The sequence below is a fragment of the Bos mutus genome, chromosome 11, assembly GCF_027580195.1.
Source record: "Bos mutus isolate GX-2022 chromosome 11, NWIPB_WYAK_1.1, whole genome shotgun sequence".
Lineage (NCBI taxonomy): Eukaryota > Metazoa > Chordata > Mammalia > Artiodactyla > Bovidae > Bos > Bos mutus.
Window position 1 is genome coordinate 34,636,324 of NC_091627.1, and position 1,118,523 is coordinate 35,754,846.

The 1,118,523-nt window shown below is 43.0% G+C and overlaps 11 protein-coding genes, 3 long non-coding RNA genes and 2 pseudogenes across 26 annotated transcripts; 12 read left to right on the forward strand and 4 right to left on the reverse strand.

Annotated features, from left to right (window-relative positions):
- Window positions 1–868: 868 nt before the first annotated feature.
- SPATA31H1 (SPATA31 subfamily H member 1) lies at window positions 869–23,620 on the forward strand. The gene is given in 13 exon segments (XM_005895770.2): window positions 869–897; window positions 4,894–4,989; window positions 5,374–7,199; window positions 8,208–8,946; window positions 9,487–13,547; window positions 13,797–15,206; window positions 15,369–15,547; window positions 15,806–16,145; window positions 16,695–17,012; window positions 17,502–17,576; window positions 17,688–18,527; window positions 18,530–23,025; window positions 23,474–23,620. Coding segments are annotated over 13 exon segments (14,556 nt in total).
- ZNF512 (zinc finger protein 512) lies at window positions 23,489–54,528 on the forward strand. Of its 4 annotated transcripts, none has more exons than XM_070379287.1 (14): window positions 23,489–23,649; window positions 24,164–24,222; window positions 33,017–33,201; window positions 34,133–34,228; window positions 34,520–34,603; window positions 35,257–35,381; window positions 35,888–35,974; window positions 36,381–36,479; window positions 37,067–37,234; window positions 40,037–40,231; window positions 45,327–45,428; window positions 46,297–46,359; window positions 47,840–47,938; window positions 52,569–54,528. In XM_070379287.1, the coding sequence occupies exons 1-14, from the start codon at window positions 23,620–23,622 to the stop codon at window positions 52,875–52,877; spliced, it is 1,701 nt and encodes a 566-aa protein (XP_070235388.1). In that variant the 5' UTR covers window positions 23,489–23,619; the 3' UTR covers window positions 52,878–54,528. The 4 variants fall into 4 exon arrangements, with proteins under 4 accessions (XP_070235388.1, XP_070235389.1, XP_005895808.1 ...); XM_005895746.3 differs by having other exon boundaries at window positions 23,491–23,649; window positions 33,014–33,201; XM_070379289.1 differs by having other exon boundaries at window positions 23,557–23,649; window positions 33,115–33,201.
- Window positions 54,529–58,403: 3,875 nt separating this feature from the next.
- CCDC121 (coiled-coil domain containing 121) lies at window positions 58,404–62,504 on the reverse strand. 3 transcript variants are annotated; one of them, XM_070379295.1, is made up of 2 exons: window positions 61,831–62,504; window positions 58,404–61,036 (listed from the first exon to the last, which is right to left on the reverse strand). In XM_070379295.1, exons 1-2 carry the CDS (start codon window positions 62,367–62,369, stop codon window positions 60,070–60,072), a joined length of 1,506 nt encoding a protein of 501 aa, XP_070235396.1. In that variant the 5' UTR covers window positions 62,370–62,504; the 3' UTR covers window positions 58,404–60,069. The 3 variants fall into 3 exon arrangements, with proteins under 3 accessions (XP_070235396.1, XP_070235397.1, XP_070235398.1); XM_070379296.1 differs by having other exon boundaries at window positions 61,827–61,954; XM_070379297.1 differs by lacking the exon at window positions 61,831–62,504 and adding an exon at window positions 61,245–61,808.
- A 9-nt stretch (window positions 62,505–62,513) lies between these two features.
- GPN1 (GPN-loop GTPase 1) lies at window positions 62,514–85,436 on the forward strand. Its single transcript, XM_005895750.2, has 14 exons — window positions 62,514–62,660; window positions 63,342–63,435; window positions 68,682–68,721; window positions 69,515–69,581; window positions 70,444–70,481; window positions 73,812–73,890; window positions 74,101–74,195; window positions 75,138–75,183; window positions 76,038–76,184; window positions 76,957–77,039; window positions 78,386–78,425; window positions 79,311–79,401; window positions 82,657–82,764; window positions 84,628–85,436. The coding sequence occupies exons 1-14, from the start codon at window positions 62,550–62,552 to the stop codon at window positions 84,708–84,710; spliced, it is 1,122 nt and encodes a 373-aa protein (XP_005895812.1). The 5' UTR covers window positions 62,514–62,549; the 3' UTR covers window positions 84,711–85,436.
- Window positions 85,437–85,590: 154 nt separating this feature from the next.
- On the reverse strand, window positions 85,591–99,480 carry SUPT7L (SPT7 like, STAGA complex subunit gamma). Of its 2 annotated transcripts, XM_005895752.2 has the most exons (6): window positions 99,258–99,480; window positions 98,349–98,449; window positions 96,475–97,093; window positions 92,254–92,578; window positions 91,139–91,376; window positions 85,591–88,393 (listed from the first exon to the last, which is right to left on the reverse strand). In XM_005895752.2, the coding sequence occupies exons 3-6, from the start codon at window positions 96,885–96,887 to the stop codon at window positions 88,131–88,133; spliced, it is 1,239 nt and encodes a 412-aa protein (XP_005895814.1). In that variant the 5' UTR covers window positions 96,888–97,093; window positions 98,349–98,449; window positions 99,258–99,480; the 3' UTR covers window positions 85,591–88,130. The 2 variants fall into 2 exon arrangements, with proteins under 2 accessions (XP_005895814.1, XP_070235399.1); XM_070379298.1 differs by lacking the exon at window positions 98,349–98,449.
- A 162-nt stretch (window positions 99,481–99,642) lies between these two features.
- On the forward strand, window positions 99,643–175,358 carry SLC4A1AP (solute carrier family 4 member 1 adaptor protein). 4 transcript variants are annotated; one of them, XM_070379293.1, is made up of 14 exons: window positions 99,643–100,438; window positions 100,640–100,835; window positions 101,952–102,074; window positions 102,921–102,981; window positions 103,322–103,461; window positions 111,645–111,805; window positions 113,262–113,331; window positions 113,708–113,894; window positions 117,234–117,345; window positions 118,023–118,260; window positions 120,031–120,117; window positions 120,781–120,848; window positions 122,634–122,703; window positions 173,950–175,358. In XM_070379293.1, exons 1-14 carry the CDS (start codon window positions 99,779–99,781, stop codon window positions 173,958–173,960), a joined length of 2,184 nt encoding a protein of 727 aa, XP_070235394.1. In that variant the 5' UTR covers window positions 99,643–99,778; the 3' UTR covers window positions 173,961–175,358. The 4 variants fall into 4 exon arrangements, with proteins under 4 accessions (XP_070235394.1, XP_070235392.1, XP_070235393.1 ...); XM_070379291.1 differs by lacking the exon at window positions 173,950–175,358 and adding an exon at window positions 136,494–136,790; XM_070379292.1 differs by lacking the exon at window positions 173,950–175,358 and adding an exon at window positions 124,275–124,614.
- LOC138989877 (uncharacterized) lies at window positions 149,308–155,954 on the reverse strand. 2 transcript variants are annotated; one of them, XR_011466019.1, is made up of 3 exons: window positions 155,704–155,954; window positions 154,952–155,123; window positions 149,308–152,479 (listed from the first exon to the last, which is right to left on the reverse strand). It is a non-coding gene; the product is annotated as an uncharacterized lncRNA (long non-coding RNA). The 2 variants fall into 2 exon arrangements; XR_011466018.1 differs by having other exon boundaries at window positions 154,952–155,376.
- A 14,074-nt stretch (window positions 175,359–189,432) lies between the features above and the next one.
- MRPL33 (mitochondrial ribosomal protein L33) lies at window positions 189,433–197,921 on the forward strand. The gene is made up of 4 exons (XM_005895754.3): window positions 189,433–189,552; window positions 190,427–190,445; window positions 192,079–192,185; window positions 197,621–197,921. Exons 1-4 carry the CDS (start codon window positions 189,531–189,533, stop codon window positions 197,668–197,670), a joined length of 198 nt encoding a protein of 65 aa, XP_005895816.1. The 5' UTR covers window positions 189,433–189,530; the 3' UTR covers window positions 197,671–197,921.
- A 1,525-nt stretch (window positions 197,922–199,446) lies between these two features.
- RBKS (ribokinase) lies at window positions 199,447–300,507 on the reverse strand. The gene is made up of 8 exons (XM_005903865.2): window positions 300,296–300,507; window positions 270,323–270,455; window positions 257,756–257,819; window positions 256,753–256,815; window positions 253,244–253,408; window positions 245,951–246,042; window positions 240,629–240,817; window positions 199,447–199,748 (listed from the first exon to the last, which is right to left on the reverse strand). Exons 1-8 carry the CDS (start codon window positions 300,391–300,393, stop codon window positions 199,575–199,577), a joined length of 978 nt encoding a protein of 325 aa, XP_005903927.1. The 5' UTR covers window positions 300,394–300,507; the 3' UTR covers window positions 199,447–199,574.
- On the forward strand, window positions 300,508–722,395 carry BABAM2 (BRISC and BRCA1 A complex member 2). Of its 2 annotated transcripts, none has more exons than XM_070379299.1 (12): window positions 300,508–300,647; window positions 304,177–304,328; window positions 347,151–347,227; window positions 386,433–386,527; window positions 421,125–421,319; window positions 439,456–439,530; window positions 518,078–518,187; window positions 623,231–623,330; window positions 628,104–628,174; window positions 631,164–631,246; window positions 682,983–683,136; window positions 721,707–722,395. In XM_070379299.1, exons 2-12 carry the CDS (start codon window positions 304,201–304,203, stop codon window positions 721,768–721,770), a joined length of 1,152 nt encoding a protein of 383 aa, XP_070235400.1. In that variant the 5' UTR covers window positions 300,508–300,647; window positions 304,177–304,200; the 3' UTR covers window positions 721,771–722,395. The 2 variants fall into 2 exon arrangements, with proteins under 2 accessions (XP_070235400.1, XP_005903925.1); XM_005903863.3 differs by lacking the exon at window positions 300,508–300,647 and adding an exon at window positions 300,741–300,895.
- On the forward strand, window positions 314,796–315,244 carry LOC102267624 (mitochondrial import receptor subunit TOM6 homolog pseudogene; annotated as a pseudogene).
- On the forward strand, window positions 496,904–497,587 carry LOC102268836 (BCL2/adenovirus E1B 19 kDa protein-interacting protein 3-like pseudogene; annotated as a pseudogene).
- Window positions 722,396–722,450: 55 nt separating the features above from the next.
- LOC138989878 (uncharacterized) lies at window positions 722,451–727,843 on the forward strand. Its single transcript, XR_011466020.1, has 4 exons — window positions 722,451–722,504; window positions 723,115–723,213; window positions 726,848–726,952; window positions 727,310–727,843. It is a non-coding gene; the product is annotated as an uncharacterized lncRNA (long non-coding RNA).
- Window positions 727,844–758,103: 30,260 nt separating this feature from the next.
- Window positions 758,104–762,410, forward strand: LOC138989972 (uncharacterized). Its single transcript, XR_011466162.1, has 3 exons — window positions 758,104–758,171; window positions 760,585–760,805; window positions 762,062–762,410. It is a non-coding gene; the product is annotated as an uncharacterized lncRNA (long non-coding RNA).
- Window positions 762,411–775,030: 12,620 nt separating this feature from the next.
- Window positions 775,031–798,624, forward strand: FOSL2 (FOS like 2, AP-1 transcription factor subunit). Of its 2 annotated transcripts, none has more exons than XM_070379300.1 (4): window positions 775,031–775,979; window positions 785,728–785,979; window positions 790,839–790,946; window positions 793,303–798,624. In XM_070379300.1, exons 1-4 carry the CDS (start codon window positions 775,878–775,880, stop codon window positions 793,822–793,824), a joined length of 984 nt encoding a protein of 327 aa, XP_070235401.1. In that variant the 5' UTR covers window positions 775,031–775,877; the 3' UTR covers window positions 793,825–798,624. The 2 variants fall into 2 exon arrangements, with proteins under 2 accessions (XP_070235401.1, XP_005903923.1); XM_005903861.3 differs by lacking the exon at window positions 775,031–775,979 and adding an exon at window positions 776,030–777,977.
- Window positions 798,625–833,626: 35,002 nt separating this feature from the next.
- Window positions 833,627–1,006,845, forward strand: PLB1 (phospholipase B1). The gene is made up of 60 exons (XM_070379301.1): window positions 833,627–833,905; window positions 855,945–856,121; window positions 881,460–881,645; window positions 902,378–902,439; window positions 903,694–903,775; window positions 904,947–904,996; window positions 908,767–908,807; window positions 909,392–909,435; window positions 912,778–912,868; window positions 913,230–913,281; window positions 915,153–915,239; window positions 924,028–924,090; window positions 924,833–924,912; window positions 925,832–925,907; window positions 926,852–926,956; window positions 928,018–928,074; window positions 933,356–933,427; window positions 934,221–934,295; window positions 936,513–936,576; window positions 943,056–943,114; window positions 944,893–944,966; window positions 946,602–946,645; window positions 948,693–948,801; window positions 950,098–950,149; window positions 950,474–950,554; window positions 951,713–951,778; window positions 952,107–952,207; window positions 954,224–954,305; window positions 957,195–957,299; window positions 957,413–957,508; window positions 957,737–957,808; window positions 958,875–958,913; window positions 959,487–959,547; window positions 960,369–960,427; window positions 961,366–961,439; window positions 966,578–966,621; window positions 967,078–967,186; window positions 968,713–968,764; window positions 969,149–969,229; window positions 969,787–969,852; window positions 970,801–970,901; window positions 971,817–971,898; window positions 972,562–972,666; window positions 973,683–973,778; window positions 974,330–974,401; window positions 980,550–980,615; window positions 984,210–984,270; window positions 984,821–984,879; window positions 986,473–986,540; window positions 986,784–986,827; window positions 987,044–987,143; window positions 991,265–991,316; window positions 992,464–992,544; window positions 994,038–994,103; window positions 994,631–994,725; window positions 995,914–995,995; window positions 996,856–996,954; window positions 997,643–997,738; window positions 1,004,851–1,004,925; window positions 1,006,461–1,006,845. Exons 3-60 carry the CDS (start codon window positions 881,591–881,593, stop codon window positions 1,006,662–1,006,664), a joined length of 4,386 nt encoding a protein of 1,461 aa, XP_070235402.1. The 5' UTR covers window positions 833,627–833,905; window positions 855,945–856,121; window positions 881,460–881,590; the 3' UTR covers window positions 1,006,665–1,006,845.
- The last annotated feature ends 111,678 nt before the right edge of the window (window positions 1,006,846–1,118,523 follow it).

A 1,118,523-nucleotide genomic window follows, 5' to 3' on the forward strand; every position in this document is an offset into this window, starting at 1 on the left:
AAGGAGGAAGGTTGAAAAGATTGTTATATGAAAGAAATATGCCTACTCTTTCTAGCAACTACACTTCTGAAGAAATGTAAATGGCTTCATAATTCTTTTCATGAATGGAAAGAATCATGAATTCTTTCATTCCTATCCTCGTACTTCCTTTTCTAATCTCCTTTTGTGCAAAGCTTAAAGTATCAGGAAAGAAACTCTGTGAGAGGGGTTAACTATGAAGAGTTTGGTGTAGGAAGTTTTGATATCTTTTTTCTCTACCATGTGCTCAGTCACTTCAGTCGTGTCTGACTCTCTGCGACCCCATGGACCATGGCCCGCCAGGCTCCTCTGTCCATGGGATTCTCCAGGCAAAAGCACTGGAGTGGGTTGCCATTTCCTTCTCCAGCGATAAAGTATGAAGTGAGTGAAGGGAGTAAAGTGAAGTCGTTCAGTCGTGTCCGACTCTTTGTGACCCCATGAACTGTAACCTACCAGGCTCCTCCGTCCATGGGATTTTCCAACCCACTCCAGTACTCTTTTCTCTACCACAGAGACTGAATAATACTTATCTTTTCCTCCAAAGATATGTATTTCTCTGTTTTCCCTACTTCTTCTCCCTACCGTGATTATTCCTGCTGTTTCCAATGGCTTACATTTACTACATGGTGAAGACAGCACACCGTAGCTAAAAAAAAGAGAAACAAACAAAATGAGATGTTGGTTAAATCTAAGCTCTACCACTAATTAGCCTTTTGATTTTAGGCATGATTTTGTCTTTGTTTCCTTATTTGCAAAATGAGGGGATTGAACTAAGGTAAGGTCAAGAGTCATAATTCTAATAGATTCTTCACCTCTACTTCCAGATTCACAGTTGGAAAAAAATCTCAGGATGGGTTGCATTGAAGATAACCTGAAACGGTGAGTAAAATCAATCTTCTCTGTGTATATTTTTTCTCTCTCTACCCTACTGATAAATCCTGTGAAAGTTGGGAGTAATATACCTGGGATTCTGTTTCACTTTCCTCACTATGATAGCTGTCTTCTTTCTAAGTCTCTCTTTTCATTATTCTTATCAGTTCAGTTCAGTTCAGTCACTCAGTCGTGTCCAACTATTTGTGACCCCATGAATTGCAGCACAGCAGGCCTCCCTGTCCATCACCAACTCCCGGAGTTCACCCAAACTCATGTCCATCGAGTAGGTGATGCCATCCAGCCATCTCATCCTCTGTCATCCCCTTCTCCTCCTGCCCCCAATCCCTCCCAGCATCAGGGTCTTTTCCAATGAGTCAACTCTTCGCATGACGTGGTCAAAGTATTAGAGTTTCAGCTTCAGCATCAGTCCTTCCAATAAACACCCAGGACTGATCTCGTTTAGCATCGATTGGTTGGATATCCTTGCAGTCCAAGGGACTCTCAAGAGTCTTCTCCAACACCACAGTTCAAAAGCATCAATTTTTCGGCACTCAGCTCTCTTCACAGTCCAATTCTCACATCCATACATGACCACAGGAAAAACCATAGCCTTGACAAGACGGACCTTTGTTGACAAAGTAATATCTCTGCTTTTTAATATGCTGTCTAGGTTGGTCATAACTTTCCTTCCGAGGAGTAAGTGTCTTTTAATTTCATGGCTGCAATCACCATCTGCGGTGATTCTGGAGCCCCCCAAAATAAAATCAGCCACTGTCTCCACTGTTTCCCCATCTGTTTGCCATGAAGTAATGGGACCAGATGCCATGATCTTAGCTTTCTGAATGCTGAGTTTTAAACCAACTTTTTCACTCTCCTCTTTCACTTTCATCAAGAGGCTTTTTAGTTCCTCTTCACTTTCTGCCATAAGGGTGGTGTCATCTGCACATCTGAGGTTATTGATATTTCTCCCGGCAATCTTGATTCCAGCTTGCGCTTCTTCCAGTCCAGCATTTCTCATGATGTACTCTGCACAGAAGTTAAATAAGCAGGGTGACAATATACAGCCTTGACGTGCTCCTTTTCCTATTTGGAACCAGTCTGTTGTTCCATGTCCAGTTCTAACTGTTGCTTCCTGACCTGCATACAGGTTTCTCAAGAGGCAGGTCAGGTGGTCTGGTATTCCCATCTCTTTCAGAATTTCCCACACTTTATTGTGATCCACACAGTCAAAGGCTTTGGCATAGTCAATAAAGCAGAAGTAGATGTTTTTCTGGAGCTCTCTTGCTTTTTCCATGATCCAGCAGATGTTGGCAATTTGATCTCTGGTTCCTCTGCCTTTTCTAACACAAGCTTGAACATCTGGAAGTTCACGTTTCACGTATTGCTGAAGCCTGGCTTGGAGAATTTTGAGCATTACTCTACTAGCATGTGAGATGAGTGTAATTGTGTGGTAGTTTGAGCATTCTTTGGCATTGCCTTTCTTTGGGATTGGAATGAAAACTGACCTTTTCCAGTCCTGTGGCCACTGCTGAGTTTTCCAAATTTGCTGACATATTGAGTGCAGCACTTTCACAACATCATCTTTCAGGATTTGAAATAGGTCAACTGGAATTCCATCACCTCAAGTAGTTTTGTTCCTATTGATGTTTTGTAAGGCCCACTTGACTTCACATTTCAGGATGTCTGGCTCTAGGTGAGTGATCATACCATCGTGATTATCTGGGTCGTGAAGATCATTTTTGTGCAGTTCTTCTGTGTATTCTTGCCATCTATTCTTAATATCTTCTGCTTCTGTTAGGTCCATATCATTTCTGTCCTTTATTGAGCCCATCTTTGCATGAAATGTTCCCTTGGTATCTCTAATTTTCTTGAAGAGATCTCTGCTGCTGCTGCTGCTAAGTCGCTTCAGTTGTGTCTGACTCTGTGCGACCCCAAAGACGGCAGCCCACCAGGCTCCCCCGTCCCTGGGATTCTCCAGGCAAGAACACTGGAGTGGGTTGCCATTTCCTTCTCCAATGCATGAAAGTGAAAAGTGAAAGTGAAGTCGCTCAGTAGTGTCCAACTCTTCATGACCCCATGGACTGCAGCCTACCAGGCTCCTCCATCCATGGGATTTTCCAGGCAAGAGTACTGGAGTGGGGTGCCATTGCCTTCTCCAGTCTTTCCCATTCTGTTGTTTTCCTTTATTTCTTTGCATTGATTGCTGAGGAAGGCTTTCTTATCTCTCCTTGCTATTCTTTGGAACTCTGCATTCAGATGCTTATATCTTTCCTTTTCTCCTTTGCTTTTTGCTTCTCTTCTTTTCACAGCTATTTGTAAGGCCTCCTCACACAGCCATTTTGCTTTTTTGCATTTCTTTTTCTTGGGGATGCTCTTGATCCCTGTCTCCTGTACAATGTCATGAACCTCCATCCATAGTTCATCAGGCACTCTGTCTATCAGATCTAGGCCCTTAAATCTATTTCTCACTTCCACTGTATAATCATAAGGGATTTGATTTAGGTCGTACCTGAATGGTCTAGTGGTTTTCCCTACTTTCTTCAATTTAAGTCTGAATATGGCAATAAGGAGTTCATGATCTGAGCCACAGTCAGCTTCCGGTCTTGTTTTTGTTGACTGTATAGAGCTTCTCCACCTTTGGCTGCAAAGAATATAATCAATCTGATTTCAGTGTTGACCATCTGGTGATGTCCATGTGTAGAGTCTTCTCTTGTGTTGTTGGAAGAGGGTGTTTGCTATGACCAGCATGTTCTCTTGGCAAAAGAGTGCCAAACAAAGAGAACACAAAATAGTGCATTCTCTATTAGCCTTTGCCCTGCTTCATTCCGTACTCCAAGGCCAAATTTCCCTGTTACTCCAGGTGTTTCTCGACTTCCTACTTTTGCATTCCAGTCCCCTATAATGAAAAGGACATCTTTTTTGGGCGTTAGTTCTAAAAGGTCTTGTAGGTCTTCATAGAACCGTTCAACTTCAGCTTCTTCAGCGTTAGTGGTTGGAGCATATGCTTGGATTAGTGTGATATTGAATGGTTTGCCTTGGAAACGAACAGAGATCATTCTGTCATTTTTGAGACTGCATCCAAGTACTGCATTTCAGACTCTTTTGTTGACCATGATGGCTACTCCATTTCTTCTAAGGGATTCCTGCCCACAGTAGATATAATGGTCATCTGAGTTAAATTCACCCATTCCAGTCTGTTTTAGTTCACTGATTCATAGAATGTTGACGTTCACTCTTGCCATCTCCTGTTTGACCACTTGCAGTTTGCCTTGATTCATGGACCTAATATTCCAGGTTCCTATGCAATATTGCTCTTTACAGCATTGGACCTTGCTTCTATCACCAGTCACATCCACAACTGGGTATTGTTTTTGCTTTGGCTCCATACCTTCATTCTTTCTGGAGTTATTTCTCCACTGATGTCCAGTAGCATACTGGGCACTTAACGACCTGGGCAGTTCCTCTTTCAGTATTCTATCATTTTGCTTTTTCATACTGTTCATGGGGTTCTCAAGGCAAGAATACTGAAGTGGTTTGCCATGCACTTCTCCAGTGGACCACATTCTGTCAGACCTCTCCACCATGACCCGTTCATCTTGGGTGGCCCCACATGGCATGGCTTAGTTTCATTGAGTTAGACAAGGCTGTGGTCTGTATGATCAGATTGGCCAGTTTTCTGTGATTATGGTTTCAGTGTGTCTGCCCTATGATGCCCTCTCGCAACACCTACCATCTTACTTGGGTTTCTCTTACCTTGGACATGGGGTATCTCTTCACGGCTGCTCCAGCAAAGTGCAGCCGCTGCTCCTTACCTTGGACAAGGTCGCCCCTCCTGATCTTGAATGTGGAGTAGCTCCTCTCGGCCCTCCTGTACCCACGCAACCACCACTCCTTGGATGTGGGGTTGCTCCTCTCAGCCGCTGCCCCTGACCTCGGACGTGGGGTAGCTTACCAGTACATTAATATCACTTCAATTACACTAACACACTCTGCTGCATCTAGTTTTTCAGAACTCCCTGTGGGATGGACCCAGGAATATGTACTCTGGTCAATGGACAGGAATCTTCAACAGATCTTCAAACACCTGGAAAGTACAAGGTCAGGTGGTTTCTGAGTGGAGGTTGAAAGTGGTAGAGCTTTTAAGAGGGAGGAAGGGAGGGAGTGAAGGAGGGAGGGAGGGAGAGAGGGAAGGAGGAAGAGAGAGGGGGAGGGAGAAGAAAGATGGTTAGTTAGTTTTTGTAGTGGGGCAAAGTTTAAGAACCACTGGTCTGTGAATCATTTCTGATTAGAATGGGGACAAATGCCTCCCTTTTTCCTGGTGGAGGAATTCTTTCCATAAATAAGCAATTAATGTTGGGGAAAGCAAGCTTTTTTGTTTTCCCTCAGTCCAAAATATTTTGCATTCAAAATGGCCATTGTCTTTCCATTTTCCTACTTTTTCCTGTTTCAAAACAAATGGGAACTTTTCTCTTTATTTCTTAGATCAAGTCTTATGGAATTGGGTTTGCCTGAACCACAGGATATGATTTCTTCTTCCACCTCCTCTGTTTTTGTGGCTCAGGAGCCTGTCCTACCCTGTTGTGACTGTAAGAATGCAGAACATTCTACTGACAGTAGCATCTCCTCTGGATCATCCTACAGCTCGAGCCTGTCTCACCTTCCCGTCTTTTCTGAAGAAACAACTTGGCAATTCCGGAGCCATAGTTTACCTATTTTACCCCAAAATCAACCTCCTGTGTTCAGGAACCAAGGCACATCTCAGCCTTCTTTTATGCTTTCAGAGCTTGGGAAATCAGAACTTTTTCAGAATTTGGAAACTCTTTCATCCTTAAGCCCTCAAAGCACTTTTATCAACTCTCTTTTTGAATCTCCAGATCTCCACAGACAAGAAGAAAAAACAAAGGATAAGAGAAGAATCAAGAGTGATTTGACATCAGATCATAAGCCAAATATTATCTTCAAAGAGAGACCACTATTGTCAGGGTCAGCTCCAATCCAGCTCTCTCCTTTGGCTAGGTGGGAGTTAGAGGGACATATGGCTTGGAAGGTTTGTACTTTGCGGGAACAAACAGTGCCTCTGCCTGTGAGGGAATCATGGGCAATGCTGAATTATTTAATTGAGGTGCAAGGAGGAGTCCCTGAACCAGAGAAACCCCAAATCCAGTTATCTATGCCCATTCATCAAAGCACTGAGCAAAATATCAACAATGAATCCCCAGACCTTCCATCTCTTCAGCTCCAAAGGAACACTGGAGTGGAATCTGGATTAAATAGAACAGAAACAAGAATTTCTCAGACTCTTATCTCAGGTAAGCAGTCACAACCTGGAGATGGCCCCCAAATCCTTGAATCCAGGCCATTAATGACATCAATAGATATTCTACTTCCCAAAAGCTTAGGAGCTGACATCACTCAAGAGGAAATGACTTTACTGAAGAAGGACCCAAAACATGTGCTAGAGCTTAATATAAAGCAGAGGGTCTTAGGTCTTCCAGAAAAAAGGATACAACCGCAACAGACCCAGGTGCCTAATATGGAGCTGACCCCACAGCTACCATACCAAGTCACAGATAGTGTGAAAGTTACTCCACTGGCATTACTTCAAGTCATGGATTCAATGGGGATGATTCCAGATTCACATTCAGAAGTGATAGAATCTGTGGGTTTGTTCCAATGGCCACCAAATGAAGTTGAAAAACCAATGGAAGCCATGGAAACAGTGCATGTAAGCCAAAAACCATCATATCAAGTCATTAAATCAGTGGAGGTAACCCCAAGACCTCAGCAGCAAGTTATGGAATCAAGAAAGATAACTTCAAGACAGTTGAATCAAGTAATAGATAATGTGAAGGTAACTCCAATAGCATTGCTTCAAGTCATGGATTCTATGGGGATGATTAAAAAATCACATCCACCTATCATACAGTCAATGGGAATGACCCCAACAATGCAATATCAAGTTATGGAGTCAGTAAAAAGGAGTACATTGTTGGACCATCGAGTCATACAACCAGGAAAGATGAATCCAAGACTACAACATGCAGTCATAGAAACTGTGGAAATAACCCCAGGGCCACATAAAGTTATGCAATCAGTTCATGTAACATCAAGGCCACAAAGTCAAGTCGCAGAATCACTGAAGATTACTCCAGGGCCAATATGTCAAAATATGAAATCATTTGAAATGATCCCAAGGCCATTGCATCAAGTGATGGATTACATGAAAGTGACTCCAGTAGCACTATTACAAGCTATGGATTTTATGGGGATAATTCCACCAACAAAGTCACATGTTATAGAATCTGGGGGTTTGATCCCAGATACACAGTCTCAGATTGCAAATTTAACCCCAAGGGCAATTCAATCAGATTGTTTGACTTCAAGCTCTTTTACTACTATTGGTACATTTGGAGTGGTAGAATCTGTGGGCTTACCTCCAAAGCCACCACATAAAGTCATGGAATCAGGAGGAGTGATTCCAATATCTCAAGCCAACTCCAGGAGTCTGGAGTTGACTCCTGGGTCATGTATTCAAGTGCCAGACTTTGAGGGGATGACTCCACAACCATATAATCAAGGCACAGAATCTATGGCATTAACACCAGGGCCATCTCATCAAGTCACAGAGTCTTCGAGGTTGACCCCAGGGCATCAAATTCTGGAGTATTCAGAGATGAGTCCAAGGCAAAGTCATCATGTAATAGAAACTATGGAGTTGACCTCTGACCCCTGGATAAAAATGGAGAAATCTGCAGAGGTGACACATTCACATCATCAAATGATGGAATCTTTAGGGACAATCCCAAGGTCACTGGGTACAGGTACAAAATCTATGGGAATGAGCCAAAAGGCACTGCCTCAAGTCACAGAATCTGCAGAAATGTCCACTACATCAGTTCCAGATGTGAACTATAGAGAGATGAAATCAATTCCACAACTTAAGGTTATGGGTTCTATGACGTTATCCCCAAGACTGCAAAATTTGAAGTCTGGGAAACTGGTTTTGGCACCAGAGTCACAAAATATAAAATCTGTAGACATAACCACAGGTTCAGTCCCAGAACTGGGAAATTACACACAGCCAGTCTCAACTGTGAACTCTATAGAACTGGCCACAGAACCAGAATGGCAGAGTGTAAAACCTGAGGAGTTGGCCACCACACCACAGGGGCAAAATGAGAAATCTGTGCAGTCAGCCCCAGGGGCTCAGCTTCATGGTGTGAAATCTATCCAACTGATGCTGGGACCCCAACAACAAAGTAAAAAATCTACTGGGTTAGTCCCAGTACCACAGTTGCAAAGTAAGAAATCTATAGATCTGGTCCCCAGTTCACAGTTGCAAGGTATGGAATATGTTCATTTGGCTCTACCATCAGAGTTTCCAGGTATAAAAACTGTGGAATTGTCTCCAAGAATAGTACAAAAAGATATGAAACCTATGGAGTTGGCCCCAAAGCCATGGTCACAGGATATAAGATCTGAGGAGACAGCCCCAATACCATTGCGTGAAGATGTAAAAACTCCTCAAATGGTAGAAAGTACAAGACTGACTCCTGAGACAAAGGTAGAAGGTATGAAATATGAAGAACTGATCCCAGGAGCACACATTCAAGCAGTAAAATCTGTAGAGGTAGACTCCAGACCAAATCATCAAGTCACAGAACCTGAAGGGATGATCTCACGGTATCAAGCTTCAGAATCTTTAGGGATGATCTCAGAACCAGGATATGCAGAAACAGAAGCAAAGCTAACCCCTGACACTGGTCACCATGGGAAAGAGTCTATGGGGTTGATACAATCATTTTTAGGAAGTACCCCCAGGTCACTGAGCCAAGCATCTATGCAGATGAACTCAATGTCATTCAGGAGCACTCTTGAGCCAATGTTCCAAAGTGTGAGAGCCATGGACGAAACTCCAATGTCACAGCACATGACACAAGAATCTCTGGAGTTGGTACTAGGATCAGAGATGCAAGGTATGAAATCAAACATGTTGACCCCAGAATCTCAAGATATGAAGTTTGTTCATCCAAATCTAGGACCATATTCAGAAGTTATGAATTATGAGAAGCTGATCTCAGAACCACAATTTCAAAATGTGAAATCTGTGTCATTGACCTCAGAACCACAGTCCACAAGTATAAAACCTGAGGAGTTGACTCTAGGGCCATTAAGGCATGATGATTTTGTGGATTTACACGTACCACTGGAAGAATCTAGTAGGTTAATTCCTGAGTCACAGTTACAACATGTTGAATCAAGGAAAGTGACCATGGAATTACATTTACAAGGATTAAAATCTGTGGGTCTAACTTCCAAACCAAGGCATCAAGACATACCATCTACAGAGTTAGCTGCTGAGATCTGGCCACAAGAGAAGGAATCTGTAGTCTTGAAACCTGGTGGTGTGATGCTCAGGCCGTATTTTCAAAAATTTTCAGAGTTGACTCCAGGTCAAGACCATCAAGACACAGAAACTGTAAGACTGATTTCTGAGGCTTTGCCCCAAGTTAATTTGCCCCAATTAATGCAAAAACCAACAGATCAAGTTATAGAATCTGCAAGAATGACTCCTCTAAGGCCACATCTTCAAGATACAGAATCATCAGAGATACCCTTAAGGTCAGAATATGCAAACACAGAAACTGTGGGGTTAGCAACATTTCCAGTTGAAAACATCCAGGAGGTAATACCAGTACAACCATATTCAGAAAAAGGATCTCTGGAGTTGACTTTAGAACCAAGGATGCAATATGAGATATCAGAGCCACTACTACAAAATTTGAAACATGTGAAGTTAACCTCTGAGTCATCCCCATTAGTGGTGGAATCTAAACAGTTTATTACAGGACCAAAACCACAAGTTACAGAGTTGACTCCAGAGCCACAGCTCCAGGAAGTAACATTCAGGCAGTTGGAGTCAGAGCCAAAACTACAAGACGTGAAATATGTTAATTTAATTCAACAGCCAACTACTACCAAAATGGTAGAATCAGAGAAGCCAATACAAGAGCCAGTCCTACAAAGTATGATACCAGAGGAACTGACTGAGGAGGTACAGCTCCAAGGTGAGTCCCTGGGACCACAGTTGCATAGCGTAAGATTTTCAGAGTTACGTCCTAAACCACCACTTCAAGGAGAAAGACTTTTAGATTTAATCTCAGGGTCTCCACATCACAGTGTGACATCTGATGAATTGACCCCAGGTTCCCCAATGCAAGAAATAAAATTGTCAGATTGTACCCCAGGACCAAAGCATCAAAGTGTTGTATCTATACAGTTGATGGCAAAACCACAAACTCAAAGTACAAAATTCATGGAACTAAGCTCAGGACCGTGCTTACAAGGTGTTAGATTTTCTGATCTGACTCCAGACCCAAAGCATCAAGGTTTTGAACATGTGCAGTTAATGCCAGGAACACAGCTTCAAGATACAAAGGCTGTAGGATTTGTAGCAGAGTCATCTTTGCAGTTAAGTCAAGGGCTCCTGGTTGAAAATATGAAACCTATTCTGTCTGTTGAAGGGTCACAGTTTAACAGCATGAAATCAGTGAAATTGACCTCAGAACTTCAAGATATGAAATCTGAGGAACTGAACCTAGGGTCAAGGCAGCATGATGTCAAATTTTCTGAATTGACCTCAGGGCCAAAGCTTCAAGGTGTCAAATTTGGGAAGCAAATCCCAGAATCACCATTTCATAGTGTGACTTCCATGGAGACAGCTCTAGAGTTAGGGCTTCAGGATTCTAAATCAGCAAAGATGTCTCCAGGGCTTCAAGGTGTGAAACAGGTGGGGCCATGGCTACAAGATGTCAAATTTTGTGATCTAACATCAGGAGTTCAGTCTCAAGGTGTGAAATCCTCTGAGTTAAATTCAGGGCCACAACTACAATATGTGAAGATTTTTGAGTTAACTCCAGAACCAATGATGCAAGGAGAAAGATCTATGAAGTTGGCCTCAGGACCTGAGCAGCAAGGGGTTAAGCCTGAGATGTTAGGGCCAAAGCCACTGTTTCAAGGCATAAAATGTGAAGCATCAGACCAAATGTCAAGCTTTGAAGGTGACATTTCTTATAAATTAGTTTCAGAGCCACAGAGACCAGATGTAAAATCTATGGAGGTGTCTCCTGGACTCCAGTTGCCAAGTGTAAACTTTTCTGAGTTGACCAGAAGACCACTGTTACAAGTTATGAAATCTTCTGGATTGACCCAAAGACCACAGATGCAAGATGTAAAACCTGCAGCAAGGACCCCAATCTCAGAGGTTGAAGGTTTACAATCTGAGGCACTAATGCCAGAACCACAGCTGGAAGATACAAAATCTGTGAAGTTAACCCCAGGACCACATTTAGGAAGTATGAAATCTATTCAGTTAATATCAAAGCCACAATTGGGAAATGTTAAATCTATGGTGTTAACCCCTGGGTCACAGGGGGAAGATGTGAAACCGGTAGAGGTGACCCCAGGCTCAAAACTTCATGGTTTAATATCTGAGTTGCTGTCCTCCAAGTCAGAGTTTAAAGATGTAAACTCTGCAGTCTTAACTCCAGGACAACATCCAAGAGGTATGAAATCTACATTGCTAACCCCAAGTCCACAGCCGGAAGGTAAAAAATCTGTGGAGATAACCTCAGGACCACCGAGAGAAGATGTCAAATCTGTGAAACTCACCTCAGACTCCAAGCTTCAAGGTGTGAAATCTGATGTGTTGGCACTGTCCTTAAGAAATCAAGGATTAAAAACTGTGACGTTCATCCCAAGAACGCAACTGCAAGATGTGAAAGCTGTGGAATTGAAACTTGGGCCAAGGATGCAAGATGAGAATTCTGTGTTTTTGGCACCATGGTCATTGCTGCAAGGGCCTAAACTGCAAGGTATGAAACCTCAGGAACTGACAAATTTGACAAAGCCCCAAATGCAAGATATGAAAATTCTGCAGCTAACCCCATGTCCAAAGCTTCAAAGTTTAAAACCTGTAGAGGAGACTCCAGATCAAGAGCTGCAATTTGCAAAACCTATGAAGTTGACCTCAAGGCCAAAGAAGCAGGTAGTAAAATCTGTGAATGCAAGCAGAAGACAAAAGTTTCAAGGAGTAAAATCTGTGGATTTAGCCCCAAAGCAACAGTTTCAAGAGACGGCAATTGTGAACTTAACTCCTGGGCCAAAACAGGTTGGTGAGATATCTGTAATCTCACCAGAGCAGCAATGTGTGAATTCAGAGTCACTGAAGAGAGGGTCTAAGTCAGAAGATGGGATGTCTTTGGAGTTAATTCCAGAGCTAAAATTTAAAGATGGAAAATTAGTAGATCTCAACTTTGAATTACAGTTGAAAGGTAGGGAATCATCTGAATTGACTCCAGAATCAAATATTCAAGGTATAAAATCTAAAAAGTTAAAACTTGAACCACAGTTGCAAAGTATGAAGTCTCCCAAGTTGACCCCAGGACCACAGTTACACCAAGTAAAATCCTCAAAGTCAACTTCAGAGCCACAGCTTCAAGGTGTGAAAACCACTGAGTTTAAACAAGAGCCACAGCCTGAGACTATGAAACATATTCAGTGGATACCAGGATATGAGTTCCAAGACGTGAAATCTGCAGGGTTAAATCTTAACCCACAACCTCAAGGTGGCAAATTTGTAGAGTTGAAATATTCAACACAGTTAAGAGATGTGAAGTCATCTGCATTGCATCTGGGGCCAAAAATTCAAGGTACAGCATATATGAAGTTTAACCTCGGGCCACAGTTGAAGAGGGTGAAAACTCCTGAGTTGTCTCCAGGACCACAGATGCAAGAAGGAAAAGTTTTGGCATCAACTTCAGAGCCACAGTTTCAAGGTATGAAAATTGTGGAGCTAAACCAAAAGCCAGAGTTTGGAAGTATGAAAACTGTTCAGTGGATGCCTGCACCAATGTTTCAAAGTGTGAAATCTCCGCTAAATCTTGAGTTGCAACCTCAGTGTGTCAAACCAACAGAGTTGATACAGTTGAGAGATACGAAGTCATCTGTATTGACCCCAGGGCCAAAGCTTCAGGATGTACAATCTTTGACATCACTCCAAGAGTCTCAGGCTCAAGGTCTCAATGTGAAACCCTGTCTACAGTTTAGCAGAATGAAATCATGTGACTTGACTTCCAAGTCAAAGCTCTGTGATATAAAATCTATGATGTTCAAATCTAGGCTTCACTTGCAAGATGGCGAATCTCCTTCATTGACCCCAGGACCATGGCATCAAGAAGTGAAACCATTACAGTCAGCCCCAGGAACACAGCTTCAAGGTGTGAAGTCTCCACTGCTTACACAAGAGCGACAGTTTCCTGAGGTGAAATCTGAGGTATTAAGCCAAGGGTCACAATTACAAAGTGATAAAACTATAGAGTTGAACTCCCCACTACACTTGAAAAGTATGAAGTCATCTGAGTTGACTCTTCAGCCAAAGCTTCAGGGCATGAAATCTGAGGATTTCAACACTGGGCCACAGTGGCAAGGTCTAAAATCTTCTGAGGTACCGTTTGAGACAAAGTCCCAAGACAAGAAAGTTACTGAGCTAATCCCTGGCTCACAGTTGCAAGGTACAATGTTTTCTAAATTGACTGTGGGGACAAAGACTCAAGGTATCAAATATACAGATTTTGACCCTGGGTCACTGTTACAAGGTGTAAACTCTTCTGGGTGGACCTCAAAGGCCAAGCTTCAAGATGTAAAACATAAAGAATTTAGCCCCTGTCCCCAGCTGCAAGTTCTAAAATCTTCTGAGCTGATCCCGGCATCAAAACTTCAAAATGTGAAATTGGCATTCAACTCTGAGTCACAATTTCAAGGAGAGAAATCTTCTCAATTAATCTCAGACTCAAATTTACAAGATGTGGAATCTGCAAAGTCCAAATCTGGGCCACCATCGCAAGGTGTGAAATCTGAGTTGACACTGGGGACAAAGCTTCAAAAAGTGAAATCAGTGGAATTCAAGTCAGGTCCACAGTGGCAAGATATAAAATCTTCCAAGTGGATCACGGGTATAAAGCTTCAAGGTGTAAAATCTATGAATTTCAGGTCTGGATCAAACTTGCAGGGTGTGAAATTGTCTGAAGTTATCCCAAGGGAGAAGCTTCAAGGTGTGAAGTCTCTAGACCTGAAACCTAGTCCAAAGTTACAAGGTGCAAAATCTGATTTGACTCTGAGGAGAAAGATTCCAGTTGTGAGATCAGTAGAGTCAGACTCCAGCCAACACTTAAAAGATATGAAATGTTCTGAACTGATTATGGGTCTAAAGCTTCAAGATGTAAAATCTAAAGGGTTAAATTCTAGACCACACTTTCAAAGTATGAAATCTTCTGAAGCGGTCTTAGGGACAATGCTTCAGGAAGCACAATCAATGTTCAACTCTGAACCACAGATACAAAGTAAAAAATGTTCTGAATTGATTCAAGGGACAAAGCTTCAAGATGAAAAATCCTTAGAGTTCAATCATGGACTGAAGTTACAATGTGGGAAATCTGATTTAACCCAGAAGAGGGAACTTCAAGGTGTGAAATCACTGGAGTTCAACCCTCAACCACAGAGACAGGGTGAGAAATCTGATTTGGGGCTAGGGTGGAGGCTTCAAGATTTGAAATCTGTTGTTCCATGTCTGCAAGGTGTGACATCCTCAGAGTTAACACCAAAGACAAAGCTTCAAAGTGGAGAATCTATAGAATTCATCACCAGGCCAATGTGGCAAGATATGAAACCTTTTGAATTGACTCTTGGTACAAAGGTACAAGATGTGAAATCTTTGGGGTTCAACTCAGCTCCACAGTTACAAGATAGAAAATTATCTATGTTGACATCAAAGGCACACCTTCAAGGTGTGAAATCTATGGAATTCAACCCTGTGGCAGAGTTGCAAGGTGCAAAATCTTCTGGGCCTATAAAGCTTCAATTGATGAACTCTATAGAAGTCAGTCCTAGCCTAGAATTTCAGGTTGCAAAATTCTGTAAGTTGGCCTTGGAATCAAAGATTCACAGTGGGATATCGTCTAAGAGCAATGCTAGAAAGCAAAAGCAAGATGAGAAATCGTGTAAGTTGAATCCATGGGAAGAGCTTCAAAATGTAAAAGTCATGGTGTTCAGTCCTAGGACACATTCACAACATATAAAATCTTCAGAATCATGCAAAAGGACAAAGCTTAAAAACGTGAAATCTTTGGAATTCAATCCTGACCAACAGCTACAAGATATGAAATCTTCTGATTTGAGTCTGGGAACAAGTCACCAAGGTATTCAATCTTTAGAGTTCAATCCTGGACCACAGTTGCAAGAGGTAAAATCTGAGTTGAGCACAGAAACTAAGCTTTCAGATGAGAAATTGCTGGAATTCAACCATGAGCCTAAATTACAAGGTGGGAGATGCTCTAAACTGAAGCCAGGGCCACAACTTCAATGTGTGAATTATATACCATTCAACACTGGGTCACAAGTGCAAGATAAAAAATCTTCAGAGTTGAATCCCAGTACGGAGCTTCAAGGTAGAAAATCTAAGGTGCTCTGCGTTGGGCCAGATTTGCAAGGTGTGAATTCTTCTGCATTCATTTCAGAACCAAAACTTCAGTGTGTAAATCCAACTGGATGCAAGCCTGGGTCACATTTGCAAGGTACAAGCTCTTCTGAATTAACTTCAGTTTCAAAATTTCAAGGTATGGAGTCTTCTAAGTTAAATTCAGGGACAGAGCTTCAAAGTGAGACATCTATGGTGTTCAACCCTGGACCACATTGCCAAGGTCTGAAAGGAGCAAAATCATCGGAGCTGACTTCAGGGAAAAAATGTCAACATATGGGATCTGAGGAGAGACTAAGCACAAAGAATCAGTGTGAGACATCTGTGGTGTTCAACCCTGGACCACACTGCCAAGGTTTGAAACCTGAATTGAGTCCAGAGTCAAAGTTTCTAAGTGTAACACCCAAAGAATGCAACCCTGGGCCACAGATGCAGTGTGCAAATTCTGAGTTGAATCCAGAGCCAAAATCACAATGTTTAAATTCTATGGGTTGCAAATGTGGGCCACCCTTGCAAGGTATAAAATCCCTTGAGTTGACTTCAGGGGAAAAATGTCAATGTATGGGAACTGAAATGAATCCAGGCACAGAGAATCAATGTGAGACATCTATGGTGTTCAATCCTGGACCACACTGTCAAGGTCTGAAATCTGAATTGAGTCCAGAGTCAAAGTTTCTAAGTGTAGCACCCATAGAATGCAACCCTGGGCCATGGATGCAGTGTGCAAAGTCTTTTAAATTGAATTCAGAACCAAAATTACAATGTTTAAATTCTATGGGTTGCAAATGTGCGCCACCCTTGCAAGGTATAAAATCCCTTGAGTTGACTTCAGGGGAAAAATGTCAAAATATGGGGTCTGAAGTGAAACCATGTACAGGGAATCAATGTGAGACATCTATGGTGTTCAATCCTGGACCACACTGCCAAGGTCGGAAATCTGAATTGAGTCCACAGTCAAAGTTTCTAGGTGTAACACCCACAGAATGCAACCCTGGGCCACAGATGCGGTATGCAAAGTCTTCTAAGTTGAATCCAGAGCCAAAATCACAATGTTTAAATTCTATGGGTTGCAAACGTGGGGCATCTTTGCAAGGTATAGAATCCCTTGAGTCAACTTCAGGGAAAAAATGTCAAAATATGGGATTTGAAGTGAAACCATGTACAGGGAATCAATGTGAGACATCTATGGTGTTCAACCCTGGGCCACATTGCCAAGGTCTGAAATCTAAATCGATTTCAGGGTCAAAGTTTCTAAGTGTAACACCCACAGGATGCAACTGTGACCCACAGATACAGTGTGAAAATTCTTCTGAGCTGAATCCAGAGCCAAAATTACAATGTGTAGATTCTATGAAGTGCAAATGTCGGCCACCCTTGCAAGGTATAAAATCTCCTGAGTTAACTTCAGGGACAAAATGTAAAGGTAAGAAATCTTCTGATTTTAATCCAGGGCCAGAACTTCAAGGTATAAAATCTATTATGTTCAATCCTGTGCAGGATTTACAAGACATAAAATGTGAATTGACTCCAGGGACAAAGTCTCAAGGTAGAACCTCAACAAAGTTCAACTCTGGCCCACAGCAGCAAGGTGTAAATTCTACTGGGTTGAATTCAGGGATAGAACTTCAATACTTAAGTTCTGTAAAGTCTAATCCAGGGCCACAGATGCATGGTATGAAACCCTCTGGGCCAGAATCTCATGGTACAAAATCTATGTTGTTCAACCTGGAATCACACTTGCAAGAAGCAAAATCTCCTGAGTTAACTTCAGGGACAAAGTTTCCAGAAGTCCAATTTTTGGTCAATCATGCTGGGTCAGAGCAACAAGTTGTGCAGTCTGTGTTCACTTTGGGCCCTCAGTTAAATGTTATGAAACCTATGTTATTTTTACCAGAGCAACTGTTTGAAGATATAAAATCTATGAAGATGAATAAAGAGCCACTGCTTTGTGGTACCAATTCTACAAAACTGATTTCAGACTCTGAGCTTCAGAATTTGAAATGGAATGTGTTTGCTCTAGAGCCATGTTTTCAAAAAGTGAAATCTATGGAATTAAATTCAGGGCCACATCCTCAAGGTATGAATTGTGAGGAGTTGCCCTCACACCTCAGGCAGCACAGTATAAGATCTGTGGTCTTTGCACCAGAGCCATGTTTTCAAGATGGGAAACCTCTGGAGTTGAAACCAGAGACACAACCTCAAGATGTGAATTCTAATAAACTGATTTCTTGCTTCAGGCAGAAATCTGTAGTGTCTGTATCAGTGCCATGTTCTCAGGATGTGAAATCTATGAAGTCAAACCTACTGCCCCAATCTCAAAGTGTGAATTTTTTAGGATCATCATCATGTCTCAGGTCACAATGTGTTAAATCTGAGATCTCTGCACCAGAGCCATGTCTTCAAAATATGAAATCTGTAGAGTTGACACCAGGGTCTCAAGAACAAGGCATGAATTGCCAGGAGCTGACTTCAGGATTGCAAGGTGTCAAATCAGGAATCTTGGCACCAGAGTCAACTAAGAACTTCATACCAGGACCAATGTTGACTAGTGTCAAATTTTCAAATTTGTCTCCAGAATCACAGCAACAAGGTGTGAAACATTTGGAGTTTACTCCAGAACCAAAGTTGCAAAGCACAAGGCATGCAAAATCATCTTCAGTGTCTCTGCAACAAGCTATAAAACCTGTGGAGTTAGCATCAGAGTCACTGTTTCAAAGACCAAAATCTGAGGATCTAACTCCAAGAACAAGCTCTCAAATGATGGGCTCCACTGAAATCATCCCTAGGCCAGGGCATCACTTTATAGAACATGAAGAGATGATTCCAAAGCCAATGCATCGAGTCCCTAAATCTGTTAGTTTGACTTCAATACCAATTTATCAAGTTACAGATTCTTCAAAAATGGCAAAAAGTTTGGCACATCAAGACACAGAAACTATAGAGAAATCTGTGAAGTTGACCCAAAAGCCAAAAGGAAAAGCCATGAAAGCTTCAGGAATGCCTCTGAAACTAGATCTTCAAGTACCAGAATTTGTTGATCTGACTCCAGTGCTAAGGAATCAAGATTCAAAATCCTTAAAATTAACACCAAAGAAAAGCCACCAAACCTGGAAACTCTGGAGTTGCTCTCTCAGTCAGGGTCCCAAGTTAAGGAGTTACATACAGGGCAGCTGCAGCAAGTTGTGGAATCTGAAGGGATGACTTCAGGACCCAAGGATCACACTACAGAAACTATGGGGTTGACCTTCAAGACAAAGCTGAAAGGGGAGGAATTTCTTAGAAGGAGTCCAAAACCAATAAATAAAACCACTGATGCAGAGAGATATTCAAGGCCCTACCCTCAAGCCCAGGAATCTGTGGAGGTGATCTCCGGGCAAAAACTGCCAAGGGGAGAGTCTATAGCATTGATTACAAAGGCATTTCAAGATGTCCCAGAATCTTCAGAGATGACAGAAGGGATACGATATCAAGTTCCTGGGTCTATAGGTTTGACCTCTAAGCGATTCCTAAAGGCAAAGCCAACAGGTCAAGTTGCAGGATACGCAGAATCTGCAGAGGTCACCACTGAGACATGGCAACAAGGGGAGGGAAAAATGAAGCTTACACAGTCACAGAATCAAAGTATGAAATATTCAGAAACAGCCCCAGGACTACTGGGTCAAATTACAGAATTCATGAGGATTAGTCCAAAGCCACTAGAACAAGTCACAAACTCTACAAAGACACAGCTTCAAGTTGCTCAAGCAATAGGGGTAAAGCCAGTAGCTCCCATCAGAGTTGCTACACCTGTGAAAGTGACTCCTGGGCCACCATATCAAGTTGTGAAGTCTGTAACATTAACATCATGGCCAAACTCTCAAATGGTAGACTGTGCTGAGTTGACTTCAAAACCACAAGATGTGAGACCTTCAGAGTTTACCTCAGGCTTAAGGTTGCAAAATGCAAAATTTAAGAAATTAAGCACAGAACCAAAGTACCAAACTTTGAAAAGAATGGATTTGACAGGGTTTCAAATTGTAAAGACTATGGGGCCACCACTGCAAATTGTAAAATCTGAGGAATTAGCACCAGGGCCAATTCCCCAGATTGCAGAACCAATAGGAGTGGGGCTTAAGGCAACAAATTACTTGGATTTATTCCCAAGGCTACATCTTCAAGAACCAGTAGAATCTATAGAATTAACTCCAAGGCCAAATACTGAAGTGAAATCTGCAGAATTAACCACACAGCCAACATCTACACTTGAGGCACCTACAGTGTTAAATCATAAACAAGGGCTTCAGGCTGTGAAATCTACAGGGATAAAAACAGGGCCTCCTCAAGTCATGGAATCTGAGGATTTGAATTTAAGTGAGGTGTGTCAGAATAAGGACTCTGAGGAGGGATCATCAGAAGAAGAGTTACAAATAGGGAATTATTTCTCTAGGTTTCTAAACAACTCTTCAGACTCACTTAGCTCAAGTTCTGTCAGAACATCTGAATTAGATCTTTGGGATTCTGAGATGCCACAAGTATCAAATGTGTTGGATATAAAAAACCTTGTGACAGATATTTTGCAACCTGAGGAGTCTTTTATAGACCTTGATACGATACAATCTTCAACTTTTTCCTTATCCCTTCATAACCAACCCCTTGCCGAGACAGCTATTACTGTAAAAAACTCAAATTCTGAGATCCCAGGAGTGGATGTCATACCTAATGAAAGGACTAAGAGGAAACATGTGGAGGAGTCAGAGAGCTCACTCCAGAGACTCTCACAACATTCACCACAAGACTGGAGATCACCACCTAAGTTTTTCCAGGCAGAGTCAGGGGCTCAAAGAGCCCGTTCCTGGCCTGTCCTGGGCAGGCAACGGAATGTCTGGGAGAGTCGCTCCTCGAGGCCACGACTACCTAGAAAATACCTCTCCAATATGCTAATGATGGGGAATGTCTTGGGGACCACTATGGAAAGGAAGCTTTCTTCTCAAACATCTTTAACAGAAAGAGCCACTGAAGATACCTGTCAATCTATTCAGAATTTATTTGGGGTTCCAGCTGAATTGATGACATGTTCTGAGAGACTGCTTGAGAAGGGTCAAGGTACTATCTCTCAGCCTTCAGTGGTCAAAAACTACATTCAGAGACATACTTCATGCCATGGTTATGAGAAAAAAACACCTTTAAGGATATGGACACGTAGTTCCATGCCCTCCATAATACAGCACTACTCTGGGAGTAGAAAGAGAATAAAGAAAAAGTCAAAACCCTGCGATATATCTCAGGAAGTCATTCAGTACATGCCTGTTTCATGCACAGGGAGTCAGCCTCCTGCCCCAGCAAAGTCAGAGTCTTCCCTCAACATATTTTTTGCCAGGAGAGATTCTGTTCCAATGGAAGAGACTGAGAACTCACACAGTGATTCACAGACAAGGATTTTTGAGTCCCAACACTCCCTCAAGCCAAGTTATCTTCCCCAGGCCAAGCCTGACTTCTCAGAACAGTTCCAGCTGCTACAAGATTTGCAACTAAAAATAGCAGCAAAACTGTTGAGGAGTCAAATACCCCCCAATGTACCTCCACCTTTAGCTTCAGGTCTGGTCCTAAAATATCCTATCTGCCTACAGTGTGGCCGATGTTCAGGATTTAATTGCTGTCATAAATTACAGGCTGCTTTTGGGCCTCACCTTCTTATTTATCCACAGCTTCAACTTGTAAGCACTCCTGAAGGCCATGGAGAGATTAGGTTACATCTTGGCTTTAGGTTGCGAACTGGTAAAAGACCCCAGCTCCCAAAGTATCACAGAAGAGACAGACCAGTCACACCAAGGAGCCTTAGATCAACATCATTAAGGAAAGCCAAAGGTTATACACGAGCTTCCAAGAGTCCTACTTCTACAATAAATTTCCAGTCTGGGTCGTCCCAGGCTCCTGCTCCTATAGAAGTCCGTATCAGGCAAAGGCAATATGACAGCTCTAGCCTAATAGAAAAGACAGAAATTAGAGAGCCTGGACACTATGAGTTCACTCAAGTTCACTCTCTATCAGAGAGTGACTCTGAAAGCAATCAGGATGAAAAATGGGCTAAAGTGAGAACCAAAAAGACCTATGATTCAAAATATCCAATGAAAAGAATCCCTAAGGAAGTTAGATCACAAAATACAAAGTTCTACACAAATGGTAGAGCTATAATACAGAGTTCCTCTAGGGAATTACCAAACCAGTTAAGAAGGAAGAGGACTGGAGCATCTCAGACAACGGCCGCCTCTTTAAAAAGACAACCTAAGAAATCCTCCCAACCAAAATTTATTCAACTACTTTTTCAGGGCCTAAAGCAGGCAATTCAAGCAGCACACAGAATTATGGCTTTGGCTGGGCAGAAGCCTGAGGACACAACAAGGTCAGACTACTTCTGGTCAAGCAAAACCTACCTTCCAAAACAAAAAGCCAGAGACTACTGCTCAACAAAAGACAGCAAAAGACACAGGATGCCAACTCTCAAGCTAAGGCATTCAAACTCAGTCACCAAGCAGGAAAGCACGCGGTGGGAAGAAACAGACCAATTCAGACCAGCTCAACAACCAAAAAGGGATAGCTCTTTCCAACTCAGACCTAAGCAATTACCCAAGCCCACAGTTTCCCAAAGAAGTACCACTCTCAAAAACATCTCAACCAGCCAGTGTTTGGGTCCTGTTCAAAATGAGAGTAGTAGCAGAGCTAAGAAAAACTTTAACAGAAATGAAATCTCTAACCAGGAGTCCAAGAACTTCAAACCAGGAATCAGAGTTCATGCTGCAGGGAGACTCTTACAACCTGGTTCTCTTATGAAGAGGACTTCACATAGTCACCTTAAAGGGAAACCCACACACAAGGAACGAAACCACCAGAGCTTCGGCTTCAGTAGGGAAAGAACCCCATGTTACTCTTCTGGAAGAAGCCAATACAGTCCCTCTGAGAGGGACCAGCACAGTACCTCTGAGAGGAGCCATAGAAGTACCTCTGAGAGGAGCCATAGAAGTACCTCTGAGAGGAGCCATAGAAGTACCTCTGAGAGGAGCCATAGAAGTGCCTCTGAGAGAAGCCACCGCAGCGCCTCTGAAAGGAGCCACCGCAGTGCCTCTGGGAGAAGCCATCGAAGCGCCTCTGAGAGAAGCCATCACAGCGCCTCTGAGAGGAGCCATCGCAGCGCCTCAGAGAGGAGCCATCGCAGCGCCTCTGAGAGGAGCCATCGCAGCGCCTCTGAGAGGAGTCATCCAAGCCCTTCTCAGAGGAGCCATCACAGTCTCTCTGAGAGGAGCTATCGAGCTCCCTCTGAGAGGAGATGTCGCAGTCCCTCTGAGAGAAGGTGTCGCAGTCCCTCTGAAAGAAGGTGTCGCAGTCCCTCTGAGAGGAGCAATCGCAGTCTCTTTGAGAAACTTCGTCGCAGTTCCTCTGAGAGGAGAGGGCACAAGCCCTCTGAGGGGAGCAGACAAAGTCCCTCTGAGAGGAGCCACACCAATCCCCTCAAGGAGAGACTCAAACACAGCTCCCCTAGGGAGAGGCCCAGGCATGGTTTGAGTAAAGATTTCAATAGTAACTCGAACACGTCTCCTAGAGACCACACCAAAAATCCCCAAAGGAGGGCAAGTTTGGAGGCCTGACACTAGTAGATGGAAGAGACCCGCCCCCGTTATTCATTGCCTAGCTCAAGTCTCCCCTGAGCGGCTCTGGCTTCTTTCCTACTCGGCCAAGGCCTCTACTTCCTAAGCCCTCAGCAATGAAAGAGTTTCTTCGTCTCTCTACCTGGGGGGAGGGAGAGCGGGAATGGGTCTGTCATTTCCCTAAGATAAATAAAGGGGCAATAATTGACCTTCCTGTGCATCAAGAAAGACCACTCTTCTCGCGGGGTGGAGCCTGGGGGCGCCGGAAGGGCAGGAGAGGTTGTGCAAACCGAGGGAACGAAAGGGAGGGGCTCTCAGGCCAAAGTTGACGCTCCAAACCCCACCCCCAGTTTCCCGGGTCCCACCGCGCACTGCCGGGGCGGGGTCTCAGAGGAAAGGGGGCTAGTCACGTGACTCGCCCCTGCCGCAGCCCCCTCGGAAGCTGCTAGGCGGAAGTAGACGTTCGCCACCGGGCTCGCGGACCCGACTCCACATCCGGGAGCGGAGAGGAGAGCGGAAGTGGCGTTGGTCTGGCCGGAGCCCTTGGGTGAATTTGTTAGGCGTGGAGAGGGAGTGATGTCTTCCAGACTCGGTGCAGTGCCCGCTGTGAGTTTCTCGGTTTGACCGTTACGCTTTAGGGGTAGCGCTGTCGAGCGCGCCACACGCGGTGCCTCGCTTTTGTCCCCTGCTCAGAGTCGGTTTTCTCAGAGCTCAGCGTAGGCCCCACCCTTCTAGGTCAGATCTATGAGCCCCCGTATTTCCCCCCCACTTCTGCTGCCCGTTCCCTACCCCCCTTGGACTAAGTTCCTCGTCAGATTACCGTTAGTCTCTATTCCTTTTACATCCTCAATGTCTCCCATATCCTTTGTCCTGTCTTTCCGCCTCCCGCGTATTCTTGGACCGGGGCTTTGAGAATGGAAGAGATGAAGGCTCTGGTGTTGTCACCTGCCTTGACCCCGTAGGTAGGGCGGCGCACTTTTCCTAAAAAGTCTTGCCTTGTTCGTTTTGCAGTAGTAGCCCCAGGAGAGCTTCAGTTCTTGGCGAAGGGGGATTCATCTTTTTGTGGTCAAGTTTCAGAGGTCCCTAGCATACACTCACTTATGTGCTTACCATTTGCTAGACCCCGGGACCCACACCCTTTAAGCAGCAGAGGAGCACGAGGATCGTGGGAGCTAAGAAGTAAGTGAGGTTTTCTGCAGTCCATTTATAATTGTATCACCAGCGTTGTCCAATAGAACTTCCTGTGATGATAAAAATATTCTGTATTTACACTGTCAAGTATGATAGCACTGGAAATGTGGCTAGTAGCAGTGAGGAACTGAATTTTAAATTGTATGTTGATTAACTTAAATTTAAATAGCCACCTGTGGCTAGTGGCCATCTGATAAGACAGTGCAGGTCTAATCTTGGTGTGGGGGAGGAAAAGGTCCCTTGCAAAAAAAAAAGTACGGATTATAATAAAAATGGAATGTGACTCTGTAGCCCTGCATTTCTTTAGACGTCATATATGTACTCATGAATACATTGATGAACTTGGGAAGGACTGATGAAAATGAATAAGTACTTATATTTTCAAACTACTTGGCTTCAAGACTAGTTTATTATATTGTATACTGACTGCACTAAGCTTTTCCATATTTGTTAATACAAAAAAAAATCTTGTTCAGGAGATACTCAGAAAGGATTAGTTCCTTCATGTAACGTTTACTAAATATCTGCTTTGTGCCAGTTGTGTGATAGGTTAGATACACAGACATGAAAAACACAAGGAGATCAACACAATAATGTGTAATGAAATATTTTTATTGCAAGAATTGTATATAGCCTTTTGGGAAGGGGAGTGATGTTTGGAAGGGAAGGGTTACCGGAGCAAATCACTCCTAAACAGACTTTCAAGTCAAGGAATAATGGATTTAACCATAAGGAAAAGGATTTTTTTGTTGGCTTTTCAGAAGAAATAACAATGTGAATTTGTAAAAGGTTTTAATGGAATAGCAAATGGGTAATTGTTAGGAAATGTAAAGGTTAATAATGGCCTCTCATCCATTGATAATCAGAATCATCCGGCATCAGAATCCCTATTTTTAACTGGTCTAGGATATTGTGAAGTTTGAGAATCACTGGTGAGAATTGAGATTAGAAAAGTAAAGGATGAAAACGTGGAAAAAATCAGTGTTTAAGGCTTGGGTAGAATAAAAAAAGGCTGTAGATGATACTGAGATGAACTTACAATATTTTTCTAATAAAATATAACTTTTCACCTAGAGAATGAACTAGGGGCTCTTAAAAATTCTTGGTAGATCAGAAAGGAGTTGGAAATAGGTTAAACTTTTCATCTTCGTGATAAGAAGCCAAGACTAAACAACAAATTATTTTAAAGTCACTACCATTATGATAGCCATTGTTGGAGCCAAAAGCTTTTTCTTGTCATATTTATGGAAAGTGAGTGAGTGAGTGAAAGTCACTCAGTTATGTTCGACTCTTTGAGACCCCACGGACAGTAGCCCACCAGACTCTTCTGTCCATGGAATTCTTCATGCAAGAACACTGGACTGGGCTGGGTTGCCATTTCCTTCTCCAGGGGATCTTTCCGACCCAGGGATCAAACCCGGGTCTCCTGCATTGTAGACAGATTGTTTACTGACTGAGCCACCACAGAAGCCCCAGGAAAAAGAAGTTTGATATTAATCTGGTTTTTAATAAATAATAAAAAATAAATAAACCCTGAGTTGATGAGTACTGTAAAATACTTGAGAATTGTTTTTATTGAGTGCTTTAAAAATAAGAGACCTGGAGAGAGAATTCCCTATCCACATTGACTTAATCCTCAAGGTGTTAATCACACTGACATATAAACTATTGATATTTCACTATACTCATGCTTATTCATGAGCAGGGAGCTGGGTATGTCTGAGTCCAACCTTGATAGTATAGAAATTCCTATGAGGATGTTTCTAAGAGGAGTCATATGGGACTTGACTATAGCCTGTTGATACTATCAAGTCTTTCTGGTAGAGATTATTCCCGTTGTTTGGTATGGTGGGTTTTGGCCCTAGAGGACTGGCTATTCCCATTAAATTTTTTTTTATACCTTCACTGAGGTATAATTGAAGTGCAGTGGCTGCATATATTGAAAGTATACGGTACCTTCAGCTTTGACATAATGTAAGTACCCACGAAACTGTCACCACAATCAAGATAAGTTTCCCTGTCTCCCATAAGTTTTCTCATGTCTCTTTGCAATTCATTCCTCCCTCTACTCGGGTTGCCAGACACCCACTGACCTGTTTGCTGTCACTGTACAGTGGTTTGCATGTTCTAGGATTTTACATAAATGAAATCAGACACTATGTCCTCTTTTTGCATGATTTTTTTCACTCAGAATAATGATTTTAAGTGAAAAATAGTTTCTGTTGCTAAAAAGAATTCCATTATGGATATACCATAATTTGTTTAGCCATCTACCTGAGAGATGTTTGCATTATTTTCAATGTGGGGGTGTTAGAATAAGACTGCCATGAACATTATGTGCAAGTCTCTGTGTGGAAAAATATTTTTGTTTTCTTGAGAAATAGTTAATATATATTTATTAAGATGGTATTTACCATCTTAGGTTGATTAGCTCATATGTCAGGAGTATGTTTAACTTTTTAAGAAGTTATTTTGCAAGTTGGTGGTAGATTTTACATTCCTACCAGCAGTGTATGAAAGTAAGTCTCTAATTTTAGCAACTTTAATGGTGTATAGTGGTGTTTCATTTTGGTTTTAATTAGCATTTTCCTGATGAATAATGATGTAAAACATCTGTTTATGTATTTTATTGGTCATTCATATATCTTCTTTTGTCAGATGTGTGTTCATGTCTTTTGCCACCAAAAAAAAAAAGTTCCATCTCGCTATTAAATTGTACTATTTACTTAAAAAAAATTTTTTTTTAATACAGTTCATTTGTTACATATATCTTGACTATTTCTTCAAGTCAGTGGTTTGCATTTCATTTTCCTAATGATATCTTTTGAAGAGCAAAAGTTTTAAATTTATCATTAAAAATAAAAAGAATTTTATCATTCTTTCCTTTGATGTTTTGTGCTTTTTGTGTTTTATTTAAGGAAACTTTGCCATCTCTAATTGCAAAGATTTTTTTCCTGTGTTTTCTTCCAGGTGTTTTATAGGTTTTGCATTCAGATCTATGGCTCATTTACAGTTAATTTTTATGCATGGTGTGCTATAAAGATCAGTATTAATTTCTTATATATCTAGTTGTTGAAAAGATTTTCCTTTCCCTATTCAATTGCCTTTGCACCTTTGTCCAAAATCAGTTAAATGTACATAGGTGTGGGTTTCCTTGGTGGCTCACTGGTAAAGAATCCACCTGCCAATGCAGGAGACATGAATTCGATCCCTAAGTCAGGAAGATCCCCCTGGAGAAGGACATGGCAACCCATTACAGTATTCTTGCCTGTAAAACACCATGGACAGAGAAGCCTCGTGGGCTACAGTCCATGGGGTCACAAAAAGAGCCAGACACAACTTAGTGACTAAACAACAACATATATAGGTGTGGGTCTGTTTCTGAACTCCTGTTATCCTATTCCACTGATGTATATATATGTTTGTCTTTTTGCTAATGCTGAACTGTCTTGATACTGTAGCATTAGAGTAAATCTTGAAATCAGTTGTCATGTACTTTCTTGTTTTTTCAAGATTGTTTCAGCTGTTATATTTTCTTTGCTTTTTAATATAAATTCTACAGTTTGTCATATCTATAAAAAGAAGCTAAAATAAAAATAAAAAAGGAAGCATGCTGGAGTATTGATTGGTATATATATTGAATCTGTAGGTAGATTTAGGGAGAATTGCCATTTTTAACAATGTATTTTCTGATTTATGAGCATATTTTCCATTTGTTTCGGTCTTCATTTTTTCTTACCATTGTGTTGTAGTGTTCATTGTAAAAGTCTTGGATAGCTTTTTTAAAAATTTTAATTGGAGGCTAATTACTTTACAATATTCTGGTGGTCTTGGATGGCTTTTGTTAGATTTGTTTTTAGGTTCCTAGATTTGTTCCTAGATGCCTGTGTTTTTTGTTATTGTCTATGCTATTATTTTTATAAGTCTATTTTCTAGTTGCTTGTTGCTAGCAGCTACGAATACAGTTGAACTTTTGTACTTTAACCTTGTATCCTGCCACTTGCTAAATTCGTTTTTAATTCTAGTAATTGTTTCATATATTTCCTTAGATCGTCTTTGTAAACAAACTGTGAAAAATCTGTTAAAAAAATCTGCAAATCAGTTCAGTTGCTCAGTCGTGTCAGACTCTTTGTGACCCCATGGAATGCAGCACACCAGGCCTCCCTTTCCATCACCAACTCCTGGAGTTTACTCAAACTCATGTCCATTGAGTCGGTGATGCCATCCAATCATCTCATCCTCTGTGTCCCCTTCTCCTCCTGCCTTCAATCTTTCCCAGCATCAGGGTCTTTTCAGATGAGTCATTTCTTCTCATCAGGTGACTAAGATTTGTAGAATTCTCTGCTTTTCTTTTTCTGTCAGTTTGATTGTGTATACTTTGAGCCTCTGTTGTTAGACATGTACAATGAGTAATTATGTCTTCCTGATGTTATTTTTATTATGAAGTGTTTCTTTTTATCTCTGGTAATACTGTTTGTCTTGAGTCTATTTTATCTGATAGTAAAATAGCTACTCCAGCCTTAATATGTTTGCTGATGGCATAGTATAATTGTTTTATACCTTTACTTCCAATCCACATATGTCGTTTATATTTAAAGTGTGCCTCTTGTGGATAGCCTATATTAAAATACTTTTTTATTTACTCTCTCAATGTCTGACTTTCACCTGGAGAAATTAGGCCGTAAACATTTAAATTAATTATTGACATGATTGGATTTAAGTTTGCCATTTAATTATTCTCTCTACCTTGTTTTTTTATTCCTGTATACCTTCTTTTGGACTATTTAAATGTTTAGTCTTCCATTTTATTTTATTTAATTTTTACTCCCCCCCCCCTTATTTTTGGTGGGGGAGAGATTTGGTAATGGTTGCTTTCAGAATTACAATATACATACCTGTCATTTCATCATCTACTTAAAGTTAATATCCAACCATTTTGCTTAAATGTAGAAGCCTTAACAACTATATAGATTGCTTTAACTGCCTATTGCTGACTATTAAATTATAGCTGTTGTATATGTTACATCTACATTTACCTTACTAGATAATGTTAAAATTTTGCTTTAAACAGTTTTTAATATCTATCCACCTATTTACCATTTCTCTTACTCTTTCTTCAGTATTAAAAATCCAAATTTCCCTCTAGTGTCATTTTTTCCTTCAGTTGAAATTATTTCCCTTTGCATTTTTCGCAGAGCAGGTCTGCTGGTGACAAATTTTCTTGGTTTTTCTTCATCTTAAGGGTATTTTTCACTGAATATGGAATTTCAGGTTGATGAATCTTTTCTCTCAGGATCTTAAAGATGATGTTGTGCTGTCTTCTGTCCTTGGTTTCTGTTGAGAAAATCATCATTTGAATCATTGTTCTCTGTAATATGTCATTTTTTTCCTAGCTGCTTTCTGGATTATTTTAATCTTCAGTTTTAAACAGTTTCATTAAGATACATCTAGGTGTGTTTTTCTTTGAATTTATCCTATTAAGTGTTTGATTTACAGCTCCTTGAATCTGTAAATTTTAAGTCTTTCATTAAACTTGGGGAATTTTTCCACCATAACCTTTTAAAAAATATTTTTTCTTAGTCTCTCTCTTTCTTCTTCTGTGATTCCAACTATGTCTAGGTTAGATCTTTTGATATTGATCCACAGGCTGTTGAGGCTCTGTGGACTGTTCTTCAGTCTTTTTCCCTCTTTGTTCTTCAGATTGGATAATTTCTCCTGATCTGTCTTAAGTTCATAGATTCTTTCCACTGTCATCTCCCTTTTGTTACTAGTCCATCCAGTGAGTTTTTAATTTTTTTTTTTTGTTATTTTTCAGTTCTTAAATTTCATTTGGTTCTTTTTTATGATTTTTATTTTTCTGCTGATAATTCCTGCATTTTCCTTTATTTCAAGTGTGTTTTCCTTTCATGAAGTGTAGTTGTAATAGCTGCTTTAAAGACTTGGATAGTTCCATCATCTGCATCACTAACATCTGTTTATCATCTGTCCTTTAAGAATTGCTTGCATTTTACGGGTTCTTTGTATGCTGCATAATTTTGGATTTTTATTCTCAAGATTGTGAATGTTATTTGTATAGACTGTGGGTCTTTTTAGAATCCTCTGGGGATTGTTGCTGTTTTTATTTCTGTTTAGGTTTAGACCATAAATTCTGTCTTGCTTCCGAAGGCATTGGTTCAATCTTAGTTCCTTTGAGTCTTTTTTATGATGGTTTAGAGCTAAGGGGTTAGTTTTAGACTTTTTCAGGTTTTTCAAATCCTGTTTTCAGTTTTCCAATCTTTTAATACATTGGTTTGGATCTGTTTCACACTGATAACACAGGGGTTAGTCTGAGACTTGTGTGCTTTGTTCAAATCTTATTACACTTTTCAAACCCTTTGCTAAGCTGGTTTGACTATGTTCCATACATACATAGCTCAGGTTAAGCAGTGATTTGTGTGGATTTGTACACAGAATTATGAGATTACCTTCTTTGCCTGCCTTTACTCGTGATTCACTCACATTCTCTGGTATGTAGAGACCCCTTTTCATGGATTCTAAGGCCAAAAAGTTTCTACTGGAATTTAAGCTGTCCATGCCAGTCTGCAGGTGGAGCCCATCATATTGCAAAGCCACTTATGAGAGGGAAAAAACTAGAAAGCATACCTGTGTAACTCACTTCTACCAGTTTTAACTCTTCTGCACAATCCACCTGCTTTTGTTTACTTTTTGAGGTCCAGAGTTTTTAGTTGTAATCAGCAGGAGGAATGGGCTATAGTGGGCGTATGCCACCATGCAAAAGCGGGACATTTCTATATTAAAGCTGTAATATTGGACCTCATGTACAGAGAGCTGAGAATCATTTTTCCCTTTTTGTGGCATACTGACATTGTAAGTCCCTGTTATTTTTCTGTTTTTCCAATCCCCACGTCAGTCCCCATCCTCCCAGAGACAGCCGTACTAACAAGTTTGATATTTGTCCTTAAATAGTTGAGTCCTTGTAAAATAGCTAGTGCTGTTTGTGTATTTGATAATTTACTGAATTGACATTGTACTATAGATCTTGTTCTGTTTCTTTTTTTAAATTTTATTTTATTTTTAAACTTTACAATATTGTATTAGTTTTGCCAAATATCGAAATGAATCTGCCACAGGTATACCTGTGTTCCCCATCCTGAACTCTCCTCCCTCCTCCCTCCCCATACCTTCCCTCTGGGTTGTCCCAGTGCACCAGCCCCAAGCATCCAGTATCGTGCATCGAACCTGGACTGGCGGCTCGTTTCATACACGATATTATACATGTTTCAATGCCATTCTCCCAAATCTCCCCACCCTCTCCCTCTCCCACAGAGTCCATAAGACTGATCTATACATCAGTGTCTCTTTTGCTGTCTCGTACACAGGGTTATTGTTACCATCTTTCTAAATTCCATACATATGCGTTAGTATACTGTACTGGTGTTTTTCTTTCTGGCTTACTTCACTCTGTGTAATAGGTTCCAGGTTCATCCATCTCATTAGAACTGATTCAAATGTATTCTTTTTAATGGCTGAGTAATACTCCATTGTGTATATGTACCACAGCTTTCTTATCCATTCATCTGCTGATGGGCATCTAGGTTGCTTCCATGTCCTGGCTATTATTCCACAATATGCTTTTTAGTTATGTTTGTAGATGTGTAGAGATGGTTTCTTGCTTCTAACAACTACATAGTATTCTGTAGTAAGCATGTATCACATTTTACTTTTTTTCCCCCTAAGAATGGTCACCGGTGTTACTTCTAACTCCCTGCTACCACAGACCTCTGTGTGTAATTCTTACCAACTCTACCTCTAAAGTATTGTCTTGAGTTTGTTGGTTTGCCATCTCTACTGCAAAACTTTAGTTCAAGTTCAAGCTTAAGCTTTCGTCATCTCTTACCCATACTGTTGCAACAAACTGCCAACTCTTCTCTTTTCATTCACTCATCCTCTGTGGGTCAATTTTTTCATACAGCATCCAGTGTGGCCTTTCTAAATCTATCTGCCATAAATCTAAGGCAGGTCTCACACAGTTGGTTGGAAAAGGGGTGTCTCAGAGATCCTGGACGACAGCTTGAGAACTGCTACTCTACCACACTTTGAGCCACCTAGAAGATACTGTGTTGCTACTAAGTAAAGTTTGTTAACTATATAAGTGACTGGTCTTAGATTTGGAAATTTGGATCTAGCTGTATACCAGATTTCTGGCCGGTGTAACTCAGATAAGATAGTTCCCTTCCTTTAGCTATGAAATCTAAGTATCATGTTGCTTAAGTAAGACAGGGTGCTCTGACATCAAGGTTTAGGGCTGAGGCTAAGGGAAAAGGAAGATGGATCAGACTAGAGCCTACAAACTGTTCTTTTCCTTCTTTATTCTCAGGGGTACTATTTGGTTACTGTCCCTCTGCCAGAGAAATAGAGAAGCCTGGATATACCTTCCAATAGACCAGGGGATCTTCTGAAGGGTCATCAAACACCCTGTTACTTTTACTACTTTCTTTTATTTGATGAATTTAGGAAAGAATACCTATTTTGGCTATAAAGTGATCATTATGGAGAGTGTTTATTCTTTCTGATTACAGTAAAGTATAATAACAATTTTATGTATTGTATCAGGCCAGCTGTTTTGTTAAAAAATTACAATCTAAATTGTTTTTGTTATCAGGCTTCTTAGTTTTTTTGCACAGGTAACCAACTTGATTATCTTCTTAGGATATAATACAATTAATAGGAACTTTATCCCAGACCACCCTTTGTGGTATTTCTCTTTGTGTCATGTTAGTAGCAGGACCCAATGCTCCATAAAGGATAATAGTTTCCAGTACACTATCCCTCACGATGACTCCTTAAGCGGTTCATCATCTGCTTCTTCATGTGAACCAGTGAGTGATTTTCCAGCATCTTTCCGAAAATCTACCTACTGGATGAAGATGAGAAGGATCAAGTCAGCTGCTGCTTCCCATGTAGAAGGTATCAGTATTGTTATCTTATTCTATCTTATTCCAAAGACAGAGAACTCTCTACTTACATTTTGAGGTCGTGGTTTAGTCGCTAAATTGTATCTGACTCTTTGTGACCCTATGGATTGTAGACCAGGCTCCTCTGTCCATGGGATTTCCCAGGCAAGAATACTGGAGTGGGTTGCCGTTTCTTTCTCCAGTATTTTGAGGTAGCTATTGTAAATGACTTTTAAAGTATTAAGTACCACATATGTGTTTCTTATTAGTGATTGAATTTTCTTTTGGCTGTGCTATGCAGCTTGTGGGATCTTAGTTCCCCAACACAGGATTAAACCCGGGACCCAGCAGTGAAAGCACTGAGTCCTAACCACTGGACAGCCAGGGAACTCCCTTGAAATTTTTTAAGGTGTCAGGCTGTCACATATTATTAGTTTCATGAACTGTTCCTCTATTTTACTGAGTGAAAGTCTGCAGATCTTATTTCTCTAGGCTATACTGGTATCACCTTTCCTTTTCATATGAATTGAACTTTTTTTTCCATTGTTCTAGAGTGATCCTCTGTTGAAGGTTTAGGGGCAGGTGGTAAAAGGGCTATTCTAAGTAGAATTTTCTTAGTGGTTATAGTCTGAAGGGTTCTTAGGAGCCCTTTATCTTGGACAGTTAGCCTCAAATCAGGATCAAACAAATCACACTGCCTAAAGGACCTTATTATTCACAGGGAACAATGAATTACTTGAAATGGAGAACAGTACAGAAGGAAAAGGGGAGGTTGAGTCAATTAATGGAAAGTTATATCAACTTCCCTAAAAAACTTCTTGAGGCCTCGCTCGCTGATGATCTTTTTCCTTTCATGATCTTGTGATAGATGATTTAGCGGCAGGCCCAGATGTTCACATATAAACCATACTAAGATTTTGTTTTGTTTTCTTGTGTTATTTCAGGGCCAGGTGGAGTGTCAACCAAAGGGAAAAGGAAACCCAGGCAGGAAGAAGATGAAGACTATCGAGAATTTCCTCAGAAGAAGCATAAGCTTTATGGTAAGGGAGTAACTTTGCTAATTCTTTTTCCCTGGGTGCCTAGGTTTTGTTCTTTGAAGGTGAAAGGAACCTTAGGTTTTGGCCCTTAAGCACTTCTGAGCCCTTTGAATTTTTTGGCAAGGAATGGCCTCCAACTTGCCTTATTTTTTACCCTTTTCTTCTCTCTTGACTTAAGGGAGTCAGTTGGTTGAGGGAGTGGGGCAGAGCATGTTGAGGAGGGAAGAGATTTTGGTGGTAGCGCAGGATCAGCAGAGGTGATGTGTCAGGCTTCAAGTTTCTGTTTTGCGTCAGGGAGGAAGCAGCGGCCTAAAGCTCAGCCTAATCCCAAAGCCCAGACTCGCCGTATTCGGAAGGAACCACCAGCTTATGCAGCAGGTATGCTTTCGGAAGCTTTGTGAGATCCAGTTCTCTCATTCTGTCTTTTTTGTTGTTGCTGTTGGTAAAGGAATGATGTACCAAAGCATTTCTTTAGGAGGCACTTACTAAGGACATAGATTTGAAGATAAGTCATGTTCGTTCAAATTTTGGCTCTTTGTTAATTCTTTGACCTGTGTCTTAATTTCTGCAAACTTCAGTTTCCTTGTCTCTAAATAGGAATAATAAAGCAGTCAGAATTGTGAAAATTAAATGGGATAAAAACATTCACCAATCTCTGGCACATACAAACACTTAGCACACTGATTGTTACATATCTCAGTTACATATCGCACTTTTACATGCTGCTATGAAAAATGTTACTCATTGTCACTTATAGGTCAGTAAAACTGGGGAAAAAATTATTGTCCATTTCTATAAGCCACTGGGCTTGGGAGTGCTTCTTGGATGGTTTTTGTCATGGGAATTGAGTAGGAGTTTCGGAAACTCTTCACTGTCTGAAAAAAATTATTTCTAGAAGTTATATACAGCAAGAGTCTTTCCCCCAAGAAGAGAAAAAGCCACTTTATGATACTTTTCCTCGAGTCTGAGATTGTGCTTTTTGTTTCTGGAGAATACTGCAAATTTTAAGTGTTCCTTTCTCTCCTTTGTAGGCAGCTTAGAGGAGCAGTGGTACTTAGAAATTGTGGATAAAGGCAGTGTCTCCTGTCCTACCTGCCAGGCAGTGGGGAGAAAGACCATAGAGGGCTTAAAGAAACACATGGAAAACTGCAAACAGGTTAGATAATTTGTGGCATTTCATAACTCTTAGGAATTTTTACCCAAACTGAAACCTCCGACACTGTGTTGGATATGCTGATTATTGTGGAGAAGAGGCAGCATTGTGTCATAAAGAGTCTGACAGACTTTGGTTTGAATCGTCATTCAGCCACTTACTTGTTGGGTCATTTAGCTTTTCATTTGTGGACCTCAATTTTCACATTTATGAAGTAGCTACCTGTGTAAGTCGTGAGGATAAAAAAGAAGTACTTGATGCTAAGTGCCTGTCCCATTTCTGGACAAATACTGGCATTCAGTAAATGGTAGTTCTTATTATTTTAAAAATGCATAGCTGTTACCTTTTTGCCCTTGAGGACATGACAGTGAATTTGGGGCATTTTGAGATTCATTATTATTATATAATTTGGGAAATGAAGATACAGATGAGACCATTTGCATAAGACTTTGTGACATTCTGTTTCTTTGTTGAACAGTTTGGCACTGAGCAGCATTTTTCCCTTGTAGGAAATGTTTACTTGTCATCATTGTGGGAAACAGCTTCGTTCACTAGCAGGGATGAAGTATCACGTCATGGCAAATCATAATAGCTTGGTAAGAGTGTCTTCTGTCCTTCATGAACATGTGATATTTGGATGTCTTTACTTGGATGAGTGTAGATACCTCAGTGGAGATGGCTGAAGCTCTGGGACTTTATAGGGTTGTAAGGAAGAAGAGATCCTTTTGATAGAAGAGTTACACACAATGAAATGTGGATATGGAAGTATTTGAGGTATTTGTGTGTTTAGGGTAGCCCAAAGGTTCATATCCTGGGAGATAGAGGCTTTTAACTCTTAGTTCCTTTACATTCACTTTACTGTTAAGGAGAAGATGAAGAAAGCCAGGAGTCAGATAACTTAGATTTCGTGATCATCAGCTTAGGTTCTAGTCCAGTCCTTGATTCTCCTCATGGAATTTTTTTCTGTGAAACATCTGCCTGTTTGTTTCTCTGGTTTTCTAGCCCATTTTAAAGGCTGGAGATGAAATAGATGAGCCAAGTGAGAGGGAACGTCTCCGAACAGTTCTCAAGAGACTGGGAAAGCTGAGATGCATGCGTGAGGTAAGAGCCCAAAGACAGCAACTCCTTCTGCCTGGAGCCTCAGGTCAGTGTCTTTCTGTTACTTGCTCCCATGTCTCCTCCTCCCTTACAGACCTAGTTTTGTGTCATCTTCCAGCATCAGACTGACTTCTGATTTTCAAGGTCTCCTGAACTCATTAACAGTTCTTTATTTTCTTTCTCATCTCCAGAAATGTGTGTGTCTCCCTTTTCCTTTTGTTTGAAGGAGTTTCTTTGTCATCCTTTCTTTTGTGTGATAAAGAGGATCGTAGTAACTTCATGTGAGAAACTTTGATATTGCTGGGTATTTGGTATTGGGATGGAGTTCGATAATAGATCAAGGAGGAAGCTCTGACACAGAGGAGGTATACAGTTCTAGTTTGTTGAATGCTTACTAAATTGGTTGAACTTCATGCTTGGTGGTAGAAAGGATTGCAGTCGGGCCAGGGAAAAGGAAGGGTTGTGCCAGTGGGGAATGTTGGAGAGGGTCTAGTAATATCAGGGTCTAGTTGTGTGATATGGCTCTTTAGAAATTAGAGGTCATATCAAAATATATAAGATTAAAATACAGGCCTTTCTCCTGTGTTCAGAGTTGCTCTAGTAGCTTCACCAGCATCATGGGATATCTGTACCATGTGAGAAAATGTGGCAAAGGGGCTGCTGAGCTGGAGAAAATGACCCTGAAATGTCACCACTGTGGAAAACCGTATAGATCGAAGGCTGGACTTGCGTATCACCTGAGGTCAGAGCATGGTCCTGTGAGTACTGATTACTTTCCAGACCCTGTTTAGGGGTTTATTCTGTGGTGACTGCTTTGCTGCTACATCTTTGTATATCCTTGGTTCCTCATTTGTAGTTCCTTTTATTCTGAATGTTTTTGTTCTCTTTTTCCTTGTTTCTTGTGCTCTTCTTTCTGCTGTTTGATCACTATTAGATTAGAGAAATCAAAGTTTATTGTATAGTCTGGGTTGAAGTAAATTCAATACTATATTTTTAAGGCATAAGGCATTCTCCCTTAGCTAGAAATTTTATGGGACTCTATCCAGCTGGTTCGGTCCCTCTATTCCAGTTTTCTCATCCTGACTTTTTCTTTTCCTCATTACATTTCTAGGCTCCCCCACCTCTTGTTCCTTTTTAGCACTAAGTTTCAAGGTATAGTTTAGATATGGTAATTAATATTCACCCTTTTTAGTGTACAAGAGTTCTGAGAAAAACGATATATAACTACTACCACAATCAAGATATAGAACAGTTTAATCATTCCCCCCAAATTCTTTTGTGTCCCTTTGTAGTCAGTTGTTCTTCCCACTCCCAGCTGGCTGACCACTGATATATTTCATGTCCTTATAGTTTTGCCTTTTTGGGAATGTTATATAGATGAAGTTGTACAGTATATACCTTTTTGAGTCTGACTTCTTCCTCTAAGCATAATACATTTGAAACTTGTCCATGTCTTACATGTATCATTAGTTTTTTCTTTTTTGTTTCTGTCTAGGATTCCATTCTGTCTAGGATGTTTCACAAGTTGCTTATCCATTCACCAGTTGAAGAGCATTTTAGTTGTTTTTAGTTTTTGGCAATTAGGAATAAGCTGCTGTAAATATTTACATAAAGGTTTTTGTATGAAAATAAGTTTTAATTTCTCTTGGGTAAATAAAACCTTAGGAATGGGATTGCTAGGTCATATGATAAATGTATGTTTACCTTTATAAGAAACGGCCAAACTTTTCCAAAGCAGCTGAGCCATTTTCTCACCAGCAGCATATGAGAATTTTAGTTGCTTTACATGTTTATCAACTCTTGGCTATTGTCAGGTTCATTTTTGAAATCCATTCTAGTAGAATATAGTGGTATTTTACTGCTGTTTTAAATTTGCACTTCCCTAATGACTAGTGATGTTGACTGTCTTTTCATGTGCTTATTGGCAATGTCAGTCTTTAGTGAAATTTCTTCTTTAGTGAAGAGTCTATTGAAATCCTTTGTTCATTTTATTTTTGGAGTATTTGTTGTTTTACTAATAAGTTTTAGGGCTTCCCTGGTGGCTCAGAAGGTAAAGAATCCACCTGCAATATGGGAGTTCTGGGTTTGATCCCTGCGTCGGGAAGATCCCCTAGAGGAGGGCATGGCAACCCACTCCAGTATTCTTGCCTGGCTTCCCTGATAGCTCAGTTGGTAAAGAATCCACCTGCAATGCAGGTGACCCCAGTTTGATTCCTGGGTCAGGAAGATCTGTTGGAGAAGGGATAGGCTACCCACTCCAGTATTCTTGGGCTTCCCTTGTGGCTCAGCTGGTAAAGCATCTGCCTGCAGTGTGTGAGACCTGGGTTCAATCCCTGGGTTGGGAAGATCCCTTGGAGAAGGGAACGGCTACCCACTCCAGTATTCTGGCCTGGAGAATTCCATGGACTGTATAGTCCATGGGGTCGCAAAGAGTCGGACACAGTTAAGCAACTTTCACTTTCATTAAGTTTTAAATATATTTTGAATTAAAAAAAATAGATTCTGGACACAAGTCTTTAAGCAGATACATGTTTTACAAATATTTTCTTCTGGGCTTAGTTTGTCTTTGCATTTTTTATAGTGTTTTTCAAAGGGCAGAATTCTTAATTTTCATAAAGTTCAGTTTGTCTTTTTTCTCCCTTCATGGATAATGCTTTTGTTGTTATAGCTAAGATATCTTTGCTCAGTAGGATGTATAATTTTCTTTTGCTGCAGTAAAACAGTCATCATAAAATTAATGGCTTAAACAATTTAAGTGTATTATCTCACAGTTTATTAGGCCAGAAGTCCAGGCTCAGCTGGTTCCCCTGCGTAAAACCTCATCAGACTGGACTCAAAGTGTTAGTAGGACTGTTCCTTTATGGAGGCTTGAGGGGTGGATCTGTTTGCAGGCTCATTAAGCATTAAGCTTAATCAAGAATTCAGTTCCATGCAGGTATAGGACCTTATTTCTTTGCTTGCTGGGAGATGTGCTCAGCTTCTGAAGGCCACCTGCAACCTTTGGCTCATGGGCCCATTCATGTTTGAGTCAGCAACAGTATTGAGTCTCTCTCACCTTGGGAATCTTTCTTGTCTCTTTTTTTCTGTCACACCTGTCTTACTTAAAGTCAGCTGACTATGGAGATGAATTAGATTTACCTTAAAATTAAAACTAGATTAATGTTTGATTGATTAACTGATGACAATAGCCTAACCAAGTGGACGCATAGAACCCTTCATGCCCAGGATCATAAGAATGTTCTCCCTAGGTTTCTCCTAGAATTTTATACTTTTTATGGTTTATATCTAGGGCTATGATGCATGTTTATTTCTTTTTATATGGGTATGTGGGTATGTCTTGATTTTTAACCACTTGGCACAACACAAGAGATTTTATCCTGCTAAGAAGCTTTTTTTACCAGTAAAATATGCAGTAAGATGATGGAGCTTGATACTCCATGTGGTTAGCAAGCTAGTAAAGAATTATTTTGATTTTTAGGGCAGGAAGGACAGCCTTTAATCACTGGCTCTAATGGAAACCATTTCTCAGGCCTGTGTTTTACCATGTCTTATTCTTGCAGATATCCTTCTTTCCAGAGTCAGGACAGCCAGAGTGCTTGAAAGACATGAGCTTGGAGTCAAAGAGTGGAGGCCGAGTTCAAAGGCGTTCTGCCAAGATAGCTGTATACCACCTGCAGGAACTGGCCTCTGCTGAACTGGCCAAGGAATGGCCTAAGAGAAAGGTGCTTCAGGATCTGGTACCTGATGATCGGAAGGTGAGGCAGAAACTTGTATTAATTTTGAACCGTTATGTCTGATATTGTGCTTACTACGTGCAGAAAGGTAAACACATTTGAATTACATGACAAATAGTATTTTGCTCCTTTATCCACGGAGATGGAGTACATATGATCCGGCTTCAGTGTTTGAATTCATGTAGGTCCTAGAGTGACAGTCTTTTTCAGAAGTTCTTTAAGGAGCTCTTTTAATTTTAGACTACTTCCAGGGGAACTTGAATTCCCAGATTTTTGTTTGGTCTTTGCCCAGTGTGTTTTTACTTTGTTAGTTCATATGTAGTAGTTTAATATTTAGTTTAGGTAAGAAGTCCTCTTATTTGTTTCAGTTTGTTTTTATAGCAGTAGACCTCCTCTTCCCACCTACTTTCTTTTCCCAAATAAAAGCTTATGCAAAACACCATTTTATATGCTAAAAATAGAGTTGCACTGACTGGGGGTAGTGAGCCCAAAAATGAAAGAAAAAAAATCTTAAAAGCAGCAAAGCAACAGAATATGTACAAGAGAACTCCCATAGGACTATCAGTTGACTTTTCAGCAGAAACTTTACAGGCCAGAAGTGGGTAACATAATGTATTTAAAACCATGAAAAAACCTACAACCAAGTACCCTACCCAGCAAGGCTGTCATTCAGATTTGAAGGAGAGAGAAAAGATTTTACAAGACAAGTAAAAGCTACAGGAGTTCAGCACCACTAAATCAGTTTTGTAAAAAATGTTAAAGGGACTTAAGGATATATAAAATAAAAAGATGTAGAATATGTCTAAAACATTTGATGGGGATAGAATAAAAATGCAGGGTTGTTAGAATGCCTTCAAACTCAAGGGAACAGCAAGTACGTATTTATATGTGGCTTGCTATTGGGTTTCCTCTGGTGGCTCAGATGGTAAAGAATCTGCCTGAAGTGCAGGAGACCTGGGCTTGATCCCTGGGTTGGGAATAGCCCCTGGAGAACAGAATGGCTACACACTCCAGTATTCTTTCCTAGAGAATTCCATGAACAGAGTATCCTGGCTTGCTATAGTCCATGGGGTCCCAAGAGTCAGACACGACTGAGCAACTGACACTTTCACTTTCAAGGTTGCTATATGTAAACCTCTTGATAACCACAAACCAAAAATCTGTAATAGATAAACATGAAAAAGAGAAAGGAATCCAAAACTGTCACTAAAGATAGTCATCAAATCACAAGGGAAGAGACCAAAAGAAGAAAAAGGAACAAAGAAGAATAGATAACCTGAGAACAGTTAACTAAACACAGTAAGTACATATCTGTCAATAATTACTTTAGATGTAAATGGACTAAATATTCCAATCAGAAGGCAAAGTGACTGAATGGATATGAAAATAAGATCTGTATATATGGTGTCTAAGAGAGACTCATTTCAGATCTGACTGACTGAAAGTGAGGTGATGAAAAAAGGTATTCCATGCAAATGGAAACAGAAAGTTGTTCAATACTTACATCAGACAAAATAGAACTTAAAGAGTATAGCAAGAAACAAAGTACATGACATAATGATAAAGGAATCAATCCAACAAGAAGACATAACAATTAAAAATATGTATTCGCTCAGGGTGCTCATGCTCAGTTGTGTCCGACTCTTTGCAACCCTTGGACTGTAGCCCACCATGCTCCTCTGTCCATGGGGTTTTTCAGGCAGGAATTCTAGAGTGGATTGCCATTTCCTCCTCCAGGGGATCTTCCTGACCCAGGGATTGAACCTGCGTCACCTGCATTGCAGGCAGATTCTTTATCTGCTGAGCCATTGGGGAAACCTGTTAAATACATGAAACATACAAATACTGTGAATTCTGTTGATTTTGGATGGAATATATATATTTAGTATATTAAGTCCATGTGGTATAATGTGTCATTTAAGGTGAATTTTCCTGGTTGATTTTCAGTCTGGATGATCTGTCTGTTGATGTAAATGGGGTGTTAAAATCCCATGCTGATACTGTGTTATGGTCAGTTTCTCCATTTTTGTTGTTAAATACATAAAGCAAATATTAACAACCAGTTCTGTACTCTGATTTATCAAAGGTTCTTTAGTTTACTTTCCTTACTTCACCTATTACCTCTACAGACTTGGTTCTGTCTATCTCAGAGAATCAGCTTCCTTTCAGATACTTTTGATTTTTCAAGTAGGAGGATTCTTTACTCACCAGAAATGCAACTATCTGTTACCAATGGTGAACTTTGTAAGAACTATCTCTGCAGATGTTAAAACTTTTTTCTGTAAACTAGTTAACAGGACTTCTCTAATGGTCCAGTGGTTAAAACTCTGTGCTTCCAATACAGGGGGTTTGAGTTTGATCCCTAGTTGGGAAAGTAAGATCCTGCATGACTCAAAGCATGGTCAAAAAAAAAAGTCACTGGAAACTAGTTCCAGTTGTAAGAAGAGACCAACTGGTGTCAAAACATGTGAAAGAAAGTGCTGGGAATAATTCTAATTTTGTAGTATAAGGATATACTAGGTGTTCTGTTCTCTGAGTCTTCTCACATTCTTTCAGGTTGAACCTTAAGTTTTTGGTGTTAGAATTTTTTGAATATCAAAAATTAACATGATTTCAGTGAAGAAAAATGATAAATGCAGATAAGCAAAATAAAAATCACTCAAAATTCTAGCACCCAGAGAATACTGCGGTTAACATTTTGATTTCTATCTTTTGACCTATATACATATATTTCTATTCAGTTCAGTTCAGTTGCTCAGTCATGTCCGACTCTGCAACCACATGAATCACAGCACGCCAGGCCTCCCTGTCCATCACCAACTCCCGGAGTTCACCCAGACCCACGTCCATCGAGTCAGTGATGCCATCCAGCCATCTCATCCTCTGTCTCCCCTTCTCCTCCTGCCCCCAATCCCTCCCAGCATCAGAGTCTTTTCCAATGAGTCAACTCTTCGCATGAGGTGGCCAAAATACTGGAGTTTCAGCTTCAGCATCATTCCTTCCAAAGAAATCCCAGGGCTGATCTCCTTCAGAATGGACTGGTTGGATCTCCTTGCAGTCCAAGGGACTCTCAAGAGTCTTCTCCAACACCACAGTTCAAAAGCATCAATTCTTCGGTGCTCAGCTTTCTTCACAGTCCAACTCTCACATCCATACATGACCACAGGAAAAACCATAGCCTTGACTCGATGGACCTTTGTTGGCAAAGTCACGTCTGTGCTTTTGAATATGCTATCTAGGTTGGTCATAACTTTCCTTCCAAGGAGTAAGCGTCTTTTAATTTCATGGCTGCAATCACCACCTGCAGTGATTTTGGAGCCAAAAAAAATAAAGTCTGATACGGTTTCCACTGTTTCCCCATCTATTTCCCATGAAGTGATGGGACGGGACGCCATGATCTTCGTTTTCTGAATGTGGAGCTTTCAGCCAACTTTTTCACTCTCCACTTTCACGTTCATCAAGAGGGTTTTTAGTTCCTCTTCACTTTCTTTCATAAGGGTGGTGTCATCTGCATATCTGAGGTTGTTGATATTTCTCCCGGCAATCTTGATTCCAGCTTGTGTTTCTTCCAGTCCAGCGTTTCTCATGATGCACTCTGCATATAAGTTAAATAAGCAGGGTGACAATATACAGCCTTGACGTACTCCTTTTCCTATTTGGAACCAGTCTGTTGTTCCATGTCCAGTTCTAACTGTTGCTTCCTGACCTGCATACAGGTTTCTCAAGAGGCAGGTCAGGTGGTCTGGTATTCCCATCTCTTTCAGAATTTTCCACAGTTTATTGTGAGCCACACAGTCAAAGGCTTTGGCATAGTCAATAAAGCAGAAATAGATGTTTTTCTGGAACTCTCTTGCTTTTTCCATGATCCAGCGGATGTTGGCAATTTGATCTCTGGTTCCTCTGCCTTTTCTAAAACCAGCTTGAACATCTGGAAGTTCACGGTTCATGTATTGCTGAAGCCTGGCCTGAAGAATTTTGAGCATTACTTTACTAGCATGTGAGATGAGTGCAGTTGTGCAGTAGTTTGAGCATTCTTTGGCATTGCCTTTCTTTGGGATTGGAATGAAAACTGACTTTTTCCAGTCCTGTGGCCACTGCTGAGTTTTCCAAATTTGCTGGCATATTGAGTGCAACACTTTCACAGCATCATCTTTCAGGATTTGAAATAGGTCAACTGGAATTCCATCACCTCCACTAGCTTTGTTCCTAGTGATGCTTTCTAAGGCCCACTTGACTTCACATTCCAGGATGTCTGGCTCTAGGTCAGTGATCACATCATTGTGATTATCTGGGTCATGAAGATCTTTTTTGTATAGTTCTTCTGTGTATTCTTGCCATCTCTTCTTAATATCTTCTACTTCTGTTAGGTCCATACCATTTCTGTCCTTTATGGAGCCCATCTTTGCATGAAATGTCCCCTTGGTGTCTCTAATTTTCTTGAAGAGATCTCTAGTCTTTCCCATTCTGTTGTTTTCCTCTATTTCTTTGCATTGATCACTGAGGAAGGCTTTCTTATCTCTCCTTGCTATTCCTTGGAACTCTGCATTCAGATGCTTATATCTTTCCTTTTCTCCTTTGCTTTTTGCTTCTCTTCTTTTCTATTAAGTATATATATATTTCTTGAGTGTAATGTATACATATATAGAGAGAGGACATATCTGTATTGCTTTCTCTCTCTCTTGTAACAAATATTTTTACTGTGTAATGCTCTGTCACTAGCTTTTTTATTTTCAACTTTAGATGAAATGTTATATCTGAAAGTCTCCTGTCTTCTGTTAAAAGTCAAACTGTTTTAAGACAAAACAGTAGGCGATGTTTTGAAACATACATAATATGTTTCAGGAACTTAAAAGGATCTTAAGATCCTTAAGATCTTAAGTTGGATCTTAAGATCCTTCTTGATGAGCATGAGTTTGAGCAATCTCTGGGAGTTGGTGATGGACAGGGAAGCCTGGTGTGCCATGTTTTTTGTGTATGAAAATATACTTCTGAAAAAAAAAATATATACTTCCGTAACTCCAGAATTACATGACCTGAAGAGCTCACATAATTCTCTTACTCACGGGATATTTTGGTTGAAAGTTGTTCCTCCAATAAAATGTTTCCTGTCTTATAGTTAAAATATACTCGTCCTGGGCTACCGACCTTCAGCCAAGAAGTGCTACACAAATGGAAGTCAGATATCAAGAAGTACCATCGCATTCAGTGTCCTAACCAGGTGGTTCTTTCTCTTTCATCTAGTCATTAAATGTTGATCAAATATCTGCTGTTGTTTCAGTTTATTCCTTTGTGACAAAGCACGTGAAAGAGTTAAAACATTGATTACTTTATTAACAGTTCTGTAAATCACCAGTTCTATCCACACTCAGAGGGCAGTTGTAGTAATACATGACATCAGCTGGAATCATTTATGGGTTGCTTTTAGCTGGAAGGTCTGAGTTGAATGGCTTCTAAGCAGCCACTTCAACTGGGATATTGGCTGCCCATATGGCCTCTCTATCTTGCATTGTAGTTGGGTTACCACCAGGATACATGGTGACTGAATTCTCAAGAAGAATATTCCAAGAACATAAAGGAAAAGCTCAGATGTCTTAGGCCTAGCTTCAGAATTTGTTCAGTATCATTTTCATAGCATGCTGTTTGTCAAAAGAATCACAGGACTTAACGCAGTTTCAAAGGGAGGGTTTATGACTCGTTTCCTGATTGGAAAAGTGGCATAGAATTTCCCGCCATCGTTAATCAACTGCAATTGTATATGCAGTGCTTTGGGGAGGAGTAGATATACGAAAGACATTTATACTAGAGAAAGTTAATTTTTGTAAAACCTGAGCATACGTTTTTTTGTGTTTCTAAGTATTGGAAAGGCACCAGAGAAGAGAATGTTTTAAGTTTTATTAAGCAGCTTGCTTATCTCTTTTTCTTTTACCTCTTGTTCTCTGGCTTGCATATGTTTCTGTGTGGTTGTGGTACAGTTTATTTGACCTCTTCCTCCCGAGGGTAGAGTGGGTTAATGTGAATGGCCAGATTGCTAAGAAAATGATGCTATTTGGTGTCATCTTCACATGCTTTCTTCTTCTCTTTTACAGGGTTGTGAGGCTGTCTACAGTAGTGTATCTGGTCTTAAAGCTCACCTGGGCTCTTGTACATTGGTTTGTAACATTCTGAACTATTTATCTGAACATGACCTCTAAAATAGTCTGACATGGAAGAGAATTCAGATTCGGTGAACAGCTAGTTATCCTATTGTCTGTTACTTCAAAGACTGGTTTACTTTTTTTGTGTGTGTCCCAAAAATTCTTGGTCTGTTACTAGGTGGGATACCAGGGCATGCCAAAGATGCAGAATACCCCAAAATAGCCATAGGTCATATCAATGAAAAAATTTGGAGAAAAATACATAGTTCTCAGTGCCTATCAGGGATTTAACTTTTTCCACCTGAGCCTGTGCTACACTGGGCCTGTCCTGCTTTGCTGGGCCTTCAGCTTCCTAGAATCAACTTAACATGTGTTTATCTAGATTGGTGAAGATCTCCAGAGCCATCTGAACTATACTGTCTTTCGGGGATGGGAGATGGGATCCCTGGATGTCAGGTTTACAGCCATTCACCTCACTGAATCTTTTCCATGTTGACCCAGGGGTCCTATAGCCCACCAGCCCTGGGATTGTTGCCACTTTCCGTTCCTGATCAGCAGTATCTGCTCACACAAAATGAGCACCATGGAAACCTGAAACTTCAGGAGGGGAGAGAAGTCTTAATTCAAGGCAACAAGGGAGTGATAGGCTCCCAAACCAGACCTGTGCAGGAATGCTTAGGGATTTGTCACCTTGATCCTAGTTTGAGTCATTCAGCTAGGTCTTATGGAGGGTGCTCTTCTGATTCTGGATTCCCAAGGCATTCTGTACAGCAGTGGATTGATTCTAGTGGGAAGAATTACATGTTGGTCCCTCATTGAACTTAAGGCGTTTGATCATTTAGGGGGAGAAACCTGGAAGGAAGTGGAAGACATAGGGAAAATAGAAGAATGTGACATCTTACATAATAAAATCGGGAAACTTTAGATTGTGTTGGGGGCTTAGTGGGGCCAGTGTTTGGTATAGAATTGCATTAGAATAGATGTATTATGGCGATAATATACCCAAACAAGTTTTCCTAAATATATTGCTGTTCCTCACTTTGCTGAAGTCATATTTCCTCTTTTCATCTCTAATAGTCCCTACCCATTGCCCAGGTAGCACATGTGGCTTGTTGGAAGGGTAGTGTGAACTATCTAACGTGTAATGGTGTACTTTAACTTTTACCTAGCATGCTGTCTTCTCCGTACTTTGAGGAAGGGAGGGTCTCTGCTGGCACTAACTTGCTTATCTCCTGAATTAGCAGTTTACTTGTGCTGTAACCATTATTTGTAGGTGTGACTTAGGTTAGGCTTAAAGTGCTCGGTGGTGATTTGAGTTCAAACAATAAATCGTATTTTTTCAATATTGTAAATATATGTATGTGTATATATATGTATGTGTATACACACACACACACACACACACACACACATAGATACATACATTACTGTTTGGGATTTTCGTAAATTTGTTCCTAAATTGACCAGTCATGCTTTTTTTCTTTCTTAAAAATAGGGAACGTTTGTGGCTGGAAAATACAAGTGTCTTCTCTGTCAGAAAGAATTTGTGTCAGAGAGTGGTGTCAAGTATCACATCAACTCTGTCCACGCTGAGGTGAGGGTCCTTTTTTCCCATAACTTCATAATCTTGTGGACCCCATGACTGTGCCACAGGGCACGTGGATTTTGTGACTCTTACTATGGGCTGGGACTGTCAGGAAAAACTAAAGGGTCCACTGGACTCATTAGAATTAAAAGACGTCCTTAAATCAGATGTAGACTAGTATTTTTCTATGAAAGCATTTGGGCTTCCTTGGTATCTCAGCTGGTAAAGAATCTGCCTGCAATGCAGGAGACCCTGGTTCGATTCATGGGTCAGGAAGATCTCCTGAATAAGGGAATGGCAACCCACTCCAGTATTTTGGGGCTTCCTGGTGGCTCAGATAGTAAAGTATCTGCCCGCAATGTGGGAGACCTGGGTTTGATCTCTGGATTGCAAAGATCCCTTGGAGAAGGGAATGCCTACTGACTCTAGTATTCTGGAGAATTTCATGGACAGAAATTGTCCATGGCATGCTACAGTCCATGGGGTCACAAAGAGTCGGACATGACTGAGTGACTTTCACTCACTCACTCATGAAAGCATTTGAAATAACTGTGGCTATGAGCAGCCCTGATTCTTCTAATTAACTTGTGTGCACGGGCTCAGTCGTGTCTGACTCTGTTGTGAGCTCATGGAGTGAGGCCCACCAGGCTCCTCTGTCCATGGGATTTCCCAGGCAAGAATACTGGAGTGGGTTGCCATTTCCTTCTCCAGGGGATCTACCCGACACAGGGATTGAACCATGTCTCCTGTCTCCTGCTTTACCACTGAGCCACCTGAGAAGCCCTCTGATTACCTGAAGTCTAGTTAAACTAGGCATTTGACAACCAGGCTGCATTTACACCTTTGGAATTCTTGTTTCACAGCAATGTCTATACTCCTGTTTTCTGGTATTCCAACATCTTTGAGCAACCTGTTTTGAATATTGTTGAAATACCGCATAGAAACAATGTAAAAGATGTTATTGAGAGAACTGAGGTAATTTGAATACCAACTATACTACAAAGTGATAGTAATGAGTCATTGTTAATATTCCAGAATGTGATAACTGTATTGTAGTTATGCAGGAATGCCCTTGTTCTTAGGCAGATACATGATGTTTTTAGGAATAAAGTATCATGTCGGTAACTAAACTGAAGATGGTTCAAAGGAAGGAAGAGAGAGTTGGAGGGAGGGAAGGAAGGGAAGAGAGATTAACATTGGTCAGTCTAGGTATTCATTGAACTATTGTAACTTTTGTGGAAAGTCTGTAAATTTTCAAAATTAAAATGTTAAAAGTTGAAAATGCTTTAAGTTCAGAATGTCAAGAGTTTTCTCTTGGGGAAAGTCTTTAGGAGTTCAGATGAACAGAGAATTTGTTTACTATAGAATAAACCCCTTATTGCAAAAGCTCAAGGAGTAGAGTGTGCATTCTCTTGGCATATTTTACTGAAGAAACTATTGTTGCTTGCTGGGGAAAAATAGCAAGCCCCTGCAGCAGTTCTCTGCCCTCAGATGTAATAGTTCTTAGCCATGTGGGCTTCAGTTCAGTTCAGTTGCTCAGTCGTGTCTGACTCTTTGCGACCCGATGGACCGCAGCACTCGAGGCCTCCCTGTCCATCACCAACTCCCAGAGTTTACCAAACCCATGTCCATTGAGTCGGTGATGCCATCCAAGCATCTCATCCTCTTGTCGTTCCCTTCTCCTCCTGCCCTCAATCTTTCCCAGCATCAGGGTCTTTTCCAGTGAGTCAGCTCTTCGCATCAGGTGGCCAAAGTATTGGAGTTTCAGCTTCAACATCAGTCCTTCCAATGAACACTCAGGATTGGTATCCATTAGGATGGACTGGTTGGATCTCCTCACAGTCCAAGGGACTCTCAAGAGTCTTCTCCAACACCACAGTTCAAAAGCATCAATTCTTCTGCCCTCAGCTTTCTTTATAGTCCAACTCTCACATCCATATATGACCACTGGAAAAACCATAGCCTTGACTAGACGGACATTTGTTGGCAAAGTAATGTCTCTGCTTTTCAATATGCTGTCTAGGTTGGTCATAACTTTCCTTCCAAGGAGTAAGCGTCTTTTAATTTCATGGCTGCAATCACGATCTGCGGTGATTTTGGAGCCCCAAAAAATAAAGTCTGACACTGTTTCCCCATCTATTTCCCATGAACTGATGGGACCGGATGACATGATCTTAGTTTTCTGAATATTGGAAGCCAACTTTTTCACTCTCTTCTTTCACTTTCATCAAGAGGCTCTTGAGTTGTTCTTCCCTTTCTGCCATAAGAGTATTGTCATCTGCATATCTGAGGTTATTGATATTTCTCCCAGCAATCTTGATTCCAGCTTGTGCTTCCTCCAGCCCCGCATTTCTCATGATGTGCTCTGCATATAAGTTAAATAAGCAGGGTGACAATATACAGCCTTGATGTACTCCTTTTCCTATTTGGAACCAGTCTATTATTCCATGTCCAGTTCTAACTGTTGCTTCCTGACCTGCATACAGGTTTCTCAAGAGGCAGGTCATGTGGTCTGGTATTCCCTCCCATCTCTTTCAGAATTTTCCACAGTTAGTTGTGATCCACACAGTCAAAGGCTTTGGCATAGTCAGTAAAGCAGAAATAGATGTTTTTCTGGACTTTCAGTTAGTTTTTCTGGGCTTCAGGTAGTGTCATCTATTGTGGTTCCTGTTGCTTTACCAGTTGAAGCTTTGGGAATCCCTTTCCACATCTGAGATTTCTTCAAGAAGGCCAGTCCTTATTTTCTTTTTTAATAATACTATAACTTTTTATGCTGCAGAAAGTGTTTGAGAGATAATTATCTCCTAACAAAATATGGTTTTGTGTAGTTCACTTGTTTCTCCAGTTTCTTCCTCAAAAGTTGGAACCAGCAAATTTCACTTAGTCTGGGACTTGCTCCCAAGCATTTGTTCAATGATTTATGATGGTATTTATGAACTCTGTACTGTGGTAAACATGTTCACCTTGTTCATACCGTTTTGCCTCACTTTCTTAGGCTACATTTTTTTAAACAGACATTCAGAAACATGTAAGTGCACAGAGTAGTGTAATGAACAGCTTTTACAGTCCTCTGTGTGGCCCATCTTGTGTCATTGGTAATTGCATCCACTTTTCTTGTCCTTTTATGCTTATTTTAAAGCAAATTCCACATCACATGTTAGCTGTCAATACTTTTTTCAACCTGTGTCTAGAAATATGAGGACTTTTAAAAATACATAACTGCAACCATCATCACACGTTAAAACTTAACAAAATTTCCTTATATCATCATATATGTACTCATTATTTATACTTCCCTAACTGTCTCATCATTTTATTTCAGATTTGATTTATTCCAATCAAGATCTAAAACTGGACTTCCCTGGTGGTCCAGTGGTTAAGACTCTGTGCTTCCACTGCAGGAGGAAAAAAAAGGAAGTAAATGAATGAATGAATTAAAATAAAATAGACAAATGCAGTATATGGACCTTTGTTTTAGATTTTTTTTTTTTTTGGCCTCATCACATGGCATGGGGAATCTTAGTTCTCCGAACAGGGAACCAGTGCCCCTTGCATTGTGAGTGCCGAGTCTTAACCACTGTACTGCTAGGGAAGTCCTTGTGTTTGTCTGTCTTAATCTAGAGTAGTGCTATCTAATAGAAATATAATGTGAGCCACATGTGTAATCCAGATTTTTCTACTAATTGCATTTTTAAAAAGTATAAAGATAACTGGTGAAATTGACTTTAATACTGTATTTTATTTAAACACAATATATCTAAAATACTATCTTTTTAACATGGTAGTCAATACAGAATTATTAATGAGCTACTTTACATTTTTTTTCACAGAAAGTCTTTGAAATTTACTGTGTGTTTTACATAGCATATCTTGATTTGGATTCAGCATATTTCAAGAGCTTACTAATGACACATGGCTAGTGACAATCTCATCAGGCAACGTAGGTGTTTCTTTTCCCCTATTATTGAAGAAACCAGGCCCTTGGTCACCTATGTTTACTCACCTTCTGGACTTGGCTGTTTGCATTCCTATAGCAGTGATTCTCTATTCTGTTATTTCCTATGAATTGGTAGTTAGAGCTAGAAGACTAAGCAGATTTCTTGATTTACGTTGACATTTTGTTGATTTTATTTCTGTGTTTTGTTTTGGATTTTTTCTTTCGCAGGAATACTTCTTCATTGGGTTCCAGTTCTCCAGCCCTTAATTTTTTAAACTGAGACTCAGAGAGGTTAAGTAGTTTTCTGATGGTCACATGGTTAGAAACAGAGCTGAGATTTATACTTAGGTGGTCTGGCTGCAAAATTAAAAATTGAAATAAAGATCTCCTATGGCCAAATGTTTTATGTTTCATGAGGAGATCTTCAAAAGGAGAGGAATGGGTGGGATGATGCTAAGTAATCAGGCTTTGTAGATCCCTTACAGTAGTACCTGAAGTCATGTCTTAAACAAGAAATGCTTGTAATGACTGCTTTGTACTGAATTTCTCCAGTTTATAAGACACAGTTCTAAGCTCTAGTTTCATATCTGTTTCCTCCTTATTGTGTTCTTCCCTAATCCTACCTTAAAAAAAAAAGTCTTCCATACCGCTTCCTCAGGCACTGTATTTTGACTGGATGGTGTTTCTGTTTTGCCTCTGTAGGATTGGTTTGTTGTCAATCCGACAACAACCAAGAGTTTTGAGAAGCTGATGAAGATAAAACAGCGACAGCAAGAAGAAGAGAAGCGGAGGCAGCAGCACAGGAGCCGACGGTCTCTAAGGCGGCGGCAGCAGCCTGGCATTGAGCTTCCTGAGACAGAGCCAAGTCTTAGAGTAGGGAAGGATCAGAGGAGGAATCATGAGGAACTGCTAGTGGCGACATCCCGTAAAGAACCAGAGCAGGAGCCAGTGCCAACACAGTTTCAGAAAGTCAGGTCCCCAAAGACGAATCATAAACGAGGAAAGAAATAGGCAGTCAGTGTGAAAGCACTCCTGGGAGAGTGGATGGGAGGCTGTGGTTACAGGGACCTGTGTGGAGAGGACTGAGTCACGGGGGCTGAGTGAAGAGAAATTTACTCTTTCAGCTGTTTGTGTAACGCTGTGACACACTCAGCTCCTTCCTCCTGTGTAAATTTCACTGTTTTCCCTACTGATTCTTGTGAACCCTCCACCACCCCCACCCCCATCCCCTTTTTGGTAGATTTTCCTGCTATTCTCATTGGAGTCCCCCTGTTTTTCTCTCATCTTGCCCAAAGAGCTCCCCCTTAAGGTCCACTGTAGGCCCTTTTGCCCTGTACAAGACTAAGAAACCTGTTTGATTATCCTTCCCATACTGGGGTATAGAATGTTCTTGGAAACGCCATTGATTTCGTAGTTACTCCATCATCTATCTTATAAAATGATTCCAAACTAACTTTTTAAAACCATATGATTGATGATTTTGTATTTGTGATATAACAAGCCTAGAACCTAGAACTGTTGTCACTCCTTTAATAAGGGTCCCCTGTCTGCTTGGGTGACAGAATTTCTGGAGGCTGTTTGTTGTCTCATTATGGTTTTAGGATTGAAAGTGAGAAGATACTTAGAATAATAAAGCTAGACCCTCTGGACGCAGGTTTTCCTGGGAAATACTTCGTCCCAGGTGGCAGTAAGTAACTAGATGCACAGGTATGATACGCAGCCTTAGGAGGAATATGTCTCACATAAAATGACTGGAAAGAAGAAGGCAGCAGAAATAAATACCACCTCAAATGAACTTTCCTGCAGTTTATTTTGTTCCTGCAGTTTTGAGGATTGAGAAGTAATACCCTTTTACCTCTGATATTTGACACAGAACCCTAATATTGCTGGTACTGCCATGAAGATTGGTAGCCAGGGTGCACATTCCTTCTTCCCTGGACTTGACCTGATGGTTAGTCTGCACTCTGTTAAGTCCTTGTATCTCCCATTTAGCCAAAGTCTGTCTCTGAATTTTCTGAGAATGTTGTTCTCTACCCTTTTTTAGATCTTGTGTTCTGCCCTCTTTAAAACCTGAGACTTTGACACCAGGTGTAGATACTTATCTGGAGTTGGAAAGAAAAGTTCTTTTTCTGATACTCATGCCTAGCTGATAGTATCTGTTAGGCTGTTCTCCTTGAGGCTGGCTTTCCCTGGAGCATTAATTAGAGCAGCTCTGTTATTGTATTTCTGAATTCTCTTCCCCCTTTCCATAAATATTGGTCTTCTGTATTCTTGCCAGTTTTTGTGGCTTATGCCGCATAAAAAGCCAGAGACCCTTAACCCTGATGTGGACCAGTACTGCCTTTTCAAAATCTAAAAGGCTGTTACCACTATTAACTGTTCTCTGTGCTCCTCCGTATAGCCTTAAAATGTGGGCTTTTGTGAAGACCACTTTGAAACATAGGAGCATTGAAACTTGGTTGGGATACTACCAGAACAGGTAGTTTTGAAACGAAGGACATGGTCTGTCCACTCGACATTGTCATTGGCAGTTGCTCTCTTAAAGCCCTTTCCGTTCATGAGGATTGTCAGGGAGGAAAATGGAGAAGCTCTGTTAATTTCTGGTGAGTAAGATTTGGGGAATGTTTGGCAATGGCAAGAAAAATAAATGACTGTGTTAGAATGATGTTTTCCATTGTTCATTGACTCCAGTGTGCTACCTGTCTCCTTGCTGACACTGTGTGTGAAGGGAGGGAAAGGATGACTAGAGATGGGAATGAGTTTTGAAGAAGTAACATACAGTTTCTCAGTAGTTGCTTAGGTCCAAAATTATGCTGGTTCAAATGAATCTACTCATACCTTGCTTTATTGCTCTTCCCTTTACAGATACTGATTTTGATTGAAGTATGTACAGTTGTTGCTTTAGACATAATGGCATTGCACACTATAAAGCAACTACAATGTAGTGTAGTCTACATTGCATACCTTTTATATGCACTGTTCAGTTCAGTTCAGTTGCTCAGTTGTCTCCGACTCTTTGTGACCCTATGAACCACAACATGGCAGGCCTCCCTGTCCATCACCAACTGCTGGAGTCCATCTAAACCCATGTCCGTTGAGTTGGTGATGCCATCCAACCATCTCATCCTCTGTCGTCCCCTTCTCCTGCCCTCAATCTTTTCCAGCATCAGGGTCTTTTCCAGTGAGTCAGCTCTTCGCATCAGGTGGCCAAAGTATTGGAATTTCAGCTTCAACATCAATGAACCAGTCCTTCAATGAACACCCAGGACTGGTCTCCTTTAGAATGGACTGGTTGGATCTCCTCACAGTCCAAGGAACTCTCAAGAGTCTTCTCCAACACCACAGTTCAAAAGCATCAATTCCTCTGTGCTCAGGTTTCTTTATAGTCCAACTCTCACATCCATATATGACTACTGGAAAAACCATAGCCTTGACTAGACAGCCCTTTGTTGGCAAAGTAATGTCTCTGCTTTTTAATATGCTGTCTAGGTTGGTCATAACTTTCCTTCCAAGGAATAAGTGTCTTTTAATTTCATGGCTGCAATCACCATCTGCAGTGATTTTGGAGCCCAGAAAAATAAACTCAGCCACTGTTTTCCCATCTATTTGCCATGAAGTGATGGGACCAGATGACATGATCTTCGTTTTCTGAATGTTGAGCTTTAGGCCAACTTTTTCATTCTCCCCTTTCACTTTCATCAAGAAGCTCTTTAGTTCTTCACTTTCTGCCATAAGGGTGGTGTCATCTGCATATCTGAGGTTATTGATATTTCTCCCGGCAATCTTGATTGCAGCTTGTGCTTCCTCCAGCCCAGCGTTTCTCATGATGTGCTCTGCATATAAGTTAAATAAGCAGGGTGAAAATATACAGCCTTGACGTACTCCTTTTCCTATTTGGAACCAGTCTGTTCCATGTCCAGTTCTAACTGTTGCTTCCTGACCTGCATACAGATTTCTCAGGAGGCAGGTCAGGGGGTCTGGTATTCCCATCTCTTTCAGAATTTTCCACAGTTAATTGTGATCCACACAGTCAAAGGCTTTGGCATAGTCAATAAAGCAGAAACAGATGTTTTTCTGGAACTCTCTTACTTTTTCGATATGCACTGGGAAACTGGAAAATTCATATGACTCATTTGTTGTGAATTTCACCATATTGCAGTAGTGTGCACCCAAGCCCCCCAAAATAGATGTGTGCCTGTAATTGGTTTGAGATTAAACTTGTCCAGTCTCATCTAGGGCCCTCACAGGGGATCCTTTTATTTTTGCTGTCTGAGCCAGGGATCAGCAGGACACACTAGAGAGTGTTCTAATCATATTACTGAGTGTTTTAAGTTTTTAAACCAAATTCATCAGAATAATATGTCCTAAAGTTGGGCTGTATCAAGTCCAGCTAGATTTTGGAGCAGTGTGAACTCCCTGGACTTGGGAACGGACATTGGTACAATCAATTTATAAACAAATTGGCAAGATCTCTTAAAATTGAAGATCTGCCCTGGGACTCAGCACACCCTAGGGCTATATAGATTCCTCCTGCTCAGGGGTTCCAGTAGACATCTACAAGAATGATATTCCAGTCTAAAATAATGATACTACAATCTTATTCCCAATTCATATTGGAAGCATCCTTGTACCAGACTACTGGCTGTCCAGCAAAATTGGACAGGGTTGCACAGTTACAGGGTTACAGGACAAATGACTACACTTCCCAGGGCTCCACCCAATCCCCCTATAGTGATAGGCTGACTAGCTAACTTCTCTAGTGGAGTGTGAGTAGAAATGTATCAATTCTGTGCCAGAACTTTTAAGAGGGTGAGTGTACCTCCATGCTCACTTTCCCCTTCTGGTAGATGCATATGATAAGGCATCTCTAGGGCGTGGTAGAGCACAACATGGAAATATTTGATTCTCTGAATCACCTCAAGAAAGACTATTTGCCCTTCAGGATGACCTCAGACTATTATATGGGGGAAAAATAAATGTTCTTTGAGACATGATACAGTCTTTGTTTTTTTTTTTTTTTCATGATACAGTCTTGGGTCTGTTCGTGAGCCTAGTCTCCTGTATAACCTATTTGTCCCCTCCCACTAAGAGTCAGCTCTCCCCTATGTCTAATGTTCACTCCCATATTTGCCTTTCCATTCAGAACAGTCATCACCTCTTGCCTTTTCAAGAGCTTCCTAACTGGATTCCTTTTCACTGGCTTGGTATACTCCACATACAACTGTGCTGAGTTTTTTATACTATAAATCAGACTTCATTCACTTGCTCAAAGCCTAATGATTTCCCAGTGCACTTAGAATAAAATTCATCCCACTTTGTCCTACAAGGCCTCCTTGCTGTCACCATTAACCTTTTTAACCTCCTTGGTCTCTGCTCCACCCTTTTTCTGTCCAGTCCCCAACTATACTTGGCCACATTGACTTGTTCCTTAATCCTCCCAAACTCCTTCCCATCTTGGAGCCTTTGCGTTCCCTGTTCCCACTGTCTGCTACTGCTGCGGCTAAGTCGCTTCAGTCATGTCTGACTCTGTGCGACCCCGTAGACGGCAGCCTAGAATGTCTTTTCCCCCAATTGTACTGCAGGCTTCATTTTATCATTTAAGTCTTAACCTAAATTTTACCTCTGAGGTCTGTTCTAACACACTTTCTGTAACATCACCCTCTTTCCTTTCCAGCATAGGAAAGCAGACAAAAACTAGACTGAAATCTTAGTTGGCCAACCTACTGCTGCTGCTAAGTGCTTCAGTCGTGTCTGATTCTGTGTGACCCCATAGACGGCAGCCCACCAGGCTCCCCCATCCCTGGGATTCTCCAGGCAAGAACACTGGAGTGGGTTGCCATTTCCTTCTCCAATGCATGAAAGTGAAAGTCGCTCAGTTGTGTCCGACTCTTTGCGACCCCATGGACGGCAGCCTACCAGGCTCCTCCGCCCATGGGCTTTTCCAGGCAAGAGTACTGGAGTGGGTTGCTGTTGCCTTCTCTGAACCTACTGCTGGCTTGCTGTTAAGAATTTCCAAGGGCCTTTATCAGATGACCCACCCCTTAAAGTCTTCAAGTCTTCAGAAGCCTCACTCCCAACAGAGAAGGCCAGAAGTACTATATGAAATCACATCCGTTATCTGGGATGAGAGGAATTCAAAATAGACAGGATGGAAATTATTCAGTCCTGAATTAGATCATCAGGGTAGCACTGGCAGGAGGGGGAATTAACAGAATAATAAGATTCTCCATCCATCATCCATTCCAACTCATTATCCTTAGTTACATGTTTTCCTGTGGTTTTTGCATCCATAGAGAATAAAAGTTTCAAGTGTGTTTTGGATACCACATTTTAAGAAACAAGCTCTATTTTCAGCTCCATTGACAAACTCTTTTAGGTTAAGGTTTTTGTGTGCTACCTAACATTTGACTTTGTACACTAAAACTGCATTTTTATTTTATGCACACCAGTATGAGGAAGACATTCAGAGTTGGTAAGAAGTGAGGAAAGATATGAGTAGAAGGTATATTACATTGGAACAATAATGAAATCACTGGGTAATCTTTAATTTTTTATTTTCAATAAAAAATTAGGAACCAAGACATTACACATTTAACAGCAAAGTTGTTAAAGCTAGAAGTAAAGGCACATGGAGGCAGAATCCTTTTCTGAATCTAAGTACAAGAATTCATTTTACATATGAATGAAACTGAAAACTGGGAAAATCATTCTGAAGGTTTTCATCACTGACAGTTTCTTAAAAACATAAAGTTGATTCTATTTTTTCATAAGGGAGTAATGTTAAAATATGAAGCTATATTTCTACCAGGATTCAGCATTCAAAGAAATCCCTGATCTGATCATTAGTATGTCCTAAGTGCCAAAAATGTAACTATCCTAAAAGTCTAAACTAATTTAAAATACTATTCCTAGTTCAATTGAAGGGGCATAGATGTAGGATACACATGACCTAAAGCTAAAGTGCTCTTTCTATTAAAACCAGTCATCTTTGTAATCTTAGAATTTGAGGATATTGCTAGGGAACAAGATGGCAAAAGAATCTTCAAAAAGTTCTCCAAATATATGATCACTTTCTTTTGATACATTTTTCTAAAACAGGCAGAAGCAGTCAGTCATCTCACAGGTTAATGGTATTTCTCCACAGAAAACGGACTATACTGTGCCCTCTACCCTTCCTTCACAGAGTTTGATGGTATAAGTGAAAGTGTTAGTCGCTTAGTCATGTCTGACTCTTTGTGACTCCATGGATTAGAGCCTGCCAGGCTCCTCTGTTCATGGAATTCTCCACGCAAGAATACTGGAGTGGGTTGCCATGCCCTTCTCCAGGGGATCTTCTCAACCCAGGAATTGAACCCGGGTCTCCTGCATTACAGGCAGATTCTTTACCATCTGAGCCACCTTCGTAAAGAATCTGCTTGCAAGCAGGAGACCAGGTTCGATCCCTGGTCAAGAAGATCCCCTAGAGAAGGGAATGGCTACCCAATCCTTGCCTGGAGAATTTCACGGACAGAGGAGCCTGGTGGGCTACAGTCCATGGGGTCACAAAGTGTCAGATACCACTGAGAAACTAACATCCCACAGTTTACTCAAAGTTAAAATTGTACGGGCTGAGCATCAGACAGCAGGTCATCCTGTTTACACTTGCTGTTATTAATCTTTCAATCATGAGAAAACTACAGAAGCAGCTACTTGATCACTAGCACAGACTTTATAAAGAAGCTTGAAAACATCGCACATGTGTGCTAAGGTGGCCAAAGAAGGGAGGATACATGGACATTGATTGTTTACAGAGCACAAAGCAGAATCTAACAATCTGAAATGCTATTCCTCAGGGGTTTCTTTTTCTGTAAAGAAACCTAACTTAGCTAGGTGGAACACACCGCACAACTGTTCCTCTGTCACTTTCTCAAGGTGTTTTCCTGAGGTGTTTTCACAGGTGGAATTTTGGCAAATGTTACTGGGTTATCTGGAGGTATAAGGAACAGCCCAGTTATTACCAGGAGGTAATTAAAGAAAAACCTAACTTAACGGGAAGCCAGTGCTACCAATAATCTAGCAGTACTGGTAGAGAAAAACACCTAATCCTTCACATTAACACATTATAATGGGTATTTTACTATAGCAACCTGAGATCTCAAAGCCTTCCTAACCAGGGTTATGTTATATAGCACCTAAGAACCCTTGCTTCAGTCTTGACTTAGTGTTATTTTAGAAATTTCTTTGGATGCACCTTTGATTTGGTGCCTAGGGCAGGGTTCCTTGTGGTCTTTGGAGAACCCTGTCCATTTGGGCACCGATTACGCCTTTCTTGCAGCTGGTGCCTCCCTCGCCTTAAGCACTCCACGTACCACTGCTCCTGCTGCAGCAGCTGCTGCTTCTTTTTTAATTGGCTGTGAGTATCCTCCAACTGATGGCATTTCTGAACTAGCTCTGGAAGTTCCTTCTGTAACTGTTGGTGCTGTCTGTTGATGTTACTGTGGAGCTCAGAAACGTGCTGCTTTGCTGCCTTCTCCAAGGCCTGGTTCTTGCTTTTCAGCTCCTTTGTTAGCTTCTTTCCCGACTGCCTTGCCTCTAGCTCACTCAGCTGTGCCTCCAGTAATGCTTTGTCCTGGACGAACTGGACGAGCATCGCCTGTTTCTTTGCAGCTGTCTCATCGTGGGTCTTCTTTATCTCCTGCTGAAGTTTCTCAATTTCTCTGTCCTGTTTTTCCTTTATCACTGAAATGTCCCTCATTGCCTCCAACTGCTTATTCAAATTGGATAGAGTGTTTTCCTTCTCCAAGAGCTCTCTTTTAAGCGCTGAATTTTTGTTAGCATATTTGGAGGTTAATTCTTGTTTTCTTTGTTCAATCTTCATGCTTTGTTGTAGATAGTAGTTCCACAGCTTCTCGGTTCTCTGTCTAGACTCCTCTGTTTGCTTGGTCAGGTATTCCTGAAAGAACTGGTTTTCCTTCTGTACGTGATCTTTTTCCTCCAGTAGCTGCCGGGTTTCCACCACTAAGGGCTCTAGCCGAGTTCGAGTTTCTTTGATTGCTTTGTCCAGCTTCATCATTTCCATTACTGCTCTTCCCTTAAACCTCTTCTCAACCCTTGTTAGCTTCTCTGGCTTGAGAAAAGTATTTATGAAATTAACATCTGGTTGAAGGGAATTACTGGTGTCCTCAGCCAATCTGAAAGAAGAACAAAGGAGACATTTGCTCATGTTTTTCATGAGAAATTAGAAAATAATTTTTAAAATGCACACTTGTACTGTAAATCATATCTCAAGTATTTGGGAGGACAAATTGATGTCCCTCACACAAGGTAAGTGGGTAGGAGTGGTGGGGGAAGAGTGGTAGAACTAGGGGTGAAAACAAGGGAGTGTAATTTACAACTGACATGTCTTCGCTGCAACCCTGAGAGGTAGTATCTCCAGCTTAAAGAGGAGATAACAGGTTCAGAGAACTGAAGTGACTTCACCACAATGTACACCCCCAGAAATTCCTAGTTTCTCTGAACTAGTCTCTGCGGATCTCGGTGTGGCCCAGCAACTCTGGGGCAAGGATCCTGCCAGGGTCCGGAGTCCTGCAGTCCTAAGCCGTATAACGTCCTCAGCTGATGGCCAGCCCTCAGTTCAGTTCAGTTCAGTCGCTCAGTCTTGTGGGACTCTCTGCGACCCCATGGACTGCAGCACGCCAGGCCTCCCTGTCCATCATCAGCTCCCGGAGTTTACTGAAACTCATGTCCATTGAGTCGGTGTCCAACCTCTGTCGTCCCCTTCTGCCTTCACAAGTTAACTCCGCGAGTGTACAATGTACAACAGAGGCTGGGTGTAAAACCCACATCTCACAGCTTATTGAACACTACAGCCACTCCAAAGGGCCATTGGAGCCAACTGGGTGACGGAGGAAATCACGCCTCAGCTCTTCAGCTTTCCGGGTGCCAAGGGAGCTAGGGTGGAGGGAGGTGCCCCTTCAGTACCTACTTGACAAACTTGTCAGCCGACTGTTTTCCCCCGGTGTCACGGTTCTGTCCCTTTCGGGAGACCATCAGCGAGCGAGAGCTATTTTGGGGGGCCGGCAACACGCGGAAATAGCGTGTCATTACGGGGGTTGTCCCCAGTTTCTCCGAACTAGGCTCTGCGGATCTCGGCGTGGCCCAGCAACGCTGGGGCTCGCATCCTCTCAGGGTTCCCTGTCGTGCAGTCCTAAGCCGCCTAACCTCCTCGACTGACGGAAGAGCTCTGACGGCCGCTTCTCCAGAGGCTCGGTTCCCAGCTCCCCGGGGGCTGACAGGAAAACGCACTCTCTTCACTAACGTAGCGCGGGAATCCTTGGTCGTCCCTGGGGTCCTCGGGGTCCCTGGTGGACCCTGGGGTCCCTGATTGTCCTGCCCGCCCGGGGTCCAGAGCTTTGACCTTCCCAGGCCCTGCCCGACGACCGTGAGCAGCTCTTTGGTTGGCCTTTTCCAGCCGTCCTCCCAGTGCCTCCACTTCCCCGACGGGGTCCCTAGTTGGGCCCCCATCCGGGTCGCGACGGACAGAAAAAGGTGCACGCCTCGCCCCTTGGCCCTGCCCTTTCTGGCCGGTTGGGTTGGATTCGATTGGTTTTGTTGGGTTCTAGTCTCATTCAGAATCCGGAAAGTCGCGGGTGTCTCTCTAGCAAGTAGCGTCTCTATTGTCTAGTGGGCGGAGCCAGGAACAAGATGGCCGCGCCCGCATCTGCCACGGAATCTCAAGCATCAGGGGGTCCTCGGCCCCCCGCGTGTCTGTTGGTGTTGGGAATGGCGGGGTCTGGGAAAACCACCTTTGTACAGGTGACCTACATGGCGCGGGCGTAGTCGGGGCGCGCGAGAAGTTGTCTGTGGTGGGAGTAAGGCCAGGGGAAAAAGGGAGGGAGGTCTCTCTGGGGAGTTGGAAGGAACCGATGCCTGCTTTCAGGGACATACCGGCAACTCCGGTTTCTTTCTCCTTCGGGAAGCCTTCTCAGATCCTAACCTGGGTTCATTTAGACTCTTCTACGCACCCTCAGTGCCGATTTGGTACGACTGTAGTTGGTTTAGGAATTGTCATGTTATTGCCAACTCCACAAGGCAGAGGCTTAAAGGAATTCTGGCGGTTAATAGAGAGCTGCGTTTCTAAAGTGTAGATTTCTAAAGAATTCTTTCTGGGATGCCTGCAATGTTTCAGGCACTGGGGATACAGCAGAAATGACAAAGTTCCCGCTTAGGTGGAGCTACTATTTTGGCGGGGAGATAGAAACCCCGCCCCCGCTCCAAGTTAAGTGATGGAGTGTAGAGGAGACTCTTGGATGTGTGACGAAGAAAGGTAGCATTTCAACTGAGAGTGAATGTTGTAGGTGGAGATCAGAGACGAATAAGGTAGAGGGAAATGGAAGTACAATTCTTCTGGTAAGTTGGATAAAGGAGAGGAAGTTCACTCTTGTCCCTTTGTCCTGCTCTTGGTCTCAGTCTATCCCTCTCTCCATGTCACTGCAGAGGCTCACAGGATATCTGCATAGTCAAGGGTGTCCACCTTATGTGATCAACCTGGACCCAGCTGTGCATGAAGTTCCCTTTCCTGCCAATATTGGTGAGTAAACTCTGCCAGAACTTGTGTAAAATTTCTTAGAGAATGGGAAGCTGTCAACCTATCCTACCCATCTTCAATACTTTCATTTTTAATGTTTTCTAAACTGCCTGATTTCATTTCCCTTAGATTTGCTAGTATCCTGAAACAGCCTTCTTCCTAGTTACCATTTTTTCCTTTGTTTACTCCCTCCCCTTCCTTGTTATTGTTGTTCAGTCCTTCAGTTGCTCAGTCGTGTCCAACTCTTTTAGACCCTATAGACTGCAGCACGCCAGGCTTTCCTATCCTTCACCATCTACTGGAATTTGCTCAAATTCATGTCCATTGAGTCAGTGATACCATCCAACCATCTCACCCTCTGTTGTCCCCTTTTCCTCCTGCCTTCGATCTTTCCCAGCATCAGGATCTTCTCAAATGAGTTGGCTTTTCCCATCAGGTGGCTAAAGTATTGAAGTTTCAGCTTCAGCATCAGTCCTTCCAGTGAATATTCAGGGTTGATTTCCTCTAGGGTTGACTGCTTTGATCTCCTTTCTGTCCAAGGGACTCTCAAGAGTCTTCTCCAGCACCAGGTTTGAAAGCATCAATTCTTTGGTGCTTAGCCTTCTCTGTGGTCCAACTCTCACATCCGTACATGACTACTGGAAAAATCATAGCTTTATATGGACCTTTGTCTGCAAAGCAATGCCTCAGCTTTTTAATATGTTGTCTAGGTTTATCATAGCTTTTCTTCCAGGGAGCAAGTGTCTTTTAATTTCATGGCTGCAGTCATCATCTGCAGTGATTTTGGAGCCCAAGAAAATAAAGTTTGTCACTGTTTCCATTGTTTCCCCATCTATTTGCTGTGAAGTGATGGGACCAGATGCCATTAGTTTCTGAATGTTGAGTTTTAAGCCAGCCTTTTCACTGTCCTCTTTCACCTTCATCAAGAGACTCTTTAGTTCCTCTTTGCTTTCTGCCATTAGAGTGGTGTTATCTGCATATCTGAGGTTATTGATATTTTTCCTAGCAATCTTGATTCCAGCTTGAGCTTCATCCAGCCCAGTATTTCTCATGATGTACTCTGCATCTAAGTTAAATAAGCAGGGTGACAATATACAGCCTTGATGTACTTTTTTCCCAATTTGGAACCAGTCTGTTGTCCCATGTTCAGTTCTAAATGTTGCTTCTTGACTTGCATACAGGTTTCTCAGGAGGCAGGTAAAGTGGTCTGGTATTCCCATCTCTTTAAGAATTTTCCAGTTTGTTGTGATCCACACAATCAAAGGTTTTAGCATAGTCAATGAAGCAGAAGTAAGTGTTTTTCTGGAGTTCCCTTACTTTTTCTATGATCCAATGGATGTTGGCAATTTGATTCTGGTTCCTCTGCCTTTTCTAAATCTAGCTTGTACATCTTGAAGTTCTGGTTCCATACTGTTAAAGCCTAGCTTGAAGCCTTGCTAGCATGTGAAATCAGTGCAATTGTGTGGTAGTTTGAACATTCTTTGGCATTACCCTTCTCTTTGGGATTGGAATGAAAACTGACCTTTTCCAGTCCTGTGTGCTGAATTTTCTAAATTTGCTGGCATATTGAGTGCAGCACTTTAACAGCAACATCTTTTAGGATTTTCAGTAGCTCAGCTGGAATTCCATCACCTCCACTAGCTTTGTTTGTAGTAATACTTCCTAAGGCCCACTTGACTTCACACTCCAGGATGTCTGGCTCTAGGTGAGTGATCACACCATCATGGTTATCCAGGTCAAGACTCTTTTGTACAGTTCTTCTGTGTATTCTTGCCACCTCTTCTTAATATCTTCTGCTTCTGTTAGGTCCATGCCCTTTCTGTTCTTTATTGTGCCCATCTTTGCATGAAATGTTCCTTTGTTATCTCTGATTTTCTTGAAGAGCTCTCTGGTCTTTCCCATTCTATTGTTTTCTTCTATTTCTTTGCATTGTTCACTTAAGAAGGCTTTCTTATCTGTCCTTGTTATTATTTGGAACTTGAGCATTCAGATGGGCATATCTTTCCTTTTCTCCTTTGCCTTTAGCTTCTCTTCTTCTCTCAGCTAGTTGTAAGGCCTCCTCAGACAACCATTTTGCCTTTTTGCATTTCTTGGGGATAGTTTTGATCACCGCCTCCTGTACAGTGTTAGAAACCTCCGTCCATAGTTCTTCTGGCACTCTATCAGATCTAATCCCTTGAATCTATTTGTCACTTCCACTGTATAAGTATAAGGGATTTGATTTAGGTCATACCTGAATGGCCTAGTGCTTTTCCCTACTTTCTTTAAGTCTGAATTTCACAATAAGGAGTTCATGATCTGAGCCACAGTTGGCTCCCCATCTTGTTTTTATTGACTGTATAGAACTTCTCCATCTTTGCCTGCAAAGAACATAATCAATCTGATTTTGGTATTGACCATCTGGTGATGTCCATGTTTAGAGTTATCGCTTGTGTTTTTGGAAGAGTGTGTTTGCTATGACCAGTGCGTTCTCTTGGCAAAACTCTATTAGCGTTTGCCCTGCTTCATTTTGTACTCCAAGGTCAAACTTGCCTGATACTCTAGGTATCTCTTGACTTCCTACTTTTGCATTCCAGTCCCCTATAATGAAAAGGACATTTGTGTGTGTGTGTGTATGTGTGTGTGTGTGTGTGTGTGTGTTCTGGAAGGTCCTGTGGGTCTTCATAGAACCATTCAACTTCGGCTTCTTTGACTTTAGTGGTTGGGGCATAGACTTGGATTACTGTGATATTGAATGGTTTGCCTTGGAAATGAACAGAGATCATTTTTTCATTTTTGAGAATATATCCAAGTACTGCATTTTGTACTCTTTTGTTGACTATGAGGGCTACTCCACTTCTTTAAGGGATTCTTGCCCACAGTAGTAGATATAATGGTCATCTGAATTAAATTTGCCCATTCCGGTCCATTTTAGTTCACTGATTCCTAAAATGTTGATGTTCACTCTTGCCATATCATGTTTGACCACTTACTATTTACCTTGATTCATGGATCTAATATTCCAGGTTCCTGTGCAATATTGTTCTTCACAGCATTGGACTTTACTTTCACCACCAGACATATCCATATGCTGAGAAAGATTAAAAGCAGGAGGAGAAGGGGACAACAGAGGATTAAGGAAGACCTGGTATTAAGAACCAGAAATCATTATGAGAACAATTTTGGAGAAAAAATGTTTCCATCTTTTCACTTAAAGGCTCAGTTCAGTTCAGTCGCTCAGTCGTGTCCAACTCTTTGTGACCCCATGGACTACAGCTTGCCAGGCTTCCCTGTCCGTCACCAACTCCCCGAGCTTGCTCAAACTCATGTCCATTGAGTCAGTGATGCCATCCAACCATCTCATCCTCTGTCATCCCCTTCTCCTGCCTTCAGTCTTTCCCAGCATCAGGGTCTTTTCCGGTGAGTTGGCTCTTCCCATCAGGTGGCCAAAGTATTGGAGTTTCAGCTTCAGCATCAGTCCTTCCAGTGAATAATCAGGACTGATTTCCTTTAGGATGGACTGGTTGGATTTCCTTGCAGTCCAAAGGATTCTCAAGAATCTTCTCCAACACCATAGTTCAAAAGCATCAATTCTTCGGTGCTCAGCTTTCTTTATAGTCCAACTCTCACATCCATACATGACTACTGGGAAAACCATAACTTTGACTAGAGGGACCTTTGTTGGCAAAGTAATGTCTCTGCTTTTTAATATGCTGTCTAGGTTGGTCATAGCTTTTCTTCCAAGGAGCAGTATTTGATGGTGTAGGTCTACCAACTGCTGCATAGGTCTAGTTAGATATTACTGAATAAATCAATTTCCTTTTTATTTTGAATTCCATCCAAATAAATTTTTTTCTAGTTCTATTGAGATATAATTGACATACAGCATTGTATATGATTAAGTTGTATAACATAATGGTTTGATTTACAAACTCAGGAAGTGATTATCATAGTAAGTTTCAGTTCAGTTCAGTTGCTCAGTTGTGTCCTACTCTTTGCGACCACATGAACTGCAGCACGCCAGGCCTCCCTGTCCATCGTCAATTCCCAGAGCTTACCCAAACTCATGTCCATTGAGTCGGTGATGCCATCTAACCATTTCATCCTCTGTCATCCCCTTCTCCTCCTGTCGTCAATCTTTCCCAGCACCAGGGTAGTGAACATCTATCGTCTCATATAGATATAAAATTAAAGGAATGCAAAATCTTTTTTCCCTTGTTATGAGAACTCTTAATAGCTTTCACATGTAACATATAGCAGTGCTTGTTACATTTATAATATTGTATATTACATCTCTAGTGTTTATTGGTGTTAGCATTGGAAGTTAATACCTTTTGCCTACCTTCATCCAATTGTTCCCTCCCTCCGCACCCACTTCTGATAACTACAAATCCAGTCTACTTTTTCTGTGTGTTTGTTTGTCTTTCAGTGTAAGTGACCTGCCAAAGTATTATCATTAGTTCCTGGTACACAACATACTAATTTGAAATATCTGTAAACATTTCAGAATGATTGCTATGACAAATCTAGTTAATATCTGTCACCATACAACAGTACTATATTATTATTGACTATATTCCCCACACTGTACATTTCACTCCCATGACTCATTTGTTTTGTAACTGAAAGTTTGTACCTCTTAATCTCCATCACTTATTTCTCTCCCTGACATCCACTCCCCAAGTTAATGCCTTTATAAAAATGTTATCTGCTTTAACTTAGTTACCAGTAAGTGAGGAGTAAAAAATAAGCCTTTTTTCTTGATTTAACTCCCTTTTTCTATATATATGGTCACTGAGAAAGTATTTAAGTTGTATAGAACTTTTCTTTTCATCTCAGACCATCCCTACTGTAACCGGAGAGCTCCTAGCCTAGCCTTCTTCTTGGGTTACTTGGCAGTTATCCTTGGCCATAAGGAAGTAAACCAGTGTGAAGCTGGAGAGGTTACTAATAGACAGTGCTGAGCATAGAAGCTTCAAAAGCTGGTTTCAGTTTCTTGTTGGGAGGGAAGATACTTCCAGGGTAACTTTTGTCCTCCTAGTCTGTTCCTGAACTTGCTTCTTTTGCTATCACAATTCAGTGATCTTAGCTTGAAAATTTAGGAAACAGATTTGAAAAGTGACTTGGATGCTAAGAGAGAAACTGATTTATTTCCTCAGAGGAAGCAGAGATGACTTGAGAGGTCAATTGGCTTAGATATTAAGAGAGTCTCAAATTGTATTGTTTCTTATGTGTTAAATTCCATTTCTTTGTTTTTTTTCCCCTCACAGACATTCGTGATACTGTGAAGTATAAAGAAGTCATGAAACAGTATCCTTTTCCACATCTACTTTGATGTTGGCTCATCCCTGGTTAGTTACTGTCTGTGTATTGTGTAGCTTTGAAAAAAAATCTGTGCCTTTCCTTGTGAAGTATACTAGCAAAAGCATTTGATAGCTTTCAAGTAACTTTATAAAGAGGAGGGATGATGAATATGAGGAGAGGCATTGTAGGTGGTTAGACATCCTATTTCAGCTTGTGAGTTCCATTTTATGCCTTTGTCCCAAACTGCAGGATGTTGTGATTAGCACAGAGGATGCACGGCTAGCTGGTGGTGTGCCTGGGTCCACAAGGTAGTATTGCCTTGGATACAGCTGTTGGTCACCATCTCTTTAGACTGGGAAACTCAAAGGTTAGTAAGATCAACTCTAAGTTTTGGGTTGGTCAACTCTTAGTACATTGCCCATAAAATGTGTGCTTTCCCTTTAGGTCCTATTGAGTAGGAAGACTGACTCCAATCCTCAGGTGACTTGAAGAGTGAGAATCAGAGCAAGGAGTGGTACATAGACGGTCTTCATGGCTAATACTCTCAGGCTGTCAATGCCTGAAATATCTGTCCATTCCATTTGGCCCCATTTTACATGGCCATTTTTAAACAATAAATGAATGAGGTAGACATCAATAATGAATGTTTCCCTATGAGGTTAAGATTGTGTGGTTCATTCTAGTCAGTGGAACACTAATGTTATGCTGGGTTTGTGTGTGTGTGTGTGATTGTCAAGATAATAAACTTTATCATCTAAATTGATCTATAAGCAATTTAAATCCTTAACTTAATGTCTAGGTATGGACTTGGACCTAATGGTGGCATAGTGACCTCACTCAATCTCTTTGCTACCAGATTTGATCAGGTATATCTGTCTCTATTTACATAGACATGGCTGTGTTAAAACTTGTGACTGTTAAATGCCTTAGCTTGATCACATCGGGAAAGAAGGGCAATCCATCTGGATGTCCATATAGAACATAAGGAGGCATTTTGGTGGACAGAGAAGTAGGCAATGTGAGGATGATCAACATGGCGAGAGACTTCACACTGAATGTTTGTGGCAGCCAACAAAGCAGACACCTAAGAGGCTTGAGTTCTTTTGCTCTTTCTCTTTTTTTTTTTTGGCCATGTGGCTTGCAGGATCTTAGTTCCCCAACCAGGGATTGAATCCTGGGTCTTTGGCATTGAAAACACAGAGTCCTAACCACTGGACCTCCATGGAATCCCCCTGGGTTCTATTCTTCATCTGTGCAGTTTTGCCCCAAGGATGGTTGGAGGGATGGGGAGTGGGAAGGTCTGCCAGGCAGAGAATGGAATGATTATGGGGCTTTTCACTTGCAGCAGATAGTTGTCATCTATTAGCTTTTCTCTGTCACATTCCACTTCCTTAAGAGAGTTTTGCATCACTATTTTTTTTTTAACCTCGGTTTCACTCAGTGAGACAAGCTGTTAACACTTTACCAAAGCACCAGGAAAGAGACTTGGTACTGACAGATCAAGTCTTCAGCTCCTCAGGCCCTTGCCCGGTGCTCCAGGGTGTTGTGGTGCTGCAGGTGTGGCTTTGTTTTTTTAGTTCCATGAGCATGTTAGTTGGTGTCCTCAGATGCAGAACATAGAGATTCAGTTGTTAATGGTGCCTGTGAGGTGGGCCACTCTGGACAGGGCCCTGTAATTTTTTTTTGTTGAACTTGGATCTTGTTGTAATTGATATCTTTCTCCTTTAGGTGATGAAATTTATTGAGAAGGCCCAGAACATGTCTAAGTAAGTGATTTCAGTCTAATGCCTATTTATTACTCTGTAGTAGATGTGTTTCTAGGTTTTTTTGAAAGATTTTGGGATACTATCAAGTTTTGAAAGAGTGAAGTTTGAGATGAAACCATGACAAGTGAAAAAACTGTGGGCAAGAAGACCAGTCATTGAGATGCTCTACAGTGTGGAGCTCAGTTTAATAGAATCCCACCCCCAATCACTTTGGAATATGGTTCTGGCTTCTTAGGAGGTATCTTTAGAATTTGAGTCAACTTACTTGTTCAGTTGCCTTCTCTTGCTTGTTGGCATTAAAGTGTCTGAAATACCGTTCTAATCCTTGATTAAAGTAATATAATTCACATGATTCAGAGAGACTATTTTTTAACTAAAAAGTATTTAAAAATAAAATAGAGTAGTATTCTTATTATCATTGTCTGTGATTAACTGTTGTTAAATTTTTAATAGGTTTGCTTTTTTAAAAGAAAGGAAGATAATTTGTTTTTGTAAAGAGTATAGATATTACTGTGACTATTTCATACCATGCATAGATTTAAAATAGGAAGCTATCACCCTTCTTATCATTAGAAATAACAATCATTTTTATCATTATTGCTACTATGAGGATATAGTAGCAGTGATTTATCATCCCAGGTGTTTCTGTTTATATGTACATAGATAGAAGGATGGCTGGATAAGGTGTTTTTACAAAAAAAGGATCATATAGGAGTAGGTTTTTTTTTAAAGTAATAGCTTTATTACAGTATGAATTCACAGACCATGAAGTACACTCTTTAAAAGTATACAGTTTAGTGGTTTTTGGTATATTCACAAAGTTGTGCATTGATCATAATCACCTGATTTCAAAACATTTTCATCTCCAAAAGAACCCCATTCTCATTAGCATTCATTCTATTCCCTGTTCCTCCAAGCTCCTGGTGGCTGCAGGCACCATTTTACAACATACATGCATTGAGGGTTCCATTTTCTATACATACTTATCAGTACTTATTACTGTTTTTGATTAGAGCCATCTTAGTGGGTATGAAGTGGTGTCAGATTGTGTTTATGGTATGTATTTCCTAAATGATTAATGATGTTGAGCATCTTTTAATGTACTTCTTAGCCATTGGTATATATTTGGAGAAATGGCTATTCGAATTTTTTGCCTTTTTTTTTTTTTAATAAATTTCCAGTACACATTATAATTTAATGTCTGTGTACACTGCAGAGTGATCACCCCCAAAGGCCAGCTATCATCTGTCACCATAGTTGATCCCTTTCACCGCTTTGATCCACCCACAACCCCTTTTCCCTCTGGTAACCACTGATTTGTTCTCTATCTGTGAACTTGCTTTTGGTTGGTTTTCTTTTCTCTTTGTTTCATTCTTTCTCTCCTTTTCCCAGATTATTCCACTTACGAGTGAAATTGTACAGTAGTTGTCTTTTTGCTTCTGATTTGTTTTACTTAGCATCATCCATGTTGTCACAAATGGCAAGGTTTCATTCTTTTTGTATGGCTAAATAGTTTTCTACTATGTGTATACCACGTCTTCTTTATCCATTCATCCATCGGTGAACACTTAAGTTGCTTCTGGGTCTTGGGTGTTGTACATAGTGCTGCAATGAACATACGGGTGTGTATATTTTTTCTAATTAGTGTTTTTATATTCTTTGGATAAATACCCAGAAGTGGAATTCCTGAATCATATATGGTAGCTCTACCCTTCAGTTTTTGAGGAATCTTCCTACTGTTTTTCATAGTGGCTGTACCAGTTTATACTCCCACTAACACTGTACAAGTGTTTCTTTTTTTATACATTTGCTTCAACACTTGTTATTTGTTATGTATTCGATAAGTAAGAGCTGTTCTAACAAATGTAAGGTGACATTTCACTGTGGTTTTGATTTGCATTTCCTTAGTAATTAGTGATGTTGAACATCTTTTTCATGTGCCGATTGACTATCTGTGTATCTTCTTTGGAGAAATGTCTACATATTAGATCCTCTCTCATTTATGAATCATGTTGTTTTGTGAATTGTATGTGTTCTTTATGTATTTTGGATACCAATCCCTAATCAGATGTGATTTGCAAATATTTTCTGCTGTTCAGTAGGTTGCCTTTGGGTTTTTTTTTTTAGCCATGTCCAGTGACTTGTGGGATCTTAGTTCCCCAGCCAGGTATTGAACCCTGGGCCACCACAGTGAAAGTGCCAAGTCCTAATCACAGGACCACCAGAGAATTCCCACCTTTTAGTTTTGATGATGTTTTCCTTTGCTGTGCAGAAGCTTTTTCATTTGTAGTCTCATCTTTTATTTTTGCTTTTGATTTCCTTGCCTTTGGTGTCCAATCCCCAAAAACTTCACTAAGACAGATGGCAGTGAGGCTACTGCCTCTGTTTTCTTTCAGGTGTTACATTCTAGTTTTTCATATATTTTGAGTTAATTTTTGTATGTGGAGTGGTCTGGTTTCATTCTCTTGCATATGACTGATTTTCCCAACACCATTTCTTGAAGAGACTTCCCTTTCTCCATTGTATATTCTTGGCTCCTTTGTTGTCAGTTAATTGTCCGTGTATGAGTGAATCTTTGTTCTTTTTTACAAACAGCTTTATTGAGATATAGTTCATGTGCCATACAGTTTACCCATTTTAATTGTGCAATTCTGTGGCTTTTATGGTAGTTATAGAATTGTACAGCCATCACCACAAGTTTAGAACACTGCATCCCCTCAAGAAGAGACCCTCTTCTTTAGTTACCACCTTCTTTTTCTCTTCTTCCCTTTCCTCCATTTTCCTCCAAACCCACCGCTAAGTAAACAGGTTTCCCAAGAGATTTACATACTGGTTTTGCTTCCTGGTGGCACAGAGGTTAAAGCGTCTGCCTGCAATGTGGGAGACCTGGGTTTGATCCCTGGGTTGGGAAGATCCCCTGGAGAAGGAAATGGCAACCCATTCCAGTATTCTTGCTTGGAGAATCCCATGGATGGAGGAGCTTGGTGGGCTACAGTCCACGGGTCGCAAAGAGTCAGACACGACTGAACGACTTCACTTTTACTTTGCTTATCTCTCATTTTTAATGCAGTGTGTTTCTAAAACTGTCAGTTTCCTCTATGACTGTTTGCAGCACTGATATATTGCTGCTCTTGCCAATGAACCTGAACACTGGACACTGACCAAAGCCTGGGGGAATGTGGTCTTCACTTTAATGGCAATGGGAAGATGTGAGACTTGGCATGGGAGGTTATTTCTTGTCTTAAATGCCCAGATGTTACTGTTTTGTGGTCTGGAATATCTTTCAGAATGCACAAGTAAAAACTTCTTTTATGACCTTTTTTGACACAGGTATGTCTTGATTGACACACCTGGACAGATTGAGGTATTCACATGGTCAGCTTCTGGGACAATTATCACTGAGGCCCTGGTGAGTATTCTAGGACTTGTTACTGAGGGTTAAGTAGAGAGCCAGACAAGAAAAACTTCATCTTTCTGCCTGGGAACTTACGTGGGATAGAGTCATAGAGCTCTGCACACCCTCCTAGAGTGGTTCTTCCTCTCCACAGAGGGTAGGAGAAGAGTTTGGGGACAGGTCAAGGACCTTTTGACTAAAGCTGTGATTATTCTGTGGCTTTAGGCATCCTCGTTTCCAACGATTGTCATTTATGTAATGGACACATCTCGAAGTACCAACCCAGTGACCTTCATGTCCAATATGCTCTATGCCTGCAGGTAATACATTATTGTTGGGCATAGTGTTGTGTCAAGAAGTGAAGTCTCCATTACTTCTTTTCCTTCATTTTTGAGTCCTGAGTGCTTCCCTCTCGGTTTGTGCTGCCCACACCCTTTAGTGTTTCTGGGTTGGTGAGGGAAGAGAAGCACATATGCCTTGGCATCAGCCCCTGGTCGTCTTTCTCCTTTGCTTATTACAGAACAGGTGATGAATGAAAATGCACCTTCTGGTAGATGCATTGCCCCCAGTTGAATGAAATCCAGTTCTGAATAGAATAGAGGCTCTGGTCTAAATGCCTTTTTTTTTTTTTTTTTTTTTTGTGCTAGGAAAAATGAGATTATAACATGAGGAGAGACTGAATTAAAAGATTCATCCGTGATTCTGCATGCACATATTTTCTCAAGCATGGGGCTATTAGGAGAGGAAGGGCATCCCTACTAGGCTATGTTAGTGCATTAGACCTAGGAGCAAGGTGGGCAATTATTAACACTGAGTTTAATTTTAGGCATTTGCAAAAAGCAAGCACTCCACTTTGTCTCTTCTAATGTAACCAGGGATATTCCTTCCTGTTAAACACAAGAAATCCTGGTCCAAATAGAAATCTGATATTTGACAGCATGATTTTATCTTCATAGTAACTGTTTAATAGACAGTTAATTTGGTGAAAAACAACACACATACATACACACATAAACATACCCAGGATCAGTACCAAAGCATTATTACTCCAAGAATAGGAGAGAGTGTGTATGTGTGTCAGTTGCTTAGTGGTGGTGGTTTCCTGCTTGGGATGAGAGCACACGTGAGTGCCGTGTGAGAATGGATACCTGTGTTTAGAGTCTGAACCCCTCTCCCTTTTAATTACTCAGCTTCATTGGATTAATAACACAAGCAGGAGCTTAAGTGCTTTTACTAATAATGCCTTCATATTTGATTTTCAGCATCTTATACAAAACCAAGCTGCCTTTTATTGTGGTCATGAATAAAGTAAGTGGAGTCTTCTTCCAGTCTTGCCTGAATATTTCATCAGAACCTTGTGTTAGAAATTTGGTTAGGTGAGAAGGATGATTTCAGATGCTGCAGAGCAGATTGAAGCTAACTGAAAGCAAAGTTGTGAGCACTTCTCAGAAATGGACTCAATTAAATTGAATGAATACACTATATGTCACTGATTCTTCTCCAAAGTTATTTTAGGCTAAATAGAGTAACTCCTGGTCCACAGCATATGGGTTATCCCTCAAGATCAGGACTCTGTAAGTGGGGGAGGGACTGCCAGCCTGTGGGGAGTGGCAATTAAAACAAAACCAAAACTTCTCTGTGGTTGGTTGTTGGCCAGAATGCAAGAGACTGTGTACTTGACTTTGGAGCCTGGAAAATGCTGGCCTCCACTGTGGCCATGGTCACTTGGCAGTGGATAGTAAAGGGTCTGTTTTAACCTGGAATATACAGATCTTCATTTAATTATTTATACTGCACAGCATTCTTGGCTCTTTGTGGCTTGTTTCAGTGGAGGAGGAAATGGGGGAAGCAGAGAAGGAAAATCTATGAATGATTGCTCTTTGTTGTCACCACTTAATTAAAAGAAATTGGGAGAAGGAACTTCCCTGATGGTCCAGTGGTTAAGACTCCATACTTCCACTGCAGGGGATAGGTTCAATCCCTGGTCAGGGAACTAAGATCCACATGCTGTGAGATGTGGCCAAAAGTTTAAAAATTTTTTTTAATTAAAAATAAAATTTTTAATTAAAAATTAGTTAAAAAAATTTTTTTAATAAAATTTCCCATTGTTTGGGATCTGACCTCATCTCTGGTTGCTGTTAATTGTCTTCTCTCTGGTACAGACTGACATCATTGACCACAGCTTTGCAGTGGAATGGATGCAGGATTTTGAGGCTTTCCAAGATGCTTTGAATCAAGAGACTACATACGTCAGTAACCTGACTCGTTCAATGAGCCTGGTGTTAGATGAGTTTTACAGCTCACTCAGGGTAAACTTTCTCTCTTGCTTATGCTGTCCATCTCTCCAGTTAACCTGTTAATCCAAAGGACTGGCTTTGAACATATCTTTGGAGAGGAAATTCATTACCTTCCGAAAAGTAATTTATAAGGCATTGCTTATTAAAAACTGGAGATTTAATAGATAAATATGATAGAGACCCTACCTTCAGAGATTTTATGGTCTAGTTAGGAGAGAAGACTAAACACAGAGTTGAAATATAATGTATTGTAACTCATATTGTGATATCTTAAGAAAGATATAAAGTTGGCCTGATAGTGGTTAGGTGGTAGATCACTTTTGAAATGAGGGATTTTGGAGGATATAGCACATATAGGTGTGCTTTGAAGGAAGGGTAAGATTTGTGTAAGCAAAAGAGGGTATGGGTAGCAAGGAGTATGTTCACTGCCTAAGCAAAAACATTGAGATACTAATTTTTATAGAGAACAGACTGTCGTTTGATGTGATAGGGAACAGATGAAAAGAACTGCTGCTTGTTTGGTCCTCATTTTCTTTTTCAGTTCTCTACTTTCCATGGACTTATTACCATGACTTTTAAACTTAAAAAATTAAAAAATTTTTTATTTCCATGACTTTTGAGTAAGCATGCTGTTCTGTATTCTTTTAGCGTCATTCTTTGCCAGGGACTTCTTAACATATCCAAACTTCTTCTATGAAGATTTTATGACATTTGAACCAAATAATGTACACTGTTTAAAAATATGCTGTTGTTTCCTCAGTGGCATTAATGATGCTTTTGGCAGGTGGTGGGTGTGTCTGCTGTCCTGGGTACAGGTTTAGATGAACTCTTCGTGCAAGTTGCCAGTGCCACAGAAGAATATGAAAGGTGAGGACAAAAGAACATTTAATTGATGGCATTCTTAGTTACTCACAATTCTGATAGGACAGCAGTTTTGTCAGGCAAAATGTTTTGGTTTTCATAATGTTTGTATTATATTTGCCATGCAGATGTGTACTGGGTCTCATCACATTTAGGGTTAACAAGTACCCATTAGATTAAAAAAAAAACAAACAATAATATAAAAAGACCCCACAATAATATAAAATCTTCACTTTATTGAATGATGAAGAGCAGGAGTCATCAGACATTGTAAAAGTCAGATATTAAAATTTTTGGCTTTGTGGACCGTAATAACTCTGTCATTGTGATGTAAAAGCACCTATAGACAATTCCTAAACAATTGGGTGGGGCTGTGTTCCAATAAAACTTTATTTATAAAAATAGACAGTGGGCTGGATTTGGCCTGTTTGCCACATTTGTTGACCCCTGATTAAGAACATAGACTTTGGAGTCAGATAGACATGAGTTAGATTTTTCCTTCATTTAATAAATGAGTAACTGTAGCATTTATTGTTAAGATTGGTCATTGTGAGGATTATTTGAGATTATTTGAGATGATATACCTAAAGCACCTAGCATAATTGCCAACAAATGGAAAACATATTTCTTTATAAATGATTGTTATAACTGTTGTCATGGTTAATATTCGAGTTCTAATTTATCTAAAGGAAAGTGGAGTCAGAGCACCTATACACTTTCTTAGGCCTGATAACTGGCTGCTTTCTAGCAAGCTTCATACTTAGTAAGATCCTAATAGCCACATTATTATTTTCAGACACATTATTTTTTGTTCATCAGACAAGTGTTGTGGGTTGTTGTTTTTTTGTGTGTGAGTGTTATCAAAGCCTCAGGATAGGCTCTTTTCTGTATCCTTTCATTGTTGCCCAGATGAACGACATAATTTATATACTGCTTCCTGAGTAGGCCTACCTTCTTTTACTCATCATTTAAACATCTTTTATTCATGTTCATCCAAGTGTATGATGAACTCATCAGTCATGGTCTCTCCAGAGTTGATCTTCCCAGCTCAGCAGTCAGTCTTTTGTCTCTTTGCTGGTTTCAGGGTGGGGGTCAGGCACCTTGCTTTTAATTCCTTAGGGATAGAGTTTTAGTGACTAAGAGTTGTTACATCTGATGTTTGGTAGCATAAGATCTTTTGTTATCGTCAAAGTACTAGGAAAATAGAAGTGACATGGGAGCAGGCAGGGCCCACACTGCTTAGTGTTTCTGTCATCATTCATCTTTTATCTCCTTCATTGTTTAAGTAGCCTCTAGTATTTGTATAATTTGTCAGTATTAATCAAAGGGATTTAGAGTGTTTCTCTTTCCAGAGAGTATCGTCCTGAATATGAACGTCTGAAGAAATCACTGGTAAGATAAGAAGCTGTTTGTGTTTTAGGGCTACTAAAAAACAGTCGCAACCCATCTATCATAAGTGATTTTGTTTTGGTATATCCTTTAGATACTTGTAAGGTCTTCCCTTGTAGCTCAGCTGGTAAGGAATCCACCTGCAATGCAGGAGACCTGGGTTTGATATCTGGGTTGGGAAGATCCCCTGGAGAAGGGAAAGGCTACCCATTCCAGTGTTGTGGCCTGGAGAATTCCATGGACTGTATAGTCCATGGGGTTGCAAAGAATCAGACACAACTGAGCGACTTTCACTTTCACTTAGATACTTGTGAAGATACTTGTATCTTTTAGATACAGTGTATCCTTTAGATACTTGTTAATTTGACCTGTAAATTTGTATGTATGCTGTCTGGATGCAGAAAGGTCTCTTTTTCCCTTCTCTAAATTTGAAGTAATAAAAATCAGGTTTTTCCTGTTATGTGTGCTGAGCCCTTCTAGTGCTACACCTCTACCCTGACTCCAAGGTCCATTTAAAGGCTGTTGTAGAATTTTGTTTAACAGAGAGGCAGTTCATAACTCTTACCCCAAATGATCAGGTGTCCTGTCCCCATTGGCTCCATTGAACATCTTATCATTTAGCCTTCCTGCTGTGTCTGCTTGAGGGTTCTTTTGAAGATTTTGTGTTGAATTTCTGAAACCTCTAATACAGTCTGCAGAGCCCTCTGGAATGAATTTATGCTAATATGGGCCCACACTGCTTAGTGTTTCTGTCATCATTCATCTCTTACCTCCCTCATTGTTTAAGTAGCCTCTCGTGTTTGTATAATTTGTCATTTCCATTAGAAGTCTGGCATCTAACTTGGGCCTTCTTTTTTAATATAATGACATATTTTTCTATGTATATAGGCCAGTGCACAGAGCCAGCAGCAGAAAGAACAACTGGAACGCCTCCAGAAAGATATGGGCTCTGTAGCCTTGGACACAGGAACTGCCACAGGTACTGGAGGGTCTTCTGGTGTTAGGAACTAAAAGAAGGGTACAGTTGTCTCCACTTAGTAGTTAGGTTCTTGGATTTAAGGGAGAGAAAGAGAAAAGGATAAAGTAAATGTGGTATTTTATGTCGGTCAATCAATTTAGATAAATCCTAGATCCAACAAGTAATTGGCTACCCTGTTTCCCAACTGAGCTTTTTTAACCCTTTTAGGCTCCTGAAGAGGGAGTGGTCATGACATCCCATGGCCTTAGGGTACATGGCTTGATGTTAGGCTCTCCTAGAGACCATTCCCTAACAAGCTGAATCCTCTGCTCAGGACTCAAACCCACTTGATTAGACTTTCTCCTGACTATTGGAGCTCAGCCCTTATTTAGTTTCCCTGTGTAGGGAGCTTACTTCTATTAGTATATTCAATTTTCCATTTTTTCTCCTCTTTTTCTTTTTTTTAAATTAATTTATTTTAATTGGAGGCTAATTACTTTACAATATTTTAGTGGTTTTTGCCATACATCAACATGAATCAGCCATGGGTGCACATGTGTTCCCCATCTAGAATACCCCTCTCAACTCCCTCCCCATCCCATCCCCCAGGGTCATCCCTGTGCACCAGCCCTGAGCACCCTGTCTCATGCATTGAACCTGGTCCAGTGATCCGCTTCACATATGATAATATACACGTTTCAACCCTACTCTCTCAAATCATCCCACCCTCGCCTTCTCCCAGAATGCGAAAGACTGTTCTTTACTTCTGTGTCTCTTTTGCTTTCTCGCATATAGGGTCATCATTACCATCTTTCTAAATTCCATATATATGCATTAGTATACTGTATTCATGTTTTTCTTTCTGACTTACTTCACTCTGTATAATAGGCTGCAGTTTCATCCACCTCATTAGAACTGATTCAAATGCATTCTTTTTAATGGCTGAGTAATATTCCATTGTGTGTATGTACCACAGCTTCCTCATCCATTCATCTGCTGCTGGACATCTAGGTTGCTTCCATGTCCTGGCTATTGTAAACAGTGCTGTGATGAACATTGGGGTACACATGTCTCTTTCAATTCTGGTTTCCTTGGTGCGTGTGCCCAGCAGTGGGATTGCTGGGTCATATGGCAGTTCTAGTGCCAATTTTTTAAGGAATCTCCACACTGTTCTCCATAGTGGCTGTACTAGTTTGCTTTCCCACCAACAGTGTAAGAGGGTTCCTTTTTCTCCTCACCCTCTCCAGCATTTATTGTTTGTAGACTTTTTGATAGCAGCCATTCTGACTGGCGTGAGATGGTACTTCATTGTGGTTTTGATTTGCATTTCTCTGATAATGAGTGATGTTGAGCATCTTTTCATGTGTTTGTTAGCCATTTGTATGTCTTCTTTGGAGACATGTCTGTTTAGTTCTTTGGCCTATTTTTTGATTGGGTCATTTATTTTTCTGGAATTGAGCTGCAGGAGCTGCTTGTATATTTTTGAGATTAATTCTTTGTCAGTTGCTTCATTTGCTATTATTTTCTCCCATTCTGAAGGCTGTCTTTTCACCTTGCTTATAGTTTCCTTCATTGTGCAAAAGCTTTTATGTTTAATTAGGTCCCATTTATTTATTTTTGCTTTTATTTCCATTACTCTGGGAGGTGGGTCATAGAGGATCCTGCTGTGATTTATGTCAGATAGTGTTTTGCCTATGTTTTCCTCTAGAAGTTTTATAGTTTCTGGTCTTACGTTTAGATCTTTAATCCATTTTGAGTTTATTTTTGTGTATGGTGTGAGAAAGTGTTCTATTTTCATTCTTTTACAAGTGGTTGACCAGTTTTCCCAGCACTTGTTAAAGAGATTGTCTTTTCTCCATTGTATATTCTTGCCTCCTTTGTCAAAGAAAATGTATCCATAGGTGTGAGGATTTATCTCTGGGCTTTCCATTTTGTTCCATTGATCTATATTTCTGTCTTTGTGCCAGTACCATACTGTCTTGATGACTGTAGCTTTTTAGTATAGTCTGAAGTCGGGCAGGATGATTCCTCCAGTTCCATTCTTCTTTCTCAAGATTGCTTTGGCTATTCGAAGCTTTTTGTATTTCCGATACAAATTGTGAAATTATTTGGTCTAGTTCTCTGAAAAATACCGTTGGTAGCTTGATAGGGATTGCATTGAATCTATAGATTGCTTTGTGTAGTATACTTATTTTCACTATATTGATTCTTCCAATCTGTGAACATGGTATATTTCTCCGTCTATTTGTGTCATCTTTGATTTCTTTCATCAGTGTTTTATAGTTTTCTATATATAGGTCTTTTGTTTCTTTAGGTAGATTTATTCCTAAGTATTTTATTCTTTTCATTGCAATGGTGAATGGAATTGTTTCCTTAATTTCTCTTTCTGTTTTCTCAGTGTATAGGAATGCAAGGGATTTCTGTGTGTTAATTTAATATCCTGCAATTTTACTATATTCATTGATTAGCTCTAGTAATTTTCTGGTGGAGTGTTTAGGATTTTCTATGTAGAGGATCATGTCATCTGCAAACAGTAAGAGTTTTACTTCTTCTTTTCCAATCTGGATTCCTTTTATTTCTTTTTCTTCTCTGATTGCTGTGGCTAAAACTTCCAAAACTATCTTAAATAGTAGTGGTGAGAGTGGGCACCCTTCTCTTGTTCCTGACTTTAGGGGAAATGCTTTCAATTTTTCACCATTGAGGATAATAATCGCTGTGGGTTTATCATTCATGTATGGCTTTTATTATGTTGAGGTATTCTTTCTCTGCCTGTCTTCTGGAGGGTTTTTATCATAAATTCTCCTTTTCTTGAAAAATACTCAGCTCCTCTGTCATTTCACCCTCTGTTCTCTTCAGACCCTCTCTGAACTTAAATTTCCATCAGGAAGTTTCCTGAACACTCCACACTTTTACTTTGGACTTACCAGCACACTGGGTCTGCTCACATGTCTTTAGCCTTCATAGGAAAAACCATAGCTGCTTTCAAGCTGAGAGCTAGTAAAAACAAATGACATTACTACTAAGACAAGCTTCTTGAGAGTTGAGTTTTTCCTCAACTTAAAAATGAGACTTCTTGGGTTACTGGCACTTTGTGAAATAAACTAGTGTAGAAATGTTTAATGGTATGAACAGTACATTTAGAAGAGAGAAGATACTGCATTTTATCATGATCACTTTCATCCTGCCAATTTTTAATCATAGTTACTTACTGATTCAAAATTACCCTTTTGAGGAGGCCTGTGTTCTGATATGCTGCTGATAGTATTTTACATGCAGGCAGCTCATCTCCTGTGCTGGACCCTTCTGATTTGATCCTGACTCGGGGAACCTTGGATGAAGAGGATGAGGAAGCAGACAGTGATACTGATGATATTGACCACAGAGGTGAGAGGTGGCTGAGGTGACTCATGAAAACAGAACAACTGCTTATCCTCTCATTGTTTGCCTGGAGCTTTCTGTTATTGAGAGACTTTAACCATGCAGCCAGTAATAGGGGAGAGAGGAAATGGTAAAGGATATAGCACCAGAAAGGAGTTCCATACACTGAGAGTTCCTGGCCTTCCACAAGAATGGTTAGTACTGAGCTTGATTATGGCCTTTTCTTAGTCTTGTGTCTTCTCATCTTTAGGTCCTAACTCAATTTTGAGGAACCCAGGATTGTTTATTATAATTGTTTTAAGAATACAGGAGGCCTTAGTGAACCTAAATTAGTCAGAAGGGACTGTAACATTGAGGAGAGAATGGCTTTGGAAACCCTAAAGGGTTTTATGTGGCATAGTTTTATAGACTGTGGACAGAGTCTATTTCTTGAAACAACCCTTGTAGGTCCTTGCTGTGCTCAAGGGTAAACCTCTCTTTATTTCAGTGTGCTGGATGCTAACATGTAAATTGCCTCATTTAATACTATTTATTGAGGTATAATTTACAAATAATAAATCCCACTCCTTTAAAGTGTATAGTTCAGTTCAGTCACTCAGTTGTGTCTGACTCTTTGCAACCCCATGGACTGCAGCATGCCAGGCTTCCCTGTTCATCACCAACTGCCAGAACTTGCTCAAACTCATGTCCCTTGAGTCAGTGATGCCATCCAACCACCTCATCCTCTGTCATCCCCTTCTCCTCCTGCCTTCACTCTTTCGCAGCATCAGGGTCTTTTCCAGTGAGTCCATTCTTTGCATCAGGTGGCCGAAGTATTGGAGCTTCAGCTTCAGCATCTATCCTTCCAGTGAATATTCAGGGTTGATTTCTTTTAGGATTGACTGGTTTGATCTCCTTGCACTCCAAGGGACTCTCAAGAGTCTTCTCTAACACCACAAGTATATAGTTAGATGAATTTTAATACATATAGTCTTACAGTAATTACCATCATAAGCAAGAAACACAACACTTCCATCACCCTAAAAGTTCGCTCATGCCCATTTTTATTTAGTCCCTTCCCCTACACCAGTTTCTGGCAACCACTTATATGATTTTTGTGCCTATAATTTTGCCTTTTCCAGAATGTAATGTAAGTGGAATCACAGTATTTAACTTGGCTTTTTTCACTTAGTATAATGCTTTTTGTGATCCTTCCATGTTATTGCATGTATGAGTAATATGTTTTTTTAAATTGCTTAGTAATATTCCATTATGTGGATGTGCCTTTGTTTATCCATTCACAAGCCAATTGACATTTGGGTTGTTGCCAGGTTTAAGCTGTGGTAAATAAACTCCTATAAAGATTGGTTAATAGGTTTTTGTGTGGACACAGGTTTTCATTACTCTCAGTTAAAAATATGTAGGAGTGGGATCTCATTTTAGTTACTTTACGAGGGAAGCATCTCCCCACCTATTGGTCAAAGAAATTGTACATTTTGGGCAACATGATAAATAGAACCTGCTTCTAGGAAATACTTCCTTATTGGGAGAATTGAACATGGAGTGTCTTAGCAAGAGTACAGTTGACTCTTGACCAACTCAGGGGCTGGGGTACCTATTATCCTTGGTACAGTTTTAACAGTCCTCATATAACTAACTTATAGTTGGCCCTCCGACTCTGGTTCTGCATTTGTGGATTTCATCAACCGTGGATTATGTAATACTGTATGTACTACTGAAAAAAGTTTGTGTGTAAGGGGACTCACGCAGTTCAAGCCCATGTTGTTCAAGGTTACATGTACTATTTCTGATAGATGGGAGACAGTGGCTCTAATCCACTGGTCTAATGGGGAGAGTCTGAAAATAACTCACCTTCTTTTTTCCTTATAGTTACAGAGGAAAGCCGCGAAGAGCCAGCATTCCAGAATTTTATGCAAGAATCAATGGCACAGTACTGGAAGAAAAACAAATAGTTTCTAAATTTCAAAATTTTGGAACTCTGTGTGAAGGACTATCTTTAGCTCTGACTGGGGGCTACAATCTATAAAGGACGGTTTTGTTCAGAATAGCAGTTTGTCTTACTAGTGAAACTTCCTGACTCCGATGAAGCCAGAATAGATTATTTGGACCTGCTAATAATTCCCATTGGCCTTCCCCTCGGATTTATGCAAGGAAGCATATTCTGTTTTTGGACACTGATATCCCTTTGAGCCTAAAACTGCAAGTTGTATCATTTGAACTCACATACTTTGCTACTGATGGATGAAACAGAGAACTTAGTAGGCTGGATCTCTAGCCTCTACTTCCTGAGCATTTGCCTTTGAACTTGTACCATGAGTTCCCTTCCTTTTTATCAGAAAGGGTGAGAGGAAACAGGAGCTTGTCCAGAATGACAGTGCAGTCTCCTTGGCAACCAGTCAATGTTAGTATGAAACCTGCCTCCCACTGGGGAGCTCATTATAGAATATCAGGTTCACTGAAGAAAGTGGGCAACACATAGTTAGTAAGAATTCTACTTTAGATGGTGGCTTAGATAAAGAGTTTTTAATTTTCACTCTGTTGTAAGCCTGCTTGTCATCATTTCAAGTAAGAAAATCATCACAAATAGTCACTTCAGTTCAGAAGAGAGATTTAAAGCCACATGATGTTTACTGAAGTTCTGTGTACACACCACACCTAATAATGAGCAATGAAGCCAGGCCCTGTTTGTATTGTACTTTAATGCAGTGTGTCCTTCCTTAGTGATTTACTCAAAGGGCATGGGTTTGGGTCAGGTGCACATTCCATGCATAATAGCCCTGGTAAGGGTTTGCTTCGCCTCCACATTCTTCACAGTATCTTAAAACATAGTAATATTTCTCTTAAGACATTTTATTCCTGCCTAACCTGTATTTCAGTTCAGTGGCTCTCAAAGTATGGTCTCTGGAACAGAAGCATCAGCATCATCTGGCAAGTTACCAGAAATGGGACATTCAAGACCAAAATCAGAAACTGGGGGTGGGGCGTGGGGCCTAGCAGTCTATTTTAAAAAGGCCTCCAGGGGATTCTGATGCATGCTAAGTTCAGAACAGTGCTCTAACTCAAACAGCCTATGGCATAATTCCAGATGAATTCCAGGTGAATCTCAGGTATCAATGCTCTTATGACCTTCTTTATCAGAGTACCTGAACCTTGGCCATCTAGTGCCTATTCTTCAATTTAAATCTTCTAAAAATAAAAATATTTTGTTTTACATAAAGTATTAATTTCAATACTATATAACTAATGGGAACCACTGGTCTAAGAACTTGAATTTGTTCTTTAAGAGGGAACCACTTGGACAGCAAACTTGTACATACCTGTTTTTTTCCCTAGTGCCTTTGAATACTTTTTCATTAAAGAGGAAATCATCTGGCCTAAGCTCCATAACAGCAGAGACAGTCTTACTCATCTGTATATCCCTTGCAAAGGACCCAGTACATAATGGGTACTCAATAAATGTTTGCTAAGTGAACTAATTAAATACTAAGTGGCTACTTTCTGGAAACCAACCACCAGATGTGTACTTTCATCAGTAAATAAGGGGAAGTGAAGTGAAGTGAAAGTTGCTCGGTTGTGTCCAACTCTTTGTGACCCCATGGACTACAGTCCATGGAATTCTCCAGGCCAGAATACTGGAGTGGGTAGCCTTTCCCTTCTCCAGGGGATCCTCCCAACCCAGGGATCGAACCCAGGTCTCCCGCATTGCACGCGGATTCTTTACCAGCTGAGCCACAAAGGAAGCAAATAAGGGGAAATGAAACTAAACCTGGAACAGGAAAGGTTTAAACATGCCAAGGATGTCCAATTAGCAAACTTATAAATGCTTTGGCAACAGTTTAAATCATAACCTTATTTTGTTGCTGTTGTATTCGTATTTATTCCCAATACCTGAGACATTTAAGGCACTCAGTGATATGGGCCTTGATTTCTAGTCTACTAAAAGAGTGCTCTAAATTTCACAAGACTTGTATTCTGCACCCCCAAACCAAACTTCAGCAGTACTTAACTTGCACACATTTGCTAATTACTCCTGATTATTCCAGTGCTACATCAAGTATTTAATAAATAATGATTGACACTATCAGATGCCAAGTAGGGCAGATACTGCGATGGATGAGTAACAGCAGTCAATCTGTTCAGGACATGATGTAAAGCAGAATGGTGCATATTGTTAGCCTTTTAGAGGCTGCCCATCCAGTAGAAGTACAATGTGCAGATGTAGAATTCTGGTAAAGGAATGGACCACTGTCCTCTGATGGCCAAGCAGATGCAACAAATGAAACAGGCACAAGTCTGTCTACGGACAGGTCCTGTTTGCTTCATTCACAAAGTGGAAGTGTTAGTCGCTCAGTCGTGTCCCAGCTTTTTGCAACCCCATGGACTGTAGCCCGCCAGTCTCCTCTGTCCATGGGATTTTCCAGGCAAGAATATTGGTGCAGGTTGCCCTTCCCTTCTCCAGGGGATCTTCCTGACCCAGGGATCGAACCGGGTCTCCTGCATTGCGGGCAGACTCTGATGAGCCATCAGTTAGTTTCATCATTCAAAAAGGAGAAAATGAAAAGAGCTACTGAAAAATGTACATGCTGAAAATACTGGGTTGCCCAAAAAGTTCGTTTGGGTTTTTCTATAGCATATGGAAAAGCCTGAATGAACTTTTTTGGCCAACCCAATGTTAAAAAAAAAAATCTGACTGGAAATAAAGAGGATTGGAATACATGGACTAAGTCTAGAGAAGGAAGAAGAAAAATATATGGTTGAGATGGGAGAGGGCTATTTGGATAAGCAAAAAGGCTGTTCACAGACTGCTGTGATTTCACAGGAGATTCTGTGGGCAGCAGAAACAGAAAAAAAAGACTACTGATAGATAAGCTGTGCAATGTTTAGCTATTTCCATTGGATTCCCAATGACTTGAACCAAAAATGAAGCAAGTTAAAAGAAAAAAATTGACATCTGATATCAGCATATATGTGAGTCTGTTCAAGCACAGCTGTGAAGCTTAATAACATCTTCATCTTCATAATATCCCTGCAGTGTAGGCCAGACCCAGTGTGATTCTTCTTGGTTGTGCAAGAGAAACAGCTTGAGAGAAGCTAAGTCACTTGTCACATGGTAAAGACAAGTCAGGGACACTGTTTTGGTCTCTGGATCACCATCCCGGTGTGATATCTGTGAAAGGTGGCTTGGTTGTGGAAAACAACAAAAACTAGATGCAAAAGGTAAAAGTAGACTTATTTGGTTAAATCCAGCTCCACTGATACCAGGAAAACCCATTGTGTTTTAAGAGTTCAATCATTATTTGTGGAAACAAATTAGAATCCATCAGAGTTTCTGTTGGGTCTTCTAAGTCTGAAGAGGTCTCCCTCTTTGCCTTTTATATTTTCCTCATCCTCTTTTTGCAGCGCTGGTTGAAAACAGGGGAGGAGCCCATGAGGCTGTCAGTGGAGTGGGAGCCGTAGCTGCTGTCTGAGTCATCAGGGCTTTGGGGGATTCCAGCTTCACTCATGCCTGACATTGGCTCCTCGAACACATCGCTGCCCAGCACGCCGTGCCCAGAAACGTTGCCTTCTTCACTCTCTTGAGGCTCCATTTTCACGTGGGCCAAGTTCCAAAGAGGGGAAGCATTTACCTCTGTACCTGGGAATGGAAAAGAACACAGAACTAACTAGCAGCAAGAAAGGCTGGAACAAAGCAGGTGGCATACACCACCCAGGGCTGGCTGATGGCCTTTGAGCTCAGTTTTCATTCTGATTCTCTACTTGCCTAGAGAATATATTGTTATTCTCTGCTTAAAAAGTTACCAACTCAAAATATCTTCTTTTCCACTACCTCCCCTTCCTTTACCTCACCTCATCCATCTCCATTTCCCCTAAACCAGGGAAAGTAAAGCTACGCAGGTGGAAATATTCATGGTTCAAAGGCAGGCACAACCATGGGTTCTTGGGCAAGTGTTACATTTGCCTGTCCTTTTACGCGGCTGTCTTGTTTTTCTGCCCTGTGTTTGGGTCCCTGGTTCTCTCTCACATTATGAAAAGTTAGTGATCACTACAAAATGGTGGCAGCAGTTCCCAGACTGCTGAAAAGAGACATGACCCCTATGTCTGCAAGAATTTCTTTCTGGTTCTCCTGCCTCTGTGTCTTCTAGCAATGCTGTTCTGTGGTTATTACATCTCCCATAGTGAAAGGCTCTCTGCCCAGTACTTTGAAAATGTGGCCTAATTCTGTTTAGGCCACACTGAAGGACTGGCTGTTTGCATCATTACTTCACTGATGACATAATTTATATTTCTAAAGAACTGGGACTTCCCTAGAAGTCCAGTGGTTAAGACTTCCACTGCAGGGGGCTCAGGTTTGGTCCCTGATCGGGGAACTAAAATCCCACATGCTGCATGGCACAGCCAATAAATAAATAAATAAACTGTAAAGAACTGAGCGTCTAGCATTATTTGCAGTCCTTCTGACTTAGGGATCATTGAGCCATCGGGTTCTGAAGGGAATCACAGAGTCTATCTGGAAGAAGCAGCCAGCTGCCTATAATTGAGTTGCCCTATTTTAATCCTTTTCAGGTTCAACTTGTTGGTACTACTCCGACCAAGGAACCCCAACTATTCAAACATCCTTGAGCAATTAACATTACTCCACCTGTCTGGAAGTTGCTTTAATTAACTCAGCACAAGCATCAAGAAAGACCAGAATACAGAGAACAGGAGGCCATCTGTCCACCTAGCTGGGTCGGCTGAATTAACTGTCATCAAGAGAGTAACAGCAAATTTGGAAAACTCAGCAGTAGCCACAAGACTGGAAAAGGTCAGTTTTCATTCCAATCCCAAAGAAAGGCAATGCCAAAGAATGCTCAAACTGCTGTACAATTGCAGTCATCTTACACGCTAGCAAAGTAATGCTAAAAAATCTCCAAGCCAGGCTTCAACAGTACGTGAACCATGAACTTCCAGTTGTTCAAGCTAGATTTAGAAAAGGAAGAGGAACCAGAGTTCACATTGCCAACATCTGTTGGATCACTGAAAAAACAAGAGAGTTCCAGAAAAACATCAATTTCTGCTTTATTGACTACACCAAAGCCTTTGACTGTGTGGATCACACAAACTGTGGAAAATTCTTAGAGATGGGAATACCAGACTACCTGACCTGCCTCCTGAGAAATCTGTATGCAGGTCAGGAAGCAATAGTTAGAACTGGACATGGAACAACAGACTGGTTCCAAATTGGGAAAGGAGTATGTCAGGGTTGTATATTGTCACCCTGCTTATTTAACTTACATGCAGAGTATATGAGAAATGTCTGACTGTATGAAGCACAAGCTGGAATCAGGATGGCTTGGAGAAATATCAATTACCTCACAGATGACACCACCCTTATGGCAGAAAGGGAAGAAGAACAGCCTCTTGATGAAAGTGAAACAGAGTGAAAAAGTTGGCTTAAAACTCAACATTCAGAAAACTAAGATCATGGTATCTGGTCCCATCACTTTATGGCAAATAGATGGGGAAATAGGGGAAATAGTGTCAGACTTTATTTTTTGGGGCTCCAAAATCACTGCAGATGGTGATTGCAGCCATGAAATTAAAAGACATTTACTCCTTGAAAGGAAAGTTATGACCAACCTAGATGGCATATTAAGAAGCAAAGACATTACTTTGCCAACAAAGGTCCGTCTAGTCAAAGCTATGGTTTTTCCAGTAGTCATGCAGAGATGTGAGAGTTGGACTGTGAAGAAAGCTGAGTGCCAAAGAATTGATGCTTTTGAACTGTGGTACTGGAGAAGGCTCTTGAGATTCCCTTGGACTTCAAGGAGATCCAACCAGTCCATCCTAAAAGAAATCAGTCCTGAATATTCATTGGAAGGACTGATGCTGAAACTCCAATACTTTGGCCACCTGATGTGAAGAATGGACTCACTGGAAAAGACCCTGATGCTGGGAAAGATTGAGGGCAGCAGGAAAAGGGGATGACAGAGGATGAGATGGTTGGATGGCATCACTGACTCAATGGACATGAGTCTGAGCAAGCTCTGGGAGTTGGTGACAGACAGGGAAGCCTGTTGTGCTGCAGTCCATGAGGTTGCAAAGAGGAGGACACAACTCAGCGACTGAACTGAACTGAAGAGAGTAACATTGCATGTACATCCTAACTAGGAATAATTTCAAAGAATGTCTGTAAAGCTGTGCTAGTTCCCTCTTTACTAATTAGGACGAGAATGTTTCTATCTCTAGATCAGTGACACTATGCTTCTTTTTAGACTTTCCATTCCCCTGCCCATCCCTACTTTTGCTCTTTCATCTCCAGCCTTTGAGTCTAAAATGCAAGAAGTACTGAGGCTGGCACATCTCTCAGAATCAAGATGGGTAGGTTGTTCTCTCTTACTTGAAGCCTGTGGTGAAGCCTCGACCTCCAGGTTAGATGGGAAGCGCTCGGTCTGAGTGCCGAGGACTCCCATGGGCAGCGACTGGTCTCCAGAAGCAAGGTCGGCCTCCAGTTCTTCACTGACAGGGAAGGTGATGTCGCTCACAGGTTCCTCCTTGATCTTGACAGGCTTCGTGTCCTCTGTGGCCTTCTCAGGATTGACGATCCTCTCATACTCTTCAGAGAGCTGCTTACTAATCTGTTGGCAAGCAAGAGTCAATTTTCCAAAGGAATGTTAAAAGCAAGTTGGATAGTCAGCTTGTGGCATCTGGTGGAAACAGAATATGAATATGAATAAAGCATCACTGCTAATGGGAAGAATTTGAGTTTGAAATTCATAGATGACAGGGACATGTAAAGAAAACTTGTTTGGCAGAGAACATGTATGTGATTAATTAAAAGGTACATAAAGGTAAAATATTTAAATGTATTATATCAGAACTGGGACAAAAGGTGACATTTTTGGCTATAAAAACTAACATTTGACATAAATACAACAGGTGGCTAATGAACACTGTAGGACATCTGGATCACTTAGCAAAGCCGACTGGGTGTTATGAATTTCTTATATTTCAGATTTGGGGAAACCAGAACAGTGAACAAAATGCCTAAGGCCACAAGGGTGGAAGAGATTAGATAGTTCTGGTTTTAACCAAAAACGCTGTCTCCCCCATCCCACACTACCTTTGAGGGCAGTGTCATCTCACTGTTTTGCTCCTGGTTCATAGCACTTAACGCCATCTGAAATGATTTTGATTACCTGTTTTTGTCTCTCTCTCAACAAGAATGCAAGCTCAAGGAACTTGTCCTATTAAACTGCTGAATTCCACAATAGGCACTCCACAAATATGTGTTGAATAAAAGCAGGCTAGCCACATGCTATAATTTCACTGACTGAAGAAGAACCCTGGGTCTGGCCAGGTCAGTGTGGGTCACAGCCGGGGCCAAGAGGCAAGTCAAGTTAAGTTCACTCTATTCCAGGCCCTGTGCTCTGCACCCTAGGCCAAGTGTTAGGGATCCTGCTGAACACCCCTAGATCACATATCCTTGTGCACCCCTCCTTGGGATCCTCTCACCTGCAGCATGTAACTGTGATAGTCCTTGATGCGGTGCTGCCAGAATTTCTGGAGGGAGAGCACGCTGCCGATGCCCACTTCATGGAACACCTGCTCCATCACATCGGGGAAAGGAGTCTGCCCCAGCCGGGATTCTCGATCCACAGCAAAGCGCAGCAGCTTGGTGAACTTGAGGCAGTACTCGTGGGCCACATCAGTCAGGGTCTCCAGGACGCTCTCGTTAGCACACTCAAAGCCAGCGTGGGCCAGGATTGTGGCCACTGCCTGGTAGAGGAGCTGTCGGCAGGAGTGCCAGCTGAGTTCAGTCACAGGCTCCCCTTTCCCCCTGAAAGTGGAGACACGATGAGTGTCATTGGTTCTCTTGCAAAGGGGTGACCTGTCGTGTCTTCCTAGGCGGTTTACAATCCTAATCAAATGTCTGGCTCAGTTTTCCAGGAGAATTTCAGGCAGGTTATATAGTCCAGTTTTACCTTGCTGCCATTTCAGGGCATGTCTCAAGGACCCACAGTCATATCCCTGAGCAATTCCAATTACATAAAGCTTGCATAGGTGATATGTGTTTATAGTAAACAGTATAAAAGGGTATCTACTGAAAAGTAAGTTCCCATCTTCTGGTATCAATTGTGTGATTTTGATCACTTTTATGGAGAAGGAAATGGCAACCCACTCCAGTACTCTTGCCTGGAAAATCCCATGGATGGAGGAGCTTGACGCAGGCTACTCTCCATGGGGTCACAAAGAGTCAGGCACGACTGAGCGACTTCACTTTTAGGATCTGATTAATTTTAAGAGCACAGTGGTGCACATTTTCAGCATAGCATAGGTTCCTCACATGCTGGGCAATATATGGACCTCTAGAATTTAACTGCAACAAACCGTTTGTAATATAGGAAAGCAATTCAATTTTATAAAAGCAGTTTAAAACATATATTGCTTACAAGCGACAGAGGATGAGATGTTGGATGGCATTACCAACTCAATGGACATAAGTTTGAGCAAACTCCGGGAGATAGTGAAGGACAGGGAAGCATGGCTTGCTGCAGGGTGGGTCGCAAAGAGTCAGACAGGACTGAGAGACTGAACAACAATTGCTTACAAAGCATTTTTATCCTACTTTATGCTGTGAAATTGGTAGGGGTCCATATTATTATTCCTATCTGGCAGGTGAAGAAACTGAAGTTCAGAGGGGGTGATTTGCCAAATGTTTTTGTAATATAGAGCTTCTGACTCTAGATCCTGTGTTCTTCATGATACTCATTTTTACACCTAATCATTGTGGCAAAAATCCTATCTTTCTAAAACAAAACAAAAACTTCAAAAGTTGTCTGATTTCCTAAAAGTAACTTTTAATGAGCTCCTAATAATTTACCTGTTCTCCTGAAATTTCCTATCTTCTGCCTTCCCCTGACAAAGGAAGTAAATAGATAAAAATAAAAGAGGGTACAGAAAATGACTCTTCCCTGCACACACTTTGCATTTGTCACCCTGTGATTGCTGAACAGAGTTCCTGAGGAGCTATTCACCCACGCTGCTATTATCTGCTCAGCAGCAACTACTGCAATTCACCTAATAATTGGAAAATAAGAAAACCAACTGTCAAGTAATTTTTCATTTACTGTTTATATCATCATTTCCCATGACCAGTTTCTCTGGACCAAAAGCTAAAGACTTCAGAAGTGCCTAATAAACAGAGCTAAATCAGTACTGTTTTACTTAATATGTGGACCCATTTTAAAGGAAAATAATTCTTCCTGCAGCCCCATACCTGATGCAAAATATTTTTGTAACAGTCTCTTAAATATATATAAAATAAACTATGTGTAAACTTCTGATGTTCACAGAATCTTCCTAATAATTAAAATTAGAAAACTGACACAAAACTACAAATTCTAAATAATAGCATCAATTTAATATGAGGGACAGTATTATTTTGTAAAAGCTAAATTGCTCTCAAAATGTAAAGCTGGTACTGAGTGTTACAGAGTAAGTATTCTTAAGTTGGGCACATCTATACCAATATGTGCCAAGAACGTGATGACACATTTCTCATTCCCTTTTTCACTATTCCAGTGTCTTCGAAACTTAGACAACGCACCATGACATCATCTTGCCTTAATCTGGGCCAACTGCAAACCTTACATAAGTCTATTTCTCTTCTTTTTTCATTAGTTTGGGACAATTAAAATAGTAGCAACTATCATCATCAACAGGCAGATGCAGTAAGTGACGTACAACACAATTAGTTATGAAGCATTTTTACCAAACATTTAATCTGAATCTTATCTTAAGAAAATAATCAGCAAATCCAGTCTGATTTGGAACAAATGACCTGAACTCTTAAAAAAGATTAATATCATGTATTATAAAAGGGGAAAGCTATTCTAGCTTAAAAGACACTAAAGCAGAGAAAGACAAATACTGTATATCATTTATACATAGAATCTAAAACAAACTAGTGAATACAACAAAAGAAGTAGACTCATAGATATTGGGAACACACTAGTGGTTAACAGTGAGGAGAGGGAAGGATGGGGCAAGATGGGGTAGATTAAGAGGTACAAGCTACTATGTATAAAATAAATAAGCTACAGGAATATATTGTACAGCACAGGAAATACAGCCAATATTTTATAATAACTTTAAAAGGAGTATAATCTACAAAATATTGAATTACAGTGTTGTACACCTGAAACTAATATTGTAAATCAACTATACCTCAAAAAAAAAAAAAAAAAGACACTAAAGAGGTATAACAATGAAAAGAAATACATGGTCTTTATTAGGTCCAAGACTGGGGAAAAATATACCTAATAAAGGATATTTTGGGGACAACTGGAAAAATCTGAATACAGATGTATTAAATGATAGTACTTAATTTGTGTTCACTTACTTTGATGTAATACTGGTTATTGGGATTATGTAGGAAATTTCCTTATTTTTAGGCTAAGGTGAATAATTTAGGGGTGAAATACTGTGATATCTACAACTCTAAAAGATTTGGCAAAAAAACCGTGTGTGTATGTATATATGTATACATAAATGTTTGTATATTTGTGAGTAAATGTGTGTATGCACACTTATACATATGTGAGAGAAAGTAAATGTACTAAAATATTAACAATTGTTGAATCCAGGTGAAGGGTATTTGGGTTTTTGTCATCCTATTATTTAAACTTTTCTGTAGGTCTGACAAATTTCAAAATGAAAAGACAAAAGTACTTATTTGGCATCAAATGCAAACTTTCATACTGAAATCCAGTAGTAGCACTAGCTTTTAAGGCAATCAGAGGATATGCAGCAAGGCTTCTCAAATTGAAATTTACGTATGAATCTCTGGCTGCTGCTGCTGCTAAGTCGCTTCAGTCATGTCCGACTCTGTGCGACCCCATAGACGGCAGCCTACCAGGCTCCCCTGTCCCTGGGATTCTCCAGGCAAGAACACTGGAGTGGGTTGCCATTTCCTTCTCCAATGCATGAAAGTGAAAAAATAAAGTGAAGTCGTTCAGTCGTGTCCGACTCCTAGCGACCCCATGGACTGCAGCCCACTAGGCCCCTCCATCCATGGGATTTTCCAGGCAAGAGTACTGGAGTGGGTTGCCATTGCCTTCTCCAATGAATCTCTGGAGATCTTGTTAAAATGAAAATTCTGACTCCGGAGGTCTGGGTGAGTCTGACACTCTGCATTTCTAACAACCTCCCAAGTGATGTTGATGTTGCTGATCTCAGATCAGATTTTGGGCAGCGAGGATCAGGAACATTGTTATACTATTATTTCTTGAACTGTGTTATCAAAATGAAAATACACCGTTAAAAAATTCTTGTATAGAACTCGTGGATTCCTAATAGTAAGAGAATAAGTCCATAAATCTCATCTTGAGGACAATGAGCTAAACCCACAGTATATCTTTTAATTAACAAGAAAAACTAGATTTGGAGGACTATAAGACCATGGCCTCTTTTACAAACCAGTGTAGTACTTTGCTCCTAGTAAAGTGCTTGGCATATATTAGGTACTCAAGAAATATTTGTTGCACCAGAAAATAAAAAAATACAGACTCTGGATTTGGAAGAACATGGTTCAACTCTTAAACTTTCCACTAATTACCTGAGCAACTTTGGCCCAGTCATTTACTCTCATCTTAAGTTTCCTCCTGGAAATGTGGTGACGTGCTTAACAGGGTGTTGGGAAGAAAAGTAACATATAGCAAAGCCTTGTCTTACCGATAAAAGTCACTCTCTGGGTCACTGTGCCAGACCTGGAATGGTGCACTTGGATTCTTACAATCTAAAGGAAGGAGATCATCAGGAAGAGGAGGTGACCCAGGGCAGGACGGAAGAGGTTCAGTCTCTTCAGTCTTTACACCTTCTGTCTGTTGCTGATTCTGGGCCTGTGCCGTGGCGATGAGGTTACGCAGACGTCGGTTGTGCTGGATCAGCTGAATGGTGTGGATGGTGAGGCTGCAGGGCTCTGAGGGGATGTCCAGCATAGTGGGAGGCTTGGGCTTGTTGGCTGAGGGTTGGTGCAGAGGCGGGTCATGGACTTCTACCAGTCGGAACTCCCGAGGGAGCAAGTCAAAAGAACTTCTGTTGGTCTGGCTTGACGAGATTGGTATCTCTCCCCAGTATCTCAACATTTTGGAATTACAAAGGAAGAGCTCCCAAGTTAAATGTGGATGGTTATCCTAAAGGCAGTGTTTTAAAATCTCTAGCAACTGCAGGTTAAGGGCTTCCGTAGTGAAGAATACGAGGTCTAGCCAGGTATTGACATAAAAACTAGGCAGTTCAAGACCACTTAGAAAAAGTCAGTGTCAGCAACACTGCTGGACCAAGGACGTTCTTCCTGAAGAAATTAAGAGAAATATAACTGTTAATATCACACTCATACACTGTGACAATTCCTACCAGACTGAACCACAAGGTAGAGTTTGGGTCTTTAGTAGACTAATAGCTGCAAGAGTATGTTAGGCTCTATAGTGTCCATATTTTCCAACTCACCCCACTAACTTATTACCAATCCTGAATGATTTGCAAGGCAAGACACTTAAATGAGACATGGAATATTTCTCAGAGTATCTTGACACATCTCCCCTGGATCCGCAGGAGAAAAAGGAGTAGAGTTAAAGATAGGAAAAGGTTCTTCTTCTTTTCTTTTTTTTGCTGTGCCATGCAGCCTGTGGGATCTCAGTGCCAAGTCCTAACCACTGGACTGCCAGGGAATTCCTGAGGTGGTTATTAGTCTGTGAATGCTTCCCAGGTGCACTAGGGGTAAAGAACCTGCCTGCCAATGCAGGAGTAAGAGACATGGGCTCAATTCCTGGGTCAGGAAGATCCCCTGGAGAAGGAAATGGCAACCCACTCCAGTATTCTTGCCTGAAGAATCCCATGGACAGAAGAGCCTGAGGGGCTACAGTCCAAAGGGTCGCAAAGAGTCAGACACTACTGAAGCAACATAGCATGCATGCATACATGCCAAACATGGGAACCTTTAACTAATCCTGGTGGAAAAATTTATGAACCACTATCCTAAACAGTCTTATGCATTCAACTTCTGACATTCATAGGGAAGAATCTCAGATATCTGCTATCTCTTAAATAATATCCCTTCCTTTAGTCTCTCCTTGTATCAAATCTACTCTCTACAGTGATGCTGTGCTTAATTGCTCAGTTGTGTCCAATTATTTGTGACCCCATGCACTGCAGCCTGCCAGGCTCCTCTGTCCTTGGGATTCTCCAGGCAAGAATACCAGAGTGGGTTGCCATGCCCTCCTCCACAGGATCTTCCCAACCCAGGGATCGAACACAGGTCTCCCACACGGCAGGCAAATTCTTTACCAACTGAACCACCAGGGAAGCCCAAGAATACTGGAGTACCCTATCCCTTGGCCAGGGGATCTTCCCAACCCAGGAATTGAACCCTTGTCTCCTGCACTGCAGGCTGATTCTTTACCACAGCTGAGCTACCAAGTAAGCCTCTGTAGTGAGGCTAGACTTAATATTTTAAACTTAAACCTAATGACTTCCCACTGACTATTGGAAAAACGTCAAATTTTTTTGATTTACCATTCAACACCAATTACAATCCAGCTTCAACTCACCTTTCCAGATTCATTTCCCATATGTCTCTTCAAATTCAATGAATTTTTATCAAATGCCAAGTGTCATGTGAGGATATAAAGACTAATTCAAGGTCCTTACCCTGAGGTGAGGGAGAAAAACATGAATGTTTCAACATTAAAGTGTGTGGTCAGTGCTGTTCTACTAGAGACACAGACCAAGTTCAGTGAGAAAACACAAAGGAGGAACTTCCTGAAGAAAGTGACCATCTTAGTTCCAACAGTACCAGACTTCTCTGGTTGCAAATGCCATGCATTTCCACAGCTTAATGACATGATCTCTGCAGGCAATGCCTTGCTACCTGCCACATCCCTGGAAGACTTGTATTCATCCTTAAGTATGATTTAAGTCACCACCCTATCACCTCCCCAACACATCTCCCCTTGTTAAGTCTCACATCACTTTCTATGTTTCCATCACAGCATTTATACCTGTATTTAAACTAGTACTTGTTTCAATTTTATTCTTCCATCTGTCTCTCACAGCTGTGATCTTGGTGTCTAAGATTTGAGTGCCTACTACATGCCAGGCTTTGCCTCTACTGTCAATTCAATTTTCCCAACCTTTCTATAAGTAGATATCTTTTTTTTTTTAAGTAGATACTATTATTACCCCACTTTTCAGACGTGGAAGCTGAGGCCTTCTGTCTTGCCTAATGTCGGAAACAGCTGAGAGGGAAGATCGAGATGGTCAGGATCCAGGGTGTGCACTCTTAACAACTACACTATGCTGCCTCAATTGGTTTCAGAAAGAATAAAAGAAGGAACGAATACATGAATGAACCAAGTGACAACAAAAATCGCCCTCTCCCCTAACTTGACCCAAAGGAGCAGGAAGGACAGGCATCAAGCAGAGCAATGCCAACATCGCTACCAGGGCTCCTCCCTCACCATCAGCGGACTCGGGCGCCAATCACAGTGTCCTGGGGTCGTCTAATGCTGGGGCAGCCCAGACACAGGGAAATGTGGACCTGGACCGAGGCAAGGAGGCTCCACTATGGACTGCCACTTCGCAGGTACTGAACTGGGCGGCTGATGGGCTCCGAGAGGCCTGAGATATCAGGTCGTATCAGGTCCGGAAGGCTGGTGTGTTGACCAGCGGTTCAAGGCTGCCGGAAGCGCGTCTTCTCAATCAGGCTCCGCTGCAGGAAGTCATTACGACTCGGTTGCAACCTCTAAAGATGTCCCCATTCTGACAGCACCCCGACCGCCTTTTTCTTGTTTTCCTCTTACTACAACTTCCAGGGATAACTCTCGTCTTCACAAAGCTCTGGGTCGTAAAGGATCAACTCCACTGTCGCTGCTAGAGAAGCGTCTGGAGGCTGGAGAGAGGGAGACGTGGAGAGGAATGTAGCGACCCGAAGAGGGTGAGGTTTCCCAGGGACAGATTTTGAGGCTGCTCCTAATTGAGAATGGCTGATAGTCCCTCTCAGTCCGAGCCGCTGGCTTCGCCGGAACTCGATGACGACTTCAAGAAGCCATCCCTGCCGATGCCCTCGGCGGCGCGGAGTAAGGCTCCGGCCAACAATCCTCCAAACCCGGAGGAGGTGAAGGAAAGGTCCACGGCGCTGCCGGACTCTGATTCCGGGGAGCCGGATGTCCCGCCGGCCCTGCCGGACAGCGGGAAGAATAGGGGTCCAGCGGAGGAGCAGCCGCGACCCCACACGGCGACTCCTTCCCCTGGCTGCCCGGCCCGGGCTCCCCCATACCGAGAGCCGCCGTGGGGCGGCCCCACCACGGCCCCCTACAGCCTCGAGACACTAAAAGGCGGCACCATCCTGGGCACCCGGGACTTGAAAGGACTGAGTTGCTGCCTTTTCGGGAGGCTCCCTAGCTGCGACGTGTGCCTGGAGCATCCTTCGGTGTCTCGCTACCACGCCGTACTGCAGCACAGGGTGTCCGGCCTCGATGCAGAAGGCGACGGCCACGGGCCTGGCTTCTATCTCTACGATTTGGGAAGCACCCACGGCACTTTTCTTAACAAAACCCGCATCCCACCCCGCACCTATTGTCGGGTCCACGTCGGACATGTTCTTCGCTTTGGAGGCAGCACCCGGCTCTTTCTTCTTCAGGTAAGTAGAAAACCCTAGAATTGAAATCTCTGGAGCCCACCTGGGTGCGTTCCTGAGCTCCTTAAGTTTTCCCTGAGAAAGGAGATTGTCCTTTATGAAAGTGCGTTCCTCATCACCAGACGTCTGTACGCATTGCCTTGTTTCTGAAAGTGACTTCAGCTCTCCTAAACTCTAAAAGAATTCTTTCGCTTGATTCATCAGGGACCAGAGGAGGATCGAGAGGCAGAATCCGAGTTGACAATAACGCAACTGAAGGAACTGCGCAAGCAGCAACAAATGATGTTGGAAAAGAAGATGCTGGGAGAAGACTCAGATGAAGAAGAGGAAATGGATACCGCTGAAAGAAAGACAAGTACTAGTAGTCAGGACGATGAAATGGGCTGCACCTGGGGAATGGGTAAGGCTTAAAACTGCTGCCAGAGGTTAATAAATCCGTTTCTATTCGTACAGTTACTTTTTAAAAATCATGCAGCTTTCATGACTCTTTGAGAAAGATAGGGCAAATACAGTTTGCACATAGGTTACCAAAACTTAGATTTATTAAATTTTATGATGCCAAAAAACTGAATTATGGGCCTAATTGATTTGTCTTCATGTGTTTTACAGTGCACTCCCTTGTTCAAAACTTTTAGTGTATAGTTTAACAATTAAAATTTATTTCATTAAGTACTGATTATTGCTAGAGGGAGTGAAACTACATTCAATCAAATAAAACGGGATATTATCTAATATAGGAGTTCTGTCAAATTTTTTGTACTTTGTGTAAACACCCTGAAATGTGAAATACCTAATCAGAGGGATAAATTGAATTTTCTGTAATACCAGACATTTTGGCAGATAGGTATTCAGGAGTGGAGTCTGAAAAGCTGGATGACCTTAACTGTGTTGTGGGGAAGACAGATAAATCTTACGAAATTACTTGTGGTAAATGCCAAACAAAAGCTGGAAACCACTAGTATGCTGGAGTAAGGGTTCAGAGAAGGGAGCAGCCCCTGAGTACCTAGACCTGCACTATCCAGTGTGGTCATCATCAGTCACACTGGGCACTTATGGGGTGGCCAGTCCAAACTCACAAGTGCCGTAAAGGTAAAACACACACTGGGTTTCAAAGACTTAGTGTGAAAAGAAATCAGTCTGTTGGTGGACATGATAAGTAATGGAAAATTATATTGAAGACAAAGTATAAGTCCTGGCTGTGAGAGAATGAGAATGCAGGACTGAAGAGTTTAGATTTTTCTTTTTTTTACATAGAGAATGTGGTAGGCAGTCTTGCTTTTAAAATACATATAGTGATGGAGAACAAAAGTAAGGTGCCATGAAAACAAGTTTTAACTTGTCACACAATGTAGAAAACCAAAGATGTTCAGACGGATGGTTTTGTGCTTGTTCTTCCCCACCCCCACCTTTCTTTTCATCATTGGTAACGTATCTTTGTGCAGCCTAAAAGGATAGTGAGTGCCAGTCAGATAGTCTCATGTCTGATTGTCTTTGCTTTCTTTCCTGTATCCTATAGGAGAAGATGCTGTAGAGGATGAGGCTGAAGAGAACCCCATTGTCTTAGAGTTTCAACAAGAAAGGGAGGCTTTTTATATAAAGGATCCAAAAAAGGCTCTCCAAGGTTTTTTTGACCGAGAAGGTATGTACATAGATTTTGACCCTGTTGGTAAAAATGTATCCACAAGAGGGTGCTTTTCTAGATCTTCAAGTACTTAGAAATGCTGTATTTTATCTATTGTCCTCCTTGTTCAGTTCTTGGCTGTGTGGTCAGTTGCTTCAGGTTTGTTTTGGAAATTGTAAAATTTCTGTTGGTCTTTTTTCACATCTTGGAAAAAGGAAGTACTTTTTTCCAACTCATCTCATCCTTCTCAGAAGATACAGGACAGGAGTGGTTGGGAGACGCACCCAATTTGTTACAATTTCTTTGTTTCTAATTCCCCTGATCTTTTGTCATTCTTAACATGGATTTCCACTTTATGTGATTTAAAGATTGTTTCCATTAAAAAAATAATTAAAACTGGAATAAAGCCTTTGAGATAATAATTAAAAAAATTTTTCTGCAGAGAATTGTTTCAGTAGATAAGCTTTTAGAGAACACTTATATGTATGTGTGTGTATGAGTGTAAATATATACATATGAACTGTTTGCATTTTTCACTTAATAGTTACACTTCTAAAAACTAAGCAACTGTGACAAGTTAACAGTAAGTCTACAACTTACAAGTGTGAAAGCTTCTATTTAGTGGACAAACCTGTGTGTGGAGACACGATTGTTTTGAGTTTGCAGTTCTCTGTCTCAAGCTCATCCTAATTTTATTATCAGATAATAATACCTAGGAATAGGAAGTGAAATGCTTTGAAATTTAGTGTTCGATGTGGTTTGAGACATTTGTATTATTATTCAACCTTTGCTCTCTTTTCCCTTTGTATCAACTGGTAATTTTCAGATGCTATTAAAATTGTTTTGTCTTTCCTCCTCCCACAGGAGAAGAATTAGAATATGAATTTGATGAACAGGGTCATAGCACTTGGCTCTGCAGGGTGAGGTATGTTCTTTTGTCATAGCATCCATTTCTGGAAAGTGGCTAATATCAAGTTTAATTCATGGTTACAGACAACAACCCAAAGGGCAATTTTAGTCTTTTTGAGACTATTCATGAATTTGGGGATTGATAGTTATTAACACATTGGGGTTATAGAGGGATGGGTAAGGAAAGGTGTAAGGTGTAAGGAAAAGAATTGAAATTCAGCTTTGGCAAGATAGAACAAATTGAACTGAGAGATTAAAAAGCTATCTCAAAAATATGACTGTTATCATAAAATATTAATGTTTTTCATGAGATTGGAGCTTAGTTCTGTGCTTAAATCCCTCCCATACCAATGCAGATTACCTGTGGATGATTCAACTGGAAAACAGCTAGTGGCAGAGGCCATTCACTCAGGAAAGAAAAAAGAAGCAATGATTCAGTGTTCACTGGAAGCTTGTCGAATCCTCGATACTTTGGGATTGCTGCGGCAGGAGGCGGGTGAGTATGTGGGGACTCTTTTTCCCTTTTTAAAAAAAAAGATGGATAGAAGGAAGAAAGATTGAACACATAAAGTAATAAAACCTTTTTTTAGGGGAAAAATGTAAATTGTACAGAATTCTATGAAATGAGAAGAAAAACATTCTCTATGTCTTTAACCAAAGGTAACCTTTGTTTATTTATATTCTCCCAGACATTATCTGCAGACATGTGTTCAGAACTAGAACCTTTAACAAAATACAAACACTCATAGCAAATGCATTTATAGTTATATTCTTTTGTGACTTTAAAAAAGTTTTATTTATTTTTGCCTGCAGTGGGCCTTTGTTGCTCTTCGCGGGCTTTCTCTAGTTGCAGAGAGTAGGGGCTACTCTCTGGTTACAGTGTGCGGGCGTCTCATCACAGTGGCTCCCTTTTTTTGCGGAGCACTGGCTGTAGACTGCTGTCTCGGTAGCTGTGGCACACGGGCTTAGTTGCTCCATGGCATGCGGGATCTTACAGGACCAGGGATCAAACCAGTGTGCCCTGCATTACAAGGTGGATTCTTAACCACTGGACCACCAGGGAAGCCCCTTTTGTGACTTTTTAACACAAGAATGTATCATGGATAGTTTTTATATTGTTGCGTTATTTACCTTATTTTGGTAATTTTTATATCATTGCATTAAATTTGCCTTATTTTTTAAAAAATTGGGTGTGTAATTATTTTTTTTATTCCAAAGTTACTTTTTATTATTGCGAAGTAAATTACATATACTTTAAAACTACCAAAGTCTTAGAATATACCTGTTCTTGTCTTGCCCCTCTACCGTCTTCGACTGTAGAAGGCCTTTACCTTTTTCAGTTATTTCTTCTGGCATTTAAATATATCCATATGTCTAATGCGATATCTTGTAATAACCTGTAAGGGACTATAACCTGCAAAACAAAAATTAATTACTATGCTGTATACCTAAAACTAATGCAGTGTTATAAATCAGCTATACTTCAATAAAAAAAAGTTTAAAAATTTTCATATTTATAAAAAGCATGAGCATGCTATTATATTTTTAGTCATGTAAACATGACTATTTTTAGTCATGTAAACATTAACAAGTATTTAATGTTTATAAGGTTATGTTTATGCAAATATTAATTACAGCTGAGCAGTTTTGAGTTAATAATTGTGTTGTGTGTTTGATTTTTTTGGTACCTCTTTCTCATTCTTCCCGCACATATCAATAACCTTCTAGTGTGTTTTTCCATATGGTCAATTAGGTTAAGTAATTTATCAGTAATTTATCTGATTTTTTGGGAGACATTTCTCCTGAAGAACACTCTTCTTTTAAGGATGCCTGCTGCAGAACAGTAATCTAGGGCTTCATTTGCTATCTTCCTTGAGATTTCCTTTCTTTTTCTCTAGGGTTGGATTTTCTGTTTCATGATACTCATATTTCTTGGTTTAGTGGAACACATCTTTCTGTAGTTTTGGCAGGTTAGGAAGCTGGTACCAACAATAAGGGCATGGATGGTAATAATCTTCAGTGGAGTTCACGTCTTTCATTTTTCTTGCTCTACTGTTGTTTTGGTGGACATCCTCTGGTAGATTCCTAAGAAAGGATAGATAGCAAGTCAGCTTTATTAAACTCTCCACTCTGAACGTAAAATTATTCTGGCTTTACTTTTGGTTAATAGTTTAGGAATAGAACTCTCATTTGGAAGTAATTTTCCTTCACAACTTTGAGGGCATTGCTCTTATATGACATCCAGCACTGCTATTGAAGTCCTAAACTATTCAGGTTACTGATCTATCATATGTTATCTTTTTTCCCCTCCTCTCACTAGAAGTTTGTAAGAGTTTCCCTTTGTTCTTAAAGTTCTGAAACTTAACTATGATGTACCTTTCTGTGGGTTTATTTTTATCCATTTCCCTGGGTACTTGTTGGCTCTGTTTGATCTGGAAATCTGGACAGTTCAGGAACATTTTGGGAATTGTGCCATTCCCTCATTTTATCTTTCTGTTCTCTGGAAGTTTGTTTGTAAGATATTGAACCTCTTGGGCTGGTTGTCTGTGTTTCTTTTTTCCCTTCTCTGTCCTGTTTCTGTGTCTCTTTTGTTCTTTCTGGGATATTTCTACAACTTTATTTCTGTATTTTGCTATCAAGATTTCAATTTCCACAGCTCATTTTGTTCTTTGGATATTCATTTTTAAAACGTAATATGCCATTGTTGCTCATGGATTATTAATGTCTCATTGGTCTGCTGATCTTTTTTCTCCAGGTTGTTTTTTCTGTTTATTTGATGTCTATCCTGCATGGTAGAGGTTTTTCTCAGGTGTCATGTAGTTCTTAGTTGTAAAAACTACTTAGGGACAAAAAGGTGATGAGCAGCTTGGAATATATAGGTGGGGCTATTTAAATTTGAGCAACACTATAGTACATATACACAATGGAGTATTACTCAGCCATTAAAAAGAATACATTTGAATCAGTTCTAATGAGGTGGATGAAACTGGAGCATATTATACAGAGTGAAGTAAGCCAGAAGGAAAAACATAAATATAGTATACTAACGCATATATATGGAATTTAGAAAGATGGTAACAATAACCCGGTGTACGAGACAGCAAAAGAGACACTGATGTATAGAACAGTCTTATGGACTCTGTGGGAGAGGGAGAGGGTGGGAAGATTTGGGAGAATGGCATTGAAACATGTAAAATATCATGTAAGAAACGAGTTGCCAGTCCAGGTTCGATGCACGATACTGGATGCTTGGGGCTAGTGCACTGGGACCACCCAGAGGGATGGTATGGGGAGGGAGGAGGGAGGAGGGTTCAGGATGGGGAACACATGTATACCTGTGGCGAATTCATTTTGATATTTGGCAAAACTAATACAATTATGTAAAGTTTAAAAATAAAATTAGGAAAAAAAAAAAAGTTTGAGCAACACTACAGAAGGATGTGGGTGGGCATTTTGCAGGGGAACTCCTGATGTAAGTATCTGTAGATTTTCATTTTTCTGCGGGCAAGATTCTCCAAAGAGTACTCCTCGGTCTCCTGCCTGAAGAGAGAGGACTGGCTGCCAGCATTCCTGGACCTATGTGGTAGAGATAGCTGAGCATGTTCTCAACATTTAGCCATTTTCAGGACAATGCTAGTTTTTGAACATAGTACCCATGCCCTCAATTGTACTAGTCAATCCATAGTTCAAAGACTTTCTATCTTAAACTCGGGGTTTTTCCTGGGGGTGGGAAGGATGTGAGTAGGTGGGATAGATGATCTGTTTCTCCATCAGCTTTTACTCAGGCCTCTTTATTTTGTCACTGCTATCTAGCCCCAGTTCTAGACCTTTTGAGGATTCTGTAGTATGATCAGATTGGTTCTGTTTTTTCCCCCCTGTTGGGTTAGGATTCTTTTTTTTTTTTTTAGTTTTGCTAAGTTAGTTTCCACTCGTCTGTCTGCTTTCTAATTTCCAAAAATGTGGTGGTGCTGTCCCCATTCCTATTCTTCCTGTCTTTGTAGATTCAGTTCAGTTCAGTTCAGTTGCTCAGTCATGTCCGACTCCTTGCGACCCCATGAATCGAAGCACGCCAGGCCTCCCTGTCCATCACCAACTCCCGGAGTTCGCCCAGACTCACGTCCATTGAGTCAGTGATGCCATCCAGCCATCTCATCCTCTGTCGTCCCCTTCTCCTCCTGCCCCCAATCCCTCCCAGCATCAAAGTCCTTTCCAATGAGTCAGCTCTCCGCATGAGGTGGCCAAAGTACTGGAGTTTCAGCTTTAGTATCATTCCTTCCAAAGAAATCCCAGGGCTGATCTCCTTTAGAATGGACTGGTTGGATCTCCTTGCAGTCCAAGGGACTCTCAAGAGTCTTCTCCAACACCACAGTTAAAAGGCATCAATTCTTCGGCGCTCAGCCTTCTTCACAGTCCAACTCTCACATCCATACATGACCACAGGAGATTTGGAAAACTCAGCAGTGGCCACAGGACTGGAAAAGGTCAGTTTTCATTCCAATCCCAAAGAAAGGCAATGCCAAAGAATGCTCAAGCTACCGCACGGTTGCACTCATCTCACACGCTAGTAAAGTAATGCTCAATATTCTCCAAGCCAGGCTTCAGCAATATGTGAACTGTGAACTTCCAGATGTTCAAGCTGGTTTTAGAAAAGGCAGAGGAACCAGAGATCAAATTGCCAACATCCACTGGATCATGGAAAAAGCAAGAGAGTTCCAGTATTTCTGCTTTATTGACTATGCCAAAGCCTTTGACTGTGTGGATCACAATAAACTGTGGAAAATTCTGAAAGAGATGGGACTACCAGACCACCTGATCTGCCTCTTGAGAAATCTGTATGCAGGTCAGGAAGCAACAGTTAGAACTGGACATGGAACAACAGACTGGTTCCAAATAGGAAAAGGAGTACGTCAAGGCTGTATATTGTCACCCTGCTTATTTAACTTCTATGCAGAGTACATCATGAGAAACGCTGGACTGGAAGAAGCACAAGCTGGAATCAAGATTGCCGGGAGAAATATCAATAACCTCAGATATGAAGATGACGCCACCCTTATGGCAGAAAGTGAAGAGGAACTAAAAAGCCTCTTGATGAAAGTGAAAGTGGAGAGTGAAAAAGTTGGCTTAAAGCTCAACATTCAGAAAACGAAGATCATGGCATCCGGTCTCATCACATCATGGGAAATAGATGGGGAAACAGTGGAAGCAGTGTCAGACTTTATTTTTTGGGCTCCAAAGTCACAGCAGATGGTGACTGCAGCCATGAAATTAAAAAACGCTTATTCCTTGGAAGGAAAGTTATGACCAACCTAGATAGCATATTCAAAAGCAGAGATACTACTTTGCCAACAAAGGTTCCTCTAGTCAAGGCTATGGTTTTTCCTGTGGTCATGTATGGATGTGAGAGTTGGACTGTGAAGAAAGCTGAGCGCCGAAGAATTGATGCTTTTGAACTGTGGTGTTGGAGAAGACTCTTGAGAGTCCCTTGGACTGCAAGGAGATCCAACCAGTCCATTCTGGTTGGATCAGAACCAATCAGATCTGGTTGGATCTGGTTGAAGGAGATCAGCCCTGGGATTTCTTTGGAAGGAATGATGCTAAAGCTGAAACTCCAGTATTTTGGCTACCTCATGTGAAGAGTTGACTCATTGGAAAAGACTCTGATGCTGGGAGGGATTGGGGGCAGGAGGAGAAGGGGACGACAGAGGATGACATGGCTGGATGGCATCACTGACTTGATGGACGTGAGTCTGGGTGAACTCTGGGAGTTGGTGATGGACAGGGAGGCCTGGCGTGCTGCGATTCATGGGGTCGCAAAGAGTCGGACACAACTGAGCGACTGAACTGACTAGACGGACCTTTGTTGGCAAAGTAATGTCTCTGCTTTTGAATATGCTATCTAGGTTGGTCATAACTTTCCTTCCAAGGAGTAAGCGTCTTTTAATTTCATGGCTGCAGTCACCATCTGCAGTGATTTTGGAGCCCAAGAAAATAAAATCTGACACTGTTCCCACTGTTTCCCCATCTATTTGCCATGAAGTGATGGGACCGGATGCCATGATCTTCATTTTCTGAATTTTGAGTTTTAAGCCAACTTTTTCACTCTTCACTTTCACTTTCGTCAAGAGGCTTTTTAGTTCCTCTTCACTTTCTGCCATAGGGGTGGCATCATCTTCATATCTGAGGTTATTGATATTTCTCCCGGCAATCTTGATTCCAGCTTGTGCTTCTTCCAGTCCAGCGTTTCTCATGATGTACTCTGCATAGAAGTTAAATAAGCAGGGTGACAATATACAGCCTTGACGTACTCCTTTTCCTATTTGGAACCAGTCTGTTGTTCTGTGTCCAGTTCTAACTGTTGCTTCCTGACCTGCATACAGATTTCTCAAGAGGCGGGTCAGGTGGTAGATTAGTGTCTTTAAAAAAAAGATCTCTTTGCTGCAGTCTTAGTGGAGTGTGGGGAGAGAATGAAATTAGATATGTGTGTTCAGTATACCATCTCAACTTGGAAATGACCAGGTTTATAATTAATAAGGACTGTTTTGTTTGCAAATAATAGAAACCTAATGAAAACTCATATGGGGAAAAGGTTATTGGCTGCAGAAGCTAGAAAGAGTAACTCACAGGATTGAAGAAAGAACTGCATGAACCAGGACTGCAAGTTCTGGAAGCAAAACTTAGTGCTGTGAAACCAGAACTCGGTATTCTGAGGACACATGCAACCTGTATATGTGTATATGTATGTCTGTCTCATGAGTGCATGGCTTTATTTTGCAGAGAGATTCTAACCCCATATGGAAAAGCTGGATGCTTACAGCCCTGGATTTGTGTCTTCTGTCTGTAATAACCTTATTGGAAAGAGAGCCTCTTTTTCTCCTATATCTAAATATAACTCTGGGGGAAAGATTCTCATGAATCTGGCTGTGGTCACATGACTATACCTAATCTAGGTGGAATGGGAGAAAAATTTTCTAAAGAAAGAGGGTACTTTTACCACACCCAGGGGAGTTAAATGATATAGGATAGATAGAAACATAATGGCTACCATAGTCCCCTGCTGATGGACTTTCTAGATTTTCATTGTTACAGTGTTGCATTGGTAAATATGGTATGCTGCTGCTAAGTCACTTCATTCGGGTTGGATTCTGTGTGACCCCATAGACGGCAGCCCACCAGGCTCCTCTGTCCCTGGGATTCTCCAGGCAAGAATACTGGAGTGGGTTGCCATTTCCTGCTCCAATTCATGAAAGTGAAAAGTGAAAGCGAAAAATGAAAGTGAAGTCGCTCAGTCGTGTCCGACTCTTCGTGACCCCATGGACTGTAGCCTACTGGGCCCCTCCGTCCATGGGATTTTCCAGGCAAGAGTACTGGAGTGGGTTGCCATGTCCTTCTCCTTACAAATAGAATTGCTGAATTAATTGCATCTTTGATGTTGATGGATGTTGTAAGATTGACCATCAAAAACATTGTGTCAGTGTGCTTTCCCACCAACTGTTTGAGAGTGTGTTTCTCCATATCCTTACCAAGTGAAAGTGAAAGTGTTAGTTGCTCAGTTGTGTTTGACTATTTGCGACCCCATGGACTGTAGCCCACCAGGCTCCTCTGTCCATGGTATTCTCCAGGCAGGAATACTGGAGCGGGTTGCCATTTCCTTAGACATTATTAATCTTTTTATGTTCTTTCCAGTCTAATATATGCTTCCCTTGTGGCTCAGCTGGTAAAGAATCTGCCTGCAATGCGGGAGATCTGGGTTCAGTCCCTGGATTGGGAAGATCCCCTGGAGAAGGGAAAGGCTACCCACTCCAGTGTTGTGGCCTGCAGAATTCCATGGGGTCGTGAAGAGTTGGACAGGACTGAGTGACTTTCACTTTGAGTCTAATATATATGAAATGGTATCTCATTATTTTAGTTGGTGTTTTTAATTGTTAAAAAAAAGTTTGACATCTTTTTAAATGTTTGTTGGCCATTTGTATTTCTTTTCTGTGAACTACTTTGATTATCTTTAAGATTTTCTTTTGGATTATTGGCCCTTTCCTCATTTATTTTTTTCCTTTTTCACTAATTGATTTTTGAGAGCTTTTGCTCATTAAATAAATTAGCTCTTCCTTTGTTTAACTTTTTTATTGTGGTAAAACATACATATCATAAAATTTACCTTTGTAGGCATTTTTATGTATACAGTTCAGTGGCATTAAATGCATTCATGTTGTATAACCATCACTACTATCCATCGCAGAACTTTTTCTTCATCTCATACTGAAACCTTGTACCCATTAAATAGTAACTTCCTATTCTTCCTCCCTCCAGCACCTAGTAACCAGTGTTGCTCTTTGCCTTTATGAATTTGACTAGTTTAGGTACCTCGTGTAAGTGGAATCATGCAATATGTGCCCTTTTGTGTCTGGTTCATCTCATCTTTGATAATGTCTCCAAGGTTTTCTCATTTAGTCGCTAAGTCTTGTTGGATTTTTTGAGACCCCCATGGACTGTAGCCCTCTAGGCTTCTCTGTCCATGGGATTTTCTGAGCATGAATACTGCCCTTTGTTTTTATATGTATTTTGGCAGCTTGTTGAGTCCTCTCTTTTAATAATTGGTGGTGGCATTTTAAGCTGCTTGCCTACTTGCCTTCTTTCTTTTTATTTTATTTTTAAAATTTTATTGTTTATTTTATCTACCTCTAGTATCTCGGAAAAGGAAAGCCAAGAACTGGGAAGATGAAGACTTTTATGACAGTGATGATGACACATTTCTTGATCGGACTGGCCTGGTTGAAAAGAAGCGTCTGAATCGAATGAAGAAGGCTGGGAAGGTTGATGAGAAGCCAGAGACCTTCGAATCACTGGCAAGTTTTAGTTATAGAAGTAGCTGTGGTAGTATTATAAATAGTGTATTATTTATGTTTGTTTTTTAATTTTTAAAGCACTAGCATTGAAATCTGGTAGTGAAGTATTATTTTTGTGATCTGTAAGTTTGATGGTAATAAACAACCATTTAGTCTTATCCAAGTTGGAGAAAAGTTTGGCTTGTTGCTAGAAACTGTATCTACCTCTAGGTGGGTTCAGTTAAGTTCAGTTCAGTCGCTCAGTCGTGTCCAACTCTTTGAAACCCCATGAATCGCAGCACGCCAGGCCTCCCTGTCCATCACCAACTCCCGGAGTTTGCTCAGACTCACGTCCATCGAGTCAGTGATGCCATCCAGCCATCTCATCCTCTGTCGTCCCCTTCTCCTCCTGCCCCCAATCCCTCGCAGTATCAGAGTCTTTTCCAATGAGTCAAGTCTTCGCGTGAGGTGGCCAAAGTACTGGAGTTTCAGCTTTAGCATCATTCCTTCCAGAGAACACCCAGGACTGATCTCCTTCAGAATGGACTGGTTGGATCTCCTTGCAGTCCAAGGGACTCTCAAGAGTCTTCTCCAACACCACAGTTCAATGATCCATTAATGAGCATTCTTTGGATATTATCTTACCATATCTTTGGATATGATCTTTGGAAAAAGAAAAGGAAAAAGTTCCAAATTGTGACATTCTGAGGTGCAATTGACCTTGGCTTTTGGTAGTCAAGAATTGTGAAAGGAATTTCTGAGGAGTATAGTTCTGGTAATACAGGCATACCTCAAAGACATTGTGGGTTCAATTCCAGACCACTGCAATAAAATGAATATTGTAATAATATGAGTCACATGAATTTTTTGGTTTCCTGGTGCATATAAAAGGTATATTCACACTGTACCGTAGTCTCTTAAGTGTATAGTAGTAGTATCTCTAAAAAAAATAGTATATATTTTAAAAATACTTTATTGCTAAAAAATGCTAACCATTGTTCTATCAATGCAGAGTTGTGACAAATCTCTAATTTACAATATCTGCAAGTTGCAAGTAAAGTGAAGCTTCATAAAATGAGGTGTGTGTATAGTTTTAAACAATGTGTCCTTCATGAAATTATCATAAGATGGCCTGCATTTTCACCATATTAATTAGTATTCAGAGTTTAAAACATTACTCAATGTCTAGCTTTTTGATTCATCAGTGAAAACATGCTTTGGGTTCTTTTGAATAAAATAAAGTCTGTGTTTTGTATATTGCTTCTATTTAATTCTTGGTTCTTTAATTCAGAAATCACTTCAATTAGAATTAAATAAATGAAAAATGTTAACTCCATGAGGAGCAGATTTAAATGCACTTCTGAATTAATCCTCTTAAAACTTGTCACAATAATGAAAATAAGAGGAAGAAGAAAAGGAAAGCTACCATATTTTGAAAGATACAAAACATGCTAACCCTGTTAATTTGGTGTTATAGGTTGCGAAGTTAAATGATGCTGAAAAGGAACTCTCTGAAATTTCTGAGAGACTGAAAGCCTCCAGCAAAGGTAAGGGAGTGACTCGTTAAACAAATATTTATTGAGTGTCTACTGTGTGTAGTGCACTTTGCTAGGTACTAAAGCTGTATTGGTTAGTAAGATATAATAGATATGGAGCCTTTCTAAGGAGCAACATAGAATTTTAGAACTACAAAGAATATTATAAAGTATTTGTTTCAGCCTTTTTATTTAATAGATGAGGAGAATGAAGCCCATTGAGGCAAAGTGACATTCTAAGATCTGGTACAACCAGTTTCCTTATTCCTAATATCAGTATCATCTTCTGTCCAGCTTCAAGTTAGTGACTTTTCTATGGAAACTTGGGCCAAATTTTAAAATATTTTCAGCCGTCTTTCTGAACACGTATTATCCCTTTCTTGGACAGCTCTGTCAGAGTCTCCGTGTCAGGACTCTTTAGATGCGTTCATGTCAGAAATGAAGTCAGGGAGTGCATTAGATGGTGTGTCCCGGAAGAAACTTCACTTGAGAACTTTTGAACTGAGAAAAGAACAGCAGAGACTTAAAGGGTTGATAAAGATTGTAAAGCCAGCAGAGATTCCAGAACTAAAAAAGTAAGTCTTGGTTATACTTGAAATTTTAAATAAGCATGTGTTACATAGATACCATTCTGAATTATATCTTTGTTTCATAGCTAATTACTTTGGACTAGAAATAGATTATAAGAAACTCTTTAAAGCACAAAAGGCAGTGGTTTTGAAATGGGTAAAAAAACATTTTATTTGTGAAATATAAACTGCTACAAGATTTTTAAAGAAAACTATATTGATTCCAGTTTCATTGGAGGGCTCTAAATTTTTACTTAATCTTTTAGTGCAGAGTAAACTTCTTTAAAAAGCAGAGATGTTACTTTGCCAACAAAGGTCCGTCTAGTCAAGGCTATGGTTTTTCCAGTGGTCATGTATGGATGTGAGAGTTGGACTATAAAGAAAGCTGAGCACCGAATAATTGATGCTTTTGAACTGTGGTGTTGGCGAAGACTCTTGAGAGTCCCTTGGACTGCAAGGAGATCCAACCAGTCCATCCTAAAGGAGATCAGTCCTGGGTGTTCATTGGAAGGACTGATGTTGAAGCTGAAACTCCAATACTTTGGCCACCTGATGCGAAGAGCTGACTCATTTGAAAAGACCCTGATGCTGGGAAAGATTGAGGGCAGGAGGAGAAGGGGACGACAGAGGATGAGATGGTTGGATGGCATCACCGACTCAATGGACATGGGTTTGGGTAGACTCCAGCAGTTGGTGATGGACAGGGAGGTCTGGCGTGCTTCAGTTCATGGGGTCGCAAAGAGATGGACACGACTGAGTGACTGAACTGAACTGAAACTTCTTTAAAAAACAACATGCACAAAAGGCTAATTTCCCTAATATATAAGGACCTATCCACCAAAGAGACAAATGGGCAAAGGGTATCAACTGAAAGTCCACTGAAAAAGAAATACAAATAACTCTTAACTATATAAAAAGAGAAATACAATTACTATACTTATAATAAGAGAAATACAAACACTACAATGTATTACCATTCTTATCTATGATTTTAAAACCACAGATGAAAAGATATGAGTACAGATTGTCATTTTAATGCCTGTATCTGTCATTCTCAAGAACAAATTGATAACTCTTTAGTATATTTAAATACTTTTTAAAAGTGGAATCTGTTCCTTTAAAGGTGGGGAAAAAGCACAGTCTCCTGAAGTTGATTTTATTGTTAACTTTGGTTTCAGGGGAATTATTGGACACAAATGATATTTGAATTATGTTATTGATAGATGGTAGATTAGCACTAGAGTTAGACTTCCTAGGTTTCATTCTCAACTCTGTCAATTACTTTTTGGGAATTTTTTTTTAATATGTATAAAGTATCATTTTGTTTATAAAGTAGATTTGGAGTCTGTCAGTAGTTTAGCTTGACAGTCGGTCATAAATTGTACATAAATGTTCTTTTTTTTAAATTCATTTTTATTTGGAGGATAATTGCTTTACAATATACTTTTTGGGAATTTTAAAGCAAGTTGTATAACTTCTTTGATCTTTACTTTCCTCTTCTGTAAATTAGAAGAAATGATGTTACAAAGATTAACTGAAAAGCACTTAACAATGTGCTGGCATATATGTATTGTCATCTTGTCATAATTTTTACTGTCACTGATATACTTAGCAGCTATTTGTGGAATTGTTTTTGTGGAGCAAAGGTAAAAACTCAGGAACCATAGTCCAGAGCAAACAAATTAACAGTGAGTTTCAATTCCAATTCTGTAATCCTTTAATCTGCGAAGTAGTCCAAGCTAGAAGACAAACATCAGCTTCCTCCAGAACCTCCCCTCCTGCTGTCTATGTGTCTTCAGTTTCTCCTCCCTTTCTTACTTCAGAAAGTAAAGTAAGAAAAAACTGCTTTAGAAAGCATCCGGCCTTCAGATGCTGTGTATCTTCTCCTTCCTCTTCTCACTTGAGGGTTGAACTTCTAAACTTCCTACCTAATTCCATTCCTCCTCCACCCACAGCAACTCTTGATTGTGATCCCATCTTCTACTTTTCATCTCCTTTGGGAGTCTTTGCGTGTCCTCCAGGCCAGCCAGGCTATTTAATGGAGCTGAGAAATATCTGTGTTGCTCTTGCCTTTGCTTTCCTGTGCTTCCTGACGCTTGTGGGGAGGGGATATGAGGGATGTTTGACAAAGCATCTTTAAGGGCAGGCAGGCAGGATTTCCTCCGGTGGCCTTATCAATGCAGTGGGTCTGTCGCAGTAGAGAAAGGGGGAGAGCACCTCTGAGCGGGGAAGACTAGGTAAAAGAAGGCAGGATTGGAACTGGGGCTTCAGTCGAGCAGAGTAATCAGTTTCTTGTATGGGTCCCTGTGAATCAAGAGTGCCAGTGCTGTCCTTATGTTCCAGAATGCAGGGTTGTCCTCTCATCATGCAGAGAAAGCATAGGGCTTTCTTCCTTCTGTCTCCTCGTGCTATCTTGTCCCTGTCACTTATGCCTACTCTCTGAGTGTCTTGTCAGCTCAACTGCTGTCCTTTTTGTTTTGCTTTGTTCTTTTTTTCCTTGCATCTTTTCTAATTTTTACAATCTCTTCTTTTTGCTCTTCCTTAGCTTTACCCTCAGGTGCTTAGCTTTTAAAACTATATTCAGCCAGTGAGAACATTGACAGCTCACCAGCTGTGGGGTCTATCATTAATTCTTTGTCAGGATATCCTGCCTCCCACCCCCTATACACATACTTTTTTTTTTTTTTTAACTTCTGTGCTCAGAGCTGTTGTGTGTGGTTATGATAAGTGTGGCCTCCAGGTAAGTAAGGTATTGAGTCCTTTTCAGAGGTTGGTAGAAAATAGGGCTTTACACCATGGATCCATCTCCTGCTACTTAGTTGGAATGGATCATGTCTATGTGTACTGGCATGTTATGAATAAGTAATATACAGGCAGTACCCAGGTCAGTGTCCTTTGCCACTGACCTGTGTACTGTATGTATCATTTTATGAATGTGAAGTCAGATAGCATGTTGTAAATTAAGCACCTTGTAAATTACTAGACTGTGGTAGCAGCTTCATCTGACCCTTAATAGCTCTGTGTCAGTGTTGTCCATTCAAAGTCTGTTGGCCTGAATCCCTCTTCATTGGTGTATGCGTAAGTGTTTACTTTATGGAAAGTTTTGTTTTGCCAAAAGTTTCTTTCTCATGGTATTTTTAGATAAAACCTTAGCCTCACAGAGGATGAGATGGCTGGATGGCATCACTGACTCGATGGACGTGAATCTGAGTGAACTCCGGGAGTTGGTGATGGACAGGGAGGCCTGGCGTGCTGCGATTCATGGGGTTGCAAAGAGTCGGACATGACTGAGCGACTGATCTGATCTGATATACATATATATATAAAATTATTTTTTCTTCCTAGAATTGAAAGTCAGGCTACAGATGGAGAAAACAAAGCTAAAAAGCTCACGTTGCCTCTCTTTGGTGCCATGAAAGGAGGAAGCAAATTCAAATTAAAAACGGGAACAGTAGGGGTAAGTTGTAGGTCAAGGTCTTAAACTTTTAGCTCTTGAGTTATCCTGAGTGAATTTTTCTCTTTTCTTTTCAAAACTCAATGACTCATTGCACAGTAATGTGAAAAGAGGCTGTGGACTTGGTACGATCACATCTTTTCCAGGATGTGGTTCTTGGATTTTTCTCTTCAGCCCAGGGTTATCAAGAATTGATGAATCGGGACTTCCCTGGTGGTCCAGTGGTTAAGACTCTGTGCTTCCAATGCAGGGGGTGTGGGTTCAATCCCTGGTTGGGATCTAATATCCTACATGCTGCCCAGCTGAAAAGAAAAAAGAATTGATGAATTGATTCATGCCAATTTGCATGTAACCGATTTGTGAATTAGAATACCAGTTTATTAATTTGTGATCAATGTTGCATTTAAGAAAGAGTCTCCTGTGGTTTTTTTTTTTTTTTTTTTCCCCTGGTGGATAGATGTTATAATATTCAGACTCAGCTAGCACTTGTTAGTAACATAATCTATACACCTGGTTCTGCCATATGGTTTTTCTTCCTTCATTTAATCCTTCCATCACTTTATGAGACCTTCCCTGGTGGCTCAGATGGTAGAGGATCCCCTGCTAATGCGGGAGACCTGAGTTCCATCCTGGTCATACTGTAAAGGTACTTGTTCATGGATTTTTTTTTCCCCTCATAGAAGTTACCCCCCAAGCGTCCAGAACTCCCTCCAACTCTAATGAGAATGAAGGATGAGCCTGAAGTAGAAGAGGAGGAAGAGGAGGAGGAAGAGGAAGAGGAGAAAGAAAAGGAGGAGCATGAAAAGAAGAAAACGGAGGCTGGAAGCAGTAGGCTGCAGCAGGAGACAGAACCTGAAGAAGCAGCGCAGGAGACGAGTCCTCCCACAGACTTCACATGTTCTAAAGAAACAAACCATGGTAGTGTCTTCTCTCTCCTTCCTATGCTGTGCAGTGGGCATTTACATTCATCATGCATAGGTTTGAAAAAGCGAAGCCAGTCCTTGCTTATGCATTTTGACTTTGTGACACTTTGTGATAATGTGATACAGCTGACTGTAACCTACCTTCCTGGTCTTTCTTTGATTGCCAGTTATTATTTATTCTCACTGCAAAATATGGGCGAGTATTTCCAGTGTGTTCGAGTTACTGAAAGTTGAAAGCTGTGGAATCTGAAACCTCAACGGCTGTGGAGCAGTCCTGAACTGCTGCCACTCTGTGACTAGAGGCTGGTGGAACAGGGTGGATGATGGGGCCTGACCAGGTGGTCTCAGAGAAAGCCTTCCCTTAGTCATTTTTCCCCCACAGAGGCTAAATATAATTGTATCTGCAGCTTGTACTTCTCAGGAAACATCATACCTCATTCATCTTTTTGCCACAGTACCTGGCCGAGAACCTGATATGTAGTTTTCACCTACCTCAGCAAAGGGCTAATGAAAAATGTAAAAGAGGAAATTGATTGGTTTTTAAATATTAAGTATAATTTCTTCTGCTTATAAAAGGCATATATGTTCATTTTAGAAACTTTGGATCATACATAAAAGTCCAAAGAAGAAAAGAGGAATCTGCCACCCCTAGATATTATTATCTTTTTAGTAGCCCCTTAACCCTTGTCAACTGCGGGGGTTATTTTCCTGCAGGTTTGTTGAACTGCTTTGCAAGATTAAGACTGCAGAGAAAAAAGGGAACATTAGGGAAAACAAAAAACATTGGCAGTAAGCTATGTGTGGAAATGTGTGCGTATGGACTTCCAAAACCAGGCATGTCCATGTGAAAACACCAGGCCTGCCTGGTATTTTTAGGTTACTTTCAGCTGTTTTAGGCACAGAAAAGTGACTGTTTCCTCATCTTTGAGAAGTAAATCTTTTGTTTTTGCATTTTCCTTTGTTACTGGCACCATGCTTGGCCTTTTCAAAAAAGGCAGTTATACATACTTTTTTTAGCATCTAGTCTTTGATTCATTCATTATAAGGATGATACATAAGCAGCATTATAGGGGAGCAGTAAGTATTGTATTTTTTTGTTTGGTTTAGGTCCCGAAAGCAAATGTGTGTGTCTAAAAATAGCCGATTAAAAATTTTGGTTTATAAGATGCATTAATTAGTAAATGCACCTGATTAGGGGTTACTCCAGGCATTCATTTATTAATTTACTTACTTATAAAACAACATTGGGATCATATTGTACATGCTATTTTATAATCTATTTTTTTCTATGTCTTAAAAAAATACTCTTTTAAGTGTGGTTTTAATAAGGGGCAAAGTGGCCCATCACGTGAATGTGCCATAATTCATTTAATTAACTATTATTATGCATGTATGTTTTTATTAATTTTTGCTATTATAAACATGCTTGTATGTAATAAATCTTGGTGCTCATCTTTGATTATTTTCTTTGAATATATTCCTTGAAGTAGAATTTTTGGTTAAGGAATATGTTCTTTTTTCAGGCTTTCAGTAAGTATTGCTAAAAAGTTTTGCTTCAGAGGTGGCCAGTTTTTGAAGTAGAAAATTGGTGGTTCTCTGTTAGACATCTGGAGGCATGTTTATTGAAAACCTAATTAAGCTTATTGAAGCTAATGATAGGAAAACTGGATGATTATGTATGTACTTAGCTTTTCTTGCTTTTGTTTTCTTGGGTCCCCACCGCAAATTAAGTTAATACAGTATGCTTTGGTTCTGCATTTTATAGAAAACATGTCTCAACTCAGCCAAGTGGAACAGAATAAAGATTGCCAAGAGATTAGTGAAGCAGCTGCATCGTGTGAGGAGCCCTCAGGCAAGTGGAACAGTGACTCCTCCGCTGCTCCTCACACTGGCAGCCAACTGGTGTCAGAGATAGGGTGGAAGCTGAGCTGCGGGGTGCAGACCTGGGGTCGATGCTGCTGCCAGGGCCATGGACAGAGTTGGAATATATGAGAGATGTCTATTTGGTGCCATCTCACTTGTCCTTGTTTCCTCCTCTGCCTCCTGGGGTTCCCCCCAACCTACAAAGCACCCTAATACCTTCGTTTTCCTCTGGTTCTGCAAAACCCTCTACAAATTTACCTCTCCCAGAGTTGAGTATGTGCCTATCATGAGGGTAATTCCAACATTCTTAAATTGGTTGAAAGATTGGCCTATTAAAAGGACTGTTTTTATTTTTTTTTCTTTCTGCTTTTAACTATAATGATTAAATTGTAAAATAGTAAAGTCACTCCATTTTCCTTTACCTTTTCAAAAGGTGTGATTAAATTCAAGCTTAGGATTTGAAAACTAAGGTTATTAATGAAGGGACAGTTCTCTCTTTATATAGTCTTTACGGTAGTCAGAGTTTTTGAGAATTAGATTGTGGTGTTTTCTTCAATAATTATAATACTGTTTAAGGAGGAATTTTTCTTTTCTATTTTATTTTTCTGAAATAGCCATAGCCTCTTTTTTTTTTTTCTTTTTCATAAATTAGCATCAAAGAATGAGAATGAGAAAAGCAGAGATGAATTCAAGAAAAAGAAACCTCCTGGTCCAGGCAAAGTAAGTATTTTAGTCATAATCTTCACTTCTGAAAGTAAAAATGAATCCCTTTGTCATGAACCATATCCAGAAGAGTGAATCCAGGGGCTGTCTTAGCAGAATTCCCAGATGTCTACTACTCTTTCTTCTAGAAATCTGGGCTCTTTTATTTTTGAATTTTTATTTTTTTAACCTGTGGTGGAAATCTTTGTATTAATATATCAGTGCAGTGAGAGCTTCCTACCATGTGAAGTGAAGTGAAATAAAAGTTGCTCAGTCATGTCCAACTCTTTGCAACCCCATGGACTGTCCATGGAATTCTGCAGGCCAGAATACTGGAGTGGAAAGCATTTTCCTTCTCCAAGGGATCTTCCCAACCCAGGGATCAAACCCAGATCTCCCGCGTTGCAGGTGGATTCTTTACCAGCTGAGCCACAGGGTTAACCCGAGGACACTGGAGTGGGTAGCCTTTCCCTTCTCCAGGGGATCTTCCCGACCCAGGAATTGAACCAGGGTCTCCCGCACTGGGGATGGATTCTTTACCAACTGAGCTATCAGGGAAGCCCTCCTACTGTGTGGGTGTACTCTGTTGAACCAGTTTCCTACCGATGGACACTTGGGTTCTTTCTAGTCTTTTATTATAACAGTGCTATAGTGAATAACCTTAGTGTATATATAATTGTGTTGCTGCTGCTAAGTCACTTCAGTCATGTTCGACTCTGTGCGACCCCATAGACGGCAGCCCACTAGGCTCCCCTGTCCCTGGGATTCTCCAGGCAAGAATACAGGAGTGGGTTGCCATTTCCTTCTCCAGTGCATGAAAGTGAAAAGTGAAAGTGAAGTCGCTCAGTCATGCCCGACTCTTAGTGACACCATGGACTGGAGCCTACCAGGCTCCTCTGTCCATGGGATTTCCAGGCAAGAGTACTGGAGTGGGGTGCCATTGCCTTCTCCGTATAATTGTGTTAGGATAATGTAAGTTCCCAGAAGTGGAATTGCTAGGTTGTGTCAGGAGGTCCACCCTCAGGCTGGGTAGTTTCACAAGAGGCCCAGCATGTGATGGAATTTACAACTGTGGTGTCATCATTCACATGAATACTGAGCACAGCCAGCAAAGGGAAAAGGCACGTGGAGTGAAGTCTGGGAACCAGGTACAAACTTCTAAGGGTCCTTTTCCAGCAGCCACATAGGCTGTGCTTAGTTCCCTTCACAACAGGTGACAACTTGTGAAACCGGAGAAGCTCATTAGAGACTCAGTCCCCAGGACTGGTACTGGGGACTGATCACATAGTAATCCTGCCTGGCATCTACCCAAATTCCATTGTCCTAGAAGGAAGGCAGGTGTTTGGCATAAACCACATTGTTTTTATAGTTTTGGCTCAGTGGGCCACTCTTGTCAGGTAGGGTAGTGGGAACTCTCCTGAAATCAAAGTTCCCAGATGCCAGCTAACAAGTCTTTCACACAGGCCCTTCAAAGGGTAACAGTTAGGCTGCTTTGTTAACTTTTTTGCACCTGTATCAAAAGGCAGATGTCAGATTTTCCTCTCTGGGGTTAGAACTCTGACCTGCATTGACTGCCTCTTTTAGAAAAAAGTGCCACTCTCAGTGGCTGACAATAAGCTTGTTGAAGCTTTATGGGAAAAAAAAAAATCAAGATTCAGAGAGAGAGTGATCCCCCATTTTTGGTTACTTATGTCAAGATCATTAGTGGAAACTGTTCTCTCAATTTTTGTTTGCTAACAAAGATAGGGACAATAGTTCTTAGACTTAAATTCTTTTGAATAAAATAACATCTTTTCTTTGCAGGTTCCACTGATACTTTCCTCCAAATATCCAGAAGATGACCCAGATTACTGTGTGTGGGTCCCACCTGAAGGTAGATGGGTTTTACTTTTCTTTAAGATTTATTTATTTAGGTTTCAGAATAGGTAATATGTACATAAGTATAAGAACTTTACAAGATTATATAGTAGAAAAGTCTCCCTTCTGGAGGAATAGGTAGATATTTGATGATACTAGGAAATTATTGTTAATTTTTTTTAAAGTATGAGTGATATTGAGTTATCTTTTTTAGAGAAAGTCCTTATCTTCCAGGAATATTGTACTGTATAGAAGTGTTTGCAGATGAAATGATAGCTGGGACTTGCTTAAAATAATCCCGTGGTGGAGGATGAGGGAAGATAGAGGAGGGGCAATAGATAAAGCAGGATTTGCCACATACTGATAATTGTTGAAGCTGAGTTCTGGGTACATGGAAATTCATTATATTTTTCTCTTTACTTTTATGTATGTTTTAAATTTTCTGTAAAGTGGCAAAAAAAAAAAGTCTTCTAGCTGTGCTTTAGCTACTCAGTTTTTTTCCTTTAAAGACAACCAAATATCAGTTTCTTATCACTTCTTATATACATTATATAAAATGATTTTGAAAGCAATAAAATTTCATCACTTTTTTTTTTAATGTAAATGGAAGTATATCCTATACCTTACTGTTTTGCACTTAATAGTATATGGAAATCCTTCCATAGCTGCTTACAGATTTCTTTTCTTTTTTTTTTATGGTAACATAGTTCTTTTTTTATGGTATGGATATATCGTTACGTATTTAATCAGTTCTCTCAATGTATATTTGCTGTCTTTCCAGTCTTGTGCCATTACAAATAAGTCTACAATAAGTAACTTCTAATAAGTATAATTTTGCAAGTGTAGACATGCACTTGTAGAAAACAAACTCATAAAAGTCAACATATTGGAACAGAGGCTATGAACATTTTTAAGATAGTATAAATTGCGTTCTATAGGGATTATACTAGTTTATGTTCATACATACACCCTTAAGGCAATATAGGGCTTCCCTGATAGCTCAGTTGGTAAAGAATCCAGCAATAAAGGAGACCACGGTTCGATTCCTGGGTTGGGAAGATCTTCTGGAGAAGGGATAGGCTACCCACTCCAGTATTCTTGGGCTTCCCTTGTGGCTCAGCTGGTAAAGAATCCGCCTGCAATGTGGGAGACCTGGATTCAATCCCTGGGTTGGAAAGATCCCTTGGAGAAGGGAAAGGCTACCCATTCCAGTATTCTGGCCTGGAGAATTCCATGGACTGTATAGTCCATGGGGTCCCAAAGAGTTGGACACGACTCAGTGACTTTCACTTAAGGCAGTATATGAGATAATTGTTTCCCCATGTACTTACCACAAGTTGCTTTTTCTGTGGGTTGGATTTCTAATATGCTAGCAATTAATAGAAATGTAGGTACTAAAATGCTTGCTTTTTATTTGCTAGTAAATGTTAGAGTAGTGGTGAAAACACTGTAGTTTGAAATTATATACAAAAGGTCATATTTCTATTTGTTTTACTTTTTGGCCCACTGATGACTGGATATCTTTTCCCTCCTGACTTGGAAATGTGAATTATCTATTTTTCTTTGTTTCTTTTTATGCTGATATAGGCCAAAGTGGAGATGGCAGGACCCATCTTAATGACAAGTATGGGTATTGATTGCTTCTGAATCTTAAAGGAAGACCTTGTGGACCATGTGACATGGGATATTTAGGATAATATATCAAGTTGAATGTCCGGAGAAGGAATTCAGATGCTCATTTGTAAAATCTGGTGACTGGCATTTTCTTCTGTACTCCTAGCTTCCTAAATTTACCTACCTATCTGATTCTCTTGAATTTGATATTTATGTTTAAAAGTGTTTGTGTATGTATGTAAAAAGGAACCATATATTTTGAGAATTAGTAAAGTGAGAGACATGAGTCTATTAAAGTAAGAAGCTGAAAATGTCTCATGTTTATTTAAGGCCACAATGTCTTTCTTAAGCTTTAGGGACTATGCTTTTACTGAGCAATAGGGTGTTTTTGTCAGATGGGCTCTAGGATTCACTGATAATTGCCTTCTCAAGTAAGTGCTGAAATAGGAGGTCATGCCAGGGCATAACCCTGGGTTCTCTGTCATTCTTGGGACTAAGAATAGATACACAGTGGGGGTTTCCTACTCCCTCCCACTGTAGGCCTCCTGCCAAGTTTGAGGACAAACCCTGGCTTACCAGGACACAGTTCAGGAACACATAGCACACCTCATGCACTCAGGCACCAATGCTGATAGAAACTCAGCCCTTTGAATATCCTGGATTCTGACCAATCGGGTTAGTCACTCCTCCTGTGGAAAGGTGCAAATAAGGTCACAGAATGAAAAGCTGGATGTCTTCTGCCCCCTGTGGGGCTTCTCACCTCTGTAACGAGGGGAATAAAAGTCCCTTCCTCTCTGGAAACATGAAGAAATGCAGAACTATGTCTATTTCCACTCCCGCTTCCCATCATTAGTGCCTCTTTTCCACAGGAAAGGAAAGCCTAAGAGTGGAAGCAAGGTGGAAAACCTGTGGATTTGGCTGGAGGCAGACATAGTAAGCAGGCAGGAGAAAGGCTGTGGCCCAGCGAGAGGGAGTGGATGAGGTGTGGATTCTACGGGATGATGAGGTGGGCAGGAAGCAGTAACGAGAAACTTCAGTTACCCTGACAGATGTCTGGCCTGCTAAAAATAAGTCTGACTTCTCAGAAAACAATACCAATATTGGCATTAAGAGAAACTACTATTTTGGACTTCACTTAGACCAACAGACAAGAACTTGATGTAAGGAGTGACTGGAATTTGGGGGCAGAGTGGCCATGCCACTGTAGATCTAAATAGTGGACTAATCCGGATCACTGATCTTCAAAGGTAAAACTCTTTATTTACACAAAATTGCATGTGCAATCCTAATACTTGAACAGTTAAAAATATACCTAACTCTGGTTGAGTTGAAGGCATCAGGATTGGATGTACACACATACATACACCTGCATGCATATCTTCCTCTCCTCACTCTACTCTCACAGTGACCTTGAGGAATCCTAGGTGCTTCACAGAGCACAGTCTGCTTTAGGAAGGCAGATTTCTAAATGTTCTGGGAATAGTATGTACAATCCTATGTCTGGAGAGCATGAGAGCAAGTAGGATTCCATTGGCCAAAATAAAATATAAACATGTAACTTGTACAGTTAACATCAGTGTTTAAAAGACCAGCACGTGGATCTTAGCTTCTTTTTATCAAATAGGAGGCTTTGGGGACATGACTTATATTCCTTGAGCCTCAGTTCTGTCCTGTTTGAAGCCAGGACAGTAATGCTTTTAGCTCTTTGGATATCGGGTTTATTCTAGGATCACATGAGACCATGTAGACAGATGTGCTTTACACAGTTTTGAAGATACTAGTAGCTGTTATTCACCACAAAAAAGATCATAACATCTGGGCTGACTTACCTGTGAGAGACTGGATTGTATCAGTGATTCACCACTGTAGCTGCTTATTAGAATTACCTAGGGAAATTTTAAAAGTTTTTGATTCTAATACTTGGATCCCATGTCAGATCAATCTAATGAGAATCTTTGGCTTCCCAGGTGGTCCAGTGGTTAGGCCGCTGCACTTCTGCAGGGGACACGAGTTCAGTCAGGAACTGAGATCCCATATGCTGCGTAGTGTGGCCAAAAATAAATAAATCAGAATCTCTGGGTCAATCCCTTTTAAAGGCAGTCCAGGTAATTTTAATGTACAACCATAGTGGAGAACCTCTGAAGCGGAGTTGGCAGACCATTTTTTTTTTTTTTAATTAATGGCCAGGTATTTTAGACTGGCACGCCATACAATCTGTTGTGTCTACTCAGCTCTGCTGTTGGAGTGCAAATGGCATAGACAGTATACAATGAATGAGTGTGACTGTTCCAATAAATATTTACTCATAAAAACAGGTGGTAGGCCAGGCTTGGCCCAACCTCAGCTCTAGGCTAATTCACTTTTCAGGGTCTCATTAGATTCGAGATGTTCCTTAAACTTCTTCAGGATATTTGAAAAGTTTCTAATCAAAAGGCTAATTACCTGCTCCTGTACTATATGGTTGTAGTTTTTTGGTTATCCAAAATCTAAGTGATCCAGTGTCCTTTTCACAGAAACGGAGGCAAGGTTATTAGACATTACAAAAAATATTGTTAACACCAAGAATTCAACAGGTTATCTGTGAGCAGGGTGTCCCTGGTCTACTCTCGTGGCCTCCTTAGGAATTCTGCATCATATCTGCCTCTGTATTTAAAGAGCAATGGGAAGCCACTGGGATGTCAGTGATAGTGAAATGGTCAGATTTGGGTCTTTTAAAGAACACTCAAGCTACCGGTGGGAGGAAGGATGGAAGAGGAAAGAGGATGCAGGAAGACCAGTCAGGAATTTGCTGCAGATATCCAGCTGAAAGACGATGGCAGCTTGAATTAAGTGGAGATCAAGATGCAGAGACAGAAAGGGTCCTTGCAACAATTTAACGAGTAAGATGGCGGAGACTGAGTGATGGATTGTCTGGGAGTAAAGGGGGAGGAGGCTGGAGGGTAATTCCTCAGTCACTGGGTTGTACATCTGAATGGCTGATGCTGTTTGCTGAGATGAGGGGATACTGGAGGAGGACCTGCTGGAGGTGGAGGATATCATAGATGTCATCTGGACAAGTTGAACTTGATGTCCCTTTAAGACATCTAAGTAAAGATGTCTAGAAAACAGTTGGATAAAGAGGTCTGGATCTCAGAAGAGGGCTTGAGAACAATTTCAGTCTTCACCAGCTGAGCCTAAGATTCAGACCAGGTGGCAGGCAGAAATTTTGCAGGCAGCCTCCAGTCTTGGACAACTGGTCTCCAAATCTTTGGTACTGGGAACAGTGTTTTTGGCTACAGGTACTCATTTATTTGGGGAAAAAGTAAGTGCTACAGTGAGCAGCATTCTGGAAAGAAAAGGTCAGTGGCATGAATTTAAACAGAATCTCTGTCTGCTTTTGGACATTTCTAATGATTTTGCACAGTACCTGGTATATGCAATAAATGTTTGTTGAGTGCCTGCTTTAAAAATTTCCCCTGGAATTGTCCCAATCTAGGATAGAAAGTATGAAGTCCCATTATTTACCTGTAGCCCATTATGAGCCTTTACCCGTTACTACTTCACTGGAACTGGAAGGAGTTAACTATGTGGGAAATAATGACACAGTTCCTATCTATTGAACTTTGAAATCATCCACAGCCTGGGGGATCTGTTGCTTTACCATTGAAATGCTGCCACCTCCCGGATAGGGTGTGACAAGTGACCAGCAGCTGTGGACGGCTTCCTGAGAATGGGAGCCAGGGGGAAGCCTGCCAGCCCTGTGGCAATCAAAAGCAGGAATCCAAACCCCTGTTGAGGCTGAGTTCTCATGCAAGGTTTGGTCCACCCCTGTTTGGACCCAGCAGGTTTGATGAACTGTTGGGAAATGACGTAAAACTCTCCTTGACCTTTCTGGAGGGTGGGTCACAGCATCAAGCCAGTATGGCGTGTTCTCGTGACAGGTTGCTCTTTGATCCTGAGATTCCTCACTTGATGTGGGCATTGAGAACCATTTTTCAAGATTTCTTCTCAGCAATCTGAGAGGACTTTGCCCTGCTTTGTTTTAGAGATTTGGTGCAAGCACAGTCGAGGGTGGGACTGAGAGAGACTTCTATTATAGGGTCATATAATATTATATGGGTCCCCCAAAATTATATATTATATATTATAGGGTCCCCCAAAGAGGACCCAGCATGGATGACAGGTTTGAGGGCTCAGCATATGATGGGAACAGTGGTTCCCACTGAGTGTAACTCCACCTTCTTCATTCCCCAAATCAATCTTTATTTCGAGTCTTCATAGAATTTGTTATTCATTTTAATGAGATATCAATAGAACTGATGGTATGACTTTGAATAGATTTCTATTTGGAAAATGGGAAAAGATTTAAGAATAACTCTCCTTTTAAACTTAGTCCACATCCTTGGTTCTGACTGTGCTAATTGCCAATTTGATATGGAATTTTAAGTGTAGCATTTAGAGTCCTCATTTATCCTTAAAAGTAAAAGTCTGTTTACTTCCTGCAGAGGACAATTTTTCTTGCCATCTAACCCGTGAAAGAGCATCTTATAAATCAAGTGTATATCTTATATCTCTTGAGGAAGCATTTCTGCAGGCTTCATAAGCCTTTAGTGGAAAAGGATTCTATAACCATCGTGTCTAAATGTTTGTAGTAGAGGGTAGTATATAACATGAAACATATATCTCTTGAGGTCTTTGTCTGAAACCAAACACTGTGATTTTGTTTTGCTCAGCCATTTAAAGTACCTTCTTTTTTTTTCTTTTAGCATTAAAAAAAGACTGACCCCAAGTCAATCTTAAAAATTTCTCCATGTAGAGGTTTTAGATTCATTCCTCTGTATCACCCCCTGCCCTGACCCAAGCTCCACTCCCCTCATGATTCCTCCCAGATTTCCCTTCCTTTAGTCTGTGCCTCATCCAGCTCTTGTCCACACCTCTGAGCTCTCGTAAAGAGAGAAAAACCCAAAAGAACTTCTTGGCCAGTACATCACTGAGCAGAATCCTCGTCTCTGAAACCTCAAAAGCCTCTCCATTATCCAAATTCATTTGAGGCTTTAGAATCTGTATCATAGGGTTCCTGTAATTTTTGATCATAACTGATTCCCATATGCTCTTATCGCTTCCCTTTCTGCCACCCAACCACCTGTACCCTATAGTAACAATAGATTTGCCCTGAACAGAACTTTTACTTCTTCCCATATTGTCCATCAAGCCTTGCTGTACATGGCCTTGAGCCTCCGTTTCCTTGTTTATTAAATAGAGAAAATATGAGCTACCTCAGAGTATTGTTGTGGAGATTAAATAACTGAGCTGTCTATAAAAACTTTAGCCATTCTTGATACATAATCAGCTCCCCAGAATGTGGTCCTCTTGGGCTTCCCAGGTGGCGCCAGTGGTAAAGAACCCGGTAAAGAATGCAGGGGACGCTAGGGACTGGGGTTTTATCCCTGGGTGGGAAAGATCCCCTGGAGGACGGCATGGCAACCCACTCCAGGATTCTTGCCTGGTGAATCCCATGGACAGAGGAGCCTGGTGGGCTACAGTCCATGGGGTCACAAAGAATTGGACATGACTGAAGCACCTGGGCATGCAGCATGCAGTGTCCTGGCTTGTGTTTACTGGGTAGAGTCCTACCCATTTTTCAAAAGTTCAGCCTGAGTCTCACTATCTTCAGGAAACCTTGATCATCCTGATTGTCACTAAACCCCCCTCTCCCCAGCAGCCCTACAGACTGTAGTTCTGCTTCTGTGATGGCTCTTGCTTGGATGGCCTGACAGCTGTTAATTATGTGTGTGCTTGGGCCATTTACGTTTGTAAGCGTTATGAGTTGAGGACAGGAACTATCTTATTTTGTACCCCACCTGCACCTCATGGAACTTACCAGTTCACAAAATAGGTGCTCAGCTAACTTGCTTTACATGACTGAGGGTTGGAGGGCAAGTTCAAGTCCTGGCCCTTCTTACCATTGGGTTTTCCAGGCAGAGAAGGGGCCTTAGAGCTCTTTGTTTCCAGAACTTTTGCAGACAACCTGGATAATCTCAGCACCTACCATTTTAGCAGTCTTAATGCAGGCAGAGGCCTGGATTCCTGTCCTACTTGGGGAAAAATCGGGCAGAACTACCCCTTCCCATCAAGGAGTTCTGGGTTACAGCAGCTGGCTTCAATTTGGGCTTTAAGTCCTCTGCTGGCCCTGGAAAATCTTGATCTGGATGGTTGGCTCTGGTTTCTTCAGGCTGTCACGCACAGCCCTTCAAAAGTCAATGCAACTATGTCAGGGAGTAACCACAAGAGGGCAGTAAAGCTCCATCGTTATACAGGAGTTGAATGCCAGAAGACAAACGTTTCAAAGCAGAAGAAAGAATAAGAATATCCTGAACTCTTTCACAATCAGGATTCTGAAAGACTTCAGGGCAGCAAGCTGGTTCAGGTCACCAGAGTCTTCCCAGGCCTAAGACCCGGAAGCAGCAAATTAGGGACTCTGACAAGCTCCCCAAATCTCTTCCCAGCCTGTTATTTTTGGTGCTTCGTTTCACCTGGAGAAAGTCATCCTCCAGTCTTCATGCAAATATTCTATGGAGGAGTTTGCTGCTGCTGCTATCTGTCTTAAAAGTAAAAAGAGGAGCTATTATCACCTTTTGTCTAAGGAAACTGAGGCTCAGAAAATGAAGCAACTTGCTCAAAGGCATGCCAAGTTCATGGTGGAACCGTAGTTCCAGATTCTTTGCTCATTCCTTCTAGTTTTCAGTTGTTTATATTTGTAAGGTTTGTGAGTTTCTTGAGCAAAGACTACAGCTCATTTGTCTTTTTGCCTCTGCATGCTGCTCCCTTAACCTTTAGGACTGTGAATGGGTGTGCTGTATATGACTCTGTCCCTTAGGAGTTGGATTCTATGACCTGTCTTATCCCCTCTGTCTTAGTAGTTCTGTGATTTGGAGGCACAGCCCTAACAACGACAGTGGTGGCCCTGAGTGATCCTACTGGCTGAACATTTCAACAAGGGCAGCCACTTGGCTGCCAGCCTGTGACAATCCATCATTAGTAATGCAGGGAGGGCGGAGGACAGTTGGACAGTTTCTCAAAGTGTGCACCAGCATCGCTGGCATTATGAAAGTTGACTTTGGGGGAGGAGAACGAACATGTTTAATTTTAGTAGTTGTGAATATAAACACATGCATTATTATTTATACACACATACACGTATGTAATGTTGCATAGAATGAGGTCAGCTTTTAAGGTAGTTTATTTAAAGAAGAACATTAAGTAACAATATGGTGTAATGAAACAGGTATACCATTGAGTGAAGTTCAAGGAACTGTGGTGGGACTTTCCTGGTGGTTCAGTAGCTAAGACTGCGCTCCCAGGGCAGGGGGTCCAGGTTTGATCCCCGGTCAGGGAACTAGATCCCAGACTACAACTAAGATCCCACATTCCGCAGCTAAAAGATTCTGCCTGCTGCAGTGAAGACTGAAGATCCCACATGCTGCAACTAAGACCTGGCGCAGCCAAATAAATAAATACATTTTTTAAAAAGGGACTGTGATGAGGTGGGAAGATGCTGAAGTCACAAAACTATTTCATATTTGGCTCTGTGACCCTTAAGCCATGAAGCCCTAAGTTGCCGACCTTAAACAAGTCTTGGTTTTCTCATCTGTAAAGTCAGAGAAGAATTCTTGCCCTCCTTAACTCAAATGAGAACAAATGAAAGCACAGTGAAGTCTGGAAAAGTGTCCAGTGGTGCTGTATCACGATTCCCACTTGCACCCAGCTCTCCCTGGGATCTCCTCTTTACCACCACAGAGGGGGCCCCTCAACTAGCATCCGGTTCCCAGATCCCAAGGACCGAGTCCAGTCCTGCTTGTTGTCCACATCTGGGCCTGCCATTCTGAGGAGGAGGAGGAAGGAGGGGCTGGAGAAACCCTGGAATCAATCCAGGAACAAGTTCCAACACGTCACTGTTTGCTTTGTCATCCTGATTCAATGACCTCATACAAGGAAGGGAGGGAGCAGAAGGAGCTGTTCTCTCCCAGATACCTAAGGAGGCTTCTGACATCTCCTGTTTTCCTTGTCATGAGAAGAGCAGGCGCCAGGCTGCGATTTTTAAGGTCTGAGCTAATGCTGGAAGCGAAGGAGAACAGCACCTCCCATAACTGGCCAGACTCTGCTTCTTGGGGAGCTGCTTGGAGCAGAGGGGCAGAGGTGGCTGCGATGGGCATCGGAATCCAGGCTGTTGCCCCTACTCCCCGGAGGGCTCGAGAATACACAGCCTTGTCCCCGGGTTCTGAGCAATCTCAGCGCTACTTGGGTGAACCCTAAGGATTGGCAGTTAGCTGTCCCTGAGGCTAGGACAGCTCCTGGACTGGTTTTTCATCTGGTCCCCAAGGGACAGCCACTAGAGTTGACAGAGGCTTCAGTGACCCTAGTGTTGTCATCCTCATATACGCTGCACCTTCACGTACAGTATCCAGTGAATACTTTCTGAGCATCTACTGTGTACCAGGCCTTTTGGGGAAATGAGACAGCTGTGTGTATAAAAAGGCTGCATGGGACCTTAGACTCACCTTACCATGGAGCTTGCTGTTGTCCTTACCATCTTCTCTGGTGGCTCAGACAGTAGACAATCTGCCTGCAATATAGGAGACGGGGTTCCGATCCCTGCATCGGGAAGACCTCCTGGAGAAGGGAAACGCAACCCATTCCAGTATTTTCGCCTGGAGAATTCCACGATGGAGGAGCCTGGTGGGCTATAGTGCTTGGGGTTGAAAAGAGTCAGACACGACTGAGTGACTAACACACGCACACACACACACACCAATCTCTTCTGCTACCCTGAACTTAATATTTAAATGAATTATCTTGTCAGCCAAACAAACTGCATTTGTAAGGTGTTCATTTCCAAGTTTTTTGTAATCAGACATTTATGTAACTGCAAATAAGTGCTTCTGATCAACACAAGATAACATTATGATACTGAATATCTAGTCACACAAAAGCAAAGAGATTCAGCATTTTTGCTATCCTATTTATCCTGGTTGGGCTTTTTAAAACTTGAAAAGTAGCTGGCAGTCCACCTGGGGAATCAGTTCAAGGTTTTTGAGGCAGTGACATCTCAGTTTGGTTTAGAAAGATAAGCAAGCTGTCACAGGCAGGAAGAAAGAGATCCCTGCAGGCAGAGGGCGCAGAGCGATCCAGGTGCTGGGCCCAGCAGCTCCATCCCTGGGCTGGTCAAGGGCATCAAGCTGTGGCTTGAACTCAGTGGGGTGGAAGCTGCGGTTTGGGATGGAGCTGATGAGGGTGGAGATGGGAACCAGGAATCTTATAGTTGAGTCTAGTCATGTGATGGTCCTGGAGAAACCGAGGCAGGAAATACCACTGGAGTCCCTTTGGTTCCCAACGGCAGGAAGGAAAAAGATAGCAGAGGTCAAGCCAAAACTCTGCCCCAGAGCTGGCTGGAACCCCGTCTCCCACCCTGGCTGCCCCGCCCCTTAACTCCCAGAGCAAACCATTTTTCTCTGATTTTTTGGCTCATCTCTTAAATGTTCCAGAGTCAGAACAGGCTGTGCCATGGTTGAACAAACCTGTTGAACAAATAAACAAGGCAGGCCGTGGGGCTGGGAAAGCACCAGACGTGGGCCCCCAACCAGACCCATGACTTCGGTAAGTCTGTCCCAAGCCTGGGCCTCGGCTTCTTCCTTCAGCCATGAGAGGTGGGAGCCTGGCAGTTTGAGGGGTCCCTCCTAGCTCTGTGATATAAGCAAGTTGCCCACAGAGAGGAAAACTCCAGAGCTGCGAGTTCAAAAGAAGCCTCCTTTCTTCTCACTACCCAATGCAGCTGAGGGCAGAGAGAGGGGAGATCTGCTGCTGCTGCTGTTAAGTCGCTTCAGTCATGTCCAACTCTGTGCAACCCCATAGACGGCAGCCCACCAAGCTCCCCCGTCCCTGGGATTCTCCAGGCAAGAACACTGGGGTGGGTTGCCATTTCCTTCTCCAATGCATGAAAGTGAAAAGTGAAAGTGAAGTCGCTCAGTCGTGTCCGACTCTGAGTGACTCCATAGACTGCAGCCTACCAGGCTCTTCCGTCCATGGGATTTTCCAGGCAAGAGTACTGGAGTGGGGTGCCATTGCCTTCTCCGAGGGGAGATCACCTCGTGGCAAATATTGAAACCAAAGGACATCCGTTTACTCGTTCACTCATCAAACACTAACCGAGTGTCCAGTCTGCTGGGTGCTGTGCTGCCTGCCCCTTCCCTCCAGGAACATACTAGGGCTTATAAATGCTCCGGCTGAGGAGACAGGGTCACAGTTCTTGTGTGTAACTAGTTCTCACCACCTCAGGGCCTTTGCTCCTGCTGTCCCCATCCCCTAGACCACCAACCCCTCCTTCCTCCTCCTCCAGGCTCAACTTCAGCTGCATTTCCACTGCCTACCCTCTAAGTGATAGGCTTCCCCATTTCTCCGTGTCTCTCTGGCCACACTGCATCACCCTCATAGAATTTATGGCAGTTTGTATGCATGTCTGTCCTTCATTTAGTCATTGATTTTTTTCACCTTTTTGACTTGAGTATCAGCTACCTGAGGGCAAGAATTCTGTGTGCATTTTTCTTTTTCATTTCTCATTTGCATTTCTGTTTGCATTTAGCAGCATATACTTATGGAATTTGGCATGTGCTGGATTTTTTTACATGGACTACCTTATTTAGTCCTCTTGATAGCCCTAGGGGAGAGGCATTGCTGTTCTCTACATTTTGGAGTGAAGAGACAGATATCCAGAGGATGTTAAGTATCTTGCGGTTGGCAGGGCCGAGTTTGGACCTCATCTTTTAATTTTAATTCTATTTAATTGTTATATGTCTTTAGTTTTTTTATGGTATACATTTTAAGACTTTTTTTGATGTGGACCATTTTTAAACTCTTTCTTGAATTTGTCACAACATTGCTTCTTTTTTATGTTTTGTTTTTTGGCCTTGAGGCACATGGGATCTTAGCTCCCTGAGCAGGGATTGAACTCACACCCTAAGAAGGCAAAGTCTTAACCACTGGACCCTCAGGGAAATCCCTCAGTCATTTTGTAGAATGTCCTTTTGCTTGGGTTAGTCTGATGTTTGTTAGTGATTGGATTAACGAGTCTCAGTTGGCAGGAGTCTCACAGAAGTGCTACTGTGCATCTCAGTGCATTGTATCAGGAGCCACCGTGATCTCTGTGTGTCCCGGAACTGGTGACGTTAACTTCCATCATTTGGGTAGGGAGGTGTCGGCCAGGTTTCTCTGTGGTAAAGTTACTGTTTTTCGCTTTGTAATTAGTAATTTAAGAAGAGATACTTTAAGCCTGCCCTCAATAAAATTTTCCATCTATTTTTTATTTATTTGATTAGTTATTTGATTTCGGCTGTGCTGGGTCTTCTTTGCTACTCGGCCTTTTCTCTAGATGCGGCGAGAGGTGGCTACTCTCTAGTTCTGTGTGAGGGCTTCTCATTGCTGTGGCTTTTCATGTTGCAGAGCACAGACTTTAGGGAGCTCGGGCTGCAGTATTATGGCATGTGGGCTCAGTAACTCCAGCTCCCGGACTCTAAAGCACAAACAGAGTTGTGGCACAGTGGCTTAGTTGCTCCACGGCATGTGGGATCTTCCCGGACCAAGGATCACACCCATGTCTCCTGTATGGGCAGATGGATTTCTTACCACTGAGCCACCAAGGAAGCCCCGAACTTTTCCACCTGTTGATGATTGTTGACTGAATCAAGAATTAGTTGTAAAATCAAGATCCTGGCTCTGATTTTAAGGCTGGTGTCTGTATTTCAGAATGATAGCATAGGATGGAAGGGAGGAGGAAGCAAGAGACAACATCTGACTCTATAAACTGTTTCTCAGATGTCTATCATGGAAAATGGAAGGTGACTGATACTGACTTTCTAACCCTATTAAGAAAAAAACTGAGGGGGTGGAGGATTGGGAGCTTAGGACCAGTACATAACCACTATTAATACTATGTATAAAATGGGTACTAATGAGAACCTACTGTATACTGCAGGGAACTCTACTTAATGATCTGTGGTGACCTGAATGGGAAGGAAGTCCAAAAGTGAGGGGATATATGTAGACGTATGGTTGATTCACTTTGCTGTACAGTAGAAAGTAACACAACATTATAACGCAACTGTGTTCTTATAAAAATTAATTCTTTTCTTTTTTTTTTAATAAAAATTAATTTTAAAAAAGGAAAAAAACGACCTGGGAAATCAGACTGGATTTTAAGCAATAAAAGCTTTTAATTCCTAATGGAATGGCTGTGATCCAAAAGTCTACAAATAATAAATGCTGGAGAGGGTGTGGAGAAAAGGGAACCCTCTTACACTGTTGGTGGGAATGCAAACTAGTACAGCCACTATGGAGAACAGTGTGGAGATTCCTTAAAAAACTGGAAATAGAACTGCCTTATGATCCAGCAATCCCACTGCTGGGCATACACACTGAGGAAACCAGAAGGGAAAGAGACACGTGTACCCCAATGTTCATTGCAGCACTGTTTATAATAGCCAGGACACGGAAGCAACCTAGATGTCCATCAGCAGATGAATGGATAAGAAAGCAGTGGTACATATACACAATGGAGTATTACTCAGCCATTAAAAAGAATATATTTGAATCAGTTCTAATGAGGTGGATGAAACTGGAGCCTATTATACAGAGTGAAGTAAGCCAGAAGGAAAAACATAAATACAGTATACTAACGCATATATATGGAATTTAGAAAGATGGTAACAATAACCCTGTGTACGAGACAGCAAAAGAGACACTGATGTATAGAACAGTCTTTTGGACTCTGTGGGAGAGGGAGAGGGTGGGAAGATTTGGGAGAATGGCATTGAAACATGTAAAATATCATGTAAGAAACGAGTTGCCAGTCCAGGTTCGATGCATGATACTGGATGCTTGGGGCTAGTGCACTGGGACGACCCAGAGGGATGGTATGGGGAGGGAGGAGGGAGGAGGGTTCAGGATGGGGAACACATGTATACCTGTGGCGGATTCATTTTGATATTTGGCAAAACTAATACAATTATGTAAAGTTTAAAAATAAAATTAGAAAAAAAAAAATTCCTAATGGAATAAGAATTTCTCCTTATCTAGCACTAAGTCCCAAACACCATACCAGCCGTTAAGCAGACACAATGTTTTTAGCCCTCGTAACCACTCTTTGAAAGAGTACTGTAATCTCCAATTTATAGTTGAAGAAACTGAGATCAGAAGAGTGGAGGTGTGTGCCTAAAGTTATACATCTGGGAGTGGAAGAGTGTGGATTCTGACTAAGATCCGTTGGGCTCCACACTCTTACTCTTTTTAGAGGGAAGGAGCTTGGGGTCATGTCATGGCTTGCAGCCTCAACACACATCCCGCCAGTGCCAGTTTTCAATGAATTCCCAGCTTAAGAGTGAGGTAATTCCCACTCCCCACGTGGATGTTAAGCCCTGGAGTCCTGCAAAGAGGCTGATGAGGTCCCATTGCGGTGATCTTCTGGCCCCAGCCAGCTAGTCCTTGAACCCTAGCAGCCCCCTGGCTGGAGTGTCCTGAGAGGACCTCCCTCAGCTCTGCTACTGCCCCTGCGGCCCAGGTGGCAGGGCCATCCAGACATTGACTCAACAGTTCGCCTTGCCTGCCCAGCACGGCTGCATGTCCCGTGCTTAGAAAGGCAGGAAACTGAACTCCGGTATTTTAGAAAGTCTTTTAACAATAAGCTTGATTAAAAGGGGGTTTTCCAGTTAACCCTGGAGAATTTCAGTTAACCAACGACTTATTGTGTTCTAGTTCTTTGAAATGTGGTTATCTATGTTCATTGTGTATTTAGGGTAAATCTCATTTGCCAGACGATTCAATTAAACAGGATTTCCCTAAAGAGGGAAATCCTAAAATTACCGTTTGGTATAAGCCACAGAACCAGAGAATAACTATGTTGAAAAGGTTTTAGGGATCATTTAATAGGATTTTTTTATTGTTCAGATGAGGAAACTGAGGCCCAGAGAGGACTATAACTTACCCAAGGTCACATGGCTTATTATTGACATAACTATTAACTAGGAACCTCACATCCAAAGTGCTTTCTGCCACATCAAGAATAATTACAAGGCAGGAAACCTTTATGTCTAGGGTTACCTGCAGGCTGAATTTATCTTGAGGTTGTGTCTTTTGTTTGTCCTGTACAGTGTTCTAAAAGTTGGGATGTTTCCTGTAAGAATCCACATTTGGTGTTTCTTTGGGAAAGCTGCACAATCCGGCCACACTGAGCCCAGTGGCAATGAAGTGGGGGCTGGGCTGCAGCAAGCCTTCTGGAGTGGGGTCATGGGATCTACATTCCTCCATACCCTGTCAGCTCACACCTGGGTAAGCTGACATTTCATGCCCTGCTGGTAGCTCCAGGCATTGGGATTTGGGTTCTCTGCTTTCTGGTGGAAGGCACTCCTTAGTTAATTAAAATAAATAAATAAATAAAAGAGGGCTGGAGTGGCCAGACTGAAAAATAGGGGAGACAATGAGGGATCAGAAACACTCGTGTTACATGCCAGGGTGCAGTGCCGGGCATGCAGCTGGTCCCAGGCAAGCTCAGATCAGGAGCTAGAAAGAGCTCCAAGAGCTTCTCATTACGGTGAAAAAGGTCAAAAGTTCAACAGCAATAGGAGGGACTTCCTTCAGGGTCCAGTGGCTAAGACTTTGTGCCTCCCAATACAGGGTGCCTAGGTTCGATCTCTGGTTGGGGAACTAGATCCCATATGTCTCAAAGGAGTTTGCATGCTGTAACTAAAGGTTTTGCACGCTACAATGAAGATCGAAGATCTTGTGTGCCACAACTGAGACTTGGCACACCAAATAAATAAATATATATAAAGAAAGAAACAGCAAAAGGAGATATAGCACCTGGCAAGATAATATGTACTGATAAAGTGAGTGGAACAGGAAAGATGTGCTCGAGTAGTTCAGATGGTCAAGGAAGTGCTAGTAGAGGTGGAACCTGACTCAGAAGTTGACTTATTTTAAAGAATGGAGACACTGTGGGCAGAACAACTAGCCAGGGAGCTATTTCAGCCAGCAGAGCCAAGAGCCACGGTTAGGTGAGTGGAGACAGAGAGGGAGGGAAGAGGTGGAGGCCAGAGAGACATCCCCCAGTGGGGATGGACAGGGTCGGATGCCTGCACGGAGGAGAGAGAAAGAGAACAGTCAAAGCTGGTGGATCCTTTGTGCCTGGGTGACCAGGAGGAGGTCATGCCCCAAACAGAGAAGGGGAGCTGGAAGGAAAAGCTGGATGGGAAATGATGAAGAATTTATTTCTAGACATGTTGAGTTTGAGGTGATAACAGGGTCAGGCAGGTCCAGGTGAGGAATCAGAATGCAGACCCAGAGCATGCCCCCAACCCCCAGTAAGCACTTTACAATCTGGCCTCCGTTTGCCCATTTGGGAGTGAAATCCTTAAACATATAGACACGCTGATTAAAAAAAGGAGGCCTACGTAGGGGAGGGGAACAGCAGAAGGGAGTGGTGAGCATGGTTGGGAGGAAACTGGTGAGAAGAGATACATCTATGAGTACTCAGTTCTTTTGTGCTGGAGCTTTTAATCTGGGGTCTTGGGACACCTAGGGTCTCATGCACAGCCCTGTCCTTAGAGGCAGAACTGAAGTGTGTGTGTGTGTGTGTGTGTGTGTGTGTGTGTGTGTAGTGGAGGGATGGGAGTTGCCTAAGGACATTTTTTGGAAAGAGGGTGCATAACTTTCATTAGATTCTCAAAGGGGACTTGTCTCCCTGGCAAAGTTGAAAACCACTGAAATGGAAGCCCCTGCAGTCCCCCTGGTGGATCTGGAACACAGTGGTACCATTTATCCTGGTTCCCTGTCATTTTTTTTTTTTTCCAGATCCTTGCCTAGAAGTGTATTCTAGCCGGCCTCTCTCACCCGGAACAGGGGAAATGTCCCTCCTCCTTAAAGGCCTCTTTTTTGGGGTGGGCGTGGCTGAGTGAGTCCCCGAAGTCCCTGGGGTGCAGCGGAGAGGGGTCGAGGAGGCACAGCTTCCAGGGGACGGGAGGGGGAGGCTGCGGGGAGCCGGAGCGGATGTCACGGCTTACCTCAGAGCCTGAATTAGAAGGCTGAAAAAATCACAGCAGGAAATAACGTGGTGCCTAAAATAGAAGCATCAACTGGGAGAGAGGCCGGGAGTAGGTGGCATTTGAGGCTCCCGCCGCGTCCTCCCCAGCGGCTGCCTGACAAGCGCGTCGGAGGAGGAGGCGTGCGGATGAGCAATGGGGCCAGAAAAGGCCAGAAAGGCCGAGGCCGCGTTTCTGCTGGGGAGGAGGGAAGGAGCCTCGGAAAACAGCCACAGTCTGAGGAGCAGAAGGGACCCTGCTGTCCTGGTCGTCTTCCCGACCCCCGCCCACACACCTCCACCGTCCCCCTAACCTCCCCCATCCCCCTAACCTCCCCCTTCCTTCTCACCACCCCCTAACACACACACACAAAGCCCCCTCTCCCCTTCCTCTTCCTTCCAGCACCTTCGGTCTCTCACCTTGCCCACTGCCTCAGCCTGGCCACCCCCTACCTTTTCAGCACCCCTCCCTCCTCTGTCCTTCCCCCAAAGTCCCCTCCAGGCTTGTCACCTACAGCAGCGCCTCCACTTCCACCCCCTCCCACTGGCCCTGCCCCTCTTCTCCAAGCCCCTGGACTGCAAGGCCTTGGTCTCCAGACAGGAAGCTGCCCGCAGGTCCTCGCTGCCTTCCTGGGCCACGTAATCAGAGGTCATTCTAGGAGCAGCAGTGCTCAAGGTCAGCCTCCCTCTGCCTGACTGTAGTAACCCCTCTACCACCCCAAGCCCAGCCCCTTTCCCTCCTCTATGAGACTGCCAGGGCCTGGTGCCTTGGGAAAGGCCCCAGGCAAGGGTTGGGGGTCCTTCACCTAGACTCTGGCCTCAGGAAGGTTTGAGACCACACAAAACCTTTGCCTGCAGACCTGGGCTGGCCCTCCTTCCATGGCCACGTCTATAGAGAGGACTCTCAGAACTGTTCCCTGACTGTTGGTTCTCCCGTGCATACATACTCAGAGCAAACAGCCAGGCACAAAAACAGTAATGGCCACACTACTTATAGAGCGTTTATGTGTACATATTAACTCACTAATCCTCACAACCCCCCGAAGTAGGTATCTTTATCATTCCCATTTTATGGATGATGAAACTGAGGTTAAGACTCTTTCCTTCCACTGCAGGGGGCTTGGGTTTGATCCCTGGTTGGAGAAGTTCTACATGCCTTGAGGAACAGACAAAGAAAAACAAAATTTTTTTAATTATGTAAAAAAAGAAAATGATGAATTAACTTGGCCATATTCACGGAGCTAGTCAGGGGAAGGGCCAGGCTTTGGGCCCAGGGGGTCTAACTGCAGGTCCTAACTGAATTTCACACACCATTGCCTCTCAGCTTAGTGCTGTTCTACGCAGCTCTTTTTTTCTAAAAAAGTGGATTTTTTTTTTTTTTTCTGAAAATAAGCATAAGGTATTTGAGATTCTAAGCATGATGAGTGCTTGGAAATTTCAATTTTTTAAAAAATCAGATAGTTTTATTTTTACTTCTCTGGGTTGTTTTTCCCCCCAGCTGTTGCTCTTCTGAAAACAAGTGTTCTCATTTTTGCCAGTCTGAAGTGCTGAGCGTCCTCATCACCATCTGGAATGAAGGGGCATTCATTCGCGCTCAAGTGCACTGCCCACACACATACGTGGACCACTCGCTCCCTCCCGAATCACGCCTTTGTGTTGTTCTGGGGTTAATGGCTGATGATTTGCCAAACAGAATTCTCAGGGAAGGTATGTGGCTAACGTGGCTTCACGCAGGCTTTGTTCCCTGGAGGCTGGGAGTTATTGGAATCTTGGTAAGAAACAGTGGCTAAGGTTGTGGGTAGGGGACTCAAAAAAATGTCAGAAGGAAATAATAATGTAGTTAACATTTATTCATACTTACTAAATGCAAGGCTTTGTGCTAAACATTTTACAGGAATGATCTCATTTAAGTGACACAATAACCCTATGACATTAGTAGTATCATTACCATTTGACAGAAAATTTGAGGTCATGTAAGGCTTAAGGGCAGAGGTTCTGATATACTGAACCAGCACTTACTGCAATGAAAACTTGGTGGTTTCTGCAAGGTTTTTTTTTTCTTTCCGATATGGAAATATCTTTGTCATTGCTAATTATAAAAGTAATACGTGCTCAGGACTTCCCTGGCAGTCCAGTGGTTAAGACTCTGTGCTTCCAATGCAAGGGGCAGGGATGTAATTCCTGTTGGGAAACTAACATCCCACATGCCATGTGGCTTAGCCAAGAAAATAGAAAAAAAAAAAAAGTAATACATGCTCATGGAAGAATTAAAACAACATAGAAGTGTTTAAAGTAAAACATTGAAGTCTTCCCCAATAATGCCCCTCTGCATAGACTTTTAATGCACTTCTCCATTTTAAGATACCTGGTATCTCACCATTATACTCCACAGTGGACAACTTTGCACATGTCAGTACACACTAGATGATTTCCTTAATTCTAGCAGGGGAATTGGTGAGTCAGAAGGTAGAAACATTTACATTTTGGTAACTTGTTGAAATGGATGAAGTAATTTATTTTAAGCCATGGTATTAAATGGAGGGTAAAGAGGCAGGGAAAATAGGCCTTTGTTCTGCTGGCAATAGTTTAACTAGTGCAATCTTTCTTTTTAAAGAAATTTTGTTTATTTATTTATTTGATTGTGCCAGGTCTTGGCCGCACGTGGGATCTTTGATCTTTGTTGTGGCATGCAGACTCTTAGTTGTAGCATGTGGGGTCTAGTTCCCTGACCAGGGATTGAGCCAAGGCCCCCTTGTTGGGAGCATGGAGTCTTAGCCACTAGACCACCAGGGAAATCCCTAAGTAGTACAATCTTAAAGAAATATGTTAACATATATTTAGAGACTTAAAAATGTTCATACTTTTTACTTTAGAGCAACTTATGGAAGTCTATTGAAATCAAGGAAATAAGTGGAAAAGTAATATTTAGCATGATGATAGGCAAAATTTGGGTATGACTTAAATGTCCTTCAATAAAAGAATGGTTAAACAAGTCTTGAAAAAAATTATGATCATCTTCATGCTGGAATACTATATAGTCATTAAAAATGATGGTTTTGAAGACTCTCATAACATGGTGGAAATGCTGAGAAAGTAAAGTCAAGTGAAAAAGTAATATACAAAATTATATGCATGTATGGTTATAGTTGGAAACCCTCTGTAGCTCAGTTGGTAAAGAATCTGCCTGCAATACAGGAGACCTGGGTTTTATCCCTGGGTCAGGAAGATCCCCTGGAAAAGGGAATGGCAACCCACTCCAGTATTCTTGCCTGGAGAATTCCATGGACAGACCATGGGGTTGAAAAGAGTTGGATGTGACTGAGCAACTTTCATTCATTCCATGGTTACAGTTGTACAAAAAGAAACAGTAAAGAAATAGTAGCAAAATGATAGCATTGATATGTTAAGAGTGTTGGGATTAATGCAGTTTTTCTTTTTCATTTTTTTTGGTAATATGGTTTATTTTTGTAGTAAATGTTATATTCGTTAAGAACTGTGGAATCGTTGGAAATTATCAAAAGACTTTGCTTCCTTTTTCCTCTCTGGATTTGAGTTCTTACCTCTATAAATGAAGCAGTTAGATTGAAGTTGAAGACTTCTAAGTCATCCCAGTCCTGTTATTGTATATTCTCTGATACAGGCAAGCTGTTCTTTCTGTTACAGATTCAAAGCCCAAAGTCAATCTTCATACTGAAAATGGACAGATCAGACTGGAACCTATTTTGTGACCATGAGCTCAGGTTATGCTTACATGTGTCAAAGCTTCCATATGAATTTGAAGAAGAAAACAGAATGTTGGTAGAATCTTCATAGATACATCTTTAGGCTCAGTGTTTCCCCCTAGGACATGGGGTATTCGAGCAGTGACTGCCCAGCTTGTCCCAGTGTTGAGGGGCTGTGTCTTAGACCAGCTCCCTCCCTCATTCCCCCTGCTGTGAATCTGTTACATTGGAGACCAGTAGGATTTCACTGACCCTGGGAAACAATGGGAAATAAGTGAGGCTAGCAGTCAGGGGAGGCATGTTGAGTTGATCTGGAGAAATCCAGTTGATCTGGAGAAATGTGTGTGTGTGTGTGTGTATGAAGGGACAAGGCTGGAAGAATGCCACTGTGCTGGCACAGCCTTCGTCAGAGCCCTGAAAAGGGCTGAGTGGGCTCTGACTCAGCTCTGTGACTCACCCTCTGTACTGCCGTCTCCATGCTCTGGGCACATCCTCTGGACCATTTCAGCCCAGCCTCCAGTGGAGGAAGGTGAGATCTGGGCCGGCAGCTCCGGATGACTCATCCTGCTGAGCTGGAAGGAAGGGGCCACAGCCCCCTCTCCTACACCCCTCATCACCACCCTGCCTCCCCAGGAGTCCCCATGCAGGTCCAGACCCCATGTGGACGTTATGGCTGCTCTACTAGCAGCCCCCATCGAGGCTCAACCCACCCACCCATTCAAATACCTGCTCCATACCATCACTTCCTTGGTCCCTTTCCCTCGTTGTCCCCTGTCCTTCCTGTGGGCATCTGAGGTCAGCTTATAGGGAGGCTTGTAAGCCTCTCTGGATTACCCGTCATTCTGTTCTTTGCATCTCACAACTTCCCAGTTTACAAAATAGTTTTACATCCCTTTTCTCATTGGATTCTCTGGGACTCTAAGAAGCCTGGCAGGGTAGTAAACATCACCATTCTACAGGGAAGGACATGGAAGGTCACAGAAATGAAGGAAATTTTTAAAGGAATTCATGAAGAGCATTGAGGGCTGTGATGCAAGAGGCTTGCTGGGGAAGGGCAGAGCTGTTAGGGCAACTGCAAGGCTTTTGACTGGACAGTGGGCTGGGGAAGAGGGACAGTGCTGGCCACTTTGTGACATGACAAGAAATGTGCCTGCCTTAGAGCAGAAGATGGGTGAGGTGTTTTGACTTTGTCCCAAGACCAATGAGAGGTTCCAATGAGAGGTTTTAAGTGGGGGACCTGAGGGTGGCATGCCAAGGAGCCAGGAGGCTATTTCCATGGTTCAGTTGAGAGTGGATGATCTACCTGTGAGCAGTGGCTCCTGGGATGATGTCAACCCTGAGAAAATTGTAATTTATTCCTGTAAAGAGGCCTGGAGCTCTCTGTAGATGGTGACTGGAGCCAAGCAGAGGGTGAGATGGCTTTTGGGGAAGAGGAAGGGACACAGGGGACACCACACTTAAGAGCTGAGCCAGGGAAGGAGTGCTTTCCCTGTTTTCCCTGAACAAAGGCATGTGTGGCCCCTGCAACAACAGCCTCTCAGGAAGAGGGCTTGTAGTAAGTGAAAGCACTGCCCACCTTGACCTCCATCCATGTGGACAAGACCCTGTGAAGGAGACGTGCTACTGTCACCTCACAGAGGCAAGCATGAACACCCGAGGGAACCCCTTGCTCCCCCTTCTGTCGTGGTCCTTCTCCTCTTCTACCCAGTGCTGGGCTATGCGGGTCACCAACTGAGGACACAGTCTTGGCAGGCAGCCAGTGAGTGGCCTCTTGGGAGAGTTCCCGGAACCTCCAGTGAGCTGTGGCTCCAGGCTCTGGGAAGGGGCCGGGCTTCCTGAGCCGTTTTACCCTCGGGCATTGGTGGAGGTGACAGGACTTCCAGATAAAATAGGGAATGTCCAGTTAAATTTGCATTTCAGATTGAAAGTAAAAGTATATCCCAAACATGAGATATACTTATATTTTTAAAGTATTTGATGTGTATCTGAAATTCAGGTCTGACTGGGTATCTGTCCTGTATTTTTATTTGCTAAACACAGGACAGACATCCATGGAGGTGCCTCACTACCCCCTGCCTACTAAGGCCTCAGGGATTTTCCTTTGTCTGAGGTCACGATAAGACCCAGCCTCTGCATCCCTCAGCCTCCCCTGGGACTTCATGTGGGGCTCAGGGTTGCATGGGGAGACATGCCTGCCCTGATGGCCTCCCACCTTCTGGTTAACTAGCATCGAACCCAAGCTACTGTGACCTTCCACATATCTGTGGCTCCCCACCTGGATGGACAGCTTGCTGCCTCTGCTTGTGAGGCCTAACTAGTGAGGGGACTGGGGCTCTCCTGCTCCGGCCATCAGCATCCCCCAAGGTGTCAGTTGCATCCAGGCCCAGTTGGTGGCCCCAGGAGCCTACCGCTCCCAGCCACCAGCAGCTTGCACAGTGGGGCCCAGGCTGAGGACTGGAGGAAAATGAAGGTATAAGCTCTGCACTTGGGGTAGTGTAGGTGTGTGTTTGTTCAGAGGCCTATGTTAGAAAACAGCAGCACCACATCTGGCCTGGGCTTTAGAGTTCAAGGTGCTTTCCCATGTCTGAGCTCATTTGACCCTCACCAAGTCACGGTCAGGGGTGCAGAAAGGGAGCTGCCTCCTCCTTTATGGATGAGCGACCTGGGGCTGAGAGAGGTTAGGTCTTTGCCCAGAGTCACCTATCCTAACACACGTGAGAGTGGCTGCTTCACCCTGGCACAGAGCAAAGTGCTACAGCTCGGAGTTGGTGCTCTGGGCGAAGTTCCTTCGTTCCCACAGTAGGGGGCAGACCTGAGGCCTTGCATTGAGAACCAGGCGGACCAGGTGGACAAGTCCTCTGTCCTGCCCTGGCTGTAAGCAAAAAAGGTGGGCCTCCCCACCCCACCCCCTGCCCCGCTCTCACTGGCAGAGCTTAGAGAGCTTTCTCGGGATACATCTTATCTCCCAGCCTGTCCAACAGGAGAGGGGAGCAGAAATCTTGGTGAGGACCTCCCTGGGGCAGCAGGGCTGGGCACTGAGTGCTCTGAGTGAGGATCTGGCTCAGTCACAGCAGAGTCTTGGTGAATGCTGAGCAGACTTCGAAGGAGGAGGTCACAGTGAAGAGTGCGTACATGAGGAATGGTATATATCTACTCCACAAATATTTTCTGAGTATCTGCTGTGTGCCAATCACCATTCTAGATATTGGAGATACTTAGTGAAAGTCACTCAGTTGGGTCTAACTCTTTGCAACCCCGTGGACTGTAGCCTGCTAGGCTCCTCTGTCCATGGGATTTCCTAGGCAAGAATACTGAAGTGGGTTGCCCCTGGAGAAGGATCTCCAGGGGATCTTCCCAACCCAGGGATTGAGCCCAGGTCTCTTGCATTGCAGGCAGATTCTTTAGTGTTTCTTTACCAAGGAAGCCCTGGGGATGCTTAAGGATAGAACAAATATGCATACACTGACACCTCACAGATTGCCTTCTCTTGCTTGTGAGCTATCTTGACCCCAGCAAATAGAATGTAAAATTCAGCCCCTTTACCAGTTTCTAGAAAAAAACTTTTTCCTCCAGACATGGGGGTGGGGTAGGGCATGTGTGTATAGGGTAGTGGTATTGAACTAAAGATTTATGGGGCCATGATGAGAGGCTGTCAACCCCCTCACAGGCTCTTACTCTGAATCAGTCCTCAGTGTAGGACACCCTTCTCCCAAGTCCCCGTTTTGGCCCTGCAGCCATCCTGGGGGTGCACCTGCCTCCCACTGCTCTGCCTCCCACCTCAAGCTCCCAGCCTAGCCAGGCTTTCTCCGGCAGTTTTCTCTCAGATGTCCACTCTTGGGAGGGAGGGCTTTTGAGTCATTCTGCTGTCACTGTTTGGTCTCAAAGGACACAGTCTCTTTCTGCAAGGTCCCTACTTTCTGACATGGGGATGCTGTCCCTATTCCATTTCTGCTTCTCAGAATTATTCCAGGGTGAAATGACCTTGTATCTGAAAAGAATTGTTCTCAGAACCCTCCGGCACCGTAGGTCATGTCAACGAGAAACACACTTGACAGCGGCTTGCTCTCAGTGGTTGGGTCAGCCAGCAGAAGAGCAAGCCCAGCGTGTTTACAGGAGGAAGGCTTGAGCTGTGCCCCTCTAGTCCGAATCAGATGTGATTTAGCATCTTATTCTCACACTTTTGTTAATAAAACAAAACAATAAACACATACTACCATCAAAAGAACATTGACAGCCTGTGTTTATGTGTTTATGCTGTATCTGTCTCTAATGCAACCACTATGTAGATTTTTTAACAAAATGAGTTTTCACTCACTGTTGGGGGGTATGTTAATTAAACCAAAGAGGGAGAGCTGATCCTTTTACTGTGTCTTTCTTTCTTGCTCTTTCTCTTCCTTTCTTATTTTTTTACTTTCTCCCTTAAAACAGAGATGTAGGCCCTTCCATTAACGTTGATTTTGGCCATCTCTGACAAGGCTAAAGCAGAGAAACTGGGTTCTGAGTATGTTGGTTTTCACTCTGCAAAGACTCCAACCAGTCAGGCAAATACTCTACATCTGCTGTTCCCAGATAGGGTAGCTGCTCTACCCTACCCTTCCTGGAAAGGACCTTCCTGTGAGATCTGGATACCTGAATATGGTGCCTAGGGCAAGAGATGTGTGAATGAGGAGAGCAAGGAGAGACGAAAGGAATGGAAAAGAAGAGAAAAGAAAAAAGGAACATTGAGAGAGACAAGAGAATTAGTGTAAGCTTTGTGAACTCAGTGACAAAAATAACAGACACGATGGCCATCTATACTTTTTAATGAGGAGTTTGATCTTTTGGCTGAAAGTAATAGAAACACAGCTGTAATTAGCTTGGGCCCCAAAGGAGGAGGCATTAGTTCACTTAAGCTGACTGTGGAGACAGCAGAGGGAACAATTGGGTTCATGGACGCCCTCAGGACTCACCCTCCTCTTTTGGGTGTTGGTTCCCTGAAGCTCTCAGGGCTGTGCCAGAGTAGAGAGAACTCCTCCCACCAGTGCCAGCACTGACACAGACCCCTGAGACATCTTGGCAAACAGCAACATACCATTTTTCAGTCGTCAGATTTCAAAAATGTTCAACTCTGATACTCTCAACTATTGGTGAAGAACGGGGAAAATAGAGATACTAATGCTCTGATATACTGCTGGAGGGGGTGTAACTTGTCCCAGCCACTTTAGAGGGACAGTTGACTCTATTTATTCTCTCTCTTTTTTTTTTTTTTGGCCTTGCTGTGTGACTTGCGGAATATTAGTTCCCTGCTGCTGCTGCTGCTGCTGCTAAGTTGCATCAGTCGTGTCCAACTCTGTGCGACCCCATAGACGGCAGCCCACCAGGCTCCCCTGTCCCTGGGATTCTTCAGGCAAGAACACTGGAGTGGGTTGCCATTTCCTTACAGGGATCAAACCCATACGCTGGGTTGTGGGGTGGGGGGCAGTGAAAGTGCAGAGTCTGAACCACTGAAACACCAAGGAATTCCCTCTATTGTGATTTTAAAGGGCTTCCCTGGTGGTCCACTGGTTAAGACTCTGCTTCCACTGCAGGGGGCGTGGGTTCAGTTCCTGGTTGGGGAAGTTCGCATGCCTTGAAAGTGAAAGTTCCTCAGTCGAGTCCAAGTCCGACTCTTTGTGACCCTATGGACGGGGGCCTGCCAGGCTTCTCTATCCATGGAATTTTTCAGGCAAGAATACTGGAGTGGGTAGCCCTTCCCTTCTCCAGGGGATCTTCCTGACCCAGGAATCAAACCAGGGTCTCCTGCATTACAGGCAGATTCTTTACCAGCAGAGCTACCATGCAGCCAAAGGGAAAAAAAAGAAAAACAATTTGCAAACTATAAAAACAAACGTGAATATTATTACTCTGATGATGCCACTTCTCAAAATCCTGACCAGTAACTCTCACACGTGTACGTAAGGAAATATAGGCAAGGGTGTTATTTGAAGTGTTGTTTGTAGCACAAAATTAGGAATAACTTAAAGGTCCATCTTTATAGTATCTTTTATACTCTGAAAACATGGAAACTTAAAAAGAATGAAATATACACTGACATAAACCCCTAAGATATCTTGGTAAATGAAGAAAGTAATTTGCAGAATGATACATACAATATGGTGTCACTTAAGTATAAACAAAAACAAAAGTTTGAAGGTATGTCTGTGTGTATGTTTATAACATATTTCTAAATGTGCCCAAATGCATAGAGAAAGTTCTGGTGAGGGACTAAGATTAGGGGTTGGGGGGGCGGTCACAGGAGACTAGCAGGCTTGAATTTTTTCAATGATAACAAATTATGTATTTAGACTTAATTTTTAAAACTTAAAATGAAAAAGCTACGGAAGCATTCTGATTGGTTTAACTTTGGTCATGTGACTATTTCTAGACCAAGCTCTGTAGCCAAGGAGCCCCTAGGGTTCTATGACTGGCCCCAACTGGGTTACACACTCACCTCTGTGAACCTGGGCAATACATTTGATTGGCAGCTCTTTCCATAATTACATGTTGGAAAGGTGAAAGAGGAGTTCCCCTAAAGGAGGGAGGTGTTGTTCTAGACAGGCAACATGATAAGTCCCTATAGTGAAAGCTTTTGAGCCAGCATTGTTGTGGATTTATGTAGGTGTCATCCAAGGCTGAAATGCTTCATCCGGTATATTTCTATGACAATATAGGATAAGGATTTGTTCTGCTCACTGGAAGTTCACCCATGGAAGTTCTGGGAATACAGTTGTTGTTCAGTTGCTTAGTTGTGTCTGACTGTTTGCGACCCTATGAACTGCAGTACGCCAGGCTTCCTTGTCCTTCATTAGCTCCTGGAGTTTGTTCAAACTCATGTCCATTGAGTCAATGGTGCCATCCAGCCATCTCATCCTCTGTTGCTCCCTTCTCCTTCTGCCTTCAATCTTTCCCAGCATCAGGGTCTTTTCCAATGAGTTGGCTCTTTGCATCAGGTGGCCAAAGCATTGCTTGGTATAATAGATATTTGTAGAATGGAGACAACACTACCATAGTCTATGGTTATTTTCATAGTAATCTACAAATGGACAGCTGCAAAGGCAGCTCCTCCCAATGCTCTCAGCAAGGGCAGAAGAACAAAGGAAAGGGAAGACAAACCACCAGCTCGGGACTTCTCCCAAGGCCAGGGAGTGGTCGTGACACAGGCTGGGACAGTTTGACGATGATGTGGACTAGGTGTGGGGTTGGGCAGGGGGAATGTCTTCAACCCAGTTGCTCACACCCACTCATGACTAAGTGGTGATTTCTTTCCAGGCTACTGAGAGTTTGTAAATGCTCCTTTAGCTGGTGTAATACCTCACAGTTCAGCTATGGGAGATGGAGACACAGTAGAAGAGAAGGTGGCAAAAAGGCCCAGGTCACCCAGGATGGGAGACCCTTGGGGGGGAGTCATCTAACTCATCTAGATCCTTTCCTCCTCTGCAAAGTGACGAGGATCTCCTAAACAGTCTCTCCATGACGCCGTGACCATGTTCCTTCACTATCCATTGTAAACATGGAGGCATCAGCCACAACCATAATGAGGGTGTGGTTTTCGAAGAGAGGCCCCTGAAGAAAGAAGAGCAGAGTCCCAAGGATTGAATCTTGGGGGGTAACCCCAGCAGGGAGGGAAGGGTTTGTAAAGGGTACCAAGGAAAAGAAGGAGTGGTCTCAAAGGAACAATGACAGACAGCTAGAGGTCGAGAAAACCAAGGGTACAAAAGCTTCTAGGAAGGCCTTCCCCTACCCCTGCAATGTTAACACTGGTGCTGCTGGAAGGATGCCTATGGGGCTTTGGAAAGAGAATGGTCCCAGAAAACAGGTGAGGCTAGAAGTCAGCCTGCAGAGGAGAAAGAGGGATATGACGTCCAGTTCTTCCTCAAAAACTTTCCCAGCTGTATCTAGCCTACGAGGTGAGCCCCAGGACAACTGGAGACCCCTTCCTCCTTCCTATCTTGCTGCTGGATGCTCGCCTCTGCCCCAGAGAACAACCGTTCTGCCCCTGGTCTACAGGCATGGAAGCCTCAATCCTGAGCCCCAGACCTGACTCTAGCCATTGTCACCCCCTCTGCAAGATAACTGGATCCTGCTGGGTCCTGCGCCCACCCCACCTCTCTACTCCCTGTGGGCTGAGGTCCTCCCTGGAAGGGCGCAACCAGCTGGAACCTTTCTTCCCAGGACTGGCCTCCCAAGAGCACGATGGCAGAATGAGCTTCCTTTAGCCAGCTCCAGAGCATGCCTGCCCAGAACCTCGGTGTTCCAGGCCATGTGGTTTTCCTGTTTATAGTCTTCCCTGCCAGGCACGCTGTTGAGTTCCCAGCATGCCTCTCACTTAAGCGCACTTCCTGAATGGAGAAATAGGGGAGAAATAATATGGTCTTAAGACACAGCACTGAAGTATTATAATATTAGACATATACATAAATATATAATATATAAATCATATAACATTGTAATGTATACAGCATCCATATTCCTATTAATATTAGTTTATTTTAGGGGGGTGAGGCTTTACTGTAGATACACAATTTGTATCTCTCTTTTTTTCCTCACATAACACCAAATCACAAGCATTTTACCAGGCCATAAAAAAACTTGTGAAGGCATTTTAATTAAGGCCAGGAGAGGCCAACGTAGAAACCAGTGTATAGTTGTAGGCAAAGGAGAAGGTGTGAGTGGAGAAAGAAAGCATAAAGATGCTACAAGGTGAAGGAGTTCAGCCAGGGGTCCCAGTGGGGCCACGAGGGTGGAGGCTGAAATGGCAAAGCTGGTGGTGTCCCAGATGAGGAGTTGGCTTGCCCCTGTTTGCTGACCCGAATTTGATCCCTGGGTTGGGAAGACCCTCTGGAGAAGGGAATGATGGCAACCCCCTCCAGTATTCTTGCCTGGAGAATGCCATGGACCGAGAAGCCTGGTGGGCTATAGTCCACAGGGTCACAAAGAATTGGACCCAACTGAAGTGACTTAGCACTCACTCACTGCCTTACTCTCACTCCTGCAGGTGCTCTAGTGACCCTCAGAGATCAGGCAGGGAGTCTACACTCTTTAGGTTCTATGGATTCTTCTGGTTGGAGAAACTTGAGAATTTTAATTGTGGCAACCAAACCGATTTAGTTGCTGTACGTTGGGTTGAGTCTAGCTTGGCTCAGTTTTCCCTAAGGAACCAACAGGAGCTAGAGATGTGTATGTCTGGTAGAGATGAGAAACCCAAGCCAGATAGCCCACGGACTGTGCACATTCTAGGGTGGGTTTTCAGATACATTTCTTTCGTTTCCCACCACCTTGTCCCCTCCCCAGCCTCGTCATCGCTGGCCACCTCAACTCACACAGCTGGGATTACACCCTGGTGAACACCTCCCTCCTTTGCTGTCATCTTTACCCAGCATTTCATTCATTCATTGGAAATATTTAATGAGCATCTCCTGGGTGTCAGATGCCATGTTATGCTGTTGTTATAAGTCACATCCTTGTCCTCAAGAAGCTTCCATTTACCTAGCAGTCAGCTCAGGGGACCACAGAGATCACCAAACCCTTTGTCTGATTATCAGACTTCTCCCCTCACCATTAACCGATGACAGCTTTGCACACTTCCCCAGAAAAATATGCACATGCATAGACATGTGCATGCAACTGTGGGCAGCACCAACCTCCTGAGGCCCATTTATCATTTAAGGATCTATGTTCCCCAAGTTGCAAACAACTGATCTAACTGTCTCATTTTATAGATCAGGAAACTAAGACCTAGAGACAGAAATGACTTGTCCATAGTGGATTATGGGCTGAGTCAGCCCTGGAAGCCAGGTGACTGGCTCCGCAGACACTGCTCCACTGGGCTCCTCTCTCTTCCCTGTTGGCTGGAGGAACCAGGCTAGAGAGGGGATGTAGGCCAGTTCCCTTTTCAGCTGCCAAGACCAGGGTGTCCAGCCTACAGGCTCTGGCTTTCACCAGCCCTCTGGCTCCTGGGGTATACGGGCTGGTGATCAGGAGCTCCCAGAACAGTCTCTCTGACCCTGACCACCCCAACAGGTTCCCCCAGACGTCAAAGGAAATGTGATAGAGGGAACAGGATGTGTTTTCCTGCAAAATCACTTGTCTCACAAGATGATTTGCATACTGGTGGGACACAAATGTCAGTCCCTGCCCATTTCCTCCCTAGAGAAAAGTGTTCCCATCACAGCTTTCCCTGCAAAGGAGGAGACAGCTGTGTGGGCACAGCCCCAGGCCCCCGGGGGATGACTTCCTGATAGAAGGGAATCAGACATGAGTGAGGACTCCTGGAAGTAAGGAGGCGCCTTTATTTGACTTCTTCCCACTCCCAGGGCTTGGCTGGAAGGGGCTCATGGCTCCAACTCTGGCAGTCAGCCTGCTTCTGTGATCCCTAGAGCCCTGGGCATCCCACCTTGCTCTATATTTGTTGTTGTTTAGTCTGTAAATCATGCCCAACTCTTTGTGACCCCATGGACTGTAACCCACCAGACTCTTCTGTCCATGAGATTTCACAGGCAAGAATACGGATCTTTCCTCCTCCAGGGGATCTTCCCAGCCCAGGGATAGAACCCACGTCTCGAGTCTCCTGCATTGGCAGGCGGCCTCTTTACTACTGTACCACCTGGGAAGCCCTATATTATTATTGGAGTTAAATAACTGGAGGTTCACTTGCTAAAAGAGAGGGTTGACGTGATGATAGGTAAAAAATAATAATACTTAGTGTTTACTCTGTGTCAGACATTGCTCTAAGCATGTTACATGGATTGTAAATTCATTTAATCCTCACAAGGATCCATTGTGAGAAATCAGAGTTCAGAGAGGTTAAGTACCTTGCACGCATTGCATTTAGTTGTCATATTCTCTTCCAGTTTGGAATAGTTTCTCAGCCTTTGTTTATCCTTTAGTGGCTTTGTGAAATGCTCCTCAGTTCAGATTTATCTGCTGTCTGGCTGGCTGAGCTTGTATGGTCCGTTTGGTGGGCACCGAGGTCAGGTCCCGCAGCTGCAGAGGGGAGGAGCCCGGGCCAGGCACAACCTCCGGTGAGGGGCTCAGGGGAAGCCAGAGGAGGAACCTGGGCTGCCAGCTTCCCCACTTGGCGGATTTACTGGGAAGTGCCCCGAGAACGACAGAGGCTCTGTGGGGGCTTGTCCGTCACCCTTTCCCAGGAACAGCCAAGAGAGAACACGAGGGTGTGTCTCGAGGCCAAGTGCTTCCCGTTGTGGCTTCACTGAGGGCTCCACCAGCCCGGCCCCGCCTGGGAAAGGCAGCAGAGAGAGACGTCGGGATGTCCGGGAAAGGGCGGGTGGGGGAGACCAGCAGGCCCAGTGCTAGGAAGGAGCTGCCCCTTTCTGGGAAGGACTTTGATGCAAGAACCCACCCCTTCACCCCTCCCTCCCCCACACCCTGCACTCCAGCTTCCGGAGGTCCCAGCCCGGTTCTCTGGAAGGCTCTCGGGGAGGAGGCTGCAGCCTGATTCTAATCAGAGGCTGAAAGTGGAGAAGGGGGGCTGGAAGGCGGCTGGCTTCACTTGGCCCTGAGCCTGTGTGTTCCTCAAGGGCTCCCAGCGCAAGGCCCCGCCTACCTTTGCAGGAGCTCCATCAACAGGACTGAGGGCTGCAGAGTCTTTGATCCTGCCCCTCAGCTGCCCAGAAAAGTTCTGCCTTAGGCAGTAGTGGCTTGTTTGTTCGTTCATTCCTTCCTTCATTTTGTGGCTGAAGATCCATGTTCCTCACCCTGACCTCACCCTCCTGGGGAAGAAGCTTGGTGGGCCCTCCAGGTGGCTGTCTGGGACTGGGCCTGCTTCTGTTGAGAACACGGGTCCGCTCAGCTCCAGGGCCTTGGGTTCAGGCCACAGCCAGGGCTGAGCCAACCCCAGCTCAGTTTACAGTGTGGTAACTGTAACCACCTGGGGAGGGCGGTGCCTTAGGGAGCCAACCAGAAGCGGAGCAGGGAGAGGAGGAAGGAAATACAGAGTGAGCCCAGAGGCCAGCAGGCAAGTGGACATCACCTGAGTTCATGCACTGATCACCAGCAGGTATGCTGTGTTCTACCCTCACTAGCTGTTGACAATTGAACAAGTTCACATAAAAATCCAGACTTCTGATTTTTCTTGACAATTAGAAAGATTTGGCAACCCTGAGCCTGCCTTTCACGTTGGCAGCCATTGTAAATCAGAAAACTTTATTGCGGAAACTCTCTTCACTAGTTCCATTACCTGCCTGTTCCCCAAGGGCACCTGTGATCTCATTCAGGCCTCACCACCATCCTGCTGAGGCCAGAAGCATTAACCCCATTTTAAACGTGAAGAAAGCGAGGGGAGAGGTCGGTAGCCTCGCCCAAGGTCCTGGCCAGGGAAAGGCAGAACTGGGCTTCTCATCCAGGTAATCTCCTCCAGATCTGGGCTCTCTGCATGCCCCTCAACTTTTCCCTGGTCAGAAGGCTGGTACTCCCAGCAGCAGCTGGGAGGACTGCAGATGCAAACAGAAAATGAAAACCCTCTGACTGTCCAGGTCTGGGGCCTCCGAGGCCTCAGCAGAGTCCTGAGCTGGGTGAAGTAGCGCTTAGCTGAGGCACTGGAGAGGCGACTCTTTACCCACACATGGAGCAGGAAGTGGCTGGTCATTGGTCCCACCTCCTCTCAGACAGGCAAGAGGACCCGGGCACCTCTGGTCAGTCTGGGTGGTGTCTCCCTTCCTGGCTTCTCTCCCTTTGCTGGAAGCTGTCTCCTATGGCAGGATCTTGCTCCATTGGCCTTTTTACCACACATGGTGCAGGCCAGAACCATTGCTGGTTGCGAATCACGGCACAGTTCAGACCAGTCAAGCTTCCCTGAGCAGAAGCCGTCTTCCTGGTCGGTTGTACGTGTTCCTTCCTTCTGGAGAGGCTTGCTGACCCTTTTCCTGGAAGGGTTTGTCCAGTGTTCCTGGCAGTTTTTGGGAATAAATGGAGGAGCAGTGCCTGAGGATGGCAGGGCGTCAGAGGAGGAAGGGTAACTGCCTTATAAAAATAGCTCCACTGTGTATGGCACTCTATAAATCCATTCACATCCACGTATAGTATTTGGTTCTCACAACTTGATGAGTCAGATAGAGTAGCAATTGGCAAATAAGGCTCATCTAGGAACAGGCACGGGATTCTGAGTTCCATTCTTAATCATGCAACTTACCTTGAGCAAGTTTATGCCTTCTCTTTCAGCTTTTATTTCCTCATTGACTAAAAAAGATAACAGTTTCTTTATAATGGGTGGTTTTTTGTTTTGTTTAATTAAAAAAAGATGCTACTGTCTCCTCTGCTCTATAACTTCCGGGAGTATTGTTCACATGGACTACCATGGATCCCCTTGAAACTGTGCCACCCATGGAACTCATGTGTATGTCTTGATGTAATCTATGTGCTAACACAAAGCCTGGGAGATAGTAGGTGACTAACAAATGCGTATTGAGTGGATGAACTAACTCACTCTGTCAGGATGGATTTTGAGGGGAGCTCACAGGAAGAAGGAAGTAGTGCTGGCTCCCTGTGGCTGGTATTGCATTTCCTGCCCATTTTTTTCTGTGACTTTTGCCAAGTTGCCCTTTGTCCTAGGCCTCTGGGCTCCGAGCTGGCTGGAGGCACAGACTTATCTGTGGGGACTGGAGAGCTGGGTCTGGACTGGGTAATGACCAGCCTTCCGCTCACTTGAAGTTTCCGCTGGGGGGACTGGAAGCCACAGCATCCAGATGGCTAATTGCTTTGTGCCTGTTTCTGCAAATCACAGTGATTCACTGTCCCTGCTGAAAACACGCTCTCGTTTCAAAGATTTAATGGTTTCCAAAATTAATTTAGCCTCATCTGTTATCCCCCTGCCCTTCTGCATTGTCCCCTCCCCCCAGTATCCTCCCCCATCCCAGGATGGAGTTTTCCGATCCAGAAAACCCGCTTTCACCCTGCAGGGCATAGTGGAGAGGGGTGGGGAAGGCAGGCTCCTTTCCAGGGTCACCTGAGCACATACTGAGCGTGGATTTTGGGGGGAAGAAACCTGGGAGGACAGGGCTAATGTTAGGAACACACTTACCTCCCACCATCCTACATGCTTTTGACCACCCAGCACACTGACTCTCCTAGATGAAGAACTCCAAGAAGCTCCCATTTGCACTGCTTTGCTTATAAGACTTCCAAAAATCATCTTTTTTTTTTTTTCCTTCGCATGTGAGAGACATGGGCAGCTCTGTTTTAGGCAACTCTTTATGGTTCCCTGAGACCTTAGGGCCAGAGCTCTGGTTAAGAGGCCAGACTTTAAGAAGTTTTCCTCCATCTGATTCTGAATTGTTTCTTGACCATCTTAAGACTTCTGTTCTTCCCCGGTATATAATCCCTCCCTCTGCCCACTATTCATTTATTTAATAAACAGTTATTGAGCTTCTTTGTGTATCAGGCATGTGCTAAGGATTGAGAACACAGTAACCAAAAACCTCCACAATCCTGGCCTTTCAGGATTAACTTCCAGTCTAGAGTAGAGAAAGAAAAGGCCTGAGGCTAGCAGGCTGATACATTCTGTGTTAGGGAACAGTGGGGGTAAGGGAACACCCCATCTGGAGGAGCCAAGAAAGACCACTGGACAAGGTCATGCCTGAGCTGAGCCCAAAGTGATTAGAAGGAGTTATCCTGAAGAAGAAGAAAAAAGAGCGGGGAGAAGAAGAAGAGGACAGATGAGCAGTGTCCAGGTAGAGGAAATAGCATAAAGTCCAAGGCGGGAGAAACCGTGGTTCATGCTGAGGAGCTGCACACCTGTGCAGCATGACTGGTGGGAAGACAGGGAAAGCAGGAGTGGTGCGAAAGGTGGCTGAGGACACACGTGGAGCCAGAGCAGCAAAGTCCTGTTAGCACCTGTGGAGTCACTGCGGGATTCTAAGCATGGTCCAGTGTGTGCTCTGGAGAAAGCAGTCTGGCTGCAGTGTGGAGAATGGATTGGATGGATAAGACTAGAAGTAGGAAGTCAGTCTGCAACGGCTGCATCTTAAAAGCATTCTGAGACCCTGGGTGAGATATTGCTAACCATATTTTATGATACAAATCGAGAAAATATCTTTATGGACTTGTAAAATTCTCTCTGTGACTCTTTTGGATTTTGCTTTATATATTTTAAGACTGTGATGTTGAAAACATTCAGATTCCCAGTTATCACATCTTCTTGGTAAATTGTTCCTTTTATCAGTATGAAATGTCCCACTTTTATCCTTATAATGCTTTTTACCTTGAATTCTATTCTGTTTTGTCTGTCAGTAAGAGAGTCATTGAATCAATCATGGTATATCTATGGCCAATAAAGTCACAGAGAGAGGCATTCAGATATAATATGCCTCCTGATGAAAGTCTACAACACTGTCTATTAAGTATTCTGGTCAAAAGCTGAACCTGAATCAGATAAAAATTCTATATCTTGTTACCGATTCACAGGAAATACAGGGTCCAGAAAAAGATGTAAAGAATACACAAAGAGGCAATCATAAAAATCCAGACCAAAATCCAGAAATTCTCAAAAAAAGATACAATTCAATAGATATAATAGAGAAATAGAATTTTAAATATATTTAACATATACTAAATATAATATTTAATATACATAATGTAAGTATATGTGAGGAATAAAAAAGGAAGAACCTTACAAATTAAAAGAGACTTAAAAGATATATAGAACAAATACAATTTGATAAAAACAAACTTGATAAAAACATTTTCAGTGTGATACAATAGCCAAGAAGTGGAAGCAACCCTAATATCCACTGACGGATGAATGAATAAACAAAAGGCGGTATATACACAGGTGGAATATACAGTGCCACAGCATGGATAAACCTTGACAACATTAAGCTAAGTGAAGTAAGCCAGTCACAAATGGACATATACTGTATGATTCCACTTATATGAAGTAATTAAAATAGTCAAATTCAAAGAGACAGTAAGTAGACTGGTGGTTACCAGGGATTAGCTGTTGTTTCATGGGTATAGAATTTCAGTTTTGTGAGATGAAAAAGTTCTGGAAATCTGTTTATAATAAGGTGAAAATACTTGACGCTACTGAAATGTATGCTTAAGAATGACTCAGATAGTAAATTTTATGTTATATATTTTTTTAACCACTATTTTTAAAAAGAATAGGTTCAAGGCAAAAAAAAAAATGTGTGATAACGACACTGTGGTTATTTTTAAAGAGAGTCCTTAGCTGTTCTGGACGTGTACTGAAATATTCACAGCGTAAATAATAAGGAATCTTGGACTTGCTTCAAAATAATCTAAGACAAAGACGGAGGAGTGAGTGGGGATAGAGCTGAAATAACGTTCCTTACATGCTGCTGCTTATTGAAGCTTCTATAATGGGTATAGGGAGCATCATTATATTATTTTCTTTATTTTGCTTACGTTAGAACATTTCCATAAAGTATTAGTCAGCTTTTCTGTGCTAACAATTCTTTAAATCTCATTAACAAAATTTAGAGAGGCACTCACTCTCTGATGTGGACTCAAAGGACATTTTATATCCTAAACTGTCACAGTTTCTTTTTGTACAGGTTGGTAGTTCTTTTGGTGATGCAATTTTCTCAAAAACTTTGCCTTTTTTTTTTTTTTTAAAGAACTGTTTGATTTCAGTCAACTCTGTGTGTCCAGTGTTGTACCCATAATTCTTTTGGAGACTTGCCTCTCTTTTGTGACTTTGTTACAGATCTGCTCCTGTGGAAGGCTGTGCATACTCCCTTTTTAATCCAACTGAAAGTATTTACTAGGGGCCATCTCATAATAAGCTTCCCTCGTTGCTCAGATGGTAAAGAATCTGTCTGCAAGTTTGATCCCTGGATTGATCCCTGGGTTGGGAAGATCCCCTGGAAAAGGGAATGGCTACGCACTCCAGTATTCTTGCCTCCACACCCCCAGGCTTTAGGTAATCAGTTCTTTTTCTGTCTTGACTTCAAAACTTTAAAATTTATTCTTGATATTCTCTTGATAATGTTTTTGATATCTCATTTGTTATCTCATTTCTGGAAAATTCTCACATATTCTTTGAAAAAAATTACTTTTTGTCACCCTTTTCACTTTCTTCCAAATTCTTACTATCAGATTCTTGCCACTTCTTTCTTATCCCATCTTTTTATCTCTTTGATGTTTCTGGTTATGATCTAGAAAACAGTCCTTACTTCTGTTTTCTAAATCACTCAAGTGTCACACCTCAGAATAGAGCTACAGATGGTGTAAAACTGCTTAGCCACAGTCTAGAATTGGCCCCACAGTTAATGCACACCCCACAATTCATGTTTCAGTCATCCAACCCCCTCTGTTTCAGTTTGTTTGACTGGTGTATGGGACCAGGAGCACAGGGAACTGGCACCTTTGGCTTCTTCCTTTGCTGTCTATGTGAGTAAAACATTGTCTAAGTCTCAAGGTGGCTAATTACATCTTTACTGGTTAAATCAGTTAGGTCTTGACTTTGCTTTGCCTTATATGCATGGACTTGACAGATACTATCTGTTGATTTTCTCCATGGTAATTGAGGCGTTAGTTCTCTTATATTTCCCCTTTCTCATGTTCCCATATAGGTGTAGACGTGATTTTAAAAATTAGTAGTCAAATGTGAAACTGTACAACCATACAACACTGGGACTTGACTCACATCCTGGGACGCAGCAGAGCCTCCTTTCCCCCTGTTGCAAATGCTTATCTTATGATTTTGTAAATATAATTTACTGCTGAAAAATAGTATTATATAATTATATTCCCTCTGACTTTGTGATTTTCTTGCAGTTAACACTTGTCACAGTTTTTATTTTGCTTAGTTTCTTTATAATAGCTATTGCTTATGTTCAAAATGTTCTTTCATTTCAGTTCAGTTCAGTCACTCAGTCATGTCCAACTATTTGTGACCCCAAACATTGCAGCACGCCAGGCCTCCCTGTCCATCACCAACTCCTGGAGCTTGCTCAAACTCATGTCCATTGAGTCGGTGAGGCCATCCAACCATCTCATCCTCTGTCATCCCCTTCTCCTCCTGCCTTCAATCTTTTCCAGCATCAGGGTCTTTTCAAATGAGTCAATTCTTCACATTAGGTGGCCAAAGTATTAGAGTTTCAGCTTCAGCATCAGTCCTTCCAATGAATATTCAGGACTGATTTCCTTTAGGATGGACTGGTTGGATCCCCTTGCAGTCCAAGGAACTCTCAAGAGTCTTCTCCAACACCACAGTTCAAAAGCATCAATTCCTCTGCGCTCAGCTTTCTTTATAGTCCAACTCTCACATCCATACATGACTACTGGAAAAACCATAGCTTTGACTAGATGGACCTTTGGTGGCAAAATAATGTCTCTGCTTTTTAATATGCTATCTAGGTTGGTCATAACTTTTCTTCCAAGGAGCAAGTGTCTTTTAATTTCATGGCTGCAGTCACCATCTGTAGTGATTTTGGAGCCGAAGAAAATAAAGTCTGTCATTGTTTCCATTGTTTCCCCATCTATTTGCCATGAAGTGATGGGACCAGATGCCATGATCTCAGTTTTCTGAAGTTTTTAAGCCAACTTTTTCACTCTCCTCTTTCACTTTCATCAAGAAGTTCTTTAATTCTTCCCTTTCTGCCATAAAGGTGGTGTCATCTGCATATCTGAGGTTATTGATATTTCTCCCAGCAGTCTTGATTCCAGCTTGTGCTTCATCCAGCCCAGCATTTCTCATAATGTGCTCTGCATGTAAGTTAAATAAGCAGGGTGACAATATACAGCCTTGATGTACTCCTTTCCCAATTTGGAACCAGTCTTTTCCATGTCCAGTTCTAACTGTTGCTTCCTGACCTGCATACAGATTTCTCAGGAGGCAGGTCAGGTGGTCTGGTATTCCCATCTCTTGAAGAATTTTCCACAGTTAGTTGTGATCCACACAGTCAAAGGCTTTGGCATAGTCAATAAAGCAGAAGTAGATGTTTTTCTGGAACTCTCTTGCTTTTTCTATGATCCAACAGATGTTGGCAATTTGATCTCTGGTTCCTCTGCCTTTACTAAATCCGGCTTGAACATGTGGAAGTTTACAGTTCACATACTGTTGAAGGCTGGCTTGGAGAATTTTGAGCATTACTTTGCTAGCATGTGAGATGAGTGCAATTGTGTGGTAGTTTGAGCATTCTTTGGCATTGCCTTTCTTTGGGATTGGAATGAAAACTGACCTTTTCCAGTCCTGTGGCCACTGCTGAGTTTTCCAAATTTTCTGGCATATTGAGTGCAGTACTTTCACAGCATCATCTTTTAGGATTTGAAATAGCTCAACTGAAATTTCATCACCTCCACTAAGTTTGTTTGTAGTGATGCTTCCTAAGCCCCACTTGACTTCTCATTCCAGGATGTCTGGCTCTAGGTAAGTGATCACACCATTGTGATTATCTGGGTCATGAAGATCTTTTTTTGTGTAGTTCTTCTGTGTATTCTTGCCACCTCTTCTTAATATCTTCTGCTTCTGTTAGGTCCATACCATTTCTGTCCTTTATTGTGCTCATCTTTGCATGAAATGTTCCCTTGGTGTTTCTAATTTTCTTGAAGGGATCTCTAGTCTTTCCTATTCTATTGTTTTTCTCTATATCTTTGCATTGACTGCTAAGGAAGGCTTTCTTATCTCTCCTTGCTATTCTTTGGAACTCTGCATTCAAATGGGTATATCTTTCCTTTTCTTCTTTGCCTTTCGCTTCTCTTCTTTTCACAGCTGTTTGTAAGACCTCCTCAGACAACCATTTTGCATTTCTTTTTCTTGGGATGGTCTTGATCCCTGCCTCCTGTACAATGTTACAAACCTCAATCCGTAGTTCTTCAGGCACTCTGTCTATCAGATCTAATCCCTTGAATCTGTTTGTCACTTCCACTGTATAATCATAAGGGATTTGATTTAGGTCATACTTGAATGGTCTAGTGGTTATCCCTACTTTCTTCAGTTCTTCCCTACTTTCTTCTTCTTTCTTCAAGTCTGAATTTGGCAATAAGGAGTTCATGATCTGAGCCACAGTCAGCTCCCTGTCTTGTTTTTGCTGACTGTATAGGGGTTCTCCATCTTTGGCTGGAAAGAATATAATCAATCTGATTCAGTATTGAGGTGATGTCCATGTGTGGAGTCTTCTCTTGTGTTGTTGGAAGAGGGTGTTTGCTATGACCAATGTGTTCTCTTGACAAAACTCTATTAGCCTTTGCCCTGCTTCATTCTGTACTCCAAGGCCAAATGTGCCTGTTACTCCAAGTATTTCTTGACTTCCTACTTTTGCATTCCAGTCCCCTATAATGAAAAGGACATCTTTTTTGGGTGTTAAGTTCTATAAGGTCTTGTAGGTCTTCATAGAACCATTCAACTTCAGCTTCTTCAGCATTCCTGGTCAGGGCATAGACTTGGATTACTGTGATATTGAATGGTTTGCCTAGGAAACGAACTGAGATCATTCTGTCATTTTTGAGATTGCATCCAAGTACTGCATTTCAGACTCTTTTGTTGACCATGATGACTACTCCATTTCTTCTAAGGGAGTCTTGCCCACAGTAGTAGATATAATGGTCATCTGAGTTAAATTCACCCATTCCAGTCCATTTTAATTCACTGATTCCTAAAATGTCGATGTTCACTCTTACCATCTCCTGTTTGACCACTTCAAATTTGCCTTGATTCATGTACCTAACATTCCAGGTTCCTATGTAATATTGCTCTTTGCAGCATCGGACTTCCATCACCCATCACACCCACAACTGGGTGTTGTTTTTGCTTTGGCTCCATCTCTTCATTCTTTCTGGAGTTATTTCTCCACTGATCTCCAGTAGCATATTGGGCACCTACCGACCTGGGGAGTTCATCTTTCAGTGTCCTATCTTTTTGCCTTTTCAAACTGTCCACTGGAGAAGGGAATGGCAAACCACTTCAGTATTCTTGCCTTGAGAACCCCATGAACAGTATGAAAAAATGTTCTTTATGTATCTGTTAAATATCTAACAATGTTTTTCCCCCCAAATAAATAAATATATGAAGTAATCTATCACTATTCTCTCTCCACTGCCCCACCCCTCAAATTCTCTGTTTTCCTGCTTCAGTTTGAATGGGTTTTTCTCTATACCTGGGCCTCAGATGTCATCTTAGGACTTCCTTTTATCAGTCTTCTCCTTTGAATTGTTCTTCTGTTTTCTGGTATTTCTTTGTTCCTCCTTCTTGGCTTAATCTTGCATTTCACTAAATCACACCCTTCACTATCTTCCTAAGAAAAGGTATGTGGGAGGTAAAATTTTTTAGTTCTTACATATCTGAAAATATCCTTATTCCACACTTAACACATAGCCTTTATTTGGGTAAGTATAGAACTCTAAGATTAAAATAGTTTTCTCTCAGAACTTTGGGTTCCCAACACTACTATCCTCTAGTATCTTGTACCACTGTTGAGATGTCTGATGCCCCAGCTTTTTACTCCTTCACATACGATGTGATTTTTCTCTCTAGATGCTATGATGTTATTTCTTTTATCTGGGCATTCTGAAATTCAAGTTATTCCTTGGTATTTTCCCTCCATTCTACTGGACATGCAGTGGGTATTTTCAGTTTGGATATTTCTCTCTTTCACTAACGGGAAATTTTCTTACATTGTTATTATTTTTAAAATAATTTACTATCCTTTGCTTTCCTTTTCCTGAAACTGCATACAGATGTCAGAACTTGAATAATCCTCTAATATTCTTTCTCTCCTAATTTTCATCTGTCTTTCTCTTCTACTTTCTAGGAGATATCTTCAAGTTTATTTTCCTACTCTTTTGTTTAATTTTTAATTTTAGCTATCTATTTAAAATTCCTAATTGCTCTTGCTCATTCTCTGATTATTCCTTTTTTTACAACATGGCTTCCCCAGTGGCTCAGTGGTAAAGGATCTGTCTGCAGTGCAGGAGACCTGGAGACTTGGGTTCGATCCCTTGGTGGGGAAGATCCCCTGGAGGAGGAAATGGCAACTGATTCCAATATTTTTGCCAGGAAAATCCCATGGACAGAGGAGCCTGGCAGGCTACAGTTCATGGGGTCGCAAAAGAGTCGGCCACAGCTGAACAAGTCAACCATTCTTTTTCATGGATGTGCATCTTCTTTTAGCTCTCTGAGGCTATTAAATATATACATAAAATTTTAAAATTCAAAAAATCATTTTCTTAAATTATCTCTATTTCTTCTGAGTTCCTTTTTTATTTTAATGTTTGTTTGCTTTAGTCTCTCTCTTTCATGGGGGATACTTTCTGTAGATTTCGGGTGATTTCAGGCTGTCTAGTCCTGTGTAACAGTGAGGATCAGTGTGATTGACAGCTGTGTGTGTGGGCAAGGATTTGACTGGTGGGCTTCATCCTCAGGCCATTTCATTGGGGAACCATGAAAAGCCAATACTTGGAGGATTTCTCTCGGAGGCAGGTAAATTTTTTTCCAGTGAATCTTCTATCCAGGGGACATATGCCTGAAAGTTCCTTTCTGGGAAGGAGTCTGGTGGAGGGCCCTACTATTATCATATGAACTGACACTTAATCAGACATCTGCCCTTTTTTCTTGCTGGAATCCTGGAATTTGGGGATGCTCTGATTCAATTTCTCTAGAGAAACCTCCACTCTCTGGTAGGAGCATGGTTCCTGACCATGTGATGGAAGGGTATCTAGAGTTGTAATTTCATCATATATCTCTTCCAGCCAGTTCCCTAGAGTCTAATCCCATGCTTCAAACTCGCTTCTTGCAGAACCTGGTGCCTCTAAGTCTCCTGCCTCTCTGGGCTCTGTGGGGAGAGTCTGCTCACTAATGACTATCAGTTCCTCTCCAGGTCCTTCAAGTCTTAGTTTTCTCTATTCTGGCGGCTCTGTTACCATTCTCCAAGCCACTTTCTTTCTTTTAAAAAACATTTATTTATTTGGCTGTGTCATGTGGCACACAAGATATTCTGTCTTCATTGCAGCTGCAAGATCTTTAGTTAGGGCATATGGGATCTAATTCCCTGACCAGGGATCAAACCTGGGCCCCCTTGCATTGGAAGAGCAGAGTTCTAGCCACTGGGCCAGCAGGGAAGTCCTTTCCAGCCCCAAATTACTGAACTCACTCTTGTCCACTGATGTCCTCATTTCCACCCTCTGTATTCTCATGAGTCTATACTTTAAAAAGAATTTTGTGGAGTCTGTGGAGGAAGAGGAGATAAAGATACATGATCAGTTTGTTATCTCTAACTGGAAGTTCATACCTACTTTAAAAAATGGTTTCAGATTATATAAATAGTACATACTTTGTAGAAAATTTGAAGCAAACTTGTATGATCCTACCATCCAGAAATAATCAATATTAACATTTTGGTGTATGGTACCTTTTTTTTTTTAAATAAACTTTTTGTTTTAGAATAGTTTTAGATTTACAGAAAAATTACAGTGATGGTACAGAGTTCTCATCTACTCCTCACCCAGTTCCCTCTATTACTAACGTCTTACGTTAGTGTGGCACATTTGTCACGATTCGTGAGCCAGTGCGGGTGCACCGTTATTGTTGTTCAGTCTCTCAGCCACGTCCGACTCTTTGTGACTCCATGAATGCCAGAGTCCAGTCTTTATTCAGTTTTCTGTAGTTTTTCTCCAATTTCCCTTTTCTGTTGTAGGATTCACATCCAGGATACTATGTTATCTAGTTGTCATGTCTCCTTAGGCTCCTCTTGATGGTGACAGTTTCTTGGAATTTTCTTGTTTTTGATGACTTTAACAGATTGACAGTTAGGTATTTTATAGAATGTCATTCAGTTGGGATTTGTCTAATGTTTTTCTTATGATCTGACTGGGGTGTGGATTCTGGGGAGAGGAAGACCACTGTTATCATATCAAGAACACATATATCAGCATGACTTCTCCATCTCCTTGAAGGCAGAGTATCTATAATACACGAGTTATTTGGAATTCTTCTATATGGAGGTTCGTCTTTTCTCCCTCATTTATCTAATTATTCAATTTTTTATTTCTATTAGTATGCACTCATGAATATTCATTTCATACTTTGGGTTATAATACAATAATACTTAATTTTCTTGTTCAAATTGTTACAGCTTTAGCCCTTAGGAGTTGTTTCAATTGGCTTCTGTATTCCTTTGTGTTATGTACCCACTCCAAACCCCATCATTGTGGAGTTTTGAGCTTTGTAAGATGCTCCTGGATCATTCTGTATATTTCCTGCCTCAGTTCTAGATCAACCATTTCTCCAAGATGACCTAGTCCTTTTTTTGAAAAATGGTATTAGAAACCAAGTTCTGGGCAGTAGGTGTGCTTGTTGCTACTGGGATTTCATTGCTTCTCGATCCTGTAGGCTGACATAGCAAGGAAATAGATGTGTGTATACTAACCTATGTATGTGTACATATATCTATAAACATTTCCATATGTAACCATCTGTATTATATCAAGTTATACATGATTTCCCACTTATGTCTCTAAGTCATTACCACATGGATCATTCTACCCTGCTCCTGTTTGTCTGTAAACACCTACTCCAACAATAAGAAACCTGGCTCTTACCATCTGCCATTCATTTACTTAATTATTCAATTCCAGTGTACATGTGTTGTCAACCACCTGCTTTTTAAGGTAGGAATTTAATTATTCCCAAACTACTTATTTAACATGTCAAGATTCCATAAAGGACTTTATGCACTCAGTCCTTATCGTCCCTGATCTGCTGCCAGTCTTCAGTTCGCCAGTCCAGGTCCTATGCAGGATACAGGAAGCTTGGGGCTGGTGCACTGGGATGACCCAGAGGGATGGTATGGGGAGGGAGGTGGGAGGGGGGTTCAAGATTGGGAACAAGTGTACACCCATGGCGGATTCATGATGATGTATGGCAAAACCAATACAATATTGTAAAGTAAAAAAAAAAAAAAAAAACTTTATGAAAAAAAAATAATAATAAAAAAATAAAATAAAATGCTGATTCTTACACCGATGTCCTCTCCAGGCTTGGGTTGACTGAGTTTTTCCTAGTCTCTCTCCAGCTAAATGTCCTTCTGTAGGTCTGCTGACAGGAATGCATCATTTCAGACAATCCCCGAGTAACAAACTCTTATTCTACCAAATCTATGCCTAAATGGTTGACCAGGTGGTATAAAAGGCAGAGCTTGCCTTTGCTGCGAGGAGAGGAGTACGTTCTCTACATTCTTCCTCACTGTAGACAAAGTTCTCAGAAGCCACTTGGGCTGCAATGAGAGAGACAAGTATCCCTTAAATGGTGTGTTCCCACATCACCACACACCACACTGCCTGAGGAAACACTGCTATAAATAGCACGTGGTCTCCTTACCGGTCGGCCACAGCCGGGTTAACCCAGACATGATGGAGACTTGGTAGGAAGAGGAAAAAGCAGAAAACTAGATAAAGCAAGAAGTGGGGAGGAAGAAGGATGATGTGGAAAGGGTGGTGATGATATTAATAATACATATAATTAATGATTTTAGTAATCACTGATATTTGCAGAAATCTTCCACATGCACGGTCTCATTTATTTCATAAAGTATAACAACTTGAGAAAGTAAATATTTAGTTCATTGTAAGGTATCTTATAGGTTAAATTGACTTTTGTGGGTTCTAAATTCAGGGTTCCTTGAGTCTAGAATCCAAGCTGGGCCAATGAGAGTTGGTCCTGGGACCATTGCTATTAATAGAACTATTGGAAAATAACATGTTCTCTTTTCATTGGAATTATAAAATAAGCATGGCTGGGTGTTCAATATATCTAGTTATCTGTTTGTTTGTTTATATGCATAGAGGAAGATCTGAAGATAGTATCCCAGGTGTTGACATCGATTCATTTTGGGGGGGTTAGGTAATTGGTAATATTTATGGTTTTTACATGTTACGTATTATTTATATTTTCTATAAAGTAGCATATTACTGTATATTATCATAGATTTTTCTGTTGTAAATTATTGTTTTAAATTTTATACTATATGTATGTTAAAATATAAATATATTTATAATGTTTTCTTATTAATAGAGGAGTATAATTTTTATACTAATATAAGACAGAAGTCCTTTACCCCCCATTTTTTAAGAATCATTTTGCACCTTCATAGGTGTTATTTTTTAAAAAATGTTTATTTATTTGGCTGCATCCAGTCTTATAGTTGTAGCACGTGGGATCTTCGTTGTGGCACATGGGCTCTACAGTTGTGGTGCATAGACAGGCTTAATTGCTCTGCTGCATGTGAATGTAGGATGTTAGTTCCCAGACCAGGGATTGAAGCTGTGTCCTCTGCATTGCAAGGCAAATTCTTAACCACTGGACCACTAGCGAAGTCCCCATGTAACCTCTTAATGCCCACTGATTCCTTCCCTTGGTTACTGACTCAAGCCCAGTTCCATATCCCTGGTAGGACACGCACTCTTAATCCCAGGATGATCCAGTTCCCTAGAATAACTTTTTCAAAATAAAGTTTTTTTACCTTTTCAAAGTAAAGTATTTGTAAAAAAGAGATTTTTCAAAATAAGAATATTTAGGGACTGAGAGGTTCTGTTGGTTTTGGCCGCATTCCATCAGACACTGCTGTTGCTGCTGCTAAGTCACTTCAGTTGTGTCCGACTCTGTGCAACCCCATAGATGGCAGCCCACCAGGCTTCCCGTCTCTGGGATTCTCCAGGCAAGAACACTGGAGTGGGTTGCCATTTCCTTCTCCAATGCATGAAAGTGAAAAGTGAAAGTGAAGTCTCTCAGTCTTGTCCAACTCTTAGTGACCCCATGGACTGCAGCCCACTAGGCTCCTCCATCCATGGATTTTCCCGGCAAGCCATTGCCTTCTCCGCCATCAGACACTAGGCCTCATCAAAGAGCAGAGTGGAAAAGTGGGTGAGGTTCTGGTGTCATGGAGGTGCTCCTGCTTGAGGCTGACAGTGGCAGGGGTTTCAGGGGTGGATGGGTCAGTTTCACTTGGATTTGTAGTCATTTTAGAAGAAGCTTGGTTATTTTTCTGTAGCCCTGCCAGAGGGAGGAACAAATCACAACCCCCAAACAAAAGAGAAGCAGCGCCAGTGGCCACGATCTTGCTGGGGTTCCCTCCTCCAAGTTTGTGAGAAATCTGGGAATTGTACACAGACCTGCCGTCCCTGCCCAACACCCACTCAATCCAGCTCTCTCCCACTGTAGACACAGGCCCCACTCTCAAGTCCCCAAAGCACAGCTAAGGCCAGGCTGCAGCATTCAGAAAACTCCCCATAAACCCTGACGAGATGCCAATCATTCCATAAGAAAACCACCTTTTACAATTACGATGCAGAGCCTGTAGTTTCATGTTGTTCTGAATTGCATTGTCTCTTTTCCAGAATAGGTTTACATTTTATCCCTGCATAACCCCAAATCCTATTAAAATATTTGCCTAAAAACAAAAAGGATTATTCCCACAAGAGCAATTTGCTTCCCCCTCCACAGGAGATAGAGGAACTGGGATGAAAACCCAAACCCACACAGTTTAGACTAGCGCTTTGTTCCCTTTTTCACCATTGCAGTTTTCAAAAATAGTAGAGACCACTTTCTTCTACACATTTCAGTATCTACCCATTTGGAAGCAAAAGCCTGGGTCTAACAAGGGTCAGGGGCTTGGCTGGGGGACGGGGTGGGTGTGGGTGGGGAGTGTGGATAAATCCCAGGGGTGGGTGCCCTGGGATTGACTTTAGGAGGAGGGAGGGAGGTCAGGACACAGAAAGTACCAGATTCCCTTTGGCTCAGATTTTACATCTTGGAGTCAGAAGTAGGGACAGAGGGATAGACAGCCATCACGGGCAGTTGACCTGACCACTGAGTGTTTATTTCATCTTTAAAGGAGGCACCTGGGATACAGGACCTCTCAGCCTCCTTTCAGCTCCCGAGCTCTCTGGACCTCAGCCAGGTCAGTGAGGCAAGGGGCTTGCTACCCACAGTCCTTTTCCTGGATGGCAATCAGCGGCTGCCTGCCCACCTGCCCGGGAGCACTCATTCTCCTGATTCCAAGGCACCTACACTTCCCAGACTTCTTAGCTTGAGATAACAGCCTGTTGTCCTCTCAATGACTCCACACCCAAGGGGAGAGGGAATGAGGAAACCTTTGGGACAGTGGGGCCTATCTGATGAACGTAAGAGGTGGGAGGCTGCCCCATTGCTCCTCGTGCCTTCCAGGTTCCCAAGGGCCCCCACCCAGCTCAGGAGGCATTTCTGGGCTTGGCTTCCTGGCAGAGGAGGTTTGCAGGCACTGGGGGAGCTGAGGAGGGTGGTGAAGGCCCTTGGCTCATAAATCTTCATTTTGGGGATTCATTAGGGATTTTTTCCAAGGACTCTTCCAGGGTGGAGGTGGGCGTCTTCTTATAGGTTCCCATCAGACTCAGGATCAGGTCCCAACTCCTCAGCCTGGCATCAGGATTCTGCAAAATCTTGCCTCAGCCTTCCTGGCCAAACCTCTCTTCTGTTATTTTTCCCAGACCCACTGAGGTCTAGCGACATAGAACTACACTATTTCCCTGGACACACTATGCATGCTCACATCTCTGTGGCTACTTTGCATATTGTTTCCTCTGTCTGAAGTGCCCACTGACACTTCTCAAAGAACTCCTATTCATTCTTCAAGACTCTACTCACTGCCTCTTCAAAGCCTTACTTGACTCCTTACACAGGGTTGATTGTTCTGTGCTCCAAGGGATAGGGTTCCTTCCCTGGCTCATCACCCAGTACGGTAATTATTGGGATTTGCATGTTTATCTTCCTCCTAGTGGCTCCTCTAGGGCAGGGAGCGTGTCATTTACTTTGGTAAAGCAGTGCCAGGCTAATAATTCTTCAGGCAACATTTGTGTTAGAATGAACACCATTTCTTCTAGATTCATGGTATTTTGAGTAGCATTAAGAGAATGCTTCTGGGGACTTCCCTGGTTGTCCAGTGGTTGGGACTCTGTCCTCCCAATGCAGGGGGCATAGGTTCAATCCCTGGTCAGGGAACCAGATCCTACATGCCAAACTAAGATCTGGTGCAGCCAAATTAAATAAACATTAAAAAAAGAGAGAGCAAGAGAACACTTCTGTTACCATGGCCATTTCTTGGCCCACAATGCTATTTCTCCAGACAGAGGTCATATATCTCTTAGTCTATGTATTCACACAGCATCAGTACAGCACTCCTCAGGTAACTTTATATCTGATTTATTTTATGCATTTACCTGATGGGTGGTTATTATAGTTGCCATCATAAGATGAAGAGACTGAGATGCCAAGAGATTAAGCAACGTCATGTTCAATGTTACAGTCTGTGTATGGCAAAGCTGAAACTTGAACCCCGGTATTCTTACTGCAAGATCTCTGCCTACACCAGAGATTCTCAATAATCTTTGGATCAGCATCACCTGGGAACTGGTTAGACACGCCCATCATTGGGCCCCACCCCAGACCTACAGAATCAGAAACTTCTAGGGTGGGCCCAGCAATGCTTTAACCACCTGCAGGTGATTCTGTTCCACACTCAACTCCAAGCACCCAGGCCTGCATCCTCAGAGCTACTCCAGTGGCTGCCCAGAGCCAGAGGAGGGCGCTCCAAGGCAAACTTTTACCCCTGAATAGTCATGGCTTCTGTGATAGAAACCTAGCCCCTGGGTAAAGGGGAAGGAAACAGGTTGACTGGGAGTTAGGAGCCAGAGTTCTAGTCCCACGGGTTCTGCAATTACTGACCTTACTGACCGTGATTTTGAGCACCTCCCTGGGTCTCAGTTTTCACATCTGTAAAGTGAGGACGTTGACTAAATGCTCTCGTCTCTGATTTCCCTTTGCGCTGTTATTTAGCTCTCCTTTGCACTGTGTTGTCCATGGCAGGACTGCGATGAAGATGGAGTATGTGTGCTCATGTTTCAAGACTTTTCCCCGTCCTTGGAAATTGATCATTCCCAAATTCCAGATCCTTGGGCCAGCTATCCTCCTGTCATCTTCTTCTTTGGCGGCAGAAAATGGGAGCAAACATTTGAGTTGACTCATGAAACTTAATTAGGCAAAAGGTAGGAAACTGTTTAATGATGTTGGATTGGACCCCCTCCGGTTGCCCGAGGCTCCTCATCTGAGCCTCTCCCCTGATTCCTCTCCTGTCGCCTGCTTCCTCACTGTGACTGTGCCAGACGCTCTTGCTCACAGGACCATCTCCTGTCCCTGTCCCCGCTGTGAGCTCCTATGTGTCTCCTGTCCCTCTCTGTGGGGTTGCCTGGTTCACAGGCTCTTGGTAACTCCCCATCCTTCTGAGGAGGGGTTAAGGGTGATGTGTCAGGGTAACTTCCTAGGTGCACCAGCGAGGGGCTTGGTGACCAAATGGGGGAGCCCCATGAACGCAGTGAAGCCCTGTCCTACTGTTTCACGTGGACCTCATGGCTCTCCCAGGAGCACACCTGATTGTGGATGTGTTGTGCTCATTGGTACCTGCGGGGGCCCAGCATTTAACCGGCAGCTGGCAAATCTCCTGTGTGCAGAAGGCTGAAAAGAAGGAAAAGTGCCTCTTGCCCCTTTGAGATAATGATAAGAAACTCAAGGTGAGTAATTGCACTGTAAGAGTAGAGCCCTAAGGGATGTCCCTAGTGGTCCAGTGGTTAAGAATCTGCCGTCCAGTGCAAGGGACATGGCTTCGATCAAGGATGCCCCGGTCCCACCGCAGGGCAACTAAGCCCACACACTGCAACTAAGACTCAGTGCAACTAAAAAAAAGGAGAGCCCCCCTGAATCAGAAAGGTGGATTGAAGAATTTTAATCTCTCAGGACCTGGGTGTCAGCAGGAGAACATGGCTGAGCTCTCAAATCCTGAAGGGCCCTGAGAATGTGGGCAGTTCTAGAAGTCAGTTAAAGAAGATATTGCCTTCAGCAGAGTCACAGGTGCCAGATAAATAGCACAGGTGTCTGTTAAATTAGTGTCAGGCTCAGAGAGAGACTCATCATGAGGTTTCCAGAGTCCAGGAAAAGCCTAAAAACTGCAGGACATCACGTGTTGCTGGCAGCCTTTGGGTTAAAAACCAAAAAAGGTGGTTCTTAAACGAGGTCCCAGAGAGAGCAGGAGCCGATGATGATCCTTCATCAGCTAAAGCTCAGTGAGGCTGCACTTCTCAGCTGCAAGTAACCCAGGAAGCTGGGCTTCTCTTGGACTGAGCATTGGTGGAACTACACGTAGATAAAGAACATGTGTGTATTCCAAACTCATCAAATTGTGTACATGAAGTATCTTCAGCTTTTTGTGTGTCAGTCATACCTCAATAAAGTGATTTTTTAAAAAGAATGTATATGTGGATTTGTGTGTAGCTCTAGCTTCTGTTGTTGTTGTTCAGTCACTCAGCCTTGTCTGACTCTGCCACCCCATGGACTGCAGCACTCCAGGCTTCCCTATCCTTCACTGTCTCCCAGAGTTTGCTCAAACTTGCGTCCATTGAGTCAATGATGCCATCCAACCATCTCATCTGTCACCCCCTTCTCCTGCCTTCAATCTTTCCCAACATTAGGGTTTTTTCAAATGAGTAGACTCTTCACATCAGATGGCCAAAGTATTGGAGCTTCAGCTTCAGCGTCAGTCCTTCCAATGAATATTCAGGGTTGATTTCCTTTAGGATTGACTGGTTTGATCACCTTGCTGTCCAAGGGACTCTCAAGAGTCTTCTCTAGCACCACAGTTCAAAAGCATCAGTTTTTCAGTGCTCAGTTTTATGGTCCAAATCTCAATATACCTTTTAAATCAGGATACATTGTCAGTAGTTATTGATCTCCACCCAGTGCCCTGGAGTCCCATGCTCATACCTTCAGCTGATGGATGCTTTCTTTGTGCATCCTGGGCCCCCACAGTGGGCCTGGTAGTTGAGTTCAACCTGGAAGCTAAAGACCTGCCTTAGTGGACCTGAGACTTGCCAGTATTCCAGGGACTTGAAGGCTGGGGGAAGAGCCAGGCATTGGTTAGGCTTTCTGGGACTGCTCCAGAATGGGTCCCTCCCTTCCCCAGTCTGCTCCTGTCCAGCTCAGTCTAAAATTGGCCTGCTTTCCTGCAAGACTTGGATTAAGGGATTCTTCTGCACAGGTTCAGAATGGATTTCAACCTCACTCATTAGAATCTCCTAAGCATCCTGCTCTCCATTTTAAATGACTTTACAGGTCTCAGAGCACTCATTTCTGGTGGTGTCTTCCATTCAAAGATTTCTCAAGTCCAAATACTTTGGTCCTTTGTTTCTGAGGTTGTGCAAGGAGAGAGAGGAGATGTAAGCTTTAGACTCACAAGCTGATGCAATCTAGCTGTGGGCTCTTTGGCGAGTCATTTTGCTTCTCTGGGCCTCAATTTTATCATCTGTAAAATGGGAATGTTGGTTCAGGTGCCCTCTGAGGTGTTCCAGCCCTAACATTCTGAGATTCTAGACCCCACTTTGACCAAAAGAGAAGGCTCAGAAGTCCTGTCCATCACTGCATGATGTCCAGGTGGAGGTAGAAAGGGCTAAGTGTAGTGTTAGGACAGCTGGGAGGACTCCGGGCCCGAAATGTGCTTTCCCTTCATGGACTTGGATTGGGAGTGCCTGTTGGGTGGCGCCTGGCTGGAAGGAGTGAGACAGTCTCTTCCAGACGTCCCCCTGCCTGAGTGGTTGCCTCACAGGCTCTCCCTACCACTTTCCAGGGTGGGGCGGGGAAGGGCAGCTGGGGAGCAACTGATGCAATAGGCAGGCTCAAGCCTGTGTTCTTCGAAGACTAAGCAAAAGTCGGCTGGCTGGGCTGGGCCGACCTAGGCAACAGCTTCAGGGCCCTACTCTTTGCAGGGTTTCAGCTTCCTCTTCTCTGCCTGTAATTGAAATGGGGTTCATTCTCTGGTCACCAGAGCCAGTAATTGACACTTTGTATTATACGTTTACTCCTGGAGCTCTTTAATCTTATAGCTTAAGAGAATATCCTTCCTTGCTAGGAATGGGGACATGCACGAGTACACATACACAGTGTGAGGACACACACACACATACAACGCAGGGACATTCATGGATGTGCGCGCGCACACACACACAGTGGGGGCCTCCAGAAGTAGGATCATTGTTTTGAGAATCTGCTCCCACCAGACCATGCTTCCCACCAGCTCTTCCAGGAGGAAGTGGATCCAGTCAAAAGGATCAGAGAGCATCAGAAGATGGGGAAATTGCCTTTGTATAGCCAAAGCCTCCAAATATGCCCCAAGGGATGCCATTTCTATTCAAGGCCCATCTATCAAATATAAATGAGTCTCTGGGCTACTTTCCATCTCCCAGGGATCTGGATGCCCAGAACACAATAACTAGTCTTTTAAGTTAGTGAAAAGGAAAAAAAAGGAAGTGCATCAAGTTCTCAACAAAAGGAAAATGGCTAAATATTGCACTCAAACTATGCCTCCATCATAAATTCCAAGGAACTTTGTCTTACTAAACCCATGCTTCAAGGCTCTGTATTCCCTGCAAAAGGCTCAAGAAGGAAAGTTGAAGTCCATTTGGGTTCTATGTCCCTTGTAATTATCATAATTTACTTTGTACTTACTATGTTTCAGGTCCTATGCTAAATGATTTATGTGATTTATCACATTTCATTCTCACAAAAACCTTATGAGATAGGCTACTATAATCTCCATTTTACAGATGCAGAAACTGAGGCACAGAAATTTATGTAACTTGCCCAAGGACACAGGGTTAGTAAGTGGTAGAGTCAAGGTGTTAACCTGATTCTCCTGACTCCAGGACCTAGGCTCATAACAATCTGAAAAACCCACATGTACAAATAGAGTTTAAGTGGCATAGACTCCTTCACATTACAAAAGGATTCGTCAGAATGTTCTCTAAATCCCAAATTCCTCTATAGCTTTAGTCGATAAAATCCATAATTTTATTTTCCAGGGTTTGTTTTATGTCCAAATTTTTAGGAATGTGTTGTTTTTCTTTTTTAAAGAGTGATTTTTGTTTATGCTGGATCTTTGTTGCTGCGTAGGCTTTCTCTAGCTGTGGCACGTGGGGGCCACTCTCCAGTTGTGCTGTGCAGGCTTCTCATTGCAGTGGCTTCTCTAGTTGTGGCTCCCAGGCCCAGAGTGCAGGCTCAGGAGTTGTGGTACTTAGGTTTAGCTGGTCTGCTGCATGTGGAATCTTCCCAGACTGGGGATCGAGTCCATGTTCCCTGCATTAGCAGGCAGATTCTTATCTACTGTACCACCAGGGGAGTCTAGGAACATATTTTTTAACCTAACACACAGACTTCTGCTCTTTGGGAAGTGTCACTCCTAGACTTTCATCAAATCAGTTCATTCTGTTAATAGTTAACAACTGACTTTCTGTCTTATTGGCACTGAATACATTTAGAAAGGAGCTTTGGACAAGGTAGTTCTAATTTAAGTATGAATTGTATAATTATACATTTGAATATATTCACACATAATCAAATTTAATCAAATGGACAGCTCGAAAGAGTGAAATTGGAGTGTTTTCATGGTGGAGCAGGAGTTGGGGGCTTTCTTCTTGATTTGGCCGTCATCTTGATTTATAGATGTTTTATCTCATTAACCTTAATGTCACGGAGCTAATTAGTAACTCTGAAAACTGCAAAACACACTTGAAGCAGTCCTGTAGCTCTTTAACTTCCCCATGCACCAGATTAAACTGGACTCAGTTATTCTGAATCACAGAAGACATCTTTCAAAAGGTTTTGCCTCCTTCATTTGGAATGGCTTACTGCCATGAAGATCAAGCTGGATGTGGATCCCAGTTTTCCCTTTTGGCTGCACATCACATTACATCAAAACCGTCTGAATCCTTCAAATCCCTTGCTTCACAGAGAGACACACATATGCAGATTGCTGTGATTACCTCTGTTTGGGTTAAGTACTCCCAGGACCCTGCGGAGGGGCCCAAGGATCTCACTGCCTGCGTTCTGCCTGCTGGTGAGCATCAGGGCAGCTGTGTGGGGACCCAGCCCTGTTCAGGAGGCTGCCATCTTCAGGATGCAGAAGGTCCCTTGGGTCCTAAGAGCACTATGGGCATCCTTTTCCTTCTTTCCCTCTTTTCACCTCCGGACCAACACCCTGAGGCACAGGTAGTTACAGTCTTTCTTCCCTTATGACTTTCTATGGGAGGACTCTGGGCTGCTTGGCAAGTCCTCCCCACCCCCTCCCTCCCTTTTCTTATGGCTGAATTAGATGGTTGCTAGGATAAAGGATGGTAGACATCAAAGAGGCTAAATTAATCTATAAGATAAAGGGGAAAGCCATTCTCTGGAGAGTGAATGGGCTAGAAATGGCTGTCGAATGGGACTTTGGGTGAGAAAAATGGCTACATCTCAGGAAACTTCTCAAAGGTTTCCATGATTTTTAAGGCATTTGGAGTTCAATTTATGTTTCTTTGAATAGGATACCATGTGAAGATGGAACTACATAAGGGAGGAAGGGGGCTCAGGTTTATTCAAGTTACATTTCAAATAATTTTTTTGAGAAAGGAAAGTGATTCAGGTAGCAAAATCTAAGATGATGACTTGCAGTGGGGTTTTCTGAATTTGCCTAGTCCTGGAACAGGACTGTGAATTGTAGGAGTAATAGAGAGCGGCCTGTGATGACATATTATCAGGTGGGGAGCCTTGGATCTGTGGGTGAAGCTGAGGTTTCTCCTAGGAGGATTTCACACGAAGGACAAACTCCAGTGCTGAAATAGGTGATAACAAGTGAATCTCTATTCTTGATTTAGTTTGAAAATGGACTAGATTGTTAACATACAGACGAATATTTGTGTGGGCCCTTGTTCCTTAAGTGCCAAACTAATGTTCTAACGCCGTTTGACATGTCTCCCTGCTGAGTGACTCAGCGCTGGCCTCATGGACCCTCCACAGGCTCTCCCTCCCTCAGGGGCGCAGGTGTGTCCCCACCTAGGTCAGAGGCCAGGAAACTAACCACAATCTCCTGGCTAGAGACTCAGGCTTCTGCCTTGGAGGCAAAACAGGGTGAAACACAGGCAGGCAGGATCCCAAACCACAGAAGCTCAAGTTAGGTCATCCTTGTGAACATGACAACTCGCTGTCGTTCTCGATCAACAAAGAAGAAACACAGACCCATTCAAAATGGCCCTAAAAGACAGAATTTGCATGACTATGGCAACTTGCCATTGAATGCTGTTCCTAAACAACTGAAAAGTTAATCAGCCATTCTTTTCACAAGGCAAGAAAGGTGCAATGATACATTCACACCAGGACAGGGGAGTACGGGAGTTTAAATCACTTTTCTGGCAGCCAATGAGTCCAGTGTCGGAGTTCACGATCCCTCCTTATATGCACCTGGCAACTTGGGGGACTGGGTGCTGGGCAGGGACCATCCTCCCAGGAGATGCTGCCGAGACATTCAGAGGATTGTCCCTCTGTGGGACCCACCTCTCTGGAACAGTTAGAAATTAGGTTGAGGATTGGGTTGAAGGGGAGGAAGTCATAATGGAAAATTATTATTCTTTTGAAAACAGTTATTCATGGGGACTTCCCTGGTGGTCCAATGGCTAAGACTCCATGCTCCCAATGCAGGGGGGCCTGGGCTCGATCCCTGGTCAGGGAACTAGATCCCACATGCTGCAACTAAGACCCAGGGAAGCCAAATAAATAAATAAACGTTTTTTTTAAAGGAAGGAAAATAGTTATTCATGGAAACTTTGCCATGACTGGTATGGCCATTACCGTGGTCATTTTACTTTACCTTAAACATGGACCCCAGTTCAAGACAGAGGTAGACGAGCCCTAGGGAATGCACAGTTACTATTTATTCAATTCATTTGCAGGAATCAAGCAAATGAAGTTGATGATAAAAATGACATTGCTTTAGAAGGCATTCTCTCATGTTCACGGTATATTTAAAATAATCATTAGGAAAAAGGTTACGGTGTTTTGAAGAATCTGTCAGAAATCTTCAGCCCAATTTGTTCCTAGGGCAGGATGAGAATGGATTTCCTTTGGCTGAAATCCTAGCTTCTATTGTTAGGATGATGCAGAAATTTTGGATAATAGTACACATAGGAAAAACAAAGAGAAATATTTTCTCTTCTAGACTGACACCCTTGAAGACTACTTCAAATATGAATTATTGCGCTGTTCCTTTAAGGCTAGTTAAGAACAAACACGTTTGTCTTTTGCAGGATCTACTATTTCCCCAACTCACAAAAGCCATACTGGTTGCCTTTGACTCTGGGGTAGATCTTACTGACATCCATTTTAAACAGAGGAAAGAGGAGGTATATTAGAATTGTTGCTGAGTGTAATTAAATTCTACCCACTATAAACATGTTGGAGGCAGCTTCATGGATTCCCTCCTCCAGACCAGAAGAGTTATTTCTGGAGCTGGGGCTCCTTTGGCCACCCATACCCCACTGGTTGGCTCAGCCCCTGGTTCTTGTAGCTAGGTCCTCCTTGAGAAGACCAGTGTATTTTTTGGCTGCAATTTCATATAGCCTTTTGGTCTTCACAGATGAGACAACTAAATACATTCCTGCCTCACATGGCCATGAGTTCTTCTCTGTACCAGCATTAGACCAATCTTGTCTTGGACAGAGGGCTGGAAAGACTTAGACCCTAGAAGTTGGCATCTAGTCATGGTGATTACTGGCCCCACTCTAGCCTCATACCTGGCCCCAGAAACTGGACTCTTAGCTCATCCACTCACTTTACAAATATTTATTGAGCTCCTATCATGTGCCAGGCCCACAAATATGGCAGTAACTAAAAGAGGTGAAAATCTGTGCCCTTCTCTAACTTAGACTCTGTTTTAAAGAACCGAGCCTTGTCTTCCCATTCCTCTTCCAACCTTGGTTCCCTGATCAGTTAGTCACTTCTTCTAGAACAATCTTCCTCAAACTTCAAGGTGCTTATGAATCACTTTGAGTTGCAGATTCTGATTCAGTGGGTCTAGGGTGGGGACTGAGATTCTGAATTCCTCACAAGCTCCCAAACGATACTGCTGCAGCTGCTGGGGGTGTTGCCTGGATTACGCTATGAGTGGCATTGATGCACAGCCAGTAGCACCATCGGTGAGTCTTTCAGAAACACAGAATATTAAAAGAAAAAAAAAATATCAAGCCTTACTTTGGCCTCATGGCTGAGATCCCCTTTTGACAAGATCCCCAGGCGTTTCTCCCCATGGTCTAGAACAGTGATTCCCAAAGCACATGAAACAGCAGAAGCACCAGGTGAAAGTTACAAACCGCCTGCGGGCCCTCATCCCCCACTGAGTTGTATTATTTGGTGTTGAACACCCCACGTGATTCTGATGGATAGTAGGTTTGAAAACCTCAAAGAGCATTTTCGGAGGGCACTTTCCTAGGCTCATGGGACCTCACAGCGAAAAAAGCCTTTGAGATGACCTGAGGATAATCGTCTGAGATTGTGGTCTTCTCTGAAGTTACTGTCACACAAGTTCCAGGTAAGGAACTGAGGCCAAGTCCTCGAGCAGGGCCCCTGGCTGGCACACGGTGGGGTCAGGCCTTACACCAAGTTCTCCTTCCACCACAGCTGCCTCTCCTGCTGCTGTGATGCAGAACAGCTCCCACCCACCAGCATCCCCAGATTGCTTCTCCTTGACCACACCCCAAATCTTCCTTTCCTCCTGCCAAGAGTTTCAGCCCATTACCTCCACACCCTCACGCCCGCTTTATTTCAGCACCCACAGTTGCCCCCCTCTCCCGACCTGTGTCACCAACCACGTATTTAACTGGTTGACTTTCCCCAAAGGCCGATTCTGCCCACCCTTTGATAATGTTTGGAGCTCTTCTTGGGGAGGTGCAGTGTGTGGGTGGGAAGGGTGTTGTCTGCTGGCCTTCCATCCATCTCTCAGGAAGGCAATTAAGCTTCCTTCTCTTTGTCTTCAGTTCCAGCGCCTTTTTTGCTAAGTATTCTGCAACCTTCTGGAATGCAGGTGAGCACCTCTTCTCTTTACTGACAGCCCCAAGACTTCCTCATTCTTTCAACCTGGCTACATTCTCCCCTCCCCTGCCTGCACAGGTAGGTGCTGCTCACCGTCAAAGTTAAATGGACACACATGGAATTTATGGTCTACGCTAGGGGCCTTCACTTGGAGTCCACAAATCCCTAGCCCAGTACTTTAAAAATTTGAGTGTACACTAAAATCTCCTAGGGAGTTTAAAAACCCAGACTGCACTGAAGTCAATTAAATTAAAAACTCTGGGGGTGGGAGGCAAGCATCAGTTGCTGATAAATCTCCCCAGGCATTTCTACTGTGCAGCCAAGGTTGAGAACTACTGGAAAGTCCAGGTAAAATTGGACAAGTATATGTCCTTTTGGTGGAAAAACTAAGCCACAGCTTTTAGCAGATTCTTAAAGGCTCCAATGACACTCTTCTACTTCCCTTTTTCCCCTTTCAAAAACGGTGAGCTGACTGGTCTAAGATAACAAGCAGGAAGAGCTTACCAGTTATTAGAGAAACACCAAATATATGTGTTAACTAAATAAGCAGGTATTAACATGTAGGGCAGAGAAAGAGCCTACTGTTGCTTCACGAGGTGAAGGGGGCTTGGGAATATTGTGTTTGGTGAGATGGGTTGATCTCTGCCTCTCTCCCAGTTAACAGGAAAAAGGTGTGATTTCAGATGCTACCACTACAGAGATCTGATCACATCACTTAACTCCCCTGCTGCCCACAGAACCAAGGCCGCGCCCCCACTACATCATCTTGGCTCCTTCCTTTCTGGTTACCTAGCCCCAGGGATCCTTTCTAGTCACCATGCTCATTTTTTCACACACTCTAGCCCCAGAAGGATGTGCACTGCTCATTATTTTTTTTTTTTGGACAAGTCTGTGCCCTTGCTTCTATTCTTCTCTTGGTTCCTCCCAATCTCCCTGTCTCAAGTGGACCTGGGAGGGGAGGTAGGATTGAAGAGACGGAGAATGGCTCAAGGCAAGGTAACCTAGTACAGAAGGTGCTCAGTTCATACTTGTCAAAGTTAGTGGGGCACCGCTTTGTGTTAAGAGCTCCTGCTGGCGGGGAGTGGAGGGTGACACAAGTGTGGGATTGGGAAGATATACAGAGACTCGGAAGCTCTGGCTCTCAAGGGACATAGATGCCAGTAGGGAGGCAGACCAGTGATCCAAGGAGGGAAGGAAACATAGCAAGTGCTCTTAGGGGAACCTGTGGAAGGTAGGATGGGAAGTGGAGGGTAAGGAGAGACTTCCTCCAAAGAGTGACTGTTATTCTTCCAGAAAGGTCAGGCTCCATGGAAGAGAGATGGGGCTGAATTAGGAGAGTGAGGCCAGACTACAGAAGGCACTTAATGCCAACTTTAGGATACTCTGCACACAGATTAAACCTGGTTGGTGCCCCTAGGTCTTGCCAGCCTTTAGTCTTGCTCCCTCAGGAAGTTTTTGCTGTAATACTAAGCTGTTGAGGTGGAGGACCCGATTTTGAAACTGTCCAATCTGCCAGGAGGTGCCTGAGCTGGTGAAGTGAAGTGAAAGTCACTCACTCTCTGCTACCCCAGGGACTGTAGCCTGCCAGGCTCCTCTGTCCTTGGCATTTTCCAGGCAAGAATACTGGAGTGGGTTGCCATTCCCTTCTCCAGGGGATCTTCCCATCCTAGGGATCAAACCCAGGTCTCCTGCATTGCAGATGGATTCTTTACCATCTGAGTCACTAGGGGAGTCCCTACAGATGCGAGAGCTGGACCATAAAGAAGGCTGAGTGCAGAAGAATTGATGCTTTAAAACTGTGGTGTTGAATAAGCCTCTTGAGAGCCCCTTGGACTGAAAGGAGATCAAACCAGTCAATCCTAAAGGAAATCAACCCAGAATATTCATTGAAAGGACTGATGCTGAAGCTGAAGCTCCAATACTTTGGCCACCTGATTCAAAGAGCTGACTCACTGGAAAAGACCCTAATGCTGGGAAGGATTGAGTTGGTGAAGGTAGAAGCTATTCTCATCTTGTCCTGTAGTCTCCCTCCCTCAAATGCCCATGTGCCCAGGCCCCTGGGATAGCCAGGCAGCCGAGATCACTGACCCTGTAGACAAGAACAGTGGCTGTACTTCCAAACTGTGGTCAGGCAGGATGTAGGTAGGACAGTGGGCTGAACAAATAGGCAGTTAGGGGCCTCTCAGCACAGCAGAGAGGGGAACAGCTGTGATCCTAGATCCTCACGGTCGAATCCCAGTGCTAAGCAATGTGGGGCCGACCAGCACAATGCAGACACTGGCTAAGGCCCTGCGAGAGCAGATATTCAATAGATGTTGTTTCCCTCCATCTATTTTTCTGGGCTGAGAATCTAAGTTAAATAGCTCTACCTTCTCCCAGGTGCCAAAAAAGGATGAGTGCCCCTCCCCTAAGGACTATACCCTTTCTATTTGGGCTGCCAGGATGCTCTAATTGTTCTGCACTTTAATAAGACACAGAGGGCTCATTATGTAAATTCAGACAAATATACACAATTACCCCAGATCATAAATTACATCTATATTAATAAACATTTTAATTAACACTTACCAACTGCCAACAAAGTGTTAGGTGTAAATAACAGGTGGATGTAGAGTGAAGTAATAAGACTAGAAAGCCACTGCTTCTCTCTACTCCATACAAGAATATCAACAAACAGTGTACATGCTCTTTTTATAAGTAAGCTTATAAGTTTGCCTGAAGCCTGAAACAATCAACAGTATACAAATTCTTATCACTGTTTGCCATTTAAATGTAAGTATTTATTAATAATTTAACATTTGTATGGTGTATCTCATTCCAGAGTCATTCATTCATTCATTGAACAGATATTTAATAGAGGCAGCAAGCATTGTTCCAGGCACCAGGATACAGGAGTAAAGAAGACAAAATTCCTGATCTTAAGATGTTTACATTCTGGTGAACAAAGATAGACAATAAGGAAATTAACCAGTACACAAGTAATATTAAATGATAATAAGAACTGTCAGAAAATATAGTGGGGTAGAGTGAATAGGGAGTGTGTGCCTGTGCATGCATGTGCTTGCCCGCTGCTTTTTTACATAGAGTGGGCACAGAGGCCTCACAGATTAAGTGAAATTTGAGTGACAGGACTTGTTGATGGGTTAGATATAGGGTGTAATAAAAAGAGGTATCAAGTTGGCCGCCAGGGTTTTCATATTAGCAACTGGAAAAGTTAAATTGCCACATACCGTCACAGAGGAAGCCTGTGGGGTACAGTGCAATTCTGGGAATTTGATTTTGGATGTGTGATGCCAAGGAGGCAATTAAATGCACAAGTCTGAAATTTGGAGAAAAGATTGGGACAGGAGACATAAATCTGAAAGTGTTCAGCGTGTAGATTAAAAAATATATATTTATTTATTTGACTGACAAAGGCAGGATCTTTGTTGAATCATGTGGCGTCTTTCTTTACGGCCCACCGACTCTCTAGCTGTGGTGTGTAGGCTCAGTAGTTGCAGTACACAGGCTTAGTTACTCCACAGCATGTGGGATCTTAGTTCCCTGACCAAGGGTCAAACCCATGTCCCCTGAATGGCAAGGTGGATTCTTAACCACTGGATTGCCAGGTCCCAGCTTGTAGATTTTTAAAAACATAAGCCAGATGTGACCATCAAGGGAATGAGTGTGGACAGAGAAGAGATCCAAGAACTGGATCTGCCCTCATAACCTCATCACCTCCCAAAAGCCCCACTTGCAAGCACCATGATGTTGGGGATTAGGTTTCAACATATGAATTTGGTGCAGGTGAGGGGATACACAAACATTCGGTCTTTAGCAGATACTCTATAACTGTGGTCCTGAATTGATTCTGAAGTGCTGTTTCCTATCTCTGAGGAGGTGTAGGTTTTGAGTGGTCTTCTGCTCCAGGCTGTTCCTGCTGCTGCCAATGCGCCCATAAAGCTCTCTCCTCCCTGGACAAGGCCTCTGCATGGTCAGACAGTTTGGGAAGGAAGACAATGGAAGTATGACAAAAGGCTGCCGGGCCTGTGGGTGGGATTTGAAACCTCAAACTGGAATCCAGAGCAATTGGGACTGGAAGAGAATGTGGCCATTTCCATAATCCAGAGTTTCCTTGACTTGTGGAGTCCAAGATTCTGAAGTCATCCCTCAAGAGATGATGCTTCATTTTACACTGTGAGCTCTGAGACAGATTTCATCTAAATGAAAATTCTATGGCTTAAAATAAAACTTGAAACCCCCTAAAATCTAGTCAAGTGCTGTGCATCAGATGGTGGCTTCTATATATCACTTCCTTCCAAAAGAACCAGAGTACCTTGAAGACATGGCTGATTCCATGTTTGGGCCAGGGAAAGTACAAGGTTAACCTGAGATAGCTGGTGACAGAAAGCAAGGAAGGAAATGCATTGAAAAAACACTGGACCAGCTTGAAGGGACTCCTAATGACCTCCTTTGGGAAACTTTGAACATCAAAAATAATGATGACCATGTTTGATTATAAAACAAGGGAAAAAATCCATTATAGTGATACTAAAAATTTAAAGAAAATTACACAAAGGGGAAAATGTCTTTGTCACCATTGGAAGTGACTCTTATGTTAATGTCTTACTTGAATATTAGTAATTAAAGAGAACAATTAGCATTTATCTTGCCTTTTTAGGAAGAATTATAATTCTGCCTCAATTGATTATAGAAAGCTTTTCTTTACAGAAGAAAACTAACAAATGAATAAGGAATGTAATGTTAGAAAAATTACCACTGTGTACCCCAAAACATAATTCCTGAGTAAAAACAAAGATCAACAATGAATGTTAAAACCATTGAGGAAAGGTTGATGGGGAGCAAGATATTTTCATATGCTGAAGTATCACCATACAGAAAACTTCAAAGAGTAAATCTACTTTTACACTGAAAAGGAGGGAAAGGTTGTGATGTCTCCAATTTGCTTTTACACAGCTAGCCAAAAACCCTAATCAAATAATATATATATATATAACATATATGTTATATATGCATATTAAAAATTCAATATACATAGCAGAATCTTAACATTTACTGGATTGCATATACAGCTTGTTCATTATAATATCTTTTCTACTTTTTGATATATTCAAAATGCTTCTTCATAGAAAATTAGGGAAGGGGAAGAAATACTGTATAGACTCTGGGCCTCATCTCTGCTTTTAAAAGACCCCAGATGACTGATACACTCTCAGGAATGAGAATCACTGATTCAGTGCCCACATTCAGCCTGAAACTGAGGTCTGGAGAATTGAAATGACTTTCCAAGGGACAGAATAAATACTAGAATTCATGTTCCTTGGCTTCCAATCTTGTGTTTTTTTCTTATAAATCTTCAAAAGGAATTTCTTAAATAAGAAACCTTATCCTCTTGAACACCTGAAGCTCTTGTTTGTCAGCAGCTGAACCACACATAGTAAGGAAGGATTTGGCCACCTAGAGCGGGCTCATTTGTTGGAATCTAGGTATGGGAAAAAAACCATTGGAGGTACCCAGGGCAAGGACAGTCCTAATTTTAAAAATTGAGTTGTATTGTATAACATTTTCTCTTTTTAATAATTTTATTACCTTCAGTGAGGATAATCTATGAGAATAAGTCTTTCACTTGTTTGTAATATTTAATATGTAGATAAAACCACAGATTAGAAAAAAAAAATCCTAAAATCCTGATTATTAGCTGGGAAATGAGGTTTTGGCTGAAGTACCTGGTGTTGCAGGACTTGCAGGTTTCTTGCAGAGAGATGAAGATTGGAAGATGGCAAAGTGGTTAGGTCCCAATGCTAGTGGGAAAGGCATGAGTCTTTGCAGTCAGACAAACTCTGGGTTCAAATTCTGACTTTGCCATTCACTAGTTTTGTGACATTAAGCAAATTATGTGACTGCTCTCAATCTCAGTTATTTGCCCCCTATTGCCAGGTAGGTGCTTAGATACAGCAGTTAAGATTCCCAGGGCCCAGCCCTCCTAGAAATCCAACACATAATCAAGGAATAGGGATATTCAGGTGGAGTTCTTAATTCTGGAGAGACTGAGAGTAGATCTTAACCAGATGGAAATGGAGTTGGGCCGGAGGAAGAAAACGAAGGCAACAATTTAAGGAAATAGTGCAGAAGCCTGATAGTCTGGAATGGGTGAGGAACATGGAGTTCCTGTGGCTTTAATGTAGTCGACTGACGATTATTTAGTGAAATATGTATGGAAAACATCTAACTTTGACCCAGAAGTAGGAGTTAGGGTCTGGGGCACGAACCCCTAGCGATAACAAAGATCCTCTCCAAAAATAAAAAGGACTCCACACTCCAGCACCACATAAGAGACATCTGGACTGTAGAGGCCACAGAAAAGAGGCGGTCTCACCTGAGGTTTACGTAGGGGGCGTGGCTGTGGAGAACTTCCGGACTCCTTTTCCGGAACAGGCCTGTGCCCCGGAAGCAGTTGTTTGTTGCTGGACCTTTGGGCCCGTTACCGAGTCTTCAGGGGTACTGTCGCCATGTTCCTGTCGGCGGTTACGTGTAAGTGGGGCTGGAGGCGGCGGCAGGGCTTGCAGCGCGGGCGGGAGGTGGTGACAGGTGGGCCTTGGGACATTGCAGGGTGGAGTGCGCACGCCGGTGGGGAAGCTGCCGCTGCGACGTCCCAGGCCTTCAGGACTACAGCACCCGGCATGCCCCGCGGCATGCTCCCTGTGGGGCGAGTGGGTTTTGGGGGTCTTCGGCGCAGATTTTGGGTCCGTTGCGGCTCATTCGGACGGTAGAGTCTGGCCGGCAGAAGTGGGGCTCTCCCTCGCCCTCTGTAGCGGTGTGTCAGCAGAATCGCTGGACGTTCTAACTGAGAAAACTTCAGAATATTTAGTTCACTCATTTCGAGTTCGCAAGGTGAGAAACAGTAATTGATCCTAGGTGGTACAGCGGGCTGGGAGAGAAGCCCACTGGCTCCCAAGACAGTGTTCTTTGGTGCACCAGGCTGACTTCCCGGATGGATTTAATTTCCTTTCTCCACCTGATGTGATGGTTGTTGAATTTGCATAGATTAATTTACCAGACAAGAGGCTTGTTCTAGTGCAAATATTTGCACCTTAGAAGAGGAGCAAATGGAGCAGATCTTTGGGAAGATTTAAAAGGTAGTCAGTTCAGCTGAAAAGAGATTGTGTAGAGCATTCCATCCAGAGTTGTGGTGGTCCGATTGGATTTTTAAAAAGCATCTATAAAATCCTAACGGGAACCCCCAAAGCTCGGGAGTAGTTACTTGAGTGACAATTTATGACATATTTCATGACTTAAATATTTTTATTATAATCTTAAAATTTGAGCTTTATTTGAATTTTGCATAAGCAAGATAATAAATTGTTTTTTTTCCTTTTCTATCCGACTTTCCCTGCCTATGAAAAAGTTGCCAAGAGCAAGTCAAAGTAAGTAGAAGTTTTTCTTTTTTTTTTTTTTAAAGCTTGTTTATGTGAGATTCATTATTTCAGCTACTCTCAATGAATCCTTACGTTAAATTAAGCATTTGGCTTCAATTTTCTAAAGTCTGATTTGAGAATTACACTCGATGAATTGTTTTGGCCCTATGAACTGTTTACTAAAATGTTTTCCCTCCCTCCCAACTGATCTAAGTGAGCTTTCAGTTAATTTACTTAAAAGTTGCTTTTGCTGTCTTGTTCCTAAAGAAATCATCAGGGTCCCCATGTTCTTTGGACTACTACTGCAGTTCTGTTTCCTCAAATTGAGGACCAGGGGCCATTTGTCTGGAGCTCACTACAGGAATATAACAAAAAAAGCTGTGACTTGACTATCCACAGAGCCAGTGTTGAGTTTTGTAATCTTTTGCATTCATGGTACAAGCATTTCAAAAATAGCAAAGGCTAAAGATTCCATGCTGTACCAGGGAGACTATTAATACCAAACTGGTATTTCAAAAATAAAATTTGTAGACAATAACTGAAGTAAGATGTTCTGTGTTAAAAATAGAAAAATTCTAAAGCAGGCAGCATTTGTTTATAACCCAAGACATATAATAAATCCTTAAAGCTAGATTAAAGTTAATGGAAAACATGTATGCTTATATTCTTCCCTCAATATCTTTTATTGCTTTATATAGCTTTTCACACAATCCAGTTAGCTTGCTTTCCTTCTTCACATTCTGTGGGAATCTCCTGTGTCTTCAGTTTCTTTAGAGGTGTGCCCTGCGTCTCATGTTCTTTGTGTCCTTCTGGTGCCATGTGTCATATGTCTTGCCTTACAGACCTTGTGTACACAACGGACCTTCCATACTGTTGGTGTTACGTCTCCTGGGTGCAGATCTAGACTTAGAGGGCCTTGCGTATTGTGCTTGCCATAGCGCAAGTACTTAATATTGTATCACTCTAATGCATGAAGCACTATGCTGAACATTCAAAGGGATGTAAAGGTGTATAATATATTTTAGGTGCTTCAAATTCTTTTTGGAATTAGATGAGAAATCAAATAGCATGATCTACACAGGAAGATAAGACACCTGAAAAAGTAACAAACAGTATGAGGTATTAAAAGGTCCAGTGGGACAAAACATGAACTTTCTGCTTTGGATGATTGTAACTTAAACTATGAAAGGGAGCAACAAGGTTTTACACATTGTCAGTGTGAAAATTCCAGTCCCTTTATTCTGTAACTTCCTGATTTCACTCTCACTGCTCATACGTGAAAGATAAAGCTCTTCCGAGACAATTTTCTTCCTGACTGGCCTGCTAGGGTCACCAGTACTTGTGTATTTTCCTTGTCCTGATTTCTCCTCCTGAAATGTGGGGGTCTGAGTCTATTCCCACAATGCAGTTTGATTAGTCTTCTTGCTTTGGTTAGGTCATTTCCAAGTCACTCTGTGTAATGGAACAAATATTGGGAATCAGAACCATTCTAAGATATAGACTGTCTTAAAACTGAACTTAAGGTTTAATTGATGTCCCCACAAGTAATACTACTTGTATAGTGTTCTTAGAATGTGGCATCCCCCTACGACTGATTTTAGTCTATTTCCTTAGCTTGTAACAGCTTGCTTTTAAATCTTAGAACAATTCTGGTGAAAATGGTGAGCCAAGCTGGAACAGGTTTTTCCTTCAACACTAAGAGAAGCCGACTATGGGAGAAACTGACTCTACTGCATTACGATCCAGTAGGTAAGATTCCAGAAAAGTTGCTCCATAATAAATTCAAATGCTTTCAAGGCCTGTTGCCCTTTTCAGATGATGATAAACAAAGGCAGTTTTGTGACCCCTTTGTCACTAGAGCATTCATTCCTAGTGTATATTGAAAGTTACTTTGGTGCTAGTTACTGTCCAAGGTGCTGGGATATTCATGGACATAAGATAGACTCACTGCCTTCAGTCTTGATGATCAAAGCCTGGTTTTGGAAGGGAGAGGAAGGAAGACGACAAATGCTCAGTGCTATGCGAGAAAAAAGCAGGATGCTGAGATACAGGATAGAGTTGCAAGGAGGTAGATCCCATCTTCATTCTTTAGGTAGGATAGTTCAGGGAATGTCTCTCTGGTAAGAGATAGTTAACTGAAGATTTGAAGGGGAAAAACCAGATATGTAAATAGAATAGGCGATACTGTTCGGTAAACAGAAAGAGAAGTATGTCAAGGTTGAGTTGAATTCTAAGACACTTGGTTGGTGTTTAGAGTTGGAATTGGTGCTAGAATCTTATTTCTTCAAATTAATCCATTACATAATGAAATATAGGCAGTTAACGTCATAATCCCTGAGGGAGTAAATGGCAATCCACTCCAGTATTGTTGCCTGGAGAATCCCATGGACAGAGGAGCTTGGCAGGCTTCATCCATGGTGTCGCAGAGTCGGACATGACTGAAGTGTCTTATCATGCATGCAGCATCATAATCAGTTATTTCGTTAACTAAGAACAAGGCCTGATAGACTCACTTCTGGCCAAGATGGAGCAATGGGACTGAATTTACCTTCCCTCCTGAAACAACAACCACAGAAGGACAATATAGGCAACAGAAGGCAGTGACCCTTGAGAGAAAGGAAACAAGTGCTTGTGAATAACCAGACAAAACGGAAGATTCTGTCTTCTTTGTTTACCTGCCTTCAGTCTTCAGATACATGAATGCGTCACGACACAAGCACCCGTACTCTCCAGGCAATCTGAACCCCATTTTACAGATGATGAGCTTGATGCCAAGGATTTTAGTTAAGGACACATAACTAAAATATGTGACAGAATAAAGGTTTGAATTTAGGACTGTCTGACTCCAAAACCTAGGCCCTGAGTCACTTTACATATGAACCTCTTATTGAGAGAGGAGGCTAAAACTTGCTCACTAGTGTGTGACCTCTGGTTGGGCACCAGTACGAATCTGCCTGACAGCCATCTTAATAGCTGCTTTCAGAGTTTGTAAAGAAGATCTTACAAACTGTTCATTATGCTGAATTCATCAAAACAAAAAATATCACCTTCAAAAAAATCGGGGCTGTACCAGTGTAAGGAGGCATTCAAAAAGGGCTCTGAGAGGGATTTCCCTGGTGGTCCAGAGGTTAAGACTGTGCTTCCACTGCAGGAGTGAAAGTGAAAGTGAGAGTTGCTAAGTCCTGTCCGACTCTGCAACCCCATGGACTGTACAGTCCATGGAATTAGCCTTTCCCTTCTTCAGGGGATCTTCTCAACCAGGGATCGAACACAGGTCTCCCGCATTGCAGGCGGATTCTTCACCAGCTGAGCCACAAGGGAAACCCAAGAGTACTGGAGTGGGTAGCATGGGTTTAATTCCTAGTTGGGGAACTAAGATCCTGCATGCCATGTGGCCAAAAAAAAATTGTTATGAATTCCATTCTTTAACAGAAATAAAATTTCCTGCTGTTTTTATGATGTGAAACTTTCTGGGCATTCTTTAATAAAATGGGAATTCTAGGTTTATCCCTGATGATTAGCAGTCTGAATTTCAGGATATATATCTCAAATGATGGAAAATTATTAGAATGATAAGGTATAGGTCTTAGTCTGGGTTGATATAACGAAATACCACAAACTAAATGACTTATAAACAGCACAGTTTTATTTCTCACAGTTCTGGGACCTGGAAAGCCCAATATCAAGGTGCCAGCATGGTGACTTTCTGGTGAGGGCCCTCGTCCTGGTTTATAGGAGGGGGTTCTTGCTGTGTTCTCACATGGTGGAAGGGGCAGGCAACTTCTGTGGGGTATCTTTTATGAGGATTCATCCCATTCACGAAGGCACCACCCTTGTGACCAAGGCACCTCCTCAAGGCCCCACCTCCTAATGCCATCATCTTTGTGGGTTAGGATTTCAACATAAATTTGGGGGAACACAAACTTTCAGACCATAGCAATATGATATTAGATTGATGTGGTGGTTTTCTCTCTCTGATTTCTTTGTATCAGCTGGTGAAAACCTAAAGTGACGAACTTTACAATAGAGTGGTTTTCTACCATTTTAGCTCCTTTAGAGCTTTTTTAGGAACTTGTACAATGTTAATAAATGTTGATTGAATAACCTTCTCTGAGATTTTAAGCGTGAAAATGTACTGGAATTTTCAGTCATAGTATGGAGATATTAGGAACTTTCTGTCAGATTGATTTTACATTTTGAGGTCAGGAAAGGATACAACCATAAACAGTTCCAACCATGAGCTGAAAGTGGAAGAAAATATTCATATCTATATTTCAGACAGACGATTAGAGCTTTTCTGAGAAGGGATCATTGGAACCTTGACAACACAACTTTGTCTCTTCTGAAGAAAATGTTCTGGGATAGCTGACTGCTTGGCATTCTGCCCACCTACCGAATGCCCTGTGGGCTTGCATGATGTTTGCCTTGCGGCCTGCCCCATTGCCCAGGGTACCAAATAGCTTGGCAGTTGTCCTAGCATGTTTTACTGCAGTGAGAAAATGGTTTAAGGGTTTAGTTTAAGGGTAATGTTTTGCTTGTCTGCTTTACAAAGAAAATCAGGCAAGGAAACATAGAAAAATTCCCAATTATTTGAGGACTTCATGGTATATACTCTATGGCTGAACCAGCCTATGTCTTTTCAAACTCCTTTCCTCATATGAATCTATATGCAAATTTCCCAGGAGGAAGGATTAAAGGCTGAGGCATAAGTGCATTAAACTCTGTTAAATATATGAAGGTTTATTATAAAGAAAATGAAAACTTGTCAGTTTTAATTCCTTGGATGACTAAACAAGACAATATTGACTTTAATTGAAGCAGAATAGATTTAGGTTAGATGTAGGGCAAGAACTTGACAGATTCATTCTTCTATGAATTAAGCAGCGAATATTTTGACAGAAAATTAATTTATTGTTTATGACTGAGGATAGCAGCGTGTCATCTGGACTCAGCTAACACATAGTGAGTGAGTGCTCTTTGGCAGCCCTGTGAGGGAGATGGAGTTAGCCCTCTCATGGGGAATAAAACTGAAGGAAGAGTATTTTGAGAAATTTGCCCAAGAACTTACAGTAGATAAATGGTGGCGGCAAGGCTTGAACCCGGTCTTTCTGATTCCAGGCCCCCTATTTTTTCTATTACATGGAGCCAGTCTAGTTTATTTTTTTCCTTTTTTAATCAGGACCTTCCCCTGCGATCAGCACTGTTGTTCTTATCTCCTGCCACCATTTATCTAAACTAGATGCTCTTCCCTGTTAGTTCATCCAAATGCTGCTGCTGCTTGAGAGCCTAAACTTGACCCTCCTTGTGAGATGTTTGCCTCACCATTCCAGTCCCTTTTAGTCTTTAGGTTTCTGTGGGGCTTACTGGATGTTCATACAGGTACCTCATGGTATATTGGTACTAAATCAGGGACTCTTCTTACACTTTCATAAATCCCACATTGCCTAGCACAGTTCTGTGGACTTAAATATTTATTCTTTGAATTAAGGGAATGAACGCAGCAAGTATATCAAATTTTCATGAATAGTCTTCATCAGTTCTTCCTATCCAGGGTCACTTAAATAATCTCCTGACCAGTTATCCATGAGACAAGTTCTTTTTTTAATCCATTTTTTAGTTTCATGTAGAAAAACATGGCGAAGAAGGTAATGGCACCCCACTCCAGTACTCTTGCCTGGAAAATCCCATGGACGGAGGAGCCTGTTAGGCTGCAATCCATGGGGTCGTGAAGAGTCGGATACGACTGCACGACTTCCCTTTCACTTTTCACTTTTCATGCATTGGAGAAGGAAATGGCAACCCACTCCAGTGTTCTTGCCTGGAGAATCCCAGGGATGGGGGAGCCTGGTGGGCTGCTGTCTGTGGGGTCGCACAAAGTCTAACACGACTGAAGCGACTTAGCAGCAGCAGCAGAAAAACATGGAAATATTTTTTGCAGTGAATAACAATGGGAAATTGTTTGGGTTCTTTACTACTGTCTTACAATGCTTTGTAGTCTTCCTTGGAATTTGAAGGAGCACTGGTCCTACTTATGTTTAATACTAGATCTTTTGAAATATATTTAAAATATTCCTATGTACAAAGTAATAAAATATATTATTAATTTTGTAGATAAGTTTCTGTTGACTGGTTAATGGTTATTAATTTTAGCTGCCATCAGAATCATCCTAAGAGTTTAAAAAAATACAGACTTCCAGTCCCACTCTAGTTCTACAGAAATAGAATTAGGGTAGAGATGGAGGTAAAAGTAGGAATGTATTTAAATAAGCTCCCTAGCTAACTGTTGATAATAGTTTGGGGATCTCACATGCAGGGTATCCATATTAATTATAGAAGAATAACAAAAAACAAAGCTAAAATTTCTTTGTGTGGTAGGGACAAGTGAGTTGCTGTCATGTCATACATAGTCTTTGGAGTTCCTGGCTCTTCTTTGGTGCACTGTTCTTGTTTTTTTGCAAAGAAAAATTTAGGTAGGGTGGTTTTGTGTGTGTGTGTGTGAGAAAGAGAGAGAGATGTGTGATGTTAGTGGAATGCTATATAGGGCATTACAGGAACTATCAAAACCTTATTGCCTAGTATCTGGTCTCTAATCTTTCATCCCGGCAGTGAGCGCTTTTGTTTGGTGTGTTTCAGAGAACTATACTCTGTTACGATATTCATAATAATAAGATTTGGGTTATAATAGTAAATCTGTACTTGGATATATGAAACCATTTCTGGAAAGTACAAGGTTTAATGTATATTTACTCTTCAGCCAGACTTCCTTTTCTTCTGTGGTCTGCTCAGTTTTTACCACTCTTTTTCTGGAGTCCAGCTTTTTCCTACAATCTCTCCTTGCTTTACCTCATACAAGAGTGGGCATTAGCTGAGTGAAAAAATTTTTTTGCCTGTAATTTTCTTTTTTTAATTTGAATGTTTCACATTGGTTATATGTGACTTTGTGGGGTATCAGGGTTGCCACTGGTTGGCTGTTGGGCCTTCCCTGTTTTCCTTACCATTTTCTGCAGTCCTCTCTGGTCTCTGGGATCAGTGAACTGAGTTTGCAAGTCAGCTCCATCCACATGACAAAGGAAAGTAAAAGAAGAGAAAGGAGAGGGCTCATGGTCTGATGTGTATTTTTATTAAAAAATGCTGATGATAAACTTTTTAGTTTTCTGCTACAATCCTTTTTTCTCCTCCTACAGTGAAAAAAAAAGTCCTCTTTGTGGAACAGAAAAAAATACGCTCCCTCTAAACAATGGATTGAAAATGAATTTGATTTATAAATGAGAAGATCGAGGGTGGGATACTGATTCAGAAATCTGCAGCGTGTAATAAAAGAAGAGGAAATGGCATGGAATCACTGCCTCCTGTGATTTGAAGGCCATTGTGAAGGAAAACAATGCAGTGAAAACAAGTTCTTCATATTAGGACATATACCATTGCATCACATTTATTTATCTTTCTGGATATTTTTATAGCCCTTAATAAAATATATTAAAATAGCCTGTGCTATTGTCTTTTAGTGATGTTTTCCCCCACTATTTGAAATTTAAAAACTACAGTACTAAAAAATAACCATTGTTTCATATAAGAAAAGAAAATTTTCCATAGTGAGATTTGTGCAAGAGTTTCCAGTCTGCCCTCACTTGTACTTCATAGAAAAGGCAGGGTCGTGGTCCAGAGAGATCTTGAAAGAACTGTGCGATAACACAGATGGCAGAGGTGAGCAGGAGTGAAAGGAGGAAGCCAGCCTGTTAACACAGAAGAAACCAAGAGAACTTCTGTTTTTGATCTGTGCTTATATAATTAGAAAAATGCCATTGGTCCACACTCTCAAACTCAGGTCACCAAAGCAGTATCTAGGATTTTCTAGGAACGGTTTGGACTACTAGAATTTTTTTTTTTTTAATAAGAGGTGCTATAGTGTATTTCCATAAAGCTAATGGCTCAGCTCTTGGGGCAGTGGTACTACACAGCCAACCAGCTTGGAAATTCCACTGATTATCCCTAATGTACAGGTAAGAAATCCTGCCCTCCCTAGATCTGTTACGCTTTCCCACCCAAGCTGTTGTTTACCACAAGTTTTCAAAATTGCCCATTTCTCTCCCTGTCAAATTTCTCATTGAAGATAAGGATCAGCTCATATTTTGAGCTCTGCTGGTATGTATCCTAAAGCATTTAAAGCATTTATAGGGGAGAAGGATGGAGTGTCCACCATGACCACAAGCATTAAGAAACCAGTGCTGTTCCTGAGTAACAGGTGTTCCCTCCCTGTGGCCCAGTCTTGTCTCCTGAGGAAATGTGAGAGCGCCTCTCTGGAAATGGAATTAGACAGTTGTTGAGTCTTAGAGGCTTGTGGCATTACAGTCAGCTCTTTTTCTGGCATCTTTTGTTAAAGCTCTAATTGAAAGCAATAATAGGTGAGATCTTGGCTATTTTTAGATTGAAACTCTACATTGTGGTATTGGGTTACAAGAAAAATACTTCACTTGATTCTACCTAAACCCAGTGTAAAGGGTCTGTGACATGCATGAATCACTAAAAAAAAAAAAAAAAAATACAACTTAAAATCTGGCTTAGCAAATGACTTGTCTATTTAGAACATAGGCTAAAAGTGGCCCACAGGTGGTGTTTACAATTTTAAAAAACTCAGTTGCTGATACTTAAATGTTGAAAGATTTCAATAAACATCTAAACTTCTGGCTTCTCTTGCAGAACCAGAAGCTCTGACAACACTCAAGGCAAAGCTGAACATCAGCTGCCTTTCTTAGGAACTACTTGTGTGACCCAAGTCATACCCCTCTTTCCCTTATTTAACATTCTCTGCTCTGATTCTAGACACTGTTGCTTGCAAATTCTGCTCTTTGGTGTACATAACGGTATTCATGATGTGTTGGCAGTAGAGTTTGCTGGTTCCTGAATGGCGGGGTTGTTTGTACGGGTCTTTGTTGTAGTATCCTTAATTCTGTCTAGTTGACTTTTGCATGAAAAGCAAATCATTATAAAGAAATAATTGAAGGCTTGAGGATGACTTGGTAAATGAACATAATATTTGCAAAGAAAGGAGGTGACATTTTATAGTAAGCTGCTAATTAACAGTGCTCATCCTTAAGTACATTTTATTTCCAGGTATATTTGCTTTGGAGTTAATAGCAATCAAAACAGATCAAGGGGCAGGTCTTTTTTGTATGGATAAGATGACTGTGTTCCTGTGACCTGGACACTGACCGCTGCGATGAAATTAGATCTCTTGAGCATTTCTTCCAAGGATAGATGTGAGTAGTAAGCCAGGTAGAAGGCCAAAGCTCCCACAAAACTGTCACCAGCACCCTGTAATTCAAAGCACATTTGTAGAGATAAGCATATAGTCATTTGTTGCCCAATCTGTGTTTTCAAAATATTTAAGTATACTTTTAACTTTAGTTTTAGGTTTACAGAAGGGTACAAGGATAGTAGAGATTTCACATAGCACACATCCAATTCTGTAAACATCTAACTTCACTAGGGTACGTTTGCCACCACTAATGAAATAACAGTGTTATAGTATTAACTAAACTCCGTTCTTCATTCTGGTTCCCCAATGGCTCAGTGGGTAAAGAACTGCCTGAAATGCAGGCAATAGAAGAGATGTGGGTTTGATCCTTGGATGGGGAAGATCCCCTGGAGGAGGAAATGTTCATCTTCTCCAATCCTTGCCTGAAAAAATCCCACAGACGGAGGAGCCTGGTGGGCTACAGCCCAAAGGGTCGTAAAGAGTCAGACACGACTGAGTGAATACACACACACACCCATACTTCATTTGGATTTCATTAATTTTGCTTAGTGTCTTTTTTCTGTTCCAAGATCTCATCCAGGATACCTAAATTACATTTCATTGTCATATTTCCTGAAAGTCCTATAGCTTGTGAGAGTTTCTTAGACATTCTTTGTTTTTGATGACCTTGATAGTTTTGAGGACAGGTTGAGTATTTTGTAGAAAGTACCTCCATTGGGATTTGTGTCTGTTTTTCTCAAGATTAGACTGTGTTTATGGTTGTAGGGAGGAAGACCACAGAGGTGAAGTGTCATTCTCATCAGAGCATAACGAGGGTACATACTGTCAACATGACTTACCACTGATGTTGATCATGATCGCTTGGCTAAGGTAGTCTTTGTCAGCTGTCTCCACTCTAAAGTTACTCTGGTCCCTCTTATCACACTGTGTTCTTTGGAAGCACATCACTAAGTGTAATCCACACTTAAGGGGTGGGGAGCTATGCTCTACCTTCTTGGGGGTTGAGTATCTCCATAAATTATTTGGAATTCTTCTCTATGGAAGATATGTTTCTTTTCCCTCATCTATTTATTTAACTCTTTATTTATATGAGTATGAACTCAGGGATATTTATTTCATTCCTTGGGCTATAATCCAACACTACACTATTTTGTTGCTCAAGTTGTTCCAGCTTTGACCATTGGGAGTTCTTTCATCTGGCACTTGTGTCCTTCTGATAAACTCTCATCATTTTGTTTTTTGAGTGCTTTCCTTATTTTCTGACATTATAAGATGCTCCAAGCTCATTTTGTATATTCTCTGCTCTAGAGCTCAAATTAGCTGTTTCTCCATTAAAAATTCATCAAGGAAGTGGTGAGAGGCATTCAGATGTTATTTTCAAACTAAATGTAGGGACATATAAGGCTTATTCCATTTTTCCTGAATTTCCAAAGGCCTGCATTGGTGAAGGCCTTTGGAAACAAAAACCACCAAAGAAAGTCTGTTGACCTCGCCTTCAGATTGGGCAATACTTAGTCATGTGTTCATCCAACAAATGTGTTTAAAATAAATCTGATGACACAATTTCACTTGAAAAATCACTCTGGTATTTAACGGCTTTCAGGGTCATTGTCCAGTTTTCCCCAGTTTGTTGCTTCCTTAGTCCCAAGGGCTTTCATAACAAATCTTGAGGCTCTACTCGAGCCTTTACAAAGAGCCTTGGTATGCAGTACTGTTTCAGTTGCAGTTTAAGTATTTAATGAGCTATGTGCCTAGCACAGTGATGGGTATTTGAAAAACAGTAAAATCCATTGTGGATTAAAGGCTAATGTGGCAGTACTTTACACATACTGTTGAACTACAAGGAAGGGTTTGAGGAAAGCCTGCTTAAGGGGAGTCCTTATGAAATGGGACAGATTTATAGGGAGAAGGAAGGCCTTAGAACAAAGATATAGTAGGCGGAAGGAACTGGGTGAGCTCATGAGACAGCGAATGGCTTTAAGGAGAATGACATTTCCCCTTGTTTATACAGATAAGCCGTCAATATTAAACTTGCCAAGGAGTCATAGTAACACAGGTGTGAATTCAACACTTTCCTTCCTCCCATAATGTTTTCTGAGTACCGAAAATATGTCAAGCACTATGCTAGGTGCCTTAAAATTGTTTATTAGTGTTTCCTGATGGAAACAATGGAAAAAGAGACAGACATGCCCTCCCTTAGTTTGGAGCACAGCAGTGCGACAATAGACAGGTCTGAAAGCAGAGAAATCATGAGCTAGGTCGAGGGTGTATTATGAAAACATGGGAAATACTACAATATATGAAGAGTTACGGCAAACCCCCCCCCTTTTTTTTTGGCAAACTTAAGATTTCACGTCCTCATTCCTCCTTATATTGTACACAAAGTTAAACTCCTGGTAGGTTAAAGGCTTGAATGTAAAAAAATAAAACTAACATAATATGAAAATTTAAATGAATATTTGAATAATTCCAAGTAAGGAAACCATAAGCAAGTCACTAAACCCCAAAACCATAATGAAAAAAAGAACAGATTTAATTTATAAAAATTAAAAAAAATATATGTCCAAAGACACTGTAAATAAAGTTAAATGAGGGACTTCCCTGGTTGTTCAGTGGTTAAGACTCTGCTTCCTCTGCAGAGGGCCCAGGTTCAAGCCCTGGTAGGGGAACCAAGAACCCACATGCTGTGTTGCTCAGGCAAAAAAAAAAAAAGCCAAACGAAAAAGTACAAATTTGGTGAAAATTCTTTTAGTATATATGACATATTCCTAATATTCAAAGAACACCTTCAAATTGCTGGGAAAAAGACAAATCCCAGATAAAAATGGACAAAAGATATAGGTTTGAAACTTCAGAAAAGGAAAAGTAAATTGCCAATAAGCAAACAAGAAAAGTTGCCACATTATCAGCTATTAAAGAAATTCAAATCAATATTTTTTACCCATCAGACTGATAAAAGAATAAGATTGATAGCAAAAGCAGCAAGATGAAGATAGAGAGGACAATGATATTCTCATATAATACATTTGTTGGTAGGAATGGAAAAGAGCAATACAGTATTTGTTAAAAAATGTGTATGTCTTTTGACTCGGTGGTCTTGCTTCTGGAAATCTACAGAACTGAAAGCTCTTACATATTGGGATATATGCTCAAAGATGTTGACTGCAGCATTGTTTCTAAAGACAAAATACTAGAAATAATGTGATTTTCTATCAAATAGGAGAATGGATGAATAAACTTTTACTTTTGTATTATGGAAAAAATATGCAGCTGTTAATAAGGAAAGGTTAGCAGTATATGTACCTACCTGGAGGAATGTCCATTACTTGAGGCAAAAAAGATTTCAATATCATGATTCCATAGAGGGTTAGTGGGAGAAAAAAGAAAAACAGCTGTGCCTAGAGTATGTGTGTATTTAAAACACAGAAAAAATGAAGGATATGTATCAAATTATTAAAATTTATTTTTCTTATCTGCAAAGAATGGCAAATTCTTTTTTTCCTACCTACTTTTATATTATTGTTTAACCTTGTTATTTAAGCTTACTGTTTTAAACTTATAATACTTTTCCAAAAAAATTTAAGGCAATAAGCATATTTAATGAGAAGTTAAGTCATGCCTGTATGCCTTGCTCATTTTTAACTTGCAGCCTAACCAGAGCAGAGGCACAGGGCTGACGGGAAACATTCTGGCACCAGTGAAGACATTAGGCTTACATACTCCAGTCAGCTAATAGGCCATTTGACTGCAAAGGGGATTTTTAAGGAAGTTTAAAAAATACTATACCTATATCTGAAAAGACTCTCCTAGATCACTTAAATTTTTCCCCACTATAGCCAAAGTCATGGAAACACAGTGCTTGGTAGAACTGTGTGTGCCAGAAGCATTATTTTGGCACCAACAATTTTTACAGCTTGATTTCCATTTATTCTCAGTGCTATACAGTTTGTTGGTAGATAGCAAAGGCAAATCCTTTCTGTATTAAAAAAAGGGATTTTTTTTTTTTTCCCCTGCAAAGAAAACTCTAGGCTAGATGAAAGAAAACTGAAGTCTTGATGACTTCACTGGAGAATTCTAGCAAGTGTTTAAGGAAGAAACAATACTAATTCTATATAAATTCTTTCAGAAAATAGAAGAGACAAGGGAACACTTCCCAAGTCATTTTATAAGGCCAGCATTACTGTGGTGCCAAATTCAGACAATGACATTACAAGGAAAAGCAAAACAAAACAACAGATCAGTATCTCTCATGAATACAGGTGTATAAACCTTAAAATTTTTAGCAAATTGAATATATATCATGACCAAGTAGGGTTTATCCAAGGAATGCAAGACTGGTTTAACATTTTAAAAAAAGGAATTCACTATATTAAAAACCTCAAAACACTGTATATTACTTATACTCCAAAAAAAAAAAAAATAGAAGCAGAAAAAGCATTTGATAAAATTCTACATTCATTCATGATAAAAATTCAGTTTGGAATAAAAGTATAACTTAATCTTCTTCATAAAGAACCTTTATGAAAAATCTATAGTTAACATCATTCTTAATGAGAAAGACTGAAAGCTTCCCCCTCTAATACTGAAAACAATTCAAAGATTTGTTCTCACTGTTTCTGTTCAGCATCATACTGGATTTCCTTGCCAGTGCAATCAAAAAGGAAAAGCAGGAAAATGTATACAGATTTGAAAGGAAGAAGTAAAACTCTTACTATGCAGATGGCATAATCACCCATGTAGAAAATCCTGCTACTGCTGCTGCTAAGTCGCTTCAGTCGTGTCCGACTCTGTGCGACCTCATAGAAGGCAGCCCACCAGGCTCCGCCGTCCCTGAGATTCTCCAGGCAAGAACACTGGAGTGGGGTGCCGTTTCCTTCTCCAATGCATGCAAGTGAAAAGTGAAAGTGAAGTCGCTCAGTCACGACCCCATGGACTGCAGCCTACCAGGCTTCTCCGTCCATGGGATTTTCCAGGCAAGAGTACTGGATGGGGTGCCATTGCCTTCTCCGATGTAGAAAATCCTAAGAAATCTAAAAAAGTTACTAGAAATAGTGGTAACCAATAACTAGTAACCAATATTTTAAAAAATCAATTTTATTTCTATGTACCAGCAATTATTAATAATAAGAAATTAAAATTATCAGAGCAATACCATTTGCAGTAGCATAAAAAATATGTTGTCAGTTCTCCCTAAACTGATCTACAGATTCAATGCAATTTCAATAAAAACCCTAGCTTGCAATTTTTAGAAACTGGCAAACTGAGTCTAAAACTAATATGGAAAAAAAAAATAAATAAAATTAATATGGAAGTGCAAAGGACCTGAATAGACAAAACAATTTTGAAAAAAGTAGAACGAAGTTGGAGGATATCAACTATCTGATTTCAAGAGTTACCATAAGTTATAATAATCGCAGATGTTGATGTAAGGATAGACATGAGATCACTGGAACAGAAAAGAGAATATAGAAATAGACCCACAGATATATATGGTCAACCTGTTTTTGACAAGGCAGTTCAATGGATGAAAGGACAGTCATTTCAACAAATGGTGCTGGAACAAATGGGAATCTACATGCAAAACATGAAACTTTACCTCACACCGTACACAAAAACCAACTTCAAATGAGTCAGAGACCTAAATGTGAGCGTTAAAATGACACAATATCCAGAAGAAGAAGATACAGGAGAAAATCTTTGTAACCTTGTGTTAGGCAGATTTCGTAGGACACCAAAAGCATGAAATATTAAAAAAAAACTGATAAACTGGACTTTGTCAAAGTTAAAAGTTTTTGCCCTTCAAAAGAATATCAAAAGGCAAGCCACAGACTGGGAGAAAATATTTGCAAAACATATGTGATAAAGAACTCATAACTTGATACTAAAACTCAATATGACAAGCCAATAAAAATGAGCAAAAGATTTGAACAGAGGTGTCTTCAAAGAAGACATAGATGGCAAAAACAGTATATATAAAGATTCTAGACATTATTAGACACTAAGGAAATCCAAATTAAAAACAATGAGATAATACTACATACTCATTAGAAAGGATAAGTTTAAAAAGACTAAAATACTGACTTTTGGTGTAGATGTGGAATAATCTCATTCATCGTTTGTGGGAATGCAAAATGACATAGACACTTTGGAAAAGAGTTTGGCATTTTCTTATAACATGTAACATACACTTAACGTATAACCCAGCAGTTCTCCTCTTAGGTATTTACCCAAGAGAAGTGAAAACATATATCTACATAGAGACCTATATGTGCATGTTTATAGCAGCATTATTTATAATTGCACCAAGCTGGAAACAATACAAATGTCCTTGAACTGATGAATGGGTAAACAAACTGTAGTATATCCATATAATAAAATACTATACTTAGCAACGAAAGGAAATGAACTGCTAATACAACAGCATGAATGAATCTCAAATATTATGCTTAGTGAAAGAAGCCCGTCAAAAGACTACATAGCATATTGTATGATTTCATTGATATGAAATTCTAGAAAAGGCCGAAGTATTGAGATAGAAAGCAGGCCAGGGGCTGGAGAATATCAACTGCAAAGGGACTGCATAGAGAGCTTCCTAGAGTGATAAAGTTCTATATTATGATCATGTTGGTAAATGATTTTTAGCAAATTGAATATATATCATGACCAAGTAGGGTTTATCCCAGGAATGCAAGACTGGTTTAACATTTTAAAAAAAAGTTTGACATTTGTCAAAACTCATTAAATCATAAACTTAAAATGGGTGAAATCTTATTGCATACTAAAATGATATCTCCATAAAGCTGATATTTTAAAAATAAAGACTGGGATAGGGTGGGGGATTCAGACGTGCAGGGTCATAAATTGTGAAAACCTTAACTTTCTTAAGCACACTGGGCTTACTACAGATCTTCTCTAAAGTGCATGGTTGGGATAATTACTGAGATGTTATGACTGTCACATAGGAACCTGTCTTTTTATATTGAGAGCCCTAATTCTATCACTGCTCTTCCACTACAGATGTGTCTCTTTCTTTTGACAGCGTGGGCTTTAAAGTTAGATAGATTTGTGTTTAAATCTTGGCTTTAAACTTAGTATTTTGGGGACATTGGGAAAATTAAATTCTCTGCGACTTAGTTTTCTTATAAATAAAATGCAACTATTAACATCTTCCTCATGGGGATTTTAGGAATCTGTCATTCCCTGCTGCTCAGTATTCTTACCCAAAGTCATCAAATAGAACTCTTAAGTACTTCGCATACCTTTCCACCTTACTCCTTTGACCTCCGTTGCTCTTCTGCACACTCTACCCTCAGACTGGGCATATTAATTCCACCTTTGGTTCTTTCCCTGCACTTTCCCATCCTCAACATTTCTGCTGAGTCCCCCTTTCTCTGTGTCTAGTCTGAAAGACATTGATTGTACCTTCTCTCACCTGTCTGTGGAACCCCTTTCCTTCCATTTTCAAAAAGGCCTTCCAGATTACCCCATTTTGCCACAGCTGTTCAAAACACTTCAGTCACCTATGTGTTTAAGCTTAAAAGTGCCATAAACGTTTTCTACTTCCTGTTCACCTTTGCACATACTGGGGTGTAGATTAAATGTTCAAGTTCACATAAAAAAGAGATCCACTTGCAATTAGGTTGACCTAAAAAATGGAGAATAATTTATCTAAGGAACAGATCCCAAATATAGATAAGTTGTTAACAATTCCATTAAAATTTATTAAGGGAAGACTTCTCTGGTGGTCCAGTGGTTAAGAATCCATCTGCCAATACAGGGGACGTGGGCTTGACTTGTGGTCCAGGAAGATCCCACATGTCGCTATGGAACCACTAAATCTGTGCTGCAACTGCTGAGCCCACGTGCTGCAACTGCTGAAGCCTGTGCACCCTCGAGCCCGTGCTCCACAAGGAAGCGTAGCCCCTGCTCGCTTCAGCCAGAGAAAGCCTGAGTGCAGTGAAGGCCAGCACAGCCAAAAATAAATAAATAAAAAATTTACTAGTAATCCATAAATCTATACTGATATTAAATAAAGGGAAAAAAAACGCCAGCTAGTAAATACAGAAATCTGAAAAATCACCATTTTGAACCCAGAGTAATAATAACTAATTCAGGGAAGAATCATCAATGGATACATTAAAACTGCTGAATAAAGGTCTGATGAAGGCAGAATATTTATAAGTTTCAAAGTCTCTCCCCACAGATTACCTATTAATTACAAAAGGGAAAAAGAGTAACTCTACATGGAGAAATCTGGTGGACAGCACCTTGACCAAGGGATCAACATATCAGTAAAGAGAGAAACGGACATCACATGCTCCATGATGCGGGGCCTCGGAAAGGAAATATGGCCACCTGTGTCATATTCCTGCCCCAAATGCATAACCTAACGTGGATTATGGGGAAGCATCAGACAAACCTAAACTGAGAAAAACTCTATAAACAATGAGGTTGTGCTTTTCAAAAAAAAGATCAATATCAAGAAAGGCAAAGGTTAAGGACCTGTTTCATAGTAAAGGAGACTAAAGCAACATGACAATTCAGTGAGATACATAATCTTGGACTGGCTCCTGCACAAAAAATTTATAAAGAACATTATTGCGCTGTGCATGGAAGATAAGATTATCTCAGTGTTAAGTTTCCTGAATTCAGTAATTACATTGTAGTTTTTTTTTTTATGTCCTTGTTCTCAGGAGATATATCCTGAAGTATTAATAGGTAAAGAGTCACCGTGTCTGCAACTTACTCTCAAACTGTTCATCAAAGGAAAAAGTATCTTTATGTATTTTGAGAGACAGCAATAAAACAAATTGGCAAATTTGTTATCATTGTAAAAATGTTAATAATTGTAAAACCGTGAAGAGTATATGGGAGTATTGCAACTTTTCTGTTCTTTTAAAAATTAAAATTTTTGTTAAGAGAAGTTTTTAATAAAAGAAATTTTACTGAAGAAGTTTAAAAAAATCAATGTTGGTCACTCTTGAATTTTTAAATGGTCCAATTTCAGCCTCTGAATGATTTCCCTCTTTTTCTAAATTCAATTGAGTGGACATCTGAGACAAGCTGGAGCGAACTGAACTGAGCAAACCTCTTTCCTGCAATTGGGAATACCCCATCTCATTGAGGCAATTTCCTTTGCAACTGAGGACTAGGCAGTGACACCCAGCTGCAAGTCCAGGGGACTGGAAGGAACATTTTCTGGCTGTGACGCTGACTGCAGAGAAACTGAATTCTGCGATGTCAGTGGTAGCACTGTAATGGTGTCCAGTGCTGCATGCCAGTAACACAGCTGGTTTTCAACCAGGAGCTTTGACTGAGGCAATTCCATGTGTCAAAACTCCTCTGAGAGGCCAGAAATCTTATCTGGTTCTTCCCGATCTGCTGACTCCCCAGAGTTACACAATCCTTAAAAGTAGAATGTGCTCAATTAATGACTGCTGATGGGCCAACTCTCAGCTGCCTGGGTCTCCACCTTCTCACCAGAAAAGAGATGATGGGAGTCCGGGGTGGTGGTGGACTACATTCTTCTTCACAAAGAAGGCAGCTGTCTAGCCTCATTCCAAAAACAGTACAAGAAAGCAGGGAGGCTCCTGGCTGACAGGGGGCCGTCAGCTCAAAGACGTGAAGGCCAGTAAATATTATCTTAAAAGTCACATTGCATCAAACAGTGAAAAAACTCTGAAATTTAAGCATGGAGGGGTGGGACAGTACTACTTACGTAGAAGAGTGTTAGGGAAAGGAAGGGAGTGAACTTCTATTGTCTGCTCTGCATCCATCAGGAGGCCGCAAATCTGGGTACTTTGATATACCCGAGACTGACCTCATTTCATTTTACAATGACGTCCCCTGCCCCCAACCCCCCCACACACACCCCAAACCAAGCTGAAAAGAGTCTCCCTCCCTTTCGAATATTTATTTGGCCGCACAGGTCTTAGTGTGGCACTCAGGATCTTTAGTTGTGACATGTCAGCTCTAGTTCCCCAACCAGGGATTGAACCCGGACCCTCTGCCTCTGCACTGGGAGTGTGGAGTCTTGGCCACTGGACCACCAGAGAAGTTCCTCCTCCCTTCTGATGTATTTGTTTGTACTTCTTTAGGACACTTAAAACACTGTAGTGACTATTGGGTGTACAGGCCTAGAGTCTGGGACAACTTGAAAACTCCTTGAGGGCAGAGACCATATCTCTGTCCCTTCTGTCTCTGACTGCCTCACTCAGCGCTGACTGGATGAGCTGACCTGAGTCTCGATCCTAGCTTCACTGTGTTTTTCTCTCCTGGTGCTCTCTTCCAAGGGGGCCAGATGTCCCTCACTGAACTATGTGTGACTTTGTTTTGTATCAGTGAAAATGGAGGTTAGGTTGCCACAGCCCAGCTACTTGATAGTCTCATTGTTGAATCTATTTATACCACAAGGCTTTCAAGTGCCAATAAATTACTCGGCTGTTGATTCACATCTTCAGTATAACTATTTTTATACATTGGTATAATTTTTTTTTTAATGGAAAGTGCTTTAAAAGTAGAAGCTGTATTGTATCACTGTGATTTTCCTGTAAGTAACGTTCTTTCCAATCAATCATTCTTGGAATAATGGAATAGTTCTCATTGATACAACATGATGGTTTTAACCTTTTACTGAAAATTATTTTTGTGCCAAAAGGGGTGATGGCATAATTCATCTATCTTCAATAAAAATACCCAGGTGGCTACTATTCATTGCCTTCTCAACAATAACTTCCTCTTAAGGAAGAGCTGCCCTTAGAGAATGGACGTGCCATTCTGAAAGTCCTGCTCTCCTGAGGGCCTGCCACTCCCGGATATCCTGCCACAGCTGGAGTATCCATGAAGTGGAAGGAGCAAGACACGCCTGTGGAGAACCTGAGGCCTCCAGTGGGGTGGAGGGTGGGAGGGCAAGGCACTCTGCAGGGCTGGTGGGGTAGAGATAACACTCATGAGCAGCTGATGAGAGGAACCCCAAGAGGAGAATCTGAGAGGTGGGTACTCCTAAGGACAGCACCCAGAGGTGGCTTGGGGAGGGGACAGCCTCTGGCACCAGGACTCGATGCGATGTGGCCCTGGGGAGGCTGGTGGCTCTTTTCCCTTCTCCTCCCTTTCAGACCATCCTCTCTGTCCACCTGCCCCCACTCCCCATTCCCTCCCACTGCCCCTTGCCTGCCTGAGTCCTTGACTGTGACCCTGGTCTGCTCCTGCACTGAGCTCACCGGCTCAGTCTCTCAGGGCTCTGCTGTCTGACAAGAGACACAGTGATAAACCTCATAGGTATTGATGGGGCTGTAGAGTCTGGTTATACAAGGTGGTTCTGCATGAGGGTGCCCAGGTGACAGGGTGACCCTGGGTCTGCAGGCCAGGCTCAGCACTCTGAGCTGCGTGCCTATTCAGAGGCACCTTCTGATTTGCACAAAGTGCCTCAGGGGTTGGCAGCAAGCCTGGGGGATCCTTATTTTAAAACAGAGGAAACTAGGTTTTAAGGAGGTTAAGTAACTTGCCCACGGTAGGAATAAAGGAGGTAGATGGCAGTAAAGACTGTACCAAGGACATCTGGGTGGAAATCTAGCGGCAGAGCAGGTGGATAAGCTATTTTGGGACTGAGATTGGGCTTCTGGCTACTGCTCAATTTTTCCTGTTTCCCCAGGGAAGGACTTATGTTTTCTGTAGTGATGAAGAATGCCAGGAGTGAAGACCATGAATGTCTTCTGGAGACATTCCAGAAGACCAGAAAGACCATGATGTCCCTCTGGAGGGGGTCCCGTTTCTGCATGTTTGGAGCAGGAGCAGAGAAGAGAATGGGAATCAGAGTTACCCTGAGCAGGTGTGGTGGAAGACTGAGCAGGTGTGGTGGAAGAGGGCGGGTCTAAAGGGAGCAGAGATTTCAGGAAAGAATAACCAGATAAATAATCAGTCTAGCCTGGGTAAGGAAGGAAGAGGTCAGGAGGGGTCAACAGGTCAGAAGAAAACAGGTAACTAAGGAATATGAGAACTAGTGTAGGAGAAGAAGGGTGAGAGCTGGTTGTGGGATGTGAGTTTATTCCCACAGAACAGAAGCGGTGCCAGGTATTAACCATTTCCTGGGAGTCGTCATGGGAGTGGGAGGCTGGAGTGGAGGTGAAGAGTCCCTGGAGGTGAGGGCATGTAGGAACTATGGGACTTGGTGATGGTTCATCCTCGTGATACTGGAGTCATCTTATGTTGGTAGCATTGCAGGGGTGGGAGGGGGATGGAGAGAGAAATGGTGATGTGGATGCCAGCGTCTTAGATAAACAGAGAATGACCAGGAAAAGAGGTCCAGGCTTTGTAATTGAATTGCATGAGCCTCGAAGATGCAGGAATCTACAGGAGGGGAGAGAAGGGGCGGCTGGAAGCCACAAGAATGTGCCTTAGGACCAGGAGCAGCTTTCACCTACAGGGGCTGTGTGGGGAGTTAAGGATGTGAAAGAGTTTACTTATGAAGAACAGGACAGCCAGAGGTTTAGCGGGCAGAGACGTGCAGAGCAGTAAGGCACCCTTTTGGGGCCCTGTGGCTCTGTGACCCTCCTTGGTCTCTGCTCTGGGTCTGTCTCCCCCTCCGGCACCATGGCTGTTGGTATTCTCCCAGGTTCTGTCCTTCACCCGCTGCCTTTCTCGTCCTCCTAGTATCCTGGGTGTGTCAAATACTGTGCTGTTACGGTCTCGACTGCTATGAACCTGAGGAGTCCTCAGTCATTACGTTTAGCCCAGATTCTCCTCTGTCTTCAGGCTTGTGTATCTTACCTACCTGTGAGTCAGCTCAACCAGCCTCATGTCTCTGGCAGGCGACTCTAACTCCACATGCCCGAATCAAACTCCTAATCTTGACCAAACATGAGCCTTTTCTTGTCTTTTCAGTTTGTGGCACTTCCACCCTGTAAATCTTGGGGGTCTTCTAGATAGCCACCAGCTGCCAAGTTTAAATTCTAAATATTTCTTTAATCTGTCCCCTCATCTCATCCCTACTCCATCCCTACCACATGCTCACATAACCACTGGAGGACCACGTTCACTTCCTTCGCTATTCGCCCTGTCTCTGATCTGGCCCCTTCTATTCCATCCTCCATACTGCTGTACATCGGGCCACCTCACTTCCAGCTTAAATCCCTTTGAACATTTCTCATCTTTCTTGGGATAATGTTTTAGCTCCTTAGCATGGCACACGAGGCTCCCCCTGCCCACCTCCCCAGTTTCATCTCTTACTTTTTCCTACTCACACATGTAACCTTGGGTCTTCATTCATGGAGATGTCTGTGCTTGACCTCATTCCTACATTAACTCCTAGACTCAACTCAGCTATGAACTTAGTCATCACATATTTATTGACTGGTACCATATTCAGAGCGCTATATTTTCCCGGATCCCACAAGTCTGGGTTACATACCCTCCTACACACCCCCGCCCTCCTCTGTGGTCTTCATCACTTCCATACCCTCGCACTAGTGCAAGGCCAGGCTCACTGCTGAAATATGTGCTGACTGAATCAAGGACTGTCAGGAGGCTGGGTGCTGAGTGATTAGGTGAGGAGCACACGCTGTCTCAAGACTGCCCTGTAGGAGGGATGACAGTGAGACAGACTTGTGAAGGTCCTAGTTTGCCAACTTCCAGTTGATAGAAAAATGGAACAGTTGTAAGGCGTGATGGGTATTAAGTGTGGCTAGAAAAAAAAAAACACCATGTGGTGAAAATCCCCAAGGTAAGAACTGTCAGGCGCCTACAGCAGAACCTCGATGATCTTGCAAGAATGATGTCATCACGAGGGTTCATTTGTTAGGAATCTGTACCCACACGGGATGATTCATCACCCAAACTGCAGAGGGACCCTAACAGTTAAAGTCCTTGCATTCCTGCCCAATGTGTTAACACATTCCATCTGACAAGCAGATACCACTTTCCTTTCTTCTCAGAACCTCTCCCTACACAAAGCTATTCAAAGCCTACACTGTGGACCTGAATTCCTCAGCCACGCTTGTGGTTCTTGAGGCCAGGGAAAAGGCAAATGGGATGAAACATGACTAAATCCCAAATCAAGGCGCTACTTCTCCTTCATAAAAAAGAATATTGCAAAGGGCTCAGGAAAGGGACAGAGAACAATGGAAATGCACCAGGCTCGCTGCTCCATCCCATCCCTGTGCAGGTAGGGCTGCTGAGGCAGCACTGAGCTGGCTCACCCTCAGGCTAGCTTGGTGGCAAGTCCTGCTTTGCTCTTGCTCCCAGGTTCCAAGAATGGGGCTTCTGCCTCATTCATGTGTGCTGGAGGTTTAGGCATGAGCATCTGGTTAGACCTGGGAGAAGAAACGTCATCCTTTGTCCTTAAAGGGCTAGTCATGGATGGACAGGAGACCTGGTGTCATGAACTTTGGTCTTGGCTTTGAAGGAGCACAGAGGGAACACACACATGGAATTAAATCCCACCTTCTTCCCTCTATGTTTCCTTTGTCATCATTTGGGAATGGTAAACCTACAGTGAAGTCCCTCTGTACACAGCTGGGAAAAATGTGTTTCTCAAGTGGAAACATGTTTTCTCAAGTGGGACAATGTGGTAAACGGTGTGGAGTCACACAGACCTGACCTGAAGCCCTGATTTCACCACTTTGGCGAGTGGACTCAACCTCTCTGGTAAACACTGAACTGGATAACGTATGTGAAAAGGTCTAGCACGGTGCCTGGAGCACAGACAGTGCTCACCAAGGTGGGGGGTACTGGGTGGTACCATCTCAGAGGCTCTTTAACTTGCTAGCGTTTCGGGAAATGGAAGCCTGTGATCTAAGTAGGAGGGTTCTAAGGGACAAAGAAGGTCATGTTCCTGTGGATCCTGTGGCTGGGGGTTTCTGCTGTGCCTGGCGTTATGTCCCCAGCTCCAAGCAGAAGAGGGCCTCCAGAAATGCTCTAAGAGTCAGGGAAGGCAGAGGAGGCAGAAGCATGTCCTGCAGCTTTTAATTACAAGGAGGCTAGGCTCCAGAGAGTTCTAGCAGTGACTATCCATGTGTGCTGGGGTCTCTGAAATCCATTTCTCTGTGGGGGCAAGGGAGATCTTTATGAGGCCTTTAAAGAGTTTGTGAGCAGAGACTAAAGAGTGTAAAACGAGAAGCAGAGAGGTCAGCGCAAGACTGGGGAACCTGGTAAATCTCCTGCTTTTATTTGGATGAAGGAACAGAGGGAGAACAGTGAGCAAGGGTTCCAGGAGAGGCTAGAGCTGGGAGGCGCTGGAGGACTGCCCAGGAGGGAGGGGCCCTGCTGCACAGAAAGCTGTGCATCTCCACCTGTGCTGCTGCTTTGATGGAGGAACTGCCTGCGTCCCCACCAGCCGGTCACTGGGCAGAGGGCTCCTGCCAGTGAGAGGAGGTGGTGGCAGAGCCCCGAGGGTGGCAGGCAGGCTGCATGGATAGTTGCGGGGACAGTGTGACTCAAGAGGACAGTCCTCAAGCTGTGCTGGAACCTGATGTCAGGGCCTCTCCTGGTTAGTGATGGACACTGGGTCACCTGGTCCACCTTCTCTGTGTCACTGACCTTACCACTCCAAATGTGAGCAGAAAGAGAAAGGCCCTGTTAGACTTCATTCCCTCCAGGGCATGCATTCTTAATGGAGGGTGAAAATTCATTCTTGTGTGCATGGGAGAACCACAGTATGTAAACAGACACACACATATATACACACATGTGTATATATAATATATACATATGTATATATTATATATACACACACTTATTTATATATATATACATACACGCATACACAGAGAAAAAATATGAATGAGTATCTGTGGTGTTAAAATTTCATGGGAGAAGATGACAATTAGGAAAAAAAAATCTCTTAAGAGGCTCCTTGGGGTGGTGGGTGGTGATTAATGATAAAAAAAAAAAAAAATGTTTGAGATACTCCAAAGTAGGGCCTCTCACCACAGAGAATTGCCAGTGGCCAGTCATACGCTTCCGGTGCGATAAGGAGCCCTAACCAACAGCCTCCAAACTGCAAGGCTAGGCAGGTGTTGGTAACTCCCTGGTTTCTTTCCACTGAGCTAGAAATTCCTCCATCTCCCAGCCAGTTCCCTTCCTGTTTACCTCATTCGACAGTCTCCATGGACACCAGTGAGCTGAGGGCAAGCCTCAAACCCTGGAGCGAGGACTTACACGAGGAGATTAGAACTAGTGTAGCCTGGCCTATCTTGCCAAGGCAGGAAAAGGGCAAATGTTCTCCTGGGCAGACAAAACTGAAGCTTAGACGATAAACATACCACAAGATATGATGCTGCTTATACAAGAGCCCCATTTCATAGCTTGAATCTGAGTATTTCTAATTTCTCTTATCAACACATATTCCCATCATAAGGATGAGATCACATCCTCTCCAACTTCAACCTTCCAGCCTTCCCTAACCAGATTAGCTTAGGGATTCATGATGGATAGTGAGAATCCAGTCTTCTTATCATTATTGTGTAAATGCTGCTGATTTTTATTCTAAATAAATCTTAGGGAATATGGACTAATTATTCTGTCATAAATGATTTTGGTTTCAACTACTGGTCACCTTAATTTATTACATTTAAATTTCAGTTAGTTGGCTGAGATAGTCTGCTTTTAAAATAGTGTGATTGAAAGAAAGCAAATATTTTCTGCCTTAATGTATTTCAAATGATCACTATTTCATATTTATCAAGTAGGAAGCCACATGCAGCAAAGTTTTGATGTGATTTTTATTTCTGTCTTAAATAGACACAGCATTTTCCTTGGCTCCACAATTTATTAGCAATTTGACTTAAAAAAAAAGCTTGGTTGCGATATAATTCATATTCCAAATAATCTGTCCATTTAAAGTATACATTTCAATGTTCTGAATATTCAGTTCAGTGTTCAGTATATTCACAGGGTTGAGCAACCATTAGCACAGTCTAATTTTAGGAACTTTCATCTCCCCTAAAAGAAACTTTGGACCCATTAACAGTTACTCCTCACTCCTCCCTACTCCCCCCAGACCTAGGAACCACTAATATACTTTCTGTCTCCACAGATTTATTAAATAGGCACACATTTGGAGCAAAATCATTTCCTTTTCTAATTTCATAATTAACCAACAGCTTATTTTCCCATAATTAACCAATAATTTAATCCTAATTAACCAGTTAGATTCCTATAGAATCTCTTGACTTTAGCTGCCACTGTGTGTGAAAAGTAAAGCTGATGTTGGCCTAGTGGGAACTGTTCTGTGTCACTAAAACTGAATTCTCAGTAAGCACTAAGGCCACAGATTTAGCTTTCTTCCTGCCCAGATATGGTCTCTTAGGAGTCTGTAAAGTTTTCAAGTTAAGTAATAAACGCACCAGGAGCTTGGTGTTTATGAATTCCTATGGTGAAGCTGTTTGTAAGTGCTAACCTCTGAGGGAAAAATCCACCCACACTCTCTTCAAGCACAGACACATTAACGGGTCTGTTTTACAATCTTGGTTGCTCTAGATTTGGTTTGCTGGAGGGAGCTTCTCTTTGGTCCTCTTGGCAGTGACTAGGATGTAGCAGTGGACACTTAGCTTTCTTTTTGAAGGTCATGATTCCCTTGCACAGGGCTGATGTGGGTGGTTTCAGCGTAGACCCTTTCACTGCTAGTGTGTGACATGTTCTGGCATGAGCATGCAGTGCCCACATACATCATCCATCCATTCGCACCATCACTCATCACAGAGCTTTCCACAGAAAGTAGCATGTCTGAAAATGAATGTATTTTCCTTGCCCCTTGTGGCCACTAGTCAGGCAGTAGTTTCCCTCTCTTAACACCAAATAAATCGGTGGGTTGCAATGGCAGAATCTTAGACATATCTACCAAGGTGATGAATCGGTCATAAAATGAACAAAAAGGTGGATCTGGCCAAGCGAATGATAACTACAGGCCTTTCCCCAACTCTTTGCCCTGACATAACGCCAGGATTACCAGATGCATTTCCATAGTACTTTCTGGTTTCCAGCGCATATTTGTAGTTGTGACTCACTTTGAATCTCATTACAATCCTGTGAAGTAGGTAGGGTGGGCCTTTCATTTTCCAGATGAGAAACCAAGTGTTAAGAACTTGCTCAAGGTCAAATGGCTAGGTGGCAGACCTGGAACGTTTCAGTGGAAGACCAGTCTCTATTAAAGCAGTCCCCTGGAGAGGCATACATGTATTCCGGCTATGCTCAGAAAGGTTTTGAAACCCATTCTTTGGAATGTTTAAAAAAGCAGTAGCACATCTTTAAATATCCTCAATAAAGGCAAGAGTTCATCTTGTAAGCCAGTGGTTCTCAAACTAGGATTGCCTTGCTAAATGCAGATCGTTGAGCTCCACCACCACCGTTTCTGATCCATTAAATGCCCAGAGAATCCCATGGACAGAGGAGCCTGGTGGGCTACAGTCTATAGGGTCACCAAGAGTCAGACATGACTGAATCGCATGCATGCGTGTGTTTCTTATGAGTTCCCAGGTGATGCTAATGTTACTGGTCCAGGGCCACACTTTGCGAATCACTATCCTCAGGAATTTCTTTCTGGAAAGAGTAAATCATTTAGAATCAAGTCTAGCAATTAAGGTGGGGGATCCAGCTAGGAAGTTCCACCAATGGCCAGAAACAATGGCAACTGTAAAGAACAACACTGGCTATAAGGGAGATCTGAATGAGAGCTCCAAAAGGTGCTGAGTAACGGCCGCACACTGGACTGACCCTTCTGGATATATGCTAAAGAACAGTTCTCCTAAGTGTTAGGAACACCTCGTGCAGTCGTACATGTCTGAAATGTTCATTATCAACCTTTTATTTTCCAGCTTTAGGAAAACAAGAGAAACCACGGACGAAACACCCACATTAGAAAGAATCCATATTAAGGAAGAATTAATAGCTATTTACAGCAGCTGAACTAGTCAGACTGGTAGAGTGGGGTCCTTTCTGTGCTGCAAACGTGATGGGTGTGGACGATGAGGGGAAAACTTTGAGTATTCCTACTCTGACTTTCTGTTGAGATCAGGATGGAAAAAGTGAAAAGATCTAATTCTGGATGCCAAAGATAAACAAGCAACATGTTATGGGAAAAAAAATGCCAGCAGAAAAGAAAAATGAACTGCATTAGGTACTTAAGCTGGGAGTCAATCCTTCATGTCACAGTAGGGAAGAAAGAGGTAGAGAACTGCCTAAATATTGCTTCTAATTTTATTTTCAATTCTACATTACATTAAACTCTCCGTGTACTCGTCTTTAATTTACAGCAACTGCTGACACAAATTGGTGTGCCTTCTCTTCTTTGACATCAGTATTTCTCGTGAATTATGCATTTCCATCTGGAATGAGGTTTATGGGGCTGAAGGCTTCTTTCATTTAGATGGATGAAAAAAGAGAGGGATCAATGGGGGGTCGAGTGCAAAATCTAAGTAAGGTGGGGCCAGATATGTTCACGGCAGCATTTCATTCTCCCCAAAGGTTGTAAGTGGTGTTAAAAAATGACTCTGGTCTTTCAACCTTCAACATATTGATTAAAATTCAACTACTAGAGAACAAGAAAAACTCTACCAACCTTCATCCCAGAACTGCCAGATTCTTTATTTATTGGTACCCTACTAATATTTAATAATAATTTGTAAGAGTAGGGTGATCATAATAACTGCATCACTTTGATCTGATCTAAAATTGAGTCAGGGACTTCTGCTCCCAATGCATGGGGCCCGGGTTCAATCCCTGGTCAGGGAACTAGATCCCACATGCTGCAACTAAGAGTCTTAGCCTATTCCAGGGCAGGGGCAGGGGCATGGCCGGCACGTGCCCAGCATGCTAAGCTGCACAGAATGGCCTGTGGAGACTGAAATTGATTAAAAACTCCATTCTGCCCCAAATGACTGTGGTGTATTAATTTATGCTATAATTTAAAGAATTCCACTATTAACGAGAGAGAAGTAAAATCCTGAATATAAGCTAAAACTGGAATAAAAAAGGCCCATTCTTCAGGCACTATTAATGGAAGCTTTGTATATAAATAACTTTATATATTGATGAATAAATGGCACTGACAACTAAAATGTCTGTTCATCATTCACTGGGTTCTAAGACTGCCCTGGCCTTCTGTGGTCAGTGATCTTTCTCCTTTGTGACTCCACCATTCGAGACAGAACACAGTTAATCCAATATGATTTAGTATCTCAGAGAAGATTCTTCTACAACATTTTCTGCCAAATGTTCCTCTTCTAACAGCTGCTTTTTTATTTCAGTGAAAGCTACTTGAAATAAAATCATTGTTCTCTGTGAAAACTGCATGCTAAATAATATAGAGCTACCAGATTATTAAACAGCAAAGGCATCTGATAATATTAGCACCAACCACAGGTTCCACTTCTGCTGATGCACAACATTTTGAGTAATTAGTCATTGCACAATATTGTATTTATATCCTTTTTTTTTTTTTTTTTTGCTTGAGCTGTTAGGCCACAAAATCAGCAGGCAGTTGCTGTTATAAAAGGGTTCTCTGGGTTATTTATAATGTTTCTGCTTCCTTACAGTTACTGCTTCACTCTTGGGTCTTGGGCCAGGTCTACACCGTGAAGGACCTGAGCAATTGTTCTGTGAATCTAACTGCTGAAGCTGGTGTAGGTGATTCACAGTGGGCTGTGTGGGCCTTGGCTGGAATACCTGGTATTCTTGTCTGCCTAACCCAGATTCATCACATACTGGCTGTTGTGTCACTTCATCAGTGGGGAGACTGTGTAGTTTCATGAAGGCTGTGTCTTTATCAGGAGTCAGCTATTGTCTAGGGCACCGGTGGTAGGGCGAGATAGGTGAACTAGCATCCTGTTGCAAAAGAGTTTCCTTCAAATGTTATTTACTTTAAATGAAGGATAAGTTTTTCTTCCAAATGTTTCTCTGTTGCATAGACCAGTGATTCCCCCAAATGGTGGCAGGCAGCCAGGCCTGCCCAATAGAAGGGCACAGAGGAATCAACAGAACATTTCATTGTCTTTTTTTGTAAATGACAGAGGCGTCTTCAGTGCCCTATGCAGAGAATCACTGATGATATGAACTGTATCTAATGGGAGGAGGTCTGAGCCTTAGGTGAGTCTGGGCTCAAAAAGAGCTGAGAACCAGAGACCAGTAGAATGATCTATTTGTTCTGACAACGAAACAGGCATCTTACGTAGCCCCCACCCTGCCACCCCCATTTGTAAAAAAAAGGAAATGAACTACCATTATGTCCTCTGAATTCTTAAGAGCTCTCAAACCCACGTCTCCACATCCCTCGTTGCCTTGTTTCCAGTCTAGGCTGCCATAATCTCTCAGATCAATGCAACACTCTTTGGATGGTTCTCTCTGCCTCCACTCTTGTAATCTCCAATTTATTCTTCACTCAACAGCCACGTTAATCTTTTTATAAAGTACAAATCTGATAAAATCTATCCTTGGCTTAACCTCTTTTCAATGACTCTCACTGCCGGCCAGAGAAAGTGCAAATTCCCAGGAGTGGCAAATCAAGGCCTTCACAACCCATCCCCATTCCAGATGTGTGTGCGTACATGTGTGCTCAGTCATGCCCAGCTCTCTGTGACCCCATGGACTGTAACCTGCCAGACTCCTCCGTCCATGGGATTCTCCAGGCAAGAACACTGGAGCAAGTTGCCATCTCCTCCTCCAGAGGATCTTTCCAACCCAGGGATCGAACCCGTGTCTCTTGTGTCTCCTGCACTCGCAGGCAGATTCTTTACCCCTGCACCATCTAGGAAGCCCTGTATTCCAGCTGTATCTCATCCTTTCCCACTCTTCTTGTACTTTGACCTCTTTACAATCAGAACTACTTAAAAAAGCACAAGCACGACCTGTTCTCTTGCTTCTGGGCCTTTTCATGAGCTGTTGCTATAGATCTTAAAGGAAAGAAAGTAGGAGGTGGGAAGCAAGAGCGACTAGTTATCCCTTTAACCTCTGTCCCACGGTAGTACATTTCTCACCCCCCTGCCACACACACACACACACACACACAAACACATGGCATTCATGCAACTCATCACTCACATGGAGCACATGTCATCAACACTGAAAATACACAAAGCAGACATACCACTAACCTAACACACACACTTTATAACACACTTACACACAAAGGGCAGACAGATGGTCAGCAATCTGTACCCCACACAGCTGTTTTCTCACGTCTGTGTCCCCCTGTCAGCCGCCATGGGCACCAAGGGCAGTGGGTTCCAACTCACTGGGCTCTACAGTTTGGCTCCAAATGGATTTTTCAGCTCCTTATTCCAAGCCTACCCAAGAAGTGTCCTCACACGATAGAAACCTTTTAGGAGACCTACAGTACAGTCCTGGGAGCTCTGCTCTTGGGGATACAACCGCAGCATCCTAGAAAGATGAGCAAACAGCAGACTGCCAGTTCACTGCTGTGCCCTCACACTGATGTCCAGGACACTGAAGGAGCAGGGAGAAGGGGAGCTTAGGCATAGGAAGCTAAGAAGACTTAATCATGGATGGGTAAGCAAGCTCCCACAACCTCATCCTATCCTTTCTTACAGGGAGAGGGACTGTTTCCTGTCCCTTCTGTTAGGGGCCTAATGGATTTAGATTTTGCTCTCCTGACTTTTGCTAAGGCTATAACAGTTTTTTTTCCCCACTACATCCTACTCCCACACCCTTGCCCCTAGTATTCCCACCACTGCTCTTCTTTAGTCTCTGGCCATTATGGCTTCTGAAGCAGGGCCAGGGGAGACACTTGGGAGTGCCTAAGATGTCCAGCTCTAGGCACATGTACCAATACATGCAAGTCCAGTTCTGGCCATGGGATGGTACTTTAGAAAAATGGGAAAAAAACCTCACAAAAAACAGTCTTGTATCTGGCCCTGGTTCAATTCTTCAAAGTGAAGATGACATTTCTGGTAAGCAGTTACAATTAGATTTTTAGAGCCCTGGGTTTTCAAATGTTCACATGCAGGATTAAGGAAGATAATTTAAAATGTTTAATTCTGCCTGATTAGCTAGTAAATGAGGTGATCTGCTGATGTGGAAATAATGTAATAGAGTTAATAAGGCCCCCCGGCATGACAGATGTCTTGTGCCTTGTCGATCAGTCTCCTCAGCAATTACCTTGTCCTCTGTCCTTTTTTACTTTTTTTTTTTATAGTCAATGAACTTTGTTTTGTCATCTTCATCTTTTATGGCAGCCAGAGTCTGCAGAGTTTGCACAGACATCATGCCCATTTATTAGTATCATTCCTAAGGTGAAGATGACTATCTCAGAGCTCATTTGGATGTAGGTTTTCTTTCTTCTATGATGCTGATTTCATTTAGCCTCTGTAACTTTTTTTGGGGGGGACCTGGCCTTTCTATGACTGGAGGTAAAACAATCAAAGGGTATGTTTTAAAATGGGAAACTGGGTAATTATTTTGTTTGCAAATCATTAAAAAAGAGCATTTGTACCTGAGATTGAGTCTCTCCGTTGGCATACTCAATGTGGCACTGAAGTACTGAAAGGCATCCTGTAGCTTCTAGTACCCCGAGAACACGGGGGGTCAGCAAGGCTGCATGTGTGCATGCTAAGTCACTTCAGTCGTGTCCGACCCTTTGCGACACTATGGACTATATAGCCCACCAGGGTCCTCTGTCTATGGGATTCTCAGGCAAGAATACTGGAATGGGTTGCCATGCCCTCCTCCAGGGGATCTTCTTGACCCAGGGATCAAACTCACATCTCTTATGTCTCCTGCCTTGGTAGACAAGTTCTTTATTCCGAGTGCCACTGGGGAAGCCACTCAGTGAGGCTAAGTGACTTACTACTTTCCCAGTAGGAGCTGGAACTCTTTCCTTATTTCAGGAGGACCAAGCATTGTACTGAGCACTGGGATGTTAAGAGTCAGACACATGGGCAGGCAGACCTAGAACCAGTTCCTGACTCTTCCGACTAACGAGCTGGATGACTCTGGGCAAGTTGTTTACCTTCGGGAGTATAACTTTCTTCTCTCTAAAGTGGCATCAGCCCATCTTGCAGGGTTGTTCTCAACATGTGAGAAAATGCACAAGGAGTGCAGCACAATGCCTGGCCTAAAGTAGCACTCCGCTTTTCATTATTAGTCAAAGGGTCCTCATGTTCCCAAGAATCTGCAAGAACCAAGGGACTTCAGAGGCTGAAGACACCTCCGAGATTGCCCACTCCAAACACACCATGTTTGGATGCACCACCTGGACCCCAAGCATAGTGAGTCATTCCCCCAAACTGTCTGCTAGTCACTGGGTAAATGAGGATGAGAACCCAGGACTTCACCTGCCCCTAGCTACTGGGACCAGTGATTCCAGTTAACCCATAGGTAATCCTCTTGAGATATTTCATTAAAAAGGTGTTTTACACTGACCCTAAATTTAGGGTTAGTTAGTTTGCTTCAGCTTATTTTTTCCTCACAGAACAGCTGACCTTTTGAGATTCAATCTCGGTCACATCTGAAGCATGCTCATTTGCTTTCTTGTGCCAGTTGACTTGGGTCAGTTCGGTTTAGTTCAGTTGCTCAGTCGTGTCTGACTCTTTGCGACCCCATGAACTGCAGCACGTCAGGCCTCCCTGTCCATCACCAACTTCCGGAGTTCACCCAAACTCATGTCCATTGAGTCGGCGATGCCATCTAACTATCTCATCCTCTGTCGTCCCCTTCTCCTGCCTTCAATCTTTCCCAGCATCAGGGTCTTTTCAAATGAGTCAGCTCTTTGCATCAGGTGGCCAAAATATTGGAGTTTCAGCTTCAACATCAGTCCTTCCAATGAACACCCAGGACTGATTTCCTTTAGGATGGACTGGTTGGATCTCCCTGCAGTCTAAGGGACTCTCAAGAGTCTTCTCCAGCACCACAGTTCAAAAGCATCAATTCTTCTGCGCTCAGCTTTCTTTATAGTCCAACTCTCACATCCATACATGACTATTGGAAAAACCATAGTCTTGACTAGACAGACCTTTGTTGACAAAGTAATGTTTCTGCTTTTCAATATGCTGTCTAGGTTGGTCATAACTTTCCTTCCAAGGATAAGTGTCTTTTAATTTCATGGCCGCAATCACCATCTGCAGTGATTTTGGAGCCCCCAAAAATAAAGTCAGCCACTGTTTCCCCATGTATTTGCTATGAAGTGATGGGACTGGATGCCATGATCTTTGTTTTCTGAATGTTGAGCTTTAAGCCAACTTTTTCACTCTCTTCTTTCACCTTCATCAAGAGGCTCTTTAGCTCTTCTTCACTTTCTGCCATAAGGGTGGTGTCATCTGCATATCCGAGGTTATTGATATTTCTCCCAGCAATCTTGATTTCCAGCTTGTGCTTCATCCAGCCCAGCGTTTCTCATGATGTACTCTACATAGAAGTTAAATAAGCAGGGTGACAATATACAGCCTTGACGTACTCCTTTTCCTATTTGGAACCTGTCTGTTGTTCCATGTCCAGTTCTAACTGTTGCTTCCTGACCTGCATACAGGTTTCTCAAGAGGCAGGTCAGGTGGTCTGGTATTCCCATCTCTTTCAGAATTTTCCACAGTTTATTGTGATCCACATAGTCAATGGGTCACCATAACATAAAACCACAGTCCAGGTGGCTTAAACAACAGAAGTGTATTCCCCACAGTTCTGGAGGCTACAAGTCCAAGGTCAAGGTGCCAGGAGATAAGTTTCATTCTGAGGCCTCTTTTCCTGGCAGGCAGGAGGCTGCCACCTTGCTATGTGCTCACATGACCACTGTGAATGCACACACAGGAGAGTGAGCTCTCTGGTGTCTCTTCTTATAAGGGCAGTAATCCTACTAGGATCAGGGTTCCACCCTTATAATCTCATTTAATCTTAACTGCCTCCTTATAGGCTCTATCTCTAAATATAGTCACTTTGGGGGCAAGGGCTTCAACATATAAATTTTGGAGGAAGCACAATTCAGTCCAAAGGCTTGTATTACATATGCTCCTCCATCTCTCATGAACCCTTCCATTTAGGTTGGTTTCTTTTTTTCTTTCTTTTTTTGCCATACCATGGTGGCATGTGGGATCTTAGTTCCCCACTGAGGGGTTTGAACCTGTGCCCCTTGCACTGGAAGCGTGGAGTCTTAACCACTGGACCACCAGGGAAGTCCCTCAGGTCCGTTTCAAATAGAAGGTGCACGAACAGTGAAGTCCATGAACTAGTTAGTACCTCAACTGAGGCATCTCTTATGGCCTGGCCCCTTTTACAGCTCCTCCAGGTCATCCATTAGCCAAAGACCAAGAGATGTGGTAAAGCCAAAGTCTGGATCATTCATTCTGATATCAGTTGTGAGAATGAGGGTTAAAGAGTTAAGCTGAGATATATAAGCAGACTCATTCAGAAAGAAAACCTGAACATGAGTGAAGTTTCTCTGAAGATCTGCTGTGCATTTGAGTGACAAACAGGCACAGTGCAGCTCTGACATTTATTCTGATATTTCCAAAGGAAACTGTATAAAATAACATGTTTTTGACGGAAATTGTTTCTTTAGAAAGATTAAGGAAAAAACTGTCAAAAGTGTGTAGTGAAATATCCAGATTTATGGAGGCTCAAGTACAATGGATCTGAAGGACATGCAAATCTACATGTCCATATATAATCAGGACTATCCATTCAGAGGTCATCCTAAATCAAGGGCTACTCAACCTACACATAGAGACTTGGGAATGCATGAGAGGTTCCTTATGAGACTGGGAGTGAACTGTGGTCCCTTTGTGAGAACAATGCCCAGTTTGCCTCTTGAGAAATATTACCTATCTTACTTGCTAGATGTGGCTCCAAATAGGTTTTTTGCTATGTCTGAAAGTCATATTTATTCCAAATTTCAAAGTAATACATTAAAAATACAGGTTTATGGAAAAATTGCAAACAAGTAAGAATGTGGAGTAGAACATAGAAGTCCTCCTTTATAACACTTTCCTATCCTTCAGTTTATTCCCTTTCCCATGAGTAATGGAAAACAGTTTGGTGTTTTATCTTTTTCATTTTTATATTTCTTTTAAATTATACTTATGGATAGCTAGAGTTATTTTTAAATCAACGGCACCATACTATATCATTTGACCTTCTTCTTCTGATGATTATGTAAACCTGTCTAGTCAATTTTTTGGTTATAGCAAACAAAGCTAAAATAAACATTCTAGGACAAATATTTATATATGTGATCAATCCTGTAGGACAGATTCTTAGAAGGAAATATACTGGTTTAAAGGCAAAACATGTTTTAAAAATTGCTATTGTCAAATTGCCTTCCAAAAACATTCTGTGAATTTATACTCCCACCAGAATTACATGAGAGCATGTGCTTTCCAATTTATTTGGATGTTGACATTATTTTTTGTGACCTAATGGGCAGTGAAGGGAATCTCACTGTTATTTTGATTTGCATATTCCTGATTTCTTGTGGGGTTGAACAGTGTCTAATTTCTTTTTCTTTTGTATTTCTTCTTCAGTGAATTGTCTATTTACATTATTCTAAAGAAATGTTTGATTTTTTTGAGTTGTAGAGCCTTTGCATAATAACACATTCACATTTGCTGTTAACAGATATTCAAAATTATGCATAGAAAAATCTGGATGGATTTATACTAAAATGTTACAGTGGTTACATCTAAGTGGTAGGATCATGAATATCAGACTTTCTTTTTTATACCTCTCTATGTTGTTTGTTCTTTTCTCCTCTTGAACACTAAGCATGTATTAATTTCAGAAAGTGGAAAAAAGTGTGATTGGGGGGTAAAGGTGATGAAGGCTCTCAAGGCAATTCTAAAAGAGCATTTCCCAAGGTACTCTGAGTATTGGCAGTATCAATATAGATGTAATTCACCTAAGGTCAAAATTTGAAAGAAATAACAGTCATTTCTTAAATAATAAATTGATAGTTAAAGTTAGCCTTATTATTTTATAGTAACCTCTTTAGCACCCAAGATCCTGTCATTCAGGATGTCATTCATTCATTACCTACTGTATTTTATGGCCCAACCCTTTCCAAAGTATTGGCAATCAACAGTGAGGGGCACGCAAACATTTTGGCTCTAACAGAAGTTTCTGGACAGAAATGTGCAAAGTCTCTATTGAAGGTCAAAATGGCTACTAAGCTTCAAAGACCCCTTAGAAACTCTACCAATTATTAACAAGTGCAAAGAATGTACATGTTGATCAGAAAGAAGGAGGTGGGAGAACGAAAGGGTTGCTAGCGAAACACAGTTCAAGGAGCATCACAAAAACTGCCACTGGCGGGGCCACATGAGACTGGTGAGTCCCCAGTCCTCTCAGCAAGACTGTGGCTCAGGAGGAAACAGAACCTAAATCTGCTGGAGTTGAGAAACACCTCCTGAGAGCACCTAAATTCAGTGGTCCTAATTATATCTGACAAATGGCCGGGTGGCTGGGGATGGGAAGCAGATGGAAACTGGGGGCAAGGTCACACCAAGATGGAAATAATGATCTTTCCGTTGTTGGATTTTCAAAGACTGAACTACCATTCTGGATGACATCTCAGAAGTGGGTCAATGGGAACCTATGCTTGAGAGCTGAATAAGCCTGTGCTTGGATGGCTGAAGGCCAGACCCCAGGATGAGGGCAATATACCAAGGAGGTTACCTTAGAAAGCTGTGGGTAGCCCACCGGCCCCAGCAATCTCCCCACCCTCATGAACTGGCTTCCAGATCAATTTTAACAGAAACAATTCCACTTCCTACTGGTACAGTCTCCAGTTTGGAGCTGATTCTCCAGCCCTGTATTGTCCCTTGGGGATATCCTAGCTGGGCTGATGCTGTCTAATGCCTCATCAACAACTGTGAATACCACAGGACTCAAATGGATAGAAAGAAAGAGGAATAAAAAATAGGGAAGATGAATCCCTCATCTCACTGGCTTCTGATTTTTCTCAGCTTACTTATATACCCTGAATTATGATGATTTATTATAAAGCGAGTGATTATTGAAAAGACAGATTTAGCCTATGGGCTGAATTCTTAAAATTAAGAGTGTCAATGTAGCTTCTAGGACTCAACCATTTACACATGGCAACTTGTAAATCAGGAATTTTACAGAGTCGACAGAACAAGGATAATTAATGTTACAGTATGTTATTTCACACGGTCACAATAATCCTACAGTATCACCATGCTTATATGTGTGTAACTCTGACAGTGGAGTGAGTGTTCAGTGCAGTCATGAACACAAGAAATCAAGCTCCTGACCTTCAGGTTGGAAGGACCTGAGCGAGGACATGAGTGCCAGAGATGGGAAAAGAGACACATCTGTCACGTCTTCCAAACTGAGCTGAGGACATCTGCAGCTATTGCCACCCTCTCACTCTAGTACAACGGGAAAAACGGATTAAAAATAGAAGCGATACATCCAACTATTAACATTGAGGCAAAACCGAACATAGCCTGCAGAGGCCTGGTGTAGAGGGGGCGATGGCTCCTTCTAGGGCTGGCTGGCTCCAGTGGACAACGTGCCTACTAACTAAAGAGGTTTCCACCATCCATGCCATTCCTGATGTACTGAGTTCCCCCCAAGATTTCCTGAGATATGACTGGAAAATAAAAAAGTTGGCTATATTTAGGTTGCACAGCAGGAGTTTTTGCTAAGGTGTAATGGATGAGGAGGAGGAGAAAAGGGAGGAGGTTACAAACTGCCTGAGAGCCAGTAATACCCTCCTGACATGAAAGTGAAGGAGCCCATTTGTTCAGAAGAAAATGCCTCCCTGGGAGTTCCTCACCTCACCAGGTGAATTAGCTCATCTTTACCAGGCTTATGAAGAAGCTGAACAGTTGTGTGCAGAACAAGCAAGAGGTTTAATAATGAAAGTGCTGGATGAGAGGAGAAAGACAGCATACAAAAGCCTGAGGGAGATTCTACGCCCAGAAAATAACTACCCTTGTTTCCTGTGGCACCTCCGTTGCTCGGGGTTGAGGAGGGGGATGTTGAGTGCCCATTCAGTAGATTTAGTAGAGCAATTAAGTGAAAAATTCTTTATCACAAGAGTATCCATTAGTGAAGTAGCTTTTTGTTATTTTTGTCTGTTCTTTGTTTTCTCAATTGAGAGATAAATACACACACCATAAAATTCACCCTTAAAAAGTGCACAATTCAGTGATTTTGAGTATATCCGCAGGGTTGTGCAACCATCAGCACTATCTAATTCTAGGACATTTTTTATCACCCCCAAGAGGAACCCCTATGCCCATTAGCAGTCACTCCCCTTTCTCCCCCATCTAGTAACTGTCAATTCACTTTCTGTTTCAACAGATTTACCTACTCTGGATATCTCATATAAATTGAAGTGAATTTATATGAAGGCTACAATATGTAGCCTTTTATGCCTACCTTCTTTCACTTAGTATAATGTTTCAGATGTTTATCCATGCCATAGCATGTATCAGGATTCCTTTCTTTGGCTGAATAATATTCTGTCATATATGTCCACCACAATTTGTTTATCCATTTATATCAGTTGATGAAATTTGGTTTGTTTCCAATTTTGGTCTTTTATGAATAATGCTGTGTGAACACTTGTAGATAAGGTTCTGTGTAATATAAATTTTTATCTCTTTTGGCTATATACCTGGAAGGAGAATTGCTGAGTCTGTTGTAATTCTAAATTTAACTTTTTGAAGCACTTCCATAGCGTTTTCCAAAGTGGCTACATCATCTTGCATTCCTGCAGGCAATGTTTGAGGCTTCTGATTTCTCACATCTTAGTCCAGAGTTGCTATTATCTGTTTTTGATTATGGCCATCCTAGTGAGTGTGAAATGGTACCTCATTGTGTTTTGCCATTAAAAAAAAAAATCCAAGCCATCCATATACATAGTGGATGTACGGTAAAAGACAAAGCTTAAAGTGTAAATGCCCCATTCCTCTCCACTCTCATGTCTATGAAGGAAATACTTTAAATTCTTTTATTGCTTTCCTCTGTTTTTATCTTCTATTTCTTGGAGTGTTTATACTGTGTGGTTTTTTTTAAAAAAATCTGTTTTAGATATTATCTGTTGAATTCTAGCTAAGGAAGATAAGCATTTAGTTCTCTTATCTTCCCTGATATGCACGCAAATACACACTCACTTTATCTTTCCATTTTCACGATATGATCATAATCTCCATGTTTGGTTAATTAATTATTGTTTCATCCTCAAATTCTGCAAGAGAGCTAAAAATCTCTGGGCATATTCAAACACACTGGATAGTTCGATATTCCACTATTTCTTTCTTTTTCCTTGTTTCTTTTTTGTTTCTGGAAGACATTCCTTCCAGAATGGAAGAGCCCTCCAAGCTCCTGCTCTAATCTGGACTGACTGAGGATGGGGTTTCTGCATAGCTACTGTCCTGGAACATTTCTTCATTGTCACTGACTTCTCTCTCTCTCTCTTTTTAATTAGTTTATTTTTTAATTGAAGGATAATTGCTTTACAGAATTTTGTTGTTTTCTGTCAAACCTCAACATGAATCAGCCATAGGTATATCCTCTCCCTTTTGAACCTCCTTCCACCTCCCTCACCAAACCCACTCCTCTAGATTGATACAGAGCCTCTGTTTGAGTTTTCTGAGGCATACAGCAAATTCCTGTTGGCTCTCTATTTTACATATGGTAATGTAAGTTTCCATGTTACTCTCTCCATACATCTCACCCTCTCCTCCCCTCTCCTCATGTCCATAAGTCTGTTCTCTATGTCTGTTTCTCTATTGCTGCCCTGCAAATAAATTCTTCAGTACCAAGTTGCATCACCTGTTTCCTGGACCCTATATCTTCCTCGGTCTTAGTTTTATCCCAGTTTACACCAGCATATCTTTCAGTATCTTTATTCCTCTGTCCCTCCATTACTATCTTCCTTTGTGCTTAATAGATATTTTCTAGTGTACCATTTAACTATCTTGATTTTTTCTTTTTTTTGTTCTTAGTAATTGTAGTTAGTTGGTGATTCCAATTAACAACTTAACCTAGTTTAGATTAATATTAACTTAATTTCAGGAGCATACAAAGCTATTTATGGATGCTTTCATGTTACCACGATAGTGCTGAGTGGTTGTAACAAAGCATGTATGCATATGGCATATAAAGCCTAAAACTCTACCATCTGGCCCTTCACAGAAAAAACTTGTCAATCCTGATCCAGCACCCTGATCTTCCTGATCCCATCTTCTCTCTCTTGCCTCCAAGTATTAAGTAATCTGTTCTCTCTAAACTGTCATTGCCTCTCACCTTTCCTGAACCTTAAGAATTAACTGCAGGAGCTCAGAAACCAAACGAAAGGGCACAAGACGATATCAGTCAAGTGTGAAAGCCTCCTTGGTGCACACGGCTGCACGTAAGATGCTCAAAGTTATTATCCACCCTGATCCGTGAAAGCCAATCCTTCAACGTGAAATTACTGAGCATTATTACTATTGATTCCAATTTGAACATTTCCAAGGCTAGTTTCTCCAATCAGTCCTATACCCAAGCAGTGCATTTCCACATGAATGTTCTGTGGTGGGCGCAGGTGGCTTTCCCTGATCAGTATCCACTTCCCATCCTCTGAAAAGAGCTCTTTGATTTTTATTTGACATCGGGGATGGGATCATGATGTGAGACAGTGCGGGAAGGGGGCTGCCAGGGGCTACCACCCAGAGGGTGCCGGTCTGAGCTCAAAGCCCACCACAAGGCAAGCAGAGCTGACAGGGGAAGGGTGAACAAGTGAGTCCTGAGGACACGGTTTAGTCTCTGCGTTCTGCCGTACCTTTGAATGTTCTACTTATGTGCACCAGATACAACCCTTGTTTGGAATTAAGTCATTTAGGTTGTATTTCTGGTTGGTAACTATGAGCAAAAGGAGTTGTGACTGACACAGATGCTGAAAGCAGAGGCTGAGCCACTTCTCGGCAGCCACAGAGGTTCGACAGCTTCACAAGGACCCTTCATTTTATTTTCAGCAAAAGAGAACAAACTCTTCTGCTCTAGTTCAGGACCTAGAATCAGTTCAGTTCAGTCGCTCAGTCGTGTCCGACTCTTTGCGACCCCATGAATCGCAGCACGCCAGGCCTTCCTGTCCATCACCAACTCCCGGAGTTCACCCAGACTCACGTCCATCAAGTCAGTGATGCCATCCAGCCATCTCATCCTCTGTTGTCCCCTTCTCCTCCTGCCCCCAATTCCTCCCAGCATCAGAGTCTTTTCCAATGAGTCAACTCTTGGCATGAGGTGGCCAAAGTACTGGAGTTTCAGCTTTAGCATCATTTCTTCCAAAGAAATCCCAGGGCTGACCTCCTTCAGAATGGACTGGTTGGATCTCCTCGCAGTCCAAGGGACTCTCAAGAGTCTTTTCCAACACCACACTTCAAAAGCATCAATTCTTCGGCCCTCAGCCTTCTTCACAGTCCAACTCTCACATCCATACATGACCACAGGAAAAACCATAGCCTTGAATAGTTTTAGTCTAATGGAGGACTTCCCTGTTGGCTCAGATGGTAAAGTGTCTGTCTATAACGAAATTCGATCCTGGGAAAATCCCTGGAAAAATGGCAACCCACTCCAGTATTCTGGAGAAGGAGGAATGGCAGTCCATGGGATCCCTACTCCAGTATTCTTGCCTGGAAAATTCCATAGAAGGAGGAGCCTGATAGGCTACAGTCCATGGGATCTCTAAGAGTCAGACACGACTGAGCAACTTCATTTACTCAATGGAGGACTGAGTTCAGAACTAATAAGGAGTCTCAAAATGCAGCATACTGAATGCCGCAGAGGACATCAGGCACCCAGAAAAGCAATCCAACTCTTCAAAGGAGGTAGGAAAAAATATAAAAGACAAAAAAAAAGAGACAAAGAGGGAGGGACGGAGCTCCGTCCCGAAGGGAGTCTTAAAAAGAGAGAAGTTTCAAACACCAGGAAACCTTCTCACTGCCGAATCTGTGCCGAGCTTTGGAAGCACAGAGGGCAACGAACAGGAAGAAAAAAATAAATAAACAATTAAAACTCAAGATTGCGAGTCCTACGGTAACTCCCCAGTGGAGAAGAAGCGCAGACGCCTGCAGGCGCCATTAACAAGCGGGGCTGGGCAGGGAGGCGCAGCGCCGGCTGCATCGCTTAGAGTAAGAATCTGGCCTGAATACCCTGAGCACTATCTGAGCGAAATAATTTGGGCTAACAAACCAGACTGTGGGATATCTACTACGCCGAAAAGCCAGCCCCAACCTAAGACCGCCACAGGCCCGCACGGAACAAAGAATTGAACAGAGATAGCCGGGCTGCAGACCTTCCTCCGGTGATAGGCAGCCAGAGCCGAAGGGGGCAATCGCAGCCCCAGAGAGACATTATCTATAAAACTGTAAGCAGGCTTTTTGCTAACTAAAACTTTTGGGGTCTGGACGGTTAACATCTGCCTAAGAAGGTGCGCCGTTTTGCGCCCAGATAACCGAAAGTGGCGGGAGGCGATAAGTCGCAGCATTGGCGCCGCCAAACACCTCATCACTTGAGCTGCTCGACCTGGGAAGAGCACAATACTCAGGCCCAACTGAGTCTGCGCCTGAGGACTATCCGAGTGCCTGAACCTGAGCGGCTTGGACCTGGGAGGTACATGCAACCCAGGGCCAGCCTTGGATTGTTCCCGGTGGAACAACCTAGAGCCCGAGCAGTGTGGGCAGGGAGGCTACACGCCGCAGTGAGCGGGGCAGACCCAGTGTGGCTGAGGCACTGCGAGCGCACACGCCAGTGTTATTTGCTTGCAGCATCCCTCCCTCCCTCCCCACAGCAGCGACTGAACAAAGAGAAGAAATACAGTTCCACCCATCAGAACACTGACACAAGCTTCCCTAACCAGGAAACCTTGACAAGCCACCTGTACAAACCCACACACAGTGAGGAATAGCCACAATAAAGAGAACTCCACAAACTGCCAGAATACAGAAAGGACACCCCATACTCAGCAATTTAAACAAGATGAAGAGACAGAGGAATAGCCAGCAGATAAAGGAACAGGATAAATGCCCACCAAACCAAACAAAAGAGGAAGAGATAGGGAATCTACCTGATAAAGAATTCAATAATGATAGTGAAATTGATCCAAAATCTAGAAATTAAAATGGAATCACAGATAAATAGCTTGAGACAAGGATTGAGAAGATGCAAGAAAGGTTTAACAAGGACCTAGAAGAAATAAAAAGAGTCAATATACAATGAATAATGCAATAAATGAAATTAAAAACACTCTGGAGGCAAATAAATAGTAGAATAACAGAGGCAGAAGATAGGATTAGTGAATTAGAAGATAGAATGGTAGAAATAAATGAATCAGAGAGAATAAAAGAAAAACGAATTAAAAGAAATGAGGACAATCTCAGAGACCTCCAGGACAATATTAAACGCTACAACATTCAATCATAGGGTTCCAGAAGAAGAAGACAAAAAGAAAGACCATGAGAAAATACTTGAGGAGATAATAGTTGAAAACTTCCCAAACTGGGGAAGGAAATAATCACCCAAGTCCAAGAAACCCAGAGAATCCCAAACAGGATAAACCCAAGGCGAAACACCCCAAGACACATATTACTCAAATTAACAAAGATCAAACACAAAGAACAAATATTAAAAGCAGCAAGGGAAAAACAACAAATAACACACAAGGAATTCCCATAAGGATAACAGCTGATCTTTCAATAGAAACTCTTCAAGCCAGGAGGGAATGGCAAGACATACTTAAAATGATGAAAGAAATAACCTACAGCCCAGATTATTGTACCCAGCAAGGATTTCATTCAAGTATGAAGGAGAAATCAAAAGCTTCTCAGATAAGCAAAAGCTGAGAGAATTCTGCACCACCAAACCAGCTCTACAACAAATACTAAAGGATATTCTCTAGACAGGAAACACAAAAATGGTGTATAAATTCAACCCCAAACAATAAAGTAAATGGCAACGGATCATACTTATCAGTAATTACCTTAAACGTAAATGGGTTGAATGCCCCAACCAAAAGACAAAGACTGGCTGAATGGATACAAAAACAAGACCCTACATATGTTGTCTACAGGAGACCCACCTCAAAACAGGGGACACATACAGACTGAAAGTGAAGGGCTGGAAAAAGATTTTCCATGCAAATAGGGACCAAAAGAAAGCAGGAGTAGCAATACTCATATCAGATAAAATAGACTTTAAAACAAAGGCTGTGAAAAGAGACAAAGAAGGTCACTACATAATGATCAAAGGATCAATCCAAGAAGAAGATATAACAATTATAAATATATATGCACCCAACACGGAGCACCGCAGTATGTAAGACAAATGCTAACAAGTATGAAAGGAGAAATTAACAATAACACAATAATAGTGGGAGACTTTAATACCCCACTCACACCTATGGATAGATCAACTAAACAGAAAATTAATAAGGAAACACAAACTTTAAAACGATACAATAGACCAGTTAGACCTAATTGATATCTATAGGACATTTCATCCCAAAACAATGAATTTCACCTTTTCTCAAGCTTATGGGAACCTTCTCCAGGATAGATCACATCCTGGGCCATAAAGCTAGCCTTGGTAAATTCAAAAAATAGAAATCATTCCAAGCATCTTTTCTGACCACAATGCAGTAAGATTAGATCTCAATTACAGGAGAAAAACTATTAAAAATTCCAACATATGGAGGCTGAACAACACGCTGCTGAATAACAAACAAATCACAGAAGAAATCAAAAAGAAATCAAAATTTGCATAGAAACGAATGAAAATGAAAACACAACAACCCAAAACCTGTGGGACACAGTAAAAGCAGTCCTAAGGGGAAAGTTCATAGCAATACAGGCACACCTCAAGAAACAAGAAAAAGTCAAATAAATAACCTAACTCTACACCTCAAACAACTAGAAAAGGAAGAAATGAAGAACCCCAGGGTTAGTAGAAGGAAAGAAATCTTAAAAATTAGAGCAGAAATAAATGCAAAAGAAACAAAAGAGACCATAGCAAAATCAACAAAGCCAAAAGCTGGTTCTTTGAAAGGATAAATAAAATTGACAAACCATTAGCCAGACTCATCAAGAAACAAAGGAGAAAAATCAAATCAATAAAATTAGAAATGACAGTGGAGAGATCACAACAGACAACATAGAAATACAAAGGATCATAAGAGACTATTATCAACAATTATATGCCAATAAAATGGACAACGAGGAAGAAATGGACAAATTCTTAGAAAAGTACAACTTTCCAAAACTCGACCAGGAAGAAATAGAAAACCTTAACAGACCCATCACAAGCATGGAAATTGAAACTGTAATCAAAAATCTTCCAGCAAACAAAAGCCCAGGTCCAGACGGCTTCACAGCTGAATTCTACTAAAAATTTAGAGAAGAGCTAACACCTATCCTGCTTAAACTCTTCCAGAAAATTGCAGAGGAAGGTAAACTTCCAAACTCATTCTATGAGGCCACCATCACCCTAATACCAAAACCTGACAAAGATGCCACAAAAAAAGAAAACTATAGGCCAATATCACTGATGAACATAGATGCAAAAATCCTAAACAAAATTCTAGCAATCAGAATCCAACAACACATTAAAAAGATCATACACCATGACCAAGTGGGCTTTATCCCAGGGATGCAAGGATTCTTCAATATCCGCAAATCAATCAATGTAATACACCACATTAACAAATTGAAAAACAAAAACCATATGATTATCTCAATAGATGCAGAGAAAGCCTTTGACAAAATTCAACACCCATTTATGATAAAAACTCTCCAGAAAGCAGGAATAGAAGGAACATACCTCAACATAATAAAAGCTATATATGACAAACCCACAGCAAACATTATCCTCAATGGTGAAAATTGAAAGCATTTCTCTAAAGTCAGGAACAAGACAAGGGTGCCCACTTTCACCATTACTATTCAACATAGTTTTGGAAGTTTTGGCTACAGCAATCAGAGCAGAAAAAGAAATAAAAGGAATCCAAATTGGAAAAGAAGAAGTAAAACTCTCACTATTTGCAGATGACATGATCCTCTACATAGAAAACCCTAAAGACTCCACCAGAAAATTACTAGAACTAATCAATGATTATAGTAAAGTTGCAGGATATAAAATCAACACACAGAAATCCCTTGCATTCCTATACACTAATAATGAGAAAACAGAAAGAGAAATTAAGGAAACAATTCCATTCACCATTGCAACGAAGAGAATAAAATACTTAGGAATATATCTACCTAAAGAAACTAAAGACCTATATATAGAAAACTATAAAACACTGGTGAAAGAAATCAAAGAGGACACTAATAGATGGAGAAATATACCATGTTCATGGATTGGAAGAATCAATATAGTGAAAATGAGTATACTACCCAAAGCAATTTATAGATTCAATGCAATCCCTATCAAGCTACCAACAGAATTCTTCACAGAGCTAGAACAAATAATTTCACAATTTGTATGGAAATACAAAAACCCTCGAATAGCCAAAGCGATCTTGAGAAAGAAAAATGGAACTGGAGGAATCAACCTACCTGACTTCAGGCTCTACTACAAAGCCACAGTTATCAAGACAGTATGGTACTGGCACAAAGACAGAAATATAGATCAATGGAACAAAATAGAAAGCCCAGAGATAAATCCACGCACATATGGACACCTTATCTTTGACAAAGGAGGCAAGAATATACAGTGGATTAAAGACAATCTTTTAACAAGTGGTGCTGGGAAATCTGGTCAACCACTTGTAAAAGAATGAAACTAGAACACTTTCTAACACCATATACAAAAATAAACTCAAAATGGATTAAAGATCTCAACATAAGACCAGAAACTATAAAACTCCTAGAGGAGAACATAGGCAAAACACTCTCTGACATACATCACAGCAGGATCCTCTATGACCCACCTCCCAGAATATTGGAAATAAAAGCAAAAATAAACAAATGGGACCTAATTAAACTTAAAAGCTTCTGCACATCAAAGGAAACTATTAGCAAGGTGAAAAGACAGCCTTCAGAATGGGAGAAAATAATAGCAAATGAAGCAACCGACAAACAACTAATCTCAAAAAATATACAAGCAACTCCTACAGCTCAACTCCAGAAAAATAAATGACCCAATCAAAAAATGGGCCAAAGATCTAAATAGACATTTCTCCAAAGAAGACATACAGATGGCTAACAAACACTTGAAAAGATGTTCAACATCACTCTTTATCAGAGAAACAAATCAAAACCACTATGAGGTACCATTTCACACCAGTCAGAATGGCTGCGATCCAAAAGTCTACAAATAATAAATGCTGGAGAGGGTGTGGAGAAAAGGGAACCCTCTTACACTGTTGGTGGAATGCAAATTAGTACAGCCACTATGGAGAACAGTGTGAGATTCCTTAAAAACTGGAAATAGAACTGCCTTATGATCCAGCAATCCCACTGCTGGGCATACACACTGAGGAAACCAGAAGGGAAAGAGACACGTGTACCCCAAATGTTCATCGCAGCACTGTTTATAATAGCCAGGACATGGAAGCAACCTAGATGTCCATCAGCAGATGAATGGATAAGAAAGCTGTGGTACATATACACAATGGAGTATTACTCAGCCATTAAAAAGAATACATTTGAATCAGTTCTAATGAGGTGGATGAAACTGGAGACTATTATACAGAGTGAAGTAAGCCAGAAGGAAAAACATAAATACAGTATACTAACGATGTATATGGAATTTAGAAAGATGGTAACGATAACCCTGTGTACGAGACAGCAAAAGAGACACTGATGTATAGAACAGTCTTATGGACTCTGTGGGAGAGGGTGGGAAGATTTGGGAGAATGTCATTGAAACATGTGAAATGTCATGTATGAAACGAGATGCCAGTCCAGGTTCAGTGCACGATGCTGGATGCTTGGGGCTGGTGCGCTGGGAAGGCCCAGGGGATGGTATGGGGAGGTTGGGAGGAGGAGGGTTCAGGATGGGGAGCATGTGATTTTTTTTAAAAATAAAAAAAAAAAAAAAAAAAAAGCATTCAGGATGTAATTTTATGTAATAGAAGTACTCCTTGCACTTATGTATTTCAATGCATATTTGTATCTAAAACTTTATCAAATGCCCATAAGCTTCTTTTTGATAAATGACCCACATTTTAAAGTCTTTCCTAAGCAACGAAATAAACAAACATACTGTATAAATATAATAAAACATACAATATATAATATAATCTAGTGTATATATATATAATACAATAGTAACTAGTGCTCCTTGCTATTTCATTCTAGGGAAGAGGCTTGTAAGATCCGGCAGTGTGCTTATTGTTTAAAAATCTGGCCCCATGAGGGCAGAGACTCTGTCTTGTACATCACTATATGCTGCTAAGTCACTTTAGTCGTGTCCAACTCTGTGCGATCCCATAGACAGCAGCCCACCAGGCTCCCCCATCCCTGGGATTCTCCAGGCAAGAACACTGGAGTGGGTTGCCATTTCCTTCTCCAATGATGAAAGTGAAAAGTGAAAGCAAAGCCGCTCAGTCGTGTCCAACTCGCAGTGACCCCAGGGACTGCAGCACCAGGCTCCTCCGTCCATGGGATTTTCCAGGCAAGAGTACTGGAGTGGGGTGCCATTGCCTTCTCCACATCACTATATATATGCATGTAATACATGACTGGCATATAGCAGGTATTCAATCAAGGCTTATTCAATGAATGAATGAATAAAGGTAATATGGGTATAATTCTACTGATATTCCAGTTTTATGGAGGAAACTGATTCAGAGAGGCTAAGGGACTTGTATAAAGTCCCACAGTGGGCTAGAGAGGGTTAAGATACAGTTCTCCAACCTGATTGATTGTTCTTCTCTTCCAACATATTACCTCTTAGGGCCTGTACCGCATGATCCAAAAATTCAGGTGCAGTATCTTAGTTACTAAATGATGATTTTCAAAGGCCAAAAGGATTCTGAAATTGAAAAACCTACCGTAGTATCCACAGCCTTGACCTTCTCTGTGGGAATGTGCTTTGGGACAGGTTCTGTCTGTGACAGCATCACACATCCTTCAGCACCTAAGGTGATGATTACGACCTGACAGCCCCTTTCCAGGAGCACCAACGCAGCCCTCCCAGCATCTGTGGGGCTGCAGACCTCAAGGCCGGTCAGAATCTCAGCCTGAAATACACAAAAGAGAAATGAAACAGTGTTGAGAATAAGTGACTGGGTCCACTTCTAGATTAGATCTGTTTTTCTAGGAGATATCTCCCTTCTTTTTCATAACAACCAAGGTCATGGCAAACACTGGTGGATACTGGCTCAGGAAATAAATAATAACAGTGACAACAAAAAAACTATGAAAGATGTTCCTGGAACAACTGGGAAAATTTAAATGTGGCTTGAATATTAGATGATAGTATAGAATTACTGATAATTTTCCTAGGTGTGATAATAGTATTGTGGTTCCTCTTAGGAGATGCAAGCTGAAGTGTTCAGGGTTGAGGGATCATGTCTGCAGCTTACTCTCAAATAATTCAACCAAAACAAAAATAAATACACACAGGGGAGAGGGGAAGCCAATGGAGCAAAATGGTAACAACTGATTAGGTGGAGAGGATATGAGTATTCATTGCCCATTTAGCTTTTCCTTATTTATGATGATTTTCATAATAAAGAGTTAGAAAGAAGGGAAGGGGGGAGGGAGGAAAAGAAGGAAGCAAGGGGCCACTGCCAATTATTTTCGATGTAAATCATATCCATAACTTTCACACCTAAATCCTTTTAGTCCTCTCTTGGGCCATAATGCCTTTTTCATATTACTAGTTTGCAAACCATTCATTTCTTCTGTTTGTTTTGCTTGAGAAGATGGAAGCAGAGTAGGAGAGGCTCTGATATATAGCAGAAAAAGTAATGCACTGACATTCAGAGACCTCCACTGCTCACTCACTCTGGAAACTTCTCCAAGTCACATAAAATCTGTAAAATGTGGGGCTTGGACAGAATCAGTAGTTTCTCCCAGAATATAAACAAGTCTCTAGCTGAAGTAGGGGTGAAGGGCTGCAGTCCTGCTTCCTTGCCCGGCCAGCATCTCCAAGGAACCTTTATGGTTTTGAGATAAGCAGCTGAAAGTACACTGGACTAGATGAATCATGTGATGCTTTTTGACTTAAAAAGTTTATAGCCAGATTCTGTCTTTTCTGTGTTACAGTTTAATCATATGCCATATTTACTTAAGAGTGGGTCTGTCCCTTCCTGTGCTTACTCCAAATGTGCCCAGATTAACCCTTCTTGCTGCCTATAAATCATCTCAGTGTCTGCTCATTCTTGGTGTCAGTTTTCCCAAGAGCACGGGTTTTACTAACCTCACCATGTACCCCCCAGCTTGATCTTTTCCATAGACCCTTTTAGTCTGAGTGGTTATACTATGAGGCCACTTTCCTTTTTCTTTTTATAAAAAAGAAGGTTTGCATTATTCTTCATTACTGGGATCACTTATGTACATTGAGCTGGATGGTTCACTTTCAGAAACACTGATTTCTTGTGGTTTTTAAAAAACCTTTTAAACAGCTATTCTTTAATGAAAAAATCTTGAACATGAAAAATAATGCATAAACACTCATGTACATACCACCCACCTTTAATAAATTTTACTTAATTTTATTAAATTGTACTTAATTTGCTTCTAATATTTTTCTTTAAAAAAGTTAAATGATATCTTCCACATATATTATTTAGCAATGTAGGTTTCCTCTTAACATTTAAAAATTTGTGTTGATATATATAGCTTAAAAAAAAAAACTGCTCTGTATTCCATACTGCAAATATGCTACAGTTTAAACAAAATCTGTTCTCTTTTTCATGGACACTTTCATTTTTTTCCATTTTCCCCCTTTATAAGCAATGACGTATCGGATATTCTTGATATTTATGTGTAATCTTTTTTCCTCTAGCTGTTTAAAAATATTTTTATCTTTATTAAACCCCTTGATTTTATACAGTTCCAGTAAAATGTACATTAGTAGAAAGTTATATTTATTTACTTTATATGGTGCTTTTAATACACTTTTGATGTTTTGAGGGCTCATATCTTTTCTCAATTCTACAAAACACCCTGCAGTTTTTCCTCTAACAGAGTTTCTCTTCAGTTCCATTTTCGTCTTCCTTCAGTGCAGTTTGACACATGTTGAAGCCTCTCAATCTGTCCTTCATTTCTCTAATTTCCTCTTTAATAGTTAACTATTTTTCTTTCTGTACTATTTTCCAGGAGAATTGAGTTTTCTTCCTCCAGGTGAACTGATCAAGATTCTCTTTCAGTTTGCAAATTCTTCATCCCACTTTAATGTTTATCTTTCTATGAGTGCTTTAACATTTTTTTCAATGACTATTTTTTCATTTTCAAGACTTCTGATTGGTTGGTTTTCATATTCACATACCATCACTTCAATTCTGTTTTTCTTTCACAATTTCTTCTTTTTAAAAAAATTTTATTTTACATGTTTCAATGCCATTCAAAAAAACAAGAGAAAAAAAAAAAAGAAAAAAAAATTTAATTGGAGGATAATTGCTTTACAGTGTTGTGCTGGTTTCTGCCAACAACAGTGTGAATCAGCCGCAAGTATACATTATGTTCCCTCCCTCTTGAACCGGCCTTCCATCCCACCCCATCTCACCTTTCTAGGCTGTCATACAGCGCCAGGTTGAGCTCCCTGTGTTCTCCTTTTTTAATGAATGAGAATCTTGATCATACTTAAAGTCTTTTTTGCACTGTTTTATTATTTGGATTTCATCTGGGGCAAATTCCTCTTCAGATTGTTGATTCTGCTGGATCTGTCGCAGCAGTACCTTTCTCCGTCTGTAGGCTCACTGCTCGCTGTGAGGTGGAGAGTCTGCAGATTTCACTCCCACTGGGTTTATCCCTGCCTTTCTAGTGGTTTAATGGCTACATCCACTAGGTCCCAGAGTGAGACGTTACATCGACAACAGGGAGTTCTTCTTCTGGGATTCTTGGTGATACTGTACTGCCTGTCCAATCTCTACATCATCAGTTGGCTTGGTTTTCTTTCTGATCTGAGGCAGTCTCTCTGTTCTCCTATCTCCACATGTTGGGAGCCTTCTACGTGTTCTTGGCATAGCAGCTTCCACCACTCTTTTTCCTTAGCAGGGAAGCCTTAGCCCAGCACTTCTGGTTTCCAGCCATGGGCACTGCTCCATGCTCCCATGAGTGGCACCCTTTCAGTGCCCATTACCCATCCAGCCACCAATGCCAGCTTCTGGGGCTGGAGTACAGCATACCCAGGGCTAAATGCTCTGTGATTCTGTTCCATTTCTGATTTGTAGAATTATTTATCTTGTTTTTGAGCTTGTAAGTATGTTTTCGTTGTCTCTTTTTATATTTATGAATCAGTGGTTTGTGTGTGGTGCACAAGGCGTATCTTAGGGCATGAATTTACATTGTTATCATGATTAGAAGTCATCCATGATAATGTTAAGTTAAAAAATTTTTTTTATTCCATTAAGTTTTTGAGGTCAATTTCCTTAAAGACCAGAGTTCAATTCATTTGTTCATTCATTCCATAAAGATTTACTAGGTACCAACTATGTTCCAAATATAATATAAAAGGTGAAAATTTCCAAAGATAACTATCAATATATTATCACATTGTATATGCTCTTTTCACACTGTGACAATGAAAATCTTCTGTTGAGAGGGTACCAGGGTGTACTTTCCTATGTCAATCATTAGAATGGGCTAGAAGAGACACTGTGTGACTTACAAAAGTCACATAAAAGCTACCATGTCTTCTGCTGGGCTCTTCCGCTCTCTCCTTCACCCTTCCTTAGGAGACTGGATCTAGTGGGAACCTAACTTCCATATTGTGAGGAAGCCCAGGCCACAAGGAGAAGCCATGTGTAAATGTTCTGGCCAACAGCCAGCATGTGAGTGAAAGAAGCTTTAGATGATTCCAGCCCTCAGTCTTTGAGTCTTCTAGCTGAGACCCCCAGATATTGCAGAGGAGAAACGAACCATGCTGTAACCTGTCTTATTTCCTGATGCACAGAAACCATGATGGACATAAATAGTTACTGTTGTTGTAAGTCACTGGATTTGGGGGTAATTGATTATGCAGCAATGATAGCCATTGGGATACAACAGTGAATAAGAGATGTCCATGCCCTTCCAGGAGAAGACGGAGGTATTGAATAAGGAATCTGAGCTGTGATGAGTGTTTGAAGAATAAACAGTGATGCTCTGTAAGTGTCTAACAGGGAAATCTCAACCAGTTTGGCAGTTGAGGTTAGTCTAACATCTTATTGTGAAATGGCCACTATCTCCCACAGTTTCTTTTTCCCAGCACAATGCTTGGCTGTGATGGTTGCTCAAAAATATTGCATAACCTACTGCGGCTTCTTGAAATTATTCTCCTTGTGGCAGTCTTCTTTCTTGTTTCCTTTATGTTCTTGAGAGATGAACTTAACCAAAAGGCAGATCAGGAAATCCTAAAAACCTTCATTCGGCCTTTGTACCAAGCGGAAAACTACTATTACAGTTTATTAATTATAAACTGTCTTTCTCTGTATGTTGCATTGTATAATACGTCTTGCCTCGCAATGGTGGGGGTGAGTGCTGGTCTAAAACTGTCTGGTCGATAAAAGGGAAAACATGGAAATTTTTTCCCTAAAATACTTCAGTGGCATGATATGAATCTATATAGACATTTTATGCAGATATATACATTATGACCCTGAGATGGACTGAGAGGGTGGTTCCCCAATGGAGTGGCCACCAAGGGCTTCCCATGGCATCAATGGAGAACCTGTGTCTGTCTACCAGTGCAGTCACAGGGTCTTCACAACAGAATGTAGCAGATGCTCCAGGGTTATATGTTAATTATTAAGAGCACTGCTTGATAAAATATAGGACTTTCAGTTAAACTTGAATTTCAGATAAACAACAAGTAATTTTATAGTATGTTTAGTATATTATTTCTTGTTTGTCTGAAATTCAAGTTTAACTGGGTGTCATATTTTTGTTTGCTCTCTCTGGCAGTTCTAATGGTAATTAGTCCATAGACTATGGAATGATTAAATAAGAAAATAGAACATGGGTATGACTCAGGGAATCCTTTTTCTTCTAGGACTGACTACTTTCCTTTTTTCTACATCCCAGTCAACCAAAAAAATCTGTTTTCATTATGCCCAAGAATTCACATGCATTAAAGTTCATGTGGTTAGTCCTGGATTCTTTGCTTTATCCACATACATGAAAGTCTTTTGGTCTCTCAAGGAATGAGCACAACCTTCCATCCTTACCTCACTTTCATTGCAGCAGAACACATCCGAGAGGGTGTAGAACTCGGGGTCCAGGTCAGCAATGGCAGGCGCCGGATTGAACAATGTTTTCACTACAAAGGAGTGAAAAGGGAGTTCCGTGGTTATCATTTTTAACATGGTGCATTTGTGAACATTCAGTAAGGGAACCCCCCGAGTACAACCATTTTCCCCAGCAGATTAAAAACATCAACTTAGTTATAGATGTAGAAAAGTTTGGATTGTCAATCTCTGTGATAGCCTAGTATCAATTCCTTCTTATGTCCATTTGGTCTGCTTTTTACTTTACAACATTTCAGCCCCAAGGGCAAGCATCAGTATTTACAACTAAGGTGGTAACAAAGTTCTGGCAAAGAGCAAGAAGAACATTAAAGAAGAATTTGAATGATGTGGCATGAAAGGACATGTGCAAATGTGAACATCCAGGCTGGTGAACATTTTTGCAGATTACTTTAAGCACTCAAGTCGCATGGCTAGTTCGTAAATGCATTTTCCAGGAAAAAAATAAAGACATGATAGAAAGGAAACAATGAACAGCTCAAAAATTTCCTGGTAAGGATAGTAAGTAGGAGGATCATGTACATATGCATGTTTTGAGCACCTATTTTTTTAATATCTTACAAATATATTCCATGTACTCACGCAACCATGCACATTCACACAAAAGCTTACAATCTTGGCTTCTATGGACAATCTGGGAACATAAAGTAAAGATTGATAAAGGAGGAGAAATTCAATCAGAGGCTGAGAGCTAGCTCAGAATAGGAGACTCCAAGAGGAGAATGGATGGGGACAGCAGAAAGAGGAAAAATGAGAATGTCACAGCCATCACAGTGTCAGAAATACATTTTTCAGAGGAGGAAAGTGAGCCTCAGAGATGAGGTCAGCCTGAGGACACACACTGGGAGATGGTTAAGCAGGGTCCCTACCCAGGGTCCTCTAGCTTGAAGTCTAGGGTTTAGTCATTTCTCAAGTGGTTGCCTCTCTAAGAGGACAGGACTCTGTCCATAGCAACACAAGCCCCCCATGCCAATGCACAGTATTTAACAATAGTCTTTGTTGTGGAACTTTGTAAACATTTTTAAAAAGTATTTAAAAATTATATTCACAGGAAGTTCTCCTGTCAAAACACTTATGTATCCACCAGAATACCTGACTAGATTGGTTGGTTTGTTTTTTAAACTTGTTTTTAATTGGAGGATAGTTGCTTTACAGTGTTGTGTTGGTTTCTTGGTTGGTCGTCTTTTCCTTACCCAGGTCCACTGACTTATGTGTTTAGTAACTCTAATTTACTATAAACCTGCAGAGTAAAATACTCTAGCTGCAGTCCTCAGAGACTCTTCTAGAACAGTGGTTCACAAACTTGGCTGCATATCAGCCTCGCTGGGAGAGCTTATTAAAATGCCCGATTTCTGGGCTCCACCTTCACTGAATCAGAATCTCCGGGGCTAAGGTCAGTGAGTGTGCATAGTAACAAGTTCTGCAAGTGGCTCTCCTGTGGTTAATTTGGTGCAGATCCATCCACGTTCCTGGGGAAGATGTGTATCTGCATGTAGCTAGTGAAAGCTGTCCACTCCTTCTGCCTGGGGAAGTGAGCTGGTGTATGGCTGCACCTTCTTTGGTCTTACTCAACATTTTGGTTTGGTCGGTGGATGTTGACCAGAGGTTTGTAGGCCAACGCTATTCCCACATTTTCATTATTTTAGAATCTAGAATGTCCACCCAGAGAAATTCTATGGTATATTTTTGGCTGCTCATATTTTTGCACAGGGCTATTGTGAAGCTTAAATTAGAAAATGGATGTAAAAGCCCTGTGTAAACTGTAAAGTGTTGTACAAAAGTAAAGGATTATTACTATTATTGTATTGTCCTTTAGCCATAGCCCCATACTCCCGCCTGTCCACCCATCTTGTCTGCCTTCTGTTGAAGTTTGGATCCTGGCAAAAATCTCTCTCATTGGTTTTCCTGCTTCAGCAAGGTCTCAGAGATGTCAATTATGCATAAAGGCTGTAATTGCCCAGCATTCTAAAACACCCATTTAGTTTTTAGGTTTTCAAAACAAATATGTTGTTCCCTATTTTCCACAGGCATAGAGTTGAAACACCATTGCTCACCCTATCTGATCCTCAGTTCTGCACCCAGCAGCTCTGAGCACAGGTTAGAACAAGCTGTCAGGATGGAACAATGGGACAGAGTCATTTTTCTTATAAAAGTTCCATTTTATTGCAAAAGAGCCTTGATCTAGCAATTCCTTTTCTAAACCCGTCCTACACACACATACCCAGGCCTGCAAAGATGAGGCACAGTAGTGTTCATTCAGCTCTGCTGATAACAGAAAAAAACAAAAGAAACTAAGTATCTATCAGAGTAGATAAAAAATTATGACAAATACTCCCGGCTGCTACTCAAAAAAATGAAGCAGATCTCTGTTTTGTCATAGAAAGACTTCTATAATTTATTTATAAGTAAAAAAGTATTATAGTAAAGTCTGTGCTAAGATTCCCCTCTTTTTTTAAACAAAAGAAATAAAATATAACTATATGTGTATTTATATTTATACACCTACACAGAAGAGAAAAAAGTCTGAGAGATTACTCACTAAATTAATAAGTGATTAGTTACAAAAGGCTGAGAATAAATCTGACCACAGATTAGCTGCTATATACCATGCAAAGACAAAATTCTTAAAATATATATACTATCTCACATCAAAAAACAAGTACACTCTGAGCGAAATGATATAATGTCTTGGTTTCATTTCAAAATAATCCAAGGGTATAAGTGAAACAAGACTGGCCAAGTGTTGATAACTGTTGAAGCTAAATGACAGTGTATATGGGTTTACCATACTATGCTCTATATGTTCACATATATTTGAACTTTTTCACAATAAAAAAACAAATTTTAAAGAAACTGTGGTGGATTCATTTTGATACTTGGCAAAACTAATACAATTATGTAAAGTTTAAAAATTAAATAAAATTTAAAAAAAAAAAAAAAAAAAAGAAAGTTACATTGAATTTTCAGCAATAATTGCTGGATTGAGAAATTCTGCAATTTAATTTGACTGTAAATACTGTATAAAAACCAGTCAAATCTTATTTGCCTATATCTTACTAAGGGGAAGCATTCTTACCAAAAGAAATTGAATACATGGGATTAGAGTCCAACTAATAACTAAATTTAGGAGAAAAGTGAAACTACCATAAAGAAAGGATCCTCTTTGGCTCATGCTACCATAAATAAGCATGGATATTTTACCGTGATGACAAAATGAAGAATCAGTAGATGGAGCTCATCAAAGAAGAATGCAAATTTGTAATAGTCAAGATGGAAAAAAAAATGATGTCATCCTGGAACCATGCGAAACTAGAGAACACAGGATGTGCAATGCCTTGGAGTAACTTGGAGCTTCAGAGGTGACAGACGGTACCCGACAGTAATTATTATTCATTACCATGTACAATGGACTGAACTCCCGATTGTCTTAGCCTGTCGATGGCTGGCACAATAATATCAGTGAGGAACTGGTGAGGCCCAGGAAGGCAAATGTACAGGCAAAGACAGGAAAATGAAGCTGACTCTTAATGATGTCAGCATGAAAGGCAGAGGCTGGATAGTTAGAAGGCCCTACGAGCGAGCTCAGAGAAACAGAAGACATCACCCTAAGTAAAGAAACCATGGGAGAGTTGGGCTACCCAAAACACCGGCTAGCCAGTCTCTCACTCTAGAGCTTCCTCTCTGTGACTTGAGCAGCAAAAACACCCAAAGCTTGGGTGATGTGCTGAACTATGTCATCAAAGTCAAGGTGGCCAGCCAAGAAGCCTGGTTTGCTAAATGGAAAAGGACTAAAGTGGCATTAAAAGATATTTTGTATCCTACCTAGAATTTAATTTCTTGGCGATCTTACAATTTCAATTATTTATAATTGTTCCTGTAATGTTCCATTTGCTTTAAAATGGATATAAAGACCAGAACCAACATGCATAATTTCATCACAAGCAGCTGCAGCACCAGCTCGGCTGTGGGCCTCTCTTACAACACTGTGACCTAGACAGGAGAGGGCTGCGGAGGGATCTCACGTCATTTTTGACATTGCAGGTGTTGCGTAAAACCAATGCTTTCATTTTGGTAAATTCTGAGACAGTATATACAAAGATGTAGCGGGGACTTTCTTCTCTGTATTTTAACACCTGATATATAATCCAGTTGTACAATGTGTTTAATTCAAACCTCACTGCTTATAAATATAGAGATAAGGGAGTCGTGAAATAAACCCATGGCAATGGGTTTATTGTCGTCAATGGATGACGACAATGATTTTACCATCTTTGTTGTAGATGGAATAATGCTGATCAGCACCTATGCCAGCCCTGGGCAATGGACAGGACACTCAGTGCTCAACAGATCTTCATGCTCTGCCTGTTCTACTCTGTGATCAGCCCACTCTCACATTACAACATTAAAGGAATGTGAGGGCTCTCAGTCCGACTCCCATCTTTCACGGAAGAAACTGAGGCCCAGTGCGAGGAACTGACATACTTGCACGAAGTCCTCCATTTGGTAAGTGATTTGACTCTGAATTCAAAGCCATACGTCATGACTCCCAAACCAGTGCTACTTCTATTGTACTATACACTTCTCTCAGGTGAGAACGAAGACACGTTAAATTCAAACACACACACACACACACACACACACCACTCATAGTATAGAATCTAAGCTATGTCTGACTGATAAGTACCAATTGGAGACCAGCTGGATACTAGACAAAGGCACACGTGTGCACGGTTGCTTGTGTATGTGTTTTATGTGGGCAGGTAGGGGACACACTGCCGAAAACACTGTAGGGTCTTGTCTCTGTGACTTAAGCAGTAATAACACTGAAAGCTTAGGCTACATGTTGGACAGTATTACAATTCATTGGTTTCACTTTTCTACAGATACTCTTCATAAAGGCTCAGTTCCTTGAAATCAATGGGGCACGGCAGTTTCTTTATTTAAAGTTTGCCCTAGGACACAGAACTTGGGTCTTGGAGTCTGGAATTGTGGTTTCTACAGTGACCTTGGTTGAGCCAATTACTTAACCTCTCCGAGTCTATCTTCTCCTCTTTAATCTGGGAGAATAATGTGTGCCTTACTTTGTCATAAGGCTTTTCTGAGAATCAAATATGTATGAAAGTGCTTTCTAAACTGTAAAGTACATACAGGTGCAGGTATTACTAGTCCCAATATTACAATTTAAGAAAGATCATGCAGAATTTCCTGAGGCATGCTGGCTCTCAGGGAAAATGTGAAGTAGACTAGGTGGACTGTGGCCCTGCATCACCTACTCCTGCCCATTCCTGATGCCCCAGGTCCTCCAGCTCCTCAACAGAAAACTGCCTGGCAGATAACAGAGGAAACACTGCTGGACCCCAACCAAATGACCACCCGGGTCAGGCTGCCTGCCCATCCAGATAACTCTAGCCTCACCTGTGAAAGGTTAGCTCTTCCACTGTGGTTGCTGTACCTTTCTCTCCTCCACAAGCTGGGTAGGTAACAGGCTATTAGACTAGGACAGAAGAAGAGTCATCTCTGAGAAGCAAGGGATAGCAGGAAAAAAAGAGAAGTTACATGAGAACATGCTTTGACCTATACAAGGAAAGATAAGAGCTTGAATGAAGAGGCTCATTGTACTCACATCACCTGATTACGATGTGCAGTGTGGAGAATGTTTACCATAAGCCTTAGACTTTATCTGTGACACCCTAAGAAAACGTAACCAAATGAGTTTTGGCTTAAAATTCTTTCTGACGGCTTCATGTCCATTAGAAATACATTAAATGTCAGTGAGAATTCGCCACAGCATATTGTTTTGCCAAGAGGAAATTTGTTAAATCAGGACATACGTTTTAAAATTCTCCACAAAATTATTTCGATAACTTATTTTCCATTTATTGCTATGTAGAACACTTATACTTTGAGAGAAAGCACTTATAAACATACACACATACACACACACACACTTTTCCTTTTCTTTTTTTCCTTTTTGTCTTGATGAGAAAGTTTGATCTGGAAAAGTCAGTGTGGTTCTCTCCCTATTTTCTTCTTAGTATAAGTCACGAAACTATGGCCACAATATCAAGAAGCCACTGTCTCAGATAAGTGGCTACTTTTTATTTTTATTTTTTTCACCAAAGGGTGCTGAGATCAGGATATTATCCTAATTTTAATTTAAAAAAAGAGGTGAAAGAGGGAAGAAAATTGGTGTCTACTGAGAAGTACTACACCAAACTTGGCATCCTATTTTATTTCATTCTTAGAACAATTCTCCAGTGTTCTTGCCTGGAGAATCCCAGGGACGGGGGAGCCTGGTGGGCTGCCGTCTATGGGGTTGCAGAGAGTTGGACATGACTGAAGCGACTTAGCAGCAGCAGCAGAACAATTCTGTAGGGGAGTATGTCTATATGCGTTTGACAGATATGGCTCAAAAATATCAGATAATTCTGCTAAGACTATAAAGCTAACAAGGAACAGAAATGGGATTCTAACTCAGATGATTTCCTATTAGTCAGTGGTTAAAAAAAAAGAAGCAAACAGAAAGAAACTACTTAGATTTTTTTCAAGTTTGTTATATGTTGGGGCGAGAGAAGGGGAGTGGGCGAGAGAACAGATGAACCAAGATTAACCATGAGCTGACAACTGTTGAAGCTGGGTCATGGGTTTCCTTATAGAATTCTGCCTGCTTTTATGTGTTTGAAAACTTCCAAAGCCTAAGATAAAACAAAAAGAGCTACTTAAAGGACATTGAAACATAGAAAATATTACATATAAATAATCTTTTGTTGTTTTTAGAAAAGATGATAAAGTTTTACAAAAAGGAGGAAGATTTAATCTTCAGTACTTGAGATGTTTATCCAAGTGTACCTGGGCAGTGATTATCCATGACCTGAAGCTTAAACTCTGCTTCTCAGAATGGAACTTATTCTACTACTTAAGAGTATATCTTGGACAAGCAGCTCTTTCAAAGATTCCAGTTACTACATGAGTTATTTCTGCTACTAGACTCGAGATTTATATTTCAGAATATCAGAAATGCTACTAATGTTATTTCTCCCCTCCCCATTTGTAAGGTTTTCTAACATTATTGAGAACTACAGGAAGACAGTGAATCTCAGATGGGAGAAAATATTTTACTGCAGAAAAATATGGCATTGCTTAACTTGAAAGGTTAACTTTCACTGAGACAGTGATAAAAGCTTTATAGAAAGAAGGACAAATGTGTAAAATTACCTCCATTGCTGTGGGCTATTCTCAGGGCTTCCAAAGAAGTTGCAGGAGTTACTTCTAGCTGGCAGATCATCACTTTGGCTCTGCTGATGGCACTGGCTGCTTCCCTCAGGTCTTCTGTATTCAAAAGTAAATTTGCTCCAGCTACTATAACGATGATATTCTGGCCTATAAAGAATTTCTAGATGTTTATATTAAAAATCAAGCAAAATCAAGCAACAACATCCTGCAGTGTTACATTCACCCTCAGAAAACCATTATATAAAAATGTGTTATAAGTATCAATTTTAATATTTCTAAGCCATTCAGGTTAAATTTTGTATTCCCCATGGATCTTCTTTTATATCTCTGTAGGAATCATATTATTCTTATCATCTTGAGCAAAATCTAAAAAAAAAAAACAGATTTCCCTTTCAATATTCTTATGTACACAGAATATTAGCTGATAAATTATACATAACATTTTGTTTCTCTTATGGGAAATGGCTGATACAATGTATATGGTAAAGATTCTGAATCCTAAATGACAGATGTCATAATGATGAGTATAAGCAGGAAGAAGCTTGCTTAATGCTAAAAACTAATGCTCTGTAGTATGCAGTCAGTTCACATGTATGTCCCAGGGTATTCTTAAAAGTGATTTTGTAAATCAAAATGCATTTTATAATATTAAACAGATAAAAGCTGTACTAGGTAAGTAGGGAGACAGTGGTATCTGGCCTGTACTGTACTAGATCAAACAGAAGCAGGACTGAGGAATCTTGTATGCACATCACTTGGAGCCACTCTCTACAGTCCAACCCAAGCTGGGGAGGGGTGGTGGTGCGTTTTCTCTGTCAGGTGAAGTCTCCGGAGCTGTGCCGTCCCCTAGGGTAGTCATGAGTACAAGCCATGTGTGGTGACTGAGCCCTTGAAATGTGGCTCGTCCCAACTGAGATGAGCTTCAATTGCACAATACATAGCAGATTTCAGAGACTGAGTAGTAAGAAAAGAAGGTAACATCTCATTATTTTTAAAGAACATTTTGATTACATGTTGAAAGGATAATATTTTGGATTAAGTCAATATATTAAGATTAATTTTACCTGGTCCTTTTTACTTTTTAAAATGTGACTAAAAAGGTGGCTTAGTGGTAAAAAATCTGCCTGCCAATGTAGAAGATGTAGCTTCAATCCCTGGGTCAGGAAGATCCCTGGGAGGAGGAAATGTCAACCAACTCCCGTATTCTTGCCTGGGAAATCCCATGGACAGAGGAGCCTGGTGGGCTATAGTCCATGGGGTCACAAAGAGTCAGACATGACTTAGCGACTAAACAACAACAGGGGAAAGTGTAAATTTATGGATATAATTTGCATTATAGTCTATAGGACAGCCTGACTCAGAGGGATGGGCTGCAGCAGTCTTCTGTGCTCTAGGCTGCTTGTGCTGATCGTGTATAGACATGACCTAAAACCTCTTCCGACTACAGAACACGTGCCGGCCTGTCATCTTACCACAGGTATGTGTGTTGACCAAGGAGGACCTGATAACATGGGGGTGGTTCAGGGTAAACCCAATCTCAGTACTGGAAAAATTCAAAGTACCTGCATCCTGGAAGACAGCATACCTCCTCCTCTCTCTCCTCCAGTGACTTCATTCTCTCGGCCACAGTCCACTGCTGCTCTGTGTTGCTGACGGGTTTGGCCTGGCTTTGGCTGATGTCCAACAAAGCCCAAGACTACAGCTGTCTGGTGGACACTGTCATATGGCTAGCTCATTCATACCTTAAATTTAACTTGTCAGAACCACTATTCATCCCTCCACTTAAAGATGCTGCTTGTTGCCTCTCTGGGTGTCTGTGTTAGCTCTTATCTCATATGCTGTACTGGAGAAGGAAATGGCAACCCACTCCAGTGTTCTTGCCTGGAGAATCCCAGGGACCGGGGAGCCTGGTGGGCTGCCATCTATGGGGTCACACAGAGTCTGACACGACTGAAGTGACTTAGCAGCAGCAACAGCAGCATATGCTGTAAACCAGACAAAGTTTACTGTAATAGGCAGCCCATACACAATATTAAATTGTATTTTTGCATGGAAAACGTGGTATTGTGTCACCCAGATAAGGAAGAAATAGAACTTGACGATATCCCTAGAAACCCCCCCACCACCGAAAAAGAGGATTCAGACAGGGAATGAGCTGTTGTTGGAAGTGATAATTACATAAGATATGGCTTAAAGTAATGGACACAGACTGCTGTTAGAATGAAAACTTTCGTCTACTGTTTTTAATTGGAATATATTTTTTGGGGTTGTTATTGCAACTTTGAGATCACTAAAGTAGACTAAAAATACCATAATTTCTGTGATAAATGATTTTGTGAAACTGCATTATAAATAAAAGACATATTGGGACAGTTCAGTTCAGTCAAATCCTAATTTAATACAGTGTACTCTGACTCCTGACGTACAGTAGGTTCTTCTGTCCTAGGAGCTCCATGAAATGCTTGGTCCTTCTGAATATTGTGTGTGTGTGTGTGTGTGTCTGTGTGCCCAGTCATGTCTGACTCTTTGTGACCCCATGGACTGTAGCCTGCCAGGCTCCTCTGTCCATGGAATTTTCCAGGCAAGAATACTGGAGTAGGTTGCCATTTCCTACTCTGGGAGATCTCCCCGACCCAGGGATCGAACCCTTGTCTCCTGCATTGGCAGGTGGATTCTTTACCACTAGCACCATTCAGAGGGTGGTGGGAAGCTCTCTGAATATTAACTCTGATTAAAAAAAATCTTATTTAGGAGTTTTTACACTTAAAATAGTTGGCAGAAATTCTAAAAACCTTCCTTGAGGGTAAAGAGAAGTTACTGTGTTTTTTTGACTGCACCTTGTGGCATGTGGGATCTTTGTTCCCCAACCAGGGATCGAACCTGCACCCTCTGCAGTGTAAGCATGGATTCTTAACCACTGGAACATGAGGGAAGTCCTGGAAGGTTACTGTTTTTAAAAGACACATTTCAACTATTGCAAGGTCCTGTGACAGACATGGTTGTATATATATACTTTTGAGATTTGATTGCTGTTTAAAGAGCAGACAAAATTGAACACTAACGACAAGTTATAGGCAATTGGTTGCTGCCATTTGCTCAGTAAATATTCTATAAATATGATTCATCAACTTTCCTTTGCACCTATCTATTTACATGTATTTACTTAGTAACTGAAGTGACAGATGAATACTTAACTACTTTTAGAGATAAATATCAATTCTGGGTTCACATGAAGGGTAATGGGATGCTACAGAATATAAGTATAATTTTGAGGCAACTATATCACCTCATTTGTATTGGACGGACAATTTTGTATTTGAGCAATCAACTTGGGAAGTATAAATAAAGGGAAACATATATATTTAGATTGGAAAGACCATACATTAGGCCTTGGAGTGGTGGGTACGGTAAGAGATCCACAGGAATAGGGTAAAAAATGGATGTTTCTGCTCTAGTTCTGGAAACGATATTCCAACGTGCAAAACATATACCTTCATTATCGACAATGATAGAAGCAGCTCCGGTCGCAGCATCTTTAGTCTGATATGTAAATTCTAAAAGAAAAAAGAAATCATCACGTATGTACAGCCTGGCAGGGATAATCTATTTTTTAACAATTTCAATGCAACACTAATCCTTGGAAAACTTTTTAACCTTTAACCATCTGGAATGATAAAAAAGAAATAAGTAATTAGTGCTAATTTATACCCATCACCTACACAGTGAGGAACATACAGGTCTTCACACTTAGTTGTGCCTTTTTTCTACATTAGTGGCAGCCCAGTAAACCACCCCCGCTTCCAGTTCCTTCAGATTATTCACAGTGGTACATGTGCATTTTCCTAGACCACCATATTTCTTTTCTTTAGTGAAAGAAATGACAGACTTGAGATGAAAGACTAAAGGTCAGACTCATAAAATGAACTTGTTTGATTCTCTTCATTTTCATAAGCTTTGCATCTCATCAAGGATTATGGTCTGGCGCGTAAATGGAAATGTTGATCAGGCAGCCTTTGGCAGCAGCAAAAAGCCCTGAACTGGAGCCAAAGACCTGCATTCTAGTCCTAGCTCTGGCTCCAGCTTAGCTGTGTGCTCTTGGACACATTCAGAACCAATCTGGCCTTCAGTTTTCTCTCTTGTGAAATGATGGTATCAGCATCAGTGGTTTCTCAGATCATTTCCAGCTATGACATTCAATGACTTTTCTTAAAATATCTTCTGTGAATGCAGCACCTGTTTTCTCTTGTCACCTACTTTTGAAACATTTCTACGAGATGAAGGTTTGTAACCTCCTACCATTTTATTCCCATCTGGAGAAATGTATATGAAAGAAGTAACCAAAGGGTAATCAGGCGAGACTAGACAAAGCTGAGCATAAAAATTCTCTGGCCACCAGGGGAGGATCTAATAACTCTATTCTATATTTGACTTTTCTTATAACCAGATTCCAGAAGAAAGTTATAAAAACTAACTTTAAGAAAGATGAAATTTTACCTGTAGAAATATCATTCTGTTTTAAGTTTTCTATATAATCATTGCCAAAGGAATCTTTGCCAACCTGTACCAAAGAAATGATGAACATTAGATGTTTTACACTTAGTAAAATGCTACAATGTAGTTTTTAGAATACTTAGCATTTTAAAAGGGCATATCTGCACGGTACTTTATAAACATTAACTAATTAATCTTCTTAATGTAAGATGCTAGACTTGATTTCAACCCAAAGAATTGTTATATATTAATGTTCCATTTATATCCTGCCTAAAATGTGAAGCATTTAATGACTGTCACAAGTTCCATAGCTTCATTCTCATTTTGATCTGTTCATACGAAAATTCCCATTGAGACAGAGCTGTCCACCATCAACAATCCTCAATATTAATGAAGAATCTGTTATTCATACTATCTGTACTATCTATAGATAGTATATATCTATATATACTATAGAGATACTATATACTATCTATACATAGTATATATCTATATATCTACACTATCTATAGTATATACTGATATACTATAAGTCACTCTACATGAAGACAACTTTGGAATGACCTGCCTGCTGTTTGAGAATCTTCTTTATCTTCTCCTCTGAGCCTGACATAGGGAGCAAAGAAGAGAGAATTTAAAAAGCCCTAGCTAATTTGGGTAAGTTGGTACAGTTGAATTCTGTTGTTTAGCATCCTAGCATGCATTCTGGTAATGATACTTCAGTTTTTCCTTTGGATTCTTCCAGTCATAGACAACATGAGTAGGGTGGCCTATTTGTGAATCTGTATTGACACATCATTATCACTTAAACCCCACAGCTTACATTTGGGTCCACTTGGGTATTGTACAACCTTTGGGTTTTGACAAGTGTATAGACATGTATCCACCATTATAGTCTCATACAGAATTTGTTGTTGTTCAGTCACTAAATTGTGCAGCCCCATGGACTGTATCACACCAGGCTCTTCCGTCCTCCACTATTTCCCGGAATTTGTTCAAATTTATGTCCACTGAGTCAGTGATGCTATCTAACCATCTCATCTTCTACCACCCTCTTCTCTTGCCTTTAGTCTTTCCCAGCATCAGGGTCTTTTCCAATGAGTACACTCTTGTACTCAGAATACACACACACACACACACACACACACATAAAGCTATGTATCTTATTCCTTTCATAAGAACAATATAGTCAACTGGGAGCATATCTATGCCTAGGTTCCAATGTTCATTGTATTGAAATGTGGACAAAAAGCAATGGAGATCTGAGTTCTTTTTAAAGGGACTTTAAAAAGTCTTTTATTTGTACATTACAGAGTTGCACAGATGACTTGTGCAATGTTTTGTTATTGTTGTTCAGTTGCTAAGTCATGTCTGACTCTTTGTGACCCCATGGACGGCAGATGCCAAGCGCCTTTGGCCTCCACCATCTCCCAGAGTTTGCCCAAATTCATGTCTGTTGAGTTGGTGATGCTATCTAACCATCTTATCCTCTGCTGCCCCCTTCTCTTTTTGCCTTCAGTCTTTCCCAGCATGAAGGTTTTTTCCAAAGAGTCAGCTCTTTGCATCAGGTGGCCATAAAAGCATGCCATCTTCCCTATTTCCTCTCCCACAAAATCTCTTACACATTCATTCTTCTGGATTTACTTTAAAAAAGGATGAGAGAAGTGAACATCTTCCAATCTCCTTTGTTTACTTCTGACTCAAATATAAGCCTCCTCCCCAGCAACTGGAAGTTGATAACCAGAAGACCACTGACAAAATGTGGTCCAATGGAGAAGGGAATGGCAAACCACTTCAGTATTCTTGCCTTGAGAACTCCATGAACAGGCAAAAAGATATGACACTGAAAGACGAACTCCCCAGGTCGGTAGGTGCCCAATATACTACTGGAGAAGAGTGAAGAAATGACTCCAGAAAGAATGAAGAGATGGAGCCAAAGCAAAAACAACACCCAGATGTGGATGTGACTGGTGATGGAAGTAAAGTCATTGCATAGGAACCTGAAATGTTAGGTCCATGAATCAAGGTAAATTGGAAGTGGTCAAACAGGAGATGGTAAGAGTGAACATTGACATTTTAGGAATCAGTGAACTAAAATGGACTGGAATGGGTGAATTTAACTTAGATGACCATTATATCTACTACTGTGGGCAAGAATCCCTTAGAAGAAATGGAGTAGCCATCATAGTCAACAAGAGTGTCTGAAATGCAGTACTTGCATGCAATCTCAAAAACGACAGAATGATCTCAGTTCATTTCCAAGGCAAACCATTCAATATCACAGTAATCCAAGTCTATGCCCTGACCAGGAATGCTGAAGAAGCTGAAGTTGAATGGTTCTATGAAGACCTACAAGATCTTCTAGAACTAACACCCAAAAAAGATGTCCTTTTCATTATAGGGGACTGGAATGGAAAAGTAGGAAGTCAAGAAATACTTGGAGTAACAGGAAAATTTGGCCTTGGAGTACAGAATGAAGCAGGGCAAAGGCTAATAGAGTTTTGTCAAGAGAACACATTGGTCATAGCAAACACCCTTTTCCAACAACACAAGAGAAGACTCCACACATGCACATCACCAGATGGTCAATACTGAATCAGATTGATTATATTATTTGCAGCCAAAGATGGAGAAGCTCTATACAGTCAGGAGAAACAAGAGCAGGAGCTGTCTGTGGCTCACATCGTGAACTCCTTATTGCCAAATTCAGACTTAAATTGAAGAAAGTGGGGAAAACCACTAGACCATTCAGGTATGACCTTAATCAAATCCCTTACGATTATACAGTGGAAGTGACAAATAGATTCAAGGGATTAGATCTGATATAGTGCCTGAAGAACTATGGATGGAGGTTCATGATATTGTACAGGAGACAGTGATCAAGACCATCCCTAAGGAAAAGAAATGCAAAAAGGCAAAATGGTTATCTGAGGAGGTCTTATAAATAGCTGAGAAAAGAAGAGAAGCTAAAGGCAAAGGAGAAAAGGAAAGATATACCCATTTGAATGCAGAGTTCCAAAGAACAGCATGGAGATATAAGAAAGCCTTCCTCAGTGATCAATGCAAATAAATAGAGGAAAACAATAGAATGGGAAAGACTAGAGATCTCTTCAAGAAAATTATAGAGATACCAAGGGAACATTTCATGCAAAGATGAGCACAATAAAGGACAGAAATGGTATGGACCTAACAGAAGCAGAAGATATTAAGAAGAGATGGCAAGAATACACAGAAGAACTATACAAAAAAGATCTTCATGACCCAGATAACCATGATGGTGTGATCACTCACCTAGAGCCAGACATCCTGGAATGAGAAGTCAAGTGGGGCTTAGGAAGCATCACTACAAACAAAGCTAGTGGAGGTGATGGAATTCCAGTTGAGCTATTTCAAATCCTAAAAGGTGATGGTGTTAAAGTGCTGCACTCAATATGCCAGTAAATTTGGAAAACTCAGCAGTGGCCACAAGACTGGAAAAGGTCAGTTTTCATTCCAATCCCAAAGAAAGGCAATGCCAAAGAATGTTCAAACTACTGCACAATTGCACTCATCTCACACGCTAGCAAAGTAATGCTCAAAATTCTCCAAGCCAGGCTTCAGCCATATGTGAACCGTGAACTTCCTGATGTTCAAGCTGGTTTTAGAAAAGGCAGAGGAACCAGAGATTAAATTGCCAACATCTGTTGGATCATTGAAAAAGCAAGAGAGTTCCAGAAGAACATCTATTTCTGCTGTACTAACTATGCCAAAGCCTTTGATTGTGTGGATTGCAACAAACTGAAAATTCTTCAGACCACCTTACCTGCCTCCTGATAAATCTGTATGTAGGTCAAGAAGCAACAGTTAGAACCAGATATGGATCAACAGACTGGTTCCAAATTGGGAAAAGAATGCATCAAGGCTGTATATTGTCACCCTGCTTATTTAACTTATATGCACAGTACATCATGCGAAATGTTGGGCTAGATGAAGTACAAGCTGGAATCAAGATTGCTGGGAGAAATATGAATAACCTCATATATACAGATGACACCACCTTCATGGCAGAAAGTGAAGAACTGAAGAACCTCTTGATGAAAGTGAAAGAGGAGAGTGAAAGAGTTGGCTTGAAACTCAACATTCAGAAAACTAAGATCATGGCATCCAGTCCCATCATTTCATGGCAAATAGATGAGGAAACAATGGAAACAATGACAGACTTTATTTTTTGGGGCTCCAAAATCACTGCAGATGATGACTGCAGCCATGAAGTTAAAAGACTCTTGCTACTTGGGAAAAAAGCTATGACCAACCTAGACAGCATATTAAAAAGCATAGATATTACTTTGCCAACAAAGGTCTGTCTAGTCAAAGCTATGGTTTTTCCAGTAGTCATGTATGGATGTGACAGTTGGGACTATAAAGGCTGAGTGCTGAAAACTGATGCTTTTGAACTGTGGTGTTGGAGAAGACTCTTGAGAGTCCCTTTGACTGCAAGGAGATCCAACCAGTTAATCCTAAAGGAAATGAACCCTGAATATTCATTGGAAGGACTGATGCTGAAGCTGAAACTCCAATACTTCGGCCACCTGATGTGAAGAACTGACTCGTTGGAAGAGACCCTGATGCTGGGAAAGATTAAAGGCAGGAGGAGAAGGGGACGACAGAGGATGAGGTGGTTGGATGGCATCACCGACTGGATGGACATGAGTTTGAGTAAAGTCTGGGAATTGGTGATGAACAGGGCAGCCTGGTGTGCTGCAGTCCACGGGGTCACAAAGAGTCAGACATGACTGAGTGACTGAACTGAACCAGAAGTCACAGGAATAGAAGCCAAGTAAAGGAGTCATTCATTGCCCACCACTGAGAGCTAAGTGAAAGTACCTTGAAAACCACAGTGAATGCTACAAGGGCAAGGCCCCTGGAATAACGACAGTTACAAAGGAATCCTCACGGGTATTGTTGGAGGCTTTCCCATTTTCCCTTCACACTTTGGCTGTCAAATGTGTGAAAACTTTAAATGTTCCATGAGGCAAAATGGCGCTTGTGTGAATCAGGGCATATGGAACTGAATTTCAGTTCTGCTATTATCCTAATTCAAAGGCTTTGCAGTTTGCTGTAAACTGTTCCACCTGAGCCAGGCTATAGGGTGGGACTTGTATGAGTTATCTCAGGCAGGTAGGAAACCAAGATTTCTCAGCCTGAGGATGCCCAGGTTACACCCCAGACCAATTAAATCAGCCCCCGTGGCAGGCGGGACAGTGGCAAGGTCCCCAGGTGATTACAATGTGTGTAATCACTGAGAGCTAACCTCCAGTCAAGGCTGCTGATTGCATGGTTAGAGCTGGGAGAGTGTCCGGAAAGCTGTGTCTGAGTGGAAATGAAGAGGGGGAGCATGGTCTTGCTTGGTTTCTATTGGGAAGTCAGCTCAGTGGGAGCCTGGTGGGACCTGCAGAATCTGCTGGGGGCAAGGGGCCCATCAGGATCCAACACTGCATCAAGGTACTGTAGAATCTGAAAGCTTTCTTTGGCTTGTGTTTGCTGACTCCAGATTGATTTTGACATGGCCCAGGCTTGCTTCCCCTGGCTTCTATTTCTCCAAAACTCATAATTGGCAAAGTAGTAGGATTTCTGTTTTTCAGAGTGGTCAGTAGAGGCACTCCTAACTTGAATGGTCAGTGTTTATATTAAAAACATGCTGTGAGTACAATATATTTATGCCTATTTCCTTGCCTTCTACTTACAAGAACTAAGAAGTCCTTTCGTCTCTCCTCTACCTAATCAAACCTCACCTGTTTCTCAAGCATCAACTTAAGGCTTACCTTCTCGATTCTAGCCCTTGATATTCTTTTTATTTCCAGAACTCCTACAGCATTCCTCATGGATACCATATAATTAAACACTTAATTGAATACCATCTTATCATGTTTGCCCAGTCTTAAAGTCTAGTCTTCCTAAAGGCTTACTGGAGACTCTAGCTTAGCATATATTTATCCCTCCCCCAGTCCTGTGCACTAAAGGTGTTCTGTAAATATTTGATCATCTTAATTGCTTGTCAGCTCATTTTCCTTGAATCTAGCTTATCATTCTTAAAGGGACATAATTTACAGGCATCCAGACTATGCTGGTTATGGCTACAGAAAGCTTCTAGCCAAGGTTTTGCTTAGAACAGCCTTCTTGAAGGCCCCCTCATATTCTTTTGATTGCAGCACTGAAATACTTTTGGGAAGAAAGACTCTGGGAAAACCACATAGTCTGAGGCAGCCTGTGTCAGGCTGTTGCAGGTGAGAGAAGCCAAGTCAGCAGCAACCAGGGACAACCACTCACACGTAAGCCAAGGCAACTTATGGAACGCCAGGTGCCCTTCAGGAAATCCCAGGTTTCAGCCCTACCTGAACACTGTAGAGTGGAACTTTCTGCAATCATGAAATGTTCTATATCTGTGCTGCCCAATACAGACACTTGAAAATGTAGCCAGCATGACTGAGGAACTCAATTTTTTTTCTTTATTTTTAATTGAAGGATAATTACAATATTGTGTTGGTTTCTGCCATACATCAAAATGGATCAGCTATAGGTATACACACGTCCAATCCCTCTGGAGCCTCCCTCCCACCTCCCTCCCCATCCCACCCCACTAGGTTGTCACAGGGCCCTGGTTTGAGTTCCCTGAGTCATACAGCAAATTCCCACTGGCTATCTACTTTACAGATGTTCGTGGTTATGTTTCCGTGCTACGCTCTCCTTTTGTCCCAGCCCCTCCTTCCTGCCCTCTGTCCCCATGTCCAGAAGTCTGTTCTCTTACGTTTGCGTCTCCACTGCTGCCCTGCGAACAGGTTCCTCAGTGCCATCTTTCTAGACTCCACATATAAGTGTTAATATACAATACTTGTTTTTCTCTTTCTGATGAAGAACTCCGTTTTTAATTTCACTTGAATTACATTGAAATATAAATAGCCACATGTGGCCAGTGGCTAGTGTAATGGACAGTGTGGCCGTGGAGAGATGTGAATTAGGATCATGGAAAAGTAAAGGGCCGGATTGTGTTGGGAACAAGAGCAGTTCCTCATGCTGAGGGCACCGAGGTGCTTCCTTCACTCCGAGGACTGGAAAGATCTCTCTGCATCGAGGGAGAGCCACTCAGTGGCTTCCACCGTCCAGAACTATGACCAGTGTTGAGGAGAGTAACTGCAGTTAGTACGGTCATGATAACCAACACTGTCAAATGGGTGAGGAATGATGGGCTGCTTGGCATCCTTGAATGGCAGAAAATATCTAGGAATTCCACCCATCAACATATACTTGAGGTAAATGAAACAGGGGACCAAGATAGCATACCCAGGGACACATGAAATGATCTATACTGCTAAAAAAATGATCACATGTATTAAAACAGGTTCCTGAGTTTCAAAGTTAGAATACATGAAGATACAATTAACAGTAAATCTAAGTTGAACATAATTTAATCTTTATGATTCAAGAGATTTTGTGGCTTTTCAGTGCCTGAGGGTCACAATGAGCAGCACGTTGAAGAGGCTATAAGCTGCATTTGTTGTCACATAACAAAACTCAGCAGTTGCTTTTTTTGGAGGAAAACCCTCATGGTAATTTTATAACTTGTCATTTGTGGCTTTATCATAAAAGATGAAAGAAGAAAACATAAAATTCCAGTTCATGCTGTCTGGTTGTTTAAATCCTAGATAAATGGGTGTTTACCTTACTGAATGATGGCTTTTAACATGCAAAGTTAATGTTTCAGTCTCCATTATCAGGCCTGCTTATCTGAGAGTGGTGGTGGGTTTGTGGTAATCCAACTGTTTCTTCCATTCTTCCTGTATGAGGCATATTGGTTAGGGTCATAGGATCCTAGTGTTTGAACATGCATTTCTATCAATACAGCCAACTAGTTTTAGCTAGTCATCTTTCAACAGAGTTCAGAAAAGAGATTTCACTTCATTATGTATATTATCTATAAAGGCCTGGTGACTAGTTTTTGATCTTTGAAGATTAAAATCTCAGTGCACAATCAGTGGATTGTCCCACAGTAATCTAACATAGAGGGCTTTCCAGGTGGCACTAGTGGTAAAGAACCCGCCTCCCAATCCAGAAGACTTATATAAGAGACTCAGGTTTGATCCCTGGGTCAGAAGATCCCTGGAGGAGGGCATGGCTACCCACTCCAGTATTCTTGCCTGGAGAATCCCATGGACAGAGGAGCCTGGTGGGCTACAGTCCATAGGGTTGCAAAGAGTTGGACATGACTGAAGCAACTTAGCACACGATCTAACATTTAGAAGGGTACTTTTATGGCTAACGTGATGGATACATTGCTTTTCAAGTTTTTTGTGGTGAAGGATCAGGTTTCTGTTTTATTTTTTTCCCTTTTTTTCATTTTCTATACATTATAGACTAATAATTTTTAAAATACAACAGTAAAATAAAAATACAAGTCATATAAAATACAAGGCCTAATTTATTATTGTTATATTCAGCAGCTATAAAGGTACCTTCAGATTGCTGAAAATGCTAACTGCTTACTCTCAAGTTTCTGTACTGTCCTGATCAGTGACAGTTTGCCCTGAGGACCAGATTTTGAGTGGAACTGCTCTAACATACTGCCTCTGTCACAGACCTTTATGCCTTTAAAAAATTTAAAAAAAATTTTATATTGGAGCACAGTTGATGTTCTGTGGAAGAGGGCAAGGGCGGGATGATTTGGGAGAATGGCATTGAAACATGTATAATATCATATGTGAAACAAATCACCAGACCAGGCTCGATGCATGATACAGGATGCTCGGGGCTGGTGCACTGGGATGACCCAGAGGGATGCTACAGGGAGGGAGGTGGGAGGGGGGTTCAGGATGGGGAACACGTGTACACCTGTGGCGGATTCATGTTGATGTATGGCAAAACCAATACAATATTGTATCTAGCCTCCAATTAAAATAAATAAATTTATATTAAAAAATGTTGTGTTAGTTTTAGGTGTACAGCAAAGTGGTTCATTGTATACACATACATGTGTCTATTCTTCAAATTCTTTTCCCATTTAGGTTATTATAGAGTATTAAGCAGAGTTCCCTGTGCTGCACAGTACGTCCTTGTTGGTTATCCATTTTAAATATAGTAGTGTGCATATGAATCTGACCATTCTTAAGAGAAAATAGATGACTGCTTATATGACAGTTTAGACTATCCCATTGTGTGAAGGAGGCGAGACCAGGTAATTTTGTGACGGTCCTCCCAGTTTGCTGATTTGCTGTGTGGGCTGTCAGGGTCCACACCTGCTCATGGCTTCTTTCTGCCCTCATGGGAAACAAGGACCCTGGGCTTATGCTGGGTCACTGAACCTTGAGCTGTTTATGCTATCATTCTCCTTCTAAGCTGCTGGTTTTTGATATTTAGAAATAACTTCCTTCTAACGTTTGGCTTCAGTGAAATGGAGGAGGAGGAAATACTTAATTCGGGTGAGGTCCGATGCAATGTGTCCTAACAGGCTCTTTGCCCTGCCAAGTAGACCTTCATTTTCTATATCTGCCTGAATTTTTAATGTTAAAACATCACCTCCAATTATGCGTGGACCATGACTTTGGCTCATGACTCAGTTGAGTACTGCCTGCACAGCTCTTAACTTCTGGAAGTGTCTCATTACGCATGTATCACTGTACACATGTTGATGGACTCTTGTTTAGCAGCCCTCATCACAGCTGACAGACATTTCTCCTGAGTTCAGTGCAAGATGTTGTACCTGTATCATCAAACAGTGTTCCTTCATCAGAGCTCGAATCTGAGCTTGTTGCAAGGCAGTAGTAGATAGGTTAATGTTGCTAAGAAAGCCATAGAACATTTTCTACCTGTTTTTCTTTTGCTTCATCTGTTCATTTTTATCTTGAGTAATTTAATGATTTTGGTTTTCTACTTGGAATTTGTTATCTTTAAGAAACGGAGAAGGCAATGGCAACCCACTCCAGTACTCTTGCCTGGAAAATCCCATGGATGGAGGAGCCTGGTAGGCTGCAGTCCATGGGGTCACGAAGAGTTGGACACGACTGAGCGACTTCACTTTCACTTTTCACTTTCATCATTGGAGAAGGAAATGGCAACCCACTCCAGTGTTCTTGCCTGGAGAATCCCAGGGACGGGGGAGCCTGGTGGGCTGCCGTCTATGGGGTCGCACAGAGTCGGACACGACTGAAGCGACTTAGCAGCAGCAGCAGCATAAGGCAGTTAGGTTAATTTGCTCAATAAAAATATACCTCACAATTGAATGAAATATTATGATTAATGGTTAACAATAACTCTTATTAAAAGATATTTTATTTTTAAGAAGCCTAAGAATATGATGCACTTTGTTTAAGCTTAAATAAATCTATATCTAAAGGTGCCTCAGGGTATCTAAGCAAAGTAAACTTGTACAGGTTTTAGATGAGGCCATGTTTCCATGTCCTTTCAGTACAGATAATCAGGGTAAATTTCACTGTGGGGCTAAACCACAGATGACTAGATCAGGCACTGTAGACATAAAGAACTTTCAGAATTGTACAGGTGCTCACATAGCCATCACACACAGACCAGAATAAAACAAACAGCACAGCTGTTTAATCAACCTCCTTACTGGAGCATTTCCCAAAATACAGTCCTCTGTCTTCTATTCTGCTCACCTCCACTCCTATGGTTTCATGATTCATTTCCCAAGTTCAATTCCACAATTCAAATATTAATATTTTGCATTTCTCTTTGCCTCATGTTCAACAGACCTAAAAGAAAACCAACCTCAAAATCGTTGAGTTGGATGACATTGCAGGGGACATCCATTTTTGACTTTAATGGGCTACAGGAATGGCTTTTATAAAGCTTCCAACAGGGGGTTCTCTAACTCTCCTTTCACATCTCCAACTCTAGGGGACTCCCCTCTGCCCAGGGCACCCATTTTTGGTACCTTGCTTCCAATACCAGTACTAATTCTCTGTCCAGGTTTCCCAGCCAGGAAATGATAACATCTTCTTTTCACTTCCCAAGCCCCGCTTAAAGCCTGCACCATCTGATTGTTCCCCAAACCCCCATTTATAATCAGGTATAGGATGGGTCAGGCCTAATACTTTTAATCAGCTCCTTCTCCCAGTCCCATAATTCTTAGCACATAATAGGTCATCAATAATTAATTGCTAATTGATATTTTAAAAATATTAAGAGCTCAACCTTAGCAAGTGAAGGTTTCTTAATTTGAATTTTGTGCTTCATGTGATGTTTTTAACCAAATAGCCAGGTGAGAATTATATCATCAATTAGAATAAAGATACAGTTCCTTAGCAGATGAAGTGATAATTGTATAGTTTATACATCATTTAAAGACTCCTGTGGAGAGAAAAGTGCTGTATATAATGGGAAATGACATTTCAGAGAAGTTTTGGTAAAATCTACCCAGCTCACAGGAGAGAGATTATTCTTTTAAATTTCTCATGTTTTTCTTATCCTCTACTGTGCAGACCCTAGCTAGCTTTCCTAAAGCAAATAAATGATTTTCCCCGTTATACCAATAAAATTTCATTAAAGATGCAAAAATTGAAACTTTGGCAGCCAATTTTGTTTTATTTTCAAATAATTTCAGTAGAATGGATAGAAACAAGATTTCCATATTTTACATGTCTTTTCTTAACATACCTGAAAACAGAACTAAAGATCAGTTATGTGCAGTTCATTAAGGCCCAGATTCCTTTCTGATCTGAGATACAGCATTAGAAGGAAACAGCTTAGAGGTGAGGCAACCACCAGTTATTAGATCAAATTTCCAAAAGCCACGCTGCTGGAGTGAAACTTGCTAAAAACAAGATGATTCATGCTGTTGTTTAGAAGCTGGACCACAGGAACCCATCAGAGTAGACTAATTCCCCTCACTTCTCACACTCCAGTTATAAACCTGTTAAATTCAGGGAATGCAGCATTAAGTTATTTGAGGACTGCTACTTCCCAGAGGATTCAGTGAGGTAGAAATTAATACAAAGGACAAGGAAGATTACTCTCTCCTATTTAAATCTTTAAAAACAATGAGCCTCTCAAAGGCTCACACAGATACTTAAACAGGCATGTACATGTACTTGTTTATAGCGGCACTGTTCACAATAGCCAAAAGGTGGGAACAGCCCATCAACAGATACATGGATAACTGGTATATACAATGGAATATTATTCAACCACAAAAGGAATAAAAGTACTGATACATGCTATAAGGTAGATGAACCTTGAAAACATTATGCTCAGTAAAAGAAGCCAGACACAAAATGTCACATATCATATGATTCCATTTATAGGAAATATCCAGAATAGATAAATCCATAGAGACAGAAGGCAGATTGGTGGTTGCCAGGGGCTGAGAGGAGGGGGAATGGGGAGAAACTGCTTAATGGGTAAGGAGTTTTACTTTGAAATGATGGAAATGTTCTGGAACTAGATAGATATGGTGGTTGTATAACACTGTGAATATACTAAATGCCACTGAATTGCTCATTTTAAATAGTTTATAAAAAAACGAGCTCATGTCTTAACCAGGTTCTTGCCTCTAGAACCCTCTTCACTGTACTTTGTGCTTACCTTGCACACCATGGATGTCTTTGCTCCAAGCCTAGCAGCTTGGACACACTGGTTGGCACCTTTCCCTCCAAAGCCAATAAAAAACTTATGTCCATGGATGGTTTCTCCAGTTTTTGGCAGACGAGAAGTAAGGCTATAATTTAAAAGAAAAAGAGGGGGGAAAAGCACATTGGAAACTGCAGTCAATTTGAGTTTTTCAGAAGACAGAGGGAAGTTTATCTGATGGAGCCCTGGTCTTAGCAGCCAGAACTGCAAGCAGGAGCAAGAAGGATTCTCTTTTCCTTGAAGATAATATTCAGTAGTTTGTATCACTATCAAGAAGTCATCTGTTTGACAAAATTCCTCACTCTCATACCACTGTAGCTGTACTTCAGAGCACAACTCTTAGCGTCTGTACTGCATCAGGGTTGTTCATGGGTGCCTCTGTTTTCCTTCTCGTGGAACTCCAAGAGGGAAGTAACTTCATATTCTCGCTTCCCAATGCCCAGCACAGAACTTTATTCACAGTGGGACTTAAAAAATGGGACCAAGTTAATGTGTTCTGTACAGGTTTATCTAGTCACTTACAAGAAGGAGGAAGTGTGCTATAATTCTGGTAACCATGTGTAAGACCTAAGGAGAAGAGGGAAGTTGCAAATCCAGGCATGAAACAATCTTATTTGTTTCCTTGGGGGTGGGGTGGAAGTAGGGTATTTAGATGGCAGGATTAGGTTTTAGTCCTAGTCCACCTGTATACCATCCATTTCATGCACTGACTCAAAAAGAGCATTAATCAAAAAAAAAAAAAAAAAGGATTCTAAAGATCTTAGTTTACAATTTTTACTATAGAAAATTCCAAGCATAAAACTATAGAAACTGTTATAGTGACTTCCCCTAGCCCCATGTACCTATCACCCAGATTTGATTATTGTCAACTCAAAGCCAATCTTTTTTCAGTTTGTACCTTCACTGACATCTCCAAGTGCTAAGGATTTTTACTGACATGTTACTGCCTAGTGAGGATAGTATTAAGTGAGGCAGAAAGAGTAAAAGACTTTCTCTAGGATAACATTAAAGATATAAGATGTGAGGAAACAGTACCTTTGAAGAATAGACAACTTTAAAAGGAGAAAGAGTTCTGGGTATAGGGACAAGTGGAGAAGATGGACTCCAGCAGCATGAGGACTGCTCAGCTGGCCACAAAGAAGTGGGCCAAGGGCTGTGCATGTGTGTGTGCTAGGTCGCTTTAGTCATGTCCAACTCTTTGTGACCCTATGGACCGTAGCCCAACAGGCTCCTTTGTCCGTGGGGTTCTCCAGGCAAGAATATTGGAGTGGGTTGCCATGCTCTCTTCCAGGGGATCTTTACACCCCAGGGATTGAACCTGGGTCTCCTATATTAGCAGGTGGATCCTTTACCACCAGGGCCTGGAGCCAGTGGAGAGATAGCAGGCATTAACTAGCTTTAGACAAGAAGGAAAGGCCAAGAGATAAGTCCACAATGAGTCAACTGAGAACCTACTCTGCTTTAGCAGGTTAGAAATTTATATTCATTTCCCACATAGGCTGCAATCTAACAGAAGACAGTATCTTACTGTATTAGAGTAACAGAACAGTGCCAGTTCCTACAGGTCCCTAACAGCCTATTTGCAATGACTGATGCCAGGAACACATGATCATGTCAATAAAAACCAAGTTTGACCTGTGAACCTCCCTTATGAAGTTATAAAAGTCTCAATAAATTGGGCTAAAACATTGCTCGGTTCCCTAGCAATGCCCTGTCAAATATGGTTATTTGAGATTCAAAAGAGATTCATCAATAATTTGAAAACATCCCACTCTACTCCTCCCCTTTTCAATTCTATTTTTATCTTGGATTCTAAATGCATTTATAGTACCGATGGAAAAAATATACATCTACAAGGTTCACTTCTGAAAAAGGTACTCAATCAAGAGAAAAATGCTCTTAATGTAATGTTATTATCCTGTCATTTAATTTAGCAATGACAAGTGATGATGAGAGTTTGATTTGCATCAGAAATCTTAAGCACTTTAGGATTCTGTTATGAACAGGCAATGATGAGTAATCTGTGTGATTGAGTAACTGTGTGAATTCTTGGCTTATTGATGCTGCTACAAACAACATTCATAACAACCTTAAGAAGAAAAAAGTATCCAATGTGGCTAAAAACAGGCCGAAATAACTTAATTAGTAAGACTGTCACTAAATAAACTTATGACTTCCACTATATTTATACTTAGATCTGGGTCACAAATCACTGGTTTGAATTAAGTGTATTTTTTATTATCAACTGTGGGAAATCATGAAAAACATATCACCAGATTATTATTGGGATGTACGTGTTTGTGGGGGAGGAGTGAAGTCAAGGGTACAGCGTGTATGTGTTTGACGTGGGAGCAGATGGCTGAGATTTAAACTCATTTCTAAACAACTTATATTAACACAAGCACTGTACTGATTTAGCCATCACTTAAATTTCTCACTCCTTTGGAATGCTACTATTTTCTTTCCTGTCTGCATCTCTGTTCTACTCTTATCTCTTCCTCCCCTCAGTTGTCGCCTTTTCCAGTACGAGGACAGGGACCAATGTCTGTACCATCTTATCCCCATTTGCTAACTGGATGAACCTTTGTAAGAGTCTCTTCTTGTCTCTGAAGAGCAGCAGAACATGCCACCCCAAAATATGACTGTAGGAGTTGAGGACATGCCACTGCAAAATGTGCTGCTTTGGCATATTATCTGGAGTTGTGGGCACTTGAAAACCAGCAGATGCAGGGAGAGGTTTGCTCTGAACGCCCTTATAGGAACTCAGCTGTCATCAATCTCCTTCCTGGAATTTGATCAACCAGACGGGATGACTCTTGTCACAGGAAAGGAGAAGAGAAGTCAATACCACGCCTAGACAGCCTTTCTTGCAGACTATCACACCTCTCATCTATTTTTCTAAGGGCCATCAGTTCAGTTCAGTTCAGTCGTTCAGTCATGTCCGACTCTGCAACCCCATGAACCGCAGCACGCCAGGCCTCCCTGTCCATCACCAACTCCAGGAGTCCACCCAAACCCATGTCTATTGAGCTGGTGATGCCATCCAACCATCTCATCCTCTATCGTCTCCTTCTCCTCCTGCCCTCAATCTTTACCAGCATCAGGGTCTTTTCAAATGAGTCAGCTCTTTGCATCAGGTGGCCAAAGTACTGGAGTTTCAGCTTCAACATCAGTCCTTCCAATGAACACCCAGGACTGCCATCAGTCTGTCCTAAAAATCATTTACTGTCCCCTAAGGGTTCTACCAGGCTTCCCAGGTGGCTCAGTGGTAAAGAATACACCTGTCAATGCAGGAGACATGGGTCTGATCCCTGGTCCATGAAGATCCCCTGGAGGAGGAAATGGCAACCCACTCCAGTATTCTTGCCTGGAAAATTCCATGGACAGAGGAGCCTGGTGTCCTACAGTCCGTGGGGTTGCAAAAGAGTCAGACATGACGTAGACTAAAAACAATGAAGAGACCTACCACTCCCCTCTCCCTTCCCCATTAAGATGTTATTTAATCCCAAATTCTAAGTCACCTTGTGGATTCATTTCTTCCCCTGGATATCTCCCATGTATATCTGAGGGATACATGTTACTGAATTTCTGTTTTCCTCTTGCTAATCTGTCTTTCATTACAGGGGTCTCAGTCAAGAACTGAGAAAGGTAGAGGGAAGGTGGTTATTTCCTCCCCTACATCTCTTTTCCATGTCTCCCTTGTATGGCATCCTTTGTTTCTTCTTATTTGAAGATGTGGAGGTGTTGACAAATGGGGAAGAGGAGGCTGGGATGACTGTTCAATTGTCTGGCAATTACAATTCCATGTTTTCAAGACCTTGTCCACTGCATTCCCAATATCAGCAGCATTCCTTTTCTATTAATATAAGCAAGAACTGTAACTATCGTTCTTACATTCAGACATTAATTCAACAATTGTTAAATCAGTGTTTTCCAATGAACTTCTTACAGGGCAAAATCAGCTTGCTGACAATAAGATAAAATCTAACCATGATGCAAATAACAGAGGAGTGAAAAAACATGTTACAGAATAAGATTAGTATAACCTGATTCATGTTTCTTAAAAGGAAAAAGATACTATGTATATATCCTCTTATGATATGCAAGTGTATAGAAAATGAAATGTTAATGACAGATATCCATGAGAAAGATGGGAGTGGGGAAAGTACAGGGAAATGTATGTACCAAGAATATCTTTGTGTTTTATGGGAAGCCACTTGTAACTATTTCAGATTTATCTGGCCTCCCTGCATCCCAGCACCAGTTGGCTTCTTGCAGGTGCAACCTAACAGAGCCTTGCCTTGGGCGACCCTCTCACCATTTCAGGGTTTCTGTTTCTGTTCTGGCTGTCCTGCAGGACAGAGAAATCTGTTAAAATACATCAAGTATCTTGGTATAGACGCTTCTGCTTCTTGGCTTCACTTTCTCTGGCTCTTGCTTCCTGGATTATAGTCCAGCATAGAGGACGTGCACTCAAGCCTTTGTCTTATTGATCTGCTTTCTGCTGAACCCAGAGTAAGGCAGTTTATTGCTGATTTATTATTTTTTAAAAGTGAATGAGTTAAAGAGTGGAAAGTGGACTGGAGAGCAACTAAAAAATTAGTTATAAATGGGCAGAAGAATTTCTGAATTAAAGATCCTAATTTACTTTGAATTAGGTTTTTCTATCTTTTCTTTTCTTTATTAAAGCCATGAAGTTAAGGTCAGGTTCATGAAAGAACCTGCACAAAGTACTGTCCTCTGTATGAAAGCATCACCATGATTCTTTCCAATTCAAACATGAGCTCTCAGTAGGGTGTCAAAGACTGTACTCAAATAAGTACTCAAAGGAAAAAAAAAGGAAGTAGGACTGGTAGAAATATGGGCATCCCAGGTTGCTCAGTGGTAAATAATCTGCCTGCCAATGTAGGAGACTGGGGTTCAATTCCTGGATGGAGAATATTCTCTGGAGGAGGAAATGGCAACCCATTCCAGTATTCTTGCCTAGAGAATCCATGGGCAGAGCAGCCTGGCAGGCTACAGTCCGCAGAGTCACAGAGTTGGACACAACTGAGCATACACTGGTAGAAATACACTGTTGCTACCATTTTAATTTTTAAATAGTATAAATTTCTGAATGAAGGAGAAAACCAGTTATAAGAAATATATTTGAATTTAAAACAAATTTGTAGCTTTAAAATGTCATGATATTTCAAATTTGGACAGAAGGAAGAACCAATAAATGTTTAGAGGTGGCCCCCCAGTCTCCTGGGCCGTGAGAGGCCATGCAGTTAGAGCTTAGTTGTACAAGGCAGGAGGGCTGAGCCACTTACAGACTGCGTTACCTTTGACAGCTTTTCCCTCTTTGAACCAGATTCTTCTCTTGCAAAACAGGTTTAATAATACTTGTCAACTCCTTAAATGCCTGGGTTTTGTACTCTGAGTTATTTCACTGACAGGTATTATCAGAACAACTTATCAATTGCTTTTAACTTCTTGACAATGACGTCCCTGTTAAAGATTCTCACAGATGATTCATATTGAAGGAAGGAATGACCTGGTGAAACAGGGATGAGAAGTGTTTTGACCAAAGAGGTCACACTGATACTGACTCCAGCCAAAAGTTAAAGGATGTGCTGCTTTTTGGCTTTTGAATTCCATCCTTTCTTCTTTCAGGCTGCAAGCTTCTGACACATGGTATACCCCTGTAATGGGGGATTGTACCATTCGTTTTTACCCAGTTAACATTCATTATGCTCATTTATTATTCCTACAGCCTGTATTTTTCACCCATATCTATTCTTCTCAGCATTTGTGTATGTCACACTTACAAGCATAAGAGTAATTCCCAAACCAAGCTGGTGACAGCTATTTCTACCTTGTAAAAAGAACTTAGCCTCAAAACTAAAACTTCATTTTGTGGAGCCTAACCCTACATTTTCAGACATACACTTAAGATTTATTTAAGGAAATGAAACATGAATTAGGCTTTAAGTGCGTCTTAACTGATTTCCATTTCTAACTCTTTTCCTGGCTAAACAAGCCTGTGGCTAAAAAGTCATTTTCTCTGAAGATACAGCTACTCTTGAATCAATATAGATAAACAATATTCTAGTCAGAAGTGGCCAGCCTTTCAGCGTGTCATATACTTGACCCTTATTTATTTAAATTTTGCTTATGTGTGAAAAAGCATGCTAGTCATTGGAAGAGCCAGTAAAGCTTTAGCATGTTATGGTCTTCTTCCGTGTTATGGTCTTCCATGGCATTTCATTCACTACTCTGCTCAAATGTTACCTCCTCGGAGGGGCCTTCCCAGACCACCTTACAGGTGAGATACCTGTATCTAACTGAATTTTTGTGAAGTATTCATTCATTCATTTTGACAAGAAGCACTAAGTTTTTGAACCAGATCCAGGCTTTTAATTACTCATAATTGTGTTAGTTCTCTGTGTACCAATCCCCCGTGGGGTGAGGTGATGAGAAAAACCTTTAAATAGTGAGTTTTGGGAGCTGATGCAGGACAACCGCCACAGCTGCTGCTCCTCCTGCCCTCTAGGGTGGGATGGGCAGAGAGCGAGGGTGGGAGGGAGGGATGGGGAAGAACATGACCTACTGACCTTTGCTCTGCATTGTGAACCAATCCTCTTAGGGGAAAGGAGGGGGAGATCTCTAGCTTTATAACCCCAAGAATGTAAATAAATGTATCCAAGGAAAAGTCTAAATCTCTCCAGAGGTCTCTGACTTTTAGGCTTTGTTTGGCATTCAAAAACAGTCTTTAATCCAAGTGCCAACAGACTTTCTCAGAAAGTCCTGATCGCACAGCAACGTGAAAACATTTATGGAGAACTGCTTCCCAACAATTTTCTTCATAGCAACACCACTGCCCAACATTACAGCACTCACTTCTGTCCTCTTGCCGTAGTTTCTTCAGGATTAATTGTACTCTATTTCTTCTTCACTATACTTCCCTGGTGGCTCAGTGGTAAAGAATCCACGTGCCAACGCAGGAGACACAGAAGACCTGAGTTCAGTCCCTGCGCTGGGAAGACTCGCTAGAGAAGGAAATGGCAACCCACTCCAGTATTCTTGCCTGGAGAATTCCATGGACAGAGGAGCATGGTGGGCTACAGTTCATGGAGTCGCAAAGAGTCGGACACGATTGAGGGAGTAACAGTGATGTGTTATTGACTCTCTCTTTCTATTTTTAAAAAAGTGACTGATCTAGGATTTACAATATGCAGTTTAACTTGGTTTATTTCCCAATGTTACTAAACTACTTTACTTATAAATGTAATTTACAGTAGTATTCTTCCATTTCCCCTTCTTAACCTTTGTGCTATTCTTGGCATACATTTTACTTCGACATGATATAAACCTTACAATATTGTGTTATTTTTATTTAAGTTGTCAACTGCCTTTTAAAGAAATTAAGAAATGAAGAAAATAACTCTTTGCATTTACCCAAAGATTTACCACTTTTGGGGCTTTTCATGCCTTTGAGTGCATCTGAATTTCCATTCAGTATTATTTTAGTTTCCCCTGAAGAACTTCCTTCAGTATTTACTGTAGCGCAGGTTTCTAGGAAGAAATTCTCTTGGCTGTTGTTTTTGTCTTTATTTTCCCATCGTATTTGAAGGATATAGATTTTATGTTGACAGTTTATTTTCCCAGTACTTGAAAGATTTCTTTTTTTTCTGGTTTGTATTGTTTCCCACAAGAAGTCTGCAATCAATTTTTGTTCCCCTTATGTAATGTGTATTTTTCCCTCTGGATACTTTTAGGAGTTTCTGTTTATAATTGGTTTGTAGGAATTTGATTACACAGTGTCCTTTGCTATGGTTTATATTGTTTATTCTTCTTGGGGTTCATTGAAATTATTAGATCTGTGTGTTTATAATTTTTATAACATGTGAAAAAAATTCAGTCATTATTTCTTTAAATATTTTTTGTGCCTCTCCCACTATGTTTTTCTTCTTAGATTCCATTTACATACATGATACACTGCTTGTCTCACATCACAGAAGCTTGTGCATTTTGCTCAGTCATTTTTTTCCCTCTATGTTTCAGTTTAGGTAATCTCTATTCTGTCTTCGAGCACAGTGATCCTTTCTTCCGTAATGTCTACTCTGCTGATAAACCCCTCCAGTGAATTTTTCATTTCAGAAATTGCATCTTTCATTTCTTAAACCTCCATTTGCTTCCTTTATACATCTTCCACTTTTCTCCTCACTATATTCATGGTCCTCTTTAAATCACTGAGCATATTTATAAGGGCTCTTTTAAAATCCCTTTCTGCTAATTCCATTATCCTTGTTGTTTCTGTGTTGGTTTTGACTTTTATTTCTTGGTTATGCATAACATTTTCTTGATCCTTTGCATGTCCAGTGACTTTTGCCTGAATGATGAACATTGCAACTATTGTATCAATGAGTATCTTAATTTTGTTGTATTTTTCCAAAGGGTTGAACTTTGTTTTGGCAGGCAGCTAAGTTGTGAGTCTGTTTGTTCCTTTGAGGATTGTTTTTAAGAGTTGTTACACAGAGTATCAGATCAGATCAGATCAGTTGCTCAGTCATGTCCGACTCTTTGCAACCCCATGAATTGAAGCACGCCAGGCCTCCCTGTCCATCACCAACTCCCGGAGTTCACCAAGACTCACGTCCATGGAGTCAGTGATGCCATCCAGCCATCTCATCCTCTGTCGTCCCCTTCTCCTCCTGCCCCCAATCCCTCCCAGCATCAGAGTCTTTTCCAATGAGTCAACTCTTCGCATGAGGTGGCCAAAGTACTGGAGTTTCAGCTTTAGCATCATTCCTTCCAAAGAAATCCCAGGGCTGATCTCCTTCAGAATGGACTGGTTGGACCTCCTTGCAGTCCAAGGGACTCTCAAGAGTCTTCTCCAACACCACAGTTCAGAAGCATCAATTCTTCGGCCCTCAGCCTTCTTCACAGTCCAACTCTCACATCCATACATGACCACAGGAAAAACCATAGCCTTGACTAGACGAACCTTTGTTGGCAAAGTAATGTCTCTGCTTTTGAATATGCTATCTAGGTTGGTCATAACTTTCCTTCCAAGGAGTAAGCGTCTTTTAATTTCATGGCTGCAGTCACCATCTGTAGTGATTTTGGAGCCCAGAAAAATAAAGTCTGACACTGTTTCCCCATCTATTTCTCATGAAGTGATGGGACCAGATGCCATGATCTTCGTTTTCTGAATGTTGAGCTTTAAGCCAACTTTTTCACTTTCCACTTTCACTTTCATCAAGAGGCTTTTTAGTTCCTCTTCACTTTCTGCCATAAGGGTGGCGTCATCTGCATATCTAAGGCTATTGATATTTTTCCCGGCAATCTTGATTCCAGCTTGTGTTTCTTCCAGTCCAGCGTTTCTCATGATGTACTCTGCATATAAGTTAAATAAACAGGGTGACAATATACAGCCTTGACATACTCCTTTTCCTATTTGGAACCAGTCTGTTGTTCCATGTCCAGTTCTAACTGTTGCTTCCTGACCTGCATACAAATTTCTCAAGAGGCAGATCAGGTGGTCTGGTATTCCCATCTCTTTCAGAATTTTCCACAGTTTATTGTGATCCACACAGTCAAAGGCTTTGGCAAGAGTAGCTTTTACTTCAGGACAAATTGATCTCTTTTACTAAATCCAATAAATGGTCCTTATTGGGTCTCTACTGAATGCTCCAGGAGTTCAACAATGTCTCTGGCTGGGCAGAACTCAACACCTCCCATTCCTGTATAATCTCTGGGACATGTTCAGTTTGCAGCTGTCCAGTAGGAGCCCAGTTTTGTGGCATTTCTTTTTTTTAAAACATTTATTTGGCTGTGCCAGGTTTTAGTTGTGGCACACAGCATCCTTAGTTGGGATGTGTGGGATCTAGTTCCCTGATTGGGGATCCAACCTGTGCTCCCTGCATTGGGAGCACAGTGTCTTAGCCATTGGACCACCAAGGAAGTCCCCAGTTTTGTGGAGTTTCTATGTATGTCCATTGAGCATTTAGTAATAAAATCAAAGGGACTCCTATGCAGATTTATGGACCTTTCTCTGGTTAATTTCCTCCTTCCCAGTATGTGTTGCCATAAATTCTAGCCACTGTAGTCTTCCTAAATTATAAACTCAGTTTTCTCAGCTCATGAGAAAATGCCACCATGCTTTCCTTGAACTCCTCCTCTTTGTGCCATGGTTGGTAACGTGCTTCCAGGGCTCACCCTATTTGTTTCCTTAGTCTTCTGGATAATACTCCTGTTTGTCCAGTATCAGAAACAGTTGCTTCATAGGTTCTGTCCCATTTTCTAGTGGTTTATAGTGGTAAGATAAGTCTAGTATTAGTTATTCTAATATGGCCAGAAGTAAATATTTTTGAATGAATGGTCTTTACCTTAAAAGGTGCTTAGATAGTTCTTCCAATGTATACTGAGTCCTCTTCCAATAGAGGACCGAGTACAGAAGGCACCAGGAGAGGCACATAGGTCAAAGTATTAAAAACTTTAAAGTACCAGCTAATGTCAACTATTCCTATTCATATATGTGTGTATATATATATATATGTATATATATACACACAACACATATATATGGCTTGCGCCTGCAAATGCCAGAGACGTAAGAGATGCAGGCTTGATCCCTGGGTCGGGAAGATCCCCTGGAGGAGGGGATGGCAACCCACTCCAGTATTATTGCCTGGAGAATCCCTTGGACAGAGGAGCCTGGTGGGCTACAGTCCAGAGCCGCAAAGAGTTGGACACTACTAATGCAACTGAGCACACATACAAACACACATACATACGTAGCTCCTTACTCCCAGCTGAGAAAGTCCTGGAGAAAGAAGAAAAGCTTGGATAGGTAGGTGCAGAATGAGCTAATTTTGGAACTACAAGGTGCAAGAGGAGAGGGCAGGAGAAGTACATACATGTCTATATGAGAGATCAGTGAGGGGGGACTGGACAAGATAGGATAGCAGAAAGGTATGTAGGATGAGGAAAGAACTATTGAAGCCAAAGCATTTATCAAAGTTCCCAATGAAAATGTTTTAATTCTTTGAAGAAGGCAAGCAAAGTATGATAGTGACAAATAACTATAAAACCAATATTTTACTTTCTATTTTGCCAGTTAATTACAGTACATTTTAAATTTCAAAATGACTTCTGTCACCACCATTGTAATTTCTTGCTGTCTGCTGGTGTGTATGCTAAGTCACTTCATTCGTGTCTGACTCTTTGCAACCCTGTGGACTGTAGCTCTCCAGGCTCCTCTGTCCATGGGATTCTCCGGGCAAGAATACTGGAGGGGGTTGCCATTTCCTTCTCCAGGGCATCTTCCCAACCCAAGGACTGAACCCATGTCTGCTGGGGCTCCTGCATTGAAGGCAGATTCTTTACGGCTAAGCCACCATTGTTTACCGTCTCCTATGAGTCTGCATTGGCAGGTGGGTTCTTTACCACTAGTGCCACCTGGGAAGTCCAGCTGTTAGGGGGATGAGCCTAAATTATAATTCCGGACTTAGAAATCCACTGCTGTGGTCTTTAAACCACTCAATACTACTTTGTTTCACAATCAACTTTCAATTTTTTAAAATGAAAACTTAAAAAAACTACTCTCTTAGCAATATAGTATTATTTCCTATAGTCACCCTGTTACACTACATCCTTACAACTTTTTTATAAGGGGCAGTTTGTTCCTTTTGAGCCCAGACCCATTTTGCCCACCCCTGAACCCCACCTCTGGCAACCAATAGTCAATTCTTTGTATCTATGAGCTTAGTTTTTAAATTAAAAAAAATTTTTTTAAAGATCCCACGTATAAGTGATATCTATTTATATTGTTGCAAATTTTAATTTTTTTCTTATGGCTGAATAATATCCCATTGTATATATGTATAACCACATTTTCTTTAACTGTTCATGCATCAGTGGGCCCTTAGGTTGTTAGTTCTATTTTTCATTTTTTGAGGAACCTCCATTCTGTTTTTCAGAGTGGCTGCACCAATTTACATTCCCACCAACAGTGCACAATGGTTCCCTTTTCTCCAATGCTTATTTCTTGTCTTTTGATAATGGCCACTCTAACAGGTGTGAGATAATACATTGTGCTTTTGATTTGTGCTTTTGATTTTCTTCATGATTAGTGATCATCATTAGTGACTGAGCATCTTTTCATGTACCTGTGGATCATCTACAGGTCTTTGGAAAAATGTCTATTCAGAACTTCTGCCCATTTTTTAGTTGTGTGTTTATATATATATATATGCTATTGAATTGTGTGACTTCTTTATATATTTTAGATATTTTTCCTCAATTTTGACTATAATACTGGACATTCAGTAGCTATAACATATATTTAACATTTTTATGAACATAGAAAACAGCAAGCTCTGTATTCAAAAAGACTTGTAGTTCATTGCATTCCTCTACTCCCTTTGACTGTGGCACCAAGTGATATTACACAGGAGAACAGTGGCCTCCACACAATGTCATAATAGATAATTTTTCATTCGGCTGCAGGATCTTCACTGCGTCATGAGGGATCTTTCCGCTGTGGTGCACACTCTCTAGTTGTGAGACGTGGGCTTAGTAGTTGTGGTGTGCGGGCTTAGTTGCTTCATGGCACGTGGAACCCTAGTTCCCTAACTAACCAGGGATCGAACCTGCATCCCCTGCATTGCAGGGCAGATTCTTAACCACTGGACCAGCAGAGAAGTCCCGATAAATGTTCATGCTTAAAATTTAACTTGTATGTTGAATCTCTTTGCATACGCTATTCCCTATGATTGGAAATTTCTTTCCCCTGCTTCTTTTTGGAGCCAGTCTATACGCGTCCTTTAAAATTCAACTCAGTTATTACTCCCTCTGGAAGTCTGAATGTAACTGTGTGGGTTAGCTGCCCTGCCTCTCCTGTCTAGCAGTCTATGCATGTTATCTCTCATAGACTGTATCCCATCTGCTTCTGCATCACCATGGCCTAAGACTTTGCACATAAACACCAAGTGTCCAATAAACAGCCATTAAAATATACGTACATCGATAGTGCCAGATACCATTTCTTCTTCTTTTAAAAATATATTTATTTATTTGGCTGTGCCAGGTCTTAGTTGTGGCATGCAGGGTCTTTGATCTTAATTGCAGCATGTGGGATCTTTGTTCCCTGACCGGGGATGGAACTGGGCCTCCTGAATTGGCAGCATGGAGTCTTAGCCACTGGACTACCAGGGAAGTCCTCAGACACCATTCTTTGAGTGTTTGTAAGACAAGCAGTGCACTAAGCATCTTAGGACTGCTAAGTCACTTAATCCTAACAATAACCCCAAGACAAGGTTATTATTTTCATTTCCATTTCACAGATAAGAAGAATGAGAATTAGATTAAAAAACATACCCAAGTTCACCCAGTAAAAGACAGAAGAGCTAGAATTCAAACCAAGGTTGGTCTGACTCCAAAACCCATATAAGATATTATGTACAAATGTATTTAATGTCCCTTGGAATTATTTACATTTCGTGTTTTTATAATTTCTCACATAATTTTTGGTAGCTGTACTTTTGAAGAACATTGGAATTTTGCAAGCTGAACCAAGATGGTAAGGTGGGAAAACCAAATAATGGTGTTCTTTTCCTTAGAGTTCAGAAGGAATTAAGTTGATGGATCAAAGAAGAAATCCAATGATATTTAGGAAGTAATAAAAACTAAGTTATAACAACAACAAAAAGTTACAAGCATACCTCAGAGATATTTCTGATTCAGATCCCAACCAGCACAATAAAACAAATATTACAATAAAGTGAGTCAGATGAATTTTTTATTTCCCAGTGCATGTAAGTTACTTTTATATTATACTGTAGTCTATTAACGTGCAATAGCATTACATCTAAAAAAAACAATATACCTACCTTAGTTAAAAATACTTCATTGCTAAAAAATGCTAACTATCATCAGAGCCTTCAGCGAGTCATAATCTTTTAGCTGGTGGACTGTCCTGTCTCGATGTTGATGGCTGCTGACTGATCAGGGTGAGATAGCTGTGGCAATTTCTTAAACTAGGACAACAATAAAGTTTGCCACATCAATTGACTCTTCCTTTCATGAACGGTTTCTCTTTACAGTGTGCAGTGCTGTCTGATAGCATTTTGCCCTCAGCAGAACTTCTTTCAAAATGAGTCAATCCTTTCAAACACTGCTGCTACTTTACCAGCTAAGTTTATGTAATATTCTAACCCCCTTGTTATTGTTTAAACAGTCTTCATAGCATCTTTACCAGGAGTAGATTCCATCTCATGAAACCACTTTCTTTGCTCATCCACAAGCAACAGCTCCTCATCTGTTCAAATTTTGTCATGAGATTGCAGCAATTCAGTCATATTTCAGGCTCCATTTCTAATTCTAGTTCTCTTGCTATTTCTACCACATCTGCAGTTACTTCCTCCATTGAAGTCTTAAACCCTCAAAGTCATTCATTAGGGTTGGAATCAACTTTTTCCAAACTCCTGTTAATGTTAATATTTTGACCTCTTTCTATGAATCACAAATGTTCTTAACAGCATCTAGAATGGTGAATCCTTTCCAGATTTTCTATTAACTTCGCCCAAATTTATCAGAGGAGTCACTCTGGCAGGTTTAGCCTCATGGAATGTATTACTTAAATAATAAGATGTAAAAGTTGAGATTACTCCTTGATTCATGGGCTGCAGAATGGATGCTGTGTTAGAAGGCATCTCGAAACATTAATCTCATTGTAAACAATGGTAATCTCAGTGTATATCTTCATCAGAGCTCTTGGGTGACCAGGTACACTGTCAATGAACACTAATATTTTGAAAGGATTTTTTTTTTCCCCTGAGCAGTAGGTCTCAATAGTGAGCTTAAATAGATGTTGTAAACAGACGTCCTGTCATCCAGGCTTTGTTGTTCCATTTACAGAGCACAGGCAGAGTGGATTTAGCCTAATTCTTAAAAACACCTAGGATTTTCAGAACAGTACATGAGCACTAGCTTCCACTTTGAGTGGCCAGATGCATTAGCCCCTAATAAGAAAGTCAGCCTGTCCTTTGAAGCCAGGCATTGACTTCTCTCTAGCTATGCAAGTGCTAGATGGTATCTTTTAACATGCAGCTCTTTTGTCTGCACTGACAATCTTATGCTTAGTGTAGCCACCTTCTTATGATCTTAGCTAGATCTTCTGGATAACCTGCTGCAGCTTCTAATCAGCACTTGCAGCTTCACCTTGCACTTTGATGTTATGGAGATTGCTTCTTTCTTTAAACATCATGAACCAACCTCTCTGCTGGCTTCAAATGTTCCTTCTGCAGCTTTCTCACTTCTCTGAGCCTTCATAGGATTGAAAAGATTAGGGCCTTGCTCTGGATTAGGCTATGGTGTAAGGGAATATTGTAACTGGTTTGATCTTCCATCCAGACCACTAACATTTTCTCCATATCAGCAATAAAACTGTTTTGCTTTCTTATTATTTTATGTGTTCACAAGAGTGAACTTTTAATTTCCTTCAAGACCTCTTCCTTGGCAGTCAAAACTTGGGTAACTTTTTGACACAAGAGGACCATCTTTCAACCTCTCTCTGCTTTAGACATGCCTTCCTCACTCTGCTTAATCATTTCCAGCTTTTGACTGGAGCCTGAAATATGACAGAGAGATGTGCGACCCTTTCACCTGAACACTTGGGAGGCCACTATAGGGTTATTAATTGGCCTAATTTAAATATTGTTGGTTGTCTCAGGAAACAGGGAGGTGTGAGGAGAGGGAGAGAGACGGGAGAATGGCCGGTCAGTGGAGCAGTCAGAACACACAAAATATTTATCAAGTTTGAAGGCTTATATGGACGTGATTCAGCAGCTCAAAACAATTACAATAGTAACATCAAAGATCCCTGATCACAGATCACAGTAACAAATACAATCATAATGAAAAAGTTTGAAATAGTGCAAGAGTTACGAAAATGTGACACAGAGACATGAAATGTGCAAATGCTGTTGAAAAAATAGCATTGACAGACTTTCTCCACACAAGGTTGATATAAAATTTCTGTTTGTGAAAAACATATCTGTGAAGCACAATAAAATGATGTTATACCTGTACTGAAGAACTGCTTATAATCTTCGGACGCCTGAAGGACTTTAGAGTTGAGTTTAAGAGTTTTGGCAGAGTACAGCTGACCCTCGAACAACTAGCTTGAACTGTGTGGGTCCACTTATAGTCAGATTTTTTTTCACTAAATACACACTGTCGTGCCTCATGACCTGTGGTTGGTTGAGTCCACGGATGTGGAACCATAGATATTGCGGGGGGGCGCTTAACTCCTGCAGTATTCAAGAGGCAAGTGTACTTATTTGCAAACAGGTAACTGACAATTTAGATATGTTATTTCTCACTTGAAAAATGAAGATTTCTAACTTAGAAAAAAATTAATATTATTGCTATCACAGTCTATGGATTATATAGCATTTTAAACTAGTGGTAAAAATCCAGATGTAAAATATAATATGTAAAAGGTTCTTAAAAACTGCTGCACAAGTTACTTTCTGCAACATTACGGAAGAGTTGCATTAGAAAAAAAATTTTGGCCACAGAGGAAAAGCCAGTATCTAAAATGTGATATATTTGGGAAACAAACTAAAAACAAAACAAAACACCTCCAAGCCCCCAAAAATCCAAACCCCAAACAAAACTCCCAAATTTTGTTTAGAAAGCAAATTGACCATATACATACAAAGATCATTTATACCTGCCTGCCTTCTGCAGATATACAAGAAATGCCCCAAGTCAAGCTAGTATTACAAAAATTGTGAAGAAAGTAAAGATAGATGGAGACATTTAAAGTGCTCACATGAAGATTTTAAGAAGATAATCAGTTGTCATAAGAACTTTGCACAATTCAAAGAAATCCTCCCCTGTGACCTTTGTTGTATGACCTTATCCTACAACGAAAAGGGTTAACTCATCACCATGTAGAGAATACTAACATGAGATTAAAATTATATCCAATGAGGCAGACTTTGACTTAGTAGTATTCTTGCCTGGGAAATCTCATGGACTGAGGAGTTGGCGGGCCACAGTCCACGGGGTCACAAAAGAGGTGGACATGACTGAGCAACTGCATGTAACTATGGAAGAAATACATTGGAATCATCTCAGACCTGTTTGGGATACTTAGTTCAACTGTCAGCACACATTAATTATGTTATTATATTCCAGGCTCTGTCTTGAGGTTCTGGGGACATCCACACCCTGTTGTCACCGAGCTTACAGTCAAGTGCTAACACTGTAAGCTTACTCTCAAAATGGAGGAAGATCCAGCCACTTAACTACGAGGTAACTATCCTTAGCAGAACTCATGTAATTCAAGAACTGATATCCATTGTGTCACTGTTCTGTGACACAATGTGTCAGGAGTTAACACTCTGTATTATCACAGCTGAGAGACTGTATAACCAGGTATTTGCTGTTATTTAGTTGTTAAGTCATGTCTGACCCTTTGCGACCCCATGGACTGCAGCACGCCAGGCTCCTCTGTCCATGAGATTTCCCATAACCAGGTATGGTGTCACTTAAAAACTGATGTGCTCATCTGTGCCAAGGATGACTCCCCAGGGTCAGGAATAACCCTACTCCCATTCTCTCAAAGGGTAATTTCTCCAAAGAATTGAGTGTGTTTTTCCACATTCACATGACTTCACAGTTCCTGGTTTTATTGATTAATCACTATTCTCTACCCTGGTGGCATATAAAAATCTATGGTGGTAGGATGGGAGGGAGAAGGGAGGCTCAAGAGGGAGGGGACATATATATAATTATGGCTGATTCACGTTATTGTATAGCAGAAACCAACACAACATTGTAAAGCAATTATCTTCCAATTAAAAAATAAAAACATATTTTTTCTCTCTGCAAAAAAAAAAAAAGAAGTTAAGATAACTGGGCTTCCCTAGTAGCTCAGACAGTAAAGCATCCACCTGCAATGCAGGAGACCTAGGTTCGATCCCTGGGTCAGGAAGATCCCCTGGAGAAGGAAATGGCAACCCACTCAAGTATTCTTCCCTGGAGAATCCCCATGGAAGCTGGTGGGCTACAATCCATGGGGTCACAAAGATAATTGTAAAGGTGATTAGTTATTAAATACTTCTCTATCTTTATTGATCACCTTAAAAAAAAATCTATGGGAGCAATTTATTTAAAAAATTTTTGATAACTGGGCCCTATCCCTGGAAGTCTAGTTTAATTGATTCTAAGGGCAGCCAGTGTTGAGACCTTTTTCTTCTTCATTTCCACAGTGTCTTATGCTAGCTGGAGTCAATTTTCTAGCTCTACTTTCACTTTTACTCTGTTCCTCTGCTAGAGAAAGAACTCTCTTTCATATTAGACTCCTCACAATTTTTTTTTTTCCCCTCTGAACACTCTCATTTAAAATCTCAAAGGGAGGGCAACAGAATAATGGACAAAAGACATATGGACGGCCAATTCTCGAAAGAAGAAGTACAAACCAACAAACATCTGAGAAGAAACTCAATCTCACTAGTAGTAAAACAAGAGAACATTTATCACCTTTCATACCAGCAGTGTGTTGGTTAGTTTTCTAGGAAATAGGTGTTTCTCACATTGCTGGTGGGAGTGTATTTCAGAACACTTTTTATGAAAGCAAATTGGCAATATATTACAAAAATATTATTTCCCTTGATCTAGAGATTCTACATCTAGGAATTTTCCTAAGGGAAAGGAAACAAGTCCAAAAGATAAGAGTTCAAAGAAGTTTATCAAAGCAAATAGATCAACTAACAGATACAAATTTAGGACATTGTATCTTCAAGTAATACAGTGGTGAAACCATGCTGTTGCTGAGTGTGCGGCTAGTGGAGAAGGTGTGAGGTTTACTGAGCTCCTCTTCTGCACAGACATCCCCTCCCCCACCAAGCATAGACTTGTAACATGTATGCATGCACAAGGGAGATACATAATCGCATAAGAGGACACAAAAGAGGGATTACCAGGCAGGACCTGCCTCCTGAGAAACCTGTATGCAGGTCAGGAAGCACCAGTTAGAACTGGACATGGAACAACAGACTGGTTCCAAATAGGAAAAGGAGTACATCGAGGCTGCATATTGTCACCCTACTTATTTAACTTATACGCAGAGTACATCATGAGAAACGCTGGGCTGGATGAAGCACAAGCTGGAATCAAGATTGCTGGGAGAAATATCAATAACCTCAGATATGCAGATGACACCACCCTTATGGCAGAAAGTGAAGAAGAACTAAAGAGCCTCTTGATGAAAGTGAAAGAGGAGAGTGAAAAAGTTGGCTTAAAGCTCAACATTCGGAAAACTAAGATCATAGCATTCAGTCCCATCACTTCATGGCAAATAGATGGGGAAACAGTGGAAACAGTAGCTGACTTTATTTTAGGGGGGCTCCAAAATCACTGCAGATGGTGATTGCAGCCATGAAATTAAAAGACGCTTACTCCTTGGAAGGAAAGTTATGACCAACCTAGACAGCATATTAAAAAGCAGAGACATTACTTTGTCAACAAAGGTCCATCTAGTCAAGGTGATGGTTTTTCCAGTGGTCATGTATGGATGTGAGAGTTGGACTATAAAGAAAGCTTCTGAGTGCCGAAGAATTGATGCTTTTGAACTGTGGTGTCAGGGAAGACTCTTGAGAGTCCCTTGGACTGCAGGAGATCCAGCTAGTCCATCCTAAAGGAGATCAACCCTGGTTGTTCATTGGAAGGACTGACGTTGAAGCTGAAACTCCAATACTTTGGCCGCCTGATGCGAAGAGCTGACTCATTTGAAAAGATCCTGATGCTGGGAAAGATTGAGGGCAGGAGGAGAAGGGGATGACAGAGGATGAGATGGTTGGATGGCATCACCGACTCGATGGACATGAGTTTGGGTAGGTTCCGGGAGTTGGTGATGGACAGAGAGGCCTGGTGTGCTGCAGCTCATGGGGTCACAAAGAGTCAGACATGACTGAATGACTGAACTGAACTGAAATGAATTAGGCAGCAGCTAAAAATAAGAGACAAAAGAAAAAAATCTTACCCAGATTTTATAAACTGGAATAGAAAAAGGAGGCTTAAACAGGTAAGATGAAAAGTGGGCAGTTTAAAAAGAAATGCAAGATAGGAGAGGAAGTGTACAATTGCTATAGAAAATAATATGGTTCCTCAAAAAATTAAACAGAATTACCATGTGATCCAGCACTTCCAGGTACATACCCAAAAGAACTGAAAACAAAGGACTTGGAACAGATATTTGTACAGCCATATTTCATAGTAGTAATATTTACAGTAGCAAAACTGGAAGCAACGCAGTGTCCATCGATGGATGAATGGATAAACAAAACGCGGTGTCTACACACACTGGAATATTATTCAGCCTTACAAAGGAAGGAAATTCTGATACATGCTAAAACACAGATAAACCTTAAAGATGTCATGCTAAGTGAAATAAGTCAGTCACAAAACGACAAATACTGTATGATTCCACTTATTCATGAGGTACATAGAAAAGGTGAATTCATAAAGAAAAGTAGAATGGTGGTTGCCAGGGGCTGGGGGGGGAGGGGCGGTGGAGTTATTATTTAAATGAGTACAAAGTTTAGGTTTGGGAAGATGAACAGTTTTTAATTATGGGCTTTTTGAGTTAGTGGTTCTCAACCCTGATGCATATTAAAATTATCAGAAAGTAATCCAAAAAAACCCAAGGGGGACTCTGTCTAGCTGGAGGAAATCGACCAGGTAGGGTGGGTCTATTTTTAAATTTTCCCTGCTGCAGCTAGGGTGGCAAAAGACTGGTGTAGGCCAGAGGAAATAAAATATTGTGATTTTTCTATAACTTAAGAAAATAAGTTCTGGAGATGGATGGTGATGATGGTTGAATGTACTTGATACCACTGAACTGTGTACTTAAAAGTGGTTAAAATAATTTTATGTCTAGTGTATTTTACCATAATTTAAAAAAATCTGAAGAAAAAAAAACCTCTAAAGGACAATATTAAGCCCTTTGATACAGGTAATTGCATTATTTGCTTTTTCTTCCTTGCAAGGAAACTGTTCCCTAGTAGGATTTTGAATTCCTCCTTATCTCTTGCAAATATATGTCCAACTGCTGAAATGCTACTCTAACCTTCACGATAATGTGTTAGTATCTGAGAGTCATGGAGAAGGCAATGGCAACCCACTCCAGTACTCTTTCCTGGAGAATCTCATGGACGGAGGAGCCTGGTAGGCTGCAGTCCATGGGATCGCAAAGGGTTGGACATGACTGAGCGACTTCACTTTCACTTTTCACTTTCAAATACGTAAATTTTAATCCTGGCTCCAACCTTTATAGGTTGGGGCCAGATCACTTAAGTCTTCCCAAGTCTTGTTTCCAATAATTAAAATGAACAGGGTAGCAGACAAAAAAGAACTGACTCAAAGTCTCTAGTTTCATGGTATTTAAGTTTCCAAACCACACTTTTGCTACATTACAAATATCTCTGTTACATGGGTAGTTGAGTTTGTATAGTTTCTGTGTTTTTAAAAGTATTGGTGTATTTACTATCTTAGTTTCATTATCTCCAATAAGCAGTTGTGAATTTCCTGAGCCAACTTTGTCATTAATTTCTCCATTATAATTATAAAAGCCTATCAGTGTTTTTTCTTAAATCTCAAAGCCAAATTTAGGATTCACTCACTCCCACCCCCTGCCCCCCTACTCCCTGCCAGGAGGGATTTGACTGCCTTATAGTTACTTGATAACACTTACTTTGATTTTTTCAGGAGTAGAATCCTTTTCCCTGCTAAAAAGCATGAAACCTAGAATTCTTTCGTTCCACAAAGTGCGATTCTTTCTAAGAACTCCACTTTCCAGGTCTTGTCAGTGTGGGAAAGCTAACAGGGTTTGCTCATAAAGAAGAAGCTTGACTCATGCCCATTTTACTTAACAGATGTTTTGAAGTCTTTTACTCCCCAAGTATTTAACTTTTTTCCTCTTCTTTACTTCTCACTACTGTCTTAGTTAAGGCCCCTATCAACTCTTGTGAAGACCACTGCTTTCCCTTGGGTGTCTCTTGTCTTCAGGGACAAGATCTTTGATGGCTTCCAAACATTGCCTTTTTTTACATCTGCCTTTGGCACTGAGTAAGCTAAGTGAAATGCAAACCTGACCTTGTCATTTCTATAGTTTGAATCCTTCACTGGCTCTCCGAGCCTACAAAGTAAGACCCAAGCACCTTAGCATGGCTGATGGGGCCTTTAATTGACACCTTTTATCTGATGCTCAGTGTACAGTGAACAGACCCAGTGGTTGCTGTCCCTGGCACACCCATGCATACCCACAGCCATGACTTCATTCCTGTGTGACCATCCCAACTGGCCAGGATGTCCTCCCTTTTCAAGACTTGGGTGGGGAGGCATCTTATCCAGGAACATTCCTCTGTGCTCCCACAGAACCTGCAGGTACTGAGCCCATCATACTACAATGATCTGCCTCTGTGTCTGCCAACTTCTTTGGTCTCTAAGTTCTTCAGGAACCTGTTACACTATGGCCATGTTACACCAATTGCAGTATCCCCAGCACTTAGCAGTCTCAGCATTTCAATATTAAACATAAGTAATCAAAATACTGGAGCACATTCATCACAAAGCCCACCTCACTGTGCTCTCCTCACCATGCAGACACTAGGGCATGAAGAGCTGGCCAAGGAATAGATCGCTAAGTGAAAGTTGCTTAGTTGTGTCCGACTCTTTGCAGCCTCATGGACTATACAGTCCATGGAATTCTCTTGGCCAGAATACTGGAGTGGGTAGCCTTTCCCTTCTCCAGGGGAATCTTCGCAACCCAGGGATCGAATCCAGGTCTCCTGCATTGCAGGTGGATTCTTTACCAGCTGAGCCACAAGGGAAGTCCAAGAATACTGAGGTGGGTAGCTTGTCCCTTCTCCAGGGGATCTTCCTGACCCAGAAATCAAACCAGGGTCTCCTGCATTGCAGGTGGATTCTTTACCAACTGAGCTACCAGGGAAATCCCAAAGTATAATAATACCAAGCAATAGGTGCTCTTTCTTTGTCACATGCAATTTACCTTTTAACATGTATTTTCTTTGAAGGGACCAAAATTTGCAAATTTCCCATGCATGATTGCTTTTGAATTTAGAGAATTCAATTGACAGAAACATGTTCAATGAAATTTTAATTGAAATATTGATTTGTAACTGATAAGCAACTTTCAAGGCCAATTTAAGGAGCAGAAAGAATAATGATGATATGATATTCTTCTTATATTGGGAATGCACGATACTTCTTGGACCAACATTACTTTGGCTTTTACTTTCCTGAAAATGTGACTGCTAGGGAGATCTTTCTGTTCTAAATACAAGAAGGTTTTGTGGAAGGCAGGTTAGAAGGTACTATAATTCGCCAAACACATATAACCTTTCTACGTACAATATAAAATTTTGCCTTTTTTTTTTTTTTTTTTTTTTTTTTTTGGTAATCGAGGTCCAGGATTTCATCCACTTTGGATCTAAAAAGCTTCTAAATTCACTTCTGCCACCATCCAATTAAAATCTTTTGAGAATTAAGCAATCATTTCCTGACTTGCCAAGGATTAAATTTAGATGCTTGGTTGAACATGAGCCTTATCTCTCCAGCCATCACTTTTAATTGGAGCATGTAAAAGGATAACATAGGGTTTTAGTTGACATCATAGTCTATTGCCATGGAAATGTAAACATGGGTTTGTATTAAACTTGTCTCCAAGCAAGTTTTAGGGGTACAGATAGACTGGGAGACAGGAGATAAATTATGTAAAACAGATCCTCTCAATGTTGGAGTGCCCCAGGAGCACAGACCTGGGTGATGTCATCTTGTCTCATGGCTTTAAATACCATCTATACACTGATGACTCTCAAATTTATATCTCCAGCTCAATCTTTCCTCTGAACTCCAAACTCATATATCTGTCTTCTTGACCACTTCAGCTGGATGTCTGACAGGCACCTCAAGTCTCACACATCCAGCCTGAGCTGTTAATACTGCCCTCTCTCTGTGCAATTTGCTCTATCACCATCTCAGCACATGTCAATTTCCCCTTCCACTTGCAGAGGGCATAGAACTGGGGGTAATCCTTGACCTGTCTCGTATTCCTCTGCAAATCCTGTCAGCTCTACCTTTAAAATACAATCAGAAGATGCTCACTTCTCCCCACTTGCACTGTTCAAACTACCATCGTTTCTAGCCTGGACTATTAATTGACTCTTAACTGGTCTCCCTGTTTCTGTTCTTATGGGTCACATCATGTCACTTGCCTGCTCAAACCCTCCAGTGGCTTTTCGTTTCATCCAGGGTAGGACCCACTGGCCTTTAACCATCAATTATCTCCTCCTCTCCCTTGTTTTCTTCTTCACACTGGACTCCTGGTAGTTCACTGATCCTACGAGGTGCACTCCTGCCTCTGGGCCTTTGCCTGTGCTCTTCTTCTGGTGATCTGTATGGCTTGCTTCCTTTCTTTCGGTAGGTCTTTACTCAAATCACTTTCTTGCTGAGGCTTTCTGTGGCTAACGATCTAAAATTACTATTTCCACCCCTGTTTCATGCTTTATTTTCCTCCTTAGCAGTTCTGTAACAGGCTGTGAATTTTACTTATTTCTACTGATATTGTTTGTTTCTGCCACTAGAATGTAAGCTCCAAGTGGCAGGGACCTTTGGCTGTGTTTTTCATTGCTGTATCCTCTGCCTTTAGGGAAGTGCAGAGGCACACGGTATAAAACCAATAAATATTTGCTGAGTGAATAATTTTAAAAAACGGGTGATACATGTCATAAGAAATAAAGACTAGTGAAAGCATGATTAACAAGTGTCTAAAAAAATTCATCCGTTATTGGGTTTTCATGGGAATCTGTCTTTGGTGGAGCTCTAACTTAATTTTCCACAAGAACAGACTTGATTTCTCTTATCTTTGCCATTTGGAACTTCAGAGATGATTGTTCAAGAAGGAAGAGAATAATTAAATAAATACAGGTGGGTAGTAAATAATGTTCATTGTTTGCCATGTTGGACGAGCTAATGATTTTTAAAAATTATTAGCACACAGAGCTTACTATTCATAGTGGACTGAAATTAGAAATGAAAAAAGCTGCTCATTGATTGCATTAGCAGTGTCTGGCACCCAGTAATGTAATATATAAAGTGAGTTAGACTTGGATACTATCCAGGAGGGCTTAGTTACTGAAGTAGTTTCATTTCTAAAGTGATTCTACAGTACAGGCATTGGTGTCCAGGTTGGTTATAGTTAAGCTTAGACAGAAACTAAGAAACAGTAATGGAGATCCTATCTTTAGACCTGAAAATAATAAATCTTTAGTTGCTATTCCTTGCCAACTTATAAAGTAAACACTTAATGAATGCACAGACTATAAGCCCTTAAATGAACTGTAGATGAAAAGGGCAATAAATATGTGCCAGAGCTAGTGGTACAATGATATAATGGAAAGATAAAGGTTGAGAAACCCAGGTTCCCACTGACTGGCTCTATGATTTGGGGTGAGTCATCTAACCTCTCTTAATTACCTCATCTGTAAAATGTGGAGGATGGACTGATAGGCTTCAGTGGTCCTCCAAGCTCTACATATTATAAGATTTTTTGACTTTAATCACTGTGGTAGGCAGAATTATGCCCCACCCCCACCTCAAGAATGTCTACATCCTAATCCCTAGAACCTGTGAATATGTTATATTACATGGCAAGGGGGAATTAAGGCTGCTAATAAGCTACCTTAAAATAAGGAGATTATCCTGAATTATCCATTTGGGCACAATGAAATCACAAGGGTACTTAAAATGTAGAAGAGGGAGGCAGAAGAGTGAGTGTGAGAGTGAAGCTATGTGAGAAGGGCTTCACCGACCATTACTGGATTTGAACATGGATGGGGAAACAATGGAAACAGTGAGAGACTTATTTTGGGGGGCTCCAAAATCACTGCAGATGGTGACTGAAGCCATGAAATTAAAAGACGCTTGCTCCTTGGAAGAAAAACTATGACCAGCCTAGACAGCATATTAAAAAGCAGAGACATTACTTAGCCAACAAAGGTCCATCTAGTCAAAGCTATGGTTTTTCCAGTAGCTATGTATGGATGGGAGAGCTGGACTATAAAGAAAGCTGAGTGCAGAAGAATTGATGCTTTTGAACTGTGGTGCTGGAGAAGACTCTTGAGAGTCTTCAAGGAGATCCAACCAGTCAATCCTAAAGGAAATCAGTCCTGAATATTCACTGGAAGGACTGATGCTAAAGCTGAAACTCCAATACTTTGGCTACCTGATGCAAAGAACTGACTCACTGGAAAAGACCCTGATGCTGGGCAAGATTGAAGGTAGGAGAAGGGGACAACAGAGGATGAGATGGTTGGATGGCATCACCGACTCGATGGACAAGGTTTGGGAGTTGGTGATGGACAAGAAAGCCTGGTGTGCTGCAGTCCATGGGGTCGCAAAGAGTCGGACACGACTGAGTGACTGAGCCAGTTACTGAGCTGAAGAGGCCATAAGCCAGAATGTGAGCAGCCTCTAGAAGCCAGAAAAGGCAAGAAAACAGATTTCCCTTAGAGCTTCCAGAAAGGAATGCAGTTCTATAAAAGACTTGATTTTAGCCCAGTTAGACCGGTATCAGACTTCTGGACTTCCAGAATTATCAGTAGTCAATTTGTATTGTTAAAGCCATTAGGTTTTTGGTAATTTGTTAATGGAAGGGATAGAAAAAAAATACAAGCAAAGTTGGACCCAAGTTTATTACAGATGCAGGCTTTAAGTAAAAATCCTATACTCAGGTATTCTGTAAAGATCTTCAGAAGTAGCAATAATCAGAAACCATGAGAAACCTGTTAGAAAAATTGTGGGAGAGTATATGTGTGTGTGTGTCCATGTGTACACTTGCGCTAAGTCACTTGAGTTGTGTCAGACTTTTTGTGACCCCCATGGACTGTGGCCTGCCAGGCTTCTCTGTCCAGGGGCTTCTCCAGGCAAGAATACTAGAGTGGGTTGCCATGCCCTCCTCCAGAGGATCTTCCTGACCCAGGGACTGAACCCTCATCTCTTACATCTCTTGCATTGGAAGCCGGGTTCTTTACCACCAGCACCACCTGGGAAATTTACCAGCAATTCATGTGAAGAATAGAAATCTGGGTATCTTATAAAGAAAAGAAAATGTCAAGAGAAGAGAGATCAAAGATTATCCACAATGTAAGAGTTTCTTCTCTGGATCTCACTGTACTCACCTATAAGTATAGGGAAGGACTGGGATAAATAATCTCTAAATTTCTCTAGCTCTGAAATAAGCTTTTAAATGCTGATAGATGCTAACATGGGCTTTTGAGACCCTCCCCTCCCCAAAGTTTGAAGAGTATTCATTTTAGAAAGTAACTATAATTGTCTTTAATGTGTAATAGTCAAGCTTCACAGAAAGCTCTACTTAGTTTAACAAGGAGGGGGCTCTGAATTCTAACCCTGACATTCTTATTCAGGTAGATTGCATGGGGAACTTGTTCAGCTTTCCTTCTCTTCTGTTACTTCCCCTATAGAAGTATGGTAAAATTTTAGTTAGATGGATTTTCTAAAGAATGAATTATTTCAGATGTCTCAAGGTTTAGTCCTTTATGTATTGAATAACTAAACTTTAAATATATTTGATGGAACTATATCTAAAGTAAAACTCATGCCCCATTTTTATATACAATTTAATGATTACCATATTCCCTTCTCTTGAAAAGAGTCATGACTAATAACATCAATTACTAGAGTAATGCTCTAGACAGCAGTTGGCAAGCTATGGCCTGCAGGCTGTTTGTAAGGTGTGCTGCTGCTGCTGCTATTGCTGAGTCGCTTCAGTCGTGTCCGACTCTGTGTGACCCCATAGACGGCAGCCCACCAGGCTCCCCCGTCCCTGGGATTCTCCAGTCAAGCACATTGGAGTGGGTTGCCATTTCCTTCTCCAATGTGTGAAAGTGAAAAGTCAAAGTGAAGTCGCTCAGTCGTGTCCGACTCTTAGCGACCCCCATGGACTGCAGCCTACCAGGCTCCTCCATCCATGGGATTTTCCAGGCAAGAGTACTGGAGTGGGGTGCCATTGCCTTCTCCATTGTAAGGTGTAGTTTTTTATATTCTGTACATGTTAAAAAAAAAGGTGTGTGTGGGGGATATATGACCTTAGACCCTATGTGGCTCAAAAAGTCTAAAATAAACATTATCTGGCTCTTTGCAGAAAGGTTTGCTGACTCCAGCTCTAGAGAAAGATGTGTAGGCCTCTTCATCAAATGTCCAAAACTAGACTGAACTTTCTTACGTCACTAAACGAAAAACATTCATCTTGGCACAAGGTAGCTCAAGTATTTGTGGAAAAATAAAGGCTCCAGGCATTTTTTTCTTTTTGGCTGAGCTGCACGACTTGTGGGGTGTTTAGTTCCTGAACCAGGACTCCAACCCCAGGTCCACATCAGTGAAAGTGCAACAGTTCTGTCCACTGGACTGCCAGGCAATTCTCCAGGATCTTGGCATTTAAAATTCTTCTGTTGCTTGTTGATACACTCTCCTCACTTTCAGGGTTTTTTTTGTACTTACTACCTGCCCCTGGCAGTCTCTCCCCCTTTCTAATCTCAGTCTGGAAATTTGATAACCTAGCTTATAAACATTGTAAACGATGTAAGATTTAGTCAGTTATGTGAATACCCTAAAACTAGTTTTTAAGTAAATCACAGGTGGTTTAGTGCAGGGATTTGGTGACTAATTTTGCTGGTCCCAAGACCTTTATACTTATTTCCAGGTTCTCAGCTGTCCTTTGAAAAGGCAAGGTGTCAGGACAGATAAGGTCTTACTGTAGTGTGATCATTTTTTATTTTTATAATATAAAAATAGCAGTATATCTGAAAAGCCACTCACCAAAAAATTAAACTCAAGCAATCTAAATGGTAGGATTTTCTTGGAACATTTTTTTTTTTCTTTAAATAAACATTACTTTTACAATCAAAAAGGCGATTTCATTCAAAAAAAAAAAAAGATATCTTGTAACGATCTCTCCATCCAGTCTCACTGCCCTAACTCAACAATTTTCATCTAGCATATTTTGTTTATTCAATGACTTTAAAATGGTTGCATATACTGGCTTTTTAATTTGACTCACATTTGGTTTGCCATGGGTAACCTATGGTTACTCTTAACACTGAAAAATAAGCGGTAAATATGAAATGCAAGAAAGCTGACAATCAATATGGTGAAAGATGACTGCCTAAAATTTTGGCTTCGGCTCCACCCATTTTTCTACACATTCACACATATAATACCCAACCTGGATAGTGTTACAGCTCAAAACACTTTCCTCCATTTAGTGTGCAAAAAACAACTCTATTAAGTGGGCACATTCTCGGAGATAAAATGACTTGGCCAAAGTCACTCGGCTAGCCAGGGAACAGGTTTAGCAGCGTAGTCAAGAAAATAGGAGCAGGTCTTTGGAGGCGCTCCTAGTTAAACGAGAGCTTTCACTACACGCTGGCCTTTATGTTCCCTCATCTGACAATGACCTTTACAAACTCAAACCTGCCTCTTCTACCCTATCGAGGCACGTGAGGCGGGCTGCGGAAATCTGTGGGCTAGTCGCTCAGTTGTGTCCGAGTCTTTGTGACTCTATAGACTGCAGCTCGCCAGGCTCCTCCGTCCATGGAATTTTCCAGGCAAGAATACTGGAGTGGGTAGCCATTCCCTTCTCCTGGGGATTTTCCCGATCCAGGGATCGAATCCGGGTCTCCCGCACTGCGGGCAGATTCTTTACAGACTGAGTAGCTCACATCCCAAGTCAACACTCCATCCCCAAAGCCCTAGTTCCAAGGCAGAGAGGAGAGAGAGCACAGTTCGCCCCTCGCTGGAGGCGCAGCTTCTGCGCGCTGGTCCCGAACTAACCTGACCAGGTCGGTCATGCAGGAACCCACCACCACCACCGCCGCCGTCTCCGCCTCCTCCTCCTGCCACTGCCTCCCAGGGTCCCCAGACGCGGCCATTGCTCAGAGTCGGCAGTATCCAACCTGGACGCTGCCCTTTAACCTTTGCCCCACCCCGTAACCAGAGACGCCGCTCCCACGTTCCCTAACGACGCGGGCCTTCCGGACGCCCGGGTGGGTCGCCCACCTGGGTGCCCGAAATAACCCCATCCACCAACTGCCCCCAGTTCTTCCAGGAATTATCTTCCTGCACAGCCTCTCGTAGCAGAGCTATCCTACGAGTTCCAGACTCCGCACAGCTCGCCGCGCACGAGGTAGGCGCGGAGGTACGAACTTTCAGGCACTAGGGGGACGCCCTTCCGAGCGCCCGGCCTGGCGCGGCCGGGGACGCGCACGCCGCCCGGCTCCAGGGCCGCCGAGGGGGCGGGGCGGGGCGGGACGTCCGGGGACGCGCACGCATCCGGCCCGCGGTGCGCGCGCAGGTTGGTGCGTCGGTCGGGGGCGCGCTCGGGTAACCTGTACCCCACGTAGTCGCCGGTTACCGATCCGACTTAAGTTCCAGGTACCTGGACTGGGGCTGGTGCGGGGAGGTTGGATCCCGAGTTGCACAGGTGGCGCTGAGGACCGTGGTTTACATATATCCAGGGCTCGCCTTCTCTTCCTATAGAGAAGGCCCCTGTCCCAAAGATGCCCTACTCATTCCCGTCACCCTGGTCCCCTCAAGAACGAGCCCCCAAGGCCAGAGGCTGCTCTCTCTCCACACCTAGCCCGCCCCCTGGTTCCTGATTAAGCTCAAGACTCTTTGGTTTTTCCTGCCTGATTAGGGGATCTTACAATTTGGGAGAAGGTGTCCCCTTTTAGAGCGGGGTGGTCATTCTTTGGGTTCGAGCTGATTGTTTTTCTTGAATGCTGCCCCTTGGAGAAATTACTTCCCCTGTGTACTTCCCTCGTGCGCCGTATGACGTCGACGTGACGCATCAGGACGCCACCCCTTTCCGTTCCATGACGTAAGCTGGGCACGTGTTTCCGTGTTTGTCATCCCATCTTAATTGCGAGAAGGTAGACGATGCTTTAGACGTGTTTGTATTCCCCAGACTGCCCATTAAAGTACCTCATGTGACCCTATCTTGAGGCAGCAAAGCTCTGTAAAAATTGTATTTCTGCATTTCCTTCTGTATATTACACGTCAAAATCAGGAAATAGAAATTTCACAACTAGCTTTCAAGGGAAACGGGCCACAGTAAATTGTTGCCTATCTGGGAACGATTATTGTGCTTTGTTGTGTAAAAAATACTACTGGGAGATCATCCCACATCTGTGTACCCCGCTCAGAAGCCAAAGAACGCTATTCGGTGACCTCTGATTTTGGAGTCAGGTTTCCCCCCCCCCCACTTGTCTAGAGAAGTCACAGCAGCTGTGCTTGTAACATTTTAATGCTGCATAAAATCTTGCACTGTCAAAAGATAGTATTATGGCTGTTCAGGAAACAAAGACAGATTCATTCCTTCAGGTGTCATTCTAAGGTCATGACAGTTGCTGAATTGGATGGGGTGTTGTCACCTTAAGTATAGTTTGGTTTCTGGAGCAGGTTTGTTCCCTGTAGCATTTTACCTAGTGAATCACTTAGGCCAGCTTCAGCAGTAGGCCAACATTAGTCTAATTTGTTTCTATTTGTCAAGCAACCGTTAGTCTAAATTCATGACTTTTTTATTTTACTAGATGTATACTTTTTTAAAAAAACAAATTCACTTTGATGCTTTTCTCTTTGGTATTTATTTGAGAAGAAGTTAGGTATAGTGGACTTTGAGGGAGATCTGGATTTAAATTCCAGTCCTGCTTGGTAGGTTTGTGACTTTGAGTAAGTTTCTTAGTCTTGCTCAACATTAGTTTTATTATCTTTGAAATGGGAACAGTAATATTAAACAGAGGATGTGTTAGTTGTTGGGAAGTAAATGAAATTTCAGCTAGAGATGGGTAGTATAGTGCCTGATATTCAGTAGATTTTGAGAATGTCTTGGTTCTGTTTCCATTTTTCATAGAAATGAGTGATGAAATAATAATAGGTATTATGGGAAAACACATGGAAGAATAATTTTGTAGTGTAAGTAAGGTCCTTTTGCTTTTATCCAAAATGACTATTTCTGTTTTGCATATGATCTAGATAAGCATCCTTTCAAGAACTGTGACATCAATAAGCAGAAATAAAAGTGGAAATGTTGCAGAAATAGGAAAAAAAATAGACTTCAAAGGGATAATAGGTCTAGTATACTATTCAAAGACAAATTGTAAGTTATGTCATCTGTAAAATGGGAATTCTAATATATGCCTTACCATCCAGAATTGTGGAGGTCAAGTGCACTAATGTTTATGGAAGCTGTTTATAAGTGATAAAGTGTTATAAAATGTACTTGATTTTTATGACTGATAATACAGTGCATTAGATGTTTACTCTTATTTTGTGATGACATATTGAAATGGTGCTGGGAGGCCATCTGTTAAGTGGTCAGAGGAGGACCTTGTTTTATATTTGCAGAAAAGATGATTTGAACACTAAAGTATAAAGCTTTTTCTACTTCAGAGATACTTTTGGGTGTCATCAGTATGTAGGGTCACAGTGGGTTTTTTGTTATTTGTTTTTATGATTGTTATTTATTTTTTTGCCCTTTATTGCTCTGAAATGTTTAAAATGGGTACTAGTTTTCAGCATTTATCAGGGAGCTGTAAATCCTCATAGGGCATAGTATATGAAAACTAGAATGAGCACATCATTTACTTGCAATTGTAACTTGCAGGAAATTAATTTGCTTTTGATGTGGGATTATCCTTTCAGATTGAGGAAGAAAATGATCATTTAAATTGACTTATTCACCTCTGAAAGTGGAGGCTTTCATTTAGAAATCTATTAAGAGGAATTCATGTACTCCCTCCACCAGCCCCATGGGTTTCCAAGTAATTTAGAGATGATTTATTGGTTTTACTTTTGTATTTTCAAGTGTAAGAATTTCTTAGTGCCTTAGAGTCAAAAACTTTTAGATCTATGATAGTTTGTGCTGCTTAATATCTGGATAGGTGTGTGTTTTCATGATTTAATGGTTACCTAGATTTTTGCTACATCTCACATATGCTATTTTCTACAAGATTTTTTGAGGGCATAATATCTTTTCTTCATACCTAAATATTTCTGTAGCTCTTGTCTCCTTATTCATCTTTATTAAAAGATGCTTCTTGATGCTTATGGTGTACTAGGTACTTCTGTTAAACACTAGAGAGTCAAGACAGTTCTGCAGGGAATAGATCACTAAGCAGGTAATTATACTGTGGAGGGGAAATAAGAAAGAGGTGTATCAGTAAATACACCTACAAGTAAATACCTTGTAATAATTGCAAGTATATTTGCTTCTTCTGAAATTTTGCAGTTTTATCAATCAAGTTCTTTCTCTTTGTGGGGACACAGAGCAGGGACTCCTAACCTAGCAGCATGTGTGTTTTTTGTGTCAGGGGAGAGGATTGTCAGTAAACCCTTCTTGAGAAGGAAGGACCTGCCAGTTGTAAGACAGAGTAGAGCAGCTTTTAAGTAGAGTGTGGCAGCACAGAAACTGGCTTTGAAAAGGGGGAGGCAGTTAGATTTCAGGGGTTGCTGCTCCTCCTGCAAAGTCTGTGTCTTGAGTAGGCGAGCAATAGTGAGCTAGGCTCTTTTGGAGGGTCAGTGCAAGAGGCTACCATAAGACAGGAGATGAGGTATCAAGCAGGAGACACTTCTGTGTACTGCACCAGTTTCCAGGAAGGTTGTTATGTCTAGTTCCTTTGGATATTCTGATCATCATTCTTTCCTTCTTCTTTCAGTGGTGATTTGCAAGGCAAGTTAAAATGTCTCCAGAAGTGGCCTTGAACCGAATTTCTCCAATGCTCTCCCCGTTCATATCTAGCGTGGTCCGTAATGGGAAAGTAGGACTGGATGCTACAAACTGTTTGAGGATAACTGACTTGAAATCGGGGTATGTACCAGAAGCAATTCATCCATTTCCTCATAACAGACCTTTCTCACCAGGCTTGTAAAAGTTGAACACCACAAAAATTCATCAAGTCATGCCCTTATGTGTTAAGTTGGTTTTGTCCAGTTGTTGACATTTTATGTTTCAGGTTATTTAGTTGTGCTGTGGGCCATTGCCTCATGATCAGAATGGTGTGTGTGTGTGTGTGTGTGATTAAGGCATATCTCTTTGTTAACAGTGTGCCATGTGGTTTTTAGCTAGTGTGTTTTTCATCATTGACTTGTTTTCTTGTTCTCTGTTCTGTGATTCAGTATGCACTGTAAGAGTTGGGATTTGAGATTGTGAATCTGACATTATTTGATAGTCTCTCCTAATAGGAAAATTATAATTGCTAGTCCAAAATGAGTCATTTTTCACAATGGAGTTGAAACAGTAATATCTCATGCCTAGAAATGTTGCATTAAAAAAAACCAACTTTTTATTTTGAAATAGATTTACTTAAAGAATAGTTACAAAAATGCTACAGAAAATTAATGCTGTTACATGCTGATAATTGTTCTATAAGTCTTATTTGAATTTTACCAGTTTTCCTGTTAATGTCCTTTTTCAGTCCAGAATCCAATCCATGATACAGATTGCATTTAGTTGTGATGTGTACCTTATCTTCCAAATCTGTGACAGTTCTTGTCGTTCATTGTCTTCCATGATTTTGAAGCTTTTAAAGATAGCATTGGTTAGTTACTTTGTAAAATATTGCTCAATATGGGTTTGTCTAATGTTTTCCTTTTATCAGAGTGAGAAATACTCACTCTGATACCCGCCCTCAGTATTACAGAAGGGATGTATGATTTTCAGTACATCATTAAGATTGTGTGTACCAGGTTTTGCCACTGTGAAACTGATTTTCCCTTTGTAATTAGTAAGTACATTGTGCAGTGTGTTTGACATTGTGCAGATGTTCTGTTTCTCATCTTACTTTTGTCTGTTAATTTCAACCTCCATTAATGGTTCTTGCCTGCAATAATTGTTACAGTAGTTCTTGGATAAGAGTGATTTTTAATTTCCCTTTTCCTCCTATACTTAGTCATTTAATTCTTCTGTAAAGAAGCATTACCCCTTCCCTGCCAATTATCTGTTTATTTATATCAGTATGAATTTTGAGGCATTTATTTTATTCTTAGAGTCATAATCCTCAATGAACTGTGTTCATTAATTCTTTCGCTCAGTTGTTCTAGCCTTTGTCATTGGGAGCTCTGTCAAGTTGTCTTTGGAGCATATCCCCATCATTTTTTGAACATTTTCTTACTAGAGATACTACATTCTTGATTTAGCTCTTCTTTTAAAAGGTCTTTTATTTTTACTTTCTACAAATCTTGCTATTTTCTGACTAAGCTGAAGACCTGGATATAAGTAAGATAGAGAAGACTAGGTTAGTTGGACATTTCATTGGAATGGTACTATGCTTTTTAAGTAATCAGTGGGTAGGGGTTTCTTTTTGAGGTGATGAAAATGTTCTAAAATTAGTAGTAATGGTACATGACTCTCTATTATTCTAAAAATGACTGATTTATGCACCTATAAGGGTGAATTTTATGGTTTGTGAATTATCTCTCATTAAAGTTGATATTAAAAAGACAAACCTGTGTACCCAGGGTTATTTACTGGCTTGAATGGATAGGACATGGAAAAAGATCTTTCTTCTTTAGTTTGTCACAAATATTCTTTTCAGAGATATTGAAGATGTGACAGGACTGATGGCAGAGGACTGGGAGCTGGTTTATGTCAGATGGTAAAGCACATAAACCTGAACTTCCTACTCTTTTGTTGGTATCCTGAGAGCACAGTTGGATTCACCCAGATAAAGTCACTTTACTTCTTCTTTGTAGACTCCCTCTTTGGTGCTCCCAAATTCCTGAATGTTTAGTTGAGTGTTTAGGTACAAATAGTGGATCTGATGATTAATTTGAAATGAATCAACTAAACCTGGCCCTGTCTGGACTAAGTCTGTAAAAAATACTTGAAAGGGTGTTTAATGACTTGTAGTATTTATGGAGTTTACTTTCTTTAGATTTAGAAAAGGAATAAAATTATCTCTACCTACATTAACAAACCAGCTACAGATAAAATGATGTGAAAAGCCTTATTAATCTAGAGCATTATTGATGCCTTTTATGTAGTACTTAACCGAAAGATTCATGAAAGTTCTTTTGAAGCTCATTAATAATTCTTTCCTCAGTGTTTCAACCAAAGTATGAATTCATGAAGTTTCTATAGCAAAACAATGGCAGAGTTAGAGAAAATAGTTTTTTTTTTTGGTGTGTTGCTTTTGGCATTTCCCTTTCTTTTAGACCAGCAGCCAACTGGTGGCTCAAACTGTAAAGAATCTACCTGCAACGCGGGAGATCTGGATTCAGTCCTTGTGTCTGGAAGATCCCCTGGAGAAGAAAATGGCTACTCACTCCAGTATTCTTGCCTGGAGAATTCCATAGATAGAGGAGCCTGGAGGGCTAGATTCCATGGAGTCACAAAGAGTCGGATATGACTGAGTGACAGACACTTTGATTTTTCAGTCAGTTATCAGAATTGGGATCCATGTTTGGAATTTCTCTTAACTCAAATGTTTAAAATGAGGAGACTAATTTTTATAGATCACAAGAGCCAGTATTGTTACCATAAATAGCTACTTGCTCTTGAAGAGATGAGGTACCAGGGTTTTTGTATTCTAGGTCTGACTCACAAAAGGACGAGTTAGGCAAGAATCTATGCAAAGTAAGTTTTTTTTTTAATTTTAAATAGCAATTCACTTTTCTTTCTCTTATGGTAACTAAATCTCTCTACCTTATGTAAGATTATGTGTGTTTCCAAATTCCATTGCTAGGCTGTCAGTATCAAGGACAGGATTCTTATTTAAAATATTTTTATGCCTCTGTATAAAAACAAAAAATATTTTTATGCCTTGAGAAACCTGTATGCAGGTCAGGAAGCAACAGTTAGAACTGGACATGGAACAACACACTGGTTCCAAATAGGAAAAGGAGTACGTCAAGGCTGTATATTGTCACCCTGCTTGTTTAACTTACATGCAGAGTATATCATGAGAAACGCTGGGCTGGAAGAAGCACAAGCTGGAATCAAGATTGCTGGGAGAAATATCAATAACCTCGGATATGCAGATGACACCACCGTTATGGCAGAAAGTGAAGAGGAACTAAAAAGCCTCTTGATGAAAGTGAAAGTGGAGAGTGAAAAAGTTGGCTTAAAGTTCAACATTCAGAAAACAAAGATCATGGCATCCGGTCCCATCACTTCATGGCAAATAGATGGGGAAACAGTGGAAACAGTGGCTGACTTTATTTTTTTGGGCTCCAAAATCACTGCAGATGGTGATTGCAACCATGAAATTAAAAGACACTTACTCCTTGGAAGGAAAGTTATGACCAACCTAGATAGCATATTCAAAAGCAGAGACATTGCTTTGTCAACAAAGGTCTGTCTAGTCAAGGCTATAGTTTTTCCAGTAGTCATGTATGGATGTGAGAGTTGGACTATAAAGAAAGCTGAGCGCAGAAGAATGGATGTTTTTGAACTATGGTGTTGGAGAAGACTCTTTTTTTTTTTTTTTTTTTTTTTGGAGAAGACTCTTGAGAGTCCCTTGGATTGCAAGGAGATCCAACCAGTCCATCCTAAAGGAGATCAGTCCTGGGTGTTCATTGGAAGGATTGATGTTGAAGCTGGAACTCCAATACTTTGGCCACCTGATGCAAAGAGCTGACTCATTTGAAAAGAGCCTGATGTTGGGAAAGATTGAGGGCAGGAGGAGAGGGGGACGACAGAGGATGAGATGGTTGGATGGCATCACTGACTCAATGGACATGGGTTTGGGTAGACTCAGGGAGTTGGTGATGGACAGGGAGGCCTGGCATGCTATGGTTCATGGGGTCGCAAAGAGTCGGACACGATTGAGCGACTGAACTGAACTGAGCAGAATGCCTCTGTAAGTTCTACCATGGTGTCTTTCTAATGTAGTAAGTAAAGGTTGAATGAATGAATGCATTAACTGTTTTCCCAGAGCAGTTGCTCTGTTTGGGGATCAGAGTAGTTTGGACATGTGGTTCAGAACATGTTTGTTGGTCTGAGAGTTGCTCACTTAAATTCTGTTATGCATAATCCTTTTAAATGACATTCCCTGACAAATGAGTTGGTTTTAGAGATTATGGTCAAGTGTGTTACAGTACTGGGTTTACTTTTCTAGGTGGAATTTATATTGAGACCTGGAGGGGCTGAATTTTTAATGTTAGGGAATTATTCCTTGAGCCTACTGAACGTTTATTAGCTCTCTGCCCTATATTAATTTGATCACAAGCATGTGTTATTTGTAAAACGCTATATTTTGTCTTTTTTTAGTGATTTGCTAATCTCAAAGATGTCTAAGTGTTCCACATTCTGGAATGATGCCTGAGAGGAAAGCAGGGGAGGGCTCACTGCAACCTGTGACAGCTGAGCCTTAATATCTTTTTTCAGCACATCACAGTGACTCAACCTTACTGGCACATGGCTGTGTTTGGGGCATCTGCTATGACATCTCATCCACCCACAATTACCTGTTGCATTTTTTGGGTCCATGTTCTGAATTTCATTACTTAGTTAAAAATAGATACTCAGGGTAGTTGATTACTAAATGGAACAGTTTTGAAAGATGAGTGTTGTCGGCTTTGAAGACTGATCTCAGATTGGCTGCTTTACTCTCTAGCTGGCAGGCTGAGCTTCTTTAGCCTCATGTCTAGAAGGGAGTTGCTGCCCCGAGAAAGTGTTAGTTGCTCTGCTGCTGTTGCTGCTAAGGCGCTTCAGTCGTGTCCGACTCTGTGCGACCCCATAGACGGCAGCCCACCAGGCTCCCCCGTCCCTGGGATTCTCCAGGCAAGGGCACTGGAGTGGGTTGCCATTTCTTTCTCCAGTGCATGAAAGTGAAAAGTGAAAGTGGAGTTGCTCAGTTGTGTCCGACTCTTAGCAACCCTATGGACTGCAGCCTATCAGGCTCTTCCACCCATGGGATTTTCCAGGCAAGAGTACTGGAATGGGTTGCCATTGCCTTCTCCGAGTCGCTCAGTTGTGTCTAACTCTGTGACCTCCAGGTTCCTCTGTCCATGGAGTTCTCCAGGCAAGAATACTGAAGTGGGTAGCCATTCCCTCCTCCAGGGGATCTTGCCAACCCAGGGATCGAACCTAGTTCTCCCACACTGCAGGCAGATTCTTTACCATCTGAGCCACCAGGGAAGCTTCCCTGAGAGTCAGTAGTTTAATTTTGAAGATGAGCAACTTAGTTAACAATTTAACTATCTAGCTGTTCACTTGGTTTTTCCATTTTACTTGCTTTTTCATACTCTTCTGTGATCTTCTTCCTTTTTCCCTGTGCATATTTTTATACTTTATTCATTATGTATAAATGTATCTCTAAATAATATGTAGTATTGTTTTATATGTTTAAAAAGTTTATGCAAAGGATACCATACTGGATGTATTCTTCTGCAACTTGCTTATTTTGCTTAGTGTTAAATTCATCAGATTTATTGATAATTACATTTAACAGTTCTCGTTCTTTCATTGCACTGCTGTATCATATTCCATTGTCTGAATATGTCTCCAATTTTTTAATTCACTCTCGTGCTGACTGACTTGTATATTATTTTGAGTTTCTTTTGACAAAGCAAGCCATGATGAACATTGTCCCACCTTTGCTCAAGAAGATATTTTGAGATTATTTTCTGGGGCAAAGGTTTTTGAATTGGGTATGGTTACCCATTTTTGGTTGTAGAATCAGTGGAATGAGTCACCCCAACATTTAACAACTGAATGAGAAGAGAATGGAACTATCAGAATGTGTCACACTTAATAAGAATAAGCACCATTTTGTGAATTTTCCTTTGAGTTGTATGCTTGAACTGGGTCACAGTATAAAATGTATGTGATGATCAAAAAAGTTTGAAAACTACCCCTTTAGGGTATATTCATAGAAATGGAATTGCCAGCTTTTAGGGTATTTGGTATTTTATTCCATTGGATATTGCTGGATTGTATCAATTTCCTTCTACCAAAAATGAATGAGAGTTCTCATTTTTCTATAGCTTTCACAATACTCTGTGTTGTCAGACTTAATTTTTTGTGAAGCTGATGGATGTGAAGTGGTATCTCATTATGCTTTTAATTTGTGTTTCCCTGATTACTAGTGTAGTGAAGAATCTTTTCATTGATTTCTTCTTTGGGAATACCTTTGCTCATCTTTTGGGCTTCCCTGGTGGCTCACATGATAAAGAATCTGCCTGCAATGTGGGAGATCTGGATTTGATCCCTGGGTTGGGAAGATCCCCTGGAGAAGGGAATGGTTACCCACTCCAGTATTCTGACCTGGAGAATTACATGGACAGAAGAGCCTGACAGGCTGCAGTCCGTGGGGTCACAAAAAGTAAGACACGACTGAGCGACTTTGACTTGCCCATCTTTTAAGTGGATTGTTTATATGTGTGTATGTGTGTATGTGTGTGTATATATATATATATATATATATACACACATATATATACAGAGAGAGAGAGAGAGAGATCTTAAAATGTTGTTTATGTAGTTTGGATACTAATCTTTCAGCAGCTACATATATTACAATCTCCATTTAGTTTGTGGTTTATGTTCTTAATTTGGTACTACTGATATCTAACAGTTTTAATTTAATGAAGTCATTCATCAACATTTTCCTTTTTAGATTTGTTCTCTTGTGTGTGTGTGTGTGTGTGTGTGTGTGTATTTGTAAGAGAGAGAAAAGAACCATTTCAGGAAATTCTGTCCTACTCAAAAGTTACATGTCTTTCTCTCAGAAATTTAAAGTTTTCCTTTTTGGATCTTTAAATAGGAATTTATTTTTCTATAAAATACGTTGTAAGATAGGAGTATAGTTTTTTCCACCAGTGGATAATTGGTTGTCCCAGCATCATTTATTGAAAAGCTCATCCTTTGCTTGTGGCTCTGTAATGCTGTGTCTCTTATTATGTCAAGTTTACATTGCACATGGATCTATTTCCAGGCTTCCTGTCCTGACCAGTCAGCCTCCTTGTCCTTGTGCTAGTTTGTGCTATATTAACCATTACAACTTTATAGTGTATGTTGTGATAGCTGGTAGGAAAATTTCTCCTCATCCATCTTGTTCTAATTCTTAAAACTTGTCTTGCTTAACCATATATCCTAAATACTCTTTTTTATAACCTCATTTATTTTGTTTGTTTGTTTGTTTTTTGGCCACGCCATGCGGTTTGCAGGATCTTAGTATCCCGATCAGTGATTGAACCCAGGCCCATGACCGTGGAAGTACTGAGTCCTAACCTCTGGAACTCCAGGGAAGTCCTTCACTGAAATGGTTGCATATGTAAAGAATCTGCCTGCAGTGTGGAAGACCTGGGTTCAACCCCTGGGTCAGGAAGATCCCCTGGAGAAGAAGACGGCAATCCACTCCAGTATTCTGGTTTGGAGAATTCCATGAACAGAGGAGCCTGACAGGCTCACGGGGTCTCAAAGAGTCAGACATGACTGAGTGACTTGCACTTTCACTTTTCACTTTCACACTGTTCTTTAAGGATATACCGTAATTCACTGAACAAAACTCCTTCTTTTTGACTCACTGAGAAAGGAAATGAAAGGAAACTGACTTGGTGAGGGGCTAATTGAGAATTGACCATCAGGAAAGCTCTCTCTGAGGAAATGACATTTAAGGTGAATCATGAAAGATGAGAATAATTCAATGTGAAGACCTGGGGAAGTTGTTGTAAAAAGGGAATATCATGTTCAAAGACAGGAGAAAGCTTCCATGATCAAGGATCTGCAAGGCCACTGTGGTTGGACTGTAGGGAGGGAGTGGGAGAGGGATATAAGGTGAGATTCTAAAGATAGTCAGGGGCTAGATTATGCAGAGTCTGGTGGGCTAAATTTGGGAACTTGGATTTTATTCTGGGTGGAATGAGAAGCTATTGAATGATTTTAAGCAGAGTGACATGATCTTATTTATATTAAAAATATTACTGGTTGTTACATGGAAAATGGTTTGTGCAGGATAAGGTAGAGTAGTTAGCTGTCCATTACAATAGACCAGGTGAGAGATAATAGAGTCTTGGAATATGGTGGTGCCAGTGGAGATGGAAAGAAGTGAATGTATTTATAAGTTATTTAGAAGGTAAAATCAAGAATATGTTGAATTTGGGTTTTGAGAGGGTCAGGAATGACTTCTTTGTTAGCTTAAGTGGGTAGGGTAGATGGTCATGTCATCTGCTGACATGGGAAGGTGAGAAGATGGATGGAGGAACTGCTTTAATCTGGATTGATTGTGGTCTAGGTCTGCCAGGCAGCTCTCATTGTATCATGCATCATTCCCTTTACCTCTTTCCTGTGTTGAATCTCATATCTTACTTGCTTGTTTTACCTTCTAGCTTTGTTGGAGCAAGTACTCCAGTAGCATCCTAAGAAAGAGAGAAGAGGAGGTTCCTTTTTGAGTTCTTGGAAGTCTAGAAGTGTCTTTATTCTACTTTAAACTTGGTTGATAATTTGGACAAGTACAAAAGTGTAGGTTGCAAGTTATATTCCCTGTGAAATTTGGGAGGCTTGATCGGTAATCTTGGGGACTCCTAACACATATTGTAATTTTATGGATGGAGTATTCGCTTTTCTGCAGGGATAGTAATTGTAGTTTTTTTTTTTTTTTTCAGTTGAGGTATAATTGACTAAATGTTTAAAAAACACTTCTTCTTTACCTTGTAGTATCCCTATTTTCTCTTTCATCTTGGTAGCTTTCCTTAAACTGATGATTCTTGGCTGTCCATGTCTATTAAAGAGTGTGAGGTTCTGAAATGTGAAACTGAAGCTCTTTGAGTGTAGGTGGGCTTGTCAACTACTGAGCCTCACTGCAGTGTTATCAGGAAGTGTGGTATTGTGGTTTATATTTATCTCCTATATATTTGGTCTTCATCCACAGTTTGAGGCTCATAGCTCCCCAATTCCTTGGAATTTCCTGAATGATAAGAGCAATGGGATAACATTTGGTCTCTTGTCCTCAGTTCCTGAACCTGCTTCAGGGAAGGTGACTATTCGTTCCCACCCAAGGTTGGGAGCTGGCCCCTTAGATTGTAGTTTTACAATATTGACTATTCCTGCTACATATTATTGAGTATACCTCTTCAGGAATATGGTCAATTTCTCTTCTTCACATCTGTTTTTGTATCTGTGAATAAAAGTTTGTGTTTTCTTCATTTTGTTCCTGCACATTTACTGTTAACTTATTCCTAGGTTGTTTATTCTTTGTTGTGCTATCAGATAGAAATTCTTAGTGGTTTTTTGGCATATATGAAAGCTAGTACAGAAGTTAAAGTGAAATCAGGAGATGTTTGAAAAATTTAATAATTCAGAAATCTATTATCAGAATACTGAAGAATACTTAGGGAGAATTTGGAGAAAGGAAACATAACCGTGAACAGTCTTTGCAACCTTGTCAATTATCATATATTATGTTTGTGTTTATTTCTGTATGAGTTCTATTTCATTAGTCTTTATATCTGTCTTTATGCCATTACCCACAGTTTTGATTATAGTAGCTTTGTAGTTAATTATGACAGCTCAAATTGTGAGAAACCAAAGTCTGTTCTCTGTTTTTTCTTTACTTTCTATTTTCCAAGATTTATTTCTTCGTTTTCAAATTGTTTTGTCCAGTCAGGGTCCTTTGTAATTCCAGATGCATTTTAGGGTTAGTTTTTCTACTTCCCCTTCCTCCAAATAATGTTGGCATATATAAAGTTCAATTGAAGGTGTAGATCACTTTGATTAGTTTTTTGTTTACGAGGGAAAGTCAGTCTTTTTAACAAACAGTGCTGAATAAACTTCATATCTATATTCAAAATAAAGAAGTTACCCATTAACTTATATCACACACAAAACCACACACACACACACACACACACACACACACACCAAAATGCATCAAAGACCTAAGTATACAAGACACAAATATGAAACTCCTGGGAGAAAAACTAGAGGGAAGGCTTCAGGATATTAGATTTGATATTTCATAACAAGCACAGGCAGAAAAATAGATAAATAAATTTTGTCAAAATTCAGAATGTTTTTGTATCAAAGAAATTATCAAGAGACTGAAAAGACAATCCACAGAAAGGGGAAAAAACCTTTGCAAATTGTATTTCCAATAAAATTGAATAGCATGGAACTTCCTGGAAACACCCTAAAAATCTAATTTTCAAATTGCTTGATTCACCAAGGTCTCTTGGTGATCTTTATTTTTTATTCCTTAATATGTTCATAATTAAACTTTTGATTATCCTTGCCTAGTGAAAAAAAAACAAAAACATAACCGTGACTGGAAGAGCTGAAGCATGGCTGGGGAGTGGGGCTGGGTGGGCACAAGCCAGAAGTCAGGGTGATGGGACTGGAACCCTCTGAGCCATCTTTAGAGGTGTTGGGTAGCAGCATCATATAGTGATGAGTATGCAGGTTTTTCAGCTGGTGAGGTCTGAGTTTGAATCCTGACTTTACCGCTTAGTAGCTTATGACCTTTGGCAACTTACATACCCTTTCCGTGCTTTTTCTTACACAGGGATGATGTTAATAATTATCTTATTAGGTAGTTATGAGAAGGCTTGTGGAGCCCAAGGTGCTGCTATGGCTTCCAGTGGGGCTGATGTGAACATTTTTGGCTGGGCAAATGAAGCTCCTGAAATGCCAGATTACATGGATGATTGGCTTGAGGGCATCTACTGCCTCATCACTGATAGGAATGCTTTTCGAAAGAACTTAGTTTGGGACTTTTTGCTGTGGGAATGTGGCTCTCCAGGAGTTTGAGTGACATTGATCTAATGGTACCTCAGCTTGGGGTGTAGCCAAAAAAGCACATAGAACCTCTGTGCTGTACTCGAACCTTCTAGAAACAGAGCCTCCAGTCTATGAGTGTCACAAGAACTTGCCCAGAGGGGCACCTTTCCTCCTCTGCCTGATTTGCTTTCTCCACAGAGTCTACTCAGAATACCATTCTCTGGTCAGCAGTCAGGTTTCAGCTACAGTGTTGTTTTCTGTAAAGTTCTGTACATGGTTTCTAAGTTTCTGTAGGGAATTATCTTTGCTCCTGTCCTGTGGAATGACCTAATGGTATTTTAACAAATACGTGAAATAAAGACTACTCATAAAGATAAAATAATTATAGAGATGAAATGAGATAACTTATGTAAAGCACTTAGAGTAACTTGGTCATAGTGCTCAGTAAATGGTAGCAACTATTATATTACTATTGTTATGTTACATATAGTATATATATATTTTTCATAGTTTATATATTATACATATTTATTATTTCACTGTATTATTGTTGTTTGGTAGTTGGTAGAGTCACACTGGCATTCCAGAATCAGGGACTCTGTGAAGAGTGAGTGTCCATGTGAGTGGTATAAAGGAGCTGTCTAATAAAACCCAGGTGATTTGAGCAAGCTAAGAACTCACACATGTATAACAGAGATCAGAAATCATAGAGCAGAAAAGCACAGGAAAGCCAGAGACTTTTGTTTCTAGGGTAACTTTCTGTAACTTTCTATCTTGTTCATTGCTTTTTGGAGTTCTATGGAGGGAGGAAAAAGTGTGGCTAACTGAGACCCAGCAGGGGGATATATTCATTTGGAATATTTGATTATGTTGAAGAATGGATGGGTGTGAAGATACAAACTTTTTTTTTTTTTTTTTAAGCAGATGGAGCCTAAGAGTTTTAAACAGCTGTTAGAGACTGAACATTACTTGTCCTGAGCAGAGACAGCAACAGTTTTTAGCAGAGGGTTAATAAGCCTGCCTAGCAAGGCCTGTTAAGATGGTGTGCAGGCTAGATTAGGGAGCTCTGTTGGAGGGTGGAGAGTTAGTGTGGGGAGTGGGTGGATGGTGGTGAGGATATTACAGAGCAGATCTTTGGCCACGGTTCAGGGTGCTTATCGGGAGAGGGCAATGGCAACCCACTCCAGTACTGTTGCCTGGAGAATCCCATGGATGGAGGAGCCTGGTAGGCTGCCATCCATGGGGTCACTAACGGTCGGACACGACTGAGCGACTTCACTTTCACTTTCCACTTTCATGCGTTGGAGAAGGAAATGGCAACCCACTCCAGTGTTCTTGCCTGGAGAATCCCATGGACGGAGAGGCCTAGTGGGCTGAGGTCCATGTGGTCGCACAGAGTCAGACACAACTGAAGTGACTTAGCAGCAGCAGCAGCAGGGTGCTTATCTAGGTACCGAAGCATCTAGAAACCTAGTGAATGGTGAATGGTGTTGATGTTTTGAGTGCTGTCACCATGTTCAGGTCATCCTCTAGGAATTAGTCCTTGAGCTGTTTTAACCATTAGAAGCACATCCTCCTCTGCCCCAGCCCCATACTCTGTACTTGTCTAAGATCTTTGTCCTGAGCAGCCTTCTTCTGATCATAATAGTATACTGCTGCTGCTATTGCTGCTAAGTCACTTCAGTCGTGTCTGACTCTGTGCGACCCCGTAGACAGCAGCCCACCAGGCTCCCCCGTCCCTGGGATTCTCCAGGCAAGAACACTGGAGTGGGTTGCCATTTCCTTCTCCAATGCATGCAAGTGAAAAGTGAAAGTGAAGTCGCTCAGTCGTGTCCGACTCTTAGCGACCCCATGGACTGCAGCCCACCAGGCTCCTCCATCCATGGGATTTTCCAGGCAAGAGTACTGGAGTGGGGTGCTATTGCCTTCTCCGATAATAGTATACTACAGTAATATAAATAATGTCAATGAAACAGTTAATGGGTCTTTTTAATGTTTCAAAGAGCTGTCATTTATTTTATATTTTGTACTTAGGATTTTTGGGGAAAAAGTCAGAGTGGTGATACTGTCTTTGACCCAGTGAACTCTGCCATCACTAGCCTTGGGAACTTTTGCTAGGATTCCACAGTCTTCCCACAGAGTCTGGGGTGGTGAGTGCTAGGATAAATCTGAGTCTGGAGTTTTAGATGATTGTTAGTCTTGGGCTTTTCGTGCGTTATAGTGACTTCATTTCAGGGTGGCTTCTTTTGGGTAAGGGAAATAAGTAGAGGGAAGTAGCCAATTTAATGTGCGAAGGAAAGAACAGAAGATTCATTTAGTCAGTTCCTGGCTCTACTTTGTATTGTTCAAGGGAACAAAAAAGTCACTCCTACCCTTATTTTTGTCCTCTGTGTTATGTGCAATTTTAAGGTAGTATTTTTTGACTAGTTTTTGTTTAATTAAAATGAAAAATTTGTAAATTGCTTGATTAAAGTGAGGCTCTTTCAATACATGCTAATAGGCACATCAGTTTGTTTTAGGGCTCCAATTAAGTGTTCCTGTGCCATCACTTACATGTTAAAGGACCCCTTATGTCCAAGTAACACAGCCCCCTTTTTAAGCTTCCATGTTGTTTGAATTATCTTGCTTTTTGATGCCATGGTCTTGAGAAATAATTTTGTAATTTTCCTTTCCAGGGCCACATTTCCTGAGTCATTTAGTTATCTTTCTAATGGCATGTTATGAAAGTTGTTTTTCCCATTGACCTTGCTTCTCTTGACTTTTTGAAAAACGTATCCCTTTTGTTTTCTGAAAAGGTTTTTTATCTCAAACTTGGCTCTTGCCAACTTATTGATAAGAGATCTTGAATCAAGTAGAAGTTTTGGGAAACATTTTGATGTTCTACCATTAAGTAGATATACTGTCCTCAGAAAAATTGCTTGTTTCATCTGTAGACACATTTGTAGCCTGCTAACACTTCTTCAGTTAAAAAGGATTATTTAAAAATTTTTGTGTTTCAGTAAAGTATGAACATGTAGGTTCAATTTGGGACTTAGCACATACTTTGTTTTTAATGTGGTGAAATATACATAACATACATTTACCATTTTCACCATTTTTAAGTGTACAGTTCAGTGTCATTACATACTTTTACATTAAACAAGAGCTGCCCATTCCGCCCTTCCCTCGGCCTTGGCAGTCACCATTTTATTTTTTGTCTTTGAATCTTACCGCTTGAGGTACCTCATGTAAGTGAACTCAGGAAGAATCTGTCTTTTTGTATCTGGCTTATCTCACTTAGCATAATATCTTCAAGTTTTACCCATAGCATGTGTCAAATTTTTCTTTTTTTTGGCTTCATCTTGAGGATCTTAGTTCTTATAGGATCTTAGTTCTCTGGTTAGGGATAGAACCTGGGCCCTTAGCAGTGAGAGTGTGGAGTTCTTACCAGGGAATTCCCAAGATTTTCTTCATTTTTAAGGCTGAATATATTTCATTGCATGTATATGCCACATTTTGTTTATCCACTCTTTGATAGATGGACATTTAGGTTGCTTCTACCTTTTGGCTATTGTGAGTAATGCTGCTATAAACATGGGAGTACAAACATCTGTTTGAGTCCCTATTTTCAGTTTGGGAATATACCCAGAAGTGGAAGTTCTGGATTATACGATAATTTTATGTTATCACCATACTGGTTTCCATAGTGTGCTTTATGTTCAGTCACTCAGTGGTGTCTGACTCTTTGCGACCCCGTGGAGTGTAACCTTCCAGGCTCCTCTATCCATGGAATTTTCCAGGCAAGAATAGTGGAATGGGACACCATTTCCTCCTCCAGAGGACCTTCTAGCCAAGGGATCACACTGGTGTCTCTTGTGTCTCCTGCTTGGCAGGTGACTCTTTACCACTAGCGCCACCTGACTGTTCCCACAGTGGCTGCTGCCTTCTGCATTGCCCCTAATGCACAGGATTCCAGTTTTTCCACACCCTCACCAACACTTGTTGGTTTTTAGAAAAAAAAAATTTTAAATAATTTCCAAATGTATATGAAGTGGTATCTCATTATGGTTTTGATTTGCATCTCCTCAGTGATGTTGAGTATCTTTTCATATGCTTATTGGCTATTTTATATATCTTCTTTGGAGACATGTCTGTTCAAGTCCTTTGCCTATTTACATTTTTTCATTGATGTTGTCTAGGAGTTTTTTATGTATTCTAGATATCAAATTCCTTATCAGATATTTGATTTGTGAATATCTTCTCCCACTCCAGGGGTTGCCTTTTCACTCAGTTGACAATATCCTTTGATGCATGAAGTTTTTACTTTTGTTGAAGTTGAGCTTATCTGTTTTTTCTTTTGTTGCGTGTTCTTTTGGTGTTGTATCCAAGAATTTTTTTTTCCTCTTTTAAACCAAGAAGTTATTGCAGAATCCAGTGTCATGAAGTGTTACCCCTGTGTTTTCTTCTAAGAGCTTTATCATCTTAGCTCTTGTAATTAGGTCTTTGATCCATTTTGAGTTTTGAATTAAATATTTTAGGGTATGGCGTAAGATTAGGGTTCAACTTATGTTTTTCTTTGCCCATGCATATCCAGTTTTCCCAACACTGTTTGTTGAAAAGACAATCTTTTCCCTATTAAATGCTTTTGGTACTATTGTTGAAAATCATTTGATTATATATTCAAGGGATTATTTCTGGGCTCTCTGTTCTGTTTAGTTGGTCTGTATGTCTGTCTTTATGCCAGTACCACACTCTTGAGTCCTATAGCTTTGTATTAAGGTTTGTTTTTTTTTTTTTTTCTGGCTTAATTCAATCTGTATTAAGTTTTGAAGTTGGAAAGTATGAGACCTTCAACTTTGTTCTCCTTTTTCAGGATTGTGTTGGGTATTTGTGAATCCCTTGAGTTCCCATTTGAGTTTTAGGATAGCATTTTCTGTTTCTGCAAAAAATGTCATTGAGATTTTGATAGAGATTGTGTTGAATGTATAGATTGCTTTGGATAATATCAATATTTTAACAATAGTAAGTCTTCAGTGAACATAGAACGTCTTTTCATTTATCTGTGCCTTTAATCTCTTTCAGAAATGTTTTTTTAGTTTTGAGTATTCAAGTCTTTTGCACCTTGGTTAAGTTTATTCTTAGGTATTTTATTCTTTTGATACTATTATAAATGGGTTTGTTTTTGTAATTTCCTTTCCAGATTATTTATTGTTAATATATGGAGCTGTAACTGAATTTTGTGTGTTACTTATGTATTCTGCAACTTTGATGAATTTATTTATTAGTTCTAACAGCTTTTTTCCTGGTGGAATCTTTAGGGTTTTCTAAATGTATGACCTTGTCATGTGCAAACAGAGGTAGTTTGCTTCTTTTTCAGTATGGATGCCTTTTATTTCTCTTTCTTGCCTAACTTCTCTAGTTAGGACTTTCAGTACTATTTTGAATAGAAGTGGTGAAAGCAGGCATCCTTGTCTTGTTCCTGACCTTAGAGAAAAGGCTATCAGTCTTTCACCATTTTTTTTCCCCTTCAATTTATGCTTTGATTTAAGTCTTTGGCCGAGAAGGCAAACTAAATTAAATACTGTGAGGAAAGCTACAACAGTACTGAAGTTGTGAACTTATTTTTGAACTGTAAATTATTATGAAACTAGCTTCTGTAAAAGAGGCTGCCCTGATTTATTATTAGCCAGAATAATAGCAAGGGGAACACCTTCATAGTTTTACAAACAGTTGAGGTTCTTAAAACTCAAAGAGGCTTTTTTTACCTTTCAGTCTGTGCAAGCACATAGGTTTGTGTCCACACTGTATTTTTAGCTTTATGGTGTAAATGTGGCTTAGAACATACTGTTCTGTGTAGGACTGAGGGATACAGTCAGGAAAAATAGAGGGGATGAATGTGTTGACAATTTGGGCTGCATATGAGTGGCTTTTAGTGGACTTCTGTCTATAAAATAGTCACAACAATAGTAGCAACAATAGTAGCAATAATAGTAACAATAATCTTGGTTAGGCAAGTTAGGTATATAATCTCCTGCACATCACATCACTGCATAAGGTGTAGATATTAGCATCCTCTTGTTACAGGTGAGGAAGCAGTCCTGAGAGGTCAAGGTAAGGGTCTCAAGCTGTTACATGGCAGAACCAGGATTTGACACTAAGTCTCTGATTTTACAGCCCTTTTGCTTTCCCCTGAATTTGTTGTTTTTGTTTGATTTTAGTTATGCCACCATATCTTTAGTATGGACCTTGATTCATTGTGGTACCAAGAACGTACCAGGTGATAAATGAAGGTACTGCATATATTTTCTTTGGTTGGTTAATTTGAACTCTGAGGTGATGTCACTTGTCTCGCCTTCTCCTTTCTTAGCTCTGTCTGTCTGTGCTTGCTTCTCTTTAAAGGCTAGAGAGGGCTGTGCTGAAATTGAGTCAGGCCTTTGTGTCAGCGCTTCTTTAGAGGGAGTGGAGAGCCTGTTATCAATACACTTGCTTCTAGCTAGAATAGAAGCCCTTTAATTGAGAATTAGTGACCTAGAAAATACTGTTCCTTGTTATTATTACTGTATTAGTGTAGACCAGGCTGGGATTGGTTAACTCAAGCAACTTTATATTGAGCATGTACATGCTAAGTCCCTTCAGCTATGTGTCTTACTCTGTGTGACCCTATGCACTATAGCCCACCAGGCTCCTCTGTCCATGGATTTTCTCAGGCAAGAATACTGGAATGGATTGCCGTTTCCTTCTCCAGGGGATCTCTCCCCAACCCAGGAATTGAACCCTTGTCTCTGGTGTCTCCTGACGAGACGAGTCTTTGCCGCTAAGGCGAGTCTTTGCCACTAGCGCCACCTAGGAAGCCCCAAAGTGTTAGTCTCAGTCTGACTCTGCCACCTCATAGACTATAGCCCACTAGGCTCTTCTGTCCATGGGATTCTCCAGGCAAGAATACTAGAGTGGGTAGCCATTCCCTTCTCCAGGGGATCTTCCTCACCCAGGGATCAAACCTAGGGCTCCTGCATTACAGGCAGATTCTTTACCATCTGAGCCACCAGGGAAGCCCTCTTCTATTGAGCAGTAAGGACAGTAATATGATAAGAGCTGTTATCATTAATAATGCTATCATTACAAGTGCTTTGAAAGATATTATCACATTTGATCCTTACAATAATCTCTTAAGGCAAGTGAGGTAATTGAGAGATTCAAGTAAGTTAAGTGACTTGTTCAGGATCATCTAGCTAGATGATACCATCAAAAGCAGGTCTCGCCTCTTTTTCTCCATTACAGGATCTGCCTTTTTGCTAATTTCAAGCATATATATATATACACACACACATACACACACTCACACACACATAAACTTGAAATAAATGTATATACACACATGTATTTGTTGCCTCAGAGAAGGCAGGCTTCTCATCTGGCATCACAGCTGTGTCCTCAGTGCCTAGAATAGGACCCAGCCCAGTAGAGGAGCATTAAGTATAAAGCTGGGAATCTGAGAGTGGATTTCATGGTTCCAGGTTCAGAACCACATCACAGTTGTCTCCTGGGGTAAACAAAGTAAGTCATTAGGATCTTGAGGTTCTAATGATCCATGAGGGCATCATGGGTCAAAAAAGTGACTAGTTGTTGCTACTGCTCACTTCTCCTGGACATTAAAGTTTTAAGCTCATTGATTTAAAAAACTTTTATTGAAGTATAGAATACATTCAGAAGACTACACTGAATCAAATGTGAATATAACTGTGAATTTTCACAAACTGAACACATTTGTGTAATCAGCATCCCCCAAAATGGAACATTACCAGCTCCTTAGACATCCTCCTGGCGCTCTTCCTTCTCCATCACACACAAAACTACTATCCTGCCCTCTAAAAGCATAGATTAGTTTTGCTTTTTTTAAAAAAAAATTTTGGTACAAGTAGGATTTATATTCCACAAGATACCATTTTGTGTCTGGTTTCTTTTGTTCAATGTTACATTTGTAAGATTCTACATTGTGGTGGATATATTGATTCTCCTGGCTGAGCAAAGAGTATTCCATTATTTGAACACATCTGTTTATCTCTTTGGCTGTTGGAGGATATTTGGGTAGCTCCTTGTTTCTGTCTTTTAAAAAGAAAAATTATTTAATTTTTGGCTCTGCTGGGTCTTCCTTGCGACATGGGCTTTTCTCTAGTTACAGTGACCGGGGGTGCTCTCTAGTTGCTGTGTATGGGCTTCTCTTTGCACTGGTCCCTCTTGTTGTGGAGCACAGGCTGTAGCGCTAGTGGGCTTCAGTAGTTGTGGCGCTCAGGCTTAGTTGCTCCGCCACATGTGGGATCTTCCCAAACCAGGAATCGAACCTGTGTCTCCTGCATTGACAGGTGGATTCTTTACCACTGTGCCACCAGGGAAGCTCCTAGTTTTGTCTTTTGTGAATAGTGCTGATGTAGACATTCTGGTACATGTCTTTTGGTGAATGTGTATAAACATGTTTGAATCCTCCAGATTTTAAATTAAGAACTGTTCATTAAGTAGAATAGATATTTAAAAATGATTTCCATTTCATATTGTATCTAAATAAGGGAGGAGGTTATGGAGGGAAAAAAGAAGGGCTGGAAAGGAGGCAGAAGGACAATATGGGGAGATTAAATTGGGAGAGGGAAAGATCAGAGAGAAGAAAGGGTGAAGAAAACCAGAGGCCAGTATCCAGACATTGAGAAGGGTTCCTATGTAAAGGGAGCTACTGAAACAGACCCCTAACCCAACCTTGAGTGTGGACTTCAAGGTTACTTTACTTCTTTTTTATTTTTTTCAAGGAAATTAAAAAAAATTTTTTAATTATTTTTATTTGTAGGATAATTGGTTTATAATATCGTGTTGGTTTGCGATACATCAACATGAATCAGCCATAGGTATACATATGCCCCCTCCCTCTTGAAATTCATCTCTTTTTAGTCTCATCAACTCTTCTCAGAGGCTATTTGATTTCGTCTACCCATTTCCCTCCATCTACGTTGTCAGCATCAACTCTTATCTAACTAGTCTCTTCATAAGTGCTCTAGGTCTTCTCTGTAATTCTAATGAATTTAAGTTAAAAATAAAAAATAGATCCTGTGACTCATTCAGAATTATTGAACAGCTTCCCTTTGCTCTTAGAATAAAATCTCCAAATGCTCATTGATTTGCCATGTGGTTGGGCTCCTCTCCCCTGTTCTGCCTTATCTTGTGTTGCTTTCCTCCTTGTTCCCTTCCCTGAGCTTCACTGACCTCTCTGTTCCCAGCAGGCCCCAGACCCTTTTCCAGGTGGGGCTTTTGCTCACCTTCTTCCTTTTTCTGATTCATTCTTTGCCATTACCGATTATCTGATTTTTGTAATGCTTTAGATTTATCTTGCATGCAGCTTTTTTTAGTTTCAGAGGAGTCCCCCAGCCCCTGTCTGAATTAGATCTCCTGGCTGTGTTCTTCTGTAACGTGTTATTTTAGCACTTACTGCCATTTGAAATTATGTGCACAGCTGATTATTTAATGCTGTGTCTTGCCAGACTTTTAGCTCTATGAGGGCAGGCACCATGCCTGTTTTGTTCAAAACTTAAAACCCTGCAGATGGCACAAAGTAGGCGCTTGGTAAATACTTGTTGAAGCTCTAAGAAACTGTGCTGCGAGTGGAGTAATCTCAGTGGCTCACCTCTGGGAAGTATTGCTTGTACTGTCAAAGTGCCACTAAAGGAATGTTGATCAGGACTGAATGCCAAGTAGGTTAAGTGTCAGTCTACAGCATAACAGGTACTGTATGACTGTGTTATACCTGCATGCATGTGTAAACAGGTACTATATGACTGTGTATACCTGCATGCATGTGTGCGTCCTAAGTTGCTCAGTTGTGTCCGACTCTCTTCGACCCTATGGACTGTAGTTCACCAGGCTCCTCTATCCATGCAATGCTCCAGGCAAGAGTGTACTGGCATGGGTTGCCATGCCCTCTCCAGGGGATCTTCCTGACCCAAGCATTGAACCTGGGTCTCCTGCATTGCAGGCGGATTCTTTAGTGCTGAGCCTTCAGGGAAGCCCTTATGTATACCTGTGAATTTCTAAGTGTACACAGGAAGGTTTGGAAGGATATTAAACAAACTTTTTTCAGTGTTTAACTTAGGAAAGGGAAGGAGTGTGAGCAGTAAAGGGATTCTTGGTACTTTCATTTCCATATTATTGTAGTTTTTTTAATAGTAAAAGATTTTTTTTTTTGCTTGTGTTTATTTTAAAAAAAGGTAGATTTGGCTTAAGAACAGTTTCTGCTGTAGGAGCCCAGTGGGATGAGACAGTAGCAGGAGATACTTGTCTTAGTATTAAGAAATGGAACTTGAGGAAGAATGAAGTTCTCGAAAAAGCATATTTTTCACTTTTTGCTTTTCCTGGTGTAGGTTTATCATCAGGATTATTGTGTGAGTATATATTTTATATTGTAATAATGACAGAACTTTCAGTAGTATTCCTGGAAAGAATATAAAATTTGTTTTATTATGAATTGAACAGTGGATTCAGAGCTCTAAATAGACAATATCTTTTTGTATATCTGCCTGTCTTTTACCATAAAGAAATGGGTGATAAATGTATTTAGCATTTGTGAATAGTATAAAGCTCTCTTTTCATTGGCTTTCTTTGTCTTCAGTAAATCCATGAGGAATGTTTTTATAATCATCCCTTAAAATTTATGTGTATATATTTTAAAAACATGTGAGGACATAAGTCTCAGAGAGGTTAAGCAGCTCATTCAGGGTTACTTAGCTGATAAGTGGTGGAGGATAGGACTGGATCCCAGGTCTTCTTTATCAGATGTTATTTATTTTTCATGAAAGCATTGGCCAGAAAAAGATAAAAATCACTTATTAATACAGTATGCTGGGGAACGGGTGTTTTGACCATCTACATTTGTGAAACATCTTTATATATGACACTAACAAAACCCATTTACTGGATAGATTTTAGAAATTGTTAGACAGTTGGGACTAAAACTTAAACATCAGAAAGAGGTCAGTAGTTGAAGTTATTCAGAAAAAGCTGTCTGAAATAACATTTTCTAGGCAATAAGTTACTACAAATGAGCTAGCTCTCAGCATTTTAGATAATTTGACAAGAGTTTGTAGATGTCTACAAATCAAAAAGACTATGGGGAGAGAATATAATTTTATAGTTGAAACTGGAGCAGAAGTTAAAAACATGTAGTTTTTTTTATTAAGACTGTCACTGATTCTTTGACCTAAATCTCAGGCTCCTTCGTAGTTCCTTTTTTTTTTTTTTTTGCTTTTTTCCATTATTCAGGTTATTGAACAGTTGGAAGCTTAAGTGATATTGCAAATCTTAACTAAAAGTATGTAATTATTGGCATCCTGGAATTTTCTTATAGTACAGCCTTGTATATTTATTCAACTTTTCCTCAGAGTAGTATTGATCATATTTTTGTGTAATAAAAATATCTTCGGGAATTGTTTGTTCTTGGCAGGTTTTTATAACTACAGCAGTTCCCCTCCTCTCCTCACTTTATCCACGAGAGATACGTTCCAGAAACCCCCAGTGATGCCTGAAACTACAGATAGTACTGAACTCTACATATATGGTTTTCTTTCTCTACATACATATTTATGATAAAGTTTAATTTATAAATTAGTCACAATAAGAGGTTAACAACAATAATAACATAGACCAGTTATAACAATGGGGCTTCTTGGGTAGCTGAAACCGTAAAGAATCTGCCTGCAACGCAGGAGACCTGGGTTGAATCCCTGGGTCTGGCATATCCCCTGGAGAAGGGCATGGCAACCTGCTCCAGTATTTTAGCCTGGAGAATTCCATGGACAGAGGAGACTGGTGGGCTATAGTCCATGGACTCGCAAAGAGTAGGACACGATTGAGCAACTAACAAACACACACAGTTATAAAATATACTATAAAAAGTTGATGCTTTTGAACTGTGGTGTTGGAGAAGACTCTTGAGAGTCCCTTGGACTTCAAAGAGATCCAACCTGTCCATCCTAAAGGAAATCATTCCTGAATATTCATTGGAAGGACTGATGCTGAAGCTGAAGATCCCAATACTTTGGCCACCTGATGTGAAGAACTGACTGTTTGGAAAAGACGCTGATACTGGGAAAGATTGAAGGCGGGACGAGAAGGGGACAACAGAGGATGAGATGGTTGAATGGGTATCACTGACTCAGTGGACATGAGTTTGAATAAACTCTGGGAGTTGGTGATGGACAGGGAGGCCTGGCATGCAGTCCATGGGGTCGCAAAGAGTCGGACACGACTGAGCAACTGAACTGAACTGAACTGCAAATTAAGTGCCTGCAGTGTGTCTCTCAGGATATATTGTGAGCACCCTTTTTCATCTTAGGATGATGTGAGACAATAAAATGCCAGCATGATTAGGTGAATTGAGGTGAATGACGTAGGAATTGTGACTTGGTGTTAGCTTCTCACGACCTGACCATTTGTCAGAAGGAGGATCATGTGCTTGGGGTGATCCTGGATCATTGAATCCTGACAATGTCAGTGACTGGATGTCAGGAGCAGACTTCATTGATTGTTGGGAATTTCTTATGGGATGGCCGAAAATTTCATCCTGCTAGTCAGAAAGGACATGCAACTTAAAACTTATGACTTGTATATTTTTGGAATTTCCTGTTAATTCCTTTGGACTTTGACCATTGGTAACTGAAATCTTGGAAAGGGGAACTGCATTTAAGGGGGGACTTGTTGTTATTGTTGTTTAGTCACTAAGTCATGGCTGACTCTTTTGTGACCCCATGGACTGTAGCCCACCAGGCTCCTCTGTCAATGGGATTTCCCAGTCAAGAATACTGGAGTGGGTTGTCATTTCCTTTTCCATTAAGGGAGACTCTATATGTATTATATCCATCTTTGTACTTATTTGTGTAAGAAATGAAAGAACATGTAAGTCAGGAAAGAGAGTTCTGGGGACCAAAATAGTTCAAATGGAGAATTGAGAGTCCAGGTAGATTGGCAGAATTGCAGAGGTATCAGATCTTTAATCATGAGTTCAGGATGCAGCAGGCCACTAGTCAGGAGTGGAGGCCTAGGATTTAGACTTGAGCGATACTTTCTTTAGACTTTCTAAAACATTGTGACTTGCTGCCACAGATTCTGCCAGCAGTCATATTATAAGATTGGGTGATTTCTTTCAAACTGGATCTCAAATTACTTAATATCTTTTTAAAAGGAATGAATCCAAGAACATGTTGGAACTACATCTGGATACAAATGAAGTAGTGTTACAAATTCTGAGCAGTCAGATAATCTGATGATAAATTATAAGCAATGAGCTATATTGATATTACTGTCAGTTTAGCAGAGATATCAAAAGAACACTTGGCAAGGAATAAATTAATAGTGTTTGTTACTATAGTGGGAAAACCAAAGTGAGTGGAGGGACTGGGGGACTTCAAAGTAAAGCAGTTTATCTTTATAATCAAAGACCTTCAGCATTTAATAAAGGATATTTAGCTAAATGTTTCTCAGTTGTCTTTGGTGAAGGACTAGAATTTTAAAAAGCTTCCAGTCTGTCACCAAGTCCTACTTTTATAAAATATAATAAAAAGGAATTAGTAAAAAAATGAAATTAAAAAAGACACATGAAATACAAGGCATGGCTTTTTTTATGTTAAACTCACCAGACTTAAAACTGCACTTGTAAATTGTTATAAAATTTTCCAAATTCTTACCCTCAGTATCTATTCTTGTCTCATCATGGATTAGTAATAGTTTGTAGTCTAGTACTGGTCCATGGGTCTCACTTTGAGTATCACTGTTCAGGGGGTTTCTGCATTCTAACAGTCTAAGAACTGGCCTTTTCAGAATTCTGAGCGGTGAGACGGTGGTACACTAGTGATAAGTAATTGCTAGCTACACATGGGATAATCTGAGATAATTTTTTTCCTTTTTAAACAAATACAATAGAAAAATATGGTAGGAGGTTGTAAGAATGCAGACTTCTCTCAAAATTACTAAAGTTTTCAATTAGTGGGTCAGTGAAAACTGAGAGCATCCTTACTTTATTTATGTTTTCTGCATATAGACCAAAGAAGCATGACTTTTGAGTAAGGAGAGAATGTTTACAATATAGTTCTTTTTTGGGAAACCTTCTTACTTTATTCGTGTACATTTTAAAGACTTTTTTTTTTTCTTTTTGCTTTTTGCCTGTTAAAGCTATGTATAGATTTATATTTTCTAAGTAGGTAAACATCTTAACACTATGCCAGTGACTTGGGTGGTAATTCAGTTTTTCTCTCCTTGTAACTGATGAAGGTTTTTATTGACTGGGCTAGGCACATTTTGGAGAAGGCAATGGCACCCTACTCCAGTACTCTTGCCTGGAAAATCCCATGGGCGGAGGAGCCTGGTAGGCTGCAGTCCGTGGAATTGCGAAGAGTCGGACACAACTGAGTGACTTCACTTTGACTTTTCACTTTCATGCATTGGAGAAGGAAATGGCAACTCACTTCAGTGTTCTTACCTGAAGAGTCCCAGGGACAGGGGAGCCTGGTGGGCTGCCGTCTATGGGGTCGCACAGAGTCGGACACGACTGAAGCGACTTAGCAGCAGCAGCAGCAGGCACATTTAGTCAATTTTTATTACACTATTTTTTGTTAAAATGTTAACATTTGCTATTTCAAGTTCGTTTAATGTAGTTCATGGTAGAATTTGTTTCTTTATAAAAACTTAATATAGTTGTAAAGAGAAAAACAAATATATTAATGCATATATGTGGAATCTAGAAAAATGGTACAGATGAAAGTATTTGCAGGGCAGAATAGAGACGCAGATGTGGAAAACGGTCGGGTGGACATGGAGGGGAGAAGAGGGAAATGAACTGGGAGATTGGGGTTGATGCATGTGCACTGCCGTGTGTAAAACAGGTGGCTGGTGGGATCCTGCTGTATAGCACAGGGAGCTGAGCTATAGCGCAGAGCCATGCTCTGTGATGGCCTTGATGGGTGGTATAGGGGGCAGGGAGGGAGGTCTAATAGGGAGGGGCTGTATGTATACATATAGCCGATACACTTTGTTGTACAGCAGAAACTTACATAACATTGTAAAGCAACTATATCCCCCCCACCCCCCGCCAAAAAAAAAAAAAAAAAATTAAGAACTGGTGTTGGCTTTGAGGTCATATTATAGTTTAACATTACCTTAATCTAGTCTGGAGTTAATAGAATTTAAGGATTGGAGGCATTAAACCCTAACATCCACCATGTGATCTATTAGCCCCTCCTGATGCTTCCTTGCTAAATACCTACTCAGGCTGTTCCTTAGTATCTCCCGTCACAGGAAATCTCGAGTCCCAAGGCTACTCACTGGGCACCTGTGCTGTTAGAAAGTACTTTTGTGTCACTTGTGCTTACTGACACACAGTAAGGAACGAACTTAATCAGTCCTCAACGTGACAGCACTTTGAATAAAGGAAGGTAGCTGTCGTGTATTGTATTCTTCTCTTCTGTAGACTGGCATATAACCTCTGCTTATACCCTATGATTTGTGTCCTTTTACCATTCTTGTTAGCTTTTCTGAAAGTGATCCAGTTAATCTCTCTGCTTCTTAAAGTGTAACACCTAGAACTGAGTGACTTTCGATGTTTAGCTTTGACTGCTGTGTAGTATAGTACTGTTGTCTTCATTTTTCTGGAAGCTACATTCTTGGAGGTTGTTTTGGACAGAGCTTTGGTAGCAAACCATTTGGTAGGTTGTAATCCATTGGTGTGTTATAAAATCATGTTAGTGGGTCTTGATCCATATTTTAAAAAATATCAAATACGATAGAATTGAATAAAAAATTTCAGTGCATTTCATGTAGTATTATAGCAAAAAAATTTTCAATTTATGTAGACACATACACACTCTTGTGTACACTTGTATGTGTACATACTCAGCACATGTGTGTGTATTGGGTGGTGGTATAAAGTGGTGACATGTAAGTTTCTTATTGTGTGTCAGAAACGTGTGTATGTCTCTGGTCTTGACTTGAGGCTTTCTTCCTTGCCTCTCTCTGAGGGCTGCTTCCGGTCTCTTCTGGCTCTGCCACCACTTAGATCTTCCAGCTGATACTCTTTGTTCTGCCATGGGCCCTGCTGTGCAACCTGAGGGGCATCCTGGGCTCCATTTGAATTGGCACCTGGGGAAATCCCAGCTCTGATTCAGTCTCTGCACAGTGGGACTACTTCTGATAACTTTTGTCTGTAGATTAAAGAAGGCGTAGTAATGAGGTGAGGGGGTACACTGAAGGTTTTTTAGGTGGTTGCTTTAAATTCTAAAAATTATTGCCCAAGTGAAATTAAGGCTTTAATGAAAATAATGTTTGAGACAATCTTTCCTTCTCCATATTTTTGATTTTGCAGTTGTGCAAAACTGTTTTGTAGTACTTTTAATGGTGAGTACTTATTCTGTGCCAGAATCTGTTCTAAGTACTTTATCTGTATCATGTCAGTGGATCCTCATAACAACTCCATGAAGTGACTGTCATCCCCCTTTTACAGATGAGGAAATTGAGGAAGAGACAGACTATTTAACTCACACAAGGCTTTACAATTCATGGTGTTTAACTGTTATATCCCTGATGGCAAGCTAAGGAAAAAATCCTCTAAAACAACCTAACAATGTAAAATACATGGATAGTGTGTTTATCCCATTGCCCTGTAGTTCTTGATACATTTATATTAATATTACTAAATCTTCTCATAATCACTTAGAAGAATTTGAGAATTAAAATTTTTTTTTTCATCTTTAGAAAGCACCTCTCATCAACAGTAGTGGGAATCCTTTAATGACACTGCAGTCTGTTAATTCCCCCGCTTCCCTTCTTCTCTGCTCTCCCATTCTATCCTCCATTTTTATCTCTGCCTTGTCTGTCTCCACTGCAGTTCACTCTTCTACTTTTTGCTTGTTGTTTTTTCTTCTCTCTGTCCCCTGCCAGTTTCCCATCTGTTTTTTTTTTGTACCTTCCCTTTGCACTGTTCATGTTCACTCAAATTTATTTATTTTTTATTAGAAAAGCATATATTGAGCAGCTAGTAAGTGTAAGGCACTGTGGAGATACAAACATAAATAAAATGAGCATCATGGAAAATCAGTGAGAGAAAGATCAAGGCTCTGCTGGTTCATTCCCTTGAGAATCTGAACCACTGCAGCCTGCCAAGATAAACACTCTCCAGTCCTTTCTTGTAAGGAGCAGGAATTGAGATTGAGATCTAGATACATAGGATATAAATGATACAGAATATAAAGCCGAGTTCCGAGAATAGGGAATACATCCATTTAGGTCATGTTTGGGGTCAAGGATTGAAAATGGTGGCATAAAACTGTTATAGGAATATTTTTATTGAACAAATTAAAAGTGTTTAGTGTAAAAACTGCTTTTTCTAAATTTATGTTGTATAGTACATTAAATGTAAAGGAGTAGTATGTAAGTTGGCCTTGTCCCTGGGGATTTCTTATTTTTTTTTTTTTTTAGTGTAAGAATTAACGACATTTTCACAATTGGAATAAGAATCTGTCGAGGACATTTATGTAACTTATTTGACTTTGACATGACCTTGAAGTGTGCTTGTCATCTCTGGCTCCACTTGCTCACCTGTACTATATATGCAGTAGTTATCAGGTACCTCCTGTGTGTTGTCGGGTATGCTGCTGAGCACTAAGGGATCAAAGTTTTAATGTACTCTAGTTCATTATAGAGCTTTTATTCTAGCAGACTATTTGTGTCTTTGGTTTTGCCCTGTTAAGGACACTTGCTGGTAGGTATTTTTCCTTCCTCTGTCTTGATCAGACCCAACTTATTCTTTGAGGCCAGTTATATTCCAGTGAACCTTCTTTGATTACTTCTGCTGAAAGTGGTTTCTCTGCTCCCTCAGCTTCTATTGTGTTTATTTTCTTTAGCCACTAATTTGGCAATTAATCATGTTAATTGCTTTGTGACTTGTATCTATTGTTGTCTTGAGTTGTTATTTAAGTTGTGCCTTGTTTGACTTTCACAGATTTGATTTTTGTCTTCTGATTACAGTTCAAGGTTTTTGAGAAGAGAGACTCCTTTCTGTAACTTACAGCAGTGATCTTGTTCAATCATGAACCTCAAATAATTTGATTATGAACCCCTAATACATGCAAGTTTATTTAATTATAAAGCATGCTTGTATATTATAAAGCAAATATAAAAAAGAATGATATATCCACTCTATATATAAAATAGATAATCAACAAGACCTACTATATAGCACAGGGAACTCTACTCTGTATTCTGTTATAACTTTTGTGGGAAAGAATCTAAAAAAGAGTACCTGAAACTAACAATACACTGTAAATCAACTATACTCCAATATAAATTAAAAATTAAAAAATGATATAAAACGGAATAAGCATTACTGTAAATGTAATTTATATAATTGAAAAATTGTTTTTGGCTGTGGTGTGAAAAATGCAGGATCTTAGTTTCCCTCAGTTCAGTTCAGTTCAGTCGCTCAGTTGTGTCCGACTGTTTGAGACCCCATGAATCGCAGCACGCCAGGCCTCCCTGTCCATCACCAACTCCCGGAGTTTACTCAAACTCATGTCATCGAGTCGGTGATGCCATCCAGCCATCTCATCCTCTGTCGTCCCCTTCTCCTCCTGCCCCCAATCCCTCCCAGCATCAGAGTCTTTTTCAATGAGTCCACCCTTCGCATGAGGCGGCCAAAGTATTGGAGTTTCAGCTTTAGCATCAGTCCTTCCAGTGAACACCCAGGACTGATCTCCTTTAGAATGGAATGGTTGGATCTCCTTGCCATCCAAGGGACTCTCAAGAGTCTTCTCCAACACCACAGTTCAAAAGCATCAGTTCTTCAGTGCTCAGCTTTCTTCACAGTCCAACTCTCACACATCCATACATGACCACTGGAAAAACCATAGCCTTGACTAGATGGACCTTTGTTGGCAGAGTAGTGTCTCTGCTTTTAAATATGCTATCTAGGTTGGTCATAACTTTCCTTCCAAGGAGTAAACATCTTTTAATTTCATGGCTGCAGTCACCATCTGCAGTGATTTTGGAGCCCCCCAAAATAGTCTGACACTGTTTCCACTGTTTCCCCATCTATTTCCCATGAAGTGATGGGACCAGATGCCATGATCTTCATTTTCTGAATGTTGAGCTTTAAGCGAACTTTTTCACTCTCCTCTTTCACTTTCATCAAGAGGCTTTTTCATTCCTCTTCATGCTTCCCTGGTGGCTCAGAGGTTAAAGCATCTGCCTGGAATGTGGGAGACCTGGGTTCGATCCCTGGGTCAGGAAGATCCCCTGGAGAAGGAAATGGCAACCCACTCCAGTACTGTTGCCTGGAGAATCCCATGGACGGAGGAGCCTCGTAGGCTACAGTCCATGGGGTCGCAAAGAGTCAGACACGACTGAGCGGCTTCACTCACTCACTCATCTGCATATCTGAGGTTATTGATATTTCTCCTGGCAATCTTGATTCCAGCTTGTGGTTCTTCCAGCCCAGCGTTTTAACCTGCACCCCTTTGCAGTGGAAGCACGGAGTCTTAACCACTGGACCAAGAGGAAAGTCCCAGGTGTAACACTTTATATTCATGTTTAACAAATACTTATAATTTGATTTGGAGTAAAGAAAATGAGTATTCCCAGTTACAAATTTTTAGAAAACTTACTGGCTCCATAAGAGTTAAGAAAAATTCAATTAAAGAGGAGATGAAGATTATGAAAATAAACTATTTCAAAATGATTTGGTATCATGGGAAAGGAAAATGTGAAGTTGCATATGCAGGTGGCTGTGTTGATCCACTGACAATAAAAAATCCAGCTCAGATTACTGTGATCAGTACTAAGCCTAGACATGGTACACATTCATAGCAGTGGTCAAACTGAGTGTGCATTAGAGTCTCCTGGAGGGCTTATTAAACCATAGATAGCTTAAAACATATTCTTACAACTTAATGAATATTAAAACATGAACGTCTGAGTTACCACTACCCCAGTCAAGAAATAAAATGTTTGGCAATGCCCCAGAAACCCCTTATGTGCCTCTTCCCAGTCACCACCCCATTCTTCCCTCATTGGTAGACCACTGTTCTGACTTTTGTAGTCATCACTTTCTGCTTTCTTTGCACTATTTTTATCAGTATATAAACATTATAGTTTTTTTTTTCTAGTTTTGAATTTCAAATAAATGGAAACACACAGTATGTATTCTCTCTTTAAGCAATATGTTTGTGAGATTTATCCACCTTGTTGCCTGTAGATATGGTTTATTTATTTTATTGGTATATAATATTTCTTTTGATGATTACATCCTAATTTGTCTTCCTAGCTTCCTGAGCTTCCCTGGTAGCTCAGCTGGTAAAGAATCTGCTTGCGGTGCAGGAGATCCTGGTTTGATTCCTGGGTTGGGAAGATCCCCTGGAGAAAGGATAGGCTACCCACTCCAGTATTCTTGGACAGTGAAGAATCTGCATGCGGTGTGGGAGACCTGGGTTTGATCCCTGGGTTGGGAAGATCCCCTGGAGGAGGGCATGGCGACCAACTCCAGTATTCTTGCCTGGAGAATCCCATGGACAGAGGAGCCTGGTGAGCTACAGTCCGTGGCGTCACAAAGACTTAGACATAACAGAGCGACTAAGCACATCCTGTAGCTAATAGGCATTTATATGGTTGTTCAGTTTGAAATTCTAGTTTAGTTGTTCAGTTTGGGGCTATTTTCAAAGATTGCTACTGTTATTGACATTTTTGTATTCTTTGGTGAGGGCTTACCTGGTGGCTCAATGGTAAAGAATCTACCTGCCAGTATAGGAGATATAGGTTCAATCCTTGGGTTGGGAAGATCCCCTGGAGAAGGAAATGGCAACCCACTTCAGTATTCTTGCCTGGGAAATCCCACGGACAGAGGCATGGTGTCACAAAAGAGTTGGACACAACTTAGTGACTAAACAACAAATTCTTTGGTGAGGTGTTGTTGGTGGTGGTTGAGTCGCTAAGTGGTGTCTGACTCTTGCGACCCTATGGATTGTAGCCCACCACGCTCCTCTGTCCATGGGATTCTCCAGGCAAGAATCCTGGAGTGGGTTGCCATGCCCTTCTCCAGGGGATCTTCCCGACCCAGGAATCGAACCTAGGTCTCCTGCATTGCAGGCAGTTTCTTAACCGACTGAGCTATGAGGGAAGCCCCATTTTTGGTGAGGTATATGCACACATATCAATTGGGATCATTTTAGGAGTAAAATTGCTAGATCGTAGGGTTGTATATGTATTTAGCTTCAATTACTACTGTCCAGTGGTTTTTCAAAGTGGCTGTACCAATTTATACTTCTGCCAGCAGAGTATAAGAGTTCTCGTTTGTCTTCATCCTTGTCAGTACTTGGTTGAGATTTTAATTTTAACTACCGTGATGGGTGTGTTGTGGTAACTTATTGTGGGTTTAAGTTGTATTTTCCTGGTGACTAATTCAGTTAAGCACATTTTCATGTGTTTATTGACCATTTGGATCCCCTTTTATGAAGTGCCCCTTTGAATCTGCTAACTTAGTTGCCATTTTCTTACTGACTATACAGGAGTTCTTTATATATTCTGAATATGAGCTTTAATCAATTTTGTATGTTGTAGATATCGTTTCCCACTCTGAGGGTTGTCTTTCACTGCCTTATGTGTGTGCTAAGTTGCTTCAGTCATGTCCAACTCTGCGACCTCATGGACTGTAGCCCACCAAACTCCTCTGTCCATGGGATTCTCTAGGCAAGAATACTGGAGTGGGTTGCCATGCCCTCCTCCAGGGGCTCTTCCAGACCCAGGGATTGAACCCACATCTCTTATGTCTCCTGCATTGGCAGGCAGGTTCTTTATCGCTCGCACCACCTTCACTCCCTTAATGGTATTTTTTGATGAACAGATCTGTAATAATATTAATGTGATCCTATTTACCCATCTTTTCCTTTATAGTTAGTGCTTTTGGGGAATTTTTGTTCACCCCAAGTTCTTTTATTAAAGGTTTTAATTTTGTATTGGAATATAGCTGATGTTGTAATAGTTTTGGGTGGACAGCAAAGGAACTCAGCTATGCATATACATGTATCCATTCTCCCCCAAACTCCCCTCCTCTCCAGGCTGCCGCATGACATTGAGCAGAGTTCACTGTGCTTTAGAGTCGGTCCTTGTTTGTTCACCCCAAGTTCCTGAAGATATTCTTCCATTATCTCCCTCCATCCCAGGTTATCTTCTTAAAATATTTTTTTCCTTTTTTTTTTTCCAACTACAATTTTATTTTATTTTTAAACTTTACAAAATTGTATTAGTTTTGCCAAATACCAAAATGAATCCGCCACAGGTATACATGTGTTCCCCATCCTGAACCCTCCTCCCTCCTCCTTCCCCATACCATCCCTCTGGGTCGTCCCAGTGCACTAGCCCCAAGCATCCAGTATCGTGCATTGAACCTGGACTGGCAACTTGTTTCATACATGATATTTTACATGTTTCAATGCCATTCTCCCAAATCTTCCCACCCTCTCCCTCTCCCACAGAGTCCAAAAGACTGTTGGACTTGATTTTTGTGGAGTGTTATGAGGGTAGGCATTGGGTTTTGTATTTTTCACTGTAAGTATCAATATGTCCAGCTGACCCAGCATCATTTATTGAAAACACTTTTCTTTCCTCACTTCTGTGTAGAGCTACCTTTGTTAGAAATCAAGTGTTCAGGTATGTGAGGGTCTTTCTCTGGACTGTCTCTTCTGTTTATTTGTTCTTTTTGTCTATCTTTGTACCAATATCAGTACTTTAATGATTTATAGTAATTTTTGATAGCCAATAGAGCAGGTTCTCCTACTGAGTTTTTTTCTTATTGTGGTAAAATATCATACAAAATTTACCATTTTAATCATTTTAAGTTTATGTTCAGTAGCATTAAGTATATTGATGTTGTTGTGCAGTCATTGTCACCATCCATCTCTATAACTTTTTCATCTAGCAAAACTGCAACTCTGTACCCAGTAAACACTCTTTCCCTTCTTTCCTCAGCCCCTGGCAACCATCATTCTCTTCTCGGTCTCTCTGACTTTGACTACTCTGTATACTGCACATAAGTGGAATCATACAGTATTTGACCTTTTGTGGCTGGCTTGTTTCACTTAGTGTAGCATTTTCAAGGTTAATCCATATTGTAGCATGTGTCAAAATTTCTTTCCTTCCTAAGGCTACTGAATAACATTCCATTATATGTGTAGACTACATTTTGCTTATCCATTCATCAGTTGATGAGCACTTGGATTGTTTCCACCTTATGGCTATTATAAATAACTCAAGTTTTTCTTCGTCAAGAGAATCTAGTCTATTCTTAGTTCTTAATATTCCATTTACATTTTAGATTCTGCCATTCGGTTCCAGATCAACTTAAGAACTGTTGTCTTTTCATTATGTTTCTTTTAATTTGTGCACATGGTATCTATGTTCTTTTTTTTTTTTCTTTATTTTCTTCTTAATAATAGCTTTTCTATATAGTGCTCTTGTGCACCTTTTGTGACATTTATTTCTATATATTGATTGTTTGATGTTATTTTTAATGGCATCTCTCTAAAAGTTTTTATTTTTTAACTGACTATTGATGGTATATCGATATACATATACAGTATACAGTTGATTTTGTGTATGTTCTTTGTCTAGCAGCTTTGCTAAACTTGAATGTCATTTCCAGTGATAGATGTGAAGATTTTAAAATGCTTTCTACATAAGGCCATATTACCTACAAATAAGTATAGTTTTATTTCTTCCTTTCCAATGTTTATACCCTTATTTCCTCATATTGCAAACTTTGTACTAGCCAGGATTTCAATTTCAATGTTAAGTAAAAGTGGTAACAAAGGATATCCTTGTTTCATTCTGTCTCAAAGGTAAAAATTTAACATTTTGTTACTAGTATAATGTTGCTGTAAGTTTTTTATAGATGGCTTTTACCATATTAAGGAAGTTTCTTTTTTATCCTTGTTTTCAAAGAGTCTAAAAAAATATGAATGGATATTTAATTTTATCAAACACTTATCCTGAACTTACTGAGATAATCCTCTTAATTTTCTTTACTGTTCTGTTAACAGAGTGAATTAAATGCATATATTAGAAAAGAAGAAAGGTTGAACAGTAATGAGCTAAGCATCTATCTCTAAAAGTTAAAGGATTTCCCCTTGCCTACTTAACTGTTAAAAATAGTATTTGAGCCCATCATTCCTACTGAAATGATATTATAATGTAAACCACATTTTTGCTATAGAACACCTACTAAGATTTAAAAATACTCCCCACTCTAAAGTCAAGTTGAAACCTCTTATTTGTAAATGGAGATACAGCGGAGAAACTGAGAATAACAGTTGATGCCACATGAACTGGCAAACACATATTTTTGAATATTTTAATTTTATAATTTTTAAAACATTCTGGGCTGAGTCACTTATTTTGGTAATGGCATTTTGGATTCCTATGCTATGAGTTACATCCCTCACTTTCTAGTAGGGTTCAGAAATAGATTTTAGACTTTAGAGATGTAGAGGATGTACTTGGTATATCAGGAACATCATATGTCATCAAGTGGGTAGTTCAGTCTCCTAGATAATCATCTGAAACATCTACCTCAGTGTGATTTTGCTGCTTTCTTTTACCAATTTTAATTCATGAGTCTTCTTGTAGAAAGGCCTAAGACTTGCCCTAGTGGGTTTTGATGTAGTCATCTAGTTGTACCATAATTTCCTTCCAAGACTGAAGGTGAAAGATTCTGTGAATCAGAAGTTCAGATACCGCCACAGATAAAATGCCCATTTTATAGATTATTTAGATGGCTGTTAAGATATCCTACTTCAGGCTTCTAGCTTCTTTATTGCTGAATTTCAGTCTGGAAACCATGATAATTTTGAAAGTGCTTTAGTCTGAGTGGAATTTTTGATGTTAGAGTTAATTCAGAGAAAATTAACTCTGTAAAATGAAAATGTGCTGAATATCAACTCACAGTAATTCACTCTAATTTATGACTTAATAGTTATTTAAAATGCAGTTATTGGTCTTTGAACCTGTTTTTGCTTCATACTCACCTGGTATTTTAGGTTGCCAAAGCTGAAGACTTCCTTCTTAGCTGATGTTAAATATTGTTAGTTAAGCACACACGTCATTATCAAGAAAACAGGAAGCTATGTAGGAGAACATGCCAAATGGTGAATTAATAGTTAGAGTAAAGGAAACTGACGTCTACTCAGGGAAGGAACCCTAGACTCATCTACTTTGTTCTTTTTAGGTGGCTTGAGGAATAGAAATGGTTTGTCATTACTTTTTTCCAGAAAGTATGTCAAATAATAGGTTTAGCTTTAAACTGGAAAGCATATATTTTGCATTGTCTTAAAAATGCTGATGTCTTAAAGGTTGTACAATATCTTCATTTAAATTTGTTAAATCAAGATTAATTCTTGGCTGTTACTCAGATTGTGTGAAGTCTTGTGAAATTGCCTACCTTTTCTTCTTTATAGTGAAACTCTCCTTATTTGAGTACGATCTCAGTAATTAGGAACAAGTAATGATTTAAAAAGGATTCAAATCTAAATTTACATTTCACTATTATTTAAAGACTTTGTTGAATAAATCAAGAGTGTCAACACTGCAGCACAGATTTAATCAAATACATTTGTTGAGAAGAATTATAATTCACATTTTTCATTAATTCTGATGGTTTTCTCTTTAATTATTGAGAGACAATTTAGTTTGGTGGTTAAGAAAACGGGCCTTAAAAATGAAAAGAAAATGGGCCTTGGAGCTAGATATCCTGGGCTTGGATCCCAGGTCCGTCACTTACTAGCAAGTTATATAGCTTTTATTTGCCTCAGTTTCCTCATCTGTAAAATGGAGACAATAATAGCACCTATTGCTGAAGGTTGCTGTGGGCTTAAATAATTTAATTAAAGAACTTAGTGCCCTTTGCACAGTATATGCCCAATAAATGTTAGCTGCTATTGTTATTATTTATTTTGAAAATAGAGTAATTTTTAGGTTATGACTTTAAATTCTGAGTTGCACGGACAGTTCTTCAAAGGGAGGACCTTCCACAAAAAGTCACTTTTAACTTTCTCAGAGGTGCAGATGAGAATGGCTTCCCAATTCCAGTTAAATCATTGGTTCTTGCAGGAAAAGAGCACTAGACTGAGAATCAAATTTTACGCAAACCTTTCATTCAGCAAACCATTACCTCCATGCATAGTTGTTGGACTCTCCATGTCCTCGACATAAGTGCTGCTGGATTCTGAAGATTAGAGATGATTTAAAGATGCTTAGGTCAGGGAGACTAAGATGTGACTAGAGTGCCTTGGAAGTAGTTTCCAATCTGTTGTCTATAAAATGACAATTTTTGAGTTTAGTTGATGATTTCAGTCATCAGTACTGGGTTTGTAGCACTCTGCTGGATTGCTGTACTAAGACATTTTGAAAATGGTAAAGCAGTTCTTGGCACCAAGAATCTTAGAACTGGTAGGAAAAACAAATCAACATTAGAAAATAGATAAAAGATAATATCGAGAGTCATGTGATTAGATGGGAAATAGGAAATTGTAGGGATGATAGTTTGAGAAGATTATTATGCTTAGCATTTTATCATGTCAGTGGTTAGCTCCAATTTCTTAATAAGGTACCAGAGTAAACTGCCTGATTTGATGTTAACTTGAGAGGAACCTTCTTTTTCTCAGAGTACATCATGAGAAATGCTGGGCTGGAAGAAGCACAAGCTGGAATCAAGATTGGCAGGAGAAACATCAATAACCTCAGATATGCAGATGACACCACCCTTATGGCAGAAAGTGAAGAAAAAGAGCCTCTTGATAAAAGTGAAAGAGGAGAGTGAAAAAGTTGGCTTAAAGCCAACATTCAGAAAACTAAGATCATGGCATCCCGTCCCATCACTTCATGGCAGATAGATGGGGAAACAGTAGAAACAGTGGCTGATTTTATTTTTCTGGGCTGCAAAATCACTGCAGATGGTGATTGCAGCCATGAAATTAAAAGACACTTGCTTCTTGGAAGGAAAGTTATGACCAACCTAGACAGCGTATTAAAAAGCAGAGACATTACTTTGTCAACAAAAGTCTGTCTAGTCAAGGCTGTGGTTTTTCCAGTAGTCATGTATGGATGTGAGAGTTGGACTGTAAAGAAAGCTTTCGCCGAAGAATTGATGCTTTTGAACGGTGGTGTTGGAGAAGATTCTTGAGAGTCCCTTGGACTGCAAGGATATCCAACCAGTCCATCCTAAAGGATATCAGTCCTGAATATTCATTGGAAGGACTGATGGTAAAGCTGAAACTCCAATACTTTGGCCTCCTGATGCAAAGAGCTGACTCATTTGAAAAGACCTTGATGCTGGGAAAGATTGAAGGCAGGAGGAGAAGGGGACAACAGAGGGTGAGATGGTTAGATGGAATCACTGACTCATGTCTAATGAGTTTGAGTAAACTCTGGGAGTTGGTGATGGACAGGGAAGCCTGGCGTGCTGTAGTCCATTGGGTCGCAAAGAGTTGGATACGACTGAGTGACCAAACTGAACTGAACTGAAGTGTCACTTGGGAATTCCCACATGCATAATCTTTTTAAAAGGGAGCTCAACACCCTTTGTTTTCTTACCTGTTAAACTTTAAAATAGTGAATCCCCAGTATAATGAGGTAATTAGAATTTAGTGGAAGATACATTTTTAGAGCATGGTTCATCCCCAAACCCTTTTTATGTTATAATGGTAAGATAATGTCTTTTTGTTCTTGTCGTTGCTGTATTCCCAGCTTCTAGCACACTGCTTGATGTGTAGTCAACACTCAAGAAATATATTTGAGAGAGCATCCTGCAGTGATCCAGTTAACGTTAGGCCTCTATACTTTCATTGCTGAGGGCATGGGTTCAGTTCCTAGTCAGAGAACTAAGATCCCACAAGCCTCCACTTGGTGTGGCCAAAAATGAAAAAAAAAGTAAGAAAACAAAAATATCGTTGAAAGGCAAATTTGAAGTTACATTTGAATTATCAGCAATTTCTAAGTCATTAAAATTATTTTATTATTAAAAGATACTGGTCTTTTTAAACCTTAGATCTAACTGTGTTAGGGCAAGTTGCCATTATGCAAATATAATTTTAATGAAGTTAGTAGCTTCTTACTTACTAGCTTTTTCATACTTGGGTAAGGAGATGTCTTTCTAGGAGAAAGAACTTGCGTATTGTATTAGTTCTCTGTTAACTGCATTTGACCGCAACTTCATAGGAGACCTTATGCCAGAGTTGCCCTGCCAAGCCATTCCTAAACCCTGACATGTGAGAAACTGTGAGAGATAATAAATATTAGAAATGTCATGTTTTGTGATATCATAATATAAAGAGTTTCATACATCTCATTTGAAGACTGTTCATCGGTAAATCACCCTGCCTTATTTCCTTTTGAAAAGGAGTGAGGCACTTTAGAAGAAAAAGATAAATCAAGCCATCATAGCCAAGTTTCCTGAGTCAAGATATAAAAGAATATGTTTAGCTTTAAAATATTTAATTGTAGAATAGTTCATGTTCATTATTAATCAAAACAATGCAGAAGGTCATTGAAGAAAGTTCTAAGGATCACCCCAAATCCTACTACATTTGGTGATGCTCTTTTTGAAACCTGTTTTTGTACATGGACATAAGCACACTTAGATCTTTCTTTTCCATATGTGGAACCTTTCTTTTCATCTGTGTTTTTCAGTATTTTTTAACCCAAACGTTTTTTTTTTATTAATTGAAAAACTCTTGGCCTCCTTGAGTATGGTTTGAAATTTCACAGTAAATTAAACATGACCAAAACCAGTTTTAGACGGAGGTAATTTAAAAACAAAACAGTTTAATCTTAAATGAACCATTAGGTAAGATGACATTGGCTTGTTTCCCATCAAGCTGTTTATCCTAAGAAATATGGAAGACAGCATAACAAGATATTTTAAATAATTTGCTCAATGTTTCCTTGGAGGAGAAGCTGAGTGCTGTTTAGGAGAGAGAGACAGCTTAGCCTTTCTTCTCTGCTCCCTTGAACAGTTTGGTTCTTGGCCCCAAATTTGTGTATACCTCTCAGCCAGACAGAAGCCCTGCAGTTAACTGGAGATTAGCTGATGTAACCCATGTATAGTCCTGCTTGAGGACTATTACCCCTGCCACCATCCGCACTAAGTAAGTGATCTTTCCAACAATAGACAGGGCTCTTTTTTGATGAGTTTTTCTTCTATCTTCTTTTGTGTGTGTGTGCTGCTTTAGTGGCTCTTTTAGAATGGCTATCCCTCCCATGGATCTGCCTCTGTTTCCCGGAAGAATTGGCTGTCAGCTGACACTCAGCTCTTGACTTCCCTTCTCCCTCAGCTTGCTTCTCTCCTAGTTGTCCCTGTTGAGTAAATCCTCTCGTCTCCATTGCCCCTAGTCTTTCCCCAGCCCAAGGGCCCAGCATCTTTCTTGCCTGTAGTGGATTTGTCTCTGGTTGCCTGGTTTCTGTTTTACCTTTTCACAGTCCCCTTTTCCATACAGTGTACTGGATAATCTTTTAAAAACATAGACTCAGATAATAATACTCTTCCTAAAACCCTCCTTTGTACTCAGAATAAAACCTGAATTAATCGCCACCGCTTCCGTGGCTCTGCGTGGTCTGTCCCTTGTGTATCTCTTGTCCTGATCTTTTGCTGTTCTGATCTCCTGCCGTCACTCTGCTCTAGCGGCATTGCCCAGACTTAGCAAGATCCCTTCCCCCAGAAATACCCAACTTGTTCCTGCCTTCACGCCTTTGCACCAGCTGTTTTCTCTGCCTGGAATGCTCTTCACCAGAACTGTGCATGGTTGGCCCCTTTGCATTATTCAGGTTTCAGATTTCACCACCTCCAAGGGTCTTTCCCAGTCTTCCAGCATCCTGTGGCTCCTGTTTTATTGCAGCTCCCTGTTTTATTTTCTTCATCACATTTAGCAGTCTTAAACTATCTTTGCACATTTGTCGCTTCTTTTTATTTTTTAAATCATTTCTCCTTCCCTTGCCAGAATTTAAGTATCATGAGACTGTAGCTCTTGTCTATCTTGTCCACCCTCTATTCCTAAGACGTGGAGCAATGTTCAGTCAGTCTTAGCTAAGTGAAAAGAATCAGTGAGTGAATCACTCAGATGGAGAAATGTATTTTTTTCTGCCCTGAGGTGGCTGGGACCAGCCATTCAAGTAGAAAAGGAGGAAGGTGAAAAGGCAGAGCACAAAGACACTTTCCTAGTCCTGGTTTAAGCCTAAAGTGAATAATATAAAGTGTGGCACCACAGTGACTGTAATTATTTCAAAATTTAATTCACATAGTAGAAGGATGAATTTATTCAAATTAGAATCAGATTAATCTTGAGGATTTCCTGTACTACTAATAACTTCAGTCATTAAGTGATGTAGGTGATTTGATCTTCAAGCCTCCAAAGACACTTGATTGTATGGTTATTTGTTAAATTATTTAAAAACATTGTTGAATATAATGTAAGAGAAAAAAATTCTTAGTGTTGCTTGTAGAGTCATTTCTGTCATTAGATTATACTTCATATTTTATAATGTTAGTGTTTAAGTGTTTTCCATAAGTGTTTTCAAAGAACTACTATGTTGTAGGCTAGAAAAGATGTTACTATGAGAGAGAGATTTTAGTACCTTTAATAAAATGTGCCCCAAAGAATTTTTTATATTGAAAGGTAAAGGAGACTGTGATCTTAAAACTTGTAAAAAAAAATTAAAGTAAGTTACTCTGTAATTACTAGTGCAGTTTTGTTGTTTAGTTTATAAACTAATGTTTTTATTGACCCCTAAGGATAAAGAGGAATACTTGACCTGGTGTGCGTGTGCTCAGTCACTCAGTCTGGTTTATGCTAAATATGTTAAAGTTTCTGTCTACTTTTCTCTTTCACATTTATAGGGTTTTGGGAAAAAGTAATAGTAAATCTCATATGAGCTCTGAGTTAGTGTTTTTAGAGTCAGCACTTCTCAAATTTCGTTTCACGTGCCGGTTGCCTTTCACAGTGGCCGTCTAGGGAAGTGGCACATTTGTTCCAACAGTGCTTCCTTTCCTTAAACCACTTAGGTAGGTTCTTTTTCAGAAATGTTTCATAGGCAGTTTTGGAATTCTGAAAAAAATCCTTCTTACTCTACCAATGAAATGCTTTGCTTATTTTTTTGACTAAATGAAGACATACAACTTCCTCAACTGACTTCATATTAATATTTTATTAATTTATGAAGCCAATATTGCTGTTACATAGTTGAAGTTATGACTCAGAAGATCATGAGAGAGAGTTTACAAAGTAAATCTGTGTAAAGAACAAAGAACATTGTATAACCTTGCGAAGTAATAGATTTAAAAATAAAACAACAAGCTGTTGAGACCTGGGTGACTAACTCACCCACCCCCCCTTTTAAATTTGCATTTTATCTGAAACTGAGTGCAGAGCATTGTGCTCTGCTACAGATGTAAGTTATAGGGTGCCAAATCTAGAGGAAGCGCCTTGTTTTCGGGGAAAGAGAGAAAACCATCTGGTACCAGAAAAAGGCCAAAAGTGGGCTCTTTTTAGTACTAACTGAGTGAAAACTAAGAGTCTATATATAAAATATGACCATAAAACTACGCTTCTTTTACAATTCTTGGCATCAAAGACTACAGACCTGTTTTGGATCATGTACCTGTTTTCAAAGTTGAGATACACTTCTTTGAGAGAAGTAGCTGAAGCAGTGTTGGTATTTAATGTTAGAAGGCATATAGGTTTTCTTGTGAGATAAATGAATTATTTCTTTGAACACAGGTCTTATTTTGCCTTAGCCTCCATGACCATTAAGGGCTTTTATTTTGGTCTATAAGTCAGTGTTTTAATCACTGGTCTGTAAGGATTACTTTTAATTAACTTTATTTAATATTATAAATATGTGGGGTTTTGAGAAATGCTTTTCATTTCTTTCTTTTTTAAAAAGCTGCACGTCATTGACTCCTGGACCCAACTGTGACCGATTTAAGTTGCATATACCATATGCCGGAGAGACATTAAAATGTAAGTAAATGATGACTATTTTACTGAAAATGTAGATTACAGTGCTAGCTATTGGACTTTGTGCTTTAGTGTTTTTATTTCTGGCTTTTAAGTGATATCTCGTAAGATATCAATCAGAAGGATTTACCATTTTTTGAAAATTTGTCTTTCAGTCCTAGTTCTAGTCAAAGTAAGACAGTTGGCAGGCAGTAAGTTGTGGTCAAGTGGGCATGCACGTGTTTTTTATAGCAAAGATCAGAAATATAAATGACTATAAGGCCAGACTGGTAACATGAATGAGGGAAGTAGGCTAGGGGTGGCAAGTTGGAGCACTCAACCCAGTTTTGAGGGGTTACCATTACTGATTCATTGAGAAAAGGTGGAAATCTGCATTTTTATTTGAATTCTCTCAGTTTTAGACATTGGCCACTTTTTCAAAATTACAGTGTGGGCCAGCATTATGTAGGCCAAACCAAATGTGTGTGTGGGGGCTGCCTTGAGCTCTTGAAACTCTGGTTTGTGACCTCGATGAATAATATGCAAGACCTCCTGTTGGATTTAGTCCACCATCTGCAGCACTTGCCTGGGTTGCGTCAGCACTTCTCTGCTGTAATCACCAGGACTAAAGCTGTAGCCTGTGATGATGGAGATGATGATCGCTTTGGTTGGGTAGTATCAGTACTCTCATCAGGAATTTTCCCTTGAAACCATTCTACTGAACAGGGTATGAAAGTCTGACTTGTCTTACAAAGAGGAATAAAGAACAAAGATATTGAAGGTGGGACAGATGGGCAAACAGTACCTTTCAGACCATGGACTGTGTGTTTTGCCATTTTAGACCAGGAAAGGCCACATCTTAATATTTGTAGAATCACTCTATATTAATTTACCAATTGAAACATGAACTGAAAAATTTGTGACGTGCTGACCTGTTAACCTTTTATTGTTAGATCATTCTCTGGAAACCATTAAAATAGAAAAGAATTTCACCTGCCTGAGATAGTAGGACAGATCAGATTGCTACTCTTTTGGGGAAAAATATTATTAACTAAATTTGAAAGAAATGATCAAAGTAAATCATTAATGTGGTAAAAAATGTAAGTAGTTCAGAATTTTTTAACATATGAAAGCAGTGGTCCTCTGTCCCATTTCTCTCCAATCCTAGACCTATGTCTCAAAGGAACCACTTAAAACCTTAAAAAAAATTGTTTCAGTGTCTAGTTCTCCTGGGGATGATCTCCATATATCTAAGTAATATGCTTATGCCTCTGTTTCTTGGCTTATCAGTTTTAGATGTTACTATCTTTTGACTTCCTGCACTGATGAATGAGGTATTGGCCTGTTTTCATTGTACCATTTATCTCTCTCTTGTCATCTTCATCTTATAAAGTTACATTATTGTGATTATATCACCACTGTTGGTTCCTATATTGGGAAACAAGGGAACAGTGAGAGACTTTATTTTCTTGGGCTCCAAAATCACTGCAGATGGTGACTGCAGCCATGAAATTAAAAGACGCTTGCTCCTTGGAAGAAAAGCTATGACCAACCTAGACAATGTATTAAAAAGCAGAGACATTACTTTGCAAACGAAGGTCTGTCTAGTCAAAGCTATGGTTTTTCCAGTAGTCATGGATGTGAGAGTTGGACTGTAAAGAAAGCTTTCGCCAAAGAATTGATGCTTTTGAACTGTGGTGTTGGAGAAGACTCTTGAGAGTCCCTTGGACTGTAAGGAGATCCAACCAGTCCATCCTAAAGGAAATCAGTCCTGAATATTCATTAGAAGGACTGATGCTGAAGCTGAAACTCCAATACTTTGGCTACCTGATGCAAAGAACTGACTTATTGGAAATGACCCTGATGCTGGGAAAGATTGAAAGCAGGAGAAAAGGGCAACAGAGGATGAGATGGTTGGATGGCATCACTGACTCAGCGGACATGAGTTTGAGCAAACTCCGGGAATTGGTGATGGACAGGGAAGCCTGGCGTGCTGCAGTCCATGGGGTCTTAAAGAGTCAGACATGACCGAGTGACTGAATTGAACTGATTGGTTACCCTGTAGCTTCAATTTTTTTTTAAAGATTGTTTGATGTGGACCACTTTTAAAGCCTTTATTGAATTTGTTGCAGTTTTGCTTCTCTTTTTTTATGTTTTGCTTTTTTGGTCCCAAGGCATGTGGGATCTTAGTTCCCTGACCATGGCTGGAACCCCCACACCCTGCATTGGAAAGCAAAGTCCTAACCATTGGACTGCCAGGGAAGTTCCTTCTTTTTTTTAAAGACTCATTTAAAGCATTGTATTGTATAGTTAAATGAACAGCTCCTAAAAATTCTTAGTAAATGCCTGGCACACAGTTACCACTGTTGGTTCTTAAGCAAAATCTCTGTGCAATAATGATGCTCACTTAGTGTGCTTTTGTTTAGTTTCCCATTAGCCAGTATTCTTGCCTAGAGAATCCCATGGACAGAGGAGCCTGGTGGGCTGCTGTCCATAGGGTCACACAGAATCGGACACGACTGAAGCGACTTAGCATGCATGCATGCATGCGTTGGAGAAGGAACTGGCAACCCACTCCAGTATTCTTGCCTGGAGAATCCCAGGGACAGAGGAGCCTGGTGGGCTGCTGTCTGTGGGGTCGCACAGAGTCGGATACGACTGAAGTGACTTAGCAGCAGCAGCAGTAGCCATAGACTGTGTCTTTTGGCTCCCCACTGTGTAAGATGATGATATTAACCCCTGTCCTCCTTCACCTTTCAGTTTTTGTCTTCTGTTATTTTCCTTTTGCATTGTCAAAGTTGATAACTTATTGTCTGTTCTAAATCTGTAATTGCCGTATGTGCTTTGTCTATAAATTGCTTGACTGATTACCTTGCAGGCCTGCTCCTGCAGTTATCACTGTAGGATTCACCTTTATTCTCTTGGGTTTGACCTTGCTTTAAAAAATTATCTGAGGAACTCTCAAATCGATACCCTTTGAGGTGCCTCAGCGCTTCAATATGGAGGCCAAACTAAAACCTCTTTAGATTTCCAGATGGAAATTGTTTTTTAATATCTTTTGATGTTAAAATAGGATAGAATCATCAAAATAACTGAAACCAACTGCATAAATTTTGAAACAAGTTATTGCTGTCTGATAGTATAAACTAGAAAAATTTATATACATAAAGTCAAAACAGATGAACAAACCCTTCAAACACCTAGTTAAAATTCAAGTGACGATCCATTGAACTTATTGGACTGGTGTTTTGTGAATCTGCCCACCTAATGTCCGTGATTATATAGCAAGGTTATTTTGCTTTCCTTAATTTGTGTAACTTTTAGGCCATGGCAATTAAAGTTTCTCTCTTTGTAACTGTACTTATTTAAATTATTTCAAAATTAAATCTCTTTACAGTATTTTATACAGTTTATCCCTTGGTATCGATGGGATTGGTTCCAGAAGCCCCTGCAGATACTCAAGTCCCTTAGATAAAATGACATAGAACATTCGGTCCTCCATAGTCATGCGTTTTGCATCCATAAATATGGAGGGCTGACAGTAAACGTTTCTAAGTGGAGTTTGTTGAATTATGATGCATCAATGGTAGTAGTAATGTAAAAAGCTTCTTTATCTAACGGTTCTCATTGAAAACTTGTGGTATGAGATTTAAACTATAATTTTAACCAAGGCTGAATCAAAGTATTTGGAGTTTACTTATTACATAACTTTAAACTCAGAGAAGTTAGAAATGGAGACCTTTTTGTTTATTTTGTTTATCAAATTATATCTTCAGACCCTAGCACTGTAATGATATTCAATTAGATATTTATTGAAGGAATGTGATGAATGCATGCATGAATTTTTGAATCTTAGTGTTCAGATTTTTGTTGGTTGAAGTATAGTGTAGTAAAGAATGTGACATTCTATTACTTGTATCAGCCAACAGAATTCAACAGAAATTCAATCTTTAGAAGTTATTTATTACACAAGGAATTTGTAATTGGAACATTGCTCATAACAATTCAGAAAACGGGAAGGACATACAGTATTTTGCAGATTTGGAGTCTGTTTCCATTTTCTTTATATATTTTACTGTGCCTTCTCAAAGTAGATTAATGAAAATAATGTGTGACTAAATTTTATATTTTGGAATATTTTATGTACTAGGAAATAGTTCTTCTATAAATGTTTCATCTGGAATAAAGGAAGCTGAATAAAGGAAGCTTTGCAGTTAATAATAGTGAAAATGAAAGACAAAGGAGAGGGCATATTTCTACCTGTAAATTTATGAATTGATTCCTAAGAATTACCTGTATGTATAATGAAATAATAGACATTAAAAAAAAAAACCACAGAAGATTATCGTGCATTAAGAATGACGTTTCCTCAGCTCTTTTTAATGTGAAGAGAAAACTGTTGGGTGTTGAAAGAGGTGCCAATTTGTGTTAGATTCTCATGGAAAATATCAAAGGATATCTGAATTGAAGAGAAGTCCTTGAATTGCATGATTGTAGAAGAAATAACTAGTACTTACTTAAAGAGGATTGGAAAAGTGACTCTTCAGTGATCAAATTGATTTAAATAAAACAAATAGTAATGTCTAGGATAGTGCCACTGAAATGACTCAAAATATGCAAGGTACAGCAAAATTCACAGAGGAAGATGAGAGTCATGCATATGTGTATTTGTAATAACTGTCATGCTCTATAGCACTTAACTCTTGAAAAAATTATTGTGTTTGTGCTTTTGTGTATCCTATTTAAATAGGGTGGTAGTGAGGCTGTTTTGATCATTTTATTTCCAGTCTGTATCTCATATTTTATTTCCAGTCTGTACCTGGCATTTAGAGGGACTAAATACATGTTTGTGAAATGAATGAACCATGCTCATTCTTTGGATATAACACTGAGAGGTTTGATGAAGTGGCAGAATCCTGAAATATTCTCAATTTTACAGGTTTTTTGAACAGCACTATTTCATAACTCTAAAGAGAGATAATGGAAATATTTTAAGTTTTATAAAGCAAATCTGTGGCTAGTAAATCAAAAGATTTCCTAACATTGGTTTCAAATATGAAATTATCTTTTGTTTAAAATTGCTGTTTTTAATACTGACAATTTGTTTTAATCAGGGACTGTTTGGTTATAAGAAACCCATTGGAACAAACATAAACTAAGGAGTTTGTTTGTTTGTCTTTATAAGGAATTAAGTGAATTCCATGGTGCCCACGGACAGGAAGTATAACCAGGCCTTGTAGGGACTGGAAGGATGGTGGGCACAATAGTAACCAGGCAGTATCTGTGTTCTTGAGTGTCTTTGTCCTGTAACATATTTTCTTGTCATCATATTCACTTTATTCTTTATAAAAAATTTATTTATTTTTAATTGGAGGATAATTGCTTTATAATGTTGTGTTGGTTTCTGCCATACATCAACATGAATCATCCACAGGTATACATATGTCCCCACTTTACTCTTTTTCCACCAAATTTCTGTTTCTCCTCACAGAGAGTAGAAATGACTTCCTGAGCTCCCCTAGGACATGGTGACTAAGCTCATGGCCAGCAGAGACAGCCTATGGTCTAAATTCCTGGGAGAGAGGGTCTGATTGGCATCTTGGGCTGGGTGTTCACTTGTGATCCAGTCATATGGTCGAGTTTTGGTTAATGGCTTGGGTACTAGAGGCCAGTTTAACACAAAATGAGCATGGGGTGGGCAGGTACCCAGGAACCTATCTATCACACTGTTTCAGGAGTTCTTTCTAAAGAGCTTCCAAGTGAAACTAGAGACATTTTCCCTTTGTCTTTAGCAACAGAAGCAATGCCATTGTTTATCATCTGAGAGGAATGATGAATATTTCAAAGCCATTTGTGACAGAGTCAAGAAGTCATGCCAAAAAAATTATCTCCAAAGGTTTTGAAGTTGAAAGACTTTCCCAGAGGAAAAGCTTTTTTTCCCACAGGAAAAAGTGGAAAAAAAAAAAAAAGATAATGATTTGAATAATATATTATTATCCTCTTCCATGTCTTCAGAGGAACAGTATAAAATTACTGTTCGTTTCCAAAGCTTTGATACTACATCACTAAATTTAAATTTTTTTTGAGAATTATTACAAGAAAAATCAATCTCAGAGCTCCTATTTCAGTAGAATGCACCATTTAATTGAACAATAGTCAGACACATACAAAAATTTTTATAGGCAAATTGCAAATAGTGTTCCCGAATTTCTGCTTTACTGAATCTTGAAATTCAGCTTCATTTTTGATTCTGTCTCAAGTAGTTTGGCTGCTTTATGTGTGTGTGTGTGTGCGTGTGTGTGTGTGCTTCTTTCATCTCAGGTCTATTATATATTACTTTGTCTTAGCCAGTCAGCATAGTAAACTCAGAATACTCTCTTTCCCTCCTCTTTGTCCTCTAAGACTTCACTTATGTAGTACTGTGTAGAAACACTCAAGGTCTTCATACTGATGACTGTCAAACAGAAACTAAACCCCAAACTGGTAACACCAGAAGGTCCCAGTGGTGTTGTGGAGAAGTTTGTTGCCTCAGCTGAAGGAGATACTAGGGTTCTGTTGATATATCTAAAAGAATCTTGCACTTCCCTTAGGTTTGTTCTCATACCTTGTGTTTTGAACTTTGGTACATCCAAAGGCTGGCTGCTGTGGCTGCAGCTGTTGGCAGTTTTGTTGTGATGACAGTGTTATTTTATGAAAAAGTTCTAAATAATCTGCTTGGGAAATGTTAACCACGTAGTCTTTCCCCTCTTCCCTTCAATATTTTAGCAGCCAAATCCCGCAGCCTAGCATTAACACTGTTACAATCTGCCCTTCCAGCCCCTCCATGGGCCCCCTTCATGGACCTCAGCTGATGACAGTCCCAGTCAAAAGCCTGTACAAATGATTTGCTTGTTGTCCTTCTCAGATATCCTGCTTGTCCTCTTTCTGCCTTTGTTCACACTGTTTAGTCTTCAGTGTTTGTGCTTAGTTGCTCAGTTGTGTCTGACTTTGCGGCCCCATGGACTGTAGCTTGCCAAGCTCCTCTGTCCATGGGATTCTCCAGGCAAGAATACTGGAGTGGGTTGCCATGCCCTCCTCTAGGGGATCTTTCCAACTCACGGCTCAAACCCGCATTGCAGGTGGATTCTTTATCCTCTGAGCTGCCAGGGAAGCCCTTTAGTCTTCAGTAGGACTTCCTGATAGCTCAGTTGGTAAAGAATCTGCCTGCAATGCAGGAGACCCTGGTTCCATTCCTGGGTTGGGAAGATGCCCTGGAGAAGGGATAGGCTACCTACTCCAGATAGGCTTCCCTTGTGGTTCAGCTGGTAAAGAATCCGCCTGCAATGTGGGAGACCTGGGTTCGATCTCTGGTTTGGGAAGATCCCCTGGAGAAGGGAGAGGCTACCCACTCCAGTGTTCTGGCCTGGAGAATTCCATGGACTATACGGTCCATGGGGTCCCTACGAGTCGGACATGACTGGGCAACTTTCACTTTCAGGACGGACCAAAGAAATAGTAAAATGACCTGACAGTTCTGTGACATATTTGGTTCTTCACTCGCACTCACCAGCCTGCCTCTCCAGTGGCTGTACTCTCTACAGGGCTCCTTGGCCAGCACTCTTCTTGTCTTTAGGATCACCTGCAAGGAGAGGAGGAGCGAACCAGGACTTTTACTAGGACTTGTAACAGTTGCGCTAAGCAAAAAGTTGGATGTACAGTCCAGGGATTTAGTTTGGCATCATGCTGAGAAGCATTATAATTTTCCTTGGTAGCATAGTTCATTTTACTTTATTTTTATCTTTTTAAAAGATTCATTTACTTAAGGATTATTATTATCTAGCATTCAAGGTATTTTTAGAGGCTAATTAGGGAGGCAGGTCACCTTTGATTTAGTGACTGTTCTAAAAAATGCTCATTGAAAGGCAAGTAAAAAGTGCTAATTTTGTGGATTAGACATTAACTCTCCCTTAAACTTTGAGGATTCCTTTGTCTTGGTATTTCAGAATGTTTTTTCTTGAAATTCATGGAATGTTAGAAGAATTTTTAAGAATAGCAACTAACATTGTTAAAATTTTGTAAAGTGAACTTAGTTATAGCTAACTGTATATGTTTAAATCTGGTTTTGATGCTGATTATTATATATTAAAAATGATATAATTGTTGAAAGTAACTTATTGAACATATATTTTATAGAGTATTAGACTTATTTTTATACATGTTCTCATTCAATCACACAGTAAGTTTGGAATAGAAATTTATATCCCACATTTTTGTATTAACTTTATAGAGGTATAATTTATATAAAACAAAATACCCATTTTAATGTACAGTTCCATACATTTTGGCAGTTAGAAATAGCTATTTAACTACACTACAAAGTGTAGAACATTTTCATCCTCCAAATATAATAGAACATTTTCTTTCCTCCCTGTCATTCCCTTCCACCATCATCCCCCAACCCATGATCTTTATCTTCTCTCTGAAATTGTAAAACAGTCCTTCCTAATTTAGTTAGAATTTCATATAAATGGAAGCATATGCTATGTAGTTTTTGGTGTATGGCTGCTTTTATTTAGCCTGATGTTTTTGAGATTCATCCATATTATTCCTATATGGGTACTTTGTTCCTTGTATTACCAAATGGTAGAACATTGTAATTGTATGGATATACCACAGCTTCTTTTTTTTTTTTTTTAAATCATTCATCAGTTGAAGGTTATTTGAGTTATTTCTAGTTTTTGGCTAATATTCATAACGGTGCTGTTAAATTTTTGTTCACATCTTTTTGTTGAGATACGTTTTTTCATTTTGAGGGGTAAATATCTAGGAGTGGTATTGCTGTATTGTAAACTCTGTTAATGGTTAAACTGTTTTCTAAAGTGATTATACTATTTTGCATTCTAGTTACGAGCAATTTGCAACCATATTTCATAGTCATGCCAATGTTTGGTATTGCTGGTCTTTTAAATCGTATCTGTTCTGGTGGATGTGTGTAGTGTCTCCTTGTGGTTTTGATTTGCATTCTCATGTGCATATTGGCTATTCATATATCTTTTCTTAACTGTTCAGATGTTTTGCTCAATGTTTTGATTGGATTGTTGGTCTTTTTGTTGAGTTATATGTTCTTTATATAGTCTGGAAAGAAGTTGTTTGTCATCTTGTCAATATTTTCTAATAGTATGTGGCTTTTCTTTTCATTTTTTTTATGGTATCTTTTTAAGAGCAAAAGTTTTTAACTTTGATGAAGTCCAATTGAACAGTTTTTTTGTTTTATTGTTTATGCTTTTGACTTCTTGTTTAAGCAGTCTTTGTCTACCTGAAGGTCTTAAAGGTTTTATCCTAGAAGCTTTCCACTTTTATCTTTAACATTTTGATCCATTTTGGGTTAACTCTGACCATATCTGTGTTAATCAAATGTGGGCCCATTTTTGAAGTTTACATTGTATCCCACTTATTATGTCTGTTCTTACGTGAATATAACACTGCCTTGATTGTAATAGCCTTGTAGTAAATCTTTAAATCAGGTACAGGAATCCTACTACTTCTACTATTTCTGTTTCCATAGAAATTTTAGAATCAGTTTGTCAATTGTCTACAGAAATCCTGCTGAGACTTCCTTGAATCTGGAGGTCAATTTGTGGACCTTAATAACATCAAGTCTTCCAATGGATGAAAAATGATAACCTCTTCATTTATTTAGGTCTTCTTTAATTTCTTTAAGTATTTCATAGTTTTTAGTGAACAGGTCTTATACAATTTGTGTTAAATAAATCTCTGAATATTTCATATTTTGATGTTAATTTGTAGTACACATATTTAACTTTCTTTTTCTCTTTATTGCTCATCTATTGAAAATAAAATCCCCCCATGTTTCTTTTTCTTACTTTAGTGCATTGACGAGAATCTTGTTGGATTCAAGTGATGAAAGCATATATTCTTGCCATGTCCAGATTTTAGGGGAAAGTGTAAAGTCTTTCACCCTTAACTATAATGTTGGCTATATATTTTTCACAGATACCCTTTATCAGTTTAAAAAGTTCCTTTCTATTCCTAATTAATTGAGAGGTTTTTGTTTTGTTTTAAAATAAAAAAATGGATGTTGTATTTTGGCAAATACTTTCTTCATCTATTGAGATGATCATGTGATTTTAAAAATATTTTACTAATATGGTGATTAACTTTTGAATATTCAGGTTATCTTGCATCTCTGATATAAACTCCAATTGGTCATGATGTATTAGCTTTTTAATATGTTGATGATTCAACTTGCTAAAACTGTTTAGAATTTTGCATTTATGTTCATGAATGATACTGGTTTGTAGTTTCTCTTATGCTTTTTACTGGTTTTAGCATCATAGCAAAACTGATTTCAGAATAGAATGAGTTGTGAAAGAATAGTGAAGGAAAATTGTGAACCATTTTCCTTAGTATTTGGGAATGGTTTCTGAAGAATTCATATTATATCTTCCTTAAATGTTTGATGGAATTCTCCAATGAAACTACTTTCAAGTACAGATTAAATTTCCTTAATAGACATAGGCTTAGGTCATCTACTTCTCAAGTGTCAGTGGTTTGTATCTTTAAAGAAATTTGTCTGTTTCAAACAAGTTGATGAATTTATTGACATAATTTTTATTTATTTATTTATTTTTCTTATTTGTTTGGTTCTTTTATTTTTTTAAAATATATATATATATATTTTTAAATATGTAAAGTCTGCAGTGATGTCACGTTTGTTTATCCTGATGTTGGTGACTTTTTTCTTCTCTCTCTCTCTTTTTCTTTTTTACCAGTCTGGCTGACTTTTTAATTTTCTCTTTTCAAAGAAACAGCTTTTGACTTCATTCATCTTCTCTGTTGTATTTCTGTTTTCTATTTTATTAATTTCCATTCTGATCTTTAATATTTCATTCTTCTCTTTGATTTTTCTTGCTCTTCTTTTTTTAGTTTGTTAAGTAGAAGCTGAGGTTACTGATTTGAGATCTCTCTTTTTCTACTATCAGTATTTAATGCTATAAATTACTATCTAAGGACTGCTTTAGCCTTGTCTCAGAAATCTGGACATGTTATATTTTCATTTTAGTTCATCATATTTTCTTATTTCCTTTTTGATTTCTTTTTTGACCCATGGGTTATTTAGAAACATATCATTTAGTTTCCAGAATTTTCTTGATTTTCCAGATATCTTTCTTTTAGTGATTTTGAATTTGGTTCCACTATGGTCAGATAACATATTTTGTATGATTTACATCCCTTTAGAATTGTTGTGACTTGTTTTATGGGTTATGATTTGGACTGTCTAAGTAAATGTGTAGTGTCTTGTGAGGTTACAAAGTTGTTGTCAGTTCAGTACATGCTTACCTTAGTTATCTTTGGGCAATTTCCCCCCGCTCTCCTTTTTGGCAAGATTATGGCACTGGCAATAGTGTCTTCATATCAGAAAAGAGAGACTTGAAGTTTTTCAGAGTAGGTAAAGCAGAGACTTTAAAATTCTGGTCTGACCTAAGAATTAAAGGAAGCCAGTTAGAACCTTACATGGAACAACAGTGACAGATTTTATTTTCTTGGGCTCCAAAATCACTGTGGACAGTGACTGCAACCATTAAATTAAAATAGGCTTGCTCCTTGGAAGAAAAGCTATGACAAATCTAGACAGTGTATTAAAAAAGCAGAGGTATCACTTGGCTGACAAAGGTCCGTATAGTCAAAGCTATGATTTTTCCAGTAGTCGTGTATGGATGTGAGAGTTGGACCATGAAAGAAGACTGAGTGCTGAAGAATTAATGATTTCAAATTGTGGTGCTCAAGAAGACTCTTGAAAGTCCCTTGGACAGCACAGAGGTCAAACCAGTCAATCCTAAAGGAAATCAACCCTGACTATTCATTGGAAGGACTGATGCTGACACTGAAGCTCCAGTACTTTGGCCACCTGATGTGAAGAGCCAACTCATTCAAAAAGACCTTGATGCTGGGAGTGATTGAGGACAGAAGGAGAAAGGGGCAACAGAGGATGAGATGGTTGGATGGCATCACCGACTCAGTGGACATGAGTTTGAGCAAAGTCCAGGAGATAGTGAAGGACAGGGAAGCCTGGCATGCTGCAGTCCATGGGGTCACAGAGTCAGACATGACTGAGCAACTGAACAACAAGAAGTCAGATTCTTAATGGAAGTTTATGGAGGGCCTGGGTGTGCTCTGTTTGTTTTGAACTAGTTCTTTTTCTTCATTATTTTGGTCCTTAAGTACATTCAACCTCTCTCACCTCTAGGATATTTCTACAGAAGGTAGTATAAGACCTTTTGGGACATTTCATGGGCATTCCAGATGGCATAGGCACTCCAGATCACTGTAGGTTGGTTGCATGGCGGGATTTGTGTGTTAGTCACTCAGTCATGTCCAACTTTGTGACCCCATGGGACTCTCTTAGGTGGCATTTTCTGATTGCTGATCTCCATTGATTTTCATTGGGTCATTAGTCTATTTTAGAGGAAATAATTGAGATTTCATATTTCTGTTAGGTAGAAAGTTAGGCATGAGCAACAAGGGTTGGCCTAGCTGGAAAGGATGCAAGCTGATCTCTAAACCCCACCCCAGACACACCCAGGAGAGCTGCACAGATATGCTACAAAAATAGCCACAGAGACTTCCAACTCCTACACTTGCTCCCTAGGCATGCAGTGGATACAAACTAACCACAGGGGTTTCTCCAACTTGGTCACATGTGCCCTTGATATACAGCTATATCCTCAAGTAACCTTAGGCAGCCTGGAGCCCATTAAGGGTTCCATGTATGTATAAATACTCTATACATACATACATCTGGTTATAACAGACTGAATTATGGGAAAGGCACGTGCAACAGAGCCTGTTGTTATTAACTTGCAACTGTCAATCAAAACTCTCAGTCCAGGCCCACCTGGATGAATATGTAAAAGACCTAATTTGCATATACCCAGACACACCCCTTCCCTGATTGGCGTTGAGCACACACCTATTTGTATTCCCTTTCCTGATTGGTGGTGGGTACAGGCTGTATTTTGCACAGGGCCAGAACCAAGAGTTGGAAGTATAAAAGGGAAGCCAAGAGGGATCATGGCCTCTGCTTTGGGGTTTGCCTGCTCCCATGTCAGGAGTGTATTATCTGCTGTCAGTTTAATAAAAGTTCTGTCTACTTGAGCTGTAACTGAATTGTAACTAGTCTGTTGTTTCAAATCCTTGCTACCGCTACAAGAGCCTAGAAATCCTGCCTAGTTGAGCTGTAATTAGGCCCTCTTGCCATACTAAATCTTTGTTAGGACAAAACAAGAACCAAGGCAGAGAAATAAACCAACCTGACATTTCCATCCTCCCGAAGGATATACTGCTGCTGCTGCTAAGTCGCTTCAGTTATGTCAGACTCTGTGCGACCCCATGAACCATGTCTAAATTTCCTAGTATGTGATATCATTCATATTAACTTGTATGTGTTGGTTCTTAATGAATCAGTCTCTCTTTATATACTTGTTTGTGTGGTAGATACGACTTTTCTGTTTCTACTGAAATTAAAAAGTGAGACTTCTCTCTGATATAAGAAGCCTAACTCTTCATAGCCTTTTAATACTTTTTCCAGGTGCTGTCAAACTTCCGATTTATTGAAAGCCTTCTTCACATTTCCAGAATCAAGCAAAGTCTTTTGATTCTTCTACAGGTTCTATATCAGTATATAAAAAAGAAAACCAGCAGTGACTTTATCCTTCCCATTTCCCTTTTGATGCCATTCATGTTAATATCATTAGTAACCACCCCACCAGAAACAAATAAATAAAATTCTTGTTTTTCTTCTGCTTTTGGCTACAGGCTAGGTTGTAAAAAGAAGAGAACAAAATGTTTTAGTATGCTCATGTCTTTAGTGATGGGGAATTAGAGCCATTAAAAAAAAATAAACAAGTTAACCAAAAATATGGCAAAATAGGAAGGTAGATGCAAGAGGATTTCAGAAGTCCCAGAGCGAAAAGAGTTACAGATATGGGATTTCAGGTGAAGACCACATACATCCAACTTTTCAGGGAGGTGAAGGGACACAGGAAGAGAGTTAGCTTGAGGAGAAAGAGAAAGGAATTTAAAAAAAGTTTTCATGCGGTCTGAATAAAATTTATAGCTTCTCCCTCCCTGGGCCTTAGAAATTAGACTCTTTTCCTATTATTGTCACTCTGTATGAGAAACTCTGTTTGATAGTGGTACTGTAAAGCTGAATTGATGTGGCTGCAGTCAGTGTATAGAAAAGTTCCAACTCCATCTCTAGTTAGTTCTTCCTTTGTACTTATGCCTAAACCTCTTCATCTGGAGAAGTGCCAATTTACCACTACATTTAAATAAATAAGAACATTTCTCATCAATAGGGGTGGCAAATTTAGCCCCTCTTTAGAGCACTGAGCAATTTATGACCATATGTTAAATACCATAAAACAGCTTTAAAGACTTGGTCCCTGGCCATTGCCAGATTGTACCGTAGGAGTAGGCAGCACTGCGAGGAACTGGGAATGTTTCCTCCGGCCCTTGGAGGCCTCAGTAACTCACTGATGTCACAGCCAGAGAGGCCTGTTTTCAAACATTCCCTTTATAAAGGTGAAATACTAAAAGATTCCATTTTGGCATTTGGGTGCAAAGAAGGCAAGGCTTCTTTTTTAATTTTTAAGGGTCGAAATTAGTATGGAAAGTGTTGTGTGGGAGAATGAGTAACTTGGCAGCAGCGCGTCCAGAAGGCAAGTCTAGGAATAGGTAATAGATATCCTACTCATTCTTTTTCTTGGAGCGTGAACTGGACTTCTTTAAGGCGTAAGCAAACCAAATACCACGTTTCTCAATCGTTTTCTTTTTGCCAACTTTTATGGAATTAATATTAATGTTAAAAACAATTTTGAAAATTTCGTCCTATAGGGCTGCCAGTTCCAAGGATTTCTTTTCTTCCAGGAGTGTGACTCATTATTTGGTGAACTCCAAATATTAGTTTTTATTCTTACCATCATCACAGCCTGTGAATCATTTATGGCATTCTGTGGGCTCATGGCTGAGAAAACGAAGATGTGTGCCAGCAAGCATGTGATTTTTTGGTCAAGTAAGTGCCATAGGATCTTTGATGGACTTCTGACACGTGAGGAAACCACTGGTTCAGGCAGGGGGACTTACTAAATAGGAATGGGCCTCAAGATGCTTTGTCTAAGATCTTTCTGACTGTTCTCTCTGATGGATAACTCTTCCTACAAAGGAAGATGATGAAATTGGGTGTCAAAGGTCTAGGAATCCTAGCCTTCTTAAATGTGTCAGTGCCAGCCCAAGGGCTGACTTCCTGTCAGTTCCTGTGTGGTTTGCACTACATCCTCTTTGCACCAGATTAGTGTTTTAGATCATCTATCATAACTGCTATCCTGTGAATTCTTGGCAATCTGATCTCACTCTGCAGAAGGCAGCTGGCACCCTTGTCTAGGAAGTGCAACTGGAGAGCTCCCGTCTCCCTCTTCCTCAGGCCAGGAAGTACACTATTGTTATCCATCGGTGCTTTCTTCCTTTGAAAGAACAAAAAAATCTTCAAACTTTGGCAACTCCTAAAAGTGCTGGGTAGCAGTTTGAAATGACCCTTTCCATTTTGTTGGTCTAGGGCAAAAACTTGAGTGATCTTTGACATCACTTGTAAATCTTGTCTGTTTGTCCCTGAGGCATGTATATGCATTAGTGGACATTTTCCCCCATTGTGAAGGAAGTCATGCTTAAGTCTTCAGACTCACATCAGAGTGCTTTGTTTTATTTTGGGCTTTGATTTTCAAGGATATTCTTTTGACTTAGGCTATGTTGTTGCCCAGTTATTTCTTCTCTGTGTGTCTTCTTAACAGTGGGAATTTTCAATTCCTGTTACCAGCATTCATTAAAGACTATTCACTTTGGATATGACTTCAGTATTTGCATTGGATTTTCACTCTTTGGAATAAGTGATAATTTAAAGCACATTTCTTCACTATTGAAGGTAAAGACAAATGTCATCTTAGTTGTCCTGATTTGTCATGCCATAGTTTGGCATTTGTCATGCCGAACATGACATGGTTCATGTCATATCATGAGCTATATTGTGGATCTTAAAATAGTTTTTTTCCTTTCTCATGACTCAGAGGTCTCATTTGGGCAACTTGATTTTATTCATATAGAATAGGAGTTACCTTTAGCTCAGGTCATCTAAAGAACTTGTTTATAAGGGAATATAAACCCATGGATGAGTTATTTTAAGTGGCATCCTTCAGTCTCTCTTGGCACACATCATTTTTACTTCTGACTCTTCTTCCTTTCATCTTATGAAAACCCCATCTTCTGTAAGGTTTCAAAATTGATGTAGCTCTTGGTTTCTTTTGTGTTCTGCTTCTTAAGATGGGTGAGGGGAAAGGAAAGATAAATTGTGCTTCTTTACAGAAAAAAGGTGAACTTTCTGAAGGTGGATTTTATATTTATGGACATCAGGCAGTATCATCATATAAAGAGCCTGAATCCTACTAATGCACTAAGAACAGCATGAAGGGAGAAATTTGGATTTCAAGACGTGGGAGAATTTGTTATTCAGATTATTTATATCCAATAAAATCTGTGGTTCCTGAAATAATACACTGTTAAACTCTAGGGGTGGTATCCCTGAGATCTGTAAGGTCTATATACCTCACACAGTAGCTGATAAAGAAATGCTTGTTTATTAAATGAGACCAGAGCACTAAAAGAATTTATGTGGAAAGTCTCAATTGGAAGAATACTAAATTTCAGAGGGACTTTAAGTAGGACGTGGGTTATCTAAAGATATTTGAGAAAGAGCATCATGGTTTCTGCATTGAAGACAGGGAAAGAGAGCTCTGAAAGTTTATATAAATCTACCAGGTTGACATGCATATTTAGAAAGAAACAGGAAAAAGACTCACAAAGGCAGTTTTGCCAACACTTGGCTACAACAGGACTAAATGACTTAACTTTGTAAGAACAACTCTTAATCAATGAATCTCTTATTTTAAAATGATAAGTACAGTATATTGGGAAGGAAAGAATAAATTGACTTTGTCCTGTGGGTAGCAGCGCTTTTGATTCTATCTTCAGAATGGATCGGAGAAGCAGATCATGAAATGATTAGTGAGACATTAAATACATTGCTTGACAGTATGCCTAAAGCCTGTGACGAAGAATGAATGCTCCTTATTGTTGAAATCAGACAATTTGGTCATCCTAATGTAGAGCAAATTGCAAAATGGTTTGTTTTGCAGTTAATTTTTTATTGTTCTTATTTTCCTGTTTCTCCTTTTTCTGAGTATAATTTCACTGCTCTTGGGTACGACAAGTTCCAGGCAGTCGTCCTCAGACATCTGACTGTTTACCAGCTTTCTCAGGGTTGGCCGTCTCCTGTAGAAAGGAGAGGTAAGGATCCACGAATCTCAAAGCACTTTCGTCCATCCACTCATCCAATCCATATTGAGCGCCTCCTCAGTCCAAATTCGGAAGCCCGATACTTGAGGGCCTCCACTGTTTGGCACTATCATAACGTTGTTCATATTCTCTCTTTACCCACTTTTTGACTGTGAACAAGACTGCTTGAACAATCTCTCCCTAACCTTCATTTTCATCTCTTATCTGCCCTCTCCCTTCTGAACATCTCTTTCTTACCAGTGTAATCTACTTGCTATCCCCTGGGCACATAATTTGCTTTCTGCCCCCAAGTTTTGCTCATTCTCTTATCTTTGCCAAATTTCTCTGTTTTTTGAAGCCTACTATGGACAGCCCTCAGCAGTCATTTTAAGAGAGATTTGATTAGACTGAGCATGATTTTAAACTGAAGCAAAGCAGGCAGTGAAGTGGGAGGCTGTGGCAGGTTGTCTGTAGATGGTCATGGCAGTGTCTCCTGCTTTGCATGCTCTTCTGTACTCAGTGAGACCTTGCCACCTCTCCTTCAAGAGTTGGAGTGTAATTTTCCTCCCGTTGAATCTGTGTAGGCTTGTGACTATTTTGATCAGTAGGGTATGATGCAGATAATGGTGTTTGACCTCTGAGGCTGGGTCATCAAAGATAATTGAGTTTTTGTCTTACTAGCAGGGACACTTGTGCTTGGCGCTTTGAGCCACTGCCTGAGAAGTCTGACTGCTTTGAGGTTGCTGTGCTGTCTGGTAGCCAGGCCATCTGGAGACTTCACATATAGGCACTGCAGTTGGCTGTTCTTGCCTTGGGATTATCCCAGCCCAGATATTGGACCCTTCAAATGAATCTGTCCACTAGCTGAGTACCACTTGGCGATATCAGTCAATGCTGTGAAGAGTAAAAGAATCATTCACCTGCATTCTACCCAGGTTTCTTTCTTGGTTTCTCGCTTGCTCTCTTTTTTTTTTTTCATTCTTCTTGTTGCTGTTTTGGCTGTGCTTTGTGGCTTGTGGGATCTTAGTTCCCCAACCAGAGATTGAACCCACACCCTTGGCAGTGAGAATATGGAGTCCTAATCAGTGGAATTTTCTCTACCCAGGTTTTTAACCCACAGAATCTGTGAGCATAATAAAAAAGTTGTTGTTTGAAGCCTTTGAGTTTTGGGGTAGTTTGTTAGGTAGCTTTAGTAATTAGAATACAGACCCTGATGAACAAGAGTGGATTAAGAGCCTGTAGGAGGGCGGCAGAGGTGGGACCCAGGGCAGAGACCAGAGGTGAGGTCTGCAGAGGGAAGAGGAGAAGACAAAACGATTAGGAGAGAAATGGGAAATTACTTTTCATTTTATATTGGAGTATAGTTGATTAACAGTGTTATGATAGTTTCAGGTGGACTGAATCAAAGTGATTCAGTTCTATTCTTTTTTGAATTCTTTTCCCATTTAAATTGTTGCCCAATACTGAGCAGAGTTCCCTGTGCTATACATCGGTCCTTGTTGCCCCTCTGTTTTAAACATATCGGTGTGTACACGTCAATCCCAAACTCCCTAACTCTCTCTCTCTGCTTCCCCCCAACCATAAATTCATTTTCTAAATCTGTGAGTCTGTTTCTGTTTTGTAAATAGGTTCATTTGTATCATTTCTCTTTAGATTGCTTATATAAACAATATCGTGATATTTCTGTGACTTAACTTCAGTCAGTAGGACAGTCTCTAAGTCTACCCATGTTGCTGCAGATGGCATTGTTTCCTTCTTTTTAATGGCTGAATAATATTCCACTGTATATATATGCCGCACCTTCCTTATCCACTCCTCTGTCAGTGGACATTTAGGTTGCTTCCATGTCTTGGCTGTTTTAAACAGTGCTGCCATGAACACTGGGGTGCATGGACCCTTTTGGATGTTTTTCTCCAAATGTGTGCCCAGGAGTGGGATTGCAGGATCATATGGTGCTTCTCTTTTTCATTTCCTGAGGAACCTGTATACTGTTTCCCATAGTGGCTCCACCAGTTTACATTCCCACCTACAGTGCAGGAGGGTCCCCTTCTCTCCACACCCTTTCCAGCCTTTACTGTTTGTGGAGTTTTTGATGATAGCTGTTCTGACTGGTGTGAGGTGATATCTCGTTGTAGTTTTGATTTGAAATTTCTCTGATAATTAGTGATGTTGAACATTTTTTCATGTGCCTCTTGGCTATCTGTACGTCTTCTTTGGAGAAGTGTCTGTTTAGGTCTTCTGCCCATTGTTTGATTGGGTTGTTTGTTTTGATGGTATTAAGCCACATAGCAATGGGTAAATTTTGAGGGAAAAAGGTGGGGGATTCACATCGATGATCTATTATTATTAATTATATATGTATATATATTAAATTTGTCTTTGAATTATGTTAACTTATTTTCATCTCTGGGTGAGGTTGGAGTTGAGGTCATCTTTCAAGAAGCAGAAGCTCTGGAGAGGGCCTGGCTGCCTGATGGAGAGCACTGAAGACAGCTGACCTGCTGTCTGGCCTTTGACAGGTATCTGGTGAGGAAAGACAGAAGCTTGGTGTTTAGTCATTATGGTGTGCTTTCCTCAAGTGCATACTGTCGGTGTGAAGTACTTGGAACCCTCAGAAGTACAGGAGACCCTCCCCAGAGGGGTGCCTCGGACCTCTGTGGCTGTGTGGGAGTTCTGAACCTCAGCATGGCTCTTTGGGATTAACAGTAACACACAGCTGCCTGTGGTTTTGGGGAATGAAAAGGATCCTACCTTTGCCTGGGGACATTGTTTTTAAGTAGCAACTTTCTTGAGAGAAAAGGGGAACACACCTCCAGTTTTAGTTAAGGACCTTCAGAGGGCTTTTGTCCACACTGAAGACTCAGCACGTGTTATGAATTGAGTGTTGGCATTGCTTTCATAAAAGAATTGTTTTCTGTATCCATCCAGCAGTCTGGCCGCCAGCCACATGCAAGTCAGTTTATTTCTGCGAAGAATTACATGCTCCCTGTCTAAGTGGACTCTTAAGAGTCTGGGAATCTGCAAGTTTTAGACAGCTTTCCATTTAGTAAAATATTTAATTCGTAGTTGGAATTTTTTAATTACTGTTGTAAGGAGAAAGATGCTATAGCCTCACTGAAATACTATTACTGGATAAAAGAGTGCTACTTTCGTGACAAAGTAACCATGATGTATCAACCCTTTGCTTCATGTATTATGGTCAGGATAGAATTTGCCCCTGTGCTGTAAAGGATTCTACTGTGTTTCCCTTGGTCTCTGTTAGGTGCTTTTAGATTTCACTCTTTCTTATCCCAGCTCCCCACCTCCCCCCGACTGTGTTGGAGTGACCTTGGCACTTCTGAGATGTGACTTGTTTTTGTGTACCACTCTAACCCTTCCCTGAAAATGGCAGGACATGTAAATAACTTGATCTTACAGATCCTGCTTGATCTGTTTCTTTTTGACTTGTGAAATTTTCCTGTCTGGAGCTTGACTGTCTCTGTCCTTTGTTATTATCAGTTTGAATTTAAATTAAACAGAAAATCTGTCATGATACCATTGCTTAAAACTGTTCATTTTCTGTTGCTTTATTTTTCAGTTTTCTTTTTTTTAGGGGGTATTTTGTTTGAATGTTGGCTAGAGCTTTAACTGTTCTTACTTTGGTAGTGGTTTTATTTTTATGAATTTTATCATTCCTTGCTTTCTGCAAAGCATTTTCTTTATCTACTTTTGAAGAATTTTATTTAATTTGTTCATCTTTATTGTTCAGCATTCTAAATTTTCACTCATTTGGATAGATTTCCCCCCTACTTTAGCTTCCGTGGATTACACGACTTGCTTTTGTTCATTGTTAGACTTGTTTGACTCTTGTCGTGTGTGAACTCAAAGGATCCTTCACTATTTATTTATTTTTTTATTTTTAGCATCTTTTTTGGTCCAGCTGCTGGGCATTTCAGAGTTATTTGACAGTGAGAAGTATTATTCTGTTTTTTTGTTTTCATTAATTCCACAGGCTAGTCCTTGGTTTTCACAGAGTTTCTGAAAGTTTATGAGTGGGCTTTTGCACGATCTTCCAAGCCCTGTTCTGTGGGAGCTGAAGCACAGGGCCCGGACTGAGATTGTTCTTTGTGTGCTTGTTTGATTCTGCCACTGGTGCTCTGGTTTATGCCAGTGGGTGCAGTCAGCAGAAGACACATTGCTAAACAGTGAACTCATAACTGAAAGAAAGATTGGTGTGGTTTTTTCCTCCCCATCTAGCATTCTGTGGTTATTTCTCCTGATTTTTTGGCAAGTGTTATTTGCCTTTGTCAAGCTGTGGCCACATCAGCCTTAAATTTCTGCTTTGTATAATTCAGCTAGGAATTAGAAAGAAGTATTTGCAATTGTATAGCATTCCATATTTTTTGAAGTATTTATACTTAAATGATCTCACTCTAATTGCCCGACAGCTCTCAGAGGGCCAGTGACTTTGCTTCTTCACATACAAGAGCGGACTTACAGAGTCTAAGTGACAAGGTCACATAATTGGGAAGTCAGGACCCAAATCCAAGACTTCTAAGTACAAGCCCGATGCTTTTCCTGCGGTTAACATGCTGGGAAAGAATTACTGTCTTTATTACCATACACTCATAATTGGCTTTTCAAGTAGACTCAGATAAAGGCAAGTCAGCGTGGTGAGAAAGTCATGCAGGAAATAAGGACAAGCAGTGGCATTGGTGAATAGGAAGTAAACACAGCATCGAACACTCATGCCTTCTGTCATACCTCAGCTGGGAAAGGTGTGGTGGTCAGTTTGACTTATACCTGATTGGGAAACTAACTGACATGCTTCCACTTCTGTGTGGATCTCTCTTGGACACTTGAAGAGTAATAGCTCATGGCTGGATATATTTGTTTTGTTTGTTTCTGAAGGCAGAAATCACAAGCAGAAGTTGCTGAAAACAGAATGAGAAGTTAATCAGGTTTGTGAGAGATAAAGGCTAAGTGTCACCCCCGAGATGTAGAGAATAGTCTGAAACGCTGATTTTACTGTGTGTGTGTCTTTAAGCCTGTGATCTTCAGTTATCTTATAGACCTTGACCTGGCAACGTAGCTTTATGATTCAGATCTATTATCTGGCCTAATACATCTTTCATTGTCTTAATTGTATCTTTGTGATATAATAAAATCTGTTGTTTAATTTGCAGTCAGATCATAAATTAAACAACAATTTTAATCAACTTTTCAAAATCACTTGGATGGTTTCTCTTTAATGTGGGAAAGATGAGGGAAGAAAATTTAAAGGTCAAGATAACTTAAAAGTCAAGATAATAAAATGGATCAGTTATGTAGAGCCAAACTCTTTGGGTCTTTTTGAATGAAATAATTGGCTTTTCATTTAAAAATGTACTTAACGTTTATTTAGAAATGAAATTATCAAAAGATTTTGACCTTAGCATAAGCTTTAAATATCAAATACTCAGTTTTATTTTATGAAACAAAAGGAATCTTAAAAGAGTTAGATATGATCAAAAGTAAATTTAATTAAAATGGAATATTCTACCCTCAACCTATTAGTCTTGCTGTAATTCCTCTTATGAGACACATTGTATTGTTAAAACTTATGTCATCCTAATAATTAACTGAAGTAAAAGAATTTTATTTTTAGAGCTGTAGACTCTTTGATGTCGTGTAATCCACTACCAGTTGTAGCAATTTCTTTGGTAAGTGGAGATACAGCTACTGTCATCAATGGGAATCTTATCATTCATAAGACAGCACTGCAGAGTGCTCTTCAAAAAATATTTTTTGTCCCAGAGACAAAACAACTTTATTTCCTCATCTGTATGACAGTTTCCTGGTACTAAAAGGAATGCTTAGTGGAATTCTTGTTTGAATTAATTAGCCAAACCAAGATTCTTTTTATAGTGGTGATCTTTTTTTGAAAATGGAATTGCTGGAATTACTAGAATTACCAAATAATTATTAGGGTTGAGAAATTGTGGGTAATAAGCAGACTACAGATGAGGAAAATCATGGACCCAGTATTTAAAGAAAAAAGAGAGATATATTCTTAAAATGACAGATTAATTTTTATGTTGATGCTGGTTAAGCTTCAATAACTGATTATTTATTTATTTATTTTTGAGCTGATTGTTAAGCAAATGGTTTGAGAGCATTTAAAACATGTTATATTTTTAGTAGCCAGCATAGGTTTACTTAGAAACAAGTTGTGCCAAACTAACTTATTTTTTATTTTTGGTACATCAGCTGACCTAGGAAATAATTTTAGCGAAAGTCTGACCATATCTCTGTGATGTCCTTCTGGATATATATATTAATAAACCAAAAAAATGGTTAAGTAAATTTTCAGTAATATGTACAACCACTGAAAAGTCTCTAAATGAAATACTCTAGGGTTGTATTTTTGACTGTGTTTTAAGATTTTTATGAATGATACGGGCTTACGTGTTCAACTTGTGGGAGAACGCAAGTTTAAAGAGGCTAATACAATCTTTCATTACTAGGCAGTATTCAGATTTCCCTGAGTCGATATATACACACAGACACACACATACATATGTAAACAAAATGTATTTGTGTGTTCACAGTTTGTTTGGATAGTGAGAGTGTATGCATTGCAATGATAGGCTGGTGTGTTATTTACAGTCGTCTCATCTCCCATCCTTCCTTCTTTCTCGTTTTTCCTTTTTCTCTTCATGGTCTTTTATGTCCTGTTCTCTTTCCTCTTCTTCCTCCTTCTTCAGTTTTCTTTCTCTCTTTCTTTTTCAGTCTATTTGTGAAGAAACTGGGGCATTTTGTCCTATAGAGTTTTCCCCCATCTGAATTTTGATGATTTTAGCCATGTGATTTAGCATGTTCCTTCGTTGCTGTGTATCCTGTATGAATTGGTTATCAAAATGAGTAGTTTCCTTTGCATTTTTCAAAGATAACTTGATTGTTTTAGTGTTTCATTGTTAACTCATGGTTAACTGGTTATTGGAGTTTCCCAGATGGCACAGTGGTAATCTGCCTGCCAATACATGAGACACAGGTTTGATCCCTGGGTCGGAAAGATCCCCTGGAGGAGGAAATGGCAAACTATTCCATGTTTCTGCCTGGGAAATCCCATGGACAGAGGAGCCTGGCAGGCTACCATCTGTGGGGTCGCAAAGAGTCGGACACAACTGAGCACACGGGCCTGACTGACTTAACTGGTTATTAATGTGTTTAGCCCATTACATTTATTGTTGTTGATGCTTGAAGCAACCCATCTTTGGCCAGTGAGAGCCTCTCTGTGATGTTCCTGTCTTTTCAGTATGACCCCCAAAGCTTTGATAGCTTTCTTGCTTGCTGGCATGACCAGATGTTCCAGGGTCATCTTGTACTTTTTTTGCCCTGTGCCTCCAGCTAGCCTTTTCACTCTTCCTCTCCTTCCAGAGAACAACTGGGAAAAGTTTTTTTGTAGGAAATTGTTGCACTTTGCAAAGTTGTGGGTCTGTCTCTAGTGAGTTGCTGAGCCAGATTCTCTCAGGTCTCAACCTACACTTTGGTTTGTTAAGTGGGTAGAGGTAGCTTTAATAGTGTGAACCATTCTCCTCTGTTTGAAGTAGCTTGGTTTGATTGTTTAGCCAACTGTTCCATTTTTTTGCCTTTTGGGTACAGGGATTCTACATTCCTTTTCTGGCTGTGGATTAGAAGTGGAAGGACTGAAGCCCAGTCTCATGACACTAAACTGTAGGGGCTCAGACAGAGCTCTGAGCAAAAAACTGTCAGCAATGTGGTAATGGAAACGCCCACCCAGTCATGGTTAAACATTTCATTTTTCCAGGAGGAACGTACCTTTCTTCTCTGAACAGCCACATGTTCTGCCTTAAGTTTGGATACTTAGAACAGCGGAGCCTGAGACAAGGATTTGGGTACAAATAGTTTATTTGGAAGGTGATCCCTGGAAACATAGTGAGGGAGTAGGGAAGAGAGACAAGGGAGGCAGAAAAGCCAGAAAAGGGTGTATAAATGAGTGGGTTATTGCTGTGGGCAAATGGGGTTAAACCGTACTTCCAGTCTTCCAACTGTAGAACTCTTCCATACTGTCCCAAGGAAGGGCAAGGAATGTTTATATATCCATTCTCATCCTTTAGTCTTAGTGTCATTCACTTTCACTTTTTGTAGCCTTTGTTTTTTGTTTTGTTTTTTTGGCCAGGCTCTCTTTTAGGCCAGAGAATGCCCTTAGGGAAATAGGTGAGGTTACTTAAGCTGGGTGGGATTGGGGGCAGGAGGAAAAGGGGACCACAGAGGATGAGATGGCTGGATGCCATCACCAACTCGATGGACGTGAGTTTGAGTGAATTCCGGGAGATGGTGACGGACAGGGAGGCCTGGCGTGCTGCGATTCATGGAGTCACAAAGAGTTGGACACAACTGAGCGACTGAACTGAACTGAACTTAAGCTGGGTGGCTGTTAGTTTATAGTGTGTGTGTTTGTGTGTGTGTGTGTAGGGGGTGTGTAGCAGGATTAAGAGGTGAGGTAGGGGAATGGGAGTGGGGTCTGGGGCGGGGAGGTTGGTTTGCTCCCCAGTGACCATTTGGCAGTATCTGGAGATAATTTTGATGGTCACAGCCAAGGGTAAAGGAGAGTACTACTGGCTGGTATTTAGTGGGTAGAGGCCAGGGATATTGCTAAACATCCCTCTCATAGGGTTGCCCTGTGCAGCAAAGTATGGAGCCCCAGATGTCAATGGGACTGAGGTTAAGAAGCTCAGGTGGAATCCAGAGCTGCAGTGAGTGCTGCAGTGGGGGACCAGGGGGTGTGTTGGAAGCACTGGAGGTGTCTGCTACATTTCTCTACATGTGCTTTGGGTTTCCTGCGACTCTGCTTTTTGCTCATGATGCTCCCTTCATAAATTCATTTTTAAATCTTTTTCACTCTTTGATTTTTTGGTATAAATTCTGTTGTTATTTCACTTTTTATAAGAGAATATATTAATGTATTTTGTAAATTTTTTTTTCTTTTAGAGCCATTTTTGTTATCTAACACACAGCTCAAGTGCCACTTCTTTGATGAAGCCATCTCTTACATTCCTTATTAACTCTTCCATTTTCAGAATTTCCGTGGCATGTTATTTGTCTGTTTACTGTGACACTGATCTGTTTTAACCCTATACCATTTTTTCTGTCAAATTTTTATTTTTAAAAATAACATCTATAAAAATTTGAAAGAACTGTGTGATGAATATCTGTAAACTCTTTAATTTGTCAGTTGTCAACATTTTACCATATTTATTTCTCTCTTTACTCACACACATGTACAAATGTATGAAGTTATAGATTTTATTTATATCTGTATGTCTTCATTTTTTGTAGAATCATATTAAAGTGAGTTGCAGACATTTTGATACTTCACATGTAGTACTTCAGTATCTCTAATGAAAAGGACATTTTTCTTCTACAGAATCTCATGCCATTATCACACTCAAGAAATTTAACGTTGATGCAATGATATTATCTAATATGTGGCTCGTATTTATATTTTCAGTTGTCTGGTGATGTCCTTTTAGCTTTTTTCTGCTGATCTATGGTCCAGGGAAGAATCATCACTGTTCTTACTGCTCATCTCTTTTATTTTCTTTAATCTTGAAGAGTTCTCTAACCTTTTTTTGTTATTGTTGTCATTGTTGTTGTTTTCTTTTTTCATTCATGATATCTATGGTTTTGAAGACTCTAGGCTGGTTGTTTAGTCAACCTGCTTTAGTCAACCTAGTCAGCTGCTGCTGACTATCCCGCAATTTGGTTTGTCTGATTATTTTTCTTCATGATTCCATTTAGCTTAAACACATTTGTCAAACTTTCTAAACCAGTGACGTTATGTCCTCAGTGCGGTCTTCATAAGGTCCATGTTGCCTGTTCCATTGTTGGTGTTGCTGAGCTTGACCACATGGTTAAATTAAGGTAGTATCTGCCAGGTTTCTCTGTTATAAAGATAGCCTTTTTTCTATTGTAGTTTATTAGTAACCTGTGGGGGTAATGTTTGAGACTATCCTGTTCCTCAACAAGATTTTGTAAAATGGTTTTAGTATCTATTGGCTAATCCTATACTGAATCAATAATTTATCAGTGTTTATAGTTTTTCAGAGAAGACAATGGCACCTCACTCCAGTACTCTTGCCTAGAAAATCCCATGGATGGAGGAGCCTGGAAGGCTGCAGTCCATGGGGTCGCTAAGAGTCGGGCATGACAGAGCGACTTCACTTTCACTTTTCACTTTCATGCATTGGAGAAGGAAATGTCAACCCACTCCAGTGTTCTTGCCTGGAGAATCCCAGGGACGGGGGAGCCTGGTGGGCTGCCGTCTATGGGGTCGCACAGAGTCGGACATGACTGAAGCGACTTAGCAGCAGCAGCAGCAGCAGCATAGTTATTTTCTATTTTTGTGGGGGGTGTTAGTTCTAAAAGGTCTTGTAGGTCTTCATAGAACCTTTCAACTTCAGCTTCTTCAGCATTACTGGTTGGGGCATAGACTTGGATCACTGTAATATTGAATGATTTGCCTTGGAAATGAACAGAGATCCTTCTGTCGTTTTTGAGATTGCATCAAAGTACTGCATTTCGGACTCTTTTGTTGACCATGATGGCTACTCCATTGCTTCTAAGGGATTCCTGCTCACAGTAGTAGATATAATGGTCATCTGAGTTAAATTCACCCATTCCAGTCCATTTTAGTTAGCTGATTCCTAGAATTGCCAACATCCGCTGGATCATCGAAAACGCAAGAGAGTTCCAGAAAAACATCTTTTTCTGCTTTATTGACTATGCCGAAGCCTTTGACTGTGTGGATCACAATCAACTGTGGAAAATTCTAAAAGAGATGGGAATACCAGATCACCTGACCTGCCTTTTGAGAAACTTACATGCAGGTCAGGAAGCAACAGTTAGAACTGGACATGGAACAACAGACTGGTTCCAAATAGGAAAAGGAGTATGTCAAGGCTGTATATTGTCACCCTGCTTATTTAACTTCTCTGCAGAGTACATCATGAGAAACGCTGGGCTGGATGAAGCACAAGCTGGAATCAAGATTGCCAGGAGAAATATCAATAACCTCAGATATGCAGATGACACCACCCTTATGGCAGAAAGTAAAGAGGAACTCAAAAGCCTCTTGATGAAAGTGAAAGAGGAGAGTGAAAAAGTTGGCTTAAAGCTCAACATTCAGAAAACGAAGATCATGGCATCTGGTCCCATCACTTCATGGGAAATAGATGGGAAAACAGTGGAAACAGTGGCTGACTTTATTTTTTGGGGCTCCAAAATCACTGCAGATGGTGACTGCAGCCATGAAATTAAAAGATGCTTACTCCTTGGAAGAAAAGTTATGACCAACCTAGATAGCATATTGAAAAGCAGAAACATTACTTTGTCAACAAAGGTCCATCTAGTCAAGGCCATGGTTTTTCCAGTGGTCATGTATGGATGCAAGAGTTGAACTGTGAAGAAAGCTGAGTGCTGAAGAATTGATGCTTTTGAAGTGTGGTGTTGGAGAAGACTCTTGAGAGTCCCTTGGACTGCAAGGAGATCCAACCAGTCCATTCTGAAGGAGATCAGCCCTGGGATTTCTTTGGAAGGAATGATGCTAAAGCTGAAACTCTAGTACTTTGGCCACCTCATGTGAAGAGTTGACTCATTGGAAAAGACTCTGATGCTGGGAGGGACTGGGGGCAGGAGGAGAAGGGGACGACAGAGGATGAGATGGCTGGATGGCATCACTGACTCGATGGACGTGAGTCTCGGTGAACTCTGGGAGTTGGTGATGGACAGGGAGGCCTGGCGTGCTGCGATTCATGGGGTCGCAAAGAGTCGGACATGACTGAGCGACTGAACTGAACTGATAGTTATTTTCGTATCTCCTAGATTGCAAGCTTTATTGAAATAGAATTTCTTGGTTCTTTTTCTGTTACTGACATGACTCAGAGTACTGTATATGGTTAATATTTTTTGAGTATTGAGTGAATTAATAAGTCAAGATTATCTCTCTAGAAAATGAGAAAAAAATCCTTCTTTGATTCTGCCAGTTCAAGCTAAATCTTTACAGTATGTAACTACTTCAGTGGTTACATACTTTTTTTGTTAAGCTTCTTCAAGTATAGAATAATCAGTTACTCTTTTGTTTGGTATTGCTTCACATTTCAAGATTTTTTTCTATAGTGTCCTCCAAATGACAGTGTTTCTTATTCTGTAAGTGCAAAGTTACTTACTCTTTACTTTTAAACTAACCTTTTTATTCACCCAAATGTGATATTTAGTTCACAGAAAGTGAAATGTAAATACATAGCAGTTTAGAGGCTATACTAAATTAATTAACATCAGTGTTTCACTATTTCATGACAGTCATCATGACTGACTGTTTAAAAATTATATTTGATTCCTAACTACTTTTAAAAACTATAAAAGAATCATAGAAAGGTTGAGAAAGCTTACTTTCTTTGTATGGTGTCAGATACATTGTAGTCATTAAAAAAGATTTGGTAATAAATTGTATTAATGAAACATTTTGTGAATATGCATTAGAAAATTATTATGACTAAAATTGTCTGCAGTAGAATATTTATTACTCAATAAGTAATGCTAATTCACAGCGTTTGGCTTAAGATATTATTTTATGTGCTGAAATAAGAACACAGAAATTCAAGGGTAAAGGTTCATTTAAAACATATTATAGCATCTGAAGACGGGACATTATACTACTAATTAGCCTAAGTTTCTAAGAATCAGCAACATAGTAAATTCCCTTTGATAACCTAAGGATTATGTAGCTTAGGCTTAATTTCCTGAGAACTGTCTCTTATTGTACAGCAACCACTGAAACAACTGGCATGTTTTATCTGAAGAAGAGAAAACTAAAAGAAGAGGTCATTTGCAGATAGATGATTTAGGGACCACCATGTAGAATAATGCTTAGGGTAGGATTTCCATGAATAGGTAAAAGTGATATACAGGCATATATATTCTTCCTATATAAGAAGGTACTTTATCCATCAACTAATAACTGTCCAGCAACAGAATATGCTGCTTATGAAGCTGTGAGCACATTTTACCCGGAAGTGGCCATGGAAGGTTAGGTGACCTCTCCTTCTTGCTTTCCTTTCATTTCCTTTGTTCTCTTCTTTCCTTTTATTTGTTCCTCTAGCTCTCTGCTGCTCAATGTGGTCACTGCTAGCCACATATGGCTGTGGAGTACTTGAAATATGAATAATCTGAATTTGAGGTGTGATGTAAATATGACACATCAGATTCTGAAATCTTAATACTAAAAATAATATAAAAATCTCACTAATTACCTTTATATTGATTATGTATTGAAATGATACTATTTTGTATCTGTTGGCTAAATAAATATGTTAAAATTAATTGAGTTTACTTATTTTTTTATGATTATTTATTAAATATTTATTTCTTAAGATTATCAATTACAGATAAGAAGATGTAAATGTATTCCACCCTATCTCTCTCAGTGGTTGCAATTAAAAACCCTAGAATACCTAAAGAATGTAAATAGCAACTACTTGAGGACTCAGAAAAATAAATAATAGATACTAAGAAGAGAGATACGAGCTTGGCCCATATAGAGGTAGATGTTAATTTCCTGCCCCCCTCCCTATCTTTCTTCCTTTCCCTGGATCCTGGAACCATGCAGGGTGTGGACAGAAGAAGCTTCAAGGAAAACCCTTTCTCTTGGGTCAGAAGATCAAAAGGATTGAGTGGGGGTTAGGATGGAGCTGTTTTTAAACTGCTGGCCCTAATCGGGTAATGAAACCGGACTCCTGCAGCAGCCTCCATAACTCTTTTCTTTTGTTCTTTCATCTTTAGGTGGACATAGACATAAGAAGTGCACTTGGGGAGGCTATAATTCCTACTTGCTACCATAACACCAGGCAGATGCACCCCTAGGAGCCAGAGAGTATAGAGAGAAATCGTGAAGTGGAGGGAGCTGGAGAAAAAGCATCCTTTAGTTTGTGTGTGGAATCTCAGACTTATCCTCGGGCTGCCCGTGTGTGGAACTGGACAGAACCAATAGGGCAAAGTCTTTGAGAACTGGACTGTAGTGTAGCCTCTTGCCCAGGTCCTAAACTGATTTCTGGGTAATAAACACTTGGGGAAAACCAGGATAGCATGAAAAGGCTTTGAAAACTATACTGACATTTGAACCAAGCCCACAGAATGTAGTTCTGCACTTTTAGTCTGAACCTAACTTTTTATCAACTCATTTGACAACTTAAATGAACAAATTCCTCAAAAGACTTAAATTATTGAAATTCACTCGGGAAGAAGTAGGTAGTCTGAAAAATCTGATATCTATTAAAACAATTGAATTCATAGTTTATGAAAGAAATATTTCAAAAGTAAAACTCCAGGTCCAGATTGTCTCAGGAGAATTCTACTAAACATTTAAGGAAGAAATAGCACCAGTTCTATACAGTCTCTTTCAGAAATTGAAGTGGACACAGAATTTACCAACTGATTTTATAAGGCCACATTTTCCTGATAGCAAAACCAGTCAGAGAAAGTACAGGAAAAACAAAGCATACTGTAAACCAGTATCCATCATTTAAAGAGAGAAACCACTCTTCAAAAAATTACCAGCACATTGAATCTATTCTGTTTTGTTCAGTCGTCAGTCATGTCTGACTCCATGTTGTGACCCCATGGACTGCAGCACACCAGGCTTCTCTGTTCTTCACCATCTCCCAGAGCTTGCTCAAACTCATGTACATTGAGTCAGTGATCTAGTGGGAAGAAAATGTATCACTACCAGGTGGGTTTTATCCTAGAAATAGATAACAGGTTGAACATTTAAAAATCAATGTTACTTCCGTTGTTTACAGACTAATATAAGCTATATGATCATACTAATAGATGCAGAAAAAACATTGAACAAAATAAAAAATCTCTTAATGATAAACCTAAAAATATTATGATGGACTGTAAACTAGAGAGCTAAATCTGACAAGTTTGAAGTGGAATAGGGGTAAATTTAAAATCCTGAAATGGCTTCTGAAATTCAGGTGTCCAAATTAAGACCAAGTCTTAGCGTTAGTGTATATGTAAAAGTTTGGGGGCTTTTTTAGTTGACAGGAAGTATAACATGAGTTAACATTGATACGGCTACCAAAAAAGCTACTTCAATATGCTATGATATTTGTTGGTACAAGTTTAGTGTCTAAAATGAAGGCATGGATTTTTATTTATTTATTAATTTATTTTACTTGATCTGTGTTCTTTAGAGCATACCTGAAATCTTGTGTTTGTTTCTGGGTATTACCCTCAAAGAGGACTGTAGACAAACTGGTACACATGCAGAGAAGAGAGAGGAAATGGTAATGAAGGAAATGGAGACCAAGTCATAAGAAAAGTAGTGGAAGAAGCTGGGATACTTAGCCTGGTTACTGGATGACTCTTGGTAGGGTTGAAAGAGAGGTCATAAGAACTGCCTGTGAATAACTGAAGGGCTATGATATTAAAGTGAAACTATACTTGTTCCATAAATTTCTAAGAACCAGTGGATGAAGTTTTCAGAGAAAGAGAGATAAAATTTTCAGAGAAAGGTAGGTTAAATTTCAGTGTAAGGAAACATTATATCAGGAGTTAGAACTAACTCTTGGAAAAGTTACCTCTCCAAAATCTTTGGTAAAACTATTGCCTAAACCTACCTTTCCAATGAAAATTTCCTTCAACCTGGCATTTCCACAAGACTCTTGTCTGACCCTTACTTCCTATAGTTGAGAGTTTCAGTAAATAATCATTTTATGTAGCCACTGAAAGAGTATTGCTTCCATCACTAGTGGGCTTCCCTGGACACCAGTCATTTGCCATTTGAATTGTTTCTTTGAAACTGTGTTTTCCTGGCAGTTATTTCAGCTTTAAGGTAGACGAAGTAGCATGATACTATTCATTGATGAAAATAAGGAAGGAGCTTGGGGACAAGCTGCATTCCTTCTATAACGGGAGCAGGACAAGTGACCCACTCTGCAGCTCTGGTGACTGGGCCTTCCTGAGATGGTGCTCATATGTTCCAAAGAGTGTCAGCTACCAAGACACAAGAATGTAGACAAAAACTTTCTTGCTCCTATTGTGCTTTTTATGAAGAATTATAGACATATTTTCAAAGAGAAGAATTTCTGCCCCATTGGTCCTACAGTTGTAGTGCGTGAATTTTTAGGGAATCATGAAAATTAAGACTTACAACAGCTCCATTTTGTTGTTAGGTGTTTGTTATACTTCTAGCCATTCTAGGAGTTTTGTTTCTTTACTTACTTTTTTTTTAAACTTCACCTTATATCGCCTCTGATTCTATTTTTATTTCTTTGTTCTCTTGCCTGCTCTTCCTTTTTATGAAAAGTTGGAGCAAGCAGTATCCAAGGGATCTGTCCTCTGAGTTCCTATCATCTTGTCCAGGGTGAAATAAAGGAAACATGATGTTATTGCTCTTCTCCGTGATTTGTGTTGGTCTTTTCTCCACCATCTCTGCCTTGAGGTCAGGGACTGTGCTTTCTACTTCCTGTATATCTCCCCAGGTGTCCAATATGTGCATCTGTGCATGGTGGGTTTTTAATAAATGTTCTTGACTGATTTACTGACTGTTCTTCCTAGCAAGGAAACAATGCTGCATTTTATTCCAAAGAGGCTATACAATATTAAGGTAAAGTATTTTAGGAGTTCTTTGAGGTTGAAGGTAAAGAGTTTGAGAAATTCTGAAATGTTTAAGAGTGTGAGATTCTGGAAGACATTTAAATTTATTTTTTGTTTTGAAAATTACTTGTATTTTGCTCTGTGTAGTATGGTAATGTCTCTGCCTCTAAAAGGATTGTTACAGTTGAGGATGTAATCATTGGTATACATTGTTTCCTTGAAAAATTTTTTCTGTATATTTAAATAATTTTGGCAGCTTAAAAAATTTTTTTAGATTAAAAAAATTAACATCCCCCAGTACTCTCCTTTAAAAAACCCATTGGGAAACTTCTTGAAAAATAAAGATCTTTGTAAGTATTCATCTTATAAAAAGATTATTTGCTTTTAAAAAGGACTCATTGCAGAGTTTTTTTTTTTTTTTTTAATGGAGAACTCTACAATTGAATTTTCAAGATGATTTTATTTATAAAAAGTAATTTACTCATAACCATTGAGTAAACACCTTCTAATTTATGTGTGTTTAAGTTCAGATTAAAGTGAGGTGAATTTTTGCATCAGAGTAAAAAACAACAATGGCCTTATTGAGATAATTCACATACCATGCAATTCACTCTTCGAAGTGTATAGTTTAGTGGTTTTTAATACATTCATGAAGTTGTGCAATCATCAACACTAGTTCCAGAACATTTTCATCTCTACAGAAAGAAACTTTGAACTCATTACCTGCTGCTGCTGCTAAGTTGCTTCAGTTGTGTCCGACTCTGTGTGACCGCATAGCCAGCAGCCCACCAGGCTCCCCTGTCCCTGGGATTCTCCAGGCAAGAATACTGGAGTGGGTTGCCATTTCCTTCTCCAGTGCATGAAAGTGAAAAGTGAAAGTGAAGTCACTCAGTCGTGTCTGACTCTTAGCGACCCCATGGACTGCAGCCCACCAGGCTTCTCCATCCATGGGTTTTCCAGGCAAGAGTACCAGAGTGGGTTGCCAGTGCCTTCTCCGGAACTCATTAGCAGTAACTCCCTATTCTGTCCTTTTTAGGCCCTTGGCAACCATGGATCTACTTTCTGTCTCTATGGATTTATATATTCTGGACATTTCATAGAAGGGGAATAATACAGTAATCATATAATATATGGTCTTTGGTGTCCGGCTGTTTTCACTTAGCATAAAGTTTTCAGGGTTTAACCATATTGTAGCATGTATCAGTATCTTTTTTTAAACTTGAATAATATTCTGTTATATGTATATACCATATTTTGTTTATCCATTTATCAGATGAACATTGGATTGTTCTGCTTTTTGGCTATTGTGAATGATACTGCTACAAACATTCATGTGCAAGTTTTTGTGTGGACATATATTTTCATTTTTCTTGGGTATATACCCAGGAGGAGTCATGACCTAACTCTAGCATTTTGAGGACTTGCCAAACTATTTTCCAAAGTGATGACACCATTTTATATTCTCACCATCAGCAAATGAAGGTTCTGATTTCTCCACAACCTCACCAACACTTATTATATTCTCTCTCTCATTTTTTTTCTTTAGTCTCATCCTTATGAGTATCAAATTATGAAACTCCTTTTACTCCATTGAGTTGTCCTGGCACACTTGCCAAAAATCAGTTGACTATAAACAGAAGATTTATTTTCAGACTCTGAGTTCTATTCCATTGATCTGTATGTCTGTATTTATGTTGTTGCCACACTGTCTTAATTACTGTGGCTTTGTAATCAGTTTTGAAATTGGGACGTGTGAGTGTTTCAACTTTGCTCTTTTTCAGGATTACTTTCTGTTCATACAGAATCCCTTATATTTCCATATGATTTTTAGGAGTGGTTTTTCAGTTTCTGCCCAAAGAGAAAAAAGCCAGCAGGATTGTTTGAAATCCGTACCTTAATTTAGGTAGTATTGCTATCTCAACAATATTGTCTTCTAATCAGTGTACAAGAGATGTTCATCTCCCTTATATGTAGGCTTTCTTAAAGTCTTTCAACAATGTTTTGTAGTTTTCAGAGTACACATCTTCACACTTCTTTTGTTAAGTTTATTCCTAAGTATTTTATTCTTCTTGATATAGTTGTAAATGGAATTATATTCTTAACTTCATGTTTGGATTGTTTGTTGGTAGTGTATAGAAAAGCAATTGATTTTCTACATCCGTCTTGTATTCTTGGAACCTTGCAAAACTTGTTTATTCTCATTGTGTGTATGCATGTGTGAATTCCTTAGGCTTTTCTCTATGCAAGATTATGTCATCTATGGATAGAGATAAGTTTGCTTTTTCTTTCCAATATAGATGCCACTCATTTCTTTTTCTTGCCTAATTGCCCTGCCTAGAACCTCCAGTACAGTGTTGAATAGAATTGGCAAGAGTAGATATCCTTGGATCAGATTCATAGTATTTAGTGGTTTGGAAATATGTATTACTGACAATGCTCCTTTGAGAATTTGAAAATCCAACTTTGCGTCCTCCTGTAGTAACAAAATTTCTTCTATTGGAGTTTAGCATGCTATTTATTTTTTGAGCATCAATAGATTCTAGCATGGCCTTCCCCAAAACTTCAGTGCCTCTGTTTTATTAACTTGTGAGTATAGTTGAGTAAGAATGAATAATTAGAACGTTCATATTGTCTTTGACTCCTAGTCTTAGCTTGGGCTAATGCTTTATAGTTAGCACATTTGAAAGAGGTTTATAATTTGTAATAGATATAGTTAAAAACCAGAGATGGTGATAGTGGTAGGGTGAAGGAAAGGTAGTGCTTTTATTACTTTTGATAATTTAACTCTACACCCAACTTCTGATGAGTGTATTTCCTTGTTCAGATTTATTCACTACAGAAAGTGGTAGAAGTAACTCTTCTGTACTTTATTCCTTACTGTAGATTTTGTCAGTACTTAGATATCCAATTCAGAGAATAGGATTTCTTTCATATATTGAACATTTCTTGAATATATTCTCTATGTGTTGTATTTTGCCCTGTCAAACACATGAAGTCAGTATAAGAGCATGCTTATTCTGACTGCGTGTGAGACACGTAGGAAGGTCAAGTGTATGTACTCACTTTGTACCACTGTGGATTTGTGCTTCAGTGTATGTGTTCTGTCCCTCTTACTAAATGTGAGCTCCTTGAGGTTAACCATCCTTGTATTGAAAGGCTGTGTATCGTAAAGCCTCACATATACCATGTGTTTATTATGAATTTTTAAAATGAATGGAGCCACTTAAGTATAAGCCTCCAGTTAAGTATTCTCACTCCATGGCATGACCAATCAGTATTGTTGAATGTCACAAATAACAAGGATCAGTGTGTCCTGGATTTATTAGGGAAGGCTTCATACAAGAGAATGTAATTAAAGGGGCTCACACAGGATGAATAAGAACTGAGCAAAAAAAAAGAACTGAGCAAAGAGAAAGAGCATTTCAACTAGGTGCCATAGTTTTTAGTTCAGTGAGTAGATTGTGTTGATTGGAATAGAGAGTTAATATTGGCTTTTAGATATCTAAAGAAAAGGGTAGATAAATAAGGAACATTGTGGTTTGGAGGCCTTAAATTCCAGTTTGAAAAGTTTGCTCTTACTCTGTTAGAGAACCATTTGAAATTTTTGGAGGCACAGCAGTACTTTAAGATTTGCTTTATGATAGTATGTGTTATGGGTTGGAGGTATTGGGACAGCACTTAGGAGGGTATGGTAATAATTCTCCTAGTCTGTTGCTTTTTTAAGAACAGAGTTCTTCATTTGCTTTTTAATGCTCAGCATAGTGCCTAGATGAGAGTTCAAATATTTGTTCTTTGGATGCACACATATATGGACTAAGTCATCTCAGCCTAGGTTGAGCAGTTAGCAGTAGGAAATAGCATATGAGAAATACTTTGGGGGAAGCATTGAGATGATTTGTTTTCTAAGGATGTGGGTCAGGTCAAAGATGACATTGAAGTTTCAGCCTGGGTGATTAAGGAGTACCAGTGCCATCCTTAGAAATAGGGAAGTCAGTTAGGGGAAGAGAGGAGTGAGAAAGTGATAATCACGGGCATGTTTTTAGACTTGGTTGAGTTTGAAGTTGAAATCCATAGTACACAGGGTTAGTTAGGCTCAAACGAAAACTGAAGTCTGAATGTTTAAAATTAGAAGTCACTACGAAGATATTATTGTTTGAGTAGTAAAAATGATTGGACTGATATAATGCTATGTGTGTACAGGGGTGCAGAGGTTGTGTGCATGTATACAAACAGATAGTCTTACACACTAGAACCCAGTATGTGATTTAGAGTGTGGATATGCTAATCTGTTAGTGGAATGATGAGGACTGATTCTTTGTGTGAGCAGAGGGGAAAGAAAAGGAAGTTAAAGGAGGAGAAAGGGGAGGAACAAAGAGGTAGAACTTATAGCACAAATTTGGCAAGGAATTTTTGTCTTATGCTTGAATATAATACTAGTAATAACAGTAGTGGTACTCCTGTATGACTTGTTGAGTGCTTCCAGTATGCCAGACATCTGGCTAGATATCCTGTCTTTTTTACCCTCATAACAAATCTGTGATGTCAGTACTATTATATCTCCTTTTTAACTGATGAGGAATCTGAATACTGAAGAAGTTAAAACTTGCCCAAATGACTTGAACTAATAAATAATTAGGAAATCTTGTGAATATAAATCTGACTTTTTGGATTCTGAGCCAAAGGTTCTTTCCATTATACCAAAGGTTTGTATGTTTAATTTCTTCAAGGCCAGGACTTTCTCTTTAGAAAATCAGTCCTTGATAAAGGCTTATTAATTAGCAGGCAGTGATTGGACAGTCATGTTTGCTATTAACAAAATCTGCATGTACTGTGGATGTAGTTGTTTCTACTTTTCTACCTGGGTATTTATATTTATGTGCTTCCCAGGTGGCACTAGTGATAAAGAGCCTGCCTGGGGTTCAGTGCAGGAGACAGAGGCAGGTTTGATCCCAGGGTTGGGAAGATCCCCCCTGAGGAGGGCATGCCAACCCTCTCCAGTGTAGTGTATTAGGAGGTCGCACTTTTGACTGCTTGTTGTGAATGTTAATTTAAAAGAAGGTATCAATTCTTTTTGTTTCTGAATGAAAGTGCTTTTCAGTATTTTTGTTAAACTACTATAAACTTGTTTTAGAAGTTTTTCTGATGCACTGCTCCGATCATTCATACATTTGCAAGGAGATAAGAACTGACATTTTCTGTATTACAGGGGATATAATTTTCAATGCCCAGTACCCAGAGCTGCCTCCCGATTTTATCTTTGGAGAAGATGCTGAGTTCCTGCCAGACCCCTCGGCTCTGCATGTGAGTACTACAGGCGTGTTCTGTGTTCGGATGATCTTTATTTGTTGAAAGGAAAATAAAGTTGCCTGTTGACAATTCTTTAACAGATACATTTGCTGAACACATAGATTTTTTCCACCCCTTTTTTTCCCTCTGTCCTGTGAAATTAGTACAACTCCTTTTGTGCCAAAATTGTTTAAATAAGAGTTTGTTTTTTTTTTTTCTTCCTTCATTGCAGCTTTACTTGCAGACTATTTTGAATTAAATAAAGTCTCTAGCCTTTTGGTTAAAATATTGTTGCTTCAGCTTAAGGAGACATGTTGAAAACATTTTCTTTGTTTTAACTTAATATTTCATGCCTGCAATCAATTTTCTAATGTTTACTAACACTTCATCACAGGACTTGTTAGGAGAGTGTTTCTTGGCTTTTCAAGAGGCCTTTTTCTGTATAGAAGTGAAAGTGGCAAATTTGGACTTGTATGCGTATTATCTCAGTCTTATTATCAGAAGGGTAAAGACCAGATTAAGTGTTCTTTATAAAGCAAGACCAAAAACTGTGTAATTGAAGTAAACTATTTCTGGATTTAAAGCAGAGAAAGGGGTGGTAGAATTGATAGTTGTCAGAGCACATGCGGTTTGTATAAAAAGTGTGTTTTTCATGGCTGGTGGAGAAAAACATATGCCGTTTTGTTTAAAAGGTCTGACCAGACAAAATGTCTGTTTCTTTCCTTTCCCAAGTTTTGGTTTTGCTATGATGCTTGTACCATAAGAAGTTCTATTGTTGTTGAAAAACTTTGTTCTTAGTTGTGTTTTTTTGAAAATTTTTTGCTGCATTGAAGTTTTGTAATTAAAAGTTTGAGAATTTGCTTTGAAATCTTGCCCTCTGTCCCTTTTTTAAAAAGGGAAGTATTAAACAGGAAGTATTAACCCAAACCTAAAGAATTTTCTTAAATTTTGGAACACAACTGTATAAATACAGTTGACAAGAGTAGAATGGATTTGTTACTAAATTTCTAATATTTACACATAAACTGTTACTTTAGGTGATTTTTTTTTTTAATTGTAGTTTATCTGTTCAATGTTATGTGGCAGCCTGGATGGGAGAGAAGTTTGGGGGAGAATGGATACATGTTATGCATGGCTGAGTCCCTTTGCTGCCCACCCGAAGCAACCATCACATTGTTAATCACCTATACTCCAGTATAAAATAAAAAATTGAAGAAAAAGAGAGAAAAGAAATGCCAAAAAATTTAATTGAAGCTTTGTAAAAAGAATTTCAAGTTGGGACCCTTTAAATGCTTCCCTGATAGCTCAGTTGGTAAAGAATCCGCCTGCAATGCAGCAGACCCTGGTTCAATTCCTGGGTCGGGAAGAGAATCCGCCTGCAATGCAGCAGACCCTGGTTCGATTACTGGGTCAGGAAGATCTATTAGAGGAGGGATAGGCTACCCACTCCAGTATTCTTGGGCTTCCCTTGTAGCTCAGCTGGTAAAGAATCCACTTGCAATGTGGGAGACCTGGGTTTGATCCCTGGGTTGTGAAGATGCCCTGGAGAAGGGAACAGTTACCCATTCCAGTATTCTGGCCTGGAGAAATCCATGGTCTGTATAGTCCATGGGTCACAAAGAGTCAGACAAGATAGCAATTTTCACTTCCCTTTAAATGCTTTGTATTACAAATTCACCCCATGTTGAAGCTGAAGGACTTACCTGAAGAAAATAAGGCAGAAGTACCCCTATAGATGTCTCCTGTATTAAACCTGCCCAGTGGAAGTAGCATATGCTAAATGCCAAAGTTATATAACAGGCTAAGTGCTCCAGAAGTTTAAGGATACTTGTCAGAAAAGGCTTTGTTGTGGAGATGAGATTTGTATCGATATTTGCAGAATGGAGTAAAAGTGTGGGCAGTATAGTGGAAAGTGTTTCAAATGAAGGGAATGACATAAACAAATGATAGGTATAATATATTGTAGAATAAGGTGCTTGACAGGTTTGCTGAAGAGTAAGTTAGTATAAGGAAGGGCTAGAAAAGGTTAAAAAGATAAAGTAGGGTGAGATTGTTGAATGCGTTGAATTCTAGGTTAAGCGTCACTGAAAGAAATGAAACATGGAGAATTGTGTAATAGTAAGTAGTGTGGTTAATATACTAGATTAGAAGAAATTGAGGAAGAGAATTGAGAACTGTTGTATAGATCTAGGTGGAGGTGGGAAAGGGGCTTTAAGCTAAGATGATGCAAGAGGAAACAGATGTAAGCGATAAATACATGTATACAATTTATTTTTTTGGAATTGCCTTTAAAATTTGCAAGGCACATCTTCACTATTGGCAAGGATTGTGAGTGTATTAGACTTTGTCTTTCTATTTATTTATTTATATACTTATTTATTTGTTTTGATTAGAGTGTGGACTTTAAAAGCTGTAAAGGGCTTTAAGTTTTATCTTATTCCACTTTTCGGTTTTAGTATTCAGGAAATTGACCTAGATTTATATTGTTGTGTTGGAGTTTATATTATAACTTCACTTATCTGATGTTTAGTTTTAAGTGGAGTTACCATGAAACATTTTTGGGAAATTAGCTGCAGAAGAACAGCCCAAAAAATCAAAGCACTGTGTCTAAAAGAAAGATCCCAAATCTAGGGGAACACCTGTCTCTAGCTATAGTTAATCTCAGCCCTCAAGCAGTCTACCCAGTGCTTCTTCACAGACTAGTGAGTGAGCTGGGAAAGCCTAGAGAATCAACTGGATACCACCTTCCCTAGTTGGGTGACGTCTACACAGCTCTGGAGGGTACCCTGTATCTTTCCAAACAGTACTTTGAAGTAGCTTATAGGATACACAGAGGGTTAATAAAAATATATGAGGTGGTTATATATATTTAAATATTTTCTTTGGAAAAATGTCTATTCAAATCCTTTGTCCATTTTTAAGTTGGGTTATTTGTCTTTTTATTGCACTTTTTCACCATTTGATAAATTTGGGGCTATGTGAAGTCAAGTGGGCTTTAGGAAGCATCACTATGAACAAAGCTAGTGGAGGTGATGGAATTCCAGTTGAGCTATTTCAAATCCTGAAAGACAACGCTGTGAAGGTGCTACACTCAATATGCCAGCAAATTTGGAAAACTCAGCAGTGGCCACAGGACTGGAAAAGGTCAGTTTTCATTCCAGTCCCAAAGAAAGGCAATGCCAAAGAATGCTCAAACTACCGCACAATTACACTCATCTCACACACTAATAAAGTAATGCTTAAAATTCTCCAAGCCAGGCTTCAGCAATACGTGAACCGTGAATGTCCAGATGTTCAAGCTGGTTTTAGAAAAGGCAGAGGAACCAGAGATCAAATTGCCAACATCCACTGGATCATGGAAAAAGCAAGAGAGTTCCAGAAAAACGTCTATTTCTGCTTTATTGACTATGCCAAAGCCTTTGACTGTGTGGATCACAATCAACTGTGGAAAATTCTGAAAGAGATGGAAATACCAGACAACCTGACCTGCCTCTTGAGAAACCTGTATGCAGGTCAGGAAGCAACAGTTAGAACTGGACATGGAACAACAGACAGGTTCCAAATAGGAAAAGGAGTGCATCAAGGCTGTATATTGTCACCCTGCTTATTTAACTTATATGCAGAGTACATCATGAGAAACGCTGGGCTGGATGAAGCACAAGCTGGAATCAAGATTGCCGGGAGAAATATTAGTAACCTCAGATATGCAGATGACACCACCCTTAGGCAGAAAGTGAAGAAGAACTTAAGAGCCTCTTGATGAAAGTGAAAGAGGAGAGTGAAAAAGTTGGCTTAAAGCTCAAAATTCAGATTACTAAGATCATGGCATCCAGTTCCATCACTTCATGGCAGATAGATGGGGAAACAGTGGCTGACTTTATTTTTCTGGGCTCCAAAATCACTGCAGATGGTGATTGAAGCCATGAAATTAAAAGACGCTTACTCCTTGGAAAGTTATGACTAACCTAGACAGCTATTAAAAAGCAGAGACATTACTTTGCCAGCAAAGGTCTGTCTAGTCAAGGCTATGTTTTTTTCAGTAGTCATGTATGGATGTGAGAGTAGGACTATAAAGAAAACTGAGTGCCAAAGAATTGATGCTTTTGAAGTGTGGTGTTGGAGAAGACTCTTGAGAGTCCCTTGGACTGCAAGGAGATCCAACCAGTCTGTCCTAAAGGAGATCAGTCCTGGGTGTTCATTGAAAGGACTGATGTTGAAGCTGAAACTCCAATACTTTGGCCACCTGATGTGAAGAGGTGACTCATTGGAAAAGACCCTGATGCTGGGAAAGATTGAGGGCAGGAGGAGAAGGGGACAACAGAGGATAAGATGGTTGGATGGCATCACTGACTCAGTGGACATGGGTTTGGGTGGACTCCGGGAGTTGATGATGGGCAGGGAGGCCTGGCGTGCTGCAATTCGTGGGGTCGCAAAGAGTTGGACACGACTGAGTGACTGAACTGATTGAAAGTGAAAGTGAAGTCGCTCAGTTGTGTCCTACTCTTTGCGACCCCATGGACTGTAGCCTACCAGGCTCCTCCCTCCATGGGATTCTCCAGGCAAGAGTACTGGAGTGGGTTGCCATTTCCTTCTCCAGGGGATCTTCCCGACCCAGGGATTGAACCTGGGTGTCCAGCATTCCAGGCAGGCGCTTTAACCTCTGAGCCACCAGGGAAGCCCAAGGACTGAACTGATTAGTTATCTATTTCTGCTCAGGTGACCAAATGCCCATGTTCAGGAGAGAGGGATTTTCTGGGATTTTTATGTTCACTGTTAAGATAGGACAGTCCTGGGGGAACTGGGATACTGAACATCGTTGTTTATTCACTGGACTGGAAGCTTCTTGAGAGTTTGTTTTGTTCCCTGTTGCATCCTATGGTCTACAAGAGTGCCTAGTGCATTGAGATTAGATGAACAGTTTGCCTTCAAGGTTCTGTATTCCTTAAGGGACTTGTTGGTTTCCAAGACTGAAATGCTTTAAATGAAGAATTCAAACTAGAAGAAAGATTCAAGTTTTGATAAATTTGGGGGATAAAAATCAGTTAACAGAAACTCTGAAGCAGTGATTTTTCAGCCTTGCTTTTGCAACACCCTGTGGTGTGTTCAACTGCCTCAGAAGGTATTGTGAAATTCTTTCCCCTCAGAGTAACAGTGATAATTCACTTTAATTAAAATAAAATTGCATAAAGGAGGAAGGGTGGATCATATGTTTAAATGAGAAGAATGTGTTGCAATTATTGTGTGTTAGAAACCACTGATATCTGACTTCCTAATTTAAAGAAGGTGACGATCTTATGTTTGGGACAAGCATTTCAGGGTAGGGAACCTGATGCTACTGCAGGTAGTACCTACTGGTTGTGTAATTCCTTCACTGACTCTGTTCTGCTCGCGTGGAATGTGACTGTATAAAGAGTATTGTACTAACATCTTGTCATGCCTCCTCCCCTGCTCTTCTCTGTGCTGGAAGACATGTTTTGAATGTATCCATGCAAAATAGTTCATATCTGGTGTACATAAAAAGTATTTGAAATACATGTGAAGAAAGCACTAAGCTGAGATGGACTGCATGGCCTATTGAAAAATGCCATCCAGGTGTGTGGTGCTCCCGCTCCTGGACACGTCCATTGCCATGGCCACTAATATATTATAAAATAGGATGCTCTGCAGTTTTTAAATATCTATTTAATGTTTCATTGGAGAGCTATAAAAGAGTCAGCTTTCACCCTGAAGCTGGACATAATCCTCAAGATAAGTAAGTGAACAGAATTGCAGCCTTGGGTGATATGAACAGGAATAGAGGTGTATGCACAGGGTGCTATGGGACATGTAGGGGAGAAGTTTATCAGATCCACGGATAGTTAAGTGTCGGAGACTTAAAAACATATTATTTGGTTGTTTATGCTCTCTTCTTCTAGAAGGTTCATCGTTCCCATCTAGAAGGTTCATCATATCATAGGCAGGTACACATTGATGGATCACCTTAATCTGGATGGGGATTCTGCTGGGTTGAGGCTGATATATGGCTCTCGTCAGGATGTGTCTACCTCTGGTTTGCTGTTGCTCTTGAGGTAGAGCTCTTCAGGATTTTTAACTGAGAATCTGGCATGGTCAACATTCCTAGACCCTTCAAAGTGCTTGGGCCAATAAAATATTTTAAAATATACTGACATGTTATTTGGGCTTCCCTGATAACTTAGTTGTTAAAGAATCCGCCTGCCACGTAGGAGACCCCTGTTTGATTTCTGGATTGGGAAGATCCTCTGGAGAAGGGATAAGCTACCCACTCCAGTATTCTTGGGCTTCCCTTGTGGTTCAGCTGGTAAGAATCTGTCTGCAATGTGGGAGACCTGGGTTTGATACCTGGGTTGGGAAGATCCCTTGGAGAAGGGAAAGGCTACCCATTATCCAATTATTCCAATACCCACATGGCATGGATCTTTTCTTAAATTTATTTAAATTGGAAGATAATTGCTTTAAAATGTTGTGCTGGTTTCTCTGATATATCAACATGTATCAGTCATAAGTATACCTATGTCCCCTCCCTCTTGAACTTGATTCCCACCCCTTGATTCCCTGCTGTGTTGTCACACAGCACCAGGTTCAGCTCCCTGTGTCCTACAGCAAATTCCCACTGGCTATCTATTTTACATATGATAATATATGTTTCAATGCTACTCTCTCAGTTCATCCTTCCCTCTCCTTCCCTCACAGTGTCCACAAGTTTGTTCTCTATGTCTGTGTCTCTGTTGCTGCCCTACAAATAGGTCTATCAGTGCCGTTTTTCTAGATTCCATATATATGTGTTAATATACTATACTTACTTTTCTCTTTATAACTTACTTCACTCTGGAAACAGGCTCTAGGTTCATCCACTTCACTAGAACTGACTCAGATTTGTTCCTTTTTTTGACTAAATAATATTCCATTGTCTATGTATACCACAACTTCTTTATCCATTCATCTATTGATGCACATCTAGGTTGCTTCAACATACTGGCTATTGTAAATGCTCACAGCATGGATCTTTGTCCTGACAGATGTCATATTCTAAATTTTGTTTTGTAAGACTGCTGATAACTCTGCTCTGCTTTTCAGAAGCGGTTGCTTAATATTTAACTTCTTGCCCTGGGCTGTCCAGAACTTATCAGATGTTTTGAGGAGAACTGGCTGCATGTTTGAGGTCTCTCAGGACTCTGTTCTGATGATTTTTTAGAGTCCAGCAGCAGCTTTGTGCTGTGCAAAGCTTGGTTTATCAGTTTGCCTCCTTTGCCCCGAATTTGTAAATGTCCTAGAGATACCTTTCCCTAATGCTTTCTCCTCTGAATTCTCAGCCCCTCCAGTTCTCATTGCTTCAGCAGATGTTGAATACCTTCAGATATCTGGCTTTCTGTTGTTTTGTTGAGAATGTTGGTTTATACAAAGCCATTCCATCCTATCTGGAAGCAAAAGACAGTTGTCCTACATATCATGTTGTCCTTTACTTTAGAAGCAAAACTAAAAATCTTTCAATTTAGTTCAGTTCAGTCGCTCAGTCGTGTCTGACTCTTTGCAACCCCATGAATCGCAGCATGCCAGGCCTCCCTGTTCATCACCAACTCCCGGAGTCTACCCAAACCCATGTTCATCGAGTTGGTGATGCCATCCAGCCATCTCATCCTCTGTCGTCCCCTTCTCCTCCTACCCCCAATCCCTCCCAGCATCAGGGTCTTTTCCAATGAGTCAGCTCTTTGCATCAGGTGGCCAAAGTATTGGAGTTTCAGCTTCAACATCAGTCTTCCAATGAACACCCAGGACTGATCTCCTTTAGGATGGAATGGTTGGATCGTCTTGCAGTCCAAGGGACTCTCAAGAGTCTTCTCCAATACCATGGTTCAAAAGCATCAATTCTTCAGTGCTCAGCTTTCCTCACTGTCCAACTCTCACATCTATACATGACTACTGGAAAAACTGTAAATCTTTAGTGGACTGTAAATACCACTTACTTTCTTGGTAAGAATACAGAATTAAAAAATTATTATTCATAATAAAAATACTTAATAAAAATTTCAGTAACATTAATAAAAATTAATAAAATGTTAAAAACAATGTACTTTTTTGTTTCTTCTAAAAACCTAGATTTTAAGTTCCAATAGATTTTCCTAAGGTGGAAAGAAGGAAGGGTAAACATTAAATAGAAATGGCATCTCTGGTTCTCTTGGGTTGTTCAGCTTGGATTCAAAGGGTACATCAATGTATGGTTTCAAGTGAATATGAGAAAATTACCAGAAATTTCAGTGTGAACTTGGTTTATATGCTGATGAGTTAGAAACTCTATATTTACACCATGATCTATTTTTACTTACCAGCCATGGAAGCATTTTATGAGGTAGGAAGATAATGTTGTTTTTTGTAAAATGTACCTCCTAAGGGGAGAGAGTAGAAAGGTCCCCAGTCTAAAAATGACAGTTTGTATAAGTTCATCTATTTTTTTCAAAGGTGTTGCTACTATAACAATTGTGGATTAAGGAGAGGAGTATTAATATACACACATATGCATACACACACAATTCTGAAGGCATGTGTTATAAACAAGGCTTTAAAAGCACAGTTGTAGAAAAACAGAACGTCTTGAAAGTACAAACAAGGTACATTTAAAATGTTCACTCTCATAAGACAAATGAAAAAAAGGCAAACCAAGTTATTTTTTGAAATCCAATGGCAAATATAACATTTAGCAGATGTTGCCAGTTTTGATTTACTCAATTGAATTTGTAAAAATGCTTTTAGGAAAATGAGGTACTGAATTGAATATGAAGCATTTCCGTTCAAAAATTGCTTACTCAGAGGATTATTTAATGATCGGTTTTGAAGATTATTCATTGTCTTTGGTTGGTCGGTCATCTCTCTTCATCATCCTCTCTTTTTTTAATTCATTCTTTTATATATAATTTTATTTATTATTTTTGGCCTTGCTGGATCTTTGCTGCTGAATGGGCTTTTCTCTAGTTGCCTTGAGCAGGAGCTATTCTCTAGTTGCGGTGCATGGCCTTCTCATTGCAGTGGCTTCTCTTCTTGTGGAGCACAGGCTCCAGGGCACATGAGCTTCAGTAGTTGCGGCACACGGGCTCAGTAATTGTGGTTCCCGGGCTCTAGAGCACAGGTTCAGTAGTTGTGCCACATGGGCTTACTTGCCCCGTGGTATGTGAAGTCTTCCCAGATCAGCGATCAAACCCATGTTTCTTGCATTGGCAAGTGGATCCTTTACCACTGAGCCACCAGGGAAGCTCCATCATCCTCTCCTTATCACTTTTCTTTCTCTCCAGCACTCTCCTCAAAGAGTTGGATTTTTAAATTAAAATAATGTATTTTTTTAATCGTTAATGACAGATTGTATAGAATACAGATAAGTACCAAGAAAAGATACCCTTAGTCACACAGTTAAGAGATGAGTATTAAAATGTTAATTATTTTAGTGTATTTACTCCCAGTATTTTTCTGTGTCTCTGTCACATGCATACATGTCCTTTCCACTTTTCAGCAGTTATTTTTTTACTTTACATATTATTGAAAGCATTTTTCCTTTGATGTTATGAATTCCTCTGAAACATCTTTTAAAATTGACTTCTGTTCTTCTGCCCTGGAGAGGTTAGTGCCTTCCCAGGAAAATAAATATTAAAGTCACTCTCTGAAAAACTAATGTATGCATATTAATTTCTTAACTATTCCCAGAAGTGCACCCCCCACAACAGGTAGCTAAAAAAAAGAAAAGCATCAAAAATCTGTGGAATTCTTAAGACCACAGGGGTATGTTTTCTTGGTACTGACAAGATATTTTATAGCATGTCTCTCAACTGGGATTTGTCTAATATTTTTCTCATGGTTAGACCATAGTTATGGTCTTTTGGTAGGAAGACCTCAGAGCTAAAGTGCTGTTTTCATCACATCATGTTTAGGGTACATGCTATGAATATGACTTATCACTATTGATATTGACCTTGATCACTTGACTTGAGAGAGTGTTTGTCAGGTTGCTTTACTGTAAAGTTACTCTTTTCTCATCCTTTCTGTACCGTCCTTCTTAGAAAAGAGTTACTGTGTGTAAGCCACATTTAAAGATTAAGAGGTATGATCTACCTCTTCAAGGGCAGAATACCTGCGTAAGTTATTTGTAATTCTTCTGCATGGGAGATTTGTGTGTTCTCCCATGTCACTTATTTATATCAGTATGGGCTGATAGGTATTTGTTTTATACTTTGGGTTACAATCCACTGCTGCTGCTGCTGCTAAGTCATTTCAGTCCGACTCTGTGCAACCCCATAGACAGCAGTCCATCAGGCTCCCCTATCCCTGGGATTCTCCAGGCAAGAATACTGGAGTGGGTTGCCATTCCCTTCTCCAATGCATGAAAGTAAAAAGTGAAAGTGAAGTCGCTCAGTCGTGTCCGACTCTTAGTGACCCCATGGACTGCAGCCTACCAGGCTCCTCCAATCCACTACTGTATTATTTATTTTGTTGCTAAAATTGCTCCAGCTTTGGCCATTGGAAGCTATTCAGTTGGCTCCTATCTTCCTTTGACATGCCCCCATTATTATAGATTTGTTTGTTGGAGCACTTTCTTACTTTACAGGACTACAAAATACTCAGTCCCAGCTTATCTAGTTCCTGCTCCAGCCTTAGAATCAACCATTTCCCCAAGAAGCCCTAGTTCTTTTATTTTATTGGAGAAAGGTATTGGAAACCAAGATCTGAATGCTAAGTGTGCTTATTGCTACTGGAGTGTCCCCTTTTGGGTCCTCTCAGCATATAGATCAAGGAAATATGTATATATAGAAATATATGTATATATTAGCCATTTGTATCTATATTAAGTGAAACATGATTATTACTGATGTCTTCAACTCTAATTCACTACCACATGGATCATTCTAGTCTCTGAAAAGTGTTATTTCAAGATACTGTTTGAACATGTCCTGATCTCTGCTTTATTGAAATACTATTTCCAGCTGCTTATTTGTCAGTTAATTCCTTCTACAAGCATGTATTGAGTCTGTAGTATATTTAAGCCTTTGTATTAAGTATTAGGAATGTAAAGATGGATGGTTTAGTCCCAGTTTCTTCAGTATATATTTATCCAGTACCTCTCTTGTCAGCACCTGTGCTCCATGCTCACAGTTCAGTAGCGGAAGAAATCTGGCTGTAGATAATTATGATGTAAGGTAGAAAGATAATAACAAAATTCAGATGAAGAAATGCTTCAAGAAGGGAAATCATATGATGAATTGTATCAATTAGATTCTGGTAGCATTCAAGTGACAGAAAATTTAACCTAACTGGCTTAAGTAAAAAGAGGATTTATTGGCTCAAATAACAGAGAAGACCGGGGTGGAGCTAGCTGGGGGCATGGCTGATTTTAGGGTCCAATACTTAGTAGCATCAGGGCTTTGTTCTCCCTCCCCCTCTTCTGGCATTGCTCTCAGGTTCTTCATAGCATCTCCTAATACCTCTAGGTCAACATCACAGTACCAGAGTAAGAGAAAATCTGACATCATGAACAAAAGTCTTAGAATTGAGACTTGTTAGTCTTGATTAGCCTCACTTGGGTCATCATATCCATGAACATTGTTGCTCTGGGGGCTAGAATGTGCTGGTCAGCTTAGCTTTGTACATGTGCTCCATTCCTTTCACAGATGCTGATTTTATGATTATTAATTGAGCTATATACATTTTTGTTTTGTGACCTTGTCTATGTATGTATTTTACAATAAAATATTAAAAAATTGAATTCATCACTCAAAATTAGCATAATCACTCAGATTCAGAAAATCCAGTTAGAAGAAAAACACTTCTGGATTCATGATGTCAAAATTACAGATAACTAGGCAGTAAAAGAAGTCTAAGAATAGCTAGAGAAAACAAAAGCATGACTTATTAGACTGTTAGCTGACTTCTTATGGCAATATGGATGATAAAAGACAGTTAAACAATATCTTTAATGCAGTTAAACAAAACCACAGTCATTTAAAATTTGTTGCTAGTAAATATATCCTTCAAGAATTTAAGTGAAATAATTACATTTTTAGGTAACAAAAACAGAGTTCATCATCAGCAAATCTTTACTAATTCTTCAGGGAGAAGAAAGGTTTCACTTCGAAGATTAGAGATTTATTAGGAAGATTAGGATATATTCCTTTGGAAAGGAATGAAGAGCAATAAAATATGATGAAGGGAGATAGCAGTAAAGAAAGTATAAAATTACACATCATCCAGAAAGTATTTCATCTGCAGTTGTCTTTTATATTTTGGTGGATGTTAGGATTTATGTTCCCAATAGACTTCATATGTGCATGCTAAGTCACTTCAGTCGTGTCCGACTCTTTGCGACCCTATGGACTGTGGCCCACCAGGCTCCTCTGTCCAAGAAATTCTCCAGGCAAGAATACTGGAGTGGGTTGCCATTTCCTTCTCCACACTTCACGCAGGCAAATATTAAAATTAAATGAGTTTTTCTTGGTATTTACTAATTTGGGAATGAGGACGTGGATGTATGTAGGGTGAGAAAAAAAATGGCATTAAAGCTTGCCTTTACAATTGGTTGGCTCAATATTGCCATCCTTCTTGCTAACTCTTCTGTTCTTATGTTGCTGCTTTGTGTAATACTGTGATTCTTTCATGGGGACACTGGAAATATACCGAACCTCCTATCTCCTGAAGATACTACCTTAGTCTAGGTTAGAGCCGGGGTACCAGTGGTTTTTGAAAGCTCATTCTCGTGTACAACCAGAGCTGAAAACTAAGGTTACTGAAAACGAATATGATTGAAACAGATCTGAATTCTGGTTTCAGCTCTGTTGATTACTGTGTGGACTATGCTGACCAGGGTACTTAACATCTCTGTGTTTATTTATTAATAAAACTACTAATATTAGTACCTATCTCACAAGGCTGTTGTGAAGAATAAAGTAACATTTGAATGGAAAAATGGAAATAAAAATAGAGGTGGAGAAACCAAAATGACCAAGGGCAACGTATAATCTTAACTATAGAAGGTTTAGCAGATGTTTGTATTTTCAGAGAAGCCCTCTGGTTTCCCTTTATAACTCAAAGCAGTTTATTCTGATCTTTGAGTTTGCATTTTAACTCACATCAAAGTGAGGTTTTGTACTTATTGAACGTCATTAGGTTTGGGATTATTTTACTATACTTGGGTTATCTTTGGGGATAAGAACATTAAAAAGGGAAACAGTATTATAAATTTGAAACTAATTCTAATGTATGCTTTCTCCAACGTTTTTAAAAAGAAAGAAAAAAAAAAAAACTTTAGCCATTTAAAAACGTTTTTCGGATAAATTATCTGTATCCGGCTGAGAATTTTATGCCAAACTGCAGCCCCCACATAAGCTTGGAAGAGCCAAGATATTTAAACCTGCAAAGTAAAGTGCCAGCACAACCTTTACACTGGTCTGATGTAATCATTTAACCATAGAATGGTTTGTAGCCTTGAACTGACAGTGACTCAGTAGATCTTGTATACATTTAAAAATGTTTTTAAGTTGTTGGGATTATGAAAATACCATAGAAACACAATATTATCATAAGTAAAACACTTAACATGTTTAATGAAGCTTCTTGAATATGTTTCAAGAACATTTATGAAGAAGCCAGATTGAAAAGTAGAAAGTCTGGATTATAATAGATTTTTAAAAGAAGGTCAGCTCATTACTTATAGTATCTAAAATATAGCATACCAGAAGTGATCAGTCACATTTTTAAATCAAAGGAGTTCTTTAGAAGATTTGAAAAAAATTAATTGGTAAGAATAGTGATTAGTATAACCATTGTATATAATTTATGTGTTTAAAGGTACATTTTAAAAGGATTTATTTATTTTATTACTTTGGAGACGTTTGCAAGGTTAACATGAACTTTTAGCACAGCCAGGTTCTATGAGAATTATTTTAAAAATGTAAAAATTTGTCCCAGTGAAGTTTGATTTAATGTAAAAACTAGTATATTATTTTTGTGTTATTATATGAAAAGTGTATGTTAACCATTTGTTTTACTTTCAACCTTTACCTAGGTAATACTGCTCCTAAAACCAAATTAACTAAATCCACCCATGTTATATTTAAGACATTTTAGGGTCAGAAAAATATGAAAAACTGTTTTGAACGTTTGAGTTTGTATGTTTGTCTTGATATATGAATAAAACTGACTAGAAATAATTTTGGTAATAGGTGTAGATTTATGTTATAAATGTTTCTTTTGAAGTTCATAGTGACTATATCATAGGAACCCTTAATTATATTCTTACTGAATCAGAAAATCTGTAAATAGTAATTTTCAGGCTTTTAGGACTAAAAATAAACAATTGAAATATATCCATTAACCTAATAACTTTAACTTCCTGAAGAGAGCAAAGGATACGTTTCTTAGTTTTTGTTGGTACTTTTTTGTACCTTTGTATTTATGACTATTAAAATTGTGATCTAAAATTTCATGTTGTTTTGCAACATGTCCTGTGAGAATTCATTTCTAAGACAGTAGTGCAGTGTAAAATGTTAATAACATTTAAGGTAAAGGATGAATGAAGATTTTGAAAACTGAGAAACTCTTCTAACTGGATTACAAAATTAAGATTACTGATATAGTTTCTTTAACTTTTAGTATGAATTTTTAACTACCCATTTTTAGAAATCAAAGCAAAACAAAATTCTAACTATAGAGTTGCTTTATTTTAAAAAGTGCTTCATTTAAAAAAAATTATTGTGGAAAATTCCAAGTATATACAAAAGTAGAAAGTATTATATAGTAAATCCTCATGGGTCTGTCACCCAGCCTCAATAATTGTCAGCCCATGATCAGTCTTGTTTTATCTGTACTCTCACCCACTTACTCCCTAGCATATTATATTGAAGCAAATTCTGTACATTTTATCATTTCATCTGTGAATATTTTCGTATGTTACTAAAATGATAAGGAATCTTTTAAAACACATAACGAAAATATAATTTTCTTGTCTAAAAAAAAACAGTAATTCTGTAGCACCATGGAGTAACCAGTGTTCAAAGTTCAAATTGTCTGAATCAAAATCTATGCATTGTAATTGTTACGTCTTTTAAATATCTTCTAACTTGTCAGTTTTCTCCATCTCCCCCCCCGCATTTGCAGTTTATGATGGAAGAAGCAGATCTATTTGTCTTATAAAATTACCACAGACTAGATTCTGTTGATTATATTCCCGTGGCACAGTTTAACATGTTCCTCTGCATTTCCTATGAATTGGTAGGTGGAAGTATGTCCCAGATTTTGTGCACCTTCAACCACCTGGTACATAGTCACAAACCAAAAATAACCCCACCCTCCCAGAGAAAGAGGTTCTGAATTTTATGATAGGGACTACATGCTGTATTTTATATATGAGCTATAGAAGCATCTTTAGTTTTCATTTAGATAATTGTGTATAATGTATGACTGAAGATTAAAATTTACAATGTCACTGGATATAGCAAAATGAGACAAATGTTTGTATAGTAGATAGAAAAGAACTATCAAAAGCAACAGAAGGATTATTAAGGTAAAGTATCCTGGATGAGTTCATTTTAAGGACAGCCTATTCACTTAAAAACCTCTAATGATATCATTGTTTTTTAAAAACATACTGTCAGTATAATACGCTCTCATAAAAATGACCTTGGTTCATCAGGAAAGGTGAATTATATTTAATATGGCTTATTTTAAAGAATAACCACAACTAGAGAGTCAACAGTTTGGCATTTAAAGGACTGAAGAATTACCATGGCTATAAAATATGGTGTTGTGGTTAATCTGCAATTCCTGTTAATAATATATGTAAATATGTACATTTCAAAGATAAGAGTCATATATAAAAATTATAAAAATTCTGCTTTATCAAGAATAACTGGGAAATATGTGTACTGGTTAATCAAATATTCATAATCATAAAAATTTGCTGTGGACGTTATATATAGATCACCAATTCTTTTAAAATAATTGATTTTTGATAAAATTACTCTTTACCCTTAAAGTAAAAGATAATTTGATCTTTTTTTTGATGATTCACAAGCTTTTAAGGGACTGTTTATAGCATCAGAATTATTATTCAGCTTGATTGTCATATTGTAGCTGCATCGTAGAGTTGATTAATGCAGATTTCCAAAGTAATGTTAATTACCAGAGCATTATCACTGGATTCAGAAAGCCCAAATGGGCTTTGCTTCTGTGGTGTTCGCCGAGAGTCACGTAGAGAGACTTACAGGAACCAGTGTGCGTGCGTTTGTGTGTGTGGCTGCGTGTATAGACGTTTACATGTGTGCACGTGTGTACATATTACTGTTAGATTTATAATCTATATTGTTAAACACATAACACATATATACCGACTTGTGACATGTGTAGCCATTACTAGTGCTGAGGAAATTGCAAATTGAAGGAATTTGATCAAAATTTACCAAGAGGAAATTGGCTCCAAGGCATAATGATTTTGGCTGGAGGAGAGAGTGATCCTGGCACAGTATGCTCTCTGTTTCCTTGTGAGGGCTCCAAGATGATAAGAATTAGCTACATAGAGGCAGATGCTTGGTAGTTTTCTGGAAGCACAATTATAAGGTTTATGAAAAACAGGAAGATCAACATCTCATGCAGGTTTTTCTGAACGGAGAACTGATTTAATGTGCTGTTTTGTACCCCTTAGACCTTGACTGTTGAACCATGATAATTTGATTTTTAAAATAATTTTTTTTCTTATTTTAAGTGTGCTAGCTTTTGGAGAAAAATTGTGCCTTAAAAATGCTTTTAAGATAATATTTTTCAGATTGTTCAAACTTTTAATGATTGATGACTGTAATTAGTCATATTGCAATATTGTATTTTCAGAATTGCTGTCCCGTTTCTTTTTGTCTACTTCTTCTCATAACCACAGATTAACTTGGCTCCCAAGAGCCAATATCTCTATTGACACTGGAAAATTTTCAGATCCTTTAACTTGGTTTATAATGAATTGAATAGTAGTGGTCATTTGACAAATAATTTTGAGTGCCCACATTGAGTAGCCCATGATGTCTAGCACTCCTCTTGCACACAGATGAGTAAGATACTGTCCCTGCTCTTGGGTAGTTTATAGTCTTCTAGAAGAAAGGTAATATGAAAGAACTGTAGCACCCATTCTTCATGAACAGTAGTGGGTGCACTGAAAAGGAGAACTTTCTTTTCATCTTCAGTTTTCAGTGTCTGAGAAACTTTAGCCATTTGTTTTGCATTTTGCTTACATGACGCCAGTAAACACCTTATGTATCTACTGTAAGTGAAAGGACCAAGGAAGGAACTAAAAGTTAATCTTAGTAAATTCCCTAAAATCTGAATTTAGGTGTTGCAAACTCAGATACCTAGAGGAGCCAGCTAGGCAATACAAATGAATGAAAAAGGTCAGTATATAGCAGTTGTAATTGGTGGTGGTTGTGTCCTGCTGAAATGTGTATGCTTTGTCTAAAGATTTTCAAATAGAAGTTTTGTGTAGGTCAGAGAAAGTGTGTCTGCAGGCTGAAGCTGCCAATTTGCAATCCCTCTGTAATTCTTTTCCATGAAATGTTCCTTTGGTATCTCTGATTTTCTTGAAGAGATCTCTAGTCTTTCCCATTCTGTTGTTTTCCTCTATTTCTTTGCATTGATCACTGAAGAAGGCTTTCTTATCTCTTCTTGCTATTCTTTGGAACTCTGCATTCAGATGTTTATATCTTTCTTTTTCTCCTTTGCTTTTCGCTTTTCTTCTTTTCACAGCTATTTGTAAGGCCTCCCCAGACAGCCATTTTGCTTTTTTGCATTTCTTTTCCATGGGGATGGTCTTGATCCCTGTCTCCTGTACAACGTCACGAACCTCCGTCCATAGTTCATCAGGCACTCTATCTATCAGATCTAGGCCCTTAAATCTATTTCTCACTTCCACTGTATAATCATAAGGGATTTGATTTAGGTCATACCTGAATGGTCTAGTGGTTTTCCCTACTTTCTTCAATTTAAGTCTGAATTTGGCAATAAGGAGTTCATGGTCTGAGCCACAGTCAGCTCCTGGTCTTGTTTTTGCCGACTGTATAGAGCTTCTCCATCTTTGGCTGCAAAGAAAATAATCAATCTGATTTCAGTGTTGACCATCTGGTGATGTCCATGTATAGAGTCTTTTGTGTTGTTGGAAGAGGGTGTTTGTTATGACCAGTGCATTTTCTTGGCAAAACTCTATTAGTCTTTGCCCTGATTCATTCCGTATTCCAAGGGCAAATTTGCCTGTTACTCCAGGTGTTTCTTGAGTTCCTACTTTTGCATTCCAGTCCCCTATAATGAAAAGATACCAAAGGAACATTTCATGCAAAGATAGGCTCGATAAAGGACAGAAATGGTATGGACCTAACAGAAGCAGAAGATATTAAGAAGCGATGGCAAGAATACACAGAAGAACTGTACAAAAAAGATCTTCACGGCCCAGATAATCACGATGGTGTGAACACTGACCTAGAGCCAGACATCCTGGAATGTGAAGTCAAGTGGGCCTTAAAAAGCATCACTATGAACAAAGCTAGTAGAGGTGATAGAATTCCAGTGGAGCTATTCCAAATCCTGAAAGATGATGCTGTGAAAGTGCTGCACTCAATATGCCAGCAAATTTGGACAACTCAGCAGTAGCCACGGGACTGGAAAAGGTCAGTTTTCATTCCAGTCCCAAAGAAAGGCAATGCCAAAGAATGCTCAAACTACCGCACAGTTGCACTCATCTCACATGCTAGTAAAGTAATGCTCAAAATTCTCCAAGCCAGGCTTCAGCAATATGTGAACCGTGAACTTCCTGATGTTCAAGCTGGTTTTAGAAAAGGCAGAGGAACCACAGATCAAATTGCCAGCATCTGCTGGATCATGGAAAAAGCAAGAGAGTTCCAGAAAAACATCTATTTCTGCTTTATTGACTATGCCAAAGCCTTTGACTGTGTGGATCACAATAAGCTGTCGAAAATTCTGAAAGAGATGGGAATACCAGACCACCTGATCTGCCTCTTGAGAAATCTGTATGCAGGTCAGGAAGCAACAGTTAGAACAGGACATGGAACAACAGACTGGTTCCAAATAGGAAAAGGAGTACATCAAGGCTGTATATTGTCACCCTGTTTATTTAACTTCTATGCAGAGTACATCATGAGAAACACTGAACTGGAAGAAACACAAGCTGGAATCAAGATTGCTGGGAGAAATATCAATAACCTCAGATGTGCAGATGACACCACCCTTGTGGCAGAAAGTGAAGAGGAACTAAAAAGCCTCTTGATGAAGGTGAAAGAGGAGAGTGAAAAAGTTGGCTTAAAGCTCAACATTCAGAAAACAAAGATCATGGCATATGGTCCCATCACTTCATGGGAAATAGATGGGGAAACAGTGGAAACAGTGTCAGACTATTTTGGGGGGCTCCAAAATCACTGCAGATGGTGACTGCAGCCATGAATTTAAAAGACACTTACTCCTTGGAAGGAAAGTTATGACCAACCTAGATAGCATATTCAAAAGCAGAGACATTACTTTGCCAACAAAGGTTCGTCTAGTCAAGGCTATGGTTTTTCCTGTGGTCATGTATGGGTGTGAGAGTTGGACTGTGAAGAAGGCTGAGCGCCGAAGAATTGATGCTTTTGAACTGTGGTGTTGGAGAAGACTCTTGAGAGTCCCTTGGGCTGCAAAGAGATCCACCCAGTCCATTCTGAAGGAGATCAGCCCTGAGATTTCTTTGGAAGGAATGATGCTAAAGCTGAAACTCCAGTACTTTGGCCACCTCATGCCAAGAGTTGACTCATTGGAAAAGACTCTGATGCTGGGAGGGATTGGGGGCAAGAGGAGAAGGGGACGACAGAGGATGAGATGGCTGGATGGCATCACTGACTCGATGGACGTGAGTCTGAGCGAACTCTGGGTGTTGGTGATGGACAGGGAGGCCTGGCGTGCTGCGATGCATGGGGTCGCAAAGAGTCGGACATGACTGAGCGACTGATCTGATCTGATCTCATCTGTAATTCTTTAATATAAATGAAACCATCATAAAAACATTTGAGCGAAAAGAAGTGGTTTAAAATTAAACACAAATAGGGACTTTCTTGGTATTCCAGAGGTCAAGACTCCTCACTTCCTCTACAGGGGATAAGGGTTTGATCCCTAGTCAGGGAAATAAGATCCCACTTGCCACGGTGTAGCCAAAAAAAATAAAAATAAACAAATAAATACTTCCAATTTAAGAATGATTGCACCATTTAGTAAGCTATTTGGTGCTTTTATTCTGGGGCATGCTGCTGCTGCTAAGTCGCTTCAGTTGTGTCCAACTCTGTGCGACCCCAGAGACAGCAGCCCACCAGGCTCCCCCGTCCCTGGGATTCTCCAGGCAAGAACACTGGAGTGGGTTGCCATTTCCTTCTCCAATGCAAGAAAGTGAAAAGTGAAAGTGAAGTTGCTCAGTCATGTCCGACTCTTAGTGACCCCATGGACTGCAGCCCACTAGGCTCCCCATCCATGGGATTTTCCAGGCAAGAATACTGGAGTGGGGTGCCATTGCCTTCTCCGATGATGATGGTAAAGAATGCACCTGCAATGTGGGAGACCTGGGTTTGATCCCTGGATTGGCAAGATCCCCTGAAGGAGGGCATGGCAACACACTCCAGTATTCTTACCTGGAGGATCCCATGGACAGAGGAGTCTGGCGGGCTACAATCCATGGAGTTGCAAAGAGTCAGACACGACTAAGCACAGCACACAGATGGCATTAAATTAGGGATGATGTTTTCTCAGGAGGAGCCTGGAAGATAGAAATCTAGGCAGATGAGGAGGATCGAGTTTGTAGGAATTCACAAGAGTGATGTTGGTTCTCCATCGTTGAAGATTTTCTTTTCTTGATATAGACAGCCCTGGATTTCAAATGTTAGTTATTGTTAAAAATAGGTCACAGGTCTGAAGACACATTCTGTTATTCCTGGGAAATGTTCAGGGCAACTCGAATGGAAAGCTCTAGTGGATGGAGCCTTTAGCCATCATTTAAACAGTGGTTCTTATGTGAAGGATCAATGAGTTTATATGAAATTATTTGGGTCTTTGAGCACAATAAGAAAACTTGTCAGAAAGATGATCTAACTTCCTGGGTTTCTGCCTTGATATCAGGATACCTGAACATGACTCCAAAAATTACAAAACAGATTCTCTAGGGCCACGAAGTGGGTGTCCCTCCAGGCTTACTGAATCAGTGTCTAAGTGTGTTATTGTTGTTCAGTTACTAGGTCATGTCTGACTCCTTGTGACCCCATGGGCTGCAGCATGCCAGGCTCCTCTGTCCTCCACTATTTCCTACAGTTTGCTCAAATTTATGTCTGTTGAGTTGTTGATGTTACTTAACCATCTCCTCCTCTGCTGCCCAGAGTGCAGGATCTGTGAGTCTGTCTTTTTAATAGATACTTTTACAGTTATTCTGGTGATAGACAGGAGGGGAACTAGAGCTGTAGGTAGAAAAGGTTTCATATATTGCTAAGAATACCAGGTTTCTTTGCTCAATGAAGATTGTATACCGACAGACCTTTATTAAAGAATTTTTTTAAAAGTGGTGTTTATTGATAGAAAGAACCCCATTCTGTCTGATAAAGTGTGTTGATGGTAATAGATATTGGTGGCTTAGGTTATAAGGGCATTGTTAAGATTCTTGAGGTACATCGTTAGCAGGGTATGTATTTGTAATTATTTACGCTGAGACCCAGGGAAGATTGTTTGGGTGGTATAATTTGAAATAGATACTTCTCTTTAGTTGACTGTGAGGAGCACCACAGTTTTGAAAGAAGTGGTTAGAAGAATGGCCTTGGGGACTGGAGAGGGATGTTGAGTTTAAGGAACTAAAAATTGATGAAACTGAGTAATAATCAGTGTGCATTGCTGAGTTGACAAATGGCTTGGGGCCATCAATGTGGCTGCTATTGTGGGGACCTATTTTTAATCTCTCTGGAGAGAATCTGTAGAAAAGATGTAAAGGCTTATTAGTCAAAGCTGCACACTTCAGGCTTGGCATGGAACCAGCATTCATAAGACACCTAGTACAGTGCGTCCATGCTGATTGTTTCACTCAAGTGGAGGAAAGGTAAAAATACCTCCTGTTTACAGGACCACGAAGTAAAGGCCTCTCTGAGCTCGTGTTAACGAAGTGCTCCCAAGACACATGTTACTAATCAAAATGTTCTTATCTGGTTTGAAACAGTTGTTCACTTTTCTCCCTTGCAACCTTCAACAGCCTATTGAGTTTTTCAGAAATCTCACTTTATTAGTGAATCAAATACCTTACTGGTATTTGAAAAGCTCTGGGATGGGGAACATCTCCGATACCTATTTCAGATTCATTTTAACTTAACATGTATTGAATGAGCTGTAATATATAGCAGTAGAGTCTTCTATCTTTCCTTCTTTCAATTTACTTTTTCCTTAAGGGAAATTATTTTAATCATTGTTGGGTTTGTGGAAATAGATTAATCCTCTGTGTAGATTTTCCTGCAGTAATGTAAGAAGCTTTCTTTTTCTTCTGGCAGAAAACATAAGGACCCATGTCAAATGTATACTTCAGATTAAAGGGCTGTCAAATAATGATCAGAGTTTATGAATGTTTCCCTCTTTTCTTTGTCTTAGGGAGGTGAAATAGTGACATGGTGTATCAGTACTCTTTTATTTCTTCTCTCCCTCTCCTTTTCCTCCTCCTTCCTCATTTTCTTACAACAGAAAATCTGATTAAAATTAGCTTAAACAATAAAGGGAGAGTTCATTGACTTACAGAACTTAAAAGACCAGAGGTGGGCTTCAGATAAGGCATGGTCCAGTGGCTACAATAATGTCATTTAAGGACCTAGTTTCTATTCCTTTTCTTCTCTGCTCTGCCTTCCACTGTGTTGACTTTATTCTTACTCTTCATATTCACCCAGCAGATCAAGTCTCTTCCTTAGTGAATATAAAATTGTTACTCAAGTTCAGATGGAGCTTGAAGTAGAAGGTCTTACTCAAAACTCATGCCTGAGAGTGGGGAGGGGTGGTTTCCCAAGGAAATTTGGGTTTGTCTTACCAGAAGAAGGGAAATGGATGTTGGAAATCAAACAATAGATGTCTACTAAATATGGGTTTAGGCCAAGGATGTTGTATGGACCTGGGGTGAGGTGGAGTTTTTAGGGGGAAGGATAAAGACATTGAAAGCTTTACTATCTTGTGTGTTACATTTTTTGGGTATCTCTTCCTTTAGTTGATGGTCTACTTTACATTGCTTTTTCTTCCTTTCTCTTTTAGTAGTTGCATGTGGCTGGTGTAACAGGAAGAGCTTGAAGAAGAGCCTTCTTTTCAGTTGGCGTTTCCCTTAATTACTTATATGCACACTGTGTTACTAGGACTTTGGTTGCTTCAAGACCGCTGGCCAGAAAGGCCCAAGACTGGGATTTTGGCTAAGAGGACGAAGGTCTGTCAAATACTGCCAGTCTGGAATTAAGTCCAGGGAGTTCGCTATGGTGAGGAGAAGCAGTGGTGTAGTATAAATCACTGTAGCCCAGGGGCCAAGTCTAGCTAGGGAAATCATTAATAGGGCAGGGGTCAGAAACCAGGCGTCGGAGCTTGCAGGTGTTTGTCTGGTTAACAATAACAACTTGGTTGAAGCTGTTTGTTCTCTTGTTTTGTTCCATATGGCTCATTCCTATATGTCTCTTTGTGATTATCATAGTTGGAAAGAAATGAGAATCTACCCTGAGGTCTGGTCCTGACTTAAGTGGAGAAGAGATTATTGTCTTGACAGGGGAGACTGGGTAGGATTCCTGTGGTGTTGTGACTCACCTATGGCTATAAAACACTCCGTGCCAACAAAGGCTACTAAGCTTGAATCATCTTCTTCCATTATTTAAATAATTTGCTCCAAGTTTAAAATCTCTGTGCAGAAATTGGGGTTCTTCATCTTTTAAGTTTAAAAGACCCCTGAAGACATTTTTCTAATGAAAAGTGAAATCCTAACAAAGTGTTTGCTTTAACTAAATGATTGCAGTTAATTTCTTGTAAAGAAACACAGAAGCACACTTTAACTTAAAATAAGCTCACACTGTTGTTTCTTGTAGTACAGCCAGGAAAACCAGAAACAAGCTGTTTCCTTCAAAATCACATCCCTGGATGATATTCGAGCAACCTGGACAATTTAAATGCATCCCCAGGAAAAACAATTTGAGTCAAGTTGGAAATCATATTTGCTAATTTCCTTTCTGTCATGGCAGTGTTGCCTTTTATTCTCAGAGTCCCAGTAGGCTTGATTGAGAAGGTGCATGGCATCTGCGGCTCAGGTGAATAGCAACAATCACTTCAGAGCCACAGCCAATCTGGGGTCGTGAAAGGTTTTTTTTTTTTTTAAATTGGGGTTTTGGTGAACTGGATACATGTACAGCCTAAAGGAATTTAAATTTCTTTGAAACACTTTGCTGGCCGGACAGAAGGATTTCTAAATGTTTAGGGATCACTAGTCAAATTCACTTTCATGCATTGGAGAAGGAAATGGCAACCCACTCCAGTGTTCTTGCCTGGAGAATCCCAGGGATGGGGGAGCCTGGTGGGCTGCCGTCTATGGGGTCGCACAGAGTCGGACACGACTGAAGCGACTTAGCAGCAGCAGTCAAATTTTAGTCTACACTGACATTTTGTTCAAATATTGAACTTAATAATATTATTTATTTATGCTTTTTAAAATTTATTTGAGAAGCATTTTGGCCCCAATAGATTTGATTTTGTATTTTAAAGCTAGCACCTTAAAGTTGTGTGTGTAGGGACAGTATCTTAGGGAAGAAGTAAGAGTGGATTTGGTCATTATTAAATTCAGCAGTTAGTGATTTTAGTGTTTCCAGTCTTAGTTTATATTCATTTTGGAAAAGTTGCTGGTCCTGTGCTCTAAATGGTTGTACTGTTAAGAGAAGAAAGGCTCATAAAGGCTCTGCGGAGCCTCTTTGTTTTCAACTTTGTTCCACTTGGAGCAGGGTTTCCAAGATAGAAAAGAATCTGCTCTTTACTTTCTTCCTCTTGATAGACAAGAAACGCTGGGTCAACAGATGTGGTTTGAGAGTCCTTTCTTCCCCTGGTCTCTTCCACCCTAGGTTGCTCCCATCTCTTCAATCCAGCTCCAAAGAAACAGAACTTAGAAATGTGCCGGGTGATCCTAGAGACCTATTTGAAGTAGCAGTTTAGCGTGTCCTGGGGTTGCATGCTGGTCACTTTCTTTTTAGAGGGGCTGAAAAGTCATTTGTAAGCAACTTCTCATGGGCAAGAAGCGATATTACAGGGTTTTTTGGGGGTTTTTTTTTTTTTTTTGAGTTTTCTAAATGGAGCTAAAACTCTATTTTTGAGATATATTGTGCTATGCTTAGTCACTCAGTCATGTCCAACTCTGCGACCCCATGAACGATAGCCTGCCAGGCCCCTCTGTCCATGGGGATTCTCCAGGGAAGAATACTGGAGTGGGTTGCCTTGCCCTCCTTCAGGGGATCTTCCCAACCCAGGGATCAAACTCAGGTCTCCCACATTGCACGTGGATTCTTTACCATCTGAGCCACGAGGGAAGCCTGTATTTTTGAGATACTTTTGTATATTTTAGATTAAAAGCATGCTGGCCTGTGGAAGAAAGCAAACATGTATGTCAGTTCCAATGAGTCTGCTGAACATAAAACAGGGATGGTAGAGAAATTCTGGTGTGATGCACCAGTAGGTGGTGGATATTTGAAGATTCCCCAGAACTCCTCTGTTATTTGGAAGTTTTGCTTACCTAGCAGTTGTTGGTGAGGCTGCCCACTGAATGGCATTTAAAAAATTCAGATTTAGGATTTATTTTTCCTTTTCTCATTTGTGAACCTGCAAATGAGTGATCATGCGGAAGAGTGATTTTTTCAGAAACCAAGCTATTTGTATATTTTGCCCAACACATTACCTTTGTCCTTCTCAAAGATGTTTATCTGTCTTGTTCTATATTGACATAGGGTTAGTATCACATTACCATTAGTATCCAGAAGATTTAAGCCAGAAAATGGACTGCTGTCTTTTTTATTTTTTTTCCTGCAAGGCAATAAATCAGACCTTTTAGAAAAGCCTAGGTCACAGAAAATCCAGGCAAGGTAGTTGTTGATTGAGAGGGAGGTCAGAACCTTGGAGAGCTCTAGAGAGAGCAGGGACAGAATGCAGTGGAAGCTGCCATGGCTGGCCCCAAGCAGACTAGGTTTTTTTGAGAAGATTGTGATTCCACTTTGTTTATTGTTAAGATATGTATGATTTAAGGAGATAAACCCCTTTTACTCCCAAGCCATGAGCAAGACGACGCCGCTCTCTCTCTCTATATATATATAGATATATATATAAAATCTATAATTTCATGACTTGGGGCTACAGCCTTATAAACCAGAGAAATGCTTTTCTTCAGCACATCTGGAAGACCCTCCAGGCCATTGTATGATTTCAGATTCCTCCTGGGAGGACCTCTGGTATCATGATGAAGATGATCACAAATAGGAAGGATAAAAGAAGCATAAGATTTCAGTGAAGTGTTTACTACTTACTAGACTAGATCCACTTCCCAAAAAATAAAATTTTTTTCCAAATGACATGTTAGGTAAAACTTCAACACAACCCAAACTCAAACCAAACCAAAACAACCAACCAAACAAAAACCAAAAGCAGAATGACAGAGGTATTCTGGTTAAAGCAGGTTAAGAGGCTGGGATGCCTCTACTAGGATTACTCCTGGCTCCATCAGTAGCCACTGAACACAGGCTGCAAATTGCCACATTTGAGCAGAGTACTTCAGTTTACTTCTCAGACATAGTTCTTAAGCAAGTGTGAGAATTTAACTTAATTGTACTTCTAGGAATATTTTTTACTAGCCCGTATTAATCCCAGAAATGGCCGTATGTTGGTCGTCGTCTTAGCTATTCATTTGGATGTCACAGATTTGCATCTCTTTCTAATTAGCTTCTGTGCTTCCAAGAACCCACTGAGTTTTCAAGACTGTAATTAACAGCAACTTCAAAGAACATGGCAACATTCTCAAATCTCAGATTCAATAGGCTCTGCTTATAAGAACGAAGAGAATTATTAGACTATTTGAAAATAAAGCCATTGAGGATTATAAAACTACCCTAATTAATTTTTTGCCATACCAATATTTATTTCTGTGAGTATTCTTATAAATTATAGAGGTCTCAGTGTGGCTGCATCTGGGGGATAAGAATAGTCTTTCTGGAGAGTAGAGGGATCTGATGACATAGGTTGTGAGGAAGACTTACCTTTGTTCTTTATTCTCTTATGCTATCAGAAAAAAATGCTATTTCTCTTACCATGTGTATATTACTGTTTCAATGAAACATTAGTTTATGAAAAAGAAGAAATCAATAAAATCACATTTATTTGCTTATTAGTAAGGTTATATACTTTTCACACATTGTTTTTTAACTTTTTATCAAGATATAATTGACATACAACATTTAGTTTTAGGTGTACAACATGTTGATTTATGTATATATTACGAAATGAATACCACAATAAATTTAACTTTCATCACCATACAGTTATAGATTTCTTTTTCTTGTGATGAGAACCTTTAATATTTACTCTCTCAGCAGTTTTCAAATATATAGTACAGTATTATATGTTGTGTACAGTACTAGATAGTTGTATGTAATTTTGTAATGTTTCAGATAATTTTAAAGAAGTGTTTCTAATTTATATCTATACTTTATCCTCTTATTAAATAACAGTTTTTGTTATAAGCATTTTTTAAAAGAAATTTTTTCCCCCATATAAGATTTTTTTCCCCCTTCTTTATTAGTCAATGATGGTTCCAGGGCTCAATTACTAATTTGCTTATTTCTCTTCTTCATCTCCCCAGTGCTGTGAATCTAGTACATTGTTTCCCGACTCTTTTCATATATTTGTGTCATTGTGAGTGAATTTGCTTTAGTATGACTGAGAAGCCTTGTTTTGAATAAGTGAGATGTGATTTGGGGGTGAAGTGAGTTAGGCATTTGCAAGAGTTATAATCTGCTGTGTTCTTACGTAAGGAAGCTCACATAAGAAGCTGAGGATTGGTTGTGCTTTTTCAAGTCTGCAGGGCCATCGATTTGGGAGTATAACACGTGTGGTAGAGTGTATTGATGAGAGAGACGTGGGAAGGTTGAGGGTCATACAAACAGGAGCATCCCTCAAATCAAGCAGCCTGTACAGTGAGCCAGAGTGGGGAATCCAGAATTACTGCTAGATGGGAGACAGGTTGTGACTACAAAGAGGCAGATGCCAATTCTTTGGTTAGAAACTGATACTTTAGTGAATATCATGTCACTGAGGGTTGGCAGGTTTACATTCTACACTCTCAGTTGTCTATACTTGAGTATCATCAGAGTTGTTCAACCTCTTTAATTAACCAGCATTTAAAAAGCACTGGCATGATATCTTCCCTGAACTGCTTCATATGTGTTTGGTAAGAATGAATAAAATTTCATGATAGTAGTTCATTTTTTCACTTTTGTCTGTTTTCTCTTATTATACTTTTATCACTTTCTCCTAATGCATTTTTACTCCTTTCTATGTTGATATATTACATGTCTCATGCCTACTCTTCTTGACCATCCTCATTTAAGATTTCCTCTTTCATAAATCACCAATAATAAGTAAAATAAGAACCTTGTGCATAGAGAGAAAAACTTACTTTTCTCTTTTTCATGAAGAGGCTTCTTAACTTATGCTCCCTCACCCTTTCCTTGAAGAAGCTTTATCTCTATCTCCTTCTCAAGAGGGTGGAAAACCCCAACGTCTTGCATTGTTAGACCTGTTTATAAAATATGCTTTCATCTTAGAAAGTGACCAAAATCTTGTGTATCTTCTATGTTCTCCCTTTCTAGGCCAAGTAATTCAAAGCACAAATGACTTCATATGTAAAAGTGGTCATGCAGCAGCAGTAGAGGAATTTTTATCCCAGTGAACATATCTCTGCTTCTCTTGATGGGAATGTTTTTCAACTAAGTTGTTTTCCACTGAAGTGCACTTTGAATGGCCAGAGAGGTCAAATGCATTTCCATGCATTGGGAGATTGTATTTAATGGAAAGGGACTGCTTGGCATGTCGTTACTATGCATTTAATAATTAGATTGAATCACTTGAAATGAATTCAAATTGGTAATAGATGTTTGCCAGCTTATATGCTTTCATAATTTAAAAAAATTTTGTAGATATAGGCTGTAACTTGCCAAATAGCTAAAGAGAAATGATAGAATTAACAATTTAAAATGAGAGACTTTTCTGGTGGTCCAGTGGTTAAGCATTTGCCTTCCAGTATAGGGAACACTGGTTTAATTCCTTCCAGTGCAGGGGACACTGGTTTAATCCCTGAACTAAGATCCCACGTGCCACGGGGCAGCTAAGCCTGTGTGCTTCAACTGCAGGCCCACACGCTGCAGCTACTGAAGCCTGAGTGCCCAGAGCCCGTCCTCTGCCACAGGAGAGGCTACTGCAGCCAGGGCATGTGGCACAACCACCAGAGAGCAGCCCCTGCTCACCACAGCTGGAGAAGGATTGCTCGTGCAGCACAGAAGAGCCAGCGCACCACAACAAAGACCCCGTGCAGCCAAAAACAAGTACATAAATGAGGGGAATAAAGAGTTTAAACTGAGGCAGCTGAAGCTTTTTCTTTTTGTGTTGGAAGAAGGATTTGAATACTTGACCAAGAAAGGAAAGATTGTGTATTTTTTCTATATGTCAGTGTTTAATGATGATTTCTGAAAGAAATGCATAGCCAGCTATATAATGATCATTTTGAGTTTTATACTGTGTTGTTATATCCTGTTGATACTTTAAATGTGGTCTTTAGTACCTCAAAAGGACCTCAGGCTCTTGAGATTCAGAGGTTTGCCAGTGAGGAGTTTATACTCTTTTTGTTCAGTCACTTCATAGCAAAGGGCTCTCTTTGATTCACTGTACAATGCTGAAGCTCCTGCTTTTTCCTCTGTTCATCGAGTCTTTATTGGATATTCCTGAAGAGCTATCTTTCCTATAAGTGAAAGAGCATTTAGTGACTTTTCCATTGTCATTTATTCCCTAAGTCAACCCACTCATTGGGGAAAAATCATTATTATTCTTTTAAAGGATGTATTTCTTTACCTTCTGTTTGTTTTCTTTTGATAGAAGACTTCTCTGGTGAGGTTGGTCATGGCATTAATGAATATGATTTTTTGGTATTATATAAATGAAATGTGTTAACATTTGGAATATCTCCATAACTCAGTGAATCAGTATTTTCTAAATGACCAATGAATGATGGTGCAAAGTCATGCATGAGTAAGTTTCATTTAAAGTACAGGATAGACAAATGGAATTTAGGGTAAGAGTGTGAAATATTTATCAATATAATTTTATCCTACTGATTAACACAGGGAATTGCATTCAGTATCCTGTAATAAACCATAATGGAAGAGAAAAAAAGTAGCTTTAGATTCCACGTTACAACTAACCTTTAAGAAACCACCACTTGTTGAGTTTTGGTGTAGTATCAAAGAAGAACATCCAGAATTATTTGGAAAGGCTGTGGAACTACTCTTCTTTTTTCAAAGTACGTATTTGAATGAGGCTGTATTTTCTTCATATACTTCAGCCAAAACAACATATTGCAACATTGAATGTAAAAGCACATATGAGAATCCAGCTCTTTAATTAAATCAGACATTAAAGAGTTTTGCAAGAATATGAAACAATGCCATGCGTCTCATGATTTTTTGGGAAAATACAGTTTTTTCATTACAAATGTTTTTATGTTAACGTAGTAGGATTGTTATTTTTAAATGAATTAGTATTTGAAACTTTCTGTTTTAACTTTTACTATAGTAAATTTAATCCATATAATTCATATATGTAGAAGCTCCTTGGAGTCCCCGATACATTTAAGAAGGTTCCTGAGACCAGAGTGTATGAGAACCTGTGCTGTAGTGCTTAAGCGGGGACTTGGAGCCAAATTGCTTATGTTCAAAACTCAGCTTTATTATTTAATAGCTCTGTGACCTTGGACAAGATACCAAACTACTTTTGGCCTCAGTTTCTCATCTAAATAAAATGCTATAGTAATGTAACTTGTAGGTTGTCTTAAGGATTAATTTGAATATATGAAAAGTTCTTAGAATTTATATAGTACTCAGCAGGCTATATAATTATCACCTTTTGAGCATTTATAATGTATTGGAGTTTTCCTTTATAGATGCCAGATTTCTAAATTTCTGGAGATTCAGTGTTTTGCGGTATTAACATGGTCTGTCATCAGTAAAGTCCCAGATACCCTTAACTTCTCTACACCATTCCCCCAGCCCCAACCCCGTCAAAGTCAGTTGTTCTCAACCTTTGCTGTATTTTAGAATCACCTGGGGAGCTTAAACAAACAAACCCTCAGTGCCCAAGACACACTTCAGACTGACTCAGTTAAACCAGAATCTGGAGGTGGGAATAGGGACCAAACATAGTATTTCTCACTCCTGAAGCCTGAATATTCAGATCCTCTGCCCTGAGATTCTGTCTTTCCTTCCATGTTCTCAAATAATTTATTTATTACAGCTGATTTCTCTCTCATCTTTTGTATCACTACACTTGGAGGGGCGGTAGGTGTTCTCCCTGCTCAATGCTGCTGCCAAGGAAACCATTGTTCCCTTTTCCCTGACACCCCATCCCCAGCCTTGAAACTCAGCCCATCAGACAGTAGGACACACCCCTCCCTCCTTGTTATCTAGAGACATCCTTTGAAGATTTTGGCGCATGGCTCACAGTTATTTTCTCAGCACTGTTGATTGCTCTTTTTGTGATTGCAGGTGATTTAATATTCACATAAACGCTCCTTCCCACATGTGGGCCTCTCAGTCCCTGACTTCCTTTCCTGCAGGGATCTTGTCCTTCCTCCACCCACCTCAGCCAGACACATGCTCATCCAGTCCTTGTCAGTACCCATTACAGATCAAACATCCCGTTCTCTGACCACACCTCCTGTCTTTTAGAATTCATTTTTTTTAGAATCTCCCAGCTCACCAGGACCATTGTTCCTGTCATTTTCCCGCTAACTCTCACTTCTCTTATGAACTTACTTTGCTTTTTCCTGGCTTAGGGAGTCCATGTCCATAATTACAATCATTCTTCTGCAAGCCCTCAAAGATCTCTTGCCCCTCTTTCTTTCTGTTGTACTTATCTAGCAAAATCCCAACCTTTGTTAAATCTAAATTCCTCCCACTCTACATTGCACCCAGGCGAGGGAATTTATGCTGATTGGTCTCACTTACAAATCATACCTCAAGCTCAATGGGGCTTTTAGTGCTGTCTGGAATTCCTCCTCCATTTCCCCAGTTCATTCATTGTTTATTGTTCTAAATGACTATTGCATACTCTCTTCTCAAACTTCCTGTATCCCCTCCTTCTTCCTCACTCTCAGCTGATGGCCTTGTTTCTAGGAGAAAATGTAAACTCTTAGGAGAGAACCACCACAAGCTTCTATCACCGCATAGAGCAACCTGCCTACATTTGTAATTCTAAGCTGGCCTTTTCTCTTATACCTACAGATGGATTCTCTGTGCTGGTTTCTAAGGCATCCCTCTTGGAGATCCCATTCTGCCTACCTAATTGTTATCTTCTCTGATGGTGTTCTGTGCCCACTTCCCTTTACAGCAGCATGTTCCCCTCTCTCTATGGGGATATTCCCTCAGACTATAAACATCTGAGCAAAACTTTCTCTTCCCCTCTGGTTACCAGTTTTCATTGTCTGTATCACGTTTCTAATTTCTTTATACTCATTCTCTCTTAAAGCCTCTACAGTCAAGCTTCTGCTTCACCAAGATAGCCCTTGTGGAGCACACTGCTGACCTGTGTGTCAACAATACCCAGCCATCAGTTCCTAGGCCTCCTCTTACTCAGCAACGCCATTTGGCACAGCTGATCACTTCTCTCTCTTGAAGCTCTTCCTTCACCAGTGTTCTCAGTAGCATTTATTACCATCTGATTTTGTTGATTATTTATTTTGGCCAGTGAAACTGTAAGCTCCTTTAGCAAGGACTCGGTTTATTCCTGTCACTGCCTGTAACAGTGGCTGATACGGAATAGGCACTTGATACGTATTTGTTGAATACGTATCAACATACGTATACTGTGAGCTTAAAATATGTGACTGTGAGCTTAAAGCAGCTATATACTTGTCAGATCTTTCCCATCTCCTTTCCTGGTCAGGCTATCACAGCCATGTCCTTTCTCTTTTTCTCCGGACCTTGCATTTCCTAACTGTATTTTCTGTCATCTCTACTCCAGTCCTATCTTTTTCAGGCTGAACCACCACCATTGTGCTTACATGTCTGTGGGGCTCTAATGTTTACAGAGCGTTCATTTATATCTGGTATTATAGATGCAGATGGTCTGTGGATCTGAGTTGAATGACATTAGTATTTAATGCTGAATTTAGGTGCAGATGGAAGAAATTAAAATTATGAAAAAATAAGAAACAAGTCTTTAGGGCTAAAATTATGGTCTTCTTAGGATGTTTTGGTTTCTTGTTTTGTTACTACCCTACTTTACACTTTACTATTTCTGCCTGCCCATAGTGGAATTCTCCTTGATTGTCTGCAAGAATTTTTAGAAAGCAGGAGAAATCAACAAGTTCAAGAGGCCCTTTTGACTTCAGCTCTGAGCTTATCATTAATTAAGAGTAGTCTGTTTTTCTCTTAGATTATTTGTGGGAATATAAATTGGTTCAGCTTCTATGGAAAACAGTATGGAGGTTCCTTAAAAAAATAAAAACTATAGAGTTGCCACGTGCCCAGCAATCTCACTCCTGGGCATATATCCAGAAAAACTAATTGGAAAAGATACATGCTCACCAATGTTCATAGTAGCACTGTTTATAATAGCCAAGACATGGAAGCAGCCTAAGTATTGCTTAGGCAGCATTCATTGGCAGATGAATGCTAAAGAAGATGTGGTACATACATACAATGGAATATTACTCAGCCATAGAAAGAAGGAAATAATGCCATTTGCAGCTACTTGGAGGTTAGAGATTATCATACTACGTGAAGTAAATCAGAAAGAGAAAGACAAATACCCTATGATATCACTTCCATGTGAAATCTAAAATATGATAAAAAGGAACTTATTTACAAAATAGAAGCAGACTCACAAACTTAGAAAACAAACATGGTTACTAAAGGGAGAAGGGTGGGGGAGGGATAAATTAGGAGTTTGAGATTGGCAGATACAAACTACTCTATATAAAATAGAGATGCAACCAAGTCCTACTCTATAGCAAGGGAACTGTATTCACTATCCTATAATAAACCATAATATGAAAAAGAATATATATATACACATATATATATCTGTGTGTATAATTGTGTCACTTTGCTATACTCCAGAAACTAACAAAACACTGTAAATCACCTATACTTCAATTAAAAAAAAAAGTAGTCTATTTCTCTTAGATTTTCATCCCTCTTTCCTCTATATTGATGAGCCAGTATGATACTGGATTTGTGTGAAAACTCATTTGTTACTGGGCTTTTCTTTTTGGCTTCTACAGAACCTTGCCTCCTGGAATCCATCAAACCCTGAATGTCTCTTACTGGTGGTGAAGGAACTTGTGCAACAGTATCACCAGTTTCAGTGCAGCCGCCTTCGTGAGAGCTCCCGCCTCATGTTCGAATACCAGACGTTACTGGAAGAGCCACAGTATGGAGAGAACATGGAGATTTATGCCGGGAAAAAAAACAACTGGGTAAGGTTTTTCGAGAAAGGGAGAAAAAGGTCACTTTATCTGTAATAGAATAAAATAATCAATTCCAACATTCATTTATAATAAACCCTGGCCATTTCCTTAGATAAACATGATTGAGGATGCCCGGATACTCTCTCAGTCTCACACCCACAGCCCCTGACTTCTGAGTGTCTGCAGCTGGGAATATGAGTCTCCAAATTTTACAGACTTCCCAGCCGATATCTTTGAGAAACCACATAAATATTAAGGTCTCTTCAAAACTCTGAATTATGAGAAAGTATATTGTATCTCAGCCAGACAAGAGAGGTCAGTAACTCTGGAGCTAACTAGCTTATGTGGAGCCTTTTATAATTTCTTTTACATTGTGTGATCCTTTAAAGACACAAGTCAGAGTGTATCACTTCTCTGCCCAGAACTTTCATATCCCTCTCTTTTTCTCTCACAGTAAAAGCCACCGTCTTTCCAGGGGTGTAAAAGAGCTCAGCGTGATTCCCGTCACCACCATCCTCCATCCATCGTTCCTGCTCTCTCTTCATCTCCTGCTTTCCTGTTCCAAATAATCATCTCAGCCACACTAGCACCTCGCTGTGCTGCAGACACACCAGACATGCCCCTGCCCTTGGGTCTGTGCATAGCTTTCCTGTCATCTGGCTTGTTTCCCCTATATAATCACAAAGCTAATGCCCTTCCTCCTTAAAGATTTTACTCATATGTGACTTTCTTAGAAATGCCTGTATTAAAACCCCCAATTTTTTTAAACAACTTTTTTTGAGGTATTATTTTGATATCATATATCCACCCATTTTAAGTGTAAAGCAAGTTGAACAACCACCATCAATCCAGTTTTTGAATGGTTCCATCATCCCAGTGATATCCCTCAATGCCCATTTATAGTTAATTCTATTCCCACCCCCAGTTTTGGGCAACCACTAATCTAGTTTCTGTCTATATAGGTTTTCTTTTCTGAACATTTCATGTACTTGCATACTTGGGAAATACTGTGGGTTTGGTTTCAGACGACTGCAAATAAGCAAATACCAAAGTGAGTTACTTGAATTTTTTGGTTTCTGAATATACATATGAGTTATATTTACACTACACTGTAGCCTCTTAAATGTGCACTAGCACCATGTCTATAAAAAACTTTTGATATGTTCTGCTTAAGTCCAACGTATACACTGAGGAGGCATTACATAAGAGTGAATACCCCCAGAGATCATCGGGAGCCTACCACACTTCCTTATTATGTTTGTTGTTTGTCTCCTCCCAATGGAACGTAAAATTCCACAAAAGCAGAGATATTTGTTCACTGGAAATATCGTAAATACTTAGAACAGTGCCTGGCATATTGTTTACATTCCATAAACATTTGTTGAGTGAATGAATGAATGAGTAAACTCTAGTTTATCTAAGCACAGAGTAAGTTTAGGGTCCCTTCTCTGTGTTAAGCCTTTCAGATTTCTCTCACTCTTTCTTTTTTAGTTAAACATACCTCTCCCTTTTTGCTCTTCAGCTCTTTCTCAAAGGACATGTTTTCCAAGGTCTTAGATGTGATTAATGCCTTTGAATCAGTAGGACTAAAATTTATCCTTGTTACAAATCATCTTGTTTGTTCAGTTCAAGGTTTTTTGGTTTGTTTGTTATTTTGTAAATTTATTTTGTTTATTTTATTGTGGTAAAAGACACGTGAAATTAAATTTGCCGTCATAAGTGTAAGTGTACAGTGCAGTAGTGTTAAGTTTGTTCACATTGTTGTGCACTCACTCTCGAGAGCTTTTCCATCTTGTAAAACTGAAACTCTGGACCAGTTTAAACACTAACTCCATTTCCCTGCAGCCCTTGGCAGCTACCTTTCTACTTCCTGTCTGTATGATTTTGACTCCTTTAGACACCTCATATAAGTGGAATCGTCTAGCATTTGTCTTTTTGTGATTGGCTTATTTTGCTCAGCATAGTGTCTTTGAGGTTCATCAGTGTTGTAGCCTGTGACAGGATTTCTCTCCTTTTTGAGACTGCTTGGTATTCCAGTGTACACTTATGCCACATTTTGTGTATCCATTCATCCATCAGTCAACATTTGTGTTGCTTTCACCTCCTGGCTATTGTGAATCATGCTGACTACACCTGAGTACGTACAAAGACACTCCTTTGAATTCTTTTGAATACATCCCCCAGAGTAGGATTGCTGGATCATATTGCTAATTCTGTTTTTAATTTTTTTTTTGAGAAATCTCTGTAATGTTTTCCATAGTGGCTGCACCATTTTATATTTCTACAAGTAGTGCAGAGTTCAAGGTTTTTAAACTGTTATTTTGAAACTTTATTCATATGGATAGTAAGGAAAACTTTACTGAACTTAGTTTATCCTCTAATCCAAGCATTTCTCATATTAAACAATCACCTTAGTTGTCCTTTCAAAAGAGTTGTTAGGTTAATTTGGCATGACTTCTTGATGAATCTGTTTGTGTTGTCTTTAGTACTGATAGATTCCTTTAAAGACAGAATCACTGTCAAACTAATTGGTCTTTAGTTTTTAGGATTTTCCTTCCTACCTAATTCCCCCTTTTAATATTTATCCAGTTTTATGGTGCCATTTCTGATCTAAGAATGTTTGAAATTATGTTCATTGGCCCAGCTAATACTTGAATTGTAGTTCTTCTGAATGTCGGAGTATAGTTAGGTAGTTTGAATTTATAGTATATTTAAAACTTTCAATTTAATGTTACTGATTCTCCATTCTTTACTTATAAAATCTACTACTGCTGTGTTACCCCCAGATTATTTTCATATGCTGTTGAGTAGTTTGTAAGCATCAGGGCAACAATGAATGATTAAGGACTGAGGGGAAGTAAAGGAACTGAGAGCCCTGTAACAAGACAGTGTGGACAATTGGAAGCTAAGCTGACAGCAAATCAACCCAAGGAGGAGATCAACAGAAGTAGGAGCTGAGACAGTAGAAGTGAAAATATAGGTACATGAGTTAGTTCCTGGTCCAAAAACAGAACATAAAAGTGAGTCTTGCAGAATGAAACACATTGGAGCTTGATGTGCTGCTTCAGGAACATGGTAAAGGACAACTTGCTACTGGAATTCAAATACACCCCAAGAGTTTGGTTGACAAATGTGGGACCCTAGCAGAAAGAAAGGAGTTTGATTTTGAGGTGAGATCTTTTGAATCAGAGGCTTTATTAGTATCCTACTGCTGCTGTAACAAATTACCACGATCTTGGTAGCTTAAAACAACACAGATATATTACCTTATAGTCCTGGTGGTCAGAAGTCTGAGGTCAGGCTCCCTGGGCTAAAATGAAGTTGTTGGCCAGGCTGTGCTCCTTCTGGGGGTCTGTTTCAGGGCTGAAGAAACCAAAGAAATGGGCAGATGTGCTTCAGAGGAATTTGAGAAATGGAGAAGCAGAAAGATCCTCAGGGCTGTAGAAAGTAAAAACATTCTGGAGATTTTTAAAAGAAATTGCACTCAGGTCTTTAAGTGGATGATTTGCAGGCATTTAAATAAGAATGCAATACTCAGTTGGAAGAATAGTTAGGTAACTAAGAAACAGTTATGGCAAACTTATTTTATCCTTTTAAGGAAGGTTAGATTGTCTCATTTTCAGTAAAGCATTCAGTCATTCTCTCTTAGTATTCTACTGTGTGCTCCTTTCTTAGTTGTCTGAGTCTCTGGAAGAGCTACATCTAAGAGATTGGATGTACGTCTAGTTTGCCATCAGATGTCTTGTGAAATGTCACAGAGATGCTCCTTTGATCCTATTTTGTTCCTTCTTTTATTAGGTAATTGAAAGGCATGCTTTTCAGTTTTTCTGATAATACAGAGCTTGGAAAGATAATTATTTTGAAAGACTACAGAATCAGTATTTTAAATGATATTTATACGCTCTGGAATGCTGCACCATACCTGTAAGATATAATTCAACAGGGCTAAGCCAGTATACAAGTGATAAAGAAAGTCTACTATGCTGCTAATGGTTGGATTAAAAAAAAGCAGTCCTGGCTTTTGCTCTTGAAGGTGTTAAAATCCAGTTAAGAAGACTCAACACGTATTTGTAAAAGATGAAATAGCAACGCTAAATAGATTGCCTCAAATGGGATGGACAGCCTGTGTATGAATTCAGAAGAAGACCCAATCACTGAGAAATGAAGTAACTATGGAACCTTCACTGGTGAACCGGAATTGACCTAGGCCCTAAAGGAAGGTGGAGATAGGTAGCACTATAGGTAGAGGAGGTCAGCGGGTTATGTAGTTGCAGAGAAACTTGAGGGAAATTCCCCAGTGTCCAGTGATTAGGACTTCCACTGCAGGGGGCCCCGGTTCTCTCTCTGGTTGGGGAACTAAGATCCTGCAAGCCATGTGGTGCAGCCCCCAAAAAAGAAAGAAAAACTTACAGGCGTAGCATATGTGGGAGACAAGAATTATAAGTATTCATATGACTGGTTTACGGATCAGTAAATCACATCTCTAATGTCTTACTGTAGCAAGAAAACATTTTAATATGAAATAAATTGATATAGGAAATAAAATATGAAAACTAATATATTCTTTTAATAAAATAGAGCAAGAATCAATATGTTCTTCCTGGGCTAAATGTGAATCCATGTATTGTGGTTCTCCTGATCCTACTAGTCCACCTGATAAATATTTTCTGGAAGGAATCTAAGACTGTGCATAGTGACTGAAGACCTTTGGATTACAACATCCTGTGTTCATTTGAGAGGATGGTGGCTTTCTATTCCCCTTTCTGTTTCCACTTTTGCCATTACTGAAGTTTTCTTTCTAGAACATATGTTTACATTCTTAACCTTCCATTTCTGCTCTAAAAGTACAAGGCTCTAAAAATCCTGAGATGCCTCTTCCGTTTTACCATCAGTTGGCAAAAGGAAAAATTTAAAAACCATGTAGAAGAGAGAGTGAAGGCTCTCGTCTCCTGTTAACCTTCTGACAAGCAAGTTAATTTGAAATACACTGCTTTTCCATGTCACTGCAGACACTCTTCTTTTTTCTCCCCAGTTTCCAGTTAGAGGATTTCACAAAGTGCACATTTGAAAGTAAACACTAAAATTAAAAAAAATATATCAGCACAAACTCTTTATTATTCTTTGCCATGGTCTTTTTATGAAGCCATCTCTCTTATTGCTTTGTCCATCTCCTTTAATGAATAGAGTTTTTAATGAGTAGAGTTTTGAACACTGTTTTCTTAGTTTGTGCTGGTTTTATAATTTTTAATAAATGCCATTTTTTTAAACCAAGAGAAAACAGACGATACTTTGGGATGCAAGGTTACCTGTTCAGAATGAAGAATTCTAATGTTCCTGCATGATCAGAGTAATTTTAAGAAGATATATTAAATAGTTACAGATTCACAAGAAGTTGCAAAATAGTACAGAGAGGTCTTATACCCCTTTCACCTGGTTTCCCCCAGTGGTTATATTTTATAAAACCAAGAAATTGACATTGATACAAAGTATGTGTATGCCATTTTATCACATGAGTAATTTCCTGTAATCACCACTGTAGTCAAGATTCAGATTACCACAAAGACCTCCCTCCTGCTGTTTGAGCAGTTATTTTTAAGGTTAGAATTTTAATTTTGATGAATGTCCCAATGTAAGCTATAGATACTAAAATTATATATACTGTTTTAATACAGTATATCAACATAAAGGTACATTATAAGTTTTCTCAATGGACAAAATTTAAGGTCTCACTTTATACTGTAAATAATCAACTGCTTTCCTGTGTCAGTAGTATCTAAAGAACCAATGTCAGTTAATAGTAACAAAGCACAGTAAGCAAATTTGTGAGTTTTTCTTTGGCTTTTAATTACCAGAGCTCAAAGTTAGTTTATCATCCCTAATATTTTGATCAAAGGCATTTTTCTTTCCTGCTATGAAAAGAATGTTTTGAGATGTTCTAAAACCACATATTTTCACATATTTTACATATTAAAGAGCACCAGTGGGTGATCTGTGAGATAAAACATTTTTTTAGCAACTGATTTTTTCCTTTTGTGGGAATTTTCTTAATAATGACATATGATGGAGACTGAAACAATTACCCCCGCCCCCTTTTTTTTTTTTTTTGCTGTACCTGGCCACAAATCCCAGTAAGATTTTAAGAATGTATGGCTTATCAACTCTGGCGACATTTTAAAATACCGTGCAGAGAAGAAAGGAGCCATTTCATGATAGCTCTTCATCTGAATTAATGACATGATTTTGTCACCCCAGCTTGCTGTGATATTATGTTTGAAGGAAAGTATATGAGCAGTGTTAAAAGATAACCTGAGACATACTAAAATTTTTAAGTTTATTTGAGCAAACGTTGATGCATAGTGGTTAGGAGCATTCTACTGCTAAGAGTTATGGGCAAGGGATTTAGAGAGAGGACTTGGAAGAAAAGCAAGGCAGTTGTTTGGCTAGAGCTTGAAGTGGTTGCGTTATTTGGAAAAGACTAGTTGGCTGTTTGTGACTGGCTATTCTTAATCTTAAGGCATTTACAGAAAGTGATTCTGGCTTAGGTTTCCGTTTGCTTAAGTTGGCTACCAAGGCATTAGAGTCATCTCATCCTTATGGTCTCCTTGTTTGATTAATTTTATAACAAGGTGGTTCGAGTGTAAGCTCCTTTAGGGCAGAGGCTTCAACAATACGTGAACAGTCAGATGTTCAAGCTGGGTTTAGAAAAGGCAGAAGAACAAGAGATCAAATTGCCAACTCCATTGGATTATAGAAAAAGCAAGAGAATTCCAGAAAAACATCTTACTTCTGCTTCCTTGACAATGCTAAAGCCTTTGACTCTGTAGATCACAACAAACTGTGTCATACACTAGTCATATAACACACATGAGGCTACTGAGCACTTGAAATGTGGCTGGTCTGAACTGAGATGTATGCAAATGTGAAATACAGAGTTCAGGAAACTGGCACAGAAAGTGGTCTCATTAATAATTTTTCATGTTGATTATATGCAGAAATGATAGTATTCTAGATATACTGGATATATATTATTGAAATTAATTTCACCTTTTTTTTTTTTTTTTTTTACCTTTTTAAATATGGCTATTCAGTTCAGTTCAGTTGAGGCACTCAGTCATGTCCGACTCTTTGCGACCCCATGAATCGCAGCACGCCAGGCCTCCCGGTCCATCACCAACTCCCGGAGTTCACTGAGACTCACGTCCATTGAGTCAGTGATGCCATCCAGCCATCTCATCCTCTGTCGTCTCCTTCTCCTCCTGCCCCCAATCCCTCCCAGCATCAGAGTCTTTTCCAATGAGTCAACTCTTGGCATGAGGTGGCCAAAGTACTGGAGTTTCAGCTTTAGCATCATTCCTTCCAAAGAACACCCAGGACTGATCTCCTTTAGAATAGACTGGTTGGATCTCTTTGCAGTCCAAGGGACTCTCAAGAGTCTTCTCCAACACCACAGTTCAAAAGCATCAATTCTTCAGTGCTCAGCTTTCTTCACAGTCCAACTCTCACATCCATACATGACCACTGGAAAAACCATAGCCTTGACTAGACAAACCTTTGTTGGCAAAGTAATGTCTCTGCTTTTGAATATGCTATTTAGGTTGGTCATAACTTTCCTTCCCAGGAGTAAGCGTCTTTTAATTTCATGGCTGCAGTCACCACTTCCAGTGATTTTGGAGCCCAGAAAAATAAAGTCTGACACTGTTTCCACCGTTTCCCCATCTATTTCCCATGAAGTGATGGGACCAGATGCCATGATCTTCGTTTCTGAATGTTGAGTTTTAAGCCAACTTTTTCACTCTCCTCTTTCACCTTCATCAAGAGGCTTTTGAGTTCCTCTTCACTTTCTACCATAAGGGTGGTATCATCTACATATCTGAGGTTATTGATATTTCTCCCAGCAATCATGATTCCAGCTTGTGCTTCTTCCAGTCCAGCGTTTCTCATGATGTATTCTGCATAGAAGTTAAATAAGCAGGGTGACAATGTACAGCCTTGACGCACTCCTTTTCCTATTTGGAACCAGTCTGTTGTTCTAGGTCCAGTTCTAACTGTTGCTTCCTGTCCTGCATATAGGTTTCTCAAGAGGCAGGTCAGGTGGTCTGGTAGTCCCATCTCTTGAAGAATTTTCCACAGTTTATTGTGATCCACACAGTCAAAGGCTTTGGCATAGTCAATAAAGCAAAAATAGATGTTTTTCTGGAACTTTCTTGCTTGTTCGATGATCCAGTGGATGTTGGCAGTTTGATCTCTGGTTCCTCTGCCTTTTCTAAAACCAGCTTGAACATCTGGAAGTTCACGGTTCACGTATTGCTGAAGCCTGGCTTGGAGAATTTTGAGCATTACTTTACTAGCGTGTTAAATAATGTCAAATTGCCTAGAAGGATCAGAATAGCTGGAGGGTCTGGAAAAGGGTGACCCTTTCACTGCTGGCCATGATGATGGAGTAGATATTCTGGTGACACCATTCTGCCACATGGAGCAGGGGATACAAGGGGCTTCTCATCATCTCTGTTTAATTTATGCCACTTGGGAGTTAAAGTCTGATGGCATTTCACCTGTGGCAGGGATAAACTTGTGTTTGCGCCTTTGGAAAAATGTGTATCATGGTAGTGAAATCTATTAGAGTCACTTCTTATAACTGTCCAGGTTTGTTTGTTTTGTTTTTAACCGCATGGAACTATTGGGAGTTGAACAGTATTTAAAATAATAGAACCAATGACAGGGGCTCTAAAATTTTTATTGTTTGTGTAATGGAATTTGCTATATTGGATTTTGACCTGTATGTCACTAAGAGTACTTAGGATCTTGTCACAACCGTTTATTTGTCAGGTTTTTACTTTATTTACTAAAAGTGGTTGTGTGCATGTATGGGTGTGTATGTTTGGGCCTAAATTTCTTTATATCTCAAGATGTTTAAATATGGTAGGTTTTTCAATCTTACTAATCTTTAAAAGGACCTTTATTATTATTATTTTTGGAGGCCTGGTGTGCTGCGATTCATGGGGTTGCAAAGAGTCGGACATGACTGAGCAACTGAACTGAACTGACTGATCAGTAGAAAATTCCAATTTTCCTTTAGCAGCAGGGCCCATCAAGTAGAAAAAACCTGGTTTTACAGAAACATATGAAGCACAGAGGAAATCCTTTGCCCGCACCTCGCAGAGCAACGTGTGAGGAAGGACTGGAATTGTGTCACCTCACTTGTATTTGTGATGCCACTTGTTGGTTCTGAAGTCTTGGGTGCCTTGCCACATTCTTGGTAGTACTTAGCTGTTGGGGGCACCCCTTGCACAGTTTCCTCAGCGTGAGGAGAACGTATGAGTATCTTCAAAGAACTGACTGAGTCCAGTTTTAAAAAGCTTCTCTCTACATATAAAAGGAAGAAGATCAAGAATCTCGTATTTGAAGTGTTCTGTAAGACAGGTCCTCAGACTTTTTTTTAGGGCTTTGGGGAAATGTATGTATAACTGTACCCTACCTCTCCCAAAGAGTTGCCTGGTTTTCAATTCTTTTCAATGAATTTGTGGTAACAGTAACTTTTTCATTGTAAAAACTGTGGAAATAGTGTTGATTAGATCAGGAGACACCTGAGCCAAGCAGAGTTCTTGCCTAGGAGTTTGGAGTTAGTTGTGAGAGTAAGATTGGTCTTGTTAGGAGTAGCTGGTCTGTAACATGTATATCTAGGACCTTTTTTCCCCTCAAATTATCTAGTCAAAAGAATCAGAAAGTGGTAAATAGAGAGTAAGATGAAGCACAGAGAGAGCAGAGATAAGGGACAGAAAGTCCTGGGGGCATTAGAGTTCTTTGAACTGAGGTTGGACTGCTTTTAAAATATTAGATTCCCTGAGATACTGCATATCTTTAAAATAAAGTATCTTTTATTTGCTCAGTTTAGTTTGAATTAGAATTCTCTCACCTGAAACTAAGAGTCCTAACTTAGTTACCTCCAATGCATCTTGTAAATATCTCCCTCCAAGCATCCCTTTGTAATATTTTGTCTGTCTGTCAAGATAGACTTTAAGCTCTGTGAATACAGAGACTGTATTTTGTTGATCTTAACATCTCTATTATCCAGCCTGGAACTTGGCATGGTGGGTGCTCAATAAATGCTTGTTGAATACATGAATGAGTATATGATTATAAGCATCTCATTATATATACTTCTAGTTTTATTTTTCAAATCTCTAAAATGTTTTTGAGTGGGTAATATATTCTAGTGTTCAGAAATCAAAATGTATATAGTAAAAGGTCTCCCTCCCATCATTGTCTTGTGTCCACCCAAATCAAACCTCCTTCCTTTCTTTTTCCTACCCCAAAAAGCGCTGGTGTAGCTTTTATCTAGTGTAGTTTTTCAGGGTTTCTTTATGCACATATAAGCAAATACAAATACACACATACACATATATACATACATATATGCATGTGTGCATGCAAAGTTGCTTCAGTCATGTCTGACTTTGTGCGACCCTATGGACTAGCCTGCCAGGCTCCTCTGTCCATGGGGTTCTCCAGGAAGGAATACTGGCATGGGTTTCTTTGCCTTCCTCCTGGGGATCTTCCTGATCCAAGGATCAAACTTGCATCTCTCCTGTCTCCTGCATTGGCAGATGGGCTGTTTACCACTAGTGCCACCTGGGAAGCCCCTATATACATAGATATTCCACCTTTTTATGCAAATAGTAACATATATTACATACCCTGTTTTGCAGCTTACTTCTGACTTTATATAGCTCAGATCTTTTTTCCATATAAGCATTCCTTTAAAAAAATGATTGTATATTACTACACTGAATAATTGAACTGTAATTTATTTAATATGAATTTATTGTTGGGCATTAAAGTTGTTTTAAATCTTTCACTGTTACAAATAACACTGTGGTAAATAATCTTGTACATCTGACTTTGCCTGTGTTCCAGTATGTCTATAAGATAAATAACTAGAAATGGAATTGCTGGATTAAAGATTATATGTGTTTATAATTTTATCACCAGAATGCCCTCAGAATGTTTATACCAATTTATTAACCCAGCAGCAACATATGAGAGTGGTTGTTTCTCCACAGCATTGCCAGTTGTAAATTAAGCATATTTGCAGATTTCTGTCATGTTCCACTTTGCATAATGGTCAGGTAGCTCCTGTTAGACTAACTCATCCACAGATACAAAGCCATGTGCCTTAAGGCACTGGAGAGTGATCAAAAGCAGGCAGATATTAGATGGGAGGTTGATACTTAGAAGGGAAAGCAGAGCTTATGGGATAAAATCTAAACATCTAATATGTGTGAAAGAAAGCAGGCAAATAATTTGATTAAGTAATGCCCAGATATTTTCAAATAGAATGGAAGACATGCATTTACAGATTTAAGAATCTCAGCACACCCCAAACAAGACAAATGCAGGGAAAAAACAAGGCACGTCATAGTCAAAATACTGAAAATCAGACATAAAGAGAAAATCTTAAACCACCACAGAAAAGAACACTTTACATATAGGTGAAAGTTATTTGTGTCACCACTAACTTTTCATCAAAAACAGTGGAGATCAGAAGACAGTGCAGTGCTATCTTTAAAGTGCTGATAGATTTCTCCCAGTCTGTTTGGTGAAAAATGATACTCAATTTAGTTTTAATTTGTATTTCTTTTGATATGAATGAGGTTAAGCATATTTTCATATGCTTAAGAGTCTCTTGTATTTCTTTTCTGTTTATCCTTTCTTTTTGTTCTCTTGGGTTTTTAATCTCTTCATTAAGAGCGTTGTTGTTTGTGATGGAGTTGCAAATATACTTTCCTCAGTTTGCCAGTTGTCTTTTAACTTTGTTGATGGTGGTTTTTATCATCCAAGCAATTTTTATGATCAGGTAGTCCAGTTTGTCTATCTTTTCTTTTGTGGCTTTTGAATTATAAAGTCATTCCCTGCTGCCAGCTTGTATAAAGACAGTTGTCAGTGTTTTCTTCTATATGGTTTCAGTTTTTACACTGAAATCCTTAGTCCACTTGGAGTTTTCCCTTATATATGATGTGAAATATGGGTCTAAGTCTTATTTATTTCTAGATGACTACCCAGTTGTCCCACATTATCAGCTAGGCACTAAATCTTCTGGACTGGTTTCCTGTCCCATTAGTATGTCTGCTGATGTAACAGCAGACTATCCTGCTATAATTACTTTGTTTTTATATGATGCTTTGCTGTTTGGTATAGCTAGCCTCCTTTCATTGCTTTTCCTTTCATTGCTTTTCTTCTTCACAGTTTTCCTGGCTGGTATTTAGTCTTTTATTCAGAATAGAAGACGTTTATCAGTTCCTGGCTGGTATTGATTGTTTATTTTTCCACACGGTCTTTTGACTCAGCTTTTTAAAGTTCCCTCAAGTAATGAGCCCCAAAGCCTGGACAGGGGCTTCAGGCCAGGTCTTCCTGAATATGCTCTCAGAGCTCTCTGCCCTTTTATGGATATTATTTTTTGGGGATTTTAAATTATGGGAGTATTATTTTATTTTGAATTAATGACTGACTCACTCACTAGAATATAAGCTCCAGGAGGGCAGGAATCATGTTTCTTTTACTCACTGTATTTGTAGTGCCTCATATAAGGCCTGGCACATGTGAGGCTCTTAATCTACAGTAATGAATAGGTGAATGACTTTTGAATCTTGAGGTTGAGTTTTGACTCTCTCTTACACTCTCAATGACTTCAGGCAGGTTTCTTGACTGTTCTAAGCCTCAGTTTTCTCATTTCTAAAGTCGATGTAAATGAATTATTCCTACTGAACTGGGCTTTGGGAATAACTAAATGATATATCTTAGAAAACATTTTTGTGAAGTGTGAGATGTTCTAATTAGACTAACTTTGGCTTTCCTTCTCACCTGTGGTAGATAATTATGCATTTAACAAGGAACAGTCTCTAGATTTAGGCTGTTGGTTCTGAGTCCATTTGAAGATTCATCTACCAAGCTGTCACACAGCTGAAGTTAGTCACTCGAGTATTTCTTAGCTTTTAGCCACCTAAGCATTAAGACAGTCAATTTCAGATAACAGCTTGTTTGTTGACAGCAGACTGTCTTTAAGAAAGGAAATACAATTTCACTTTGCAGAGCAACCTTGTTTTGGAATCCATTCTGCACAAGATGTCTACCTGCCACTTCTGAAAGGAAAAGAGAACTATGACGCAGCTGCTGTTACCAGAAGAAAAGCTTAGACCTAATAAACTGCCAAAACTCAGCGTTGTTAGTTTAAGTTACTTGCCAATGTACTATAACTTGAAGGAAAGGGAGGATGTGCATTTTTATTGCTAATGCTGGGGAGATTGCCATAAAGCAGTTGGCAGAACGGCTGACATTTTAACGGTCGTAGGTCAGATCATCTTCTGCGTCTATCGAAGAGAAGATTTGACCAAGGATTGACAAAAAGGAAATCAGATGATTCTGTTGACTTGGCTACATCTAAATGTCTCCTTTTCGGCTTACAGGAAAGATTGCTATGGAAGCAGTCTTTGATGTTGCAACAGAGTGGCTGTAAATTGCTTGAATAACTCTTGGAACTTCAAATATAAAAACACAGGAAGAGTCACTGTCTGAGGTCGAACTTGAGGAGTTTTCACTTGTGTTATGCTCCTCATGTAATGTTTGGGGCTCAAATTTTACATAAGATATGTTTTCAATCACTGTTTACTCAGTTTCCCAAAAAAGGGTTCACTTACAGGTTGCAAGGAAAATCCGTGGCAACTGAAAACTGAATTCTAGAACCTTAGTCTCCAACGTTTCTGACGCTATTAGAAACAAGTGCAAAATTTTCTTTGTTCTCTCAAAGGCAAAATAAAGAATGTATAGTAGGCTTGAAAGTTAGAGATCATAAAGCACTTTTTATGGTTTCCAAAAAGTTCAAATTCTTTACACACTCTTAAGGTTTTTTTTATTATTAATTTAGTTATGTAAATCAGCCCTTTTCTGATAAATAATATTAATCCTGAGATCAACATTTCTTTTATTGTGAATTTAGCTGTATAAATCAGTCTTTTGCCACCAAACATAAATTTATATTAGTTCTAGGATCAACATTTTGAGAAGGGATAAAATAGGGATCGTCTGAGCATTTTAAAAAGAATGTTGGGCAAAAATAGCCAGTAGAATAAAAATACATTGTGCAAGCTAAAATAGGGCAAAAGAGCTAAAATGCAGCCCATGGACTAAAATAACTGGCAGTTCAAATGAGTCCAAGGGCTAAATATGTGAATATCTTCCGATTACCTTATATATAGAAGAGTTTTTAATTTTTTAAATTGCACATTTCACTTCTTTTGTTGTTGTTTTCAAAAATACTGTAAGAGCCATTGAGTTTAATAAACTAAAAGATCGGAGTTTGTTAACATTTTAACCTACAGGTTGACATTTTTAGGCTAGTAGGTAGAAATGGCTATTTATTGATTGGTAGGGAGTTTATCTAGTAGGCATTTAATGTTCACTCTTTTTATGAGTGAGTCTTGCACAGCCTACAGGGGTTTAGCAGTGGTGCACACTGGGAAAGTTTCTAGGAGACCTGAGATCAGTGTTAGTGCTTATTTGTGCCAGAGACACTGACCTTGTTGCTGTTTCTTGAACATCCAGGTGGACTCCTGCATCAAGCCTTTTTACGCTTGTTCTCTTTACCTGAGATATTTCCGCCATGTTTCATATGGTTTACTTCCTCACCTCTTTCACATCTTTGATCAGTTGTTACCTTGTCAGATGCCTCTATGAAGAAGCTAAATCACTAACATCTGAGACTTTTGAGCCAAGGAGAAACGTAATCTGACGAACATTGAACGATCTGTCTTCCTGTGGTGATGGGAATCAGTTGCACGTGAGCGATGGCTGAAGCGTTTAGGTGTGGTTGCAGTCATCTGGGCTGGAGATAACAATGGCTCAGGTCAGATGGCTGTGGAGGTGGTGGAATGTGGCTGGACTGAGGATATAAATTGACAGTAGAGTCAGCAGGATTTGCTGCCACTTGGAATGTGGACGCAAGAGAAACATAAGAGTCAAGAGTGATGCTGAAGTTTTTTGGCTTGATAGAATGAAATCGCCATTCTCTGAAACGAGGAATGAATATCAAAGGGAAAGTACAAAATCAAGATTTGGGTTTTTGTTGTCATAGCTGGATAAATGAAACTTGAAGTAGAAAAATATCTGAGATGGAGATAAAATATTTGAGAGTCATCCCGGCATAACATCAGGAACCTGGATGAAGTAACCTGGTCACCTGGGGAGTGTAAAGAAAAGAGGTCTTGGGAAGAAGTGCTGGTACACAACAGTATTAAGAGGTTAGGGAGACCAGAGCGAGGGCCAGTGAAATAAAAAGCTCAGAGAGACTGGCTCTTGGAAATCAAGTAGAGAAGTTTCCAGGAAAAGAGTGATCAGCTATGCTGGAATGCTGCTGATAGAACAGCAAGAAGATAAAGACTGAGAAAGGACATTAGAGTTGGCAATGGTGTGGTCACTGGTGACCTTCGTGAGCTGTTTTGGGAGAGGGATGTGGTGGCAGGGCTGACTTAAGAGGCTTTTGGAGAGAAAAATAAAAGAGAAAATGTAGACGTCAAATATAGACTAATCTCTAGAGAAGATAATTTTGTATAGTAGAACAGAGAAATGAGATGGGACCTGAAGAGGGTATGAAGTCAAGAAAGACCTTTCAAATGATGTTTGCACGCTGATGGGAGTGAGTGGATAAAGAGGAAAAAATAGAGTTTACAGAAGATGGAAAAGGGGGACATTGCTGGGAACCTGTATTCTTTGATGAGTCTTCCTCCCTCTATAGCCTTGTATGCATCACTCAAGGGAGACTTTTCTGTTCTTTCCAAAATCTCACTGGGCTGGATTACCCTCTTATGTGTTAGTTGCTCCGTCATGTCCAATTCTGCGACCCCATGGACTGTAGCCTGCTAGGCTCCTCCATCCATGGAATTCTACAGGCAAGAATACTGGAATGGGTTGCCATTTCCTTCTCCTGGGGATCTTCCCGACCCAGCAGGGATGGAACCCAGGTCTCCTGCATTGCTGGCAGACTCTTTACCCTCTGAGCCTATAGAAAAGTCCCATATTCCCCTCTTATAAGTTCCTGTATAATTCTGTTTCTCCCATACATACCCCTTTCAAAGTATGACCTCCTGTACTTACAATTCACGGGGTATGTTAGTCCTCTAGCAGCTTCAGTTCAGTTCAGTTCAGTCGCTCAGTCATGTCCGACTCTTTGTGACCCCATGAATCGCAGCACGCCAGGCCTCCCTGTCCATCACCAACTCCCAGAGTTCACTCAGACTCACGACGAAAACCACACTTTCTAATAATCTGGGACTATAACAGAAGATAAGAATTTTATCAGGCTCTTTCACAAACCTTCTCCTCCTGTCCATCATGACGAAGTGTTTATAGATCCTTAAGTGGCTCTCAACTGTTCTCTTAAGTGTTCGGTTGTTAGTAGCCTGTGCGACTGGGGTTCCATACTGTGTCAAAGATGATTCTGAGGTTTCTGGCTTGAGAGACCAGAAGAATCGAATTAGTATTTACTGAAAAGAGGAATAAATATCAAAGGAAGAGCACAGCTGCTGAGCCCTAAGGAGTAGCATCATTTCTCACCATTGGCATTCCTGGTGGCATGATGACTTCTGGGACCTCAGCATTGATTCTGGCCATTTGGTTCTCTGTTTTCTGCCTTTTCTGTCATGGGATTAGGCTTGTGGGGTTGAAGAAGTACTCTGTCCTTAGCCAGAGGTTGATGTTAGTGGAAAAATGTTGCATGCAGTAAAACAAACAACACACAACTATGTGGATGGTAGCTATCATTTTTATCTTTTGAGCTCAAGGTTTATATTTCTGTTTGCATTTTCAAGGTTTTAGGTCACGGTTAGGGCCAGGACCTTGAAGCCAGTCACTTGGGTGTTTGTAGAAAGGAGTGGTGACTCTTGTGAAATCTTATGTAAGAGGTGTGCATACATCCTTAAGTGTGTTCATCCACCCATCCATAAAAAATGTTTATAAATGCTTGCTACATTTAAAGATGTGTTAGGGAGTTTGAAGTGCTTGTTTTGTCAGGAGGGAAGAGGTAGAGATTCAGGGAGCTCTTTAGAGGTCATAATGTGAAAAAGGCAGAGACCACTCTTTAGAGTAGTTCTAGCTCATCCCGAGAGTTCTTTGTTCAAACAGCACATCGTAAGAAAACCCATGGTATCATAAGGAAATCCCAAGCTGCACTGCAGGCTTGCTGTCAGAGAGGCTGAAAGACCTAGACCCTCCTACCTCAGCACCCCTCTTTGTTGCCTTTGCAGAAGTTTCTTTGAACTCTGAGGTGTCTGCATAGCACAGGTGGAAAAACCCCTCCTTCTAGACCATGACAGAGTTGTTTCTCTCTTTTTTTTTTAATGTCATTCCTTAGTCTTTCCCATCATAAAAAATACAATAAATTATGATGATTTCCCATTTTAAATTGAGAGGGAAACTTTTACATGAGTTTTCTGTTTTAGAAAAAAAATAGAAGTTATTATTTAACTTGGTTAAATGTTTTAAATCACAAAACCTCTGTACATCTTTCCTATAGAGACTAGTTCATAGAACTGCTGAAAAATTTTAGTTGATGATGATGGTATTAACAGATCATCAGGAGTTTAAGAGTCTTATTTGGGGTACCTGCTGATATACTCCTTTATATACGTGGATAGAAGTTTGACCTTTGTTCTTACTTCCAGATGTAGTATAAAGGATGGTGATTTATGTCAGTAGCCCATGGGTTATAAGTGAAATGGTGTGAATGCTTTAGTAAAATCAGGTGAATCGAATGGGCAGGTCTGTGCCTATTGTTTGGATTTTAAAAAAATCACACATTCATGTATTCTTTTGATACTGTTAAAAAACAGAAAGGTAGTACTACTGCATTATAATTCTAGTGCACATTTAAAATGCAGATTAAAAATTCTAATTGTATTTTTTAGTAACTAATAATTTAATAATGCTTTTTGATCCTCCCCTGCTTTTCCAACTTTCTTTTCTTGCTTGATGTTAGGAAACCCAAATTGAAGATGCCTACAGTTCAAATAGGTTGAACTTGTGGCCTTGGCTGTAATTGTCACTTCATAATCTATTTTTTATTTTAATCTTATTATTAAACCTTTTTTATTTCTTGCAGACTGGTGAATTTTCAGCTCGTTTCCTTTTGAAGTTGCCAGTGGATTTCAGCAATATTCCCACGTACCTGCTCAAGGTAAAAATGTATGATTATCGCTCTGAGAATGCAGTTGAGCTTTTTAAGTCATTATTTAACTTTGAATATTTGCATAGTTTGCCAACATTTTGTTTAGATGATGAATTCTATTAAAAGTTTTATTGCATGAAGATCCAGTGAGTTAGTTACCTAACAGCTAAAATCGTAGCCCTAAAAAGTAATTTCAAAATGGACTTTCCTTATAAGATAAAATTAGTATAAACAAATTAAGCCTTGGGAAAAAGACTGCCTTTAGTTAATGATCTTTTGGGGATGAAAGACTCTTAAAAATTACCTTAATATTCATTTTGTCTTTAAGTAGGATTGCATATTAACTATTTTGTATTACAGGGCATTTCATTCTCTTTATTTATGTTAACACTTGATCTCAGGCATCTTCAAAGTTGGACTGCCCTAGAGAGATCTATAACTGAATTAGGTCAGTGTATATGGTACTTTAAAATACAGCGAGGGCAGGGGATGGCTTGGGAGCCGCTGCTTTGGGAAGGGGTCTGCAAAATGCTTTGTAGAGGAGAGGTGGAACCCAAATCCACACGAGGCTGTGATTGTTGTTGTTTAGTAGCTCAGTCGTATCTGACTCTCTGTGACCCCATGCACTGTAACCCACCGGAGTACTCTGTCCATGGGATTCTCCAGGCAAGAATACTGGGGTGGGTTGCCATTTCTTTCTCCAGGGGATCTTCCCAACCCACGCATCGAACTTGGGTCTCCTGCATTGGCAGGTGGATTCTTTACCACTGAGCCACCAGGGAAGTCAGGTGAAAGAAACTAAATGGACCAGTGAAATGGCAAGTTCTGAACAGGAACTCTTGAGACAGGGGCCTAAGTTTATCGTGGATGTGGTTTTGGGTATCGCCTCAGCCACGTTTAGCCTGTGGTGATAATAGCTTTGCTGTAATGTAAGAAAAATTTCTGCCTTCCAAATTTGATGTTATTCAGAGAGTTAATCATATTTACAGTCTAGAGAGAAGACAAAATCCTCGTGCAAGTATTCCTGTGTATTATTGTAGTCATAAATAACATGAGATTATTCCTGATAGTGATTGGAATTAAAGTATAGTCTGATAGAATATAAACTGTAGACCATAGGAAAAATTAGGGCTTTTTTTTTTTTTTTTAGCATTCTACCCATGGGATTTATTAGTTTTCCCCCCCCTAAGTAAAACATGGGATTTTTGTGCCTCATTAAATTTTCATTTTTTATTTCTAGTTGACTGTTTTCCCACTCTGTATCCAAGAGTTGTGAAATCCAAGTGAGAATGAAAGTTAGCAATTTATATTAGTTTCTCAATACTTCTGTTGTGGAAAATATACATATTAGACCTGTAATTACCAAGCATAATTAATTTGGTTTCAACAGTTACTGTGCTCTATTAGAATAACAAAGTCTCCTTGGAGACTCTTACGTAACAGACTCACTGACTTCCATATGTCCAGTTAAAACTCTATTTCTGCTCATTTAAAACAAAATTTAATAGTATATGAGAGGATTATTATTCACATAGTCACTTTAATCCTTAGTGTATAGTTACAGTGTCTTTGCTTTGATCTGTTGGGCCTTATCAGTTTGAATGGTTATCCTGTTTATTTGAACTTTGTGTTGCCTCTGCTCATGTTCTTGAAGGTCAAATGAAAAAAAAAAACCCACTTCTTGGATCATAATCTATGTAATTTTTTTCCCTCTTCAAAATCAAATTTCTGTATTTTCTGTTCTAAGAATTCTATCTTCAGATTGTTATGCCCTTACTTTCCTTGCCAGTCAGATAGGAAAAAGGTAGAACCTATTTGGCAAAATTGGAAAGTGGTTTTTTTTTCCTCTCCCAAAGTACAATGAAGTACTTTTTCTACTCTAAGTAAAAGACCTACCTTGCAACACTAATATCTTTCTGGATCTTTTAGTTCCTGCAAAGAGAGTAAAACAACAGGACAAAAAATATCAGTATAGGCAGGTTCATTTTTCGCCATACCCTCTCCAGCATTTATTATTTGTAGACTTTTTGACGATGGCCATTCTGATTGATGTGAGGTTATATATTATTTTAGTTTTGACTTATATTTCTCTAATAGTTAGCAGTGTTGAGCATCTTGTCATGTACCTGTTGGCCATCTGTTTGTGTTCTTTGGAGAAATGTCTATTTAGATCTTCTGCCCCTTCTATTTAGGTCTTTTTTATTTGATTTTTTTATTGAGTTGTATGAGCTATTTATATGGTTTTTTTTTTATATTGGGTTATATGAGCTGTTTGTATATTTTGGATATTAACCCCTTATTGGTTATATCATTTGAAAATATTTTCTCCCGTGTAGTCGATTGCCTTTTCATTTTGTCGATGGTTTCCTTTGCTGTACATAAGCTTTAAGTTGAATTAGGTCCTGTTGATTTATTTTTCCTTTTGTTTTCTTTGCCTTAGGAGACAGATCCAAAAAGTATTGCTGTGATTTATGTCAAAGAGTGTTCTGCTTATGTTTTCTTGTAGGAGTTTCATGATTTCAGAGCTTACATTTAGGTCTTTACTTCATTTTGAGTTTATTTTTGTATATGATGTGAGAAAATGTTCATGTTTCATTCTTTTACAAGTAGCGTCCAATTTTCCGGGAGAAGGCAATGGCACCCCACTCCAGTACTCTTGCCTGGAAAATCCCATGGATGGAGGAGCCTGCTAGGCTGCAGTCCATGGGGTCGCTAAGAGTCAGACATGACTGAGTGACTTCACTTTCACTTTCCACTTTCATGCATTGGAGAAGGAAATGGCAACCCACTCCAGTGTTCCTGCCTGGAGAATCCCATGGACGGAGAAGCCTGGTAGTCTGCAGTCCATGGGGTCTCACAGAGTCAGACACGACTGAAGCGACTTAGCAGCAGCAGTAGGAGTCCAATTTTCCAAGCACAGTTTATTAAAGAGACTGTCTTTTCTTCATTGTATATTCTTGCCTCCTTTGTCATAGATTAATTGACCATAAGTATGTGGGTTTATTTCTGGACTTTGTTCTGTTCCATTGATCTATATGTCTGTTTTTATGTCAGTACCATACTATTTTGATTACTGTAGATTTGTAGTATAGTCTGAAGTCAGGGCATGTGATCCCTCCAGCTTTGTCCCTCTTTCTCAAGATTCTTTTGGCTACTTGGGGTCTTCTGTGTTTTCATACAAATTTTAGAATTCTTTGTTCTAGTTCTGTGGGAAAATGCCATTGATATTTTGATGGGGGTTGTAGTGAATCTGTAGGTTGCCTTGTGTTGTATGATCGAGAATTAATGATATTAATTCTTCCAGTGTATGAACATTTTATATCTTTCCATCTGTTGTGTCGTCTTCAGTGTCTTTCATCAGTGACTTATAGTTTTCTGAATAAAGGTGTTTTACTTCCTTAGGTAAGTTTATACCGAGTTATCTTATTTTTATGGATGTGATTATAAATGCAATTGTTTTCTTGATTTCTTTTTCTGGTAGTTCTTTGTTAGTGTATAGATATGCAATGGATTTCTGTACATGAATTTTGTGTTCTGCATCTTTAGTGAATTCATTGATGAGCTCTAGTAGTCTTTTTCTGGAATCTTTGGGATTTTCTACGTATATTATCATGTCATCTGCAAACAGTGACAATTTTACTTCTTCCCAATTTGGATTCCTTTTATTTCTTTTTCTTAGCTGATTGCTATGACTAGGACTTCCAGTACTGTGTTGAATAAAGGTGGTAAGAGTGGGATGCTATCATTCTTTTATATAGTAGGGGGAAAGAGATAATAGCATGATCATTTAAAAAGTTTGTGTATGATAGTCACATTTTGTGACTTGTCATCGGAAGACTGAATGTTAGTAAATTTGCAGTTTTAAAATTCCTCACTCTTCTTACCTTCCCTTCGGAAGAGGGGAGGGTTTTGCATTCTGTGCAGCCAGAAAAAGGATTAGGCTGATTAATCTCCCTGGATTTTTTTTTCCTTTGGATGAATACTTGCTTTGTCCTTTATTATGCAGAATTTTTTGAAAGTCCATTTAATTTTACATATTTGCTAGGAAGGAAACTGATAACTTCCTCCAAATAGTTTCTTTTTAAAAATATAGCAAGCTTGTTAGGGTGATATGTAATATATTGATTGTAGTTGTTTCTCAGAAAGCATAAGATACCAAAGATTAAAAAACCCACTGACCCTGGTAAATGAATATAAATTCAATGAATTTTTATTTAGTGAAAATAAATTTTATCCTTATAAAATTTTTTTCTCTGAACCATTCATTAGATGATGCTTCAAAGTTTGAAACTTTTTAGTTTATGAAATTTTTTGGATCCAATAAAGTCACACTTAATAAGCAGCTTTTATAAATAGAGACTGCTTTAATTCACTCCTGTGAAATCTGGTCTTAAAACAGTTGTCTGGTGCTTGAAAGACCATAAAAAATTCCCAGGAAACCCTTATCTTATCTGAAAGGAATAGTTTCTGTCTAATCAAATAGGAGTAGGCATACCTTTATAAAAGCAGGAATGTGTACCTGGAAGAAAGTGCCATAAAAGTAGGGTGCTGTTTATTCCAGTAATAATTCTGATTTATCATTGCTAAAATTGAGCCAAATTTGCATTTGAGACTTAATCATGTGGAAAGTAGTGAGATGGTCTAGAAATAGCCTGCAGGATATTTCCCTTTATTCCCTCATTAAGTAGGAGACAAATGACTGCTTTTAGTTCATTGTCCTTGTCCCACCTCCCTTCTGTAGAGAATCCGGGCTTAGAGAAAAGCATACTCTAGATCAGGGGCTCTAGATGTCTGCACTAGAGGGCACGATAGTAAAATTTTAGGCTTGCAGGCCATGTGGTCTCCATCACCACTACTTAACTCTGTTGTCACAGCGTGAAAGCAGCTATGACAGTAGCTAAATGAATGATTATGTCTGGGTCCCAATAAAACTTTATTTACAAGAAACCAGACATTAGATTGGCTTTAGACTGTGGGCAGTTGTTTGCCAGTCCCCTTTCCTAAATTGTAGGATGGAAAGTGGGAGAAATATTGTTTCACAGTATCATCGTAGAAAGATGAGAAAAAAAAGATTTGGTTCACAGAGTTCAAGTTGTTTTTTAATACTGTGGTCTGTTTGTTTTTATTTAACTAGTACCTTGAGCTTGGTTGTAGTCTCCCTCCCTCTTTTCTTCTTCCTCTCTTCCTTTCCTTCCTTATTTTCTTCCTTCCTTTATTGCACCTTCTCTCTTATATTTAAACAGTCTGTTAGCAGCATATAATTTACTAAGTTCTCTTCCAAGTCTTAGTTCCCCTAACTGTTAAAATGTGGTCAGGCTATTGCATACCATATTGGGTTGTTGGGAATATCAGTGAGATGATGAAGATGGTAGTACTTAATACACTTCTGAGCTTGGAGTAAGTGCAGAATAGAAATGGTTTTGATTTTATTTAGTCATTAATTTATATTTCAAAGTATTGAACTTATTGTGTTCTAGGAAGAAAGTAAGCACTTCATTGAAATTAAGATAGAGTTATAGTTACTGCTTCTTTTTTCTTCTGTCCTTATTTTCCCACCATCTAGAATACAAAACCCAAATTTTCACTTGCCAAACCCAAATTTTCACTTGCCCCAAATTTTTGTATATAATTTATGGTAATCTGAACATAGTATTTTTCCCTACAGAAAATGAAGAATAGTCACAGGCAGCTTCTGTGAAATTTCTCCTTTTGGTTTTGTTTTATTTTACTGTTTTCTTTTGCTCTTATTTTTTTATGGTACGCTTTTGTTTTTTCCTCTAAATTATAATTTTATAGTGGAGCTGTGTCTCAGATCACTATTAGTTGACTAGCTTTGTTGCCTTGTCCCCATATATCTTGTTAGTTCTTCAAGTAGAGTGTATTCTATTACATACAATGCTTTAGTATCATGAATTAGTTCATACATGATTGATAAATAGTGGAAGTATATCAGTATAAGGCAAAAGTTGCCATGGTTTATAGTTAATAGGTTGACCACCAAATAACAGCTGAATGAAAGTTCACTAGTGCAGATAAATTTAGCAAGCTGTGAAGGGTTCTTGTGGCACACAATGTCCATTCACTTCATTCCTTCCACTTGGCTCAGTTTTGCTGTACATTCTGTTTTTAAGTATTTACTGCATAGCTTCTTCCCATCTTTGTGGAAAAGAAACAAACATAAGACAATAAGCCAGAGCTCTTTCTCTCTGGCATCATTACATTTTGTCCAAAACCTGCTTCTCCGCTGTAACTTCTAATGATGATGTCCCTCTACGCTTTCCTGTAACTCAGCTGTTTCAGGCTTTCCTTGTCACCCCTTTCATTAAGTTATCTTCAGCTTTTTAAAAGTCCTATACTTAGTATAATAGTTCTTTGTTTATTACAACTATAGCATGTCATTTTAGGTATATTAGTAGTTTCACTGGATATACTTTGGTTTTTGTTAATGCTATAGTTACAGAGTTGTACAGGCAACTGTAAGGTAAAGTCTAGACTTGCCATAGTTTTCTCATAAGCCTCTTATTTTTAATGTGTGATTTATCAGAATGCAGTTTTTTTAAAGGAATGCAGTTTTTCACTTTATAGCAGAAGCAGTTATATTCAAACAGCCAGAGATTCTGTTCTTTTGTAGGCTAGGCATCTTTTGTCCTTTGTGCTTATATGTCATAAGTCTTTAAATCCTTCTCTATCCTTGTACTTGTCTTCAGTAGGTATTCCAGATTGCTGGCATCTCTCTTAAACTGTGGTGCCCGGAAATATGCACAAAGCTTCAGATAGGATTGATCAGGGCAATGTTCATTAGAACTCTGATCATCACCATTAATTAGTATTTATTGAGCTTGTGAAGAAAAATTAAACCTCCTTATTTTACTAATCCTGTTTTATGTAGTTGGTTTTTTAAGGCAGAGTATAGATGAATCCCGTAATATTGATTCCTTTTTTTCCCCCCAGTTCGTTTATGGGGGAAGTATTGCCACCTGTAATTCAGAAAGGAAAGTGTGGATTGAAACCAGATAGTTCAGTGAGGGTAACAAGAATTATAAGATTCGATCATTACAGGTTGACCCTTTGTTTTTTTGGAGCTGCTTTCTCAATGGTGGCATTTCCCCTACTCACATCATAAAGTTACTGCCTGGCACTTGACAGGGGTGGTGTCAGTTTATCACTGTCATCTGTTACTGTTAATGTGTTTTCATCAATCAGCGGACGTGCAATTCAAATAAAAGAAAAATCTAGTTTGGTGTGTAGGATGATTGCATAGACAATAGTAATGCAAGTCATAATAAATTAAGTACCATAAGAGAAGTACAAAGTTCTTTAGTGGATTGGTGAGAGATTACATCTAGGTAGAAAAGACCTTTATAAAGGAGGTGATATTTGAGATGGGCCTAGACGACTTGTTTTGATAAAGTATGAGCATGGTTTTAGGTGGCAAGGAAAGAATATTTGGAGAATAGTGGAACAGTTTAGTTTGCTTAAATGACAGACCATGTGTACAGACTAGTGAGAAATAAGAAAGGAAAGGCATTTTTAAACATGCATAATGATATAGAAAGTGAAAGAAGTGAAAGTGAAGTTGCTCAGTCGTGTCCGACTCTTTGCGACACTGTGGACTGTAGCCCACCAGGCTCCTCCGTCCATGGGCTTCTCCAGGCAAGAATACTGGAGTGGGTTGCCATTTCCTTCTCCAGGGGATCTTCCCGACCCAGGGATCAAACCCAGGTCTCCCACATTGCAGGCAGACGTTTTAACCTCTGAGCCACCAGGGAAGCAAGGGAATGATATAGATAGAGTCTTAAATATTCAACCATGGAGTTTAGTGACTGTTTTAAGTAGTACTATGATTGGGATTGTATTCAGGAAGAGAAATCTGCCAAGAAACAGTATATAAAATGGGGAGAAGGAAGAGGGAAATGAGGCAGGTAGGCAGGGTTCAAGGAATGTAGAACTGAATATTAAGGCTCATGTTTCAGACTCGATGAAGTTTTCATACATGTAGGCGGTGTGCCCACCCACTCCAGTGTTCTTGCCTGGAGAATCCCAGCGACGGGGGAGCCTGGTGGGCTGCCGTCTCTGGGGTCGCACAGAGTCGGACACAACTGAAGTGACTTAGCAGCAGCAGGTGGTGTGCTTACTCACCTAACTCAATGATCAACCTGAGAAAGTGGAGGAGAGGAAACGGTATAGTCAGAACCTTCTAGTCAGTCCTATCCAAAGTGTATGTTTTAACTCATGAAGAAATAAGTACAGAATTGATAGTCTTTAGAAGCATTTAAAGCAATTTGACAGAATAATCATATGTCTGTTGACTGTAATGATAAAAATATTGGGTTTGCGTTTTGATGTTTAAATTTTTTTTCTCTTTATAATAACCCATTTTTAATGTATCTTATGAAGCCATCAATCTGTGAAGGATTAGAAAAAAACAAACAAACAGTAGTGTCTCCTTTATCGTAGATATTTTGAGAAGTACTGTTCTGGCTCATACCTTGTCTTCTAGAACCCTGGCTGCCCTTGCCTCCCTTATCCTGAGACACAGCAATCTCTTAAGTATCCTTGGGGGTTTTCAGTTTTGTTCTTTTTTGCTGAGCTGGGTGTTGTGTTCACTGTTAGACAATGTTCCAGTCTCCTTTTTTTCTTTATAAATGCACCACCAAGACTTGGAGTAGCAAAAGGAAACTTCAGCCCTTGATTAGGATGGCATCTAATACAGAACTGGTGGAGAGGGATTTTGTTTTTTTCTTTTATAAAATATTTTAAAACAAATTTTAACAGCACATTTATATTTTGATCTTAGTTTCATTACAAAATAATGTCACAGTGATATTTGCCCTCTTTCTACTATTTTTCTGAAGATCCCATTCCTTTCTTGAATCTATTTACTACAGCTTTTTTTTTTTTTTACATGATGACCGTATTGTTGAAATGGGTGACCCCCAGAAACAATGTTGGTGTCATTCTTTGTTCCAAGGGTGCTTATAAAAAGCTTTGGCTCCCTTGAAGCAGGATGGACAATAATTTAGGTTTTTCAAACTTTGTGCTAACTCTGGAAAAGTAGTCTATACTGCTTTGAGTATCTGTTCAGTTTGTGGCTACTTCATGAAAATAGTCTTTAACATAAAATCCTGGAATATTGATGGTGATGGTATTCTTAGCCTCTATTGCATAGCCTAGTACTCAGCAAAAGTATGGTCCCCGGACTCCTGGTGTCACCAAGACCATTTTAGAGGGTCCATGAAGTAAAAACTATGTTCAAAATAAAATTAAGAATTTATTTACCTCAAGATTGAGTAGTGAAGTTTTCTAGAGGCTACATGGTGTGGTAACATGTCATCATCACTCTGATGGGCAGTGACGTGTTGGCTTATGTGTTCTTGTATTTTAAAAAATTTTCAGTGTTTACCAAAACACATTCAAGAAGAAATGGCTAACTTGAATAGTCTTATGTCTGTCATAGTTAAATGGTTAAATACCTTCCTGTAAAGGAAACTATAGGCACATGATGCCTTCACTGGTAAGGTTCATCGATTATTTAAGGAAAAATAATACATGAATTCTACACATTATTTTGGAAAATTGGAAAAAAGAGATTTTGTGAGGATATCATTACCTGATCATTATCATTATCAAACAAAGATATTACAAGAAAAGAAAAATACAAATGAATGTCTTTCATGAATATAGATGCAAAATTCAAAATAAAATTTTGTATTGTATTGAAATTCAATACAGTAATATATAAAAAAAGGTAACATATATCATGACCAAGTGGAGTTTATCCCAGGGGTGCAAGATAGGCTGCATGTTTAAAAAACCAACAATATGATTCACCATATTACCAAGAAAAAAAAGAAAGACTGTATGATCATCTTACTAGGCACAGAAAGAACATTTGGCAGAACCAAACATCTGTTCCTGATTAAAAATCTCTAAATAAAAACCCAGGACTAAAAAGGGACTTCCTTACCTGGTAACTTGTATCTCTAAAAAGTCTATAGTTAATGTTATACTTAATGGTGGAAAAGACCACTGTTTTTCCTCTAAGGTTAATAGCAAGGCAAGGATGTTTACTTTCACCAATACTGTTCATTACTGGAGTTTCTAGCCAGTGCAATAAGGCAAGAAAAAGGAATAAAAGGCACACAGAGTAGAAAGGAAGAAGCAACTGTTTTTATGCACAGAGGATATGATTATTATGTAGAAAAACCTAAGGAATCTACAAAAATGTTTCTAGAACTAATACATGAATTTTGTCATTTTGCAAGATACAGGATCAATATATAAAAATCAATTATAGCACTTTGACTTTTTTTCCCCTACCAACAAATAATTTGATATAAAAGCTGAGAGAAGTTAACTGGGTTATGCAGGTTACCTTATCTGTATGTGGCAGAGCACAGGGTTTCCATTCAGGTTTGTCTCACTTGAAAACCCAGGCTCTTTCCACCATGAGAGATTGTCGTGCAAGCTAGTGGTAGAACAGGCCTATTTCTTGGCACAAAGGGGGGAACTTTATTGTTACACGTTTGTAGATCAACATAGGTCTCTCTAGCCTCTGATATAGTAGAATTATGAAAATACTTCTGTTTTTGACAGGAACTTTTTGGGGCGAATACATTCCACCTCTACCCCTCTCTAAAAAGTTACTTCAGCAAATCACTTGGCTGTGAATGGAACCTGCTTCAGTCTTGCGTATCCTGTGGTCACGTGTCCTGCTTTGTAGACTGGTAGAGTCATCTAGCCTTGTTTCATTTGAAATCTATTATAGCCTGTCCAGGAAACTTTATTAGTACCTCTAAACAATTACGTCATTAAAGAGCAAGACTTACGAGCCCTGTTAAGGCTGCGTAACATCTGTTTTCCACCCTGAATATAGTTAAGCAAGTTCCCACAGTAATTTCAGAATGATTCAGTCTTTTCTAGGTTCCATAACTGATGTTGCAAAAAAATTGGAAATCAACATGAGGCTATTCTTTTTCAGTTTTTCAGTCATTTTGAATGATTACAATACTCTACTGTTTAGTTGACAGTTGATCTCTTTTAGGAAATTTGTCATAATCCTATATGCAGAGGATTAACAGGCACAGAGCTGAGATTTTATGCTAGAACATTCAGGCAATCCGTAATCTCAGTAAAAAAAAAAATTTATACCTGAAATTCAACTTATTTACCTTCTTAGCACAGTATCAGCTGTTTCATTATTAGACAATAACACAACAGTTCAAGGCAGTTTAATTTTAGTGAATAATGTGGCATAAAGCTCCCTAAAATTAAAATCTACAAAGCAAGAGTGCTGTCTGATTTACAATGTGAGGTCTGAACCTGCTACCACCATTACATCTCATTCAGGAATTCCATCCATGCCTCTTTTATGCTATGTATTAAAATTTTAAGGAAGAAAAGACAATAGATTGACATTAAGGGGCTTCCCATTCATGATCCTGTCACACAGCTCTTGCTTCTCACCCACAGGTTTTACAGTTGGCAGCCAGGAACTCTGCTCATGAGATTCTGGCTGCTCATGAGATTCTGGCCATGACGAGATCACCCCTTGGATCTGATTCTCTTTTAATCTCCTCTCTCTTTTCTAAGCATAGATAGTCTGGTACTTTCCTTGCTTAGATATGGGATGTAAGGAAACTATGTCTGCACACATGCTCTGTTTGGAGGGGCTCTTGGGATAGCTGACAAAGTTCTATTTTTTGACCTGGGAGGTTCTTTTGAGGGTGTTTGTCTTCTAGTAATTCACTAAGCTATAGACATTTTTGTGTGTCAGTTTCTGTACTTGTAGTTGTTTTTTTAATAAGAAGGGTTAAAAAAAAAAGAAACCCAAAAATATTGAATGTAGAGGGTTTTAAGGAATTGTATTCTAACTCCATTTGTCATGCCTAGTCTTGTCTTTTGCTAAGAAACTCAGGGCTGTAAAATCTATTATACTGTAAGAAAATCTGCTTCAGAGCCATCCTCAGAAAGGGGTCCATCCATTCAACAAATATTATTGAATTGTTACTGTATTAGGCCTCCATACTTAATACTGAGGATGTGTATGGGGGAAACCTTGATAAATATGATCTGTGTCCTCACTGTGCTTTCTAATTGTATCACTGATACCACAGGTTAAAAGGCTATTTATTCTTTGGTATACTGTTTGGGAATATTGTCATAAAGATTTATATTTTTATCTGAAGTCATTATTCCTGGTAGACATTTATCCCATAGGTAGTATAGCAGTTATTTACTATTGCATAATAAATTATTCCAAAACTTAATGCCTCAAAACAGTGAACATTCACTATGTCATAGTTGCCCTGGGTTATGAATTTGGGAGTGACTTAGCTGTGAGTTTCCAGCTCAGAGTCTTTCATATGGTGGCTGTCAGGATGTTGGCAGTGATGTAGTCATTTGAAGGTTTATCTCTACCTGGAGCATCCACTTCCAAGATGGCTCACTCACAGGACTGTTGGCAGGAGAATGTAATTCCTCATTTAGACGGACTTCTCTATAGGCTGCTTGAGTTTTCTCACAATATGGCACAAGACTTCCTCCAGGGCAAGCACTCTGAGAGAGTAAGAAGGAAGCTTCAGACCCAGTGTCTAAAGTCTCACAGTGTCTCCTTCATTCACTTAGATAGAAGTGGCTGAAGTCCAGCCCACAAATAGAGGACTTTTTGGTAGTCCAGTAGCTAAGACTTGGCACCGCTAATGCAGGGGCCCTGAGGTTCAATCCCTGGTCAGGGAACTAGGTCCCACATGCCACTACTAAGAGTTTGCATGCTGCAACTAAAGATCCCCCTTGCCGCAACTTAGACCCGGCACAGCCAAATAAATAAATACATATGTTTTTTAAAAGATTTATTGGAGATGGCACATGGAAGCCAGAAGTGTAGGTTAGAGGAGACAGCAAATGTCTAGACGTGACATGATACAGTAGTAGTGGTACATAGAAAGGAAAGGATCATGTTTGTGAGCTTAAGCTCTTCATGGCAGAATTAGTATTCTCTTTATATTTCCCTGCATTCTAGGGTACTGTCCTGAACACAGTATATACTCAGGAAGAATTTGCTTAAAAAAAAAAATGTGTTTGTGTATATCTCACATGCTAGTAAAGTAATGCTCAAAATTCTCCAAGCCAGGCTTCAGCAATACGTGAACTGTGAACTTCCAGATCTTCAATCTGGTTTTAGAAAAGGCAGAGGAACCACAGATCAAATTGCCAACATCTGCTGGATCATGGAAAAAGCAAGAGGGTTCCAGAAAAACATCTATTTCTGCTTTATTGACTATGCCAAAGCCTTTGACTGTGTGGATCACAATAAGCTGTCGAAAATTCTGAAAGAGATGGGAATACCAGACCACCTGACCTGCCTCTTGAGAAACCTGTATGCAGGTCAGGAAGCAACAGTTAGAACTGGACATGGAACAACAGACTGGTTCCAAATAGGAAAAGGAGTGTGTCAAGGCTGTATATTGTCACCCTCCTTATTTAACTTATATGCAGAGTACATCATGAGAAAAGCTGGGCTGGAGGAAGCACAAGCTGGAATCAAGATTGCTGGGAGAAATATCAATAACCTCAGAGATGCAGATGACACCACCCTTATGGCAGAAAGTGAAGAGGAACTCAAAAAACTCTTGATGAAAGTGAAAGAGGAGAGTGAAAAAGTTGGCTTAAAGCTCAACATTCAGAAAACGAAGATCAAGGCATCTGGTCCCATCACTTCATGGGAAATAGATGGGGAAACAGTGGAAACAGTGGCAGACTTTATTTTTTTGGGCTCCAGAATCACTGGAAGTGGTAATTGCAGCCATGAAATTAAAAGACGCTTACTCCTTGGAAAGAAAGTTATGACCAACCTAGACAGCATATTAAAAAGCAGAGACATTATTTTGTCAACAAAGGTCCATCTAGTCAAGGCTATGGTTTTTCCAGTGGTCATGTATAGATGTGAGCGTTGGACTATAAAGAAAACTGAGTGCTGAAGAATTGATGCTTTTGAACTGTGGTGTTGGAGAAGACTCTTGAGAGTCCCTTGGACTGCAAGGATATCCAACCAGTCCACTCTAAAGGAGATCAGTCCTGGGTTTTCATTGGAAGGACTGATGTTGAAGCTGAAACTCCAATACTTTGGCCACCTCATGTGAAGAGTTGACTTATTTGAAAAGACCCTGATGCTGGGAAAGATTGAAGGCGGGAAGAGAAGGGAACAACAGAGGACGAGATGGTTAGATGGCATCACTGACTCAATGGACATGAGTTTGGGTAAACTTTGGGAGTTGGTGATGGACAGGGAGGCCTGGCATGCTGTCATTCACAGGGTCGCAGAGAGTCAGACACAACTGAGTGACTGAACTGAACCGATATAGTATCTGTAGAATGACAACATGACAGTGTAGATGATTTCTTTTATTATTTTAGCGAACTCTGCTTTTTCTGCTGATTTTTTTAAAAAAACATTATGATCCACATTATAGCAATTAAAATCTTAAATCTGAAGAAAACATGGAAAAGGATATATAATTCTAGAACTCATTCTATTTTTATTTGGTATATATATTTTACTTGGTATGATGAGACTAGTCTAATAAAGGATAGAAACAGACTCCTGATTATGTAATAGCCTACAATTATTTTTATGGCTATTGCATTCCAGTCTTCTTATGCAATATTTACAATGTACATGTGTAACAAGGGCACAATACAAGTTCTAACAATCTTAACCGTAAATCAGGATCAAGTCACGCAATGTAACATCTGTGAACTTGCTTGGCTGATGCAGACAACCTTTGTTAAGAGTACATAAAATTCTAAGTTTACAACTCTGTAGTAGATTTGGGGTTTTAAGCTCTAAAATTTAACTACCCTTCCCACCCTATAATTAATTCTGCCAAGACATTTTGATATTGGTTTAATTGTGAAGATGGGGAAAACTCATATATTACAGTTTGAAAAAAAATGAAATGTTTTAAATATTCTATGAATGTGATGAGAATTTCAGCAGATTATGGCTACAAAAGATTATGATTCAGCCTGAAAACATAACCTATGGAAAATCATCAACTGTGCAGAATGAGCTCTTCCAGATGACAGATCTTACTAGGAAAACCTGCCAATAAAAGAGAGAACGCTAGAAGAAAAAGAATCCTGTTGACTTTCAACATATGGCCTCGACACTGACATTCTTATAGCTTTTAGTGAATAGCAACCCAAAATAACTGGGTTGATAAAAACCAAAAAAAAAAAGAATGCATGAATTAAAAAAAATTCTGCTCTGATTTTTTTCTTTACTTTTAGTTCAGAGGACTTAAAAAAATTTTTTTTAAGTCGAATATTGGAGTATAGTTGATTAACAGTGTTGTGTTAGATGTACAGCAGAGTGATTCATATACATATACATGTATCTGTTCTTTTTCAAATTCTTTTCTTAGGTTATTTGAGAGTATTAAGGAGAGTTTCCTGTACCATACAGTAGGTCCTTGTTGTTTATCTGTTTAAAATATAGCAATGTGTACCTGTCAGTCTCAAACTCCTAATCTATCCCTCCCCCTTCCCCTGGTAAGCAGTGTGTACCTGTCAATCTCAAACTCCGGATCTATCCCTCCCCCTTCCCCTGGTAATATAGGAAGGTGATGAAGTGGTACATCTTCCTTATAGTTTCACCTTTCAGGATAATAGTGACTCCTAGCAAACTGAAAATAAAAGACAAATATCCATATATATTTGGGCATTAGTGAGAAAACCTGAATCATCGCGTATTACCCTCTCTATTGGTTCTCTTGGCTACATACTCCTTGCATTGGTCTTTTTCTTTCCCACTCTTCTTTCCAAGGATCCTGCTTTTTACCCTTTTTTCAGTTCAGCCTTTTGAACTACTTAAAAAGAAGTAGGCCACTAAAGATGATCAGTTTACTTCTTTGGAACTATGAAGATTATACAATGTGTCTCAAAGTTTTGTGATTGTTGACTCATGTATTTGTTTTCACTTTCATTCAATACTGAGTACCTACTGTGTGCCAACAATCACTGTAATAGAGAAATCTATAGTTTATAGGCTAAATCCTGTCTGATAATGAGTCAAAGATTTAGTTACAGCAAGTTAAGCATAGAGATCAAGTGTACCTCTAATATTTCCTTCCCTGAAATAGAATGGACTCAGATTATTTCCTCTAGAGAGCGCTTAGTTTCTTCTGAATTCCATTAAGGTTGTACCACTACCATGGGGATTGTGGTGCTAATTTAGAGCAGTATTGGCCCAACTAGAGGATTAACTGCCAGGTAACTGCAAAGCAGTGCAAAAATCAACACACAAGAGCCATAGAAGTCTCGGTGTTCCAGGTCTGTGGCTTACTAGTTGTGTGCTTTGGTACATACAGAATTGCAGCCTACTTCCAAGAGTGGCTCTGAAGAGTAAATGAGTTGATGTCTGTAACTGGTTAGTTCAGGGACTACCACAGAGCCCTCTAGGAATGTTACTTACTATCATTACTCCTATTGTGATTGGTATAAAAACTAATTCTTAAAATAAAAGGACAAATATTTACTACTATGATTTACAAACAAATCCAAGGCTAGATGTTACACTGAATATATGCAAAAGAGCTAGACCTATTTTAAGGTACAGTTTCAAATAGTTGCATTAAACCTAACTGAAATCAAAGTACTTTTTCATTCTAGTTTTCTTTATAGTTTTAAGAAAATTTTTAATTTGCACAAATCTTTCTGGTGTCTTTTTATGCCTGCTCTGGAGATGCTATGAAAGCTTACCTCTTTATTGCTGCTGCTGCTGCTGCGTCCCTTTAGTCGCGTCCGACTCTGTGTGACCCCATAGACGGCAGCCCACCAGGCTTCCCGTCCCTGAAATTCTCCAGGCAAGAACACTGGAGTGGGTTGCCATTGCCTTCTCCAATGCATGAAAGTGAAAAGTGAAAGTAAAGTTGCTCAGTCGTGTCCAACTCTAGCGACCCCATGGACTGCAGCCTACCAGGCTCCTCCGTCCATGGGATTTTCTAGGCAGAAGTACTGGAGTGGGGTGCCATTGCCTTCTCCGAACCCTTTATTAGCTAACCTAAAAGTTTATGTCCACGGTAGCCCTTATTCTAATACCCCATGCCTGTCTCTTTTTTCTGTGGAGAGAAAATACTTTGTCATCTCTTACTTCCAGTGAAGCCATACCTTGGCTTTCTTCATAAATCCCTGGGAAGTATTAATTGGTCAGTAAAAAAAGAAAACTGAAACACTAGATCACATAGGAAGCATCGTCCTATCTTATCCCCAGTTCCAGGAAAAGCTCACTTATTGCTGTGGTCTCTGAAGTACCTTTCTTGTTAATCTTAAATTGTTAACAACTTGGTTTTGCCCTGGCAAACATATTTTCTTAAAGAGATTATGCATTTCTCTCTTTAAATGGATATTAAAACCATCAGAAGAAAGCAGTGTTTCACATGTAAAGTTCATTGGGCTTTACTCTCAAGTACAAGTTATACTCCAAGTGTATGCACTTTAGTTTTTGTAAGTTAAACTTAAAAAAAAAAGATGCTAAATTACAGATAAACCCTGGGCAGGAGCTCAAGTCTGTGGAGCTCAAGCCTGTAGTCAGATAGTCTGTGTCTGAGCTACAACTACACAGCCACCGCTTACTGTGTTACCTTGGTGAGTTGCTCAAACCCACTAAGCTTCAGTTCCCTTAATTATAAGATAGTAATATCTGTCCCTGCTGCTGCTGCTGCTAAGTCACTTCAGTCGTGTCCGACTCTGTTCTATCCCATAGACGGCAGCCCACCAGGCTCCTCTGTCCATGGGATTCTCCAGGCAAGAACACTACAGTGGGTTGCCATTTCCTCCTCCAGTATCTGTCCCTAACAGGTGACATCTCTCTAATGCCACCTGTTAGCTCTCCGTCGAATTTCTGTGCCCCATCTCAGTCACAGCCTTCTTCCTCACATCAAGGATAAACACTACTCTGAGTTTTAGGAAAAACCATTGAGATTCTTTATGGTTTCATTAACCAAGTGCATAGCCCTCAACTATGTAGTGAAAAGTGAAAGTCCCTAAATGGTATATGACTCTTTGACTCCATGGACTGTAGCCTGCCAGGCTCCTCTGTCCATGGGGATTCTCCAGGCCAGAATACTGGAGTGGGTAGCCGTTCCCTTCTCCAGGGGATCTTCCCTACTCAGGGATCGAACCCAGGTCTCCCTTCTGCATTGCAGGTTGGTTCTTTACTGTCTGAACCACCAGGGAAGCCCAAGAATGCTGGAGTGGGTAGTCCATCCCATCTCCAGGGAATCTTCCTGATCTAGGAATTGAACTGGTGTCTCCTGCATTGCAGGTGGATTCTTTACCTGCTGAGCTACCAAGGAAGCCCCATCCTTCAACTATAGTTGTGTCTTATCTGTTGTTTTAAATTTGATGTGTCTTCATGTACCCCCGGAGAAGGCAATGGCACCCCACTCCAGTACTCTTGCCTGGAAAATCCCATGGGTGGAGGAGCCTGGTGGGCTGCAGCCCATGGGGTCGCTAAGAGTTGGACACGACTGAGCGACTTCACTTTCACTTTTCACTTTCATGCCTTGGAGAAGGAAATGGCAACCCACTCCAGTGTTCTTGCCTGGAGAATCCCAGGGATGGGGGAGCCTGGTGGGCTGCCGTCTATGGGGTCGCACAGAGTCGGATACGACTGAAGTGACTTAGCAGCATGTACCCCAGTGTTCATTGCAGCAACATTTACAATAGCTAGGACATGGAAGCAACCTAGATGTCCATCAACAGACGAATGGATAAAAAAGTTGTGGTACATATACAAAATGGAATATTGCTCAGCTATAAAAAAGAATGCATTTGAGGCAGTTCTAATGAGGTGGACGGAACTGGAGCCTATTATTCAGAATGAAGTCAGTCAGAAAGAGAAACACCAGTACAATATATTAATGCAATTTAGAAAGACGGTAGTGATGACCCTATATTCAAGACAGTGAAAGAGACACGGATGTAAAGAACAGACTTTTGGACCATGTGGGAGAAGGCAAGTTTGTGACGATATGAGAAAATAGCATTGAAACATGTATATTACCATATGTAAAATAGATGACTGGTGCAAGTTTGATGCATGAAGCAGGGCACTCAAAGCTGGTGCTCTTGGACAATCCAGAGGGATGTGGTGGGGAGGGAGGTGGGAGGGGGGTTCAGGATGGGGGGGACACCTGTATTCATGTCAATGTATGGCAAAACCACCACAAAATTATAAAGTAATTAGCCTCCAATGAAAATAATTAATTTAAAAATTTGATGTCTTTTAAGTCTTCTTCCTTTTATTTGGCGGGGGGGGGGCTACAGGTTCCTCCTTTATTCCTTTCCTTTCATCTTTTCCCCCCTGAAGAACACAGGTCACTTACATTTAGAGTTTCCCATAGTCTAGAGTTTGCTGATTGCAGACTCATTGTCTGTGAAGTATGTTCCTATGTGTTTCCCTCAAATTGGCAGGTAAATCAAAAGGCTTAATCAGATCTGGGTTTAATTCCTTTGGCAAAACTATAGGTGGTGGTGTGTTCTTTTCTCAAGAGGCACATAAATATTCTTTTTGTGATGGTAGCAACCATTGGCACTTAATGCTTAGATCCATTAATTCATAGGGAGTTGCAAAATGGTGATGCTTAATTTTATCATTGTCTTTCTGTGGATTAGCTGGAATAATTGAATAAGGAGATACTTTCTCTCATCTGCAATTTGGTTATCCAACGATTGAGTTCATATGGGAAAGGCTGGTCCAAAAGCACTGAATCCTAACCCCTCCCCCCATTTTTGTTTCTACAATGCAAATCTGTTTCTTTGACTTTAATTCTTAGTCTCTTCATATCAATTTACATAATGATTAAATTCCTGAAATGTAGTTAAAATTTTCTCATATATGTTGCAGTAGTTTGAAGGGGAAAACAGCTTGGGTTTAGTTTTTTTGGTAAAACTAGAGGTGTTTCATGCATTGGAGAAGGAAATGGCAACCCACTCCCGTATTCTTGCCTGGAGAATCCCAGGGACAGAGGAGCCTAGTGGGCTGCCGTCTATGGGGTTGCACAGAGTCGGACACGACTGAAGCGACTTAGCAGCAGCAGCAGCAGAGGTGTTTTTGCCTTTTCCTTGAACAGTGAAGACAATCTGTGGGAAATGTACCATGTTGAAAACTTATTTATGCAACACAGTGATTTATAATGTTCAGTTTTGCTCACTCCCAACCCTGACGCCCGTTGTAAACTTGGCGGTGCCGTCCCACTGTGTTGCGTCTGATGTCACTCTCTGTGGAGCCTGTGGCTGTGCCGGTCACCTTCCCTTTATCTTCACTGCATCTGAGGACCACCTGCCCCCCTAGTTTTACTCAGTGGTGATAACCCTTTGCTGCTGCTTATCTGGCCGTGATTTCTCTTAGAAGTGTAGCACTCCCCCACCCACTAAACCACAAATGAATTCAGAGCATAATCTTGGAATTTTCTTTCCAAGCTAGAAAGTTGCGTATGTGGTGTTTCTGTTGGAGCTGAAGCTGGTGGAGCTGATAGAGACCAGATCTTGAATGTTGTAGAGAGCAGACTGCGTTTCGTCAGTTTTACTTTTCAAAATGTTTGAAGTGGTATGTAAAGAAATAAGAATCATTTGTTACCACAGCTTTACTTTTGTGACAGGAGCCATGACAACAGAGTCCTTCTCTGACCCTGAACTCAGTTCCTGCCTAAGATTTAGGATTGCAAAAGTGTGTCCTAATAAAGAGCTAGTTACGGATTTAGGAAGATGCTTGAAGTGGGTGAAATGTCCACTTGACCTTCAGATTCCCCCTTGACTCAGTTAGGAAAAGTTGATGGTGTGCTGTGCTTTGATGTCTCCCCTTGTTACTGTCTATTAATGTGAACCTTAAGTTCAGAACACTTTTTGGTTGTTCAGCTTAGCATCTCTTAGGGCCATAGCAAGTTCTCTCTAATCTCTGGTCGAAAATCAGATGCTACTGGTATCATTTATATTTCTTTATTCAACAGATTCACAGAGTGCCTTATTTCTGAGAAAAGGGGCTAGGACCAATGCTTATGAGGCAGAAGTGAAATTTTGTGCTTTGTAGGTTTGTGTCTGTGTCTATAAATAAAACAGGATGTTGACTTCCTCAACCCTTCCTAAGAGTGTCATACTATTGGCAAATCTTCAGTAGACCCATTTTGCTCTCTCTGGACTTTCACATTTTCTCTTCTTTACTGTTCTCCATGGCTTTAGTACGGGTAGGGGAAGATTGACAGTGTGCAGTATTTATTTGAGGGAATGGTCGTCCAAGCAGATGAGGACCAGTGGATGGCACTTGTTTATCATCCATAGACACCCCATTGATTCAGATAAATTTGGATTTTCAAACTCTTGTTTGAAATGTAGACTTTCCTTGAGAATAGTGAACTTTATACTCTTAGTGTACATTTAACCTAAATAGTTATTTGAGATCATGCTTCTACCAAAAATCTTTGGGAATTGGGGAGATTGCTACAGACCAGGAAAAGGAGGCTTTTTTTTTTTTTTTTTTAAGAAGCTCCCCTAGGGCATGCCTAAGGTGGTCACAGACTTTCCCAGTTCATGGACCATTAGGACCACATCTGTGTTGAACTTTGAAGATTTTCTATACTACTTAGTTAAGAAGTCAGCTGTTGTCTTTGCCTCCTTCCAGTTTTAATACAAAGTACACCCAGTACAGTTAATACAAGTTCTGACAAGCAAGCTTTTTTCTTGATCACAATGGAAACTATTTGAATCTAGCAGAGTATTCTGGGACACACAATTGTCTGGATTGGACCACACCTCTGGTCCAAAAAAGCTGAGAGGGCTGTTTTTTTAATTTCTTCTTTAAAAAAAAACAAAAAAACATGCAGGTTAACTTGGCCTGCAGGCTCCTAACAAGTTAGTGAGGGAGCTGTACAACTGTGGGGCCCCATCTCTTTAGTAAACAGTGGCTCCCTAGTTCATAATGGCATTCCCTTCTAGGCAAGGAAAATTGGTACTTATATAAGAAAGGATGAAAGTACAGTCATCTCTCAGAATCTGTAGGGGATTTGTTTCAGGACCCCGGGAGGTTACCCTAATCCTTGGGTGCTCAAATTCTTTATATTGCTATAAAGTGACACAGTATTTAAATATAACCTGTACACATCTTTTAGTGTACTTTAAGTCATCTGTAGATTACTTATAATACCTAATACAATATAAGTGCTATGCAAATCATTGTAAATAAACACTATGAAATTAGCTTCAGGGCAAATTCAAGTTTTGCATTTTAGAGCTTTCTAGAATTGTTTTCCCCCAAATATTTTTGGTTTGTAGTTGGTTGAATCTGTAGATCTAGAACTCTTGGATACAAGGGCCAACTGTAAGGTTAAGTTTGAAAAGGCATTGCATTTTCTTATTACCATTTCAAATTAGAGCTACCTTAAAAACAAAGTACGTTAGTATGTATGTATGTGTGTGTGTATGCACCGACCAGCCCAGCTTTTTCCTCAGGTCCATCACTTGTATTTGTTTACAAGTCTTTGTGTTCTGCAGTTTTTGATAGATATGGAAAATCACTTTATTTGTTCAAATAAAGCGTTTGTATACAGCGTTTGCTGTTGTAGTTCAGTTACTGCAGTTACTGTAGGCAGCTGATCAAATAGAGTGCTTTTGGCCTGTGATTCCTATAACTCTAATAAAATCTTTATTTTCACTTCATTTGAATAAGACTGTCTACTTCCATATTGTCTCATGGCTTTTTCCTCATTTGCTGTATATATTTTATAAATTACATATTATAGATTATTACTGGAGAAGGCGATGGCACCCCACTCCAGTACTCTTGCCTGGAAAATCCCATGGACAGAGGAGCCTGGTAGGCTGCAGTCCGTGGGGTCACTAAGAGTTGGACACGACTGAGTGTCTTCACTTTCACTTTTCACTTTCATGCATTGGAGAAGAAAATGGCAACCCACTCCAGTGTTCTTGCCTGGAGAATCCCAGGGATGGGGGAGCTTGGTGGGCTGCCGTCTGTGGGGTCTCACAGAGTCAGACACGACTGAAGTGACTTAGCAGCAGCAGCAGCATAGATTATGACATTTAATTAAAATATTAAGGTCAAAAATTTCATCCCTGTTTTTTATAAAATTTTATATTTGAAATGTTTATGGAGATAACTCCTGTTTTAGTAATTTAACATACAGTTTAATTGGAGGTCATTTCAATCCTAGATGCCCACTTAACATTTTTAATAAAATATCTTATCATTTCATTTTTTATGCTATGTATCTGTACCATGAGCTTGCAAAAGATAGATTCAGTACTTTATTTATCTTTGTATCATCAGTACCTAATTTAGATGATCAGCAGTGTTTTTCAGCTCGACATATTCTTTCATTAATTGCAAATTGGTAGTGGGAGTAAATGACTGAGAAAATCTATAAGTATTCTCTCAAATACTATCATCTTTCATTTTCAGAACCTGAGCAAACCTTTCAGCCTTTAGGTTTTGGAGACAAACACTAAAATTGCCCAGAGTTTTGTCTACTTACTGACAATAGAATTAAATATAATTAATGGGAGTGGAGAGACTAGTTAATTATAAAAGTACAAAAATGTTTGTAATACAAAGTTTAACTTTCTGTATTTGAATATCTTCTTACAGCATATGTAAGTAAACTTTTTGCTCTTTAAGGACGAGATCCTTAAGAGAAGACTGCTACTCTTTGTTCCTATGTTTTATGAATTTAAAATACTTTTATAGAGTATATAAAATGCTATTAAAATTGTAGTAACTTTTGGTTTTTATGCTGTGGTATAATTATCCTTGATTACAGACTTCACAAGAGGTAGTGTATGGAAGAGCTGTTTATCTCACAAACATTTTCACATAAGATTCTAGAACTTACATTCTAAGAATAAAGGCTCTTCTTTTTGAGGTAATTTAAACCTAAATGAATATTATTTCAGAGAAAGATGAACTTTATTTTAAAAAAGGACAACTGTCTTTGGTTTTGAAGTACAAATATTTGTTAGCATGGATAGTTCTGAATACCCAGAATGCTCCCAATGTCTAATTTGATCATATCGCTTCAATTCTTTTCCTAACCTCCCTCCCCCTCTTTAATCCCACCCCAAAGAAAATGCTCAGAAAATGCAACAAAGGCACCAGACACTATTATCAGACTTCTTTTCTTTACTTCACTAGAGTTTCAGTATCTTGAGAAGGAAGGACAGTCTTAAGTGCGGTTTTCATCAGATTATTTGTTCAGTTTCTCAGTCGTGTCTGACTCTTTGCACGGACCCCATGGACTGCAGCACGCCAGGCTTCCCTGTCCTTCACCATCTTCTGGAGGTTGCTCAAACTCATGTCCATTGAGTCGGTGATGCCATCCAACCATCTCATCCTCTGTCGTCCCCTTCTCCTCCTGCCTTCAATCTTTCCCAGCATCAGGGTCTTTCTAATGAGTCAGCTCTTTGCATCAAGTGGCCAAAGTGTTAGAGCTTCAGCATCAGTCCTTCCAATGAATATTCAGGATTGATTTCCTTTGGGATTGACTGGTTTAATCTCTTTGCTGTCCAAGGGACTCTCAAGAGTCTTCTCCAACACCACAGTTCAAAAGCATCAATTCTTGGTGCTCAGTTTTCTTTGTAGTCCAACTCTCACATCCACACACGACAACTGGAAAAACCATAGCTTTGACTATACAGACCTTTGTCGGCAAAGTAATGTATCTGCTTTTTAATGTGCTGTCTGAGTTTGTCATAGCTTTTCTTCCAAGGAGCAAGTATCTTTTAATTTCATGGCTGTAGTCACCATCTGCAGTGATTTTGGAGCCAAAAAAATAAAGCCTCTCACTGTTGCCATTATTTACCCATCTATTTGCCATGAAGTGATGGGACTGGATGCGATGATCTTAGTTTTTTAAATGTTGAGTTTTAAGCCAGCTTTTTCACTCTCCTGTTTTACTTCCATAAGAGAGGCTCTTTAATTCCTCTTCACTTTCTGCCATAAAGGTGGTGTCATCTGCACATCTGAGGTTATTGATGTGTCTCCTGGCAGTCTTGATTCCAGCTTGTGCTTTATCCAGCCTGGCATTTCACATAATGTACTCTGCATGTAAGTTGAATAAGCAGGGTGACAGTGTACAACCTTGACATACTCCTTTCCCAATTTGGAGCCAGTCCATTGTTCCATGTCAAGTTCTACTTACTGCTTCTTTCCCTTCCATTGTTAAGTCAAGACAATTCATTACTAATAGAAAGCAAGGACGACTACTAGGTTTCTGGCTTGGGTAACCAGGTAGATAGTGGTGCCTTTTACATAGATGGGGAGGATAGGGAGGGAGAGGGGTACAAGTTTGGGGTGGGATGCAGAGGTGAAGGGTTGACTAAGAATTCCGGTTCTGACACGTTAATTTGGAGCTGCCTAGTAGATGTTTGGGCTTCCCAAGTGGTGCAGTGGTAAAAAATGCACCTACCGATCCTGCCAATGCGGGAGACACAAGAGATGCAGATTCCATCCCTGGGTCAGGAAGATCCCCTGCAGTAGGAAATGGCAACCCACTCCAGTATTCTTGCCTGGAAAATTCCATGGGTAGAAGAGCTTAGTGGCCTACAGTCCAGGGGGTTGCAAAGAGTTGGACATGACTGAATGACCGAGCACACTCACACAATAGATATTTAGGTCAAGATATTCAGTAGACAGGATCTGTAAGTTAAGTCTGGAGTTTGGAACAGAGGTTGAAGTGGAAATGTAAACTTGGAAGTATTGCCCAGATGTATTGGTAATTTGGATTGTTAAAATAAAATCCCTTTCCAAATCTCTTGATACTTGAAAAAATAAAACAACTTGGAAGTTTTTAGCACGGAGACATTGCTTAGACGCATTGGAATGCCTGGGGTCATCTGAAGAGAAAGTACAGAGACTGAGTAGTCCAAGCCCTGAAGATTATTTAGAGGTCTTGCAGAGGAAAAGCAATCAGTAAAGGAGACTGACAAGGGTGGTTAGTAAAATGGTAGAAAACCCAGGAGAGAGTGGCATTGCAGAAGCTGAGAGAGGAGATGGCCCAGAAGAAAGCGCGGTCAACTGTGTCTATTGCTGCTGAGCACTGACTGAGAGGAAGATAGTGTTAAAATATGATGGCTACATTGCTTGTTCTTCATTTATTCATTTGTTCACTTGTTATTCATTAAACAAATGATTTTCAACTCAGATCTTAAAGTTATTAATATTTGCAACTTGAACCAGTTTTTCATCTCTTATTTTTGTGTCAGTTGAACATACAAATTGACATATACTCTCAAATAAATTGGGGAATATTTATCTCAATTTCTCTATCAAATTATCAATATTTTCTAAGCAATAGAAATTTATAGAAGGGAAAAATGACAATAAAAACCATTACTCAAAAAGGCATCAGGCGTGCCAAAGTGGCCTCAAAAAATTTCAGGATGTTGGATAATTGAGAAAGGTGATAGGCGGATGGAGGGTGGAGGATACACAGGCACTTCTTTTGTATTTTATGTGTTTCTTTATATGCATAATTGATAAGTTGGTGTTAATTGTATCTGTCTGAACTATTTCATTAAATGGAAAAAAAAACCTTTTACACGCACGTCTAGAGAAAGTCTTCAGAATTTGATGATGGCTTCAGTGACAGTGTTTCTTCATTTTCTTTTTTGTTGTCATAAAAATAAGGCAGAAATTAGAATAAAAGGTAAATAAAAGCTCTTTGTTTCCTTTATTAGGAAATATAGCTTACTAAAGAAAAGTTTTATGATTACTTATTGAATTGCAGTACAATTTTATTTATGTAAACTTTGTTCTGTATAGTAAGTACATTATTTCACTGTTGATAAGTATGACCAGTGTATTTGTTTTTTTTTTAACAGGATAAAACCACAAAAAAGTTCAGTAATGTGTACATGGGAGAGATCCAGGAAATCTGAGTAACTCCCTTTGTATATATTTCTAAATAAAATTTTGAGCTCTAGATCCTTGGTCAAGTATCTTTCCTTCATAATTCTTTTCATGGGAAATTCAGAGTCTAATTACATTATTTGGATTTACAGTGCTTATTAAGGAATATGATTCTCTGAGAATGTAAGCACCCCCTTTAATTTGCAGTAAAGATGGATGGATTTAATTTTATTGATTGAAACAGTGTCAAAGACATTAGAAGATAAAATGCTCTACTTTTTTATTCTCAGATGGACCCTTTTGAAGAAAGCAGAATTATCCTAATGTTTTGTTCACAACGGCATAAACAGTAAAAGTTATCTTCTACTGTTTTACAAATATGTTACCCAAAGATCAGTCATGAATCTGGGCTGATAGTTAACTATGTACTAGAGGTATATTTCTATGGATTTACTGTACATTTATTTGCATAGTAAATTCTTAAATAGCTCCTAACTACAGGAGCTCATTTTTTAAGGAACCCTTCAGCAGTCCTTTTATAAAATGAGTAACTTTTTATAAGTACCAATTTTTAGGTTGGATTTTTCAAAATAGTTAACACTGAATGCCCTGTATTTTATTTGTCCTTAATTAATCATGTTTTCTGGGAATGTTAAGAAACCTGTCTGAGTTTCAGCCTTCTTATTTTTAATTCCAGAATTTGACTAGATAATCTCTGAGGTTCATCCTTAAAATTCTGTGATGCTCATTTAAAAATAACTGTGTCATACAGCATTTAAAAAATTATTAAGGGCCTGTGAATTATTAAATGAAAACAATATTGGAACATTGCGGGGAAAGTGAGTGTGATCTCAGTTATGTAGATGGACAGTTACATAGTCTGTCTATTGGGCAGACTACTTGGATGAGGCAGAAAAATCCATAAACTCCTTGCCTAAGAGGGAAAAAAATCTCCAGAACTAGTGGAAGAGATGGTACTGTTTATAGATGAGCTATCTATCAGCTGATGGTTTTTTAAACAATTGTGGTAAGATATATATGACAAAATTTTCCATCTTAATCATTTTTAAGTAGTATAGAGTTCAGTGGTTTAAATGCATTCACATGGTTGTGCGGTTATCACTGCTATCCATCTTCATAACTCTTTTCAAGTTGCAAAAATGACACTGTGCTCACTAAACAATAACTTCCCATTCTCCCCTCCCTTCAGCCCCTGGAAATCATGGTCACACTTTCTGTCTCCATGATTTTGACGACTCTAAGTATCTCATATAAATAGAATCATATAGTGTTTGTCTTTTTGTTAACTTGCTGATTTTACTTAGCATAATGTCCTCAGAGTTCATCTGTGTTGTAGCATAATGCAGAATTTCGTTCCTTTTAAAGGCTGAATAATAGTCTAATGTATATATGTGTGTGTTTGTGTGTATACACTATATTTTGCTTATCTGTTCATCTTTCAATGTATACTTTGGTTCTTTCCACATTTTAGCTATTGTGAATAATGCTGCTATGAAAATAAGTGTACAAATATCTCTTCAACACCTTGCTTTCAGTTCTTTTGGGTATATACCAGAAGTAAAATTGCTGGATCATTCAGTAATTCTATGTTTAATTTTTTGAGGAACTGTCATACTGTTTTCCGCAGCAGCTTTACCATGTTACATTCTTACCAACAGTGCACAGAATTTCAGTTTCTCCACATCCTTGCTAATACTTGTTCTCTGTGTTTTAGAGAGAGGCCATCCTAATGTGGGTGAGGTGGTGTCTTATTGTTTTGATTGGCAGTTTCCGTAATGATAAGTGATATTGGACATCTTTTGATGTGCTTATTGGTCTTTCATATATCTTCTTCGAGGAAATGTCTGTGTAAGTCCTTTGTCCATTTTTGAGTCAGGTTATTTTGTTTTTTTGATGTTGAGTTTCAGGCATTCTCTCTATATTCTAGACATTAGTCCCTTATCAAATGTATGCTTTGTGAACATTTCTTCCCTTTCTCTGAGTTGCCTTGTTATTCAGTTGATGCTTTTGATGCAGAAAATTTAAAAAATTCCTTATGGAATCAGATTTGCCTGTTGTTTTTTGTTATCTGTGCTTTTGGTATCATATCCAAGAAATCATTGCCAAAGCTAGTGTGAAGCTTTTGTCCTGTGTTTTCGTCTAAGAATTTTATTGTTTTAGTTCTTACATTTAGGTTAATTTTTTGAGTTAATTTTTGTATATGGTATTAGGTAAGGGTGAAACTTCATTCTTTTTTGTGTGGATATTCCATTTTTCCAGCACTTTCTGTGGTAATGGTTATGAATAACAGTAAACAAAACAAGTGATCCTGTTATGAGAGACCAATCCATGCCCTTGATTTTCAGGGCCCTGTAGACCACATTGTTTAGAGCATGGTTCAAATAAAAGAAAATTGCTTTTAAATCCTTGTAAAATTACCTTGACATTCTCATTTTTAGTAGCCCTCAACAAGCATATCAATTTCATTATTTCAGTGAATTCCCTGGTTGATTAGCTGGTGACTTGATTTAGTAAACATTTGTCAGGATATGTCTTCCCTGGAGATATACTAAGCTCGGAGTATGTAAGGCATCTTTTCCTCATCCAACAGTGTTAAGTTAGGAAAGTGTTGTGGTAATATTATGAGTACAATTGTCTAAGAACATTAAGAACCTTAGTCTGGATCTTTTGTAACCATAAAAGGCAATGTGTCATGCTTTCCTGTTTTGCATGGATGAGAAGGGAGTAAAAAACACCAAAAGAATTTTTATTGCATAGAAATATTTCCTTCCTAGCAAGGAGTGTGTGAAGCAATAATGAGCCTAAAAAACAATCTTATATATTAATAGTAAGGGGAGAGAAAGGCAGGGAAACACAGTACAGCCACACAGACTCGAGGGCTGATCATGAAACTGCTGATTCCAGCCAGGGTCCCTTCTCCCTCCCTGCACAGCACTTTACTTTAACGTGCATCTTCTCACAGCCCTCTTAAGATGGGTTGGATAAGTTGTAGCTTCCTCTGTTTAGAAGAGGAACTTGTCAGAGTCTGTGGTGCAGATAATTGATGAAGACAGGCTAGAACCACACTTCCCTAATTGCCAATCTGTGGCTAAGACCAGAGGAGTGTCCTTTGTGTTGAGAAATTGTTTTCCATGATGCAGATTGCTCAGTACAGAAGATGTCATTTTTAGTGTATTCAGTGGTAACTTGATCATCATAGACTGTCCCCACGGAATACCATCAGTCCACCCGAACTGAGGGTTTGAGCACAGCTTGACGTGGTCATCACACCTCAGCACATCTTAAGAGCACACATTTTCCACCAGACTGATTCACACTGGGCCCTTCTCACATTGTTAATGACATACTGCTCACACTTCTTTTATTACCATTTCCTTCATCTCGTTCCTAGAAGAACTTAGGTTGCTGAATTGAAATGACTGTGAATCTCTGTTTACACCGAATTAGAAGAGGCCAGTGGCTTCCTGAGTTTGTTTCAGACCCATTGCCTTTCGGTAGACAAATCTGCTTCGTTCTCTGGGTTGGAAATGATACAGCTACTGAAAAGGTACAGGAATTCTGTCAGGTACTCTTCTAAAGATGTGTTTATGTGCAGTTTATTTTTTTAAACAATTCTGCACTGTGTATAAGAATTAAGGTAATAATACCTTAATATATGTTCTTACATATTGTTGTTGTTTAGTTGCTAAGTTGTATCCAACTCTTGTGACCCCATGGACTGTAGCCTGCTAGGCTCCTTCTGTCCCTGGGATTTCCCAGGCAAGAATACTGGAGTGGGTTGTCAGTTCCTTCTCCAGGGGATCTTCCTGACCCAGGGGTCGAACCCATGTCTCCTGCATTGGCTGATATCTTTTTAGTAATGTATCTTTTTAGTAATGAGTTATAGTAACAAAGTGAAGATAATCTAAAATTATTTATTTTCTTCTGAGATGAGGAAATAAATCTTGACTAAACAGAGCTGCCTAACATTTTGTTGGTGTGACGGTGATGTGTCCTTGGGACATGATTGTGGAGGAGAAAATAAAAACCAAGCCATTCACTCTGATACCAGTGATTTGAAAGTGGAGAGCAGTTGTTCTTCAGCATAATGCATTTTTCTGTTTTAGGTTAGAAGTGTCGCATTCCCCGGGAAGATACTACAGTGCATTCTCAATGCAGTGCAACTGTGTGGTGTGAATTCTCTGATGTGGTTGAGAATTGGTATTGCATAGCTTTAAAAGACATGTTTTAAAGATAAAAGAATGAGGAACAGAAATGTGGGAAGAGGGAATACTTTATACCATCTTAATTCTGTTAGTGGTTAAGAACAGCAATGGCCCAGTTACCCCTGGGTTCCAGTCCCATCTTTATCACTGACTCTGACCATGGGCAAGTTATTTGACTTATTTATGCATTTGTATCCTCTTCTCTAAAATGAATGTAATATCTCTTTCATAGTCCAGTTGTAAGGATAAAGTTCGATAACTCATGTCCACTTCATTATAGTCTCTTACATGTAAGTCCTCAGAAAATTATTCTTAAGTCATTTCTTCACTCCTTTATGTAGTTTCCCTCCTATTCTTAGCTTCTCTCATAGCTCAGGTGATAAAGAATCTTCCTGCAGTACAGGGGACCCAGGTTCAATCCCCAGGTTGGGAAGATCCCCTGGAGAAGGGAATGGAAACCCCCTCCAGTATCCTTGCCTGGAAAACACCATGGACAGAGGAGCCTGGTGAGCTGCAGTCCATGGGGTTGCAAAGAGTCGGGCACGACTGAGCGAATAACACTCTCCTCCTATTCTAAGTGAAAATTGATTCTTCCCTCTTCTGTGGAGGTCTCATTTCCCCCCTTACCTTGACTTGTTGAAGAAGTATTAAAATGCAATCCTTTGTCAACCTGTACCATTCTCTTCCTCCTTACCAACTTTGGATGTGAGATGGTGATCCACCCATCATTCTTCACCCTGCTATAGTCTTTCCACCTTCATCTCTGCTTCCACTGCCCCTTTTTGCTGTGCCTTATACTCATCATTGCTTCTCTGCTTCTAAGGTTCTCTCCTCTCTTTGCAGAGTCTTGAGCTATTGCCTCTTCCATCCAGGTCTGTGCCTTGAGCCATTCACTCCCTGTTGTTGTTGTTTAGTTGCTAAGTCATGTCCAACTCTTTTTCAACCCAATGGACGGTAGCCCATCAGTCTCCTCTGTCCATGGAATTTCCCAGGCAAGAATAATGGAGTGGGTTGCCATTTCCTTGGGAATCTTCTTGACCCAGAGATCGAACCCACATTTCGTGTTTGGTAGGCAGTTTCTTTACCACTGAGCCACCTGAGAAGCCCACTCACTCCTAGACGCTAATCCCCTCCCCTTCCTGGTCCCCAAAACCTGCTTCACTACCACCTCCTGCTTCACTACCACTTCACTATCACCTAGCCATGCACTTGGTCTGCTGTGTGCTTTCCCCCTTTTTACAATCTGATGGTAGAACAGTATGGGAGAAATTTCCAGAACCATGCTGATTTGGTCCACTACCAATTTGTGATTCTAATTTCACTTTGGGCCCTTTTTGTGGCTCAAAAATTTCTTATCAATTCTTTAGCATATTTTCTGCAATGACTGAAAATATATATTCCATTTTTTCTGTGCTTCCAGTTCTAAGTAGCCATCCTTCCTCTTGGGAAATGATTTTACCTGTTACTTCATGAGATTATTGATGTTTCTTGCTACTGTGTATGTATGGTCATGATCCCTGGAAAACTCATAACAAAATGTTACCTGGCAGCATTGTATCTCTGAGGTCTGATTGAACCTTCAAGTAACCAGGTATCTAACTCTTGCCTTTGTCTTAGCTTTAGAAAGTGGCCATCTTTGACATAGACGATGTTTCCTTCCTTGTATGTGTGTATTCAGTAATTTGATGAACTGTGTTTATTGAGGGCACTGTCCCATGTTCAGTAGTAAGAGATGTTAAAAAGAGAGTAAAACACATGCAGTTTTTACACTTGTGCTAACACTTAGAGAAGGTCTAAAGACAGAAAAGTCACAGAAACTACCAAATTGACTAGAATAAGGGTCTGAAAAGGCCTCTGAAAGGGTGTTAAGAGGGAACTCAGAGCTGGGCTTGGAAAAGAGATGTGTCAACAGCCTGAGAGCAGGCCTTGACTCTGTTGAGAGATGCGTGCAGATAGGCATTTCTCTAGCAGACAACATAAATGTAAACCCTTGTAGAAGCTTGTACATAGAATGTACCCATCATTTTTTTCTGGGTGTGTTGAATTGTATTTGAAAGTAGAACTTGGAAGGGCTCTATAACCTAGGCAGTTCCTTTCCTCCCTTCTAGTTATAGGTCTTGAGGGAGCCAAGGGGTATGTGGAGGGGAGGATGTTTATTTTGGTTGTACACCTTGGGTGTCTCCATTTCAGGTGGTTTCCTGAAGAGAGAGTGTTGATGCCTTTTCATGTGCTGTTGACATTTTAGTCTGTTGCTGAGGAGAATAATCCTAGAGATTTGATCCATTGGAGGAATCCAGGAAGCCTAAGTGGTGGACTCTGACAGCTGGTCTAGACCGGTAGTTTAGGGGCCGTGGTACATGAAAACAAGGCCTAAGAATCCCTTCTTCTCATAGTCTGTTAGGAAACCATGATAAAGAAAGAAACCCGAGGTAAACTTTTAAAGTGTCCCCATTTTTGACACCTTCCCAGTCCTGTGTACTTTATTTTAAAAGATAGACTATGTATTTGGGCTTGCTGGTGTCATTTTACTTAGTGTAGTGTTAGAAGCACACCAGACTAATCTCTTTTTTATTTTTGTTTAAAAAAAGAAAAAGAAGGTTGCTCTTACAGACTGAAGAATAATAAATAGTACTAGGACCAATAAAAGGAAGGCATTTCAGTCCATTTTTACAAGAAATAACACTTTCAACCTTTCCACTTTGTGTATTTCCCAACTTGAATACTGCTCTTAAATGTCATTTATAATCAGCTGTAACATAGGGAATGTTTTAAATACCACATTTCAGTTGGAGATGAATAGAACATAACTTATATTGTGTTAACAAATACATAAATTGCTCTAAGGTGCATATTAAGCTTTAATGGGCAAAGAGATAAGTATTTTGTGTCTGTTAATGTTTAACTCAAGTAACAGTAAATCTCTAAAGTCTACCAAATCATGAAATCATTGCACAATGCATGGTGCATTGTGAATGTATTCTTCAGAAGTGATTTATGCATCTGACTTTTATGGCACTGAATTTCAAAACCTCATAAAGAAGTCTTTTAGAGAAATGTCATGCTGACCTGTGTTGAGGGAGAGGTAAGATTTGCCTGTGTGATCAGCTTCATACCAACTTCACTTTCAGAATTATAGATGTAGTTGAAAAGTTACATATTGCTGATATTCAATAAGTATTTGTTAAATGAATTAATTACTTGAGTCATGTGTTAATGATTTCTCTAAAATTTGAGCTTTTTAGCCCCAATAACTGAAAGTTTATTTCTCGTATATCATATTATCATTCTTTCCTTCCTGTTGGGCAAACCGAAGAGAATCTTAGTGTTTCTGGGACTTTGCCTCAGGATCATCACAAACTACTTGTATGTACTTTAAAAATTCATATCATGGCATCTTTAATATATGGCAGTTTTAATATTTTGGCATCTCCTACACATTGATTTATCAGGGAAAATTATGTCTTTATTTTACTTTAAATGAAGTACTGTTTTCAGAGATGATTTCCTTAAATCCATCTGCACTGAAAAAATGTAATTGATCTGACATTTTGTAAAGGTTTCATTGAATTATATTCTTGTCTTATGCTGTGCAAGGATACATACGTATACATTTTCAGCTAAGATTGGCTTTAGGATGTGTTAAGGAAAAAAGATAACAGTACATATTTTATGATCAATATATTTTAATTAGTCAGTTTTCAAATGAGCTTGTCCATCTGTAAATTGTAGATAGGATATGCCCAACTGCAGGAAAAAATGATTTAGCACTTAGACAAATAGAAGAAAGCATTTTGGATATATCTGTGTGAAGCTCATATCCACATGGATATGGCTGGTTTGTGTATGACCCAGTGTTCTAACACATTGACACAATCCCCAGTACAAGGAAAAACTTGACTTGGGCTTTAAAACACAAATACTCTTTGGGTTCATAAAACAATTTTTTTTTTCCCCATTCCTAACTAAATTAATTTAATTATTTATTAACCACTGTGAGTAAATTTGGACCCTGGAGTAAACATGCCTCCATTTTTGAGGAGCTTACATTTTCACTTTACCAGTGGAAGGGTTTATCAATGAATACTTGTTTAATGCATGTGGACACCTGTTTCAGGGTTAACAGTTGTTTTTAAGTTTAGCATGGCATGGCATGTAAGTTCCTTTTGTGATTGATTGAGGTGTTTTTTTTTTTTTTTTTTTTCTTGCCTGAAGGAAAGCAAATGTTTAAATATGCTTTCAAGGGCCTTATCTATTTTTCTAGTCTTGTGATTTTATAATTTAACTACTGTAAAACTTCTTTGAAATAGTAAAACAAGTACTTTGGTAGAGATGTATTTTTCTCCTCTTCAAATGAATAATTTCAAAAAAGTTCTAAGGACAAGCACAAAAATGTACCTATAAGTCTCAAATAAATTGCATTTTCCTTGATTCCAACATGGTTTCTTGAATTGTTTCTAATGGCTTCATATATCTTAAAAATATCTGTGTAGTCAGCCTACTCTCCAAATTGTTGTTGTTCAGGTGCTCAGTCATGTCCAGCTCCTTGCAGCCCAGTGGACTGCAGCATGTCAGGCTTCCCTGTCCTTCACTATCTCCTGGAGTTTGCTCATACTCATGTCCATTGAGTTGATGATGCCATCCAACTATCTGATCCTCTCTCGCCCCCTTCCCCTCCTCCAAATTAAGAGAAAACAAATGTTGACTTGGTTTTCCTCTGCTCTGCCACTGTACTTTAGCAACTTTTTGATTTATTTTTGTTTCAAGAATGCAAAATTAATTTTAATATCTGTTTAAGCAGATCTTCTCTGCAAATTAGCAGAGAAGCAACCCTGCTGTTCGAACAAAACAAAAAAGTCTACTCATGTAATTCATCATAATATAGTTGCCTGTTCATTTTGTCCTTCTTCAGTGTGGATAAACAGAAGGTGAATGTGTAGGCAGTTGGGACCCTTTTGGCATGGAGACTCTTATCTTTCTAGGAAATTGTCTTATATTTTTTCTTTGAAAATGTACTCCATTTCATTTTCTTTGTTCTCTTTCTCTAGAACTCCAGTTTATTGGAAATTAGACTTCTGGATTATATTTCTTTCCTTTTTTTTGGTTATGCCTCTCCTGATTCTCTTTGCTTTTCTTCATTCTACTTTCTGGGAGGTTTTTTTTTTTTTTTTTTGTCGTTATCTTTTCCATTGATATTTTAAACTTTGCTATCATATCTTTAGGATATTAATTCTGTGTTTTTTTAATTTCAGTTTTTCTCTGAGTTCTTTCTTGTTTATGTTGGAAGCTTTCCTTGAAAACCTGGTAGTTCTTTTATATTTAAGAATGAGATATTAAGAGTCTAAACAGAAGCTGTGTCTTGCAGTGGGTGGTGGTGGGGGAAGAGAGATTGACTTTGTGTTTGTGTGTGTGTAGGGAATGCTTCGGAGAAGGCATTGGCACCCCACTCCAGTACTCTTGCCTGGAAAATCTCATGGGCGGAGGAGCCTGGTAGGCTGCAGTCCATGGGGTCACGAAGAGTCGGACATGACTGAGCGACTTCACTTTCACTTTTCACTTTCATGCCTTGGAGAAGGAAATGGCAACCCACTCCAGTGTTCTTGCCTGGAGAATCCCAGAGACAGAGGAGCCTGGTAGGAGGCCGTCTATGGGGTCGCATGGAGTCGGACATGATTGAAGCGACTTAGCAGCAGCAGCAGTAGCAGGGAATGCTTATTGAGGACTCAGCTGTGGAAAAGATCAGGCAGTGAGCACTCTTTTTCACTTGGAGATACTCAATGGCCAGAATCAGTAGGTGCTTCTGGAGGAATTTTTAACTTCTCTAGAGGGTAATATTTTGTCTCCTGCCTGGAGACAGAGGAGAGGTGTGAGAACATAGAGACCCGACTGCTGACATTCTAGGAGTGAATTTCTGGTTTCAGCTCTGTAATGTGAAGAGTACGAACAGCCTAAGACCCATCCTTACCACAAGAAAAATGCTGGACAGACAGATTTTTGTGAACCTATCAAAGAGCCAAGGTCACAAAACAAATGACCACCCCCAAATCTGGAAAGAGACAGGGGCCTTCAATAGATAAGAACATAAGCATTCTCTTATCTGAAGTAGAAGTCACTGCATGGTGGTAGGACGATGGAACTAGAAATTTTGATGAATTGCTGGAAGCCAAGGCTGTTGAGAACCTGATGTTTCTGGGGCCCACAGCCATAAAAGAACTCTGTTCCTCTTTTGCAATCTTATACTTAGAAGATTCTCTCCTTTTCTTTTGGCTTGTTCTCATCTAGATGTTTAGGATCATAAATGGCTAGTATTCTACTGAAACTTGTCGTTTGGGTGCATAAAGTGGTGACAAGCATAGTTCTTTATAGCTGGACCCCAGTGATGGCCCTAAAGCTCTTTCTTAGGGTCCCCTCCCAAGCAGCAGGGCTTTAAATTGAACTGCTCTGGAGCTGCACATGTGGAAGACGATGGCCCGTGAACTCCTGCAATTATTCTTTCTCCCAGGTGAGGAAACTTCTCAGGGCAGGGTGACTATTGAATTCCCAAGAGATTCTGAGCTCTTTGATGCCAGTGGTGCTCAACCCTGGCTACATTTGAAGAGCTTTCACAACTCCTAATTGCTTAGGTCACACCCAAGACCAGTTAAATCAGAATCTCTGGGGCGGGGTCCCAGACACCTATAGTTTTTTAAACTCTCCAGATGATTTCAAAGTCACTGTTCTGAAGGACAAATTAAATCTTTTCATTTCTGAGTAGCCCTCTGTATCTTCAGAGACAACCTGGAAAAATAATCTCTGACTGACTGTATCTCAGTACACACCTGGTAGGATTCTGTAGCCACTTTATACCCTGTGGCTGATAGGCCACACTCATTGTGTATCTGTGTGTGTATATCTGCCTCGATGTGACAAATCTTCTGTTTTATTATTGTATCCTAAGTATCCAAAATCACTGCAGGTGGTGATTGCAGCCATGAAATTCAAAGATGCTTGCTCCTTGGAAGGAAACTTATGACCAACCTAGACAGCATATTCAGAGAAGGCAATGGCACCCCACTCCAGTACTCTTGCCTGGAAAATCCCATGGACGGAGGAGCCTGGTGGGCTGCAGTCCGTGGGGTTGCTAAGAGTCGGACACGACTGAGCGACTTCACTTTCACTTTTCACTTTCATGCATTGAAGAAGGAAATGGCAACCCACTCCAGTGTTCTTGCTTGGAGAATCCCAGAGACAGAGGAGCCTGGTAGGAGGCCGTCGATGGGGTTGCACAGAGTCGGACACGACTGAAGCGACTTAGCAGCAGCAGACAGCATATTCAAAAGCAGAGACATTACTTTGTCAACAAAGGTCCGTCTAGTCAAGGCTATGGTTTTTCCAGTGGTCATGTATAGATATGAGAGTTGGACTATAAAGAAAGCTGAGCACTGAAGAATTGACGCTTTTGAACTGTGGTGTTGGAGAAGACTCTGGAGAGTCCCTTGGAGTGCAAGGAGATCCAACCAGTCCATCCTAAAGGAGATCAGTCCTGATGTTCATTGGAAGGACAGATGTTGAAGCTGAAACTCCAGTACTTTGGCCACCTGATGGGAAGAGCTGACTCATTTGACAAGACCCTGATGCTGGGAAAGATTGAGGGCAGGAGAAGGGGACAACAGAGGATGAGATGGTTGGATGGCATCACTGACTCAATGGACATGGGTTTGGGTGGACTCCGGGAGTTGGTGATGGACAGGGAGGCCTGGCCTGCTGCAATTCATGGGGTCGCAAAGAGTCGGACACGACTGAGCGACTGAACTGAACTGGAGTGTCTAGAACAGTCCCTGTCCTAAAAGGTTATCAAAGATATTTGTAAAATTAATGAATTCAGCTTTTTTTCTTTAAAAGGGGGCATAGACTGTTAAATGGTCAAAACATCATTCCACAGTCTTGATTGTTAAGGGCTATACCAGCCTGGACTGTGTGGCCTTCAGTGAGGAAAGACCTTTCCTTTTCCCGTAATGTGTGTTTTGAATACCCATGGTTTGCAGAGGGCTATGACGGCTGTGATAAAACACATACCTTTGACACTGTGCCTCGGAAGAACTAAAACTCAGAGAGCCAAACCTTTAGAGAAATAACAAACTTCTCAATACAAAAGTGAAAAATCACTGTGAGCTGGATTCATTTGTCCATTTAACAAGTGGGTTTTGACCATCTCTATCTTGTACTCATTGTTCTAACTATAGGAGGCCCTGAGGTCAGTTCAACAAATTCCCTGATATTGGTCAGTAATTTAAAAATGTAACTTTAGGGCCTGATTTTCATTCTTTTCATAGTCATATTTTGGACCAGAGCCCAAATAATGGATTTCTGGCTCTTATAATAGATGATGAAATCTGTAATTGCACTTGTAGTTTATAGTAAACAATCTGATAAGAAAAAAAAGTGGATATTTTTATTATCCTTATTTTATAGATGAGGAAACACTTTTTAAAAATTATTTATTATTTATTTTTGACTGTGCTGGGTCTTTGTTTCTGTGAGGGCTTTCTTTAGTTCTGTGAGCGGAGGCTACTCTCTCCTTTCTATAAGCAGGCTTCTCACTGTGGTGACTTCTCTTGTTGTGGAGTAGTAGCTCTAGGTGTGTGGGCTTTAGGAATTGAAGTTCCTGTGATCTTGGAACAGAGTCTCAGTAGTTGTAGCGCACAGGTTTAGTTGCTCCAAGGCATAGGCTGCTACTGCTAAGCTGCTTCAGTCGTGTCCGACTCTGTGCGACCCCATAGACGGCAGCCCACCAGGTTCCCCCATCCCTGGGATTCTCCAGGCAAGAACACTGGAGTGGGTTGCCATTTCCTTCTCCAATGCATGAAAATGAAAAGCAGCCCACCAGGCTCCTCCATCTGTGGGATTTTCCAGGCAAGAGTACTGGAGAGGGGTGCCATTGCCTTCATATGGGATCTTCCCGAAATAGGGATCGAACCTGTGTCTCCTGCGTTGGTAGGCAGATTCTTTACCACTGAGCTACCAGGGAAGCCCAAGATGAGGAAACACTTTTAATGTACTTCGAGTAACTTGCCCAGGTTCATAACCAGTAGTAGGACAACGGATTTCAATCTAGGTCCTCCTGTATCTTCAAATATTCAGAGTAAGAAGCTTAGTATTTTGCTTGTTACATTATGGCAGATTGGATTAACTTTGTACTTAGTGCAATGAAGTTACTGTTAAAAATTTAGTTACAATAAATCAGTTTCAATGCCATTAATATTTGTTTTGAAATCACCCAACAGCTATCCCTTTTAAGCTCTGTGGTGTTTTTGTGTGCATGTGTGCGTATGTTTAATGAGTTAGCATAATTTTACAGGAAGATGTGACCTTTTGAAGGTGCCTTCAGATGAGTTGGCAGAGCCACTCATTACACTTAGGAATGGTTTTTCAGTCTCCAGTGTTCAAATAATCTTGGAATAATTTTTACCTGTCTTTGTTAACAGGGATTATACTTACAACTTCTTAACTCCTAATACACGATTAAAAGGTAGTAATCAAGAGATGGCCAAATGACAGAGAACTTGTATCTGGCACAAAGAACTTAGGTCATTGAGAAAAGTAAATTGCCTCTTCCAGTTTCTATTCTAGCTGTTGTTTTCATGTCCTCATTGTCTTTCCTGAAGATTTCACCTATCAGAATATTTAGTTTTAGACTTGAAATAGATAGAAATGGTTCTAGCTCAGGGTGCCTCCAAGGGGGTTGTTTTTCTTTAAGATCTCTATTCTTTAAGACAGATGTATCTTCTGGTTTATCTCTGGAAGATATTCATGTGTAAATTATACATATAGCCAAGCAAAGGACCCACGGCCAAGTAGAGTCATTTTGTTTCTGGAATTGGAGGGCAAGGGTAAAAGCCCAGACTTGACATTTGCTGTGAGCGCAACCTTGAGCAAATTACTTAGCTTTCTGAACCTGTTTTCTTACCATGAAGATTAGGATTGTACAATTTGTGTTTCTGTATTCCTGGGTTTTGGGAGAATCAAGCGAGACATGTGTAAACACACATTCTTAACTACCAAGTGCTGTGTAAATGATGGACTTCATTGTTTAAAATCTACCATGGTGATCATGTTGTTTTCCTCACTCTTTAGCCTTAATAAAATATTTCCCCCCTGATACTACCTTTATATTTTAGTTTTTCAATTTCATGTAAAGATATGAAAGTAGTCAATTTGTTTTCACGTACGTTCTGCTCTCCATCAGTACTTCTTGTTTTCCAGTCCTAAAACAATTAAAATGCAGCCAAATGTCAATTAAAACCTTGCTTTGATTAAAAATGGTGTAAAAAATGCTATTTTCTTTAATTGAGTTTTTTTTTTTTTTTTTTTGTAATCAAATGGATACATGATACTTAGGTGTTACCTGCTCGGAGTTTCAGTGTTTTCTGTTGAACTTGCCTGGGAAAGTAGGGGTGCCCTTCCTGGTAGGGGTGGGGTTGGGGTAGGGCCAGGGAGACTAGAGTGTATCTTGGATGACTGTAGGAATGGGAAGTAGTAGAGTTTCATTGCTGCTTATGGTGTGAATGGAACAGTTTTGTTTCTCAGAGTCAGGGAAGCATGTGTAAAGATACAAGCAGTAAGTAAATACAAATCTCTGATGTTTAACATCATCCTGAATTGCTTCCTTGTCTCTGAAAGATAAATTATTAGGACTAGGGAATATGGAGTTAAAATGAAATATGGCTTAGTTTTCTCCTTATGCTACCCTGGGAAAATAATTTTGTCAATAAAGGTGTGTGTGTGTGTGCTTTAGTCACTCAGTCGTGTCTGACTCTTCGTGAACCCATAGACTGTAGCCCACCAGGTTCCTCTGTCCATGGGGATTCTCCAGGCCAGAGTACTGGAGTGGGTTGCCATGCCCTCCTCCAGGGAATCTTCCCAACCCAGGGATCGAACCTTGGTCTCCTGCATTGCAGGTGGATTCTTTACCATCTGAGCCACCAGGAAAGCCCAAGAGCACTGGAGTGTGTAGCCGATCCCTTCTCCAGGGGGACTTCCTTACCCAGGAATCGAACTGGGGTCTCCTGCATTGCAGGTGGGTCTTTACCAGCTAAGCTACCCTGGAGGCCCCAATAAAGGTGTACAATATGCTTATATAATAATTTCTCTAATTGTCTTACACGTAAAATTTAGCAACCATTCTCTGAATTTGCCATTTTCAATCTATGCGTTGCTAAAATCAGCTGTAAATTTCAGCCCATCAGTGTAGTAGTAGAATTGGTTATTATGAGGCCAGAATAACTCTACCAAAACCTACTAGGATACTGCAAGAATAGAAAATTATAAACTGTTATCCATCATGTGTGAGCACACAGAAAGTTTTAACGAAATATTAGCAAATAGAATTAAATATTATATTTAAAATGATAATAATACATCATGACCAAGTAGAATTTTTCCCTGGAATACAAGGTTGATTTAACTTCCAAAAAGCAATGTAATTAACTGTGTTAACAAAGAATAAAAATATGATCACTTCAGTAGAAACAGGAAACACATTTGACAAAATTCAATACCCATTCATAATGAAAGAAAAGGAAAGCTTAGTGAACTATTAAGTATTAATAGAAGGTAACATCTTCAGTCTGATTCAGGGCATCTGTAGGAAAACCGTAAGTAACATCATACTTATGATGAAATGTTGAACGTACTAAGCATCAGGAAAAACACAAGGATGTCTGCTTTTACTACTTGCATTCAACATTGTATGGGATGTGCTAATCTGTGCAATAAGGCAAGAAAAATAAATAAGAGACACAACGATTGAAAAGGAAGAAGCAAACATGTATTTGCAGACATTACAACTGTGTATGTAGAAAATCCAATAAAATCTACAAAAAGGCAATACCTTTACAAAGGGTGAATTTAGCAAGAGCATAAGATACAAGGTTAATATTAGAAATAATTTATTATGTTTAAATACACTAAGAGAAGAACTAGAAAATGTAATTAACAACAACTTCATTTAAAGCAGCATCAAAAACATAAAATAGTTAGCAATAAAATTAATTAAAAATGTAGAAGATCTCTACACTGACATCTACAGGATATTACTGAGGTAACTTATAGACCTAAAAAAATGGAAAGATAAAACATGAGGTAGACCCTGGGAATCTTGAAAATACCCCACGATGCCTTGAAACAGGGGCCTGGGGGAAAAATAGGTTAGAATGGGTTCCTAAAACTGCCATAGTACTCTGTACCTAAGCAATCAGTCTTAATCATTATATGGAGCCTCCCTCAGCCCCTCCCTCCGTCCCTCCTTCTTTTTTTCCCTTTGTTACACACACGCGCTCACACAGACGCACACTATCATACCTTAATCACTTGTACTTTTATTTCTGCCATCCTCGTGGACTGTGAGCCCTTACAGGTTCAGGATCATAGGATCTTATCTTCTTTGTCTTCGTATTCTCAATATCGGGCTTAGTCTCTCTGGCATGTGTTCCCTGAGTAAGCTGTGCAAAATACGTTTTGCTGGTGTCATCTTCAGGCCATTCTTTTTGGTTTCCATTGAAGTATAAAATGGCAACTTTTGAGGAACTTAGTTTAAGATGTGATTTGTCCCTGTTGTATTTAGTCTCACTGAATTTTAATCATTAACAGATCTTTGGGCTATTTTGATCCAGATTTGAAGAGTAATCTTTCTATCCATTGTCTGCATGTACTTTACCATCATGAAACGCTCATAAAGAGTGTTTTCTGTGTTAATCCCAACAATTTCCATGTGGTAGATAGGACATATACTATATATATATATATATATATATATATATATTTTTTTTTTCCATTCTCAGGAGGAAATTGAGCCAGAAGGTAAACAGCTTGCACTGGGTCTTGTGGCTAGTACCTAGTAATGCTGGGAGGGCTGAACCCATTTCTTTTTTTAAAATAATTTTTGACCACACTGCAGAGGCATGGGAAACCTCCCTGACCAGGGATCAAACCCATGCCCCCTGCAGTGAAAGCGTGGAGTCTTATCATCAGGGAAGTCCCTGAACTCATGTCTTTTTATTTCAAATTCATTTTTCTTTACTCCACCATATCACTCACCACCATCTTAGTTGAGCCATTTGCCCCTCTTTTGGAGAAGACAGCAAGTCAGCAACATGGTGTCAGCACTCTGCTCACTTTATTCTCTGCATAACCACACCTTGCTTTGGGGGCCAAGAGCCAGCTATTGTGTATACTTGTAATGACAGTAAATATAGAACATTAATTTCCTTGTGGTTTCTTTTCAATATTTAACTTCTCCGTAATTTAGTTTTTTTGTAGTGTAACCATTCCTTTGTTTGTTTACTTGTTCATTCTTTTATCCGTCCAGCAAATGTTTATTGACCATCTACTGTGTTTTTCAGGTGTTGAATAAAACTGGGGCTGAGCCCTCAAAATGTTCACAGTTAGTGGGGAAACAGATAAGAAATCAATTACTATAATAATTAAGAGAGAAAAGCAGACTACCTTGTGAAATATTTTAACCAGTCTGAGAATCAAACATTAATACTGCTGTTAGAGATTGACAACATGAATCTATGGCAAACTAGGGGGTGGGAGGGCTAACTTATGAAATGATAACCAAATTCTTATCTGTCCTGAGCCTGGTTGAGGAACACATTGAAATGTCCAGCAGTATTTTCTGGCCTGTTCAGGGCAGGCCCAGGTTAGATCACCAGAACAATGAGCTGTCCCTTCTCAAATTTAATTTAAGTTTTAAATCAGATTTGAGAAAGTTTTCTATAAAAAAATTAAAAGCAACTCAAATATCTATTTTTATGTAGAGAAAGAAATGACAACATTATATTTAAATTCAGTATTAACATCTGTAATGAGGATAATTTAAGGTCTGTACAGTAAATGCTTTGTTAATTCAGAGACCTACTTTTTAGTCTTGGTCATAACTATGCCTGGCCCAGGTAGGTACTCAGTAAATCTTCATTAAATATTTACTTTAATTAAAATTTATTTCATAAAATAAATTGAAATTTCAATTTATTTCAATAAATTTCCATTTATTTTTCAGTAAATTTAGAGGCATTAAAAAAATCTAAATATAAGTAGAAAGAGAAGATTGTGTTAGTCACATAATATAGTGTTTTAAGATACTCCTCTTGGTCTGACGTAAGTATTCAATTTTTAAAAAAATAATAAGCTTTAAGCTTTCTTACAAATGAAGAATCTGATGAATATTTGGTTATAAGTCAAATGTAGGTTAAGTCATATAATTACAGAATGTTAAGAGTAGAAAAGCTTTAGAAATGATCTAGTCCAATTTTAAAGTTAATGTAAATAAATAGATTCTGAGTCATTTACATGACTCAGAAATTGAAATATATAAACAGGTACACGTTGATAAAAAACTCACTGCCATCCCATTTTCCTGAGCCCCATTCACCTTCCAGTTCTCTATAGACAATCACTTTTATTACTTATTCTTATATATCATGGACAAGAGGAACCTCGTGTGCTATGGTCCATAAAGTCACAAAGACTGGTACACAACTGAAGCAACTTAGCACAGCACAGCACACACACGTTTCCTTCCAGGATGTCTTTATACCAGTATGTGCATGTGCATATATGCAGTCTTACCTATCCTTCTCATACAGGTGTCATACCACATACACTACTCTGCATTTCAGAGTTTTTTTCCTTAACAAATGTATTTTGGCAGTCTTTTTATGCTCCCGTATAGCCCCCTGTTTCTATGTTTTTCACACATGCCTAGTAGTTTATCATGTGAATGTATCATGGCTTCTTTAATCATCCGCTGGAGACACCTGATTGTTTCCAAACTTTGGCTATTATAAATAAAGCTGCAGGTGAATAACTTTGTATATGCGTTATTTCCTGTATTTGCTGGTATATTTGTAGGCCAAATTCCCAGAAGTAGGATTTCCAGGTCAAAGGATAAATGCATTTGTTATTTTGGTGGGCAATGGCGAGTTTCCTCCATAGTCATCACTCCATTAGGAGTGACAGAGTGAGGACATTTCTCCAGGAGGTCTTTCTAGACCAAGTTTTGGTCAGGTGCATGTCTTCTGAGCTCCCATAATACCTTTTGCCTCCCGTAGCAAAGCCTTTATCACATGTGCTGTAATTGTTGATTTATTTACCTGTCTTCCTGACTACATGTTCATTACTATAGTTTTGATACTTAACACAGCACAGATCCTGATGCAGAGTTGATACTCAATAAATATTTGTTGAATGGATGAATGGAAACAAGTTCAGTCTTTTGATTTATGGTCCTCCTTCCTTCCTACTTTCATTTTTTCTCCTTCCTCCCTCTTCTTGACCACATGAAATCAGGCAGGACCCATATCATACACCGAAAAATCTGGGACTAGCTGGGGAGATCAGTGGGGAGATGGGAACAGGAGGCAAAGCTTTGTACCCAACCCTGGCCTAATTGGATTTTCATAATTTATTCTACTAAGTAGTTATGGTTGTGATACCTTAAAATGGTCTTTCATTGCCTAATTAAGCTATATATATTTCCAGGGTTCATTTTTCTTGGACCACTTTTTCAATTAAATTCTGTTGATTGACTCTTTTTCTTGATATGCTATGGGTAGTAACCTTACATCACATGCATCACATCTCACCAGTCTACTCTCTCTGTCTTTAGATGTCTAATATCATATTGCATTCTATTGGTATCTTTATATTTGATATATTTAGGGGAATAGATATTTTTATCATGGAAAGTGTCTTGTCTGTGATAATATTTTACTTTTGGGGGAGCAGTTTTAAAGTTCTCTCTCTTCCGTAGTTGGAATAAATATGCTATTCTAGTTTCTTCTACGTGTATTTTCGCTCTTTAGCTTACATGTATGAATGAGCTTAAGGCTCTAAGTTACTTCTTTGCATTTGGGTTCACTTCCCAGTTGCTCAGTAGCACCTTTTCCTCTCATAGGATTGCTTTAGCCTGGTCATTATTTATGAATTCTATTCTGAGTTTTTTCTGCTTCAACTAATACCCTGTCTTTCTTTAAGAAATAATTTTCCTTTTGTAACAATTTAAATAGTTGGAAACCACTATCATAACTTCAGTGTTTTTCTTTTGGTGTTTTTCCAACTTTTCAGACAGATGTGTTTTAGTACCAATATCAAATTCTGTAAAATCAGTATTTTATTTAATCTACATAATAATTTGGGGAATGTTGTCATCTTTACTATATTTAGTTTTCCCAGCATGGAGCAAATTATATTTCTCCATTTATCCATCGTTCTTTAATTCAACTATCAGACCTTATGTCATTTTGAATAAGATGTCTCTAATTTTCTGATTTAAATTAATACCCACTTACTGAAATTTTTGTCATCGTTATGAATGGGGTCTCTTCCACTGCATTTTTTAGCTGTGGCCCTTGTTACTTAGGCCCGTAGTAGTTTCAAATGGCTTTTTATCCTGCAGTTTTGCTGAAGTCGTTACTTTAAATAATGACTTAGTTTTTTTTTTTAATTTTAAATATTTTTGTGGATTTTTTTTTTTGGTTCTGATTTTTGTTTTTTGGCCATGCCACACAGCATGTGGGATCTTAGTTCTCTGACCAGGGATCAAACCTGCACCACTTGCACTGGAAGCATGGAGTCTTAACAACTGGGCTGCCCGGGAAGTCCCAGCTAATTTTAGATTGATCTTAGTAAGTTGTATAACCATGTAATTTCACAACATGATGTTGAACTATGTCATATATAAAACATTTCTTCTTACCTTTCTATGTTTGTACTTTTTAATCCTTTTCCTAATACCTAATGGTTCATTCAGTGAAGTAACTATTAATATCTTCACTTCCCTAAGAACTAGGAAATAGGGGAATCAAATTACCCTGTGAAAGCTGTAGCCAGCACATAAACAGATGAAGATATTAACATGAGATATTCTCTTTGGGAGGTGAAATGGACCCCAGATGAGCGATATTACACCTGTTTGAATGTAATCATGTATCTGGAGAAAGAGTATATCAAATGAAAACTAAGGAAAGAAGAGGGAAAAAAGATTACTATAGAGTCAGTTTGGTAGTAACTGTTCCAGTCTTATCCAAGGTAAAGGAATGGGTGAATTTTGAATAATCTGAATTATTGCAGGATAAAAGGCTATTTGAATCTACTACAGACCTATGTGCCATGGGCCACAGCTAGAAAATGCACTGGAAGAGACCCCATTTAGAGTTGGATGCAGGAGGATGTTGCTCATAGTCTAAGCACTCCTAGTATCCCACTGGCCCCACTGACAGGATTATTCCTACGGTGAGCTTGACGCATCAGGCTTTATTAAAATGCAGTTCCTCTAGCTCACCTGGGTTGCCTGGCAGCCCACATGGGTCTTTCTCATGCAAAGAGCATGCGGTGATAAAGGGGCTTGAAATATTCCATTCCCTGTGACTAATTTATCATTACAAAGCAATGGACTGGTATTATGGGGATAGAACACACTAACCACGTGAAATTGGAATATTTTAGTACCTAATTTCCCATAGTAAACTAACAAGTTAGCATTCTGGATGTATGTCACCTACCCCTGGGCCCTGGCCCTGCAGTTGGTGTGCAAACAAAATTGAGTTTCTGAGCTCAGAAGGCTCAAAAAGAATATAAATGTGCTCCTGAGGTCTCTTGGAGAGAGCCCGACAACCTGGCTGTGGTGTTTGCATTGGCAAAAGGCTGAGAATGAGTATTTTAGTTTTCCAAGAGCACTTACTGCAGTGATGCTGTGATTCTTATCACTTGTCCTTTTCATGTGATGAATTTTAATATTTTCCTTGTGTCCAGTCATGCAAGTGTAAACTTTGCTTGTTCATAGTGGAAAATTATTTTAATGTTGTCTTATATTTTATTTATTAAGATTTTTGTTTAGTTATTAGAGCCATACTCATAAAAAACTATTGTGACTATCTTGTCTGTTTATGGGAAATAAAACCATATTTCCTTTTATTTCATAATGTATATAAATGTTGAATCACTGCATTATGAAACAAATGTAATATATGTTATACATCAAATAAAAAATTATATTTGCTTTGTGAAGTAGATTGAAAAGTATAACATTCTTATTTATTTTTGGAAAATTTAGAAACATTCTGCACCAAACTGATTGGCCAGAAGCATTTTTTAAAACGGTAGTTCCTAATAACATTTCTTTTTTTGTAATTTTTTTTTTCATTTTTCTTTTCCGTTTGCTGTTTCTGGGTACTTCTTTTTGTTCTCCAGTTATTTTGAGTTTTTATCCATTTCTGTTTAACTATTAAATTTATTAGCAGATAACTAAAATTTATATTGCCCCAATTAAAAAAATACTATTTTCTAACGTGTAGTCATGATTTAATAAAATGATTTTTCTCTGGATTAATATTATATTTTGCTTGTTATGTTTTTTCTGCTCTTGGTTTTATTTTTGCCTTTTCTGATTTTAATTTGATATTCTATTTTCTTTTCCTAAATTCTTTTAGACAGATTCTTATTTGTTTTTATTTCTTTCCTTGGTAATCTATACAGTTGACAAGCCTGATTTTCCTTAAGATGGCTACCTGACTTTTGAAAGTCCTATGAATTGAAATGCTCTCTTTATGGATATACATGTAGGGCCATACCTGCAGCCACTAGTAAATCATTTGAGAATTGCTTTCTTAGTCTTCACAGTCAAATGATTTTATTACCTTTCATTTGAATAGAGATAGGAAGCACAAACAAGAAGGCACTGGAAAGGAGACTATAACTAGAAGAGAGAAAATATTATCTGTTGATTTTTTTTTTTTTTTAATGCCACAGAGAGAAAACAGCCAGGAAGTGAGCTGTCAAATGAAAGGGCAGATGAAGGCTGCTGGTCCACGGAGGTGTAACCCTGAATTCAAAGTCAAGGGGCTGGCCCTCTGCCAAGCCAAGCAGGAAGTGGCTTTAACATCATCAGTTGTGGGGCCGTTCGTTTATCATGGTTAGAAGGGACCAAACTAGAAACTGATGCTGCACAGTCAGGCCAGAATTTGCCAACAAAGAGTTTATACACAGAGAAGGCAACTGACAGGTGTCATTTCCAGGTGCACGAGCCAGGATCAGTGTGTGCAGGAAACAGGTGGGCCAGGTGTTCCAAGGTGATCTGGGATAACAGTGACAATGATGGTGGCCACAGTGATGGCCACCCTTTATTCATGGTGTAACTGATACCGTCATTTTGTATAACTACTCCCATTTTACAGTTGAGGAAACAGAGGCTTATCCAGGTGTTAAATAACTTACTCAGCCAACTGGACATAGCAAGCAACCAGGGGGAGAGCCTGATTCTCACTAGCTTGTCTAATCTGGAAGCCTGCACTCTTTCTACCTTTATCACATGGTCAGGAATCTAACATGCACAGACACATTCACACATGATTCAAACGACTGACACAACAGGATTACAGCTGCTGAACCTAGGATGGAGTTTATATGTTTTTCCAAGTGTGGTTTTTCCATACTTGGTGTATGTCAACAAGAGCTGGCAGGTATGTGTGAGGCAAGGTCTCCTGAATTCCTGCCACTGAGATTCTAGTTCTAACGCCCTCTGCCTACTTCTCTCCCCTGTGCCATAAATGAGAAAGTGTAAGTTTTCAGAGCAGAGTGAGGGCTGAGGTAGAGCCTGTCTTCCAAGGCTGTGAATCAAAGGGCTTCGCCTTCAGTTGCCCTGCTTCCCAGTCTGTGTGTGAGGACTCTGCCGGCCTCTTGGTTTGCTCCACTTCATAAATTGCAGCCTGTGCAGGCAGCCAGCCGGGTTGGGAGAAAATATTTGTTTATATTTATTTTTATCTCACCTTCCTAGAATTTCTACTGTTTGTACATGTTTTATGATATTTGTAATGTATTAGCATAGCAGTCTATGTATATAGCTTTTCAGTAAATACATAGAAGATATGTTGATCTGAAGCCCAAACTTTAAGAAAAAATTTTATTGAAATATAGATTACAATGTTGTGTTAATTACTGCTGTACAGCAAAGTGTCAGTTTATACACACACACACACACACAGGCTTCCTTGGTAGCTCAGGTAGTAAAGAATCTATCTGCAATGCAGAAGGCCCAGGTTTGATCCCTGGGTTGGGAAGATCCCCTGGAGAATGGAATGTCTTCCTAGTCCAGTATTCTTGCCTGGAAAATTCCGTGGACAGAGGCTGGTGGGCTACAGTCGGTGGGATTGCAAAGAGTTGGACACAACTGAGCAACTAACACACATACACATATATACATACACACACATCTCTTTTTCAAAATCTTTTCCATTGTGGTTTATCACAGGATATTGAATATAGTTCCCTGGGCTATACAGGTTATCCATTCTATATATTGTTTTTAATCTATTCTCTATGTAGTAGTTTGTATTTGCTGATTGCAAACTTCCAGTCTATGCCTCCCGCCCACCACACCCCCAGCTTGGGAGCCCAAGTCTGTTCTCTCTGTGAGTCTGTTTCTTTTTTGTAGATAAGTTCCTTTGTATCATATTTTAGATCCCATATATAAGTGACATCTTTTGATATTTGTCTTTCTCTTTCTGACTTATTTCACTTAGTATGATAATCTCTGGTTGCAACCATGTTACTGCAAATGGCATTATTTCATTCCTTTTTATGGCTGAGTAATATTCCATTGTATATACATACCACATCTTTAGCCATTCGTTTGTAAATGGACATTTAGGTTGTTTCCATGTATTGGCTGTTGTGAATAGTGCTTTTATAAACCTGGGGGTGCATATATCTTTTTTTAAATTAGAGTTTTGTCTGGACATATGCCCAGGACTGAGATTGTTGAACCATATGGCAATTCTATTTTTAGTTTTCTAAGGAACCTCCATACTATTTTCCATAGTAGCTGCACCAACTTACATTCCCACCAGCATTATAGGAGGGTTCCCTTTTCTTCATGCCCTCTCCAGCATTTGTCACTTGTTGACTCTTTAATGATGGCCATTTTGACCTGTGTGAGGTGGTACCTCATTGTAGTTTTGCTTTGCATCTCTTTAGTAATTAGCATAGAGAAGGCAATGGCACCCCACTCCAGTACTGTTGCCTGGAAGATCCCATGGACGGAGGAGCCTGGTGGGCTCCAGTCCATGGGGTCGCTAAGAGTCAGGCATGACTGAGTGACTTCACTTTCACTTTTCACTTTCATGCATTAGAGAAGGAAATGGCAAGTGTTCTTGCCTGGAGTGTTCTTGCCTGGAGTTCCAGTGTTCTTGCCTGGAGAATCCCAGGGACAGAGGAGCCTAGTGGGCTGCCGTCTGTGGAGTCACACAGAGTCGGACACGACTGAAGCAACTTAGCAGCAGCAGCAGCAGTAATTAGCAGCATTGAGCATCTTTTCACATGCCTACTGGCCATCTGTATTTCTTCTTTGGAGAACTATGTCTTTAGGTCTTCTACCCATTCTTTGATTGGGTTATTTGTTTTTTTGTTGTTGAGTTGTATGAGCTGTTTGCAAATTTTAGAAATTAAGCCCTTGTTGGTTACATCATTTATGAATGTTTTCTTCCATTCTATAGGTTGTCTTTCATTTTGTTTCTGGTTTTATTTGCTGTGCAAACGCTTATAAATTTGACTAGGTCCAATTTGTTTATTTTTGGTTTTATTTCTATTGCCTTGGAAGACTGACCTAAGAAAATATTGATATGTCAGAGAATGTTTTGCTTATGTTCTCTTATAGGAATTTTATGGTGTCACATCTTAAGTGTTTAAGTCTTTAAACTATTTTGAGTTTATTTTGTATATGATGAGAAGGTGTGTTCTAACTTTATTTACCTGTGGCTGTCTAGCTTTCCCAGCACCACTTGCTGAAGAGACTGTCTTTTTCCCACTGTGTATTCTTGCCTCCTTTTTCGAAGATTAATTGACTATAGGTATGTGGGTTTATTTCTGGAAACCAAATATTTTAAATTGATATTTTTAATTTAATGCTTTTAAATGTTTGGAGGTCAGTATTCTAGGGCAGTAGACTCCAAACCTGATGAGCGGTTCAAGCTCTTGATAAGTTGAAAAAAAAATCCATTATTTTTGTATCCATATTTTTGTATCTGGGCCACGTATCCTTGGCCCAGATACGTGTACTGAATCATAATGGCCAGGGGTAGGGCCCAGTAATGTGCTTTTAAATAAGGACCAGGGTTGGAACCACTGCTCTAGGATATGGTTCCTAAAAACTATCTTATTGCTTATAGTTGCTGGGAAAAAATCTTAGTGCCAATGGTATCAAACAGACAGTTGGAAACCTATAGTGCTTTGAAGAGTATTTATGAATAGGCTTACTTGTTGTTTGTTTTCCCCTGTGGAAAGGTAAGCTCCAAGAGGTGGTCATTATCTTTCCTGTTCCCCACTTGTTCCTAGAATCGTACTTGACACATAGAAGTGTTCAGTAGTAAATATTTGTTGAGTAAATAAAGAGACCCTTTCCCTACTGTAGTTAGTATGTGTCCCCGCTTTCAAGTACCAAAGAAAGAATTGGTTTCAGCTGTGCTGCTGTCAATTTGAAGTAATCTGATAAAGTCCTTGGTTATTCCACTCTTATTGCAATGTTTTAATGTTCAAAAATTATGTAAATTCTCATATTTTATTACATTTGTAATGCCATCAAAGAAAGTAGTGGAGGTTGGAAGGTGACATAGAGAATCACTTTGATTTCATTTCTCACTTCAAATCCCTGTGTCTTTAAGGAACGGGCTAAGCTACAACTTGGTCATTCTCCAGATCCAAGAGGAAATGGATTGTAGCAGTTGTGCCTTTGTAGAGCAGATGTTTTGGTTGGAAAGACTGTCAGCCATCTGACTCATAATAAATCCTCAATTCCAGTAAATTCCCAGTTTTCAGTTACAGTAGGTAGGATGCAAGAAAACAATGTCTTCCACTTTGGGAACTTTGAGCTTGTTTCACATATTACCACTACCCCCTGTGCATTATTGTGTGTGAAAGGATGAAATACTAGGGGAGGTTAAGAGCAATTCCAGGAATAGACTCAGTTGGTGTTTGTAATGGAGACCATTGGAGGTAAACCAAAGCCACGGACTTGCCTGACATAATACTAATGATGAGAAACATGATAGCATTGAGTTTTCTTACATATTCCCCTATTAAATCATTTTTAAATTATACTGATTTGAATAATATATAAATAGGCTTATAGTTGCCTGTTGTCTTATGGGGAGGATTCCCTTTTATTTTTTTCTCCATATAACTTTGAAAGTAAATATATGATTACTTACATGTTATCTTGAATTTTAGAAATTTATTTTATGGGGAAATCTATTCATACATATAAGCTTCTCAAAATTCTGCCAAGACCTATATCCAGTGTTTTATATGATAAATCAAGATTACAGAAATGATAATAAACATTTCACATTTTGTATTATGAGCTTGGTGGAGGGAATTCATTATTGATGAAGTAAACTGGCATCTCATTGTCCTCCCTCTGCTTTTATATAGCAGTCAGTTTCTTTTTAACCATCACTAAAGTGAGCAGAATACCATGATCTTCATAGAGATAAATGAGGAGTTCAACATCTCATTGCTTCCTCAGAGAATGACAGTCCAAGCGAGAGCACCATTGCTCTAGTCAGGAGCTTGAGATTTCTGAAAGCTCCTTCTTTTTTTTTTTCTTAATATTTATTTATTTATTTTGGCTGTACTGGTCTTAGTTCCAGCTCGTGGGATCTTCATTGAGACATGGGGGCTTCTTAGTTGCTGGGCATGAAAACTTCTTTGTTGCGGCATGCATGTGGTATCTAGTTCCTTGACCAGGAATTGAACCTGAGCCCCCTGTAATGAGCGACCAGCATCTTACCCTCTGGACCATCCAGGAAGTCCCTCTGAATGCTTCTTAGGTGACCTCTTCTACCAAGTAAAACAATAAAAGTTTGGAAGGAAGCAGTTCACTTGTCCAGAACTCCTGACATTTCCTGGATTGGTCTTTGGCTTTTTTCTTACCTAGTATCACATTATTTAGAAGTAATACTATTTTCTTTATACTCCTTCTGTATTCTTTTGTTCTTTCTGTTTTTAGCTGATTAAGTGGTCATTGTATACTCAGAAACCTCATTTAACACAGTATGTTAAGTGCTCATTTTTTTGGTCTTTATATTCTAAGGCACATTTGTACATCTTCAGAATTGCTGTCTCATCTCTTCAATGACAGAAAAGGTAGAGAAAACAGTGTTCCTGAATTCACCCACTGATAAAATCTGAGACGTGGGAGAGTCATAGCAGGAGGCAAGAGGCAGACGATTCTGACTGCAACATAAAGGGGAGAAAGCAGAAGTGGTTAGTTCCGTGAGAACATGTCTTATTAATCTTGTCTCTCCTGTGGTGAATCACATGATGCCTTGCACGTAGCAGGCTACTGGATTGTAGTGGGAAAAGCAGGGGCTATGAGTGAGAGAAATCTGAATTTATTTTCTGATGCTCCACTTACTAGTAGAAGATTTTGGACATTTTGCTTAATCTCTTGGAGAAATTTTTAGATCTGCAAAATAGAGATGACAATGTCTATCTTGAGGGTTGTTGACAATGTAAGTTTAGGTATGATGTGTGGTACCCAGACAGAAATCAGCCTTATTAAACTATTTTCTGTAAGAAACTGGAACTACTTTAGGTGTCAGATCTTGACTCCAGGATCAGGTGGAGGTCAGCCATTCCTGGTAGATAATTGTAACCATACCTGGCAAAATTCCTTAATTTGGGGGAAAATGGCAGTATTTGGAGAAATTACTTAACTGTGTTGTGATTTGAGAATTATATATATTTTATTATGCAGTTAAGCATAAACATGTACCATAAGACTTTAAAACGTGTATAATGGGTTTCTAATTTAAGATTCCAACTCCTCTCCTCCTTTTTCTTCCTAAAGAACAGTGTCTTTGTATGGTCTGGTCTGGATTTTTATCATCTATTAATTCTTTCCTTTTTTATATTTGGAACAATATCAAATTCATACTAGAAATGTAAGAACAATACAAAGCATTTTTTTTAACCATTTGAGAGTAAGTTGCAATGTGATGCCCTTGATCTTCATATACTGTAACATATTTCTTAAAAATAAGTACATTTTCCTACGCAATTCCAGTATAGTTATAAAACCAGGAAATAAACATTGATGTAGTACTACCATCCAATGTAAGACCTTATTCAAATTTTGCCATTTGTCCCCCTGATTTCCTAATGGAGAGAAGGATTCCACTTAGAATCATGGATTCTATTCTTTTGTCATGGCTCTTCAATTTTTAATAGTTCCTCAATTTTTCCTTGCCATTCACAACCTTTTTGAAGATTATAGACCAGTTTTTTAAAATGTGTGAATATGGGTTGTCCGATGCTCAGCCATGATTGGATTCCATGTATGCATCTGTGGCAGGGATAGCACAGACGTGGTGCTGTGTTCTCACTGCACCTCAAGTGACACATCTGATCTGTTTACTGATTGGTATGATCACCTTGATGACTTGTTTAAATTGGTATCTGTAAGGCTCTCTACAGCAAATTTGCTTTTTTTTAAAATGTAATCAGTAAGGATTTTGTGGGGTTGTCCTTTGAAACTATACAAATATCCTGTTTTTCATCTAACTTTCTTTACAGCAGCATGGACCCATGATTTCCTGTTTGAGTTAATGGGCTATATAGTCAGGTAGCATCATTGTTTATTTTGATGCTCAGTGTTATTTCTATATCTAATCTGTGTGTATTAACCAACCATGTTCATACTGATACCTCCATTTCCAATTTAATATGTTGAATTTGTTTATACATATTTGTATCTTTCTTCTTTGAAAGCGATAAATCCCATTATCCATAATATATTTTGGATATACTTCCCATTGTCTATAATATATTATAGCTATATTACATTGGTTATATATGTAACCAATATGTAACCAATTGGTTACATATGTCCCAGTGTTTCTGCTGTCCCTCCGTCATGTGGGCACCTTCTGCGCTCCACTTGGGCTCAGACATCCTGCACCAAATTGCCTTTCTATGGGGACATCCTTCGTGTTCTGCTCTGGCCCACTGTAGAGCTCCCCCTTCCTGCATTTAGTCTCGCCCTGCAAGCTGCTAGAATGTTCTTTGTAGAGCAATCTGATCATGTCATTACTTTGTTTGTAATCCATTATTGCCTTGCCCTTAAAAAAACAAACTCTTTGGTTGTGTTGCTGCCTGAGAACTGGAGAAGGTCCTTGATTCGGGGCTGCAGCTCTTCAGCCGCCTGACAATGTCACCTCATTTAGTAGAACAGCCACTGCCCCTGCACAACAACAACTGTGAGAGAGGTGAACAGTCTCTGCCACTGCCTGCTGGCCTCAACAGTTCCTGGGTGGAGCTCCCCGTGAACAGCAGCAATGGCAACGATAATGGCAATGGGAGGAATGGGGGGCTGGAGCACGTACCTTCTCATACTCCATCCATAGCGGGGACATGGAGAAGATTCTTTTGGATGCACAGCATGAATCCAGACAGAGCAGTTCAAGAAGCAGTTCTCACTGCAACAGCCCTTCCACAAGATGGGCAGGTCATGTTTGATATGGAAATGCACACCAGCAAGGACCATAGCTCTCAGTCAGAAGAAGTTGCAGAAGGAGAGAAAGAAGTGGATGCTCTGAAGAAAAGCATAGTCTGGGTGTCTGACTGATCCAGTAGACCTGAAAACATTCTACCCAAGGAGTTCCACTTCAGGCACCCTAAACATTCCATTTCCTTAAGCAGGAGTTAAAGTGGGGCCATGAAGAAAGGGGGGATCTTCTCTGCAGAGTTTCTTAAGGTATTCATTCCATCTCTCTTCCTCTTCCATGTTTTGGCTTTGGGGCTCAGCATCTACATTGGAAAATGACTGAGCACACCTTCTGCCAGCACCTACCGAGGGAAGAGAGGAGCCCTCAAGCCAGTGTGTGACTTGTAATGTGGTGTCTTCTCACAGTAATTCATTTGAACTTGAGACCATTGTAAGCATGACCCAACCTCCACCCTCTTTTAACATATCCAAGTTCCAGTAATTCTCAAATCCAGTATTTTATTCCAACTTTGTTGAGGCATTTTACTAAGCTCATTCCCTTTTTGGCCTGTAAAACACTTTAGAATTTTCTAATAAGAGTTTACTCTTGTTTAGAAATTCGCAACGGCTTCTTTTCTGCAGATGCCACCAGCGGATTGTAATTTTGTCAAGAATGCCATTGTCTCCTCTCAGTACCACCAGACCTGGAACTGCATCCTTCATGGTATAAATCTTACTCTTGCAAGATAACTCCCACCTGTCTCTTCAAACTAGATCAGGTTGCAAATGATATGAAAGCTTTGGTGTTTTGTTTTTCAAGACAAAGACAAGCTTCACTAAACTTATGAAAAAAGAAAACAAAAACAAATAAAACAGACAAAATAAGACACAAGGAAAAAAAATATCCTGGGCACTAAAGTTATTAAAAAAAAAAAAAAACAACTCCTTGGCTGAAATGGATCGAAGTTGTTTATGGTCAGGCCCTTAAACTTGTCCCGGAACTTTCCTGTGGGCCAGTGGTCCAGTGGCTAAGACTCCACAGTCCCAATGCAGGGAGCCCAGGTTCCACCCCTGGTCAGGGAACTAGATCTCACATGCCACAACTAAAGATCCCACATGCTACAACTAAAACCCGGTGCAGCCAAATATTTATATATAGACTCATTCAGCTTCATCTGTCACCCCTCCTCACTAGTATCCATTGTTTCAGCCTTTCTGAACCCTGCCCTGGGTGTGCCATATGCCTCTGTACCCCCATATCTTTCCACGTGCTCTTCTTTCTTCCTTTCACTTCCTTATACTTTCTATTCCTTCAGAGCACTGTGATTCCTTCCAACTAAAAGCATTATCTCCTTGATGTCATTTAGTAACTAAGTTGTGTCTGACTCTTTTGCAACTGTAGTCAGCCAGGCTCCCCTGTCTGTGGGATATCCCAGGCAAGAATACTGGAGTGGGTGGCAGTTTCCTTTTCCAGAGGATCTTCCCGACACAGGGATCGAACCCCCGTCTCCTGCTTGACAGGGGGATTCTTTACCACTGAGCCACCCGGGAAGCTCAACGTTATCTCCTTAAAAAGCTGCATGTGACAGTCAGTTTTGCCCTTTCTTTAACTCCTTTCCTTTTTTCTACCAGAAGTTCACACCTGCATTATAATATACCTTTATTCTAACAGTTTTAATCAAATGGTCGGTTATTATTTTTTTATTGTTTATTTAGTTTTCCTACTTGTCTCTGAAGATTTTGAGGGCGTGTGTTCCTAGCACCTTCTGGGTGGTGCCTAACACATAGTAGGGCATTAATAACATGTTTATAGGGATGAATGAATGAATGAGTCCTGAGGTCAGCACCAAAGATATAATCAGTATAGAAGGAGAATGTGGCAGATTCATTTCGATATTTGGCAAAACTAATACAATATTGTAAAGTTTAAAAATAAAATTAAATTAAAAAAAAAAAAGAAGGAGAATGGAACTAATTGAAGGCAGAAGAAAAGAAAAGAAATCTGCAATATATTTTGCCCATGGTGCATAGGCTGTAGTAGGTCCAGTCATGGTTTATCTTGGGGAGAAGCCCAGTTTAGTTTGCTGAGGCATTGGGAAGGTGTTCTGTCTGCCCTTGTATTTTTTTTTAATAGTTTGATTATTTGTTTTTTTAACATAGTTCATGAAACCTGTTTTGGATTATTGTGCAGGTTTTCTTGTACACTTAACCAACATTTGATTCTGTAATTAACAGACCCAAGAGAGCCTGGAACTTAAAGGGTTCAACCTAATCTGCTTAATAACATTCTTTCATGCTTATTCGATATTAATATAAAGGTTTTTTTAGTAAGTTTAATCCACATTCCAATGTGAACCAGAAATGTTAAGCTGTTAATAGCTTCCCTGGAGAATTGCAACTTGCTTGGATGCTTCAGTACTTTGATCATCATTTATGCATCGTGAAATGTCACAATTTCTTTTCATAAGCACAAAACTGCAAATGTTCATCAATTGGTCTATCTTCAACCTGTTATTAGCTTAGAAATGAAGTATTCTTCACTAACCCAAGCCAGTGATAAAGTCTAACTCAATTTTTAGTTGATCTAAATCTAGTCATCAGCATTTCTATAATTAGTCAAGTTCTAAATAACAAAGCCACATACTCAATAGTTATGCTAAGTCCAACATTGAGTTTTTCATTTTGGGAACCTTTTAGTATAATATGTTCTTCATAAGAAAATTTCCACTCTTCATAACTTCCTCCTCTTTGGGGGTCTTACATTTTCTTTTTGATTCACACAGACCTCATTTAGTAAGTGGCACAGTTTTTGAAGCAGATTTGGATGTAGTAGATTGATGTAGTGAAAAGAAGCATTGAGGCAAGAATCAGCAGTCATGAGTTTTGGTTTCAGCCCTGTGACTAATCAGCTCTACACATCAGACAAATCACTTCCCTTATCTAAGTTTCTCCATCTATAAATCTACGAAGTGTGGGTGTTGGAATCAATGGCTACGAACTCTATTTTTAATATAATAGAAACCTTCTTACAAGTGAAATCTTTCTCCCGGTGCCCAGTATGCAAAACACAGTAGTAGTTGCTCTTAAGACACTTGTAGGTACACATGATCCCAAGTTTTCCTCAGAGCACGAGGTTACAACCCCTGGCCCAGATCTCTAAAGGTTTTTTTGTTTTTTTTTTAACATTCTCTGATTTTATTTACCCTTGACTCGAGTCCTTTCACCTTTGGCACGTTACCAGTATCATTGACCCAAAGGGGATAGTGTCCACAATACGAGCTCTCTTGATCTGGCCCCTTTCTCTGGCTCCTCCATAGCTTATGGATGTGGCCAGTTAGAAGAATTTTTGAGAAATATCTTATTGTACTTTTCAGCTTCTACCACAGTTCTTTCCTCCATTAAACTCTGAGTTTTTGGAATATGCCACAGAGACTTATTTTTAAATCCTAAACTTTGTCTACGATACCTTCCACAGCCCCGTGTGACATCACAGTTCCTCTGTGTTCTGTTTAATCACAGGATGAATATCTCAGTCCATTGCTTTTCAGTTCTCTCTTTATTTTTGAACCTGTTTTCTCTTCCTTAAATGTCATTTCTCTAAGTCAGTGCTTCTCAGACTTTAATGTTCTAGAGATCATCTAGTCCTTTGTTATAAGTGTCCCCAAGGTGAAGCTGATGCTGTTGGTCTGATTAGCGAGGCTCCACCCACATAGGCTTCAGCTGCTGGCTGTTCAGGAAGGTAATACCACACCTGCATTTGGGATCTGGAACTGGTTCTCTGTCTGTACGAGTTTTGAACTAGATAACCTGGAATACCAAAGTGGTAGAACTGTTTTCCTGGGAAAACACCAGGACTTGCTGTTTAGCATCTTCCAGGCTGGGAAAGTTAGAGCTCCTTTTCCTGCTTTTTACTACTTGTAAAAGTTTTGCATTTTTTCACTTAGGATGCTCATTACTCTCCTGCTTTATTTCCTTATAAAAGTCTAATGTCAGAAAAAGTCTGATGAATTCACTCTTAACACATAGAAGAACTGATGAGTTTTTCGGCCTTACCTTATAATGATTAATCATGTCTTATCTTACTGGATCTCTTATTTAAGAAGGAAGAAAAAAAAGTTTCTCATCTTCATGTTTTTACATATGAAGTTGGGAGATGGATTCTTGCCATTTTTTCCCTTATTGTTTCCATCAAAATGTCTTGTACATGGTAGGTAAATAATAAATGAGTACTGACTTAGTGATAGCACATGGTGTGTTATTTGGAAGTTGATTAGAAATGGCAAAAAGATTGCTTTTGCCTTTTTATCTTGTAGGGTTTGATCTCTCAGTCAAGTGTTAGAACTTGAATTTTCCTATTATTCTAGAGGATATCCTGAATCCAAGGATAATGGCTCATTCTGCCCAAAATTACACCTACTAATTTATATTGGAAGGTCAAATTAATAAGAAACATAGACCTCTGCTATTTCTGCAAGGGAAGTCTGCTTGTGGAACGCAGTTTTGGATCAGTAGTTTCCTGGCAAGCAAATGTAGTCATTTTTTTTCATACATATATTCATACATTTGTTCATCAAATATTTACTGGGTGCCTACTTTTGTGGTAGGCACCTATATAGTAGGCACTGGGAATACAACAGTGAATGCGACACTGCCCTTAAGGAACTCAGCCAGATACATGATAAGAGCACACATGTAAGTAACTTTAAAACACAGACAAAACAATCAGATGTTATCATATGAAGGGTGTAGCTAAACATCTGTAGGATCCCGGAGGAGAAACCATTACATCAGAGGGCAGGGCCAGGAAGTCTTGTGAGAGGACATGGCAGCTGAGTGTGACATCAGAGAGCAGATAGAATTGGGGGGTTTGGGGTTGAGGGATGCAGGGTTGGAAGAAGGCATTCAGAATTGAGTGGCAGGATGGTGTGTGGGCAGCTGCTGCAGTTAGGGTGTGTCAGTGACGTAGTGTGGAAATGAGGTTGGAAAGATACCTTGTAGAGGCTGGAATGCCAGGGGGCACTTTTGAGTCTGAGAGAAAGATGTAGTATTTACTTCTCAAAGCTCTTTTCCATTTTGAAATCATTCATCCAGCCAGTTCCAGAGGGATATGGCTCCAAGCCACTAGATTTTTTCAGAGCTCCTAGCTGCCCTTTAGTTTCTGAAGATAACATCAATATGCAAATTAGAAGATCTCATTATAATACTTTAAGGAGAGAGTGTCTAGTAGGTTCCATTTTCTGTGCTAGCACCTGTGGTTTTTGATTCTCGCCAATTAATGAGGGTGCGGTACCAGGTGGCTCAAATCACGTGGAAGTAACCAATTGCCTAGTTGCCATGGGCACCAAACAGTTTGTGCGAAGAGACTGGCTGGGTGGGTGGGTGCAACAGTGTTATGCGCTTTTAGGGTGCCTTTTCCTTCTGTCCTCACTCACAGAACCTCCCAGGAAGAATCTCTAAGCCCCATAACTCCAAGCCACCTACAAGGAGAGGAAAGGGTGGAGCTTTAACAGTAGGAAGAATAGCATGGCAATGGATATGATCTCAGACCCGGAGTCAGGGAGGAAGGAATAAGAGAAATGAAACAGCGTTTAACGAGCCCCTTCTTCATGCCTGGTTCTGTGCTCAGCTACTTTCATACACTTTTGCCAATGCCATAAGAACCTGTTGCTAAAAAAATAAAATAAAATAAAAAGAACCTGTTGCTTCCTGTGATGCCCACATTTAGCACGTCTTACTGAAAAAAATACAAAAACATGCAAACTCTTACAGTTTTTATTTATATTTCTGTAGGAGGAGGCAATGGCACCCCACTCCAGTACTTTTGCCTGGAGAATCCCATGGATGGAGGAGCCTGGTAGGCTGCAGTCCATGGGGTCACTAAGAGTCGGACACGACTGAGTGACTTCACTTTCACTTTTCACTTTCATGCATTGGAGAAGGAAATGGCAACCCACTCCAGTGTTCTTGCCTGGAGAATCCCAGGGACGGGGGAGCCTGGTGGGCTGCCGTCTATGGGGTCGCACAGAGTTGGACACGACTGAAGCAACTTAGCAGCAGCAGACAGCATATTCAAAAGCAGAGACATTACTTTGTCAACAAAGGTCCGTCTAGTCAAGGCTATGGTTTTTCCAGTGTTCATGTATAGATATGAGAGTTGGACTATAAAGAAAGCTGAGCGCCGAAGAATTGATGCTTTTGAACTGTGGTGTTGGAGAAGACTCTGGAGAGTCCCTTGGAGTGCAAGGAGATCCAACCAGTCCATCCTAAAGGAGATCAGTCCTGATGTTCATTGGAAGGACTGATGTTGAAGCTGAAACTCCAGTACTTTGGCCACCTGATGCGAAGAGCTGACTCATTTGACAAGACCCTGATGCTGGGAAAGATTGAGGGCAGGAGGAGAAGGGGACAACAGAGGATGAGATGGTTGGATGGCATCACTGACTCATGGGTTTGGGTGGACTCCCCAGGAGTTGGTGATGGACAGGGAGGCCTGGCCTGCTGCAATTCATGGGGTCGCAAAGAGTCGGACATGACTGAGTGACTGAACTGAACTGGAGTGTCTAGAACAGTCCCTGTCCTAAAAGGTTATCAAAGATATTTGTAAAATTAATGAATTCAGCTTTTTTTCTTTAAAAGGGGGCATAGACTGTTAAATAGTCAAAACATCATTCCACAGTCTTGATTGTTAAGGGCTGTACCAGCCTAGACTGTGTGGCCTTCAGTGAGGAAAGACCTTTCCTTTTCCCGTAATGTGTGTTTTGAATACCCATGGTTTGCAGAGGGCTATGACGGCTGTGATAAAACACATACCTTTGACACTGTGCCTCGGAAGAACTAAAACTCAGAGAGCCAAACCTTTAGAGAAATAACAAACTTCTCAATACAAAAGTGAAAAATCACTGTGAGCTGGATTCATTTGTCCATTTAACAAGTGGGTTTTGACCATCTCTATCTTGTACTCATTGTTCTAACTATAGGAGGCCCTGAGGTCAGTTCAACAAATTCCCTGATATTGGTCAGTAATTTAAAAACGTAACTTTAGGGCCTGATTTTCATTCTTTTCATAGTCATATTTTGGACCAGAGCCCAAATAATGGATTTCTGGCTCTTATAATAGATGATGAAATCTGTAATTGCACTTGTAGTTTATAGTAAACAATCTGATGAGAAAAAAAGTGGATATTTTTATTATCCTTATTTTATAGATGAGGAAACACTTTTTAAAATTTATTTATTTATTTATTTTTGACTGTGCTGGGTCTTCGTTTCTGTGAGGGCTTTCTTTAGTTCTGTGAGCGGAGGCTACTCTCCTTTCTATAAGCAGGCTTCTCACTGTGGTGACTTCTCTTGTTGTGGAGTAGTAGCTCTAGGTGTGTGGGCTTTAGGAATTGAAGTTCGTGTGATCTTAGAACAGTCTCAGTAGTTGTAGCGCATGGGTTTAGTTGCTCCAAGGCATAGGCTGCTACTGCTAAGCTGCTTCAGTCGTGTCCGACTCTGTGCGACCCCATAGACGGCAGCCCACCAGGCTCCCCCATCCCTGGGATTCTCCAGGCAAGAACACTGGAGTGGGTTGCCATTTTCTTCTCCAATGCATGAAAGTGAAAAGTGAAAGTGAAGTCACTCAGTCGTGTCCGACTCTTAGCGACCCCAGGGACTGCAGCCCACCAGGCTCCTCTGTCTCTGGGATTCTCCAAGCAAGAACACTGGAGTGGGTTGCCATTTCCTTCTCCAATGCATGAAAGTGAAAAGTGAAAGTGAAGTCACTCAGTCGTGTCCGACTCTTAGCGACCCCAGGGACTGCAGCCCACCAGGCTCCTCTGTCCATGGGATTTTCCAGGCAAGAGTACTGGAGTGCCATTGCCTTCTCCGGACTGAAGCGACTTAACAGCAGCTAAAACATCACCATTTTTGTGCCAGTTGTTAAGTTGTGTAATAAACTTGCAAAGCAGTGTATGTGTTCAAATAGCGAGCCGCTATGGTTTGACATCCATTAGCATTGGCACCCCTGATCCATTTTCCTTCATTGGGTGAGGTTAGGGAGGCTACAGAACAGTGAGGGCAGGCTGTTCCATCCAAGGCTTGGGGTGGGTTACTCTGCCGTTTCAGATCTTCCCGGATGAGAAGCAGTAAGTGCCGGGAAATAGCCTAGTTGCAGCCGTAGCCTGGTGCTGAGGCAGATTGCTCCAGTAAAGCTTTCTTCTGGCACGTGCAGAGGCATGCTGCACCTCTCAGTCCTAAAAGCCCTTTCCAGGTTCTGATTAGAGCCTGGCATTTAATAGTATGCATCAAGTATTTAGATAACTCAAGGATGAAAGTCTCTTTTTAGCACTTAATTCTGTAAATTTCCATTTGCCATGGTTATCATCTGTATGAGTCAGTTTAATCATTTACGAGAGAAAATGTTGATTGTACATGAAGGAAAACTACCTCCAACCAGCTGAAGCACGTAGGCAATTTATTGGCTTTCTGAAGTCAGAAAAAGGTTGAAGGCAAACAACAGGAGGAGCAGGACACAGCTGGACCAAGCACATGGGGGTGCGTGCTGCCAGGACTCTCTTTTCTCTCAGCTCTCCTTCTCTTGATTGTCATTGTTACTGTTCAGTCACTAAGTCCATGTCCGACCCATGGACTGCAGCATGCCAAGCCTCCCTGTCCCTCACTATCTCCCAGAGTTTGCCCAAGTTCATGTCCGTTGAGTTGGTGATGCCAACCAACTATCTCATCCTCTGCTGCCCTCTTCTCCTTTTGCCTTCTCTAGGGTGTGGGCTTTGTTCTCTCATGATAGCCTGGCCTCTTTTGCGGATGGGGAACATAGCTACTGACAGTTTCTTTTGCCTCTGCAAAAGAACTAGGTCACTCTTCTAGGGACTGCTCAGCTCTTCACAGGGGGTTGGAACTGGTATCTCTGCCAGGTACTGTAAGGATTGGGGTCTAGGAGTGGGGACTGGAAGAGAAAAGGGCTTCCCAGGAGAAGAGAAGGTGTCAGCCAAGTAGTATCACAGATGTCCACTATATCAGCTTTCATTTCAAATCTGTGTTTTCAATCCTTTACAAAAAGCCATATGAACTCCTATGTAAAAGCTTTATCTACCTTTTTGTTAAGTTTTGGAGACATACTGAGGATGTGGTAAATGGTGTTCATATTTGTTCCATGTGTGCTTAAAGAAAACTCACTATTGTTTTAACTTGTTTTCTTGGGCTCCTGGAGAACAGTCTGGCACAAGGTTTCTATCAGTAGGTGTGCGTAAAATCACAACTCAGATGTCTGAGGATGTGGTTTGGTACAATTTGTAAAACAGTTGCAGAAACTGATGCTTATATAAATAAGCTTAGCTTCTTATCAACTCATTAAGAATACATTTTTACAGTAATAGAGGAAATCCCACACTCCAGGTTCTTTCTCTAAAAATGTTGGTGAGGAGAGAAGGTAGTGGAAGCCAGGGAATATTCTGTGCTTCTAATGAGGACCTTGGCTGTATTGCAACTCCCCACCCGCCCTCCTATCCCCCCAGCCTCCAGCTTTCTAGAGAAAAGGCTCCATTTCACACACCATTTAGTCAGAAGGTTGGTGTTCTCAAGACTATGTCTGTTAGGTATAATAACTGTTGAGACAGTAGTTGACTAGTGAAATCTTCATTATGATTGTTTTGAAAGAACCAGGAATTCTTTTTCCCCAAAGTTATTTGTACAACATGTGTTTCAATTTAGTTTTATAAACAGAAGCTATAACCAACATATTAGGGGTGAGTACAGCTTCACAAGCAGATTCCTGCATAAATGAGGGCAGTAAAATGGTTTCTGTTTATGAAAATAATAAGCAAGATATAAATTAGAAAAACGCTAGACCTATACTATATCATGACATCTCATAGGAATGAACTCAAGATGTCACTTTTAGGAAACACGGTGGTGACAGCAGCTCCATCCTGGTGTTTGGGACTCCCCCTCTTAGAGCTGCTGTTTCAAGAATATGGCAGTTATCCTTTCCCGACCTGATGATAAGCTCTTCTTATTTCCACAGAGTGTAGTTAGTTAATCATGTGCTGTGCTGTGCTGTGCTTAGTCACTCAGTCGTGTCCGACTCTTTGTGACGCCATGGACTATAGCTGGTCAGACTCCTCTGTTCACAGGGATTCTCCAGGCAAGAATACTGGAGGGAGTTGCCATGCCCTCCTCCAGGGGATCTTCCCAACTCAGGAATCGAACCCAGGTCTCCCACATTGCAGGCAGATTCTTTACTATCTGAGCCACCAGGGAAGCCCTAGTTAATCATAGAATGTGCCTAATCGTACATACAATTGAAGGAAGGTTGATATTATGCCTTAGAACTCCACAGCCCTCATCAGTGTTCTCAGAGAAGCCATCCTTCTTCCTTCAATGAGTCTGTGTAAAGATGTCAAATGAATACATTTTGTTTGGCATGGTGATCTTTATAGCTTTTAGTCTTTGTACTCTTAGAATTTTAAATTTCTTGCTCCACAGTTTCTAAAAGTAAACATTAAAACACATAAAGCATATACTCTTTTCAATTTGCTTTGAATACGTATTGATGCAGTCAGGATAGTCTTCTTGGGATAAAAAGGGAATAGGGAATGGTGCCTTAAGTTTCTCATGATTGTTTGAAGCACACAGGATTTAGACATTAAATGGAGAAAGAGTACATGTACGGCACATCTCTGCTACCTTTTCTGCATGTGAGTTTCCACAGTTTTTACATTTTTCTCTGAGCACTGATACTCTCTTCTTTGTGCCCAACAGCATGTCAGTGGGTATAGCATTGTGGCTAGGAGTCTGGGTTCTGAGTCAACATACATGACTTCAAAATGCATTTTCACCGTTTAATCACTTTCAGCCTCAGTTTCTCCATCTGCAAATGTGTAATAACAGTACCTACCTTATAAGGTTGTCATGGTGATTATATGAGAGAATGTATATAAAACACTAAGCAAAGTGACTATTGAGTAAACCCTTAATAAATGTCACCTGTGGTTGTTAGACTTAATAGGAAGTAGATCTCTACCCTGCCCTCAAGAAATTCACAGTCTATTTGAAATATAAACTCTACACTGCTTAAATAGCATGAGGAATTCATAAGGCAACATGTAAAAACTACCAAGAGTAGACATAGATCACAGTGCAGTTGAAAGGAATCTTAATGAAGCGAGTGAATTTACAGAGTTAAATTAAAATCACACCACTTAAGAAAAGGAGAGAAAGAGCATTTTTAAATTATACTTTATTTTTTGATTGAAATATAGTTGAGATACAATATTATGTTAGCATCAGGTGTACTACGTAGTGATTTGACATCTGCATACATTAAGAAATGATAACCATGATCAGGCTAGTAACCAACTGTCCCCACACTAAGTTATTGCAATATTATTGACCATATTCCTTATTCTATATATTATATCCCTATGACTGACTTATTTTATAACTGGAGTTTTGTACCTCTTAATCCTCTTCACCTATTCTGCCCTTCTCAACAATCACAAGAGAAAGAACTCTTTTTTTTTTTTTTCTTTTTGGCTGCATGGCATGGCATGTGGGATCTTAGTTCCTCAACCAGAGATTGAACCTGTGCCCTCTGCATTGGAAGTGTGGAGTCTTAACCACTGGACCAGGGAAGTCCTGAGAAAATGTTTTTTTATAAGGGGAATGGCAACTGCAAAAGTGTTAGTCAGGGAAACACATGAGAAGTAGCCCAGTTTCTCTGGACTAAGCAAAGAGAATCATTTTATTCTCATCTTCATTTGGTGAAACCAGATCCAAAGTAACTCTCTTAAATGCTGTCTTCACATGATATATCAATATATTGAAGTGAGTGTTAGCCAAGAACTCAGTATGTGGTGAGATAAGCTGTAACTAGGCTTTCAGAATCCCGACCCCAGTGCTGCAAGCCCTGCTGCATGGAACAGAGGGGCCCAGGGTCGGGAGCCAACTAGCAGGCCAAAGGGCCCAGTATGATGCCCATTGATTCCTTACTCTTGTATCCATTTTGCTTTCTGACTGAACTGCCTTTCCTTGCACTTATATATTTCCCAGCACTTTGATGAAGAGAAAATGACCTGATTTCCAAAACGAGTAGTGTCATTATTGGACAGAGACTTCTTAGCAGTGAGACCAAGGTCTTCCCTTAGGCACATCGTTTTTCTTATTCTTCCATATTTCTTTTGCTGTTGTTCAGTCGCTCAGTCATGTCTGACTCTTTGCAACTCCATGGACTGCAGCACGCCAGGCTTCCCTGTCCTTCACCATCTCCTGGAGCTTGCTCAAACTCATGTCAATTGAGTCAGTGATGCCATCCAACCATCTCGTCCTCTGTCATCCCCTTCTCCTCCTGCCTTCAGTCTTTCCCAGCATCAGGGTCTTTTCCAGTGAGTCAGCTCTGTGCATCAGGTGACCAAAGTATTGGAGCTTCAGCCTCAGCATCAGTCCTTCCAATGAATATTCAGGATTGATTTCCTTTAGGATTGATTGGTTTGATCTCCTTGCAGTCCAAGAGACTCTCAATAGTCTTCTCCAACACTACATTTCAAAAGCATCAATTCTTCAGCTCTCAGTCTTCTTTATGGTCCAAACTGTCACATCCATACATGACTACTGGAAAAACCATAGATTTAACCATATGGACCTTTGTTGGTAATGTCTCTGCTTTTTTAATACACTGTCTAGGTTTGTCATAGCTCTTCTTCCAAGGAGCAAATGTCTTTTAATTTCATGACTACAGTCACCATCTGCAGTGATTTTGGAGCCCAGGAAAATAAAGTCTGTCACTGTTTCCATTGTTTCCCCATCTATTTGCCATGAAGTGATGGGACCAGATGCCATGATCTTAGTTTTTTGAATGTTGAGTTTTAAGCCAGCTTTTTCACTCTCCTCTTTCACCTTCAAGAGGCTTTTTAGTTGCTCTTTGCTTTCTGCCATAAGGGTAGTGTCATCAGCATATCTGAGGTTATTGTTTTTCTCCTGGCAATCTTGATTCCAGCTTGTGTTTCATCCAGCCCAGCATTTTGCATGATGTACTCTGCATATGAGTTAAATAAGCAGGGTGACAGTATTTCTTTTGCTTAATGTCTTCTTTTGACTGCAATGCATCTTAGTTGTGGCAGACGGTATCTTCCTTCCATCGTGCAGGATCTTCGTTGTTCTGCACCAACTCTCTAGTTGAGGTGCATAGACTCTCTAGTTGCGACCCTCGGACTCAGTTGCCCTGGAGCATGTGGGATCTTAGTTCCCTCACCAGGGATCGAATCTGTACCTGCTTCATTGCAAGATGGAGTCTTAACCCCTGGACCACTGGGGAAGCTCCTTGTTGTCATGTCTTAATGCTAGTAGAATCCAATTCAAATTTTAACTGGGGCTGCTTATACTGATATATAACAGTGAATCTAGAGGACATGTTATTGTAAATCTCCTGTCTCAAGTAATGAGAGGCCACTGCTGAGTCTCCATAAGCTGTCTTGACCACTCTTGAAACTTCTGTTCCCTCCTTTATCTTTATATATCTTTATCCCTTTCTCCAGCTTTAATTTTCCTCCATAGTATTTGTAACATACTATATGTTTTACTTACTTTGTTCCATGCATGTTAAATGAATGGTAGCATTGTGAGTGTCTCATTCTCTTATTTGAAAAAACTTGACTTGGAAAAACCTAAATTTATGTAATCTGATGACAAATCTATACTGTCAAAATTCTGGGGCCTCTAGAGTACAAACCTCATTTAGTATATTTTAAAATAAGGTTCTGTTTTGGAAAATTTTAATTTGCTTATATCTTTTAAAAAACTCATACCTTTTGTATAATGAGGTGCTTACTCAGACGTAGTTTTTAGTCACCCTAGGAATCATGATTAATCCTGGGTCTTATTTAATATAATTTTAAATACAACTCAAAGTAGTTCTTACTCTGTTTTTGACAGACGGGATAATAGCTTCTTTATAGTCTTTATGTCCACAAACTGGTTTTACTAGTAATGGTTATAGTTTTGTTGTAAAACTTTTAGAAGTGAGAAAGGCAGTTTTTTTTTTTTTACAGTCTTCCTATGTGACATGTGGTTTGTAATATATATATTGTCCAGCTAATATTTTCTGTCAGCAACTAGTTAATTGATGGTTTGATCCTACATATAGGATCAACATATAGGGGCTTGTTTAATGCCTGCTTTCCTCATTTGGAAAATTAGCATATCAAAAAAGTATAGCATAATGATAAATTGTACTTGTGTCTACTTTCATTTCCAAGGCTAATTATTGTCTTTTTTATACCCTTTTGATATTGCAGTGAGCCCCAATGGAGAAAAGGTGTATAAATAAACCATTATAACCTAAGCAGAGTGTTAACTTTTATTGGTCAGTATATCCTTCGCTTATGTATGGTTCAGATTTGAGTTTTCTTTGATAAAATCTGAATTAGTTGTAGATTTAAGGCACAGAAGAGATAAATATTGAGAATCTTTGTAACAGAAAGCATTTTCTGTTTAACTCCATCATTTACTTACTCTTACAGTCATTCCTGTGCTAATTCAGTTTTTTTCAACCAATTTGCTATATATTTACTATGTTCCAGACACTGGGGATACAAAAATGAACAGGAAAAACTCCCAGCCTGCAAGGAACTCACCATCTAGTGACTATTCACTGCAAGCCACAGGAAGCCCTTTCTGCTATAACCAAGTGCCATGCCAAATCCACTGATAATTCTCAGCAAAATATCACAGCCATGATTGCCTCGCCATATGCATATCAGTGCCTGACGTGCTTTTGTAAAGGTGTGAGGCAGTATTTTTGTTTCAGCTTTAGCAGATTCGGCATTGCCCCCCACCCCATTTTAGTCTGCTGCAGTTTCAAATGGCGCAGATAGGAAGCCCTGAAAATGTATACTTGTACATTTTAAAATTTCCCCTGCTACACTGTTGCCACCCCCTGTTTTCCAAATGCTGCCATTAGTGGTTACAATAATCATCTGTAATGTTAGCTTCTAAGAACCATGGGACAAGAGCTTCTTTTATAATTTCCCAGATGGGAAGGAACACATGTACAAGCCTGTTAGAGCTGCAGAAACTGGAAGCAGCACTGTGTAGATTTGTATTTTTGGAACTCTTTGGGCTTATTTAAGCTCTCAAAGTCAAACTTACGTATCCATTAGAAATCAAATACCAGCTCGGGGGAAACTCATGTGCCACACCGAGGGGAATAAATCATATTAAAGAAGTTCGTAAAAGGAACTCCTAGAAACAGCTATTTTCATACTCAGACTAATGTTTCATGTACTTTTTGCAGGATGCCAGATAATAAATGTTGATTATGTAAACAAGGGTCATCCTGGTTGTTTGGAGGACTGTCTCTGAGCATTTCTGTTCTTTGCTTAAATAGTAGTGAAATGCAAAGTTCAAAAGCAGGAAAGGGAAATAATTATAAGTTATTCATAGGCATATGAAATGAAGCTGCTAATTAAAAGGATTTTTAGTGGCCCCCATTTTTTTCAGTTTTTTTTTTTTTTTTTAATTTTAACAGAGTTCTGTGACTTGTAGTCAGAGACCTTTAACAAGGAAACTCAGTTGTTGGGCAAAGGTATCTGAAAGTCAGTTCAATGTTAATTCTTTTTTTATTGTCTCTCTGAAGGTGACTACCCTAACTCCAAAGGGAACTACTTTAGCACTTAGATTATAAAATGAATTTGTCTCTCTGAATGTGAATTTTTTCAAGCTCAGCTTCACCCTTAATTTTAGATATTTTATGAGTTTTAGAATCATATAATTACATAGTTTCTATTTGCTGAGGCTATAAGTATTTTTAAAATTTTCCATCCTTACTTTATAGAAAGGAACATACAAAGTTGGATTCTTTCTCATCTATAAAAGAGTAAAAAGTGATAGATAAACTCAGACTCCCAATCTTGGCTTTCCTTTTAAAACCACTAGTTCTGGGGACTTTGGTTTACTGGGGAGGGGAGGTAGAGGAGAGGACAGGAGCCAGGAACCAGTACTTAGTTACCAGACATCACTGGTGACAGCAACTTTTATAAAATCACTAGGTGTGGAGGAAGAAGGTTAGGAATTAACATTAAATTGTTTATTGATTTATCCATTCAGCAGACACTGAGTGGCTTCTGTGTTCCAGGCACTGCGCTACTTGTTCCTTGTACACACTTCCTCTGTCAGCCCACCTAAGGATATAGTCCAGATATACTTGCATTGCAAATCTGCGTGTAAAAATAAAAGTGTAACAGTGTTAGATGAACAACTAAGAAAACGGTTAAACAACCTCTGAGTTATTAGCCAGATTTAACCCCATAGAATTCTCAATTTTCTTCTGATGTCAGAAGAGCCCCCAGACAAAGTCCGAAGCCAAAAAGAGAAAATATTTATAATACATGGGATAGACAAGGTTTAGTAAATCTAATAAACAATAACAAAAACAACAAAAAAGCCCAAAAACCTTTAAGCAAAATGGGCAAAAGATTTGATAGGAAAGTTTATAGGAGAAATGTAAATAATCTATAAACAAGTGGGAAAAAATGGCCCAGCTTCATTCATTGAATATAAATTGAGGTACAGTTTTCCAGCTATCAGATTGCCAGTGTCAAATGAAAGAGAAACAGCCAGTATCATCTAGTTACTCAGGATGAACGGAAAGAGGCTCTTTCTCATATTGATGCAAATTCATGGGTCCAAATGTGAATTTTAGAAAAACAATCTATTAAATGTAAAATGTTTATAGCCGTTGACCCAGCAAGCTGAGTTTTAATTATCTCCTAAGAAATAGAAGTCCCACTACTAAAGGGTATTTATCCAAAGATACTTACTGCAGCAATATCAAGTGGCTAAGAACTACAGGCAACCTGAATGTCTGTTGCTAGGGAAATGGTTAAATACAAAATAAATCCATGACGTGAAATATTATGTGACTATTTAGAAAGCCAGTGGTAGAGTCCTGTGTATAATAGGACTCTTATTAGGGAAAACAGAACACACAGTTAAAGAGTTATTTATATGCAAGTGTGTGTATGTTTTTATGATCATAGAAAAAGCTGTTTAAGGCCACATACACGGTTACTGTTGGTTACCTTGAAAAGCAAGGATGGAAATGCCTTTTTAAAACAACAACAACACAAAAAAAACTTCTGTATCATTTGAATTGTTACAACAAGCCTGAATTTTGTAATGTAAAATGAAAAAACAATTGCGAAGTTAAAAAAGAGAGGAAGAAAAGAAAGGAGGAAGTGGCCAAAGAGACAAGAGAAGACCCGGAACATATAGTTTCTTAGAAGCAAGAAGGCATATTTTCAGAGGAGAGAGAATTCCATGTCAAATACTGTTTAGAGATTGAGTAAGATGGGGACCGAGAGGCATTTGTTGTCTTTAGTGACTGTCCTGGTAGGAAGTAGGGTCAGAAGGCTACTAGAGTGGGCTAAGGGGAGGTTAAGAAGAGGGGAGGGAGTGAGACAGGGAGTGTGGAGCAGTCTTTCAGCAGCAGTCTATGCAGTGGAGGAGGAGAGATGTCAGAACGCAGGGAACTAAGCAGAGACCAGCATGATTTCTTTTCTTTCTTTTAAAAATTTTTGTATTTTAAGATGGGAGAGACTTTCAGTCCTTGTCCCTGTGTATACTTGCCACAGTGGTGCATCCTGTAGACACAGTAGAAGGCAGAGCAAGGAGATCAAAGATGCTTGAGGTAAGCAGGTGAGTGTGAGGACCAGCTTCCGAAGATGCAGGAGAAGCTGGGCTGAGGCCTGTTTAGACCAAAGGAAGGACATGATGTCTGAGATTCCCAAGTATCACAGGCAGTGATTCTTAAAGTCTGGGTTGGGACCCTCCTAGGATGTCTGCTGAGAACTTGTGATCTGATTTAGAAATGTGGGTTGGCTCTTAGCAGTGCCTTAGTGTGAAAAATGTGCAATTCTATTAAGTTTCTTAAAAATTTGTATTTGATTTGGAGCCGTTTGTGTGTGTGTGTGAGTCACTCAGTCATGTCCGACTTTTTGCAACCCAGTGGACTCTAGTCCACCATTCTCCATCCATGGGATTCTCCAGGCAAGAATACTGGAGTGGGTTGCCTTTCCCTTCTTCAGGGGATCTTCCTGATTGAACCCGGTCTCCCACATTGAAGGTGGATTCTTCACTGCCTGAGCCAACAGGGAAGCCTTTGTAGCCACTTACCAACCAGAAATAAATTGTTAAGGGTTATTAAAATTTTCTATTCTCAAATTGAAATCACCATGCTATGAGAATTTATTCTAATTTGGTATTTGCTTCAGAAGTCTGCCAAATAGTCAGTGCTTGGCAGTGCTTGTAAAGTACATTCATGTAGTGGTAAGTCCCACAGTTTTAATTCAGAACAATTTAGTATATCACCAGTTTGGCTTCAGTTGATTATGACATTCGATTGTTGCTATTCTTATTTTTTAATTATAAATTACAGTAAGTTTAGCTTTATCATTATCAGTTCAACCTCTCAATGTTTCTTTGTTTTTGTCTTATAATATTCTTATAGTTCAGTTCAGTTCAGTTGCTCAGTCGTGTCCGACTCTTTGCGACCCCATGAATTGCAGCACGCCAGGCCTCCCTGTCCACCAACTCCCGGAGTCCACTCAAACTCATGTCCATCGAGTGGGTGATGCCATCCAGCCATCTCATCCTCTGTTGTCCCCTTCTCCTCCTGCCCCCAATCCCTCCCAGCATCAGAGTCTTTTCCAATGTGTCAACTCTTTGCATCAGGTGGCCTAAGTATTGGAGTTTCAGCTTTAGCATCATTTCTTCCAAAGAACACCCAGGACTGATCTCCTTTAGAATGGATTGGTTGGATCTCCTTGCAGTCCAAGGGACTCTCAAGAGTCTTCTCCAACACCACACTTCAAAAGCATCAATTCTTCAGTGCTCAGCTTTCTTCACAGTCCAACTCTCACATCCATACATTACCACTGGAAAAACCATAGCCTTGACTAGACGGACCTTTGTTGGCAGAGTAATGTCTCTGCTTTTCAATATGCTATCTAGGTTGGTCATAACTTTCCTTCCAAGGAGTAAGCATCATTTAATTTCATGGCTGCAGTCACCATCTGCAGTGATTTTGGAGCCCAGAAAAATAAAGTCTGACACTGTTTCCACTGTTTCCCCATCTATTTGCCATGAAGTGATGGGACGAGGTGCCATGATCTTCGTTATCTGAATGTTGAGCTTTAAGCCAACTTTTTCACTCTCCTCTTTCACTTTCATCAAGAGGCTTTTTAGTTCCTCTTCACTTTCTGCCATAAGGGTGGTGTCATCTGCATATCTGAGGTTATTGATATTTCTCCCGGCAATCTTGATTCCAGCTTGTGCTTCTTCCAGCCCAGCGTTTCTCATGATGTACTCTGCATATAAGTTAAATAAGCAGGGTGACAATATACAGCCTTGACGTACCCCTTTTCCTATTTGGAACCAGTCTGTTGTTCCATGTCCAGTTCTAACTGTTGCTTCCTGACCTGCATGTGGGTTTCACAAGAGGCAGGTCAGGTGGTCTGGTATTCCCATCTCTTTCAGAATTTTCCACAGTTTATTGTGATCCACACGGTCAAAGGCTTTGGCATAGTCAATAAAGCAGAAATAGATGTTTTTCTGGAACTCTCTTGCTTTTTCCATGATCCAGCAGATGTTGGCAATTTGATTTCTGGTTCCTCTGCCTTTTCTAAAACCAGATTGAACATCTGGAAGTTCACGGTTCACGTACTGCTAAAGCCTGGCTTGGAGAATTTTGAGCATTACTTTACTAGTGTGTGAGATGAGTGCAATCATGTGGTAGTTTGAGCATTCTTTGGCATTGCCTTTCTTTGGGATTGGAATGAAAACTGACCTTTTCCAGTCCTGTGGCCACTGCTGAGTTGTCCAAATTTGCTGGCATATTGAGCACAGCACTTTCACAGCATCATCTTTCAGGATTTGAAATAGCTCCACTGGAATTCCGTCATCTCCACTAGCTTTGTTCGTAGTGATGCTTTCTAAGGCCCACTTGACTTCACATTCCAGGATGTCTGGCTCTAGGTGAGTGATCACACCATCGTGATTATCTGGGTCGTGAAGATCTTTTTTGTATAGTTATTCTGTGTATTCTTGCCACCTCTTCTTACTATCTTCTGCTTCTGTTAGGCCCATACCATTTCTATCCTTTATTGAGCCCATCTTTGCATGAAATGTTCCCTTGGTATCTCTAATTTTCTTGAAGAGATCTCTAGTCTTTCCCATTCTATTGTTTTCCTCTCTTTCTTTGCATTGTATAACTAGACTTTTAAAATACATATGTCTTGTGGTTCACATATGAATCATCCATGATCATTTTGCTTAAGCAGATATGTATGTAACACCCTGCCATTTGCATGTACAGTGGTACACTTCATAGTAATATGTTTCTTGGCAATGTTTACTAAATAACTTACAGTATATTATCAAGATAGATATAATAAAATTCCTAGGGTATTTTAAGATTTTGTTGTTGTCTGGTGATATAAATCATGTTTATAATGCATCTTCTTCCTAGGAAAAGTAAATTTTAAGCCATTTGTATGTATTATATAAATTATAAGACATTATATATCTTGCTAGCTACTGTAACTTCACTACGTTTTCGTCTAATCCTTTATTAACACCAGATTCACTTTTCCCTTCTTGGAATGTGGAAACAACTGAAAGATTGGTGGGGATCTTTTTATTACTATGGTGGAGTTTGATCGGAATGTTTGAAAGCTGTCACTGTTAAAAAGTGACTAGATATGTGGCAAAGCATGTATGGAGTCTCGAAACTTGAATTCAGGTGACCCACACTTCTGGGCTTATTGCTGGCAGACAGTAAGCTGGTCACCAGAAAAATGTTACGAGAGCAAGTACTAATGCCATTGTGTTTTTCACTAACTGTTTAAGGATGTGAATGAAGACCCAGGAGAAGATGTGGCCCTCCTTTCTGTCAGTTTTGAGGACACTGAAGCCACTCAGGTGTACCCTAAGCTGTACTTGTCACCCCGAATTGAACAGTAAGTATCGGTGTCATAATTTTATGTAGCCTGATGATTCTTCTTGTTAATGAGACATGATTGCTACTTCTTTGGCCAGTCTTAAATTCTTAGAATGGTTTCTCTTTATTGACTTTTGTTTTCTTAAAATGAATTGTATTCAACGTTTAGATTCCAGATTAAATACAGACAGTATTTGCCATGGTGATCTTTGGATAAGACTTAGCTCTGCAATTTGTGATGTGAATACTGTGCCTGAGTCCAAAATTGTGACTCCTTATGAATATCCCTGAGTATGTGTGGTTGGGCTTCCCCTGATGGCTCAGTGGTAAAGAATCCGCCTGCCAAGTAGGGTTGGGAAGATCCCCCGGAGAAGGGAATGACAACCCACTCCAGTATTCTTGCCTGGAGAATCCCGTGGACAGAGGAGTCTGGTGGGCTACAGTCCATAGGGTTGCAGAGACAGATACAACTGAAGTGACTTGGCACGCATGCACTGGCTAGTGGAGAGAGGGAACCATGCAGACATTGTCGGGGCGGATCTTTCAGCCAGGGGAGAGAGCATTCCAGACAGCAGGAGGGAGGCTGCTGGGGACTGGGAATCCCAACTCTGGGGCTGGTGCCACTCGTATGAGCTCCTGAAGCACTCCCCTGCATCCCTAGCAGAGTGCACCCTAATAGTTAATGCATGCAGGTTAACCCGTCTGTCTCCCCTCCATTCAGTGACTCTAAGGATTGTGTCCTGCTTGCCAGACTAATAGCTTAGCCCTATGTCCCCTGGCAGTCCATGGGGTTGCAAAGAGTCGGACACAACTGAGCAACCGAACTGAACTGATGTCCCCTAGGGCTTCCCTGGTGGCTCAGTTGGTAAAGAATCTGTCTGCGATGCAGGAGACCCGGGTTCGATCTCTGGGTCAGAAAGCTCCCCTGGAGAAGGGAATGGCAACCCACTCCAGTATTCTTGCTTGGAGAATCCCAAGGACAGAGGAGCCTGGCATGCTATAGTCCTTGGTTTCACAAAAGAGTCAGACGTAACTTAGCGACTAAACAACAACATGTGTGGTTACCTTAAAGAGGACTGCTGAACAGCATCCTACTCAGTTTCTTGTGTGTTCATAACTCTTCTCATTGTTTGTAAAAATGTAACCAGTAACCTGACAGTATTAACTTATTCAGAAGTTAGTGAAGGGAATATTAGAGGCAGGTAGCTTAAAAAGATGACATATTTTTTGCATTGAAATAGTTCTGTATCACTTGACACAGCATTCAGACTATGTGGTACCAGTAGTTTGATATTACGTTTGTGTTTTAACTCAGTAACTTTGTTCATCAGTAATGAATCTTATAAGCACTAACCTCACAATGTGCTTATTGTTGGCTAAAATGCTTTAGTAGCTTATTCTACTTCAAAGGAAGTTGAGGTTCATTGAAAATGGATTGTAAGCAGATTTGGTTGGGAACTTCTGACAGGACAGATTTTTCATCAGCAGAGAGAGTTTTTACAGACTCTGCTTGAAATGTATTATTAAAATTCTCTGTAAGTCATCTAGTCAGGGTTGGCTGATTTCTGTCTGAGATGTGGTCACCATCCACATTCATATACCAAGCTCTTTCACCCCCCCGTCTCCTTAGTTGCTCTTAATTCATGAATCATAAACATACCATCTTACACACTGATAAAAGACATGGCTCTTTATATTCAAATATGGAAGATTATGAGCATTAATAACCCACAGGCATTCTCTCATCTATTTATATACCTCTGACAATACCTGGAACAGGATCTTACAGTAGCAGTCACTCAATGAATATTTTAATTTTTAATTGAAAATACTGAACCATAGCAGTAAGTGGCCAAAGGGTATTGGAGATAATAGTGAAGTGGTAACAGGCAAGGGTTCCGGAGTCAAGCATGTGTGATTTAAACCTGGATTCTGTCACTTACCAACGGGCAAAATAGTTAACATCTCTGAATTTGTTGCCTCATCCGTAAAATAGGGATAATCATACCTTTTTCATAGTTTTGTTTTGAGGATTATATTAAATAACTGTTCATAAAGCATTAATTGCAATGCCTGTCACTATAGCAAGTTGGAGCTAGTAATGTTATTATTATTGATAGTGTTTACAGGAGAAGAACGAGTGACTGAGTGAGTGATTGGTAGGACAGATTGGGGCAGAAAAGGAGAGGATGAGTAACCATGTGAGCAAATACTAGTTCCGGAGTAGCTACTCGGTACATACAGTATGCATTAAACCTAAGAAGGTATTTTGATGATGCGAAAAGAGAGTTGTAAAACAATCACAAGATATAGGTAATAAGAATATTATCAGTTCAGCTGCAGCCAAGAATTTGCCAGCATTTACATTATTTTTCTTTGAAGTGACTGCTCCTAGTTTGCAAGTAAACTTGCTAATAAAATATTTCTCACTCTAAAATCAAAGATATGGTGGGAAAAATTATTAGTAAAGGGTATATTTTAAAAGTGATTTCCTATTTCTAAAATCTAGCTTTCTACACCCCCAACCCCTTTTATGTTAAGAACTGGCCACAGCTTACTTTTCCAGATCAGTTTCCTGTCATTTCTCCCCATGTATCCTGTTTTCCTGTCCTTCAGCTGGACTCCTTCACTTGAAGTTTTCTACATTCACATGTACTCTCTTGCCTCTGTGCCTTTACTAAAACTGTACGTCCATGTAAAATGCCCTTCTCTAATGCTGTCTTTGTGTTGAAATATTATACATTTTCTAAGGCTTTTTTCAAATGCTGTCTACCACCCATTTTCCCTGGGAAAAATTAATCTAGCTTTCCTCTAAGTTCTTATAACACTAAATTTATATCATCACTCTTATAATCTGCACACCATAGATTTAGTTAGTGTTGTGCTTTTCTTTTTTCCATCTTTTATCTATATCGCAAGCAACTCACGGGCAAGGAGCAAGTCTTTTCATTCCTTTAATGCTTTTACAAATGCAGTGCAGGGTAAATAATATCAAATAATAGTAAGTAATTGACAGTGTTCTAGGGCAGTAAGTAATTTTCACAAGAAAATGTGAAAATGCATCATTGAGAGGTTGTACGTTTTTACTGTTTGATACAAGTTCCCTTAATAGAACTGCATGTGTAATACCAAAGAAAACGATTAAACGTTCTTATACCCTTGAGTAAAAGTTGTAAAAATGAGCTTTTAGAGAAAGTTAAAATGGAAAGTGGTCAAATTGTGGTATGATCTTCTAAGGGCTTACATAGTTGTTAAAGTTATTCATATCTTTGGCCTGACTCTTACAGAGATCAGAGCATAGAAAAGAAGTAATGTCATTTCACTAAGGTCCAAGTCATAGGATAGATTTTAGGAACTGAGAGAAGAGCGGTTGCCACTATCTTTGATATTGTGTTAAGCTCTCGTTTCTGTGTTTCATACAATCCGTCAACTTTTAACTGTTGAGGCATTGATTATAGAGTCAGACTTGGAGAGTTCTTTCAGGAGTCATGGGAAAAGCATCCTACGTGGACCCGCCCGAAGCCAATGCCAGACGCTTGCCCTAGCTCAGGCTTGCACACTTTTTGGCTTCTGCTATGGCTCTTTCGAGGAAGTCCCAAGTCCCATGCACTGTATTTGACAGGCAGAAGCCCTGGAGATCGACAGCCTGATCCACAGTAGGTAAAAATTGATAAAAGACTTTTCATGGCATAGAAAGCTGTCTTGAGCCTGGGAAATACCCTGTTTTAGTCTGGCTGATGTAATGTCTCTGCCCCAGCTAGTCCATGCAGTAGGCAAGGGCACTGTGCTCACATTAACTAGTCTCAAAAATAGGAAAAGGCTACTCTGGAGTCTTGTCATCACATATAGGAAGGGGGATAAATTTACTTTACCCTAAAGATTTCTAGGGATATGGATACCAAATGTCCCCGAATTAGAGGCTCCCACAAAAGAGAACATCTGTCAGAGACACTGGGTAGAAAACTCCCAAGTGTATTATAATTTATGAAGCCCTGCAATGCGGTCTCACTTCAGAAATCTGTCCTGGAACGGTTGTCCGGTGTTTCTAGCAGTGCCGGGACGCATGGCTGACTGAACGCCTGTATAGTGTTTAGATGCTTGTTGTTTCCTGTCTCTCGCTGTGTTATGTATATGGCTTGCAGAGTAAAAGGTTCTGAGGACTTTGTGTTCTTATCCAGCAAGGGACTTTGATAAAATGCACATGTTTCTGGGTCCATACATTTGTTTTCAAAGGAACCCAAGCCAGTCAGTTGAATTAGACACTAAGTAATGTTCATTAAAAAAAAAAAAAAAAACAATGGTGAGGTATGCAAGAAAAGCTAATGGTCAGTTATGTAAAGTAGATTTTGGTTGAATAACAGGAGAAGTGGGGTGAAAAACTGGATTCCAAACCAGTTGCCTTTTTTTCCTGGCAGGAAAGCTGGAATCGTAGGGTTACGTCATCAGAGCTGGCACGAATCCTTCCTTGCCTGCACCTCCGCCCCAGACTGTGGCAGTTCCAGCGGTGACACCAGAGGTCAAATGGCAGCAGAGGCTGCACAGTTCTCTTCCCCAGAAGGTGTGGGCCTGTCCTTGGCTGCAGCCAGTTAGTGGGAGTGGTTTGAAGAAAACCAGCTCGTCACTCCCTGTGCTGTTCCCACTCCATGCATAAAAAGAGGACTTCAGCCCCTGAGGCGGACCAGGTGGCATCTTTCACAAGTACAGAATTTGTTTTTAGAACTTTGTGTTGTTGAGTTACAGTCCCGCCTTGGAAATAAATACTCAAAGCTTACCAGCCCACAGACATTCACCATTAGTGAGGCCTGTGTGCCTGCGAATATCCATGGCATGCCTTCTTTCAAGCAACAAAAACACATTGAAAAGTGACCCAGTATAAGGTCCTTTACTAGATGCTTCAGAGAATGTCAAGAAAAATGAGATATGGCTTATGCCCTTAGTTTGCATATAATCAGTAAGGGAGATCAGAACAAATATGGCAAGTTCCAACTTGTGTGTAGAAATAGCACAATAAGACTTGGCATGAGAAGCCCTCTGTTCCTCCACTTGCTAACTGGCAGTCTTGCTCAAGATACTTTAACCTTTTTGAGCCTCATTTCATCTTCTGTAAAGGGAGATAAATCTTGAGCTTCGGCTTCATCCACTCCAAGGGGATATGGAAGTGCCTACAGTAGTGTTTGACTCATGGTTGATGTTCTGTTAGTGCTTCTCTAGTTATATAAACACCCAAGAAAAGATATTAACTACTGAAAGACTTCAGGGAAAGAGAAGGAGATCAGTTCCAATCAACTTGTTGAGGAGGGGACTTTGGAAAACTTTGGAAAGTATGGCTCTGCCAATGTGACGTGGCTTTTCTAGAGATTAGATATGGTAATACTGTAGCGATAAAAATATATTTGTTTAGTGTTTTGAAATGTTCAAGTTGCTTTACAATTTACCATCCCATCTAATCTTCATGGTAATATTCCTGGCTTGCATTTTTTTTAATTGACGTATAGTTGATTTACAATGTTGTGTTAATTTCTGCTATACAGCAAAGAGACACACTTAAACACACACACATTCTTTTTTGTATTCTATTGTGTTTTACCATAGGATATTAAATATAGTTCCCTGTGCTATACAGTAGGACCTTGTTTTTTTCATCCATTCTGTGTACAGTAGCTTTTATCTGCTAACCCCAGCTTCCCACTCCATCCCCCCAGCCTCTTCCCCTTTGGCTACCACAAGGCTGTTCTCTGTGTCCATGAATCTGTTTCTGTTTCATAGATAGTTTCATTTGTGTCGTACTTTAGATTCCACATGTCAGAGTTATCATATGGTATTTGTTTTTCTCTTTCTGGCTTCATTTAGTGTGGTAGTCTCTAGTTGCAGCCATGTTGCTGCAAATGCCATTATTTCATTCTTTTCATAGCTGAGTAGTGTTCCATTGTATACGTGTACCACGTCTTCTTTATCCATTCATCAGTAGATGGACGTTTAGGTTGCTTCCAGGTCTTGGCTACTGTGAATAGTCTAGCATGAGTTTCATAATACATCTTTTCCCCTCTAAAAGCTGGATTTCTTAGATCCTTCCTGGTATCCTTCACTGTCTTTACTTCCTTTCCAAACACTTTAAATTATGCTAAATTATGTTTGCCGTGATTCCACCCTAGGCCTCTTTCATGGCCTCACCTCTTTGTGGACGACCCCCAAATCCCCATTTCGAATCCCAGCTTTCCTTCCTGTCTACAGGTCTGCTTTTCTAGCCATTTGATAGATTTTGTGTCTGTGTGTTCAGCTGACACCTCAAATTCAAAGTGTCTGAAATGAAACTCATCATTCCTCGAGTAGATGTTTCTGCTTTGCAACCTTCTTTCTGTTCACAGCGCTCTCATGGTCTTCAGTGCCCAGTGCTGTATCTCAAGATCAATAGTCAGCCCATTGTTTTATGCTAGAAACCCTCTCTCCACAGTGTCTTTATTTTTGTCACTCTTCCTGTCATTTTAGTTCAGGTCTTCAATTGCCACATCTCCTGATAGCCTTTTAACTTTCCCTGCTATTTCAGTTTATTTAGCACAAAACTCTCCTGTCTTCTTAAAGTAAGTTCTAGTCATATCATGTCCTTTCCTTGCTCCATCCACACCACCAGTGCCTCCCTGTTACCGACTGAATTAAGCACATCTCTCTCATCATCCAGAGTATTCTCTCTTTTAATCCCATCTGATCTTTCTACCCTGATCTGGCCTCGATGTATTTCCTGTTGTTCAGCCAAACTGGTTTTTTGTGTGTGATTTCCTGTGAACACAGTTTTTATTTTTTTCATTGTTATACCTTACTACTTCTTATACTTGAACGTTAAATTTATTTCCCTCTCCTGTAGGGTCTGTCCTCTTAGGCCTTCTCCCTCACCACCTCCTTTGTGGCGTATTCGTGACCACCACCATTGTGTCCCAACATGACTGTACTCTCCCCTATTTGTGCCTCTGTTGTCATATTGTTTCCCTGAACTATAAACTCCTTATGGGTGGGCTTCTTCTTCCAACAGTTGTGGCCTGGCGAGCCACAGCCTACCTCCTGCCAAGCTGGCCCTGCCCTTAGTCCCCACGTGAGCTCAACCACAACCCCCACTGATTAGACTCCCTGTGGGGGCAGAAAGCTCTGAACTCCTTATATCCTGTGCCTGTGAATGCAAGTGGTTTCCATCATTGGTTTCCATCTTGGTGTACTTTGTGACCAGCCAGCAGGCTTTTTCCCCTTGTGGAACCTGGCTTTGTTTGGAGAGGTGGAATTTATTTTGTAGAGGGGCTTATCAGCTGAATCCTGGAAGTGGTGCATATGCTTGTGATCGCATATAATATATACAGTATGAAGTGTTAGTCACTCAGTTGTGCCCGACTTTGCGACCCCATGGACTGCAGCCCACCAGGCTCCTCTGTCCATGGGATTTTCCAGGCAAGGATACTGGAGTGGGTTGTCATTTCCTTCTCTAGGGGATCTTCCCAACCCAGGGATTGAACCCAGGTCTCCTGCACTGCAGGCAGATTCTTTACCATCTGAGCCACAAGGGAAGCCCATGTGATCGCATATGACCTGTCAACTCCTCCTCCTGTGGCCTCTCCAGCCTCCCCTTTCCCTGTCTTTTCCCCATGGTGTGCCTAGCCACAGACATAATCACTGTGAATATTTGGCTGGCCTGTAATCCACAAAGGCTGGGATAAACTGAAATTTGACCAAAGAGACTAGAGAAAAAGGGGATGAAGAGAACTGAATATTAATACTTAGGGGTGAGAGTCAGTGAGATTGTGGATATTAAATTCAGATAAACCAGATAAAATAAGTTAAAAGCAGTAAGCTAATTCAGTATTTTGTGAGTTTTATTTAAATTTGATACTGAATACAACATCTTAACAGGATGGGAAATTTTCATTTTAGATGCTAAAAAGATTTTTTAGAATAATTGAGGAGGCGTGAGATTAAACACAAATAGATTTAAAAGAAATCTTGCCCTTTAACTTTTAAAACTGCATCAGTTGTCTCAAGAAATGGACCCCAAATCTCTTGCGGTGATTTTGTGTCAGGATTTAAGTAATAGAACATCATAGTAAACATGGTTTAATTTAGCTTTACTTATGTTTACTTGAGTCACAGAGATAATCCTGTAATAAATATTGTGCTGCTGGAGATTTTTTTTTTTACCTTTGATAAATACATAGTCCTGAGTATGCTAAGACAACCAGCTGTCAGAAGATGCATATTTGGTTTTAGTGGAGCAAGCTATCTTCGCCTCTGGGGACTTGAGATGTTCGTTTTACTAGTCTGGGAGCAGGGCCAGAAGGGTTCTTCGTGACTTAGAATGGAATTCTGAAGAGTAAGTTCAGCAAGTTTTCATTAGCGAGTTTGGCCTTTTGTCTTGCCGGTGCCTCCCAAAAGATCAAGGGCTCAGCCTGCACTTTGAAACATTACAAAAAAGAACCAGAACAGAATTTAGTTCTGGAAGAAAAATCAATCAGTCCCCAAATAACTATATTTTTTGAAACATTCTGGTGCAGAACTCCCACCTCCCCAGCCACCCAAGCTAGTGATAGATTAATGTTTTTAATCTAGCTTTCTTTTCAGGCAAACAGTAGACTTTCAGAAAGAAGATGTATATAAGTCTGTGATAGCTTAAATCTCACTGGTACATGGTTCTTAAACTCGTTTGACCTTTAAGCTCTTAGATTTGTTTTGTGTCTTTGGGCAGTTCTCAGCCTTGCTTCTTTTAAATGCTTTTCTCTTCTCTATAGTGTAATGTTTAACTTACATTCTTACAACTTAGCTTGATATCTTTAAACTATAAGATATAATGTGTCCTCACTTAAGAGTGAGTGAAGCCCCTTAGTCATATCCGACTCTTTGTGACCCCGTGGGCTATAGCCCACCAGGCTCCTCCGTCCATGGGATTCTCCAGGCAAGAATACTGGAGTGGGTTGCCATTTCCTTCTCCAGGGGATCTTCCCAACCCAGGGATCGAACTCAGGTCTCCCTCATTGCAGGCAGATGCCTTAACCTCTGAGCCACCAGGGAAGCCCTGCTCACTTAAGAGCTGAGGCCAAGCACCTTTCAATTAAATAGCTCAAAGATTTTGTGCCGAGTTTTTTCTGTAATGAAAATGAGAAGTTTATGATTTTCGATTTAAATGTATATATCTCAACAGTGAAGCTCTGAGCACTGATCATTACATATAGCCAGTGTTCATTTATATTTCACAAGTAGGAAAATCTTCCTCAATGAAAGGTCTGAGGTAAACAGTGGATAGTTCTTGAAAACATTAAGCTGTTTTCAAGAGGCAGGAGCAGAGAAATTACAAAGCAGAAGAGAAAATGGTCTAGAATGTTCCAGAACTGATGGAAGACACCAAATAAAGGAAATACAAGGAATCTCAATAGCCTAAATAAAACAAAATTGACATCTATACACATCATCTGAATAGCAAAGATGTAAAGTATCTGAAATAGACACATCATGTGTAAAGGAATAGCAGACTGACACAGACCTCTTTGAAAATCTTGGAGAGCCATGGACTTTATCCAGGGAAATATACAGGTGCAAAAAGTTCAAATGCAGTTTTGAGAATACCACACCTGCCCCTAAAATCAATTCATAAGCTTTGTTTAAGAATCATTGTTCTTGGTTTCATTTCTGCATTGTTAATTACCTTCTACAGTATCTCGTGCTGGAACAATCACTGAAGCTTTGAATTTAATATCTAGAGTGTAAGTCATCATCTAACATTACCCATTTCCTCTTCCTGATAATCTGCTTTTTTTCTATGTTCTTATTTTCAGTAATGATTTAACTATCCTTCTACTGACCTTAGCCATGAAACCTAGGCATCCTATTTTTGACCTTCCTCCCGCCATTGTTTCCTGAACTTAAAAGCTAAGTTCATTCTCTTGTCTCATAAGTGATCACTCACCAGTTTTATCCAACTCGTTACTTTTCCTTGTATCTCCCAGGCATATTCCTTTTTAAAAAAGAACTATCTATTCTACTTTATGCTCAAGTTCCAGCATTTTTTCTTTCATACTGTCTTGAAGTCTGAACTCCTCCAAGACTGTTTCTTCTTATCCCATTGTTTCAGCTGCTTTACCCTTTAATCCTTTTGGTCAAGAACTGAGTGGAAGTACAATAGAAACCCGTGTGTAAAAAAGGTGGCATGAAGATATGAAAAAGTTGATCATCGGTGCTATGAGGCACTCATCCTCATTCTTTTCAAGTGTGAGGACCTGTTTTTAATGTTGAAACCTTTTACACAAGGTTGACTACAAAAAGTCAACACAAGAAAATTTTAGTATGATGGAATTGTTCTGTATCACGATGGTGGTAATAGATATACAACTCTATGCATTTATCAAAGCTCAAAGAACTGTGTGTCACAAAGAGTGAATTTTACTGTGGGTAAAAAATAAACTTAAAAAACATTTCACAGACTTGAATAGAAAATAGTACTTTTTAGCATTTCACGTTATTGCTGCTAAGTCACTTCAGTCGTGTCCGACTCTGTGCGATCCCATAGACAGCAGCCCACCAGGCTCCCCCGTCCCTGGGATTTTCCAGGCAAGAACACTGGAGTGGGTTGCCATTTCCTTCTCCAATGCATGAAAGTGAAAAGTGAAAGTGAAGTCGCTCAGTCGTATCCGACTCTTAGTGACCCTATGGACTGCAGCCTACCAGGCTCCTCCATCCATGGGATTTTCCAGACAAGAGTACTGGAGTGGGGTGCTATTCACGTTATTAGTGATGAATTCAATGCCTTTTCAGTGAACTTACATTTTATTAATCATAATAGGTTATATATTGGAAATAGGTTATATTTAGGTTGTATAACAATAGGTTATATAAATTGGAAATGGATATATATACACATACACACACACACACACACACACACACACACTTGTATGTGCTGTATATTTGTGGATAATATATGTATATAGGTATGTGTATGCATATATGTATCAGTTCAGTTTAGTTGCTCAGTCATGTCCGACTCTTTGGGACCCCATGAACTGCAGCACACCAGGCTTCCCTGACCTTCACCAAGTCCCAGAGCTTGCTCAAACTCATGTCCATTGAGTAGGTGATGCCATCCAACCATCTCATCCTCTGTTGTCCCCTTCTTCTCCCACCTTCAATCTTTCTCAGCATCAGGGTCTTTTCCAGTGAGTCAGTTCTTTGCATCAGGTGGCCAAAGTATTGGAACTTAAGCTTCCAATGAATATTCAGGGTGGATTTCCTTTCGGATTGACTGGTTGGATCTCCTTGCTGTCCAAGGGACTCTCAAGAGTCTTCTCCAACACCACAGTTCAAAAGCATCAATTCTTCAGCGCTCAGCCTTCTTTATGGTCCAGCTCTCACATCTATACATGACTACTGGAAGAACCATAGCCTTGACTAGATGGACCTTTGTCAGTAAAGTAATGTCTGTGTTTTTCAATATGCTATCTAGGTTTGTCATAGCTTTTCTTCCAAGGAGTGAGCATTTTTTAGTATGTATATGTATATATACATTTGTGTATATATACATACATATACATATTTTTTTATATGTGATACCACACACAGCATTTACATAGCATTTAATTGGAATTCAGATGCTTCAGTTCAGTTTAGTTCAGTTCAGTCGCTCAGTCGTGTCCGACTCTTTGCGACCCCATGAATCGCAGCACGCCAGGCCTCCCTGTCCATCACCAACTCCTGGAGTTCACCCAGGCTCACTTCCATCAAGTCAGTGATGCCATCCAGCCATCTCATCCTCTGTCGTCCCCTTCTCCTCCTGCCCCCAATCCCTCGCAGCATCAGAGTCTTTTCCAATGAGTCAACTCTTCGCATGAGGTGGCCAAAGTATTGGAGTTTCAGCTTTAGCATCATTCCTTCCAAAGAAATCCCAGGGCTGATCTCCTTCAGAATGGACTGGTTGGATCTCCTTGCAGTCCAAGGGACTCTCAAGAGTCTTCTCCAACACCACAGTTCAAAAGCATCAATTCTTCAGCGCTCAGCCTTCTTCACAATCTAACTGTTACATCCATACATGACCACAGGGAAAACCATAGCCTTTACTAGAGGAACCTTTGTTGGCAAAGTAATGTCTCTGCTTTTCAATATGCTATCTAGGTTGGTCATAACTTTCCTTCCGAGGAGTAAGCGTCTTTTAATTTCATGGCTGCAGTCACCATCTACAGTGATTTTGGAGCCCAGAAAAATAAAGTCTGACACTGTTTCCACTGTTTCCCCATCTATTTCCCATGAAGTGATGGGACCGGATGCCATGATCTTCGTTTTCTGAATGTTGAGCTTTAAGCTAACTTTTTCACTCTCCACTTTCACTTTCATTAAGAGGCTTTTTAGTTCCTCTTCACTTTCTGCCATAAGGGTGGTGTCATCTGCATCTCTGAGGTTATTGATATTTCTCCCGGCAATCTTGATTCCAGCTTGTGCTTCTTCCAGTCCAGCGTTTCTCATGATGTACTCTGCATATAGGTTAAATAAGCAGGGTGACAATATACAGCCTTGACGTACTCCTTTTCCTATTTGGAACCAGTCTGTTGTTCCATGTCCAGTTCTAACTGTTGCTTCCTGACCTGCATACAAATTTCTCAAGAGGCAGATCAGGTGGTCTGGTATTCCCATCTCTTTCAGAATTTTCTACAGTTTATTGTGATCCACACGGTCAAAGGCTTTGGCATAGTCAATAAAGCAGAAATAGATGTTTTTCTGGAACTCTCTTGCTTTTTCCATGATCCAGCAGATGTTGGCAATTTGATCTCTGGTTCCTCTGCTTTTCTAAAACCAGCTTGAACATCAGGAAGTTCACGGTTCACATATTGCTGAAGCCTGGCTTGGAGAATTTTGAGCATTACTTTACTAGTGTGTGAGATGAGTGCAATCATGTGGTAGTTTGAGCATTCTTTGGCATTGCCTTTCTTTGGGATTGGAATGAAAACTGACCTTTTCCAGTCCTGTGGCCACTGCTGAGTTGTCCAAATTTGCTGGCATATTGAGTACAGCACTTTCACAGCATCATCTTTCAGGATTTGAAATAGCTCAACTGGAATTCCATCACCTCCACTAGCTTTGTTCGTAGTGATGCTTTCTAAGGCCCACTTGACTTCACATTCCAGGATGTCTGGCTCTAGGTGAGTGATCACACCATCGTGATTATCTGGGTCGAGAAGATCTTTTTTGTACAGTTCTTCTGTGTATTCTTGCTTAGTGTTCAGTAAATTAGTAAACCTTTAAGTCTAAGGTCGCATAGTGTCTTGAAGCCAAAAGATTGAAAAGGCTTGCTACAAGGGGTGTATAATGAATGACCATTTTTCTAAGAATGATGATGTTCATGCTTATCAATATTTGCTTCAGTAAGAGCAAATTTTAACTTCCTTCTTGTTCTCAAAATAGCTAACATAATCACTAAGTTAGGAAGCAGTTTTTAACCTCATTGTTTTGGCTCACGGTGGAAGGACAGATTCATGAAGACCTGCCACTTGCATTCCTTTCTGCCTAACACAAGCACCTAGGTTTCTGAGTTAGGCTTACAGTGGAGAGAGAAGCTCCAGGAGCAAGGATCCAGGGGGCTGAGCCCTGACACTTTGGGGCTTTCTTCTGATGTTTGGGCCTTGATTTCCAGGAAACTCATGGGTTCACAGCACTTCTTTCCCAGGGCTTCCAGCTCTCGGATATTCCACTGGTTCTCATTTTTTCTCAATGTTTCCATCTCCACAAGGATCTGTGAATTGGTCCATTGTTGTTTAGTCACTAAATTGTGTCTGATTCTTTGTGACCCCAAGGAATGTAGCCCTCTAGGCTCCTTCTCTGTCCACAGTTCTTTGGAGTGGGGGAATCGAACCTGCATCTCTTGCATTGGCAGGCAGATTCTTATCGTTGAGCCACCAGGGAAGCCAAATTGGTCTATGACATTAATATGAATATAATAGCTTTTCCTTAGTTTTCAGAGCAGAGTGTGGATGTGCATAGGGTGATAAGTCAGTTGGGTTTTAAAAATAAAGTTCATTCTATCTCATCTTCTTCATAAAAATGTATATGATTTGTTATGTCTACAACATGATTTCAGTGGGTAATTACTTAATACCAAAAGGTAATGGCATGGTTCTTGATTACAAGTGTTTGGTAGGAGTGGGTAATGACTAAAGCTCTTAATGTGTAAAATTAATGTATAAAGTGGAACCCTTATATTGTTGTTGGAGGAAAGGTTGAACACCAATGTTGTCAGATTTTACTGTGTGACCTTTTATTAAAGAACATGTAATTTGATCCTGGTATGTCTGATTTTGAGTCTTATAATATAGGGCTAATAATTATATTGGACTTTTTCTGCACTGGTTAAAATTCAGACATGCTGTCTTTCACTAGCAGCACTAATGACTTTAATGAGTGGATAAGCCTTTAGTTTAAAACAAAACAAATGATGAGTTAATATAATATTGTAACTAGGACCGTAACAGGGAATGGACATCCTGTCTGTGAACATTATCTTTTATAGACAGCTTCAACAAAATAGAGGTCATACCTGAAAAAGACTGAAATCTGCTACCTTGCCAACTTTAAAGTAAAACCAAGCCAGTAATTTGAAGAATTTATATATCAGTGGAAAATTTATTTTACCAACAACCTTTTTTTCTCTTACATGTAAAGAGCTTTGCCCTCCTGCTTTTTAATCCCTCCCATCCCTACTCCACCCCAGTCTTTGAAAAGGATGATGTAAGATTGGGTTATTTTGTGCCAAGTTTTCATCCTGAAACACGTTTTTATAGCCCTGTTTCTCTGAGAAAAGTTTGTGACCAAATGGCAATAATGTTTCCATGTTTCCATTTCCTCCTCTGATCTTGTGCTTTTGTGCAAACTTCAGTTTTGTCAGAGTTTGACATGACCAGTATAATATGTGTGCTAAAGAAAATTACATTGAAAGCTTTTGAGGATTTATTCATTATATTCAATATGTATTGAGTATATGTGGTTCCTTGGGAAAAACATTCAATGTATGTGGTTCCTTGGGGGAAAAAAGACTGTAGAGGGTATTATCTTTAAATTTTAGATTCTTCTGTTCTTACAATTAAAAAACCCTTCAAAATATTTGTTTGTAGGTATCATTTGTTTTAGTGATTGGTTTCTGTTATTTCTATTCTATTAGTGACTCTTCATTTACTTTTTGCACATACTTTCTTAAGGACACAGACAAACTTTGGAGCCCTGTTTTTTCTTGGTCAGTAGAGAATTTAATATTAAAGGTCCAGATGGTAGAAACAACTGAAATGGTTGTCAGTAGGAAAATGACTAAAAATACTTTGGCATAGAATGAAGCAGTAAAGGACCAGGTAGATTTCTGTTTACTCACATGGAAAGTTTTCTGAGTTAAAAAAAAAAAAAAAGCAAATATCAGAAAGATGAGCAGAATTGTACATTTTTATGTTTTAAAAAAGCTAAAGATCAAAATCATAGTATATATTCTCTACAAGGGAGTGTGTGTGTATGTGGGTGTGTATATGTGTACTGGATACTAATGGTAGCTGATACTTAATGAGTACTTGGGTCACATGTTTTTAGTATGCTGTACCCATTAACTCACTCAGTCCTCACAGCAACCCTATAAAGTTGGTTACTACTGTTGCCCCCATCTTATAGATGATGAAGCTGAAATTCAGAAAGGGGTCTCTTCAGTTCACTGTCTGTCTGCCTCCTGTCCTCCCATAATCTCAGGAAGAAAGCCCATAGCTTTTTACTTGGTACCTTATTTAAAGTGTGTTTCTTCATTTGTAGCTTTGATCTTTTTCCTACTTTCCACTCCATACTCAGTACAGACAGTATTTCCTAGTCAGTCTTCAGTTTCCTTACACACTTTGTTGATCAGAGCAGTTTTGCATGTATACCTTTCTGGGCTGATTTTTATAGACTGTTTTGGAAGGGTCCCCCATCATTTTAGTTCCAAAGGCTAACATAGCTTGAAGACTAACTGGGTCCAAGGTCTGATTCAGCCCTTTTGCCCAAATTCTCAATTCTCGATAAATGTAGCTGAGCCAAGGCATACTCCTCCCCTCTGCTCTCAACAGCCACTTCACCTCTCTCCGGCCCAGCTGCCCTTCCCATCAGGAGCAAGTCTCTAGTGAAACACGAAGGCAGAGCACTGCTTAGCCATAAGACAGATGGCGGTTTATGGCCTGACTGTAACTTTCTGGTTCTGTTAACCTAGTGCAAATTACATCTCTGTGACTCAGTTTCTTTATCTATAATCCTCATAGAAATTTTGCTAAGATTGAATGAGAGAATGTATATAAATTGTTTTAAGATCAGTTCAGTTCAGTTCAGTCGCTCAGTCATGTCCGACTCTTTGCAACCCCATGAATCACAGCACGCCAGGCCTCCCTGTCCATCACCAACTCCCGGAGTTCACCAGTGCTTGGCATATTGTAAACACCAGATACCTAATAAGTGGCTGTGTTATGACTGTCATCTCAATCAATGTCATCATCTTCCTCCTCCTCTTGAAATACTTGGAGATCCCGATTTTTGAAAATTCTACTCCAGATACTTCCCATCAGGACCAGAGGTATTATCAGTCCCCTGAATTCATTTAGGATAGGCTGGTGGGGGAAATACAGGAATAGACATGAGAATATCATGGTAACTATGACAACCATGACCATCAGTGGGCAACCTCAGACTGCTGACAGGCTAGACCTCTTGAGTATTAAATCTGGATACTGCTCAGCCTCTGAGATCTTCAGGCTGAAGCAGGCTTTCAGTCAGAACGAGAAGGTCTGGAAAGTCTTCAGCGCTCTAGTGAATCCATACTGATTTTGGGTTGGGTCTTAGTCTTAAGAACTCTTACATGGATCAGATTTCCAGCATTTTTAGGAATTTTAAGAAAGGTCAGTATGGGCTTTTCAGTTCAGTCCGGATTTAGAGGTTTTCAGGATTCCCAAAGGGAGTCCTGGAAGTAAGGAAGTCTTCTTCTGTGTTGACCAGATTGTCTGGGTCCTGAGTTGAGCTGGTTACAGAATGAAGTGGGATCTGAGGATCTGCCTGTCATTTGGGCCTTTCTGGAGATCTGAAAGGAGGCTTTTGCACATAATCCCTGTTCCTCTGCACGATCACTGTTGCTTGCATACACGACAACTAGAAAGTTTCAGTTACTTGCAGAGTGAAGAGAGGGCCTATCCGGACCCTGACCTTGGACTTACGAATTCTGAACGCAAAGATTACAGTAGGCCTCAGGGCAGCTTTACCCTGTTAAGCCTGGCATGGAGCCTCTTACTCCCACCAGCTTTTTGGAGCCCTGTCTGTCCTTTCTTAGAAATTAAAGTCGCTTCCTTCTTCATTTTAACAAGTCATTTTTAACTTTTACATCATTGGCTTAACACACTCGTCAAACAGATTAAGAACTTTAAAAATATTATTTAGATTTTTTTGCCCCCGTCCTTTTTATCTTTCATTTTTTAAAGAGAAAAGACAAGTGGTAACACGTACATTAAAAAATTTTAATTTAAAAAAGAAGTACATTAAAAATTGATTATTTTTCTCATTAGGAACTTCTTTTGAGAACATGATGCATTTTCTCATGTGGATGTTATGTGGTCCTGTCCGGTGCAGGGCACGGCATTTAGCATCCTCAGCCCTGCCTGTTGCTTGTATGACCCCTCAGATATTGAGACCATTTCATGGTGCATGTGCCCATGCATTTCCATATCCCCCTAAGAGGGTGCTGTCACCCCCATTGAGAGGGAAACTAATAACCTTTTTCCTTTGAGTTCCAGATTATAAAATGAGCACTTTGTTAGACTGTTTATTTGAGAACCTTAGTCCTATTCTTAGCAGAGATTTCTAGGAATCCCAGAAGTACTGTACTCTTACTCTGTGGTTGTCAAGCCTCTTCTTTCCAGACCAGGATCTCATCTCTTGGGACGTAGCTTCCGCAGAAACAGTGTCACATAGCTCAGGCTGGCACGTTTCAGGTGTGGCCTTGCCCTTCTGTGTTACGGCACCCTTCAAATCGGGCTGCATGGAGACGTCTGCTTTGGGGCCGCAGTAAGGGTATCATGACTTTTTAAGATTACTAATTTTTCCTAGTGTGACCAGCCCCCTACTAATAAGTTACATTTCAAATTGTATGCGTATGTTGATTATTTGGACTCTGGGACATGCTTTGCCATGGAAACCATTCAGTACATAGTTAGGTTACCAAGGAAACTAGATGTTCTCAAGCCATAGTGCCTGCCGTGTAGAGCAGCACATTTAGAGGGATAGGGCCCAATCCTTTTATTCCTCTTCAGTGGCTGTCACTTGTACAGCTTGCCTTGCTGGGCAGTGGCAGGGGGCCAGCAGTGATCCAGTCACAGCAGATTGGGCAGACTCAGTTCAGCCAGTACAAGTCTATATACCATCTTTCTAAATTCCATATATATGCATTAATATACTGTATCAGTGTTTTTCTTTCTGACTTAGAAACAATGACCCTATATATGAGACAGCAAAAGAGACATAGATGTAAAGAATAGACTTTTGGACTCTGTGGGAGAAGGCGAGGTTGGGATGATTTGAGAGAATAGCATTGAAACATGTATATTATCATATGTGATATAGATCACCAGTCCAGGTTCAATGCATGAGACAGGGTGCTCAGGGCTGGTGCACTGGGATGACCCTGAGGGATGGGATGGAGAGGGAGGTGGGAGAGGGGTTCAGGATGGGGAACACATGTATACCCATGGCTGATTCATGTCAATGTACAGCAAAAACCACTACAATATTGTAAAGTAATTAGCCTCCAATTAAAATAAATAAATTAATTTTTTAAAAAGTATATACCAGGAGGTCTGCAAACAAAGCTCAGGCATGTCTTCTCTATGTAAAGTATAAATGCAGGGCAAACCACAGCTGAGCTGTCGCTTGGCCCTGGATTGTTGTCTGAAACAGTGGTGATCACCTTTCCTTTATTGCTTGTGAAACCCCCTGTGCATCCCAAAGCCAGGGCAACTGGAGCCAGAATGAACACAGAGCGAATGGGGTACTTTTTTTTCTTCCTTGTGTTATCAAATGTCCTTGCAAGAAATTACTATTTCTGAGCCTCCATGTGGGCCCTCTGTCACCCAAAGAAAGCCAGCCAACTCAAACCAAACAGGAGTCTGTCCACAAATGCTTATTAACCCACAATCTAGGTTCTTGAGTATTAACCACGTTTCTCTGTTATTTGCCACTTAGTCCAGTAAAGATAGGAACCGAGTGACCTCTAGACCCATTGTAGTCTTCTAAAGACAGGGGTGGTAAGAGTATTAGTGCTCTCCTGTTTTTATTGCCTGTTTTGAAATTAAGCTGAATTTGGCTTAAATGTTTATGGTGCCTGTTTATCGCCTGCCCTAGCATGGTGGGTTAGAGTCGCCTTGCCAAGCAGTGCTGAGCCCTTCCGTGTTACTCCTGGGCCTCTTCACTTTGTGTCCTCTAGTCAGGGAGATGGCTGCCATCCTCCTGTCTTGTCATCACCCTTTGGGCCTTCCTCATTTTATAGTCTGTTATTTCTCATCTTTGTATGCTGTCTTACTCAAAATATTTTCACTTTATATACATATTGCACTTCCGACCTTAGAAGTATATTCTCCACATTTACCTTTGCAGGCTAGATAGGACACGCATGGCCATCTCCATTTTCCAGAGTTAAAGTCACAGCTCAGATACCTTAAAGGCCTTGCCCAACTCTCCCCCTTTCCCGACAGGTCTGGAGCTGGACCTCAGGGCTTCTGAGGCCCAGGTTTCTCATGCTTTTCCCACCGTGGCAGTCTGCGTGCCTGTGCTGTTGCTGCTTCCTGCAGCCCTGGCTAGATGCTTAGTTGCTCAGCAGACCCCATGGACTGCAGACTGCCAGGCTCCTCTGTCCATGGAATTCTCCAGGCAAGAGTACTGGAGTGGGTTGTCATGCCCTCCTCCAGGGGATCTTCCCAACCCAGAGACTGAACCCAGGTCTCTCATATTGCAGGTGGATTCTTTACCGTCTGAGCCACCGGGGAAGCCCGTGAATACTGGAGTGGGTAGCCTATCCCTTGCTGTTTTCCTGCTTTGGGTTTTTACTTCAGTGCTAACCATCCCTGGTAGAGAGCTAAACTTCCTTCTCCAGCTGCTCTAGACAGAGTTCTTGGCGCTTTGGCCCTGCTGTACCTCTTCAGCAAATTGGCAGTCTCAGACTGCCATGACTCCTGCCATGACTTATTTATTGGTGAATTAGTACCTTTGCATATTTTATAAAGTGAATTAATGCCTTTAGGTATTCATCTTGATGGTTAATAATCATATTTTGTTTTTATATAGTGTCTTTTCATCAGAAGCATATATTATCTTCCATTATGTAGGGGAGATTAACTAGTTAATTACTTGTCTAAAATCTTAATAGTAAGAGCAGAAGAGGGGAAAGGGAACTCATTTCTTTGAGAAGCTCATGTGAAACAGATGTCGAACTAGGAACTTTAAATATATGATTTCATTTCATCTTCACAAAAGTTCTGTGATGTTTCTGTAAGATGGTATAGAAAAACTCAAATGAACTTTTTGGCCAACCCAGTATTTTGAAAAAACTGTAGGTCACACAAGCCAAGTAACTTATACTGCAGGGAAAAAGTAGATGAAATATTGAAATCTAGCCTTCTCTGTTCTGAAACTCACGTTCAGTCTACTCTCCTGTGTACCTTCCTCTTGGGCAAAGGGCTCAGTTTGCAGGGCTTACAGTAACAAACAGAAAGGTGCCTGGGACACTGGGTGACACAGAGGGGGAGGAGGTAAGCTGGAGGGCAGCTATTTCTTTTTCCTGATAACTCCCAGGAAAGAGCGAACTCACTCCTTTCCTTTTCCTCTGAAGATCATGAATGTATTGACAAATGCTCCGATACAAGTTTGAGCTTGTCACTTAGTTGAACCAGATGGTAAAGAGTCCACCTGGAGTGTAGGAGACCCAGGTTCAGTCCCTGGGTTGGGAACATCCCCTGGAGAAGGGAATGGCTACTGTAGGGGAAGAGCAAATGAGCCAAAATGGCTCTCTGGCACCACATCTCGCCCCCTGTTTTGTAAATAATGACTTTGCATGGTTATGCAACTGCTGAGATAATTTGTAGACCTATGTAAGCACTACCTGAAAAGCCCTTGTGGCTGTATCCGCTGGGTCAACCGCAAGAGAATACAGCATGTCTGCTGCTTATCTGCCTTGCTGCTGTGGCAGTCAAGAGAGAATAAAACATGTTTGCAGTTCTTATGGCTCCTCACATCTTCTTCCAGCTTCCCCACTTGCTCCTTGCCTACCCTGGGTTAAGTGATCAGCGATGCAATTGGCATAGTTGGCAGGATACAACGAGACAGCTACCCACTCCAGTATTCTTGCCTGGAGAATTCCGTGGACAGAGGAGCCTGGTGGGCTATAGTCCATGGGGTCACAAAGAGTTGGACATGACTGAGCAAGTAACACTTCCAAAGTAATCAAGAGCAATGAGTCAGTGTTTTAGGAGCTGTTCAAGGAGGGCCCATTCAGAAACATCACCCACGCCAAGCAGTTAGAAAGCTGCTTGGAAAGAGTGGTGCTTCTCTCCTAGAAAGGTAGTGAGACCTGGGGGAAAAAGGGCCAGCCTGGAAGGCAGGAGTACCGTGTTGTGGTTGTATGACCCTAGGTCAGTAAGTCACCTCACCTGGCTGGGTTCCAGTTCCCTTAGCTGTGAACGTGGGAACTGAACTCGATGGGCCTCCCAGCAACTGCAGTTTTATTATCATAAACATGTCTTTAGCATATTTGTAGGAAAAGAATCTTTAGAAAACAAGACTGAGAGAATGATGAAAAACCTCTTGCTACTCAATGTCCTTGCCAATGACAGTTTTTCGTTGGGAACCTAGTGTCAGTAGCTCCCGGGGTCTGACTCTTTTGCAGAAAATAGGGCACCACTGGAGCAGCGCTGCAGTCAGACTTGTGGGTGAGACGTTATTGATTAGTGAGTGACTGGGGCTAGTGTTTAAGGTCTTCAAAGATACCTGTGATTTGAGATTTTGCTCTGTAGGTTTTAAAGAAAACATATCCCAGGCTTTGAAATTTCTCTTGGACACTATTTACAGCTCTTCTCGCTGACTCCAGATGACTTGTGTTTATGCCCATGTGCTCCAGGCAGATCGGCTGCTATGGAGGTGTGTAATCACTAAGAAAGGAGGATAATGGCATACTTGTTCACTGGACAGTCAAGTGTTCCTACAGTAATTCTTAAGTAGCTAAAGCTAATAGCTAATTACTTATATAATAAGTATGAAAAAAAAACTATAATTTAGAGCAAGATAGTTAAAAATACTTTGGTCCAATTTGATCTCTTAATAAACTACAAAAAATTTAACATTTGTGATTTAAACTGCCTCTGGCTTTCTTTCCCTAAATAGAAAATTCAGTTCAAATCCTTCCTTGGAGAAAGACAGGAGAATTTCCAGAGCTTTCAGGGGACCTTCCATCTTCCTTGAATCTAGCATGGGCCTTTTTTTGGTCTTGGCGAGGAGAGGGGACGTTGCAGGAGCTGAGTAGCAAGGAGGAGCTGGGAGGCTTCCCTGCTCTACCATAAAGGTGTCTGTGGTTGGAGGTTGGGGAGGCAGGACTGGACAGAAGGAATTGCAGAGAACCAACAATTGAAAAAACCCAGGATGAATGATGCTGCCTGGCCCTTGTGGATTCATGCTGGAATACCAACAGAAATATCAGTATTTTGATTTGTAAAAATAGTGTGATACCAGAATACCAAAACTAGTAAAATTTCCCTTGGTGGAGTAAGGAAGGGAAGACTTCACAGAAGAAGTGTGATTTGAGCTGAGTTTTAAAGGACAGTCACTAACTACTAGGCCTTGAGCCCTAAAAAAACATCAGTTGATTTGGCTGGTGACGACAAGAAGAGTTTCACGTGGTGTTCGTTGCTCTGTTGTGTCTGGCTCTCTGCGACCCCATGGACCATAGCCTGCCAGGCTTCTCTGTCCATGCACTTCTCCATGCAAGAATACTGGAGTGGATTGCCATTCCCTTCTCCAGGGAATCTTCCCAACTGAGTTACATGCTATTCCTTGCAGGAGTTCAGTCTGTAATTTAGCTGGGGGGCAGAGTGGGGAATGGTGTAGATAGCTCTTCTGTTCTTTAGTTCTGTTCGTTTATAGTTCTGTTCTTCATTCAGCTGCATCTTTTCTCCCCTTCTCCTCTTTGTAATAAAAGCTTCCAGTAATCACTTGAGCAGTTCTGTGTGTTATTCTTAGTGGGTAACACTTTGATACATTAACACCTCATAACATTTCACATAGAGTTGTTTTTTTCTCCCCAGTGACTTTAGCATTTAAGAATGCAAAGACACATTAGGATTTTGGATCCTGTTTCTTGGATGCTCCTCTTTTCAGAGGCTTATTCACAAATGGCTTTTTTTCCCCTCATACTTTTTCTTTAATGGGCATTGAATTGGCCCATTGTTTGTCACACCTGTTTTCTGAGCTGCTAGTTGGTGTATTTGAAAATGCAAAGCCTGTAGCAATCACTTTTTCTATCTAAAGGCTTTTGTTCTGCTTTATTCTGTTCATCTACGTGAGTATTTCTTGAGGTTGCGTTTTTGGAACAGCTTTTCAGTTCAGCTTCTTTTTGGTCAAGATTTTAGAGATTCTAGTCTAAATCTTAGCCACTTACATTGCTGTTTAATTAAAGCTGTGTTTAAAAAAAAAAAAGTAGTTCATTCATTTCACTTGTTTTGCTGTCTCTGAGACCTCCAAGTCTTTTTTGAATGTGTTTAATCAGAATTTTGCTGTTTTATTAGATGGCTTTCTGGAACCCCAAAGAAGTGCTTTTCAAAAGTGTGACCAGAAGACTGTTCATGTGTAGTATAGATTTCCTGAACTCGTCCCAGGACTACCAAGTTAGACTTTTGAGGGCTCTGAAATCTAGGCTTTTAAAAGCTTCATAGGTTGTGCTGTGCACATAAAATTTGGAAAGTTCTGTCTTGAGCATTTATTTATATATTATATTTGGGATTTATTACCTAATTGTCTTTAGGACATGCTTGAGTGAGGTTTGGACTTTCTGCGGATTCTCTTTAATTTGACTTTTGTGAAGCATACTCCTCAGAAAGAGTAGGGTCATAGTTTCCCTGGTATTCAGGAGCATTACAGAGAAAATCAGGCTCCAGCAGTGTTATCTAAACCCAAGTCACCATAAGGCCTCTTGTTTGTGTGACTCTTTGATATGTACAAGGGCAGCACACCTGCACGTGATGCTTGGAAATCACCCTCCTGGGTCACAGAGGGCCACATGGCACATTAGACATTAGAATATAGCTAGTCTAAGCTCTGGAGCCTTGTAATAATAGTAATTACCATAATGATACTTTGTATTTCTCAAGTGTTTCTAAGCCGAAGGCCTTCAAGTGCCCTGTTAAATATGGTATGCAACACCGGGGCAAGAGAACTCAGTGTTAAGTTTCTCATTTTATAGATTCAGAACCTAAAACTGAACAAGAAAGTTAAGCTTTGACACTTTGACACTTCTTTGGGATAATGACACATTCAACTTAGAGAAATGGGACTCTTTCCAAGAAAGCGTTTGTGATTTGGGGGGAATTGGAGGAGCAGTAGTGGTAGGATATTTTGGTGTTCCAGATTCTATCCTAAGTGAAAATGTTTTTTGGTTACTTTAATTAATGCCTTTAATAACTAGAGGTGTTACCTGGAAAACACCATCATTTTATTAGAATTTCTGTGCATCTTATAAATCCCATGTTCCTTTGGGCTCCTTCATCTGCCTTTCCTTTACTGAGTCTTCTTTATTTTCAATCATTTATACAAGTCAGAATATTAAAAATAAAGTAAATAAAACCTTCTAGAAAGGACCTTAAAGATCATATGATCAGGCCCCTTTGTTTTATACGACGAGATACTTGAGACTAGAAGGGTTAAGTAAAAGACTCACCCAAAATGGCCCAGAAAGTTTGGATATGAAAGATATGAACATTTAAATTCTATAGTCTTAACAAATCTCAGTAGTGCTCTACTACAGCATTCTCAACTATAGTCACCACATTTTACATTAGACCCTCAGACTTTATTCATCTTACAGCTAAAAGTTTGTATCCACCTCCAACAACTTTCCTTCTGTTTCCAGAGTTCTTACATTTGTGTGTTTTATTATATCTCTGTTCTCAAATGAGCTGGAATATACATTAAGTGAATACAGTATAGGGTTGGGAGTCAGTCCAGGTCCTTCAGAGTCCCTGTATAGTTATCACCTTTTTTTTTCTTTTTTTTGCCATTTTTCTTTCTTTAATGTTCTTTTTAAGTTCACCTTTGGAGCCTACAGTATTTCCTTGCTATTACTACCTTTTACATTTTCTCCCATTTGCTTTTCCTGTGTTCTTCCCATCATCTCCCTTCTCTTTCTTCTGCTTTTGTGAACTAATAATACTGTTGCATTTTAAATAGTTAAATATCCCAGAAACATAAAATTAAGTTTTTAAGAAAATTCTGAATATGTTTATCATTTAGAAAAGGCAGACTTAATTAAAGAAAAAGTACTGAGAGACTTCTGGAATATTTGAGATTTTTTTTTCTTAAGCACTTTAGCAACTGTAGAAATAAATCATTCTTAATTATCTCAATCTTCAGCATTCTTTAGCTCAGCAACAAGTGTATGCATAACTAGCATTCCTCTTATGGGTGATTTCTGGTGACTTTTGCCTTACAAATAAAATGAAGAACAATTCCTAAGATAACAGATTAAGAGAAGATAGGAAATTTATTCATCAAATAATTGATTGATAGAGAGGGATCATCTCCTTATAGCTAGAGTGCAGTGTAAAAATCTCAGTGCAGGCTGAGAATGCTGGTGACTTATGCAACAGAGTTCTTCATCTTCATACCCAGATGACTGAGCTAAAGGTACACAGTAAAAGTACTTGGGAAAAATGGAAAAGGTCTTACAAAAGTGTTAAATTAGGAACTTCTTATTTGAAGCAGTTCAGCTCGGTAAATATTTATTGGGAAACTGAAGAATAAATATTAGTGTACTAAAATCCAGGTGCTGGAGATACTGAACTACAGGAAGAGAAGTAGGAACAGTGAGGGAGCATAGTATTTATTCTTCCCTCTGGGAAAGGAAAACAGGGACAGAAATACTAACCACATAATTCCCCATCTTGACCACCAGAGGGGGCTGTCAGCCATAGGCAGCTCAGTTGCTGTTCCATCACGCTTCCATTTGGAAAGCAATGGGGTGAAAGAAGTGTGAACTAATTGTTATATATCTGGATAATTCATATCATGAGATACCCCTGTGTTACGTTTACCAGAATTTTCTACATCACTTTCCTGTTTTTACCTCCTGGTACCTGAGAAGAAAATGAGAGTAATCTGGTGTGATTTGTTTGTAGAATAATGTTAGTTATTATTGACTCCTCTTTTTCTGAAGCTTATAAATTTATTTGGGGGCACAAGTATGGATAGGTTTTTTTAAGTATATGTACCCACACTTAAGAGACAGCATGAGAAAATTTATTTCCTACTTTTTTCTGCCTGTAATCTTGCTATCCTAGTCAGTTTTTAGTCTTCCTTCAAGATTCAGATTAAATGTCATCTCCTCTCCAGAGCCTTTCTTGGCACTATTCTGTATAACAGAGCTAAGTGCTCTCTTTCATACTCCTGCATGGCCTTTATGCTCAATCAGGGTTTTTAACTTCATCGAATTAAAATTTCTTCAGTTTATCTCTGTCACTAGTTGGAAGATCCTAGAGACTACATGGTATTTATATTTCTTTTCCCATTGCTGTGTACAAAACCAAATACAAAACCTGGTGAGTATCAGTCACAGAGTGAGTAAATTTTAAAATATTTGTGAATTACAGTTCTCCATGGACTATTTAAAGAATATTGTATTATATATTAGTAGTTATGGAGCCTTTCCCAGAATTATAAATAAGCTATCAGAAATCATCTTACAAAATAATTGATTTTAGAAGACGTTTAGAAAGTAGTATTTACCCTAAAAGGGAAGAGGTTATAGGGTTAGCTTTGCAGACCAGGCCCTATATGTGCTTTATCTTTTCTTCCTGTAGTTTGCTCCCAATGCAGCAGCTTTATGAAATTTTGAGACCTATTTGGAATTTTGATTTTGTGACTTGTTTGAAATGCATTTTTTTATTACTTTGATTAGAGAGAAATAAGTATTTTCTTTAAATGAGTTTAGGTAGTCTAGGGACATCTTTGAGTAGTAGGCCAAATTTGATTCAATATTATAAATTTTAAAGTGGAACTTAATGGGAAAATGTGATTCACTCCATTCAATTCAATTGATAGAAATCTTTTTCATTGCCAACTTTTCTTTAAAGTGAATTATGTGTTTCTGTTTAGAAAACAAATATATTGATGTATAATTTTTAGATTTCTATAAGGATGAAAATAGTAAGCTCTTTGACTTAAAGAAAATTGTAAGACTTTTTTTTTCCAGAAATAACATCCCAGTTACTTCCCTGTATATGGAAAATTTCCATTTCTCTTATCTTGACTGGAGAAGTTTCTCCTGGGCAGTTTAGAACTCTAAAGAAAAGTATTTCATCATCTTAAATGAACATTTATCAAGTGACTGCAATGGGAAGGTCATACTACAGTCTCTTGGAAAAACCCCACTTATCCAAAGGTGAGACTCCTGGTAACCCCCAGGAAAAGAGCCATGCTCCCTGGACTCAGAGAAAGGGAGTGAGTCTGAGTATTGAAGAGCCTATTTTATTTTTATTTTTTAATTAATTTTTATTGGAGTATAGTTGCTTTACAGTGTTGCTGAAGAACCTGTTTTAAGGACAAACTCTGATTTTGTTTTATTAATATACTGACCTGGCAAACTTGGTCAGCCTATTTTTACACCCTCAGCATATATGAAGTAACATACATGAAGGTAGGTAGGCTGGTCTACGTATACTTTTGGCAGCAGCAGCAAATACAACTTTAAGAAAGCAGGAAAAAAAAACAAAACCTAAATTACATTATATATCAACTGACTTCTCCAGTGTTGGCTCCACATCATCAATAGAGTTTAATAGTGTAAAAGTAATTCTGTTCAGCAGATTATTTAAGGACATGAGTGGGGAGATCAGACAAGCCTGGTTTCTAATCTCAGATACATTCACCCAGCCATTCAAGCTGAACTTTTCTTCTATGTCAGGAATATCATGAAAACAATTTAAAAACAAACTGGAAAGTTATCTGTCACAAATATAACAATAATTAACATCATTTCTGTATAAATGATCAGAAGAACACTTAAGATCCCATTGTAAAAAGATAAAGAATAATGTCTTTCAGTTTCCAAAAGAGGAATAAGACAACAAACAAATATCAAACCATGTTCAGTGTCTGCTGATGATCTAGAAACTCAAAACAAAATCAGCAGAATACTTGCATCAGGTTTAAGTCTGCAGGACAGTAACCTATACAAACAAACTCAAAATGAAGAAGGGAGAAAAGACACAGATCTAGAGGAAAAACAAAAATGACTTTATATTATATAGTTTCATCAGGAAAGTTTAAAAATGCTGATATACACACAGTAATCTTAATAAGGTGGCTCCCACTTCATGCCTCACTATGTGATCCTACAACTATTGGTAGCAAAGGTACTTTTGGTAAAGGACTCCCTGTCTTTATTCTGTATCTCTGTGCTACTACTGTTTTACCCCACTAAGAGGGTTTATCCCTTAGGACTAGAGTATTTACTCTTACATTTGTATTTTCCTTTTTTCAGACCTTTCTGGTCTGTCTCCTTCATTATTTAGAAGCCAATTCTTACTCTTTCAACATTACAAAAGAGGCGGTGAACTCAGCTTGAGACTTCCACCCTACTCTTGATCCTGCGTGCCTAAGGCAGCTTTCGCCTGCATTATTATTATTTATTATTGCATGATTGACACTTTGACTCTTTAGCTAGGAGTTGTGGGAGGTTTTTTCAATAGAAAAGAAGTTGAAGTTGGCAGAGTAGGAAATCTTTGTTTATTCTCATTAATGCCTTTGTCATTTCTTTCTGTTTCAAGTTATCACCTGTGGTTTAAGCTATCTGGCAACCTCAATTCTGCTTTTAGTTCATGCCTGGAAATTTTATTGGTATGGAAAACATATTTTGGAGCCTTAAGTACCATCAACAAAATTGTCTTTTCAGTTGAGTGGGTGAGAGAAGAAGCTTTTGTTTGATCTGAAGTTCCTATGTTCTGAGTGAATTGATTTATGTCAAAGTATTTCAGGATTTGTTTGTTTATTTGAAGAAATGAAAAGTATAGTAACCAGTTTTTGAGTGCCTGTCACATGCCAGGTGGGCTTCCCTGGCGGCTCAGTGGTACAGAATCCACCTGCCAAGCAGGTTCGATTGCTGGGTCAGGAAGATTCCCTGGAGGAGAAATCAGCAACCCACTCCAATATTCTTGCCTAGGAAATCTCATAGAGGAGCCTCGTGGACTACAGTCCATGGGGTTGCAAAGAGTTAGACATGACTTAGCGACTAAACAGCAGCAGCCCACACCAGGCACTTGACTAGCATTGTTTGGGTTGGGGTAGGGAGTTGTGAAATAAGGATAAAGATGTCACTGCCTCAAGAATGAAGTCTCCTGGTAGAGACAAGCACAGCAGTAACCAGCTGAAACAGTGTGGTCAGTCCTATACTGGAGGTGAGCATGCAGAACTGCAAGAACCCAGCTGGGAGAGCTGTGCACTTGGTCTTCTGGAGGCCCAAGGACTCACGGAAGGTATGGCTCCTGACGTGGACATTGCAGGAAGAATAACAATTTTCCAGGAAGGGAAGGGCAGCCAGAAGGGATGTGTGAACTAGGCCCATGTGGGAGAATGTGCCTGGCATTTTCAGACACTGTCAGGGAACCACTATGGATGTTTAATTATGTCATCCTGGCCGTAGCTTAATCACGTGCCAGAATTTAGTTAGGTAATACATGTACCCAACTAAAAGTTAATGATCCAGAAGGATTCTACATCCTCAAAAAAAAAAAAAAAAACCCACCAAATTATTCTTTTGTTCTGGGCTCTATGCACAGAGCTTACCATGTGTTCAGCTGGAGCCAATGTCTATCCAGGTCCCTCAGCCCCCTAGCCTGCTGGGTTAGTGTCTGTCTTCATATATTATGTGGCCAGCATTTCCCCGTTCACTTGGCCAGGGCACTGGGCTGTGGAAGCAACAGTTTAAAGGAGCCCACACACGTGCCCTTGCGTGCTTAAGCACCACCCACACAGTCACACAGATATGCTTTTTGTATTCCTTTCTATTATTCCTAATAGAAAATTGAGCTCCCAGAAGGTACTTTCTAAATATTTGGTGGCTTTTTTTTTTCTTTTTCTTTTTTGGCACAAGCACTACATTTAGCACATGCAAATATCACATACACATTTATCCAGAGGACTGAATTAAGTGAACTGGGAAGGGACACAATTGTTTAATAAAAAAAATAAAAGCAGTGGTAGGTGGAACTTCAAAGGACTTCATAATGAATAGTGAGTGTGGGCAAGTGAGCAAAGGGTGTGATCTGGTGGCTATTGGTGACAGTGGTGAATAGGAGAGTTTGAAAAGTATAGAAACTTGTGGTCTAAGAGTTGTCAGAATCTGGTACATGAAAGATTTCTGCTATCCATGCTTTTTTCCCCTTTAATTTAAGGCTATTTAGTCAAATTTCTGGAGACTACTACAAAGTTAAAACTATTAGTGTGGTTTTTCATGAATTTATTAATGATGGCTCATAACTGTGGTGATAGCAGTTTGCAATTGTGAAGAGCCAGCTTTCCAACAGATTCCCATTAGAGGAAAGGCTCATAACTGAGGAATTAGTTAAACCAGCCAGACATCTTCAAGGAATTATGGGTAAGCAGTTTTCTTTTCAAGTGGTTTATAAAACATCTGAAAAATGGCACTGTGGGGCAGAGGGCACATGTCCAACCATTGCCCTTCTGGGGGAAGGGACACTAGTTGGCACTTTCTTATCTTTAGTTGCCTGAACCCCAGGACTATTCTGTGACCCCTAGGGTTCTTGGGGTGACCCTAGGGCTTGGGGCTGGTGATGGAGGAAGCCGAAGACCTGCCTGCTTGAGCAGGTTTCAACAGTGCACGTGACCCCAGAGTTTGTCATAAGGATGAGGACAAGAATTGGGTTGAGAGTAGGTGGAAAGGGGAAATTATATATAGGTTAGATAAGAATATGCCAATTTTAATTTTCCCCATTTTCAAAGAGTGTCTGATTTGATCCAGCCTCCCAGTGGCTCAAAGCTCCTTCTTCCTTTTATTCTGAAACTGTTTAGAACCCAGATTCTCCTTCCACTTTTCAAGCAAGGATTAGCCAGAGCTCTGTGGCAGACCTGTCCCGGATATTATCCTGAAGCCCCTTGAGCAATGCTGAGCCCTGCATTCATAATGTAAAAGGGAACACAAGTGGGTGTGTCCCTTCTGGCACTTGTCCCCTTCCAGTTCTTTTGTGGTCAAAGAGTCCTGCACAGCAGTTGCTCAATGCCAGGGTGGCACAGCTGCAACTCATTTAACCACTCATCTGTTGAGTGAAGGACTGTTTCCTTTCTACATTTTGGGTAAACTGAGGGATGAGATGGTTAATTGTTTAATCTAAAGCCAGAGATAGACTCTGGTGGATCTTGGACCAAACATTTGGACATCCCTTTGGCTTGCTTTCAATTTCAAACATAATTCACTAGGTTATACTGTTTCCTATACCTTAATTAGCATAAGTTTAAATCTGAGCAATGGTAAACATCTCTTCAGATCAAATACTATCAAAAAATGAATACCATTGGTTTCAAATAAAGCCTTTTGAATTTATACTCAAGTGGTTAGGGGATTGGCAGTTAGTTGTTGAAGCATAACATTTAGAAATTTGAAACGTTGAACTTTTCCTGTTCGATGCTGCCTTTAGGAGGTGTTCAGGGCAAGATGAAGAAGGTGCCACCTTTGGACTCTGAGTACAGGGCTCACACCTGGGCAGTAAAGATGCAGGACGCTTGAAATGTACACCACTTTCTGCGGAGGGGCACAGTGAGAAACTAGAACCTGCGTAGTGGTTAAAGCATGGGCTCCAGAATCAGAAGGACCTGGCTTTGAATCCCACCTTTGGTGCTTACTAGCTGGTAATACTGGATTAGTTCCTTAACCTGTCTATGAGTCAGTTGTGTCCCCTGTAAACTGAGCATAAGGACAGTTGTGGGGATTGAGTTCCAACACATAAAGCACATAAAGTGTCTGGTATACACAGCCACACACACAAAGCGCTCGTGCAGGAGAGCTCTTCCTGGCGCGACCTCCTCTGTTACCAGCCTCTTTCCTACCTAAGCACTGTTATGCTCATTAACGCATTTCATTTTCCCCACCAACCAGCCAGGTAATCCTCTTCCTTCTGCAGCTAGAACAGTGTTAGCTGAACATTTGCATTTTGAAGCATCTTGACTGAATATGACACTGCATTGGTGACATTTTGATAGCTGTCACTGCATGGTTTAGTTCCAGCATCTTTCAGCACATTCAGAAGCATCAACCTTTACATGTTGGGGCGTCTCCAGCAGCAATTATAGCCACAAATGAAGAAAAGCTATACATGTTCCCATAAAATATCGAGATTTGTGTCACAGGCCTCTGGTGACAAAGACTTGTTGAACTGCTAGATGTCAGCTTTTTTTCCCCCTTCAGATAAAATTAAACTGTGGCGTAACCATCCACTCCATTAGAATAAATTGGTTTTTCAATCACAGTTCTATAGAAAATCAAATGTGGTACCATATGTATGCATAAGCATTTTTTATTGTGTGTGGACAGATAGAGGGGGCGTCCCAAAGAAAAGTTGGAGTTGTGTTTGAGGGCAGGCTTATGGCATGCCCCACCCTACCTCCGACCCCTATGAAATCCTTGCTGTTCTCTACATGCCTTCCCAGCCTCAGCTACTCTGCTTTCTCCATGACCTTCTTCTGAATGTGAAGCTCTGAGTGCTGGTACTTGTTCCAGCCAACTCAGTAGGTGGACTCTGGTAAGTTTTATAATTAGTTTTCTTAACAGCCCCAACTGGCCACTTTCAAAGTGATTCTGTTAAATGCAGCCTCTTTATGTTGTATGGCATAAGTCAGTAGCAGGCTCTACCAGGAGACTTCAGAGATACAGAGAGGTATATGCCTAGGCCGGGGGCGCCGGGATGGGGGGAAGAGTTTTTTTTCTGGACTTGAGGCAGGTCAGAGCAAAAAGATATCTGGGGGGAAAAAAAATCCCGTATGACTTAGATAATCAAGGCACCATGGTTATCATGACTTAAACTCCTTGTGTAAATAACAGAGCCAGGAACAAAGGTCAAGGAAAGAAGCATAAGGCCGTCACCCCTGCCTGGTACTTAATAAAATGCCAGATTTAGACATTAATGCCATAATGAAAGAGAATCATAAAAAGCCTGTGCTCGCAAGGCGTTAGGAAGAGAAAAGGCAAGTAAATTGAATGTCAGTACAAGTTTTGACCACAGCCAGAAAGAAGGATGGAGAATGAGGCAAAGTCTGTCTTCATCTTGACACGATGTACAGTTCAGAGTAAAACTTGTGTAAGATGGGCTGGGCTGACAGACTGGGTCAGAGGGTGCAGAAGTGGACCTACGTGGCCCAAGACACTGAGGTGAAGTGATCTACTGTCTTGAGGATAGGAATTAAAGCCACCCAACCCTCCTTGGGGGTGTTTCCCTCAGGGCACTCACTGCCCACTGAAAATTGTTAGTGTTCCCATCTAATTTCACCTCTCGGCCCACAGCTACTCACTTCTACTCTGTTAGGGAGGCAGAAACTAATAGGTGATCCTGGAGATTGGAGAATTTGCCCAAGGATCTCTCTCCTTAACAGAAACTCTCAGACTCAGTGACTGATTGCAAGGGACACATCTGGCACAAGCAAACAGGTGCTTTCAGCGTATTGTACTGAGTATCTTGATACCAGGAACCATAGGGATGGGAAACAAATGCCGATCCCCCTGCATGTGACATGTCTGGTGACTTTAATGGAAACAGTGAAAATGGAGTGTTGGGAGAAACCCGTACAAACAGAGCAAGGCAGTTCTGTACGTACACGTGATTGGTGTTTGCCCTTCCCTCCTTCTGTGTGTTTTTTGCCATGTCAAACACACTAAAGGAGAGCTGCCCCCAGCCCCAGCCCTGACTGGAGAGAGTGGAGTGTGTGCTAGCCTGGAATAGGCCTCTTTCTGGGCCACTCTCTGGGTTGTCTGCACAGAGAAAACACAAATAGAAACCTCGGGCACGTAAGGACACACACAGGCCACAGATCCTGTCAAAGGGGCTCCATCGTGTTCCGAGTGAACAGATGTTTATTCCACAACATTCTCCTTGGGTTTTGTCCAATGCATTAAAAAAAAAAAAAAAAAAAACAGTTTACACTAATTATTCCCTTTTGCTGCCTTTGCTTGTTTTGCTTTGCTCTTTTCTTTTTCCCATACGTTAAAAACTATTCGTGTGAGGAAGTTCTGCCCAGCTGCTTGCTGGAACAGACCCTTCCATAGCTTAAACCAGGAACTCTTTGTTCTTGGATCGGAGTGGAGCTCAGATTGCCTTGTCACATGTGTCTTGGCGCTTCTTCCCTGAAGTTTATAGGCTTTTTAAAATCCATTTCCTTTTTACTCCAAAGATGATCGGCTTTCATAACTTTTCTTCAAGTGAATTAATCCAGAGCCCCTCATTGTTTTGGGTTTTCTTCCATGGTTCAGTCAGTATTTTACTCAGCAATCATGTATTAAGCACATCCTAAGTTTGGGGACTATCATACCACTATACTGGGTATTAAAAGAGGAATTAAACACTTTTCGCTGTCACTAATTTGTTCATATCTTCATTTCATTATTCATTTCCTTCATTCAAGAAATATTTTTTCTGCTCTTGCTGTGCACCAGGTCTGCACTGGGTGCAGAAGAATCAGTAATGAGGAAAACCAGGCTTGGTCCTTGCCTTCAAGGAATTCCCAGTGTAGTGGTGGAAACAGACATGAAGAGAATTAATTGCAGTTCAGGGTGATACATGCTGTAATAGCAAGGTGTTCAGGATTCTTTGAGGAGTGGGAAGAATGTAATGGGCTCTGCCTCAGGCATAGAAATTTCAGAGCATACCTGATATGGGAGAGTATTGTAGACAGAGACAACAAGATATTCAGAGTCAAGGAGGTATGAAAGAGTATGTTTGGAAAATGAACATTGGTTCAGTGGGGTCAGTATCTAGGGTGCAAAACCAGGAGATACAGCAGATGAAGCTGGAAAAGTAAGATAGGCATCCAGGTTGGTAAGGTCATTTTACACGCCACATTTAGAAATCTAGAATATGTTATATAGAAAACGGGGGGAGAGAGCAGCAAAGGCTCTTAAGCAGAGAAAACATATACTCGTTGCCATGGGCTGAATTGTGTTCTTTCCAAATTCATATATTGAAGCCCTAACTACCCCCCCCCATATGTCAGAGTGTGACTATGGAAAGAGGATTTTTAAAGAGGTAATTAAGTTAAAATGAGGTCATCAGTGTGGACCCCGGTCTGTATGGCTGGTATCTTTATTAAAAGATGAAGTTAGGGCACAGATACACACAGACGGATGACCTTGTGAAGACACAGGGGAAACTGGCCATCTACAAGCCTGAGACAGAGGCCTCAGAAAAAACCCAACCCTGCCAATACCTTGAGCCTGGACTTCTAGTCTCCAGAATTATGAGAAAATAAAGTTCTGTTTTTTTTAAGCCAGTGACTAGTGAAACACTTTCAAAGAGAATATTTAAGTAACTTAACATAGGAAAATATTTTTGAGACTTCTTAAAGATTTCAGAAATATATTTATTTTTAAGTACAGTTGGCCCTCCATATCCAGTGGTTCTGCATCTGTGGAGGTGGCCAACCAGGGATTGAAATACTCCGGGAAAACATCTCCAGAAAGTTGTGAAAAGCGAAACATGAACCTGCTGTGTTCAGGCAACTATTTACACTGTGTTTAAACTGTTTACATAGAATTTAATTGTATTAGGTATTATATGTATTCTAGAGATGATTTAAAGTATGGGGAGGACTCTGCCATAGGTTTTATGCAAATATCACACCACTTTATAGCAGCCATAAGTTTTGATATCTGCTGAGGTCCTAGAACCTACTTCTGACGATTGCTAGGAACAACTATAATCTGTGTGTTTCCAGTTCCAGTTCAGTTGCTCAGTCGTGTCCTACTCTTTGCGACCCCATGAACCACAGCACGCCAGGCCTCCCTGTCCACCACCAACTCCCAGAGTCCACCCAAACCTGAGTCCACCCAAACCTAATTCCATTGTGTTGGTGATGCCATCCAAGCATCCTCTGTCATCCTCTTCTTCTCCTGCCCTTAATCTTTCCCAGCATCAGGGTCTTTTCAAATGAGTCAGCTCTCCGCATCAGGTGACCAAAGTATTGGAGTTTCAGCTTCAGCATTAGTCCCTCCAGTGAACACCCAGGACTGATTTCCTTTAGGATGGACTGGTTGGATCTCCTTGCAGTCCAAGGGACTCTCAAGAGTCTTCTCCAACACCACAGTTCTAAAACATCAATTCTTCGGCGCTCAGCTTTCTTTATAGTCCAACTCTCACATCCATACATGACTACCGGAAAAACCATAGCCTTGACTAGACAGACCTTTGTTGGCAAAGTAATGTCTCTGCTTTTTAATATACTGTCTAGCTTGGTCATAAGTTTCCTTCCAAGGAGTAAGCGTCTTTTAATTTCATGGCTGCAACCACAATCCACAGTGATTTTGGAGCCCAGAAAAATAAAGGCAGCCACTGTTTCCATTGTTTCCCCGTCTATTTGCCATGAAGTGTTGGGACCAGATGCCATGATCTTAATGACAGGTTATTTTCACTATTTGTTAAAGCGGTGTAAGTCCCTTTGGTAGACAACATTTTGTTGGTTGAGATTAGTTACTCTATATATTCCAAGGTAATTAACCTGTGGTACCTATAACAATAATGTTCACATATTGAGTGTTTTTCCTGTGCTGTCTTATTTAATCTGCATTTTTACCCCATAAGGTGGATGCCATTAATATCTTTCTTATTACTGATGATGAAACAAAGTCTTAGAGAAGTTAGTAATTTTCCCAAGACCATACCACTACTAAATGTCAGAACTAAATTATTTTATCTATCTAACTAAATGAGAGTTTTCATTTATACTTGGAAAGACTTTTTTGGACCCCGTCCAAGAGCTTTTTGTTACAGAAGAACTCAAGGAACCCAATGTAATGTATTTTCACCTGAAAGGTGTCCTTGTGGTCTAGACTTGGAAGATATTTTAAAGAAGATCCAGCACAGAGGTGAACCATTTTATTATAAAGGGTGGATTGAAAAAAATACATCTTTTATCTCTTTGGCTATTGTAAAAGTTTTATCCTTTGTGCTAAATTAAGTAATTTAACCAGAATCTGATTTTGTTGGAAGACCATTATTCATACTTTGAATACTGTTATCAGAGTATGTTTGATTCTTTTATGAGCCATGGCCTACTACTTCTAGAAGTCTGCACATGGCCTGGTTTGGTATCATGGGGGTTCGTTTCTGCTTTGTACAGGTAATAACCACTTCTAGTGGCCATGAATTTTTCTCCTTTCATTTACTCCAAATTCTACCCCCTTTTTAGGTTTTGAAAGGTGGGACCATGCAAAAGCTGAAATGGATTGGGTTTATGACCCAAGGCCCTTTTTACCGTTTTTGCCCAATTCATTGTTGAAAGTTATCAGCATGGTTATAATTCTCAGAGGACAGGAAAATTAGTTCTGAGCAAGATTGTAATATCTGAAACTTGTTTTTTAAATGGATTTGAAGGACGTGCCTAAAAGTTGAATGGTTTCAAGTCATACTGGAAATGCAGACAAGAAGTTATTAGAATCTTCACACTTTCTCCCTTTGTCTTCTATCTGGGTGGGCACAGATCTGCTAACTTCCTCCATGGTGTGAGATAGTTAGTCTCACTTGTCCCCAGATCAGTTACTTCAACTAAACTTTCAAAAAGACAGTGACACTAGGCGTAAAGCTTCAGTCTTATTATTCAGTCATTTATTGGTTTAATTCTAATACTCTGCTTTTTTCCCCTCATGGTGTGGTGGGACTTCTGAGCAAACTATAAAAGATGTAGCTTACTTCCAATATGTGGGCTTCTGATTATCTTCCTGCTCACATTGAAGACCTGATAATGGAATTTTAGTATGGATTTATTTAAACCTTTACTTCTTTTTAAACCCTAGGAAGGACTGTGGGTTGTTTTTTAAGAGTAGTTCTGAGCTCTGTATTGGAATTTTATTTCAAGCTGTGGTAACAACACTTGAAACCTGTTACCTTAACTATTCTTATAGCTGTCTTTGGTTCAGGGAGAAAAATCACGTTTATTTTATGTGTATGATAAAAGACATTTTTATTTTGCTCTAAATATGTCCAGTGTTGTTGGCATTGTTGCTTCTGGAAGATAATATGAGAATATTATCTTGAGAATATGTGTTGAAAACTTTTAAAAGGTTCATATCAATTGTTCAGGATTTCACTATGTTAATATAATTCTAACCTGGGTCTAATCTAACATGAGGGCTTTTTAGCTGACATTTTTATGTTCTTTGTGACCTCTTCAAAGAAACAATCTAAATATCCAGGAATAAGGGACTAGCCAAGTATATGGTGACGTATCAGTGTAACAGAATCCTGTTATCCATTTAAAAAATATTTAATGTCATGAAAATATATTTATAATACAGGGCATTCCAAAAGTCTTCAGTTCAGTTTTAAGCTTTAATAACCTTAGAAGTATAAATGCTTCAGATTTTCAAAAAGCATTCTTTGAAAGTTTAATTATATAAATTTCTTTTATACTGGTTTCACTTTGTGAATTTTGAGTCATTTAAATTTTTTTGATTTCAAGTAATATTTGTCAAAGAGACTAAAACAAAATTAAAATTAAAATTAAAAATTTATCTGGAACTTTACAAGTAATGCATATTTTATAATCTTAAGCACAAAAATTATAAAACAAAAGATAAATAGAAGTGATAATTTATTAAAGTAGACTTTTAAAACAATTAGTGCAGCTTGATTCCAAGTATTTAAAATATATATACTTGAATGCATTGAAAATAGAAAAGGAAGGCTATACATCAAAACTAAGAGTAACTTTCTCTGGGGTAGTAGGATAATGAATTGTTTTAATATTCCTTTTTGCTTTTCTCATTTTTCAAGTTTTCTACAGTGAGCATGCATTACTTTCTTATTCAGAAAAATGTTATTTAAATACTTTAAAGAATAGAACTAATATTGTGACTTCTCTGAAACCCAAAGGTCATAGTTAGTATATGTAAAAAGCCAGGAAATATTAACTCCATCCACCAATTGTCATTAAAGTAATTAACTTAGCTATTAATTCTGAAAATAAAGAACAACTATAAAATATAAGAAAGAGTCCTCCCTAAAATAGCTAAAAGCTGTGTTCCAAAGCTTTTTGTTTGATTGAAACTATCATATTTTAAGATATTTTTAGATGTTTGTGAACTACAACAGAATCATACAACTGAAAGTGGGAGATTCGAGGGCATTTTGGTTATCATTGTTTTGTATTTTATGATTCTAAGAGATCATACAAAGATTAATGAATAGAAGCTACAAAGGAAAAGAATTTAACTTCACAAGAAGAAATTCATTTCTCTTTCACATTTTAAGACATTTTTTAAAGAAAAATCAAGCAGTATATCCATAAAATGAAATTAAAATTTAAAAAAATTTAAGCAAAGAAAATGATATAAAAGGATATACAATGCAAAGGACATTTTCTGCATTCCCAGACCACCTAGACTTCCAGTTTCTGTCCCCCATTATAGCCAGTTATAAAACTGTTCTTCATGAGTATAAAAGTATGAAAGTATTTTTTCTGTCACTTGTATATCATACTATACAAAGTATGCTGCAACCTTTTTTTTTTTTAAACTACACAATGTATCATGGAGATTATTCTGTATTAAGCCAGGTGGGTCTATTGAGTGTTCGTAACATAGTTTATTTAACTAAATCCTTGATGATGAACATAGCAGTTTTTATTCTCATTTTTCAGCCTTTTGCTACTCTCCTTAACACTGAATATCTTTATACATACCTTGTGGAATACTGTTCTAACAATCACATATGTCAATGAGAGATGATGGTGGGATTCTCATATTCCTATAGTACTGATAGTTTTGAAGGCTTTTCCTGTATATCTTCTTCTTTGCTTCATTTGTTTGCCTTCTGAAATGATTAGCTGTCCGCTGCTGGAAGTGGGCGACCGTCAGGTGCATCCAAGGTTGCTATGGAGAGAGATCATTCATTTAATGGTTGGGAGTGCCCTCTGGTTAAGGAGTCAAGAAATAAGACAGTCCATTCATGTTTTCCTTTCTAATGGATCTTCCCAAAATAAAGGCTTTCCCCCCAACCCCCACAGTTGGTATTTTCTTATTGATAGCAACTGAAGGCAAAGGAAGGGGAATCTCATTGTCCTTTAATTGTTCTTCATGTTTTGTGCCCTATGCTCATTGTTAATTGGACTACTGTGGCTGAGAATTTCATTTATCCCTTGTTGGAGGCACCTCTTAATTCCATATTGAAAGTGAAAGTTGCTCAGTTGTGTCCAACTCTTATGTGATCCTATGGGACTATACAGTCCATGGAATTCTCCAGGCCAGAATACTGGAGTGGGTAGCCTTTCCCTTCTCCAAGGGATCCTCCCAACCCAGAATCAAACCCAGTTCTCCTGCATTGCAGACGGATTCTTTACCAGCTGAGCCACAAGGGAAGCCCAAGAATACTAGAGTGGGTAGCCTATCCCTTCTCCAGCGGATCTTCCAGACCCAGGAATCGAGTCGGGGTCTCCTGTATTGCAGGCGGATTCTTTACCAACTAGCTATCTGGCACCTTGAAGCCAGGGATATGGAATTAGCCCTAATTCCATATTAATGAATAAATCATGTCATTGACACTAGGACTGACTCTTCTAGGATAGGTATAGCACTTGAAATGTTTAGTGATTTGTAGGAGACATGTCAAAGTTTGTAGATTGGGACCTTATTTTCCTCAGATTTAAAAATTAATGTGTCTTCCTTCAACGGCTACTTGATTTCTTTGTGTGTAAATTTTAGAACAAAAGACTTTCTTAACATGTTGTATGTTCTTTAGAGTTTAGTTCAGGGATGTGATCAAAAGGGAACAATAAAGTCAGAGGTACTCAGGAAATGCAGCTGTACTAGAGGCTCCCTACCTCTGCTGTGCTTTCTTTTCTTGCGAGGGGTGCATGTGTGTGTTTACATTGTCCGGCACACCATCCTTAATAGAATTGACCAGTCCTTTTTTTCTGGCATCTGATAGCAGGATCAGGTAAGTGTGTTTGTTCAGGGCTTTGAAGAACAACATCTACGATACTATGCATGGGTTTATCTCCCTATTCCTAACTTGGACATTCATTGTGTTAATTTTTCTCATCAAAAAGCCAAGAACAGATTCGTGTGCGAGTTTGGAGGAGCTCCTCTGAATGGTTGCAGAACAGGGACGATGCAGCTGTGCGTTTCATGCCTCTGTGTTTAGCCCTAGCCTGCATTAGCCCCAGCCCACCTTCTGTGCATTTGCTTCCCTGTCCTGCTTCTCGCTGCCTTGGATAAGAAGAGCACTGAGGGGGTGGGGGCCAGGGCTCTGGGACCCTGCCTTGACATGTCTTTTTTTCACTGGGACATTCTGGAATTGTTCTTTCCATCAGCTTATGGTTCCCTGTAAAGAAGACTTGTCTCAGCATGATGTGGCTGCTTTCAGAGTAGTGTGTGTGTTTGTGTGTGTGTGTGTGTGTGTGTGTGTGTAAGAGGGAGGGAGGGAGAGACAGGGAGATGAGGATGGGCAAAAGTATTCCTATATTCTCCTGTAGTGAATAGCAGAAATCAAATTTAGAATGTTGTCAACAAGCATTACAAATATGCTTTCTGAGACTTGGCAATTTAATGCAACTTTTAAGATCTAAAACCTCATGTATTAGTCAGCTCAGGCTGCCATGACAAAACACCATAGACTGGGTGCCTTAAACAACAGAGTTTTATTTCTCACAGTTCTGGAGACTGGAAGTCCAGGTTCAAGGTGCCAGTCTGCTCAGTTTCTGGTAAGGGCTCTATTTCTGGTCTGCAGACAGCTGCCTTTTCACTGCCTTCCTCACAAGGCACAAAGAGCAAGCCTCCGGTCTCTTCTTCTAAGTGTGTTGATTGCGTTGGTCCAGGGCTGTACCATGACTTCTTCTCATCTAATTACCTCCCAAAGGCTCCACCTCCAGATACCATCACACTGAGAGTTAGACCTTCAGCACATGACTTTGAGGAGAGCACAAACCTTCAGTCGTCACCTAAGGAAGCCTTGGTGGGTGGGGTGCCCTGGCACAGGTTAGCATCTGCTTTTGACAAGACCCTAATTGAGCAAAAGCTGACTGATAATACATAAATAAGTGACTCTTTACTTTCCCCACTTTGGTGCATACAGATGGCAACCCACTCCAGTTCTCTTGCTTGGAAAATCCCATGGACGGAGGAGCCTGGTAGGCTACAGTCCATGGGGTCGCAAAGAGTCGGACATGACTGAGCTACTTCACTTTACTTTACTTTCCCCACTTTGGTGCATACAATTCACAGCTTGAACTCAAGCCTCTAGGCCTCATAAGACTTCAGGCAAGGACCAGGTGGGGTGCCCATATCCCTCAAGTCCACACAGGCCCAGGAAGGCATAAGAAGGGTTTTTGTTATTGTTAGTTATCTGGGGTGTCCTAGGATTCAGAGCAGCAGGAGGATGTGCTTTAAGTCATTAAAAGCAGCTACGGTGACCCAAGCCAGCTCCAGTGGTCTGGCTCCCAGATTGTAGAGTGCAACAGGGGCGAGGCTTTGGATCACACTGAGTGTGGCTTTAATGCGTGCAGACTGATTTCATGCCAGGATCACAGCGTCCCTAATCTTTCCTTGCTGTTTTTAGATTTTTAACTCAGTCAAATCTAGTTGTTGGATTAACATGATGTCATTTCTGTTTGATTTATCAATGCATCACTTGACAATGTACTGCCAAGAAATCAATGACAGTTCTGTATTGCCAATGAAAATTTCTGGCAGCTTAAAGCATTCCGTGGTACAGGTTGATACATGACCTTTGGGTTTGCAAGCCTTGGATATAATCCAGGAGAAAACGAAAAATAAAGATGAGATTGAGAAGTTGAATTTACAAAGTTTAAAGAATTAGGAGAATGAAGAAAAAGATTAACCATAAACTCCTTTAGTATATAGGAATTTGAGTAAAAAAAAATTATTAAGGGGCAGAATACCTTGCTTGAAGTCATTAAAAGCAGCTAGGAATGCAGGGAGATCAAACCAGTCAATCCTAAAGGAAATCAACTCTGAATATTCATTGAAAAGACTGATGCTGAAGCTGAAGCTCTAATACTTTGGCCCACTGAGACTAAGAGCAGACTTATTAGAAAAGACCCTGATGCTGGGAAAGATTGAGAGCAGGAGGAGAATGGGGCAACAGAGAATGGGATGGTTGAATGACATGACCGACTCAATGAACATGAGTTTGAGCAAAATCTGGGAGACAGTGAAGAGCAGGGAAGCCTGGCACGCTGCAGTCTGTGCGGCTGCAAAGAGTCACACATGAATTGGCTACTAAACAATGACAGTCCCTTGCTTTAGAGTAGAATGGTACTTTCTAGCCAATTTATTTGTGAAATACCTTTCACTAAGAAGTTTTAATTTTCCCATTAGTCTTCATAATAGAAATCAGAAGTATAGTTTTGCATAGGACTGTGTTGTAAACCCTTGGGATGGCCTATTTGCCCATTCATTCACTCATTAAACAAATATTTATTCTACATTTACTGGCAGTGTTCTAGACACTTGGGGATACAGCAGTGAGCGGAACAGATGAAGTTCCTGTCCTCATGGAGAGCACACTGTAGCTGGCAGAGACAGACAATAAAGTAAACAAGAAATATTCAGAAAAATAAAGCTGAGAAAAGGGGCAGGGTGTGTGGATATGGGTAAGGGTGAGAGATGAAGTTGCTGTTTTGGATGGGGTGGTCAGGGAATGCCTCCCTGAGAAAGCAGCATTTGAGCAGAAGGAAGTGTAGGAGTGAGCCATGCATAGATCTGGGTGAGAAGCACTGTGGGGAGAAGAGTCAGCAAGCATGAAGGCCTGAGATGGGAGGCTGCTGAGTGATCCAGGATCAGCCAGGATTCCAGGGAGGCCAGGGCACAGCCGGGCAGTGGGGAAGATGAATGATGTGCTCTGTCATTTTATCCAGATCACTCTGACTGCTGTCATGTGAATGGATGAAGGGGATCAGGGTAGGAGCCAGGAGACCAATTAAGAGGCTCCTGCAAGAATCCATGGGAGAGACGATGGTAGCTTTGAGTGATAGCAGCACAAGTGATGGTGAGTGGCAGGTTTCTGAATATATTGAGGCAGTTGAGGATTCGCTGGTAGACTGGATGTGGACTGAGAGTGGAATTATTGGAATTAGGGGTAATTTCAGGGTTTTTGTTTGGTTGGTGGGTTTTTATTGGTTTAATTTGAGAAATTAAATAGCCATTTACTGAAATCAAAAGCACTGTGGATAAGTGCAGATAGAGGAGAGAACACCTAATCTGAGTGCTGGAGCTCTAGAATGAACCAGCCCAGGGCAAAGGTGAAAGTCTAAGTCAGAGGTCAGCAGATTTTTTCTGGAAAGGGCCATATAGTCAAGAGTTTATGCTTTGTGGACCAACAATTCAGCTGTGCCAATGTATCAAAAAAGGAACATAGACAATGTATAAAGTAAGGAACAAGGCTGTGTTCAATAAAACTTTACAAAGCTAGGCAGCGGGCTGCATTTAGCCCATGAACCATAATTTGGACCATAATTTGCACATCCCAGTGTTTGTCTCTATGCCAGGAGTTTCCTTTCTTTCTTTCATTTTTCTTAGACCCTGGGATTTTCTTTTATTCCAGGCAGACGCATTACCATCTGAGCCACCAGAGAAGCCCCTTTATTCCAGGAATCCCTTTTAATTAGATAGCCATACTGTGTAATAGAGCCAGGATCTAACATTACACTTTACTGTTAAATTGGTCTGGCCTGATTCAGTCAAGAAAAGTCCTAAATTCAAGATACTACTTTAAAGTTCTGTGCCTTATTATTTTTTAATTCGCTTATATGAGGAGAAATACACAAAAATTACTGATGATGTGATGATGGATAATCAGTAAAAGTCAGTTACAGAGAAGGAGACAAATTTGCAGCAGCAAAGATTTAGGCTGTATATAAGTAATAATATTTTGATGGTAAAATTTGTTAAATATTTTGCCCAATACAGTTCATGGGATAACTGTCTTAAAAGATGTTAGTTTTCTTAGGATTTTGCTTTTTAATGTTATTTGTACAATTTGAAGTAACCCACTGCAGATGCTGATTGCAGCCATGAAATTAAAAGACGCTTGCTCCTTGGAAGGAAACTTACGACCAACCTAGACAGCATATTAAAAAGCAGAGACATTACTTTGCCAACAAAGGTCCGTCTAGTCCAGGCTATGGTTTTTCCAGTAGTCATGTATGGATGTGAGAGTTGGACTATAAAGAAAGCTGAGTGCCCAAGAATTGATACTTTTGAACTGTGGTGTTGGAGAAGACTCTTGAGAGTCCCTTGGACTGCAAGGAGATCCAACCAGTCCATCCTAAAGGAAATCAGTCCTGGGTATTCACTGGAGGGACTGATGGTGAAGCTGAAACTCCAATACTTTGACCGCCTGATGCGGAGAGCTGAGTCATTTGAAAAGACCCTAATGCTGGGAAAGATTGAGGGCAGGAGGAGAAGGGGACAACAGAGGATGAGATGCTTGGATGGCATCACCGACTCGATGGACATGGGTTTGGGTGGACTCTGGGAGTTGGTGATGGACAGGGAGGCCTGGCGTGCTGCGGTTCGTGGGGTCACAGAGTCGGACACTACTGAGTGACTGAACAGAACTGAACTGATGTATGTTTTATATAGTCTGAGGACAAAGGCATAAATGCATGGCTTTGACTTCTCTTTTTGACCATTAATAGTAATTAATCTGTTCAGTTAGTAATGTGTGTTTAAGGTTCCTTTGTGTCTTATTATGGCATGATCATTTATTTTTAGTGCTGAATAATATTCTGTTGTCTGGATGTACCACAGTTTCATTTATCCGTTCATCTACTGAAGGACATCTTGGTTGCTTCCAAGTTTTGGCATATGAATAAATTTACTGTAAACATCCACATGTAGATTTTGGTGTAGATCTAAGTTTTCAGCAGCAGCTAGTAGCTCAGACAGTAAAGCGTCTGCCTGCAATGCAGGAGACCCAGGTTTGATCCCTGGGTCAGGGAGATGCCTTGAAGAAGGAAATGGCAACCCACTCCAATATTCTTGGCCTGGAGAATCCCATGGACAGAGGAGCCTGGTGGGCTACAGTCCATGGGGTCGCAGAGTCAGACACAACTGAGCAACTAACACACACGCAAGTTTTCAACTTTTTTGGGTAAATGTACCAACCTAGATAGCATATTGAAAAGCAGAGACATTACTTTGCCAACAAAGGTCCGTCTAGTCAAGGCTATGGTTTTTCCAGTGGTCATGTATGGATGTGAGAGTTGGACTGTGAAGAAAGCTGAGCGCTGAAGAATTGGTGCTTTTGAACTGTGGTGTTGGAGAAGACTCTTGAGAGTCCCTTGGACTGCAAGGAGATCCAACCAGTCCATCCTAAAGGAGATCAGTCCTGGGTGTTCATTGGAAGGACTGATGTTGAAGCTGAAACTCCAATACTTTGGCCACCTGATGCGAAGAGTTGACTCATTGGAAAAGACCCTGATGCTGGGAGGGCTTGCGGGCAGGAGGAGAAGGGGACAACAGAGGATAAGATGGCTGGATGGCATCACTGACTTGATGGACATGAGTTTGGTTGAACTCCGGGAGTTGGTGATGGACAGGGAGGCCTGGCGTGCTGCGGTTCATGGGGTCGCAAAGAGTTGGACATGACTGAGCGACTGAACTGAACTGAACTGAAAGGCACACAATTGCTTTTGTTTGTTTGTTTTTTTAAACAAAAACTTTTTTTTTTTTGGTGTTTAAAGAAACTGCCAAACTGCCTCTCCCAACGTGGCTGTGCCATTTTGCATTCCTGCCAGCAATGAATGAGAGTTTCCGTCGCTCCGCTTGCTTCACTAGCATTTGATGTTGTTGATGTTCTTATATTGGGGCATTCTAATAGGTGTGTAGAGGTGTCTTTTTCCCTGATGACATGTGACATGGAACATCTTCCATGGAAGATGCTTATCTTCCATCTGCTTATCTTCTTTGGTGTGGTGTCAGTTAAGGCCTTTGGCCCACTTTTTTATTTGGGTTGTTTGTGTATTTGGTTTTCCCTGGTGGCTCTGAGGTTAAAGCGTCTGCCTGCAGTGTGGGAGACCTGGGTTCAATCCCTGGGTCAGGAAGATCCCCTGGAGAAGGAAATGGCAACCCACTCCAGTATTCTTGCCTGGAGAATCCTGTGGATGGAGGAGCCTGATGGGCTACAGTTCATGGGGTCGCAAAGAGTCAGACACGACTGAGCGACTTAACTAACTTGTGTATTTGGCATATTTGATTGTTTGGTTGGTTGATTGGTTGGCTGGCTGGTTGAGGAGGCAGAATTAAAAGTGTATTTCCAAAGAATTCTCACTCATGTGTAAACAATCCTAACAACCATCTAAAGAAAGCAGAACTGTGGAGAGTCAGTGTCAGAAAGGATTTGGAGTGTTTGTGTTGTAGTTCCGGGTTCTTAGCCTTTAAACAGAGGACCCAAGTTGGGGTGGGTGTATCTGCTGTGAAATTATTGCAGAGATGACAAACTCATATGAACACTCACTGTTGTTTGTAGACTAAATAAATAATGTCCAACATCTGTATACCATTCCTTTAAAAATCAATGCAGACTCTGCTGTGATTAGTAAATTGGAATTTTATTTTCAACTGTCACTGTATTGAGAGTTTCTTTTTATCATTATTTATTGCACAGATTTTTGAAGTGTAACTGCTTTCTAATTGCACAGATTCTTGAAGTATAACTGCTGCCATTTGATTAGGCTGAGAGAGATTTTGATGTGTTAAAATGCCCCTCATGCCTGAAAAGTTTGAGAAATGCATTTCTAGTCCAAGTGCTCAACTTACTTTACAGCCTGGGACACTGAGATCCAGAAGATTTACCTGACTGCCTTGGGGAGGTGGAGATTGTCAGCAAGAAAGTAAGGACTAGATCCTGGTTCTTTGGGTTCCAAAAGTGAGTTGTTGTTTTTTTCAATAGGTCATATATGGCTCCCGTTAATCCAAAATATCCCTTTGAATCACACAATACACTTCTTACACTAATTACACTTCAGTACACAATCACACAATACAATTTACCAAAATATACTTCTCCCCTGAATGTAACTGAAGGTTGTATAATAACGAGGCATGAAGTAAGCAAGCCACAGCAACACAGTGTGGCACATGGCAGTGCCTGGGCTCACTTTAGAAGAGATGGCATTTCTGCAGCTCAGCAGCCACCTTGTCATGGAGCCAGTCACCAGTGCAGACAGCATCTAAATGAGCCTGCCAGGTGTTCGCCCCCTTATCATTCTTAGGCAGATTCCATAGACACACTGTCAAACCAGCCACACAGCTTTTCACATCTCTTTTGGAGAGAAGATGCTGCACAAAAATCAAGTGCACTGATCTGTTTGTGAAAGCTGAGAGCAGATGCCAACATCTGTTAACCAAATGGTGGTGGTGTACAAAATGCGTCTCCTGTTGATGTTTGTGTGTGTTTTTTCTTTTTCCTTTTTTTTTTTTTTAAAGAAGGGACTTATTTCCCTTGGAAAAATCTTCATATCAGAGAGCCAAAAAGTAGTTATTTGATCACAGAGATACATATATAACGCTTCCCTCTGTGCTCTTATTCATACAAAACTTAACTCCTAGTCTGTTGAAAGTTTGCGTTTGGACACAGGAGATAAGTGTGCACTTGCTTAGTTGGGTCTCCAACTCCTTTCCTGTTGTTAGCTTTCTTTTGTAAGTGAAATAAATTCCAGGCTTTCTGTGAAGCTTAACCAAAGTTTCAGGGCTATGACTTAAAAAGATTATCTGCCCTGCCTTCTATTCAATTCTCTCTCTCTTTCTCTCTAAGTAGTTTTACAATTCATGAAACAGTTACTGTGCACTGCCTTTCCATACAGGACATATTTAATATTAAATGCATCATTGGATGGCATCCACACACTACTTCATGAGGTGGTTTTAATTAAGTCACTTATTTTCTTAAGACGTCATCTTGATAATTTTCTTTCTTGGTTCATAATGAGATGGAAAATATTTCTGCCTTTACTGTCCTGAAACCTTTGTACTCTTGTCTTATGTTTATTGAGACTGAAAATAAGTAAGGCTGTTTAAATTATGGGTGTCTGTAACCCATTTATGTTGAGAAATGGATCTTGGAATAGATTAAAAAGAACATAAAGGCAGGTGTAGAAGATGCTTGTCAACTGAGAAGACCCACCCACTTTAGAGTAGTATAAATGCTTCAAAACCTCATTTCTTATCAGAACACAGTTATATTAGAACAAAACTCCAGAGATAAATTTATCTGCCTGCAGACAGAGCCATACACCTGAGCCCCAGGTGGGTGTTTGTGTTTGGGTTGTTTCTAGGTAGAATGATCTCATGTTCTGCCCTTACCGCAGGATTGTGCAACACTGATACACACCTGTGTTTTGATCTTTAAAATCTGTCGTGCTTACATGTCAAGCAATTGTAAATAACTCATGGATGATCCAGAACACACACCTGCCAGAAACAGCACTGGGCACAGTTTTGGAACTGGCTTAGACTCCTGTAATATTAAACTCAAGTTATACTGAAAACATATCAGGTCTCAAGTTCCAGTCTTCTGCCTGAGATTCTTGACTCAGTGTGTATTGGTCCACAAGTGACCCCAGTGCAGGGGTCGGGGCATGAGGCCTTTCCAGATACTCTTAAAGAGAGTGGGACAGACTACCTAGAAAGTAAGGCAAAGTACCGGAACCACCACCTTTCTTTTCTTTTCAGTATTTATCTTAAATACTTAAAGTATTTTTGACCCTTTTAAATACATCTTTATTTTTAAATGTGACAATTTAAAAATGTGTTAGTCGCTCAGTTGTGTCTGACTCATTGCGACCCCATGGACTATAGTCCACCAGGCTCCTCCATGCATGGGATTCTCCAGGCAAGCATACCGGAGTAGGGTGCCATTTCCTTCTCCAGGGGATCTTCCGGATCGAGGGATCAAACCCGGGTCTCTCACATTGCAGGCAGACTCATTTCTGTCATATCTGCAAATCCGTGGTGAATTCCTACCTTAGCCTACCACCACATTTTCATACTGTCCTTTCTGGGTGTCTTATCACTTTCTTCATCCTACTTCCACATTCCCCTGTGTGACACTGGCCCAACATCCCAGCCATTCAACTGGCTTGCCACTCAAAAAACACCGTTGATGACTTCCTTAAACTGTCCCAATTCTTTGTGGCAAATAAGTTTGAAACTGATTTATTATGTGGATTGGGGGACCCTAGAGTTCAAGGGCTTGAAAACAAGTTGGTTACAACCTTAAATTCTGCTGAGAAATAGTTAGGGCCAGAAACCGGAGTTCAGTAGTGGGCCCAAAAACACTGAAATAAATTCCTGGATATTGGAGGGTAGAGTTTGGCCTGTGTCTTGTAAACAAACAACTGCCTCTGTATTGTAAACAGACTCAATCAGATGCTAACAGCTATTTGTCAAAACTGTACATACCAGAGACTGAAATGGAAAGTGGATAGAAGCCTCCATGCAGCTAGGCTTCCCCTGACAACAGGCCCTGAGGCCCTTTTAGAACTGCCATCTAGGTATGTAGCGGGATGGTCTCTTCAAGTGCTTTCCTTCCTAGTGAGCTCCCGAAGGACAAGAAAACAAATCTACAGTTCCTTGAACCCCTTAGTGTCCAGGCTGTGGTTGAATATAAGAAACACATATTTAATATTTGGTTTTTTATCTGCTTAACTGTAAGGTAGTACTGAATACAGGCTAGAGTTTTAGACAGGTTTTGTTTGCTGAATTTATGAGTGCCTTCACTAAAAAAAAAAAAGATTTATTTCCTATTTGCCTATCAATATTCTAAGCATTGTAGATTTATAATTAAGTATAAATTATAGTTGTACTCCCAAGGGGTTTGCAATTTAATTGGGCAGATAAGGCATATACAAGAAACAATTAAAGAATACAACAACAAACATAACAATGTTGTGTGATGCAGTTAGAATAAATGTACTGTTTGCATATTATAGGCAGTGAGAGCAAAAGGGAAGAGATCAGCATGGGCCAGAGTCTTCAGATCCTGGTACATGGATTGCACAGAAAATATCGGTTGTACAGAAGGACAGAAGATTGGAGATAGGCAGAACAGAACAAAAAAAAGAAAAAATCTTTTCTTTGAAAAGGAGCTGTTTTTGTTACATACCATCTACAGTAGTATCAAAAATAAGAAGTACTCAGGGATAAATTTAACAACAAAAAAGGTTAAAAAATCTAGATGCTGAAAACTATAAAGGAGAAGTTAAAGAAGACATAAGTAAGTGAAAAATATATTATCCATGGGTCATAAGGTTCAGTATTAAGATGTCAGTTCTTACCCAAATTGATCTTTAAGATTCAAGGCAATCTCAAGCAAAAATGTCAGCAGACTTTTTTTCACAGGAATTGACATCCTGACCCTAAAATATATATTTAAATGCAAAGGACCAAGAGTAGTCATAACAATTTTTAAAAGAGCATAGTTGGAAGAAAGACTTACACTACCTGATTTCAATACTGACTATAATGTTATAATTATCAAGGCAGAGTGATCCTGATATAAAGAGATAAAAGTAGATAAATGCAACAGAGTACTGAGTCCAGAACTAGATCTACATATACATGAACAATTTGATTTTTGACAGAGGTGCCAAGGTGACTCAACAGGGAAAGGATAACCATTCAACAAATGATGCTGGAACAATTGGAGCCATAAGCAAAATGATGAACCTCAGTCCTTTCCCCATATCAAATACAGAATTAACTCAAAGTGGATTTTAGACCTACGTGAAGGAGCTAAAACTAGAATATTTAAAAGAAAACATAGGCAAAAAAAAATCTTAGTAACTTTGGGTTTGGAAGAGATTTCTTAAGGATGGTACACAAAAAGAGAAAAATATTAATAAGTTGGACTTCATCAAAATAATAATGTTAGCTCTTCAAAGGCACTATTACTAAAACAAAATGGCAAGCCAATAGGCTAGAGAGAAAATATTTTCAAGACATGTATCTGACAAAGAACTTTGTCAACATATACAAAGAACTGTTAGAATTTAAAAAGAAGAAGACAAACAGCTCAATAAAATATAGGCAAAAAAAATATTTGAGCACATACACAGCCTTTAGGGAAAGATGAATTAAAACCACAATGAAATAACACTATACATCCCCTTTAACTGCTGAAATTACAAATACCAGCCAAACCAAGTGTTGGCAAGATAGAGAGAAATTGGAACTTTCATGGGAATATAAAATAATATATCTACTTTGCAAAGCAGTTTGGCAGTTTCTTACAAAGTAAAGCATACACCTGTCAAATGACCCACTCATTCTACTCTCAGTACTTAGCAAAAGAAACAAAAGCATATGTCCACAGAAATATTTGCACATGAATTTTCATAGCAGCTTTATTTTCAGTAGCTAATAGGTGGAAACAATTCAAGTGTCCATCCAGCGGGTGGTTGGATAAATATATATTGTGGTATGTCTATACAATGGAATATTACTCAGCAGTTAAAAAATGAATGTACTGTTGAAACATCCAGCCATTCTGGGTGGGGAAAAAAACTAGATAAAGAAGAATACATACTGTATGATCACATTTATATAAAGATGTGGAGAACACAAACAAGTCAACAGTGACAAAGCTAATCAGTGGTTGCCTGGGGATAGGAGTGATGTACTTACAGGAGGGAGAGATTACAAATGCAGGAGGAAACTTTGAGAGATGATGAATGTGTTCATTATCTTGATGGTGATGATAGATTCCTGGGTGTAGTGTATACCTGTGTCAAAAGTCTCTAACGTTGTATGCTTTGAAAATGTGCAGTTTATGTCAGTTTTTCCTCAAAGCTGTAGGAAAAAAAAATATTGATTGCTTAATATGATCATTTTCATCTAACTGATGACATCAGTCAAAGAGATATTTCCGACAGGAGCAAAGAGTCCCACTGATGTTGGCAGAAGATTATACATGACGCCAGGTAGAGAAGCTAAAGCATCACAATTTGTGGGTTTCTATCTCCTGTCTCAGTTTCCTCATGTGTGAAATGAGAAGAGTCATAATATCTGTCCAGCCTGCCTCCCAGAACTGATATAAAAATCCTGTGACTATTCCTAAAAAACTGTAAAATAGCATAAAACTACAAGGGGTTATTGCTACTTCTGTTGTATCTTGCCTGGGATCTCATTGTCAGCATATTCATTGCTCAGGAAAATCCAAGGTATGTCAGTCACCCTTGCAGTTTACAAGAAGGAAGAGAAGGCTATGTCATGATCACTTCTATGTAGAAACAGATGATGTCCCTAAACTTATGACATGATTGCCATGGACACCCCACCCTGCTCCTTCGGAAGCAGTGCTCTCTCTTCCCTTTTTCCTCTTCCCTCCTCTGCTTCCTCATTTTGCTTCATTCACTTAGTCAGCAGATAATCTCTGAGCACCTGCCAGGTGTCAGGTCCTGTAGGCAACAGAAATAAAACCAGGAAGAAAACAGATGAGTCAGTGCCTTTGAGAAACTGCCCTTTAGTGTGTGTGTGGGGAGAGTGGAGGGTAAGCAGTTTGATATGTATTATGAGAGGAAAGAAAGGGGTCCTGTGGAGCACTTGAGAGGACCCCCTAACCCAGACTTGGGGTGTCAGGGGAAGGAGACATCTAAATTGAGACCTGAGGATAAGTAAGGGTCAGCCACGCAAAGAATGGGAGAGAGAGTTCCACTCAAAAGGAACAGCATGTGCAGGGGCATAGAAGAAAGCTTAGTATGACTGGAGATGAGAGTGGAAGGCAGGTGGGTGAGATGAGGATGCTTTCTGGGGTTCGTGGTAAGAGCAGGGAGCCATGGGTCAGCTTGCCCACTCTCTGGCTCCTACTTGGTGGCCCTCAAGATTAAGAAGGTTGCTAGGCAAGATTTTCTTGGATAGAACTAAGCTTATGGTGACCAAACTGACTTTGTTTACATTGTTTTCTGCCAAGAAAACAGAAACTTCTTTAAGTAAGCAGCAACTATCACTTATGCTGGTTAGTAAAACCATACTTCTCATTGTCTTCCTCACAACGTGTGATATGTTTGCAACATAGACATTTTAAATGGGAATCCTATACCAGAGAGAAAAGTGTGCTCTAGCAGGAACAACTAGAAAGATTTGAGTACAAGGAAAGCTCTGAGGTTAAATGCAAAGAGTTTATTTTTTAACAGTAGAATAGTTTCTGTTTCCCCTTTTCACAAATGTCACATTGGCACTTTTAAACACCTTGGGAGAAAGGCATGCTAACTTTTGCAAGTTGCAGCTTGCTGTTAAGAATTCATCTTCAGTTTTTGCTTATTGGTACTTGCATTGGTCTTCCCTTTATCTTTTTACTGTATCATTTTATATTTGTTTGGACAGGGTTTCTTCTCTACTTTCCAGATTCCTTAGTCTCTTCCAGATAGTAATACAGACAACCTTTATAGAATTTTCCATAGTTGTCAGGGTATTCTATTTATTTTTATATCCATGATATAAGAATTCCAAAGGGCAGAGGGCATGGACCTTATGAAGCAAACTCCTGGATTCAAACTGCAGCAACTGAGCAAAATTCATCCTTTTGGGTCAGGGGCAGTGAGGGGCAGGGTGTGGCTTAGAAGGCCAGAGCCTCTAGGTGCACTAGTGTGTCCTGATTGACCAAATAGTGTTAACTGTTTACGTGTGTGTGTGTATGTGAACAGCCTATGTGTGTAAAAGTGGCTCCCATTGGACATAAGGTCTCAGTCAGTGTATTTGACAAAGACCATTGGTCCACATACTAGCAGAAATGAGTGTGCCAGGTGAAAATAACACATTTTCCACTCAAAATAGTTAAAAATTCAAGTCTGTCTAATACAGAAGTAGCTTTGGGCAAGTCTAACACACACATAAAATATTAGCTTGAACAAGCAAAGACAGAATCCCATCCTAGAGGCACTGGGGTTGTAACTAGTGCCAACAGGTTTGAAGGTGTTGCCCTGTGAGCCGCCATACTTGAGAAGTAAGCATCAGCTTCCACCGTAGTGAGCAGTGTGCCTCTCACCATTGTGCATAATTAATCCAAAGTTAAAGACTTTTCCACAAAAACAATTTTACATTTTTTTTTTTTTAAGTTAAGCCTGGCGTTTGCGACCAGGGACTCAGCAAACAGTGCCCGCTCCACCATTCTCTTGGACTGTGTCTGTCAGCCTGTCCCTGACCCTTTTTTTAACCTTAGTTCCTTCATCTCTGAATTGGCACACTGGTTGACCAATGGAAATGTCAGCTCCAGGAGGACTTGAGCCTTTATTTTCGACTCCTCAGGAACAACATTAAGGGAGGGGAAAAACACATCCTTTTGAGTCACACTGACTCTTGGCTCAAAGCTTCATGCGTGTGTGTCCTTGACCAGTTTGTTTAGCTTCTCTGAGGTCACTGCTTTATCTCATAATACTTAACTTACTAGGTTGAAAGAAGAAGTCAAAGAAATAGTGTGTGTGAAATCAAAAATCAGAAGACTTTTATGCTTTTCAAGTGCTCAGAATATGCTTTCCTCCCTTTTACAAGCACCACAGATACTCGCAATAGAAAGTGGGCATGGCATATTAGAATGCTTAGAATGTTTCCTCTTTACAGTTGTCTACACATCCTACTCTTTAAGCTAGATGGGAGATGAAGATGGTAAAAGAGATTAACCAGATAATTGCTATTTTTGTTAGAAGGAATCAGGAAATTCTGTCTACTGCAGCCATGGTTGAGAGCTCTCGTAACCACACCTGATGGAATCAGGAATTCAGACGTGGACGTCTGAATCATTGGGGGAACTTTCTGACACAAAATACACGTCCCAGCTTCTGTTTCTCCTGGTGTGCAAGATTAAGTACCTAAACAACTCTGACCAAAAACTCTGGAAATGAAATAAAATAAAAACTTAAAGAAAGTTACATCACTTCAAAGGCCAGAAATAATGTTTAAGCAGAAATAATAGATTAGCACTCAAGTCGGCTTTCAGTCCAGGGACATCTACTTAACTATGATGCCCTTGGGCTTGGGTTCTGATAACTTGTTGGATCTGGGGCTTCCCAGGTGGCGCAGTGGTAAAAAATTCACCTGCCAATGCAGGAAACACAGGTTTGATCCCTGAGTTGGGAAAATCCCCTTGAGGGAAAAATGGCAACCTGCTTCAGTGTTCTTGCCTGGAAAATCCCATGGACAGAGGAGCCTGGCAGGCTACAGTCTGTGGGGTCGCACAGAGTCGGGCATGACTGAGCATGTGTGCACACACACACACAACTTGTTGGATTTAGGGGACAGGAGCCAAATCCAAGGTTTTGTCCAAGGTGAGGAGTCTAATAAGAGGGACCTGAGCAAAACTGGGGCCCCAAAGTACAAAACTCTCCATATAAGGCTAAATGAGAAATCTGTAGTACAGAAGGGGACAATAAGGAAACCTGTCTCCCATGACCTTGGGATTGGGTAGCAGGGAACACAAGCTCTTTCCTGAGAATTCACAACTTCAGGCAGCCTTCAGGCAAGTTTGCACCTGCATTTACACTGTCAAGAGGGTCTGAAAGCCTTTAGCGAAAGCCTTTCCTTTAACATAGTATTTGGTTGTTGGTACCCAAGCTGCCTTCCTGCTCCACATCCAAAGCACCTGCCCCTCCTTAACCTTCTTGCCTTTAGCTCCAGTGACTAAATACTGGGAGACTGGGTCTTCTTTTGACCTTCAGATATTGGAGTTTTTAGTTGGCTGCAGTATTATTATCAGTCTTACCTCAGGCCTTTAGGTAAGCAGAGACCCCTGCTGTGATATCCACAGTCTTTGGTCTTTACCTGCAGGATGCAAGTGGGAATGGGGAAAGAGAAAGGAAGAGATATTTTTTTTATGCCTTAACTGTATTAAAAATCGTTTCTGATTGTAATAAAGTCCCCAAAACAAGCAACCCTAAAGCAGGCCCTTTGTGGGCTTTAGGAAGCCAGGGGGTGTGGATTAAGAGTGTGGTCATTTTGGCAGCAGGACAGAGAGGGGAGGATTTCGACTGTAGCAAGATCTCCTAAGGCAGCCAGTGGAGGAGAAAGTGGGTGACTGGGCCTTAGGTCTCTCAGGGCCACTCCCACTAAACAGCCTGGAAAGGCAGGCTCAGGGTGCCTGCTGTTTAGGTGTGGTTATTAAAAGCTAGAATTTGGGCTTTGCTGGCTCTAGCTTGTGTACCTGTTCCCATGGTTCCTACCTAGCATATCTTTTTAGAGCCTTCCTTGTCTTTGCGATTCTTGGATTCGTTGTTTTTTTTTTTTTTTTTTTTTTTTAATGCAGTGCTAATCTCTTTGCTGGGCCAGTATTGGGGAGAGACAATTGATTTTGGAGGCATCATGCCAGTTGGTGTAATCCCAGAAGCAAAGTGGCATGCGCTACATTACATGCTGAATTGACTTCTTGGCCGACTCACAGCCTCTGCTCTTTCATTACATGCTTGTAGCAAGTTGCATGTTTTATGTGTGTATTCTTGGCCAGGCTGGCACAGGTTAGTGCCACCCAGCTCTTCCTGTTCCCAGCCTGTATTTGCTGCTCGGGCAGCTGTGGGTTTTTCTAGAAGATTGCAGTCTTTATTTCCTCAATGTAAAAGTTTAACAAATGACTTTGTCCACTCCTATACACCCAGCTCCTAGAACTGTGTTTGGCAAATAGTGAGCACTCAATAAATTCTCTGAATGAACTCTTATTTTTGTATCAACGGCAGTTAAAGTACAGAGGATAAAACGGAGACTAGGTATAAGCTAAAGAGATTAGGGACTAGTGACCTAAGGCAGGATTGGAGAAGAGCTCAGGAGCTGTGTTGTCCCATTAGTTGGCAGTAAAGCAGGTGAGGAGCGAAGAACCAGCTAGAGTGCTGGGTCACATTGGCAGATTGGGTTCTGGGAAGCTTAACAGTGTGTTTCTGGCCATAATTTAGGAGCCACGGTGAGGCATAGAAGAAAACACCCTGGACAGTAAGACAAAGCAAGTGCTCTGTAATTGACATTAAAGCAGGGCATGGGTAGAGCTGGTCTGTGAAGTAAATATTAGGAAACCCCTTTCCATTTTGTGCGTGTTAATGAAAATGAACTGTTAATCACAGTTAGCACTGCTGTCTTCTCTACTAAATGTGTGAAAGGTGCCTTTTAGGGAAATATGCGTTCTCTTCTTGTTTACCGTCTTCATGGTTGATTTAGAATCTACTTTCTGAATAACCTTCCTGTCTGCTAGACTACTGACAGTGCACAGCACTTAAAGGAAAAGGCAGGACAAAAGACTGTGGTCTTTGCACTAAATTCCTTTCTCTCATCAGTCACTGATGAGTCTTCTGTGTTCATTTTTCACGGATCATCATTCAGTGTTTGCCTCTCACTAAGTCCCAAGTGTCTCTCCACTGAATGTTTTTGTATATTATTACTGTCTACTAATGAAAGGCTAAAAAGGCTAATTTGTTAGGGAAGTGAATGAAATATAAAGTAATTTATAGATATTAACCCTCTTCTTCATTCCCTGTTAATAAAATCAGTGTATCGTTGCAGGTGGAAGAAGGGACCGCGAACTATCCATTTGTAACCACACTCTGCACACTCTCAGTTGGCCAGAAGGGTCAAGTGTATATTAGTAAGCAGCTGGGAGTTTGCTGAAGCAATTAATTGGACTTGTCATCTATAAATAATAGTTTAAATAACTTCCTCTTCTTGCTCACTTGACTGAAAGAGCCATTCAAATTCAAATCATCAATGACCTTTCCAAAAATAGACTAGAACTACAAGGTTTGGCTGTTTTATTAAAAACTCTATTCAGTACTCTGTGATGGCCTACATAGGAAAAGAATCTTAAAAGAAAAAAAAGGAGTGGATATATGCATATATGTAACTGATTCACTTTGCTGTACACTTGAAAAGAATACAACATTGTAAATCCACGATCAGTTCAGTTCAGTTCAGTCACTCAGTCGTGTCCGACGCTTTGCGACCCCATGAACTGCAGCACGCCAGGCCTCCCTATCCATCACCAACTCCTGAAGTTTACCCAAACTCATGTCCATCGAGTCAGTGATGCCATCCAGCCATCTCATCCTCTATCGTCCACTTCTCCTGCCCTCAATCTTTCCCAGCATCAGGGTCTTTTCAAATGAATCAGCTCTTCGTGTGAGGTGGCCAAAGTATTGGAGTTTCAGCTTCAACATCAATCCTTCCAAAGAACACCCAGGTCTGATCTCCTTTAGGATGGACTGCTTGGATCTCCTTCCAGTCCAAGGGACTCTCAAGAGTCTTCTCCAACAACACAGTTCAAAAGCATCGATTCTTCTGCTCTCAGCTTTCTTTATAGTCCAACTCTCACATCCATATGTGACTACTGGAAAAACCATAGTCTTGACTAGACGGACCCTTGTTGGCAAAGTAATGTCTCTGCTTTTGAACATGCTATCTAGGTTGGTCATAACTTTCCTTCCAAGGAGTAAGCGTCTTTAATTTCATGGCTGTAATCACCATCTGCAGTGATTTTGGAGCCCCAAAAAATAAAGTCAGCTACTGTTTCCACTATTTCCCCATCTATTTGCCATGAAGTGATGGGACCAGATGCCATGATCTTAGCTTTCTGAATGTGGAGCTTTAAGCCAACTTTTTCACTCTCCTCTTTCACTTTCATCAAGAGGCTTTTTAGTTGCTCTTTACTTTCTGCCATAAGGGTGGTATCATCTGCATATCTGAGGTTATTGATATTTCTCCTGGCAGTCTTGATTCCAGCTTGTGCTTCTTCCAGCCCAGCGTTTCTCATGATGTACTCTGCATAGAAGTTAAATAAGGAGGGTGACAATATACAGCCTTGACGTACTCCTTTTCCTATTTGGAACCAGTCTGTTGTTCCATGTCCAGTTCTAACTGTTGCTTCCTGACCTGTATACAGGTTTCTCAAGAGGCAGGTCAGGTGGTCTGGTATTCCCATCTCTTTCATAATTTTCCACAGTTTATAGTGATCCACACAGTCAAATCCACTATACTCTAGTTAAAAAAAAAAGACTCTAGGCTGTTTATAAGTTTACCAGGTTTTTTTGATTTTGTTTTTTGATGGGGTGGGGGGTGGTAAATTTCACTAATAACCAAAGAGTTGTAGCCTGTATAGAAAACAAACTATGGTTACCAAAGGGGAGAGACAGGGGGTTGTGGGTGGTCGGGGGAAGAGAGATAAATTAGGAATGTGGGATTAACAGATACACACCACTATATATAAAATAGATAAGACAACAAGGACTATAGCATAGGAAACCATATTTAATAGCCCATGGTAAACCATAATGGAAAAGAATATGAAAACAGACACATATATATGTAACTGAATCACTTTGCTGTACAACTGAAACTAACACAATATTTCAACTGCAGTACAGTTTTTTTTCTAAGTAGGAAAAAAATAGAAAAAAGGAATTATGTCCTGAGTTCTATTTTTTTATGTTTAAGGTTTTTGTTGTTGTTGTTATTAAGCATTTAACTATAAGGAAAGGAATCCTAGTATTATATGATGAGGATAGCAAAAATAAACAAGATACCAGATTTTAGAGATGAATCTGAATGTCATATTCCTTGGTTCTAGTATCACATAATGATTGTTTTTACCCAAAAATACCATATGGCTAATGTGGACCCAATCTCCTCGACATTTGCTGTTCTATACACACATTTTCATTTATATTTATTTTTTATATATGAGGCTTTGAGGATGCCAAGAGAGATGATATTTTTGGAGGAAGTCAGTGCCCACTCAGAGAGGCTGTGGTGTCAGCATGGGTGTTACATGGAGCTCTAAATCTCAGGGTGCGTAAGAAATAACCTTCAGCTTGTGGCTTTCGTTGTCACCAAGGGACAGATCATTGGAAAGTTTGCTTAAAAGTTCTTCTGTTGTGTATAGGTGGGTTTTTAATATGAAGGGAAGGAAGGAAAAAACAAAGAATAAGCATGACCCAACTCTTGAGATTTGGCCCTACCAGGAATTTCATCTCCATTTTGTAGCCTCATCTAACCCTCTCCAGCTTCTTGCCAGGGATTTCTTAAGTCTCGAGACGCACAAAGATCCTGGCTGGCAAGAAACTGCAGTGCATCAGCAGGAACAGGTTGCAAAATGAAGACAAAGCCTCTGGCAAGACACGAGGGAGTGGTAGAGGCCTGGCTGCAGAATGAATATGAAGGCCTGGGTGGTGAAAGATCACCGTGGTCACCGCACACATGCAAAGACGGGCTGTTCCTCCCTCAGGGGAGTCATGTGGGGTGAGCCACCGGGAGGGTTGGCCAGGCCAGCAATTGGGAACAGCAGGCCAAGGGCATCCTTTGCCAGAGCAAGTTAAAAGCTTTAGAACTGAGGGTGCTCCCGGGTCTCAGGACTGTCTCTGGGTGCAGTTCACTCCTCCATGCTGATAAGGAGTGTGCGACTGGTTGGAAAAGCACTGCAGGGTCAGAGAAGGAAAATAAATCATAGAGAAGATAGCAGAAAGGTTTGGTTAAATACTGCTTAATGGAGTACAACTTGTGACCAGGGTGCTTACTGTGTTCCCAATACTGGATTACTTTAACCCTGCTCTGTTAGTTGTCCTCAACTTTGACCTTCCTCTCCCCTTCCTTGGCTCCTACCCCACCCACGTGTCCCCTGCTTCCTGTTGCCTCCCCTCCCCATTCCTCCCTTTCTTTCTCCCTCCTTGTTTGTACACTCTTCTTTTTCCTCCGATTTAAGAAGTGACTCTTCTCTCAATAGCTTTATCAAGAACTGCTTATATTCTTAGTGTTAAGAAGTTCCTTGGAGGATAGAAAATTTAAATTAAATTAAATTAAATTAATGCTTTAATTCCAGCATCTAGTTGCTTCAGAAACAGCAAGGTGAATTTGACTTGCCAAAGCTGAGCTTAGTGTTATTGTTCTGGTTAATGTGATGGGAACAGTTTAGCTGGAGGCTTTTGTTAATTTAAGACTTGCAGCTAGGGAAAGAAGAGAGGACATGGCATTATTTAACTTGTCCATATGTCCGAAAGAATATCTTCAAATGTTCAAAAGAAAAAAATTGAACCTTTGAGTACAAATCACCAAAAACTCTCATCCTTTCTTTAGAGGTATTTTTAAAATAAGAGAAAATCCAAGCGAAAAAAAAAAAAAGAAGAGACTTAAACTTAATAAAAATCTTCAGTTAGTAGTACAAAATACAGTCTGTAAACACAATATAGGGCTTCCCAGGTGGCTCAGATGGTAAAGAATCTGCCTGCAATTCGGGAGACCTGGGTTTGATCCCTGAATCAGAAAGATCCCCTGGAGGAGGGCATGGCAACCCACTCCAGTGTTCTTGCCTGGAGAATCCCTATGGACAGGGGAGCCTGGTAGGCTGCAGTCCATGATGTCGCAAAGAGCTGGACACAACTGAGTGACTAAACACACAACACAACAGGCAAACACAATACAGATGTGTGTTTTTAGCACTTCAAACATGGGGGAAATTCTTCCCTTCTTTTACTACCGTTGATTATGGCAAAGCATCGGCAGGTATTTTGTACTTTAACCTCCTGAGAAAGAATACGTTCTTATCGCTGAATCTTTGTGGGACACTTCCTGCCTTGTGTATGGGTAGTCATGTCTCAAAATTAACCCATACCAAAATTAGAAAAGTCAAAATGAAGTGTCAGAGTGAGCTAAGGTGGCAGGTTGGACTTTGAACCTTTGTAATGAATTCACTTGGTTTACTTCTGTTTTTAAAAATTTATTTTTAATTGAAGGGTAATTACAATATTGTGTTGGTTTCTACCATATATCAACACGGATCAGCCATAGGTATATGTATGTCCCCTCCCTCTGAGCCTCCCTTCCACCTCCCACCCTCTCCCACTCCTCTAGATTATCACAGAGCGCTGGTTTGAGTTCTCTGAGTCATGCAGCAAATTCCCACCGACTGTTTTACATATGTTAGTGTTTATGTTTCTATGCTACTCTCTCCATTCATCCCACCCTCTCCTTCCTACCTGCCACCCAGTGTCCATAAACCTGTTGTCTGTGTCTGGTGTCTCCACTGCTGCCCTGCAAATAGGTTCATCAGTACCATCTTTCTAGGTTTCATGTATATGCGTTAGTATACGGTATTTGTTTTTCTGACTTCACTCTGTATAATAGGCTCTAGGTTCATCCACCTCACTAGAACGGACTCACATGTGTTCCTTTTATGACTGAGTAATATTCCATTATATAAATGTACCATAGTTTCTTTTATCTGTTCATCTGTCGATAGACATCTAGGTTGCTTCCATGTCCTGCTGCTGCTGCTGCTAAGTCACTTCAGTCATGTCCGACTCTGTGCGACCTCATGGATGGCAGCCCACCAGGCTCCCCCATCCCTGGGATTCTCCAGGCAAGAACACTGGAGTGGGTTGCCATTTCCTTCTCCAATGCATGAAAGTGAAGAGTGAAAGTGAAGTCACTCAGTCGTGTCCAACTCTTAGCGACCCCATGGACTGCAGCCTACCAGGCTCCTCTGTCCATGGGATTTTCCAGGCAAGAGTACTGGAGTGGGGTGCCATTGCCTTCTCCGGCTTCCATGTCCTAGCTGTTGTAAATAGTGCTGCAGTGAACATTGTGGTACACGTGTCTTTTTCAGTTATGTTTTTCTCAGGCTATATGCCCAGTAGTGGGATTGTCTCTGTGACTATATTTCTCCAGGGCTGCCTTTTATTTTAGGATCTTGGTTTCTTATTTTACAACATCTGTCAGTTCATTAAGAAAGGGACTTACTTGTAAAGGCTACTGTGAAACAATCTTGATCTACTCTAGCTGTTAAAAAGCAAGTAACAACATCAGTATTTTTCATTTGCTTAAAGTCTTTTATATTCAGATCCCCATCACTCCATAGCCCATTTCATTTTATTTGTCTGCATACTTTAATCAGTAATTTTAGGAAGAACTTCATGAATGGTTATCATCTAACTCTTGCCAATGCTTTTCTACTTTTTGTGTATGGTGGTGGTGGTTTAGTCGCCAAGTCGGGTCCAACTCTTGCGATCCTGTGGACTGTAGCCGGCCAGGCTCCTGTGTCCATGATTGTCCAGGTAAGAATACTGAATTGGATTGCCATTTCCTTCTCCAGAGGATCTTCCTGATCCAGGAATTGAACCCAGGTGTCCTTCATTGCAGGCAAATTCTTTACCGACTGAGCTGTGAGGGAAGCCACCTTTGTATGTGGGTATGAGTATCCATGGAAACTTGGGGTGGAAAGTTGAATTCGTCCTACTGCTAGGTTAATATAAGCACAGTACCATGACCACCAGTCTGTTCAAGGATTACTTATTTTCTCTGTTTACTTCTTACCCTCATCTCCATTTGATTCTCATTCCCATGAATAATGTTCGTGATATACCCTTAAAAATATATTGTGTTTTTTTGTGGACTTGACAGAAGTGATGTTTTTCATTCACATAGGTGATTACTAAAGTTCATGTTCTATTTCTTACATTTGCTAGGCTTTATTCTTTTAAGATCTTTCCTTTATATCTAGGTTGTTGAACTTGATTGCCATGTGGGGTTCCATATCAGGCATCCATCACATTTTCCTTTTCATCCCCATAGTGACAAACAGCTAAGTTGTCTCAGTGTGCTGTGTACGGTGAACATTCTTACAGCACGGCCAGGTTGCTCTCCCAGAAGGGCTGTGCCACGTTAGAATCTCATCAGCAGTTCCAGAGATGCTTGTGGTCCCACAACCTCACCAACACTTTGTATTATACAAATTGATAGTTTTTGCCGATCCTTATGGCATTTTGCTTTAATCTTTATTTCTATGATTATTAGTAGACTGATCATCACTTTGTTTGCTCTTACACATTTAAGTTTCCCCTTCTGTGAATTGCCTGTTCATATTTTTGCCCATTTTAACATTTTTTCTTATTGATTCACTAGAGTTCATTACATATCTTAGTTATTAATTCCCTGTTATAATCTTTGCCATTATCTTCTCTCTGTGTGTTACCTATCTGTTCATTTTTTCTGTTGTGCCCATCTTTGAATGGATATCATTGTTTATTGTATTTAAATGTTTATAGCTTTCCAGGAAAAGTATAATTTTCTATTTCCATTGAACTAGAGATTGGCAATAAATGGTATAAAAATTATGATGTTTAGGCCATGACTTTAGAGAATTCAAGAAGCAGCCTGATCTCTGGGATGAGAAGCAGTGTGCAGAATGTATTCCCTGGGAACTTACAGGGAAGACCAGGACTCCATTGCGTGCTCAGTCACTTTAGTTGTGTCTGACTCTGTGAACCCATGGACTGTAGCCCGCCAGGTTCCTCTGTCTGTGGGATTTTCCTGGCAAGAATACTGGAGTGGATTGCCATGCTCTCCTCCAGTGGATCTTCCCGACTCAGGGATCAAACATGCGTCTCCTGAATTTCGGGAAGATTTTTCACCGCCAGCTGAGCCACCAGGGAAGCCCCAAGACACCGTTAGAGACATGGAATTCAGGAATATTAGAAAGATCAGCAATGGAGAGTAACCAGAATTGCTGACGTCTTTTTTGAGTCTTCATTTTTCATCTGGATTCTTGATAATGATGATGATGAAGATGGTGCTGATCCATGAGATGATGATCGGCGTCTGAGATCCCACCACTTGCCCAGCTGCTCTTGTTGCCAAACCAGCACTTTGGCACATTTCTCAATGTAGAGGAAGGGGCATCTTTTTGTCATTTATATTTTGGGGAGGAGTATATCTTTTTAAAAATTTCTGTAAAGATTCCTTATATGCCTGCAGCAGCCCTGATTAAGTAGCAGTGCTATGATTTGACTGCAGCCCTACCTAACTACAAACCTTGGTGACTTTGCCACAATTTACTACTATTACAACAGCTGCCCCTATTACTACTACAGTTACTAGGGGAGAGAGGGAATATAGCATCTGATAGTCCTTGAGTGCTTGCCGTGTGCCAAACACAGCATTCAGTGGTGTACACATATTATTTTATTTGATCTTCACAGTCTCCCTGTGAGGTGAGTCCTGACACTAGCTATCTCACTGGCAGAATGGGGATTGAAGCCAGTCTTTCTCACTCCAAATCTGAGGGCTCACCCAGTATGGTAGTAGCTCCTCTGAACACTCAAGGATGAAGTATCTCAGAAAACAAAATCGCTGCACTACTAGAAATCAAACAACAAATTTTTTAAAGCAAAACTTGACCAGGGGATAGCATTAGTTCAGTACTCTGTCAGTAAATGTTTCACTTAATTTATACACACAACCATCTTGAATGCTGACACTTGAGGAAAAAAATATCAGGTTAAAGTGGAGGACACAGTAAAAATAAAGATTATTGTGAAAACTCTGATGGGGAATTTGGGATATTTCCAAGAGAGTTTAAGTTTGGTGGTATAGGCTGCCTGTTAATCAGGTCTAATTCTTCTACTTTTCCTTCATATGAATAAATGCCTAGTTCACTGTTAAATCCTGGTAGCTTCTCTGTGATTTAGGTCCCTGGTTTCCGCTGTTATTGTTTTCATTGCTGTTTTGTTCCTTTCCTTTACAAAAGGAACAAACACAGAGAATACGTTTTTCTTGAGCAATTCATCAAGCATTGTGAGTGAGAGGGGAGGTGTTAAAGGCTGTGTGCGTTTGTGTGTGTGTGTGTGTGTACACACCTATATGAATGGAACAGCCCATCGGCAGTAGGTTTCACTGAGCTCTGATAGAAGATCCCTGCCTGCAGGTAGTTAGCTCCAGGTACCGCTCTCCAGAGTTCATACTGCCCAGCTGCGATGAGAACAGACTCAGGGTGGGACAGAGGGAGCCTGGCCCAAGATGTTGTGTCTGTAGCCGGCCGTGTATATTTATGGAACATTTCCTAACAGGGTGTTGCTATTTGAAAATAAAAAAGCTTACTTGTTGAGTTTGGTACTGTAGGACAGTGGTTTTGAAACTTTTAACATTTTTTTTTAAAGTTAACAAATACCTCCTTTTCCAACCCCCATATTTACAACTTAGAATCAGGACCCAGCCTGGTGGAACTCTATTTACTCAGTCTTTGGTATGTCCAAAAAGGGGCCCCTGAGGCACTGCCTTCTAGACAAATTCTTCTTTTTGTACCTTTCCCACAATTTTGGTTTCCCTTTTTTTTTCTTTTCCTTTGCATACCTGCCTGAGTGTTCACCCTCTTCTATTCTTCAGACCAGTATGGGAGTTCCTAAGCAGCCCCAGGGACTTGAGAGTCCCTTGGACTGCAAGGAGATCAAACCAGTCTATCCCAAAGGAAATCAGTCCTGAATATTCATTGGAAGGACTGCTGCTGAAACTCTTAATACTTAGGCCACCTGATGTGAAGAACTGACTCACTGGAAAAGACCTTGATGCTGGGAAAGACTGAAGGCAGGAGAAGGGGTCGACAGAGGATGAGATGGTTGGATGGCATCACCAACTCAATGAGTTTGAGCAAGCTCCAGGAGTTGATGATGGACAAGGAAGCCTGGCGTGCTGCAGTCCATGGGCTCGCAAAGAGTCAGACACGACTGAGCGACCGATCTGACTGACTGAAGCAGTCCTATGCTATTAACAGTTTTATCCTCTGTTTAGATAGGATTTGACAAACCTACCAGGTGAGCAGGGGCTCTGGACGAAACAAGTTGAGTAATGCGATAGTGATCTCTAATAAAGTGTTAGGTGGGCTGATTGATGATAGGTTTTACCTGCCTTTCTCTTGGTCCCCTTTCTCTGCTGGAAGGTTAGAAGCACGGACAGGTGATTCTAGTTATAATGCTGCCTCCACCGGCTCTGTGATCTCAGGCAAGCCTTTTTACTTATCTGGGTCTCAGTTTCCTAAAATGTACAAGGAGGCTAAATTAGGTCTGAAGGTCCATGAGAAGTTATTTGCAGTAATAACTTAGGATATTCTCGGCTGGCTGAGTTGGTCATAGTTGCTGTCATGCCACATTCCCAAAGCTCAGAGATCCTTTACTGGATAAATGTGGGCCCCCAGGCTGCATGTGTCCATAGCAGGAATCAACAGCTCACTGTGTGGATTCTTCCACTTAAGGGTGGAGGTGGAGTTGGGTGAGGATTGCTTTGTTTATCTCTGAGGCAGTGTTTCCTGTCATGGCTGCATTGGGTGGAGAAGGTTCTGATTACCTATTAGCTATCTGCCTAGGATTGACATCCCACAAATTGGGGGTGGGGACTTGGCCAATAACAGAAACTTTGGACTTTAACCTGATCTTCAGATTCCCCGTAAAAGGTGTGGCCTGGAGGAAAAGAGTTACCTTGATAAGGAACAGAAAACATTTTAAGGTTTCTACACATTGACTTTGAGCATTGCCAACTGAGAATAGGGAAGGCCTGCCAGATTAGTCGGAGAAGGCAATGGCACCCCACTCCAGTACTCTTGCCTGGAAAATCCCATGGACAGAGGAGCCTGGTGGGCTGAAGTCCATGGGGTCGCTAGGAGTCGAACACCACTGAGCGACTTCACTTTCACTTTTCATTTTCATGCATTGGAGAAGGAAATGGCAACCCACTCCAGTGTTCTTGCCTGGAGAATCCCAGGGATGGGGGAGCCTGGTGGGCTGCTGTCTATGGGGTCGCACAGGTCAGACACGACTGAAGTGACTTAGCAGCAGCAGCAGCCAGATTAGTAGATGATGTGTGTGCTATAATCTTGTTGTTACTGTTGTCACGTTATTCATTCATTCATTCATTCAACATTCATTCATTCAACATACATTCACTGAACAGCCATGTGGCAGATACTTGTCTGGCCACTGAGGGCTCTTTTCAGTCCTAAGGGCCAGTACTGAGAACTGTTTTTACTTATACACATTTGCTCTGCAGTTAGGGTTTCCTGCCATTAGGAGGTAGTGATTTCTTTTTTTATACTACATAATCCAGTCCTAGGAACTGAGATATTAGACATAGTTTATGTGAAATAGGGATTCTAGTATGATTTTCCTTTTTCAGTTCAGTTGCTCAGTCGTGTCCGACTCTTTGTGACCCCATGAACCGCAGCATGCCAGGCCTCCCTGTCCATCACCAACTCCCAGAGTCCACCCAAACCCATGTCCATTGAGTTGGTGATGCCATCCAAGCATCTCATCCTCTGTTGTCCCCTTCTCCTCCTGCCCTCAATCTTTCCCAGCATCAGGGTCTTTTCCAATGAGTCAGCTCTTCACATCAGGTGGCCAAAGTATCGGAGAGTCAGCTTCAACATCAGACCTACCAATGAACACCCAGGACTGATTTCCTTTAGAATGGACTGATTGGATCTCCTTGCAGTCCAAGGGACTCAAGAGTCTTCTCCAACACCACAGTTAAAAAGCATCAATTCTTCGGTGCTCGGTTTTCTTTATAGTCCAACTCTCGCATCCATACATGACCACTGGAAAAACCATAGCCTGGACTAGATGGACCTTTGTTGACAAAATAATGTCTCTGCTTTTTAATATGCTGTCTAGGTTGGTCATAATTTTCCTTCCAAGGAGTACACATCTTTTAATTTCATGGCTGCAGTCACCATCTGCAGTGATTTTGGAGCCCAGAAAAATAGAGTCATCCACTGTTTCCCCATCTGTTTGCCATGAAGTGATGGGACCGGATGCCATGATCTTCGTTTTCTGAATGTGGAGCTTTAAGCCAACTTTTTCACTCTCCTTTTTCACTTTCATCAAGAGACTCTTTAGTTCCTCTTCACTTTCTGCCATAAGGGTGGTGTCATCTGCGTATCTGAGGTTGTTGATATTTCTCCCGGCAATCTTGATTCCAGCTTGTGCTTCTTCCAGCCCAGCGTTTCTCATGATGTACTCTGCATAGAAGTTAAATAAGCAGGGTGACAATATACAGCCTTGATGTACTCCTTTTCCTATTTGGAACCAGTCTGTTGTTCCATGTCCAGTTCTGTTGCTTCCTGACCTGCATACAGGTTTCTCAAGAGGCTGAAATAAAATTATTCCACAAAATAGGCAACTTTAAACTCACTTTGCCAACAAAGGTCTGTATAGTCAAAGCTATGATTTTTCCAGTAGTCATGTACGGATGTGACAGCTGGACCATAAAGACTGAAAAATTGATGCTTTCAAAGTGCAATGCTGGAGAAGACTCTTAAGAGTCCCTTGGACAGCAAGGAGACCAAACCAGTCAATCCTAAAGGAGATCAACCCTGAATATTTATTGCTGAAGCTGAAGTTCCAATATTTTGTGGCCACTTGACGTGAAGAGCATACTCATTGGAAAAGACCCTGATGCTGGGAAAAGTTGAAGGCAGGTGGAGAAGAGGGCAACAGAGGATGAATGATTGGACGACATCATCGACTCAATGGATATAAGTTTGAGCAAACTCCAGGAGATAGTGAGGAACAGGGAAGCCTGGCATGCTGCAGTCCATGTGGTTGCAAAGAGTTGGACACGGCTAAGCTACTGAACAACACCAGAAAACTCTAAGGCTTGATTCTATATTTTAAAGTCATTGGTATGGAGAGAAAGCAGAAATCTGAAGTATAATTATGTACTTTGTTCATATACCTTTAACTTCTGTAACTGTTAACCCTGTGGTTCCATTTCCCTGGTGTCTAGAAGAGGAACTATTTATTCTTTTCTTGCACCTCCTTTCTTAAATGTAGAAATCCCTGGACTCATCGGCTCTGTGGGTTTGAATAATGCCGTTCCATCTCTGCAACATTATTAGCCTCTTGACAAAGTAAAGCCTGCAGGGGGAGCAGAGCCAGAGGAGCTCCTCTCTTCTATGATTCTCCTCCCCTGCTTCTTGCCTTTTATTAGTTTATAAGGTATTTGGTACCTCTGCCCACAATGCAGAAAACCTGGGTTCAATTCCTGGGTCAGGAAGATCCTCTGGAGGAGGAAAGGGCAACCCACTCCAGTATTCTTACCTGGAGAATTCCATGAACAGAGGAGCCTTGGTGGGCTACAGTCAGTGGGATCGCAGAGAGTCCGACAAGACTGAATGACTAATACACATGTGTCTAGGATGGAGCCAGGGCCTACAGCTCTAAAGATAAATAAGAGGTGTTTTCCACTCTTGAGCTGCTCACAGTCTGCGAGGAAGAACAACATAGAAAATAGTAAATTATGCTATACCATAGAATGTACTGTGGTTTTTTTAACTTAAATTTTTTTAATTAGAAAAACTTTATTGTTAAAATTGTTCTTTTTCATTGTTGCTTTTAACTTTTTATTGAAATACAGCTGATTTACAATGTTGTGTTAGTTTCAAGTGCACAGCAAAGTTTTTCAGTTATACATATATATGTATATGTATATCTATAATACACATATACATATATTCTTTTTTAGATTCTTTTCCATTTTGAGTTATTGCAAGATATTGAGTATGGTTCTCTATACTATACAGTAGGTCCTTGCTGGTTATCTATTTTATATATCATAGTGTATATATTTTAATCCCAAACTCCTAATTTTAGAGTACTTTTAATGCATGTAAAGAATTACCATAGCACTTGGCACTATGGTGCTATTCAAAATATTTAACAACCAATATAGCTCTGGCATTGATCAATCAGAATTCATGGAGCTCCATCCTCAGAATGGAGCCAGCTAGTGCTGTTGCTCTGACGTGTACAGGCTGAATATCTGTGATGCCTGGCACACACAAACTAGGATTGTGGTGCACTGACTGATCAAATCCAGTCTTTATCCCCTTTCCCTCGTAGAAAGTGCTGTGTTTGCAGTATACCAGAATAGGAGAGAGTGCTGCTGACGTCCTGAAAGACCAAGGAGTAGGACTTTCACCAAGGTATGATAATGGATGAGCTGGGCATTAAAGAGGGCCCTGAAGCATGCCCAGTGGCAAAGGTGGTAGCAGGAGATAGTATTTCACCTTCAAGCCTCAAGAAAAGAGAAAGATATCAAAAGCATGTGCTCCAGTGACTCTTATTTTCAAAGAAAAAAGGAAGTACTTTGTTTTTCCCTTAAGAGAGAGTTATAAAATGCAAGAGAAAGGAAGAGCGAGGGCAGTCAAGATTCAGATCAGATCAGATCAGATCAGTTGCTCAGTCATGTCCGACTCTTTGCGACCCCATGAATCGCAGCACGCCAGGCCTCCCTGTCCATCACCAACTCCCGGAGTTCACTCAGACTCATGCCATCCAGCCGTCTCATCCTCTGTCATCCCCTTCTCCTCCTGCCCCCAATCCCTCCCAGCATCAGAGTCTTTTCCAATGAGTCAACTCTTCGCATGAGGTGGCCAAAGTACTGGAGTTTCAGCTTCAGCATCATTCCTTCCAAAGAAATCCCAGGGCTGATCTCCTTCAGAATGGACTGGTTGGATCTCCTTGCAGTCCAAGGGACTCTCAAGAGTCTTCTCCAACACCACAGTTCAAAAGCATCAATTCTTGGCGCTCAGCCTTCTTCAGAGTCCAACTCTCACATCCATACATGACCACATAAAAAACCATAGCCTTGACTAGATGGACCTTTGTTGGCAAAGTAATGTCTCTGCTTTTGAATATGCTATCTATGTTGGTCATAACTTTCCTTCCAAGGAGTAAGCGTCTTTTAATTTCATGGCTGCAGTCACCATCTGCAGTGATTTTGGAGCCCAGAAAAATAAAATCTGACACTGTTTCCCCATCTATTTCCCATGAAGTGATGGGACTGGATGCCATGATCTTCGTTTTCTGAATGTTGAGCTTTAAGCCAACTTTTTCACTCTCCACTTTCACTTCATCAAGAGGCTTTTCAGTTCCTCTTCACTTCAAGATTGCCTCCTCCTAATACTTAGTGCCCGTAGATGCTCCTGGATTAGGTGTTCCTTGAAACTGAAGTAACAGTAGCGGAGCTTAGTCACTGAGTACTTTTGGCCAGCCCCTTACAAATGAATATCCAAAAGGAAAGAAAAAAGTACTTCCTCAGAGCAGATCCCTTGAAAAGATTATATTTCTTTAAAGTAAAACATTTAAAACATTTAAACAGAACACTCAACAGAGATTTTGGAACAGAGATATAAAGTGATTTCATCTCAGCATTAAGTGTTAATTTCTGATGCAAATGAAGACAGAGGTAAAGACAATTCAGATATTTTAAATCTGTTTTCAGAATGTGGTTTATATGATTTGGTTTACCAAGTTTACCATGATACTTTTCTTGGCTCAATAATAAAATTCTCATTCCCTATAAATGGGGCTAATAACTGTCTCATGTTGTTGTGAGGATTAAACGAGGATTATATATGTATATAGATATACATACATATATATAATGCTTAACAGATAATAGACATTTAGTAAGTGCTGGCTATTGTTTTTATATTGTTCTTACAGTGTTTGTATATTTAACAGTACTTTATTAAGCTCTCTTTAGTTTGTGATAGAGTTAAGTGTAGATTTTCTTACAAGAATGTACCATTTAACTTTCAAATATTCCATATATTTGAATAAAAGAATAAGCGATCTACTCTTCTGTCAGTCCAAGACCAGTTAGTGTTTGGTCCTTACCCTTCCACTCCTTTCCTTTGCACATGTCCTCTTTTTCTTCCTTTCTCCTTCCTCTTCGTTTCCCTGTTTTTTGGTCACAACCCAGCTTCCCAAGTGGCGCTAGTGATAAAGACCCTGCCTGCTAATACAGGAGATGAGGGCTCAATCCCTGGGTTGGGAATCTGGGTTGAGAAGGAAATGGCAACCCACTCCAATATTCTTGCCTGGAGAATCCCACGGACAGAGGCGCCTGGCAGGCTGTGAGCGAGCTATGGTCCGTAGGGTCGCAAAGAGTCGAATAGTACTGAAGCAACTCAGCGTGCACACACACAAACTATTTGAGGTGAGCCAGTTTCTACCCTTCCACTCTAATGGGAATTTCTTCTTCTCCTCTTCCTTCATTTTATTTTTTCAGTTTTTCATAGTTCCCATAATTGTATTTTAGGCTGTCTTTCTCTTTAATCTCTTAGTTTCCTTAGAGAACGTCTAGATGGCCCAGCAACCTCAGGACAGCCACTCCTCATGGTTTGCTCTTTTATTTCTGAGCCCAAAACGACCGTGATCATGACTAAGCTATCTCAGAGATACCTGAATCCAAAGTAATAATAATATAAAATTAGTGACATTAATGTCTAAAAGCCTTGACGGTGCCCAGAATTCCTTAATAGAATCTCTTCTAAATTTTCCATTTCTCTACTCATTTTCTTCTAATTAAACCTTCTTTCCCTCAAATGACAGTATGAAGAAGAATTAAAAGCTCCAACTTAATTTTTGTTTAATTGCCACATTTCAAAAGAATTCACTTCTATTATTTTCTCAATGCAAATTTACAGTATTTCTGCCACTTTATGAATTTTAAAAAGCTTTAGTGGATTGGCCTGAGTCTAACCTCCTTTATAACATTATTTCTAAAGGAGGATGCATTCCCCAAACTCCTCACAAACAAGCCAAGTTTAGGAACCCACTTTGTTGGTAATTTGGGCCCTCCCTGAACTAAATGTTTGAACTTGTAGAGGATTGCAGTTCTCAGGTATTGTAGAGAACCAAATCAGCCTATAAGTGTATTACTTGGTTCATCCTCCTTGGAAAAAAAACCCATCTAATTAGAATTGTCATGACAACTCTGTTTTCATGCAGTAAAATAGACTTACTGACCTGAGGTCAAGGTTCTTAGAGTCAAGGTACATGATGGTGACAGAAACCATCATTCATGATCTTAGAGTATTGGCTCCATTTCTCTCCTAGCTGCTTTTCTAATTTTTGCCCCTAATAAGCATTTATTAAGCACCTATTGTATGGAGAGTTTATATAAGTCCATGAAATATCTACCATAAGGAGAAAGAAACAATGTAAAACCATTTCACAGACGTAGAATCAAGTCCAAATACCTTACCGTCACCTTCATAATCTGCCCTCTGCCAGCACGTTTGACCTGCCCCTGTGCCCTCTGCTTTGTCCTCACTTGTTGACCTCTTGCTCTGCTTCGGGCCTGCCAGGCTTCTTACCTGCCGTTTGAGCTTTTGCACTTACTCTTGCCTCTGTGAAAGGGACTTTCCCCCCAGAGGTTTACTTGCTTGGCTCCATGTTACCATTTGGGTGTCAGTTTAAATTTATTTCCTCAGAAAGCTTTTCCTTGATCTCACTGAAGTTGCCCCCCACATAAATAGTTATGCTCTTTAACATTATGGTATTTTCTTTCTTAGTGCTTTCTGTTCTCTTCAATTACTCTATTATCAGTATTGTATTGTTTGTCTCTTATTAGAATGTAAACACTGTGAGAGAAACAGCAGTATTTGTCATGTTCCCTGCCATGTGTGTTAATATTTGTTGAATGAGTGAATGAAGAGAGATGGATGATTGAGTTTCATGGGGGTCAAGAAAGGCTCCGTGGATTGGCACTTAATTGTTTCGGTAAAGGTGATAAGTATGATTGGGCAGAAATAGTGGCCAGAAAGCATTTTATGTGTGAGGATTGATCCATACGAGTAAGTGCTGTGTGGAGGTCAAAAATCATTTGTTCGGTAAGAGCATTTTTGAGTGTCCAGATCAACTGTGGTGATGGGACCTCTTAGAGAGTGAGTGTGAAGGAAGCTGGATCAATGAAATTCAGAAATAAGAAAGTAGTTCAAATTTGACCTGAGAAACACAGGGATTCATTCCAGATTCAAGAAAATAAACAGCAGACCTACAGTAGAAAAAGCAGAAAGCCTTACGTGCTTAAGCAAATCTCTATTTGAAGAAACATGTCTAAAGTTGTACAGCCTCGGAGGAGAGGGGAGGTAGGACGAGTGAGACTAGTGACCTGGAAAGTTTACAAAGAACCTTTAGTTGCTGTTTCCTCCAGGATAAACTGAGTTTTAAAGTTCATTAAAAGCGTGATTTTTCAAACATTTGACAGTGGATACCCACAAAATGAATTTATTTTTTAGCTTGGTTTGAATGTTGATTCTCTTTCCTGTAAAAGAAATAATTAAACAAGTACAGAAGTAGTAGAACTCAATGACAGTAATAAATAACATTTAAAATTGTGGCTGAGGCACAAGATTCTTTACTTTTCACAGTAACCCTGTGAGCTTTATTATTATACTCATTTCACAAATGAGCAAAACTGAGGCTTGTGTACATGCGTGCCCAGTTGCTTCAGTCATGTTCAACTCAGCAACCTCATGGACTGTAGCCCTCCAGGCTCCAGTGTCCATGGGATTCTCCAGGCAAGAACACTGGAGTGGGTTGCCATGCTCTCCTCCAAGGGATCTTCTCGATCCAGGAATCAAACCCGCGTCCCCCACAACTCCTGCATTGCAGGTGGATTCTTTACCTACTGGGCCACCTGGGAAGCCCAAAACTGAGGCTTAGAGAAATTTTAAACAACTTGCCCTAAGGTCAGTATACTATATGGATCAGTTCAGTTCAGTCACTCAGTTGTGTCCGACTCTTTGCGACCCCATGAATTGCAGCACGCCAGGCCTCCCTGTCCATCACCAACTCCCGGAGTTCACTCAGACTCACGTCCATTGAGTCAGTGATGCCATCCAGCCGTCTCATCCTCTGTCATCCCCTTCTCCTCCTGCCCCCAATCCCTCCCAGCATCAGAGTCTTTTCCAATGAGTCAACTCTTCGCATGAGGTGGCCAAAGTACTGGAGTTTCAGCTTCAGCATCATTCCTTCCAAAGAAATCCCAAGGCTGGTCTCCTTCAGAATGGACTGGTTGGATCTCCTTGCAGTCCAAGGGACTCTCAAGAGTCTTCTCCAACACCACAGTTCAAAAGCATCAATTCTTCGGCGCTCAGCCTTCTTCAGAGTCCAACTCTCACATCCATACATGACCACAGGAAAAACCATAGCCTTGACTAGATGGACCTTTGTTGGCAAAGTAATGTCTCTGCTTTTGAAAATGCTATCTAGGTTGGTCATAATTTTCCTTCCAAGGAGTAAGCGTCTTTTAATTTCATGGCTGCAGTCACCATCTGCAGTGATTTGGAGCCCCAAAAAATAAAGTCTGACACTGTTTCCACTGTTTCCCCATCTATTTCCCATAAAGTGATGGGACCAGATGCCATGATCATCGTTTTCTGAATGTTGAGCTTTAAGCCAACTTTTTCACTCTCCACTTTCACTTTCATCAAGAGGCTTTTTAGTTCCTCTTTACTTTCTTCCATAAGGGTGGTGTCATCTGCATATTTGAGGTGATTGATATTTCTCCCAGCAATCTTGATTCCAGCTTGTGCTTCATCCAGCCCAGTGTTTCTCATGATGTACTCTGCGTAGAAGTTAAATAAACAGTGTGACAATATACAGCCTTGACACACTCCTTTTCCTATTCGGAACCAGTCTGTTGTTCCATGTCCAGTTCTAACTGTTGCTTCCTGACCTGCATACAGGTTTCTCAAGAGGCAGATCAGGTGGTCTGGTATTCCCATCTCTCTCAGAATTTTCCACAGTTTGTGGTGATCCACACAGTCAAAGGCTTTGGCATAGTCAATAAAGCAGAAATAGATGTTTTTCTGGAACTCTCTTGCTTGTTCGATGATCCAGCGGACGTTGGCAATTTTATCTCTGGTTCCTCTGACTTTTCTAAAACCACCTTGAACATCAGGAAGTTCACAGTTCACGTATTGCTGAAGCCTGGCTTGGAGAATTTTGAGCATTACTTTACTAGCATGTGAGATGAGTGCAGTTGTGTGGTAGTTTGAGCATTCTTTGGCATTCATTGCCTTTCTTTGGGATTGGAATGAAAATTGACCTTTTCCAGTCCTGTGGCCACTGCTGAGTTTTCCAAATTTGCTGACATATTGAGTGCAGCACTTTCACAGCATCATCTTTCAGGATCTGAAATAGCTCCACTGGAATTCCATCACCTCCACTAGCTTTGTTCGTAGTGATGCTTTCTAAGGCTCACTTGACTTCACATTTCGGGATATCTGGCTCTAGGTCGGATTTCAAATCCTAGAGCCTATCAATTCCAGATCAAGGACACTTAACCTCCTCATTTTTCTGGCTCATTTACACTTTAAGCTAATTTTTTAAAAAGTTTTTATTTCATATTATGTATATATCTCCATGCTTTTATTTGGAGTGCTGACTTTCCTACTAAAAATAAATTACTTCTTTTTAGCCTGCAGATACATACTGCTTGCCTACTATAGTCATGGTATTAAATAACATATTAATATTCATTGAAAAATCACCTAGCCAGTTATATATTGTATTACTTTAGAGAAAATTAAGTTCATCGAATTCATATTTTCCTCCTCAAAAATTCTCTTTGTATGTACAATAGTATATCTAGTATAAACATAAGAATTGAAAGCATAATTTATGTAGTTTGGGAATAGAGTTTTTTATGTTGATATCTAAAAAGTAAAAATAAGTTACTAGAGTGAGGAACTGCCTCATATCTTTTACCCATTTTCACCAATTGTTTATATTTTGCCCCAGTTGCCTTACTATTCTGTGTATTTCTATTTGTGTATTATGATTATCTTTTAACACAGCCATCTGAGAGTAGGTTGGAGACATGGACGCTACCCTAAATGCTTCCGAAGGCATTTCCTGAGAACATGGGCCTTCTCTTTCATAGCCACAGTGCAGTTATCAAGTCAGGAAGTGTATCACTGACACAGCACTATTATCTAATCCCCAGCCTGTATTCTAATTTTGTCAGTTGTTTCCCATAATATCCTTTTTAGCTATTTTTTACCCTGGTCCAGGATCCAGTCCAGGATCACATGTTGCCTTTAGTTGACGTGTCTCTTTATTTTCCTTTAGTCTGGAATGGTTTCTCAGTCTGTCTTTATCTTCCTTGACCTTGACAGCTTTGAAGAGTAGAGGCCAGATATTTTGTTTCTCAATTTGGGTCCCTTTGGTGCCTCCTCATGATTGGATTCAGATTATGACATTTGACTACAGACATGATAAGTGTCCTGAGTACATCATTCCGAGATGCATGTGATGTCAGTTTGTCTCGGATTGGTGATGTTAGCTTTGATCACTTGCTTAAGGCAATGTCTACAAGATTTCTTTACTGTAACGTTACAAATTTTCTCTCTATGACTAGTAAGAAATTTATAAAGACCAGTGTTAAGACTATGTAAGTGTCCTCATCAGACTAACCCATTAGGTTTAACATCCATTGATGACTGATGATTTTTCTAGCTTCGTATTTCCTTTTACATTTATTAGTTGGCCTTCTACTGAAAAGACGAGTTTTTCTTATCTATTTATTTATCCATTAATCTATCAGTATAGGACTTAGTGATTCTGGTTTTTTTTAATTCTTATTTTATTTTTTTAATATAAATTTATTTATTTTTAATTGGAGGCTAATTACTTTACAATATTGTATTGGTTTTGCCATACATCAACATGAATCTGCCACGGGTATACACGTGATCCCCATCCTGAACGCCCCCCACCTCCCTCCCCGTACCATCCCTCTGGGTCATCCCAGTGCACCAGCCCCAGGCATCCTGTATCATGCATCGAACCTGGACTGGTGATTAATTTCATATATGATATTATACATGTTTCAATGCCATTCTCCCAAATCATCCCACCCTCTGCCTCTCCCACAGAGTCCAAAAGACTGTTCTATTCATCTGTGTCTTTTTTGCTGTCTCTCATACAGGGTTATCATTACCATCTTTCTAAATTCCATATATATGTGTTAGTATACTGTATTGGTGTTTTTCTTTCTGGCTTACTTGACTCTGTATAATAGGCTCCAGTTTCATCCACCTCATTAGAACTGATTCAAATGTATTCTCTTTAATGGCTGAGTAATACTCCATTGTGTATATGTACCACAGTTTTCTTATCTATTAATCTGCTGATGGACATCTAGGTTGCTTCCATGTCCTGGCTATTATAAACAGTGCTGTGATGAACATTGGAGTACACATGTCTCAATTCTGGTTTCCTCTGTTTGTATACCCAGTAGTGGGATTGCTGGGTCATAAGGCAGTTCTATTTCCAGTTTTTTAAGGCATCTCCACACTGTTCTCCATAGTGGCTGTACTAGTTTGCATTCCCACCAACAGTGTATTCCCACCAGCAGTGTACTGTTTGCAGATGATATGATCCTCTACATAGAAAACCCTAAAGACTCTACCAGAAAATTACTAGAACTAATCAATGAATATAGTAAAGTGTCTGGATATAAAATGAACACACAGAAATCCCTTGCATTCCTATACACTAATAATGAAAAAATAGAGAAATTAAGGAACAATTCCATTCACCATTGCAACGGAAAGAATAAAATACTTAGGAATATATCTACCTAAAGAAACTAAAGACTTATATATAGAAAACTATAAAACACTGGTGAAAGAAATCAAAGAGGACACTAACAGATGGAGAAATATACCATGTTCATGGATCAGAAGAATCAATATAGTGAAAATGAGTATACTACCCAAAGCAATCTATAGATCCAATGCAATCCGTATCAAGCTACCCTGGTGGCTCAGACGGTAAAGTGTCTGTCTACAATGTGGGAGACCTGGGTTCCATCCCTGGGTCGAGAAGATCCACTAGAGGAGGAAATGGCAATCCACTCCAGTACTATTGCCTGGAGAATCCCATGGATGGAGGAGCCTGGTAGGCTACAGTCCATGGGGTCACAGAGTCAGACACGACTGAGCGACTTCACTTTCCTATCAAGCTACCAACGGTATTTTTCACAGAAATAGAACAAATAATTTCACAATTTGTATGGGAATACAAAAAACCTCGAATAGCCAAAGCAATCTTGAGAAAGAATAATGGAACTGGAGTGATTCTGTTTTATTTGGTGGAATATGCACCACTGTTATTATCTTGTTGCATAACAAAAGATAAATTCATCTCATTGTATTTGCTTTAAAAAACAGTTGTATTTGGAGTTCTGTATTAGATTTCTACAGCTACTATAACAAATTGCCCCAACTTTAGGAGCTTAAAACAACATAAATATAGTTCTGTAGGTCTCAAGTCCAGTACAGTTGTCACTGGGCTAAAATTAAGGTGTTAGCAGGCTGTATTCCTTTTTGAAGGCTCTAGTGGAGAACCTATTCTCTGGCTCCCTTGGATTGTTGGTGGAATCCAGTGCCTTGCAGTCATAGAACTGACATTCTTGTCCTTGCTGGAGGTCAGCCAAGGGCCTCTCCCAGCTTTTCAGGGCTGCCTGCATCCACTGGTTCCTGGCCTTCTTCCTCCATCTTCAAATACAGCAGATCCAGTCCCTCTCACACTTCACATCTTTTCTGTCTCTTCATCGGTTGTCACATCTCTCTTACCTACTCTTTTGTTGCCTCTTCCACTTTTAAGGACTCCTGTGATCAGATTGGGCCCACTCAGGTAATCCAGGGTAGTTGTATTGAAGTCTTAACCTTTATTGCATCGCAGGATCTCTTTTGCCATGTAAGGTAACGTGTTTGCAGGTTCTGGCAGTTAAGGCTTGAACATCTTTGTGGAGCCATTATTCTGCCCACCACAAATGCTTATTCTTGTTCAAGGCTTATGCTGGAGACTTCTATTTAAACAGACAAAACATCAGGCAGAGGCTTGCAAGCAAATAAACTGTTTAGTGAGAGACTGAACAAAGTCTGAACTTTTGTTAACTGAACTTTTAGTTAAAAGTATAGGCTTGTGGGCTACTCTGGTGGCTCAGCAGTAAAGAATCTGCCTGCAATGTAGGAGATGCAGGATCCCTGGAGGAGGGCACAGTAGCTCATTCCAGTATTCTTACTTGGGAAATCCCATGGACAGAGGAGCTTGGCGGGCTACAGTCCATAGTGTTTCAAAGAGTCAGACACGACTGAAGTGACTGAGCATGCATACATGTGCAATAGACTTGTAGTAGTAATGGTCAAAAGTCAGAGCTGAGAAGAATATGTAGTAGCAACAGAGCCTCAACCACAGTCTTGAAAGGTTGGACAGACCATGTAGGAGCCAAGCAAGCATGTGGGGCTTCTTGTCCAAGTGACCCTGTTGCAAAATAAAGCCATGATGCTCCTGGCCACAGGGACTTCAAGTGCACCCAGGCTGGTGAGCAGAATCAGTTGGACAGTTGTGGCTCAGGGTTTCTGTTTCCTGGATTTAGGACCTGCCCTCTTTACAGCATCTAGACCATCTGTTTATGAATCGTGTGCTTTCCTCAACTAGTCACTATTTCATAATTTGGTGCCAGGAAAGTTTGGGCGTTAAGATTGGATCTTCCAGGTATTATAGGACTTCTTATATAGCTTTCCTTAATGAGATACTCCCAGCTTTTTGAATCCAAATATCTACCTGTCAATCTGTACCACTGCATCAACCCAGAGTAGAATGAAGGAACCAAAAGAGATCTGAGAATGAGTTGGCCTCATCCTTGTGCATATAAGGAAACTGGACAGTGGAAGAGTTAAGTGATTGCTAAGGCCTCACTACCAGATGGTCTGTGGTAGGAGGCAGGGTGTTGGGTGGTGGTGAAATTGTGTGGCTTCAGGAATTAAATGGCCCAGCTCAATCCAGTCTCCGTGATTTACTGGATGAGTTAATTGAGTCAGTTACTTAACCTGCCAAGCCTTACTGTTTATCTGTAAAATATATCAACCTTATAGGGCTTTTGTAAGGAGTAAATAAACATAATAAATGAGAATTCTCAATACAATGCCTGGCTCACAGAAAGTGTTCAATATGTGTTAGGCATTATGACTGGTCTTCTAAATAGTGGTAGGAATCAGATCAATAATATGAAATCCCAAAGTCCTTGGGAATTTTAGGTTCCTAACCCCAGAACCAAACGATGAACTACTCTGCACACCCCTCAGGGGCTCCATCCATTGGGTCCCTGCCTTTTTCCTTTTCACCCTCACCTGTCCAAGTTCAGTACCTTCTCTTCTTTGCATTCACTTCTTTTTATATCCTGGTCCCCGTTACCCTCACAGGTAATAAATGACAATTGTAACTTTCCAATAGCACCAAAGAACCAAGTATACAGGGTGAAATGTCAGAGCTGTGCCCTATTGCAGCTCCCCCTTGGTGTGCAGGTTGTTCTGCAGCAGCATCTCCTCAGCCCCAGGGGGAAATTGGAATAGAAACCCCTCTCCACTTGGATTTCCGTCAGGTGATCTGAGACTTCTAACCTCTCACCATCTCTACCCTGCTTCTCCCGCACCCACTTCCTCCACTTATTTCTTTTTCCCTGTCTGTATGTCTGTCTCCACACAGACACACGGAGGTCCAAGGCCGTTCTCTCAGACACCCAGGCAGACCTTGTTTTCGCAGATTCTCTCCCCCTTCTGCTTCTGTTTCTCTTCCTTCCCTTCTGGCAGATATGAAATGGATCTAGCCATATTCATGCCTGAACTGGGGGCTCGTCTGACCTGGGCAGGACCACCCACTTCCTTAGGACAGTCAGTGAGCCTCAAGTCTCCACCTCAGTGAAAGGAGAGGAAGTACAGATTTACTGGGAAGTGCAAAGTAGTTCGATTTTGTGTTTTCACAGTGTTGTCCCTGCTAGTTCATTTGGGGTTTTTGGAGTTATTGCTGTTGCTTTAGTCACATGGATGGTTTGACATCTTACAGACTGGTCTGTAGCTTGCTTTTTTTCCCTTTAACAACACATCATGGCCAATGTTCTCACTCAGGACCTTCTCATGGGGGCGCAGTACTGTGTCAGAAGAGTTCACTCTAATGTATTCAACTCTGCAATTGACAGATGCTTCGGTGGTTTGAAATTTGTTGTTTATGTCTGTGATTAGGTCCTACCCATATGAACCCGTCATTTCTTCTCTAGGAGTTGGCTTCAGTTCCCCCCACCCCACTCCCTGCTTCTGAGGAGGCCCCAGTCTCTCAGAATATGCCTACTGCGTGTATTGAGTCTGAAGCACAGTTGGTGTGTTTGCTGCTCAGGCAGCGAGCATGGCTGCAGCTTAGTAGTTTGGGGATGTGATGTGAGTGAGCACAAGGGCTCCCCTGGTTCTGAAATGACCTTGACCCCATTCAGTGAGAAAATACTCAGAAGAGACAGTTGTGTGGAATTTGTCATCACTAATACTGAGAAGCAGTCTTGGTCTGACTGGGAAAGAGAGGTGCTGCTGGGAACCCAGCCCCCTTGCAAGGGGCTGGAAGCTCTGTGATGGACCACTGAGCCCTGTGTGTTCAGAACTTGCCAGGTGGCCCCGAAGCTGTGGATCCCTCCCTACCTTTCTCCTTGAAGACTATAAATATCCACATAGATTTCTATGGGATATTATTCTTGGAGAGCACTTAGGACTCCGGAGGATTAAATCACGTCCTAAGCTGAATTCTTACATTGAGCGTCCATTTGGCATCTGTGTGACTCTCAGTGACACTGATGCCACGCATGCAGTATTGACACATTCACTACTGCAGGGTCAGGATTCAATAGCTGTGGTTCAGCCACACAGCTTGTTAAGTAAGTCATTTTGACAGTCCCCTGTATGCTCTTAATATTGCTCTGTTAGTAAATTTTGAGTGTTTGATTTTAAAGATTTAAGAGAACAGTAGTAATAAAAATTCTGAAGCAACCAAGAAAGTGAGTTGCAAAGAAGTTACTAATAGGCCAACTTCAATTATATTTGACCAGTTAAATTGGCATCATCCTTATCTACCTTTTCCAGAACTGGTTTCCTTCCTGACACAACCTTTCTACTTCTGTTGCATCTTGTGCCACTGGGTTAAAGAAAGCAAACACATCTCCTTCTGGGGTTATTGTGTTCCCCTCAAACAGATTTCTCCAAGCTGCCTGGACCAGTGGGCTCTCCCAGGCTGCCTGCTGCTCCTCCTCAGGCCTGCCCGGCAGCCTTTGTCTGGGAGCGTGTAGACCTGTGTTTATTGTCATGGCTGATTTGAATCATCTATTGCAGAGAGTCGGATAAAAATATAATTTAAACTGACGGAGGTATTTTTAAAGCAAAAGATGCAGGTAAATAAACTAAGATATTCAGAAACAGGCTCCAGTTTTGCACAGATGGGTGTTAACAGAACTGAACTCCTACTTCCTTCATTAGTAAGTAAACAGTTTATTTAGTAAGATAAAATGTGTTTTTAAATGACAGGAATCTACTCAATACTGGTTGTTTTTGTTAAAGTTCTGACTACGCCGATAGCCTCCTCGGTTCCTCACCTCTTCAAGTTCCCAAGAAAGGACTTTCCCAAGAGAAAAGACTTTCTTGTCATCTTTTCCCCAGTTTCCTCTCCCTAGTATCTCCAGAAAATGGGTCCTCCGGCTTCCCGGGTGCGTTTTGGAGTTCAGGGCCTGGCGGGCTGGGAGTCCCATAGAAGGGAGTAGTGTTCCCATCCAGCATCCGTGCCATGTTATAGTAGGATGATAGCACCCTGCATTCACGTTTGTAGGCATGTCCTGGGGCTGTAGCTGGCATCGGGGCCTGGCACCTCTGCGGCAGCAGCACAGTGTGGAACAGAAGTGGGTCTGCTGAGCAACAGCTGCCAGCGGTGTCCCCTTCCCTTCACTGCCTTGCATCAGTCACACACTGTCCCATTGGGCAGCCAGGGGTGTGTGGCAGAGAAGAGGGGCTGGGAGAAGGGCAGGAAGATCAGTGGGCAGCTGGAATGACATGGATGATTTGGCTCTTAAAGGGGTAATAAGGGCCAGACTGAACATTGCCAAAATTGGAAAACTGGCAGTTTCACCTGTTAGCTAAGAAGGTCTTTATCTCCTAAGGGTAAAGGACTCTTCCTTCTGTATGTTTGACATGTGATTTTTCTGCTGGTGCGAGGGTGGCTGAGAACCTATCCTATTCATTCACATCAGAACCAGCTACAGGATTTGCTTTTTCAAATCACACATTTTTCTAAGGTTCTAATATGCTACTCTACAACAGGGATGTGTGTGTTAGTATGTGTTAGTCATTTAGTCGTGTCCAACTCTTTACGACCCTATGGACTGTAGCCCCCCAGGCTCCTCTGTCCATGGGATTGATTTCCCAGGCAAGAATACTGGAGTGGGTTGCCATTTCCTTCTCCAGGAGATCTTCCCAACCCAGGGATTGAACCAGGCTCTTCTGAGTTACAGGTAGATTCTTTACCATCTGAGCCACCAGGGAAGCCCAGAACAGGGATTGGTAGAGATTTCTCCTCTCCCCAGAAGAATCTCTGGAGGGTATCACATCACTTGGGTATAGTGGGGAATAGGTAGAGAGTCACTGCATAGTGGCTTGTCTGTGGATGGCTCATGTCGAATATGCTAGAGATAATGTTCAAGAACGGACGAACTTCCAACATTAACCAGAATCGCATGCGACTATTGGCCAGCTGTTGTTAAACATCAGTGATGACCTGTATATCTTGAGGACAGGGAATAGTGACTTCCCAATGTTTGGAGATTGTGGCACCTTACTGTTGTCTCTAAATGGCTTGGATGTTGGGCATATGTTTTTAATTTTTTTAAAAAAAAACACTTTAACTTTACACAAGCCCTTTTGTGATAAGTACAGGTATCATGAGAGCCAGACCTGAGAATTGCTGTTGCCTGTAAGCTGAATGTAGATTTTCAATGTCTGCATGCAAATTCAACCCAAACTTTACTCAGCTTGCTAAAATTTGGGGTGCTTCGTGCTCCAGCCAGTGGTACTTGGAGTGGCTGCCCCCCTTGCAATGGCAGAAGGATGCCTGAATAATGCTTGAGGCCTCTGCTGACAACCCTGAGCTCTCACAAAACTTTGAAGGTTTGGCCCACATACCATCAAGAAGCCAACATCCCAATCCTAAGTACAGGCCTAGCCTAAGGTTAACAGTAAGACCAACATTTTGTTGCTTCATTTTCCTATTAAGCTCCAGATCGCTGATTGAAGCAGAATTCCAATGTATTGACACACCACCACATTGTTAACACGACAGGGAGGATTTGATTATGGGAGATCAAGTCCAAAAACGGTAAACTGGCAAAAAAAAAAAAAGAGAGAGAGAAAAAGAAAAAAAGACTCTGGGGCCTTGCTTCTCAAGGCAGCTTTTGTGGTTGCATTCCTTTATTTGATGTGGTTCCCTTCTTCTCCTGTGCCAAACGGTGCAATATGGGAAAAATGATGAAGTTGCAAAAAGGGTGGGATGGCAGGGGGCAGGGGAGATAGGGAGTGAACCGTTTAGTAACAGGAGAAAGAAAACAGAGCTTAGGGATCAAAGACAGAAATACCTGTCTCTCCAAGCAGGAAGCAGAAAGAAACACAGGAGTCTTTTCCCTGTGCTCAGGGAAAGGCTGAGACGCTGTCAGCTGGCGCCTTTCAGGCCAACCCAGGCGGGCACAGTAGACGGGGTGGCCAGGAGCTGCCTGCAGGTGAGAAGAATCAGCTTGAGAAAGTCAAGGCTGAGCATGCTGTGCCTGCGTTACCAAGAACTGCGGGGTTAACCTGGGAGGGCCCCGGGGAAGAGGGGTGGGGACCAGAGGTTGCCTCCCATCAGCAGATTATGGGAATCAACACGTTTTAACACCAGCCACCCTCAGAGGCCAATCCTTGGACAGTATTGGAATCTAGATGAGGAAAAAGCTTCCATGCAGAATCAGAATTTTATTTATTTACAATTTTCAGGCTGGGCAGCCTTTCTGTTGTGTGGTTTGTGACTTCCCAAAGTGACATTTTCTGAGTTTTAAAATTATCTCTCTTTGCACTGTGAAAAGAGCATCTATGATTCATCTTAATATTTCTGAGGATCAGTCACCAACGAACAGCTAGTATTTCGGGTGGGAGGAAGGCTTTTGTAGGCAGCTTTTTCACCTAGCATAGAAGTAAAAGCACCAGAATATGCCTCAAGCGTCATTTGAGATCATATAAATAGTTCTCTCTTGCAGTTCTAATCCAATATCATTATGAGAACTCCCACAGTCCACGAGTTGCCTAATGTTCACCTCACCCTTGCCTGAAAAAGGCTAATGCTTGTGGTTTACCTGCTGATTGAATATAGTTTCTGAAAATGCTTGTGGTTTACCTGCTGATCGAATATAGTTTCTGAGAGGTTTGACCAAAGGATCTGCTTTTCATTTTGGCTGATCTAATCTAGGTCTTTTGGCCTGTATTTCTCCCTGGATATTTTCCTCAGCTTCAGCATCTGTAGAACTGTCAAGTGATCCTTTAATCCTAGTTCAAGAGTCAGCAAAAACTACAGCGGCCCTGGCCGTATCTGGCCTGCAGCCTGTTTTGTATGGCCTGGGAGCTCCAAATGATTTGTACATTTTTTAAATGATTAGAAAAACATGTAAAGAATAGTATTTTGTAACTTGTAAAAATTATGTGAAATTCACATTTCAGCATCCATAAATAAAATTTTATGGAAATGCCGCCACGCACACTTATTTACATATTTCGTCTGACTCTCTTCCTGCTACAGCATCAGACTTGAGTAGTTCCGACAGAAATCTTAGGGCTGCAAGGCCAGTGATATTTACTACCTGTCCCATTGCTGAGAAAGTTTGCCAATCCCTGTCCTCGACCCTTAAAACCTTTTTCACACTGACTGTTTCAGAAAAGATAGATACATTTATAGACTTCTCATGTCCATTTTAGAAATTAAACTCTCATCTTTCTTTATTCTTTCAACCTTAATGCCACAAATATTTATTGAGTGCATACAATGGATGTGGCCTTATTCTTATTTCTGGTGTCTTAGCAGTAAACAAAACAAATAATTCCCATTATGGAGAAGTTTACATTCTAGTGGAGGGTAATGGGAGAAAATGGTAAACAAATACAATATGGAAAAGTGTTTTATGGAGCTCTGTGCTGTAAACAAAGTAAAACAAAGAAGAGCGGTTACTGGAAGAGGAGGTGGATTGTTTTAAATAGGTTGTTGAGGAAGCTTTACTGAGAAGGCGGTGTTTGAGTAAGACCTGAAACAGGTGAGGAAGCCCCACACACAGCTGGGAAGAGAACTGCAAGGCAGAGGGGACAGTGGAGGAACTGAGCCAAGTGCACTGAGGTGGCATAACCCTTGCATATCCTTGGAGGCAAGACTCCAGACAAGAAGCTATTCTAGCTTGGACTGAGTCTAAGGAGCCGATCAGTTAGAGCTGGCTTGGGCTGAAATGGGAGAGCAGGAGCAGTAGGTTTTGCAGGCAGAGTTTGCTGATGAGCAGGTTAAGTTTGAGGTACATTTTATACACCCAAGTAGAGGTGATGAGTAGGCAGTTGGCTCTATGAGTCCTGAGTTCAGTGAAGGTCTAGCAAGGGTATAAATTTAGAACTTGTGGGTATAAAAGAGCTATGTTAAGCAGTGAAGCTGGCTGAAATTCAGGCTCAAACCCCAGACCCTTCCTTCTCTTCAGGACATCTCTCACTATAAAACTACACAGAACTTCTTTTTTAACCTTGAATTTTCTTTCCCATCCAGTTCACCATTGGCATGCCTCAGGATGGACATCAGAGCTTTTTTCCCCCTCTCTGGGTAGATGCCCTTTGATCAGTAGATATCCCAGACAGCCTGAAGAATGAAACAGGCTTTTCTCATTGGGGCAAAAAACTGCCTAGCGTGGTCCAGGCCCCACACCTTGCTGTCCGTAGAGTTCCTAGCCTTTGATCACGTGCCTTACCTTGTTGCATAGAATCTGTTTCCTGCTTCCTTCCAGCTGCAGTCTTGATTTGACAACTCTTTGCTTTGCCTTTTGGTTACCTGCATGTGACTGGACTTCATTTTGCCCATGTACACACTTAGCTGTAATCACCTTTTTCTAGTTGTTTCCATAAATGCCTGCTCTCCCATTCTAGACTTTGAGTCCTTAAGAGCACATCTGTGTGTTGTTCTTTTCCTCTTGTCCATACTGCCTTTCAAATAGTCAGTGACCGCATGCCTTGGGGATGGAAGGCAAATTTGCTTTTGCCACACACCTTCCCGTCCTCATCCCTGTTGTGCATCCTCAGGAGGTACAGGGCAGGGTGTGAGGACCACCTGCACCTGATCCACTGGGAACCAGGTCAGCCTAATCAGTCACCTTCTCTGTGGATGGGCCTTGGGTGTCTGAGTTATTAATAGGCTCCTTAGATCACTCTTATGCAATCATGAAAAGAGTGCAGAGGAAAGATTCCAAACCCACTTTGACTATTGCCAGCCTTAAACCCTGGACAAATTATGCATCTAAAGCCTCTGTCTTACCATCTCTACAGTGAGTTAACACTTGTTACAAAGCAAAGGAGAAAGGGAAAGATATAAGCATCTGAATGCAGAGTTCCAAAGAATAGCAAGGAGAGATAAGAAAGCCTTCCTCCGTGATCAATGCAAAGAAATAGAGGAAAACAACAAAATGGGAAAAACTAGCAATCTCTTCAAGAAAATCAGAGATACCAAGGGAACATTTCACGCAAACATGGTCTCAATAAAGGACAGAAATGGTATGGACCTAACAGAAGCAGAAGATATTAAGTAGAGGTGGCAAGAATACACAGAAGAACTGTACAAAAAAGATCTTCACGACCAAGATAGTCACGATGGTGTGATCACTCACCTAGAGCCAGACATCCTGGAATGTGAAGTCAAGTGGGCCTTAGAAAGCATCACTATGAACAAAGCTAGTGGAGGTGATGGAATTCCAGTGGAGCTATTTCAGATCCTGAAAGATGATGCTGTGAAAGTGCTGCACTCAATATGCCAGCAAATTTGGAAAACTCAGCAGTGGCCAGAGGACTGGAAAAGGTCAGTTTTCATTCCAATCCCAAAGAAAGGCAATGCCAAAGAATGCTCAAACTACCACACAATCGCACTCATCTCACACGCTAGTAAAGTAATGCTCAAAATTCTCCAAGCCAGGCTTCAGCAGTACATGAACTATGAACTCCCAGATGTTCAAGCTGGTTTTAGAAAAGGCAGAGGAACCAGAGATCAAATTGCCAACATCCGCTGGATCATGGAAAAAGTAAGAGAGTTCCAGAAAAACATCTATTTCTGCTTTATTGACTATGCCAAAGCCTTTGACTGGATCACAGTAAAGTGTGGGAAATTCTGAAAGAGATGGGAATACCAGACCACCTGACCTGCCTCTTGAGAAACCTGTATGCAGGTCAGGAAGCAACAGCTAGAACTGGACATGGAACAACAGACTAGTTCCAAATAGGAAAAGGAGTACATCAAGGCTATATATTGTCACCCTGCTTATTTAACTTATATGCAGAGTACATCATGAGAAACGCTGGGCTGGAAGAAGCACAAGCTGGAATCAAGATTGCCGGGAGAAATATCAATAACCTCAGATGTGCAGATGACACCGCCCTTATGCCAGAAAGTGAAGAGGAACTAAAGAGCCTCTTGATGAAAGTGAAAGAGGAGAGTGAAAAAGTTGGCTTAAAGCTCAACATTCAGAAAACGAAAATCATGGCATCTGGTCCCATCACTTTATGGGAAATAGATGGGGAAACAGTGGAAACAGTGTCAGACTTTGTTTTTGGGGCTCTAAAATCACTGCAGATGGTGATTGCAGCCATGAAATTAAAAGACGCTTACTCCTTGGAAGGAAAATTATGACCAACCTAGATAGCCGAAGAATTGATGCTTTTGAATTGTGGTGTTGGAGAAGACTCTTGAGCGTCCCTTGGACTGCAAGGAGATCCAACCAGTCCATTCTAAAGGAGATCAGTCCTGGGTGTTCTTTGGAAGGAATGATGCTAAAACTGAAACTCCAGTACTTTGGCCACCTAATGTGAAGAGTTGACTCATTGGAAAAGACTCTGATGCTGGGAGGGGTTGGGGGCAGGAGGAGAAGGGAACGACAGAAGATGAGATGGCTGGATGGCATCACTGACTTGATGGACGTGAGTTTGAGTGAACTCCGGGAGTTGGTGATGAACAGGGAGGCCTGGCGTGCTGCGATTCATGGGGTCCCAAAGTGTTGGACACGACTGAGCGACTGAACTGAACTGAGATAGCATATTAAAAAGCAGAGACATTACTTTGGCAACAAAGGTCCATCTAGTCAAGGCTGTGGTTTTTCCAGTGGTCATGTATGGATGTGAGAGTTGGACTGTGAAGAAAGCTGAGCTCTGAAGAATTGATGCTTTTGAACTGTGGTGTTGGAGAAGACTCTTGAGAGTCCCTTGGACTGCAAGGAGATCCAACCAGTCCATCCTAAAGGAGATCAGTCCTGGTTGTTCTTTGGAAGGAATGATGCTAAAGCTGAAACTCCAATACTTTGGCCACCTGATGCAAAGAATTGACTCACTTTAAAAGACTCTGATGCTGAGAGGGATTGGGGGCAGGAGGAGAAGGGGACGACAGAGGATGAGATGGCTGGATGGCATCACCAACTTGATGGACATGAGTTTGGGTAAACTCTGGGAGTTGGTGATGGATAGGGAGACCTGGCGTGCTGCAATTCACGGGGTTACAAAGAGTCGGACACGACTGAGCAACTGAACTGAACTGAACCTACCCTGTAGTGCTCAATCAGTTGAGTCCGACTCTTTCGCAATCCCATGAACTGTAGCCCACCAAGCTCCTCTCTTCATGGAATTTTCCAGGCATGAATACTGGAGCAGGTTGCCATTTGCGTAGTCCAGGGGATCTTCCTGACCCAGGGATTGAATCTGCATCTCTTATGTCTCCTACATTGGCAGGTGGGTTCTTTACCACTAACGCCACCTGGGAAGCCCCACCTGTTATGTAAGCCTGTTGTAAAAACCCAAATGAGGAGCACTTTGGAAACAAATTATAAAGTGCTGTGTACTAGTACCCTGGCTAACTGCATCTCCTGGTATCCTTTCAATCTTGGTGTGTGAAAGCCAGGCTCCAGCTCCCTACAGCTTAGCTCTTGGAGTGCAGAGACCAGTGCTATATGTAGGAAGTCATTTATGCTGTTTATAGGCCTATAGCATGTGTGCTTAGTCGCTCAGTCATGTCTAACTCTTTGCACCCCTTCGGGCTGTAGCCCACCAGGCTCCTCCGACCCTGGGACTCTCCAGGCAAGAATACTGGAGTGGGTTGCCATTTCCTCCTCCAGGGGATCTTCCCAACCCAGGGATCCAACCTGGGTCTCCTGCATTGCAGGTGGATTCTTTACCATCTGAACGACCAGGGAGGCCCATTCATAGGCCTGAACCTTCAGTGAATACCAACAAACAGGAATCAAGTGGATACATTTCTCTACCCTGGTCAGACAGATGGTGTTTTTTTCTCTTTTGTCCATGATTAAAACCTGTGTACAATGAGGAGGAGGGAGTTATAAAAATGCTTCTGGGTTTAGTCTAGGGTAACTATTACATGCATTGATTTTTTTCCCAGCTTTATTGAAGTATAATTGACAAATTAAAATGTAAGATATTTACAGTGTACAATGTAATGATTTGATATACTTGATATGTATTGATTTTTCTCAGTAAGTATGTTTCAAAAGTAATTCATAGGAACAACAACCTCTACCTGTGTAGTAGCAGAGCCGTAAAGTCATTCATTGGAGTCTCAAAGTTGTAAATAACAAATTCACTCATTCCTAATGACTGGTGTTTGAGAAATTGTGATGGAATCATACTGCAGGTAACAGGCCAGGGATCAACATACAATAAGAGGGGGAAAAGCTTTTCCTTCCCTTCGCCTGTTCATGTCTTGCGTGGCCAGGCATCATTATAAGTAGTTCATACCAGATCTTAATAGAACATCTGCTAAGTTCATTGTTGTTTTCCAGGGCTTACTTTAAATGCTTTTCCACATGCTAACAAAATCCTGATGGTGGACATCTGTTAAGATTGTCCCTTAAAGGCTTTTCTGAGATGTTAACAAACTTAAACACATTTCTGAACAAAAACTTGGTTAGTGTTCATGTCATTAGACAGACTCTGTTTGCAATTAAAATATTCTCATCTTTTGTATTTCTTGAAGTATAAAGTTTCCTTGCTTGTATTTCCCTTCCTTTCTCCTGGAAAGTGCCCATCAAGTCCTCTGGCCCTCAGAGTTTCTAACGGTTCATTTGCCTAGGATGAAAACGTCCCTAACCGCTTCAACTTCAGGTACCTACATAAGTTTAATGAGTGTTCCTGGCACTGCCTCAGGGCTCAGTCAGCCCAGGCATCTGCCTGAAGACACCCAGGCCGGAAGGAGCCTGATGGGCCTGGCACACAGGGAACCGGATGTCAGGCCTACAGATCAGGATTCAGTAGTCACAGAAGTGATCAGTGAAGACCCAAGAGTGGTAGACTGAGGGCAGAGAGACCTAGATGCCAAAATGGCCACCTCTCCAGTATTCTTGCCTAGAAAATTCCATAGACAGAGGAGAGGAGCCTGGCGGGCTACAGTCCATGGGGTCCCAAGGAGTCAGACAAAACTGAAGCAACTTAGCACGCACACACTGCCTACCACCTGTGTGACTTCAAGGAGGGTTATGTGGCTTCTCTAAGCTTTAGCCTTCTTATCTGTAAAATGGGACAACACCTTTCTTGTAGATTGATGTGAAGAAGAAATGATATCATTCATGTAAAGCACTCAGTATTAGTGCCTAATATTACACATAAAACTTCATAAATGGAACAGTTATTCACCACACAATTCTGTGGAGAATTCATTTTACCAACTAAATCCTCTATATTACCTTTTAAATTCTCTTCTTTTATACTGCGAGTCAGCAAAGAATGTGTATGTGCTTTTTCGCTCAGTCCTGTCTGACTCTTTGTGACCTCATGGACTGTAGCCTGTCAGGCTTCTCTGTAAATGGGGATTCTCCAGGCAAGAATACTGGAGTGGGTTGCCATTCCCTCCTCCAGGGGATCCTCCCAACCCAGGGATCGAACCCACATCTAGCAAAGACTACCTGATTCAAATTTGATCATTATAGTATGCCTACACCTTTTAAAATTACTCTATTTAATAACTCCATAACCTTCTAGGTAATTTAACTCAGCATTTCAACTTCTTTAGACTTTGCTCCAAATAGGAACATTTTCTGAGTGTTTAATCCTACTCACCCCATCTCAGAACATTTCCATTTTTATATGTTCCTCTAAAAATGGGAAACAACAAATGGAATAATAAGATCTGATTTTATGCCTTGAGGTGCGCTTAGTGGGACTTTGTGATCAGGCGCACAAATGGAATACAGCTAGGCCACATCCATGTTCAGTGACGTCTCATCCAGCGTGACTCCCGGATTTTCCCCTACTTGTAGCTTGTCATTCCGATCTTTTATTTTATTTTCCTGTTATACTATTTTATTCTCCTGTTATAGTCATTGAGATTTTCAGTATTTTGAATTACACTCTGATTTTGTTTAGCTGAGGGGTGGAGAGGCTCTTAAGTAAGGGCTCAAAGCTGAATCTATAAAATGAGACAGTGGCTAACAACAGCGGTAGAAAATGCTTTTCTAAGAAAAAGAAAATCCAGTTAGGAAAACAACAACAACAAAACCCAGACTCTTCGCTTAGTGTGGTTGTACTTTTGGAAACTACATATGATTTTTCTTTATCCTACCCAGGTAATAGCTTGTGACATGATATCTTAAGAAAAAGTGGGATAACAAGGTGATGAATTTCATGGATGAAGGTTTTCTGAGGATAATTTCAGCCACTTCTACTACTGTTTCAGTATATAGGTAGGGATTAGTAGAGATTAGAGCTTTAGAAATTCCACACCATCCTTCTTATGAAAAAATTTCTAAAGAAGGGCACAGGCTTTGGAACCAGAGAGACTCGGATTCAAACCCTGCAACTTACTTGCTCCATAATCTCGGACAAGATACTTAGACTCTTAGAATCTCAGTTTCCTGATCTGTAAGTTGGGCTAATTAGATCTGCCTGGCAGAATTCTTGGGCGGTTTCAAGCTAATGAAACATTTAGTAGAATGCCTGGCAAAAGTGGATACTCAGTAAATAACAGTGACTTTTGTTTTATTGTAATGGCTTTCCTGGCATGCTACCAGGAAACATACTGTCTCATTATAGAGTGCCCTAGATTCTTGAGGTCCCTGGCATTTCTCTACCTTGAAAGGAGTTAAAAGTGGTGCCCGAGTCTTATATTCAGAATGGAAAACTCAAGTCCAGAAACAGATTTAGGCATATAGTTCATGTTTATTGGATTGAATTGAAGGCTCACCTTTCTCTAGGATTTCTCCTAACTTTGGGGCCAGTGGCGGATGGTGTCCTATCATCCTTGAAGTTCTCCATTTTCAGGCTTCACCCTCACACTCCCCTGAACCCTGCTGTGGAGGAGGCAACCAGGTCAACTTCCTGTCCCTCGGAACCCGGTTCAAAGGCAAAAACGAAACATCAAGACCACTTCACACATCTCTGACCATGACTTGATGTAACCCTGGACATGAAACACTCGCACAAGAGGCATTCTAGAATAACATCTCTCTTGGAGTGTGTGGTGCTATTTTCATATTCAGTTCAGTTCACTTCAGTTGCTCAGTCATGTCCGACTCCTTGCAACCCCATGAATTGCAGCACGCCAGGCCTCCCTATCCATCACCAACTCCCGGAGTTCACCCAAACGTTTGCATGTCCATTGAGTCGGTGATGCCATCCAGCCATCTCATCCTCTGTCGTCCCCTTCTCCTCCTGCCCCCAATCCCTCCCAGCATCAGAGTCTTTTCCAATGAGTCAACTCTTCTCATGAGGTGGCCAAAGTACTGGAGTTTCAGCTTTAGCATCATTCCTTCCAAAGAACACCCAGGACTGATCTCCTTTAGAATGGACTGGTTGGATCTCCTTGCAGTCCAAGGGACTCTCAAGAGTCTTCTCCAACACCACAGTTCAAAAGCATCAATTCTTCGGAGCTCAGCTTTCTTCACAGTCCAACTGTCACATCCATACATGACTACTGGAAAAACCATAGCCTTGACTAGACGGACCTTTGTTGGCAAAGTAATGTCTCTGCTTTTTAATATGCTATCTAGGTTGGTCATTGGAGAAGGCAGTGGCACCCCACTCCAGTACTCTTGCCTGGAAAATCCCATGGATGGAGGAGCCTGGTGGGCTGCAGTCCATGGGGTTGCTGAGAGTCAGACACGACTGAGCAACTTCACTTTCACTTTTTCACTTTCATGCATTGGAGAAGGAAATGGCAACCCACTCTAGTGTTCTTGCCTGGAGAATCCCAGGGACAGGGGAGCCTGGTGGGCTGCTGTCTATAGGGTCGCACAGAGTTGGACACGACTGAAGTGACTTAGCAGCAGCAGCAGGTTGGTCATAACTTTCCTTCCAAGGAGTAAGCGTCTTTTAATTTCATGGCTGCAGTCACCATCTGTAGTGATTTTGGAGCCCAGAAAAATAAAGTCTGACATTGTTTCCACTGTTTCCCCATCTATTTCCCATGAAGTGATGGGACCAGATGCAATGATCTTAGTTTTCTGAATGTTGAGCTTTAAACCAACTTTTCACTCTCCTCTTTCACTTTCATCAAGAGGCTTTTTAGTTCCTTTTCACTTTCTGCCATCAGATCAGATCAGATCAGTCGCTCAGTCATGTCCGACTCTTTGCGACCCCACGAATCACAGCACGCCAGGCCTCCCTGTCCATCACCAACTCCCGGAGTTCACTGAGACCGACGTCCATCGAGTCAGTGATGCCATCCAGCCATCTCATCCTTCTCCTCTTGCCCCTAATCCCTCCCAGCATCAGAGTCTTTTCCAATGAGTCAACTCTTCTCATGAGGTGCCGAAAGTACTGGAGTTTCAGCTTTAGCATCATTCCTTCCAAAGAAATCCCAGGGCTGATCTCCTTCAGAATGGACTGGTTGGATCTCCTTGCAGTCCAAGGGACTCTCAAGAGTCTTCTCCAACACCACACTTCAAAAGCATCAATTCTTCGGCACTCAGCCTTCTTCAGAGTCCAACTCTCACATCCATACATGAGCACAGGAAAAACCATAGCCTTGACTAGATGAACGCTTTACGTTGGCAAAGTATGTCTCTGCTTTTGAATATGCTATCTAGGTTGGTCATAACTTTCCTTCCAAGGAGTAAGCGTCTTTTAATTTCATGGCTGCAGTCACCATCTGTAGTGATTTTGGAGCCCAGAAAAATAAAGTCTGACATTGTTTCCACTGTTTCCCCATCTATTTCCCATGAAGTGATGGGACTGGATGCCATGATCTTAGTTTTCTGAATGTAGAGCTTTAAGCCAACTTTTTCACTCTCCACTTTCACTTTCATCAAGAGGCTTTTTAGTTCCTCTTCACTTTCTGCCATAAGGGTGGTGTCATCTGCATATCTGAGGTTATTGATATTTCTCCCGGCAATCTTGATTCCAGCTTGTGCTTCTTCCAGCCCAGCGTTTCTCATAATGTACTCTGCATATAAGTTACATAAGCAAGGTGACAATATACAGCCTTGATATACTCCTTTTCCTATTTGGAACCAGTCTGTTGTTCCATGTCCAGTTCTAACTGTTGCTTCCTGACCTGCATACAGGTTTCTCAAGAGTCAGATCAGGTGGTCTGGTATTCCCATCTTTCAGAATTTTCCACAGTTTATTGTGATCCACACAGTCAAAGGCTTTGGCATAGTCAATAAAGCAGAAATAGATGCTTTTCTGGAACTCTCTTGCTTTTTTGATGATCCAGCGGATGTTGGCAATTTGATCTCTGGTTCCTCTGCCTTTTCTAAAACCAGCTTGAACATCAGGAAGTTCAGCCATAAGGGTGGTGTCATCTGCATATCTGAGGTTATTGATATTCTCCCAGCCAATCTTGATTCCAGCTTATGCTTCCTCCAGCCCAGCATTTCTCATGATGTACTCTGCATATAAGTTACATAAGCAGGGTGACAATATACAGCCTTGACGTACTCCTTTTCCTATTTGGAACCACTCTATTGTTCCATATCCAGTTCTAACTGTTGCTTCCTGACCTGCATACAGGTTTCTCAAGAGGCAGATCAGGTGGTCTGGTATTCCCATCTTTCAGAATTTTCCACAGTTTATTGTGATCCACACAGTCAAAGGCTTTGGCATAGTCAGTAAAGCAGAAGTAGATGTTTTTCTGGAACTCTCTTGCTTTTTTGATGATCCAGCAGATGTTGGCAATTTGATCTCTGGTTCCTCTGCCTTTTCTAAAACCAGCTTGAGCATCTGTAAGTTCACAGTTCACGTATTGCTGAAGCCTGGCTTGGAGAATTTTGAGCATTACTTTACTAGTGTGTGAGGTGAGTGTGATTGTGCAGTAGTTTGAGCATTCTTTATCATTGCCTTTCTTTCGGATTGGAATGAAAACTGACCTTTTCCAGTCCTCTGGCCACTGCTGAGTTTTTCAAATTTGCTGGCATATTGAGTGCAGCACTTTCACAGCATCATCTTTCAGGATCTGAAATAGCTCAACTGGAATTCCATCACCTCTACTAGCTTTGTTCATAGTGATGCTTTCTAAGGCCCACTTGACTTCATATTCCAGGATGTCTGGCTCTAGGTGAGTGATCACACCGTCGTGATTATCTTGGTCGTGAAGATCTTTTTTGTACAGTTCTTCTGTGTATTCTTGTCACCTCTTCATAGCTGTGAAAAGAAGAGAAGTGAAAAGCAAAAGAGAAAAGGAAAGATATAAGCATCTGAATGCAGTGTTCCAAAGAATAGCAAGGAGAGATAAGAAAGCCTTCCTCAGCTATCAATGCAGAGAAATAGAGGAAAACAACAGAATGGGAAAGACTAGAGGTCTCTTCAAGAAAATTAGAGATCCCAAGGGAACATTTCATTTTCATATTAGTGTAACTCTAATTGTTACTTTAACCCTTGAGAGAGGTGGGTCTTTTTGGAGTAGTAGTATCCCCACTGTACTCAGGGGAAAGTGGAGAAGGACCAAAGAGAGCAGACTTGGTAGAAGCAAGAACTGCAGTTGAAAATCAGTGACCCTTCTGGTTTTCTCTGGTGCTAAGTCAACGTTTTCTTCATTTTTATTTGGCCTATAGGTAAGGCCCCACAGGAACAGAGGGGAGTTCCTGTTTCATAATAGGTTAAAAACCCATTGTCCCAAGTCAAGCTTGCAGACAGGTTGATTGCCTGCCTTTTTCCATGCCAGAATGCCCCAAAATATTTCCTTATGCTATTGATTGTAACCAAGTCAAGTCTGCAATATTAGAGACGCTTTGAATATTTGCAGACCGAGCAAGGTCCACAGAGGCTCAGTTAGCTGTATTTGCATGGAAACAATAATATTAGTACATAGACAGTTCTTATATTTGACTTTTAGAACCCAAGGAGGACAGACTTGGAATTGTTTTTCTGGCTACCTTTGGGTCTGTTTACCTCCACAAAAGGTGGAAAGGTTTCTCCAGCTCTGGCCTTGTCCTTGTCATTTCTGTCCATGGACTCAGTTTCAGTTCTATGAATTATCAGCTAGTTTCATGTTTCATTGCATCCCATAAGGAGATAGAAGGTACTTTCTCATCAAAGCAGCCCTTTTCACCCTCTCCTCTCAAGTTCAGCCTGAGACCCTGGCACACCAATTTAGTTTTTCCATCTTTTAACCCACCTTTCTCCCTGAACTGCTCCAGAGATCAGAAGAGTCAACAGCCCCAGTGGTCCCTTTGATCTCCCCATCACCCTGTCCCTAGCCCCTACTCAGCCACAGAGTGGGTTAGCGAGGCCCGGCTTCTCTCCAGCCAGCCCTGCATTCCTGAGAAGAGCTGAGTGAAGCTGGGCATGCCTGCAGAGAGGGAGTTTTCTCTTGTACATGCTCAGCATAGTATTTTTTGATTCATGAATATTAAAGGATTTGAGATCACAAGGCCTTACCTCCTCTATCTTGCACCCTTTGAAAACATAATAGCTCTTTTATTTCATGGCACTTGACTTTGTTTATTCAGCACGATCAGGGCAGCATTCAGGCTATAGCAAGCCTGTTAAATATTTACCCATGAGGCGGATATTTATACATGAATCAGCAGCACTTATCAGCATGCAATGCTGGAAGTCAGGTTCAGAACTCTCATGGGCTGAAAAACTACTGAGTTAAATAAAGAGTGCAGCGAGTTTCCTTTAAGAAATCAACTCTGATTTAAAACTATCCTTTGTAGTATCTGAAGTGCTTCACACATTGAGGCTTCCTTCCCCTGCACAGCTAAGTCGTTCACAATTGAACATGACAGAGTGGTTGGTCCATCACATCCGAGATGCAGTGAATCTGGTTGTTTGACCATCTGGGTGTGAACAAAATCAGGAGGAATGCTTGCCCTGCTGCCATGTGGAAAGTTGCAAAGGGAGATGAGCTGTGCAGCACTGTGCTTCTGTGGTGGTCTGAGTGCTTCTGCTGCTGCTACTGCTAAGTTGCTTCAGTTGTGTCCGACTCTGTGCGACCCCATAGACGGCAGCCCACCAGGCTCCCCCGTCCCTGGAATTCTCCAGGCAAGAACACTGGAGTGGGTTGCCATTTCCTTCTCCAATGCATGAAAGTGAAAAGTGAAAGTGAAGTCTCTCAGTTGTGTCCGACTCTTTTTGACCCCATGGACTGCAGCCCACCAGGCTCCTCCATCCATGGGATTTTCCAGGCAAGAGTACTGGAGTGAGGTGCCATCGCCTTCTCCGCTGAGTGCTTCTAGAAGCCCTTTAACCTCATTGAAATCCTGACCCCGCTCACTGGTAGTCACCCCCAGTGTGTCTTTCCATCCTTGCAGCCCTTTCAAGATTATACTCCACCCCCACTTGGGTGGCATAGTGGTAAAGAACCCACCTGCCAATGCAGAAGATGTAAGAGACATGGGTTTGATCCTTAGGTCGGAAGGATCCACTGGAGGAGGGCATGGCAACCCACTCCAGTATTCTTGCCTAGGAAATCCCATAGACAGAGTAGCCTGGCAGGCTACAGTTCATGGGGTGGCAAAGAGTCAGACACAACTGAAATGACCTAGCACACACCCCCTCCCCAGGGAGGTGCATAATTCAGCAGTCACAGCAGCCTGGACACTAGCAACAGGCTTCCCTGAATTCAGATCCCAGCTGTACTATTTCCCTGTTGTGTGACTGCAGGGAAGTTTCTTCTGCTCTCTGAGCCTCAATTTCTTCACTTGTAATATCACAGTGATGATTTCCACCTCATTGAGTTGTAGAGAGGGTTCAATTAGATAATGGGAAAGCACCTAGTGACCAGAGTTAGTTCTTGATAATCACAGAAGCAGGGTGCAGAGAGATGGCCCTGGCAGTTGAGCAGCCGGCCTTTGGGTTTCTCCAAACCTCTGCTTCTTTCTATTGTTATAGGTAATTTTGTTAAATGGCTGTATCTCAGAAGCAGAGAGAGAGATTCAAGTTGATTTTTCACATACTGTTTTTACTCATTGTATTCAATGTAGTGAATGATTTAAAACTTACTCTGTAGTATTTTATACAGATCAAAGTCCAGTGCTGTCAATTCCAGGGAACTATCCAAATCATTTGGTTGGGGGGAGGGGGTGTCGGTTTATTATGCTAAAGATTGTTTCTCTAAGTAACCTATGAGAAGCCTGAATCTTAGTATTCTGTTATGCAGATATTTCACCAAAAACCACAGGCTATAGATACTGGATTTATTGTTCTTGTAATTTAAAATTTTCTTCTTAATCAGTTTTCCATCCTAATGGAACCATTAGACCCTTGGAGTGAGATGCGCACCCTCTGTGTACTTCTGCGTACGTAAGAGGAAACAGAAAGCCTTCCTCTAGTTCACAGAAAGTCACAGGAATTTTCCTAGCTTTCTTCAGAGTTGAGGCTAAATCTCGTCTAGTGTCTCTTCAGAGAGTAGCAAATGGAAATGACGTTCTTGCTAATTCTGTGCAGTTACAGGGTGTATGTGATTCATGAATGTCATACTTAGTCAAACGCTGTCTCAGAATCTTCTCAGTTGTCAGAGTAGTGCGTTTTACTTATCTTCTGAGGAGGCTAAGTCAACAGTGAATGTTTCCACTCTGTGTTGAGTTACTTGCATCACCTGAAATTTTGTTTCTTGGGATTTTTCATTCCCATAAATAAACATAATATTCATTTTTACCTAAAAAAATTAATTTCAGAAATCTGTAGTCAACAGAGTGACAGGCTGGTCCTGGAGTCCTTTAGCTAGTTACAGATATTATTCCACAAACTCTGTGAGTGTGTGTGCGCTCAGTCACTTCAGTGACCCCATGGATGTTAGCCCACCAGACTCCTCTATCCTTGGAATTTTCCAGGCAAGAATGCTGGAGTGGGTTGCCATTTCCTCCTCCAGGGTTCTTCCTGACCCAGGTATCGAACGCGCATCTCCTGCACTGCAGACAAATTCTTTGCCACTGAGCCACCAGGGAAGACCACAAACTCTAGACTGAGTCTCTCTGCTCTAAACTATTTGAGAATGATTTTCCAGACTGTTACTGTCAAATATTTTGTTTCCATTTACAATCTCATTACTGTGGGGACTTGGATAATGAATAATCACAGCATTAAGGGATTGAGGAGTCTTTTTATATCCTGTTTGTCTTAAAGAAATGGTTTACGGGGTCATAGAAATATACACATTAAAATAAAATTCAAGTAAGAAAAACAAATTAGGACCAAAGAAGAGTAGGACAAAAGATGAAATCAAGATTAAGAATGATATACAAAATGCATGCTATAAGGTTCTGAACAATTTTCTTAATAATTCTATGCCAGTTAATTTAAACTGAAAAGAGAATCTCCAGGAAAGTTCTGGAAACTGTTTCTAGATCAGCAGTGTGTCTCAGTGCTTGGATTGATGATTTTTTACTGTCCCTTCTTGTTTAGATGAATCGAATGTCAGCGTTGACTGTGATTAGTTGCTCACTTGCTACCCATATTGGCCCACAGACTCCAGACCGGTATTTCAGAAAATGCTTAACTGCTTAACACCATTTAAAAATTGAGAGCTTAAATCATCTGGATTTCTGGCTTCAGTTGAAAAATTAGGATCTGATGAGACCAGGCGTGTGTTCCTTACATATTAGAAACCAGCCGAGGCTGAGCAATGGGAGCCCTTCCCACTGTGTGCAAAATCCCCAGACCCTACCTGGTTCTCTGCACTCATTTACAAAACCTGCCTGGGTTGCCTAACCACCGGGGTGACTGCATCCCCTTCTCTCAACCACCTACTTCACATGGCTCAGTGGTAAAGAATCCACCTGTAATGCAGGAGACGTGAGTTCGATCCCTTGGTTGGGAAGATCCTCTGGAGAAGGAAATGGCAACCCACTCCAGTATTCTTGCCTGGAAAACCCCATGGACAGAGGAGCCTGGCAGGCTATGGTCCCTGGGGTTGCAAAAGAGTCGGACACGACTGAGCAACTTTCACTCACTTCACTCACAAGAATAAGAAAACTAAAGTCCAAAGAGGCTGCTCAAGGCTGCCAAGCCGTGAGCTTCACAACTAGTCCCTTTGGTTCTCTATAACACCGGCACATCAGTTCAACATTTAATGAATGACGTATCTTTGCTTGGCTCAATTATGAATTGGGCATAATTAAGAGTATAAAAGTCTGTGTTTCAGTAACAGGTACAACCCATTCGTGTTGGTAAGACATTTACCTATGCCAATCAAAATATGCTTATCTGTACTTTTGTGATAGGATCATGAGTTGTCATTAATTGTTAGTTGTTTGTTATGTGAAACGTGAACATGCTGCTGTAACAAAATGGATTAAAATATAGAAATGGAATCATAAAGTGAAGCACCTAATTTCACCCTCATTGATTCAGGCAGTTGGTGGGCAGACTTGGACAAGAGAAACCAAGTGTGTTGGGAATGTCACGTAAGTTGCTTGAGCCCTAAGAGAAGTATCCACTGTACTCTTGTCCTTTCAGTGCACTTGGCGGCTCCTCGGCTCTTCACATCCCAGCTTTTCCAGGAGGAGGCTGTCTCATTGATTATGTTCCCCAAGTGTGCCACCTGCTCACCAACAAGGTAAAAGCAAGTCCCCTGCCTCCCCAGCCTTGTAAGGCTCCTTCCTCCAATGTCATTTCCCCAGCATCGTGGTGCAGACGCCATCCTCTCCACCCGGTCTTAGTTTCAGCCTCCATCTAACATGGCCTTTCCTGCTCTGAATAGATTTCATCAGTTTCTCTCCCACTTTGTTTGCCCTCCTTCCTTTTCTAAGGATTCTGACCTCCCTGTTCCAGTCTTACCTTCATCTTCTTTAAAATTGGAGGACAATTGCTTTGCAATGTGTTGTTTTCTACCATACAAAAACTTGAATCAGCCATAAGTATATGTATGCGCCCTCCCTCAAGAGCCTCCCTCCCACCTCCCCCACTCACTCACTCCTCTGGGTTGTCATAGGCACTGGGTTAAGCTACCTGTGTTATACAGCACTTTCCCACTAGCTATCTGTTTTACATGTAGTAATGCATATCTTTCAATGCTGCTCTCTCAATTTGTCCCCCTTCTCCTCTCACTGTCTCCACAAGTCTGTTTTCTATGTCTGTGTCTCTATTCCTGCCCTGCAAAAAGGTGCATCAGTACCATTTTTCTTGATTTCATATATATGCATTAATATGCGATACTTGTTTTTCTGACTTACTGTACTGTAAGTTTACAAACAGGCTCTAGGTTCTTCTACTTTACTAGAACTGACTCAAATTGGTTCCTTTTTATGGCTGAGTAATATTCCATTGTATATGTACCACAACTTCTTTATCCATTCACCTGTTGATGGACATCTAGGTTGCTTCCATATCTTGGCTATTGTAAATAGTGCTGCAGTGAACATTGGGGTACATGTGTCTTTTTCAATTATGGTTTTCTCAGGGTATCTGCCCGTTAGTGGGAATGCTGGATCATATGGTAATTTTATTCCTAGTTTTTAAAGGAATCTCCATATTGTTCTCTGTGGTGTCAGTGTCAATTTACATTCCCACCAACAGTGCAAAAAGGGTTCTCTTTTCTCCACACCCTCTCCAGCATTTCTTATTTGTGGATTTTTTTGATGTTGGCCATTCTAACTGGTGTGAGGTGATACCTTATTGTAGTTTTGATTTACATTTCTCCAACAATGAGTGGGAGAAGGCAATGGCATCCCACTCCAGTACTCTTGCCTGGAAAATCCCATGGATGGAGGAGCCTGGTAGGCTCCAGTCCATGGGGTCGCTAAGAGTCGGGCATGACTGAGCGACTTCACTTTCACTTTTCATTTTCATGCATTGGAGAAGGAAATGGCAACCCACTCCAGTGTTCTTGCCTGGAGAATCCCAGGGACAGAGGAGCCTAGTGGGCTACCCTCTATGGGGTTGCACAGAGTCAGACACGACTGAGGCGACTTAGCAGCAGCAGCAGCAGCAACAATGAGTGATGCTGAGCATTTTTTAATGTGTTCATTGGCCATCTGTATGTCTTCTCTGGAGAACTGTCTTCTTAGGTTCTTCATCTTTTAAATATATATCTTCTTATTCTTGAATTTCTATTATGCCGTAAGTTTTTTCTTCTTCTTATGGTTTAAAAAAATTTCAACTCTTTCATTTCCCAATTATTATGTTCGTGTGTGTGTGTGCCAGTAGTTAATATCACAGTGATCCTGTCAAGCGGCTCTCATCTCTTTCTGCTTTTCTGTACAGCACATTTTAATAGTTGGTTCCTGATTCTTCCTGTCATGCCCAGGAACAGTTTGCCAGAGTCCTGCTTGTTGGGACAGGGTTTCCAGGTCAGATTGGCTTATAGCCAGATTATACGGAGAAGGCAATGGCAACCCACTCCAGTACTCTTCCCTGGAAAATCCCATGGATAGGGGAGCCTGGTGGGCTGCAGTCCATGGGGTCACAAAGAGTCGGACACTTACTGAGTGACTTCACTTTGACTTTTCACTTTCATGCATTGGAGAAGGAAATGGCAACCCACTCCAGTGGTCTTGCCTGGAGAATCCCAGGGATTCTGGAGCCTGGGACGGATTATATGGAGAAGGCAATGGCAACCCACTCCAGTACTCTTCCCTGGAAAATCCCATGGACAGAGGAGCCTGGTGGGCTGCAGTCCATGGGGTCACAAAGAGTCGGACACTTACTGAGCGACTTCACTTTGACTTTTCACTTTCATGCATTGGAGAAGGAAATGGCAACCCACTCCAGTGGTCTTGCCTGGAGAATCCCAGGGATTCTGGAGCCTGGGACGGATTATACGGAGAAGGCAATGGCAACCCACTCCAGTACTCTTCCCTGGAAAATCCCATGGACAGAGGAGCCTGGTGGGCTGCCATCTATGGGGTCGCACAGAGTCGGACATGACTGAAGCGACTTAGCAGCAGCAGCAGCATCCAGATTATAGCCAGATTATCTAAAGCTTTCCCTTAGCTGCGTTAATGAGCCTTTACACTGGCAAGTAACTGAGCTTACACTATTGGTTCTTATCAGGTATTTCTGCAAGTATAGAATATACTTGTTAATGTCCAGCCAACTTATTTAGCTAAAAACTGGAGCTATTAGTCCACAGACAATACTTTCTTTCTTCTCCCACATGGACTTAGTTTGCTTAATTCGCCAAATCCTATTTTCTTTGCTTCTGTTGACTTGTTCACAATGGCTTGGAAAATAAATCTTTTGTTTGTCTCTTTCATTCAAAAGATAGCTCATCTCTATATAGAAAATGCTTTAGAAATATAATATTTCAAAGTCTTCAGTATTATTTTTTAAATGTCAAAGGAACTAAAATCTGGCAACTCTGCAGTCTGTGGGCTTGGCACAGATTCTAGGGCGTTTAACTCTCACGGAGTGGTTGCTGTTCATTGGACCAGATTCCCCCAGCCCCTGCCCTCCCACAAAACTGATCAGAGGACAGCATTCTTACTTACAGTGTAGGTTTTACACTGCCTTCAAATCTGTGTCCCAGTATTATAGAGAAAAATGCAAATTTGGTCTTCCAGAACTGAGAAGAAAAGCCTTTTTAAAGCTCTCCAATTGAGATTAATTTCTAGTCATACATTCTCCTCAAAAAAAATTATAATACCATTTTCCCAGAAATACAAGAATCAGTCAGTTTTTCTTATCTGGTTCCCTTTCATTAATTTCACTTGTCTTTCAAAATTGATGTTCTTCTGCTTGCTACAAACGAGGACAGTATGGGCTGCTTTTAGAAACAATCTCTTCAAATGAATTTCCATAATTGCATTGGAATCTATCTTTATAGCCAGTTTTGTTGTGGGTTTCTGTTAAAATGGTTTTCTGTTTTTAAAATCAAGTATACAGAACTGTTTTCATCCCCTTTTTAAACAAAGCCACTTAAGCAAACTTATCATCTGTTTTTCTTTCCCCAAAATAACATTTCTGATCCTACGTTGAGCCTGCAAAGCAAGCACTGTTTTTATAAATTGACATAAAACCCCTATTATATAAATAGAATTGTTTTACTTTTAAAGGGTACAAATGGCTATCAGTACCAATTGTGTCAAGGTTATTTCAAGCACTTTATTTTGAGCTTTTGTTATCCATGGAGACTCAGTGTGGCTACAGCCAATATAAACTATTTGGGGGGTCTTTTTCTCCCACTGTTTCTTTCAGCCATTATAAAGACGTTTTATGAGGAATGTATTTTTGCGTTAGAAACTGATGGGTAAATGACTAACTTTCAGATGCCTAGCTTAATGAGTTCACAATTTTTTTTATAGAAACTGTCACTTGGTGTTAAGAAGGAAATATAAAAAGGCAAAATCGCCTGTTGTAACACTCCTTATTCTGAATGTTACAAACCTAAAAAGAAATAATTGAGCATTACTGTCCTTTTCAATAGGAGTTGTAGTTCAAGATAATCAATTAGGCCCATTTGATGAGAGGAAACTCTTCTTTATGGAGAATGCCAGCTGTTAAATGAGATAGAATGAGAAAATACAAACATACCATTTTTCAGGCCTCAGTTGAAGTAATTGATTCAGACAAGGATCTCCAACAAATACTAAAACCATTAAGGAACTTGATCTTCACATGCTTCGAGGAGTGTACCCCTGGATTACTCATTTTGGCAAAAGGGAACCATTCCCTTACAGTACCGTGGTCTGGCTGACGTCAGCTTAACCAGTGATCAAACTCAGTATCACCTAGGAAGTTTTCTTGCCAAAAATGTTTAACCTGGATCTAATCACACCTTTAGCTCTAACTTCCAATTCATAGGAAATACAGAAGGTAGAGAAAAAAGGAAGGAGACAATCAGAGAGTCTAGAATGCAGGATAAGACAGCCCAATCTCTAAAAAGTCAGTATTAGGCACACACACTCACATCCCAGGAGGTACTATTATTCTATAGTAAAAGACTTTCTAGATTAAATGCCTGATCCCTGTTTATATCCTTGCTTTTTTTTCAAACATATTTTGGGGACAGTTGGGAAGTTTGGAAAATTGTCAGGGTACTAAATAAATTCAGAGAATGAATTACTAAATTTTGTTGAGTGTGATAGCAGTATTGTGATTGTGTAGGAAACTGTCTTGTTTTTCAGAGATGCATGCTGAAGTGTTCAGGGGCACACTGTAATGATGTCTCTAATTTCTTCTGAAACATTTCAGCAAGATTGATTGACAGGTTGATAGATAGGTAGATGGCTAGATAAAGCAACTAGACAAAATATTCACAGTTATTGAAGATAGATGTGGGAATATGGGTGTTCATTTTACTATTCTTTCTACTTCTGTGAATCTTGGAAATTTTACATGATAAAGCATTTAATAATTCCCTACTGTACTCAGCTGTGGGTTCGTGTTCCAGGTGCAGTATGTGATTCAAGGCTATCACAAAAGAAGAGAGTATATTGCTGCCTTCCTCAGCCACTTTGGCACGTAAGTTCTTCATTAAGACCATAAATCAGTGATGCCCTCACATCCTGAGGGGAGGGCTCAATGAAGAAAATAGCAGTTAGTTCTTCCATATGATACCTTTCAGTGCTATTTTGGTTCTTCCTGGTGTGTTGCTCACACTAACGCTCCCAGAAAGACATTTTTTTCAGCTTTGTTTGGCAAATAGAGTCAAATATCTTCCCTGGAGCAGCCACATAACTAGCCCGGAACACCACAGTCAAAGTGGTTGCCATACCTGCTTCTTCGTGCACTCTTTACAGTCTACACAGTACTTTCACCTCCGTCATCACACAGTGGTCATGAGGTGAGCCAGGTGGGCATTCCTGGCACATCCTACAAAGAAAAGCCTATAAAACTTGACCAGTTCAGTCACCTGTGGAAGTCTCAGAGATAGCTGGGGCAGGAACCCTGTTCCTCAGAACTCAGGTCTCCTGATAAGACTCCCACTCCCCACAGGGCCACAGAGATTCAGGAAGGAAATCTGACTTAGACACCAGTGCCATGACTCACACTTGGGATTAGTGTGTTGGAAGAAGGCCCTGCGAGGGAGGAGGGCAGTGTGTAGCTGCAGTCCCAGGGTGGGCGTCTCCTCTGGCCACCCACCCTGTGCTCTGGCCCTTTCCGTCATGCGGCCCGTGCTGGCTGCTCTGCAGCTGTTTCCTTAATGGTGGCAGAGCCCTTATCAACCTCCCACTTAGGGCTTAGCTTGGGGGGTGGTGGGTGGTTACCTTTTCCTCACAGTCTCTTTAAAAGGTGGAGCACACTCTGCCTAAGCACTAAGCATTTTAGTGCTCTCATTACCTCCCACCTCATTCCAGAGAAGATGTGTATATTAAAATTTTAAATCAGTAACTGAAGAAATTAAGATAAAAGGAATGAGAAGATGAAATCAAGAATAAGGTTAGGATATAATTTTTACAAATGTGGCATAATTAAAAGAAAATTTCTGACTCCTCAAGACAATTTCAAGAAATTTTCTTGTTATCCATCGTGGAATTTCTCATATTGCCAAAATAGAGTAACGATATCTAAACAGCATAACTGTTAATGAGTCTCTTAACACTTAAGGTATTTTTCAGCTTTCTTTATGCGCGTTTTGAGAAAGTGTTTATGATATGAACAGTGCTTAATAAATAACTCTGTTAGTCTTCTCATTTTTGAGTAAGATTATTTTTTGTGTATGTTACTGAAAATGAAGATATTAGCACAGTGACCAGCAAAGCCGGGTGTGTGAACCTCAGGGGCATGTGCCTCCCCTCACTCCAGTGGTATTCAAGAAAAGGGTGAACAATTGCGTTTACACTTGTTAACAATTCTTTTTAAATCTCATTCTATGTATGCACATTTTTGTGTTTTATTACACATATAATATAGTAGTACTTGTCTACAACTGCAAAATCATATACAAATACTACCATATACTGTACTATATGCATGATGAGAAGGATTCTGTCAGTGCTTGTTTTTGCTTATGGGGTGCAGTATCTAAAAAGTTCAGATATCAATGTTGTAATATTGAGTAAATTACATATCCAGAAAAGAAATACAAACTGATGAATAAAGTTGTTGACTGAAGTCAGCAGACTTTAATGATGTGTCAACAGTCTTTGAGCAAATCACTCAACCTTCAGTGTCTCAGTTCCTTTACCTTCACAGTGGGGTCAACTGTTCCTTCCTACTTAAACCTGGAGGCCATCAGTATTAATGGTCTGTTTAGTCTGACTCAGCCAGGGAGAAGGCATTTCTAAGGGCAGCAAAGGTCTCCTTGTATGGATGAGAGAGAAAGTTATCCTTGTCCTCTCTGTGTGGTTAGTATTGGCACATTGTGGCCGTGTCACCTGCTGTACACTCAGCTCCAGAGGGAAATGGGGGAGAGGAGCCCATCAGAATTCAGTCTAGGCCCTTCTGTGTTCGGACACTGTTCTCCTTTGACACAGGAGGTATGCATCTCCCATCTGAACCCCACATCCACCCTGCTAATGTTGCTACTTTGTCTTGAGCCCAGTGGGGAAGATCGGGGGACACAAGAGGAAGGATGCCAAGTACTTTGGAAGACAGTCATCTATAATCCTGAACTTAGTAATATTGTCATTGCTTGTGACTGTTCAGTACCTGAATGAAAGTGAGACTGGACAGTCACTGTATAGACCTTGGGTCTTTGCTGCCCTGACTTCTTCATTTGTCCTTTTGCTCATCACTAGTGACTAACATTCGGAGAAGGCAATGGCACGCCACTCCAGTACTCTTGCCTGGAAAATCCCATGGACAGAGGAGCCTGGTAGGCTGCAGTCCATGAGGTTGCTAAGAGTCAGACACGACTGAGCGACTTCACTTTCACTTTTCACTTTCATGCATTGGAGAAGGAAATGGCAACCCACTCCAGTATTCTTGCCTGGAGAATCCCAGGGACGGGGGAGCCTGATGGGCTGCCGTCTGTGGGGTCTCACAGAGTCGGACACGACTGAAGTGACTTAGCAGCAGCAGTGACTCACATTTGCATAGTATTTTGTGGATTGTTATTGTTGTTCTCTCACTAAGTCATGTCCAACTCTTTGCAACCCCATGATCTGTAGCATGCCAGGCTTCCCTGTCCTTCACCATCTCCTGGAGTTTGCTCAAACTCATGTCTACTGAGTCAGCGATACCGTCTAACCATTTTATGGGTGGCCTTACTTGTTTTTCACAACTCCATGATGAAGTTTGCGCATATGATTATATTTGTTTTACAGATAAGGAAACTGAGGCTCCAAAGGCTAAGTGATTTGCCAGAGGTCATAATAGTAAAGCTGTAATTCAAACCTAGATGCTTTCATTCCAAATCCCACATCCTTCCTATGATAGCACTCACTTGTCTTAAATGTATCTTGGATTCAATAACCTTGCTTTATGAATATATTCTTTACTTGGTTCCATCTCTTTGATACCTTGTTTTTATGAAGGTTTTTTGTCTGTGTGTGTTTTTATTACTTAGGGGTGTCGTGGAATATGATGCAGAAGGCTTTACAAAACTCACTCTGTTGCTGATGTGGAAAGATTTTTGTTTCCTTGTACACAGTGAGTATACTTTTGCTATTAGCATGTCAACAAACATTTCTGAATGCACTAAACCACATGTAATAATGAATATAACAGCCTTTAGTGTCCTGACTTAGTTCCTTTTACTTTAGCATAAGTGCATTTACTGCATGATCTCAACCAGGTATAATTTGCTACTTGGGGGATGTATGGTAGTGTCTGGAAACGTTTTTTTTGTCATGATGGTTAGGGGACCAGGGCTGGCTTTGTTGTTCCTGCATCAGTGGGCAGAGGTCAGAGATGCTGTTAAACACCCTCCAGTGCACGGGATAGGCCCCTAAAGCAAAAAGTTATTGAGTCCACAGTGTCGGTAGTGCTGAATTTAAGAAACCCTGTCCTAGAGAGGAGTCTTCCCCAGTGGTGCTAGGAGTAAAGAACCCACCTGCTAATGCAGGAGACGTAGGAGACGCAGGTTCCATCTCTGGGTCAGGAGGATCCCCTGGAGGAGGGCATGGCCACCCACTCCAGTATTCTTGCCTGGAGAATCCCATGAACAGAGGAACCTGGTGGGCTACAGTCCATAGGGTTGCAAAGAATCGGATACCCCTGAAGCAACTTAGCATGCATGCATCCTAGAGAGATTTCTATTTTCTAAGTATCTTTCCACATTCAGGCCTCAAAATCTTCAAGATTAGTCAAAGTGTAGTGCCTTGATCATTTGGTTATCATTCTTACTTTTTAAGGCAGGGGTTCCCAACCTCTAATCCATGGACCAATCCCTCCTGTTAGATCAGTGATGGCATTAGATTAGAAATACAGCACATAATAAATGTAATGCACTTGAATCTCCCCGAACCATCTCCTCCCTGCCCCCAGTCTATGGAAAAATCGCCTTCCACGAAACTGGTCCCTGGTGCCAAAAAGGTTGGGGACCACTGGCTTAAGGTATTTCCCAATAATAACTGCCTTGTCGGGCAGTGCTTCATATGGAGCTCCTACTCTGTATAACTAGTCTTACATGGGACCATCATTTCAAATGCGTCTGAAAAGTGCAAGCATATTGTCTACATTAATTATATGCACAGAAAAGCAGAGTTGGAGAGGTGACAATTTTCATCTTGGGTGTGCCTCTAACTAATTATATGACCTTGTTCAAATTGCTGGGACAAGCCTCCCCCTGCTTTAGTCTCCTCTTATGTCACTGGGGATCGGGTTGTTAAGTCTATAGAGACATCAGCAGATGGAGCTTATCCTGCAATATAGGACCAGGTGGAAGACAGAGTCCCAGTCAAGGCCTCCTGGCACTCTCCTCTTTGCTCACCATCTTCTGTGGCCCTACCCAGCTGAGCTGTATACTAGTGCTTCCAGCTCTTACTTTTGATTCTGACCTTTTGTATCACAGCTTTGGTTTTCTGTTCTGAGTGTTAATTCCTTTCTGAGATTTCACTTCCTATTTGCCATGTCCGCTTTGCCCCACCATCTTGATCCTGTGATTCTGTGATTCTGTTTCTAGCTTGGTAATCTGACCCTAGATCCTGAGTATATGCTTGGTTTGTCTTTCATGACCCTGGACAGCTGCCTGGGAGATTAGTCTGGTGTGTTTCCTCTAGGCCGGCTCAGCAAGAGGGGTCTGTAACCTGCCACAAATGGTGGTGGCTGTGGGCAGAGGCCTCCCAGAGGAGCTGTGAGAGAAGGATTCAGAAGGAGGGACACATGGAGAGACAGTTAGAAACAGTAAATTACCAAAGTGGCATGAAATCTCAACAGTCTTCCTGAAAACTTACTTTGGTCTCCTGGCCATGATTCCACTTTCAAAAAAGATGTTGTTCAGTCACTAAGTTGTATGTATCCAACTCTTTGCAAGCCAGGCTTCCCTGTCCTTCACCATCTCCCAGAGTTTGCTCAGATTCATGTTCACTGAGTCTTTGATGCCATCCAACCATCTCATCCTCTGTTGCCTCCTTCTCCGCCTGCCCTCATTCTTTCCTAACATCAGAGTCTTTTCCAGTGAGTCAGCTCTTCTAGGTGACCAAAGTATTGGAGATTCAGCTTCAGCATCAGTCCTTTCAATGAATATTTAGGGTTGATTTCCTTTAGGATTGACTGATTTGATCTCCTTGCAGTCCAAAGGACTCTAAAGAGTCTTCCCCAGCACCAAAGTTCAAAAGTAAAAATTCTTTGGCACTCAGCCTTCTTTATGGTCCAACTCTCACATCTGTACATGACTACTGGAAAAATCATAGCTTTAACTATACGGACTTTTGTCAACAAAGTGATATCTCTGCTTTTTAATATGCTATCTAGGTTTGTCATAGCTTTTCTTCCAAGGAGCATCATCAAAAAAGATGATGTCAGGTCATACCAGATATATGGAAAAAAGAAATCCTTGGCACTGATCTTTCTCGCTGTGTTTTCCACATGGGACTCAAGAATGGCTGCTCTGGTGGTGCTGGCCGGAGAGGTGTTCAGAGACAAAAGAGCGCCCGCCTCTCAGTTCCTGTTAGCTCTCTTCTCAGTGTGCTCAGTGTTACAGCAATTCCTGTTCCTTAGGAAGCTCTACTCCCCAAAGAATATTTTCTCCATAGTACAGTGTCCAGTATTTCTTAAAGCTCCTTCTCTATCTTCCTTTGTCGGACATGCAGAATTAAGTCCCAGAGTCATATTTTCAAAGTTACAGTTTCATTTAGTTTTGATTACTTCTTCAGAAACATAGAACCCCCAGACACTCATTAGAACAGGTACAGGGACCTTGAGGTTTGTATAATTAACTCTTTCCAAAGTGTTTCCTCAGGCTCTTACTCCTTTCTTCCCCAGCCCATTTGCTCCCTGCTCTTAGCATCATGGCCACATTCTTGGCTCTTTGGCAGGTAAGATCTTATACAGACAAGGGACAGAATCAAGGGACTTTGATGCTATTTACTACTTAAATAAGTTATTTCCACCCTTTGCTTCTTATATCTAAAATGTAGGACTTGCTACCTTATCAGAGTGAAACTTGGTTGTTGTTGTTCAGTCACTAAGTCCTGTCCTGCTCTTTGTGACCCTATGGACTGCAGCACACCAAGCTTGATTAGGTAATGCATTTTATTCAGTCATACTGTTAAGCATCTGAAACTTACCTTCTTTGGGAAATAGCTGCTTGCTAGGTTTTAACCCCCAAGGGACTACTTGTTGCTTTTGTTCTTGCCATGAAGATGGGAGTTGAATATGAAGTGGCAGAGACTTAATGATAGAACATTGCAGTGAATTATTCTGAGACCCCAAGAACATGAAAAAGAAAGAAGTGCCTAGAGATGGAGCCAGTTTTCTGTGGCTGGCTCACTAATTCATGGAGATTGAAGAGCTGGCAGGACACGAAATAATGTCTCTGATCTCCCCCACCCTCTGTTCTGCCCAGGCCTGGGAAGAAGACTTTTGAGAGGATAGGTGCTGGCAGGAATTCTGAGCCTTTTGGATGCTATAGGAAAGAGGCACTGTTCTCTTGAGGCCAGTGGCTCTGACCTCAGCCTTTGCCAGAGCGCGGAAGCAAAAATGCCCTAGGGGAAAACATTGTACACATTCTTGGATCTCTCAGGAGACACTGCAACTTCCTGGCATTCTGGTGGTTCCAGGAGTGGGAGCTGTGGCCATGATTATGGCCAGGGAGTATTTTTATCCATTTATTCCTTCTTTCCTTCCTTCATCTAGATCAGTATATCACAAGATTTGGAACCACAGCAAGAGCAAGTACTTGCTCTCATTCAGAAACTGTTTTCAGAAAGGTTTCCTGGTCACCATCTAAGAATTATCTGTAGTGGTTAAATATGTAATTCTGTATTTGTCAAGCTGTTTTTACCTCTGGAGGTAGATGCGGTCTTTAAACCAGCAGCTTTTCAGAATGCTGGGCGACAAGGGAACCAGAGAGCAAGGCATAGTAATGCAGAACAAAAGTAACCACTGGGGAAAATTGACTCTTGGGCCCCTGTCAGCCACACTGGATGGAGGGCAGCTGCCTAACTTCACAGGGTTGCTGCTTGGAAGCAGAGGGTATTAGGATTGTGACAGAATGAGAAGCTGTCTTTTCCCATTACCTGCAATCCCTGTAAATGACCCTTTGAGTCATTCAGCCTGGACCATAGGCCTTCTCTCCCTGCAAAACACCTATTAGACGAAATCTGACTGTTTTAGGTGTTCCATTTCATTTCATCTCTATGCCTAACCCAATCAATTTAGCCCAATGCAACTGAGTTCTGAGTTTATGGAGAACCTGCTGTGTGCTCAGTATTGTGCTACGTCCCAGAGGATATAAGTAAATAACTCAGGCTTGACCTTAAGACAGTTGGAGTCTACACAAGGGTTGACTGCCTACAGCCTATGGGCCAAACTCCACCCTCAGTCTATTTTTATATGGCCCTCGAGCTGAGAATGGTTTTTATGTTTTTAAAGGGTTGTTGAGGAGGGATGAGAAGAATATGCAACAAAAATGATAAAGTCTCAAATATTTACCCTTTGACTCTTTACAAAGTTTGCCAACCCCTGACCTAGTTAATGAGACAAGAGATCAGATAAAGGTGAAGTATACTGATATGCATTTTTTAAAAGCAAATATTTTGTGAGCTTGCTTACTGTATACAAGGCACAAAGTGATATATAGCCCAGAGAAAACTTCATGTATTTTATATATGAGAGAATTAGAAAGACACCCTCCCTAATGGAGTCTAATAAGAGAAAGAGACAATAAAGAAGTAAACTAACAAATATATGTTACAAATGGTCATAAATACCATAATGGAGCAAAACAGAGGGCTTTGAAAGAGCTTAAAAGGGGAGCTGTTGTTAGGATGGTCAGGGAAGCCTTCTCATAGGAGGTGACAATTCAACTGAGACCTTGATGAGCAGTTATTCAGATTCAGGGAGATTTCAGGTGGGGAAATGTCAGCTTCCGCAAAGAGCTACAAAAGGCAGTAAAGAATTCTGCATGCGCCCGAGTGGCTGGAGCTCAGTGAGCAAGGAGAGAGTCATACAAGAGAGGTTAGAAAGAGAGTCAGGGCCGGGTACGAGTGCCTCACAGGCTGTATGTATCAGGATGGAGTAGCAGGTGCTTGAAAAACAATGGTTTAACCAAAATAGAAGTTTATTTCTTTCTTGTGTATAAACAAGCAGTCCAGGGCAGGAATGACAAATCCAAAGGACACGTGGGACCAAAATTCCTTCAGGCTTTATCCTCTATCATCCTTTGGTGTGGTTTTCTTGCTTAAAGTCCAAAAAAGCTGTTGGAACTCTAACCGTCACATCCATTATCCAAGTAACAGAATAGATAAATGATGGAAAGAGGGTGCAGACCTTCTCGTTTACTGAGACTTAGTTCATATGGCCTCAGCATGTGTGCTCAGGCAGACTGGGAAATGTAGTTCTTTTTCTGGGGCAACAAATGCCCAGCTAAAAATCAGAGTTCTTTTAACTTGAGTGAGAAAGAGAGAATGGCTATTGAGTAAGCAACTTCTAGTCTCTTTCAATCCAAGGAGAGGAATTTAGATATAGGTCAGATTTCTGTCAGAAAATGGATGGCACATCACACAGGTGGTGGTGGTTTAGTTGCTAAGTCGTGTTCGACTCTTGAGACCCCATGGACTGTATCCCGCCAGGCTCCTCTGTCCATGGGGATTCTCCAGGCAAGAATACTGGAGTGGGTTGCCATTTCCTTCTCCAGGGGATCTTCCCAACCCAGGAATCGAACCCAGGTCTCCTGCATTGCAGGCAGATTCTTTACTGATGGAGCTATGAGAGAAGCCCCATTACATCTCAGGGGTACCTAGGGAGAATTCAGTGGAACCAAAAGGGCTGATTAGCCACAGCAATAGGGAGTCATGACCTTCCCTAGGACCCCTGGGGTGAGAGGAGAGTGTGGGTACCAGAAGCTGGAAAGAACTATAGTTGTTGCTGTAGGAAGGGGTTTTCTGGCAGGAACTGGGGACGGCCTTTCATTGAGGAGTGTGGATACTACTAACAGATGCAGGAAGGATTATTTCTACTTTCAGTTCTGTCTGTTTTGTTCTTAGGTACATGTCCATTCATAATTGTTTCATCCTCCAACGTTTTGACCTTTTTATCATTATGAAATATTCCTCTTTGTCTCTAGTGATATGTCTGAACTTAAAGTCTATTTCATCTGATATTAATAACCTGCTCTAGCTCTATTTTGTTTATTGTTTGCTTGGTATACCTTTTCCAGCTCACTGCTTTCAAACTTTTTTTTTTTTTCCCTAAATGCCTTTAAATCTAAGTGTGTCTCATAGATAGCATATGTTTGGGTTTTGCTTTCGTATGCATTTAAAGAAACTCTGCTGTTTTATTAAGATAGTTTACTCCATTGACATTGTATGTAATTGTTGGTATGGTTGGATTGGGGGCTGCCATTTTGATATGTTTTCTCTTTGTCTCATTCTTTTTTTGTTCCTCTTTTACTGCCTCATTTGTGTCAAGCAGAATTTTTTAGTGTACTGTTTTGATTGTTGATATTTCAGCTACCATTTGGTTGTTATTTTCGTAGCAGTCTTTTCTAGATATCTCAGTATGCATCTTTAGCTGACCCAGTCTACTTCGAGATTAATGATGACTTGATTCTGGTAAAATATAACAATTTTGCCCCTCTGCCTCTCCCTTTATTGTGCTCTTATTGTCATATATGTTATAGTGATATGTGTCACTATGTAAATACAACAGTACAGCTTTTTGTATTATTGTTATAAATAATCTTATATTTTTCAAAAAAAGTTAAAAGAAGGTAATAATTTTCTTTGTATTTTGCTCGGTCCATTATTTAAGGTACATCTTAGTAGGACCTTGTTACTCCATTTCATAGTTGTAGTAGAGGCAGAGGGAAGTGGCAGGGTTTATTTTTTCTAGCAGATGATGAGTTTTTACTCTGATTTTTTTCCTTTATTTTAAATAATTAAAAGTTAACACAGTTTTCTTTTTTTTTTTTTTAACTTTACAATATTGTATTGGTTTTGCCATATATCAAAATGAATCTGCCACAGGTATACATGTGTTCCCCATCCTGAATCCTCCTCCCTCCCCATACCATCCCTCTGGGTTGTCATTATATATGTTCTTAATATACTTTTCGTATTTGTTTTTATCTGTCTCTTTCCATTCATTCATTACTTTTAAGCTTACTTTTAAACTGTTCAGAAAACAGTTATTTTACTTTATAAAGAGCTCAGTTTCTGGTAAGTTTTTTTTTTTTTTTTTTAAGCTAGAGGAGATTGACATCTGCAGACTAATTTTGCTAGTCATTTAAATAATTCTTTCCTCATAGGCCTGTAATCAAGGCCAATAAGCTAGAAATCAGGACAGCTTTTGAAATTTTAAGTAAAAATCAGAGGCTTCTGTTTATTGTTGCAAATGCCCCTTCCAAGCTCTGATTGTGTTAGGCTGTGTGATTGCTGGTCTAACCAAGGAAATTATTTACATTGATGTATCACTGTCTTTTCACCACTCAAGGCAGAGCTATTAAAGTGACAGCTACTCATCTCCTGAGCAAAGTGGTGTGAACTCATCTCTTTGTCACAGAAACAAAGTCTTGTAGAATATTTAGCAGCAGCAAACAAGATAGCTACTAGATAATTTAGTAAAACCCCAACTGTGCGGTTTCCCAAACCTACTTACTTTTTGAATACAGATCACATTTTTATATAAATAAGCAGATTTGAAGAGTAAATCAGTCAACAAAGTGATTAAAACTAGGATATGCATGAGAATTCATTTCAAACCAGATTTATGAAAAGTAATATAATTTTAGAATTAGTATACTTAGATCAGGCATATATCAAACTTCATGATTTAATTTTATCATTTTGGTAGAAATAATAACTATCAAAGCAACAAGAACTAAAATTGATTATGAACAAAAGGCGAAACCAATCAATTCTCTGTACTGTTCAAAATGATTTAAAAATACAGAAAAAGATAAAATCTGCTATCTAATGCAAAATGCCTTTTTGCTTTGATTAAGAGAACTATGGGTCTTTTAGATACTTTAAACATTTGGGTTAATTTTTATCCTGGACTTCCTTGAAAGTGGTTAGCTCTGCTGGGCAAAGTGGTTTTTGTCTTTTGATTACACACACAAACACACCCTATTCAAGGTTTACAGCTCAAATAACTCCAATCCTTTAGAAACCACTATCACTATTTTGATTCAGATTGAAACTTCTGTTTCATGTTGAGAGTTTACTTCCAGAAAGTCTTTTTTTTGTAATTTCTGACAATGATCTGAGAATTGTTTCATTAATTTTCATCGGGAATATTCTCTTCATTAGATTACCTTGTGAGACCTTTTCAGTGACTTTAAAGGACTTGTAAGGAAAGAGGTTGTGAATATCAGGTCAGTTCAGCTCAGTCACTCAGTCGTGTCCAACTCTTTGCGACCTATGGACTGCAGCACGCAAGGCTTCCCTGTCCATCACTAGCTCCTGGAGTTTACTCAGACTCATGTCCACTGAGTCAGTGATGCCATCCAACCATCTCATCCTCTGTTGTCCCCTTCTCCTCCCACCTTCAATCTTCCCCAGCATCAGGGTCTGTTCAAATGAATCAGCTCTTCGCATCAGGTGGCCAAAGTATTGGAGTTTCAGCTTCAACATCAGTCCTTCCAATGAATATTCAGGACTGATTTCCTTTAGGATTGACTGGTTGGATCTCCTTGCTGTCCAAGGAGCTCTCAAGAGTCTTCTCCAACACCACAGTTCAGAAGCATTAATTCTTCAGCGCTCAGCTTTCTTTATAGTCCAACTCTCACATCCATACATGACTCCTGGAAAAATCATAGCTTTGACTGACAGACCTTTATTGACAAAGTAGTGTCTCTGCTTTTTAATCTGGTGTCTAGGTTGGTCATAGCTTTTCTTTCAAGGAACAAGTGTCTTTTAATTCCACACGATTCCAAATACCTTCTTATATATGTTATAGTATTCTTTTCAACTGTAATTATTGGATTAGTGCAATTGCTAAAGTGAATTTATCTGATTTAAGAAAGGTCATGAAAACTCAGTGTTTTTAACTTAAAAATGTTTGTAACTGCTTTTGAATTAACAAATTATAACACAACAAGGCACCTAACTCAATGAAAGAAAGGACTCATTTTACAGAGAGTAACTTTTATAGTATCAATCTCATTTAGTCTAACCTTTCCTTAGAATTAATTTTGAGATATTATTGAAACATGGGCATTATTTTGGTGTAAAACTTTTGGTGTTGTTGAAGATAATAGTTATGGTAACAGTAGGTAGCAGATATTAACTGTATACCATGCTCCAGACACTGTTCTCAATATTTGTGCATATATATATGTGTGTGTATGTGTGTGTGTGTGTGCGTGTATATATACATATATATAAAAATATATGTAGTTATTCTTCCTCTTCATCCTTCTGAGGATAATTACTAGTAGTTCCCCATTTTACAAATGACAAATCTGTGGCACAGAAAGAATAAATATATTCACTGTGACAGAGTTGGGATTTAAATCCACGAACCGATTCCAGAGCTCATATGAAAATGAACTGCATTTCTACAATGGCTTCATGTCATTGGTTGGCAGTGTCCCCACAAATGTGATGAATGTTGCAAGCCTTTGGAGTTTTACAGAGAACTGTGAGTCCCAGGAACTAAAGTAAAGGGTCAGTGTCCATCCATGCAGTGGGAGATAGGCATGTAGTGTCTCATCTGCCAGGAACATGGGTGAACATCTCACCAATGATGTTACTGATTTGAAAGCAGTGGGGTATAAAACTGGTGTTGCTCCTCAATGGTGGTAACAGTTTGTCCAGCTGTGATCCCCTGTCCAGTGGCACAGGTATATTGGCTCAAGAAGGGTTTCACTCTGTGGCCATAGGAAGACAAAAATAAGTGGTTTAATTAAGGAATTACCAGCTCCTGCAGCCACTATGAAAAACAGTATGGAAGTTCCTTAAAAAACTAAAAATAAAATTACCATATGATCCAGTAATCCCCCTACAGGGCATATAGCCAGAAAAGATAAAAACTCTTAATTCCAAAAGATATAATACATGCATCCCAATGTTCATAACAGTACTATTTACAGTAACCAAGATATGGAAGCAACCTAGGTGTCCATCAGCAGATGAGTAGATAAAGAAGATACGGTATACATACAAAATAGAGTATTACTCAGCCATAGAAGAGAATGAAATATTGTCATTTGCAGCAACATGGATAGACATAGAGATGATCAAACTAAGTGAAGTAAGTCAGACAAAGACAGATATTATATGATATCACTTATTTGTGAAATCTAAAAAAATAATACAAATGAACATATTTAGAAACAGAAACTCATACATAGAAATCAAACTTAGGGTTATCAAAGCAGAAAGGGGGAAGGAGATAAATTAAGAGTATGGGATTAACAGAGACACACTATTATATATAAAATAGATAAGGGTTTTTACTGTATAGCATAGGGAATTCAAAAGCTTGTAATAACTTATAATGGAGAAGAGTGTCAAAAGAATGTGTGTGTGTGTGTGTGTGTGTGTGAGTGTGTATGTGTGTATCTGAATCATTTTGCTATATACCTGAAACTAATACAATATTGTAAATCAACTATAGTTTAATTTTTTAATAATGAAGATTTGGAAAAAAACAAACCAAAATGAACAAAAAAGAATTACCAGTTCCTAATTATTAAAAACTAGATTTAAGCTGTTGAGACATAGTGAACGTGGTCAGTTAGAATGGTTCATTATATAAAGACTTTGCAAACCTACAAAGTCAAATGTTATGTGAGCCAAATAGGCAACATAGATGGAGTAGCCCAGGTTCTAAGACAAGAGGGTGTGGTAGGAACTGTGGCAAGCTGCAGACTCCTTTACATTATTTAAAAAACTTTTAATATATAGAGTACAATGCAAGCATTTCTGTGGGCTTGATCTATCCTGAAAGTCTATGAAACTTTTTTAAAAAAATATTTTTTAACACTTTTTATTATAAAAAATTTCAAACAAAACACAAAAAGAAAAATATAATGAACCCCCATGTACCCATCATCCATATTGCAATTTTGTCTACCTTATTTCTTTTTTTTTAATTTTCTGAAATATTTTGCAGCATATGTGAAATATGATCTCACCTATAATTCAGCGTGTATCTCTAGCAGATAAGAAAATTTTCAAAGAAGATGTAACCAAAATAACATTACATCTAAAATTATTTAACATTATCTAATAGCCAGTCTATGTTCAAATTTTCCTATTTGTCTCAGACATGTTTCTTTTTTGTTTTTTGTTCTTTTTTTACAGTTCGTTTTGTTCAAAGCAGGATCCAAATAAGTCAAGACCCATAAATCTTGAAAAATCTTTCTTTAGAAATGTGGGCCCAAGTAATGGGTATCACTACCCATTTTCCTTGCCCTAAATTTAGTTTAAAAAGCTAAGGAGTGAAATCGTTGAAGACATCACTTCACCCATGGGCCCATAGAAGACAGCTTCTCACATTAGTGTACTACCTTCCAGTTTCAAAAGTGCTTTTTATCATCTTGTTTACAATATGAGCTATCTATCTCTATGCCAGTTTTGGATAGAATTCCTAGCACTTGAATGAATGGTCAGAGGCCATCTTGCCTAGGGATTTTTAATTTTTTTTATGCCAAAGACTCCTTTGGTGAACCCTATAGATTCATCCTTCAGTGTTTTAAAATGCATTAAGTGTATAGTATACTACAAGGAAACCAATTAAAGTGCTGTTACTACATCTTTAAAAAATAATAACAGAGATATAATTCTTTTTAAATACCTTAAATAACCATATCCACGGCAAATCTAATAATCACTGCAATTTTGAAGTAGTGACGAACATAGACTATTTTGAAAATATGAGCAACAACCACAATGTGATATAAAAATACCTGTGATCTTTCTTGATACCAAAGTCAGGGTACTGCTAACAGTGCTACAGATGGTTGCCTGCATTCATAATTAGAAGAAATGCTAAATTTCAGTTAAAAGTAGTGAATATAAAGATATACATTTTTCCCATGAAAGTTCCAAGATGCCCTGAATTTTATCCAAGGACCTTTGTGGAAGGCAAGGAAGAGAAGGGGGTTGCATGGACCTCAGATTAAGAATCTCTGAAAACCTGTGTTACAGGAGTAGGATGTGGCTCAGTGGCTGACCTGGGGCCATGCATGATGTTAGGGGAAGAATAGGACTAGAAACCAGGTTTCCTAAATCCAATTGTTTTTCCTGTGTTTGAATGGCTCAGTTCCAAGATACTAAGATAGGTGAGCACTTTTATAACAGTATGTGTTCAGTATTGTACTGCTGATATCTTAACACTAGCCTGAAGAACTAAATAATGTTCAGCATAAGGAAAATGCCAGAAAATAATGCTCAGATTTGAGGTTTAATGGCTTTTTCATTTACATATTGTATACTTCCTAACTGTACAAGTGCAACTTTCATAAGTCAGTGAGGCAGATTTTACCATGAGGATAGCAAGAAGTTACTGAAGGGACTTCCCTGGTGGTCCAATCTGCCTTCCAGTGCATTTGACCCCTGGTTGGGGAGTTAAGACCCCACAGGCCATGTCCCAACTGAGCCTGTGTGCCAGAACTGGAGAGAATCTGAGCACCGCAACAAAAGATCCTGTGTGACATGACTAAGACCCCAAACCAAAAATAAATAAATAAATATATTTTTTAAAGTCATGTAGCCTTAAAAAAAAAAAAAAGTCACTGAAGAATGCCTAATAGAGAAGGGACAAATATTTGCTTTTCATAAAAACAGATTATTCTCATATATAGATGATTTGAAACGTGAACCAGGAAATCGGAAAGATAGATTAGGCAAAAGATGATTAGACCAGAACTAGAGCGGTCATAATAGAGATGAAGGGAAAGAAGATATTTCCAGAAATATTTTGGAAGTAAAACTGGCAAAACTGAGTAATTGCTCCCAGTGAAGGAATGAAAAGTAGGATGATTCCCAGCTTTCTTCCATAAGCATCTGTTAGCCGATGATGCCAACCACTTGGAGCAGGGGTTATGTGAGGAGGAGCAGATTTGAAAATGCTGAGCCCAGTTTGGGATATGTTGAGTTTTATGAGCCACTGGATATCCAGGTGAAGAATCAATGAATGAACATTTACATAAAATGAACGTGTGGTGGAGATTCTCACGGGCTTCACCTGGAGTCCATCCCAAGCTAGAAACCTCTGGTCATCCCCAGTCTGGACGATTCAGAACTATTTGGCCTGACTGAACCCTTAACAAAAGGATTCAGTCATACGTCACACTGACAGAGTTTTGGTTTGAAACTTGAAACCTTGTTGGTAACTTTTCCTCCTATAGAGGTGGTCCAGATTCTTAACATGGTCTGGTGTGGAATGTACTGTAAGAGGCTTTAGGGAGTGATTTCTGAACTGAGAATGACCTTTGGGTAAATTTAAACCCTTGTGTTCAGATAGGTGAAGTGAATGTCAAGACACAATTGAAACGACAAATACCGTGTGATTCTACTTGTATGAGGTACCTACAGTAGTCAGTGTCACAGACCGAAAGCGGAATAGAGGTTACCAGGGAAGAGGCAGACGGGGAGTGGGGCGTTGTTGTTTAACAGGGAGAGGTTCAGTTTGGGAAAAGTCCTGGAGATGGATGGTGGTGCTGTTTGCCCAGCACTGTCAGTGTACTTAAAGCCACAGAACCGTACATTCAAAAATGGCTGAAATGGTAAGTTTTATGTTCTACCACAATTTGAAAAATGAAGAAATAAAAAAACCAATTCATTAGTAGGCAGGCATCTTATTGACCACATTTCTTCAGTCTTAGTTAACCTGGTATTTTTTTCTCTTCAATTCATTCTCAGAGGATACTGAGATGATAAGAAGTGCCTTCTGGTGATAGGTGATGATGATAGTGATCATGATGATGCCATTGTCTTATTAATACATAAATAAAATCACTTATTGAATGCTCATTATGTGCAAAGTGCTGTGCTAAGTAGTACTTAACGTTCCTAATTCCATGTACTTCTCTCAACAGCCTTATAAGATGGCTACTTATCCCCATTCTACAGTAGAGAAAACTGAAGCACCTAGAAATAAAGTAACTTGCCGGGGTCACCTAGCTAGTAGTTGAGGGAACAGCATTTGAACTAAGACCTTTCCAGAACTCTTGTTCTCCACATTCACTAAAGCTTCCCAGCCCATGTCCTGGGACACACTCATGGGGTGGGGACAAGCTCCAGGTAGCCTGCTGATCATTTCAGTCCTTGGAAATAAGGACTGGGCTCAGGACTGGCTCCTATAGTTAGTGATCTCTGTCTGCCTTACATAATTTTCCTGTTGTGCCATAAAATAGCTTTACATATTTTTCCTGTTCTGCCATAAAATCATAGCACTTTCCGAGTTCAGTTCAGTCACTCAGTCATGTCTGATTCTTTGTGACCCCATGAGCTGCAGCACAACAGGCCTCCCTGTCCAACACCAACTCCTGGAGCCTACCCAAACTCATGTCCATTGAGTCGGTGATGCCATCCAACCATCTCATCCTCTCTTGTCCCCTTCTCCTCCTGCCCTCAATCTTTCCCAACATCAGGGTCTTTTCAAATGAGTCAGCGCTTCATATCAGGTGGCCAAAGTATTGGAGTTTTCAGCTTCAACATCAGTCCTTCCAATGAATGCCCAAGACTGATCTCCTTTAGGATGGACTGGTTGGATCTCCTTGCAGTCCAAGGGACTCTGAAGGGTCTTCTCCAACACCACAGTTTAGAAGCATCAATTCTTCGGTGCTCAGCTTTGTTTATAGTCCAACTCTCATATCCATACATGACTACAGGAAAAACCATTGCCTTGACTAGATGGACCTTTGTTGACAAAGTAATGTCTCTGCTTTTTAATATGCTCTCTAGGTTGGTCATAACTTTCCTTCCAAGGAGTAAGTGTCTTTTAATTTCATGGCTGCAATCACCATCTGCAGCAATTTTGGAGCCCCCAAAAAATCAAGTCAGCCACTGTTTCCACTGTTTCCCCATCTATTTGCCATGAAGTAATGGCACCTGATGCCATGATCTTAGTTTTCTGAATGTTGAGTTTTAAGCCAACTTTTTCACTCTCCTCTTTCACCTTCATCAAGAGGCTCTTTAGTTCCTCTTCACTTTCTGGCATAAGGGTGGTGTCATCTGCATATCTGAGGTTATTGATATTTCTCCTGGCAATCTTGATTCCAGCTTGTGCTTTGTCCAGCCCAGCAGTTTCTCATGATGTACTCTGCATAGAAGTTAAATAAGCAGGGTGACAATATACAGCCTTGACGTACTCCGTTTCCTATTTGGAACCAGTTTGTTGTTCCATTTCCAGTTCTAACTGTTGCTTCCTGACCTGCATACAGGTTTCTCAAGAGGCAGGTCAGGTGGTCTGGTATTCCCATCTCTTTCAGAATTTTCCACAGTTTATTGTGATCCACACAATCAAAGGCTTTGGCATAGTTAATAAAGGAGAAATAGATGTTTTTCTGGAGCCCTCTAGCTTTTTTGATGATCCAGCGGATCATCAAATTTGATTTGGCAACTTGATTTCTGGTTCCTCTGCCTTTTCTAAAACCAGCTTGAACATTTGAAAGTTCACATTCTGTGAGAATGTGGTCCACTGGAGAAGGGAATGGCAAACCACTTCAGTACTCCTGCCTTGAGAACCCCATGAACAGTATGAAAAGGCAAAAAGATAGGACACTGAAAGATTAACTCCCCAGGTCGGTAGTTGCCCAATATGCTACTGGAGATCAGTGAAGAAATAACTCCAGAAAGAATGAAGGGATTGGAGCCAAAGCAAAAATAGCACCCAGTTGTGGATGTGACTGGTGATAGAAGAAGCAAGGTCCAATGCCGTAAAGAGCAATATCGCATAGGAAGCTGGAATGTGAGGTCCATGAATCAAGGCAAATTGGAAGTGGTCAAACAGAAGATGGCAAGAGTGAACGTTGACATTCTAGGAATCAGCAAACTGAAATGGACTACAACGGGTGAATTTAACTCAGATGACCATTGTATCTACTACTGTGGGCAAGAATCCCTTAAAAGAAATGGAGTAACCATCATAGTCAACAAAAGAGTCCAAAATGCAGTACTTGGATGCAATCTCAAAAACAACAGAATGATCTCTGTTTGTTTCCAAGGCAAACCATTCAATATCACAGTAATCCAAGTCTATGCCGTGACCAGTAACACTGAAGAAGCTGAAGTTGAATGGTTCTATGAAGACCTACAAGACCTTTTAGAACTAACACCCAAGAAAGATGTTCTTTTCATTATAGGGGACTGGAATGCAAAAGTAGGAAGTCAAGAAACACCTGGAGTAACAGGCAAATTTGGCCTTGGAGTACAGAATGAAGCAGGGCAAAGGCTAATAGAGTTTTGCCAAGAGAATGCACTGGTCATAGAAAACACCCTCTTCCAACAACACAAGAGAAGACTTTACACATGGGCATCACCAGATGGCCAACACCGAAATCAGATTGATTGTATTCTTTGCAGCCAAATATGGAGAAGCTCTATACAGTCAGCAAAAATAAGACCAGGAGCTGACTGGCTCAGATCATGAACTCCTTATTGCCAAATTCAAACTTTCTGAGTACATGCTATCATTTGAAAGCGGTTGGGGAGCACAGTATATAAATTATATAACAGTATGTATGCAACATAATACTATACTGCCTCTTCTATAACAATCAAAAGACTCTGTGTGTGTGATCAAGAGAGTGCCTACCCTAGTGTACATGAGGGTTTGAATTCTGAGTCTTAGTTCTTTTGTGTAAATGAGTTATTTATCCCTGCGTTACTTCTGATGCTCCCAACTATGAATCTGTCTCTTTGTACTGTGAGTCTTTTGAACTCTCCCAAGTGTTGAAAAGGTGGATTAAGAGTTCCCTGTCTCTAGGGAGACCATAGTACCCACCAGTGATCAGCACTTTGCATACAGGGGAGCTTAGTGAAGATAATTACAAAAATGAATCTCTCCATGCGGCCATGGAATTAGCAACTACATTCACATTTAAAATGCCACGCACCCAGCAATCGCTGACCTAAACCCGTGTCTGAACTCAGTTTGTTTCCCAATAAAGATACAAGTTTAGTTCTGTGCATGTTTCTAGTTCGTCTGTTAGGCTGGGTCTTACTTCGCTTTATAGACCCTAACATTTGTGGAAATGGAGTTCGCCTTTTTATGTCCTCCCAGGTGGCAGCTGCGTGTAACTCCATGAACATTTAAGCATATTCTTCGTGACAGGCACCATACTGAATGCTAAAGATAGAGGGCTGAAGGGGACATGTTCATTTTCCAAAGGAACTCGCAGTCTGCTATACTCAAATTCCCTGAGGCTTTTCCTAATAAACACTCTTCTTTTTTTAAAATCTCTTCTGCTATGCTAATATTTCTTATTTTTCCATTTGGCTGTAGCATGGAAACCTCATATGTTTTGTAAACTGTCTCCTATGTCAGACAAATTAAAAGAATTTGCAAAGTTTATGCTTCGGTTCATGTTTGGTTGAGACTTCAGAAATGAACTGTGGTCTCAGCAAAGCATCTCCCAATGGCATAGCCTCTGTTTTATGTTGAAAGAATGGAGAGGGCCAAACCTTCTGTTCAAACTGTTCCACCACAGTCAGTCAATGAGAAGGTAGAAGCCATTTCGATTGGGACAGTGCTGGAACACTGTATTTACAAGAAAATGAAAACATGCGCACTTGGCCTTCAACCAAGAGGACAGAATACTTCAAAAGGCCCATTCTTCTGGAAGGTGAACAGCCCAAGATTGCAGGCTTAGTGGACTCCACAGAGAGTAAACAGAAAGAGACTATACACTCTAAGGTTCAAAGACGGTTCACTCCACATCATTGACTGTTTCCATTATTGCCGAGATGGTGAAAGCTGCAGAAAACCAACACAGTCAGAAAGAACTGCTTCTTGATTTCAGCTTTTCAAATTTAATTCTTGTAACAACTAGAAAGTCCTTTGAGACAACCCAGGTTTTACTTTGGTACCCTGAGAGCATTTGTGTTTTAAACTGCTTAAAACCCAGAGGAAGTCCTGACTGGTGGTTATAGAGCAGATATGGGAGGAAAGAGCTCAGCTGCTATTTCTAATCTCCTTTTGTCTGGTTGACTGAGTTAGGTCAGCCTCAGTTTCCCCATATAAAGTGATCATTTAATTAATTGGTGTTCTGAAACATTGTAATAAGCTAAGGAGCAGAAAATTGAAAAGCAAGAGTAGCAGTTCCAGTGGTCCCCTGCTCCATGATTCCTGGGTATTTCCAATTTGGAGAGACAGGAAGGAGGTAAGACCTCGTCCAGAATTCTCTGGCATGTGCAGACTTATACTAAGACACACACACTGGTATACACAAATACACACCCCAGTGATAACACTCAGCAGACTTCATCCTTCTGGAACTAAGGCTTTGAGAAAAACAAAAGTAACTGTCACACCCACACACACAAAATAGGAATCCTCCCTAAGAATGTCCCTTAAATGTTGTATTTTATTGTTTGAATAGGCAATATATATTCACCTAGTTTTAAAAAAAGGCACACTATGAAAAATCTCACCCCCCTCAATCCACCCTGTTCGTCATCTTGTCGCTTTTATTAGTTTTTAGATTCAGGCTTACATAGTTTCTTTATGCGAATAAAGTAAAAATGAGTATATACTGTTGATTTTTTTTTCTTTATTACATGAGAAGCAGTGTATTTCACACTCGGTCTGCACCTGGAACAAGGAGGACCTTTATCTTGTTACCACAAAGGCGTAGTCCCTAACAGCCCCTCAGTCTTGGTCACTGAGTTCACACAAAGGCTCAGCGCCCACCGCTTTCCAGCGCTTATAAATGTAGGTGGGATTTGTACAATGCTTTGTCATTGCAAAGTTGTTACTAGAAATGAGTCTTCAATATCCTGTGTAAAACTTTTCAGTGTTTCAAAGTACTTTCCTATTTATCATCTTGTGTAATTTGAATCTGCCAAAACCCTATGAAGTTTTAGGGCAGGTATCCTTGTTTTTAAGGTGAAGAAACCAAGGGCATAGGGTGTTCCCTGGGGCACACCCCTGGGTCTAAGGGCCATCCTCTGTACCTGACACCACTTTATTTTGCTGTTTTCTGAAAAAAAGGGAGAAACTGCCTTCCGTCTTTTGTTTAATACTTCTCCATATTTACGATACTGTCTTTCACAGTTTTGTAAACCTTTTTCTTTTCAGATAATTCTGTAATACCTGTGAGGGTAGCACGTAACACAGAGGGATGCTGGGTTCCCTTCATCCAGTCTCCTCCTTGAACACGTGTGGTGCGTTATCAGCAACCAGGATATTGACATTGACACAACCAAGACGCAGAAAGTCTCCATCACCCCATGGATTCCCTGGTGCCATTTTATAGGCATACCTCCCTTATTCCCTCCTCAACCCTAGCCCTGACCTGACCCCTTCTGACACATATACACACACTCTAATCTATTTTAATGGAGGTTGTATTAGTCAGGAAAGCCTTACAGATATAACAAGCAACCAGCCCCCATCTCTGTGGCTAACAGTAAAGGTTTATTTTTTGTGATATCACTTCACTGATGGTCATTGGGCAGTTTGGGAAGGGCCCTACTTCTTGCAGGCATCCCAGGACCTGGGTGTTTCTGTTCAGTAGCTCCACCATCCCTTGTGGCCTCAGCATTCTCCACTGCATCTTCTGCCTCAGGCCAGCGTGTCCAGGGTTGTAGGGCCAGGTCTAGAAGGGGCATTTATCCCTCCCGTCCACAGTCCATAGGTCAGAATTAAGTCATGTAGCTTCACCTCATTGCAGAAACGCCGAGAAATTTTGTTTGGCTTTGCCCAGGAGGAAGTGTTTGAGGCACACGTGTACAAGAGTAGTCACGGTGGCATTGTTAGCTGTGGTATCAGCTAATGAGAGAGTGAGTGTTCACTCATAGGGGAATGGATAAATAATGTTAAACTCATCCCACAGAATATTACGCAGTTGTGGAAATGACAAAACCGTATCTGTACATGATGAAGATGAAATCTTAGAAACTCAATGTTGACTCAAAGAAGCCAGTTATAGGAGACACCCTAGGTGATACAATTTATATATAAAAAGCTCAAAAGTAAGCAGAACCAGACACTATATTATTTAGGGATAGGGATATAGGCAGTAAAATCATGTTTTAAAAAACCAAGAAGGGACCTCCCTAGAGGTCCAGAGGCTAAGATTCTGTGCTTCCAGTGCAGGGGTCCCAGGTTCAGTCCCCGATCAAGGACCAGATCCCACATGCCATGCCACAGCTAAGACCTGGCACAGTCAAATAAGAAAGAAAATATTTCTTAGAAAGGAATGACAGCGGACAGTGGCTATCTCTGGGCAGAGAGGCAGGGGGTGAGTGGAGAGGGAGCACACAAAGGGCTTCCAGCTGTAGGTAATGTCTTTGTTCGGAAAGGGAATGTGGATTCATGCACGTTCTGTTTTTTCAACATGTTGTATGTGTATTACAAGTATTCTTTGATATGTATCAGATATTACATAGTAAGTTTAAAAATGAACTGAAACACTATCATTAGTAGCAATACAAATAAAGCTTTATTAGTTATAAGAATGTGACAAGGAACAGACGCATCACTTGAAAAGGTGACATAGTAATTGGTGTTCCTCATGCAATGAAAGCGACCCACTTGGGGGCTGGGTCCACTTGAGATCACAGACGTTGCTGGCCCTGTGGTTGGGGTCAGAGGTCAGCTCCCGTGCCCTGGTTCTCCTTTCTGGTTCTCCTGTGTGGATCAGTCGTCATCACACTCTCAGCGTGTCACGTCACTTGATGTGTACTGTGGCAATTATTCCTTGCCATGAAACGCAAGCTCTGTGTATCTAAATTTCCTAAAAACTGTCCCTTTAAAAGTATCTCCTGCCTACAAAGATGCAACTGAATCCTGCATCTCAGCAAACAAAAGCTGAGGCTTGTAACAAGCAGGAGTCATCACTAGAAAGTTACCACCACAGGTAAAGGCCCAACTTCCAGGGCAACCAAATGACTTAATAAACACATCAAATCTCCTTTATCGTTAAGTGAAAGACCCAAAGAAGCAGCATGGTAACAGTCGCCAGCCAGGATCCATCCCTTATCGAGCTGCTGGCAAACTGTCTTGTAAATAATCAATCCAGCTCTCTGGGTTCCTGTTTTCTCCACCCCTCTCCCTTCCCCCTTCTCCTCCTTCCAAGTTTCACCCTCTGCTGTCTCCACCCTCTGTAGGCTCCACCCTCTGTAGAGGACTCTGCTCTCTGCACCCAGAATGAGTCAGCATATGGATACATACCCACGTTTTCAGGAAAATGGACTGAGGTTATCAAAAAATGCAATCCCTCTAACCATAGATAAAAATCAAGGCATTTACAGCAGCCTGGAGAGTGAGTCCAGCAGCCGCCCGCACACTGGAACGGACAGTACATCTCCTTTGGGAAATACCTCCCTGGGGAGTGACTTTTGGTCTCCTGGGTAAAATGTTCACTTGTCAGACAGCAAGCCCTTTGTAAAAGGGAAACAGACTCCGTCAAAACTGGGTGGCGATGAGATAAAGGCAGGCCACTCCTGTTTGAATGTTTGTCCTGTTGGTGGGGATTTTGTTTAACAAGGTGCCTACCTTATCTGTCTTCTTTAAGATTTATAGCTTCAGAGCCCATAAAAGGGAGGCCACAGATATGACCGTGGGCTGTAGAAAGATTAAAAACAAACCTAGGCTATTCGATAAAAATAATCTTGAGATATTTTGGATTTTCTTCTTTTTTTCCCACTGAAGATCACATCAGAGGCTCTAACAGTACTTGACTAATAGTACTTAGCAGCACTTGACTAATATACATATTATGAAAGTGCCGGAAGGAGTACTGCCTTGGCACTGTTTATAGCACATGTGCTATTTTCCTCTACTCTGCCCTGGAAAATGGGGTTAAGCCCACTACTCAAAACTTCATCTTGGACCATGCAGTGTATCAGGTACACAAATAAGATATGATCCTTCCCTCAAAGGAACTTAGAATTAAAAATTCACCAACATATCCTACTGTTACAGAAAATGATGTTAAAATTGTCTCTTAAGAAAGGACCAGATCTAGGAACAAGCCCTTTTAGTGCTAATGTCTGACACCTGTGTTACCCATTTGCGGACTTTATGCTTTCAAGAGCATTTCAGCCACTGCTGCTGTTGGTCATGGATTTGATTGAACCTACACTGGAAACCACCTTCATCTTCGCATTCCTGAACCACGAATCCTGTTCTCCCGGATGGAGTTCTTTCTCCAGTCTCCTGATAGCTACCCTGCTGTTCCTATGGAAGAGAAAGTATCTGGGCCGGATAGTTGCCATGGACCACTCGTTAGGAGACAGCCACTGTGCAAGGTAGTTTACGTGCATTGTGTCCTAATCCTTACAGCAGTCCTGCCAGATGAAACTCATGATTGCCATTCCCCGAATGGAAAGGTAGAAAGCAGAGAGGTTTACTAATGTACCTAAGATCCCATGGGTGGTAAATGCAGGATGATTAGATCAGGTTCCAGATGTTTAAACTCAAACTCTGAGCCCTTTCAGCTCTGCCTTGCCTTATCTTACTCACTCAGTGATGTAATGCTATTATTTCTTGATTATTGCAATATGCTCTTGCCCTGTTTCCATGGGATGCAGGCATCAGGTATGCAGTGGGTACATGAACACCAAGTTGACATATACAGAGTATGTGCCAGAGCCTTGAAGACAAAAAATGATGCAGAGCGTCTTATTTGGGTCTCCCGATGTAGAAGATAGCCATCCACAGACATACAGCTAAAGCTCAATGGAATGCTTTACTCATCTAACAGTGTTGAAGATAAAAGGAGGCAGCTGTGTCACATGTATGCAATTCTTCAGGAGAATACAGACCCAGTGTTCAAGTTTTCACTTCTCATCCAAACAGAAGAGGTTTTTGTAAATGCCATGGTGGTTGGCTGTGTTTGATTTGGTTGGGCCTCAAGCTGGACCAGAGCCACCAGGGCCACTTCCTGCTGCACCAGGGACGTTGTTCCTTCAAGGTCTCACCCACCTGGGGAGTGAACCAACATAACCTCCCCTCCTCACCACTTGGGCCCTCATGGGCACGACTGTGCCTCCAGCTGCAGTGATGTGACTCAGCTTCAGTCTTCAAATAGTTGCTGGTGTTCTCGTTCAAAGAAAGAAATTAAGAGTGACCTGTCAACATATTGTGAAGGAAGCAAGGCTCTTCAAGTTCCATGCCACCCTTCCCCCACCCTTTATTGAGGTATATTTGACAAGTGAAAATTGAGGTATATTCGACAAGTGAAAATTGTATATATTTAAGGTACACAACTAGATGTTCTGATATATGTATATACCGTGAAATGATTGTCACCTTCAAGTTAATTCACATATCTAGAACCTCAGATAGTCACCTTTTTTTTTTTCCTTTTCTTATTTTTGTGTGTGGTGATAACATTTAAGATCTACTCTTTTAGCAGATTTCAGGTGTACAATACAGCATTGTTAACTATAGTCACTATGCTATCCATTAGATTTTCATGTAAACCAGGTTTCGTTGGTCCTTTTGTCTGCCGATGGGCATGTAGGTTGTTTCCATATTTTGGCTGTTGTGACTACTATGACTGTAGGAATACAGATGTCTCTTCAAGATACTGGTTTCATTTCCTTGGATATATACCTTGGAAGCGAGATCACTGGATTATATGGTAGTTCTATTTTTATTTTTTGAGGAATCTCTATATTATTTTTCATAATTTTGGAATCAGTTTACATTCCCATCAGTAGTTCCCTTTTCTCCACATCCTTGCTAACATTTGTTATCTTTTGTCTTTTTGCTAAGAGCCATTTCTTTCTGTGAGGTGATAGCTCATTGTGGTTCTGATGATTATAATCTTGAGCACCAGTTGGCCACTTGTATGTCTACTCTTGAGAAATGTCATTTCAGGTCCTTTGCCCGATTTTTATTGGGTTATTTGCTTTTTTGCTATTGAGTATGAGTTTTGTAAATATTTTGGATATTAACCACTTATCAGATAAATGGTATACAAATACTTTCTTCCATTCCATAGGTGCCATTTCACTCTGTTGATTGTTTCCTTTGCTGTGCAGTAACATTTTACTTTGATACAATCCCTTTTGTTACCTGTGCTTTTGGTATTATATCCAAAAAATTTTTACCCAGACAAATGTCAAGAAGCTTTTTCCTCTATGTTTTCTTCTAGTGGTTTTATAGCTTTGGATCTTACATTCAAGTATTGAATCCGTTTTGAGTGGGTTTTTATATGGTGTGACCTAAGTGTCCAGTTTCGTTCCTCTGCAGTGGCTGCCCAGTTTTCTGAGCACCATTCATTGAAGAGACTATTCTTTCTCCATTGTGTGTTCTTAGTAACCTTGTCAAAGATCACTTGACTGTAATTGAATAGATTTATTTCTGGGCTCTCTATTCTGCTTCTTTGGTCCATATGTCTTTTTAATGCCAGTACCATACTATTTTGATTAGTGTAGTTGTGTGATATATTTTGTAATCAAGAAGTATGATGCCTCCAGGTCTGTTCTTCTGGCTCAAGATTGCTTTGGCTATTTGGGGTCTTTTGTGGTTTCATATGAATTTTAGGATTTTTAAAATGGTAAAAATTACCATTGGGATTTCAATAGAAATTGCATTGAATCTGTAGATTGCTTTGGGAGTATGGTAAATATCCATGTATTTTACAGTAAGTATTCCATTAACAAAGAGAGAGTGAAGGAATCTCATAATATGGGGTAAGATTTTAGATACATACAGAAGCATGTATCACCTCCATATTCATCCTTTATTGAGTCATTAGCTAAAAGGGAAAAGGCCAACCAAGGAGGTTAACTGTACAGTGTAATGTTAGAAGACTCTGCCTATCCATTTGAAATTGGTATTTATAATGGATTTTCTAGTTTCATAGATATGTGCTTAAGCTTGGTAATTGCCCTCAGCTTATGAAATTTATGCTAATTAGTAACATTTATTAATTTCAAATTATTCATGTAATTATATTCTAAGCACATGGTAGATTTTAGAGATGGTTTCTACTCTCAGTGGTATTAACTTTTGGTTGGCATGTTTGTAGAAAGTATAGATACAGTGGGTACAATTACCCTTTAAGCAGAAAGGAGAAGGGAGAATTATGTTAGCTAGTAGAGAATTGGGAGAATTCTTTTGGGAAAGCATCCAAGAGGTCTTAAGTTTCTCCTATGAAGTTAGGGTATGGTAAATAGAAGATAAGAGATTCTTTCTAGTGTTTAGACCAGTTTAACTATTCACAAAAGCATCAGTGGAGGTCTATGACCCAACTGTGTTCAGAGGTGTAATTCAGAAAGCCTAATAGAAATCAAAACTCGTGGTAAAGCTGTATCATATGGATATGTTTCATATGGATAAATGAAACATTAAATTTTTTGCTTTGGTTTGGAATTCTGTCAGTTTGGCCTAGTAAATGTGGCAGTTTCATGGGAAAATCATTGTTAAGGCAAAATCTCTTAAAACCTATAGCTTCAGGGAAGGAAACAGAGTGTAGGATGAACCCCATATAGTAAAAGGGGCAACCAGTTCCTTGGACAAAGGCAGAACAGTCCAGTGAAGACATGGTTTGATACCAGTTTGTATTTGCTCCAGAGGATGGGGTTGGGGTGGGGGGGTAGGGTGAAGCAGGAAGCTGAGAATTGGACAAAATTTTATTCAGTTTGGTTTAGATTCAGTAGTCACACAAAGTAAGAGCTTCCCAGATGGCGCTAGTGGTAAAGAACATGCCTGCCAATGCAAGAGACGTGGGTTGGGGAGATCCCCTGGAGGAGGGCATAGCAACCCACTCCACTAGTCCTGCCTGGAGAATCCCATGGATAAAGGAGCCTGGCGGGCTACGTCCCCATAGGGTCGCAAAGAGTCAGAAACCACTGAAGTGACTTAGCACATGCACGTGCACACACATACACACGCACAAAGTAAACCAATAGTCCCCAGGCCTCTCCTGTGTCAGGAAACAAGATGGTGCCCAACTGTGCCTGCCAGCAAGTGGTTCCATGTCTAACAGGGGACTCTGTGAAACCAAGAAGGCCCACAGCAGGGTAGGAATTTCCAGAGTTCTGTGGAACTGGAGAAAGTTCTGAGGAAGCTGGGGAAGGCTTCACAAAGACCCCGTGTGGACTAGGAACTGACAGGGCTGACGTAGCAGAGGGAGGCGTGAGCGATAGGAGATGGGGAGGCTGGGGCCCAGCGGCACCATGCTCACTCAGGAGCCGGGAGAGTGCAAGCCCCCGACACACAAGGTGGTCTTCACAGCCACTGCTGTCAGCCAGTCTTCTGGAATCCACAGGACCCTTTACTCTGACTGGTGAAGGCACAAGATAGGAGCTAAGACAGACACATGGAGCTGATAGACGGCATCCCAGGCTAGGAGACAGTTTTTACCAGATTCCCTGGATTAAACAGCTTCTGCCCCACCCAGCATTTAATGGCAGGACCAGACTCCCATGAACTGAGGCTCCAGACCTTGGAATGGAGGGTCATTTCTCCTCTTTTCTTACCCACTTTATCCACTTGGGCTGCACAGGGTTCCAGACCCAACCCTACGTCAGGACCCCTCAAAGTCTTGAAAAAGTCTGACACTTGAACACCTACCTCCCTGCCTCTGTCCTCTCCTCAACCCACCTCCCACCCCTTATTACTGAATCAGAATCCAGAATTGGTGAGGGGGAGATGCTGAACTTACATATTTTTTTAAAAACTTCATGGGTAAGCCTGAGGCATAGCTGGTCTTGAGAACCACACACATCGTAGAAGGAACCCTCACCTCACAGTCAGGAAACCTGGGTTGAGTTTCCAGCCTCACCTATACACTGGCCCTGAGACTGTTTCCTCATCTATAAAATGGTATTGTTGCTTATCCTGCCTACTTCACAGGGGTTTTGTGTGGATTAAATCACATGATAGCCAACTGGAAGCCCTCCTCTGCTCTAGAAATGCAGGTGCGCCTTGGCCCTGTTTGCCCCACCCCTGCCTCCACCCCAGTTTACAGCCAGTCACCTCACCCCTGGATTGTTTCTGGGCTAGCTGGTTGGTTTGTAGTGCCTGCGCCCTGCCTCCGAGTTAATCCTCTTGAAACACCACTTCTGTTGTGTTTCTCTTCTGCTCAGCGTCGCCTCTCTCAGGACACAGGCTCCCCATGCCCGCTGTGCTTTCTCTCTCTTTCCCACCTTTAGCCTCTGCTGTCAGTCCTTGACCTCCATATATTTCTTGCATAGTTTCGTTTCTGAAAACCTGTCCCCAGTTTTTCTAATCTGATCACCTCCATCTCAATTTGAATAACATAATTATGAGACTTTAACATATATTGAACGGTTCCTTTATTGTTATGTGTATTTGCTTCATTATTCTGGTTGGTTTGCTTGCCAAGGTCCCAGACTACTAGGGCTGATTGATCTTTTAAATGATGTTATTATTATGTGCAGTGCCCCCCACGGTGATAGGCCCCGGGCCGAGCTGGGAAGTGCAGTGGTCAGAGCACGCTGACCAGTCTGTAAAGCCCTTTCCTTTATAGGTCTCTTTTCATCTCACCACCCTGAGAGGTAAATAGTTATGCTCCCCATTTTACAAGTGAGGAAAGAGAGGCTTGGGAAGGCTAAGTAACATCAAAATTGCAGGAAAAACAGGGAGGCGAGGGGACTCTGTGTCCTGAGGAGAACCAGAGCGGCTGGAGCCCACGGTAGGGTGCAGATGTGAGCGACGGCTCCTGCAGGTAGTGCTCAGGCCACAGCAGGTGCCCAGGGCTGAGACTGAATTAGTGCAGAGACCTCGCAGAAGGGACCAGACCTGACAGGCTGCAGTAGGTGCCCCTGTAGGGAGCAGCTGCACCCCTGGGGTGAAGGTCAGGCCAGGGTGACCCCAGCTGGCCTCCTGGGGACAGGTCAGGTGATCGGGAGATGGGAAGGGTTTAATGTAACTCGGCCTCTACCCGGGTAGGAGCCAGGCAGTGGACTTTGTAGGCCACTTCCTGGGGAATTTTCAGATGGACCAGTGGTTTCATCTTCCTGTTCTAAAGCACCCCGGTACCCTGTGTGATTATCCAGTTGTGGCCAAGTGGTCTGATATCTTAAAGGAGAAGCTAAAACAGCAGTGGAAACTTCCTAGGTTTCGAGGCATCAGTAATTCCATTCCTGAGTAAACACTGATGAGAAAGAAAAACCCTTCCAGTCTTCTCTGGCTTCAGCCAGAGTGTAACTTAACAGTGCTTTGATATTTCCAGATTGCTCCCTGACTTATGAAGGTATAAGCTCCTTGCAGGTAACATGTTCCCGCCCCAGGTTGAATTCCTTGCACTTATTGCTTAAGTGGGACAGGCCCAGGTGGGGCAGCTGAGAGCTGGCAATGCCAGGCCACAAATGCAGGCAAGCAACCGAGAGGCCAGCAGGCAGGCCTGAGGGCTGGACAGCTATCCAGCAAGTGGGTGGAGTACTGAAGCTTAGTTGTGTGGCTGAAGAACCCAGGGCGTGGCAAAGAAATCGACTATGGAACAGTAAAGATGAATGCTTAATACCCATGCATTTATTAGCATGGCTGGGTCTTTTGTCAAATATGTCATACATTCACAGTTTAGGATTTTAGAATAAACAAGATTACTGATATTTCTTTCAAAAGCTGATAAGCACTCCTTACTAAAAGTTCAGAGTCTTTGATTAATCTTCAACTTAAAATATTAAAAATCTAGTTTTCATAAGCTATTAGAAATATTTTTCAAAGGAGTCCTTCCCCAATCCTGCACCCCAAAGACCTGCCCACGTCAAAGGTTAGGAGTAAACCATATTTTCTGTAAACCATCTGATGAAATTCTCCTCCCTTCCCCAAGTCTACCAAATTTTGATCTTTAAAAAAAAACAAAAACAAATGGGGCTAATGTGACAGTAAGATTTATACCTTCACAAGTAAATATTACAGTTTGGCTGGGTAGCTTGTGGAAGCTTGTCAGGTCACAGTGACTCACTTGCATAGATGAAGTTATTTTTAGAGATGTAATTTGTACTGTTTAGAAAAGAATAAAGAGATGGTAAAAGGCTAGATCACTCATTATAGTTTACAGAGCTCATGAACCCAGCATCCATGCGAAAGATGACTAAGCAACGGGTCGGTTGGTACTTTCTCTCAGAATTTTACAGGCATGAGTCACCCACTGGAGATTGCAGACACAGCACCGAGGTACCTGTGACTCAGCTCCCATTAGGACGAGCACTTGAATTCAATTCTGATACACTTTGGTAGTTAAGGACTGAGGAAATTACATAGCAAAGCAAAATATGCCTTTCTAGCACGCAGCCATCAGATGTTTTTAGCAAGGATTGATTTATCTTCAGCTCTGGCCTTTGAAAGACTCTCTGGTTTGTGTTGGGTGATCTGCCTGTTCTATCTGCTGCTCTCCATAGCAGTGCCACCTGACCCTAGGGCACCACTATCCTCACCCTTTCTGCACTGAGCTGTCCAGCATTCAAGCCCACTTCCTGTGTGTGTGTGTGTGTGTGTGTGTGTGTGTGTGAAAAGATCTTCAGCCTAACATGGAAATTCTAGTTTTCTTAAACTGGGAGAAATACCTTTCAAAGACTTGCTTCCCCCACACTGTGCCCAGGTCAGGGAGTAGAAGAAATAAATGGTATTTTCTTAGGGTATTTTTTTATGTTTTTTAAAAAGCCATATACACAAACCTACATATCCACGTGTGTGGTCACAGATCAATAAGAACCATCTGTGTACGTAAGCAGACTTTTTGAAGTGAATGCGTTATTCTCTCTTCAGGGCTGCTGCTTTGTTCTCAGGCACAGGGCTCTGCTGGCCCCAAGGTGCAGCCGCACACTAGGATTGCCCCCTGGTCATCAGCACACGTGCCTTATGCAGCCCCTTTGGGCTGTTAAGCCCTCAGAACTTGACCCCTCCGTTCAAACACACAGAAAATGGTCCTTTGCAGCTTGTAGACATATCAATAGACTATTCAAACCAACAAAGAATATTATGCTTGCTGCTGCTAAGTCTCTTCAGTCGTGTCCAACTCTGTGCGACTCCAGAGACGGCAGCCCATCAGGCTCCCCCGTCCCTGGGATTCTCCAGGCAAGAACACTGGAGTGGGTTGCCATTTCCTTCTCCAATGCATGAAAGTGAAGAGTGAACGTGAAGACACTCAGTCGTGTCCGACTCTTATTATGCTTATTACTTTTATAAAAGAAACACGAACATGGTTACAAAAGCACATACTCCAGAAAGAAATGCAGTGAAAAGTGAAAGTACTCTGCCTCACACCACTCATGGACAGTCACTGTTAACCACTTCTGTCACCTGGCAGTTACTTCTGAAACCATTGTATTCCTCAGCTGCTATGCCTGTAGCACTATTACTAAGAGCGTCAGGCCATGCAGCGGCTATGAAGTGGGCCCTGTTGTCAGAGAGAAAAGCCTTGTGTCCATTCAAGTCAACTCAGCGGACATTTGGGGATCTCCTATGGACTGAGCCCTCCATCAGGAGGGGTGGTCACAGAAATGGGTAAGAGTTTACAGATGTGCAAATACATGAATACAACCACTGTACAAAAATGCTATAAAACAGATGTAAAATACAGGTGTATAAAACCCCTTCTGTGGGATTTTACAGAAGGATCCAAGAGCTGGGTCTTTAAGTGCTTAATAGAAACATCCTGTGGAGAGAACCAGGCGAGGATGCCCAGGGAGAGTAGCGTACTCGTGGACTGATGTGGAACATTCAAAAGACTGGGAATAATTCATAAACTTGAGTGTTTAGAGTGTATGAGTTAAGGGAGTGTTGGGAGATGAGGCAGGAAAGAAATGTGCCTGATGAGGAAGAGCCTTCCACTTGAGGAATTCAAAGAATGTCCTGTTCCTGATGGAGAGTCTAGGAAGGATTTTAAACAGAGCGGTGCTGTGATCTCACTTATGCCACAGGTCTGATGGCAGGGTGGAGTATGAGTTCTAGTGGGAAGAAGCCTGGGGTAGGAACTGCTGCTCCAGCAGGCCTTCGTGAACACTCAGATTTTGGAAACGAGGGGGAGTGGCAGATGGCTGTGTGATGCCTGGGGGGAAAGCTGAGTAGAGAGCGAAGGGTCCCAGAATTGAGGGGAAAGACTGAGCTTGAACTTGTTGAGTTTGAGGTGTTTAGGTGGTAAGCAGGTGAAGTCAATAAGTAATCAGCAATGTAAGGCTGAAGTTTGGGAAGAGCCCTCCTAGTTGATACAGACCTGTGATCCACGTAGCATGGGACGGGGGAATGGCCAAAGGACGAGCCTGTAACAGGAGAGGACTGAAAACAGCTGTGGGGAAGGCAGCAGCTGGTGGCAGTCAGAAGACTCAGGTGGAGACAGAGAAGCAGTGGCGAGGTAAAATGAGAACCAGGAGAGAGCGGCCCTAGGAAAGCAGGAGGTGCAGATGAGGTGGGAGTGAAAAACATTCGCTTTGGTAATTAACATGGACAGTGTCCCAGCTGAAAAGCAGTTGAAAGAAACGTCCATGTGTTAGAGTTGGCAGAAGCCAGGTGTGAATGGGTTACAAAATTAATTGATAATGAAGAAGGTGGACCAGTCTTCTTTATGGGGGTTTAGAGAATGAAAAGAAGAGCAGGTGGGAAGTAGCTAGTAGGGGTGGTGGTCACGAGGGGTCCGTATGCGAAGAGGAGGTTCTTCAGCATGATGAGAAGGAACCAGTGGAGAAGAGATTGTAATTTAGAGGGAAAAGAGAGAGAGAGATCTTTGAAAGAGCAAAATCCTAGAGGTGGTTTAAGAGTATGGAACCTGGAACATGGGTCAAGGAAGGAGATCTGGACAAGAAGGAACTGCACCACCCCTGAGGCAATAGGAAAGGATACAGATATTGGAGTTAATTCATCCCTCTATCACCACCACCCAGCAGTCCTGGAGTATAGTCATCACTCAGAAATGTCTCTGAATCAATGAATTTTTAAGTCATAGTATTTTAGAAGTTATTATTTTGTGGCTCAGCATGAACAGATGATGAGAAAGTTGGGGGTGTGGCCACAGGGAAATGGGTTGCCCTTGTTAGATGCTGATGTTACACTGGATGGTTACAGAAACCCAAGTGGAGAGGAGAACTTGAGGCCATTGTAGACGTTTCTCAAGAAGTTAGTGTGTAACCAGGAGACTGAGTAGATAACACACAGTGAGAATCAACAGAAATGATCTAGCCAAATGATAGAAGCTTCAAATAGGGTTGCTTTTCTTAGGGTCAAGGTTGATTGTGTAGGCAAGTCTGGGAAAACAAGTGGCTTCTACTCAAGGGAGTGGCCAAGGGGGAAAGCTAGGTTTCGCTTGGGACAAAAAGGTGGCAGGAACATTCTGGGAAGAAAGTGAGAAGGCTTATCTTAGAGTCAGAGCAGAGGTAACGGTCTGATACAGTGGCTATTTGTCCTGTGAGGATCCAGAGTGACAGGACATCAGGAAGAGTTGGGAGGATGGATTTTTTTTTTTCCCCAACAAAAGATGAGCGTCACTGTGAGAGACGAATTAGCTAGGAGGCAGAAGCTGAGAAAGACTGTATGCAGGGGCCTCTACACGGGCAGTGGGTTGCAAGGCAGTCCCAGCAGCTGGGAATGTTGTGGTGGAGAACTTGACACTGTCTGAAAGTCTGCAGACCCTCAGAGGGCCACAGTTAGTTGGTGGTTGGATGGTCCAGGATGCCACCTCCATGAGCCCACGTGTTCCAGGAGAGCTCCTCTGGAGGCCTGGACTGTCCCCGCTCCAAAAACGCCTCAGGCATATCTCATGGCCTCTCTGACCCGAGGCTCAAAGTACGGTCTGCAGCTGATTACCTGACCATGAAGATGCATGGAGACATTGCGAGTAAACAGAAACTTTTATAGCTGTTTGAAATTGCTACGGCATCTGGGCATGATTCTTTTTCTAGTTGTTCAGTTTTATTTTATCAATCTATGACAGGTTGGAATTTAAAACGAAACACAGTAGGATGTCCCTGGTGGTCCAATGGCTGGGAATCCACCTGCCAATGCAGGCCATTATGCACACGGTCCATCTGTTATACCAAATCATAACTGATTCTTAAATACTTAAAATCCTATAGGTCTTTCTATGCTGTGCTAGAAGGTGCCCCAACTCTCACCAGTCAAGAATCCCATGGTTGGGAATGCTCATGACCACTATCTTTGAGTTTCAGACAAGCAACTGTCTTCTCATTTGTACAAGTCTTAAAACTTTCGAGTTCTTTAAACCAAATACATGCACGTATATACCTGCATGTATTTAGATATGCATGTGTGTGTTGTTGTTGTTTTAGTTACTCAGTCATGCCCGACTCTTTGCAACCCCGTGGACTGAAGCCCACCAGGTTCCTCAATTCCTGGGATTTCCCAAGCAAGAATACTAGAGTGGGTTGCCATTTCCTTCTCCAGGGGATCTTCCTGACCCAGGGATCTCCTACATTACAGGTGGATTCTTTGCCACTGAGCCACCAGGGAAACCCATATGTGTGTGTATACACACATAAAAGATGACATCTCTTGGTAAAGAATTCCTCTGGACCTGGGATTCCCACACCTCTCCTATAGATCCATATTGGGGCCTACTCAGGGCACCCCTTTGCAGACTCTAGTTTAATCTAAGGGTAAGTGATGACTTAGCAAGTTGCACATTGAAAGAATCAAACCTGTTTTTCCATGCAGCCAATTAATAATACACCTAAATAATATTAACCTTTTGGCTTATGGAAACAAAGAGAATTCCATCACCAAGAGCATTGATAAGGGGTAAGAGAAAGGGTGGGGCAGGATAGAATAGCTATTGTGAGAGCAGCAGGCAGGCTGAACAGAAGGGGTTAGCTGTTGAGCCCAGATCAGGTTCTGTTAAGGTGTACCCTGGTTTAAAGTACTTTATTTTAAAGCCCTTTGGATCTTCCCTCTCTTTTTTATTCTTAATCTGATTCTTTACATCTGTCCTTCAATACTCTTGTGTATATGAACTTCAACTTCTATATTCAAACCTTAGTCTTAACTGAAGCCTGATGGACTGTACCACACATACCCTCTTAAGAAGGGCAGGCTGTGTAGGCCTTTCCTGACCTGCTCCACCAACATTTAAGAGTTATGTTTTTATCCAGGAGACCGTGGTTAGTCCCTATCAGCTGAAACAAGGGGGGAGAATTAAGGTAATCAAGCTGGCACCAGTGTGTAGGACAGACAGAGAAGCAATTCCTGGAGGCAGAGAAAGCTTATTGAATTACTTCAGGTGTGAATTGATTAGTACTTGGAGCTGACCTAAAACGATTGGCATAGGAGGCCTAACGTGGTTGTTCTTAGGTTTAAACGAAAGTATATTCAGTTGCATAAAGTGGGCTGCTATTTTTAAAAATACCCATTCCCACTTCTGTTTATCATGATGGAAGTAGATGGGCCTCCCACCCCATCGAGTAGGACAGTGCCTTGTGGACAGTCCTCTCCAGGGTGTGCTGCCAACAGTGAGCCTTTCAGAGATGCAAACGGCAGGATGAAGAGTCAACGGTGACTCAAAGGTCCTGAGCTTGGCTGAATATTAGACCCAGCCTTTGTGGGTGAGCAAGCTTATGGCTTTTATTTCAGACGTGTGGTATGATTCTTCCCCTGTCGATAGTAGGACATCCTGATGATGTCAGAACCATGGGTTTAAAATTGAAGACCTGAATCCAAGGTCCAGCTCTGTCACATAACTGTAATTTTAAATGAGCTTCTTTCTGTTCCTGAGTTTCAGTGTTCTTACCTGTAAATGGGATAATATGCCACCTTGAACATCACAGATGAGATATGAAAACTTTAAAGCCAAAAAACATATATTATGACATTCACCAGGCCTCTGGTCTGGAATTATCAGATTGCACAGGTGAGCAGTCAGAAGGATACGTAGATTTTGAAGACATCAGAGTGTACTGAGATGGAGCTTTCTGGGACTTTCTAAAGGAGGAAAGCTCAGGGCCAGCCCTTCAGGGTTAACTATCCCTTACCTCGGCTTTGTGGGGAGTTGTTACACGGATGGAGAAAGGAAACAGTAAATGTTTTAAAAGGAAAGGAAGTACAGGTCGATGTGGTGTCATGGAAACTATGGGAGAAGAACAGACGTGAGCACCAGGGTCTAAGGCCATTAAAATCCCATAGATATGACCGTAAAATATCTTCCCAATCCAAAAGAAAGAAAACAAGGAAATTGAAACATCAAAAATAAAAATCCTTAAAAGCCTGAGCTCATTGAACCCAGAGGAATAACTCATGAGGTCTGGAAGGCAGGCACATTCTGTTCTTCCTCCTGGTCTGTGAGGACCGTGAGAGTCAGTCGCACTTTCTGATTCACGGCCAGAGAACGTGCTTGCCCATAGCAACCCCTGACTGAGATGGCAGACAAGCCAAAGTGTCCCTGAGCAGGAACTCCTTCCAGAATGTCAGAAACAAGCAGTAAATCTAATTTGCAGCACTTGTGATAGAAAGAACACGGACTCCAGACCCAGACTGGCCAGGGCTCACCCTGGCACCGTCTCTTCTTCCTGGCTGCAAAAAGGTTCTTGGGCTTGCCACAAGGCATAGGCTTCCTCCATAGTGAAAAGGGACAAGAGAACCATGTGGCAGGAAGCACCCAGCACATTGTAGGTATTCAGCAAATGTTTGTTTCCTTCCCTTTTCTTAGCATTAAAAAAAAGTACTTATTAGAATGGAACACAAAAATAAAACCCACCATGCCTAACTTTTGTGTAGTGAGAGATTTTTCAGACTTGGGTTAAGGGAGAACCCAGAGTCATACTGTGGACTTCCTTGGTGGCTCAGTGGTGAAGAATCCACCTGCCAATGCAGGAGACATGGGTTCAGTCCCTGGATAGGGAAGATCCCCTGGAGAAGGAAATGGCAACCCACTCTAGTATTCTTGCCTGGGACATCCCATGGACAGAGGAGCCTGGCGGACTACAGTCCATGGGGTCGCAAAAGAGTCAGACAGGACTTAGTGACTAAACAACAGCAACAACAAAGTCATACTGTAAAAGCAGCTTTGGTAGCTGTGGTTTACTTTGCTCCTGTAGGGAGATTTGCTGAGCCACAAGAGGCTTACAGGATGGGGGGTCCGGACCCTGGGGTTCTCTGTCAGCTGCCCAGGCAGCTCACCACTCTACACCACAGGCTTTTCAGTTAAATGGATAGATGACTTCCAAGCCCTCTTTGTGAACTGTGGTTTAATGAGTTTGTCCTCTGTCGTGACAAGACATGGCAATCTTTAAGCACCTCAGCTCTTCCCTGAAAGCACATCTGTCAAAAACACAGCTGAAAGAAAGGGAATAGACTAGAGAGGTATTGCAGCGTTTATGTATTTCACTCACAGGGACCTCAGGCCTGACTCCTACACCTGCTGTTAAGCTTGGTGCATTAGTTCCCTGATTCCTAGCAGCCTAACTGCTCAGAGAAGGTCTGTGGTCTCTAGACAGCCTAACCTATAGCCTGAGCTGGGCGGTGGGGGTGGAGGGAACTAAGAAACTATAGACAGCAGAATGCTAGACACTTAGACACACACGCCTCATTTGGCCTGGGTTGTCATGACTGTATGGCCCACTCTGAGAGCTAATATTCATAATTGTGATTTAAGTCATTTAAAGGGGGATATGGAAGAGTAAATGTGAAGGCTACTTTGGAAAGATTTCAATCAAAAGCAATAGGGGAAAAAAGTTTTGGAGCTCGCAAGGAAGAGCTCTCAGTTACTGGGCGAAAGTCTGCTTCTCTTAGGAGAACCTTTGCTTGAAAAAGATTTTATTCCTTTACGTTTGGATGTACAAGTCAAGCAGCTAATTTAAGTCAAAGGCTTGCCTCAACATGCTCACCTTGTATTTATACGTGTGTTCTCTATAATTCAAGTTAGGAGAATATGATAGTTTAAAAACATCATTTTAGACAGCTGTCATACTTTCATCTGAAGTGAAATTTCTAAATGGAGTTGCTATTAAGGAAGAACATGAATTAGTTTCTCTTTTCCCACTGTATCCCCCTCCCATTCTCACAGAAGAAATAATAACTAAGGAGATGGCCAAAGAAACAACTAAACAAAAACTAGGATAGTTCAGGGACCACGTAGCAATCTTTAAATATACAAAGATTCATTATGTTTCTGATCTTTTTTTTATCTAAGCACAATGGAAAACTGTCTGACTGAGTTTTCAGCAGACTTCCTCTCTGTTTAAATGTTTTATGGTCTTTGGTCAGCTCTTGCTGCAAAACCCCATTTGACCTTACACTCTCCAGAGCTGTGTTTTTTTTTAATTTGAAGGAAGACGAATATAGAATTAAAAATGGGGAGTTCCCAAGGACTCTGAATTTGCCCCACATAAAATGATGGGCAGAACTAAGTTGGAAGCTTAATTGAAAGAACCTGGCTACCTTAATCTATGGGTTGTATTTTCTCAGCTGGAAGTCAGGTTGGAGAAAGAAATTAGGTAGACTCAGGTTTGTTTTAATTGCTTCTAAGAAAAAAGTGATAATAATAGGTATCATTATAAATATCTGCTAGGTGCCAAGTATTCTACATGTACTCATTATGTCTTATAAACCACCCAACAGCCTTGCATGGTAGGTACTATCCCATTTTAAAGATGAGAAAACCTAGACTCAGAGAGTTTAGCAAATTGCGCAAGGTCACCCAGGTCATAACCGGTTGAGTAGGAATCAAGCCTGGATCTGTCAAATTCCTAAGATCATATTCTCTCCACTATACCTGCCCGTTCTTACATTCCCTTAGGCTCCACCCTTTATGTATCGAGCACTTTCTACGTGCCAGATGCTGTACCACATGCGCTATTTTCAACCTGGAGGTTAGAGTCTTTCCAGTTTTACAATGAGGAAGAAGCTCGGAGAGGTCAGTGAATCTACCAGTGCGATATGATCACTAGGTGGAACCTAGGTCGCCACCTCCAGGGCACGTGTTTTTCACGTGACCCTTCAGCCTCAATGAGATAAGCTCTTTTCCTGTTCATCTCACCAGAGGAAACTGAACCTTAAGCAACCGAAGAATGGAGTGACTTATCTCTGAACATTTCCACAACCATCTAATCTAGTGGGTCAGACATTTTCCTGTAATTTTGATACCCCAGCACAGTATAAATCTGGAGTGGAGAATGCTTGGGAAGTGTAATACACAAAAAATAAGTTCATGCAGCTTTCTGCATAGGAGAGTGACAGGGTGGCCAGGGTTCTAACGCTGTCTTGTAAGGAAACATACAGTCACTCTTGAGGGTTCTGGTTTCCAAGCACTGCCACATATTTGACCTAAACTATTTCCCATCCCAGTCTTAAACCCAGTCCCAAATCTCAGGCTCTGCTGTAGAATTGTCCTCATAGAAAGTTAGAGCTGTTTGAGAGAAAACGGAAGACTCCTATAAGCTGATGAAGCCCATCACCAAGCTAACCCCTCATAGCCTCCCTCTGACCATAAGGGACACACTAGTAAGTCTTAAGAGATGTTTTGTAAAGTGGAATCGGTTCACAAACTTAGAAGTGAGTGACTGCACTCCTCTAATAATAAATAATAAATTATTTGTGATTTGTGCATGTGTACCTTCTAAAACATTCTCCTTTCTAGAAGACTTCTACCATTTGAGGGTATTTAAATTACAGGAAAATTTCTGACCAGAGTGGGTGAAATGTTCAAGGATCTCGCTGCTCATGGAAGAAAGTCCACACCGCTTTGCTTTGTGCTCATGACTCTCCACAGTTTGGAGTATTTATCCAAAGCACCCCCGCACCAGCATTGTATCCTCTGGTCAGTGCTCCCTCTGCCCTGATCACCCTCATCCCCTCACCCTCCTCTCCTCTGACTGCTCGATGCTGTTCCCTCTGCCTGGAATCCCCTCACCTTTCTCTGTCCCTTCCCTGTCATAAGCCTCTCACTGCAACTGCCTGTCCAAATCCTAGTGGTCTTTCAAGGTCCTGGTTATCCAGCAAACCTTCTAGAAGCCCTTGGATTATCTTTCCACCCCCACCCAGGCAGTTACTACCTCTATTATAACCCACCGTCATTTTCCTGCCTGAGAACAGTGATGGTCAGCAGGAAGGACCAGGCTTTACTCAACTTGGCCCCCTAGAGCTAGCTCATAGTAGATTCTCCAGGAATGCTTCTCAAATTGGATACTTGTTGCTATTTTCTCTAGCGTATAAAGCTCATAACCAGACCCTTTCAAAAATAAAAATAACTAGTTTCAGAATTCTTTTTCTTCTTAAAGCCTAGTTAGTCATCCTTCACTTTGGAGTAGTTGCGTTATTTGCAAATTTGTGCCTGGCAGGATGTTCTAATTTTTTAAGACTGGAATTTAAACTGACCATTGTCAGTCCTCCTCCTTTTCAGAATTTGTCCTATTCCTTCTAATCATCTGCCTTTGGTAAATCATCCATGATATTTTGAAATTAGAAGCTTATGACTCTTTAAAGACTTTGCCCAGCTTTTAAATGCCAAGGATTTTGCATTTGAATATATTTTAACTTATTTAAGGATTATTCTAATCAAATTCTTCCTTAATTTAGCCAGATTTCTGTTTTAATCCTCCCAGGCCAGGAGTTTATTTATTGTGACTACATTCTTTTAAAGATAGAAGTTTAAATGGTATTAAATTATGTTGGACTATAAAGGAAGCTGAGCGCCGAAGAATTGATGCTTTTGAACTGTGGAGTTGGAGAAGATTCTTGAGAGTCCCTTGGACTGCAAGGAGATCCAACCAGTCCATCCTAAAGGAGATCAATCCTGGGTATTCATTGGAAGGACTGATGTTGAAGCTGGAACTCCAATACTTTGGCCACATGATGTGAAAAGCTGACTCATTGGAAAAGACCCTGATGCTGGGAAAGATTGAGGGCAGGAGGAGAAGGGGACGACAGAGGATGAGATGGTTGGATGGCATCACTGACTCAGTGGACATGAGTTTGGGTAGGCTCTGGGAGTTGGTGTTGGACAGGGAGGCCTGGCATGCTGCAGCTCATGAAGTCACAAAGAGTTGGACATGACTGAGCGACTGAACCGAACTGAACTGAAATGCTATTTATGATTTTTCTCTGCATCTCTTAAAAACATGCTTCCTTCTTTATGTCTCTTGTCGTTGACCTCTCCTCACTTTTATGGTCTCTGCCAGGCAGAGTTCCTAGACATACATCAACTACCTGCCTTGTGTCTAGCCCAGTGTTCACATGTGGAGAATATAGAATTACGACAGGAACACTGAATTGTTAGCAATTCAGCCAAGACTATATCATGGGCACGTGTCACTTAGTGACAGAGTGGGCAAGAGATGCTTCCTGGAAGAAGGCCGCAGAAGCAAGAGCAGCTTGTAGGGACTGAACCAGAAGCCAGGCCTGGGGAAATGCCAGGATCCAAATGGAACGCATCCTCAGGGGACACAGAAACCAGAGGACATCACAGGAAGTGCACAGTGTCGCACCTACCATTCATTTCCAGGAAGCGTGGGTCCTCATGTGTAGCCTGGGACCTGCAACATGGGATGTGCTCACTCAGTGTGTGTTAGATGAGGGAATAGACAAACCTGGAAAAGCAGGCAGAGAAACACCAGGCTAAGGAAGATTTCCCATGCGGAGGACCCCTCAGTCCTGGCCTCGGCCATTGGCTGCTTTTCTCCTGGGGAGGACAGCCCTGATGAGGCCTTGTTTGGAGTACAAGTTGAAAGCATGCAGAGTTCTAGGACAGAGGCATTTCCAACAAACTGAGTCATGATGAGACGAAACCCAGATAAACCTAGGGAAGGAAGGAGGTTCCTCCAGGAAGGGAGAGCAGCTTGGCCGTGAGCTTCCAAGGGCAGCCTTGGCTTCCTTCGTCTTTGTGTCCCCTGTTCCTCTCCACATGTGCAAAGGTGAGGGCAGTGGTGAGAAAGAAAGTGGGATCAGTGAAATAGGACAGGTTATAGCTTCTCTGAATTGAATGTATACAATACGAAAAGAGTCAAATAAAAATGGAAACTGATGACTTCCCTGGTGATCCAGAGGTTAAGACTCCGTGCTGCCATTGCAGGGGTACCCAGTTTGATCCCTGGGCAGGGAACTAGATCCCGCATGCCCCAACTAAGAGTTCACATGCTGCAACTAAGACCTGGCACAACGAAATAAATAATTTTTTTTTTTTAAAAGAAAATGTTTACATCTGCACAACATCAAAGCTTTATTGACTTCTTCCCTGTTTACGGAGTATCCCCCAGACTCTGGTTCTGATTCAGCCCTTAACCTTCTGGATCCAACTCAAAATCCATCTCTTCTGCAAAGCGTCCACCTCAAGCAGTGTCCCGTCCCTCTGCACTTCTGCTGTCACCCCACGTGAGCTGTGGGAACTTCTCCCCTTCCCCTGTGCCTGCCGGTGCTCAGGGCCCAGATACCTTCATTCTTCCCAGGACTCCGCCTTCCACTCAGCAAATCTGGGAGCAAAGGAGCAACTCAGTGGACCAGCTGACTGTGCCAGCCTGACAGTGTTCTCATGAGAGAATGTGCCTCTTCTGCAGTGCCTCTGTAAGCTGTATTCCAGGTTTTCTGCACCATTTTCTTCTATGTTATTTTATTTTTCTTTACAACTTTGGTGTCTTATTTTTCCCTGAAGACCATTCAATTTTCTAAACTCTCTCAGTTTTATAAATGCTCCCATTTAAAAAAATATTTCTTTGAATATATGTACAAGGATCATAGAAAACATACCCATGTACTTTAAAGACTAATAAAACACCACCGACTGCAGAAATGGAACACAGCGCCAGTATCTTAGAAGCCCTAAGCGTGTCCCCCTCAGGAGTAACCACTCCCCTGAATTTTATGTTTACATGATACTTCTGTCACGTAACATATACCCATGAACAACATATCATTATTTTTTCCTGTTTTTGAAATTTATACAAATGGAATCATATTGATTGTTTTGTGATGCTCTGAATATCAATGTCTGTCTGCTTTGCTTGAGTATATGCTGCTGCTGCTAAGTTGCTTCAGTCGTGTCCAACTCTACGACCCCATAGACGGCAGCCCACCAGGCTCCCCTGTCCCTAGGATTCTCCAGGCAAGAACACTGGAGTGGGTTGCCATTTCCTTCTCCAATGCATGAAAGTGAAAAGTGAAAGTGAAGTCGCTCAGTCGTGTCTGACCCTCAGCGACCCCATGGACTGCAGCCTGCCAGGCTCCTCCATCCATGGGATTTTCCAGGCAGGAGTACTGGAGTGGGGTGCCATTGCCTTCTTCGACTTGAGTATATAAAAAGTACCAAAACAAACACCATGTACCCACCTTAGCCAAATCTTAATGTTTTGCTGGTAATTGCTTCTGCTTTTGTTTTCACTTTGTTTTTAAAGAAAGAGCACATTACTAATTTGGTTACGTCCCCCTGAGAACCCCTCCATAATGCATTCCTATCCCTCTCTCCTTTCCCATTACCCCCAGAGGGAACTTCTTTCCTTAATCTGGTGTTTATCATTCCCGTGCACGTTTTTATACTTCTACTACATAGGCATTCATAAGCAGTGTATAATACTGTATGCATGTTTTTGGACTTTGTAAGTTTATACTGAACACTGTTCATCTATAACTTGCTTTTTCCACTGAACATTATGTTCTTGAGGTTTTTCTGTGTTGGTACATGTAGCCCTAGCTCATTCATTTGAACTGCTGTAAGGTATTCCATTGAGGAATGTACCACAGTCTCCTGTTGATGGACACTTTAAGATGTTTCCAGTTTTTGTTATCACAAACAGTGCTACAGCAAACCTTCTCCTACCTTCTTATGCACTTGTGGCAGTGTTTTAGGAGTGGGAATGCCAAGTTATGAAGTCTATACATCTTCACTTTTACTGTACAGGAGGTTATAGAAATTTATATTCTCATTGTCAATGATGAGAAATTACAGTGTTCCACATCTTTGACAATACTTGGGGATTGCTGGTGCTTTTAATTTTTGCCAGTCTAATACGTATGAAATGGAATCTCCTTGAGGTTTATAATTTTGCATTTCCCTTAAATACTCCTTTAGTTCAACAAGCATCTATTGAGTATCTCTCCTGTGTTATGTCATGCCCTGTGCCAAGTGCTAAGAATATAAAATAACTAATTCATGACCCCTACCCCTAGGAGCACTCAACTTTTGTAGTAATTCCCAGCTGGGGAGGCATATCAGAGACACTTCAGGTGCACTTTCAGGAACCAGAGGTCTGAGATGGGGCCCAAAGGTTAATTCCTTGGTGATGCAGATGCTGACTTTTAGTTGAGACCCTCTGAGCTCATGGCAGAAGAAGCTTAGCTGATATGGTTCAGCCTGGGTTCATTTATGTGGCCAGGTGGGAGAACCTGGCTCTTCCTGGGCCCACACTATGGCATCCCTTTCACAGTGAGATTCTTCCTGGAGTTTTGTGTGAATGGCTCATTGGGGGTCAGAAATATTAATTTGTCTCTAGAAAGTACCTCAAAAGCAAATGCTAAACAAAATGTAAGCAGGAACCAGATTTCCTATAACTTCACCTACCTGGGAAGTTAGCTGTAAACCTGGAAGGAAACGAACAACAGCAGGCGGAAGAGGAGGAGGAGATAGTATCTGAACTCCAAACAGTGCCCGAACCAGAGCTCACACGGCATCACTTCACATCATACGGCCCCTGCTCCACACCAGGTGCTGGCCTACGGATAGAGAATCAACCACACTGACTCTTCAGGAGCTGAGATGCAGGCTGGATAAAGCAGACCAAAGGCAAAGAGAAGAGGCAAGAGAGAGAGACCATACTGAGGCCGGGCTGGCCATGGTGAGAAGTGGCCAAGGAAAAGGAGCAGAAATAAATAAAGGGACAGAAATAAATAAAGTTTGTGATCAGGGGGCGAACGGCACACACATGCCAGTTGCACTGGGGACCTCAGCACCACCTCAAAGGCATGTCAGCTCCTTAACTGAACAGTTCTGGGGGTCTGGCTCGTGGTAGGAGGCATTTGTGAAAGAGCAAGTGAAGTCTTCTCTCTTTTTAAACTTTTTATTTTGTATGGGAGTATAGTTGATCAACAATGTTGTGTTAGTCTCAGGTGGACAGCAAAGTAATTCAGTTATATCAGTACATATACATACATCTGTTCTTTCTCAAGTTCTTTTCCTGTGTTGGTTGTTACATAATATTCAGCAGAGTCCCTGTCTATACAGTAGGTTTTTGTTGGTTATCCATTTTAAATATACCAGTGTATACAGGTCAATCTCCAATTCCCTAACTATCCCTTCCCCCCCACCTTGTAATCATAAATTCATTTTCTAAGTTTGTGAATCTGTTTCTGTTTTGTAAATAAATTCATTTGTATCATTTCTTTTTAGAAGGTGAAGTCTTATTAACACTTGAGACTCTCGTGTATATGATCTTTTCATGTGTTGTTTGTCATCAAGAAAAGGCTAAATTCTTTTCAGTATGTTATTTTTACTGAGATGTAAAGGTCTGTACAAAGTTTAGAAAGAGATCCATCAAAATAGTTAAACACTGTGAAAATTTATGCTATAGGTAGAAATTTCACATATATAGAAGTGTATAAAACTAGACTGAAAGAAAAATACAAAGTAAGGAAAAAGGACGAGTCGGAGGAAAGAATGAATGTTTATTTACTACCTGTTCTGTTTTTGTTCAGTTCTTTCAACAATGCTATAAGAATTATTACCCTCATTTTTCAGGTGAGAAAAATCAAGATTCAAAGAGATGAAATATTTTGCCTATGGTCTCACCACTAATAAATGAATAGAGCTCAGAATTGAAACCCATTTTTATCAGACTCCAAAGGCTGTGTATACTTTTTCCATCATATCGTGCTGTCACCTCCCATACTAGGATTTTTAGCATTTACAGCAAAATCCGGGAAACTTCAGCTTTTAGTTTGTTAATATTACTACACCCCCAAAGGTCATCTGTTTACATGATCAAATCACACAAAAAAGTGAAAAATTGAAACCAGTGTATTAAAATGTGGTTAATATTTGGTCTCCTTAGTCACTTAAATGTAAGGCAGTGATGATAAAAAGAGACTCCATTTGATTTTTAATGCCTTGAGTAGGGACACTTCTGAATTAGAAAACTTGTCTTTTCTGTTTCTTATAGGTGAGTATTTTGGATATGTGGTAGTTAACTTTCTAGTGGTTGGGATCCATGTGTCTCAGAGGTACGATCAGGGGTGGTCAGTCAATAAGTGGCAACTTCCCTAATTGGTTGTGTGCCCACAAGCCTGGGAATGAGACGTGTACAAACTGCTCTTAAGAAGAATGGACCTCAGATGGAATCATTGTCGGAAGGGGAGTTTACAGCCAGTCAACATGGGGTTAAAACTAGCTCCTATTGAGGCTTCGAGGAACTGGAGGGGCCTGAGAGAACTGGAAATCGGAACGTAACCATTGCCACCACAAAGTGAATCCATGAAGCATCTTCCCTACTAGCCCAAGCACACAAGAATACAGAGTTGGGAAGGTTTGGAGGAATGAAATAATGGCTCACTTGTGAATAATGATGAAAATATTTGATGATGCGACTCCCAGGGAAGCAATTATGGTTAACCCCTCATTTGTCTGGCATTTTCAAGGATTGAACTGTCCCACATAACTGAATTTTCCAGACAGCTAAAACTTTCCTATTTATGCGCCTTGAATGTTTTTAACCATGCTTGATGGAAATATTTCTGAAATAGATTATACGATTATCCTGCCTTCTTGAACAGAAGCTGCAAGGAATAACATTTCCTTTAGTTTCCTTGCATTGCAGGTCCAAGAAGACCTGATTTAAAAAGTTGAAATAGTTAGGTCTTGTAATGTCTGACATAACAAGGAATCCAGAGCTGGGCAGTACCAGAGAGAGATGAATTCGACAGCTCAGTGACGTCAGGCTGACTTTCCGCTCATGGTCACGAGATGAGTGCCAGCTCCAAGCCTCAAGATCTCACATGATAAGATCTAGGCAAAAATGAAATGGGGGCTTCTCCATATGTGTCTTAAATTAGGAAAAGATTTCTCAGAGACCCCTGGCCGACTTCCACTCAGGTCCCATTGGCAGAACTGAATCACATTTCTTTGCCTTGGTTTTATAGAAGGTTGAGAAAGTAAATGCTCTCCGACTATGGGAGGAGGTGTCTGAACATATAAAAGAAGATGGAGAATGGCTGTTGGTTAGGCAACCAAGAGTGTTGGCCCCGTTACCAAGATTGGGAGTGAACATCACTATGTATGGTAATAGCTTGAGGGAACGATCAAGCTCTTTGTTCCTGCACTGAATCGCGCCCCCACCCCCCAACTGGGATGCTTTGTGATTTCCTAAGTCTGCTTTTATTTATTATTCTCTCTCAGTGCTTTGTGCCAGACTGCTAGTTATCACTATTTGCTGTTAATGTCCCTTGTTCTAATCTTGCCATAATTAGATTTTTTTCCTTTTTCCTGGAAAAACCATATGATCAAACTTGTTAGAACAAAGCCTGAAATGTTGAGTATCTGGCAGCTGTCCTGTGGATCCGATACACAATGTGGCATTTTTCTTTTGGCTGTCCAGTGTCTTTTTTCCATTGTTGAGGTCTGAGGCTGGGAAGTGAAGTTTCTCGAGAGTCTTGTGAACTTAGATAAAACTAATGAAGTCTTCTGGTGCAAGGATGAGCACATAGGAGCAGTTAAGCATATTTACTAGAGAAGATAAAACCATCAGAACTTCAGCATGGTTTGGAGAGAGGCGGCAAAAGTTTCTCAGTGCATCCGGCGCCTCTCAAAGCTGCACGGCGGGCAGTTCTCTGGGACTGTGACCAGTAGAACCTGTCACTGCTGTGACTGTCCAGCGTAAGGCAAGCTGGTGCAGAACTTAATTATTCCTGCCTTCTGCCAGGGCGTCAGAGCCCTGTGAGCAACTCCTGTGAAGTGCCTAGGTTGAGCAGAATTAGCAGTGTTTGAGTGTGACTCGTTTCAACAAGTTCTTGAAGAAAATAATGCTTAGGAAATGGCTATTGAAAATTATACTGAACAAGGAGGGGACCATTTCTTCTGTGGCTCAAGAGCTGGGCAAAATTCAGTCTCTGAATCCAGAGAGAAGGAAATAGGAAGCACTTGTGAAAACAACGCTGACAATGAGTAACTGAATCCAATGAAATGATTCTACTCTGGGAATCAAACCTGAGCTAGTAGAGGAGTTGGATTCTAAGGAAGCAGATGTTCAGATGCTCAGATTTAACATGGCTGAGACAACGAGCCCAAACTGCCTAGAAGCTTAGGAGTTTCTTAAAGCGAGTTAGCTGTTTGAAGGCTCAGCAGTCATTATTTTAATGTTCAGAAAAATCATGACGTAGCCTGAAGGCAAAATGTAGTGTCAGAAGCATTTGGGGATAAGGAAAACAAAAAAATTTTTTTTTAATTCTAACTAATTTGTACCATTCAAATCATTCTTATAAGAAAAATGCAAAGTATTTCTCATAGGTATTTTAGTTATTAACTCCTTCTTAGAACATTTTTAAAGAAGTCATCCTTCTACTGACTGCTGACTGATCCAGGCAGGATATGCCCTCGTTAAACTGAGCAAGATATTTATATTTTTTAAATTTTATTTTCTCATGTGTGAATTAATATGTGGATTACCAAGTTTTATCTTTGAAGGACTCTGACCAGTCCTACCCCTTCTAATGATGTAGCTACTGTGTTCAAATTTTAGTATTGACTCCAGCTACACTTTTTAAGAAAAATCTCCATGGCAAAATAATTATGTAATCAAATACTTTTGGGGAAATCTTGGTACATATCAGCTAACAGGTTTTTTAAAATCAGAATAACTCACTCATTTAGGTAAATAAAATTTTATTTATATTTTGAATTGTTCCTGGTCTTAATTGGGCATTAAGGGGGTCAGAGTGGATGTTTCAGGACTAGGTGGGAAGATCATGTTTTAGCCTATCAAAATACCAGCATCTAATTTTCTACAAAACAAAATAACAGGAACAAAAAATAGAATGCATTTCAAAGCCCCAGAAATCTGGTAGCTTAAGAGTCATGAAGCTTCTGATATTATGTATATTGCTTGGATACTAAATGATGACTGTACTTACTTTGAATTGGTAAATTATTGCCATTGAATTTTATTATTGAAAATTACTGCTGTTTTAAAGGGAACCTTGCATGTTAAATACTTCGCACCAATGCTATAGCTGTTGCTTTGGAGATTAATCTGAATCTCATTTTATGTATGAAACATATAAAATATAAACATGGTTGAAGTAAAATTAAAGTACATGTGAATAGGCATTTTTTTCTAAAATTAATCAGAGGAAATGAAATGAGTAATCAGAAGAGAGATAAACAGTTTTGGAAAATGATAGTTATTCCAAATGACTGAAGATATTTTATATCAAACTCTGTAAGATGAAGGGATTCAAAAGGGTTTTCTGAATCCAAGTACTTGTCATGTGAATTAGTCTGTTTTTCGTGTTTTGTATTATTCCTATATGTTACCAAATTTTTGCTTTGGCACAAACAGACATGTATTGAAACTGCATTGAGGCACTTGGAAAATGTGACTAAAGGATGGGCATTCAAAATCTTGCCACTTTTCTTTGGTTGGGGGGTGATTCATCTGTAGAAACCCCCTACAGCACTGAGTCAGAGTCAGATATGCTCAGAGGTCTAAGAGGCCTTACCAACTGGACAGTTTTTTGTTTTTTAAGTTTGCTGCAAGCCTAACTTCCTTCAAAAAAATCATTTTGGGTACTTGGTAGGCCTATTCCAAGTCAAAGGTCACCCTAACTGACTTGGTGATACATGTATAGCTATCTAGTATGTCTTTTTCTTTCCTATATTTGCCTCATGGAGCCAAAAGGATGAACCCTGTACATCCTTCACAGCAGAGACTTTAGCTTACTAAGTTGTAATTTTAACATAGTGAGCAGTAAACCCAAGAGCAAAAGGCAATGTGAGCCAGTGGAAGGAGCTTAGGATTTAAATTACAGAACTAGATTTGAGTCCTGCCTCTGTATAGCTATGGTATGAACAAGTTAATAAACCTTTTGGAAACTCAAGTATGTCATTTATTAAATGCAGCTGGTGAAAATAATGTCTGCCTCAAGGAATTATAGGTATCAAATTAGATAAAGTATATAAAAGTACTCTGTAAAGCTAGAAAAGTCTATACACATTTTTCTTATTATTTTTTTAAACGGATGTGCCTATTCTGTGTCCTCAGAGTGAGTAACATTTACAGAAATACATGTTATATGCCTTGAGGAATTTGACATCAAAACAGTCTGTGTTTTTAGTGATAGTTTGCCTGAACTGAAAATAGGAAGTCATTTTATTTTTAAAAATGGAGTTAAAGGATCCCCAAATGAACATAAAGCACATAATATTTGTAAATAGCAAATATTAAAATCAGTATATACTGTAACAGTAGACATATGTAGTCCCTGTGGCATTCCATTAAGCAGCTCGTACTGATTGAGGAGATATATATGGTAACATATACGGAAAAACGTAAAACTGCTCAGTATCAAAGTTCACCGCTAGATTGAAAATAAAGTGATATACTTTGTTCTTTCCCGTGGCCCAGTTCACTTGCCCTCTTGATCCCCTTTCCAAATCCAATCTTTAAGAACAGTCTTCTTCAGATTCTGGATGAGAAAGACACTGCCCAGCCTTTGATGAGCTTATGATATAATAGGTACTTAAAAGAGATACACAATTAACTTCTCTGTGAATACTGGACAGGTAATTAGTGCCACAGCAGTTCAGGGGCCTGGGGTTGCCCAGTCTCTGTGACCATTTCCTAGTACTCTTTCGCACCTGTCTACACATCATGCCTCATATTGGTTTAATTTTTATTTATGGGTGATTTACCTCTCTACAGAAGAACTGTACAAAAAATATCTTCACAACCCAGATAATCACGATGGTGTGATCACTGACCTAGAGCCAGACATCCTAGAATGTGAAATCAAGTGGGCCTTAGAAAGCGTCACTACAAACAAAGCTAGTGGAGGTGATGGAATTCCAGTGGAGCTATTTCAAATCCTGAAAGATGATGCTGTGAAAGTGCTGCACTCAATATGCCAGCAAATTTGGGAAACTCAGCAGTGGCCACAGGACTGGAAAAGGTCAGTTTTCATTCCAGTCCCAAAGAAAGGCAATGCCAAAGAATGCTCAAACTACCACACAATTGCACTCATCTCACACGTTAGTAAAGTAATGCTCAAAATTTTCCAAGCCAGGCTTCAGCAATACGTGAACTGTGAACTTCCTAATGTTCAAGCTGGTTTTAGAAAAGGCAGAGGAACCAGAGATCAAATTGCCAATATCCGCTGGATCATGGAAAAAGCAAGAGAGTTCCAGAAAAACATCTACTTCTGCTTTATTGACTATGCCAAAGCCTTTGACAGTGTGGATCACAATAAACTGTGGAAAATTCTGAAAGAGATGGGAATACCAGACCACCTGACCTGCCTCTTGAGAAATCTGTATGCAGGTCAGGAAGCAACAGTTAGAACTGGACATGGAACAACAGACTGGTTCCAAATAGGAAAAGGAGTACGTCAAGGCTGTATATTGTCACCCTGCTTATGTAACTTATATGCAGAGTACATCATGAGAAAAGCTGGGCTGGAAGAAACATAAGCTGGAATCAAGATTGCTGGGAGAAATATCAATAACCTCAGATATGCAGATGACACCACCCTTATGGTAGAAAGTGAAGAGGAACTAAAAAGCCTCTTGATGAAAGTGAAAGAGTTGAGTGAAAAAGTTGGCTTAAAGCTCAACACTCAGAAAACCAAGATCATGGCATCTGGTCCCATCACTTCATGGGAAATAGATGGGGAAACAGTGGAAGCAGTGTCAGACTTTGTTTTTCTGGGCTCCAAAATCACTGCAGATAGTAACTGCAGCCATGAAATTAAAAGATGCTCACTCCTTGGAAGGAAAGCTATGACCATCCTAGATAGCATTTTCAAAAGCAGAGACATTACTTTGCCAACAAAGGTCCATCTAGTCAAGGCTATGGTTTTTCCTGTGGTCATGTATGGATGTGAGAGTTGGACTGTGAAGAAGGCTGAGCGCCGAAGAATTGATGCTTTTGAACTGTGGTGTTGGAGAAGACTCTTGAGAGTCCCTTGGACTACAAGGAGATCCAACCAGTCCATTCTGAAGGAGATCAGCCCTGGGATTTCTTTGGAGGGAATGGTGCTAAAGCTGAAACTCCAGTACTTTGGCCACCTCATGCGAAGAGCTGACTCATTGGAAAAGACTCTGATGCTGGGAGGGATTGGGGACAGGAGGAGAAGGGGACAACAGAGGGTGAGATGGCTGGATGGCATCACTGACTCTGTGGACATGAGTCTGAGTGAACTCCGGGAGTTGGTGATGGACAGGGAGGCCAGGCGTGCTGCAGTTCATGGGGTCGCAAAGAGTCGGACAAGACTGAGCAAGTGAACTGAACTGAACTGCCTCTCTACCTAGATCATAAACTCCTTAAAGGCAGGGAAGACACCTTGTCTTAGATTGGCCAAAAAGTTTGGAAAACCCAAATGAACTTTTTGGCCAACCCATTGTTTCCTGGGCTCTCTCTCCACACCTGTTACCTAAGCGTCAGCCAGTGTTCATGGTTTAAGGAGAGTCTTGTACCCACCATTCATATTTAGCCAAAAATGTGTATTAAGATGCATTTAAGCCCTAACTTCCTTTTCCTTTCTTCTGTCTTTACAGTTGACCTGCCCCTGTTTTTTCCTCGAGATCAGCCAACTCTCACATTCCAATCTGTCTATCACTTTACCAACAGTGGACAGCTTTATTCCCAGGCCCAGAAGAACTACCCATACAGCCCCCGATGGGATGGAAATGAAATGGCCAAAAGAGCAAAGTAAGTGAATCATTGTTTTTGTTGTTGTTTTACTTGGCTGTGTTAGGTCTTAGTTGCGTACGAGGGATCTTCATTGCATCTTGCAGGATCTTCCCTTGCAGTGTATGGACTCTCTAGTTGTGGCACGCAGGCTCGGTAGTTATAAAGATGCTTGGACTTAGTTGCTCCACAGCATGTGGGATCTTAGTTCCCCAACCAGGGATTGAACCTTCTTCCCCTGCATTGCAATGTGGATTCTTAACCCCTGGGCCACCAGGGAAGTCCCCTGAATCAATTGTTGTTTCTTGCAAATAGGTAACATATTGTTTATCTAGTCCAGGGGTTGGCAAGCTACTGCCCTGTGCCTGTTTTTATGAATTAAGTTTTATTGAAACATAGCCATACCCATTTTTAAACTTATCTTCTGTGGCTGCTTTCATGCAACAACGGCAGGATGAACAGTTGGAACAGACCACATATGGCCTGGAAAGCCAAAAGTAATTGCTTTCTGGCCCTTTATAGAAAAAGTTAGCCAACTCCTCATCTAGCCTCATCAGGTAGATTGCCTTTAAAAAAAAAAATGGGTTACAGGATATCTCTGAAATCTACCTTTCTATTTAGATTAGATTCTATGTACTAGATGGGAATTGGAGTTATGGATAAACGGTGTCTATGATGAAAATATTGACAGCTGCTTTCACATTTTTTAAAATGGGAAATTTCAGCAGACAGTAAACAAATAGAATTTTGGTCTTGTTAGTCAACATGTGGATCCAGTACCTAGTTCTTCATATGGAACTGTAATGCCTTTGAAGGAACAGAATGAGTTATATTCCTCATTGCATCTCTGCAGCCATTGCCCAGAGTAGGGCCTGCATCATCTTTGAATAAATGGCTATACAGATAACTTAGAACTATTGATATCCTTAGGGAAATAAGTTGGGAATTTGAGGTTGAAGTTTAGCTGGAGTTTGGAATTTAGAGATATAACTATTGCACTTGAACCTCTCTATAGAAAGTGTTCCCCAGTCATATGGAATAGGTAAATATAAATGCAGAATGTTTTTTATAGGTAAGACTTTAGTATCTGGAGCACCAGTCTTCATGAACCATGGCCTTCCTAGACTGAAGCAACAGTGAGTGGGTCAGTGTCATAGTTTCCAAAAATAAATTACAATGTGGCAGGTGATTATTACTTTATCATACAGCTGTATGCTCACACCTGTGATTCCAGCTAAAGGATGTTCAAATCCAAAGAATTACAGAGATGAAGAATATCGATGCAGCGTCCTCTTCATTGCTCATCCAGTATTCACTGAGCATCTCCCATGTTCCAGGCAGTGTGCCCAAGGCTGGGGTACGGTGATAAACAAATCAGAAATTTTCCATGTCACCATGGAATTTATAGCCCAGCAGGAGAGATCAAAGCCTTTATGATATCAAACCAACTTGTGATGGTTTTTTAAAGTGTATACTAGTAAAACGTGGCCTTCCAGACCTAGAATGCTCTTGATTGGTAAGGCTTCTTGCTCTTTTCTTCCCCACTGTGGGTTCTCTTTCGGTCCGCAGGTGCCCCCTGGCATCTCCTATACTTTCTGTAGTACAAGGCTTTCACTCACAGCAGAAGTGGGACTGTTTTAAATAATGACAGGACAATTTTCTCTAGAAACCCAGATTGCCTCAGATTCATATGTGGAATCCAGAGCTGCTGTTGTCTGAACCTTCAGTGTGCCCTCCCTCCCTGTGTTTTTCCTTTTTGTCCACGATGCCCAAGTGTGAAATTCTATTTAAGAAAAAAAACAAACACATGCAAAGGTAACTAATGACAATGAGTAAGACTTACTTATCTTGAAATAAACTTGAAAGGGGGATTATGAAATAAGTTTTATGTTTGATGAATTGCAGTTTAATTTTCTGGGCTTTCCCTGGGTCTACATAGGATCTGTCCTTAAAAGATGGGCTGTTATTTGTGGTATGTGCTGTGGAGTCTAAACTAGACGTGTTTTTGTGGTTTCCATGGCAAAGTTATCTCCGTATGTGTGTGTGTATGCACATGTGCGTGTGTATGCCCATAGACACACATGCTTTTTCAGTAAACATTTTAGCATGTATGAATTTAGTCTTTAAGGACTTGCAGACCAAAGCCTATGATTTCAGTGTAGGCATATCGTAAGTGAAGCCTGTTTATCTTAATAGATTGGTTCAGAATTGCAAGAGACCTTTGCTTTACGTTACCACCAGCCTAAAGAAAACATCTGAGGTAGTGTTTAAAAAAAATCTGCCTTCTACTGTAGTGAAGATGGATCCATTTTAAGTGTAATAAAAGAGAAAGCCAGCAGCTCATGCTAGAAAGAAGTAGTTTAAAAACTCCCTTCTTAAACTGACCCGAGTAACTTCCCTGAGCTGTGTCAGAAGTCCAGGTAGTGGATAAGCACAACCAGAGAACTGTCCTGCAGTACAGACTAGAGACTGGGGGAGAAGGTGAAGAGACAGGACAGAAAGAGACAGAAGCCAACTGCAGCCTTCCTTACACTCCCTGCTGCTTTGTCCTGTGAAGATACTGTCTGTACACAGTGCGCACAGGCTGTAATTCACTAGGAGAGCTCTGCCCAGGACATAAACACTCTCATGGTTTATGAACAGCACTACAGCCCTTGGAGTGGAGTCAGCTGTTTATTCCCTCCCATAGAGCAAAATTCTAAACACGTGAACTCAGAAAGGCCACTTTCTGGCACTGACCAGGGCTTCTCCTGTGACTTGTACTTCTTGCTCATGGCTGTCCAGCAAATTCTGTCCTCACAAGTGAATCCCCTCTGCTGGGTGAGCACAGGCCCTGGGGTCATGTGCACCCCAGTTCCCATCACAGATTCTAATCTGTAAGCTCTGTCACCGTGGGCAGGGCTATTAATCTTCCCAAACTTCCTCCTGTAAAACAAGACTATACTCCTCCCTATGATAGGCTTGAGGTGAAGGGTCAGTCAGGGGTTGGACATGGGAAAGACCCTTGGTTGGATTTAGCGTCTGCTTTGACTTACAGTGCCTTTGCCTGCTGCTTTCATCCTGCTCTCTTTCTGCTCCTGCAAATCTCCCCTTCCTTCCACACTCTTCCTTATGGTTTTCCATCCGCGTTAAATTACAGGCAGTTCTTTCACCTCTCTCCAGTTTGGGTTGACTATTGGTCATAGACTGCTTTGAAATCCCTTATGTATTGTTCTTTGCTTTTTCACATCTTTGTATACATCTCATTTCCTTCATCTACCTGTGACTCCTTTGAAGGCAAGGGTTTTGCATATTTCTTTTAAAGATATCTTTATCATTTAAACGTATTTATTGTAGCATAATTTAGGTACACTTATAGTTTAGCAGTGGCCACAGGACTGGGAAAGGTCAGTTTTCATTCCAGTCCCAAAGAAAGGCAATGCCAAAGAGTACTCAAACTACCGCACAATTGCACTCATCTCACACACTAGTAAAGGAATGCTCAAAATTCTCCAAGCCAGGCTTCAGCAATATGTGAACCGTGAACTTCCTGATGTTCAAGCTGGTTTTAGAAGAGGCAGAGGAACCAGAGATCAAATTGCCAACATCCACTGGATCATGGAAAAAGCAAGAGAGTTCCAGAAAAACATCTACTTCTGCTTTATTGACTATGCCAAAGCCTTTGACTGTGTGGATCACAATAAACTGTGGAAAATTCTGAAAGAGATGGGAATACCAGACCACCTGATCTGCCTCTTGAGTAATCTGTATGCAGGTCAGGAAGCAACAGTTTGAACTGGACATGGAACAACAGACTGGTTCCAAATAGGAAAAGGAGTACATCAAGGCTGTATATTGTCACCCTGCTTATTTAACTTCTATGCAGAGTACATCATGAGAAATGCTGGGCTGGAAGAAACACAAGCTGGAATCAAGATTGCTGGGAGAAATATCAATAACCTCAGATATGCAGATGACACCACCCTTATGGTAGAAAGTGAAGAGGAACTAAAAAGCCTCTTGATGAAAGTGAAAGTGGAGAGTGAAAAAGTTGGCTTAAAGCTCAACATTCAGAAAACGAAGATCAGGACATCTGGTCCCATCACTTCATGGCAAATAGATGGGGAAACAGTGGAAACAGTGTCAGACTTTATTTTTCTGGGCTGCAAAATCACTGCAGATGGTGACTGCAGCCATGAAATTAAAAGACGCTTACTCCTTGGAAGGAAAGTTATGACCAACCTAGATAGCATATTCAAAAGCAGAGACATTACTTTGCCAATAAAGGTCCATCTAGTTAAGGCTATGGTTTTTCCCGTCGTCATGTATGGATGTGAGAGTTGGACTGTGAAGAAGGCTGAGTGCCAAAGAATTGATGCTTTTGAACTGTGGTGTTGGAGAAGACTCTTGAGAGTCCCTTGGACTACAAGGAGATCCAGCCAATCCTTTCTGAAGGAGATCAGCCCTGGGATTTCTTTGGAAGGAATGATGCTAAAGCTGAAACTCCAGTACTTTGGCCACCTCATGCGAAGTGTTGACTCATTGGAAAAGACTCTGATGCTGGGAGGGATTGGGGACAGGAGGAGAAGGGGACGACAGAGGATGAGATGGTTGGATGGCATCACTGACTCGATGGACGTGAGTCTGAGTGAACTCCGGGAGTTGGTGATGGACAGGGAGGCCTGGCGTGCTGTGATTCATGGGGTCGCAAAGAGTCGGACACGACTGAGCGACTGATCTGATCTGATCTGATAGTTTACATACAGTGAAGTAGACAGATTCAAGTGTAACTTTTGATGGAGTTTTGACAGTACCTTCTACCCCTTTCCAGTTAGTCTCCTCACTCCCAAAACAATGCTTTTTTCTATCACCATGTCTTAGTTTTTCCTTTTCTAGAAGCTTCTTTTAAATGGAATAATACAGATTATACTCTTTCACATCTTTTGTGTTCAACATAATTAATTTTAGACTTATCTGTTACGGCATTGCTTCTTTTTACTGCTGAGTAATATTTTATTATCTGAATATACTATAATGTACTAATCCATTCATCTGCATATGTGTGTTTAGGTTGTTTCCAGTTTGGGGATTTTTATGAATACAGCTGCTATGAACTTTCTTACATAAGTTTTTAATAGACATGCTTTCAATTCTGTGGGTAGATGATTGGGAGTGGGAATATGTGTATAATGAACTTTATAAGAAACTGACCACCTTTTTCATAATCGTGCCAGTTTGTACTCCCATTATTAATATGTCAGGTCCCAATTGTTGCATATCCTCTCCAACACTTGGTATTGTCAGTCTTTTTAATTTTAGCTATTCTAGAGGGAGTGAAGGGATATCACATTGAGCTTTTAATTTTGATATTCTAATTATTACTGATAAGCATATTTTCATGTGCTTATTGTTATAAGTGTTTGTTCAAATTTTGTGTATTTTTAATCAGGTTGTTGGTCTGTTTATTATTAAGTTTTAAGAGTTCTTTATATGTTCTTTGTCAGAAATATGTATTAGAAATATTTTCTCCCAATCTGTGGCTTGCTTTTTCATTTCTTAACAGTGTCTTTTGATGAGCAGAAAATTTTTAATGAAATCTGTTTTATCAGTGTTTTATTTTTATGTTAATATTTTTATATCCTCATAATTATTTGCCTTCCACAAATGCCTGAAGAGATTCTCCTCTTTCTCTAAAGCTTTGGTTTTGATTTGACATTTAGGTCTATAATCCATCTCAAATTCATTTTGGGGTATGGTATGAGGTAGAAGCTGAAGTTAATTTTTTTGTTTATATATCTCCAGGTATTTAAGCAACATTTGTTGAAAAAACTTCTTATTTTCCCCATGGAATTACCTTCATGCCTTTATCAAAATAAATAGACCATATATGAGTGGGTCTGTTTCTGGATATTCTGTTCTATCTAGTTTTCTGTTTATATACCAATAGTTCTTAAAGTCAGGAAATATAAATTCTCCAACTTTATTCTTTTTAAATATTGTTTTGTCTGTTTTAAGTCCTTTGTATTCCTGTATAAATTTTAGAATCAGTTTGCCAATTCCAACCCCAACCTTCAAAAAAGACCTGCTGAGATTTTTGATTGAGATGGCATTGAGTCTGTAGCTCAATGAAGAACTGACGGACATTTTAACAATACTGAGTTTTCCAATCAACAACATGATTTTTGTTTAGATTTTCTATATTTTATCTCAGATATGTCTTAAGATTTCATGTAGAACTCTAGTGTTTTGCTTTTATTGTGAATGATAGTTTTTCAGATTTCATTTTCCAGTTGTTGCAAGTATATAGGAATACAAATGACTTTTCTAGATTGACTGCTAAATTTATAATCCTACCAAGTTCTAGTAGCTTTTTTGTAGATTTCTTAGGATTTTTTACATAAACAGTCATATCATCTGTTAACAGCTTTACTTCTTTCTTTCCAGTGTTTATAATCTTTATGTTTTTTTTTGTTTCTTTTTTTTTTTTTTTTTTTAACCTGTACTGACTGGGACTTCCAGTTCATTGTTGTACACAAGCACTATGAGCAGACATTTGGCTTTATATATCCCCTTAAGGTTAATGTTAGCATTAGGTTTTACTTAGATGTCTTTAGCAGATTAAAGAAATTCCCCTATATTCCTGCTTTGCTAAGAGATTTTTATCATGGCTGAGTATTAAATTCTGTAGAATGCTTTTGTATCTATTGACATGATTCTGTGTTTTTTCTTTTTTCTGTTAAAATGGAGAATTACATTCATTAGTTTTTGACTGTTAGACCAACCTTGCATTCCAGCAATAAATAAACCCTTCTGAGTCATGATATTTTATCCTTTTTTGTATTATTTGATTCTATTTGCTAAAATTGTATTGAGAATTTTATATCTATGTTCATGAGTCATAGTGGTCAGAAGTTACTTTTCTTGTATTGTCCTTATTAGACTTTTATAGTAGCACTAAACTGGCTTCATAAAATGAATTGACAAGTTTTCCTTCCTCCTCTGTTTTCTGAAAGAGTTTGTGTAGGTTTTGCATTATTTTTTTTCCTCAATGTTTGGTAGAGTCTTATTTGTGGAAAAAAATTAAACATCTGTACTACACACAGAGATATTCAGATTTTTACAATTTCTCCTTCCATTAGTTTTAGCAAGTTGTGGGTTATTTTTTAAAGAAATTTATCCATCATATTTAAGTTGTTGAATTGATTGGCATTAAATTGTTTATGGTATTGTCTTACTTTCCTTTTAATATCTGTAGGATATAGTGGTATAACTTCTTTTATTCCTTATAGTGAAAATTTGTATCTTTATCCTCTTATCCCCTTTTCTTTAAAAAAAAAAATCTAGTTAGGGGTTTATCAGTTTTTCTAATCTTTTCAAAGAAGCAGCCTTTTACTTTGTTGATTTGTTTCACGTGGTTTGTTTTCCATTTTGTTCATTTATGCTTTTATCTTTATTATTTCCTTTGACTTATTTTCAGTTTAATTTCTTCTTTTTCAGTTTTCATTTCTCAAAATGGAAGTTTAGATCATTGATTTTAATCCTTTCTGCTTTTTTAATAGAAGCCTTTAAAGCTATAAATAAGGTTTGTTTTAGCTGTCTCTCTCAAATTTTGATACATTGTTTTTCTTTATCATTTTGTTAGAAAATTTTTTAAATTTCTTTTGTGATTTCTTTTTGAACCATGAGTTATTTATAATTGTGCTGCTTGAATTTCAAGTGTTTGGGGACTTTTCTAGTTGTTTTATTGTTACTGATATCTAATTTCTATTTTGGTCAATTATAATCTGTATGGCTTTAATCCTTTGAAATCTGTTGAGATTTGTTTTATGACTCAACATGTAGTCTATCTTGATAAATAGTCCATGTGAACTTGAAAAAAATGTTTGTCCTGCAATTTTGAGAATAGTGTTTTGGATACATATTAGTTACTTGTTAGTAGTATTCAGTCTTCTATATCCTATTTTTTGTGTGTTTATTATTATATCAGTCCTGAAAGGAGGTGTTAAAATTCCACCTATGATTTTGGATACGTTTATTTCTCCTTTTAGTTCTGTCATTTTTTTGCTTTTTGGATTTTGAAGGTTTGTTATTTACGTACATACATATTTGGAATTGTTACATCTTCTTGATAAATTGACCCTTTGACTCATGCTATTTCTGATAATACTCCTTCACTTGAATTCTGCTAGGTCTAACATGAATCTAGTTTCACCAGCATTCTTGTACTTATTTTTTGCGTGGTATATCTTTTTTCATCCTTGTTCTTTCATCCTGTGTGTGCCTTTATATGTCAAGAAAACCTTTTATAGGTTGTTTTTTTAAATCTAGTTTGATAATCTCTGCCTTTTAATTGGAGTATTTCATTCATTTACATTTCATATTATTAATGAGCTGGTTGCATATGTCTGCCTTCTTACTATTTGTTGTTTAATTTCCCCTGTTCTTTGTTCCTTTGTTGTTCCCTTCTAAATCTTTCACTTGATTTATTTGAGTATTTTTTAGTATACCATTCTCTCTTCTCTTGGTCTTTAAGTTATCATATTTTAGTTTTCAACACACTAAAACACATTCTTAATTCGTCTCAGTCTATGATGAATTAATACTATAACATTTCAAGTATAATGTAGAAACCTAAAACAGTATAATTCTCTTTATACTTTCTGCTATCCTCTGATATATCTTCATATATCATGAATCCCACAATATATTGTTATTACTTTGGCTTTAAATAGTCAGTTGACTTTTAAAGAATTTTAGAAAAGAAAGAAAGGTTATGCTCCACTTTATTTGGTGATTTCCAAATAAAGGTAATGGAAAATATATTTCCCCTCCAAAAAAGAAAAAAAAAAAAACACTTATTTTTAAATGTCTTCTTTGGAACAAGCCATCAGAGAGCCATGTCCAGCCTATATGCAGAAGACATTGAGACTCTCAGTCACCAAGAAAAGATACACCTGCATGACATCCAGACACCTCTGCCTTTCCTGTGGACTTTGCCATTTATCATGCACCCTCACATACTTTCTTGAAATCATCACTGTAGTCCTATGAGAAGATTAGTAAAGAAATTCTCACCACCCTTCATACATATGAAAAATCCTGAGGCTCAGAGAGACTCAGGGACTTTCTTAAGGGCACAAAGGTAACTTATAGTGGAGTCAGGACTCAACATAGGGCCTCTGACTTTCTGTACATCCACACCTAGGCAGATGGATTAAGTTTTCCATTCTCTTTACCACTTCTGAGCCTCCTTTCTCAGAAGCCTGGTATTTGAGTAACATAAATATAGAGAAGAAATACATGTGGCCTTTAAGAGCACTGACCCTAAAGTCAAGAGAGAGTTGGATTTAAACCTGTCTCTGCTGCTTACTAGCTGTGTGACTTTAGGCAGATTCATAATCTGAGTCTGTCTCCTTATCAATAAAATAGGGAAGCTAGTTTAGAATATCAAGTCAGTTCAGTTCAGTTGCTAAGTCGTGTCTGACTATTTGCGACCCCATGGACTGCAGCACGCCAGGCTTCCCTGTCCATCACCAACTCCCAGAGTTTACTCAAACTCATGTCCATTGAGTCGGTCATGCGATCCAACCATCTCATCCTCTGTTGTCCCCTTCTCCTCCTGCCTTCAATCTTTCCCAGCATCAGGGTCTTTTCTAATGAGTCAGTTCTTTGCATCAGGTGCCCAAAGTATTGGAGCCTCAGTTTCAGCATCAGTCCTTCCGATGAATATTCAGGACTGATTTCCTTTAGGGTGGACTGGTTGGATCTCCTTGCAGTCCAAGGAACTCTCAAGAACCACAGTTCTCCAACACCACAGTTCAAAAGCATCAATTCTTCAGCATTCAGCTTTCTTTAGAGTCCAACTCTCACATCCATACATGACTACTGGGAAAACCATAGCTTTGACTAGATGGACCTTGTTGGCAAAGTAATGTCTCTGCTTTTTAATATGCTGTCTAGGTTGGTCATAACTTTTCTTCCAAGGAGCAAGCGTCTTTTAATTTCATGGCTGCAGTTACCATCTGCAGTGATTTTGGAGCCCCCAAAAAATCTGTCACTGTTTCTATAGTTTCCCCATCTATTTGCCATGAAGTGATGAGACCAGATGCCATGATCTTAGTTTTCTGAATGTTGAGTTTAAAGCCAACTTTTTCACTCTCCCCTTTCACTTTCATCTAGAGGCTCTTTAGTTCTTCTTCACTTTCTGCCATAAGTGTGGTGTCATCTGCATATCTGGGGTTATTGATATTTCAAGTAGGATATGTGATTTTCTATTGTTGATGAACAACAGAAATTTAACATCTTATAACAGCACAAATTGTTATCTCATACTTTCTGTAGATCAGGAGTCCAGCACAGCCTTCCTCATTTCTCTGTTCAGGGTCCCAAAAGATTAAAGTCAAGCTGTTGGCTCAGGCTGTTACCGTATCTGAGGCTCAGGGCCTCTTCCAAACTCATTCAGATTGTTGGCAGAATTCATATCCTTGTGGTTGTAGGACTGAGGTCCCTGTTTTCTTGCTGACTGTCAGCTAGAGGCTTTTCCCTGTCGTGTGGGCCCCTCCATTGTCAAGCTTTTAGTGGTACATGAAATCCTCATATTTCCAATTTCTGACTGTGTCACTGACATCTAGACTCAGATTTAAAGGGCTTATTTGATTAGTCCAGGTTTACCAATTAATACTTCTTCCTTCAAGTCATCAATCCATTCCATGTAACATAAACCACTTGTGTGTGTGTTTGCTCTGTTGCTCAGTCATGTCTGACTCTTTGCAACCCCATGGACTGTTGCCAGCCAGACTCCTCTGTCCATGAAATTTTCTAGGCAAGAATACTGGAGCAGGTTGCCACTTTCCTGTTCCAGGGGATCTTCCTGGGATCAAACCCACATCTCTTGCATCTCCTGCATTAGTAATCCACTGACAGGAATGAAATACATCATTTTCACAGTCCTGAGGCTTATACAGGGAGTATACACCAGGGAGTGAGGACATAGGAGCTATCTTAGAATTCTGCCACTACACAGGTAATACATACAGGTGAATTGTCTAGCAAAGGATATGGCACGTTGCGACCATTCAGTAGATGTTAGCTATCAAAGTCATCATCCCTGAAGGAAAAACAGATTTTTCATTAGAAGGTAGCAGAGTCAGCATTGCTATCTACACATGTGACCCTGTAAAACAGTCCCTCACCTCAGTGACTTCACCAGAGATTCTTCAGTTCTAAGCTGCCCCATTCATGGTTGCTACCCTCTGTGATTGTGTCTTCTTGGTGTCAGTATCAGTTCAGTTCAGTCGCTCAGTTGTGTCCGACTCTTTGCGACCCCATGAATTGCAGCACGCCAGGCCTCCCTGTCCATCACCAGCTCCCGGAGTTCACTCAGACTCAGGTCCATCGAGTCAGTGATGCCATCCAGCCATCTCATCCTCTGTCATCCCCTTCTCCTCCTGCCCCCAATCCCTCCCAGCATCAGAGTCTTTTCCAGTGAGTCAACTCTTCGCATGAGCTGGCCAAAGTACTGGAGCTTCAGCTTCAGCATCATTCCCTCCAAAGAAATCCCAGGGCTGATCTCCTTCAGAATGGACTGGTTGGATCTCTTTGCAGTCCAAGGGACTCTCAAGAGTCTTCTCCAACACCACAGTTCAAAAGCATCAATTCTTTGGCACTCAGCCTTCTTCACAGTCCAACTCTCACATCCATACATGACCACTGGAAAAACCATAGCCTTGACTAGATGGACCTTTGTTGGCAAAGTGATGTCTCTGCTTTTGAAAATGCTATCTAGGATGGTCATAACTTTCCTTCCAAGGAGTAAGTGTCTTTTAATTTCATGGCTGCAGTCACCATCTGCAGTGATTTTGGAGCCCCAAAAAATAAAGTCTGACACTTTCCACTGTTTCCCCATCTATTTCCCATGAAGTGACAGGACCGGATGCCATGATCATCGTTTTCTGAATGTTGAGCTTTAAGCCAACTTTTTCACTCTCCACTTTCACTTTCATCAAGAGGCTTTTTAGTTCCTCTTCACTTTCTGCCATAAGGGTGGTGTCATCTGCATATCTGAGGTTATTGATATTTCTCCCAGCAATCTTGATTCCAGCTTGTGTTTCTTCCAGCCCAGTGTTTCTCATGATGTACTCTGCATATAAGTTAAATAAGCAAGGTGATAATATACAGCCTTGACATACTCCTTTTCCTATTTGGAACCAGTCTGTTGTTCCATGTCCAGTTCTAACTGTTGCTTCCTGACCTGCATACAGGTTTCTCAAGAGGCAGGTCAGGTGGTCTGGTATTCCCATCTCTTTCAGAATTTTCCACAGTTTATTGTGATCCACACAGTCAAAGGTTTTGGCATAGTCAATAAAGCAGAAGTAGATGTTTTTCTGGAACTCTCTTGCTTTTTCCATGATCCAGCAGATGTTGGCAATTTGATCTCTGGTTCCTCTGCCTTTTCTAAAACCAGCTTGAACATCAGGAAGTTCACGGTTCACATATTGCTGAAGCCTGGCTTGGAGAATTTTGAGCATTACTTTACTAGCGTGTGAGATGAGTGCATTTGTGTGGTAGTTTGAGCATTCTTTGGCATTGCCTTTCTTTGGGACTGGAATGAAAACTGACCTTTTCCAGTCCTGTGGCCACTGCTGAGTTGTCCAAATTTGCTGGCATATTGAGTGCAGCACTTTCACAGCATCATCTTTCAGGATTTGAAATAGCTCAACTGGAATTCTGTCACCTCCACTAGCTTTGTTCATAGTGATGCTTTCTAAGGCCCACTTGACTTCACATTCCAGGATGTCTGGCTAGATGATTGATCATACCATCGTGATTGTCTTGGTCGTGAAGATCTTTTTTGTACAGTTCTTCTGTGTATTCTGCCAGTATAGCTGGTTTGAAAAGTGGAAAAACTCCAGCCTTCAATTGTTTAATCTACACAAAACCAACAATCACTGAAAAAAAGTTGAACCCATTAGTTACCTACCTTTGTATCTTTTACATAGCTTTAGCTCTATCTAGAGGAATGAACTAGGTAACTTTTATAATCCTTCCTAGCTTGATAAATCTATGAATAGATGGCATGAGTTTTCCCTGAGTTTCATTGTATAAAGCCTTAAGTTGATTCTAGAGATCTGAGTAGGTTCTTAGAATAGAATTTAACCCCCAAACCACCTACTGCAATGGCTTGTCACACATTAAATCCATTATATAAATGGAATATTTTGAAAAATAGCTTCTCAGTCAACACATGGGAGTAATTCATTGTGAGCCATCTAAAACGTCTTGTTTCCCCCTTGCCTCCAGGTCAGAAAGAGATGTTAGTTTCTTATTTAGAAACTTATCCAAAGCTGTCTATATTTCGCCATATATGGCTTTTCACCATGCATACTCTATTATTTGTCATTCCGTTGTCCTTGCAGAATAACTTTCTCTTTCAAGAATTTTTTAAATTTTACATTCTGGACTACTACAGTTATTTTTCATCATTAATTCCTTAGTATTCCCAAAGACACTGTTTTCTTCAGACTTCTCATTAGTGGCCAAATGCTTCAATCCAATCTTACACATTAGTCTTCTAAGTCAAACAGATAAAAACAGATCTCCTGTCCTCAAGAGAAAGGGGTTAGATGTCCCGTCACCTGATACATCCCCCATCCCATCCCTTACTGTGGCCTCTGGGCCCCTCTGGGATGCCATGGAGCACAGCGTGGAAGTCCCAATCCTAAGAGGGTACTTCACAGTATGCTTTCAGGACCCCTGAGGCCTGAGAATTCCTTGGAGACCAGGGTAGGGCTGGTGACGGGGAGGGGATGATCATGAAGTATAAGTGGTTATAATGTGAGCCTATTTATGTGTTTGTTTCTCCAGAAATTACTCACTCGCGTCTTCTGGTAAGGTTTAATTGTGGCATCAGGCCTCTCTCTCAGTCCCTGTGCTTGGCCAGCTGACCACAGGGAGTCCTGGCTGAACCAGCTTTGGGGCCCAGGTAGTCATCGCTCAGTGTTAGGGAAAACCCTGATGGGGACTTCACAGCACTCTTCTGGGACCACTGCCCCTCCCCTCTCCCCTTTATGGTTATATTTTTGGAACTCCCATCTGGCATCCAAGGGTAGGGGTTGACCAGGAAGGTAAGAATTGCGGCCACTATGATTTCTTACCCCCACAGCCCTTTTGGGAGCGGGGGGGAGGTGGGGGTGTAACTGCAGAACTGACCCACTCTGGGCACAAAGCTCCCTGGGCAGAAGGGAGAACCCTGAGCTGAGCAAAAGCAACCAAGCTTAGGCTCCCAGGAAGCTTAGCTTCAGGGGCCCATCAGGGCTCAGACCTCAGTGGCAGAGCCTGCAAGCCCAACTGCTGCTATGATTCATGTGTTTTTTGTTTTCTTTTTTTTTTTCCTTTGAGTTTCCTAGGAATAGTTCCCTTTAAAAACTCCCAACTTCATCTCAGCTGAACTCCCCCAGAGAGAAGGGGGAATTTTTCAAGCCCAGGCTAGCCTAGCTTGGGGGATGAGAGCACCCATTGAGGACAAGCGAAGAACCAGTGATGGTGCCTGCAGAGGAACTGGTCGAGGACCCCAAACCTTCCTCTCCTCCAACGTGCCCTGGGTTCCTGCATGCACATGCTTACCATCCCCCAGGTTTAGAGATAGAGAGCATATGCATGCGTGCTCAGTCATGTCCAAATCTTTGCAACCCCATGGACTATAGCCCATCAGACTCCTCTGTTCATGGGATTTCCCAGGGAAGAATACTGGAGTGGATTGCCATTTCTTCCTCCAGGGGATCTTCCCGACCCAGGAATCGAACCTGGGTCTCCTGCAGAAGCTGTGTGAAATTATTGCATCCTTGAACTTGCACAGAGATTCATTTTGAAAAGTATCTTCAAGGGATTCAGTTTGGTTTTCCTCTGAGAAGAGAGAGCAACAGAGATGGGAGGAATCCAAATGTGCCTGGCATCCAGGCCTCCTCTCCAAATTGCGTAGGTCAGAGAGAACATGTTATTTATTAGAACCTGACATCTGTTGCTGTGAAATGATAAGCTCCATTAAAAAGCCTGGCCATCAATTACTGCTAATACAGCCCTCATCCTGGAGTAGGCTGCTCACCATTCTTCCAGCCTGCACAGACCAGGCTGTACCAGGCACGGAGCGTTCGCAGCCCCGAGCAGCCTCCCCACTCCTTCCATATGACCCCACAGGCCATCTCTTCCAGGTCCTCCATCTGTGTTCCTGGCTTCCTTTGATTCCACTCTTTGGCCACTGTTTTGCGGACTGAACCCCCTGTCCAGGCTGCTTTCTCATTGGAAAACAGGGTGAGGCTTTACCCTCTGGTCTCAGTCATGCAAGCCTGAGTCACACCAGAAGCTGCAGGTGGAAGGGTAACGGAGTGATCAGCAGGTCTAATTGGAGGAATTCACCTAGTTGTCCTGCTGTGAAAGCTACTGATCAGCTCAGGCTTGGATTCTGATTATCCCTCCCAGATGGGAAAATGTTCATGATAACCAAGTACAGCTACTTCCTTGTTTGTGAGTTACACTCCTACATTTTCTTGGAAAAATAGACAGATGTCTTACAGAGTCAGAAAGGAAAGAGTCGGGGGAGTTGGTTTGGGATTTTTATAGTGTACCAAAGTAGAAACTTTGGAATTAAATACTTCCGTAATACTTATGGAATTAAAGTTGCCTTTGAATGGATGGAAGGAAAACCGTAAGTAATGAAAATGCAAAGAATAGTGGCCTGGGAGTTAGGAGACCTGGGTCGCATCTGGACACCATTATTAATTTCCTCTGTGAACTTGGAAAGGACACTTCACATTTCTGGGCCTCAGGACCCTCATCTGAAAGTATTGGGCAAGTAGCTGATGATCACCAAGCTCTAACTTATTTCTGGAATTGTAAATGAAAATTATGTTTAAGGTAATTTTACATATTTTTTTATTCTTGTTGAGAAAATTCCATCTCTGTTGCCAGAGGTCAGGCACAAATTGAAAACACTGCTAAATGGAATTAAGTACACTACGTACGTGATGCTTTTTTGTACAACCCGTATCTAATATTTATAGAACACTTCAGCTGTGGAACGTGCACACAGATGCCCTGAACACACACACCCAGTAAAATAATTCTCGATGTAATACTTTTTCAGATGTCAAGTTAAAACAGCTTCTTGGGAATTAGGCTTGACTGTTCAGATGTGCGTGTTGGTTTCTGACAGGTGCTGTTGGGGCTGCTCAGGGCTGTCACGTGTGATGTGGAGTCCAGCCAAGGCGAGAGGGCCAAGCCTCACGGTTCTATCGCTTCTCATTAAGGCATGAATTTTAGAAAAGGGGGGAAGCATCAAAGAACAGCCATCCAGTCTGTGCACATCATTAGTGACAAGCAGAGGCCTTGTTTCTGCAGAAATGAGACTCTGTCTTGTGTTTTGTCAGTTTCCTCAGCACAGGGGCCACCTGTGAAGATGAACTAGATTCATGACTTGTTAAAATCACAGCTTTATAGACGTGAGCAAAAACGGGGCACAGATACTGGGGTGCTTACCACTGTGTCAGTGACCTTCCAAATCCACAGCCAGGAACAGAGCTGGGTTAGGTGGCCAAGCAGGACTGCATCTAGGAAGGTAAGTTTGCCAGCAGTGGCCAGTCTCAGGCTGGGAAACAAGGAAGGCCCTCAGGGATCATCCAGTACAGCAAGGTTGAGTGTGGTCAGCATTTGCCATTGTGGCGCAGATTAAATGGAGTGATTGGTGTATTTAAAACCCTCAGCACAGTGATTGGCATAGACTTGACACTTCATTTTCATTTCCTGGAAGAATTTGTTCAGAGCCATACAGTACAGAGATTAGAACCCTGTGTCCCTGATCGCTGGTCCAGGGCCAGCCCAAGCCATCTCTGACCTCCCCCCTTTTCTGTGCCTGTTTCTTGCTCCCTTGCTCACAGGAGCAGCACAGTCGAGTCCAGGGCTGAAGGGTAGCATGCCTGCATTCACGTGCCCATCACCTTCCCATGGGGTGACCTGGCACGGAAACCTTCTTCCTAGCGGCTCACCTTGGAGGCTGAGGGCGTCTGTGGCCGTGGAGGCAGCCCAAGATATTCTTGAGCAGAAATAGCTCTTCTGAGAGTGTGGAGACCTGGCACTGAGCACCTTTAAGGGAGGGTAAACATTCCTGTGGCTTGACTTATTACTATAATCAATGGGCCAACGAAGAAAAGGGGTGTCACAGCAGAGCAGGCCAAAGGAAGGACACTGCTTCACAGCTGCCTGCAAACCAGCAGGAAGGCTGCACATCGAGAAAAGGACGAAAAATTCCAGTGACTCCTATCTTCCCAGACAGACAGAACCTCTGGCACTTAGTCATGCCTAATGGAAAATGGAAGCCGAGAAAGCAGAAGTGAGCCTGGAGTGATCTCAGGTAGTCCTTAATCCAGAGTCAGTTCTGAGGAAAAAAAATGGTTTGCTTCCTTTTGTGCCCTGGATGATCAGGGCTGAGTTGCCAGGTAGAGATGCCATGGCTTGGAGAAAACGGGCTTTAGGGCAACTGTGATTGTAAGAATCAAATGCAGCAATGGCTTCTGCAGTGAAGTTATTGCTAGTATTGCTAGTAAGTCATTCAGCAAACAGTTAAGAGCTATATACACTACAGTTGACCCTCAAACAATGCAAGGTCAACTTACAGTCGACTCTCTGTATCCAGAGTTTCTCTGCATCCACGGATTCAACCAACCACAGACTGTGGAATTTACAGTTGAAAAATATCCATGGTTAAGTGAACCCTCACAGTTTAACCTGTATACTTCAAGGGTCAACTGGATATACAGAGTGCAAGGCCTTGGGGACAGCACACACACACACACACACACACACACACACACGTCACTGCCCTCCAGGTGCTGAAACTCATCTACCTGTCGTGTAGAATCCCAACTACAAAGCTTGCTGATTGATTTTTGGAATGGTCTATCACGGGGTGAGATTCCATTCCAGAGATGGGGCATCCATGGCATTAATTCCTCAGTATATTGAGTACAAGTCAGAATGCAAAGCAGGAAGCTCTGTAGCTCCTCTAAAACTCAAATTTAGAAAACCAAAATTTTCTGTTATTGATCATTTTGGGGATGAGATAACCCTTAAATTGTCATTATTTGAGTTGCCAAAAAAGTGAAATTAATGGGAACATGTATGTAAAGGCAAGATTATATTGTTTCTTTGTCAGAATAGGTGATAATGGATTGATCATTCAGTCGGTCCTGATCATCTTATAGATGATGATTATAACAAATATACATCAAGTACAGCGGCACAGCTGTTAACAGCTTATGTATTGATATTTTAACACTGTGGCTCTCATAACAACCCTGTGAGACAGGTACTGCCGTTATACCCATTTTACATATGGTAAAGCTGACGCCCCGCAAAGTGAAATGGCTTGTCCACTAGGTCATAGTGTGACATAGTGTAGGATCTGAGGATATAGTTTGGGTTTCCCAACTTTTAGACTGATATTCTGCTCTTATAACGCCCGGCCACTCTTCCACAAACTGATTGCCTGAGGTATCCCCAAATTGCCAGACAGCTGAGCTCAGCTGTCTGTTTGGAACTGCAGAGCTTCCGGGTGCTCGCTCAGGTTTGGTGAGCCATAGCATGGATCTGTAGTGGCAGACGTTTAGGTTAGGTTCTGTCCAGATCACCAGCACTCTTCCCATTTGTTTATTCATTGAGCAGATGTTTTATTGAATTCAAAGTAGGTGTCAGGCACCATGTTAAGTGATGCATGGGATGCAGTCTGCCTTCACTGGACCAGCTTTCTGAGATGAAGTTTCTTCATAAATGACTTATCAGGCAGCAGCCTGTGCAATGTGCAGGCGAAACACCGTCGGCACAGTTGGGAGTCCAGAGGAAGGAGATGGTGTCTGTCTCCTGAGATTGAAGTGGCTGGCACTGGAGGTCAGAGGTTGGACAGGAGCTGATGTGCAGAGATGGAGAGAGGACGCTCCTGCCAGATGATGCTCAGAGGCCGGGAAGTACAGGGGTTCCAGGTAGGCCAGTCTGCTTTGAGGAGGGCTGCAGTAGCTGAGGCAGGAGAAAAAGAAAGAAAAGAGGCAGATAGCAGAGTTCTGCAAGGTGGAGAGAATGTGTGCTCTGGGCTCACCCAACCAGGATTCACATCCTGGTTCTGCCACTTTCTGCGGCATTTTGTCACCTCTGTGGATGTTGGTTTTCTCATCTGTGCAGGAGGGTGACAGTCCTCTCTCACAGGGGGCCGTGGATGTTTTTTGGTGTTTGTTTCGGGTCTTCATTGCTGTGTGGGCTTTCTCTAGTTGTGGTGAACGGGGGCTACTCTTCATTGTGGCGCATGGGCTTCTGATTGCAGTGGCATCTCTTGTTGCAGAGCACAGGCGCTAGGCACGTAGGCTTCAGGACTTGCAGCACGCGGGCTTAGTTGCTCTGTGGCATGTGGACTCTTGCCAGAGCAGGGATTAAATCTGTGTCCCCTGCACTGGCATGTGGATTCTCAATCACTGGACCACCAGGGAAGTCGCTGTGGATGTAAAATGGGAAAATGATTGTAAAATGTCTGGGTTATTGTTGTGTGCAATTAATGGTAACTTGTTATTAACTGCTGTGCTAAGACACTTGATTCTCTTTTCTGTAGGCAATAAGATTTTCCTTAAATCAGCAAATTACATACTGATATGGTGACCTACCTTGGCATAGGATCACAATAGATCCTCCTTGCCTTGGAAATAATAAGGAAAGCAGTGAAAACGGAGATCTGTGGTCACACATGTCCATTCCTATAAAGGAATCCTTGTCCTGGGCCCTTTTGCCTTTCCTTTGCCACCTCAATGCCCAAAGACCCAGTCCTACTCTCCAAGTTAGGGGCTCCAGTTACAGCAATTGAAAATACAAGTTGCCCAGGTAAATTTGAATTCTATAGAAACAACAAATACCTTAGTATAAGTATATCCCTTGCAATATTTAGGATATACTTATATTAAAATGTTATTTGAAGTTTAGTTGAAATTTAAATTGATGTGGGCATCCTATGTGAAGGGACAGCTCAAGAATCAATTGAACAGTCTGTCCACTGACTTGGGGAGGAGGACTCACCCATTTTCTAGTCCTCTCCCTCTGGTAATAAAGGCTCAGCAAGACTTTGGCTGTGCCTTCAAATCATTTCCTGGGTAGAGACAGTAAATGCTGACAGGTCCTGCTGTGTGTCTTTGGGGTGGGAGCAGAGGTGGGGGGCGGGGTGTAGGATGTCTTATACCAGCCTTCACATCTCCTCAGCCCTCTTTCTTCTGAACATTCTCAGAGACAGTTGGCAGAATAAAGACAGCCTTTGTGGTCTAGTAACTTGTCTCGTGAAATAAGGGCAAGCCCTCTTCACAGAGGTTCTTCTAGGAACATTGCTAAAAGTGGGGACTGTAGCTGCTCCTGTGATGTGACTAACTTGAAACAGCCAGAGCAGGCGTGATGGTAACCGACTGGATGCTCCTTACTCTGGGAAGTCTAGGGACTGCAGAACTGGAGCTTGGAGGATGATCCAGCTGCCTTACAGCAGGTGAAGTAAAGAAGACCCAGTGAAGGGAAGTGCTTTGCTCAGGGTCACACAGCTATCCAGAATTGGAGTCTGAACTTCAGTCTGGGTCTGCTGCCTTGCATTCTTCTGTAATAATTCAGGGGGTCTGAGAACTCCCCACACACTTGTTTGGCGGACTTGGCAATGTTTTCTCTGGATGACTTGATAACTCTCATCTCCAGATGTCAACTCAGTCGTGTGTCCTTCAGCACTGCCATGCTCAGCTTCATGCTTGCCACCCTTAAGAGCAAGATGGTAGAGAGCTCATGGCACTTTCTAGACCAGCTTGATCTTGGCCCGCCCCAACAGTGCCTCCTTGCTGATCCCTTTGCCCCACCCTGATCAAGTAGTTCTGTGGTTGAGATGGAAAAATCCACCTCAAAGCAGAGAGCTTTTAACCTCAGTTTCAGAGGAGTAATTTGTCCACATAACAGGAGGTGAAAATTAAAATAAAGCAGGGCGTAGGTTGGAGCAGTACAGCACTCCTGAGCTTAAGAGTGCCTTTGACCTGTCCCCCCGAGACTGGAATGATGATCTGGCTGCCAGAGAGTTCTTAGAGGACGCCCTCTGTTCAGTGGTGTCACTGGCGAGGTGGTATTAGCCCTAAGACCAGCTTTATCTGCACACTCTGAAAGCGGACCTGACGGTGCAGGCAGAGCCAGCCCACGTGGAAGCCCGGAGCGGTGATCATGGGATCTTCCACTCTTTTCATTTTCTTGTTCTTGCCACAGCCTGTCATGAGACCAAGAAAACTTGTTTTGAAAATGCTTGACAGCCAAAACAACCTGTTCTCGGCCCTGGACGAGAGGGTTTGTCCTCTCTGACCATTTCTGTACTGTTTGATGTTTGACTGGCTGCTGACTGGAAAAAATGAAGTTGCTGTTTTCTTCTCATATTGTTCACAGACTAGGGCCGGTAGCTTGCCAGGTCCTTGTTTCCCGTTTTTTTCCCCAGCCCTTCACCAGAGAGATTTAAGACGGTGCCTGAGTTTAAGTGATGAATGAACATTAGCAACATAAACTTATGAGGATTTAACCGATGGTTACATCTCTGCAAGCAGAGCTTGAAATGTGGGTTGTCTTTCCCAGTCCCATTAGATTTCAGCCTGTGATTTTCCACTTGTGTTTTGGTCCTCTTTCCTGAAGTTGAGCGTGTGAGTCAGAATCTCCAGTTATCCCGGTGGCAACTTTGGGCTTCCACACCGATGGCAGTGAGACAGCAGCATCTCTTCTCCCGGGGGGTCTTGGTTTTAGATGGTCTCAGGTGGGTCCTGTGAGTGGGAAGGAACCACTTCACTTCTATTCTGCAAATAGAGGGATTGGACTGGATAAAGTACTGGCAAACAGTTTGTTGTTGTCTAGTCACCAAGTCATATCCGTCTTCTTTTGCGACCCCATGAACTATAGCCCACCAGACTCCTCTGTCAATGGGATTTCCCAGGCAAAAATACTGGACTGGATTGCCATTTCCTTGTCCATGGGATCTTCTCAACCCAGGGATCGAACCCGAGTCTCCTGTATTGACAGGCGGATTCTTTACCACTGAGCCACCTAGGAAGCCCTTGACAAACAATAGCCAGAGGGTGAATTTTGCCAACTGCTTGTTTTCATAAATAAAGTTTTATTGGAACATAGCCCCACCCATTTATCTTCATTTTGCTCATGGCAGCTATCACTCCAAGGGCAGAGTTGAATTGTAGACAGGGTATATGGTCAGCAAAGCTGAAAATACTTGCTATCTGGCCCTTTACAGAAAAACTTGCTGATCCCTGGATTAGTTGACCTTTAGGGTTTTCTAATCCAACTTTTTATGACTTTTGAACTCATAGCAGTTTTTTTTTTTCTTTTATAACAAGAACTCCTGAAGTAACTAATAAGGGGCTAACTAGAAGGGACTTCTCTCTTCCCTGCAGTAGTTACAATGCAAAAGGTTGGGACTTATTTTGCTTTGTTTTTAGTTTATTTTGCTGTATGTCTGTATTTGTTTATTGGTCTGGCATCTTTGATGTCCATCAATTTTGGTAAAAAGACACCAAAGCTGGGGTAGATCTGATTGCATTCAGTGGCGTGGTTCAAGGTAGGACACCCGTTTGTACCCACATGGAAGAAAATGAAGATTTGTTTGCTTGATAACTATGGCAGGAAAGGGAGCCAGTGCTGCCTTGAGAACCTGTGTGGCTGCCCAGACCCACCCCACCCGCTGTTTGTGTTTGCCTGTCTGAGTCTGAGCCGTGAGATGGGGGCAGGAATAGCTCAAAGTGGTGAGGTAGGTTGGTGGCCGTGGCTAGAAAAACAGGAAGAAGCCTTGAAAAATGCAGAGACTAGGGAAGAACTAATCTTTTTAATCTTCTTCCCTCGGTGCCAGTCCAAACAAGAGGCCAACACAAAATTTGCATCCCAGTGACATGCATTCCATACCCACATTGCCAGTGCATAATAGGGGATCCCAGGCACAGAGCTGCATGGTCCTCCTATCAGGCCACCCTAGCCTAGAAAGAACTTTTGTACGAACTAGAAAAAAATGCCCCTTTGGGTTGGTGCAGGCTTGGCTAACAGCTTTGAGTAAGAAAACCTTGCCCCTTTCTCTTGGCATCTAGCCCTGGGTAAACTAGCAAGTGGGCAGGGGCTGAATTTCAGCCTCCACTTGGTCCCTTGGCCAGACTTCTTTTGCAGGACAGACACTGCACCGCCTAATGTAGCAGCCACTCCTGCTACCTGGCGTCTCTGACGTCTAGGCGGGGTGGGGCAGGGGTTCCTCTCACGGGGGCTTGCTGGCCAAAAACAGGTCAACTCTGCTTGACTTTGGTTTTTGAGACCACAGCAGCCTGGGCTGGACCTCTGCATGTCCATTAATACCCACTCGCTCAGCAGTGCTATGGAGCAGGGTGGCCGAAAGCATCGGGACAGGGAGCACAGAGATGTGGTCCCCCCACAGCTGCACCAGGGGCCCTGATCTGGTACTTTGGAGAGCCACGGCCTGGCTCTTCTTTGCCAACTTCTGACCTAAAACTGGCTCAGCTCAAGGAATGCACACAATTTTCCAGAGTTACATCTCAGAGGTAATACGCTGGCAGCACAAAGAAATGTGCTAAGAGGGCCAGAACAGACGAGCTCACAGCAGTAAGAACTGACCTCATCCCCTGGGCTCTGGGTTACATGTAGCCCAGGGTGCACAGTGACGACATTGTGCCAGGCCACCCTCCTCTGCAGGGTGTGTTGTTGGCGTGGTTTGAGAAGGCTGTTATGCACTCCCTGTGGGTGAGACAACTTTGCGGTCAGATCTGGTTTCCACCTCTCAGCTCACGTTGAAAATTGTATTGAGCCGGCCATGTGGGCAAATTTTGAAAGATCCCTAACCTACCCTTTTCATTTTGCGTCTATCAGCAGTTCCCAGCAGATAGTTCAAGGCTAGAGGATTGGGAAGAAAGCCTGGGAGCCCAGAGTAGCCAAAGACCCAATATCTACTTCTGGTCCCCTTTCTTGGTTCTTAAAAGGCTCCTGGGAATAAGAAGGAATGTAGTTTGTCGCTGTTCTGAGCCCCTTGCCAGTGTGGAATGCTGTGCTAAGGAACAGAGTCCTGTGGACCAGAGCGCTTCTCTCTGTACAGGAAAGATGCAGTGGAGGGGAGAACGGGTGGAGTGTGGGCATCAGTGCTGCTGCACCCCGTGGGGAGACGGTGGGAGCCCATGAAGTTGACCCAAGAGAATAGCCCTGTACCCTAGTTGCGGACCAGAGCCTCAGGGCTGAAAAGAAAGAAGTCTCCCAGTTAGGAAATGTTCCCAATTTAAAATTTTTACTTTTCCAAGTCATCAGATATGTGATGATCCCCAGCACTTTTAGCTGCAGATGTTATGACCAGATATGGGGTGGGGAGCAGCACTCAGCAGGGCCCTTCTAGTGGAACATGGGTGCCCTAGAGCCATGCTCATCCCACTCCAAGCCTGTGACCACAGAGGGCCCTTGGAGCTGACAGTGTGCTGCTGCAGGGCCCTGGCTCATGTCTGAACCTCACTCTGCCTTTGCCACGCACCTGACCCTGGGTAGGTTATCTGCTCTCTCCTAGCCTGCCTCTTCATGTGTACAGTAGGAGCAGAGCAAAACTATCTATTTCATACACAGGACTGTTTCTTGGATTAAAATGGGGTTATTTTTAAAAACACAATATAAACTGTAAAATACTAAGGATCGAGTTAGTTCATTTACTTATCCAGTAACTATTAAATGCCTACTGCTGCTGCTAAGTTGCTTCAGTCGTGTCTGACTCTGTGCGACCCCACAGACAGCAGCCCACCAGGCTCCCCTGTCCCTGGGATTCTCCAGGCAAGAACAGTGGAGTGGGTTGCCATTTCCTTCTCCAATGCATGAAAAGGAAAAGTGAAAGTGAAGTCCCTCAGTTGTGTCCGACTCCTAGCGACCCCATAGACTGCAGCCTACCAGGCTCCTCCGTCCATGGGATTTTCCAGGCAAGAATACTGGAGTGGGGTGCCATTGCCTTCGAAATGCCTACTAGGAGCAGGCATTTTCAGGCAGTGCCCCAGGTATTCCAGGCCCTCCCGTAAATAGGAGCTATTCAACACATGTGTGTTAAAATCGAGTGAAATGGGAGTTCCTCAGCTAGGTGATGGGAGGGGAGAGTGGGAGGAAAGGAAACTACTCGGGTGTGAATTCTGACTGTGTACCTGACACTGTTGCTTAACAGTTTCTCTCTGGCTTCATCAGAGAGAAACACGCAGAGACTCAGAGAGGTTAAGTATGACTTCCCCGAGACACACAGCCACCGAGTGACTGACCCACGTTAGAATTCAGTTCCCAGTGATCCCAGATGTTCCCTTGCCACAGAATGACACGAGCAGATCCCCTCTCTAGCCCACTTTTCTCCTCCCAAGCTTCCCTCAGATCAATGAGCTAGGCCAAATCCAAGCCAAAACCGACCACCCCCACCCCATTCTAGGCCAGTATAAGTGGGGACCATGTGAAATCAGGGCAAAATGAGGCTCTATCACCACAAGCCAAATCTCTGTTCACAAGGGTGCAGGTTTTAGGAAAACAACAGCCTTCGATGCATGCTCGGAATTCCTTCCATGGCAAGCCACTGTGAGAAAAATCTCACCCAAACAATGCACTCTTGGCCGCCAAGGGAGGGTGGCTGTCTTTTCAGGCTTAAAGCTACCAGTAAGGACCCAGAAGTCACCCCAGGGAGCTGTTGGTTTCCCCAGAAGATCTAGCTGTTTGAAATCAACTTAGCAAAGGATTCCATTTACCCCTCTGCCCAGCCTCCCAGTGCTGAGGCCTCCCTTGCCTCTTAAGTCCTGGGAGAGCAGGAGGGTCATGGAGCTCGTTGTCTTCATGTGGGTTTTCAGTTGAGCAGTCAATGATTCCTTTTCTCAAATGTAACACCGAGTATTTATTCTGAAAAAGGATTTTAAAGAAAAAAGAACTAAAGAGATCATTGTCTGGCTTGGTCTCCAAAAACCAATCCAGGTATTGTCTAGATTTAAGATGATCGATTTAGGAAAGACTATTCATTCATTGTCATTCAGTCATTCAACAGAAGTTTAGGGTATTTCTGGGTCAGTGAGGTGCAGCCCCCAGAAATGAACACAGGAAGCCTCCCGTGTTTACACCACAGCGGGAAACAACTAAGGAACTGTGTTTAAAGATGGACAGACCCAGGGCTCCAGCTGGAGGAGGGCATGACAACCCGCTCCAGTATTCCTGCCTGGAGAATCCCAAGGACAGAGGAACCTGGCAGGCTACAGTTCATAGCGTCGCACAGAGTCGGACACGACTTAGCAACTTAGCACACACAACTCCAGAGCCAGCAACATCCAGGGAATTCCTGCCCAGGAAGTCAGCCTGGCCCTGGAACTCAGAGCACATGGGGGAGGCCTTGACTGAGCTCCACCACTGAGTTCACAAGGCCTCCCTGAACCTTGGTAACACTGAGCCACCAAGCTCCACCCAAGGGTGACTATAGAAGTAGACAACATGTGTACAAGGGACAGCAGCCAGCAACCCCAGACAGTTTAGTTGGAATTGTTTTGTTCCAGAAGGCAAAAGTAGACTCTGTGGGTGGGGGTTCCCAGGGGACAAATTCCAGTTCAGGAGAAGGAAGACCATCATAACTGTTCAGTGCTGCAGGCTCTGCAGAGGGCCTGATGCTTATGCCAGGCCTTGAGGGTGGTTAAGTTTTCAGTAGATATGGAGGCCCTCAAAAAGTGTTGCGTGGTTCAGGAAAGTACCCTTCGCCTGCAAAGCAAAGGGACTCCTACTTAGCTGGCTCCCAGAATTGCCAAGGGGAATTAATTATTGTTTGTGAAACACTTTAAGATTCTCCGATGAAAGACCTTATATAAATGCAAATTATTATTATTGTCATTAAAAGTGCTAGACAGACGTCTGGCCTGCTGGATAATACACTGGCATAGCTCTGAGCAGCAAAGAAAGTCAGTTCCAGGCAGCAAGTTTGCTCTAGTTGCTCCAGAGGAATAGCAGGAAGAAACAGTGGGCGGAGGAGGGCTTAGCCCCTGACTGTGAAGTGAAACCACCCAACTCCCACCCAGGCTGAGCAGGCAGCAGTCTGTCTGGGAGTTCAGGGCCCGTGTGTCTCCTGAGGGTCCCTTGCCCCTGCAGGAAACAGCCCTTGTGGAGTACAAGAGCTCGCCATGAGTGAGTGAATGTCTGGTTGTCTGCTAGTCTGACAGATGAATGCTGGCCTCCATTCTTGGAGTCCTAAGTCAGATCTGGAGACAAAAGAGAGATAGAAAGAAACCTCTTGTCATGCCTTTGATGGTGCTTATTAAGGCTCTTGAGGGAACCCCTTTAGCAAAGCCCAGGGAGAGGTCATTTATTAAATTACTGCTTCCACTAAAGAAACTGTCTCTGGCTAAAGTGCTTGGATTGATACCAAAGCAATAATAATAATAATGGATAATAGTACAGTCGGCCCTTCATATCTGTGGGTTCCACATCCAGAAAATATTTAAAAATATTTGGAGGAAAAAACTCCAAAAACTTCAAAAAGCAAAGTTTGGATTTGCCAACCACCAGCAACTATGTACATAGCATTTATATTAGTATTTACATTGTATTAGGTATATAAGTAACCTACAGGTGATTTAAAGTATATGGGAATATGTCCATAAATTATAAGCAAATTCAGTCAGATTTCCACATTTGTACATTCCATACCCACAGATTCAACCAGTGGAGGATAAGAAACCAGAGTTGGTTGAATCCAAGGCTGCGGAATCCAAAGATATGGAGGGCCAACTAGTGCACCACTTTCTATAAGGGACTCGAGCATCCTTGGATTTTAGTATCCAAGAGGGTCCTGCAACCAGCCTCCTGTGGCAGGTTCCACGGGATAACTGTATATTAGACCTGGAAGTAAACGCAGAGGCTATCCCCTCACTTTCCAGATGAGGCATCTGGGACCCAGAGAAGTGAAGTGGCTCATCCTCGGTCACATAGCAAGAGCCAGGATCACAACTCATACTTAATTATGTCAGGGTAGTAATCCCTCGCACTCTATAGCATTTTACAGTCACATCACTTCTGAACAGCTCTGGAGAGTTTTCAGAAGCCCACAGACGTTACTGTTAAAGGAACCTTCTGGTACCTTTGCTCTTCTGGGGCTCATAATTTGGAGAACATTTCTGGTGCCTCCTGTGCCCTTATGGGGATTGCAGGTGCCTTTTCTTCTCCGGACACTCGGACTAGGCCTCGTTCTTCCATAGGATGTGTTGATACTTCCAGGAACAAGATGGGCAAGGGAGCGGGAGGTCTAGTTCCTCCCTTCCATCCCTTGTTATCACGGTCATAATTCTACTGAAAAGTCACCCAACGCAGGTTACTAGATGAGAGCTAAGGATACCAGTCAGCACCTCCGGACACACAGACTTACAGGATGGAGGAAACAGACGCAGGTGTAATGGGAGTTAGCAGTAAGCAGCCCTCGGCAGTCATTACTGGGCCATTGGCAATTCCAGTATTATGGACTTTTAATGAAGGAGAATAAAAGATCCTAAAATGATGTTTGGGAGGGGAGGATCACCAAATCAAAGAAATTTAGAAATCGTCTCTTCCACGCCTTCATTGTGTGGATGAGGAAACAGAGGCGTGAGTCAGCGTCACACAGCAGACGCGGGCGTGGAGGCCTCAGCTCTGTGCTTAGCCACCAGCACTCTTTCCACTGGAAATCCTGGCGGTGTGCAAAGTATGTGCACTCTGGAGTCGAGCAGCATTGCCACCTGTTAGCAGTGTGATCTTAGAAAACTACTTGGCTTCTCTAAGTCATAGGTTTCTCATGGGCAGAAATGGAGATACAGGCATCCCCCTCTTCTGGAAAGTTCACTTTATGCCACTTCGCTTTTACAAAAGGCCTACATTAGTGCCTGTTTTCAGTGACCCAAAGACATCCAAAGAGGATTTTCACTTTTATTTTTTTTTAAAGCAAAAAACAAAAATAGCTTTCATTGTTTGTTTTGTGGCAAGCCCTTGTAGAGGCAGCATACACCCCTAGCAGCCGGAGTGGTACCGCCAACCTCGTTCCCCAGGAACCACGCTCACATCTCAGCATCAAGCCACCATAGCTCACTTTCTGGAATTGCTGCGTTTCTATCTGTGAGCCCAGGTGTCTGGAAATATCATTTTAGCTGCTGGACCAGGGGATTAGCCTGAAAAGAAGAGGGACCATAGCCCTCCTTGCTGTCCCTCCCTCAGATCTTCAAGGGGTATCTGTGAGCACCCAACTAGGAGGGCAAACACCCAGAGTATTGGCGTGACCAGGAGGTGCCTTCAAAAGCCAGTAGACAGGGGCCCAGGCAGCTATGGAAGACAGAGCTTCGTCCTCTAAATGCTGCGAGTCTAGTGGGAGAAACCAAATTTACAACCAGGCAAACAACACTTAAAAGCCCCAGAGAGACTCTCTGGAAAGGAAGAGAATCGTTCATGCTCCAAGGAGTTGATATCCTAAGTGTTCCTTTGGGGTCCAGTTCTCCCCTGTGCCAGCTGATGCCTGGTGATGCTGAGTGGAAGCCTGAAAACACCGTCCCCCGCACGCTGCCATGGTCAGCTCCACCAGGACCCTGGGCACTTCCTCTCTGTGGGCAGTTCTTTGGTTTTTCCCCTCTTGCTGACTAAGGGGGAGAGGGTTGTCTGTGATCTTGACGGTGACTCACTACCATCAGACAGGCAGCTGGCTTCCCCTCAGCGGTCCAGCACAGGTGAGCTGCATGAGTAGCCCTCCTCCCGACAGGGCCTGCGGACGATCCCAGCACTCTGCACAGGCATCTGCCTGGCCATCGGCAGAGCCAGTGCTGGGCTCCTGCCCATACAGCCCCAGGCAGAGTGAGCAGACAACTTGAGACGCCCGTTGCCATGGCACCTACCACTTGAGATACGTCAGATGTAGGCGCAAATAGGGCAACAAAGTGGACACAGAGAGTAGCTCTGCTCTGGGGTCCCAGGCCTCAGGGAGCACCACAGTCCTTAGCCCCCTCCACCCACTATCTGGCCTAAGCTTAGCACAGCCAGGTGCACTAGGTCATCACAGCTTGCCCGCCCCCGCCTCCCGGGTAGACGGGGGCCAGCCTTTCTCTGTGGCCACGCTGTCGGCTCCTCTTCCCAGTGTCTCATCAGGTTCACAGTGGAAAGAGCATCAGCCGGAGAGTAAGGAGATAGGGAGGATGGGCTCAGATTCTACCTACCAGCTCTGGAGCTTCAGGACAGCCCCTGGGGACAGCCATTCATTCGTTCATTCCTGCCTGTGAGGCCTATGGACGGTGAGCACCATGGGGCACTAGGGATGAACCATCACCAAATTCTGCCCTCAAGGGGCTTCCAGAGAAGAGCTAGGCCTTGTGAGAGGGGACCATTAACTTCTCCAGCCCTTAGTTTTCCCTTCCCCATAATGATTGGAGTATACAGCCACTGAGGTTTCTGTTATAAAATTGTATTGTTCTAAAGTACATCTTTAAATACACCACGTGTTTATTACATCGTTTGCGAAATGTTTGTTGAGCTGCAGTGTGTCGGCACTAGACTTGAAGCTGGGCTGCAGAGAGGGATGAATATGTGCAAGAGGGCTTGCAGTTAAGGAGCTTCTGGTCGGACGTGGCGGGGTGAATAGACAGATGCAGGCAGAGCTAGAGCCCCGGGGAGGAAGGCAGCCCTGGGGCTGGGGGAGCCCATGAGGACTACCCTGCTCCCCCCACCCCCATCCTGCCAGCTGGCCATCTCATGGCCTCCTCCTCAGACCCTGCACCAGGGGATGCTGAGGGGGCAGAGGCACCTACAGCTCCCCCCCACCCCACCCCACTCCTGGGCAAGGACTGGCCCTGCAGTTGCAGAAGCTGGCTGCATGCTGCTTTAGCCCCAGAGGAACTGGCCAGGCTCCAGAAGGCCTCCTCAGAGAGTCTCAGAAGGAGGGAGAACCACTAGGTAATTTTGATCATTTCAGTACCCATTGACAAATACCCTATGATTTAGAAGGAGGCAGATTTCATCCCAATACTTTGATGTCTAGAAATGGATTCCAGTTGGTTGTTTGTCCTCTTAAAACAGCATTTTATTTAATTCAACACATACTGAGACTACAGCCAGCTTTCTCATGGGCGAGGAGCCCGAGCTGTATAAGACAGAGTCTAGACACCAATCTAAACATCTCAAACTCAAGGCAGACCATGGCTGGGCCTGAGGTTAGAGGCCAGTGTGCCATGGAACCCGGCAGAGGGGAGATTGATTCCAGCTGAGAGCGAGGGCCTCTGCCTGAAGCTGTGAGCGTGTTCTCAGTGTGATATCAAGCTTTTTGCAGCTCTTGGGTTAGTTTCCTTGCTTTGTGAGCTTAGATTCCTTAAAAACAAACCAGGCCTGCTTGAGGATTGGCACCTCTAAGGAGACTGTGTACATGAACCAGTTATAACCACTTGTTTGTTCCTAAAGCCCATACCAGCAATCCAGGCTGGCCTGGCAGGGCACAGCTACAGATTAAGCTCCCATCATGCCAGGCATTTGCTCACCAAGGCGCCCAGAGTCGGTGGGCCATCTTTACAGGGGCTTTTGGAGGGCTTGGGGTGATGGGCATCGAGGCAGAACCAGGTCTCTTTGTAGAGATCCTATTATGAGGATGACCCTTTGTCACCGGAGAGTAACCCCCGATGAGTCAGTCTTTACCACGGCCGTTCAGGACCATGAGGACAAGGCGAGACCACAAGGATGATTAGCGGGACTTGTCTTACACTATTTACAGGACCGCTTTGATTTTCAGACCACAGTCAGCTTGCATATGACTGATTAAAAACATGTGCCAGTTGAAGTCACAGCTGCAGAAGAAAACTCGAAAAAAGAAAGGAGCCTTAGATGTTTAGGAACTCGCCTCTATTTGCAAAAATGAATTCTGACTTGATTTGTGTGTCTTTGATTTCCTGACAGTGAGGTTCGTGTCCCCGAACCACTTCTCCCACCCTGCCCCACCCACCCCCACACTGGCCTGACTTGAGCAAACATTGTAAGGCTCATCTTATGATTGCCCAAAGAAAAGCATTTGGGAATTCCAGAAAGAGACCTCAGAGTCCTATTTCGGAAGAGAGCAGCTGTTTAGGCTTCTGCAGAAATAAAGGTCCCAAGTAAATGAGGCTAAAGGCAGCAAGATCCCAGGGGCTACTCCGTCAGGTCGTGCTCCCGTGGGAAGACGAGCTCTGGTGGGACTGGTATCAGAGGCTCTCTTGACTGAACTCGCTCAGCGTCTGTTTTCTCACCTGCAAAATGGGACCATGACTCCTGCCGCACGCGGCAGTACTGTGAGCAATGTTCAATCTGCTTTGTGGGTTTCCTTCCTCTTTCCCCGGAGTCTCCAACCTCTTGGGACTTTTTATTCTCTGTTTTTTGTTTTCATTTTCTTAAAGTGGTACTGATTCAAATGTTTAGATGTTAATTTCACAGATTTTTGTCCTTTTGAAAAGGTCCATTGAATAAATTGAGGCTTATAATTCCAGCAGGGAAAACCCCTTTTGGTGAGAAAGGCTCCTAATTGCCTTCATCTCAAGGTCTCTGAGGATTCCTCTCACAGCTCTCTGTCCCCACTCTTAGTGTCCCCAGAGCCCCTGCCCAGGAGCACCTAGATGATGGGTTTTCCAGGCATTGTTACCCCCTGATGACTTAGCTTGAGCTCCCTGACTCTGGAGCTCTGCTCAGTGGGAGGGCAGACATGGCCGAGAGAAACGAGCGTCCCTCCTTCTCACCACTGCCTGTGGTTCCCAGAACATGTGTTCGGAGCTCTGCCATGTTCGCAAAAAAGCATCCCAGATAATGATGAGCTCTGCCTCCCTGCACCACAAGTCCTTACAATGCCTTGAGGCTTGGGCTTGGCTGGTGCCTTGATTTAACCAGTGAAGGTCAAGACACAAAGAGGTTAAGTGGCTTGCTCAAAGTCACGTGGATTTCTCAGAACCATCACTGGGTGGCACCTAGAGATGACCAAGTATCCATCTGCCTTTTGGAGGTGAGGAGCCAGGCCTGGACTAGAGCCCATGACTTCTGCCTCGTGGCTCAGGGATCTTTCTGTTCACCCCGCTGCCTCTCCTTTTCAGTACTTGTCCTGGACAGAGAAAGGTCTGTTCGAGGACTGGGCCAACTGTGATACCCCCACTTCTGGTAGCCAGAGCCACGTGATTATCTTAAACATCTGTCAGGCCCACAGCCCACCTTCCCCCAACCACACTCTTGACCAGAACTGTGCACAAGAGCACACCCAGAACTCAGGCAAAAGCCAGCCAGGGGTGCAGGTGCCTCCTGTTGCAGAGCCCATCCTTAGATACCATGAATCCACCTCCAGCCTCTCTGGGCTGCATTTCAAGAGGTTCACAGTGTCCTGACAACTTTGGCTGGTGTCAAGTCCTGAGACCGACTATCTCTGTGCCTCCAACTGCGAGCGCATATGATAAGTGAAAAGTGATCCAAGAAGGCCCAGAGGAAAGGATGATCTGGGACTTTTCCATCCACACAGGGTTTTTCTCTTTTGCAGCCACACATGCCCTAGCTGTTCCCAGGGACTCAGTCTTTCCCCCTCAAACCCAACTGGGTCCCCATGGTAATAGTTGACATCTATTGATCAAGTAGTATGCCAGGCATCAGGCCAAGTGCTTACTTGGAGCATCTCATTTAATCCCCATGAGGATTACTCTTTAAGGTAGGCATTATGGCTCCCCTTTTATAGTCGAAGAAATTAAAGCTGAAGAGGTGAGTCACTTGCACAGGTGGGACAGCCAGTAAGGAGCAGGGCCAAGCCTTGAGCCCAGGTGTGGCTGGCTCCAGAACACACAGTGCCTGTCTTGCACAGCCTCCAGCCTGTGAGGCCTTGGAGATCATCGAGCACAGCTCCCTGCCTTGAAGATGAGGGATCTGGTACCCAGAAGGGAAGAAACTTACTCGTGGACCCCAGACCCAGAAAAGCAGACCCACTGAGCTCCCCAGCACCCTGATTCCTGACCTCAGGGAATTCCCTCCTGGCAGTGCCTGTGAGCTGAGGCCAGGAGCCAATCCTGCTTCCAATTCATGGAAAACCTACCAGACCTCGGCCTGGAGTCAGTTCTTTAAGTTTTATTCTGTTGACCTGAGACTCTGTGATGGACTAAGTTGTGATTTTATAAACCCAGAGTGAAGGAACTGAGGTCAGTGGAAAGGGTCAGAACCTGATGTCATCCTCAGGCATATTTAGCTCTAATCTGGTCTAAAAATAATTTCCCTTCCAGTGTGAGTAGAATGGGAGCTTGACTGACTCAAGGCCTCTATCCTGCAGGTCCTTTTGACCAGTGAAGGGGGATGTGAGAAGACCTTCCCTTCACCACCCCTGTAACACACTTACACTTTTGAAGCTTACCACACACTTTGTCTTTGGGTCAAAGAGTTTTTTTAAAGGTGACAGACTAGTGCCATTGGCAAGTGATACATTCTGAGCAGCTCTCCACTTTCTCTGATAAAAAAAAACTGAAATAAATGAAAACAATGCTTCAAAAATATATATATAAATGGCTGGGAGCCAGTTGTCATTTTCCCCTTCCTCCCCCTTTCCCCGAGCTGACTTCGTGCGGCTCCGTGTTGAGAGGCGCTCACTGACAACAGCGGGTAGCATCATGCCTTTAAATAGCCCTGCTCCGTACTGCTTCCCCTTGGCGTCACACAGTTTGCCCTGGCAGGGAAAGCCCAGGACAGAACAGGAAAATTCAGAATTTTCTGAAGGAGGAAAGAGCTTGCTGTAAAGCTTTCTCCCTCTTGCCAAGACCTTTCTATCGAAGGAGCTTGCACTGGTGTGGCCCCTTCTCCCAGAGCTTTCCAAGGAAAAACTGAGCTGAGGAGATTCGCTTCATCAGATTTGCCCCATGTGACACCAGGCATGAGGAGAGAGCACGGGAGAGAGGTGCCCATCCTGGAGCCCAGGGCCCCATTTCAGCAGCAGTCAGTCCCACTCCCTCATCGGGCACCTATTGTGGGGCCGACGGCCTCTCTCTATAGTGTCCTCACCTGTGACCTAAAACAGGGGCTCCACCCCACCCAGTGCTCTAACTCCAGGTGTCCTTTGGGCAGGAAGGCAAATGCAGTGGAGGTTGGCAGCAGCCCATTGGTGCCGGACCCCCTGAAGCAAACACAAATTCTGCTGGGGAGATAGCAGCATGTGAAACACAGGGAAGGAATGAACAGCCCTCACGACTAGTGGCGGCAGCCAGTCAACAAGCTTCCTTCCCACACGTGGTCCTGTGAGAGCATCACATCAGGGTGGGTTTGTCTCCCCTTCTCACCCTGGGGAAACAGAACTTGGGGCGTCTCTTGCCTGGTCCACCTGGCTCTAGGTCTGGGGCAGCTCCTGCCTCATTGCAGTCCTCCTCCCCATAAGGATGATTGTGGGCAAGGGTTCCAAGGTTCTGCGGCTCAGAAAAGGTGGCGGATTGGCTGGAACCAGGATGGTGGAGGGTGTTGATCCTTCTCACCAACAGTCGGCGTAGGCTGAAGTTTGAGAATGGACAACACTTTTGCAGTTTTCTTCCTCAGAATCTAAATGTCTCATCTGCCTGCTTTCTGGGCTTGCTCTGTTTCACCCCGAAAAGCCTGCAAGGGACCTGCTTTAACTGCTCTCACAAACCGGTGGTCATCAGTAGTTACCTTAATTACAGCCATGAAGTCCTCACCCGGCGCTCCGTACAGGCCAGGCCTGTGGGGTCACCGAGAAGGAGACTTGCTCCCTCCTTTCCGGAGCCGGCAGTGCCACCTAGTCCACAATCCGTGTGCACACATGAGACATGCCCAGAAGAAGCACAGAGAATGTCTGCACTCAGGGAGAGAACCTTCTGGTGACCAGGGAAGGCTTGATGGAGGCAAGGGCATTTGGCCTGAGCATGACTAAAGGCCTGGGGTGGTAATGGCATGTGTGAGGAAGAGCAGGTGGCCAGACGGGAGGAAGTGGGAGTGGAGGTTGGCGTCTGGACCGTGCGTGGGCCTCAGGGGGCTTATGACACCCCCGATTGCTCTCTTCTCACGGGTGGACATTCCCTCGTCGCCTCTCACAGCTTCAGCACGTCTGCCATCTGCCTTTAAGTGAACACCCTGACTCCTTAATGTGCTTCTGATCTCCTGTGACATCACAATGACTCATCTGTAGGTTTTCTGGAAGAGGATCTTCAGCTTTCTTAGCTTCTCAGTGGTGAGGGCAGGGCATGATCCCAAAATGTGACTGAGGAAAAGTGCAGATGACAATCACGGCACTCCAGGCTGCGGGTTTGGGCAGATGAAGGGTCTTGGTTGGGATAGGGACACAGACCCACGCTCAAAGAGAATTCATTTACCTGCAACAGGAAGGTGAAGCCTTGCATCCCAGGAAGAAATAGCAGTGTTGTAAAAGGTAACAAGGCAGGGAGCCCAGGGTGTGGGGACACCAGGGAAGAAGAGGAAGAAGCTGCAGGATGAATTCGCTGCAGAGGTTTAGGGAGAAGTGGAAAGTGAGGGTTCTGTTACAGAAGTACCAGGGCCCGACGCACTTTCAAATGCGTAATAGCGATGAACACATCCATGTGGCACGCACTGGCTTGGATGAATGATAGACGTTCAGGAAATGATGTCCTGGTTGGAAATGTGAGACTGGCAGTTTGGGAGAGAAAGACTGGAGACCCAGGTCCCAGGGGCGGGGAGAGGTGTTCTCTGCTGAGGGTGTTTCAAGCCTGAGAGGAAGCGAGGGGAGTAGAGAGCAGGACTGGAAGAGGTCAAGGAGACATGTCACCTGGAGGTGAGGAGGAGCAGGGAGAGGAGGGAGGGAGCAGGTCTGGATGTTTAGTCCAGGCAGTAGCTTCCAGACGCAGGAGCCGCTGCAGAGAGGCTGCAGAGGCTAGGACTGAAAAGTCTAAGCAAATCCCTGAAATGTGAAAGAGGGCTTCCCGTGACCTGGCGTTGCGGGGCGGGGATCAGGCAGGTGTCATCATTGATGCTCTGTGTGGCTACCTCGTGGCAACCCTGGGGCTGCTGGGTTTGTGGGGCTCCTCGCCCAACATCGAACCACCTGTTTGAGCTTCTTGACTCCTGAGCGGTTCTCTGCTCTTTTCTCACGGGTGGCCATCACCTCGTCGCCTCTCACAGCTTCAGCATGTCTGCCTTCTGCCTTTAAGTGAGCGCCCTGACTCCTAATGTGCTTCTGATCTCCTGGGAGCCTGGAGCACCAAGTTTCCTAGGACTGTATCCTAAATATTAATAACATAGACTTGGGTGAGGTACCTGAGGCCTTTATGGTACCGATGGTGACAGGTCATCTAGCTCGTGTCCCAGGTCTGGGGGAGCCACTGCTGGATAAGTCAGCTGTTCTGATCTCACCGGCATCAGGGGCAAGAGAGGGGGGACCGGGAGCACACAGAGTGCCCACCCCAACCTCCCCGTCTTGTTGCCCTCCGCCTCCCACCGTGCCCTTTCTCCTCTGGAACAGTGTTGAGTTCCCAGCTCACGTGCAGCAGTCCCGTGCTCCCAGGCCTCTGCCCTGCTGTATCTTTTCCTGGAACACGTGTAACATGCCTGCTTCACCTCCTCCTCCATTGATTGCCCCAGGCTGGTGCCTCATGGCACCTCCGTAAGCGCCCTCACCACAGGAGTCGGTATTTCTTCTGTGTCTGCTGCTCCTCAAAACTGAGCTCACCTGCATGGGGTGCCATGTCTGGAGCATCTCCCAACCCCTGGCACTTCAGACAGTGCCAGGCACAGCCTCCTGCTGTTGAATGGAAAGTCTGCTTCTACAGGTTCGAATCTGGGTGCCAGAAGGACCAAATGGTCCGCCCCAGATCCTGTCACTAGTCTGAGAAGGCTCTCCTGACACCCAGCCTGATTTTCTTTTCAACAGATCAAACCACAAGCATGTTTGCAAATAAATGGAGACCATGGTTCACTTAGAAATTCCTCGTATTAGGCCTTGCTTATCTATACGCAGGAGACCTGGGTTTGATCCCTGGGTCGGGAAGATCCCCTGGAGAAGGAAATGGCAACCCACTCTGGTATTCTTGCCTGGTAAATCCCATGGATAGAGGAGCCTGGTGAGATACAATCCACAGGGTCACAAAGAGTCAGACACAACTGAGTGACCAGCACTCTTTTCTTTTCTTTGTCTGTATGAAGTTGATCCAACTGAGTGAAAAGTACAACCCTGTTGATATTTCAGATCACGAAAATGACTGGTTGCTTGGCTTGGTCACTCTCTGGCTTGTAGCTTGGACCCAACCTGGGAAAGGGCAGACAGAACCTGAGTACTGATGTCTAATGGGAATTGGCAGCCAGGAAGTTCTGAATACAAGCCTTTTAAGCATCCAGGAGAGAGAGCACGGCAGTGAACTGCATGGACCTCTCTTGGAAAAATCCAGAAGGCTTTGCATCAGCAGAGAAGGAAAATCCAACCCAAGATGCATGAACAATAAATAACAACTGTTCTGAGTTAGGTTGAAAGCTCTGAGTTGCACTTTTTTTTTTTTTCAAGTTGTTTGTGCTAACCACAATTTTTTTTTCTCCCCTTTTCCCACCAGGGCTTATTTCAAAACCTTTGTCCCTCAGTTCCAGGAGGCAGCGTTTGCCAATGGAAAGCTCTAGGAAACACCAGTCTTGAGAGGTGGCCAGCCAGACTGCTCTGTCCACATGCGTGTCAGCACATAGGGCTGCTTCCTGGAAGCCATTGGAATGTCTTCATGGCAGCGTTTCGCTCACACAGCAGCTTTGCTCCACGACTGGAACCCAGACTTGAGCTGGCTGGCGGGAACCTGGGTCCCAGAGCCCCCGCCTCTGGTGGCTCCCTCTTTGTTTCCTGCAGTATATTTCTTAGTTGAAAGAAATAAAGTCACAAATCATGATGCCGTATTTTTCCAGGGAAAGTAAGACATCCTGAATGCACACACCCTGATTCCAAAGCCTTTGTCTCTGAGACCTCTTTTTAAGTTTTCAGATTAAACACACCTTTGCTTTTCTCTTTCTCCCGAAATGAGTGCCTGTGTGTTTCACACCCCCATGTGTCCCATTTTGGACAGTCCTCCAAAAGCGCTGCTGCCTGAATGAGCCTGACCAGCTGGCAAGGTTTCAGCCACTTCCCAGCCGGGCCCAGGACTGGCGCTCAGGAACAACCAGGTTCTAGCACCAGCCTCGCCTCCAGGCCCCTGTGCGTGCTCCAGGTACGAAGCCCGTCCTGACCCAGGAGGCGGTTATTAAAGTCATTAAAGCTTGTTGAATGCCTCAAGAAATTTATCTCTCTTCTCCTGTCCCTCCTCCCGATGCCATTGGGAGAGTTGTTTGGGCTTATGAAGCACTCTGTGAATTATACCTGGAAGACACAGGTAGGGTCCCGTGGGCGAACCCTGGGCTCAGGCCTGCCAGCTCTGCTGCCACCCAGGAACAAGACTGGGCAAGGCACCCTGAGCAAGCTCCATCTTACCTAAATTTGTGGATTATCAGAGCCGGGTGGGGTTTCAGAAGTCATCTGTTTCCACCCCCCGAATCCCTCTCCCCTGCTACTCCCTTTAAGGTCAGAAGTGAAAACCAAGGCCCACAAGCTAAAGAAATACTGCCAGTAAATTAGGGCAAACCTGGGAGCTGAGAGCCATCACATGACTTCCCTGAGCTTACACCCAGGCTGGCCACGGCCAGCTTGTCCACTCGACAAGGTCTAGTTTAGTTTAGTGGGGTTCCACCCTGAGGGCTTTCAGCCCCGGAAGTGGGACCCTGGCATGGAGGCGAGAGAAACAAGCTGACCTGCGTGGCCTGGGCTCCTTTCTTCAACTCACCTGCCTCCCACCCTCTGTAGGGCCTGCACAGGTGGAACCCGACCCCTCACTGTTCCCTCAGCTCCTCTTGTGGCTCCTGGAGCCCACGTAAACCTGAAAGGGAGCCAGCTCAGGGCCGCTGTGGGGGCTGGTGAGAGACACCCCTCCTTCCTGTGTTCTCTAGCACTCGAGAATGTTCTCAGGAGGCAGGGGAACCACTAGAAGAGACCTCTCAGCTTGGCTTCTAGCTGAAGGGCTGCCCTCCTCTGGGATCTTTCACCACGTGAGTACTTCACCTTGAAGCCTTGGGAATTCCTGTGACAGAGAACAGTCCGGTGTCCCATGTCTGCACCCCAGCTCTGCTGTCAGCCAGCTGTGTGACCCTGAGTAAGTCCCTTCCCTGTGTAGTCAGAACCACCCCGGGAGCTTTTTAAAGAACCACTGCGCAGGGCCCCACTGCCAGCCTGCTGAATCACATCTTGTTAGCTGAGGCTTGGGTGTCTGGATTTTGATAAAACTCCCAGGTGATGCTGTTGAGCAGGTGGTCATGACCACACTGGAGTCTCCTGATTGTGGCCAGCTGCCTGCCTCCTCTACGTCAGGCCAGCTGTGGGCCAAGCTCCACTCTCCTACTCCTGACACGGTCACTTAGGACGGAGGGCATGGATTGGGCTCGCTGCACACGGAACCAAGAGTAGACTGAGTCAGACTTTGTTTCAGAACCAGTAGGGGCTTCCAGCTCCAGTTCTAGCAGGGGCTGGTTGGCAGGTATGAGATGGGTGCGATCACATGGCCTGGACCCTTGGCATTTCAAATAGTCAGTAGTGGCAGCAGCCAGTACTGGGCAGTGCAGCCCAGGAGTGGCCTTCCTGCTCTTGCCAACATCTAGGGGTCCAGACGGCTCAGGCTGGCCAGATCGTCCATGGTAGCCCACACATCTGTGAAGCACGCCCGACCAATCAGAAGTGCTATCTGTGCTTTATCTCAGCACATCTCTCTACAGCAGACCTGTGAAATAAGCAAGTGAGGAGGAAACAAGATCAGAGAGGTTAATTGAGTTACCCATGATCACCAGCTAGTCGGTGCCAGTCGGGACTCAGCCCATGCTCCAGATCCAGTGCCACTTCTCACTTTTGTCCGTAACTCTAGGAAATAAGGGCTTCCCTGGTGGCTCAGCGGTAAAGGATCTGCCTGCAGTGCAAGAGATGCAAGAGACTCAGGTTCAATCCCTGGGTTGGGAAGATCCCCTGGAGTAGGAAATGGCAACCCATTCCAGCATTCTTGCCTGGAGAATCCCATGGACAGAGGAACTTGGTGGGCCACAGTCCATGGGGTCACCAAGAGTCAGACACGACTGTGCAACTAAACACACATGCACACGAGTAAACAAACAGGTTTTTTCCCCAGTGAAGGGTGATGAGCTATGTGTAGCTTTGTGAGCACGGAGATGATAGGATTTTTTAGAAGACTTTCAGCCCCAGTAGCACAGAGGGAAGGTTTGGGCTGCTTTTCTTAGGGGCAAGCAAACAACAGAAGGTGACAGTAGCCACTTCAAATGCCAGGGACTCAGAACCAGTATTTGTGAGATTTTTATCTCCACCCCCAACAGCAACGGAAGCAAGTGGCACTTGTAAATGGGCGACAGTCGCCTGTGTGTTTTTTAAACACTTCTTGCTAGTTCGGCCCATCGCTGCATTGTATCTGCACACAGAGTGCAGCCCAGGACTAATTAGTAAATGGCTATAAAATCCTTTGAAGATGAAAAGTACCATATATGAGAGCACATTATTATTACCTCATAAATCCTGTCTCCAGCTTACTCAGCCCTTGTAATTTCAGTTGCATCTTTAAGCTCAGCACAGACAAGGAAAAGGTGTTATGAGTGTTTGCTGCTAATAGCTGGATCAGGGCATCTCCTCGGGTGCCAAGGAGGAGGCAGAAGAGACTGGAGAAGCAAGTGTTCATCCTTCTCCCAGCCATTTGGCTTCCTGAGGACCCACCACCAACAGAGAGATGGTGCTTCGTTAGAGAGAGATGGGCCCATTTACTCCTCAGGATGAACTGGGAAGTGGGTGAGCTTGAGGAGGAGAGAGACTTATATTTGAATCCTGGCTCTGCCCACTGAGTCACTAGCAAATATATAACAAGCTGTTCTTCAGCAGTTTAAAAAAGAAGACGAGGGTAGATGAGGGTTGGGGGGAGGAGGAGCCTCCTTTTTATCATTTGCTGCTTTTCATGATGTGAACGCTCCCACCATGACCGATTCCAAGCTCCCAGCATGAGGTCCCTAGACGCAGCCTTGGGGAGAGCACGGAGAGCCGCATGGTGGAAGCCTCTTGGAGTGAGCAGACTCTGGTGTGGATCTTAAATCTTGCTGAGTTTTGTTATCCTCATCTGTAAAATGGGAATAAATACCATCTGCCTCCCGGAGTGGTGAGAATTAAATAAGAAAAGTACATGAAGCACCAAGTAAGGAGCTCGGCACACAGAAACGTTTGCTAAACCATGGCTATTACAGAGCAGAAAAAGGATTTTTTGATGTTGACTTTGGCCTTTTCCTAATAAGTCAGAATGTCCCTGCTTGGACTTCCCTGGCAGTCCAGTGGTTAAGACTCCATGTTTCCACTGCAGGAGGCATGGGGTTGATCCCTGGTCGGGGAACTAAGATCCTGAATGCTGTACAGTGTGGAGACCCAAAAAAGAGTTTTGCCAATGAATGTGGCCTTGGGAAGAGTGACCCTGTCTTTATAACTAGGAAGAGAAGATGATGTCATCCTGATTTTAATACATGAGGGATTAGATGTATCCATGAATGTTCCCTCCTCCCCTCCCCCCACACCAGTCTTGGTTTAACTCTCAGCAGGTCCCCAGGCACTCGAAGTGACCTGCTTTTTTGCCCCCACCTCCTGTGGGCAGGAGAATCAGAACAGCACAAGCCACTCTTGCTTCTGACTCAGTTTCGGTTCCTGACAGCTACAGGTCCTTGTTTTGGAGTCACAGCCTAGCCAGAGAAACGACCACACTCAGTTGGCCTCTTCCTTGGGCCTATAAATAGAAAGAGCCCAGAATCTGCCCCAGTTCATGGGGACTGGCCTGTCCCACAGTTCTTAACGTGAATGTTAAAACAGCATCTAATGGTAAGGTGACATCGAATTCTCTCAATGGCATCTTCTTAATTCACTGGTGCTTTTAAAAATGAAAACAAGAGAAGAAACATCCCCTTTATGTATCTTTGGTGTTTATGTGCAGTGGCAGGAGAATAAAAGCCAAGAGAGTAGACCAGCTATGTAACAGTCACAGTGTACTGAGTGGAGGTCACACTGATCACTGATCAGTGATCACTGATCACTTAGGGAGCTATGAATGATAATTCCATACTAGCTGCTTTCCCTTCTTTTTTACAAATATTTATTTACTTGGCTGCTCTGGGTCTTAAGTTGTGACACATGGGATACTCAATCTTAGTTCCAGCATCCAGGATCTTTAGTTGCGGCATGTGGGATCTAGTTCCCTAGTCAGGGGTGGAACCCAGGCTGCTTGTACTGGGAGCCCAGAGTCAGCCACTGGACCACCAGGGAGGTCCCACTAGCTGCTTTGCTAATCCTCGCAACAGCTAAGCGAGGTAGGTGTCACGATCCCCATCTTATAGAGAAACTAAGCCTCAAAGAAGTTAAATAACTTACCTACAGACAGGAAACCGGTACATTTCCTTATTCATCCATCGTTTCTAACTTTCCCTCCCTGACCCTCATTCTCTCCCTTTCCATCCCCTTCCTGATTTCACAAAGGAAGTGAACTCAGATCTCTGTTTCTACTTCCTTTTTCCAGCTTCCCCAAATGAGAGATTTATTGAGCATCTATTGTGTGCATGGCTCTATATAAGACATTCATATACCTGTTTTCGCTATTTTCCCAAGGAGGAAGAGGGACTTGGATGGATGGGACTGGTCAGGGTCAGATGCCCAAGGCTGCTGGTTCCAAGGCCAGGCTTCACACACTGGTTCTGTGTGTCTGTCCCCCAGGTAAGATGCTCTGCAGCAGTCTTTGTAAACATGGATAGGTCTATCTATGTGGCTACCTAAATATATATATAAATTCCAGTTGATTTTCAGATGGTTGAACCAGGGTCAGCCTACAGTTTAAAAAAAAAAAGTCCAACTTCAAAGCTTGTGCCACATTCTCAGGTTAAAGTCCAACACACGCTTGGTTGAAATAATGGCCTAATATCTGGGAAAAACAAGATGAAAATAGTTGTTGTAATCATTAAGGAAAATTACCAAGGTATTACCAAAGACAGCAGAATCCATGACTGACTCCAGGTTAAATATGAAATAACTCCAAGGGTTATTTCCTAACATAACTCATGTTTTTTTCTTCAGGGTTCCTACATTGACTCCTTCATTCTTCTCTGATTCCCTGAGAAGAACCACACTTTACAAGCCTGCAAGGTCATGGTTGGGGTCACGATGAATTATGACTAATGGTGGCAATAAAAGTAGCCCCACAGGCCCCAGGAGTGACCAGATGGCCTTCCCTGCCCTGGGTCAGCTGCCTTGGTACTATCTTGGGATGAGCCAGATGGTGTGGGACACACTTGTTCCTCCAAAGCAGAGCCCACCACCCCCTTCTTTAAAGCCCCCAGGGGGCAGAGTCCATCTACAGAGGTCTCCTCATTCCAGGGTCTCTTGGAATATACCCTTGGAGCCGGTTTAGAAGCCACTCAAGAAAATTCATTCCTCTCGATTCCATGACCACATTTCTGCCACAAAATGGAACTCCCCAGCTCCCGGAGACCTGTGGCTGTTTGAGTAGGTACCAATAGAGTAGAAGCTAGGAGGGTACCAGGTACCTCTAGAAATAAGGTGGTGGATGGCTCTCAATAGTGACACTGTGAGTGGTATTCCAGGCCCTTGTTCCGGGTCCTTCGCATCCATTGCCTTCTTTGTCCTCTGACCCTTCAAAGCATTAGGAGAGGCCACTGCTGCAGAGAGGGAGTCAAAGGGAGGGGTCAGGGCTCTGCTGGCAATTCCTGAGAAGGTCAAAGATCATTTGAGGAAGGCAGCGTCCCCCACCTCCCCAGGGGAAATTTTGAATGACATGGTTCATGCGGGTGCATGAGTTCAAGTAGGTTCTTGGAGGGGTTTTCCCTTGGAGTTATTTTATATCCCAGCTGGAGCCTGGTGTCATGCCATGCCTGGGAACACGAGGACTGGGGCAGGGGTCACTGACAGGCCAGACCGCCCTGAGGGGAGACGCAGTTCACCTGGAAGTGTGTGCACACCCCCACATGCACACAGCCGGTGACTTAGCTGACCTGACCCTGCTTATCCTGTCCCAGCGGTCACTCCCAGGACTCAGCACAGGCCCGGGCCGGGGTAGACGCCTCACCCCAACTCCATGCCGTGGTGCTCGGCCTGTGCTGGCCAGTGGGTTGTGCAACCCAGCCATCTCCCCACTTGCCACCTGCGCCAACAGCCCAGGCTGCCCCCGGGCCACCCCGTTGCCTCACCTGCTGTCACCCTAGCCTCCGGAGCTGGTGGCGCCTCCCCCACCTCGCCCACTCCAGCTGCTGGCCGGTCAGCAGCCGGCAGCCACCGGGCAGTGACCCCTTCCAGAACTCTCCCCAGGCTGGAGCCTCGTGTGGGTGAAGCCAAGCCCTGGGCTAATTGGCTTGTTGTTGGAGTTGAGGCCGTGGGCTCTGGAGCCAGCTGGCCTGAGTCAAATGCCTTCTCCACCACTTTCTGGAGGCGTGGACTTGAGTAAGCTGCTTGACCTCAGTTTCCTACCCTGCGAAATGGGGCAACTGCCTGTGTCCTGGGCCTGGCAGCGGACTCGGTGAATCCAGCCATGAGGGCCAGCGTTGGCAGAGTCAATGCCCAGACAAGGCTGTCTGGTGTTAGCGCGTTTTTCGGTCTGACGCAGGCTGTTCCTCGCCTTCTTCTTAACTGCTTCCTTTCCTTTAACATCCCTGCCCTTGAGCATCACCTGACCAAAAAAAAAAAAAATCCTTTTCTGCTCCTGCCATCCAGTCTCATAGATGCGGCTCCCTCCTAGAACATCTGGGAGCCCTTGCTACCAGCCTCCTGCAGTCCCACTGGCCCACAGCCACCTCCTTCCCTCCCGGGGTCCCCAGCAAGCCTGTGCTGAATGAACCTGGGCTCCTCAACTTGTCACTTCTGTCAAGCTCCTAAGACCTCCTTTTTTCAGAAAGTTTTGCTTATTCCACTGCATTTCTTAAGGAATCATTTGAAACCAATGACTTAGATACTTGCTTACATTCCAGTGAGCACCAGAGACTGGAAGTTACCTCACTGAATGGGCACGTTTCCAGTCAAAACTAGAACACTTTACTAGCTGGGATTCCTGCTTGCTGGTAAACAGGCAGTAGGTATTAGCCTTCCTTAAAATCTTGACTGTTGATGGTGGACCTCTTTCCTGCCTTTCGGACCCCCGGTTGAAAAGCCTGGTCTGCCTGGGCCAAGCCCAGGGGTTAAATGGAGAAACAGAAGGAACTCCTAGTGTAACCATCACAGCTCCCTCTCTAGTACCCCCTCCTCCTCTCTCTCACATGTGAGCCACCCGGCTCTTGACAGGCTGCCCAGAGAGTGAAAAGCAGGTTTCCAGGGCCGGAGACGGTAACGTCATCCAGAAACCTTGAGGAGAGTCACACACCCATGGAAGGGTGGCCAGCCCTACCGAGGCTGTAGGAAGAGATGCCAGGGCCATCCTGGAACTGAAAGATGGACTGAGTTCAAGGAGGACACAGGTGATCCCAGGCTGTCAGTTTAGGATAAACAGATGTGAAGTAGAACAGAAATCAGTGCCCAGCCAGGTAGCCCTCCATCCCTTCCACACTTGTTTATTGAGTACTTTCTGTGGGCCCAGATGTGGGAGTTGCTTCCCCAGAAAGTAGGAATTGAATTCCGTCTGTCAGCACCCCACCCCTGATCCTGGCACTGAGGCTGTACTAATGATAAAACCAGCCCTGCCCCAGAAGAGCCAGGAGGATAAGGCAGGTACCAAAGGTCCGTCTAGTCAAGGCTATGGTTCTTCCGGTAGTCATGTGTGGATGTGAGAGCTGGACCATAAAGAAGGCTGAGCACCGAAGAACTGATGCTTTTGAACTGGTTTTGGAGAAGACTCTTGAGAGTCCCTTGGACTGCAAAGAGTTCAAACCAGTCAATCCTAAAGGAAATCGATCCTGAATATACATTGGAAGGACTGATGCTGAAGCTGAAGCTCCAAAACTTTGGCCACCTGATGCGAGGAGCTGATTCATTGGAAAAGACCTTGATGCTGGGGAAGACTGAAGGCAAGAGGAGAAGGGGATGACAGAGGACGAGATGATTGGATGGCATCACCGACTTGATGGACATGAGTTTGAGCAAACTCTGGGAGATGGTGAAGGACAGGTGAGCCTGACATGCTGCAGTCCATGGGGTCACAAAGAGTTGGATATGACTGAGCGACTGAACAGCAACAACTCCCCTCACCCCCCACTGCTGACAGGGAAGACAGTGATGAGCTGTGTGGTGAAAGCAGATTCACACTGCTTAGGTCCAGGCCATGCACATCAGGGAGGGCTTCCTGGAAGAGGGGCCAGCTATGCACACATTCAGCCTCTTGGCCCCACTAATACTTTATCCCTTTACCTCCCCGTGATGTTCCAGCTTCCTGGCAGGCTCTGCTACGGGGCTGAGGAGCACATGATGCCTAGTTTGGATGCATATTCAGTTATTGCTTGAACATGTACTTGTTGCTCAGGCACTGTTCCAGAACAGCAGGGCATAGAGCATAACAGTCCCTGCTCTCGTGGAGGTTCCACTGCGGGGAGAGCACGAACAGGATACGGAGGAAGTGGCCCACATGGTAGACGATAAGAGAGGAGGAAAATCAAGCAAGGATGGGGAGGAGTGTGCTTTTCACCAGGGTGGTCAGGGAAGGCCTCACTGAGGAGGTGACATTTGAGCCAAGACCTAAAGGAGGAAAGCGAAAGGGGCAGGGCATGGTCCTCCACCTTCCCTTCCCAGAACCTGCCCCATCCCCAGGGCCTGGTGTGGACTTGCCTCGGGTCCCCTGGGAACCTACCCAGAAATTCAGGAACCCAGAACATCCAGGGGTGGCAGGCAAAGAGCAGTGAAGCCCTGAAATCTCCCTGGGACACAGGAGGTCTGGGCAGTGAGGAGAGACCCGGAGCCTAGCCCTTCCCCTGTTTCCCACGCCCTCAGCCCCTCTCTCTGCCTCTACTCCTGCCACTTGGTGGGAAAGGCAGGTGGCTGGGGGCCCTAGCAGGCAATGGGCAGCTTTTACTGTGGCTCTTGTCAGTGGGTCACCAATGTCTAGGCTTCTGAGGGCCATCAAGATCATCGGGGCTAATGCTAACTCAGGTGGGCAACCCGAGGCCCAGAGAGGAGCAGGGACCCAGCATGAGGCTAAAGCCCAATCTGACTCCAGCAATTTTTCACCTTCCTCTTGAACTCAGCTGAAGTGCAGTGGCTCAGTTGTGTCCGACTCTTTGTGACCCCATGGACTGTAGCCTACATTTCCTTCTCCAGGAGATCTTCCCGACCAAGGGATCGAACCCGGGTCTCCCGCGATGTGGGCAGATGCTTTACCATCTGAGCCACCAGGGAAGCTCAGCTGAGGCAGAGGCCAAGCAGGCTCTTCCCCAGTATCATGGGGCCATGGTGATGAGGAGGGAAGGAAGATGCCCTGAAGGAAGGCAGGAGGGTCGTGATCTGCAGGGGGCCTTCCCCTGTCAGGGCCACCTTGAACGGGAAGGCTGGGGAGGTGAAAGTGCAGCACAACCCCCTGAACCTCCCACCCCCGCCCCCGCCACCTCCAGCTACTCTGCAAACCCGGGGGCAGACCCCGGGGGCAGTGGCCCGGGAGGAGCACCTTTTTTCAATTTTCCCTCAGGCCCTGCAGAGAGCCCCCACAGCCCTGATGCAGGTCACCTGGCCTATTTTGGAAAGGCTCCCTGGCCAGCCTGGGCTGTAGCTACAGCTTGCTATTGGAGAGCCCGTGGGCCTGGGGGGGCCGGAGGGGACAGTGGTAGCTGGAATGCTGGCCCGGCCCTGGGCTGGTCGCCTCTTTCCTCCTGTCCCGCCTGGGAGCCACGGCGCTGCGTCTGTTTGGGGTACTGTTTTCTCACATGGTGTCCATTCCCGTCCAGGCTGGACGTATCTGCTTTGGGCTCCTGTCTCTTCTTGTGTCAGCCCCTGGCCCACCCAGAGCCCCACCAGAGCCACCCTTACCCCACAGGCGGGGCTGCCACACCTGTCCACTGTGGTGGGCCAGGGCCCGGTCCTCAGGGTCCCTGGCCTGACTCTGATCCCCTAGGGACCACCCATGCCGACCGGAGCCCAGAGGCTGACAGGGCCGCACACACAGGGCCGGAGCTGACCTCCCTCTGCCTTGTGGTCTGCATGATGTCAGCAAGACCGTCCCCTTGAGTCCGGGTGCTGGTGTCCACCCCCTTCCTCACAGGATGCCCTGAGCGGTGGAGCTTGTCCCCCCCCACCCCCCCAACCCCTTCCCACCCCCCGTCTCCATTAAGAGGTTCAGAGCCGTCCGACGGTGACCCAAGTCTGGGGAAGGAAGCTTCGTGTTTGGCGTCTCCTTTCTTCCAGGGGCTCAAAGCATTTTTATAAGCATTAATCTCCTTTATCCACACTGGCTGTTGTCTTGTTTGCTCTTTGTGTTTTATTGTTAGCTGACGTGTTTAAACCTTGGGCAGCCAGCGAGAGGGAATTCCCCAAGCCCAAGGTGGTGCAAGCACAGGACGCCTCCTGGCCAGCACGGCGGGGACCCTGGGGCCAGGTCCCACCCCGGCTGCTGGGCAACGCCTTCTGCCATACCTGCCTTTGGCTGGGTGTCTGCCTTCAGGATCTGTCTGGGCAGTGGGGAAGGTGTCCCTGTGAGGCCACTGCTGGACGAGCTGTAAGGTGGGGATCCCAGTGGCCAAGACGTGTGGGAAAGAGAGCGCTGGAAGGGGAGGGGAGGAAGCCTAGGCTCCACCAGGCGCTTGCTGCTGTGTGACCTTGGGCCAGTCACTTCACTGCTGAACCTGGTTTTTTGAGATATACAGCAGGGGTAATGAGACTCTGTGAGTATTGAGTTGGAGTCCGTAACAGTGATCTGTAAATGCTACAGCTCTGGGCGAACGTCCAGGGCAGGGCACCCCTTCTTCAGGACAGGTGTTTGTTGAGATGATCCCGTGGGGATGTCAGTCCAGATCCCACTTGGATTCTAAGATGAAAGGAGCTTTTACCCTTCTCCCCACACCACCCTGAGCCTGTGTCCCGGGGCCCAAGTGACCAGAGCAGAGAGCAGTGAGGAGAGGGAGGGAGATGTGTCAGAAATCAGCCTCAGATGCCCCCAGATAGATGGCCTGACCTGAGGGGGCTCCTTCCACTGCTCTGCGCCACAGGCAGCTTCTGTCACTCACAGCTCTTAGACATAGGTGAGCCCATGGCGTGAGGGTATCTGTCAGTGTCTGCCGGGGCAGGGCCACTCTGTTGGGCTGTGTGGTTTGCTGGTGTGGTGCTGGCCTGCCCAGAGGAAAAGATGCTTTCCCGGCTCACAGTCCGCTGTCTGTTGGCCATGTCTCACTCCCATGGGTGCTGAGCCGGCACAGGGGGATTGCTGTTGTTTAGTCGCTAAGTCATGTCCGACTCTTTGTGAACCCCTGAAACTGTAACCTGCCATGCTCCCCTGTCCATGGGATTTCCCAAGCAAGAATACTGGAGTGGGTTGCCATGTCCTCCAGGGGATCTTCCCAAGCCAGGGATCCAACCCGTGTCTCTTGTATCAGCAGGCGGATTCTTTACCACCGAGCCACCTGGGAAGCCCTGCACGGAGGGATGCTTTACTCACATTCACACAAAGGTGCCCAGTGCCTGGTGGAGGCCCTGCCTGACTGGGCACTCTCCAGGGCAGGCCATGGTGGGTGGTCCAGTGGGGCAGAAGGAAGTGCCCTGCCACCCTTCATGTGTGGCTCCACGCGTTGCCCGCCCTGTCCATGGCCCAGAGCCACCGGGGAGCCACCACAGAGCAGTGGAAAGCATTCCAGCATTTCCTCCTGAATCGACCAGCATAATAACAATACACTTCCCCCAGTCCTTCATCTGCCATTCCAAACTCCCCAAAGCACTGAAAACCCAAGGTTGTTTTTTTTTTTTTTATAACTTAGTTGGCATAAAAATCTGGCCTGATCAAACATGAGACTACCTATAATTTTTCCCACTTAGGGTAAATAGTCATGGGCGTTGATGAAGAAATAGCAATGTGTTTCATCATGGGGTGCTGCCCAGACCTCACTGCATCAGATGAGGTTATTTATATTACCTTCCTAAAAATGCAATAATGTATAAACTCTGAAACACAAGTGACCAAAGGTTCTAGGTAAGAAATTCCAGATCCATAATAACCAGCACTTGGTGTGGGCCTTTGAATAAGCTCCAGAGGGTGGTGAAGGCAGGGAAGCCTGGCGTGTTGCAGTCCATGGGGTGGCAAAGAGTCGAACACGACTGAGCGACTGAACAACAAAGGGTAGGCCTTGCCATTGCCCAGACATTGTGCAGAGAACTTCACTCATATAATCCTAACAACTCAACTTATTTCCATTTTACAGATGAATAAATTGAAGCCTGAGGAGCTCTGTAACATTCATATAGTTAACTGAGGGTGGTGCCAGGATTTGAATCCTGCTATTAACCCTCCACCGTAAAGATGAGGAGATTGTGGTCCAGAAGGAAGAGGGATGGGCTTGAGGTCATCCAGGGAGTCCTGGGTGGAGCTGGAGCCACCGACCCCCACCCCCACCACCAGCTGTGCCTGCTCCTCCTGATGGGGGGCTGGCTGGTTGGGGGAGGTGAGTCCCCCAGCAGTTGCTCAGGGGCTCACAAACCCAGCTCAGGCTGGGTTTGCCCAGCCCATCCGGGAGAGTTTAAAATAGAAGACGTTCCCGTGGAAAGTTGGAAGATTCCACTGGATTGAAACCAGATGATGCTGTGCAAACAGACCCCATCAGCAGGCGCAGAGTCTGGGCCTGCGCTGAGCCCCATGCCTATTCCCAGCCCAGGGCAGGGAGAGAAACTGCCCTGGGGCTTCAGAGAGGTCAACAACACAGGACATTGGACAGGACGAGCTCTGGCTGATGGGCAGGGGCAGGAGACCCTCTTGCCAGCAGAGAAGTGCCCCCAACACTTCACCTGCTCCATCTGTTTTCCAGTTTCTGAAGATGGATAGAGACTCTAACAAAGCTCATTTCCCCATTGCCACATGCTTCCAGTCATTTCTTTACTCCACCAACTTGTTCTCCTGCAAATTCAATCCTTTATTTGCATGCCCTCAGTCATGCCGCAAACATACGGGACTTCCCTGGTGTGATGGCTGCATGTGAAGCAGAGCACAGTGCTGCCCTTTAGAAAGCCCCAGACACACCAAATAGTCATCTTAACAGGGCTGGGGGCTTGAGGCTGCGGGCACAGGAGCAACGCCAGGCTGCTCAGGGAGGGCTTCTCAGAGCAGGTGATGAACAGGAGCCCTGAGGCAGGGAGAAGTCACGTCTTCCCGGAGCCAGGCTGTTCTAGGAAGACTCGTCTCCTGGCAGTGGCCACATGAAAGCAGCCTGAGCAGTTTCCACAACAGTCTCTAGGTCATACTCCTTCTAGGAGCAGCAGACTGATTTCTCGGACATAGAAATTCGAGCTGGAGATTGTCATTCAGCACACAGATCATATCACGGGTCACCTCAGCTCAGTGATCTCTCCCTGAAGAACAGAGCTAGGAGCTAGACTACAGAGGTGACAAGGGCAGGCCCTGACCCAAAGGAGACTGATGTGGAAACTGCTCAGGTCACTTCCACGTGGCCCCTGCCAGGAGACAAGACGTACTTATGGGTAATAACATGATGTCTAGGATTATTTCCAAATATTTTTAAAAATTGGGCTGGGAAGTAGAGATTAGAAAATGTTGATGGGTATTGAAGCTGAATGGTGGGCTGATGGTGGGAGTAGGGGTGTGAGTCACAATACTTTTCCCTTCTTTTGAGTGTGTTTGGACTTTTTCATGATTTTAGTTACAAGTAGAGAGAAAGTTTGTGAGTTTTTAGAGCACTGACCCCATAGAGCAACTGAAGCCAGGCAGACAAGACCTCAGTCATCCCACCTTGGAAGCAGATGGGATGGGGGAGCCTCTGGAGTTAGAGGGTGACTACATAGGCCCAGAGGGGCTTCAGGCTCAGATGATGGCACCCCAAGTTGCCAAGAGACATCACCTCTACTCTCTCTAATCCCTCATCCAACCAGGCACTGGCCCTTCTTGAAAGTGAAAAAGTGTCACCGCTCAGTCGTGTCCAACTCTTTTGCAAACCTATGGACTATAGCCCTCCGGGCCCCTCTGTCCATGGAATTCTCCAGGCAAGAATACTGGAGTGAGTTGCTATTTTCTTCTCCAGGGTATCTTTCTGGCCCAGGGATTGAACCCAGGTCTCCTGCATTGCAGGCAGACTCTTTACCATCTGAGCCACCAGGGAAGTCCTTCTTACTCTACTTTCAAAACTGAAGCAGAGAGCAGTGCCTAGGAATGAGGTTCCCCTGAGCATCGTGCTCTTTGAGAGCAGAGGTCTAGCCGATAGCTTCCAGAGAAATCGAGGGGCTGGTCATTGGTGTCAGACCCTCACCATCCTGGCCACCTGCAGAGGTCATTGTGGCCACTGCAGCCACTACACACAAGGTGGCCTGAGAGCCTGTGGTGGCCACATCTCTGTCCCTGTGTCACCCAAGCTTGGCCTTTAAGTGGGCCTCACTGGCTCACTCTGGGGACGGCTACCATGATCTGGGGACCTTGCTCCTCCCGGGTTCCAGAGCCAGGGCTGCAGCAGGGCAGCTGAATGGCAGGTTGGTATGGAAGAATGCTGCCCACCCCTCAGAGAGGCTCTCATTAATTACCATGGCAGCAAGGAGAGCGAGGAGCCTTCTAAGGACTGAAGGAGGCAAACCTGCTTCCCCTGGGGGCCTGGCTGCCAGGCCAAGTCTGGATAATTGGAAAAGCCTTCCTGCTGAGTCCGTCAATCTTTACCCAGATGCCTAATGAAGAAAACGGCTTTTCCGTGCTTCTCGGGCCCCCACACACAGCCTGGGCGGGCCCCACAAGGCCATGCAGGCCCCACAACTTGACTTTCCCAGGCCCCTCCCACCCAGAGCAGGGCCCAGGAGGCAGCTTCTCAGTCACGAAGCAGCCTGTGAGGCCAGCTCTGAGCCTGGGCCTCCTGCCAGGAGTGTGAGCCAGGGGGAGCTGGGCTCAGACACCGGCCCAGTGCCTTCGTTCAGGGCTTGCTGCCCTTGGCCCTGCCCCATCCCTACCTCCCAGTCACCCTTGGGCCTGGCAGACCAGCCCAAGGTCCTGCCTGCTCTGGGGCCTCAGAGAACAGCTCCTGTCGATGGAGGAACAGACTGACGAGAGGAGTGGGTGTCCGAGGGCAGAGTGGAGAGGAGCTGCCCAGGACTGTGGCTGTGGAATTACCACCCCCTCCCACCCTCGGGTGCAGAAGAGACCTCCCCACCCCAACCAGGAGCTGCCGGCAGGGTGGGCAGGCAGGCAGTTATGGCTGCCTAAGAGTGATTCGTAATGACCAGCAATGATCTGGGGGACAGACTCCAAGGGGCCTGGAGGCCCTGCAGCCAACCCAGCCTGCAGTGTGGACGCGCCTGCTCCAGCTGAGCTCTGGGAGCCCAGGCCAAGGACAGAGGCGCCCCGCCTGGTTTCCTCCCAGGCTCTCCCAGAGACCACCCACGTGGGCGCTATCTGCTCCCATCATTGTCCAGATCTCCAGCTCAGCCCACAGACCCAGCAGTCTCTGAGTGGCTCAGGCTTTCCGCTTGCTCGGGGACAGCTTAGTCCCAACAGCTGACCCAGGAAGGCATCTGGGCCACAGGGAGTAAGGCGGGAGGTTGACACAGCTGAGGAGGGTGGCCCACCCCTGGAGAAGCTCCCGCCTGGACTGGCCATTGACCCCGAGGACACAAGCTTCTGCAAAGGGCTTAGGCTGCACCAGGGTGGGGTCTGTCCCCTAGCATCTACTTTGCCGGCTCAGTCCTTCATCTCTCTCCCCAAAGTCACCCCCTTCCCACGCCCAGGTTCTGTCTTAAGGGGACGATTTGTACCATGAACCTTGACTCAGGCTGCACCCCTCTTGAGAGTGCCCTTTGCCTCCTCTGTTCCCTTCTCAGGCCCCTGGCTCCCTTTCATCCCTCCCTCGGCACACTCAGTCCAGCTTTCTGGAATGGGGTTTCTGCTTCAGGGCAAAGTTATTGGAGCTTTGTGGTCAGGACCACAGTCCTTTAGTCTTGACTGTCCCAGATTTGAATCTCAGCTCTGCCATTTCCTAGCTGGGTGACCTGGAGCAAGAGACTGAAGCTCATTTTCCTCATCTACAAAATGGAAACAGTAGCCACTTTGCAGTTTTTTAAAAAATGCTGATGTACTTATTTATTTTTGGCTATACCGGTCTTCATTGCTATGTGGCCTTTTCTGCAGTTGCACGGAGCTGGGGCTACTCTCTAGCTGCAAGGCGTGGGCTTCTTATTGTGGTGGCTTCTCTTGTTGCGGAGCCCAGGCTCTAAGGTGAGTGGGCTTCAGTAGCTGTAGCACAAGAGTTCAGTAGTTGCAGTTCCTGGAGCACAGGCTCAGGAATTGGTGGCTCACAGGCTTAGTTATTCCCGCGGCATGTGGGATCTTCCTGGATCAGGGATCGAACCTGTGTCTCCTGTGTTGGCAGGCGGATTCTTGACCACTGAGCTACCAGGGAAGCCCCTGCAGGTTGTTTTTAAACGGGTTCAACAAGAGAAGCGTGTGACATGCCGAGTGCGGGGCTAGGCCCCAGTCACACAGTGGTCATCACGCTGTGGCGGTGCTGGCCCACACCCTGTCATCATGTCTGCAAAGAGTGCAGGTTCCCCGAGGACGGGAACCAGGTCTCTGTGTCCTCTCCCTTCCCTTCGTTCCCTGCAGCACCCTATGGAGTGAGCAGGACAGGCACAGGGTGGAGGCCCAGTAAGGATTTGGGTCAAGTAGAAGGAAATGGCCCCCTGGGAAGGCAGAAGGGCCATCATGCTCCCCAGCAGTGGACAGGCCTGAACTGAGCTGACTCTGGGTCACTCTAGCCATCCCTGGCCCCGTCCAAGCTCTTTCTGAGGAGGCCCTACTTAGCCAGGACCCCTCCCACCGTGGGTACAGGTGCCCCTGGAAAGGAACTGGTCTCGTCCTGGGAGTCCTGGAGACCTCTGCTTCTCTGGAAGGTACCATCGGGGCTCATTTCTATGCAGCAGACATTCTTGAACACTGACTGTGTGCCCATGGCTCACTGGGGCCTTGGGCAAGCCTCAAACCTCTCTGAGCTTTAGGTCTGTCATCTGTCACTGAGCGCTCTATAAACTACCTACTTCAAAGGGTGGTTAGAACATCACTTGAGATAATAGAGCACAGAGCCTGGGAGAAGGGGGATGTTCAGCAGACATAAGCCGCCCCTTCCCTGTCCCCCAGCCCTGGCATCCTCCAGACTTTGTGGGGCTGGCAGAGGGCAGGGAGGGGTTTGTGGCCTGGTATGAGGAAGGGGAAGGGTCCTCTGTGGGTCGTGGCGGGGGGGCCTGGTTCTGTCACCTGGGACCCTGGAGGTCCCAGCCCATCCTGACCAGCCTCAGGGTCCCCAGCCCCTGCCCTGAGCCTGATTCCCACGTGTAGAGAGCTCTGTCCAAGCCTGTACCAGCCCAGGTTCTCGGTGCTAGAAAACCCGCTTTGGCCATCCCAGGTCAGCCTGGGGACACATGGCCTGGGGATGCCTTCAGCTGCCCTCTCTGAACCTTCAAAGGACCGTGCAGGCCCCATTTCCCAGGACCAGCGAGATTTTGAGCGGTAAAGTCTCTTCTGGTTTATCTGGAGGAAGGAAGATGACGTCATGAGGTAAACCGCACAGTCTCAAACCACGAGGCTGGGTGCCCCAGTGATGTTTGCTTTTTAGCAAAAGTTACTCATGTGCACAGAGGGACAGAGCTCGGGCCATTCTGGTCAGAGGAGAGCCGGGAAAACAGAGGGAGATTTCCAAACATGGAACCACAAGAAAGGAGAGGGCTCCCAGACAGGACGAACGTCAGAGGCCAGGCAGCGTGGCTTCCTGGGGTGCTGCGGGCAGGGGCCGTGGGGCGGGGCATCTCCTTGGCACCTGAGGCACCAAGGATCATGTTTACTGTGGTGGGTATAAAGAGTAATAATGATAATAATATTGACAGTAAGGCCCATTTGTGTGGGTCCCTGACCCTGTTACCTCCTCAACAGCACCCCCTGACTACCCCGTGAGGTCGGCGTGATTCCCACGCAGAGATGAGGGAGAGCGGGCTGGTGGGCCTCTGCTGTGTGCCTCCAACCTTAAAACAAGCCTGTTTCCCTTCCAAGGCCGGGGTGGAGGCTCCCAGGTCCAAGCCCCAACCCCCTCCTAGTTACTAGGTTACCCTCGGAGGCTCAGCTTCTTCATTTGTTCCGTGTCCTGCTCATAAGCTAAGAGGTTTCCTCACATGAACCCCACTCTTCAGTCTCATTCCATTCCTTTCTCTATCCTTTGAGCAGCTTTCTCTGGAGAAATTGGCTCTGAAGGGTAGGCCTGGGCACTGTCCTGATGGGCTGGTGAGCAGGGATGGAGGGGGGTACCCTCTGTGTATGAGAAAACATGGACAACTTGTATGAGGATAGAAAGCTGTCTGGGGAGGCCAGAAGGGGCTTCCACACCCCTCTCCAGGGCTGCATGAGTTGGGGAGCCAGTGCCTAAAGGGAATGTGTGGGGTCTGGGTGGGTCTGGGTGCTAGTGTAGGGGTAAGTGTGATGCCCTCAGGGGTAGGTGAGATCCTTGATCCTATGGTGTGCACTGACCTGCCCCAGGTCCAGTCGCTCTACCTCGGGGAGGGGCCATTGCTCCAGCTTTGACCCACTCTGAGAGCTGCAGGGGCCGCTGTGTGGGGCGGGAGATGGGAGGGCTCTGTGCAGACAGTTAGCCAAGGTGTCTTCACTGGACTCACAGCTGTTTGGGTTGAGGCCCACCCTTTTCAGATCTCTTTCTTATAATGTAAATACACAATGAGAGAGAGAGCACTCCATCAGCCTCGAAGGTCAGACTGAGTAACGATGTGGCGACATCCGACAGAAGCTCGCTTTTTATAGAGGAGGACACTGAGAGCAGAGAGGGGACAGGATTTCTCCACAAGCACATGCTTAGCTATCAAGAGCCCGGGAGCCAGAACACAGTCCCACCCCCTGCCCCTACTCGCTAAGGGACTTTCCCTCCCTGGCACAGATGTTACCACCCCGTATAAAATACCCATCAGATTCTTTCCAAGGCACCCCCAGCTTTGCGCAGAGAACAAGCTTGGGATTGAGGAGCCCTGGCATGCAGATGTGGGACTGGGGGAGGGTCCTGGGGGCCCAGGGCCCAGGGGAGGCTGCCAGAAACAGATTTAGCCTCCCTTGCCCTTTTCCCAGGGCCAACTCAGCACCTTAAGTGTGAGGATTAGTCATAAGCAACTGCTTGACCTCAAAAGTCATTGTTCACCGGGTTGGTGTCACAGTGATGCTTCTGTGACTCACGGCCCAAGGTGACACGAGGGCCAGAGGGACGGGCAGAGATCCCACTGGCCCAGCCAGATGCTCTGGGGTCTCTCCTGCCCGCAGCCATCTCGCTTGGCAGCTGGGGCTTTAAGGAAAAAGAACCACCGGCAGCGGAAGGTGGGCAGAAGTGGAAGTGGAAGAAGAGACAGGCAACTGGGGTCCAGCCCTCCATCTGCCAGGGCTTAGGGGTGGGCCTGTGGAGTTCTCTTCCCTTCCCCAGGATCAGTCTGCTTGTCTGTGCAATGAGAGGGCGGATTAGATGGTCTCTGGGTTTCTTCCCAGCTCTGAGAACCCAGCAGTTCTCCAGGAGGAGAGAGTAGTTTGGTCTTGATGCCTGGGCCCCGAGGCTATCAGAGCTTGGCGTCCTCGCGCCCTGCTCCCATGCCATCCGGGTTCTACTGGGGCCAGGCCGCCGACGCTCGGAGCTCACCCCTGCGCTGGCTCCTCTGTGGGAGAGCCTCGGTGTGTCTCAGCTGAAAGGCCTCCCAGAGTCCTGAATCCCACTGTTTCCTAGATGGGCAGAGTGAGGCCAAGAGAGGGTAAGGAGCTTATCCAAGGTCACCAGTGAGCCAGGAACCAGCTTCCCATAGCACTAGCCGCCTTGTGTTTGCACCTGAAGGAACCCTCTCATGGGAGAGCTGGAAGCAGCCAGATTCCTCAGCAGTGCTCCCTGCAGCACCGCCTCCACCAGCTTTGCCAGCATGGGCTCTGACCCTCCAGCACCATCACCCCCGCCCCCATTCCGCTCCCCTTCCTCCACCTCTGTGTTTGTGGCTCTTCTCACTCATTCTCAGAGGCAGGATAGTGCCTGTAGGAAGGAAGATGCAGATCCAGGCAACCTTGAACTGGGGTCAGCTTTCGTTCTCACTGTGCTTTAGTCCCTTGACTGTGAAATGGGAATGCTAGAAATGTCTTCTCAGAGGGTTGTTGGGAAGCTTACAGAAGTTGATACCATAAGGTGCTTAGAACAGGGCCTGGCATGTACGTAGGGACTGCTACCATCCATTCATTCATTCACTCAGTCTGTCCTGACTGTTTCCAAATAGGTTAGAGATGACTCACAATGGAAAATACAGGCATAAGAGGCCTTTAAAGTCTGATTTCAAGGAATACAAGGCTGAGGTAGAAGAGGAGAGAGTTCTCCCAGAACCGCGGGCTGAGTGGCTTTGGCCTCAGAACACAGCTTCCAGGCTGGCTTGTCCTAAAGGTGATGCTGTTGGTGCCATGCTCTCTTTTCCTGATAAAAGGAAGCGCACAAGCTTTTCAGGAGATTTTTCTGGTTCAGCATTTTAAATGGCAATGTCTTGGGCAGAGATTCTCCCCGGCCTTCCCGTTCCACTTTTTGAATCTACCCCTGAGAAACTCGGGGCTCCTCCTCATGCCATTCCACTCCCCACCTTTGGAAGCTGGGGAACTGGGGGCCCAGGACCACTGCCCTAAAGTGAAGCCATTGGCCGTCTCAGGAGCAGAGCTAGCAGCTCTGAGAGAAGCCAAGTCAGTGAGACGTGAAGGGCCTTCCCTCTGAGGCAGAGCGGCCCCTCCCACAGGCTGCTTTCCCAGCAGCCGGAGCAGCCAGTGCCCCAGGGAAGGGGGCCTGGGAACGGTCACCGAGAAATCCCGGAGCTGCCCACACACTTCCCCTTCTCTCAAATGCCAGGAGGCAAGGGGAAGGTGAGCGGGGCACTCCATACTGAGTCACTGGAAAGACTGGGGGACCCAGTGGGCAAGGGTCTCAAGGCATCTCCTCCAGGACCCCTGATGGGGAGTGCAGTCCTGGGTGTGGCCCAAAACCACCTGCACAGAGCTAGGTAGCACCAGGGGATGGAACCCCCCTCTCCCCTGCCTCCACATGTACACACACATGTTATGGGGACAATGGGAACTGCCCTCCAGTCCTGTGCAAAAGTCCTTTGCAAAAGACTTGTGGGGCCCCCAGCTGTCACCCACCTGTTGGCTGGAGGAGTACCCTCTTCCTAAGCCAGCCCCAGGGGTGTTTCTCCAGTGTCTCATGGGCTTCCATCCTAAGCTGTGAGCCTCTCTGCAGTGGGAGGAATCCCCCTGCTTGCTGTCTTCCCAGAGAGCCCGCTGAAGCCCAGCACAAAATGTACCAGCTCCTGGGGGCCCAAGTGCAGCCGACCCCCATCCCAGTTCCCCTGAGCCAGCTGGAGGGAGCGGGGAAGCCAGCCCAGCAGCTGGCCTGGCAGCTCTCCCTCCTGAGGTGGTTGGGGAAATGCCTTTGGTACCAGGATGTAACCATCAGGATGTAATGATTTCCCCACATCAAGGTCTGTCCATGCATCGGTCACAAGAACAGTTTGTCCAGAGGGGTTTTTGAAGGCCAACACTAGACATGAGTGTGAGGGAAATCCCATCTGGTCCTTGGTCCCCTCCTATAGTTTATAGCTGGTATCAAGAGGCAGAGCTCAAGAGCTTCCCTGGTGGCTCAGTCGGTAAAGAATCCACCTACAATGCTGAGACCTGGCTGGGTTCAATCCCTGGGTTGGGAAGATCCCCTGGAGAAGGGAATGGCAGCCACCATCCCCCACCCACTTCCCTAGAAGGACCCAACCAAAGGCCTCGGCTCTCTTCCGGCTCTAGGCCTCTCCTTCTCCTGGCTGGGCCTCCGCTCCCTCCCCTCAAGGCGCAGCCCAAGCCCCACCTCCTCCAGGAGGCTTTGTCTGATGAAAACACCCTATGAAATCTTGGCATTCACCTGTTGGGAAACAGCCCAGTTTTGGAGTCAGAAAGGTCTGGGTTAGCGTCTCAGCTCCCTTCTCATTCACTGATTCCAAGTTTCCATCTCCCACTCAGTAAGCGGGAACAAGCCCACCCTGGGAGTCCAGAGGCCGAGAAGCATCTGTTATTCTGGCCTTCCCAGGGTCCATTCCTTTTTCTTTTGGTGATATCATGGACTTGCACTTGGATGTGTGGTCCAGGTAGGGCTGACCTTACTTCCTGGTTCCCATGTGAACACATGGGAATCAGGATAGTCCATTGCCCTGGCCACAGAGATAGGTTCCCAGGGATGGACATGTGACTCACACCAGGCCCGTGGGAATCCTACTTGAAAATTTACTGGAGTTACTGAGACTTCATTTCCATCAAAGTTCTAGGCTTACAGAAGGAAAACTGGAGCCTTTAGCCATTGTTATGGGTTGAAGTGAGTCCCTCAAAAATATATGCTCAAGTCCTAGCCACCTCTAAAGGTGATCCTGTTTGGACAGAGGTTCTTTGCAGATGTAAAGTTAAGATAAAGCCATACTGGATGAGGTTAGACCTTAATCCAACGACTGGTATCTTAATTATTGTTGTTATTTAGTTGCTAAGTCGTGTCCGACTCTTTTGCAACCCCATAGACTGTAGCCTGGCAGGTTCCTCTGTCCATGGGATTCTCCAGGCAAGAATACTGGAGTGGGTTACCATTTCTTTCTCCAGGGGATCTTCCCAACCCCGGGATCTAACCTGTCTCCTGCATTGGCAAGTGGATTCTTTACCACTGAGCTCCCAGGGAACCCAGTATCTTTATAAGAAGAGGGAAATTTAGGAGTGGAGACACACAAGGAGAAGACCCCATGACAAGAGACAGCCATGTGAGTGATGCAGCTACAAGCCAAGGAGCACCAAGCGGTGCCAGTAGCCACCCGCGGCTGGAAGAGAGGCCTGGGGCTGGTTTTCCTCTCAGCACCTCCAGTGCGGACAGGCCTTGCCAACAATCTGGCTTCAGACTTCTGGCCTCCACAACTGTGGGAGAATGTACTTGTGTGTGTTAAGCCACCCAAGTTTGTGGTGATTTGTTACAGCAGCCATAGGAAACTAATACAGGCCCAGAGGAGAGACTGAGCCTGAGCTGAAGCCAACACTGGAAACAGGGCCACGAACCGCACTCTTGGCGCCAGCACCACACTCGCATCCAACGGGGGCTGAAGCAAGACGTTTACCGGACTTTTCAGTCGTGTGAGCCAATACATTCCCTGTTTTACGTAAAGCTGCTTCAGCTGAGTTTGTGTGTCTTTCAACGAGAGAGGCCTAGCTAATACAGCGATGGTGGATGTAAAATGCAGCAGTACATTTTTCATCCACCATCCTGGCCCATAGGAAGCTCTGTGGTTACTGTTACTGCTGCTGTTGTTTCTATTCCCAACTAGGTGGAGCACTCTTTAGAGCAAGGGTCATATCTCTCCTTGGCGTCACTGGCCGGGTTCCCCGGAAGCAGGCTCTGACACAGTCAGCATAAACCCCAAGGGGGCAAGGGGGCAAGCAAGCAGGACTTGGCAGAGGGAAGCCGAGCAGGGCTGCCCAGTGCCAGCCTCAGCCAACCCTGTGGGAGTTGTGGAACCAGAGCTGCTCTCCAGAGTCATTCCGAAGGGGTCCTTTATACTCTAGAATGCATCGGCATGAATCTGTGCAGCCCTAGGAAACATCAGATCTTGGGAGAGGTGGATCCCTGGAGCTGAGGCCATGCCTAAAGGGCCAGATGGCTGGCCAGCCCCCTTGGGAACCTGGGCAACAAGTCCTCACCTTAGGGGACCCAGCTGGGCCATCATGATGCCCGCCACACTTGGGGTATAACTCAGAGCCTGGCACCCAATAACTAATCGTTGTTGAAAACATTCCTTCATTCACTCAAACCCAAGGTTGACAGGGCAGAATCAGGTGTCCTGGTGGTCTGACACAGAGTCCTTGGCAGAGGGGTCCTGGTGGCGGTTGGGTCTGATGGAAGCCCCATGAGGAAGCTGGCGAGAATGTGGTCAGGGTGATGTGACCATGACTGGTGGTAGGACCTTGCCTGGCACAAAGTAGGTCAAGTGAGTACTGAGGGATCAGGGTGCTGAGGCAACGTTTCCCGTGCTTAGAGCTTTAGGCTCCTGGGGCTGTAACTTGCTGCTTCCTTTTCTATGTTGATTTCTGTATGTTAGGGTGGAGTCTAGGCCAGCTAAGTCTTCAGAGTTTTCTTTCTTGTGTCTCTCCTGCCTCCACAGGCAGCTCTTCTTATAGCTGGGTATTCCCCAATCTCAGCCCCCAAGGGTGGCCTCTTGCATGGGCTCCACGGGCCCAGGGCCTTGGGATCCATGCTGGTGGGGTCGGGCCCTCCTGAGAAGCCAGGTGCTCCTTATCAGATGAGAAACCAAGAGTCAGAGAGAGGAAGCTTGTTGTTCAAAGTAACAGTCCGTGGTTGAGTCAGGAAGCAGGACCCACTTCTCCCTGCTCGGCCTTCCCCGTGCACAGCGCAAACCGCAGCTCTAGCCACAGCCCTCCATCTAAGGAGCGTCCGGCCCCTCTGCCTGCAGCTCCTCCTTGCAGAGGGCTGCCTCCTTGGCCTGGCGATGGGGGGCAGGGGCTGCCAGCTGCACGTGCCACGGGGGTTAGCCCGGGGCCTGGGCTGAGGATCAAGAGGGTGTCAGGCCTCCCAGGACTTCTCCAGGAAGCAGGGAGCAACCAAAAGGCCCTCCGAGGCCACCTTGTCCTGCCCTGCCCGCTTCTCCTATCACAAGTGAATGGAAAGTCTTGAGGTAAATGATCTTCCTGAGGCCACACAGTAAGGGGTTGAGCTCAGTGGTCGTCCTGTTTTCTCGATAGTTACTCACCTCCCCAAGTTTACATAGAGCCCTTAACTCTGTGCTGTGGGCCAAGTCGCTTCAGTTGTGTCCGACTCTTTGTGACTTTATGGACTGTAGCCCTCCATGTTCCTCTGTCCATGGGATTCTCCAGGCAGGAATACTGGAGTGGGTTGCCATGCCCTCCTCCAGGCAATCTTCCCGACCCAGGGACTGAACCCATGTCTCTTCTGTCTACAGCATTGGCAGGCAAGTTCTTTACCACTAGCGCCAGCTCATCTTATTTCCAAGTGGTCTTAACAGAGAACAATGCAATAATACGCCAACTAGAACAAACACCCCTGAAGGGTGGGTCACCAGCAGGGAAGTATGTTGCTGATGGGAAGGGCAAACCCCTTCACCTGTGGGCCCTCCTTGGCTTAGGTGACCTAGGCTGCTGTCTAAGAAAGGTAGCTACACTAGATAAAGGGCATTTTGCTCTGTGAGCACCTGGCTGACTTGGATGTGCAAAGAATGGTCTAGAAGGAGTCAGGCAGGAGGGGATGGGGACGTTGGGCTGCCCGACAGAGGAAGAAAACCTGAGAGGGCACATCAGGAGGGGAAGGTGGGGGGAGGGAACGGGGAGCAGAGCCCGGGAGAAGCTGACTCTGGGACTCTGGGGCCCTGCAGGGAGAGGCAGATGGGAAGTCTTGTGCCTGAAGAGCATTTGAAGAGCTGGAGGGTGCAGTGTGCATTTAGGAGTTCTTTGCTTCTCTGTCCTCCCAGGCCACTGTGCAGTGAAGACCTCTGGCTCTGGGTGTGGGAGAGCTGGCTTTTGACAGAGAGGAAGGGACAGATTGCCTGGGCTGTCACAGGGTGCCACACACAGAGAAACTCAGAGGCTGAGGGGTCCTGAACCTAGGTGCCCCCAATCTCACCCCACTGGGTGATCTGCAGACATCCTGAGGAGGGCCCTGGACTCCTTAGAGCCTGGTGTGGGGTCTCTCGCTGATTCTTGGAGACCTCTGGGGCTGGGGAGACCCCAGCTGACTGTTACAACTGCATTTTCTGATTTGTTCTTCTTCACCCCTCTCTGTGGGTGGTAACGTTCTACCCATTTTCCAGCAGAGACACCTGGGGCCCAGAAAGGTTCAGTAGCCCCCACCTGACCACACTCCTGGTCAATGGCTGAGCTCACCCCACCTCTCCAAACACTCATCCTCTGCACATGGAGGGGACTGAAGCTCAGGCCCCGGGCTCCATAGATGGCATCCAAATCCTGCTCTGACCTGACCAGCTTTGGTGCTGTAGGTAAATCAGACTCTCTGAGTTTCGGTTTCCTCATCTGTCAAGTGTGGCTCTGATTCAGGCACGCGGCAGATGCTGAATGAGTATTAACATCACCATCACTATTACTCAGCAGCCAGAGCCCGGGATGGAAGCCCTCCCCTGGGGAGAAGCTCATCCTGCTGAGGGGGTCCCATCCTCCCTGCCTCCTTTCTTCTCCATCCCCGCTCTGCAAGTAGGACAAGCCTCCAAGTTCATCCTGGCATTTCTGGCATGTCCTGTCCCTTGAGGAGTGAGGGTCCTACCCAGGGGAGAGGTGTCCCTAGCCATGACCCTGGGAAGGGCCTGTGACCACACAGAGTCCAGGAGGGGCCTTTGGGACGAGGAGCGTGGTTGGAAATGGGTGGGGTGGAGGCATGTGGTGGCGGCCGTTCTCTTGGTTCCCAGCTTAAATGGAGAACTGCAGAGACCACCCACTGAACCACAAGCCAAGGGCCTGTACCTTCCCTGCCTCTCCGTGCTCCCCTGCCACGGAGTCCCCTGTGTCTGAATTCCGTTCCTAGATCCTAGGCCTGACAAATTAGCACCTGTCTGGACTGGAAAACCTGCTCTCGATACCCCCCACCTCTAACTCCACCGCAGGAATCCAGGCCCTCTCTCTTCCCCTTTCTGCCCGGGGATCTGCTCAGCTTCTGAGCAGCCATCAAACGTGCAGTGCTAGGTGGTCCTGGGCTCAGAGCAGGGCAAGATTCAGTGGCCTGTGGTCATAGCACTGGTGCCCTGTTCCAACTTCAGGAGGCATCATTACCCATTTTCCAGATGAGACCCAAGATTGCCCAGGTCCACGGAACTTGCCATCGAGCTGCTGGGATTTGAGTCTAGGGACTGGCTGATGCTGACAGCTGCTGGGAGGATCTGGAAATGAGAAAGGGAAATGGAGGATGGAGTAGGGGTGGGGAATGATACCCAGTTCTGCCTGTAAGTAGAACATATCAATCACATTTTGTGGGCACTATCTGCAAAAGCCATTTAGCATCTACTTGAAGATGTTTAATTACTTAGTGCAAACAATAATAAGAACAGTGGTTCTGTTGGGCTTTCTTTGTGCTAGGCAAGTCTATTAACTCATTGAACTGAATCGATCTTCACACTGAGATTAGGAAAGTCACCCCTCCCTTGGCAACAGTTCTGACCTCTGCCTGCTCTGATGCCTGGCCTCACAGAGCAGGCCATAAGCTTCCCTCTCTCACCTCTGCACTTGAGCCCAGGAGAGGGCAGGACAGTACTCAGCCACCATGGTGTGTGTTGAGCCATTTCACCCTTTTTAGAAAGAAAAAGAAGTCACCTTCCCCTTGGGGGTCTTCTCAGCAAACCAGGCCACCAGCCCCTCCGTGCTGTTGCAATCTCACCAGCTTCCAGGTCATGACCCCACTGGCCTGGGCACTGACTCTGCCAGTTACTTGGCCTCCACTTGGGGAGATTTCGACAGCCAAGTGGGCAGGCTATCCAGATCCTTGCCTCACAGTTTCTTGACCTTTCCAAACCCCATGACTTACAGCTTTTCTTCAGCAAGTCACCCCGTGGCCAAAATGCGGGACTTGACCCCACCGGAAAGGGTTCCATTCTTTAAATTCCACTTTAGAACTCTCTGCAGCTTGCTGTGCATCTGTCTCTCCTGTGCCTTCCAGGGACATTCCCCAACCCCTGCCACCCCGCTTTTCTCTCACTTGCCCTCTGTCCTTTCCTCCCTACCTGCATCCTGGTTCCACCCCACCAGGACATCTAACCAAGACAAGAAAGAAAGGGAATACCAAGCTCTTCTCACTTATGAATATTGGATTCATAAGTCCTAAATATTAACACACTGAATCAAGTATTATATTCTAAAAAGCACATCCTGACCATATAGACTTTATTCTAACCACAGAGAAAGAGATGTGGTTTTAATACTGCTAAATTTGATACTATAACTCATATTAATATATCAAAAGAGGAAAAACAACTTGGCCATTTAGATGAATGCCAAAAAATCTACTTAATAAAATTCAATACCCATACCTCCTTAAAAAAAATCCTAATAAAATTCAAATAGAAGGATACTTCTTTAATGTAGTTTTAAAATATCTATGTCAAACCAATAGACAGTCACGCGTGATGCTAAAGCATCAGGGATATTGCTTATTAAATCAGGCATAAGGAGAGGGTGCCAGGATGTGCCCCTGTTCTTTGACATTATTCTGGAATAGACAATCAATGCTATTGGTTAGAGGCAATTGCCTAGAGGCAGTGATACCCTGGTAGCAAGAAGCCATCAAGAACCCACTTCTTGGTTTTAAAATATCATTCTCCACTCGAAGGAATCAGAGCTAATAGCCAATCCCAGGGCTAGAACAGGAAAAATACAAGATGAGTTTAAAATACCTTTTTGTGCCAGAAACTAAAGAAACAGTCCAAAAATAATGGGGACATGTCAAAATGACATTGGAATCTCCTTGAAGGCTTAATTTTAAACAATCTGAGCATCAAAATAAACAGTGATGGTAACAGATTACAACCTTTGGATTAAAATAAGAATCTGTGAGTCTCTAATGATATAAATGAATAAATGGTGGAGAAAAAAAACTTCCTTACAGTAGAATGCCAACTAATATGTGTAGAATGAGTGATGGAAATAGATCTTCTCCATTTGGCAACCAACAGCCTTGTGGAGTCGTCATCATCAGAGGTGGGTGGAGATTTGAAGAGAAACGGGATATTAGGGTAGTCTTGGAGTACCTCCCCACCACATAGGTGTCAAAGACCAAGATGATGAGTTTACGGTGGAGAAACCCAGCAGGCACCAGCCTGACCTGTGATCAAGATTAGCATCACTGTTGGTGGGTCAGGTCAGTGACGTATGCCCAGATGTGGAGCCCTGAGATGAGCACATTATCATTTCCGTGGGATTCTTACCAAGAATGCATGTCCTGAGAGTGGACATGAGGAAACCAGGACAGACCCACCCTGGGGGACATACTATAGACTGAATGACCAGTACTCTTTAAGACTATCAAGGTCATCATAGACAGAAAGATCAGCTTACTCCAGATTGAAGGAAATTAATGAGGCATGGTAACTAAATGCCAGTCGGACGTGGACCCTGGGCCAGAAAGGCAAATGAGGCATTGCTGGATCAGTTGGAGAAATCCATCCAAGTCCATGGATTAAGGGGTGGCATTAAACTAATTTTGATTTCCTAATTTGGAGGGGTGAATGATGGTAACAAGGAGTAGGAAATGACAACCCACTCCAGTATTCTTGCCTGGAAAATTCCATGGACAGAGGAGCCTGGCAGGCTACAGTTCATGGGGTCGCAAAGAGTCAGACACGACTGAGAAACTGAGCACACACAAGCAGAGGGTGTTTGGGGGAAGTACAAACTGGAGTATTTGGGGCTCATGGGACATCCTGTCTACGAGTTTTTATCAAATGGTTCAGGGGAAAAAAGGCAGATCTATATGTACGTCAGAAAAGAGAGAAAGAAACAAATAGAGATTGCACAATTGTGGTCACCCTTTATCAGAGAATCTGGGGGAAGGGGATATAGAAGTTCTTTGCATTGTTCTTGATAAGTTTCTATAGGTTTGAAATGATTTCAAAGTAGTAATAAATGATCAGTGAATAAACCTCACACCGGTCATGGGGCAGACAGCTCTCACATGGCTCTGCTGACAGGTGCTGCCGCAAGCGTGTGGTACCTGATACTCAGGCACTTTTGTGTCCATTTAACTGCCCCTTTCATTCCTGACACAGAATCTCCAAACTTTTGCCAGTGACTCAAGCCCATATCTGTCTCTTTCTCCCTCCCATTTTGTCAGATGACTTATTTTTCAGAGAAACTATAGGACGTCATGAAGGGTGTCTATTAATTCCCCTAAACTTATCTCGGTATCTATCCTTCCCATTTATTCTCAACACACTGCAACATGGTTCATCTAACCTTGAGATGGGCTTCCCTGATAGCTCAGTTGGTAAAGAATCTGCCTGCAATGCAAAAGATCCTGGTTTGATTCCTGGGTGGGGAAGATCCGCGGAGAAGGGATAGGCTGGCCACTCCAGTGTTCTTGGGCTTCCTTTGTGGCTCAGCTGGTAAAGAATCTGCCTGCAAGGTGGGATACCTGGGTTCGATCCCTGGGTTGGGAAGATCCCCCTGGAGAAGGGAATGGCTGGCCACCCCAGTATTCTGGCCTGGAGAATTCCATGGACTACAGTCCATGGGGTCACAAAGAGTTGAACATGACTGAGCGACTTTTTAATTTTATTTTATTATAACCTTGAGACAGAGTGTAAAAGCCCCCTCAGATCTGTGATTCATCAACCACATGGAAACCCCTCCCAGAGGCCTCCACCCTCAGGCTCTGATCTGGATGGGTCGCCCTCCATGCCTGCAACACAGCTGTCACCTGAGATGTCTCTTCACCACTCATTCCATTCCTGGGCTCATAGCTCTTCCCCTTTTCACTTTGTTAGGGAAGCAACTCAAATAACAGCTTCCAGTGAAAGAATTCACAAGAGGTAACCTTTTTTGAGATTTTCCATGTCTGAAGATTGTGCATAGCTAATTTTTGTATACATTTTTCTACCCTCACAGTTTAACCAAGTATTCATTAAAGACTGTTTTTCTTCACAATTTTTAAAATACAGCTTCTTTGTCTTTTTTGCTTTCAAAATTGCTCTTAAGAAGTCTGATTTCATTCTGATTCCTAATCCTCTTCATGTGACCTGCTTTCTTCCCATCCTGGAAGTTTTTAGATTCTTTTATTTCTCTCCATTCTGAAACTTGACAGTGATGGTCCTTGGCGAGGGTCTTTTCTCAGCTATCGTGTTAGGTGTTTGGTAGGTCCTTTCATATTGGTCACCTATTTCATTTCTTTGATTATCTCCCCTCAAATTTCTCCATTTTCTTTTTCTGAGATTATTTACAAGCAGATGTTGGAACTCTTGGATCCATTCTCTAATTCTCCATCTTGTACTTTTCCCCTTTTCTAATATTTTGCCTTTTTACTCAATTTTCTGGGAAAGTTTCTTGACTTTATCTTCTGACTTTTTCCATTAGATTTTTTAAAAAGGTTTTTTATCACATTAATTTCCAAGCTCTTCATTAATTTTCCAGTGTCACCTTTTAAACTGTCACCTTGCTCTTATTTCATGGATGCTTCTCCCATTTCTTTGAATACTATAGGTTATTTTAAAGAGGCTTCTTCTGCTCCCTGACTAGTTGGTTGGAGGCAGAGGAGGCTCGGAATGCTGTGCTTGAGGCTCCCAGCCAGAGCCTCTGCCCTGAGGCCTCTCACTTTGACAGTCACCTGGACCCCTTCTAATTCCTTGCCTTCACAAAACCCACCCATCTTATGCCCATTTCCTTAGGCTTTAGCAGCCTTCTGCCACATCTCAAGAAGACACCCAGGGAAAGAGTCTTACAACCCTGGGAGTAGGTACGTGCCTCAGCCCTCCTTCTCTCCATCTATGTCAGAGCTCTACTGGAATTGAAGGTTTCATAGGAATTTCTGGTGACAGAAGAATCAGTGAAGAAACCACTTTGAGTGAGAAGGACCTCCCGGTTCCCTCCCTATGGTACCAGTAAGCTCCCTCTCTCTCCTTGGGGAAATGGTCTCAGGGGATGGTAGTGTGAAGGAACTGGCTTGAACCAGCTTAAGAGAACCAGCTGTTAGGGTTTTGAGAGATGAGTGAGCTGATTGATGTTATAGCACTAGCTTGAAGTCAGCGATGGTATTTACACCACTGAAATTGGCAAACGCTACATGTCAATCTTTTTTGCCTTTTTTTTTTTTTGGCTTTGCTTTTTGAAAGGTTGTTATTAAACATTTAGAACACATCTCTGAATATCAGTATTGCTCACTCAGTGCTCTGGTTCCTAGGGAATGGAGCTGAGGAGCAAGACAAGGACTAGGAGTTGTGCAGCCCCAATGGGGCTTCATGCTCTGAGGCTGGATTTGCTGTAGAATACCTCTTTAGCATGCCACCTTAAAGCACTGATTTTACTCCATGTACTTGGAATCATGGCTTGTTCTGCAAACTAGTGCAACCTGTCTTCAAACTACCAGCTTTGGGATACTTAAAAAAAAAAAAAATTACCATATCCATATAGCAGGGCACCAGGGAGCCAGTCAAAAGCACCAGGGGCTCCTGATTGTCTCCAGGAAGCAAATGGACTTCCCTCAGAAAAGGCAGATGGGGGTGGGGCTCTCTAGTCCAGTGAGTCCTCGATAGACTGACAGCCCAGAACCACCCACTTCGTCAGTCATAGAGCCTCATGCTTCTTCCCCTTGTTGAATGCCCTTGGAGAGATAGCTTGGAAGACTGGACTCACGTTGGTTCACTGGAACTTGATGTGATCCCACTCTCCAGGTGACAAGAGGAATTTGGGGAGCTTCTGAACCCAGCATCCAAAGCAGTGAGCTGCCCTGCGTCTCGTCTCCACTCCCCCGGTCCCACTGTGCCCTCTGCTTTCATGGTCCTCCTTCCAGTCCCCTCAGTGCCAGCTTCTGCCACCCAGCCAGACTGGAGATGGGCTGCCCTGAGGGAAGGCTTAGAGGAACAGGTGAGGGAGTACCTCACCCGCCCCTCGTGGGCCCTGGCTGGCTGGTCCAAAGGAAGATGCTCAAGTGGACCCTGGGGGCTGAGGATATGAGCCAGGGTGGCAACAGATTCTAGGAACCCTGGGCCAGCTCTTCCCTTTTCTACCCTGCTCTGACTTCACTTCGCTCTGTGCCTTGGTTTTCCCAAATGTGAAATGGGACTAATCACCCTCAAAATATCCCTGCAAGGTACTAATTACCATTTGTAAGAGACTTTGAGATCTTTGGATGGACTATAACAGTACTAATAATGGATAATAATACTCTGCTCTTCTCTGGGGCCTTTCATCCATGGGTCTCAAAGCCTTTTACAAACCTTAATTAATTCTCCCTACATCCCAGTGCAGGAGGCTGATGGTCATTAGCCCGATTTTTACTGGTGGGGAAACTGAGAGAAGCCAGGAGGTTGGCTAGAGGCCACACAATAAGTCTGCAGCCCTGTGAGGGCTAGAACTCACAGCCCCTGGCCCCTGGGAGAGGATCGCATGATGTAGGCTCCAGCCCAACCTGCAGTAAGGCTGAGGGAGCAGCAACAGAGCCTCCTACCTGCCAGAGCCCTGGAGTGGCTGCCAAGGGGAGTCTGGGCCACTGAACTCTCAGAGGACGCGGGCAATAGGAGGAGGCCCTTAGGCATGGGTTTTACTAGCTGGTCTAGAGATCTGGCGAGAGAAGTAGCACTGATAGGGTGCCCCATGTGTGCCAAGCCCCCATTTAAGGCACTTGTGTCATTCGATTACATCCCACCTGTGATAGGCATAGTGTTCCCATATCGTTCCCGTATCACAGGTGAGAAAACTGGCTTGTTGAAGAATCCACCAGTTATGCTCAGCTATGTTGGACCGAACGACGTGCTTGTGCCTTCATCGTCACTCATACGGGCCACAAGTCATCCGGGTAGCAGGAAGCATAAGTAGGCATCATTTTAGAGATGGGGAAACTGAGGTACCCAGAAGAAAAGTGACTTGTTCAAAGGTGTGACCTTGGACAAGTCCTGTTCTTCCACAACCTCTCCCTACCCACCAAGTCCTCAGAGTTCCCCAGCCCTGACTCCCTCCCAATCCCAGCTGGCCGGCAAGGCTATGTGAGATCATGGCAGGAAAGGCTTTGAAGTGCTCTGAGGCAGCACCTAGGTCCTCCCAGGGGCAGATGAAAAGCCTCCTCCCCTGGGTTCTTTGTCATCCCACAGGAAAGCTCTCAGAAGATGGAAATGGCACAGTCACTGGGCTGACCAGGGATCACCTGGGGACAGTGCCCATGGGCTTCCCGCCAGACTTCTAGAGTGCACCCCCATGTCCTGCCTGGGGGATCCTCTGGGGAGGACCAGGCTTCCTGGGACAGAGGGCTGAGGGTGTCTCCCCACTCCAGAACAGGCTAGGGAGAGTCTGAGGCCAGGGCATGTGACCGGACAGCTCCTGCCCCTCTTTGGGGCCCTGGTCTGAAGTCCCTTCTGGCTCTGATGATACCTGACACCCTAACTTGGATCCATGCTCCCCAGAATCCTGTTTGTTAATGATTGCCCCACAGGAACCCAGAGAATTCGTTAGAGAGCAGATTCCTCCGACGTGACAGTGATGGGAGCTTTAGGTCTGAGCAGGGTGTCTGGGGAAAGATTGAAGGCAGGAGGAGAAGGGGACGACAGAGGATGAGATGGTTGGATGGCATCACCAACTCGATGGACATGAGTTTGAGCAAGCTTCGGCGGTTGGTGATGGACAGGGAAGCCTGGCATGCTACAGTCCATGGGGTCACAAATAGTCGAACAGGACTGAGCGACTGAACTGAGGGTGTCTAGAGACCTGGCTCTGACCCCCACAGACAAGCTGTGTGGTCTGGACAAGGGTTTTCCTGATCCTTGCCTCAGCTTCCCTGTTGGTAAAAACAGCAGTGGGGGATGCCTGAGTGGCCTTTGAAACTGGAGGAAAGAAAGAGAGATGAGTCTCTGTCTGGGGTGGGGAGTGGGGGGCGGGGCACGCAGGGGACACAGTGCTCACTGAGTAAAATGCGTTGGAGGCGGGGGAGGGGTGGGAGGACCGTGGAGTGATATTTGGCAGCTGGAAGGGGGTGGAATGAAGCTCCAGCAGTGCTGTTGCCCACTGCCTGCTTAATCTCGATAGAAATTCTACCTAATATTTATTTATGCAGCCTTTCATCCGACTTAATAGAATGCTTTCTCCCCGGTTGTCTCTTTCAACTGCCCTCCCCATCTGTGGGAGAGGTCTATGAGCACTCCCAACCTACAGATGAGGAAACTGAGGCTCAGAAAGATGAAGTCATCTCAAGGATACCTAGGTAGTAAGGAGCAGACCCAGGCTTCTTGCCCAGGTCTGTCCCCGAGACATGCTTCTCTAGCAAGTTCCATACCACAGGGTCCCTTCTGGAACCAGTGCAAGGCAGCCTTGACCTGGGTTGAGGACCTTGACGGCAGAGTCCCCTCATGGGGCCCTTTTCCTCCTCCCAAGGCTCCTTGGGGGTGGCGGTTGGGTGGGTGGTGGGGGCTGGCCCTGAGGGAGGAATCTCAGATGGTGAGTCCAGGGTGCGGCCAGCAGTGGGCGGGAGGCACTGGAGGCTGCTGCTAGCTGGGCCGGGTGGGGCAGGGCGGGCACGGGAACAGTGTGACCTGGACGGTGTGACCTGTGATAATTGAGAGCTGCACGCAGTGGCTGCAATGGAGGCAGGGAGGCCCCCCTGTGCTTGAGGGTGGCCTCGCCATCAAGGCTGGGGCCTCCGTGCCTCCCACCTTGCTTGTCCCCCTCAGCCACAGCTTGGCCGCTTCTAGGAGATGGTGCCGTCTCTCCCACCAGCAGGCTCTCCCCCGGGAGCCTGCTCAGACCTGCCTTCCTCACAAAGCTCGGTAGCAACTCCTGGGGCAGAAAATGTCTCTTCTGAAAGCAAGACAAGAGTTTAATTAAGCCCTAAACGCACACAGTTGAGCCTGAAATTAGGGTGGTGATGGGAGGGGGAGAAGGCAATCGAGGACGGTGGGTAGCGGGGTGGGCTTCAACGCACTTCTGGCCCAGCTGAGCCAAACAAGCCTACAAGCAAACATTTACAGAGCCTGTGGGCGTGGCTACAAAGCCTCTCTGACCTGGAGAGGGGAGAATGCCACGTTTCCTGTCCTGTTTGGGGTAAGTCTGTGGAGGACTTGGAAAGTGGGAGAAGGAGCAGGGAAGTGAAGCGAGGCCAACCTCTGAGAGCAGATTCTGAGGCTCTAGGGACACACGAGGGTGCCAGGGGCAGGGGTGGGGGGACGCTGGGGGGTCCTGTGAGACTGCAGCTGGGCCAGTGGGAACCCTCCCCACGCCCAAGGCCAGCTGGGCTCTGGGTGAGCCCAGCCAACCGCACGCGCAGGTGTGCCGGGGCTGGGGCTCCTGCCCAGCACCCCGCTTGGCTCACCCAGGTGTGCAAAGCTCATTCTGCTCCCTAAGAAGGCAGGCAGCAGCCAGCCAGGTGCCTGATCGGCTGGGCTCCCAGCTGGAGGACAAAGTCACTGACACTGGCTTTGCCATGGCTGCAGGCCTTGGGGGCAGTCAGGAGCTTTGAAGGGGGCAGAGGCTTCACCCTCCTCTCTCTCCTGTCCCCAGCTCTCCCCAGGTTGTTGCTCAGACAGTCAAACCACAGCCTCCTCCTCTACCTGGCAATTAATCCTGCTGTGCCCTGCAACCTGGGTTGGGTCTTACTCTGCCAGGGACTGAAGCAAGAAGAGACGGGCTGCCGGGCGTGTTATCGCTTGTCTCTGGGGCAGAGAGGCGGTTGCAACAGAGCCCCTGCGTGCGTGTGGACGTGCCTGCGTGGAGCAGTGAGGGAACAGGCTGTCCTCGGGGGGCGCCCTGTCCCCCTTCCCTGTGTGTGTGGCAGGGAACCCAAGGGCAGACCCCACTTGATGGACACAGAAGCTGCTCTCACAGAAGCCAACCCCCCACCCCACTGGACAGGTCATCTAATCAGTTAGTGGAGATGCTGTAGGTTCTTTGATTTAAGGGACTCTCTGCTGAAGACACCAAAGTGGGGGTCTTTGCCGGGGCCGTAGGGAGCACCAGCCAGGGTGCAGCCACTAAGCGGCCCCCATTGGCTTTTCCTAACTCGGGCCTTATGCCCTGTTGGCTTCCCCGTCCCAGGGCAGATGGGGAAATCCTGGCACAGGCTTTCTGTCACTGAATCACAGGTGTCCTGGAGGTATGATGACCGCTGGGCAGAGGGTCAGAAGAGGCCCCAAGGTTCATTCAAGGAAGCCTCCCTCCACCCATCTGTGCTTATCTCCCCTTGACAGCATCTCTTTATCCTGTGGCTTATCCTTATCCTGTGGCTGCTGTGACAAATTACCACAGACAAGCTGGCCTAAAATGACAGAAATGTACTCTCCCACAGTTCTGGACGCCTGACGTCTAAACTCTGGGTGTGGACAGGGCCTCTTTCAGCCCCTGGTGGCTGCGGAGTTTTGTAGCCTTAGAGCATCTGTCTCCATGGTCTTCACATGGGCACCTCCACTAGGTGTGCCATCTCCTTTGGCTTCATTCTTATCCAGACATTTGTCACTGGATTTAGGGTTCATCCAGATAATCTAGGATGAGCTCCTCTGTTGAAATCCTTAATTTCATGACACTTGCATAAACCCTTTTTTCCAAATAACACATTCCTAGGTTATGGGGATTGGAACATGGACTTATCTTCTGGGAGCCATCTGTTACCCCACCCGGTGGTCAGTTAGCATGAGTTGGACCCCTCCAATGATGGGAAGCTTGCTACCTCATGGGTTGGCTCAGTTCATGTCTGCTGCTGCTAAGTTGCTTCAGTCGTGTCTGACTCTGTGCGACCCCATAGATGGAAGCCCACCAGGCTCCCCTGTCCCTGGGATTCTCCAGGCAAAAGTACTGAAGTGGGTTGCCATTTCCTTCTCCAATGCATGAAAGTGAAAAGTGAAAGGGAATTTGCTCAGTTGTGTCCGACTCTTAGCGACCCCATGGACTGCAGCCTACCAGACTCCACCGTCCACGGGATTTTCCAGGCAAGAGTACTGGAGTGGGTTGCCATTTCCTTCTCCCAGTTCATGTCTAGACAGGTCTAATTATTTTAAAGTTCTTCCTTGGGTGGAGCTGAAATTCCACTCAACAAGAACCTCTACCTGGCCCTGGTTCTGTCCTTCAGAGCATATATAATGTGCCTAAATAAATAAACTCTATTCCCACTGCCCCATGCCCTTGATTACAATGCAAAAACAAAACTCAAAAAAAATGACCTAGCTTAATCCTGGAATCAGAGACAGTACACAGACCCTGGGGTCAAGAGACCTTGACTCACTGAAGGTTCTCTCCCTAGAATCTTGTGCCTCAGTTTCCTCACCTAATGCCAAAGGGCTGGTGGAATCACTCTTCCCAAGGGATGCTTTTGGAAAATGCATCCTGGATATTCATAATTTGTACTGGCCTACAAAAGCCTCTGAGAAGCCCTGACTAGAGAAGCCCACTGAATTCAGTCATTTCCAAATTTATTTGAAAATGGAGGCATTTTATTGACTACCATCTTTTTTTTATCACCCTGCAGAACTTCTGTGTTGCTTTGGAAGAAGAACCGGTCTCTGTGATGCCTGGGCATCCTTTCAGCTTTCACAGTCTGTTAAGGTCAAACCAAAGAGTTGAGTTCAAGTTCCCATCCCTAGAGTTGTTGACAGGCATTTTGCTAGAGGTGACACACCATCCATTACAAGCTGAGAGTCAAGGATCTGGAAAATGAGAAGCCCCTCCCCTAAGCCACAGACAGCCTGGGTGAGGCTGTGGGTGGGGGTCTCCTCCCAGGGGCCCTGGGCCTGCGGGGGGTGCCCTGTGGGAGGAAGCTAGGAAGGGACGAGCATTTCTGCTGTTCTGCCCCCAGAGGACCTCCTCTTCACATCCCCGGGGCCAGACTTTTCTGCCTCAGACTCCACCTACTCAATCCTCCTTCATTAGATAGAGCTACCTCAGAGCCTGGGGGCTTTCCAGGTGGTGCTAGTGGTAAAAAACTTGCCTGCCAATGCAGGAGACCTAAGAGATGTGGGTTCAATCTCTGGGTCAGAAAGATCCCCTGGAGGAGGGCATGGCAACCCACTCCAGTATTCTTGCCTGGAGAATCCCATGAACGAGGAATATGGCAGGCTACGGTCCACAATGTTGCCGAGTCGGACACAACTGAAGCGACTTAGCACGCACCTCTGAACCTGGCTCTTCCCAAGCTTTCTGCTGAGGGTGCCAGTGAAATCCCTCTTACATTCGCTGGGGGGAAGGGGGTGGGCAGGGATACCCCAGAGAAGTTGGATCTTCTGAAATGAGAGCAAGAAGAAACCTAGACCTCCCAAGGGAAAGGCAGGGCTGGTGGCAGAAGAGAAGGGCCTGCAGGTGTGTCCCAAGGAGAAAGGGGAGCTGAGGGTGGGATGGAGGGGGTGTGGGGCTCCTACCCTGGGAGCAAGAGAAGGATGGAAACATCGAAATGACAGCTAAACTGAAGATGATGATCGACTGAGAAGGCTACCAGGGTTATTTCTCTGGCCCCAGGTGAGATTACTTCCAGGCTATTATCTTCCCCAAGCAGGGGCAACCCAGCTCAGATCCACCTTGTATTGTAGGGAGTCCCTGTGGCCTGACAGTTTCATCTGCAGATACAGGTTCACCATGCTCTCAGACACAGCTCCGGGTTACTTGCTGCTAAGTCACTTCAGTCGTGTCCGACTCTGTGGGACCCCATAGACGGTAGCCCACCAGGCTCCGCCGTCCCTGGGATTCTCCAGGCAAGAATACTGGAGTGGGTTGCCATTTCCTTCTCCAATGCATCAAAGTAAAAAGTGAAAGTGAAGTCACTCAGTCCTTAGCAACCCCATGGACTGCAGCCTACCAGGCTTCTCCATCCATGGGATTTGCTAGGCAAGAGTACTAGAGTGGGGTGCCATTGCCTTCTCCGGGTTACTTACTGAGCACCAATATATCAGGGACTATGCTAGCTGCTTTTACGTGTATACTATTTCATCCTTGCAACCCCTAATATTTTACAGATGAGTACACCAAGACAGAGGTTCAGTATCTTGCCGAAAGTTGAGAGGAGAAGCTAGGAATAAGACCAGCTCTGGCTCCCGATCCACCCCACAGCTTTCGATGGTATTCAGTGGTACACCCTTGGACCCCGATGGTGTGGGCAGTTCTCCCACACGTCTGGCCCGAGTCTCTCCTACTCTCGTCTGAATTGGATCAGATGGAAGGACCATGTCAGTAGGTCGGTTCTGCTCCCAACCCAGCCTCAAGAGACATCACCTATCCCTTGGTACAGGTGGTAGCCTTCCAGTTACTGGGGTGGGGAATGTTTGCCTTCTGTTAATGAAAAGAAATAGATGTGATAATAAATAAATGCCCAACCCAGTGCAGCAATCGATGTCCCTAACAATGAGGCTCTGTGTTTGCTCTCAGCTGTGGGTTATGTTCATTGGCCACAGTCACTGCTCAGGAGCCCCTGGGCACATCATCCTGGGTGGGTCCACAGGGGAGGGAGAAAACCTTCCTGCCTTCAGCTACCAGAATTCATCCCACAATGTGAGGTTCCTACAGACCTGCTTCCAGGCACCCCAGGCCAGAGTGAGGGGAAACGGGCCAGGTTCACAGAGAAAACAGAGCCCTACCCTTTTCATCAGGAAATGAGTCTGGCCCCAGCTCTGCCTCTGCTGCCCTGGGTGACCTGAGACCAGCCTAGTTCCTTCTCTGAGCCTCAGTTTCCTCATCTGTCAAATGGGGTAGGGGTAGAGTAGTAATACATGATATCTCATGTTCCTTCCAGCTCTGACGTTACAGGACCCTGTAGCCATGGCTTCTCCCAGAGCTGCTTTATGAATTAAGTATATAGGCCCCTAGCTGGTGCCCTTTGGGGCTCCAAGAACCCAAACTCTTCTGTTAGGAGGCCAGACGTCCATTCCTGCCTCAGCTTCCCTCAATCCTTTTCTTTCCCATTTTATCTAGCTGTCATGGGTCTGGAACTCCCCAGTTTGCAAGGCATTTTTCTGAAAAATTATCCCATTTGAGCTTCACCCCAACCTCGTGAGTTAGGCAGAGAAAGGGATGCGGGGCTTTCAGCACAACCAGGTGTCAGGCCTCTTCCTTGATGCTGCAAGGAATCTTCCCCATAGCTACAGAAATCCTTTTGGGAATAAGCAGAATATAAGTAAATAAACGGTGGGTGGATAATTAGATGAATGCATATGTGCGTGATCCTCACCACACCCTGAGGTCTTGGTGTTATGATGGTCATCCACATTACAAGGGAGGAAAGTGAGGCTTGGAGGGATTCAGTAACTGCCCTGGGTCCCTTGGCTCTCAGGCAGTAGAGCGAGGATTGGAAGCCAGACCTCTCTGATCTAAGCCCACAGCCCTTTCTGAGCACCTACCTGTGCACAAATTAGCCTTTTCCACCTCACTTTGCAAATGAGTGTATTTGGTGTCTAGAGATGATGTGACTTTGTCAAGGGTTTGCAGCTCTGAGTAGCAGAACCAGGATGCATGCCTTGTCTTTTGCCTACAAACCTAGGGCTGTTTCTGGAAACATCTCAGTTGCCTCCAAAGAAAAACCAGTGGTGTCCCTTCCTCCCTCCCTTTCTGCCTCCCTTCCTTCCGGGAACATCTCTTATCTCTCAAGTGCTTCCTTGTCCGAGGCAGGGAATCACGTGATGTGCTCACTGTGCAGATAACAGGGCCACCACCCCCTGGGCTCCGTGTGTCTTCAGGGGTGTGGGTCCCCATGGCAGCCCATGTGCTCCGTGGCCCACATCAGCTGATCCACAGGGGTGCCGGGTGGGGTGTGCTGACACCCGGGGGCTCTCAATAGGGGTAGCGCCTGCACCCTCTCTATGTGTCATTCTTGGGGTGCCCGTGAAACTGTGCATGGCTGCCCTCCCCAGGTGAGCATACGCTGGACGGCTGGAGTGCTGGGGACTGTGGGGGGTGGGCGAAGAGCACTGGGCACGGACGCTGCTCTCCCAGGCCCTTGCCCTCTGTGGTCCCCCCACCTCTCTCCTCTCGGTCTCCACTCCGGGCTCTTCTCACTCCCCCCCACCCTCTACCGTGGTGACTTGCTTAATGCTAGATTTTTGTCTTCCGGCTGCAGCCCATGATGTGTGTCTCTGAGTAATGCAAACACAAACAGAACACTTCTCCCTGAGGGGAGCATTCAAACTTGTTTGGAAAACTCAGGCTTAAGGCCACAGCTCACGTAGTGTCTTCTAAGAAATTATCAGTGGAGGAGTGGTGTGTGCTTCAGGCCGCTCTCCCTCTCACGTGTATATCACAGTTCTGGTCTCTGTCCCACGTATATGCACATGTGTGTGCACACATGTATGTAGGGGTGGCATTTTGGGGTAAATTCACTGATGTATGAAACATACATCCAGAGGAGGGGACATATGTATACTGTGGCTGATCCGTGTTCATGTGTAACAGAGGACAACACAATATTGTAGAGCAATTGTCCTCCAATAATTGTATTTTGTTCTATACTGCTCCATATTGTACAATTATAATCTTTGATAATTATTAGTTACTCAAAGTTATGTTTTATGAGTATTGTTCAATTGTCATCACTAATAGAATGATGGCATCACCAATGCGGTGAACGTGAGTCTGAGTGAACTCCGGGAGTTGGTGATGGACAGGGAGCGACTGAACTGAATAGAATGATACTCAGAAAACAAAAACATCCAGTCAAGTACACAAATTGTGTGCAATTCACTAAGTTTTTACAAAGTAAACACACAACACACATGTAAGCCTAACCTAGCCAAGAAACAGGACTCAGCCCTCACACCCCTACAGTTTGCCTGACCTGCAATGACTTCTAGATTTGTTTTGTCTTTAAAAATTATATACTAGAACAACACAATCAGTATCACTTTCTATCTGGTATCTTTTGTTCAACATTATATTTGCTAATTTTGTGTATGTGTCTAGTATACATATACACACATATACATACACTTGTGTTTATCCACACATACACATGTATGTGTATGGGAAAAAATACATCTTTTCTGCCTCTTTTCTTGCTTAAATATTCTAAATCAAGATGCAAACATTATGTCCTTTAATACCTGTGTTCTTCAGCATGCATCTAGAAAATATGGCTACTATCTTATATGAATGAATACCATTATCCCATCTAACAACAACGAAAAGTTTCTGGGGATCACCTCTGATCCCATTCATACTAAAATTTCCCAAACTGTGTGTTTACAAAAGAAAGTCACAGATACAGATATATCTCTGACCCCATCACTGTGCCTGCTTCCTTTCCTCCCTCTTCAAGTTGCAAAATATTAGCACTGCCTTTGAAATGAAATCCAAATCCCTCCAGTATCAGCCAGATTTCCAAGTCTGGCTCAGTATTCACAGAATGGTGAGGGTCAGCCAATTCAGACTCCCTTCTGCTTTCTGAATCCCCTTATAACACGCACCAGAGTCTGGCCTCTTTTTGAACATCTTCCCCAAACTTCCCATGATATTGACTGGCAGGGCTGCCTTCCTTAGGCTAAGGTTAACTCTGCCTCTCCCAATACCAGCATCTACCCTTCACCCTAGCCTCATCCTTTAGAGCCATACCAAATAGACCTAGTTTTTTTTTTTTCCCCCCACAGGGACTGCCTTCATATATTTGGAAATAGCTCAAAACCATTCTGTCCTCACCACCCCCCAATACTATAAATTTTAGAACATTCCCCTGGTCTCAGTCAACCCCATCACTTGATTCTTGCCCCTGCATATGCATACTTCCCTGAACCTGGGCTCTTCCTAAAGCTGTCCACTCTGCAGCCTCCCCCACCTTCACGTGTAAGCATCTCATCTGACTCCTGAGGCCAGTGTCAGTGCCACTGCCTTCACAAAGCCTCTTCTCAGGTGTTCCACCTGATATGTTCTCACCCTCTGCATCAGCCAGAGAATCCTGGTGGCTGCCTTGTGGTGTTTACTGCGCTCTAACTTGTTTTAAAATTGTTTGAGAATCTTTCTCATGCCTCACCAGATTCCAGATACTTTGAAGACAGCCACTTCCTTACCTGACATTGCTTATTTCTGAAATGTCTAGAAAACAGTAAGTGCTAATAGTCGATGCTCTTTAGGTGCTCCCTGGTGGACTCTTTCACTTGAAACTGACAGATTTGCTGTTGTTCAGTTGCTAAGTCATATCCGACTCTTTGCGACCCTGTGGACTGCAGCACCCCAGGATTCCCTGTCCTTCACTATCTCAAACTCATGTTCATTGGGTTGGTGATGCCATTTAACCATTTCATCCTGTCATCCCCTTCTCCTCCTGTCTTCAGTCTTTCCCAGCATCAGGGTCTTTTCTCATGAGTCAGTTCTTCACATCAGGTAGCCAAAGTATTGGAGCTTCAGCTTCAGCATCAGTCCTTCCAATGAATATTCAGGACTGATTTCCTTTATGATTGACTGGTATGATCTCCTAACTGTCTAGTCAGTCAGTTCAGTCACTCAGTCGTGTCCGACTCTTTGCGATCCCATGAATCGCAGCACACCAGGCCTCCATGTCCATTACCAACTCCCGGAGTTTACTCAAACTCATGTCCATCGACTCAGTGATGCCATCCAGCCATCCCATCCTCTGTTGTCCCCTTCTCCTCCTGCCCCCAATTCCTCCCAGCATCAGAGTCTTTTCCAATGAGTCAATTTTTTGCATGAGGTGGCCAAAGTATTGGAGTTTCAGCTTTAGCATCATTCCTTCCAATGAACACCCAGGACTGATCTCCTTTAGAATGGACTGGTTGGATCTCCTTGCAGTCGAAGGGACTCTCAAGAGTCTTCTCCAACACCACAGTTTAAAAGCATCAATTCTTTGATGCTCAGCTTTCTTCACAGTCCAACTTTCACAACCATACATGACCATGGGAAAACCATAGCCTTGACTAGACGAAACTTTGTTGGCAAAGTAATGTCTCTGCTTTTGAATATGCTATCTAGGTTGGTCATAACTTTCCTTCCAAGGAGTAAGTGTCTTTTAATTTCATGGCTGCAGTCACCATCTGCAGTGATTTTGGAGCCCCCAAAAATAAAGTCTGACACTGTTTCCACTGTTTCTTCATCTATTTCCCATGAAGTGATGAGACCATATGCCATGATCTTCGTTTTCTGAATGTTGAGCTTTAAGCCAACTTTTTCACTCAACTCTTTCACTTTCATCAAGAGGCTTTTTAGTTCCTCTTCACTTTCTGCCATAAAAGTGGTATTATCTGCATATCTGAGGTTATTGATATTTCTCCCGCCAATCTTGATTCCAGCTTGTGTTTCTTCCAGTCCAGCGTTTCTCATGATGTACTCTGCATAGAAGTTAAATAAGCAGGGTGACAATATACAGCCTTGATGTACTCCTTTTCCTATTTGGAACCAGTCTGTTGTTCCATGTCCAGTTCTAACTGTTGCTTCCTGACCCGCATACAGATTTCTCAAGAGGCAGGTTAGGTGGTCTGGTATTCCCATCTCTTTCAGAATTTTCCACAGTTTATTGTGATCCACACAGTCAGAGGATTTGGCATGGTCAGTAAAACAGAAATAGATGTTTTTTCTGGAACTCTCTTGCTTTTTCCATGATCCAGCGGATGTTGGCAATTTGATCTCTGGTTCCTCTGCCTTTTCTAAAACCAGCTTGAACATCTGGAATTTCACAGTTCACATATTGCTAAAGCTTGGCTTGGAGAATTTTGAGCATTACTTTACTGTGAGGTGAGTACAATTGTGCGGTAAGGGACTCTCAAAAGTCTTTTCCAGAAGCACAGAAACTGACAGATACTCAACTCAAATTGGCTCCAATGGAAAAGGGAATCTCTTTTAAAAATGGAAAGTCTAGGAGCAACCATTCTAGCCTTGCCAGTGTTGAGAAGGTGCAACAAAGTCATCAGAAGCCTGTTCTCTGTTGAAAAGAGAGGACATCTTTCCCAAAGGTTTCAGCCAAAGCCTCAGGTCTGCCTCTTAGAAGCCAGTTTTGTGTCATGAACACAGCCCTCAACTGTCGGTGCCTGTGGCCAGGGAAACGGGCGTTCTGATTGGTTAGGACTGCATCATGTGTCCTTGTGTCCATCCCTGGGGCCCAAGGGTCAGGATCAGTGGGAAAGTGCAGGCTCTCCCAGAGGAAAATCAGGGTGCTCCTACCGGAAAGGGAAGTGGGCGCTAGGCTGCCACCCGACAGAGACTCATCAGCACTGGAAGGAGACCTGTGACAAGCAATGAGGTCTCCTGCTCTTGGTTGTTCTATGAGCTCCTTTTGCATCCCCTGTGGGCCCCGTGTGTGGAGAAGGAAAGCAAAGGCCAGGCACATGGGAGTCTGAAGACCTGGGTACACTGTGCTCTGCCTGCAAGGTAGGTATGACCCTGAGCCCATGGCTCACCTTTCCTGAACCTCAGTTTCTCTGTTTGGAAAATAGGCCAATAACACAGGTCGTAGCTACTGCATACCCAAGTATGCAGAGATGGTTTGTCATGATTCCATGCCAAGCTAGGGGGAGATTCATTAACCCCTCCCATACCAAGAGTCTGGGGCCTAAATCAGTTCAGTTCACTCAGTCATGTCCAACTCTTTGCAACCCCATGGACTGCAGCACACCAGGCCTCCCTGTCCATCACCAACTCTCGGAGCTTACTCAAACTCATGTCCGTAGAGTGGGTAATCCATCCAACCATCTCATCCTCTATCGTTCCCTTCTCCTCCTGCCTTCAATCCCTCCCAGCATCAGGGTCTTTTCCAATGAGTCAACTCTTCGCATGAGGTGGCCAAAGTATTGGAGTTTCAGCTTCAGCATCATTCCTTCCAATGAACACCCAGGACTGATCTCCTTTAGAATGGATGCACTGGTTGGATCTCCTTGCAGTCCAAGGGACTCTCAAGAGTCTCTCCAACACCACAGTTCAAAAGCATCAATTCTGTGGCACTCAGCTTTCTTTATAGTCCAACTCTCACATCCATACATGTCTATTGGAAAAACCATAGCTATGACTAGACGGGCCTGAATACTCGTGTTCAAATCCCAGCTCTGTTTCTCTTTTGCTCTTGAATCTTGAGAGAGTTTACCTCTCTTGACTTCAGTTTTCCTCATCTGTTGAATGGGGATAATTGTAACTAACTCATAGAGTTGTTACGAATATTAACTCAGTTAATATATATGACAATTAAAACACTGTCTGGTATGGGGAAGCCCTATAAAAGGTTTGTATAGGTGTCACTATTCTTGTTGCTTCCTGCCCAAACTGTTGTGCATGTTACTATTTTTCTCAGCTAGATTGTGAGCTGCCTGGGGGTAGGGTCCATCCAGGCTCCAGACTTCTACTCCCCCTTCCTCAGGAAGTGCTCAGCAAATCCTGGGGTCAGGCTGATGGACAGCTGCAAGAGCCGGGCAGGTCTTGGACTCTGACCACATTAGAAGTGGAGGGAGCCTGCCTGGAGCCTCTGGCCTGGGGTGGAACAGGAAGGGGAAAGCTCATGCTGGAGTCTGAAGAGCCCCTGAGTTTCTGTAGTCCTCAGGAGAGACAGGATAGATGTTTCTGTGTGAGACTTGAAGATGCCTGGCAGGAGACTCGTCCTGGATGGAGGAGGGGTGGGGAAAGTGTCTCCCTCTTTAGGGCTTCTCTGTATCCCTTGCCCTATGACAGGGCTTGCGTTCAGTCTAGCCTCTTGGTGGCAGATGAGGAAGCAGAGGCCTGGAGATGTCAAGGGACTCGGTCCAGGTCACACAGCCAGCCACAGCAGGGCCAGCCTTGGACCTCTGTTTCTCAACTCAAAGCCCAATCTGAGCTCCTCTCCTTGTGCAGATCTTGGATCCAGAAGAGGAAGCGAAGGAAACTGTCCTGTTCTTCCTCTCCAGACCCAACAAACATTCCTACCAGGGGTCACTTCTGTTCTGACTCATAAAGATATTTCTGAATAATAGCACTGGTCACCTTATCTCTGGAATGTATCCTGCTTACACACACACACACACACACACACACACACACACACACACACACAACTGGGGAAGTACCTTCTTCCTGCCTGAGTCTTCTAAGGCAGTCACTACTCAGAGTCTCTCAGAGGCCACGAGCAGAGCTGGGACCAGAAAGGCCTCATTTGCATATGCTTTCTGAGAAGTTTCTTGCACAAACTTCAGTATAATACTAAATGTGGTCTAAATCAATCAAAAGGATTTGCTATTGTTTGTTTGTGTTCTTTAAATTGGAGGTAACATACAGTAGAGGGCCCTAAGCTGAGGGCAGAGCTTGATGAGTTTGTCACATGCATGCAGATATAACCACCACCCAGATGCAGAATATTCTGTTTTAATATTAATATTAGGATGGCCTCTAGAGCAATAGTTTTTGGACTCCCTTGCTTTCACATCTCCTCCTTGGTGTGCATCCCATACATGAAATGGAACTCATTGTGGGTAAGGGCACGGGTCACGTCTCAGAATACTTCAGCTGGGTGGGCCCCTCTTGGAATGTAAAGGAGGTTGTGTAAGGCCACAGGGAGGAGTCAAACATTGCTTATTCACCCAGCTCTTTCTTCCAGATGCTGATCTCTTTTGATCCATGGTTCCCAGCCTTTCTTTCTGCCCCCACACCTGAGGGATACAACACATTCCCTTGGGATTAGTGGCTGAGTGTATCCCTGAGGTTTAAAGGGAGGGGAGGTGCAGCTTGAAAAGCTGTGTGGGTTATTCTGATGTTTACCCTGACTTGGGGTGAGATGTGAGAGTCACTGATGGACCGTATTTCCCCCATCCTGAAATGCCACCCGTAAGAAGATACATCTGGGTTTAACAGCATCTGTGCCGGTTCTTCCTCATTCGCTGAATGTGTCTTCCCCACCCCACCAGATCCACCATCACCCTTCCTTGCCCTCTCTGTACCCTGGGAGGCTGACAGGGGTGGGAGAGATGGGCTTGGGATCTTGTCGCCATCCTCTTCAGGGCTCTCTCTGGCAGGGGCTGCTTCTCTTTATCCTGCCGGATGGCCTTCTTCCACGGTCCAAGGGTGCACAAGGCTCTTAATAACTCTATTTTCTTCCCTTTTCAACCCTGGGGGTGGTCAGCAGTTTCCACCACCTGTTACTAGGCCTGGGGTGCAACAAGGTCCCTTGTCACTCTCTTCGCCCTGCTCACACCTCTTTATGGAAACATTCTATTAAAGCCTCTTCCTTTGAACCATCTGGGCTGAAGTCTGTTTCCTGATGGACTCCTGACTGATCCAGAGATCTTGGGACAAACAGAAATGCTTCCAGGTTAGTCACTGATTATAACTTGCACCTGACTTTCAGAAATGTTCAAAATGTATTGTTTACAGTAGAGAAATGATGGCAGATTCACTCAGGCTTGGTGGATGAGGACCGTTTATCATTAAGCCATGGACTTTGCGTCTGACCTGGCAAGGCTGGGAGCACAGGGAACAGGCTGTAATGAATGTAAAGCTGGGTGAGAAGGGTTTGTGTTCAGACTCTGGTTGGGAAATCTTGAGCAGGATGCCTTGCCACTCTGTTCCTCAGCCTCCTCTTTGCCAATCCAGAGTCACCCTGATTGTTGTCACATCCCTGGCAGGGATGTTGTATGAGAAACGAGACCATGTATGTGAAAGGGCTTCATGAACTGTCCAGCACTGAGACAGGAGGGCCAATGCAGTCCAGCCAGGCAGTCATTTTGGTCAGGAGTCAAACATCAGAAGGGGAGGGACAGAGGAGGAAACACCTAACTTTAGTGCAGGGAGGTCCCAAGACCCAGAGAGGCAATGAGAAGGCAGCCCAAGTACCTTTTTCTCCCCATCTCATTTTATGATCTCGTCTTCTGGCACTTGACATGACCTTTCCTTAACCTGAGTGATAGTGGTGGGCGCTGAATTAAGGAGCACCTCTAAGTGTTGGACAGAGTCAAGCACAAGATGAATTCCATGCTTTCTGGGGACCAGTAAGAGAGAAACCTGACCCGTAGGAGGCAGGTCATGCATGTCCTGGGTAAGAGGAGGAGTCTGGTGTCATAGAGGATCAGCTGCACTTCCAGCTAGGTCACTAACCCTCTAACTAATTCTCCTGGGCAAGTTACTTCATCTCATTTTCTTGATCTGCAACCAGGGAATAATACCCACCTCAAACTTTTGTTGGGAGGATTGCATAAGACAATCCCTTAAAGTATTCCGCCTGGTAAGTGTTCAATAAAGATTGGCCCCTATTCTTCTTAGTATCTTATTCCAGGGAGTCAGAGAATCCTTTGTTACTGGGTGATCCTGGAATGATTCCCCACAGAGGGGGCCATGAACTGGGCTTGGAGGCTAAATTCTCGGCTTGGCATTCAGTTAGTCCGAGGCACCAGTTGCACCAGTCGGTCGGTCCCGCAGCATCAGGGCGCTTCTCTGTGCCTGGCGTTCAGGGACTGAGAGGTGAAGGCCGGCTGCAGATCGCGGGCCTCCCCGCGGACAGAGGGAGCCAGCACAAGTTCTGGAGCCGGGAAGGCCGGGATCAAAGCCCTTCGAGGCAGGCCGGGGCGCACCAAAGGAAGGCTAGCGACTTGCATCAGCACAGATTCCGTGATGCTCTGCAGACGTCTCGGGGCTGCTGGGCTTTACGGGAACCCACAAGAAAGGAAAGGGCTGGGGAGCAGGCAGGGCGGGGGCGGGCGAAGGCGCGAGGGTGCGCTCGCCCGCCTGCGCGCTCCCGGCGGCGCCTGCCCGGGCCTGGACGCGCCTGGGACGGCGGAGGCCACGGAGGAAGCATAGGCTCCCTTTCCCCCTCCTTCTTTCCCCCTGAATTACTGGAAGGACTGTGTGGGAGAGACCCAGAAGCACTGGATTTTCAAGCGCTGGGTGGGGGAGGGCCGGGTAGCCGCTGCAGCTCAAAGAAAAAAGAAAAGTGCGCCTGTTCGCGCCGCTTGGACACGCGGCTGCTCCCAGGAGGGAGCTGGACGCCCGGACCGCGCCTAACTTTGTAGCCCCACCTAGGAGTTCGCCAGGCCGGCCGAGGACCGTACGGTGCGGGAGGCGATGGCGGGGCGAGTCAGAAAGTGTCACGATTTCTTCTCCTGCGCTCTCCCCACACCGTCCCCACCCCCAGTTTTCTGGGTTTTGCCGCTGCCGCTGGGGAAAGGGCTGAACGGTTTTGCGTCAAAGGACTGCATTTACTCAGTCCTGCTGGGAGAGGAGCGTAAACACACCCAGGCAGGCAGGACGCAGGATTAAAAAAAAAGAGAGAGAGCGAGAGATGGCAAAAACGGCAAGACCCGCGCTGGGTGCGCGCATCCATCTGCCTCGCACTTCTCGCCCCGACCCGTGGAGTTGCGGACGCTGCGCGGCAGGCGGCGAGGGAGGTGCGAGGAGCCCAGCCAGCCTCGCCTCTCCACGCGCGTCCTTGGGGATGGAGCCGAGGACAGAATGTGTTTTATAGTTGTAAACAATGACCCCGAGTATTGTTTAGGATTACCGTATCTTGGGGCCATTGGGGCGGCCAGATGCCGCCAGCCGTCCCGGAAACGCCAGCGCTTTATATAGAGCCCCGGGAAAGCTTTGAGTTCCCGGCTGGGTTCTATTTTTCTTTCCTAGCAACACCCCCACTTTACAGATAAGGAGACTGAGGGCCGAAACTGTGGTGTGTTACAGTGCACAACGCTTCACAGCCTTCACGCATCTTCCTGCTGGTACATTAAGAGCTGGGTATGAGACTAAGGCAAAGCCTGGAGCAGAATTCGATTTCCTTGACTCCTAGTACAGTGCTCTTCCGGATCATCATCTCTGCAGAAGGACTGAAGTTCCAGAACTGACAAGGGCCTTAGAAGGTCATGTCTCAATCCCTTCGTTTTACAGACAGAAATTGAAGCCCAGAGAGGTTAAGGGACTCGCCCAAAGTCTCACAGCTCGTAAGCAGCACAGCCTGGCGTTCACACTCCAGGGCCTGTGCTCTTTACCCCGCACCTCGCCCCGCCCCGCCCCGCGAGGCAGGAGAAGCTAGGAATCCGGACTGCCTACTGCCTGAACTTCGCTCCAAAACAGCTGAAGACAACGTTGGGGCACGCCCTCTCTCGGGCCTGCCTCTTCCCTGTTTGTTTTTTTTTTTTTTCAAATTCCTAACAGTCGAGGTTGCTTATAATGCCCGATTACTCCTATTAGATGCGTCCTAATTGCCCAGCATAGAGGGCGGCCGGAATGTCTTGACTGGTTAATTTCGTCTTCAAGGCTACTCCTAACAAATTAATTGCAGGGCCGAAAAGAAAGGGGAGGGGGGCGGGAAGCAGTGGGGAGCCAGCCGCGGAAGGGAAAATAGGCAGGCCGGCCCCGCCCGGCTGCGCTGCGCCCCGCCAAGCTCCGGCCGCAGGGAGGCGCGGATGCCCAGGGCGCCCAGGGCGCCCGCTGCTCCGGGTGGCGCCGCGAAGGGCGCCGACGACCGTGCGCGGCCGCGCCCTCCCTGCGAGCGGCTCTGCGCGCCCGGCTCTCGGCCTCGCGGTGGCGCCGCACTGAACCGCCCGTCTCGCTCTTCAGGACTGTGATTATTTTCTGAAACACGGCGCCGAGGCCCCCGCGGCGGCTCTCAGGGGCCCCGCCCCGCGCCCCTTCCCCGGGCGGTGGAGAAGGTGGGGAGGCCGTGGCGCGCTCGGGAGCCGGCGAGGGAATCCCTCTCCCTCCACGTCACCCGAAAGCTAGGGAACCCGCACTCGCGTCCTCTAACGCAAATGACCATCTTTGGCAACGTGCGCCAGTGGAACAGACCAAGGGCGCGTGGCCCGGGGGGGGGGGGGTGGGGATGGGCCAGGCTGCCTCGGCTCCCCCAAACCGCGCCAGCGGTCCGCTCCCACCCCCGCCACCGCCTTCCTTCCTCGCGCGGGGTGTGTGGCTGGCGTCAGCGCGGCCAGGAGCCGGGGCAGATAGGGGAGCGCTGCGCCCGCCTCCTCCCGCGCGTCTTCCTCCTCCTCCCCCTCCTCCTCGGCCTTCTCCCCCCTCCTCCCCCGCGCGCTCCTCCCTGCAAGGTGGAGTCGGGTTGACGTGAGGTACAGGGGCTGGAGAATAAAGAGTGTGGAGTTGAAATCGTGCCATTGTAGTGACTCATCTCGGGCAGAGCGCTGGGGCTCCGAGCAAACCAGCGAGCAAGCGAGCGGCGCTCGGCGGGGACCGAGAGAGGGAGAGAGAGAGGCGCGGACGGGCGAGGCGGGCCCGTCCGGGAGCGGGCGCCGGGAAAGGGGTGCAGGTCCGGGCGCCGAAGCCGCGGCACCGCGTCCCTCTCCACGCCGGCTCAGCTGGATCCTCCCGGGCCGTGGGCCGGGCGCAGGCTGCCTTCTTCTCCTAGTCAAGTGTCCGAGCCGCTCCAAACTCCGGCGGCGAGTCGGCCACAGGAAGTTTATTCTCAGCTCCTTTTCTAAAAGGAGGAAATAGAAGTTTCTCCAAGCGGGCAGCCTTTCTTTCTGCCTTTTTTTCCCCCTCTTTCTTTTCTGCCCTGACATCGGGGGTCCCCAGGCCTGGCAGGCTTGACCCGCCGGGTTGACTCCCATTCTTTTTTGATTACCGATTTTTGATTGAGCCGGCGGTCTCAGCTGGGCTCCGATTGCGCGCGGGGGCGGGAGGGCGCGCGCAGGGGAGGGACCGAGGGACGCGCGGACTTTTTAGAGGGAGGGACTGGGTGGACAACTGGTCCCGCGGCGCTCGCAGAGCAGGAAAGAAGTGGTGTAGCGCTCGGCGCTCAGGGGGCCCTGTTCCCGGGGTGCCTCCGCCGAGGGGGACAAGCCCGAGGCGCGGCCAGCAGAGAGCCAGCGCACAGCAGCCGGTGCGCGGCCGCGGCGAGGGCGGGGGAAGAAAAACACCCTGTTTTCTCTCGGGCCCCCACCGCGGATCATGTACCAGGATTATCCCGGGAACTTTGACACCTCGTCCCGGGGCAGCAGCGGCTCTCCTGCGCACGCCGAGTCCTACTCCAGCGGCGGCGGCGGCCAGCAGGTAGGTGCGGGCCCCGGGTGCACCTGGCGGCGCGGGTGGACCCCCGCCTTCCTCTCGCCGCCACTGCCTCTTTTGCTTTCTTTGCCCTTTCTCGGTTTGGTGAGAAAATACCTACGGGCCACCATTGTAAGTTCTGAATTCTCATCTCCTGCCCACACCTCCTTTCACCCCTCTACCCTCGCCAACACTTTTTTTTTTTTAACTGGAGCGGCGAGTGGGCTGAAAGAACCTACAAACCCTGTCCTTCACACTACATCGTATCCAGACAAGCTCCTGGAATTGCAGGTCCCGTTCCCAGAAGCCTGTGCCTCCCTCCTCTCACAGGAATTCATCTCCATTCCCCTCTATCTCCGTGGTGGACCCCCCCCTTCCCAAATTTTTCACGCACGGGCCCCTTCCGATATCTAGAGAACTTATTCCTGAGAAAAAGCCCTCTCCTTCTTTCCCCACCCCGACCCCGCACCTTCTCCCGCCGTTGGTCTTAGTTAATTTCGGAAAGAGGTTGGGAACTCGGAAACTGGTTGGGCTCCTTCAAGTGATCCAGAGTGAGGGCGAGAATTGTCACTCAGGGAGTCAGGTGCGAAGGTCAGGAAGAAGGAGGTCAGCCTTGATTGGCTCCGGCTGCGTGCGTCTATGTACCCTGCGCCCATCCACCTCCTGTTAGGGTCAGTCTAGGAGCCTGAACTGCCACCCAAAGGGGCGCCTTGGGGCCTGGGGAGTACCTGGGGCCAGGACGGCTGCACAGAGACGGGAAGCTGGAGAGACCTCTTCTAGGCTCCTGAATGGTTCTGGAAGCCGAGAAATAACTTGTTTCTAAAGCAGGCGGACTGGTTTGCACTGGAGAGGTTGTGCCTGCCATCTCTGTCTATAAATACCAGAATAAATACCAGAAAGTTGTTGCTAGGTTGGTGGTGCTGATGGGGTGCCTACCCTCTGCAACAGCCACCTCCCACCCCACCCCACCCCCACCCACCCACCCACCCAGAGGCTTGTGAGGGAGCTGACTTAAACAAGGCTGCTAGACCCTGAAGCCCGTCTTGGTCAGGATCTGCCGAGTTTCTAGCCCAGTTGGCTGCAGCAAGAGTTGCTCTGGTTAGGCGGTGGCCTTGGCCTCTATAAGCCAGCCAACCAGGAGGGGCTGCGGTGGGCTATTCCAGGGCGGAGGGACCCTGATGGAGAACAAAATGGAAACGTGGCTCTCTTAGTAACTGAGGATATCTTATTCCAAAGTGGTTCCCCATACCTGGTGGATCCTCAAAACGCTTTTCTGTGCCTCGCCTCTACCTGCCCTGGTATCCCCATAAGCACCCACTGTAGAGAGCCTTGTCAGTGCATTGAGGGCACAGTCAGTACATGCACCCTTAATAATGAACACTAAGGTGATGAGTTTCAAATCTTGTCCCAAAGTGATTTTGTTTGCTTTCCAGCCCCATTGGTGGTTTCTATTGAATCCAACCATCATTAGGCAATGGGTTGGAGTCATTTGACATCTATTCACTCATTCTCCAGTTCAACAGCCCCTCTGTTTTTGTCCCTCTCTGCCTCTCCAAATCAGGAAGGAATCTTTTGATTTCTCATTTGCTCCTTTGGCTGCTGTTTCTGCGGCAGTCATCACTGAAATGTTACAACCTTGCAGCCGGGCTTTACTCAGACTCTGGGGCCTAGATGGAAAATCAGACCGGACATCAGTGCCCCGATTGAATAATCTGTGTCACTAGGGCTTTGAGCCCAGGATGTGAGTGGAGGCAATTCCCTGTTTTGGAAGAAAATCAGACAGGAAACCAGAGCTAGGAAGAAGGAAGAGAACTCAGTCCAGCAGAGTGTAATGGGGCCTCATTACCGAAGCAAAAAGCAGCTGTTGGCTAATTCCTAGCGTGCTGTAACACATGAGGATTTTGCAATTAGTAATAACTGGTGCACGGGGTTCTTGCGTATGTGCCTGTCCATTCGGCCCAGCAGCTCAAGCAAGGAGCCTTTCAAACCAGAGGGATTGGTAAGGTAATGCCGCTTTGGGCAAGTTTCTCAGCCTGTCCACTCCTGAGGAGGGGAGGGGGTAGCGGGAGGACGGGAGAGGGTTTTTCCATCATCCCTGTGACTGGGAGCAGAGCTGTTCTGTGGTCCTAAGAGCTGACGTGAGAAGCTTTTGTTATTTCACATGTCTGTGACCCCACCCGGGCTCAAGGTAACTTTATTGCATACCAGATAAAACCTGTAATCACTTTATTTCTCTTAGCTTCCTTTATGGAGAGACTTTCCTGGCAGTTGGTGATGGGCCTTCCTCCTTTTGTGGCAGCTCAGTGTAAGAGCTCTGGTTTTACCTTGGGCAAGTGAATATTATTTTTTTCTCCTCTCTTTGTTTGTGGGGTCTAATATTCCTTAGAAATTTGTTGCTGTTTACTCAGCCTAGGACTTTCTTCTCACTTCATGAAGCTTGGTCTTAACACATGGCTGTGAGTTTCAGTGACTTGAGGGGGGGCGGCAGATAACTCTTTGTTAAAACCTCTGTTCTTGTATGTGGCAGGAACTTGAAGTATGAAAAATATTTCCTGTTCCAGTTATAGTTTTAATCTCAGACGTTGGTCATTGGTGATTTGATTTGCCCCTAATAGTTGCACACACACCCCCACCCCTGGCTTTTTCTTTTTATTGTTGTTTTCTCTCTTTCCTAACTTTCCTAGGAAAACACCTCCCAGATATATGCCCTGGCTGACTGCTCGACTCACGGTTTCAGGCCCTGAGCATTACGCAATCTAGCCAGTTACACAAACATAGGTCATTTCATAACTTGTTTTCATCAGCTTGGCCCCCTTTTAATGAAAAAAACAAAACAAAAACAAGACCCAGAACTTTTCCAAGGCTGCCATTTGTCTGTTTCTCAGATAACTTGTGAAAATAAATCAAAGGGGACAGTTCCTTTTTGGAACCAAGGAATAACAGAATAACTCTCTTTGGCAACCATTCTTTTCCAAGAGACAGACAGACACACATACACGCACGCACGCGCGCACACACACACACACACACACACACACAAAATTCCCCAGAGTGAACTTTTGCCAACTGTACCAGGCTGGGACATTCCTCACATCAAAGAACTTTTACCAGAAATGACTGTGATTCCCAAGTCAGCCCCAATCGTGCCTCTTTAGTGCCCCCTACGGGACATTCTTAGAAGAACTATCTGGGGAATGTATTTTTCCAGCCCCAGAGAGTGTTAACTTGGTGAGTTTTCGAAATTCTTAGGACTTTTTTTTTTTCTTTTTAATTCAGGACAAATAAATGCCACATATTTAACAGTGGTTAACTAGGAGTTGCTTGACCTCGAAATGCAGTTTCTTTTCTAATTTTATTTTGTTCTAAATAAAGCATGGTTGAAAAAGGAGTGCTTTTTTCTTTCTCTATTTTTATATCTGTTCATTGGCAGCACAATGTCTTCAAATTCCGAAGGCTTGTTTTCTTGATATTGTTTGTAGCAGGACACTGGAAATTGTTCGAGGAGACGGTCTTCAGAATTGGTGGGAAGGTGGGAGGTGTATATTAAGGGTCTGGTACCCTTTTTTTTTGTTTTTGCCTTGATCTCACAGATGTTGTAGATTAGGATCAAACAAAATGTTATCCCAGGAATTTGTCTGTTCCGCTGATTCTTGCTGGTGGAAGTCAGTGTCACTGGTTCATCAAAGTGAATGGGGTGAAGCAGCAGTCACGTATTGTCTGAGTGGCAGTTGAATTTTCCTATTCAAACCCCTGAGTGCACTTCCATTGCTTTATTTCTACCTGGCTCATTATTCGAGGTGAGTGTAGACTTAGGAGCCTCTGTTTTTTTTCTTTCCTGTCTTAATACAAACACACCAGAACTTTTGCATCCAAATCAGCTGTTGTCCCCTTCATAACCGTTCCTTGAGGAGACTAAATTCTTATTTGGATGCTGTGGCTATTAGTCAGACTCAGAAAGATTTTACAACACCCCTCTTTGGAATTGGCTTCAGCAAATTCTTTTGAAAACCCTCCCTCCTAACATATTTTTGTCTTTTGAGGGTGAATTTAATATTTGGAAGTTATCAAAAGATCTGGCATAGAAGGAACCAAGGGTGATGTGTGAGGTCTGGGTGATCTGGCAGGGTCCGAAGCAAGATGTGACCCCAAATCCTGCTGGTCTCCATCTCAAGAGTCTTCCTGGGAGAGCAGTCACCAAGACAAGGCACACTGAAGCAGGCACCTCTGCCACCTAGACCTTTCGATTCGCCCCAACCCCCATCCCGTTACAGAGGAATAAATGCACTGATTTTGAGAATTCAGGAGGCTAGGTTTCTCGTCTATCCATTGAAAGAAAGAAAAAGAATTAGTGTTTTGTGACTCCGTCTCTTCCATGCTGTGTGTGGCATCTTTTGTGGCCACGGCATTTCCAAATGACGGCAGCTGCCCTGGTGGAGGCAAATAAATCTGTTTCCAACCCCAGCTGGTAACTCTGTCCCTCTTGGACTCGCTGGGCCAGAGAGGGAAGGTGTAAGAGTCATCTTACCCAATGCCCCATCACGGGACAATGACTTGGCCATGCTCACCTGCTGTGGTTGTAGAGAGGATGAGATGGCATGCCATTCCCGTGGAGTGCAGAGCTGTCTTAGCTTGGTGGGGGTACAGAGTGGGGTCTACAGAAGGGTAGAGGGAATTCCCTCTTGCTTTGGAGTGGAATTTCTGTCCAAAAGGGCCCTGGAAGGCAAGACATCAGGGAACCTGGTGGACAACTCAGTATTGGTCACCTTCTTTTCCTTGCTTTTGTCTTTTCTTTGCTGTTCTTTACCCTAGCAGTTAGGTGAAGGAGGATAATGTGATTTGTTCAAGTGAACCTGACAGGAATCACTTGGAAAATGGGGGGGGGTGGCGCGGGATTATGAGTTATTGATGACTATTTCCATGATGACATTAGTGCTGAGCCTCAGGAATGAAAGGTCAAAGGTCAAGGTGATGTCCCATATAGAATCTGTGAAAATTGGTTGAATTCCACAGAGAAGGCTTTGGAGAACACCCCACGTTTAGTAAAAGTACAGAGCATTTGAGTCAAACTGGACCTCAGCAGGTTTATTCTGGGGCATTTGAGGCAGCATTCGCCCTGCCCTCTCCTCTTCCCCCAAGCGAGTCTCCTGGGATGTTGGAATTTTCCTTTTCCTGTGCTGGGAAACTAAAAAAAGGGGGTTCTTAAGAGAGAGAACCCAGTCTCTTCTCAGACATGCATAATCATTTCTACCTGTCGAGGCAGGTCCCAGGTATTCAGGGTTTTGATGGCTTGAGTGCTTGGTGGCCCAGTCAAGAGTCAACCTCGTGGAGAAATGCCTGGCTGAGGGGATGGACCCTGAACACCAACTCTGATTCCATCTTAAATGCCACTTCTGGGCCCCTCACGCCAGGAGTTTCTGGGATAGGCCCTGCCACATCCATGTCTGCAGGAAAGCAAACCCTGCTTCCTAGACCTTTCTGAACCTGAGGCCCTACAGAGTTCAGAAAAGTCATTTCCTCAAGTTAGCAATTTCTGGACTGAAGGGACCTCTCTGATCTGATGAAGCTGGGTAGCACTAAAGGCCCCTTGTTCCGAGCTTTCTCATAGGCAGCAGGACACACATACATACTGAGTGGCCCCAAGGCTCCCTTAAATTCAGGATAAGGAGGTTCTGCTGCCCGAAGACCCCCATCAAGGCTTGCAACCTCAACATTCGGCTTCAGGTTCTGGAGATTCACGCTGGCTAGTGAGAGTCCATTGCTTGATTCCCTGCGTTAGAAGAATGGTTCTGCTTTTTTGCTTTCTCATTTCCTCTCTTTATTCTTTTCCCCTCAACCTGAGCTTACTGAGATGAGAATAATCCTCTAGGACAGAGGTCGCCAAACTATGGCCCAAGTCTTTTTGTAAATAGGGCTTAAGAGAGTCCAGGCACGCCTGTTTGTTTACATCTCGTCTGTGGCTGTACTCACGCTACAGTGCCTGAGTTGAGTAGTTGCCACAGAGACCTTATGGCCTGCAGAGTCTAAAATATTTACTATCTGGCCTTTTACAGCAAAAGTTTGCCAAACTGCCAAAGGAGGTTGGGGGGAGGGGGGCAATTTGTCCTTTTATAGGCATTCTTGCCCACCCAGAAGTCAACAGGATGACACAGTTAAATAAAGCATTTGGAGGCTCTGCCAGACTGGAATACCACATAGCCATCCAGCACCTTCCATGCTGTCCTTAGAGGAGGAGTTTTCAAGGGAGTGGAGAGCTCCAGGGGGGTCAAGTGAGGGTCCTGGGTTACCTCCTCTAGCCCCCCACCCCCAGCACACCAACATCCCTGTTGGTGCTGCAACAGGGATCAAACCACCGTGTACCTGCAGCTGAGAAGCCCCATCTTGGTTTCTGTTCGGTGTTAACCCATTGGTAGAGAACTGTGATTTCTCCCCAACATGACATGTGACTGGTTCTTGGGTCCTCTTGGGAGAGAAAAACGCCAGGCTAACTTCTGGGACCACAAACTCTGAGGCTCACCTCTTCTCTCCAACTCCAGTGTCACTTTCTGAAAAATACCTTCAGAGTTGACACAAAACACAAATCTGCCAGATCTCACTTAAACTTTTGTGTGTGTCTCAGAGAGGCTCCTGCTGGAGACAAAAGCCTCCTTTAGCAGTCCCCTCTGGGGCTGGGACATTGTTTTCCTTGCAGCTCAGAAGCAGTGTGTTACCCAGATGGCTTTACCTCCCTCTGAAACGAGTTGTGCATGCATTTAGAGGCAGTCATTACCTACTGCCTTGTTTTTATTGCGTCTTGTTTTGTCTAGACCAAGCTACTGCTGCAAGGAATCTGGCTGATGGCCGGGTATGGCCTTCTGTAGACCTGCCATCACAGACAGAGTGGACCGGAGGGCCTCCTGAGAGGGGCTGAGAGTCTGCCACTTAGTCCTAAGCAGAATTAGTCTTTCCAGCTTTGCTTCAGGCTTTTGGCTCCCCTCCCTTAGCCTGAAATGGGAGCTCTTTTTTTGTTGGAATGAGAAGTCAACTTCTTGGGTGCTCTCCTGAGAGGAAAGCTGACAGCCCCCTGCCCCTCGAAGGAAGGACGTTAAACTGTCCTACTAGATGCCGTGGGTGTCTTTCAAACCCAGAACCTGACTCGGGGAGAGAAACAAGAAAAATGTTGGGTGCTTCCCAGGAATGAGAAGCTGGCAGTTCTCCCAGGAGCCACCCCTTCCCCCAGACACTTCCAATGACAATGCGTGTGGTGATGGTGATGGTGGCCGTGATGGTTGTCATTGTTGTGATGATGATGATGATAGCACCTTCCATTTATTTGGAGCATCATTTCTCAACCCTGACTGCACATTAGAACCTCCTTAGTTTTTTTTTTTTAAACAGCTTATCAGAACACCACCCGAAAGCAGTGATTTTAGAACTCTAATGGTAAGGTTGGCTCCTGCATTGGTGTTTTTGAAAAGCTCCTCAGAATATTCTAATGTTGCAGCCAGGGTTGAGCACCACTGATGTGCTTTCATAGCCTGTGATTACAAGTAGCTCCTTATTTAATCCTTGTGATAGTGCAAAGAGTTTGGTGTTACTGCTCCCCTCTCCAGACAGGGAAACTGAGTCCCCAGTGATTCACCAAGGCCTCACATCCAGGCCTCCTGACTCAGATGACCTCCCAGCCTCCCTCCCAACGCAGCATCCTAAGAGAGACATAGCTGCCTGGGCTTTGGTGCTTCTGCACCCACTCAGCTGCTCATGTGTTCCCAATGCCCTCTTCCTTAAGGCCAGCTCTGGTTGTCTGTTTTTCCTCCTTGAAGATCATTTCCCACTTGTATCCTTCCATGTTCACTGCACCCAGCCCTCCTTCACACACACCACACATACTTAGGTACATCTGGTACTTTTCATTCAGCTCCTGATAAAAAGCCCAGTTGTCTTTGCCCTGCGAGATGACTCAGAATCCATTCTTGCACTGGGCAGCTCTCCTCATTGCCTCCCAGAATCCATTGCACTGGCAACTTCACAGAATCCCAGAAGCCATTTTATCCAGGTTAGTCTGGGAGGTGAGGCAGCCCCATCCCACCTCCTAGATTGGGGTCAGGCAGGGGAGTGAGCAAGGAAGGGTCCCCAGCTCCCTGAGCTGCAATGAAGGACTCTTAAGCTTCACTTTTATTTACACAGAGGAATACAGATGTCATCACCAGGGGCAAAGACCATGGTAGAGGCAGCTGCCATTGCTGCTGATACTTCTAATCTTGGTTGGGCCGCAAGAGCAGGGATGCTATAGCATCCATGCTAATGTCAATGGGCTTTCATCTGGGGTCAAACAGACCTGTGCGGCCTCCTGGGTAAGGGACTGTCTGTAGGGATCCTGGGTGGGAATGACCCTGATGCTCTGTCCAGGTGCATTGGGGGTGGATATCAGCACTTGGGGCTGGACTTCAAGATAGGAAAAACAATTCTGCAAAGTGTTGCATTGTGTGGGAGAGACCTGGCCTCTCTGTCAGACCGAACTGGGTTTGAATCCTGACCCCACTGCTTATTAGAACGTGGCTTTGGATAAGTTACTTAATCTCTCTAAGCCTAAATTTCTGCCTCTAAAATGGAGATAATGGTAGTTCTTACCTCAGAGGGAGAATTAATGGGATAATCTAGGTTAAACACTACTGTGGTGCCTGTCATTTAGTAAGTGCTCAGTAAGTGTTAGTTATTATTGTTGTCATCTTTGCATCCCCCAAGTTAGGGAAGAAAGGATGTGTAGAACCTTTTGTGGGAACAGGAATCATCTGAGGCTGAGGGTTCCAGAAGGGGGGCTCTCCCCTGAAAATCTGGAAGTTGGGGGGTCTTCCCCTTCTCCCTCCTTCTCACTTTCTAGTAGCTGCTCTGAAGGAAGGTCAGGCCCAGCTGCTGAGGAGCATGGCCCAGTTTAGCTTTGGTACTCTGTCATCATGTTATATTTTAAATAGACTGCTTCCTGCAGCATGTTCCACAGGGCTCTGCAACGTGGTCTGGGCATAAATTAAGTGACAGGGAGAAAACCCAGAGCTAGCAGCGCTAAAGTTTCCCACAGACAGGCCTGTGAGCTCGAATAGATAGATACATGAATGGGTAGAGAGAGATGCAGGGTCTCTCAAGATGGGGGTGAAGGTCAAGGAGGGCAAGGACAGCAAGGGGAAGTCTGGCAGCAAAGGCTACCGCTTTCAGTCTCGTGGGTCAGAGGACATCTTTTCGTGGTCTCACCCTGATGGGATCACAGCCCCATGATGAAACTTTTTGGAAAGTAACAGAAGCAGACACGATAAACTTCCTGGTGATCTTTGTTGCTGTAGAGCAGTTGGTCTGCAAATCTCCTCAAAGGATACTAAGCTGGTACCTGGGGAATAAGAGCAAGTGACCCAGAGGCTTAGGTGGCCCAGATGGGAGGCCTGCTCTCCTGCAGATAGGGGCATAGCTGGCCTGGAGGGTTTCAGAGAGGGCCTGCTGGGATGTGAGCTGCTGAGGACCACATCTGTCCTGGCAGCCATTGGGGATATGACCACATCTTTCCTGAGCCGGTGGGGGATGGAGTTTCCAGGACCTCAGTCAGGGAACAGATCTGACGGGGAAGAGTTAAGATCCCCTTGATTCTTGGATGTGCAGGAAGCCCGCCCAGTTATCCTGACCTCGGCACTCCAGGCACTGACCCTACTTTCTGCTGGTTTTGGCCTTCTATCTCGGCTTGGCCTGTTTTGCAGTATTTGTTGGCTCAGTCCTATCTTCCTCTTCATTTCAGAAATTCCGGGTAGATATGCCTGGCTCAGGCAGCGCCTTCATCCCTACCATCAACGCCATCACGACCAGCCAGGATCTGCAGTGGATGGTGCAGCCCACGGTGATCACTTCCATGTCCAGCCCATACCCCCGCTCGCACCCCTACAGCCCCCTGCCAGGCCTGGCCTCTGTCCCCGGGCACATGGCCCTCCCGAGACCCGGTGTGATCAAGACCATTGGCACCACGGTGGGCCGCAGGAGGAGAGATGAGCAGGTACAGTTCTGTTCGGGAGCCACATTAGTGGCTTTATAGTGCAGAGTGTTTTCCTGCAGACTGGCGAGGAGCAGGGTGTGTGTTCTGGGAGCACTGGGGAGATGAAGGAACTCAGGACCCTCCTCCTTGGAGGCAGAGCATGTGACCTGAGAGTCAGGTATCTTGCCCATGTCCCTTAGAATCTCTGAGTCTCAGTTTCCTCAGCTGCAAAATGGGGATGGTGTCTTGCTAGCCAGGACTTGCTGCCACTGGAATGAGATCATGGTGGGAAAGCACATGGTGAATGATGAGGCGTCAGCACACGGGCAGGACTGTTGGGACCTGCCTACAGCAGTATCCTCTGATCCTTGGCAGAGGGACCATGGGACAAGCAGCCGATGAACCCTGGCTGGGAGCCCTTTGTGGGCTTATCCCTTAAGTGTCTCCTAGTATCTAGTATGGGCAAGAACCCAGCTGTCCTAAAGGGGCCCACTTCCAGGCCAGTACTGCCTACCGGTGTGTCCATCACCCCTCCATGTCCCAGGCCTCCAACTCGAGGCTGGAGCCCATTTCAAGTGCCTGGGATGCACATTCCGGAAACACATCTGGGACTCTGGGGTCTTTGGAATCTGCTCAGCTCCTTAAGCTCTAGGGACACATTGGGGAGCGGGGGTCAGACAACAGCAGCCTTTTTTCCCCTCAAGGGGCTTAGCTTTGAGCAGGAGCCAACCTGGCTGGAAGGGATGCCAGAAAGGGGCGGGGCCTCTGCTCTCTAGATAGAATCTACCCGAGCCTCCAAAGGTCTATCGTCTGTATTAGCAGAGAGTGGGGCAGTGATGGCCCCCCGCTTCCCAAAAGAGAAATCATGCATAATTCTAGGAAGGAGGGAATGAGCCTTGTAAGAGCCCCACCTGTCCCCCTTCACAGATGACACAGCCAAACAGCTACCTGGGGCTACTTGGCCAGTGAGTGGGGAAGTGTGGTCTAGAACCAGGCCTCTGGGATTCCACCCCTCTGCAGTGCTCTTTCTACAATGCCATGCCACCGTGAGTCCAAGGAAGGGAAATACTTTAGTAGCAGAATCCCTTTTTCAACTGAAATATTAGCCTGGAGAATTACTTCGATTACAGCTTTGGAACCCCTTCCCATTTCAGTCACTGTCCACCTGCACTCTGGGATCCCCAGGCCCACAGTGTTCCAATACAAGGACCTTCCAAACGTGGTGCCAGTGGCTAACTGTGGGTCCAGTGCCACTAGTCCCTTTGTGTGTGCCAAGTCACTTCAGTTGTGTCTGATTCTTTGTGACCCTATGGACTGTAGCCCGCTAGGCTCCTCTGCCCGTGGAATTCTCTAGGCAAGAATACTGGAGTGGGTTGCCATGCACTCCTCCAGATCTTTCCCACCCAGTGATTGAACCCGTGTCTCTTATGTTTCCTGAATTGGCAGGTGGGTTCTTTTCTGCTAGTGCCACCTGGGAAGCCTGCCACGAGTTCCCAGGATACTTAGAATTACAAGGATCACTGCTTTGAGGAACCAGAAGCTTTTACACGAGTCCCGTTCCTCTGAGGACAAAGCTGGGCCTTGTATCCGCTACTTGTTGGCTTGTTCTCTTAATGGCCGGACCTTGTGCAGGGGCAGCATGGGGAGATGTGTGTAATAGACACTAACGGTTCCCAGGTCCTGTTGGGCTTCTGCTCCTGGGGCAAGTGGCCAATACCCTCCTCCTCCCTGCTGCTTCCATGCTTGTAGTTATAAATATGCAGTAGCAGTGATCCCAGTGTCTTCTATAACTGTGCTTCCTTCAGGGAACTCAGGGTACCAAGCTTTATCTCCTGGTATGTAAAGGACCCCTTATCCTTTACAAGCTAGGCTTGTGAGGGACTCCCAGGTTAGCAGGACAGCCAAGCAAGATGTGCTAAATACTCTTCATTCTTTTGTCCAACTCTTTGTGACCCCACGGACTGTAGCCTGCCAGGCTCCTGTGTCCATGGAATTCTCTAGGCAAGAACACTGGGGTGGGTAAGCCATTCCATTCTTCAAGGGATCTTCCTGACCCAGGGATCCAGCCAGGGTCTCCTTTGCAGGTAGATTCTTTACCATCTGAGCTACCAGGGAAGTCCTTTTTCTGGACCCAGGTCACACCAAATTTGCAAGATTAGAGAGGAAGAGACTTTGGAGACTGGCTTTTCTAAATCTCCCTCTGCACCCATTTTACAGATGAGGAAACTGATGCCTAGAAAGAAGGGCCTTGCCTAGGCTCATGCAGTGAGTGGCAGCAGAGCCAGGATTGGAATCCATCCCCTTTGACCTTCAACCCTGTGATTTTTCCCATCACACCACCCAGGCGTGCCCTTGGAGAGTTTCCTTCTGTTTTTGAGATAGAAGGAGAGAGCCAGGAACATTTTATCCCATGTCAATTAGGAGTTCAGACCATCATGCAACAGCTTAGAGGAAGCCTAGGCAGCAGCATCCTAGAACTTGGCTCCTCAGGTTGCTAGCTCTAGGGTCTTTTCTCTGAGGCTCACTTCTGCCTTCCCAGCCTCCCCCAGGGGGCAGAGGCTGTTATGGCGCTGGCCTGGTGTCTCATTGCCCTCCTCTGGGGCCTGCCCCGGAGGCTCCCTCTGAGGCCACCAGTGGCGGGGAAGGGAGGGTGTGTGTGGCTTGTGGGTGGGTACGTGGTGGTGTGACACACTCATGCTGTAACCATATTGTCACCGCCCCTGAACATTTCCTATGCCAAGAGCTCCCACAAGTTGCCCTGTACCTCACCAGACACTTCTTAGAAGAGAGAAACTTCTAAGGCACTGGGGAGAACAGAATCTGTCCAGGGGGAATGGAGGCAGAAGTGGATCAGGACCAGCTCTCTGTCTTGTCTGCCCCTCATCAGTGAGGGAGCGGGGTGCTAGCTGGGCCTCAAGGGGAGCCCTGGTAGCCTTTTGATGCTGAGCCCTGAACCTGGGGCTGCAACAGGGCCATCAGGCTCTCTCGGTCCCTCTCGGGCTCAGGCTGAGATGGATTTTGGAGCGGCAGGTATTCAGGGCCTTGGCCAAGTGTCCTTTTGTGACCTCAGCCTGTGATCCTCTGTGATCCCACAGAGAATAGGGTGCCCCCGTCTGTGTTCTCTGGGTGTCTGGTTGATTTGCTGCTCAGTGAGTGCAGCAAGGGTATCAGAGAGGAGACCTCTGGACTGCGTTGTCTTCTTTCCAGCACTTTCTGGTTTAGAGAAGACTCACACTGCGTCTCATCTGATCCCTGCAGAAGCTTTGTGGGAGGCGGGGCAGGTCCTATTAACCCCACTTTCCAAATGAGGATCTGAGGCTCGGAGGGTCAGTAATCTGTCTGGGTCCATCCAGAAGTGCCACATCTGCGTTTGGCTCTGAGCCACCCGACACCTCTCAGGAGAGAGACCATGGAGCCATCAGCTTTCCCGGGGAGGTGGGGCAGGGGCTTGAGGAGGGAAGTGGAGCCAGGATCCAGTGTGGGCTCGAAGACCAGGCCTTTGTAAGAGGGTTGAAGACTAACAGGAATGTAATGTTACCAGCTGGATGGGCTCAGGTCAGTGTGCCCCACGTGGAGGCCGCTGCAAGGACAGATGGTGCTAGGGAGGGACACAGTGATGCTATGCCCTGCTTTGCAGGCAGCGTCCTGGGGACTCTGGCCTGGGCCCAGCCCGGGGAGTGGCTCCCTTACTTGCAGGCTGGCTGGAGGTCCAGGCAGCATCCCTCAGGGGGGCAGCTTCTCTCTCAGCCCTCCAAAAATGGCTTTGGCCTTTTCCCCACATGTCCCTTGAGGGGAGGACTTGGGCCTTACTGCCCCCAGAATCTTCTAAGCCCCCAGTACATCACTTGGCACTTAGATGGTGTGCTGTCAGGGTCTGATCACTGAAGGAGGGGGTCTTTCCTTTTGAATTCCTTCCTGCCTTGGCCCACAGCCATCTACTCACATCAACTCTGGAATGGCTCTATGTAAACAGAGTATCAGCCCTGGTGGTGGAGCAGAGTTCTTGCCCTCTGGCCTGAGCTGCAGGCCCCTAACCAGCTTCCTGGTGAGGAGCTAGGTCATAAGCTCTACAGGCGGATTTTTGTTCATTCGGTTCGCTGACAAATCTCTAACCCCTCAAACCATGCCTGGCATGTTGAAGGGCTGGTTGGTTGCATGAGTAGATGTGGTGGGCAGCAGAGTTTTAATCTGCTCCAGGGCTCCTCCTCCTCTTTGCTCGTTCTGCCCAATCCAGCACTGTGCCAGGCACACTGGTGAGTCCTCTGGGTTGAACTGCGAGCAGCCAGCACTCGAGGGCTGGCAGAGGGACTTGGGAGTGGGGTGGTCCTCCCTCCCGCCATCTGGCAAGAGAACATGCACCCCCCCCTCCGGGTGGTTCTTACTCTGGGCCCAGCTACATAATCAAGTGGGGATAATAAGGCTTGCAGAGCAGGCAGAGTGTTGGGGAGGAGTAATTAGGCCGAGTTGGGAGGAAGCTGCTTAAGTGGGTGGGGCCAGGCCTGGCACAAGGGGACTCTCTGGGGAACGGTCCCAGCTCATTCTCTCGGGTCTTGGCACTGAATCAGGGCTGACATGTCACATGCTGCCATCATGCCTGGGCTGGTGAGTCTCTGACCCATGGCTACCCTGCTCTCCCTTCAAACACGTGACATCACCTTCTGGGGGCTGGGGTTTAGTTCTGAGTGCTCCCCCTACCCCCAGGCACCCAAACTGGGGTGAGGTACATGTTCTGGGGCCCCTGAGCCACGTTCCTCTTGCCTTCCTCCTTCCCTGCCCGGTCCCAGAAGGGGTCTTCCCCTACTTACAATGCGGTTAAAAGCGGAAAAGCTTTGTGAGCCACGCACCCGAGCCTAACCGTGATCCTTGGCCCTGGCCTCTAGCTGTCCCCTGAAGAGGAGGAGAAGCGTCGAATTCGGAGGGAGAGGAACAAGCTGGCTGCGGCCAAGTGCCGGAACCGCCGCCGGGAGCTGACGGAGAAGCTGCAGGCGGTGAGGAGCCCTGCGTGGGGTGGGCGCACTCCTGGGTGGGCTGAAGCTGGGACCCCAGGGCTCCCGGCCCTCTCCCCTCCCTCCCTCACCCCTAGTAACTGACAGAGTTAGTATGGGCAGAAGCATTCCTTCTTCTGAGCACATGGGTCAGCCCTGCCCTGATTTGAAGGAGGTGGGTGGGGAGAAGGGAGCTGGCCTTTATCACCCAGCATGGACCCAGAAAGAACTGGATAAGCTTCTTGGGCCTGGCACCCTGTTCACCTCAGCATCTGAAGGATTCTGTGCTGAGATCTGCTGGGGCTCCTGGGCGAGGGATGGCAGAGGGTGTTGCCGTTGCCGGCCAGCAGCCAGGCAGGCCCAAGCCTGCCCCCTCCAGGGTTCCTCTTCCCAGGTTCCAGCCACCCCCATGCCTGCCTGCCTGCCGCCGGCAGGAGTGGGCCCAGCCTGGCTTCAGCCATCTGGTTCTCTGGGCTTCTCCACCTCTGCAGGGTCTTGGCGCTCCCTGGGTCTCATGGGTATGGATCATAGGCAGCTGAGTTGTACTATCTTGGGGTTTTCTCATATCCTCTGTGGGCGGGAGGGTTCCCCGCCTCTGCTCTGATCCTGAAGCTGTCACCTCATTGGTACCTCATTCTGCCCTGTGAGTCATTCTCCCCTGCTAGCTAATTGCCCCCACCTGGGGGCCCTCAGCCCCGCCCTTCCCTCCCCAAACCTTGACCTGACCGACATCACGTAACTCCCTCCAGAGCCCAGCCCTCCAGGAGGGGCCGTGTGCCGTGTGGAGGAAACCCAGAGCCAGGACTGACTCTTCCTGGGTGGAATGTTTTCCAAGTGAGGAGATGAGGTGAACTGTGTCAGTGGTCATTGCACTGAGCAGCCAGGTTGGAGCTCTGGAAATCGAAATGGACTTGCAAATCCTATTACTTTATTTAATCCTCCCAGCTACCATTCCCCTGCTTCCACTTCTCTTTGTCCATCCCAGAGCCCTTGTTCATGGGCCTTAAATGTGCACCGGGTGAATTCTATGATGCCCTTGGTAGTGGCCTGTGGAGGTGTTAGAGGCAGGAGGAGGAGTGGGAGCTCTCCGATGCCAGGTGGGGCAGATCCATTAGTGATCAGCACTCCCCGGGAGACACCCCGGAGAGCCCTCCCCACCACTAACCTTTCAGGGAGCCATATCCCCCTGGGTCTACCCCCAGGTGCTTCTGCCACCAGCCCCAGAATAGCCTGTGCCCCAAGGCCCGTCGGTTTTCCTCCCCTCTCTCCCCTTGAAGCCTCACACCCTACACCCCCGCCTCCCCACGACCTAGCCACCCAGCCTCTGAGCCACATCCTGCACAGGAAGCCTCTCAGAAGCTCATGACGTTCATCAGACCCTTGAGACAGATGGAAAGTTTTTTTCACTCCGGAATATGCTGTACTCTGCTTAGCAAAGCTCTGGCCCATGTCATCTCGTTCTCAAACAGGAATCTGTGTTCGGGAAAAGTGGGGAGGAGGCTGGTGACACATACCTCTCCGTAAATTCCATGACGACCCCCCCACCTCCCGCCACCACGTGCATCTGTTGCTTCTCTAGCTTTGTGTGAAAGGAGGGGCTGAGGTCCTTGCAGAGGGTCCCTGCCGGCCTCATTTGCCCACTCAGGCTGGCAGGGGTCTCATCTGTTGAAGCATGGGGGCTGAACTGAATGTTCTCTCGGGGTTCTGTGAGTCCTGAAGAGCAAAAAAAGAGAAGAGGGGCAGTGAAGATCCAGTGGGATGGATTGAGTGCTTCCTACAAGCCAGCTACTCCTAGGCTTGTGTGTGCAGACAAATATCCAGTCACGCAGCTCAGAGTTCAGTGTCAATATGTCCCTGGCGAGCTGGAGGGGCTTGAAGAGGCATGGGGGGTGGGGGGAGGGATGCAGCTGCCTGTTCTGCTCCCTTCCCCCGCCAGGTCTCACTATTACTCACCCCCTCGGAGTACCAGGGGCAGTCCTGACAGAAAAGCGTAGTAGCACGTGGACTCTGCAATCAGATATATTGGAGTCAGATCCAGGCTACCCTATCTGCTTACTCTGGCATCGGGCAAATGGTTAAACCTCTTGGAAACTCAGTTTTATTATTAGTGCTCAGTCATGGCCACTACAAGGGTTAATTCACCCTTCCTCCAAGCTGACTCACCTCTACTCTCAACCTGGAGTTCTGGAAACAAGGAATCCTGAACATGCAGGTGGCCCAGAAGCAGTCGGGTGTGAGCTCACTAGCTTCATGGTCAGCCCTCTGAGGACTGTGTTTGGTTTTCCCTCTCTCACCCAGATCTGACACCCCCTGGCCCATCTCCTACCATCCTTCACATCCTTCCCCTCTTCCCCTGCAGGAGACTGAGGAGCTGGAGGAGGAGAAGTCGGGCCTGCAGAAGGAGATCGCCGAACTGCAGAAAGAGAAAGAGAAGCTGGAGTTCATGCTGGTGGCCCATGGGCCCGTGTGCAAGATCAGCCCCGAGGAACGCCGGTCCCCGCCGGCCTCTGGGCTGCAGGCCCTGCGCGGCGGGGCCAGTGGAGGGGTCGGTGCCGTGGTGGTGAAACAGGAGCCCCTGGAAGAGGACAGCCCCTCGTCCTCATCGGCGGGGCTGGACAAGGCCCAGCGCTCCGTGATCAAGCCCATCAGCATTGCTGGGGGCTTCTATGGCGAGGAGCCCCTGCACACCCCCATCGTGGTGACCTCCACTCCTGCCATCACTCCGGGCACCTCGAACCTCGTCTTCACCTACCCCAGTGTGCTGGAGCAGGAGTCGCCGGCATCGCCTTCTGAGTCCTGCTCCAAGGCTCACCGCAGAAGCAGTAGCAGTGGGGACCAGTCATCAGACTCCTTGAACTCCCCTACTCTGCTGGCTCTGTAACCCAGCTCCCAGGGGCAGGGGTGGGGGTCCTCGTCACTGCCTCCTGCCCAGGGACCAGCACCTTCCAGCGCTCCGGGGCCGTGAGGAAAAGAGGGGGACCCTGCCAGAGAGCTTCCTGGCTCTGGGGAGACCCAGGTGGGATTTGGTGGTGAGTCGCCAGAGGACTTGGATGAGCTCTTGGAAGGCACAGGACCTCCTCCTCCCTCGTCCATCTCGCGAAGCAAATCCGTTTCTTGAAAAACATTGGAGAACTTGGTTTGGTGGACTCGGGCATCTCCCTGGCTTCTGAAGAGCCTGAAGCTGGTTTGGGCCATTCTTGTCCCTCAGTTCCGATGTGTCTCTGGAGTGATGGTGTCCTTCCCGCCCCACCAAGCATGCTCAATGCCTTTTTGTTTTCACCTTCCCTCTATTTGCCCCTTCCTTCCCCCAGTGTCAATTTCACTTCCTCTTAGTTTTTTATCGAATTTGCCATGACATTTCATCTGGGTGGTCTGAATAGTAAAGCTCTTCATTTCTGAAGAGGGGGCAGCAGGGTGACTCTTTGGCTGGGGCTGACTTGTCCAGAAGGGGACAGTCCATGTGCAATACAGAACCTTCCCTCCTCTGACACTTCTGGTCCACCACCATCTCCGGAACCGCCAGCAGGGCTCCTTGAACTCTCCAGGAGAGGCCACCATCGCCAGGAGGTTTGGAGGACCCTTCCTCCCCATCCTTGGAGACGGCTTTTGGAGGAGCAGCTTGGCCAGAAGACAGGGTGTGAGTGAGACAGCGGGGGCACGGATTGGGTTTGCCAAATGCCTAATTACCAGGCCAGGAATGGCCAGGAATAGTGCCAGCGGGCCACACGGGTGTCCCAGCCAGCCTCTCTTCACCCCGTGTCTTGAATAGGACGTCTCTTGTAATTACCGCCTCGTCGTTCAGCCCTGGACCCTTCTCTCCTTCCTTCCTCGGAGCCACACGTCACTCCGAGTCCCTGCCCGCTCCACCCTCCCCCACCCTGCCTCTCAGGGTGACGCCGCCCGTGGAGGTTTAATGAGCGTGGGCCTGGCCCCTCCCCAAGCCTCAAAATCGCCTCTGCTGTGGATGGAAAGGAAGGGGGAGGAAGGAGGGAGGCAGTCAGAGTGGGGTTTGCCTCGCAGCAGCCCCAGCGCCTGCTTCTCACCTCTCACCAAGGTGCTGGGCCATGCTACCCTCTGTGGTCATCTGCTACCTGATGGATCTCGCGCTTGTTCTCTTACACTCCCCTGCCCCCTCACCCCAGTGTGCTTCCCAGGTCCACCAGCCAGCTGTGAACAGCTGGCCCAGACCTGTTGTTGTGGCTTGCAGCTTATGTGCCATTCCCCAGGGGCTGCTGAAATCAGAGATGAATCCCACTGCAAGAGAGCTGCCCTTTCCTGTGGGGTGGAGGATGGGGAAAGGGGGTCCTCCAGCCGCCCCCCCACCTCCTCCCGGGAGCACAGCTCCGCAGAGCTCAGCGGAGTCCCCGCCTGCCACCCCTCGGAGACTTTTTTTCTCCCCAAGGCTGGCCTTCCAGCATTGGCCTCTGCTGGCCTAGTACTCTGAGGGAGGCCCCGCTATTGTGATTCAGCTCTAGAGATCATTGTATGATAATTTAAAACTATATAGATATTATTTAAATCAACCCAGTGGGGGTTAAATCTCAAAGTTGGACTTGGGAGAGGGAGAAAAAGTGATGACATGATTGCTCACCTGTTCCCTTCACAGACCCAGGCCTGGCACGCCGGCTGGTATTTAATGTTCATTACTCACTTGCCATGCCCTAGACACACTGAATGGAACAACCCAATGCCTAAAATACGCAGCCCACTATGACCGGGAGTGATGTGTGGAGGGGTAGGACTTGCAAAGAGAGGAGACTAAAAGAAACAGGATTTTCCCCCCAGATGCTTTAAATATGTTATTTCCCACATTCCTTGGCTGTGACGCTGCCCCCCAGTTCCCCAGAAGTTCTGGGAGGGGCGCTTCTAATAAGATGGGGCCTTTGGGTTTCTGGCTTCAGATTAATCAAGGACACAGAGGTCAGCTAGGAGTAGCAGGAGACAAGCAAAAAGAACTGGGGTGAACTCAGCTCTGAAAGACTTAATCATCTCAAGTGGTATTTGTGGCCAACTGGGAGCTATTTCTTTTTGAATATATGTATTATATATTTCTTAAATGAAGCTGCTCTCTGGTGTTTTGTTTCTAAAGTCCCTTTGTGCCCCACTTTGCACAGCTCTGATCCCAAGGCAGGCCCTGGCATGTGACGTGGGGCCAAGCTGGACATTCCTGAAATGGAGTCTGGCTTTAGTTCAGATTTCAAACTGCATTGGCTTTGGGACCAGCAGAAAGCAAGAACCCAGCCGCCTTGCAGGACTTCGAGGCCTCTGAGCTGTGTTTCTATTCAGGACCCTCTAACTTTGTTCTTGGAGGTAGTTTGGCTTCCTCAAAGCCAGAGGTTATTTGGAGAATTCACTCTTGACTCACAGGCATATCCTCAGTCACTGCCTTCTGGCTGGTTCTCTAAAGTTGCTGCCAGACACCAGGCCTGCTGCTTCCTCCTCCTTCCTTTCTCCTCCTCCTTGGGAGCAGCGGCAGGGGGAGCCTTTGGACTTGGGCAGGGAACCCCATGCCCCCTGTGTCCCCAGCCGTGAGGCAGCTGGTGTGGACTCCAGTTGGGCTGCAGGCAGCTCTGGGACCACATAGGGCAGGCACTCCTTGACAGGCTGGTGTGAAACACACAGTCCCCTTGGCCACCTGGCTAGCCTCTTGGGAACAGCCCTCTTCCTGTCGAGTGGGTGGGGACAGCTGCTGACACAGGACAGAGAGAAGATCCCAGGTGAAGCTTAGGCAATTACCAGAGCCAACTCAAAGCGGAGAATTCACTGGGGAAGTTTTCAGAAAGAAATCATTTTTCTGCCTGTGAGACTGGCCAGGTGTCTTCACTGTGGCCCATCCCACAGGCAACTCAAAGCCAGGAACCATCAGAGGCTACTGGTTCCCTTTCTCAGGCTTTGGGGAAGGGAGTCTCCTCTCTGTTCCCACTAGGCTCCATCTTAAGATTGAGCTCAACTTACAGGCGTTGGGACTTTTCTCCCTTTTCCTTGATGGACCAACAGTGCTTCTTGCAATCTCACCTTGTAACTTTTAGGTTGATTTCCTCCCTTGATCAGACATCCATGTGGCCTCTTTAAGAAGGAAAAGAATAGCACCTACTATGTGCCAGGCACTGTGTTAGGCACTTTTATATATATATACTCTCTCTAGGGTGAGACTAAGTGATGAGGACTTCCCTTATTAAAAGCCCACCACAAAAACACTTGGAGGTGAGAAGGTCTTTCTCCAAAGATCCAAGGCAAGATTGCCTTCAGTCTGAGGTTTGTTCTCAAAGACCCACCCCCTACAATATCCTCCACCTCTAAATGTGTTTCCCCTGTGATGTGCTCCTTTGCACTCTTCAGATGGTTAACCTGAGTCCTTATAGAATTTGTGGACCAATAGGATATGTGGCGTGTGTAACTTTCTTTTAAAACCTTAAGTAAAGTGGTCTTGCTACTTTCTGCTTGTTGAGTCTTCTTGGCATTCAGTCTTAAAAGCCAGCATCTCACTATTTATTGACGGGTCGTGTGTATGTGTGCGTGCGTGCGTGCGTGTGTACATTTCTAGGTGTGCCCATGTCCTCCTGCACCTTTTAAAAAGGAAACCCAGTCACCCCACTACCTATGTGACATCTTCTCATGCTTCTAGTATATTGGTCATATATCAACAAAGGGTTTTAATTTTCTAAGGCTGACATGTTCAGGAGGAGCTGGGTCAAATTTTGAGCAGGGCATGGGAAGGGAAGGGGGAGAAGTAATTGACATTTATTTTATTATTTATTTTAAATGTTTACATCTTTGTGTTGTACCAAGCCTGAATAGAAACAGATAGCATTAAAATGCTCAGTTCTTCTCTCCCTCTCTTTCTTCTTTATAATTTTTTTTTTAATTTAGGCTAATGATGCTTTGTTTCTAAAATGATTTGTGACTTGTGCTGTATAAACTGTATAAAAAAAGGTTCTGTTTTTAAAGATGGTGTGTCATTCCCCTGGGAACAGTGGTCACCAAGAACTCTACGTTAGAACACAAGGAAAGATCCTGCTCTGTTCATCAAAAATTATTTTCTGTGTATGATTAAAAGTTTATTCCATTTATTTTAGTTTGTGGTTACTTGATGTCGAGGAAGAAAAATGTTCACGTTTGTATAAAGAATAGGTATCAGGGTGTCTTTTCTGAAGTGACAGATGTATATATAGTATTTTGGTATATCGTGGCAAATCAAAAGCTTCGTGCATCTGTATTTGAGGTATGTTGATGATGTGGAATAAAGACTGCTCTAAGATCCTGGAGGTAAAAAAAAACATTGTACAAGATTCCTACAGCTTGATGGGGGAATTTAATTATCTTTCTGAGCACCTTGTCTTTTTTTTTTTTTTTTTAAATATTGGTGAAATGGTCCCATTGGGAAGGCTTCTAAATAGGCCTCTCCAGGCAGGACTATGAGCTCAAAAATCTTTGTATAGTTTTGAAATTTGAGGAGTAGCTCAGCTCTGAAGCATCTCTGGTGGTGTTTTGTTGTTGTTTTGTTATTTTACTGTAATACAAGCCTACAGTATTTGCACTAAAGAAAGCTTGTTAGAAAAAGCTTGCTGCTATGGAAGAAAGAACATATTACAACTTTTTTTCCTTTTTTTTTTTTTTTTTTGTTAGCTTTTTCACTTTCAATTGAGTAGCTTTTTGTAGAATAAAATGAATTAAGATTGAAGAGCCTCTGATGGTTGGTTTATTCTGTCTTTTCTTCCTATCTTTTCTGTCGCTTCTCTTTTTTTCCTTCTAGGCTTTTCTACCTTTGGCTCCGTGGGCAGAGTTGGTCTTTCTGTTGGGAATGGGGAAGCAGGGAACAGCTCCCTGGGAATCTCTTTCAGCAAAATTAGAAGGTGAGCTGCTGGGGGTGGGCTGCCTAGACCTTCCCCACCTCCTTTCTCATGCTTCTTTCTCTTTACCCTCTCCAACCCCTCCCAGTCCCATTTCCCACTTCTTAGGGCCTGATTCTCAGCTAGCTGCCACGTACTGCCAAATGCTAGCCACTAACAGTTCACAGGGCTGTCCCTTCCTGGGGGCACTTTGGATTTTGTTTCAATAAAATTGACTCTGGGGACTTGAGAATCTTCAAAAAGCCAATTTAAGGTATTGCTCAGAGGGTCCAGGTGGTTGCATGAGGTCATACGCAGGCCTCTGGAAACAACCAAGGCATGTACATAAGTGGGACAATCACATCCCGACGTCCTTTTTGAATAGACACAGGTTGGTGGGTGTGGAACACTGAGAAGTGTCAGCTGGACCCTGCCCAGGAAGCCGGGGGTAAATGAGAGTGTCTGTCCTGGGTGCTCTAGGGAGGCACACGTGTGAGTAGTTAGCAGTCAGGATGGTCGGCAGCAGCTGAATGTTAGGCACTGAGTTACCACTCCTAACCTGCGGAAGAGGAGCCCAGAGTGAAGGCCTCGTTCCTTGGAGGACCCAAGAGCTCTGGACTGTGAGAGTTACGGGCACTCCGAATCCTAGCCCTGCCTCTCTACTTGTAATCTCTCTGAACCAGAGTTTCCTCTCTGTAAAGGGGGAGGGTATTGATAGTGCTGTGGGAACCCCCATGTTTTATCTCCTTTCCCTTTTGAGAAGGCCTGGGGTGTGAGGAACCGGACATTCAAAACTCTTGGCACTGGGTCTCCCAGCAACAACTTCTGCCTGAGGAAACAACACAGGCCATGGTACCTGGGGTGTCTCAGTGGTACCTGCATTTTTCTGAGCAGTTGATGCGGCTGTTTTCGGTGTAAGTGTCCAGGAGGCAGATGCTGGGAATGTTCACATCAGCTTCAGTCGGCTTTCTGGGTTATGCTGCCCTGAGAGAAGCATGTGTCTCTGCTTGCCTCTCATGCCTAGGCGCTTCCGTCACATTTTTCATCTTCCAGTAACACTTCGAAATCTCCTTCGTTTGTTTGAATTCCCACCTCTTCACCCACATGGCAATTAGAGAGGTTGGTGATTGCCAGGTGCTTATTAAGTGGAGTCATAAGTAGTCCTGCTTCTCTGGGCAGCTGTAAATGCCTTAAAAGCATGCAGAAAGCTTCTTAGTTTTGGTTTTTTTTTTTTTTTTTTAATTGAGAAAAACAATAAGGGGCCACTTCACTGGGTTCTAACAGGGTCTGTTGGGGAATTCTGCAATTCCGGCTGAGTCTAGGCTGTCTTGGTCCAAACTGGTTCAGTGATCTGGCTTGATGGTAAATGCTGTCGATTACATTTCTAACAGAGTTGGAGTTCTTTGGACTGAATGGGGTTCTCTCCCAGGAAAGGCATCTTGGTGAGGAACTCCCAGGACCTAGAGTTTCCCAAGTGGATGCTTGTCACTGGGCTTTCTTTGCTCACTGGACCACTGCTGGCTAAGGGAACAGGAATTTCCCCCGGAGTTGCCATTTTCCAAGGTGGTAGCTATGTTTGTTTCTTAGGCTAGTGAATGAAACGGTATATGTGAAGGCACAAGGAAAGGTATCAAGTGCTAAAAAAGGAAAAAAAAAAAGGAGGAGACTTGGTTATAAACTTGACTGATGCAACTTGATTATAGCATAGCCCCTGGGTTTTGAGCTCCGAGCTGTGTTTGAAATGAAAAGGTGTGATTTCCCCTTGGGTCCTGTGTGTTTAAAGGATGGATGGGTACTTGTTCGTGGGCAGCCCAACCCCGCTGGCCCAGGGCCCACCGGGCCTGAAAGTCGAGAAGGAGTGCTGATGGCCTTCCCTCCCCACCAGCCTCGCACCTGCCCTTGTTCACGAGTCTGTTCCTCCCCTGACAGAACAAAAGGACTGTTTCCTGAGACACTGTGAGCTGTTAGGACAAGTCCACCCGCCCTTCTTCACAACTGGTCTTCTCCTTTTCTGGACCTGCCTGGAGTGGAGAGAAACTGACCCCCGATTCTGCCCTCTGGGATGGGATCATCCTCCTTCCTCCCCACGGGTCCCAGTGGACAGTCAGATGGCCCAGGAGAGCATCTGGGGCGCCATCCGCAGGCTGTGAGCTGTTGTCTCTGCGAAGTTCCCCCTGGTTTAAAGGAAAAAATAAAGCCTGCTCCAGGCTCCACCTCTGGAACTATCAAATCCTTAATCAAACTAAGCACCTTCAGAAGTCCTTGTTAAGGACTCAGCCAGTGAAGTAACAAACCAAAATACACACACTCAGCTGGTTGGTAATAGTGCTCAGCTGAGTGTCTCTGAGGACACTTGGAGGTCATGCTTACACATGGGGGGACTCCAGTCTTGATCCAAAGGTGCAGTACAAGGTGCTATGGGACCTTGACTCTGGGGCTGCCCTGGAATATAGCACTGCCGTGCCCTTCGGGACATTTAGAAATGATTCAGTGTTTATGCAATTTTTTTTAAATTGAGGTAAAATTCACAAAACTATAAAAGCAACCATTTTATGAACTTCTCTGGCAGTCCAGTGGTTGAAACTTCCAGTGCAGTTTGGATCCCTGGTCAGCGTGCTAAGATCCCATATGCCTCCTGGCCAAAAAAAACAAAACATAAAACAGAAGCAGTATTTTTAAAAAATTCAGTAAAGGCTTAAGAAATACTGGTCCACATCAAGAAATCTTTAAAAAGTAACCATTTAAAAGTGAACAATTCAGTGGCATTTAGTACCTTCACAATGTTGCGCAACGACCATTTCTGTCTAGGTCTAAAACATTTTCATCACTGTGAGAGGAAGCCCCGACCCATTACACAGTTGCTCCCTTCCCCCTGCCTCCAGTCCCTGGCAACCACCCATCTGCCTACTGTCTCTATGGATTTATATTGAGGTAGAACTTTTGAGAATCCCAATGACTCTATTTTCTGAACTAAAAAACAATCGTGAGACCTTAGCATGGAAAATAATAGCTATGAATAGTGATGTAGTTTCCTTCTTATTTTAGCGCTTTGTAGATTTTATATGCTTTCACTTACCTGGTCTTATTCAGAAGCCCAAGAGACAAATGTTGCTGAACATGTTGGAAATTATCAGCTCCAGGAGAAATTCCTTTTCCCTTACGCAGTGGTGTGTCTGGTACGCTGGCAAATACAGTCACCACCTTGATCTGCTGCATGAGGCATGCATTTGTTTCTCAAGGAAAGATGGAAAAAATCTGAAAAGACAGATTTTGTTCATGGATAAAAACAGGCACTCTTTTTGTGTTGTAAGCATAGGAAAACCACATTTAAATTAACTTAAAAAATTAATGTAGATGGAGACTGTCACCATCATATTCTTACAGGTATGATGGAGAAAATATTCATTCAAAATTATTTTTGTGTCCCTAACAAGTCCATGACACCATGCAGACACCACTGGGGATAAAGTTGTAAAAGACTGTTTATACAGAAGTTATATAAGGTGTTTCTTTGCCTCACAGTCGTGTTTTCATTTGAAATAACAATTACTACCTAGAGGTTTCCCTCAAGGTGGTTGCAATGTGATGGGAGGAAAGGGACAGGAAAGAGATATTCACAGTAGAATATGGTAAGTGGCTCAGCTTGTGGCTGGTGGGGGTTTCAGAGAAGATTCTGTAGTGGAAGGGTCCCTGGGCTGGGAGGGGAATGGAGTCTGTACAGAACAGAGTGGAGGGTGGGCATGCTGGGCAGGGAATAGTCTGAGCAAAGACCTGTGCGGAAGGAAAGCATGGGGCAGCCTTGGGAACCAGGAAGGAGTACCCAGCATCTGGAGCGTGGGCAGGTTTAGGGGATGCTGGAAATTTAACCTGAGATCTTAAGAGCCTCAGTGACAGTCTTGAGTCTTGCTGTCAGTTGGTCACTCAGCCCAACGTAGTGCCTCTTTGTGCCAGGCTGTCCCCTGTGCTTTGGAGATAGAGGTGATAAGCACTCACATGCATACATACACGCACACAGAGGTGATCAGTACTCACATGCACACACACCCACACGCACACACCAGCCATTGTCTAATGGGGCGGTCTGATCACATAATTACAAGGTCAGTGAGCACCTCAAAGACATATAAGCTGTTGTGGCTGTGGATTATCACCGGGACTTTCCCTAATCAGGGGGGCTTTTCCAGAACTAGCCCCACTTAAGGTGAGATCCCAAAAGTCAGCAGAAATGAGACCTTTGTTTTGAGGTATTGGGAGCTGTAAATGAAGGGCCAGTGGATGCGGCTACAGTCACTCTAGGAAGATTAAGGTAGATGTGCAGGATAGATGGGGGTGGGGCAGAAGGAGGCCAGGGGCTGGGAGCCCTTGAGAAGGCTCTGCCCACAGCCCAGGAGAGAGCCAGCCTGTCTCCCATCTGCCCTCCTTCATCTGCTTTAACAGAGAAGGGGTTCTCCTGCTCCCCAAAACTCATTCCTCCCAACTTCTTCTCAGGGATCCTCTTCAAGTAGCTTCTTCCTCTTCTTATTCCATCATTGACCTCTACCTCTCTAAGGGTCCTTTACTTTAAATGAGGTCAAGTTTTGCCCATTTAAAGAATAAGAACCCTCCATGACTCCACCCCTAGGTCAGCTTCAGAGGAGTTATCTCTCCGTGCTGGGCCCACTTCCTCACCTCCCACTCTTCCTTCAACCCACTCAAGTCTGCTTCCACCTCCACTGTCCTGAGGCTACTTCCTTGTGACCAAATCCTGCAGACTTGTCTCAGCCTGCATCTTCCTAGGCTGTAGCACCACTGACGGCTCTGCTCACTGCTCCTTCCTTGCAGGGCCATTTTCTTTGACTTCCTTCTTCCTGTCCTCGTCTCTTCCTCACCACCACCAACTCCTGTCTTACCTCCTAAGTGTGTTTCAGATCTGAGTGTTCTATCCAGCTCTACTGTTACCATCCTTGTACAAGCCTCTGTCATCCCTCACCCAGACAACTCCGGTCACCTCCAATTGCCTCCTGCAGTCAGAACATCAGCATTGTGTCTGTAGGTTTTGGGTCCCAACCACTAAACTGATGATGTAAGTCTCCCACCCGACCCCTGTCTTAGAGGTATATCAATTAGGATTACATTCAGCTGCCAGTGACAGAAAACCCAAATAAGCAGAACTGTGAACACACAGAGCTTCTTTCTCTCCCTTAAAAGTCTGGAGCCAGAAGCTTGAGGGCTGGTCTGGTGGTTTCAGGAAGTTGTCAGGGGCCAGGATCCTCTTTCCTGTCTGTTCCCAAGGTATGGCCCTAATTTCCATGATCTACATTCTAGCAAACTCTAGCCATCATATTTGTTTTCCAAGAAACAATATGGCAGAAAGGGAAGGGAGCTTCCCCTTCCATCTTTTATTTCAACTCCCATTTTACACAGACTTTCCTGAAAGTCCTTTAGACATTTCTGCTTATGTTTTGTTAGCTAGAATGTATACACATGGTCAGAGCTAGCTGCAAGGGAGTCTGAGAAATGTAATCTTAAATACAGCCTTAGTGATATACAACCTTAAGGCATAAAATTGAGGGTTGTGTTATTGAGGCAAAAAGGGAAGAATGGGCACTGGAATAACCAAAGAGCAGTTTCTACCATAGTCACCCTAAAATTCACATGCCCCCTTCTTGTACATCAAATTCTTTCCTTTCCTCCCCAGGGGAGATGACCCTAAAACCTCATGCAAATCAAGGATCATCAGGCTATGTGCAACCCTCTTCATGGGCTCCACATGGTCTGAGCACATAGACATGAAAACCCTCCACCCTATGCTGACTATGGCAGGTGGAATAGGAGCAGGATAACTGCAATGAGGACTCCCATTCAGAGAAAAGAAGCATGGGAACACATCCGGCACTGGTTCATGACAACAATCAGATGCTGATGGGCTGGAGGAAGGAGCCCCCCTACCCCGGCAGTGGAGCTTTGTCCATCGTCCATGTCTCTGGGCTTTTCCTTCTGGGAGGCTCTTATCCCCCATGGCTACCCCTGAAACAGGCATTGGTGAGAGGGGCCCCTGGGAGCTTCAGAGTGTTCACCTCTACTTCCTGCTGCTGCAGATTGTAGATCCCAGCGATTGTATTAGGAAGTAATGGTCATAGTCAATACTTTTAATTGTTTGTTCAGTGCTTTCAAAAAAAAAAAAAAAACTTAGCAGGCTTTCAATCTATCTGCTTCTGATCAGTTTCTTATATAAAATCCACAACTACAGACCTGCAGCCATCATTCTAACACTGCAGGGGAACCAGGGGGGACTTGAGAAAGTTAAATTCAAACTTGCCCTGTGCCTAACCACACTGCAGTTTACTTTGTGAAGTGAAGTGAAGACCTTTAGAGTGATATGTAAGGGCATCTCCTCCCAGAGCGCCCCTCTCCCTTTGCAGTCTGGGACTTCAACTGGAAGATAGACAATGAAGATACACACCTGACTTGCTCCCACACTTGCGTTCTTTCTCACCTCCTCCCCGCCATCCTCCAGACCTGAGATCAGGGCTCTCCTGTCTGTTCTCCTCTTTAGATAAAGCTCTAAGGTCAGTTCTGTCAGGCTGGCTTCTTGATATATTACAGAGAAAGTTAAAGACATCCAGAATATCCTTTTTCTTAATAAAGACTGTCTTTCAAGACCATTGTCTGGCTGAAGAATCTGATTTTGAATGTCTGCAGCTCAATACTCCTTATCCCCTTCTCTGAATATTTTTTTCTTTGGTCACTCTAACACCACTTTCAAGGCAAGCAGACCAATGCACTGACCAGGAAGGTCACATACACAGAAATGCAAAAGAGAAATGCAAGTGATCCTATTTTTCAAAATAGGATCCTGCTTACATCATTCAAGACTTCCTGTTTTGCTGAGGGTAAGTCCAAAATGTGTAAGAGTGTTCTGTGGTTTGATTCCTGCTACCTCCCCAGCTTCATCTGGTCAAACTTCCAGCCTCACATTTTCACAAGAACCACACTGGACTTTTCTCAGTTCCTTCAGCATGTTTTGCTGAGGACCTTCATAATAGCTTTAGTGTTGTCTGGAAAGCTCTTTGCCTCTCTCACTGACCATCTCCTGTTCATTCATTCCTCAGGTTTCAATTTAAAGGAACTGCCATGGCATCCCTTAGAGTACCTTGCACATTTCAGACTATTTAATTATTTTAAATAACATATGATGTATCTCTGCTTCCCATTGGAAATCAGCTGTAGAGGGGGGCAAGAATGACCTCTCTTCTGTCTGCCTGGCACATCCTTAGGTCATTATAATCTCTAATCTACATTAGAACAATGAGTTTCTAAAATGCAAAGCTGCTTGTATTCCTTCTCTTTTCACTCAGGTTAAAATCAGTCTCCTTTATGCAGCTTCCAAGGCAAAGTGTGATGTGGCCCTATCTTTTCTCACTTGTCTCCCTCTCCCCTTCTGTGTTCATCTAGATTGAAACATTGTTTAGGGTATTGTAGGGGCTGAACCTTTGCCTGCAAGTCTTCAGGTAAGTTATGCCAAACTCCTGGTATAAATGACTCTCATCCTTTGGCTCCTAGCTGAGAGAGCTGTATTGATGGATGGATGGACGTGCCATTCATCCTGTTCTAGGTGCCAGAAATGGTGCTAAGTGCAAAGGAAACAGAATGAACAAGGCAGACAGCATCCTCAGTCTATCTGCCCTGGGTAGCCTCACACTGAGGCTGAGTTACCTGTCTTTCCTCTGGGCTCCTCTGGCTCTCTGAAAAACCTCTAGCAGTGCCTCATCACACTGCTGCAATGATTGCTACCTGTCTCCCCTGCCAGCCCTGAAGCTGTTTGTTGAATGACTCTGCTGCTGCTACTGCTGCTGCTAAGTCACTTCAGTCGTGTCCGACTCTGTGTGACCCCATAGGCGGCAGCCCACCAGGCTCCCCCGTCCCCGGGATTCTCCAGGCAAGAACACTGGAGTGGGTTGCCATTTCCTTCTCCAATGCACGAAGAGTCGGACTTGGTCATGTCCAACCCTCAGCGACCCCCTGGACTGCAGCCTACCAGGCTCCTCCGCCCATGGGATTTTCCAGACTCTAGGAAGCATCAAAGTCCTCTCGTGTGGGTAGTTACAAGAAATAGGAAATGGCATAGAACAGATGAGCTGGGCCACAGACTCTGTGGGCAGGGGGTGCAGGGCAACATGGGCCGGGGGCAAGGATAGACACAAAGGAAGCAGAAACGGCCCTTGCTGTTCCTCCTTTCTTAGGGAGTTACAGAAAGCGGGGCCCCAGAAAGGTGTTTGGAGCCAGACACAAAAGGTCACATACCGTATGATTGTGTTTCTTCCGTTACTGGAATAGGTACACCCACAGAGGCTGAACGTGGGCTGGTGGCGGCCAGGGGCTGGGGAGAGAGAGGATGGGGATGATGGGTGCAGGGTTTTCTTCTGGGGGCAGGAAAACGTTTTAGAACCAGGGAGAGGCGGTGGTCGCATGACACTGTGAAATGTGATAAATGCCGCTGAACTGTACGCTTTAAAAATGGTTGATTTTATTACATGAATTTCACCCAAAGAAGGGAGGAAGGAAGGAAGGACTTGGAAGCTGGAGGAAAGGAGAGAGCATTTCTTTCCCCTGCCAGTCCCTGATGAAGTCACAGAGACTGCTGGGACTCTGGGGCTTGGTCGGCTTTGACAGGAGAAAGAGTCTCCCAGGGCGTCTGGTTCTTCTCTAGGTACAGGTAAGCCTGGAACACCAGGACACTGGCCCCTATGCACCCAGGCATTGGCAAGAGTACCACAGTCTTCTCAGATGCAGGAACTAGAACAACAGGCTTTCCTCGATGCAGAAGAAAATGCTCGGCACATGTATGCACCAAGAACTAGGTCTCGAAAGCCAATGGTGAATAAGTGTTTGTGAGGGTGCGTGCTCAGCGTGTCCAGCTGAGGGGCAGTGTGGTCAAAGGGCAACCACCCAAAGGGGCACTGCCTTCGAGTCCTTCCTCTTTCAACAAATGGCTATGTGATCGTAAGCAAGTCACTTTTCATTTCTGAATAAAAATAAAAGCCACAGCCATTGCTGCTGCTGCTGCTAAGTCGCTTCAGTCATGTCCGACTCTGTGTGACCCCGTAAACGGCAGCCCACCAGGCTCCCCCATCCCTGGGATTCTCCAGGCAAGAACACTGGAGTGGGTTGCCACTTCTTTCTCCAACGCATGAAAGTGAAAGTGAAGTCGCTCAGTCATGTCCAACTCTTCGCAACCCAGTGGACTGCAGCCCACCAGGCTCCTCCGTCCATGGGATTTTCCAGGCAAGAGTACTGGAGTGAGTGCCATTAAGAATGAAAAATGGTACGGTCACTTTGGAAGACAGTTTGGCAGTTTCTTATAAAACTAGGCACACTCTTAAAGTTTTTTCTTACTTTATTGAAATATAGTTGATTTACAAGGTTGTGTTAGTTTCTGGTGTACAGCAAAGTGCCTCAGTTTTGTATGTATACATAATGGTTTGCATTTGCTAATCCCAAACCCGCACTCCATCCGTCCCCCTTCCTCCAGCCCCTTTGGCAACCACAGTCTGTCCTCTGTGTCTGTGAGTCTGTTTCTGTTTCATAGATCAGTTCATTTCTGTCATATTTTGGATTCCACGTATAAGTGATAGCACGTGGCGTTTGTCTTTCTGACTTCACTTGGTATGATGATCTCCAGATCCATACGTGCTGCTGCAAACAGCTTCACTTCATTCCCTTTATGGCTGAGTAGGAATCCATTACACACACACCCCCATCTTCTTTATCCATTCATATGTCAATGGACATTTTGGTTGTTTCCAACACATACATATCTATCAACAGTTACCTTAAGTGTCAATGAACTAAATACTCCAATTAAAAGACAGAATGGCAGGTTGGATAAAAAACAAGGGCCTACATTAAACATACTCTTTATGAACCCGCAGTGGTGCTTCTAGGTATTTTCCCAAGTGAGTTGAAAAGTTCTGTCCATGCAAAAACCTGCGCATGGATGTTTACAGCAGCTTTATTCATAATTGGCAAAACTTGGAAGCAACCAAGATGCCCTTCAGGAGGTGGATGAAGACAGAAACGCTGGTTTCCATCCAGAAAATGGAATATTATTCAGTGATAGAAATAAATGAGTGATTAAGCCACAAAAAGACATGTGCAGGGTATTGTGTGGACATAGAAGGTGTGCTTTTATTCGATGAACTTGCTATGTAAAGGGTATGTGTAATAAGCTCTTGGAAAGAAGAGTTACTTTAAACCAAGGGCAGCGGCCTTTCTCAGACCTGTGGGAACAGGAGCAGGTGTGTGTGTTGTGGAGGTGCCAGAGCTCTCACTTCCTCTATGTTCTCAGGAGTCCTGGTGGTGACTTGGGTCATCCCCACCCACACTCTGCATACCAAGCCCAGGGTCCAGCCCTCAAACAGCAGTGAGATGGAGCATAAAGGAACCGTGGTGGCCCTTCTGGATTTTTCACACTCAGGATAGAGCCAAGAGCTGACCCTGAGGGATCTAGCATTGGGGTTAGCAGGCATTCAAGTCTTTAAAGTCCTATTGGGTGGCTCATTAGCTGTGTGAACTTGGATGAGTTACTTAACCTTCCTGAACTTCCATTTTCTTATTTGCAAGATGAGGCTAACCCTCCAGAGGATTATTGGAAGGATTATGTGAGATAACATACTTAAGGTGACTCAAACACAGTAAGCCCTGCATAATGATTTACACCATTGTTATACAGCCCTCCTTCCTTCTTACAACACAATGGAGGTGAACCCAGAGAGTGGAAGCAGCTGGTTCAAGGCTATACAGCTGGCTCATGGCTGTCTGGGGCTTCCTCTGAAATCATTTCCCTGGCTGCCTTGGTCGGGCCTATTCTGAGAATCCCTAACAGATAGGATGAATTGATAGCCTGCATTTCACATCATAATGAAATTACAAAACTATAGGCTGCTACTTTTTTCCAGCTCTGCCACTAGTTTGCAAACTGGGATGGTTTGTTTGAGCTCCTCTGTGCTGAGTTCCACCCACTTCACGGAGTTGGCCTCCCTGTGGGAGACAGCAGGGCTCCAAGGATCACACACCTCTCCCTCTGCAAGAGCTATGTTAGCATTCCAGAGCCCCTGGCCTGCTCATCCTGCAGCCAGACCCAGTGCCAGACACCCCACCCCTACCTCTCCTGAGTGGACCCAGACTCATCAGCATTTCCCTGACTTTGTGACACCTTATCCTCTCCTCAAAAGTGCTGCCTGACATACAGATCTTTTGTACAATTAAAATGAATCGAAAGTACGTTATTCTCTTTGGAACATTTCACAACAGCCCTGGACATAATGAAAGACATGTCGGTATTGTGAAATAGAACCAGGAGTTCCAGCTCCGTAAAGCTGTCTCTGACACCCCAAAGCCAGGCATTTGGTGACCGGCAGTGTCTGCCCTGGGCACATCTCCCCTTTGAAATCTCTGCTACTTTGGACCCCTCCCATCCCCTCCTCCCACCATGTCGGAGCTCCTGCCCCCATAACTTCTGTCTCAGAAGCCATCACTCCTTCCCCTTCTCTGTGCTGCAGACCTTGCTGCCCACACCACCCCAAGGGCTGGAAGAGCAGGTGTGAGCAGGTTAGGGCCATGGCCAAGAAATGCAGGTGGCCTTTAGCAGCTGGAAAAGACAAGGAGATGGATTCTTTTCTGGAGCCTCCAGAAGGAATACAGGTTTGTAGAAACCTTGATTTTCATCCAGTGGGATATCTGATCTACAGAGTAAGATAATAAATATGTGTTATAACATATTATAACATGTTATTGGCCAGAGATGTATTAATATGTCTTTTGTGCAGTTCAGTTCAGTCACTCAGTCATGTCTGACTCTGCGACCCCATGAACCACAGCACATCAGGCCTCCCTGTCCATCATCAACTCCCAGAGTTTACCCAAACTCATGTCCATTGAGTTGGTGATGCCATCTAACCATCTCATCTTCTGTCGTCCCCTTCTCCTCCTGCCCTCAATCTTTCCCAGCATCAGGGTCTTTTCAAATGAGTCAGCTCTTCGCATCAGGTGGCCAAAGTATTGGGGTTTCAGCTTCAACATCAGTCCTTCCAATGAACACTCAGGACTGATCTCCTATAGGATGGACTGGTTGGATCTCCTTGCAGTCCAAGGAACTCTCAAGAGTCTTCTTCAACACCACAGTTCAAAAGCATCAATTCTTTGGCACTCAGCTTTCTTTACAGTCCAACTCTCATTTCCATACATGACTACTGGAAAAAGTATAGCCTTGACTAGATGGACCCTTGTTGGCAAAGTAATGTCTCTGCTTTTTAATATGTTGTCTAAGTTGGTCATAGCTTTTCTTCCAAGGAACAAGTATCTTTTAATTTCATGGCTGCAGTTACCATCTGCAGTGATTTTGGAGCCCCCAAAAATAAAGTCTGACACTGTTTCCACTGTTTCCCCATCTATTTCCCATGAAGTGATGGGACCAGATGCCATAATCTTAGTTTTCTGAATGTTGAGTTTTAAGCCAACTTTTTCACTCTCCTCTTTCACTTTCATCAAGAGGCTTTTTAGTTCTTCTTCATTTTCTGCCATAAGGGTGGTGTCATCTGCATATCTGAGGTTATTGATATTTCTCCCAGCAATCTTGATTCCAGCTTGTGCTTCCTCCAGTCCAGCGTTTCTCATGATGTACTCTGCATAGAAGTTAAATAAGCAGGGTAACAATATACAGCCTTGACATACTCCTTTTCCTATTTGGAACCAGTCTGTTGTTCCATGTCCAGTTCTAACTGTTGCTTCTTGACCTGCATACAGGTTTCTTATGAGGCAGATCAGGTGGTCTGGTATTCCCATCTCTTTCAGAATTTTCCACAGTTTATTGTGATCCACACAGTCAAAGGATTTGGCACAGTCAATAAAGCAGAAATAGATGTTTTTCTGGAACTCTCTCACTTTTTCGATGATCCACCAAATGTTGGCAATTTGATCTCTGGTTCCTCTGCCTTTTCTAAAACCAGCTTGAACATCTGGAATTTCACGGTTCACATATTGTTGAAGCCTGGCTTGGAGAATTTTGAACATTCCTTTACTAGTGTGTGAGATGAGTGCAATTGTGCGGTAGTTTGAGTATTCTTTGGCATTGCTTTTCTTTGGGATTGAAGACTTTCTTTGGGAATGAAAACTGACCTTTTCCAGTCCTGTGGCCACTGCTGAGTTTTCCAAATTTGCTGGCATATCGAGTGCAGCACTTTCACAGCATCATCTTTTAGGATTTGAAATAGCTCAACTGGAATTCCATCACCTCCCCTAGCTTTGTTCGTAGTGATGCTTCCTAAGGCCCAAGACTTCCCTGGTGGCCCGGATGGTAAAGCGTCTACCTACAATGCGGGAGACCCAGGTTCAATCCCTGGGTTGGGAAGATCCCCTGGAGAAGGAAATGGCAACCCATTCCAGTACTCTTGCCTGGAAAATCCCATGGTCAGAGGAGCGTGGTAGGCTACAGTCCATGGGGTGGCAAAGAGTTGGACATGACTGAGTGACTTCACTTTCACTTTTCCTAAGGCACACTTGACTTCACATTCCAGGATGTCTGGCTCTAGGTGAGTGATCACACCATCATGATTATCTGGGTCGTGAAGATCTTTTTTGTACAGTTTTTCTGTGTATTTTTGCCACCTCTTATGTATTTTGTTACCTGAACGTTATTGACCGGAGTGTTTCAACACTCACTACATAACAATTTGTTGGCCACAGGCATTTCTTTCTGCAAAAATACCCCAGTCGATAATGTGTTAAGCCAGAATGTTTGAGATTATTTGTTACAGCAGCCAGTGAACCAGTGAAGTTGCTCAGTCATGTCCGACTCGTTTCGATCCCATGGATTGTAGCCTACCAGGCTCATCCATCCATGGCATTTTCCAGGCAAGAGTACTGGAGTACTTTTTCCTTCTCCAGGGGATCTTCCTGACCCAGGGATTGGACCCAGGTCTCCCGCACTGCAGGCAGACACTTTACTGTCTGAGCCACCAGGGAAGCCCAGTTACAGCAGCAGTAGGAAACTAACATGGTGGGTGTACAGCTGAGATAAGCAACAATACTCATGGCAGTAATTAGTGTTTATTGAGTGTATATAATATGCCAGATGTTATTCTTCTGCTTTGGATCGTGTATTAGTGGGCTAGGGCTGCCATAACAAAATGTCACAGACATTTGTTTTCCTAGGGTTCTGGAGGATAGATGTCCAAGATCAGTGTGCCCACAGGGTTTATTTCTCCTGCGGCCTCTTTCCTTGGCCACCCTTTTGCTCTCTCTTCACGTGGTCTTTTCTCTGTGTGCCCATTTCTTTGTCTTTTCTTCTTCCCACAAGGACACCAGTCACATTGCATTAGGGCCCCACCCTAATGGCCTCATCCTAATGTCATCACCCCTTATAGGGCCTGTCTCCAAATAAATTCTGAGGTACTGGGGAGTTAGGGCTTCAATGTGTGAATTTGGTGGGGGACACAATTCTACTCATAATATGTGGATTATCTCATTCAATTGCCAAGTAACCCATGCGTTAGAACCCTTATTGTCATAATTTTACAGATAAGGAAACAGGCTCAGAGTGGTTAAGTTGCTTCTCCAAATTTACATAGCAAGTAAATAGCAAGGCCAGGTCTGAGAATAATCAGTTCATATCCTTTGCTCTTTGTTTCTATGAGAGAAATGTCTGCCGTTTGGGGTTTGCAGGTGCACGGGGGCTGAGGAAACATTGATTGATGAAGGAATGAGTGGGAGTCGCTCCCACGACTCCTAGAAGAACCCTGGCCAGGCTGGGCTGAGCCTGAACGCAGCTTGTGCCCCAGTTCCCCAGGTTGGCAGGGAGTGCTTCCAGGGGAAAACCAAAAACCAAGCAGGAGGTGGGTAGCCAGGAGGGGTGATGAGGGGCGGAAGGTGCTATCTGCTATTCCCCGATAAGCACACTCCTCAGAGGTTTTCTGGGTGAGGGGGTGGTCTGGTTTCTCTTAACCCTCAAAGAACTGTGGCAGTTTTGTAGCTTGAGGTATCCCATGGGCAGCGCTGGGATGCTAGTGTCAAGTCCCTCTACCTCTAACTCCAGATTTCAGGTATTCAGATGTCCCAAGAGAGCTCCTCTTCAATATGGACAATCGTGGCCAGCTGCAAAGGAGGGATGGACAGTGACATGGCCAGCTGTCCCTTGGACACAGGTGGCTGGCCAACACCCAAGGCTGAGGCTGGACTTGCCTTGACCTGGCCTGACAGCTCATTTTGGTCACTGTGGCAAAGGAGACAGCTGCCCATGAGGGCCAGGCAGGTCTTTGGCTGGTCGCCCAAATCAATGGGAATGGCCCAGTTACCTCTTGGGACTGCAGAGAACAGTGGCCTTGGAGTACTCAGCTCTCAGAGCATGGAGCTCCAGCAGACCCTTCCCTAGTCAGACTCTCAGCTTGCTGTGGTCCAGAGCCTGCCATGCAGCCCACCACCCCTGCTCTTGGCATCTTCTCTCCATTCTATCCTAGTCTGTAACAGCATAAGGTAGAGACACTCTGCAACAACTTTATCATGATCCAATATGGCACTCATAGAGGGTCACTCAGTCATGTTTGACTCTTTGTGACCCCACAGACTGTGGCCTGCCAGGCTTCTCTGTCCATGAAATTCTCTAGGCCAGAATGCTGGAGTGGGTAGCCATTTCTTTCTCCAGGGGATCTTCCCAACCCAGGGATTGAACCCAGGTTTCCCTCATTGTAGGCAGATTCTTTACTGTCTGAGCCACCATGGAAGCCCCATAGAGGGGAAATTGAGGCCCAAAGGGTCAAATAGAAGCTAATATGGCTCCTATTTCATCCTAGGCTCCTGGTGTGGGAAAAATGTAAATATTGTGTAGCCTTATTCTTCCCACTCACCATGACAAGAGTTGAATTTCCTGTATAACATTCCCAGGGTAGAATGATTACCCAGCCTTTACTTGAACTCCTTCAGCGATGGGGAGCTTACCTTTTTGTAAAGCAGCCGATCACAACCCCTGACCAGGCTGGAGAGTTCATCTTCATACTGATCCTTCTCTACATTGTGTCCCATCTGCGTGCTGCTGCTTCCACCCATTGTCCCCACCAAAGATAGCCATTCCCTGTTCCTCACAGCTCTTCAAAGAACATCATGGGGTTGAGCAGGAGGAAAGAGATTCAGCCTTGTCTAGCCTCAGGCAAGGTCTGCCCTGAGATCTCAGGCACACTAGAGAATGACTTCACTTTTCTGACCTTCTCGATGAACCGGCGCTGCTGTGAAGGGCAGAAGCGTGGTGGGCCTCTGGGCCCTTTGGGCCACAGATACACAGCCGTGCTGGCTGGGAAGGCCTCAGCCCACTGTCTGAGTCCTGGTGGGGCTTTTCTGGGTCCCTAGGGCCTGGAGGGAGGGACACGACATCCCAGAGACAACGATGACCTTGGAATTTGACCATCTGGGTCCCTGTCCTAGATTTACTGCTTCCTAGTTGGTATCCTTTAAGCTCGTTGCTTAAACTCTGAGCTTTAGTTTCCTCCTCTGTAAAATGAGGAAATATTGTTTTGTTATGAAGATCAAGTGACATCACATGTGAGAAAAAGGTTTATCAACCAAAACAGGCTCTGCCAATGAGTAACCAGTTCTAGCCATTAGCAAAGGGGCTTGTGGGGCTTGGAGATTTCTCTGGTCTGGGCCTTCCTGGGAGGGTGAATGTCTGAAGCAGAATTGGTTTAGACAGGACTTCAAACTCCTCCTCAAGCCCTGTGGCTGGTCCTTTGGCACCCTCATGGCCTCCCTCTGGCAAGGCATGATGACGGAGCTCCATGCCTGTGTCTTCAGGAGCAGACTCTGGCCCAAGTGCCTCAGCCCTGCTTTAGAGACCTGGAGAAAGCAGGTAAGCCTCACGAAGTCAGGGTATGGAGTGGGGGCGAGGTGGGAGGTATGAGGCAGGGCCCCCTCACCCCCAGCTTTCAGGTGATTCTCCTCTCCTCTCAGGAGACCCCAGGGCTGCCTGCCCAGAGCCACACATGCATGGCCTCTGCCCATCATGGCCTGTCATCCCTCCCTGCCCAGCCTTTAATATGCTCAGTCTCTTCAGTTGTGTCCAACTGAATGGACTGTACCCTGCCAGGCTCCTCTGTCCATAGGATTCTCCAGGCAAGAATGTTGGAATGGATTGCCACTCCCTTCTCAGTCTTTAATATAGACACAGGTTTATTCTCATTCCCCAATAGAAGGGTTTACTGAGGGAAGCAATTGAGGAGTGGGTGTGAGGCCCAGCCTGACAATAGTTGAAGAGCATGAAGTGAGGGGATCTCATCTAATCCCACTCCTCATTGGACAGATGGGGCCCTGGGAGAGGAGGGCTGCTCCAGCCCAGTACGAGGGGGCTAGTTTGCTGTGCTGGGGACTCGTGCGTCCCAAGCCTGGGTTCTTTCCTGGCAGCTTCCTTGGCTTTCTGCAGACTCTGAGCCTCCAGGCTGGCTTCTGCCAGCCCTGAGCCCCGTGACGGGGCAGAGATGGCAGTTGCCCTCACCCTGCTGATGTCACAGGAGCAGGAGGCCAGGATCCTTCACAAATAGCAGCATGTCACCACCCGCCTAACCCCAATCCGGTTTATCCTGAGTTAGCAGAGGCACCTGTGGGATGGACTCCCCAGGTGGAGCCGGCTGGGCGGCTCCAGCCTTCCTCAGGTCACATGCCACAAACGTGGGGGTGGGGGAGCTAGGTCTGGATCATCTCGGGGCTGTGAGATGATGTGGGTCTGGTGGGTGGGGGCAGGCAACTTGTCTCAGTGGGGCACACCCCTGCCCCACAATGGCAGTGGCCATCCAGGAGGCTGAGGGCAGCATGGGCAGGGCCAGTCCCCTGGCTGGTCCCAGATACAGGGTAGATGCTGGGCTGTGCCCGTGGCCTCCCCTCTCTGCCTGCTCATCCACTCAGCTTGGGCTCCCATGCTATAAAGCAGGAACAAGTCCCATCCCTTACCTGCCTGGGGGGACATTGAGCCGGAGTGAGATAATGTCTGCACAGCTCAGCCCTCCACCAAGGAAGGCAGCCTCTAAACACGAATCTATTTTTACTGCCTAGAGCTCTGCCTGACTCCTTCTGGGGGCCTCTGCTGCTGCCTGGCCTCCTGGAGACAGACACGGGAGCTGGGCCTGTGTGTAGGCCCTTCAGGCCTGTCCTAGGCATGGTAGTGGCAGAGGCAGCTCCAAGCAAGCACCCAGCCCCTAGCTTTCTGGGCCCCCTGGCCCTGGGGCTGGATTAACTCCTCACAGGCCATTGTTCAGGGTTCAAGGAGCCGCCCGCTCCTGGCATTCTGGTTCCACCAGGAGTCTGGGCGGACAGGCGTGGCCGGGGCCTAATGAGCAGGGTGTGCCCCGAGGAGTTGTTAGGAATAGGGTGACAGCTGTGGGCAGGTCCCCGCCCTCGGCTTGTGGGCGGGCCGGCTTGCACAATAGTCACCTGGGCTGGGGGTACCGCACGGCATCCTGGCCAAGTATTTATTTTTAAAAAACAAATACTCAGCTTTGGTGGTGGGGCAGAGAACGTTTCTAAATATTTAAAGGACATCTTGCCAACACTTTTTAAACCCCCAAATCTATTGTATTAGGAAAGCTGATGCGAGTTTATAAAATTGTTCCCAACTACAAACTCCAGGAGATACTGAAGGACAGAGAAGCCTGGTGTGCTGCAGTCCATGGGGTCACAAAGTGTCAGACACGACTTAGTGACTAAACAACAACAAAATGAGTAGAACACCAGACCTATATCTGGGTTCTTATCTCCCTCAGCTTACCCCTTCCCCACCAGTTTTAAAAGGAAAGGGTTTCTGCAATCACTAGGCAATTGTGGGCAGGTGGCCTCACCCCATGGCCATCCTCCACACCTGCGTCAGGATGGGTCTCCTGGTCTCAGTCCTCTGCAGGCATACAGCCTGCTGTCGTTTCCTGGGGTGAAAATCGCTGGTAGGAGGGTGGCTTCCTGGCCTTCCTGGTTTTCATGGTAGAATTGTCACCTAGATCTCCAGCAGCTCATGGAGTCTGGAATGAAATCAGTCCTCCAAGTAATAACCAAGTGGAAGTGGACTCAAAATGCTGAGTGTTTGTGTGTCTTCGGGGGACTGTTTCTCTGTTTTCCAAAGCAGGTCTCCTGCCCGGCAGCAAAGGTTAGTCTGTCTGTTGCATACGTGGGAGAGGGCCTGTTGAGACAGTGCTGAAGTATGTGTGTGTGTGTGGAGTGGAGTCTTGCATCCCGGGTCCTGCTGTCGGCTGGGAGGCTTCTAGCTTAGAAATGGGACTGTGGAATCCAAGGGCTCAGTGGGAAATGCTGTGGGGAAGACGAGAGCAGGCGGGCCTGAGAACACTGTGGTGGTAGCAATGTGTTTTGGAAGCTTTCCGCGGCTGCTGCTGGGTCTAGCAACAGGGCAGACCTTGGAGACACCAGAATTTCTGTGGAGTGGGGCTCAAAATAGAGGCCGTTCCTCTAGAATCTCTTTCTAGGATCATAAGCACTAGGGCCCCAGTGAGGACATCTGCTACAATCCACCAGTCGGCCACTTCTGTTCTCAAGCAGCTTAGTCATTCACCGCGGCAGACTCTGAGAAGACCACGAGATGAACGAGCCTGGGGTGATCTCCAGTCAGCCCAGCTTCTGGTCTCACTCTAGCCTGGATCTCTCTGCTGAGCCCCAGACCCTGTGGACCACCCACCCGACACTACTCATCCAGTCTTCACAGGGCTGCCGTGAGAACACCACGGTCTCTGCTAGGAATACCCAGGGGATTAAAAAATGCAAACCTCATCTCTTCCCACCTCCCCACCCCCCATGTCCCTGTGTTCCAAACAGTGGCTCCTTCAGCCTTGTGGGATGAGCTAAACTCATTCTTCCATTCACCTCTGCAACACACTATAACTTGTATCCTTCCCTCCATTTTTTCCAATTGATTTCAGAAAAATTTAAATTCCACCTCCCCTCTTCTGAGGAGCATTCTTCAGCCAAACCTTTAAACTCTATCTCAGTAGAGGGAGTTTCCACCACCAGCAAGGGAAGAGGGTCACTGGAAAGAACTGGAAGTTGTTAAAGCAGATGATAGCCACTGGGGTGCAAGGAGGTCAGAGTAGAGCATCTAGAAGTATCTTCAGTCTTACAAATAAGATGGTTCTATGTTGTGATGAAGGGATTGAGGTAAGGGGGTGCAGGGGTGATGACTAATTTAGTAGGAGACCTTAAACAAATCCACTCCCCATTCTGAGCTTTCATTTCCCCATTGACAAAATGGGAATGATGAGTTCCATCTCTCAGGGTATATGATATACCCCTTATGAGTTTTTAACACAGACCTGACCAACAGGAGACGCTTGCTAAATGCCAGCTCTCCTTCCCCCTTTCACAAGGCACCAGTCTGCTTCAAAGGCCAGGGGAGTCTGGAAAGTGCCCCCAGAGCATTGACATCCCCCAGGGCACTCTTGGGAGATTGAGGAGGCCAAGGGACCAACCAGCAGGGATGACAGGGACTCTGAAAAATGGGAATCAAGACATTGCCAGTACCATGGCTGTCATGCTGGTCTCTTAATTAGCCTGGGTTAATGAACAGCATGATTCATGATTTGCTACTTCTCAAGGATGCCCTTTCTGTTTGCCTTCCTCCCACCTGGGCCCAACAGCTATTGCCACCCCAGTTCCGCCGTCTACATCACCCGTCAGCCATGTCAGGGAGGTGGGGTCTGTTCTCCTTGGTCCCCTGCGCCTCCGGCTCTGCCCCTGTCTGGTTCTTGGACTGGCTGAGCCAGAGGGGAGTCCCAGCCAGTGCTGAGGAACTTTGTGTAGGAGGCCTTGAGCTAGTCCCTTCAACACAGGTGACAGATGACAGACTTGGCAGAAGCCATACAGGGTGTTATGGGTGGAGTTCAGGCTAGCGGACTGAGGCCTCCTGGTGCAGGGACTCAACTCCTTCTCCTCCACCTACTTCCTTCCTTCAGCCCCGCATGCACAACTGAGGCAGGGCCTTGCCCTTCTTGTACATGCAGACCTCTAGGGGACTGGCAGTGTCCAGTTCTCAGAAAATGCGTTCATGAGAGAGGTCTCCTGCACTTTCCAGCTCCATCTGTCTCTGTCCTCTGGGGAGCCGAGATGGGCTGAGACCTGGGAACTTTAAAGAGTCTGCCATGTTGCTCAGCTTAGAGCAGGGCAGCCTGCTCTAAGACAGAGAGGACTCACATCCTTCTCGGTGCCCACTCACTTGTCCATGGCCATCTGCAGCACCTTCCGTGCCCCTGAGTTACCTTGCCTTCTATTTCAAGGACTACATAAATATTATGAAATTAACTTGCTTATGTTTGACTCTTCATGAGAGTTGGACTGTGATAAGCTGAGTGCTGAAGAATTGATGCTTTTGAACTGTGGTGTTGGAGAAGACTCCTGAGAGTCCCTTGGACTGCAAGGAGATCCAACCAGTCCATTCTAAAGGAGATCAGCCCTGGGTGTTCTTTGGAAGGAATGATGCTAAAGCTGAAACTCCAGTACTTTGGTCACCTCATGCGAAGAGTTGACTCATTGGAAAAGACTCTGATGCTGGGAGGGATTGGGGGCAAGAGGAAAAGGGGACGACAGAGGATGAGATGGCTGGATGGCATCACTGACTCAATGGATGTGAGTTTGAGTGAACTCTGGGAGCTGGTGATGGACAGGGAAGCCTGGCGTGCTGCGATTCATGGGGTCACAAAGAGTCGGACACGACTGAGCGAATGAACTGAACTGAACTGAGTAATATTTTTTAGGCTATATGTGGTAGAATATTTTGTTTTTTAAAATGTGGTATCGTGCTGTGCTGTGGTGAGTTGCTTCAGTCGTGTCCGACTCTTTGTGACCCCATGGACCATAGCCCACAAAACTCCTCTGTCCAGGGAGTTTTCCAGGCAAGAGTAGTGGAGTGGGTTGCTATGCTCTCCTCCAGGGATCTTCCTGACCCAGGGATTGAACCCAAGTCTCCTGTGTCTCCTGCACTGAAGACAGTTTCTTTACCACTGATCTACCAGGGAAGCCCTAAATTGTGGTGCAATACATATTATATCAAATATACCATTGTAACAATTTCTTGGTGTACATTTCAGTAATGATAAGTATTTTCACATTGTTTGCAACCAATCTCCAGAGGTTTTCTGTTTTGTTTTGTTTTTGCAAAACTAAAACTCTAGACCTATTAAATTGAAGAAAGTAGGGAAAACCACTAGACTCTTCAGGTATGACCTGAATCAAATCCCTTATGATTATACAGTGGAAGTGAGAAATAGATTCAAGGGATTAGATCTGACAGAGTGCCTGAAGAACTATGGATGGAGGTTCATGACATTGTATAGGAGGCAGTGGACAAGACCATCCCCAAGAAAAAGAAATGCAAAAAGGCAAAATGGTTGTCTGAGGAGACCTTACAAATAGCTAAGAAAAGAAAAGATGCAAAAGGCAAAGGAGAAAAGGAAAGATATACCCATTTGAATGCAGAGATCCAAAGAATAGCAAGGAGAGATAAGAAAGCCCTCCTCGGTGATCAATGCAAAGAAATAGAGGAAAACAATAGAATGGGAAAGACTAGAGATCTCTTCAAGAAAATTAGAGATACTAGTGGAACATTTCATGCAAAATGGGAACAATAAAGGACAGAAACGGTATGGACCTAACAGAAGCAGAAGATATTAAGAAGAGGTGGCAAGAATACACACATGTACTGTACAGAAAAGATCTTCATGACCCAGATAACCACGATGGTGTGATCACTCACCTAGAGCCAGACATCCTGGAATGCGAAATCAAGTGGGCCTTAGGAAGTATTACTATGAACAAAGCTAGCGGAGGTGATGGAATTCCAGCTGGGCTATTTCAAATCCTAAAAGATGATGCTGTGAAAGTGCAGCACTCAATATGCCAGCAAATTTGTAAAACGCAGCAGTCCACAGGACTGGAAAAGTTCAGTTTTCATTCCAATCCCAAAGAAAGGCAATGCCAAAGAATACTCAAACTACCGCACAATTGCACTCATCTCACACGCTAGTAAAGTAATGCTCAAAATTCTCTAAGCCAGGCTTCAACAGTACATGAACCGTGAACTTTCAGATGTTCAAGCTGGATTTAGAAAAGTCAGAGGAACCAGAGATTAAATTGCCAACATCCGTTGGATCACAGAAAAAGCAAGAGTTCCAGAAAAACAACTACTTCTGCTTTGTTGACTACAGCAAAGCCTTTGACTGTGTGGATCACAATAAACAGTGGAAAATTCTGAAAGAGATGAGAATACCAGACCACCTGACCTGCCTCCTGAGAAATCTGTATGCAGGTCAGGAAGCAACAGTTAGAATTGGACATAGAACAACAGACTGGCTCCAAATTACGAAAGGAGTATGTCAAGGCTGCATATTGTTACCCTGCTTATTTAACTGATATGCAGAGTACATCATGAGAAATGCAGGCTGGATGAAGCACAAGCTGGAATCAAGATTGCCGGGAGAAATATCAATAACCTCAGGTATACAGATGACACCACCCTTATGGCAGAAAGCAAAGAAGAACTAAAGAGCCTCTTAATGAAAGTGAAAGAGGAGAGTGAAAAAGTTGGCTTAAAACTCAACATTCAGAAAACCGAAATCATGACATCTGGTCCCATCACTTCATGGCAAATAGATGGGGAAACTATGGAAATAACTCACTTTATTTTTGGAGCTCCAAAATCACTGCAGGTGGTGACTACAGCCATGAAATTAAAAGCCACTTGTTCTTTGGAAGACAAGTTATGACCAACCTAGACAGCATATTAAAAAGCAGAGACATTACTTTGCCAACAAAGGTCCGTCTAGTCAAGGCTATGGTTTTTCCAGTAGTCATGTATGGATGTGAGAGTTGGACTCTGAAGAAAGCTGAGTGCCGAAGAACTGATGCTTTTGAACTGTGGTGTTGGAGAAGACTCTTGAGAGTCCCTTGGACTGCAAGTAGATCCAACCAATCCATCCTAAAGGAAATCAGTCCTGAATATTCATTGGAAGGACTGATGCTGAAGCTGAAACTCCAATATTTTGGCCACCTGACGTGAAGAACTGACTCATTGGAAAAGACCCTGATGCTGGGAAACATTGAAGGTGGGAGGAGAAGGGGACAACAGAGAATGAGATGGTTGGATAGTATCACCGACGCGATGGACATGAGTTTGAGTAAGCTCCGGGAGTTGGTGATGGACAGGGAAGCCTGGTGCATAGCAGTCCATGAGGTCACAAAGAGTCGGATGTGACTGAGCGACTGAAATGATTAAACCCATTTCCCCCATTTCTCCTCTCTCAAGCCTCTGACAATTGTCTTGTTCTTTCACTGAGATATACTACATATGGTGAGATAAATAGATCTTAGTGTAAAACCCATAAATTTTGACATATGTATGTACGTGTAAACATGTCTCCAAACAAGATGTAGCATCTTTCTATCACCTCACAAACTGGAGTTATTTTCCTTTCCTTTTTCTTTTTTTAAAAAATTTAGTTTATTAAAGCTAAAGCTAACAAAAAAGCCAGTTCATCTATTTCTCCCCGCTGTCCCACTTTCCTGTCTGGCAACCACCAATTGGTTCTCTTTATCTGTTGGCATGGTTTTTAAATTAAAAAAAAAATTTTTTTTAGAGTCTTCATATAATCCTTCTTTTAAGAAACAGTTTTATTAACTATAATCATATCACCATGTTGTACATTAGGTCTCCAGCATGTTTCTGTCAGTCCCCATTTGATAACTATCATCATAGATCAGTTTTCCCTTGTTCTAGAACTTCATGTAAATGACATTATACTGTATGTATTTTCTTGTGCTGACATTTCTTTCAGCATCATATTGTTGAGATTCATCTATGTAGCATCTATCAGTATAGGCACACCCCAGAGACACTGTAGGTTCCATTCCACTGCAATAAATCAAATATTTTTGTACTTAATTCTTTGTCTGATCTGACCTTTTAGACTCCTTTGTCTTGTTAATTTGATGACTTTTTAAAAACTTTTAATTTTATATTGGATATAGCCAATTAACAGTGTTGTAACAGCCCCAGGTGCTAAAGCAAATATTGTAATAAAGCAAGTCACAAACAATTTTTGGTTTCTCGGTGTTTATAAAAGTTACATTTATGCTATATTGTAGTCTATTAGGTGTGCAATAGCATTATGTCTTAAAAAACAATGTACATATCTTAATTGCAGAATACTTCATTGCTAAAAAATGCTACCCATCATCTGACAATACAAGGTTGCCACAAACCTTCAGTTTGTTAAAAAAAAAAAAAAAAAAAAGACAGTATCTTCAAAGCTCAGTAAAGTAAGGCACAGTAAAGTGAAGTGCAGCAAAACCACACATGGCTATAGCTTGCTCATGTCTATTGCTGAGTAGTATTTCAGTGCACAGAGATACCACAGCTAGCTTATTGACCCACATATGGATGGACGTTTGGGCTATTTCCAGTTCTTGTGGTTGTGAGTAAAACTGCTGTGAACACTTTTGGACAAGTGTTTGGTGACTATATGTTTTTATTTCTCTTGGGCATATGCTTGGGAATGGAATTGGTGAATTACAGGGCAGATGTATATTTAACTTTATAGGAAACTGTCAAACAGTTTTCCAAAATAGACCCTTTTACAGCCCCACTAACAATGTCTGAGTCCCAGTTGCTCCATGTCCTTGCCAACATTTAGTATTGTTGGTCTTTTTAGGTGTAGCTGTTCAGTAGGTGTAAAATGTGATTGTATGGTGGTTTAATTTGCGTCTCCTGATTAACTCAATGATGTTGAGCAATCTTTAATTGTTTATTGGCCAATCTTCTTTTGTGACATGTCTGGTCAAGTTTTCTGCTCTCTTTTATCTAATATTTCTTTATTTGGGGGGAAGTTCCTTTTTATTGGGGCTTCCCAGGTAGCACTATTGGTAAAGAACCTGCCTGCCAACACAGAAGATGTAGGAGATGTGGGTTCAACCCCCGGACTGGGAAGATGCCCTGGAGAAGGACATGGCAACCCACTCCAATATTCTTGCCTGGAGAGAGGACTCTGGCTGGCTACGGTCCATGGGATCACAGAGTGGGACACGACTGAAACGATATTGATCTGTTGGTATTCTGTATATATTCTGGACACCAAAACTTTGTCAGATATATGTTTGGTGAATATTTCTTTGTTAGACTGGCCTGCCGATTTTTGTGACAATGTCTTTTGATTTTTAAAGAAAATTTTGATGAGGTCTAATATATAAATCTTCCATTAAAAAAATGGTTTGTGCTTTTCATGATCTGTTTAATAAAACTGTCTTCTGCAAGGTCACGAACATTTTCTGCTCTGTTTTCTTTTGGAAGTTTTATAGTTTTAGGTTGCCTGTTTAGGTCTATAATCCATCTTAGCATAGTTTTGGAGTATGATGTAACAGTCAATATTCATTGTTAAATATGTGAATATCCAGTTATTCTACCGCCATGTGAAATTAAAGACTTTTCTTCCCCATTGAATTACCTTGATTTGCTGATAATCAGTTGACTGTATGTGTGTGGATGTAGTTCTGGATTCTGTTCCTTTGATCCCATTGTCTATTCTTATGCCAAGACCCACCATTTGATTACTAGAGCTTTAAACCAGCTCTAGAAATCAAGTCCTAAAGCAGGTAGCAAGAATCCTCCATGGGGCAGCACAGTTTTGAAATATGAACCCATTTCCTCAAGTATGTATCCTCTGCCCTTTTCACCACAATTCTGTGCTGATTGCCAAAGGGAAATAAGCACAATCTCAAGAGCAGTCAAAAAAGGGAGACTTCCTGGCTTTGGTTTTGAAAGCCCAAGTCCTCCAAGGACTAGAGACAAAACATTTGGGGAACAAAGGGTGATAAAAAGTGGCTCATCCATCCACTTCTAGTTAACAATTCTTCTAAGATGAGAGAACCCACCCTAGGCTTGGTGGAAGGAACCAGAACAACCATGCATCCCTACCTTGGGGTTAGAATCTCAGGGAGGCAGGGGAACCCTTGCAGAACACCTCCTGTCTCTGATGGCCCAGGGAAGCAGAATGAATCCTGGACCCTCACTGTGGCCCTGGGGAAGAGCTGTGCCCTGAACAGCCTATGTATCAGAACAATGGCCATCCCAGAAGGGGGATGAAAAGTTACCCTAGTGCGTGTGGTTTCCTGTCTGTCCTGACGCTAAGAAAGGGGAGAAGGAATCATGAATTGACTGTAATTAATGTCCTGCCACTCTAGTAGCAAGGGGTCTGAGCTGAGTCATAGGGAAGGAAAGCAAGTAATATCCTGAAGCACATGAGTTTATTATTTAAAGTTTATCCTGCTTTAAATGGAACTTCTAACAATCCATATTTAAATAACTGAGGCTAATGATAATAAAGAGTGAAGGTGGAGGAGAGGAGCCCTCCTTTCTGCTGGGAGAGGGACTGGCGAAGAGGAATCAGGGGGTGCAATGGCCAGTCCATTCGCCTGCCTCACCAATGTTTTAGCTCCTGCATCTAGGATCTCAAGATGCTGTGAAACAACTCATCCTGTATTCTTCTGAGATCTAGTGCCTCCTCTGTTCTGAAATGCCTTATTAAAATCCCTCCCCTTGATGCATCAATCTTGTCTTGAGCAATTCAAAAGACATCAGAGTGGGTCCCATGTGACACCTCAAGATCCTCATGGGGCAACGCTTGAAGGTGAGTCCCATTTCCTACACGGAAGGACCATCTGGGGAGCCGAGGCTCAGAGTGAGGACACCGTCTTACCCTGGTTGCAGAGAACACCCACGTGGGTCTGCCTCCGCTTCACAGCCCTGCGTTGTCGTCCATGCCATCCATGCCGTCCATGTCCTGACCGCGCCCATGCTAGGAATGGGGAAACTGATGCTTCAGCATTATTTATTAAGTGCAGGAAATCTAGTTTGCATGTTGTTTTGCTTATAGTAGTATGTTCTGCTTGTACTTTAACTCCAAGAATGTAAAGCAAACATTTCAGAACATGTTGAATTAATACCTCCCCTTTGCTGAGATCCCATTTCCACCAAATGTCCAGAAATGGGACATGTGGATAATGGAAAACAGACCCAAAATATTTGCTTGACTGGCACCATGGATTAGGGCGTACAGGAGAGTGTAAACACACACACCCACTCCACGTACGCACCCTGCAGATTGAGCCCTGGATTAAGGTCCTTTCAAAGCAGCCAAGGCTAGGCTGCCAAGTTCAGGGTTGCCTGGGGCCTGGCTGTGCTGGGGTGAGGCTGGGGTGCTTGGGTCAAAGAAACACAGTGTCTTGGAACCCAGTGAGAGCCGCTGCACCCGCTGCCCAGAAAGGGGTGGGGGCTGTCAACCCATGTTGAGAAGGCTACTGTCACCCAAAGGTTGGCAGAAAGCCTGGGGGAAGGGGGAAAGGACTTCTAGCTTGTCCTGACTGGCTTTTCCTAGCTCCCATCTAGGGTCTTGTGGCCCCTTCTGCCAGCAGGACTCCTGGCACATGTTTAAGTGGCCCAGCTTGAGGGAGCATTGAACTCATTCACCCTCCCAGCAGTTGGGCCATGACGCGCATGGGCCTCTTACTCATCCCGAAGTCATCAGTCATGTTTCCAGGAGTATGAGTAATTCAGGGAGGGAGGGGGAGGGGGAGAGGACTGGCGATTGTGGGGGTGGGATGATGTTGAAGAGGCAACGTGGCCCCAAATGAGCCCTCATCCCTCTTATTCCAAAGCTGGAAATGTTACTTGTTTTGAGAAGTAATGCATCCTTAATCTGCTGCAAAGTGTGGCGTGTGTGTGTGCGTGTGTGTGTAATGCTGACAGTTTAAGGAAATTGGAACCCAAAGCAATAAGGACTTCTCCCTTCATTCCAAGGCAGCTGAGAAAGTGTGGTAGCCCAGAGAAGGGTTGCCAGTAGGATACCTCTGGGACTTATTGATAAAATATGAACTCACATTGTTCTAACACATTATCCCATGTGTCTCTCTGAGGGGAACGTAAGCTCAGAGAAGTCTCGTGAATTGCCCACCATTGGAGACTATCAGAGCTGGGAATAGAACCTGGGTCCCCACACTAGTCCAGTACCCACCTCTCTGGACTGTGAGATCTGGTCTATGCAAGCCCCTGGACTTGTTTTCTCTGCCTGACCAGCTTCCATAGCTGGGTCAGCCTGGACCCGATGGTTGTCCTCACCCTTTCCTACATCACATTCTCACAGAGGTCCTGGCAGTGGGTACTGCTGATGAAGTTCAAGTCCAGATTGTTTTCCCCTCTTCCTGCTTTGGGGCCTGGCTGCCCCAGAAGAGGGTGGAATCTCTCCTAAGCCAGTAACAGGTGGAAAAGTCGGGAGACCACCTGTGGGATGGAGAGCTGGTGAGCTGGTCAGCCTGGACTGTAAGAGGTGCCCAAGGAAGGGTCCTTCTGGCCCAAACCTGAGGAGTCAAGTACAGCAGTCAGGCATTTGGGCTATTGATCAGCTGAGGAAACTGACGTCTTAACCCTGTATCTGAGTTTCTTACGTTTCCTGGCACACTCCTCTCCAGGGAGCGAGAATGGATGGGATACATAGAATACATCTTTAATACTCTGGAAGAGGAAATCCTGCAGGAGATACACCTGGAAAAGGAACTCCCACTAGGTAAGCGGGCTTCCCAAGTGGACTAGTGGTAAAGAACCTGCGTGCAAATGTAGGAGACGTAAGGAACCAGGGTTCAATCCCTAGAGGAGGGCATGGAAACCCACTCCAGTATTCTTGCCTAGAGAATCCCATGGACAGAGGAGCCTGGCAAGCTACAGTCCATGGGGTTACAAAGAGTCAGGCATGACTGAAGCGACTCAGCACACATGTACTTGGTGAGTACTTACCGTGTTCCCAGACACTGTGTTATGTTTCACATGTATTATCTTTTTGGATCTTCACAAAAACTCCCTGTGAGACAGGCTGTATGATTCTCATTATACTGTGAAGAAGCAGAGGCATCAGAGCCTATGTAACTTGAGCTACATCAGCCAACTAGTAAGTGAGGGAGGCAAAATTTGAATTCCGATCTGACAGTTCAGTGCCTATTCCATAGAGTCATCCTGCCTTAGAAAGTCTACAACAGCACAGGAAATACATCCTAAACCACCTCGTCTCAGGGGCTAACCTCAGATGGCAATCAAAGAGAAAGCTGTTGTCACAGGAGAACGCCTCGTTGAGACCAGAGCCTCTTATCAGCTGAATTGCGTTCCCCTTTAATTCATAACTCCAGGAGATAGTGAAGGACAAAGAAGCCTGGCGTGCTGCAGTCCATGGTGTCACAAAGAGTCAGACACGACTTAGCAACTGAACAACAACAAGATTCATAAATATTGAACTCCTAATATGATTGAATTTGGAGACAGGATCTTTAAATAGGTAATTAAGTTAAAATGAGGTCATATGGGTGGGTTAGGGTGGCTTTCATCAATGTGACCGGTGTCCCTATAAAAAGAGGAGGTCGGGGCACAGACACACACAGAGGGAAAACCATGTGAAGTCATAGGGAGAAGGCAGCTATCTGCAAGCCAAGGAAAGAGGCTTCAAAAGAAACCAGCCTGCAGACTCATTGGTCTTAGACTTCCTGCCTCGAGAATCATGGGAAAATAAATTTCTGTTTAAGCTGCTCCATCTACGACACTTGGTTATGGCAGCCCCAGTAAATTAATTCAGAACCTCCTTTAAAATTCACCTCTGTGTTCTCTGCACATGGTAGGCACAGCATCCACGTTGGCTGATGGGCTGCTGCTGCTGCTAAGTCGCTTCAGTCGTGTCCGACTCTGTGCGACCCCAGAGACGGCAGCCCACCAGGCTCCCCCATCCCTGGGATTCTCCAGGCAAGAACACTGGAGTGGGTTGCCATTTCCTTCTCCAATGCATAAAAGTGAAAAGTGAAAGTGAAGTCGCTCAGTTGTGTCCGACTCCTAGCGACTCCATGGACTGCAGTCCACCAGGCTCCTCTGTCCATGGGATTTGCCAGGCAAGAGTACTGGAGTGGGTTACCATTGCCTTTTCCAGGCTGACGGGCAGGAAGAAGGAAATGCAGCTCCAATAGGCAGAGAGAATTCAAATTTTGACTTTTGCAACCAGCCTTTATCCTTCTGTTGAAACTTCCTGTTTCTGAAGAACAGAGATTTTTACAGATCCCAGAGGGCATCCAGTAAACCCAGCAGTGATTACCAAATAATTCTGGTTTTGATGAGCTCAGTGGGTATGAATCAGAAGCAGACAGAGAAGTGTTTCCCTTGAAATACACTCAAGGTTAAATGTTAGAGGGAGAAACAAAAATATGTTTGGGAATTTGTTGCCAGCCAGGAAATATGGTCAGTGTCGGCACCCTAGGCCAGGTGGAAAAGGTCTTTCCTTCCTTCTGTGCAGAACAGAAGCCACCATGGGCCTGGGCGAGCCTGATGCTGATGTCATTGCTCATGCCAGGGCCTGTCCTGGTGGTTCTCACACAGGTCTCCTTTTTGAAAAAGGAATTTCCGGGTTAAGAGTCCCTCCTGCAAGCCCCGTCATCTTATTAGGCCGTGGCCTAGAGCAGTGGTCCCCAACCTTTTTGGCACGAGGGACCAATTTCGTGAAAGACAATTTTTCCATGGACTGGGAAGTAGGGATGGTCTTGGGATGATTCAAGCCCGTTGCATTTATTGTGCACTTGATTACGGGCTTCCCTGGTGGCTCAGTTGGTAAAGAATCCGCCTGCAGGGTAGGAGACCGCCTATGACACAGGAGATGATGGTTCAATCCCCTGGGTCAGGAAGATCCCCTGGAGAAAGAAATGGCTAGCCACTCCGGTGTTCTTGTCTGGGGAATCCCATGGACAGAGGAACCTGGTGGGCTATGGTCCATGGGGCCGCAAGGGTTCGACTCGACTGAGCAACTAAATCACCACCTACTTATTTCTATTATTGTTACATTGGCTCCACCTCAGATCAACAGACATTAGATTCTGGAGGTTGGGGACCCCTGACCAGAGGATAACCTGGCTTCAGTTCCCCCAGGAGAGAGTCCTGGTAACTTCCCTGGAGGTGTAGAGGTTTGGGACAGGGTGGCAGTATGGGGTCCTCACAGCTAGGAGCCCCCCAGACCCTGACTTGGGGAGCCAGGGCTCTGGGTCCTGTGATGGGATCAGAAGGGGCATGGGTGAGAAGGTTGAGGTGGGGAAGGCCACACATCATGGTGAAGCCTGGCTGTTGTTAAGAGCAGCCTGTGAAGCTTCTGTACCTGGGGAGGAGCTGTGAAAAATCATGGAAAGTGAGTTCAAGCAGAGGTCCTAGGAAGGCCTCGTGGTAGTCGGGTTTGGAGTGGGGCTCGTGTGAAAGCTTCTGGTTTCTCAAAGCAGTGGTCCTTGTAATTCTAAGTGTCCTGGGGACTAGTGGCAGGCTTCCCAGGAGGAGCTAGTGGTAAAGAACCTGCCTGCCAATGCAGGAGACATAAGAGACGTGGGTTGTATCCCTGGGTTGGGAAGATCCCCTGGAGAGGGAAATGGCAACCCACTCTGGTATTCTTGCCTAGAAAATCCCATGGGCAGAGAAGCCTAGTGGGCTGCAGTCCATAGAGTTGCAAAGAGTCGGACATGACTTAAACTGACTTAGCACGCAAGAGCTCAGAAGGCCTGGCTTCTGATTTTGGCTCTGCCACTTATTGGCTGTGGGATGTGGGCAAGCTTCAATGCCTGAGGCACCCCAGACCTTACATTCATCCACAGGGGAAATCGGATCTACCTCCAAGGGCCAGTGGAGGGTGGCAGCGGGGGATGTGTGATGAAACCTCCAACACAGGCCTGACCCCGTGAGAGCACCGTACTGAGGCCAGTCTCTTCTGAGCAAGCCGGTCACCCATCTATCAGAGTCACTTGCCCACATTAGACATGGGGTCTCCTCTCCCAAGACGGGGCCTGATCCATGCTCTCCTGGGTTTACACCTTCCAAGGACCTTGATGCCTGGAAAGAGCATCTCAGCTCCTTCAGGATCAGCTGTGCTTAGGTCTTCAAGCTCATTTCTCACCACCATCCTCTTCACCCTTCTCAGGAACTACCTACAGCTCCCCAAACCTCCCCTACCCTGCAACCTCCGTGCCTGCCAGCACGGTGTTCCTTCCTCTGCCTGTAACTCCCTTCCCCCTCCCTCTGTCTGGCGACAGACACTACTCCTCCCACACCACGTCTCCTCCCCACTCTCCCCTTCCCTTCTGGGGGGCAGTCTTTCCTGCCACTCCCTCAGTGCCACCCCTGCCCTCTGGCCCCATCTCCCTCTGCCCCCTGCACACCTACGCTCTGCAGGAACTGTCTTTACTTCGAGGCTGCCAGCTCCCAGTGTCTTAGTTCTTGCTCCCTCCCCGCTGCCTAGTCCAGTGTCTAAAACAGGATAACAGCTCCATCGATGTGTATTGAAAGACTTAATGACTTACTAAATGAATGACTTCTCCTGGGTATGGGGACCAGACTCATGAATGAGTCACCGGGCTTTGCTCCCACCCACTGACCTGGGTTTAACACTCCCCATGATAACATCACTAGTTACCCTTAATTCTCAGAATCACCCATGCCTTCTTTCTTCTCCTTTTGGTCCTGTCATCCCCCTCCTCTTCCTTCCTCCTCTGGGAGCAGCACATCTAAATAAGGCGATGCTGTTCCTGGGGCCGGCCGTGTACAATTACGATTTGCACCCAGTTATCCTCTGGGATAACTGTGAGATAGTCATGAGTTCGATCCCTGGGTGAGAAGGTGGGACAGACGACACAGAAACCCTGCAGCAAATGTGGGGCCTGGTGATCAAGTTAACTGAGTAGGAATCTGGGAGGACGTGGGTGGGGAAAGGAAGAGTGTCTGATGAGACCTGAACCAAGAACAGTGGGCACGGGGTGAGGGAATCTGGCAGGTTTGGGCCCCTTAAAGCCTCCATTTCCCAAGAAATTCCTGGTTCTGATTTGTGTGGCTGGAGGGGGACCACTCTTACCCATACTCTCATGTGTGGCTGCCTCCAATTCCTTCTGGAGGCAGTCGTCCTCCCCTGACCCAACTCAGATGATCAGGCACGAGCCCAGAGGTTCTTGCCCCTGACATAAGCCCCAGCCAAACCCAGGGGCACCCTGCCCCTTTCCTCTCATTTCCCCAAGGCTTCCCCCAACTTCATTAAATTTCATGGAGGTGTTTCAGGCATGTTATGAGGGTTGGCCTTGCAGGGGGTACCTCTAGGTCACTGCCATTTTCCAGTTGTCTACTTTGTCATGAGAATGAAAAAATAAATTAGCACCCTGCTTCTGGAACATTGATGTTTACAGGATCACATAGGAGCAGACAGGCTATCTGCGATTCTTAAAAAAGAATGCCCCACCATCTGAATGGAAGGCAGCTCCTGAGGCTGGTGAAAAATATTATAATGAATAAAAGGAATGCTACTTCATGTCTCTGGTTGAAAATGTATGGCGTGAAAGTTGGTTTGTAAATAAGTAAAAGTAAATTAACCCAAGGAGAGAGAAATCAAAGGAGGCTTCTCGGTAGGGTCTTAATGGGCAGAGGGGCACCAGCTGGCCACGCTTCTCCAATCATCTCATCTGTTTCCTCACTAGCTGGTGAGCCCTATATAAGGCTTTATAAGCCCAGTGGCTTTATATAGCATCCCTCTCTGTCAATCCTTAGGGCCTAGCACAGGTTCCAGCACACTAAGTAGGGTGATCATGTAGTCTATCACCCAAAGCAGGACACCTCAAGAGTGAAAGGAGGCCACTAATCATCATGTCAGGACAACAGTTGTAATCTGGGACTAATGCATGAATGAACAAATGAATGAATGAACAAATGATGCTTTAAAAGGTTGAGGCTGTTGGCACTGAGGCAGCCATGGCTTCCTACATCCCCTGATGTCACTGTCAAATAGAAAATTCATCCGCATGTACCATAGGTACCATCACATGTTTTATGGTCCATCTTTGTTCTTCTTTTGCAGACAAGGACTCCGGCTGCAGAGAGAGAAGCTGGGCTGGGACTGAGGGGCCCTGCTGGTGCTTCCCAGGGTCTCCTCCACCGAGAGCACTGTGTCCTCAGGTGCCAGGCACTGAACTAGGTGCTCTGTGTTCTTACTGCATTTAATCCTCCCACCACCTTTGCGAAATAGCTGCTCTTATAACCTTTGGGAGGTGAGTCAACTGAGGCTTAGAAAAGTTAATTAATGCGCCCAATGTCACACATCAACCAATATCAGAGCTATAACCCAGGCCCAAGTCTGTTGGAAGTCAAAGCATGTGGTTTTAACAGTCCCCAACCTTGCTTTTGTGTGGCCTTCTCTCTACCGCTTGGGGCCCCAGTAATATCGGGTTCATCAAGGAGAGGGGTCATGGGGGTTGGGGGCTGGGGAGAAGAACAGGAACAGAGAGTTTGCCTCCCAGGTGGCCGATCCTGTGTCCAGTTGTGGGTTGGATGGGGCAGTGGCCAGGTCAGGATGGTGAGCAGCAGGCTCTTGGCAGGTTATATGCCTTCCAGGCTCTCCACGGGAGAGGATGCCCAGACCCAAGTGTTGTGTCTGAGTCTGTATGATGGGGAGGGTGGGTTAAGGAAGAGAAAGCAGGCCCCTCCTACCTCCTGCCAGCCTCCTCCCCACCTTCACCCCTGCAGGGTTGTGGGGTTTCCTTTGACCTGGCCGGGCCATTTTTCCAGAATGGCCATCTGAAGCCAGCCCCAGCCCACTGGGAGAGGCCCAGTGGTCTGAGGCCTCCAGCTGGGGTGGACCATGCCACACCCTGGGGAGAGAGGCTAGCAGGGACTTGGCCAGGCTGAAGTGGAGGAGGGGAGGCAGAGTGGGTAGGGCTCAGCATTCTGCTGGGTGGATGGGGGCAGTGAGGGGGAGGGTCAGGCTGGGTGCAAGCCAGGAAAGGGTGCGACTAGGGCTCTGCTGGGCACTCGCCCCCACCTGCACATCTCTGCCTGAGATTCTCTTCAGACAGGTCTTGGCCCCGGCTGCCAGTCCGGCCCATCCTGGAGACTTTGCCGGCCCAGTACAGCTAACTGGCGCCCTCTAGTGTCCACCTCTCTGGGCCCAGTTGCCCCCTCTTGGAAAACCACACATCACACACAGCTCCCCTGAGCCTGTCCCTCAACAATCCCCCCAAACCTATCATGTGTCTTCCAAACCAAGACACCTCTAAGAGTGAGAGGGGGGCTCTGAGGATAACGAGGCTGGGACGACAGACGTAAAATGGGACTGTCCCTAAGACAGGGCATTTGATCCCCCCAACCCAGGTCAGAAACAACCCCCCCCCCGCCCCGCCCCACAACCATTGTGGCTGCCAGAACCATCTCTGGGAGGCATCCCATCAAGGAAATGAGAATCTCATCAGCACGAGGCCTGGGAGAGCAGGTGATCAAGGACCGTGCGGTCAATACACAAGTAGTAGCTGCATGGGTGGTGGTCATCACCTATTGGTCTAGCTTGCCCAGTTCCAGCTGGGCGGCAGCAAGGGAAGCTGCATCTGAAGCTCCTGTGAAGAGGGAAGGAGGATCTGATTCTGGAGTCCAGTGCACAGCAGGAGGGTGGCAGGTCATGGAGCCGGTAGACTGACCGAAACATCGGCCTATGAGTAACTGAGACATCCCTGCTCCTGTCATTTTGGGTGTTGCTGGGGCATCTGGAGAGAAAACTGCCCCTCTACCAAGAGAAGGACATTTTGACATGGCATCTCTTCTGGCTAGTTTTCAGGTGGGTCCTCCGTCTCCCCGCCCACCCGTTTTGGGGTGGCGTTCACCATGACCACATCTCTGCAGGGCAGGCTTCATGCCCTCAGTGACGAACACAGGCTAGTGCGTGGGCCGCCACCTGTCCCCACCCCTGTCGTCCCCCTCCATTTTCTCGTCACTGCCTCGTGGCCTCTGGAACAAGGCTTCGGGGTGATATGATAACTGCTGACTCCCTGGGGCTCCCTGATGTGGGCTGATGTGAGGTGGCTGGCATCCGTGACCCCTGCACCCAGTGGGGCCTGGCATCAGGGCTGCATCCTACCCTGGGGAGCCAGCCGAGAAGCCCAGGGGCCAGAGCCTGGGCAGAAGGACCAAAACAGGCTTGGGAGAGCAGAGGAGAGGAGGTGCCTCAAGTCTGGGGAGGTGGGATGGGAGCAAAGGGTTTCCACAGGTGGATCTGGGGCAGGGCGGGGGGCGGCGCAATGCTGACTTGGGCTCAGCTTGGGGACCCCCGGGGAGGCCCTGGGGTGGCACTCTGTGTGTGTACGATTTGAAGAGACTCATGAGTGGCGTTGGCGAAGTCAGGCAGCTTTGGAGGCAGGACAGGTGTCGTTCTGGAGAATTCTTTGGCATAGGGATGACAGGGCAGGTCTGGTGCCTTGTGTGGGAAAGGGAAGAAAGCTTTCAGTTGGGTTTTTTTGTTCCTCAAACCAGTCTGCCCACATCCTTGGCATCTGTGCCCCAGGAAGGATCTGTTCGCAGCCCTGCATGTCTGGGCCTGAGGGGCAGAGTGCCTACGTGAGGCCTGCGGTCTCTCCAGCCTCTCCCCAGGGGTCGCGGCCACTGCTGGAGTGGAGGGAGCGACGGGCTCTGCCTGTGCCCCTCCTGCTCCTCACTCCCTCCTCCCCGCACCCCATCCCCCAGCCAGTGGGCTCTGCTCTCTGTGCCGCCTTTTCTCTCCTGGGGTGCTGGCTCTAACATAAGGCTTCCTTCTCCCGCCACATGCAGGGCTCTGCACGACCAGCAACACACAGACACTGGGGCTGGAACAAAAACCCAGGGTGTGAGATTGGACTCTGCCATTTACCAGCTATGTGGCCTGGGGCAAGACAAACTCTTTGAACCTCAGTCATCTCATCTGTAAACGGGGGATAATAGCACTTGATGGTCCTTATCTCATGGGGCTGTCATGAGGCTCAAATGCATGATGCATGAACACTGTGCAAAGGGCTCCGCCCATGGGAGGGATTATTATTACTGTTTTCATACCATTCGGGAGACCCAAACAGAACACTCATCCAAGACTGGAAACGCGTGCTGAGAGCTGTGCCTTGACTCATTCCTCACTGTCTAGTGAGCTTACGGTGTGCCAGGCCCTGTTCTAGGCACATGGGCTGCACAAACAGACGTGAGCGCTCACCATCCTAGAGCTCACATTGTGAAGGAGGAGCTCCCCCACACGCCCCTCTACTCGGCTCACACTCTGACCCATCTCCTGCATCTGCAGACCTAGCCTGAGAAGTCAGGAAACATCGATCGGGCTTCTAGGAACTCCCTTCCTAAAGACCTCGCAGTCACCCAGTGGCCTGGCATAAGCCCTTGAGTGGAAAAACAAGGTCATTCTGATACTTGCTGGAACATTCAGAGCATTGTAGCAAGAAGAGTGCACAATCATTAAGTCTAATCACCCATTTTACAGATGAGGAAATCGGAGTCCAGAAAAGTTTAACTGCCTTGCCCTGGGTTATGCAGCTGGATACCCGATTACTCATTCAGTCAACAAACATTTTTTGAGCTCCTACTCTGTACCACCCACCAGGCACCAGGGACAAGGCTCTGCCTTAGTTTTGGCCTGTGTAAGCAAATAAGCTAATTTCAGGTGGTAAGGAGGGCTGGGCAGAAAACCAGGCCTCCAGATAGGGAGGTGGGGTGACTAGGGGTTGGGGAGGTCAGGGGAGGCCTTGTGAGGGGTGACATTTAAGCTGAGGAATCAAGTAGAGGGCTTGAAGGAATCCCCTCTCCACACTTCCAAGGCAAAGGAGCACCTCTCCATCCCTGCCCCTGGGAAAAAGAAATGGCATAGGAAAAGAAGATGGGGTTGTGAGCCCTCCTGCTGGTGAACACGTGTCTCTGAGCCTACAGCTGAGTCACTGTGTGTGAGGAGCGAGGTGGTAGCCCTCTCTGGTACCCAGATCTCAGGGTGTCTGGAGCTGCTGTTTTGTTTTTTTTTTAATAGACTTTATATTTTTTTAGAGTTTGAGGTTCACAGCAAAATGGAGCAGAAAGTACAGAGAATTCCCATACGCCCATGGTCCCCACCCCGCACGCGCACAGCCTTCCCGCCATCCATATCCCCCACCAGTGTGGCCCGTCTGTCACAATCCATGAACCTGCCCTGACATGTCATGATCACCCAGAGTCCACGGTTTCCCTTTTAGGGTTCACTCTGGATGTTGTACACTCAACGGGTTTTGACACTTGTAACCATCATAATAGCAGCATGCAGAGTAGCTGCACTGTCCTAAAAATACCTTGGGCTCTACCGATTCGTCCTGCCCTCCTTCCTAACCCCTGGCAACCACTGAGCTGTTTACTATCTCTGTCGTTTTGCTTTATCCAGAAAGTCATAGGGTTGGAATTGTACTGTATGTAGCCTTTCAAGCTTGGCTTCTTTAGTCATCTGTATTTAAATTCCTCTGTGTCTTTTCCTGACTTGATGGCTCATTTCTTCTTCTTTTTTTAGAAATTTATCTTGATTTTCGGTTGTACTGGGTCTCTGTTGCTGTGCGGGCTTTCTCTAGTTGCGGTACCCAGACTTCTCACTGTGGTGGCTCCTCTTGTTGCAGAGCGCGGTCTCAGTAGTTGTGGTACGTGGGTTTAGTTGCTCTGTGGCAGGTGGAATCTTCCCAGACCAGGGATCGATCCCTGGCATTGGCAGGCAGATTCTTAACCACTGGCCCATCAGGGAAGTCCTCATTTCTTCTTAATGCCGACTAAAGTTCCGTGTGGATATAGGGGCTGCCTTTCTTCGGGTTCTGGTTTTTATCTAGCTTTTCCTACAGTGGTTTCAGCTTGCAGACCTTTCCTTCCCTGGTGGTGGGGTTGCAGCAGGCATGTTGCTGCCTGGTGCTTGTGGCAGGTCCAGCTGGAAAGGATGGGGTCTCTCTCTGGGCCCCAAGGCTGCACCACCCCTGGTTCCCAACAGGTGGCCACACCACCCTGCTCTGGCCAGCTTCTAGTTGGCAATGACTGAGAGGGACAAGGGCATCGTGGGAGACTGGGTGAGGGAACAAAGTAGAAGTGGTGCATGTCCCCATCGGCCACCTCTCTCCCCCTCTCCCCAGGCAACTCAGGTGGCCAAGCTACATTTCTTGGTTTGGGGCAGCAGAAGGACCTGGAGCATTTTGCCATCCCTGTTCTTCAACAAAAGACACAATACTGTCTTCTAGAAGACTGGAAACTACCACTGTTCTCATAATGGGATCTGATTCAAAGGTGGTAATTCCCTGTGCAAATAACCCCATTGCATGGGGAGAGCATCCCTGGGGTAAAGAACAAGGATGCTGGCACAGTCTGCTCTTGGAGCTGACAGTCTAAAGGGGGAAATATTTCAGGAGAAACAGGCTACTCCTTTTGTCAGCAAGACTGAACCACAACAACTGGGAATGAACACAGACAATGTGGTATTTAATACATACAGTTCAGTTCAGTCGCTCTGTTGTGTCCGACTCTTTGCGACCCAATGGACCACAGCACGCCAGGCCTCCCTGTCCATCACCAACTCCCAGAGTTTACCCAAACTCATGTCCATTGAGTCGGTGATGCCATCCAACCATCTCATCCTCTGTCATCCCCTTCTCCTCCTGCCCTCAATCTTTCCCAGCATCAGGGTCTTTTCAAATGAGTCAGCTCTTTGCATTAGGTGGCCAAAGTACTGGAGTTTCAGCTTCAACATCAGTCCCTCCAATGAACACTCAGGACTGATCTCCTTTAGGATGGACTGGTTGGATCTCCTTGCAGTCCAAAGGACTCTCAAGAGTCTTCTCCAACACCATACTTCAAAAGCATCAATTCTTTGCACTCAGCTTTCTTTGGAGTCCAACTCTCACATCCATACATGACTACTGGAAAAACCATAGCCTTGACTAGATGGACATTTGTTGGCAAAGTAATGTCTCTGTTTTTTAGTATGCTGTCTAGGTTGATCATGACTTTCCTTCCATGGAGTATGCGTCTTTTAATTTCATGGCTGCAGTTACCATCTGCAGTAATTTTGAAGCCCCCAAAAATAAAGTCTGCCACTGTTTCCACTGTTTCTTCATTTATTTGCTATGAAGTGATGGAACCAGATGCTGTAATCTTAGTTTTCTGAATATTGAGTTTTAAGCCAACTTTTTCACTCTCCTCTTTCACTTTCATCATGAGGCTCTTTAGTTCTTTTTCACTTTCTGCCATAAGAGTGGTGTCATCTGCGTATCTGAGGTTATTGATATTTCTCCCGGCAATCTTGGTTCCAGCTTGTGCTTCTTCCAGTCCAGCGTTTCTCATGATGTACTCTGCATAGATGTTAAATAAGCAGGGTAAGAACATACAGCCTTGACATACTCCTTTTCCTATTTGGAACCAGTCTGTTGTTCCGTTTCCAGTTTTAACTGTTGCTTCCTGACCCGCATACAGGTTTCTCAAGAGGCAGGTCAGGTGGTCTGGTATTCCCATCGCTTTCAGAATTTTCCACAGTTTATTGTGATCCACACAGTCAAAGGATTTGGCATAGTCAATAAAGCAGAAATAGATGTTTTTCTGGAAGTCTCTTGCTTTTTCAATGATCCAGAAAATTGGATTTGGCAATTGGATCTCTAGTTCCCCTGCCTTTTCTAAAACCGGCTTGAACATCTGGAAGTTCATGGTCCACGTATTGCTGAAGCCTGGCTTGCAGAATTTTGAGCATTACTTTACTAGCGTGTGAGATGAGTGCAATTGTGCGGTAGTTTGAGCATTCTTTGGCATTGCCTTTCTTTGGGATTGGAATAAAACTGACCTTTTCCAGTCCTGTGGCCACTGCTGAGTTTTCCAAATTTGCTGGCATATCGAGTGCAGCACTTTCACAGCATCATCTTTTAGGATTTGAAACAGCTCAACTGGAATTCCATCACCTCCACTAGCTTTGTTCATAGTGATGCTTCCTAAGGCCCACTTGACTTCACATTCCAGGACATCTGGCTCTAGGTGAGTGATCACACCATCGTGATTATCTGAGTCACAAAGATCTTTTTTGTACAGTTCTTCTGTGTATTCTTGCCACCTCTTCTTAATATCTTCTACTTCTGTTAGGACCATTTCTGTCCTTTATTGTGCCCATCTTTGCATGAAATGTTCCCTTGGTGTCTCTAATCATCTTGAAGAAATCTCTAAGTCTTTCCCATCCTATTATTTTCCTCTATTTCTTTGCATTGATCACTGAGGAAGGCTCTCTTATCTCTCCTTGCTATTCTTTGGAACTCTGCATTCAGATGCTTATATCTTTCCTTCTCTCCTTTGCTCTTTGTTTCTCTTCTTTTCACAGCTATTTGTAAGGCTCCTCAGACAGCCATTTTGCTCTTTTTCATTTCTTTCTTGGGGATGGTCTTGATCCCTGTCTCCTGTACAATGTCACGAACCTCCGTCCATAGTTCATCAGGCACTCTGTCTATAAGACCTAGTCCCTTAAATCTACTTGTCACTTCCACTGTATAATCATAAGGGATTTGATTTAGGTCATACCTGTATGGTCTAGTGGTTTTCCCCACTTTCTTCAATTTAAGTCTGAATTTTGCAATAAGGAGTTCATGCTCTGAGCCACAGTCACAATACATCAGTGAAATATTATTCAGGCTTTTAAAAGAAGGAAATTCTGATAAATGTTATGATACAAATGAAACTTAAAAACATTTTGCAAAGTGGAATAAGCCAGACACCAAAGGACAAATATTGTTTCATTCCAAATAGGAAAAAGAGTACGTCAAGGCTGTATATTGTCACCCTGCTTACTTAACTTCTATGCAGAGTACATCATGAGAAACACTGGGCTGGATGAAGCACAAGCTGGAATCAAGATTGCCGGGAGAAATATCAATAACCTCAGATACGCAGATGACACCACTCTTATGGCAGAAAGTGAAAAAGAACTAAAGAGCCTCATGATGAAAGTGAAAGAGGAGAGTGAAAAAGTTGGCTTAAAATTCAACATTCAGAAAACTAAGATTATGGCATCCAGTTCCATCACTTCATGGCAAATAGATGGGGAAACAGTGGCAGACTTTATTTTTGGGGACTTCAAAATCACTGCAGATGGTAACTGCAGCCGTGAAATTATAAGATGCTTACTCCTTGGAAAGAAAGTTGTGATCAACGTAGACAGCATATTAAAAAGCAAAGACATTACTTTGCCAACAAATGTCCATCTAATCAAGGCTATGGTTTTTCCAGTAGTCATGTATGGATGTGAAAGTTGGACTCTGAAGACAGCTGAGTGCCAAAGAATTGATGCTTTTGAAGTGTGGTGTTGGAGAAGATCCTTGAGAGTCCCTTGGACTACAGAGATCCAACCAGTCCATCCTAAAGGAGATCAGTCCTGAGTGTTCATTGGAAGGACTGATATTGAAGCTGAACCTCCAATACTTTGGCCACCTGATGCAAAGAGCTGACTCATTTGAAAAGACCCTGATGCTGGGAAAGATTGAGGGCAGGAGGAGAAGGGGATGACAGAGGATGAGGTGGTTGGATGGCATCATCGACTCAATGGACATGAGTTTGGGTAAACTCTGGGAGTTGGTGATGGACAGGGAGGCCTGGCAGGCTGCAGTCCATGGGGTTGGAAAGAATTGGACACGACTGAGTGACTGAACTGAACAGAACCACTTATATGGCATACCTGGAATAGTTAAATCCATAGAGACGAAAAGTAGGATGATAATTACCACGGGCTGGGGATGGGGACAGAGCTTCAGTCTGGGATGATGAAAAGTTCTGGAAGTGGATGGTGGTGATGGCTGCACTATCTTGTGAGTGGACTTATTGCCACTCACAAGAGTACACTTAAAATGTACATTTTTAACTGTACACTTAAAAATTATTAAAGTGGTGCATTTTATGTCAGATATATTCTACTACCATAAAAAAGCTTTGTAAAAAAAGATTGAACCAAGATCATGAGATCATAAAGTGCACAGATTCCATCATGTTCTACCCTGGTTCACATTCCCTCCCCCTGCCACCGCCCCCCCATGACAATCCAACATGCAGCCCTACTGCTGCTCTCAGCCAGCACTTCAGGAATGGAGCTATGAGAGCCTCAGATGAACTCTGAACTTCAACTGAATGGACTCGAGTTGAACCTAATGGTTGAGTCCCTGCTGCCTCAGGTGTAAAATAGGAAAAGAATACTTGCCCTTTCCTACATTACAGAACTGTCACAGAATCAGTGAGGTTACGTATGTGAAAGCATTGTAAACCCTGAAGTCCTCTGAACAGATAAGGAATCATTAGCAGTATCGTCCTTATTGCTTGCCTAGGTCGTTGGCTCCATCTGGGGACATCTCTGACTGTCGGAAAGGTCAGGCAGAATTGAGAAGTAGCAAAGGTTGCTCTTGCTGTCCCCTCCTCTTACATATTTCTTAGGATGTCCCTCTCCGTTTAGCAACTTCATCTTCCCTCCCGACCTCTTGATACCGTGAGCGATGCTAACCTCCTGCCTGTATCTTGTCTCTTGGGAACTGTGCAAGGAAAACCCACTTCTCTGGTGTGTTTCCTTTGCTCTCACACTTCTGTCACACTCACAGCGCTCCTGACACCAGATGTGTGGGGCTTGGCCCCACCCCCCGACATCAAGTAAATTTGTGACACCAGCTGGTTGTCCTACATGGAATTTCATCCAGTTCTGACACCGTCTACCTGGAGATAACGTCGGATGCCACAGGTTAGGGCTTAGTCCCACAAGGCTGCCCCCTTCTACCTCACTTTCTTTTATCCTTCCTCCCTCCCTCCCCCTTCTCTCTTTCTTTCTTCCTTTCTCTCTCTCTCTCTCTGTCTCTCACCATGTGGCATGCAGGATCTAGTTCTCCAACCAGGGTTCAAACCCATGCCCTCTGCTATGGGAGCATGGAGTCTTACCCACTGGACCTCCAGGGAAGTTCCTTCTACCCCACTATACATTTTTTAAATTTTTAAGTTTTTTAGACTTAAAAAAGATACACTTATGACTGTGCTGGGTCTTCACTGCTGCACGCGGGCTTTCTCTAGTTGAGGCAAACGGGGGCTTCTCATTGCAGTGGTTTCTTTTGTTGTGGGCACAGGCTCTAGGGCGCTCAGGCTTCAGTAGTTGCAGCTCTGGGGCTCTAGTGCGTAGGCTCAGGAATTGCGGCTCATGGGCTTAGTTGCCTTACGGCATGTGGGATCCTCCCGGACCAAGGATCAAACCTGTGTCCCCTGCATTTACCATCCCCTGCATTGGAAAGTGGGTTCTTTAGCACTGAGCCACCAGGGAAGTCTCTCCCACTTCACTTTAGATGCCAATTTGCAAATCCTGGTTGCCACCTATGCTGCTGACTGATTGACTATAAATCGGAGGAGGTTCAACTAATCTGCTGCAGTGGCTCACAGACCTCAGGAACAGTTTCTTTACTATTTACTGGTTTATTATGCATGTGTGCTCAGTCATGTCTGACTCTTTGTGACCCCATACACCGTACCTGCCAGGCTCCTCTGTCCATGGAATTCTCCAGGCAAGAATACTGGAGTGGGTTGCCATTTCCTTCTCAAGGGATCTTCCTGACCCAGGGATCAAACCTGAGTCTCTGGTGTCTCCTGGGTTGGCAGGTGGATTCTTTACCACTAGCACAGCTGGGTGATCATCAACTCCATTTCCCCTCTTCTCTCTCTGGAGAATGTGAGGTGGGGCTGAAAATGCCAAGTTTCTAATCATGGCTTGGTCTTTCCAGAGACCAGCCCCCACCCAAGAACCTACCAGGAGCCACCTTATTACAGCAAAAGCATTGCTATCCACCCAGGAAATTCCAAAGGATTTAGGCATTCTGTGTCAGAAACCGGGGTCAAAGACCAAATATTGGAACAAAAGATGGTCCTAGTGCTCTTATCATGCGGGGAATTATAAGGGTTTTAAGACTCTGTGCCAGGAACTGGGAAACACATAAATACTTTTTCTCTTACCTCACAGGATTCAGAATACCACCTCCTCCAGAAAGTCTCTCCAGATACTTCTGGTCTCTCCCTCATCTGAGCCAGATAGGGGTTGGGGAGCTGTGTGAGGCAATGAAGGTATCAGTGAAATTAATAATTTCATTGTTGAATGAATTGCCGCCTTCACTTACTATACATGTGACCTTGGCAAACTACCTTTCTGAGCCTCAACATCTCTCTGTAAGTTAGTGACAATACATGATTTAACAGGCTAGTAATGAAGATTAAATGATATAACCAATAGGGATAGAATATGAAGAATGCTCAGTTAATAATAGTTTCCTTCCTTTAAACTCTCTAACTCGTTATCTGAGCTTTCAGTCTTGTGTTGTAGGTATTTGCATCATTCATTCATTCAAAAAATGTTTAAATAATTATGAAGCCAAAACGTGTTATGAAGAAAAGTAAAAACAAAAGAGGCTGTTTAGGAAAGACTTTACTGATAAAGCATCATTTAGGCAGAAAATAGAGGGAGTGGATCCTGAAAATACCAGAGAAGGAGGTTGGGGCAAGAGCAAAGTCCCTGAGACAGCAACATGCTGGTGTGTTTGAAGACTGAAGGCAGGAAGAGAAGGGGATGACAGAGGATGAGACGGTTGGATGGTATCACCTACTCGATGGACATGAGTTTGAGTAAGCTCCTGGAGTTGGTGATGGACAGGGAGGCCTGGTGTGCTGCAGTCCATGGGCTCACAAAGAGTCGGACATGACTGAGCAACTGAACTGAAGGAAGCCAAGGTGGCCAGATCAGAGTGAGCAAGAGACAGAGGGAGGAGGAGCAGAGAAGGAGCAGGGACCACATCACGTGAGGTTTTTGTAGACGGTGGCAAAGACTCTTTTTGTTTACTGGTGAGATGAGAAGTCGGCAGACAGTGATGAGCAGAGAGTGAAAGAACTGACATAGGCTTTAAAAGGATCACTTTGGGGGAACTTCCCTGTTATTCCAATGGTTGAGACTTCTCCTTCCAGTGCAGGGGGTACAGATTCAATCCCTGGTCGGGGAGCTAAGGTTGCACGTGCTTCATGGCCAAAAACCAAAACATAAAACAATACTGTAACAAGTTCAATCAAGACTTTGAAAATGGCCCACATAAAAAAAATCTTAAAAAATTCTTTGACTGCTATGTCCTGTGCCATTGACTGCATGGTAGCAAGGGTAGAAATAGGGAGATTGATTAGCAGGTTAGTGCAGTAACCCAGACAAGATATGCTAGTGGCTTGGACCAGAAAGGCAAATGGGGGTAGAAAGAATGGTCAAATTCTGAATATATATTGATTTGAAAGGAGAGCCAAGACTACTTTCTGGGGAGTAAGAGAAAGGCTTCACACTAGTATTTTTGGCCGAGGAACTGTGAAGATGGAGTTTTCATCATCAAAATAAGGAACCTACAGGGAAAAGTGGATTTGGGTGGGGCAAAGTGGAAATTACAAATTTGATTTTGTATTCATCCAGTTATTACTATTTGCCATGGTCTTAATTTGTTTCTAATAATCCACATTTCCTTATATTACTTTCCTTCAGCCTGAGAACTTCACTTAGCATTTTCTGTAGTGAAGATCTGCCAATGGTGATATTTTAGTTTATCTTTAACTGCTACTGCTAGGTCACTTCAGTCGTGTCCAACTCTGTGCGACCCCATAGATGGCAGCCCACCAGGCTCCCCCGTCCCTGGGATTCTCCAGGTAAGAACACTGGAGTGGGTTGCCATTTCCTTCTCCAATGCATGAAAGTGAAAAGTGAAAGTGAAGTCGCTCAGTCGTGTCTGACTCCTCGAGATCCCATGGACTGCAGCCTGCCAGGCTCCTCCGTCCATGGGATTTTCCTGGCAAGAGTACTGGAGTGGGGTGCCATTGCCTTCTCCCATCTTTAACTAGAGATATCTATTTTAACTTCAGTTTTAAAGAATATTTTTGCTGGGGTAGAATTCTGGGCCAAAAATTTTTACTTTCAGCACTTTAGAGATGTTTCTCCATTGTTTCCACTTCCCATCACCATTTTAAGTTTTATTAAGGTCAGTTCAATTAAGTTCAGTCACTCAGTCATGTCCGACTCTTTATGACCCCATGGACTACAGCACGCCAGGCCTCCCTGTGCATCACCAACTCCCGGAGTTTACCCAAACTCATGTCCATTGAGTCGATGATGCCATCCAACCATCTCATCCTCTGTCATCCCCTTCTCCTCCTGCCCTCAATCTTTCCCAGTATCAGGGTCTTTTCAAATGAGTCAGCTCTTTGCATCAGGTGGCCAAAGTATTGGAGGTTCAGCTTCAATATCAGTCCTTCCAATGAACACTCAGGACTGATCTCCTTTAGGATGGACTGGTTGGATCTCCTTGCAGTCCAAGGGACTCTCAAGAGTCTTCTCCAACACCACACTTCAAAAGCATCAATTCTTTGGTGCTCAGCTGTCTTCAGAGTCCAACTTTCACATCCATACATGACTCCTGGAAAAACCATAGCCTTGACTAGATGGGCATTTGTTGGCAAAGTAATGTCTCTGCTTTTTAGTATGCTATCTAGGTTGGTCATAGCTTTTCTTCCAAGAAACAAGAATCTTTTTATCTCATGGCTGCAGTCACCATCTGCAGTGATTTTGGAGCCCCCCAAAATAAAGTCTGCCACTGTTTCCACTGTTTCCCCATCTATTTACTATGAAGTGATGGGACCAGATGCCATGATCTTAGTTTTCTGAATGTTGAGTTTTAAGCCAACTTTTTCACTCTCCTCTTTCACTTTCATCATGAAGCTCTTTAGTTCTTCTTCACTTTCTGCCATAAGAGTGGTATCATCTGTGTGTCTGAGGTTATTGATATTTCTCCCAGGAATCTTGATTCCAGCTTGTGCTTCATCCAGCCCAGCATTCCTCATGATGTACTCTGCTGCTGCTGCTGCTGCTGCTGCTGCTGCTGCTAAGTCACTTCAGTCATGTCCAACTCTGTGCAACTCCATAGATGGCAGCCTACCAGGCTCCCGCATGCCTGGGATTCTCCAGGCAAGAACACTGGAGTGGGTTACCATTTCCTTCTCCAATGCATGAAAGTGAAAAGTGAAAAGTGAAAGTGAAGTTGCTCAGTTGTGTCCGACTCTTCATGACCCCATGGACTGCAGCCCACCAGGCTCCTCCATCCATGGGATTTTCCAGGCATATAAGTTAAATAAGCAGGGTGATAATATACAGCCTTGACGTGCTCCTTTCTCAATTTGGAACCAGTGTGTTGTTCCATTTCCAGTTCTAACTGTTGCTTCCTGACGTGCATACAGATTTCTCAGGAGGCAGGACAGGTAGTCTGGTATTCCCATCTCTTAAAGAATTTTCCATAGTTTGTTGTGATCCACACAGTCAAAGGCTTTGGCATAGTCAATAAAGCAAAAGTAGTTGTTTTTCTGGAGCTCCCTTGCTTTTTTGATGATCCAATGGATATTGGCAATTTGATCTCTATTTCCTCTGCCTTTTCTAAATCCAGCTTGAATATCTGGAAGTTCACGGTTCACATACTGTTGAAGCCTGGCTTAGAGAATTTTGAGCATTGCTTTGCTAGCGTGTGAGATGAGTGCAATTGTGCGATAGTTTGAACATTCTTTGGCATTAAGGTAGAGCTGATAAAATTATAAGATATCTAAAGTACATAACACAGTGATTTGATATGATATTTGTTAAGGTATAACTGATAAAATGATAGGATATCTAAAGTACATAACAGTGATTTGATATACGACCCATGGTGAAAGGTTGCCCCCATCTAGGTTGATTAGAACATCCATCACCTGATATATTTATCTTTTTTGGGGCTGGGTGAGAACATTTAAATTTTCCTCTCTTAGAAAATTTCAATTATACAATATAATGTTGTAACCTTTAGTCATCATGTTATACTGTAGAGCATCAGGGCTTATTTATTTTATACCTGAAAGTTTGTATACTTTTACCAACTTCTGCCTGTTTCTCTGACATATAGCCCCTGGCAACCACTCTTCTGATCTGTTTCTATGGGTTTGACCCCTGCCCTCTTTATTTAAGATTCCACATATAAGTGTAAGTGATACCATGAAGTGTTTGTCTTTGTCTGACTTATTTCACTTAGCACATTGCCCTCCAGGTTCATCCATACTGGTGCATATGACAGGATTTCCTTCTTTTTTAAGGCTTAACAGTATACTGTTGTACATATATACCACATTTTCTTTATCAATTCATATTTTGAAAGGCACTTAAATTGTTTCCATACCTTGGCTATTGTAAATAATGCTGCAATGAACATGTGGGTACAGATATCTCTTTGAGATAATGGTTTTACTTCCTTTGGATATATATCAAGATGTGGGATTGCTGGATCATATGGTAGTTCTATTTTTATTTTCTTGAGTAGCCTCCATACTACAGTGACTGTACCAGTATACATTCCCACCAACATTGTACAAGGGTTCCCTTTTCTTCACATCCTTACCACATTCTTCTCTCTCTCTCTCTCTTTTTTTTTTCTCATAATTTCTCTGATGATTAGTGATGCTGAGCACCTTTGCATGTACCTGTTGACAATCTGCCTATCTTCTTTGGAAAAATGTCTATTCATGTTATTTGTTCATTTTAAAATTGGGTTACATGGTCTTTTTCTATTGAGTTGTACAAATTTTTTTGTATGTTTTGGATATTAACCCCTTTTTGAATATTGGTGTCCATTATTTCTGGTGAGAAGTCAGGGTCATTTGAGTTGTTTTTCCTCTATACGGGGTTCCCTTGTGGCTCAGCTGGTAAAGAATCCGCCTGCAATGTGGGAGACCTGGGTTCAGTCCCTGAGTTGGGAAGATCCCCTGGAGAAGGGAATGGCTATCCACTCCAGTATTCTGGCCTGGAGAATTCCATGGACTGTGTAGTCCATGAGGTCTCACAGAGTGAGACACGACTTTCACTTTTCCCTCTATATGTAAAACATCTTTTTCCTCTGGTTACTTTCAAATTTTTCTCTTTATCTTTGATTTTTGGCAATTTAATTACAGTGTGCCTTGGGGAAATTTTCTTTGTATTTGTCTTGCTTGGGGTATACTGGGCTTCTTGAATTTGTAATTGTATATCTTTCACTTTGAGGGAATTTTGGCTATTTCTTAATTCTTTTTTTTCTGTCCAGCAGTCTCTCCCCTTTTTTTCCTGTGATTCTGGTTACATATGTTAAACATTTTGATAGTGTTTCTTACGCTCTGAGGTGCTGCTCATTTTTTTTCAACTTTTTTTCCTTCCTTGTCTTCAGATTGGATGCTTTATACTGATCTAACATCAAGGTCATTGACTCTTTCCTCTGTTTTCTCCATTCTGTTGTTAAGCCTAGCCAGTGAAGCTTTTATCTCAAACATTACCTTTCTCAGTTCTAGAGTTCCCATAGCTTTTTAAAAATAGAGTTTATTTTCCCCCAAGGTTTTCTATCTCTTCATTTGTTACAAACACACAACCACTTACCTCATGAAGTATAGTTATAACAGCTTATTTTAAAATTATAATCTACTGATTCTAATGTGTGGGTCATCTCAGTTTTCATTGATTGTCTTTTGAGTATAGGTCACATTTTCCACATTCCTCATGCATTGAGTACTTTGGGGATATTCTGGACTTGTGATTAAGTCATACGACTCTGGTTTCTGTTGTACAACTCCCCCCAAAACGCTGGACTGTTTGTTTGCTTTAGCAGGCAATCAACTTGATTGTATTATCAGACTATAAACTGTCTTTTAGGCCACAGTTCAAATCTCAGTCCTTTTATTCTTATCTGGGCCTCTTAAGCCTGCCTCATGTATTACATTTCAGGAACTGTCCAAAGATCTGGACAGAGCTTATACATAAAAATGTATGGCTTTTCATCTCTGGGTCTCTTTTCTTGAATTCCTCCCATCATTTTCTACAGGCTGTGGCTGCATTGAATTCTCTCCTTCGAATCGTCAGGCGAGAAGGACCACAGGTTTTCTATTATTTTAGCTGCCCTGTGTGACTCTACTGTGGCCTGCTTCAGGCTAAAAGCCATTTAAAAAAAAAAAAAAGGAAACATGCCCTATGCATTCTCTTTTTCCAAATGTTGATTCCTCTCCAGAAACTGCTTGCTTTTGTTCACTCTCCAGGGTAATTGGTAGTGTCTAAGAGTTCATAGTTGCTCTCTGCAGGAGTCTGTCTCCTATGAGCTTAACTGAACTATCCTGGAAACAGAACTGTTAACATTTTTGGTTTGGACACATTAAGTTGCAGAAGTCCATTAGACATCCATTCACTATCCAGTCAGAAATGCACCTGGAGCTTCTGGAGAGAAATTATTCAACATTTGAATGGATGGTGTATAAAGTTATGGGTGTAGGAAAATCAACCAAGATGTGAATATACCTATAGAAGAGGGAACCAAACCCAGTTGTGCTGGGATCCAGCCCCGGTGGATCCAGGGAATTTGAAGGGGGAGCTCCACCCGTGGCACAGTTGTATTCCAGGGCTTAATGATCAGTATAATGAGGAAGAATTAGCAAAGAAAGTCAAGAAAGAGTGGACAACAAAGGAAGAGAAAAACCAAGAGAGTGTTATCATGAAGTCCAAGTGAAGGAAAAATTTCTGGAAAAAAAAGGCAAGGCAGTCACCTGTATCCAATACCACCGATAGATTAAAATGAATAGTAAACACTGACTTCTGGGGGACTTCCCTGGCGGTCCAGTGGTTAAGACTCCACATTCCCAATGCAAGGGACATGGGTTGGATCCCTGGTCGGGGAACTAAGATCTCGCATGCTGCATGGTATGGCCAAACAAATAAATAAAAACTGACTTCTGGATTTAGCAACAGGAAGGTCATTGGTAAACCTAAAATAATTGTGTTGTTCAAGTGGGGTCAGTTCAGTTCAGTTCAGTCACTCAGTCTTGTCTGACTCTTTGCTACCCCATGGACTGCAGCACGCCAAGCCTCCCTGTCCATCATCAACTCCCAGAGTTTACTCAGACTCATGCCTGTTGAGTCGAAGATGCCACCCAACCATCTCATCCTCTGTCTTCCCCTTCTCCCACCTTCAAATTTTCCCAGCATCAGGGTCTTTTCAAATGAGTCAGCTCTTCGCATCAGGTGGCCAAAATATTGAAGTTTCAGCTTCCACATGATTTCCTTTAGGATGGACTGGATGGATCTCCTTGCAGTCCAAGGGACTCTCAAGGGTCTTTTTCCAACACCACAGTTCAAAAACTGTGGAGTCAGAATTCACTGAAAGTGGAGTCAGAACTCACTGAAATAAAGTGAGGAATTGAAGTCCAGGAGAATGGAGAAATCTATCAGGGAATTTTACCATCAAAGAAGAAAGAAAGATGTGATTGAAACTGGAAGGGGTTGTGTGACATCAAGAAATTTTGCTTTGCTTTTTGACATAAGGAAAAATTAGACCATGTTAGTTTGCTAAAGTAGAAAGTAATTGAGAGGAAATAACTGGTGTGTTGAGAGAGAGAGGACAGGCTTCTGTGCACATGTGGGGAGTTGGTCTTAGATAAAATCATGAGCAGCTCTTTCAGAGCAGCTGGAGGCAAGAAAGGAAGCTGTTAGATGTCGGATGTGATGGGGGTGGGAAGGTCTATTATGAGAGGACCCAGAAGAGGGACAAGTAGAAAGAGGCAGCACACCAAAAAGAAATCCCCTTCACTTCTTAAACCAGTTTGTATCAGATTTTGTGTTGCTTAGGGTCAAAATTATCCTAAATGATAAATATAGTTCTTATGAATCTTTCAAAAATGAATTTTCATAGACCAGAGCATTACCGTTTATAAGAAATGACCACAAGGGACTTCACTGCTGGTCTAGTGGCTGAGAATCCGCACTGCCACTGCAGGGGGCCTGAGTTTGATTTCTGGTCAGTAAACTGGATCCCACGTGCTGCAACTAAGAATTCACATGCTGCAACTGAAGATCCTGCATGCTATAACTAAGACCTGGTACAGTCAAATAAATATCTATATATCTATAAAGAAATGGCTATAAAGTAATAAACTTTCTTATTAATGGACAGGTCAGAAGTTCTGAGTCCAAATGGGTATTTACTATGCTTTCATTTACTTCTGGGAACCAATTCCAAAGAATGTCACACCTCAAAATATCTTTGGACTCTATTCTATTTTGAATTCCTTTAAAAATCTGTTACACATTTTGAGTACTCTCAAAGATGACAGATTTGGTCTTTTGTTGGTAGATTTGGTGTTGGAAATATACATAAGCTATTTGGGGTTGAGTCTGGCAAAAACCTTTTTATTTTTAAGGTTTTTAAAAAATTTTGGCCATGCTGCACAGCATGTAGGATCTTAGTCCCCTGACCAGGGGTTGAATCTGCACACTCTGTACTGGAGACCTTCCCAGGTGGCACTAGTGGTAAAAAAAAAAAAAACCAACAACAACAAACCTGCCTGCTGATGAAGGAGACATAACAGATGTGGGTTTGATCCCGGGAAGATCCTCTGGAGGAGGGCATGACAACCCACTCCAGTATTCTTGCCTGGAGAATTGCCATGGACAGAGGAGCCTGGTGGACCACAGTCCATAGGGTTGAAAAGAGTTAGACACGACTGAAGTGACTTAGCACACACACACTTAACTCTGCATTGGAAGCACAGAGTCTTAACCACTGGACCTCCAGAGAAGTTCCTGGCAAATATCTTTTTAGATCAAAACTTGTTCCATGGGAAGTCCAGTGCAACCTGGAGCCTGAGTATGGGAAAGAAAAGTCACTATCCAGAGCTTGTCCTTTTGGAGTAAAAAAGTCATCTCAAATCCTTCTTAGTTAGCCTGACCATTCAACCCTGTGGATTATTTTCTGCAGGCATCATACTGCTGATGGCAAGGAAAACAGCCAATGTGGACTTCATTTCTGATGTGCAGAAAGTTAAATTTTCTGCTTTGAGACAGGATTATCCTCAGATGTGTGTGAGGCAAGAGAGCCAAAGAAGGATCTCCTCTTCCCATTTATCTTTCACAGGGAGTCTGCGCCTTTCTTACTTCGCTTCCTCTCTCTCTTCCTCACCCCCTTTCTCGTTCTCATGCCCCTCCTCCCCTTTGTTATGGAACTGTAATTGACGTATAGCAATATAAGTTCCAGGCGCACAACGTTGTGGTTGATATTAATTATCACCACAGTAGGTCCAGTTACCATATGTCAGCATACAAAGATACAATATTATTGACTATATTCCCTGAGTTGTTCATTTCATCTCTATGACTCATTTATTTTATAACTGGAAGTTTGTACCTTCTAATCACCTCACCTGTTTCACCCATTCCCACCTATTCCTCTCTGCTTTAGCAACCATCTGTTTGTTTTCTGTATCTATGAAATTGTTTTGTCTATTCATTTGTTTGGTTTTTAGATTCTACGTACAAGTGAACTCATACAGTGTATATCTTTCTATGTCTGATTTATTTGACTTAACATAATACCGTCCAGGTCCATCCACGTTGTTGCAAATGACAAAATTTTATTTTTTGTGGCTGAATAGTATCCCATTGTATATATACACCACATCTTCATTATCCACTCATCTATCAACTGACCCTTAGGTTGCTTTCATATCTTGGTTATTGTAAATAATACTAGTATGAACATTGCGTACACATAACTTTTCAAACTAGGGTCTTTATTTTCTTTGGAAAAATACCCACAAGTGGAATTGCTGGATCTTATGGCAATGGCACCCCACTCCAGTACTCTTGCCTGGAAAATCCCATGGATGGAGGAGCCTGGTAGGCTGCAGTCCATGGGGTCGCTAAGAGTCGGACATGACTGAGCGACTTCACTTTCACTTTTCACTTGCATGCATTGGAGAAGGAAATGGCAACCCACTCCAGTGTTCTTGCCTGGAGAATCTCAGGGATGGGGGAGCCTGGTGGGCTGTCATCTCTGGGGTCGCACAGAGTCGGACACGACTGAAGTGACTTAGCATAGCATAGCATAGCATGGTAGTTCTATTTTTAATTTTTTGAGGAACCTCCATACAGTTTTCCATAGTGGCTGTACCAATTTACATTCCTACCAGCAGTGCACAAGGATTCCCTTTTCTCTGCATCTTTGCCAATACTTGTTATTTTTGTTTGTTTGTTTGTTTTTGATAATAACCGTTCTAACAGATGTGAGATGATATCTCGTGGTTTTGATTTGCATTTGCCTAGTGAGCATCTTTGCATGTATCTGTTGGTCATCTGTATGTCTTCTTTGAAGAAATATCTACATATTCAGATCCTCCGCCCATCTTTTAATCTGTTTTGTTTTTTGAGTTGTATGAGTTTTTGTATATTTTGGATATTAACCCCTTATCAGATATATAATTTGCAAATATTTTCTCTCACTCGATAGACTGCCTTTTTGTTTTGTTAGTGATTTCCTTTGCTGTGCAAAAGCTTTTAGTTTGATACGGTCCTATTTGTTTATTTTTGCTTTTGTTTCCCTTGCCTGCTGTGACTGATGTCAAAGGATGTACTTCATATGTTTTTTCCCAGGAGTTTCATAGTCTGAGGTCTTACATTTACATTTTTAATCCATTTTGAGTTTATTTTTATATATGGTGTGAGAAAGTAGTCCAGTAGGATTCTTCTGCATGTAGCTGTCTAGTTTTCCCAACATCATTTATTGAAGAGTCTTATCTTTTCTCCATCATATATTCTTGCATCCTTTGTCTTAGATTAACTGATCATGTAAGGGTGGGTTTATTTCTGGGCTCTCTGTTTTGTTCCATAGATCTATGTGTCTGTTTTTGTACCAGTACTATACTGTTCTGATTACTATAACTTCATAGTATACTTTGAAATCAGGGAGAATGATACCTCCAGCTTTTTCTTCTTTCTCAAGACTGTTATGGCTATTTGAGGTCTTTTGTGTTTCCATACAGATTTTAGAATTATTTGTTCTAATTTTGTAAAAAATGCCATTAGACTTTGATAAGGATTCCATTGAATCTATATATTACCTTGGATGGTATGGTCATTTTCCCAATATTAATTCTTCCAATCTGTGAGCACAGTATGTCTTTTTATTTGTGTCATCTTCAATTTCTTTCATCAATGTCTTAGAATTTTTTTGAATACAACTCTTTTACCTCCTTGGTTAGATTTATTCCTAGGTGTTTTATTCTCTTTGATGGAATTTTAAAATGTGATTGCTTTCTTAATTTCTCTTTTGATACCTCATTTTTAGAGTATAGAAATACAACACATTTATGTATATTAATTTTGTATCCTGCAACTTTACTGAATTTATTTAAGCTAATAATTTTTGGTGGTGTCTTTAGGATATCCTGAATATTCATTGGAAGGACTGATGCTGAAGCTGAAACTCCAATACTTTGGTCACCTGGTGCAAAGAACTCACTCATTGGAAAAGACCCTGATGCTGGGAAAGACTGAAGGCAGGAGGAGAAGGGGACAACAGAGGATGAGATGGTTGGATGGCATCACCGACTCAATAGGTATGAGTTTGAGTAAACTCTGGGAGTTGGTGGTGGACAGGGAGGCCTGGAGTGCTGCGATTCATGGGGTCGCAAAGAGTTGGACATGACTGAGTGACTGAACTGAACTTAGGATATCATGTCATTTGCAAACAGTGACAGTTTTATTTCCTCTTTTTCAATTTTGATTATTTTATATCTTTTTCTGTTTGATTACTGTGGCTAGGACTTCTAATACTATGTTGAATAAAAGTAGTGAGAGTGGACATCCTTGTTTTGTTCTTGATCTTAGAGGATATGCTTTCAGCTCTTCACTACTGAGTATGATGTTAGTGGTGGGGTTCTTATGCTGTGCTGTGCTCAGTCATATCTGACTCTTCATGACCCCATGTACTGTAGTCCACCAGGCTTCTCTGTCTGTGAAATTTTCCAGGCAAAAGTTACCTGATCCTACTCCAAGAGATCTTCCCAACCCAGGGATCAAACCCGCATCTCTTGTGTCTCCTTCATTAGCAGGTGGATTCTTTGTTTTTCTAATTCCTTTATGTGTAAGGTGAGATGGTTTATTTGAGATATTATTTGCTGTTGTAGGTCTGAATCACTATAAGCATCTCTCTTAGAATTGCTTTTCCTACTTATCATAGATTTTGGATCATTGTGCTTCCATTTCCTCTTGTCTCCAGATTTTTAAAAATTTTCTTTTTTATATTTTCAGTGATCCATTGGTTGTTTAGTAGCATGTTGTTTAACCTCCACATGTTTGTGTTTTTGTTTTTTTTTTGTAGTTTCTTTCTTATAGTTGATTTCTAATCTCACTTCATTGTGGTCAGAAAAGATGCTTGATTGATTTCAGTCTTCTTAAATTTATTGAGACTTGTTTTGTGGCCTAATAGGTGATCTTTCCTGGAGAACATTCAATGTGCACTTGAAAACAATATGTATTCTGCTGCTTTTGAATGAATATTTTATGTCAAAAGTCCTGTATGTATTTAATCTGTCTGATCTGTGTCATTTAAGATCAGAGTTTTCTTTGATTATCTGTCTGAATGATTTGTCTGTTGATGTCAGTGGGATGTTAAAGTCCCCTAGTGTTACTGTCTTACTGTTAGTTACTTCCTTTATGTTTATTGATATTTGTTTTATGTGTTTAGATACTCCAGGGTTGGGTGTGTATATATTTATAACTGCTATGTTTTTTTGTTGGATTGATCACTCGATCATTATGTAATATTCTTCTTTGTCTTATTAGTCTTTGTCTTAAGTTCCATCTTGTATGATCGTATTGATAGTGCAGCTTTCTTTTTGCTTCCATTTGCATGGAATATCTTTTTTCATCCTCTTACTTTCAGCTTGTGTGTACCTTTAGATCTGAAGTGAGTCTCTTATAGGCAGCGTATATATAAGTCTTTTTTTCTTTTTTAATTCCATCAGCCACTCTATGTGTTTTGATTGAAACATTTAGTTTATTTACATTTAAAGTAATTATTGATAGTTAGGTCCTTATTACCATTTTGTTAATTGCTTTCTGTTGTTTTTATAGTTCTTTGTTGTTCTTTTCTTCTTTTGCTCTCTTCTCTTGAGATTTGATGACTATCTTTAGTGTTATTTTTAATTTCCTTCTCTTTTTTGCATGTACATATTATAGATTTTTGGTTTGTGGTTGCCATGAGATTTATAATAGCTCTAACTGTGTATAAAAGCCATATAACATATATACATGATTATTTTAAGTTGATCTCTTAAATTTGTACACATTCTAATAAACCTGCATTTTTATTCTCCTTGTCACATTTAATGTTTCTGAAATCATATTTTACATATTTCTGTTTTGTGTATCCCTTAACTACTTATTGTGGATACACATGATTTTTACTACCTCTGTCTTCTAACATTCCTACTAGCTTTATAAGTGGTTGATCTGCTACTTTTACTATGTATTTACATTTGCCAATGGTATTTCAGTTTATATTCTTCAGTTCTGATTGATTCTTCTTTATATTTTCTAATTCTTTGTTAAACTTCACACTATGTTCATCCATTCTCCTGAATTCATGGAGCATCTTTATGATCATTAACTTGAACTCTTTATCAGATAGATTACTTATCTCCACTTTGCTTAGTTCTTCTTCTGGGATTTTATCTTGTTCCTTCATTGGGAACATATCCCTGTTACCTCATGTTGATTTTCTGTTTTTATTTGTATGTATTAGATAAGTTGGTTGCATTTCACAATCTTGAATAAGTGGCCTTATGTAGGAAACATCCTCTGGGATCCAGCAGCATACTTCCTTTTGGTCACCAGAGTTACATGCTCTAGGGGTGCCTATGAGCTGCATGGATCCTCCTGTTGTAGCATGTTGACTACCATGGCACACTGGTAGCTGGGGCTAGCCACCATCCCTGTTGGCTGTCAGGCCCTACTTTGTATAGAGGCTACTGGCTGCTACCTGGAGGGTAGCCTCAGGACTGGTGCCAAATGACTGGTGAGTGGTAAGACCCTGATGCTAATAGGCTAAAGAGTGGATTCCAAAATGGCACGTGCCAGCACCAGTGTATTTGGGATAGAATGAGCTCCCCAAAATGCTGCCACCAGCATCTTTGTCTTCAGCAGGAGTCCCATTTGCCTCCTGCCTCTCTGGGGAGGCCCTCTAAAATCAGCAAGTGGATTTAACCCCAAGCTCCTTTCAAATTACTGCCTCTGTGCTTGATCTCAGAGCAGCTGAGATTTTGTGCATCCTTTAAGAGTAGAGTCTGTTTCTTACAGTCCTCTGACTCTCCTGTGTGCAAGACGCCTGACCTTCAACACCAGGTGTTCTGTGGGTACATCTTCCCATTGCAGGACCCCTAGGGTCGAGGAGCCCCATGTATGGCTCAGGCCCCTCATTCTTTGGGAGTAATCTCTGCAACCATGATTATCTCTCATTTGTGGGTCACCTACACAGGAGTAAGCGTCTTGACTACACTATATCTCTCCCTTCATACCTGTCTTTTGTAGTTTCTTCTTTACACCTTTAGTTGTGAAAAATCCTTCCTGCTAGTCTCGGTCATCCTCATCACCCTGTAAACAGTTGTAATTCTGGTGTACCAGTCAGAGGAGGAGCTCAGGGTCTTCCTATTCTGCAGTCTTAACCATAAACCCAAATCTGCATCTTTAGCTAAAACAAAGTCGCCAGCAGGCATTTGGACTGTTAATTTTCTCGAAAACTTTGAATTCCCCAATGAAAACTACTCATTGGTCTTCCCTGGTAGCTCAGACAGTAAAGAATTCACCTGCCATACAGGAGACCCAGGTTTGATCCCTGGGTCAGGAAGATCCCCGGAGGAGGAAATGGCAACTCATTCTAATATTATTGCCTTGGAAATCCCATGGACAGAGGAACCTGGTGGGCTGCAGTCCATAGGGTCGCAAAGAGTCAGACACGACTGAGCGACTAAGCACACACAAAGGAAACTACTCAGGAAGTGTGGAATACAAACTAGAATAGGGGTCAGAAGCTACTGGCTCAGTTTTGGCTCTTGCATTTATTAGCCCCTGCAACCTTGGATAATAAACTCACGGGGGCCCCAATTTCTCCATCTGTAAATAGCAGTGATTCATATTCAACCCAAGAAGGTTAAAAGAGGAAGGGTTTATGAAAGCACCTAGCAACATGCAATAAAGGAGTCATCTTGCTCAAGTTCAGATCCTGGCTCTATTGTACTAGCTATGTGACTTCAGGCAAGTTACTTAGCTACTCCGCCTCAATTTCTGGGTAAACAGACATAATAATAATACCCACCTCATAGATTTTATATCAATCAGAGTTTAGTGCAGAAAACAGCAGAGAAACAGTTTCTGCCTTCCTTCTGTATTCCAAAATTCCTTCTAATTGGTGGAACCTATTTCATATCCAGAGCCTCAGCTGCAAGCTCCTTTCCAGCCTCTGTAGTAGGAAGGACACAGAAGGAGGATGCTGTGGGGGCTGAGGAAGTCAATGCACACATACCTCCCGAGTTCCCATGAGGATGAAGTGAAATGATGTGTATGAGGGTTTGGTAAGGGTTCAGTAAACACTAGCCACGGTTACTTTCAGCACACAGATAATGCTTGAAATATATTTCTTTATTCATTTGTAATAGATCAGAATATAATCTACTCTGTCTACACAAAGAGCAACCCTCTACTTCCATGTATTATGGACCCAGGTTTTCCCACAGCAAACTGAAGGTCTGAGTTTCCCTATTTCAATCAATATTATTCAGGCTTTAGACACTGGTGTCTACTGTGGACCGTTGCTGCCCTTCTTTGAGAAAACTACTGAATGATTTGAGATAATGTGTGTAGAATGTAAAATGTTCTCAATATCTTTGGAGAGATACTTAAGAAACTATGACAGTAGTTTCAATGGTGTATGCAGAGCTGGGGGTGGGGACTGGTTGCGTGGGGAAAAGAAGGGGGAGATTTGCATTTCACTTTCAGTGAGAAGAGTTGACATTGTCTGGTTCCTTTGAATTTTGTGATATGTTTATATATTACCTATTTCAAAAATTATAGAAAAGGTAAATCTTTGAAGCATTTTCTGATTTATTATTGGCATTCCACTTCAGAACAAAGCCATCCTAGGATCAAGCTACTTGAGTCATAGCATCCTGGTTTTTAATGCCCATTTAGGGCACTCATCACAAATCAGCTGCCTGCAGTACAGGAGACCAGGGTTCAATCCATGGGTATGGAAGATCCCCTGGAGAAGGAAAAGGCAACCCACTCCAGTGTTCTTGCCTGGAGAATTCCATGGACAGCTAGGCTACAGTCCATGGGATCACAAAGAGTTGGGCACAACTAAGAGACTAACACATGCACTCATCAAAAATCAGGGTGGGTAGAAATGGATTATTTACAGAAGTTCCAGTGTGAAAGGCAAAAAGCAGTGTATAATTCTGCCCCAACTCCAGTTCTTTTTTTTATGATTTATAAAAAACCCATTTTACTTCCAATAAACGCTCTTATTTTCCAGAGGTTTTAACTTCTAATACATTTAAGGATAGTCTTATTATGGATAAAGATAGTGAAAATTTATCAATGTAAAATGACATCCTTTAGAATTTTCATGCCTTTAGAATTTACCAGGACTACTCATGCTCTTGCCAGTGTATTTTTATTGACATCATATTTATTCTCTCTTGATCATCTTTTTCTGAATCTATGAAGGCATCTAGAATATACCACTGTGGCATAAAGATTATTTTGAGCTGAAGATGTCTAAGAAACAACAGAGGTTAAAAAAAAAAACTTCATCTGAACCGCCTCCCATCCCCACTCTCTGCCTAAAAGCAGACACTTCAAAAAGAATTCAAATGCCTCAAATCCTTTTTAAGGAAGATTTTCAGATGAGAAATTGCATTAAACAGGCATTGTCACAAGATTATCATAACTCCCATCTATTTTCCTAAAGGTCCATTTTGTCTTCCCTAAAAGTCATTTGTATGACTGTTAAGTATCCTTTCCCCCCTCCTCTTCCCCTATTAAGATGGTATATAAACTAAATTCTAGCCATTTCTTTTTTTTTTTAATTTCAAGTTTATATTTTTTTATTTTATTTTTTAACTTTACAATATTGTATTGGTTTTGCCATATATCAACATGAATCCGCCACAGGTATACACGTGTTTCCCATCCTGCACCCTCCTCCCTCCTCCCTCCCTGTACCATCCCTCTGGGTCGTCCCAGTGCACCAACTCCAGTTCTTGTGAAACAGTGTCTAAACAATCTGCTCCAGCCCTTAGGTAAGCCCGAAAGGGTACTTGTGTTCTCCAATTCGATGGCCAGATACCTTCCAGCAGGTCACTGAGGACTAGCTGCTTCTAGTAGGCAGCTCCTGCAAGGAGAATAGCTCAGCATAAACCACACCATTGTGCTTCTGTTTTTTTCCCCCCTCTTTGGTCAGTTTCTTCAGTCTGCAGATAATAGTAAAGGAACATATTTAACAGATTACATAATTCAGGAAATGGGGAAGGGATACGGATTATGCAGCTAGTTCCTTGCCATAACTCGGGCACTTAGGTAATCTTGGGTGAAAGGTATCAAGGAGCTGAGGTGGAAGGGTCAAAGGAACAGACCTGGTCATGGGGCAGACTCCAGAGGCTCAGTGGCTGTAGAAAGAAGTTTCTGGCTTAATCCCAGGGTGAATTAAGGCCTGTGATCAATGAAATTACCAAGACAGTAGCTGTCATCATGGAGAGGTATTTCTCCAAGTGGCAGGATACTCAAGGAAACAATTTCATCTGAGAAGACAGACACCATCTTCCTGACGAAAGTCTGGGATCTGCCAGTGCATTCTGCCACTGCCTCCTTGATTTGTGTACAGCTGCTAGCATAACTGACGCCATCTTTGACCCTTACAGTTTCTCCTGTCCTTTGGCTGACCCTACCCAGGACTGTGCTGTGCATGAATCACTCTTCTGTCATCAAGGGCTTTGTAGTTAATAGATATTGCTTAATAATGATTAGGACTGAGTAGCCACTGTGCTCTGTTAGTCCCCAAACAATGATAAAGACCTTTGGTGACATATTCCTGGAGCTCATGTGACTTGTTACCCATCATAGGAATGTGTGTCCGATTTCCAAGCTCCTACCCCAACACCTTTCAGTCTTTTTGCAGTCCTTGCATCTCCATTGGACTGCAAGGGGATCCAACCAGTCCATCCTAAAGGAAATCAGTCTGTATATTTATTGGAAGGCTGATGCTGAAGCTGAAGCTCCAATACTTTGGCCACCTGATGTGAAGAACTGACTCATTGGAAAAGACCCTGATGCTGGGAAAGATTGAGGATGAGAGGAGAAGGTGGTAACAGGGGATAAGATAGTTGGATGGTGTCACTGACGTGATGGACATGAGTTTGAGTAGGCTCTGGGAGTTGGTGATAGACAGGGAAGCCTGGTGTGCTGCAGTCCATGGGGTCGCAAAAAGTCAGACACAACTGAGCAACTGAACTGAACTGAACCCCTACACCCCAGGTCAACTATAAAGTTGTCCCAGTGGTGCTTTGGCAGCACAGAGTGTAGCTGCAAGTGATTCTAGATCATTGCCTGCCTGATCAGATCCCACCCTGTGAGTAGGTTACCCTGCAACAAACTGATCCATGGATTATATGGAGCTGCTGCTGCTGCTGCTGCTGCTAAGTTACTTCAGCCATGTCCGACTCTGTGCGACCCCATAGATGGCAGCCCACCTCAATTTTCAGTCTCCAGATGCTGTATCAGTTTGGTGGGCACTTTTGTTCTCTCTGTCCTCCAACAACTGGGAACAGAGCCCATCAAAGTTTGGTCCAGGAGGTTGGCTTTTATTCACCAATTTCACATCATAAATCAGCACATGCACACATATTATATGTGGACTTACCCATTATTGAAACTAAACTTTAAAGAAATAGTTTGTAGTAAGTTGCGATGCACTCTTTGTTTTTTTTTTGCTGGTCACAACCAATCAAATTGATTTCATAACCCACCAATGGGTTCCAACCAGTAGTTTGGAAAATACCACCCTAACCACATAAGCTAATCAGTTCTGGGTCTCTCTGTTCTCAAGGGTGGGGAGCCACACAAGATCCCAAGAGTCTCTTACACAACATATTATCTCAGTATATCTATCCATCCCCCACTATTTGCATATACAAACTTCAGAGTGCACTTATGTAAATGCACACTTTGTTCTCCTTGACCTAACCTCAAATAGCCTCACTCTCCTGACAGTGGAGCCACAGTGCTGAGTTCACCTCTTTATTCCTTGCTTCTGTCCTTTGAACCCAGCACTCCGCCTTTTCCACTCAATCCCCATGGGAGGTCCCGGAAGGTAAAATATTTGAGTCACAGAATGTCAAGGATGAAAGAGACCTTAAGAATCATGTAATACAACCACCTCTTTGATGCGTCTTGGTAGTCTCCGGTCTCTGATTGCATTCCTCTAAGGACAGCAAGCTCAGTACTGCCAGGGACAGCCCCTTCCCTCCTCGGACAATATTAGTTAAACCAAAATCTGTCTACCTATGCTTCCATTTATTACTTTTTGTGTCAAAATTAGACTTCTTGGAACAGTGCCTGGCACAGAATGATAAATATTTGTTACTAGTATGAAAAACCTAGACAGTATGCTAAAAAGGAAAGACATCACTTTGCCGACAAATGTCCGTATAGTCAAGGCTATGGTCTTTCCAGTAGTCATGAACGGTTGTGAGAGCTGGACCATAAAGAAGGCAGAGCACCGAAGAATTGATGCTTTCGAACTGTGGTGCTGGAGAAGACTCTTGAGAGTCCCTTGGACTGCAAGGAGATCAAGCCAGTCCTTCTCAAAGGAAATCAACACTGAACACTCTTTGGAAGGACTGACGCTGAAGCTGATGCTCCAATACTTTGGTCACCTGATGCAAACAGCCGACTCATTGGGAAAGACCCTGATGCTGGGAAAAATTGAGGGCAGAAGGAGAAGAGGGTGACAGAAATTGAGATGGCTAGATGGCATCAATGATACAATGGACATGAACTTGGGCAAACTCTGGGAGATGGTGAGGGACAGAGAAACCTGGTGTGTGGCAGTCCACGGGGTTGTGAAGAGTCAGACCTCACTAGACAAATGAACAACAGTGCAACTAGCAGTGGTTGTGTTAGTGCTATAAATAGTAATAACTAATCTCTAACCCTTTTCTCACACAGCTGCTCTTCACGTGTTCAAAGGAAGGCATTGTGTTGCCCGAGTCTTGTCTTTTCTCTGCTAAACACCCACAATTCCATCCGTCCTTTCTGTAGTGTGCTTTCCTGTGCTTTCCCATCCAGTTCACTGTCCTCCCGATGCAGCTGGGTCTCTGACAGGTTGATGAAGTGAAGTGAAGTCGCTCAGTCGAGTCCGACTCTTTGCGACCCCATGGATTGTAGCCCACCAGGCTCCTCCGTCCCTGGGATTCTCCAGGCAAGAACACTGGAGTGGGTTGCCATTTCCTTCTCCAGGGGATCTTCCCAACCCAGGGATCGAACCCAGGTCTCCTGCATTGCAAGCAGACGCTTTAACCTCTGAGCCAGGTTGATACTTCCTCTGAAAACACCAGCCTTCAGAATTAGCCCCAGGCTTCCCCAGTGGCTAAGAATCTGCCTGCCAATGCAGGAGACACGCAGGAGATGTGGAGGAGTCTGATGGGCTACAGTCCATGGACGGAGGAGTCTGGTGGGCTACAGTCCATGGGGTCGCAGAGTTGGACACGACTGCACACGCAGGCACTCCCCGTGTGGGGCACCAGGGCAGAGAACAGAGACTTGCACCTCCTGTGACCTGAGACCTTGGTGGCTAATTATGCTGCCCAGGATTAATTAATAGCCCACATCAGAGCAGAGAGAGCCCTGCACCCACAAATAATGGAAGAATGGGAGAGATGGCATCCCTCCCTCCAGAGCACATTCCCCTGGGGGAAATGACCAGCTGCTGTCCTGGAAGGAATGAGGCCTGCAGGCATGTAGTGGGCCCGCCCAGGAAGAATTAAACATCCCATGGCTGCCCCAGGGAGTCTCAGTGTGGTCCAGCGGTGGGGCTGTGATGATCTTGGGAGGAAGCACTTACCCTGCTCCAGCCAGTTATCACCATGCAGGAATGTAGGCCCTTGTGTTTCAGGATCATCCACCTTTTCTAAAAAGCCAGAAATATGAAGCTTTAAAATAGAATCATCCCACTTGAAAAAGTCAGCTAGTTCCAATTTTTCCCCCCCAAATATGGTGTGAGGCAAAAATGTCCAGGCTAGACCAAATGGTGTGACCTCAGCTCTCCTATTAGACTTCTGTTCTCTATCTGCAGAGCAGAGGGCTTTGGAGGGTGAGGCTGGGACTCAGTGGAGCCTGATGACTTCCAGGCTGGAGCCACCCTCCTCTTGCTTCAGTCTCTCCAGACAGTTTTCGAGCCACGTGGCAGCCAGCGCGAAACTTGGAAAAACAGCTCTGTTATCTGAGCAGCCCGAGGGAGCTTGCCTGAGTCTCACACGAGTGTTTTCTGGGCAGGTGGAGAGGGCAATTAAGCCTGCCATATGGGGTGGAGGAAGGTTTTAAATGGAATCCACCCTCTCCTCCTGCAAGAGGCGGAAACACTGCCACCTAGTCAACATCACCTGCTCCGTGGGGCTGGGAATCAGGCTTTCCTCGGCCCCTGGCTTCCTGAGTGACCTCATCTCTCCTTCCTCGTGACTTCGAAGTAATGAACATAAAAATGCTTTTGTGTGTTTTCAGGTATAAAGCATGCAAGACAGGGCCAAAATGTAATCGGTTTTCCTAAAATTTTTTATTTATTATGGGATCCACAGAACTATAGATTTTTAGGGCAAAAGGGAGCCTTTCAACTGGTGAGCTGGCCAGATGGGATAAACTGAGGCAGAGCATCATTTGCCTAAAGTCTTGCTGTTGGCTCACTAGTTCCTTTATTTCATGTCATCCTCCCTGTGATTTGAAAAAATGAACCCGTTTCCCCTCACCCGATCCCACCACTCACAGCTGGTCTGGTTAACTCACCTTTGCCATAGTATCATATCTTGTGCAGAGTATAAAATTTGGATAAAATATAAATAAATTTTAAGATATAATTTTATTTTAAAAAGTAAAATAATTAATAAAGCCTTTATTTATACGTAACACATGAAATAATGAGAGTCCCCAAAAGTTTTAAAAATTCTTCACCGATTGCATGATTTGAAACCTGGCAGGCCAAGTGAATGATAAACTGTTAATCCTACTACCATATGGAGCTACGGCTTCAGTGAGTAAACAAAAACTACTACCGGACACTGGCAGAATTGGTTTTAATTTGCATGAGCTTCAAAATGTGCAGGTTTCCAAAAGTCATGTTTCACGTACAATGAAGTGCCTGGTACTCCATTGAACAGGTTTTATTGTTTTCCCGATTGATGAAGCCTGCTCTGATCTGAGAGCTCTTGGTGATGAGGGAGACATTGTTGGCTCCCTTCCCAACAGCTATTCCTGCTTTTTATCTTGTGAGTAGAATCCCACTTTTGCTTAGATATTGATCAACAATATGTTCAAAGAAGGTGGTACGAACCCTAAGAGATGAGTCATGCTTGCTCTAGGCCAGACATGGTAATACCATCTCCCTTGCCAATGACTGATCCAGTTCTGCCCCTGAGGAGGAGTCAGCTGGAGACCTCTGGGAATGATTTCCTCTGACAAAAACCAGACATACACCAGAACAGCCACGTTTCTGTCCTGCCTTTGGACATTGTTATATAAACATGAGATGCTTGGAGATGTGGCAGCTATTTTGCAACCATGAGGGAAAGCAAAAGAGACTTGCAGAGAACTATATGCCAGGCTGAAACATGTGTTTTATGGTAAAAATAAAGGGACAGGTAAGAAAAGGGAATAGACACAGAAATGTGAGGCATATAGGGCTGAGGCCCTATATGCCTCCCAGCAAGTCAGGACCAAAGCTGAGGTGACACTGGGCTCCCCCTCTTAGCCCTGGAAAGAAAGGAGCTCTTTTTCCTGCACCAGGGATATGAAAGAAACATACGTAACTGGAGTGGGAGTGAAGGGTTCTCAGAAGGTGTGGGGGACCCAGAGTGTCCTGTGCACCCTGAGGGGAGTGTGTGGAACACTCCTGCATGTGTCACACGCAAGGGGGCTCCAGAGAGAACATGAGAGGGTCCTTGTGCCCCATACTTATGTATGGAGTTGTGTGACAGTGTGGAAAATCTTCTCCCCTGGAAATGAAGCTATTCATCAATTCACTCAGTCATTTTATTAATTTACTGACTTTGGGTCATACTCTGTATTGCTTCTTTGTGGGATGCAAAAAAGGAGAACATAGCTTTGCTGCCTTTTTGACATTTGCTATCCTGCACAGAGAGACAGATTATGCTTGCAAATTCAGAACCAAAAATAGGAAAAATCAAATAGCAGGTGAAGAGCCCAGGCAACCAGGGCTTGAAGGTTGCCCTGGGGAATGGTCTCTGGGACCTGGGTAGTCAGGAAGGGCTTTGTGGTGGTAAGGACAAGAAGAGGAAGGAATCTGATGATGCAGGTTTGGGACCTGGAAGACAGGGAGAATGGAGATTCACAGAGTTTGGGGTGTCAAAAGGAGGCTTCATCTTATTTCTTGGCATCAGTGGGAGAAGTTTAAATTCTAGATTTTAATCTACATTCTAATTTGTGGTTTCATTCATGTCAATACATTTTCACTGAGCAACTACTGTGTGCCAGCATGTGCTGGCAACTGGGGCCAAAGACAGGCAGATCCCTCCAGGAGCTCTTTGTCTATGATAAGACAGTCAAAGACAGGGGTGAAGCGCTGTTCCAGGAGAGACACAGGATGCCACCAGGCCTGGCCAGAGAAGGGACACCAAGGGGGGCAGAGGGGATGGCAAGGTAGTTTTTCAGGGGCACAGATGGAAATTTGTCTTGGGGCTCCAGGGAATCTGCTAGGCTGGGGGTTGGGCTGCCAGTCTGCTGATGAACCCATCCCCCACTTTACGGTTCAGTCCCTAAGGCCAAGAGCTCACCCTGTCTCTTTGTGCGGGTGGTACCCCTAGTCCATCTGATTGTTTTGGTCTCTTAACCCAGTTGTTGTTCAGTTGTTAAGTCGTGTCCGACTTTGCAGCCCCAGAAACTGTAGCAAACCAGGCTTCCCTATCCTTCACTATCTCCCTGAGTTTGCTCAAATTTATGTCCATTGAGTCAGTGATACCATCCAACCATCTCATCCTCTGTTGTCCCCTTCTCTTGCCCTCAGTCTTTCCCAGCATCAGGGTCTTTTTCAATGAGTCAGTTCTTTGAATCAGGGGTCAAAATATTGGAGCTTTGACTTCAGCACCAGTCCTTCCAATGAATACTCAGGTTTGATTTCCTTTAGGATTGACTTGTTTGATCTTGCTGTCCAAGGGACTCTCAAGAGTTTTCTTGAACACCACAGTTTGAAAGCATCAATTCTTTGGTACTCAGCCTCCTTTATGGTTCAACTGTCACATCCATATATGACTACTGGGAAAACCATAGCTTTGACTATATGGACCTTTGTCAGCAAAGTGATATCTCTGCTTTTAGGAAGGAGGTTGAACAAGGAAAGACTCTGCTTTGCCACACTGGGCAGATTCTCTTTGCCTTGAGTTATATGGATGTCTGTAAGTTGACACCTGTTGTGCTGGGGTGAGGAAGTGCAGTGCAGACCCGTCCTGCACACATAGATCTCCGTAGGCAGAGCTTGAAGACTGCTGGGAGGAGATGGGCAGCTGTGAGCTGCCTCGAGGACCTGCTTCCAGCTCATGGAGCGGGGACCATCAACACTAACATTTCTACTGAAAGTGACTGCGTCTGAAGTCACCTGGTGGGAGACAGCACCAGGGGCCTTGGGAAGGAAACCCCTCGAGTGTGGTGCTCCATTGGCTCAGTGTAAAGACACGAGGCCATGTGGAGTGCCCAAGCTGGTGAGGCAGGAGCCCAGAGTGGGGGGACACAGCTTCTCCTTTGGCCCTTGTTAGGGGTCTTTTCTGCTCAACGAGGCCTATTCCTGCCCAAGGTCACTGTGTTCGAGGGACAGGAGAAACGGGGAGGTGGTAAAAGTAGTCCAGTGCCTTGGGATGCGGTGTAAGACCAGATGGGGAGGTAATTTGGGGATGAAAAGGCAGCCGCTGGCCTCTGTTGGTTTGGGGGCATCTCCAACCACAGGAAGTATTTGTCCTTCCCAGATTGGGTCCTTACTGGTCCATCCTCATTTCCACTCAACAAATACCTTCTGTGTAGGACCCGCAGGGGCACAGAAGCAGTTTCTGTTTTAGGGAAGTCTGTCACCTATAATAGGGGGCCAATTTGGGTGAGACCCCAAATGTGCCAGAGCTTCAAAGCAAGGTGAAGTCACAGCTGGTAGGAGGGAAATGGAAACAAGCTTTCCTGAGCCTCTGCCAGGAACCAAGTGCTGCCCTGAGCACCTCGCACACCTGGCCTCCTTTCATCCTTGCTTCACTGAGGGATGGATCAGCGCTTGCTTTTATAGATTGGAAAACAGGCTCAGGAGACATGAAGTAACTTGCCCAGGGGCAAAGAGCTTCAAAGTGGCCAAGCAGAGATTAAGGTCAGAGGTCTCTGGCTCTAAAGTGCATAGTCATGTACATTTGCTTGGTTGCCAGATGAGACAGATGGGGTTTGAGATGAATCCAGGGGGGAAGGAATTTGTTAGATGGAAAGAGGAGGAAGGTAGTTCAGGCTGAAGTTACAGCCTGAAAAGAGGTGTGGAGGCAGCCTGGTACCAGTGATGTGTGGTTTGCTCAAAGGGAGTCTTTCAGGGCAAGAGAGGAAGGGAAGGTTTCGACTCATCATGGAGGGTATTGAGGGCCCCGGCCAGGGGCCAGAGGAATCCCTAGTGGAGGGAAGAGCCTCAGTGATGGAGAGAAGTAATGACAGAGAAGGCTGAGGGCTTTTTGTCCCTCCTTGTTCCTCCTGTTCCTCCAACACAGTGACCTTGGGCAGGAATATGCCTGGCTGAGCAGAGAAGACCCTTAACAAGGAAGGGTTGTTAAGAACCTTGGTTGAGGAGGAAGGAGGGCAGCTGGGCATGTGGGCTGAGGGGAGGGGACAATGGAAGAGGTTGCTTCCGTTGTGTGGGCAGTGGAGCTTCTCGGAGAAGAGAGCCCAGAGCACTGCTGTCTTGGGCTGGAGGTGCAGTGGGGAGACACCAGGAAGGAGCCTAGCAGCACCCACCACCCTGGGGAGGAGAACAAGAGGCCCGGAACGAGGCAGGTGAGCAGAGGGAGGAAAGGCTTGTGAATGGTCAAGGTGAGAAAGGACCCCCCCTGTTGGCTGGAGTGGGGGCATGAGGAAGGGCCAGGGTCTGGTGACAGCCACAGTCAGTTCTCCAATATTCTGCCACAGCTCTGGCTGTGACATGCCATGAGTCTGTGAGTTCATGTATCTTGGTCAGGGCTGAAGTCACTCTTTGGGGGGCAGGTCCTATGGGGTGATACCTGTGTTCACAGGTCCCATGAGGCATTTGACCCATGGTGCTGGCTCTGCCCTGGGCAAGGTCTGTGCCCTGGACCCAGACGGAAGCAGCCATGCACACATGTCCCCATCTCTGGGGATCCCCGCCCTGCCAGACCTGTCAGCCAACCTTTTATCAGTCTGCTCATGGCTCTCCTCTATGCCTTTGCCCAAGTTCTTCCGATGTGTGCTCATTGGGTCAAGGTTTGCCTACTCCAAGCAGCTTGCCCACAGGGACCCAGCCCTTATTTTCTGCTCAGTGGTTTGGTGTCCACCTACATGCTCTTTCCTTGAATTTACACAGTCTCTAGGCTTTATTTTTGTGTATGTTCATTGTGCTCCCCAAAGAGATGATAAGATCATTGAGGGTAGGGATCACATCTTAGATCTTTTCTGTCTCCCTCATAATACCTAAACTTGACTCATGGAAGGCCCAGCACTCACGGAATGCCAGATGAATGGGAATTCCCTTCCACTCACATGTAGGTCCTGCACCTCTAGGAATGTAACCCTAAAACATACCCAGAGGATGCAGTAAGATGCAGGTGGGGAGTAGGGCCAGGCAGGAGCTGAGGCATGCCTCCATCATGATGTTTCTCTGGAGTGATGCTCAGCTGGGAGGGACCTTGTTGATGATCCAAACTTCTTCCTCCACTGACTGGTAAACAGAAGTCTCAGGTGGAGGCATAGTTCCCCCAGGGGCACAGAGCTGAGCTGAGACTCAAGGCACACCATGAAGACCAGCAACAACTCCTTCTGCTAGAACCCAATTTCCCAGGTCTCAGATCCTTGGCTTCTCAGCACCATCCCCAGGCTTCTCTCTGACACAAACCTTTTACTTCTCTGGCCAGTTTTTCTCTGGCTAATCTTTAAATAACTGGCAGTCTAATGATTAGGATTGGGATGCAGTCCTTGGAGTTTTCTCTTTTCTCCCTTCATCCTCTGTCCGTAGGCAGACTCATCCCACATCCAGAATGGCCATCTGACTCCCACATGACTCTGGTTCAGAATTCTCTGCAGAGTTTTCAATCCATTCATCTGCTGCCCTTCTGGCATCTCCTGAGTATCCAAAGTGACACTTCTGAAGACTTCTGAAGTCATCCTCAGCATTCTTCCAAACCTTCCTCCCTGCCCCATAGTCCCTATTCAACGTGTGAACCACTGTCTGGGCCAGTGCACAGGCCAGAAATGGAGACAGTTTTCCTCCCTCTTGTGCATAATCTGTAGGTATGACTTCCTGAGCATCTCTACAGCCCCACTACTGTCAGCCTGCTTCAGACCTCCTCCACCTCCCGCCCAAAGGCTGACAGCCTCCTGACTGGGCTCCCTATGGTCCCTAGTCCACTCAGCCATCAGTCCACTTTTAAAAACATTAGGTAGATTCTGTCACTTACCCATTTCAATCCTTCATTGGCTCCTGATCTCTCTTGGGATAAAGGCCCAGGTGTGACTGAGGCCTGTGAGGTTTGAATAGCCCCTCCAATCTCCCCTGCCTCCGTCTCCCTTCTCTCCGCATTGCAGTCACCCAGGCTTTTCCCAGGATCCTGCTAATCATAGAGTCTTGAAATGAGCCCAGGAAAGATCCCCTGGCCACACGTTTCCATATTCTTATCTTACATGCATTTGTAAAATGAATTCATGTTTCCCTCTCTAGCTGCCTAGAATCTAAGCTCCCTGTGGCCTCCCAGGGCACACAGAAGTAGCTCAGGAAGCACGTGTTGGCTCTTAGGTCTCTCAGGGATGATGTGCCTGGGTTCCGGTCACTGAGCTGTGGGCAGATGTGTGCCGTCTTGTGCCAGGTAAGGTGTGAGCACCTGGGCTGGCACTGGGGGCAGTGGGCTGGGGGACAGGGGATGTAGAGAGGGCTTGGAGTACAAGATCCAGGGAGGTGATGGTCACAGGGAAAAAGGCATTCTGATTAAGGGACTTGGCTTTGAATTTGGGGAAGAATTGCTTTGTTTCCTGGCAATATGTGATGGGAGGAAGGAGAATCCTCTTGATCACAAGGTGGGCAGTTTTTGTTTTCTCTTTAAATCATTAGCACACACTGGAGACTCATGAGGTGATTTAGGGTCCAGAATTAATGGAACTCAGCAATAAATGATACATTGGGGCTGAGGAGATAAAGTTTTTAAGAATATTTCTTGGGTCTGTCTACAACCACTGTTGCCATTTGCTGTAGGAATGCAAATGAATGTGGGAAAATCATATGTTCAGTTCTCAGTTTCTTGAGTTTGAGGTCCCATAAAACATCACAGTGGAGATGCTGAGTCAATGAATCTTCATGGGATTTGAAGGTTGGAAGAGAGGACTGGCTGGGAATTGAAATGTGGGAGTTACCAATGCATAGATTTTAAATGAAGCCATGAGTTGGGGAGGAGGTGTACGTGAGATCACCTTAGGAGACAAGGAAAGAGACAGAGGGGGTCCAGGCCAGCATCCTGAGAAGCCGGCAAAGGAAGCTGAAAAAGAACAGCTGGAGAGAAGAAACCAGGAAACTGAAGCATCGGGGTTGTTTTCTGAGAAGAGGGGTAGCAGTCAGGGAAGGAACAAACTGGAATGAACAAAAGCAAGGCAGTGCTGTGTCTAGGGTTTTGAGGACAGGCCTTTGGGGCAGAAGAATCAGTATTAAAAACCGGGCCTCATCATCTGTATTCTGTGTGATCTTGGGCAGATTTCTAAACCTTTCTGTGGTTTATCAGAGTCTGTTTTCAGATATGTTACAGTATGAAAATGGACAAGGCTTAGAACAGAGAAAATCAGGAATTTGAAAATTCCTTTTTCTCAGGCTTTCTGTTTGGGTTATAACCAATTATAAACCCTCCAGTTATAAACAAGGTCCTTCTAGAATCAGAGAAATAAGAACAGGCTGGCCTGCCTCTGTCAACAGTGCCCTGAGGAGAGGCACACAGGTGCTCCCTGGAAAACAGAGTTTGCGGTGACAAAGTTCCTTGGAGCTAAGCCTGATCTAGGCCTGTCTGTCCTGGGGGCTGGAACTCACCACCGATCTGCCCAGCAGGGCCCCTGCATCAGCGCCCTGGGACGGGAGGGACCCCACCCACTCCCAGGCCACTCACACAGCCCTCAACCCAGGTGATGCTCATCAAAGGCAAACAGGGAGCCAGCCAAGCGGACACACTCGTGTATCATCATTATTACCAAAGCTATTAACACTGAGCACGGTGTGTGTGTGGGTGGCTGACGGCCCAGCCCCACAACAAGCTGGTGTTGCCAGACTGCAGCCATCCCCTGTCCCACAGCCAAAGGCCCAGAGGCCCCCTCCTGGATCAGCAGCGTGGATCAAAGACGCTGACAGCCGGTAAGCTGCCCTGATTCGGTGGTAGACAGGCTCTCTTCCCGCTCTGGCTCCGTGGTCTGGGAGACACCCTCCTGGCTGGAGGTCTGCTCTGAACACAGGCCAGGGAGGCATGTGGGGTCAGGCCATGATGGCTGGGGCTGCGGGAGCCAGGAGCCTCGCAGCATGGCCTTACGCATGTGAGATTCCCAGGAAAGACCAGGAGACTTTGGTTATACCCTTTAGATTTGAAGGATAGATCATAACTCTCCAAGGATGCAAAAAGGATCAAATAAGAGAAAGCTTAGCCACATAGCACAAGTCTGTGTGTCCCCCCAGCCCCACCCCACAGTGGGCAGACTATTCTCACCACCACTTCTCTCCCCCAGGGCATTCCCTGACCTGTGCCCTGGGGACCTTGGGTCTAGAAGCTTCAGAGAAGAGCTTCTCCTGTGTTCTAGTGCCTACTGGCTATGTTGGCCAGCCTGTCTCCACAGAAAGCCCCTTCCCAGAAAGCCCAGAGGTGTGGGCCTGGGTTTTAGTTGGTATCTGCTAGTGCGAGGTCTGTGCCAAGTCTCTCTGCCTTGAACTTGGCCATTCCTGGGCTGTGGTAGACAGGGCAAGTGCCCTGGGTTCTACCCTGAGTAGCTGAGCAACTGGGCAAATTCCTAATCCTCTTTGGGTTTTCATTTCTTATTGGTAAAACTGGCCTAAAATTTCCATTGCTGCAAGTGTTCTGGGGTGACTCAGCCCTGCAAGATGAGTGGGAAAGAGCCCTGGACTTGAAACAGGGCCTACAAGCCCTAGCTCACAGTCACAGCCTGGCCCTCTACTTTCTTTGCCTCACTCTTCTCCACTGTACGGTGGGGGTGGAGGGGACTGACGAGATGGCTGCTAAGGTTTAGGTGCCCTCTGACCAGTTCTGACCTAATCCCTGCTGCTTTGCTGCCTCCGGGTGGGATCCTCCCTGGCAGGGGAAAGTACGTCACCAGCAGAGATGGAGCAGGGCATCCTTCTTTGGTCCGCTGGTCCTCCTGAGATGGAGCCATGGAGGACAGCATCTCCCCTAAAGGTTAGTGGGTGCCCCAGGTCTGGGCTGTGAGGCAGTCAGTCTGGGTGGTCTGCTCAGACTCAGTGCCCAGGAGGGAATGGTCACGTTGCCAGACTCTCCTGCCAAACTGGGTGCATGCGCCAGAGGCTGCCCTCCACCAACTCACCATCAAGAAGCTTCCTGGATTTCAGTGGGCTCATCTCTCAGTCATGCCAAGGAGAAACTAACAGACATGGAGGTAGAAGCCTTGGGTCAGAACCTCCTGTTTACAACTTACTGGTTGGGTGACTTTAGTCGTGGCTTTTAACCCCCATGGATATAACTGGTATTAAACGAGATAACATTCATTTATGAGCTGGATTAGGAAGACTCCTGGCACCTAGTAGGTGCTTAGCAAATGCTGCTCAAGTCTTCACCTGGGTGTAGGTGCATATGGTGTACAGATGGGGAAAGGCATTGACAATCCCTGACGCCCAGCCCTGCTTGGTGTGGCAAAGGTGGAGGGGAAGGCGGGGAAGAGGTCTGGGAGCAGTCCTGGCTGATCATTTCAGGCTGCAGATTGCCCCATTGGCTCCCTCAGTGTTGTGCAAGTACTACCATCTTCCATGTGCTGGGAGGCGTAGAGGCTGGGAAGCACTGGGGGGTCTGGGGGGCTCAGCGTCTGGAGATGGTGGATGAGAGAGAGGAGAGAGGAACAACAAGTGTGTGACTTGAGGATGTCAGAGTTCATGCTGGGGATGCCTCATGCTCCCCATCTGTAAATACTAGTCAGAAGATGCCTTTCTCTGTGCAAAGGGCTGTGTGGAAGGGGGTACTCTGTATGCTTGAAGGAGGCAGCTCATCTCACCGTTTCCCCAGTTGCCATGCTCCTCTTCTTTGTATTGCGTGTAAGAATGGAATTCATGCCATCAATTTCACAGATCAGGAACCAGGAAGAAGAAAGGCCTGCTGGTGAACTGTAACCCACACAGCCTGGAACTCAAGGACTGGGCATCTCCAGACACCAGGATCTGGCCCTGTCCCATCTACTCCCTGACCTCAGGGGGAAATCCCAGAGCTTTTATCTAATATGTTCATGTGGGTTTCCTCTCTGGAGAGGCTGCCAGGTCAGTCTGACTTTGCCAGCATCCATAGCTTGTTCTGGCATCAAGCCGCATCCCCTGGACCTTTGGTTCATCCAGAACAGCAGAGATGAAGCCTCTTCATCCCTCAGTGCTGGGCACTAGGCAGGCCTGGCTCCACTAGACTCCATCACTGAACTTGATGCCCAAGTTCCTGTTTAATTTAGAATGTCCGAGGGTAAAGCCAAGGCCAAGGTATTTTTCTTTCTTTCTTTTTTTGGCTGCTCAGCATGCGGGATCTTAGTTCCCTGTCTGGGGTTGGAACCCACTCTCCCTGCATTGGAAGCATGGGATCTTAACCACTGGCCAACCAGGGAAGTCCCCTACAGGTATTTTTCTTAGAAAGCTCTCCAGGTGATTCCCTTGTGCAGCCAGGCTTGAGAACCACAAGGTGGGAGAATAATGGTATGACCTGGGGGAAGGCCATGGGCTGAGTGCCTCAATATTGCTTCTCCATTATTTTTCCCATCCTGCTACACGGTATTGGAACATCATGCCTCTCTTCTCAGTGTTCTATTCTAAAACAGAACGTATGTTCCCTTCATCTTTTCTATTCTGCAGTATTGAGCTGATCTTTTTATAGCAGTCTTGGTTTCTTTCCTTTTTATTATTTCGTTCATTCATGTATTTGTCCAACATTGAATGAATACCTGCTACAACAGGCAATGTGCCAGCGGCTGGGGACATAGCAAAGGACAAAGAGGTCAGGTCTCATGAAGTGAAGTGTGCATTCTACTGGGATTTATCCTCTTGTTCTTTCTCTTTTTGTATTAATAAGGCTGTGATACTTGAAAATCATATTTTTTTTCCTAGACCTCCATTGCTGGGCCCTTTTTCATTTTGTCTCTTACTGATTCACTTCTTAACTGAACTCTTATCTTTAGTATATTGACTGTAAGAAAATCCTCTGCCCCAAGCAAACTAAATCTGCTCAGTCACTCACACTGGACAGTGTTTTACCGGTGTGTGTGTACACATAGGCTTGTGTTTTGTATCCACAGGAACACGCGTCTGGGTAACATTTAGGTCTGGAGATGCCTAATCCAAGCCTCCTTTTACTTCTGTGACCAGGAAGGGCTAGGAGAACATAGGTTTGGTTAGACCAGTTGTCGCTTTGCCCTTGGAGAATATCCAACCAATGAATGAAGATTTGTTGAGGGCCTTGTACATGCAAGACATCGAGCTAGGTGCTCTGTGGGGAGGGGTTCCAGGAATGCTAAGATGGCAGGAAGAGAAAGCCCCAACCTCTCCCTCAGGAAACCCACCAGGATCATGGGACCATTTCCATGCAGGACTGAGTGACACAAGGCTGTCATGGTGAAGGCCAGTAGGTGCTTCAGAAAAGCCAGAACTTGAGGCAGACACTTCCCAGGGCCTGACATCATCTGTGCAGATTATTCTGAAATGGACACTCCTGGTTCCACCCCTCCCACAGTTCTGACGTGTACCCTTCCTCTTCCAGCTATGGACCTTTTTTAGAACAGGCCCCAATGGGTACTTATCCTAAATAACAGGCACACACTTCCACCTCATTGCCAGAGTGTACCTAGGAGCCAAAGACTAGATTTTCCTTTGTTGAAAGAATAATTTTATTTACTCCTTGCTCACAACCATCTAAAAGCTTGGTTTGTACTTTCTTCCCAAGGCCCAGATCTAATCACAAGTATGGCAGGCTTCCCAGGCAGCGCTAGTGGTAAAGAACCCACCTGCCAATGTAGGAGAGGTAACAGACTTGGGTTCCATCCCAGGGTCAGGAAGATCCTCTGGAGAAGACAATGGCAACCCAGTACAGGATTCTTGCCTGAAGAATCCCACGGTCAGAGGAGTCCATGGGGTCCTAGAGTTGCACGTGACTGAGCGACTGACTCTTTCACTTTCCACTATGGCTTCTAGCTCCTGGCACATGGGAATTTGGGGTAGCTGTATCCTTCCCCAGAGGGAAAAACAAATCAGCTTTCTTTTTTGTGAAGTTTAGGGATTTCTTTGTGGATGCAATCAATTACTCTCTGAGGTAGTGGTTTTCTTTCTTTTTTACTGTGATCCATGTTTAGAAATGCATATTGTAATATTGTATCACCAGGTTTACTTGAAATTAAAGTTTCTTAGAACATTACTTATCCTTACTATATACAATACACTCCATTACATTATATTCTTCTCAGTTTTTTTAATAGGATTATCATCCACCAAATAAAATTCATGGGGTAATAATAGATTATAACCCTCCAGTTTGAAAAATACTCTTCTAAGGCCAGTGCCCCTTTAATCCACCCAGGCCCTGTGGCCGAGGCTTGGTCTAGCGCCCCCTTGTGGATTCTTGGACAACAGCAAAGTGAAAGTGAAAGTTGCTCAGTCCTATCAGACTCTTTTCGGCCCCATGGACTCTCAGTCCACGGAATTCTCCAAGCCAGAATACTGGAGTGGGTATCCTTTCTCTTCTCCAAGGGATCTTCCCAACCTAGGGATCGAACCCAGGTCTCCCGCATTACAGGTGGATTCTTTACCAACTGAGCCACAAGGGAAGCCCTTAGCTTTTTCAGCACCAAGAACTAACAGCAAGCACATAGCTTTTTCAGTCACCAAAATGCCTTCTGACCAAGGCATGGGCTGCCATCCCTGAAAGATTTGAATTCCTAGGGCTGTGCCTTTCCCTAAAGGAACATCTGCTGAATGTTGCTAAAATCTGAAATGGAGCACCTTTTCCAATCTCTAGGACATGTCCTCATAGGATATTTTAGTAGCGAAAATCAGAGAATAAGTTTATAAGTTTGGCAAGTCCTTTTCCCCTTGTTTTCACAGCTGCTAACAGGTCACAGTCCATGCTAAGAGTCGGACACGACTGAGCAACTTCACTTTCACTTTTCACTTTCATGCATTGGAGAAGGAAATGGCAACCCACTCCAGTGTTCTTGCCTGGAGAATCCCAGGGACGGGGGACCCTGGTGGGCTGCCGTCTATGGGGTCGCACAGAGTCGGACATGACTGAAGCGACTTAGCAGCAGCAACAGATCACAAAAGGTCATTGGTGCTAATTAGACTACGACGTGTGAAGAACACACCACAGAGGGGGACAGGGCGCCCAAGAAATGTTATTTCCCCAACACCACACAGCTGATGAGAACTCCCTGATGCACTGACAGGACTCAGAGATTTTTTTTTAATCTAAGAGGTAATTCAGTATACAAAAATGCTTCACAAAGGTTCAAGATGGTTTTAAATCACTTCTCAGTTTTTCTACATGGAAAAGGGGTGAGAGATTGGTACACATATCACTCTAGTTGGGTCATAATGGTCATGCAGAGAAGCAGTAAGAGATGGAAGGGGGTGCATGGACTCTGGGCTATTTCTGTCCATTTCTCATCATGCTTGCCACCCCACCTGCAACTGACCTAAGCATGAGTGAGGACCTGAACACTCATGCAGTCCAAGCAGGTTCAGGGATGCTCCTCAAAGCTGATGGTGGCCTGGAGCTGACTCCTGGACTCCTAACATTGTCATAGAATGGGAGCTTTGTGTCTCTCATTGAGCTTATGGGCAGATTGGTGAAGACAACAAGTGTCACGGACTTCCCTGGGCAGTCCAGTGGTTAAGACTCCATGCTTCCACTGCAGAGAACATGGGTTTGATCCCTGGTCAGGGAACCAAGATGCCCCATGCTGGGCAATGAGGCCAAAAACTAAAAATAAGTTAATAAAACAGAGAACAAGGGTCAGATGCTCAGAAGTATCTATGCTCAAATGACCCCTGCAGACTCATCTTGGGTTTACTACTTCTTCCTTCTCTGCCTTGTGTGCCACCCTCTGCCAGGCTCCAGGTCCAGTGGACGGCCAGCTGGTCAAGTTGAATCAGTGCCTCCACACCCCTGGTGTGACCTGACACCTTCGTGTCTCCCAGAGGCTGAGCCTTTGGCATGGCTAAACCTGTGGTCACCCACAAGCCACATTATTCTGAGCAGGTGAGGAAGGAAGACATGTTAATGTCTGGAAGTCAGAAACAAAGGGGCCACCCACTCTGTCTTCACTTTATACTTAAGACAACCCAACTATGATTTTATGCAATTGAGGAAAATGTCAGCAGATCAAGACTTGAGGCTGGATGATAGAAACCAGCTCAGTCTCCTGGTTAGATCTCAGGAGCCAGGCTTCTCAGCCTTGGTGCTGTTAGGGTGGCCATAATGCAAGGATGATTTAAATACATCTGTTTTATTAACTATGGGCCACCATTCCTTGATACTTGCAGGAAAAAATTTCAGCTTCACCCTCAAGACTATTTTGTCACCCATGCTTTAAATTCCAGCTCCATCTGCTCAGCTGCCTAGACCCAGCCCAGTATTCTGGCTTCGTTTGCCCAAAGGAAGCTTCTGGTTCTATCCAATGAGCTCCATGGCTCATCTCTTGGCTTACATCTGTCAGTTCAACATGCAGCCAGTAAGTGTGTGGCATGCACTTCAGCCCCACACTCCCGACCACCATGGCTCTGGGAGTGGGGGGTCTGAGAAAACCTCTCTGCACCAAGCAAACCAGGGAGCCCGTCGGCGCTCCTGAGACACTGTGGGAACGCATTGCACACTCAAAGACCTCACATTTGGAGGTGGCCGTTTGCTTTACAAATGTTACAAGGTACTTTCAATCCTCTCACGGCTTTCATTTCCATAACTCACAGCAGAAAAACTGGGGCTAACCTAAAGGATGACCCCAAGCTCTGACCCAGGATTCTAGCTCAGCACCTTCCATTTCTAGTGCCCGGACACTAGCAATTTCTGTGCCCTCCATCCTGGAAGGCCACTCGAAGGGGGCTATGTGGTCCTGGTCTTCTGGTGCCTTTGCCTAGAATGTGCCACCCATCTTTGACCCATCTACTTTGAGATGTCTTCTGCCTAAATGTTAATATTTATCATTTACAGCTGGCCACGGCCCCTCTCAAAGGTGAAGACAATAAAATTTATGACTGGCGCTCTATCAGACAACAGAGGAGCATAAAAGCCACAGGAAGAGTGAGAGCCCATTAGTCTGCAGACATCTGGAAGGTTCCGGCATGGGGCTGCTGCCCTGCACTTTCCTCCTGGGGCTGCTACTGCTTCTGGGGCGAGGTAAGTCCACTTTTTGCTCATCGGGCAACCAATGGCTTGGCCCTGCAGGTGTCCCACGTCGCTTCGCTCAGAGCTTGGGAGAGGAGCAGGCAGATTGCAAAGCAGAGATTTGAGTGCCTACAGCTGTGGGGAAGAGGCGGGTCTTGGAACAGGAGAGAAGGTGCAGGCGGGCTGCAGCCCCGTTGGGGGGAAACAAGCAGTGGGGGTAGGGCCCTGGCTGCTCCTTCTCTGTGCTGTGTGGTCTTGGGCAAGTTCTACCTCCTCAGACCTTGATTCTTAACATGGAGATATTAATACCTCTGCTACCACTAATGGTAAGCCCATTTGTATGATCGCATGGGCTTTGCTTGTTTTTTTGGCTGAAAGGGGAGAGGGAGGCAGATTTGATGGCCCCATGCTTTTTAGGGATACTGGCCCTGATTGAAATGAGAGGTCGCCCAGCCAGGGCTCTGGACTCCTCAGAGCTAATGGTTAGAAGACTGGGCCTCTGCCCCTCTTCTCCTGGCCCCTGGCTCTTCCTTTCTCCCTTTGTCTAGAAAGGCAGAATCTCTTAAATCTGAAGTAGACCTTAAAGATGACTTTTTTACCCTCTCCAAATGAGAGGCCTGGGCCCAGAGTGGGAAAGCCCTGGAGCCCCCTGACGGAGAGGAGGAGATGGGGACAGAGGCCAGGGCCCACTGGCGTCCAAGCCCTGCCTCTGCTAATTACCTAGGACATGTCGCCGCTTTCTCAGAGTCTTTGGGGTGGGAGGTAGGTGTGGTGGTGGAAGATGGTACCTGCTCAGCTCCCTGTATGGGAAGACTGCATTTTCCTGACTACTCCTGAGGCCTAGGAATCTTTATTGACCATTTGAATTCCTCTTTTTTGAAGTGCCTATTCTTGTGTGTTTCCCATCTTTTTCCCAAATGTTTGTCCTTTTTCCTACTTTGTTTTAGTTTTTAATATGCACTGTGCATTTGCTGTTCATTTGGTATAACCAAAAATATCTTCTGGGCACTTGTTTTTCCAGTCTCTTTATAGAGACTTTAAGAGAGCAAAATTCTAAATTTAGAGGGAAGTAAATTCACCAGGAAACCCCAGAGAAAGACCACCCAAGTGAAAACAATTGGAGGCATTTATTCTGAGGTTTGGAGAAGGCAATGGCACCCTACTCCAGTACTCTTGCCTGGAAAATCCCATGGAACGGAAGAGCCTGGTGGGCTGCAGTCCATGGGGTTGCTAAGAGTCAGACACGACTGAGCGACTTCACTTTCACTTTTCACTTTCATGCACTGGAGAAGGAAATGGCAACCCACTCCAGTGTTCTTGCCTGGAGAATCCCAGGGACAGGGGAGCCTGGTGGGCTGCCGTCTCTGGGGTCACACAGAGTCGGACACGACTGAAGCAACTTAGCATTCTGAGGTTTCTTCCCAGGTGGCACAGCGGTTAAGAATCTGCCTGCCAATGCAGGAGACGCCAAGAGACGCGGGTTCCATCCCTGGGTTGGGATGATTCCCTGGAGAACGAAATGGCAGCCCACTCCAGTATTCTTACCTGTAAAATCCCCTGGACAGAGAAGCCTGGCAGGATAAAGTCCGTGGGGTCACAAAGAGGCAGGCACGACTGAGCACATCAGTGAGTTACTCTAAAGTTGCTATGGCCAGGAGGCAGCTGCTATCATTTGCATTGGGCAGAGATGCCTTCAAGGCAGGCAGAGGAGTGGGAAAGCTTGATGACCAAAAAGAAGGTTTCAGGGGTGCTCTGATTGGCGGCAGTTGCCAGAGGGAAAGTAGCTGCAGGTGGCCAACTGGAAGGCAGGCCCGAGGAAACATACTCGGCTTCTCTGGTTCGTCCTGTGTTGGAAGCAGAGACAAAAGTAGGGGTAATGTAGACATGCACCAGGTCCTGACTGTCCTAGGCTGATTGCTGCGGGAGTGGTGGTGGGGCTTCCGTGCCTGTCTACTGCAGATGTGTAGGTCAAAGTTGTATTGTCAACTATGGTCTGGCTGTTGTCTGTTTGTATATTACCTGTCCATTTCTAAAGTTTTTTAATCTTTTCTGGTTTGTGCTTTTTGTGTTGTCTTTAAGAACTTCTCTCTGGTCTCTAGGTCAAGAAGATATTATCCTATATATCCTTCTAAAAATTTTATAAATTTGCTTTTTTCCATGGATCTTTTTAAAGACATCCAGGATTGATTTTTGTGACTAATGTAAGAGGAGAACCATCCCCTCTTTTTTTTTTAAATTGCACAGATGTGTCCAACTGACTCTTTTTAACCCCATGGGCTGTACAGTTCATGGAATTCTCCAGGCCAGAATACTGGAGTGGGTAGCCATTCCCTTCTCCAGGGGATCTTCCTGACCCAGGAATTGAACTGGAGTCTCCTACATTGCAGGCGGATTCTTTACCAGCTGAGCTACCAGGGAAGCCCTAGTGGCTTTTTTTTCCCTCTCACACAATGTCTGATTGTCTCAGCACCATTGAACAGTTGGTTGCTTCCTCACCTCTGTTCACATATAAAGGATTCACAAGTGCCTGCATCTGTTTGAAATCTGTTTTGCTTTATTGGCTGCTTTGTCTATTTTTGTGCCAGGAGCACATTATCTTAATTCTATAGGTTTATAGTAAGCTTTATTATTGGGAAAAACAAGTCTATTTTATCTTCTTCTTTAAAAGTGACTTGGCTTTGAACTTTCATACAAATTTTACTATTTGTCAATTTCTACCCCCAAAAAAACCTGTCAGACTTTTGATAGAAATTGCTTTTAATTCTACAAATCAAGTTTAGGGGAAAATAAATATCTTTACAATAATGAGTCTTCTTTAATGTCACTCAATGCTTCATAGTTTTCTCTGAGGTCTTGCATATGTCTTATTCATTTTTTTTCTTAGTTATGTGATTCTTTTGGTGTAGGATAAATGGAATGTTGAATTATCATTTTGAAAATGTTATTGATATATAGAAATAAATTTTTATTTTGTACCCAATTAAACTCTTGGGCTTCCCTAGTAGTTCAGACAGTAAAGAGTCTGCCTATAGTGCAGTTTGATCCCTGGGTTGGGAAGATCCCCTGGAGAAGGAAATGGCAATCCATTCCAGTATCCTTGCCTGGAAAATTCCATGGACGAGAAGCCTGGCAGGCTATAATCCATGAAGTCGCAAAGAATTGGACACAACTGAGCGACTTCACATGTACAAACTTAAAAATTTTAATAAGTTATCTATATTCTTTTGAATTTTCTGTAGATGCAATCCTGCTAATGAGGACAGTTTGGTTGCTCTTTTTTCAACCTGTATACCTTTTCTTTCTTTAGCCTTACTGTGCTGGCTGGTGCCTCCAACTACTATTTTTTCATAGCATTGATGGTTGGAGGCACTCTTGTCTTATTTCCAAGTTCAAAAGGAAAGTGTTTTTAATGTTTCATCAGTACGTGTGGTGTTTGCTACAGGCTTTTCTGTAGGTACTCTTTATGAGATGAAGAAAGTTCTATTTTATTCCTAATTCGCTAAGAGGTTTAAAAAAAAAATCGTGAGTGGGTGTTGAATTTTAGCTAATGCTTTTTTTGCACTTATTGAGATGATTGCATGATTTACTCTAATATGGTGAATAAGTTAATTGGCTTTGTATTATTTTGTTCATTTTTTTTCAGTCATTGCTTGTTAGATTTACCAAAGACCACACACTGCATTTATTTTCCTGCCTCTTTAATCCCTTTTAATCTACAATAGTTCTTTAGCCTTTTTTCCCTGCTTTCTTTTTACTTTATATTTTGTGTTCTTAAAAAATTGAGGCTTGCTGTTTTGTGTACTGAAGTTTGAATTTTTCCAAATTGTTTCTTTATTGCTACAGTCAGACTAAACTCTTCAGGTAGAAATACAACATAGATTGTGTTGTGTCCTTGATATGTAACATTTAGGGATACATGTGATATTAGCAAATATTTTCATTAATGTTAAATTCGATAATTTGGTTAAGATGGTGTCTGCCAGATTTCTCCCTTGTAAAGGTACCTCCCCATGTGATTTATAATTTTTAGGGAGATACCAAGTGACTGTTCTTATAACTAATGGTTTTAGCATCCACTGATAAATTTTGCCTGAATTATTACCATGGTGAGTGTAGGATGGTGATTTTTAAATGTCTATCATTTCTTCTTCTACTGTTAGTTGGCATTCCTCTTTAAAAAAATTCTCTCCTAAAAATACCCCATCCTTTTAGATTTATCTTTCATAAAAGATAAAATGGACTTATGGATTCTTTTTTTAATCAGTATGTTATAACCCAGCCTTGTGCTTACTCATTTTGATGCTCAAGTTATTGGCCTGTGAGAGCCTCTCCAAGCTGACTTCTGTTTCCTCATCAATTTTTAAGCACTTCTAATTTTATGGAACAAGTTATTCAGACTAATCTATTTTCCCTATTTCAGCCATGCAGTTAGCAATGCCTTTAAGATGTTAATTGATAGGGGATTTTATTTAGATCCAGGTGCTAGTGGTATTCATTGCTGCTGGAGTGTCATTATGTCTAAGCTCTCTCAGCGCAGAGCTCAGAAACATAGTTTTCTCTTTAAAAAGATGTGTTTATACAGATATCTCTACTTTTACTTAGGTTAGGGTTTTATCTCCTTGTTCTATTCCAGACTTGTATTTTCCTTATCCCGCAGTGCAAACCAGCTTTACAAAAACTCGATACATTTGTTCATTTGTTGAATCCTACAGTACATATATATCCTACAATATTTGAATTAGTACAATAGTACACCACAAACAAAATCTTTGTTTTTTTGTCCTTAGACTGTTCTGTTCCACTCAGGGTATGTAATCAAAATATTTTGATCAAAATCACTTGTAGTAACTCTTTTCTTCTCTCTGTGTGCTTATCTATTTGACATATAATATTGTTTCTGTTTGGGTTTCTCCCATTCTTGTTGATTTTACTTTTTTTTTTTCAAGATTTTTTTTTTTTTTTGATGAGGACTATTTTTAAAATCTTGATTGAATTTTTTACAATATTGCTTCTGTTTAATGTCTTGTTTTGCTTTTTTTGGCCATGAGGTGCATGGGATCTTAGCCTCCCGATCAGGGATTGAACCCATACCCACTGCATTGGAAGGCAAAATCTTAACCACTGAACCACCAGGGAAGCCCCTCACTTTATTTTTTGAATATATAAAACATTAACATGGTTCAAGAGTCAAAGCTATGTGAAAAGATATACTCAGAATTTCCATTCCTATCCCTAGCCTTTCCATCCCATTTCTACCTGTCCCTGTAGGTAACAGATTTAATTATTGTCATATCCTTTCTATGTTTTGCTTTGCAAACATATATTATTTTTCTTCTTGCACAAAGATAAACTATTATAAATTTCTTTTTCATCCTGTTTTTTTTTTTCATTTAACAATGTATCCTGAAATTACATTATATCTGTTCAGATATCTTTTTAACTTTTTTCCCAACTATAGTATATTTCATTGTATACCACATGTATTCAGTCAGTCTCCCAACATGAGCATTAGGTTGCTTCCAATATTCTGCTATTTTAGGTAATGCTGTCATGAACAATCATGTACATGTGTCTCTTTTATGTTTTTGGAGGTATAGCTTAGGGTAAATTCCTAAAACTGGGATTTCTGGGTCAAAGGATAAGTACACAAATGGTTAGATATTACCAAAATTTCCCCCAGCCATAGGGATTGTACCATTTTACATTCCCATTGGCTATATATATATATATATATATATATGAAAATGCCTACTTCTCCATAGCTTGACAATAGAATATATTGTCAGGCCTTAGAATTCTTGAAATGTCATAGATGAGAAGTAGTATTTTAGTTAAATTCTCTAATTGCAAAGGAAGATGTCTTTTAAAAAAAATCATATATTTTCAGGTGCCAAAAAGCAATGAAAGGGTAAGTTCCAAAAGTATCAACACTTTTCAAGTCTCATGCTTGCGTCATGTTTGATAATGTCCCATTGACCAAAGCAATTCATATGGCCAACCCTGGGGTTTAAGGAGTAGAGAACTTAACCTCTCCTCTCGCTGGGAGGAACAGCAGCGTTATATTGCCAAGTGACATACATTCAGGGATAGGAAGAATTTGTGATTATTTTGCAATCTACTTTACCTACTTCCTTGCTCTTGTTTTCTAGGATTTTCATAGCTATTTTTGCATGTTTATTTTTCTATATGAATCTTAGAATCAATTTCACCTAGCTTTAGAAAAAAAGAAAGGTATTGCTGTTTTATTGAAATTGCCTTAAATTTGTAAATGGAGGAAAATAGGCTTATTTAGAAGCCTATTTTATCTTATATTATTATAAATGTCTTCCATTATATTTGCTAACTGAGCCAGGCCATATATTGGGGTATATGAAGGTTTTTAATTTTTATGTTAATTTTATACTTTATATCTTGCTAAATCATTTTATTGTTTGAATTAGTTTTAACACTGATTCTCTAGAGTTTTCAAGGTTATTCTCACATGATCAATAGTTTTCCTTTCTCTGACTTTACTTTTCTGATTGCATTGTCTGCTGCTCCAATACAGTGCTAAACAACAAGGGAGATAGTGGGAATTCTCATTTTGCTCCTGACTTTAGTAGAAAACAAAATTTCCTTGTTCAGTTAGATGATGGGCTTTGGGAATTATACATACATACACATAAATTATGTTTTGTGTGTTCACATTTAGGAAGTATCCACAAATTTCTGTTTTCTTGAGTGTGTTTATATTTATCAGAAATGAATGTTAAAGCTGTTAAAGGTCTTTTCAGCTTCTATGGAAACATCTTTTTCCTTTCAGATTTTTGAAAATTGGTTTCATTTTTCAAATGTAATTTACATTTAGTTCTCTATCAAATTTGCAATGTCACTTTTAAAAATGTTGTGTTCCTATAAATGTCCTCAAATTTGTCTTTTATTTAAAAGAACACAGCAGTTCTATAATTTTTATCTATAATTTCAGTCTTCAAAGTTTTTGATCTATTTTCTGCTTTGTTTTTTTCTGCTAATACTTGTTCCTGGATATGTTGTTTGTTTATGTGCTTGGTTGCTTTTTAGTGTGTGATGCTTTAACTCCTTGAAAAACTAAGGTTCGTTGAGGCCCAGGATGAAGATGCCTGTCTTCAGAGACTATGAACATTACCTGTCAGGCACCCGGGGCACTACCAGTATACCCTTCAAAATAAATTCTTGGTGTGAGGTTCAGTAGAACAGCCAAGCCCCATGCTAAGCACTGCACATATATAACAACTTCCCTTTAAGCTGGGTGTACTATTATCCTCATTTTATAAATGAGAAAACTGAGACTCAGAATTTAAATAACTTGCCCAAGTTCATCCAGCTAATAAGCACCAAAGCCAGAATTCAGTTCTGAGTCCACAGAAAAGGCCTTTCACCATCTTCCTGCATCACGATAGAGCCCAACGGAGGAAAGAACCAAACCAGAGGTTTTGTTCAAGCTTTAAAATGGACTCAACAAAACCCATATGAAAACAGATTCCTGTTCTGAAAGTTTCAATTTAGAAAAGTTTTGATTTAGAAAATGGAAACATCCCTATCTCAAAACTGCAATTTGCTAAAGCAAGTTGGCAAGGAAGCCCTATGCCTAATAAAATACAATTTTCTCTAGAATTTCACTTTCCTGGCAGGGGTCAGAAGTTCTCCAGGAGACTGTCATACTAATAAATGAAGGCTCTTGGCTTGGTAGCACACCCAGGCCAGGCCTGTCGCTGCAAAGCCAAAGATGGGAACTGGGTGAAGTCATTCTGTGAGGAAAGGAATGCCTCTTTTATTATTAGAACAAGTAAAGTTAGTCAATATTTGTTTTACAAGGGCCTGCAGTCCTTCCTGGCGGTTACCAGTACAGTCTTCTAGAAATAGTCTCTTTCCAATTAACAGAAAGCAACCTTGGAGGAGTTCTGGTTGGACCAGATCCTTTCAGTTATTGATGGGAAAGGGGCAGGGGGACTTTCTCAAGTCGCCTGTCTCGTTGGTGCAGAGCCATCCCTGGAGCTTTGGTGTCAGACTCTCTCCTCTACAGCAGATGCCTGAATACCTAGTCCCACCCCCGCTTCAACTCACACACTTGCCTCCAAATTCCTGCCCTGAGTAGTAGGCACAGGTATGGGATTTTCTCTGGGGGCTCAGGAGTCCTACTTTTCTGGAATGTCATCTGCACCGTGTAGATATTGAAGACTTTATCATCACTCATCATTTTCATCTAGTCGCATTTTTGCTACTGTCAGTTAACTGTCTGAGCACCCTTCCAAGAACCCAAGTAGGGCTGAGCCTGGTTGGGAAATAAAAAACCAAATGTAAGGAAGCCTCTGGGGAGAGAGAACTGATCTGCATAAAATCACTGGAGAAGAATTAAGCACCAAAATAGGTGCAAGTAGATGTAATAAAAGCAACAGGATTCAGAGAACTGAGAGATGAATGTGGGCTGGAGAAGTTTCATGTGGGAGTTGAAACTCAGTTAAGTGCTGAGGATGAGTGGGATTAACGTAAAGACAGAGGAACAGGGAGGGCATCCAAGTGGGGGAAACAGCATACCCAAAGGCAAAGTCAGGGCTCAACGTGATGGGTTTGAGGAGCAGGGAGCAGGCCTGCCGGACTGCAGTGCAGGGTTGGTGTCGGGAGGCGACAAGTTAGGTAAAGTGCGATTTTGAAATCCTTCAGTTCAGTTCAGTCGTCTCAGTCGTGTCCAACTCTTTGCGACCCCATGGACTGTAGCACACCAGGACTCCCTGTTCATCACCAACCCCCGGAGTTTACTCAAACTCATGTCCATCGAGTCAGTGATGCCATCCAGCCATCTCATCCTCTGTCGTCTCCTTCTCCTCCTGCCCCCAATCCTTCCCAGCATTAGGGTCTTTTCGAATGAAATTTCAAATTTGAAATCCTTAGATGAGAACAATAGCGTATCAGAGTGTCTTAAGACTTAGAGACTTCTAAAATGATTTAATCCAAATCTGTTATTTTACATTTTAAAAAACTAAACCCTATATGTAAAATAGATAAATAACAAGGTCCTACGGTATAGCATTAAGTAAAAATGTTAGTTGCTCATTAGTGTCTGACTCTTTGCAACCCCATGGACTGTAGCCTGTGAGGCTCCTCTGTCCATGGAATTCTCTAGGCAAGAATACTGGAGTCGGTTGTCATTTCCTCCTCCAGGGGATCTTCCCAACCTGGGGATCGAACCCAGGTTTCCTGAATTGCAGGCAGATTCTTTATCATCTGAGCTGCCAGGGAAGCTTGGGAAACTATATTAAAATCATGTAATAAACCATGTTGTGAAAGAATAGGAAAAAGTGTGTATGTGTGTATAACTGAATCACTTAGCTGTACACCAGAAGCTAACATAACATTGTAAATCGACTATAGTTCAATTAAAATTTAAAAGCTCAAAAAACTAAGCCTTAGAGAGTGACTTTAAGTGACTGGCTCAAGGTCATGTAACAAGCCTAGGGTTCGGATTTGCTGTATTGGGACGAGGGAACTATTCAGTGTTTTTCAGCAGGGGAGTGGCCTAATGGAAGTGGTCCTCTGGGCAGGATGAGCCTGCTGGCTTCAGACATAGAAGGTCACAAGCTGAAAGAGGCGACAGGCTGGTGAGTCAGTGGGCCTGGCTCCTAGAAGAGGCCCCGCATGGTGTGTGCTGGGCTCTGGCAAGCCCTGCTTTCCTCCTGGCTTAGGCAGCCATTTCCTCTTACACCCCTGCGTCTCAGGGAGAAGCAGTGGTCCTCAGGCAATGGTCCCTTCTTCACACAAGCAGGTGGTTTTCCAGGAACTCCAAGCCCTTCATAGATCCATGAGCTTGAGAATAAAGCAGCTTTCCAAATGGGAAAATTCCCTTGGGATTCCATGATTAGCATCCAAGCAATTCACAAATGCTTTGATGATTTCTCCCAAAAGACCTAAGGGTGATGTGAGAAAGGCAAGAATTTTTCTTCCCATTTACCTGGTAGGAAACAGAGAACTGGAGTGAAGGCCGGAGAGTCAATGGGGACAGGTCCGAGGGGTCCTGAGTTTCCATCTGGGTCTTCAAGTCTAGACACTTTGATTCTAGGAATAGCCTCTTTGTGATGCCTCAGAGCAGTTTTCAGGCATGAGTTAAATCACCAAGGTAAACGTGAATTCTCTAGTTATATGAGGAAATCCCAAAACATTGAGACCGGAAGGATCTGAAAAATGGTCTATGCTTGGTCATCTCTCTGATATTGAAATTTGAATAATCACAGCTACAGTTACTGAATCTCTACCATGTGTCAGATGCTGCACTTTGTGTTTCCATGGGTTTAATCCTGATAGCAACTCAATGAGGCAACTGTTATCAACCTTATCTTAAAAGTGAGGAGATGGATGTCTGGAGAGATCGACCAGACCAAGGGTGTCCAAGCTCCTAACACCTGTCTGATGTGTGTGCCACACGCTCACCTTGGTCCTCAGCCTCTGCCTGGACCAGGTGCCCTGAGTGGCCCTTTTTATTCAGGTAGCCCAGGCTATTCTGCCAGGGGACAATCTGTCTCCACCGGCCCTGTCCTGGTTTGGGGGTCATGTGGAGCAACACCATCCCCCTTGGTTTTCCAGTCCTTTCAGATACTGAAGGAAGTTCTCATATATCGCCCCTACGCTTCCCATTTCTGGTCTTCCAGAGCGTGTTTTTAAATGATACCTGACTATTCTTCAATGTGTCCTACCTGTTCTTTGATCTTCTTTTCTTCTTTCTTGTCTTCTTCAGATTAAATATTTCTATTGTTTCAGTTGCCCCATGCTATCCTGCTCAGTGTTAGCTTGCTGACTATACAGTTTTGTTATTTTGGCATTTGATTATAGCATGCATCCCTGTCCTATTAAAGTCCAATTTAAATAAATGAATGGGCTTCCCTGGTGGTTCATACGGTAAAAAATCTCCCTGCAATGTGGGAGAAGGTAATGGCTAACCCCTCCAGTATTCTTGCCTGGAGAATTCCATGAACAGAGGAGCCTGGTGGGCTATATCAGTACTTGGGGTTGTAAAGAGTTCGACACGACTAAACGACTAACATTTAACCATTTCCCAGATAAAGGGAAAAGCTCACACAAGTGTAGCTCCATTTGCTCCGTTCAAATCTGCTCATGTTACATATATTTTAAACTCTACACTGTATTCTTTTTTTTAAAATTATTTATTTATTTGACTGTACCAGGTCTTAGTTGAAGCATGTGAGATCCAGTTCCCTGACCAGGGATCAAACCTGGGCCCCCTGCACTGAGAGCACAGTCTTAGCCACTGGACCACCAGGGAAGTCCCCTTTTTAATTTTTTTTTATATCAAGTTTGGTAAACTTTTTGTCTGTAAAGGGTCAGATGGTAAATGTTTGGTTTTGTGGATCATGTCTGGTCTCTACCACAAGTTCTTATTTGTTTTATAACCCTTTAAAATGTAAATATCATTCTTGTCTAGTGAACCATATAAAAATAAGCTGTGGGCAGATTTGATCTACGGGTCATAATTTGTTGACTTCTGTTTTATACAGGCAATTTTATCTTGGATTTACCTCCACATTTACTCTCTGTGTACTTTGTTTCTTTTTATATTACCCTGCTTCCACGTGGGTTCATCTTCCTTTTAGCATTTTAAATACATCATTCCACTGCCTTCTGGCCTCCACCATTTCCCATAAGTCAGCTGTTTACCATAATGTTGGTCTCCTATACATTAAAAGTTGTTTTTCTTCTGTTGAGTTTTGTTTACCTTGGCTTTAATCTACATCTAGACACATCAGTTATTACAGTTGATGTGTCCAGGGAAAATTGTGTTTTTCTTACCTGAAGTGGTTTTTTTGTTTGTTTGCTTTTGTTTTTTCCCTGCTTCTTTGATCTGTGGCTCAATGTTCTTCATCAAATGTGAGAAATTTTTAGCCATTATCTCTAAATCTCTTAATTTTCAGCCTCCCTCTCTCTGCCTCTTCTGGGACTCATTATCTGGTTATTTTGTATGCTTGACAATACCCCCACACTTCAGATGCTCTATTCATTTTTCTTCAATCTCTTTTCCTCTGTATTTTTCAGAAAGGTACTTTCTATTGATCTATCTTTAAGTTTAAAGATTCTTTTCTTCTGCCATCTCAAGTCTGTTAATGAGACCATCTAGTAAATTTTTCAGTTATTTTAATTATCATTTCTGGACTTTTTTTATATAGCTTCTATTTGTTGAGTCTCTAATCTTTTTTTTTTAAAAATAATTTTTTCTTTAATTCTTTGAACATATATATAATAGCTACTTTGAAACTCTTGCCTGCAAAACTCAACATCTGGGCCCACTCAGAGCCAGTTTTCATTGGTTTCTGAACTAGTTTTTCATTGGCTAGTTTTCATGGAAAACTAGACATGTCTGATAAAATTTAGCATTCTGCTTTATTTTTCTGAGGATTGTTGGTTCATTTTTCAGTTTCTTGCCTCAACTTAAACTGCTTCCTTCACAGAAGGCAGACACTGATGTCTTTGCTCAGTTCTTTCTTTTCTTTTTTTAACCTGGCATTCCATGAATCACCCTAGGTTTTCATGATTAATGATTTTGAAAAAGATAGTGGTGGCCAAAGACCTTGAGTTTCTAAGGCTCTGTTTATTGGTCTATGTGTAGGGTGGGGAAAGAACACAAATTTGCAGCCAATTCTTAAGTTTGTTTTCACTTAAATTTTATGTGAATTGTACAAGTTGTTTGTATATTTTGGAAATTAAGCCCTTGCCAGTCACACCATTTGCAAATATTTTGTCCCATTCTGTAGGTTGCCTTTTTTGGTTTTTTGTTTTATAGTTTCCTTTGCTGTGCAGCTTGGACAGCAAAGAGATCCAACCAGTCCATCCTAAAGGAAATCAGTCCTGAATATTCGTTGGAAGGACTGATGCTGAAGCTGAAACTCCAATACTTTGGCCATCTGATTCTAAGAACTGACTCATTGGAAAAGACCCTGATGCTGGGAAAGATTGAAGGTGGGAGGAGAGGGGGACGACAGAGGATGAGATGGTTGGATGGCATCACTGACTCAATGGACATGAGTTTGAGTAAGCTCCATGAGTTGGTGATGGACAGGGAGTCCTGGTGTGCTGCAGTCTATGGGGTCACAAAGAGTTGGACACGATTGAGTGACTGAACTGAACTTGCTGTGCAAAAGCTTGTAAATTTGATTCAGGTCCCATTTCGTTCATTTTTATCTATACTGCCTTGGGAAACTGACCTAAGAAAACATTGATACGATTCATGTCAGAGAATGTTTTTCCTATGCTCTCTTCTGGGATTTTTGTGGTGTCATGTCTTATGACATCTTTATGTCGTGTCTTTACATCTTTAAGCCATTTTGAGTTTATTTTTGTGTATGGTGAGAAGGGTGTTCTCTGACTTCATCAATTTACATACAGTAGTCTGACTTTTCCAACACCACTTGCCGAAGAGACATTTTTCCATCATATATTCTTGCCTCCTTTGTCAAGGATTAATTGACTATATGTGTCTCGGCATATTTTTAGGCTCTCTATTCTGTTCCATTGATTTATATGTCTGTTTTTGTGCTGATACCACATTATTTTGAGTATTGTAGCTTTATAGTATTGTCTGAAGGAGGGTTATGCCTCCTGCTTTATACTTTTACTTCAGGATTATTGTGGCAATTCTGGATCTTTTACAGTTCCATGTCAATTTTAGGATTATTTGTGAAAAATGTCATGGGTAATTTGATAGGGATCACATTAAGTCTGTAGATTGTTTTGGGTAGTATTGTCATTTTAACAATATTATTTCTCCCAATCCAAGGGCATGGGACAGCTTTCTATTTACTTGAATAATTTTCAGTTTCCTTTATTAATGTTTTATAGTTCTCAGCATATAAGTCTTTCACCTCCTTGGTCAGTGTTAGTCGTGTCCAACTCTTTGTGACCCCACGGACTGTAGCCTGCCAGGCTCCTCCACCCATGGAACTCTCTGGGCAAGAATACTGGAGTGGGTTGCCATTTCCTTCTTCACCTCCTTGGTCAAGTTTATCCCTAAGTATTTTTTAATGCAATACAAAAGTTTTTTTTATTATTTAACATTGTCTCTCCGATATTTCATTGTTAGTGCAAAGAAGTGCAGCTGATTTTCATATGTTAATCTTGTATCCTGCTGCCTTGAGAATTTATCAGTCTAGTAGTTTTTGTGTGGAGTCTTTAGGGTTTTCTACATATAAAATCATGTCACCTGCATATAATGACAATTTTACCTCTTCCCTTACAATTTGAATACGTTTTATTTCTTTTTCTTGTCTGATCTTTATGGCTAGGACTTCAACCACTATGTTGAATAGAAGACGTGGGAGTGGGCATCCTTGTCTTGTTCCAGATTTTAGCAGGAAGGCTTTCAGCTTTTCACTGTTGAATATTATATTGACTGTGGGTTTGTCGTAAATAGCTTTTATTATGTTGAGATATGTTTCCTTTATACCCACTTGTGGTAAGAGTTTTTATCATGAATGGATATTGAATTTTGTCAATGCTTCTTCTGCATCTATTGAGATGATCATGAGGTTTTTGTCTTTTATGTGGTATATCCCATTGATTGATTTGCCTATATTAAAACATCCTAGTGAACTTGGGATGAATCCCATTTGGTTGTGGTGTGTGATCTTTTTAATGTGTTGTTGAAGTAGGGAAAACCACTAGACCATTCAAGTATTACCTAAAAAAGATTATCCAGTGGAAGTGAGAAATAGATTTAAGGGACTAGATCTGATAGATAGAGTGCCTGATGAACTATGGATGGAAGTTCGTGACATTGTACAGGAGACAGGGATCAAGAGCATCCCCAAGAAAAAGAAATGCAAAAAAGCAAAATGGCTGTCTGAAGAGGCCTTACAAATAGCTGTGAAAAGAAGAGAAGCAAAAAGCAAAGGAGAAAAGGAAAGATATAAGCATCTGAATGCAGAGTTCCAAAGAATAGCAAGGAGAGATAAGAAAGCCTTCTTCAGTGATCAATGCAAAGAAACAGAGGAAAACAACAGAATGGGAAAGACTAGAGATCTCTTCAAGAAAATTAGAGATACAAAAGGAACATTTCATGCAAAGATGGGCTCAATAAAGGACAGAAATGGTATGGACCTAACAGAAGCAGAAGATATTAAGAATAGGTGGCAAGAATACACAGAAGAACTGTACAAAAAGATCTTCATGACCGAGATAATCACGATGGTGCGATCACTCACCTAGAGCCAGACATCCTGGAATGTGAAGTCAAGTGGGCCTTAGAAAGCATCACTACAAACAAAGCTAGTGGAGGTGATGGAATTCCAGTTGAGCTATTTCAAATCCTGAAAGATGATGCTGTGAAAGTGCTGCACTCAATATGCCAACAAATATGGAAAACACAGCAGTGGCCACAGAACTGGAACAGGTCAGTTTTCATTCCAATCCCAAAGAAAGGCAATGCCAAAGAATGCTCAAACTGCTGCACAGTTGCACTCATCTCACATGCTAGTAAAGTAATGCTCAAAATTCTCCAAGCCAGGCTTCAACAATACGTGAACCATGAACTTCCAGATGTTCAAGCTGGTTTTAGAAAAGGCAAAGGAACCAGACATCAAATTGCCAACATCCGCTGGATCATCGAAAAAGCAAGAAGGTTCCAGAAAAACGTCTATTTTTGCTTTATTGACTATGCCAAAGCCTTTGACTGTGTGGATCACAATAAACTGTAGAAAATTCTGAAAGAGATGGGAATACCAGACGACCTGACCTGCCTCTTGAGAAACCTGTATGCAGGTCAGGAAGCAACAGCTAGAACTGGACATGGAACAACAGACTGGTTCCAAATAGGAAAAAGGAGTACGTCAAGGCTATATATTGTCACCCTGCTTATTTAACTTATATGCAGAGTACATCATGAGAAACACTGGTCTGGAAGAAGCAGCTGGAATCAAGATTGCCGGGAGATATATCAATAACCTCAGAGATGCAGATGACACCACCCTTATGGCCGAAAGTGAAGAGGAACTAAAAAGCCTGTTGATGAAAGTGAAAGTGGAGAGTGAAAAAGTTGGCTTAAAGCTCAACATTCAGGAAACAAAGATCATGGCATCTGGTCCCATCACTTCATGGCAAATAGATGGGGAAACAGTGGAAACAGTGTCAGACTTTATTTTGGGGGCTCCAAAATCACTGCAGATGGTGATTGCAGCCATGAAATTAAAAGACGCTTACTCCTTGGAAGGAAAGTTATGACCAACCTAGACAGCATATTCAAAAGCAAAGACATTACTTTGCCAACAAAGGTCTGTCTAGTCAAGGCTATGGTTTTTCCTGTGGTCATGTATGGATGTGAGAGTTGGACTGTGAAGAAGGCTGAGCGCCGAAGAATTGATGCTTTTGAACTGTGGTGTTGGAGAAGACTCTTGAGAGTCCCTTGGACTGCAAAGAGATCCAACCAATCCATTCTGAAGGAGATCAGCCCTGAGATTTCTTTGGAAGGAATGATGCTAAAGCTGAAACTCCAATACTTTGGCCACCTCATGCGAAGAATTGACTCATTTGAAAAGACCCTGATGCTGGGAGGGATTGGGGGCAGGAGGAGAAGAAGACGACAGAGGATGAGGTGGCTGGATGGCATCACTGACTCGATGGACATGAGTTTGGGTAAACTCTGGGAGTTGGTGATGGACAGGGAGGCCTGGCGTGCTACAATTCATGGGGTCGCGAAGAGTCAGACACGACTGAGTGGCTGAACTGAACTGAATTCAATTTGCTAATATTTTGTTTAGAATTTTTGCATCTATATTCAACAAAGATACTGGCCTGTAGATTTCTTTCTTGGTGGTGTCTTTGTCTGGTTTTGGTACCAGGGTAATGGTGGTTTCATAGAATGTCTTTGAGAATACTCCCTCCTCTTCAATTTTTTGGAAGAGTTTGAGAAAGATTGGTATCAGTTCTTCATTGTATGTTTGGTAGAATTTTCTGTGAAGCCGTCTGGTCCTAGACTTTTGTTTGCAGGGAGCTTTTTTAGTTATAGATTTTATTTCACCTCTAGTGATCTTTCAACTTACCTATTTCTTTAATTTTTTTTTCAAATTATCTATTGATTCAATTTTGGTGGGCAGTGTGTTTCTAGAAACTTGTCCATTTCTTCTAGGTTGTCAAATTTGATGGCATATGATTATAACGTTTCCTTATGTTTTTGATATCTCTGCAGTATTGGTTATTATGTCCCCTTTTTCATATCTTATTTTGTTTATCTGGGTTCTCTTTTCTTCTTGGTGAGTCTGGACAGATGTTTGTCAATCTTGTTTACCCTTTCAAAGGATCAGCTCAGTTTTATTGATTTTTTTTTTTTTCTATTTTTTAAATCTCTATTTTATTTATTTCTTCTCTGGTCTTTATTATATCCTTCCTTTTGCTGACTTTAGGTTTTGTCTGTTATTCTTTTTCGAATTCTTTTAAGTGGTAGGTTAGGTTGTTTGAGATTTTTCTTGTTTTTGAGGAAGGTCTCTATAGCTATGAACTTCTCTCTAAGAACTGTTTTTGCTCTATCCCGTAGATTTTGTATGGTTATGTCTCTGGATTGATAATGAAACAATAGCTTTCAGCAAATTGAATGTATCTCAATACACACTTTGTATATTGTCCTTCATCTTTTCCTTTTTAGAACAGTTCCTCATGCCCTACACTCTGCTTCTTCTCTCCGTAAAACTTTACTTCATTGGTGAAGTGAAGTAGACACTGGGCTAGATCTTTTGCTTATATTACTCAATTTTTAAAAATCTTAAAAATATATGAACTGTAGAGTACAAGTATATCCTTGGTCACAAAAATCTTTTTTTCTTTTTTAAATTAGAACTTCTATTTACAGCAAAGACCAAAAACATTCTTTGAAGAGCAGTTTACTCCCTACCCCCTCAGGCATGAAGCCTGAAAGACCAGGAGACGTGCTGAGTGGGGCATTTCTCAAGGATCAGGGAAGAGTTGCTCCAGGACCTGTATTCCTCTACTTGTGAAGATGCTGGCAAAGCCCAGGGAGGAGCTGAGGCAGCAGCAACCAGCCTGGTAATCTAGAGGTAGATCCAGGCTCCCACCTGGGATGCCTGGAGCTCAGAGCTATTGCTGATCACTAGAGATGTCATCTTCCCATTTCACTTTGACCTCTTTTTAGTAGTGTCTAAGTCAGACACTGGTTCTCAAACAATAGCCCATGGGCCGAATTCAGCCTTTACCTCTTTTTGTATGATCTGTGAGCTAAGAATGATATTTACATTTTTAGATTGATTTTTTTTTTCCATGTGAACTTCTGGTTATCCCAGCATTTGTTGAAAAGCTGTCTTTCCTCCCTTGTGTTGTCTTTGCACTCTTATCAGAGAGCAGTTGACTCCCTGTGGGTCTATGTCTGGGAACTCTCTCTTGTTCCATGGATCTCTTTGTCTGTTCTGCCAATATCACCCTATAGCTTTACGGTAACTTTCGAAGATGGGCAGCGTCAGTCCTCTGACTTTATTCTTCTCCTTCAATATTCTGTTGGCTATTCTGGGTATTTTGCCTCTCCATATAAACTTTAAAATCAGTTTGTTGATATCCAGAAAGGTTTTTACATTTTTTTTAATGGTTAAGAAAAATAAAAAGATATTTCATGGTACATGAAAATTATATGAAATTCAAATTTGTCTCTATAAAGTTAATTTGTTTACATATTATCTATTGTAGCTTTCATAGTACAAACAGAGCTGAGTATTTGTGACAGAGACGGTATAGTCAGGAAAATCTAAAAGACTGACTATCTGGCCCGTTACCAGAAGTTGATTGAGTCCTGGTCTAGATCCTAGGCTGTTACTTACACTTAGTTTGGTTCTGAGCATGGCCCATGGGGCCAGACTCCCCATTTTCAAATCTTTCCATCACCATTTGTTCACTGTGTCACCTTTAAAATGTCACTTACCCTTTCTGGGCCTGTTTCTTAACTGTAAGGTAGGGAGGATAGCATTTATCTCAGAGTCATTGTGAAGATTAAATGAATTATTTCATGTAAGTGCTTAGAATAGGGCTGGGTACCTAGAAACTGCGTATAAATATTGACTTCCATGCTTGTTTTTATCCTGGCTTAAAAAGAATATTACCAAAATGGTCTCAAATCTCTCCCCTGCTAATTCATCTACCCCACTACTTCCCAGAATGATGATCATCTTAAAACACACCCTAATGCTCATCTCTTCAAAGACCTGTCACAGCTTCCTGTTGCCTACGGAGTAGCCTGGTGTTCACAGCTCCACAGCCTGGCTGCCATCTGTCTGTGCAGCCTCATCTACCTTGCCCTCTGGTTATAATCCCTGTGCTCCAGCCCTTTCAAGCACTCTGTGTTTGTCCACATCTCAGCACCTTCCCATCCTGTGTTTCTTTCTGCTCAGAAATATTTCTTCTGGGCATTTCCAAAGGGTCACTGAGATCTGGGGGCAGGACACAACCCACATTTCTGTTATGACTTCCTACGTGGAAATCAATGCCAGATTGCACTGTAGGCATGAAATGGAAATACACTCTTGTCCCTCATGAAACTCCAGATAAATTCTTTTCAGGTTCAGGAAGCAAAACTGCAGAAGAAGGCTGGAGTGGAAAAGAAATCAAGTCCCCTCTCCCCAAGTCAGGCTTCCCTTTGGCCTTGTCTGATGCTGTCTGGGGGTTCTCGCATGGCATGCCCATTCAAGGAATGTGCACCCTGGACAGAGAGCTGGGTGGAGAGAAGCCAGAGGGAGCAAGGGAGCCAGACCTCTGATTACATATCAGTATCATAAATGTTTCTTGACGCTGTTGAAGTAAGCATCAAGATTATGTATCAGTGTGAAAAAGAAAGTTCAAGTTACAGCATTAAAGGAGCTTGTAGGATACAAGATTGCATCCCCACTGATTACAACTGAATGAAAAGTGAGACTGATCAGGAGCCTGATGGTGGACATGAGTGTGAGCACATGAAACCACTCTTGGCTATAGGGGTGCTGTCACCGTGGGTGATGGTTTTCGTTCCTTTATTTAGAGTGCTGTTACTGTGCTATACCCTTATTTGTGTATTTAGAAAGCTAAAGGTTTGATGGGGAAACTCATTGGCTTATAAAGTGAATCTCTCATTGTACATAAAATTTTTTAAAAACCAAGTTTTAAAAGACTGGCACTGAAGTAAGCTGGGACGAGAACAGTGTCTTAGCAGTCTCTCCACCTGCCTTTTCTTCCTCTTCATTTCATGTTCAGTAAGATGTCTGAAGACAGCCCTTGTCCAGCTATTATGTACAGTCATGGCTATTGGGAATGCCACTATTAGCTCTTGTCTTAAGCTCACATCACCCTTCAGACTGTTCCAGAATGTCCTCCGCTTTCCCTGATTCATCCCGGATCCCCAAACAACAGCGGTTATTTGTCCAACATCACTCTCCCCTAGAGTTCTGCCCTTCACTAAGGAACCCACAAAGCAATCTGCAGTAATGTGTCTGTGCAAGATATAGGGTTATTGCTAACCCCTCCCAGATGACACTTTTGCTTCTCAACCTAGGGATTCTGCCTTAAGAGGCTGCATTAATGGATGTACAGGGTCCCAAACAATGGAGGTGATAGTTGGAGGAATGGAACCTGGACTTTCCTAACACAAGGCACATTAATGAGCAGGGCAAATAGGTAGGGTGGAGAGGAAAAGCATGAAAGCTGTGAATCTAGAGCAGGGAGTTAATTCCAGATAAATAACCAGGACAGTTCTTGCTTTCTTTTAGGAACGACCCAGGCCCATACTTCCCCTGGAGAGAACACATTGGAAGAGCAGCTGTGGCCAGAGGTAAGGGCTTTGTCTTCATGGGAGAGGTAGTGACTTCCCTTCTGAAGGGTGAGTCCTAGTCTTGATACAAGTTGACAGGCCCTTCCCTGAGGCCTTGGGGGTATAGACTAAGTGAGCTGCTTCCCCTGGGACAGGCAGGTTACCTGGCAGAGTGGAGGCAGCATAACTGTAGCTCCTGGAATTTGGGGCTCAAAATCTCTTCAGACTGAGCAGGTAGTTCCCAGAAGTGCCCAGAAAGACTTATAAACAGCCTGGTTATCTCTGTGAACCTTGAAGCAGATGCTGTGAGTTATCCGAAGTCATTTGGGTGAGGTTTTCCCAGAACATCTACAAGATAAGAGTTGAGAGTAAATGCTTTATCTCTTACTGAAATCAGTAATTCATGAGAAATTAACTTGTGTCTCCTGGTCACAGATGTGCAACCAATTTACTGCACATTTTCCCCCATTGGAATATTTCCCCTTTTACTCTCGGTTCTGGGGAGAATACATATGACCTCCTTTCCCAAAGTCCTCCACCTGATTCCCAGAAGTGGAGGCTGCTTTGGATGTACATGGGCATCTGAGGCAGCCAAGTGGTCTTGAGGACCAGCCCTCCCCCCACTACACACACTTGCTTTCAGCAGCCCCTCTGGGCTTAGGACACATTCTGTTCCAGTAGGGACACAAGAGTCTCCCAATTTCCACTTTATCCAATTCCCAGCTTTAAATAACTTAATGCCCCATATACCCGCTTTTGTATAAGCAATCAAATTTAAAGAAGGAAAGTAGATAATTCAAAAAATATAACACTATAGAAGAGATTTAAAAAATTTTTAGTCTAGATATATTGGGTCTCTTCATGGTTTCCTTTTTATTGTGATAAAATATGCATAATATAAAATCGATCATTTTTGAGTGTACAGTTCAGTGACATTGAGTACATTCACATTGCTGTGTACCTGTCAGCACTTTCTATCTCCAGAACTTTCTCATTATCACCAGTTGGTTTTTATTCTTTATCCTGCCTCCCTCCCTCTCTACCCTACTGTTCTGAGGCATCCTTACTTGCCACCTCTAAAATCGTTCTCAACAGGCATATGTCTCCTTTTACTAAGTGAACTGGATATAGGGTTAAAAGAGCATGACTATGGACAATTGTTGCTTCTGGATTTTGAGCCTCATAGAATAAGCACATGGTCATCTCTACATCAAGTTTTCAGGACCTGTAACATTCCCTTACAAGGCAGTTGATATTTCTGACATTTGGTTTCAGGGGCAGAGCCTGAAGAGTTTTTCATTCTTTTGCAACCCAGAGAATGTGCCTTCTCCAGGATCCAGCGTGCCTTCTAACTCAGGTACGTGACCCTGAGCCATAAGCCAGGAAGGCCAGCGTCTTCTCTCTGGTGTGGCCGGCAGAGGCTTGAGCCCCACTCTACTTGCACCTTTGGCTGTTCACATCTTCCCTCTTCTCCCTGTTCTCAGTCCCTCCTCTTTTGATATCCTCAGTCATTTCTGTGGAGGGACACAGCCCAACACACCACTCAAGAGATAAATCCAACATGGCCCCATGGTGGCTTTACCTGGGTGAAGGAGACCCCTGGGAGCTCACCTCCAGGTGGGTGGACCACGTCACAGGAGCTGTGGGTTGGATCTTGACTATGCACGTACCTTCCCAATCCTGTAATGTAGCCACAGTGGCTGCTCTAGACATATTTTTTCCTATAATGGGTTAGGTTCATCTAATACCTGGATGCTATGAATGTTGCTGTTGAGCTGGTCCTCTTCTCCAGCTTTATCGTCTTACATGGCTGCATTGTGGACTGTGTTTAATGGCTTTGTTTGCATTGTACTGGCTTACCAGGATTTCCAGTTAAGCATGCTATTCTTACTATTCTGTCACGTAACAAGTGTGGTTAGAAAAAGAAATCGACGTACTTCTTAGGAAGTGGCTTCTTTAGGAGGCTTACCCTTAATGCCCCCATAACATGACCAAGGAATATATCAGTGGTTTCTAAGGAAACTTAATTTTAAGGATGCTAGTGACCCAAGTAGGTGGTGGAGGCTTCCTGCAGCTTGTGTCTGATATTTATGAGGGCTGTTCACAGCCCTGTTCTCTGGCAAGCCTCCAAGCCGACATGATCCCTTTTGAACCCAAATGGTTTTCATTTTTCTGTGTTGCTGTCTTATTAATGGTGGCCGAGAAATGCAGAGTCAAGGGATAGAGGGAAGTGAGGGGCAGAAAGAGCGCCAGGTGAGAAGGAAAGGAGGTCCGTGAATAACCTTCCATGGGACACCTACTTGGAGATCCTGAGACCAGTCAGCAGTGTGGCCTCCACTGAGGACTGAGCCTCTTTGGAGCAGGTTTAGGGCTTCCAGTGACTTCTTGGTCTTCAGATTCCCCCTCCCATGGCCAACCTTGGGGCATTCTTGGGGTGAGGGCCTTGGGTCTGCTCCCATTTAGCATCCTGGGCCCACACTGTGCAAAATGTAGATCTGATCTTCTTACATGGGTTCTTGTCTTTGCAGTTCACTCTCTGAGACCTTCTGATATTAAATTTGTGGCAGCCATTGGCAACGTGAGTATAGCAAGGAGATGGAGGTGGGAGGTGGGGTTTGGGACTGAGGATTCTTTGAATGAGCTCCTAGTAACCAGGAAGAATGTTTCACCTGGGGAGAGAGAACATTCTCTGAACTGGAAAAATCCTAAAATCTAGGGTTCTGAATTGATGTTGTTGTTTTAAATTGAGTGACTGACTCTCTTTACATTAGGATGAAGAAACTTTTGAACTTTCTCATGAGTAAATCAAACCTATTGATAAATAAACCAAAAATCACACAGAAATTTAAAAGCAATCTCTTAAACTATCTACTTATGAGATAGAAAAGAAAAATGTCCTTACCTGCTTGGCAAATTTTTAAAAATATACCCATCTTTGCTAATAACTTTGAAGTGGTATTGTTTTATGTGGTCAGGAACTGAGAAAGGGAGCAATAAGGGAAGGATGGAGAGAGGAGAGAGGGATAAGCAGAAAGAGCGGAGGCTTCAGTCCTGGCTTCCCGCAGCCCCACTGCTCTGGTCTTAGCACTGCTGCCCCTCAAGTCCCAGCAGTCCCAGCTGCATGGACCACTAGTCAGGTGTTCTCAGCTCTGCCCTGTACCCCTCACACCTGAACCAGTACACCCTCGCCTCTCCCCTTCCATGTCTTCCTCCCATCTCTGCCCACCTTGTTTCCTTCCCCCTGTCCTCTGTGTCACCGCTGCCCTCTGCACCCCTGCAGCCTCAGCCCCTGCCCCTGGCCCAGGCTGCCTCCTTGCTATATCCTACTTCCCTGCACACAGCACTGGCCATAGGTGAAGACTTCACATTAGAAAAACTGACCAGGGCCCAGTGAAATCTTCAGCCAGGGCTCCCACCCTTGTTCTTTGCTACTTGTGATGGTGGGGTTAAGCCTGCAAGTGTGACGGTGTGTGTACGTGCGTGCACATGGATGAGGGTGAAGGCGGAGGTGTCCCAGCGGGAGGGATGTAAAGGAGAGGTGGGAATAATGAGAAGAGAGATTTTCTGCCCCGAGGAGCACATTGCCGCTGCCGAGCTTGTGTGTCCCCAGAGCCGAGAGCGTGACACTGGCTGGAGGACTCGCGCATTCTCCTTCCTGAGGCAGGGAAATTCCCTGCAGGGAACTCTCCACTCCAAGCCAGGTTTCTAAAGTTAAACCAATCAGCGGTTTCCACTCTTTGGTCCTGGCTCTGAGAGTTCTTTGACTCATGAATTATTCAGCCTCGCAGTTCCTGCTGTCACTCAGCTCACCCTCTCTCCTCCTGGGACCCCAGGGTGCTGGGAGATGCTTTCAGTCCATGATGGTCTCCCAGCCCCCGATCATTATCCTCAACCTTCAGGATAAGCCCCAAGAGCACAGTTCGTAGGAGGCTGCCTGCCTCTGTCTGCCCTGAGAGTCAGCTCTCATGAACTCAGCCTGGTTTATGAAAGACATCAGGATAGGGAAAGACAATGGAAGATAGTGAAATGAGAAAGAAGGAAGGTGGAAAGCCGGTGCTTTTGCTCCAAGGCCTAGCACTTCCTTGTGACCGATGCTAGCACCTGTTTGTTTAATTGCTCTGGACTTCCTTTTCCTCACAGAGTGTTAAAGATCAGAGTCATCAAAATTGTTTTCAAACTAACACTTGTGACAGACATTCATTATAGGGAAAAAATGAAAGCACATGGAGATAGTATTAAAACATGGAAGATCTCGTTCATATCTCCTATTCTCTTGTCTTAACAGCCATATACAAACACACACACTTCAATATATAGGGTGTGTGTGTGAGAGAGAAAGTGTGTATGACCTAAATAGGGTTACACTGCAGTATGCTACGGAGAAGGCAATGGCACCCCACTCCAGTACTCTTGCCTGGAAAATCCCATGGATGGAGGAGCCTGGTAGGCTGCAGTCCATGGGGTCGCGAAGAGTCGGACACGACCGAGCAACTACACTTTCACTTTTCACTTTCATGTATTGGAGAAGGAAATGGCAACCCACTCCAGTGTTCTTGCCTGGAGAATCCCAGGGACGGGGGAGCCTGGTGGGCTGCCGTCTATGGGGTGACACAGAGTCGGACATGACTGAAGTGACTTAGCAGCAGCAGCAGCAGCAGTATGCTATCTGTGACCTTTTATCCCTCTTAACTAAGAGTCACAGACATTTGCCATGCCGGGGAGGTTATAATCCACTCTATCAAATTCCTTGAAGCCAGGGCTTGTGTCTCAGTTATGTGTCTCTAGGGCCACAGAACATGCAGCCAGTGAAGAGCATGGGGGGAAAATGGCCAGCAGTTGTCAAAATGGTGGCAGAGGAGTTTGCTGGGTTTGTTCCAGCCTTCCCCTCTGTGACCTCTCCCTGAGCTCTCCCATACTCTCTCTACCTTGTTCCTCTCGTTCTCTCCCTTCCTTCCCCTCACCACCCCCATCCAGCTTTTCTGAGGAAAACCTCTACTGTCAGTCATGTCCACTTTGGCCAGGCACAGGCTGACCCCTTTGCCTCAGCCCCAGAGCCAGGCCTCCCTCAGGATTTCACCTGACTTGTATTTGCATGTGGTTTTCTGTTTAATGTGTTACTTTCCCTCAGAAAACTTTTTCACGCTCCCTCTCACTGAAAAGAAGAGAGGACTCCATCCCAGTCAGAGGAGAGTCAGCCTGCCCTCCCCAGAGGGAGCCAGAGATGTGGCCCATTTTTACAGACTGACTGGCTGTCTTTGAAGCCGGGTCCTTAAGGACAGGCAGGCCCTTTAAAGGGAAGCAGCAGCAGGCTGGGTGTAAGGTAGTGAGGGTACATCGTCACCTGTGATCACCACACCTGGAGTTTTGAGAGAGAGAATTTGTGTCAGAACCTGTGAAAATACTACTATTGACAACAGCTAATATGTGCTGAACATTTTCAGTGTTCTGGGCACAATTCCAAGCATCTCTGTGCTTAGTCTCTCAGTCATGTCCAACTCTGTGTGAACTCATGGACTGTGCCTGCTAGGATCCTCTGTCCATGGGATATTCCAGGCAAGAATACTGGAATGGGTTGCCATTTCCTCCTTCAGGGGATCTTCCCAACCCAAGGATCAAACCTGCATCTCTTATGTCCTCTGCATTGGCAGGCAGGTTCTTTACCACTAACACCATCTGGGAAGCCCCAGGCATCCCTGGGACCTCACAAAAGACAAGATTCTCATGGTCTCACCTCAGCCCTATGACCAGGGAAAGTCTCCAACTGAGTCCTGTGTGGTTCAGCTTTTACCAAGAGGACAATCAAACACTTACATTGTTCATTCAAAAAATAGTATCAAGTGAGTATTTACTGAGTACTTATGACACATCAGATGCTGTTCTAGGTCTGAAGAATATAATCAAGAACAAAACAGAGGCAAATTCCTGCCCTCCTGGAGTTTTCATTCTAGGCAAGGGAGACAGACCAGACACATTTTAGATTGTGTATTAGATTATCTAATTATTTTAGAGTATGGAAAGTCACAATGAAACAACTTATTGTGTTTCTATGAAGGACGTTAACATTCTACAGAGACACATTTAAGTCTAAGCTCCCCCACCCAGTTTTCTAATCTAAAGAAAACGTTTACACCTGTTATTCCCTGAGTTTGGACCAGCAAGCTTTGGAGAAAATTTAACATCCTTTCTTCTCTCCCTGAAAAACGAATGCAGGCAGGTCTGGCCATTTTCTGGATCCAGGGATTCCCTTTTGTTGGTGGGAGGGGGTGTACGGCAGGCAGCTGGGGTCTCCCCAGGACAGGCTCTGCCACCTTCCCTGGCTGGGCTGCTTATACCCCATATCTTTTCCAGCCTCCAGACTCAGGGACGGACGACCTGGAGGAACAAGAATGGTAATTGTTCGGGAACCCCAGAGCAACAGAGCTGAGCTGAGCCTCCAGGTTGATCAGCTCTTGTTGTCTCCCTGCTTCATTGGTGGGGAGACCTGAGGGCCAGGGAGGAGACGCCGGCTCCAGGCTTCCTTAGGGGCAGGCAGAAGAGTGGAGACCAGAACACAAACTCCTGCCTCTTCATCCAGCGTTCTGTGCGGGAATCCCCCTGGCTCCCTGGGGTGAATAAGGGAGGGACAGCGGGAAGGGCTGAGTAAGGGGTTCTTGCTCTTCCTCCAGCCTCTGTGCTCTGCTCTGGGGGATGCAAGCAGAGTTGGACCAGGGTCAGGCTCGTTCTATGTGGCGGTCTGTGTCCCCTTCAAACTTGGGACAAGACTAGAGGGGCGGGGAGGAGGGTCCAGAGCTGCTCACCCCATTTTGGCAGCTCCATTGGCCTCTGAGGTGTGCCTCTGTCTCCAGGAAGGATAAATCCAGACTCAGAGCAATGCTGAGCCGAAGCCTGTTGTGAAAGAGACCACGGCAGTTGAGGGCAAGCATTGCTAGGCGACAAACTCAGGCTGACATTTGTATGTTTGTTCTACTTGCAGGACTGAAAAGCAGGAGCCGCAAGCGTGCATGGGAGTGGTGACTGGTGAGTTCGGTGTTTTCATGGCCGGAATCCAGATTGTCCCTGTCCCTCCCAACACAGCAGCCCTTTGGTCAAAGAAGAGGATGTGCCCTACTGGCCACATTGTGGCAGGGCCTGAGGAAAGGGGAGGCATTCTGAGAGGACAGAGAGGGAGCCAGAGTGTGATGAGTCACGTCCCTTGAAGGCGTGAGAGATGTGTCCGAGGGTCCCTGAGTGAGAAGACTCTAAGAGACACGGGGTTAAGGTTAAGGGATGTAGGAGAGGGGTCGGGGTGCCTGGGCCCAAATCCCGAGGCGGCTTCTCCCTCAGGACCCCAAGGCAGGACTTACGGCACTTTGTCTGGAAACTGTCCACCATTCACTGCCCCCACCACCACACCCAGGAGAAGACCCAGCTCCAATTATCAGTTCATTTCATTTTGTAGTAACTCCCCTTACTTACAAAATAGATATATCAATTGGCTTCAGCAAAGTGAAATGAGAAGAATGAAAACTAACCATAATCCCTCCATCTAGAGATAATCATTGGGGTTCCCTGGTGGCTCAGATGGTAAAGAATCTGCCTGCAATACAGGAGATCTGGGTTTGATCCCTGGGTCAGGAAGATCCCCTGGAGGAGGAAATGGCAACCTACTCCAATATTCTTACCTGGAGAATTCCATGGACAGAGGAGCCTGGCATCTACAGTCCATGGAGTCGCAAGGAGTCAGATAATCAGTAACCCAGATCTTCCACATCGTAGACAGATGCTTTACTGTCTGAGCCACCAGGGAAGTCCATTAACATTTTGGCCTTTTATATATGAATGTTCTTAGGAATATGTTATATGTAGCATGTTTCTTTTTTTTTTTTTTTTTTTTACTTAATATCAGAGGTTCCTTGCAACTCGATTAAGTCATCCTGAAACCCCTGAGTGCCTTAATGCCAGCTGAATTAGCCTGGCGGATAGTCATCTGTGGCTGGTGTTCAGAAGCCAAGAGCAAGAATACCACTTTTCACTCCATAATTAGAGTGAAAAGACTCGGGTGGCAATGCAAATGCTCTCCTGAGCTGACACTCAAGCAGAGCATAATAACAAGTGAGGTAACTGGTGCCCTGTCAGTTCAGCCCATAAATGTCACCAAGGACCTGGGAATTATGAGGCTCCCTGCAGAGTGAGGGATAAATAAGACACTGGTCCTGCCATCTGCCCTTGCCATCCATCAGGGGAGGCAGAGGCCTGGTGTCCAGCCCTCCAGGATCTGATTGACAGGTGAGGGGACATTGGTGGCCAAAGCAGTGGAGGGGTCCTCTTGCAAAGGGTCAAGGGTTCAGAAGGAGTGGGCCCCTGTGACTTGGTGACTGTCTCAGCTCAGGCTAGGTTTGGCCCTATTTACCCTTAACTGGTAGGAAAATAGAAACGAAGTGGTGTATTTGGGGGAGTCTAGGAAGATGGGATGTAGTTTAGATCCTGAAACCGTAAGCACAGCTATGGCTTTACCTGATTTCTCAGTCTGTCTCCATTTTGGGGGTCCCTGCCCCACCTGGTAACAAATCCTGCTAGCCCCCCATTAAGTACAGCATGGCCAGGAGCCCCACTGGCCAGAGGAGCAGCAGAAGGCAGGGCGGTGAGGGCAGGTGCACCTGCGTGCCCTTAGTGACAGGACTCACCTGGAGCTGGCAGTGAAGCCAGTCTAACTAAGAGGGATGGGCCAGGGAGGAGGCCATATTGGGTAGTCAAGCCCACAGAGGAGCAACTGGTCTTCCAGAAGAAAGTGCTACAGGGGCATGGAGGCCCGAGCTCAGCCCATCTGTCCTTCAACCCCAGAACCTTAGAGCCCTTCCAGTCTAGCTGTGTCCTCTCACACACCACAGCCATTGTGCCATTGTGCAGAGGGGAAAACTGAGTCTCAGGGAGGTAAACAGACCTTCCCAAAGTTACATGGTCAGTATGTGGCAGAGTCCCTAGGAACCCAGGTGGCCCAGCCCCACAGCCTGCGTCCTTTGTTCTGACTCCAGAGAGGGATAACTAGGACAGAGCAGGTGCCAGCAGCCCTAGAATAAAATAACGGGCAGATTGGTGTGAAAAGACCCAAGGCCATGTTTGATCACAAAGAAGCAGTGTTTTACAAACACCCTTAATTTGGTCTTCCCTGGTGGCTCAGCTGGTAAAGAATCCACCTGCAATGCGGGAGACCTGGGTTCCATCCCTGGGTTGGGAAGATACCCTGGAGAAGGGAATGGCTACCCACTCCAGTATTCTGGCCTGGAGAATTCCATGGACTGTGTAGTCTATGGGGTCACAGAGAGTCAGACAGTTTCACTCACTCACTAACCTGGAGAGCCGTTCACTTTCAAATATGTCACAGCAGGCTGTTTTGTCATTCATCCTCAAAGACCCTCCTGATGTGCGGAAGAGAAAGTGCCCCATCCCCCATCCACTCACACATGCACACTCTCACACAGACACACCCACACTGACCCTGTCACCTTCAGCTCTGGGTTCCCACCACGCGTTGGGGGTGGGCTCTGTCCGCAGGCCGGTCAGGGCACCATAAAGGAGGCTCATGAGTTTGGGTTGAGGATGAAGAAGTTGTGGCCCCAGGTGACTGAGAGGGCTGCCCAAGCAGACAAAGCCCAGTGGACAACTCCCGCTCTCCTGCCCCTTCTCTCTCTGCTACCTGCACAGTGTCAGCTTCCTTCAAAAGCAGCCCCTCTAAATCTGTCTTTTGGATTCTGCTCCAAAAAGCCCCAGGCACTTGTGGATGGGGGCGGTAGAAAGAGGGGCCAGGGAGGGGGACACCACTTCGCTGCCGTGACACTCTCCCGTCTGCCCTCTCCTCTCTCTGGAGCAGACACAGCCTAACTGCTCCTGACAGCACTATTTTTAGCGGTCCTCTGGCTGTCAGCTCTGGGACGCATCTTCTGTGTGCTCCCTGGAGCTTTCCCGCTCTGCTGTCACTCTCAGGAGGAGGGAGGGCAGGGAGGCAGCCTGCCGAGTCCCCGATCCCAGCACACTTTCCCTAACAAGTACACAGTGCAGGACAGTGAAGAACTGTGGGATCTGAGTGCTCAGGCTCAGATCCCAGCCACCTCGGGTAGCTGGTGTAGCCTCCCCCAGCCTCGGTTTCCCTTCACACACACACACCTCAGGGCTTAGCACTTGGCTGGCCTGGCACCCGATGGATGCTCCTTTTTCTCAACTCTGTTCACTTCTAAGGGCCTGCTACAAGGTGGACCTCACAGCCCAAGGCAGGTCATGCTTTGGGGCAGGGGCAGTGACCTTGGCACCTCACCAGAGTGGGTCAGTCTTTACAGGTGACCACCGGCTGCCGGGAACACAGCCTCAAACCAGCTCTCTCTTTAGTCCTTTCAGATGTCATCAGATACTTCAGCCCATCTGTTCTGAAGCCCATATGCACTCTTGGGACGGAAGTGGTACACCATGATGCTGCTGAGTAAGTTCTTTTTCTGGCTCTCTGCAGGGCTGGGCAACCTGTCGTCCTTGGCATCTAGATGGGAGGATTTGATGGCAAGTGGGGTTGGGGGGAGGGTGGTGGTGCTGGAAGAGTCAAAGAGTCTTTAAAAGAGAGATCTGTGTTAAGTCAAAGCCGAAATGTGTCTCCTGTGCTAACTTTAGTCTGTTGATGGGCCTAATAAAAAAATCAGGTCAGTGTCTGCTTTCCAGGACTCAGGAGGGGTGCAATGCAGCCTCCTGCTCAGAGCCTTGTGCGTAGGCTGGGGCAGGCGGCAAGCTTTCAGCCCCTGACAAAGTTGTGTTTAACTGACTTTTCTCTTGGCTCCCTTCCCTCTGTGCAGAGATTTGTGGATTCAGGCCAAAGACCTGGTGAGGAACATGAAAGAGAACCAGGTAAGAATCCATCTGACTCTGCTGGGGGCTGTTCTATCTGCTGGGAGGCCATCAGACCAAAGACACCAGGCAACCAAGGCCCTGCAGCCATCATGCCCTGAGCTTGGCAACCAGTGTGGCCTGGGCCCTCCAAGAACACCCCTGCCCCTGGTATCCTCTGGAGGCCAGTAGAACACAGGACCTCTTCTCATATCCCCAGTTTGGTCCCGTCGAAGTCGGCAGATGAACTAAATAACTTCTTGCTCAGTGAGGTGGTTGAAATCTAGGGTTCTAGAGGGACACCTGTTGGAGGATGAATCCTGAATTTCCACCTATTAGCTGTGTGATGCTGGGTAAGGCACTTAACCTCTCTAAGCCTCAGTTTTCCCATTTATGAAATGAGAATAATACGAGGGCCTGCAGCGCAGGGCTTGGGGTGGATTCAGTGAGGTGCTGGGTGCGCCTAGCACAGAGGCAGTGCCCAGTGCCAGCCCACAGCTGTCATTGTCTTTAAAGAGACTGTTCCTGTCATTATTAATCATCACACGCATTCTAGTTCTTGGGTGGAGGCTTCTGTCACATGCATCCTGGGGCCCTAGTCCCCACACTCCTAGCAGTGTAGACACCCTTTACTCAGAAGCTCATATATGAGTTTGTAATAAGCTGCCTCTAATCTTTTGTGCTCTCCTTATGGACAAGTATCAAATCCAGGCAAGATCTGCTACCAAGCTAGCTTTTAATGAGGGACTTAGCCTGAACCACTGGAACCAAGGGAAGCCACTGTCTCAGCCAGCCATGCGTTCATTAAAGAGTCAGGGTGTTCAAGCCAGGTCATCCCAATATATACAAGGAGAGGGGCAAATATAGCAGCAATGCTATAAAGAGTGGCTTCTTCCAAACTACAGACTTCTCAAATTTCTGGAATGATCATAACATTCTGGAGAATGGCTAGAGGTCTTGAATCAAATCCTGTCATTTTACAGATGAGGAAACTGAAGCCCCAGAAAGTCTTATGACCTGTTTGAGTTCACAGCCAGTTAGTTAGAGCTAAAATCAAAAGTGCCTGATTCACATCTAATGCTCCTCCAGAGCACCATGCTGCCTCTTACAAAACAGAAGTTTGTTTTTTTGTTCCACAAGTAACACATGTTCATTAGAGAAGATCAGAAAACACAGATAAACAAAAGAATACTGAAACCATCCCAAAGCATCCTTAAACATGATGTCTAGAGATAATTACTGTTGACGGTGTACATTCCCTTCCATAATTTTTCCAAGCACATACGTTTTTATACATTTTATAAAATAGCCGTTACTTGATGTATATACTTTTTACAGTCGCTTTTCTTGATATCATATTTCTGCTGATGGCAATATGCTTTCCAGCACTGTTTGAACAGTCGCATGGTATTTCATGTCATGAGCATTCCATAGTTTACACAGCAATCCTCTGTTTTAGACATTTATATTGTTTCCAACTTTTGACTCTTATGACAAGGCTTCATCATTGTAGCTAAGTCTTTCACACATCCATTTCCTTAAGACTCATTTTTGGAAATGGATTGTTGGATCTAATGGTAAGCCTCTTAAAAAAGTTTTGATGAATTTTTCCATATTGCCTTCTAGAGCAGGGATTGAACCCGGGTCTCCCGCATTGCAGGCAGATTCTTTACCGTCTGAGCCACGGATCTTGGGGATTCTGATCTAGCGGATTCTAAAGTTCTACAGCTTTAAATGCCTACTCTATATGTCTCCTTTTGAAAAAACCCATACATATGGTTTTGGGAGGGGTTGTATGAAATCAAAAGACATGCAAAGAAAGAAGCTCTTTTGGCACCAGGATTCCCTGCCATCTCTTTTTCATGCTATCGTCCTTTATTTCTTTTTTATAGCAACTTGACTTTCAAAATGATTGGAAGCTCATCAACGTGTTCTTCAGTAATGCTAGCCAGTGTCACCTGTGTTCCTCCACCCAACAGGTAAACCGCAGGCGGGAGGCAGAGGGATTGCAGATGCTGGGGTGGGTGCCGAGTGAATGAACTAAACCTGACTGACCTGCACCTGGCAGGCTGGGCCTGATGGCACATATTTCCAAGTTAGGGCAGGCAGGTAGACAGACGGACAGATATCTAAGGGTCAAGGAACCATATTGAAGGACATGCATATATGCATGCTTAGTCACTCAGTTGTGTCCGACTCTTTGCAACCCCATGGACTGTGGCCACCAAGCTCCTCTGTCCGTGGGGATTCTCCAGGTAAGAATACTGGAGTGGTTGCCATGTACTCCTCCAGGGAATCTTTCCAATCCAGGGATCAAAACCACAACTCCTGCATTGCAAGAGGATTCTTTACCACTGAGCTATGGGGGAATTTTTAACTTACCATCCTATCAGGAAAAGGAAACCATAATATAGATAAACTGAGTTGATCATTCTACAACTGAGGAAAATTCACTTTCTGATACAAGAGCATTTTGCCTCTTGTAGCTCCAGTTTTATTTAAATGCTGACATCAGGAGTTAAAGCGGGATCTGTACTTTGGGCATTGCCTCTTAACTAGTTTACTGTGACCTCCAGTTTTAAAGGAAAGTTGTCGAGTTGTTCATATAGGTTGACTATATTGTCAAGGCTCTTTGGCATTCCCAGGAATGGGACATGAAATATGTGACTTTTAAAATATTTTATGTAGGTGACTGACTGTGACTTACATCTTTATTGAAGAGTGTCTAGGTTAGGATCAGTTGAAGGTGAAAGGGTTAGCTATGGTGACATTAACGGCACACAGATGATTCTTCAGGAGCCTGCTTGCCTCCAGGATGGCCCCACCACTCACGACAGTTCAAGTGCCTACCCGCTGTCCTTTCAGCCACCTTCCAGGGCCTCCACCAGGCCCTGGCACAAGCAAGGGTGAAGTTTCTTGGGTGCTGTCCTCTTATTTTCTGTGCCCCTCTCCCAAACACATACTCGTGCCTTCTTCCAAATGCTCCACGAATCCCAGCCTACCATCAAAACTCCACTTCCTTTAGTGATGTTGGGCATGCAGATCTTGAATCTTGTTCTACTTCGCTTCTGTCTTCTCCCAAGGCAAGTGAAATTTACATTATCTGTTTATTCTTGGCACCCTCCACTTAGGCCATCACGCAAACCAGCATGTACTCATGAATTTACACATTCATGCATTGAATGCTCAAACAAGCAATTAGGCATTGCTGTATTCCTCTGTATATCCACTCATGCATCCATTCATCCATCCATCAGTTATCTATTCATGCATAACTTCACTCTTTCTTCTTACATGCAGGCACATATTATGGTATTTATGATGAGTTGTTCATGCTAGCATTTGACTTTTTAAATATTTGAATGTATTCATTAACACTTACACTCATTCATGATTTCTTCCATACATTTTATCTCGGGTTCAAGCATTGCTGCATGGATTCTTGCATTATTTCATGTATTTATTCCTTCAATACATTACATTGATTCTTAAATATGTACACAATATATTCCTGTGTCCATTTATGTATTATTTACTTTTTAAATTTCTAACTACACAAGTAGTGCACAGATGCTTTCTCCTTTTAAAAATGAAGCATTACAGTTAAAGCTAAAATATTCTTTAGCCAGCACCTCTGATCCTCTCACTTTTTTCTCCCAAGTATTTTGCACATCTGTAATCCCTAGTATTCCTTTATGCGTGTGTATATGAGAGAGGTTTAATATAAATAGTGTTATATTGTATCTACTATTGAATAATTTTTTTCACTAAATATTTTTGAGACCTAGTCATTATGATACTTATAGATTAAATTTATTCCTTTAATTGCTAAACAATATCCCTAGTGTATGTTTACCAGATTTTATTTTGCTATTTCTATATTGGTGACCATTTAGGTGTTTCTAGTTTTTCACTATTGTAAACAATCTTGTTCATTTACTTGAACATAATGTTTTTCTAAATACAGTGATTATATTTCATTGTATTCAATTATAGTGTAATTGTATTTTGAATTGTAGATTGAAGTATATTAATAGGTCAAAAATCAGTTTAAAAGATTATAACCAAAAATTATAAAAAATAGAATAGAATCAACTATAAAATACTAGAGTTTATTGCATGTAGAGTTTATTGGCTTGTGATTATTTTTGTTTCATTTATATATAGATATGTATGTACTGGGTTGTGATGTGAAATATACCTCACACCATGGGTCATGATCAAGGCAGTTTTAAGAGAAGTGCCTTGAGTAGATTCTTAAACAGAGAATTGCTGGTCATCAGATACATACGCTTGAAATCTTTAAGGACTACCTAATTGCCCTCCAAAGGAGCCAAACCCATTTATAGTCTAATATCTTGGGACCAATGCCAGCATGTAAGGGGGTTTTCCATACCAATAAGCAGTTCTCAGATACCAGCGGGATGTCCTACAATTCAACTCAATTCTGACACGATCTACCTAGAGATAGCATCAGATCCCACAGGCTAAGGGCCCAGTCCTCCAAGACTGCCCCCCACCCCACATTTCAGATGCCAGTCTCAAGTCCAAGTTGGCAAGCCCCTCCTTGAGTTCAGTTAGTTTTCTTGAGTGGCTCTCAGAATCCAGGGAAACATTTTACTTATTGGGTTATTGGTTTATTATAAAAGGACATAACTCAGGATCAGCCAGATGGAAGAGATACACTGGGCAAAGGTATGGGGAAAGAGCCAGGACCCTCCATGCCCTCTCCAGCTGGGCCATTCTCCCAGCACATCCAGGTGGTCACCAACCGGGAAGCTCTCTGAACTTATCCTTTTGGGCTTTTATGGAGGCTTCATTATATAATATGATGATTGACTAAGTCATTGACCAATGGCAGTTGATTCAACTTTCAGCCCCACGTAGGGGGTTGGGTGGGGGAGGAAACTTAAGTTCCAACTCTCTAGCCACAGGGTCGATTCTCCTGGCAACCAGCTCCTGTCCTTAGGTGTAGTCCAAAAGTCACCTCATTAGCATAGCAAAACACACTTTTATGCTCTCATCACTTAGGAAATTCCAATGGTTTAATAAACTCTGTGCCATAAAAAGGGACAAAGACCAAATATATACTCTGTATTATAAATCACAATATCACGTATTCTCACCAATGTCTGAGCGCACCCATTCTCTACAACCTTCCCAACACTGTTACCAACCTAATGACTCTTTTTTGTCAATGTGTGAAATTCCCTCAAGATCTAGTCGTGTTGATACATATGGATTAAGTTTGTTCACACTTAGAACCTCACACTTTTAATTGGCTGTAAACGTACGACAAAAGTAATCGTGCCTCACCTCTGGTTTCTAAATGGCTACACACCCGTGACTTAATCTCTGTAAAGTGAGCTCACTGCAGCAATGTTTACTAGCATTCACTTAAATTCCCACTTCGTTGCATTTTTTCTTCTATCTTGATTTGTGTTTTGCACCAAGACCACCAAGGCTTTTGAGCCTAGAATAAATCCCACCTCCACTGCCATTGCCCCCCAAAGGACCTCGTGGCTCATAGGCCTGGCTCTCAGCCTCCTTCGCCTGGGTTGGCTGCTTCCTCCCTTCATTCCTCCAGTCTTGCTTCTGCAGCACAGACCCACCCCTCACATCCTAGTCTTCCTGGTGGTGCCTCTGGCCACAGCTGACCCAGAACCACCATCTGAGAAGCTCTTACCCAGCAGTTTGCATCCCCAGTGGCCTCTCCATGAGGGGTTGTTCTGCAGTCTCAGGAGTTGCAGGAGGTACTCTGAGACTGTGGGCTCTGGCTTCCACCTGACGTCAAAGCAGTTCTACCTTTACTGGCAACATACATACATCAGGTTCCCTGAAATAGTTCATATGAAATAAAGGTATTTTACTGTTAAGGAGAAATTGTAAACATATGTTCAGATCCTACTTAGGGCCTGGAATTTTCCTCCTATAAGAGGCCTTGGGGCTCCTTTCATGGGGAATAGACAAGGGCCTGGGTCCACATTTGCTTTTTAGGGGGCTCTTAAGACCAGAGTTGTAGGAGGAAGATGATGAGGAGTCACTCATTAGATGGTGACAGTGCTGCCTCAGGCCTGCTGTGGTGCGTCCAGCTATTCAGAGGTAGGTGCTTCAGAGGCAGCTGGTGACCTGGCTCAGAGCAGTGACACAGGGATGATTTTAGGGTCTGGACTCTTACTTACTGCTCTCCAGTTAAAGTCTAAATGTAGGGAGTAAGAAAAAAATCAGAATAAGAGAGAGGAGAAGGGAAAAAGATGAAGACTTACACTGCAAGAATTTGCTCCTGAATCCAGTTTGTTTGCCCCATGCACAGCAGCCCTGGGACACCAAGGTTTGCAGAGAGATAGGATTTATTCACCAGGCAGCCAAGCGAGGAGGTGGGAGAACAATTCTCACATCTACCTCGGGACATTTATGGGATAGAGACAGGGTGATCTGAGGCATGGGGAGTGTGGGAGAAAGGTGACCGGAGAGAAGAAAAAGGTGAGGGAATTGTAGTTCTGCACAGGTGCAACCAAGCTGTTAATACCTGCTTATTCATGGGACGCGTGTTCAGAAAAAGGCTGTGTCGGCCTGTTCTCAAGGTGGAGTTCAGGGTCTTCTGATATCAAAAGGTCACCAATGGAACACTCAACACATGCCCATTTGGAGGTCTCAACCATTATTCAGTTGGAGCTCGAGCCAGTGAACAGCTGACTCCAAATTCCTGAAAAACAACTTGGGCAAACATCTCATTGTTTAAGCTACATCATGCTTGGAAGACATACAAGTTATTGTAAAAACAATTAAAGCGAGCTTGATCAGTGAAAGCAGATTAAAGTTCATTATTTATTAAGCAAGTTACAGTTTAACGTATCTAATGGATAACAACCCTTGGTTTCAAAAATACACTCACTTATTCTTTGGAAATGGATGTCAACATTTTGGAGGGCACACACTGGCAGTATGACTCAGGAAATCTAAAAGTGTTTGTGCCTTTTGGCTAAATAATCTTACTTCTCGGAATGAATCCCAGGGAAATAATTTGTTAGAAAAAGTTGTCTGGTTGCAGGCACATATTTGATAATAGAGCGTTCTTCTGATTCTAGGGGCAAAAGATATCAGTGGAAATATGCAAGTTCATTTGAAGAAACAGGGCTTCCCAAGTGGCGCTAGTGGTAAAGAACCCTCCTGCCAATGCAGGAGACATAAGAGATGTGGGGTTCGATCCCTGGGTCAGGAAGATCCCCTGGAGATCTTCATGGCAATCCACTCCAGTATTCTTGCTGGAGAATCCCATAGACAGAGGAGCCTAATGGGCTACAGTCCCTAGGATTGCAAGGAGTTGGACACAACTGAAATGACTTAGCACACATGCATTTGAAGAAATAAACTTTTTCCTGATTTCAACTTATGGAGAAGTTTATCATATGTGATATCATAGGCAAGGGACATTTTATAGGAGTATCCTGTCTTCCACTAAAGAACAGGGACAGTTGGTGCCCCAGGGGCAACCGTTCAGCACTTGGAAAGCCTAGGTGGGCCCCAGCTCACTCTGCAGCAGTGAATAGGCACCTTGACCAAGAATTTTCTAAAGCAGAGTTTGCAGTCCAAGGAGAACCATGCAGGGACTCCCCAAGGGAAGAGGGATGCCCTGAGTATGGTCCAGAGGGGAAGTGAGGCCGTTTCTCGACAGACTTCCCATGCCTCTTTAGAAGGGAAAGTGTGATGCTGAATGTCATGCTCAGGGAGAGAAAAAAAATGAGACAGAAGGCTTTATTGCTGGCTATGGCAGCAGCTGACTATGGCTCAGATCATGAACTCCTTATTGCCAAATTCAGACTTAAATTGAAGAAAGTAGGGAAAACCACTAGACCATTCAGGTATGACCTAAATCATATCCCTTATGATTATACAGTGGAAATGAGAAATAGATTTAAGGGCCTAGATCTGATAGAGTGCCTGATGAACTATGGAATGAGGTTCGTGACATTGTACAGGAGACAGGAATCAAGACAATCCTCATGGAAAAGAAATGCGAAAAAGCAAAATGGCTGTCTGGGGAGGCCTTACAAATAGCTGTGAAAAGAAGAGAAGCGAAAAGCAAAGGAGAAAAGGAAAGATATAAGCATCTGAATGCAGAGTTCCAAAGAACAGCAAGAAGAGATAAGAAAGCCTTCTTCAGCGATAAATGCAAAGAAACAGAGGAAAACAACAGAATGGGAAAGACTAGAGATCTCTTCAAGAAAATTAGAGATACCAAGGGAACATTTCATGCAAAGATGCACTCGATAAAGGACAGAAATGGTATGGACCTAACAGAAGCAGAAGATATTGAGAAGAGATGGCAAGAATACACAGAAGAACTGTACAAAAAAGATCGTCACGACCCAGATAATCACGATGCTGTGATCACTGACCTAGAGCCAGACATCCTGGAATGTGAAGTCAAGTGGGCCTTAGAAAGCATCACTACGAACAAAGCTAGTGGAGGTGATGGAATTCCAGTTGAGCTATTTCAAATCCTGGAAGATGATGCTGTGAAAGTGCTGCACTCAATATGCCAGCAAATTTGGAAAACTCAGCAGTGGCCACAGGACTGAAAAAGGTCAGTTTTCATTCCAATCCCAAAGAAAGGCAATGCCGAAGAATGCTCAAACTACCGCACAATTGCACTCATCTCACATGCTAGTAAAGTAATGCTCAAACTTCTCCAAGCCAGGCTTCAGCAATGTGTGAACCGTGAACTTCCTGATGTTCAAGCTGGTTTTAGAAAAGGCAGAGGAACCAGAGATCAAATTGCCAACATCCGCTGGATCATGGAAAAAGCAAGAGAGTTCCAGAAAAACATCTACTTCTGCTTTATTGACTATGCCAAAGCCTTTGACTGTGTGGATCACAATAAACTGTGGAAAATTCTGAAAGAGATGGGAATACCAGACCACCTGATCTGCCTCTTGAGAAACCTGTATGCAGGTCAGGAAGCAACACCTAGAACTGGACATGGAACAACAGACTGGTTCCAAATAGGAAAAGGAGTACGTCAAGGCTGTATATTGTCACCCTGTTTATTTAACTTATATACAGAGTACATCATGAGAAACGCTGGACTGGAAGAAACACAAGCTGGAATCAAGATTGCTGGGAAAAATATCAATAACCTCAGATATGCAGATGACACTACCCTTATGGCAGAAAGTGAAGAGGAACTAAAAAGCTTCTTGATGAAAGTGAAAGTGGAGAGTGAAAAAGTTGGCTTAAAGCTCAACATTCAGAAAACGAAGATCATGGCATCCAGTCCCATCACTTCATGGGAAATAGATGGGGAAACAGTGGAAACAGTGTCAGACTTTATTTTTCTGGGCTCCAAAATCACTGCAGATGGTGACTGCAGCCATGAAATTAAAAGACGCTTACTCCTTGGAAGGAAAGTTATGACCAACCTAGATAGCATATTCAAAAGCAAAGACATTACTTTGCCAACAAAGGTTCGTCTAGTCAAGGCTATGGTTTTTCCTGTGGTCATGTATGGATGTGAGAGTTGGACTGTGAAGAAGGCTGAGCGCCAAAGAATTGATGCTTTTGAACTGTGGTGTTGGAGAAGACTCTTGAGAGTCCCTTGGACTGCAAGGAGATCCAACCAGTCCATTCTGAAGGAGATCAGCCCTGGGATTTCTTTGGAAGGAATGATGCTAAAGCTGAAACTCCAGTACTTTGGCCACCTCATGTGAAGAGTTGACTCATTGGAAAAGACTCTGATGCTGGGAGGGATTGTGGGCAGGAGGAGAAGGGGACGACAGAGGATGAAATGGCTAGATGGCATCACTGACTCAATGGACGTGAGTCTGGGTGAACTCCAGGAGTTGGTGATGGCCAGGGAGGCCTGGCGTGCTGCGATTCATGGGGTCGCAAAGAGTTAGACACGACTGAGCAACTGAACTGAACTGAACTGAACTGATGGCAGCAGCATGGGTGGGACTGGCTAGCAGGGGATCTCCTTGCACTGAAGCAAAGGCACAGGATGGGGGAGACTGCCCTCCACGCAGTCCCAGCCTGAGTGATTGACAGCTGTCTCCAGAGTCAGTGCCTGCAAGGCATGCTTTGTCTTCCTCTGAGCCACTTTGCCTCAGGGGACGTCAGGTTTGCAGGCAGCTGAGAAGATTGTCTTGTTGAAAAGTTTACTTTTGTTTTGTTTTTACACCAAAAACATAAACCATGGCTGTTTTTTTTTTGAAGTGCTCTTATTTGCTTATTTTCATTACACAAGAGGAATTGGGTGGGCAGGAGGTGTCTTTAAATAGTCAGTGGCAGGAGTCCTTTTCTTGGGGTGGATGTGGTAGGGGGAGGTCTGCTAAGAGTGCCATGGAGAAGTTTGGAGGACCTTCCGTGTCCTTAAATCCAAGCATAATTATGTCCCTGCTCTGGACCTGATTTTCTTCAGGTCAAAGTGATTCCATCAGCCTTTGGGAGTAAGTCTGGTCTCCTGTCCCAAATGTCAGCTTTCTAATTGCCTTGATTTGGGCTTGCTCTTCCCTGACATGACACTTTTCCTGGTGGTGAGTGATGTGTCTGGGAAGTCAGAGAATGGACCAAAAAAAAAAAAAAAAAACAACCTAGGAAGCTCTGGGAACTCTACACCTGTCTGTGGGAGACTGGGATCTAGACAGGGCCTTTGTCACTATCAGGCCCATCGAGGTGGGTGGAGGTGGTTGGGGAAAGCAAGAGACAGGCCGGTATGAGCCTGGGCATCTCGTCCCACCCACATTTAGCACATTTCTCCTTCCATAGCAAAGTCACGTGATGAGCAGCATGGACCAGCTGACCAGGGCGCTGGACTACTTGCACCAGGAGGTGAGGCTCCCCCAGCTCTGTGGGCCCAGGCACCCAGAACTCCGTCACAGGTGCCTGTAGCAGCCAAGAGAAGCTGCCCTTCTGCGGGTTGGTGGGGTTCAGGTTTTCTTTAAATGGCCTCCAATGGGAGGGGAAACAGACTCCCAAGAAGAAGTCCAAGACCCCAGAGAAAGGGAAGGCATTGGAAGAGCCAGGCTTCTTGCCCTTTTGATGATAAACGGATCAGATATAGAACTGTTTACTCTTGCAAAGGATATTCCTGAGGGACCTCTGGAGAGGAGGAAGGATATAGGCCAGTTCTCCCCTGGGTTCTTGGTGACCTGCTATTTCCTGAGGACTGGCTCTGACTGCGTCTAGGGGGATGATGGCCTGGAGGGACCTTGAGAACCCTCAGAGCTCCACTAAGTGACCAGTGAGAGCACTGCATATCTTGGAAACCCCAGGGGAGCTCTGGGAGAAGAAGAGAGGCTACAGTCCTATTATCACCAGGTCTTGCTGCCCTGTCCATACTGTGGTGCGGAGGCGCCCTGCCCACCATGGGGGATGATGGCACAGCGGCAGGGCTAAAAGCTTTGAACCAAACCCAACCAACCATCTCCCAAAGGGCCTACCTATTTAACAAAGAGAGGCCTAACGTGCTCAACTGGACCCCAAACTAAGCTCAAACCAAGGGTTCCAGAAAGGCCATGGAGCCATGACCCTGACTCTGCAAATGTTCATCTTTTCCCTTGTATCTCCCTAGGTCCCCAAAGCATTTGTGAACCTAGTCGATCTCTCTGAGGCTCTGAGGGGCTCACACTGGCATCAGAAGACTCTGCTTAGGTAAAAAGGGAAGTGGAAGGGGACCAGCATTTGCGGCTTGGTGCCATGTGCCAGGCACTGTGTGAGGCACTTCACGTGCATTAACTAATCCAAGGGATGGAGTTGGAGAGAGGCTAGGGGACGTGTGTGTGATCACACAGCCGGTGGGGGCAGAGTTGGGCTGCAGGAGGGGCCTGAGTTAAGGAATGAAATAGTCACTCTAGTTGACGTGGCGCCAGGTGCCCTCCTCCCACCAGAATGACTTGAGAGTTTACAAAACAGCTTGGGCAAAACATCCAGAAGCCAAGACATGTTACTTCAGGACATTGGGAGAGACAATTTAGCCTAAGTGGATTTTATTTTCATACAACTTGATCCCCATATATTTCTGAGATGTTTCAGAGAATTTAAACTTTCTGAACCTAAATTTTGAGATTTCTGGCCTTGTACCCAGAAAAGATATCCTTCGTGATGTCCTTGGTGATGGATAGTACTACAGTCCATGGAGTTGCAAAGAGTCGGACATGACTGAGCAACTGAACTGAACCCAGAAAAGAAGTTCACGTGGATAAAGTCAGGACAGGGATGGCTGGAGGTGGTGGTGATGGAAAGGAGAGGAAAGGGGCATTTGAAGAGGAAGAAGGGAGAGGGTTTTAGAGTAGGGGAAGGAAGGAGAGGAGGTGGGCCTCTAGGGGAGGGAGGGAGGCATCAGGAGATGTCTCCATAATGTACTCTTTTTCTCCCCAGTGTGTCCCTCCCATCCTCCCTTTCTTCTTTCCTTACTTCCTTCTTTTTCCTGGACCCTCTGAGACCCCCACCTCATCCCTTCCCTGCTCCCTAAGCAGCTCCCAGTCCCCGCATCCCCATCTTTCCCCAAGGGGCTGCCTGGATGGTCCCAGCACTGCATCCACACTCACTTCTGGCTTGTTTTAACCTGCAGCCCCACGGCCCAGCCCTGCAGGTGCTCAGGGGAGACCTCGCGGCTGAGCAATGTTGTGACCCAGTGGACTTACCAGGTGAGCCCACTCTGAGACACTGGCTGCTGGCTCACAGGGGAGGGTGGTCATAAAAACAGAGGTGTAGGAACAATGAGGGTGCCAGCTTGCTGAGGTGGGACCCCACCTGCTGAAGTCAGGACTGAGAGTCAGGAACCGAAGGCAGCAACTCCTCTTGGGTCACTTCCGGGTGGTGACATGATTTTCCTGGATGTAAAGTGCGGACTACAGTACTGGTTTCTGGGGGGAGAGTAGATGGAAGTGCGAGGGTGGTGGTGGTACCTACAGTTAAAGACGCTGAAGAACTTTGGAGATCACTCCGAGATTGTTTGGTCATCATTACCGCTTATACTGTGGCTGCTGAGCTAGTTTGCCCAGATTAGGCTTGTGCCCCAGACTATAGTCAGGGACAATAGCCCCTGAAGATGTGTATCTAGCTTACAGCAGAGACCCCATGACAGTGTGGGTGGCTCAGCAGAAGCCTTCATCCCCACCAGCAAACAGCACAAAGCACAGCTCCCACTGATACACGTTACCACGATGATTTTTAATCTAAGAAGAAAATTATATCTGTGAAGCTGTGTGGCACTTAACTCACTCAGGAAGGGACAGTTTCTGACGGGGGTCATAGCATATCCCTCTACAGAACTCAGCCCTTGAAGAGAGCATGGGGGCCCTAGCTATGTGCTGGCAGCTGTACACTTCTTGAGCTCTCAGAGAATATATTTCAGGTCTAACTCTGCTATAACCTGATTCTAGCACTTCAGAGAAGAATGAAAACCCAATTTAGTCAATCATAGGGCCCCAAAATATGAGATGAGAGGAGCTTCCAAACAGCATACAAATCAGACCAGCATGGGTGGGTCATTGTGACCGGGGCAGGGGTGAGGGACTTGCTGGGAGCTCCTTGCTGGGACGATGGGAGGTTGGGGCAGGCTGAGCCTTGACGGTACTCCTTTCTTCAGGAAACTTGGGAACGTCTCCTGGCCTCCAGCAAGTACAACGAGCAGGAGTCCTTCGCAGTCGTCTTCCAGCCTTTCTTCTACGAGAGAGCCCTGCCGCCAACCTCAGTGAGTGAGGCCCGGCCCACACCCTCTCCTGCCCCCGCCCTCTCCTCCACAGGAGACCCAGCCCAGGACGTGCAGTCTCAGGGGAAATGCTGCGGTTTTCTCTTATACTCTGGGGCCCATTTCCCCGTGGGGCTGGCTGACCCTGTGAGGTGGGTTCCGAGAGTCAGAGCAGCCTGGAGATAAAGAGCATGGACTTCACACAGACAGCTTCCAGCTCTGGAATGGGCTTCCTCTGTGACCGTGGGCAAGTTGTCTGAACTTTCTTTGCTTTGGTTCCTCACTTGGGATGTTAGGGCCATTGTTAGTAGTCCCTCCTTTAGGGTGGTTGTCAGGGGTGAGTAAATAGGTGTGAGGAACTTCGAACAGCGCCTGGTGTGGAAGCCTTCCGTATCTCTCAGCCACGGTGACTATTCAAGGTGGAATTTCCAGGCACCACGCCACACTCCTCTCTCTGCAGGCTCCTCCACACCCATCCTTACAAGGGAGGATGATTCTAGTTGCTTCCTCACCCAGGTCACTGGACCCATGCCTCTCACCCCAGGAGGCCCGCGACCACAAGCGCTGTGGTGGGTCCAGGCGCGCTCAGCTCCACAAGGTCTCTGATGCCTCTGGGGCTTTAGCACCATGCATCTGGGGCCGTTCTCCCGCCAGGCTCTAGGTTTCTGTTTCCTGGAGTCACTGTGTCCCTCCGGGACTTCTGTCATGTTTAAATAGTGGTTTAGAAAGAGGAGGAGGAGGAATATTAGTTCCCATCCCCCTCCTACTCAGACCACACCTGAATCACTTCTGTGCCACCTGCTCCTTCTGCTCGTTAGTTCAGTGTGTACAACCCCACGATGACAAGTAGCAGCCAGGCGTGTAACCCGCCTCTCCAGGCCCTCACCTCCCAGCCCTGACCCCAGACAGCAGTCCTCTAAGTTCCCAACATTCTTAATGGGGAAGCATGAAGGATCGAGGTGCATCAGGGGCCCCCCATCTCTGCCGGGAGAGCTTCAAGAGTGTGTGGCAGGGCTATCCCATCCCTCGGGGCACACAGGGCTCTTCCTCTGGTTCTCTTTCAGGGGGAGCAGCCATTCCAGGATCCCACCGCTCTCGGCTTGACTCTCTGGAACAGCATGGTGAGTGGCTGGGGGTCCCGGAGCTGCACTGATAACCTGGGGTTTGTTCTGTGGAAGGAGGGGCAGGACTCTGCCGCTGCGCCCGGCCTGCCCACTCGCTGCTGGAGGGGCTGCAGGAACCACGAGGACTCCAGGATGATGGTGATTCTGGGCCACCAGGGGTCCCTCCCACACCTAGTGATGGCCCAGCTGGGACCCCTGGGAGCTTCCCCTCCTCTTCCCAGAAGCTGGGCTGTAGCCCTGACAGTGAGCAGGGCTCCCTGGAAAGCCTCAGTTCCGCTCTTCCTGGAGGCAGGGACACCTCCCTGGAGTCTGTCTGGGAGACTTCACTGGGAGTCAGGCACTAGGGATCAGGCTCACGTAGCCAGTGGGTCTGGGTTTCCCTCACTTCACACTTAAGGACTGTCATGTGGTGCCCAGGGCCCAGGGTGGTGCCTGGGGTGAGCGCAGACTCGAGAGTGATGAAGACCTGGGCTCAAAGCTCTCACGGGCGTGCAAACCTAGGGTCTCAGATCCCTTTCTGCAAAACCGCTGAGCCGACACATGGTGAGCGTGTGGCTCCCTCCCTACAGTGACCCTTCCTCCTCTGACTGGGACAGGCTTTCTCCAGACTCTGAAGTTTCCCCCAGGGCTGTCTGGGATTCGTCGATGGATGGAATGTTCTGTCAAGACTCTGAGCCTCTCCAGGACACCAGACAGAGACCTGATTTTGCCATTTACTTCTTTCCCCATCCAAGCTGTCTTATTTTTAGAATTCCCAAGACAGAAACGTGGTTTTCTTCTTCCTTGAATTAGAAAAATTTTTCTCTCCATCTCCACGACTGGGGTGCTGTGCTGAGTCCATGAGCAGCTGCAGTTGGATGTGTGGTAGCCGATGAGACAGGGAGGGGCAGGGCCGGCCCAGGCAGCCCGGGTCCACGGAGTCACACCAGCCTTCAGAGGAAGCATTTGATTTCTTTGGATGAGGACCCTTTTTAGTGGGCCTGACCCCTGGGCGAGATATTCCCCGGAAAACCACTTTGCTGCTGATCTCCTGTGAAGGGCCAAGGAAAGTGACTGGTCCTGCACAGGCTGCCCTCCCCTGTCCTCTCTCTGGGGGAGGAGAGCTGATGCTTTAAGCTCAGCCAAACCTCTCTCCTCCCCAGGAGCCCAGAGGGGAACAGAAGGTCTCGCATTCAAGACCAGGGACTGGGACCTAGTTGGTGTCCCGGGGCTTTGAGGTGGAGATGGCTTTCCTAGGTGGGCAGTTACCTGCCCAGCCCAAACAGTAACCATTTCCCAGCGAGAGGCCTCACGCTTCCTGGAGCTGTCACTAGGAGAGAAGTGTATCCCCAGGAAGGTCTGTGCCCTTCTTCCTCTGGGGTGAAATGACAGGCTATCACACCATCTCACTCCCAGAGCAAGCACAGCTGCCAGAACACACCGACAGTGCCTGCAGGCCTGGGGTTATTTATGAGAAATCAGGGCAGTAACAGGTTTCAGGAAAGGGCACCGGCTAACAAGCCAGAAAACCTAGGTTCGGGTCCAGCTGTGCTTTTGGTTGTTTCTTGAGGTGCATCACGTGGTCTTTCTGGGCCCCATTTTCTCTCCTGGCCAGCCTCAGAAGGCCTTGGAAAATACAGGAGCATTCTCCCTTGGGTTCTCCCCTGTGTCCTCTCAGGGACATGGGGAGACCACGAGCCTCCCTTCCTCTACCTCTGTGCCTCTCTGCTGTGTTGGACCCCACCGAGACCACAGAGTTGTCAAAGCCAGTTTTGTCCATCATGGCCAGATTTGCAGACCCACAGAGGCCCGAGAGAGGGCCACCCTCTTGCTTGGGGAGCAGAGAGGAGCCAGCAGAATTGCTATGACCACAGAGGCCCGGATTCTATCGCTTCTCTCCTTGGCCTCGCCCCAGGACACAACAGTGGGGCTGGCTGAGCCAACCACGCGTTGTCTGCTCCCCTGGCTGAGCTCAGGATGGGTGTGAGCTCTGAGAGTTGGTAAAGGAAAACCCCACACACCTAGCACCATCCCAGCTGAATGAACCACTCAGATGGAAGTTAAGCTCCTGACACAAAGCAGAGGAGGATTTGTGTTTGGGATGTAATTCATTCCCAGGCCCTTCCTGCCTCCCCGGTAAATTCTGATAATTCTTATACAACAGTAGTGTTGACGAGACCCACCTGTGGGGGCTCAGTTGCCAGATCCAGTGGCCACGGACCCCCACCTTATGCCAAGCCCTGTGCTAGTGTTAGAATCTCAGGGCAGAGCAAGAAGGCTGGGGAATGGCTCCCAGTGGAGTGGGAGTCTCAAGAGCATGTCTGAGGTCATCCCCCTGCACCTCCCACACTCCAGTTCATCGTGGGGGCAGGGAAGCCAACGCACAGGAGACGCAAGCGATGAAAGTACTGAAGGGCGACCAAGAGCAGAGACCAGCATCAGTGTCCCTGGAGTGCGTGCATGTGTGTGCAGTGTGGGGTGGTGGGTGGAGGGACACACGAGTGTCCTTTTGATGGAGCAAGTCATTTTCCATCCTGAGGATGGAGGGCCAGAGCAGGTGTAAAAGGAATTAATGGCAGCAGGAAGGATGTAGGTGATGGATAAAGAGACATTTCAGTTCAGTTCAGTTCAGTTCAGTCACTCAGTCGTGTCCGACTCTTTGTGACCCCATGAATCACAGCACACCAGGCCTCCCTGTCCATCACCAACTCCCGGAGTTCACTCAGACTCACATCCATTGAGTCAGTGATGCCATCCAGCCATCTCATCCTCTGTCGTCCCCTTCTCCTCCTGCCCCCAATCCCTCCCAGCATCAGGGTCTTTTCCAATGAGTCAACTCTTCGCATGAGGTGGCCAAAGTACTGGAGTTTCAGCTTTAGTATCATTCCTTCCAAAGAGACATTTAGGACAAGATTATTCATGCAGATGGGTTTATTGAGAAAACCTATGAATCTTCCTTTGGAGTCCTTAAAAAAATTAGGCTCTGTGATATCCATTTGACTAAAATAATCATGATGTGGTTTTCTCAGTGTTTCTCTCCAGATTCTATCATTGATTAAATTCTTGAAAGATTGGAGAAATCAGGCCAGTTTGACTTCAGGCCACCAAGCCAGGCCCACTGAACACTTCCTTTCGGAGCAGTCCTGAACCTTATGGTTGGGACTCCCACACTTAGAAGTGTCCACCATTAGAATAAAACTGAAAGGAGCTGAGGAGCCCTGTTCTTCCTCCAGCCCCTGAGTGAAAGGTTGCCACTCCTTTGCCAAAAGGTTAATTACACCCTTTTATCTGACCTGGTCCGTTTGGGTGACAAGCCAATCCCAAGAAGGGTAAAGTTCTTTCCTGTTCACTGGGCACAGATGCTAGGATAAGATACTGCTGAGGAGTCTAAAAGGCCTCTTGCAAGATGGCAGAGCCCATGACTGAGCCAGACAGGGGAGTCCGTCCCACAGTCTACTGTCTCTCGTGTCCCTTATCGGGGTCCCTGGGGAGGGAGTAGCAGGCTGGGGTGCCCTAGGAGCCCAGCCCCTTGGGGCAGCAGTGATGGCAGCAAACACGAGGTTTCCAAGTAGTAGAAGTGCGGGCAAGAGAAAATCTACGATCTCTCAAAGCCACTGCATTTTTCTCTTAAGTGTTTACAAAGGTATATATGTGTGTGTGTGTGCATTCTAAGTTGCTTCAGTCATCTCTGACTCTTTGCGACCCTTTGAACTGTAGCCTGCCAGGTTCTCTGTCCATGGGATTCTCCAGGAAAGAATACTGGAGTGGGTTACCGTACCCTCTTCCAGAAAATCTTCCCGACCCAGGGATCAAACCCATGTCTTTTACATCTACCTTCATTAGCAGTCAAGATCTTTACCACTCGTGCCACCTGGGAAGTCCCTTACAAAAGTACCGTGAACATTTTAAAATAACAGAAGGAGCTTAAAATTCCTCCTCCATTGAATTCTCCAACTGCCTTCATTTTCTCATCTTCCCTCCAGTGAATTTCCCCGAGTGGATCCTCCGCTGCTCTCCCTGTGGATACACCACACACTTTTCGCTACGTCGCTTTTTGCTATGTCAGATAGGCTTCAGTCATCATTTAAGTAGCTGTCTCTATCAGTGCTGATACCACTATCACTGTTCCTGAAATGCAGACACTTTCTCTAGTTGTTAGCGTGGGGCCGTGCTGTGCCCCATGCCCCTGCACCTCTGTGTCCCAGGTAGGAACACGGGGCTTGCCAGGTGACCAAGGGTTTCATTCATTCCCTGCTGTTTTACACCGTGTATTTGCCTTTCCTTCCCATTCCTATTCTCCTCTCAGAGAGAAATGTAATCAGGGAGCCAGGCAGCAGCAGGGCAGCAAGGACGGGGTACAGGAAGTCAAGCAGAACAAATAACCAGCTGCTGGAAGGTCAGGAAGCCTGCATGAGAGTGATTCGACTTGATCTGGACACCCAGGTCCTCATGTCAGTTCAGTCTCTCTGGTGTTCAGTTTCCCTGTCATAACAGTGGGCTGGGAATCGGTGGTTCCTCTCCTGCAATGGAACTCAAGTTGTTGTTCAGTCGTTCAGTCATGTCCGACTCTGCGACCCCATGGACTGCAACATGCCAGGCTTCCCTGTCCTTCACTGTCTCCCTGAGTTTGCTCAGACTCATGTCCATTGAGTTGATGATGCCATCCAATCATCTCATCCTCCGTCACCCCCTTCTCCTCTTTCCCTCACTCTTTCCCAGCATCAGGGTCTTTTCTGATAAGTCGGCTCCTCACACCAGGTGGCCAAAGTATTGGAGCTTCAGCATCAGTGCTTCCTATGAGTCTTCAGGGTTGATTTCCTTTAGGATTTACTGGTTTGATCTCCTTGCTGCTGAAGGGACTCTCAAGAGTCTTCTCTAGCATCACAGTTTGAAATCATCGATTCTTTGGTGCTCTGCCTTCTTTATGGCTCAACTCTCACATCCATAACTGACTATTGGAAAAACCATAGCTTTGACTAGATGGTGTTCAGTTCTCTCTGGTGTTCAGTCTCCCTGAAATAGGAGCAGTGGGCTGGGCATTGGTGTTTCCTCTCCCGCAGTGGAATTCAGCTTGAGCGGACATCAGAATCCCTGGAGGACTTGATAAAACACAGGGAGCTGGGCCCCACCCCAGGGCTGGGGGCTGGGAAGTGGCATTTCTAATGTGTTCCCAGCTGATGCTGCCCGCCCAGGGTCACACTCTGAGAAACACAGGGCGAATGAGCTTCTCTCAGTGGTACCCTAGGATGCTGCCACCTGTGTAAGACTTTGCTGTTCTAAATATTACCTTCTATTCCAGATGCAACCAGCAGGACAGAAAGATGAACCGTTCAGTGCAAAAGAGAGAAGGCCTCTGACATGTCCCTCCCAGGTAGGCAAGGACTGGAGGGGGCGGAGGTGGGGGGGCGGATCTCCTACTGAGTTGGGAAGAATGGCGGGGTCATAAAGAAGTGGGCTTTGCTGTGAAAGTGGGTCTCACCTGGATGAGACATTAGCCCCATTAGAGTCATGGATCTGTTCTTCTGGGCCTGGGCATACCTAAGGTTTATACCTGTGGGCCAGGAGAACTGTTTTAATAGAACTCAGGCCCCTTGCATACCTATGCAGGGCATAGGAACAAAGCCACAGCTCACCTGGCCCCAGATGCCAAGATGGGTGTCTTAAATATGTGCTCAGTGTATAGTAGGTGTAGAATTAATGTTGATTAATAAATTAATTTTTAAAATGACAACGTAAATGAGTAGAATTCCTCTTATCACGTAATGCTGGTCAAATTTTTGGCTTTCTTGATGAATTGGTAAGTTTTTTGTTACTGGACTGTAAGAACTATGCAATTCATCACATTTTTCTCTTGGCCTTGGCTCTCAGGAAACTTTAAGTTCTCTTTTCATGGAAATATACCTACTGCGTCTGGTGGCATGAACCTCAGATAGAGAGCAAGAGATGCTGACTGTAGCAAATGGGAAATTTCAAAGTGTTAATGAACTCCTGCAGGGAACTAGTGGGCAGTACAGAGAAGAAAAGCCAGAGGATGGTTTTCTCATCATTTAAAGGATGGTATGAATGCTTCAAACTGGCCAAAGGCATTGCTGGATGATAAGACCTGATGGTTCAAGGATATGGATTCTTGGATCATGGTTACAATACATTATCTTTCTCTGCAGGAGAATCCCTATCTGTTCACCTACAGGAACAGCAACTATCTGCCCAGGATGCTAAAGCCCCAGGTGAAGACTGAGGTACGGAGAGGTGTTCTATGATTGACAAACATGCAAATGAACCAGGGGCAGCCGCCTGATGAGTCTTTAGAAGCTTCCGAGGGGTTCTTTATGTCCTGGACCCCCGGGGGCAGGCTGGAGAGGGTGAAGGAACACGTGTGTGGGTGTCCCCTAGGTGCTTGAAGCAGGGCTGCCCTCCAACTCCATCTTTAAAATGATCTTGGCAACCAGCGTCCCGTGGCTTCACTGGGTATGCTGGGGGCTCAGTGCTGCCAGCTTCCTGTCTATTTTGATGTGAGGCAAGAATCTTTGTATATGATTGTGCTCAGTCATGTCCGAATCTTTGTGACCCTATGGACCATAGGCCACCAGTCTCCTCTGTCCATGGGATTTCCTAGGCAAGAATACAGAAGTGGGTTGCCATTTCCTCCTCCAGGGGATCTTCCCAGTCCAGGGATCGAACCCATGTCTCTTATGTCTCACGCATTGGCAGGCAGGTCCTTTACCACTAGCGCCACCTGGGAAGCCCTAAAAATCTTCACTCTCCTCAAATCTCTGACAAGTCCTTTTAGACTCATCCGAGCCCTTAATCTGAAGAGAAAGTCAAGAAAAGACAGGGAAATGGGGTGAGATCTGAAAGCAGTCAACATGGAAGTCCGCAGCCGTCAGCCACCCCTTAGGGGCCGCCTCACACTCACTCACGTCTTCCTTATGACTTATCTCATGAGTCTTTTTCTAATACTTCCTGTTGAGATTAGATAGGGCACTCCACAGTCCTCTGTGGACACAAGAAACACTTGAAGGCTGTCATCCTCCTTCTCAGAGGACCGGGGACCAATGTGGGTTGAGATGAATTCAGTCCTAGCTCCGCCCCTGTCTCCCTATGGATAAAAGAGGGTGCAGTTTGCTCTGAGTGGTGAAGGCAAAGCTGATGGCCAGGGCCTGCATCGCAAAGCCCCAGAGATAACAGTGTGCAAGACTTGATTTATCAACTCATCCCACACTTTCTCACTAACATCGCAGCAACAAGGATACATCTAAGAGTCAGTATGGCTCAGTGAGTTGAGCGAGTGGGCTCTGGCTTCAAATCCAGACTCTTCCTATTACTGGCTCTGTGTCAGCAGGCAAAGTACTCAACCGCTCTGTGCCTTGGTTTTTCAAATCTGGTAAATGATGAGAGTCATCATCCTACTTCATAGAAGTGTTAAATGGTAATAAGTTATAAAGTATAATGCACATTTAACAGTATCTACCGGGCCATGAGTTTTATATAAGAGGGAGCAATACAGCCCTTCAGGATACACTTACTGAATACCAGCCATGTACCACTAGCATGCAGGCTCCGTGAGGGCAGGGGCTCAGGGCGGGTATCTCGTCACTGTCAGCTGAATGAGTGGGTGGATGAAGACCAGGTATAGGAGATAAAGATACAAATAGTCTAGCGGGGTCAGCCAGCAGTGGCAGCACAATGTACCAAGCGCTGTGAGGTTTCCATGGGTATTCTGAGAACACAGCTGGACAGCACATGACAGGAGGGAGCTGAGAAGGCTTCCCCAGGGCTCCCACGACCTCAGCCTTGGGGGTGATAAGGCACAGCCAGGTAGGTGGGTGGGAGAAGGGAAACAGGGAGAGGGAAGAGGAAAGAAAGGGCAGAGGTGGGCATGGGGCAGAGACACGGAGGGGACAGAGAGCTAGGTGGGCGGTTTGGAACGTCGAGGGCCTCCTAGGCCATGCCAAGGAGGATGGACTATACTGCTGTTAGTACAGAGTAGAAACATGCTTATTTAACCAACAAGCATTTACTGAGCTTCTACTGTGCAGTGTTATAGGCTCTGGAAACACAAGAATCAAACAGACAAAAATTCCTGATTTCACTGAGAATTTGGGCAAGGGAGTGATTTTTATGTTGAGAGAAAAAGAGTCCTCTGAATGGATTCAGAAGGCTAAGGAGGAAGCCTACAGGCCAGCAGCAACGATGCTGAAGAATACAGCCATATTTTAGAAAGAAGTGATGAAGCCTGAAATTAGGCTGTGGGACTAGAGAAGAGGGGCAGGCCTGGGAGCAGCTGGAAGGGGTTTTGTGGACACTCGGTGTGAGTGTTGAAGGAGAGGGACAACTCCTAAAAGATGCCCGGGTTTCTGTATTAAGTGGTATCTCCCCAGTAGAGGCACACTTTTCACCCAGTTTCTTACATGGAAGAACCATTTCTTATTATTTCTCCTTGTGTCTCCTTTCAGGTGAGAGATGGAGTGGAAATCAGGTGCTCTGACAAGGATCCCTCTGACACGGTTCCCACCTCAGGTACACTGCTCAAGTCCAGTCATTTGTAAACTCATGTGAGGTCTAAACCCATCACAGTAAGAGTAGCCTTAGGATGTCAATCCCCACAACCTGAGATACACCTGAGAGGTTTTCAAGGCCATCCAGTTCTGTGTGTGTACTTGTAAGTTCATGCCTGTATTTGATTATTCTTTAACAAAAATGTGATAACATTATCAGAAAGCATTTATCAAGCATTAGCTGTGTACTAGGCCATGCTCTGCGAAGGGCCCGGTGTCGGGTGAGTGAGCTGATGTCATTGTTCCCGCTGGGAAGCCTCGATGAGGCAGATTTGTTCTGTGAAAAGCAGAACTACCTTCCTCGATGAGGCAGATTTGTTCTGTGAAAAGCAGAACTACCTTAAGCAGGAAGCAAAAAGTCCCCACTCTGAGTAGAGCCGTGTCGGGGTGTACTCAAACACCGCACAGCACAGGGAACCACAGAGTCTCACACACGTGCCGTTTTCACTACTTCTTGGTATTTTCAAAATGACTATTGCTGGGTCATGAAAGTGAGACTCACGGAACATTCTAGGCAGAGACCTTCCCAAAGAGGGGCTGCCGAAGGGCTGAACCTTTTCCTCCACATGAGTCAGCCTGGGGGTGATAGCTGTGTGCACAGGACCCTGGAAGGTCCCGGGTCGGAGGATGTGGTAGCCCACATGACTTAGAACCTCAGCCTAGGAGCATCTCTGCAACCGTGCAGTGGGTTCTCGTGCGTCCCGGGGAGTGACTCGTGTGTTCATTGATTTGTTCCCTTGTTTACTCATCTATTAGATGATTGTTGAATGCCTCCTACGTGCCTTCCAGAATAGAAAGCAAAGTTTGGAGATGTCACGGTATGCAAATCTTTGTGGGCAGGTTGTCTCCTTTTGCTGAGTGTTAGTAGAAAGTAAGTGTCAGCTTGCCCTTCAGGCCTGTCTTAGCTCTACACACTCTAATCAAGCCAAGTGACTGGCAAGTAAGTTAAAAATCTTCTCATGGAACACTTCAGTGTGTAACTGGCTCTTGACTAAGTTGCAGAAGAATGGAATAGGTGATAAAAGTCTTAAACACACACAGCATCTTTATGCTTTTTCCCCATATTAGTGACAGCCTCTTCCTGTTGGTTAGTTTGCTAGCAGAATTTTAGTAACAAATTATTAGAAACAAATTATTAGCTTCATATGCAGGCTCCCCAATAGCAAAAGCTCAAAGATGTATGTGTATATGTATATTACATATGTGTGTAATATATATACGCATATGTAAGATGTATGTAATATACATGTAATGTGTATGTAATATACATACGTATGTATGTATACACATGTGTCTGTACATATATGTGTGTGTATCATATGTATGTTTGTATAAGGAGAGGGAGGGTGGTGTTTGTTTTAATAGCCATACTCTCTACAGTGAAATGATATCTGTCCTCTTTTAACCTTATCATTCTAAAAGGATGGTCTGTAAAGATTTTGCAATCTGTCCAGATTATGTTCCTATCACAACAGTGATAAGCAAGCAATCCATTAGAGCATATCTGAACATCTGAAAGCCAAATGAAACATGAACCTCTCCTTTATCCCCTGACCCTGGAGATGGTCCTGTTTATTGGCACTTGAAGATGTAAGCACAAGAAATCTCGAGACCATGAGATATGAGATGCTCTGTGTTTGGATAAGCAGATGGACAGATACAGGCATCCTTGATCTAACCAAGTAGGCCTGGGAACAAAACGTGGCACTGGCCTACTGGGTGGTGGTACTCAAGGGCTAATACTGGGTTGGCCCCTCTGAGTACCCACCTAAAATGCGTCATTTCGAAAAAGGGCCACAGCTAACTGGACAAAAATGAAAAACACATTTCATTACTGCACTTGATATCTGATTGAACATTTTAATCACACGTGTGGCTATTGGGACAGGAGAAAGACTTACACCGGGTCACGCTATTATCACCCTCGATAATTGTCACATTTCTGATGAGGTCATTCACCCTTCTGGAGACCATGTTTACAATTTCTAATTGAGATGAAGGCATCTGATATGTACTTCTAAGAGCAGATCATCTATCTTTAAATCGCCAGTGACTCAGCACATGGTGGGAGCCTGATAAACGCTTGTTGAACTTATCTTTATTGCAGAGAATTTCTGCTTCAGCAAATCAAAAATTCCCAGGGTTGAAAAAGATCCTAAAAACCCATTGCACCAAACTGCCTTCCATTAAGACAATTTTCCCCTGAAACTATCTTACCAAATAACTGTTTTACCTTCAGAGTTATTTTCAAAAACCTTCTTTGTAGTCCCCTTTTCTAATGTCTCTCTCAAGCCAATCCACCAGTACACCCAGCTAATGAACAAATGATAATTTCAAAATAAGATACTGCCTTCATCAACAGGCCACAGCCCCTGGCCGCCCAGGTGCCTCACATCACTCCATCTGGAGCCCGTAGGTGATGAACCTCTTCTGCTGATCTGTGGGGTTTGGGATGAGATATGTAGAGCTGATGTAAGTAATTTTTATTGCCCGTTGCTATTTGGTAGCATGAATAAGTGAATGCATGCATGCACACTTCTAGTTTTCTCCTTCTGGTCAGTGGGCTGTGGCTTGTGTTCATGCTCAGTCATTTCTGACTCTTCATGCCCCTATGGTTTTCAGTGTGTACATAAAATTTATTGAATGCTACCTCCTGTGGGCTTTATAACTTCATAAGAACTTACATCATTTTGTATTACTTCATGGCCCTGTCCATAAGATCATTGGGATAAGTTAAAAAAAAAAAAATACAATGGGCCTTGAGGATGACTTAAGGTTTTCCCAGTGAGAAAAGGGGTAGCATTTTGTAAACAAAAGAGTGGCAATAAGGAGCCAGAGAGGGCACAGGCTGTCTATTGAAGTTGGCTATCTTGAAGTCAAGCTGCTAATTCCATGCAAAGGGGGAAAATTCATAGCATTTGAAAGTAGAACAAAGTTAATTCTATGCCACTGTCACCAATAGTATAAATTAGAACAAGTCATTTCTAAGTCCCTGACGTCATTTATTGAAAACGAGCAATTCCAGCGCTGATATTGAAAAGGCCAAGGCTGCAGCCCTGTGACTACCAGGGGCTTCGCTTCACTGTGAGTCAGTGGTGAGCTGTCCTGTGTGCATCCTGAAGCTGTTTCTAGAGTCACCACATGTTCATGAGTCTTGGGACCTAACTAGCCTGTGACTAGGAAGTCATGATGCCCCACAGGGAATAACAGCCTGCCTGTCTCCTGGCGGTGCAGAGGTTAAAGCATCTGTCTGCAATGTGGGAGACCTGGGTTCGATCACTGGGTTGGGAAGATCCCCTGGAGAAGGAAATGGCAACCCATGCCAGTATTCTTGCCTGGAAAATCCCATGGACAGAGGAGCCTGGTGAGCTACAGTCCACAGGGTAGCAAAGAGTCGGACACGACTGAGTGACTTCACTTTGTTCCCTTGGCGGGACCCACCTACTGAACAAATTCAAACTCTCCCCAAGACACTTGGATGAATGTATTTCCCTTCCCTGCAGTTTCCATCATTTAGAGCTTCAAGAGCTATAAAGTCTCTGATACAGAGCCTCTTAGCCTTTAATTCAGCTGGACACATTTCTTGAGCTCCTATGTGCCAGTCACATATTTTTTCATATAAACTCATGCCAAAGCACTTCAAAGACAGAAACATAGATTAACCTGGGCCAGCAGTTTACCACCACTGCAAAAGTCCTGATATAAGTCCCTAAAATCTGAGAGCAAAGGGTTGGGCAGCTCTAGCTGACAATTGAGAGAAAGTTGGTTTTTCAGATTATAGCCCCAGGTAGTTTAAGAACTCCCAAGCGTCAAAGCTTCTCCCTGCCGTTCCTTTTGTGTTCAGTGGGCACTTTCCCCATTCTGTTCTCTAGTCAACCATTTTCTGGTAATTCGTGATCTTTCATCATAGTTTAGATGGCCTTCTGATAAGAGGCCCCTTCTGTAAAAATTTTGATGAGTTAACAATATGTTTATCAACTTCTTTCGAGGTGATGGACTATCTGTACCAGATAATGTTTAGGCTAATCAGCCCACACAAATTTAATCTTATCTCTGAAGAATTCTCTCCCCAAGGAGAGCAATTGCTAAAGTGCTTTGCTGTGGTTCCAGGCTGTGTCTTTATCATATATGATGATATTAACAAAATTCAAATCGAGGTTTCCAGAATAACAAACCAATGAAATGTGTGTGCAGGGTTCTATTTTAATAAGATCCCAGATGAGTCAAACTTCTTCCATCTCTATTTGGTTCTTTTGGTTTATTATCTCTTATAGGTCATTTCTTACAGAATGACCAACAGGAAGCCACTCCTTCCAATATACATATCAAGCTATATACATGTATGTACACACACAGATGTGGACATACATGAGCACACATGTATGTGTGTTTCCTTTCTGCCTGCTACAAATTTAGGAGGCAGAAATGGACAGCTTCAGCCACCCCTTTAGAATACTGTAATGTGCTTTCAAAGCAAATCTCTCATCTCCTCCACATTTTACCAGCCCCAAAGATTTCCCCTAACCTTTGCACACTAGTTAGTGTTCCCAGAATTCACTGTATTACACATTATGGCAACAAGAATACGGTGATTGGCCATCATCATCAGAAGCTAAAATAAACCCTCTAGAGTTGAGGAGAGGAGGTCTTATTTTTCATTTTGTTGCCTTTTTTACCCAGAGCCTGATTTCTTTGAGAAGAGGTCATTTCAGAGTTCTCAGGCTCAGCCCCGTGGATGTGTGCTAATGTCTGCAGCTGGCTTTGTGATTTGATATTGTTCTTCTAACCACAGAGCCTTGGGCCCACCCGAGACCTACAAAATCAGCAACTCTGAGGGTGGGGACCAGCCATCTGTGTTTTAACAAGCTCTCCAGATGATTCTGATGCATGCTCAAATTTGAAGACCACTAATCTCTATATTTTGCGTACACACATTCACAGCTATGCATGGTTCAGTTTGCATGCTGTCATAGGAAAGAAGCAGGGACTTTTACTTTTCCAATGAGAGCAAATTCTCAGTGGGAGCAACAGTTCCCATAGGCGGACAGCATAGAAGTCGGGTAGACAAGATGTCTCCATGGAGGGAGCAAGACCTGGAGACCCCTTTGAATGTTGTTTCCGCTGAATGTGAGCACAGCTTCCCATGCAGATGTGATCATACAACATGCTGATGAGTGGAGTAGACTCTAGGTTGTCAGGTGGTGTTGAAAGCATCTTCTGCGTTTCACCGCCCTCATCATAGAGTGACTTGGTAAAGAAGGGCTGTTGAGAGAACCTTCTAGAAGATAGATTTTAGTTTATTTATCTTAAGCAGTGGCTCACTGAAATGAAAGGTTTCTTTCCCTGTTGGAGTAGTGGGCTACTCCCTGGTTATAAATGCTACATTAGACTTCTTCCAAGGCTGAAAGGTAATTGACCAGTTAGTGCAGCATCACACAGCTAGAGACCATGGAAGGCACATCTGAGGAAAGACGGAGCTGTGTCAAAGTCGGGGTGACTATGGGAGGAGGCACTCCAGGGAAGTGGGAGATATAAGGGGGAGTAGGAGGTGAGCTTGTGATTTGACGAAGGAATAGACCAAAGGTGGTATACCCACACAATAGGATATTAGCCATAAAAAAGAACGAGGTGCTCGCAGCTGCTACAACATGGGGAGCCTTGAAAACATCATGCAGAGTGGAGGAAGCCAGACACACAGGTCGCATTTTGTATGATTCTATTTATATGAAATATCCAGAATAGGTAAATCCATAGGCAGAAAGCAGACAGTGGCTGTCACAGGCTGGAGGGAGGGAAGAGTGACTGGCTTAGTAGGTACAGGTCTCCCTTGGGGGTGATGACAATGTTTTGGAACTAGATAGAGGTCATGGTTGCACAACTCTGGAAATGTACTAAAGGCCATGGAATTGTTGACTTTAAAGTGGTTAATTTTATGTCATGTGATTTCGCCTCTGTTTTTTAAAATAGTCAATAGTATAAAGGCATTTCCCTTTTCATTTCAGAAAAACTGAGCTGAATTTTTTCTAATAAAAATAAAATAAAATAAAATATTTTATCCCAAATATCAACAGATCCTAGCATAGATGAAGTATAGGTTTCACCTCCACTGCAACCCCTTCCTTACTCCCAGATCAGGTCATCAAGGACTGTTTACACCCTGAGGATAACTGTCCACCTGTGGCATCAGGTTCACCCAATACCAACAGCTGCCCCTCTGAAAGTGGGGCCACCTTCCAGCTCCCCAACCCTGTGCCCAGGCACCCCAAGGAGGAGACTGGCAGTCAGGCTCCGCAGCTGCTACTGCTGGGCTTTAAGACAAGGATGGGCGTTTAGCATCTTTGTCCAAACGGAATTTCCCTACTTTGTGTTAGTCTTCCTAGAACATTCTTCCCTGATTCAGAGGAGACAGGAAGCCCATCTTCTGTTCATCTTTGCATTCAGTTCACAGGCTGAAGCTGGCTGACATCAAGGTCATCGGAGCCCTGGGCGACTCACTCACGGTGAGTTATGGATGGTGGAAGGAAGGGCAGGAGAAGAGGAGATCTTGGTTAATAGGAGAATCTCACTTTGAGCCCTTAGAGCTGCCATCATCCATGCAACCTCAGTCCCTCTCCACCCCCTGCTGCTGCTGCTGTTGCTGCTGCTGCTAAGTCGCTTCAGTCATGTCCGACTCTGTGCGACCCCATAGACGGCAGCCCACCAGGCTCCCCTGTCCCTGGGATTCTCCAGGCAAGAACACTGGAGTGGGTTGCCATTTCCTTCTCCAATGCATGAAAGTGAAAAGTGAAAGTGAAGTCGCTCAGTCGTGTCCGACCCTCAGCGACCCCATGGACTGCAGCCTACCAGGCTCCTCCGTCCATGGGATTTTCCAGCAAGAGTACTGGAGTGGGGTGCCATTGCCTTCTCCATCCACCTCCCTATCCACCCTGGAATCCAGCATTCCCTACTGGCGTTGAGTTTTCCACTGCCATTCTAACCTCATCTTTCTTCTCCTAACGTTGGATTGAAAGAGAGAGCAGGAAGTGGGGTCCAGAGGGGCCCCCTGAGATAGAAGTGACCCGGCCCAGACCACACAGCCTGTCGGTGGTGGGGTGGAACAGTTTGAGGTCTCCTGCTCACGGTGTAGGGCCCCTTCAAAGACCAGATGCTTTGTTCTGTCTGTAGGAAAGCTAAGGGATCATGCCAAGGGCCACGCGATAATGCAACAGGAACTAGTACTAATGGAGGGGATGAAAAACCAGGGTCAGTGGAAGAGACAGAAATACTAAAGATGATCCAGCCTGTGTCTGCAACTGCCCCGTGGTGACTTCCCAGTCCCCACAAAGAGTGATCCAGAAAAAGCAGAATCAAGTCCTTAGAGAGCCGGGGTGGGAAGTGAGGGTCCCTGCTTCTGGCCCACAGCAGCTCATTACAGAGGAGTCCAGCTTCTGTTCTCTGGGTCAGTAAGGTCAAGGGGGTCCAGCTGAATTTCCCCCCAACTACCAGCTGAGACCTTTCATGCCTGTGGCCTGTTCCCATTGATATGATCTCACTCAGTTTCCTCAACAAAATCCTGTGACGTATCTCTCTCCTCAAACTTAAACCAACAAAGAAGGTGAAGGTGGATGAGGCAAAGTGAGTACCACAGCCACAGAGCCTGTAAGTGCTGGATAAGGACAGAACTCTCAGGACTCTGAGGCCAGAATCCTGTCTCTGTCCCGTAGCCCTCTTCTCCATGACCCCTCAGGACTCTTTACCCCAAAGGCAGGGACACCTCTCCTGGAGGCCATCCTTCCCCCGCTTCCTTGAAACAGCTCGTCTCAGAAATAACAGGCTTCGGGCAAGGGACATGAACCTGCAGTGCGTCACGTGGTGGTTTTAAAAGACTCTGCTCTTTCTTTAGCTGAGGAGTAGGTATATGGCATTTCGTTTTAATTTTTCACATTGTACATATGCAAGATCTATTCATATCAAAGGATTACAATATACTTCCTTTTATGATATAGTTCACAGCTTTTAGAAACATGGGGCCCTGAAATGAGTCCTTTGGAAAACCACACTGCAGTCTAATTTCCAGAGCACTTTTGCCAGCCTGGTGTCTGGGCAGGGTTTCCCAGGGTGGGTTCCAGGATTCCCAGCGGGAGCTTGCACTCATTTCTAACAAGGCAGGATTCACATCAAGACGTGCTGTCAAGACCCTGGGTTCTAAAGGGCTTGGCATTCTGGCCTGGCCAGGACAAGAACACAGACCCTCTGGTGAGCAGGCAGGAAAATCACCCCCGTGTTGTTCTCTTTTCAGGCAGGTAACGGGGCCGGGTCCAAGCCTGGAAACGTCCTGGACGTCTTGACTCAGTATCGAGGTCTGTCCTGGAGGTGAGTACAGCTGTGGCAAGGCCCAGAGACGCCTTGTCGTCACAGGACAGGGGAGGATCCCCCTGAGCATGTAGAAAACAAGTTCTCTAGCAGAGAGATGAGTCACCTGGTGCTTTTCCATGAGAAATTTCTAGGTTTAATTTAAGGAAGGTATTTATCAGCTTTCCCAAACCACTATTTTCTTCCAAACAAGTCTGGACCTGAACAGGAGGAGTTTAGGGGAGAACCTACTCAAACATTTGGGTTGGAAAAGATTGAGCTTCCATTTCTCCCTCTACGCAGTAGTCTCAGAAGGACACAGCAGCCTTCAGAACCACAGTTGTGTCTGAGTCCCAGCTGCCTGCTCTGTGTGATCTTGGGCAAGTTATTCAGCCTCTCTGAACTGGTCTCATCTTTGATTCAGAGACAGTAATTCTGGCTTAGCATTGTCATGAGGCTTGCATGCTAAGTCGCCTCAGTCATGTATGACTTTGTGCGACCCCATGGACTGTAGCCCACCAGGCTCCTCTGTCCATGGATTCTCCAGACAAGAATACTGGAGTGAATTGCCAGGCCCTTCTCCAGGGGATCTCCCAACCCAGGGACCAAAACCACATCTCTTAAGTCTCCTGCATTGGCAGGCGGGTTCTTTACCACAAGTGCCCAGGTCACTAGGCTTAGAGAGGATTTAAATGCCTAGCACAGTGCCTGACAGAAGGAAGGTGTAAATGGTAGCTGGGATCACTACTGAAGGGCCTTCATTTAACAGACGAGGAAGCATGGCTCAGAGAGGACAAGTAACCTGTCCAAGATCACACAGTCAGATGATGAAGGAGCAAAAAGTAGGGTAGATGGCTCCTGACCCCTAATCCAGCACCTCTCCTAATCACGTATATATATCTCGTGCATGCTGGTTCTGCTCCATCTGTAATCAAATCCAGGCACCGCAGACTGTGGTGAGTAGCACTCCAGCTTCACCTTTGAAAGTCTGGCTCATGCCAACCTGAGAGGGCAGGTTTGGTGTTTCCTCAGCCTGCAATCCATCATCTCTGGCACCAGCTTGGACCTGAGTGCTGAGTCCCTGGCCTCCTCCCTGATGATGCTCTGCAGAGTTAAACCCCAAACCGTTTTGAGAACCTTTGAAATGTTCCCAGATGTACTTGGCAGAGAAGGAGGAGATATGGAAAAGCAGGGAATCCAATCAACTCTGGAATGCTGTGTATTTTCATGCCTAGAAACCCATCCAATTTTGATTTCCTTGGAATTTTAGAAGTGGTTTGGAAGATGGAGAAGGCTCTCTAGAAGACACCCTTTAAAGACGGGTTTTCCCCAAGCCAAACAGGAAGAAAACCATGAGGGCAAACTTTTTTTTTTTCTTTAATGAAGGGGCCCACTTAATTCCCTTGCTTGGGGTTAAAGATCAAACTTAAAAAACACATAAGTCAGCCCCGCCGGCTTTGTGGGGCAAGTAGAGAAAAGTTGCTGTGTTCTGGATTTTTTCAGTTTTTCTACAGAACTAGAGGAAAGGGAAAGCCCCAAGCCCCCAGAGTGTTTCTCAGAAGGAGGAAGGTGTGTCTTGGTGGTGTCTGGGGTGTTTCAGCGTCGCTGGCAGTTTTAACCTTCATTTTCTTTTTTGTCCCCACGACGACGACGTAGTGTGGGCGGCGACCAGAACCTCAGCAGCGTCATCACCCTGCCCAGTGAGTACGCGCTCCCCCGGGGTTCAGGGCGGCCCGCCACAGCCCTGCGCGTTTCGGCAGCTCCTCCTGGCGGTGACCGCGGGCTTAGCAGGGAACCGGGCTGCAGAAGACAGCCGTGTTCGGCAGGGGGCGCTGCTTCCCCAAGAGGGTTTCCTCGCTCTGCTTCTTGAGAGTAATTAAAGCCTTGCGTATTTTGTCTTTAAAAAAAAAGAGAGAAATTGTATTTGTCTGAGGAAGAAAGAGAGTAAGAGAGAAAGAATGCTCCATCCAGCTCTTAGTGCAAGTTATTATTAAGAAGTGATTGAAGAAGGAAGGAAAGGAAACCCCTCTCTGCTTTGCCTGTCATTCTGACCAGAGCACCTTTTTGGGAGGCGTTGACTTAGGCTTGGACTGCGTTAGGCACCACTGCATACAAAGACGTTGAATTCCTGTGTGTCCGGTTTAGGAAAAGCTGCTATGGCAGCAGCAGAGATGAAATTACCTTGTTTAGGCCATGCAACACAGCCATATTTGGGGCGCAACATTTTCCTTAAATTGCTTCATCAACAACCTGTTTGGAATGATTTGTTTAAGCCTGACTGCATTCTTTCAATGGTCTTATCTTATTCATCTTTTCATTCTCCTTAGTGCATACACAGTACTTGTTCTTAAAGCACACATAAAATACGTGTTATTTTCCCTTAAAATCTTCTGGCTAACAGTTTTCCCCGAGAGGAATTTAATTGATCCCATTCTCGTTTGCTTTTCTTGTAATTATCCCTTGGTAATGTATCTTTAGAAGTTAAGAAATTGTTTCAGCTCTAAGTCACCCAGACTTTGATGATAAAGACGGCTTGATTGCTACATAGGCAGAACTGGTTGGACTTCATGTGCTATCTGTTCTTGCTATTTGCAAATCCTGTTGAGTGTAAGTAGGTACAGTTCTGTGGCACAAGTACCCCTTGTCTTCTTTATTTTTAGGTCCACATGAAAGAGCTATGAATAAACTCCACTATCGCTAGGAGATGGTTGGTGTTGCGTTTGTGAATGTAATTGACTGGGCTGTGAGCTGGGCTAGCGTACACAACGCTTTGCTGGGCTCTCTGATTGCCATGCAGTTGTGGTCAATAACATGACTGGAAACTATCTGATTCAAGGTCGTCCACTAAAATGATTTGTGGAAAAATGAGTGTCCAGAGTAGACAAACCTTTAGAGACAGAAAGGAGATTAGAGTTTGCCATGGGGCTGGAAAGCTGAGTGCTGAAGAATTGATGCTTTTGAACCGTAGTGTTGGAAAAGATTCTTGAGAGTCCCTTGGACTGCAAGGAGATCAAACCAGTCAATCCTAAAGGAAATCAGTCCTGAATATTCATGGGAAGGACTGATGCTGAAGCTGAATCTCCAATACTTTGGCCACCTGATGCCAAGAACAGACTCATTAGAAAAGACCCTGATGCTGGGAAAGACTGAAGGCAGGAGGAAAAGGGGATGACAGAGGATGAGATGGTTGGATGGCATCACTGACTCAATGGAAATGAGTTTGAGCGAGCTCCGGGAGTTGGTGAAGGACAGGGAAGCCTGGCGTGCTGCAAAGAGTCGGACATGACTGACTGACTGAAATGAACTGATAGGGCTGGCAGAAATGGGGAATGACTGCTAGTGAATGCCAAGTTTCTTTTTGGGGTGATGAAAATGTTCTAAACTTTATAGGGGTATGGTTGCACAACTGTATGAGTGTACTAAAAGCTATTGAGTTGTACTTTGGTGAATTTTATGTTATGCGAATTCTATCTCAGCAAAGTGATTATATATTTGGGAAAAAAGCAAAGTGCCCTAGACCTGAGCCAGACTGGCACTTATTCAGCACCAGTTTATTAAGCCCCTGTGTGTGCTGTCCACATGGCTCAGCATCGCCCTTCTGGACGTTTTCTTTGGGGGCCGAGTGAACTGTAAGGGTGAGATTTGTAGGGGGGGTGGGCTCTGCTTTGTCACCAACACCCCTTGGCACTTATCTAAGGAATTCGAAGATGGCTTTGGGGTACTGACATCTCTTCCTTGTATTTATAGACATGCTCCGGGAATTCAACCCTTCCCTGAAGGGCTTCTCTGTTGGCAAGGGAAGCGAAAGCAGTTCTGGGGCCTACCTAAACCAGGCCGTGCCGGGAGCCCAAGCTGAGTGAGAATCTTGGGGGTGAACCCCAAGGGTCCCCTGGGGACCTGGTTGGGCTCTTGGCCTAGACCAGGGTGTATGGCTGAAGGCTGGGGAGTTTTGTCCGGGGGAAGGATCTGAAGGTCAAAGATGGCTGAGTGGGCTCTCTTGGGGGGTGTCTCTTGCTCTGGGGCACAAAAACCCACTAACCCACCCCTAACCACAGCCACAGGAACTAGTCACAATTGGTTCGGATGCCAGGTACATGCTTTGAGCAAATTACTTTACCTCATCCATATTTCTTCTAGAATGATCACAAACCTTACTTTACCATGTAGTTCCTAGGGATTCCTATGTTTTGGTTCCTAGATCTCCTGATACCATTCTCTCAACTCTCATCACCACCCTGAGCTTGAGCCCCCATCCCCACCCCCACCCTGAGCTTGAGCCCCCATCCCCACCTGCGTAACTATTATTTATTCAGGACCGGAAAGGTGACAGATTATCCAGAGCACAGATCATACAAAACCTAACAGGCTTTATCATGAATTCTGTGACTTCCTTTTCCTTTTGGTGGGGGAGGAGTGAAGACTACCACTTTATGGCTTAAAATTTGAGGCTTACATTAATATTACCTTAATCTTGCTTTTTTCCAAGTATATGTCAACTGGTAATAGAAGAGAGGCAGTTCTCAGAATGATTAGATCAGGAGGCCATCTAAGAATGAAGCCTGAGTTGAAAGTGTGGAAGTAACCAAAGAAGAGAGTGATTCATATGGCCCTGGATTTCTCCCCTGCTTTCCCCCAGACCCCAGGGCTCTTCCATGCGAGAAATATATGTATCCAAGCATGTCCTGTGTTGTAGGGGAGAGTTAGGGATTATTATCCCAGATTATTGTTATTATAGATGAAGACACTGTAGCACCAAGAGATGAAATGGCCTGAACAAATGTATTCTCTCAACCACACGGTCTCTCATCTTTGTGCCTCACAGGCTTTATCTCAAGTTCCGATAACAACCTGTCCCGCTAGACAACAGTGTGCAGTTTAGAAAGTACCTTTGTTATCTCTCATATATCCGGTGTAGTAACTGTGAGATTGAGCAGAGGGTCAGATGCCCATGTTTCCTTGGTGATGCTGCTGAGGCTCAGAGAGGCCAAGTAATCATCCCAACACTCTAGTCCATAGAAAGAGCAGCAGCCCTGCTAGCGTCAGAGCAATCGATGAGGAAACTGAGGCTCGAAGAGCAAAGGGTCCATCCAGGTAATCTGATACCTAGCCTGCTCTGCTGGTCACGTGACTTTTTTCTTATGTCTGCCCTCAGGGATTTACCTGTTCAGGCCAGGAGGCTGGTGGACCTGATGAAGAATGATGTGGTAAATCTGGGGAAAGTGGCATCTGGGCCTACTTGAGGTAGGATACCCAGAGCAGGGAGAGGCGGGAGGAATTATGGAGACGGAGAGTTTTGGCTCTGGGGGAGGATGGGGACACACGGGAATCCAGAGAGGCCACCTTAAAAAAAAAAAAAATGATTTAGCACCTGTGACCTCAGTACCCCCAAACCAAAGGAAAGGAATTATAATGTCCCCACTAGACCTCCAGTGTGTCCAGACCCATCCCTGCAGCGTTCAGTACTTTGTATTTTCCTAGACTTGGCTCTGGGGCAAGACATTTACTTGTTTGTTTCCTATTCATTTCAGAATATAAATTTTCAGGAAGACTGGAAGATAATAACCCTGTTTATAGGTGGCAATGACCTCTGTGATGTCTGTGATGACCCGGTAGGTCTCCAGGCCCTAACCCAAGATTCCCCCAGGAAGAATTTCCACCCTGGGTCACTGGAACAGTGCAGCTGGGTTGGGACTTGGCTAGTGGTCAGGCATGGATCCAGCCTGGGCAATGTGCTGGGGACCAAGCAGACACTGAAACACTGCTCTGTCCATAGGAGCTCACACCTCCAGGGCAGGGGGACACAGACAGCTCACCATCAGGTGTGATAGAACTGTACCCAGAAGAGAAGTCTGGGGTTAGGACTGCCATGGGATTTGGCATGGGGGTAGGGGTGGCATCAGAGTTTTACAGAGAGCAGGAGAGTCAGGGTTGTGAACACGAGAAGCTTTGTCAGGCAGAAAGGGGACCAGCAGAGCAAAGTGGTGGGTCTGGCTGTGGCTTGAGAGCACCTGCCCCCAGGGTGACCCTGGCCCCCGAGACTCCGCAAGGCTTGCTTTCCTGGCATCAAAGTCACCAGAGTCTGGGATTTCCAAGCTGTGTTGCAGAGGGCCCACAGTGGGGCCTGAGGGCCGCTGGCTGCGGGGTGGAGCAGATGAGGAGGTGGGGCCATTGGTTCCTCCCTCACTTCCCCTGAAGCTTTGATCATTTGGTAGAGCAGGGCTCTTGGCTAAATTTCATTCAGAGAAAGGGTTCCACTGCTTTTCTTTAAAAAAGTTTGATAAGCACAAGATGAGGGGAAATCAGCCTTAAAATGTTTTACCCTTGGGGAAGGGGAGGCAGGAGCCTCTTCCCCTCTCCTTATCTCCTCAAGTAATATGGTTGAGCTGTGGGTTCCCAGGCACGGGCGACTCCAGAAGTGATCAGCCACTAGGATGTTCAAGCTGCAGGAGATCTTAGAGGCCCCCTGCTCCAGCATCCCAGTTCAGAGGTGTGATGTGCTTTAGCTAAGGCCCTACCTCTAGTTGACACGAAGTGGGTCCAGAGCTTTCCATAGCAGAAGAAAGGGTGTTTCCCTGAGGGTCACAGCCTTAACAACCTTGAGGACTGTGAGGTTAGGGTGGAGGTTGGGGTCCCAAAAGACAGCCTGTGCTTCAATGTTGCCCATTCAGACTGAAAGGCAGGGAGGAGGGAACCCAGGAGAGGACTCAGTCCTGGTTACAGAGAGACTTGGTGGTGACTGGGCTTAGAGACGTCGCCTCTCCCCGCAGGTCCGCTTCTCTCCGCAGAACTTCGTGGACAACATTGGGCAGGCTCTGGACATCCTCCACGCTGAGGTACGAAGGGTGGCCCACGTGTCCTCTGAGCCGCTCAGCCCCGGGCCTCCTCCTTGGGCGTCTGGCTTCCTGCTGAGACCCTCCTACGTGGCTCCCTTCCCCTGGAGACCAGCGCCGGCCATGCTGTCACTCCTGGGCCCAGCAGCCTGAGCACACGTGTGTTAACAGCGAGCAGCAGAAAGGCGGAGCCAGGGATGATGGATGTGGGTGGGCCCAGGTGAAAGGCCACAGACCTGACACCCAGCAGGAGGCACGGGCCCCAGACCTGGGGGAGAGGCTGGCGCTGCCCAGCCCTGATCCTCTTGGGGACGATCTTGCCTTTGCTCAGGTGCCTCGGGCCTTTGTGAACCTTGTCAAGGTGCTGGAGATCATCAACCTGAGGAAGCTGTACCAGGATAAGAACGTCAGCTGCCCGAGGCTGATCCTCCGGTGAGTTGGATGTTCTCCACCTGTTCCCAAAGGGCCTATGGGACCCTTAGCAGAGAGTGACTCTGGCTGGTGAGAAAAGCCAACGGCAGGAGTGTGAGGAGTGCTGAGACCCCCTGGTCAAACCTGACAAGGCCTCTTGGAGGAGATCCCCAGGGCATTGTGCCTGCCCCCCCCAACCCAGTCCAGGCTCCTATACCCTCAGAGGACATGTATTTGCCACCCAATGTACTTCTTTTGCCACGACAGCTCAGGACACTGTTCAGTCCTCCAGGGAAGAGTAAAGCATGAGGGACGGGCGAGCCTCTGTGGGCTCACTAGGGCCACATCTTTCTCAGTGTCCAGAACCTCCCTGCTCCCTCCCAGAGGCCCAGCTCCCGGACAGATGAGCCTCTGTTCAGCATGGGTGCTCCAGGCTGCACATTCACAAAGGCAGGGCTGTGGTCACCTTCCTAGGAGAGAGGGTGGTCAGGTCAGAATCAGCATGGTAGAGGACAAAGAACCCTCGCCCTGAGAGGCCGCCTTCATCCCCAGCCTCCAAAGCCGAAGATGGCTCCCCTGCTAATGTTACATGTGACCCTAGGGAGTAAGACGTCCTTCTGCCCCAAGCGTGAGCCGTTCCTGCCTGCAAGGTCTCCTCTGGGCTGTTAGCCCAGATCACGGTGGCTGTGCCCCCCACCCCCCTTCTTCCCTCCCCAAGCTCTATACAGGCCTCCACCGTAGGCCTAAGCACATCACATGGTAATGACCCCGAGGTGCCTCTGCCCGCTCAGCCCTGAACTCTGTCTGAGTCACTGCCAGCGCAGAGTCAGGGCTCCGTGGCTGTTTGCTAAATGACTGAATGAATAATTCACAAGGTCCGGATCTGCTCTTGGAAATGAAGGGGTATCTTGGCTGTTCCCTGAGGATGCATGCCAAAGCGCCCCCAGGGGGCCTAGACTGCATGGGTCCCCTGGGGAAGGCCCGGGGATGCTGTGAACAGTGGGAGGACGGCTGCCGGGTGACACATGCCTATTAGCGCAGCTGGTGTCAGGCGGGCTATTTTTGGCTGCTGACTCATCCCTGGCTCCCACTTTCTCCAGTCACTGGGCCACATGGGGCGGGGGAGGGGACAGGGAGAGTTCAGCATTTTCATTCCATTTCAGAGCACCTCACCTAAAAGTCTCTGGCTGCCCATCACTACAAGGTTTCCAGACGATTAAAGCTGAAGGTTCAGAGTTGTTATTTGTCTGACCTGGAATGGCCAAGTTGCTGACAGCGGGATTAGGAAGGCTCAGGGTCACTGCATTCTGCCACCTGTGCGCTGTCCTGTCTCAGTGGCTGTGCTTTCCTTGGCGGTGCTGAGTCTGCACTGAGCCATCCTCACTATTATTGCCTCCTGCCTATGGACCACAAGCCCGAATTTGTGAGATGGTTAGTCAGGGCAGAAGCAGCTTGAACAGGGGTTGAGAGCTCAGGTTTAAACCAGAGAGACTTGAGTTCAAGTCCTGGCTCCCACACTTAGCATCCACATGAACTTGAGAAACTGCTAATCCATGCGGAACCTTAGTTTGCTCATCTATAAAATGGGGGCAATGAAAAGACAGCTTCTAGAATAGCTAAGAGGATTCAGCAAGTTAATACTCATAAAACTCTCAGCACAGTGAACTTTCAGTATGTGTTATTATTGTTGTTACTATTATTTAGAAGGAGGCATGCCTTATCTCTACTACACTATTCTCAGACATTCATCGGGTAACTTGGCTCCATAAAGATGTCACTCCTTACAGACGTCAGAAGATATAACTATTTCATTTTCATGAGCAAATCCAGATCTGGGAAATTTTCTTAGGTTTCAGCTGATGCAGTTGACAGGTTAGCCAGCCAGAGCCGCCCACCCCCCGCCCTCCTCCTCCTCCAGATGCACAGGCATCTGGTACCTCTGAGTTAAATATATTCTGAATCTCAAGCCAGTGTTCCTGTGTCGTGCTCTCAGACGGTGGTTCTGGTGGGTGAGCACCTCTGTGGTTTGGTCTGCAGGAATCTGTGTCCCTGTGTCTTGAAGTATGATGATAATGCAACAGAACTTGCCTCCCTCGTCGAAGTGAATAAGAAGTATCAGGTAAGCTGGGAACTGCTGTGTGGTTCATGGTTCTGGTTAGAAAAGGAACAGACACTTAGATTATTTCAACTTCAACTGCATGTGACATTACCACTGACCAGTTTGCAGATATAAAGACTGCCCCCTCCCTCCAAGGCAGCAGATTCCATTTATTTGAATCAAGTTACAGAGCCAAGTCACTCAACACACATGACCAAATCTCAGTTCCTGGCCTTACACCAAAATAAATATTTCCAATTGTCTATGGAGAATGGGTATGAGTTCTGACTCCTGGGGCAGGAACCCTTGCCACCCAAGAGAATCTGGAGGATTCAGTGCAACAACACGTACTCCATCTGCCCTCCCTTCCTGGGGGGAGCAGGTGTTATTAGGTGTTACTGGGGTGCACAGGGAGAAAGAAAGCTGATGCTCTCCCAGCATCCTGCGGGCTGTCCCTTTGAGGCTTTTCTCCATCAAATCTTCGAGCAGAACAATGGACTCTCTTGAGTTTTGTCCCAAATAATCACCCAGTCACTTGAGAACAATGGTCACCTTCCAGCTCTTCCAGGCTGGGTGGGAGGCAGAGAGCTTCCAGGGTGGATCAATCCTTCAAGCCCATGGACTCCTTGGAGCAGAACCCCTCCTGGCAACCTCTTTCAGAGCAGTCTTGTCCACGAGTGGTGTCTGGGCTCAGGGCAGTGACCTGTGTATCATTCTTCGAGGCCATTGCCAGGCCCCTTGGGTGACTAGGGGCCCGTTCCTTTGTCTCTGCTGAGGAAGTCATGGCCCTCACGAGGTGAGGGAAGGCAGCCAGGCTTATGGCTCTGAAAGCAGTCCTTTTGCAGGCAGGGTTTGAGTGCAGAGCATAAGCGCTTATGCAATTCTGGTTGGTTTATTGTTTATTATTATATCAGATGTATTATTTTCTATAACTTGATTTATTGTTGGCTGTGCAGGGTCTTTGTTGCTGCACAGGATTTCCTCTAGTTGCGGAGGGTGGGGGCTACTCTCTAGTTGAGATGCTCTGGCTTCTTCTTGCCGTGGCTTCTTTTGTTATGGAGCTTGGGCTCTAGGCACTCGGGCTTCAGTAGATGCGGCATATGGGCTCAATTGCGTGGTTCCCAGGCTCTAGAGCACCCGCTCAATAATTGTGGCCTATGGGCTTAGTTATCCCTCATCATGTGGGATCTTCCTGGAATGAAACCTGTGCCTCCTGCATGAGCAGGTGGATTCTTTACCACTGAGTCACCAGGGAAGCCCCAGATGTATTTTTTAAGCAGACTATATGGAAGAGCTAAGGTCAGAGGCCAAGGCACCAGAAATTGAAGAGTCATGGAATTCTGGGGCCATGCCATAAGAATAAAATCAGGCCAAACAACTGGTTTGATGGAGTCACCATAGACGCCACTATTGCTGCTGTTTCTAGAAACTAGATGCACCCTCAGCAAAATGGATTCTGTGCTGTTCCTCCATCTTTCAATCTCTAGTTTCCAAACCGAAGCCTGAGGCAGGAGCCCCCACACATCTACTGGGGGACCCATGGGCGTGTGTGAGGGACGTTGGGAGAAACAGCATCTGGGCTTCTCACCTACATTGCAAGGTGGGCTCTTCTTCACATGGTAGAGTAGGTTCAGAGAACCAAAGGGGAACTGTTCCCTAAAATGGCCTTCGCAACCTCTCTAGATTAGCCAACTATTCCCAGGTCTGCTCTTGGTGACCACTGAGACCCTGCTGTAGCATCCCAGACGAGCTCACAGCTCAGCCCCATGAGGCCATCATGTCCTCTCTCTCAATCCTCTGACTTTCTACTTCCTGTTCCCCTCTCCTTGAAGATGAGCATTGCTGTTAATTATTACCACCATGTGCCAGGCCTTCTCCACACTACTTACACCATTTCTGAAAAGTTGCGGTGGTGGGGGCGGGGGTCTCCACTGTGAGCCATTGTGGCTGATTCACAGAGGCCCTAGCAGCATTTAAAAGAATTTAAGGGATGGTCCAGGCCTCAGTGAACATCCTCCACTTACAGGTGAGGAAATAGAGGTCCAGAGAGGGAAAGCAGCTTGCTGAAAGTCACACAGCTAGTTAGTGGTATCGTACCTTCTGCCTGCCTCAAGGCTCTGTCTGTAACAGAAAGAGTCTCCCCCAGGAGGTCAGAACTGATGTATTCCCAGCCTGGGGGCTCTCTGGCAGACCGTGGAAAACAGAAGGTGTCCTGGTGTCTTCTGAAGTAACTGCACTAATGTTCTGGGTGTGGAAGCCTGACTTCCCCCTCCAGACCGGGTCCTGGCTCCAAATGATGGAAACCGAGCAAGCACTGAAATGGCAGAGTGTGGCAGAAGTGGGAGCCAGAGCTAGGGTAACTGGTCCTTCTGGAACTGAGTCTAGGTGTAAGCTATGAGAGTAACAGCTCTGCTACCTCCTAGATAGATCTGAGCACTTCAAGGGTGCATGGAAAGGAACACTCGTGCTCACAGACACTGCTTGCATGAATGATACAGATGGGCATTAAATGTGGTTGTTAATTCACCTTTGATTTCCTGAACCAGTGTATAACATAAATAAATGTAAGGATAATCACCCAAAGTCATTAAATCAAATTTGTACTCACTCGATCTCCACCCTAATCTTTAATCAGAATCTTTAAAAGAGGCTCAAACTGATGAACTTGGGTTTTTCGTTTTTCCCAGCCTGGGTCAAATAGATGGAATGGCAGCAGAGGTTGGGGGCAGGGCCTGAGATAAAGGCTGATCTGAAACATAACTAGCTGGCTCCTGATCAGTAGGGATTTTACTGCAGATTGATTTCATGCAAAGGTCAGATTGTGTTGAATTCTCTGGTGGAGAAAGATTCCACACAAAGACCAGACAGGTGCAGAGAGCCCCCTGACTACTGACTCCCTTCCTCCTGCAGGAGGGGACTCACCAACTGGTTGAGAGTGGGCGTTACGACACCAGGGAAGATTTTACAGTGGTCGTGCAGCCGTTCCTCGAAAAAGTGGACATGCCCATGACCCCGGTAAAGCCTCATGGATAAGTGGGAGCTACAGGTAGTGCCCAGCTCTTTCTGAACATCACTGGTGTTATCTGACATTCCTATGATACGGCCACTCTATTCTATCCTATGACCAGGAGGGGTTGCCTGACAACTCTTACTTTGCTCCTGACTGTTTCCACTTCAGTAGCAAGGCTCATGCCCATGCAGCCAGTGCCCTGTGGAACAACATGGTAAGATGACCAAGACAGGGAAAATTATGATTCCTCTGATAATAAAAGATTCCGGAAAGTGTTCAGAGGACTTCAGAGACCCATCACTCAGGCTGTGAGATTCCCCACACAGCACTGATGATAAACCCAAACCCCTCTGTCCCACCCTCCCTTCCCCAGCCCTGCCTCCCGACTTTTCCAGTCTTACCACCTGTTTATCACTCCCCATCTTCCTGCTTCTTGGTTTAGTTGCAACCTGTCGGCCAGAAGACAAGACAGCATAATTTTGAAGACAAGATCAATATCACATGTCCAGACCAGGTAGAGTGAAGAGCATAGCCTTGCCAGGGGTCTACCTGAAGACTCTTTGCAGCCTTTTGAACCTTTCATTTAGGTTTCTCCGTTCCTTTCATCCCAGTTTCACATCCACACCCCCAGCTCTCTTCCCCTACCCATCCAATCCATACTGCAGTTAACCATCCACAATGCCCCATCTGATTGGACTGTGAGGGGTGACAGCCAGTGCCCAGGAGGCCCTAGATTTCACCTCTGTCTCTCCCTGTCCCCATAAGCCCTGGCACAAGTCTGCACCCAGGCCTCTTTCCAGCTGGGAGGAGGAGAGTGGTAGTACCATCCAGCCCTTATGTTGAAGCTGAGGCTGGGAGGACATTAAGGGCAAGATGGAACCTCTCCATGTAGTCCCCATGGCAGGATGAAAGAGTGAGGGCCTGAGACCTGGAATAATATCTTCTAGGATGGAGACGAGGGTGAGAGTGGGGAGGTCCACTGGAAGCCAGAGATAAGAAAGCAGACATTCAGCAGGAACACAAAGTAGATCTCCCTGTTCACTTGCAAATTGTCAGAAAGCTTCTCAGACCTTTGCAGCTGCTCCCTCACGCCTATCAGTTCCTTCCTCTGGATTCCCAGAGGGGTCCCAGGTCTGGGACAGAAACCTGCTGGGTAGGGGGCTTCAGAGGGTGGAACCTCAAAGCACTTGGCTTTTCTTGTCTGGGTGTGAGGCACCTAGGCTACTGCAGGACAGGAGTGGGAGAGGTGGGAAAGGGGGCTAGGAGTTCGGGACCTGGGCTTGTATTAGTAGACAGTGGGACTCTGTTAGAAAGGGGCAAGGTGGAGAAAGAGAGGTGACCTAGCCACCCCGGCCAGCTGGGTAAGAGGCAAAGTGCAGAGGTACTTGTTCCTGGGAGCCCTGCAGGGTTTATTGCGGTCATTTAAGGGGGTTGCAAAGAAGGCTGGGTGCATCCTGGGAGGGGACCCAGCAGTCACCCTGGAGGGCAGGGACTTGGGAACCTGGAAGGTATTTCTGCACGTGGGAGCAGAGCAGGAGGCAAGTTGACTTGCTCTGGTGGTTCGCCCCCTCTTCTCACAGGCCCAGCCGTTTCTGAGCACCTACAAGAACCTCGTGCAGGTATGTACTTGTTGCTTCCTTTCAGCTCAGCCGCCAGTGCAGTGGGCAGCCCCTAGCAGGCACCAGTCCTGCAAGGCAATGGGAATGTGGGTGAGCATTCCTGATGGACAGTCGGAGGGTATTCACACTCTTCTATAAAGTCCATTTACCTACACCTTCAGACAGTGGGGTGGGCAAAGTATGCACTATTGATAACAGTTCAGACAGGGGGGCCAGCCAGTCAACTCTCAGCCTCTTTAGACATAAGTGAAGAGAACCATTCCCTTATAAATCTGCTGCAGAAGTGGGGGGGGAGGGGATGGGGAGGATATGTTTGCAGTGGGCTGGGATCATCTTGTTGATGTTGATTTTGGCATTGGATGGTAGGGGTGGTGTGGGAGGATCAGAGCTACGTTCACAGGTGGAGCCTGGCCTGACGCTCAGAATCACCTGGGGCACCTTCTTCAAATGTCCCGCTAGGCCCTCCCCAGGGTGGGGCCCAGGAATCTGCATTCATTAAAGCTCTTGAGTGAGTCCGATGCCCAGCCAGCTTCTCTGGCCCTGGCAACCCTAGGATCTATTCTGCATCCCTAGGATCACGGGAGCCAGCTGCTGTGCAGTGACAGAGCCCCTTCTGCCTCACCACCCACCTCAGGTGAGCCCCTGGTGGCACACCAGGACCCTGGGCCCCTCTATAAGAACTCAGTTAATGGCCAGTGCTTGCTTCCTGTCTGGGTGGCCACCTAGGAGAAGTCCCCCTCTTCTATAGCAGAGTCTGACCCAGCAGGACCCAGAGCAGCCAGGGTCCCCCCTGTTCCTCCCACTAATGGGAGCACATGTTGGGGGAGCACAGGAAAACCGCCCTCAGTGGCCCAGCCTGGGGTGTGACCTCACCAAGGCCCAGAACCGGGGTGTACGGTGCCCACCAGGGAGTCACCACAGAGAGTCAGCTCTGTGGGTCACCCTGTGGCCCCAGGCTCTGCAGGCACTGCTGCCGCCTGGCAAGTTCTCAGGAGTCTTCAAAAGAGAACTGGGGGCAGGAAAAGACCCAACATGATTATTCCTCAGACTCTTGGAAATCCAGAACCCAGCTCTAAAGGGGCCATGCATCAGACTGTGACCGCCTCTCCATGGGCCAGTGCCCATCTGGTCATGCACTCCGGTCACAACTAGTATCCCATGTGACTGCTGGCACCAAAGTGCTGGGATCCCATGGTGCCCAAGCATCCTGCCCTCCCCTTCTTCCTCCCACCCTCTCAACACCTCTCCCTTCCCATAGGTCCAAGTTGATTGGTTGTGTCTCTGATGGGGAAGCTGTTTCCCCTGCCCTCTGCCTCCACGGCACCACAGATGCTCAGTCTTGCACAGCCCAAACTCGCACGTGGGTCATGCGCCTGGTCTGAAAGCAAGTAGCACTGGACTCTGACGGTAGCTTCCTCCCCACAGACTCAAGTGTTTGTCTGTCTATCTCTCCAGTGCACACCCTGAGACCTGCAGACATCCAAGTTGTGGCCGCTCTGGGGGATTCTCTGACCGTAAGGACTCTTGGGCCCCATCCTTGCAGGGTGAGGGTGACTGTGTCAGCTCCAGGTCCCCGTTCTTCTACCTCCAAGGCCTGCACTCCTGGCCTCTGCGCTCTCCCGCCCCTCTGTCCTGACTCCATCAGGCTGAGAGCAGGACGAGGGTTTGAATTTGCAGTCGTGTTCTCAGTCAGGTGTGTAAGTGGGAATTCTTCAGGAGTGAGCTGAACTGTCTCAGGCAGCAGAGGTTATGAACACTTGACATCACATTTTGAACTACTCCAAAAAATAATGTCATTTTGACTCAAAAAATCTTCTAAACCTCCTGTGAGGGCGCTTTTCCCTTGGATTATACTTTACAAGAAGCTCCAACCCTCACATCTGTTTCCTCTTTGCATCCGCCGCAAAGCAGGAAAGACTCTGTAGCTGTGGTAAAAGTTACGCTCTTAAGTTCCAAGAAATAGGGCCATGGTATCATTCCAGAGCACCACTTTCTGGCAGCACTTCTGAAGCCATGAGATTGCCTTACAGAATGTCTCCAAGGGAAAGAGAACTGTGAAATGCATGAGAAATCTGTCCACTGCAGATCCGTAGGTTCTTTCTTCATGCACATCAAGAACTTAGGAGCAGAATGCTGCTAATGGTATTGAATCTCACGTTCGTAAAGCACTTTAAAGGCTTCAAAACTGATTTTGCAATTATGATCCAATTTGGTCATAAAAACTATCCTGTGAGATAAGCGGGGCATGGGCTCAGGTCTGTAAGGAGGCAGCTAAGATCTGGGGAAGGAAAAACAGCCAGCCCAGGAATTCTGATCCCCTGGGGTGATCCTCTGCTCATGCCACAGCGCACACACAGGGAACACCTTGGGAAGCCCTGCACATCCGCAGCCTCCCTTTTCTCTGACTTTCTGATTTTCCCGTGGATTTTGATATTTGGATATGTTTTCAAAGGCCGGCAATGGAATTGGCTCCAAACCGAATGACCTTTCTGATGTCACCACTCAGTACCGGGGGCTTTCGTATAGGTAATGTTAACCTGTGACCCCCTCCCACCCCAATGCTTACCGCTTCCCCCCACCCCCAGAGATCGAGTCGGGATGTGTCTCCTGTAACATGTGTAAATACCGAAGAGCAAGGACCAGGTCTGGAGGGGGCTTTCAGAAGGAAAACCTATCTTATTTCTGGAAAAATGGAACAATTTGATGAGTGGAGAGGGTATTTTTCTTTGATAACTCTTTTCTTTTAATTGTGCAGAAGAAGCAAACTGAGGTTCTTATCAGACTTCTGGGTCAACAAATTCGACATGAAATGCACCAGGAAAGCGCCAGATCTCTGAGTCTTCACCTGCCTGTTTGCATGTATATGTGCCCATGTGGTTGTTCCTATGTTTCTTGTTTACTGTCTGTCTGTGTTTATTCGTGTTGTTTATTCACATTGTGTAGCCACACCTCTGCCTTTATGTATATGCATACATCTGTACAGAAAGTTCTGAAATGAGGTACCCACTTCAGATGGAATCAGCCGAGTCAAAAACCCCAACCAATAGGCATTCCAGGGCCCCTTCCTTGTGCCTGCATAATGGGGTAGTGAGGGAGGGTGGTATGGGAAGCGCAGGCTAAGCGTTATGCTCAGTTGGCAAGTGCCTGATGCTACAGGAATATAAAAGGGGATACTCAACCCTGCCAGGTGGGAGAGGAGGGCTTCCCAGAGAAGGTGGTACTCCGTTAGACCTTGCCATGTTAGCAGTTTGGTAGGCGAGAAGAGTATTCCAGACAGGAAGTAGGAAAGCTTAAGGCATGTCAGGAAAGTGGCTGCACATGAGTATTCTTGTTTCTTTCTTTCCTAATAAAGTTCATGTTTCTGAGCCCTTCGAAGTCATTGGTGACGAGCTCAGGACTCTGCCACTAGAGGGCAGAGCGCTGATGAAAAGTGGGGTAGCCCAGGGCCGGCCCTCCCTTTCCTGCAGAGAGAATCAGATGAAATGTTTCTTTCAAGGAAGCGAGAGGGAGCAGTGTGCGCTCATGCAGGCTGTGGCAGCCCTCTGCCGGCCCTGAGGACCGTCCTGAGAGGAGGTTTTTCCTGGGTGAGGGGCATCCTCACTCAGCCAGGAGCCACCCACAGAGAGGACGCAGGTGTGGGTAGTGTGGGGACATCACCTAGCGAGAGCTGAGCTACAGGCCTCCCAGTGCGTGAGGTCCCATACACCTTCAGCCCCCTTCTGGCGGGGGGTCTCTGAGGAACAAAGTCAAGGTTGCCTCCTTTTTTGTTTTTTTTTTTTTTTAGTCTCATTGATTTTATTGTAAAATATTTCAACCCTTCAGAAAAAAATACAAAACAACATGATAAACACCTGTATATACATCACCCAACTTTCACATAATAGGTATAACTGATATTCCCTAGTTCTTTTTCTAATCTCAATTCCCTCATTTGTTTTTTTTTTTTAATTTTATTTTATTTTTAAACTTTACATAATTGTATTAGTTTTGCCAAATATCAAAATGAATCCATCACAGGTATACATGTGTTCCCCATCCTGAACCCTCCTCCCTCCTCCCTCCTCCCTCCCCATACCATCCCTCTGGGTCATCCCAGTGCACTAGCCCCAAGCATCCAGTATCGTGCATCGAACCTGGACTGGCATCTCGTTTCATACATGATATTTTACATGTTTCAATGCCATTCTCCCAAATCTTCCCACCCTCACCCTCTCCCACAGAGTCCATAAGACTGTTCTATACATCAGTGTCTCTTTTGCTGTCTCGTACACAGGGTTATTGTTATTATCTTTCTAAATTCCATATATATGTGTTAGTATACTGTATTGGTGTTTTTCCTTCTGGCTTACTTCACTCTGTATAATAGGCTCCAGTTTCATCCACCTCATTAGAACTGATTCAAATGAATTCTTTTTAATGGCTGAGTAATACTCCATTGTGTATAGGTACCACAGCTTTCTTATCCATTCATCTGCTGATGGACATCTAGGTTGCTTCCATGTCCTGGCTATTATAAACAGTGCTGCGATGAACACTGGGGTACACGTGTCTCTTTCCCTTCTGGTTTCCTCAGTGTGTATGCCCAGCAGTGGGATTGCTGGATCATAAGGCAGTTCTATTTCCAGTTTTTTAAGGAATCTCCACACTGTTCTCCATAGTGGCTGTACTAGTTTGCATTCCCACCAACAGTGTAAGAGGGTTCCCTTTTCTCCACATCCTCTCCAGCATTTATTATTTGTAGACTTTTGGATCGCAGCCATTCTGACTGGTGTGAAATGGTACCTCATCAAGGTTGCGTCTTACCCACTGGGTCCCAAGTGTTACTGGGGCTGCAGGAGAAAGACAAACCAGAGGGGGAGGAGCAGGAGAGTGGAGGGTATTATAGTCGAAAAAACACGAGGTAGGGGCAGCTTTACTTGGTCTGAGCTAAAGGAGGAGGCAGTGTTGTTGCATCCTCGTGTGGGAAAACAGATAATAAGATAAACAAGCCAGCCAGCAGTTGACAGGTGAGCTACCCCTGATGTGGTCAGGGGAGCGAGGTGACCTACCTAACTTCACAGTTACTGCGCAGATTCCCAGGATTCAGATACAGACAGGCCATCTTCCGCTGAACGTTTCTCTCTACAGCAGTGAAAAAATCCAGCCATCGATGTTTCTTCCTATGAGTGAGGTCTAGTAAGGCCTGATGTTTTAATCTTCTGGTTCTGTTTTCAAGGCCTCATATATTCAATGGCTCCTGTCCCTTTAAACCCTTTATTCTAAGTGTTTCAGAGACCTGCCCCCAAACCCACATGTGTTAAAAGTAGAGTTTCTTGGTCAGAGTCTAAGAGATACTTTGACTCTTCATAAAACATGTAATGTTTCCCAAAGTGTGTTCCATAGAACACTAGCCCTGATCTTTGTGTTTTGGGGGAAATTTTTCCTACTATATCCTTCCTCTGGGAAATTCACATGCATATAAGCACATTAAAGGCTCTGAGAAGCCCGACAATGAAGAAATCTATTTAAATTGTGTCTGTTTAATCCAATATTTCCCTTAATCCCAGAACACTTTGTTTGTTCAGAGTACCTGGTAGCATCTCCTGGGAAATGTCCATGTAGTAGACCAAGCTGAGAAAAAGCAATTTTCTGAAGCCATTAAAGCTTCTGGATAGGAAATAGGAAATTAATGATTCCAGGTAAACTAAGAATGCGATTTGAGCCTCTTCTCCAAGGAAACAAAGTGGAGGGAGTGGACCTCATGGAGTCAGACTAGAGAGAAGAGTTCTTGGTAGGTGGGTAGCTATGAGCAGGCCTTTCAGGAAGAGGTTGGGCTGTGAACATTTCCAAGGCCCCTTGGCCTGTAAGAATCACACAGCAGTGAAAGGCCCCAGCTCTGGCTAGCTTACTAGTGTGCCAAATCTGGAGGTCTTTAGAGAATTGCCTTTCCTTCAGTTGAAATGTTGGCTTGATTGCTCATTCAAAGGACCCAAATAAAATTTATTTATCACAAAAAGCATTTCCTTTTCTTATTAATTAGGAGTTCAGCCTCACATTATTGAAACTCCTTTGATAAATGTTATCAAGCATCAGTTTTGCATTTCTCTGCATACTGTGAGTGACGCTGGAACAAAGCCCATCCTTTGAGCTCATGGTGTAATATGAACTCCATTCATCTGAAGGGTCTTGTCTAAACTAGCTGTTTCATGTGGGTCTGTTTTCTTTCATGTTTCCCATAGTTCTGATCAAAACGAGGGTTTTCATATTTTTGTTTCTCCTTATTTATTTGTATAATTCTCTCTTTTCTCCTGGAAATGGGTTCTGAGAGATTTCTGTAGCCTATTGTCTTAATCAGCTACCACACTTTGTAGAACAAAGATAGTTTTACATAAGAAATTGCAATAGAATGTACTTGATGTGTATGCATTTATATATGTTTCTGTGTTTATAATTTTTTAGCTTTTATATGTTTCTAGAAGGAGGAAGGGAGGCAGGGTTAGAAGACAGTGATGGGAGGAGGTATAAATCTTTGTCATTTCCTGCCAAGTGAAAAATGTTGTGATGAAGTGCTTTTGGTCCAAAGAAGGAAGGCTCAGGAAGCAGCTAAAGTAGTAGCTTCATGCAGAGTTGGGAAAGGATCAGAAGCTTTAAAAGCAGTGCCCAACCAAAGGCCAAGTTCAGTTCACACTGGATGGGAGTGGGGGGAGAGATACCTGAGTGAGAATAGAAGGGTAGAGTTTACCTGGCTGCTTTTTCTCTCCACCTTTTGAGGATCTTGACCCTTTGATTTAAGCCCTTAACCCCACCCTAGTATAAAATAGTCAATTTCACTCCAAGCCTTCTCTTGAATGAAGAACAGCCATAACTTTGATTCATGGCCCGTCCTTCGAAAGTCTACACTGGTGGGCTGAATGCTAACACTGTATTCTCTGAAACCTCTTAGCCTGGAATAATATACTGGGATGGAGGAGGGAGTCACAGAAGAAAAATAACAGTAAATATAGTACATCTGAACAGTGGACTTCATTAAAACAGAAATACTTCTCCCCTTGCCTCCCACATGTGTTCAGTTTAAATGCATGAAAGAAACTGAAACTTTGAGTGTGTCTTGAAGTTAGATTTGAGGGCCATAAAACTAGATTATATGAAATTAGATCAGGTGTTGAAAGGCAGTGAGAGGCCATCCCCTGAACTTTCCAGTGGAATTTACCTGTCCACTGGGCAGAGAAGAGCCTATCCATTTTCTAAAGGTTTCCAGTTCAAGCTGGTTTTTAGTTACCTTTATGGTTTTAAGTTTCCATAGAAAGTTGATTAACCCCTGTGTGCCTCAGCTTCCTACTCTGTAAAATGGAGATAATTCATCTACATCCCAAGCTTGTTTGGAGATATGAGATAACTAATGTAGAGCATGGCTGCGTGCATAGTATAGAATCAGCTAAGTATGCGCCCTCCTGATTTGCAGAAGAAAAAAAAAAAGCCCTCAGATTTCACCTTCAAATCCTGGATTTGGAGGAGCCAGCCTCTTGGGGAATTCACTTTTTTTTCAGAATCCCTCAAACACAAAGAGGTGGCTCTGGGACATGACAGATGCTGATGGTGTGGGTGTCTTTAAAAGATGGGGGCACTTTTCTAGAAAGCCTGTACATTGATTCAGTCTCTCTCACTGACTTGCTCACTTTCTACAGTTCAGGAGGGGACAGCTCCCTGGAGAATGTGACCACCTTACCAAGTAAGTAACAACCAGTGTCTTGAGTCTGTCCACTGGGTCCCTCTGATGCCCAGGCTTCCTGAAAGTGCCTCTCAGCTAAGAAAGAGAGAAATGACATCTTCCTTATGGACTGCCATTGAAATGAGAGGAGAGACCTGTGGACAGGCCATTGAAGGGGCTGGAAAAAACTAGGTTAAAACCCTGGCCCTTCTATATGCTGGCCAGGTGACCTGGGCCAAGTTACCAAACACCCTGAGCCTCAGATCTCTTCACCCAGCCCAAAGGATATGAAGATAGATGAGCCAGAGAGTATGGCTGCACTGCAAAATATAAAGAAAGAAAAGAAAAGCTGAGAGGCTCTTGCTGCCCTGGCTCAGCCTGTCATCAAGTCATCTGAGGCCTCAACTTCTTTCTGGGGCATACTCCACTTCCCATCCTAAAAGCTCTCTGTGTCCCGTGTACCCTCTTCTCTTCCAGATATCCTTCGGAAGTTTAATGGGAATCTCACAGGCTATGCGGTGGGCACAGGAGATGCCAATGAGACAAATGCATTCCTCAATCAAGCTGTTCCTGGAGCTAAGGCTGAGTAGGCATTTTTGGGGTGAGGGAGCTGCTGGGTAGGGAGTGGGAGGCACATCATTCCCTTCAAGGCTGTAATTCTGACCTGTGTATACACAGGGGGCCTTTATTTACAGCAATGATTGGAGAGTCTCTTGGCCATTCTCTTCGCTGGCTGCCTCTGGGACTGCAGGGAGGCTGGATGGCTGGATCTTGGACAGAGACCATGATCCTAGAGCCTGAACTTGGTCTTGCTTTCCTGGGAAGCATGTTCTAATCTTCCAGCTACCTGACCCACCATATCCAATTTTTAAAACTTACCATGGCATAATGGTATTCTTTCCAGTGCCTCATAAGTGGCAGTTCCCCTCATGGATCAGGGAGTGTCAACCAAATGGATAGGCAATACAGAGTCTCCATGTTAGAGGCTGCTTAGAGGAGCTGCTTAGAGGAGTGGCAAGTCATGTCCTGTCCTTAGGCCCATTGTGGGGCTGCAGGAAATGCAGTTGAGAAGCTAGAGGCATCTGGCGCCAACCACTCAGCCCCCCAGGCTGACCTCCAAGGAGACCCCTCCTCCCACACCCCATTCCTAGAGGCTTCAGCCACCTAGGTCTCCTCACTCCTGGCCCAGCCTGGGAAGACCCTTCTTGGTGATAGAAACAGCCAAAATGGTGGTACACATGGACCCACCGCCAGGTGCCCGGAGACCTCTGGTCTGTGGCTCCATCTCACACTAAAACAGGGGCCAAAACTAGTGAGGAGCTGAGGGTGCCTGAGAGCTAGTCTTTCCGTGAATTACAAACCCAGGTATGTGTAGGGTGTAAGTTTACTACCCCACCTCTTTCTATGCGTGTGCACTCAGTCACTTCAGTCATGTCCTCTGACTCTTTGCAACCCTATGGACTGTAGCCTGCCAGGCTCCCTGTCCATGGGGTTCTTCAGGCAAGAATACTGGAGTGGGTTGCTATGACCTCTTTCTAAGAGAAGCATTTAACTAAGTTGTGCCATTACCAAAAATGACACAACTAACACATACCTAAGAAAAATCACAGCCACTGGTGGGGGGAGGAGGGGAAGAAGCAGCTGTGTCAATATGAGACTTTTAACTATTGTGCTTGAGCATCAAATGCTCAGCTTCCTGGCAGCCAAGGTAAAAGAGGAAGCATGGAACAACTTTCCTAGATCTAATTTCAGAGTCTATACCAGTCCTTTAAAGGAGATGAACAGTTTCCTGCATGGAATCATTAAAGACACTTTGCACGTGGAGTCCTAGAAAGGAAACCATGCGTAACAAATATAATTGGCAGTACCCTTGACTGTAGAGGCCTGGGACAAACACACAGCTATAGTTTTGTGAAGGGTTATTTGTTGTAATAACTTCTCCAGAAGAGGCAAGTAGCTTCTTGTCCCTGAGCCTCAGGGTCTCTGCCAGTTCATGTTGACGGTGGGGGGTCAGGGGTGGGGTGAATGCCATGGAAGCCTCCAATTCAGGCCTTTTAGGATGAAAGATTTAGGGGCTCTTCCTCAATGGGACTGATTTCCTCTCCTCCTCAGGGAACTTGTAAGCCAAGTCCAGACTCTGATACAGAAGATGAAATCCGACCATGTAAGTCAGATTTATGATTATCTTTAAATACTAGCTTGCTAGCCCAGTAAAATCCCCAAATGGAATTGTTGGCCATGAAAACAGTGAGCCCTTGGTCCCTAGAGGCATTCAAGTGGCAGAGGGCAGCCTCTGTCGAAGGCTGCCTGGAGGAGATTACGTCAACCAGAGAGAGGTTTGTCGCTGATCACAGTGACCCTGAAAGTCCTTCCTGATGCTAAGAATCTGTGGTCTATAAATAAATCTTTGAAGTGCTGTCAGCTCTGAGGTTCTGATCCTGTTATTTCAAAAGGGCAAGGAAGTTTTAGAGGTTTGAATGGATTTCCTAGAGCTGTGTTGTTTTTTGGTTTGTTGGAAATCATCAAGCGTTTTCCTGCCTCTGTACAGAGAGTAAATTTCCATGAGGACTGGAAGGTCATCACGGTGCTGATTGGAGGCAGTGATTTATGTGACTACTGCACGGACTCGGTAATGGGGGCGGGTCAGGCCTACTCATTGCTCTTGACTTTGACCTGTGGGCCCTAGAGATCCTCTTTGAGAACAGTCCCTAGAATTAACCTCAGGATTGTCCAAGGATACCTGTGTGTGTGTGTGCATGCACACACAATTCACACACATGCACATGTACACACACACACTTCTTTCCCTGGCCCCTCAAATTTCTGGCCCCACCTCCCTGTCCCATATAGTGTGAGTCAGCAAGTGGCACATATACAGGGCTTCTGGTCCCCTCTCTTACAATTCCTGAAAGAAAGAGAAGAAACAGTAAACCCCAAGCAGTTAGAAGTGGGACTTGACACGTCCTACTCCTGAAGTAAAGCTTCAGCTGAAGGTTGCAGTCTTCTGTCTGTCCCAGCGAGTACCCAGCTGTTCATCTCAGATTCTGACATCATGAGCTGGTCACAGTTGGAGGCCAAGGGAGAACGAATCCTTGGGGCTGGAGCTGGGGGCCTGGGGGAGAACCCAGTTTTGCCTGCTGCCCTGTCTCCCTAACCAGCTTCTCTTCTCTCTCCTGTCTCTTCCAGAATCTTTATTCTGCAGACAACTTTTTTGACCATCTCCGCAATGCCTTGGACATCCTACATAGAGAGGTGGGTGCGGGCTCCCACAAACTTGACACTGCTCAAGCATGGTGGGGAGAAGAGAGTAAAACACCCCCTTCCCAAGGAGCTAGACAAGGACATGGGCTCCTGCCCTTTCTATAGTTTGGGGGTACCCCCAAGGAAGCCTCATGCTATTTGGGACCAGTTCCAAGGGTCTCAGGCTTGAAGGGCAAAGCAGTGTGTGCACTAAGCATCCCCTCACCAGTACTGGGAACGTTCTCTGGTGGTGGCAGCTGGGTGGTTCACAGGCTGGGCACTGCACCCTGAGTGGCAGGAGTGTCTACAGCAGGCCCCTTTCTGGTCCTGCACTCAACATGTTCTCTCCCTATCCCCTGGCATGGACAAGACTTTCTGGCTGCCTGGGAGGGGCGCTCAGAGAGCCAGATGCTTCTCTGGGTTTGCCACAACCCTGAGCCTGCTCAGCAGAGTTAGTCCAGGCCAGGCTAGAGGGAGCCCATTAAGGGCTTATGTCCTGGCAAACGGGGCTACCTCACCAAATTGAAAGCTAACTGATAGCTGAACAGAGCTAAGTCGTATTTGACTCTTTTGCAACCCGTGGACTATAGCCCGCCAGGCTCCTCTGTCCATGGGATTTCCCAGGCAAGAATGCTAGAGAGGGTTGCTATTTCCTTCTCCAGGGGATCTTCCCAACCCAGGAATCAAACCCAGGTCTCCTACATTGAAGGCAGATTCATTATGAGCTGAACCCTCAGCATTTAGACCCAAGACTGCCATGTTGGCCCACTCTAGGAGGCCCATTCACACTGCTGCCCATGTGGGTGGCACATACTGCAGGGCTCTAGGTGCTCACCTTGTGCTGACACCTCCCAGAACCCCACTCAGGGACCCCGGAGCCTGGTCCCACTTCTCAGGGTCCTAAGGCAGCTGGTGAAAGAAGCTTCCCAGGCCCTCTCTCATCCAGAGCCTCGCACATAGGTACCCCGGGCGCTGGTCAACCTTGTGGACTTCATGAGTCCCAGTATCATGAGGCAGGTGTTCCTGGGGAACCCCGACAAGTGTCCTGTGCATCAGGCCAGGTAGGCGGGTGCTTGCTGATCTGGTTCACATGGTGGGAACTCCTCCGGGTCTCTGGGACTTGATCTGTCCGTGTGCATCTATAAAGGGGTCTGTGCCAGGACCACCTCCTTCTGGGAGTTCGAAGTCAGGGCTCCCACTTCCCTGACCTCAGGGTACCACTGAACCTCTATGATAGGGGAAGTTGCTGGGCAGAGGTCAGGGCTGGGCCACACGCTAGTGTTTGAGAGACAGTGCAGCCCAGCCTGTGAGAAGGAGTGACATACAGATGTGTCCACACACGGTGAAACCATAACAAAAGCAGAGCTCACTTACCTTCGCGGGGAAGAAGTGACCTGGGGAGCGACACGCAGAGCTTCCAGTTGGGAGTGTTTTGTTTCTTAAGTGGAGTGAGAAGGACACAGGTGTGTGTTTTTTGTTCCTCCTGTATTACACATCCATTTATTCACCTAACAAATGCTTTTTAAAGTCTTACTCTGCACCAGGTTCTGTTTTGAGTAGAGAGATCTTTTTTAACATCCGGTAGATTTTATGAGTGTGAAATACTTCATCATAAAACAAAAAGGAACACAGCAGGACACTAGTGTGAATTCCAGAGGTGTCTGGGGACCTGAGCAACAGAGGCTCGCCAAAGCATGCGTTTGTACTTATTTTTAAACACTAAACATGGGCTTCTCATTGCCTCAATGCATTTGTTCAGTGTAATTTGTTGAAGGCCCAGGGCCCGTGGTCCAACACTTAGTACTTTGTTAACGTGAGAGGGTGCCCATCCATATATCCTCCCCTTGTGCCTCCCTGGGTCAGGCTTGAAACCTGCCCCTGAGCATGTGTAGCAGAGCCTCCTGCGAGCCACTCCCCCACCTCCACCCTGACCGCAGCTTTGGCTCTGGGTCCTTCTGTCTCCCCTCTTTTTGCAGCATTTTGTGCAATTGTGTTCTGACCCCGCGGGAGAGCTCCCAAGAGCTGGCCAAGTTGGAGTCCATCACCCGAGCCTACCAGGTAAGACCAAGAAGGTCTCTCCTCCGCCTCAATCAGCACACCAGCCCAGAGTCCCCCTGGGGAGGCTCATGGGAACGGAAGAGCTATTCAGAGTTTGAGAGGCAACATCACCATCCAGGCAACTTCCTGGCTTAGGTAGCTCAGGCACCCAAGGCAGATTCACAAAGGAACCTAGGTGACAAAGTCCTCATGGCTGAGCTGTCTTGCTGGCTCAGCCCCAACCCTTGGCCTGACAAGGGGAATAGCCCTGGTTGTCCCATGGGACTGCCTTTCCCTCCCCTGTCCCCCAGATGCCCAGCTGCCCCCGCAACCCCCCACCACTCCAACAGGCAGGCCACGAGCCAATGAGGGTGTTGCAGGTCCCAAGCCTAGCGGCCCTCTGGAGACCTCTCCTAGATTGCTGTTCCTTTTGGGACTTCCTGCTGGCCCTTCAGAACTTGCAGTCCACTTATAACCAGGACCAAAAGGAGGCACAACCCATTTCCAGTTCTCTGGGAAGAGATTTGTCATCAAGTATGTTTGTGTTCTCAAGAGAAGAACTGAGTTAGCACACCTGTTGAGGGAGATGGGCACAAAGTCACTGCCCATCACCCCCAGCCTTGTGCTAACGGGTACCTGGAGCTCCCAGGCCTGTGCTGAAGATGCCCACGGGTGTGTCCCCAGAGCAGCATGCGTGAGCTGGTGGAGTCCGGTCGGTACGAGACGCGGGAGGACTTCTCTGTGGTTCTGCAGCCCTTCTTCTACAACATCCGGCTCCCTGTCCTGGCGGTAGGCTCCCTGCCCTCCCTGACAGGGCTCCCACAAGGAGGAGGAAATTTAAAGTGGAAACGCCAAGTGCTTCCACAGACTGGGAACAAATGGGGCGGACCCAGGCAGCTCTCTAGCTGCTGCTCTGGTGGCTGCAGCCTCCTTGAACATCAGAACTGTATTCAAGAGGCAGCCCAATGTTTGATGTTCTCATGACTGCTCTTTGCAGCCTCCATTTTACTAAGTACCTACTACATGCCAGGCACTGTGCATACCATAGGTAAAATCTTCACAATTACCTTCTGAGGTGAGCTTTATCATCCCCGTGTAAGAGAGGCTCAGAGACATGAAGAATCCTTCCTAAAAGCATGCAAGAAATAAGGGACAGAGGTGAATTTTGAACACGTCCGACTCCAGACTGTTCACTTTCGGCCCCATCCCCAGCACTGTGGCTGTTGTTTCTCTCCCTGGCTCTGCTCTCCACCTGACTCTTCCATTCTGAGCAGAAGGGCTCTGTGAATGGGCCAGGGTGGACACTTGGGTCTGTCCACCTGGGCCTCCATCCCAAGGGCCTGGCCTACCAGAAGAAGCTTTAAGCACCGAGACTTTGCCCAGGCCTGAAGCCCTATTCTCCCCATCAAGCTCACTGGGACCAACTGGTCAAGAGTTGGGAAATAGCTGTTCCCAGCTGGCTGGCTAAGACTTCCTCAGGGACTAGGATCTTATTCCCTCATCCATGGCATGGGTTGCATAAATGCGCCTAAAAATATATATAGCACTTTTTAAATTAAATAATGGGAATTGTGAGATCCAGAAAGCAGGTTGGGGGCTTGGGGTCACTCAAAGTTGTTGATCTGTGGGACTACTCTGAGCCCTCTCTCGAGGTGAGCAGGCCCTTAGGAAGCCGCAGGCTGGGAGCGCCCCCCAGGGATGTGGGTTGTTGAGAAGTCCACTCCAGAGGGCAGGCCTGCCAGTGAGCCCCACTCTCCACCCTCGGCACCAACAGGATCTTAAGGATGTCTATTTCTCTCCTTCAGGATGGGCGCCCAGATGTGTCTTTCTTCGCCCCAGACTGCCTCAACCCAAGTCAGAAATTCCACTCCCAGCTCTCCAGGGCCCTTTGGGTCAACATGGTAAGATGAGTGGGGTTTCCTGATTCTCTGGGGTTCTAGTCTAGAGCAAAGCACCAGCCCCTCCAGAATGGAGCTTGTTCTTGGCCTCCCTTTGCAAGCCAAGTGTGGAGGAGAGCGACTGGCGCCTCTGTAGAAATCGATGTAGAATGAAAAATACAGAGTCCTTAAGATTCCTGGATCAACCACATCCTCTCTGACAGGCTTTGAACTGATGCAGGACTCTTTACATGAATACAAGGCAGAACCCTCATGTTTATTCAGTATTTTCTATGTGCCAACAACTCTGCTAGGCAGTTTAAGCCATGTTTATCTCATTTAAGCTTCTCAACAGCCCTGCAAGACTTATAAGTTTACAAGGAAGCTGAATCCTACAGAAGCTGAGAGACTTGCCCAGTATCCCACAGCTGGTGACGGCAGAGCCAGGAGGAGAAGCCAACCTCCCTGAAATCAAGTTCTGAGCGTTCCCCCACTGCAGGATGCCCTGCCAGGGAATGTTCACTTCAGCGGAGACAAATTAATACACTCACAGCTCTCTTTTTCTCCCCCATCAGCTTGAACCACTGGGAAGGAAAACAGATACCCTGGATCTGACAGCATACATACCCCTCTCCTGCCCTGCTCAGGTAATGCTGCTCTCCAGAAACCCAGAGCTCAGGCCCTGCCCATCTCCCTTTACACCGCCCCCAACCCCTGACCCCCGACACCAGCACTTCTCTGTCACCCATCTTGCCCCTTGCCTGGGAGCAGATGGATTCAGAGGATGGAGGGGAGTAGAGGAGAATGGAGAGGGGAGAAGAGGGTGCAGAAGCACCTCTGTCTTTGGGAGAAGCAGGTGGGAGAGGAGGCCTGAGCCCAGCAAAGGGAGAGGAGCAGGGTAACAATGTGGATTCTTCAGGAGGGGAATTAAGAAGCCAGAGGTAGCCAGACCGAGCATTTCAGCAGAGACACGTGGGGCCAGTGGGAAGGTCCACCTGCAGGTTGGTGGCCTAGTATGAAGCCAGCTGAGCTCAGAAGTTGCAGTTAGTCTCGTGGAATCTGGATCGGGAGTATCTGGCAGGAAATTGGTCAAAGAGGAAAGCCCTAGAGCCACCTGGGGAAGGGACAGGCAGGACCGGCTTTGAGATAGTTGGAGTGAGGCTGGCCTGGGCTCATTTTAAGGAGGAAGATGTAAGTGGTTGTTAGACCTGATTTCAGGCCTAGGAATGGGGCAGGTACACATGCCCTTTGCCTTCAGCTCCCTCTTCAAGCCTCTGTCTTAAGGCTTTTTAACCAAATAAGGTTGAGGCCAGAGAGCCCTCAACAGCAATGAAAGAAAGACAGCCTGACCCAGTCTGGGAGGCCGGGTTTCCCACCTGGGTCTGACTACGTCACCTTCTCCCAGCCTCCCGACTGAACAGAGAGAGGACCTACATCTCCCCCTTGTGTCTGCCAGGGGTCTAGAGGCAGTGGGCACCCTTGCCTGTCTGCTGCCTTCCCCACACCAGTCTCGGACCCAGGCTCAGCCTTGGGTACCATTAGCCTCACCAGGCGGGAGGGTTGAAGGGATGCAGAAGTAGAGGCGGTGATAGTAGAGGGCTCAGATGCTGGGTCCAGGGCTCAGGGCAAAGATGACCGTGAAATGATGTAACAATCAGTGTAGCGTAGATGCCTCTGGTCCAGATGGTCAGATGCAGGCTGAAGGGGTGGGGCAGAGGCCTAAGGGCCCTTCTGTATCACGTGTAAACGCTTAAATTGCTAGATCCTGAGCTTGTCCAGAGCATTCTAGGGGTAGGGCCAGGCAACCTGGGTAGTAGAGGCATTTGGGGACTCAGAGTGGTGGCTATAAACCATATGGGGGGGTGATGTTTCAATATTTTAACAACCATATGGCCGTACTGAACATCAGCCATGGGAAACCCTCTCCAATCTGCCAATTCTCCTTCTATTTAATAGTGAAAGTAATAACAACCTAGTCCAGGGAGCCATCCTTTGCTCTCTTTCTTTCTCACAAATATCTACTATATACCAGGTTGAAGCCTAGGCTCTGGGTCGGGTAGAGCTCTGTCACCACTGGCCTCAAGGCCGCAGACGAGGCAAGGAGCCCCAAAAGGCTACTGCCTCAGCCAGAATCTCAGGCCACTCCTGAGGTGGGCTCCGCTCCTCCTCCTGGACCAGCCTGACTGAGCTGTCGGTGAGCAGAGGAGAGCAAATCCAGCCTCCTGGAACCGTAGAAGCCCCGCCTGGGAGAAGCGGTTGCCAGGCAACCCCGGAGCCCATTCCAAAAGATCCATCTGTTGGCCGGCCCAACTTCAAGGCACCAGGCACTGTGGAATCCTGCACTCCTCAGGTCCCATCTGCTCCCTGCAGTGTGCCATGGAGCTATATAAAAGTCCACCAGCATCTCAGTGTGAGCTGACAGGGGCCAGGCAGCACATATTTTAATCCTAGCTGAGTCTAAACATAGAGGCAACAGGCAGGACCCAGCGGGGAGGAGGGGCTGAGACAGATGCAAGCACCGGGGAGCTTCTTTCTCAACTTCCTGCCTGCTCCTCCCCCAGCTCCAGTCTAGGGCAAGTGCATTCTGCCCAGCCAGGTCCGGCGCTTAACTGCGCTCTGTGGATTTCTGTTAGACTTTCAGGTTGGACATGTGATTTTACGGGCAACTTTAGCTTACTTGCTCTGTGAACCGTGACTGTGGTCCCCTTGCTGCCCCTCATCACCTCTCTGCCCACTCCTTCCCTAACCCAGGGCAGCTGCCTGTGGCCCCTCCTCAGGCTTTGAAGAAATGGGCTCAAAGACGGGCAGAGTCCTTTTTCAGCTCTTATTTTTCTTGCCCTTGAAAAGCATTTGTCAGAGTTAACCACCTCCTCCATGAATTTATTCCTCCCTGCATTCGTGGATGGAAAACCACCTTGACTGCTCTGCTTTTCTACTTTCTGCCCTGTCCCATCTCCTTTAATGACCCCCTCTTCCCTTCTTCCAGCCTCAAAAATGTGGACATTCTCCAACTCAGCCCTCTTTTCTCTTTCTCTACACAATCCTCACTCTGAGATTTGTCCATTTCCAGGGTTTCCTGTTAAATTTCCTTGCCTAGGATCTCCCAACCTACATCTTCATTTCTTATTTTTTTCTCCAAACTTGAGCTATATTTCTAACCCTTCAGAGGTCTTTCTCCCTTGGTTATAAAGTTTACCCAGAAGACAGATTAAATATTTGGTCAGGGTACCAACAAAATAGAAAGACATAGTGAGACAAACAGAAATAATTTCAAGTGATATTTCATCATTCAGTCTTTCCTCATGAGAAAAACTGAACTTTGTTGGATTCTCTTATACTTTATTGTTTAGTGATATTTCTATTTTAGCATTACATATGCAGGGCTATTCTCTTTTGAATGCTTTGGACTTCCAGATCTCCCAAATCTGCCCTGAACCCATCATCTCAAACTCAACATTCATTTAGAAAATAATTTTTGAGTAAGAATGTCAAAATAGGACCAAAATCAATGTCTTCCCAAACTCCCTAATCCTGAAGACTTCCTCTGTCTGTCCATATTGTCGTGGTGGTCACAGTTCTGCAGGTGTGAAACGTCAGGCCCCTCACCTGATAGAATCCTTCCTAGGCCTTCCTCTTCCCACTTCCACCAGCCCAGTTCAGGCCCTTGTCACTGTGGGTGTTAAAATTCTTACCTACTTCTTTCCGTCATAAAGCAACAGAGAATTTTATAACTTTAGAATCTCAGTGGGGAGGGCTTTGGAGCCCTGCTGATGCGATCTCTCGTATACTTGAGTTATTCTACCACATCCTCCCAGGCTTCCCATGTGGCACTAGTGGTAAAGAACCCACCTGCCAATGCAGGAGACATAAGAGATGTGGATTCAATCCCTGGGTTGGGCAGATCCCCTGGAGGAGGGCATGGCAACCCACTCCAGTATTCTTGCCAGGAGAATCCCATGGACAGAGGAGCCTGGAGGGCTACAGTCCATAGGGTCACACAGTTGGACACAACTGAAGTGACTTAGCATGCATGTACCACATCCTCCCAAAGCAAGCAGAGGCTTATGGGCCCTGCTTAAACCTCCACTCTCTCAAGGCAGTGCATTACTAACAGCCAAGTGGCTATCCATTAACAGGTTGTGGAATCAGCCTAGTAGGTCATGTTTGGGATGGGATGATGGGATGGGATAGAAATGTCAGTGGGTACTCCTATGTCCTCCTCCTCTTTACCACTACCACCCTTCCCTGGATCTTCTCAATTTCCTCAACCATTTATGGCAGACAAGTATCCCAAACCCTGCCTCATATAGTAGGTATGAGTCCTTGGAATGTGACCCCACTTAAGTTGGTGCCTGGCCCTGACTATACACATCTGGTTTGGTCCGAGCAGCACAGAACAGAAGAACACCAGCTTTCCTTCACTGTGGAAGTTTACACCTGTAAACACTGCCAGGATGCACATGCCCTTTTCCAGTAGCCACTGACTCATGTCGCTGACTCACATCAGTGGCTGACCAGGCTCTGCCCCCAGGCAGGCTGCACCATCTTTTCCCAGCTGAACCAAGGAGAACAGTTCCTTGTGCTGGCATTCAGCGGGCTTCGCTTTCTGCTTACTGGCATTACCAGCCTAGCCTAGGAGAGCCAGCAGACTAAGTGGACTCCCTTTCCCTCTGCTGAGCTCCAGGCCTTTCACCCAGTCTGACTCACGCATGCACAATGCAGCTGACGATCAATAAAACAGGCCCCAGGCACTCGGCCACTTGCCTGGCCCTGTCCTGGACCTGTTCTCATTGTTCCTTCTCCAGCCTCACTTCCCTCCACATTCCAGTGTCTCCCTGACCTCTGACCTCTTAGTTCAGTCTCTCCCCTCTGGCCCTTCCCTCTACCCTTGGGTCCTGTGATGAAATAAACTCCCCGGCTTGACTTTCAGCACATGCAGAAGGGCAGGTGGAGTCTGCCCTCCGGTTCCTCTTATGCTAGCTAATCTGAGAAAAGCTCCGGCTCCCAGGCCCTGTGCCCAATCAGGGTCTTGGGAAGTGGGGGGAGAATAATGAGGAGTGACCTACCTCCCACCGAGTCTCATCTTTAAGGACCACACGTCCCCAGATCCTGCAGTCCTTCCTCGGCAATTACTGCACTTGCTAGACACACTGTTCTTTGATGCTTCGCTACCCAATACTTGTCATGTTTTCTGCCTCACTGAATTGTATGCCTCTGGATCCTCCCTTCATCCAGCACCTAGAACAGAGCTCTGAACACATGGGGTTTTACAAAGGTGAGTCAGCTGTTTATAGGATGCTACGTGCCCTCAGCTGCTAGGGAATCTCAGGGGACAGGGGACACTGAGTAGCCTTGGCCGGAGACAAGTCTGGTTAACCGTGGTGACATGCCTCTGTAAGGTCTCTCTCACCTTGCACTGTCACAGATGGTCCAGGGCACACTTCCTGCCCTTGACCCTGAGTGCTCCTCTGGCCCGTGTTTCAGGGGCCTGGACTCAGACCAAAGGAGAGGCGTGGCATGCCCCAGGGGGCAAGGTCTGTGCTGAGGTAGATTTCTTCCTCCAAGCTAACCGCTAAGACCACCTCCTCATCCCTCTGTCTGGCCAGCAGGTCTTTTGCAGGCCTGACCCCGGTGTGAGCCGTGGAATGAGGGCATTGCTGGTCAGGAGGCCTGATGGATCAGGCCCAGCTCTGCCCTCAGTGCACTTGGGGCAGGCCCCTGCTCCCCTCTGCACCTCAGTTGCCCCTCACCTGTAAAGCGGGATCACTCAGGGTTGAAAACTCAGATGCAGTGCCAGGCTAGAACATGACTGTGTGGGTGGGATGGACAAGAGACAGTGGCAGGGCAGAACTGAAGGGTACACGCTTCTTGTGGCAGCATTCAGGGTTGTCGTCTTCTCTCCTTCTCCTTTTTAAACACCTTTCAGGCCAAAATAAAGCAGATGGGCAATAGGCTTTCAACCCCTGGAACAGATATCCAATGACATCTCCTCCAACATTCTGGTTCTTCCTACTTACGCCCATATTATTCCCAGATTTTCAGACTGTGGCCCTTCTACTCCACTGAACACGACTTGTGAAGGTGTTGACAGCCCTGGGCTGTCTGGGCTGATCTCTGTCTTACAAACTTTTTCTTGCTTCACTATCATTTCCACATTTTTCATTACCTGCTTTCCCCTGCTACCCCTCTGTCTACTTCATTCTTCCTTCTTTGACTAACTTATCACCCACAATGGAATACACTTGGATTCTTGACTGGGCATGTATGAAACCAGTGGTGAAATAGATAGGTGGGCAGGGAATGAAGAGGCTGTTTCATGAGAAAAAAATGCAACCAGCGTTTGTGAAGCCAACCGGAAATGGGTAAGGGACATAACTCAAAGGAGGCAAAATCGTAGCAACAGATGTTAAAAATACACTGATGATCATAACATATTTTGGAGAAGAAAAGATCCCTATAATATCAATCTTTTGCCAGAGCAATGACAAAGGAGAGAAGGTCATTCTGATGATTAGGGAGATGTTCCATTGTCAGGGTGAAAAGAAAAGCACAGAACCCTGAAAAGAACGTGGATGGAACCCTTTTTAGTCCTTTTATTGTGCACCCCTTGTCAAAGCTGTTATGTAAAACCCTCTAGGGAATGAATGAAATTCTGTCTGTATGATTCTTTCTATTCAAATGCAGAAGAATCATGTTAAATGAACCTAGAGGACAGGACTGTTGGTATTAATATTTCCTAAGCAGTCTTCCAGGCTGTCAGGTAACTTCTCCCTGTGGTTTCTTTTCCTCTCTTAGATTGAGCCCTTCTTGCGAACCCCCCGGAACAGTAACTACACATACCCGACCACGCCCGCCATTGAGGTAATAACTCCTGACACATATCTGCCTGTCTCAGAGACAAACCGTTTCCACCCCCCGCCCCCAGCGACTCGGGGAGTGGTGCGGATTTCAGAGAAGTAGCTTAAGCAGAAACGTACCCTTCTTACCTACTGGATATTGGAATGTGAAACAAAGGCTCCTGAACCACAGAGTCCCAGGATTGTCCTAACTTGTTCTCAAGTGTTTTCCTGACGTCAGCAACTGATAGAGGAAGTGTCTGTGGATCAGTCTTCTTTGACCTTTGCACAGACATCATTTCTGATCAGGCAGCTCAGCCTTTCAAGAAGGGATGAAGGGGAGGCAGCGAGTATAATGCACATCGATTTCCTGTAAGGTGGGAGCTGAGTAGGAAGAGCCTCAGTTCCAGGGGCTGGGCCCCCAGGAAGCTGATGTATATGCAGGTGGGTCTCCAGGGCTTGTCTGGTTCAGGTCAATCATTCTAGTTCTGAGGATTTAAGGCCCATGGCTTTAGGGACAGTTGCTGCAAAGATGGCCTGGAAGATCCTGAACCACACCAGGCCTTGTGGGACAGGCTTGGTCCAGGCCACATCTGTCGGCCACCTGGACAGGGAATCAATCGCCAGTGTCAGCTGAGCACCTGTGGTTTGCCCAGTCTTGTGCTGGGGGCCAGCAGGGATTCAGAGGAGTGTCAGACATTGTTCTGTCCTCGGGAGTTAAGAGATTCCAGACTGGGCACCTCCTGTGTGTCGGGCACTGTTTCAGGAAGATAGAGCCGTAGAACAGACAGATGGAGCCCATCCCTTTTACGGACTCTACAGCCTACTGAAGGAGGCACCCGATAGACAGCGAAGCATAGTCATGTCAGAGAGTAAGGACAGTCTTGAGAAAGTGCGATGGGACAAGGAAAGCACATTCTGGTGAGCTGTGACCAAGACCAGCGATTGCAGAGGCTCAGAACTGGGGCTGAGTTGGGTGTATTTGAGGGGAGAAAGAAGTCAGCATGGCTATGGGCGTGCGAATGAAGTGGAGAGTTGGGGTCATGAGATAAGCGGGGTCGTCAAGGGCATAATCGTACAGAATCTGAACCCCTGAGAAAGAAGGTTGAACTTTGGTGGAGAGCTGTGGGAAGCTCTTGGAGGTTCTAGGAGAAAGCGGTATCATCTGGTTCACCTTTTTAAAAGAGCTCCCTGACTAGTGTGGAAAATGGATGGGGGAGTAGCAGAAGTGATTGAGGAAAGACCTTTTATAAGCCAGCTGAAGCACTGAGACTAACTTACATGAAAATATTGAAGAACTGTCGGATGCTCAGCTCTGAGATACAGGCCGCATCAGCTTCATGGCTGGGGTAATGCCATGGTTCAGCGTCGCCGAATTCTCTCAGGCTCACATTAGCCCAACAGAGGCTTATTTCAGGCCAATCGTGGACCAAAATCCATTAGAACTGAAATGTCAGCTGCATCTTGTCAGTTAGGCTTTTATTTATTTATCTAACATGTGTGTATTTATTGGATGCCTAAATGGTGCAGGTGCTGTGCTAAGTGCCAGATATACACTGATGAACAAAGTGGTTCTGGCCCATTGTCTTTGATCTTAGTCTCACATGCCTTTGCTTCTGTTGCTGGAAGAGTGAAAAACTCAGGCATAGAAAGTGATTTTTTTAAAACACTTTGCTATTTAAATTAGCCACAGACGGGCCACATCAACATTACTTGAGAACTTGTTAGAAATACAGAGTCCTGGGTGGCACCCCAGTCCTGCTGACTCAGGACCTGCATTTCCCAAGACCTGCAGGTGATCTGGGTGCTCTGGCATAGGGTGCAGCCTCTGCACCCTAAGCAGTTCTTCCCTTGGGACAGACGAACATGCTCCAGTTCCGACCTGCGTCTGTTCACCTGCAGGGGATGGGCTTGTCTCTGGCTCATCATTTCTCTGAGATGTTTCTAAAGCACTCACGGCTGTAGAATTATTTTAAATTGCATCTTCTCTGGATATTTGTCATCTACACACAAACATGTTCTTGATTTCAATAGAACCTCCACACAGAATGAGGACTCCATCAAAATGACTAATTGAGCAGTTCCTTGGAATACTCATTTACATCAGATTAAGCAAATAATACGTAAAGGAAGTTGCCCTGTTGCTCCCTTGTGAAAGGAGTGTTTTAACAAGGTGTGTCCATATCAGCCTCTGATCAGATGAAAGAGACAAAGTTCCAAAGGTTTGGCAACCACACACCTAGACAATCAGCCAACCAGAAAACACCTATGTGTGTGGAGCCCTACTATGCACTCAGCACCGGGCTTGTGCCTCAAGCCCCTCTGGGGATGTGCAGGTGTCTGGGACACTAGGAAAGGATGTCTGTTTCTCTCCCAGATGCTATGCCCTCTGCTTCCTACCTCATCCCCTCCTCCAGCCCTTGGAAAGTGTGCTCTGTATTCCAGAGTCAAGAAACTGTGACTAAAAGTATACAGGTTATGGGTTTCCTTGGTGGCTTAGTGGTAAAGAATCTGCCTGCCAATACAGAAGATATGGGTTTGATCCCTGGGTAGGGAAGAACCCCGGGAGAAAGAAATGGCAACTCACTCCAGTATTTTTGCCTTGGAGATCCTATGGACAGAAGAGCCTGGTGGGCTACAGTCCATGGGATTGCAAAAGAATTGGACATGACTCAGCGACTAAAAAAAACAAAAAATCCAAGTTATAGACTTTAGTTTATACACATGCAAGGAACTGGTTGGCTATTAAATACACAAAAAAGACATACACACATTCGGAAATGATATACAGAAACTAGAAACTTTGCATTTGTAAAAATTTCACATTGCTTTCCTAAAAATATTGTAATTATTGTTTTGGTCCTAGCATGGTAATTAGTGTCCATTAGTTTCACGTTAAGCAACACCACCTAAACCCATGTGGAGCCCTGTGGTTGCCCTATGGCAAGGAGACCTAAGACAGTAGTTTGCAGTCTCTATGCAATGATCACCTGGAGAGCAACTAAAAGGCATCGAATCCAGGTGCCGCCCCAGACAAAGTCAGAATTTCTGGGGACGAGACCCAAGCACTGTTTTGTGCATGGGGAGGTGGCAGACACCCTTTTCCTCTTCGATTCCCCTCTCACTCCATCCACAAGCCACAGCTCTTTGCCTCACATGATCCTCTACAGTGACATAGTTTTAGCTAAGGAATTCTTGGTGGACACTGGACGAAGGTTGAGGAGGCATTTCTGTTTATGTTGGTGTCTATAGAGAATCTTAGGATAGATTCTAGATTAGTGAAAGTGAATGTGTTAGTTGCTCAGTAGCGTTCGACTCTTTGTGACCCCATGGACTGTAGCTCACCAGGCTCCTCTGTTCGTAGGATTCTTCAGGCAAGAATACTGGAGGGGGTTGTCATTTGCTTCTCCAGGGGATCTTCCCTGGATTTAACATGAAAGAATCAATGACCTATATCCTGGATGCCAGTGTCCCTCAGCTGCCTATGCCGGTTTTCATCAAGGCACCACGTTCAGGGAACAACTGTGTGCGGGGGAAGAATTCTGTAGCTAACCCTTCTTGGGCTAACCTTCCTGCACCATGAGTGTCTGCTGTTGTGTGTTTGCTTTTGTTGATTTAGAACTGGGGGAGTGACTTCTTGTGTATGGAGCAGAATCCTTCCAACAGTGTCCCCACGTCAGGTGAGTATAAACGTCATCACCCCCTTCAGTCAAGGGCTAAGTGTCAGGTTGCTGGGAGAACCTACAAGCACATCTTAGAGCCTTGGGCAGGCCTTGCTGATTTCTGTGCACTATAGACCTTGATCCTGGGCAGCCCATGACAAGCTGGCCTGCAGCACTGCTGGGCTCCCAGGTACTCCTCAAACCACACTTCTCATCTCAACTTATTCCTAATGGCAACTCCTCAGGCCTCCCTGCCTAGTGAGGTAGGTAGAGTCAGGGATGGGGGTCCTCTCTGCCTGTGCTCATGATCCCCACAGCTGGAACTTTCTTGGACCCCTCAAGAATGAATTGGGCTCCTCTCCGGATGGCTAAGAGCCATCAAGCCCATTACCTTCAGTGCCTTGGTGGCTCTGGATGCATGGAAGAGACAAATTTTCTAAAGCCTTAGGCTGGAAATAAGTGTAATGGGGATGGATGGGATGAAAATGGAATCTCAGGCTTCTAGTCAGGTTAACTGTTTAAAAGGAAGACCTCCACCAACCATCCATCTCTTTGCCTGTCTCCTTAGTCCATGAGCTCCAACCAGCAGATATCAAAGTGGTGGCTGCCCTGGGTGACTCGCTGACGGTGAGTACGGAGTTGAGCCAGGAATCAACTCTTCTTCCACACTGGCTCTGCGTTCAGCATCTAGCTGACACTGTCGAGAACCTACCTGTGTCCGGCACTGAAGCACAGCCAGGCAGCCACGAGACATTAGCAGGCAATCTAGAAGCCCTGCCCTCCACCCTTCCACACCCCTGCTCAAACACCACCTCCTCCCATGAGGCTTCCCTCCAGCCCCAGATTGAAGCCATCCCATCCCTTCTTCCCCACTGTTCCCAGGCATTCCATCTGTATGTGCTAAGGTACTTATCTAAGTCTGCCTGGCATCACTAGGGAACTCATCTCCCTCACTCTCTCCTCGGGTGGTGGGTCTACCCACAAACCACCCAGCTCCCCTCCACCCCATTCAAAAGTGTGTTCTTGGGGGCAGAAGGGACCCAATTCCTGCACATAGTATAGTTTCACTAAAGGAATTATATTGGCCAACCCAAGATTTCGCTATTGCTATGTGTGAGACAGTCTGCTAGCTTTTCAGAGGGAAAAGAAGTATGAGATGTGGTCTTAACCCTCTTAAAACTTGTCCAGCTGGGGAAATAAAAAACTTACACTGAAGGAGATACCTATCCAGATAGGTGACAAATAGGACTCTTGAAATCAGGTATTCATGTCTATAGAAAAACAACTTCCCTGTATGTGTGTGAGTGCGTCTTAATTTTCATACAAACATGGGGAAAGCTGTGGAAGGATACACATCAGGCTCTTAACCATTCATCGGCTCTGGTGGTGTGTATATGTGGGTAAGGGGTGAGGAGGGATGTGGAACCTGCCGCAGGAGGCAAGGTTATTAAAGTAGGGGTAAATTATTAACTAAAAAATCCTTGTATTATTTCCCTGGTTCACTTACTTTAGTAAGTTTCAAAGAGGAATTTCTCTTTTTTAATAATAGGGCCTTTAGGTAAAGCTTGATGGAGGAGGTAGAAGCTGACCAAGGTCTTAGGGAATGAACTGGAGACGTAAGGGCTAGAAAGGAGGAAGTTTAGTATTCTGGAAAGGGATGGAGTGGCTGTTAATAGGCTGCCCCAAAGCTCTCATGCTTCAGATCAACTTGTTTAGACCTGAAGGTGTGTGTGGACAGGAAAGGGGGGTGAACAAGAAAGGAAAGAGGGAACCAGGTCGTGGTGAGCTCAGAATGTTGGTGAAGGGTCAGAGTCAGGGGAAGCGTAAAGAAGCAGGTGTGCTTGGAGGAGCAGGTGGGAAACTGAGTGAGAAGGGAAGAGACGCTGGGGGCTGGGGCCAAATGGATCCAGAGCTGTCCATGGCGAGGAGATGAGAGTCTCACCAGGGAGTATGGCAGAGGGAACACAAAGGGTTGGAAGCCAGAGAAGTTGGGGAGGAAGAATCTTACTTCTTCCATGACTTGGTTACTGGTGGTGTGTGGAAGGTTGGGGAGTCAGGACAACTCAGAGATTAAGCAGCCTGGAGAAAAACTGGTACCATTTTCAGAAAAGGTAAATCCAGGTCCCAGCTGCTACACCAGGGCCAGAGGGGCTCTCCCCAGTGCCCCCAGCCTGCCCCGGACCCAGCCCAGCTCTACAGCCTTCTCTTTGCCTTTTTCAGACAGCAGTAGGAGCCCGACCCAGCAACTCCAGTGACCTCCCCACATCCTGGAGAGGACTCTCCTGGAGGTGAGGGTGTTCTCTCATCTCTGCTGATGATGCTCCCCATACAGGCATGGGTGGTATGTTTCTCCATCACTCGTCAGAGATGAGGCCAGGTACCCATGGCCCAACGCTGGGATGCAAGGGGATGCCCTGATGCTCATGCTAGTCCTAAGGGGGATGGGAATCCTGCCCTGGGGCAGCCTCTCTGGTTCTGACTCAGAAACATGATGACCGATGATTTTAACAAATGTGCTTTCTCTTCCCCAGCATTGGAGGGGATGGCGACTTAGGGACCCACACCACACTTCCCAGTAAGTAGCAACACAGAGAAGCACCATCACTGTGGCCATAACAACCCCTCGCGGTGGCCAGGGCCCTCCCCTGAGCAAGGGAAGAGAAGGTTATCTATAAGGAGGGGGAGTCAGCCCACCCTGAAAAGACCAGGAGCATCCGGTCCACACCTGTGCCCCAACATTGTATATCCATCTCCCTCTCACCTGTGCACTCTTCCATCTCCCCCTTCAAAGACATTCTGAAGAAGTTCAACCCCAACATCCTCGGCTTCTCCACCGGCACCCGAGAGGAGACAGCAGGGCTGAATGTAGCCACAGAAGGGGCCAGGGCTCGGTGAGTAGACGGGGGTACTGGAGGCAGAGGAGGGCAAGGCTGAGAGATCGGGGAGGAGAGAAGGGTGGTGTCTGAGCAGCACTAGTGGCTGTGGACAGAATCCTTCTGCTACCCAGCCCCGAGCTGCTCCACACCTGGATTAACTCCTGAAATCCTCACCCACTTTGAGATGGGCATTAGCATGAGGACCCAGAGGCTTAAACCGCTTCCTGAACAGCCCGGGGTCATCAGAGCAAATGCCCAGAGAAACCTGGATGAACCAGGCTGAATCAGAGCCTTCGCTCTGCCTGCGGCACTGTTAACACCTCTCAGGGCAGTGGGAGGAAGCACTTGAGGGTGTCTGGACGACAGGCAGGTGGCCGGGGCCCAGGATGCATCCTGCTGACCTCAGCTGACCTCCCTACCCAGGGGAGGCCAGAGTCGAATGCGTGGGGGACTCTCGGCACCCCTGGAACACAGAGCAGAGGAACACCCCACAGAGGGCCACCCTTCCTTTCTCTCCTCTAGTCCTGGACTCTGAAAAGGCTGTATTTGACACTAGGGAGTTAGGTGGTAGAGCCCCTAAAACACCGAGGCAGTTGTTTGTTTTCACTTGGATTTCTGAGGTTGACAACAATCCAGATAATTAAAGTTGAAATGCCTGACGGAGTTCATTGATTTTCTGCACAGAGTGTGCTGGGTCTTTGCTTTGTAGAAGGGTTGCTGCAGTCACATCACCAGGGAGACAGAACCGGCTTGACTCACTCTGTTTACAGGCAGCATTCCTTTCAGACACGGTAAGGAGGGCCCCACGCTCGCTAGGTTTGAGTCTCTGAGCCACAGGAAGCAATGTCAGTTCCTCAGCGTCATAAGCAGGAAGAACTTATTTTTCTGTGAAAAATTGGGCTGCCCGGGGCTGTAATATCAACATCTAGTTTCTGGTTTGCCATTATTATTATTATGATCATTATGATTTTAGGAATATCATTATAGGGCTCAGGCTTCATTAACCAGGAATTGGTTCTTTAGTCTGTTGACATTTGCGCCCCCTTCCCCTTTCTTGCTTCACTTCTCTTAAACTGCCTTTTCTATTTCACTGCTACTTGGTGCCTCCATGAGAACAAAGAGTGGCGGGGGAAGTGGCCGACACGTGCAGCTTCTTGTTAGGATCTCAGAGGTCCCGTGTTAGGGGAAAGGACAGCAAGCCATTAGTCAGCTTAAGTAAGCAAGAATGGAGCACCGTTCTGTGAGCCTTCCTTATCTGCACTGTGTCATGCGGCATGGTGTGGAAAAGGATGAGTTCACCTAAAGAGAGAGATGAATGCCACAGCAGAGCAACCAGGATAATGAGACCTCCAGTTAGATTATCTATGTCCAGCCATTGCTGGCTCTGTGACCTTGGGCAAGTCACTTGGTATCTCTGAACCTGAGTTTCCTCATCTATAAATGGAGGTAATAATAGTACCTACTTCTCTTGGCTGTCACAAAGATTCAATGAGACCGATAACCCACCTAGTTTATAATATGTATGCAAAAAAAATGGTTATCATTAGGGTATTTTGTTTCAAAGTTTTATTTAAGATCAAACTTTCTATCAATCAATAAGCAAGAATTCACTGAGCACCTGGGAAGGACTGAGCCCCATGGTGGTTACTAAAAGATACAGAAAAATCAAAAAGTGAACTGTCTGTCCACAAAGAGCTTGCTGTCTAGTTAAGGAGCCTAAACCAATAGGAAATAATTTGGCGGGGTAGGGGGGCGGTGGGGGGAGGGGGGAGTGTTGTTTATGGCAATGTTGCAGACTGAAATGATTTTGTACTTTGGAATGATTTGAAATGATTTTGTACTCAGAAAACAGAAAAGTGTAAAATGTGAACTGGGCAGTCTAGTTACAGACAGGTACAGACCCAGAAGGGACCCCAGAAAACATCCAGTCCTGCCTCTTTGTATAAAGATGAAAAAATTCAAGGTTAGCAGGGTTCTGTAACTTGGGTGAGCTCCACAGCAAATTGGTGGCAGAGCTGGAAGGGGATCCCTGGTCCCATAGCTCCCAAAGCATAGCTCTGCACACCAAGACTGAAAAAGGAAATGGAGGAGATGTGGGTAAACAAACCCAGAGAGAAGGCTCCTCGGGGAGGTAGGTAGGGCTTGCTCTGAGCCTGAAGCGTGGGAAGAACTTGGCTAGGGAGAGGGGAAAAGAGGGCATTCCTGACGTCCGCTAGTGTTCTGGAGGGCTTATCACCCACAGATACCCCTGTTCATATCTCGAACCTGTAAAAAGATTACAGAGACTTCTGTGGTCACCTCTAACCAAGCCAGGCTTTCTTTATGACTTTCTGACATATCCATGATAGCAATAGCATATGAGATATGGTCCTGAGTGAATAAATGAGAAACATGGCAGAAATGGTACCATGTATGCTTGGCCACATGCCCAGCATGTGGACATGCAAAGATTTAAAATACCCATTCTGCACCAGTTCCTTCTTTTATGACTTCTTCCATAGAAGCATCCATTTGCTGTATCCCTTCTGTTATACATATCTGTTTTAAATAACTGCTTTATTGAGGTGTAATTGACGTTAAGTACACTGAACCAGTTCCCTGGTGGCTCAGACAGTAGAGTCTGCCTGCAATGCAGGAGGCGTGGGTTCAATCCCGGGTCGGGAAGATCCCCTGGAGAAAGAAATGGCAACCCACTCCAGTATTCTTGCCTGGAAAATCCCATGGATTGAGGAGCCTAATGGGCTACAGTCCATAGGGTCACAGAGAGTAGGGCACAATTGAGTGACTTTCACACTGCACATATTAAAAGGGTGCAATCTGATCAGTTTGTTATATGCATGTACCTATGAAACCATTACCTCAATCAATAATGAATGTATCCATCACCTCCAAAAGTTTCCCTGTGCTGCTTTGTAATCAGTCCCTCCCTCCTGCCCCTTACGGTCTCTACCCCACTCACTCCCTGGGACCCAGGTAACCACTGACCTGCTTTCTTGTCACTATAGATTCGGTTTAATTTTCTAAACTTTTATAGAAACAGAGCCATGGATGATGTACTCTTTTCCCTTTTTAAAAAAATATGTGTTTACTTATTTGGCTGCACCAGGTCTTGGTTGTGACTCGTGGGATCTTTGATCTTTATTGCAGCAGGCAGGATCATTAGTTGCAGCGTACAAACTCTTAGTTCTGGCATGCAGGATCTAGTTTCCTGACCAGGGATCGAACCCGGGTCCCCTGCATTGGGAGCACAGAATCTTAGCCGCTGGACCACCAGGGAAGTCGGTGTACTCTCTTCTTGTCTAACATCTTTCACCCAGCAAAATTATTTTGACATACATCCCTGTTGTTATGTGTATCACTAGTTCGTTCTCCTTGATTGCTGAGTAGGGTTCCGTTGGCACGCCTCTCTCTAACCCAGAAGCATTCGTGGCACACATCTAGGGGGTGAAGTGAGTTCTAGCCTAGCCCTGTCGGTATTTGTCTCCCTCATCCTGTTTTGTTACCAGCGGGGAAAGTGAGGAGATGGGGAATGGTTTGGAAATCCAAAGGAATGATAGAGAAGAAAAACAGAAGGATTAAAAGAAGAGAAACTGGGACTTAGAGGTAAAGGTTGAAGGAGTCATGAAGCTTGGAAAAGAGGAAGCTGAGGGATCATTTGGGGTGATGGCTTTTTTCAAATATACAAAAGGTTATTTTTAAGACAGGCAGCCAAATAAGAACTGAACAGGCTCAGCCTGCAATGAAAAGAGCTGGATGAAATATAAGGGAACGGCCCTGACGGGAAGGTTGAACAGATCCCCACTGCCTGCCCGCCAACCCACCCCTCCCCACCACCACCACTATCCCTGCGGCCGAAGTGGCCTCAGAGGACCAGGCCTGTAGAAGGGGGTGGTGAGATGCATGTCAGCCCCCTGGCAGGGTCAGGATCCACTGGGGCTCCAACACCCACAGCAAATCTTTGATTGTTCATAGGTTGAAATTTCTTGAGAATTGAAAGCCTTTCAATACCTTCTGAAGGAATAGGTCTTTATATAAATTTTTTTTTCCTGAAACATCTCCTCGCCAGGCCCAAATCCTGCAGCTTGAGCCCTCGCTCGTGAACCAGCTCTAATGTTCCCCTCTTTTCCCCTGCCCAGGGACATGCCAGCCCAGGCCCGGGACCTCGTGGAGCGAATGAAAACCAGCCCTGTGAGTACAGGCCCCTGGCCACCCTCTGTCTTTAACTAGGGTGGGTGCGAGTGGCCCTAAATGAGCCCCCTTTGCACCTCTGCACTTCAATCTCTTGGCTCGTCTTTACGAGGGACCAGATGAGTAGGTCTTGCCACCAAGACGCCGTCTCTGCTGCACCCCTTCCCCAGGCACCCTCCTCTCCAGGCCGGCTGCAGGAGGAGAGATGAGCAGAGGGCTGGTGGAGGTGGCAGGCCTCGGCCTTTGGCAGCTTTCCATTGCACCCAAGAGCTGGCTTCCCAAACCCTATTATGTAAACTTTGGCTTCTAAAAATAGTCTTCCATTCCAGTCCTTCCTCCTTCCCTCTTCCCCGGCCCCTCTAAACCTCCTCACCAGCACTTTTTTCAATGCTCTGGGTTTATGCCTTGGAATTCACTGCCTGGCAGCACTCCTACTATGGGGCTGCTGAGTGGAAAGCAGGCTCCCTAGAACCTCTCCAAGCCCCCTCCTCACCTCTCTGTCCAACTGGTCCCCTTCCCTAGACCCAGGCAGCTCTGGGCTCTTGCTTCTAGATGTGTCTTTTGCTCTGGGCTCCTTTGAAGGCCTTTGGATCACATTTTATTGTTGTTTGGTTGCTAAGTCGTGTCCGACTCTTTGCAACCCCATGGACCGCAGCATGACGAGGCTTCCCTGTCCTTCACTGTCTCCCTGAGTTTGCTCAAACTCATGTCCATTGAGTCAGTGATGCCATCCAACCATCTCCTCCTCTGTTGCCTGCTTTTCCTCATGCTCTCAATCTTTCCCAGCATCAAGGTCTTTTCCAATGAGTCGGCTCTTTAGTAGTATGTTAATACAAGCCACCTCCTCCTGGACTTCAGCTTTCTTAAGATCTCAAAGGGAAAAAAGTTCTCTGTACTGAGCACACGCACACGCACACACACACACATACACGCACACACACACGCGCACACGCGCGCACACACACGCACACATACACACACACACACCCCTTGCCCAGCACCAAAGTGAGGGCGAGGGAACTCCACTTGACTTCTTCTCTCCACTGTGATGCAGAGGATGAAAGGCACTGGGGGGAAGGGGTGTCTAGCACATGCATGTGCCCCCCGCCCCCCACCAAGGCCTAAGTGGGCTCTTCTGTCCCCTCAGGAAATCAACCTACAGAAAGACTGGAAGCTGATCACGCTCTTCATTGGGAGTAACGACTTGTGCCATTACTGTGACAATGAGGTAGGCCCCTGACTGGCCCCCTGGGAGATGGATCTGATGGCCAAGGCCACTGTCTGTACCCAGGCTGGGATGTCCCCCATGGGAGGCACCCAGGCCAGCCCTCCCAGGCACCTGAGTCTGCCCAGACAGCCCGGCTCACACACGCCAGCCATCCCCACTACTGAGTGGCTGCTGCATTGGTTCCTTGATTCCAGATGTGTCTGGACGTCCCCACTCTCAGGCACTACTGAGGTGGTCTCTCTTGCACCCTTAAATACTGTTCTCTGGTAGCCAGTGGATAACCAGGGAGCCCCCTCACCTGTCTGGAGTCTCTGCCCATTTTTTCGGTGTTTCTTCAGGGTGGGGAGGTTGCAGGGGGAGGCTGAAACAATGTCATAAATATGGTTGATACAGCTGAACCAATCCTGATCCATGGCTCACTGCCCTTCAGGGACAAAAATGTGTTCATCACCTTCAGCCAGCCTGTGAACCCAACCCACTCCCAACCTTGTTTCTATGGGGAAATACATCCAGACGTACAAACTTTGGGAGGTAATAACTTTTGGAATTCATCTTGTTCTAAGTTGAGGATGTGCTATATTTTATTTGGCCAGGAAAAAAAAAAAAAAGCAGCTGCCATAACTCAGAGGTTGTGCTAGAATGTTTGACAGTCACAGGCAGCAGGGAGAAGGCATTTATCATTCCTTGTGGCTGAGAGAGACAGTCCCCAAATTCTAGATGAGAACCAGCCTCCCCCACACAGGGACCTCTCTTCCTCACTGCCCAGACTAGAGGCAGAAGTGATCCAACCCCGTGGGATTTTAAATGTCATTGTGCCCTGCACTCTGTGGGGTCCAGGGAGCCAGAAGTGACCCCAGAAGACCTGTCTTCATGCAAAGTCAGGTTTACTTTCCTAAGAGCAGCGTTTTGTGCAAATGTCTTGGGGCCACCACCAGGATTCAGGCCATGTTTTTGGAAGGGGCTAAATCAGCCTCCAGTTGGGAGAGGGGCCAGGAGAGGAGGCCCGCAAGCTGAGTTATAAGGGTAAACATGATGGGGAGGCAGTGGCAGGGGGGCCAGCACTGTTAGGATCTGGGTTAGAGATACCATGGAGGTGGGGTGTGGGAGCCATTAATGGTACCTAGTAGGCATCAAGGGATGACTTTTCTTTTTCTTTTTTTCGGCCTTGCTGGGTCCTTGTCATGGTATGTAGGCTCTTCATTGCAAGCTTCTCTGGTTGCAGCATGCCGGCTCTATAGTTGCCGGGCACGGGTTTCTTTCTAGTTGCAGCATGTGGGCTTAGTTCCCCAACCAGAAATCAAATCCACATTCCCTGCATTGGCATCCACTGACTACCAGAGAAGTCCCCAAGGAGTGACTTCTTACCAGAGACTGTATCCATCAGCAACAAGGGTTGGGCTTCCCATCTGGTACAGGACCTTCCTGTGCTGGGCATCAGGCCAACTTCTCCCCCTCCTCCCAGGAGCTGAGCAGAGCCCCTTCCTTCTTCACAGGAGGCCCGCTCTGCTGAGGAGTATGTTAAGTACATCCGGCAGGCCCTGGACATCCTCTACGAGCAGGTAGGGAGGCACAGCGGCATGTTCTCGGGTCCTATTTCCTGCCAGCAACCAGGCTGTCTGCTGGCTCACCAGGGGTCGCTCCCTGAGCGCAGCTAGAAGACTTGTGTTCAGTGAGATACACACTGCAGAGTCCCCCAGGAGCAGGTACCCGGATGGATGGGATAGGAGGGAGGCAGCTGCCAAGCTTCTCTGTGAGGTGGAGTCTAACTGGATCTGACTGCCTTGGTTGGGTGCCAAAGAGCCTGCTTCTGGAGCCAGCTGGCCTGACTTGTAGCCAGGCACTGTGGCTTCCTAGCCATGTGACTTTGGGCAAGTTGTGTCTCAGTTTCCTAATCTATAAAGTAGGGCCAATAAAGACCATTCCACAAGATAATATAAGGCACGTTCCCTCTCTCGGCCTCAGTTTATTGGTAAAATTGGGGAGGGGGGAGTAGACTGTAGACAATCCCCCAAGCTCTTTCCAGCAGTAAGCTCTGCTCCCCAAGTGCTTGCGGACTACTGAAGCCCACCCCCTCTGCTCTCCACAGCTTCCACGGGCTTTCATCAACGTGGTAGAGGTCATGGAGCTGGCTGACCTGCACCAGGGTCAAGATGGAAAATGTGTCATGCCACTGCCAGCCCAGTAAGTAGACGGACATGGTCCTGAGGCAAGGGCATCTAGGGAAATAGGGCTCAGATACCAGCGGGTGAGACCGAGACTGGCAGAGCTGGACAATCCTGTCCAAGGGGCAAACATCAACAATTAGCCAGGGGCTTGGAAAACCATTCTAAAGTGTTGCTACCTTATTGAATGCCTACTGTATGCAAGTTGCTTCAGTTCTCTGGACCTCACTTTGCCTTTCTGGAAATGATCTGTGAGGGCTCCAGAATTTCTGTGGTGCCAAACCCCAACTTCAGCGAGTTGTTCCCTGTTTGAGAGGTGGCACGAGGCAACAAGCTTTCGAGACAGCTCTACTGGGCCTCACGTCCTGGCGCTGCCGTTTAGAAGCTGTGGAACCTTGTACAAACCACACCACCTCTCTGGGCCTGTTACTCACATGTAAAAATCTCCCAGGGAAGTAGAGGTGACATCTAGGGGAAACACATGTAAAGTGCATGGTCCCCCTTGGGCAGGCGCTCAGGAAATAGTAGCTATAATGTGCTTCTTAGGACTGGCCTTGAAAGCCAGGCTTAGAGCTAAGTGATGTCCTGTAAGAATCTCTGTTGGCCTGGAATTTGTTAAAGCTCATCCCTGACCCTGCAGGAAGTTGCCCTCTTTAAGGCCAGAAGGTTGCCCAGAGTTCCTGTGACGGTTTTTATGGGGGAGGAGATTCTACAGGGTGGCTAAGAAGCCTTATCTGGAGTCAAATGGATTTGCTGGGAAGGTGACCAGCTGGTTCCAATCTTGCCTGGAACCTGGTCCCTGCCTGGAGCAGCCAGTGCCGCCCAAGAGCGTCTTCCTGCAGGAGAGTCCTCAGCAGCTGAAGGTAGGGAAGGGAGGCCTCAGGAACATGAGGAAGAAAGGCTGGGCCACTTGGGAGTCTTCCCAAAACCCCAGCCCCTCTGGAGAAACTCCAGGAGCCACAGGCTAGGGAAGGAAATAGGTGGCCAAGGAAATGGACAGCCTGTCCGCAGGAGCCCCAGGCACTGTTGCCAGCCCTTCTGCCTTCTCTCCTAATAAGCACCTGCTGGATCGCATGTCTCTGAGTCATGCTTCTCTGACCCGGGCCCAAGAGGCAGCAAGTCTGTGTTGTGGGGGCACCTGTGTGTATGGAAGGGGGTTGGAGTAGCCTCTGAGGGGCCCTGAGCCTCAGGACTCCTCACCACACAGGAGCAACTGCACCTGCCTACAAGGCTCCCAGGAGAACTTGCCGGAGATGCAAGAATTGAAGACGGTGAACTGGAACTTCCAGGTGACCCTGTGCCCCTTTTCCCTCCCCACCCTCCTCTTTACTTCCGAAGCAAGGATTGGGAAATCGGGTGTTTGGCAGGGTTCTGCTTCGAGCAAGGCCACTTCCTAAAGGCAGATCACAGCCCCTGAAATGTGTGTCCAGGTAAACCAACATCAGGGGAGGGCAGTGAGAACTCAGAAGGGAAGCTGGAAGAAACCCCTCCTCTCAACTCTCAGAGGAGGCATCACCCCTTCACCCCCCCCACCCCAACCCCACCCAGAGGGGAGAGGGGCTGTGTTTACTGCTCTTGGGCTCCCTCCCTCCTTACTTTCTCACGTCTGTCTCTGCTCTTGCTGTCCCCTCCCTGGACCTGCCCGCCTGGGCCTTTCTGCAGCACATCCCTGTCACGCTCAGAACTTTGTCTTCTTACCTTTCTGAGAAGCTTCCCTTGACTAAGCTCCCTGCTGGCAACTTCAGTCAGCACTTCACTGACCCTAAAGCCATACATGATTTTGACTTTTACATCTCACAGATGGATAACTAGCTCCTTGAGGGTGAGCACAGGTAGTCTATCTTTTACAGTCCACCTTTGGGCACTAAGCAATGCCAAGACTGTGGATACTCATGCTGAGGTCTAAGGCATTTTGAGGAGCTGGTGTTGAAAAGTTCCCCATTTGGACTGGAGTCCCACGCTCTAATCCACTTCTTCATGCAGTGAGAGCAGGTTGGTGTCTGTGCCTGGTGCAGTCTAGGTGGATGCTTGGGCAGTAGAGCAGCTCCTCTGGGTCTCCTGGCCCTGACATGACCCACCGGAGGCCTCAGGGACAGTCCATCTGTCCAGCCTCGCTGTGGGACTGAGCAGCCTCCCTCCCCATCCCTAGAGTGCCCTGTCAACACTCTCCTACCAGTACCTGCAGCGTGAGGACTTCGCCGTGGTCGTACAGCCTTTCTTCCAAAACACTCTTGTCCCCCTGAACAAGGTGAGCAGCTGGGAGGCACATGTATAGTGGCCGTTATCTTGGGGAATGTATTTCCTTTTCCACATGGGCTTTTTTGGACGATCTTTCTCCAGGAGTGCTCCCAAGGAGCTGCTGTTTCTGCTTTTGCTCCTTCCCCCCTTTTGAGTATTACTTGAACTTAGATGTAGTTGGAAAGAAAATGTGAAAATTAACAGTGACCGAGCTCCCCAGGTATGGCCCTGATATTTGCCAGGTTGGAATAAAATGAAAGCTTCCCCAAAACATTCTTTTCAACTATTAGGGCAGGGATGCTGAAGGAAAAGGGATGGATTGTAGGTGGCTATGAATCCGGGAGACCTGGGTTCAGTCCCTGGGTTAGAAAGAACCCCTGAAGGAGGAAATGGCAGCCCACTCCAGTATTCTTGCCTGGGAAATCCCATGCGCAGAGGGCCCTAGTGGGCTACAACCCATGGGGTCCCAGACGAGTCAGACACAACTTAGCCACAACAAACAATTTGGTTGCTACAAATTTTTTAAAAAATAAAAATTCCAAAACTAGGTAGTTTCTCCATCAATATCTGATCCAATTGGCAGCAGAAATGAAAGGATGGAAGGTAGAATGCCCAGGGTGCCACTGCCTGGGGCAGAGGGGTTGGGCAGGTAGCAGTGCTCTCATCTCAGGAAGATAATCCCCTTCCTTTGGTCACAGAGAGGGGGCGCTGACCTCACCTTCTTCTCCGAGGACTGTTTCCACTTCTCAGAACGTGGGCACGCAGAGATGGCCATCGCTCTCTGGAATAACATGGTCAGTACCTAAGGGTTGAGTGGGCTCGGGTCAAGGGTACCCCCGAGGACGCTCTTTCCCACAAAGAAAAACTTATTGGTTGATATGTCTCCTTTCTCCCCAGAGTTCAATATGGCAGCTCACGTATTTGTCCTGACAGATTCTATTCTTTCTGTAATTTCCCAGCGCTGTTGGGGTATAACTTTGTCATCAGATAGACTAGATGAAAATACCAGCATCGACCCTTTACTGTGTGATCTTGGGCCGTTGAGCCCACTCTGGCCATTTGTGGGCTTACCAGGTAGTGTGGGTGGTAAAGAATCCGCATGCCAACACGAGACACGGGTTCGATCCCTGGGTCAGGAAGATCCCCTGAAGTAGGAAATGGCAACCCAGTCTAGTATTCTTGCTCAGAAAATTCCATGGACAGAGGAGCTTGGCAGGCTACAGTCCATGAGGTCACAAAGCGTCGGACATGACTGAGCAACTATGTACACACTGGCCATCCATATCAGTATCTACAAAAACAGCAGCAGTGACACAGGTCTTAGAGATAATGTGTGTGCCGCACCCAGCACAATAATCCCCACACTCCCTACTACTATTTGTTTAAACACTAAAAAGAGCCACTCAACCAGTTTTCCCAGGCTGCCACCTAGTCCTTTCTGGTGGGGAGAAAAGGAGACCTTACGAAATGAAGGTACAGCCCAGGGGCCACAGCCCTGTGCCTTGCTCTACCCTTTACAGCTGGCCACTCATGACTGGACAGTCAGCTATGTTTGCACAGAGCTTGACAAGTAACCCTGAGCGCTGTATCCTCTTGTGCAGAGCAAATGAAATGCCTTTCCAGTCCACTGGCTTCTTTTGATCTAGGCTCAGCGGTAACCCAATCCCCACCCCAACCTGCATGTTCTCTCCTTTCTCCCATGGTGACTAAACCATCCACACGCCTGCTCCTTTCACTGCAGCTTCAGGCCCACTGTGACTCTGCCAGGCACCGCTGTGCAAGTATTCCCACACCTGTCAGCTCCACCAGCGTGGCCAGTATCTTCCTCGGCTGACTCACAATATTGACTTTCTCCTTAGCTACACCACCTCCTCCTCTCAGAACAGCATGTAAGGAGGTTTTCTCCTTGGCCTACTTAATTGCAGGCTCAACCTCCCTCTGCTTGTGTTTTCCTGGTGTTTTCCTCCTGTTGACATCACAGTCTGCCCACTCCTGGAACTTCCGTCATCTCTGTCCGTCCAGGACCGGGAATTGCAATTACAACACTTTGAGTTTGCTCCCAACCCTACTTCCGCAGTGGTTTTTTAAAATCAAAGTTAAAACAATATAATCCCTGGGAGCAGTTATGTTTCTCTTGATGATTTTTTGCTTTGCAGTCCAGTTGTCTTTCAGTGACTGAGTCATTCAAATTCATGCTTTTAACCACCCCCCGCCCCCGCCCCCACCCCAGTAAAGGCTGGATATCTCTGCATGGTTTCCTTTCTCCCCCTGCAACCCTGGGGGAATCCATGGATTCCAAGGAGGGGCGGGAATGCTAAGCCCTTAGCCTTGCCCTCCCAGTGTCCCCGTCAGGGTATGGTTTTCCTACCTGGGGTATTTGGAGACTTCTCAGTGCCAGGACCCTCTGAGTCTCCTGGGACCGATGGCCATAGTGATGACTTGAGCATTACAGGACCCACCTGTTTCATTCTGCATGATTTAATGTAGTTCTGGCCTTTCTCTTCCAAAGCAGCTCAGTAGGTCTTCCCATTAAATGCTTCTGTTTCATAAAAGCAAGTGGAAGGGATTTAGATCTGAAAATGAAAGGTAAATGCTGCATGGAGCCATATTATTGCTACTACAAGACTGTTCATAGCTCCCCAGCCATACCCCAAATTTGAAAAACAGCAGCAAACACAAAGCAAAACAAACCTAAAACTATATGTTATCCTGTGCTATATGATTTGTGGGAATAATTACATAGTCCAGTGTTTTCCTCCAAAAGTATCTCAGATATAAACCTATAGCATCATGCCAACTTCTCAGGTCATCTTCTTCCTGGAATTTCACCCCTAAAGTGACATAAAATAAGTGACAAACCAATAGGGCTGGAGAGGATCTTAGAGGTAGGTCATCGAGCCAGAATGTCCTGTAACTAAAATACAGAGACATGGAACAATTTGCGAGGGGTCAAACAGCAAGTGGCAGAACAAGGATTAGAACTCAGGTCTAATCACCAGGCATCCTGGCTACAGCACCAGCCTGATAAGCACATGTGTAACCGGTGAATTCATGTCTCATAATTAGAGGCCTATGACATAGTGTCTGCAGGCCTTGGCTGATACCCCGGGTGCCCCACTGTGGCAAAAGACACTCTTGAAACTGTTCCATCTCATGCCCCTCCTCTAGGAACAGTTTTTGCCTCCTTTTTCAGAGACTTTTGCAAAGCCAGAAACTCCAACAGCACTAGGGCATGTTTTTCTCTTCCATTTTCTTTTGTCTTCTTACGAACAGTCTCAGTCGCCTCTTTTCTGATAACTATTCCTCCACTGCTGCCTGCTCCCTCTTCTGTGGAAATCTTACTCTCTTCTAACACTGACATCTCCCTGGGCATCTCCCCTACCACTAAACAGAAAACAATGCTAGCCTCCTAATTGACGTCCCTATCTCCAAGGCTTACAGCCATTAAAACAGCTCTGGCTGTGTATTACAGTTATTTGGGGGCTCTTAAAAATAATGAATACCTACAACCACTTTGTATGTCTACTAAAGCTGAACACACGTATTCCCTATAACCCAACAATTCTACTCCTACGTATATCCCCAACAGAAAGGTATACACACATTTCTTGTCCAAAAGATGGACAAGAATTTTCATAGCACCACTATTCATGACCACCAAACAGGAAACCCCCCAAATGTCTACCAGGATGGGTAAACAAACAGCACATTCATGCAATAAAATAACCTCACAGCAATGAGACTAAAACTTTAACAACATACAACTATACATATAAACTTCAAAAACAAGCAAATATATACATGGTCTTATTGGGACATGGAGAGAGCTGGAGGGAGCTTTTGAGTGTTGATCATATTCTGTTTCCTACCTGGATGCTGACTATGCGGGTATGTTCATTTTGTTATAATTTATCAGTGATTCATTTTTTATATTTGTTTCTATATGTATGTTAGCTTCAATTAGAAAGAAAACAGTGCCTGGGCCTGATCCCTAGGAATTCTGACTTTGTCTGGGGTAGCACCTAGATTCAATACTTTTTAGATGCTCCCGAGGTGATCATTGCATAGGGTTTGTGAATTACTGCTTTAGATCTCCTCTCCACAGGGCAACCATATGCTCTCCATAAATGAAATATGACCAAATCACACCCCTGCTCTCAAATGTCCAAGGCTGGCCCCTCCCTGGGGAAGAAAAGCCAGGCTCCTTAGCCCGGCATGCCAGGCCTTCCGGGTCTTGGCCCCAGTTAACCTCTCCAGCAGCCACTCCTACCAAGTGATCTGCACTTGGCAATCCAGCAAAGAGTGAAGTTTCCTGCACCACCCATGCTGGCTCCTGCCTCTGTGTGTTTGCCTTTGCTCATCCCCTTCTCTCTGGCTGCCCTTTCTACCTCCTTCCCCTGACTAGCTCTGACCCACCTCAACACTGGCACTGGCACTCAGGTGCCAGCTTCAACAAGAAGCCTTCTCCAAGTCCCCAGAGCAGGCTAGAGCCCCCACCATCACCCTGGCCCCCTGGTACACACACTGTCTCAGTCCTGTCTTTTGCTACAGTGTCTGTATCTACAGTGTTGTATCCACAGTGTCTGTATCCACACTGTTGTATCCACAGTGTCTGTCCTTAGGAAAGGTGGGTTCTAGCAAATACAACTCCCCTTCCTGTGGGCTCCAGGTCTCTGTGACTCCAGTTCATCCATCCACCCACTAGGCCACTATTTCCTGAGCACCACGATGCCATAGGGGCTGCCCCAGGTGCTGGGGAAAAGAGATGCCCTGCTCTTGGAGAGCTTCCAGTCTAGTGGGGAAAAGAGATTTAAAAAAATAATCAACAAGGTAGTTTGTGACCACATTCAGGGCTTTTAAAAAATTAAAGCAGAGTGCTGGGACAGAGAGAAATGATGGGGAGAGGGAGGCCTCACTGGAGAGTGACATGTGAACTGAGAACTGAATGTCAAGAGGCTGCCAGGCAAACTGAAGTCTCAGGCCGGGGTGTTCCAGGCAGAGGAAACTGGACCTGTGTGGGCCAGGAGTCAGGAATGAGCTTGAAGTGTGTGAGGCGTGTAAAGGCCAGTGTGGCTGGAGGGAAGGGAGCAAGGTCAGAGAGGTGGACAAGAGCAAGGGCTGGGTCCTTGGATGGCTTTCGACAGGGGAGCCATGTGACCTGGTTTGCCCTCTGGCTACTGCATAGAGACAGCTAGGAGGGAAGCAAGAGAGGAACTCGACCATTAGCAAGCTGCTGAAAGTCCAGGTGGAAGGTGAAGGTGGCAGAGACCAGGGGATGGCAGTGGAGAGGGGAAGTCGCTGGATCTGGGATGTGGTTTGTACTGGCTGGTGGATGAGGTAGAAGAGGAATAAGGGATGACTCTTCAGTTTGGGGTCAAGGAATCTGGGTGGACAGTTGAGGTGCATAGAGAGAAATACAGTTGGTAGGGGAAAATCAAAAGTTCTTATTTTAGATATGGTCAGTGTGAGCTGCCTTCCAGAAGTCCACCTGAAGGAATCAGGTAAGGTGTTAAATGTATGATTCTGGAGTCCAGGGAGTCAGCAATGGAGATTTGGCGGGGTGGGTGCGGAGAGAATGTGGGGATGATTAGCCTAGAAGTGCCATTCAAGGCCACAGGATTGACTGAGAGCAACTAGAGAAAGATTAGGTGAAAAAAAGCATAGGGCCAACCACCAAACCCTGGCGCTTTCTTCCAACTTTTGGTCTAGCAACAGATGAGAAGGACAGGAGGAGGAGGGGGCAGGGAAATAACAGTGCTGTGTCTTGGGATCCAAGACAATTGTTTTGAAAAGGAAGCATCAACTTTGACAAATTCTGCTGAAAAGTCAAGCAAGACAAAAAAGAAAGTGAGTGCTGAATCCAGATCACTGGTGACCTTGACCAGAGCTTGAGTCAAGTGATAGAGACAGAGAGAATGGGAGAGTAGGAAGTGCAGTTCAGTTCAGTCGCTCAGTCATGTCTGACTCTTTGCGACCCCATGGACTGCAGCACACTAGGCTTCCCTGTCTATCACCAACTCCTGGAGCTTACTCAAACTCATATCCATTGAGTCCGTGATGTTATCCAACCATCTCATCCTCTGTCATCCCCTTCTCCCACCTTCAATCATTCCCAGCATCAGGGTCTTTTCCAATGAGTCAGTTCTTCACATCAGATGGCCAAAGTATTGGAGTTTAAGCTTCAGCATCAGTCCTTCCAATGAATATTCAGGATTGATTTCCTTTAGGATGGACTGGTTGGATCTCCTTGCAGTCCAGGGGACTCTCAAGAGTCTGCTCCAAAACCACAGTTCAAAAGCATCAATTCTTCGGTGCTCAGCTTTCTTTATAGTCCAACTCTCACATCCATACAAGACTACTAGAAAAACCAAAGCTTTGACTAGATGTTCCTTTGTTGGAAAGTGCAACAGGGGCTAAAAACAACTCTTCTAGAACTATGGGGAATAAGAGTGAAGGCAGTCCAAAAAAAAAAAAAAAGTGAAGGCAGCTGGTGGAGAGGTGGGAGGGACTTCAACCTGGGAGATAGAGGATAGAGTAGATTGTGTACCAAGCTGAAGGAATCAGTAGAAACAGATACAATCATCAAAACCATATGATTATTACCTTCCTCTACACCAGTTAGTTCCTGGGTTCCTGGAATATCACTGGGAGTCAGCCAACCTGATCTGTGGCATCTGTTCTGTCTCTAGGTGGTTCTGTTACAATAGAAATAATGCTGTTACCTATGTAAGCCACCTCCCGCTCACACGTGTTTCATCTTCTCATTTGATGCTCACAACACCAGATGTGGAGTTGTCCAGTCACAGTTTAATGCCCCACCCCTAACCCTGGGGTAGTTCTGGAGCCCGCCTAGCCCCACACAGCAGTATTAGCAGAGCCAGGACCCCAGCCCATGAGCCCACTGTGCTCTGTCCATTCACAGCAGCATCTCTCCCAGGATCAGAGCACCTCGTTCTCCTCTAATTGTTACTAACAAACAGGTACAAAAAGGCTTTAAGACACCAAAAAGCAAGGTCCTGGGCCAGGTGTGGTCATTAGCTGGCACAGTGGACTTTCACTTCCCTCCTGGGCAGTACCTGGGTGTCAGGAGCTGATGAGGTCAGGGACAGGCAGGGAGCAGATCACGGGATGGGTGGAGGCCAGACGTTCAGGATGGAGTCTGGACAGGTGAGTGCCAGGGATCCATCTCCTTGGTGCAGGCCACGTGTCACAGGGCAGGGTACTGGCTAAAGAAGCTGGGGAGGAGGTTACAGCAGCCTCCAGCTCATTCTCAGAGGTCCCAGGATCAAATGCATTAAGCTAAACATGAGCCATAATTGCTCCCCAGGAGGTTTCAAGTAAACCTTTTCATCTATACAAAAAACACAAAAGTAGCTCAAGCAAGAAAGCTCCAATTTCTTAAGGATCAACAAGTCAAGCATAGTAATGATGTCATGGTAACCAGTGCATTTTCAAAGTGTTCTTGAAATTGATTATCCCCAGACACTTCGAGAAGTTGGGAAATATGCTCATCACCATTTTGTAAAGTTGAAAATGCAAAGTATCTGCATTCACAGCCACTCCCAGGGATACAGGAGATGGAGGTCCTGAGCCCTGTGCCCCCAAACCCTGACTCATCATTTGCTGAGGCCTCTGAATGAATCAGACTCCCCTAGGTCTCAGTGTCCTTCACAGTAAATCCCAGATATAGTCTCAGGGTCCCTCTGCTCTGATGGACTCTGATTTGCCAATCTCTGAGTCATAAGTCAGGTCCAGCTCTGGCCTCAGGGTGGCAAGTGTCGGCCGTGGGTCTTGCGCCTTTGCTGGTTTCAGAAAAAGGGACGAACCTGGTGTGAGATACTCTTCCCTCCAACAGCGGTTGGGGCTCAGCCTTGGAGGAAATCAAGGTTTCCTTTTCTCTCTTCAGCTAGAACCCTTGGGCCATAAGACCACCTCCAACAACTTCACCTACAGCCGAACCAAGCTCAAGTGCCCCTCTGCTGTGAGTAAGGTCCCTCCTCTCTGGTATGCAACAGGAGTCTGACCTGGGGGAGGGGGGCCCTGGCCACCCAGAGGCACCAAAGTCCCCTGGGAGGCTCTACCATTGGACACGGTCATTCATGGCCACCCTTCTCAAATCTCACCTCCCCTGGCTGCCCCTGACATTCCTCAGGTCCTCCTGAGAAATGAGGAGGGAGCCGGGAGTGAGGCAAGGGAGAAAGCACAGGCTCACCGAAGCAGGAAGAGGCCCAGGGGAGGCAGATGAACAAACACTGGCCAGACCCTCATTACCCACCACAATCCCAGAGGGTCTGAGGCATCCTCTGCCTTAAACGTGTACCAAGGAGCCCTCCCACGCCAGGCATGCTCCTGATACTGGGGGCTGCAAGGCAGAGAAATAAGACATCATGTCTGTGCTGGGTACCTGCATCTCTTTCTGGCTTTCTAGCACTCCCAGTGTCCAGGCCCAGACACCCTCCCCCAGACCACTGACAAAGCCCCCCACCTTGCCTCCCTGGCTCTTGTCTGCCTTCTCTGCCCATTCTGTAATCATTGCCAGACACAGAGTGGCATACTTGGAAGGAATTCCAATCTTGTCAAGACTGCTTGAAACCTTTCCCTGGTCCCCATGTCCCACTGAAGAAAGTCTAGACCGGAGGCCCACCTCCCTGTATCACCTTAGATACACGACTCCGCTCCTGGAAAATGGAGCCACTTCCCAAACAAGACCCACAATGGCCCCTGTCTGTGCTTCCACTTCGGCCATCTGCTCCCCTTGGAGGGTCATCCCCCATTTCCGCTGTGGAAAATGTTCATATCCTACAAGGCCCAGGTGTTGCCCCTTCTCTGCTGTTGTTCACCCTATCTCCTCTACACTCCCACCCCAGATGCATCCCAGTGTTGGTGTCTTTTCTCTGCATACCTCTCACAAGCCCTGACCCAGGCCCCGTGGTGATGTGATTATTTCTAAACACCTCTCATCTCCCAACTGGACCACGAACGACATCACATCTCAACCCTCAGGCACTCTCCGAGCTCCCAGCACATGCCAGCATGCCATCAGCCTTCACTGGGGGAACAGAATGGATCCAGGGAGGCAGGCCCTTTGCATTTGGGGTGCTTAGTCCACTGCAGAACCAGCTGTCCGTGCACCCCAACCTTCCCATTCACAGGCACCCCTGGGAAGGGAGGAGGGGAGTAGCTGTCCAGTGGCAGCCTAGAGGAAACAGAGGTGGGGACTCTGCCAGCACCCCAGGTCTCCCTTCCATGGGTCACCTATCAGTTCCTGATCATTCAAAACTGAGTTGACAAGAAAGGAGGTGCTGGTGAGAAACCAAAAACCAAACCAAAAGTGTATCCACTTTGGATACCCCTCCTCATCCAAGGGGCTTGGGCTGAGTGTGGATGAAGAAGCTTTACAAATAAGAGATGGGCTGTGGAAACAAGGCCATTGCTCCATCACTGGGATAGAGACCACAGAAGCCTCAGATGGATGATTTTCCAGCCCCTGACCCAGAACTCTCTCCTCCTCCACAGGAGAACCCCTATCTCCGCACCCTGAGGAACAGTCAGCTGCTCCAAGACCAGGCTGACACAGAACCCTCAGTGCTCTCCTGGGCCATGCCAGTGGCGGCAGGAGGTGGCCTGGTGGTTGGTGTCGGTGCGGTGATGACCTGGAGAGCCCTAAGAGGCCACCAGAAGGAAAACTCTCCCCTAAGTCTGAACACCATGAGCTTCTAGGCCTGCCAGCCTTGTACGGGCTCTCATCCTGAACTTCCCAGCCCTCCACATCGGCCCCCGTTTGCCCACTACAGAGGCCGCTCCAAAGCTGGGGCACAGGAGGCCAAATGGATAGTCGTGGCTTCCTGGGGCCTGGGACCTACCCTCCTGGAATTGGTGCATTTAAATAAAGGCCAAAGCTGTTCTATTCTTGAGTTTGCCTGCTTGAAGCACTCACCTTTCACCTCTTGCATGCTGCAGGTGTGGGAACTAGAAACTTTCATCTCAACCAGAACTGCCCAAGGGATGGCCAGCCAAGCCCAGACTGTCACCCTACAAGCCTGTCTTCCATCACCAAAACCCTATTTCAAATGTGGGGGAAATGCCAGTCACCATTGCCGGCCACCACTGGGTACAATCCAACACATATCTATTATGCACATTTCTGTGCTCAGGGCAAGGTAGAACACTGCAGTGCCTCCAAGGTTGCGCATGTCCTGGCCCAGAGATGCACTCTTTTCAGAAGATAAGATGCTCTGTGACTGTGTGACTCAGTCCTGGGGCAGCTGTGGGTTAATGTGTCTGCTCTTGAGAATAGGAGTTCCTTGGGAAAGGTTTCCCAGAAGACAGCAACTTTGAAATGTCATTTTACAAAAGGATTGGGATACGAACACTTCATATATCCTCAAACTTTCTTGAGGTGCTACATTTAGGAAAGAATCCCTCTTTCTACAGTACCAAGTTTATGAGAGAGCTAGACAGAGTCTGTTAACACAGCCTCCCTTCATTCAGCCCCTACCAGGGACAAGCCCCTCAGCTGAATTCTTACACAGATAAGCTCTTTTATTCGGCACAAAAACCTAGGGAGGGGATAATAAAAAACTCTGAAGACAGAGCTAGTGATTTCACAACATTGTCAATCCACTGAATGCCACTGAATTGCTCATTTTAAAATGGCTAATGATATGTCATGGGAACTTCACGTCCATAAAAAACAAGCAAAAGTCCATTAAATCAGGATCAACATATCTTTCTGATCCCAAAGCCTGAGATTTCAAAGAATATGATATATCATCTGAATGTGTGGCTTTCATCAAACCCCATTACCAACCTGAGTTCCAGTTTCTCAGACATTTCATCTATACAATGGAAAAATGGAAATAAGAGTATTTATTTTGCCTATCTCCCAGTCTTGCTTAAAAAAACAGAAGCTGTATAAAAGTTTTCTGTTCCTCTAAAACACTGCACACATGAAGGTGGGTCATTTGCTCTTCTATGAAGAGTTGAGCTTGGGTCTAGATTACTGGGGACTTAGGTTCAGAGATGGGTTTGGGGACTTGGGAGTAATGTGTGGATGAAGACTACTTGCCTTTCACTCACAGAGGTTCATCATCTTATTTCTCTTTGGCAAAAATGAATAGTCTCTCCAGAGGACCTCCCAGTCCCAGTTTTCTAGTTTCAATTTCTGCTTCTGAACAAGAGGAAATGGCATACCTGCCCCCACTTCTTCCTGTGGACAAAAAACAATGACTAAATAATCACACACCCTAAAGAACGACCACATCCCAGCTTGTGTTCTTGGCTTAACACAGCATAACCACCAAGACAACCCATGAGGTTGAATAATTCAATTTGTTTTTGATTTCCTAAGTTTCCATTTCAGTAGTTCCTACTTCAAAGAACCATGAAACTCACAAGTCTACCCTCACTTGGATTGGGATTGAAATTTATACTACCTGAGTAATCCAGGAGCCCCCAGTCTGAAAAATTTATGAAAGATGTGGTCCCACATGGGGAACCAAGGAACACTTTGGAGAAATAAAAGGAAACCCCCTCTGGAGGGACTCAACTACAAACCCACCCACATTCCCACCAAATCTATGCTAAAAAGCCGAAATTTAAAAATACATGAGAGCACTTACTTGAACCTGGTGGTAGTATATATACACTGGAACATTCCCTTTTCCCCCAGGAAAATGTTCAGTCTAGTTAGGAAGACAACCATGGCCACACCAGGAGCAAAGTCACCAAATCCTAAGAAAGCAACACTCCATGATACTTTCCATGGAGGCTTTTTCATTCAAAAAAGGTTGAAAGAAAAGCGTTAGTCCCTCAGTCATGTCTGACTCTTTACAACCTCGTGGACTGAAGCCTGCCAGGCTCCTCGGTCCATGGAATTTCCCAGGCAAGAACACTGGAGTGGGTTGCCATTTCCTTCTCCAGGGGATCTTCCCAACCCAGGAATTGAACCCAGCATCAGAAAAGATTAATGTGGATTACACGTGGTCAAAAGCCTTCATAAAGAACATGGAAATTTGAGTTCTGAAGGATGAAGAGATGCTTTGGTTAGAGGCTGAAAAGAATGGGGTCATGGAGACTGGAAAACTCCATTTAAGTAGAGAGATGAATGAGTATGGTGTGTATATAGGACAACAAGAAAGATGTTTTCCAGAAAATGAGGATGTTTGAGCCAGCATGAGATTAGAGGGGACACTATGGCAAGGACAAGGAATTAATATGATTATATTGTTATAATAGTTATAGTATCAGGCAGTATTTGATTTGGGACTGAATGCTACTGGGAAAAGATTGGTACAAGAAAAATAATGCCAATAAAAGTTGACATACAATGTTTACACTACAACAGACAAATGGTGCACAATTAAGCTTCCATATGCCTTTGATCATCCCCCCGCTTCCCCCTCCCCTTTTTTTTTAAACAGAAGAGAAACTCAAGACTCAGAAAGTGTTAATTGACCCAGAGTTATGGTTTCATTCCATAATGGAACATTCATCAAAATAAATACTGGTTTCCAGAGTAGAAGAATAACCCCAAAATACAAAATAGATGATTCTAGCTGAAAATTGGCCTGAACTGCAAATAAATGTGATATAAGATCAAATGTGATCTAGAAAAACAGGGATACATATTAGCATCACAAGGCTATGATGGCACCGTAAGTTTTTGTGCTTCCAATGGGTCTGAAGAATTCAGCCATCTCTAGCTAGTAAGCTTTTAAAATTTTACTATAGGACTCATCTGGTGGTACAGTGGATAAGAAGCTGCCTGTCAATGTAGGGGACGGGTTCAATCCCTGGTCTGGGAATATTCCACACGCCGCAGGACAACTACACCACAGCTACTGAAGCCCACATGCTTAAAGCCCATGCTCTACAAAAGAAGCCACTGCAATGCGGAGCTCGCGCATCACAAGAGCAGCCCCCACTCACCTCAACTGGAGACAGCCTGCACGTGGCAACACACGCAGACACAGAGCAGCCAAAAAAAGGAAAGAAAAATTAACTACAATGGGGTTGTAGCAGCTAGCAAGTCTTTTAATTAGGGGAAAAAAATGAAGAGACAATCCCAGTGAGAATTAGTAGACCCAATATATGACAGGAAACATATGATAGGATTAGAGCCCCATTTTATGTAACAGTACTGAAGACAGACTACAGACAAGTAGATTTCAGAAGATTAAAGACAAAAGGCACTTAAAACATGAGACAAGAAAAAGGTAGTATTTTTTAATAAGGGCAGATTTATTAAAAAACTAAGAACCAAATGGAAATTCTAAAAATAAAATATATTGTTATTAAAATAATCTTCATTAGATTTGTTCAAATAACAGATTAGAAATTCAATAAACCAACGTCTGGTGTATTTACTGCGTATCAAGTACTGTTTTTAATAGTCTATATTACTCATTAATTCTCACAACAGCCCAATGAGAAAGGTACTACAGTTATCCCAATCTTATAGACAGAGAAACTGAAGCAGATTCACTGTTTTTTCAGTCTTTTTGTTAGAATTAAATTAGATGAAAGCAATAGTTTAAAAAGTAGATATTCAATAATGTACTCCCTTCTCATATCCATATCAAAGCCAATAGATTATTCAATGGGGATTTGGTGAAACAACCATAATAAGGAAGATATATTTGGTACCTTACAGTTTACAAAGTGTTTTTATATGCTTTCATTTGATCCTCACCACAAACTTGGAAGCAAATTGCTGTATTGTTAAGAAAAAAATATCCCAAACTTAGAAGGCAGGCAAGAGTGACCACATGTCCTTTAATGTCACTGCTGAACAAGCTCGCTCAAGAAATATTGTTATCTAAAATACACTTGTGTTTGACCTTTCTATTTGATTAGAGCCCAGATACTCTGAAATTATGTTAATGTTAACATATTTCTGACTGATAAAAAAGATAAAATCAAGGTTATGATTTTATCACCCTGTAGAACATTAACCAGTTTTCTATTAGAAACATATTTCAGCATTTCTTTGGCCAACTAACAATGTAAATCTCCTTCCTCAAATTCTCATTTAAACCAAACTTGACCATCATAATGATTCCCTCGTTAATAACTGAGTTAAAGTCTAGACGGTGGGATGGCATCACTGACTCGGCGGACATGAGGTTGAGCAAGCTCCGGGAGTTGGTGATGGACAGGGAAGCCTGGTGTGCTGCAGTCCATGCAGTCCTTGGGGTCACAAAGAGTCAGACATGACTGACTGAACTGAACCGAAAGTCTAGACATATGTTCATCCTATATTGAGAATTTTTTTTAACTTTTTGAAAATACTTTTTAAAATTCATAAGGGGAAAACTTTTTTAATTATGAGAAAATATATAAAACAATAGGATATATTATGAAAACCTAGTAGGGTTAAACAAGTGGAAAGCAATGATCCATTAATTCCATCCGTAGGTGATGGTTCTCAAATGATCATTTGCAAATGTGTCTCTTTGGGGAGATGTGCACAAGAATATTTGTGGCAGTGTTGTTCATAAAAACAATAAAGCCAGAAATGAGATGAATATCCATCAATAATGGACTGGGAAAATAACCTATGGTATATTAATCTAAGTATTTATGCATCAGTGGAAATAACTACAGTTACATTCATCAGCTTGGGTGACTCACATATAACTGAGCAAAAAGAAAGTATGGCAAAGAACACGTGAAATACGGCTCCATTTAAACATGGGATTAGGTAGTGACAGTGAAGTCGCTCAGTCGTGTCCGACTCTTTGCGACCCCATGGACTGTAACCTACCAGGCTCCTCCGTCCATGGGATTTTCCAGGCAAGAATACTGGAGTGGGCTGCCATTTCCTTCTCCAGGGGAACTTCCGGACCCAGGGATGGAACCCGAGTCTCCTGCATTGTAGGCAGATGCTTTACCATCTGAGCCACAAGGGACCTCTGTTAGGTAGTAGTAGTCGTCAAGGAAATCAGTGTAACAACTATCAGAAAAATCAGTAATGTTACTTTTGAGAGAAGGAGGGGCTGGCAATTGAGGAAGGATCTACAGAAGGCTTCTAAGATACTGGAATGGCAATTTCTAAACGTGGGTGGTAGTTTCACAAGATCTTGCTTGATTACTGTTCTTATAATTGAATGTATATACACTTCAGACTTTTTCTGTATGTGTACTTCATATTTTTTAAGTTAAAAGAAGGAAGGAGGAAGATGTTTTTATAAAAGAACCAAGCTAAATTAAACTGCTTATTTGTTCAATGACCAGTTGGAGGGGGTTTTTTCCTGAGTGCCACCTACAGAAGTTGCGAGTGCTCATTCCAAAGTCACCTGGGTGAAATAAATACAAGTCAAAGTTGACCTGGGCAAAGAAAAAGAGATCCCACATCCAGCTGGCAGGGAATCTGCCTCCCTGCAGCAGATCAGTTTGAGGCTGGCTCCTGAGCAAGCATGGGCTTCCCCGGTGGCGCAGAGGTAAAGAATCTGTTTGCCAATGCAGAGAAGCAAGAGACGCAGGTTCGATCCCTGGGTCAGGAAGATCACCTGGAGTAGGAAACGGCAACCCACTCCAGTACTCTTGCCTGGGAAATCCCATGGACAGAGGAGCCTGGTGGGCTACAGTCCATGGGGTTGCAAGAGTCAGACCACGACTGAGCGACAAAGCACACCTGAGCCGCATGGCATTGCTGGATGGCAGCCAGGACTCACCAGGCTTCAGCAACAGGAGGCCACTCAAATGTGTACCCGCTGTGCTCTATGCGAAATCCATAAGACGTGTCACTAGAAGCTTGTGCCTCTGTTTGGCAGCTGGCACTGTGACACACCAAGGGCCAAGGGAACGTGTGCCTTCCTGGAGGCCCAGGGCCCACCCCTACTGGGCCATGGCTGTCCCATCTAGCAACAAGCCTGCTGCCATCAGAACACTGTCACCCCGTGCTGGGTGAGCAGGAAGTGAGGACAGTGAGAGGAGCAGGAGAAAGCAGAGGCTTCTCCTGAATACATTCACCTGGGTGGTGTTTCAGTCGCTTGAATTCCATTCTTCATGATCAAATAAAGTCTCGAGCACCTGCGGGCTCTGGGTGGAGGGGAGCTGGGGAGCAGACAGGAGTACAAAATGATTCCCATCCTGAATTATTAGGACTGACCTTCTTTCTTCAACTGCAATAAAGCATGGATAACGTCTACCTTAAAAGGCTATTAGCAGATTAAATGAAGCAAATGTATGAAAAGGGGCTGGCAGAGGAGGAGTTTGATCAATGGCAGCTGTCATTTTTCTCATCTCCTGTGTACAAACTGGGCTGATAGCGTGTCCACGAGCTCTGCTCTCCCTACCCTCAGCCACTCTGCATTGTCCACTTGGGTTCTCAACCTAAGAATAAAATGATTGGTCTCCCAGAAAAAACTCAGCCTCCCCTGGAAGGGGAAGAGTGGAAGAGGCCTCTCCTCTGGATAGAACAACCAAGGCAGCAGCCAGGGTCTCCCACTCAGAGGTGAACAGGGTGGCTGCAAGTGCCTCTGACGGTTCCTTTCTGAGCATCAGTTAATTTAATTTGAATTGTCTGTCTTTGCTGATATCCGAAAAGGATATGAAAGAGGTTGACAGGACAGCCTCCTTCCAAGCGTTATCATCTCAGTTCCTCTGACTTGGGGAATATCTCAGGGTCTAGGATGCAAAGGAGGGCACGCTCACACCTCCTGGTCCCCACATCACCTGGGAGGCAGCTGTTTCCTCTGCCCACTCCATCAGGGGACTCTGTCGTGGAAGAAAGTCTGCTTTTAGTCCATTTCTATACCTGCCTAGGTTTAGAAGTGAAAAAGCTAGCCCTGCCTTAGACCACTTAGTGCTCTGATTTCTCAAAAGCCAGACAGGAACTCCCTGAACCCCTGTTCCCCATTTGTGGGCAGAGGAACAGAGGCGGCCAAAGGGCATCAACCCCCTAGAGAGGAAGTGCCGGGCCCTGGAGTAGAATTGAGGATGCCCTGTCCACAAGGAGGCCTGCAGGGCAGGTTGGTTTTTTCCACTTGCTGGAAAAATCACTCAGAGCATATCTCCTGTGCCCAGGAAATCAATGATAACGTCATTATACATGGAGGCTCCATTTCAACCTTTCTCTTGCAGCTCTGTCTCTGTAACTCGTTTTACACAGGAAGGCACATGATCGGGATCTCTTTGGGTCTGAAATACCCTGAGCAGACAAGGAAATAGTTCTCAGAATTGGTCCCCAGAATAGTTCACCTTCTAGAAGGTGGCACAGGGGCCTGTGACAGCAAGCCCTGTGCTGGCGCATATCACAAGGCCGTTGTGAAAATTCAAGAGGGTCTGAGTGTTAAGCCCAGAACACTCCTGGCATGGAGTAAGCACTACATGAATTTAGCTACTAGTAAGTGTTTTTCATAGGATGCACCTCAGGCTTCATATTTGATTGTTTTTGTCCCTCTGCCAAATGCTTATTTATGTATTCAGTCCTTTCCCCCCTGAGTTGATATTTATGTTGTTCCCATGATAGAAACACTTTTACTGATAGTTTTCATTCAGCCAGCCAGCCAGCCTATGGAACTGAAGCTCATAATCGTGTGTCCTGTGTGGGCCATCAGTAAACCTCAGCAAGGAAGATAGGTCACCTCCAAGGTATTTACAGTCTGCTGAAGGCATTGCCACACTCTTTCAATTATGTACCTGCAAAAAATATTAGCACATGAACCACAATGGAGAGATGTTTATTTGTAAGTTGTATTAGCCCACTAAGCTCCTCTGTCCACAGCAAGAATGCTGGAGTGGGTTACCATGCCCTCCAATAGGGGATCTTCCCGACCCTGGGATCGAACCCAAATTTCTTCTGTCTCCTACATATATATCAGGAGACAGATATATATATTAATATATCAGTTACAAAACACATAAAAATAGACATTTGTAAAGAACAAGGTAGTTAAGATTTGGGAGGAAGAGAGCATTTTGATTGAATATATGTCACTACTTTCAAAATCTTAGGGAAATTCCCTAGTAGTCCAGGGGTTAGGACTCCATACTTTCACTGCCTATGGCATGGGCTCAATCCCTGGTCAGGGAACTAAGATTCCACAAGCTGCACGATGCAGCCAAAAAATAAAATAAAATCTTGATTGAGAGCTTTGTGATTTGACTATGCAAAGGTCTGGTTTTAGGTTAATTTTCTTTCTAAACTTGTCTTCAAAGGTAGTCATGGCTCAAAAATAAGCAGAGACAGAAGGAAGAACTGCCCACAGTAGGACTGCTAGTCCCGCTCTTGGTTTCCTGTGTGCACGTCGCCTCTTCCCAGGCAGAACAGGACACCCTGTTGCTTTCATTTGCTTCCCAGAGCTTGGTGCACAGAAGATGTTAAACATTTCTTGCCTCAGTCCCCACTAATACTGGTTATGCTCTGGGCAGGGCTGGGGGTACAATGGTCACCACCTTCCAGGGCCCAGGACTGTGTGCAGGACTGCACTGTGACTTCCATGATCCTTAGACACTTTGTTTTCATGGGTACCTTCTTCCATAAAAAAAAATTATATATTTTACAAGTGTTTTGGCATAAAGACAAATATATCCAGGCAGGATTTTTCAAAAGCAAAAACGTGGTCATGGCTGAAAAAAGATTCCTCACCAAGATGGATAGTTCCAAACAGAAGATGTACCTGGTTGGTTGTGCTAAGTCATGATTCTCATTCAATCGTGTAAAGATTTTTGTTAAATGTCACTCATGAAATACTCTTTTTCCTAAAGTTAATCTTTTTATTTTTTAGCAAACTAATTGAAAAGTGTCCCATTTTTCATAAATGGGCTTATACTCCACAGTTGGAGTCATTTTCAAGTTTTGAAGTTTGAAGTTTGCTTCCTAGATTTCTTTAATGTACACAGATATAAGAATTTACGGAGGAAGTACATGATTGCCAGAAGCACAATCGCATGATAGTAGCAATGCTTCCAAACATCTACTTTCAAAGTCAACTCCCAACACCGCCTTTGTTGTCATTTTATTGACTTTTAAAAGTTTAGTTTATTGAATTATAGTTGATTTGGTGGTTTTAGTCACTAAGTGTCCTACTCTTGTGACCCCAAGGACTATAGCCCACCAGGTCCTCTGTCCAGGGGATTCTCCAGGCAAAAATTCTGGAGTGGGTAGCCGTTCCCTTCTCCAGGGGATCTTCCCAACCCAGGAATCAAACCCAGGTCTCCTGCATTGCAGGCAGATGCTTTACTGACTGAGCGATGAGGGAAGCCCAATGTGTTAATTTCTGTGTATAGCAAAGTGATTCTTTTTCATATTCCTTTCCATTATGGCTTATCACAGGCTGTTGAATGCAGTTCCCTGTGCTACACAGCAGGACCTTGTTGTTTATTCATTATCTATACAATAGTTTGCATCTGTTAATCCCGAACTCCCAATCCTCTCCTTCCCAAACCCTCCCTGTGCCTTTTTTGTTGTTATTATTTTGCTTTTGGCTGCTCTGGGTCTTCGTTGCTGTGTGTGGGCTTTCTCTAGTTACGACAAGTGAGGGCTACTCTCTAGTTGCACAGTGCTTTTCTCTGAGGCAGCTTCTCTTGTGGCAGACACAGGCTCTAGGGCATGTGGGCTTCAGTAGTTGTGGCCCACGGCCTTAGTACTTGCAGCTTACGGGCTCTAGGGCTCAGGCTCAGTAGTTGTGACACACAGGCTTCGTTGCCCAAAGTATGTGGGATCTTAGTTCCCAGATCAGGGATGGAACCTGTGTCCCCTGCATTGGCAGGTAGATTCTTAACCACTAGGTCACCAGGGAAGTCTCCCTAATTTTGTTTTAAAGAGTACCTTTGCATATCACACTCTACAACTTACTTTCTGGAAGCAATTACTTCCTCTCCATTTCCATGAAGTGAGGTTGTTTTTTTTTTTTTAATATATGCTAGGTGACATATTATCAACAGCCAGTTGTCATCATAGAAAAGGTCAGCAAGTTTGAAACAGTCGTCTATTGACTTTAAAAATGCATAATTCATGTTTAGTCTTGGTGGCTTTTATAAGCACATTGCCAAAATATTTACATGGTGACTCCCCATCTCCTTACAAAATGTTATAAGGATTCTATGACACTTAAAAATCTGGCTCTAGAAACAATAACCACATTGATAATATCCTATCTCTTCCTGTACGCTTTTGGCTTTGCTGCGACAGTTTGCCAGCAAATGATACAGTGAAAGCATTTCATTGATGGTGCTGTATTTGTACTCTTAACCAGGAGTCTTTTATTCTAGTTAATGCAGTTACTCTATTAGTGAAGACATTTCCACAATTTTTCCAAAGTATTGGTTTTATTAAAAAGTAATTTTCTGTTGAGTATATATCTTCACTGGTACATTTTTATTTTTTTTAATGGTACACATAGAAAGAGAAAGAGCAACTGTGTGTATATTTCATAACTGAAGTGATTCAACAAATACCATAGGCTAAGACATATTGGGTTTTTAATCTATATTTTATCCAGGTGCCCAATGCTTCATAACTTGTTCAAACACTTGGCAATATTTTTTGTGCATCTTTCAACAGTGAGCTCAGACAAGCATGTACCTATTCTTTTTGCATTGTGTGGTTTCTCTTGTTTTATTTTAGTCATTATGGCATGCGGCTGTTTGCTAGTAAGAAAACTAAAAAAAGAAAAAAAAAAAACCCTCTAAACATTTACTGGTAAGTTTAGTGAATTTTATAAGGTGTTGAATTCAGAACCCTATGATTTCAAACATCACTTTTAAAAAGTGTAGTGGTTTGCTGACATGTTATCAAATGCTTAGTTTTTAAATGTCTTGTGAATCCATATGACTTCATTTCATTAGCTTAAATCTGAATGCACCATAATGCACTTAGGGAGGGGGTTATTATTACTAGGAAGAGGTGCTTATAAATTCATAGTCTATATAGACTTCTTGACTTCTTGATAATTTCAATGTCAATATTTCGGGGCATGTGGTTGTCATTTTTTGTATTGTTTTTGGAGGGTTTTTTTATCTCCTCGTCAGGTCTGCTTAGATCATTGTTTTTCTTTCACAATGTGGCTTTGAAAAGCCCTTACTCTCAGGGCTGTCAGCTCCGCCATTTTTCTTGTGGCTTTAATTGGTCTGACAGCTTGTTGTCAGACAGCTTTCAGCTCTGGTTCTATTACTTTCTAACTCCATGACCTGGGAGGACAGTCATCACACCACACTGGAAGTAGACGATCGAGCAAAGGACCACTTTCAATCCCTCTGTGTTGGGTTCACATTGCCACCCCTGGGAAACCACTCATACTTGTGACACTTGCATGAGAACGCCAGGGTCAACCCACAGATAAGACACTAGGAAGGTCAGCTTCTTTCACTGATATCAGAATCACCTGGAAAAATTTAAAAAATGCAGACTACTGGGCTCCATCCCAGATCTTCAGAATCAGAGTTTCCAGGATGTATACAGAGAGCAATTTGTATTTCAACAAACTCTCCAACTAAATTTGTTTTGCATTACTCTATCACCCCACTGCTTTACCTCCACCCTGAATTGTTCGGGTGCATATTAAAAATTGAGAACAAAAACTAATAGAAAAAAATTTAAGGAAAAAAATTGAGAATACATTATTTACTTTAGAAAATAACTGTGTGGTTGGTTTCTAAGATAGAATGTATCAGCAAGTGATTATGATTATGTTTCTATCTTAGCATTCCTGATATTTACCTAAATTATGCTTAGATTCAAACTTGAAATTACAGTGCTCATTATTTTTTCAATGTTAAGCCTATATTGTTATTAAAAAGTCTAACTCTTCCCCTCTCTCAAACTTGTATCCCTCTTCTTTTCCTGGCTCCCAAGTTTTACATAAATCATGTGGTCCAAGCCAGGTGCTTTACCTTTAACACTGTATCCTTACAACAACTTCATGAGGAAGGTATGATTCTCATTTTTAAAATGAGACTGGAAGCTGGACCTTGATAAGAACCAATAACTCATCCACAGTTAAGAGGTTAGCAAGTAGGTTTCCCTGGCGGCTCAGTGGTAAAGAATCCACCTGCCAGTGCAGGAGACACGGGTCCAATTCCTGGTCTGAGAAGATCCCACATGCCTCGGAATGACTAAGCCCATGTACCACAACTACTGAGGCTGTGCTCTAGAGCCCAGAACCAAAAACAACTGCGCCCGTGTGCCACAACTAATGAAGCCCTTCTGCCCTAGAGCCTGTGCTCTGCAACAAGAGAAGCCACCGCAATGAGAAGCTCGTGCACCAAAACTAGAGAAACGTCTCCCTGCTTGCTGCAACAGGAGAAAGCCCGCACAGCAATGAACACCCGGCACAACAAAAATAAATATTTTTTTAAAAAAGAGGTTAGCAAGTAACAGAACTAGAATTTGAAATCTGTCTAGCTACAAAACCTGTGTTGTTGAAATTTTAAACACTAACAAGTGTTGGTGAGGCTGTGGAAGAATTGGAATCCCCATACACTGCTGATGGGCATGCAAAATCATACGATCACCTTGGAAAACAGTTTGGAAGTTTCTCCTAAGGTTAAAATGTACCCTTACCATATGACTCAGTAACATATTCCTGTGTTTGCCCCAAAGAAAAGAAATATACATCTATACAAAAAGTTGAACAAAAATGTTGACAGCAGTTTTGTTCATAAAAGTCCAGCACTGGAAGCTCAAACTAATGACAGGAAAATGGAATGAACAAATTGCAGTATACCCATACAACTGAATACTACTCAGCAGTGAAAACTACCAAGCCTCACAACATGGGTGGATCTCAAAAAGAAGCCAGATATGTAGGAAGCACTCTGTGGGACTTCCCTGGTGGCTCAGATGGTAAAGAATCTGCCTGCAGTGCAAGAGACTGGAGTTCAGTCCCTGGGTCAGGAAGATCCCCTGGAGAAGGAAATGGCAACCCACTCCAGTATTCTTGCCTGGAGAATCCCCTGGACTGCGGACCCTGGTGGGCTACAGCCCACGGGGTCACAAAGAGTTGGACACAAATGAGCAACTAACACTTGCATATACTCTGTGTGAAATTCTGTTTATACGAAATTCTAGAAAAGGTAAAATAGATCTATAATGATAGAAAGCAGATACGTGGACTCCCTGGGCTGGGGCAGTGAGTGCAAGAGGGCATGAGGGAGGTAATTTTGGGTAATGGGACTGCTTTATATCTTGATTGTGGTGGAGATACATTTGTCAAAACTTATTAGATACACTGAAAATGGGTGCATTGTATCATTTACGTCACACTTCAATAGATTTTTTAAAAAAAACAACAACTTATGCTCTTTCCACTGAAGCACATTGCCTCTTTCTCTGACTCTACCGTAAATCACACACTCTGCGCACCAGCCAAGTGAATGATGTAATGTGCTGTGGCATCTATGATGGAGGCCTGGGAGGCTGCACAGCTGCCCCTGGTGACTGAATGAGATTTTGGTGCATATCATGTCCAAGTTCATTCCTTTGCTGCTGCTACTGCTGCTAAGTCGCTTCAGTCGTGTCCTACTCTGTGCGACCCCATAGACGGCAGCCCACCAGGCTCCCCCATCCCTGGGATTCTCCAGGCAAGAACACTGGAGTGGGGTGCCATTTCCTTCTCCAATACATAAAAGTGAAAGTGAAGTTGCTCAGTCGTGTCTGACTCTTAGCGACCCCACGGACTGCAGCCCACCAGGCTCCTCCGTCCATGGGATTTTCCAGGCAAGAGGACTGGAGTGGGGTGCCATTGCCTTCTCCATTGCCTACCCTGGCCCCCTTCTAAGTGCCTCCCACACTGAGGAGGGGCTCTGGAAGAAGAAGGAGTGCATCTCCTCCAATCCCTGGAACTCAACATTTTTCAGTCACCCAGATGCAACTTCATGCCGCACCTTCTCCTTGACACTTTTTCCAACTTCTAACTGCCAGCACTACTACTCCCTGTCTAAGCTCTGAGTTCACTTATTACCTTGCCTGCATATGAACAGCTTAATTATACTGCGTATAAACCCAAAGCAATCTTGAGAAAGAAAAACAGAGCTGGAGAAATCAGGTTTCCTGACTTCAGACAATACTGCAAAGCTACAGTAATCAAAATAGTATGATACTGACACAAAAACAGAAATATAGATCAATGGAACAGAATAGAAAGCCCAGAAATAGACCCATGCACCTATGATAAGTTTGTCTATGGCAAAGGAGGCAAGAATATACATTGGAGAAAAGACAGACTCTTCAATAAGTAGTGCTGGGAAAACTGGACAGCTACACACAAAAGAATGAAATTAGAATATTCTCTAACACCAAACACAAAAATAAACTCAAATGGATCAAAGACCTAAAGAGAAGAAAAGATCTGATAAAATTCTTAAAGGAAAACATGGGCAGAACACTCTTTGACAGAAATTGTAGCAATACCTTTTTTAATCTACCTCCTAGAGTAATGAAACTAAAAGCAAAAATAAATGGCACATAATTAAACTTAAAAGCTTTTGCAAAACAAAGGAAATCATAAATACAATGAAAAGACAACTCACAAAATAGGAGAAAATATTTGCAAGTGAAGCAACTGAAAAGGGGTTAATCTCCAAAATATACAAATATCTTGTGCAGCTCTTTATCATAAAAACAAACAATCCAATAAAAAAAGGCAGAAGATCTAAACAGACATTTCTCCAAAGAAGACATATAGATGGCCAGAAAGCACATGAAAAGATGCTCAAGATCACTAATTATCAGAGATAATGCAAATCAAAACTACAATGAAGTATTACCTCACACTGGTCGGAATGGCCATCATCAAAAGTCTACAAGCAATAAATACTGGAGAGAGTATGTAGAAAAGGGAATTCTCCTACACTGCTGGGGGGAACGTAAATGGGTGCAACAACTATGGAGAACTATATAAACGTTCCTTAAAAAACTAAAAATAGAACTACCGTATGATCCAGGAACCCATTCCTGAGCATATATCTGGAGAAAACTGTAATCCAAAAAGATATATGTGGGACTTCTTTGTGGTTCAGTGGTGAAGAATCCCCTGCCAGTGCAGGAGACGCAGGTTTAATTCCTGATCCGGGAAGATCGCACATGCTGCAGAGCAGCTAAGCACACGCGCCACCACTACTGAAGCCAGCGCACCCGGGAGCCCATGCTCTGCAACCGGGGAGCCACTGCATGAGAGCCCAGGCACCACAACTGGAGAGCAACCCCACCGTCTGCAACTAGAGGAAAGCCTGCGCAGCAACAAAGGCCCGGCACAGCCAAAAACAGACAAATCATTTTTTAAAAGGTACATGTTCCCCCAGTGTTCGTTGCAGCACTATTTACAATAGCCAAGCTATAGAAGCAACCTAAATGTCCGTTGACAGAGGAACAGATAAAGGCAGATACATATATAAAAAGGAATATCACCCAGCCACAGAATGAAATAATGCCAATTGCAGCAACATGGATGGAACTACAGATTATCATACTAAGTGAAACAAGTCAGAGGAAGACAAATACCATACGATATCATTCATGTGTGGAACCTAATTTTAAAAAATGATACAAATGAAGTTATTTACAAAACAGAAGCAGATTCACAGATATCAAAAACAAACCTATGGTTACCAAAGGGGAAACATGGTATAGGAGATAAATTAGGAGTGTGGGATTAACATACACACACTACTATATGTAAAACAGATAACCAACAAGGACCTACTGTGTAGCATAGGGAACTCTACTCAATATTCTAAATAACCTATGTGGGCAAACAATCTGAAACAGAATGAATTTATGAATATGTATAACTCAAATACTTTGCTGTACATCTGAAACTAACACAATATTATAAATCAACTATACTCCAATAGAATTTTTTTAATAAATATTTAAAAACTACAAGATGTCACTTTACATTTGTCCAGTTCAGTTCAGTTGCTCAGTCATGTCCGACTCTTTGCGACCCCATGGACTGTAGCACGCCCGGCCTCCCTGTCCATCACCAATTTCTGGAGTTTACTCAAACTCATGTCGATTGAGTCGGTGATGCCATCCAACCATCTCATCCTCTGTTGTCCCCCTCTCCTCCCACTTTGAATCTTTCCCAGCATCAGCGTCTTTTCCAATGAGTCAGTACTTCGCATCAGGTGGCCAAAGTACTGGAGCTTCAGCTTTAGCATTAGTCCTTCTGAGGAATGTTCACGACTGATTTCCTTTAGGATGGACTGGTTGGATCTCCTTGCTGTCGAAGGGACTCTCAAGAGTCTTCTCCAACACTGCAGTTCAAAAGCATAGATTCTTCGACATTCAGCTTTCTTTATAGTCCAACTCTCACATCCATACATGACTACTGGAAAAACCATAGCTTTGACTAGATGGACCTTTTTTGGCAGAGTACTGTCTCTGCTTTTTAATAAGCTGTCTAGGTTGGTCATAACTTTTTACATGTTAGGATGGATATTATCAAAAAGACAACAGATAATAAGTGCTGGCTAGAAAATGGAGAAAAGGGAACCCTTGTACATGGTTGGTGGAAATATAAACTGGTACAACCACTGTGGAAAACATTTTGGAGGTTCTTTAATAAATTAGAAATAGAACTACCATATTATCCAACATTCCCAAGGTGAATACATATCCAAAGGAAATGAAACCACAATCTCAAAGAGATATCTGTACTCCTGTATTTACTGAAACATTACTCATAGTAGCCACAGTATGGAAACAGCTTAAGTGCTGATTGATGGGTGAATGGATCAAGAAAATATGATATTTATATATATGTATATATATGTATATATACACACATAGCGAATATTATTCAGCCTTAAAAGAATATCCTGTCATTTGCAACAACACAGATGAAATTGGGGAGATATTATGCTAAGGATCAGTAAAATAAGTCAGACAAAGGCAAATACTGCATGGCATCACTTATATAGAGACTCTTGGAAAAAAAAGTTTTTTTAAATAACGTCAAACTATAGCAACAGAGAGTTGAAAAGTGATTGCCAAAATCAGGAGAAGTTGGCAAAAGGTTATAACACTTTCAGCTATAAAATGGAAAAGGGCTGATGAGCTAATATGTAGGATAGTGACTACAGGTCATAAGACTGTATTGCATACTTGAAATTTGCTAAGCAAGTAGAACTTAAATATTCTCACACACACACACAAAGTGGTAACTATGTGAGGTGACAGTGTTAACACCACGGGGGAATCCTTTCAAAATGCACATGTATATCAAATAAAATACTTAAAATATATCTCTTAAAATACTTTGCAGTTTTTGTCGATTATACCTCAATAAATCTGCAAAAAATTTAAAGACTGTAACCATAAACCAACCAACTGCTCCCACAGATAGCTTCTCATTTAATTTCCCACAGACCAAATGGTGTATATGTGTTTTGCGCCTACAACGTCTCCATAAAATGTCTCACCAGGTAGCTTCATATAAGATTTCCTTGTTTCTTTCCCGAAACAATCATCTGAATTTTATTGACATAAACTAAATATAGGTCATTTTTGCCCTTTGTCAGCTGAGGTTATATTTCTAAGCCCTTCTATCCGGCAACCACTTGAAACAGCCTAGTGAATCAGAGGCCAGCCCAGTTTCAACCCTGGCAATAAATGAGTTTACTTGTATAACTCACATGTAATGGACAGAAATGGATGGAAGTGCTCCTAGTGTTTTTACTATGACCCCAGTTGAGGTCTGCAATGCACTGATGTCTTGAATATACTGTGGCTTTACCATGGCGTACAGTGCCCCAAGCCTGGCTAGATTGAACAGGAGCAAATGCAAGTTGGTACTGAAAAGAGACAAAGGAGGGGATGGCTAGAGAACGTGGATCCACAACAAGGCAAGGACAACATGAGTGGGTAAGTCAGAGACAAGCAAGGCATCCAAAGCTAAAGAGGGGGAGGACTGAACAGAAAGGAAGGGAAGGAAGGGAGAACTGCATAGACACTTTGGGATCAGGGCTTAAACAAAATGAGCCTGGGTGGTAGATACATGGATGGAGGAATCCTGAAGGGCCAGTCTTATTTTGTTCCCCAGAGAGACTGTGTTCTTGGAAGACCTGTCAAAAACCTGTCCCTTCTTAACAAAATGATGGCATATCAACAGGGGCTAGAATTACCAGGTAACATAAAAGACACTCGGTTAAATTTGAATTTCAGATAAGCAATAAATAGTGTTTTAGTATAAGGGTGTCCTAAACAATATTTGGGACATACTAACACTGAAAAAAATTCATTATCTGAAATTCAAATTTAACTGGGCATCCTGCCATCTTAAATCTGTCAACCTTAGGAGGGGTAGATAATTAATTTCTCACCAAAGAAAATGTTTGTTTGAGAATCACACCTTGACAGAAAGCTCCCACCCCAACAGTGAGATACGAGTGTAGACACTGAAAACAGAGAGAGCATTTGAAACAGAGGACCATTAAGAAACTGAAGAGAGAACAGTAGAGGCAGGAAAAGAAAAGAAAAGAAATGAGATTTAAGATGTAGAACAGGGGCAGAAAAGTGCAAGTGATGTGCAGAGGGAAGCAATAAACCCAGGCTTCAATTCTGAGCAAAGTAAGCTGACACTCTTCCAAACAGAGGAGGGAGCCAGCAAAGAGTGAGGTCAAGTAGGGCAGGCTAACATCAAGAAGGATAGCCTGCTGGCACTGTGTCCTGGACAAGCCATTTTACCTTGCTGAGCCTCATTTTCTCAGTTGTAAAATGAAGATTAAAAAACAGGGTTTTAAACCCTAACTCAGGCACTTGTGCGTTTTAAGTTGTTTCAGTCATGTCTGACTTTGTGACCCTATGGACTGAAGCCCGCCAAGCTCCTCTGTCCAAGGGATTCTCCAGGCAACAATACTGCAATGGATAGGCATACCCTCCTCCAGGGGATCTTCCTACCCAGGCATTGAACCCGCATCTCTTTATGTCTCCTATGTTGGTAGTTGGGTTCTTTACCACTAGTGCCCCCTGGGAAGCCCCCAAGCATTTGTACCACATAGATTTACTTTACCTTTTCCAGAAATGTCATGTAAATGTAATCATAGAGAATACATTCTTTGATATCTGGCTTATGTTTTTCCTCAGGTCATCCATGCTGTTATTATTTTTTATTTCTAAGTAGTATTTTTCTGTGTGGATATACCACTATTTATCCCATTCACCTGTTATTGGATATTTTGGTAGTTTCTGGTTTGGTAGATTACTGTGAACAAAACTACAAGTCTTTGTGTATGTTTCATTTCTATCGGGTAAATATCTATCATGCTAGATGACTGCTGGGTCACATGATAAGGGTGGGTTTAACTTTAGAAGAAACTGTCAAACTTCTTTTCAAAGTGGTAGCACTATTTTTCATGCCCATCAGTAGCATATAAGGGTTCCATTTTTTCCACATCCTCACCAACGGTAGTTATTATTCATCATTTTAATTTCAAGAACACAGTTTTAAAGTCAGACAAACTTTAGATTCTAGTTCTGCCACTTGCTACCCCTATAACCTTGAATAAATCATTGGTCTCATTGGGTCTCATTTTTAAAATGAGAATAATATTTTATTCTAATTTCATAATATTTATATTATGAAATATTAGAATATTAGATAATATAATATTAGAATTATATTATAATAATATATAATATAATATTAGAATAATATTTATTCTAATTTCATACAATGAAATTTTATGTGGCAAGTGAAAATGAAAACTATGTGTTCAGACGTTTAGCACCTCTAATTACATTCACACTGCATTTACTCAGTATCAATTCTGAAGACTGGTTTGTCTGAGGTTCTAATTTCAGAGCTCTATCAAGATGTTTTTGTATAAAAATTACCTGAAATAAAGTGCAGCCTTATGCCATGAGCTCACCACAGTGGTCAGACAGAGGTATTGGGTTTGCCTCCACAACTGCCCCCAGGTAGAAAGGGGAGGAGACTATCCTCAAAATCAGGTGTAAAGACACCATTCTAGATCTTTCTCTCCAGCACTGGATAATAGGAAAATAATGGGACTTGGAGTCATTAGCCAATTTCTTAAACCTTCTGAGGCACAGACTCAGAAGGGCTTAAAATGGAGCTTATGATTCTTTACAACATCGTATTATTGTTGAAGATCAATATTCGACAAATTGTAAGTGCTATGCAAATGATAGTTTTACTTCCACTAGAGAGAGAAAAAAAAATCATATCCAGATAGGCACCTTCTTTAATCAAATGGCAATACAAATCCTCATCAACTCTTCTAGCCACACTGGAGATGGTGGATTTCTGTGCCAACGGGCAATTGAGGAAGATAACTGCAGAGGGGCCAGTAACCTGGTATTTCCTATTGGCACCAGAGAGAGGGAAACTGGCCACCGGAGGCCAGACCAGAGAGGGGCAAAGGAGATATTGACCCTTGGCAATCTCAACTCAGTAGGGCTGGTGAGCTCCAGGAATCGCCATGTAAACAAGCTACCCAGTTGACTCTGATACACAGGTCTGGAAACTGCAGATAACAGTTCTCAAAAGGTGGTCCTCTGAAAAATAGCATCAGTACCACATGGGAACATACAAGAAATGCAAACTCTCAGGTTCTATCCCATCAAAAATTCTCGGAGTGGGGGGTGGGGGCAGCAATCTGTGTTTTCAAAAGCCTTCCAGATAATTCTGATGAACATCCAAGTCTGAGAACCACTGTAGAAGATCAGTGACTATTGAAGTAAAGTGAAAGTTGCTCAGTCGTGCCTGACTCTTTGTGACCCCATGGACTACACAGTCCATGGAATTCTCCAGGCCAGAATACTGGAGAGGTAGCCGTTCCCTTCTCCAGGGGATCTTCCCAACCCAGGGATTGAACCCAGGTCTCCCACATTGCAGGCGGATTCTTTACCAGCTGAGCCATCAGGGAAGCCCAAGAATACTGGAGTGGGTAGCCTATCCCTTCTCCAGGGGATCTTCCCGACCCAGGAATCAAACTGGAGTCTCCTGTACTGCAGGCAGATTCTTTGCCTACTGTTACCAGGGAAGCTCACTGGGACTTTCCAATACAGAGGGGCTGAGGCCAGAGCAGGAGGAGCAGCAGGGGAATAGATCCCATGAAGAAAAGTCAGGAAGCATTGCTGGTTTCAGCCCAAATGGCTATGGTTACACATAGAACTCGGCCTGATCCAAAGAAACAAGGACTGACTGCACCCTACTCCACTCTGTCCCTCTGGGTCCTGCTCACTTGGGTAAAGAAGGTGGGCAGCTTCTGTCCTGGTAAGTAGAGAAAGGCTAGAGTCCCTAGGCTTTGCAGATCTTTTCTTCTGAATTTCAGTATAGTTTGGCACATTGATTGAGACAGGCTGCCAACGCCAGTGCATGAGACCCCAAACACTAGCTTTAAACGTGTTAGACTGTGATAACCAAGCTTTAAAAAGGCACTGGGAAAAAAAAAAAAGGACTGGAAGGAAACATGCTGAATTCGAGATGAAAGGGTAGGCTAATCTTAAAATCACAATTCTGTTTTGTTCAGGTTTCTAACCCTAACCACCCTTCCTACAGCACACTCAGGAGGAGGCAGAAGGCCGGAGCCCCAATATGGAAGCAGAAAGCATTGCAGGGGTGTGCCACTGGCCCAGCTGAGCATGGGTTGGACTGAGTTCCCCAGTGTTCCAGGAGATGTTAACACATGTGCCAAGGGAAAAACAAAAAAGACTATTAAAAAAAAAAAAGTTTGGAAAACTCTGCTTTCTATAGCTCTCACCTAAAAATTCACATTGCATATTTGCATATTAAAGGTTCTGAGGACTCCTGTAACACAGGAACCTGTGTAGCTTCCTTTGATCCAGTATTTCCCATCTTTACTGAGCACAGACCCTGCTGTCTTGACACACTCAGAAGCATCCTAGGGAACGGTGTTCTGCAGACCGTCAGCTTGGGAAACAGCTCTACCAAAAACTGGCAGACATTCTTCCACTCCATCTCCTGCTTCTCTCACCGCAGTCCACTGGCCAGCTTGCCTTCCACAGTGGATTCAGACCAACCTAAGCACTTACACCCAGCTCTGTCTTGGACAGGAAGTCTAAAAACAGCCTCTGCCTAATGCAACCCTAGATAGTGTCTGTCTTGGTATTCTTGGTCTCTTGCGTAGACACTTTCTTTTTTCCAGACTGTTTGTTGCCAGACATGAATCACTGACAATTCTTCTTCAGAATTCTGGGCCTGGGTTCTGAAAACCTAGACTCTCGGCTTGACCTGCCTCCTGCCCCAGCTCTTTCAGATCAGAGCCTGGCTTGCTGGGTGGTGCACCCTGCCTGCTGCTCTCCACATCAGCTATCTCCTGGCATGACCTTGGACCTGCTCAGTTCTGTACCTGTGCCCTTCCCTCCAGAAGCATTCCTGCCCCTCCTCTGGGTGTTTCAGGTCCTGTTATTCAGATGCCAACTCAGCTCCCAGAGCACTTTGGGTAATTCTCAGGTGTTTTTCTAAAGAGTTGTATTTGGGGGTAATAAAATAAGGAATGACAGTTACTGGTAGTAAATCTGCCAGGACTTGGGTGGACTGCCCCCCCCAAAGATACTCTGTTGGCTGGCGACACTGTGTATCCACAGCAAGTGACCCAAAAAGCACCAGAACTGGGGACAGACAATTTGAATTTTAGACCTAGAGCTGAGACCTTGAGCAAGTCTATTAACCTCTTTGAGCCTCAGTTGTCCCATCTATAAGATGAAAATAATAACACCTGTCCTGTCTACTTTAAAAGAAGGCGTCAGGAGGAATAAGATGAATAAAAGTCTCATGGGCTAATTGGAAGTGACCATTGCCATAACAATGGAAGGTGTTATTACCAGTGTTTTACAATTTAGCATCTTTCTGCCCACATCATAGGCTCAGGATGGGAGCAAGGCGAAGGGGGCTATTGCCTTTTTTTTCCCCTCAAAGGTTGGCTTTATAAGCAGTTGTGAAGTGATAGTGACTTGCTGACCATTTCCCCATGTCCACCTCATTGAATTCAAAGCTTCAGTGAAGTGACCGTTCAGCCTGCTGCTTTGACACAGAAGCATGGCCATAAACAAATGGGATTGGTCACTGGACTCGGGGAGATTTGAGTTCCTGCTCTGGCTGGATAAGCACCATGCCCCAGAGGAGAATAAATGTGCCCCTCTCCATGGAGCAGGCCCTCCCTGCGAGGATAAAACCACAGGCTCACTGATGAGACTCCAGGAGAAGAGGCACCTGTGACCCCTTAGAGGAGACAATGAAACAGGGAGTGATGACACTTGGTCTGGAATCAGGGGACATGGATTTGCATTCCAACCCTGCCACTTGGAGAAGGAAATGACAACCCACTCCAGTAATCTTGGCCTGGAAAATCCCATGGACAGAAGAGCCTGGTGGGCTACAGTCCATGGGGTCGCAGAGAGTCAGACAAGACTGAACGACTAAGCACCTGACACTTACCAGCTCTGAGACCTCAGACATAGAGTATAGTTTCTTTCACCCTTATCCTTTTTTTTTAATACAGGTAATAGTGCCTACCACATAGGTTGAATGACAACACCATGAAACTACCAGAGCTCTACATGAGTACAAGCTAGAGGCAGAGGAGGAGGAGATGATGGAGTTGGTGTTGGAGAGGCAGAAGCAGAAGTGGCAGTGGTAGAAGTGAAGTGTTGGTGGGAACAGAAGTGATGGCTGTTGTGCACAGCTGGATTGGATTCCAGAGGAGAACTGGGTATGTGCAAAATCTCCAGAAGTAGTGGCTCAGATGGTAAAGCATCTGCCACCTGTGGGAGACCCAGGTTCAATCCCCGAGTCTGGAAGATCCCCTGGTGAAGGAAATGGCAACCCACTCCACTACTCTTGCCTGGAAAATTCCATGTACAGAGGAGCCTGGTAGGCTACAGTCCTTGGGGTCACAAAGAGTCAGACACAACTGAGCGACTTCACTTTCACAATGTCCAGTCTAGAAAGAGAGCCTCAAAGATCCTAGAACTCAGCCAAGACCCCTAATATGACCATGGGATCCTAGTGACTACATCCCTGGAATCCAGGAAGGCTTTGGTCACAAGGGGTGCTTGATGAGGCTGAGGACACAAACCTCTCCACTGTAGGGATGTTCCTGGGGGCCAGCAGTGTGAAGAGGGGAAATGCTTGCCTTCTCTTTCTGCCTGGTCCTGGCGCTAGACCACAGGGCTCAGGAAGTGGCAGACAAGGCTGGGAACTACATTCTTTTCGAATTCCAACCTACCGTCTTCTGCTTTCTGGTGAAGAAGACTTCAGCCTTTCTAACCACCTCTCAGTGAAGCCCAGGTGGGGATGTTAGATCAAATCAGTAGGTGACTGGCCAGCTTTTAGGAAGGATGAATACCTCTGCTCCAAGTGTGGCCCAAGGACCAAGAGGATCAGCGTCATTTAGGAGTGTTAGAAGTGCAGAGTCTCAGGCACCACCTGGACCTACTGAATCAACATTTAAACTAGATTCTGGACTGAGTGATTTTTTTAGGGGGTGTCAGCTGGAGGCTAGGGGCGGGGTGATGCATGGAGAATCTACTTCTTTGCATTTTGCAGCTTATAGAGGCTACCTGTATTCCTTGGCTCCAGACTCCTTGCTGCATCTTCAAAGACAGCAATACAAGACTCAAAAAAAATTTCAGAAGTGCTCATTTAGTGAGCTATGTCTGGACTTAAGTCCTTCCTCAGTCTCTGGTGTCCTTTTTCACAGTATTCAATTAAATATTCATTCCTGTTAATGCAAGAGATACCCCGTATGCATCTACCTGGTACCAAGCGTTTACCAGACTCTGGAGATAGGGTGGGAAACAGCACCAGCATAGTACTGAAGAGGTCGTAGTGACGTCTTCTAAAGGAATGGAAACCAAGGCCATGGTCAAAGCCAGTCCTCCAGGGCAGAGGCTTCCCTGGCTTCATTCTGGGAGACATCCAGAGCTCTGGACACTCACTGGAACGTATTCCCATGTGGACAATTCACCTTGCTGTGGACAGCAGAGCACAGGGCGTGTTTACGAGTGCAGGTGCTGGCCTCAGTACCTGGCATACAGTAGGGGCATACTATACACACACAGAACCGAATTGCTCAATTCCAGCTGATCGCCTCTCCTCCCCCAGCCTTCTCTCTCCTCCCCTTTGCTTTGTCCCCTCCTCTTCTCTTCTTTCTCCTCCTCCATAATTGTCCCCCTAAAGGTTTCCTTTCATGTGATTTTCCTCCCTACATCTTCCAAAAATCTCCATATTGCACTTTACCAATCTGTGTAGCAAAAACAGCTGGGGACCCAATGGCTCTCCAGAGTTTGTTTTAAGCCAGGATGACACACACACACGTCACGAACCCCTGACGCACAGCACTTAGGAACATTTATATTTTGTAATGTGACTCTTCCTTTTGAAGGCTCTTCAGCTCAAATGCATGGTTGGGGCAAGCCAATCACCCGCCCACAGGCGCCAGGATGCTGGGGTGCCTCAGCCACCCACTCCAGGAAGATTAGATGCAGCTGTAAGGCTCAGATATGCCAGGAGGCCTCGCCTCTCAATGACATTTTAAAGGGCCAAGGAACCACTCTGTTTTGACTAATAGCAGCAAATACAGCTCAAACTCAAGGGGAAACAGGAGGCACAGGTGGAACACAGAATAAGCAGGGCTGTTTGAAGAGAAATTCATTCCTGCAGAGAATGAAGTATCGGGTTGTTCCAAAGTGGTGGCACAGAGCAGATGGACTGTCCAAGTGCCCGAGGCCACACTCCACCCTGGCTCTCTCACCAACATGCAACCAGAGCTAGATAGACTCTGTGTCCACAATCCACATTGTGGGTGAGGCCCAGACCCCAGCCTTCCCTGTAATTGTGATGGATATTGTGTGACTCCATGCCCAGAGGACCGAACATGATCTCTAGGATAGAATATCCAGCATAGATTCCATCTTAGGAAAGAAAGAATGTTGCCTCTGGCTTTCCAAGGGAAGGAAATAGACTCTGTCTCCCCAACCTCCTGTTTACAGCAAAACTGATGCAGACGAGTTAAACTGTGTTTATGCAAGGTACTCACTCGGATTTGCAAAACACAAGGGGTTCAAGTCCCCTGTATGGGATGCAGGCTGGGACGGGGGAGCAGGGTACTTCACCCTCGTGACCTCCTTCACCCTCACGACTGCACCATTTGTGAGGTAGGCATGAGAAACCCATTTTAGAGATGAAAAAACTGAACCTCAGCAGGATGAAGAGAAATTTCCTTGAAATTCCCAGATTAAAACCAGAGTTCAGAGCTGTTTGGCCCGATTCCAAAGTGCTTTCCTCTGCAACCCTCTTGGTTCCCCCCAGAAGCCTCCCCCAGGGAGGACAGTGTGGGGAGGTGGGGGGCGCATGAGTGAAGGCAGACTTGTCATTAAAGCTCGGAAAATCCATGACCTCCTTGGAAACTATCTAACTGATAATACCCCACGTCGTTTCCCAGCAATGGAATCTGGGCTCAGGCATTGACAGCCCCGCCTCCCCCTGCCCCCACACCTTTCCTGATCTGAAGCCAATCCCGGCAGGCATCCAGCCCTCTCAGCCCCCAGCCAGGACACTGACATCACCTTTCCAGGCGCACATCTGTTGCAACAGACACCCACATGTCCACTTACCTTCTCTTCTCTAACCATCCAGTCACCACTGAGTTCTTGGGTAGCTCTGCTTTTAGGCCTGGAGCACCCGCCTCCTCAGCTGGTCCCTGCTATGAGACCTTGCCCCGCCTCACCCAGCTCCAAACCTGATGGGTTTTTAGGTGGCTACCCCCCAACTCTTGCTTCCTTCTCCCCATGACCAAGAGACTCCCCTTTCTGTGTCCCACACTTGGGCTCTAGCAAGCCCCATTGTATGTCAAAACTAGTTACTGATGTGGACACAGTAAGGTTTTGGCCACCTCTCTCAGAATCCAGCTCCACAAATGAGTGCCAACTTCCTCTCCACCCCTACCGCTAAGATCTCCGAATTCCTTCCAGCCCTGCCCACCTGAGCCACGACCTTCACAGGTGCAAACAGTAATGGTGATGTGCCTGCGAGGACTGGTGCATTATTTAGCATCAATGGGCAAAACATGGAGGCTGGAACGCTCACTGCCTGCCAGCAAACATGGAGTTGTGGGATTTAATTACAGCTCTGGGACAATTGATTTTTACCAACAACTTTTCATAAGATGATTTATTGATTTTAACATGACACATCTAACTCGGGCATGCCAGTCCCTGACCGCATGTAATATTGATATCCCATTCATCTTCCCGTCCCTGGAATGACAGAGCACCGGCAGGTAGAGATGTGAAACAGAAACCCGAAAGCCCAGAGACAGTGCTCGTGGTGCAACAGCCAACTGCACCCCTTCCAAGGGAAGTGATGCCCCACACTTCACCAGGGCAAGGAGCTGGAGGAGGATGGGTGACGAGAAGTGTGGGAAGTGCCAGGCACACTGTGAAATGTGGAGAATGCAAATTGCTCACTGACAGTGTTTGCTCATGCAAGGCAGCTATGAAGGTTACTGCCAAGTAATAGGGCAGAAATCAATAACTCACTAACAACCAGGCAGCCTAGAATCTTTGGCCGGTACCCAAGAGCACAAGTGAAAGTGGCCGAAGCCAGCATTGCTCTGGCCTGGCCCGCACATTAGGGCCTGGCGTCCCTAACCGGGCCTGCCTGTCCCAGTGGCTGCCCATCCTCCTTCGCAACGGAGTCCCGCCGGTTCCCTTACCTGTTATCTCTGGCTGCCAAGGTTCCTTCAGGATGGACCTCCTCTTCCCAGGAAGCAGCATGTACTCAACAGACACCTTAGTGGCTCTTCAAAGCCAACACCCCAAACAGGCCAGGACACACCTCACTAGCCTGCCCACCACTCTCACTGTAGCCCAGAGAGCCTGTCACCTCTTGCATCCAACCCTTATCACCTCTCACCTGAGCGCCTACGAGAGCAGTGTTTCTCGGAATCATCTAAAATTCAGATTGCTGCTAATTCAGTTAGCCTGAGGGAGTCCGAGAATTTGCCTTTCTAACAACTCCCAGGTGATCCTGATGCTGCTGGTCCCAGGACCACCTTTGGAGAGCCAACCACCGAGTTAGAGGAAGCCTGAGTGTCCTCTGAACCAGTCGAAGGCCCAGCAAAGGCTTCGTCCATGCGAGTATGTGCTCAGTCACTTCAGTTGTTTCTGACTCTTGCAAACCCGTGGACAGTAGCCCACCAGGCTCCTCTGTCCATGGGATTCTCCAAGCAAGAATACTGGATCGGGTTGACATTCCCTCCTCCAGGGGATCTTCCTGACCCAGGGATCGAACCCACGTCTCCTCCATTCGCAGGTGGATTCTTTACCACTGTGCCACCAGGGAAGCCCCAACTAGGGGCTTCACTATCTTGCAAAACTTGTCCTGAGCCCATGATGGAACTAGACAGAAAAACACGTCAACAGCCCTACTTTCCTGTTGAGTATAAGACTTCCTTCTCCCTGAGCGAGGCCTGGCTCTAATGTTGTCCTTGGGTTCCTGTTTGGGGGCAGTCAACAATTAAATGAGACCTTTATGGCACTTTAATAGCACAGTGTGTGGGATGGGCCCCGAGATAAACTTTTACTGAAGTCCAGGCAGCTGCAGATTACAGGTCCAGGCCTCCCATGAATTTACAAGGCTGGCAATGGACAGAGGCCAGACAGGCCTGGTGGGGTGGCCCTGCCTTCAAAAGGCAGGCTTTGAGGTTCCTCTTTGGGCTCGCCTGGAGGTGCTGCTGCCTTCTGAAGCTGGTCTCCAGGATTTCATTTATTTACAAAGCAAAGGAATGTGGAGCTGGTGCAGAGAGGTAGATGATTCAGCAGTCTTTCTGGCCTCCCCCTTCTAGGGAAGAGACGGCTGGGCTAGGGGTGAAGGAATGCAGGCTCAGACCTGCTGAGTCCTAACTGAAGCACTAACTGATGTGTGACCTCAAGCAGCATCTCTACATCACTGAACAACTTATTTCTTCTGTCCAGGGGAAAAAATGTCTTGTCTAACTCATAAGGTCATGGCAAATGCATAATGATGTTGTAGGACATTATTTATTTTCATTATTATTGTTATTTTTCTTAGGATCTAATTCATAAGGTCATGGCAAATGCATAATGCTGCTGTAGGACATTATTTATTTTCATTAGTATTGTTGTTATTTTTTCTTAAGAGAGGATTATTTATCCCAAAGCAGTTTCTTCCCTGTTTTGGGACACTTTCCCGGCCCCTCCCTCTTATATATTTTTGCCGGTGGTATCTGTTTATTCGTCAAGCACTTGTTGAGCCCCTCCTCCTTAGCAAGCACTGCACCAAATACCAGAGCCCAAAAATGAAGCAGACAAGATTCTCAGCCTTAAAGAGCTCTCAGCCTAGCGGGAGTGATAGCAAGTGTCAAATAATCCATTCCAGTGAGACATGCTGATACCAGGGAATGCAGAGGGCACTCCGAAACAGAGGTGAGGCCCAATATTCCTACCTAATATTTAGGCTTCCTTCTTCCTTGGTAACAACACTTCCAGTTTTTAGTACGCTATGCAGTCACCCAAATAAAGATTATAATTTTCATTCTCCCAGCAACTAGATTTGATAATGTAACTAAGTTCCAGCCAATGAGATATAATTACAAATGGTATGAGGATACTTCTAGGAAACAGACAATTAGCATGTGCCCTTTTCCCATACCCCTTCCTTCATCCTGTTGCCTAGAATGCAGATATGATGGTTGGAACTCCAGCTGCAACTTAAAACCATGAGGACAGAGATGTCTTTGAGATGATAGAGCACTGAACTAGAAGGGGTCTGGTTCCCTAACAGTTTTGTGTACCAGTCCTGGGCTGCCTATCTCCAAAATTCATTCACATGAGACAGAGTAAATAAACTATCTCATTTTAAAGCCACTATCATTTGGGGCTTTCTGATACATGCAGCTGAGCTTAATCCCAACTAATTCAAAGCTGGGTTGAATTAGTGGCCTGAGAACTTTTGACTTCATTCTATAGGCAATAATAAGCTACAGATAGTTTATAAGCTGTGGAGCAACTTGAGGTGGAAAGATAAAGGGAGAGATAAAGGGAGAAGATAAAGAAATGACCCAAGATATAAAGAGACTATGGAAATTTATTTCTGTTGATAGAAATGAGGAATTCTAATTTGAATGGACAGTAGGCGAGCATGGTTTTAGACTTGTGGTCTTTGAGGTGACTAATGATTCCATGTTAAAGAGTCCAAAAGGCAGCTGGGGTTGTAGATGCAAATCTTCAAAGAGAACTAAGGACTGAGCTTTAAGAATTCCTTGTATAAAAGAGCTGACATACTGCACCACAGATGAACTTTAAAAACATTGTGCTAAGTGAGATAAGCCTGTCACAAAAGGACAAATACCATATGATTCCACTTGTATAAAGCACCAAAAGTAATCAAATTCATAGAGACACAAAGTAGCATGGTGGTTGCCAGGGGTTGGGAAGGTGAGCAGAGAAGGCAATGGCACCCCACTCCAGTACTCTTGCCTGGAAAATCCCATGGACGGAGGGGCCTGGTGGGCTGCAGTCATGGGGTCGCTAGGAGTCGGACATGACTGAGCGACTTCACTTTCACTTTTCACTTTCATGCATTGGAGAAGGAAATGGCAACCCGCTCCAGCGTTCTTGCCTGGAAAATCCCATGGACGGAGGGGCCTGGTGGGCTGCCGTCTATGGGGTCGCACAGAGTCGGACACGACTGAATCGACTTAGCAGCAGTAGCAGAAGCAGGGAAGGTGAGAATTGGGAGTCCATATTTAAAGGGGACAGAGTTTCAGTTTTACAAGGTGGAAAGACTTCTGAAGACAGATGGTGGTGATGGCTGTACAATATGAATATACGTAACACTGCTGAACTGAGCTACCCTGGTGGCTCAGTAGTAAAGAATCTGACTGCTAATGCAGGAGACTTGGGTTCAATCCCTGGATCAGGAAGATCCCCTGGAGAAGGAAATGGCAAACCGCTTCAGTATTCTTGCCTGAAAAATTCCATGGACAGAGGAGCCTGGTGGGCTACAGTCCATGGGGTTGTGAAGAGTCAGACACGACTGAGCAACTGAGCACATATGTAATATCACTGAACTGCTCACCTAAAATGGTCAGGATTGTAAATATAAAGATATATATAAATAAATAAAGGAAATATCTATTGACTTTTAAAAGTAATAGTCCAACCCCAAGAGTAGATGAAGTTTCCTAGAAAAGTGAGATAAAAGTGCTCACCGTTGAGGAACAGAAGAAGGAAGCTGATCTAAAGAGAGATAGTTGGTCTGAGAGATGGAAGGAGATGGAGGAAAGGCTTTGCATCACAAAAGTCAAAGAGGTAGAGAATTTGTGACATGATTCAGAAATTTTGGAAAGTGGCAATGCCAGGGGAAGAGAGAGAGAGGCTGTTCAGAAAAGTCTAACCAAATTGTTTGGTAACAAAAGAGTCTGAGTAAGCATTGCAGGCAAGACTGAAACTGCTGGTGGTGCCAATCTAAACTGGATATTTCAAAGCTGATCAAAGAAAATGTCATGTACAGCAAGACTGGGCTTGCATGAAGGGCAACCCAGGCACCCATTCCATTGTAATTATTTCCAAAGTCAAAGGGCTGCCTGCATGAAGTACAATGGAGAATCCATCCTATCAAAAGTCAGTTTCTGAGCCATGTTAGAGAAACCTGGGCTTCCTAGGTGGCTCACTGGGTAAAGAGTCCACCTGCAATGCAGGAGACGCAGGAGATGTGGGTTCGATCCTTGGGTCAGGAAGATCCCCTGGAGGAGGGCATGGCAACCCACTCCAGTATTATTGCCTGGAGAATCCCATGGACAGAAGCACCTGGAGGTCTACTACAATCCGTGTGGTCACAAAAAGTCGGACACAACTGAAGCGACTGAACATGCACGCACACGTGCTGAGAAGCCCAGAAAAGCAGGGTAAAATGCGCCAGCAGCATGCTGGGGGAAATGCCTAGGAAGAGGGAGAAAAATGGTCTCAGAGAGAAGAGGATTCTAGAAAAGTGTCTTTACTGTCCCTCCAATTTGAGTCAGTCAGGAGAGGTGACCTTTAACACTTGATCTATCTGTGATCGCTGTAAGAATTAACTGAGACCAATGGGAGAAAAACTGAAAAACCCTTAAGGGCTGGTAACAGAATTCCGCTTAGGGCAGAAACTGTCCTCCCACAAGATAGTACCTTTGCTTTCAGGCGGCAGGTGTGACCAGAGGCACAGGCTAGCAGGAGACAAACTTAAGAGGGAGAAAGTTAAACAGGGCTGCATCGGTGAGGGGATGGGAGTACAGAGTGGGGACCCGCAGGAATACGGAGTCACCAAAGGACTTCTGAAAATAGAGGCTCCTCATAATCTATTGTGTGCAACTCAGTAATGAAAACACACTCCTTCTGTCTCCTCAAACTTTATTCAAGTAGGAAAGTTTCGGTAAAAAGTAAGGAACAAAGGATGAATTCCCTGTTGGTACAAACACCAGGGTAGCAATAAAGGGAAAGGCCTACGGCCAGAGCAGAGAACAAGAACTCTTTGCAGACAGGAAGCTGGAACCAGAGGTCACCTTGAGAATGAGAGCAGGAGGCCTCCAGGCAACGTCTGGGGTAGATTACTGTGAAGGTCTGCCTTTGTGAACAGCTGTGCTGGAACTTGGGGCTATTGGAATAGCCAATCAATTTTGTAGTAATATACCACTTGTATCCTTATTCCGGCTCCATCCTGTCTCCTTCAGTTCAACATTGTTGTTCACTCACTCGTGTGGGACTCTTGGCGACCCCGTGGATTGCAGCACTCCAGGCTTCCCCGTCCTTGGCTACCAATTCAGCATAACAAGTTGCAAAGAGGAGGGGGTGGTTTACAATGTCACATGAAACCGAGAGAGCAAAGAAAAAGAGAACTAAGGAAAGGTCATCAGTTTTGATGACACTGGAAAGGAAATTTTCAGCAGAAGGTACCTGCCATGGTATGGATTGTGGACTGCACCAAGGCAGCCCATCTGCAAGGCACCCTCCCCTCCTAGTCCTCACAGAGTAGATATTCATGACAATTCTCCACCCAAAGGGAGAAAAGTATCTCAAGGAATGGGTCCCACTCCCCGCTGTTTAGTTGACCGTGCCACAAGCAAGGCTTGCAGGATCTTTGCTCCCCAGCCAGGAATCAAACCGGGGCCCATGGCAGTGAAAGCACCAAGTCCTAACCACTGGACAGCCAGGGAATTTCAGGGTCCCTTTTCTTAAATGGCACAGGTGCCTAATGGGCCAGCAGAAGCCTTGGTGGGGACAGAAGGTAGATGGCACAAAGGTTATAAATGATCACTAGTGAAGAAAGGAAAGCCGTGTATTCAGAACTCCTACGTGGGGATATATATTATTTATCTATAACTGCATAATCAACTACTCCAAAATTCAGCAGCTTAAAACAACAGATATTTATCATCTCACAGTTATGTGAGTCAGGAAGCCAGGAAAGGCTCAGCTGAGTGGTTCTGGCTCAGGGTCTCCCGTAAACCTGCAGTGAAGCTGTTGGCTGGAGCTGAAGGATCCACTTAAGAGCTTTCTCGTGGGGACGTTGGCAAGCTTCTGCTCTTCCAGTTGTTGGCCTGAGAGTCTCAGTTCCTCATCGCACCACGTGGCCATTTCCATAGCGTTGCCCACAACATGGCTGTTTGCTTTCTCCAGTGTGAGTGATGCGAGAGAGAAGGATGGACAGAAGGGATGAGGAGAGGAGGGGAGGAGAGGGGAGACGAAGATGGGAGGAAAGTGTGGCTACATTTCTAATACAGAAACCACAGTCTTTTCATAACCTAATCTCAGAAGTGACATCCCATCCTTTTGCTCTATTCTGTTCTTAAAACAGGTCAGTAAGTCCAGCCCTCATTCAAAGAGAGGAGAGTAACCTAGAGTGTGAATACTGGGAGATGGAGACCACTGGAGACATCTTAGGGGAGGCCTGTCGGGATATCAAGGCTCAACCACTATTTCAGAGAGAAAGCAAAATCTCTCTCTCATCCTGGGGGTGAGATCATTAAGAGACAAACGGAAAAGTTCTAAGCTCACTCTCAGTGGAAACCAGCTTGTGCTGCAAGTTAGTGACATGGACCCTGAGTTGAGCCTGATGGCAGAAATCTTTGCCACTGGGCTGTCCCTTGGAAGGGACCTGGTCACTAGCTTTACAGGGATTTAAGCTTTGGTGCCCAAGCAAAGTTTTCTCTGCATCTACCTCACATGAATGTGAAGAAAGTTCGTGAATGCCAACAAAGGTTTCTAATCAGGAGAAACAGCCCATGCAAACATCTACAGAGGCATTCAAGAAAAATAAAGCACCTCACAGGCCAGCTTTGATTCTGTTTTCTGTGTGGGCAGACCTGTTATGCAGAAGCATAGAGGGAAGAAAAGGCTCATTAGATCTGCCAGTAACAGGCAACAATTGTTTCCCTCACCTCCACTATCAGGGGCCCTGTCCAGGCCACCTAGAAGGCTGGGCTTGAGGCTGCCAACTATGCTGGAGAATAAAAGTCCTATATGGAGAGCAGCCTCTTGTCTCATCCTGACTCACACCTTTGTGGGACTCTCTATGCTTTCTTTTAAACTTCTGGACACAGAGAAGCACAGGGATGAAAGAAAAGTCTTAACTTGGAACATACCATTAGATGACAGCCAGCTCTCCTGGATTCCTTTTTAGAAGTACCTGGAATTTCTGAACCACTCTGGAGTTGATTCAATTCACAATTATTTATTGAAGACCTGTTAAACGTGATGGGTCAGCTCCAGGCCATTGGCTGTCTCGGATGAAGTGGGTCAGGCACTAGAAGGTGGGTCAAGCTGGTGGGCATGGTGGCAAGAATTTGTCATGTCAGCAGTTACAGTTCAGGGGTCAGTTCATTGAGGAAGGAGATGTGTGTGGTAACCAGGAACCCAAACATCAAAGTCAAGGGCAGAGACTGACAGGAGATCAAAGGCCAGACACACATAAGACAGAATCTGGGTAAGAGAGCCAAGGCTAATGCTCAGCACTTCCAGGTGAACAGAGAAAACATGTATAGCCCTGGTCAGAGAGCAGAGAACAGGAGCCAGCATCCTTTCCTGGAAACAGGCTCCCTTCTGCCATGTTCAGCATCCTATCCATATCTGGCACAGTGATCCATTTAGGTGTTCAAGCCAGGCAGGAGAATACGGAGGTGTGGTCATCTGTGTGTGTGTGCTTAGTTGCCCAGTCATGTCTGGCTCTTTTCAACCCCAGATACTGTAGTTCACCAGGCTCCTCTGTCCATGGAATTCTCCAGGCAAGAATAGTGAAGTGTGTTGCCATTTCCTTCTCCAGGGAATCTTCCTGAGCCGGAGCTCGAACCCAGGTCTCCTGCATTGCAGACAGATTCTTTACCTTCTGAGCCACTAGGGAAGCCCAGTCATCTCTGTAGATACCTATAAGTCAAGGTTTGGGGTCTAAGATGGGCATCAGGAAACAAGCAGGGAAAATTGTCCAGACCCAGCAGCTAGGAAAGGCAGCTCAGGATCCAAAATAGGTGGGTGGGGCCACCTAAGAGCCCAATCAAAGTATGAATGCTGATTCCAGGAAATTCTCAGGATTAATTATAGAATTAATTATTTTAAACAGGATTCTGCTGGACCGAGGACTGAAGCTACGTCTGTCTTACTTATTGGGTATCACCAGGCTGGCACAGAGCCTGGCATGAAATACATGCTCAGTAAGTATGTGTGGAGGGAGCAACTGATCCCAGAGAAAAGAGGGATTTGCAAGGGTTGGAGCACAAGCCCAGGACCCAGAGAGTCCTCACAGTCAGTGCAGAGGTAGAAAGGTTTTACTTCCAGGTTATAGGCAATGAGGTGAAGCCAAAGGAGCCCAGATTTCAGATTAAGAGCAAGGAATAAGGTGCCAATCTTCTATTTAATGTCCCTGTCACCCTCCTGGCTGTCCAGAATAGAGCAGAGGGTTTAAATGACAACAGCCATTCACCTTTCCCAGAGCCCAGTCTCCAGATAATGGACCTCCATAGGCAGAAACCAGGCTAACTCAACATGAGACTGTGAAATATTCCCTATACCCAAAACTAGGTTGGTGGCCTTGAGCAAGTCATTTAGCCTGTATCATAGCTTTAAACTCTTTCCTTATCTGTACTGAGCAGAAGCTTTTAAATTTGATGTAGTCCTGCTTGTCTATTTTTGCTTTTGTTGCCTTTGCTTTTGGTGTCAAACTTTAAAAATCATTGCCAAGGATAATGCCAAGGAGCTTGATTTCTCTGAATTTTCTTCCTAGAGTTTTACAGTTTCAGTTCTTGTGTTCAAGTCTTTCATTCATTTTGAGTTGATTTTTGTATATGGTGGAAGATAATGGTCCAATTTCATTCTTTTGCATATGGTAGTCCATGTTTCCCCATTTATTTCAGAGACTATCCTTTTTGCATTGTGTATTCTTGGCCCCTTTGTTGAAAATTAATTGATCATATATACATGGTTATCCTTCTAGGCTGTCTATACTGGTCTATGTACCTATTTTTATTCTAGTACCACATTGCAGATGGTGACTGCAGCCATGAAATTAAAAGACGCTTACTCCTTGGAAGAAAAGTGATGACCAACCTAGATACCATATTGAAAAGCAGAGACATTACTTTGCCAACAAAGGTCCATCTAGTCAAGGCTATGGTTTTACCAGTGGTCATGTATGGATGTGAGAGCTGGACTGTGAAGAAAGCTGAGCGCCGAAGAATTGATGCTTTTGAACTGTGGTGTTGGAGAAGACTCTTGAGAGTCCCTTGGACTGCAAGGAGATCCAACCAGTCCATTCTGAAGGGGATCAGCCCTAGGATTTCTTTGGAAGGATTTCTTTCAGCTAAAGCTGAAACCCCAGTACTTTGGCCACCTCATGCGAAGAGTTGACTCATTGGAAAAGACCCTGATGCTGGGAGGGATTGGGGGCAGGAGGAGAAGGGGATGACAGAGGATGAGATGGCTGGATGGCATCACTGACTCGATGGACGTGAGTGTGAGTGAACTCTGGGAGTTGGTGATGGACAGGGAGGCCTGGCGTGCTGCGATTCATGGGGTCGCAAAGAGTTGGACACGACTGAGCGACTGAACTGAACTGAACTGAACCACACTGTTTTGATTACTATAGTTTTGTAATATAGCTTGAAATCAGGAAGTGTGATGCCTCCAACTTTGCTCCCCTTTTCTCAAGACTGCTTTGACTATTTGGGGGTTTTGTGTTTGCATAGATTTTAAAATTATTTTTTTCTACTTATAGGAAAAGTGCATTGGAATTTCTTTTTATTGTTTATTTTTACTTGGAGGATAATTGCTGTACAATGTTGTGCTGGTTTCTGCTGTACAGCAAGGTGAATGCCATAAGTATACATATATATCCTCCCTCTTGAGCCTCCCTCCCATCCCTCCCCCCAGTGGAATTTCTATAGAGGCTGCATTGAATCTGTAGATTGCTTTGGATAGTATGGATATTTTACCACTACTGATCCTTTCAGTCCATGAGCACAGAATATCTACAGGAAGCCATCACAAAATAAAAAGGCAACCTATGGAATAGGAGAAAATATTCACAGCCACATATCTGATAAGGGATTAATATCCAAAATATATAAGTAACTCATATAACTCAGCAAAAAAAAATAATAATAATAACAAATAAAAATGATCTGATTAGACATTTTTTCCCCAAAGAAGACATATAAATGGCCAACAGGTACATGAAAACACACTCAACATCACTAGTCATCAGGAAAATGCAAATCAGAAAAAAAAAAAAAAACCACAATCATGCCACACCTGTTAGGATGGCTGTTATCAAAAAGACAATAATACTGGCTAGGATGTAGAGAAAACACCTGAACACTGTTAGTGGAAATGTAAACTGGTACAGCCACAACAGAAAATAGTATGGCTGTTCCTCAAGAAATTAAAAATAGAACTACCATATGATCCAGCAATCCCACTTCTGGGTATATATACAAAGGAAATGAAACTATTATCTCTAAGAGATATCTGTATTTTCATGTTCATGGCAGTAATATTCACAATAATCAAGGAATTTAAACAACATAATGTCCATTGATGTATGAATGCATCAAGAAAATGTGATATAAAAATACAATGGAATATTATTCAGCCTTAAAAGAGAAGGAAATTCTATCACTTACAACAATGTTGGATAAAACTGGAGGAAATTATGCTATGTGAAATAAGCCAGACGGAGAAAGACAAATACTGCATGGTATCACTTACATGTAGAATCTTAAAAATAAAAAACATTTTTAAAAAAGATCAAAGTCATAGAAACAGGGAGTAGAAAAATGGTTGTCAGGGGCTGGGGGGAGGGGGGTAGAAATAGGGAGAAGTTGGTAAAATTGTATAAACTTTTAGTTACAAGATGAGTACAGTCTGAGGCTGTACTCTATGAAACATGGTGATGGTAGCTGATAACACTGTATGGTAGTTGATAACACTGTATTTGTGTAATTCAAACTTGCTAAGACAAGGGTGTGTTAACTAGACAGGGCAGAGCGGAGGAAGCCTTTCACAATGTACACGTGTTTCAAATCATCACATTGTAACATTACATATCTTACCATTTTGTAACTTATACCTCAATAAATCTGAAAAATGAAAGAAAATTTTTTCCTCATCTGTAAAATTAAGGTATTCAACTAGAAGAAGACTCTGGTTTATTTTCTGATATTCTGTGATTCAATTTTTCTGGTTTTGAAGAGGACACGGGCCAGGATTGACCCACCATGAAAATTCAGGGTGGCTCATCAGCTACTAATGAGAACTGGAGTGGGTCTAGAGGAGACACCCGTACACACCCTCTGTGTTCCGTTTCCATGGAGTTTGGTTCTGGAACGCCGTGTCTGTGAAGAAGGTGAAGCATATTTCCTGTAGGCAGTTGCTTATGCTCCCTAAGCCCTCTGGGAAAGAGGCTGCATGACAAAGCTGAAAGCCTGTAGCCTTAAATATGAGAAGACCTGGATCCTGGTCCTGAACCGGGCGTGCAAGTCAGCAATTCATTCACACTCTTTGGGTCTCCATTTGCTCGTCTCTAATGGACAGAATGCCCACTCTGACAGCCTCACGAGACTGTGGAGAAAGTCCTCACCAAAACATTAAGTGCTAAAACAGGTGTATTGTTAGGAGAATCCTGTCAAATGGCTGGTGGGAAAGAATGAAGAATGTGTGAGGCAAAGAGTCCACAGTTTGGAGGCACAGAGGACTCCTTAAAGATTTGTACATTCTGGAAATTAAGATGAAGGCTGGACTTTGTGAGTCTGTCTGGTGAAAGGCAACGTGGCATAGCTGTCGAACCTGTAAAACTGGTGGATCTTGATTCCAACGTTGCCATTTATGAGCTGGGTGGCTGCAATAGTCACCTTTTTTGAGTCTCAGTTTTCTCATCTATAAAATGGGTATAATCTTTGGCCCTGCCTATTTCCCAAAGTCATCCCTTGATCAAATAAAATCGTTGTTTCTAAAAGTGTAGTTCACTAGAAAGGCCATCACATGCTGGGCGTTGGTACTCCCGGGAGAGTCAGGCAGTTAGCAGGAACTCTTAGTAATTAACCTGGCTGAGCACCCAGCAAGGCGGATCCAGGCTACGGCATCGGCTCCAGCATGAGAGTAGATGGACGAGACAGACACTACACAAGACAGTTTGTGGGCAAGTATGAGACTCAATCTGCGTCCAAAACTTTCCCCTCCTCCCTAGCCTAGAGCCTTTCCCATCAGATTCACTCCCACGAAGCATATTCAGTTGAGAGAGAGCTCAGAGCCCAAGGGTGTCCAGGCAAAGGGCAAGTAGGGACTAGAATCCAACCTCAATTCCACCTGGCAGGGCCTGAGCCTGCCCAGAGGGAGGGACGTTTTTCTCTAATTCTCATGGACAGCCTGCCATATGCACCAGCTCATCCCTCCGCTGGAGGTTAGGAAACAAGTGATCAGGGTTTAAATGAACAAACATTCCCCTGAAATGTGAGTCACTCTTCCACTGCCTCCCTTTAGTAAACAGAACTCTGGAGAAATAAAATGCCAACTGGTGAATTCTGTGTGTGTGTGTGTGTGTAAACCTTAGTCCTGGAGGGTATGGTAGGAGAGGGTTGTATAATGAGACCCACCCAGGAAACCTAGTGTTGGCCCTGAGAGCTGGTAGACGTGGGCCACCGTGGGAGGAGTGAGCAGGGCAACATGGCACCCTAGGATATGGGGGGTAGCTTGACCATCAGAAACTTGGCTGACCTCAGACTCTTGCTGAAGATCAGTGCTTCCAGGTTGGGCCGTGGGGGAATAACCACAGTGCGTGATATTACATGAGGGGTCCCAGGACTCCACCCTCTGACCTCTCAGGCGAGCCCTTAGCCTTCGGCCAAAGTGCGTGCTAGAGCGTCTTCACCCCCTCTCCTCATTTTGGCAACATGGTAGACCTTGAGCACAGCTAGGTAGCCTCAATCCAACAGGAAGAAACAGTCAAGACCACTCCAAGGTCACTGCATCCACAAGGATTCTGGTGACTCCCTGCCCCTCCTTTCTCTCCAGATGAGACACCTTATTGTCTGGGGCGTGCCAGTCCTCCAGGGAGTTCTGGGAACTGGACTCTGGGCAAGACAATAAAGAGAGACGGTGGATTGTGCCATTGTGGGAAGGGAAGAACGTTTTCCTTCAGGGAGAGCAGCATAAAAGCACAGGGTGTAGCTCCCTATGAACCTTGGCAGTGCAGCCTCGCAGCCAAGGGCACACTCACCTCATAGGCATGTCCAGCAGCTTTCTAGGCAAGCAGAAGGGCCACAGCAAAGGGTTTTTGCTTTGGTCTTCATTCCAACCCCTCCCCATGGAGTCCATCTTTCCTCACTTTGGAGTCGAGAAACTTATCCATGGAGAAAAGGAAAAGAAAAAGGACTATCCAGGGCAAATTGCACACCTGCCCCCAAAGCTCCAGTTTTGAGGAATGGGAAGTAAAGGCTACTTATTATCAAAGACCCTGCTGGTATGGGAGAAGGCCTAGACATAAACACTTCAAGACATTTATTTATTAATTTATTTTTGGCTATGCTGGCTCTGCATTGCTTTCTCTAGTTGCGTCAAGCCTGGGGCTACTCCCATTGCAGTGGCTTTTCTTGTCGTGGGGCACAGCTTCTAGGCGCACAGGCTTCAGTAGTTGCGGCCCGCGGGCTCAGTAGTTGTGGCTCTCGGGCCCTAGACCATGCAGGCTTCAGTAGTTGTGGCTCCCGGGCACCAGAGCACCGGCTCAGTAGTTGTGACACATGGGTTTTGTGCTTTGCGGCATGTAGACTCTTCCTGGACCTGGGATCAAACCTGTGTCCCCTGAAATGGCAGGTGGATTCTTATCTACTATACCACCAGGGAAGATTCCTTCAATATTGATGCAAAATTGATCCGAAGGCCAAAGAATCACCTCTTTTCACAAATGGATATTATATTAATACAATAATGCAGTTGATTCTTCTAGCCCTTATTTACATCCCATTCACATTTCTCATACTGTTGTCTGTGCTTTTTGATATGTTTGAACATCCACAGAGCGTTAGGAGAAGCACTCAGCTATGTTCCCCCAGTTATCTCAGAGAGCAATGAATTTTCTTTTTTATCAGGCTTCCCCTTGGGGCTCTCATAATAGATCACTATGAAGAAGCCCACCCCTAAAATTTGTGGGGCCCAGCACAAGAATACAAATAGAGCCCCGTTTATGTAGATCTCCATTTATGTAGGTCCAATATTTAAAGGTTACAGATCAACCTAACAAATAAATAAATGTTATACCATCCTAACCAGGGCTTCCCAGATAGCGCTAGTGGTAAAGAACCTGCCTGCCAATTCAGATAGACGTAAGAGACTCAGGTTTAATCCCTGGGTTGGGAAGATCCCCTGGAGGAGGGCACAGAAACACACTCTAGTTTTCTGCCTGGAGAATCCCATGGACAGAGGAGCCTCGAAGGCTGCAGTTCACAGGGTCGCATAGAGTCTGACACTACTAAAGCCACTTAGCATACACGCACACCATCCTATCCTAATGAATACATGTCCACATTGACTCAGAAAGCCAGTTTCACATTTAGAACTCTTTTCCTCCTCAGAATTCAGCTACCAATGTAGAATTTACCCCCAAATGCTCAGACCTGGGCTCACGGACCTTTCTTCCCATCCCCCATCACCTGCCCATATCCTAGCCCGTATACACAAGCTCCCTCTACACACCCCACTATCAGCCTCCCATATGCCACCTTTTGTATAGACTGGCCATATTGGCTGTGACCTCTGCCTTTGGTAGGAAAAAACCTGGGAAAGAGACATGAAGAGGGCTGGAAACAGGCTCGGGATCATTTAGGCAGCAAATTCTAGGTACCATAGAGAATCTTTAGGTAGCCAGAGAAGGTTATAGAAGAGGTAAATGGGCTCAAGACAGTCACATTTCCTTGGTCCTACAGACTCCTTACCCATCTATGGGTACTCATCTATGGGTACTCCTTACCCATAGAGAGAGGCATAGCTGAAAGAGGGTCATAGTGGGGGTCCTGTAAAGTCCAGGGTCCAGGGTAAGAGAGGGTATCTAAGGGCATTATTATTATGTAAAATCTGAATCCAGGAACTCAGTGCTCACCCAGATCACTCCCCATGACTTTGGGCAATCCCCTTCAACTCTCTGGACCCAATTTCTTCATTTATGGTTTGAACCAAGAATTTTTCAGTGCCTTTGCAGACGTCAAATCCTGTGCATCCTCTCCAGAGTAAATTCCAGTAACACATGTGGAATACCTATCATGGGCCAGGTGAGTGCTTTTGTGTACATGGTCTTATTTAATCCATTATTCCCTCACTGCACACCCACTTCACAACCAGACAAATTTATGGAGCTGTGCCCAGGTCAACCCACTCCAGTACTCTTGCCTGGAAAATCCTATGAACAGAGGAGTCTGGTAGGCTGCAGTCCATGAGGTCGCTAAGAGTCGCACATGACTGAGCGATTTCACTTTCCCTTTTCCCTTTCATGCATTGGAGAAGGAAATGGCAACCCGCTCCAGCATTCTTGCCTGGAGGATCCCAGGGCTGCCATCTATGGGGTCGCACAGAGTGGGACACGACTGAAGTGACTTAGCAGCAGCAGCAGCAGAAGCAGTCCAGGTCAAACATCCCAACGACTTTCAGAGATGGAACTAAAAATGATGCAATTCTAAGAGCATCCAGGAGGGAACCTAAGATTCAAACAAACCCACAGTACACCTACAGCAGCAACCATGAGGGGCTAGCAGAGAGGATACTATGAAACAGACCTGGGGGGAATGGGTGCCTCCTGCCTAGTCTACAGGTGGACAGCGAGCTGTTTAGGACTGTAGTGCAGACACAATTTCATACTCACAAAAGCAATTGAAAGTTCCTGGGTCATTCTATTTGTCTTTTTTTTTTTTTTTACTTTTTAATGGTGCCACAAGGCATAATGGGATCTTATTTCCCTGACCAGGGATCACACCCATACCCCCTACACTGGAAGCACATTCTTAACCACTGGACCACTGGGGAAGTTCCTCTATTTGCTCTTAAAGGGAGGTGTCTGGGGCAGGCAAAGAGAACAGCAGTGGAAGGAGGGAAGCTAAAATCAGAAGAGACATTAAAGTCAGTTCCAGGATTCTTGTGCTAAGACTTGAGGCAGGTCTGCAGATGTTTGGCAACAAGGTTTCCCATCGTTCTTCTCTTTCCCTAAGATTCTCTAGCTTGTGAAACACCTCTGCCTGAATACCCCAGTTCTTGTGGTCAAGTTGACTCATGTACTTATTCTCCTTGGTTAGCTGGCCCTCCTCAGGTCACGACTATTTGACCTTGAGCGAGTATCTTCATTCTCCAGGCCTCAGTGTTCTCAACTGTAAAATGAGCCTTCAGAGGACTAAGAGATAGCACCTGTTACGTGCCTGGCATAGAGGATAAGCAGTCAGCAATTGTCAGATACTAGTATTATTATCCTTTCAAATGGGAGAGCAAGAAAAAGACAGAAGCCAGTTTTGAGCCGGTCAGCCCTGCTGTCTTCCCTGAAGGACAGTGGGCCCCTTATTCCCCGAGGACATCGCTCTCTGGCCTGTCACATCAGGTGCAGGACAGCTGGTAGTCACACAGCAGAGTCGGTCAGCCAAGCACACCGCACACCCGGGCCTTATCAATTATTGATGGAGTGTATAATGTCTTCTGAACACAATACACCTCTTCTTGAACGTGAGCCCGACCTTCTCTGACCCCAGAGGAGGGTGACAGCTTTCCATACCTCTTAAGCAGCTGTACATCTAGGGAAACTTGCCCTCGTCAGGTGCAAATATCTCAGAGTGTGTTATCTTTTCCATGGCAGGAGGGAAGCTCCCACTGCCTACTTTTAGGTTTTTCCTACTAGGGCAGCTCCCCAAGAAAGGAAGGGATGGAGATGAAAACTAATGTTGGAAGCATGTCTTCTGTGCCAAGCACCGTACAGAGGGCAGTGCATACATGGTCCAATTTAACCCAACAGGCCCCCTCTAACATGGTTTGTAGTTGAAGGCAGTGTGATGCAAGAAGACTCACTGGGTAGCTCAAGCAAGATCATGACATTTATCCAGGGTGGAGCTGACATGTAGACTTCTGTCTAAGAGTGTGCTTCTGCTGAGAGTACTCAGGAAGTGAGGCCAGAGTCAGGAAGCCCCCAGGATCCAGGTGGATCTATTCCTGGGACCACTGCTCCAGCTCAAGCATGCCTGGCTGTGCAACCTTCCTCGAAGGCTGATCACAGAGTAAAGCCAAGTCAAGTAAGTTCTCTCTGTGCTTCCAGTGCAGGGCACTCGGGTTTGATCTCTGGGCAGGGAACTAAGAGCCCACATGCTGTGAAGCGTGCCCGAAACAAAACAATAAGACAAAACAACAACATCAAGAACTCCAAGTTCTACCAACTAGTGTTTACCAGGAGGGAGAAGGAAGCGGGTAGGCACACCGTAGGAGTAGAAGAGTAAGAGGTACAAACTATTAGGCATAAAATAAACTACAGGGACTTCCCTAGTGAGCCAGTGGTTAAGAATCCGGGCTTCCACTGCAGGGAGCAAGAGTTTGTTCCTTGGTTGGGGAGGTGAGATCCTGCATCCCATGCAGTGTGGCCAAAAATAAATAAAATAAACTACAAGGATATATTATACAACAGGGGAATATAGCCAATATCTTATGATAACTATAACTTTTAAAAATTGTGAATCACTATATTATACACGTATAACTTATATAATATTGTGCAGCAATAAACATTTACTTCTGCTTTATTGACTGTGCCAAAGCCTTTGACTGTGTGGATCACAATAAACTGTGGAAAGTTCTTCAAGAGATGGAAATACCAGACCACCTGACCTGCCTCCTGAGAAATCTATGCAGGTCAGGAAGCAACAGTTGGAACTGGACATGGAACAACAGAATGGTTCCAAATAGGAAAAGGAGTATGTCAAGGCTGTATATTGTCACCCTGCTTATTTAACTTATATGCAGAGCACATCATGAGACACGCTGGGCTGGATGAAGCACAAGCTGGAATCAAGATTGCCAGGAGAAATATCAATAACCTCAGATATGCAGATGACACCCTGGTGGCTCAGACAGTAAAGCGTCTGTATACAATGCAGGAGACCCAGGGTTGGGAAGATGGATCCCTGGGTTGGGAAGATCACCTGGAGAAGGAAATGGAAATCCACTCCAGTACTATTGCCTGGAAAATCCCATGGACAGAGGAGCCTTGTAGGCTACAGTCCATAGCGTCACAAAGAGTCGGACATGACTGAGCAACTTCACTTTCATGCAGATGACACCACCTTTATGGCAGAAAGTGAAGAGGAACTAAAAAGCCTCTTGATGAAAGTGAAAGAGGAGAGTGAAAAAGTTGGCTTAAAACTCAACATTAAAAAAACTAAGATCATGGCATCTGGTCCCATCACTTCATGGCAAATAGGTGGGGAAACAGTGGAAACAGTGACAGACTATTTTGGGGGGTTCCAAAATCATTGCAGATGGTGACTACAGCCATGAAATTAAAAGACACTTGCTCCTTGGTAGAAAAGTTTAGACCAACCTAGATAGCATATTCAAAAGCAGAGACATTACTTTGCCAAAAAAGGTCCATCTAGTCAAAGCTATGGTTTTTCCAGTAGTCATGTATGGATGTGAGAGTTGGACTATAAAGAAAGCTGAGTGCTGAAGAATTGATGCTTTTGAACTGTGGTGTTGGAGAAGACTCTTGAGAGTCCCTTGGACTGTAAGGAGATTCAACCAGTCCATCCTAAAGGAAATCAGTCCTAAATATTAATTGGAAGGACTGATGTTGAAGCTGAAACTCCAATACTTTGGCTACCTGATGCGAAGAACTGACTCATTGGAAAGGACCCTGATTCTGGGAAAGATTGAAGGTGGGAGGAGAAGGAGACAACAGAGGATGAGATGGTTGGATGGCATCACCAATTCAATGGACATGAGTTTGAGTGAACTCCGGGAGTTGGTGATGGACAGGGAATCCTGGGGTGCTGCAGTCCACAGGGCTGCAAAGAGTCAGACACGACTGAGCGACTGAACTGCAGCAACTATATTTCAATTAAAAGAAAAAAAAAACTAAGTTCTATGGTTCCCTGTCAAGCAATCCCTGACCATCTCATGTCTCCTGACCTTCTGAACTGAACCTTGTTTTCAGATTCTTTGTAAATAAAATTCCATCTATTCTTTTAAAATCCTCATTGATAGTAGATATCTACTGAGGTGTCCCCTGTGATGGGGCCCTGCATAGGTTGGGGCAGGATGGGACAAAGGTGTGGCATATCCATTTCTCAGCACAACTTCAATCAGTATTTGCCTCAAGTTATTTATAATCGACTTACAAGTCATAGGGATTGTGCTGATAATCAATGGTATTTATAAAATGCATGAGAATTTAGAAATTGATTCCATATTAGGGCACCACTAAAGGAAGATTACACGTCTCCTGGGATCTTCATGACATCCTGTTGAAGTCATGGGGATTTTTATGAAAAAACCGAGTCAAAAGTGTTCAATGACTGTCCCAGAGGTAGTGCTGCGCCAGGACTGGAACCTTGGTCTTTTTTTTTTCTTCCTTTCCTTTTTTTTCTTTGCTGTGCCGTGTGACATGTGGGATTTTGGTTCCCTAACTAGGGATGGAACCCAGGTCCCCTGCAGTGGAAGCGTGGAGTCTTAATCACTGGACCACCAGGGAAGTCCCCCAAGTCTGTCTTATAAATGATATTTAATATAAACCATCATTGTAGAGGGCTCTCCTGGTGCCTCAGATGGTGAAGAATCTGCCTGCAATGCAGGAGAACTAGGTTCGATCCCTGGGTTGGAAAGATCCCCTGAAGGAGGAACCCACTCTAGTATTCTTGCCTGGAGAATCTCCATGGACAGAGGAGCCTGGTGGGCAGCAGTTGATGGGGTCGCAAAGAGTCCGACACTACTGAGCGAATAAGCACAGCATAGCACATATTGTAGGGGCCATCGATTTTAGAAATTAAACAGATAGTTGTTTTAAAAAAGACTGGGGCAAAACAGAGAAGTAAAGTGGAATGGCTTGACTCTGATCACACAGCTAGCCAGGATTTGAACCTACGCAACCTAGCTGCAGGGTCTGGTACTTGACCATCGTATCTTCCTCTGTAACAATTTAATTTCTACACCAAGTTCCCTTCCACTGGGGAAGCAGAAACTACGTTCTGTCATTTTGTGATTTTTCTTCCCTTTTCTCTGAAGTGTGCGCAAGTTCTAGTGGCGGGGGTAGGGTGGGGGCAGGGTGGGGTTGGGGTTTGCCAAGTGCCAAAGGGGCATCTCATGCTGAGGTGGTCTGGGGTTGGCTGACCCTTCAGGGCCTCAGTCATCATGCCCCGTGTGGGTAGCCCTCACTGTCCACTGTCCCCAACTCCAGAGGGGTGCCATGCTCAGGGCAGGGAACTCACTCCCCTGTTCTCTGCCACGCTGGCCCTAGGAAGTTCTGTGAGGCAGGCCAAGGCGTAGTAGACCAAAGCTCACCACGTGGCCATCCCCTCTGTGGTCTGGTGACCTCCCCAGGGCTCCCCTGCAGGGCGCTGACAGTCTCTCATCCTCCCCTTCTCTTGCCCCCCAGTTTCCTTATCTTGTGTTTCCCCCAACCTTTCTGTCTACACCTGTAGCCCCATCTGGCCTCCTAAAGGTAAATTTATGGGCCCCAAAGATGAGGGGAAAAAAAATCCTTCCCTGGTAGCTCAGCTGGTAAAGAATCCGCTTGCAATGCAGGAGACCGCGGTTCAATTCCTGAGTCAGGATGATCTGCTGAAGAAGGGATAGGCTATGCACTCGTATTCTTGGGCTTCCCTGGTGGCTCAGCTGGTAAAGAGTCCGCCTGCAATACAAGAGACCTGGATTCGAGCCCTGGGTTGGGAAGGTCCCCTGGAGAAGGGAATGTCTACCCACTCCAGTATTCTGGCCTGGAGAATTTCAAGGACCATATAGTCCATGGGGTCATAAAGAGTCGGATGTGACTGAGCAACTTTCACTTTCACTTTCAAAGATGGGAAGGGGCTTCCTAGGTGGCGCTAGTGGTAAAGAACCCACCTGCCAAAGCAGGAAACATAAGACATGGGTTTGATCCCTGGATGAGGATGATCCCTTGGAGGAGGGCATGACAAACCACTCCAGTATTCTTGCCTAGAGAATTCCTATGGACAGAGGAGCCTGGTGGGCTAAAGTCCATGGGGTTGCAAAGAGTTGAGCATGGCTGAGCAACCAAGCACAGTGCACAGCACAGGTAATTATCTACATACATACACATATATATGGAGGAAGATCCAAGAGTAGATATAGTAAGGCTTCACAGTCTAACATGTATTTGAGCGTGATCTTACAGCAGGTAAACACTGATCAATCAAGAAGAGAGAAAAGGCAAGTATTCATATTTCCACCCAGTCAACCCAGGGATAATAACACCACCCTTTGCAGCGCCAGAGGAATTGAGGGGAGAAGGTGGTGAGTTGTTTCCTTCACACTCGAATTACAGTAAAGGCGAGACAATTAACTTCATTCATTCTTGAGCGCCTGCTATGTGCCTGGTACTAGTACCTAATACCAGCACCTGGTACTGGGGATTCACCCAAGGGCAAAACTAACACACAAAACGGTCCAGTGCCAGTAAGAGGCCACAAAGTCTAGCATTCCAGGTGGATGCCACGGCCATGCATCCTGAAGAGACATCAGCTCCCAGGCTGAGGGGTGGACACGAGGTCAGAGACAGAGGGGTCTTGGCAGAGAACCTGATCACAGTGAGCGCCCAGTAAATGCAGCTACTGATGGTCATTATGAGTCTTCCCCAGGCAGGAGCCATTGCTGTTTGGACTCCTGTGGGCATCTCCACTGTGTCCATGGGGCCAGGCCAAGGAAGCCACATGCTCTACATCAGGCTTGGTGGCCCCGGGGACTGATGTCTCCAGTGTTGGCAATGCAGCCCCAGATGCTGGCTCTGGCACAAGCACTCCAGGCCCCTGAGCCTAGAGAGAAACCTGCTTCCCAGCACGACTCCCACATTCCTTCTGGGTGGAATGCCTTTATATGGCCAAGTCCCGTGGGCAGGGATTTAATTAACCCTTTACATCCCTTTGCAAAACTCTGCATGGGAGAACAATTCTTCCTCTATCCACTGAAAACGCTGATGCCAAGGGAATGTTTATATTTGGTGATTCTCCAGTCTCCTCTTTATGAGATCTTGCAGTGCCAGGTAATCAGGGCGGGGATCTCTCTGAGCACCTCAGGGGCAGGACTGAGTCATTCCTGGGGGAGTGGGAAGAATTTGTTTAGTTGGTTTTGAGTTGGGCAAGAATGTTGCATGCCTACTGTGTGCAAAGCATGGTGTGAGATATACAAAGTTAGAAAAGATGTAACTCTTGATACAAGAGAGTAAATATATAGTGGTGAAAAAAAGGAACAAGTAATCTGGGTTTCCCTGGTGGCTCAGACGGTAGAGAATCTGCCTGCAATGCAGAAGACACAGGAGACTCGAGTTCAGTCAGAAAGATTCCCTGAAGGAGGAAATGGCAACCCACTCTAGTATTCTTGCCTGGACAATCCTATGGACAGAGGAGCCTGGAGGGCTACAGTCCCTGGGTCACAAAGAGTTGGACACGACTGAGGGACTAACACTACTTGCTACTACTAATCTGGAAGAAGCATGACCCTCCTAGACTATCCAGAGCTCAAAACCCCGAGTTTTAACACAGGGGTCTGACAGGAAAGGGAAAAGCCAGGGCAGCTATTTGATCCTCCCTCCCCGCACCCAAAGGGACTGGATAAGGTCAGTCTGTGAGAGAGGATCTCCACTTATCTGTGACGCACCCGCTGAACTGGCCTATGTAACCTGGCCACCTTATCAGAAGCCCTGTCTCGCAAGGCTAGTGAGGGTCAGCACAGCAAGGAGGGTGGTGAGGTGGCTCCAGGTCCCCAAGAGGAAAATGAAAAAACTCAGGCTTCCACTAGACTGCAGAAGAGCCTTCTAGAAGGTCCTCTGGACACTAGGCACTCCCTACATCAACCTATGGCAGGTGTGATTTCCATTCTGAACTCTCTGAAGCCAGTAACCCATGTCCATATTGTCTGTCCCCTGCTCTAAACCTCCGGGAGGTTACGTTCTTACTGCCAAGCTCCTGTGTCAGCAACTCAGCCCAGCATCCCAAACCCCACCCCCGGCATCGACAGCAGGGACCCTTCCAGCCTCTCCCCAGTACTCAGGCTGCTCAGGCCACCTAGAACAGCCTCCCCTGCCTCCACCTGTTGAAATCCTGCCCCCTCCCTCAGGGTGACCTCAAATGCCCTTTCCCTCACAGAGGCTTCTCTGTTCCCCCAACCCCCACTTCCTGCCTGCCCTAACCCCACTCCTGAAACGCCCCTGCATGTCATACCTGCCTGGTGTCACGTGTCTCAGTCCAGCCAGGACGGGCCTCTCTTACTTCATTAACTTGGCAGCTCCTATCCCCTCCTTCTCCCTTCCCCAGAGCCCTTGCGGCAAAGGAGCTCTCTGTGCTCCTAGCCTCTCCATGATGTCTGCTGCCCCTGCTCCCCTGCATGAGCCATGCCTGCCCCGCCCTTACAAGGCGATGGTCAGGGCCACTGGAAGCCCGCTGGGGAGATCCTTTGTTGTTCGGCTTTGGCATTCATTCACATACAACCAAATTGCTATGAGGTCCTAATGGGCCCTTCCCACTCCTCCTTTCCTTGAAAATCTTGGTGTAGCATTTGGAATTTTTTTGCTTTAATTTTTGTTGGAATAGAATTGATTTACAAAGTTGTATTAGTTTCTGCTGTACAACAAAGTGAATCAGTTATACATATATATATATCTCCACTCTTTTTTAGATTCTTTTGCCATATAGGTCATTACAGAGTATTCGGTGGAGATCCTTGTGTTATCTATTAGTTACCTATTTTCTGTATAGTAGTATGTATATGTCAACCCCAATCTCCCAATTTATTACTTCTTTCTGCTCTGGTAACCATAAGTTTGTTTTTCTACATCTGTGACGCTATTTTTGTTTTGTAAATAAGTTCATTCATATCATTTTTTTAGATACCATATATAAGCAATATCATATGATACTTGTCTTTCTCTATCAGACTTACTTCACTTAGTATGATAATTTCTAGTTGCATCCATGTAGCTGCAGATGACATTACTTCATTCTTTTTATGGCTGAGTAATATTCCATTGTATATACGCACCAAAAGAGAACTGACTAGAAAGCCTTTCTGTGCATTCTTTCAAAACTGACTTTTCACTCAGAATTTTCCACAGGAAAGAAGCCTACCCCAGAATCAAGGAAGCTTCATCTCTCCCAGCTTTCATGTGAGGCGCCACCTCTGGTTCTCATCCTGCCTCTCTGATTATTCTGACTTCTCTTCCTGCAGCTCCTCAGTCCCTGTGGTCTCCAGCCCTCTTCCCTCCTTGATGGTGTCTCCCTCAGAGGATGGGCCCAGTGCTACAGCTCCTATGATCTCTTCGAAGTTGTTGACCTGAAAACTCCAGACCTCAAGTTCCTATGTCCCATAGCCCTCTGAGCATTGGTGCTTGTACATGCACTTAAAATCTTTGCAAATTTAAATCCCCAAGTGCAAACTCTACCCTCCTCCTGGACTTCTGCCAACACTACCTCCAAATGCAGGTAGGGCCTTCAAAACCCCACTCTGGCCCCAAAATGCTCAGTCACTCACAGAGATGGGAACTCTCAGAATTTACCCCTAATCTTCCCTTTCCCTCACCCACGTCTCTTTCCCCCTCCCACCCCCACCTTGCTGTGGTCACCCTTCCTTTTTTCAGGCCAATCCTCTAGCACCAGGCACCGATGGACCTTCCCTGGTTATCAGTCTTCTTGCTATGTCCCAGCCTCAGGCTTGGGTTCCCTCCTTCACCAAGACGGAGTAACAGACCCTCCTTCAGCCTGGTCCTGAGTCCACACACTGTTCCCTGTTCATAGAAGCCCCCACCAGCCTCGGGGACTTTCAGACAAATGCCATCACTTGTTCAAGTTGCAAAGTCCAGGATCGGGTGTAACGCCTCTTGTCCCTCAGTGCCTACAGGCACTCACTCTTCTGCTGTAGTGATTTGGGACTCACCCTCTTTAGCTCCTTCATCCTTGTTTGTCATCCCGCTCAAACATACTAACCACACTCCCTCTCCTAACAGGCTCCTGTGAGGTGTTGCCCCACTCCCATTCTAGAGTTCAGCACTTGGCTGTGAGTCTGCCTCCCACTACATGGTGAGGCTGGAGATGGGGCTCATCAATCCTGAACCCCTAATGTTGAGCAAAGGTCTCTTTATATCATATTCTGCTTAGTCACTCAGAGGAGTCACCAGGCTCCTCTCTGTCCATGGGAATTCTCCAGTCAAGAATACTGGAGTGGGTTGCCATGCCCTCCTCCAGGGGATCTTCTCAACCCAGAGATTTAACCCAGGTCTCCTGCACTGCAGGAAGATTCTTTACTATCTGAGCCACCAGGGAATAGGCGCTCCATAAACGAAGAATTGAATGAGTGCCTATTTGCCTTCCACGTGCAAAATCTGATGTGAAGTCCTAGGTGGACCCTGAACTTGCCCCCTGGGAATGGTTGGATATGGACATACAGAGGGATAACAGCAGCAGGACAGCAAGGGAGAGGTCCAGACTGAGTGCTGCTGGACTCCTGAGAAAGGAGAAGTGACCAGAGGCTGGAGCTTCAAAGGCATCTAGTAAAACAGGCAGACTTAGATAACTAGAAGAATGTGAGGTTAATGCAGGGAAGAGAATGGGGAACAGGAGAGAGGATTCGAGAGCCAAAATGGCACTTCGCTTATGTGAGCCACCAGGGAAGCCCACTTGGCTTATAAGAGACAGTAAGGAGACTTGTTTGGGGAGGACAGGTTGGAAAAGTGGGCTGGAGTTCAACTGCAGGGGCAGAAAAATACCATGCTAATAGCAATAACTTCAGTTTAGTTCAGTCGCTCAGTTGTGTCCGACTCTTTGCGACCCCATGAATCGCAGCACACCAGGCCTCCATGTCCATCACCAACTCCCGGAGTTCACTCAGACTCCTGTCCATCGAGTCAGTGATGCCATCCAGCCATCTCATCCTCTATCGTCCCCTTCTCCTCCTGCCCACAATCCCTCCCAACATCAGAGTCTTTTCCAATGAGTCAACTCTTCGCATGAGCTGGCCAAAGTACTGGAGTTTCAGCTTTAGCATCATTCCTTCCAAAGAAATCCCAGGGCTGATCTCCTTCAGAATGGACTGGTTAGATCTCCTTGTAGTCCAAGGGACTCTCAAGAGTCTTCTCCAACACCACAGTTCAAAAGCATCAATTCTTCGGTGATCAGCCTTCTTCACAGTCCAACTCTCACATCCATACATGACCACAGGAAAAACCATAGCCTTGACTAGATGGACCTTTGTTGGCAAAGTAATGTCTCTGCTTTTGAATATGCTATCTAGGCTGGTCATAACTTTTCTTCCAAGGAGTAAGCGTCTTTTAATTTCATGGCTGCTGTCACCATCTGCAGTGATTTTGGAGCCCCAAAAAATAAAGTCTGACACTGTTTCCACTGTTTCCCCATCTATTTCCCATGAAGTGATAGGACCGGATGCCCTGATTTTGTTTTCTGAATGTTGAGCTTTAAGCCAACTTTTTCACTCTCCACTTTCACTTTCATCAAGAGGCTTTTTAGTTCCTCTTCACTTTCTGCCATAAGGGTGGTGTCATCTGCATATCTGAGGTTATTGATATTTCTCCCGGCAATCTTGATTCCAGCTTGTGTTTCTTCCAGTCCAGCGTTTCTCATGATGTACTCTGCATATAAGTTAAATAAGCAGGGTGACAATATACAGCCTTGATGTACTCCTTTTCCTATTTGGAACCAGTCTGTTGTTCCATGTCCAGTTCTAACTGTTGCTTCCCAACCTGCATACAAATTCCTCAAGAGGCAGATGAGGTGGTCTGGTATTCCCATCTCTTTCAGAATTTTCCACAGTTTATTGTGATCCACACAGTCAAAGGCTTTGGCATAGTCAGTAAAGCAGAAATAGATGTTTTTCTGGAACTCTCTTGCTTTTTCCATGATCCAGTGGATGTTGGCAATTTGATGTCTGGTTCCTCTGCCTTTTCTAAAACCAGCTTGAACATCAGGAAGTTCACGGTTCACGTATTGCTGAAGCCTGGCTTGGAGAATTTTGAGCATTACTTTACTAGCGTGTGAGATGAATGCAATTGTGCGGTAGTTTAAGCATTCTTTGGCATTGCCTTTCTTTGGGATTGGAATGAAAACTGGCCTTTTCCAGTCCTGTGGTCACTGCTGAGTTTTCCAAATTTGCTGGCATATTGAGTGCAGCACTTTCACAGCATCATCTTTCAGGATCCATCACCTCCACTAGCTTTGCTCTTAGTGATGCTTCCTAAGGCCCACTTGGCTTCACATTCCAGGATGTCTGGCTCTAGGTCAGTGATCACACCATCATGATTATCTGGGTCGTGAAGGTCTTTTTTGTACAGTTCTTCTGTGTATTCTTGCCACCTCTTCTTAATATCTTCTGCTTCTGTTAGGTCCATACCATTTCTGTCCTTTATCGAGCCCATCTTTGCATGAAATGTTCCCTTGGTATCTCTGATTTTCTTGAAGAGATCTCTAGTCTTTCCCATTCTGTTGTTTTCCTCTATTTCTTTGCATTGATTGCTGAAGAAGGCTTTCTTATCTCTTCTTGCTATTCTTTGGAACTCTGCATTCAGATGCTTATATCTTTCCTTTTCTCCTTTGCTTTTCGCTTCTCTTCTTTTCACAGCTATTTGTAAGGCCTCCCCAGACAGCCATTTTGCTTTTTTGCATTTCTTTTCCATGGGGAAGGTCTTGATCCCTGTCTCCTGTACAATGTCAATAACTTACTTAGCTAACTCTTTTTGAGCACCCACTGGATAGCAGACACTAATCTATGTTTGTTCATGAAATATCTTGCTTACTCTTTACAAACTTCTGAAGTAATTACTACGACTATGGCCATTTTACAGATGAGGAAACGAAGGCACAGTATGATTACATAATTTGTCCATCATAGGATGGTGATATTACAGTGTCAAGTGGTAGAGAAGGTTTGATGCCGTGTCTCACCCTCCTATCCATTATCCTCAGCAGCCTAAGGCTTGGTCTTTATCCTGAAGGAAGCAAGAAGATATTTTAAATGGGGGGGTGGGGGTGGGGTGGGCAGGGAGAGGAGAGGGAGAAGAGTGTCACACATCCACTGGGGCTTGGGAAGTAATCATTCCACGAGCACCCTTTAGAGTTGATCTGAAAAGGAAATCCTGAAGTCTGAGGGATTAATTCAGAGGAAGGGGACAAAACAGTGCTCTAGAAAGAGATCCTCAAATTTCATGAGAAAACATTCATTTGAAGTCCATATCAGTACTTAAAAGGCAGCTTGGTCCTTTCTTAGGGACTCAGTTTTCCCATTTGTAAATTGTTAGGGAGAGTTCGAGTCCCTTCCAGCTCTGAGGTTCTGTGGTTTTATAAATATGAGGATTTTGTAATGTGAAGAGATGGCCACCTGAATTAATCCTTGGCATAGAATAGGGGCTTTCCAATTGGCTCAGTGGTAAAGAATCCACCTGTAACGCAAGAGACATGAGTTCAATCCTTGGGTTGGCAAGATTCCCTAGAGAAGGAAATGGCAATCCACTCCAGTATTCTTGCCTGGGAAATCCCATGGACAGAGGCGCCTGGCAGGCTATAGTCCATGGGGTCGCAAAAGAGTCAGACACGACTTAGCAACTAAACAACAACGTAAAAGCAGCCAGTCCCCAGCTCCAGCCCCACACCCTCTATGGAGCCTTTCTGATATAGCCTCTAATTCATGTGCCCTTCTTGTCAGCACCCCACATTGGTGACTTAACGTGAACGGCCTCAAACCATTAGGGAACTTGGAGGGTTATGTCCTCAACCGAACCCATGGCCCCAGAGGTCAGCATAGTCTCATCTTAAACTTCCCTAGGCTCTTCCCTTAGCACCTAATTCTGTGCATATACACTACAGATATTCACTAAAGACATCCTGAATTTTGAATAACCTCCATATGTGCAAGCCTAAGGTTATCTTGCCTGTTACTTACATCATGCACCAGGTAACCAGGACATATTCCTGTGATGGAGTTCTGACCGTGCTACAATCATAGGCCCCTTCTCTGCACTCAAGACCCAGCAATGCTACTTCTTGGCTGAGTGATTCTTGCTCTTTTTAGTGTCCCTTATCTATAAAATCAGACTAGGAATACCTACTTCATAACATAGTTGTGAGGATTAAATAAGACTGTATGTGTTAATGCATGTTGAAACAACGAAACGCTATCTAAATGTAAAATAATGTAAATCATACAAGGCACTGAATCAGGTTTAAGCTCTGATTCCAAAGTGGCCTAGCCATTTAATTTGGACTAGCCGTTTTGTTTCTAGTCTCTTCCGTCCTCATATACACTCTCTCCTTTGAAGCCCCCATCGTCCTCTTGACCTGCCTTTTCCCACCCCTCCCCACTCCCAGGCTCTAGGGCTCAATTTCCTTCTCAGCCTTCAAGGACTGGCTTAAAATCCTAATGACCACTCAGGTCAGGATTCTTTTTGCTAGGTCAGTTTAGATGATTTACATTCTCCTGCAGATGGCTTCATCCTGATTATACATCCACCTTCCTCTCTAGACCAAGGGTCAGCAGACTTTTTCTGTAAAAGTCTTGATGATTATTACCTTGGACTTTGTGGGTTGTGTGGTTGCAATGACCTGATTCCATGACTGTAGCCAGAAAGTCATCACAGATAATATGTAACTGAATGGACTTGGAAGTAAGTAAGCTTTATTTACAAAACAGGCACAAGGCCAGAATTGACCCAAGGGCCATAGTTTGCTCACCCTGCTCTAGACTGCCAGCTTCCTAAAGTACTGACAAGCTTTTCCTCTTCTCTCTGCCTCAATGTTTAGCCTCAATGCCAAGCACAGAATTTAGCCCCAGGAGGTCTCAAATAATTTTTAAATGAATAAATAGCAGTAATAATAATAGCATCCTTTTACTGAAGACTTATCAGATGCAAAATACTTGGAACTTTGTAAGAAAAGTATGGGAGTTGCCCTGGTGACTCAAATGGTATAGAATCTGCCTTTAGTGCAGGAGACCTGGGTTTGATCCCTGGGTTGGGAAGATCCCCTGTAGAAGGGAATGGCAACCCACCCCAATATTCCTGCCTGGAGAATTCCAGGAGGAGCTTGGTGGGCTACAGCCCATGGGGTCACCAAGAGTTGGACACAACTGAGCGACTACAAAAAAAAAAAAGGTATATATTATTTCACTTTACAGATGAGGAAAATGAGAGATGAAGGACTTTGCCTGCAGAGCTGGCAAGCAACAGAGAATCACACCCAGGTGTGTGCAAATCAAACCCACCGGTGCCATGCCAAATGTTAACTGCATTGCATCTGAGTGGTGCGGTTGAACTAGGTGTCATCTTGTTTTCCTGGCAAAGTTAGCCAAAGAATCTTCAAGTCCCAGCCTGGCTTCCCAGGCAGCCTCAGGCCGCTGCACTGTGGGGTGAACACCATCTGACTTGTTCTTTTGTCTCCTTCTCACTCACCCAGGGCCAGTCCCTCCATCTGCTCTGGCATGCACAACTCAGCCACAGGCACAGTGGGACCTCTCTGAGCATGAACACACCCTGCCTTGGGGGGTGGGGGGAAGCTGGGCTGGTTGGTGCACCAAGAGCCTGGCCCCTCCCCCTGCCCATTCTCTCTCAGGAGCCCAGAGAAGAAGAACCATCGTGGCGTCCTCCCAGCTGCTAAAGTGGGATCACCATCCCAGACTCTCCAAGAGACAGAGGGGATTTATAGGAGGGAGAGAGAACAGGAGATGGGGGTTAAGGGCCAGATCTGAGTTCAGCTACCTAACTTTATGTTCCCCAGGCCTGTCTCAAATCAGCTTAGAATCCCAGGCCTTAAAAGGACAAAGATAGATAGGGAAGAAGCCGATCGTTTTTAAGTAAATGATCTCCACGGTGTTCCAGGATTGAGAACAACGAGAAGAGTCCAGGTTGAAAGCAAGAGGTAGAAGCTGATACTCAGAAGCACACAACAGAATTTAATCTCTACACTTCCAGGAGCCGCTATAGCATTGGCTCAAGCATGAGATTTTGGGAAAGTCCCTGAAGCAGTGGTCAGGTAGATTGGAGGAAACCAGCCAGGAAGCTGCCGTACCGGGGGAGCTGTTCAGCAGCCCTGAAGCAGGGGATGCAGTGGGAATGGGGAAGTCCTGCCTTGTTCTTTGCTAGCGCTACCCATGCTCCCCACCTTCTCCTTCTCCTTCCTCTCATCTTTCATTCATTCGACAAGTATCACTTGAGCCCTACTATGTGCAGACACACGATAAACATGGATACACCTGTTCCATTCTCTCTCTTCCCCATCTTTTCCCTTTCTTTTCCTCCCTTCTTCATGCCTCACAATCTCTCTTTCCTTGCTTGCCTGACATCCTCTTTCATGCTACTTTTCCAGTTGGAATTCAGGAGTGAGAGCCTAGGGGCACCAGGGACAGGGGGCTGGCAGTCAGGGGGCTGCATGGATTTCCTGGAGGGAGACTGTGCACAGGGGGCCCTCGGAGCTCAAAGTGAGCATCATTGTGGTCTGGAGACCAAAAAATGGACCCAACCTCCCACCCATCCGGACTAAACATATACACCATGCACCTTACCCCATCATAAACCAGAAAAAGACAGGAGTACACTACCTCCGCCAAGGTGCACATCAGTGACCTCACTCCCTGCAGTGGGGTCACAAAACTCAACTAGTCAGGGTCCAACCAAAAAACAGAAAGCACTAAATACTTACCACAATAGGGATCTATTTAAGCACGAAATTAGTTACAGGAGTGACAGAGGAGCTGGTAAGTCTATCAGGGGATGATGAGGCAACCCTGAGCAGTTGGAAGCAACTATCATCCCCAAGGACTAGCGGGACGAGGAAAGAGAGAGGTAGCATTACCTGAGCCCAGGGACCTGCCAGAAACCAGAATAGTAGCAGGCCATCTGGCAGGTACCCAAGACCCCAAAAGAGTCACTGCCAACAACGGCCCAGCTTCCCACCAACAACCTGGTCAGAAACTACTGACACGAACCCTCTGGCGTCAGCCTCCCTGTGATTCAGAGCAAGCAAGAGATCTGGACGTTAACGGGCTCGACTGGTTTGCCTTTGCATGTTCCCCTGCCGTGTACCTGTGCCAGGCCTCCGGAGGCCCACTTGGCTTTGCCTTTGATCCATAAGTTTGGGTCCCAAAGGTCTCTGATGTCTGGAGGCCAGACATCATCTGGGCTCCATTTCCCCACACCCTTGGGTCTTGCCTTCTGGATGTTCGAACTCACTTGTTTCCATCACATCTTCCTTCCTTTCTCCTTCCCTCCCTGCCTTCCTCCTATTCTGCCTCCATCTCTCTTCCTTCTTTCCAGTATCCCTCACTCACACATTTGGTGACATGTGGCTCACCACCTATGTGTCAGGCACTGTGCTGGGCACTGGCCACATGTTGGGGGATGAGAACTACTCCCTGCCCTCCAGGAGTTCACAGTCAAGGGGCAATTCCATCCATAACCCTCTGAAGCAAAGACAGGGGTGGTCAGTTCTGCCTGGGAACTGGTCAGGGAAGGTTCACAGAGATGCTAATGTTTAAGCTGATTCTCGAAGAACATTTCACAAGTAAGTAAGAAGAAGCAAGGCTTTCCAAGCAGAGGAAACAGCAGATTCAAGGATCTGGAAGCAAGAAAAAATTAAAATCCAGTCCAGAGGATGTGATGGCGTGACAAAGGGTGGGTAACATTTACTAGGCAGGGCTCATTGCTGAGTGGCCTTGTAGGCATACTTCTCTTGGGAGCTATCAAAGGATTTTAAACAAGAGAGGAAGCCTATGAGAACTGAACTCTAGAAAGACTAATCTGGCTACAACATGGAGGAGGGACTGGGGTCAGACCTGAAGCTAGAAGACTGGGGAGAAAGCTGGTGTCCATGCAGGAGTCCAAGCAAGCCAGGCACGGTAAAACCAGCATCTCCCGGAGAAATCCACAAGGACCTCGTCATAGTCAAGGTCTGATTGTTTGAAAAGAAGGAAAAGAAAAGAGAAAGAAAGAAAAAGAAAACCTGCTTGGAGAAAGTCAAGCTTTTCTCCAGTAAATCAGTTGTCAGGGGTGCAGGTTGCTAAGCTACAGCCCACTCTAAAAGGAGCTTTGGGGGAGGGGGGTGTCATCAGTCAGGTTGCTCCCTCCTCCAGGCCCAGAGGAGGGGAAGGGGTCGCTCCACCTCCAGGAAGGACCCACAGGGTGCAAATGGCAGCAGCACAGCAGGCAGACGAGGCTGCAGGGCCTTGGGGCGTCTGACGTTCAAGCTGGGTGCGCATCTCATCAGCTACTCAGCATGGCTGCGGCGTGCAGGGCTCGGGGCCAGTGAGCACAGCGCTATTTCGTTATGTAGGGTCACAAGCTTCCGTCTGTCTTCTAACCTGTTTTTAGGCCATGGAGGTATGGGTGTTTCTGCATCTCTCCTCTTGCAGGTTTGCCCTGTGCAATCAAAGAGGCTTTCAAAAAAGAAAAAGTCAGTTTAATCATCCAATGATTTAACTACTATCACCTGTAGCTTCTTAAAATTCAGAGGATGGGGGCGGAGAGAGTGGAGGCTCAGTTTACTTTCCAATGTCTTAAATCGATGTATTTTCCCCTGGAATTCAAACGTGAAGCAACAAGGCCTGGGGTCTTGTAGGGGCTCCTCATGGGGTCTGGTCATACTGTGTGTGGCCTGCACATTCCTGAGACTTTGTTTCCCCATCCAGGCCCAGCACACATCAGCTTTGTGTTTATCAGGGGTGTTTTATTATTATTTATGTACTTATTTTTGGCTGTGCTGGGTCTTTGTTGCTATGCAGGCTACTCTCTAGTGGCGATGTGCGGGCTTCTCATTTCGGTGGCTTCTCCTGTTGCAGTGAACAGACTCTAGGGCGCATAGGCTTCAGTAGTTGCGGCACATGGGCTCTGCAGTTGGAGTTCCCAGGCTCAAGAGCACAGCCTCAGTGGTTTTGGCACACAGGCTTAGTTGCTCTTCAGCATGCGGGGTCTTCCTAGATCGGGGATCGAACCCACGTCTCCTGCATTGGTAGGCAGATTCTCTACCACTGAGCCACCAGGGAAGCCCCCCATCTTTGTGTTTATAATAGTCACTCGGAGACAAAGTACTCTTAAAGGTCAATCACATCCTACCTCCCTCCTTCTCTGATTTCCAGATGTCCCCACATCAAATAATAAAACCACCTTGCCAGGGGTGTTGTAAGGACAGTGAGGCCATCAAGGTAAAGAGGACAACACAGAGCATTTACTTTTGATGACAAGACTGTCATCAAAAATCAAAAAGCATGAAATGATTCTGCTGCTTCTTCCCATTGCCTGTGGATCACTCACTGCTGTTTCCTGGCTTCCTGTCCACCCTGGGAAGTCATTTTTCCTCAATTTTTGAGATACCTTTGCTCACTCTTTGCTATTTTCTTTCCCTTTAGTTTCTACCTACTTCTAAGTTTCTAGTCCCTGTTTGCAGTTAGTGCCAGCACCTAGGCTTTTAGCTGGAGAACTGAAATACTGTTTCATTCCAAGGACCCATTCCAAGCCAAATATGGGATTGGGTAAAGCTGGTCTTTGACTTCTCTGACTTTGTATGCACCCTCTCTTTCCAGCCCCTGGTACCAAGTGTCCCTAGGTTCCCTAGGTTTTCTCTTCCTCTAACCAAAACTGATCTCTGGAAAGAATCTGAAATTCCTTCCCATTCATGTAAAAGCGATAGACAATCATTAATACTCTAAAGAATATATATATATATATACACACACACATATATATGTGTGCATATATATATATGTATACATATATATATATATAAAAAAGCAATGGCAACCCACTCCAGTACTCCTGCCTAGAAAATCCCATGAACAGAGAAGCCGGGCAGGCTACAGTCCATGGGGTCGAAAAGAGTCAGACACAACTGAGCAACTCACACACACACACATATATATTTGGCTGTGCTGGGTCCTTGTTGCTGTGTGGGCTTCCTCTAGTTTCAAGCAGCAGGGGCTACTCTTTGTTGCAGTGCATGGGCTTCTCACTGGCTGGCTTCTCTTGTTTCAGAGCACGGGCTCTAGGCATGTGGGCTCAGTAGTCGTGGCACCCAGGTTTTAGTTGCTCCAAGGCATGTGGAATCCTGCCAGACCAGGGATCAAACCCATGTCCCTGCATTGGCAGGTGGCAGGTGGATTCTTATGCACTGTGCCACCAGGGAAGTCTGCAAGAGCATTTATATATTTTTATTTTATTATTATTTTTTTTTGCCACTCTGCAAGGCATGTGGGATCTTAGTTCCCCAGTTAGGGATCGAACCGAGGCCCCCAGGATTAGAAGCACAGAATTTTAACAACTGGAAACCACCAGGAAGTTCCCAGCATTTATATTTTAATGACAATGAGAACCTTCTGCCAAACACTGAAATCTCCCTGCAGAATTTCAGTTTGGTGCGTCTCCAAAGTGTAGGGCCTTCCCTATACCATGCAGGTGGTTGGGACTCACCTATGCATCATTCAGGCCCTTGCAGTGTTTCTGGAATGTTTCCTTGCTTTGGGATCAGTATGTCACACCTATGACAGCTCTTATCTTTGTATCTTAAAGAGCTCTGGGAATGTTAATTAATGCAAGATCTTCTGAAAAAGCAGACTTGCAGGCGGCAACCTCCAGCTACAACTGCAGTTCCTTTTATACTTTTATCCTTTTATACTTACACTTTTAGACTTAAGTCTCCATTAAGAACAAAATTCAAGGTTTCTAAAGCTCATGTCAGCCCTTGTGCTAGCAAAGAGGTAACATGCCTCGAGTGTTTTGGACATATTTTAGTTCCATTCCTAGCCGATTTCTAAAAACGTATTTCATTATTATTATTCCATTTGTATCAGGTACCGACCTCAGTATGCAGGTTCAAGTTCTAGCTCTGAACCCCAACTTCATGACCTTAGGCAAGTCCTTTGAGCTTTCTGTCTCAATTTCCTCATCTATAAAGTGAGATAATATTATAGTGCCTAATTCTGGGGATTGTTGTGAGCCTTAAATGAGATAATATCTGCAAAGTACCCACCCAGTTCCTAGTTCTTAGAGGCACTCAGTAGAAGTCGGTTCCTTTCTCTCTTCTTCCCCCACATCCCCACTCATTTGCTCCACAACGCTGTAGAGAAGTAAACAGAGAGATCCACTCAGGTTCATCCACACCATGTGGATGTACATTTGGTGATTAAAAACCTCAGACACACATCCTCTTTGTTTAAAGGCTTTTCAAGGAGGAATTTGTTAGAAGTTTGAGATTAAAATATACACCCTATTATATATTGGAGAAGGAAATGGCAACCCACTGCAATATTCTTGCCTGGAAAATTCCATGGACAGAGGAACCTGGTGGGCTACAGTCCATGGGATTGCAAAGAGTCGGCCATTATATATAAAATAGATAACCAACAAGGACCCATGGTATACCACAGGGAACTATACTCATATCTTGTAATAAATAACCTATAATTGAAAAGACTCTAAAAAGGAATAAATATATGTGTGTGTATGTATGTATATATAAAACTGAATCACTTTGCTACACACTTGAAACTAAAACATTGAATATCAACTATATTTCAATTTTTTTTTTAAATGAGGTGTTTTGTTCTTTTTTTCATTTTCTGGTTGTGCTAAGTCTTCATTGCAGCATGCAGCTCCCTTGTTGTGGAGCACAGGCTCCAGAGCATGAGGGCTCAATAGTTGTGACAAGCGAGCTTAGTTGCCCCTTGGCATGAGGGATCTTAGTTGCCCCAGCCAGGGCTCAAACCCCTGTCCCCTGCATTGGAAGGCAGATTCTTAACCACTGGCAACCAGGGAAGTCCCCCCCAAAAAAATTTTTTAAGACTTTTCAAACACTCCTTTTTTACTTTTTCTCTCCTTTCCTAGAAAAGAGAAGAAAGAGTAGAAAGTGAACTGAAGAGAAAATTGTGGAAAGCTGTGCATGCTGATCATTAAGACACACCAAAATAAACAGATTGCTTTGAACAAAGAGATTATTTACAGTCTGCAAAGTAGAATTACCAACCTGGCCCACGCTCCAATGTATCAGAAAGAAGCCAGCCAACTGTTTCCTCCTTTGGAAGCACCATGACAATTAAACTGTCAGCTGGTATGACTGGTATTCATCTGAAGGTTGCAATAACAAAATCTTGTCCAATTCGCTACGGCCTTCTTTAACCTGCTCTGGGTGCCTCCACTGTCCTAGATCCAGGTAGGTGGGGCAGGTGGATAACTGCAAATCACCAACATCTTTCTGATTTGGGATCAGAGCCAGGAGATCAAGGGCAGTGGTTAGATCTAAGAACAAATGTGAAGTTATGCTCAGGAGACAAAGCTGGAAGTTAAGAGACCAGGTCAGAAAATAGAATCACAAATTGTGGATGGATCCACCATGGGTGCTGAATAAATGGAACAGTCAGCATCAGATGACCCAAAAGTGCCAGGCACACAGCAGAAGCCAAATGCCAACCCTGAAACATGAAAGGAGTAGAGAACAGAGACCAGGAAATAGCCAAAGGTGCAAACAAGTAGGAGAACAGGTTAAGGTCAGAACTCTGTGATCCCACTGCTAAATCCAAGAGTGAGTGACAGCAAGAACAGAGGCTAAGACGCAGGCTGAGGGCTGGTGCATTTCCACCAGAGCAGGACTGGAACACTCTGAGGAGAGGGACCCTCCCCTACCTTGGACACTGCCCTGTGCTCAGAGCCTGGAGCAGAGTTCAGCAAACCCACAATAAGAACTACATAAATCCTGGCCATTGACCAAATCAGCAGAAGCCAATGAGTGAGCAAGATGAGAAAGACTGGGAGGTCGACCAGATGGAAGGCACAGCACCTGAAATGGGCCTTTCTCTACCTGCCTTAGAGCACTGGTAGACAGCATCTTCAATGGGACACACCTCAGACCTTCCACTTCGGCTTCCTTAGTTCCCTGTGATTACCATAAAGAATTCTGACCAAGTTGGTGGCTTAAAACAGCAGAAAGCTATTATCACATGGTTCTGGAGGCCAAAAGTCCAAAACTGGTATCAACTGGCCAAAATCAAAGAGTCGGCGGGACCACACTCCTTCCAGAAACTCTAGGGGAAAATCTGTTCCTGGTTCTTCCAGCATCTGGGGGCTGTCGACATTACTTGTTTTATGGCTGCATTGCTCTAAGCTTTGCCTTTGGTTTTACATGACTTTCTGTGTCTGTATGTCTGTGTCTGTGTGTGTCTGTGTGTGTATAAAATTTCTCTCTGCTTCTCTCTTATAGGGGCACTTACAATACCATTAGGTTCCACTTGGATAATCCAGGATAATCTTGTCAACTCAAGATCCTTCATTAAATCACATCTGCCAAGACCACCCCCACCCTTTTTCTCTTACAAGGTAACACTTGCAGGTTCTAGGGATTAGGATCCAAAGCTTTGAGGGGCTTCTATTTTGCCCACACAGGGCCTAGGGCATCAGTGATTTGGACAAGATTCCAGGTTGCCCCTCCCTGGAGTGACTTCCCTGGGTGGCTCAGATGGTAAAGAATCTGCCTGCAATGCAGGAGACCTGGGTTTGATCCCTGGGTTGGGAAGATCCCCTACAGAAGGGAATAGCAACCTACTCCAGTATTCTTGCCTGGAGAATCCCGTGGATAGAGGAACCTGGCAGACTACAGTCCATCCCTGGAGTAGGTGGCAGGGCCAGCAGCAGAGCTGTCACCAGGGCAGAGACAAGACAAAGCAGGGCAGAGCAGGGACGTGGGGGAGGCTGGTGCAGACCACATGGCAACAGGCAGGGTGACCTCAGTGAGGCCGTGGGCCAGAGTAGAGCTCAGCACCAGCGTCTGGGCAGGAGTGTGTTAATGGAAAACGTATTGAACACCTGGCCTGGGGAAGGAAGAGACCAAGGCCTAGCTGATTGCACTGCTTAGGTTCAGCGTATTGGTGGATGGTACTGGGAGCCTCAGGCCTGAGAGCCTGTGTCCAACCTCCCTAAACTGGGCCCAGCTCGTGAGTTCAATGAACAGGACCCAGTCCCTGGTGAGTTCACATCCTACTGGTGGAGGCAGGCACAGCTCCATCTTCACAGGGCTGTCTTCCTCTGTGTCTCTTATAGGGATGCTTGGCCTTGAATTGAGGCCCACCAAGATAATCCTGATGATCTCATCTCTAAATCCTTAACTTGATTACATTTGCAGGGATGCTTTTTCCAAATAAAGTCACACTCACAGTTTCTAGGATGTGGACATGTCTTTTAAGAGCTTCCCTGGTGGCTCAGACAGTAAAGAATCCGCCTGCAATGTGGGAGACCTGGGTTCGATCGCTGGGTCAGGGAGATCCTTTGGAGAAGGGAATGGCTACCGACTCCAGTATTCTTGCCTGGGAAATTCCATGGACAGAGGAGCCTGGTGGGGTATAGTCCATGGAGTCAGTCACAAAGAGTTGGACACAACTGAGCGACTAAGCACATAACTACATTCAACTCCACTTTCCCTGTCAAAATTTACCTGTCCTGTGGTTCATTCCTTAAGTCCCAATGTGATGTTAAATATTTTGAGCAAAAATTGTTAATAATTTAACGCATTACCTCTCTATTTCATCAGAGAAATCCTAGAAACTTAATGTCTGTCAAGAGACAAAGGCTCTCTAGGAACTTCAGGCTCTCTGACAAAGACAGGTCTGGGGAGTGGCTCTTTTATCAGCAGCCTTCTTATCAAATCACTGTTTACTGTGGATTTGCCCCAGTATCCCAATCACTGAAAATCTTGGGAGAGTTTGGAAATGCTGATTCCACCATTTCCTCTGCTAGCTTGTTAAATAAGGTTTACTTCTTTTTATTCCTAACCCTTCCCTTTCAAACCAGTAATTCTGCACGGTGCTAAGTAATTTACAAGTATCTTCTTTCCTGCTCAGAACATCTCTATGAGATCGAAACTATCAGTATTGCACATGTAGAAGAAGACTCTGCAACTTCGAGGATAAAAGGCAGAGCCGGGACCTGAACCTAGGCTCTCTCTTGCCCCAGATCCATAATGTTAACAATTCTCAACAGGAAGCTCCTACAGACCTTAGAATGGTGTTGCTCTGGAAAATGGACTGTCAGAAGCATGATGGGAGTGGTCACGGGAGCCATGGTGGAGGGTGCTGGCTCTGTTTCCAGGAAGTCAGGATGAAGGAGAGTGATGGTAGACCCTTGGGGTCTGGAATGTGCATTTATTAGGACCACCATGACTGAGAGATCCCTTATTTTTAGTGGCATGGAACCTCAAATGGGCCAAGTTGAGAGGCACAAATGTGTGTGTGAAAGGATCAAACTGAATCCTTCTGCATGTTTACTTATGAGTATAGGGGGAGGGAAGAATGAGGAAGAAAATAGATTTGAGAAAACAAGTCTAATTTCTAGTGAGATGGGATGCCTTTAATACCTGTAAAGGTAATAGGTAGCTTTGTTGTGCCACCCCGAGCAGGAAGAAACTTTACCCCAGTGATGGTCTATCAGACTAAGCTGCCTTACCTCTCAGGAAGGAGGAAAATAGCATTTATTTGAGCATGTAGATTTTTAGACCATTTTCCCAACATTATTTTACTTAATCCTAAAAATCATCCTCTGAGGAAGATGTTAACACCCTCAAGTTACATACGGGGCCCTCAGGCTCAGAGGGCCTTCATGGTTTGCCTAAGGTCACAGAGGACAAGGTCGCTTGCGGACAAGGCAAAGTGAAAGGTGGGCAAACAGCTGGGCAAGGCAAAGCCGTGACTCGTGCTCACATGTTCTAACTCCAGATTCGGAGTTCAGTCTTGCATTGTCACTCTAAGGTAAACCCTGGCGATGCTCAGCCGCTTGTTCAGATGTGAAGAAGAAGCCGCATGCCTCACAGGAAGGTGGAATTAGGAAACCTGCAAAGACACAGCTAGTGTCCCTAACCTCACATGTCTCCTTATCACTCACCCAGACTTTGCCCACCTTTGCCTAGAAAACTCCTTGAACTTGAAGACTCACTTCAAATTGTCCCTTGGAAAGTTTCTAGATCCACCACCCTCTGGCTCCAGGTAGAACAACTATTCTTAGACCCATATAGATATGAGCTGTATGAATAGAGCACTTTGAATATGTCTGCCTCTGCCAGTAAGATGTAAACTCGCCAGGGACTGGGTCCTATTCATTGTGGCCCACCTGGGCCCAGTCTAGGGAGATGGGGCGCAGGCTCTCAGGTCTGAGGCTCCCAGAAGTTGTTGTTGTGGTTAAGATTCCGTATTACCAATGCAGGGGGCCCAGGTTCCATCCCTGGTCAGGAAACTAGATCCCTCATGCTGCAACTAAGCCTATATGTGGCAACTAAGATCCAGCCCAGACGAATAAACAAATAAACAGAAATTTTAAAAAATAACAAGAGCTTATTATGGGCCAGGCATTGTGTTCAGCACTTTCCATACATCAATTTATTTTCGTCATCAAAGCAACTGCAGGAGGTAGGAGCCACTAGTAACCCCTTCCACAGACAAGAAAGCTACCACCAGTGGTAGAGCCAACCCCAAGCCCTGGGTTTTCGGGGGGTCCTGGACCAGTGTTACTTCCTCTGATCCATTTTGCCTCCTGCTCACACTAGCACACAGGCTATAATTTGACTTGGATGCAGTTCAGACTTCTGAAAGGTTTCTCTGTTGTCCCAAGTCTGGAGGACTTCCATCAAGTGTATGTGTGGAGCTTGCTTATTAGTTTCCAGAGAGTTCAAAACACCCACCGTGCTGAGAAGTATTCCACTGCCCAGACATTCACAAACACCCTGCCCACATTTTCAAAAGTCTCTCTACCTAGTCCAATCCACCCTCCTCCCCCTTCTCATTAGAAAAATTGAGAAAATTATAGGGTGTAATTAATATACCCCAAAACCTGCAAAATATAAATTGTTGCAGCATTGATCATTACAACAATGATCATACAAAAAATAGGAAAGAAAATATTAAAGATTTCAGCATATTTTTTATCCCAAGTCATTAAAAAAAAAAAAAATCTTAATGAAGGCAGGTAGAGAAAAGAAAGCCAGGAAGAAATACAATGAGATAGAAAGCAAGATTCTTCATATTCATAAATCCTGAATATCTGAATTGATTTATTTAGAATCAGTGGTAATTTGCACGCCCTCCTATGAAATGCTGAACAACTTAATTGAACCAGCAAGCCACACAAGATGGCCAACAGACAACAAACTGCTTTTGGAAGTGAATTAGGACTTCCTGCATTATTTTGGTTCTTTATGGGATTTTTGGGTAAAGAGAAGAGATGATTGGAAGGGTGAAAAAACTTGCCCATTATTGTCCACAGAAGTAGGATAATGAAAAGAGAACAGGACCAAAGCAGAAAACCTAGTTTCAGTCTTAGCTTTGACACTCATTTTCTATGTGAGCGTAGACAAAGCACTTGCCTTCCCTGGGCTTCAGTTTCTCACGTCTGCAGTTGATTTCTATGGTGCTTTCAAATTCCATAATGATATTTTAAAGTTATAGAATCACAACCATGTTTTTTTGTTTTGCTCTGCTTTTGCTTTTCTCCTCACAGTTGCATAATCAAGTCAAAGACTGAGATGTGCTTGCTGCTGAACACACACATTTATCCAGAGGGCAAAGCCACACAGACATTTGATTAAAAATTTTCTGACAAAAGCTGTGTCTCGCATCCAAATCCCAAGTTCAATAAAACTGCCTTGAGATGCCGGCCGGGGCAGCCTCTGCTAGGAGGAAGTCCATGGAGGCCTCTGAATTTCTTTCATTGCAACACTCCCAGAAAGTCAGCCCTGTCATTAGCCTGCAAAGTAAACACCATCCTCTGCAAAAGCCCGGTCAGAGTCACCTAGAGTCAACCTCGCTCTTTTAAAAAGAGAGCTTTCACCATTCATCACTCTACCAGGCCCTGCTTTAAAACATGAAAACAAGCATGGGGCTCCCCTAGGAAATCACCCTGGCCTTTCATCCAAAATCACGGAGGCTGTGGGTAGAACTCAGAATTACGTTTCACTGGCTGGTCCGGATCACAGTTTGTCTGGGCAGAAAAATCAACGGAGGGGAGAGAGAGGCAGGGTCCTGATGCTGGGGGTAAGAAAAGAGCCTCTCTGCTGTGATGCCATAGAGCTGTGCGTGGTATTAACACAGTCAGAACATTTTATCCAGAGTCTAGCATTTAGACTTATTAATAAGCATTTCTTTGAGGAATTTTTACCATATCATTTTGTTCTTGTTAATTCAGATTCTGCTTCATTACATTAAAGCTGCATCTTGTGTTATGTCTTGAATCCCCACTGAGCTAGAAAATTCTTCAAAGGCAAAGGAAGTTCCAATTCTTTGGTTTCCAAGCCCAGCAAAGAGCCCAGTGGTGAACTGAGCCGAGATAGGCAGACTGCCTGGGCCAGAATGCCAACTGCAGCTCTTCAATCTGCCCCCCAAGCCCTTCTCCCGCCAGTTTATCCCCATCCATTTCCGTGACTCACAACGCACTACTTCCTCACCCAGGTCTGAGAAGACTAAGGAGGGCATTGCAGAAAGCGCTATGAGGTTCCTACACAGCCCAGACTAGCCTATACTCCATCTTGGACTTTCTGAATAACGATTAATAATAATGATAGCTAACATTTATTGAGTACTTAATATGTGCAGGCATTGCCAGGTGATTTCTTTTTGCCACACAACTCATGACAACCATATGAAATAGCTACTTTTATCATCATCATTTTACAAATGAAAAAACTGAGGCCCAAGATACACACCTAAGAAACGGTAGACCTGGGATGCAGATCAGGCCTGTTTGACTTGAATCCTGTGTTTTATCATCTCAGATATATTGCTTCCGAAACTGGTTTGTATATGACTTAAGAGAAGAGATTCTTTTTTTTTTCCCTGAACCGTCACAGAACCTAGAGGAATTCTGAGCAGTAAATAGTAGACTCATGGTACATTCCTGGTAGCTGACTGATGGGAGACCCTTGCCCAGGGTAGTGAAATGCCAGAGACAAGAGTGACAGGAGGATAGACAGGGATCCTGCAGAGAGTCTGGAGAACTGCTTAAAGCCAGGCCAATTTAGGGTATGGTAATGTAGGCACAGAGACCCCTTGTAGGCAATACTCAGAAATTTCCAGAAAGCTCTGAGAAGGAAGATGGCTTTCTCTCCTCTGAGGAAGACTCTCCAAGGAATAATGAGGCATCCAGATCTACAGCTAGGGCATGGGGTGGCTACTGAACCAAACCTAATTCACAGTCCCCATCCATTGGTGGTCAGTAAGGAGCCAGTATTGATCTTTGCAAGCAACTGCTGATGGGCTATCCCAGCTGATATCCAGTTTAGAAAAAGTTAAGCGCTCGACAGTTTCTATGCTTTGGGTGGTGTGCAGAGTTTTTTTTCCTTTCCCTACACTAAAAATATAAACTTTAGTAGGGGACTTCCCTGGCAGTCCACAGGTTAGGACTCTGCACTTCCATGGCAAGGGGGCCAGGTTCAGACTCTGTTTAGGGAACTAAGATACCACAAGATGTATGTAGTAAAAAAAAAAAAAAATATATATATATATATATATGTCAAGGAAACATATCGTTTAAAGAGTTTAGGATCTCAGATAGGTTCTAAAGGCCTTATTTCACCCATCGTTAATAGTACTGAGTTCAATGGTACATATCGGTTACAAAGAATCATGTTGGTATAAGAAAATACAATCTCAGTTCTTTATCAGCCTTTCAGGATCCCCTAGCCCTTGGAGTAAGGATTCAGGACAGGAGCTCTTCATTGGTTATGACTGATTTCTAGTCAAGAGAGGCCAAATATGATTATGACACACTGAATGAATGACAGTTTTACAGTTGATCGAACAGAGACAGATCATAAGAGGCTTGCCTCCTTATGTGGTCACACAGCACATGGTAATATAGGGATGCCAAATTCACAAGGACTTGCCCCTTAGGTACCATCCTCAGATTGGAAGCATTTACCTTACATAGACTCCACCTTTCTCTAGCCAGCATTGCACACCATGTTGACTCATCATTTTGAAAACTAGCTAATTGGCTGCTAAACTGCTTTAGTACCCAGTGCGAATTTTTAAGAAATAAAGTTCTTTACCATATCTCCTCTTAGCTATTTTTATTTTCTGATGAGTAATTACAAATATCCTCTAGAATCCTCTCATTTGCCTACCTAGAAGAAACTCAAAGTAACAAAACAGAAACCTGCTGGTTCAATCATATATAAGTAGCCCAGGAAACATGTTTATGAAAAAGGAAGAATCACAACGTTTAACATTAGAAAAAGTGGGAGAGAAAAAGCAGTACACATAGGAAGCACAGAATGAGATGATAGAAATAAATCCAAACATGTCAGTAACCACTAAATGTGAATGGACTAAACTGACCTATACTAGAGAAAGTATTAGATTGAAAAATATTATAAATCCAAATATATTTTAGAAGAGACTTATTAAACTGTAAGGATCCAAAAGGACAGAAAAAAGCATGAAAGAATATAGAGCTGTCAAATACTCACCAAAAAAAGAAAAAAAAGGTAATGTGGTTATTATACCAGACAAATGAGTTTAAAACAAAAAAGTATTATTAGGGATAAAGTGAGTCACTACATTGTGATGTTAATTCATCAGGTAGGTGTAACAACTCTAAATGCATATGTACTTAAAGTTGACCTAGGAGGAATCATTGGAAATGTTCTTAAAGGATAAGTAGGAGTTCACCAGAGAGACAAGGGGAGAGGGCAGGGAGAAGAACATGCCAGAGAGAGGAAAGGTAAGGCACCAAAATCCAGAGAGGTAAGAAAATGTAGCATCGTATGGAGGTCTAACGCACTGGATAATTACACTGATGATATCTTTGTTTCTTTTACACTTTTATGTACCAGGAAGAACTAGACCAAGTTCCTCTTCAGCATAAAACCAAAGCCACTAGAAAAAGAATATTTACTTACACAGGGGCGAGAGGACTGAAAGAGTTATGGTTTCATTTTCTCTGGCAAGTCCTGCACTGCAGATTTGCAAAATCCCAGAGTAATTCGCTCTGGTGATGTCATTTTCACCCCGGATGATGACACATCTTAAACCATCGTGTGGCTGATACCCCCTGGCTGTCATGGAAAGGTCCAAACAAAACCAGCAGCATTGCTCAGCCTCAGAGTGCCAGCAGGCCTCCTTGGTTCCTCGCTTTCAAAATTACAACCTGACTTGCTACATGTAAAAAAGAGGGTAAGAAAGGAGAAAGAAAAACAAGTGTGGAAACAATTTCATATTAATGTCATGACCTAATGCATCCATCTGATCTCAGTTGCCAAAGGAAGCAGAAGATCCAGTCTGACAAAAAAGATCCAGGATAGTTGCACAACGGGGTTCTGAGCTAGGATCATCTTTTATTTATTGTCAGTTTCTTTATATATTGTCAGTCAATCGCAAGGAAAACACCTCAAAGAGCAGCCCAAAACTTTCACTAAGTAAGGCACACTTGACAAGGAATTGCTTTTTAAAATTTCAGATGATTTAGATAATTTGTGGCCTTTGAATTCAGACCCCATTTTTTGCTGATACTTTAAAGGAAGAAATTATCTAATATGTGGTAGGAATTGGTGCTTATCTGGCTCAGTAAAGAATCTGACTGCAATGCGGGAGACATGGGCTAAGTCCCTGGGTCGGGAAGATCCCCTTGAGAAGAGAATGGCTACGCATTCCAGTATCAGTTCAGTTCAGTCTCTCAGTCGTGTCCGACTCTTTGCGACCCCATGAACCGCAGCACGCCAGGCCTCCCTGTCCATCACCAACTCACGGAGTTCACTCAAACTCATGTCCATCGAGTTGGTGATGCCACCCAGCCATCTCATCCTCATCCCCTTCTCCTGCCCTCAATCCCTCCCAGCATCAGAGTCTTTTCCAATGAGTCATCTCTTCACATGAGGTGGCCAATGTACTGGAGTTTCAGCTTTAGCATCAGTCCTTCCAATGAACACCCAGGACTGACCTTTAGAATGGACTGGTTGAATCTCCTTGCAGTCCAAGGGACTCTCAAGATTTTCTCCAACACCACAGTTCAAAAGCATCAATTCTTCAGCATTCAGCTTTCTTCACAGTCCAACTCTCACATCCATACATAACCACTGGAAAAACCATAGCCTTGACTAGACGGACCTTTGTTGGCAAAGTAATGTCTCTGCTTTTTAATATGTTATCTGCTGCTGCTAAGTCACTTCAGTCGTGTCCGACTCTGTGTGACCCCATAGATGGCAGCCCACCAGGCTCCCCCATCCCTGTGATCCTCCAGGCAAGAACACCGAAGTGGGTTGCCATTTCCTTCTCCAGCGCATGAAAGTGAAAAGCGAAAGTGAAGTTGCTCAGTCGTGTCCGACTCCTAGCAACCCCATGAACTGCAGCCTTCCAGGCTCCTCCGTCCATGGGATTTTTTTTTTTTTTTAAGGACAAAGAAAACAATTTGAATAAACAGAAATACACACATAAGATTTTTAAGGAAAACATTTAAAACAAAAATATTGTCAAAGGATTTTCAAAATAAGAATTTGGTATTACAGAAAGAGATAGTTAAATGAAGTTAGCCATTTCTTAAAATGGCATCTATCTATCATCACTATTTATTTTTCTTAAGCTCTATTTATTCCTTGTATATAGGTTTTTTAATATAAATATATTTATTTTAATTGGAAGTTAATTACTCTACAATATTGTATTGGTTTTGCCATACATGAATGAACTCCGGGAGTTGGTGATGGACAGGGAAGCCTGGCGTGCTGCGATTCATGGGGTCGCAAAGAGTCAGATACGACTGAGTGACCGAACTGAACTGAACATGAATCCGCCACAGGTATACACGTGTTCCCCATCCCGAACCCCCCTCCCTCCTCCCTCCCTGTACCATCCCTCTGGGTCGTCCCAGTGCACCAGCCCCAAGCATACACACCAAGGAAACCAGAATTGAAAGAGACACATGTACCCCAATGTTCATCATAGCACTGTTTATAATAGCCAGGACATGGAAGCAACCTAGATGTCCATCAGCAGATGAATGGATAAGAAAGCTGTGGTACATATACACAATGGAGTATTACTCAGCCATTAAAAAGAATATATTTGAATCAGTTCTAATGAGGTGGATGAAACTGGAGCTGATTATACAGAGTGAAGTAAGCCAGAAAGAAAAGCACCAATACAGTATACTAACACACATATATGGAATTTAGAAAGATGGTAACAACAACCCTGTATGTGAGACAGCAAAAGAGACACAGATGTATAGACAGTCTTTTGGACATCCATGGGATTTTCCAGGCAGGAGTACTGGAGTGGGGTGCCATGCCTTCTCTGAATATGCTATCTAGGTTGGTCATAACTTTCCTTCCAAGGAGTAAGCATCTTTTAATTTCATGGCTGCAGTCACCATCTGTAGTGATTTTAGAGCCCCAAAAAATAGTCTGACACTGTTTCCACTGTTTCCCCATCTATTTCCCATGAAGTGATGGGACCAGATACCATGATCTTCGTTTTCTGAATGTTGAGCTTTAAGCCAACTTTTTCACTCTCCACTTTCACTTTCATCAAGAGGCTTTTTAGTTCCTCTTCACTTTCTGCCATAAGGGCGGTGTCATCTGCATATCTGAGGTTATTGGTATTTCTCCCAGCAATCTTGATTCCAGCTTGTGCGTCTTCCAGCCCAGCATTTCTCATGATGTACTCTGCATATAAGTTAAATAAGCAGGGTGACAATATACAGCCTTGATGTACTTCTTTTCCTATTTGGAATCAGTCTGTTGTTCCATGTCCAGTTCTAACTGTTGCTTCCTGATCTGCATATAGGTTTCTCAAGAGGCAGGTCATGTGGTCTGGTATTCCCATCTCTTTCAGAATTTTCCACAGTTTATTGTGATCCACACAGTCAAAGGCTTTGGCATAGTCAATAAAGCAGAAATAGATGCTTTTTTGGAACTCTCTTCCTTTTTCCATGATCCAGCGGATGTTGGCAATTTGATCTCTGCTTCCTCTGCCTTTTCTAAAACCAGCTTGAACATCTGGAAGTTCATGATTCATGTATTGCTGAAGCCTGGCTTGGAGAATTATGAGCATTACTTTACTAGCATGAGAAGCAAAAAGCAAAGGAGAAAAGGAAAGATATAAGCATCTGAATGCAGAGTTCCAAAGAATAGCAAGAAGAGATAAGAAAGCCTTCTTCAGCGATCAATGCAAAGAAATAGAGGAAAACAACAGAACGGGAAAGACTAGAGATCTCTTCAAGAAAATTAGAGATACCAAGGGAACATTTCATGCAAAGATGGGCTCGATAAAGGACAGAAATGGTACCCATTCCAGTTTGGCTACCCTTTAATGGCTACCCTGTTGCCTGGAGAATTCCACGGACAGAGAAGCCAGGCGGGCCACAGTCCATGGTTTCACAAAAGAATCAGACATGACTGAGTGATTAACACTTCCAAATATACATATATACCCATTTTTAACTTTGGTGATGAAAACTGGAAAATCAGAGGAGGAGGCAAGAGGGATGTGAGAAAGGATTATTTCTTTTCCTGATTTCTTCTAAAATGTCCTTTTCTGCAAGGTAAATCTTGTTTTTCCTTTAATCATAGCAGAAAGCATTCTCCATATCAGAGAAAGTGAAGGGCAGGCCTTGAACTCTGTGCTCTATTTTCTCTCCAGCTATCCAGGTTTGTCCTCTGCCCTTCAAGGAGCTCTGTCCCTCTCTTCTCTTATTGATTCCTCCTTTCTTTGTTCATTCCTCAGTTTCTTTCTTGCCCAACACATAATGGGAGAACTTTTGCAACCTAGTACTTTATGTAGAGGCTGCTTTATTTCATTAATTTAGCAAGTGTTTATCAAGCACCTGCTGTCTGCCAGCACTGTTCTGGGTGCTGGAAATACCACAATGAACAAAGCGGAAAAAAATCCTTTCTGTTACCAAGTTCCCTTAGGGGGCCGCCAGGGAAGGTAGCGCAGAGGAAGTGCTCTCTCAGCTGACATCTGAATCATGAAAAGGAGTGAACTCAGGGGAGCACACTTGGAAGAGGTTTCCAGCCAGAGGGACCAGACCCAGAAAAAACCGCTTTGAGAGGAGCATCAGTTCCATGCATTCCAGGAAAATGAAGGAATTCCATGAGCTATTCCTGGGATTCAGTCACCCACCCATGAAGGGCACTTGTAGCTGCTAGGTCACTGGACTAGAGCCATGTCAAGAGAGAAAGACACACCCTCTGCTCAAAGTGAGAAGTTCAGATTCTAAAGGGTGGCTTCTAATTTCATTCCGAGCTATGGAGTTGGAGGTCAGGGTGGGGGATCCTGTGCTTCCAGAAAAGCAGTGTGATAGCTGTTGGCGATGGCAGAGTAGAAAGACTAGAGCCTGAGGAGCAGAGAGGGGAGGCCAGTGCAGCAGTCCGGTCTCCCAAGGTGGTGGCAAAGAACAAGAGAAAGATGAGGACTCTCTAAGAAAGGGAGAAGGGGGGCACAGTGTCTTCCAGAGAAAATGTATCAGTTTGAATGAGGAAGAATGGGGGTTAGAAATATGAAGCAAGGGAAATTAGCTTAGGACATTCTGCTCACAGAGTTCCAGAGTCGGATTAAAAGCAGTCTCAAGAGAGAGACCTAAACACCTGGGGGACCAACGGCCTGGAGCCAACACACAGATAGGTGTACTTACCTGTATACTTATCTGAGTCACACATATAGTCACACACTCGTGCAGCCATCACAGGTGCCTTTTCCTCGTGTGCCAGGTTGAGGGAAAGGAGCACAAATATTGGATTGGCCAAAAATTTTGTTCAGGTTTTTGTATAACTTCTTATGGAAAAACTCAAATGAGCTTTTTAGCCATCTCAATACCTTTTTTTATACAGAAGGCAGGAGGACCAGTTCATTCTTTCAGACTGCATCCTCAGTGCCTTTTAACCTGTGTTCCCCTTCAGTAAAACATGGAAGTCACAAGTGTGGGTGTGTGCTCAGTCGGTAAGTCATGTCCGATTCTTTGGGACCCCATGAACCGTAGCCACCAGACTTCTCTGTCCGTGGGATTTTCCAGGGAAGAACACAGGAGTCGGTTGCCATGTCCTCCCCCAGGGGATCTTCCAGACCCCAGGATGGAATGTACGTGTCTTATATCTCCTGCGTTGGCAGGAGTGTTCTTTATCTGCCGAGACACAGTGGAAGCCCAAATGTCACACATTACCTCTCAAAGCTATTTGAAACTTCAAAGGAGAAATAGTAACCAAAAACAAACCAAGGTAATTTCAGAATGTTTCTTCAAGCTACGTATATCCCCTCTGCCCAGATTTTGGTCTGCCCCTTTCTGATTTAGAGGCTTTCCATCAGGATCTCTGCTGAGTTGTTGAGACTGAAAGAGTGGCCACACCTGCACACCAGCCTCGGGCTGCGTTCATTAACACAAAAGAGAAAAGGAAAAGGCAACAACTTAGTGGACTGCCAAAGCTTGTCTTTAAAAATACGTAGATGGGTTGAGTCAGGGAAGGAGAAGGACCCTGGGGTAAAGAGAGAGCTTACCTGGCTTCAGAGAGCAAAGCTAGGACCAGGAACTAAAATTTTCAGGAAAAAAGTTTCCTGGAAAAAAAAAAAAAAAAAGATCTCACTAAAGATGCTAAAGATCAGAACTTTCTGACAGTAGATGAACTGCAGGTGGGCTGGGTTGCAAGCAGGAGCCTGCCCTGGGTCAAGGTCCCTTCCAACACTTTTGTTCTATTATTTGGTTTCTATCTTCACACCATGAGTGCAGCACTGAGTGAGGGTGTTCACAAAGATTTTTGTTTTCTTTCTGTTCAGGAAGTCGATTAAAAAGAAATATCAGCTTCATTAGCCATTAGGGAAATACAAAGCAAAATCCCAATGAGACACCACTTACCACTCACTACGATGGTTATAACAAAAAAGATAGACCCTAATGAATGTTGATGAGGATTGTGTAGAAACCAGAACCTTCATGTATTACTGGTGGTGATCTCAGAGAAATAGCAGTGGGCGGTCCTGAACAGAGATCTTGGTTCCCTGCCCAGGACTTGAACCTGCGTAGCCTGTATGGAAAACCAAGAATCCTAGTCGCTAGACTACCAGGGGCTAGAAGCTAGAAGCAAAGTGGCCCTGGTCCTTGCCCCTGTTTGAAAGCAAGAATGTTTCAAGGAGGGAAAAACTGTTAAAACAGGTGTTGTTGTTCAGTTGCTAAGTCATGTCCGACTCTCTGCAACCCCTTCGACTGCATCACACCAGGCCTTCCTGTTCCTCACTATCTCCAGGAGTTTGCCCCAAGTTCATGTCCATTGAATCAGTGATGCCATCCAACAATCTCATCCTCTGTTGCCCTATTCTCCTTCTGTCCTCAATCTTTCCCAGCATCAGGGTCTTTTCCAATGAGTAAAAGCAGGTACAAAGTTTCTTATTAGAGATAGAGCACAAGAAATGGGAGCATATACAGAGAAAACAGTTTATTTAAGACAGAAGCAAGGCAGAAAAACACACCCCGAGAGAAAGGGCATGGGCGTCCTCTCTAATGAGGAGGAACACAGTAAAGAGGCAGTTAAATTATTTATATAAGACAGTTCTTCTGGGTATTTGTTTACCTTTCGCCAATTATCTCACTTCTCTTTTCACACCTGAGTGGTCCTGGAATCCTTCCCAACATGCATGTGCTACTTTTTGCTAAGATGGCTCCCACTGCAGAGGCCTGTGGCAGTATGTCCACACTTACTATGGGGTGGTACTCCCTACCTTTTTGACCCCCAAGGAGCCTTCCTGCACATGTACAGACTGGGAAGTGTTCTTTGACCTCGGGTGTGGTCATCTCATCTCTTTACTTCAGCTGAGCTCAGCTCCTGCCATTAACTTTGTCCTTGGAGTGTCTGGGGAAAACGAAACTTCAGTTTTACTCCACTTGACAAACATCAGCTGTCCGACCGAGAGGCCCATCTGTCTCCTACCTCAGTGGGAATGTAAGATGGTATAGCCTCTTTGGAAAACAGTCTGGCAATTCCTCAAAATGTTGAACATAGAGTTGTCATATGACTCAGCAATTTCATTCCTAGGTATATACTTAAGAGAAACGAAAACATAAGTCCACACAAAAACTTGTACATGAGTTTTCATAGCAGTATTATTCATAATAACTGAAAACAACTCAAATATACATTGGAAACAATTGAAATGCCCATCAACTGATGAATGGCTAAATAAAGTGTGGTATATACATATAATGGGATGTTATCCAGCAGCAAAAGGGAATGAAGTCTTGATACATGTTACAATGTCGGTGAACCTTGAAAACACTGTAAGTGAAAGAAGCCAGTCATGAAAGACCACATATTATAGGATGCCAGCTATGTGAAATGTCCAGAATAGGCTCATCCATAGAGACAGAAGACATAAGTTGATTAGTGGTTGTCTAGGTCTGGGGACGAGAAGGAAGGGTGAAGAATAGAGAGAGAGGAGTTGGGCAGGAAATAGGAAGTGACTGCTAATGGCTACACAGTTTCCTTTTGGAATAATGAAAATACTCTAAAGCTGATTGTGATGATGGTTGAGCAACTATGCAAATAAACAAACAAAAAAACCCTCACAGCTAACACAACATTGTAAATTAACTATTGTTGTTGTTGTTGTTTAGTCACTAAGTCATGACTAACTCTTTGTGACCACATGGACTGTAGCTCACCAGGCTTCCCTGTCCTTCACCATCTCCCAGAATTTGCTCAAACTCATGTCCATTGAGTCAGTCATGCCATCCAACCATCTCTTCCTCTGTCATCCTTAAACTGCCTTCAATCTTTCCCAGCATCAGGGTCTTTTCCAGTGAATTGGCTATTTGCATCAGGTGCCAAAGTATAGGAGCTTCAGCGTCAGTCCTTCCAATGAATACTCAGGGTTGATTTCCTTTAGGATTGACTGGTACGATCTCTTTGCTGTCCAAGGGATTCTCAAGAGCCTTCTCCAGTGCCACAGTTCAAAAGCATCAGTTCGTGCTCAGCCTTCTTTATGGTCCAACTCTCACATCCGTACATGACTATTGGAAAAACCATAGCTTTGACTATATAGATCTTTGTCAGCAAAGTAATGTCTCTGCATTTTAATACTCTGTCCAGGTTGATCATAGCTTTTCTTCCAAGGAGCAAGCTTTATACTTTAATTTAAAAAATCACCTGACATTAAAGAAAGAAATTGATAAATTTTTAAAAATTGACAAGTACACAATGATAAAAATGTATAGTATGTGGATTATATTAATATCTCAATAAGACTGCTAAAAAAAAAAAAACAAAACAGAATGCTGTCACCAAGTTCAAAATGCAAATTGATTGATGTATCCCAGACCAGTTTAGATTTCACTGTCAATACATAGGGGGCAGTGGGAGAGATAGAAAGAGAGGATCAAGAGAGAAGGAAAGAAAGAAGGGGAAGAGGGTATAAAAGAAAAAGAAAAAAGAACTATTCTCACAGCACAATGGGAAGTAGATTTTTAGCATAAATATTATTTGTAATTTGCTAATTAAAGCAGGATCTTTATCATGTAAATATGTACTTCTGAATTCTGACACCAGAGGTGTTTTTAAGATGACTCATTCTGAGTTTTCCCCTGAGACCCAAACAACAGAGCACTCTGAGCTGCACCTAGTGTTTAGCACGTGTGCGCACACACACACATACATACAAACTTAATGAAAGACTGTCCCCAAGGAAAAGAAATGCAAAAAAGCAAAATGGCTGTCTGAGGAGGTCTTACAAATAGCTGTGAAAAGAAGGGAAGCGAAAAGTAAAGGAGAAAAGGAAAGATATACCCATTTGAATGCACAGTTACAAAGAATAGCAAGGAAAGATAAGAAAGCCTTCCTCAGATCAGAGCAAAGAAATACAGGGAAACAGCAGAATGGGAAAGACTAGAAATCTCTTCAAGAAAATTAGAGATACCAAGGGAACATTTCATGCAAAGATGGGCTCAGTAAAGAACAAAAATGATAGGGACCTAACAGAAGCAGAAGATATTAAGAGGAAGTGGTAAGAATACACAGAAAAACTGTACAAAATAGATCTTCACCAGATAATCACAATGGTGTGATCACTCACCTAGAGCCAGACATCCTGGAATGTGAAGTCAAGTGGGCCTTAGGAAGCATCACTACAAACAAAGCTAGTGGAGGTGATGGAATTCCAGTTGAGCTATTTCAAATCCTGAAAGATGATGCTGTGAAAGTGCTGCACTCAATATGCCAGCAAATTTGGAAAACTCAGCAGTGGCCACAGGACTGGAAAAGGTCAGTTTTCATTCCAATCCCAAAGAAAGGCAATGCCAAAGAATGCTCAAACGACCGCACAATTGTACTCATCTCACACGCTAGTAAAATAATGCTCATAATTCTCCAAGCCAGGCTTCAACAATATGTGAACTGTGAACTTCCAGATGTTCAAGCTGGTTTTAGAAAAGGCAGAGGAACCAGAGATCAAATTGCCAACATCCACTGGATCATCGAAAAAGCGAGACAGTTCCAGAAAAAAAATCTATTTCTGCTTTATTGATTATGCCAAAGCCTTTGACTGTGTGGATCACAATAAACTGTAGAAAATTCTGAAATAGATGGAAATACCAGACCACCTGACCTGCCTCTTGAGAAACCTGTATGCAGGTCAGGAAGCAACAGTTAGAACTGGACATGGAACAACAGACTGGTTCCAAATAGGAAAAGGAGTTCGTCAAGGCTGTATATTGTCACCCTGCTTATTTAACTTATATGCAGAGTACATCATGAGAAACACTGGATTGGAAGAAGCACAAGCTGGAATCAAGATTGCTGGGAGAAATATCAATAACCTCAGATATGCAGATGACACCACCCTTATGGCAGAAAGTGAAGAAGAAATAAAGAGCCTCTTGATGAAAGTGAAAGTGGAGAGTGAAAAAGTTGGCTTAAAGCTCAACATTCAGAAAATTAAGATCATGGCATCCAGTCCCATCACCTCATGGCAAATAGATGGGGAAACAGTGGAAACAGTGTCAGACTTTATTTTTCTGGGCTCCAAAATCACTACAGATGGTGATTTCAGCCATGAAATTAAAAGACACTTACTCCTTGGAAGGAAAGTTATGACCGACCTAGACAGCATATTAAACAGCAGAGACATTACTTTGACAATAAAGGTCTGTCTAGTCAAGGCTATGGTTTTTCCAGTGGTCATGTATGGATGTGAGAGTTGGACTATAAAGAAAGCTGAGTGCCGAAGAATTGATGCTTTTGAACTGTGGTGTTGGAGAAGACTCTTGAGAGTCCCTTGGACTGCAAGGAGATCCAACCAGTCCATTCTAAAGGAGATCAGTCCTGGGTGTTCACTGGAAGGACTGATGTTGAAGCTGAAACTCCAATACTTTGGCCACCTCATTTGAAAACCTGACTCATTTGAAAAGAACCTGATACTGGGAAAGATTGACGGAAGGAGAAGGGGACGACAGAGGATGAGATGGTTGGATGGCATCACCAACTCGATGGACATGGGTTTGGGTGGACTCCGGGAGTTGGTGATGGACAGGGAGGCCTGGCGTGCTGCGGTTCATGGGGTCGTAAAGAGTCAGACACGACTGAGCAACTGAACTGAACTGAATTAAAGCAAGATCTCTATCATATAAATATGTACTTCTGAATTCTGACACCAGAGGTGTTTTTAAGATGATTTATTCTGAGTTTTCCCCTGATACCCAAACAACAGAGCACTCTGAGCTGCACCCAGTGTTTAGCACACACGCACGTGCACACACCCACACACACACTAATGAGGAAAGGCCTCTGTCCCCGACTCCCCAAGATCCATCACTTCATGCTGGCTCAGCGCAACCCACGATGCTAAACATTTCTCCTTGAGATAACACTATCCTGAACTCATGGACCGGTTCTGTACCTCTTTTCCTCTCTGTCTTCTGAATAAAAAGTTTGTGTGTTGTTGCGCTGCCCATATTAGAAATAAAAACTACTTTGGGAAGATTTGAGTGTCAGAAGCTCTAAGAAAAGACGAATTAAGTTGTCAAACCCTTCTTTTCAGAATATGAATGCAATAGATTCTTGTATAATGAAGTATCATTATCCAGGGGTGCTGAGAATCCCTTTTCTTTCTCCTCTTTGTGTTCCGTCTCATAGTCCTGGAGGTACTTGAGAATTATATGACACTTGTAACAATTGTACAGGTGACTTAAAATATTTCACAGAAGCAAACCATTCATATTACTTTAAAAATGTAAATATGTAGAAGTAGCTGCATTAAACATAATACTGATTCTTTATATTGATAACTAGATGGGTATGGACGGAGGAGCCTGGAAGGCTGCAGTCCATGGGGTCGATAGAGTCGGACATGACTGAGCGACTTCACTTTCACTTTTCACTTTCATGCATTGGAGAAGGAAATGGCAACCCACTCCAGTGTTCTTGCCTGGAGAATCCCAGGGATAGGGGAGCCTGGTGGGCTGCCATCTCTGGGGTCGCACAGAGTCGGACACAACTGAAGCGACTTAGCAGCAGCAGCAGCAGATGGATATTAAACACAAAGATTGCAATCATTTAAATTTATAAATATATTTATTAAGATTTAATAAAATATTCAGTTAAATTTAAAAGTCCAACTATATTTAAATAATTTTATTTAAAATGGTGTATTCATGTATTATTTTCACATTTTGACTTTAATTTTAACAGATAATACAAATAGTTTAAAGCAGTCACTTTTTGAAAATATTCTAAGTAATTATAATTTAAAATGTACATTCATTTTAAATTACATTTTGATAACATGTACTCAAATTTTGAACATTTTGAATGAGATTGCACTTTATTTTTAATTTGTTATTACTGTCAGTTGAACACAAATTACATGAAAATCTTTAAGAACATAATCGGGAATTCCCTGGTGGTCTAATGGTTAGGATTCTGAGTTTTCACTGCCCTAGGCCTGGGTTTAATCCCTGGTAAGGGAACTAAGATCTCGCAAGCCATGCAACATGACCTAAATAAATAAACAAACAAATAAAATATGGCTCTATTTTTTATTTTTAAAACAAGAACATAGTAATTTTGCTGAAATCAAGAAAATGTTGCAAAATAAATGAATGATTTATGGATTACTTATGTCTTTTGTCACTCTTACAAAATGTCACTAGCTCATCCAAATTCCTTTATTAAACTGTTCCATCATAGCTCAGTTGGTAAAGAATCTGCCTGCAATGCAGGAGACCACGGTTCGATTCCTGGGTCCAAAAGATCCCCTGGAGAAGGGATAGGCTACCCACTCCAGTATTCTTGGGTTCCCCTTGTCACTCAGCTGGTAAAGAATCTGCCTGCAGTGTGGGAGACCTGGGTTCGATCCCTGGGTTGGGAAGATCCCCTAGAGAAGGGAAAGGCTACCCACTCCAGTATTCTGGCCTGGAGAATTCCATGGACTGCATAGAGTCAGACACGACTGAGCAACTTTCACTTTCACTTTACATGCCCAAGCAGACAAACAACATACATTTTTTAAACACCCACATTTGAAAATTCTTCTAGGTACAATCCCCTGTAATGTATAGCCAGCAAAGCAACCATGACATCCCCTCATTTTCTTGGCTAAATTTAGAAGCATATATTTTCAGAACATGAAATTAAATTACACAGGTCATAGGACAAATGAATAGTATGCCATGTGTGGTTAATTACACTTAGTTCTAAAGAACAAAGTCATCCTAGCCTCTATATAAATGTGTGTGTATAGTTATTTCATTTTGAAATGTCAAAGGGTTACTTGGTTTCAAGAGGAAAATGGATAAGCACAAAGATATTTATGTAATACTGGAAAAAAATATCCCTTAAGAGAATGTAATGTTTAATTCTTTATTGCTTTCTTTTGTCCTGTGGCTGGCTTATAAATATGCAATGCACAATTCTTTGTGCCACTGAAATTAAGGGTTCACAATATTTTTAGTCTTTTCAGAGAAAAGAACCAAATAATTAAGATACAGAAAAGATATGATTGTTTCCCAACAGTTACTAAATCTGATGAACCATTATAGTCATAAGATACACAGAATTACATTTAATCTTTTTCCATGAGATAACCTGTACTTTTAACTTCAAACCAGATGCTGTTTTCATCTACCCTTAATACTTCAGACTTCAAAAGGAAAACATTTCTGAAATACTTGAATCAAAGCCACTTGTCTGCCTAGTTTTTATTTCTACTGTAATTAAAGCAAGGAACTTAATTGTGAGTGAACTCATTCTAATACTTCAATAAGACAAAAATAAGCAAGCCATATTGTTAATAGCAATGATCGAAGTGATACCTCTGGGCAGTCTAGCAAATGCTTACCTGTGACTTGGAGTGTTCACCGGTTTTGAGGGAAATTTTGCTCTGCCATGTTCTGGGAGATCAGAGACAGTTTTCCTCTCAATATTTTTTCCCTCTGTTGCCCTAGGACTTATGTTCTAGCTTATTCCGGTTGGTTTAACAAGCATCACTGGACCCTTATTGTCAGACACTGTGCTGAATGTTAGGAATTCAAAGATAAAGACTACAGTCTTTGGGGTCAAAAAGCCCAATCTAGAGGATTCAGATAATGGGAATACTGTGTGATATGTATTCTCTGCTAGAGGCGTGAGTATGGTCTAGCCCAACCTACAGATTTTGAGTCCAGAGGAGGGAATCATTTACTTCATCTGGATAACTCCTCTAGGGTCCATTCAAACTATAAAATGTATATGATTCTAGTTGGTTTATATGTATATGATTCTAGGTTTCTTATTATTTCAGCTGAGGCATTTAACAGACCTTCTCCAGTGCTGACATCAAAATTGGTCTTACAGCCTCTTCCAAGCTTCTCTTAATGTTTTCCTTATGTTATTAACCTGCCTAAAACCCCACAGTTACTTTTTATCCAAAGAGGGCTGTTTTGAGAGTGCAGTACCCCTTCAGCCTGATTTGGTGGAGTAAATCTTTGTCATCTTACTCAAGTTACTTTCCACAGACTCAAACTTTAAAGACTTTACTTGTCTTTGATCCTTTTTAAATGAATACAAGTCTGAGACTTAACTCCTGTCTTCTATTTCGGAAAAGAGAGGCCTCAAATTGGTTCTATCCTGTGATTTGTTGGGCAGCTTCTTGCCAGTGTCTGAGGCTGGTCACAGTCTCAGTTTCTTGGTTTGCATCATGCAAGTGCATAGGGTTTGCTGATTCAGGAATCATTCTGTTCTTTGTAGCCCTTCTGCTGGCCACTTCTAAACAAGTAGAACCATCTTCCAGCTTGAGTTGTAAAACTCACATTTTGTTTTGCTTTCTTGAGGAGTTTTCAAGAAGACCCAAGGTAAAATGAGATGAATTGTAAATCAGTGAATTTCAAATGGGAGTAAGGAGGGATAAGAGCTTTTTCAAACCACACAGCACCCCTCTGCCCATCCCTGTCCACTGCTGCATCTGAGAAGAATGACTGCTGGAGAAAGTGATAATAGCAGATTAGAACCTGGAGGCCAAGTTTCCTTTACATTTCTGTCACCAGCTCCCCAGATGTTCTGTGATCCTAGTTTGCCTTCTGGTCAATAGACTAATCTGTTCATCTCTATATTTTGAATTCAAATAAATAAAAAATTTAAGTGAAATCTCAAAGAATGAAATATATATTGAAAAAGCTATCATAGAAAAAATATATGTACTTCGACTGTCTACTGTACTTAATCCCCAAAACAAATGGCAGAGTTGATTGAATTGGGTTCATTCAGTAAGCCTCATTTCCCTCTCAAAGAAGCAGACATTCAGTTGTAGCTGGAGGATGCAGTTTCAGAATGATGCCATTCATTTCCTGGGATGCATTTTGAGGTGTGTTATCCAAACTCCTAGGGCATATATCCCTTTACTCAAGGGATAGTAGAATGCTGACAGGGCCCAGCAGAGCCAGGCAGTTACAGACCCACAGTGGGTGAGGGTGTAGCTTGGAGACCCTCATGAAAAGTCTCAGAGAGCCTTTGAATTTGGTACTCTCTACCAGTTACCTGAGTTCATCTCATTCCTGGCCAAAGGCATTTTTCTCCTTAGCTTTCTCTAAAAGTCTCACCTTGCCCTGCCTCCCTCTCCACTTTAGTTCTAAAAATCCTTGTTCTCCCTAGTGTTCTAAGAGGCAATAGCTCTTGTCTGGCCCCTGAAATCCTTGTTCCTCTCTCGGACCTGCCTATCTTTATGGCTTTGTTGCTGTTCAGTCACTAAATCATGTCCGACTCTTTGAGACCCCATGTACTGCAGCACACCAGGCTTCCCTATCCTTCACTATCTCCTGGAGTTGTTCAAACTCTGTCTATTGAGTTTGTGATGCTACCCAAGCATTTTAGCCTCTGACACCCTCTTCTCCTGTCCTCAATCTTTCCCAGCATCAGGATCCAATGAGTCGGCTCTTCACATCAAGTGTCTGACTATCTTTATGGCTAGCAAAATCTTATTTATTATCAGGCCATTCACAGAAAAGAAATGTGTCAACCCATGGTCTAAAGCAGCCATGGCTCCTCTGCAGGGATCCAGCAACACCATCACTCCTGGCCTCTCATCTTTCCCTTGTTCAACATCCCCTCAGGAAGTCATATGAGCTGTATTACTGTTGAACTTGGGAGAAGGAACAGAGCTTAGGTCAGCCCTTATTTCCACAGAGCCAGCCTGTCACAGCAGGATAAATTCTGGTCTATTCTCTGCTATGTAGTACAGGGCCAACAATCACTCTGCTCTAGAACTTTGTCTCAGGATAGACTCCAACTAACCCAAGCTCATAGAGACTGCTATATAGCCAGAATTCAAGCTTATTCTATTTTAGTGATAAATGTAATCAGCTAGCCAATGGCCCCTCACATCAGCAGATTGGGGCATTTGCTCCCTGTAGTCAGGGAGCAAAGTGATTTAAATTCTGTATTTACAGCATCACAACTGAACAGGGAGAAGTAGGGCAATGATCTATCAAAGGATACATTTGCCACAGAGACAAAAGAGCTCATATTCTTGGGCCAAGGCCCATTCTCTCCCAAAGAGCATTTGGGAAGCTGCTACCAACTTTGGTTTCCTAGGCTTTGGTTTTCTATGCTATAGGCTGACCGCACCTCTGCCCACCACCTCTGTTCATCCAGGTTTTCTCCAAACCATCAATTAATTTTACACTTGTTAAATTAACAGTTACTTTCTGGTGCTTGCTAACCTGAGATTACCCCCTAGGTCTCCTTGGCTGAATTTATAGGTGTTTCCAAAGTTTTCAGTTACATACTGATTATCTATCTTCTTACTTCAATTGACTTACCACGATCTGTGTGTGTGTGTGTCTTACTCATTTAACTCCCAGAGGCAACCTCATTTCCTACTTCCAGGTTTCCTTGGAAGCCATTACTCCATTTACTGCCAACAAAGGCATTTTTGAGCTCTCTGGAAAGAAAGCTTTCAGTGTAATTGTTTTATTATACTTTAAAACTTAACTACCTGAATTCAAGCACTTAAGCAGTTTTTGCTGATTTCATATTGTAATAACTTATTATAATATGAGCTAATGATGACAAATACCTTGTAAAGCCTCTCAGTATAACTCATCTGGTTTTTAACCACTGTTAGTCTTATGCCATAAACTCAGCACATCTCTAAGATCTCTGATTTGTTTCCAAAGAAGATGGATAAAAATATTTGACTCTTGAGCAAAGAAAAGCTAGCTGGATGCCTTCTACAATCAGAATCAGTCTCAGATCAGAAGCATCTACCCCCACTGTCTCCCTTTTTTTCCTCACTAAAAGGCACTGTAGCTTTAACAGTGAAAACATGATAGATTATTCTTGACCTAATGGGTCTTGCATTCTAGTTGAGGGAGACAGACTATAAAAAAGAAAAAATAATAAATATGAAAAATAGCAGCACCTGGTAATTGCTACAGAAAACAAAACTGAATAATGTAATAGATGGAGGTCATCAGTTTAAGCTGAAACCTCAACAAAAAGTAGGAGCCAATTATAGGAAAATAAGGGTAAAGAACATTGCCAGAGAGGAGACCTGAGATAGGCCTGAAAGGAGAAACAGACTTGGTGAGCGAGGGAAGAGAAAGAAGGCTGGAGGGTGGCTGGTGAGGAGGAGAGTGGGAATCAGAATAAGACTTCCATCTAGAGCACAGAATGGGGAATGTGTCAAGGGCAAATACCGTGATAATTTCCTCAGTTAGAGGGACTGTGGAAACTGTAACTGCCTTACCCTGCCTTATGTTTTCACTCTATCTTAAAAATATGTAATAAACAAAATGTGGGTGTATAACATGGGTTTATTCAGTCTCCATAGCATTATCTCTGGCCAAATTCATCTGTAAGTCTTCATAAGATTTATCAGATGATACCCATGTTCCAAACAAATGAAATGATGTTTGAGAAGAGCAAAAGGGCAAGGATGTTAAAAATTCATCACCATGGCCCTCAAGATCTCAGCAGTCACAGGTGGTTAAAAACCAAGTGCAGAAAAGTAAGGCCCAAGTGAATGACTTGTTATGAATTGTTTCACTAAATTTGATGAAATTATTCCTTTGTGGAGGGATGGAGGTATCAGGATTCTGGGTCCCAGAATGTGTCTTCCAGCTCAGTGGGACCAAGGAAAGGATAAGTCAGGCCTCAAAATGTATGTTGGCCCTGAAGTTTGCAGGTTTGTAAACTCATTGTTCTCAGTTCATTTGTGAGAGAGCTGGCTCTGGGGAACTGATTCACATTAATCAGAGTTATAATAGACTAATTAATAAAGTATAATGCCATTTATTCATTACCTATGAGAGTTATAACTACCAACTGAAATTCATATATTTGGTCAGCACACACTCTTCCTGGTAGAAAAATCTATTTAAGAAATCAAATTAAAGTCAGATGGCTAAAAGTTAAATATGGAAGCTGAACAAATCGAGTTGGATATTTGGAAAGGCAATATTCATTAAGGAGTGTTTTCTCTTTACAAGGACATACAGTCCTAGCTGGGCAAATGATCTACTGTTCAGCTGGACAGGGAAGGCCAGTGTTGGAGAAACACTGGCAAATTTCTAATCCCAGTCTCTCTTTTTTTCTAGAACTGGGCCACTGATTCCCAGAGGGTGGTCTGAAGGCCACCTACAGAAAGTACTCCTTGGGTAGTTATTAAAAATGCATATTTCAGGCCCTGTCCCATACTTCTGAATCAGAATCTATAGTCTTGGGCTGGGAATACTGATTTCAATTATTTTTCTGTGGAACTGTAAGCACATCAAAGTTTTGAAAACCACTGCTAACTGCTAGGCTATACAGCCTTAGGTAAGTTAGTTACTTAACTTCTCCAAGACTTAGTTTATTTGTCTGTAAAACAGGGATAATAATAGGTCCTATCTTCCAGAGCTATTGCAGGGATCAAATGAGTCAAGACATGTAAAGCCCTTAGAACAGTGTCTGGCACCTAGTAAGCCCTTGGTACCCGCTTCCTGTCATCATTATTACCACGATTATTGTCATCACCTTCATTGTCATTATTTGGCTTGCCACATTCTTGTTTGCTTACCAGATTTTACTTTTTTTTAATTAAGCAAAGCCAAGTTTATTGGTTATTATTGGAAGGAAGACCATACCCTTGACAGAGTCTTAGAAACATCTCCCAGATTGTTTTTCAGTGATGACAGTTCAGGATTTCTGCTTCTTAAATGATGGAAAAGATGGTATCCTAAGCCACTTCTAAATCACGAATCAGTTCAGTTCAGTCCAGTCGCTCAGTTGTGTCCAACTCTTTGCAACCCCATGAATTGCAGCACGCCAGGCCTCCCTGTCCATCACCAACTCCTGGAGTTCACTCAGACTCATGTCCATCGAGTCAGTGATGCCATCCAGCCATCTCATCCTCTGTCGTCCCTTTCTCCTCCTGCCCCTAATCCCTCCCAGCATCAGAGTCTTTTCCAATGAGTCAACTCTTCGCATGAGGTGGCCACAGTATTGGAGTTTCAGCTTTAGCATCAGTCCTTCCAAAGAACACCCAGGACTGATCTCCTTTAGAATGGACTGGTTGGATCTCCTTGCAGTCCAAGGGACTCTCAAGAGTCTTCTCCAACACCACAGTGCAAAAGCATCAATTCTTCAAGCGCTCAGCTTTCTTCACAGTCCAACTCTCACATCCATATAGGACTACTGGAAAAGCCATAACCTTGACTAGATGAACCTTTGTTGGCAAAGTAACGTCTCTGCTTTTGAATATGCTATCTGGGTTGGTCATAACCCTCCTTCCAAGGAGTAAGTGTCTTTTAATTTCATGGCTGCAATCACCATCTGCAGTGATTTTGGAGCCCCCAAAAATAAAGTCTGACACTGTTTCCACTGTTTCCCTATCTATTTCCCATGAAGTGATGGGACCAGATGCATCAGGGTGGATTTATTTTCCAGAAAGTTTCTAATGGCATCCACAGTATTTGAATTCAAGTTTATTTTGATCTCAGAATTTGGTACATCCTTGCCCCTGCTTTGAAAGTTAGGTTGCATCTTACTTGGGGCTAAAAGTTATCTGTCCACTGGCAACAGCAACATATCAAGTTATATAAAGTCATTTCTTTAAATGTTGTCACTTACCATGAATTACCCTCATCTTTACACCTTCCTTTACAAAATGAACACAATGTAGAAACAGAGTTCTCTCATCTAGAAATTGTTGAGTGAAATCTCTTACAGTATGGAGGTCTTAAAAATCTAAAAACAGAATCTAAGAATAGAACTATCATATGACTGAGCAATTCTACTCCTGGGCATATATCTGGAAAAGATGAAAACTCGAATCTAAAAGGATACATGTACCCTAATGTTCATAGCAACATTATTTACAATAGCCCAAACAAAGAAACAACCCAAATGCCCATCAACAGATGATTGGTTTAAGAAGATGTGGGATGTGTATGTGTGTGTACACACACACACACACACACACACACACAATGGAATATTACTCAGACATAAAAAATAATGAACCATTGCCATTTGCAGCAACATGGTTGGACCTAGAGAATATCATTTTAATTGAAGTAAGACAGAGAAAGACAAATATTTATATGATATCACTTTTACGTGGAATCTAAAAAATAATACAAATAAATCTATATAAAATAGAAACAGACTCACAGACATAGAAGTCTGTTTACCTTATGGTTACCAAAGGGGAAGGAGTCGGGTAAATAAACTCAGAGTATGGAATTAAGAAGACTGCCATACATAAAATAGGTAAGCAACAAGGGTTTACTGCGTAACACAGGGAACAATATTCAATTTCTTGTAATAACCTATTATGGTTATTACAAGTGGCTTCCCTGGTGGCTCAGTGGTAAAGAATCTGCATGCCAATTCAGGTAGACACAGGAGACACAGGTTCAATCCCTGGGTCAGGAAGATATTCTGGAGGATGAAATAGCAACCCACTCCAGTATTCTTGCCTGGGAAATCCCATGGACAGGGGAGCCTGGTAGGCTACAGTCTATGGGGTCACAAAAGAGTTGGACTTGACTCACTGACTAGACGACAACAACAGCAAAACTATAATGGAAAAATAATTTGAAAGAAAAAACAATGTACATATACAAAACTGACTCACTTTTCTGTATACCTGAAACCAGCACGGTCCTGTAAATCAACTATACTTCACTTTAAAAAGATAAAATAAAGTTGTTGAAAAATGAATACATTTTTGCTAAAACAAAAGCTGAGTCTAACCTGGTAAAGAAAAAGGGAAGGTATACTCTGGGTTTAGCCAGGGCTTAACTCCTCTGACTTCCTTTATGTCCAATCTGCTTCCCAGGGCTGGGTCTCTGCCATTGTAATCAGTAAAGATTCTCGTCCTTCCCTCTCACTTTTACGCACCAGTAAACTGTGAGCCTACACTACCCATTGATCTGCAGTGGAGGGAACAGCCTGAGTTACTGATGACAAGCATGGGCTCAAACAGCTTGCTGAGAGCGAGCCATGCCTACCAGACTCGCAGTGCTCCACTTGGCTCTCCCCCATGTCACTCACGTGCTGGTTTCTGCTAAACATAGCCCAGTTCCCAGGTCACCAGCTGGCAAGGCTCTGAACTATTTTTAGTTGGGTCCAGGGCTCAGGGCACTAAATTGGGATAGGTAGCTGAGATACTGCTCTGGCTTTTAAAAATAATAACTTCTATTTTTCTCTTGTTACAATTTATCATGACTTCATTTTAGACTTTTTGGAAAATATTCCTGAGGAAAAGGTGAGAACATTGAAAACACGTAGCAAAAAGAGAAAAATTAAAATTTCCCTGATTTTAGGGCAATACTCTTCATTGAGGTGCTATATCTATACATAGTAAAGCATACTAATCTTAAATGTACATTTTCGTTCATTATGTAAGTGTGTACTTCTCTAACCCAAACCCAGATCAACATTACAGATATTCCAGCACCCCAGAAAGTTCTCGCTTGTTCCTCTGCAGTCAATATCCCTATGCTTCACACATCTATAATTCCTATCTTTTATTGCTTTTGATTTATCTATTTTTGATTTTCATATAAATGGAATCATATAGTATATACTTTTTTTTTTTGGCCACACAGCACAGCTTATGCAATCTTAGTTCCCTGATCAGGGATCGAACCTGCACCCTCTGCATTGCAAGCACAGAGTCTTAACTACTGGACCACCAGGGAAGTCCCCATCATCATGGTTTTCTTTTATATCTCTCTATATATAGGAGAAGGGAATGGCAACCCACTCCAGTATTCTTGCCTGGAGAATTCATGGACAGAGGAGGCTGGCAGGGTATGGTCCATGGGTTGCAAAGATTTGGACACAACCGAACGACTAACACACACACACACACATAATTTTTACCTATTTATTTATTTTTGGCTATATTAAGTCTTCGCTGCTGCATGGACTTTTCTCTAGTTGCGGTGAGCTGGGATCAGGGGGGCGGCGATCACAGCCTACTCTAGTTGCAACGCGTGGACTTCTCATTGCGGTGGCTTCTCTTGTCGTGGAGCATGGGCTCTAAGGTGCACAGTCTTCAGCAGCTTCGGCATGTGGGCTCAGCAGTTGTAGCTACCTGGCTCTAGAGCCCAAGCTCAATACTTGTGGCACAGGGGCTTAGTTGCTTTGCAGCATGTGATGTCTTCCCAGACCAAGGATCAAACCCGTGTCTCCTGCATTGGCTGGCAGATTCTTTACCACTGAGCCATCAGGGAAGCCCTCATCATGGTTTTCATTTGCATTTCCCTAGTGATTAATGCAGAGAAGGCAATGGCACCCCACTCCAGTACTCCTGCCTGGAAAATCCCGTGGACGGAGGAGCCTGGTAGGCTGCAGTCCATGGGGTTGCTAGGAGTCGGACACGACTGAGCGACTTCACTTTCACTTTTCACTTTCCTGCATTGGAGAAGGAAATGGCAACCCACTCCAGTGTTCTTGCCTGGAGAATCCCAGGGATAGCGGAGCCTGGTGGGCTGCGGTCTATGGGGTCGCACAGAGTTGGACACGACTGAAGCGACTTAGCAGTAGCAGCAGCAGTGATTAATGATGCTGAGTACTTTTTCAGACACTTATTGGACATTTGAACAATCTCATCTGAAAAATGCTGGTTCAAATCTTTGGCCCATTTTAAAAATTGAGTTGTTCGCCTTTTTTCTTATTGGTTTATAGAATTCAAGCTATTTGTTGGATAGTTGGATATCTATCTATCTGTGTCTCTATCGATCTATTTCCTCTTGGTCTGTGACTTGCCCTTTCACAAAACTTATTAATTTTAAGGAAGTCAAATTTATCAGTCTTTTCTTTTATGATTGCTGCTGCTGTTGCTGCTAAGTCACTTCAGTCATGTCCGACTCTTAGCGACCCCATGTACTGCAGCCTATCAGGCTCCTCCGTCCATGGGATTTTCCAGGCAAGAGTACTGGAGTGGGGTGCGATTGCCTTCTCCACGTTTTATGATTACCTTTTCCATATCTTGTTTAAGAAATATTTGGGGAGGGGGGTTCAGGATGGGGAACATGTGTATACCTGTGGCGGATAGGTTTAAACCGATACAACAGTATATTCATATTCTTTTGACCTATGGAGATAATTACCAAATAAAATAGCTAAATATTAAATGTGTTTGCTCTTGAGGTGTAGGTCTTAAATTGTCAAGAAATAATTTTTAAAAGAATAGGCATTTCAGGGATAGGTCTTTTAACCAGTTTTATCTAATAACACATTTATTTCAAATAAATACTAATTTTAAAAGCAAAAAAAAAAAAAAAGAAATATTTGACTGCCCTGCAGCCATGAAAATTTTCTCCCACGTTTTCTTCAGAAGCTTTATTGTTTTACCATTTAAATCTATGGTTCAGCTGAAGTTAATTTTTTGTGTATGGTATGAAGTAGAGGTCAAAGCTCTTTTTTTTTTTTTTTTTTTTAAATAAAACTATCCAATTCCTACAGAATTGTTTACTGAAAAGACCATTTTCCCCCACCGCATATGTGTAAGTCTTTTTCCGGACTCTACTCTCTTTGTCTATTCTTGCACCAATGCCACATTACAGTAATTCCTGTAATTTTATATCAAATATTTTAATTTGGTAGTTTGTGTTTTATTTGTTCAGCTGTGTCTGACTCTTTGTGAGCCCCCTCCCTGGACTGTAACCCATCAGGCTCCTCTGTCCATGGGATTCTCCAGGCAAGAATACTCAAGAGGTGTGCCATTCCCTTCTCCAGGGCATCTTCTCAACCCAGGTCTCATGCATTGCAGGCAGATTCTTTACCATCTGAGCCACCAGTGAAGCTCTTGGTAGTATAATCCCCAGCTTTGTTCTTTCTCTTCAAGGTTGTCTTATCTGTTTTAGATTCTTTGCATTTCTATATACATTTTAGAGACAGCTTGCCAATTTTAACCACCTCCTGAATGCCTTGAATCTATAGATTAATTTGGAGAAGACTGATATCTTATTCTCATTTTCTCAATTCATGAACATAATGCTGCTGCTGCTGCTAAGTCGCTTCAGTCGTGTCTGACTCTGTGCGACCCCACAGACGGCAGCCCACCAGGCTCCCCCGTCCCTGGGATTCTCCAGGCAAGATCACTGGAGTGGGTTGCCATTTCCTTCTCCAATGCATGAAAGTGAAAAGTGAAATTGAAGTCGCTCAGTCGTGTCTGACTCTTAGCAACCCCATGGACTGCAGCCTACCAGGCTCCTCCGTCCATAGGATTCTCCAGGCAAGAGTACTGGAGTGAGGTGCCATTGCCTTGTCCGATGAACATAATACATAGATCCATTTATTTAGGTCTTCTTTAATTCTATCCTACTTTTATTTTAACTTAGAAAAAAATTATGCATAGGGTTTTCCCTCTGTGTGTGTGTGTGTCTGTTTTGTTCTCTTTTGATTTCCTTCTTATAGCTCTCAGACACCCATCAAAACATACACACACACAAAGTATAGTACATGGTCACTGGAAGGTGACTTCCATGTTTCTTCTCATGCTCTGAGTAGTTTAAACATTATATTTGAGTATCTCATGACTCAAGCAAAACCCATTCCACACAGGAATAGCTGGAATATTTTTTTAAACTAAAAAAATTTTATTCATTCAAGCTACAGGAGAAAATTTGGTCTTCAGTTCAGTTCAGTCGCTCAGTCATGTCTGACTCTTTATGATCCCATGAATCACAGCACACCAGGCCTCCCTGTCCATCACCAACTCCCGGAGTTCACTCAGACTCACGTCCATCAAGTCAGTGATGCCATCCAGCCATCTCATCCTCTGTCGTCCCCTTCTCCTCCCACCCCCAATCCCTCCCAGCATCAAAGTCTTTTCCAATGAGTCAACTCTTCACATGAGGTGGCCAAAGTACTGGAGTTTCAGCTTTAGCATCATTCCTTCCAAAGAAATCTCAGGGCTGATCTCCTTCAGAATGGACTGGTTGGATCTCCTTGCAGTCCAAGGGACTCTCAAGAGTCTTCTCCAACACCACAGTTCAAAAGCATCAATTCTTTGGTGCTCAGCTTTCTTCACACTCCAATTCTCACATCCATACATGGCCACAGGAAAAACCATAGCCTTGACTAGATGGACCTTTGTTGACAAAGTAATGTCTCTGGTCTTGAATATGCTATCTAGGTTGGTCATAACTTTCCTTCCAAGGAGTAAGCATCTTTTAATTTCATGGCTGCAATCACCATCTGCAGTGATTTTGGAGCCCCCAAAAATAAAGTCTGACACTGTTTCCCCATCTATTTCCCATGAAGTGACAGGACCGGATGCCATGATCTTCGTTTTCTGAATGTTGAGCTTTAAGTCAACTTTTTCACTCTCCACTTTCACTTTCATCAAGAGGCTTTTTAGTTCCTCTTCACTTTCTGCCATAAGGGTGGTGTCATCTGCATATCTGATGTTATTGATATTTCTCCCGGCAATCTTGATTCCAGCTTGTGCTTCTTCCAGCCCAGCATTTCTCATGATGTACTCTGCATAGAAGTTAAATAAGCAGGGTGACAATATACAGCCTTGACGTACTCCTTTTCCTATTTGGAACCAGTCTTTTGTTCCAAATAGGAAATGTTGTTCCAAATAGAAAATAGTACTGTTTATAAGTATATTTAGTGACTTATAAATGTAGTAAGTCACTATATGGAAAAATGGAGAGGCTTGTTAAAAAAGCAAATTAAAATGGCACTAGTGTATCACCATCTACCTATTATACTAGCAAAAATAAATGGAAGTTATAAAAGCCCAGTAACAGCTATACTATGGAAAAGTAAGGTATTTATTGGGTACATAATATTTTGCTACTCAAAAATGTCATTGTTTAATGAGTTTCCTAGAGTTGGGCATTTAAATTGTCACAGGACAAAATTTAATGAAGAGCAACCTGTGAATATGTATAAAAGAGCTGTAAAATTGTTTATTATTTTTACTGATGATGGAAATTAAAATTTAAAGTTTTTTAAAATATTAATAATAGTATTTTATTAATAAAAGCTTGGGCACAGTCCAAATCTTTCAATGAGGAAAAAAATAAATAAAAGAGGAAACAAAGTCTTAAAAAAAATAATTTACTTATATCTCTGTTCAACAAATGTTTAAGTAACTATTTGGAGGAGATAGAAGATTTAAGAAAATCTTTAAGACTAAATCCCTAGACTCATCCTTTAAGGAGCTCAAACTCAGGGAGACAGATGTAATAATTTTTAGATATATTAACTCTCAATATTCACGACAATCCTGTGAAGTGGATATTATTATTGTCCTGAAGCACAATGATGAAGTAACATGCTCAAGGTCATGGCATTCTAGTTTAGGGAAGTATCATCCTTTATTTAATTAATTTCTAATCATTAGGCCCAGCTGTTAAGTAACAGGGCTGGGATGAGGATGGAGGTTGGGTGGCTCCAGAAACTGAGCTCTGAACTCCTGCATCAAATACCTTGGTATTTTTATACAGAAATAATGGGAGGTAAGTATCAGTAGGTACAAAGTGCCTTGGAAGCACGAGGAATAAAACTGTGGACTCTGCAAGGGTGGAGGATGGAGAGTGGGGCCAAAGATGGGGGCAAGTCAGGGAGGAAAGTCTATGGAGAGGTCAGCAGAGGCAACATGGACAGTGCAAGACCAGCTCAGGTGTTTAGATTTTTATCCTGGAGATGTTGTGGCCTGAAGGATGTGAGAGCATAGGTTGGAGGATGGGGAGACCGGCTGGGAGGTTTCTGTAACTATCCCAGGGAAAGGAAAGGCACATCTGAACAGAGGCAAAGGAAGGAAAAGAACCAACTGTCCAGAGTTGTGGACTCCACCAAAACACAGAAGTGTATTAATGGAATATATAGGCTGGCGGGTAAGGAAAGGGGCCAAAGAGCGCAAAATGACATATGTGGTACTGATCCCTTCTGAAAATGTGTAGGGACATGGCCTGAACTCCAAGGGTGCAAACAGAGGGAGAGAATGAGCCCAGACTGAGGGCTCAGCATTGTTCTGAACTAGGTTCTCTCTGAGTGTATACCTCATTCTGTGCTCCCAGCTCTACCAGGAAGGTGTCAGCATTACTATTTCACCGTCAAGGGGACTGAGAGCCCCAGGGTTTAGGTGGGCTGCCTGAGTGGTATGACTTGTCCACGGTGGAGACTGTGAAACCCCCAAATGCCTGCTCTTGCTACCATGGAACCCTCCTCATTCCAGGAGAAAACTTCATGATCCCTGAAGTTTGGATCAGGACAATTGAGGGAGAAATTCAAACTAGGAAAACAAGTGTGTGAAAGACTAGCTTGTAATCATCTTTGATTCATCCCTCTCCTTCATCCCCCTGTACTATCCTGCACCACCAACTTCTGTTAATCTCATCACCAAGGCAACTCTAGATGTTTCCTCCTCTCCACTCCCAGTCCCTGCTCAGCCCAATCCTGCCCAGGCCCATCTACTTGAAAGGCATTGTATACTACTCTCTCTCTGATCAAACATTTGGAGAAGGAACTCTTCAAGACTTTCAAATGACACTGCTTCCTAAATGGTCTTCCTGTTTCCGCTCTTATTTTCCCCACATTCTGAGCTCTGTTGTGTCTCTGTTCTCAGCCCTCCAGGACCTCCCATCACACTCAATATAATCCAGGGTCCCTGACAAGGCTCACTCTCTTGGGACCCTCTCTGCTTCTGACTCCTCCTCTCAACCTGTCAAGGCTGTTCTTTCTTCATCTGTGCCACGCACGTTGCCACCTCAGGGCCTTTACATGGTACTTCTCTTTGTTATAAATAATCAACTCTCACCAACCCACCCTGAATATTTACATGGACCCGCTCTCATTTTATTCAGATTGCTGCTCATTTATCACATTCTCAGAGATCCTCCCTGACCACCATCTCTAAAAAAACATTTTTCTTTATCCCCAGGCTCTTACTCTGCTTTATGTTTCTTTATGGCCCCTGAAAACTGAGAGTGAAGTTGCTCAGTCGTGTCTGACTCTTTTTGACTCCATGGACTGTAGCCTGCCAAACTCCTCCATCCATGGGATTTTTCAGGCAAGAATACTGGAGTGGGTTGCCATTTCCTTCTCCAGGGGATCTTCTTGACCCAGGGATTGAACCCCAGTCTCCCACACTGCAGGCCGACTCTTTACTATCTGAGCCACCAGGGAATCCTTTTATAGCCCCTAGTACTACACATGTATGCACATGTGTACTCCACATCCCAATCACTGTGCTTTGCCCAGGGGGTCCCTGGGCCAAGGCACCTTCAGTGTTAAACCCAGACAGTCCCAGGCAAATCAGGATGGATTGATCACCCTACACTTGCCCTACCAGAATATAAGCTTGACGAGGAAAAACTTTATTTTGTTCTCTGCTGGATTCCCAGCACATCATGCCTGGCACTGAGCAGGTTCTCAATAGTCGTTGAAGGAGAATATATGAACAGTTTCCTGTTTCAAATAGCTCTAGGTTTAAACTTTCCTGCCCAGCATTCTGGTTCCTCCTAGACTGCTCACCTTAATCACTCCACCCTATTTCCTATCACTCCCTGTGGACACTCTCTGCCCCAGGCACTCCAGTCTCTTTATACTTCTGCAAACTCCACCAGAAATGATCCCTTCCCCTGAAGAACCCTCCCTTGGCTCTCCTATCTGAACCAGCCTCTTTGATATGCTTTGTTTTATTTTTTGCAATCTATGCCAGTGAAAAATGGAGGATGGATGTCTGGGCCCCTATCAGAACTTCCTAGGGGATTGTTCCAAAATCTACTCCTCTCCTCCCAGTGCTGAGAATTATTAACAGATAGGACTTCCTAAGGAGAGGAATTTGAATTTGAAGTTTATTAGAATTTTAGTCTGTCCCTATGGTTGCAAAGAGTCGGACACGACTGAGCGACTGAACTGAACTGAACTGAATAAGGATATTGAATACTCTGGGAAGTCTTTGTTTTGTTGTACTCTTTTTCATCAATAAGAAATCATTGGTTTGCTGTTGTGTGGTGGTATTTCCAAGTGTTATGAATTACTCTAAGGCATTTGACTTCGGTCTTTTGCTTTTGGTTTGAGTATGGGGTAAATGGGCTTCCCTGGTGACTCAGGTAGTAAAGAATCTGCCTACAAGGCAGGAGACCCAGGTTTGATCCCTGAGTTGGGAAGATCCCTGGAGGAGGGAATGGCTACCCACACCAGTATTCTTGCCTGAGAATCTCCACGGACAGAGGAGCCTGGAGGGCTACAGTCCATTAGGCAGCAAAGAGTTAGACATGACTGAGTGACTAACACTTTCACTTTCAAGGGGAAGAGGGGAAATCAAACACTGGTATTTTCAAAAAGCTCCTGATATGATTGACAACAAACCTACAGCACCTTGTGTGAAAGGCACTGTTGTAAACCCCACAGCACTTCACAACTCAGCTCCAGCCCCTCGGCTGCACTTGTGTTATGGTCTTACCTGCCCTCTCCCATTCTAAAAGGCTCAGAATCTGAACCACATTCCCAAGACTGATCCTGGGGGCCTGGCGTAACATGTGGACAAATCAGGGTTGCATATGTGGGACTGTTGGTCTTGCTTGGGAGCCCTCTCAGGAGGATGAGTCGGTCATTTCCTGCCCTTCCCCAGCCACTGATGTGAATGGACCTCTCTTCCCTCTCTGGAATTCTCTGCACTACTGAAAAACCACTCACCTTCTGCCTACCCGCATTTCTGCTGTGAGTGAACTATCCCTGCCATCAAAGCAGATTACAGCCACTGCCAGGGCCCACCCCCTCCTCACCTTCTCTTCTCACAACCCTGTCCCAGAACCGGCCTACCGAACCAGCCCTGACCTCTAAGTTGTACTGCGTGGTTGTTCCAGCCAGGTCTTAGACGTCAGACCGAGATGGTGACTCAAGGTAAGCCAAAGTATTTGAGCTTTCATTCCCACGTCTATACAGGGAAACATACTGACCTCACAGGATTTTTAGGGGGATTAAGTGTGATAATGTCAGTGAAAATTCCTAGCACAGGGTAGGAACCCACCCCCACCACCCCTCCCCGGAAGCCTTTTTTTCTGACAAAGGAGCAATGCCTGTCACCTGGACATGGGGACAGTGGTTCTCCCAGCCAGTCTGGGTTCTGTCCTAACAGAAACATCACTACTAGAAGTACCCCAATGTCACTAGAGTTTGGGATTACTCCAGCTTGCTCTCTGGATGGCTTGTTCAAACCTGCACTGGAGTGTGAGAGGCTTCTTTTGAGCAACTAGAGAGTCGTTCTTTGAGCTGGTGGCACTGTTACACCACACATGGGCAAAACAGAAAAGTGCTTGCTGATGGTTGAGCAGGCTGTCCTGGAAGACCGGGGATGAAAAAGAGGATGAAAAAGAGGATGAAAAAGAGGATGAGGATGGGGGTGGGGTGCAGGCTTCTAGGGATTCCAGTGCAGGAAAGAGGGAGGTGAAAAGAGCCAGTTCTTGCACAGCATGGTAGCTTTCAAGTAAAAGTCAGGGGGAAGGGGAGGGTGTGGGGAAGGAGGCTGGGGCTGGAAGGAGTGTAAATGAAGAATTCTAAGTCTCCATTCAAGTCCTAGTTTTGCTAAATGCAGCGCAGCCTTTTTAGATCTCAACTTCCTCAACCACAAAGTGAGTGAGATCGAAACAATTGTATCTTTTTAAAAAAGTTCCCAGCACATACATGTTCATGCCCTTATTTTTTATCTTCTACCCTTACATTCTCTATCCTTTGGTTTGGAGCCAACTTCTCTCTAGTAACAAATCTCCAGAAGCCATGAACTATCTTCAGCATCCCCCCACCGCTTTATGAGATCAGAGGTACCAGAGCGTCCCTCACTCTCCATCTGCCACTCCAGCCTTTGTTTCACATTTGGGGCTCAGGTCTGCCTGTAAATTAGAACTAGAATTGCTTCATGCCTATTGCTTCGGATAGTGGAAAACACTGATAGATGTTTTCTGCCATGCCAAGTTAGAATACTCAATGGCTTTTCCCATAAACTTTGTTATACGTAATTGGTGGTTGGAGTCCATATTACCATGGATACTCTTCTACAGTTACATGAAGGATTAAATTGATTTTGCAGACGGATCTGGGATTTAACCATCACTTGTATCACAGTCTCTGTGGGAAAATATATTCTGTGTTCCAAACAATTGACCTTTTGGAGTTGATCCAGTTCCTAAGTTGGGGACAGCCTGTACCATATTATGTTACATTTTGGATTTCAGTCTTGTGTCCTAGAATCAAAGATTTGTTAGAGCTGGAAGAAGCTTTGGATATCTAATGGAACTAATTTTGTAGGTAATGAAGCCAAGATTCAGAAAGACAGAGAGATTTGTTTAAGGTTACTCAGCTACTTTGGCCTCCCACCTTCAAGCCAATGCCTTTCCCACTAGCCAAATCATTTTGTGGTCAGTTTCCCAAACAGCCATTAAACCACTTGAAAGTTGAGAAGATCATGCCTTCTTCAGTGCAGTATCAAATATACCAAATATTTCATAAATACTGAATGAATTCATTATTCACTTTGTTTTAGATGTCTATTTGCTGTAAGATGTCCTCAAATAACAACATGAGGGCATTTGAATTAAGAATGTATTAATAGTAGACTAGATTTGGTTTAAATCAAAATAACTCAAAAATAACTTTTAAAAAAATCCCAAAACAAACAACCCTCAAAAATATTCTATTTAACTAGTGTTTCCTATATAAAAGGGTCTATTTAGTGTTGGATATCACTCCAATAACTATTTTTCACAGCTTACAGGCACATCTCGTTTTAGTTTTAGGAGATACATGCCATTAATTTTAATGTGGCCTTAAGGGAGGGCCACTACTTTATAACTACATTAAAAAAACTTAATAACTCTTTGTTTTATTTATGAAAGCCAACTGAAACAGAGACTAACATCATTTGGATACAATAAATGAGGTGAGCTACTGTCATTAGAAACAAAACATTTAAACTGTTTTACTTGTAACAATCTTTCCATTTGGTATGCTTTTCCTTACCAGCACACACAATGAGTTATTTCTTGAATATCCTTGAATGAGGAGAATGGGAGAGCCTGAAAGAGAAACTATGTTATATATGTAGATATCCTGGCTTTATTGTAACAAACTATGGCATGACCTAAATAGACAGCTGATCCTGTAATCTAATTGCAAGAAGAAGAAAAAAGAGCCACAGATCAACTCTTCAAATATTAAATAGCTATCCTCTGTGATTGTTGCCCAACCGACTTTAATTGTCTTAGAGTTAACTGTTCTATGCAGCCAGTTAACTCCATCAATTCATAGGCATTTACTTGGTGATCACAAAGGATATACCAGAGAGTTACTTTAAGAGACAGCACTCAACAGAGAGAGAGAGAGAGTTAGAAGTCAGGAAGGGGAAGGTTTGAGACCAAGGGTGGGGGAAGAGGCATTTGGTTATACCTGGCTTTATAATTTGGGGGGCTAAAATGACTGAGGACATGCCTTATGACTTAAATGATCACTTTGGTGCTTGATTATTCTCTCATATGGGTATTGAAATGAAACCAAAAGTAAATCCTAAGCAAAATTCTTGGTCCTGCCTGGGTGTACACTGAAGCTTGGCTCTGTATGGATAGAGGTAGCCTCCTACTGATATGTGTGTCCTGACCTGGTTTCTCAATATCCTTGAAGTAAGCTGACTACAAAAACCTGTGATATTTGACTACAGAATGGCTGCCCTCAAGGTATGTCTAGTAAAATTTAAAACTTACTGCCATTTAAGACTTATTCAAGACTTGATTGAGAGGAATCGTATTCATGGAAGGACAGTTTGATGAATGTTGATTCATTCATTTATAAGCTATCTTGGATTAGTCAAGGCAACAAAAGTCTATATGTCATTATCACAACCTTCAAACTTTGCTACCTAAACCTACTCAGCTTCACACCATATTGGCTATTGACCAGTAACAAGAGGCATATAAAATGTCCCTATGAAAGTCTGTGCTGTGTTTACTAAAAGGAATCATGAGGCTACTGCTCAGTGTGTTCTAAAGTGCCTTCTTTGAGGACAATCCACAGGGACATCTCTCTGGTTTCAGTACAGTGATAGCTGGGTTTCTCTGAGCACTGGTCTACCCCAGGAAATTCTTGTCAGTAAGTACAAATAAGATCATGATTTTATTGAGACCCTAAATCATGATTCCCCAAGTCCTATACAATCAGGAAGTCCAATTTCACTCCACAGACATTTCTGGAATTACCCAAGGATATTAACATGCATGTTGTCACTCCTAAGCCCAGTGGCATGGTGGTAAAAATGTTGAACAACTAGTTTTCTAGTGGAAAGAAGCTCTGGATTTATAGCATGTACTGATTTCCTTGGTGTAAATATTCCTCCCACCTTGGCCAATATAATGTCACTGAAAGTAGAGTTGGAAAGTGATGCATAATAGCATTTCATTATATAGTATTTCCACCTTATGGATACATGTTAACAACTTTTAGGCTATACATAATAGTAAGATGTAGCAACATAAATAGAATGTGATGAATCTTGAGTAATTATTACCTTTGTCTGTGTTATATTTATTGTAAGTCTATATAATTTACTTTTTAAATAATGATTGTTTGACAACTGGCTTGCAAAATTCCCTGAAATTTTAACAACTGGGTCTGACACGCCACTATCTAAAGCCCTACTGGGTTGACAGTCTAGCTAATGGTTTGCCCTTTAGTCTATTATTAATAGATTAACAATCCTGGTCTCACCAGGAGGAGGACCTTAGCCTCATCCTTTTTCTAAGTCTGGCCACATGTCCAGAAAGAAAGATAGGCAGTTTTCTGCATGCAATCAGGACTACTACCTGCTAGTCCCCTGCTCTAAAATCTGCTGGTCTCCAGGTTCAGGTGCTCTTCAGAGACCACCAAATATTGTTAGTGCTCCAACTGATGTCTCCTATACCACTGGCAGCTTTCTTGTGTCTCTGTTTCTAAGCTGCTGACTTCCCTAACTGGTGATCCCATTCTGCCCACAGGTCACTGCTCATACTCAGGCCAAGAAATTCGTCAGTGTCAGTATGTGCTAAATGAGGCTTCTGTCTCTTTGGGACTACCTACCCTTGATCCTCACAGTGGCTCCAACTGCCTCTATTGCTGCTGCTGCCGGCAGCACTCTCTTGTCTGGTCTCCAGATCTCCACCTCTTGCCTCTTCCTCTGTCCTCAATGTCTTGCCTACATTTTAAGGTCTAAATTAACTTTGAAAACTGAGATTTACATAAATGTGGCATGAAAAATCACTTAACAAAGTAGGATGAAATGGAAGTGAAGCATGACCAGTTTTATAAAATAGGCATTCATCTATCTCTTCCCTGCTTTAAGAAAGTTCACTTTATGCAACTTTGACTTTATGAAAGACCTACATGAGTATCTTTTCCTGCTAACTGAAAGAAATCTAAAGAGGACTTTCATTTTTACAAAAATGTGAGAAGCAAAAATAGTGTTTACCCTTAGTTCTCCAGTGGGCTGTGATGGAGGCAGTGCTCACACCAGGCACCACCAAGCTCTTTCCCTAGGAACTATACTCAGCATCTCAGAATCAGGCTGCCACAACTTTGAATTGTGTCTGTGAGCATCTGTGCTTTATCTGATTTATTTTGTGTGTCTGTTAGCAAGATATGTCCTAGGGTAATTGCATAGGAATGCTCTACTTTCAGATAGCAGGGGAAACCCACTATATATGTATATATAGTAAATATATTTATAAAATAATTATATATTATATAAATAAGTATATATATATATTCAGAAGGGCTTCCTAGGTGGTGCTAGTAGTAAAGAAAACAAAAAACAAAACCTATCTGCCAATGCAAGAGACATAAGAGATGAAGGTTCGATCCCTGGGTTGGGAAGACCCCTTGGAGGAGAGCATGGCAACCCGCTCCAGTATTCTTGCCTGGAGAATCCCTATGAACAGAGGAGCCTGGTGGGCTACAGTCCATAGGGTTGCAAAGAGTCGGACATGATTGAAGCAACTGAGCACTCATGTGCATTCAGAAAGAAAACAGAAAATGGTTATCTATGGCTGGTGAAATTATAGGTGATTTTATATGCTTTCTTTCTTTTCCAAATTTCCTTTGACCTAAACTAACATGAGGCATAATGTAGTCTTTACTTACCTTATATGACATAGATATTCATATGATTTTCTTTAAAAAAAAATTTCAGTTTACAGTGAGCTGTCCCAAAAGCTGCAGAAGTGTTTAGTAATATATATAGTATACACACTAGTCAAACTTCAAAATCTGAAGAAATCTGATTTTAATTCTCATGTAATATTTTTGGAGGCAGATCCCACAGGAAAGTTGGTTGGGCCACTAGTAATATAGCTCTTTCATTTCCATAATAGTCCCTTCTTACCCAGGATTCTAAGACACTAGAAAATCTGGTGATGGTAGGGGTGAAGGGCCATCTTCTACCTATAGGCAGTACTCAGAACCACTCTCCAAGCCCTTCTGACTTCCAGAACTCTGCTGAGACTGGACTCTCTCTGCCCTACTCCACTTGTAGTATTTTCTCTAAGGTGCTCACTTTCTCTCTGTATAATTCCGTTTACTTTGGGTGTTCCTTATCTGTTACATGTATCTGCATATATTGGACCTTAATTGAGGACAGTGTTCAAAGTTCTCTTTCATGGGGGTTCATTCAAAAAACTTAGATCATGACATCCTGTCCCATCACTTCATGGCAAATAGATGGGGAAACAATGGAAATAGTGACAGACTATATTTTCTTGGGCACCAAAATCACTGCAGACAGTGACTGCAGCCATGAAATTAAAAGACATTTGTTCCTTGGAAGAAAAGCTATGACCAACCTAGATAGCACATTAAAAAGCAGAGACATTACTTTGCCAACAAAGGTCCGTACAGTCAAAGCTATGGATTTTCCAGGAGTCATGTATGGATGTGAGAGTTGGACCATAAAGAAGGCTGAGTGTCAAAGAATTGATGCTTTTGAACTGTGGTGTTGGGGAAGACTCTTGAGAGACCCTTGGACTGCAAGGAGATCCAACCAGTCAATCCTAAAGGAAATCAGGCCTGAATATTCACTGGAAGGACTGATGCTGAAGCTGAAGCTCCAATACTTTGGCCATCTGATGGAAAGAGTCAACTCACTGGAAAAGACCCTGATACTGGGAAAGATTGAAGGCAGGAGGAGAAGGGGATGACAGAGGATGAGATGGTTGGAGGGCATCACTGATTCAAGGGACATGAGTTTGAGCAACCTCTGGGAGATGGTGAAGGACAGGGAAACCTGGTGTCCATGGGGTCACAAAGAGTCAGACATGACTGGTCAACTTAACAACAATGGGTCCCATGAAAAGTGGAGGATAAAAAGACACTTATTTAAGTATTCTAAAGGATTGTTACTCTTACAGGCTTGTGGAGAGATCTGGGAAAGAGGCATCCAAGTCCATAAGCAGGTCTACTCAAGTTCCAGATCCAGTTCAGCCAGAACACTTACTCCTCTTGCTGCTGACTGATTGCAATTTTCCCTGGTCACTAGAAAGCTTAGAACCATACTTGTGACCTATTCCTAGCAAACCAAAAGGACCTTATGCCATGCATTTTGCATACAATACTGCTGGTTTTACCATTATCTCTCCCTCAGCTTTCTTTTCTGCGACTATTCTCTGTACTTATTTTAATTGATCACATTGCACTTATTTATATAAGCTACTTTAAATCCCTTCTTCTGGAATAAAACAGGTATAAATTAATGTTCATTAATAAAAGAGTTTGATGAGGATCTATTCCTTCACCCCTAAAGGCCCCAGGATGAACTGGCAGCAATAAGAGTCAATGAAAACTACTTTCGACAGGATCACTCTAATAGATTGTCACCTGGTCTGTGTTCACCACCAATGTACATGCTAAATCTTGAAATGGAGAGAGAGCTAGATAAAATGGGATTCAGTTCAGTTCAGTTCAGTCGCTCAGTTGTGTCCGACTTTTTGTGATCCCATGAATTGCAGCACGCCAGGCCTCCCTGTCCATCACCAACTCCCGGAGTTCACTCAAACGCATGTGCATCGAGTCAGCGATGCCATCCAGCCATCTCATCCTCTGTCATCCCCTTCTCTTCCTGCCCCCAATCCCTCCCAGCATCAGAGTCTTTTCCAATGAGTCAACTCTTTGCATGAGGTGTCTAAAGTATTGGAGTTTCAGCCTTAGCATCAGTCCTTCCAAAGAACACCCAAGACTGATCTCCTTTAGGATGGACTGGTTGGATCTCCTTGCTGGCCAAGGGACTCTCAAGAGTTTTCTCCAACACCACAGTGCAAAAGCATCAATTCTTCAGCGCTCAGCTTTCTTCACAGTCCAACTCTCACATCCATACATGACCACAGGAAAAACCATAGCCTTGACTAGACGGACCTTTGTTGGCAAAGTAATGTCTCTGCTTTTGAATATGCTGTCTAGGTTGGTCATAACTTTCCTTCCAAGGAGTAAGCGTCTTTTAATTTCATGGCTGCAGTCACCATCTGCAGTGATTTTGGAGCCCCCAAAAATAAAGTCTGACACTGTTTCCACTGTTTCCCCATCTATTTGCCATGAAGTGATGGGACCGGATGCCATGATCTTCGTTTTCTGAATGTTGAGCTTTAAGCCAACTTTTTCACTCTCCACTTTCACTTTCATCAAGAGGCTTTTTAGTTCCTCTTCACTTTCTGCCATAAGGGTGGTGTCATCTGCATATCTGAGGTTATTGATATTTCTCCTGGCAATCTTGATTCCAGCTTGTGTTTCTTCCAGTCCAGTGTTTCTCATGATGTACTCTGCATAGAAGTTAAATAAGCAGGGTGACAATATACAGCCTTGACGTACTCCTTTTCCTATTTGGAACCAGTCTGTTGTTCCATGTCCAGTTCTAACTGTTGCTTCCTGACCTGCATACAAATTTCTCAAGAGGCAGATCAGGTGGTCTTGTATTCCCATCTCTTTCAGAATTTTCCACAGTTTATTGTGA

What these genes read in the sequence shown, in the direction of transcription:
- ZNF512 (XM_005895746.3), top strand. Translation starts at nt 23,620, where the DNA reads ATGTCTTCCAGACTCGGTGCAGTGCCCGCT. An exon ending in TGCTGCTTCCCATGTAGAAG is followed by an intron (nt 33,202 to 34,132) that starts GTATCAGTATTG and finishes GTGTTATTTCAG; the next exon opens with GGCCAGGTGGAGTGTCAACC. An exon ending in TGGCAAATCATAATAGCTTG is followed by an intron (nt 35,975 to 36,380) that starts GTAAGAGTGTCT and finishes CTGGTTTTCTAG; the next exon opens with CCCATTTTAAAGGCTGGAGA.
- CCDC121 (XM_070379295.1), bottom strand. Translation starts at nt 62,369, where the DNA reads ATGGGGGCCCAACTAGGGACCCCGTCGGGGAAGTGGAGGCACTGGGAG. An exon ending in TCGGCTGACAAGTTTGTCAA is followed by an intron (nt 61,037 to 61,830) that starts GTAGGTACTGAA and finishes TTCTTCTTTCAG; the next exon opens with ATTGGCTGAGGACACCAGTA.
- GPN1 (XM_005895750.2), top strand. Translation starts at nt 62,550, where the DNA reads ATGGCCGCGCCCGCATCTGCCACGGAATCTCAAGCATCAGGGGGTCCT. An exon ending in TATAAAGAAGTCATGAAACA is followed by an intron (nt 68,722 to 69,514) that starts GTATCCTTTTCC and finishes CTTAATGTCTAG; the next exon opens with GTATGGACTTGGACCTAATG. An exon ending in GGACACAGGAACTGCCACAG is followed by an intron (nt 79,402 to 82,656) that starts GTACTGGAGGGT and finishes TTTTACATGCAG; the next exon opens with GCAGCTCATCTCCTGTGCTG.
- SUPT7L (XM_070379298.1), bottom strand. Translation starts at nt 96,887, where the DNA reads ATGTTGAGATACTGGGGAGAGATACCAATCTCGTCAAGCCAGACCAAC. An exon ending in ATCACAGTTACATGCTGCAG is followed by an intron (nt 91,377 to 92,253) that starts GTGAGAGGATCC and finishes GCTTGCCAACAG; the next exon opens with ATTAGTAAGCAGCTCTCTGA. An exon ending in GGCTTCACCACAGGCTTCAA is followed by an intron (nt 88,394 to 91,138) that starts GTAAGAGAGAAC and finishes TTCCATTCCCAG; the next exon opens with GTACAGAGGTAAATGCTTCC.
- SLC4A1AP (XM_070379291.1), top strand. Translation starts at nt 99,779, where the DNA reads ATGGCTGATAGTCCCTCTCAGTCCGAGCCGCTGGCTTCGCCGGAACTC. An exon ending in CCCGGCTCTTTCTTCTTCAG is followed by an intron (nt 100,439 to 100,639) that starts GTAAGTAGAAAA and finishes TTGATTCATCAG; the next exon opens with GGACCAGAGGAGGATCGAGA. An exon ending in AACCTCCTGGTCCAGGCAAA is followed by an intron (nt 120,849 to 122,633) that starts GTAAGTATTTTA and finishes TTTTCTTTGCAG; the next exon opens with GTTCCACTGATACTTTCCTC.
- MRPL33 (XM_005895754.3), top strand. Translation starts at nt 189,531, where the DNA reads ATGTTCCTGTCGGCGGTTACGT. An exon ending in ACTGCATTACGATCCAGTAG is followed by an intron (nt 192,186 to 197,620) that starts GTAAGATTCCAG and finishes CTCCTCCTACAG; the next exon opens with TGAAAAAAAAAGTCCTCTTT.
- RBKS (XM_005903865.2), bottom strand. Translation starts at nt 300,393, where the DNA reads ATGGCCGCGTCTGGGGACCCTGGGAGGCAGTGGCAGGAGGAGGAGGCG. An exon ending in TGCATGACCGACCTGGTCAG is followed by an intron (nt 270,456 to 300,295) that starts GTTAGTTCGGGA and finishes TTTAAATTATAG; the next exon opens with CCTTACTTCTCGTCTGCCAA. An exon ending in AATAGCCCACAGCAATGGAG is followed by an intron (nt 246,043 to 253,243) that starts GTAATTTTACAC and finishes ACTCCTTTGTAG; the next exon opens with TGAAAACATTGTTCAATCCG.
- BABAM2 (XM_070379299.1), top strand. Translation starts at nt 304,201, where the DNA reads ATGTCTCCAGAAGTGGCCTTGAACCGAATTTCTCCAATGCTCTCCCCG. An exon ending in TTCCCACGTACCTGCTCAAG is followed by an intron (nt 439,531 to 518,077) that starts GTAAAAATGTAT and finishes TAACTGTTTAAG; the next exon opens with GATGTGAATGAAGACCCAGG. An exon ending in TTTTTGTTTCCTTGTACACA is followed by an intron (nt 631,247 to 682,982) that starts GTGAGTATACTT and finishes CTGTCTTTACAG; the next exon opens with TTGACCTGCCCCTGTTTTTT.
- FOSL2 (XM_070379300.1), top strand. Translation starts at nt 775,878, where the DNA reads ATGTACCAGGATTATCCCGGGAACTTTGACACCTCGTCCCGGGGCAGC. An exon ending in GCGGCGGCGGCGGCCAGCAG is followed by an intron (nt 775,980 to 785,727) that starts GTAGGTGCGGGC and finishes TCTTCATTTCAG; the next exon opens with AAATTCCGGGTAGATATGCC. An exon ending in TGACGGAGAAGCTGCAGGCG is followed by an intron (nt 790,947 to 793,302) that starts GTGAGGAGCCCT and finishes CTTCCCCTGCAG; the next exon opens with GAGACTGAGGAGCTGGAGGA.
- PLB1 (XM_070379301.1), top strand. Translation starts at nt 881,591, where the DNA reads ATGGGGCTGCTGCCCTGCACTTTCCTCCTGGGGCTGCTACTGCTTCTG. An exon ending in CCCTGGGTGACTCGCTGACG is followed by an intron (nt 984,880 to 986,472) that starts GTGAGTACGGAG and finishes TGCCTTTTTCAG; the next exon opens with ACAGCAGTAGGAGCCCGACC. An exon ending in GTCATGCCACTGCCAGCCCA is followed by an intron (nt 994,726 to 995,913) that starts GTAAGTAGACGG and finishes CTCACCACACAG; the next exon opens with GAGCAACTGCACCTGCCTAC.